Source organism: Phasianus colchicus, chromosome 3, assembly GCF_987193195.1.
Source record: "Phasianus colchicus chromosome 3, bPhaCol1.hap1.1, whole genome shotgun sequence".
NCBI classification, from domain to species: domain Eukaryota; kingdom Metazoa; phylum Chordata; class Aves; order Galliformes; family Phasianidae; genus Phasianus; species Phasianus colchicus.
The window spans coordinates 31,603,094-32,756,526 of NC_143438.1; the positions used below are offsets into that span (position 1 = coordinate 31,603,094).

The window sequence follows — 1,153,433 nt, forward strand, 5'->3', positions numbered from 1 at the left end:
AAGTTTGAAACCATTTCCCCTTGTCCTACCACCATAAACTCTGCAAAAGAATCTGTCCCCTTCTTTTCTATAGCAGCCTTTCAGATACTAAAAGGCCACTATCAGGTCTCCCTGGAATTATCTCCAGGCTGTAATATTCCAGCTTTTTCAGTGTATCATCATAGGAGAGGTGCTCTTTCCTCAACAGGAACAATAGAGTAACACAGGTGCCTCTAAGTGCTTTTAGAATAACCCAATAAAGGTATTTGTCACAAACCAACAATAGGAAAGATTATGCTTACCCCCATTCTAAAGATAAGGGCTTGCTAGAAAACTCCCAGAAGGAAGCAATTTCCAAGTAGAGATATTTCCTTCCTGGCTACCATCCCTTAAATGAAGTTAACACAGGTAAATTACTTGCACCTGTGCTCTCAGGACTGGCCACATCTTTTCACCAGGTGTGAATCACTGGTTCAGGTCCTGACCTAATGGTTATTATATACATCCCTATGATCAATTTTGTGCTCCTTCTCTGGAAGCACTCCAACAGGTCTTTGTCTCTTCTGTGCTGAGGACTTCACAGCTGGTTGCAGTACTCTAGGAGAGGCCTCAGCACAATGCAAAGGGGCAGGATCATTTCCTTCAACTTGCTGACCATGCTTCTTTTGATGCAGCCTAGAGTACAGTTGGTTTTCTGGGTTGTGAGGGCACACTGCTGGTTCATGTTCAGCTTCCCAGCCACCAATACCCTTAAGTCCTATTTGACAGGGCTGTGCTCAGTCCTTTTATCCTCCAGCTTGTATTGGTAGAGGGAGTTGCCCTGACCCAGGTACAAGACCGTGTACTTGTAGAACCTCATGAGGTTCTTCTGGGACCACTGCTCAAGCCTGTCTAGGTCCTTCTGGTTGGTATCCTGTCCCTTGAGTGTGCTGACTACACCTCACATGTGTGAACACATGGATGTTCAGGTTCCTCAGGTCATCACAAACCTGATATTTGCTCACTGTGAGATGGACGTTGCTTCCCCAATCCTCTCCTCCTGAAACAATTGTTTGAGGGCTGTGTGACAAGCAGTTATCAGAGAAGACTGAGGCAAAAAGGTTGTTGAGTACCTCAGCCTTCTCCTTGTCTGTTGTTACCACTTTGCCTATGTCACTCATTTGGAGGGTACACACTCTTGGACTTTCCTTTTCTGATCGAAGTACCTGTGGAAGCCTTTTTGTTCTTCTTGGCACCTCTTCCCAAAACCACTTCCACCTTGGCTTTCCTTACTCTATCCCTACATAGACTATCAGCTTCCTTATAGTCTTCTCCACAGTACCTGTCCCTGCTTCTACTGCCTTTGCATTTTCTTCTTGCTTTTCAATTTGACCAACAGGTTCGGTTCTGGTTCAGTCTTGCCAGTCTTTTGCCTTCCTTTCCTGACATGCTACACCTGGGGATGGAGAGCTCTTGTGCTCCAAGGAAAGCTCCCTTAACGATCTTCCAGCTCTGTTCCACATCCTTGGTCTTGAGAACAGTTTCCCAAGGTGTTTTGTTAACTAAATTCCTGAAGAGCTAGAAGTTAACTTTGCTAAAATGTAGCATCCTAATTTTACTCTTTGCCTGTCTCATATTCCCCAGGAATGTGAACTCCACTACAGCACAGGAAGACTCCAATCCTGATATCACCAATCAGTTCATTTGCACTCATGAGCAACAGGTGCTGTATTGCATCCCCCTGGTGGAGTCACCTATTACTTGACTCAGTAAGTTATTCTCACCGCATTCTAGGAGCCTCCTGATTGCTTATAGCTTGCCATGCAAAGTACATTGACTAAGCTGTAGAAAGCCATGAGCTTGGGCTTTGTTTCTGCTGTTGGTCTAGTGTATGAAGTGGAGAGATTTATGGACTTGATCGGTCATTATATTAAATGGGTAATTTAGAATATTTATATAAAGTGGAGATATAGAATATTAAGAACCAGTCTAATACATTATATATGAAAAGTACAAGAAAGGTCCTGGGATGGAGAGGTTTTGCTCTAGGGAAGAATTTTTGCCATCAGACAGCTAGATCCTGCTCTATTTCTCAGCTGATACCAGAAGCATTGGTGGAAATGAAGGTTTCAGCCATTAAATGTTGCCACAGAGTATAGCACAGGCACAGCCTTTTTAAAGAAAAGCATTGTAAGCTTTGTACAACCCAAATCATACCTGCTGCAAATACCCTTTCTTATTTGCTCATTATCCACAAAATGAATTTTCACCTTGCTATATTCCCTTTTGTATCTTGCCATAGAATAATGAAATAAGAATTGTTTTACTCATTATGGAGACATTCTGATGTCTGCATACAATTCTCAAAGTCTGTGAGTAGTTAACTGATTGATGTGAAAAACATGTACTGGAAACAGTGAAGTGTTACTTACTGCTATTAGGAAAACTTGAATATATCTAACCCATCACATTTACAATTAGTTACAAGAAACCTATTTTTTATATGGCTCTTTGAGACCATCAGATATAGAAAGCTGCTGAAGCATATATGGCAAATGTTAGGATTCCAACTTCTAGTTTATCCTGGTGCTGTAGCACATTTAAGCAAACAAACAAAAACAAACAAACAAAAAACCAGTCCCACAGTAATTAAAATTGCATGGAAGGAAAAAAAAAGTTATTTTTTCACTGACATCTGATATTCTGTTCCTTAAATGGATTGTTGTCATTAGTAATAAAAAAAGTCATATTTCCTTTCAGGATTAAGGCTGATTATTGTGAAATGTTTAGACTGTTTGTCAGCAGCAATCTTTCATTTAAAAAAAAAAAAAAAGTCTTTAAGATCCTTTATGTGGACAAACCCCCAGTGATCATACTCAAGTTGTAGCAGAAGCAAGCATGAAAATAAAGTTTTGGTGGAAGTGAACAAAGAGATCCTCTAATACCCCGGCAGGGTATAGAGGCAAAGACGTAACCCCAGCAGGATTGTAGCCCTATAAACCTCTGCACCCTCAAGCTGCTTGTGATTGATGACAAATAACAAATCACAGCTATAGTTGCACAGCTGTCATGTTGTACCCCATTTCTACACTCCTGTTCAGTAGGGTGCTTTACATTACAGCCCCTGGGACAGAAGCCCTCTTTTGCTACTCTTAGCAAATGTGTGTGTCCCTGCCCCAAGGCAAACCCTGGCCCCACTTTAACAGGTCAGCTAACAGGCAGTGAGCACCAAGTAAGCTTAGGCCATGAGTGCCCAACCTTTTGGCTTGCCTGGACTGCAATGAGTCAAGAGCAATTGCCTTAGGCCGCATCTATGTTGGCCTCCTGTTTATTTCCAAGCTATAACTGAGAAAATGAGCACAGTAACTGATAGAGCAAATTCTCAGCTACAAAATACTATTTTTCAACATAGGCACTACCATTAGCTCTGCATTTTCACCAGCGATGAACATGAGCCTGCATAATGTGCTTGTCAAAATCAGCACCAGTGGAAATGACCAACTGTTACTGTTGCCTTTGAAAGGCACCACCCACCACCTCACTGTGCTCACATCACTGTTTGGTTGCTATAAATGTTCAGCAAGTGTCAACAAATGCCAATGGGTACAATTGCTCAAATTTTTATTAAAAAAAAAAAAAAGAAAGCAACAAACCCATAAAACTAGTAGGATATGTGATCTTGCTTTTGTGAAACTCACACAGCAATCTGGTTCAATGGCAGTGGCTGCAATCCTTAGTGAGGTCTCAAGGTATTTGCCAGAGATTTTTGATGAAATTTTACTCTTCTTGTCTTGTTCAGAAATGTGCACACTGCCAAAAAACAATTACAGAAATAAGATGTGGCTGTGAAGCACATCATATTTTTCTCTGGTGAGATAGGGCTTATAAAAGTCTAGTGAAGACACATGATCAGATTTTTGAGTTGAATGTCTGATTGCAACTCAATATGTTGCATTTGAAAATTCAAAGGCAATTTATTTGTGTTAACTGAAAATAGAATTGCAAAGATACCAAGAAATTGATGATTTTTTCAGCAATCTTGAAACCTATTGTCAAATTCCTGTATCATTACAGAAAGCACAGCTGCATATTTTTCTCCGTTCACGGGCCAGTGTGTGAAAAGGCATACAATAATTTGCCATAACTTGAGCTGGCACTGCACTGCACCCTCCCTAGGTCCTGGTTTCAGCCCAGATAGGGTTACAAACTGGCTGTTTGGCTCAGCAGGGAGGAGCTGCTGCCTGCATAGCATGGGGCAGGGGCCAGGCCGCATTGCTGCTCTTGGGCTGCAGGTTGGACATGCCTGAGACTCATGGATGCATACACTTCCTGCAAGTGTTGCAATAAAATTTTACATTCAAAGGGTTTTTAGAATATGATTTACTGCAAAAATGTGACAAAACTTTCTGTTGCTAAGTAGAATCCAGAAGTTCAAAGGGAGATTTGATCACAAGAGCCTTTGCTTTCAAGAGGCTGGCTGTGCTGCAGAGGTGACGTGCACGAGTTTGACAAACAGGAGCAAGGCTGTCTGTCACTAAGTCACTGCAGGTTGACAGCCTCGTAGCCAAAGCAGATTTCAGGGAAAACATTTGTTGGCACCCATTGGCATCCCAACAGTCAGACAGATACTCTTGCTGGAGATGTAGAGGGACCAAACCCAACATATATGAAGAATGTCAAAGCCATAAGAAGACCAGAAATGAGTCTGGTTTGGGATTCAGGTTTTGTTGCTTGTCCTCACCCTCATCACCTATCCGGACAGGGCAGTTTTATCACGATACACCTGTTACCCACAGTACTGCACACAGAAATCCACGTGACTCATAATGCAAGGCTGGGTTTAAAATTACAGGTTTCAAATCAGAGCACATCCACCACGACTAGAATTTGTAAATGCTTGCAGCATACTAGTGCTTTTTACTTTTAATATAATATATCCAGAAAATATAAACATTTTCAATCTCTGACAGACACTCTACAAGTGTCATGAAGATATTTCACACTGAATTATTAATATGGATTGGAGAGCCATAATCTTGCTGGTTGGGGCTTAGTGATGCTGACTTTAAATGGCAAACAGCTTTCCACAGTTACGAAATCCAAAGCGTTTCATATATCCACATACAGAAATGTAGAGAAGATTTCTGTACTGCATAATAGATGCAACACATCCACGTATGTGCTATTTCTGACCACAGAGCTTACGATTTATACCTGTTATTACAAACTACTAAAACCCATTCCCAGCAGTTACATTTTAACACGCTGGCAGCTTTGTCAAAAATTAATACTCTCTTCCTTTGAAATGGCTTTGCAGATTTAAATGTGCACCAAAATATGTAGCAATATTTTTCATCCCACTTCCCATTCTTAAATTTTTTTCTATTATCACCTGATTGTTCAACTTGAAAAATTCAGAATCTTCTGTGCAGACCAAAAAACAATGTGAAACAATTATATGATTATCTAGTTACTAGTTGAGCTTCATTATTTTCAATATTTTGCTCTGAATTATTCTTTATTAGCTTTTCAGCTACTCACAGTGTCTGTTAAAAGATACACTTGACATCTCCCTTCCAACACAAAGTTAAAATATATTTGATGCCACTGAACAATTTTGGCACTTCTGTTAGCACAGTGAGGTATTGTGAATAGTGATTTTCATGAAATTTTTTTGTTATACAAGATCTTCCACAGAACTGCTCATTTCCAAACACAAGAGCTTTCACTTTGAAGATGCCTTTACCCTTAATGTCTGAAGTGCAAATGCATGGTGGGGAAAACCAAGTTCACTTTAGTTAATTTAAAATAATCCTGTTCTTACAGAGTTTTGACATTCCTTTCTGTTCTTGCAGATAGGTTCAAGGCTGTAGCAGACAGTTCACTGGAGTAAAAACACTTATTCTGTCTACACAGAGATTTTGACATAAAATCTACCCATGAATTCTGTAATTCTTGAAAATGTTGGAAATGCCTCGTGAGAAGATGTTACCTCCAGCTTGAGACTGGAAGCTTTGATGAAATAATAATTGCTGGCTTTTTAATATGGGCCTTTTCCAATATGCTTTCTACTTGGCTGCTGTGAAATTTTGAAAGTAAACATAAACTCTTCAGTGCAATCTCAAGTACCCAGAACTCCTCTACAGTAAATTCTGAATGGCATGGCAGCCATCATTTGCAGCTGTAGAAATTTTGTTCAGGAGTCTTACTTCACCATCAGGATCCATCAGTAAGATGATAATAAATGATATACTGACCAGTGGCCAGCATGACACACACCTAGAAACAGCCTGTTATGTAGAACTGAACTGGGGGAAAGAAAATACAGAATATTTAACCCTTAAGCACCTCTGAAAATACAGACTTCCATGACTCATGTTTTATAAATGCCTTTAGGAAAACATGCAGGAGTTTTGAGTCTCTAAATATTCTAAGTATTTGTAAGTCCTTCCACTTAGTCAGAGAATCCTCAGAAGTACCTTTGAGCAGGCTTTAATAGAAAACCTCTTGGCTAGCATGCTGTTTTATGCAGAGGAGGTGTTTGGAAGACAGTAAAGAGGGGCAGTTGTATTAATGCCAGTCTCCACTCAGATTTTCCATTGAGTGTGAGATTTAACCTCAACAGACTAGATCAGCACATCAGTTTATTAAATTGCTCAAGAAGAGCAATGGGCTGACTCACTGGCAGAGCATTGGCTGTTGGCACAGAGGCTCATCATTTCAGCATGAGGTAGTGCAGCACCTCATCTTCAGACATCCTCATGGGCTCTTTCCGGTAACCCTTAGGAACTATTATGGAAAAAGCCAGAGAACTCAGCTTGCTAGGAAGCAATTTGAGCTGACAGGAACAAATCACAGACAAAAGTTCGGGAGATTAATGCCATAGGCAACTAGATTCTGTTCAGATCATTAGCTTAACATCAAATCTGGTAGAAAGAAACCAGTTCCTCCAGCAGATGTTGTGAAAGTTAGTACTTATACTGTTACATCACAGTGCCCAAATCTCTGATTCTAAACAGGGACTTAAAGTCATATTGCACAAGCCTGCTATAAATGCGAAGTTCACTGGGTCATCTGCAGCAGAGGGTGCACGTAGTCTGGTGATCAGTTGCATGCTACAGAAAAATATTTATTATCAATGGACTAAATTAAACCTGGTGAATCTGACTCTAGAGCATTGTATGTCCAAAACCTTCTCCCCAAGCTAGTAGGGAGACATTTTCACCTTTGTACACTGTCTATTTTTTGGATAGAAAAAGACTAAGATTTACACCAAAAGCCAATTCCCAAAACAACTGACATCAGTGAGGGTCATCAGAAGCACTTTCTTGAACTCCATCTAAAGATGTCAGTTTGATTCAAGTCTGTGGTTTGTAATAGTCAAGAGCTACAGTGCTGAGCCAAATGGAGGAAAACATGCAGTAGAAATGAGATTAAATTACTGCACAACAAAACTTGAGCTGATTTATAGGATAGGCTTTGGAATCAGATGTGCTGCATCAACACTGCAAGCATTCTTACATTTCAAGCTATACCCTTTGAAAGTTTTCATTTAAATTTTTTATATTTCACTTTATAAAAAATTAAAAGAAAGAAGTTTTTGCAGCAATTAAGAAGTACTCTGTGTACTTCTAGAAGGGGCTGCCTTTTTAAGATGTTGGATGGCGGTGGCATTTCGGTAATTGGAGTTGACACTTGGCAAAGCGAACATGGACGGCCCTGCCAGGATGTCTCTCGCTTGTGTCCCTGCACAGGGACATGTCCTGCTCCTGTCCTGAGTGGCAGGCAGCCCTTGGTCAGCTCCTTGGTGTGCCGAAATACGCAAGCAAGGGACTGGAAACAGTCCACCCTTATTTATAGAACACAACAAAGGATGGGGGGATTTGCGGGAAGGATATGAAGGAGAAGCAATTTCAAAGTCAGAGCAATTGGTAATAGCAGGAGGAAATAAAAGAATTTCGCATGAAAGTGAAAGGCCAGGAAGAAGCAGAAGGAAAGCTCCTGTTTAAACAAGAAAGAGACATCTTCCTGCCAACTGTCACATAAGGGAAAGGCGTTAATGTCAGACCTTGACAGGCAAGTCTGAGAAATTTGTTACGCTGATACTGCTCAGATTTTATTATTTATTTATTTATTTATTTATTTATTTTACTTTACAAGGCCCTTCTAGACAGTAGCAAATGAAGAAATAGAGGGAAGAGGAAGCTTTGTAAGTACGGCAGTGGGGGGGAAATCAAGACAATCTCATCAAGGCTGTGACATGAATATAATGAATATAAATGAAAACCTATTACCCACAGCAACAAGAAGTTACTTGTGAGATTTCTCTCTGAATGACATACCTGAGACTAAGCTCAGCTATTCTGTAGCTAGCCAAAATTTTTGATAGATAATTCTTTATACGCAGGCAGTCTTAGCCTGCTTACTGCATGGCTCTGGCAGCAGTGTTCACAGCCTTGTGCTGACAGCAAGAAAAGCCCACTGCTTCCCAGGATCAGAGATACTTGAATTTGTAATGAAAAGTTGCTGTCACTTTGGAAAAATGTTGCAATGCAGCTTCACATCATTTTTTTTTCCAGAGCCGAGTCATCTGAAGTCACTCTATGTACATCACAGGAGTTTTTCAGTTAGCAGGCTACAGCCAGGTGCTGGCAGGAAAGATAATCTACCTCACCTGAGACAGAACCAAGGCTTTGTGTGTTCTTCTGTACCCTAAGAGTTTCTTGATAGCAGCAACTATGTGGCAGTCAATAAAAGCGCTGGTGCATCCCCCTGCACCTAATTACATCTAACACCATGAAAATGCTGTAGATTATGACAAGCTATGTTTTTGTTCATTAAAATTGTGTATAAATAAAGAAAATTGTCATTAGCCCATGTTCCAATTTTTTCATAGTTAATAAAGAAAGACATAAGCTTGAAGCAAGGAGACAGCACCATGCCAATGTTTGCAAAACCATATTGGCAAGGAAAATCATGTATTTATGATAATAGATTCTGTATATTTTTGACTTAGGATACATATCCAAAGTTGAAGAAAAGAATATATGAAGCCCTTTCATTTATTTATGAAATATGTATAATTAGAGGCTTGATTCTATTTAGGTCATGCAATTACAGTAAGTCTCTTTGAATTAAGACCTTGCCTTTGATAGCAATGAAAAAGATTCTAAGCCTGTAGCACAACAAAAAATTACAGAAACTACAGATTTTTTAACTATTTCTTACTGTGAAAGGCAGTTGCTTCCCAAATCCTGTGAGTTGCATTGGAATGTACCATTTATGTATATTTAGGTCATAAAAGACAACCTTAATAATCATTCTGTGCTACCCTACAGAGGGATCACTTGTACTGTATGCAGGGTCAGGAATAGCCTTATGGTAATAACAGATGAAGCCATCCTCTCTTTTCACATAATTTCTCTCTTTCTAATGGAGAGAAATAGATAACTGCACTTAGGGACACAGAAGGAGATCTGTTTCATGATGTAAGAACTTGAAAAGTGAAATTCCTGAAATGTGTATTTTTGCAAGCAACACGCAGAAAAAATAAAGTAAAATAAAATAAAAATAAATTTAAAAGCTCCAAACCTATCATTCCATGCTGTGCAAACCCTGCCAGTCCTCGAGCTGCCAAAATAAGCCCCAACCCTCCTTAGACATCTATGAATTCTGTATAATAAAGCAATTAATAATAATAATACTTTGGCTTATACAGCACTTCTCAGCTGAAGTTATCAAAATACTTCACAAAGCTTAACATTCAGAAAGGATTTAAAGCCTCAGTACTACACGACATAAGCCAGAAAGAACAGTAGGAGAAAATTCCAAATGATTATTTCAGAATTGCTTGGTTTCATATTCTCGCACCTTCTGCTGAAGCATGACCACTGATCTCTGCTGAGGATCAGAGACCATTCTGATCCAACTGGTTCATGATTTTTGTTCCTGCTCCTTCGTTTTAGACAGGAAAGCCAGGAAGAGTGGATGAGATATCATTGTACAGAACCAGGATGCCCTTGAGCTGATCAGATAGTATGATTTAAAAACTGTAAGCAGAGATGTACAGCACAGATCTCTCCTGACCAGTAGATCACATTCATGCTCCTTATAGCCTAATGCCATTCAGCAGTCTCACAGCTGTGGTCTGCAAGATTGTATCCAAAACTACTTTACCAGAGAAAGATGTGAAGCATTAGTACGTATATACCTCAAAGATCTATATTACTTACATAGTGGTAATCTTCCACAACATAACTAGTAATGCTTTACCATATATATGTGCACTAAGCCAGGTTCCATTCTCAAAAAAAGAAAAACAAAGTAAAGCAAAAAGGACTGGGTTTTATATTTCCTATGGTGCCATTTCTGATTCAGAAATATATTCCTTTTCTTTATTTCATTACCAGCATTCACTGCCACATTGCAAAAAAGGCAAAAGTTAGATTAAGGGGGCTTGTCACCTTCTACTAAGAATTAAATCCGTTCAAGTAACAAAAGAGACCAAGTTGTCACCGTATTTGTCATGTCTGTCATGCCGCATCCTTACAGGATAATAAAAAACAACAGTCCTTGGCTAGTACACATGCAGTAATAATCATGGGAAGCTTTCCAAATCCTCATGGTGAGATGTCAATAGAAAGGATCAGAAAGGGTCTGAGTGCTGAGGGGGTGAGGGGGGTGCAGAAGCAGTCAGAGGATGTTCTGAGCAGAAATATATCCCTAAAATGTGCAGCTCTGCTCTGTATTTCCCAGCTGTATATTGAAGCCAAGTTAAAACCACTGATTTGGAAAATGCTGCTGACAATTTAAATACTGAGACCAAACTCCTTTTTTAGATCCACTATGCAAGAAGACAAAGCCAGGAATCTCCAATAACATTAGTCCACTTCAGCTGTTACTTATAACTACTCTCATCAATACCATACTGTTAAACCATTAGTTTACCAGGATGAGGAACGGACCAGGACAAGAACACTGAAGTCACATTCAGTGAACTATCACACAAAGCAAAAGGCTTAACCCTCACTCAGCAAGGCCCTGTGGCCTAAAGCACAAAGCAAAAATCAAGTCTGGAACAGCATTTAAATTTGGAAAAGTTTCGATAACGTCTGTTTCACTATATGCTAAATATTTATAAGATTGACAAAATCAGTGTTCTACATCCAAGTGCCAAGTACTAGGAATAATAATCGATAACAATAGAGTACTGAGAAAATGAGGCAAGTGACAAAGTCTGTGTCTGCAGTACATTTCCTGCGTCATGCCACTAAGTGTCACGGCTGCCGCACTGGAGACCTTTGCCCAGAGCATTTTCTAAACCACTCCCACTTAAGAGGCTGGAAGGCAGAAGACACCAATTGTTCAGCTTCCGTAAGTAGTGCTATTAGCGAAAAGGCTGAGTGGTGTGTGTATGTAACCCAGAGGAGGGCTTTTGCCTTAAGGACAGCTGAGTTTCTCGTGCACAGTCTGAAGGTGTCATTGCCAGTTCCCTTGAACTCATCTGTACTGAATTGTAGAAAATGGTTTGACATTTCTGCATTTCTCTCTGACATTAATTGGGGTTAATCGATGATAATGGTAAGGGTAATTAGTTTTAACAGGCACTAAGTCCCATACCTGAAACCTCTTACAACTGAAATAGAACAGCAATTAAAATGCGTCATGAAAAATAATATGGCAATATCCTGATATCTGCAAATGTAGGGGGCTGGGGATTTACATATGCATGTGCATGTACTTGCATATGTCTGTATATGTGCATCAAACTGATTCAGAAACAGTGAAATTTTGCCCAATGCGCAATTTATTGGTTTCTTTTTGTTGTTGTTTGTTTGTTTGTTTGTTTTTGCTATTAATGTTGTTTGAAATGCAGTGAGCTGAGGTTTGCCAAGAGATGTTCTAGCATCAGGTGGGGAAGTTGCACTACTTTGTCCAGGAATTGTCCAGGAAACACTTCCTTAAACTTTTATTAAAAACACATGAAGCTGTGAATGCTGAGTTTGCAAAGCATAGCTACATTTTGCCAAGACCTAAGTTTCCACATATCATTAGAAAAAGTCACCAAAGATCAGTGTTAGCTCAGCTTTACTTGCAAGCACAGTAAAGCACAAAAGATGGGTGAAGCAATAGGTATTGTGAAAGTCAGCACAGTATGGAGAAAGTACATCTGCTGTTTGGTTGTTGGATCAAATCCAATTACCCGATCACGTCAGGGCTAACCAAAAGTTAAAGCATACAGCTGAAGGCATTGTCCAAATCCCTCCTGAACACTGACAGTCACAGGGCAACAGCATGACAAGGGAAGTTTAGAGGTGTATAGCATAAAAGCCTGATCCTAATTTTTCCTAAAGTCTTTAATATGGATATAAAAATAGTAATGCAGGCAGCAGACACTTGTAATCCCACTGAGTTCAATTACTTTTGAATATGCACAACACTTCTGAACACTAAGCTATTTATTTAGAAGCACATTTCAGTATCTTGTTTTTAGACAAGCAAACTTGGCAACACTGAGTTTAATCTTTCCACTGTCTCACCAAAAACACTATTATAACTTCTTTAAATTGAATGTCTTTCCTTCACTTCTCTTCTCATAGCAATACTGTTGGTTTCAGACACCAACAATAAGACAAGCCAGAGAAGGCATTTTGCAATTTCATTATCACCTACTTGGGGCTGGAGCAGGAAAGCTGGATGGCTGCTTCACTCATGATGGTGTACAAAGCCAACATGAGAGAAAGGTGATGATAATTACAGTTTAGGCTCAAGACTGAGAAATGAGGTGACTGTTAACCAGGACATGATTTCAGCATCCCATCCCTCACCAGCTTTCTGAGCACTTCCTCCAAACTGCTTTTATCCTGATAATTCCGCATAACCGATACCTCTCCTCTACTTACAGGATCACACAATCACTCAGTTTAAGGATTCTTAAGTGTTTTATGAATGCTGTTACTATAAACTTCACAACTATCCTGTGAGAAGAATGGGGCACGGCTACCGTACAACACATTCAAATTCACCAGGGAAACTTTTGGCAGGCCTGGGCATTCTGACAGTTGTATAGGTCCATCCAATACACTCTAAATTAATAGGTCATAAGACCAAAGGTTACTGATTACAATTCCATAGCCAGACTACAATCTAGGCCAGGCAGACTCCCTGAATTAATTCCTTTTCTAACTGGAGATTTATTTATTTTTTTATTTTTTAAAGGAGAAAATCATGCAATCTTAATATGGAAACTTCCAGCTATGGGTAGTCTACAGCAACCTTTGGGAAGTTGTTCCACTTCTCAGTAACCTCATGGTTCCAAACTAAAGAACAGCATAACAGAATATAATCAAGTATTATGGCCGTTTTCCAAGATACACACAGTTGTTAGATAATTTGATAGATGAAATTTCTATGTTTGAGTAAATCTGCTGATCTGCAAACATCATCTTGGTTTCATTTTATAATGGGAACAACCTAAACACAAAATTCTGTCAATTACTGATGACATTTCAAGCAAACTCTCTATAAGGCTTAGTGCCACTTAAATACTGTAGTCAAAATCATTAGTATTACTGACTTAAAAGTAGATGTGAACAATCAGAATCTTGGAAAACTTCATCTTTGATGCTGCCTCTGTCATCATCCCATCTAGTACAACATTCAGCTTTAGCTTTAGACACTGCTTCATAGCAAATATTTTCCAGAAGTTCTGTGGATATAAGCTAGTTTTTAAAACTCTCCTTGGTTAACATTTATGATGCCAAGAAAAGTGGGAGAGAAAAGATTTCCAAGTTAAGACCAATGTCTCCTTAAGCCAGACATCAGGAACGTTAGCATAGATGTTAATCTGAATGCTGTGATATGAACCCAGGTCAGTAAAAGACAGTCATGAACCTCCAAGACTTAGTTTGAAGGGAGCATTCCCTTAATGCATCTTTAGGCACATTAAAAAGTGTCACATTTAGAGCTTTGCCTATAAAACCTGTTCTTTCTCCTTACTACAGGAGTGAAGATTTTACTTTTGCTAATTGTTTCTGATCTTGAGTCTCAGGAAATGCATCCCTGCAGCCAACAGTCTCACTGTTTTTCTGAGCCTTCAGGAGCTGGAGTCCTCGATTTTAAGCTCCTAGAAGAGCCTGTAAGATTGAGACTACAGTGACGGGCTCTAGCAGAACACATCTACAGCAGCTGAGTTTTTCTTTGGACCTCCAATACTGTGCGCCAACTTCATGTTAAAACAAAGTAACTTACAAAAAACTAAGCTAAACAGACTCCTTTGAATCAGGGCTATGAGTGGAACCTTGTATATCTTCATTCTCTTTTGAATACTTTGTGGTAAATCAGGATACTAAGGATGCCTTTTGTGGTAAAGCAGGATACTAAGGACGCGTGGGGAGAGGCAAAGAGCTCTGATTTTGAAGAGACAAGCACTCAACAGAGATAGAAGGATGTAAAGAAACTGAAAACATTTATAGATCACTACTTCATCTGTGGGCTGACTGAATAATTTCCAGGGAAACAGCCTTCTACTAAAAGATGCCAAGTCAATGAAGTTGAGATGTTCCATGTAATAATATTATAAAATGCTGACAAAATGTTATCACAGCATCTTGATGCAGTTGGAATGGTTCGTTTTTACCATACACAAAAGTCTAGAGCACATTTACTCACAAGACATTTTTACCATGTACTGCATTGTTTTTATTTCTCATCTTGATACACAAAGAAATGAAATTTTGATAAATCCTGCCACTTCCAATGGAATGGGAATGCTGTCCTTTGACTTGCTGGATTTACTGTGTCTCTGTAAATGTATCACAGACTTGTTTGGCTCGCACATCATCTTCCCTTGCTCCTTTCAATTCTTCATAATTCTGCTGGGTTATTTTTCAAGACTACTCATTAGTCATAAATGTATTTTGCCAAATCAAATTCTCAGGTAGTTTTGCATAGCCTGAAGTTCTCCAATTGTGCTTTCCATGACAGTTATCCAATCTGTTGCCTTTGATATGTTCTCATGAATAGTTCTTAACAAACAATTCTGTTGATAAAGTACAAGGGAAAAAATCAAAGTGTCTTTCAGCACTGGTACCTCTTCAGGGCAAACAGGAATAAAGCAGAATAAAAGAGTATTTCTGTCACTCAAATTAGCAGATGGGAGCCTCAAAGTGCACTGCAAGAAGCACTGTGAGAAAAGCCACCACTTCAATGTAGGTGTATTTCAGAAGAGCACTATACTTAAGGAGAAACAAGTCTTTTCTACTAGAAATGTTTTTCAAAATCTATGTGACTATCCTTAGGCTCCTGAAAGTTACTCTTATATCAATCGACTGCATTTTTTAAGGACAGCTAGAAGTATAGAAAGAAAAACAACACCCAGAAACCTGCAGATACATGATTTCTCTGAAGAGTGTTTGTGTTAATAGTAAATACTGCAAAAACACAAGTGTTTCTGGAGTCAAGTTACCTTTTTTGAAAAACAGAATAAGATGAAACACTAGGGCCAATAGGGACTTGTGTGTGTTACTGGCAAAAAATGATGTTATATAGTAAATGTGGCATTGGCATCCTACTTGATATAAAAATTGGATCTCTGTCAAAACAACACAAGAGTGAATGAGAGAAATAGACCAGTTCAACATTTTGTCAGAGTGAAACAGAAGATAATCTGCGTTTCTTATCTATGAAACTTTAAAATTTCTCGTGCCTTTCCTTTCCATGTTGTTTAAAATCAGTAAGAAATGCTTCATTTAATTGTCAGCCTCATCCAGCAATCCTAGAAAAAATCTGGACAGGTGTCGAAAAACAAGCACACTAAAGAAGCATAACTAGAGTAATTTTCCTAATCAGTACTATTTCAGATGTATTAGCAAGAGTTTGTTGTTGGTTTGCTTGGTTTTTTGTGTGTGTGTGGTTTGTTTTTTATTTTAAGGAAAATAGTGGAGCTGAATGATAATCACTTGCACACAAAGCTACACAAGTTATTCTTCAAATCTGAATATCGTATGATTTAGATCTCATACCACTGGCATGTCACTATTGTGCTATAGATAAAGGCAGTACACAGACAGTATTTTGGTTGTCTCTGATATCAGACATAGATTGTAAATTGTCTAGACCACAACAAGCTTGAAGAAGAAAAATCAATTGATGCTCAGCTGATGGTTAAGAAGTGGGATATACCACATGTAAGTGGTAGGGCTCATCTTCAGCAGCAGATTTGATAGTGTCAGAATGTCTATAGGAAGGCTCAATCTAGAAAGACCTTGAGAAATTTGGGAAACTGAACCAACAAAATCCTCAGGAAGAAAAAGCACACGGTTCTGCAGTGGAGGGGGGAGGGTGCAATGATCCCATCTGTTGGCCCAGCTGGAAGACAGTTGTCTAAGGAATGGTTCTGCTAACAAGGACTTGGGCATTTGCTGAACACTAGGCTATGCATGAGCAAACTCTGGGCTATCACTGTCAATAGAGAAAACTGGTACTGGGCTACATTAGGTGGATCATTGCCAGGAGACTAAGGTTATTTTCATAGTTATTGAGACTTCAGTTTGGAATATCAAATCCTGCTTTGGGTCCTCCAGTTCAAGAAGAACTGAGATACTGGAGGGAGTCCAGCAGGTTGTTCTCAAGGCCAGGTCCCAGAGTGCATAGCTTGTGATGAGCAACTAAGGCAGTTGAACTGAGTTTGATAAAGAGAAGGCTAAGGGGGAAATCTGATAGCAGCCTGCAACTGCATGAAACAGAATTAAAGGAGAATGGAACAATCCCTCTCTTAGCAACAGCAGATGATATAAACCAAGAGGAAATAACCAAAACCTGAGATTCAGACTGGACAGCAGGAAAATTGCTTAACTAGCAGCACAGCATTGAAATAGGTTAGTTTTGAAGATGGTGGCAAATTAAGAGCGTTTTCTGACTTGGCTACATAAAACCATCACTAAAGCCTCCTTCAGTGTTGCTGAATAGAGCTTTGGTAGTGGTTGAGGTAGACAACCTCTAGATGTCCCTTACAATCAATGCCTCTACAACTGTGCTATCAGTTGCTGACAGTCTATCTGCAGCTCTTATCAAAAACACAGAAATGGTTTAAACCAGTTCTCATCTTTTCCAGTTGAAAAAAAAAATATAGAATCAGACCACTATTCTTTCATTTCTCAAGAAATTTTATTTTTCTAGCAGCAACCCCAGCCTACTTTGGAAACATGTAAGGCAGAGGGAAGGGAGCTGCAGAGCGCCTCAAAGCAATCCCTGCAAAGCTCTTGGTCAGCAAAACAACTGCTCATCTATTTCTATCACCTTCATTAATAAGCTCTAGATTTAATAAATTCTTGCTGATTTTAACAGGACTTTTTGTCATATATCTAGGATAGTAAGGAGGTCTTAATATAGCTGGCCTCTATTCCTCCTTTAAGCCAGAGCACATTATGTTTTCTTTACATATATAGCACTTAAATGTCATAATGAAGACTGCTACAGAAACTCTCTTGTTAGAATAGAATTTGCTAGTATCTTCAGATTTGTGCAGCTTTAATTTACACATCCCCCTGGGGGATTCTTATCAATCATTAAAATTATTCCGGAGAAAAACTTTGGTCTTTACAAGTTTCAGTCTTTTCAAGTGTGCTTTTAGGTGAGAAGTTTCCATACCAGGAAAGTAGAGGGGGATTAATGCATGCTAAAGAGACATTTTCACTTCAAAATATGTAATAATTTGTGAAGTTTTTCATTATTTCTGCTAGGACTGACATTAAAACAAAACTTCATTTACAAACATAGATGTTTCAAATGATCCATCCTGAAATATTCTTGATGGATAAAAATTTAAGGCACAGAATTGTGTTACCAGTATGAGACAAGAACATCTTTCCCTTTGAAAGTTTTCCACAATTGAGGCAATCATATTCTGCTTCATTCTAATTTATAATTTCAACCTAATGCTATGTATGCCATTATGAAGAAGGCAACTATAAATTTAAACACAGAAGTATAACTACTGATTATTAGGAAATTAATATAATGGCTTTACCATAACCATTTTCCTTTTTTATTCTCTCACCTTTTATAGGTTCTTTTCATGTATGTCTGATTAGGAGCTGGAATATACAGAATAAACAATGCCAATATTCTTTGTTCCTCTTTCGAGAGCTGATCTTACTCCTGAATGTTTAGAAATACTGACAACTTTGTGTTGGACCATCAAGGTGCATGCTGCAAAGTGGCCTGATCCCTGCCTTGTATAAGTTCTTACTATATCTTTTGGGAAGTCAGAAAGAAAAATCTAGTCAGCCACCGTGTTTAACTAAGAAATACTTCTTTCCAATTAGGTAACTTACATTCAAAATAAACAGCAGTGAACCTTCATTTTGTGAATAATTTAGGGGACTAATAAAGGTGATTTTCATTAACAAATTTCCAATGTGAAAAAAGACATCAGCACAGCCAGTACAGATCATCAATTATTATTTCAACCAATTAATGGAATTCAGATCACTTATTGCATTCTGTTGTTTCCTACAGATTTCCTACAAACCATTCCATTGGCAAAACGGTGATTAAGAAACCTATGTTTTGACAATAAGGGTGGCATGAAAAAAAGAGAACTAGGACATTCAACTCTGTTAATACAATTATTTGTCTTTTTTTTTTTTTTTTAAATTCCACTCATTCACATGAAAGTGGAATTAGATTTTCCCATTAAAATGTCTAAGCGACAGCCTGCTCTGTTTTCAGAGCATAAAATAAAGACAAGGGAACATCCACAGAGTGTTCCTTTGCCCTCCAGAACATCCCTCAGCTCGCTGCAGCATGTGTCAAGTGGAGCCACAGTGTCTGCTGGTGTGTGGTGTCTGCTCTGGGTGGGGGACTTCAGAGCCCGGTGGGAGCTCACGCTATTGCCATGCTGAAGCAGAGAGGAACATCTGATCTACTGTTATTTCAGTTCTGCAACTACCTTCTACTAAGCCTGGTATGTGTATGATAAAGTTATTTTAATCTGTTGTTTATCCCTTTGTTTCTTGTTTTATTTTTAGCTATAAAGAAAAATATTTGAAGTAATAAAGGCCAGCTGCTACGGTATTACTTACTTGTTAGTACAATATTTCAAATGCCTTTTGTATTCCTTTATCTACAATTACAATACCTTGTGCATCCTCAGTCACTGTAGCACCAGCCTATAATTATAACTAGCTCAATCAATATTATAGATTTGAAACATAAGTACCTTTTCTTCTGTTCCTCATCTTGTAATCAGAGTAATGTTCATTTTGTATATATGGACACGCTTTTGGTGCCTTTGAGGTTTTCTACTCTGCTTTCAATAATGCAGCAAATTCTGTCCCCAGCCTTGCCAGCTGTGCCAATTTATGAGTCACTGATTTAGGAATAAGGATGAAAATGAATGTTTGAAAAGGGAAAAATACAGACATATTCTAATAGGTAATGAAACACTTGACTTCACTGATACTTAATGCTACAAGCAGAGCATGGGTACAGTCCATTGTACATTGTAGCTTGTGTGCCATGCTCTTCATTCCTCCCCAGCTGAACAGCAGTTAAGGAATGTGGGAAAAAACACAACTCATAGATCTGCATTGAATTTGGCCTCATCCAAACCAAGATTTCTGTGGATTTCTACAGGATTTCTACATTTCTGTGTAATTCTTGATTTCTTATTCACCATTCCGAGATCTTTGTTTTCCTCTGCTGCTACTTTCTCTTTTCTCTAACAGCTGCCACAGCATGAGGATTTTCTCACTCTCCATGGCACAGAAGGGGACTGAATTGGTAGAAACTTACCTTTATTTGCTTAAGACAACAAGACAGATCTCCTAGAAACTATCATGAATCTGATCAACACAAATTTTTAAAAGAGAACCATTACAGAGAAGTCCAGGAGTCTTAGATTTGAAGGTGTTGAAGGATTTGAAGAAGTTAAAGCCTTATATAAAGGTTCTTAAGTATAGGCATTTTGCAGAGTGCTTGTCAGAGTTTTATTCCCATAGCATTCCTGCTGTGGTTCAGAATCCAGCAGAAAACAACTGTCAGTGGGGGGTGAAGATGAGAGTTGAATGCTACGCACGTCTGTCAGCAGCCCGGACCCTGCATTAGCAAAGAAGCACCCCACCTCATCACAGGACCATCCCAGTTTCATTCAAGGCAGAAGGATGCCTAACTCCTTAGAAAAATAACATTGAACTGAGTTGCTCAAAAAAATCAGTCTATTAAAAGGCATCTGGAAGCACTACAAGCAGCTTTCTTGAGACAGAAGGCTTTGCCCTTGATCCTGTGGGGACAAATGTCTCGAGCAATGCAAGCCTTATGCATGGAAGAGTAAAACATACAGCTTATTCATCCATCCCACTTCTATCAGAAAGTGCATCTTGCCCATAAGCATACTTGCAATTTCTCCGCATAGGTATAAGACAACCCCTTCACCTCATAACCAAACCCATGATCCTCCCTTTGCCAACCTACATCACTGTCACACCCCCAACTTCTCTGACTCATGTTGCATCACTTAGAAGAGCCTTAAACCAGTTAAAGTGTTGTCCAGTTCCTGAGACTGTTCCTCTCAGACTCTTTAATGAGACTGCATTTGCTACATCCAGTTGAGCATGAAAGTAGGCATTTGGTAATCACTAACTAGGAGGGGAAGATAAAAGCTTCCATATTCTTTCAAGCAGGCAAAGAAGTGATAGGAAGTGAGTAGGGAAGAAAGCAAATCACTGTGCAGTGAAGATGACAAGTCTCCTATATGTCCAGTGAGGATCTCAAGTGCCTAAAGACACAAAACATAGCACAAGTTTTTCATGTGACTAGTTCCACTCTTCTATCAAGCAGCATATACGTGGATACAGCTACAACTGAGAGAAGTTTATACCCCAGACTTTCCTTTTCTATAATCAACAGTAAAGCTGTCTGCCTGGCCAGGTCTTCAAACACTTATAGGAATCATAGAATCATAGAATGGCTTGAGTTGAAAAGGACCCAAAGGATCATCAAGCTCCAACCCCCTGCCGCAGGAAGGGTACATATTCAGTACATCATAGTTAGGAAAGGCAAGAAAGGAGGGAAAGTCAAGGAGCAAACAACACAGGACCAGGGGTGGAAACCATGCACCAAAGATCGGATTCTGCAAAGAGCTATTTAGTCCAGTCTGGCTGCAGAACAAGGCAAATCTGGCTTTTTTTGGAAAGCACTGAAGCAATTATTATTATTATTTTTTTTTTTAATAATATACATTTTCCAGTGGTCAGATCTATGCTTTCTGAGTATCGACATTTACTAGGATGGTACTTATTTCTTTATCGATGTTATTATCTGTGTGCTCATAAGCCCGGAATGGTACCACAAAAGAAGAATTTTAATGCTGATGGCAACACAGCTGGATGTCAACATTATATTGCCAAGTTTCTATATACATGGATTACCTTTTGTCATCTAACAGAAGAGAGCTACTTTTAAAACACTCAACTCAGGACATCCTACTGCAGCTTGAAAATCTGAGATACTGCTCCTAACTTATGCATGACTCAGGGTTCTTTGCAGAAATGGGAATTTTGCATGGGCAACGGAATGGGAATATAAAGAAACCTGAATAAAAGAGACAAATTTATTTTAGAAAGAGGGATAAATATGATAAAAATGGATATAGGCAGATGGAACAGACTGAAGCATCTTTTTAGGGAAAGGTTAATAATGTTAAGATGAACATCCTAAGCTACAGTCTATTTTCACATCCTTAGCAGTATACACAGCGTATGGTTTCCAGTAAGGTGGTGCTGTTGGTTTACTCTCAAAGTTAGGCTGCTTTGAAAGAGTTTACAAGATCTAGCATTATCAAGAGTGTGTTCCATTTTAGAAAATGAATAGGGCTTGCTTCATTTGTATCAAAATGATTCCTCACAATGTTTGCAATCCAGAGAGTATGCAATGCAAAAGAGTAAAAACTATCTGTGAAATAACCAGAAAACAAAGTAAAGGCAAAATAAGTGGATGCTTTTTTTCATTCTCTACACTGAGTGAAGCACCTAGCTATGAAAAATTCCAAACAAGCATAAAAGTTAATCAATAGCACTGAAGTAAGGCAGTATCAGAATTAATTGACTTTTCATTTGAGAAAAACATAGTAATTTCTCCATTTTATAAATAGCTACTCCAGGCATTGCCTATAACAGTGTAAAAACCTTTCAAAAAGATGGTGCAAGAGTCCTAACTGTTCGGGAGGTGTGAAGAAGGAAGTGTGGCTTCTGCCTGAAATCTTGGGGACAACAGCATGAGAACATGAGGAACAGGTTGACTCCTGACAACAGTCTTGTCTTGGTCATTCAAACACACCGGATTCTACCCCTAGTCTCATTCACTTCGTGAATCTCCACTGGGTCTTATTAAGTTCCCCAAACCCTGCATCTAGCAAGTATTAAGACATGCGTAAGGTAAATATAGTCTTAAATGTTTTCCTGGCTGGAGAAAGTTAATAGAAGAGAAAACATGGGAATACGGAGGCTTCTCCGAGGAGGTAGAAAAAAAATCTGATTTTGATCCGTAATTCCAGAATCTTTGGATTTTTACAGCTGTGGTGAGTTATTCTTGATTCACACCTGTGCACAATCTTAAAACAGACTTCAAATGAGGTAAAAACTGGTCCCTGTTCATCTCTCTGCTACCTTATTTTGACAGCTGTATCAACTTACTGACACCAAGAGAATAAGATGGCACAATTATCAAACACCTTAATTAAGCTCTCAGATGTTGACTTTGCAGTTCCTCATAATTTGTGGTTTTCTTAGAGATAAAAAAAATCTAACAGGGTTTGAGATTGTCTAGCTCTTCTGAATCTGAAGGGGTTCAAGTAAGGAGGTTGTGTTTGGGTCTGTCTCTATTTTAAAAGAAGACATCGCACTGAGGGACATGGTACACTGGGCATGGTGGTGATGCATTGATGGTTGGACTAGATGACCTTAGTGGTCTTTTGCAATCTTAACAATTCTATGATTCTATTTTGAGTCTTAGTTTTGCTATGCTCAGTATGTGAGAATAAGTTTTAAATGTGCAAATAAAGGTTTTTGCTCTATACTTGCAATGTCTCCCTGTCCTTCCTAACCTTCTGCATCAAAGAAATAGCAAGCTATCACTCATCTACTTGTATTTTAAGTCAGACTTATAGATTGCTGCTTTATACAATACTAGATTTTCCTTCTTCAGTGATGCAATATTTTTTCCTCTTCAGTAACTCCAGAGCTGAGTAAGCCAGACAGCAAATATCAGTGTGATCACCTGAATGTGTTGCTATCTCTCTGGAGAAACAGTTATCGTAAGCACCTATCAAAAGATCACACTTCATTAAGTATACATATAATGCACTGAACAGAATTACATATATAAACACACACAACAGAAAGGGACTTCTAAGTTCTCAAAAAGTGCACATGCTCACACTGACCACTGATAACATCTGCTTGCATTTAAACTCTGTGCCATACTGGCAGTAATATGTCAATAGAAACCTAAGCGAACTCACCATGTGCACAGAGTAAGAAGTGCATGAAATCTGTATTACTCAAATAAGGACACGATAAAATGGAGTTTACAGGGCTAGCCCACCCTTTACTGCAGGGTTAACCATCCTTCTCTCACCCTTCAGGGCAAAAGAACAGAAAATAAGCAGCAGCACTACGGACTCATGCCAGCTGTCTTGTCAGTCAGAGCTTTACGAGAGATAATCCTGGCGCCTGAGATTTCAGTGTGACGCTCAGAATGAATCTGCTGACCATGCATTTGCACCCAAATTAAAGAAAAGGCAGACCTCGTATTCACAAAGCCACTGCACAAAGGCATTCAGATCTTCCCAGTGCTCTTAATTTCCTGCTGAAGTAAAGCAGTAATTTCACCTGAAGGCTAAGGAAAACACAAGATGTGCCTTATCTCAGGTGTCACTGGGGTAAATGTGATAAAGTTAATTACTTGGCCACCTGAATGCACTATGTATATTGTACGATAGCTTGGCTGACTTGTGAATATACTTATTTATTCAAAGTTTTACCACTGAGAAGTGTGCATGCCTTTGGGAGAAAAAAATCATACTTGGGTTTAGATCCTCTTACTTATACTAATATATGCAGATTTAAACAGTTTATTTGTACTTTAGAGGAAAAACTGCATCAGCCTCTCCAGATGCTGGAAATAGCTTACTTTGCCTGTCCTGTAGCATTGCTGTTTGTTTATCATTTCAGAGTTCACAAGGTAATTGCCTCATTATCTGTTCATCTAATTTCACAGAGAAATGACAATCCCTAGCTGCTGAGGTCATGGCCCATCAAAAATTATACTGTCTCTAATTTTATATCTGATCTCTGGTAGATCTTAATTTGCTTATCTCAGTTCTCACATATCGACTAAATTGCTGAATTCTATTAAAATCTCCACCAGCTGCCCAAGATTTAAGGCTGAGGTACTGAATTGAGACATAGTGAATTATTAAGACATTATTGCCAATGTGAGCCAGTAAAATAATAATTAAAATATACAAGATTAATATACCTTTTAGTTTTCTGTCTGTCATTTGAATTCAATCCGAATGTGGCTTTGTCTACACAAACCATAAAATATCCTATCACCTCAGTTCGCCTGACAAAAGAATATCGTTGTAGACCATTTTTCTCTGCATATGGTTACATTGACCTTAAATGCCAGAACTTTGAGAAATAGAGATAATATGGAAACGGCTATGCAAATTTTATTTGGTGGATAGTGTAATATTTTTGAAGTTGTGATTTCCTATGCAATGCTTGAAATTTAACCCTGTGAAATGTTATTCTGCTGTATTTACTGAAAATCATTTTCCCTAAAGAGAGACACTTACCACTGCATTTAATTTCCTACTGTAATCTCCGAGTCCTTCAGTCATGTTCCCTATTCAAAGTAAATGGCACATACTTTGGTGATGGCTGCTTTTAGTTTAAAGGCTTCTATATTTTGGTAGTGCTGCCATGTGGTTCTGCTGCTGAACAAGGGAAGAAGTTTGTACAAGCAAACAATGGTATTCAGTAAATCCACTGAGTGAACATTGCTTGCTCTTGCATGTCATTGGGAAATTTAGGCTCTTAACAACCTTTTTCATTCTCCTTCACTGTTCCCTTCACTGTTGCAGGAGGAAAAAATTAAGTATAGCACAAGTGAGAGACAGTTGTGGTTCCGGCATCTTCTTTGCTACACACAAGTTTCTAAATTTGGAGACAAACACCTTGCAACTAGATCTGTAGCCCCAGTGCCCACTGATCAGAGTTTCTGCTTCAGTGCTGTCATAACAAAACTAATCTAAAGCATATATCTGTAAAAGATCATTTCATTTCTGAAGAACAGGTTCACAGGGTGATATGTAACCTTATCATTGTTTACTAGAACACAAAGATACTTTCTAAATGAAAGGTGTAATAATAAAGGGAACAGATCTTCTAGATGTACCAAGAAAGGCTGATTCATCACTGCAAGGAAACTCTAACTTCTCATACTTATTTCTCTTACAAGGCAGAAATATATTTAATGTCAAATAATTTCATAGCATTCATCAACAAAGACTAAACATAAAAGACAGAAGATGCTTACCAGCATCTCCCACTAACTAGTTCTGCATGAAAGTGTAGAGTTGCTAGGCTGAAAGACAGGGTTGTCATTAGTTGTTTTAGACATCCTTCTAGATATTCTATATCCTTTAGATGCACATCAAAAGGGTACATCATAAAATCATAGTCAGCGTACTTGAGGTCCTTTTCCTCTTGTGCATTGCTGGAGCCAGAATTTTGATCACTTTCTTATAAGTTTTTGGCAATTTGTTCAAAATCTGCTTCTGCATCACTTTATGACTTCATTTGTGAATCTCAAGTGACAGTCTTAGAAGAATACTGCAATGCAGCTTCACATTCAGAGTTCTCTGAAGCTTGGACTGTTTCAGCAGATCTTGGGGAGATCTTGCTACATGCTGATTTGGGAGGCCAGAAAAGGGAAAGTTTATTGCTGAGCCAAAGCATTAGTCACATTGCATGCCAGCAATCTGGGTAAGGAAACAAAGTCCTGTAACTATGACTCTGGAGCAGGAAGGTATGCAAAGGGAACAACAGTCCATCTGCAAAGAGCAGAAACTAATACAGAACAGCACGTGGCAAGTTACTGAGATAGCATGCTGTATGATCACATCAAAGTGCTGGAGAGGCTGTGCTGTGAACTTGCTGTTGTTTAAGATAGTACAGGCCATATGCCAGATTTTGTAGTGTTCTGCACATGAAAGCCTAAAGCATGGATCTAAGTAAGTGCTGTACAATGCAGAACAAGTCTATTTCCCCCTCCCATGTACCAACAGTTTGGACCATACCTAGCATGAAAGTAAACCAAGCCTGTAATGGAGTCATGAGGGAAGTCTCAGATAAAATTTGCATCCACATAGCAGAATACCTGTAGAGAACATATCTATAAATCATTTTAAGCTTCAAGTTTCTCCTCTTGCTCTCATTCCTCAGCTACGCAAAACAGAATTCCACCTGGCATTCGTGCTTCACCTTTATAACAAGAAAAAGAGATTCTCAGCAAAATGTAAGCATCATTTGTTTGTGCTGAAAGGTACACTGTGTGGGGTACTGTGTTGAACTATTAAACTGTTTTTGTTTTAAACATACCCTTTATGAACACTTGTTCCCAGGACTTCTAACAAAAGACTCGTTCCTTAGCAGCATCTAATTAAACTCTGCACTCAGAATTCAATTCTTTTTTGCTTCAATCTGATTATGATCAAGTACTCATTTATATTAACATATTAATGGAAGGTATTTATCACCTAGTTTGGACAGAGTATATTCAATATCAAATTGCTCCATTTTGAGTGTTAGGTCTTCATGGTTCACAATTAGTCCTGAGTTACATGACAGTATTTTTCCTTCCTGATTAGATATATAAAAAGCATTTTAAAAGGAGGACCACAAAACAATAAACAGAAAATACTGAATTAATGAACAGCAAACATCACACTTCTGGTACAAACTATCTGATGAATAATCATCTGTACTAAGGAATCATGAATCATCCAGAACACATGAGTGTTCTCAAGAGTATCTGGCAGTTGTTACAAACAAAAAATAATACTGCTGAAAAATAGCAGCAGAATGAAGCACAGCTATTTATTCAGAACTGTATTGATGAATTGATGTTTCCTTCATCCACTATGTTGTCCCATAAGGATCTTCCTCACCACTACAAAGTCTTTGAAATACCTTCTTTCCTCTCTTTCTGGCCTCAGACAACTACAAAAACAGCATTAAGCCCAGCACAACACAATTATTCAGAAGCTGCTTGTATCATACATGAATAATGTGGTACAGGTCTTCCTAGCAATGTGAACTTCCCGTACCGAGGTAACCAGTCTGCCTGGCTGCTGCCTCAGCAACCTACTGTTAGCAATCAGAACGATCTGCTATTTACTTTCAGGGTGAATGAAAACACATTTGGTTCTACTGCGAAAATTTGAAGAAACACACATGCAGCCCCAATGTCTGTTGCCTCCTCTTCATTTCACCATCTTCCATTCCATAACATTTGGTTATCCTTTTATTTCCACAGTTTAACAGGTTGTGAGAAGAAACCAAGATTGCATATTCTTACAGTGATTTTTGTTTGCACATTCATGAAATGCTTAATTTCTATGACAAAACAGACCTTTCTGTGCTGAAATTTTGCTTTGGAAATCAGTGATTGTATGAATACATAAAAACATAAGAAAACCCCTACTGAGGTTAATAAAAATTGTGTGTAACTCCAGCCATATGCTAACACATCGTGCCCAAAGCAGAACTACAGGGAGGCACGTAGTGACATTGACCCCACATACTCTCCTGGCCTATGGTGCCACCTCCTTCAACGATGTCCTGAAGCAAAGATGGAGCCACTCATATTTAACCTCAGCATATTTAACAACCTCAGCAAATGTTTCTTCCAGTAATGCGTCTAATTCATTTTTTAGTTCTGAAAACCTTAAGGGTGCATAACATCCTTTGGCAAAGCATTGCACAGCTTGACCATGTGTTATTCCAATAGGTAATTCTTCGCTTGGTTTGAACCTGTCCATTCTGGCTTAGTTGGAACCCTGTAGTGCCCGTCTAAGCAAATCTTCTATTCTTGTAAAAATAAATGTTAGCCGACCTATCACAGAATCATCCTGAGCAGGAAGGGACCTGTGAAGATTATTGAGTCCAACTTCCGGCTCCATAAAGGACCACCCAGAAATCAGATCCTATGACTGCGAGCGCTCTCCAAATGCTCTTTGAACCCCGACAGCTTGGGGCCATGACCTGGGAGGCTAATACCAGGGCCTGACCACACTCTCAGCAAAGCTATTCAACCTGAACAGGGGCCCATTTGTATGGGAAGGGGTGCATCAGTCAAAACTTCTGGGCAGCAAAGCTGACAAATGCCAGAGCTTGCACTGCCACTGTGGGTTAAAGCATCATCTATGAGATAGTCCAGATCCTGGAAAGGCCTTGCTAGGACTGTTCAATTGAATAAGCTATTTTGTGCATAAGGCTGTCATCCATCAGAACCTGCAGTCATGTGAGATGTGCAGGGCTGGGTCAGCATGTTCCACTGTCTGGAGACTACCAGACACATTCCCTGACAGTGTGAATGGGAACTGAGGTTATTCAGCCTCAGAGCTGAATGGAAAATTCCCAAGGGTAAGTATTTCAAAATCCACCAAGTGCCGTGATTTAAAATGAAATGTCTCACTAAAACACAGAACTGTCTCAGGATGCCATCAATGGCCGGAGCAATAGGATGTGAGCAAATAAATCCTGCCCCAAAAGAACTGGTAACCTTATGAATAGGATGCACAAAGGAGCCTGGTATTTGTCTCAGTGCTGAATGAGGGATCAGATTTGAATCAGCATTTCCTTAATAACCACCACATTGTTCACTCTATGAAAAGAAGTTCAGCTGCTGTCCATTGATTTTCAGGAGATGCTGAGATTTGACACACAGGACAGCAAACATAGGCCAAGTCTAAGAAAATCAAGAAAATGTTGGAACATGCATGAAGCTCAGAGTGGCTGTGGAGCCTCAACTCTGGAAATACTCAAGACGTGCCCTGATGCTCTTCTGCTTGACCTACTGTAGGGAATCTCCTTTAGCAGGGTTGGACTAGGTGATTTCCAGAGGTCCCTTCAAACCACTACAATTCTGTAATTCTGTGAAGTCACTCAAGTTTAAATACTTTCATCATTCTTGAAATGACACTCTTTCATGCAGTTTTTAACCAGTTAATTGTAAGCCATTAAAAGAAAATATTTCTAAGCAAACATGAGTCATGCTAGTCAGTGCTGTATATTAAATAAAACCGTCTCCAGTATTTGCACATTGTATAATTTGGCTGAAAAAGCATCAAGGGGCAGAGATCCTACTGAGCATCATTATATCCTCTTGATGATGCATCTCCTATTTAATTTTTCTATGATCCCAATGCTGGAAATGTTATTGCTCTGATTAGGCCTGTTTACATGTTAGTCTTTTTCTACAGATCCTGAAAGAAACAAGTTTGGAAATCTATGATTAAAGCTATTTGCTTTAACTTAGATGTTGATATTACTTCTGATATAGTGCCTGCCATAATTCTAAGGTATTCCCTGCAGAGATAAATCTGGAGGAAATGAGTATTTTATCCAGAGACTGCCATGGAAAATTACAAATGCATAAAAATCAATCTTTGAAGCTTAAGCTGTACGAACAGTGGTGGCATCCTAATTCTATACAGTCACGTGGAACTTCTTTTTATGTAGATTGCATTTCATCTCATTAACTGTCATCACATAAACAACATCATTAGTTTTCTGCAAGATTGTTTTAATAAAACAAGTATATAATATTGTGTTGCTTTATCTGTGCTCAGAAACCACTATCATTTCAATTTCACGTAGGAGTGCAAATATTACTGCTATATTACTACACAAGAACCTGATTCTGCTGTTATCTTGCCTTTGAAAGCAGTCCTACCAGCCTTGCTGCAGATCTCAGAGAAAGGGTTTTGCACTTTGACAACTACTGCTTTGGTCTGAAAGAATAGTAAACTTTTCTACTATTGTTTCTGAAGTTAAAAGGCCCTTCAGTGCCCAGGCAGGTACTCCTGCTCTTTGGGGCAGGTGGACCCATAAGGCGAGCATCTCCTCCAAGCCAGTTTACACAAGCACCATTCAGCCCAATAAATGGAAGATGATGGAAAATCCCAATCTATGTCTGCACAGGACTAATAGATTTCCACCGAGTTTCATACATCTTTCATTTAAAATATACCTCTGAACTCTCATAAATCTAGCTTTATCATATTTTTAAAGCTACAGACCCCCCAATTTGTACTCTAATTATGTTTTGTTATTGTTATTATCAGCTTATTCTTGCTATGAATGTTTTTGTATCATTTGAAATTGATGCTAATACTCCCTGACATACAGTCTGACATATATTAAGAATGCAGAAAATGAAATGACAGAACTAATTAAAAATCCATCTGTTCAGTTAATTTAGAGGTGTGCCAAACAGTTCAAATGAGACTTGGTCAGCAGCGAATCACATCTACCTGTACTATTTGCTTTGCAGTGACTGACTGTCCTGGGTAATGTTATTTCCCTAGAAACACTGCTGCTATTCAATTCAGAGACTGCATGCTGAGTGGTGAGGGCATGAATAACACCGCTATTACAGCTGAACAGAAATACTACATGTGAAAATGTAGTATGAACCCACCAAATGAAAAAAAAGACATATGACAAAATGCTGTATATCATGTAGACTCACTCCATTAATTGTAATGGCTGTGCCTCTGAGACACAGAACAATCACATCAGTATTACCTATAGAGAAATTGCAGCTCTCTCTCCAGGAAAAATTTCCACCGTAATGTGAATGGTCTGTACTTTTCTCTCCTGTAAGCCCATCAAAGTTAATAGAGTTGTACCAAGAACACATTTGGTCCCATCTGATTATGGCACACTGAACATGTTATCTTATAGCCTGGCTGCTGTGTTACTGCTTTACATGCAGAAAAACATAATAAGTCAAAAAAGCATTGAAGTGGCAAGCCAGATCTTTCTTTTTTTCCCCCTCTTTTTGAAAGAATGGAAAATAAGTGTGTTTCAGTCTGGTGAGCAGCAGCCTTCATGCAAAAGCACTATGTTATCACGGATCAGGTATATTTCTTCTGTACTAAAAAAAATCTTACTAGAAAAATAAAAGCATCCATACGTAAAACAAAATACTCAGCATTTTCTTCTTGTTAGCTCTTTATAGTCAACCTGCCTCCAGCATGTCCCACTTGGATCTGTGCTTCAGATTCCAGAGACGTCAATGAATGCCTTCTCCCATGCAGAGGCTCCTTTGGCCTCCCACAGTGACTTCTGAAATCTGAAACCAGTGGACAGCTTTGAAGAGTTTAAAGAGAACCAGCTTCAATAAGAGGCAAAGCAGGTTATGGCCACCTGCTTTAGCATGAAGCAAAACAGTCCTTAAAGAACAACAAAGCAGCAATTTCGTTGACGCGAACCAAATATTTCTTACCAGCAAAAACTTATGCCATTTCCTGTACTCAGCATGGGTTTGGGTAAGAAGTTTTATTACTGCTTCCCCGACTTCTTTTTTTTTTTTCTTTTAAAACTCAGTGCCCTTCTAGTTTGCCTGGGATCTAACAAGTGAATGAGCAAGTGCAAAGGCATCAGTAGCTGCAATAGAACCAAACTGAGGCATCCCACCAGAACCAAGACCTCAGCATGCCAGCTTCCATGAGCCAGTGGGTGTATTGCCTCCCAACATGGGAGGCCTCACCTGGAGTACTGCATCCAAATGTGGAGACCTCAGGACAGGAGAGATACAGACCTGCTGGAGTGCATCCAGAGGAGGGCAACAAAAATGATCCAAGGGATGGAACACCTCCTCTATGAGGACAGGCTGAGAGCTGGGGCTGTTCAGCCTGGAGAAGAGAAGGCTTTGGGGAGACCTGAGAGCAGCCTTTCAGTATCTGAAGGGGGGCTATAAGGAAAAAAGGGGGCAGATTCTTCAGCACAGTCTATTGTGATAGGACAAGGGGAAACGGTTTGAAACAAAAGGAGGGGAGCTTTAGACTGGACATAAGGTAGAAGGTTTTTTTACAATCAGGGTGGCGAGGCACTGGCATAGGTTGCCCAGAGGGGTGATGGATGCCCACCCCTGGGGACACTCAGGGCTGCAGGGGGCTCTGAGCACTCTAATCTACCAGAGGTAGAGTAGTGAGGAAGGGGACAGGCTGAGAGGAGAGCTGGCTGAGGCTCTCTCAATGTCTGTGCGGGCAGACAACACAGATGGCATGAAGAGATGACCACAAAACCCTTTGACTGACAAAAAGATCTGGGGACTTTAAAATCTGCAATTTAGCAATAGCAGTGAATGCACTTACAGATAAGTAAGCAAGAGAGATTTGCATAACACATTGGGAAAGCTAAAGTAGATGGAGAGAGATGGGAGAAAGGAACCTAGCAAGGTCTCAGCCAAGGAATGGGAGTAAGCACGAACATACTGGCTGGCAGTCCTTCAGCTTCAGTGAGAGTACTTCTGTTTATTCCAAGATCACTACATGAAATATATGTCCCTAGCTATATTAAATCTGTAGAAGAGCAATGTCTTATTCTTTAAAGGTTCATATTAGGAGAGTTTTCATTTCAGAAGTGTTCTCTGAGCAATGAAGCAATATGCCAGAAACCCTATTTCATTAATTCACTGGGATACTGAATACTGTATGTCTGAGATAGCAGGAAGCTGGCTATGCATAGAGGTGTAAAAGATAACTTACTGAAAAATGATGTATTGATCCCAGCATGTGGAATCTGATCAGAACTTCAGTTATCTTTTATGGTCAACTGAAATAATAATTTATCATTCTCTTCAGTGACAGCAACTCACTGAGAAACAAAACCTGCATAACTGATTTATATCAGCCCTGGGCAGCCTGGTCTAGTATTAAACGGGGAGGTTGGTGGCCCTGCATGTGGCAGGAGGGTTGGAGATTCATGATCCTTGAGGTCCCTTCCAACCCTGGCCATTCTGCAATTCTCTGATTCTGTGATATCTCACTGTAGAAAATTTAAATTCCAGCAATAATCTTGGGGAGGCATCACTATTTTTGACTAATGAAAGGATTGACTGCTAAAACTCCAAGTTCCAAAAAATGCAATGACTAATCAGTCATCTGAAAAAAATCATTTCACTTTGCCCTCTTTGTGTAATGTAGGGGTTTGTTTTTTTTTATTAAAAGAGATCTATAAGATGTTTCTGTGTTTTGGAGCATTTTCTTAGACAGTCCTATGGGAATAACATTCAGAGTTACAGCTTGGTTCAGCTTTGTGTTTCTGAACCCGTAATTCCTAGTAGGGAGTCAAGAATCTGTAAGATTTCCATGGTATGGGTTTTATGCAAGGCTCAGTCCATCAGTCGTGTAACTTGCTCAGACCCTGCAGGTGACATGAGCATAGCACTGCCAGGCTTGAGATCTTGGTATGAATTGGACTGCAGAGCCATTTGTAGCAGGACTGATTGATTATGCTCAGCAGCAGATACACAGAAGTTAGGCACATGAGGTTTTAGGTTGGCTCCGGGTTCAAGGCTGAAGGATAAAGAAAAATAATTTTATGTTTTAGGCATTAAAGTGACTGGTAGAAATGGAAGAGTAAGGCTAAAACTCCACTTGTAGGAGAGAGGATGATATAGCTCGGTCAAGATTTAGGTAACGATTACTAAGCTTTATTGAAAAATAAAGTTATGTTTCTATGGGATCACACTCCAAAAAAATCTCTTATCTGCAAAAAACTATGATCAATAAGCAATGTCTACTCTACTTTCCAACAACAACAGCACTTTTGTCATTTCTCATCCATGTAGGAAAATACTTGCAAAATGATAAAGTTGTCTGTACAGGTTACCTGGTGGAAATCAGTGCACCCTTATGATTTGTGCTCATATTTGCTTTATTTCCCATTCAAACAGACATTTTTTGAAAATGTGGTGTAAATCGACTCAAATCAACAGTGTACTTGATGAGTTCTTTTGTTAATTTCAGATAAGTCTCTTGATAACTTCTGTAATCTGTAAATCCCATATTTGAAATACCTGTTTTAAAGCTGTTGATGGGTTGTACTCATCACAGTTTGCTTCCAGACTCTTTGACCTCACACTGTTGTGAAGGGAGTTAATGCTTGGTGGAACCTAAACTGAGAAAAGATTTCGTACATTTAGCCAGTACTCCGGGCAAAATTCAGAGATTTAAGTCATTCTTTGAGAATGACTTGAGAATTCTTTGAGAATTTAAGCATTCTTTGAGAATATTTCCTGCAATCTCAGGTCAAATCTATCCATATCCACTCCCTTTTGATCTCAAATGCCACTTGCAAGCTTTTCCAGGTTTACGTGCCAAGACTACTGAATTCTGACATCCTCTGAATCCCACTTAGAGAAGCCCCGGGACTAAAGAACCTGCAACCACAATTATTTTAGTCCACACAATCATGGTAGATTTATAAAATGGTTGTAAAACTATGAAACATTCTGAAAAAGACATAGTCACACTACTTCATAGAGCTGAGCGTAAGCAGGGAGTAGTTCTGCTAGGTGAGTAAACAACAGAGCTTAGTGTTTATTTAGCATATTATTTCATGGAAATTGCTTCAATAACTTTGAAAAATAAAGGAAAAGTTATTTCTCCTAAATTGCCAGAAAGTTTCTCATGTATGGGCACACAGTATGCATTGACATTGCTTCACATTTCTACAATCCACAGTGGAATAAAATTTAAGATATTCATTTTGTCTCTTGATACACTTCTACCACACAATGTTAAAAAAAACCTTGAAGTTACTGTTATTAAACGTTAGATCCAATTTAACATTTACTCTGAAACATTTATAGCAGCAAAGAGTTTTTTCTCTTCATTTATGCAACATTTTGCCTAATGAGCTAAAACTTACTCATTCATTTTATTCTACTGAATGAAGATATTCATATGCAAGATTCATTTTGTTAAAAGGGTAAGCCTGGTAACCAAGACTCACTGAGCCAGAAACTAAAGGCTTTGTGCGTAGCAGTATAAAATTTAGCATTCATTAAATGGATATATGGCCAAAGCAGGTTACCTGTCTCAAAGATGGCAAAGTGATGAGATGGGATAAATGGAGGCAGAGTGCTGGATATTTTACATCTTTTTATATTTTCTTTTCTAGTATCTAAATTCCTGACCATAGCACAGGGTGTGTGAGAGAGGGCCTCCACCCCCAACCCCCCCCCTCCCTCCCCCCCCCCCGGCTGCCCGGCCCCCTCACGGCTTCCCTTTATCCAACCTTCCCTTTATCCAACTCTCCTTTACGGAGAGAGTGGTGAGGTACTGGAACAGGCTGCCCAGGGAGGTTGTGGATGCCCCGTCCCTGGAGGTGTTCAAAGCCAGATTGGATGGGGCCCTGGGCAGTCTGGTCTAGCATTAGGTGGAATGGTGGTGGCCCTGCATGTGGCAGGGGGGTTGGAGATTCATGATCCTTGAGGTCCCTTCCAACCCTGGCAATTCTGTGATTCTGTGATTCTGTGTGGTGTAACAGTGGTTACCACAAAAGCTGTCATTTTCTGTTTTAAAATTCTCTCCAGCACTTGCTAACATCATGAAAAGGAGGCACATAGACCAAAAAAAAGTGAAGGCCCAGAGCAAATGGCTTTAGTAGAAAACTCCATCAATTTATGCTACTAGAATAGAAACAGAAGAGTTGACTTCACAACATAAAATTACCATCTTTGAAGGATGAGGATGAAGAGCAGATAAGAAAGGGTCAGTATCTGGAATCTGAGTCAAGAAATACATATTAGAAATAAATAAAGTGCATCTTGAAAGTTGATGAACTGTTGAAACAAATGTCAAGGAGAGTTGGCTTCCTCCTTGCTTGTTACCACGATCCTTCAGAAGGGGTGCTGCTCAGAGGGGTGCTGAGAGGCAACCTGATGCACCCACACTACTGGGAGTGCACAGGCCATCTCTGTGAGCACATTTCAGCACCCTGATACTGTGGGGTAGACTCAAAACACAGACAGAGCACGTACAAGCCTGCTGGTCAATAAAGCAGCGTATCCTTCATGAAACACAAGCTATTCATCTCAGTACAGCCAATGTAAATAAAATAATCTGATATTCAGAGGTCAGTCAGCAGAGCCTCCTGAAAGACCCAGCGCACAGTCAAGATCTGGCATATGTGAGCTCCTTCAGAGAAGTGTACCCTGAAGCACAGTTAAGTATTTCCATGATCCAACACTTTTTTAATGGAGTATTTGTGATGCTCCATAAGCTACAGCTAAGCAGCAGAAGTGTATACAGATTTCACAGACTGCAGAACAGTTGAGTAGCTTGCCCAAAGTCACAGATGTCAAAACAAAGAATTTACAAGAAAACATCCTAACCCAGTCTGGAAAAGTCAAGCCTAAAAAACCACAATGTCCTGATTATAATATAGAATCACTAAATATGCAGAAGGAATGAACAAGTCTGTTCCTTGGGACTCATCTACTAAGGCTTTCCTTCTGGATGAATTTCTCCCAATTCATTCTACTCCATAGTCTAGTTAAGTGGGAGCCAGCACATTGTCAGGGAAAGCCTGACTATGAAGAGATTTTATCATTATTATTTTTATAAGATGATGGAAAATTAAGAGCTTGAGGATGCTGTGCCAGATACATAAGGAGTAGAAGTCTGCTATAGTTGCTGACTTGGGGAGGTAAGATTTAGATAAATAGAAGTCTAAAGTGAGGACTTATATAATTAAGGAGTGTGAAAAATGCAAAGGAGACTGATATTCAACTTTGTCTTTGCTGCTGTTTGCTTCTTTGCAAAGACAAAAGACCCAAAACAAAAATCTTGGTCCTAACCTAATAGGACCTTGTACTTGTTTTAGGTATTTTCCTGTGGTTTCAAGGAAAGACCTAAATCCAAACAAATGCTATTGATTTTTCTAAGAAACGTATTATAAATGTCAAACAGTTTTGGGTTGGATCCTTATGCAGTGTTTGCTTAAACTAGGATCCTCAGGAAACAAACAGCAGGGAAGCATACCATATTACTCTTCACTCTCATTTCAGCAATATTCAATCTTGAATTCATTTTACAGTATTTAAAATATATATCCCCCGATGCTCTATTGTTAAATATTCATCTCAATTGAATATTTCTTCCTTACATAAGTAATTGATCATTTTTAACAGTACCGTATTTAGTTCAGAGAAATTAAAAATATCAAATTAAAAATATCAAAGTGATTTATGTGATTGAATTCTTCACCATATTCAAGCCCTAATAGAGGGGCAAATTTGATTGTCTTTCTTTTTCTCTTTCATTACTGTGAAAGTATGTGTTTCATCTCATTTTACTGGAAGTTTTTACTAAGTAGTAACACTTCATCTAGAGCTTACCAAACTTTGAACTGAAGTATTCCAACCTACACTCAGAACATCACATGGACCACAATGCTGTGTAATCACCTACATTTTAATTCAGGAAAATTCATTTTTGTATTCCTCATAGTTCCATAGGCCATATTACTCTGGCCCAGGTTCCCCTGTTAGGGAACCAGCACTACAAATAAGATCAGTGGTGCCAGCATTTTGTTAGCCTTCTGGTACCTAGAAGAGGTAAAGAGCAGATTTTTCCATATAGCATGGTTTTCCATTTAGATAGTGCATCCTCATGCTGGTCATTTGCTTTCCTTTCCTTGTTCTTTTCAATGTATATTTTCCTTATATTTTTTTCCCAACAAATACTAATACAGCAAAGACCTAGACAGCAGTGTCTGCATGTTGGCCAAATAAAATTCCTGAGGTGCTCTTCAAATACCTCCCCCACTCTTTTTTCCCTATTGCTGAATATGATGTACTTAAGATTAAAGTGTGATTTTTTTTTTCTTTGAAGAGGAGATGAATGTGTTTTCCTACTTTACTAATTACAACATGATATATGAGGCAGAAAGCCTTGCAAGCAGTAGCACAGCATGCAAGTGCAGATGAATAATAATTAGGCTTACATGTTTTAGAAATTAGAATTTTTATTAGAAGGCTGTTATTTCAAAGTTTTAGTGCTGTGTGTAAGTGCAGTTGATGTAAGTGGGCTTTTTTTAATCCAATCAACCCAGTCCTGCCTATGATGTAGAGGCCTCAACTAACTCTCAGTAAATTCAAAGACTTCCACTGACTTCAAAGGGACTTGACTCAAGCCCTAGAAAAAGGATTTGTAAAAGTGATTAGTGTCAGGGCTTTGTTTTAGAAGTAAATTGTAACTAACCACAAAAAATGGTCTTATTATGAAGATTTAATATGCATCTGGGAATAAGAATTTCTCCTTCAGTTATTGTAAGACACCCATGACTAAGGGAGAAAGTTGTATTGCTTCTTCCTACCAGAACTTTTCTTCAACTTTGATAAATCTGTACCATCTTTTGGAGATACAACAGCACGATAGATCTGTACGTCTGATACCAAAAATGTGTATCTCCACAGCCATACCGGGAGTGAAGCCCTAGAAGGATGATGAACCATGTATCTCTTCCCTTGCTCACCCACCCTTAAAAAATACACTGAGTGTTGCTGTCCCCAGTTGAAAGCCCTATAACAAATTCCCTCTTTTTCCACAGCCCAGTATTTCCATGAACTATGACATTTCACAGCGTGGCAAAAGGTTGATCGAAGTAACCAGGAGGACTGGATACTCCTGGTCTAACTGCGTCAATCCAAGTCACCCTCCTGGCTTAGCACTGCTAATTTTCTGAATGAGTTACTTCCTTTAATTAGAGTTGCCCTCTCCTTACTTCAGAATACCCTCACCACATCTGCTACAGTCGTTGCTTCACTTACCTCCCCACTCTGCATCTCAGGCCTCATTTTTTATTTAATCCTCATATACCCCACCCAGATCTGTACCCACAGGGAAAAATAAAGGTCTCAATAAAGATTGCAAGGTCCACCAACACTGAACTAATTGCAGGACTGGGCATTCCAATATTCCTTGCTCTAAAGCCCATCAGTATGGGTATATACACTTTTTAGCTGAAAGAGGGAACTCCCTCAAGTCTTCTATACCAGCAAAAACCAAGCTTAAACTGACCTAAGGAGGTCAGGCACTGGGAACCGTGTGATGGGCACAACACAGGGCTCACCCAGAGCTCTGCAGACTGCACTGAATTCTGGACTGTGGCACAGCGTTACCAGTATCCACTCTAGATGAAAACTGGTGGTACAGGTAGAGCAATGTATGAAAAAGCATCATTTTAACAGTGCTTTATTTATCATGTGAGCATTTCTGAGTATTTGGCACTAGCATTAGTCTTCATGCAGTTTATGTGTTTAAAAAAAATATAGAGAGAAGAAAGAAAAGAAATTGCATAAATGATAAAGATATGCTTAAACTACTATGCTCAAGTTCCAGTTCAAGCCTCCTCAAACTCCTGTAGTGTGTCAGCCTGGAATTTTGGCTAAGCTTGCAAGGGTCCAGAAACGACAGCGTGGGGAGCCAACCAGAGGCCTGCAAGTGAACTCACAACACTGAATATGCTTTTGCTGTAAAATCAGATTAGTGTAACAGCTCTCAAATGCATTTCTTTCAAACGTCTCCAGAAACAGCGTGACACTGACAAGTATGCTGACATGCAAGAGCTTTCTACCCAGCACTCTCTCAAAAGAGATGTTTAACTCTGTTGGGAATCAAGCGCTTCTCCGTATCTGTTTGCAGTAGGTTAACTATTGATTTTAACTGCTTAAAGTTTAACAGAGCTTTTAGTGAATTTCATATCGATCTATTAAATTTAATCGTTATTGATTTTATGGGTTCTGTTAAACCAATTCTACGTTGACCAGGTGTTTCAGTCAATACCTGTACACTACTTTCAATTGACCCACTTCATGGAAAAATATCATGGAACATCTGGCAGGATATTAATTTTGCTAGTCCTTGTCTTGACTGTTTATGCAACTGACCAAATCAATTTTTAAAACAATGTAACACAGATGCAAACATATCATTGAAATTCAGAAAGAGTCTCCTCCTAAGTATTAACTGCTTCAGGTTGCTCTAAACATAAGGAGCAATGCAAACATCAATAATCTATTACTTCATTCCTGGTTTCATTTTCTCAAAAGATTATGGTGTACACATTCATTTGTGCTGCATTGTGAATTCTTCATAAAAACAGTTCTGAGCTAACCAAAAGGTATTAAAAAGATGTTGCTACACATTGCAGCAGCTCTTCCAATAAGAGGAAAGGGAAGATTTGCTCACTGCATAAAATATCTGCATGGCATGAGGGAAGGGAATCTTAAATCTTAATTTAAAAAACAAAATTGGTTGTTTATTTATTTATTTCAGAATACCACAATGCTCTGCTGTTTTTCCTACAAATTATTCTCCTTTATTACAAAGACGGGAAAAAAAATACCCTTTTCTGTCATTCAGGACCACACTAGTACTGTCAAAGATATTTCTTACAGTTCACTTCAGCCAATGGAAGTGTGGCCTGCCAGATCCACATCAAGCTTATCACAGCTGGTACAAATCATTCCTGTCCATCACTGTTGTAATAAACCTCAGTCATCCCCTGAAATCAAGGGAGGATGCTTTAATCATTTTACTGACTTTTGCTGGTGTTCTGGCACTGCAGAAATATTAAGAAAAGGAAAAGTTCCACAACTAGGTCAACTGCATTGTTGGCATAATAAATCAGTTTATTTAAAGCCTTGTATTACTCTGCTTTGCAGTTTTTAAAAGCGATAATGGTACATACTTCAAACTTCAGCATTTAAAAGCAATTCCTTCCTATTTTTCTCAGTTTCTTCTGCCAGATCATACACGTTTTGAGTACCATAATGCAAACCCCATAGTCTGCTTCTTAATTGGATAATATTATGTATTCAGAAAAGTTACTTGGACAATTGTATGGACAAAATCTAACGTAGGTTTTAGCAGCCAACTTCCAAGAGGTTATTGTAGTCACAGGTACAGTGGGTGATGCATTTAATTTAGTTTGTACACTCTGGGTTGGCCAACAGAATTTATCTATTCAAGTTCTGGGAATGACGGTTTCTCCACATGAGCAAAACAAATCCAATTTTGTACCTATAGCACATTCTGCAAGTGAAAGAGGTGCGCATTTTGATTACAAATCTAGAGGCAACCATTACCCTACTTAAAAGACTGTTAGAAAACATATTTGCGTAAGTTACATGGAAAAGTCCATACTACCCATCAACAATAAATCTACCATGGAATACCCATTTCTTCAGTGACTCAAGGACATGCAGGACAGCAGGAAATGTGGAAGCAAAGATTCACAGAGTAGACAGTAAATCCCATAAAGCACTGATTTAGCAAAGGGAAAAAATTCTCCCCTCTCCTGTTTCTTTTAAAATATATTTTACTAGGGTTTTTTATGACAAATACATTCCAGTAAATCAATTTTGCCTCATTTTCATACTAAGAAAACAAGCACTAGTGGAGAAAACTTCACTAGTTAAAGGCCTGCTTTAATCTTCTAAAAGTGTGATTAGGCATAAATTTTCTCTTGTTACTCATCTATGGTTTATGTACATTTTATGATACTTGTTCTGCAGCTGCCTTTTACACCTATTGTGTTGCATTTTTTACGTTCATTTAATCAAGAGCAGAAGTGAACTAAACGAAAAAACTGAATGTTCCCTCCCGTTCCCCCGCCCTCCCTAACTTCTTTTTGCAGAGGGATGTTGCCTGTACTGCGCAGACTAGAAAGCCTAGACTTAAAAAAAAAAAAAAAAAAGAAAAAAAAAGGCATAAATACAGATCATCCAAAGCTCAGTCTTTTTTTTTTTTTTTTTAATGACTTTCATCTTGAACTACAACATCAGAAGTATTTCTTCACTTCCTGTATTTCTCCTCAAAGAACGAGTGCAGATTTGTCCACAGCTCAGAAACTACCCCCCTCCATGTACCCCAGACCACAGCAACTGTCTATCTAAAAAGGATTACTGCATTCCATGGCAGTTCCAGTGTGCAGCAAAGTATCATGACATTCACTGCTGCTGATGTAGGCCATCTGTTATCACTGCAGCACAACCTACTGGTTTTATGATGTTTCTTCCAGTTTGGTTTTCACAATTTTGCAATTAAAACATTCATTTTGCTAAGCTTATGGAGATGAATTTTAAATATTTTTAACTAAATGATCAAGTTAGAAGTAAAAGGCCCAAATACGTTCTTCTGAATATCAGGGGAAAACAAAGCACAAAAGAGTTGACCAAAATGGAAAAAAGAAACAGCCAATTTCCTTTCTTGGTAGGGCTCTGCTATGAAAGAAGCTGATTATATGTGAATTAGAAGATCTCTGATTGGAACTAAATGTGAAGTATTTGAACTAGTTGTTCAGAGTATTACAAACATGGCAGTCTACTTACGCTTTTCTCAAAGACAAAGCTACAAAAGCTCATGATGCTTGTGTTTTATTTTATTTTATTTTATTTTAATTTGTTTAACAAAAGATTCCTCATGCTTTGCTGCATATCAAGAAGCTACTGGAAGATATGAGGCCACAGAAGTTTGGAGAAAGGCTCCAGAGAACTTTCTATGATAAATTTCCAGTTCCACCTTCAAACCTTCTTAGGCAACAACCACAAGGCCACAATAAATGCATGAGATAGATAAAGGATGTGCAGTTGATGTATGAATAAGGCACAGGAAAATTTTAAACCAGGCTAACTCCCCTTTCAAGAACAAAAAAGAGCACTGGATTAACAAGCTTTTGCAAATGAATTATTCAGACTCTCTTATCACCTTATTCTATAGTTGGATGAAATACTTGAATACATGTTGACAGATGAGTATTCCTTGATTATTTTTTATTTTTATACAAATGTGACAATAAGCTCATGCCCCCCTTTCTACCCTCTTACAACACCCCACCTATTCTATCATAAAAATAATCACATACTGCTTGATTTAATGATATGACTGATTCCAGGAATCAAAGCTGTTTGTTCAGAACTGAGACAAGATCAGGAGTATTTTCACTTGCTGTCCAAGTTGTAAAGGATTTTGAAGAAAACCAGATGGAAGATCAGGCATACAAATCAGATGATCTTTGGCCTATTTCAGAAAACAGTGACTCAATCTATCATACAGAACTCTCCAGATTATTTATTGGGATGCTTGTAAGCTAGCAAAAACATCAGTGTGCTTCTAACTGCATTAGGCTCAATTAAAAGGAAGTCCCAGGTTGCTCAAGTTAAAGGAAGTTGTAGTCTGCTCTGCAGTTAGCTGCCATGAACAGTAAAATAAAAATATATGCTTACATTTATCTCTCAAGAGAAGAGAGAAAATGCTGTAATCACTATTAAAGCTAATAATCTTCCTCTTTAAGGAGACACTGCTCAGCAAATGCAGCTGATATGCTCATTACTTGATGCGACTTCCCTCCCTGTCATAGCTGCATCACCTACCAGGAGAAGCTGAACTCAAGAAAGCCTTGCTAAAAGGTACAGCCTGCTCCTGCAGCCTGACACCACACCTGATATCCGCCCATGATTCCCCACGGCTCTATCACACTCTCTCTTTCTGGCTAACAGAAAAGGACCTAGAGGTGCTGGTTGACAGCTGACTCAATATGACCCAGCAGTGTGTCCAGGTAGCCAAGGAGGCCAATGGCATCCTGGTCTGCAGCAGAAATAGTGTTGGCAGCAGGACTAGGGAAGTGATCATCCCCTTATCCACTGTCAGACTGTATTCAGTCTGGGGCCCCACACTGTAAGAAGGATATTAAACGGCTCAAGTATTTGCAGACAAGAGTGACAGAGCTGGTAGAAGGACTAGAAAATGAGTTATGGGAAGCAGATGAAGGAAGTGGGGTTGTTTAATCTGGAGAAAAGGCATCTGAGAAGAAACGCTATTGCTCTCTACAGCTGCCTGAAAGGAGGCTGCAGCGAGGTGGGTGTTTGTCTCTTTTCTCAGATGACAAGCGACAGACATGAGACAACAGCCTCAAGTTGCACCAGGAGATGTTTAGATTGGGCATCAGGAAGAATCCCCTCACAGACAGAGCAATCAGGCATTGGATCAGGCTGCCCAGGGAAGTAGTGGAGTCCCCATCCTTGGAAGTATTCAAGAGATGTGTGGACTTTGCACTAAGGGACATGGTTTAGTGAATGGACCTGGTAGATCAGTTTGACAGCTGGACTTGGTGATCTTGAAGGTCTTTTCCAATCTAAATGATTCTTTAGTTATATGCAAAAGACAGATACCACAGAACCACGAGACCATGGTCGTGAGACCATGAGTTAGACTTCAAGTAGCCAGTAATAAGCAAAAGAAATACTTCATCTTCCAGAAAAGAGAAAAAATTCTCAGACCTTATGGACAACTGTTTAAATCCTACTCCCCTCTCCTCAAAGAAGCCAGAGGAAGATTTAATTTTTTTTCAGTAAGAAAATCCACAGAGGGGGAAAGACAAGCGTAAATATTGCCTGCAAATCCCCAGCATGCTGGGAGTTGCTGCTGGGATTGTGAGCAGCTCATCAAATAAACTGAGTCATCCTCTCTAGACACTGTTACCTAATTCAGCTGCATGATTTGACCTTGGAGTTCAGAAAAATACACTGGAAAATGGAAGATCTCAGAGAACCCATAAACCTAAGAGAAAACTTCTGAGACATCTGAAGAGAAATTGGAGAAGAAAGATCAACTTGTGGGTCTCCTGTATTTGCAAGCTGTTGCCATTAGAAACTTTTCGCTTTACTTATGATTGTGCATTTTCTGATATGCAACATATGCTTTGATGGTGAAAAGCACTATATCCTAAATGCACTCCCATTGCCTGCAAGCAGCAAAATCTGACTCAGCAATAGGAGGTATATATATAAAAGGAGGTATAAGAAAGGAGGGCAGAGTGTGGGAGGGTTGAAAGGGCTGAGCACATGATGTGCAATAACAGAGGAGAGATTCAAACCATTTATCTGCCATCTGAAAATGCTCCCCTCAGCATGAAAGATTTATCCCTTAATTCGATTTACAAAACTGTTAATTCTCCACATAACGTAAACCGGAGGTTTGCTTTTTTAACATCTCTATTTAAAGCTGAAATACACAAACACCCAGTTTGGCAAATCCACATTCATTCCTACTCACCACAAAACCTCAATATCACTTATCTTATTCTCTACTCTTTATTCTACTTCTCCTCTTTCCTTCAGTCAAAAATCAATAGGGTTCAGTTGAAAGGGAGTCTGTTACGTCTCCTGTGCATTAGCATTTTGTGGGGTAGAACTTAAGAATTTATATTCTGTCCTGCTGTAGACAGTTGTGATTACACAGACCTAAAATGCCATGTTATCTAACAAGAAGTTTCAAACCTAAGTAAAACAAAAAGCCAGACAGAGAGTTAGTTTTCCACAGTGGGATGAAAAGATGGCTGAACAATGTTATATATCGTCCAGTATGCATACTGACTTTTTCTTTAAAGCTACACAGGCCAGACTCATGTGTTTTCAGAAGAGCATTCATAGAGTTATACCTCAAGTCTAGGAGAATTTTGCACCAACCAGCCAAGAGTTCATCATTTATATGAGAGCACATCCCAACTGGTTTGGACTGACTTTTTGTTAAACAAACCTTCCAAGCACAGAAGTAACATTGGAAGGAGTGTCCAGAATTCTAGGCAGCTCATCTGTTTGTGTGCTTCATAAATGGTTCCTAACTTTAAGGCTGTTACATACATTTAAATGCCAGTATTCAGTTTCACATTTGTACCTCTACATTTTTCTTCTGTAACAGCTTATTTCTATCTATTACTCCTTCAGAAGTTGTATATCTACCTCAAAATATTATTAAAATGTACAGCATGCACCACTTAAGCAGAAACAGAAGATGTGAAGTTATGTTTACATCGTTATCCTTTTCCTCAAATCTAAAAAAGTCAGATCATAATGAACAACAGACAAAAATAATTGTGAGGAGAATTATTACCTCGTGAAGGATTGAATACCAGCAGTAAGCTGAATCCTATCCTGACGGGTAGTTGGCGTGCTGAGGAAAGCCATAGTAGCACTATCATCCAAGTAATGCAACCATCAACACCTACCACCAAACCTGCAGAGCTAAGAAGGTACAGAGAACAGTATCAGCATTTATAATACTCCCCCAGGCATGTGCATTTTATTAGAGCTCAGAGGATGGTCAAATGTGATCTATTAAGTAGACTGTGTACAGTAAAACCCCATTAAACTACTTCAGGAGTTGCTATGGGGCATGTCCATCACTTGATGGACCCTTTTTACAAGTGTTTCCAGAGTTCCCCATTGATCTGACTTTTATTAGTCTCTGCATACTCATAGAGAGAATATTTTAATTTCTTAAAGTGTTACGAATTCAAACACTTAATTCAGTGCTCAACAGAGCTTGGGGCTTAAAGAAAGACAAAAACCCAAGACAGGTTTCCTGTGAGTATTATTCAATAAAACCTTCTGGAGGAAGATTGGGTTTTTGGTTGTCCTCTTAAAGGGCAGGTATGACTTAGTCCTCTTTAAATGACTTTAAATAGATGGGGGTCTCGAGTTTGACCTTGAGCTTCTGCAATAACAGCAATTATGCAGTCTCTCCTGATGGCTTGTTCATTGTCAATTTTGCTTTGTAATGGAAAGTTTTCCCTCATATCAAAGTTACATTTGCCCTCTCTGCTTGACGCCTTTGGCCTCTTATCTTCCTCTGTAGATTAATCATCCATGACTGTGACATACTTAATGTAGAAATTATATCTCCCCTTGATCATCTTTTTTTCTTGACTGGACATGCCCAGCTCTGATTTTCCCTTGTACATTCTTATTTTCCAGATCATTTACCAATGCTTTACTATCTCTAAATTTTCTTCAATTTGTCTGTCCTTTGAAAAATGTGGCACCCATAATCAAGTGAGGAACTCTGTGAGGGCAATTGGTTCTTATTTGTAATAGTGACAATGGCCTAACAACTCCTGCTCTTCATATAATGCTAATGTACTATTCACATGTTGCTTTTGATCCATCATTTCTCAAACATCTTTTACTGTACACCTAATGCCCAATCAAAACTCAAATCAAATGTACCCTGCAGGTAGAAGGTGTCAGTGCAACTGGTTGTCAGGGTTGTATTCTAAAGAAAGCACAGTTTCCCTATCTTACAGGTTAACTGAAAGGTGATGGAAAACAAGATAATTCAAAAAGAACTAGGGAAGTGTGAGATATCTGCCAGCTATAGCATGTAGGAAGGTAGTAGGAAAGAAAACTTAAGAATAAAGGGAAAAGTCAAATGAACAGGCAAAATTTAAATAAATCTAAACCATAAGTCAAATTTTGTTTGAATTTGATATGGGAAAAATTGTACAGGCTTATTAGGTTGAATTAGTCAATTACCTCTTCACCAGAACTTCCAGCAAAATGATCACATCACTGTTCGCTGATGTTACATTTATATATATTGAAATATGTACAATAGTTCCTCTGGAGTTCACAGCACAGGTGCTTGTAAAATAAACCTCAAACATGGCATGGCAGATATTCATGTTTATTTTTGCTCAATTTCTGTATTATGTGCCTTCATACAATTGATATTAAATCGCTGTCTTGTAAGTGCACCTAGGTTCTGAGAGCTGTAACCAAGAAAATTAAGGTTGTAAAGAACAAATAGAGATGCCTTTCATATTCACAGATCCTCCATGGTCTTCAAATTATGTTCTCAATGGCACTGAGCAAAATTTACAGCTGCAACTAAGTAAATAAATCTTGATAATGCACAGTGGAGCACAATCCAGCCTCACCTGTATTAGGAGAATAAAGCAATATTTTCCTCGTTAGTGAAGTGAGCAAATAGAAGTTTTAATGCTAAGCTCAGCACTGAGATCAAGGAAAAAAAGAGGGACCATACTAACATCCCATTTTTTAAAGTAAAAAAAACAGTTAAACATTTTTTACTTAATCTTACAATTTTAGCCCATATCTCAAACCACTTAACAAATTAACTGTGTTCAAATAATTTTCCCAAAACACGTTAAACTCAATGTTGATTTGCACTCTTTCTGAATTCAGTCCTCATCCTTGTCTCCATCTTTGTACTTCAGCAGGCTTCTGCTGAAATTGAGACATTGGGAGCTTTTTTCTATTTTTTTTTCTTCCACTTTAATATAGTTTAGAAAGGCAACCATGCATTTTTACTGCTATTTCAAGACATTTTTTATCTCATTTTTCATCAGGTCCTAGAATAGTTCAAAATCTTTTGCATAAATATCAACTTCAAAATATTTTGCTGCAAGAGTTCTATCAAAAGTTATACTGACATGCTTAAGCAAATACAGTCACATTTTGCTCTAATGCAGGATCAAATATGACAGATTTGCAGTCAAGGTATACTGCTTTTCTGCAGTCCTCAAAGTCCTCCATGTAAGGAAGGAAGTACTCTCTTCTGACAAGAGGCAAAAGCGTTGAGCTCCCAGGTCCCACTGTGTTCCCAAGTGTAGGCTCCTTCAGAGCCCTAACACCAGCAATCTGGGGACTCCCAGATTTATCTAAGAGACAGACAATCTGTGTAGTGTTTTTATTCCTCAGATGATGCTCTCTACAATGACTTGAAAGGAGGTTGCGAGGAGCTGAGGTCTTCTCTCAGGTAACAGTGATAAGATGAGAGGGAACAGCCTCAAGTTGTGCCAGGGGAGGTTCATGTTGAATATTAAGAAAAACTTCTCCGAAAGAGTGGTCAGGCACTTGAACAGACTGACCAGGGAGGTGGTGGAGACACTGTTCCTGAAGGTGTTCAAGAAATGTGTGAATGTGGCACTGAGGGACAAGGCTTAGTGGTCAACATTGTTGGTAGGTGGATGGTTGGATGAGATGATCTGAGAGGTCTTTTCCAACCTTAATGATTCCATGATTCTAAGGAAGAGAGATCTTTATTGCCTTTTCACCCTCTGGGATGCATAATGTATGTATGAGCATCTGGGTGCTTTGCATGCTGCTCAGGTGTGAGGATGTGGAGAATTGCACCTCACACCTTTCAGTTGCTCACAAACAAATTTAGGTGCTATGAGAAAAACTCACAGGAACAGAGAGCAGGTGTGATCAGCCCCACTGCCTTGCAGTGTGGAGATACCCAGGTCAGCAAGAAGAAAACTAGTAAAAGGAGCTCCTATATGCATTAAAGTTTATTGAAAATATTCTCTCCGTAGCATTCATGACAGTTTGCAACAAGCAAGGGATAGATTTAGACCTATGTTTTTATTTCAGTTTGTTGTTGTGAATTATTTGTCATGACCAGCTAATGTGCTGAAGGGAACTATTGTCTCATATAGTACTTTACTGTCAGGCTAAAGGCTTCAGTCTAACTGTCTGTCATATCCCCTCTGAGCTCCTCTGCTAGCTTTTGGACATAACGTCAATGTTTTACTGATACTTATTTAGACTTGACTAGAGACTAGACAGATTTTAAGAGACCATGCTCAGCATCCCATTTCATCTTATCAGTGATCATTCAAACATCACAGCTTGTGTAACTGTAATTAAGACAACTGCTTTTGTGTGCCTTTGTTTTCCTTTAGGGACTGTCTTTCTTCCCCCAGGTACCTCTGCCCGTGCTGCCTTTCACCAACGCATTAAAGCCCAGTTTGGGCAACTTTGCCTCTCCATAGCCAGTGCCAGGGAGAGCTGTTAAAAGCAGTCTTCAGCTATGACCAAGACCACAGAAAAGCTGGAAGAAATGGAGTTGGAATATCTGGGTGAAGCAACTCAGCCAAATTCGGAAGGTTAGGAGTTGATTGCTCCTCTCAGAGCAGGTATTGTCACTGCCTCCAGTGGGCTGAGAATTGGGCCATAAATCAATGCGATGCTGAAACATGGAAGAGTAAACGATGTGGACACTATTGATAAACTGGCCAATGGGGCTTTGATGAAGACTTATTACAGATCCTTATAACAGCCCTTTGAATCTTCCTGTTTCAGTTACATCATCATGCATAAAGGACATACTCTTTATAGAGTACTGGAACTGTCATAGTAATTTAGATGAAAATATGGTGTGAGGTCTGTTAAGCAGTTGGTAGTGAGTGTGAGTCATTTACTACGCATTCCTCTCCCTACAAGGGTACAATAATAAATGTTGTGCATTGGAGTATTTGGCATGTACAGTTATGCTGTTTACTCAGGTTTGCTCCGTCTTTCAGTTGCAACTGTTAGTCAATGTTTTTCTGATGGCTTCTGCAGTACATTTGGCTTTCTCTTTCTTAAAACTGCTGTTTGCAGGCTTCCTTCAGATATTCTGCTATGGATTTTTAAGAGATGTGTAGGGATCCAGCCCCCAGCATAGTCAGTGAGGAGAACTGCATGCCTCACTTTCTTAAGCACCCTTGAAAAATCTCACTCATCTTTCAAGTAAGGTCAGGAGGAAAAGGTGAAAACAGATGCACCTTCAGGCCATAATCTTGCCAGTATTTATGTAAACAATTTGAATCAGGCATGTGCAGAAGCATTTGCACTATGTGGATTTAAATGGAGATTTTATTTATTAAAAAAAAAAACAACATTGAAAACCAGAGATGTTTATATATGCAATGAAATGCCATTTTGAAGGAACATTTTAATACACTAGTGTGTCTGGGTTTCCTAGATATTTAGCAATTGAAAAAGCCAAACTTTTTAGCTTCGGTACAGCTTTAGATTAGCAAGCAGGTCCTGCACACACAATGTGTTTTATATACCATGAACGCTTTCCTCTTTATTAATCCAGCATGCAAGGCTTTCATTTCTTACTGAGGCCCATCTTTTTATTTCTTGCAGATTTTAAAATCTGTTGTGTTGGCACTTTACTTCTTGGAGACCACTGGTGTCATTTTCTCCAAATTGTTAGCGTAAACAGTCTGTAACTCGAGTAAGCCAAATGTGGGTGTATTAATCTTCCTAGTGCCAGCTAAGCAAGCCTGGCAAGGCACAGTTTAATTCTGTTATCAGAAAAGTAGTAAATAATCTTTTTTTCATTCCTTTTTTTCTTTCTTTCTTTTTTTATGTTTTTAGTGCAGCAATACCCGGATCCGTGTAAGTATATTTGGTTCTTGTAAGTTAAAAGATGAATGGAAGATTAAGGAAATTATTTTTTATAAAAATCACATACAGGAGCAAGGATCAATAAATAAAAGAGGAAAAGAACAGCATGGTCTATTTTACATAGTGGTCAAAAAAAGAAGGCTGTCATATTCAGGCATATGGTATCATTAGCTTGAATTAAAGGCTGGCTCCATTACATCACTGAAAATTACACGTGACTTACTGAATGCTTTACAAGATTAACAAGCTAAAACTGTTAGACGTCATTAGAGGTATCTGCCACCCTCCTTAAGGAGAATTCTGCCTTGCAGCCACTGTGTGAGTATCAGCATGCCGTCGTGCTGCGAGGTGTCCTCCTGCACTGCAACCACGGAGAAGCCCAGGTCAGACTTCCATGGGTGCTTAAGCCTGACTCTCAGGACTCAGTACATAACTCAAGTCTCAAGGCTTGGTTTGTGTTAGCAGAAAGTGTGGTGGCAGATTTCCCACTCCTTGCACTGATTGTCAGGAGCTGTTATTTCCGCAGCAAAGTTCCCCCTTTCCCTGCAGGCCACAGATAGAGCTTGCTGAGTTTCTGGATCTGAATAGATGGCATGAAGATGCAGGAGGGCAGGAGGCAGGGTGATGCCAAAGGAAGAATCCAAAGTCTCTTGGCAGTCTCATGCTTCAAGCAAAAACAAGAAGTCCCTTGAACAGCTAGCAACGTCACATTTGCAAGGACATAGCTGGGGTCTCAGGAAAATGCACGGACAGCTCAGTACCTTCAAAGCATTCAAAACATCCCAGGAGAATTTCAGACCCCTGGATCTGATTTCATGGTTTCTCCTAGAAGTGTAGACACCTCTCCTTGTGTTTATAACTGAGCTGCAGGGAGAAGATCCCATCATGGGCCTGTTTCTACACAGCTCATAGGCAATCTAAATCTTGGTGCAATTACTAAGGAAAGCCTTGTAATTATGAACTTTACGATCATACTTCATGGTAGATGTGCCTTCTGATCATATTCCATTCTTCAATGCTTTGCTGAGAAGTGCAAGCTCCCCACCATCTGAGCATGGGTTACTAGAGAAAGGGCAGCCTAACATAGCACCAATTCAACCTAATTAAAATGCCATGGATCAATTCACCTGCAGGTTTCAGTATGATCCCAGATAAATCACTTAGATCCCAAGCTCTTGAAAGCCAAGCACTCCTCATTCTCTTGATGTGAACAGAGAGAAACAGTACCTTGCTATCCCCAAAGTTTTAGCTTTCACAGCTATCAAAGGGATTTGGAGACAGACAGCGCCCTGAATTTTTGTAATACGTTCTCCTTGACAGGAGATGATAAAATTCCTCAGGAAGATAGGTTGAGTAATACATCCCAGAAGCTTTTCACACAAAAATAATTTACCACTACTCAAACACACACAGTCTTCTATTCAAGAAAGACTGAAATATTTTTTCTCTCTCTTTTTTTTTTTTTCCCTCAAATCTGTATGAGAAGACCTTCCCTGATCTACAGCAGCAATTCTCAGTCTAATGGAACCAAATCCAGCTTCTTCCTTCTAGATCTGGACAGCCAGCTTAAACATAAGGCTCTCTCCTTCACACAAGCAGCAGACGATGCCATAGCTGCAGCTTTTCTCTGGGCAATGAAGCAGCAAGGGGGAGACTGGGAGGGACACAGCTGAATCATTTTTGGCTTCGTGCAGATACATAAACATGCTTTCAAATCTTTACAGTAAAATTTACTGTTGCTGCAAAGATGTTTGCTGGTAAAAGAAAGCATTGCCTTCTCCTGCTTGAAATCAATAATTAACACTAGGTTTTCTCTGGCATTCTTAAAATGAACGAAAATAATCCTACATACACAAACAACTATGAGCTGTCAATCACAGTCCATCTCTACTTGTTCTAGAAGTGGACAAGGCCAAAATATGGGACAAGAGCCAGGAAAAAAAATAATACTGGAAGAAGCTTTAATGCTTACTGTAACCACAGCCTGAAGCATCAGCATTTCAGATATCAATAATTTACAGGAATAGATAACAACAGGAGCTTGGTTCAACTTCTCATATGCCCCACACAAGAAATAAATTGACTTAGGTAACTGGAGATGCATTGAGTCCTGAAATACCAAATTCTGACTATTTCTGATGCTGCTAACAGATGTGAAGTTTGGACCCTGGTTTGTTGATGGAAGGGAGAATCTTGCCATTTCAAGAGGCTCTTTGATGAGGCTCTTTATGTTATCTCTCAATAGGCTTAAAGTACTATACCAAATCATCAGCTTAGTCTTCACAGAGGAAAAAATTCACGTTGCCCATTCACAAAAATTCAGACAACTCTGAGATGTCAGGCAGCAAATGTTAAGCAGGCAAAACATTATTGTCTCACTGAAATAAAAGGCATTTCATCATCGGATCTGGTGAGACTAAATTCCTATGACAGCAAGACAAAAAGGCCCTGGAACATATCACCTAGTTTTGTGGCTTCTGCCCTGTTCCTGGAGACTTTTAAGGCAAAAATGGGTAAGGCCCTGGGCACCCTGATCTAGCTGTGGCATCCCTGTTCATGGCAGCGGAGTTGGACTAGATGACCTTTAAAGGTGCCTTCCAACTCTAAGGATTCTATGATTCTCTTAAACAAAAGGAGGGCGGTCTGTAAGTGATTTAAGGAAATCTACACCATTCTTCTTAAGTGAAGAAGTAAAACCTTTTTTAAAACTGAGAAATTTTAACATTGAGACAGAAGTACAGTAGCAGAAAGCTAATGTAATTGCCTTTTCCCACAATGGCAATGTATTTTTAAATATCTCCAATTCTTTTCCTTTTAAATAAAATACAATGAAATAATAGAACAAGAGCAGAATGCTATCAAATTCTAACAAAACCAGCTACTTTAATCCACAGGTGACAGAACCAATACCACCTTCATGCTTTATTAAAATATGTTATAGATGGACTCATTTTCTTTATTCCCTCTGCTTCAGGACACTAGTTAAGACTGAGTAGGAACAGCACACTACAGAGCACACTGGTACTGGGCAAAGGAGAGTAATTAGAACATGTGAGAAGGTGAATGATCAGTAATCACAGAAAGGCTTGGGTTGGAAGGGATTAAAGATCAGCTAGTTATATAATGCCTTTCTTATCCACATCTGACATAAGCAGCACTTTTTACTAATCTGCCAATTTGTATGGTTCTGTTACTTTGAATCAAACTTGTATTTAACTCCCAGCTCTCTTTTCTATTGACTTTCATGCCATTTTGTTCAGGCTCCAAGTATTGCCATTACCTTTGGTTTTCATGACTTCTGAACGCTAGCTGTCAAAATCCGTCTGCAATTGTGACAGCCAGAAGATCTTTTGGAACTGAAGCAGACATTTGCATGCACTCATACGAGTACTGGTGATTTATGAAACACAAACAACATTATGAGGCATAATACACTCTAAGTTATTAACACAATGCCTTCTGTGAAAGAAATCCTGTCTAAATTGATCTCTTATGTCCATGAGATGTTGTAGATCTAAGCTGGGGTGCACAAGGAAGCAGGAACTGTGGGCTCAGACACACACATTCCTTAGGAGCTGACTTCTATGCGCATCAGCCTTCTGAAGGTGGCTGTAACCTGACCAGGTTTCTGACCCATAAAGATCTCACTGGTAGGGACTGTGTCTCCCAAACTCCCCCTGAGCTTTTTTGCTTCCACTTTGTCTACTGCATGGCTAAAGTGCAGATAGCCAGAGGTATCCAGGTACCAATCTTCCTCAAGTCTGACTGTAGCTCAAGAATAGCCCCACAGACCAGCAACACACTTGACTCATTTGCTTAGCTTAAATCATGGGCTTCAGATGTCCTTGGTACACACAGGGGGCACACACCCCACAGACAATGTCATATGCATTGTCAGCACTGTGCTCCAGACCGCTTTGGAGACCATTCCTTTTGAGTCATTTGTTTGGCTCCACTAGGGATTGGGTGGCAAATGCATTTGAAAATATGGAAAAATTTGGAAAACAGGTTGACAGAGCCAAGAAGTGCATCCTCAAGGCTGGTCAACATCTTCCTAAATCCCTGCTTGCTCCCATCTTGCAGTCTGCCACCACAGTTGAAAACATCTGAGAATGAACAACTCTTTCTTAAGTGTTTGGATAAGCTCTGAATTACTTTAAAAATCAGCCTTCAAAGAAGAGTACAAGTCCTTTGAAAATATAATGTAAAAGAAATAGAGAACACTGTCTCCCAGCCTCTACATGGAAGAAGTCAAGAAAAAAAAGAGTGGGAAATGGAGGTTGCAGCCAGCCATTTGTTATCAGTCACAAAGGCATCCTCTAATAAATCATCAAATTAATTCAAACATGCTGAAATAATATTTCACTTCATTTCCTTTCAATGTTGTTACAGGTAATAAAACAATAAAGACTTTGTTTTAATTCCACAGGGATACTGTCATGGCAGTACATATAAAGTTAAAAGAGCCGTGTTTCCAAATTTATATTATTATGTAATTTAGTTCCCAGTGCCATAAATTTCTGGTAGCAAATTTAGCATTTTGAGCAATTCGTCTGGAAATGTGACAGTATATTTATTTCTACCTTATTTCTCCTTTGAGCTCACATAATAGAAGTAACTGAAAAGCTACTGAGAACCGTAATGAAATAAATACAGCGCTGCATAAGATATTTGGAAGCCTGTGACAAGGCAAAACAGTAAATGTAGACTTCAATAAATCTCAGGTTTGGTATAGTACCTGTTGATCGATGTCATTTCCATTGCTTGAATATTGTGCAAATGAGTTCTGGGGCAGATTTACCGAGGAAGGGAGAGAAGTGAGAAAGGATTTTTAGTCTCAACCATTAATCTTCATGGTGCAATGCCCTTTCTCTTTTTCAGTTGATTTCAGCTAAGCCCAAAGCTTCTCTACCAGTTCCACTGGGGCTCTATGTGCCTCTGGCATGCACTGTGCAACACAGATGTATATTTTACAGGCACATTATTCAGCAGCAGCTCTTGCTTGTGATAAATGCAGGTGGCATATATCTATGCATTCAGTACTTTTTGCTGATTGACAGAAATTGACCCTCAGTAATTTGTTATAAGGAAGCTCCAGCTTCACAGAGTCAACATTATGGCACCCATAATATTTTCATAATTTGTGAAGGCTAATAAGTGTTATTATGGAGTAAGCACTTATGCCTTTTCATGAAGTGCTTGATAGAATTGGACCTTCTCTAGAGGTAGGATATGATTAATATAACCTCACCCCCAGACCTAAGAATACTTTGATTATCTGCCCAGATAATTAAAGCTGTTTACTTGCGCCATGAAAGGCCAATTTAAACAGATTGTGAACCTTAGCCTAGGGAGCATTCAAGATTTCTGCAGCTTGTTACTAGCAAAGGATGAATTTTAATACTACCATAATTATTTCATCATTATGAACATAGCGAACTAAGTATAGATGCCTCCTGAAAACAGGATTATGATCTAACTATGCTGCAGATATACAGAAAGCTGTCAGCTATTTCATGAGCTTGCCTCAAGGCTAGAAGTAATTTATTCTTTAAGGAAAGATGCAACACTAACTATAATCTAAGAGAATTGTGTTGACAAAAATAAATATGCAAATGTACACAACTTAGATGAGTGACCAAATTACTGTCGTTAGGGGCATCCAAACATATTTTAAGCCATACAATTTATTTCCCTGCAGGTTCTGATATCACAGTTTTGGTTTCTAATACTATGTGCATCAGTATTCTCCTAGGCCTCATGGGGTGTAGAATTTTGCACAGCACTGGAAGGAAGAGAAGAGGATGTGTGTTAGCAACACATCTATTTGAAAAGGTTACACCTTCATCAGGTATGATGGAAATTTAGCTTGCATTATTTCTACCTCTTCAACTCTCTTTATGGGTACTCATACTCTGGAATAAGTGAGGATTTTTGGTTATGGGATTAAATGAATGGCTGCTGGGGACTTGGATAGAGTGATATCAGCAGCTGTTGTTATGCGGATGTTAATGAGCTGCACGGATGATTTGTGCTTACTGATAAATGGGTGCTCTTAATTCTCCAGTGTAATCATCAAGGTTAGGCGAAGTGGCTGGTAAGAAACCTCTCATGTCTTCTTTTGGGTTGCAGGTTGAAGGCTCTCTGCTTATGGGCAGAACTAACAATTGTCTTAAAATAAGGAAATAAACAGCAAGGGATTTCAGACTGCGGAGAGGTTTGAAATGTCTCTCTGCACACTCAAACATCAACAAGCTTCTTGTGCTCTTTCAGGAGATTTCATTAGTAGTGAGGGTGAACAGATTTTCCTTCTAGTTTACATTTTGTTATAAAACTAGCTGAAAAAAAGCAAATATTAAGCTGCTTTTGTTTTAACCGCAAGAAGAGGAGTGGAGGGAATCCACTTCAGGACTCTATTTGCAGTTCCAGTAGGTCATCTCCTTTTTTCCCTCTAATTTTTGGCATTTAAAATAAGCTGTCTGTGCTTTCCAGTTGCAGAGAAAGGTCTTCTCTGAAATAATATACTCCCATAGATGGTAATTACACAGATAAAGAAAAAAGAAGGAAACAGTGCTTGATTAATGAGATATAAAATAGCGGAAAGGTAGCAAAAATCCACTTCAAGGAGAATGTGTGAATTCAAGTCAAGCCTAACCTGGCTTACACTTCCACTGATATTTTAACAGGTTTTATTACTGGCCCACTATTATAATATAAAATTCCACTAAAGTATCACACAGATCTATAATTTTTTCACATTAAAAAAAAAAATAACAAAAAACTTTGTAGGAGATAATTTTAAAATGTTCTGTAATTCAGGACATTGGTCTTTGAAAGTGCTCTGAATGGACTTGCTGAGGTAGTACTCTACCCCTCTTACTGTGCCTGCTTCTATTTTGTTCAGATGGCTACAGGTTTGATGGAGCATAGTGGGCCACGTTTTCTGTATTTAGCAGAAAATGAAACAGCGGGGAAGGAAACAAAACAAAAACCATAGCTTTAAAGAAAATCAAGAAATCTCTGCTAAATGAGTCAGCAAGGTCTAGATCCTTGCTCTTCACGCAGTTATGTGCAGAAGTGATTCTGTCACAAGAAATCCTTTTAAAGAATCACATTTTTAGGTAGAAGCATGAAAATTAAAAACAGGTTTTTAACACCATTTGATCTTTTCTTCAACATACTCTAATGCTTTTCTAGGAAGTGCTGACATGCCAGGATGATAGTCTCTTTGATTTTGAAGTAAATAGGAAATGAGAACAACAACAAAAATCATCCCTAACCTCTAATTGCAAAATTGACTTTTCCTTTTGTTCAGTTTAGTTAACATAAAATTAAAAATCAGAGTGAACTTCTGATACACGAAATGTATTAATTAGAGCAAGCTAAGGAGGTATCTGTCCTCAGAAGACCATATGGCTTAGAAGTAAGTAATTCCACATCGCTGGTTTGCTGGCAATAATGGAGTGAGGCGGAAGAATGAATTAATTTTAAATCACATCCATAAGGGAATGGATTGTTCTGAATGTTCTTTGTGTCACACAATGACTGTAATTTTAAACTGCTAATACCTTACAATGAGACCCATAAATGGGTTATTTCTTGGCTTTTATGGGGCCAAATTCTGCTCTTTTGATGTTTCCTTGTAGCTTTTATAAAGATCAGTGGAAGTTGAGCCAACTTGTACTAGTGAGGATTTGCTGGAAGTCTATTTGCATATCATCAGATGAAGACAGGCTGCACAGCTCAGCTGTCCCTCCCTGTGTGCCACAAGGTGCATGCAGCACTGGGCACTGCAGACAGGGAATTCTCACCTAATTACTGCATCTTCCCATTATAAAGCAGGGTCAGGGTAACCCTGATTAGCTTGGTGTAGCTCTCCTTGTCAATCATAACTTTTCTGTGCTGGGGTAACATACCTGATGAACAATTTCCCTGTAAAAGTGAAATGGTGGCATGTGTCCTTGGAGAACATAATGAATCTGACAAGGCTGAAAATACAGTTATTAATTTCAATAGTTTAAAATATCAAGCATCACTACCAGTAGAGGACAGTCATTATTGTTGATATTCTATGCTATGAGTTGAGCAGCCAGCCTGAAGGCCTTAATCTACTGAATCAATAGGAGACCAAAATCCCCATTTCATCAGGAGTCACCAGCCACATTTACCACACTTGCTATTATTGACTGGTTTATAGATAGGTGCAAGGATACTGGCAGTTAATTAAAAACAACTAAGCTAAAATGACTAATTTTGAAAGACTGAAATATAACTGATGGTCCTGCACGACTTCCTAGTTTCAAGTCTCCATGAATATAAAAGCACTGTAGCACTCAACCAAGAGCAGCTGGACAGAGGGTGTAAATGATTATGCACATAGAGTGAACCTGCCCAGACACAGGGACTTGCATAACCCAAGTCGCCTGGCCAAGCGTAGACCATCCTTGGGGTTACTGTCCCAGTGTGCACTCCTCATTGGTTCAGTCTACAAAAGGGTCTTCTAAACCACATAAAGAGCAACTATAGCTGCAAATGAAATTCTGAAGATCCTGCCAGCTCACCCAGAGGACACCAGAAGCCCAAAGACACTCAGGTTCTTATTGGTAAATGTTCCACAAACCAGGTGCTGCCTTGCTGATCCTTCCTGGTCAGCCGGACAACATGCAAAATGACAGGGGAAGTGAGACAGATCTCTCCTTTTAGAAAACAACTCTACAGTTAGAAAATTCAGATACAGGAGACTTGAGTTAAACACAATCATCTTTCTACTGGGATTTGAGTCCATTTCCAGGTAACTGCTAGCTACTGTACTGCATGGTAACCATGCAAGAAATGTTCATCCTTCCTAGTGGGACTGATCTTTTTCGTGTGACATATTTATAACACCTACATCACAACAAATGGTATTGTTTTTTGTTGGTTTTTTTTTTTAAAGTTATTCTCAAAGTTACACTGGTTAGTATTAAACTAAACAAAGCACTTCCAGGTGCAAGGTGGCACTCAAGTAACTCTGGTCTATGCCACTAAATGACAAAACCAGGCCTGAGCCCCTTAGTAGGATGAATTTTTAATATTTCCATGCCAAGTAGAGGAGCTCCAAAGAACAGAAATGAGAGGAAATCATCTGCTGTCAGAGGACAGAGTAATTCCCTTTGTGCTGCTGCGGGAAAAGCTTTCAGAGGGAGGTACTTTGGCTAAATCTTGTTAATGAATCAGTTGTGCTTCCATGCAGGTGTGGCCTTGAGATCTGTACTCTGTTTTATCAAAGATAAATGTAAGATCAGGATTATTAACTGTATTAATGTACAGAAACAGACAAATAGAAGTTACTATGATCTAGAAGGGGTCCACAGGAAACTGAAAGGAATTTTACTGACACTTTTCCACGTCATTAATTTTTGTGTTCAGGTGTATTCTCCTCTGAAGGTATTCATCAGCACTCATATACCAAGCAAATGTTCTTCATTTTTCTCATATAGAATCAGAAAACATGCATCTGCTCATTTCCTTTTCCTGTATTGTTCTCCCTTGTTTACATTTGTAAAGGAGTAGAACTGACTAGAAGAGCTGTATGATGTTGTTAGTTCAGATAAGCATCCTACTCAATTCTTTTCAGTAGCTAGTAGTACCAAAACGATGAAAAGAGGCAGAAAAACATAGTGGTAGAAACAGAAGATTGATGGGGGTGGGAAAAGAAGAGAAAAAATAGGAAGAAAAAGGCTGAAACACATTTAATTGATCTTTGCATGTGTATAGGCAGTTTAGAAAACATTGCCCTAATTGGAATATAACCATTGCAGACTAATCAGCCCTGAAATTCTCTTAAAAACAGCTGAAAACAAGAGCTAGGTCATAACAAAAGAGATCAGTTGAGTGTCTTGGGGTCGTCACTGAGACTGAAAAACCAGCTCACATCCCACAGGCTGGAGAATTTAATCTGTGCTGCAGAGTTACTAAAAATGATCAATACTTGCCTGCTTGCAAATAGTAAGCTTCACTGAGGCTTTTAAACAAGCAGCTCTTCAGAAAAGGGATCATCATCACACCTAAGGCACAGTATAGTAGCAGGGAGAAAGGTGTTGGGATGGACAAATGAGAGCCTGGTAGCTGGGAGCACTTGCATGAGCCCAGATCAAGTTCACAGACAGCACTTGCCTCCTGCATGGAATCAACTTATTTACCTCCAGCTGCTGCAGCAGGGTACCATCCCTTCTCCATTTTCTGCCTTTAGAGTTCCTTTCCATGGAAAGCCAAAGAGAGACAGTACAGTGAGGTCTGAAGCAGCTACTCATGTTAGTCGGTGCAATTTGCCAGAAGAGGCTCAATGGTCCTCTGCTTCTCACTCACATCTCTTTGCTTCACGAATGTAATAAAGATTCACCCTTGTTAGTGATCACCTCTAGTCCAGTTCCACCAAGAACCTTTTAGTGGCCAATTTTCTTATTAAAGAAATCACCAAAATTATGCGAAATTTGTGTAAGCAAAACAAGAACAACATGGTCTCAGCCAGTTCTCTTTGCTCAATGGGATGACTGCACAGCCCTCTTTTTCTTCCAGAGTCCCTCTCCTTCTTTTCCAAAACCATTTAGGCACAGGATGACACTCTGCAAAGAAGTGAGAGGAGAAAAATGAGTCACAAAGGGACCGGTGTGACCAGAGGTAATCGCCTTAATTCTCATTTGGCATGAGGTTGCTTTATGTTCTGCTGCATGTGTCAATGGACCTCAGAGTGTACCTGACAAAAATAAATCTGCCCATACCTCCCTAGGATACCACTGGTGGGCCACAGAGTGAATTGAAATAGACAGTCTGCCTCCCAGCTGGGACACACAATGTGCTTTGCTTTTGCTGGGTACAGCTAGAGTCCTAATGGAAGGAAAATGTAACAGGACCAAACTACACACAGAATCACAGAATGGCTGAGGTTGGCAGGGACTTCTGGAAGTCATCTGGTCCAGCTCCCTGCTCAAGTAGGGTCACTGGGAGCAGATGGCCAAGGGCTATGTCCAAGAGGCTTTTATTTTTAATCCAGGTGGCTTTTTTATCTCATGTACTGTAAAAATAATTATTCATCACATCCACAAAGAGTAACTTCAAAGCATTTACATTTGCTCCAGCTTAAACTCCTGCTGCAGAAAAAGGAAAGAAGTCTAAAGGATTCTGATGAAAAAGAGCACTGAACAGTTTCAACTAAAATGTAGTCCAAATAAGACTAAAAAAAAAAAAAAAGGGGAAATTGAAGAAAATGCAGGGGCCGTGCAGTTCATTGAGTAACACAGAAATCCTCAGAAAGGGGAACAAAATGTCCAGCCCTTAGAGAAGCATCTAAAATTCTCTACCAGCTCTTATTTAACAGAAAAACATCCAGCCATAGTAGTAAAAAAAATGGAGCACTTCATCTTGTTGGGCTCTGCTAATGCACTCTCCCCAGGCAGCAGTAGCAGTAGATATCGTATCAATGTAGCAGCCAGCATTACCAACATTTTGCTCCCAGGTACAAATATTCAACTGTCTTTGTTTTGCCTTGCTCTAGTTTTATGTAAAAAAGCACAGAGAAGTCCAAATTTGTGGAAATCATGGAATGATTTAGGCTGCAAAATACCTTCAGGAACACCAAGTCCAAATTAGCTAGTGATAGAGCAGTGTGATGGTAAACCAAGGCGTTGGCAACTTTCATTCTGTTCCAGACCCAGGCTCTAGCTTACTGGGGGCCTTTACACAAGTTGTATTTACCACTTAACACATTTTCTATGTACACACTCCACTTTTGTTTTGTCTGATGAGACAATCCTCAACCTAAATCAGTCGACATCCCTAGAATTTCCCCTTTACTCTGCCCTTGTAAAGCTTCATATGAAATACTGCATCCAGGTCTGGGCCCTTGGCACAAGAAAGATGCAGAGCTGTTGGAGTGGGTCCAGAGGAGGCCACAAGGATGTTCAGAGGGCTGGAGCATCTCTCCTATGAAGAAAGCTTGAGGGAGTTGGGCTTGTTCAGCCTGGAGAAGAGAAGACTCTGGGGAGACCTCATTGTAACCTTCCAATAATTGAAGGGAGCTTCCAGTCAGTAGGGGGATCGACTTTTTATATGGTGCAGTAGTGACAGGAGAAAGGAGAACAGCTTTAAACTACAAAGGGAGATTTAGGTTAGATTTTAGGAAAAAATTTTACTGAGAGATGGTGAGGCTGTGAATGCACCGTCCCTAGAGGTGCTCAAGGCCAGGTTGGATGAGCGCTGGGCAGCTGAGCTGGTGGGGGGCAGCCATGCCCACAGCAGAGGGCTGGGACTGGGTGGGCTTTAAGGTCCCTTCCAACCCAACCATTCTGTGATTGTATGATTGTATGATTTTTGTTAAAGTAAGACCATAAATAACAAACAATAGCAGTAAGCGGCAATTTTTGGAAAGTGGCTTAACAACACAGGACCAGATCAGCTAAAGCAAGGGTGTTCAGTGTGCTTTTGCTAGGAGTATGCACGTTTCAAGATACGTGCTGTCCCCTCACTTGGCTGCCCCATGTGAGAAAGGTCAAGCAGCCTATGTGGCTAGTTATCTGCTCTGAAGTGCTCATCGGCCCTGGAGATGATAGGGAGACCATTCAACAGCACTATGTTTTATACTCTAAGAGAGGTAAACACTTTTAAGGTGAAATGCTGCTGTCATGTATCTTCCTTCCAGCAGCTGAATGTTAAAGAATTGGCCATTGCTGCTCCCGCAGGTAACGCGGCTGCTCCACGGTACTGTTAATCTTTACATGGTACCAGGACTGCTGACACAAATCCAAAAGAAATGTTTAAATGGCAGCCACAAAAGTGCAGGAGAGGAAAAGATAAGGGCTGGGAGCTAAGTCTGAAGCAATCAGGCCTCCAACCTCATTGCTTACTGTAGAAAATATGGCCTGTAATTGGAAAAGTTTTACGCTGCATCTCACAGCAATTTTTGCAACTGAGAAGCCTGATAAACAAAAATTAGCCTTGCTTCTTACAATTTCAGAGTCATTATTGATAGTTTTAATGCATTACACAGATAGAAGAAATGTGATAGCAACAGCTTTTGGCATTTTTTTTTTTTATCAACCCACAGAACCTTTTACTTGGGGTGAAACATAATGCTGAAATGTTTTCTCACATTTCAGGTTTACATTTTTTCAGAGAGTGAATTCTATTTTCCCATTGTCAGGCATGTTTTAGGTTCTCATTTATTTTTAAGTTAAATATTTTATTCACATAACTAATTATGTAGTTATGCATGCATGCATCTAATTTGAGAATAGAGGTCAGTCCGTCATTCATGAAGACAGTCATAGAATTGTGTCACAGAATCATAGAATGGCCTGGGTTGAAGAGGACCACAATGATCACTCAGTTCCAACCCCCCTGCTATGTGCAGTGTCGTCAACCACCAGACCAGACTGCCCAGAGCCACATCCAGCCTGGCCTTGAATGCCTCCAGGGATGGGGCATCCACAGCCTCCTTGGGCAACCTGTTCCAGTGCGTCACCACCCTCTGTGTAAAAAACTTCCTCCTAATATCTAACCTAAACCTCCCCTGCCTCAGTTTAAAACCATTCCCCCTTGTCCTATCACTATCCACCCTCGTAAACAGCTGTTCCCCCTCCTGTTTATACACTCCTTTCAAGTACTGGAAGGCCACAGTGAGGTCTCCCCAGAGCCTTCTCTTCTCTAAGCTAAACAAATCCAATTCCCTGTCATGATTAGTTATTGTGTATTAAGTCCACATACCTGTTCCTGATATTCCTGAATACTTATTTATTTTTATGGTAAATATAAGAAGAGTCTATGCTGAATAAAGAGTTCCTTTTTTTTGTGGTGGTGTTGTTATTTTTGTTATTGTTTCTTTGTTTTCAAATCCTCTATTAACAACCAAGACTATAGCGCTGGCTAAAGCTACATCAGGTTGGTCTCAAAAATCCAATACATTGCAGTGAGCAGGAAAGATTAAGTACTTGGGTTCAGTAGTTTAAAAATATTTTCCTTTCCGCAAGAGGCTTGATATTGTTCACATGACTTTCTCCCACAGAATTATGATTATAGAAAGAAAGCAATTACTCTTTCACGCTCAGTGCAGAAACGAAAACTTGTATTGAAAGAAAACCGCTGAATTGGTACAGTTCAGCTCTCTGGCAGTAAGAGATGCCACATTTGCCGCCCATTAGCATTAGCTTATCAGCATTACCGTTTTATAGATGAGAAATTCTAACACAGAGAGATAAAGGTGAAAAATAGGTGCTAATTCTGGATGCTCTGTTTGAAATACCTTGGACCTGCTTTTTTAAAAGGATTTACCACATATAGCAGCTAGCATAGCAGAGGACAGTTTCCATGGATTTCAACAACTTTCAAAACTTATCACTACTTCTGCAAATGAGACCCTGAGGTATCAAATCAGATACCCAGAAAATTAAGAAAGGACAGTAAAAAGACCTCCTGTGAAATAGCTGTGTTATATGATTTTCTTTTTGCAGTGCCTTTTTCTGCATTTTCTTTCTGCAGTGAATATTTTCTTTAACTGCACCTCTTTCAAATCCGGCATGTCTCCCACATTCTGTAGCTATCATCCCACAGAAAAGGAAACCTTGCTCATAAGCAGCTGCATATGAAAAAATATATATTATTTAGTCTCAAAAAATGCTTGACTCCTCCCCCCCCCCCCAGTTCTTTGCTTTCCATCGCCTTTTCAGAACATTTCCTCCACACCCAGTAATGGAATTCCAGAATTTTGTACCAACTGGAAAACCTATGTCTTGCAAATGTCTCAAGGCACTTAAATGAACACATACATGGTTTGTTTTTAATATATGGACAACACTCTCAGACATAGGGCTTGATTTTGAGTGATGCTGTGTGGAAAAAGGAGCTGGACTCAAAGATCCTTGAAGGTCCCTTCCAGCTCAAGATATTTTATTATTCTATAGGGACCTTCTTCATCCAACTCTGCTGGTCCTTATTCCCATTCTTTTCTCCCATTTCACTCATGACATATGGTTTTCTACTCCTCTCCAGCTTCCTCTTCATCTTCCCAAAGAATCTCCCTGACAAACTCTTTCTCCCTTGCTTTCAGATGAAGCAGCTTTTCCTAATGAGGTCCAGCACAGTGGCATGGAGTACTCTGGAAAAATGTCATTACTATTAATCCAGTAGTCTGGATAAAACTAAATATAAAATACTAACACTAAATAATAAACAAACAAACAAACCTAAATAAATAATAAATAATATACAAACTAAATAAAAAATATGCCACTGCTTACAACAGCTCTTGCCAGCAAATGTGGTACGGCACCACTCTGAATTGTACTTGCCATAGACATTTGCTGAGATTTATCTGTTTAAAATGACCATGTTTAAATATCTTTCTTAAACAGCTTATTCCTTGTTCAAACACAGCAGGACCTCCCTGTCATAACAATCTCTTCCTATGAAACTTCTTGACCTTACATCAGGTAATGAGGAAAAGAAAATAGGAACTACTGATGCTTAAAGAAAAAGACTGTTAAGTGCTGTTTTGTTCTACAACGTATGTGAAACAACCTACATTTCTCAGGCATTATTTTTCAAAACCCCTGAAATATATGTTAAATAAATTTTAAAAACCTACAGAACCAGCCACAGGCAGGTACTTCATCAGCACAATAATTTTAAACATGAGTAGTTAAAAGCTTGACAAAGTTACAAGCAGCTGTGGGGATTTTCAAGGGCAACATTCACCAATTTTAATAATAGGCAGTGCTATCTGCTTCACTGATAATAAAGTGAAATAACCCATGAATCAGGCAATATGCTAGCAACAATGTTAGCAGATATTAGTCTCCCTCTGATCAAATCCTTCCTGCCCAAAATTAACCCTAAGGCTACAAAAAACAAACAAATAAAAAAACCCAACCTACTAACAACATGCTTTAGGATTGAATTAGAGGCTTCTAGCTTCTAAAGTTACCTTACCCTTATTTGTTCAAATCACGTAAGTGTGCGCTCAAATTTCCACTGGTAATAAAAACCCTCTTTGAACCTGGGTTGACCTGTACAGAGCCAGGCAGTTATGTCATAATTCATGAAGCAAATCTAGATAAACCACCCATGAAGATGAAGGAATTGACTTTATCAACACTGGCAGTGAGCAGTACATACCACTAAATAACTTGTGATATGCGACAGTCTGGAGAGTTCCTAAGGGATGCCTTAGAAAGTGCCAACATTGTATCTCTCCTTGCCAAATATTAAAGAAAAAAAAAAGAAAAGAAAAAAAAAGGTAAAATTGTGGCTTAGGTATATTTTGCAGGAGGTTTGCTGAGAATATTGCTTTTCAGCGGAATGACTGTGACTGATAATGACTGAAATCTTACTTCTTTTGTAGCAGCGTTTGGCTTTATTTGCATCAATCATGAGAGTTCATTCAGTCTTTTTTATTAGATCGGGATGTAATGAATACGGAATGCCTGGCAGAAAACTTGGTCTGTTCTGGAGGAACAAGCTGTGTGGGCTGAGTCTCATCAAAGCCATTGTGCTGATCATGGTTATGCAGATAATGGTTAATACTTGTTCAGGAAAGAAAGCTTTCTCTTGATTCCTTTTTGTATTTTTACTTTTAAGGAGGAATGAGTGTCTCCCGACTCTGCCTTATTCTCTATTCACTAGCTGAAAAAAAAGCCCTCTTTTAAAATACGGCTGAAAATGAGATATAATGAAGTTCACAGGCCAGGACGAGGCTCTAGGTCTCCACTCCTCACACTGAACTCCTTACAGATCTTGGACAGCTCTTAATGCAGTGCTTGGCTCAAGTCCATTGAGGTGCAAGGAGTGTGGTTTGGGATGTCAGTGAGTTTTGACAACATGGCCCACCTTCTCTAAAGCCAATCTGTGGGTTGTACATGAATCAACAAAAGAAGTAGATGCAGCCCCAACTGTAGCCTCAGGTAATATTAGTTGCATGATCTGACATTGACCGTTCATGAACTGCCACCAACAATTACTAGCTAGCATTCTCAATGAAGTGGGAAAAGCATCATGAAGCAAGACAAAAGGTACCAAATGACAAAGTGCAATAGCACATAAACGCACTAATGTATCTAGAAGTTGTTACCAGTATAGCAGACTGCCAGAAGATGTTCAGGCAAGAATGTTTTATTCACCAAGGAGGTGAAGCAATGGAAAGACATAGTGATATAAAGCTCTCTTTCCATCTTAACTATCCATCTTTGTCACCATCCCTGGAGGTTTTCAAGAAAAGGATGGATGTCATACTGAGTGACATGGTTTAGAGTAGTCACAGGCACAGCTGATGGCTGGATCAGATGATCTCAGGTGATCTTTCCAACCTTAATGATTCTGTGATTCTATACTGGGGCCAGACAAATCACTCTTGCAGGATCTAGGTCCCACATTTCACTCACTAACCTATAGCTTAGTGAAAGAGAACAAGCCATGATATAGTTGTAGACTCTCTACTTCTCGAAAGAATGAGTTGTTTGCAAGATAATTGGCTTCACGTGTGAAATCAAAAAGGGAGACAATTTTTGAAGCATTTACAGCAGACTTCAGTCCAGCAAGTATTACATGCTGTTTGGAGGGAATGAAGACTCTCTAATGTAAAATCAGATTGTAATAGGCCTCAGAGACATGGAACTGAGATAAAAAACAGTTTTGAAAAACAGCCTTTAAGATAACAGAATAAGCAAGTGAAATCTGTCAGACCACAGAATGTACTCAGATTAGACTACAAGTTTCGATTTATCTTTTCTTTCTTTCATCAGTGCCACGGTGGACTATGTTTTAAAACAAAATAAAAACAGAATGCAGAAACGTGCAGAAGAAGAATAGAATAAAAGTAATCATATAGGAGGCAACAGAACCTTCCAGATAGGAACAAAGAATGTGAACAGACAAGAGAGAAGCACAGAACTGAGCAGTAACCTACATAACTGCATGCTGAAAAAAAAAAAAGCACAGCCTCATTGACAGTACTTAAGGAGAAAAGAAGTATACATATGCAAGGAAATAGATCTGTTATTTGTAGGAATTTCTCAAAATACAGCCACGTCCACGTCCCAGGGTGCTACCTGTTTGACTCGACACTCGTAAGAGCTCACAATGGAGTGTGACATCTGAGTTTAGAGTGAAAGGTTTGAAGAGAAATGATAAGTATAAAGAAAGATACAATGATGATGCAATCTAGAAATTATTCTGAGAGTGGGTGGATGTGAATGGGGAGTAAAGGTAAGACACTACCTTGAAAAACATAACGGTTGGAACTGTCTCAAAAATTCTAGGGATGAATATATATGATATGATACTGAATAACAAAGTTTATTGAAAAAAATAAAAAATAAAAAATAAAACCCATGGGCCAAACAAGGAAAGAAAGTTTTCTCAGCTTCCAGAAAGCTTGGTAACAAAGAAAAATGCACAAATTTATGAGAAAGAAAAGAGATAAAAAAGTATCCTTTTGATGCATCTCATCTAAATAAGTTCAAAAAACCAATTGGTATTGGACTGATTTAGATATTTTAGTGCTGCGTACAACTCAGTTCTTATACTAAGTACACAGAACTGAGCAAGGATCATATCAGTTCATTTTTGGGTTTTTTTGGGGGGGGGAGATGGGGGATTGCTTTTTGAGTTTTCTCAGGCACATTTTAATGAATACTCTGACCACTGCATCTCCAGCAAAGTTTCAGATCTTTTGGATGGCCTTTCACCTTCCTCAGATTACATATGAGGACTACATTTGTCTGCTGGAGGCAAGCTGGCCATAATGTGCTTAATGTGAACCAATTTTTACAGAGATGGCATAAGAAAAGGCAGTAAGCCCGGACATAAGGACCTCCTTGTGGGGAACACTGAGTAACCTTTGGTAAAGCAGAATACAACACAACAGCTAAGCATAATCAAGGAAGTAGATGTTGACCACAGATATGAGGTGGACCTGACCAGGTCGCTGTCTCCATTGAATAGTCCCTTTCTCCAAGACAAACGGCTTTAAAGACAGAGAAGTCAGGTTTTTCTGCAGTATGAACTTAGATCCTGAATTCTTCTGAAAAGAGAAAACTCAAAACAGCTACGCCATATGGAATGCAAACATCAACAACTAAATGAAAAGGTTCATATATAACTCCTCCTTCCCACTGTGTCCTTGCAGGTGAGTCATTTCTCCCAGACATCCTGTCAGTATGTGCAGGGACTTTCCGAATTGCAGCAAATTCTACTTAGCAACTTCTGTACCCTAGGAGGCTTTTCTGAAGGACTTGTCTGTCTGCTGTCTGAAGAACCCTGAGGCTCCCAGCTCCAGGCTTGGATTATGCTTTTTGCCATACATAGCAGAACAAAGCATTTTGGCTCCAGAAACAGTCTGAGTTCCCCACCAGGCAAGTGCGATCACCCATCCGATTCATATATTTTAAGGAAACACAACATTATTGTAACTAAATATAAATATATACATACATCAAAGTATAAAAACATAATAGTTTTGTGCATTAGTGTTGTGACTGGGGTTGTGAAACAAAACTGGTAGGAGCCTGATGCAAACAAGAGGAAGTAGCTCTTAATGAAGAATGCATCAGGGTCCTCAGGCTCCTTCCCAGAAGACGTTTTGGATCCCTAAACTTTTACATGCATACAAGAAGAAAGAAGTACGTTGTAAAAAAAAAAAAAAAACACCCAAAACCTCCAATGAAGGCCACCAAGCAGAGAGATCACATTAGGCTCAGCAAATTTTCAGAGATGCAATAGTTGGATGCTGAGAAAGTACTGTTTGCCCTGTTCTTTTCCTTAGAATTCTTCTTTCAGCCACTGCTAAGACAGAATACTGGCCTAATACTTCTGGTCTGAACCAGCACAACTTTTCTTAGGTTTCTGCATAACTAAATAAAATAAAAGTATTTGCATTCCAAACTTCAAAGCTCCATGCATTGCGCTTTCACATATGTCTCAGTAGAACTTCATTGACACAGTACAGATCACTAACATACCACTAGTGCTGCTTATCAGGAAGATAGATACTCACATACATCCATGCCTACATGTATATATCAATCTATACTTTTTTTTTTGCTAGTCCCTTTGGATTCTGAGCATCTTTCAGCCATAAACCTACTCCTATTTATCACCTGCATCATGATCAGAGTAAAGGATGCATTAAATACCAATTACAGATTTTTATTCTGCAGGTGAGCTAAACTCATTTAGTATTGTTTTGTTTCCAGTCACGGCATATTTGTTGCTTTTATTCCTCAGAATCCCTAGCTTGGATTATTTTTCCTCCAATTAAAGAATGCTTCACATAAAAGCAGACTGCAAACATATCATTTTTAGATGAGCCACCTGTACATTATCATTGCTGTTATCATTTCCCACTTTTGTGTCATTGCATTTCTATCTCTACCAGATGTTTACAAATTCTCTGTGGATCACTTTTCTTATGGTTTGAGCACAAATTCCAGTTTAATTATTCCAAAGCTGGTCACTTCTTTTTTTCATTAGCATATTAGTAGACACTTAACTCATATTGAGAAGCTGATCTCACTCTCAGTGAATCAACAAATACACATTAGGGTTGAGCCCCGAAGAGGGAGGAAATCCTAATGCCTGATGAAATGTCTGTTGTTTTGAAAATATTTGTATATGTTTCATAAAATCCTAATGATGGACCAGATGGTTTCCTTGTAACATACAACAAAAGAGAAAGAATTCTACATGCACTATTATTATTAATAATTTGTAAGTATTTTTGTCAGGCTATCATCCACTAGCCTGTGAGAGTCATATGCAAGATCCCCATACCCCTGAGGAAACACCAATCTGCATGACAAGAAGCGGTGTCAGAATCTGCAAGGATCCAGACAGCCAGTCAAATAAATGATCAGTGGTCCAATACTAGGAGATCCACTGCAGGACCTAGGACAAAGAGCCCCCAACAAATCAGGGGCCAAATTGGTGCCGGAAGGCAAAATGAGCAAAAACCCTGTAATGCCTTGGCTGGATCAGGTTAACTTGTATTTAGTTATTAGAGAGGAAGCAGGTGAAGGCTTGCTACTGTCAACCTCAAAGAAATAATGATAAGAACATAAACTATTGATCTAGGGCTCCTCCTGAGATACCAGCTGCAAAAACTTCCGAATTCCAAACAGCCCAGATAGTGAGAAAGCAACGCTGTTTTAATTACTGCTTGTTGCAAATTTTTGAATAGAGCTGAGTCCACGTACATTACTACTTGTAATGTAGTATAATAAAATTTTGCAAATGTTTCAGATACTAAATTTCTCCAAACTGTGTATTTTGTTGTACTGAAGCAACTCATTATGAAGGATATAAATGAGGGAGATGCTTAGCTTCTCCTACCTCCTAACTGTGACAGAAGCCCCAATCAGCCAAAGTTTTGCAGTGGAACTGCCTAGACCTTTTCTTTATAATGAGATCCCCAAAGAAGAACAAAAGACTTTGAAACTTAGAAAGCAATATTTTATTAGAACTTGAATCAGGAAAAAAAAAATTGAATAGAAGAAGCTCAATATGACGAACTCAAGCAGAATACAAACAAAAATGGTTCCTAAGCATTTCTGCCTCAGTCACAGGCTTGCTGCAAGTCGATTCAGTCACTTTCATAATTTGTCACCAACTAGCCTGATCACCACAGGTACCTGGGAAGCCCTTTGCACCAGCCCCCAAGTCTTCCTGCTGCTCCTGAGCTGCAGGCTCTAAGATCTATGCCATAGCTCTTCCACGTGCCACATTCAGCTGCCTTGCAAAATTTTTCCACCCACGTACACCCAGCTGCTGGATAGACAGGAACCATCTGCTTTACCCTCCAAAGGGCTGCACCTGACCTAGCATTCATAAGAGGACATCCTACATTGGTGAGCAAAGGATTATAAAAACAAACCCATAAAACAAAGCCAAAAAGAATTCCTCACCACTGTGAAAATCTTCAACAATTTAGTAACAACCTGTTTATGGATTTTAGTATGAAAGAAAAAAACTAACACATGCAGCACTGCCCTAAAATGTGTTCTTTTGCAATATAACACTTAGACAAAAACACACAGTTACTTTCCATATATATTTGACAGTAAGGAAGAATATGTTAGCCAATAGCCTTGTAAGAACCAGTAAGGGAGAGGGGGTGGAGAACAGCAGCGATTAGATTTTACAGCTCCCTGTGAAGTTGATGTAACACAAAGCAAGAAATGTCCTTTAAATGCTAGAACATGGTAAACACAAATGTCTTAACTGCCACCATTGCATGACTGGAACAGAAAGGGATACCTGAATGAAATGTCTTGAAACAGCACAAGACAATGATACACTGGGAGAGGAAACAGTGCAAAGGTTTGAGTATAGGTATCGGGATACGAAAAGGCCAGAAAAATGAGGGTGATGGCTGAACACATGGCATTCAGCAGCAGGGATAATGAGAGCTATAGAGAAGAAAAAAGCATAGAAAAGCGTGAGCATGGGGATAAAGAAGAAGGGGAAAAGGGCCTGTGTTAAGTATGGAAAAAGACTTAAGCAGTTTGCACAAGTATTATGCAAAGGAGCTGGGGGCTTCAGTTGAAGGCCAGAGCTGACAGAACCAATCTGTTAGAACCCTGACGCTACCAGGAAGCCTGAGAGTCTTCTCATTCTATGATGGCTCCAGCGTTTTTGTAACCTGAAGAAAACAGGGAGATGGTCTGCAACCCAGCATGATTATCCCTCTTGCATGCCCTTTAGCTTCTATACAGCTTGGGGGAAGCTAAAGGGCAAATGCAACATTATGCAACAGCAAGCATTATATGAGCTACCAGCACAACAGTCAGGAGTGGGAAAACTAGTGGGCTCAGATGGCTGGGATCCAATGGAACAGTTAAATGCCATTTATTTGACTGCCTTATATTAATTATATCACAAAAACAATGTCCTGACCACAACAGTATCAAACTAATTTATTCCAATTTCACTAAATAAAGTTATAAAATGTTTTAAATCATAACTCAATATAAAATAAATTATTATATCCAGGGGCTCAAATTTAAAATCACTGAATCCATACCACATGTATTCAGATTGATGGCAGCTGTTTTATTTTTGCAAAAGAAAACTCTAACCTGACACAGACAGCATGCCCCCAAAATAGGTACTTTTGATATATAATCTAAAAGACAGTATGCCTACATGGTTGGAGGAGGCTATTAAGATGCCAGCAAAAGTTTGGCAATAATACTGAATTAAACATCCCTAGCACTTGTCGCAGTGAGAATATTTTATTTCAGCAGAATAGCAGTGCTCACTAATGACTGAAATACTATTATTCTTGTTAAAATTGTCTAGTGTTTGGCTTTGTTTCATTCAGTAGTGGGAGTTCATTCAGTCTTCCTTTTTATTAGTTATGGATATAAGGGCTAGCAAAAGCTCTGTCAGCTCTGGAGGAACAAACTGTGTGGGCTGAATCTCATCAAATTCACCGATGTTATGCTGATCATGTTTAATATCTGTTCAGAGATGTAAAAACTTTTTAGCAGGAGTGAAATTGTACTGACTCTGCCCACTATCCATGAAAGGAAGCTAATCTAAGGGCAACACAGGGAATACTATTCACTAGTTAAAAATTCCTATTTTAAACAGATTCTATGGTTGGCTCTGAGCAAAGACACTTTTTCCAGATTAATAACCATCTCCTTTCTCAGAATACTGAGCAGATTTACATAGAGCCCTAAAGTCAGCTCATAAAGTGCATTTAAACTGATGGAAAAGTATTTCATGATAGAAAACAAAGTTCACACTTTGGACCTATACAAAACTGTTCTCTTATCCACAACCTATGGATGTATTTATTATTTACTACCTCCCCTTCCTTAACATTGAATGAACTAAGAATAAGCAATGACTGCATTAAAAATACAGCTTAGTCTCAGTTTATTCAATTTCACACAAAAATGGTGAAAGAGATGCCTCTTTTCAAACGCCTCCTTTTAAGAAAATAAATCAAGAGGACAGAGGACCACCATCTGCCAATTTATTTGCAGCTCTGACTTTTCAAAAGATATAAAATCCAAATGAGTTTGAGACTTCTACATGCAGGTCCCTGAGGAAGTGAGACACTTAAAACCTGATTTCTCATTTTCAGGTGCTTGAGGAGCTCCTCTGCCAATTCTCTGCCTGATCTTCCCCCTCTGGGATCTCAAGCTGCCAGTGTTCCTCCTTGCCTGTCTTTGCATCTCTCTCTGGCACAGACATGAGTTTCCCCCCTGCCACCACACTTTTCTGACATCCGCCAAGGACCATTTAGGTATCCAGGCAGCCATCCAGCTGCAGCATGGCCTTCCCTTTTACATCTGCAATAGCCCAGCTGCTCTAGCAAGTGCCTGGGAGTGGGGGACTAGGGGCTGCTGATGGGCAGTTAGCCCCTCTGTGATAGGGGGTGCCATGGGGCCCCTCTGTGATGGGCAGCCATGATGCTTCCCACAGCCTGCTCAGCCTTGGGCACCCTGAGTGTCAGCCACAAAATACCTCTCAGCTGCTGCAGGAGGAAGGCTGCATAGTTGGCAAGGGTCTAAGCAACCAAAGATCTGATTTCCAAGATTGCACGGGTCCGTGTTGAATGCTGTCTTCTGTGGGATGTCGACTATGTTCCATATATATATATATATATATATATATTTTTTTTTTTTTTGAGTCAGACAGATTTTGCAGCTGAAAGTTCTGGGTCTGTGCAGATAACTCATTTAACAGAACTAGAATCCCAAGTGATTAGTTTTCTGAGGAAAATCTACTGAAATATTCTGTGTCACATTCCTCTATCCTTTAATCTATAGGAAGTGTCTTGAAAACTTATTTTGAGGTAATTTAAATTTGAAAGAGGAAATAAATCCATCCAAATCATCCCAACAGCAACTGACTTCTAATCAAGAAAGATTTTTACATAGCCAGGGATCTTTCATCAAAGACACCATGAAACTATCAGTGGAGTCACTCAGGACTTTGCAGGATATTATAAAGCATCTTTCATTCCGGTCCTGTCCAAAATTCACCATTCAACTAAGTAAGACTATCAGAAAACGCCGGTCAGTTTGGCCCAAGGCTGGTGTGAACATAAGGGACTGTGGTCTGACACAGGGCCTCAAACAACCCCAGCTCCCATATTCCATTGATGCCTCTCATGGGCATCCCTGGTGGAACTGCTGTCCTCAGCCACGTTCAGCTTTGCTTACACACTGCATGGCACACATGCTTTTGTGAGTACTGTGAGACAGCATGTTTGTTCTCATCATCTGATTTTCATTCCCATAGCATTCAGTTTATGAAAGAAGGGGCTGCATTTTGGCCTCAGCTGACATTTGCCATTTGTTTCTGGTTTCTGAATGTTTCTCTATTGGCCTTCTCATTGCTGCATTTCCTAGAGCGAAGTCTCAGAGACATCTCCCTGAGCAGGAAGATTTTAGCTTCATCCCCCCCTGAAATGAGCCTTGTTTAATCACCTATTCTGGATGCGTGTGCAATCCACTGCTGAATTTCAGATTGGAAAAGGATTCTGTGAGCTTCATGAAAACAGGCAGCATGTTAGCAAGCTGTTAATTCCTCACTGAGACAAAAACTAACAAGATCACCAATTTTTTGGCAATAGGAGACTCATACAGTTGAGAGAAAAACAGCAAGAGAGAGATGGTGGGAACCAGGCTTTTTGCTTCATCTTCCAAAGGACTACTTGTTTTCCCATTCTGTTCCTCAAACCAAGACTCATAGTGCAACCTGTTTTCTGAAACATTGATTTTTTAAAAAAATGATTACTTTTTTGAATAGTTAGAGAAAAACCTGCGGAGGAAACAAGAAGTCAGCAGAGAAGGAGGTCCTGTTTGTTCTCCTGAACTGAAATGATGGGATTTTGTTGAAGCTGTCCCGGTGATACATAAGTCAGTGGTCCCTACTGGACAAATTATTTCTGAGTAGTGCTGTGCACTGTTCTGTTCCCACCTGCTGGCTTAGTAAACAGCATGACAGGTGATGAACTTCCTTGTTTGATGCTCCATTCATACTGACCAAGGGCCTCCCAGGAAACAGTGACATGCTCAGAGACCTTCCTGTGAGGCAAATACCAACTGTGTCTGACAAAAAAACAACCTTGATTAACAGAACAAACGTGGATACTTTCCACATATAGTTTAGGGTAATCCTTTGTGTTCCTGAATGAGGAAGGCCAAGGTCATGCCAGCTGTACTGGCATGCTTGAAAATTCAGCTTTTAGCATTTAGAATAATGGTGAAATTTGGCTCTATAGGAGAAAATCTGATTGAATTCCGAAGATGAAAATATAGCCCCCCAAAATAGAAATAATGTTAGTAATTAGCCAAAAAAGACTGAATGGTACTATTAAATCATTGAATATCAAAGTGTTTTAAGCTGTTTATAATTAAGAAAAAGTTTAGAAGAACAGAATATGAACTCTCCTTTTATGAATGGAGGTAGTTTGCTAGGGGTGTTTTGGCAGCAAATTCCCAAAATAGAATTCTGGATTCACTCCCAGCTAAAAGAAGAAAAACTTGCAGATGTTGCCAATGCAGACAAAAAAAAAAATACAACATATATATGTGACCAGATGCAGCAATTCTAAGAACTGCATCTGGCACAGAACTTGTGGCTCTTTTAATATCACACCAAGAAATGATACTAAGTGCTCATATACCATACCTTTCAGAAGCCACTGATTCAACAATCTAAATACATGCTTAACTTAAATATGTAAGTAGACCTAGTGGGATTACTCATTTGCAGAGGCATACGTTTAAACAACTTGCTGAATCCAATCATAAAACCCCTACCAAACTGACCTGACTACAAGTCAATCAGCTAAGATCCCCCATTTATTTCCTGAAGACACAAGCTCCTCTTTTATCTTTCTGTATTCTATTTGCTGCACTCCATATGCTTCAGATCTACTTCTTCTCACGGGTTTTGGTTTGCCTACTATTGTTAGTTTTCATCAAATATTTCACATACAACTGCTTTCCAAAACAAGGCAATCAATCCCAAGCAACATATCTGCAGTAGTTCACAATTAACAGAGTATTTTTCTATCATACAATGGCAGTGGGATTTGCAAAATTATTTTCTGCTCAGAAGCCAAGAAAGTAAATGAAATTTCAAGCAAAAATCTAAAGTAAAAAATAGATAATCATTATTTGGCCTCATAATGTGCAGAACTTCATTCTTAATTTTCAGTTTTATTTATAACATAAGGAGTCATTAGAAATTATCCACTTCATTTCAATACTTTCATATTTCTTCAGTTCTAGATTTGCGTTGATCAATTTCATGTTGGATATAAGGAAAAATTTCATCTCTTAGGGAGAGGTAATGCATTGGAACAGGCTGTCTGGAGGGGTGATGGAGTCACTGTCCCTGGAGGAGGTGATAGGGTGGATGTGGCACTGAGGGACATGGTTAGTGGGTATGGCAGTTATGGGTTGACAGTTGGGAGATGATGATCTCTGGGGTCTTTTCTAACCTTAATGACTCTATGATTTTCCATCTGAGGACTATCAGCAGTGTTGCATCAAAGGCTAGAGGTCATGTTTGATCATCTGTTGACTTCTCCATGATTCTCTTCAACACTAAGACTGCTCTATCCCATGTGTATAAAGGAACTAAGACAAAAACATTGCTTGTTCTCACTGCCATCGCCTTCCTGCCCCACTGCAGATCCTGCTTCCTCACTCCTCCAGCCTCTCTCCCTACTACTCAAGTCTCCCCTTCCCCCTTGTGACAGCTCTGACAGTCTCACTCTTTTCCCTGAGCCAAGTGAATGCGCTAACACAACAGAGAGAAGGTCCACAGACAGGTCTGGAGCCAGCCCAAGACAACTGGTGGAAGTAAATGGCCAGAAGTGGGCTGGGTGGCTGATGGGGTGGAAGGGAGGGGGGGAGGAGGAATTGGGAAATCCCTGAGTGGACAGTACACTCCAACCAATCCACAAAACTGCACACTTAGGATGTTGCAAAAGGTTTGTCAATGAATTGGAATAAGAGACATGGGCAGTATTCCCTTTTGCTGGAGAAAATTTCCAAATATTGTCTGCATTGTTCTGCAAACAATAGAGCAGGCAGCAGAACTGGAGGGAGAAGCACCACAGTCAGCTGGCAACAGTTCACATGCAAAAAAGGGCTTAATTCTTGAAACTGTTGGGAGTGAGTTATTTACCTAGATCTATCTAATGCTTTACCTACAGGACTTTATAAGAACATTACAAGGATTAGCTAATGTTTGTGAAGTGCTTTATGGATGAAAGTACTAAGTGTCCAGGACAGAGGCTACTGACACCAATTGCTTTCTGGCATTCTGCATTAAATATGCAGGGAAAGCAATGAATTTAAACAGGCTACTAAAACCCATTTGATTAAAAAAGAAGCATCTCATGGAAATGCTCGAAGGCATAGCTCTTCACTGGGAAAGAGGACAGTCCATTCCCTTCCTCTGGTGCAGAAGGAAATGGTAGCCCCTGCCACCTAAATAATACTGCTTTAAATCTGCTAGTCATATGAGAAAACTCATTCACCAGACACAGCAGTGCTGTGAAATCCTTCTTCCCCCGAGAACTAACAAGCAGCAGATTGCAGTTAAGAATTTCATGATGTATCCTGAAAGACAGCTCTTCCAAAGCATAGCAAAGGGGCCATTAGGCCATATGCCCTGGGAGCGGGTCACCCAATTAATCTCCATTTAGGAAAGCACAATAATTGGCCTCTGAAGTAAAAGATGCTCATTCAGATAAAACCTAGGTGTTGTAAACTTTGAGATTTACCTATGCCTAGTTATTAACCTTCATCAGATTTAATTAAGCCCTGTGGGTAAAACACAAGCACTGAGAGATTTTATAACCATGTCATATTTTCTAAAGGGAGACTAACTACAATTTCCTCTACCCTTTTTGCTGGGTATTCTTCAACCAGTTTTCTCATACACAGTAACTGGAGTAACCTATGTTTCTGCGATTCACATGGTACATTAAGAATCAACAGTTACTTCAGCAACCATAGTTACTGCTGCCATGTAAACTTATCTACGTTATTTTTGTAATTCCTCTATCAGAACTAAATATATGACCAAGAATGAGAAGCTCCTTACTGCAGAGAGAAGATGCAGAGCACTGAGTTCATTGTCTTAGTGAGCAGGGCACATCCACATATTGAAAGTTTATCTGGATCATCAAAGCACTGACAAATACTGAATTTCCTGGTATATCAGATCTCAGTCAGCATTTTTTTAATACTCAGTTTGACAATTTCATTGGAAAAAAATGTCTAAAACACTACCTAACTGTTTAAGATTCACATTTAAGTGAGACTTAGATGAGGTGAAGCTAAAGCTGATGTGCAAATATCATCTTACCAAATTCTTATTGGAAAGATGCATTCCAAGGAAGAGCTATAAGGTCTGTAGATTGTTTGCATAGATTGGAAAGGAGGAAGGAAAAGAAAAAAAAAAATCAAGAAAAAAGGTTTTGTTTTGTTTTTTTAAATAAGATGACTGATTTGAGGAGCAGCATACCATACAACTGTTGAGTCTGTAAAATGACATGGTATGATTTTTTTTATTGCTGAAGTTCCTGCCCAGATCCCTCCACTCCCTGGAGGTTTTGTTGTGCTTCAGTGATTCATTTGCAAGTCCCATGTTTGCAAATAGCATGCATGCAGTATTAAAGCTTACAATGGTAATTTGCAAACTGTAGCCTTCTTTGTCCATAGGGATCTGAACAGCTTCATGATACTGCTGGCATGAATGCCTTAAATCATGAAACTGGAACTACTGCTGCTGACAGTGCAGTGTGAAAAAGAGCCATCTTCAAACACAGCACTCAGAAGAATCACCAGAAATACAAAAAAGAAGAAAGGGAGATACCACTGCTACAGAAATAGCCACTACGTAGAACTTGCTACCATTGCTAAGAGAGTGGAAAAATATCACCTACTGCCATGGCCCAAAGTGACATGGGGTGAAATCTGCTACCTGTTTCTTGTGACTCCTTGTGGGTCTGGGAGGGATGATTTTGAAAGGACTATGGATCTTTCCCCACAGGTCGTCTCATCCCTTCCCATGATGTCTATGTGCCTCATCACAAACAGATATCCTGCCCTCACCTCCTGTGAGGTGCCACATTTCTCTTTGAGCAGCTACTGCATACCACACTGTGGCCCCAAGCATTGTGATGGGTTAGTGTAAGCCAAGGGAAGAAAGGGTTGTCAAGCTTTTCACCTGATGAAGCTCCTTCACAAATCCCAATAGGAGTGGAGATGAGTACAATCCCCAACAGGAGCAATAACCACTTATTGCATAAACAAGAGCCACTTTGTCACTTAAGGCCAGCAATCTGAGCCATACACAGGATGAATGCGTGAAAGATTCGAAATTTCTCATTGAGATTGGAAGAAAACCACATATTTTTGCTGAAGTTGTCATTCTTCAGCAGTCTCCTTCCCATGAGGTTCAGTGTACTCATGAGGTTAACGCATGCCAAGAAAAAGCAAGGAGCTTTGTTCACTGAATGGGACGTAACAAGTTTATCCAGGGGCACAGTCCTCATACCATCCTCACCCATGGGTTCAGAGACAATGGTGCATCTGAGGATGCCACATTTGGAAACCAAGCTGAGTATGCTGCTTGTGCCAGAGACGGGGCTAAAGTTAACTTGCTAAACTGGCATTGCCACAGCCTCATCAGTAACACGCTAGTTCTAGGTGTTGAGGTTATTTGACTCTTTTATGTGGAGAGAAATGGAGGTCTGTACACGCATTACAGTTCAGCTGATAAAATTGTTCACATCTACTGAATCAATCCTAAGAAACTGTCTCATACATCATTCATGTTACATGAATGCATTTTGGCTCTGTATTTGAACATTCTTGTACCTTCTTCTCACAGACCAAAATGTAGAATACCTGCAACAGTTTCAGACCTCACTCAGTAATGAACATAAAAATGCCTACATCTTTTTCTTTGAAAGCATTGCTGTTTCCATTGCCAAGCTAGTACATAAGTTCTTAGAGAAGAGAAAATTACTCTCCATTAAGTGTACTTGACCTTGGTCCTGTTGTATACTGGGAAAGATATATTTTCTTTCTAATCATTGTTAATGACTGTACTTAAAAATATCTATGCTCAAGTCTGTTTTTAAGTAAGAACATTTTTTGGCCTGATTATATCTCAAATGGTAGTGCTGTGATAAAGGCAGGAAAAAGCAGCATGAACTGCTGCACCAGAGCAACGAAAGAAAAGAAATAATGCCTAGCTAAGGTTTGCTAATAGCAGATTGGGTGGCATGGTGCGTTCCAAGTGTTTAAAAATAACAGTATGACATTAGTATATCAATGGTGTAAAATCAAAGGACTGCTGTCCTGCTTGGTAGGTCAGGAGTCTGGCATATGCTACTATTTTAAGTGCCAGTAAAACCTGTATAGTGACAGTATAATCAAGCAAATGCTATTAGCAAAATTGTTGCTCTGCTACAGCAGTGACTGAAGGAAAAATGTAGATGCAAGGCTGGCTCTTCATTGCAGGTTGAATCTGTCATACTTGTCAAATGTTTATTCTGGCAAAAAAAACTGCATGTAAATAATGTTCACAGATGATGTGGACATGACTAAGAGTGTACAAATACTTGAGAAAAATCCATTAATCTGAGCCAGGATGCATGCTTGTGTCTAACTCTTAGCACTTCTTTGCTCTGGGGGCAAAGTGAGGTGACTGTAGAGTTTAGCTGTCATATTAATTATTCTATGTTTGTCACTTCATTTATGACTTCCATGTTAATGCTAGTGAAATTAAAAAGCTTGCAACAGGAGGATCTTTATCTGTCCAGCACAGGGACATCCAGATAGATGTCCATGCAGTGTTATACTGTGTTTGTTTTTTGTTTGTTTGTTTTATCTATCTACTCAATCACTTCAGATTTTTTCAAAGCAAGGTAAAGAAACCCATCACAAATTTTCCAAAGTTTTAACCTAAGCATCAAGCACCTTCTATCCTCAGTGCCCAGGAAAAATGGACACATTTATCTCACTAAGAGACTACAGGATCTGAATTTTGTAACACTGCAAATTTCCCGTTGAAGTTTTGCCATTAGTTAAATATAGAAATAACAGAGTAATTCTCAAAGTAGATCACTTTAAGTCTTCTAAGAGGATTAAAATCTCTGATTCGGAGACAAAGCCATTAGATGGATGACTCTTCAGAGCAAAGCAATGCTCTGATGCTTATCCTGAAACTTCTATTCTTATTAGAGTTTCTTCAAGGTGTGCTACCAGTGTGTTAACTCTATTTCAGGAATACTGAATGTGGTTGTTCATGTTTAAAGTGACGTTTACTCTATTCATTTATATGAAGCTATAAATAAGGAATAGGAATTTTAAGCTATACTTCTGATTGGCTTAAGTTTACTTTTGAAAGCCTTGCTGATGCTCTATTTCAAGATTAGGCTGGGAAAATGACTGAACTTTTTCCACTTCCTAGACCTAAAATCCTAATACTGAAGAGAAGATTTTATTTCTGCTGCTTTCACACTGCACTCCTATCTAGTACTCAGACCTGCTTCTTGTGCCCAGCACACTGCAAAACCTCATTTCACTTAGCTGCTTGTCTTGTCTAGACAAGAGTTTGTTGCACCTAAGTAAACTGTTGTTTACATATTTTCCTCAGTGAGAATGGCTATCATTTTGTCCAAACGCTTTGTTGATGATATGTTGCTTAATAAAGCCAAGAACCTTGAATTACTCCAGATTGGTAACAAGCTAGATGTTGAACACTCACTACTATTTCCACTTCAGCAACAAACTGCAGCAAGGCGGCCTCCTAATCTGCACCATACATCCTTTTGTAGAAAGAAAAATAGCCATAGAAAAATAGGTTCGTGTGGTTAGAAGTGTTGTTCCACAATTTGTGACAAGACACAGCCTAGAAATGTCAGCAAGCTTATGCTAAGTCTGTCACTTTATTCAATTTTTGCATAAATTAAACAAGAGAGTGAAACCTAAATACACGAGATAAGAATTGGACATCCTTAGTAACATGTGAGTCAGCATTAAACTAGACTTATCCAAAATGCAGAACAGCTTCAACATTCTCAACAAGCCCTTTCCAGACACCTACTGAACTAAAACAGAAGTTTTTAGGTTCGAACCTGGAGCATAATGTAAATTGAAATCATGGAAAAATTCATGATTACAAGAAACGAGGGGTCACTCTTCCTGGGAAAGTGTTATTATTACTTTGGAAGAGAGAGCTGGAAGGAAGCCCTGAAGCTTTGCTGAAACCATAACATATGGATTCCCATGGAGATCTGACAACATGGTTTAGCAGAGATGGTTTAGCAGAGATGAACTGTACTGTGTCAATACGGGACTACTATTTATAGCAGGCAGGTGGAACTGGAAAGAACTTGATGGTGCCACCTGCCTCAGTGCTTTCTTGTGCAATGTAATCTATGGAATCTGCTTTAGCAGAGGAGCTGGACTTGATGATCCATTCCGATATCTGCAATTCTGTGATTCTGTGTCTGGCTCATTCTGGATCTGTATTTCTTATTTGTTATTGCCAACCCTTTCATCTTGGAGAAAGATAGCCTTATGAAGAGTGCAGGGGTCTTCAGCCTGCACTCTGATCCAACCTGGATCCCTAATCCAACATTGGCTCATTTCATAATTTTCTCAAAAGCACTCAGTCTAACTATAAATAGAGCTATACTGTTAAGGTGAATTCACCAAGCTACGCTACAACTGCTTGTCTATTTATTTTTTCATTAATTATATTATTTCCACCACCCTCAGTAATTTCCAAGCACAGAAGCAGGCAAAACTTGCTAGCTACACAGAAGAAAGGGTGTGTTCTCTTAAAATGCCTCGTATTTTAAAATCTCTGGGGGCTGTTTTGTGTTTACAACTGAAAAGCTATTTTCAAGCCCCAGACACCAGAAATTACCTCTTTGCATTCCTTTCTTCAGAGGGCATACATAGAAATAAAATAACTTCTTTTTTAGCTTGTGTGTGGTTGTGGGTTTTTTTTTTTGTTATTTTTTGTTTTGTTTTTCTTTTTTTTATGGGCAAAGTACAAGCTGCATGTTATAAAGGCTTTCATACCCTGGAGCCATATCTTGTGGAAAATGCTTAGGACCCAATCCTGGAAGACAATTTTGGGTTCTGTAAGATGTGCACATCTGTGAACCTGCCTGCCTCTCCTTGCTGTATATCTTTCCAGAGCACTTCAATAGGAGATACACTGAACATGAAAGTGACAGAGATTGAGGGACTCTCTCCTAACTTCCTGAATTACCACTGCTTCTTCCACTCAAACCTGCCAGCACTGTTGGAGGGACATCAACTGGTTGTCAATTGCTAAAAAATAGTCACTTTACTGATAGCAATACTAAGCATCTATCCCAGCATGTCTGGTAGTGCATTTTGTAGAGTGACCGTATGTGAAGATCTCTACAATCTGTGTATGGAAACATGTTGCTAAAGCTTAGTTTCTATGAATATATTAATCTTGTGGTTTTCAGCTTTTTAAGGTTTATGACATGCATTAACCAGTCTGTACATGAGTATCAAGGGCAACTGTTACTGAAAGCTCAGTACAGTTTTGTCTGAATAATACCACTGTACCTAACAGCCAGATGTACTCTGTTTAACACATCCATATTTATTCCCATAGACGATTATAGCTGTCTCTTCTAAATCTGCAATCTATCTCCATTATAACACAGGTCCCAAAGTCCCCAGGTAATTAAGGTTACCACATTTGCCTCATATAATATTAAGAAGCTAGGTTTAAACTAGTTAACAAACAAGCATAGATAAATACTGAACACAAGAAAAGGACAGCATTAAAAAGACACTGAACTAAAAATATACATTCATATCATCCCTCTCAAATCCCCTCTTTTGCATCAATGTTTATATTTTGATCCAAGTCTGGGGTTCAAATTTACTGTTTTCTTGGAGAAATATTTGAGAAAAATAAACAGAACTTCACAATGCTTAATCACATTATCATACTACACAAGATTATTAAGAGAGTAGTAACGATGTAGGCATCCTCATGAAACAAGTTCCTACTCCATTCCATACTCTTCAACAGCCATTCCTTCAATAGTGGGAAACTCACAGGGCTTAATTTTCCCAAACCCATCTGGTCTATGCACAGAGAAAGAGTAATGATTAATTTTTCAGAAAGGCTTTGCTAAAGCTCTCACTGTTAAAAAATTATGCAGTAGAAATAACGCAAAACAGTTGTGATTGTCTTTATAATTCTCTCCTGAAGTACTGGAATTCAACAATGAATGTGTCTAAATACTGAGTAGAAATTGGTACCTGTTCAGCTTAGTATCAGATTTTTTGTGAAACAAGAAATAAATATTGCCAGAATTGAAGATTTTGCCAATAATGACCTTGTGAGAATATAAATCTTTATGTCCACACGCTGGCACTTGCACAGGGTATTTTAATAACTTTTGTTACTGCCTTCACAATACTGGATAACTAGAACTTTGTGCAAAGAAACAACAAGTTGTACCAAAGAGGACACACCACCCCTTCCAGAGGGTCGCACCTGGGGTCTCTCCTGTTGTGATGCAATTTCACCCTGAATATTAAAATACAATATAAAACAGGGAAAACAGCAATCACCGTTGTACCAAAGCACTGAGCACCAGAGCTACAGACAAAGAGCAGAAGACTATTCCCCAGATGCCCTTTCCATCTGATTTTCTGTGTCTTTGGCACTGTCAGCAGCTACTTACACTGAACCTCATGACCTAAATGCACATGGGTAACATTTTTTTTTTACTTGTCTACCTATAGAAGGACAGCATGATTTATAACAGCAGAACCCAGTGCCAGGATTAAGAAATCTTAGGGACAGCTACTGCCTCCTGATTATGTCAATGACTCCACTTTTATGTTCTTACTTTTAACCACTGAATATTATAAAGTTACAAAAATAAGGAGAGGGAAGAACCCAATACATTCTGTATTATAAAACACTGCCAGGCAATATGAACTTGCAAAAATCTTAGTCAAGTTTGCATTTGGTTTTTTGCCTGTTTACCTTCCACATGAAAGCAGTTTATCCAGCCCTAGCTGATTAGCACTGGTAATAGTGATGGTGATATGGACTAGGAAGCTAAGTGTTAAGTCCAGGTTATCCAGGGGATTACATTTAACTTGCCAAACCACAGAGCAACTTTTTGCCCCACTGTTCCTGCCATTACCTGCATCACTGGGACCAGTGTCCATGTCTGCATGTCTATTTGCCATACAATATCAATCTTACTTCCCTGCACTTAGTCTTGTGATGAAGTAAGAACGATAAATCACAAAGGAAAAGAGACAGGTATCTGTGAGCTTCCTAATCCCCTCTCCTTCCCTGTATTTATGGCCTTATTTGAAAATTGAAATATTTGCTCATGCACCTGTAGGAGTGTGCCTGAAGTTATGTTTGTGACAACACTTGTACTCACAGATATCCCATCTTCAGTAATGATCCCCAATAATAAACATAATATATAAAGATTAAAAATAATAAAAGTATTCTGGGCACCCAACTGTATTCAGCTTTAGAAGCACACACACAACCACACTTCACTTCTGTCTATTGTACATCTCCCTTTAGTGTGCATAAAGGCAGCAGCGCTTTTGGTTTCCCTATGGATACTATGAGTTTTACTTTGCTTTAATCAAAGACACTGTGAGGCAGCACTGTGGCTGGACTGCATGAGAGTGGGTGTCCAGGAGAAAACACAAATGGATAGTGTGCCCTCTGGATTAAGTAGAATCCAAACAGTGTCCCTCTCCAAAATGATGCTTTTATGAAAAGGTATGAAGGATACAGCTTTTTTTTTTCTCCATGTAAAATAGAACACCTGAAAGTTTTCTCCAAGTACAGAAAGGCAATATGGATACCTGCAGCAACTAAGTATTTCCATTCTGCTCCTAGTAACTATTTTGAAAGAGTAAAACTGTCTTAACATTGCACTGTTGCCTACTGTTTCAGTAATCTACCCAAAGACAGGAGAAGAATTAAAATAAAATTATTTTAAAATATACCTTCTATGCGAGGGGTCAAGTCCCAGTCAGATTATAAAAGGGATTAAATAACTTCAAAGGAAAATTAATGCAGAAAGCCAATTCTTAGTATCAAAACCTGGTCTGCCTGAGTACAAACGTTACAGTTTTCTTCAGATCTCAAAAAAGTTAAATTTCTTTTCACCTTCCACTGGTACATATTTGTGCTAGATGAGGAACACATGGCTGTCAAGTAGTGGATCAGTTTTTGTCCAGATAAACACCTCCACGTTTGTTTGCAAGACAGAAACTACAAGGAAGGTAGATGCTGATAATGATAAACTGTCATCATTTTACTGAAGATATTCAGTAATTCTCTTGTGGCTATTTATAGTCATGCTAGAATTTAGCAAGATTCACCAACCTGGTGATATTGTCTGCCCTGTGGAAAAAAAAAAATAAACTCCTTACATGTCTCAAGTGCTTTAAAGCAGTGAATATAAATGCAGCAAGAACTGAATGTTCCGATTTTTTTTAGCATCTTTTTAAACCTCTGATTATCTATTCTTTGTATTTTAATCTGTCATATTATGTTGCAGGTTTGTGTTTTCTGAACACAATCCCAAGCTTAATTGCAGGTAGCCTTATTCTTTCCCAGACTTCATCCATTTTGGATCATTCACGGAACTTTACTGCCTCATTGAAACTGAGCATTTTAAATTAAGTTTATTTTAGGAGCCCCAAATGAAGGATACAGTGCATTGCTAAGGAAATCTAAACAATAAATTGAACAAATAAAAGTTAAAATTTATTAGTGGTCATGTTCCTGAAAATAAACTAGGACCAGAATGCCATCTTTTTTTTTTTTAGGTTTGAAGGAAAGATCTTGTCCTGAACCAATAAAGTAACAACTGAATTAAAAACAAACTGATTTTTTTTTTTTTTTTACTGTTCTTTAATTAGAACATAGAGTTATTTTTGTCATACCAGATTGTCTCAGCCTCTAGAACTTTTTCAGAGCATCCTGACATCAGAGTGATTGAAATAACTGTTAAGTATCCCACTACAGGATTTCTAGTATCACTTCCTAGTGTGAGCTTTCTGTCAGCTTTCTTTTAGAAAGAACCAGAAGTTCCTGCTTCATAGCCCTCTTCTTCGTGCAGATCACTTTCCCACATCCTCACTGCATTCAACCAATCTCCTGAACCACACTTCAGTTCTTCTCCAGTCTGCCAGGCACTGAAAAATCCACCTTAGCCACTTCCTCACTCCTTATCCAAGCCTTTTCTCTCACTGCATTTGCTCCTATGCCCCTTCTTTATTAACCCCAACTGAACCTCACTGCAATGTCCATTCTGGGCCCAGAACCAGTCCTAGCCTCCTCAGACACTAACTTAATGCCCAATTCCAAACAAATTGTCCCACAGGATTTTATGCCTGATTTATTTCCATAGGAACAAGCAGATGTGATCATCTTAGTCAGATGCCTTTCCATTTTTCTATTAGAAACCAGTTCCTAAAATAAATCAAAATCCAGACAAAAATTAAATAGCATTGCTTTTCCTGTTGGAAAACTGATCCACACCTTCTTTAACTTCAAGACAAATTTCTAGATTCAGTTTGAACTCTTTTACTTTGTGCCAATATTGTCCACACTGTGTTAACTGATTTACTTATAAACACCAAACGTCATCTCTCTGTTTTTTACTAAACCAAATGTACTGTGCTCTTTTAATCTCCCTCCTCAAAGTTTTCCATTGTCCCACTCATTTTAATCCTCCTCCTCTACATCTGTTCAAGTCTGGATTCATCTCCATTAAACATAACCATCCAGAATTGAATGAAATATTGCAGACAAGTTTTTACACATTAGCACTAATACTTTCTATCTGTATTCAAAATGCTTCATCTCAAGCTTCCACATATTTTTGAAGCTGTGTCAGACTGATGCCTCATATATTTACAGAGCAGTATAACTCCCTATTTCTTTATCCCCATCCATTGTTAGGAGTTGATAAATTCCAAATTTATTGATGAAATCTGCGCTACTCATCCTTACCTCCACTTCCAGCTACTGTACTGAATCCTCTCTGCTATTCTAGATGCCAGTGACATTCTGAAATGTACCCTGAATGATATTCTCACTCTTCCTGAATATTTTCAGTACTTCACAACTGCTTGTTATCAGCACATTTAGCATACTGCCATTCTTGGTGTCAAGGTCATTAATAAAAATATTTAATGAGTTCTTTCTCAAGAAAGATCTTTGAGGAGTAGTCAGTCAGACAGATGTGCTTTCAGCACAATCTGGAGCTCCCTTCTCCAACATCTTCCCTACTCATCTTTTAATTCTTCCATAAAAACTGCAAAGCTTGACCAGTACTTTCCTATATGACATCAGGCTGAAAACAAGACAGAAAAAGAAAATGTAGTATCTCTAATCTGTAAAATCAATTTCCTAACAAAGAAAGATGGAAAACCAGTATGTTGCGAGTTATCTGTGGCAGACTACGGTTGTACTTCAGTGAATCCAAACAGATGAATGTCATTACAGCACTCACCCATGAACCACACACTGGTCCAGTCACATAAAACTTCTGGTGTTTTTTTGTCATATGGTCAGCATCTTGCACTCGTTATAGGTTTATAGCTACCAGCTAGCTCTGCAGATGTTTAAAATCAAGAAGCACTGATTGGGCTGCAGTGAGAAGTATTTGACACATTTGAAAACCAGATCCCAAAATATGAAGAAGGATCTGAAAAAGAGTGTGCCAGGCAATCTGTAATATGTGAGGAGAGAGAATCCCACTCCTGAGGCTAGAGAATTATTCAATTATTTATCTTTTATACATGATTTTCTCCAGGTCACTCTTGACAGAAACCAAATGAAACTGAGGACCAGATCATTGTTCTGAAAAAATGAGTTTGAAGAATCTTCATGTAAAGCTGAAACTGGGATTTCAAGGACACATCATTTTCACGTGGCACCAGACCTTGAACTGGAGCCCAACCTGCCTGTCTGTAGTCCAGCATGCACCAGCTAGCTCTCCAAGAAGAGGAGCTCACATGCAGGTCTGGGGTATGCCTCAAGTCTGAAAGTTGCACAGACGAGCACACAGCACCAGCCAAGCCCAACTGACGCATCAACCAGCCTTCAAAAGGGCATCCCAACAGGCTTGGCCCCAGCCTCCATACCATTACACTTCACACCACTCTGCCTTTAGCATCTTACCACAAAAGCAAGATCAATGTTGTGCAATAAACAGAGCTGAATGCTGAGGGTCTCTGTCAAGGGTGAACAGTTAAGGAAAGTACGGATTGGACACGACTGGACAAGTCCCCAGGTAGACTAGAACAGCTTGCATACCAGTAGCCCAAGCAACTGAAGAAACTAAAGCCCTCCTTTATGCAGAGCTAGAAAAAGGACATCACTCACACTTGATCTTGCAGTCTTTAAAAAAAAAATACTCTGACAAGTATTGTCAACAGAACGAAGGAATCTTGGCCGCTGTGAACAAGTAGAACAGACTGATTTTAAGTGGTCTGCCCAAAGCCAAGCAGGAAACCTGCTGGCAGGATTTCTTCCCCAAATTTGAGAGAATTTCACATTTTGTTCATACTTTAAAAGAAAAATTAAAGCTTTAAAGATGGATGAACTATTCACAGTAAATAACGTAGTCATCAGACAAAGACTTTTAGTCACTAGATGTATTATCAATGAATAGCCTGATTTTTATGAGTATGCTCATTAGTCATAATTGTTTAACAAATGATTTATCTGGAAAAGTTTCATCCCGAGTTGTCTCTTATCTACTTGCTGTCTTTGATTATTCACGAGATGTGGTACATGATTACTTTGCTCACTCATAGAAAAAGTGAAATACTATCAGTAGCTGTAGACACTTTCAGCATGAATATTCATTTGTGCTTGTGTATGTTATATGATTTGTCATTAAAAGCATCCATCATCCCACTATGAACAGTATCTTGACTCTTTAAAATTAAATATAATTGATTGTGGCATCTCTTAATTAAAAAGGTTATTTTAAAAAAGACAATTAAGAAACTACCTGTAAATGTTAATTCATTCCTTGTTGCACATATTTTTCCTTTTAAAGACACATTTTAAATACTGCTATAAACATAACAATGGGCTTTTTAAGTCTTGAACAGCCAAACATATGTTGTGGCATGGGTTATCTTCAGACAATCAGCATGCCTATGCTGAAACCCAGACGTCTGACATATGTTCATGTATGCTCTGTCTCCTCAGAACAACTTACATTGTAGGAGACTGTTAAAAAGTGCACAAAAGATAGCAGAAAAAAACATACATGAAAAAATCAAACATCCACAGAAGAAACTGAAAGTCCCAGGAAATAGAAAAAAATGACAAAGAAAACAAAATGAATTGCTGCAGAACAGTTAGAAATTGCTACAACAAAGAAGAGCTTGTGACAATTAATGACCAAAGAGAGAACGATAGAAGATGGAAATTCTACTTGTGACTCAGACAAACTAAAGAAAAGCTCAGATCCATGTAGAGGGCTGGCATCAATTTGTTTGTTTATGCTGGAAAATATTTCATATTTCTTTACTTATTACTCACATTATCTAGAAATAGCACTCTGAAAGCTATTTCACTGCTACTTTAACTTCTTTCTCACGTGAAGTAAATATCTGCTAAATGTGGCTTACCAAGTCACACAGTGACAAGAACAGGCCAGAACGTGATTTCTTAAGAGTTTATATTATTTTGGTACAAGAAATGTTTTTGAATGCTTTGGTGTCTGTGCTATCCATGGTGAGTAGCCCTTCTAAAATGCGTACTAACATTTTTAAAAGAAAACTTAAAAAGCCATAAAAAAATTTGTATCTCTGTTTGGTGCCTCTGAGTTTCAGGGAATATTTATAATAATTGCATAAAATAGTTCCATAGAGTTCAGTAGGGGGTTGAGAGTCTCTTATGTAGTCACTAATTCTAGTAAAAGTATTTTTTTTTTATTAAGCAGGAGAAAATGAAAAAATATTGTGATAAAAGCTTTTTCATCCTTAAAATAGCAAATACAAGAAATAATAGCAAAGCATGGGTACAAAATACAAGTGTATCTTGGGAACATGTTATCTGCTCATTTACTAAGTGGAGATGTTACCAGCAGCAATTACTACGTAGAAAGTAACAGGAAAAAGTAGGAGCCCTTCTCAGATTCCTCATCAACAGAAGAAAAAATTAAGTTTCACTTCAAGTCTGCTTGGAGTAAAATGGAATAAGTCAAAAAGGACCTAACAGATCTTCAGGGAAAACTGCTTACAACTTCTCAGAAAATAAAAGATGGGGCTTATTATGAAGGAATACAAGACAGAAGTTTGCAAGTCAGACTACTGTATTGTGCGTAGATGAAGGTACTCGATGAGCAGGCATTTAGAGCCTCATCTTAGTATCCATTAAGAATCCTATCAGAAGTTGTCTCTGCTTCAGGAGGGAAGTTGGACCTATTGACCTCCAAAGGTCCCTTCCAAATTAAAACATTCATTGATTCCACAAAGACTTGCTTTTTCCTTTTCAGCTTTAGTGTTCAGATTATGAAGATATCTATGGACTTCAAGAGAAAATGTTCATAATATAAAGTGGAAAACCTCCCCTGATATCTGAAAACAGAAAATAGAAAAAAATATATAAAAAAGAAAAGGTGATTGAAAAAGCTGTGGGGAGCAACTAAGAGATCCAGTATATGTACACTGCCTAGAAGTAAACTGGGAAAGGTTCAACTAAGAATTTAATATTCATGAAGTTAGTAGAGACACAACAAAGAATGATAGCATTTTAATGCTTAACCAGAGTCAGTGAAAAACAGAACATACACATTACGTGTAAGAAAACACCAAGAACAACAACAAAAACCAGTAAACCACTTTCAGATGGACTTGGAGTATTTGTGAAAATGCAATCATTTTCCAAATAACTAACTAAGAATAGAATGGATTCAGAAAAACAGAAGCATATGTATTCTTCAAAAAAGAAAATGATACAGCAACAATCAAGGCCAATATAATAGCCTCAATAAGGATTTTCCAGTAAAACATTAGGTCCAAAACTTGGAATACAACCTTGAATGCAAATGGAGTATGTTAATTTTATATATGACAGTAGGCATCAGGCCAAGTTGCACATCAAAGCCACAAACAAAAGCCAAAAAGAAAACAAACAGGTGGTAAATCTAACTCTTTCCACTGGACAGCCTACCTCTAGTATGTAGATTTGTGAGCTAGTTTTTAAAGACAAAAAATCTTGAAACATCATGGAAGTTGTCTCCAGTCATCCTTCTCAAGATTCATGCCCATCTTTTTTATCTATATATTATTCATACAACAGATTGAAGACAAATTGCCTGAATAAATTTTGTTATTTCATGCAACAGTGGATTTAACATTGTTGTTCTCACTGTATTGGCATCATTGGAAAAATATTTGATTGTTGTAATGTTACAGAGGAGAAATTTTTTTCAGTTGAGCACCATGTATTTTACTGCTTTTAGCTGATGCTTCCCCCAGCCACCAGATATCCCATTTAAAAAAATCATAATCATTAATTATAAAGGAGTTCATGAGTACTACTTCGTAGAACTCCTTAACAGAATCTAATTGACTTCATCAGAATTTTCAGCAGTTCTTTCTGTCCTGGAATAGAAATAGATACAATTTTATCCCTCTCTAGATTAGCAATGAAATATGAGACTTCCGAAGAGAAGATTTTCATGAATTCTCACTTTAAATACTTTATCATCAATTGCTGGAAACTTATTGGCTTAAAAAAAATTTGAAGGCATGACATTGTTGCTGATGGTACAGGACTCTGCAGTAAAATCCAGACGTACTGCTGATTTTGTCCAAATCAGCAGTACTGTAGAATAATTCAATGGGAAAAAAATGAGTTTTCTGTATTTTTGTTAATATAATGCCATGTGGATAGATGTGAATGAACTGGTTTAAAATGGAATAAGATTTCAAGACCTGAAAATACTGAATTAACTTGTATTACTTTATTCAGCTGTCAGGATACAACCCTAAATGGATGGTGACACCCTTGTCTAAAATAATTTCTTGTCTTTCTTTTGAGTTTCAAAATATACAACAAAAGGGATGGAGGAAAAAAAAGAAATATAGATGCTGATAATTTTAGGAAATGCCTTCTGGCACATCCAAAAATAGAATGCGAACTTCTGACTCTCAGGTCTGCATCCTGGCCTCATTCAGTTGGATATTAGGAACGATTTCTTCTGAAAGAGTGGTCTGGTTGGAATGCACTGTCCAGGGAGGCAGTTGAACCATCATCATCCCTGGCAGTGCTTAAGAAACATTTAGATGTTGTGCTAAGGGACATGGTTTAGTGGAGAAATATTGGTAGGCAGACAGATGATCCTGGAGGCCTTCTCCGACCTTGGTGATTCTATGAACTACACATTATATCCCTAAGAGTATTTTTTCAAGTTGAATAAATGCATATTTCTTAAGTATTAATCTTGCAATATATTGTGAAATTGTCAAACTTACCTTAAGCACTACTAATAAGATAATAATACTAAGGGTACTAATAATACTAATAATAATACTAAAAATGTTTTTATACATTTTAAAACAATTACCTATACAATAGAGCCCCGGATGTTACATCATTTCATTGCTAATACTTAGCGTTTTATAAATCAGTGATAATCTGAGCAAGGCTATGAAAAACGTACAAGCATAAGCTACTCATGTTCTGCTAGGATCTTTATTTTGTGTACTAGAAAACACAAATGTGGAATGATACAGGTTGCTTTCATGAATGGAGACTATTAATGAAATAATGTTATTATGAATAAATTAGTCCTAGCTTAATATTTTGTTAACAGAGGAGAAGTATGCGTCTTCCATTGTCCATCTCTCAAATATTATTGCATTTAAGATGACTACAGAGATTTTATTATGATTTATGTTATGTTTATTATGTATATATGGCTTGGCATCTTAAATGCATATTCCGTGTTGTGATTTAACTAGGCAGACAAGTTAAGCACCACAGAGTTGTTCCCTCAGACCCTACTCTCAGCGGAATACAGGAGAGAACTGGGGAAAAAATAAAGGCAATGTGTACTCTCAGATGATCATCCCAATGGGAATAAACCAATCTTTTAAAGAGTGTCCTAACTACACTTAGAAACGTTAAACGGGGAACAAAAAGAAAATACTGCATTTAGTTCAAAATTAATTATTGAGAACAAAATTAATCACAGCACGAGGAAAAAAAATGAAGACTCTCTAAATATCAGTGCATTAGGACAGCACTCTGGTAGTCACCTAAACCATGCTGGCTACTATGACTTTGTTCTCCTTCACGAGCCTAGAATGAATTCCACAATTAGATGCTTTATCACCGTCCCTGAGACAGAAGCGAGGTTGGACAGACTACGGTTCCCCAAGTTGTCCTATTTGCCTTTCCTGAAGAAAATAATGACATTCATTTTCCTCCAGTCTTCGTGTTCTTGTCCCACTTGCCACAATTAAAGTTATTATACAGTGGCTTTACAATGACATCTTGTGAGAATCCTTCTTTGTTTTTTGACTCAAAGCTTGCTTCCTGAGGAATTTCTTGTGATAAGACTCTGATTGATTTGTTGAGGAGGCAAGTGATGGGTGCTACCGTGTGACAATTGACATCCCTCTGGGAACATTTGAAAGCCCCTTCCTCCAGAGCTGCATACCTCCAGAAGAGAGTGCTCAGGAGCGTTTACTGGCAGAAGATCTGGCCTGTGACTAAATAGCTCCAGCCTGGTATGGGAAAATTGGGGAATGGTACCATCGTGTCTTGTGAAAAACAGGATGCAGATGGGCATCCCTGCTCCCTCTTATCTGCTGGCACAGCCCGGAAGGTGGGAACAATGGAGTTTCTGCTGAGATCCCAGAGCCAGAAGCTGCCACTCCAAGGAGAGCTGACACAACCACTTTGGATTTGAGCTGTCACTCCAAAGACAGCTGACTCGACCACTTTGAAAGTATTGAAAAGGAGCCATCATCACCATGGTTGTCGTCGTCACGGTTATCGTTGTCAACAGAACAACAACACCCAATGACCCACCACTATTGAAGATCAATGACTGAACTACGAACCTCGCTGGATCCATGGTGGTGACTATGTCCCTCTTGCTTCCTATAAAGACTCCTTGCTTCTTCTTTCTTACCTCTTCTATCGCCCTCCTTCCCTTCCCCATTACCCTAATTCATAATAGCGTCCGTCCTCCCCTTCACCATCTCCCTAATTAACACCTTTAATAAACTGGTCAGACCAACATTTGAACCACTGTTTCTTAATCTCACACCGGGGATATAGATATTAAAAGAACCTCCTCTCCCTCCTATAAATTTGAGCGAGACACATCTGCCACTCCCTTCAGCACTCATGGATGCAACCCATCAGAGCCCATCAACATTCAACTTGTGTTCAGTTAGCTTAAGCACCCCCTGCCCTTCCACAAAAGGTACACCTTTCTTGCCCCAGCCTTTTAGTGTGTCTTTCAGGACCTAGAAGTCCCAAAGGACAGTCTTGCTGTAAAGAGTGAGGGAAGGAAGGCATTCAGTGCCTTGACCTCTTTGCCGTCAATAATAAGCAAAGAGATACTCAGACTGCTTGCCTATGAGAACACATTTATTTGATGAAAACTCATAGAAGGAAGCATGCAAATCAAATGTTAACAGCAGATATATTAGAAAGAATGAAACTACAAGAACAGTGGAGGATGTTGTTGCTTTCACCACTCCCAAGCCATCATTAGCCTGGTAACAAAGTTTTTAAAATATCAAGCACTATCCCTCCAAAAAAATCACAATAGGGATATAGTGGACATGTTTTTCCTTCCATCAAAGCACAGCATAGAGTAAGCTCAAAAAGTGTTTTTTTTAAATAATGTACAGGGGAAAAAAAGAATTATCATGGGGGCTTTTCACTCTGACTGACAAACATTTCAGCAAAAGCTACACTTCTACCCTCAGAACCTGTAAAACTACAGGTAAATATTTCCTGACCTGTAAGAGTATTTGACCTAGAGGCAGTGTATACCACAGAAAGTGCTTGAATATCAGCCTACGAGTGCATAATTCATTGGCAGAGATGGAGATGATTTACATTTCTTATGTGGAAACAGAAAGAAATACAAAACTTCATATCCAGTATGTTCTAGACTTTATGCTTTAATAGGGCTAATTTAGAAGTGCTGTAAATAATTTTCAATCAAATCAGAGAAAAACAAACAGAAGCATCTGAGAGATGATTGGAACTAATTCACATTGTACTCAGAATACACAATCCAAAAAAGTGGAAAAAGTACCCACACCACTTACAAAGCAACCTACTAAGGGAAAAAAGCAGGCACAAAATTATATTTGCTATATATAAGTATGCGTATGTATTTTTAAAAATGGAACAGGGGGAATATATCCATAACCACTCAAAGTGTTCTGACTGTCATTCATTATTTTAAAATCTGTATAAGCATATGGTAAATTCTCAACATAGTACTCATAATAAGATTTTGATGAGAATACTCTTCAGCCCTCTGTTTAATATTTATGAAATAAGCATTTACTTAATCAAAGTAAGCCTTTAACTGAAGCAGCGTGGTTCTATGACCAGAATGAAACGAATATAAATAATGCAAGTTTGAAGCTAAGCATTCTAGAAAATGTATAAAAGAAACATGATAAAAAACATCTAGCCAGCACAGTTAGAAGCAAATGACATTTAACTAGACTAGAAACAAAAGGAATCCTGAAAACAGTGCAAGTCCATTGCTTTTTTTTTTTAAATAGTATTTCTGCTCTATCCAGGCTCAGCTCAAAGTAAAACTGTGACAATGATGCTGACTCTGTACAGAGGCAGGTGGTAGAAATCTGCTTAATGCAGAAGAGGCCTAAGCATGTGTCAGAAATGTGCTTCTCCAGTGGTGGGAAGATGCAGTCAAGACCTGATGATGAACATTACACTGATGTGCAAACATTAGCAACACTTTGGTCACTGCTGCTGCTTAACGGCTTCCTTATTAGGTGTAATGTTTTTTTTTTTTAAGTAAGCTCATCCAGCCATCTGTATTTTACATAAAAGAGTTGACTTATGTTGTCTTGAGCTCCCTACTGGCAACTGGATCTTAACCTTCTATTTCCTCTTCATGCTTCTCATACAGAGGACTCGTAAGATCTTGCATTCCCATCTCACCTATAGCATGTCAGCCAAACTGCTGGATAAGAGCTGCCTTGTTAGCCTTCCAACAAAATGGTGGACAGACAAACCTAGAAGTTCAAAGAATAGGCCTGCAGAATGCTGAATGCCTGGCTCCTTGGCAACCCAAACTCTCATGTAAATCTGGAAAAGCAAACCAGAAAGGGTACTGTGACACAAGGAACACAAGAGCCATGTGGTCCTCAGCTATTCAAAGAGACATTAATTGCCCCCTGAGCCACAGATTCTTGGCCTTTCCATTTCCAAGAGGCTTTCTTGGCCTATAATGGCTTGGTTCCAGAGTTAAAAATGAACAAACTGTAAATCCTATGTAAAAAAAGTCACCTGTCAGAGGGGCCTGACATCATCTAGAGGAAGAGGTAGGCTGCAAAAGTGTTATTCTAATGAGATAATTTAACCTCTAGATTCTGTAATGAGAAAAACAAAACAAAAACCAACACAGGACACGCAGGAGTTTTAGGTAGTATAAGGTAAAAGGAAGCAGCATCATCAGGAGTGTTATTACAGACAGACAAATACAATGGGAATGTTATAATTAACCTTTTCACTTGTTTTGGGAACACTGAGGGTCCAGTTCTTCCTTTTTTCAGAACTTCTGATTACATAGAGTTGATCATCACACTGCTGTTAATCCCATGCCAGTGTTAAGTTTTCAGCTCCGTGCCTCACAACATGCCTGAACCAAAACCTGCATCAGAGTCTTCCAAAAATGGTACCATTCCAACTTCACTTTGTGGCATACTTAATTCTCTTAAAGCCCAGGGCATTTCAGCAATGTGGAATTGGAAAATCAGTGCAGTTTTACACTGCATCAAAGGTCATATCTGAAGGTCTTTTATTTTAAGTAGTCATAGGCCCATGTTTTCAAAAAGCATTGAGCGATTTTAAATGTTTCATTTTTTAACAGGTGCTTAATCAAAAAAGCTGGGAAGAGTTTGTTTTCTCCAGAACTACTGACAATCTGCCTTCAGACATCAACTCAAGAAAAAAATAAAAGGTTTAGAGAAGGCAAATGAAAAGGAAGGGGCACCAAAAGCTTTGCAGCACTGCCTCATTACTCCCACTGCACTAAAATTTTCTTCCTTTTTTTTTTTAAATATACTTTTGCTGAATGCATGAAATCTATTCGCTTTTGTGTCACTTAGAATATGCTGTCTGAACAGTTATTTCAGATGCATGTATTTTAAACAATTTACTTTAAATTATGAACTCCACGCTGCCAAGTATTCACATGTACTTGTAATTACAGTGGTTGGGAGTGACAAACACCAGGAGACCACCTATCAAGCCAATTTCTCTCTATGTCTGTAACAGTATCAATCTACTTATGGTATTTTACACTACTGGAGAGTATATGGTGTTTACAGTGTTATATGTTTGCCAGATGCATGTTAATTAAAATAGTGGAAATTTAAATGTGTCTTTGCCTGGTTTCTTCATTCAAGTGGCTTAAGAAATACTCAAAAGTAATTTTCATTAAGTGCTGTGCTATTTACTGGTGAGGACAGAAATGGTCATTAGTGACTCCCTGCTGCTGAATGCAGCTCTCCAATTGTTCATAATTCTTGGGGAAGGTTTGCTTTAAAATATGAAAAGAATGCTAAAAGGAACTGTATGGATTACTATTCCAAACCTGCTGTCTTGTCACAAATGCAAATATAGACTGACATTTAGTTTTAAGCTCCGGATGTGAGTTTTAACAGTTGAAGCAAAATCCATAAATGAGCAACAAGAACATACTTTCTAAAATAAACATCAGGGAAAAACAGTCAAGAGCCCAATTAATGTGGTGGGTTTTCCTCTCAAGAACCTACGTCTAGATTTTCAACATCTTAAACAGGGAAAAGCTTTTGGAAGATTTCTTCTACACCTTTCTCTGTTTCCTTGTTTGTACCAGGATAGAATACAGAACTGTTTGTAATAGGATAGGTGTGGTGTACCCCCCAGATTAAACACAGAAGGACTTGCTGCTTACTTGAGTCTTGGGCCTCTCTACACTGGTTCAAAAAATGCTGGGGCAAAGTGAACTGATGCACTCACTAAAGAACCTTACCCTTCCTAATTTACATGGCAAATCATTTTAAGATGTGCTGACTTTGACTAGTAGGACTTCCTGAGTTGTACTTTCACAAGGATAAAATATTCTTGAAAAGTTTCTCCATTCCATAGGACAAAGTGTTCTCTTTAAGAGCAGATGAGTGCTGTATGTGTTCTTGCCCCACCTAGCAATCCTAAGACCAGTATATTTACTGCAGAAGTTGGGAGAAAAATGCTACTTCCTATTATTTTTACAGTTACCATATTTCTCTCTCAGTATCTCAAGGCTATAGTGAACAGAGTCTTGTTCACCATCATGATAAAAAAAGCAGTAAGGTGCTTTTATTCCTTTATGGTTTTTTTCCTTTCTTTTTCCACTGTATTTTGTGACAAACCCTGTCATGCTGGGAGATAACTAGAGGATGTCTTCCTGGTGGAGCTCAGCCCTATTTAAAACATATGATGTTACACACAAGCAGCAGTTTTCGAATTCAGTTATTAAACGGCACAGAACCACCAATAAATTAATCCATGAAAACAAGTGCTATGGTAAAAATGCAATACAAGCCATCTCCACGAATCACCACACTTTTGGCAAATTCATCTTCATACTTGCTAGTGAGAGTTGTCTCTTTTAGAGAAACTATCTTGCAAAGTCACCAAATGATCTTTCTTTCCATGCAAAATACCCTGCTTGTCTTTTAAATAGACTCCCCCCTCCAAAAGAGTATATGAAATATTCCTTTAAAAGTAAATCTAAAACCTATTCATAAATTGGCACTAACATGCATATCAAAGATGTTCTACAGAACTGCATAATGCCAGAAGCACTTAGCTTTTCCATAAAAATCTTAACGAAGCTTAAAACAGCAACTTCTAGCATCATTACTAAGATATAGCACATTATGTGCGCATCCTTTCTTCTTATACAAATGGTCAATTATTGCTTTAATCACATGCAAAAGAGCATACAGGTATACATACATATCAAGTGAATAAAGCAACGTTAACTAAGCAAACAAAGTTTTAGCACACGAGGATGTTATATTAAAATAGGAATGAATGAGGCCCTGTACTAAGTCTGCGAATTCAGACTGCACTGAGATCACGAGGAGCACAGAGGTTTGTGACCCACCCAAAGCTGTCCTCTCCATAAAGAGCTTTCCTTGTGTTCCAAAAGCAGCTGCTTTCTTCAGAAATTTCTGTTGTCTTTCCAACTTGGGGACATTCCTACAGTTTCTCATAATTTCAGTTTTGGAAGTTCTGGTCACATATGAGTTACATCCTAGCAAGAAAACTGAGCAAAGTTCCATTTTACACTCAGGATACTGCACCCAGTGGGGAGACGCACTATTTAAGGAAATGCATAGTCTTTGCAAATACAAAGTCTCAGTTACTTCCCTTCTTCAAGGAACGATAAAGTAGTAAATCATACCTATGAAGTTTTACGAAATATTTATTATAGAGATTTACCAGCTTTATTAGTTTCACCTCCATCAGCAGCAGGCCTTTCACAAAATGTAATGATTTTTATTTTCCACTTCTCAGCCTTTGACTATAAGGCATTAAGACAATACAATGATTTATTTTTCCAGATGTGTTTTTCTTTCTCTGAGCGTTATTTTCTTCCTGGTTTGGTTTAATTTTACACTTGACTGAGGTGTATAAACTGAAGGAACTGAGGTAATTTTGGGAAAATACTTATGTGGGTTACAAAAAGAATCGTTTTGTAAAACGGTTACAGAAATAAGATAATCTGAATACAACTTACTTTAAAAACCCAGTTAATAGCAGTGGCATGACAGTGGTATAAGAAGCACTTATACAGCTTAGGAGTGATGGAATCTGGATACATATACTCCATTTCTAACTTGACTTCAGGCTTTCTCACTCCTGTAATCCAGAGGTGACCAGACAGGAGCAGAGGGAGGAAATCTGGAGTGCAAATGTTTTAGTTAAAGCTGACTATTGGGATGTACATTCATCAGTTTCCTAAGTGTTGTCACTTCATGCAATCACACTCTGTTGTGGTCACCTCTTCCACAGGAATCTCCTCTAACTAACTTTTGAATGCACTGATGAGTAGCAATCAAATCTGACAGAAATGTAGGTGAGTTGGAAACAACATCTGAACAAGCTCCATGTAACACGCCACAGTGGAACATCCCTACCACAAATTCATTATCCAGCAACTCCCAAGTCTATGCCAACAAACACTGGCACATATCAAAACAATTCAGTTAAAAAAAAGGCAAAATTGAGAAAAAATAAAGAAAAAAAAGGAGTTTGCTTCTGTATGAAGACATTACAGGGCATCCAGGATATCTTGCTCAAAACTAGCTCAGGTATTGCTCGAGGGCATCAGCACTTTTTCATACAAGGAAGACATTAAGTTTCCTTTGTACTATTAAAAGCTGTATCTTCAACAGTTCCTTTACCCACACTATCAGAAAACAAATTCACTCAGTGGGGTAATTATCCTTCCCTAAGCCTTGAATTTCATTTCTTATCTTCTACCTATGACTTTTCTTTTAGTTGGGAAGTAACCATTTCTGATAGCTCATTAAATCGACCTTCTATATCAGATCTAAGAATGTCCCATTTGCTTTCAGCTTGTGTGGCTCTCATGGTGTTTATTTGTGAACTCTCCCTTTGAGCTTTTGATGCCTTTCTGGCTAAACCCTTCATTCCTTTAATGTTTTGAATTTTCTGTCATGTCCAGACTGCAGACCATCCATAAAATAAAGGTTTGTATTACATTAATTCTTCTCCTTACTAAATTCTATTTTCTTTAAACAGAGCTTAATTCTGTATCTCCTCTCTTCAAGAGCCGTTCTCTTATCCAAAGATGCAGGTACTAAAAATTGCAAGTCTGGCTCTTCAGTCTTACATCAGTCAAAACATTCATCCTCTTTTTTTTCCCCCTGGTTTCTGTAATCTCTCCAAGAATGCAAACTCTATACAAATGTTCATCATCAGACTGAATACAATACTCAGATTTCCACAACAGTTTCATAGTCAGTTTCCCCTTCTGGGATACCTGAAAAGCTATGAAAAACACTTGTTGCTTCTGAATGTACTGTTGTAAGAAACAGAGCTACCTTTAAACTCCTTACAGCCCCTGCTCTCCGGCAAGAAATGAGGTGCCACTCTCTAATTACACTACTTTGGAGGTTAAGTCCTTTTATTTTTGGCATTCTGCACTGTCCGTCAGTCACCCTGAGCCAAGTTTTTTAGCAAAAAAGAAATGTTACTCTGAGCATCCGAGTTCAAACAGATCAGCACATCGTATTACAGGTTTCTGCATAAAACCATAACCAGTTCTCTCATTCGTAACAAAAACTTCTCAGGCTCACTAAAATCTCTGTAATAGCACAACTTCTGTATTTTTATTATGAAGCTGTCCTGAATTTCTGTCTGCTGCTTGGCAGTAGTTGTAGGTTGCTTTGTTCTTCTGAAGTGGTAAAAGCATCTCACCTCAAATATTACTCTATTCATTGGTGCTATTACAAAATTCCTACAGGAAACAGAATAGAAGTTTCCTCAGAAAAGCTTGACTCAAAAAGCTTTCTAATCAATTTTTCACTACTGCACTTTTTTCCTCCCTGTAATAGTTTTTAATGTAAATACTCAAAACCCTACAAAGGACTCTTCCAGAGAAGAAACTGTCAATCTGTGACAGATCCAAATCTGAAATGCCCTATGTTCAGGGGAGTTTCTGATTGTACCCCACCACAGGAAAGAGACAGCTAAGAACTCTTGTTTATTACCTCATGCAGAGCAATAGCAAATACATCCCTCCCATCTACTAAGCAGCAACCAAGCAAAATCTAAACTTTTAAATTTCAATCAAGTCATAGAGATTAAGCATTCACTATGACTTATTGTTCCCTATGATCATTTTGAAGTTGCATTGGGCTTTCTACTGTTTATGTATAAGTGCTAAAATCTCACAAGGCAATACAAAGTTAGAGAGAAATATCCCTCACTGACCAACACAACAGGGACAGCAACACCTCCCTAGCAGAGATACCTGCAGTCAGTAATCAGCAAGTACAAGAAATTGAAAGAAAATACTCAGACCACATATTCTGCTCACAAAAAAGGTGAAAGTGCTTTTGACAGGTTCATAGCTACATGAGACAAAGTGCTTACAGGTAGGCCACCAAGAGTCTAAGCAAAAAGAAAAACTAAACTCACCCAAGTAGTGACAGGGCTGTCCAGCCATACAGCAACTCTCACTCACACAGCAGCTTAGGTCCAAGAGAAGATTTCCCTTCACTGGTCAGCCCTTATATGAGCCCAGGAAGTTCCACTCCTTCTGCTCACACAGAGAACACAGGTGCAAACAATTTGGCTGTGCTCCCTGGGCCAGCCACACCCTTTCACCAGGTGCTCAAGTCACCAGTTCAAGGCATGACCTACCAGTTCCCCTACACCATGCATTTAAATGCAGCTGAACTTGCTTGAAGCAAATTAGGGAATGCTTAGTGCTGCTAGGGTCTGCCTCTCAGGCCTCAGGCAGTTCAGGACTGGGAGAGGCCACTAGCTTAGAGCCACAGAGGATCAAGCCTTGAGGCACGGTTTGATGTCTGTACACCTCTGAATAAGACTTTTGGACAAGCTCGTTAAGGATCCAGGACAGTTCCTGTCTCAAATGGCACTCTGGCCTTTGAGTCATGTACCCACACACACGTTTGTTCTGACAAGTCACAGGTGAAAGTAATTTGTATTGAGTGGCAGCAAAACCTTCCAAAGGTCAAATCAGTTGATAAAGACAGTTGTAGAATAGGGCTCAGGATAGAAAGAGTCTTGAAATATTGATAGAGTGTAATATGCTGAGTGGAAGATGATTTTTGTTTTTGATTGAAGCAAAAATGTGAGAGGAAGATTCAAGCTATTTGCAAAAAGAATTTGTTCCTTCCTTGATAATGCAATAAAATAAGGTAAATGTGTGCACTAATTCAATCCATTTAGTAAATTCTTAATGTACTTAATATTAAACAATTTCATATAATAAATACATGTTACTATTAAAATCAAAATAATTTCTATATATGCCTCCTATTTCCATACTATATTCTGCAATTGTATGGTCTCTTCTACTAAAGGATTGTGTCCTGTCAGTTCTTGTTATCACACACCAGAAATAGTAATGCACCTTTCCTGGTGTTGGTTTATAAATAAAAATGCATGTTTTTCTAACAACCTTTAAATGAGACACGGTTTAAACTTTTTAGGTCAATTCCAGAAATCTAGTGCTTGATGCATCCTTCTCCTGAAAGCAGAAATTAAGTAGGGTAACTTAACTACATAACGTGTCAGATTGTGAATGAATTTGAATATAGAAGGAAGGGTAAAATAAATTATGGTTATGTTTGTGAGCACAAGGGTAAATTAGACTAAATTAGGCTTAATACAGCAGTTTAACCCTGATTAATTCTGATAAGCTCTCTCTTTTCAAATATAGTCAGTAAGAATTGCCCATGAAGTAGACATAAAGCAAGTGTAGCCATTAAGTAAAATATATGCATGTATTTTGCTTTGTATTTTCATTTTTCTTGTCCCACTAAGTAAATTTTGGTTGATGATGTAGTTAAGTTATTTTGAAAGCAGGATGTGAAATCCAGTGCGAAATGAATTGGCAGGAAGAGCTAGCAGTTACAAGAATTATTTGTTCTGTATAAAGGTCCTAATAACTTTTCTATTTTTTCTAATATCCTGTTTTTTAATTGAATTTAGATCCTGAAATACTAAAAAGATGAATGGTTTATTAAGATGCTGTCATATTTTTAACACAGAGCAATGAGAATTTACATTTGTCTTAAAGCACACTTCTGAATGTGGAAGCACAAATGATATTGCATTTTATTCTTGTCTTCTGAAATTGCTCATTGGTCCAAGGTTGTCAAGGTCAATGAGAACTGTGCCCAAGTCTGTGATTAGGAAGCAGGAGGAAAATGATAGAGAGAAAAATCTGAGTTGACAGAAAAACATGAGAAGATCTAATGACAGAAGGGCTAAAGTGTGCATGAAACAGGAACTGACATCATTATGCAGAAAGCAGCTCTTTAAGCAGCTTTTTATATGGGTTGAAAAATTATTAGAGTTAATTAGTAAAAATCTGATCTAAGTTTTCTTGGTCTAAAATCATATTCACGTTCCTGTAGCAAGTTCAATCAGCTTTCAGCCAGCAGTCCCTGTCTAATAAACAGTGAGCAAAACCCATATCTAAGCAAAAAGTCAATGGCTCCTACTATGCACCTGATCCTAGTTTGGCTGAACAAAGTTCTTGGCACCTTTCAGGGCATAGAAACTGAAAAACAGAAGGTAGAATAGCATGCAAAATACGATTTTTTTTTTTTTTTCATGACAGTTCTACAGACAGTAGGCCATTGCAACAAAAGGAGAACGAGAAATAACAACAAAACGAAGGAAAAGGCAAAGTACATCTTACAAAAACATATTTTCTTTTTTTATCATAATTATGATGGCAGCTCAAGCTGCCCCAGAAGTAGGTGAAATAAACATACATACTCCAGCTTTATCCCTTATTTCCATTAAAAATATTACTGCTGATAACTACATTGCACTTAGAAGAAGGAAAAAAAGCAGGCCTTTAATGTTTATATTCTGCTCTGTTCATTCTTTTCTCTTTCCATTTCTCTCATCTCCTAGGTTATTTATTGATTCATTTTTCTCTAGTTTGCACCATTTTTTTTTTCTTTATACGTTCCAGATTGGTTTCTTGCGGCACTCCTGGTTTATGTTTTCTCTATTGCTTGTTTCTAGAAATGCACAATTCAGCAGAGACTAATGGCTTTTTTTTTTCCCCAATTCTTCCACTATTGCATAAGTGTTCCCTTCTCTTGTCTCTGACTACATTTTACTGGCCCAATGAGCCTCACCTGGAGTCTCCACCCACCCCTCACTCGTGGGCACAGAGGCTTTCTAAAACTCAGCCTAACACCCTCAATTTATTTTCTAGCTATGCTGTAGGAATGCTGATCTTTAGCTCAGCCCTGGGTACACCCAATCATAGATGATCCTGATCTACAGGCTGGCTCTCCAGCTTGATCTCAGACCTGCCCTTTGATGATAGATCTGCTCAGCAGTCATTAGAATGGATTCTGTCCCTGTCTTGCTGTTTGGCTTCAGCTTGATCTCAGACCTCCCTCATGCTCAGGACTCATAATTCCAGGACCATGGTCAAGACTATGATTTCTGGGCCTGTTGTATTCCTCTCTGGGATGAGTACTACAAGGTCAAGAGGGCTTTTCCCCAATGGGTCCTCCTTCTCTGGCTTTGAGGGGACAAATGGTCCTTGCTGCTCTGTGACACCTGATGTGGGAATTCTAGGATATTTCTTACTCTTTCCAAATCCAGCTTTATCCTAGAAATTATGGAAACTCTTAAGTGTACGTGTATACATATGTGTATACACTTAATATATATTTATGTATATTGTTTTCTGAATAATAACTATCTTGGGATGCAAGGAATTGAAAAAATAAGCAGATGTGAAGCAAACTTGCTCTGCTAACTAAAGGAAATCCTGCTTTATATACTTAAGAGTGTCAGAACATGTGAAACCATACCTTTCTGTCACAAGCATCTGAGACAAAGAAAGCAAGACTGAAAAGAGAAAGTCTGTGTACCTGAGTGAACCAGGAACCTGCTATATTCTGCTTACATTTTATTGGCTTGACCCTGAAAGTGGTGTCCTGTAGCACATGCTATGAGCTACTGTATGTGTCTTTCACATTTTATTCTTACTGTCCACAATGTATTTGCTATAAGTAGTTGAGATGACTTGTGATCTCTAACCCAATGTATATGATGGCAAAGACAGACTTGACAAATGAAGACTGAGGTTAGCCTTTTTTTTGACAAATGAAGAACATGGACTGACAGCTGAATGAGAAAACCATTCTGGTGTCCTTTTAAAATTGATGAACCTGTCAGTAATCTTCTTGGTCAAATAAGAATTACCAATGAGTCTGAACAGATAGCCTACTGAAGTTTAATAAATAAACTAATAGCAAGGAGGAAGAGCTAGTGTCATTCTGATGCATGAGAAAGAGCTTGTAGAGGTCAGCATTTTGTATAGTACCAACTACCAAAATAAGAAGCATGCTCAATTTTTAAAATCCAGCTGTAACTTCAGAAGCTACTGAACCCATTTTGAGAATTTGCTGATTGTTTTCTAAAGGAGGTACGTTCAGTGGTGGGAGGCAAATAGCTTGGCATAACTTCCAGCAAGTTTGTGACAGAAAGCAGACAAAACTGAAGTTACACAGCTTTGACAAAAGTCCGTTGGTCCTGGCCTGCATGATGTCCTTGGAAGGGTGCAAAGAATAGTCTGATGGGGTTATTCAAAGTTATACAAAGTAATTAATTGGAAAGAAAAAAAAGTGCTCATTGCTGTCGTGTAGAGATGCATATTTACCAGTTTATCCCAGAAAAGACAGATTACTTAAATGGCCTCAACAGAATTGAATGTTGATAACGTTCGGTATGATGTCCCCAATAAAACCCCTTTCAAGCCAAGATATCACAAGTAATCCTTAATACTCTGAGCAGTATTTGTTAACAGCTGTGACTCTGAACTAATGAACACAGTAGGCATTTCCTCTGACGGAGGGTGCAAACTCTCATATTAATAGGGAACTTAGTATAATGGCTACTTTTCAGCTGAAGGAAAAGGGATTTCCCTCCATAACTCCATCAGTTGTCTGCCTGGTTTCCAGCTCAGCTGCTCTGCTTCAGGCTGGAACAAAAGATTTGCTCACAAGTGAGCAAATTATTAGCCTGATTTATGTTAATTCAGATTGCTATGTATAACTGTTTCCAGATCTACCATAATGCCGATAATTTTAGAGGAAAAAAATCATGATGCACGTCATATTTTTTATTAATATTTAGATATTTAAAATTCCTGTCAATTGCATCAAATTGCAATCAACTAGCAAACACAATTCATTCAATGTCATACAGTATCAAGATGTATAACAAGTTAAAGATACGATGGCTACTATAATAAAATATATTAAAATAAGCCCTTGATAATAACTGGCAAAAAATACAAAAATAATAGCATGTATATATATATATATATAGGACCATAACAGTTCATGTTGGTCAACTAGTCCAAAATATTTCGTTTTAGAGTTGACATTTCTTCAATCCAAAAGGCAGTTCTATTTTTTTTTGTTGTTGTTCAGTCACAGCTTTGGAATTGTAACATTATTTATTTGTGAAAAATCTCCTTTCACAAATGCAGTAAATTGTATTATTAAAACCCTCAGAACCTATGTTTGCATCACATTTGTATAATAAAAAATATAGCAATATGGCTGCACTTCTTACCCAGCAATAAATAACCAGGAGATCATTTCTTAAAAGGCACAGCGTAAAGCAGTAAGCATGTCTGTCATCTTTGAAGATTTCCCAGACACCTCAAAGTGCTACTTATTGCTCAGACTTCATACTAAATTTCAGAGTCAATATAAAATGGACGTATATGATATATATTATCAATGGATAAAATGGTCAGGTTCTGTGAAAACTCTCCAAAATGTCCACAATCTGTGAAGTTGTCAGTGGACTCCCAACAGCTTGGGCATGACTTATGGACTTAACAATTTCCAGCTGAAACAGAAAAAAAAAGTCTTATTAAATGTCAGAGCATCTCATAAATATTGAAACAATAAATACATTTATATCTCAATTCGTATAGGATTATACTATTATAAACATCTCCTATTGGCCCAAAATCAATTTTCTAGCTTTTATTACTAAAAACAGCATCTGCATGCTTTGCTAGTGAGACAGAAAGACAAGTAATGCCTCCTTTGTAGAGGCCAGTAACACACCATTCAATCAACACTCAGTGATATGAAGAGAATTTCTTCATTGCACCCTTACCCAGGGGTGCATGTCCTGCTGGTTCCAGCATGCTCTGGGGAATGTACCAAGCACGGGTGGAGATCTGCAGCCACCCTCAGCAGCTGGGAGGGAAGCAGATCATTCTTTGGCTGGGTTTGCCCTATGTCCGTAGCAGCACTGTTAGACACAGTACTGGCAAGCTTCACGTGACTCCAGGTGACCTGGTTCATACCTCAGCAGTCTGAGGACATTGAATAGTTTACCCAAACCGAAGTTTTCATGTCTGCCTCCAAGCTTACGCTGCTGCACTGCCAGCATATTTGATCTTGTAATGAACCAAACACAAAGTTTGTCTTCCTCTGGATGGCTTGAGTGAAAGATGGAGAAAAGCTTCCCAGCGTTAGCTGCCTGCAGCAGCAGAAGCAAGCTGAAGTGATACAACAGTGTGTAAGGATGATTTTATTTCTGTCAGTTTAGATGCTGTGTCTGGTTCTCTCAATAACCTTTCTGACTTCGGTTTTTGAGCAAGTTAGTTAATTATTGATAACGTATGTACATTAGCTTCTGGAAAAAGGATTTATACAAATGTTTTTTATATAATAAAAAACTACTGTTTTAAGCCTTGTCGTGATTTCCACCCATCTAAATGTTATGTTCAGACTGCAAAACTGACTGCTCCTCAGCATTCAGATGACTTGAGTGCCAAGTTATGCTTGTAAATCAGATGTCAAATATGAATATCCTATGACATGGCAACTGAAATGTATGTTTAAAATAGATATGCTCACATAAAAGTGTTTTGTGTTCAGGTGTTTCTGAATACCACCGGTGACAGTGCTTTTCAGAATCCAAGCCATTCATCAAAACCATTCATCAAAGGTGTTGTTTTGTTTTTTTGTCCCAGAGAAGTGAAACTGAAAATCATCGTCTGTACAACTTTGGCAAAGTCAAAGGGGCCTCACCATAATTATAGAATCACAGAAGGGACCCATAAGGATCACAGAATCACAGAACTGCAGGGGTTGGAAGAGATCTCAAGAGATCATTGATTCCAACCTCCCCTGCTAAAGCAATAGGTCGCATACGTAGGTGTTCAGACAGGTCTTGAATATCTCCATAGAAGGAAACTTCACAACCTCTCTGGGAGCCTGTTACAGTGCTCCATAAAGAAGTTCTTCCACATGTGTATGGAACCTCCTATATTCAAGTTTTAGGTTATTTCTGCTTGTCCTATCACTATGCACCACCAAGAAGAGCTTGACCTCATCCATTTTCTTCCAACTGCTCTTTAGATATTTATAAACTTTTATCAGACACTGCCCCTCAGTATTCTTTTCCCCAGGCTGAACAGACCCAGGTTACTCAGCCTTTCCTCATATGGAGAGATGCTCCAGGCTCTTTATAATGCTTATGGCCCTCCACTGGACTCCTTCTAAGAAGATCTCTGTCTTTTTTGAAGTGGGGAGCCCAGAACTGGACACAGTAGTCTAAATGTGGCCTCACCAGGGCAGAGCGGAGCGGGAGGATCACTGTATGCTGAAGATATTTTTTTTGTACAGTAAATTAGTGTTCCTGCAACAGTGCAAAATGATCAAGGAAGCTTTCATGAATATTGGAAGCCAGTGAGAGCTCATGTAAATACATGTAAAGTGAGATGCAGTTTTTTGAAATTGAACTGAAATTAAAGAAAATATTTAATAACATAATGTATAAAACATTACCCCCACTTTAATGTATAAAACATCTCCTCGACTTATTTATTGCAGAAATCAAGGTTCCCAGCAGCACAGAGTTTATTTCCAATCTTTGCTCCCCTTTGTGTGGCCATGCATCATTTTGTACACATTTGATTTAAATAAAGAGACAAGATCCTAATCTGTGAACTCCTGGGTTTAGTCACAAGACTGCTGAACAATTTGGTTCAGAAGGAAGGGGAGAAAGAACTGGAGAAGGAAGCGGCTGGCCGAGCCCACACTGAAACAGAAGGGCTCTTCCTCTGAGTTCTGCGAGAACAGAGAGACACGCGGGGAGCTCCTTCCTCTTGTTTTATTTCTTCTTCACATGAGCGATTCAGAAAGCTCATTATTCCTTCAGATCCTCTGCTGTAGCTGTGTGGGAAGCAATTCTTTCTTCGGAGGAGGAAAAAGGGTTGAAATACAGAATAATGAAGTTGTTGTTTGGTCCTCAGTATGCCTTTTTCTGCCTAATGAATGATTCATTTAACGAGGAGGCTCCAGCCCCAGCCAGCCGTTGGGTTCCAGCCGCTCGCCCTGTTCCTGCACCTCAGCCAGCACTGTGCTCCTGGCCCTGCTAAGCAGCAGGCAGCATAGGGCCATCAGGGCATGCTCAGGTGGGCCGCCTGCAGCCTGCCTGTGAGGCTCCCACACTCCAGCATTCCTCCCTGCTGGTGCCAGGGATTTCAGTGGTACTTATGTCCAGCCATTAGGTACCCCTGCTCTTACCCAGGAAGGCTTTGTTGGCTGCCAGGTGCCACCAAACACTGCTCATTTTGGTGATTCCCTTCCTCTGCATCCTGGAGAAGATCCTTCTTCTATTTACTACACATGCTCCTGCTTATCTCAATGTAACAGTGCTGTCGAAGCACAGCTTGTGTACCAGTTGCACGTTGTGGATCCAACAGCTTGGCCTGCGTTTGCTCTCACCGCTTATGGGACAGCGCCAATTCAAAACCGCAAGTCACAAACAGACGTGTTTGCACACCATTGTTAATAGCTCTATGGATAGAAATAAAATACTTTTTTAAAGCCTGTTTGTTTCCCTGCCTTTAGATTCTCCGTGTGCTTTTCCCATCACTCTCAATTTAGACAAAAAGAAAAACGTAAGAAAACCGTAGAAAGGTTTCTAAAGGTGTTGTAGTTACATGTTCAAAAGCAACTTTTGCTGGATGCCTTTTTTGTTACAGATGTATTTCTGGAGATGATAAGATTGGTAAAAGCTTGCTTCTGTAGCATCTCAATGTTGGCTGGATTTGGCTAGCTGTTTCAGGCAGATGTGACCCTCCGAGACAACAGAACCATAGAATGGTTTGGATTGGAAGGAATCTCTAAGATCATACAGCTCCAACTCCTTGCCATGGGCAGGGCTGCCACTCAGCAGTTCAGGCGCCTCAGGGTCCCATCCAACCCGGCCAAAATGTTGCCAGGGATGGGGCATCCACAGCTCCTCTGGGCAGGCTGTGTAAGTGCCTCACCTCCCTCTGAGTAAAGAACAGCAAGCAGCTTCCATTTGGATCACACACCAACGCCGTTCCGCTGCTGCTCCCGAGTACCACGCTGCTTTATTAATGGAAGGCCGTGCACAGTTTCGCTACTTTTAATTAAAGTCCGGTTCTCAGTCCCCCGGTTCGCTGCTGCTGCTGCTGCTTTCCTCAACGATGTCGAGCGAAGCCTACGCCTCCTCAGCCCGTATAACGCCCACTGCCCACGCCCTGCTGCCACCCCGAGCTCCCGTGCCCCAAGTCCGGGGGGCTCCGCAACCCGCCGAGAAATCCCGGCTTCCGCCGCCGGCCCCGCTCTGTCCCCGCGGAGCCCCCGCCCGCGGGCGCGGCTCCGGCCGCTCCGCTCCGCCCCCGCCCGCGCCCCGTCCCCGGCCCCGGCCCGCAGCGGCGGGCGGCGGGGGGCGCCCGCGGGCGGCGGCGGGAGCGCGGGCGCGGGGGTGGCCGAGGAGCGACGGCGTCGGCGTGAACGCGGCTGCAGAGCCCCAGCCGGCAGCGGGAGCGGCAGCGGGAGCGCCGCGCCCGCCGCAGCCGCCGGAGCAGGGCGAGGAGCGAGCCCCGCGCCCCGAGCCCCGGCAGCTCGCAGCCCCGCGGGGAGGCAGCCAGGGGCCCCCCGCAGACAGCGTGACCCCCGCCCCGCCGCCGCCTCCGCCCGCCCCCAGGAAGAGAAACAAAACAAAACCCCGGCACCGCCACGCTCTCCCTCCTGCTCCTCCTGGCATTCGGTGGCGGCTACCTTTTCGTGGTTTTTCTTTTTTTTCTTTTTTCTTTTTCTTCTTCTTCTTTTTTTTTTTTCCTTGGGGATTCTCCTTTCTCCTGCCAGACTGACTTGCACCTTCTCGATAATTTCTCTTCCCCTCGTTTTTTATACTCTTCTCCCTGCTTCCAAACCCTGTGTCTGTGTGTTTCAGTACTATCACAACCTCTGCTAAAAATAGATCTTTTTATATACCCTTCCTCCTCTCTGACCCCATCCAACACCCCTTGTTAAGGTGAGTTGTGTCTTTTCATCACTTTTTCCTTGTGTGTTGTTTTTTTGATTTTTGTTTTTGGTTTTCGCTTTGTTTTGTTTTGTTTTTCTTTCTTTCTTTTCTCCCTTCAAGGCAGGTTTTAGGGAGGAGGGGATGAGGAGGAGAGGGTTTCACGGGGAGCCAGGCGTGTTGGCAGAGCCTTATTTCCCTTCTGCAGCCTCAGCATCCTCCCGGACTGCTCCCTTTATCCCGAGGATGTAGCTAGCTGATGGAAGTGGGGAACCACTCTTCTTTAGCACTGCATGCTTGGAAGCTACAGCAACACCCGGGAAGGAAAAAAAAAAAAAAGAAAAAAAAAACAAAACCCAAACCAGGAAAACTGCTCGTTTTCTCCTTTGCCCCCTCCTGCCCTCCCCACACTCCCTCCTCCTTTCTGCGTTTGGTTTTCTTTCGTTCTTTCTTTTTTATTTGGTGTGTGTGTGTGAGCTTGATTTCCGTCTTTAAGCAATTTGCAGGGGACTTGGAAAGAATTGCATGTGATGTCGGGGGGAGAGTGTGAGCGTGCACGTGTGTCTGAGTGCGCGCCTGTGTGTGAAGTGCCTCTGTTATTTTGTGTTTCTGGGATGGTGAGGGATGAAGCTTCCCCAGTGCACACAGAGCAGGCAGCACGGCAGGAGCTGTGTAGAGGAATTGGTCAGGAATGCAGAAAGCACAGAGCTCCCGGCAGAGTTCAGTGCCTCGTGCTCCAGGATATCTCCCTGTGGATCCTTAAAGCACCCGCGAAGTGCTGGCTCCCCAGTGCTTCCTCCTCAGCAGGGCAGTGCCTGGAGAAGCAACTCCGGGGCTGAGGGGGCTGGGAGTGTTCTCGGTCCTCAGTGCTATTCCAGAAGAAGAGAGTGTTGTGATCAGAGCAAAGAGATCTCTTGCCGTCACTTGCTAGTACTGTTAAAGGAGAGGTGAAGCGTTGTGGCTATGGCCAGCCAGCAGCATCTCTGCAGCCAGGTTTACTTTCCAATCCCAAAGTTGTTTCAGTCTGTTTTCCCTCTTTCGGCTGCTCAGCTTACTTCCCATTGACAACAGAAATGTGTTCCTGCAGTAAACCCGTCTGTTTGGAGTCTGCTGGGGAGCAATCTATTATTCAGAGGCAATCAAATAACTTATTTGTTTCATGGATTTTTTCCCCAGACTTTTAGTGTGCTTTCAACTCTATGTTTTACCTATGTGCATGAAGTGGGATGATACAGATTTTAGTTGCATTTTAACGATGAGTTTGAGGCATAACTTGCAGGGTGCCATTTGCAAAGTGTCACTTGATATAAAGCAAAATAACAGCCCCCTAGCTCTTTTTCAGGGATTTTTCCTATCTCTGTTGCTTGTTTCACAACAAGCAAGTGATGAACTTAGAAGGCAGACAGGCTGCACAGTGGTGCGCAGTTCCAAACACTCAGAGCTCAAAAAGATGACACATCTGACTGTGAAACTTGGGTGTGTTAGGAGATCTACTGGATCCAAACTGCATGAAAGAGCACTTTGTATATCTAGTTTTCTAACAGGTTGGATCATTTTTGCATCTGAAGGTTGACAAATGAAATAAAAAGGTTGTTGTTACCTGCCTGGATACAGGAGCAGCTCTGTTCTCTGTCTAGTTAATGCAATTCCAGTACCATCACTTTCCACACACTGCATGGATGATGTTCAACAAAAACGAGCAGTCATAGGATAGGTCTTACGCTCTCAAGACTCACCATTTCTCCTTCTTGTTAGATGACATTAAAATAATTTACACTGATGTGCCTTGGGGTTTTCATTCTGCTGGGACTGGCTGGTGTTGCAAAAGCAGGAAACGTGCTCCAAGTGAGTTGTGCCATTCTGAGTCCTGGGTAGCAGTGAGGGAAGGAACACCTGATGCCCTTTGCATAGGGAAAGAGAAGAAAACAGCCCGGTGCAGTGGCTCCTTATATACATAAATAAGGGTGATGCACATTGGCTTGTCAGCCGCTGGTCTGCTGAATCCCAGCTACTGGCTAAAGCTGAATCCCAGCTATTGTGTTGGTAAGCACTGTGATTTTTACTATTTGATAGAGTTTGCTGGTAATATCACATGTGGCAGAGGAGATCTCGTGTTCTGCTGATGAGAGTCATGCCTGTTTGTTTAATCCAGAGGAGGGTGAAATACTCACAACTCCTGCTGAAGTTACCAGCAGTTACGTGAAAACAGCAGTTGTCAGGATTTTTTTACCTCAGTACAGCAGGATTTAGGATATTTCTAAAGGATACAGTTGCCAACAGATCTGTAATGTGTCATTTTATTTAGATTTTATACTGGGTGCAATTCGTACGTGTTTAGGAAGATGCATTATTTTTGACACTAAAATGTGTCGGTAGATGGAAAACTTTTGCATTGTTTTTATCTTGGGATTTTTAGGAGAGTTCCCTTAGTTCCCTTGGTACTAGTTAGCTGTTGGTAACAAATCAGCATTGGCTTCACACTCAGTTCTTTATGTAGTGTTAGTTGATTTTTGATGTTGAAAAAGGAAAAAAAAAAGAGCATGGAATATTTCTTGAAAAAAAGAAAGAAAAAGACTGGTTAATGTGTTCCTTTATCATAACAACTGAAATACAGAAGGGCTTTCAGCTGGATACAAAAAACTAAAGCAAGGTTAACATGGAGTTTGATCTGGTGGCCATTCCCATTGACGTGAATGGCAGCACACCAACACTTGGATCGTTGTATCGTCTGTGACCTATGATGAAACTTGTCTTTAATTTATGTTTTGAGCCTTGGATAAAGCCTGCAGTTATTCACCTCTGAAGCTTTTCTTGCTCTTGAAACATGCCTTATAAAGTGTGAACTGCCATAAACAAAGTAATGGGAAGAGAGTTCAGAAGTCTCTCTGACTTTGTGTAGTTTATTGTTATAAAAGTAACGTGGTGCTTGTCTCTACTGATGTGTTAGCCAACTATTTCCTTCTATTATCACACTTTATTATTCTGCAGTGTCATCCTGAAATGCTTGGTCAAGGAGTTTCCATCACATGGATGTGGGGCTTCCACAACTGAAGAATGTGTTTGGTCTTGTCCTAACTCACAACTACCCCTTCATTTCAGTAGCAATTCATTGCAGGACAAAATTGCCATTACCATTACAGTCAGACATATTTACTGAGGAAGTTATTACTACGTTGGATTTTCTTAATTTTTTATCAAACCACCATTGTATTGTTTAGGACTTTGAGGGGTGGGATGCTGTAGACTTATCTATGACCATGGGGACTGCAATCACAGTATAAGTTCAAAAGCAGTAGCATTATTCATCTGAAAGCAAATTATTCTGTTTTTCTCTGTAAATCCCCTCATCTTTACTAGATTTAAGTGGTACTATGTATGTGTTTCAAACTGAGTATTTGTAATTTTAAGACGTTTAAACAACTGAGGTTACTTTGTGCAAACCTGATTTTTTATTTGCATTTTGTCTGCTGGAAATACAGTTTTCATAATAAACTAATGCATATGTATATATATTTTTGTGCTGCACTTGCTTGCACATGGAAGAAAATTAGTATTGTACTTCTGGGAGCTGTGCGTAACTGAAGCATCAAGTGCAGATCAGCGCTACCTTCAGCTTCGTTCCCAGCCTTGGTGGATGTGGATGAGTGTCAGTGATGATGAGTGCTGGTGCATGAAAAAAGAGAAAAAGAGGCTGGCTCTTAGGGAAACCAGGGAGTTTAACCCTGGCGCTGGAGTAGCTGTATCCTCCAGGGCTAAGTAGCAAGTGGCTTCTTCACCCTTAGCAGCAGTGAAACTCCTATCTCAGTTTGCATTCTGTGATCTGCTTGTTTTTTCCTCTATTACAGTAGATATGGAAGGTTTAATTACAGTGTAGTAGAGCTAGTGCAGTTCTCTGGCTCTCTGATGACAACTGTTTGTAGGAGGTCAGTGGAAAGTAATTGTGGAGATGAGGCTCCAGAGACATTTCATCTTTGTAGTTCTATTTACACCAGTTTTCTATGTATTTATGTATTGCTGTTGTACCCTACTTGCCTTCTGTGGAGAAAGTGTTTTCAGGAGGGCAGAAAATAATATTGTTCCCCTTCTGGAATAACAGAATGTAACAGCTTCTCCCATTTGTTCAGCCCCCACCAGATGAAGGACAGCAAACAATTTGACATGACTATGAAATTTCATTCTTTATGGCAGGAACAACATTTTAAAGCGTAATCCAAAGGGAATTATCTTTTTGAAATGACACTGTGTTAGCGTACCCATGACCGGTGTTGACCTCTTTGTGGAAGACCAATGAATTCCTGGCTGAGGTGGTATGTGATCAGTTTCTCCAATAGGGACCACTGTCATGGCTCCACTTTGGCAACTGGAGTGGCTATCCCAGCACTGCAGTGGGACCAGTAACAAAATGTAAACTTTGTTTATAGGAAAAAATACATAACGCAGTCTTAATTTCTGTTGATGAACAGTGCCTCTAATAGGATTCATGAATCCAAGTGTTTAATCTGTTTACCTTGCAACATTTGTAACTTTCTCATCTGTGTGGCAAATATACTTAAATACTGTGGGCAGTTTATAAACTATAAGGTAGAAAAAAGCTTATCTTCTGTAAATGAAAGATAGAATTCATACTTTTTTCTTGTTTGGGGGGAGGGTGTTTGGCTCTTGACTACACCTTACTTGATTAACATCTGTCTCTTAGTCTGCGTAAAAATAGTTGCAAGAAAGGTTTGCTATTATTAATTTTAAACAGTCTTTTCTGTGTGCTTTTAAAAAAGAAGTTCCGTTTCATAATGAAGTTTTAGAGTAGGCTGCTGAGGTATGATGAGAACTCAATCCCCTTAATGACTGGTTGTTAGCATGCTTTGATTAATATAAATGACATATATAGTGACAAGGTCTTTTTAAAACTTACTAGCTCTTTGCATACAACAGTGTCTTTTATAATGACTCATCTGGAGCTGCCATAGAGAAAGTACAAAAACTTTGAGCAAATTAAAGGAGTTGGATTGAGCTCTAGTAGAATAAAATAGACATTACAGTTCAGTTGCCTTATCTGTCTTATAACTGCCATCTTTTCATCTGGGTGAGTTCAGCGTAGATCGTGTCTACATACAAGTTTGGGGCAGCACCTTTACATTGTGATGTCTGCTTCAGTAATTTAGGTTGAGTTACATCAATATTTCATGGCAATATGTTGAATGGCAAGGAGCATCAGCTGGGAAATAAATAGGACCCTGAGGTGGGCTCAGAAAACCTCTGAAGAAAAGAAACAACAACAAAAAATCTGTCTTTCTTCAAAAGAAGTCAACATATGGCCATAGAGTATTTCTAAACTTCCTTGACTTTAAGGGGCTGTTCTTATATACGACGGGATCTCAACTGCATGGTGGCAATGAAGAATCCTAATGAAATGCATCTAGCCCAGTAGAGACTGACTTCACAAGAGCAGTAAGGGAGAACTTTATAACTGTAATACTTGTATTTAGACAGGAAAGTTTATGGTCCCTGCTCTTGTTAAAGTATCAGTAGACAGATGTGTCCTGTTTTATCTGTGTAACTTTTGAAAAGATTTATAAATCCTAGATTAAATAATGAATGGAGGAGTAGATTTATTCTAGAAAAATGTGGAAATTCAAAATTAGAGCTCATCTTCAGCTTAACCATTACCGAAGTATGGTCTGTGGCTTGGGAGCTCTTGTAGCCCCAACAAACCTCTTATTAAGTGCCGATCTGCATAGATTTAAGATGGATTAGTATAGTTAAGGCTGTATGCAGCAGTTCCTGGTTATGTTCCTCAGTTTCAGTGCTTCCCTAAGTGAGAAACTCTGGAAACAGGCTCACAGAACAGTGACAACATGGAAAGTGTGTGAAGTATCGCCATTATTATTATCTCGGAGAAGCTTATCTTGTATGAGATGCATCTGTTCCAAGCACCCTGCATAGGCTAAGATTCCTTGGCAATATTACCGGATTTCAGCAGTGTCTCACTGCTCAATTAATGTGGCAGCATAAAATAAATTGAACATACTGTCTAAAATCCACAGTCTAAATAAAGAACATGATAGTTATAAGAACATTCTAAAAGTATTAACTATACATGATTGTGCAAATTTAAGGCTTTACTGTAAGCTTCCCAATGTTCAATGTATGCAAGATTTTTTTTTTTTCTTTATTTGTACTTTTACCAGGTAAAAAATACTTTGTGACATCTAGAAGCAGATGAATACTTCATAGGTAATACTTCCATATGTCAGATGTTACAGACATCAACTAATTAGTCATCACAGCAAACCCGTTTGGGTTTTGTACTACCTATGTAAAATTTTAAGCATCAATAAAAGCAAAATGTGAGGAAACAGGAAAATTTATCATAGAAGCATAGAATATCCTGAGTTGGAAGGGACCTATAATTCCTGTGCTCCACGCAGGACCACTCAAAAATCAGACCATATGTCTGAGAGCACTGTCCAATGCTTCTTGAATTCTAGCAGGCTCGGTCCCATTACCTTTTATAGTTAGCTTTCAGGAGTAGTTGTGGTGTGTAGACTAGGGAAGAAGCATGGATTTGAGTGTTGTTAGCCATCAGGTTAGTTTTAAGGCTTTTCACCCTTTTTTTTTTTTTTTTAGTGGGGATCAGCTCCTTCATGAGCGTTCTGGGGATAAGGATTGGCAGAGACTTCCTGTCTGGAAATGGAGAAGAACCTGGGAAGGGGCGGATTTTGCAATTTCTTCTTTCTGGAAGTAAAATTTGCAATGCCATATGGATAATATGGGGTCATCCACTCCTCTAAGATCTTTCCTGTGCATATTGCAAAGGCAAGTTCAGGCTAGATCTTCAAGGCCAAAATCTAAACACCAACTTCTGATTTGCAAGCACACACAGATTTTGCTTGTGCCTAGTGAGAAGGGGCTGTACACTTCACTTGAAGTATAATATCATGATCAGCTTGAGTTCATAGAATCATAGAATGGCTTGGGTTGGAAGAGACCTCAAGGATCATCAAGCTCCAGCACCCCTGCTGCAGGCAGAGCCACCAACCTCCATATCTAATACTAGACCAGGCTGCCCAGGGCCTCATCCAACCTGGCCTTGAAGACCTGATCTGAATTCTTGCTACTGCTGGAAAGGGAGTCTTCTTGCACACTCTGCATTCCCACCCCTCTGCAACTGATGATAAGCAAAAAGAAAAATTAATCCAGATCAGCACTTCAGTCCAGCTGACTAACTGCTCGTCTCAACATGTGGCTCTCTCAAGACAAAAAATTGGGGGACAAGGGGATGGGCAGCATAATATTGATTGAGGATGGTCACGAAACTGTGTTCTTGATCTAAAAGTCCTGATGAGATTCAGAGTTGGAAATGATTTAGAAGGGAGTCTGGTTAGGGTAGCAGTGGTAAAATGCTTCACATTTCTCTTGGGAAAAAAAAATGTGGAAAAATAAAAAGGAAATCAGAATAAAGTTCCATCACAGAAAAACAGCGAGAAATTAGAATATTTTTTTATAATAAATGAAATAAAAAAGCACTTAGATCTTATTGGCCATCATTTTTATGACTTTTTAAATATTAAATGGGACAATTAGATTATGCACAAATACACACGCAATCACACTATGGATTCCACTCTTTGAAAAAGAGAGTTGAAAAAGAACAGCACCCAGAGCTATAAGAAATAAGATACTGACAGATGATCCCATACTGTCTAGACTAGAATAAAAGATGCATAGTAAAAACTTAGCTACGTTGTTTAAATAAAATATTTTAAAATTCCAAGAAATCACAAGTGCTAGTTGCTGATCCTAGATCTTACTTTGATCATCTTCTGTGAGTTCTGGTGTTTTTTCATAACATTTTTAAAATGCTACTTTATCTTCCTTTAAGTATACCTATGGAGAATTGCATACTCATAAGAAGATATGACTGATTCTTCTGGGTTATCCAGTTCAGTCTCTTGCTCTTACAGCCAAGATATCATATAATTCCTTTCATGTACTGATCAGACTCTTCCTTACAACTACTTAGGGATTATTTAGTTCCTGTACTACAATTTGGAGGCTTTTTCAGACCTCTGGTTTCATTTCTCCTTAAATATGTTCATGGCCTGCTTATATTACTTTGTTCTCAATGTAATCTTATACTTTAGCTTCAGTGGTGTTTTCTGCACTGTGCTTAATACCTCAAAGAATAGAGCAGTCCTGCTCCTGAAAAAACAAAATTCTTGTGTGACAGAGTTCAGTTCTGGTTAGGAGTCCTAAGCTATTGTGGAAGATAGATAATAGTGTGAAGGTGGACACAAGACGGTTTTCATTGTGCTCCTAGTTCACACCATGACTTCATTCCTAGCAGTCTTTGGTATTGACCTTCAGAGTGTGATGTGTCAGGTGTTAACTCACATTTTTCCTTCGGGGTAGGTTTTGTCTTTAGGTGCATCGTGCTCTACAGGGTTTTTTGCAGACTCATTTCCATTTGGCTTGCTTCTGTTTTCTTACTATAAATAGTTTTTGTAAGGCAGAAGCAACCTTTGTTTATAGTTTGAAAAAACCTTGTTTCTCTGTTGGATTAAATTTCAACTGCTGAAAGTGGATGCTTTGACACAAATAGATCCAATATTCTAAACATTAATCTTATACATAGGAGGTAGCCATTATCAGACTGCCCAATAGTCTTAATCAAGAATGCCTTGGGTTTCATGTGGATTTACTACTTGTGTTTTGTTAGGGAAATTAGTGTACTAAGTTTTGATTCTGGACTCATTTCCTAATTTTAAAGTTACGTAGAAAAGGAATACGTAAATTTTGTTTCTATTCCCTGAAGTATAATGTAAACAGAAGATGGCAAGTGCAAGTGGATGACCTTTTTAGATCTCAGGAATTTAATTGAAATGGTTTTATTTTGAAAAGTGAGGGGCATTAGTTCTTAATATTTTCAATTTGCTCTTTATTTACTTAAAAACAAAGAAGTCGTGATACTGAAGCTTTTAAATCATTTGCAACTTTAAAGTCATTTCCCTAATGCATAAAGTATTTTAACTAACGTTTCACAGATGAGGGTGAATACTCTCTAAGTAGATTTATACGACTGTGCCTGTTTTTATCAAGTTCAAGTATGCAAACCATTTTATACAATACTATGCTATATAAGTAGATTGGTATTCTGTATGTCATTAAAATAAAATAAAAACAACAACAAAAAACCTACCAGCAACAGAAAACCAACATCTTACTACAAGGGCTGCTCCAGAAGTAATGCCTTCCATTTTTTTATGTTGGCCCACGACATCACAGGAAGATGTTGGCAGTACTGCAGTAGAGGTTGAACCTTCCTGCCCATAATGGGTTATATTTTGTTGCAGTGGGACAGGTGTCAGCAGAGGGGCAGTTTGACAAAATGGCATCTGACATGGAAACACACATTCCGTGCATAAAAAATTACACTTGCTGAAATTCACCAACACATGCTGATCACTGATGGAGACCAAAAGTGGGTGTGAGCACAGTGAGGAGGTGGGTGGTGCATGTCAGCAGTGACAACAGTGACAGTGGGTCACCTCTTCTGGTGCAGATTTTTACGAGCTCTCATTCATTGCTGGCAAGAAAAGCATACGTAATGGTGGTGACTGTTGAAAAAAGAGTGTTTTGTAGCTGAGAATTTGCTCTGTTGAATAGTATCATTGTGTTCTTCATGTCGGTTGTAGTTTCCAGAGAAATAAACAGGAGGCATTACTTTTGGAGCAACCTATTTCTATTCTTTGTTATTAGCGTTGATTGGTAAAAGACATAGTTATTTACTAAATATGGAAAACTATTTACTGTAATATTTATAAATGCTGCAGCAATACTAGAATAAGCAAAGTGAAGTCCTGCAGCAGCTGGAACTGTAACTCATATGAGCTGCCCAACACCAGATGCTCCCTTCTTTCTGCTTTCCTCTGTGCCCGTTCATGTTTGCCTTGCTGGCAGAATGACTTTAGGCATCTTATCTGCAAGGTCTTAGTCAATTAGTAATGAGCTACCTTTCTTCCTGGTGTAGATGTCCTCTTCATCAAAAAGGATCTTATCACAGCAGTAAGATTTATGTATACGTAGACAGATAAATAACTTCACTCACTGGATTTGTCCCATTTAACCTAATGGGGCTGCAGTTTCTCATTTGAGTAGGAGTATGCTCTGAGTCATACCGGTCCTGCAGACCTGGGCATGGAAGGGATTCAAGATCGGTGTTGGGGAATAAATTGTCAGCATGTGCCTGCAGAACAGCTGGGCTCAGAAGGATGTAGCCTGGTGTCCTTTGCAGTGCCTCTGTTCAGAAAAGAGGAATATTTTTGCTGGTTGAAAAGAATGCAGCAGTTTTCAGAATTGTTGTTTCTGTGGTGGTTATTTAAAAAAAAAAAGAAAAAAATTTGGATTAGAAAATGAACTGTTAATCTGGCTGATATTTCACAACGCTGTGTGACCTGTTTTCCTAGGATGCTTTGGATAGTTTTTGAATTTTATTTTATTTTATTTTTCCCACATGCTGTTACTATGGTAAGAATCAGCGCATAGGAACAGCAACAGAAAAAAACCAACCACAACAACAGCACGAGGAAAGGAAAACAACACTTGGGAAATATGACAAAAACACTGTAAGATCTTGGTGTTTTCTAGGACAGCATAGAGCCTGTCTGGAGTCTTCAGTGAGGTCCTGTCAGAAGAATTTGAAAACTGCGGTCAGCATCTCTCTGGTTGTTCATGCATTACTTTTTCAAGACTTGCAAAATAACTCTAGGAAGTCAATTTGTTTATTAATAAGTTTATAATGACTACAGAGGAATTCTCAACTCCTTTAGAAAGTTTTAGGTGTGCCATAAATCAGGATGGAACATATGAAGGAATAAAAGTCAGAGCAAAATGTGCTGGGTTAATGGAGCTAAGAAAATAAAATTAGAGATTTCCAGCTTTTGGGGAATGTACTGACCTGATGTAGCCCAAGATTTACTCAGTTTGAATATCAGGTTTCAGTTGACAGGCTGACCAGGGAGGTGGTGATCACTGACCCTGGAGGTGTTCCAGAAACATGTGAAAGTGGCATTGAGGGACGTGTTTTAGTGGGCATGGTGAAGATGGTTCGCCGGTTGGACTAGATCAGGCACATCCAACCCATGGCTTGCAGGCTGTATGTAGTCCAAGACAGCTCTCATTGCAGCATGCCACCTCTGTGTGCTATTCAGCAGTTCTTCCCTGCTGACCCACCTGGCCTGGCCCAGATGCACAGTCATCACTCAGCACAACTAAACATTGTTGAGCTACTAACCCTGTCTGGGATGAAACCAGGGCGTGGGGAGGACATGTTGCAGTGCTGTTATGTTATACTATGGTAAATAAGTTCATGGATTTTGATAAATTGCCTAAACACAGTCCTGTGAATAGCGAAAATTATGCAGTCCTGCTATTCATTTTGATAAAGGAATTTAGACTAGGTTTCAAGATTGCAAAAAAAAAATCATAAATTTTTTGTTTTATTTGCAACTCCATTTTCAATCAACATAAATACATTACATGACAGTTTTAAAAAAAACATATAGGGCTGCAATCCAAAATTTGATATTTCTTTACCATTATAAGCCCTATCTTAACAGAGAGAAATATCCCTCACTTCACAGTCATGCCTTATTTATGTCACCACTTTTTGGTCATATGTGCATTTCTGAACAATTATTTTCAAGGATGAAGCACAGGAAGAGTAAAATTTCATCAAAAATCTCTGATGAATTTGGGAATGTGTCATGCAGGCTCTTGTTCATTGCTTGTGAAAATGCATAGCTAATAGTGGTGACTGTATTGAAGAGTATTGTTTTGTAGCTGAGAATGCGCTCACTTCAGTAATGTCATTATGTTCTTTGTAGCAGTGGTAGTTTCCATGGAAATAAATAGGAGGCATTACTTTTGGATCAGCCTTTGTAGATTCCTCCCTAGACAATTCCTCTTCAGTCAGTGTGGCCCATGCAAGCCAAAAGGTCAGACACCCCCAAACTAGATGATCTCAGTGGTCTTTCCCAACCTTAATGATTCTATAATTCTAAATAATGATAAAATTGGATGACTGCAAGAATTGGGAAATACCAGCTGTGGCCTGTGATGGTGTGTCAAACTCCTATGTAGTAAAGGTTGTTTATTCAGAAGCTTCCAGACTTAATTGCTCCAACTCTGTTACCAACTGTACTTGTATACCAGAACCTGCTAAACAGAAATCCTGTTGGAGATGGAATTTACTGAGCAGTTTAAAATAGTAGCAGCAGTTACAGGCAACTGATGTGCACAGTGAATACGGACGACTTCAGTCTGACCTCTGTCCATTACAGAAGCAGAGCTAGGAGAACTGACCAAGAGTTTATTCCAAATTTAGTGTTTGTCATCATGAATGAGAGGACGTTTTAATAGTCTCACCAATCCAAACTACCTAAACTATCACATCAGTGCTATGTGCAGAAGAGTAGATGGAAACTAAAAAAATGTTTATTCAGAGGTTTATTTCATTCATCAGGTTACAGTAACTTCAGTTATTTTTAAAACAGATATCTCCATTGCAAAGTTAGTGACCTCATGCTGAAACCAACATCCTTTCCAAACCGTACAGAGTTTGCATTGTGATTGCGTTTATAACAAGTGTTTTAGGAAGCAGGGTGACAGGCTGACCTTCAGATGTCCTGGCCTCAGCTTTCTCTCAGTAACCTTGTTTAGGCCAACGTGAGTGCTTTTGGGGCTAGCTTTCTATTCTTGGGCCTGCTTATTATTTTGAACCACTGTGTGAAATCTCACTTACATGCTAGTTTGTGTGCTTCCAGAGCAGCAGAGCAATGGTGGAGGTGCTTCCTTAGTAGCAGAGGGATTTCTCCTGACGTTTTTCTCCTGAGGGATGCTGCCAAAGGCCGCCTTGGCAATCCTGAGCTTGGATGATCCTCCTGCCTGCTAGCATAAGTGCTTTCACATTGTGTGAAGACAGTGGAGATCAATAATAACGAGAGTGAGGAAGCAATGGGATCATCTGGCTGAAAATGCAGGCCTCTTGGAAAATCTCTTTCTAATACCCTTCTGTCCCTAACTTCTGTTGATACTAACAATGATTTTATTCTCAGGACTTCTCTGAAAGTCCTGCATGCCTTCTGTCTTTGTGAGTATTAGATGTGGATATTTTACATCAGTACACAGAATAACTTATTTTCAGACTTTTGCTAGAAGGCATATGACAGCCTGTTTTGTGCTTCCTTCTTCTTGTCTAGATTAACTTTTGTATCCATATACACCAGTATGAACCAAAATTTGCAATAGAGCTGAAGAGTTCAAAACACAATCTGCGTAGTTGCTCCAAAAGTAGTGTCTTCTATTTATTTCCACATAAACTACAACAGATACAAAGAACACAATAACACTATTTGATTGAGCAAATTCTTAGTTACAAAACACTCTTTTTCAACGTAGTCACTATGTAGCAGAAGTGTAAGTCACAGCTTGAAACAGTGACGAGCACCTGGTAGGAAGGTGTGGCCAACCTAGGGGAGCTCAGGTGTATGCAATGTACCTGAGTGACTGCAAGGGGTGGAGCCAGGATCCACCCCTTCACAGACCTCATTTAAGGGTTGGCAGTGGATGCAAAGGTTGTTTTTGTTTTGTTTTGCTTTTTTGTTGTTGAGGGTCCATGCATACCTGAGGCCTTCCAAAGGTAAGCAGATTCTTTATTTCTGTGCTTATGGGTGTTGCGTTTGAGGAAATTCTAACTTGCTGCAGCCTGGGATCTTGCTGTTCTGCTGTCGTTGCTTCACTTTCCATCACATTGCACACCATTTTAGCTATGCTTTTTTTGCCAGTAATGAACAAGAACCTGCATGTTGCACTTTTAAACAGTTTACATAGCTGTCAAGAATGTGACTTGGCTTCCACATCACTGTTGCCATTGCTGAAATGCACTACCCACTGCCTCACTATGCTCTCATCCACAGTTTGTTCTGTCTAAGTGTTCACAAGTGCCAATGAATGCCAATGGGTGTCGCTTTTTCCTCTACTGCTGTACCACCAACATCTATGCCTAATGTCATCAGCTAACATGACAAAATAGGAGGAGCTGCTTTTGGAGCAGCCCTTGTAGCTTCTAAAAGTTTTTTTTGCATGTGTGCCTGGATGGATGCGGAAGATGTTGACACCAAAGGAGAGTCTGTAGATTTGCCCATGATGTGCACCAGGCAAAACCTTTGACGTGTAGCATTCATATGAGTCAATGGGTGGATGTCTTAGAGAATTAAGGCTCTTGAAATCCACGCAAATTTGTAGAGAAGTAGCCTTCTTTAATGCTCTCTCACTACCACTTTTTGCATGCAATCTTTCTGTGTGGTAGCAATCCATATCTTTCATGGCTATTCCTGGCATTTAAGGATTCTTGGCAGTGTGCAGACCTCTGGAGCTGGAGTTTCTGTCAGAATGGTGTTAATTTTCTCTGTTGTTATGGTTTCTGGTGTGTTTTGAATTGCCATATATTTCATTAGTTTATTTAAAATGCTTCTTAAAGGAGGATGTTATTGTTAGTTTTAAAATGTGGAAAGTCTGAATGAAAAACTACTTTCTTCTCTGTAGCCCTTTTTTGAGGATGTCTTCTGACACATTAAACTTTCATCATACTTTAATTATTGATAGGAAGCATTTTCTTACCAGCATAGCACTTACACACAGTGAAATCACTTTTCAGGAGAAATTACTACAAGCATTTTTTGGATGAGTTTCAGTCTTGCAAATTGCTTTGTTTTTTCTTAGTGCTCCATAAATTAAAGCACAAATGATAAGCAAGATAGTTATGCTGTCGTGAATCACTCAAATTCTAATGGCCTAATGCACTAAGCCTTAATTAGTAATATTGTATTTTTTAAAAGATGATATTGTGGATGAAATTTGAGCATACACTGTTTTATAACTGTGCTTCCCAGAAGATATCAAATGGATTCCTCTTCTTGGTATGTTTCTAAATAATTGATATGGCCACTTCAAGCCCTTAGTAGACAAATGAATTATTGGCTGCTAGTGACAAAATTTGGTTTGGGTATAATAACTTCACAGAGACATGGCACTGCATACATCTGCTGCTCTAATTAGAAAGTTTGCCTAGGGTGCTGGTATCAGAAAGAATGGGGAAAAATAGTGCTGCACAATCTGTTGTAACAGAGCAATTCCTGCAAAATGTGATTTATACAAATTTCTGATTAACCCTTCTACTTCTGCTGGAATACTCAGCTGCCATTTCAGTAAGTTCTGTACAGGCAGTACTGTGTCAGCCTTATCTGGCTGGGTTGCTACGTTTAAATGCTGTCTTTATATACTAAATCTAGTGTTCTTAAGTGCTTTGCTCTGTGGTGCAAAGACTATTGCTGCTTTGTACAACAGAAAAGACTGGGCCTTGCACCTCTCCAGCAACTGAGAATACACTAGCAATTGTGGTTCTCTGTGCTGATCCCTTTACTGATTTCTGCTAAGTCTTCAGTTTATGTTCTTTTGCAGAGGCAGTATGCGTCAGGAGTAATAGCATAAAAATTGTTTTGGTAGTCCAAGGATAGTCGCTCATTTTTGGGGGAAACCTGTGGAGTTGGGGCCAAAATCAGTTGCAGTGCAATGATGATCAAGAGCAGGCCTTTTTACTAGTTGGGCTGTATTGTATCTCATCCACTTTAACAGCATGCAGGCTGCAGTCAAAATAAATAGCTCTGGTTATGAGAAGAATTAATCAGAATTGTACAGTAAGATTGGCTTTCACTTGCTTGCTGACTTTAAATTGGCAATTCACTGAATATTTCCTGGAAAAGGACCAGTTTCAACAAATACTTGCTTTTATATGCACAGCAAGAGTTTGTTATAGAACTCAAATTCATTATAGATTTCTGAAGAAACCTGGTGGGCTTGGTGGTAAGAATAGAGGGCTAGGCCTGTTTCTCCATAAACCTCATTTGTGTTAATAAGTAATTTCAATACAGAGCAATTTTAAGACCCTGAAAAGAAAGCAAAGTAAAGTTTTATTTAAAGCAAAGGAATTATTTCCCAAGATGTTTGTGCTTCAGAAAAAGTGAAATATAATCAATCACTTGAAATTTTCTTTTATCAACCATTCCAAATATTTGAGTAGTTAAATGTCCTAAAGGCAAGTACAGATGTTAGAGGAGATGCAACTCTATTTTGCATGTCAAATTATCTGTTCATACTATGGTACTGCAGAACAGTGAAGAGGTACAGCAACTTTTCACATACAGTAATTGTTTATAAAAGCAAAATCTGATGTAGAAATTGGAGAAATGCAGCACCTTAATGTGGATAACTTCCTAATGTATGTTGTATTTGAATTTTTTGTACTGATATCTTTACAGTCAGAAAAAATGAAGCACTATGATGCAAAGGGATATCATCTCTTTCAGAGCATCCTGCCTGATGTACATTTGGACTTGAACTTCTTACTTTCACAGTTTCAGGTCTTAGCTGTTCCAAGTACTTAAGTATGTCATTAACTCCATGGTCAGTCTGGCTATTAAAGTAGGCTGTTTTCAAGTGTGGATACTGAAGTAGTCTTCTTGAAGGCCACAAGTGAGAATGCAAGAATGGTGTCTAGAATGTGCATACATTAATAGATCTGTGGATAAATAGCATAGTCTTATGCATAAGTCATATACTCTTTATTTTAATGAAAGGTCAGAAATGTTCTAAATAATGAACAGGCTGTGTTTTAGTGCCAGGATGTTGAGGGGATTGAGAAAGGAGTGGAAAAGAGGAATCATTCCTTTGTCACTCATTTGTTCCCTCAGCAACAAACAGAAAATCAAAGAAATCTGATTAAAATGATGAGAGACTTTAGGTGACCTGGTGTTGTAGTTAAGTTTATTTTCCTTGTAGGGCATGCTTGAAGTGTTCTAATTATGGGTATTACAGGTTGGTTTTTTTTTTTTTTTTTGGAGTATAATTTCCACTAAACTGGAATTTATGATTCTAGGGAGGATCTCACAAGGGAGTACTTTATAAAATTTCATTCCTATCGTTCTAAATGATTCTGCTTTTCAGGAATTTCTGTGGGTCATTAGCTTTTATGCAGTATGCTATGTTCATTTTTGTGCTTTTGACAGGGATATTATTCACGCTGTAACTGGTGTTCAAGTTTCTTCAATGATTTCACTGTCCATAAAAACCTTAGGAAGAGTTAATAATATTCCTTTGAATGTACTGGTACTCTACATGCTTATTCACATTGGACATACACCAAGATCTCTTGCATGTCCTTTCTAAATCCCTCTTGGTACATAAGCAAAATTGAATTAATTACAGAATGATATTCCATCTTCAGCAAATATGTACTCATTATAATCTGCAATTCTGATTATTTTTTTTTTTCCCTGCCTGCCTCATCAGCAGAAAAGACCATATATATATAGGCAAATTCTTTTCTGCAGTTCTCAATTCCTCAGCCAATGGTACAAGACCAAAAGGATGTCAGGAGCTGGTTCTTACACTCACAGGGAGTGTGTCAGCAGAGCTGTTTGTTTCTTTCACCCATCTCAGAAATGATTGCTCTTAAAAAAACCAAACAAACAAACAAACAAAAACCTGCAAATCAGAAGCAACTGTCAAAAAGTGCAAATGTGTCTAAAGCCAGAAATGTGGCAGCCTGGAGATGTTCCAGTGGTACCTGAAATTTTGGTGGCATATTTTCTATGAACTTGACTTTTTAACCAGTCTCATCCCTTTGTTAGTGCATCATGGGGATCTGATAGTCAACACTGTTGTGAAGATGTAGTCAAGCCAGTCCTTCATGGCTGTGTTTAGGCATGCCATGCTTCCCACTTGCAGCAATGGACACTGCCATGGGTGTTGGCACAGGTACAGCTGCATGCCCATGGACAGGCATACCCAGCCTCATCCTTCAATCTCACAGGTACAGCTGTGCTCTCAGACACAGGACGCAGCCTTGCACAGGCACAGCTATGAGAGGAGGCCAGTCTGGGCCTGGCATCAGGAAAGCCACAGGACTTCTGCTTAACCCTCACTGCTGATTCCAACCACCTCCTGACCTTGCTGTTGGCTGAAAGGGCTTGTTGCCCTCACTTTCCTCTCCTGAGCTCTGTAACTTCCTCATCTGCTTTTCCTGCCCAGGGAGCAGCCCTCTTTGTTCTCTCCAGGGTGATTGTGTCACAATGACGTCACTGTGGCACAGCCTCCAGTGCCCACTGTGACATACCACGGCTCAGCTTGCATCAGCATCAGGAGGAGGTGGGCAGGCTGATGGGTATTAGGGAGCTGGAGAAGGAAATGTGTGGACTGGAGAGTTGAGTGGGGAGGAGCCTGATGAAATTCAGCAAGGGTAAGTGTAATGTCCTACATCTGGGGATGCACCTGTACAGACCTGGGGTTGAGCTGCCGGAGTGAAGCTGTGTGGAGAAGGGTGTCCTGGTGGGCAGCAGGTTGGCTTTGAGCTAGCAGTGTGCCCTCGTGGCCAAGAGGGCCAGTGGTATCCTGGGGTGTATTAAAAAGAGCATGGCCAGCAGGTTGAAAGAGGTGATCCTTCCCCTCTACTCTGCCCTGGTGAGGCCACATCTGGAACACTGTGCAGTTCTGGGCTCCCTAATTCAAGGCAGACAGGGAACTCCTGGAGAGAGTCAGTGGAGGCCTGCAAGGATGACTGGGGGCCTGGGGCATCTTTCCTGTATGAAAAAAGGTTGAGGGACCTGAGACTGCTCAGCCTAGAGGAAAGAAATAGGTGACAGTTAGAGAAATAGAGAGATTCAACATGAACACTTATCTAAAGGACAGAAAAGTGTCAGGAGCATGGGGCCAAGGTCTCTTTGGTGGTGTCCAATGACAGGATGGGGGGCTACATGTACAAACTGGCACACAGAAGTTCCATATAAGCATGGGAAGATATTATGTACGTGGAGGATGATAGATCCCTGAAACAGGCTGCCCAGAGAGGTGGTAGGTTTTCTCTCTTAGGAGATAATCTAAACCTCTCTGGATGCTTTCCTGTGCAACCTACTATAGGTAATCAGCTGTAGCAGAGGGCTTGGATTAGATGTTCTCTGTAGGCCCTTCCAGCCCCTGTGATTCTGGGAATGGGAATACATACATTTCAAACTACATCCAAGAGACACTGTTACTTCCAAGTGTGAACGTTTGATCTCTGATTGATGTTTAAAAGGCTTTTATGGCAAACTTTTTTGGGGGAGAGAATGTTCTGAGGGAATGAAGTAATAATGCAAGTGGAGATGGGCAGAGAGAATTGTCACCAAATTATTTTTCTATCAAAATGAATTTCTGATATGAAACTTTAAATTTAGCCCTTGTGTTGTAGCATTGCAATGCAGAAAAATTAGGAGCCAAAACCCCACCTGTATGTCCTTTTGGCCACTTAGAGATTGGAGATTACTTTTTTTTTCTCTGTAGTTTCAACAAAGGGCTAAATGAAGTACCATACTTCGGGACAATAAGGAAAAAACAACAATAAATGTTCTGAGTGTAGTAGAACCACGTGTCCACACGTAGCAGTAGTTCTTAGGATGCATATTCTTCATTAAGCTATTATAGATGGTATTTGTAAAGATGGATATAGAAAAACTAGGATACAGGAGGTTGGAATTGATGTGGTGTTCTTACAGGGAAAGAACACACTGCTTGTTAAACCAGTTAATTTTTTTTTTTATGCCATATACAGTAAAGGTTGGCTGAAGGAAAATGAAGTGTTGGCTGGCAGGTGACTCTAGATCGATCCTGCAGCCACTAGTTTGTAAACACCCTTTCTCATCCAGTACCAGTTTTGAAGGTTCTGATTTTTGATAGGAGTCGGAAGGTTTGAGATATATAGTCCCCTATTAAAACTCCCTCATTTAGTTGCAGAGCAATTCATTGCAGGGTAAAGAGCTGGGCTACTAACTGCAGTGAGCACTAAGAAAATAGTAAAGATCTCATTTTTAATAGATTAGTGGCTGCACAGAAATAGAAAGAAATGCAGGAAACAAAGGATCACTCAAAAATCTATTGCCTGTGATGTTTTATACCTGCGGATGCAAACTGCAACTGTGCTGCAGAGCAGTGCATCCTGATTTCAAGTACTTGTTCTGTAATAAGCAGTGTTATCTATAGTGTCTTTCCTTTCTTGAGTTTAGGAATTGCCTTAATATAATTTCATTGGGATTTCTCTCAAGGAGGGCCTACCTGGGCATACCTGAAGAATATCTTCTGCTGGTCAGGGGTAGTCTGAGTTTTCAACTTGGTACATGAATTGGGGACTAAGAGCACCTCATACAGATGCTTTAAGAAAGTTCCTTCTTCTAAGCTCTTTTTTTTTAAAATTTATTATGACAAAGAATAATCCAGGCCAGTATTTGGTAACAGCTCAGCTGCCACTGAAATTTATTCAATCTGCTATCTGCCTAGATATTCACAGTTTTCACAAAATTCAAGCTTGAGAAATGCACATATGCGTATAGGCAGTGTGTTTTATTTATTTCTCTGATGTGATATGACATGGAAATAGTGTATTTTATGTAGGGATTGAGGTTTCAGTTTCCTTGTTCAAACCCCGTTGTTTTTAAAGTCTTTTGTGGCTTTGATTTTCAATGCAGTACTTTTCACAGCTTTATTGGAGTTTGATTATGATTTGTGATATTCTGCCTTGTCAATTTCTGCCTAGTCTCATCTGTGAACTTGTAATACTGGTTTTTGTTTTTACTGAAATGTCCACCAGTGGGGCAAGGCATGTAATATTACTAAGATACCATCATTCACCATAATTTGGCTTAGCTGATATACGTACTTCAGAGTCTATCCTACTAGCTAACATGCATAAGCACTGAGATTTCTGACTGTGTAGGTAAGTTCAGTGTTGAAATTCTTATTTGTTTCACCATTGTGAGGGCTATAATGTGTCACCACAGGACTCTTGGTGAATGGATATATTTTAAATGGCTCAAAGCGAGTTCAAAAGATGCTGTCTCTGACATGCACTCTTCAAAGCAGGAGTACAATTCTCTGCTGAAAAAGAAAATATCACAAAAAACAACCATGTCTTACCTTTCCCCCTTACTACTCTGAGTTGTGCCAGAGCCATCATTTTTTTTTTAAATATGGACTTATGTTCTGCTGCAGATCTTTAACTTCCTGGACAGTGTGTAAATATTGATTTTGTATCTTGCTGCTTTACTCATTAACTCAGAGGTGATAACAGTTTTGTTAAATAAATGTTTTTAAGGAAATGAAATACTGTACCTTGCTAAATGCTATATGCTTTTTTTCATAAGGTGACCATTTCATGCCAGCTGCTAACTGCAGTCTGTTTGGGGTATTCTGGCATTAGATGTGACATGCTTTGTTTCTTGAGAATGCCAGCCTTAAAAATGACCACAGATGGCTGTTTATGACTAAGCAAAATGTAAACACAGATTTAATCTAGAGTCATCAAAACTTGATGCTGTTCTTAGATACATATATCTACTCTTGATGTGTCTCCAGCAGCAGTTTACTCTTCTGATATCACTGTAGATTAAATGTAAGTATTACTGTTCATGAGAAAGCATGAGTTTTGCAGGAGCCTCTCAGGTTCAAATTTCTATCTTCAGCAGATAAAGAAATTAGGAACAGAGAATGAATTAAAAGCGGTAGAAGGCCCACGCTTTGATCCACTGAAGTGTTTTTTTCAGAACAAGGCCTCAAAGCTGAAATTCATGGAAAATCTGTACTTTGAACCTTAGTCTTCAAGTGTGGGATTTGATTCCCAGAATCCACATTTGTGGCTCAGTGACCAACCGTTATTCCTGTTCTTGTGAACCTGACTTCAGCACTTAAGCCAGTTGGAAAACACTTCTGTAACCAGAATAAGAACAGCCTGAGGCTTGAAAAGATTACAGATGAGGATATTTAGCTGTGTGAAAAATCAGCTGTACTGGTATATATTTCAGCACTTCTCCAAAAGCTCAGTTTTGCAGGTTGCTGAGCACTGCTCTGCTGTCATCAATTCCACCTGAAACCAGTGAACCAAACCTTCAGCTCCATGAATCAGGGAAACTGTACTGCCATGAATACATGCTTGATTACTACTGGAAAAAAAAATCCAATCTGGAAATGGCCCGAATTCACAGGTCTGTGTGTTCTAAGTACACAGTTCTACCCAGTGTTGTTGGTACCAGGGAAAGTTTCTGATCAGATGGGATTTTTTTGGCTAGTAATAAGGAAAAGTAAGTTTGGTTTGGTTTTTTTTTTTTTTTTGAAAAGAAAAAGAAACTTGAAAAAAAAACTTACTTTTCCTTATTTTTCCTATACTTTTTCTCTTTTAAGCATTGTATCTTAATCCTTAGCCCAACAGTTGTTGGGAAGATGTTGAAAACCTTCTCTGACACAGCAGTTCTTCTTTCGCATATGACAGTTGACTGCAGGTCCTGCAGTGTAGCCGGGTAGCAATGCTTCAGTGCCTGAGTAGGTATTCTTTATGTCAGGAATTGCAGTCTTGGAAATGTTCCATAGCAAATCCAGAAACAGATGGTCTTCATTACATTGAGTTTTCCTAAGAAACTGTGGAAAGAAAGTGAGGGACAGTGACGACAGAAATTTACATAACTCGATAGTATTTTCTTTTTCACAAACATGACAATTTGGACCAAAACAGAGAAGAGAGAAAGAAAGGGGAAATGGAAGGACAAACAAATATTCTTGTGTCTGCACTAGTCTTCCTCTTACAGCCTTTAAGAGTTTTGCAAAAGGCTCCAGGCCAAGTAATTTTTTCGCCCTGTGAATCCTAGAAGCTCATCCTAAGGGAACTCCATTAACTACCACTACCTTGCCTGTATGTAGAATGAAGGCTCAAATCTTAATGTGAGAAAGTTTTTCATGCATTAATGAATTTCAGATTTGGAAGACTTAGAGACAACTCTGAGTCACTGCTTTCTTTAATTTGTTCCTTTCATGCTTCTGTTTGAAGCTATGCATCAGAGCATCCACTGCTTCTCTTTCTTTCCTTCCTCTACCAGGCTTTCATGCCTTATGCCTTCCTGTTTCATCCTTGTTGTGAAGAAGGTATTTCATGATCACCTGCAGTGCCTGCATGGCTGATCTACAGGCTTAATTTGGGGCAGCAATTTGACACTGTTTGTCCAGGTGTGTTTTCACACATACAGTGGCGGTAGTTTTTTAGTTTAGGAGTAAATGTCCTATTAGTCAGAATTTCAGTCTTACATCTTCCTCTTGGATTGTGTTTGGACATAAATAGCATTGGATTTTCACAGCTCTTTTATGACCTAATGTACTGCGGTTTCTTTGGTCACTGAAAGTGTCAACTTTACTGTGGGGAACAATGCTTTTCTAGCCATCTCAATGAAGACAAAGATATTGTCTCTCCATAACCAGCTTAGTAATCCTTTAAACATTTCCCAGCCCAGATTCCTACCAAATTTGTAGGAATACAAGACATCTAGTAATCAGAAGTTGCACTAATTGTCATTCCAATCTCTTTTTGAATAATATTACAGTAGTATAAATACTGAAGTTAGGAGTCTACGTTTGTTTGCATTATTTCTGGCAATTAATCTTCCAAGAAGCCAAGAGATTCATATGTGAGAAGTGCTGATGGCTTACATGACTTCATTGTAATGCTTTCTTTTTAATTGCACAACTTGTGTAGATATAAACAGAAATAATTGCAGCTGGAGATTCTAGCCACTATTTATTCATTTTTCAGCTTTTCAGTTGTCTTTTATGGCAAAAACAGTTAGGGAGAAAATAGCCTCTGCATGTATCATTTGAGCTAACTTTTTATTCTTGAAAGTAGGAGCTGTATAAAAATGTTTTGAATAATGACCTTTGGGGCATAGCAGTACTACACAAATCTTACTGTCAATAGAGCTAGTGGCAAGAAAAACAATTGAGGGAACACATTAGCACTCCAAAGCTCTGTTTCACAACAGAATAGTTACTGAGCTGACAAACACCAGACAAGGTTTGCCTTGCTGCAGTAGAAATGACTGCAGCTTCTTGTTCTCATTTTAAAAACAATATTTACAATTAAATGTCTAACCCAAATCCATATAATAAAGTAGACTTAGTGGTAGATGTTGGTTCAAGCATTCTCAGCATGTGTGCACCCCTGCTGTCTTTCCAGTCTTTGTACTAGTCAGCATCCATTTCCTATAATGTATCGGTACTCAGCATCTGAGGGAATTAGTAGAGATAAAATGTAAAATGGTGCTTTACTCCCTTTTTAGATAGTTTAGGACATGGGGCTATAGCCTTTCCTACCCTAACTTTTTTGCTTCTGACAGGTAAAAACAGAGTTCCTAGAGCTATTTACACAAAACATGTGCCATGACCTGTCAAGCAGGCAGTTCTGTAAGATTGTTAATATTGTTTAATTTTGAATCTTGAAACACAGAGTAAGTTGTTTACATTCATTGAGATGATTCTGCAGAAATACTTGTAGGAATCTGTGCTGAATGTCACCCAAGTGAGAAATATAGATCTTTGAATGCTTGCTGAAAGCGACCAAAAGAGATGCATAAAAGACGTGGGCTTTTAAAGGCACTAAATTACTACAAACTGAGCCTTCACATAAATACATTTGAGATTTTCAGTCTTGCCATATTGATAAACCTACCCGAACTGATGCACCTAAGCTCTGAAGTAACCACTGCATTGAAATATTCTGTTGTGACCCAATATATATTACAGTAAGGCTTGTTCTAGCATCAGTGAGATACCCAACTTAGGATGGGAAACATCTTCAGCCAAACATTATATATTATATATTATATATTATATTCACTGTTCGTTTCCCTTACGCCTGTCTTGAACAGCTTAAGAACATCTGTTAGTCAGTTTAGAGAGATAGGAGATTCCAGGGGGCCCCTCATTTATTAAATGGATTGAGTTTCCCTGTTTTAAGAGGACAGTAGCCTCCAGGTAAATAAACCATTTTACATTGTACTGTAAAGACTCAAGTAACATTTCTGTGGGAACATAAATAATAATTGCTATGTGTTTAGCAATGGTTTTCATCTGTGATCTTACAGACCTCCGGGCATCTGTAGACTACTCCTAAGGGATCAGTGAAAGATAATTAATTATAGCAAACCACTGGTAGAAGTTTGTTATCTAGGGATCCATGCATTCAGCAGAAAATTATTGGGCAATATATATGGAAAAGCACTGAAAAATGCAGGGAGCTGCTGCATCTGGGACAAATTATGTTAGCAGTTGAAGAAACATGCTAAATTGTGATGCACACAAAGGTATTCCTTAAATATCTCAAAATGGGAAGGTATTCAGCTGACACATCTAATGATTTTACCCATTTTGTCCTGGGAGCTCCATTTCCTTTTTGATTACACTTTCACAGGACTGTGTTTCTCTTAAAATCATTTGTCCTAAAATAGGTCTATTTCTGAATCAATTTTTCCAGTCTCATATTTCTGAGAGAGAAATGGGATATTTTTTAAGTGAGATGTCACTATATGACTGTCTTTAGCATCTGATCATCCCTCAGGTAGAGTGAAATCTTTGAAGTAGTTCATTCTTCGGGTTCTTTCTGTTCATACTGGTGGCAATGAATACATTGTCATGGATTAATACAGACTTAGCAGCAAGCCACGTAAAGAGATAGAAACAGAAGACTGTAGCTTGTAAAAGCAACGGGCACATTCAAACAGATGTTGCAAGAGGATTTGTTCTGAGGGCATACTGTCAGAGAGGGGATCATTGATTTACTTAGATTTACTGCCCAGCAGCAGCCTGAAAGTTTTTCCCTTTTTCCTACTTGGATAATTACTCTGCCTGAGGTTCTTATAACTAGAGGGAGAGCTGAGAAGGGCAATTTACAGTAGAAACTTTTATATATAAAAAACTGTGTAGCAATGCAAGCAGTGTTTTTGATGCAAGAGTGATGCAATTAATTTTTTTTTTTGGTTGGCTGTGTGAATCAGAAGAGAAGTTTTCAGTTTCACACAAAAGGGGTTTGTTCAGAAATTGGAAACATACTCAGAAAATAAAACGCTGACCCCCAACGTTTAGTTTAACCTGAAGTGAAAATTGTGCTTATGCAGCATTTTGGTTTTTAAGCTTTGTGGTAGAAGTACAGATAGATCTACAAATAAAACACAACAGAAATACAGCTGATTTTACTCAAAAATGAGTGTTAGAACAATCAATTTTCAGCTGCTTAGCTTTCACGCACACACAAATGAACAAGGCCTAATGGTCTGTGTGGTAAGTTCAGGCTGTATATTGTTTTAATAGGCCCATGTGCCCAGCCCCTGCATGCCTGGAGTTTGTGGACAGCAAGCGGTAGATGTGAAAATCTTTTTTTTCAATCAGGAACATGAGATGAACAGCTTTCTTAAGAGGTCAGTTGGATCATAACTGGGAAATGGGAAAAGTTGAATATTTTGGACTGAATGATACTTAGAGTACATTTTGTTAGGAACTGTTTAGCCGCACAGAAATAAATGGAGGCCTTCAAATTGATACCTTGATTACTAGCATGTGGATATGCTGTTTGAGTTATGGAAAAAGACCAGATAGTCTTGGCTATGGAATATTCTGGGGGGTATGGTAATGTGATAATAACCAGATACCAAGGAGTAGTGGTCCTTTTTTTTCCTAAAACCTTATTCATTGTGTGAGCAAAAGCATCCAGAGGAAGATCAGACTCATTGTTTGGAATGGCTCCTCCTCAAGTTGTTCATCTCTTCCTTTAAATGTTGATCAGCTACTCTGACTGCCTCAATGAAATCACTTCTGGATGTAAAACTGCAGTATGTGTGAGCAACGTGACTAAATGTAGGTGAGGAGGATGATGCGAAAGCATGGAATTTTCTTAAAATAGGCAGTGCTAGAGTCATCTGTCATTCCAGCAGTGACTTTTTCTCCTCCTTTCCTTTTGCCACACAAGTAGTTAGTAGGCTTGAATTTTGAGCAGGCTGTTAACAGATGACTTGTACTTGTGTTCAAGTTGCGGAGTTTCGATATGTATGATTGCTTATTCAAAGGAGCTCAAGAGTTAAAATATACCCTCATGCATCATGGGCTAAGATAAGGATCATTGGTGAGTTTTTATGTAAAGCCGGGCACAAAAGCATGGGGCAGGACTGGAGTCTCACCTGTTCTGAAGATGTACTCTATAGATCAGTTTTGCAAAAACAGATGTAGGAAAACCACTGGGAGATGATCCTTCCCACAAGAGTAGAGTGTTAGCAACCCATTGGATTTTTGTGGAAAATATTTCTGTAAGCTATTAAATCAAAGGGCTGTTCTTGGCCACTTTCCCTTAGTTCTTAGAGACCTCTTGTCAAATATCAGTATGTAATGATGGACCAAAAAGAGAAATAAAGCCTAACTTCAGGTGGCTCATACGTTCTCCATCCTTATATATACAGATTGCAAGATGTGATCTCTTTGCAGTCGTCATCTCTGGTTCCCCTAGAAAGTTTCTGAAATCTTTCTACTTGTGAGATGGTGCTTTAGTTCTCTGTAAACGTACAAAATATTTGGATATCTGTGTTGTTACAGTTCAGAGCTGACAGGAAAAAAAAAGAATACAATCTGTCTTTGCTGTGTGATCATTATATAGGCAAAGACTTCCTCATTCATGTTCAAGATTAAATCAGAGCTGTTGGGCTGCAGTAATCACAAGCTTTCAGGTGGCATCAGGAGCACATTAACATTTTGAATGATGAAGACTGCCTCAAACTACCTGTTCTTGCGCAGATCCAGCTCTTCTTCACTAAGTCCTGTTTATGGATTTAACCATATACAATATAAGCTAATTTGGGATCTTATGAAGTAACATTTCTGTTCTTAGTTCTGCGTTTACATTGTAGTATTTTCTCTCCAAGGAAGAACAAGCACAATCTTTTAAAACTGTCTTCAGAAAATTATTACTCAGTTGTCAATAATCAGTCAAATTCATGTGTCTTGTTTGATGCTTTCACTCTAGGTTTTATGTTAGTGTATTGGAACCCTGAAAAATTCTACCTGGTAACAAAAAAAAAAAGCATATAAGAATAAAAATCGCATCTAGGCTTGTATACTTTCTAAATACTTTCAATTATTCTTTCATGGTATTTTGAGAAAAGTTATTCAGTAATAGTAAGTGCTTTTGCACCATGAGATAACGAGGTCATGCAACTTTAAAGATTTGAAAATTATTTGGAAGGGATAAGGACTAAAACTTTCAAATTCTTCCAAAGCTAGTTTAGGTCCTAAAGCTGAGAATGGCTGAGCATACATCTAGTTAATTGTCTGGAATTGGAAGTGACTTGCAGAAGATGTAGATGGTTATTCACACTTATCTTTTGTTTAAATCAGAGCATTAATCTTTCACAAATTCAATCTTGTGTAATCAAAAAGCTCATGTTTATGATACAGTAGTGTGTCCAGTCCTGAACTCTGATCTGAGTAGGATCAATAACCACGTATCCTGTTGATTGTTTCTACTAGAACAAAGGTGATTATGGGAATAATATTTTTTTGCTGAAAACATTTTGGAATGATTCATTGACTTGAATTTTTTTTATCGTAGTCTCTTTTTTGACATCTTGGGAAGAATCTAAGTTGAATGTATGCGAATTTACGTTGTTACTTTCCTACCCAAACTAAGCCTTCTGCAACTTTGCATCATAGACATTCTCTTCCATTCCCTGCACTAGTTACTGCTTTTAATTTTTTTTTTTTTGCAATAACGTCTTTCTCTTTAATACCTGATTAGGTGGTATTTTGTTCTGAACTGAATCTACCTTCTGTTCACAGGAGAAACGTTTGTTCTTTGTGTTCTTACATTATGTCAATTTTTTAGGAAGTATAACAGTTGTAGTCTCTATTAGGACATCAGACTATGAATAATTCATGCTGGCATGCTTTATTTCGGTGTGCATTTGGCTCAGTAGCACATTTTAGTGATAGTGATGCTGAGGCTGTAAATTTCACTAGTAGTTCAAGAAAAGCTGTTAGATATGGCTTTTAGAATTCTTACTCATTCAGTGTTATTCAACTTCTGGTCAAGTACCTCATCTGAGATTTCACAACCTGTTTCCTTGCAGCATTAGTCTTGTTCTATCAGGTACCATTTCAATGACTCCCAAGAAGTTTTGCAGTGTATGTCAGATTACCATAGCAAGAAATCAGGTTTAATTAAGTATGGTATTTGAAATTAAGTGCAAAGATCTAGAGTGTCTTTATTGTAAAAGATTTTTGGACTTACGTATGCTATAAGGCTTTTATTGTGTTCCTGGGTGTGGACCCATTTACTTAAAGTAGACTCTTGGTTAAGAATTTGCTTTTGCAGCAGTGCAAAGTTACAATTTATTTGAGTACTGTGAAGTGATATTTTAGGCTGAGTGATTTATCCCAGAAAACAATATTTTAGGTGAACCAGAGGCTGGTACAGTGTAATGATAAATGAGCTGATTCACTAACGTCATTCATGTGGCTAACTATTAATACTTCTATGTTGGTCTACATTGACTCCATTGGCAGCCAGAGAGAGTTGCACTTGTGTGGATTTTTGGTTTCACTTTCTCTTTTTGTCTGGTGAGAAAGACTGAATACTGTGTGTAAGAGCTAAGAGTTATACCAGGAGGTTGATGTCCTCTTTGTCAGAAATATGAAGTTTAACTGTTAAGTAGCTGTTTGAATGTCTGACCCAAGTTTTGTCATACTCAATTTTTCCTGCCTACTGTGCTCAAGTTGTTCATAATACTCTGTGTTTCAAACAAAACAGAAAGCTTGTCCTTTTTTACAGGAAAGAACATCTCTCAGAATCTGTTAGGTAGAGTTGTTGGATATAGGAATTTCAATTCTATGCTTTTTCTGAAACCTTAGAAATTCAGTGAAATTAATGATTGAATTTTAGTCTTTTTAATTTTTCATTGTTTGACTCTTGCTGGCCATTTCTTCTTACATGTGGGGAATTTCATCTGCCATCTTAGGGAGATCTTAATTCATCAGTGATGCTTTTGAAACTCAGGAGCATTACAGTGTACTGTAGTTAATAATGACACCTTTCAATTTTGTGGATTTAATACCTTTATTGTAACCACTAGTAACTTAATTTGTCAGGTGTGTAGCAAGACATGAAATCCATCTGCCTTTTCATTTGTCCAGAAATTAATATTGCCAGCTGGGTGGATTAGGGGGATGCTGCAGTTCTTGATGTCATGTGTAAGATCCATGCATGAATCTGTCTTGAAGATTGGAATGGTGTCTTGGAAGTCAGAGGGAGACAACCTTGACTTTGTTTGCTCTTTCTCTAAATAACTAGTATATTTAACTAACGCATATTTTTATTTTCTTTGTATTTCCAATTGCTAGTATGTGGAATTACAGGTTGGGTACAGAACATTAACCTGACCTTGAATTATTACATTTGGATAATTAAGGCAATAAGTAGTTTTGTGGCATTCACCATCTTACAAGGTGTAGGGAGAAAGCACTGCATCTACAGCAGAGCCCTTAGATTTTCCTAGTGAAGGCAATATGTACGTCACAGATCACTCTGTATTCCTGCTATCTCTCTGTGAGCAGAGGCTGTGCTGCTGGCTCCTCTCCCCTTGCCACGTTTCCTTTGCCCCTCCAGCTGCCCACCTGTGGCTCCTGCTCCCATACTCAAAGCAGGTGATTTACTACTCTTCTTCAGGGTCCTGTGCCAGCTTGGCTGCCTGGAGACCCATGTCTAATATGTCATTTCTGTTCCTGTAATGGCTCTTTTTTGTGCAATATTTTTTCCTCCTCCAGCAATCAAATCCCAAATGATGATCTATATGAACCTGATATTGACTAACCAGTGTGGAATAAGAAATAAATTCTGTAGAACCGATGTAACAGTTAGCAGGTAATGATTTAGTTGTTGATTGAATGCTTCAGAAAGTAACTTTGTATTGGCAGTAAAGTGCCATGAAGTGGGTAAATATTTTCAATATATAACGTGTTATGTTTGAAGTCAGCCAAATTGGCAAAAAGTGGGACATCTTCATGGCACCACAATGATTATTTCACTTCTTACTGTGACAGATAGGAAAGAAAAATTTTGAGGAGGTAAGATTAACCAGGAATCTCACTGCAGCATTGCACTGAAGTACAGCTGTGAAGAAAAATGTTGCAAATGCTGTGTTAATTGGCATTATCTTTGAGGTAGCATTCATGAAGTTTATAATTAATTTGGATGAGTTTTTACTGTTGCAGTTGAATTTTAACTTTACATCATTTTAGCATGCTCTTTTTTCTTTGACCTAAATCAGTCTAATTTTTTGTCTTCATTAAAATCACAGAACAAAACCGCTGTTGTATTCTAGGCTTTGCTCAAGCAGATCAAGGAGCTTTGCATTGCTAAACAAGCTGTGTACTTAGTCATAAACAGAAATGTTAGAACTCTGCTCAATTAAGTGAGGTAAGTGTCCACATGAGGGAAGTGTGAACTGTTTTGCTTAAACCTGCTTGTAAAATAGTCCAGTGGAGGAACAAAAGAGTAAAAAACAAAAAACAAAAAACAAACAAACAAACCCAAAACAACAACAACAAAACTCAACATGTAATCGGGCATAATAACACTTAAGCTTGAAGAAAAGCATTTCGTTTGTAGTTGTAAATGAAATGTCAATACAATTCAATGTCTTCAGGACAGTTCTTTATGTTGGTTAGCATTTACATTTGCATTTCGAAGGATGATTTAGTATATATGAAAGCTATTTTTTTTAGACTGGGAGATTATTCAAGAGCATGGCTGTAGTTTTGCAGATAACATACAATCAGCACATCCTAGTCTTGTGATTGTTTTCTATTCTAAACAGAAGGATGCATTTTAAAATGCTCTGAGAAATAACAAAACACCCTTTGTGATACTGTAACACATTCAAGGCAATTGCTCATGATGTTATTAGATTCCGTTCTGTCATTTCAATGCATTCTTATCTATTTACACTCTTCTAAAGACGTGCTTTTGATTAAAAACAGAGTGGAACTTTTTCCCACTGAAAGCAGAGGTCCTTGATCTATCAGCAGGACAGCTCTGGGGGCACTGCCAGTCTTACAAGCTTTCACCCAAGCAGTCCTTGCAGATGCCCCATAACCCTCACTGAAAGAAGCTAACCTTTCAGTCCCACAGGCATGTCACTCTTTGCCCATGAGGCTTCTTCTCTGAGTTAACTGTGATCCTAAAGGCCTTATAATACCAAACCAGGAGGAAATGCCTGCCTGCTAAGAGAAGTTGTCACTAATTCTTTTTGTGTGTTAATGAGCCAGTATTCTAGGAGAAAGACTAATATCAAACTTTGAGTGGTTTTTGTCAGCAGTGTGAAACAAATGGGAGGAACAGTATGAAATAGTTTTGAAGGCTTCAGAATAGAGCAGATCCTGCAAACTATGGTGCCATTGCAGTGTTTTATTAGATGCTGAATGCTTGAAGATCCTCCAGCCTCCTAAGACATGCCTGGAATTTTGGCTCATGCCTTTTTTCTGCAAGATGCAACACTTAGATCTTTCTGTATATGGGAGTTATCAGTGATGTGTTTCAAATGTCTGTAATAATAAACTTGGCGGTTGTTTTTCTGTCTTCAAGACTCAATTTTGCACCTTTTTGTGAAGTTAGGATCTTAATACTCTGAAACTACAATCCACTATCAGATGTCTATCTATCAGCTACATATGGAGTGTTTTGGAAGTATCTCTAGCCACAAAACAGCTTCTGGTTTTTGTTTGTTTGCTACTCTCTAGAAATACAGCTATGGACAAAAAGTATCTCAAACTTTCCATTCAATGAAAATCTGAATGGAAAATGATCAATTGTGCATGCAGGATCTTGCTGCAAAGGATCTTGCTGCAAAGAGAAGACATATTGATAAACTAGAAGTCCTGCTGTGGGTGCCTTTTCTTCTCCTGTCTGGATTGACTTTTGTGGTTTGAGATGCGGAGGTAGAGGGTTCTTTCTGTCTCCAGAAGTATTTTCCAGGCACACTTAGGGAAGATCTTACTCCAGACTGAACTTTCTGGTACGATGGGTGCATGCACAAGACCAAAGAATTCCTTGAGGTGAATTTTTTTCTGAAGTTAGGTGAAAAGAAGAGAAGGTCTGCTCATCCTATTTTGGGATTGTTTTATCACATCCTTTTTCCACAGTGAGGAATGTGTTTGTGCTATACAGTTTTAAACTGGTGACCCAAATAAGAAGAGGCACATATCTTCTTGTGATACCTAAGTCACCTGATCTCCTTCTCATTGCTTTTACTATTTTCTTGGATGTTTTCCTCCTCCCTTCCTGATGCCTCCTGGCTTTAGCCCTTTTGGGGGCATGTTGTTTTTCAGTATGGCTGGGTTTCAAGTGTGCTAATGATCATGTCACCTGATTTTAAATTTGGCAGTACTATTTCAAAAATGAGTGTGATGTGTTTAGTATGTGTGCTATTATGCTTTCTATATTTTTAAAATTCTGAATTGTCTGATGGCTTTGTCATTTGCCAGATATTAATTTTTTCTATGCACAGAAATGGGTATTTTAATATCAGTTCTGAGGACCCTGGAGGTTATCTAGAGTTATCTAAGTAAAGTCACAGCTGACATTATCTCTTGTTTGCAGTTGCCCTTACAGGCTAGTCTGGATGACCCCCAGAGCTTTCTCTCAACCATCATTTCTATGATTCATTACGTATTAGTCATGCATTTTCTGTGTATCAAAGAGGTCTTTATCTTTGGATGCTTTCTATGACTTCTTAACAAGCTTGTGATGGTGGGGGAAAGTCACTTTCTACTGCTCATCAGCAGGCTGAGACACACAAGAGATGCATACTCCTGTTTGTGGCAGGGAATACCTTGTTGATGTGTCATGTACTGTTAGTAAAAGTCTGAGTCCTTGTGTAGCCTGTGCATCTTTCCCTCTGGGAAGAAACCTTCCATCTCACAGTGATGGGGGAGACCTGAGCAATTGTGCCTTCTGATTAATTTTAGTGGTTGTCTGAAAATCATCACATATGGCACACAGGTCTGTGAAGGCAGACTTTGATCAGGTAAATAGCAGAGAGGAAGAAGTTATGTTGCTGGAAAGCAGTTGGAATCATTGGACAGTACGTGAAGCACTTAATTCACTGAGGTTTCTTTTTCTTCTATTTTATGCTGGTTGCAATATTGTCAGAGCAGTGGAGTTATTTGAGACTGGTGGATGTGACCTGGACTCTTGCTGTTTGGTTATGAAGTCAGTAGAACTGCTGGTGTGCTATTTGTAGTGCTTTATTTGTTGGGCAGAGTGTGCTGTGACATTGGAGCTGCCTTTGGCAGACCCTGTACCCACACACTTTCATAGGATGAGAGTTAAATAGATTAGCAGTGGATAATGGAAAAATGGGCATCAGCTGGGGAATTGCAAAGGCTGTTTTATGAGCTGAGGATAAAAAATGAGTAAAATTTGAAACATGTATTTTGGCTAAGTGAGAGACAGATGGAAGAAATCTACAAATTTTGGGAGTGTGAAGGCTCTCCTGGAAAATGCAATTCTGTTGAAATCAAAATACTTCATAAAAGTAAGTCAACTGCAGTGAATTTCTGCTTCAAAAAAAAAAAAAGAAAGAAAGAAAAAAGAAAAAAGGCTGTCAGACAGAGCACATTTTAATGCTGTGGAATGTATTTTTTTAAAAAAAATTCTTAGCTTTGAAATGATTCTTTCAATTCATGTTTATCTATTCTGATCTCTCTAGAAGTAAATGTAAACAAAAATAAAAGTCGTGGAATTTCCAAGATTATCTGAAATGTTTCAGGTTCTGCTCTAATTTGGAGCAAAGCCAGAGTATAAAATCCTTGGAAACTGGTATCATCAATTCAGCTCCCAGGGGGCCCTAGTAGGATGCATGTTCAGAATCGGACTTCAGCTACTATCTCTAGAGATGCAGAAGCACCGATTGCCAGTAGCCTACTGCAGCTCATTTGCTTTGCTCTCCAGATTGCAAGGGACTGAATGTGCAAGTGGTTTTGACATCCTGCTGTGCCTGATGTCCAGCCTTGGTGATACTGCTTTTCCTGTCACATTGCACTGAGAAGTAGCAGCCTTACTGTTTCTATGTGTGTGTATGTGTGCTGCACCTAATGTCTTTCAGGATCAAAATAATTGCAGGGGGAAATCTTGAACTGACACATTCTGGAGACGGTGTAAGAAACTTAGTGGAGCTGATCTTTGTCTTCCTTTTTCTGTAAGATCTTTTACCAGGTGGGACAAGTGATGCCTGTTACATCTTACAAGGAACAGCTCAGTTCTTCTGCTGGCAACTCACTAATTGTTTTATGCCATTCAGAGATTTCTGGTGTTTCTACATAAAGGCTTCTGTGATACTGCTTGATGTTTGAGTGCATAAGGTGTCCTTTGGTGCTGAAGAAGTTACTACTCTTGTAAGAATTAATGCAAAATGTTTCTTGGAAATATGGTTGCTGTCACTATGTCCCAGACACTGTCCTTTTGGTAGATCTTTTGCATTATAATAGGTTTGTTTTTTAAGAGGCAGATCATCCTTCACTATATTGTCTAGATAGGATATTTAAAGAAATATGTAGATAGAACCTCATCTGGAAGTGAAATAATTGAACAATCTTTTGAAATGGGCATCAAAACTGGGGAGTAAAAGCTTGTAGCTTTCATTGTTTCTTTCAAAATGATCTTTGCATCCACCATGTATGAGAAACTTCGAGTTTTGTGGATTTTCCGTACACTTTGCTGCAGTCTCTATTGTGAAATCTGTGTTCAGACCTTTTTCTTTCAGGCATGCATGTCAGTTCCACAGTGAATAATTGGCTGTGTGTGGTAGCATGGGAAGAAGACATGTCTTTAGTATTTGCAAGGAACATTCTGGTTTGCAGAACTTCATCAATCAGCTACTTCATATGTGTTTTTTCAAACCAGTCTGAGTTCGTAGTTTTCAGATATTTAGTAACATTTAAATGAGTAAATACAAATTACTGGATTGTGTGAAGAAATCATATGGTATTTTCAAGTGCAATTCAAAAGTATTGTATGCATTCAAGAGTAATGGACAATTTGTCCTCATAATTAGAGGAGCTGGCTGCTCCAGTTACCTATCTTTTCAGTACATTTCTCACTAGCAACGGAGACTCAATTTCTCTCTTCCAAACTTTGTTTCATTCACTGAGAAACTAATGTAGTTGTGCACTAGAGGTAACCCTGATCCGCATGACAGTTGACAGTAGCAGACTATCAGTAGCAGAGAGGCTGCCCAGAAGATTTTTGAGTTTCTTCTGCTGTGTGAAATGGAGATAAATGAGTTCCATCTTTTTAAGGTATTATCCAGCAAAAACTTGTACAGTTGTTTTGTACCACTTGTACAAGGGTTCACCATCTACAGCTGTGTACTATACCACTTCTGCTGGGATTCACTGTTTCAAATGTCATTTTTATCACAAAACATAACAGGGGATCTTGCATTATTTGGCTTAAATGTTTTGAAAAGTGCTTTTAAAATTCAATAAATTACTTGGAGATGGGGAAGCAAAATGAAGACTTAACATTTTTATACCTAGGAAGGGAGTCTACTTAAGGGCTATTGCATCTTTAACAGCTAATGAGCATACTTAACTTGACAATGTGCAAAAGTTACAAAGGCATTACACTCAAAGTCACAATTAGAACTAAAACTGTAAATACCACAAAAACTGGAGCTATATTCAAAATGAGACATAACTCCAAGGAAAAATATGTCTATTTTAAATATGACCAAGGTTCAGCTGAATATGAAAGAAAAAGCATTATGTACAGAAAGTGACTAATTTAGGCAATATCTTTTGAGTGGGTTGCCTGGATGCATCATACAAGCTAAATTTTGTCAAACTTTGTCTTTTGGTTCATGACAAAGATTTTCTAATAGTAGATGAGAAGGAGGAGCCAGAAACCTATATCAGTCTGAGGAGAAAACAGGCTATGAAGCTATGAACTCAGCTTCACTTATGACAGAGACTGGTATAATACCAAGATGGAGGTCATTAAAGTTTATTAGATTTGTCTAATAATATCAGCCAGAAACAGCTCAAAAATATACATGGATTATTTATGACGTATCTAGAATCTGTAGTTAGTTTGCTTTCAAATCCCCTTAGTGAGAAGTAGTCCTTTATGATGATTTCATCAAGTTTGCCATTAAATGGCTAGACTGACTGTATTTCAAAGCACTTAAGGAGATATTTATTTTATACAGCAGCAGGAAGCAGAGTGTGTTCCAGTGATACTTTTGCACTCATGAAAAAAATTGTTTTTCAATATGTAAATTTTGAATTTCCAAAATATGAGCTCTAATAAGATCCTAGAACCTTCAGTTCAATGCTTAGTTCATAGAAATGAAGGCTAGCCTCTCTAAAGCAGATTGGCATGGATGTTTTTCTGGGCTGACCACAGACCCAGTGCTCATCTCTCTTGGGAACAAGGCCTAGAGCTGTTGGGAGCTATGCAGAAATAGTCTCTGGTCCTGATATTAAAATCCTTTGCAGAACAAGCCCAAGTTACTCAAGGTAACTTGCTTCCTGAATAGTTATAGCCTTTTCTCAAGATGTATTTTGTAAATCCATCATACGAGTAGGCCAAGGCTGCATTTTCTTTTCTGCATGTAGGTTTCAGATACTGTTCGCAATTGTGCAGGATGCCTGGCCTTCAGGCAGATGCTTACTCTGGTGTAATCTTGCCTTATATGACCACAGGCACACAAATATCACTGGAAGATGGAGCGTGAGGGCGGAGATAAATATTTGATTTAGATGTGTTCTAATGTTCCAGAAAGCAATTAGTTCACGGCATTTTGACCAGGTAGGGGCACAGATAAAGACATTTTATCTCGGTAATTGAAGAATTTCATTTTTGCACCTATGTCTTCTGTATCTTTTGCTGATATTTTCCATGAGTCACTTAATTGCTGCCTCACACAAGTCTTTGTGAGGCAAGCTGGAGCTGTACAGCGATCCTGAAGTCCATGATAAGCAAAGAGAGTGCTGAGAGGTAATAGTAGAGATACTGGCTGGTCTTCTAAAACCCTTGGCTTACCCCTGAATCTGTCAAGGATTCGTTCAGCATTTTGCTTCTCTTTAGCACCCTTAGACAAATCAGCCATTGTACTCAGTAAGAAGTATTCATCCTTCAGGCCTTTCTGAAGACTAAGCAGTCTTTCACTGCTGTTTTTGCGCTACATAAGTCCTAAAAGAAATGTTCAAAATGTGTTGATTCACTCTTTTCTTTTTCCCCTTGAAAACATCCAGAGTTTTTATTTGTGTTTCAGTGTTTATTTAAATAATCATGGGCAGAAACCCAACTGTCAGGGACATTTGCAGTTCAGTGGCCCATCTATGAAGAAGGTAGGAGAGCATGAGGACAGTTTTACTGGAATGCATGCTTTCAAAATGCAAGTGACACAAGTATTCACATGGTGCACCCAGCGAATCCTGTAGTACGATATTTTTTGGTGCATGTAACCTAAGCTACAGAGATACTACTTTCCTTTTGTGTGGCAAGGACAGTGACTATAATGAGGTGTTTAGATACCTCGTGCTGCTTTAAACATTTAAGTATCGCAGTAAAAGTAATAGATCTTGCTATTTTTTTTGCATAAGTTTGAATGTACTATTTTATTTACATTCAATGGTGCCCAGAAATCAATGCTAATCATTTGATGGGTTGACAGGGCTGATTCTCTGAATTAAGATGATTCATTATTGTGAGAGAGAGTCAGCAGTCTTTATGGAAAGAGTAATTTTTTATTCCTCAAATTCAATTAATAAAGACAATATTGAATTAATTGAAGGGCAGACATGCTATTCCTTGAATAGGATGGGATTTGGTTCTTATTTCACTTCTTTTTTTGTATTTACAAAGCAAAGAATTTGCCAGAATATCAAGTTGAAGTTTTACCTGATGTGCGTAAGGCAGTAGTAGGTTGGTTCGTTTGTTTTTAGTTAACAGTTGGATGAGATTTGTTTGTGTTCTGAGATAGCAAATTCTTTAGCTTTTGAGCTACTGGTTTGAAATTTTTTAAAGATTCTTTTGTAAATGAGAGCATTACAGGTACACCTTTCAATTATAAAACAACTAGACGCACACACAAAAAAATACAAGTAGGGAGTTCAAACAGTTCCTTTAGCAATAAACTCTTCCAAAACAATAATGCATAGATGAGTTGTAATTGTATTTTAAAAAACCAAACAAACATGAAATTTAAATGAAATGCCTCTGACATCTGGAAGGGAAAAACACTGCCTTATGTAACAAAAACACTCATAAATAACAAATATTTGAAATCCTTGAACTTACTTTTGCTTTACAGAGAGAGGTTTATTCTTCACAGGATAACAGGAGTTCTTGTATTTCTGTATATGGGAGTCTCAACTTTGGAAATTATACATAATTGGAAGCTTGTGCCACCAAGTAGGGATGTGATGTGCACATATTCTATTAAAACACAGTGGTTTATTCACGTCCTGTTTTATTATTTGTTTGCTTATTTCAGCTTTTATCATTTATGCAGTCTACACAATAGTTGTTTGTAAGGAGCATTGTTGAGTACTAATGACTTTATACATATTCTAGATGAAGAGGTGTACGAAATGATGAGATGAGAGTGAGATAACATAGTAATCCTGACCTACTGTTTATCGTCAGTGTGGTGGGGAGTTGTTTTCTTTCAACTATGGTCAGCTACGTTTGTTGTCTTTGAACTTAGCAGTTCAAAAAATGAAGGATATGACTTTTTTGTACAAACCACAGGGCTGAATCAGTCCTGCCTTAATTTTTATCACTTTCTGCACATGTTTCTGTTGCTGTTGCAGTAAATCTCTGCCCTTGTGATCTGTCATGCTAGAGGTTATCTTTTCTAGCTTCTGGGATTTCAAAGCTGCTTGTTGTCTTCATTCATGATTCAGAGGATGGTGGAGCTTGAGGCAGTGAACAGAGCTCTTTCATAACCGGCCATCTGTGATGAATTGCTGGAAAGGGAGATGCACACAATCTACTGCCATCATGGGTGGATAAATACGAGTGATGGTGAATAGGGATTACGCAATCAATTTTTTTTTTTTCAGCCTGTCCTGTGTGGTAGGCCTGCTTTTGTTGTTACTGAAGAATCCTCAGAGAAAGATGTTTCTCTGGCTGACATACCCTGTTCTTCATTTTCCAAGCTGCTGAGTCCCCATGGAGTGTAGTCCATTTGCTCTCCTGTTCCTTTGAAAATAGGGATCCTAGGTCTGTATTGCCTGAACAAATACACCTGTTTGTAAGAAGCATTTCTAAATGCAATCATTCCCCCATTCTGTAGCTACAGTAGCAATGAGGTTTAATTGCCCATCTTATTTTAAGGGCCTTTTGGAAATTGAGTTCTTCCTTTTTAAGGCTCTTCCTTTTTTTTTTTTAAAAAAAAAAAGATGCAGTTCACATTGAATTAATTTTTGAGAGGAAAAAAAAAACCCAACAAAAACCCAACACTTTAAAGACCTCTCGGTACATCCTTTTGTGAAGGATTTTTTTTTCCTGTTATCTTACTCTCAGGTACTTGTGGATCAGTTGCACTTATGCTTTGTGTATTCTGATAGCAAAAAAATAATAATTAAAAAAAGGCATATTTTAAAAACTTTTTCTTTCTTCTTGGCTGTATATTTGAGTACTTATCAATATTTTCTAATCAGTGTACTATTTTCTAATTAGTTGATGCGCACCAGTTTTAGAACTGGAAAGGGTGGACTCTTACAGTATCCATCTGAGTTAGCCAGTAGCTTTGTCGTTAGGTTTAGAACAGTCTTCCTGGAATTGCTTTGAATTTTCAACAGCCATTTCCTTTGTATTCCAAACATAGTTGTGGTGCTCACTCACATGAAAAAGATGTTTTGATCAATCTGTAACCTGTAACTCACAGCTAGCTCTAGAAGCAGATCAGGGGTTCTTTCAGGACAGTCTCCTCAGGTTGGATCATTATAGTAGTTCTCTCCTACAGTGAAAATCTTGATCCTGTCTAAAAATGTTGTTCCTTCTAATCATACTGGATGATGCAGTAAGAACTGCTCTGGCTTGCCACTGAGGCATATAATAAACATTTTTCTCCCCAGGTCTGTAGGCTTTTGTAGCAAACTACAAAGTGGTCTGAACTTCCTCTCAGTGAATGCCCACCAGTATCTTTTCAGAGATGTACTTTAGCAGAAAGCAATACAACACAGCTCGTAAGATCATGTGATGCTATGTTGCCCACTGAGAACAGCTGCTTGATGCCATCAAGTCACAGCTTTCCTTTAACTGCAAGCTTTGAATATTAGAGATAGTAAGCATAAGGATATTAGAGCCTTTTTTGTACCTGTGAGATCTTGTGTATACACTACTGAATACTGAAGTAGATGTCTGCAGTTGTCGTGCTGTTTTATGTAAATTTTAAAACTACATATGATGCTAAGTATAAACTATTTGGAGGTTCATAAATGTAGCCCTGTAAGAATATGACAATACCTCTCATGTCTGTGAAGGCTGGATTATTTGTATGACATTTCTTTTCAGTTGACAGATACAGACATTTCCCAGCTGAATTTGAGAGGGCTGATGCACATCATAGTCTAAATGTGTAATATAAGTTACTGTAATGCTATTTGCTCTGAAGGCTTCAGACTTCACAGGATATATACATAAATAACTGTACAGAACCTGAATCCACTTTCCAAGTAAGCTGTATGCTTCTATACAGCTGGCTATATATGTAGTGCAAAAGTTCTACACATATGGACCATTCCCTAATATTCCTGTGGTGCACATTTGGTACAAGACTACTGCTCATGCCTTGATAGGCATAAGAGACTTCTGTTCATTTCTACAGACTTTTGCTCAGGCAGCACCTGTCTGGACTGTTCCTCATATTGATGGTAGACATCTGATAATTTGAGAACAAGATCAGGTCTTAGAGAATGTTATACAGTACCTAAGGGACTGTAAAAATATGCAGAGTAGAACTGATTGGATGTTATCCTGAATATAGCAAAGAAAAAAATGTTGCATTGAATTCACAGTAAAAAAAGAGATGTTATGTTAGTAGGCCGATAACTTGGAGAAAAGGATTTCATAAACAGGTAAATCCTCCAGAGAAACTGTTTCATGAGGAAAAAAACAATGCTGGAAAACTTAAAGAATCTTAAGAAGGGTGATGACAGAAAGGAAAACCTTTTTTCCTTCCTTTCCCCATTTATTTTTACTAGAGAGAGACACTGAATCATGGGCCTCTTGACACTTTCAGGAATTGTCTTACTGTCCAAATGGCCTACAGAGAGCTTTACTTGTAAAAGAAACTGATCAATAGGATATTAAAAAGGGGAAATATCCCCTGCTTACTCTGGGCAGCACTGTCAACCATCTATTGAATTTATGATCTAGAGGAAATTAAATACTGACAGCATCACCAGTAAAGATAAGTGTATATTGTATAGGGTTAATGATTTGCTAGAGTTTCTAAATCAAGCTATGTTTACATTAATATCTCATATCTTTATCAAGTGACTGTTGATAAGTAACTATAGATAATGATGGCAAAGTTGCTTTTATAAATTACAGTTGTGATGTTACATTAAGCTCTGGATTTGCAAACATTTTGCCTGCTGGCAGAGCTCATTATGCTTGTGTGGTGTTTTGTGTGGATAACGTAATTGTATCACCCATTTATGCACATGCTTACAGAGTTCTAGAAAGGAAATTAGAAATGCTGGAGCAGTTTTCTGTCCAGCAGACTTGGAACTAGGTGCCTGTGGTAGATTCTACATTTGTAATTAAGCATATAAATTCATGGAATTATTTACAAAGATGATAGATTCCCAAGAGTTCTTTTACTTCCAGTAGGTATACTGATCTTAAAATGAGGCACCAAACTTAGGTCTCTGCAGCTCAAATAGGTCATTTTTCTCAACTTTCCAGCTTCCTTAGAGTTGGAGACTCTTACGAGCTTGAGGCATAACTGCATTGATTGAGACTTTTTGGTTTGCTTCTGTTTTAAATCATGTAGTAGGAAAAGGCTGGTGGCAGGTCAGTATCCTTTCAGTGATATCAAAGACCATTTGCCTTTTGGGAGTTATTTTGCTGACATGTTGGAGGGAGGCTCAAAAATCACCAGGGCTAGAAGTCCTTTACAGAAGCTGTCTCACAGGACTGGTGGTGATCAGCAGGAATTGTGTTGCAAGGAAAGTGATGTTGTAACATACATACAGGAAGAAGAGCATTACTGCTGTCTACATCCAGGTTATCTCTGCAATAGCTGGAAAAAAAGAGGAAGAAGCTCCACACAAAATGTTATGAATCTTCTGGAGGAGTCTGTAGAGGAATCTTATTTATCAATCTAAACTAAAGTTAATATAGAAATTCTCCAGCATGGCTGTCACATTTACTGTAGATATTGTTAACATACTGCTGTCTATATGCTATTTATATGAAAATGGAGGAGGGAAACGTCAGGTTTTCTGATTTTTTTGCTTTTTTTTTTTAATGAGGAACCAGGCAAAGCACAAGTCATTTTCCCAAAACTGCAAGAAGAATTTGCAGAGTAAAGAGCATCTCCTTTGAGATGCAGACTAATGACAAACATCTCTTTTCCTTTCCTTTGTTTCAAGTCCTCTATTGAGGTCCTGGTCAGACTTTCCCTTTTGTGAGAGGAAAAGATTAGAGTCTGTATCAGGTTAGTATGTTTCCTTGGTGCTGGCTTATTTTATTTTTATTTTTATCTGTATTGCTTGAAGCATCTTCAGCTGACACAACAGAAGGAAGAAGAAAATCCAGGTCAAATATATAGTATTACAGAGCTTCTCAAGAGGGGAAAAAAAAAACCAAAACCAACAAAAACATAGACACAGTGTATGAATACATTTTTCTTAGAAACTATAACAAAATAAGAATTTTTTAAGAATCTTTTTTTCCTTTTACTTCTTTGTATCAGAGGCATTTGCTGGCTTTGTCAGTATTTTACAAACAAAATTACAAGCATCCAAATAGGAATACTGACCAAATGTAGTCAGTATAGAGTGGAAAATGAGAGTAAGTAGACCCTCCCTTTGTCTGCTTCTCCCCCTCCCACCACTGCCATGCTTTCAAATACCTATCTGTTCAAGTTTTGTCTAACAAAATAACTCAGAGATAAGATTAAATAGAAAAAAAGCATTCTTCATTCCTGCCTTGAAGGATGCTGAAGGCCTGTTATGAAAGATGAATGCCATTACTGTAATGCAAGCACAAGCATCTTTGTAGCTCTTCTCTGCTAATAGGTCATAGTTATGGTAGCCCTGCCAACTCTCTGTTTGCATGCTGCAGTCTTCAAGGAAAGGCTTTCTGTTTGGAAAATGTAGGTTGTTGAAGAGAAGTCTAATTTTCATGTTTCTCGTGGCTGCTTGCTATAGTAGTGCTTAATCATTTGAAAGCTAAGTCTTGGATGACCAAGTTATGAAACGTACTAGTGATGGGGAAAATTGATATCCTACACATGAATGCTTCACAAAAGGGATTTCAGAAAATATTCAGACAAAGAAGGTTTTCTAAAAATCAGAGTAAGATATTCCAATTGGTGATCCTCTAAAAATGTATTGGTTTGAAAACAGTTGCAAACAGTCACATTGTAAGAGCTTTTAAGTACATAAAGAAGCTGGTAGGATCATAGTGGGAATTCAAAAAGCCTTTACATGTATCGCAGTCCCAGAATTTAGTCTAAGTTAGGGATCAAAGTACTGCTGAAAGTTCTAACAATAACTTCTCCCCTGCTCCCACAGAAATAAATACATCTTAAAACCATGCTAAGAACCACTAAAAGTTCTCATACTATGTTATATTTGCAGAAATATAAATTCAAAAAAGAGAGGAAGAGAGTGAAAATGGCCTGTTACTCTAAATTTGAAAAGATTAACAAACAGACCACGATACAGGAGAAAAATGGGATCACTTTAAGGGGAGAAGTAATGTCAGTGGAATGAAATTTAACAGTGAAAATTGCAGGGTTATGCATTTAGAGACTCGTAAAAAAAAAAAAAAAAAAAAACACCTGAATTTATCTGGGAGAGATATTAGGCTGAGTTGCAAGGAGAAAAAAAAAAAAAAAAAGGCTATTTTCTATGGAGAGACTTAAGAAGCTTAGCTTCTTAGTCCAGAAAAACAAAGGCTGAGAGCAGATATTATTCTGTATTATAACATCAAGAAGGTAAACATCTGAGAGGAAGGAACTAAGGGTCTGTATGGAACAAATGAAAAGTGGATATGATCAGGAAACACGTATAAAAATTCCTAGCTGTCAGAGGAATGGGTTTCTGAAAAAGCCTTCGAAAATGAGCAGAGAAAAACAGCTAGTTTTAAGATGTTTGTGAAAGGCTTTATCTTCTGTTAGTAGATGGAACTGATATCCCAGGTTGTCTCTAGTTTTAAATTCTTGTCTTTTTATTTTTTGTGTTCCATATCATAGCATATGAAGTTGATTTAAAGCTTTTAGCATAATTCTCCCAAAACATTAGCCCATCTTAATTAAAAAAAAAAAAAAAAAAAAGTATAGGCTTATTGTTTGTTTTGGTTTGTTTTGTTTTTATCTTGAAGATAGCATATGGATAATCATAGTTTCAGCATGTTAGTTTACTCTTTAGTTGGGAATTGTTAGAATCTGTCTATAGAATTGATTCAGGACTACCAACTTCAGGATTTATGCTTTCCTGTGTCATGATTGTGATCTATCAATAAAAAAATAGGAACATAATTCAGGTTCTTTTTAGTGTATTCTACTGACATGTGCTGTCCCTGGTCCTGAAGTATTTTACTCACTGATTAATCCAATTAGTGCTCAGTTGTTTTTACTGAATAAACAATTTGGTGTTGAGCATGGTGAAGTATCAGTAGTAGGAGACCATATGTGTTACGTGCCATACAAAAAAAGTTGGTTTGTTCAACAGCCAGAAGGCATTAGAAGATTCAGCAGACCATTTTATCTGGTTATTGCTTGATCTTTTGCCTTGCACTTTGTCATTGATCAAATGATAATTTACTGTTGATTTTTGTTGCTTTTAAACTAAATATAATCTTCTATTTTTACTATTTTTCCCCTTTTTAATTCTATTTTTTAATTTTTATTTTGGAAGTAAGCAAGCATTTGTTCAGGAACTATATTAACCTAATAGCAATGCTGTATACTCCACTTTTTGACTACATTCTGACACACAGAAAGACCTCTGTTAGTTTGAACCAGTTATCAAATAATGTTAGTAGATCAAAAAGACATCATTTAGTCTAAGATAATTGCAATTGCAACCTCAGAAAAGGAAAGCAATTTGTTGCTGTTGTTGTCTTTCAGATAATGTGATCCCCACTTTAACAACATTTCAGACGGGACTCAATTTATGAAACTTTTCTCTTAAAATGTTTAATAATTAGAAAAATGATACTCATTCCCTTGGGAGGTCAGTAACATCTGATTTAGTATCTATTAAGACAATTTAGAGCATTCAGATTTCAAAGCAGTTGTTCCAAGATTTCTTCAAATTCAGTCATTACTATTCTGGCAAAGGGGGGTATGATTTCAAATGTATTTAATGTTTTCTGCATACTGTGCAGCAAGAAGGCCTAACTATGCTCCAGCTAGTCTTTCACCTACTTGCCTTCATAACGGTCTGGAGTGTTTTTTCTTCCTGGAACAAGCTGAACAAGGTCTTGTCATAAATTGTATTTCAATATGAGGTTAAGAAAGTAATTTAATACTCCTAAGAAAAGTTGTAAGATGGGTAGATAAAATGAAAAGCCAGTAAAAAAAAAATTACAGAGAGAGCCTGAGCCTCAGATGCATATTCTACTAGATTGATGCTGATTTAGGAGGCATTCCTACTTTTTCTTACTATGTTTAGAAGAGATTCACAAAATTCCCAAGGGACAGCAATCTGATTCTGAATTAGACACGTCCAGTAAGATAACACCCAAATGTATCACAAGCAAGAATAGCTAACACTACTGTTTGTGACATGCAGTGGAACAGATTCTCTGACTCAATGCGTTATCTTGTAAAAGAAACATTGAGAATAACGACAAATAATATTCTCTATCCTGAAATTCAAAAGCTTGTTTTCTAACAGTGTAAAGGCTGAATATTGAATACTCTTTGTTGTATGCATTGAAGAGCAGAAGTTAAGGGAGGTGAGGAAATAAAAGAGTCAAAAAAAAGCTACCTTCAGAGGTTTCCTTCATGGCCACTGACTGAAAAGCTGTGATAAAAGATCCTCTTTTGAGTTCAGTATCCAACCAGAAAATTTCAAAGAAAAAAACACAACAACTCAGAAATACTTTGTCTCTGTTCTTTTTACAACCCAACATTGACATAATGGGAAGAAGAAAATAACATTGTAATTAAAACATTTCTTTAAATTTAACTGAATCGAACTAGATTTTTAAACACATTCAGTTCATGCCAAACAGCTTATTGTGTTTGTTATTTTTCCTCATTATTTCTGTATTACCATTTCCCTGTTGTGTAGCTTCTGTAAAGGTTCTGCATCCTGTTTGTTCTCTACCTTACTGTTGAAAACACTGGTGTTTAAGTCCTGTAAGTCAATATGGTATCACTATGCTTCACCATTTTTTCTTTGATGCCCATTGCAACTTCAGCTTCCTTTAGATATTTACCCAGCTCTATTACAAAAAAAGGCTTGGAAAACTGATTCCACGTGTGTTATAAAAATGACCACAAAAGTATCTATTCAATATTTTTAATGCTATTTGAAGTTTAGAATTTCTTTTGCAGTTTGAGAAATCGTGTTCTCTTTCTGTTTACTACTTTGGAAGTGTTACGTTATGTCAAAGTCAATGTATGTGAATGGTTGTGGTGTAGCCTCTGTACCTAGAAACTCCAAGGTTCGTGACATTCTTATTTTGTGGCTTGTGCTGTGTAGTTCTAGGAGTAGTTTGGTGAGGCGTATAGTCTAGGAAAACAGCCAGAAGTCTTTTCAGAAACTGGAGTCATAGGAATACTTTCTTTTTCTTTCTAATCACTATTTTCCATAGCAACTCTTCCAAGAGAGCAGAGCTTCTCTCTCTCTTCTCTCTCTCTTCCTCTCACTTCTGAAGAAAAAGAATTAGGATAGGGTGTTTCATGCTGCTTCAGTTACGCTGCCCTGTGTTTCTGGGTCATCTGAAGAGTGGAACCTTAGGCGGGTGCCTTATGCAGTGCTTTGAAGAAGTGTCAGTATCTTCAGTAGCTATGGGAGAGAGCAGTTGTCTTAAGCCTGAGTGTGTTGATAGCATTCTTTTCCTCTCCACCTTTGTTCTTCTCTCCTATTCCTTGTGTGGTGCCTTGGATGTGTGTGGTGATCCAGGTGATGGATCATAGACCTATGTAATAGACTTTTACTGTAGCCACCTCACCTGTACAGGTATTAGCAGTTCATCTTCATCAGTACTAATTTGTGCATTCAAGACTACAGAGTTGCTCAGAATCCACAGTTTTATTGTCAGAATAGCAAGCAATCCAGTGATGTCGTGCTCCTTTTCATTTACACAACTGCTGCATTCATGTTCAGCACCTTCCCCAGCACACCTATTGAAGGTGACCTCCTGTCTCAAGGCAAGGAGGGTTACGTTGGCAGCACACATGCACAGCATTAGAACTGCTGCACAATTGCTTGGAAACGCTGTGCTTCCTGAGCCAGTTTGCACCTTTCTGTTCTGCTCCTGAAATCCACCTCATTTGTTTTTGAATACCAGTACCTTTCCAGAAACTCCCCATTAGGGGATTTGCTGTTTAGATGGGAAACTCTTTGCATTAAATATCTTTGCCATGTTGTATCATTGGCTTTTAAGCAGAACTCTCCATTGGTCTCACTAAGGAGTCTGTTTTCAAATGAATGGTATAATTTGGCTCTTTAGCAGTAAGGTTTGTTCAAACAAGAGCAATCTCAGTTATAGACACAGGAATGCTTCCAAGCTGAAGGAATCAATGTGCCTTCTATTTTAAACCTGACTTTGAATTGCCTTCCTGCCCATCTCGAATTAAAAGTTTCAGCTCTGTATTTTTGATTGCATGCCTAACACTTTTGAGTATATGTGGGACAAGATAACACTAAAATGCAGAAGCATGGAAAAAGGAGACTGTTTTCTTTCTCAGAGCAACTGCAGCGTTCATTCTGAGAAAACAGCAGGATCAGGGAGGTGGTGGTCTCTTGGTACACAGCACTAGTGGGACTGCACCTTGAGTGCTATGTTCAGTTTTGGACCCCTCACTACAAGAAAGGCTTGTATCATTATCTGGCTGGTAGATAGAGCAGACACTCAGGAAGCACAGAAAGCAAAAGCTTTGCTATATGTGTTGGTTCTCAGGCCAAACAGTTAAGTGCTTGAATAGACATACATACTTGCAAAGGAACTAAACCTAAAGAGATCACTTTGTGCACTAAACTGTGTAAAACTAAGGACTCCCAAGGGAACATGTGTGATCCAGTGCAGCTCCTGAGAGAATGGTACGACATACGGGAATGTACAGCTGAAGCGGGAAACAATCTGTTTGCAGTGTTATGTCAGTCCCAACTCTTTATCTTTCATAGATGCGCAGATCCAGTAGAGAAAGACATCATTAGTGGCTGTAATTGCTTTCTGTGCTCGAGGAAAGCATTTGAAGAAATAGTACACAGAAAATATAAACATCAGAGTTGCAAACTGATAGAGAATGAGGGCAACTAGTGTAATCTTTTTCTAAGGCCAAACTGTGATTTTATGTTTATGTTATGGAAAGAGCACTAATGTCTTATAACACGTCTCTTAATACATTAAGTTTAGCATATTAAAGTCATTACTAGACAAGGCTAATGTTCAACACTGACTGCTCATGCTTTTAATCTGTAATTTTTCTGGGAAGTCATGCTCTGCTCAAACGTTTGTTGTTGTTTTCCTATTGCGGTAGACTTGAAGATCTGTTTAAGATGCTCCTTATTAAAATGAATGGGTATTGAAATGTTCTGTTCAACAAACTACCATCATTTTTGATATTTTTAAAACAAATTTATAAGTTTCTGTGCTAGTTTAGCAAGCACTCTTTAAAATAGAATCAATTTGCTCAGTTGAGAGCACTAACCTGGTGAAGTATTTGTGGCATACTGATGTAACAAGGTTTTGTAAATTAGTTTAGTTTTGAATATAAGAATAAGTACATTCTCTTATTTTAAATAGAGAGCAGGTGGGTGAATAAGTATCGAACGCCTTTCCAGGTGAAAACAATTTGATTCCTTTCTGTTTCTCTAAGAGATACCATAAAAAAAAAAAACAAAAAAAACAAAAAAACAAAAACAAAAAAAAAAAAACATATCCTTAATACTGATTGTAGCCAGAATTTTGTGAGCTTGCTCCTGAATGGAAGTGGTTAGTTCAGCCATGTTTGGTACAGCAGCAGTTAAAGGTCCTGTGTTTGCATTTAAATTCTGAAAATCAACTGCAAGCCTCCAGTTGTCATTCAGTTTCTGAACCAGCCACACAGGAGAATTATGTGGTGAGTGGGTGGGGACTAAATTGCCTCATTTTTAAGATTAGTAATGACTGTTGAAATGCCCTCCTTTGAACCCAAAGATAGGGGGTAATATTTATATTTACAGTTTTTGAGGGAAAGTAGTACTGGGGTTAATTGTAACAGCTGCAGTGCTGTAGAGAGGGATCCAGATTTCTGTTCTTTTCACCCAATTAGATCCAAGATCGTCCTTTCAGCAAATCTAATCCTGCAATATTAGTAGGCAAAGAGCCCACTACCATTGTGATTTCTGTTGGCTTTGAGTTCTCAGGTATCCAACGTTTTACTGTCATTCTGTGCAGAGGGTAGGAGTTCCAAACACATCTATAACCTCTGTTTTTTTGTCATAACATACCTGGCAGTTCACAGCCATGTCTTCCCTAAGAGCAGATATTTGGGTCCCATTATCTACAAAGAATGTTGCTGGGACTTCATTAGGACCTAATGGGAAGGTGATCATCAAGTCCCCTTGAGAATTTTCAGCAAGCTTTCCTTAAAAACATCCACTGCCCATTCCTCAGCTCGCCTAACAGGGATCAGCACAAGCCATTTCCCAGCTCCATGCTGGGATCTTGCACAGAAGTGAGCAAAGGGGCAGCTGGATTGCCTGGAGGGGGATGCACACTTGGGCTGGCTCCCTGCAGGTGAGAGGTGTTCCACCCATAGCATACATTAATTGCAAACAAGCAGCATTTGGTATGCTTTATGTAAGCTGATCTAACCTAGGAGTAGCTATATCTACTGGATCTCCTTTGGGGGGGGGGGGGGCGGGAATGACAGCTGACAGCCACCCAAGGAGCGTCTCCAAATACAGTAACTGGGAGTGAGTCTTCTTTCCTGCAATTGGATTTTCCTATAGAGTAGCTGAGTAGGCTACTCATAAACCTAGTCCAAGTGGTGATGATTTGGCTTAATGGATCAAGCTTTTACTACTTCAGCAGGCTATGGAACAGTGTAAGGACAAAAAAGAAAGCACTTTAAAATGTGCCATTAAAATTAACTGAAATATTTATGTTCTGGTCTTGTCAGTTGCATTTTGAGAAGAGAATACGATGAGGACAATGGCAGTGTACAGTAAATGTGATTTTCAGTGAGGAAAGTTTAACACTGTGGGTGAGAATCAGATGGAAGGGTGTGTTTTCACTCACCTTTGATCTCAAAAGCAAAACAAGGATTTGTTTCTCAGAGGGTGCCAAACTGAGTGCTTGTTAGAAGCAAAAAGAGAGATTCAGCAGTAAAATACACTGGGCAGGACAGGAAGACACAGTGGTAAGCATATTTTTAGAAGTCATAGACTATCATCCTTTGTACATCTCAATATCCAGCCACATCAGTGAAGGTAGCCATGCACTTCTTCCAGGCTGATGTACAGCTTCACATCAGGAAAACAGTGGAAAATTCCTTAAAATCCATGGGCAACCTTCTGTTCTTTCTGTGGAAATCTTTCCCAAAGAAGACCTTTCCCATATCTCCAAAGTACATGAAGATAACAGCTTTGTATTTGTAAGTCATCAGTTGATACTAATAGTGGATGGTGTGATAAATCCCTGATACTTTTGACATTTTGGTGTCCCGTTATACTTGTTCTGTGATCTCTTCTAGTCATTGCTAGAAATTTTGGATTCTCTGTCCTCACTTTATAAATAGTGTTTACACTTCAGTTGTTGCAAGCTTCTAAGCCAAGGGTGCATTTCAGTCCAGCAGATTTGCCTTCCTGTTGATATGAGAAATTTCAAGTTGCCTTCTTCATTAGGGGCTGTATGGGCAGGCATGAATTAAAATCCCAGCTCCAAAGATTTTAAAAGTTCTGTAATAATTCAGATGGAGTTTTCTCTTTTGTTCTTGTTTTCTTTCTTTGATTTTTTTTTGTTGTTGTTGTTGTTGTTGTTGTTCTTTTATGTGAGCAACAGTGAGTTTTCCAGCCATTTGTGGAGATTAGCATGATAGGCAAGCTCCTAGTCTTTGTGGGACAGGAACCATGGGGCTGAATGCTGCCATTTGTATTTCATATGGCACTGTGACTGCAGAGAATTGAAAACCCCCTTTTCTGTTCCCGTCTCAAGCCTCTAAGGGAAATTTCCCTTCAGCTCTTTGACAGTTGCAAGAAAAAAGGAAAACTCTGCTGTCTATCTGTCAAGAGAAGAAATTATTTAAGGAGAAGAATCAGAGCACTCAGCAGAACTGCTTGGCCAAAGGGAGAGTTCTTCATGGCCTGAAGTAGTAGTGCTCCTCTTCGTACCGGTGGAATGGTGTGACCTCCTTTTCCTGTCCCTTCTGTTTCAAAATTACTTTTAATGCAGCATTACAAGAAAAGGCATGTTCTTGTTCCTGTTAACGCCATCAAGCTGCCACCTTTAGAAATAATGCAAGATTAGTGGTATTTCAGAGTGATATTATGAAACCACAGAGTCAGAAATGCTACGCCTCCAAATTTTCTTAAGGTAGAATACTAGGATTTCAGTTAATTAATGAGCCTAAGTGCTTGTGGGTAACACTCAGAATTTTACTGGGCCGTGGAGGTTAGATATAAGGCCTTTCCATTTTTGAGTGTTGTCGTAAACCATAGCTCTTGTGCTTCTTGGGACCATGCTGAAAATTCACTTATCTGTTTTGAAATCTCTTTTCTTTAGAATAGTCGTGTGAATTCCATGCACCATAACTCTATTCTGACAGATGACAATTTGTGAGAAAGTGAGAAAATTGTTTTGATAAAGGAGGAGCGGAGGAAGATCCTGGACTCAGTCCTGCCACTAATTCCACACTTAGTAAACTTCTAAGCTTAGGAGTAGTTGTTCATCCAGATACGGAAACTTTCTTGATTAATGAGGTGTATTGCTGAGTATTGGAGTATTGGGTCTGAATGAGCAAAGTATCACTTAAGTGATTAAAAAAAAAAAAAAAACACTATAGGAAGAGGCTCTTTTACAATGTCTTTTCACATGGCAGCAGCGTCCCTAGATATGAGAATAATCCCAGCATTTGTAGTTAAACGAAGGAATGGAGAGATCAGCTGTTGGACTGAGAACCCTGACAACTGCCTTCTTGACAACATAAGAACTGGATTGTATTTTGTATGCTAGGCACTAACAGAAGCCTTTCCTTGAGTACTTGTTTCTCTTTTTGGGTAGGCACTTCTTCTGGGACTGCATTATGAAGGGTTATGTTATATATTTTAAATATTGTAAATATGCCAGATGCCAATGATGAGGTTTGTGCTACTCCCATCAAAACCAATGGAAAGTCAGTCTACTTCAGTAGAAGATTGAGGTTTAAAATTGTTTGAGAGGAGATGATTGTTCTTTTTTATGATTTTTATTTTTCTTATTACTCCTTCCATTCCCTTTTCAGTGCCATTACCATATGGATTTAATCTTGTTCCGTGTCCATTAGCCACTAATGCTACATTAATGTGAGCTAGCTATATAAGATCCTCCCTGGTGTATGGTCCTGAATCCCATGGCATGTATAACAAAAGCAGCTTGGTTCCCCATGGCTTCTCTCATTCATTCCTAATGTATTTACCCACCCTGCCTACTTTTTCCAATCTGTTTTATCACTGGCTATATTAATGCTGCTCCTGAATAATGACTGGAGTTGGAGATACGAGATATTGAAAAATTGATTCTGAAAAGACCAGAAGCTGGAAACAGATGAAAAAGCATTACTGAGGGTGGTGTGTTCTTCACAACAGAAATCTAGCACTATTCATGGTTTTAAATGTCCAATTACCGAAAGGAAGAAATGGTACTAATAACTATATGTTTAAATAGCCTTAAGAATCCTTTTTTTTATTCTCTTCCAAGTACTGTAATTTATTTGTTATATCATTTGTTCATGATTATCATTTGTTATGATTCTTTTTGCCACCTTTTTCATTGGGCAGTTTTGCTATACTTTGTAAATACAATAGTAATACTTCAGTTCAAATTTTCAGCTCAAACTTTCTTTAATTTGATGAAAATGAAGTATTTGTTTTCATTTTACATTGGTCTTTGAAATGCAATATAACGTTTCCTTGGTATTCATATTGAAATTGTCAGATGTGTATGTGCACTGAAATCATTGTAGAATGTTAAATTGTTTTTTGACATCTTAGAGCAGCCTAGAATGACAAAGGAAGATGACTATAGGTCTGTGGAGAGTAAATGCAGTGACATGAGGAATAGCCAAGGAAACTCTGAAATCATTTTCAAACAAGGTGATTTTTGTCCCCATTTCATGCTGTATGTTCTTACCCTTAGAAATGAGATTGCACATTTCAACTAGCTGTGTGTATGTGCATTTGTAAAATACAGAGTTGGTAGCTTTTGCTTAGGGGAAATCCTTGCTATTTACACAGAAAGGACAAAAATTAAGAATACTTCATTTTTGTTAATGCACCCACTTCTCTGTGGAACGCTGTAGCCCAAGGTGTGGGTGTGTGTCCAGTTTTGCTCATTCATTTCAGAGGAGACTGTACCAGTTCACTGCCAAAGAGCAGAAGATCAGGTCATAAAGATGGGTATGTAGTGAGGAGATATTACTCATCTTCCCCCTCTACTCTGTCCTGATGAGGCCCCATCTAGAGTACTGTGTCCAGTTATGGGCTCCTCAGTTTAAGCAGGCCAAGGAACTTCTAGAGAGGGTACAGCAGAGGGCTGCAATGATGGTCATGGGCCTAGAGCATCTCCTTTGTGAGGAAAGGCTGTGAGAGATCTGGGACTGCTCACTGTGGAAAAAAGAAAACTGAGAGCGGAACTTGTCAATGGTTAGAAATATCTGAAGTGTAGGTATTAAGTGGGTGGGGCTGGGCTCTTTTCAGTAGTGCCCAGCAACAGGACAAGGAACAAAGGGGAAAAACTGAAACACGGGAAGTTCCATCTGAGAATGCAAGAGCTACATTACTTTGAGGTGACAGAGCCCTGGAACAGGCTATCCAGAGAGACTGTGGAATGTCTTTCTGGAGATATTGAAAACTTGACTGGATGCTTTTCTGAGTAACCTACTATAAGGAACCTGCTATGGCAGTGGGTCAAACTTGATTTCCAGAGGTCCCTTCCAATCCCTGCGATAGTGAGCAAATCTGGTCCAGTGTCCTGCTGGTCTTGGGCTTTCAGCCACCCATCTCTTTGGTGGGTTAGCATTGCTGCTGGATGCTGACTGCTCCAACATGAGTTCCCTAGAGAGTAGTGCAAACAAAAGAGCAGCAGGTCCCATCCTCCAGCAGTTCTCTAATTGTGGAGCTTGCTGTCACACCTTAATGAGGGTTAATGCGAATGGAATGCAACTCGCGCCTTATCTGCATACATAAGGGTATGTGTCTGTCAAGAAAAACAAGGAATTCAACATAAAGCTTTAATGTGGAATGCTTGTACTTTCTGCAGTCCAAATTTGATGAGGAAAATGTTTTTTACAGCTTTGATTTATCCTTTTGGTAATGTTAACCTTCTAGGGGATACCAAGGGAAAACTAAACTGAAAGCAATTCTAGTAGATATTTTGTATAAAGATCTGTTTACTACTGAGCTAATGTGACGTATAATACAGAATTGCTATATCAAAGTTGCTCAATCTATGAACCACATTCTGTTTTATCACTTGACAGAATCCTTTTTTTATATAAATGTTTAGTGAAATTGTTAACCCATTCCTTTTCAATATTATAAAGTTTACCATGTTGCTGTAGTGAGAGATAATATCAATTATTCACTTGTGTTTATCTTCTTTGTATGGAGTCTACCTGTTCATGCATCAGGGAGATAGGTCTTTGTTAATTTTCCTAAAATAAATGTTGAAATACTGTAACAAGGACTGATCTGGAAAAATTCCATTTGTGCATAAGTGTGCACTGATCGCTGCACCTGGGAAAGTTGCTAACTCATATTCTTTCTTGGAAACTAAATTTTAACGAGGGATAGTGAATTTTGCAAGACAGTCTAATACCAAAGAACTTGTACAAAGTCAAATAAAACTTTTTGACATTGAAAAGATAAAAATCCAAACAAATTACATTAAGTCTGAAACCATAATTTTATTCACAAAGATAGAAACTTTTTTTTCAATGTTAAGAGTGACTGACTGAAGTCTAATAATACAGTAATAATAATCATTGTAGTAATTAAAGTTAAATCAGATTCCATTGAATTCTATCAGTTGCAATCATTTCACTCTTACAGGTGAAAACTTGATCACTGAAATCAGGGGCAATGAAAACAAACCGGAATGCCTTGAATGGGGCAAAATTATTCCCTGGGAGTATTTTGATCTCTAACACTATTCTGTTCTCTGATACAAGATCTAGATCAAGTTATCTCCTGTAATGTGAAAGCCTGAAGATCTCAAACAGAACTAGGTTGTCTTAATAATTTAGCTTTGAGCCTTTTGTGTGAATGGTTGAAAGGTGATATTTTCAGACAGGCATTAATCAAACAGCATAAGGGTTTTTCTTCTAGGATGCTGTGGAGGAAGAGTAGCTACTTTAAGTTTCACACAGCAGCCTGTTTCTTAAGGTTCCATTAGGTTTATTTTTTATTCTATTTTATCAAAAAGAACTGCTGTCACAAGGTCAGGTTCTTTGCAGAACTATCTGCCATATATTCCTTCATAGACAGCTCATGTTTTGTCTTTTGTCTCTAAGAATTTTCATCTATGTAACAGACCTCCAAAATTGTGGTCATGAAAGTGAAGATAAATAATGTAGGGGGGGAGGGGGAAATATGCTTTTATATATGCCAGAAGGCAATAGATGATTTGACTTGCAGATGTTTTCAATCAGATATGAAGACCAAAGTGAATGTGGAGGATCAGCAGCAGAGAGAAGTAATAAATAGAAGAAATTACACATGTCGTAAAGGAAAATTTAAGTTCTGCTGCTGGCTGAATTACAATCATGTAGTTTAGTAAATGAAAATGAAGAATAATATCATTACTTAGTCATTTTTCAAATTCTTGACACATTCATTACTTTACATGTCTTGGTCCATGCTTACAAATTAGCTCAAATTCAACCTCCTTGCAGATGGGCAGTAGGTTACACTTTTGTGGCAGATTGCAAAACAGTGGAAAGGGGTAGGAATTTTGCCAAAGATGTTAATGTAAATCTCAAAAGAAAAATACTGCAGAGCAATCAAAAATGCAGTTTCAAATACATACGGATACATTCACACATGGGCAGGCTATGTGCTATCTATTTCATCTGTAGTAAGTTGATAGTATGAGAAACTATGATTTTACTGATTGTAGACATCTCAGACCTGATGCATATCACATTTTCTTTTTTGGTGAAGCAGAGACTTCAGAGAAAACTAATTTTAGGGCAGAGAGATTTTTAAAGGTTATGAATGCATATCTTAAATCTTAAGTTTTTATAGATGAAACTATTATAGTTTGGAATGGACAACAGTTGTGCTCTCAGCTTAGCATTTCAAACATCAGATCACATTGCTAGTCTTTTTTTTATATGTGGGACTGTAGTCAAGTTTAATTGCAATCCCTGTATATAATTATTCTCTGACTGGATGATAAATTTTTTACTCCTGTTTAAGAGCAATTAATAAACTGGTAAGCTGAATTTGTATTGTATTCTCGTGTACTTGTTTTAAAGCTGCAGCTCCTTAAAATTCCTCTTTTCTTTCTTACAGTTAGAAATAACAGCAGTGGATTTCTGTTCTCATTTCTTCTCTTTCCCTTTAATGTTTCTCATCCTCTTTTTTTTTTTTTCCAGAGTAGAACAAGATGGTAAGAGAAAGCAAATATGAAGCAACATCTACTGACTTGTCATATTTTCAATCATTTTGCTGAAATATAGTCTCACATAAATATTTGTCAAGCTTTTTTTAAAGTCTTTTTTATTGAAAAAGGAATTCTGATTATTTCTTTTTCCTGGCTCTGGCTATTGGATAACTCACTGTGAAGCCAGAGTCAATGCCACAGTGGCTTCAGAAATGCCTATAACTCCTTCCTGTAATAGATGCGCAAAGGCTTGAAATATGGATAAGAATTGGTACTTGTTATCTTTTTCCATCTGATTTGGGTGGGATAATAGTAAATGTATTACAGAATTCAGAGGATGTCATAATACATACGTTGGCATTTTGTCACAGAAATGATCGTATACCAAATCTGCTGAGTATTTGTGCTGGCTTATGGTGATAGTAGTGAGTGCTGGTATCATCTTGAGTAAGCAAAGGCTGAATATCTATTTTTTTTTTGCCTGATTGGCTTGATTCTCATTTGAAATTAACAATGACTTGGTGGCCTCAGTATTGGGGTTTATTTCAATGTGCAAACAAATCTGTATTCAGAGTTAAATCATCAAGATTTATATGGATGCTCTATGAAACAGAAGACATTTTGAAGATTGATAAGTCCTTTAAATTATGGCATAGACACTTAAAAGACTTCATTAGAAATCCTCCCAACCATTTGTGGAAAAATTAGCACACTTCTCTAACAAGGGAACAAATAAAGCTGTAGTTGCATTTCTTTTCCTTGACATAACATAGGAAATACACTTGTCTTTTTGTCATCGCAGGCGTCTGGACTTTCTGGAGGTGACTGAGGAGTACTGTGTCTTGCATAGGGATAATCTGAGAACACCTCTTAGGGCAAAGGAGATATTTACTGTTATGATACATAATCATCTGATGTGATCACTTGTATGTGCCAACGTGTTTGCAGATAGTACATTCTGGGATAAGCAGTGAAAGAAAGGCTTTCGATGCTTCTAATAGATTAATGGACATCTTAGTCCATTTAATGTCAGACAGTAAATTCGTCTGTTTCTGAGTCCATGTGACATTAGAAATGAGCTACAAAAGAAAGAAATGGGTCATATATGCTCTTCTTTGTTTTTGTGCTTAAGATATTGCCCTTACAGAAGATTTTGCTATATTTGTCTCACAGAGTATCCAGATATTGACAGTTACAACCTAAAGGATAATTCTGCGATAGCTATGTTACTGTAAGAACTAGAGGTCAGATGAAATACCAGGTCTTCTTTCTGTACATACTGTTGGAAATCCATTTCCAGGGTACCAGAGAAAAACATTTACTATATCTGTAGATATTCACACAATACAAGGTGACCACCAGGTGATTTTTGAAATTTGATTTTTTCATCTCCTTTTCTCTTGCAATGAATAAGAAAGATTATAAAGATGCTTAGAGATGTTGATTTTTTTTCCTTGCTATTTAAAAATAAGAAATTTCAGACATTTGCTCTGATTCTTATTTTGGGAATAGTTACTGAAAGTCTTGAAGATTTATATTGCAAGTTCTCATGCTTTAAGCTGTGAGACAAAAGTGTTACCAAAAAATCTTTTCTCCAGAAAGATCAATCATTATATTGCAGATTTTTTAAAGATAAAAAAATTGCAATGTCTATCAAAAGAGTAAAAGATTTTTATTTGCTCAACTTTTATTTCCTGGTTTTCCTACTATTCCTTTTCCATGAGTTGGCCTATTATTATAGATTACTAATAGAAACAAACTTTGAATTTTAAGTGGAGAAAAGCAGAAAAGTAGAGGTCCTTCTTCCTCAAAAAAAAATTTTTTTTCCTTCCTAGTTGTTTTCATTTATTTGTTTATTTTATGCAAGGCAGAGAACCAGGAGAAGATGTTAGCTCAGTTCTGCATTCTTTGTTGGTCCACTTTAAAGGCAATTCCTTATATGAGGTCATCCAGAATGATTTTTAATCCAGCTGAAAATATTTTGCAGAAAAATTCCCTGCCTCATATATGTATACATCTGGTCTTGATCATAGTGAGGTTCCCTAAAATGTCATGGATTTCTCATTTGTTTTTCACTTCCTTGATAATGGTCAGTAATTACTGATAACTTACTGTGATGGTGCCAGATAGAGAAAGTCATGATTTGATGATCAGCTTGTTCAAAAGGACTTAGCTATGCTAATGTGGGATGAAATCTACACTTTCCAGTGCATCTTTCTGCTGATTAAGTGAACAAACCACAGCTTAGAGTTGAATATTTGCTTCACTGATCCCTTTCTGGTGGCTATTCATGTTCTCCCAGATACTGCGCTTCAGAGTAAATCTATGTAACTTTGCGATTTAATAGATAAATGGGTTGATGTTAATGCAATAAAAGTTAGATATTTCCTATTTTCTGTTAAAAGCAAACCAAAGCATTTCTGGAAATGGTAATCCATGGTGATAATTCATGGATAGTAATTCAGATCCTTTCTGTGCATATATGAGGTTTAAAGTGGATAGTCTATTTGACCTGGTTTTGATAAAATGGGGATTTGATAAAGTTGGAAAGAATAGTTGCATAGTATATATTGCCTCAAAATTGATTTAGATTTGTGCAGAATGGTATGTATTCTGTAAGATTCACTTGTTTTTCTTAGTGTGAGAATTGGTTTTGTACCTAGTCACAACTGCATTTTTATCTCTATAAATAAAACCAGGTATAACAATGCTTTCTTCTGACCTTTTCCTGATTATCTACAATCCTGGTTGTACTGGATATAAACAAGTTTTGCCCACTTACTCCAATCTTGCAGTGATTTGTTCTGATTGTATGTGTCATGCTTATGGAAAAGACTTTCTCCTGTATTGTTCATATTTCTACAGCTTATTCCTTGTGTTTTGCTGCTTCAATAGTGTGATTCATCTGCAGCTGTCACACTAGTTTACTGAGAACGTTGCTAAGAATGTCATTTTAGCTCTAGAGAAAATAAGGCTTGAAAAACTTATGTGATTTGTAGGTCAAAGGAGGCAAAAAAATGCAAGGTCTGTTAATTTACATGTACTTGGTGCCCTTACAATAGGAATAAAAGCCTAAGAAAGAGAAGAAAATTGAGGAAAGAAAAACATCTAACCCAAAACCACGTGCGTGTGCGCACATGTGAGCGTGTGGAGGTCATGTACTGCCCAACTCTGGAATTAGGAAAAGAGATGCACTCTCCATTAACCTTTAATAGTTGGCAAATTATTTGACAAAAGCACCACCAGGGTGTTGATGATTGCCTTTTTAGAGGCAGAGGGATCAGGTGAGTTTAGTTTGGGATGAATGTGGTGGTGAATGATTAAAACATCCATGTTTTATTGCAGTTGTGGACTGATTACACTATTTGTGACTACTTGTACTACAGCCAGGCTCTCACTAGAGTCCTTTTTTTTTTTTTTTAAATTACTGGTTGTGTCTGATACTCTTAATTATTTAGGTTTGTGTTATGTTGAAAATACTATTCAAGTTTTTGTCTCTTAAAAGAAGAGGTAATCTGCTCTTCCTTAAACCATCTACATCTTGTTCTTATGCTCAGCATCTACCAGCATTTCCAAAATAAATCCTTGAAAAAGCTCAAGTAATCTATAGCTCTTCAGTGCAAAATAACTTTGAAACTTTGAGTTTTATGTTTTCATGCTTACAATACTGGAATGCCTATTGTTTGCTAAATTTATTTATACCTTCTGTCTAAAGTACTGTTTTGTCCTTTTGGGTCTTTTGAGAGTACCACCCACTAAAAATTATGAGTGAGATTTATACTTCACATTTACTCTATTGGCTGCTACATTTTTTTTTTTTTTGACCTATTCAGCTTGCGCTGGTTCTGTGTAATGTTCTGTTTTATTTTCTGTCACACAGACATAGAGCAATAGTATAAATTTAGGATACCGTTCGAGATATCTTATGTTTTATTGGAAGCTTTTGTTTGCTTAGATGACTTATGAAATTAACAATATTCACTACTACACTACTTCTACGCCACTAAACTGAATATGGTCTTAAGTATGCTTGCTTTACTCAGTCATAATTTCACATGGAAAACATTTTTGACTGATCAAGACTTACAGGTGTGGGTCTCATGGACCATAACAGACAACAATGTACCTCCCTTTAGAGCATCTAGAACTTCACAAAATTAGATGAGACTGTTCAGAATGCGGAAAAATGTCTCTTCTCCTCTCAAGGCCTAATTATTGTGCTTTAAAATTTTGAGGAACTAATAAGGAAGTATTGAGCTTTTGGCAATCCTGTTGCTGTTAGGCATTTTAGTATTCAGTCTTCCACCCATCATCAATAGTTAATGGAAAGTGCTCTAGTCTTGAAGTAGCAGTGTGCTCTTTCTCTATTATCACACTGTTTATGTTAAAAATATCAATTGATATATCTATTAGCCCACTACCAACAGAAGAATATTCTGATTTACTCTACATCATTGAAAAATTATACATTTTAAGTCAGGCTTCAAAATAGTCCACAACCCTTAGGCCATGGGGTGGTTTTCTTCCTTTTCAGTCCAAGAATTTATTAATTTTTTTCAACTATTATTAGTGTACATTGAAATTCCTACTCAACAATCAGAAATTTGTAGTCCATGAATTGCTTCTAGATATTCACTGTATTGCACAATGTCTGTATGGGTTCTCTGAACTTCTTTTATTCCAGTTAGCTGTATGGAACACTGTCACATGGCATTCCAACAAGCATATTGCCAAGATAGAGCTGGAGTCTGGGTCTGCTCTACAGATTGAAATCAGTGCACTCTACCCTGGGGAAGTAACAGCCCATTTCTATAGAATTGTGGGCAGGTAGAAAGATCACTTATTTTTGCTAACCTCAAACACACTATTTGATTAACAGAAGTACAGCACAGTTCTGATTAATTAAATATTAGTCCTCACTATTGGCAATCTTTGTCCACGTAAATTTGAGAGCATGAATAAAAATAACTATTTGTTGTTCAGTTCTTTGGTTAGATGTGGTTACTTATTCCATGAATCTACATACTGAATTGTGTCACATTGCAGTGGGTATCCCAGACAAGCAAACCAAAGTCTAAAATTATATTCAACTGTTAATAGATGTTCTATATGTGTCTTTTAGCCTAAAGCTATGATTGTTTCTGTGTAAGAAGCATTTGAATGCTTAATTACTGTGGATATTCTTCAGGGCTTGTAAAGAACGATGTGTACTCCTATGCTGCCTTTTGAAATTTGCTCTCAGATAGCACACAATATTGCCAAGTTTGTTTTTGATCCAGATGGATGGCGACTTTATTCTCTGAAGAATATTCTCTCCAAACCATGCAGGACCCAGAATATGGTAAAGCTTGGGCAGTACAATGTCAACAGCATTTCTGCAGACAGCATTTCTGCAGTCTGTCTGTGGCTGGATTTTGAAGAACAGCTAACCTCCATGCTGCTTCTGAGATTCTGACTGTAGACTGGTATTATAATTCTACTTCTATGGAAATGTGGTGACAAGGAGAAACTACTGGCAAAGAGGTTCTCTCTTACCGGTATATGAAACTTCCTCAGATGCAAAAGAGAAGAACTCCTAGTTACCAACAGAAAGCAATGCATGTTATTTATTTACCCACTATTGATGATTTCAGATGCTGAATGATATTTTCTACAATTTTGAGCTCTCTCCTATTTTTAAACGTTTGTGTTTAGGAGACCTTTTCATTCCAAATTAATTTTAAGGAATGCGACCAGAAATTTTAAGGAATATGAAAAGAAATGCAATACTGGCAGTTAGGTCTACAGCTTCATTGTGCATGAACAACAGCAACAAACAAGTCTTTTAAATGCTTGAGATCTGTTGTGCTGTCAGATCTATCAGAAGCATGGGAGCTGATTTTATAAGGCTTCTCAAGACACCTTAGCACACATCATCCTTTAAGTTTAGAGTATGAATCAACCTTGCAGGATATATCTTGATTTCCACAGATCGCACCAGGCACAATCTTTTAGGATGCCATGTATTTGTTAGACAGCATTGGGGAATGTGAGGGTTTGAGCATACCTTGGAAAGAAGAATTATTCATGTATGCATAATAACAGTCTCCTATTTCATTAGTGTGCACCAAGTATCCCCCTGTCTATCATTTCATTTGCCAGCTTTCAACGTGACTTTCATATCAGTGCTGGTAACTATGCACCCAGATTACCTTGGAGATAGGGATAAGTTCAAAAACAAAACAAAGTAAAAAGCCCACGAAGATGAAAGTGTGCTGGAGGAAGTAAATCTTCATTCTCATTTTATTGCAGCTCACTGAGTCATCAGGCTTGAAATGAGATCCCTGGATTTGCAGTTCTCTCTCATGTCTTGCTCATCTGAGATGTGAAAGCTTCCCCATCTTGAGTTAATTAAAGAGCTTCCATTAATGCAGATTTGTTTGAAATTAAGCTTCCATGCTGCATGCAAATGGAAGGAAGCACTGGCTGATTTCAGTGGCATAGAGCTGTACGTGCATCCGTGTGTGTCTTTAGGGTCCTAATCCCCTTCCAGAGTTCAGGCCTTGTGCAGAAGTGAAAGCTGCAGCCACTGTGGCACAATTCTGTCACGGTGCATTCACTGCAGAGAACTCCCTGTCTGCACATTGGCACAAGCTGCTTCTCTAGGACTGTGGCAATTAATAGCAACTGCAGGAGATGTAATGATTTGCATTAGTTTGCTACTAGTTTTATTTGTCCCTTGTGCAAGAACTTCCCAAACCACCTTGGTACTCATGAAAACTGTATGGGTAGTTTTCCTGCCAGCTGTTTCTCTCTCTTAAATTAACCCTTTGATACTCTGTGTTAGACCACCAGAACAGAGTTTTCATAATGCCCCACAGTGTGTATTCCAGTGCAGATCCAGATTCATTCCAACCCTGTGAGTAAGTGCTGTGAGCTTGCCAGATATCTAGTGTCTTCTGTCAGTCAAGGATGACTTTTACTGGATTTGTAAAGCCATCTACCAAGATGAAGTTACCTCCAATGTTATCAGAGGATACAGTGAGGACCTTGCAACGGTAAGAGGATCCTCACGTCTCTGCTTGGGAGCTACGTGGTTTTTGATTCTCGAACTTAAATGGAGGGAAAGAGAATAAGTGGGGTCTGGTGTTACCCAGATGTGGATGCAACTTTCATGCATCTTTTATGATTACGATGTTTTTTCTTCTACCCTTTAGTATGTTGCTTTCCAGGGTACCTCTCTTGAATACATTGTAAGGATTATTTATGTTCACTTGGGGATATAAATTGCAAGTAAACAGCTAACTGTGATGACCCAGTTTGTTTTCCTGTGCAAGCAAGCGTCCTATTCAGGATTATTTGAATGTAAATACGATGCTTTCTCTGATCAGAATAATGAAGACTTTGAAACTTCATTTATGTGTCAAATTATAACGGAGACACTACCTCAGTTGGGCATCATGGGCCTCTAGTACTTAGAAATGAATAGTGATTTCTCATCTTTTCATTTTGAAATACTCTCTCAGAGATTACGCTGCATCAAAATATGCATTTTATACATAATTTGAATAAGACACTGCTACTACACAAATCTTAATTTTAAATCAAATTAGAAAAGGAAATTGTATTTTTTCTAAGCATAATTGAAAGGTAGCAACTTATAGATAACCATCTGAATTTCAAACTGCTGGTCGTATTGGTAAAATGCTGAGCATGGCATGCATTTCTAGTTGTGGTGCAGATATGACATCTGAAAATGTTGTCCTTTCTGCTGCTATTTCTGGGCTGGACATACATTGTCCATGCTCCATATTAAGATTGCTTACTGTGGCATACACATTCTCATCACTAGATAAGGATGGGATTTTGATTTCTTCAGTATAGCTGCTGATCAATGTCACAACTGCCTTCAGCTCTTGAAAATGTATTACATACACAAAAAAAGGTAATAGAGTTTTGACCTAAAATGTGAAGGGTTGACTTGTAGTCTCTCCACAAACCAAATCCATGCTGGGTCAGTCAATAGGCTTCGGTGAGTGTACAGTGGCTATAGTGAAAACAGAATGAGGCCCTTTATTTGACTTCTTAAATGGAAGTGTCTTTCACGTAGTCCCATGCTCAGAAGTGTCAACTTGCTTTGAATTCCAGAAGCACGAAAGACAAGTTGCTGAGCTCTTCTGAAAAGTGATTCCGGGTTCTGACACAGTTCTTCCAGTCCCAGGCCATAGGAAGGGGAATACACCTAGCACTAATTAGTACCCTTTTTAGCCTTCTTGCTATGAATGCTGAGAATCTTGTGTTTTGGGGCCCAAACTATCTTGTGTTCAGAGATGGGAAGCCTGTTTACACTTTGGTATTAATAGGCTGTGTGATATTTAGCCCTAATGTTGTAAAAAAAAAAAAAAAAAAAAAAAAAAAAAAAGCCTTGATGCTGTAAAAAAAATATGGGAAGAATTTATTATTTTTGCATACATAAATGGTACATTATTTGGTAGAAGAAACTAAAAGGCAAGAAGCATAGTTGAAACAGGGGCAGTTCTTGTTAGATTTGGATTGGTCGCAGTGGTAGAGCAATCTGTTGCTGTCATTGCCCTTGATATGTTTAGCATGGATAAGAAGGATGTTGTGCTGAACGCTGGTGCAAAACCTGAACAATGAGTTTCATTCGTTGTGGCTGTCATACTGGCTTAGTTCACGATCATTACATTCATAAGCAATAAAAATAAGGAAAGTAAATAAATAGCTTAGAGCAAGCAAGTGAAATGTAGACTTTAAAAGACTGAATTATTTAAAAGAAAATAGAAAATGAGCTTTGAAGGTATTGCTTTCTTTTTGGAAAAGGCTTCAATATATTCTCTGAACTGCTAAATCTGTTTTGTGACTCCAGTTCTTGTGAGTGGCACAGCTACCTGGGCACTGAACCTTTTTGGAAAGAAACATTAAAAAAAAAAAACAAAAACAAACAAAAAAAAACCCACACCACTTAGTGACAAATTTCTTCATTCTCACATATCTGCAGAAAAGTGAGACAAAAAGAAAACATTTCTTAGGAGGAAATGGAAAAAAAAAAAGTTGCAGTGTTATTTATCCAACAGGACAATGTCATCCCAAAGAGAGTAAACATTAAAAAAACAAACAAACAAACAAAAAGAACTTACAAGCTTTTCTTTATCACCATTTGACTCATTTTTTCTCTTTTCAACATGCTCAATTGTTCCATGATTCTCTGTAGAGTGGTACCCCACAGTACCTTTCAGTTAAAACAGATGGCTGTATTACTGTAGGTTTCTCTGCAGCATAGCTTAAAAATGCTGCCTATTTTTTGCAACATAGCATTTGTTTCATGTCACAAAAAAAGCAAATGTCTTTCTAATGTGATGTCCTCACGTGGGCCATTGAGACTAATTAAATCATATTAAAGAAACAAATTTCATTTTTTTTTCCCTTTGCCTTTCCCTGTACAGCAGTTAGCCATCATACGATGCTCATAAATTGCATGGAAATTTTTATCTTGGAGAAATAACTGTGATGTTTTGAGCACTATCTTTATTTCCCTCGCTGGGCTGTTCTTTCATTCTGTCTGACAATAAAATAGCACATTTATATGCACACAGTCTGCATTGTGTTTACAGTATTTTTTTCCACTGAATGTGAATAGTTTGTATTGTCACATAGAAAAGAAATAAATTGGGTCCAAATACACCTTTAAAAATAAAAGAAAACGGGGAAAAAAAAAAGAGGTTGCTAAGAGTTTTGTTGCTGTCACTGGGACAGTGTGTTTGAGAGGCTTAGAGAAGCTTCTTCAGTCAGAGATAAATTGATGTAGCTTGTCAACTCAGTTCATCTTGTACTTCTTTATGCTTTCTGAGAGGTGGTTATTCAATGCTGATCAGTGCCAGTAGGAAACCATGACCCGTTCAGGAAAACACTGCTCCTCAAGAAGGTGGTAGAGAGCAAAGTGCCCCCCAACTGTTAGTGCTTGCTCCAGTCTTTTCCAGCAGACTTCATTAAGTTTGGGGGCTTTTCCTGTTTTGGGGGAGTTACCATTACATACTCTGTTAGATGTGATTGCCCAGATGTAGGTTCTAATGCTAAAAATGACAGATCTATGAAAGTCACAAATGGGCCAACCCCTACTGAATCCTGTTCCAACAGGAACTCCACTGCAAGAAGTTGCAGTGCCCCATAGTCTGTCTCATCCATCCTCCAGAGGACAAAATTTTGGTAGATGAAATAACAGAAGGGAGCATATATCTACTCCTCAGCACTGTAAATCACAGTCCAGTGTATCTGCTCCAACTGCTGTTACGTTGTTATATTAAGCTTTCAGCTGGAGCCTCTGAAGAACAGGTAGCTGTATTGCATGGAGATTAACATCCAGGAAAAGAGGTAAAAGAGAGGGTATAGCCAACTGACAGTTGTACCTTAAATCTGGTCGCTTCTTCCTGAGAAGCTCAAGATGAGAGTAAGAATGGTGCTAAAATTTAATTGCATACATAATGTCCTGTTGGGTTTTTTGTTTGTTTTTTTAATTTGTAAGTTTTTTTTTTCATTTCTGTACATAAAAGGCTAATACAGTTGGGCTATCACGACTTCTGCTTGTTTTGCAAGCAAATTTAACCACACATGAATTTTCCATGTATCCTGCATAACTAGCTAGAGGAAGGCTATCTTCTTGAAAGCTGTGGAGTACACTGTCCAGGAATAATTGAAAAGGCTGTAAAATCTATCTAGAGTAATAATTCCTGGAAGTTAAAAAATTGTTTAATAAAGTACTTTAAACAGACCTCTTATAAAAAGAAAATATATGTCCATTTTTGTGCTTTGATCCAGAACAATTTAAAGGATAAAGCTGAATGAGGTAACAATTGACATTTCTTTTCTTACAAAATCTGACAGTTAAGATATTATTCCTAACATATACATATTACTGAGAAGCTTACATTGGAAAAAAAAGAAAAAAAGTCAGATATGATACAATAGAACTTTACTTAAGTATTTCTTTCAATTTCCATCTTACCTTCGTGGTATTACTTAAAAAAAAGTATGGAGCTTTGAAAATCAGCTCTTCAAGTCTTATATTAGCATTTACGTTCACCAAATTGCAACTTGCTTAAGAAAACTTCTAGTACAGTGACGTTTTCACTGACAGTCTCAACGAGGAATTTTTTTTTTTAATTTTGCATGTATCGTCATGCTGGTTTTTGTTCATGGATATTGACATCATGAAAAAGTTTGTGGAAAATGGTATTTCTAAAACTCTGCCAAGCTTTGTGACTGAAAAACCTCAGGGATGTATTTTCTGCTATAGGTGAGCTCAGAAGCATCAGTGGAAAAATCAGTGGATCTCTCACGTAATTGTGGAAAGATTCTTACATGGGAAAATGTTCTGATGGGGTTTTTCAAGGAGCCTGAAGGAACTAAAGGACCTGTTTATATATATGTGCAAAACTGCATTGTCAATCAGTACTTTCATCCCAGAGCTGTTAGAAAAGATAGTAAAGCACCCCTTTGATGCATAGCTGCCCTGTAACTTAAATCACAGTTTGGGAGAGCAGATAGGCTTGGCTGATCTATTTAATGACTACTCTGGCTCTGTATGCACATTGCCTTTTTTAAAGTTGTTGTTAGGCGAACAAAATAGGCCATAGGCGAACCTATGGCTTCTCTCATCTTATCTCACTTTGCAGAGTGAGAATGAAAGGTGAGGGCTGTAAGAGAGAAGTTCATTTGGAGCTCAGCGGCTCTTGTGTCCAGTTGGCACAGGACGCTTTTTCACTCTGCTAATGTTTTTTAATAGAATACAAGTCAGTAATACCTTGTGTGTGCTGGATTAGTACAGCAGCACTGCAAAGCGCTGCCAGAACAATCTCTTCTATGTGAGTCTCTTGTTTCAGTCACTCCCCTGTTTGCTCTGATATTGCCAAGGCTGGAATGCTGACAATGCTGGGGAGGTAGAAAAGGAGATAGGAGAGTACAAAAAAAAAAAGAGGAAAAAAAAAAAAGCTATCCTGAAAAGCTGATAGAGAACAGATAGATCTGTAGTCCTGAAATGAATTAAGTCACATTGTAAAGATCCATTTAGAATGTGCTAATCCCATTTATGTGAATGGAGAATGATGTCTTGCAGGTGTTCTATGTCTTTTCTGTCCTTTTCCTGTGTTCTTCTCCTCCCTCTACTCATTTCATTAGTGTCTGATTGTCGGAAGGACTTGCATGCTAATAGGTGTGCATGAGACCAGCACTGACAAGTGCATGTGACTGGCCTTTTCATTTTTTCTTCTGAGTGCATGTGGATTAGCTGTCACTCTTTCTGGTATTTATACCACTAGCACTGATGGTGATGTTAAGCTTACTGCTTGAGAGCCTTTCCATTTATGGAAGATGGCTTTTTGTTGTTGTTGTTTTTTTTTACACCGTAACAAAAAACCTGGTTTCTTCTAATAAAATGAGAAGCAAACAAGAGCCTCAGTAATTACTGTGTAAACAAAAATCCAAAGATAATTTATATTACTGTGTTCTCCTACTATTATACTGCTGGATAGGCAAATTATTGGACTCTAACAGTAATCCATACTAACCAGGAAGTGTTTTCTGTGACGCCGTACAAAAAGTAGTTTTTTGTGTTTGGACAGCTCTGGAAATAGTCAGGATGATGGGGCTCCACAAACTGGTCAAAATAGGTGTATTTGCACAGGGGTCCTCTTGAAAGAAAGAGGTCTTGTTGTGCAGCTCAGTATGTTTCACAGAATCTAGTCCATTCTGTAAATACTTAGGACTACCTGACTGCAGTATTTGGGGTTTAAGCTGTGCAAGTTCTCTCCGAATAGTTTCTGGTTTCAGATGATGGCAACTACACTGTGCAATATGTGTATGTTTACAAGAAGGTGATTATCTCAGTGTATATATATATATATATATATAACAGCATTCATAGATCTTTGATAAATGTAAAAATAAAATTTTCCGTATCTGAGTATTCATCATTTAATGTGCTGCTAGCTTGATTTATTCTCAAAGGGTCCATCGTAATTTGGGATTTCTCATACATCAGCAAAGTAGAGCAGGCTGACTCTCTGTCCTGAAATGAGATATGATGATGCATCAAATTGTTAAATCACGTACCTAATTTTAAGTGCAAAAGAAGTTTTGTCTCTTATGCCATGAAAAGAAAAGAGTACTGAAGAACTTATCTGGTTTACATTGGTCAACATACATAGTTTTTTTTCCCCACAGAATCACAGATTCATTGAGGTTAGAAAGGAGCTCTTGAGACCATCTAGTCCAACTCCTCCACCCAAGCAGGTTCAGTTGGAACAGACTGCCAAGGACTGTACCCAGTTAGGTTCTGAATATCTCCACAGGTGGAGACTCCACAGGCTCTCTAGGCAATCTGTTCCAATCTTTGTAGAAATTCCCGTCGCTATCAGTTGTTAAATAATGTAGTACAACATATGGTAAGAGCGAAGCTAGGAAATAAGTTATTGTTTTTGGTTTTTTTTTCAAACTTAAGAAACAATGTCTTTGAATTTATGCAAGATTACTTGATGGAAATGAGACCTAAAAATCCTGCATATCTGAACCTTGCCTTGCTCTCAAAAAAGATATGATAAAGTACAATTAAAGCACAAATCATTGTTTTCTTTTGTGTTGTTTATATTTCCTTTGTTTTTGGAGCTGAAGTCTTGCTCCTGATTGGTAGACATAGTAACTCTAGATAAACATTTCAAAATAAAATGTGCACTTTACAGTGGGAGAGAATTTTTACCTGTGTGATTCCCCCCTCTGGTTTGTACACCAATTCCTTAACATATCATATTTCTGTCACTTGTGGGAATAAACAAAACACCTGAACTTCCTTACTGGAGTGTGCAAGGAGTTCTTTGATGACAGGCAGCTTTTCTTATCCTTCAATTCCTGTAGATATTTAGGAGCGTTATATGGATTTCTAACTGTTCCCAGAGTTTGCAGGCCTGTGAAATGCATCCACAAACATTTTTATGCAATAGATATATTGTAATTTATTCTTGTAATAAATAATATTATTGTAATAAATAATAAAATAGAATTTAATTGGAAATAATTTAACTGATGACAATTTTAGGTTATACTTTGTGTGAATATGAATATGGAAAAGTAAAGCTCATGACAAAAATATACATTGAATTTTGAGGATAGAAGTCTTTTTTTGAGAAATGAAAACAAAACATCTGTGTTGTAAAGAGAAATATGCTAAAACTGAGGAATGGATTGTTCACTTGAGCTGTTTTTTGCTAAGGATTTTGCTGAAATATCCATTGACAGCACTATAGCTATAGAACTGACTTTGTAACAGCCAACTGGACTATTCAACAATAAGAAAGAACCGAAAGAAAAAGTGACGAGCTGCTAAGGTACACAAAACCAGAAGTATATTATAAACTAGGAAGTGTTCTTTCTCTCTAAAAGAAACAAAAGTAAACAAGCAAATAATTCAAAAGCAGAAATTTTATTTTGTTCATACCAGTTTTTTCAGCATTGTGCAAGTGGTCCAGATCATATGAAGAGTGAGAGCATAACCTTGGAGGGAGTTCATGGCATATGAGGCAGGCAACCTCAAATCCAAAGGTACTAGCATGCCAGTGAGGGTCTGTGGATGTACAAACCATTTCTTTACAGTAGATAGAAGGAGTACCTCTTCTAACTGCTCCTGCATGCAGTTAAATAGTACTAGTTGAAGGCTTGACTTAAGGCATTAGGCATGTTAAGAGAAATTAGCCAGACTGTGGATTGGGCTTGGAGCAGAAATGCCATCTGCAAGGCTTTAGAAGTCAGTGTATGAATCTGAATGTGATCCTGAAAAGAAGGAAGAGGGGGAGAATTTCTTGGTAAAGATGATTGGTTTGGGAAGTGGGGAACTTGCCATTTTTCCTTCTTTTCATTTTGTTCTATTCAGGGAAAGAGAACTTGTTGCCCCTTCCTCTTCTTTGTGTGTAAGCAGCATTACCCTTAACCAAAATGCTTATAATCTGTTTATTTCTTACTATAGTAAAAACAACATTTTATATTATAAAGGCTACAATTTTATGTAATGTTCAAACCAGGAAAACAATAATGGCAATGACAGTAATTTTGTTGCTACAACGCATCTATGAAAATCTCTTCTATGATCAGATCTGAATAGCCTACACTGAATGACATTAGAGTCTTATTGAAGAAAATGAAACTAGTCCATTCCAGTGAGGAATGGAAAGGACGATACAAAAGCTAAACTCCAGCTTTCAAAAGTTTCTGACTAGAAGATGTTATCTTCTAAACGATTTCACTGAACTCAGATGAGAAATATGTTGCTCAGTGGTTGTAAATAAGCCATCCTCTGGTCCAAAGCAGAAATTTTTGAGGAGCTGATATTTATTTGTTTGTAAGTCTCAGTAAGTGCTTTAAAGATATTCTTTAATCTTTCTTAGTAATCAGAGTATAGATCTGTGCTGTGCATTGTGTTACACTTTGAAAGAAATATACAGAGAGCATCAGAGAAAAATATCCAGTGCTCTGTGGTTGTTAAGTAGCAGCTCATGGCTCTTCAAACCAGAAATGCTGCTCAAGAAGGCGCACGTTTTCTACTCTGTGGACCCTAACATGAGGCAGCGTGATAAAGGGAGATGACAAGAGAGCACTCTTAAATGCTGCCAGAGTTACTGCTGGTAGCAGTTACCTATTCAGGCACTGTGGCAGCCTGGGAAAGTACAGGTGGCTTTTTTTTGTTCAGGAACAGAGCCAAACTAGAGAAATGTCCACCAGTAGATCTGGCAATCCAATGAGGTTTCGCTGAAGACAGGTGCACACTAAATCTGTGCATTTAGGAGACTGCTCCAAAAGTAATACCTCCTATTTTATTATATTGGCACACAACACCAGAGGCAGATTTTGGTGGTATTGCAATACAGGATGAACCTTCCCGCCAATGTTCCATTACATTTTGTTGCTGTGTGACAGATGGCAGCAGAGGGGCAGTCTGATAGATTGCATCTGGCAGGGAAGTGCGTATGAAGCAAAGGTGTGAACATTTATAGAGAACAAACTGCAGATGCGAGAACAGTGAGATGGTGGGTGCTGTGTTTCAGCAGTGGTGACAGTGGCAGTCACTTCCACTCGTGCAGATTTTTATGAGAACAGCATGCAGGCTCTTGTTCAGCTCTGGTGAAAATGTTGGTGACAATCGAATAAGAGTGTTTTGCTATTGAGAATTTGCTCTGTCAAATAGTCTTACTGTGTTCTTTGTATCTGCTGTGGTAATGTAAGTAAATAGGCATTACTTTCAGAGCAGCTTACATATATAGAGTAGAACTGGTGCTTCCTTGAAAGACCTGTGCAGAAAATAAATAGTGCAAGGGCAGTATTTGTCAGATAGAGGTTTTTGCTGCACTCCTCTGGGGCTGCTGAGGGCTAGTTCCACACAAGTTCAGTAGTTTCATTCCTATCAGTTCATCATAACAAGGGGCCAAATCAATTGCTCTTTCTTCAATTCTGGGAATACTTGATCAATATTCACTTCCCCTTTTACCTCTTTACATGGTATGTCAAACTAAGTGATTTGTGCCCCCATTGTGGTATATAACATTTGTTATTCACAGACCTCATTTTGAAGTGTTTATCACCAGAAAAGCCCAGGATTTAGATGAACAATTTATTTGATCTACCTGCGACTGCCAATGAAAGAATATATTTTTATTTTGAGCAAGATCTAAAATAATATTTTATAAATCATGCTGAAATACAGAGAAGAGTCAGCAAATGTATGTTTAACAAATTAATTACAATTGAAATAGCTTTTATTTCCTGGAATGCAAAATAAATTGAAAGGACCATTTTCTCTCTCATGGATGACAGTAAATCAACCGTCACCTGTATTCTTGTCCTTTCTTAGATTTTAAGTGGCTTTCAGCCCCCAACAATGAAATGTTACGGTCTGTGTAAGCACTTTGGGTTGAAAGAAATAAGAACATCAGAATAATTGTTCAAAATCATGGGTAGTCATGAAAGCCTAGCTACCCAAGTGCTGTGTGGTACAGGACAAAGAGGATTCACCGTAGCTTTCTCCATTTAAAAACATGGAGCCCTCAGCATTTTGTGAATAAATGTTCTTGCTAGAAAAGTGTGTGTCAGCTAATGAATACCTACTTAATCAAAGCAGAGCCACCAAGTTCTTCCATTGTTATACTTTTGATGCTTTGTGTGCTATAATAACACCTCTCCCCTTTTCTCCAAAATGCATTTCTGTGTTATATGAGGCTTCAGCCTGGTAAAGGGATAATAATACCCTTGAGGTGACTACCAGTATTGCAAACCTGTCTTGGGGCTACATTTATTGCTTGAATATGCCTGCCTTGCCTCACATGTTTAGTGAAAGGGCTTTTCTCTCTGTAGGATTTCTTGGTTAGGTAACAGCCAGTAATTCAGTGTTTTCATTCAGTGTGTGAATTCAGTGAAAATATTCAGTTCTTTTTAGTGATGGACATTACTGTTTCCACCATATGTTAAAGAGTTATGTTGAGTTCCTGCACTTTATCAGACATCTCTGAAAAGAAATTCTTTAAAAGGTGAAAGACTTCTCACTATATATTTTCATCTAGAAATATTATTAAAGATATTGCTTATGGTTTTTTTAATATTTGTTTTATTTATACTCGACTGAATGATTACTGGATATATATGTCTACAACATTTCTTCTGCTTATTCATTCTTGTAGAACATAAAGCACAGTTTTCATTTTAAGATTGACTCTGGAGAGAAGGGAAGTGCCTTCTAGTCATCCTTTCCCATCCTTCCCATTTCAGCTTTTTTGAATTTCGCTTTAGCTTATTTACAGTTTATCATACGCTTCAGGAGCTATTTCCTCAGAATAGCTGCTCATAATAGGCACTTCTGCTAGCCATTCCAAACAAGGTGAACCTAAGCAGAAGTCAGTCCAGCTTATCTCATTTCAAAGTAAATTTTGCTGCAGTGGATTCAGTAAATCTGATTTTCAAGCCACCAATACTTCTCCGATAATTGACTGTCTTTTGGGACAGTCATACAGTGAAAGCTGCCTTTGAAATTTCATGATTTCCAAGATATTGAAGAGTAGAGTTACTCACACAGAACAGTCATTCCACCTAGGTAGTAATTTAGGGATATTAAATGATCTCTGTCTGAAATTCTGTGTTAGAATCCTTCCTAGAAGATTTTTTTTTCTTTGTGACTTGCCTATTGATGATCTCAACGAGTTAGCTTCATATATGGTATTTCTTATAAACCATTATTTTCTCAGATTGTATTCCTGTATAAAGATAGTATCACCTCTTCATGAGGGGACAAGTTTAGTTATCCATCAGAAAATGAACACAAAACATCTTTCAAAAGCAAACTCTTTGCTATACCAGATTAATGCATTGCTTTCTCATGACACCACACATGCCATTCAAAACCTTCCTTTTAAAGTACCCAGCTGCAGCCTGTCTTCTAGCTAGTGTGACTACAGGCATTTACACTTACAATTTTCAGAAGGTGTTGTTATATACAATTTTATTTTTCTCAAGATTATAAGACCAGTCTCAATAATGAGAATCTAAAATATTTTCTACAGAAAATTATTTCTTGCAAAATCTGGAGAATGATTTTCTTTCTTGCAAGTGTTTTTTTTGGGTCATTGTTCAAGAAAGTAGCGATTCTCTAGGATTTTCACTAATGTTTTTGCATTATCATGTGAGATTTTCAAAGACAGAAGGGTGAATTAAGCCCCTGGCTCTTACTGATTTTTACTGAGTGTTGATGTTTCCTATGAATAAGCTCCTGAGTCTCTTCCAAGTCTTTGAAAATCTTCCATATGATTTATTCTTAGTGCCTTTGTTTCCTTGGTACTGCTGCTTTTCAAATCTTTATAGAAACACTCATTTGAACCTGGGTGAAAAATGTGCTCTGTAGTCAACTCCTAATTGTCCTACTGGGCCATCTCATAAAATCTAATGTCTTATTGTCCACCTATATCTTAGTCTTCAAACATATAACACGACCTTGGGCTGTGAACCTGCTACTAACTGTGCAAGATCAGATTGCACTATAGCTTTCACAAGAGACCTTCAGGGGAAATCCAAGTCATCTAAAAGAAGATTATTAATGACTGAGTAGGTGATCGTGTCTCAGAGAGCCACAGATTCAAAACACCTGACCTATACTATCTCACTATTTTTGAAACAAATAGTTGGAGTTTACACCAGTTGTGATCATTAATGTCATTTCCTCCAAAATTGGTGACCAAAGAACCTGAGTTTTCTCTTTGGACACTGGAGCCCTTGAACACACATGCAGTCAACCCAGTTGTCATTCTACCCTTCCAGTGGTAGTATAAACCAGTGTCTGCGTCCCATATTTGCCATGGTCTTGGCAATCAAGAAATAGTGAGAATTATGAAGAATTTGCTAGTGGAAGAGATTTTCTTCCACAGGATAAATTGTGATCTGAAAAATCTTTGCGGACAGCAAAAATTTCCTCCTGGGCTTGGCTATATCAATTCTACATGTAGTTGTACAAATGCTGTATTTTCATTAAATGATATTGTAGTGACTCTGTGTATGCCTTCTGGAAATATCGAATATGTAAAATCAGAATTTAGGAAAAAGTATGACTGTTTTTATCAAATGCCTACTAATACATAGCAAATTACTCCTCCAAGTGGGATATCAAAGATGATATCCCTTTACACAAATGACAGGATAACAGAGCTGGAAAAATGCCATCATTGTGGCTAAGAATTCTGTTCCAGAACATTATTTTAAACACCTGAAATACCATATTATTTTTAAAAATCTTATGTCAATAATACGGCAACATAGACTAACAACAAAAGTATTTCAAAACAGGTTTTATTACTTTCTATATATACATGCATACAGAGACACTTATATAAACACAACTGTCAAAATGAAAACAAAATGAAGCAGACATATAAAATTGATGAGTACAGACAAAGAATAAGGGGGGAAAAACCCAACACAAACCTGACTCATTATGGTTGAAGAATAATAATTTAGGATGTGACATTAAAACTGAAATATTTTCTTATCCTCTTGAATCAGTTAGCCAAAACATACTGTTAAATCACAAACACACTATTCATTAAAAATAATGCACCAGGAAGGAAATATTTCCCTTGCCTCTCAATATAGATTGTAATACTGTCAGAGGGTGAAAGGATGGCTGATGAAGCCTTGTAATAGATGGTTCATTAATTACTCCTGTGGTGCTTGCAAAGCCAGAGATTCATAGTTGTACAGAAGAGAATTGTGTGAAGGTGGACTAGATTTAACTGGATTTGGCTATGCGTTTCCCATGGACTACTTCTTCCTCTATAGTGATAGGTCAGACACTTGCAGATACCCTCAATCTTTCATTTATACAGATATCTTCAGGGTTGACGTAGTATTCTATTATTATTATTACTGTTTTGTCACTTAGTTACATGTAAGGTAAGAACTGTCAGTGACAAAACTCATATATTACAGAGAGAACCACAAAAAGTTTGTGAATGGGTAGGGGGAATAGTCTGCTTGAAAGATGAACAAAGCTTTGTCCATTGTGGATACATTACAGCAGGCTTCTTGATCACAGCAAAGCAGGGAATGTTCCCAAAACTGCATATGAAGCTTAAGAGATGCAATTGGTCCATTTCAGATGTGACATAAATGGGAGCAGACAGAGGGAGTAAGCAACACTCTCTTGTGATTGCGTTAGAGAATCTAAGATGGTAACACTTCTGTAGAAAAGTGTTTGGAGAACAGAGCTGAAACTGAAAAATTGACTTGTGAGAAGAGAGAAACAGAGCAGAGCATAATGCATGACTCTTACTGTTTTTGGAAGACAGACAGATGGGAAAGAAAATAAGCACTATGTAGGCCAAAGGCAGAGCCTTGAAGTGTTTGACTTTATGTTGAGTAACCCCATGAGTTGAGTAGCTCCATGAGTTCTATCAATTTTGGCTTTACACACAGTTGAATTCAATGGCACGGTCTTATGGACCAAGTTTGGCTCAAGGACTACAAAATGAAGAGCCCTGGGACAAAGGCATGAAGAAGTGCCTGTGTACTGCCTACATGAAGATGCCTGTGTCAGTCAGAGCTGCAGATAGGTGCAATCTACTTACTGAAATCATCTTCTACTTTGGCTGGAAGAAACACAGCTTTACTGTTCTCTGTAGCTGAGATGTACAACTGCTTACACTGCTTCCAAAATTCTTATATACAACATCAGTCACTAGTCTTACCATTTCTAAGTTGTGAAGTAAGAAATATAGGAGCTAAAATAGAAATACATTCTGAATGTATCTTCTACGATAAGGAAAATGTTTGTTCAAGTTATTCAATATAACATTATATTAATGTTATGCAAGTAATTCTGTTTGGAAGAGTGAAACAGAACAGTAGGAATGAAAAAAAATGATACAAGTAAGCATGACATCTTAGAAAAGAGTGTCCTTCATAAATGTGAGACTTATCAAAGGGAAATAGATAGATTGTGGGTTTATCAGAAGTTCTGTAATTTTTATTCTTTAATGTAATGTTTACTTTTCCAAGAAATCTTATGTATGTCAATGCAATCATTCCTATTAGTTAACATAAAACAAATTATTTATATTGTAAGTTAGTTCTTAAAACTGAAAGTATTCCTTGCAAAATTAAAAGATCTGATTGAAGAAGTATTACACAGACAGCTTGTTCTTAATCTTAGCTACATGGCTTTCATTATCATGCTTCAGCAGTACATGGGTAGAGCTTTCATTTGGAACAGTATTGCCTCTGACAGTGTGAATTAAATCTACCTATAGTGGATATTCCCTTACTGGATGGAAACATTTATTAGGTATAGTTTGTACTATTCCAACAGACAATGAAAACGATAAACAATTGATTGCAATCAGAAGACAAAACAAAAACATTGCACAGTGCTACTTATTTGCATAGTTATCAGTAATCCATGGAGGATATAAAAATTCACTTTCAATGCATGTGCAGCTGTACAAGTGTCTATGCATTTTGAAATTAAAATTACTATAAGTGCCTGTTTATGCCAGTAGCACATCTCTCATTGAAACTGTCCAACTAAGTTTCTCCCAACGTGTTTGTAGCATCAGAAGTCACATTCCTAAATAGTATGTATTCATTTCTATACAATGTTTCTCGAGTACTTTATGAGAAGTGTTTACTTACAAATCATTTCTGGCATTTTCTCTAAAGGAACACTGCAGGATGTTCTTCATTTTCTTTGTCTTGAGTATCTGAGAGATGGGATGGGATGAACCATGTGTTTTGTAGAATTCCAAGCAATCTGATACTATGAGGCAGAACACAGGTCTTTCACCTGTATCCACCAGGGGCCTCAGAGAAGCAGTTGCCAGTGGCTCTTGTCTTCTTCCTATTGTAGTTCAGAAATGTTAGCAGTGCAGTTGATGAGCCCTCCTGGAGCTATTCAGCAAGCATATGCTTGCACCAAAATATGAGGCAGAGAGTTTTATTACCCTTTACATATGAGAAGTTAAGGACAATACATGAAGTAATGAGTCTCAAATGGTAAAATGGTAGCAGTAGAGCTTGAAGAGATGGATTCCCAGGCCATGCTTTTTAAACTGAGCTTGATACAGAGAATGAATTTAAGGAGAGCAATACCAAGCACTGTTAGACTGCACAGTGACAATTGGTCTCTATTGTACTGCTTATGAAATTCTTCCAGACCTTTTAAGTTTGATGTTGAATGAGCAATTAGACTGCCTGCCCGTGGATAAAAATGACAGTGTGTTCTCAGATGAAGGTTTTGTTTATATTTCTCTGTCACATTCTGCCTCTGTAAGAATGAAGCTTTTCTTCCCCCAGTACAAGTAATGGCTTGACACTAACAATCCAAGACAAAGCCTTCATGGCAGTTATTCTTCTCTCATCAGAAATCATGATTGAGTTATATTTGTGAAATTTTAATTGTGATTCCAATATTTTCCTTTCCAGAACAGATTAAACAACAACCATAGAGTCATAGAATCATGGAAAAGAACACAGAGATCATTTAGTCTACCCTTCAGCCGATCTCCATCATGCCCACTGACCACATCCCTCAGTGCCACATGCACACATTTCTTGAACACCTCCAGGGATGGTGACTTCTCCACCTCCCTGGGCAGTCTGTGCCACTGCCTCACTGCTCTTTCTGAGAAGTTTTTCCAAATATCCAACCTGAACCTTCCCTGGTGCAACTTGAGGCCATTACCTCTCACCCTTTCAAGTAACAATTCTTTTTCTGGAATTTATCCAATGGGAAATGGAATGTAAGTTTTCAAGGGGTATTTGGATAATGTCCTTGCTTTAACTTTTGTTAAACTTTTGTTTAGTCCTGAAGTGGTCAAGCAGTTGGATGCAGTGATCTTTGTAGTCCCTTCCAGATTAAGCATTCTATTCTATTCTATTCTATTCTATTCTATTCTATTCTATTCTATTCTATTCTATTCTATTCTATTCTATTCTATTCTATTCTATTCTATTCTATTCTACTCTACTCTACTCTACTCTGCTCTAATCTACTCTACTCCATTTCATCCTATTTTGTTCTAAAATAGTTTATAGAAATATCAATATAAATAAATATTTAATCTTTTCCTGTTCATGACCAACTCTGGTTTTAATATGTTTGTGTCACTGTTTCTTTTTCCACATACCCTGAAGAATTGAACTCTCTACACATACTAATTTGGAGGAAAGAATCTGAACGTGGAAATCAGAACCTATCCCATTCAACCAAGTATAACTCAGTTTTCCTTCTCCAGTCTTTACTGGTACTCCCAGTGACTTCAGTGGAAGCAGCACTAAGACTTGAATTCCTTAAACTGTCAGAATTAAATGACTAATACTCCTTCTCCTCCTGTTCCTTAAATGGACTAATATGCTGATTTGGAATCCATGATTTGGAAAAGGAGTCACAGATTAAATGTGTTATGATGTGTTTGTTTGGAACTTTCTTTTTTTTTTCTTTTTTTTTTTTAATTTATATTTTTTTATTTTTGTAGGCAAGAATTTGAAGTATAGCCGTGGAAGAATGCTCCAAATGAGTTGTTTATATTGTCTACCAACAGTTACTTGTTTTTGTAATTCACCATTACTGATGTTGATAAATTATAATAATATATTGTGAAATGGCATGACATCTGTTCTGTGGGGCAGCAGAATGCTGATATGAAAGCCCTTCCTAACCAAAAGCAATTGATATATATGTGCAAGCAATTTTATAGTTTTGTCAAACAACATAAAAGTGTTATTCTGGATTTACTAGCAGGAAATAAAATCCAAATTGAAGTAAGGTTTTAATAATGGCAAAAAAAAAAACAAAACCTCTCAATGCTTGTCATGTCACCAATAAAAAAAAAAAATGCACATTGCACTAAACATGAAGCCTTAGAGTACTTTCTTGTATACAGAATTAAGAATTTTATTTACTCTAGCAAACTCATTTCTGTGTTACTGCCACTAGAAAATGAATAAGAACTACTGTTCCCTGCATTGTCTTTGCTATATTTTAATTGCAGTTATTGATAGAATCACTGACTTCACAGCAGCTTTTTATATGTGCCTATAGGGGCTCAGTCCTGAAATTTTCATGTTGCCATCTTGCCATCTTGAAACTTCAGAGAGGTTTTAGCTTAGTAAAAATTCAGTTTGCCAGTTTCAGGACATGGAGATTTTATAGTGTTCAGGCGTTAGGCGAATAATACTGAATGCTCAGATGAGTAAAATTATGCTAAGTGAATCCTGAAATACAGAAATACAGATGATGAATGCTATTCTTTTTTTTTTTTTTTTTTTTTTTTTTTTTTTTTTCATTTTAAAATGATATGTCTTTGGCCAAGTCCTACTTCTCCAGCTAATATGTTTTATCTCATCAACTTTTATGACAAACAACAAAACAGATTTAGGCAGTGGACGTATAATGTTAAAAAACAGGCAATTCCAACTTTATCATATTTCACATTTTTTGCATGAATGTAGTAGGTTTTTTCCAGCCATTTTTTGTCATCCACCATTGGTATTAAATCTGTCCAGTCAACTTTTATTTCTCTTAAAGCCTCATTCCTCTCTCTCAGTGCTGATACTGACTCTTGCTTTAGCTAGTTTTAGGACAGAGGAGAGAGATGCAGACAGCACCTTTTTCAGCAGCAAGTCTTTTTGTTTAGTATGATTCTTGTTTCTCTCTCTGTAGAAAACAAAATTTACTTCCAACTGTCTTCAAAGGAAAACAAAGTCCTGTCCTCTTTCTTCTCATTATTACTATAAAAGAGAACTTCTCATTGGAGTGAGAGGTGCTTGGGAAAGGATAAAGGATGATTTTATTAAAAATATTTAACCAATTTTTTTTTTTTTAACAGTTGCATTAAGATATATTTCTCCTTCTAAAAAGCCTAACCTAGAATTTAAAAAAAATCTAAGTATTTTAAACAAATTGTGGATGAAGAAGAGAGCATATTGTGAACTGAATCTGCAGCTGAGAAGGTGGAATCTGATGCTCTCGCCAAAGTTAGTATGCAAATAATCATAACTTAGTTATTAACACTGATGATGATCACCCCTTGTAAACATTGCTTGGAAGTATTGGAAAATGGGGTTAAAACGGTATTTAACATCACCACTGAAAGTAGCATTGATAGCTATTCTTCTATCCTGGAAACTGCAAAATATTTTTAGAGGCAAGGAATGGAAAGGGGAAGGTTGTCTTTAGCCTAATGCCTCTCTGCTGAATGTTCCCTCATCCTGGGCAGCCTATATCCTGCTCTTCCCTCGTCTCTTAATGCAGAAAAGGAAAAAGGAACCTTTCTCTGGTGTTTCTTTTCTTGAGTTCTAGGAGGAGGGAGTAACATCAGCCCGTGGAAGAAAGGTGGAATTGGATTTGAGGTAGAAGTCAAATATTGGTGTAGAGAGCATGAAATGAAGTGATTTATGATGAGGAAATGCAGGGGTTTGTGCTCCAGGGCACTGTGTCATCTGATATAAGGACTAATATTTGTAACAGCAATATAGCAATACTGTATGGCTTGAAAACCCAATAGGTGCTGGCAGGCAGGAAAATCAGCCCAGAAGAAATGTATTAATATCCTAGCCTCGAGATTTCTGGACTCAGACTCATAATTTTTAATAACTATGACCAGGTTAAGCTGTTGTCTTATCTAAACCTCAGATTGCCAGAGAAGGAAAGTGCTGAAGAAAAAGCATAGTCAGGTAGCTAATGGTTTTTCTCCTGGGAGATGTGGGGAGCTGAGATAGTTTCTCTTACACATCTGGAGAAATTGTTGACTCCCAGCCAGCTTTCTTATTTCATATGGTAATATTTGCTGTGCCACAAGTTTGGGTTAAATTGTGCTAGAAACTGTGAAGAACCCAGTCAGGAATCGGGGAAGCTAAGGGAGTTCTTACTCAGGCCATTTACATCATCTATTGCACTGCTAAATGGGAGTAATGGAGGACTGACTATCATGTTGGAAAACCTGGAAAGTAACTGAAATCCCATGTGAAATGGAAGGATATTGAGTTACAAACAGGACAATTTGATGTCAAGTTTTAGATACTGTAGATTTTTGTGCAAGTGCAAGTGGGACCTGTCCCAAAAAGACATTAGCTCCCCCAGTTACATTGGAAAAAGGAGCAGATCTTGGATATGTTTTATTGCTTTTAGTTTATACCAGTCAGAATTGGATCAAGTTGATATTGTAGTTGTGAATATTTCAAAATTCATAGTATGTTATCCTGTGTGATTTGTGGAAGTAAAATACCTAGAAATTTTGCATATTAACTGTTCATATGTTTTTATGTGCTTTAATTTCAGTTCTGATTTACTGATTTGTGTATGATCTGAACGTTCCTGCTGTTTTACAGTAATCAACCCTGATTATCATTTTGCCTTTTTAGGCTCTTTAAAAACAACCCTATTCCCAAACAAAAATAACAATTTTCTCATCTTCTGGGGTAACATGCAAATTAACTGCAGAATCTGTGCTTGCATTTTGCACAGATAGCTAAAAAAGAGGAGAGGCTGCAACATTCTGTAGCTTTTGAATTTTGTGGATGCCACTTGCTAATACTTCTCAGAGCTTATGTCAGTGACAGTCAGTATCAATTGCTGCATGCCTCCATTACTGAAACATAGATGGCTTCTAAAAGCCTTTTGACAAAAAGGATACTCCTTGTGGTATTTTAAATACACTTGCTGTGAAACACTTTACATTTTTGTTTTATATTTTTTGGTATGATGATTGAAAATTCAACTTCGGTAAGGCTCGCAGGATAATAGCATCAGTTCTATTCTTCCCTAATTTTTGATTTTCTATTTGTGTTTAAGAAGCTGAAAAGCATATCTGAAACTCATTGATTATCTGCTTATAATAGCTCATCATCTTGACTGAAAAAATCAACAAGCCTTTTTCACTTTGTTGGATGTATTCCAAATAGCAACAAAATGGGGACTGTCGTATTTAAAATTTAATCAGAATGATGATAATCTGGTTAATTTAATCAGAAAAAAAAAAAAATTATTTAAACAGCAACATGTGATCCATGGATTCTGATTTTAGAGTGGATGAATTGTTCTCTTCACTGCTAAAAAATATATATTTATCTGTGGATTGTGGCGTTTTCTCGTAATTTGATTTGCTTTATCTCATGAATGAGAGCAACATCTTTAGAAAATGAAAGCATTCAATTAAGTTGATTTAATCTACTGAGTGCAAGATTTTCTCTCCTTGATTTTTTTTTATTTTTTAGAATCTTATAAAATCCTCTGCCCCACATCAACCTTTCATCCACGTGACTTTGAATTTGCTGTTTCCTCATTAAACATCTCCATATTAATACTGTTATCCAAGTGCATGAGTTTGGCTCACTTTCTTTTATCTAAGTATTTAAAAAGCAAATAATCTGCTGGGTGTTCTTGTTCCTTGGCCTTCTGAACAGTCAAAACTTAACAGAGAACTGAAATGCATCTTTTCTGTGGTGCATCCAAGGCAACGCAGAAAAAAGTGTCTGCTGAAGAACGCAAATCGATGTCATAAATCAGAACAAATTGATAAATTGCAATTTGCAGATGATTGCAATAGGAAATTAACACAAAAGCTTTGAATAGAGCAGATTTCACCAAGAGTTGTTTTTTATTTTTCATTGAGTATCCAGAGATTTTTATGTGAACAGCATTGAATCCTTTCAAGAGTCTGCATTTGATCACAAAAGAGTGATAATACTTCAAAATGAATCTGACAAATGAGATATTTGTATATGAACAGTCTCTCTGAGTTACCTCTGATTTTTGAAGGACTTTCAGAAAGGAAAGGAGAAAGGAATTTAATACTTTGCCATTTATTTTGGGAAGTGAGTGTTTGAGCCATGTGCTGTGAATGACTCAAAGCTGGATGTTTGAATTTCTTATCAATATTTTGACAGAAAGGATGTAACATGCAGTCTAAAAATCAGTTAAAATGGTGGGCAAGGATACCTGTGAATATGGCTCAGAGATGTGTTTCATTATACTGTCACTTGGTCGTGGTACTTGATCACAGTAAAAAGCAGCAATGAAATTCAGATGTAGCAGAAAAAAGATTCTGTCTGAGGAAGTAGCAATTTCAGTGGTCAGTCCTCTAATGTTAGTAATGTATCACTATTGTGTAAAAACCTAGAGAAATTTTGATGCCACTATATCTACCCCATATCAACTCATAAATACTTGGAAGAGGAAATTACAGATGAAACAAAACCAGTAGGCATTCTGACTGATCCTATCAGAGATGGAGTTTTGTTCTAGATATTATGGTTATTAATGTCCTGTAACCTTCCTGTTATCATCAGACTACTTAGTTACTTTTCAACACAAGTCCATGTGACAGTGAAAATGAACTAACTAGAGCTTTGCTGTGTTGGAGCACCATTGCAGTATCACACTCCATGGATGCTACCAAGAAAATGCATGTGAACTCATCTTTCAGTTTTTAATTAAGTTCCTGTTAGAGGCTTTCAGTTGAAAGATAGAAAGAAATATTTACCAAAGGCTACTGATAAAATCTACACTTTGTTTCGTCTTTCTAAATAGCAAAAGGTGCAACCTCCCTTCTGGCAAAAAGATGTAAATTGTGAATTTTAAGAAAAAAATCCTGCTGCACAGCAGGTTCAGACAGGCTGCTACAGTTGGGGCCTTAAGGCATTCTGTGGCTTCCCTGTGGTAAGCCATGGTTCTCATTTATAAAGCCAGGAGAATTCCCACTGTTGCTATAGTCATATGCATGATCCTTCTTCCATCTGAGTGCTCTCAGCATCAGTTAAAATTGAAAAACAGGCCAAATGTTGGTTGCTGTTATCAGCTATTCAAAAGAATATGTTTTATTTTTTTTCCAAAGGAAGAGAATTAACATTTATAAAAAGAAAACAATAACAACAACAAAATGGTAAAAAACAGCCAAACAAAAAACAAGAAGGAAAGAAAGACAGAATGATTCGGTAAGATGGTGAATGTCTTCCCGAGTCAGACATGGCAGCAAAGAAACTAGAATTTATTTCTGGAGGAATTTCTCAGGTAAAATATTCTCTACTTGTCTAAATACAAGAAATCCTTTTAAAAAAGGCCCAAGTACATACCATGATCGTTGCAGTGGTATACTCTCCCATCTCCGGTCAGCTTGGAGTCTTCGTCTCTTCTATTAACAGACATTGCTGGACTCATTTTAACATGTCCTTTTGATTTGTTGTATTCTTTTGATACATAGAAAATGTATGTCATTTTCACGGGTCAGTTAAAATTTTGTTGGTAAAAATACTCTGGCCTTTTACAAGCCTTCCCTTTGAAAATTTGATATAATATCCTCTTCTTTCCTGCATTGTGGAAAAAAAAAGAATGTCTTCTCCATACTTATCTTCTCTAAGTCTTTTATGAAGCACCAAGAAATCTCTATCTTCTCCCTTTCAATCTCCTATCATATGTTTTTCGTTGCTAGAAGTGCTGCTCTGCTGCTTCTTGCCCTCTGTGGGTGCTATTTCAGAAATTTCATAGTGCCTGCTGCCCTCCTGTGTAGAAACAGGGAAAAGTCTTGCATGGAAGCACCTGTGGAGAACACCTGAGCCCATCTGCAGTTGAAAGCAGGGTTTTGAACTGTGTTAATCATTGTCCCGGCAAGACGAGTCCTGAATACTTCCAGCAAGGGAGGTTCCACCGCTTCTAAAGACAACCTATTCCAATGTTTTGTTGTTCCCACAGTGAAGAACATTTTCTTCTATCTAGATGCAATTTCTTTTGAAGCACTTCATGCACATTCTCTCTTGTCCTGTCACTGTATCCTTTTAAAAAGAATATCTCCATCTTTTCTATATCTACTTTTTAGGTACTGGGAAAACATTATTAGAGTCTGTCCTGCCCTTTCACTTCTTTAGGCTGAGCAAGACAAATTCCTTCAACCTTTTACCACGCATCAAGTTCTCCAACTCTGTGATTATCCTGGTGGCCCTCCACTGCACCATATCCAAAATTTCAGTGTGTCTTTTGTATTGAGCGCTGAAAACTGGACTTATTATTCCAGTTATGACTTAACAAATGCTGATTAGAATGAAATAGTGACATTTTTTATCTTTTATTTTACTTGTTCTGATGTGTTCCAGGCTCCATGTTGGTTTCTTGCTACAAAGATGCACTGTCAGCTCATGAGCACTTTGCTCTCCACTGAGAATCCAAGTCCTTTCTAGCTGTGCTATATCCAAGCCAGAAATTCTGCCTGAGGTAATTCTTTTCCAGATGTAGGACATAGTAATCATCTTCATTAAACCTCATTCAATTTGTGTTGGGCCAGTCTTCCAGTCCATTGAGATCTCTGTGTGGTACAGTGTGTGTAACACACCTTGTTATGTATCTATTCTTTCTCACAGAGTGAGGAGCAGAACTGTGTGCATCAGTGAAAGCCTGGATTCGTGCCATTTTGCAAAACAACATAATAAAAACAAATAAGAGTAATAACAATAATTTCTAATATATAGACAAGGATACTACTTGTATTTTAGTAAATTCTTACGAGTGCATTAAAATAATAATAATAATAATCTAAAATTATGTTTTCTTCTTCTAAAATTATGTTTTTATTATGTTTTCTTCTCTGTTCTTCTTTTATCAATAGTATCATGTGTGCATTTTTGACCACTAGCGCAGCTGCCTGGTTTTTTCACAGAGCTGTCCATGGTGGTTCTGAAGTTTGTTTCCTCAACAGAGGAAGACCCAGAGCGAGACCCAGTAGTGTGTTTGAATAGTTAGTGGGTATTTTATATATATATATATATATATATATTCCTTCGAATTTTTCAACACTAAATATAATCAATTTTATTGTTTAGTTTTTCAACTTAAAAAAAAGATAATTGAGATGGGTATGGTGAAATACAAAACGGTAGTGTTAAGGAATAAACAAGTATTCAGTCCTTCTTGCAATGCAAGGAGCAGAAGATATATTAAAAAAAAAAAAAAAAAAAAAAAAAAGCAGGAGTTTTAAAACATAAGGAATTACCTTTCTTTCTAAAATATTTTAGACGATGAAAGTATATATGCTTTCAATATAAATTTGAAAATTTTATTTAAAAGTGATCTCTCAAGACTGATTAAGGGCAAAACAGTAAAACAGTTTAGGTTTAGGAAGTCCCAGAGCCTCTGATTACTAAAATTTCTTTTCTTCATGGATTCTTACTTTTGTTTTGTTTTCCCACAAACATGTGTTATTAACTATCATCAGAAACAGAATATCGCACTATATGTTGTGACCCAGTACGGCCATTTGTAGGGAACTTAAGTTATATATGAAGAAATCATTCATCAGCTAAGGTGATCTTAGATTGAGATATTGTGAAGAATTATTTAGCATCTACTTTTTTTTTTTTTTTCCCCCCCTTAAGGCCAAATATTGTTCTTACCTGGAAAACACAACACAGGTAAACTGATGATAGCACTTAATCTATTTTCAAGCAAATTGTGGTAAGAACATTCATTGCAAATAGAGCTGTGTGAATGTGCAGAGAACATCCTTTTTAAAAGATTTGGAAGCAGCTGCTTCTATACTTCATGAGGAGCCTTGTCGTGCTTGTAGACATAGTACTGACCATGATATGGAGCAAAATTTTCCAAGCTCATTGAAGTTTGAGATAAATATTAATATAATTTATTAAATAGATGCCAGGAATGAAACACAGACTGTATTTCTGAGCATTATCTGTCAGAATTCAGAAATAACTTGTGATGAGTACACAACTATTTTTGGGATATTACACATAGCAAATTTATGTTCCCATCTCTCTTTTCTGTTTACAAAGACTACTGCTCCATTTTTTAAACTGCCTTATTTTTTCCCAGGCTTCATTCTTTTTTGTTTGTAAGATATTTGTTTCTCATACTTCGGGATGCTTTCCAATTAGAGGGGTTTGATTCTCGAATTTTTGATGATAGAATTTCTAGCAAGTTATTATATTCTCGTATCTCATTGACAAATCATGGAAGTACGCCTTTGGTTGAAGTATGTTGCAACTAGTTTTGGAATGCAGACTGAAGTGTTTCTGGTTTGGGGCTGAGAAATTGTCTCCCATTTACTTTCTTTTCTGCTTTGCTATCAAAAAGGGTGGAGATGAAATTAAATACTTTTAGCTTGTACCGCCACTGAACGGAAGTAATTCTGCCCTCCTTCCATCCCACTCCTTTATTTCCTTCCCTTTGTATACTCTGTCAGAGGTGGTTCTTGAATGATCTGGCCTAGGTTAAAATCACAAAGGCAGCCAGAAAATGAAAATCCAGGACTGCATTTGTATCAGTATCTTTACCGTCTTAAAGAATTAAAACTATAGTTTAAACAAGCCTTATTTTCTAATGCTTGCAAATTCAAAAAACATCTTTTACAAAGGGCTGTTTAACAGAGTAATAATCACAAATATCTATGTCAAAAACTTGTCCCTTGAATTGGTACTGAACATCAACATCTGTTAATTTTTCATTTTCTTTTCTGACCTTTGATAGAGGAATAAATAAAATCAGTCTTTCACGGTAAGGCCTGTAAGATCTCAAAAAGTAGAGGATAAAAGATTAATTTCTAAGTTGTTTCCCCACGAAGCTGCTTGAATGTTCCCCATTGAGCTACTTGTTAGTCTAGAAGTCAGCTTCTTACTAAATAAAATGGTATCAGTAAGTGCTTGTTAGCAGAAGAGATGGCCTGTAACTGCATATTTAAGTTAATTTTAGCAACTATTCAGACAAATTCTCACCTCCTCCCCGTCAGAGATATCTTCTAATTCCCTAGGAAAAAAGGCTGAAAAAAACCCTGAAAGGGATGTTTCCAATTAGTGTGGCTTTCGCATATTTAAATTCTGTCTATCTCTGCCAGATAATTGAATAAAATGTGATACATTCTTTTGATCTTTGTAGAGATGATGTAGGCTGTAGATATTGTTTCATTATGCAGTTCATGTTGACATAGATAGCATTATGCCACTTACAGCTTCTTTGGCACAGCTCTGGAATCGAGTGTTCAGCAGTGATTAATGACCGAGAATACATGGACCTATTGTTGAACCAAGGATCTCTCTAATCTCTGCTCATGTTCTTTCTTTCATTTCCAGCATTGTTAATATGACTTCTATGAACGGTTTTCCTGGTTTCTTGTCCTACGGTTTGTACTGCTAGCAGTTAGCATAGTGGCACCACAGAACTAATGATTATTAAATATAATTTGTCTTAGTTCTTGCTTACTATCTTGTCTGTGATGCTCTGTATCTGCCCTGCAATTTTTAATTTAGTACTTAATACCAAAAAGACTTAAACCTGTGCTAGGCTTTTTTTCTAGTCCTTCCACACCGTACAATCAATTAATACCTTTTGATATGTTAAGCCAATTAAGTGATGAGTGTGTTAACATAAATATTTAATTGTTAAAGGGGAGTTCACTTTGTCCTAAAGCCTTAATTACATTAGAAGCTGTTCAGATGATTGCCAAGATGAAACAGTCCATTATGAACATTTGCCACTGAAGGAGATTTCTGCTTATTGAAAGACAAAAGGGTAATTTCATCTAGGATTGTTGCAAACTGTACGAGTCCTTCATACTGATAAGGGAATTCTCCCACTTTTAACCTTGATATGTACTGTAGTAATGAATTTATGAATCTTTAAAGTCGGTCACATCATTAAAGGAGGGATATAGTGTTAACACTGTCAAGTAAATGATAAGGATGAAAATATATCTACAGAACAGTTAAAGAGATCAGAGTCAATACTAATTTGTCAATAATTGCTGTCACTTTAAAAAGCAAAAATAACATGATAAATGTAGGTCATTATTATATTCCAACTGGAGTTTGAATATTTCCAATGACATAGTCTTCAGACAGTAAACTCGGGTTTTAGAAGATCTACACATCCTTGACACTGGGCTGCTGAGGCACCTATACCGTAACTCCTGTGAGATACCTCCATATTAACACAAAATCCATGTTTCCTTCAATCCAGAATGTTTCTGGTTTAGGAGAAAGTATTCCTTTCTTGCAGTTCTGCCTAATTATCTGAATATCTTTCACAGATCAGAATCTGTTTTCTGATCTTCTGTAGACTCTGTAGTCATGTGTATATCTCCCACTGAAAACACGTCACAGCGGTTCCCTTCAAAATATAGTACAACTATGCATAATGTATGGTAAGTGTTAGAGAAATGTGCTATGTGAATCAAAGTTTTAATGTCCTAGTTTTCTCGATATTATTATCTATTCACTGAGTTTTTAAAGGAGCCTGATTAAGAATTATGTCAGCTCTGACAAGCCATAAAACCAAGCAAGACGTTCAGAGAGAACCCAGAAAGACTCTCTCTGAACATGTTTTAATATTAAAATCAGGCTTAGGGAACCTGGTTCTTATTTTGCTAGAAGGATAAGAGGTGTATCGATAGAATTCTACCTGCTGTCAGTATGCTGCCACTATAGATCTTAGGATAAGGAAATTCAAAGAATAAGTTTCTTTTTGTCCCTGACATGGCAGTTCTTATTTAAATAGTTGGTATGTATTTGCTTCTTTATACTTGTTGTCTAGGTCTCCTAAAGAGAAGATATAAAATCTCAGCCCTCCTTGCCGTCTTATCTGATTAATATTTATAAATATCTAAAATGAGGTGGGAGACATGTGGATGAAGCCAGGCTCTTCTTGGTGGTGCGTACTGATAGAAGAAGGATTAATGTCCTATAACTTGAATGTAGGAAGTTCCATACAAACATGCGGAAGAACTTCCTTATGGTAATGGTGACAGAGCACTGGAACAGGTTGCCCAGAGAGGTTTGTAGAGTCTCCTTCCATGGTGATATTTCCTGGACACCTACCTGTGTGATCTATTGTAGGGAACTTGCTTTAGCAGAGGAGATCAATTCAGTGATCTTGAGGTCCCTTACAACCCCTGCAATTCTGGGAGTCTGTGAACATAATGCTTGGTAGTTAAATACCTGGCTTGACTTGAAGTCTTATCTGCTTCCTTATCTGCAAAACTATTTAAACAACAAATAGAAAACTCAGTTTCACACCTGAGTGCAATCTTGTTGTGGAAGAAGTGGAACTGGACCCTCTCACTTTAGCTGGAATATTTCCTTTCCCCAGTATCAGATTTTGTTACGATTAGTCTAAATTTTATGCTAAATGTAGTTCGTATATAGACTATGGCCTTGCTGACATTTCAGCTTTAGATGCTTAATGCTGGAAGTAAACACCTTGACATTGTCAGGACTGTTTGATGTTAAGATTTTGTCTATGCAATAAGGGAAGTTGCTTCTCAGTTTAAAATAGAAGGAACAGTCAAGAAACTTGAGGTATCTGGAGGAATGTTCAAAAGGATTCTCCGTGGAGAGAGGCTGAGGTCGCTCAGGCTGCCCAGTCTGGAGAGAAGGCTGATAGACGACCTCAATACTCTCTGCAGCTCCCTGATGGGAAGCAGGATGAGGTGCCAGGCTGTGACCTGGTCACTGATGTCACAAAGCTGCCAGGGCAGGGTCAGGCTGGGCATCAGGAAAAGTTTACCATGAGAGTGGTCAAACACTGCAGCAGGCTTCCTGGAATGCTGGCTGGTGTCCCATGCCTATCAGTGTTCAGGAGGCATTTGGTCAGTGTCCTCAGTAATGTGACTTAACTTTTGGTTAACCCTGAAGTAGTCAGTCATTTGCATTCAATGATCTTTATGAGTCCCTTTCAACTGAACTATTCCATTGTAATAATGTGAGATGCTCTTCTGTTTTGCTGAAGGGCAAGATGAGACTGCTTAAACAGCAGTGAGGGATTTCTGTTGTTCCTGGGGTCTTCTTCAAGGAGGTGAGGAAGGAATGGATTTGTAGAAGTGCTTTTAGAAACCCAGGCATGGAACAAGTCTGAAATGAATTTTCGTAGATTCTAAGATAATTGTGCTATCATGTTGTTGAAAACTGTATTTATTGAACATTATATTATTAACTATTTCTTGGCAATAAACACAATTTGATGATTTCTATATTTTAATAGCATATAGTAAGTGCTAAATAAAAGCTATGCAAAACAGTTTTACGTAATTTGAATGAGTGAGAATTTATTCTACTTTGTTTAAGAATTTTTAGTATAATTAAAAGTAGTAAAATAGAGGGGGTGCTATTTGGCTGAGTGCTTTATCATCCAGTAGGAAGGCAGCTGCTAAATCTCTATTGAAAAATCACTTTAAAACCTAATACATAGGATGAGTGCTTGCTGTGTTATGAATGTTCGTTGTTCAATTTTTTAGCCATATTTTATTGCTCTACTGAGGATAGTAAAATGAGAAAAGGACTGGTGGGAGTGCAGGAACATGAGGGTCAGCATGGAGGTCAGGTTGAGAAAATGGGAGGAAATGAAACCAGTAAGGAGACATGCATAGGGGATCTTAAAGATGTGAGCAGAGTCAGTGTGGTCTCTGGGTAAGCAAGGGGGAGATGTGTACTTTGCATACATTCAAGGCTGATTTTTTAGACTGAAATTATTGCAGTTTTGCATTCATTGGCTGAAGAGAGGGAAGTTAACAAGTTACAACACAGATTACTGTAACAATACTGATGCTTTTTTTTCTGGAAAACCATCCTAATATTTAGTAAGGTCAACATTATGCTTTTGGATCTACTGAAGCTAAGAGCATTGGGTATCTAAATCCTTTTCCCAGCTCAGCAAGGATGATTGGACAATTCAGTTTCTCTTCCAATTGCACTGAATCTCAGTGGCTGCCCTGACCAGGCCTGCAGCCTGGACAGATGGGACTGGCAATCAGAGTGATGGGAGCTGCTCAGGGGACACTCCTAATCAGCAAGGGGATAGAGAGGGGAGCCCCCAGGAGACAAAAGAGACAGAGTGCTGGAGAACACTGCAGTGAAAGGTGCCTATAAAAACACTGCGTAGAGGAGCAGAGTCATGCAGTGGTGAGAAATCAGAAAAAGCAGGCACTGCTTAATGCCCAGTTTCTCATTGGAAATTATGGGCACTGTTACCCTCTTCCCTACCTTTGCTACGTGACAGTGGCAGAGCTCTTTGTCTCCTGCCTGCTTTCCTTCCACCCATGCCCATGCATGCTGCCACTACAGGGAGCATGGCTGGAAGATGAGGGTTGTTCACTCCATCAAGGGGGTGAACCTCACACACCAACAGCAACTGTGTGGCTGTTTTTGTCAGGGGAACTGGGAGCAATGGGACCAGAGCTGGCCAAAGGTGACCCAGAGTAGTCTCTGGATGTATGTTGAGACAGAACGAAGTATGACACTATGGAGAAGATTGTCCACAGCCACTAAAGATTCAATTAGCTTGAACATCTGCCTGACAGCTGATTTTGACTGTTGACTGAGACATCCACCTTTAGTGAGATTCCCTGTCTACAGCACGTGAAAGGCTGCATGGGATCTGCTGTGGGATTGCTTTTGATGCCTTCTGCCAGTAGAAAGGGAAGCAGAATGCACTCTTTCTTATGCCACTTTGCCTTCCATCTTCCCATTTCTTCATTCTTTGCTGCTGATGCTCTCATTCCTTAGCTGAGGAAAGGGTAAGACAAAGTGAATGTCAGGGTTCATTCAGATTCAGCAAACTGTCCTTAATGGCTTCAGACTGAGTGAAAATGCTGCTACTCAGGGGAAATTCTGGACAGGAATGGCTCATGGCCTTCTTCCTCGTGACTCAGTCTCCTGGGGCTGCAAAAAACTGTGTAAGAAAGCATACAGTGGCTGGCTGCAGAATCTAATGGTAACCATCCTGCAGCGTGTAATTGTGCAATGTGAGGAAAGCATAATGTTTGTCATATTTTAAGAAAAACGCACTCTAAATTAGAACTTGAGCATGCTGAAACAAATGTCTTCTATGAAAATGGACTTCAGATCCTGAAGCAGTCATGCCACATAGTGAGTTAGAGAAACCTGAATACAATCAAGAGTATGATTCCAAGTAAAAGTTCAGTTTGTATAAATACTACTCTCATACATGAAGATTGATACCAGCTTTTCACATTGATAGGATTTGGTGCATACAGTCTGCAAATAACTGCATATTCTTTGCAAATTTGGAAATAAGCTGCAAATTGAGACTTTAGCAAATTCTTCATACCTATGTACTAAAAAATCTCTGGTGCCCGATATAATGCAGTGAAGAAACTCAGACAGAACACTGATCTTTACTGACAGCATTTGTATTTTTTTCATAGTTGTATTTATGTTGACCCTGTGATTCCACATGATGTGGGGAGATGTTTCTACTAGTACACAGGAAACCCTTGAATATGGAAAATAATTCTTACTAAAATGGATTATGTTCCCAAGGGGGAAACAGCAAAATTACTTGAGATTCATAGAATAAGGAATATCTAAAATTGCCCAATTATTTAAAGTGAGGTATTTTTCTATCAATATAAGATCTTGCTGAGCTTCTGGAGCATGACTCAGAATAGGCATTTTGCCTGCAGTTGACAATATAAATATTTTATATGATCTCACAAACTATTAGAATAATAAAAGCAGTGTTATTTAATCCACTTCTAGCAAAGCAGATGCTTACCAGAATGCATAAAGCGCTCAGGGAACTGTTTTTGTTGTAGTGGAAATGCATTGGTAGAATGATTTATCTGAAGTTAGATTCCTCGTTGTGGAAGTGGATTTGATGATGAGACACAGCTCAAGGTTGTACTGAAAACTCGTGGGAAAAAAAATAATGTAGTTGATGGAAATGTTGTTCATGAAAGAGCAAAAAAAAGCCTACCTAAAAGGCAAGCAGGTAAAGCAAGAATCTTGTCTGGGTACAGGATCTGGGTGGAGGCTGTAAGTGATTCATGTGGTGAATTCTTCCAATTGGATACATTTGGACTGGCTGCAGTCCTTGGGTCTGTGGTGCGGATTTGAGTGTCGCGGGAGCAAAGGGTGGATGGCCTAAAGGCTGCTTCCTTAGCATCCATCTCTGCAGTGTTGGGGGAGATGAGTACTCATTGCCAAGCACTACAATTTTGCACACTTGATCCAGGGTTAGTAATCAGAATGGAACTCTTGCTAAAATCCTATAGAAGACATTTGATGTGATGTCCTTTTCCTCTGAGGTGACTGTGCCTAAATGTGTTAAGCAAAGTGAATGGTAAAAAAAAAAAAATTACTAAACCTGCTTTTGCTATGTGATATACAATCTCAGTTTGCACCGTTCTATTTAGTTACATTTTGTTTTTCATGCTTATTGTATCTTTTATTAATGTGTTTGATAACATGGCTTCAGCTGCAAGGCAGATCTTTTAAGTCTATTGAGGTTTTGTTAATTTAATACAGATTAAAAAATGTGAACAGCCCCTGTATTAATAGGCTTGAGCTGGAAATTTATGTGTCAATAACAAATATTATAATACCAATGAGCCAAGCAGAAGAAAGGGAAATTTATGACAGGGGACTTCTGTGGCAGTATGAATCTGACTCATGGGCTATGGGATGAATCATCCCATGTTGCCACAAGGACTGCTGCTACTACTGAGCAGTCAGCAAGCAGGATAGACAAGCGTGCATGGCAGGGTTGAAGAGGAAGGCACGTGCAAGAGATTAGGAAAGGGACAAAGAAAGATCAGCTATTTAAAACTGGACATCACAAGCCTGGCTGGTAGTTCATGTTGTATATAATTCAGCCAATTCATTGGCTAAATCATCTCATATGCTTCATGAAATGCAATTTGCTTCCATGGCCAAGCATGACAAAGGTTTCACAGAATCGCAGTTGGCAAAGAGCTCTTCTAAGGTCGTTAATTCAGGGCCTGTGAGTTTGCTGAGGCATTTTGTCAGAACATTAAATAATCACACTATGTCATGAGGGAATATCTAATTAAGAGTCCAATTTCTCAAGTATCCAAGTACCTGTTACAGTGTTCTGAGAACCCTTAATTCCCACCAACAAAAGCAGCAGCTCAGGGTATTCCCAGCAGGCATTTAATAGGATTGTGCCCTTACTTCATTTGGATGGGGTAAGTCCAGGCCAGTCAGGTGAAGCGACAGTAATCAGACAAGACAAGATAATGACAAATAGGGATACATCCCAGCAGGAATGTTATTACTTGAAAATGATGGAACATCATTTTCTATGTGAAACCCCTCTAAAGAACAGGGCTGGATTTAAGGATGTACTCTTAGGGATTAAATTCGTGGCTTTGAGAAGGTCTGTCTGTACTCACACATGCAAAAGGTGACACATACCCTTTATCAGCCCCAGCTGACACCCTGTAGGAATAAGCTACCGAGTTCCCACCCACTATCTGAACCCAAGATCTTCAAGGATTTAGACTACTTTGCAAGGGTTGTCTGCATTATAAAGGCAGATCACACTGCATCCAGTGCTTCAGAACATAAAGCTTAAGAAGAATCTATTCAGGAAAATCTGAGAACCAAAGTTTCCTGAATAGTGCTCTTGGTTTGATTCAAGTAATGGACATTAATTTGAGGTGGGTAGATGGAGACCTTTCAGCAAGATTTTTTCTGTTGTTATACACCTGTAGCTCTATAAGAAGAAGAATGCTGGATGTGATCAGAAAAGAATAGATACTGTATTTTGATATATGATATGTCTTCTGATGAAGGTAGATGAAAATAGAAGTGTTCTTTTCTGAGTATGAAGTGGCATTACAAAAGAAGTAAATGAGAAAAGATCATACTATTATGCTAAGCTCTTTTGGGAGAGTGGAAGGTTAAAATGAATCTCTGCGTTATCAGGCTCTTAAGTGAGGGATGATGCATTAGACTACCTGATTTTATTTGATTTGTTGGGAAACCAGAGCTTCTGTGCTATTTCTTGAACAGAATTACAGGCTTCGTTTAAAGAGAGAAGCAAAGCATACTCATCATTCTAGAAGAGATCAACGTAAGCATTTTCTATATCATGAGTAATGTTTACTGGAAGAAATCAAATTACTGTAACACAGACCATCTGTTTTCTTTGCATGCAATCATGTAAGTGTTTTAGGACAAGCCATCGTATTTAATCAATTGTAAATCTCTTATGGGAAGGCACTGCTTTCTGTAATAAAATCTGTTTTTGTGAAAAATGTAAGAGTTTTAAATACTGGCTTCCTCTGCATAAATATAATTTACATACTGTTCATAACATAAAGGGTAGGGGTGTACAGCAGTAGCTATTATCTGTTAAGAACTTAATATTATGTCTCTTTCAGTAGCCATTTTTGGATATTTGTTGTATGCACAATTCACTGGCGTTCAACACTGCTGGGAGAACAGCAAAATGAGTAGTAACATTTACTTATAGCCTGGGAAGTTGCTTTCTGCATATAACAAATATAGAATATACTGTTTCTATTTTGTTGTGTGTCTACCATGACTTAATTGATCACGGGAGAATTTATTTGTCCATTCTCTTAATATGTAAACTTGGAAGGACAGAAGGAAAAAAAAAAAAGGTCAATTTTCTTGAAAATGACTGTAGAGTGATATTGGAAACACTTAAAAGTTGTGGTGTAAAAAGAAGACAACAAAGGAGTCTGTTTACCTTGCTTTTAATCCCTGTTAGCAGATGCATAATTGGGCACACCATCTTATTTTTGTAACTTTTATATCATTTTCCTTGATTCAAATACTGTCCTCAGGTGCACATAAGTTGTTTTTAAAATCAGAGGAAGCTGAAGGTCTGCATCTTAAGCAAAGTTCTCTGATTTCAAAAGAAGCTGTGTGTGTCCAATGCCAGAAGTTGTGCCGAATTGTATCAAATGGCCCTGAAATAAAAGAAGGGAACAAACAGTGTTAGTAACACAGCTGGAAATTCCTTAGGAAGGAATTGACTGTCCTTCTCAGTGAGGTCAGCAAGCCAGAAATTCATTTGTTCAGACATTTCCAAATCAATGGTATTTTGACTGAATAATGAGGCTGCTTTCTCAGGCTTGAAGAGTGCATGGTGCAAAATTCTTGCGTTTTCTTGGGTAAATGCTAAGAAGCAAAGAGGGAGAGACAGGTGAAGCACGCACTTGAAAATACAATAGTGCCTATACTCCTGTGCCATCCCATGGTACAGAGGAATCTCTCCACCCAAGGGAACATCGAGAGAAATGAAAGGCCCCTGTAAGGCCTCCCCAGCTCGTTCCCTTCAAGTACATTTGTGAAGGCTGGATTCAACAGCAAGTGCACTAAACATTTCACAGAATCACAGAATCCTGTTGGGTACACTGGATCTCTGGCAGCCATCAATAACATCCTAGTCTAAGAAAGGCAAAGTTAGATCAGGTTGGTCAGGACCTTGTTCAGTTGAATTTGAAATATCTCCAAGGATGGAAATTCATCAGCTTCTCCCAGAAACCGGTTTGTCAGTCTTCCTTTTGCTGCCATTGTTCCCCTAGAAGCTTATCTTGTTGCTCCTTGTCTCTCTCACCTGTTTCAAGTCTGGCTGATGCCTGACTTCCCTAGTTTCACCCCAAATGGCCAGAAAGTTACCTGCTCCCAGGTAACCCTCCCTGCCTCTTTGTAATCTGTTTGTCTATGCTGTACCTCTGCTTTGATTTGTTTGGTGGCTCATGTATGATAGGGAGGCAGTCTTCTGCAAGCAACGCGCTCATCTGGGCCTTTTTGCTCTCTTGGTTTTTTGGAGACACGTTTCAGGTGGAGCTGTTAAAAATAATCAAGACAAATGATGTTTGATTTTTCAGATCATCTTCTTATCATATCCATCGTTACTTTCCAAATCTTTTAAGCAAGACATAATAATGTATTCTGAAATATACATAAATATTTTACTTCCGCATTTTTTTTGCATTTGCATATGAGTAAATTTACTATTTTTTTTTTTTTTTTATATTTATTTGGAATATGTCAAGAATTTTTCTTTCTTTTGCAAATTTTTCTTCTGAACCAAAACTTTTGAACAATAACCATGAGTTCTCTAATAGCTTCAGTAGATCAGGTACTATATTCTCCAGTTGCACAGTCTGTTTTACCCAAGAAGGTTGTATTGATATATTTAAAAGTGTCATAGAAAGTATTGGACAAGCTCTAAGAGCAATTACTGATTGGAAATTTTCATATTTTTAATATTAAGAAATAATTCAGCAAAATGACTTTATTCTATTTGTGGTAAACTGAGGGGTAAATGTGAATTAGAGCTGTCATAATTACACTACATTTTGATATAATAGTAGTGTTCATCTGAACAGTAATAAAATAATTTGCTCAATGAGTAACTACGATAAGTATCTTAAAAATACAGAAGTCCTGACTCCTTTTTAAGAACAATGAGTAGAGAATACTGCTGTTTATTTTAAGAATTTCCTGTGTCTGCAGTGCTGAGTACACTGAAATAGGAATCAGTGACAAGGTGCCGTATTGGAGACTTTATTTATAGTAGCTTTATAATGGTTCTAAAGTGAGACAATGGATTTTGATACTCATGACCTTTAATAGAAAAATCCCTGAAGAGAATTTTGCTATTTTACCTCTAAAGTTGCCCCTATTACAAGTTCTTTGCATTTTAGGCTTTTTGAGGCAATGAAAAATGGTTGGTTTCCTTTCTTTTAAACTATTCTGCTCTCTTGGCTGTTTGATTTATGGTTTGGAAAATTATTGAGGGGAGCTCTAAAATTGATAAAGCTGGATGTTTGCATATTTCTACTTTTAATAGTGCTCTTAACTGCAGTATATTTGGGGTGATTACATGTTTGCGTTTCTCCACTTGACTCAGCCATGGCAGTCAAGTGGTTGTAGAGGATGTGATTTATCTGTATGATTCAACAGCTCTTCTTCAGGTTCTCCACCAGATTCACCAATTTTCTGAAGAAAAAGGAGAAGTGTCAAAGAAGATTATCATGATCTCTCATAGAGCAATTAGTGCTATGTGGCAGAACAGAAGGAAACAGAAGTGTTTGGTCACCATTCTGAAATATACTGAGGTCTGACCAGCTCATCCCAAAAGTGGAAGAGTTTGCAGTTAAACAAACAAACAAACAAACAAACAAAATCTTTAAGAAATACCTTGTCAAGTGAAAAACAAGTAGAAAGTATAGTTTAAAGAAGATACGGGAAAGAGAATATTCTGAGAATGGTGGTATTGAATGGATATTTCAGACAGGAGCATGGCCATTGCCACACACAGCTGGATAGAAACTAAAGAATAGATAGATTTAACATAGATGAAAGAAAAACATATTTGGAATGTGCACAATTACCTAGTGGAACTGATTGCTATCAGATAGAAAAAGATTTTGGAAACTCTCCTCACATTTTTTATCTTTCCAAAATTGCATAGGGCAGCTTAAACGATTCTGGCACTTTCGTAGCAAAGATTCCTGCAGACAGCTTTTTCAGAAACTCTCCTAGTCATTTTATTCCTCTATATTAGCTACTATTGAAGGCAGGAGGTAGAAATAACTTGAATTATGATATGACTGGAAATGATTGTTCGAACCTCTTCATACACCTTATTTAGTCTCTTTATCCTCTCTGTCACAGGGAACCATCTTAAACCCAGGGCAAGAAACATAAAGTCACTTGGCTGTCCCTTATTTCTAAGGGCACCTGATGCATAAGTGGACTAGAGAAAGGAAAGAAAGAAAACCTCCAAAGACCTACAGATCATCTTGCTGGCAGGGTGAGTAAATGTCCCTGTGTCTCATTCTTGGATTAGATACACAGCAAGAGATCCTGTTTGAAGAGCTGCCTCAAAAATTCTCTCTCCATTACTTTTTGAGAAAAAGGTTGTAAAAATTTCCCACTGGAGACTCACATATGTTCAGAAATACGAAGACAGACACCCCCTATATTTTCAGTTTAGGCCTAGAGCATGGATTTCATAGAATAGACAGTTCTGTGCCATGTTTCTTTTAATGTATGTGTGCTGTGAGGGCCCTTTTCAAATTGAGTGGGTGATACAGGAATATATAACTGTTACTGAAACTGTCCAAACTCCTTGTGATTCAAAAACAGATCCAAAAGAAAAAAAGAAGGTAGGAAAAATCTTTTTTTTTTTTTTAATTCTTGGCATGGTTAGACTCTTATAGATCTAGATATGTGTTCCACGCCTTGCTTAGGCAATTTTTTCTTGCTGAAATGGAAAAATTACCTAATTGAGAAGTCTATTTATGTGATAGCCAAAACCTAATTTTATGATCTCCTTTTCTTTCCATGTTTACCTATTCCAAAATATTGTGGAGGTACATACCTCAGCAGAGTTTGGAGCATTTCCTCCAGCTTATAGCAAACCAATCCATTGGATTCAAGTGTTCTGTCTACATATAATTTACTTTTCAACAAGATGATGAAAATCCAAACATATGACTAAAATGGAAGAAAATCCAACCCAAACCTGAAGATTACCTCAGAGAAATCCAAATAGTGGCTTGTGTCTCTGCAAAAGACAATAATAAAAATGTTGCATTCCTCCATTAGGATAGCCAAAAGTCACTCTGAGCATGTATTTCCACTGTGTTCAATATTTCTAATCTTTGCACCCTACACAGTGGCAAGGTTCTTGTCTGCTTGTGTTCTGTGCCTAAACTGAATGAAACTGAATGAGTATAATGAACTCATTTTCCCCTTAACACAAACCCACTGAACCCTTTTTTTTTCTTTCTTTTTTATTTTTTATTTATTTATTTTTTTTAAGAAAAGGTAGTGCTGCTGAATTATGAATTCAGCTGTGTGTCAGCCCACCCTATTTAAGAATCTTAAAGCAATTTGCCAGAACCTGCAACACGATAAAACAAAATGAAGGGTGCTTCAGAGGACAAATATTTTCCTGCCAGCAGCTCCCTGATACGCAGTACAATATCCAGCAGTATAATAGTGCCTTTACAATTGCTACTTGATGATGTGTTTAGTATAATACTAGACTGTTTCTCTTAGCATACAAGCAATGTTTTGACTTTGAAAAAAGTCAGCTTTTTCATACTTAGTGTTCTTTGAGGGGGTCTGTGTAAACATAAAAGCTATCTGGACTTTGACGTAGTCCCCAGTTAGAAGAGTAATTTTCTTTTTTTCTTTCCTTTTTAAAATTTTTTTATTTGTTTTGTTTTGTTTTCAATAAATACTGCTCTGAGAGTGCTGAAAGATTACACTGCTGTACATAATTTTTGCAGAAATCAAGTTATTCCCTTGCCAATTCTGAACCCAATGGCAACAGAAAAACCAGTCCTGCTTTCTGCTGTTGGACAATGGAATCCATAGGAAAAACTGTTCAGGGACTAGGGAGTCATTTTTCTCATCTAGCAGCAGTTTCTTGCCTCCTTGTGGAAAAAGCAGTAGAGCAGAAACAGCCTGTGGGCACTGGTTCGTCAGTACTTCATAAATAACACAGTGTCTTCTTCAGCAATGCAATTACAGTCTGTGATTTTAATACTGCAGTGTACTTTCTGAATCACCACTTATTTCCCTATTTCTATTTCATTTTATATAATATCTGTATAGTGGAGATGGGCTTGACATGCATTGACACAGTCATGTCATTAAATGAGGGGTGCTGTGAGAACAGCAAGGATGTTCAGTAAAAGTGTCAACATAACTGAAGATTAAAGTTAGTATAAATTTTATTCTTAAAGCCATCTCTGTGTGCATTGCTTTTAAAATCAATGTGTAAAATACAGTCGTCCTCATGCTGAAAGCTTATTGAAGCTTCATGAACATTACTGCAGGGAAAATAGCAAGTTGGTAAATGATTAAATGTATAATTAAAGGTTTCACATTTAATCCTGTCACTGCAGTGATTTATGGTTTCTATTATTTTGTCTAAGTAATGCACTCCTTTTTTTCTAGTGTTTGTTCTTTTCTTCATTGTTGTTACTGCCTGTAATCTAACGGTAAGGAAATTTATCACAAGAACATTTCTGTCCTCAGCTGTAAGGTACAGAGAGTTAAATCACAATATAGCAAATGCAATTCACTTCCCATTGCAGTTGGTGGGAGAATTGTGAAATATTTACAGTGTTGGGCCAGAAATGCTTTACGTGTAAGATCAAAGGGAAGGATGTAGTCTCTGTGCTTCTCTGCTGTCATATTTAGGACTGAAACAGGTGTCTTCAGCAGTTAGTCCCAGGAAGGCTCAATAAAGACATGGGGCTGGGACATACAATCTGCCTCTGTAGTGCATGCCAGGATTGGGTGGAAACGTGCAAACGCAGCAGAACCTGCCTTGAAATAGCCCCTAACAAAGGCTGAACACAGCCCAGTGTCTACAAGCTACAGAGTCTGGACCCTTCTCCAGAGGTAGGTCACCACAGCAGGGTCTTTGAAAATGTCTCATCGGGCTTGGCTGTTGTCATTGCTACCAGTTGGTTACCTGGGAGCTCATTGCTCGTGCCCTTACTCAGGAAGGGGAACACAAATCCAGGGAGTCTGTGCTGGCCCTAGCCTGAGGAGGGTCAAAGGCAGACCCCTGAGAAGGATGCTATGGACCCTTCTTTGGGCTATGGACGCTTCTGTTGAAGGTCAGCTGATGAGGATGCAGGGTTCAGGGGGGCAGGGTGAGACTTCACAGAATGGAGCTTGCTGCCAATGATCAGTTCTGAAGTGGGGAACGTGCCCTGTAGCCTCACAGCTGTTGCAAGTCCTGTTTGACATAGTGCTGGCCCAGAAACCCAGGGCTCGTTCCTCACTTCATCAAGCTGCCCAGACACTGGCTGTGCTCTCCTCTCATTAAGCTTTCAGTCAGCTGTGCGCTATTTACAGCTTTTAAACTCTGGAACTGCTGCAGTGAGACTGATGGGCCATTCTCTGCTCCCATGTTCCAGTCTAGCCTGTAGTTCTTCTGGGAAGTGGGCATCCATGCCAACTCAGGATGAGGAGAGTCTGGGAGTGAGATCCCTCACACACCTAACCCTTGTTAGGTGCATGTGGAGCAGATCTGAGTCTTTGGGGCTCAGATGTGTCAGGATTGCAGTGATGTTTGTGGGACTTCACAGACAAAGAATTAGTAAGAGAAAAGCTTCAGCATCCATTGAATGTAAGTTTCTTGCTAATAGTTTTCATATTCAGACAAGTAATTTTTTATCTGGTTGAGATTTCTTCTATTAATGAAGAACCCACTTAAAGAAATAAGATTTCTTATCCTACCAACCCTACTAAGATTCTCCCCTTAGAGTCTTTTCACAAAAGAATTGCTGTTCTTTTCTGGAATACTGCAGGTGAAATAGTTTGGGTTTTATTTCTGGTTGGCAGTTTGAATTCACTCATATGTTGACTTTATCAATTACTGTTACCTTGATTGGAAAAAAAAAAAAAAAGTTATCTGGCTTTAACCTGCACGTGGCTTATAGATGTACTGAATGACAGTTATTAGTACAATTTGATTATGCTCTGTTGAAGGCGTGATTTACATTCTCCATGCCACTGGACAATATTATTGTGTTCCTTCCTATTCACTGTCCCATTGAAAATATTTTTATGCGCTGTAACTATTACAGTAGAAACTTTTGAGAAGAGATCTTTACAGATTGTAACAGAGAAGAAACGAGAGTAAAAGAGTATTCTTGAGAAACGCTCATCAAGAAAAGGACATCTATTTTGTCTTTTTGCAGTCAAGTTTTTTGTTTCTAGTATTTTTCATGTTTTGGGTTGTTTTTTTAATTTTCATTATGGTTGGTTGTTTTTTCCTGCCACATTATTTTAAGATAGGTAATCAGCAAGAACATGGAAAGTTCTGGAAAGTTTTTAAAAAAAAAAAAAAAAAAAAAGTGCTAACTCCACTATTGATTGTCTTAATATTATTTTTGGGGGGATGAGGCTGCTGCATTTTGAGAAATGCATGCTTGTTTTAGTGAAGGAGCTTATTCACAATGAAGCTTTGTGTTTTTCTTCCTTATGTGATAATAGCTAGTTAAAAATCTAGCAGTCCAGATAAGAAGTTCCTCTTTCTCTATGCAATCACCAGAACTCTAATTGGCAGCCTGGCCTTTTCCCTGTCATTGCAGTCCCCATTTGGATCAGAGGTCCCTCAACACTTCCTAACACTTTCTTCAGATCTGGCTAATTTAAGTAATGGTTGCTCAACCACTCCTTCAGAAAAATAATTAAACATGCAAAACTAATCCAGGCCTGCAGCAATATTGTGTTCTACCTTTTTATGCACTTCTTGTATGTTAAAGTTCTCTTTGTCTAATTCATTTTACTCTGCTGGGAGTACAAAAAGTAAGTATAGTATCAGCTGCTCTTTAAGGCTGTATTTACTAGTCTTGCATTGAGAACTGCAGGTGTAGGTAACATCACAGTGTGGTAGTGGCCCCAGTAATTTCAGTGGGCTCCCTTCTGTGAGTCAGAGTTTGAAGAGTGCAGCATTTATCTTCCGCATGAGAAGCTTCAAAAAGAATATTGCTGTGTACTGCCATAGTATTTAGCCTCGTATGTGCTTAGGAGTGAATAATTTGTATTTTGGAACTGTCATCTATGTGCTTGTTTTGACAACATTGCTATTTTATTTTATTTTTTGCTTTTTCTGAGCCATAGAAACTGAGCATGTTAATTCCTTTAAGCTTGAAAATTACTGCCTTTTGGTGTTTATGATCAAAAGCATTAGGAAGATACTTGGGCCAAACTCCTTGTTGGAATGAAATGGCACAGGTTACTTGAAGTCAGTTTGTTGAACTAATCCAATAAACACCAGAGAGGAACTTGGCCCCTTGTTCAATGGACCATAGTGGCATATTTAAATTTATGAAGTAGAATAGGCATTTTCACAGACTAGGAAACCACATAAAAAGTTTGAGACCTGTATCATAGGATACAAGAGTTAGATCTGAGATCCCTGGGAATGCAAATTCAAAACAAAAACTTTGCTGCCCAGAACAGAGTCCTGTTGAGTTAGTCTTCATATATCTTATAGTACATCTTGTTGCATACGAACTGTGTAAGACAAAATTATGGCTATTTTTTCAGAAAGCAAGGGCTAGAAATGTCTTCTGTAGATCACAAGCAAGAGTAGCCCCAAAGGAAATGGCTCTTGCTTTCTAAAATACATATATACTGCTTAACACTTCTGAATAACAGTGGCAAGCGTCTAAGAAAGAGGAATTGGTTTGAAGAGGTTATGCAGAGAATATTTAGTGCTATGATGGGAATATATATATATGTGCATTTTTATTGCTTACTGGCTTTGAGGCTTAACTTTTTCATCACAAGCCGTGAGAGACCGTAAGATCTGAATGAGGATAGTTTTTCTGAGAAAGGATTATCACTTTTTAGATCACTGACTTATTTAGGAAGTTTGATAGGTGTTGTATAAAGCTTCCGGCTGAAGCAGTGAATCTTCAGTTTGACTTGGTAAGAAAAGCCACCCATAGAGCTGCTGGATTCACCGTCCTGGAATTTGTTGTAGGCTCCTCACTTTCTAGTAGCATTGTAATTCACTGGAATGAAAATTTTTAACAGGATGCACTCAGAACAAGAAATAAATGGTGTTAAATTCAATGATTGCCTGAATGATTCTGAATTTTCAACAAAAACCCTATGCAGACTATTAAAACTGGTAGAAAACAGAAAATGTGAAGACTTTGTAAATATTAGGGGGATTACCAGGACTTTTAGTATTCAGAAAAGCAGCACAAGAGGTTTGGAACTTCATAGCGAGACCTTTTGATGTAACAGAAAGGCAACATTTCCCTTTCTAACCACATAATCCATACACAAAGAAATGACTGAGAGACTCAATTTCTTATTTCCCACAAGAAACAACTACCTCTTTGCTTACCTCCCACTGCATCTGCTTTCATACATTCAGTTTTGCTAAAATATTAGAAAGAAATAGTTAATGTTTGTACTCAAAGCAATCATGATCAATACTGAGTTAAGGTGGAAATGTTATTTTATTCACTATTTGTGGCAGCCCAAGGTTGTACATAGAGCTGAAATTTATTATGTTCCTTTTTTATTTTCCTTGTAAGCAATAAAAATGCTTACAAATAAAAATGTTTTGCAAGGCAAATGTGAACTTGGGGAACTATTATTTAGCAGCTTTTAAAGATTGGCAGCAAGGTAAAAATGTCACTGTGGTATAAAAGAGTTTTAAAGGCTAGCCTATACGTAATCATGTTAGTTGACTGATATGAAATAAGATTAAAATGTATGGCAGCTGTTTCAGTGAGCTTGTTCTGTTTTTTTCCTAGATACAGAGTTTGGGATGGAGAGTAGTGGTGGTGGGTGGTGGATTGAATGGAAATCCCTGGGGAACATTTGAGTATAAGCAGAAAGAGAACATTTCTGATGGTCTGGGCAGGGGAAGGACTGACTCCCTCACTTTGGTGATTGCCTCTCTTTCGTGTTTAAGAGGCAGTAAAACTTCATTGTGGGCAAGAAAGAGGCTTTGCAATGACATTGACTGAAGATTAATGAAAAGGAGAAGTATCTTTAGTAAATGGTGAAGCCCTGGAAAAGGCCAGAGTGGCTGGAGTGATATTCAAATGAATAAAATAAACTGGGGAGAAAGTAGAGTGATGTGATTGAGAATATTTTTGTCCCCCTAATCATTTGGATTTATTCCCTCCTTTGTCCTAATGCATATAAACATACCTCCAGCAAACCAGAGCCTGAGCGTTATGACTCCACTCAATTCTTTCATTTTTCCTCCATTTTCATAAAAACACTATGAGAAAACAAACAAAAAATCCCACTCTTCTCTGAATTTCAACCCAGTGTATCTTAAGTGGGTTTCTGTTAAAACCAAGATATTCTGTTAAATCCAAGATATCAGCAAACTGAATATCTAATCCATATCCACACACAGCTCTCTAGTATTTTGGCTTTCTTTTTCCTCAGGCAACCTTGGACTAGCCGGGGAGATTTTACTGACTTCAAATGCATTAAATATATTGATTTGCAGAGAGCTTTGGCGTCAGGCTGTCTGTAGCCTGTCATGCTGTTGGAAAGGAAATGCTTTTGCCTCTGTCTACAGAAGAAACAAAATGAAAAACATTATCATAGTTTCGAATCTCTGTGGGAGCTGGAGAGGCTGGGGGAATTGGCTAATAGCAGCTGTGTTGCAATTAGTGGGGAAGAACTTGGTTAAGAGCAGAAATGATTCTTTTTAGCATCTGAGAAGACTTGAAATAGCATATATTTTGGAAAAATTATTTGTCCAGAAAAAAATACATAGTCAAAATATACCTTCTTACAATGACCAGCACTGTTTTGGAGAAGATGCTTCACTTGTCCTTTCCCTTTTAAAACACCATGTTCATTTACCATAATGGGATAGTGTTGTTGTTAATGCTGTCTTCACTGAGTTCTGGACTAGTTCCAAGCTGTGAGAAGATCATATAAAATCACTAAATGTTTTTCCTCCTCCTTTTTTAAAAAAATTATTTTATTTTTTACTTTTCCAGTAAATTTCTTGTTCAATTATTTGCCTCATGAGTCTTTTTTAGGGCTCTATCAGGGGAAAGGTTATGCAAATATCGTTCCCCTTGCCCTACCAACTCTGTCTCCACCATCATCAGCAACTCGCTCCTTCATCACTTTCTCACAAGAGCACTGAGTTCAAGCTCCATGTGCAACAAGGATTGAATGGCTGCATATTTTCCATCCAAGATTTTAACTGGAAAAATAGAATGCCTCTTCAGTGATTGAAAGCAATCACTTTTTCACTAAAAAACAGTAAAATGCTGAAAGTGAGTGGATATGACTCAATCACTTCCTACTTCATTAAATAAGAACCTTTCCCCCCCCTCAAAATTGTATTAATAAACTTTCCCTTTAATCAAGTCTTTCAAGGACCATTTACTATACCACATAATTATCACATCCCCTTACAGTATCCTTCACTGCAACATCACACTCTACTCTCCCCTGCCCCTACCAGTTCTAGCCCATATTACCACACTACCAGACAGGACATCTTCCACCTGTTCTTACTAGCAGCCCTTGCACGTATATTTCTGCAAAATGTGGGTTTCCTCCAGCCCTAGCTGTTGCATGTCTCTGCCCTCCTTAGAGCTAGCCCCATTGTGTTTGAGAATTAGTATGTCTGAAAGTTCTGTCCAGTACTCAAAGGGATTATGTCTGAACTTTTTGTGGTTGTCATTACTGTTTGTTTTTTTTTCTAATGTTGTCATGTGAATGTTCCTCCATCTACTTTTCTTAACAAAACTTTTTTGTAAGTATTTCTACTCTTATGGAAGCTCACGGACATTACAGCTGTTTCACGTGCTTTTTATTCTGTTTAGGCAACATATACTCTCAGCAAATTCTTACAGGCCTCCTTAAAAAATTTCTTTAGCAGTCCATTTTTCTGACTATCACTGCCACCTCCACAGGTGCTGCTCATTTTTGTGTGCCTCCTCCACATGTGCTGCTTATTTGCTTTCTTAATGCTCACGCTTGCTTGTCTGCCTAAAGGGGAGCAGAGCTTTCTTTCGATACTCAGGTAGGAGTTGTCTTTTTGTGATCGTCAGTTCCTTACTGACTTATTGTGTCTTATAAATAGAGAGAGAATGGGTTGCTAGCTTTGTAGCTTGTTGTTGTGTTGATGTAAAACAAAATATTATTTTTTATTTTGATTTCTAAAGGAAAATTTTACCAGGATTATTTGTGTTATTCTTTAGTTTTGAAGCGCAGTGTCATGTAGTGCATAAATAAGAATGTACCTGGAGCGAAGGGAACTTATTTTCAACTGCGTAATTGTTTTGGCACAAAATTTTTCTCTGACAAAGAAAGAAGAGGGATTGGATGCTCTTTCTTTCTTCAGTATCACACTGGTGTTGACTTACTAAAAGAAAACAAGAGTTGCATTGTCTATCTATTAGTAACAGCATAGCGCCAGATGAAGGTAGAAGAGTTTGAAATGGGGAAAGAGATACTTGAAGTTGAATCCTGAATTATATGAATATAATAGCTGCTGCTATTTGCTCTCAGATCAATGTGGCCTCTGCTATACTTAAATTAGGAGTAGTGGAATGTAAGGGACCTCCTGAGTCACTCTGCCTTTCTTCTTGCCATCACAGCTGCTGTTTTGTACAAATCCCTTCCATAAGGCTGTCATAGTCCATCTTCAATTTAGCAGGGCTCTTTGCCCTTTTATAGGCTGGTTGTTCCCTAGCTGAACTCATGTGCTAATGAGAAGCCTTCTAGTTTCTGACTAAGGTAAATTCAAAGCCGGTTTATTCTTATTTGATCTGCTGCTAATATGGTCCTCTAGCTTAAATGGTTTTGCCTCTCTGATGACTGTGAAACTTTCTCAGGTTTTATTTTGTGATGTTTAATAAACCGTGTTCTTTGAAATGTGTCTCTAGGCAAGTTTCTTCTTTAGTTTTCTGTTTTGATAGATGTTCTGTTTACCTTCTCTTTTATTTCTTTTTTAATTATTCTTGCTTTAGGGTGCGTAGAACTCTGATAATACAGTATTTCAAATGATTTTTTCACCAGTTCTGGTGCTTCCCAATGTAAACAAGTTGCCTGATGTGTCTTGAGCTTTCCTACAGAGCGAGTTTGTAGGATTCTTGAAGATTAATCTCTCATAGTTCTTTACACCTGTGTCTGAGCTAGTCTCTTGGGCTGTCTGTATAACATGTTGAAAGAAGCAGACCTAGATCAAGATGTATCTGGGCTACTTTAGGCACTTAATCTAAGATGAAAGGAATCTCACCCTAAATGTATTAGAATTATGGAAGCCCAAGGTGGCTTACACTGATGTGAACTGCAGCATCTAATCGGAATAATACTCTGGCTTCTGACCAGCAGGTTAGCCCCTAATTTATTGTAGTAATTTGCGTAACTCCCTATGAGGGCCTGGCCTATTGCATAAATAATGAGAACAGACTAGAATATAATGATACTATTTCTTAGATATTCATATATGTTAGCAAATGATGACGGCAAAAGCTAAGTAGAGTGTTTGTGTAGATGTAATTGTACAAAGTGCATTCTGAAAGTATATACTGAGAACCAGTTCTCTGTTTAATTTTGTGAAGCTCACGGATTCTTCAAGTTGTTCCAAGACTTTAAGGCAGAACTTTATTCTTGGCAAAGCAGTAGTTTCTCAGACAAGGTGCTCTTTTCAGCTTCTTAAAGCTGTTACATGTCAGACAGGGTACTGGGGCTTTTTAGCTTCTGCTGAGGAACAGGAAGATAGGTAGTGTAATACTTTTTTTGTTAATGTCTTCAGAAGAATACTATCTCCTGCTATTTGACTAACTAGTTAATATTCAGATAATATTGTTGAACTACAGCAGGTAAAGAATTTTCAAGGATGATCAGTGCTACGCAGACCTTGAAAAGAAGTGTAAAGATGTTCAGAACACTAATAGAACAACTTGAAAGTCAAGGTTCAACTTGGAGTTTTAGCGATTTAATGTTCTCAGTCTATCTCTGTCTGAGGAGGCTAACAATGCCTATAAAGTCTTTCTGAATGACAGTGTTATTTGTACATACTGCTTGGAAGTGCTTCATAGTTCTCTACAAGCCTTGTAATCAGTATTTCAGGAGAAATACTCAGAGCTGTTTTTTTTTTTAAAAAAAAAAAAGAAAAAAGAAAGTCAATAAGTAGATCCTCCAGAAAATATGCAGGAGTTCAGTGTCAGTGACAACTGTGAGAGTTGATGAGTCTATGCATACTAAAAACATCTATTCCAGCACACACCTCAAACTGAATTCTTCCCCCAGAATGACTGGCCCTTAACCCAAGGAATATTAGCTGTGCTGGGACAGGGGGCGGTGGAGGCTGAAGAAATGCTTCCTGCTTTATTGAGGAAAGAGGAAGCACAGTGATTTGCCAGCAGACAGCATCTGTTCAGAGCTGCTCAGATGCAAAAATTGTTGGGGGATCTGAGATAGATCAGCTGAGGTAGTACAGATGGGAGTCTGAAGTCTTCATGTGAACTGGTGCACTATGTGGTTCAGGGTGGGGTGGACAGTTGCTTTCTGTGGTACGTGCATCCAAAATGAATGAAGATGCTGTTATTGTTGTGAAATATAAAATGAACAAAGCTTCGTGGAGGGTTTTTAAAGAGGTTTGTATTATGTTTTGTAAGAAGAAGTCCTGCTTATGGGCTTTTCTGCCAAGGCAGAAAATGAAATGTGTAGCTTTAGTGTGTTAAGAGTTTTGTATATAATGATTTGTTTACTCTCATGGCAGAATAGCATTTGCTGAAATAATCATAATATTCATCTGGTTTGTATCTGCTGATACAATGGCTGTGTTGGAATACAGTTTATGATTGGACAAAACCAATTTTATTACCAAGTCGCACTCTGCTGTTTGACTTGGCATGCATGGATCTCACAGGGCTATTGTGCTTTTGCGGGGCAGAGCTAATGGATGCTGTCCAGGCTTCACGTTCCCATTGAGAAACAGCTTCCAGTGCCTTTTGATACAGAATTTCTGTTCTTTATCCTTGCAGTTGCCACTTTGATTATAGAACTGAAGAATTATTTTAGGGCATTGTGACCTGTGTAGTATTATGTTTCTGCTCAATTTGTAGAACTTCTGTAGGATCTACTTATAAATCAACAACACTTTGTTGTCTGATACTCCCATTCCCGATTCATATCATTCAATTTTCTTTTTACTATTATTTCTTTAGAAGTTTACCTGATGTCTTTCATAAGCAAGTCATGAATTATGAGACCTTATTTTGTCTCATTTGGCTGTATCTTCTGTCATAGCATGAAAGCTTTATGTGTTGCTGGAGAGTGATTATCCTGTTTCATTTCAGCTTTTCATGTTCTTGGCTTATGGAGTTCTGCATTGCTATCATTTTCTTTTACCATGGGAGTAGTATCTGTTGTAATTATAAGTACTGAAGTTCTTGGAATTTCTCTGGGTAATAACGTTGATGCTATCCATCTTTTCTCTAATGTCACCCACTGTTGCAGTGTAAGAATAATTATTATTTGCCTATAGAAAACTTCCTTTGGGGTTTGTCTCAATTCCTTTTCTAGATCTAGAATACTGTATTTGGAACGTGCTGGCTTTTAAAGAACCTAATCTTTGGAAGAAAGAAGCACTTGGTAGTCCAGCTTGTGGGTTGGGTTCTAAAACTGGGTCTAGAAGATATCCTACTTATCTTAAATCTAACTTATGATTAATGGCTTGTGAAGTGCTGAAAAGTTTCACTGCAAATGTGAAATATTTTCCTTGTTTTCTGTAGTTCAAGCCTTATTAGTAACACCTTTTCTTGCAGTGAGCTATAAGGGGCTTCCCTCCCACCTAATAACAATTTCAGCTTCTTCCCATATTGAAATTAGATTAAATTCTTCTAATTAATGTGAAATGAATTAACAGGAAATTGAAAAAGGGAATAGAATACTCTCAAATCTGAACAAGTACTTCTGGATGCATTCATCTAGGTACTACAGCATTTCTTCATTTCCAACTTGTAGCAGTTTTCAAATTTAAAACCTTTTCCCACGTTGTGTGGAAGTTCGTGTGTAGTAAGCATTAGTTCAGAATCATGTGTATACATATGCAGAAATACAAGCTGTCTATTCAGACTGATTAAAGCTATAGTTGCCTAGAGCTTTTTTTAAAGACATCCTGATTCTGACCCTGTCAGCTGTTTTCTTTGATTCTCTAACAGTTTTCCCCAAATTATGGGTTCAGTTTCTCTAGTGAACTGATTTTTCTCAATTCTTGGATTTCTGGAGAGATACTGATCCTTGCCTGGCAATATTTGGGTCAATAGAAAGAGCAAGGTGAAAACTAATGCAGCTGGAGAAGAGAAAGGAGGGCAATTCACTCAAGCAGTTTTCCTTTTGCAGGAAAAAAAAAAAAAAAAGGTAATAAAGGTATTAATTTCTTACTGGAAGAGATGAGGAGAAGGAGCAGTGATTAAGTGTAAGATGTTTTGACTCACAGTGTGTAAATTATGAGTTTAAGGAGAAAATAGTTAGAAAACCTGTTTATGGTGAACTCTTAGATACTTTACAGGAGAGCAACAGGGATGATTCTAGTTCACCTTGATGATATCTTTCTAAACCTTTAAAGTTTTCATTTTGTGCTTGAACAAAAACCCCTATAGAGCACAGTCAGTTAATGTTGAAAAGATGTTTTAGTCTTCATGGAATTAGAAGTAGTAATGCATATCAGCTGAGCACAGTATGAGTGCTGTTTATAAAGCTTATTTAGATAATCAGTAGTAAGAAAAAAAATCAATAAAAAAAATTGGTTACATAATAGGACGAAACTACTAGATGTTCCACTTTATGTTGATGGATCAAAACATGAAAGAGTATTTAATAACTTAAGAAATGATTGGATGTACTTGAATGGATTAAATAAAACTTGACAATTCGTAGGAATAATTATTTCCTTGAAATGGATCTCAAGTTTGATATTGAAGAACCCATTTATGAAAACTTCCTAGCAATGTTTCTTCCACATGAAAATATACATTGCTCATTGTAGTCTAGATAACCTTAAGCTTGGAAATATGAAACTGAGGTTTACTAGAATAAAAATGGAGTGGTTTGGGGTTTGTTTGTTTTCTTTTTTTTTTTGCTGCAATGTGTGTACTTGTAGTGATGAAAGACTTAACTGCAATTTATCAGGTGCTTCAGTTGTGAAGGATCACATTAATCTTGCAAGTATGTGAATCACCCATGTGATTCGCTCAACTCCAGTCTTTGTTCTGTGCCCCAAGCAACATTTTGCTGTGAGATTCCCAACAAGTTTGATATCAGAAGGCCACTGACCTAGGATAGCCATAAATGGGTTGCACTGGGACGGGGAAGAGTGAAGAGGAGTTATATACTTCTGTATTCTTCTCCTTCATGAGTCTCCCTGTTACTACCACCACCTCCTTGTATCTTCTGCGTAGCCTTGCTCTGCTTTTTCTTGGTGGCTGATATGGGAAGAGCCTGGATGTAAGATTCCAGTAGAGCAGACTTTGGAGGATCTGTGTTTTTCTTAACTTTCATACAGTTCTATGCAGAGTCTTGTGTCTTACTAGATTTCATATGCTATTGTACTGTCTGAGAACAGCAATTATTTGCATTCTTCATTTAGAACCAAGTGTTTTTAGTATTACAGAACCTTAGTCTTTAGTATTATTAGAATCTTAAAATATATATTTGGATAGAAATGGGAAATCAGTTGACAGTTGACCTTACTCTTTTAAACAGCAAAATTTTATTCTGTCTGCAGCAGAAAAGCTAATCACTTAAGAATTTCATAGAATACCTTAGGTTGGAAGGGACCTTAAAGACAGTCAAGCTTCAACCCACTGCTTTGAGCAGAGATGTCACCCCCAGCTCAGGCTGACCAGGACCCGTCCAACTTGGCTTTGAACGCCTGCAGGGATGGGGCACCCACAGTTTCTCTGGACAGTCTGTGCCAGGGCCTCACCACCCTCAGAGTAAAAGATTTCTGTCTAACATTTAACTTAAATTTCCCTCTTTTAGTTTAAAGTTGTTCTCTTTTGTATTATCTCTATCGGACAATATAAAAAGTCTCTCTTGCATTAAAACACTGAAAAAAATCTATTATGTTAGGTCATTGAACAAAAAATTTTCCAGTGTTCTCCTTCAGTTTCCCATTACCATTGCTGTTCTGTATCTTTCTGTGTAGAATTTGTCCAATCCTGTGTGAAACAGGATATAGTTGCCTGCCCAATGCTGCCATGCACATAAACACACAAAATATCGTTCAACCTCTAAGATAATTAATCACTTCAAAATTCTGAAGGTCTAAGCAGCATAACATGTAATATAGACTTCTGAGCTATGTGAACCTCAGGTTTTGCTTGTGCTGTTCTTACACAGCTCCAGTCTGCTTCCTAGAGGTTTGCAACCTACATGTGTCCTTGCTTGCATCAGCCAAATCCATAAATATCTGCATAAACAAAAATTGTACTGCTCTTCCTTTCTTATGAAAGCTCTATGAATGATACAGCAGAAGCCAGTTAGCTATTTTTGTTAGGGCACAGGAGTATGGATCTGAGAAAAGTATGCATACCAAGTGAGAGAACTGTATCAGGCTTCCATTCTGGTAAAGACAATATGTTATTCTTCATCTTGAAGAGATCTTTTCTGTCTGATATCAGGTCTTGGTGATCGTGGATGTTTTAGTTTACAACTGTGGTTATACGAAAAGGCCCTCTAAGTTGCATGGTCTGGTGCACACCAGTTTTTAATTTCTAACATTAATTCTTAGTAATACTTAACTGACAGTCTATGCTGAACAAAAACAGATCACTTAGCTAGGAGGAAGGAAATAGCTGTTGATACCTGTTCCTGTGATGTAGCACCAAGAGCCGCCTTTTGCTGTTAAAGAACTGGGAGGGTAATACTATTCTTGCTGTAAGGAGTGGCTGAAATTTTGATGGTGGTGATGTCTTTTTAGTTTCATCTTTTTACAGCATCTATACAATGAGATCCTGGCTTCCTAAATGCTATGGTGTGTCAACAAGTGGTTGCAAGGGGAAATTTTCAGATCTCATTGCAAGCTGTTTTTTTTTTTTTTTTTCTAATGACATGGCTTATTAAAAGTATTTATCCTGTGGCTTTGATGGCTATCTGGGTTATTCTAATCTAGCTGAAATCATAACTAATAATGGCTGAGTTGGTGCCAGTCAGCAGACCTAATGCAAGGGAAACCTTGTGTAAAATGAGGTCTTCTGCTTATTTAGTCTAAAGAGTTGAAAAATCTAAGGTCTATTCTCAAGCTACCCATTCTGTCACTTTTCCTCAACTGATTAGCTGCCACCGGTTTCCATTTGTGCTGCTGATAAGGCAATTTCAGTTTTATTAAAGTTCTCATCTGGGTTACAGTGAAGAACTGATAATGTTTTATTTTGAAAAAAAAAATCAGGAGTTAATAGGAAATCTGCCAGAAGGGGAAATTAATGAAAGAATAAATAGGCATGAAACATTTTATTTTATTTTTTTTCTGAAGATATAAGCTGTGTTTACACTGCCTTTCAATGAGTAGTTTGGGAACTAAGGGAAAAATCTTTTAAAGTTGACTACAGATTTTCTAAAAGACACAAGGAAAAGAAGAAATAGTTCAAGTACACAGATGTAACAGGGCAAGAATGAGGATGGGTTCTATTGAGTAGCTGGGTATTTTGGGGTGCCTGGTTTTATTTGTTTTTGTTTGCTTTTGTAACAGAAGCTATATACTATTCCTCGGGCTCTGATAAACTGTTTACATTTTTCTCTTTGTTCCCATCCTGAAGTACCAAGAAAACAATTGCTGCTTTTCTCACTTCCCTTCTGATGTGATCATAATGTATTTCCTGGGCATATTTTGAGATAAATGTAACGTGTTAGCATACAGCTATTCAGTCTTCTAAGACTACAGAATAGCTCTTCGTGTCTGTTCATTTACACTTATCTTGTAATAAAGCCCCTTTTAACTATAATGTCTGTCAAAGATGAATGAAAGCCATCCCATTCTGTGTTTTCACCATTCTACTCCTTGTTAAGCCCTGAATGTATGAAATAACACCAGTATCAACTATTACTCTAGATCCATACACATGCAACTCAGAATGTAACAGGATTCTCTTTGTCTCCCATGATTTCCTCGTGGAATTCAGCTGATATTGTTGATTACTTTTTTTTTTTGACTAATTCCACATGAGATCTAGAATCCAAATGCTGTCTCAATCATGTTTTTATCTTGGTAGCTTAAGTTGCTATTGACTTTGGTCTTGGCTTAGAGTTTGTTTCTCTGCATCATTGCAGTCTCACCTCCCCTCAAGATCTGTTCTGCACTTTCTCATTCTGAATCTTTTCCTTATCACATGCGCACAGTAATTTATGATTTCTAGCCCATTAGTATGAATAATGCCTATGACACTTTTTTGAGTGAAGTCCAAATTTCTTGTAAGTCTGTTGTTTTGAGGTTAGAAAGCATTTTATTGTTGATTTTAGCTGTTTTTTGTTTTTTTTTTAAATTTTATTTTTACTCCCCTCCACAAAGAATGAGGAACTCAGTTCGGCCATGTCTTTAAACACCTGCCTGTCCTTCTTTGACTTAATTTAAACATCACCCTAAAAAAAGTGGTTCACAAAAAAATAAATCTGTAATAGGTGTGAAAATATCTGCTGGCTTGTTTAAACTGAGGATCAGAAGACTTCTTTCATCCTGCATCTTCAGATCCACAGACGATGTTTAATTGCAGTGCTTGTTTCCTAGAGGTAAGCTTAACAGTTGTCTTCGAAGATATTTCAAATATTCTTGCTCTCCTGCTCTCTTCAGTCTTTATAATCAAGATAATTACTGAAATTCTCTATGGAAGATATATATTTTAGTAGTAATTCCCATTCCAGAAGGCATTAAACTATGTTCCCTTACCGTTTTATTGTTTGAATACTGTCAATATTGCTGAAACTAAACACCTCTATTAATACAAGGTGAAACTGAATTTAACTTTTCAACTCAGTGTTCCTGTAGTAATTGAATAATTCCATGATGCGTCTTTGCCTCTTCCTGATGCTTTGCTTAAGACCAGATGTTGCAAGGAGTGAGTGCCATTGTTCATAAATCACTTGATTTCATTCATAGCTTGCTTTATTTGGGAAATTTGCTGCACTGTATCAGCACACTGACTCCCCACTCCTCTCCCTGGCAGTAGCTGTATCAGCTCTAGACAAATGCAGGAGGTACTTGCAGAGATCAAAGTCATCTGATCTACGGCATTTGGGCATATATCATCTTCTAAAAATCAGGGCTTAACAGCATTTTTAAGATACGTTATTTAACATGAACTACAGAGAAAATGATTTTGTACTGTGATTTCTGCACTGTTTTTGACTTCTGTATGATTGTATCCATCAGTTACTTCTAGACAAAGCTTGATATAAATTGTTCAATGAAAGAACGAGTCTGTGCTCCTCACACAAATTGAAAAGAAGCAGCTTGGCTTTTATCCCTCTCTTTTTCTTTCCTCATTCTTCTTGAAGAGCTAAGGCTTAGGGTGGCAGCCTGATATCTGCTCTCAACTCTTAGCACAAGGCTTGAGTTGTGATACAGTGAGATTCTGAGTAACGATAGGGGTTATCCTTCTGTGCTTTCTTCCCTTCTAACAGGTAAGTGGTATTGTGTTTCTCATATGCCATGTTTTCACAATACTAGTCTCACTGGTGAACGCAGCATTTGTTTCTATCTCAGAGAGGGTAAAATATCAGTTTCTTAATACTTACATTCTTGTATTTTCCAGAAAAACAATTTCAGATAATTTTAGGGAATATAAAAATGTGTCATTATGAAGTGTTTGACAAATTGTGACTTGGCATTCTTAAAATATACGACAAGCCAGCATTATCTTATGATGAAGAAGGTTAACAATGCTGAAGCTGCAGTACTTTACAGTTATTAGAAGTAAAATATTTAGAAATATTTCTAGAGAGGAATATATGACAGTCTTTATTCTTTTCCTGTAGTAGTGTGAGTTAAAGATTGTATGGTGGTTGAAGATTGAATGTCCCTTCTTGCTTATTCTGGAACTAATCTTCAATGTGATCTGAGATGTTGCATTTACTTGAGGTAACTTGCTTCTAATTTCAGTGCATTCCGTGTGATCAATGGTGTATCTACTGAACCATCTGGCCCCAATCTCCAAATGAAACCTCTTAAGTCTGTTTTATAATATTGTTTAAAGCAATGTAGTAAACTTATGGTAATACTAGTGGGTGAGGTTGAAATGGACCTATGGAGCTCATCTGGGCCACCCTAGCTGCTCAAGCAGGGTCAGCTAACATAGATTGCACAGCACCTCCTGGCAGTGCAATCCGGTATGGCGTTGGTCATCTTTGGTGTAAGTGCACGTTACTGGCTTAAGTTCAACTTTTGCTTCATTAAGACTTCAAGTTCTTTCTCTTTGCAACTACTTTTTAGTTTCTTGGTCCCCTCCATGTACTGATGTGTGAAGTTATTCTTCCCTGGATATAGGATTTTGCATCTCTGCTTGTTGAATTTGACGACATTCCTCTCTGCTCATTCCTCAGGCCTGTCCAGGTCCCACTGAATGGCAGCAAAGCCACATCATTTATCTGCCACTCTTTCCAATTTCATATCTTCTGAAAACTTGCTGAGTGCACTCAGTCTCATAATCCAGGTTATAAGTAAGTGTTAAACTGTATTTGCTCCAGGATGATGCCCTAGGGTGTGCCGCTAGTGTTTTTTTTTCCAGCTGGACTTTGTGCAGCGTCTGTGCCCTCTCTGTTCTTGTGCGGTGGATTTTCTTTGTTCATTTTTGTAGCAGAAGCTAAATAATATTCCTCAGGGCCCTAGTAGATGGTTCACATTTCTTTTTGTTCCCATTCTGAACTGCCAAGAAAACAATTTCCATTATTTCTCACTTTCCTTCTGGCTTGATTATAATATATTTCCTGCACGTTTTTTTTTGAGATAAATGTTACAAGTGTTAGCACGTATCTATTCAATCTTCTCTGACTGCAAAATAGTTCTTCATGTCTGTCCATTCACATGTGATCTTATAGTTAAAAGGTACTTTATTACAAAGTCTATCAAAGGTGTATGAAAGTCCTCCCATTTTGTGTTTTTCCCCATTCTGCTCCTTGTTACGCCCTCTGGCCATAACAGCTGAGCCAGTTTTAAATCTTCCTTAGTGTCTGCTTATCTAATCCATGCTATGTCTGCTGATCTGTGAGGATATTATGAGAAGACAGCATCAAAAGCCTTACTAAAGTCTAGATAAACAGTATCTACTGCTTGAACTTCAACCACCAATCTGATCACCTCATTGCAGAAGGCAGTGAGGTTGTTCACGCACAATTTCCCCTTGGTAAATCCATGCTGACCACTCCATTTTCTTGTAAAACACTTCCAAACTCACGAAAGGCAAGAATGGTTGCTCCATCACCTTCCTACGGGCAGGGGTATAATTGACCAACATCAGTCCAAGTCTACTCCGAAATGTGCTAAATGATTCCTCTTGTATACAGAGCACATACCACATTGTCCTTTGATGTATATGAAAAATAATTGTAACAGTTATAACTGTTAAGACTTCAAGTGTAGTGACTTGTGTCTTTCAGGTAGAATCACTCTGGCGTGCAGCACAGTGCATTGATCTAGTTGGGCAGGCACTTGACCAAGAAGAGTTTTCATGATATTTAGAGGCACTTATGAGAAAGAGACAGGCTTTGTACACTGTAAATGGCAAATCCTTAATATTCCTCCAAGAGTGAAAAATGGCAACAAGTTTTTCTGACCATTGTGCCCTATCTGTTGTTACTGTACATATGTGACACCTCTGTTGCAGATGGGGTAGTGTGGGGCTCCTAACCTGTTCTGCATTTCTGGCTCTTGCAAGTATCAATCTCATGTTTTCTGCAGTTGCAATGGACTCACTGATCTACTTGAGGGTAGCTACCCTCTGGGACCACTGTGCCTCGTTAAAATTTATTTTGAGCTCTTTGTAGCTATTTGTCATCTTGAGAGAAAAGCATGGAATTGCAGTCATTGCCTGCTGAATTGTTCTTATGCAGTGAGGATGACGGGAGAAGCGTTTTAAGGTGGCTATTTTGTCTGTGCAGTCTCACAGCTTTAATGCAGCAGTACATTGTATTATAAAATTTAAGAGGTCAGTAAACAACTCAGCAGTAATTGAGCAATTTAAACAAAAGCTTCTCAATATTTGATGCTTGGGGGGGGGGGGGAGAGAAGAGCCAAGAAGGGAGTCATTGTTATATGTGTTACCAAAACCATCCCATTTTTTAATGCTCCTATTTAATAACAATAGTAACTATTGAGTGACAACGAAAGGATTTTTCTTCTCAAGGTTGTCTTTGAATTTGTTTTTCAAAATTGATTGTTGAAACATTACCACAGATGAGCCCCACGTCCTCCAGTGATTACAAAAATCTGTTATCTCCTGGGGAATTTACAAGTCTGAGTTGGTTATATATCACAGTATGAAGTGGCTTGTTTCCTTTTTCACAGTTTGCATCAGAAAGGTATATTGCGTGCAGCTAACAAAGGGTACCAATTTTGGTTGAATTTTTAATTTTTTTACTTAAACCCTTTCATGACCTAAAATTTTTAAAAAATATTCAGTCTACAATAAAACTTTGATTCACAAACCGCACTAATCTTACAATGCATCTTACATTATTCAAAACCCCACAGGTCAATAGTTAGAAATCTGGTAGTTGTTTGGGGTTGGTTTTTTTGTGTGTGTGTTTTCTGATCAAGGTTTGTTTTTATAGGTTATTGGTTCATATTATTATTGTATAACGGATGGAAGATTAAAGACATGGAATTGAATTCTTCTAGCTGTTCATATATTGTGAACATATTTCTTGAATAAGTCTGACTGTTTTCAAGGGAAATTTAAATGTCACTTCCAAATTATCAAATTAGCAGAACTATAACACTTCTAGTATGGGTATACATCACTGACAGACATAAATTTTGGCAGAGTTTTCATATTTGTTTATTTACATTGAAAATCTTGAAAGCATATATTGTAAACAGTTGAACTGTTCTTCGTAAAGTTAGAAATTCAATAGTATTTGGTTCTGAGAATTGGGGTCAGACTTTTACTTGCTGTTTTGACCCCAAACTTGTGTTGCAAGTTTGTACTCATGCTTGTGTTCAGATGTATGTGTGCACACCTGAGGAAGCAGTCCAGCATCAGCTGGAGTAAGGCTGAACACAGAGACAGTCAGGATAGAAGAGAAGGTGGCTGCCAGTCAGGGCAGGCATTCCAGTGGCACCAAACCAAGATAAAGGACAATGCAAAGCCTTCCTTATATCCTACAAGTACAGCAGGCCTTCCTCTTCCCAGGCCTGGGGACTCCATGGGGAATTGTGCAGAAGCACCAGTCAGTGACATGGGAAAAGTCCTGAGACATTGCTTTTAAATTGCTTTTTCAGCTCTAGATTTTGAGGCAGCTGCCTGAGTTGTTTATCACCTCCAGTAGCCTGTGATTTTACACCTGAGCAGCACTTAAACCTATGATTTGTTGAGATGAGCTGAAGAGAGAAGGTGTGGTGATTACCTTCTTTCATTTGTCTCTAATGGATAGGTAGCAGTGGTCCAGAAGGGCAGCATCCAGTAGCAGTGTCTCTTAGCTGATATCTGGCAAAGCTTGCAGTTTCCCAATCCAGGCTGTTAGAACTTGAGCTTTCCCTCAAAGATGCTTCAATATGGTTGCAGTGATTGAGACTTTTTTGAGACTTTGTTTGGAGCTGCAGAGCAATTTTGAACTGGTTGTCCTCACTTACATGACTTATCGGTTTGATTCACTATGTGATTTTAGTGCACACAAACTACATCATTTGAAGAGAACTGTATTATAAACTTCCTTTCAAGTGTGGTTTGACCTCTCATAGGGACAGAATGGACCCTTTGAGCAGCTCAGTACCACTTGTGCACTAGGAACATCCCATTCAGGTGATCAGGTGGAGTGTAGTTTCAAACAAAATGCCCAGCTGCATCTAGTGTAGATGGCTCTAATACTTTCATTACTAACAGTGCTATGCTGTTCCTATTGCACTGCTTTCCTTACTACTGTCAGCAGAGCTAATGGGAACAGCATAGAGGGCTGGGAGGCTTTGTTGGGTTGATTTACTGATTTTTTGGGGGGGTTTTTGCCGGGGCTTCTGTGGAAGAGCTTGTAAAGAAATGTAAGCTTACTTTATGTAGGTAAGCCTTGCAATTGCCTTCAGCTTTTTCCTATGTAACACTCCAACTTGAGACCTGCAGAGAAGCAAAGGGGTGCCGCATTGACAATTTCTATCTGTTAATTTGTGAGTAAATAATGTATTCACTGCTGTGTGCCTTGGATGATAATTGCATGAATGTTGGATCCACTTGAAGTAGCACATTAAAGCCAGGAGGAATGATGGGAGTGATACCATGGTTTGGTCTTATACCTATCTGTAGACTGTATTTTCATATAGAGAATGTAAGTAGTGTTGAAATAGACTTATGTATCAGTTCTACTCAGTTTGTGAAGTTGGGAAACTGAAGAGTAAATGGCACAGGAAGGTTTTTGCTTGGAATCAGACAAAGAAGGAGTTACAATGCTGATTGTCTCCTGGCATGAAGCACTGGTTAAGCTAACATTTATAGAGCAGAGGGCTGGCTGAACATACAGGAGTTGTGTGTGGTGCAGCTGTGACCTGGTAAGACACATAAGGATTCTTACAGGGAAAGTTTTAGCCAGGAGAAAAACCTCTTTAATAATCCTTAACCTTACCTCAAAAGCAAGGAAGGGGACAGCTTTAAGAAATGTAACTCAGCAACCAGTAGTGGACAAATCCATGCAGTGCCTTTATTCTGAAGGTACCTTTTACTGAGCACAGTGCTTGTGTAACTGCAGCTCTGCACTGGTGGCCACCATACTGCTCTAACCAAGAGAGGCAGGGAAAGCCAATTAGGAAACTCAATATGGGAAGAATGACAACAGTTGCTCTTTGTGGCCACAAAGGGCCTGTGTCTTGCTGTTGTGAGGCTGTACAGGGATAAGGAGACAGTGTTTAATCTACACAGCTGTAAAAGCTCTTTTCATGCTGAGTTTGATTCAGTACTTTTCAGTGGAACAGCCAAGGTCAGAAACATCGCATGTTCTCCTGAAGCGTCATGTTGCTTTCATACACCTGGTGCATAAGGCAGACTCGAACATTATAACAAACTCTCTTCTGTATCTTTGCAGAATGTCACTTTTCCTTGTATTCCACTTTGGTTAGGAGGACGTGAGACCCATAGCCTTTCCCAAAACACATGAAACTCTATTTACTGTTCAATCAGTTAACTATTGGACCATGGACCTGTCGTTTCCATGAGGACTAGAGTTCAAAGAGGAAGGACTTATTGTTACCATGCCCTGGAAAACAAATGTAGTAGATGAAGTAAAATACAAGTGTCTGAAGTGGAGGTCAGTCATCCGGTCCAGGTGTGACTTCTTCTCCCCCCTTCCCCCTGTATACAGAATGGCTTACTGGGCAACCCACAACCCTCACAGTGTAGAATTTCTTTTTAATGTCTAGTCTAAATCTACCCTCTTCCAGTTTAAAACCATTTCCCCTTGTCCTGTCGCTACCTGCCCTTATAAGAAGTCCCTCCCCAGCTTTCCTGTAGGCCCCTTTCAGGTACTGGAAGGCCACTTTGTCTTCTCAAAGCCTCTTCTCTAGGCTGAAGAACCCCAGCTCTCTCAGCCTGTTCTTATTGGTGAGGTGCTTTGTTGGATTGCAAGTGTAATCTCTGGGCCTGAGATTTTTTCCAGTTGTGGAATGTAAGAGGTTGATCAGAAGTGCAGAAGTTTTAGAACCAAAATTGTAATTTGCTGAGGATAGGATAATAAGTATGTATCTGTAAAGCTGTTAAAGGCTAACCCTTACTCTCTTCCGTGCCCTATCCCTTGGTCTAGCCACTAATGTATGTAAACTGCTCAGCTTTTCTTATAAGTTGTTTCTTTAGTCGCTCTGTGGAACGTATGGTATCAAAGGTAATTGGTATCTCAATGTAAAATCCATTTTCATAGCTACTTACTAGTGCCTGTACTCTTGCAAGTCTCTGCCCAGCATCTCTTACTTTCTGTAAATGAACGTTGAAAAAGATAATGTTGGTGTTCTGGAATATGTAGATCTGTAATTTCCTATCTTCACTTTTGAACACAAATCTTTATTTTGAAATAAAATCATGGTAAGCCAAAGTGCAACACCCTGCTATCTGTTCATTTTTCCATCTCTCAAAGCAGCTAGACGAGATATTTCTTCATTTGACTAGGTAGATGCAAAATAAATTCAGAAAGTTTCATTTGCCATATATTCTGTGTTTACAGAAGTTGTAAACTTGGGCAGAATTAACTAATTAACTAAGAACTAATAGTTCTTGCTCCAAATAATGTTAAGGATAACCCTGCAAATGGAATTGTTCTTTCTTCACAATCTGTATCTGGGGAACATGAACACTTTCTTCTCCTGAGGTATAGAAGATGTTAGTTTAGATTTCTCTTTTGCCTGAAAGGCCTGAATCCATGTCTGCTTTACTTTCACATTCTTTGCAGGGCAGCAGTGGAGTATAATGTGGGAAGTATGAGAGCTCTTGCTAGTTTTGACACCAGCCAGTATCATAAATCTTAAGCTGCTGTAATACACCTGTTGTTTGTTTGTCAGGGTGGATCTACTTGAAAGTGTGGGACGTCTTCTGGGGAAAAATATGTTTTAGATCTGTGTTAAATACAAGGGCATGAACTTTAGGCTAATGATGATTTTGTTACATCCTAAAAAGGACTTCATTTGGACAGCATATTTAAGACCTACCTAACCTACAAATACATAAAATTTTTTGCACAACAGATGTCTAATCTTAATCTTCTATTCTCTTACAGTCAGAGACACCCAGATGAAAAAGAGCTTTCTTGCTTTATTTTTCCAACAAGATATTGAATGTCAAATCAGAAGCAGCTTGGTCTACACTCTGGAAACCTGAAATATGTTCTAACTGGTTTCCATGCATGAGGAATATGAGGATTGACATAGAAAAAACAGTGCACAATAAAGCTGGTGTGATTACTGGAGCAAAGCGCTGCTTGAAGTTCATATTATACTCTCTGAACACTTCTGTAAATTTTAGTGAAGAGTTTTTGTTTCATGGAGAGATGAAAAACAGATCTTCACTCTCTGTTTTTCCTGTGACATTCTGCAAATGCCACTTCATTTATGCAAAGGGTGCTTGGTTATCAGCATGGCTGGAAAGGGAGCAGGGAAGAACAATGGCACTGTGTGAAACACAAACACAGATAAATAAGACAAGTACAAAACATATGCAAATCATATTATGAAGATGCACAGTAAAAGTAAAGTGGAGCTGGGAGATGACAGTGGACTAATACCTACCTGAGCTGGTTAGATGTTGCCACGTGAGCCTGGTTATTCAGACAGTGAAGACACAGGCCAAGAGCCTGTGTAGTCTGGCACCTGCATGCCCTGCCCTGAATGGTGGTAAACTGGCTGTGTTTGAGGTCGTCGTTTTTTTCCAAGTTGCTCCTGAGTCCTTTGATGCTGCTCTTTTTGTTTCCGCTGAGTGTTTTTAACCCACTCTTTGGGCTACAAAGCTGTAAATTTCCTAACTTCAAGATCAAATCCATAGAGTTCCTAGAAATGCCATTGCTTCTGGCAGAATAGGTGACATCTGAAGATTTCTACTTTGGACTGACATGATTGTATAAAAGTAGCATTTGGAGGATGTGGAGAAAACAAATCCATGAACGTTTTTGGGAGTGTATGAGAAAACTATAAAGATAGAATAAATTGGAGAGGTGCCAGAGATTAAATGAGAGCAGTATGAAGTGGTTGCTTTCTTTTTTTTTTCCTTCTGAATTTCCCATTTTAGTTGATGTGCACCTTCTTGCTCATCAAAATTGTATTAGTATGTAGAGCCTCAAAGTTTTTTTTTGTATAATGGAATACGAGCTCACAAAACAAAAGCAAATTTTTCACCAATAACCAAGGACAAGCAAGAACTTGATGCAAGCATGTGCTTATCTCTGTAGCGTGGGTGAAATGCTGAGCATAAGTTCATGACTTCAATGAACCAAAACATTTGCTTAACTGTGTGTAACCTTGGAAAGGAGGGATAGTTCCCTGTTGCATCTGCCCACATACAACCAGTCTCTTACCTATTTCCTTCATCTTAGTTAGCTGACTTTTACCGTAGTTACAGAGTGAACGTATGGTGGCTTGCACCAGGTGCTCTTAGTGGTCTGTCCTCCCACTTTATGTAGTGATCTTTTCACACTGGATATGCTGGAGTAAGATTTTAATTTAAGTAAGGCACAAGCTATGTCTTATGCCTTTGAACTACAGTGAGTGTCCATCTGTTGTTTGAATGCCATTTGGGATGCTTATTGCCTGCCAAATCCCTGTTGCCTTTGAAGTCCATGGGAGTCTTGCCACTGATTCCAGTTGGGATAGGATTAAGCTGACACAATTTTTGCTTGCCTCTATTTCATATGGTTTGTACTTGAGCTCCAACAGGAAAATAACTTACGTTTGTTATCAGAGCTAATTATGATTAGTAAGCATTACAGGTAGGACAATATTAGGCAATGGCTATTACAAAGAGTAAAAGAATAAAAGACGACAAAGAGAAAAGGTAGAAAATGGGGAAAGAGAGACAGACCCAGATATATAAACCCAGCAAAACAGTTCACCACTTCTCAATCCAGTGGTGTCTTGGTGGCAGATGCTGATCTCCAGTAATGATGGGTCATCCAAGGTTATGGTGGTTGACAGTACAAACTCTTACTTGGAATCCAAAGTGGTCAAGCCAGCTCTTTTGCAGTGACAGCTTCTGGCTTGGGGATCTCAGCAGGAACTCCTCTGTTCCCCTCTTCAGGCTTTGCAAACTTAAGTCAGCAGATAAGAGGGAGCAGGGAGGTGCCAGCTTGTATCTTGCCTTCACAGGATACAATGGTACCATCTCCCAGTTTCCTTTATCCAGCTGGTTTCATTTGCTTCCAGGCCAAGTCTTCAGCCAATAAATACTTTTGGGCCCTCCCTTTTGAAGGGAAACAACTCCAAAGAGATGCTTTCAAGTGTAAAACTGTTTACAAAGTGATGTTGATTGCCACATGTTGATTTGAGACATCGCTTGGACGGAGGGTCTACAAACAGTATGTGTATCTTACCTAGCGATGGAGAATATTACAGTTCACTGTGTTCTTTGAAGTAATAATTCCAGTTAAATTTTGATGTTGAAGTCTACCTTTTCTCACTCCTTTCTAGAAGTCAGAATATTTTTCATTTACTGTTGGCATGTTTATGCTATTTCTTGACAAAGGGAAATTTAATTATGTGAAATTGGGCACTGTACCATTTGTTTAACAAATCAATTATTTATACAGTACTGCTTTTCCTGAACAGTAAAAATAAATAAATAAATGTTTATTTTTGTTAGAAAAGACGGATGAATGGCTCCAAACATTCCTCGTAGTAAGAGATTGTATGAAATATTTAATCAATCCTTCAGAAGTGTACATTTCTAGACTTATAGAAAGTGCAGTCTTTTATTTTTGGACCACTTGCACGCTTGTTATGCGAAGTACGCTTTTAAGCATCTGGTTAGGTATTGCCTGTACTTCGTATTTTCAGGATCTGTGATTACGCCATATGCTGCTGTGGAGAGAATTGTGCTGTCGGGGTTGTGTCAGAATAGCACAGAATTACAGTCTGGTGCATAATTAGAAGGATATATTCAGGAAGGCTGCTTAGGTGACTGAATTCACATTGATTATTCAGTCTAAGTGCCCTGTTGGATAACAGACTTTGTGTGTGTATGCAGTGTACACTTAAGATGTTATGGGCTGCTAGGACACTGAAAAAATAAAGAAGGATGAGCAGAAATAGTCTGTGGACCTGACCAAGAGCTCAGAAGAGCTTAGGGAGAGGTGTTTTGTATGAAGTGATTTTGTGCTTAGTGGCTTCTCATCTTTCTTAGTGCCAGATTGTTCCTGTCATAGAGATTAGAGGTAGTTGGAGAGTGGGTTTGGAGAGCTCTAGAGGGCCACAGCCATGTGCCTCTTCAGTTCTGGGTTAGCAAGAAAAGGCTGAATTTGCATGAAATCTCTTGTAGATTGGAAGAGACTTACGCTTTTCTAGTGTACTCTAGATTTAATCATGGTGGGATAAATCAAAGCTGCTCTAGAGTTACCAGGAAGCTGACCTTGCCAGCTACTGAAGCTCTGGCATTGGGCAAAGAAGGATATAAATCACCCAAAATAAAGCTACTCTCCTTTCTCCTGGCAGAAGAAAATAATGGTTGAAGGAAGTCTCCTTTTAGCTTCTGCTTGTTTTCACAATCCAGAAATCCAAATGATAATAAATGACATGGTTTTGCTTCAAAATCTCCAGCTGTCATTTTTAAGGATATCTCGTGAAATGGGCTCAGACTGAAAGCTTAGTAGATAATATGTAATAGTTACTCTCAGACTGTATGAAATTGTTGCTTGTGATTTGGGATGCTGCAGAATTCAACACAAGGTGCGTTTCCAGATGCTTAACTTCAGTGCTTTGGTGGCTCTTCCCTCACTCAAGTAAACCATACATGAAGAGCTTGTTCTTGTACTACTTCTCCCAAGAGATGGTAAATGGGAGTTTCAGGCTCTTACTAATCTACAGTTTGACCAAATAGGAAATGTGGTATGTTTTGAGAAGAAAATTGTTAATGTTGAAATCACTGTAAGCATAGGTAGAATAATTATTCTTAATTGAAATAGGATTACTAGATATGTTGTTTGATTCTCATGTGAATTTTGTATCTTTGTAAAACTGCTGAACTCACTGGAGTTTCTGATTTACAAACCTGAAGAGGAAAAGAGAACTATGGCTTCTCTTTGTAAACTTGTATGTAAGACTGAACACACAGCACAAATCATAGTGTCTCTGTGGCAGCTATTAAATATTTCATATGAAGTGCTGATTTCAGAATCCAGTTAATTATTTAAAACTAAACATGGCTTTACTTTATGTGATGTAAGAGAGGTTTATTGGTGGCAAAGGCTAAATTGTGTAGAATATTGTTGCCAAAACCACTTTTTCTTTGCAGTAATCTGCTAAAGCCAGATGTTTGAGTGGGAATGAAGATAAGACTGATCTCTTAAATAAAATTAGTCACTGGAGATTATGAATGACCTAGACTAGTTTTGTGGACTGCTTGGTTCAGTGTCCCATCATTGGTTCTGGCCACCTGACGTGTTTTTGAGAAAAGTAGTCTAGAGAAAATTCTAGAGAATTGGTGAGGGATTTTGTTTGTTTTTTTTTAGATTGTAGCTATTAAAATGTATCCCATTGGTGCTTCTTTATTTCCAAATGTAACTTGCAGAATTATTTTCAGCTGTTATACAGTGCTGAAGTCATAAATAAATAAATATGTTTCCACTTATTGGAAAAGAACTCTTGATAATGTAGGACACAAACTTCTGTACAATCTATAAACTACTGAAGCATCAATTACAAGATACCTACATGGAAAAAAACAATTGAAATATTATGTATCTCTCCTTGTTGCCTGGTCCCACCGATTTTTTTTTTTTTAATTTGTTTCACTGACAGCACCATTTATCGCAAAATCAGATCTCAGTATTACATTAAATTGCTACACTTGTGTTTCTACTAAGAACTCTTTCAGTAGTTGGGGTATTCCATCTAGTTTCTAACTGGTATACTGACATCGCTTTGTAAGTATCTTACAGGAAAATATGCTTTTATTCAGTTTATCTTTATGCTTTGTATTATTTACTTTTCCTATTCTACAAGACGTATGGGGATTTCTTTGACCAAAAAAAAGGCAATAGAGTAAAGGTGCGATTTTGTAAGGGACTGAAGACATTTGTGATAGGATCTAGATTTTATGTGAACAGATTTGGGATGTTCAGTTTGAGTATTAAGAAAAATGTATTCTCAGAGTGGTAAGGCATTGGAAGGCTGCGTGGGGACGTGATGCCATGTGGGCCACTCGCCTTTCCCTGCCTGCCTTGGTGTCTAGCGCTTTCCATCCTTCAGCTCTGGAAGGCAGATCAGCATGTGGGCAATGAGCAGCACAAATATCTTTTTGTTTATTTGGTTTAATTCACTTTGTCTTCAATTACTTTTCCAAGTAATTGTATCTATGGGTTTTAGTATTTTTAAATTTTACGAGTTTTAGTATTCTTAAATTTAACCTTACACCCTTTATAACTTCTAAGTTGAAATGCATTTTGAAGTTCAGCAATAGATGGGAGATCTAACTGAAACCTGAGATATTTTTTACCACCTTCTCATGGCTGTTTTCCAAGCTTGAACGGTCTCCACCAATATTCCATAATCTCTAACGTGTGCCATTACAGAAACACAACCACAGTGATAATAATCTTGCCCTCACTGAAAAATTCACATTGCTAGTTATCTGTGGATCTTTTTTTTCTCTGTAAGTGCTTGGAGACAGTTGAGATTTAAAGGTTAAATTCAATATAATATGTCTAAGAGTGGCTTAGGAGAGGATTGAATTGTATTATACAGCATTTGGTCTTTCCTTATGGTAACAGAAGCATGTGTTTGAGAGTATTGGTGATGCATGCAGCTGCTTAGACTGGCTGCAGCTGGGTGATGGGGAGTTTCCTCTCTAAGAGTCAAAGAAGAATTAGTAATTATATTTTGTTAGGGAGTTGTTGACAGCTGTGAATAAGCACTACTTTAAAGTCTCAGTAGCCTTTTTCCAGTGCATGACAAAGCACTCATGCAAGTGGTGCTTGCCTACTATTCTAGGTGTTGCATTGTGTGCTACCTTTCACTTGGCCTGCTTCTGTGGGCTGGAATTCCTGAGAGCAAGGAATTCTTCAGTGAGCTTTTCTTCACCTGAATGCATTCACTAAAGTAGTTGCCACTGTAGGCTGCAGGGTTTTTTGCTTGTTTTTTTTTTCTCTCTGTAATACCTTTTGAGAACGCAGGTTGTTGCTTGATCTGCAGATCTGTCAGTGCTTTCATCTAAAGGTTTTCTGTGAAGGGAGGATGCAAGTCTTCTGAAACTTTCATGCACTGTAGTAACAGTCATTGCTTGATAGTATGAAAGGAAAGTAAGCTTTCTGCAAAAAAGTTTAGTTTCATATATCTAACTGAACATATCTGAGGGTTGTACTACTTAACCCACTTTTCATATAGCAATTATCCATGTGGTGCTTGCAACACCTGCACTGATTAAGAAAATGGAAGATTTTTGTCTTCATGCACTCTGCCTTTGCAACTTTTTTTCTTTCTATTTTGCTTTTCTTCCCAGTCTTTCTTTTTTCCCTTCCTTTAAGCTATAGCACTTCTCCCAGCAGCTGCTTGCCAGCTGGCAGACTGCTTTTGAGGATGGGGCATCTGTAGGTGGCACGGGTCAAGCTGGCAGGTGTTCCCACTCTAAATTGAATGTCAGGGGAGTAAAGAAGAAAAGCTTCTCTTTTTCATCTTGGCCTCACAAGTGGTCCCTTCAAGAGCTGGGGAATGAAAGGTTTTGGCTCTTTCTATTTTACACTGCAGAAGAGGGCACACTGTACATCCAGGCTCATATTTGAGATAAGTGTGATTTCTTACCTGTGCAACTCTTTTCGGCAATCCCCTTCTCTCCCAGAGAGGACATGGGTTTGGCAACAGCTTCCCATGTGGGAAGTGGCGCTGGCAGAAACCCAACTCGTGGCTCTCAAGGAAAGCAGGCAGCTTGTGAAATGAGAGATGCTGTACAATGGGCATGGGGCCTACAGAACCAGCCAACTTTGTTATCTCTAAGGTTGTGAATTAATTAAGCCTTTCCCATGAGTGCCAGCCGGGGTGCGGTGTAGCTAGCTGTGTGCCTTCCTGTACCTGAGGCTTCATCTGCTGTTATCACCGTTTTGTACTGTCAGTGTTTTTTGTCTTTATTATTATTATTTAATAGTTATCCTGTTCCGTTACCCTGGAGAATTGAGTTGACTAAGTGCTGCTTTATGTGGAGATTTGTGCCAGCATTTATCCTTAGCAGTAGAGAATTCCCTGTTGGGCACTCTGGAAACATCAGCTTAGGTGGTGCACAAACATCTAAAGTGTTGGCTGGTGCTAACAGGAGTTTTATCATTGTCTTCTGCTGAGTTTGATATTTACTACAGAGGAATGTGGCTTTGCATTTGTTCTTTTGTCTTTGTACTTAGCTTTATCTGTGACCTATGTTTAATCTAGGATTTCTCTATATAAAATGTTATGTATAAGCTCTCTTGTTTCCTGTGTGTGTCAATTCAGCTACCTAATCAGAGGATTTTTAAACAATTCTTTACTAGGCACAGGAAACAAGTGTGCTTAACATAACTGCAAGTGTGAAATAAGCAACCCTCTGCTGAAAGTTCACATGCCAAACACAGCTAATCCACCATATGTGTGACCTAAAAAATAGAGACATATGGATCTTTTTCCCCTCTGTTGGCTTCTTAGCCTTTTCATGACTGCTGCAATTGTAAGTAGCCCGGTAATACGATATGCTTGATCAGTGTATGGGATCTGTGATGGTATTTTGCAGTTAGGATTGCTGCAATCCATAGCATGCCTCTAAGAGAAATGAAAGGAAACCATAAGCTTTTCAGCTGTGACATGTGACCTCAGCAATGGAATACTTTCAGGGCAAACAGAGGAGTGTGGCAGTGTTTCTATAGCCCAGAATGTATGTTGCATACCACCAAGTATTATCATGTGCTCTCAGATTTAGGGTTTGAATGTTGAATGGTTATGTGTGAAGTCAGGAGTCAGACTCAATGATCCTTGTGGGTCCCTTCCAACTCAGGATATTATATGATTGATCTCATTTCTTACTTAAGCAGTTTATACATTTCTGATGAGTTTTCCGTGTGAGGGACATGAGACTATACTTTCCTTCCTTGCATCTGCTGCAGCCATGGAGTTACCCTGATTCCAGCATAAGGGAGAGAATAAGACACATGGTATCCTGAACTATAGGGAAAATAGTAAAGAATACACCTTTACCAAAAAGGATACATTTCTTGGGAAATACTTGAGGGATACATGGATGTCACATTCTCGGGATTTGTTTCCTTGCCTACAAACAGTTTAAAAAGATGAAGTGATGCCATCTCTGCACCACTGAAATAATTTCAGTTCTGAACCTGCACAGAAAATGGCATGTAAGTGGTAGAATTTTTACTCACTTGCAAGTAGATTGATGCCTATCATGGATCCAGTTTTGTGACATGTAATTTGTCACTTCCTACACTGCTGTAGGATGTAATGTGTTACCCATTTACATCATGACTGGGAAAACAAGCACAGTACATGCAGTGTCATAGGCAAAGGGTAAGCATGTACTGTGCAACTTTTTTGTGGAGAGAATACAACGTGGCCAAAGTGAGTATAATCAGCTCATTTGTATGCACATCTAAAATCACTGAAGAGTAGTTTAAAGAGAAGGATTCATATAGAGAACTGTGGCAACTGCCTAATTACATATAGCTATGGTTTTAATTGCATGCTATAGCCAATAAAGAATGTTTCCTCCATAGGAAGAGACAAAGGAGTAGAATATGTACATGAGGTAGTTTAAAGATCCGTTTGCAAATACAAGCTACTAAAAAGCAAATCATGCTGGAAAATGGTCTCAAGTCATGAAATATTAATAGATCATTAAGCGTTTGTAAGAGGGACAGATATATAGTGTTTATCCAAATGTGTGCCCTTTAACTTTCATCTGCTGTTTGTGTTCATCAGTGACAAAAATCTAATCTTTTAAGAGCATTTTTCTAGATTTTTTAGGAAGGATCAGAACATAACAATATTTGCATTTTACTGAGGGTGAGCACAAGAAGACCAACCAATATTTCAACACTGAGGAAGTTTGTGTTAATGCAATGGTAGCTCTGGTGTTCAAGGTTTTTTAGAGCTACTATAAAGTGGCCATTTTCTGTAAGAGTAGATAGGCAGCCATGTTTCTTAAGGTGCTGTGGCAATCTCAGACCAAATTTTTAAAAGCTGTTATGTTTGTTGGGGACATGGCTGGTGCCATTTATAGTATTGTTAACTTTCTGTTGAAGGGTTTATTGCACTGGTAATATAAAAGAATGCAGTATATATATGGAGATCAGAGAATGGCTTGAATTTGAAGGAAAATACAGCTTCATCTCAGGAATTTCAACTGTATCCTATTGTATAAGAGATGCTTGGAGGACTGCTTATAACAACTTGGTATTCTTTCATACATGCAGGATTTAAGTAAATAGGATCCTTTTTTAACTGAATGGAAAAGACCAATTTTATTTCTTCAACTAGTTGATAAATTCTTTTTCCTAAATTTTTAGGAAGTTCATATGGTCTTGTGCAAGCAAATACTACTCTACTTGAGAAATTGTATGGTAGTTTAAAAAAAAAAAAAAATAAAATTAAAGAATCCTGACTTCTCATCTAATCTGCAAATCTCAACCTGTCCCATGCACAGAATCAACTGAGTGATTCTTAGCTTCTGATCAATCCATCTTTGTTGTTTTTTTAAATTTCCAACTTCTAATTCTACATTAATGTGGCTGTTGCCTTTAGCTTCATTTGGTTTATGGAAAAGAATTTATTTGGTAGCTTTGAAGAGACTTCCATATCAAGTTATAGGTTTTGTTGCAATATAGTTTCTGCGTCCTTTCCTACATCACACACCCTAATGAGTCTCATATGGAATGTGAGATTTGTAGGAAAACTGAAAAATGGGAGCTTTGACACAACTAGCCTTGTTTTGAACAAAGAAGCAAATGGCCGTATGCACCATGACATTTCATTTTTTCATGGGAGATCATTTTGCACGTATTCTGATATGTTGTTGTTAAAGACAAAGCCTCTTTATGTAATCCAATTAATGGAGTAGGGATGACTGCTGCTTCTGAGGTATTTGGGCTTTGGATGTTTTGAGGACCAAAGTTTTCAAGACACAAGATTTGCGTAGAAGAGAAGGGAATCACTAGCTTGTCATTGAGAAAGCTTTTGAAGAACTGAGGTCTAACTTTTGAATCTGGGTTGTTTTTTGCAGCCAAGAAGGAAATAACACACTCATAGGTTGAATTTCAGAGCTTCCAGGCAGTTTTGCTCCTATGAAAATCTGGTGGACCTTTCTAGCTTGCAGGCAGAGTGAGCTAAAGTGACCATCCTTACAAGGTGTGGGAAGGAAGGTATGGAGAGCTCTTCATGAGACAGCAGAGTCCAAGAAGTTTTATGTGCTCATACAGGGGAAGAGCCTCAGATACCAAAGTATAATTGCAGGACTTGGCCTGGGGGAAGGCCTGGGAATTATTTAGAAACACAGTGATGATTTTGTTGCATGAAAATCAGATCTTCCAACTGCCAAAGGTAATACTGTGCAAGCCCCTCAAGGGAGCAAGGAGAAAAGGTCTTAGCTGATGCACTGTGGGACAGTGACTTTTAATGTTCAATACTTGATTGCAGTTAAGTGGTTGTTACAGATCTGCAATCTGTAGAAGTCAAGCAAAACAGCAGAGCATGTGCTAAGTTCTTTTGGTCTTTTTCTGCTGCTTGTTGTTATTTCCTGTGTGTTTAGTTGACAACCATCTCTGTAAAACTTCAAGTTGGGTGACAATCTGCTGTAAAAACATACACAAAATAGTATGAAACTTACATTGCTTAAATACTTAATGTGTTAGATCTGTACTAAAATACTAACCACCAGGGAGAAGTATATAGGCTGTACTGCTGTATGCTTTCCAAGGCTGACGCCTGATAGTCATATGTTAAAATAAAGGAAAACTTTTCCCAAGGAAGTAACTAATTTTCTCCTCTTACCATAAATGCACTCAATGTTTCTCTGCCAATGAGAAAGAAATGTCACAGCTGGGAAGGGGTCACAAACCAGGGTGTATTTGCATTTTCAGAGTACTGGATTTCTCTCTGCATTTCTTCATCTGCATTTTCTCTCCGTAATGAATATAGGTTAATTATTTCTGATACGCTCTGGGTCTGCTGGGTCTGTTGGGTAGTGTTGATTATTCAGTTAAAAAGATCAGACCTTGACAAACAACTCTAGTATGAGTGTCTGACCCAGGAATCATGAAAGTATGAATTCCAAAATTGTTGTCTTTCGAGCTGCAGGAATATGCACATGTTAAAAATATTCTGTCAAGAGTGGGGGGGAGGATCTCTTTATTTTCTTTGCTCAGTTTTTCCTCACTTTCCATTCCTTTTTGTTTTTAAATAGTTAAAGGATGTTTGAAAATTTAGGAGGAAATGTCTGCGTGACCTACAGGTGTTAGATGTTCCTTCTGTGCTTCCAAATTTTCTGTGCTCTGACCTGGTGACAGTCATCTAACGTGTTTATATTCTTTCAATAGGTTCTTTAAAATTAATTCCCTGTAGAAGGTGAAGTATGTAAAAACCATGGTCCAATTGTGGTATTATAGATGATGTCTGCTACAAGTACCAGCTTCATTGCATGTTTTGAATTTCTGTGTGTTGCAGAACTACTAACAGAATTTTCGTACTTACCAATGCAATTCTTTTGTTCACCCTGGATTATTAACAGGTAGTAGTAATGGAAGCATACTCCTCAGTTTCCAGTGTTTTAAATGTTTGACAACTTCCTGTTAGTGTTTAGTATCCTATATTGGAAGAAAGGTGTCGTGTTCTTCCCTTACAGTTGAAAGTAAGCTGCAGCTCTCTTCCAAGCTCTAAGCTTAAGTAGGGACAGTTGCTAAATGTCACAGATGCCCCAATAAATGGAAGAATGAATGGATGGTAAAATGTGGGCTGAAAGTTGGTGAAATTTGTCAGGATGGCTGTAAAGAACGAGCTCCTCTCTCCATTGAAGCTACAAAAAGTGGGGAATGAATATTTAGCATATCTGAAAGACAGGAGCTTAACTTAATGTCTGAAGTAGCAGCTTTAGATGCCTACGTGAGAGTCCCTAACGTTCTGGTATTCTTACTGAGAGAAGAATTTTAATCATTATTATGCATTCTGCAGTTCTGAAATTGTCAACATTTCAAGGCGAAAATCATCTTTCTCTGTATGTCACTAAACTGATGATGATTACTGGCAGAAAAGATTGACACGTAAGCTTTGAAGTTTTTTATATGTATTATCCAGTCACCTAAATAAATTCCTCATTTGCAACAGATTAAAAACCTGAAATAAAATTCTAAAATGAAGTTTTCCTCACAAATCTATTCTAGTTAATTAAAACATTTTTGCTTGATTTCTAATTATTTTTTAAAATGCTTTTTATCAGACGTTGTAGGTTCTTTAAAATAATCACTTTGTTGTTATTGTTTGGAAAATAAGCCTTAGAAGAAATAAATTCTAAGAAATAAAAAGATAGTGATATTTTCCAAGCTGACCAATACTTTCTCCAAGTGCTTTCTCCAATACTTGCTTAAGTATTTCAGCTTTGCACGGAATTCTATTTCTGAGAATCCAGAAGGACACGTCACATTTCTTGTAAATTAGGCAATTATAGAAGTCAAAGTGAAGGACTACAGTAATTGTCAAGGTAGTTTGAGTACTGGCATCACTGTTTCCATATTATTATTGTGCTGCAACAATTTAAACATCTCTTAGCTCTCAGCCAGTTACCATTAGCTGTAGGTCAGATATGAAATTCCTTACCTGACAAAATTCGTAATCTTTTTTGAAAGAGAGTGCATTTCTACTACTTATTCTATCTTCAGGCTTCTGTTCTGAAACCTGAAAGTGCACTAGTTCCTAGGGCAAATTAATCTTCTGTCGTCTTCCTTCAAGTTAAACTAACTTCCACGCTAATCTGTTCTGTGTGGCTGTCAAGTGGTTTGGGTCACTTATTGATCCTTGCTGCCATAGAAAAGTGACACTTCAGCAACAACAAACTGCATTTGAATGTTTTGTTAGTGTCACTAACATTAATACTATTCAAACTAGCACTCTGGCAGCTTGTTGTTTTGCAACATCCATTGTTATTCTACTCTACATATACTTTCTTCACATATGGAGATGCATACAATCCCATTTATGTAGCACCTAAGAAATAGACCTTTGGTGTTTGTTTTTTTTTCCAGTAGATTTCTATATTTCACTGTGGTGTCTAAGAACAGAAACACTAGCATTTCAGTTTGTTTCAGTGCTGGAAAATGAATGGAAGTGTTGCTGGAATCTTTTATATGTGAAGCCACAACTGGGGAAGTTTATGGATCATGGACGGGTTCCATCGTGAATGGGTATATGAGGGTGAGAGGGCAAGTATATATGTGTATACCTCTATTTAAGAGTATTGGTGAAAGCCTGCAGGCTACGCTGATTTGTGACCATTGATGAGTTGAAGATACGTAATGGCTGAGACCTGGGAGTGTATTTTGATACTTGTGAGAAGCAGAACTTGCAAGAGCTTTGCACTGGCTGGTCAGAGATGCTTTTACTGAATTGCACTGAAATATGCAGGAAAGATTTAGGGTGGCCTGATGATGAAGGTGGGAGTACACACAATGACAGTGAGAATGCGTGTGACAGAGGGAACAGTGGGATGATTGTCATACTGATTTGTTGGTGTCAGTCCTTTTCAGAGAAACATGTCAAATATTTTATTTAAAAAAATTTTTTTGGAAGCTCAATTATGATTTAGTTGTCAAACTGTGGAAAGAAATGAATAAAAATACAATGTGTAAGTATGCATTCTGAAAATACTTCAGTTGGAGATGGTCAAACTTTGTTCTAGTATATCCAATGAAGAACCTTGCAAGTCCTCTGGTATTTGAGGCCGGGAAGTCATGCTTTTGAGTGGAATTGTTTGCTTAAGGGCATTCAAGAGGAACTTGAAGTCACAGACCAATAGCTAGGTATAGATATTGCCTATTCTCGGGAGCTTGGTATTTAAGAGACCTATGCCTGCTATTTTAAGAATAAAGTATGCATATAACACTTTTTGAAAAGTTGTTTGCAAGCAAAAGATCTCAGGAAGGCATTCACACAAATCAGGTGTTTGATGCAGCTATTTTTACAAGACTTGTGGCAAATGCATTGAGTTACTCTCATTACCCAGTCTGTTGTCTCTCCAGGATGTACAAGAAATATGTCTTTCGTTTTATGCCTGCAGCTGGGAGCAGTCTCACAGATGCAGTTTTGCAGACAGGAGAGACTTTTGGCATCTTCTGCAATGACCATTCTGGCTGCTGTCTACTTCTAGCTGCAAAATAAAGAGGCAGCTCCAATACCCATAATAAATAGCAGCAATTTGAATACTGCATTTTTTTTCCCCTGAGGAAATTGCTGTGGGGGCAAGAGGTAAGGGAGAAAAAGAGTAAGCTCTGCTGTCATGTAGATGTAGACTGTAAGTTGTTTTCTTGAAGCCAAGGTGAAGAATATGCAAAGTGAAGAGGGAAGAGGATCAGACATTGCCAACAGGAGCAAAAGCAAATGGAGACAAAGAAACAAAGAGCCTTTTGAGTCTTAGGATGGGTTTTCTGGGAGAATATGGTATGGTAGGAGGAAGACATGGCTTATCCCTTCTGTGTTTATTTGTTTACTGCCATTCTTAATCAATATCAGATGAAAAAGAAGCACATCAGATATAGTCAGGATTAAGCAGATAGCTTAATATTCTGATGAAGATGTAGTATAGGATTGTTATTTCTATTTCTGTTGTGCTGAGAAACTGAAGAAAAAAAAGAGTTGCTTGTCAAAGTAAAACTTCAGTTTTGTATTTTTCAGTCTATTACGATCAGGTGTGCATCCTCTACTGATGGACATTTAAGTACTACCTAATTTATTGTGACATCTGTGTGTTTGGACTGATTAGTTTTTGACAGCTTTTTCCCTTCTTCAATTAGTGCCTCAAGAATTTAGGGTTTTGCATGAATCAATGGGCAAAAATAGCAGCTGCAGGGTTACAGGGGGGAATCCTGATCTCATTGGGTTATTTGAACTATCTTAGTTCAAGTTTATGTCTGCATGTACAGTACCTATGGTAAGCTGTACGTAAGCTCTGCCCCTGTGTTGAGGAAGCAAATACCTTTCTCTGCAGCAAACCTCTGCTGCTGCCTGCCTGCCTGCATTTTCAGTGCCAGCTCCTTTACCAAGGGCTGTGCACTGTCACTGACCCTGCTCTCCTGAGCATTACTGCCCGTACTGGAGCACAGTGCTCTGTGTTCCCACAACTAACTTGCTAATTGGCTAACGCCTTCTCCTGCTGAAAGATGCTGGTAATGCCCAAGGTAGTTTTAATAAAAGGTTATCAATGCTTAAAATGTGTTTTCTTCAAATATATTTAAGAGTAAAATCAAACATTTTTGAAGGTTCTAATAGCTGTGCTTGTCTCAAATCTAATGGCTCTATAAATCTAAAGGCTGTGACTGTTTTTGAACATCTGCCAAGCTTGCACCTACTAGGACATGCTAGAAGAGCGCAGCAGGACTCTTCCCCGCCAAGATCTCTGCCCTGTTTGCAGCGAGGAGCACACACAGTGTGGAACCCATCCCTCCTAGGACCTTGGGCCTGGACCAGGGTTTGGAGAGGTCCAGCCTTCTGTTATCATAGAATCAGTAAGAATGGAAAGACCACTGCGATCATTTAGTCCAACCATCAGCCCATCACCACCATACCACTAAACAACCTAGCAGCAAGAGCTATGCTGAAGGGGTGCAGAGGTGAGAGGCTCTGTTCCGTAGCCTGAATAAAGATTTCCCCTTATTGCACATAAATTCTGCTTTCACTCTGCTAGGAAGAATCCTTCAGGCACCAAGCACAGAGAAGATGCTTAACAAGTAATAAAGAGTAGCAGCAATAACTGATGAGGTCTGGGCACGTAAGTAAAAGGGGAATACTTTGTAAATATTTAAAATCTTAAATATATTGCAAGTAAGTCCCTGTATGCAATATTGTTAATTACCTAGACAATGCAGCCTGTGCAATCATCTTCAATCACAGGCTTAGATTTAATAACCTTACTGTAATTTATTGCTATTAAACATTTTTCTAGCAGTTAGCGCAAACTTCCAGCTTTTTCTTCCATGGGAAGCATTGCAAATCAGGCTATAAAATTCATAGGTAAAGCTACTTAGGGCTATTAGAGTGAGAAGATGGAAATAACTAGTGGCAGTGCTGGGAATGAATCCTCTTGGCGGAGCACGGGGATTGCTGGGCAGCACAGGGTAACTGCAGCCACACAGCACAGTTTGGTGAGCTAATTGCCAAATCTCTTGGGGAGATGTCTGAAATCCAGCAGAAATATTTGTACAGTCACACTGCTGAAAACAATTTCAGTGGCAGAAACTAAATCTTATTCATTGTTCATCCATAGTTAAGTCCACCCTGTTTCTGCTTTGCTGCACCAGCCCTGGGCAGAGAAACCTCCTCATGGGAATAAAAGTACTCCAATGAGGATCAAAAAGCAAAGAATAAAATTCATCTTAATTAAGTTACTTCTGAGATTAATTTTCTTGTTACCTTCAAGTTTTTACTGATTTGATTAAACATGTTTCTTAGAAGTATCTGCAATTCAACATCTACTTGTGAGATTCTGAACAGACAGCTCTTGCATGGTAGCTGTTAATAGTCACAAAAAGTGAGGTAAGGAGAGGGAACAGGGGAGCTGCAAGGATGCTATTGCCCAGGAAGCAATTGGGGATTCTTCATTATTTGATTCTTTGTCATTTCCTTCTGCACTTGTACAGTGGTGTGAAACAGGTAGAAAACAGCATCTGTTCTCTAGGGAAGACTTGCATCTACAGCCTGAATGTGGAATACTCAGTGGGAGATGTCTCTGAGCAAGTCCTGGTTCCTGATTTTTAAAGACAGAAAATGAGAAAACTGAGATAAATACCCTAATTATCCATTAAATATAGGCATGAATAAACCCCTTGTATTAAACTTTCCTTGAGGTGATGGAAAATGTCTTGAATGGGTTTCTTTGTTTCTAGTTAAACTTCTAGATGATAATAAAAACATAAAGAGAAATAAGATGCAAGAGGAGTAAAACAGGAAAAGATTGTTAGGAATAGCAGCAATTAAAGAATCTCCAACCTGAGAAATGTTTTCTGCAAGACCCAATTGTATGCCTCTTTGGTTTTGGTTGCTTTTTTTTTTGTGATCACATCTCATGTTGTTTAATGACTGAACTTTTTAACACACCCTTAATCATGCACATATTTTAAGGGTAAATTGATTCATCTTCCTGTTTTGCTTTTTAAATAAGTAAAATCCTCTAAAAAAAATACAAGCAGCAACTGACTTGGAAGCTAAAAAAATTTCATCATCATAAAGACGAAGAATAGTATGTATGTAAATTCAGAAGGTTATTTCTATTTTATGCCAAGATTTGTTTAGTGTTTTGATTGCAGTGTGTCTGTTCCCTAATGCTACCCTTGAGGAAACTTCATACCACTTTATTCAGTTATGTTTGTTTAAAGACTTGAAGGGAAGCTTTAATTGAAGGAGATCATCAATAAAGTAACACTTTAAAGATATCTTTTTTTTTTTATCCGCTAATACTTATTGTTGACAACCTCTGCACTGAGTTTCATCTGGAGATGTCAGCACTCCTTAATCATAACCTTTTCTATATTATAATAATTCCAATATCTGTGCTTTCAGATGAGTTTTTTTCTGCTTCATTCAGAAAGGAAGCTAAGAAGCTTCAGGGTGGCTGTAGGTTCCTACCAGACCCACGACTGTGTCAGCCACCCAGTTTCGACCAAGCTGCAGAGCAGTGCTCTGAGCGTGGAAGGGGCAAAGGTTCTCAGTGCAGCATGATATCCACGCATAACACCAGATGTTCTGCCTATAGGTAAATACTCACACGAGGCTCTAGGCTGCAGCGTCTGTTCAGAGGGTGTACACATCTGTGCTCATGTGAAGACTATAGTCAGCCTACACACCTGTGTGATAAAACTGCTTTTTTTCCTCAGCCCCTTTTACAGAGAGTGGGAAATCTTTCATTTGCCTTTTATGAAACCAGATGTGATTAAAACACCCAGTAGATTTGGGAGGGGGAAGAATGTCTAGAACCTGTTACAGCTTCAACCTTGTCCATTGATCAAAGTTTACACAGTTGAAAGCTTTTTATTATTATTATTTTTTGAGGTAGAGCTATGATAAGTTTGTTTTTCCTCTTATGCATTTTTCTCTAAATACCTATACTGAAGGGTCATGCATAACGTGGGATGGCATATAAGAGATGAGCAGATTTGAAAGAAAGAACATCTATAGGGGAGTCCAGAGAATCGTGAGATTTGAACAATTTTTTCATGATCTTTCATCTTTGAGCTTCTGCTTTTTGTGAGTGGTCTTGAAGTACAGATTGTCTGTAACCAAGAATGGTGGCAACTCAATTGTGCTAATGTTAGTGCATTAAATGTTATAAAAATTCATAAATCTTTTATGCTAGCATTGGAAGTATAGGATTTGATTACTGCGGTGTTTAATGGATGAACATTCAGCTTCTGTATATATATAAGTCCCTGGCATGCTGATGCACATAAATATAGAATGCCTTGCTGCTTAATATAAAAACAAAATCTAGCATTATGTAGGTTTTTAGGACATCTCTCTTGGTACATAACAGATGTTCTGATTTCAGAGAAATACTGAAGTAGGTTTGATTGCGCATCCTTGCTAAAACATAAATAAATACACTAATATATTCAGCAAGTTCCTGGTGCGAGGAAATGTGTGTAGTATTACTGTTTCTTTTTAATAGTGCAGAATTGTCCTTGAAGTTAAACCACCCAGTGAAGATACCTTGCCCACCATGACTTTGTGGATCTTATTCTTCTCAAGCCTATTTGCAGCTAGAAAGAGAGTGATGTTGAGATATGCATGGAAAAGTGAAGCCTGCATAGTCTGTGGGATGTTATAGTGCTTTATAAATAATTTAATACCGATTAAAGGATCTTGGATAAGGATCTGTATACGAAAGCAATTTAGTATCAGAATCGTTTTGTAGGGAGTCTTTTATCTTATGCCTCTGAATAACTACACAGAGAGGTTATATTTGGGAGTAAGCTTTGTATAGCCGAGGAAAGATCCAGTGTCTGGAAGCTGAAGAAAACTTAGACAGGAAAGGAGGCACAGATCAACAACAGGATTCTTACTGCAACTAGAATACTGAAATATGAGGATTTTAGCCAATATTTGATGTTTGGGGGAAATACAGTTTTTGTTCAAGTATATATTTTCCTGACAGTGATATTCTGGTGAGCATGTTAAGATCAAACATAAAATTTAGGAAGTGAAATCTGTAACTTGATAGAAAGTCAGAGTAGAGAGGTATTGGTCAGGTTTTTTTATTGTTTTACAGTTTTATGGCATTTTTCCATAGTATTTGATTGTGCTTGCATTAAATTTCTTACTTGCTTATACACATGAATTGCATGCATGTATTTTTCACACAGTGTCCTGATAAAATCTTCCCCTTTTGGAGGTTTTTATGAAGGCTGTGACAGATTCTAGGCTTTCCTTCAGCCCTAAAGATACCTGTTTCCTGTAAAGGCTGACATAGAAAAATCCAAATCTTTGTGTTGGCAGTACATAAGGTGAGTATCAACAACTTTCTGCTATTACTTACTACTTCTGCTCACATTAGAACACCATTCATGAGCAAAAATTCTCTGTACCATTCTTTCTGAGGAAAACAAATTCTTCTAAAGCCTTATATGCGCTCCTCAAGTGTGTTTGTCAGCGGAACTCTGTGAGGGTTGAAAATAATAGCGATGCTCTGTGTGTGTGCGATGCTCTTATGCTGCTATTTCATTGTATTTATTGGAGTATATTTAAAATAGGAAAAAACGCAAGCTTTTCTATGCATAAAACCATGCAATAAATTGTCAACTTTTCTAGCATAATGCATAGTTTCAGTATAAACTCAACTTCATTTTAGACTTACTAATACCTGAAATTTGGTCTAGAATCTGTTTTCAGCAGAAGTGACTAGGCGGAGTTAAAAATATAGGAGCAAAGCTTAATTTATATTACTAAAAACAAGCTGAATATGCTGGGGCACTTTGGACAAAATAAGCAGAAGAAAAATATATATACATACATATATTTTTTAATGGGAACCAAGCATTAAGTCCATATTTCCCTAAGGTGTATATCTTGAATCCTATTGAAAATGCTTACTATCATGTATGTAATGAACTTTGTACAGATTTGGGGGATTTACTGGTGTTGAGAAAATATGCTGTGTGGCATTGTTTGTAACATTAAGGCTTCCTGAGAAGATAGACTTATGTCTGGATTTGCTATAATCTTTAATTTCGGCTTAAATTTTGTGGAGAGAGAAAAGCAGATACTTGTAGGGAAGCTGGAACAGGCAGTTACAGATCAACAAAAAGCAATTTTTCACAATATCACAGAGAATGCAATGTCTGAAGACTCCTGAATGTGGGGACAAGGGTATGAATGTTCATTTGTAGCGTGTGCATTTAACAGTCATGGAGACTTGATTGCCTGTGTATGTACGCATGAGTTCCATTACCTGAGAATTTTTTCCTGACTCTAAATTGAGAGGAGAAAGTTGAGATGCTGAAGCAGAAAAGAGAGAAGGAACTGTGAAATGGATGGGTGTCTTGTTATCAATCTTCAATATTTCAATTCACCCAGAATAACCTGTGCCTTTCTTTTAATATGTATATATTAAAATGTTTTTCTTGTAGACTAAGAATTGAGTCACATCTTATGAAATGCTGAAAAACTGCTTAAAACTGCATTTTCATTTAAGCTAGCTGAATTTGAGTAAGGAAAAGTTAAGAAGGTCGGTGGACTGAACAACTTAGAGACCTATCCATCTTCATGCTTTTTTTGTTTTGCTTTTAGCATTTCAAAATAAATTGCATCAGATATTGCCAAACATTACGCCTTAGGGCCGTTTTCAGAATCTTGTTTTGTTTTGCATCTAGCAGACTGCAGATAGACATCAAGAAGGCAAGTTCTAGTGAAAACTGTCAATGAAGATATTTATTTTCATCTGTTAAGTCTGTGGGTTTTTTTCTTGTTTTATTCCAATGTGAATCAGCCTTTAAAAAGTGCATATGTGTCTAGAGAACACCTTAAAGCTCACTTAATAGCATGGAATTAGTCTAGATAGCTTTTTTTTTTTTTTCATAAAGGTATTTATTGCCACATGCTGAACACAGCTATAAATATCGTACAACGTGAATAAAATATGATTGCAGTGGAAAACACACTTACATCTTTTTTGTAATGATTTATTTCAGATATTAGCTAATCCACTTTAAGTGCAAGGAAGCATTTATACCATCCATATAGAAATGAATTATTCATTAATCCCTTTGTTTTAAAGATATCATTAAAATTTTATTTTTAAACATACCGCATTAAAAAGAAGATCTCCGCTAATTAAAAATGGGAACATTATCTGGTATCTCACATTCCTTCTCCAGTCCCAAAGCAGCCTTCACCTTGGACTGCAAAATATCTTTCTGGAGGATGGACTGGTGCAACCAAAGCATGGTCAATAGCAGTTCAATTCAGGAAATGTTTGCTGCCTCCTGATGGTCAGGGCATCCTGAGGTGGTGTCTCTTTGCATGAGGCTAGAGCCAGAAGAGATCCCAGAGTGCAACTGGAATAATCTGAATACAAGGGTTGTTCTGAAAGTCATGCCTCCTGTTTTATTATGTTGGCTCCCGACATCATAGACCAGTGTTGGTGGTATAGCAGTAAGGGTTGAGTCTTACTACCAGTACTCCATTATGTTTTGTTGTGGTGTGACAAACAACAGCAGAGGATAATATAACGACTGATATGGAAGTGTGGATTGAAGCAAAGGTGTGTCACTGAATTCCTCCACGTAGGAAAAAATGGGACCTGTTTACATTTGACATTTGCTGAACATTGATGGAGACCAAACAGTGGATCTAAGCACTGTGAGGTGGTGGGTGGTGTGTTTCAGCAGTGGTGACAGTGATGTGCAAGATGAGCTGTGTTCTGGATAGCCATGCACAAGTGTCACATCACAAAAGAATTTCTCCATCAGCTCATCTGTGTGAATATGCTAATGGACATGATCATGTTGAAAAATACTGTTTCATAGCTGAGAATTTGCTCTATCAAATAGTGTTATTGTGCTCTTTCTAGCAGTTCTTGTTTCCATGGAAATAAATAGGTTGTTCTGAAAGTAATGCCTTCCATGTAATACTCTCTCCTGTGGTTTGATGTGATACTCTGAAGTATTTTGGAGTCCTGAGCTCCCATGAAATTTAGGTAAGCACTGGCTTACAGTAGTGAAAGGAACAGAATTAGCCCCTTTGGAGAGTACTACAAGATATTTGCATAATGAAGTTCTGTCAAGCCAGCAAGATTGCAAGCTTGCCCTTCCCAGACAGCGAGCTCTGAACTTCTTCCTGGTTTTGGATATCACAGACATATGGCAGGGTTTTGTAGTGCTTGGTCTCTTATTTTAAGTAAGGATGGATATGACTGAAAAACAGGACAACGGTCTTAAAAACACCAACAGACTGTGATGGCCTCAATTTCAGTGGGAAGCTTACAGAAGAATCTTACCTCAGCTTGTTTATTCATCAAATCTATTCAAATTTTAATTGTTGGCTTTTAGGGCATTTGTTTTGTCATTTTTCGTCATGTAATTGCTGTGGGAGCATAACTGGGCAGGGAAGGAAATACCACTGTTCTGACTTTATTATGAGTGATTGTTGTTTTGTTGCTTATTTTTTATTTAAGGTCAATGAGAAAACAGAAGGCTTGAGATGCTTGTCTTCTAAAAGCAGCAGTTGCCAATGCTTCTGACAGGGTCAATTGGAAATATGTAAATAGGATGAGGCAGCTCTACTGAAATTAATGGACAACTTGTTCCAGCTGAGGATTTGCCCTAATGTTTTGTTTATAAAATTCTGTGAGAATGCGTGAAAACATTCATATTTTTATACCCAAGGATAAACCTTTTTGTAAAAGCCCTGAAAGCTCATAAACAATTTAAAATCAATTCTGAGAGCTGATATTATTAGCAGCTGAAACTCTGTTTTGATTGACTGGTGGCATGAAATCAAGAGCCTTCCACTAAACCTGGTAGAGTTGCATCAGTAGCTCCATGCCATCATCCTTCTGCAGTCACAGCTTTGCATGTACCCACTGCACATGCATATTCTGGGTTATTTAGTACTGTCATTCCTTTGCTTTTAAAGGAGCTGATTTCATTATTGAGTCTAAATTACAGTGCAGGCCTTCTTTTCCATTGCTTTGTGCCACATACTTTGTGCAACGTGGAAGTAAGACTTCACTACATGAAAGTAATGCTTTCATGTAGTGAAGTCTTACTTCCACGTTGCACAAATGAACTTTTTTACAACGTAAAAAGACCAACATTCTTATAATCCTCTCATAGTGCTGAGAGAAGAAGTGAGAGGACGTGGTAATTGTGACACACTGCCCTGACTTGAAACATCACCGTTCATTTCCTACCTCTGCCATCAGCGTTATTTTGAGATGCTTAATCCTTATGCTCTCAGTTCCCCTATGGTTAAAATGTGGTTAATAAGACTTTGGGAAGATTTTTGATTAAGTGGATTTGTTTCTCTTATGTTTTGTTTGCCTTATTGAGGTTTAAAGTAAAAACTGTGACTTTAAGGAGAAAAGTAACAGGCTATGAATGGTAAAGGTGACAGTCATGAAGTTGGCACCTGTAAAAATAATACCCTTTAAATCTATCTTTTTCTTTTACACATTCTCAACATCACTCTCTCTCTGGCACAGTTATACCTTTTCAATGTTATAATAATTTGCCTATTTACTTTTTTTTTTTTTCCTATATAAGAAAGGATCAGGGAAATTAAGCTTGCAATTTTTACGAAGCTTGACAAACATAACTCCTGCCCTAAGAAATATTTGTAGCGTTTGGTACATTTTTCTGTGGTTTTCAAAGAGCTTTCTGTCTTGAGGCTTTTTACACTGTGATCTTAGGGTAGTTTTAAGGAAGTGAAAATTCTTTGTTTTGTGAAAGTAAGCATTGTTTTCTAAATCCTTGCAGTTTTGAAACTGGGGTGTTTCAGTGTGAGAAATGTGTTTGTCAATGAAACACTGGGGAGATTTACATGGGAAATCAAAGGCTCTGTGAACCACAGGGTGTGATGACTTTTGGATGTGCTTAGAAAAAGCCTCCTCTAGAAATTCAGGCACTTCTTCTTATCCCACCCCTGAAATGGTTTCTTGTCTGTAGCTGATTTTCGCAACGCAGATAAGAGCAGCCCAAAGGCTGCTTTAATTTTTGTTCACTGGGTATGGTGGCTAAGGCACCGTACATAGTAGGAAAGACAGCAAGAAAACTCGTTTGAGTCATTGTCTATTTTTACTTACAATGGGACATCAGAGGGAACAGCTGAGAGACCTATGTGAATATGTGTGTTTGTTGCATGACCTCAATTTCTGCTCTTGTTGTAAGTCGCAAGGCAGTATTACAAGATCTTACCCCAAAGTATCTGGGGTTTTATTGGTTTTCAGTATGTTCAGCCCTCAAGTAAATACATATAAGACCACAATTTCAGCTTAGATTTTTAAGAAATAATAATTATATTTGTTTAAATAATACCTGAGACTTTCAAGTATCCTACTAGCTCTATCTCCTTCCAAGCATATACTTTGGAATGACAGTTAACATGAGTTTGTTATAGCAGAATGATACGACCATTTCAAAGTTATACTACTTCATTTTATTTTTTTTACCTGTTTCCTAATTGATTTTTTTTTTTTCTAAATTCACAATAGTGGAAAATATCAAAAATATTGCAGTTTATAATTTTCTCCTGTGGAAGTTCAGCACTTTCCTGAGTGTCTTAACTTTCTTCCCTGTTTTGAAATCTTACTTTTTTTTTCTTATTATTTTAATTGTCATATATCCATATCTTGCTGCCTTTGTGTTAGTCCTCAAGGTGTCTAGTGAGTGCTTTCTTTCTATGCCAAAAGACGCACCAAATATGTTTTCCTATCTGTATTAGCAGTGATGAATCACTGTCCTAAATACTGGATTTAATGTGAAAGTTGATGTGGAATGAAATCAGCTAAGGTGCCATACTTTCTGAAGTTTGCCACCCAGCATCAAGAAGGTTTTTCCACCACTGAGCCCTAGAGTTCTGCTTTTACTGTGTTTCTCTTCCCTCAACAATTCCAGTACATTGGATTGCATCTACTGTACAAAAGTGAACCAGTGTACAAATGGATTTCCCCCCCTGCAAAGAGCTGTAGGTTTCTCAAGCATGGTTTTGATTTGTGATTTAGGCTGCGCATTTTGTGACTGGATAAGAGCTCAAAGTAAACTTCAGGAAAACTGGAGGGGTGTCCTAATACAATGAGTCTCTAATTAATGGTCAGTGAGATACTAATTCTCTTTAGCACACTGCATCCCTCCATCTGGACAAGTTGAATGCGTGGCTTGAATGTATGTTAAAGAATCTTGTATTTTTAGAAATGTTTATTAATAAATGTTATACTCTAGCAACATAGCTAGTCACAGATACTTGTATTCTTCAGTGTATGATGCCAGCCATTTGTCAAGTTGATCCCTTTGTCATCAACTGGTACAGGAATTCTGGATGTGGAATTGACCTGTGTATACTCTGTTACCCAAATATAAGTAACAGAGGCATTTGTTTATGCAGGGATTTTGGAAAATGCTCATTTTCTTCCCCTACTAAACAAACATATCCTTTCCATAAGCACTCTAGGTATGCAGCTTCTATCCTGCTTGAAATGCATGGTATTTTTATGTGAAGAGAAGCAAGTTACTGAAGGCATAAATCAATCTTCACTTTTAGGAGCATGGCTGTCTTCCAAGTAGATACTCTTTGGATGTGTTTGGGATGACATCAAAAGGATTATATTCCACACTCCAAATCTGTCACGTTTCTCACCAGAATTTGGCATTAGACCCAATCTGATATTCTGCCTTCTGAACGCAAGCGATTCCATTCAATCTACAATCTGCTTGAACAGAAAAGGAACGAGAATGCCTGGATTGCATTTATGAACAAAAGGGATAAACCATTTGTGTTAAAGCTTCAATTCTTTTTCTTTTTTTTTTTTTTTTTTAGCCTGACCCTATTTTATCAGAGCAAACTGAAGAACAATGGCTCTAGAAATAGATATAAGAATCAGCAGCAGAACAGAGGCTGTTGTAATGTGCACAACTATAATTAACTTCAAAGGGAATAAGGCCTATGCATCAGTTGGCAGCAAGACAGGGACTTCACCTTTTAGAATAAAATAACACCAAATATGGCCTATCTAATCACATTTCCAATGTGCTTAGAGCTCTTTCCATTCCTCTGTGAACCATAATCCTTGTTCATCTCATATTATGCTTTCTTTCTAGTGTCACTGAGAACTTCCTAGGAGGCTTTGATTTTTACTTTTTTCATTAGTCTATCAGATACACTTTCCTTTTATTTTGTGCTCTTTATTTTTATTCCTAGCCTCAGAATTAGACATTTTTGCCTGTCACTCTTGCCAATTGATTCCTTATCTGTAATGTAACTATAGTCAGGCACAATAAAAAACTGATAATTGCAGTACTGTAACTCTTTTCTTTCATTCTAATAAACTTTCATCATAAGTATTCAGAGCTGTTTATGCCAGTTCTTCACACAGTGCTGTAATTACTGTTTTATAGATTTTCTAGAAGTGTGTGTGTATACATGTTGCATTTCATTACTGTATTAAAAATGTTGATATTGTACTTGTAAAGACTCCTTGAAAAAAAAACTATGAAGATAAGATTTTTTAGCTTTTACTTCAGTTAGCTTGGATATTATTTTTTTTTTTGTCTGTAAGTATTCTTCTTTTTTGATTTCTATTTCATTTTTTTTCCAAATTTATTTGCTTTTTTATACTCTGATTTATTCTCTGAAAGATGACATTTCCAAGTAATTTCTTAAAAGGGACTGATATGAATCCATGTTTGTACATCCATATAGACACATAGCTATATACTTTTCTCATTACACAATTCACAACTTGGGGTTAGTTGAAGATTGCAGTCAAAACTTCTGAATTCTGAAATTAGCATTTCATGCTAATTTCTTCTGGAATGTTTCTTTTACTTCAGAAGTGCATGTTTCCTCTTTGTGCAGAGCTAAATTCCTTTGGTAAATCTAGAGACAATTTTTTGAGTGTTAACTTATGCCACTATTCAGCTCTCTGTGTATCAGAAAGAATTGTTTGTTGAAGAAGTGTTTCCAACATGTCTACATTGGAATTTCTTACACACATCTTTCAATTTTGCTTCTAATGAATTCCGCAGGTAGAATATATGTAGACAACTTGAACGACTGTGCAGTCGTCTCTAAACTTTCTCTCATTTTTGACTTCTCCCATTTTTGTTTTGCATGGACAAAATTTGCAGGTCTTTTTCCTATAAATAAAAATGTACAGCGTAGAATCATAGAATAGTTTGGGTTGCAAGGGACTTTAGAGATCATCTGGTTCCAACGCCCATCCACTACACCAGGTTGCTCATCCAGATGTCTGTTTAAATGTCGTGCTTGATCTGTTTCAATGAGTCCAGCTCTTTAAGATCTGAAATTACTCCCGTACCTTATGCCTTTGAATATAAGCTGTATAGAAAGGCTCGTAGCTTGAAGAACGTGTTCTTTGATATATTCAGGTGTCTTGTAAGACTGTATGATCAGTCTTGCTATCTCTCATCCCTTTATGTAGAGGTGAACTCATAGATATAAGAATAAGCCTGGCTTTTACAGAGTAAAAATGTGTTCTGTATTATTTTTCCCATATGGGCCTGAGCGGTACTGAAGTGTGCTTACTCTGAAATTAATGTTTTATCTCTCTGACTTATTCTATGTCCAGCTTTAAAGAGAAGGAAATTGGTCAGAGTTTTACTTCTAATAAGTATTTTTCTTCTGTGTATTTACTGAGGGAAAGACAAACTGGCAGAAGGCATGCTCTCTAAAAATACAGTGAAATGGTGAGAGTTCTTTGTCTTTGCTTGGTCTGTAGAGGACAAATCCATGTCCTAACCCCTTTTGGGGTGATGTTTCAGCTGTGAGAGGCAGACTCCAATGCTTGGGATAGCCTTAAATGCCACTGATCTAACTCAAGGGCTGGTTGTCTCCTAAACAGGTAACTCTGTTCCTTTCTTTGGACTTGTCGTCTTCTCAGCTTGATCTACACAACCCTATGCTTTGATTTGGAGGATGTTCTTCGGACTGGTGAAACAGCTGAACCAGCAAACCAACATCCAAAAGAACATGTCTCTAGCCAGACTTCAGATGAATATCCAGAGCTGCTTTCTTTCTGCCTTAATTATGCAGAATTCCCTGGGGCTTCAGAAGGTGTTTTGACTGTGCAAGTGATGCTGAATAAGGCCTCTAGTTTACAGGACTAATTACCCTGTACTTTAGTTTGGCTTAAGTATTCTGGCAAAATCTTGCTGCTGGATACATTTGTGTAATTACTTCTGGAGGTAGTAGTTCTGGAAGAGGCCATCTCAAGGCAAAATTGGTTTTATTAATACCATTAAATTAAATCTAATGTTTCTTTATTCTCACAATTTGTACCCGAATGCTGTGAAAAAGATAAAGAGTCAAGGACAAATCTCTACAGTATACTACAGTATTTTCCTGTCCACGTTTTTTATTCCCAACTGTTATCTGTAGCTGCAAACGGGTGCTGTTATGAGACATTCTTTTTCCTTTTAAATGCTGGCTTTCCCACTACACTTTCAGTTTTCCCCAAAGGTTTCAGTGTCTTTCTCAGCATCAGTAGCAATTAAAATATCTCCCAGAAGGATGGATTTTACTTCCAGCTGTGTTCTACAAGTGACTTGAAAAGACTTAATAACTCATGCAGAAAGTGGCTTATATTCCAGGGGAATTACTTAAATGACTTTATTTCTTACTCCAGCTCTCAGTTCAAAGGGGATTCATATGGCACCCATACCACAAACTCTCTCTTTAATTCAGAGGTTAAATGACATCAAACGGGAATGAAAAGCTCCTCCACTGTCTTCACCAGCAGCACTGGGAGCTTTCAGCGCAGTGGAGCGGTGATGCCCAACAAACTTCTTAGAAACCTCTTGTTCAGCAGCTCTTCCAACCACCTGCAAGAGCAGCCCACAGAGCAGTACTGCTGGTGGCTGGAGAAGTCCCATCGTGATAAATTATACATGAGAGGTGTACTTGCTGCTACTGCGTCTGATGCTCTTTGAATCAGTCAGTTTGAGGGATTTAGTGTTCTACCTCTTGGAAAATCACTCTTCATAAGTTTTTACTAATTAGAAATAGCTTAATATTCCATAGTGCTTAGAAACACAATTCCCATTGAAGTCTGAGCTTACAGCACTAAGCTCTTCTAGCAATGCTCTGTGGATCAGATACTGAATTCTTATTTCCTTCCTTTGCTTTTTGCCTCTGTGAATAGGCACGTTACTATAAGTAAATCCTTCTCTTTTCAAATCTTTTGCAACTTTATTTTTAAAAAATATTGCTATGTTACTTATTTACGTATAAATGAACATTCTTTTTGTCTCCATTTCCAGTGAAAATGAAAGATCACCCAAGAAAATGCCTTAAAATGCTTTCATTGGAGCAGCTGTTGAAAAAATATCTCTGCAGCACTCCTCCATCAGAGAAGTGTTTTAAACTGAAGAAGCCAATGAAGCTAGTGACCTTTGTGTTTAATTTTTTCAAGAATTGGGTTTTTTCTCTTTGCTATTTACTGTTTTGTTCTTATTATTATAAAATAAGGTTTGCAATTCCAATCAGTTTCCTTTCCCTTGTGTATTGTCAGTCAGTCTTCTCTTCAGATGTCGATGACAGATCTTAGTAGCTTAAAAATGCCAGACTGATTTCTTCCCACCTCCCACCCCCTCAGAGAAGAGCTCAGAGGAGAGAAGACTGTTTACCGGTCATTATTTCCTCTTATTTTTGTAGCACTTCTTACTGTGTTTGGTGCAGATCTCTAGCAGCAAAAAATAAATAAATATTTGATGACATGGAGTAGTTGGATACTGAGTCAGTCATAACAATATTGCAGTTTTGAATTAGTTTAGATAAAAATTCTTGATGAGGAAAACAAAATGTGACATGCTGCCTTGTGCAACTGCCAGCTGCAGAATGAGAAGGGGGAAAAAAAATGTAATTTGGATTTTCCTTTGTTTATTTTTCCCCTGTCTCTGTCTGTCAAACCTGTTGCTGTTGGACAATGGATGAAATATTAGTGATGGCTGTGATGTGTCAGTAGTTGATGAAGTGAAGTGCTATTTTGCTGTTCAAGGGCCATTCAACTCCACATTGTTTCTCTGGTCTGTTGCTTCTGTCATTCAAACTATTATTACAGTAAATGTTAAAACAATGCCACCTGATACTGCAGCTCTCCTGGTATATTTAACTAGATTTATAGTGCCTCATTGTCAGAATGCTTTGGGGGACAATTACAGTTACTTTCAACAATTTAAGCAATGTAAGATTTACTAATTATCAGTGAATTTCTCCCCATCTCGTTTCCAAGCTACTCAGATATTTGTTGAGGAATGCTCTGGCAGTTCATTTTGAATGCTCTGTCCTCAAGTCTGATGAGCAGGTAGTGAAGCTGCATAGACAAGACCAAAACGAAGGCTTTGGCAATGTTTTTTTCATGTATGTTTTGGCACAACATGAGACAAGAAAAGCAGCAGGACAACAGAGTCAGTCTTTGAGCATCTGCTGTTGCCTACAGTGCTGTGGCAGGCTCCGGTCAGCTGGGAGGTGTTGCTGCCGTTTTCCTCAAGCTTTCCAGATTTTGATTTTCGTAAGTGTCTTAAGAAAAATGAAACTTCTTTAAGATTCCTGCATTGTTCTGATGTCTGAATGTTTCACTTTTCAAATATAAAGCATAAGTGTCTTGGTTCAGGAAGAAATAACGTGGTTGTGCATGCGGCTGTTAGCGCAGAAAGTTATCACGGGGGAGTAATTGCATAAACAAAGTGTCAAATGGGCAACAATTGAGTTAATATTGAGTAGGGGTTTTTGTAGCCAGGGAGGGCATGCTGCTCATTTTGAGCTAACCCATACTTAGCTATGATAACAGATCTGGGATTGTTGTCTCCATTTTTGACTCATGAAATCTTACTTTTGCATAACACAAACGCAGAGTGATGAGTGCATGTGCTTAAAATCTTGAGAAAACCACTAAGGAGGCCCCATCCTATGCTAATGGAAGTCCTGCTGCTATTCTTACTCGGCTAGGCTTGACGGAGAGCTGCACTGTAAGTGCTCCCATTAGCATCATGTAGGGGAAAGCATTTCAGCTAATGTGCTGTGCTTATTTCCTCCCAGTGCCCTCTTCTCTTCTTGGCTTGCTCTCCCCCTTCCCCTCCTGGTACAAGAGGGGAGGCTGTGGAGATTATATTGCCCATTGCTAAGCGCTCTGCGCAGTCCTTGGTCTCTGTAGCATGCTGGTTATTTTGTACTGGTGCTGGCATGAACAGAATACAAAATAGGCTTATTCTATTAGTTCATTAAGTTTATCAGATTCTCTGAGGCTCCTTAAGTGACAGGGAGCAGCAACAGAAATACCACATTTCGCATGTTTTTAAATTTTAGGCACAAGGCTCTTTTTTTCTTTTTTTTTTTTTCTATGTTTTATCGTCAACTCTGTGTTTCAGAAGAACTTCTATAATTAGTACTGAATTTTTGGTTCTGTATTTTCAGTCCTTGGGCCAAATTAAAAAACAAAAAAAAGTCAAAATAATATGCATATTGATGAGCTCTGTAATGACACATCCCTATTATAAAGTATGTAGATGTAGAAAGAAGCAATATTTTTGCTGTCTGGCTCTAAAATATTTTAGAGAGGCACTGCATGTGCTTATTTGAACTCTCAATTTTAAATGAACTAGAGCTGCATGCAGCAGAATCTCATAAAAATCCCAGTAATAGCACAGCTGGATGATAAATTATGGGAGGGCAGCTCGAGAGATGTCATCCAAGGGTTGTTTTGCAATTTCAGCCTTTGAATGTCACCTTTTTTACTTCAGATGTTGGATCTCTCTGTGGAATGTCCAAGAAGTTTGTCTCCAGCTGCCTTCATTGTTTTTCTGTGTTTGTTTACCTTTTTGGTAGCACTGGGCAGCCTGCTTGCAGCTGGCAAACCAAACCAGGGAAGTACTCTGCCCAAGGCACTCTCTGCCATGTTTGTTCCTCCCGCGTGGATTTGCTCCTTTGTACTTGCCAGTGTACTGTGGATTGCTGTCAATGCATTCCCCTCTGCACTTGGCTCTTTGCTTATACCTTCCCTCATCTTCTTGTTACAAGTGCTTCTTCCACTTCTGTGTAATGGTTAGAAACTTGCCATCAGATTGTAAGCAAATCACGAATCTTGATGCTGCTCTATGCTGGTTTCTGTTGCATTTGCTATTCTGATTTTCCTAGCCAGCATGGCCATTTATTTACTTGCATAATTTTCAAGGTTTCTTTCTTTCTTCTTCTTTTTTTTTTTTTTTTGGTCTAATTCTTACTTTCTCAATTACTTCTTAAAATTACACCCCCAAATTTACGCACCATCCCAACATGAGCGTGTATATGAATGCTAATTGTGTGATTATGCCTTTGGAAATTTGATCCTTTGCAAGTTGCATTCTTAGCATGTTATTAAAGTTTTTTTTTTTCCTAGTTATGTTCAGATAGAATTGCAAAGGAGTAAATTCCTGTAGTGTTTGGCTCAGTTTTAGAGAGGTGATGGTGTGTGTGTAGCTCCAAACAGAAATTGAGATTCATTGTCCTATTACTAAGACATAGCAATTTAATAATTATCGTTTAAAATATTAGACTATCTGTGACCTCCTACAGGATGTCTCCTAACATCTTAATCCTGTATGTGTAAACAATAAAATAATAACTGGAAGACCTGTTCAGAACTGAAAGCTATTGGCAATTAACAGAATAGCTTATTAAAAATAAATTTTTCAGTGAAAGAAGAGTCTACAAAAAAAGTAGCTTATGTTTCCAGTGAATCTCCTCCTGTCTGGCATCAGGGAATGAGTCAAGAAGTTATGTTTCTGCCTGTGGTATAAGGCCCTCTGAAGAACATGATTTTTTTTTACTGTAAAATCAGAATAAAGGAAAATTGAGATTTGGTAATGCTTGAGGCATCCTTGTGCTGTTTTCTTTTCCCTTATTGGAAAAGAACTAGGCTTAGATGGGGACATGGGCCGAAAGGATTTCCTAGGAATCAGGATTCCTCGTGTGACTAGATAAACAGGATAGGTGATTAAAATGACTGGATGTTACATAACTTAGAAGGACAATCTACCTTTTCAGTCAGGTAAATATTTAATATTCTGAATATATACTTACCTTACTTTGATGCTGTATACTGTCATTTCTGTTTGAAACTTCTGTGCTAGCTTTCAATACAAGGATTGCAAAGCCTCTACAGAGGGTGCTAGGAGAAAGCAAAGTTGGGATTCGTTCCACAAAATGCAGGAACCATATACACAATCTTGAGCTCCACCTACCGGGAATGTAATGCTGTGTCTCAGAACGGGCCAGCTTGCATCAGCACCATGATCGCAGCTAACATTGCTTGCAGATTTTTTCAACATGGTAATGTTAGATTGGTGCTCTGATGGCTGCCGTTCCCTGTTTTTCAGCAGAGCTATTGCCTTGAGCATTGTGCTGATAGCTTTATGTTTCTGACCACGATACTACTGGCATGTTCAAGGCTAGCTTGGATATCTGTGTTGAACTTACTCTTGGTCATAGATTTGTCCACACTTGACTGGCTTGTACTGAGAGATGGTGCAGGATGAGAAACTGCCTTATACAGATGACTTGTTGTGCCTCACTTTGCTTGTTCTCAAGTTGAAAATACTACTTTTCTAAATGCTTTAAAAATTCAAGCACGAAGGGTGCTATGTAAAATCCTCAGCATGTCTAAAGAAAATACCTATATGGTGATGGAGGTGAAGAAGGGAGACTAATATCCAGATGGACTGCATCCAGCTTGGATGATCAGTCTCTAAACCTAGAGGAATTGCCTTCTGGGAGGTGTACTGGTTTCTAGGAGTAGTCTTAAAGAGTCACAATTAGATCAGACTATAACTCTCCAATTTTCTGTAAATTGTCTCCTCTCTCATCTTTTCAAACAAGTTTTTCTTCCTCTTCTCCATTTCCAGCATCTACAGATACACCTAGCAGTAGGCAGACAAGAAAGGAATGAAGCTTTTTCCACTGCCATCTTAGGCTGGAATAAGAAGCCCCCAGGATATATTTTATGCCTTTTGCTACTGAGGAGGCTAGCAGGAGTGATCTCCTGTTAGTAGCTCACCCAGCCCACTGGAGAGGGAATGGATTAGTGGCTTGGGCTTCTCAAGGTCACTAGAAGGTCTTGACCCCAAGGTGCTAGAGAAGGAGAAAAGAGGGGTAATCCCTGGGGTTATGTGCTCACTAGCTGTATCAGCCGCTGCCCTGTCATCTGCTCCATCTGAGCAGATGCTGTATCATGGTTCTGGGATTTCTGAGAATTGTCATCTTTCTTTCTCCTTCTGCCTCCACTCCCTTCCCCCAGTACTTTAAACCATCCTCTTGTCATTTGCCCTAGTGTCTTAGGGATACAGCTGAGTGATGTGACTGCAGATCAGAGCATTTTCAGATAGATTCAACTTCTGTTGCTGCTACTGGTGATGGGAATACCATCATTTTGTCTTTTTTTTTAATTCACTCAAAGTTGTTTAGTTGCTATAAAACATATGCTTGATATAGACTGCTATACTCATTCTCTATTAATCATCAGCAAGCACAGTAAGTCAATGTGGGCTGCGTGTGTGGAGAAGAAATGAATGTAGATATAATCAGAGCTATTCTTCTGCTTGGAGTGAATATTAACAGCAGTGTTTTATGATAAACTATAATTGAGGACATTAATTTACAGGACAAAATCATCTTCCTTGACAAATGTGTTGCTGTTGCATCAGGTGCTGACAAGCAATATTACCTATCTTTCAGTAAGTCTTTCTGTATGAATGTGCATGTATAAAAGAGTATTTTAGGATCCGACAGAATATTCTTTTGAAAGTGTTTCAGTTTTCAATTTGATTTCTCCACTTGCTTTCTTTTCTTAGGGAGTTAAACAGATTTCATCTTCATCTCTTCATATTTTTTTGCAGCTACAAGTATAGCCTGTATACATATTTATCAGTACCTATGCATATTTATCTAAATTTGCTTTCTCAATTGCAACATTATCAGAAGCTTTTATGTGAAGGTAAGCCTGTTTTTTGGTCTAGATATATGCTTAGATTATTGCCTTTTATTCTTGTGTGTCTGATCCTAAGTAATTCTGCTGGCAGCAGTGACAGCACCTCTCAATTGCACAGTTGAAACAGAGGAACAGAGTATGACTCTGTTTTATTGTTCTGTTATTTTTGCAACAGAGCAAAAATTTCAGGCTGTGGCAACAAAATGAGAAGAGTTATGTTCAAACAAAACCAAACCAAGTCAATCTACACCTTTCATTATCATGAATAGAAGTAAGGCAGCATAATAAAGCATTAGGATTTCATTTAGGATTATATGGGAAAAACTGTGACTTGGCAGGGGGGGATTTCTCCAGTGGAATGTATTCCATATATGGAAGTGAAACAGCTCGGTGTATCAGCAAGAAAAGCAGAAACTGACCACTGTGAGCTCATGCTGTATCAGAAAGAACACAAAAAAACCACCACATACAGTAGATCAGTGCAAAGATGAAAATGGCTGAGAACCTTGTTCCACAGAAGAAATTCCAGTAATCTGCAATTTTATTTTGGTTACGGTGATTCATCTCTCTTTAGAAGTTTCTCAACAACGACAACTGTTGTTTGCTGTCTTTGAAACCCACATGCTCCTGCTGAAGCAGGGATTGAACCAGCACGGAATTTGGCTTATCAGACTGTGTCTGTGAAGCCAGCAGACTTTGTCATGCCAGATTGCATCTGGATTAGAAACTGAGGGAAAATGTACTGACAAATTCTGAGAAGAAAAAGACAAGCTTTATTGGCTTCAGTGAAATCTCATAATCAGATAAATGTTTCATACTTTAGTTATTATCATTATTTAAGGCATAATAATATTCATTAAATATATGCCTTAAAGTTAATGTTGTCAGAGATGTTTCACATATTACAAAAGTGCACGTAAGTCAGTTTTCATTTTGAGGCATCTTCTGATCCTCATAAGAATTCATCATGCTTTTTGATGTGTCTTTATGAAAATCAGGATGGAAGAACAGTTCACTTTTTTTTCTGTAAGCAGTAAGGAGAGAACAATGTTATTTATGATCATGTCTTGGGAGGACATTGGTGCAGACCTGAAAGATTGTGGTTTAAAGGGATCAGTGGCTTATGCATCTCACTCCAAAGAAAAGCTGAATGTTACTTAAGTACACATTAGTAATCTGAACAGAAGACGAATAAGTAAAAGTTCATATTGCTATTTACAGGAGATTAAGTAGATTGACAATTGTTCCCTTTCCTGGAAGGAGTCTGACCAGCAGTTTTGTATGTCGTTCTCAGAGAACACCAGTGGTTGCAAACTGAATACAAATCTAGGAGAAACTGGATGATTGCGAACAGACACTCCCAAACATTTGTCAAAAGTATAGCTGTGGAAATTCACTATTTCTAGCTAACCATATTTAGATTATATAGAATGTCAGTTTGATGTGGATAAGGGAAAAAAGGGGCAGGAATGGGATCATCATGTTTTCTACTGAGATTGATAACTGGCAAAAAAAAAAAAATCATCTTGGGTTATTTGGACAGATTATCTGAAACAGCATATTTCTAGCATTTATCATTAATGGAAGGTGTAGCTGTCTTCACTAGATGAGGCTTTGTGTAAGGCTATGGGGATCGTGCTACCAAAAATATAGGCCGCATTTAAGCAGACTGTAGTAAAGCCTAACAAGTAGGTGAGTTATTCATTACAATACTGAAATATTCATTTGAAAATAAAAACATCAATCTACGTTTTGTGTTAAATCACAGCACAAAACCAAAGAAACTTGGTGTTATTGCTGCCAGCACAATGCTAACTGGAGGGATGAAGATGTTTCAACAGTAAGAAAGATGTCTTCCAAACAGGAGAACAGGAATGATAAAAGGAGAAAGAAAAATAAAATCTGAGTGTTCTAAAGCCTTGGAGGTTTGGCACAGTTCTATGAAAAAGTGATTTTCTGTATTTTGAATGGATAAGGATGGCTGGAAACACTAATGTAAGATGTTTGGTCACTGAAAAGGAGTAATCTATTTTATTTGCATCTAGTGGAGAAAGTAGTGACAGCATTTCCAACCCTGAAAAAGGAGATCAACAGCCACAAAGCTAGCTGGTTTGGGTTTTTTTGTTTCTTTGTTTTTTGTTTTTAAGAAAAACTTGAGAAGGTGGTAAACAAAACAGAGTGAGATGTCTACGTCCCAGGGCATCTTAACACAGAAGTTAATTTGTCACTGTCTTGTGGTTGCATTGCTGATGTTACAGAATACCCATGCAGAGTGCTTGCTTTATTTTGCAGACAAAATCATGCAGATTCAGTTTTGTGCATATTGGTATGAACAAATTAGATAACTGGTTTATGCAAAGCCTTTTAAAAAAGACTACTCGTGGAGGTAGGACAATAGCTTATACAACATAGAATGATCTGGAATGCCAAAGGAGGCAGGTCTCCATCAGACTCTTTGGCATCAACTGATTCCCAAACATGGTATGCCTATTCCTGTGCATACAGATGTCTTCCCAGGCTAAAGGATTTATTGTGCTACTTCCCTGTAGTTCTGAAACTCTTCTGAGGCTTGACAAGCATAATTTATTCAAGTCTTTATGGATTTAGCAAAATGGTGACGATTGTGTCCCATGAGCATCTGAGCTAGTTTCCCACTAGCACAGCTTCTTATTGTGCTGAGAGACAATGTAAATACGGGTCATAGTGTAACACTAGTGCACTTGCAGGCTTTGGGATTTTTGTTGTTCTTGGTTTGTTTACTTTTAGATGAGTTAAATATTCCCTATATCTTCTTTTGCTCTCAGGGTAACTCTTGTACTAGCAACTAGATTGTACTGCAGTCGTGGAGTGTGCAGGCTTACCTTGGGTTAAATGGTTTCCTCCATTTCAGATATTCTGCAGGCCAGATTTAAATTCTACAGTGTTTGTTTAGGATTCTGTGCTCAGCACTTTGCATTAGTTGAGAAGAACCTCTGCATTTAAATTATTCAGTCTTTAAGACTGATGAAAATTGTCAATCACCTTCTAGCATATTTAACTTACCCTGAAGGATGCTTACAGGTGCAAAAATTCACAGCCAGTAACATTTATAGATTGTTGAGTTTATTTTTTTTGTCGTACAACTCTGTCATTCTCTTTGTGTTGTCTTTGTTTTTCATGTTGCTCTGCAGAGTACTTGTAGAGCAGCAACTGATTTTTGGATATTAAAAAACAAATTTCATTTACTTTAAATTGACCAGACTGACAAATATTATTAAAGCACGCAATTCTTATTTTCTGACATTAAAAAGGAATAGCTAGAATGTCCTATGCAAAGGAAGAAAAATGCCTCCTTAGCATGTTATTCAGATGGTGTTAGCTGTGAAACCACTAACTATTGTTACTTCAGATACTTACTTTCTGTCAGTGCATACAGAGAAGAGATTATATTAATTATGAATTGACTGTAAAAATGTCTTCCTGCACACTGGAAGTGATACTGACCCTGAAAGAGTGGTGATCTATGTTGAAGGAACTCATCTAAGCTGGTGTTTTGCTGGCTCGGGGCTCCCCAGAGTAGGAAGGGACAACTGATCAACAGAGCCCATTCTAGCACTTAAGGGTAGAAAGAATGAGCCAGGGAACCTACTGACCTGTTAGCCCTCACTTCTGTGCCAGGGAAGGTCACAGAACAGATCCTACTGGAAGTTATGCTAAACTACAGGGTGGTGATACAAGATAACCAACATGGCTTCACCAAGGACAGGTCACTATTTTTATCAACTTCATCACTACCAGGTATAAACCAGCCTTCTAAATTTTCTAAAGACAGTCCAAATATCTCCAGGTTCACATATGCCCAAATGACAGACCTGGATCAGAGCACACAACCAGCTTTTGTATGTGCCTGCTTGTCTTGCAGTTGGCTTTGTTTGGCAACAGTAGTGGGGTGCTTGGTCTGCCTGAGGACTGAGGAACTATTTATACTACCTACTGGCATTTGCCTGCTCAGCACATATTATCATCAAGTAGGAAAGTGTATACCTCCTGTTTCCTTTTTTCACACATGATAGAGTGATATTTTCAGAGTCAAAGCACTAAGTTGGATTGAATAATGCTGTTTATAAGAATGAACTGCAACTCAGATGATTCATACTTCATAATCCACTTGTTCCTGCTTAGCTGACTGCAAAATGATACAGTAATATCATTGCATCAATTGATAGTTTGATAATTGAGGAATTGGTGGCTAAGAACTAATTCTTAGTTTCCTGTTTTCATACTTCAGAAAAATTATTTTTCAGTATATAGTGAGAAACATTTTAGTCCCAACGGTTTTACTGGGAATATTGTTGCCCTATTATCCTCAAACACCCCAGGTTTTTTTTTTCCTTTTAGATGAATATTTCTGAATGAGGGCAAATTTATGCCATACCCTCCTTTAATTTCCTTTTGTTAAAACAATAGAAAATCTGTGACAAAAGATACAGCTTTTGTGGGAAGTGTGCTAAGTGCCATGTACGCATTCAAAGAGACTTGAAATATTTTGACTTCTACTAAGAGATGCAGTAGTGAAAATTGAAATAACAATATAATTATTTTCCTATTTTGTCTGCTTGGAGTATTTCTATTTCCAAACCAAGAACAAGAATAGTATCTGTAATTGAATAGCAACATAATATCAAATTATGTAAAAAATTCTTTATCTTTCAGAAAAATTAGTCTGTTTACAATTTTGCATGTTGTCAGATATTTTGGAAATCTATCTAAGAATTTGTTATCTTTCCTGCAGGATTAACTACGGATAGTCTAGTAGCTAAGACTGCATTTTATTGTTTCTTTTTCTCATACAGTTGTGTTTTCAGTGAATTTCCCCTGCTCTTCTGCTCCACAAAAAGCGTACTGCTTTAGGGTATTTTTAGGGGGGAGGAAATAATAAAATGGACAAATGTAGAATCCCTCACAAACACACTTTTTTTTTTTTTTTTCTTCCCCAACCAAGGTACAAATTGAAATGCTTGCTTCACAGTGTTTCTGACGGATCCCCTGTGAACTGCAGCTTGGGACATTGAGTTGTTGACTTCTCTAATATGCTGTAATATGATCTAAAATTCCCAAAACTATCCCGTGGCAAGATACCCCTATATCTACGTAGTTAGGGCTCCAGTGAATGAGTGATGAAAAGACAAGCCCAAGTGTAGAACAGTTGAACTGCTCTGCATGAAAGGCCACTCCTCTGGAAATGTTTGACTTCCCTTGGAAAAAAAGTACTTCTCACTCAAATAGTGACTATAGGGCAGTGAGTTCTTCCAGAAGGACACATTATTTTTCACTCTGTTGCTGTATTTAATTTTAGTCTGCAGTTCTATCACATGGGATAATCAATGGAATAACATGACTGACTATTGAAGTGTGTGACTGGTTTGGGGCTGAAGTCATTCTGAACAGTATTCTATATGCTTCTTGCTATATTTTGAAGAACTTTTTAAGAAAGTATTATTGATTTTTTCTTTGATTTTATAGGAATAGCTAGTTCTGACACTAGTCAGAACATTAGCTTTTCAAAACAATGATTTGAAGTCACATGAGATCAATCACATATTTGTATGTTTTCATTTCTCGGAATGAAAACAAAAAAACGGAGCAGATTTCAGATGATCTGGAAAACATGGGGTTTTTACTTTCAGCTATGTCTTTGAGGTTTTCATGGAAACCTGCCAGGAATGACTGCTTTTCTTCAACATCTTCCCTCTCCATGATTTATTTATATTTATATCTCGGTGTTCGGGCTGAAAAGCTGTTTTGAAGTTTATGGAATGTGATTTGATAACAAAAATCGCAACTCTGTAACCCCGTGTGCTATTTGAGCTTAAATAAAATCTTTATATCTCCCAGGCACCGCAAGGAGGCAGTTAAATGGCTTCATGTTCCAGCCTCAGGATGACAATTGTAGTGCCCTCATTGCTCTGCAGTTGTGGTGGTGGACTTTGACTTTAACAGTAACTAATGTGGGAGTTACTCATGGCAAAAATGTCCACCCAGAGTGAAGTTCACTGTTCTTAGAAACCATTAATTCTAATCAAACTCTCTTAAATTTGTGAAATCTTTCTATTCCCTATCTTGTAGCTGTAAAACATTGCATCAAAAATACTACTATTTTTTGTCTGTAAGATTGTTTTAGCTGGGATTTTGTCCTACACTTTTCACAGGAATTCACCTTTCAGAAATGTCTGTGATGCTGAAAATTCTCTGTGAAACTTTGTTCTAGGAGATGTTTTACTGGCCGTATAACTGACTAATGCAACTGTGTGGTTCTTTTGAGAGAATTTATATATTGTTGTAGACTTCAGTTTGAAAAGCTTCCAAATTTTCATTTATGATACTAACCTTGCAAATGGAAGCTAGAGGATAGAACAGAGAAGGTATGGAAGTCAGTTTAAATGAAGATAACATTTTTATGGCACCGGAAGGACTAACAATAATCATTATTACTAATGAGCTCGTAAATCAGGTTAAGAAAAAATGAGTAAGAGCTCTGTGGATATGAAGAATGTGGCTTTATAATCTGGGCTGAAACACCCTTGCATTTTATCTAAATTCCATTTTCACTTAAGGAAAGATGATGCCAATGCCAAATCCATGATACGTAAGAGAATCTTTTAAAATCTTTGCATTGGTTTTGCCACTGAAGTGCAAGGTTGAAAGATCTTTATTATATATTATTAACATTTTACAGAGAACTGATCTTCCCCATCTGATACTGCAGATTTTTCTTCCAGGAAAATCTGTACTGAAGTATTCTGGTAAATACTGGGCTTTTGTTTTGTTTTTGTTTTGTCTTCCATCCTGGTTGCAGTAAAAAAAAAAAAAAAAAAAAAGTAGGAATGTTTCAAGCTTTCATTGGAGATAGAAGAGTATTAGTCCCCTAGTGTTAACGTAAGGCCTTGAGACTTCCTTTATAGCATGTGGACTTCTGCAGTTATTGTCTAGTGTTTTTGGTTTTACCTGATAAAGAAAACATGGAAAACACATTCATCAGCAGAACTTATTTTCAGATGTCCACAGCTCCTTATTGGAAACACAAAATGCCTTTACTTACAGCAGAATTTGCTGCCCTTGGTATCTCAGCTTCGTTCTCCTTTTGGCCAGACTCGTGTTAAAAAAAGATCAAAACCATAATGTTTGGTGGTGGACTGTTAGTTGGATTTGTAGATAGGGATAGGAGACAGACCTTATTAACAGTCTCAATATTGATCCAATACATTCATTTAGACTACATAGCCACCTCTGTTTAAAAAAAAAAAAAAAATCTGCCTTCTCTTTAATAATTAAACCCTTGCTCTTATTTCCTGAATAACACTCTCGTGACTGTTAGATCAGTATATAGGTTACAGCAACTTCATTTTCAGATAAAGATGCAAGATTTCAGATTAACAGTAACAGATTTTTTTCTTCTTCTTTTTTTTTTTTTTAAATCCCTCAAAGACATTATTTTTGGAAATGGCAGGAAAAAAAAATTTTATTACGTATGTGTTTTTTTTCCAACTTTACATATTGTTGAAGGTTCTTAGTAACTATTTTCTTTAGATGGAGGGTGTAGGAGAGAGAGAAAAATTCCATCAGGAAATGCATTAAAAACTTGTTTGTTCCAGTGCTCTGTTATCTTCACTGTAAAGAAGTTCTGCATTTTTGTATGGAACTTCCTATATTCAAGTTTTAGGCCATTACTTCTTGTCCTATCACTCTGCATCACTGAGAAGAGCCTGGCCTCATCCATTTGCCTCTCATCTCCCTTTAGATATTTATAAACGTTTATCAGATTCTCCCTTAGTCTTCTTTTTCACAGGCTGAACAGATCCAGGTTACTCAGCTTTTCCTCATATGGGAGATGCTCGAGGCCCTTAACCATCTTTGTGGCCCTGTGCTTGACTCCTAGGAGATCCCTGACTTTTTAGAACTGGGAAGTCTAGAACTGGACACAGTAGTCTAAATGTGGCCTTATCAAGGCAGAGTAGACAGGGGAGGATCACCTCCCTCAACCTGCTGGCCATGTTTTTTTAATACACCCCAGGATACCATTGGCATCTTGGCAACAAGGACACATTGCTGGCTCATGGCCAACTCATTGTCTACCAGGACTCCCAAGACCTCCTCTGCAGAGCTCCTTTCTGGCAGGTCATCCCATAACCTACACTGATGCATGTTTTTCCACCATTATGGCTGAGAATCAGTGCACATCCCTGTTCTTGCTAATCTGTCAACAGTAGGGAACTGAGCTCCACACAAGTTGATGATGTTTTGGTGCAGGGCAGATGGCAAGTACTGTCCGCCACATTTATTATTCACAGTGGATGATAGGATACATGTCAGTTCGGCTCTCATCTGACAGATTTAAATGTATGTGGATATTGACAGATTGCTTCCTCACCCAGCTCTGAGGAGGAAGTAGTAGCGTTCCGTTCTTGTTATGTGAAGCCAGAGGAAATAAATCCTCTTGGGAGCCAACCTGGCTCTCTGCAGTCACAGCAGGTGTGTCTATGCTATGCATGATTTCAGAAGATGGCATAGGAATACTGAGATGGCTTCATGTGGAAAAGCCATTTGGGAAGCCTAACTGGACCCAGCCTGGTCCTTGATACTTGCCTTAGTACTTGGGCACTGTGCTTCCTTACTGTACTGTTTAAAAAAAAAAAAAAAAAAAATCAACCATAACCCTTAAGGTTTTGGGCTGGGAAACACTGCCAGATGGATGATGGAACAGAGCTGAAAATGAATCAATGCTATTAACGTAATTAAAAAAAAAAAGAAAAAAAAAACAAAACAAAAAGGATGAATGGTTTTCTCAAGCTATTGAAATATGAGAGTTTAAGAACTTCTGGAAAGTAACAGATAGGTAAGACAAATGCCTTTTTTTTTTTTTCTTTTTTTTTTAAATTAATTTGTACTTTCAGAACTGGAAACTTCCCTGTTTGACAACCCAGAGGAATATTGATATACCCAGAGGGGAAACTCTGCCTGTCTTCACTGTGACAAAATCTTTGAAAGGAGGCACAGGAATAACATCAGCATTTTCAAAAAGGAGAACAACACTCCAGAGTCTTGAGAATGTTTCACAGAGGCTTTTCAGTGGGGAATTTATGCAGAATTTAAAGAGGTCATGTGAACTCACAGGAGATAACTTTCTCCTTTCTATGAGGTGGGGAGGTACCTATGGGAACCATTTTTCCAGGAGGCTAACAAATTGCTTTAGGAGGTGAGTAATTAACGTGAGGGGGAGAAAACAGCAAGTAGTGCTGAGACTCAGTTCCCGGATTAAGGTAGCACTTGCTCTGAAGAGCTGAAGAACCTTTTATGTGTGGCATTCAGATATGTGACTGTTGGCTCTGTAGACTCTTGTACAGCTGCCACATAATCCAAGATGTGATTGATGTGACTGCAAAAGTGAAGCTTGAAATTGGTCTTAAATTGTCCTAAGAGCAGCCATTGTGTTATGAAGTAGATCTCCTTGCTCAGGACATGAGCAGACTGCTCAGAAAGCATGGCCAAAAATTGCACTTACTGCTACTTCAGAGGCAGAAAAAAGATTTTTGTTTGCTTGTTTGTTTACTTATTTATTATTTATTTATGGGATGGCTAATGGAAGGAAATTGAATCAGCATGGAAAATGGAGATCCTGGAATGCTAACATTGATTAGCTTGGAGACTTCTTGCAGATGAATTCCATCTGGACAGCTAATAGGGTCTGATGTGGCAAAAACAATCAGTAATACAATGAGGAGGATTTCAGGCTTTGAAATTGGTCATTTATTTCCCAAATGAAATTTAAAAAAAAGCCATTATTCTGTCCACTTTCATGCTGTACAATGTTTAATTACATTTATGGATGAAATACACAGTCAAAGTGTCTGTGACCAATAGCTGCAATGTGAATTTGTGTGTCTTATGATACCTATGATATCATAGATGACTGCCTATAATATCCTACAGCCTTAAAAATTCTGCTTTTTTCTTTTCATTGGGTAATTAAACCTTTTTCTTCTTTTCCTCTTCAAAGAAAGGGAAGATCATGGGGAGAAGTCAGGGAGGGAAAGGCACTGCAGCAGGTGCATTCATGGTTTTTACAGATATGTATGCTCTAAAACAATGACTTGAACACCTGAATTTTTAAGTTGTAATCAAGAGATGTATCTTGTTGCCTGCTTGCAGTAATGTATTATCTACCAGCTGGCAGCAAGGACATGAACCTCAGTACAGAACAAAATCTAATACTGGGGGAGTAACTCCTTTAGTCTGCCTTTGCTTGCTGCTTATTCATTTCCATTTCTTTTGAGAAATGCTTTAGTGTGTTCTGTTAGAATGGATCTCATTGATTTAAAAAAAAAAAAAATTATAATATATTCTATTATGAATTCAAATACGCAGTAGTATCTATGGGATTTTGGCAGAATCAAATTAGGGCATACCATGCTTGATGGACCTGTAAATAAAGAGTCCTACTTTCACCGCAGTTTCAATCAATGAACATCCATTAAATAACAGAAGGGAAAAAAAAGAACACAGTTTTTCTTTATTTGTAGGCTGCTGGGTTGTCAGAAAAAAAATAGGGATATTTGAAGCGTGCTTAAAATCCTTCTGTGTAAAAATAAATAAAAACAACCTCTTGTGGAAATTTCTGGGGTAAGATTGTTTGAAAAGAAGTGAAAATTGGATTTTCACGTGCAGATACATGTTTTTTCCATAGGTAGAGGCAGACTGCAATTAAAGCTGTTGAAATATGAATATTTTACCCTATTATAATGCTTCAATATTGAGAAAGAAGCTAATCTAATGTATTTAAAATTCAGTAAAATGTTGACTACATTTTCAAGGATTGTTTGAGCTGGAAGTTGAAGTAACCAGCAGCTGTTTCCCAGCAGTACCATTGCTGGATGTGCAATGACACATAAATGTGTGAAGTCTTTCAGTTGTGTGGTTTTCTCAATATTTTACAAGTACATATATATATGTGTGTATATATATAGTAGATTTTACAGGGCTTTTATAGTTCAGACTTGAAATAAGACTTTACTAGTTCGAGAATTAAACCACATGTAATGAGGCATATTGAGGGTGTGTGTTTCTGTGATTGTTTCCAAATGGGTAACAAAGAGTTTTGCAGGATAACTGGAAGAGACAAGCAGAAAAAAATGCTATACATAGTAGCATTGCCCATTAACAATTAATCCATGCTAATGTAGTAAGCTAAGATCTGTTTGACCTATTTAGTATGTCCAGCATCTAAACAGTAGCAAGACTTCTGTTCTCAGCAAATTTGTAGTGTTTAATATATATGCTTCCTCTACTCCCTTCTTAGCTACTGCCCCTTAATACCTTTTAGTTGTGGAAAGTGGTCTTTACCAATGACTATGGAAAGAATGCTCATTCTTCCCTTTTAAATTTATCTATTTTTTTGGTTTCTCCTGCTGTCTTCTTCCATTTGCATAGAAACAGATGTGCTACTGTTTAATCATTCATGCATACAAACACTTTTTATTTTTAGTGCTGCAACTACTGTTAATGATACCACTTCTACAGATAGGGAGGAAAAAAATTATCAAGCAGTGTGTCTATTGCAGAGGTTTTGCTATTCAATAGATATTCTTCAGGTGAAAAGCAATGCAACCCCAGTTATTCTTCCTGAAGTGGAGAAAGTTTAACGCTCAGGAAAAACAATTACTAAAAACATCAAGTATAAGCGGATCTACTGAAAAGGCTTTCAAAGATAATATATGTAGGTTGCTCCAAAAGTAATGCCTTTATTTATTTCCATGAAAACTACAACAGCTACAAAGAACACAATTACACTGTTTGATAGATCAAATTCTGAGCTATGAAGACTGTTTTTCCACATAATAATCACCTATGCATTTTCAACAGCAATGAACAAGAGTCTGCATGCTGCACTCATAAAGATCTGCAGCAGGGGAAGTGACCCTCTGTCACCACTGCTGAAACCACCACCCACTGCCTCACTATGCTCACATCCACTCTTCGGTCTCTATCCATGTTCAGCAAATGTTGAAAGTCAGTGGGTGCCTTTTTTTCCACACAGAGGAATTCAGAGGCACACCATTGCAGATCTACATTTCCTTGTCAGATGCTGTTCTATCAGACTGCCCCACTGCTGCCATCTGTCACACGGTAACGAAATATAACAGAATATTGGTGGGAAGGTTCGAACTCTACTGCCATACCACCAACATTCACTTCTGACATCGTGGGCCAACATCATAAAATAGGAGGCATTACCTTCAAAGCAGCCCTTTTAGTATATATGTAAAAGAAAATTGATGTAAAATTTAAGATATGAGATTCTTTGATACCAATGATTTTTTGTTTTCTTTCTGAACAGCAAGCAACAGATTTTTGCCTGGCATGTTCTGCCTCCTTTATCAGTTCTAAATTTGTGCCTTATACTGGCAGTAAGTGGTTCCTCTCTGCATTGCTGGCACTTAATTTACTGCTTTAAATCAAGCCAGGTGAGAACTCTTCAAGTGCCCACTCATTTAAAAGGCAAAAAAGCACTGGACATCATCATCAGGCATCTGTGGAGTTGCTCCCTGGTGATGTATCCAAGGAACCTGAGCTTGATGTGTCATTTCTTTCTACTGTGGATCTTGCAGTACTCTCCCTGCCCTTTCCATGGTAACATAAAAAAAGGATGAGGAGAATACATGAGATGTGGTTTGAAAAACTGTTAACATCCTTCCTTTTTATTTGCAAAAAAAGCTTATAAGCATGATGGAACTAATCACAGAGATCTGGAAACAAGAAGGCAAATGCAAGGACTCTGAATCTGAGAATTCTCTGATTTGACAACTTCAACAATTTGATGCCTGTAGATGAGACCAGGTGCACAGAGGCTCCCTTTGGAAGAGGAAGAGCACCTCGGGAGGACTCTGAGAAAACCTGCAAGCTATCTTAGCTAGGAAAGTGCAGGAGCTAGAAACTGGGTCAGTGCCTCTGAATAGGTTTGGGGATGCAGGTTTCTGTGCTGGGAATATAAATAGGGCTGTGGCCTGTACTGACAGCATGATGTTTTCCTTGTGGCTCCACAGCCACTCTCAGGCTTCTTGGAAGTGCTCAGTTGGAGCTGTAGTTGCACAGCAATCCACGGGCTGGTTCTTTCCTGCACCTTTCACCCCCTGCCCTTGAGCGTTGCTTGGTTTCATTTAATTGATTTTCATTTCGTTTAACAGCCTTTTCTAGATGTAGGAAATGATTTGCTAAATCTAAATGCAGATTTATATAGGTATAAGTATCATTTCTGTGATGGGATCTCCTTGGCGTGGTATTTCTTGCTGTGATAATCTGTTTTTCAAAACTGAGAGAGGCGGTGATCACATATCAACTATCTGAGTTCTATTATGAGATGTAATCTGTATATTGATTTTTTAAAAACGGATTAGTATCACTTTGAGAATGTAATTTATTAGTAGGATTTATTTTGCTCACTTCTATTCAACGCCCTATAGAGATTTGTATTAAGGCAATACATTGAAGAACTTTTTTGAGATGTGGCATATAAAAGTGGATTTGATAAACAATGGTGAAACATTTCCTCAAGATCGAAGGAAATGATGTGCCTATTGTTTTAAAATAACATCATAATTGTAGTAATTAGATTTTAATTTAGTCTTCATTTACGAAACAGCATCTAAAATTAAGAGAAGTTCAGGTGTGTTGTTTTTCTGCAGTTACTGGTTCTAGTTAAAGGACTGCTTAGAAACTGATGTGCAACAGTGAAGTTAATTGGCTTGGAAAAGTGTTTGCTTTGGTTTTATTAGAAACAGTGAAAAGAATAATCATAGCTGTAAACCAACATATTCCAATTTGGGAAATTGTCCAAGCTGTTAAAATAATAATAGTAGTAGATTTCAGATGGTGATTTCAGTCATAAAGTGCAACGAGAGGCACAACAAACAGGAGTCTCAGAGGTGCATAAATGTTGATGAGGCAGAAGGAGAGACTGAGGCGACTCAGAGGATGTGCAGCCCTATGCGCAAAGCCTCATATGGGCTCAACATCTGGCAATCTAAGGAGACTGGAAACCTTCAAACTTCCTTGTTTCGAATAATAGAGACAAAATTCAGCATGTGAAAGTGGTGGGCTTGGAACAACTCTAAGCAGAGGCTTTAGAGCATGGGAAACAGTATGGTGCAAGGTGGAGTGCTTGAAGAGAATGAAGGGAAGTGGCAGAGGGCTTTATGGCTTTATGTTACATTTAGAAACAGAGGCTTGCATAGAATCATTAACATTGGAAAAGGCCACTAAGTTCATCTGGATCATTGCTGTTAGAAGGTGTGCCCAGCAAGCAGTGTAAAGCAAAGGAACGCCATCCCTGCAAAGTTGAAAGAGTTTTCTGTATGACTTTAGGACTAGAATTTCTCCAGCAGGAAATATTTTAACTGCCATTATGGCAAATGCTTCCTACATAGCAGTATCAGAAAGAACAATGCAACAAATATTACATGCCAATGCCTTGCACACGTTCTTGTGGAATTTTTGGATGGGCAGTGTATTCAGAAGCATCTGCTGACAAGAAACACCCTAAGAAAGGGGATTTTAAAACATCAGGTATGATTTGGAACTAATTCTTTTTTTTTTTCCTTTATTTTTATCTATACTATGTTTCTTTCCCCTTTCTGCTTTGTGGGTTGACCAATTCCATTATTTTCATATTTATGCTGATGCTGGTAAGTTGGTTTGATAAATTCAACAGTCTGAAGTGCAGTTCTGTGTGCATTTGCGTTGGCTGAGTAAGCAAAATGAAAGGGGCTGGCTGTGAAAGTAGCAAGGTGATTTACATCAGTGTCATAGTGCTGTGCAGTAATAAAACACAGGGATTGTTGGACACACATTATATTGTACAATTATATAATTATAAACAATATAATTGGAGTCAGTTGAGCTTGAATGCAGCAGGCTGTTATTTAGCAATCATCTCTTTCAAGGCTCATTAAACGCAGATTTATACACAAAATAAAAGCTTTGCTCTGTAAAGGATAAATATGTAATGGCATTTATTCACCAAAACATAATACATAGATCAAAAGCTGCCAGCATCTATAATGGATTTAGCCAATGGTTTTAAGTGAAATTGTTCAGTGGATCTCACAATATCAGCCCCTTTGCCTTTATTTAAATTATTATTCCTACCATTTCTTTGCATGTCTGTTTTGAAACACTGAAGAGGCAGTATGCACATCTGTGACTGGATTTTGAAATCTGATAGTAAGGGACACTACAAATGATCTTCTTTATCTTGAAAGAAGGTGTCTTAAAAATCAGCATTGCTGAGAGTGCATGTTAAGCTTTTAAAATGTTACATTTCTGAAACGATATATAAATCTTATATGGAGAAAAAAAAGGCAGAAACTGAAATTCTCTGTTACTGCTTCCTTAAATCATCTAGGTTTTTTGAGTTTTTTTAACATTGTTAATTATCTTACCTAAAGAAAGTACTTAGCAGTTCATGGCTGCTGGCCTTTGAAGAACCTTTTGCATTTCAAATTGCTAGTTCTCACTTTGCAACATCAGCAACAGTGTGCATAACCACTGCAACTTACTTGAGTTTACCTACGATACTGTAAAATCATTATTAATATGGTAGTAAAAAGTTTTGAACATATGTGGCTTTGGTACCTTGAGCAATTGTATCTTCGCTCTAGTCTTTGGTGATTGAAATGCAGAGCTGATTTTCTCTGCCTACTTCTGTTCTGTTTGCTTATTTATTCAAATGTGTTAACTTGTAATGTTTCTCAGAGTCTGATAGTGAATTAACAAGGTCTGTCTTCTTATAACATCATTCCAAAACACTGCAATCACTTCGGAGCTTAGAGATGATGAAGCATTTCCAATTACACACTATGAAATCCAAATGTTGCTTAGTAAGATTACTTCCTGTTTTATTGTATTTAAAAAATAATATAAAATAAAATTTACTCTCAGTAACTTCAGGGACAGATGCTCTTGCATTCTTCATTGGATCTATTGCAAAATGCTTTTAAATTGTTAGCACAAGGGTTTAATTGAAGGTTTCTTATACTTTCTGTCTTTTGTACAAATTAAATTCCTACACACTATACAAGAAATGTTGTTTCTTTAACAGTGGCTTATTGTGTTAAAGAATTTCAGGTTTAAATCTACTGTAATCTGATATGAGGATTTTTTTGTTTGCTGGGTTTTTTGTTTGTTTGTTTGTTTTTGAGGGGTAGGGGGTTTGGGGAAACATAGGAAAGGAATTTGGTTGTGTAATTTCATTTCCTTGGGGATATGCGTTGAAACGGAGCTCATTGGTGAGCATAAACTAGTTAAATCATCCCATTAGCTAATCTCTTGGGTTTGAGTAGTTGGTTTAATGGATTTTTTATTGTTGTTTTGTTTTTCAAAAGACCGCAGATGATGATCCCTGGATTGTTATCCCAGGAAACAGCCTTTGAAACTCGTATTACTCATGCCATTCTGTATCTTCTAAGTAGAACTTGAATCCTCAGTCTTTCAACTTTTTATTTATATTAATGAATAAAAATTCCATTTTAAAAGAATATATTGTGATTAGTTCATAGAATCACAGAATTGTAGGGGCTGGAAGGGACCTCCAGAGATCATTGAATTCAACCTCGTTGCAAAGCAGGCTCTTTAAAGCAGGCTGGTAGGCATCCAGACGGGTCTTGAATAGCTCCAGATAAGGAGACTCCACAAGCTCCCTGGGCAGCCTGTGCTGCTGTTCCAGTGCTCTGTCACTCTCACTGTAAAGAAGTTCTTACACACGTTTGTGTGGAAATTCCTACACTTCAATTTGTGGCCATTTCCCTTTGTCCTATCCCTGCACACTGCTGAAAAGAGTTTGGCCTCGTCCTTTTGCCTCCCACATCTTAGATATCTTTACCCATTTATCAGATCCCCTCTCAAAGTTTATTAATGTTGCATTTATTAATATTATTTCTGATTTCTTTGCAAATGAATTACCAACAGACTCCTAGTGTGCTGGATAAAAGAAATCATCCGTATCTAGCGCTTCACAGTATTTCATGGCTGGGAAAGAGAGCAAAGTGGAAACTTACCTTGCAGGTGATCACTACAGCAGGGTGTGCTGGCTTGTATAACATGGAAAAATTAAAGCTAGACCCAAATCAAGAACTCACCTTTCCACATGTTTTAGCTTTAGCCTTGTTTTTTATTAGCTGTCTTATGATGCACTGCTGTTATGAAGCAACAATCCCTCTGTCATAGGGTTTGATCACCCTATGGGCTGGATTAAAAGAGAGGCAGCCTCATGGGATGTCTCTTGAAAGCTGTGCTAGTAGGAATTCCCTGAGGAGCCCAGTCCCTTGGAATCCACTGGGAGGGGGGTCTCACACAGTTGTTGGTTCTGCCTGGCGTCTGTCTATTCCCTGAGATAGAGCAGGTTGTCTGCTGGGATATCCAGGTTTGCCCTGTGTAGCTCATCATGAGTGGCTCATCAGGACACTGCACCGGGGTTGAGTGCCGCCTTAATCAGTCAGTGTCCTCAGAGGCAGCGTAATATCTGAGCTGCATCTGTTTCCCGTACTTGAATCAGGAAATTAATATCTTGTTTTGGACATCCTGCAGTAATAACCTGAAGCTGAGTATATTTAGTTTGTGGGAGAATAGAATTATAGATGTATCATAAGCACAGAACAACTTTAAGAGGAAAATGGAATACCACTGCATGCTGAATAGCTCGTATTACTAATCAAGCTACTTTTTTTGAAGTTTTAATTCTTGAACAAAAAATTGAATGCTGGTTTGTGTAATTTGCGCATTATATTGCAGACAAGCAGAGCACCAAGCACATCTGATAGAATTCACTATGAGGAGAACTTTCACTTCATTAGTATGGGATAGCTGTGTGCTGTGCACCGAAAGGTGATGGTCTTCTGAAAGGAAAAGGCAAAGAGATGATTGAGTCATGAACTCCATGTTGATCTAAAAAGGAAATGATGTTTTGGCTCTGTGTATGAGGAAAGCACAAATTTTGAAATTAAAAGAAACACACTGTGCACTAAATTTAGTGTGCAAATTTTCAAGATAAATTTTTACTTAAATGGTCATATGTATCAATGATTGAATGGTATATATCTTTGTTACAGTGAGATTGATTCATAAACGTTCCTTTAATCAAAAATGCAGATATGTATGTATATCCAGAAAGAAATTATATATGAAAAAAGCATTTTGAAAAATTTTCCTTAAAGATATTACGGATCTTAACACATTAAAAAAGAGATTTTTATTTCTGTCTCTAGCAAATACTTGTTAAAAGTGGAGAAAACATGCAAACATGCTACCGTTGTGCTCATACTCTCATCTTTTAAAATTTTTTGAAATCCTCATAGGAAGAGGCTGTGAAGACCATCTGAGATAAAGCTGATACTAGAGCAGAGCCTGCTCAGACCTCTTTGCTCCTGGGAGTAGCCTGATGCCCACAGAACTTGTACACCTCCAGGGGAAAGCAAGTAGAGACCCTCCTGTGTAGGTCCAGGAAGCAAAGGAGCTGATTTTATTTTCTCCTCCTCTTAATTAAAAAGACAGTTTGACTCCTTCCAAGGACCTAATGTAAATTTTACTTCGAAGTTATTCAAGATGCAGAACTAAGTTAATGGCAAAGAAAGAGATGTGTAGCTCATAAACAGGGGGAAAAAAGCAGCTTTTTATTGTTTGTTTAAAAGCAGTGAATGCATTTAAGCTGAGCTGCAGAGCATTGTCCAGATGTTTTCGAGCTCATCTGTTTTAATGATTGAAATGTTCCCTAGGAAAACTGTTATAATAGCAAGGAACTATGCAAATCAGTTGAAGGTACTAACATTTCTCTCATATAAAGGTGCAAGTGTGTAGCAAGGCAATTTGCTTGCAGACATTATCAGAAACTTGATGATCTTTAATTGGCCCATTAGAATTTTCTTCTTCCCCAATAGTTTATTCTGTTTTGCATCTCTTTCTTCTTTCTACCATGCAAGCGTGCTGTGACAGCATTATTCCTGTGAAAATTTCTTGATGCATTTTAAAACCAAATGTTGTCAGTTATTTTTTCCCTTGTGGCATACAATGCAATGTTAGTTTATATTTTCTTGTTTCCACTTGGCTATGTGTCAACCCTGCTTCTCTCAAAACAAGCAAACAAAACCACAGAAATAATCCCCTCCCTCAATTCTTCCAATTGCCTGCTTTTTTCCTCTCTTTTTTTTATTTTAAAATATTGATGCTCCTAATCCTCACTCAGGGCCATTCAGGCATCGCTATAACTTCCTATGATATTAATGGTAGTTAATAGAAGCTTTGTCACTCACTCGAGTGGAAATGGGATTAAGCTTTTTCTTATTGACCTTATTCTGATATAGTGGACTTCCCTACACCCCTATGACCAAGGCAAAAATAGGAAGGCCAGTGTTAATACAGATTGAGTGAAAAATCAATGGTTGGTGTCATAGGTTAAACTTCCTTGACTTGTGTTTCTTTTCTCAGCTTACCATGAAGACAGATTTTTTGTGCTACCTAAGTGGAGCCTGTGAAACAATTTAAGCCAGTAAAGATGGATTCATGTTTTGTGCTTCACTTCAGAGATAATTAATACAGAGCATTACAACTCTGTGTACCTAAAGATGTAGACTGTGTGTATTGTGTCATCTTACAGAAAAGAAAATTTCATGTTACATAATTTTCAACTAGCATGAAAGCAAGTGTGAGTCAAAACTTGACCTATTTTCTTTTAAAGTACAATACTAACATTGAAAATAGGTTTACATGTATTAATGAATCTCTAATATTTGCTTACTTTCGAGCGAATGCATGCAGTTAGAGAATTTCATTTATCTTGTTGTAAAGTTCAAGATGTTTCAGTAAAACTGTGCCAAATCTCAGTTAGGATGTATGAATACAAGAAGATTAAGTATATGACTGCTCTGATATTCAGAGGGCTGATTTTGCTTTAAAAAAAAAAATGCAATTAATGCACTACTGGCAGAATATAGCCCTCTTATCTCCCTTATAGTCTTCACTACTTCCTTCTGTGACCCCTCCTTTCCTTTTCCTTCTTTTGAATGTACTCTGAGAAAAGCTCTTAGAAAAGAGCAAAGAAAAACACTGGAAGTAAAGAAAAAAGGAAGAAATGTTGTGTTTTCTAGTCTTAGCAGGTTTGTTCAGAGAGAACTGTCTGAAATTGTGTGTGCAATTTTTAAAAAATCATTAATCCTTAGGGTTTTTGTAATTTTTAGTGAGATCCTTCCTAGAACCAAATGTTAACACCGTAACTATATGAATCTCAATGAACGCTTTGTGAAATTAAAACAAGATAGGCAGCTGATTGGAAAATCTAAGCTATCAGAAAGTATTTGAATTATAATGAAAAGCTAAAAGAAAGTTTGGGGATGCTCCTCCACAAAAAAATCTTTGGCTTGCTAGCCTGTTGTAAAGGAGGAAAGGTTTTTATCATAGGTGAAAATATATTGCTTCATATCCAGCAAGTCAAGCTTTCTGTGGATTGAGGTAGAATTGTGGCTCACAGAGATGTAATGTGATTCGTAAGTTGATTTTAACGTGTCCTTTGCTACTGCCACCTAAACAAATCCTGCTCTTGATTATTTTTGTAAAAGTGCAAATTAGATTTATCATCCTACTTATTTTGCATCTGCGCTGGTGGAAGAGGAAAGAAATTTTGCCTCCTTTCACTCTCCCTCAAATGACACTTCAAGAACAGGGTTGATATTGACATTAGTGAACTGCCTTTTCTGATGTAGTATGTGTCAGGAGATAAGTGAACACAAAAAGTAGTTTCAATATACTTTATTGCTGAAATAAGTTGGTAAGATATTTTAACGTAAAAATGATTTTTGGGTTTATCATGTCAAAAAATCCATAATAATTTATAGATATCCCACACGCTCGTAGAGAAATAACGATTTGGATGTCATAAATTAGTGGAGTTTAATTACTTAGTGGCACTATTTCTCTTCTCTGTTGTCTTCAGCTATTTAATCAGATGAGCAGTTTTGGAAGGAAGGTTTCCAAGCGTAGCTACCTCATAAATGAGAGGCTAAAGTAAAGGTAGAGTTTTATATTGTGCCATTCATTGGATTTTATTGTGTGTAGCAGTTGTTTATTATTTAGGGCATAGAGCTATAAGCCCACTTGGTCTTATAGTCATGAATCAGTGCCACGACCAAGCAGGAGTCTGATTTAGGTTGGAGTAAATAAGGCTCCTCCAGCTCCAGAGAAGGAGCAGAGGAAAATTTGAGAGGACTTGATCAGAGATTGCATGAGGCTTTATAAACCCTTTGTTGCAGGAACAGCCACTCCAGAAATGATTAGTGGTTGGGTTGTGGCAGTCAGATGCAGTCAGGCAATTGGGTGTCCTGCATTTCTTGGGCCGGTCAGGCAGATGCATTGTGGAGAACTATATTGAGCTGGATAAAGTTGATCTGACAGAGTTGAACTAAAGCTTGTAGTAGTAGAAATTTCTGAATGAAACAACAGATAGCTGCTAGTTCGTCATGTCTGTTATCCATTGTAAGGTACTACTTAATAATATCGTCTATCAAGTTGCTGAGTAACTTTTTCTGAAGTAATCTAGAAAAAATATATATATTCTTGGTAGGAATTTTTTTTAAATTTCTATTTACAAGTTGTTTGCATTCAGCTTTTTAATGGGTATGATTTAAAAACAAAAGTAGGGAAAAATGTCAGTGCTTTGCCGACTAGTATGAGCAGAATAAATTTCTAGACTTTGTTGAAACTTCAGAATGCTCATTTTATGATGCCATGTAGGCGTTAGCTCAATTCAGACTATTTTACTTCAATTGCTTCTTTGTAAGATACCAAATATGTTGCAGTTCTGTTTTGTTTTTCTTTTCTAACTTGCATCTTTCATTCAATTTGGTGCAGACCATCAAAAGCAAACTGTTAGCATCAGTCCTACACTGATATGATAAATATGTGACAGTAAATTTAACAAGAGGGAACATAAAACATAATAATATTTTTAGTACCAGAAAAGCTTACCAGCCAGATCTATGTACAACACATGGTTTGAGTAGTTTCTAGGTGTCACTGTGGTGTTTTATAGTTCAGAAGCTCACTGCTTCTTAGCCAAAATACTATAAATTTGTGTGTGTATATTACACCTTGCAGTAAATTATACAGCCATGCATTTAATATAGCCTGACCCTGAAGATGTGTGCTCATATTCCAGGAGTGGTGAGAGAAACTTGTGCTCTGTGTTTTGTGGGTTTTTGGTTTTTTTTTTTGTGAGAATGATGGGTAATTCTGCGTCAAATGGATATATTTTTTCATTGCTGTATTGTTTTTTATTATGGATTGCATACATCAATTCTTGCTTTCTTATGGGAAGTGGTGAAAAAAAAAATGGTGCTACAGAAATATGGATCTTTCCTTCCTTGAATAAATGGGAGGATTCTTCTCAAGAGAGGACAATCATGAGCGTATTTTTTTCAGAAGAGCTTTTCCTCTTCATGTGTGCATAGATATCTCCTCTGTATCATAAAAGATGTAGGCATTTTGTACATAGGTGGTTCCATAATGGAGGCTACATTTATGTGGTCAATTTTTCCCTAAATGTGTAAGTAGCAAGTGTCCAGTATTTCAGAAAGTCTGATCCTGAGGAAATGGCATACAAACTGTGCAACAGGCTGAAAACAGAAACAATGTATAGAATAGCTGTGCTTGGCCATGTATTGGCCATGGAACACACAATTTTTTTGAAGTAACATTCTAAAAAAGTCAGAAAAAAAAAAGATGTCAGCCAGTGGATATTATATGTATATATATTATATATATATGTATAGAGCTTGATATGTGGGGAAAGGGATGAAGAGACTTGCATTCTTGGAAGAACACTGTTGAAGACAGGCATGAACACCTGGTTTGAGGAAGGCTATTCCTGGAAGTAGGATAAATCCTCAAATGAGATTCTAGTGTCAGAGTTCACAGATGTACAATGAGAAGTTGGTGAGCATGAGAAAGGGAAAAAATACAATTTTAAATGTATCCTTATTATTTCTGGCTTCCCTGCATTGGTTCCTCTTGTTCCTACTCCTTCACCACCTATCGTGACGGTTGCTCCTGTAATGGATTATCCTGTTTTAACTACTGGTCCTGTGGCTTGAATAGAGCAGAAGAATGAAGGAGATGAAATGGGAAAGGTAGAGTCTGGGTTCAGACAGATCCTCCAAGGACAGCAGAAGAGAACCTAATCTGTCAGAATCAAAAAGCTGTTTATCTGTTAAAGAGTAATGCCAATAGGTGATGTTTTTAAAAAATGAAGTTTTAAACAATTGGCATGTCATTCAAAAGCACAGGAGAGGTGCTGAATTAGAGATGGTTCAACTTGAATAATGAGTCATCACAAGATGATCATCATCTACTTTACACATTCTCATTAAAAAAGATATTTCCATAAAGCATATCCTGATAAACCTTGATTTTTTTCTTCTTGGTTATTTTTTTAAATGCAATGTATTTAAAATGCTTAGCATGAGCTAACCAGAATGACTGACCATGTGAGGGATTTAGAAACAGCCAGGTTTTATTCTTAATGATGCTGTTTTAGTTACTTTTTTTCCCCACATTGCTTTGCTTTTAAATTATTAGAATGATTTATTATAGTAAGGACACTATTTACAGTTCAGCACACTGAGTGCTATTCCTCAGAGAGCTGAACTGGGAATTGAGGAAAACTTGAATATAATTTTAGTAGAGACAAAGTTCTCTAAAATAAGACTATTTTAGTTCTGCCACTGTTGTTTCTGCTAGGCACAGTAACGTGCATAGGCTCAGAACAATGTCAGTAAAAATAACAACCTGTCATTATGTGTGCAGTAAATACTGAAGACTAGAGGCTGTTTTATTAATTTATTTTTAGTTAACACTCTTCTGCCCAATAACTCATTTTTTTCTTTGTTTTCATGGCTGCCTAGCAGTTTAATGTTAATGGCTCTCTATCCAGTCTGATAAGTTCATCACTTGCTAACTTAGTTAAGAGAAATCTTTCCATAACTTGATCTCTCTTTTCCTTTAATACGGGCACACTAAAAGACTGAAATGCACTTTCATCGAATAGTACTGGTAATTCAATGTCTCCTCTGAGACTTCTGTGCAAAATTTTCAGTCTATTAGATTGGATATCTAATCAGAGTTCATGAAAACAATAAAGCTAGTTATGACTTAAAAAACAAAAACAACTACAGCCACCACTACCACCGGTGAAGATTTGGCCTGTTTAAGAGAAGAAAATACCCTTCTTCTCCAACTCAAAAACCCTCCAAAGATAATATTTGCTAATATGCTCACTCCTGCAAATATCAAGGTGTACAGGTGATAAAAGTCTGCACTGTATTAACGATGGATCACATACTTTAAAAATTGTAGGGATGGATTGGGAGGGAGGGGAGCAAAATAGAGATGGTTACTGGATTACCCAGGTGGCTAGAATCCTTTGGGCAAGTATGTGAGAAAATGTTTGGGTTATATGACAAATGTTGGCCAATTCCTGGATGTGATTGAGAAGTCCTCTTTCTGTGACCAAGCCATGCAGTGCTGGCTGGGCTGAAGTGAGGTGAAACTCACTGTTGAAATTTGACCAGGATTAGGAGCTGTACTATGGACTGTTTATTGAGACTTAAAAACAGAGTTTCATCAGTAAGACTTCACTCGTAGATGGATCACTGGTGATCTAGCACTGGAAAAGAGAGAGACTGGAAAACAGGAAGTGAGAGGAAGGAGGTAGAAGTGATTCTTGCATAACTCGATTAATGCATGGAACTTCTCCTTTGCCTGCTTTTTCAGCAGTACGTGATCCTGTGAAGTGTGTGTGGGGCTAGCTGGTCATCACCAAGGAGAATCCTTGTAATTTGTCCTATTTTGTGGAATCAAACCTGCAATTTGGAACAAAGCCAGGTTTTAATTTTAACAAAAAAATACGGTAGTCTGTAGTTCTACAATGAGTGCACCTACTGAACTTCAGTGTCTCATATTGGCTAATAGGGCATATTTGGTTGAGTTTTCATTTTGATACACTTTTTCCCATGTCCCTGCACTTGAATCTACACGTACCGCAATGCTTGACTCAATTAGCAAGACATATTCTCTGAAAATCTGATGCCTGTTGTAACGGCTTTTTGCTGTGAGAGGATGAAGCTTTTTATTTTAAAGGAAATTAATAATAGGAAATCTTATAAATGACTATTTTCTAATTATTTCAGCATAATGAGAGAAAAGCCCTTCTGGAGAGCTAAAGTAACATAGTTCACCTTTTCTCAGTCCCCATCCTACTACCTCTGGTTATTTTGAAGATATTTTGATTTTGCTGATGAGTTACTCAATGCCATGGATACACAGATCACCAAGTCACATTCATGAGACCTCAATGGGACTTAAGCACATGCTTCAGGAAGTATATACATTTTCCTGAACAATCTCGTAATTGCGAGTAAAAGCTGCCTGAATTGCTATTGTAAAACTTTTTTGTGTGTGTGTTACATTTTGTATGACAACTAAAAACACACTCGAGGCTCTAGCCTTCACCTAGCTATACATGTCCCATGTATACATCAAAGTATGAATTTGACAAGTGTTAGAGCTAACATCTTGATGGAGTAACTGCATCAGTAGACAAGGGAAGAGCCACGGATGTCACTCATCTGAACTTCAGTAAGGCCCTTGACACAATACTCAATAACATCCTTCTCTCCAAATTGGAAATATATGGATCTAATGGCTGGATGGTTTGATGGTTGAGGAAGTAGTTGTGAGGCCATACCCAGTGACTAGTGGTGTCCCTCAGAGGTTAGTACTGGGACTGGTGCTCTTTAATGTCTTCATCAGTGACAATGACTGTGTGACTGAGTGAACCCTCAGCAAGTTTGCAGTTGAGACCAAGTTGAGTGGTGCAGCTGACATGCCTAAGATAGGCTTGAGTAGTGGGCTTGGGTGAACTGTATGATGTTCAACAATGCCAAGTGCAAGGTCTTGCACTTGGGTTGTGGCAACCCCCACTATCACTGCAAGCTGGGGACATGAAAGGATTGAGCACAGCCCTATTGGAAGGGACTTGAGAGTAAGTGGTGGGTGGAAAGCTGGACATGAGCCAAGAGTGCCCTCACAGCCCAAAAAGCCAACAGTATCCTGGGCTGTGTCAAGGGAAGCAAATGCATTGAAGCATGGTCAGTAAGTCAAGGGAGGTGATCCTGCCCCTCTGCTCTGTGCTGGTGAGTCCACACTTGGAAAACTGTGTCCAGGTGTAGAGTCCTCAATACAGGAGAGACATGGACCTGCTGGAGAACACCCAGAGGAGAGCCACAGAAAGGATCCAAGGGACGGAATGCCTCCCCTACAAATACAGGCTGGGAGAGCTGAGGCTATTCAGCCTGGAGAAGAGAAGGCTCTGGGGAGACCTGAGAGTGGCCTTTCAGTATCTAAACAATCTCTAAGTAAGGAGGGGACAGATGCTTTAGCGGGGTCAGTTGTGATAGGACAAGGGGATATGGTTCCAAACTGAAAGAGTGGAGATTTAGATTGGACATAAGGAAGAAGCTTTTTACAATAAGAGTGATGAGGTACTGGCACAGGTTGCCCAGAAAAGTGGTGGATGCCCCATCCCTGGAGACATTCAAGGTCAGGCTATACGGGGCTCTGAGCAACTTGATCTAGCTGTACGTGTTTCTGTCCATTGCAGGGGAGTTGAATTAGATGACCTATAAAGGTCCCTTCCGATTCAAATGGTTTTATGATTCTGTGGAAATGTAACTTCTCACGTTTCAAGTCACTACCAGTACTGAGTCATTATCCTTTCCACACTCATTCATTAGTTCATGATAAGAAAACGTGTCGTGTGCTATGGGGTTTTATTGTAAAATGGAATTCTTCATGTGTAAACAGATGTATTGCTTGTTTTCTGCAAATGCATTGAAATTTCCTTTCTGCAGCTGGACAAGGAGAGGGCATAGGTGAGAGCATGCGTGTTTGACAAAATACAGTCTTGCAGCTTGGCAGCACTGGTATGTGACAGAAGAGTCTTTCCAGGGGTGGTGGCCCTGTGGTCAAGGCTTTCCTTGACCTGCTGCTTTTCTTTGCTGACAGCTCTCTCATGCTAACCTCATAGGAAGGACTGGGACAGTTGGATGCTCAGGGTCCTTCTGAGCATTTGGCATTTATATTGTGAGACAGTTCAGATTGAGTTCATTTTGCTAAGCTGCTCACCCATAATGGGTCTGTCACAGAAGCTTGACAATGTATTTATAACCATTTTAGACAGCCTTTGCTTCTCAGTGCTCTTGCAGGTTCCCTGCAGACCATTCAAATTTAGTGTTGTCAAGTAGTACCCCTCCCCTTTCCATCAGAATACATCTATCCTTTTCATGGACCTAATAGGCGGCTGTCTCTTGCAGCTGTATTTTGCCTTTGAATTGGTATCAAGTAGCTGAGAGCATCTCTTAATTTGACACCAATTTTCTCCTGTTCAGCTGGCATAGCCAAATAACGGAGTGCATTTTGTGTCAAAAACACCTTTCTGGTTTTATTTTGTTTGTTGTTATTTTTTTTTCTTTTTGTTTGGTTGTTTTTGGATGGATCATGGGGTTTTCCCTTTTTTCCCTTTTTTCCCTTTTTTCCCTTTTTTCCCTTTTTTCCCTTTTTTCCCTTTTTTCCCTTTTTTCCCTTTTTTCCCTTTTTTGTTTTTAACAAAAATGTGTTGAGGTTTCTATTTTACTGGTAATTTGCAAATAGTTGTTGGTTTGTTTCTGATGTAAAGATGCAGTGTAGGATGGAGAGAAGGAGAATAATTGTATCTCACAAACTGAAAATCCAGTCTTCCTGACAACTTTGTCTAGGAAACCTTATCAGCTTTCAGATACTGGATTTGCTAATAAAACAGGAAATAAATGTCTGATTTTTAATGTTCAACTAATGCTGAAATTGTGTAGGTGTATTTAATTCCACGTCTGGATACAAAACTGGAAAAGTCTTTTATTTTGGCACAGACTTAGATGAATCTGAAATATAATTTCAGTGCTGGCAGAGCAAGAATGTTCTGTCCTCTCCTTTTTCTCTAAACAAGATCAAATCACCAACTAAACCTGCAAGGAGACATCCATTTCTAAATATAGTTAGCCAAACTGCAAGCTTTACCAAGGTCTGGGGAGCCAAGCAAAAATGAATCCACTGGCTCTCCCCTCTACTAATTCATCTCCTGGTTCTCTCCTTTTGGGATTCATTCTCTTTGCTTCCTTCTCCTTCCTTATCCTTCATTCCTCCCTTCAGTGCTGATCTTCCTTTAATAATGGTTACCTTCACTGGCCCTCCACTGGGACACATCCTGTATCTCACAGCTTATGTGTGAGCTGTCCAAACCCTTGGGCATTCAAATCACTTTTTTTTTTTTTTATTTCAAAGCTGGGGTTCGAAAGACAAGCAGCTTCTGTGGGTAGTGCTGGCACCCATATAATTCGTGGAAGTCAGGGCTAATGGGTGTTCACATGTTTTCTTCACTCACCCATCTCTCATAAAACACAGCATCTGAACAGCTCCTTTTGTTTGCCGAGACAAATAGAAATAATAGTACTGGGCAAAGGATAAAACCCTGAAGGATGCTTCTTTTAAAAACAGACTAAAGTTAATGAAGTCTGCCATCAAGGTTTGGCAGCTATGAAGAAAGAGTGAAGCTGGCTTCATTCTGTGCAAGGTGTGTTTAACAAAGATGTACTTTGGAGACATCCTCTCATTGATGAAACTTTCTGCAAGAAAAAAAAGAGTGGTTGTGACTGTACCTCATGCTTCTGTGTGGCATCTTTATATCATTTTCTTATTGAGCTTTCCACCTGTGGCTTCCTAATTTGCACAGTATTGGCATCCTTACTGTTGGTCTTTCATCACCTCCTCTTGCAAACATATTTGTGAGTAAGAATCTTACAAACCTTCTGCTCTTCTGAGACTTTCCCAGTGTTTCCAGTGCACTTTTTAATTATAAAAGCTGAAATGAAATATCATGGACAGACATTGCCATTTGGTTTCATACAGTGCATCTATCACAGAAATACTCTTGTAGATAAATTAAAAATGCCTTTGGAAAAGGCATAATCTGCATTCAGTAGTAAAGCATGTGTTAAGTAGTAGCCACTATTCATTTGTCAAGTTTTTGTAAGTCAACTTTTTAAAATCCTTTTCCAAAAGGCATTTTCAAACACCATCTCCAGCTGCTCATGGTCAAGACTGAGTGATGGGAGACAAACCTTCTGAAAGGGATGCACTGTCAGCAGAAAAGAATTTTCCTCTAAAGTAGAGCAGCTTTAGGCTCTGATTCCTTCTTGCTCAGCAGTTCCGTTTACATATTTTGGGTGAATGCTAAATTAGCTTTGAAGGGGCAAAAGTCTGTATGTACATAGCGTGGATGGAAGCAGCAGTGCTTCTGTATCAGCTTAATTTAAAATCATTACAAGTTATGTCTAGCAGACAAAATTAGCATCCCTGTGGTTATGCTACAGTATGTCAGAGACTGCAGTTCTCATCTCACTCAGACGGGAGATTACTAGGAGATCCTAGCCTTGTGTAGATGGGTGTTTTTGTAAAGTTTCTGGTTCTGATTTTAAAACACAGGGTGGAAACAAGAACAGGGCATTTATTTACTTTTGCACTAGTTCCTGGTATTTGGCAAGCAACTTCAGTCTGGGATTTTCTGCATACAGGGAGAGCCAACCTGATTTGCTTTTTCCTCTTTCTACACTTCTGCTTATGAAATTGCAGTTGTTTGCAGTCTGGGAACAGAAACACTGCATGAGGTGGGAAAAGCCTCTGCTTTTGCCAAATGAAATAACCTTACCTAAAAAAGGTCTTACTGCAGCTATACCAGAGGGCTGTGAAGCAGACTACTTCTGTGTACACTACGCTGGGAAAAGTAGAACCTACATCCTAGATAACATTTTGGGTTCCCATCTAGCCAGTGGCTAGAGAGATTTCAAATCCTGGATTGCCTTCAAAAGGAAACCCATCTGTTCAGGATTGACAAAAGCACCTTTAAACCTTTGTGTAAGATGGCAGCATTGTTATGAAATAACATCTTTTTTTCTCAGCTGTGACTGTGCTGCTAACAGCGAGCTGTGCATCATGGCCACTGGATTATAAGCAGTCTGGGGCAGATAAACGCCTGCCATCGTGCTTTGTATTGTGGCTGCTACAAGGAGGCCCTGCTGCTACCCAGCGCTGCTGGTGGCTATCAGGCTGAAAGAATTAGAGCAGCTAGGAAATCTGTAAAATGTGTAGACAAGATGTTCAGATAAAGAGGAGACTAGATCAGTGAGAAACTTGAAAAGCTTTGGTGAGACTCTCTGCTTAAACATTTATTGCTGTTCTGTGGGGTTTCATCCCCAACAAAAGTTGACTTTCCCATATTAAAATATATATATAAATGTTTCTTTAGAGAGCACAGGACTTCCAACATCACAATAAATCTTCAAGAGAGATCTTTTCCCTTTCACTTTTTACATTGTTGAAAATATTGTTTTAGTTCATTATGAAACACTGAAAAATCAGCAAAACATTTGCAAGTATTCTGGGATGTACAAACCATACTCCTTTAGATTCTTTTTCTTTTTTTCTGTAGTGATGTGTTATTCACAGTTTTATGGGTGAAGAGTTGAACTCTCTAGGAGTCTTTGTTCTTGAATGAAAAAGGAGTTCCCAAGATGGGAAAATGGGATTATCCTTTCCAAATAAAGCACAAAGACAATGTGGCTATTTCTTTGTTATCAGGAGTTTACAGTTCTCCACTCTTGTCAACTTTTGATGTCATAGGTTTCTTCTCTGACATCATCCTGGAAGGACAGGATATTTTCTAAAATATCCAGCCTCTGACATTTTGAACCACCTTTCTCTTTTTGAATATTATCAATGGCATTCAACTTATTTAAGGTGTTTCACAAGTGCTCACCTGAAAACATATGCAAGATTGGGAAAGAGTGGTTGCACTGTAGATTACCTGACGTAGTTGGCAGAAAAAAACAAAACCAAACAAAGCAAGCTTTCAAAGATGTAAGCTCCTCTCCAGATGACTGGACATTTGAGTACAAGCTAGGTCCTTCCATTCCATATAGTACTGCCTGTGAACAGCCCCAGATGTACCACCATAGCAGCAGTTCTGAAGAATCTTTACAGTGATGGGCAGTACTGCAGTGTGTGTGTTTGGAGGAAGATGAATATACACTGGTAAGTTTATTTCCCAAGAGAAGAAAAGATAGAAGGAAAGCTTAATAAAGTGATGCCATTGAAAACTGTTATGTGATATCCTTAATAAAGTCTCTGACTTCTGGGTAATGACAGTGCTAGAAGCACAATTGTGGGCTAATTACTTGCAACATTCACCTAAGCTTATCCATGATTTCAATATATTTCAAGCATTTGAGGCATTGCAGTTTTGCAGTCAGAGTGGCTTTGTTTACTTCAAAATTGCTAGTTGAGATTGAATCTGAGCATCTTGGTTTTTAGAGATGGATAGGTTTAATACCACCTTTCTTTGCCTTCCCAAAGATTACATTGCTTTTAATTAGCTCTAGTGTCTTTGCTAAGTAGAATGAGGATGCCCAGCTGTGCAGGAGTTGTGGGCCAGCACTAGGCATTGGAAGCTGGAAGCTCTCACTGTTCAACAAACTGTTCATAAGCCAATCTCATGTTGAGAATGTTAAATAACAGTGAAGAGCTTAGATATGCTTGCAGATTTGGATTGTAAGCCCAAGTCTTTATCTGGCCAAAATGTACTGGGTTGTGGGTTTCAGTTTTAATTGCAGTAAGACGTTACTGAGAGTTTTCACATTTCCCAGTGTAATTGCATAGTGTGATCTGAGCAGCTGTGCCATTCGTCTATTTACCGAGAATACTGGGCAGTGTTTTAGCTTGATTCTTCCCTGCCATTTGCTTGGTGGATTAATTTTGGGCTTTTTCTAGAACTGTTCATAGAAGATCAAATGGAAAAATCGGTGGGGACCCTTCTGTAAGCTGATGATCATGCACTGGATGCATAAATTATTTTTTCAGCTTTGTTACATGGTGCTCATAGAGCTACATTCAGAGTGAGACCTCGTGCTTAAGGGTGATTTTACTCTGTGTTGTAGCTTATGTGAAAGTGTATGGAGTGCTTAAGGGTTTTGTTTTCTTTATGCTATCTAGGACTTTGTTTGGAAATGTGAGCTGAAAAAAAAAAAAGGGTGAAGAGTGATATAACTTTTAAATTAAAGTCTTAAGTATTACATTTTGTTTACTTCTTTTTTGCACTGTTGGTTCACCCTTTTAAATGTGTGTTGGTTCAAACATGAAGTTATGTAGTACTTGTGCACAGAAAGAGATCTATCTTTAGTACTAAAATAAAGTTGCTTCTAACCATGTTCTGCCATATGTTCAACAATGTCATGACAGAGAAAGGATAAATGCTAGATTAAAGAATATTTTGGAGAAGAGCATCCAAGGGCTAGTTCTTAAATAACCTTTATAATCCATCAAACACATAACACTATATTCATTTTTAAAAACGTGTAAGATTCTGTAGTAAAATAGAGGTAAAATGTTATGCTAAGACAATATAAAATCATGAACGTTACAAGTTATAACGTTATTTTTACTTCTGTGTATTTTCTGTTTAGAAGTAAACAATTATTTACTTTAATAAAATATTTGAAAATATCTTATCAATTTTTCCCTGATTTATTCTGTTACAAAACTGCTCTAGTCCTGTCTACTTTACAGCCTGATCAGCAGAAATCAGATAATCAACATGTCAAAGACAAATGATTCTTTCATAAACTTACTATGAGAATCTTTACTTTTATAGTCCCTTATTGTCTTTAAACGTCAATTCTTTTCTTATTAGCTTCAACAAATAATTAAAATGCATATTTTAAAATATAGGTAACATAGAACTGGTCAACCTGGTAAAAGAAATAAAATGAGTAAGGGCAATGAGAACTAACACTTATTGTACAAAGTTATCTGAAAGTTTTGTTATAGAATGATTATTTTTCAGTAAAATAGCAGATGAAATTCCATTTTAAAATAATGTAAGTAATTCATATTTGGAAACAACTTATATATTGCATTGATTATCCGTAAATTAAATATTAGCATTTAGTCAATAAGTCTTGGAGCAATGCTATATTTAACTCCTTGAAAAAAAATTCTTCAGTAGCAGTTAAAATTGAGCACTAATAAGCAAGATATGGAGAACAAGCTAGAAAATATAATCATGATGTTGCATATATACTTGCACATGCTGTGTACGTATGTCTTAAAAATAATTTATTTGAAGTGTTGTTTACAGTGCTTAAATATTTTATGTAGAAGGTAAAAACAACCATCTTTTTTAAAGTATAACATCAGTGTATGTTCCATAAAAATTACTTAAAATCAGAAATGCATGAAAAATGTATGTCAAGATATCTGTTTTTGGCTAAGCAGTGCTTGTTATTGACCAGTCAGATTTTCTTCATCAACACCTTTATTATATCTGTTTTTAACTGCAAAAGGACCAGCAGTTTTGATGAACACGGCTAGATTGTATGGGATACAGTAGGAAATGATTCCCATGGAGGTTGCACAAAACTGCAAGTGCTATTCTACCTGTTGGCAAGAAGCAAGAGCTTTTAAGATAGTTTTATAATTGCATCTTTTATTTGGGTACACAGCAATCCTTAGAAGATACCTTTTCACTTCTTAAAATGGAAAAATGGCACTAAAAAAAATAATTGCATCCAAGGTAAAAGCAGCAGCTGCTTGAAACTTGTTCACTGGCTCATGTTCCTTGTTTAAGTTGAACTGAAGGAATCCCCTGTCCGTGAAAAAAAGTTTTTCTGAAGGTAGTTTTCAGTTTTAGAGAGGAGGATTTTTAAATTGTAATTCTATAAAGCAACATAGCATCATGATGATTTCCTAGTTACAGAATGAAATTAGTGAAATTGTATTCTATTTATCATATCTTGGATAAAGAATTAGTATGTATAATATCTTCATTATATTTGATTTAATCAGTTGTATGACTATAGTAAGCTTAGGATTAGTTAAAACTAAAATGCACATGACAGAGCTTTAAAGAAAAGAGCTTCCTAATTCACCAGGACTCTCTTTCAGCATGTGTTTTGCACAGCCACTACTAAAGCCTCTCGTAATTGTGAAAAGTACCCTATTACTCATAAGAATGAATTTATGATGCTTCCAGCAAGAAAATATTAAGGGTCTGTAAGTCTCAAAATAATTGGGGAAAAAAAAAAATAATTGAATATGCCTGTCTTTTATCTTTAGTCATTCTTTTCTACTGTATGATGAAGTATATTAGTAGACAAGATGTTGTGAAGTTGCTTTTTATTTTCGAGTGCATTCATCCAAATTCAGACTTGGCAGGGTAAAATGCCAGTATCGCTTATTCTTTGCTGCCCTGCTTTGATATTGATTGTTCCCAATGTTTGGCATTCCCAGTGCATAGAATATCTGGAAATAGGAGCAGAAAATACATGAAACTTTAATGTGGTGCGGGTCAGCATTACAATACGTCTGGATTGTAGTGGGTCTGGATTGATGGCTCTTACAGAAGGATGGTGCTGCAGTTTAGAGGCAGCAGACCATGAAGCTCTGTTATGGTTGTGGAGATTTGGTGAATTTTGTGGTGAGCTATGCAAAGTACACCATGGGTAGCTGGCATCTGCTTGCTTGCTCTGCTGTCTGGTATGTATGCTATTCTGTACTTTCTTCCTTTTACTGTCTATTTTCAGGGTAGAGGATGTTGGTTTGTTTTACCCTTGGTTTCATCTGATCGTATTTGGTCTATTCGGTGCTATGTTCTTCTGCATGATGCATCACAAGTCAGAATGTTTCCCAAGGTTCCTGTGTACGGACTGCTAGTGATTCCTCACTTAAGAAGTTGCTGCGTAGTTCTGTAGTTGAAAGTGGGAAGTAGCCCCAGCATTTTTTTTTTTTTTTTTTTTTGGCTGATTTATTTTGCACAGAAGTCCTAAAATAGTTTTTGTTTTTGAAAAAGAAAAGGAATAAAGCACTGAATTTATGGTGGTGGTGATTTTACTATGAAATACCAGTACTGGCCTGTTATAATTTGGTTTCCTTCTGATTGCTCTTATTGGAATATCAGTACATTTACAGGAAGAATTTAGTATGATGGAAACCACCCTTCCCTCCCCCAAACCTAATTAATCAGTCCTTTAGGTGACTAATTAGACATGCTGAATTTCAGTGAAGTATAATGTTTCATCCTAGCTCTTCACGCCTATGTTACCCAGCTGATTTCTGTAAACTGAAAGAGGATGCTGCTACAGTGTTTGGTTCCTAATAAAATGTAAATTAAATAATCACCTCAATTATAGATTAAAAACTCAAGTTCAACAATTTTACAAAGCTTTACTTCACTGAAAGCCTGCAGTCATTTACCAACTGCTTTCCTTTTCTGCTTGAATTTACAGCTCCCTCAAACAGACATAATTTAGATTTAACTTAAATTGTGCCCTAAATTGTTTCCATTATCTCAACCTGAGTCTATTCCTGGAATATGATATCATTATTCTTGAATTGCATTACCTACAGTGAATGCTATCTTTTCTGCATTCAAAATACTCATGGAAAACCTTTTTCCAGTTTCTGTTAGTGCTTAGATATTAGAGTCGGTTATTGTGGAAGGAAGAGCACATTTGATATATTCATTCCAGCTATCTGTTCTAGTTATGGTAATGGCCTTTGAATAACATTTATTCATATGTTATAAAAAGCTTATTGAAGTGCAATCCAATGTTTATAACGCAGAGCTATACCGTATAATGGAGGTTAGAGTAGTGATGTTAGGTGGAAGAAGTACCAGTCATGTAATATTAATCAAGCTTTTGGCCTTAAGCTGGATGCTTTTGATAGGGAGGATTGAAAACTTTTCTTATTCCTGACTCACCATCTCCACAAGAATCCCATTTTACTGGGTTGACAATCTGGTGAACAGGTGCAGGTTTTCAGAGTCTTGGTTAAAAGCTCATGAAAATTTCTTTATTGCAAAGACATTGAATTTTTTCTTTCACTTACCCATATGCTTTTTATTATCTTCCCTCTTATGATCAAAGCTATTCTTTAGGAATGTAGATTTCCACAAAATAATGGAAATGCTTTTTCCAGGCTTATTCAAAAACATACCTTTCTAAAGGCTACAGTCCTGCAGAGACACTGGGCAAAAGTCTTAAGAATTGATGGCTAATCTGTGTACCAGAGTAAGTAGTGAAGTGGGATCACAGATTATTTATGTAACAGAATCATAGAATCATTAAGGTTGGAAAGGCCTCTAAGGTCCAACCATCCACCTATCACCAATATTGCCCACTAAACCTTGTCACTAACTACTATGTTTACCATTATTTATACACCTCCAGGAATGGTGACTCAGCCACCTCCCTGGGCAGCCTGTTCCAGTGCCTCACCACTCTTTCAGAGAAGAAATTATTTCTAATATCCAACCTGAATCTCCTCTGGCACAATCTGAGGCCATTACCTTTTGTCTTATCACTGTTTCTTGGGAGAAGATGTCATCTCTCACCTCACCATAACTTCCTTTCAGATGATTGTAGAGACCAATAACGTCTTCCCTGAGCCTTCTCTTCTCCAGACTAAACATCCCCAATTCTCTCAGGCACTCTTTATAAGACATGTGCTCCAGAACCCTCATCAGCTTTGTTACCCTGCTTTGGACATGCTCCAGGGTCTTGCTGTCTTGTAGTGAGGAGCCCAAAACTGAACACAGCGCTCAAGGTGAGGCCTCACCAGTGCTGAGTATAGGAGAATGATCACCTCCCTGCTTCTGCTGACTGTACTATTTCTGATGCAAGCCAAGAAACTATTGGCCTTCTTGGCCATCTGTGCACATGAATATGTGCTGGCAGGACTTGATCCCCTTGTTGTCTTGTACATACCCCATGATTGTACTCAATAACCATCATAAACTAGAGCATTGTTCAATCTTACTAAAACTTCTGAAATGTGGGTTTAGTTTGTATTCTTCATATGATAGTTTTTTAGAAAGGTTGTTGGCACTAAATTTGTAGATACTGCTTAGGTGATAGACAAGTGCTACTGACAAGATGCCTAACTCGCAGGGTGTGCTATGACTTTTAGACCCATTCAGAAGAAAATCTTTCTTTTGACTTCTAGGAAAATACAATACTAGTAGAGCCATTAGACTGAAAAGTCAGTTTATTGATCCACAATGCAAAACCTCAGCCTTGAAGGTACTGCTGGAGCTCTGGCCTTTCTGGTCAAAACTGAAATCCTGAGTTTGCAGTGGATACAAGGGTTGAACCAAGCACAAGGGATAGCAAATGAAAAAGAATCTGAAGATCTACCTAGACTGAAAGTATCGGAAGCTTGCATAGTGAGTTTCTGAGGCATAAGCACTAGGAGTAAGGAAGAGGTGGGATAGACTAGTACTAAATATCAAGGAAATAGTACCATTGATTGGAATTTAATTTATGGGTGGTGCTAGCAGTCCGTCAGTGCTGCCATCTGCATTAGTGACAGGCCAGATCATTTAATGCACTGGGAATCACTTGGCCTGGGACCAGGAGGAGGAAAGCAAAAGTGCCATAGTCCTGAAGTAGTGATGCCATTTAACACAGCAGGCAACTAAATACCACACCGCCTTTTGCTCACTCCTCTCCCTCCCAGTGGGATGGGGGAGTTGGGAAAAAAACAGGTAGAACTTATAGACTGAAATTAAAAAGAAAAACTATGTACTAAGACAGAAAAGGGAAGGGGAAAGAACAGGAATAATAATTATATATGTATAATGTTTATATAGACATAAAGCAAGTGACGCACAATGCAGTTGCTCACCACCTGCCAGTCCCTAAGCAGTAGCTGCCACCCCTGCCAACTCCCCTCAGTGTTATAGTTTTTTTTTCACATGACATCATATTGTATGGAATATTCCTTTGGCAAGTATAGGTCATCTCCTGATTCTGTCCCCTCTCAGCTTGTTGTGCCCCCCCCTTGCTTGCTGGAAAGTAGAAGCTGAAAAACTGAAACATTCTTGGCTCCGTGCAGCACAACTCAGCAGCAACTGAAACACTGGTGTTTTATCAACATTTTTTTTCTCCTAAATTCAAAACAGCATCATACCAGACAGTATGAAGAAAATAATCTCTGTTACAGTTGAAACCAGGACTAAGCATCTATATAATTTTTCCAGATTGCCCTCAAATTTTACATCTGACTACATCCATACACATTTGCTTCCATTTTCTGTTTCATTTCAGAAAAAGGTGGAGGAGCATCAGGAGATATAAAGAGGTGAGGACAAGGCCTCACACTGTCAAGTTACTGCTGCAGAGCTATTCCATCCACAGATTGCCCAAGGCAAGGGGACTGTGGCCATGGAGCCAATCAGGAAGATGTAAGAGCTGGTAGAGTTGTCTGTGTTTACAAAGAACCTGATATCTCATTATACGATTTTCAAAACCCCAAAGGATGTGAAACCTCATGAGTTACAAAGCATAATGTGTTTGTAAAGTTTTGGGGTTTTTTGGTGTTTTTTTTTTGTTTTTTTTTTTTGTTTTTTTTTTGTTTGTTTTTTTACCTTTTTGAAAGTTTCTAAGCTTTTCCCTTGCTTCTCTTGCTTCCTTAAGAATTTTTGAGAAAGTGGACAGGAAAAAGCTTTTTTTTTTTTTTCTAACAGCAAAAACTAGAAGTGATGACTGCCCCAGATAATTTTATTTGGTATTCTTTCCTCTTCAAAATAGATGTTTACAGCTGCCTTTCATGTTGTTCACATTATCTTTGATGAGTACATGAGTACACTCACATTTACCAGTTTTTCTCGAGCTGTTCACCATACATACTGCTCTGTCAGTCTAACCAGAAAGAAAAATGTCTATTTACAGGATGGCAGACAGAGACCACGTACCTCATCACATATCTCATTTACTCCAAGTGTAATAGCAGAGATCCAGTCTCAGAGCTCTGCTTGGTTTTGTCCCTATAACCTATTGGGCATGAAGGTGATGCTAAACTAAATATGCACTTACATTACTGTGCTAAATGAGTCTAATTGATCAAATGCTGTCCTGAGTGAGCAGGTCAGATCTCTTGAAGTTTAATAATTTCTGCCTCACTGTGAAGTGGAAGGCTCTTTTGCTGTTCATTGAAAATAATTACCTTGCTTTGCTAATGCTTGTCTTCATTGCACAGATACAAATATTTTTTGCTTCATCATCTACTTGCTTAATCAAGGAATAGAAAAGGTTGTTTTACAAAGGTTGCTTCAAAAATAATGCCTGCTATTCTATTATGTTGGCCCACAACATCATTATGGTGGTATGGCAGTAGAAGTTGAACCTTCCTGCCACTATTCCATTACATTTAATACTGTGTGACAGTTGACAGAAGAGGAGCAGTCTTGACAACATGGCATCTGACATGGAAGTGTGTATGAAGCAAAGACATAGAATTTAATTCCTCCATGCAGATAAGATGGCACCCATTGACATTTGTCAGTGCTTGCTGAACATAGGTGGAGACCAAACAGTGAATGTGAGCACAGTGAGGTGGTGCGTGGTACATTTCAGCAGTGGCAACAGTGATGTGAAAGACAAGCCATTTTCTGGATGGCCATGTACAGCTGTCACATTACAAAATGAAAAGTGTCTCAATCAGTTCATCCATGTAAATCAGCAGATTACAACCAGGGAACTACATATGGAGCTGAACATTGTCTTCAGTGCACTGGAGATTACGATGGCAGTACTGGAATATCGCTAAGATTGTGCCAGGTGAGTCCCATGAGTGCTCACACAGGAACAGAAAGAACGCGAGAGGAGAGTTTTTCAGGACTTATTGAACCAATATGAGGCTGAAGGTGATAGTTTCCTCAGTTGCGTCATTTCTGGTAATGACATGTAGTGTCACCACTGTGAGCCGAAGTCAAAATGGCAGTGCATTTAGTGGTGACATATGAATTCCCCATCAAATAAAAAGTTTATTACTTTTTCAAATAAAGTAGGTAAAAGTGACGTGTACTATCTTTTGTGATAGGAAAGGGATGATCCTTCTGGGTTTTCTAGAATCTGGACAAACCAACAACTTTGACCACTACGTTGTGGTTTACTAAGCTGAAGGCTTGAACTTCCAGAGTCCAGGGAAGAAGACAACCTTCCTCTTCTAACATAGTAACACCAGGCCCCATACAAGTCTGAGGACTGTGGAGCACATTGCCAGTCTTAGCTGAACTGTCATACCACACCCACTCATAGACTGGATTTAGCACCTTCTGATTTCCATCTGTTTGGGCCAAAGATGGACTGCATGGGCACATTTTCCTAGCAACAGTGCCACCATGTCAGCTGTGAAACAGTGGCTCACCTACGCTTGTGCAGATTTTTATGAGCATGGCATGCAAGCACTTGTTTATCACTGGTGAAAATGCATATCTAATAGTGATGGCTATGCTGAAAAACAGCCTTTTTAGCCAAGAATTTGCTCTATCAAATAGTGCTATTGTGCTTTTTTTAATCTGTTGCAATTTCCATGCAAACAGATAGGAAGCATTACTTTTGGAGCTAACTATGTATATGCTTTTCAGAGAGGAAAAATAATAACTTCACTCTAAAGATTCTCTTGTTCTGATACATTTGAAATGTAATTTTGTCTGGCAATTAGAGCCTATGAGAAACTGACTGGCTTGGTATATCAGGTTATGGCCATAATCAGACAGAGTCCACTTTAATTAATCTGATTATTATACATTTTGTGGTACTCTGAAATTGTTTAGCTTCACTGTCATTTATTAAGAATAAACTTCTCTTTTACCTAGGGATGATTGCATAATGCAGAATTATTAATGGTTAGTCATAAGAAACTAATCAAGTTAGAGGCAACATGGAGTGAGGGAATGATCATAGAACAGGAGCTAAATTCATCCATTAATTTGATACATGGTCTTGGAAAAAATCATGTTCTGCTCACATCAGTCTCTTAATTTTCCTTCAGCTAAAAAAAGGAATATTAATACTTATTTTCCTACTTTGCTGGAGTATTGGGAGAATTAGCTAATACACATGTTTAATTTGGTTGTTGTTTTTAAATAATCTAGAATCTATGTACAGCGCTGTGTGTTTGCTTATGTGTGCAGATAATTAATAATGAAACTGGAGAACTGACTATGCTATTCATAGCTTTAATTGGTAATTTATTCATTTGGAAGGAACATTCTATATCTATTATCTACTTAAATTATTCCGATCACCAATAATACCCAAGTGAATTTATCCTCACAAAACCTGTGTGAAGAAATGAAGTATTGATTAAAGCCAAAACAGACTATCAGGATAATTTAATTTGATTCGTGTGAAACAGAATCCAAAGAATTTTCTCCCAGTAGTTTCTGTACCAAGTCCCTATGGCATTTCCTGTTTTATAATAGAAGAACTAAAGCTTACAGAGCATTGCACTGATTTTTCAGAATTTTAGATATATATGCAATTCAAATTAGAATAAGTAAATATTGACTTCTTCTTAATTGCTTAGTGACTTATTTGTGGTGAATAACATTTTGTGTGTGTTGAGGTATCACTGCTTTTTTAATAGGTTGCATAGGGTGGTACATCATAAAAGGATAGCAACAGAACTTGCTTTTTTGAGTCATAAGAAACATAAGAAATAAGAAATCCATTTGACTGTAAGTCCCTATTGGTAATAAATAACTTGAGTTCACCAGTAATGCAAGCTTTTATAAATTAAAGACTTAAGCTCTGAGACTGATCTGTACATATTCATGATCCTTTGCTTTCATTGTAGTGAAACGCCATAAATTATTGACCACCAGAATTCTTCCCTCAATCACATGAAATAGTGTTTGAAGAACACTGTGCCCTGAAACAAGAGGGTCTCACTGGCATTGCATGCTGCTTGTTGAGGCATTTTACATGTCTAGTTATAAACATTAAGCATTGGAATTGTAACTTAAGGTGAAAGGGACCTCTGGAGGTCATCTGTCCAAATGATTCTTCCCCTTCAGTGCTTAAGCAAAACAGAGCAGACGTCTAAACTGGAGCAGATTTCAGAGTTAGATCAGGTTACTGTCTTGGTGGCATCTGTGAAATGACCATTTCCTTCTTCCTAACAGTTCACTGTGATGACCTGATGTCATCTGGGGATTCTTAGGATTTAGTCCTCTCCTGCTAAACTGCTAATGGTGTGACACAACTGTGTTAACAATTGATCATATTTTACTAGGTGCTGAGCTTCGCTTTTCTTTCTCGTGTTTTGGGTAGGTGACAAAACACCAAGGAAATACTTGCATACACCATGCCTTTGCCTATGTGACTGAGTTATAAATGGTAACCTGCAACATTGTTTATCCCGGTGTAATCAAAAGTAGAATTGAGCACGCTGTGTTCAAATAATGTTCAATTTCTAATGTTCTGTTTCCTAGGAAAAAAAAAAAAGGCAAACTAAAAAAGTAAAAAGATCCAAGAATTTTTCAGACCCTTTTTCTTATGGTTTTTGACTTGCAGAGCTCTGCTACTGTGCTTGTGTGGGAAGTACAGTCTATCACTTATGTAGGAACCCTAGAGATTATACACATTATCTTACCAGGTTAACCTTTCCTTTCTGCATAATATATTTTACACTTCTTTTGCATGCACTCAAAATACAAATTTGGTGAAAATTACCACTTACATCCATTTCTTACAACTCAGTTTACTATTCTGCCAAATTTGAGCTTGAAGCTTCTTTCACGGTCTCTTTAATGCACTGTAGATTTATTTAGACATGGTTCAATTATTAAGTATAGAAATGGCATGCGACTATCTCCTTCAGCAGACTTATGCCAACAGAAAGATGAAGAATCAGGAGAAACAGAGGAACAGACTGAAAATAGATCAGACATAGCAGCTGCCTGTAGATTTTCACTGATCTTATTCTGGTGTCATTTCTTGGACTGAACCCTTGTGTTCAGTGTTGGAGTGTGTCCTGTCATTTAGCATCACCTGAAGGAATCCACTTCATTAAGCCCTGAGATACCTCTGTGATGTGAACCAAAGTAGGAACATCTGAGGTCCACTTCAGATATGTACTCCTAATGCAGACTAAAGTGCTGCTGTAGATGCCCTCATAACTGTTTAAAAGATATATGTAAAAGATCCTGAATGCCTGAATGCTTGCCTGTGGGATTGCTTTAGGATCAGTTACGAGGTAAATAATATACGGTGACGCACCAAGAAGGCATTCCCAAGTGTTGCATTAGCCTAACTTGCATCAGAACTAGGCTGTTTGGGCTTAATATCGTAACAAGTCAGAATTACTGTGAGCTCTAATGCTAAGTAGGCATGTGAAGCAAATAATTCTTCACAGTATTTGTGTCAACATTTTATCTAGAATTAAGATTAAGAGAAGTAAGCTAAATGTGCAGTAGTAGAAATGCTCAATGAAATTGTGGTATAGAAAATCTGGCTTTCAGGCTCCTGCCAGATCAAGCCCACTGCAACACATGACATATTTTCTAAACTCTCTTAGACGGGCTCACAAAACATTGACAGGAGCTTTGTTCCAGCAGGCTTCATGCCTCATTGGGTATCATCTGTTCTTCTGCAGCCAGCATAAACACATCCACATAGTACAGTGTGCCTTGGTGAATTTGGGAGCAGCGCTGTGGTGTGACTGTGCCTGGCTTGGAACATGCTCACACTGCTGAGTAAGCCAAGAGTGCACAGATCCAGCCCTTATGATCATGGCACCATGACTGGAGGACGCTCACGTAAACCTGCTTCAGTCCTTTGGTAATGCTGTTTATTAAACGTACAGCTCTAATTTCTCATACTAATGTTTGTTACAGTAATTCAATTTTTAATGATGTGAGGGTGGAGTTTTGGTCTTTTCCTTTCTTTTTTTCATTTTTTTTTTTCTTAAAAATGACTTTTTAATGACTCTTTAAACGTGCAGCTGCAATTAGTGATAGTAGTTCACATACTCAGAAAACTCATTCTTTGCTTGAACAGGAAATGCTGTACTTCCAGAGAACGTGCTTCTTTCCTTAGATGTAAAAATACAGGTAAATACCTGATTTTTGAAGCATAAAATTGTCTTCATTCTGAAACTGAAAGAAAATAGGCGTAATAAGAACTGTACATTAAATAGCTTATAAAGTAAATGCTATTTTAAATCCATACAGTTTTTCTAGGCCGAGTTGTTTCTGAGAATGCAGTTTTTGTCTGAATTGGTAGTATTGAGATGTTCAGTGCATGTATTAATCAGTGTGGTTGGATATATTTTCTCTTTTTTCAAGTGCCTACACTAGCTGGCTTTACCTAGTCACACAGTTATATAAAGAGATCTTTTAGAATCAACTTTTACTTATGTTGGAAATGAAAGGCTTAATATTTTCCGTGAGCGTCTATGATGAGGTAATTCTGTACCAGCTTGTGCAAAGCCATCTTTCAGTGCTAATGTTCTGACAAGTATTCTCTCTAAAATCAATGTAATATGATACTTGTTAAAAAATATTATTATATCTGTTGAATCTTTGGGGATTGGCTTGTGAGCCCTTACAATAAACCTCTGCAATGCTATTAGGTTTCAGGGTCTTTTCAAAGATTACCAGGAGTTATGCCATCCTTATTTACTCTTGCATTGAATTTGGCATTCCAGTTGCATATGGGATAAAGAAAGATGATGCCTCATTTATTAATAATGAAATCATTTTATGAGTATTCAAAAAAAAAAAAACAAAAAAAAACAAAAACAACCCCTGAAACTATAATCTTTTCTTACCAATGAAAAAGCAATTTTACTTTATTTTTTTCCATTCTTGAACAGCAAATAAAAAAAATTCTGTGGTTAAAGGATGTATCAGCAATGATACACATTGAAAGGAATCGAAAATTATAGCAAAAAAAAAAAAAAAAGGATACTTTTTTCCCGTTTGTTATTTAAGTTTTACCTAAAATAATATTCTCTGAGGTATTTGGGGAGGGAGTGTGGAGGTACAGAGAGTGAAGAAATTTCAGTGCTGCCAATTTAGATGGTGAAAGTACAACTGAAAATGGAGGCAGTGAGCAGTGCTGTACAGAATTAGTAAGTTGGAGGGATAGAGGATTCTTACACTTTGGGTGAATTTGTGTCCCTGCAGAAATGAAAGACTTACAGCTTCTGAAAAACTATTAGTGTGGATATGTATTTCACTTGCTTCTGATTTACAGCAATGTAACCAATTTCGGTCTGTGTAGGCATTGTGTACAGTTTTATACCTGTAGCATCTGAACAGTTTACAATCCTTAATGGGAGGTTACCATCCTAGTATGCCTCTGAGGGAGGAACTGTAATTTTTACATTAAGGGAAAGCCAAGGCACACATAAAGTGAGGTAATTCTCTGTGAATATAGAATATATACAGTCAAGATTCAGAGAGAAAGAAATCCTTCGTAGTGCTTCATTCTAGCTATTCTGTCCCTTTATCTCTTGTCCTTTCTATTATTTTTAGCTCAATTTACTAATAAAATATGGCTCTCGTTTTCAGTATCTGAATGTACACAAAAGTCCTCTTCTTACCAACTTTTAATCTACTTTCATCCAAACTTGTCTGGAGTTGGTGCTCTAAAGTTATTATGTCAGTGATTTTCCTAAGAGCAGGTGAGTAGGCTATGTCTGTGCCCTTATTGAGTGAAAAACAAATAAAAAGCCAGCAGTCCATATCAGATATTAGGCAATGCATACAAAGCCCACCCTTGAGAAGTCATTTTTCTTTGGCTTTGATGCCTGTGATATTATTTGGGTATTTCCTTGTTACAAAGAAGCTATCAGTTCTGCATCAGTGTCCTGTGTATGATTTATATGTATATGAATTTATATATACACCTAAATATTCATGTATATATAGCACTCTGTAAGACTTGCAGCATTTTTCGTTGTTGTTGTTGGTTTGGTTTTTTTTGCCTGGATAACCATAAAGTATCTCTTCTTTTTGTGTAGATCTCAACACTGTTGTTCTGTTTCCATACTGTGGGGATGCTTGAGGATGAAAGGCAGTTAATAACCTCTAAGAATATGTCTTAGCTTTCTTTAAGCAGTCAGATGAGAACTCTTCTGTTGCAGTCCACCAGTAATAGTGCATGTTTTGGGGCAGACTGTTCTTACATATTACTTTTAATAATGTATTGGGCTCACCATTTTGGGTGAAAAACTTGTAGAACTGAAAAAATGTCTCTGAGACGTTTGACACTGGTGTTACTTTTGATGTCAAAGGGAGGTTCACACATGACAGCACACAGGGCTCACTTCATGCCTGCTCAGTTTCCAGCTCTAGATTGAATCCCACCCTCTGAGGTTGTGAGCATATGAATTCTGCCATATGCTGAACGTGATTCATCCTCCCACTGTCAGGTACATATTCAAACAGTATATATTCATACTAATCATGGTGCTCATGTGTGGTGTGGATAAGCTGTGAGGCTGGCATGCTAACGGCACTTTTGACAAGCTGTGGCTGCTTGTCCAGCCACTGACTGAACCGAGTGAGAACTGTGCAAGTGATTCAATAGTTGGGTATCTATTAACTGGCAAAATTCAGGATGAAGAAAATTAGACATGGTTGGGTTCTGCTCTTAGCATTCCTGGCTAGTGGAAGGGAATGGGTGCCAGGATGCATTTGCAGTATAAATGAGAGGCACTTGAAATGGGATAGAGGCTGGCAGCTAGGCCAAGTGGAAGACAAAGTGCAAGACACACAAATATATCACGCACTGTCTAGTAAAAATGAAGAGAAGAATGACTTGCATATCCTCTGAATTTAAGAGACCCTACATTAGATTAAGGCTGGATGCATCACAGGTGTGGTACATTCGCACTATAAGGTCTACTCAGCTTAGGGCACAGAGCGAAGACAGATCTGAGTGCCTTATTTTTTGGCAGCAGTTCTGTGGCAGCAGTATTATAATGAATAATGATTGTTCCAATGATTGTTCTAAAAGAACAGCTATGGTTTTCATTTAACTGTTTATAAACTATGATCGTAATTTCTTTTCTCTCAATAATAGTTTATTTAAAACTGTGCAGTTGCCAAGAGGTAATATTCTCAGTTCAGAAACTTCTGAAAACAGTAGGAACTTGTTTGTGTAAACTGTTCAGACTAATGCCAAGTGTGGGAAGAAAGGAGTTCTGGGAGGTGCGGAGTTAAAATTTACTTTTGTGTGTACTTGTTAATCAGTGACGTGTATATAAGCCAGGAAGTGGTGTTTCTGTGAGAAAAAAAAAATAAATTGGACAGACCTTCAAAATGTTTGGGTGCCTGGTGAGTAAAACATTTAAGACTTTTTTTTTACTGTATGTTTAACAAAACTTTTTGTGTGTGCATGCATGCACACTATATTTTCTTTTCATGGGAGAGTAAGAAAAATAATTATTGCTCTGGCTGGCAGAAAAATTTGAAGGTTGCAACACTGCAAATTACTTTGAAACCCTTTCTTTTGCCAGCAGTGTTACAACCAGGGCTATAGCTGATTTAAAGTTGAAGCTTTTCAAGAAAGAAAAGCAAGGATGTGATCACATACGTAGGAGATGCTTTAGATTTTGGCTAGGTTTTGCTAACAAATACAAAACTGTAGTGATTTATATACTGCCAAAATAGGTTTCATGACTTCAGCAACTTTAAGCAGCTTGAATTAATTAAATAAATAAATAAACAAAATTAGTTCATATAATACATAAGAGAGATGAAGATGAGTAGAATTTGGTCTGTTTTGGCCAAATGAAATTTAATTCTTCTGGTTTGCCTGATAGTTGTCCTATCTAAGTAATCACTGCAATTGGACAGTTGCCTTATACAGGACTTAAACTACCACCTGAAAATATCCAAGTAAAAAGCAAACATAAATAAAGAAAAATCTACAAGAGAGAAAAAAAACAACACACTAGGTTTACTGGGGCAGGATCAATTTCTGTCAAAATTTGGAGTGGTTGGGATTATATTAAATGGTTTTTTTCATTTAAAGGCATATGTAAAAGGCATCAAAGAGCATGGCTACCTTTGTTGCAGTAAATGAAGTAGTTCTTGCATGTAACCTCCCAATTAGTAATTAATTAACAATGGAAAATTAGGTTGAGGGTGGTTGTTTTTTTTTCAGGTTTCAGGCTAAATAAGAAGATGACATTTATAATTAAGCCAGTGCTCTTGCATTAATGAGCGTGGATTTGCTTTATAAGAGATATGTCTCCCAGCTCTCAAGTAGAAACTGAAGTGTTTAGCATGTACATACTGTATCTGTATTGCTTCTCTATTGTTGTATCCTTGCTGGAGCTGAATTTCTGTTGCAGAAATTCAAGACCTTAAAAAAAAACTGGCTTTAAATAAATTTGCATCGCATTCTTGTGAAGCAAACTGCACATCACAGAACACAATACCGATTCATAGCCTGCAGCATGATCTCAGTTCAAACTCATAGTTCAGTTTAAAACTAGCCAATTGCTAGCTCTCTGAAAGCACTTTCATGGCAGGAATGAATCTCAGTTTATCTACAGAACAAATTCCCTGATTCGTTGCATCTGAAACAAGCTTATCCTTTTCCTTCCTCTCTGCACCATTTCCTCCTTTTCTACTCACAAGAAGCAAGCGCCATTAGACTTAACACACTGACAACTGGAAGAGCAGATCAGCAGAGCACTGCAAAGCTGACTTAAGTTCCAGCAGAAAAATCAATTGCCAAGGGGAGCACTGACCAACACACACTATAGCTTCATCCTCTCAATGGGTCTGACACCTTGGTTACACAAGACCAAGGTCTGATGTCTGCTCTCCAATTAGAATTTCCTGCTTGTCAGGTACTGTGCTGTCTCTGTGCCTTTGGCCTAGCTTTCTACGAGGTTGTATGCATGGGTCCTATGCAGTCCTGATGGGAGAACAAGCACATCACTTCCTAAATGTCCCACATCATAGGTTCTGTAATTGTGGCATTCTCATTAACTCTGCCTTAAATAATTTGTCAGCACAGAAGATCAAAAGATAGTAGCATTTTAAACTACTGTTGGAAGCATTCCTTTTTTACATGGGAATGGCTAGTAGCTCCAACATATGTTTCAATAATTTGAAACTTAATTGTCTTAGTTAAAAACTTCATTTTAATGTCTTCCTTCTTCAAATACCAAATTATATTATAATGATCTGAACATTGCCATTCATTTCAAGATTCAAATTAGAAAGTACCAAGAAGCTTTACTAATTGTAAAATAATTTAGTATATTTCTCTCCTGTTTCTTGATCCTGTTGTCCCTTTCTCTCCTTTCTAAATTCTTCCTATTTGGAGTGCAGTTTGAGTGTTACGCTTCAGATTAGTCCAGAAACTGCCCTTTTAGGTGGAGATCTGGTGAAATATCTTTCCCCTACGAGATGCTGATGGTAGGTGATGTTTACCTAGTTGAGCTGACTACACTGAGAGATCTGTGCGGAATAGGAGTTCCTCAGAATCTGAAGAGCACATCTGGAGAAGAGCACAGGCCTGGTTTCCCCAGCAGTGACAGGGATGTAGAGTGGAAGGGATGATGAGACAGGACTGCAAGCAGTGTATCCCATTCTCTCAAGTTATGGATCAATGACTAGGGTCCAATGACACTGCTCTGCATGTTTTGATATTGACCTTGCCAATAAGCTTCCTTAGAATGATGTGATTTCCAAGATTATTTCAAAGTATAAGTTTCTGGACATACAATGTCTCATCGTTAAATACAGTCTCCCTTCTAACTGGCTTACTTTTGTTAGTCATAATTCTGAAATATTCTTAGCAAACCATAGCAAAATTCTTAGTTTTGTGGGTTAGCTAGCTATTACTTCTATTACTTGTAGTGAAGTTTCTTATAGTGAATCTCTCCTTGTAGAGACACATTTGTTCAGATTTTTATTCCTTTCAGAACGCCCTCTTTTTCTCTTAGCTCTTCACTACATTTTCCACTCCTGCTGAAGTATCTAGTACTGACCAGAAATATGCATATGAGCTGGGTGTGTTGCTCTGTCTGCTAACTCAGTATACCATTTCATAGGACTGAGTATTCAGAATTGTGCTATAAGAACAGCAGATGAAGAATTCCTCCTGCAGCCACTGGCTATAGAATGAGTCACAGCCCCTTGCCCAAGCTTCAGGCTGTTATATACAGAATAACCTGCAGGCAGATAGCCTTCTTTTCAACAGTAGTTAGATGGGTAATTATTACATCTATTTCAGAGATTTCCCACCAAACTTGAAACATCTACTGTGGGTTCTTTCCCAAGTCACAGTACTTTTTTTTTAGTGTATACTGTTTTGAGGCATTTGAAGCCAATGAGTTTGCGGAGGTGAAGGGTAAAGTTTTGTGCCTTTGAGTATGGTATTGTATCTGTCTCTGGGCTACTTCCAGGTTGGACAGCAAAAACAAGGACACTTTCCTGAGCAGCATGAAATGAAATCCATCTTTGCTTTTCGTAATAGCATGTTGGCCTCACTTGGCAGTAGCACTACTTAATAAAGCCTCTACTGAAGTGGGAAACGAGTTACTGCTGGGTTCCTAATTTTAGTGAATCAGGCTTCACTAAGACAGTGAGCTCAGTCTGCAACTGTCTCTTTCTGAAAAATAACATGAGCAAATGCTGTAGAGAATTTGTGCGTTTTTTTGTTTTGTTTTGGAAATCAGTGGCACCGTTTGGATAGATTATTTTTTTCTTGACTATCTCCTTCGCTTCCTCTCCTGATATGAATTCCTTTGAAAAGCAGTATTATGTTTACTGAGTGACAGTGAAGTGTAAGTTGTTCTCACTTGTGAAATAGGAAACTTCAATCTGAAACACTTAATGGCAGTGTCTTTCTCAGTGGAAGATAGGAAGGTTGAGAAACCAACCCATCAGATTAAAAAAGTCTGTTTTAGAATGGATGAAAAACTAAAATCATAAAAAGGTCAGGTATGTCTTCCGTTACATGTTACTAATAATGTGAGGAAAAAAATGAAATACCCTTCCCTGCAAGTGGTGAAAGAGATTTTGTGTTATGAGCAAAGCAACACAAAATAGGTTTTTATCATAAGTAACAGATGTTACTTTTTCTGCCAACTATGTACAGAAGCTACTAGACAGAAAGCTTATGCCCAGAAACTGCTGGACAGAAAGCAAAAAGTATTTGCTTTTTGTAGTGCAAGTTACTGAGGATGGCAAATTCTTTGCTAATGTTTCCAGCTAGATATCTGAGGTTACTCCCTCTGTGGGTTCAGAGATGCCAAAGTCTATTGGGAAGCTCCCTGCCATATTGAACAAGTCCATCAGGTCTTTGGATGAACAGTCATTGCTGGACATTAACACCAGAGACAATTCTTACTGTCAAGTTCTTGTCTTTGAGTGAATATAGGGGGAAATTTACACAATGTGTGAGACACATTGTGCTGTGTTACCATGCTTCAGATAGCATGGTGATGACTTGATTTTGGCATGATAACACTTTTTGAAAATTTTGTTAGTTTTTCCCTTGCCACTATGAAGTGTCATGGCAAATATTTATTAAAGCTGTGCCTGAGCATGGAGAGGCATAAGTAGTCTGCTTTTCTTAGAATGATGGAGACCTCTTACCCCACCAACCTTTTTCATGTTCCAGGTGGACATTTGCCATAAGGAAGGAACAGACTTTCCTGAAAAAGTCTTAAGTGTGGTAACAACACAGAGTGCAATTTTGTCTCCCCTCCTTCTGTATGCTTCTGGGCCAATCTGAGGAGCTAATGAAAATGTTTATTATTATAATAATAATGATGATGTTTGTTATATTTAAAGGATAAAAATGATATGATACATGATGAATCCAGGTTTATGGCTTTTAGTCATCAGACCAGTATGACATATTTGGGATTTCCAACTTGTAAAGCAACTGATACATTTAGAAGTGCCAAATAGCAGAAAATCAGTCCTGATGGGGCAGATGAACCAGAAGATGATGAAGGGAATATCACTTCATTTGTTTGAGATGGTTCACCTAGCACTGGTTTCGTTTTAGTTGAAAGCGTCCAAACAGTTGTTCCATTATCTTGTACACAGGCCATTTTTTTGCCTCCAGTTATAAGGTGATGTGAGTACTGTTGTGGCAAATCTTCTGGACGTGATGTTGCCTAGATATACTAGTTGACTGCACTAGCTTTTGTGGATAAGCTTTTACAGTCTATCTCTTTAAACGATAACCCTAAGTACTCATTAGGTTCACACTGTTGTAGTTAATAACTTACTTTTTATAAAGAGATCTAATTACATAGCATACTTTTAAAAAAATCTTTTTTAATATCCTGGTCATCAATGTCTAAGGTAGTGTGAGTGCTGTGTGGGATTAGGAGAGTTCTAGAACTCATTACACTCTGATACCTTAAGGCATCCATATATCACCCTTCTTTCTCAAGGGTAGGCACTTTATACCATCTTCATTATACACAACTGATGGCTTGTGCCTATAGACGTGGGCTTATGATATATATATATATGTCATTATGATTTTTATATTTTATATTCACTTCAGGACTTTTGTGTTAAAGTACAATAGCGTTTCAACTGATACTCTCAAGAGAATAGTCAGGGACTCTCAAAAGGGCAATCTGCCTTTTAACAGTGCTGTTGACATACAATGAATAATTCATGATTATATTGGTCCACTTCTAGTATTACATTCAGGCTCCTATACTTCTGAAATGTATTTAATGGCATTTTCAACTAAGCAGCATTGAATGTCATTGTGGATAAGTAGTGGCTCTTGTTAGTATTTGGCAAGTTACTGTTTTTAACTTATGTTTGTGAAATTTCCAGCCTGTTTATTCTGAATCGGTATTGTTTAACTCAGCTTGATTATCTTAAAGTCAGGACTTTTGACTAACCACAACAATAACCTGGTCTAGCATAACTGCTATTTCCAGCACAGTATGTTCTGATCTCACTGACATGTAGAAGTGGAAGTACTCTAGTTTTAGGGTTGCTCTGCACTTATGTCACATGACTGAGATCTGACTCCACTTTCCACTGTCACTTTTGTCAAGTAAACGGTGATAATTGCAATGCAATTCAAGTGAGAAGTCTCGCCTCTGAATGGCACAAAACCTGAAGAGAGGTACTGACTAGAGATAGTGCATCCTTTTTGGATTATTTATAGTTGTTGCTTGAATTTACCCAACAGTAAGTTTTCTGTCTATACCTCCAAAGCTTAGATTTTGAAGGCAAAATAAATATTTTTCATATTATATCTGTATATCACATCATATTCTAGTTTTGAATTAGGCATCTATAAATAGAACAGCTTTAAAATGCATTAGAACATTAGAAAGGAATAGTGGCATTCAAAATGGTAGTTGCTGACAGAGCTTGTACTGATGGTGAAATTAATGCCAGAAGAATAGCTTTGCTGTTTTCTTCAGTAGTGATAGGTGCTAGTATGTGAGCTCTTGAAGATAATTGAGAAATAAATAATTTTTAATGAAATTATACTTAATTTTTACTGATGTTGAGGATTCAGGAGTATTTATGAAGAATAGGATAAGTCATCATGTAAGATTGGGTTTTGTTTTCGACTAAGATCAGGTTATGGAACATGTGTGGGCATATAAGAGTTCCTAGGCAGGCAACAACGAAGAGGACTGTTTATTTAATAAGATTGAGGAAGAAATAGAGGATTTGATAGTCTCCAATGTCTTGAATAAAGAATCGTTGTTATGTTAAATGATGAGTCATCCCACATGATTGGACGTCATAACTGAGTCCAATTCCTTCATTCTAAACAGCACTGCAGCCTGCATGCATCTAATCACAGGAGACAGGAGGTTTCATCCTGCTCATTTCCTTCCTCACTCAAGTATGTTTTGGCCTGAGATTATAAAAATTCAGAATGCACTTTATTAGAAGTATACAAAAGCTGTTAGCAGCAGATTGCCTAGAAATCTATTTAGAAAAATAATAATAAAAAATTAAAAAATAGAAATTTCAGGAAAAGTCTCTGAAATGGGAGAACTCTGACACCCAGAACAATGAAGTGCAACTTAATGTATGCCACATGCAGTGAAGGTGAAAGTATTTGGAATTCATTTGCCTCTAGTTAAAGAATGAGATCTGAATACTGGTGGCCTTGTTCTTGCAGAAGTTAATCTAAAACTGAGACTGGAGGTAACCTATGAATGGGCATTGTTTCAAGTGCATGGAGGCCTGGGGAGAATGTGGAAGTCCCTGAAGACATGTATGTGATCAAGTACATATTTTGAGTTCAGTATGAGTCAGGAGGAACAAAGGAGAAATTGCTTTGTTGTTATGACCTTAAACAAAGACCTTTCAGATGAAAGCCTATTTGATACCATGAGCACACTTTGGGTTCAGCTTAACTTTAACCTAACAGGAATGGAATATGCAGCACTGGCTTTATAAAAATCACTCAGTTTTTAGAAGTCTTGAAGGATCTAAGAGTGCTTTACAATGTGATAAAATCAATATAAAAGCCTCACAACCTCAGCCTCTCTGAAGTATTCTTTACTACTAGCAGTCCAGTATTGATGGTGATGGTCCAAGTGTGAAATCCTAAGACAAAAATAAATTATCTAATCTTATGTGGGGCTGCTTTTGACCAGCCTAGAGCTGCTGATAGTCAGAATTACATTCCTATTAAAATTAAGCAGTTTCAAACACACTTCCTCTCACAATGCCCCATCACTCACAGTTTAGCACTCAAAAAAAAAAAAAAAAAAAAAAAAAAAAAAAAAAAAATCTATTAGATCCTAATTTGAGCAGAAGAATAAGCTTTCTTAGCTGTGGCCTGTTAGAAGAGTTGATATTTTCAACAATTTTTTTCTTGTAAAGTCTTAGGTGTAACTGTCAGTGGAAACAAAACATCAATACTTCAGTACTAATGATTAGAAATTGCTGGAGGTATAAATAATGGATTCATACAATAGTTTACACTGGGAGGGACCTTAAAGACCTTCTAGTCCCAACCCCTACCTTGGCAGGGTTGCCACCTACCAGATCAGGCTATCCAGGACCTGTCCCATCCAATCTAGCTTTGAATACCTGTGAGTAATTAATGATCTTGTTTTCCTCTTTAGTAGTTAGTGTAATTAATTTTTCTTACAATTGGATGTAGACTTTATTTTACTTCTATTACACTACATTTTTTTTCATCACAAATATGAATTAGGTGAATCTTTTGAGTTGATACAAAATCTATTTATGTGGATTTTTATTTTTTTTTTCTTTTTGACCTGACTGGATCTGAGTATGCTTTCAGTGTATAAGTAAAAGATTTGAATAGCTGCAGTAAAGATACATGAGTTACTGTCATTGAACTATTTCTGGTCCTCTGTAAGAAATTGCTTGTTCTGCTACAGTGATGCTATTCTTGACACAATTGGGAGCACCAAATTCTTAAACTGTAGGAAGAAGTTGACTGGAGAACTTTTGGTGAAGAATAAGCTGCTTGTGAGTCAGCAGTGTGTCTTGGCAGCCAGGAAGACTGATAACATACTGGGATGTGATCAAAGAAATTGATTATTTCTCTTTGGCATTTGTTTGACCTCTTCTATGGAAAGCTAATGGAGGTAAATAGGAAACAGAAGGGGAGAAAAAATTTCAACATAAGAACAGCTGAGCATGGGAACAGAAAGGCCATTGAGTCTCCATTGTTGGAGGATTTCAGGCCCAATGGGGTAAAGCCCTGAGCAACTTGGTCTGACCTCATGACTAACCCTGCTTGGAGCAGAAGGCTGGATCCAGAGATTTCTTGAAGTCCCTTCCAACCTTGGTGGTTCTATGATGCTGAAAAACAAATCTACCTGCAGAACTTACCTAAATTCTCATGTGAGCCTTGGCAATCCTAGGTCACCTGTTAGTATTCTATTCTTGCTATGTTTTAGACTAAAAATGTGGAAGTTAAACTATTCTTTAAAATGTATACCTGAAGAAAAACTATCTCCAAGACATCGCATCTGTCTTTGGAATTGGGCATGCTGGAGGAATCAGCCCCTGTATTTTCTGGATCCTTCCTAAAGGCAATTTAGGTAGATACAGACAAAGCTTGGGGCTGATTCGTCTTTCCTTGCTGTCCTGCCCTTTACAGCTAGAAGGGGACTAGACAACATAAAGTATTTCAGGGATATGTCAGGATAACAAACTAATGTGCCAGTCCTCACAGTGATCTGTCTGCTTAGCCATGAGACTGAGGACTTTTTGAATGTGGCCAATTTTGAAATATGAAGAATGTGATTAAACAAGGCAGGTGTGAATTTTGGAGCCAGAGTTCTCCAGCTGACTAGTGATAGAGAAAGGCACTGTAAGAGAAAATGTGAAACTTTGAGTTACACAATGAAGTTAAAACAAGGATCATTTAACTACCTCCATCTTACCTTGATAGCGCAATGGTGCTGTGTTTCAGACAAGCTTGCTGTTAATTAAAGACTCACTCCAAGCATTCCTTTTTGGAAGCTCTCTGTAGTCTAGATATCCTCCTGTGCCCATGCTTACAGCTCTGTCCTTTAACATTTGCTGTCTTGCTGACTGCATCTTCATGTTCACCTTTTTACGCTTTTTATTTTCAGGGATTGAAGGAATTTATCAGAAACAACTCACAGCATTTACATACTATTAAGAAACACTCTGAATTCAGTCTTTATGACCATTAACAATGGTGATAATAATTTTCTTTGCACAGAAATTCACTCCAAAGCTTCTAACAAATTTGTATGCAGTGACAGATGAAGAACTGTAATTCCATTACTAAATTGCGGTCATTTCAAAGGGTCAAAATAAGCAGCTGTTTAATAACCTTGCTTTTGCAGAAAGTAATGTGAAAAGTTTGAACGTGAGAGAGTGGAAGTGTTTCCCTTTTAATGCATCTTAACAGAGAAAAATAATCTCCAACTGAATAATAGTCTTCAGCATCCTTAGGCAGTCATAATTCAGTCTTAGCAGGATATAAAAATGCAAGTGATGGGGAATTTTTCCACTGCATACATATTTGCTGGAGGTATTAACGTTTGTGTCTTGCAGTACGCTTGCAAAATAAACCACTCACCAATCACAGATGGCATGGCTTTTGTGTGTTGTGTGGATTCATGGGTGGAATCAAAGGAACTAAGTAAACTAGCTGAGGAGGTATGGTGATGACCTATTTACTCGTAATCTTCACTCAGAAAAGAATTACAAGCAGCTGTTAAATCAGAAGTTTTCTTTGTCTAGTCACTGGGAAATTACACTCAGGAATGATATTTATAGATATACTTGGAATCCGTGATGAGTGATGTTTCATTTCATCTGCTGAAAAGTTGATAACAAAATGAGTACGGGGATGGAAAGAAGAGATGATCATCTTAAAAAAGTGAGGAACACAGCAGCTCTTCTCCAAGTCAGCTTAAGTCTTTGTGACAGTGTATATCAGGTGAATCCAACCCACAGGCTGTATGTAGCCTGGGACAGCTAGTAATGTGGACCTCCAAGATCATAAACTTTTAACATTATCATGTGATTGTGTGTAGCTCAGGCAGATCGAGTAAGGTGGAAGGTAAGATGCAGTGCAGAGCGAACTCTACCTCTCATACCTGTCACACACGTTGAGTTCACTGTAAACCTGCATGTATGACACCTCACGTGTGCATGTGCCATTTGGTGAATAAAAGGCAGCAAATACCAATAATACTTCAAACTATCTAATGTCGTCTCAAAAGAGAACAGAGCCTAAATGAAGGGAAATTGTGGATAATGGAATACTGTTCAGTGAAAATCGGACAAATGAGTAATTTTTTTGTCGAGGCAAATAATATGGTACTCTGCTTAATTTGTAAGGAAATTGTGTCAGTTTTCAAATATTACATTTTGAAGATGTATATCAAGGAATGTTTTGTAAAGACAAAATAACAGAACTGAAAAAAAGTCTGTCATCACAACAATTAAAAAGAAATACAGCTCAAGCAGGTTTTATTATAAAATCTAGTTATTGCAAATCTAGTAACAAATCTGATTGCAAAAAAGATCAAAAACCACTTGCCAGTGGTGAGTTTATTAAGCAGTACACACTGGAAAGTGTAGCTAAGGTGGCTAAGTTGGGGTATAATGTTAAAAAGTTCTGATGATTTTCAAAATGAAATCAGGTCATTTATGAAATCAAAAGGAAAACTTGTGCCAGATCTTGAAGGTTAAAAATGACTCACAGACTGAGCATTTTGGGTGGATTTGACTACAAACATTTTAAAAAGTTAAACATGAGTCTTCAAGGTGAAAATCAACCTGTCTGTGCTATGTTTCAAACTGTAACATTGTTCAAAATGAAACTTAAATTATGGCAAGCTCAAGTTATGGCAAATAGCTTTATGTATTTTGATGTATTGGCTACACAGAGCTCTGTGAACAGAAAAAAAGTAAGCAGCCATACTTTCTGTTTTGATAAAGGATTTTGAGGATAGGTTTCAAGATTTTTTAAAAAATCATCAAAATTTTGTATATTTGTGACTCCATTTTCTGTTGACACGAATACATACCTATGATTTTTAAGAGGAATATGAAGAGTTGCAATCAGACACTCCTCTGAAAGAAAATTCTGATCATGTCTCTTTAATTTTGTAAGACCTCTCTCACCAGAGAAAAATAATCACTTCATAATTATGCCTTATTCATGTTATTGCTTTTTGGCAGTATGCACATTTGGGAACAACTGTTTCCAAAGAAGAAGTACAGAAAGAGTAGAATTTCATCAAAGGTCTCTACGTGGCCCAAGACAATTTGTCTTCACTTGGTACGGCCAAAAGTTTTTACACCCATGCTGTAGACAAACCTTGTTGCTCCTGATGCTTTCAGGGAACAGGGTGTCAGATGCAGGGACCATTTCTTCCCCATGATAGCTGCTGTGTCCTTCCTCTCATCTTCATCCTCTTTAATAGCAACAGGAATAAAAGGCAGTTCCAGAGGGAGAAGCTACATGTACTGCTGACATTGCTGGTTCACTTCTCTAGCCACTGCGACTTTAGAAGTCTACTGTCTCAGGCATCCTTTATTTATGCCTTATACAGTAAGATCTTTGTTTCTTAACTTGATGTTTTCAATTGTGTTTAATTATTTATTTGTTTTTGTCATTAAGGGTTCCAAGTGATGAAAGGATGGTTTAGAAAGAAAATTGTGTTGGGGTCAGTGCAGTGTCCACAAAGATGCAGAGATGTTTAGTGATGTGGGTGCTAAAGGAATGTAAATATTTCAGTCAGGAGGATGGCTTTCTTTATAAGTCCTGTTTGTGAAAGCTTCAGAAACCTAGATATGGTGCACAAAGTCTAAGAAAGAACCGTGCCAAACAGGAAGATGATCTGACTCCACATGAATGTCATTTCTCAAAGATTAATTACTGCAGCTTGTACATTTTAAATAATAGATAAACAAGCCATTTCCCTTCCCTCCTTTACTACTCTGGATAGTTTATTGCTTCTCACATCATCAGACAGTTTCAATCAGAGGCAAGGATAGATTAGTTTGATATGGTTTTAATTTCCTTCAGAACTAGAGAAGTCTCTAATTCTGGAGATTAACTGTCTCTCGTTAGTTGAGGTTAGATCCATTTAGACATGATGTTGCTAATCATCATGTACACTAGCTGATTTTCCAAGCATTCTTTGTCTCTGACAACAAAAGAAGCCACTGCATTGATACAATTGCAGGATAAATAACAGTTTCTGTACATGGATGTCTGTATGTGTATTAAAATATCCATCCACACTTCTGCTTTATATAGTTGAACTAAGAAATCCTCAGGGCGTTGCAGCTACTTGTTGTTCTTTCTCTTACTGCCTTTGTTTCCTCCAAGGAGAGACTGCTCCTTTCATTCTTTCTCCCAGCTGAACTTGAATAAGGAGCTAGATTTTAGATTCTCATGGGGCTTTTAAAAGTTTGGCTTTAACTTATGTTTGGCTTCAACTGCTTTTAACATCTAGATTTTTAGATGCAATATCTTGGAACAACATAGTTATAAACTAGAGCAAAAGATAAGAAGTTGTACATTAGGAGGAAGCAGTTGGGCAAATTAATCTGGTGCTTCTTGCACTTTTTGAAAGCAGAACCTTTCTGCTTTCAGCTGCTCATGAATGCATCATGTTTCTATTTCAGGGTACACCTCCTGGCTAGTAAAAGAGCTGCAGAACATGCCTGGCACACAGCGTTGAAGTGCTTTGAACTTTGCCACGTCAGAACTACTTCAAAGGATGAGGAGAGCTAGGGAATGGCCACATACATGGACAAAGTGCATCTCTCCCATCCTATCTAGTTTTGAAGTAGTTTTGTTGAAAAAGTAAAATGTGCGATTTGGTCCTTTTTCAAATAAAAACAGATGGTAGAAGATTTTTTTCAGTGTTCCCTCGAGGTGTGTTTTTTATAGCTTAAGCTGCGTTAGACAGTCTCTAAGCTTAACAGAACAGTTTTGTGTCTGATGTGTTCTTTTCAGGTGCATGCTGTATGTGATTGTACACTGAGACTGGATACAGAGACAAGGGAGAGACCAAAGGCCCAATGATCCAATCTCATTAATTGTGTCATCCCATAGAACTTCTGTTGATTTCTTCTTCCTGTAGGAGAGGATGTGGTATGGCACTTTAAAAAGCATTTTACTTATTTTTTCCCAAGTTTTCTCTGGATAGAGCAGCTCTAGGTTTCGGAGACACATTACACTTCAGAAGGAATGCAGCTTGATCTAATTCTATATTTATTCACCTTGGAAGGAAGAAACACAACCTTCCTTGTCTTTAGTATATATGGCTGATATCCACAGATGCTCCAGCACCAGGTACAGTTACTGTTCCTGATAAGAGCAGAATATGTCTAACATTATTTATATGCTTCCTCACAAGTTTGATAACTCCACTTAAAGAAAATTGGAAGAGTAACTTCAACTAACATGATAATTCATCTATTGATAGGCAGAATGATGACTGATGTAAATGAAGACTGCTGGTAATGAAACCCTTTTCTTTTACCTGTACAAAATGAAACCTACAGGATTTATAACTAGTTATGCATTTTTTGTAATTGAGAAACAGTATTTCATACACTATACTGCAGATCTGGATCTGATTCTTGGTGCTGTTTCAAAAGATTGTATCTTAATTTCATGGTAGTGAAAACTAGATCAAAATCTAATTCCCAATTTTTTTACATTTTCAAGCAGAAAAAAATTGTACACAGTGCAGCTTTGAGAAGAGCATAATTCATTTTCAGAGTGGTTTTAAGTATTATTACAATTCAGGATAGTGCACACTTGCTAAGAAAGAAGAACCAAATGGACTAGTTTAAAATTAGGTAAAATGAAGAAAAGCAGTAACAGCTGCTGGAAGAGGGGGGAAAAAGTGTGGAAACAAAAATCAAATATAAAATACCTCCATTTGAATCTGAGAATGGAGGAGTTGTCAAGTATCTTAAAAAAAAAAAAAAAGAAAAGAAAAGAAAAAAAGCACAAATGATACTTCACAGAAATCACATCTACAGCACAGCTTTTTTTGTTGTAGTTTCATCTTCATTCTCCTCAGCTATTAATGTGGTTTTTTTTACAGAGTCCCTTTCTTTTTCAAGGATACAAATTTCCATTTACTTATCTCCATATCTTAGGAGATCTGTACTTCCCAGAAGGATCTTTTCTTAAAATGTTTATCTCTGTGCTGTTTTATTGACTTTTTTTTTTTTTTTTTTTTTTTTGTCTAAGCAGAGTTTAATAATGGAAGTTAGTGGAACACAGCAATCTGTATGGGAGGATGAGAGAGGAAGGTAGTGTACCACTCTGAAAGGGAAAAATGACTTCAGTGCTCTCAAAAGGGAATGGGAGAATGATGGTAACCAATTTTTAGTTGGTTTCTACTCATGTGCATCCTACTTTTGCTGGTATCCTGACATGAAGGTTCCTGTCTGCAGCACTGTAGTGTCATGTGCCATTCTCAGTTGCTTCTTAACAGTCAGTTTTAGAAACTCGGGACAGATGCAGCTACAAATATATATATGTATATAAATGCATTATTTAAAATAGAGGTGAAGCTTATTAGCTAGTTATTAGAAATTAAAATACAGACTTAGAGTAAGAATCAGATGTGGCCTTCTCAACATAGTAAAGACTGGAAAACTAATGAAACTAGGATTCTTCCCTCCCCTAAAAATAAGAAACCAACGAAACAATCTTCCATGTAAAAAATTACTGTTAAGTCTTTGTATAAGTAAATACTGAAGTTAAAAAAGGAGTTTGAATAATTGATTTGAAATCCAGTCTCTGCAAGATTGCTCACAAAGATTTAGTTATATTCTTGATCTTACACTGATAAAATTAAAGTTTGTTTTAAATGTTATGTGAATAGCTAAGGCCACCAAGAAACAAGTGAATAGACTCTGTAGCGATTACTCATCCACTTTACATTTGAACAAGCAGGACTAGTGATACTTTCTACTTGTCAGCAGTTGCACAAAGCCCCTTTTTCATGCTGAATACTGATTTCAAAATTCAGGCTGATCCTCTTCTGCAAACTGATGGCAAAAATGCTCATTACCTGTAGGGGAAAGATTAGGATTCATAACCCAGTTCTCCTATACTGTAATAATACAGGTGTTAGGATTAAAACTTTCATAACAGTAAATGTGGGAAGGATTTTTTTCTGAGATACTGAAGCAACAAATATTCCACTTATTTCAAAAAACATAATGTCATCTTCTTTAAAATTCTCAGCATCTCTTTCTTTCAGAGAACTATCAATACTTCTTTTCTTGCAACACTGCATGTTATGGTGAACATATTCTAGTTCATTTTCTTTTTTTAATAACAGGTAAACTGTGGGCATTTGTGATTCTAAGCATACATTTGTCAGATACAAGTATTGTCTTCCAGTCCTTTCAGACCTCTAATTGCTGCACATTGCTCTGCTTCTGTAGCACTGCAAAAGTAAATCAGAAATCAGATACTCTAATACTGTAATATGATGCATAATCACCTTGTCGATTTTCAGTTCTGTTACTTACTGTAGTCCAAATTAAATTTCTTAGAACGAAATGGATGATCTCAAAAATGGTCCTGGCGCTCCAAATCTGAAAGTATTGTATTAGCAGATTGAGGTCAAGGATTAGTGGCACGAAGTGCATTAGCAGAATGCTAATCAAAGCAAACATTTCCTCCCTTACTATGACTTCAGTATCTTGGTCACTGCAGTCAGTTAGCAGGCCTGGATCATCACTGTTACACAGCAGAAACCCAAGAAGCACAGCTTTATAAGCAGTATTGGACTTAAAATCTTGCAGGAGGCAAGTGGCAGTGATGGTTCACTTAGTCCAGAAAATCTTGTTAGTAAGAAATGATAGCTGGAACACTAACCAGAGGACCCTGCCATGCTAGGAATCATGCACAGTAAATACAAAGGACCCTGCCTGTTCCTAGGATTCCTAGAGCCTGCTGCTGGACCTGCCTGCTGAAGTGGCTGCTGCATAGGCTGGGCTTTTGAATATGTGTCCTATTGACGTGGGTGCAGAAGTAGTGCGATTTCAGTTCTCAGGGGTGCATGGAAATGTGTTGGAACTTGAGCTCATGAAATGCAACTGTGATCATAGAGAGCCACGCTGGTAAGCCTTAGGGTATTCAGCATTTCCAGCTGCCAGTGCTGTTGGACTGGATGAAGCAACAAAGTGATTGGATTACTTTCCCAACCTCGGCCCAGTATACTTCTAGGTATGTAGATCAGCAAATGGAGGGGCAAGGATGGAGCACAGGATCGAATGCATAAATCATAAACCACTAATATATGGTTTCAAATCATAATAGAAAGCCAACAGTATAAATTGTTACACAGGCTATTCTCAGATAACAGCAGAAGGAAAACATAAACAGCTGTTAGAAGACTACTATAGTTTACATTTTAAAATAAGGTCACATTCCTATTATCTGTTTTCCAGAAGAGATTAATGTCACTAGTGTTTCCATCATCATCTCCCAGAAACATCTCCTTTTGTTTACTGTTACCTTGTGTTCTTAGAACAACCTTAAAGTTCTGTTCAGCACATCTCTGCTTTCACTTTGCTTTCCAAACACTGTCTGTTACATGAGCTACAAATATAAAAGGAACCTTAATGCTATACTATTTCATTTGAAAAAAAAAAATACATTTGTAACATCAAGATAGATGTGAGCATAGCTGAATATTTATATAATTATGTTTCTGGAATGCCTTGCTCCACATTCTCAACACATGAAAAAGATTGCTGTTTTAGGATCTGGCATTAAGATGGTTTCAGCAGTGAGACTGAATGAAATGAGTTTGTTTCTGACAAGCAGGCTTGCCTTGCTGATTCTAATGTTGAGAGACACCCCAAAGAACGTGGGTAGGAAATGGCCCCTAAGACCCTTTTCCAAAATATCTGCTAACCAGCTTACAGACACAATGCATTAGCTGCAGCAATGTAACAGGTGTCATGATCTACTTGTATCTTGGAGAGTCATTGTGGACATTTGTTCATCCATTTCTTCCTGTGACAGCTCTCGCATGATACAATTGAAAATGATCTCCCTTGTAATCCTGTCCCAAAGTTTTATGAAAGAAATCTTCGCTAGGCTACTTCTGCAAGCAGTTTTGATTTTGTCATTGTCGTCAGGTAGCCTGCAGTACATATGGAGGCTTTCAGAAAGAATAATAAAGAATAAAAACTAAGCACACAAGAGTTGCAAATGAATAAGATTTCATCATCCCTTTTGGAGAGTTCAGATACTTGCTTGCAAATTATGGCCCATATATCAACCTAGAGGCTGGTGTCCTTCTTCCTTGAGAAGGTATACCAAAGGAAGTTCCCCAGCCTGTGTATGGAAAATTAAGTCAACAGATTGAGCTAATCTGTAACTGACTTGTAGGATGAGGAAGCTGTGAGCACTGTTTTACTTGGAAAGGAAGGATTATTAGTACACACCTGTGGACAGAGCAGGTCAGAAACTGTATCTTTAGCTCTCACATAAGGTGGTGGGTCATCAGGTGGAAATATGGTGGCTAATAATTGTGAATAATCATGGGAAAGACAAGCAGAATAGGAAACGTCTTGCATTTCAGATGTTGACTTGTTCTTACAACTTTTGCTGCTCTATTTATGAATGACATCTCCGTCCATGGTCTCAAACAGCACATTTTTTTCTCAGGGTTTTGCTACAATACTGTGAGTTGTAGTAGATTTGTATGTAACTACTTAGCATTATCCATCCATTAAAAAGGCTTCTTTTTGCCCTTTTTCAGAAGATGAAACATTTTTATAGGAGGCTTTCAGCCCCATTTCTAGATCAAGCCAATTAATAAACAAAGATTGAGCAAAGCATCTAAATTTTTTTTTGTGTTCTCTTACTGCTACTGTAATACATTCTTTTAAATCTTTCTGTGACTTGGAGTTAATGAGTAAATGTGATGGGTTCATTGGCATATGTTCACCAGCAAACATCATCAGCCTTAAAGGCTGGCCATTGTGCTTGCCAAGTATTTCATTAAATATGTTGCAGGACAAAAGGCTTTCCTTTTCAGGACTGTTAAGGAAGCAAAAATGTTTCTCTCTCCATCTTTGTTTAATTTTTCATGCAGCTAATGAAATAATTGATAATCAGGCCTTAAAAGTATGATTATTTTATTAATAATGGATAGGCACCATTAGAAAGATCTAATCCAACCTGTTAGGCTATTTTTTAATAACGTGTGCAACGTAACATTAGCATTGTAAAGACCTTGTTTGAAGGGCTTTCTTTTCCTGGTGGTTGCATTTTTGTTATTACTGATACACCTTAATGCAATTAGTAATGTAAGTCCATTTATCGTCACTAACAGTGAAATATATTGCACCGGATTTTCAGCAGGCGTTAGATGGTGCAGTTTTATTTATGTGCTTGCACTTGATGATCTTTAAGGTCTTTTCCAACCTGAGCAGTTCCATGATTCAGTACTGATGTATATTATGCAGAGTCTTAAACTGCAGTTTGGGCCAGCTCTCAGCTGGACTTGGAATCACTGGCCCACCTCTGGCCACTTTCAGGGCATTCCTCATGTCCATCTCCTTTACTCAACTGTGCAGGAGCACTGCCTCTGTGTTGCAGAGCCCACTGGTATTACTTTTCTGTTTTGTTTCTATCCTTTGTCTCAATTTGTGTAATTAAGCTAAGCATGGCACCAGATGAAAAATAGATACATTAGTAGCCTAAGACTCAGTTTTAAAAATAATCTTTCCTGTCTGTTCTTGCATTTCTGTCTCAGGCAGACAGTAGTAGTTTCAAAACGCTGTATACAGTCAACACTTTGGAGATATAGCATCAGTAGAATCGAATGGAGATATAAAGTGGGGGCCTGGATGGTATTCGTGAGGTCTCCGCATCTTTCCTTTAATGCACTTCCTCATGATAAGTACACATGTTAGTTCCACCCAGTGTAGCAATAGTATAAGCTTGGCCATGTGTTTAGTGGAAATACGTGAAATGGACAGACAAGATGAAAAGCAGCATGGGGCTGAAAGGTGCTTTGATAATGGATGAGTGTTTTGTCTGTATTGTTTTGTATTTGCAGTAGTTCAGATAGACCTTGTCAAGCTATATGCTGCAAATGTGCTGGTGTAATGTGGTGATTTCCTGTAATTTGTGCTCAAAAATGCACCCTGTGGCTCTGACAATATATCAAAAGAATAGTGAAATCTCATGTTATTTTGTATAAATATGTATAGGACAAATGTGTAGTTGCATATACACATGTAGTAGTATGTGTAGTGCTATTCAATGTGTATATATGTATGCTTATGTAGTTGAAGTAAATACAGTAATTACAACACTGCAAATCTAATATGTTGAATTTGATATTTGTACATTCATCTGTGGTAGGCTTTAGCCACTTGGATGAAGCTGCTCCCCAAAGGCATCTTTGCCAGTAGATGGGTCAGGAAAAGGAAGGAAGGACAGTAAGACAGTGTCTGGTGCGTGTTTTTGTGCTTGGAGCTAGGTCAGCAGGGGCCCCTGCAGAGCCTGGGAGAATCTGAGACATTGGACTTTGTGTGCAGAGTGAATGGCAAAGTACAAATGCCAAGTGCCTCCTGTCAGGGCATCTTTTGTGTTGACATCTGCAAGAAGGGATTCTTTGAGAGCAATTCAGATTACACATTGAAACCTTTCTTCCTTTAATCTCAGCCACATCACTTCTCTGTACTGTCCTCAGTGTCATCTTAAAGGCTTCCTTCCTCTTCAGATCAGAGCTGAAGCTGAATACTGAAAGCTTCAACTTTTTGATACAAGGGGTATTACACAAAAATATTATTTAGCTTGAGACAGTCATTAATCCTGTGGAATAATAAGATGGGTGAGGATGTAATCTGTGTACCCGCTCTGATGTTAAATGCTGTGGGAAACACTTGACAGGCTGCGGAGGAAATTATGAATTTGTATCAAAATGTGCTTTTTAAAAAGCTAAAAATAAAACAATGAAGGAAAGCTTTTTGCTTCTTTCACAAAAGAATATGTTTCTGCCTGCATTAATGCTCCCCCTTTGCCCCTGTCTTGTGGCTTAACCTTTTCTTAGGCTGTATAAGACAGTCTTTTGTTGAAGCAGATAGTGGAAACCTTTACATCAAAAGGTAGCGCCATAATAAGATATGGTGCGATATCTAGCCCTAATTTCTATCTACTCGCCCTTTCAATCCCTCTTGCATTTTCAGTTCTTTTTTTTTTTTTTCTTTTTAAGCTCTATTGCTACTTTGTCTCCCTTTTTCTTTTTTTTTTTTTTACCTTGATGATGTCTGAATGTTTCAATTGTACAGAGTAAAAAATAAGCTTTTTCACATTTTCACATCTCACCTTTATTCTTTACCACTGGGGAGGAAAAAAAAAAAAAAGTGAGAAAAAATACAAACAAAAGGATTTATTGGCTACATGCATACTATCACAAGATCAATACAGTTATGAGTGCTTTACTGTGGCTGCTCCCCCCATCCCTCCCTCCCTTTGTCTCTGTAGAACGTCTGCAGTAGCACCAGAAAATGTTTGTTTCTCCCATTAATTATTTTTAAGATATTCCTTAATCAGATCTTCATTGTAATGCGTTATGGTCAGCTTCAATCCTCCATTTGTTCCTGCATTATCTGAGCAGAACATATATCTCAGGGTTCAGCATGAAACAGGGAGATAAGGATGGATGGTGCAAGGGTGAGTCCCCAAGTCCTAGAGGAATGTACATATCTGGGGTTGGATTAAAAACACCAGGCAGTCAAGGTGGCCTGGTCCCCCTCGACTGCTTGATTAGACCCCCTTAAACGCAATGCATGTTGAAGAACTCTTGCATTACTCTAGAAAAACTGAAATATTGGCCATAATGTTAGTGAAAATTAATGGGTATAACTCGCATAAATATATAGTTGAGTACTTTTCTGATATTCTGTCTGTATGGGAACTGCTGAGTCATGGCCTGAACCACTGATTGAGCACATGGTGAAGAGTCACAGCCAGCCCTGGGAGCACAGGTGAAAGCAATTTACCTGTGCCACTGGAAGGGGTAGAACCAGGTTCCTCCCCTCCTTAAGACCTCATTTAAGGGCTGGCTGCCACAAGGGAAGGATCTGTTGTAGGAAATTCCTTCCTTGGGGAGTCTTTCTGTGAGCCTAGATTTTTGGATACAGGTAAGCATCCTTTTTTTATTTAATACCTTCTCATTGCACGTATCCAAGACTGGTCTAGCTGCCTTTACGCTCTCTTTGTGCAGTTTGAAAAGCAGTCTTAGAACCTATGCTGCTTGGGTGCACTTGATTGCCTACTTAAGTAGACACATATAAAACTTGTAAAATCAGTGTATAGCTGTGTGCCCATCCATTCAGGCTCATGCAGCTCACTGTCCAGAAGAAAGCCTCTGATCGTACTTGCATTCTTTCCTACTCTTTTCAAGAGCATGGTCTCCAGTTCAGAGGAAGAAACTTCTTTTAACAGGATAGGATTTGGAGTTGTTCCTGCCTTTCTGTTAGGGGGGTGAGCCAGGAAGACTTCCTGCTAATAGGAATCATAGCCAAGTCAGAGGAAGAAAAACAGGCCTATAATTACTAGTCTGAGTGCCAGGACAGGTGCAGTGAAAGCAGGTTTCTGCTGTCTGGGGTTCTTCCAATTAAGGTTCCTTTCTTTCACTGGGATGGACAAACGTGTCACGTACTTTTCTTTCATAAAATAGGGGTTAGTTGTGCCTGTAGAAAGTGGGTTTTTCTGCTCATGAAGATGCAAAATTGCTTCTGACAGTTTTTCTGGCAATTCCAGGCAAAGTATTTGCACGTAGGCCAACAGTCAGATACAGAAAGAAGAGGTGATCTCGCTCCAGTGGTGAAGGAGCTCTCTGGCCATGCAGTTCTCTGGCTCAGGAAGCAGCCTAGGTCCAAGAGAAGCTCTCCCTTCTATGGCTGCTTCTCATACATGGCTCCAGCCCTTCTGGTCGCATGGGGTACACAGGTGCTCCCTGGGCCAGTTATAATTCTTCACCAGGTGCTCAATCACCAATTCAAGCCATAACCTAACAGTTCCCCTAGAGTGGGTACTGGAGAGAGACTGTCCTCAAAGATGCAAAATACTATGGGTTAATTTTTTCCTTCAGATAGTGAAAGATCCACAGAATCCCAGGTACTCTAGCCCCAGGATCTTCTTGAGAACAGTTTTGCTCCCAGGGTCTGCACATCCTGGTTTCTGTCAGATGAAAGCATGGCACAAGGTACCTTGCTGCATGTGTAAGTCCCCTTCCAGCACCCAGTTAAAACATGAAAGTACTGACAGGAACTTATCTGGAGACTGGAAGTGTACTGTGCATCATAAAGAACGCGTGCTAGTCATAAGCATCAGTGCTTCTGCATAGAGTATTGAAGTGTGGTTCTGCACTGACTTGCATCTACAACTTTTCTTACATCCTGATGCACGTGTGCTTGAAGAATATGGCCACCAGATCTGTCATTCTACTTTTCTCTGCAATGTTTTTCTCTTAATTGAAGCAAGAGTTGTTCTCTCTTATCTGACTCGTACTTGGTTTTGATAGCTTAATGCTCTCTCAACTGACTCGGCTGTCTCATGCTTATATTGCAAGCAAATTTTCTCTCTACTTGCACAGAAATATGTTACATGTAATTCGAATATTGAACCTTTTCCAACTGTGGATAGCCAAGATATGTTTTGCTTGTAGATGGAACACACTGTGTGTCAGCTGAATTAAAAAGTGACCCTTAAAACTCTGGTTAACTTTTATTAAGTTTCATCATGATTATGCCCTATGCATGGATTAAGTTTGGGACCACTTCATTTTTGTATTTGTTTGTCTTATTAATTAGCCAAACAAGACTATATAACAAGTTTTTGGGAGCTTATTTGGCATTTCTAATAATGCTTTCTCATGCAGAATGTAATTAAAAAATGAATAAAAGAAAGTTTAAATTACAGACCATTAACCTTCTTTATGTATTACTTAGTAGATTGAGCTAAATTTAAATATTTTTTGTTCTTTCACATTTAAGTAAAAAGACAACTGTGACTATTACATACATGAACTTCTGATTTTTGATTAAATATCAATTTAAACCAAGAATAAAGATATGTATGTTATTTAGCTGATCTTTCTAGCTTTTATGATGCAATTGCCATCTACAAACTTAATGAAGCTGTGCAGGTTTTCACTTACAGGTGGAGGGATCTGTGATGGTTAGTGCTTCATCGCGGCCTCCATGGACTTAAAGCACTACCAGTACATTGTAGTCAGCAATGACAGTAGTTGATTACAATAATAACATACTCTAAAGGAGACTTGAGTTAAGCTCAGTTATGGTTGCAATACTGAGATAAATGTGAGACTGAGTTGTAACTATTTCCTGAGGTGGCTCTGGATTTAGATTATGAAAGGAAAAGAACCCCCCAATAAACTGTAATTCATTTTGTATCTGAGCATTTCTCTCGTAGTTTGAGCTTAAACTAACACTAGTTACAGTTATGGCTTTCAAATTCTGACCTGTCTCTCATCATGCAGCATGTAGACACACCTTTGAGAATGATAGGGAAACTAAGGGCTCAGAGAGGAATGACTTTTTGCTGTTGTCATGAAAATTGCTTCCTGCAGCTGAAGTTTGTAATTGTTTTTATACACAGACTTCATTTTAATTAGGCTCCTTTATTTCCTCTGTCTTAGTCTACTTAGTCTTCTCTCTTTATCCGTAACATTGTTTGTTTTAGAAATTTTTATGTTGCTTTATTATTTGCATTCTTCCCTATAAATTTAAGTTCACTGGATGTGAAGTTTACTTACTCATCCAGTCAAAATGAGAAAGACAGAAAATACATTGATGGAAGGAGCCTCAGTGATTCTGGATCTAATATTTTTAAGAGATGTATTCTTCTGTCTGAGTATGTATTTCAAAAAAAATGGAACTATAGTCTCACTTTATGGTAGAACTTGTTTCTTTTTTTGAAAATTTCAATATGCCTATCTGATTTAACAACAAAAGGGTTGGTTCCATTTAGACATCACGCAACTGGGTTTAGCTTTTTAGATGAAGTGATGAGCAGAATCGCTGGTGGTAAGATCTCACGTGGGACATTCTTTGGAGATGTATTGATTGAAACATTTAAATCAAGACTGAACACAATTGTGGTAAATACCCAAATGTGGGAAATTTCTAAATTAGTTTCTTCTTCAGAGAAAGCTGTCAGTTTTCAAGTAGTTAAGTTTATAATTTTTATGTCTTTATCTTCTAAATTAAATCTGAATAATTCAGAAGAATTGATGTTATTCTCTTGAAAACAGGAATACATTTACTAAAGTGTAAAGCAGAGGGAAACATGCTTTTGGAATATGCAAGACAGTCAGTACACTGGCATTTTTTATATATAGCAGGGCTGCTCCAAACGTAACACCTCCTATTTTATTGTTAGCTCACAATGTGAGAGGCGATGATGGTGGTGGGGCAGTAGAGGTTGAAACTTACCACATTCCTTTTCATTTTTTTGCTGTGCAACAGATGACAGCAGAAGGACAGTCTGATAAAATGGCATCTGAAAATGCATAGCTAATAGTAGCGACTATGTTATAAAATACCATTTTGTAGTTGAGAATTTGCTTTGTGTATCCGTTGTAGTTTCCATGGAAATAAATAGGAGGTGTTACTTTTGGAGAGACCTGCCATATTTCGCAGGAGCCACAGCTGTTAACATATGGCATGTCAAAGACATCATCCAACAACATAGACTCCAAAAAGACAGCTCTCTGCCACATCTGTGAATGAAACTACAGTGGTTATTCATGGGGTATTGATTTTATAAACATTATTATAACTCCTCCTTGTTGTGAGAGACTTTAACTGCAAATATTTCTGTAAGTCTTCCTTAGAGGTAATGACAGTAGCATATACATGCCCCAGTGAGAATGCTGTACAGTCACTTTGACTTTGTTTCAGTGGGAGTAACATCTGACTACTAAAAATGGTTAATCTGGAAATGGTGAAGATGATGCAGGCAGTATACTAGACCCTAAGCTTCTATATACTTATTATGATACAGTAGCATAGCAGTATTTTCTCACATCTTCAAGGAAGTCTTACTTTTCTCTTCCCAAAGACTTTTAAGATTCTCCATATTCTTCTGGGGTCATTTTTTCTAGCCTTCGCCATCTCGTTAAATGTTAATATTTTCATTTTTTTCCCTTAGTAGCTGATCTTCATATCTAGTAAAAGTTCACTTTATGTATTTCCTTCTCTTGCTTCCAAAACTATTTTTAAGTTGTGCTTTTACATCATCATTTATTTCTTATTTCTACTTCTAGCTTGTTTAATTCCCTAAAATGTCAGCTCAGTTCACATGCCTCCTGCAATACCTTTTGTTTTAATTTAAGTTTTAAGTTAAATTAAGTGATGCTGAATTGAATTGAATCCAGCTGGCAATCAGTTATGAATGGTGTTCCACAGGAGTCAGTACTGAGGCACATTCTTTGTAATATCTTTATTGATTATTTGGATGAGTGGATAGAGTGCACCCTTGGTAAGTTTGCAGATGATACCAAGTTGGGAAGAAGTATTAATTTGCCTGAGGGCAGGAAGGCCTAACAGAGGGATCCAGATAGGCTGAATTGATGGGCTGAAGCCAATTGTATGAGGTTGAAGAAGACCAAATGCTGGGTCTTGCACTTTGGTCCCAGCAGCCCTGCTCTATGCTACACATTTGGGGCAGAGTATCTGCTAAGCTGCATGGTGGAAAATGATCTGGGGGTATTAGCTGACAGCTGGTTGAACGTGAGTCAGCAGTGTGCCTAGGTGGCCAGGAAGGCCAGTGGCATCCTAGCTTGTGCAGTCAGCAGGAGCAGGGAGGTGTTCATCCCGCTGTACTGGTTTCTGGTGAGGCTGCACCTCGAGTACTGTATTGGGTTTTGGGCCCCTCACTACAAGACAGACATCAAGGCTTTGGAACGGGTCCAGAAAAGGCTGTCAAAGCTGTTAGGGGTCTGGAGCACAAGTCTTTTGGGAAGCAGCTGAGGGAACTGGGATTGTTGACTTTGGAGGAGAGAAGGCTCAGAGGAGGCCTTTATAGATCTCTATGACTACCTGAAGGGAGGTTGTGCATCTTCTCTCAGATAATAGCAATAGGTTGAGAAGTAATTACTTCATGTTGCACCGGGGCGATTCAGGTTGAATATTAGGAACAATTTCTTCTCTGAAAGAGTGGTGAGGCAGTGGCACAGGCTGCCCAGGGAGGTTGCTGAGTCACCATCCCTGGAGGAGTTCAAGAAATGTGTGGATGTGGCACTGAGTGATATGAATAGTGGGCGTGGTGGAAAAGGGTTGATGGTTGAATTTAGTCTTAGAGGACTTTTCCAACCTTAATGATTCTATGATTTTATTACTCTAAATCTTAATTCCACATAGGTCTACTATTTCTCTAGCTTCTTTTGTTGTGGTGGTGGTGTTTTTTCCTTTTTTTCCTGGGTTCCTTCTCTCTTGGAACTTGTCTTTCTCAGCTTTTATATCAGCTGAAGTCTCTGTTACTGTAACTTTCATTGAGTTCTCTATGCATTTTTCAGATTTGTAATGTTTATGCTTATAAAATTGAGATTACTTCAAGAGGAGCTGCTTTAGTCCTGCAATATGTACTGAGGCTAAAATTTCTGTTACTGTACTATGTTATTTATTAGACTTCGCCTCAACATATGTAGACAGTAACATACACACATAAGAGCTAGGAAGCTGGAATTTTTTCCTCTGCATAAGTAGAAGTGACGATCAGAAGAGAGGCATATATATCTATACTATGTCTTGCATCTGGGAAGTTTATTATCTCTGTCAATCTTTTATTTTGAGTATATTTCGAGTGTTTCTCATCATGGGATCATGCTGAAACTACATGATCAGCATGCACTCAAACACAGTCAGCTGTAGAAACTGAGCCTGAGGAAGGAAGAAAAGGCTGTGGCCACAGGCATGTTTTTGCTTTCAATACAATTGAGAAGTTCCTCCCTGAATTCTTCCTGACAGGTTTCAGCTTCAGCTATTACTTCTAAAATGATGTAAGAGTTGTGTTCAAACCCACATGCAAGTTTTTATTCATTCCCGGGGTTTTGGTGCCTTGAAGTCACCTTTCAAGTCATCTTGAAAGAGGTGTTTTATTTTCCTGCTTGATAATCTTGTAATCTCTTGCTTCACTTAAAATAAAAAACAAAACAAGAACAAGGCCACTAATGCATTACAAATAGTACAGCCACTTGTACAGTCCTAGTCCAGTAGATCTGTATAGCTCTTCTACACGGGCCAGTTATTCTCCCCCACTGAAGTTTCCTCCCTTGGGTCCAGATGGGCTCAAAAGCAAGTAGCTTATTCCTTCATCTCTGAACACCTGCTCCAGATAAACAGTGGTCATTCAGCATACAACCTGTGTACAACCACCTGCTTTGGTTTTAAAAGATGTGTTTATTAGAGAAACTAATGCCTTGTGGGTTACTCAACCTGTTGCTCCACTGCTGATAGCCCTTGAAAGGATTAGTCTTCCCAAGAAATCAGTCACAATTGCTTAGTAAATTTCTGCATTTTCTGGGAGAATCCACGGGCTTTGCCCTGCCCAATGTAGTTGACTGCCTTGTTATCAGATGTTCGTTGCAAATTTTTAATATTATTATCACTAATAGAGCCATATGAAGAAATATCTGTTCATGGAAATATAGCATATTCTCCAAATAATGCATGACAGTACATACTTCAGATTATGCAAAAATCATAATTAATGTAAATTAGTCCTGTCTAGAGAAGAACTTTTTCTTTGTTGCGTGGAGAGAAGCAGAAAGTCTGCCCTTCTGAGTCTCCTGTTCTGGGGCTTATGTTTCTTGTCTTGTATTCACAGAGGAAATCTGTTTGTATTTACTGCATCCTCTTGCTGTATATCCCTTAGGAAACATTCTTTCAAAGAGTAGGAAAAAATAAAACCAAATCTGGCATAATGATATTCCTTTTAAGCTCAACACAGAAATTTTATCCATTATCTAACATATATTATTTTAAAAATCAGAAAAATTATACCCTGGGATGAGCTGTGCTGCATACTGAGTTTTAATCTCTTTCTCCTTAGCAACCATCAAAAAGAACAATAAGAACAATAAATAGCCAAAAAGGGCATCAAAACTGAATAAAAATAGTGACTCTGCTGGGGAAAATGAGTCTTTAATCACTTTTCCTCTGATGTTCCTAGAACTGAAGGTTAGAACAACGAACAGTTTGAAAGAGCAGTTTCAAAATAGCCTCGGAAATGGTCTTAGTCTTCAGAACAATACATCTTTTCTAAATAAACATGATAATACTCAGGGGATACTGCTGACTTCAGGAAGTTCGAAACACATCCATGCTCCAACACAGTGAGGGAGCAGCAGCAGCTGCCGTAGGCTGTCTCTTTGCTGTGAAAAAGGGATGCTTTTGCACTGCATTAAATAGGTTGAGGTGATAGCAGTGCTGTTTAACCGTAACAGTGGCGACAAGAGTAAGGTAATCTTAACTTTTTTCATAGCTCCTTTGAGGTCAATCTTAAGCTGAGTTTTGAACCTGTCTTTGAAGCTCAGTCATTTTATTTAATACTTAAAATGGGGGTTTTAAAGAGACTTCACAGCCATCTTGTTATTTTTTTGTTGTTTCAATGTAAAATGGTAATTATTTCCCCTCATATCCACTGGAAGCCTGAATATCCTGTATATGGGAAAGTTGACTGCAACCCTATAGCCTGAGCTTAAAACTGCAGCTTTTCTGACTCAGTGCTTAACACAAGTTAGGTAGAATAACTCAAGAAAAGTAATTGGCCAACACCACACAGCACAAACATCTGTTACTTCTCCAAATGAGCTGCGAATATACTATTGCCAGTTTGCTACTCTGAGTGACTGACTGTGGTGTTGTGCCTCACAACTGTGTAACTGTTTGGTCTGTCAGACTGCTGACTTTTTTTTTTTTTTTTTACAATGGCACATCTGGTATTTCACAGAAATCAGTGGAGTTTTGCTGTAGACTTGCAACAGTGCCGTTTTGAAGTCCTGCTACTAATAGTTCTGATTAATACCTGAAAGTGATGCTGTCAGAGATTTGAAATTCAAAGATAGGATGGCACATAGAAACTTTAATTGTTTAGTATGGAGAATAGGAGGCTCAAAAGAGACCTTATCGCTCTCTAGAACAACCTGAAGGGAGGTTGTGGTGAGGTGGGGGTCAGCCTCTTCTCCCACAGCACTGGTTGCATTGGGGAGATGCAGGTTAGACGTTAGGAAAAATTTCTTTTCTGAAAGAGTGGTAAGGCTTTGGAATAGGATGCCCAGGGAGGAGGTGGTACCAGCATGCCTGGAGGAATTCATGAAACATTCAGATGTTGTACTATGTGGTCTATTAGAGAAATATTGGTGATAGGTGGACAGTTGGACTGGATGATCTTGGTCTTTTCCAATCTTGGTATTCTATGATTCTATGACTTTATTCTTTGCTAAAGGTTAAAGGCTATTGTTTGGCTAAACAACTCTATCCGATGTGTAGATTTTGTCCTAGCCTACATGCAGCAATTACATTTAACTGTGCAGGTTACCTGGTCCATCAGTACAGTCTGAGTCCACTGTATCATTGTGCTTCCACTCACACCAGCGAGGATGAAGCTTCAAAAGCACTAGTCACAGCTTGAATATTTTCTTTGTTTCAGTATTTTTTATCTGCTGTTTCGCTGCACTTTCTAAATTGAAAATTAAATATAAAAATGAATGAGTCATTTAATTTGTGATAGGATAGTCATAATGATTGAGGTTTTCATGTTCATTATGAAAGTTAGTGGATAGAAAATCACTGTGGTTTCTTTCAAAACAATCATCAATAATCTGATTTGAAAGTTTAACAGATTTCTTGCCCTTAAAACACAACTAACTAAAAATATCCTTTGAGGAGAAATATTTCAACAGGGGCAATTTTGTATTACTGTTTTATTCTTTGTTATTTTTTTTAAGGGATTCAACACATTCAATTTTGAGGATAAGTATAAATTACATAAATCTTGAACCGTAACTTTTAGTTCATATTTCTTATAGAATCTGCTCTCATTTGTTTTCTCCTGAACTCAATACAGTTTTTGGTTTCGTTCATTTAATCTGTGCTAGAAAGCTGGCACTAAGAGCTCTCATGAACTTTATTGGCTCAGTTGGGTAATGTGATGAATTAGAGTGTGTGTGTGTGTGTGTGTGTGTGTGTTTACATTAAGAGATGTGACAACTTTTTATTGGGAAAACTGATGCAGTGTAGTAAAATGCACTGCTGTCAGGTGTTTCCTTATCAGATATTACCCCATTTTTTTTAATTACTCAATTATTGTTAATCTTTGTCTGTTAAACAAAAGTAATTTCCCTCTCACTTCATTGCTTACGACACTGTAATACTTCAGTTTGATTATCATATTCCATTGTGCCGTGTCTTCATTTAAGCAGGCATTAATCTTTTGATCCGTACTCGAAATGCCCTATTCCTTAGCAATTTGTTCTTCTCTTCTCTGTAAATTCCATGTATTTTTCATCAGAAACATGGTATTTTAGATGTCATCCTGTTGGTGTATTTATATGAGATCTTTCTTATATCTCATGTTGGATATAATAGCATGTTCCTAGTTTCTACCATAAAAACGTTATCTGTCGTGTACTAGTTAGAATATGTGTCGGACATCTTTTCTTTTTGGCTCTGGATGTTCGTAATACAGAGTAGGTTCTTCTGACAGACTCCAGCATGGTGTTCAGCTGGAAACCATTTTGGTAAGGGAGTTTCTTTCACCTTTACCAATCACTGGCTGGTGAAGCAAACATGCTGCAATTGCTCTCAGAGGAAGGGCTCTCCTGTCTTGTTCTCGCTTCTCTATGCAGAAACGACTGAAAAAGAGGAATATCAAAGACTGTTTGTTATCTGTATATTTAGATAGCCATAGATACATGTGTTTCGGTAGCTATGTATGAAAATGATCAACAAAAAGTATATAAGACATGCATAATGGTAAATGCATAATTGGTTTTACGATTTGAAGACTGTGTTCTGAGATAGCTTTTAGGAATAATTAAAGTACTGTGCATGATGTCTGTAATCAAATCCTTAAAGCTGCCCTTAAAAAGACTCAATTTGCTATAAGAAATGTAGGGGGAGAAAAGTGATTTATTACTTAAATTCAGCTTTTCCCCCCTTTTGTAAATCACTTGCAGGCAGTATTGAATTGCTATGAATGTGTCAATTGCCAAAAAGTGTGTTGGAGCCAGTTCTATGAATGTACCGTAGGTCTGTGGCAGCAATTTGCGTTCAAAGAAAAGTGAAATTTTAAAGGTTTTAGTTGTGACTACTTTGAATTTATGTATTCCCACAGTGAAGCACGTTGGTGACCGAGCTCTTTGATACGCACAGGGAACTTGTCACAAATGCCTTTTCTCTTGGTAGTTCTTCATGCAGTTCAGACTTCTATTTTTTTCACCCAATATATGCTTCTGACAGAAGCTACTCTCTCTTGGAAATTGTCCTTTGGCAGTCACATCTTCTAGTCACTACCTTTTCCTCTCATGTTTTTCAAGAGTCAACTTTACCTCTAGGGAAATGATGTCCATCTGGCTAGCTAACTCCACCTAGAGCATATGTCTGTTCTCCTTTCTTCCCTCATAAGCGTCAGTAATCTGCACATGACCTCATTGCAAATGTTTGAAAAGCTAGGGTGGATGGGGATGATTTCAGATAAGGTACAACTGAAAAAATGATCTGTCTACATATGTGGCTGCCGTGATACCAGGCAACAAAGTCAGAGCTTTTGTGAAACCGGAGCAGTTTCCTTTCCACTAATGGATTCCTATAGTCATGTTGAAATGGTCAGTATGATGGAGCAATCAGAGCTGACAGATGCCCAGTGACTCCCAGAGCAGTGATTTTTGTTTCATCTTAAAGAGATAAAAAGCAATGCTGGCTGACACAGCAAGGTCTTTGGAGCTTTTCTTAGCAGGATACATCTTTCAACACTTTGCTTCGAAGCGCTCAGTATCCCATGGCAACCTCTTTTCTTCAGGGAGTTTTAGATTTTGACATACCATTAATACATCAGTTCAGGAAGAAAAGCCGCAAAGCTGCAGATTGGCTCATGGATTTACCTGAGGTAAATAGCAAGGAAATTTAAAGGCAGACTGAAACCAATTTTATGGTCTTTCCCTTGGGATTAATGCCTAAATTTGTTTGTGCGGTAATGAAGAAAAGTTATCACTCACAGGAGGCAGCAAGTACAGGTAGAGGAGAGGTGTTTTTAAAGGAAGAAGCTGCAAGATAACAAGGCCAAAGTAGTGCAGTTTATGGTAACAGATGCTCATCGAAAAAGAAGGCAAATTCATTCTGTACAGAAGTATTGCACTATGTCTGGTTTACAGAATAGATGTTAATGAGAAAGCTGCAAATGCATGGGGGGGAAAAACTGACTGATGTGTTAACTTCATACCAGACTGAAGCATTGTGTGGAAATTATAAACTGCTTTGGTTCATCTCTTCGGAGTGTTAAATCTTCAGCCACTGGAGGATAGTTGGTCACTCTTCTGTCCCCTTGTCATTCTAGCAGAGACATCTGAAAGGTCTGTGAATCACATCTGCAAGCAACCTTTGTGAAAGATGCTATGGAAGGAATTAGAAGCAAACATCGAGTATGCTGACTGTACTGTTTGGGATTACGTTATATCACTTGTTGACTAACCTCTAGGTTTGATTTCTTTTGAGCTCATAATGTGATGATTATGCAATAAGATCTAAGTTCCCCTTGCTCTGTACTGTGCATGCCCTTGTTTAAAAAGAAAGATAGAAGGATTTTAGCATGGCCAAGTGCTTATTGCCTGCTCATGATGTATTTGTATCAATATTTTGATTGTATGGCCAAGAAGGACTCAAGGATGCAGGTATGGAACCAAATTCTTCCCGTTTTATTTATGTCATGTGGGATCTTATTTTCTCAGATCTTATTTCCTCCAAGATGCTTGCTGGTTTAGCTGAAGGCCCTTTCTGGAGTAAGGGCCCGATCTAGGAATGCTTGCAGGAAAGGAAAATACACTTATGAATCTTGTCTAAAGATGACTCTTTGCATGCAGCTGGAAGAATATGGCTTCCAAATTTATAGTACATGTATTTATAGCTGTGGGAGGAAGAAGTTGTTATGGGAAGGAATTCAGGAACTTTTAAAATTGATGCCTTGTTGAATAATTTCTTATGGAATTGATGAAATCTCATTTATTGTGGAGTAAACATGAAAAGCAACATGTGTACTATATCTGGAGGAAAAAAAAGGTAGGTTGTGTAAATCCTCTCATTTCTTATTTTACTTTGACATTTTACTTTTTTTACTTTTACTTTACATTGACACAAAGCAAGGTGTCTGAATTTTAGAAAGGGGAACTCCTGGTGATATATTATTCATTGCAAATTGTTGTCTGAGGTTTCTCATCTAGTAATTCATGCAGAATTTTCTGCTTCCCTGTTTATGATTAATTGCTGACGTGTAAAAACGATGACCACTTATATTGATATTGAAACTTCAGTACTGATATTGAAACTGTACTACAGTTAGGAAGTACAATTCTGTCTGAATGCATTTTAGCTAAATAACATGAAAAACAGTAAAACATTTTAGATACTGAATTTTCTAAATTAGATTTGGCATTTTGTATTAGTTCTTCAGCCTTCAATTTTGTTAATGCAAATGGAAGACTTCAGAAGAGTGTGTTTCATCGTGTGTTCTGATCAATTCTCCAGTGAAATTTTCCTTAGGACAAAATGGTGTTTGAGACAGTAGTGCAGTTAATCTATCACATCCAGCCTGAAATTTCAACTTTAGCATACTAAGGAGAGATAACAGATACTACTTACCAGAGCATTTAAGAAGCCTGAAAGCAAATAATAGTGATAGTAATTATAACAATAATAACAGCAACAATAGCAACAGCAACAAACATAGTTCTATTTTTTTAACTAATAAGAAATTCTGAATGAAAAGCCTTCCCTAAGATGATATGTTTTTATTAAGCATGAATATTCCATGTTCAATGTTAGAGAAATTAAATTCCCTCGAGAGACTGTGGAAATGCAATAGTTCTAGAGAAAATGGCCATAATAGTTATAATACTGGGAAAATGCTGGGCACTAATGTGGATGAAGTATTACTATTATTTTTAATTTAGTTAAGCAGATAAGGCAAATTAAAACTCTGAGACAGTCCTGGGAACATTGGGCGTATTTTCTGCACAATGTCATCTGTCTGGCCACAGAAACACACAAGGTATGCCTTTTATAGGCATACATATAGTGATTAAATGACATTACATTGCTACATTTTACTACTGCAATACACATACTTCAAATCTATACTTCTTGAGTGCAGACATTAGAGAGAAAAAAAAAAAAGGGTAGTCCTTGTCACTGTAGAACCATATACTTTGTAGATTCAAAATCATGTTTAAAATTTCCCATTTCATCATTAGCTATCTTGCATTTGGCTAATATTTTTCTGTTTAGAGTTGATGACAGAAATGAAATTCTTAGTTGGAGGCAAGTGTTCATAAATGCAACTTTGAGATAAACAATAGTAGTTGCAGTAGTTGGGATGTGGTGTCCTCAGAACATTAGAAGTGAATTTTTACTATGATGTTCTGTCACAGTTCAACACTTATGCCTGGTCCCATGTTTTTCAAGGGGCTACTTCTCTCAAAGGGAACGGAACAGAAATAGATCCTTCTGTTATTTGGGGAAGGGTGGCTTTTCTGTACCCAAACCACATATGAGTGTGACATAGTGAGGTATGAAGCATTTCTGGGCATATACAGAGGATGTGAGACTAAACGCAAGAAGATTAATTTAGATCTTGACTTGCAAAAATATATTCTGGTTATATTTCAATATGCCTCTAATATGTGCTTCTAAGTATTTTCAGCAGCATTCTCACGTCCTGGAAAAATTGCAGCAACTAAACAAAGCAAACGTGTATGCTAGTTTTGGTTGTCAGCTCATCAATTGGAACTGCCTGTACATGTGATATTTTTTTTTTAGGGTGGTAACAAGCAACATCATACTGCCCTTAATCACATTTAAATCAAACATCATCTAGCTTCTGGGGGTAAGGAGGTCAGCTATCGCTGAGTAATGCACTTTGATTACCTTTTTTTGAGAGGCAGCTTCCATGTCAGAAACAACAGAATGAGCAACAACAGAAAAGGCTTTAAGCTGTGACCAGACTTATACGACCAGCTGCGGATGATGTCATAAATAATAGAACAAATAAGTGATAAAAGCAGCTTCAAATTTATCTTCAGTATTAAGAGACATGCTTGAGTGGACCTTATTGTCCACTTTATGCATTTTATTTTTCCAGACACAATACACTGTAGAAAGTCATTTGAAGTGTGAGTGGGAACTTTAAACTTTAAATTAATTTTAAGGCACTGAAGTACAAATGCTTAAGTAGGATATGAATAATATGTAGCACATCCTTTTCCTTATTCCTCACCACTCTAGCCACTGGAGATTTTAACATAATTTTTGTTGCATGTAAACTTATAGATATACTAGATCAAAATACTGTTAATTGATGCAATGTTTCCATTTGGATGAAAAATTCTTATTGTTTCTACAAGCAGAATAACTGAACTGAAATTTGTCACTCACTGAGGTGTTGCAACTGGAAGATGCTATCTGTCTCTGTATGTATATAGAAAGAGGCAGAGGCTGTTGATCTTGGTACTGCGTTGCTTTGGTCTTACTTCACCACCAGGACCCTGGGACTCAAAAGCAGTTCCGTTTCTAGCAGTAACCGAATTTAAGACTTTCCATATTCTTTCTGATACCCCTGTGAGACAAACAAGAGCTGTGTGTGGCGTAGAGGCTCGTGAGCTTGGACTGAACCTCCAGCCTAAGGATTCCCATTTTGGTAGCAACTTGAGACTTACTGTCGGTGTTCTGCTGCAGAAAACAACTAGATTAACGCACAATAGCAGAACAGAGCACTAGGTGTAAAATTTATCAGCTTTGTTTCTACAGGTCCTTCTGAGTTGTCCTTTGAGCTGCTCAGTGAGTACAGAACTTCACAATACTCATTGTCATCTGGAGCTCCTCTCCACACACTGGCTGGGCAGTACCACAGACTTGGAGATGTTTTCTGTCTCTGAGAACAGGATGTAGGGATATTCTCCATGAGTGAATATATTATTTTTTTTTTAACTCTCAAATTTCAAAGAAACTGGTCAACAAAATATTGAAAGCCATTCAACATAGTTAAATGTGGCTCCTGCCTTGGGCATTTCACTTGTTTTGGGTTCTGTTCAAACGAATATGGAACGTACTCTCAGTGTGGCACTAATGAGTGATGCAAGGTGTTCAAGCAGGCTTTGTACCCTTTATTGGATCACTTATATCTTGTTGATGAAATAGGAAGGTACAATTTTTATGTCATTCTAGATACACAACAGAAAGATTTTTGAATCGTTCTCAATCCAATCCTGCATCTTTTTTTGGTTAGATGATGTTCACTGTCTCGCACTGTCTGCTAGTTTTGCTGCAAATATTTTTATGCCATCTTTTCATCTCCTTTTTCATTTACCTTCAGCTTCTCACAGGTCTTTGGAGTGGTTGCAGTTAAACATGCTTATGACTTTACAGAGTTCAAAAGAAAAAAGGCAAGTAGCAGTTCAGAATTAAAACAGTGATGGGAAAGCAATATTACTATGCTGAACTCCCGGAGATTAATGAATGAGGGAGTCAGGAATTCTCTGACGTGCTGTGTAGGCACTGTACTCATGACGGACATCATCTGCTCTGTAGCTTCCTCAGAGCACTGAACTTGAAGTAAAGTCTGAAGGTTGTGAAGCACATGCTGCTGTGTTGCAGGTGGTTTTGTCTTCATTATTGTGTTGGGTGTTTGGCTGTGTCATATCAGTACTTCATCTTGTTTCCACTACTTTCCCTGTCTCTCTTAAATGGTGAAATTTTTAAAAAATGTCTTCTGCTTTCTTAATCCTGCTCTTAAGTATGGCAGATGGCAGCTCCCTTTCATAGCATGCTAGAAAGGTATTAACATTTAGCACAGGCTTTGCTTCCAGTCATATGGCAGCTCCCCATCATTAATTGTTACTATTTTCACTAAAGTTCTTTTGCTGAACTGGTCAAAGTAAATCCTGTTTTTATAGAATTAAAAGTGAAATGTGCAGCTTTTACTTTTTAAATAAAAAAAAAAAAAGCAATAAAAACAATAGGATCTTTGTATATTTCACAGATCATTTAACATCTGTTCCTGTGTTTTATCTATGATAATTAAAATTTTTGAGTAAAACATCTTCACGATTCTTAACCAAACGTCTTTCTTTTTGAGATGGATACATCGTTACTGGAAAATAATATCTTTAGTATCTATTGCATTTCTTTATTTTCATGATACTTTGTAGGTTTTTGGCTAATGTTCTGCATTTATTAAAAAAAAAAAAAAAAGCAAGCTAGACTTCTGATATAAAGAGAACCATCTCCAGTCCTGCTACATTAACATCCATTTCACCTTTCACTCAGTGAGGCCAGGTCTGGAGTTCTTCTCTAGTAATTGTCTGTACAAGTGGATCTGAAGTAAATGCTGCATAAATGATTACTTGACTCAGTAAATTACTGAGTACCTTAATTCTCCTTCAACATCCTTTTCTAACCCTGTCTTTCAGCACTGTGGAGTACTTGGAGTTGCAAAGCACTTGCTCAAACATGCCCCAGCATTTAGTTTTCAACATACTTTACTCTTAGCCTCATTAGATGTGTCTAAGTGTTTTCTGTCATCTCACTTCATTTATTTTCTGGATGGTTAGTAGACTGTGCTGTTAGCTCTATCAGATTTGTTTATTAATTCTTTTAATTATGAAAATAAAAGGGCTAGTCTAAGGCTGGAAAAAAAAAAGGAGATTCTAGCGGTTTCCCTAAAATTCACTGAACATTTAGAATGAACAAATGTAATGCCAGGAATGTTACCCAAGAGGTCAGTTCACTTATTGTTATTGATATTTCATAAAGCTGTGTATCTCTCTGTGGACGTTTAATAGCTTTATGGAGTTTCTTATGGATGGTTTTTAGAGAAAACATAAAGTAAATGCCACCTGTTTCCTTCCCCAACAGTTGCTGTGATGCTCTCCAGTGCTCTGTGGTACTTAATGTTGATAGGCGCATCTACAGTTCAAGACATGGTTCCCCACATATTTTTACCAAAGCTATTCCCTTTCATAGCAACAGAAGGACAATAGTGTCTTTCTAGAGTTCCTTTGAATGATCAATATTTGTAGACTCTTGTAGATCTGGCTGGAGGATCAGGACTGAACACTGCACACGAGTTCCCTCATGCCAGGAGGGTGATGATGAATTCCAGCTTCAGTGCTGAGGAAGCTGGTTCAAGTTTTCTCCCTGGGATTCATTGCAAAAGGGGTGTGAGGTACAATGGAAATATCCAAAGTCTGTTTTTCCTACATGCAGGAACAGATGTTTCCTTTTTCCTAGATGAGTGGGAAGATATGAATAATGATGTTATGGACTGGTGTAATTTAACATCTTTGTAGGTGACATGGACAGAGGGACTGAGTGCACCCTCAGTAAGTTTACAGACAGCACCAAGCTGAGTGATGCAGTTGACAAATACTGGAGGGAAAGGGTACCACCCAGAGGGACTTGGACAGGCTTGAGAGGTGGGCCCATGCCAACCTCATGAAGTTTAACAAGGCCGAGTGCAAGGTCCTGCACTTGGGTTGGGGCAGAGAATGGCTTGAGAGCAGCCCTGAGGAAAAGGATTTGGGACATGGCTGATGAAAGATTCAACATGAGCTGGCAAGTGCACTTGCAGCCCAGAAGCCCAACCATATTCTGGGTTGTATTAAGAGAAGCTTGACCAGCAGATCGAGGCAAATGATTCTGCCACTCTACTCTGCTCTTGTGAGGCTCCACCTGGAGCATTTATGTAGTTCTGAGGCTTCCAACAAGAATAATATCAAGCCATTGGAGCAGATCCAGAGGAGGGCCAAGAAGATGATCAGATGGGTGGAGAACCTCCCCTACAAGGACAGACAGAGCTGTGGCTCTTCAGCCATGGGAAGAGAAGGCTCTGAGGGGACCCTATAGTAGTCTTCCAGTACCTGAAGTGGCCTACAGGAAAGCTGGGGAAGGACTTCTTATAAGGGCTGGTAGCAACAAGACAAGGAGAAATGGTTTTAAACTGGAAGAGAGTAGATTTAGACTATGTCAGATAGTAAAGAATTTCCTCCTGATATCTAATATCTGTGAGGGTGGTGAGTTTGTGAATGCCCCCTCCCTGGAGGCATTGAAGGTCAGGCTGGATGGGGCTTTGAGCAAGCTGGTCTAGAGGGAGGTGTCCCTGCCTATAGCAGGGGGTTTGAACTGAATGTTCTTAAAGGTCCCTTCCAACCCAAAACATGCTGTGATTCTATGGAACTGATGTGACAGTCCCCTCTCCTGATAGAGATGTGGGAGAGTCTTCAGGACTAAAAACCCAGCCTCATGGAGAGCAATCAAAATGGAAGAAAAAAATAGGAGATATTATGAATGATGTTGATGAGAAAATCACACCATTCGCCTTACCCAAATGGCTTGATTTAAATCAGTACAGCACTTTATAAATATTATGCAATGTTTACATTAATTATTTGGATAATTTTTAATGTGCCTAATTAAATGAGTTTAGTGCTTGAAATGTCACTGTTCTCCTCTATTCTTAGATAAACAATTTATATATCACAATCACTGATAATGGGTAGCATCTTAATAAACACATACATCCACATCCACATCCTTTTGGAAATAGTCTTAAAAGCAACGGAGGATCAAATTCTGCTTTAAGAGGAATTTGTATAAATACTTCCGCTGAAATCCAGGACTTAAGTCTCATTTAGAGTCATGTAAAATTTAAGCCAGAACAACTTGCCTTTTTTCTAAAACCATTTTTTTCCTACTCAAAAGCAATATGCTCTTGTATGCAATGTAAAGTATTTGTAAATTTATTGTTGGGGAAAGTCACGATGTCACATGCATGATGGAATAAAAAGCCCTGAAAAGAAATTCTTCTTCCTGGTCAGTTCAAATTAAAAAAAAAAAAAAAAAAAGCTATTTGGGTAGCATCACAGTATGCTTCTTCTTGTTCCAGACTTAAATATCTTAAGATGGTTAGATCAAAATACCAGACACTTGAATTAATATAGATTGTCAGATGTAATGAAGCTATGCTATGAGTAATTTTGTATATGAAGCAATCCTTCTAATGCTGTCCTTTAATTATATTTCTTTCATAGTAATTACCTAGACTCATTCTGAGGAAATACCATGTTTCTGAACTTACCATGAAGATATTATACCAGTCATTAAGAAAAGCTTAATTAATGACAGATACATTCACAATGTAATCACTGTTGCCTTCCTGCTGAGAGCGTTGTCACTGCTCTCTAGAGTTTATTGCTTCCATGCTGAATGTATGCATTCAGAATGCAATATTATCTCATGTTCAAGTCCTCTGTAACATATGTAGATGTTTAAAAAAAAAAAAAAAAGTTCCATTGAGAGGTGTTTAGGATGAAAACTGATTAAAGATTACAGAGGAGGGCTTTTGTAGTTTCTCTGCATGTGTGTATTTCAAAGACATAGAAGTCATGAATGAGTGTTCAGCTGGCTACTTGTTAATAATTCCTGTGGTGGACAGAATCTTCATGTCACTTTATCTTACTAGATTTTTCACCTTTCATCTCAACTAATTCCATACTGTTTTTTTCACTTCTTGTGTACCACACAGGAGTCAAAGTATGAATGCTGTAATGGGGTCAGTGAGAGTACTTCAAAGGAGAAGAACTGTGGAAGTAGGTCAGTTTTGTAAAGAGCTTGGGATAGCAATTAGTGGGCCTGACTGACCTGGTGTTCATGGACCTAGTAGAGATCTGGGCTTGGAAAGGACAATAAAAGCTCTTGCATAATCCAGCACCTGCAGTGTGAATAGCTGAATGAATAATGTGTTTTGTCAGGTGATTTACTCCTGACTTCCACCACCAGATGAACCTAGAGAGGACTTCAGAACCCTCTGCTGTACTCTGATCAAATCCAGCTGTCCATTTCTTCCCTTCCAGTTCAATCCTTGAAAATAACCTCTCAATTCTTAATTAATCCTACTATTACACCATTGATGGGAGGAAGTAAGTTCCTTAAAATTAACTTTTTTTCTATCTGAGTTTGTTCTTGACATCAGTGGGAACTATTGTGAACATGGAGAAAGGAGAGAGGCAGATCCTTTGCCTAAAATTTAGTCCAATAACTGACTGTTTTATGATTCCTTATTTGTAAATCAGGAAAACTGAATCAACTGTTCTGATCTTTTTTCTAGTTGTTACGCTATGAATGGACGTTAAAATTTTATTTGAAATAGGTTGGATTTAGTTTGCATTCTGCACTGTGATAAACATCAGGAGGCTGCCCTGTATTAGCTTGCAATCATTTAGAGCATGTTGTCAGTAGTCTTTAAGATATCACAGACCATCAACTACAAGGAACTTAAGAGTGTTTTTGAAAGACTTTTGAGGTGTTTTTGGTATCATGTCCAAGGATGCAGGATGTACATCTGGGAAAGATGGAGATGAATGAATGTAGGAGTAAATGTTTTGACAGCAAACATCAAAATGCTGAGGAGATGAGTAGAGAGTGTAAGTGAAGCATCCAAGAGTAGTAAAATACCTGCAAAAAGAAATGTCTTTAAGCCACAGTGTCAGCTCATTCCAGTGTTTGCAGGAATGCACAGCTACCCCTGAAGTAAAACAGTGTTGATGAATATGTAAAATATGGATAGAGATAGCAAATGAAAAATGACACAGTGTAAATTATTAATGCCCTCAAGGTCTCTTGATTTCAGAGTTTAAGTCCTGCTGTGAATTGTTTTGTGATGGTAAACTGTTGAAATGGTTCAAGTCCATAGGTTTTTCTTGTTTTCTTTACACTGGGTAACAGTGAAGAGATAAATAAATATAGTTAGTGAATTGTTAGTGAATTGTCTGTTTAAGGAGGTACTGAAAACCCAGTGTGCTTTTGGTTTCTCAGGAGGCTTTGAAGTTCTGCTCGTGTAAATAGTACATGATTCTAGGAAGCAGTAGACTGGTAGGTCAAAAAAGATTATTTTTATATCCTTGGAAACGTGAGACTGTTTTTACAAGAAATTTTGTGCCTCAAAAGGACCACTGGTACGTATAATGGAATTAACATGTGTTGGCTTGGCTCCTGATGCTCTGCTTTGGTGTTATGCTTTGGTGTTATTGATAGTGATGTCATGCGCTTGTTTGAGGAATGAATAACTGCCTATTCATAACTGGAACAAGATCAAGAACTTTAGACGTTCTGAAGAGGTGAATGGCTGCTAGCTATGAACACTTGGCAAAGACCAATATAAAAACCATCCATACTATATATAAGCTCTGCCATTAGCAATGGGACCAACGTGTTTGAACCGTGCAGAGCAAATAAATATGAAATCCTACTGAGAAAGGGTATAACAGTGTATTTTACAGTTAGCCATTATCTATTGGAAAAATCATACTTATGTTATAACCTCGGCTTGTTCCAGAACAGTACAGGAACACCCAAGAAACAAATGGCTGTAGTGTTATGGCTGTGATAATACAACTGAGTTTTACTCTTTTACACAAGCAGCAGAGGGAAAAAACTTGACCTGTTCTGCTATTGTCTTTCAAACAGACAAGGCTACATCTGTGGCGAGTGCAGGGAGTTATTTATTGAGACGCTGATGCAAACTACCAGGCTGACATCAAAGTTTTTATTACAGACAGATGATTTATATAGGCTATCCCCATTTTACTCTCTTTTGGGATGCATATGCACATACACTCACTCTTAGATAATTAAAGCAAAATAAAAAGAAATAGTTACTTTTATTATATAAATAAACCTTGCTGCACTGAATTCATGTTCACACTAGAGCTAACATGCCTATTAAAAGTTACTGGTTTACTTAGTTTCCATCTGATCACTTCAGAGTCTGTCATGGATTTATCCTCTCAGTAATCACTAAAGATAATGACAAACTCTAATTTCCACTTTTGCAGGTAGGAATTAATAAGATAAAGATTTTTGAAGGTATTAGTTCTGGTTTATCTCCAAGCCTTGGTCACTGTTGTTCTCTTTCTACCTCAATCTCTCACCAAGCTAGCAGAAAAGGGGGGAAATCAGCAACTTGAATTCAGTTTCTGCTCTAGGACACAACAGTGCAATATGAGGGTACAGCTTTGAATCTCTAATATTCAGTGTTGGTTTGTTTTCGGTTGGTTTTTTTTTTTTTTTTTTTGGAGTATAAGAGCAGTAACACCTCTAAGTGAAGCACTCAGAAGAACGTAAAAATTTTGAAAAGTTGTTATAAATAACACAAGTAATTTGTATTATAAGACTCAAACTATAATGTGTAAAGTTTGACTCTTTTCTAAGTTCAGCAGCTTCCTCTTCTCTTCTAAGTGGTGGTGTAGGAAAGGTTCAGTGACCTTCTTTACACAGTCCTGTGCTGCTCCACCTCAAAGGGATGAACGTGGTTTATGCTCCTCACTTTCTATTGGAGCAAGCTGAGTCCTGCAGGCAGGTAATACAGAAACAGTCCAGTTGCAGAGTAGACAGTTCCCAGGAAGAAAAGGTTGGAGCTTCTCTAGCAAGAGTAAGACATCTAGGCATTTTAGCCAGCTCTGAGAAATCTCTCGTAAGTGTTTCTCATAGCAGTAGTTTGGGTTTTCATAGGTTGGTCAAGCTTGAGAGGACCTATGTAGGAGTAAGGTGCATATCTCTGACACAAACCTACCCACCAATGTGCCAAATTTGACGTTATTCTTCCGATACATGAGATGCTACAGTTTCTTACAGAATGATCATCTGAATTGTCTGAGGTTAGAAAAAAGTAAACAACAACAACAAAAAAAGTAACTGTCTGCAATCTCGTTCATAAGCAACTGGGTTTACACTTTCTGATAGTCTGCACCTAGACTTCCTGTATGCAGACCCATTACCCAATTTCAGATACAACCATCTAGGCCTACGTGGTTTTTTATTTTCCCTTGCTTTCAGATCATTGCAAGAAGAAATGACAGGTAGCCCAAGTAACTGGCAAAGTTCTGCCGATGGCAATGTATGTTGGGTAAAAATGATTAGTGCTTTTCTTTCCTTATTATTTTATCTACTAACCAGAGATCAGTTGTAAGGATGTCAAAGATAAATTATCAGACGCACAAATGTTTTGTTTATATGAATAGCAGTGCTGGAGAAGTTGAAGGTTTTAAATGAGTTTAATATGGCACACTGTCATGATATACTTTACTCCCTTAGGCAGAGATATACATGGGAGTTGCTCTAGAAAAATACAGGAATATAGTGTTTGGCAACTACTGGAAGTGGAAAATTTAAACATGATTCAGCTTTTAATTGAGAGATTTATTCTCTTTCATCTCTCTGCTAGACATGTAATTCTAGCTGGTCCTTCATTAGTAGAGCTTTCATCAGTTTGAAGATAAAGCTGTGTTTAAAAAATTACTCAGGATTCAATATAGTATATTTTTTGTTTGCTATCTAGAATGTGTTGTGTTTTTAAAAATGCAGAGTTTGGTTGAACATGCCACCAAAAAAAAGTGTTTCTTCTGTTGTTTTTTTTTTTTATTTATTGTGGGGGTGTTGAATATGGTTGGGTTCTGGATGCCAGAGCCACTCTGAAACCCTCTGAATAGACATAATGTCTGCCACACATAGTTATGAATTAGTAAAGGAAATGTTGAGAGTAAATTGTGTTAGCAGAGGTGGATGTACTATTACATAATTTATTGGCAAGCAGTGTTTTGCAAAATTAATATAAAATCTAATGTAGTCTTTAAAGGTTTAGTGGGAAAAGATGGATGGCGTCAAATCCATTTTGTTTTGTTTCCTAGGTAGTGAATTTCAACTGACAGCCTAGGAAACCCACACCTCATTATCATATTTTGAAACAGCTGTTAAGGAAAATAGATCTGATTGCCAGAATTCATCTTCCTTTCAGAAATGCCAGCTCTGAACAGAACCATTATTGCTTGTGCAAAGAATACTGTGTTCGACTTCGCTGTCATCAGGCACACTGAGGCTTTAGTTGGCTCAGAATGTAATTAATTAGGGAAGCTGTTCACACAGTGTTACTGTAATTACTGAACCATGAATTTTTCTCTCTTGTATTTGATCTGAGAAATAAACCTTGTGTATCAGCCATATTCATCTTAATTCCACATTTTAATGGCCTGGTACCTGTTAATGTTATAATTAAAACATCAGAGCTGCCACTCTGTGAATGAGCTTTCATCAGAAACCAGCTGCTGAAGTTGTGTATCACAGCTCCTGAGTTACATGAAGGGAGAAGGTGTCCTTTGGTCTACAGTTCTGCACCAGTGGTTCACAAGTGCTTGTTACACCATGCAGTGTTGCTGCCTGTTTCCCAGAACACCTCCTGCAGGAGCAATACCTCCCTTGATTCTCCTCGCTCAAGATTCCTGTAACTCTTTTAACAGGTTCTTATTTAAAACTGTTTTGAGAAAACAGGTGAATTGTTACCCTTTACATTTGCATGTTGTTTTTTTTTTTTCACAGTCCCTGTAGCCTTAACAGAGATTAAGTTATTGACGTGCAAATAAGTAGAAGACAAAGAGGCTCTAGAGGATGTGAGTTTCTTATTTTCCTAGGGTAGTTAAATGTGTAAGTAGACTGTGCTTGTGTACCACTTTACCTTACACTGGCTTAAGTTTCCTAATAACGAGAGTGTGCTTACAAAGAAAAGAAAAAGCAAAGCATTAAACACAACTTTCTCTTATCTGTTAATGAGACAACAGCAAGCGGGAGCAAGGCAGAGAGCCACTGCTGGATAACACAGCTTTCCCAGATTTGCATGTCTCTCTTAGAATTCCAGGATGGATGGCACAGATTTCTCCTAGGAAAGTGTGGCTGGGTCTCAGCCACCAAAATAGGAAGCTGTTTCTTTCCATCATCTTCCTTAGTTCACCTGGTTGTGCATTTCTGCTTCATACTTTGAGACAGCTTTGATGTTTGCTTGAAATGCTTAATTCTCATAACCTGTTAGGAAACTCACACAGTAAAAAGGGAAACAGATAGACCTGCTACAAGGAAAGGAGAAGGATCTTAGGGCTGAGTGTGAGATAATGAATTGGAGGAACAGAAAGAGGTAAAGTGAGCCCTATGCTTTTGGCAGCCATTTGGCTTGAATTTTCTTATTGGCAGGCTGACCTTACTGCTGGGGTATCATTTGCCAGATTATCAGCTGATGCTGAAGTAATAAAGTGTGAGATGTCTGTATAGGTTTGTACTGCTTGTTAGCCAAGAGAAAAGCCTAGCCTCCTCCGTAACAGAAAATAATTGTGAGATGCTGTCCTCCTACTAATAGGAAAGCTGATGATACAAGAAATTGTTAGCAGTCCTTGAAAATAGTCCAGTATAATACACTGCTCAACCTCTTTGTATTTTCAGTGAAGATGCTGCTTTGCTCTTTCCACTTTTTCTTGCTGCTGGCTGAATAATTGCAGCTCTTCTTAATTCAGACAGTGTTCTGTCAAAGTGAAGCTCTTAAGAAGCAAGTGTGGCTTTCTAACAACGTGAATGGCACGCATTGATTGCTTGCAAACTGCTGTCCAAACATCTACGGGTGTTTGTCCTCCATTTCGATGCCTACGACCTGATACCGCCTATGCTTACAGATCAGATGGGCAAAAGTGTAGGGCTCTGGCCTGAACTGGGTGTACCACATCATCTTTTTCACCTTTAAACTCTGCAATTAGTCAATAAACACAGGAGAAGGCATCCAGTACATTGTCGTAACTGCTGGATTGCTTTCTTTTCTGGGTTTGAGGCTTTTCTGAAATGTTCTTAGCCTTTCTCTTTCACTATTTTGTGAGTTGGATCAACTTGGGAAGTATGTTCAGCATTCAGATATTAAAAGTAGCTGAGATAGCATTCATATGTTTTTCTTTCTGCATGTAACTCTACGAGTACTATAATTAAAAATATTTACTATTTTGTTCAGGGGACAAAAGAGAGGGAAGAGAGGGAACATACTGTTAGAAGTGCCTTAGAGAAATGTATGATGATGGCATTACAAAAGAAATGAAAGAGGTGAGGAGAAAATGCATCTGTGGCTACCACAATTTTTATGGTGTTTGTTTTTTGTTTTTTTTTTTCATGCCTCTCACTGTTCAAATGTGGGAGCTGGCTTTTGGGGACTGAAGTAATGTGTTGACACTCCCTAGAGGGGAGTGTGGTTAAAATGGGCTTCCTTGCTTGCTTAAAAGTAAAATAATGCATGCTTTATTGGCTGAAACTGGAAAATCGTGACTAAGGCCTAAGTATTCCTACCATTATTTTTTTTCCTAGTGGCAGTCAAGCCTTCATCCTTGTGTGCCTCTGGAAGCAGTTATGCTTCATTTGTCTGCCTGTTTGATTTGAAAATTATTCTTTTAGTGAGAGCTATCTGTTACTTAACATTTGTGCAGTTTTCCTTAAAATGAAACTTCTAATGCAAGAGGGGCCTTCTAGCAAGACTTATTTTTAAATAATAAGTGGGGCTAATAAAAATCAGTTTTATGGAGGATGAATGTGAAGGCTGATAGAATTTCAATAGCCTTATCTCAGCAGTATCAAGAACAGAGGGAATCTGAATGCTCACACACACATCTGAAAAATGAAAAAATCACTTCCTCACCTCAATACAGCCTTTGGAACTAGTGGTAAATGTTGTTTTTCTCTGATGGAGGGTTTTGTTTTTCTTGAAAGAAAATGCTGGTTTTCATTATCTGTTCTTCTGTGATCCAGCCTTGCCATCAAGAATGTTTTCTCCCTTCACCTTTGGCATTCTCAACCATGGACACGGTACATGGAGAGCACACCTAGCTGGCATGCGTAGTATGCTCCCATTCAGAAGAAGTCAGGGCAAAATAGGCTTGTACACAGCATTCCAGCCTATTCTGAACATGTTGGATACTGAACAGGTTGGATATTAGGAAAAAATTCTTCTTAAAAAGAGTGGTGAGGCACTGGTATGGGCTGCCCAAGGTAGTCGTGGAGTCACCATCCTTGAGGCAGTCAAGAAAATGGTAGATGTGGAGCTGAGGAATATGATCTAGAGTAGTCAGGGGGATGGGATGATGGTTGGACTAGACAATCTTAGTGGTCTTTCCAACCTTAATTGATTCTATGTGCTTTGCATGTATATGTGAGGTAGCAACTGTTACCTAGAATGATGCTCTTTCACCCTGTCAAAACTACCAGTTTATTTCTTGGATGGTGAGCTACCTGGGAAATTCCTGCTTTTGCTTCTTGGATGACACACAAAAGTTTGGAGGTGAAATGCTGTGACTACTTTTTGTCCCCCATTTCACATTCACATTACCTTTCTCTCCCTTCTTTTTGCTTCTCTCTCTAAAGGTTGAGAGTGTCTCAAGTAATTTATGCTTCCATATTCTGAATTTTTGTGAACTGTTTATAATGTGACTGCCAAATGCTTTTGTGACTGGGAGAAACTACAGAGAACCCAAGAGTGTAATAAAAAACACTCTGAGTGACTTGAAACCAGAAAAGAGTTGGACTGAACAAGATTTGGCCTTTCTGTAATTTTATGGGACTGTGAAGGTCTACTGGGACTGAAACATTTTTTTAAAATCTGTTCATAATACAGTCAGCACACTAGGGTGCAAGGCCATTCCTGAGTATACTGCAGCTCAAACAATAATAAGCTGGATTTCTGTGTGTCTAACCTGCAGGTTACCTGTTTGAAAAATAGAGTGTCATTCAGTAGCAGAGCGGGTTGTGTGTATGACTGAGTAATAAAAAGAGAAAATTTCCTGGGAACCCTGCTGTTGTCTGTTCCCTCTCCTTCAGTAACCCCTCCTTCACCTTCTTTGCCTCTTACATTGTTTGAGCTACCTGAGAGTGCAATACGTATTTTTAGGGAGTAGTGCTTTTAGAGAATGTGAGGTTATCTGAGGTAGGTCTTTACTTATGAAAATATAGTGTTGCTAATAAAATTGTCTGAGTTCATGTAAATCAATATCAGTAAGTTATTAAATTAAATTTAAAGCATCCTGTTCACCTCTCCTTCCTTTCCTCACTCTCCCAGATTAAAAGGAAGAGGAGGCTGAACTCTTAGCAGTAACAGATGAGAATTTTCTATGAGTCAATTTTCATTACCTGTTTAATTGCTAATACTTCATGAAATAATATTTTAATAACTAGTATTTGTCCTGTGCAATAAAAGCCAGATTTACAAGCAGGAGGGGGACTGATTTTTTTTTTTTTTTTTTTTTTTTTTTACATGGTCTGACAGTGATAGGACCAGGGGAGTGGCTTTAAACTAAAAGAAGGGAGATTCAATCTAGATGTTAGGAAGGAATTTTTTACTTGGGGGGCGGTGAGGCACTGGCACAGTTGCCCAGAGAAGCTGTGATGCCCCATCCCTGGAGGCGCTCAAGGCCAGGTTGGATGGGGCCCTGGGTTGCTCAGCTGGTAGGGGGCAGCCCTGCCCAGAGCAAAGGTTTGGGGATGGATGGGTTATAATGTCCCTTCCAATCTAGAATCCTTTCTATGACTTCACAGTGCTGTGGGGGTACTCTGTGGTACCGTCACAGAGCATCAACAAGCATACTATAACTATGTCTATAAGCTTCCTGCTGTGCAAATGAAAGAAAGAATTTTATTGTCACTCCCTACTGCCCGTGCAGCAAAAGGAGTGGGCTTCTGTACCACAGAACAAAGGCATGGACTAACCTAATTTCTTTGGGTATGTGATTTTGGCTTTAAATCCAAGTATATATATTTTCTGTTAACATATTGAGAGTTGGAAGGAGATCCCAGTGACCTATGATAAAAGATTTTGCCTCTGGTTTCCTGTGGGCGAGATTTATTCCTTGGAAAATAAACTAGAGCTATTCTGGTATTGCTTATCTAATCTCTGCAGATTTCTTCTGTCCAAGGGACACTTCAGGATGCCTCACACCTTGTCTAACCTCCTTGGACCCTGTAAATTTAAATGCTCATAGTTTTATTACGTCTGAAAATATTAAAATTCAGCAGTACACAGTGAGTAAGAAAGCAATATAAAAGTGCCGTTAAGTAGTCTTTATTCTTTCTCTGGGACAGCTTTCAGACAGCTTAGGGTTTGGAGGGATAGGCTGTGATGGGTTAAGCTGAAGCAATAAAGACATTACTGCTTCCAGGTGTCCATATACTGAGCTGTGAGAGACGAGCAGATACATGGTAAAGAGGCAAGAAGAGAGAATGCTGCTCTCCTCAGCATCCCACTGAGGACTGGTTAAACCCTGCAGCTAAATCTAGCAGACTGAGGTAGTTTAAACAAATGCACTGAACTTGTGAACCTTCAGTGTTCAGAGAGTCACTGCTTTTTTGTCTGTCCTTGCTGTAGAGGCAGGAACGGCTAAAAAGGTGGATGTCCAAAGATTCAATATTAAGCTTCAGCATCTTAATCCCACAGAATAAGCCTGTTGGAACACTGTAGAAGATCAGGCCTTCAGTCTGGAAACACCAGTAGACTTGTTTCATCTGCTCGTAAGATGATGACTAAGCATTTATGTTCCTTCTGGCTATGTTTGCTGTTGTTTTAATTTTCACATTGGTTGTATAACTTAGTGCACAACTTTTTATGATTGCTTTCTCTTAAAACACATTCAGTGTATTTGGTATGAGTACAAATGCAGAAAATAAGTGCCATAGTAGACAATGAAACCTATCTATTGTTATTTACTCAACAAAGCTATAAAAACAGTTTACTGTGTAATAGACCAAAGTTATTCCTTTTGTTCCACCATTTATTTTAACTGAGTTACACCAGCAGTAGATGTGAACCAATAGATCTGTATCATAGCTGTGCACCTGCTAAGACGAATACAATTCTGAAATTATTCAGATGATTTTCAATTGATGATACAGGACTTTGCTATCCTTTGCTGTGGTTCTTTCATAACTATCAGATCATTCTTTGTTTAGTTTCATGGAGACAACAAATTCTTAGTTTTATTTTACTGGTTCCATTGTTGTTATATAGCTTTTTATGTTTACTGCCTTGCTCATTAATACAAGATAAAACAAACCGTGAAAATACAGGGATAGTTATACCAAAGATTAAATCAGAAATGGAGAAAAGCCAAATCTTGAAGTGAGACATTCTTCTTTACTAAAAGGCATTTACTGCTGTGATCAGATTTGGAAAGGGAGCTATGTATTACAGCTGTTACCAAAAAAGGCTTTATTTCCGTGCTGCGTGTACTCCAGATATCTGTCACTGGGCTGGTGTCAGTGTATGATGACGAGCTCAGAGAGAAGCACGGAGGAGAGTGCAAGTATTAACATAGACTGCAGAAGAGCTTGAGTGCCACTTTAACTTTTGTCTGCTTAGTGGAAAAATCAGGAAGGGGATCAATGCCAATGTACCTGCTGTTAAAATCCTGGCTACAGTACATCCTATTCTTTGGAATGAGATAAATACCAGCCATGTGCATGCAAGATCTGTTCTCCTGATGCTATTTGCTGGGAATATCCTGTTTTTATCCTGACCGCATGTGGGTAATCATGATTATCCTCCCTTTTCCCCATTAGCAAATTCTGCCAATGTTCCTGATCCTTGAGGATACCATCTCTACCATACTATTTTTGCCTGAATTCTTGCTATTCACTAATAACCAGTCAATGAAGCTGGAGTGTCATGTAGCAGTTAAAAAAAAAAAAAAAAAAAAAAAAAAATTGATATGGAGAGTCCTCCTTTCCAAAGGTTTTTCAGGATCTCTTTTGGAAGCTAGTTTAGTTCACTGAGGGTTCAAAGCCCAGGTTGTCCGAAAAGCAGAAGTCAGCAAAAATCTGACATGCCCAAGATGTCAGATATAACTTCAAGATATAACCTCACTGTAGATAATAAAATTTTAATGGGAATAAATATGGGCTATTACTTCTTTTTTTCTTTCCCCATTGTCAATATGAAATTCTGATGATAGTCACTTTATTGCTCTGCATGAAACTGCATATATTATTTAACTAGTATGAAACATTTCCAATTATTCAGCTACGTGGGCAGTTTTCATATGATAAAGTTTTATTCTGGCAGGGGAGTACTGTTAAGCTCTACTTTGGTTAAGTACATTAAAAGAAATTCTATAATCTATGTAAGTCTTGCATTGTAAAATTTTGGTTTGCTGCCTGGATAGTTATTTCTGCTAAGGCTATCAGCGCAAGAAACTTTTTCAATAATCTTTAGCACACAGTTGCTATGTAAATCTAATTACAAGCAGACAATAAACTCTTGCTAGGGCTTCTGAAAATTAGGTGTGTAATGAAATAGAAATCAATGTTAAGAGTCTAACCTACAGAATGAGGAACTTTACTGTCTTATGAAATCCTGTACATAGAGCTATAGATCTCTAGTTCATTGCATTTTCTATTATGGTGCCTTTGTCTCTAAAATCATTTCATCATCGATGGGCTTTGGTTTACTAGAATACATTTTATGTTGTCGGAATGTAACATCAAGTATTAATAAAAAAATAGAACTGAGATCAGTTTTCTTGTAGGAAGATACTGGAGAGAAAAGTCTTGTTAGTTGTTGTCCTGCCATTGATAGTTCTCGTGGTACTTATTATTTTGGGGGGTTGTAGTGTGGAAGTGAGTGTCAACAAATTTTGTCCTTGACACTTCAGGTATGATTTTGTCTCTTCAGAAAATCAGTAGCATGTAATTTCCCAGTCTATATTTCATTATGGTCCATGCCTAACACATTAAGGCACAATCACAGGAGAAATGACGAGCAGGAAACACAATTTCAGGAAACAAATTCCTATCAAGCTTTACAGTTGTTTCTACTCTGTATTATCTACTCTGTATTATTTTCAGCCCTTGACCACCTTATGTCTCGATTTTCCTTCCCATGACTGGCTGCTTCTTTTGCCTAAAACTGTCTTATTTTCCTGCAGTTGCCTATCAGCACTTGATTGTGACTTTGACCTTCTGTTTGTAGGCAGTTCTTATAGCTCCTCCTGCTTTTGAGAAGAATGCTGAGCTTTCTCTGAGAGCACCTCTAAATTTCTGGTAATGTAATATTCTCAGCCACACATATTCTAGTGCTCATGTTTGTTTTCCCATGTGTGATGAAGAGTCAAGCTGTATTCTTTAAATGATTGCAAAAGGTGAAGAAGATCAATGATGAGTCAGAGGGCCTGTAAAAATAGGAACATAATAAAGTTAACTGTTCACTAAATTAGAAGAATGGAACAATCATAGACCTTTAGTTCAAGAACAGTCTTTGTTTCAAAGCACCTGTCGTGGTAGGAAGTCCCATTTCATGAATGTAGTGCTTTGACTCTTCATTAAAAATAGCAATTTGTGGAAATACATCAACGGCTGAAAGTACATAGAGGAGTTGCAGTCAGAGAATCTTAGCTAGGTAACGCTCTGATCTATTTCTTCTTCTCATTTGATCTTCTCTTCTGCATTTTATGGAGTTTAAATAAGAGAAGACAAAGTTCAGAAAGTTATTGTTTCTGAAGGTGATGCTTATCTGTTGCTTTAAAATCTGTTTAGAGACCTGTGTTGCAGATCTCTAAAATCATTTCATCATCGACAGCCTTTGGTTTACTAGCATACATTTTATGTTGCCAGAACGTAACATCAAGTATTAATAAAAAATAGAACTGAGATCGGTTTTCTTGTGGGAAGATACTGGAGAGAAAAGTCTCCAGTCTTCAATGAATGAAAAAGTCCTCAATGAATGAAGGCTTGGCAAAGTCACTGATGTTTTTTTAAATGTTGCTCACATAGTTTAAAGTTTTCTTCCATACATATCGCTCTATTTTATTAAACAGAATGACCAATGGCAAAAGCACTTCAAAAGTGAACAACACTACAGATCATACTGATGGCTGATCACACTTCGAACTGTGGCGCTATGCTGCCTGCACGCCATTTTCATTTTTTGCCTTGTGCTTCTCTAGGATGGGAAATAAAATTGTTTTAAAACAACATAGAACACATGTATCTAAAGGACAGTTTAGCATTTCCCAAGATCTCACGATTTTACTAGGAAAGTGAAAGAAAAAATGAAGAAAATACTTTAAAATTAAAAAAGCACTTTTTAAAAGTTTAATTCCCATCTCTTTTGGAAAAAATATCACAGCGGTAATCAAAAGAGTTTGACTAACACAGCATTAATCTCTGTGAAAGGAGACGGAAAGAAAACATCTAAAGAGAGAAGTGAACTTAAGATCAAATGTGTCATTAGCCTTGTCAGTTCTTGAAGAATCTCAGAGGCAGTATTTTCTACAAGAGCTGCTGGAAAAGTATAACGGAAAATGTAGTCTTATAATGTCACTTCAGGCTTTTTGTTTTTTATGTCAAGGGCTGATAGCACTATTGAAAAGCTTGTCTCCTTCCATTCATTACTCCTGGGTGTCTAATTTTATGTCATTCTATTTATTACTGGTATCAACAGCAGAGACAGAATTCAAAGGCATACTGTTATAACTGTGCCTCCAGGCACACACTTAATAAATCTTAAGAGCTACACATGTAGTAAGAAAGAAGCAGATATGTATGTTTGTGTTAAAGTTCCTTAGATCTCTCTCTAAATTGGTGTTTTGCCCATTTTACTTCAGCTCTAAGTTTCTGTTCAACATCTTATATTTGCATGTGCAGTACTGATGAGCAGCTGTAGAGGGAAAATAATTGGAAGAACAAGGAGGGAAGCAGTTGACTCTCATATGACCAACCGACAAAATTAAAGAACTCTTCATCATAGGCTTGAAACAGATAAAAATAACATCTAAAGCAAACTGGGAGCAATGGCTGGCGTTACTGTCTTTTATTGATTTGCCTTCAGTCTGATATTGTAAAGATAGTTTATCTTTGCATTGACATTTTCCTTGAAGGAAACTTAGTGAATAATAAGTATGTTGTATTTGAGAATACTCACATAAGGTCACTAAGAACACAGAGTCCATTCCGTCCCCATATTTTATGAAATACTTGCAATTGTGAGTTTCCATAATATTTTGCATTTCAAATTCATATATAATATTATTTAGGAGCTTTAGTTTGTACAGCACTGTGAACATAAAAGCAGTGAAAAAAATCTTAGCCTGTTGCAGGAAAGTGTCCTTATGCCTCTTATGCAATGAGACTTTCTGTCACTGTTTTTTTTCTTAGTTTTCTTTGTTCTTATGTAGAGACTAAATTTTGTAGCTGGGGACAATTATATGAATCTTAAAATTAAAGAATAACTCCTAGTTTTAAAAGACTACTGAATCAAATGAAAACACAGACAAAAGCACAAGAATTGAAGAGCATTAGATATTTTTCATGCTTACTATAAGCAAACTGCATCTATAAAGCATGTCTACTAGCCAGGCCCACCTGGTGTGATCTGCGGATGCTTCTACTTCCCCTCCCAGGTTTCATTCTGGTGTAAAATGGATTGCAATTAGTGTAAGGAGGCAAAAGCCTAGGGCACAAACAGTTCTAAATTTATTTGCCCTTGACCTGCCAACAAGTAATGGTGAATATGCAAAATCCCATTTACCATTGATGGTATATTGCAAGTGAGAACAAATAAGCAGAACATTTTTAGAAATGTTGTCTTCTGTCATCTTGGATTAGTCTAAGTTTTTATGTCTGTTTGGTTAGATAATGGAGAAGGCCTTGCAGCAAAATGTGACTTTTTGCACAGGGTTTTGTGGGAGAAGCAGCTACACATAATGTGGTTTATTTTCATTTTGTAGGAGAAAACTTGTGATTACAGTTGAATTTACAAGCCACTGTTACTTCTCAGCTTTTGTGAAAGGTGAGGTGGAGAAAAGAGAACTTCCTTTTTTAGAATAAGCATAATTGGGTCAGATGGGGTGTGTCTCCGTTAACTTTTTAGTTGAGATTGGGAGGATGTGTTTGATGCAAATGTACCAACTGTCTCTTCAGACTGTGCTTTGGTTTGCATTGTGGAGCCATTTCTGAATACGAGCTGCTTTCCTTTGGAAAGAAACTAAGCTGAAAAATATGTTCCAGGGGTATGCATAGTTTGTTCTTGTTTTAAATGATCATTTGTTCCACAAAGTCAGTCTAGGGCTAATCTGAAGGGAAAAATGGTTCAATGGGCATAGGGCATATGAAGTCTCCAGCTATGCGTGTTTTGTTCTGTGTATACTCTTTCCAGTGTTTACAGTACAATAATATACGGATAGCCTTTACAGTCTGTCTTGTGCAATACATTCATATTGGTAGACATCCCCCTGAATTTTGATCAAGAAATAGAAAAGCATGTGTTGGAATAAAGGATACAGCATTAAAAGACATGTATGACCTAAGGGGGAGCAAGAAAAATGTACAGTATGGATAGCCTGAGGTATGTTTTTAAAACCCAGATACGTGATATAGAGAGTGGCCTGTCCTGCTTTTGCATAGATGAAACCTTCCAGGCACAAGGAGACATTAACAAACATCTGTAAATGGCCATTTACAGCATTTCAGGTCCTGTACACTAGCTAGTCAATTCAGCAGAATTAAGAGCTAGTTATTAAGTTTAATCACCAATGTTTGTAGAGTGGATTAGTGCTGTTGGGTACCACTGATGTAGATATTAGATATACCACCAGTGACGTACCTTGATTTCTCAAGGCTCATTATGTAATTAGTTCATATTTTTTACAGGGTGTGTTTTACTGTAATGTCTTCATATCAGCTGCAAAATCTGTACATAATTTTCACAGATAATTTATCAGGAAGTGCAGAAATCCTGCAGTGCTAATTAAGTGTAAGAAATGTACTTGTTGCATTTGCAAATATACATATCATTTGATATGAGGTTACTTGAAAATATACTAAAGGAGTTTATATCAGTAAATATGTAATTATATTTTGGAAAACTTCTGGTTGTTTTTGCTACATTTTTGCATTTCTTTTCTCTTAAACACTAGAGCATCTTCTCTGCCCTTGTGCTTTGAGCATCTCCACTACTCATGTGTTTTTGGCATGGATCAGATATGAATAGAAAAGAAGTTTCTTCCTACAGCTTGCTGATAAAGAAGCATTACTCATCTTCACATGCAAATCTATTGTTGATGAACAATCTCCAGCAACCTGCACGTTTCCAGAATTAACTGTTCTTATTTTTGTGCTCTGGTGCAGATGTACAGTAAGGATGTCACATAGCCTGTGTCCATCTCTTTCTACACTTCATTTGAAGAGTTTTAAAGTTGTGTCAGAGCAGAAGGGTGACTGTTGTGAAGTGGTCCCTGTCAAAGCCCCTTGGACTTGACCCTCAAGATGAATTTAATCCTGTGTTTTATTTACTGTGAGTTAATAGAGTCAGTGTTTAACATTCATTGTTTTTGATAAATGAAGGGTTTGCTGTTCCTTTGCTGTAGGAAAGGACAGCTGTGTTTATGGTCTTCTGGTTCCACTTAAAAGGAAGTGGAGTTTCAAATCTCACACAAGGACATTTTGCATCAGTGAGACAAGACATATAGCCTTCAATCTGAAATCAGTTGTTAGAAGCAGAAAGAACTCTGTTTTTTAATCATAGGTGAGAGAGCAGCTATCCTCGAGTGCCTCACTTTTGATAAAATTCAACGCTGCCCAGTGGTAAGAAGCAAAACTGTGAATCTGTTCACTTGTCTTAAACATAGAACTAGTTCTGTCATACTGAGGTTCATTTGCCCTTTCGGGGTAAAATCAGTGCAGGAAAAATGCAGTTGCTTACCAGCAGACTGACTTAAAAGAAAATTAATTTGAAAAAGTAGCAGTGGTTTTGTTTGTGAAAGAATGACAAGATGCTGAAGAAATACTTTAATAAACATGAAGTGTATCAAAAAATTATAATCTTTTAATGAGATGTCCCATGTGTAGAAGCTTAGAATTGCAATAAAAGAAGAAATATGTAATGATTCAAGTTGCTCAACAGGTAAATGCAGAGATTGTAAAGTAGCAGCTTGAAAACTTTTTTTTTTAATTTTTTTTTTTTTTTTTTTTTAAATTGCTAGCTCAGATGCAAGCTCCCTGGACTGTAGAAGTTATGGCTATATCTGGAGTAAGAAAGTAGGAGTTATCCACAGTAGTGCCACCACTGCTGGCTCTTCAGCTAATGGTGCATTTGGAAAGTATTTTTACATAAATGTATTCTAGGGCAGAGACTCTAAGGCCAGTTGTGCTGCACTGGGAAATGTGTGCATTACTGCTGTTAAGAGCATTTAAGTAGAAGAGTAATTGTTTGGCATTTTTTAGCTGTTGCTACCACTGGAAAATAGCCAAAGGATCATTTTGTGCTGGGTGGAGCAGCTTCCTTTCTCTGCAATCTGCTCATTTGTCTGCACAGCCAAGGCCAAAGGTGTCTGTTTTTCATGAGCCTCTCAAGACACAGCAAATTATCCATGCCTAGTATTTCCAGGTTGAAAGATTGGACTGCACAGTTCCTGTGCATAACAGTTTTTGTCACAGATTTTGGCTGGTATGGCTCCTTGTACTATTTGGTCTTATCTCAGCAAAATATCGTGCATGCTATCATGTAAGACTTGTGTGGCATACAGCTTCCTTCACAGAGACAAAGCCATTACTAAGTATCCCATTGTCACATTTAGCTATTGGAAAGTACATGCTCCAAAATTTTGTCCTGTAATTAAAAGTCTCTTTCTACCATGCCAATGACATGGGGGTGGAACTGGGTGATCTTTAGGATCCCTTCCAACCCAAGCCATTCTGTGTGCTCAGAGGTTTTCATATCACAAGCACAAATGTGTTAAACCATCTCAAATTTATTTCAGTTCAACTGGGAATGTGTGATAGACACACTTGCTGTTCTCTACAAACGATTCTGCTTATAACTTCCAGTTCAGGTTTATATTAATCTTCAAAGAATTTCAACAATTGTTGAAGCATAATAATGAATTCATTTAGGAGAAGTGTTATATTTCTCTTTCTTTATACATATACACTTATAATTATTCTTATCCTAGAGGAACTGTGTAAAGGACCTTCTGATTCCATTTTTACTTTTTAAAATATCTCTGTAACTACACTTGGTGCATTACTGCCATACATGTAACTCACCAGCAAAAGTAACAGCAAAGAAAACAAACAAAAACAAAAAGAAACAAACAAAAGGACCCCAAAGCATTATGTACATATTTATTTAGAATTTTAATGTATCAAACATATTCACTGTTGGCCCTTCACGTGCACCATCTGAACAGTTCTTAAGAAGGCCAGATTTTGCCAACAAATTCAAAGTACAAAATTACTAGAGGCAGTAATGCTGAAATTACTTTTTCTGGTGTTAATTATAATAAATGGAATAAGCATATCATTGAAATTATCGGCAGGGGAAGTGGACATACAGATACGCAAATACTTTGGAATCTTCTAGTGATCAGGATCTGAATGAAATTGAAGAAGGTATCTGAAAGAATGGTGAAAAGTAAAGAACTGATGGAAATATTCATGTCAAGGTGGGGGAAAAACGTGTTTGCCTGGGATCTGAATACTGACATTGTTCGTGTTAATTCTCTGTGTTTAGTGCATTTATTTTCCATCCTAATTGTTCAAGACATGCAGCTGTGACTCTATCTGATGCATGACAGTGTGAAAGTATACAGTGTATTTGGAAATGCTTTTTAGACTTTATTGTGTGATACGTTTAAATGCATCCATTTTCTTCCCCATAAGAATAGTGAGAGGAAATCACATCCTGTTAAGGTCCAGAAACAATAATAGAGCTTTGAACAAATTAGTGAGAATCATTTGCTATTTATAGTTTATTCAGAATAAAATATGCTAAGTACATTTTTTGTAAGGCAATAATAGGAGAATTTTTTTCAGTAAAAAAACAAATATAAAAAATAGTTACTACTCTTTGTATGAATTTGTGTGTATACTTTTCTAAAAGGCAGTTTGAGCTGAGTGTTGGATTGCTGAGGAACAGCCAGATCTGTAATTTCTATACATTGCCAAAGCAAGATCTTTGCTGGAAATTCAAGATGAGTAAAACACTGCTCTCTCTGAGACCATTTTCTGAAATGTGTACTGGACAAATCTGCTACATGGAGTTCCTGCTTTGGGCAACTCACCTTTTGACCACTGCAGGACCTTCACTCTACTCCATTTATTCTGTCCTTCTGTTCTACTTTTTCTAATTTTCAACAGTTTTTCCTCACAGAAAGCAAGTTATGGATATGTGAGACAGATAGCATAAAAGTAATATGTTATCAAATATGGTAAACCACTTTCTGTGCTATTAGGCCTGATCATAGTATAGCATTTTTTTTTACTTTCATTACACAGTAGTATTGGAAGTTATCAGTTTCCTCAGGTTGTTGAAATTATCTTTGTACCTTAAAGCAGTGTGAGAATTGTTTTCAAATGTTTGGTTTTAGGGAGTCCTGAGGAATGAAAATCCTGCCTGAGGTGGAGGCGTTGGAACTTGATGATCCTTGAGGTCTCTTCCAACCCAAGCCATTCTATGATTAATTCTGTCATTCTAATGTCATCATGAGGGATGGCTGAGAACAGTCTGTTGTTGAACATGAACTGCTGTTTTCTGGTTTTGGCAGAAGCATTTTCTGAATCTGATGGCAATAATCTTACTTTTCCTGAACTCTACAATCCAGAAATTCATACTAGGATTGCTAGCTTTTTTTTTTTAGAGATTACCATGCATCCAAACCTAGACCTTTAAAGGTCCCTTCCAACTCAGATGATTTTGTGTTTCTTTGCCCAGCTCTTAGCCTTCTCCCTGTGAAATACTAGAGTGACCTGCATCAAAAATATGGATTTATCTGAATCTCTGTTCACCTGCTGCATTACCACAGCAGTACTTGTTGCAGACATTGTGTACTTTTTTGTGGAACTGTGGAATAACGCAAGTGTACTTGTGTAGGTATGCTCACGCTTCAGCAGTAAAATCCAGAAGCAGTGCTGAGTCAAAGCTACTTAACATTATTCTGGTCCATTTTGTCTCAGGGCAAGAGGATTAGAATACCACACAGACACAAACCCACTGAATTAAATTTTTGTGGTGCTTAGTGTTTCTTTTGACAAAAAAGTCACTGCACAAACTGATCGTGATGGGCACTGCAGAGCCCTGGAGGCTTATCCTAAGACATGAAGTTCTTGACAGATAGGCATGCAGGGTCAAAAGAGGACAGGTGACTTGAAAGTGTTCTGATAGCTCTGTGATCAGGAGAAGCTTGTCAATTCATCTGTTTCTTAGTCTCAGTTTATCTTTCCTTAGCTGAATTATGAGGTATGACAGTATTCTGATGTGTGATCTGCTCTTCCATCTCGTGGAGGATGAAAGAACAGGTGTGACCAGCGTGACCTTAGTGCTTGGGTATGAAATGAGCAATTAGAGTGAGTAAACTATAAAATATTCATAGCACATGATACTGTCATGATTTTCTGGCAGATTGATTGCTTTACTCAGGCAGAAGGGGACTGGCTGCCAAGGATTTATATTGGCTAGCAAAAGCACTCACAGTAATAGCTCCTTCTGGTAAAAATGACAGAATGCTGGAGGTCGAAGCTTATGAAACACCAAGTGAAATAAAAATGACTCTGTTGTGACTCTATTCTATCCCATGTGAAGAGCTGCTAGTCCTGCTTGCTAAACTATCGGGCAGATGGTTGATTGCTTCACTCTGTGTAACACTACATTAAGAGTGTCAAAAAAGCTCTTATCAAATGAATCTCTGATAGGGAAATACTGGCAGAAATGTTGTAAGGTTATGGTAAAAGGTACTTCTCTGAACTTGTCCTTTCTAAAGAGTTAATCCAAATTGCATACTCAAGCTAATGCCCCTCAAGTTAATGTTGCTTGAATGAGAAAAGCCATCCTGTGAATTAACAGCGTGGCAATACAAAATAGCTAATAGCTAACTAAGTTGACACTAAATTTAGGTTATTTCCACCAAGAGCCAGCCAACTCCATTCAAAAGTGTAAGTACTCTTGAAATAAGATGGCTGGATTAGTTTGATTTTGTGTTTTTTTTGTTTTTTTTCATCATGAAAGGGACCCGAGTTATAAACAATACATGTTAGCTGAAGCTAACTGTGACCAAAAAAAAAAATGCCCTGCACATCATAGTCGTGTGATGCTTTCAGGTAAGTCGGTGACCAATAGGACAGAGCTGCTGGTGTATAGACTGGGGAATCTGAGAGGAAAGGCAAGGAGTTAAAACAGTTGATGAAGTGCCCTGATTTTGAAAAGTGTTTAATATCCTACTGCTCTGGAAGATCCTGGCTCTTGACTTTGCTGGAGATCAAATCACTGATTCTGTTGCCTAGAGTGAAGCTCTTGGGAAGATTTTGCGTTGAAGGTCTGATGATGTTGGTTGTCTGACTGAGAAGTTTGAAGAGTTCTGAAGAGGTCTTGGGCCACCTATACAGCTCTCCTCAAGGATCCCAGTCGGTCTCTATGCAGTACTCAGCACTCTTCCAATGCCTGGAGAAGCATTGTTCTGCCTGTGGCAGGACATAGATCTTGGGTAGGATGCTCCCACTGAAATTTGCATATTTCTTCCTTTTGCTGAGAACTTTTACACTGGGAAAGTTTGTGAACAGGATTTAATTCTCTTGCTGCAGTTCACAGGAATTCTGCTTGCAAGAAGGTACAGCCTCAGGTTTGCAAACAGGCTTGTGCTTATATCAGATACAAGGGAAAGATATGCTTAAATAACAGAATGGCTGTCACCAAAGTGACAAAAAACAGTCAGGTGTATGACATAAAGGAGGAACATGCAAGTAAGCTATTAGCAACTGCTATAAAAATAAAAAACAAGGGCATTGCTGAAGCTTTGAAGGACAGAATGTTACTTTTTCTGACAGTATTTGTTACCATTTTGGTGGATACTGAGGATAAGTAGCTGAGGAATATTTAAATTTTCTTTAAAAGTCATTTCTGAAATGATATAAATTGAAAAATATTTTTCTGTGAAGATGGAATACCTTATCTGGATGGGTTTGTGTCTCTAAAGTGCATAACCATTTTGACAGTTCTTTGAAATGTTTGTCATTTTCCTTGATAGATACTTATGTGCAGATTAAGGGCAATGCTTTATAAGTTAGATTTAAAATAGATACAAGGACAGAAGGGAACCTCCCTCATTGAATTTCCCTGTTCAGCTTAATCCAAGAATTTCCACATCAATTCAGTTCAAAGGCAAGATTATAAGTTTCATTCTGTAATGATTATATACCCAGGTTATTTCGTCTGCCAAGGTCAGAAGCTATTTTCCTTCTTCCTGAAATACTAAGGAGCCATGTCTGTGCTCAGGACAACATGGGGATTGCAGCTTGCTTAAATCCATCTGGTTTATGAATATTCTAGACATTCATTTCTTTTTCTCTCTTTTCTTTGGTATACTTTCAAAAATTAAGTAACTACAATTGTATTTTAAATCCTTTAAACAAAACTGACACAGTTTCATTTTCATGTGAGGGCAAAAATATATGAGGAAGAGAAATATAGCCAAAGCCCAAAGTTCTGGCAGTTTTTCCTATTGTCGTATTTTCAGTTGAGCATGCGTATGTTTGTTTTTTTCTCTTTTGGGGAGTCTTATTTTTTTTTTGGATAGAAATATTTTTTTTTAATGGAAAAGCTGTATCATTATAACGATGTAAAATGTCCTTACACCAGCACAGTGTGCTCACCATTCCATTCAGGAACAATTCTGTTATTATAGGTAGTTTCATATTGGTATTCTTTAGCCTACTGACCAAGGTACTTTAACAGATGTAGCCTGTTCAGTTCTGTGCATAAAAACCTTACGTGCTGATCTTACATATTCAGACCTGAACTTTGGTCAGCAATGCATGTTCAGATTTGATGTAGCTGAAGCAAAACCTAGCGAAATGTTTCCACTTTCATCTTTCTCTGCTGGGAGTAGAAGCGCAGCGATGATGCTTGGTGTTTGGGTGATGATCCACGGATACCTCTCTTCCAGTGTGTGACATTATCTTCCTATTCTGCATTAACTATGATGTCCTTACTCGCAGGAATACAACCTGGAAAAATTAGAGTTGTTTTTGGTAACATCATGTGATTTTTAGCTATGGAATTCGCACACTGGCAGTGTCCTTATGATGGGTCACTTTGTGATTTAACTATTTTAGTGTTTATTTAGGCAATGAAATGGTTTTGACAGTGTTAGAACCTTATTTTAGAAGGCAAAAAAAAAAAAAAAAAGAAGGTATTTTGGTCCAGAAACATCTGCTACATTTTGGCAATTAACTGCCTCTCATCGGGGAAGGGAAGAGGAGGGTCATACTCTATAGAAATGAAGACTTGCGCCTCTTGTGAGAGTGCTTCTATGAATGAGTGCCATGAGGGTACCTCCAGCCCCGTGTTCCTTCTTGGTACTGCAGTTAATTAAAGATCTGGTCAAAAGCCTGTTAGGGATTGAAATGCCTGATTTTGTTACTGAATGGATAGCCAAAGCCAGACTGACATCCTCAGACCATTCTTCAGTGTATGAAAGAATACTGACATAACTTGTTTCACAGATTTCTACTTCCAGAGTTGGACAAATGTGGTGCACATACATACAGAGTTAATGACTGTGCATCTGAAACACCCAGATGTGATATGCTGTATTGCAAGAAACAGATATTACACCAATTGCATGCACATGCAGTTCTTACATCTTTCAGCTTGAATACCCTGATGTTGAGGGACTGAAATCATAGGAGGAACTGTCTGGGGATCTCAGATATCATCTCATTTGTACTCAGTATCCTTTGATACTGGTTACTGCCTCTCTGGAAAGCTCAATTGTCTCCCCATTTTTAAGGAATCTAGGTATCTGCTTTTGTCCTTCTTCAGGTGATTATGAAAGTCACAGCTGTAATTTGGAAGTAGGGCAAAGTGACAAAATGTTCAATTCCATTTTCTCTGTTCTTGCAGGGCAACAGCTTGTCTTTCATTTGGGGGCAGGAGTATTAAGTATTCTTTTTAGGGTTGTATGGAAATTAAGCAAGCCAATAAAATAAAAATCAATTAATGTGTAAACTTTTCTTGTTTTACAAAACTGATTAAAACAGACTAGTACAATCAACAAATCAAATTTGCACTTGGAGTCACATTGATTTTGTTTAGTTGATTAAATTGATCTTCTAATGAATTAGTATCTGTGTGGAATTAAATCAACAGCATCAAGTTGTAAGTGGAAGGAAGATTCAAATTACAAAGTTGTACACTGCAACCACAGAATTGTAAGTGATTATACCAACTCTCCAGTCCTTAAAGAAACAGTCATGCCAGTCAGATTTGCTTCATAACTGGCTTATTTCTTTTTTTTTTCCTGTTTCCTAGTTGTTCCTTTGCTCTACAGAAGAGGGGATTCACACTGCCAAAATCATAGAATCACTCAAGTTGGAAAAGATCTTCAAGATCATCGAGTCTGACACAACCTAACTATACTACCCTAATCCTAACAACCCTCCACTAAATCACGTCCCTGAGCACCACATCCAAACAGTTTTTAAACACATCCAGAGATGGTGACTCAACCACCTCCCTGGGAGCCTATTCCAGTACTTAACAACCCTTTCTGTAAAGAAGTTTTTCCTAACATCCAACCTAAACCTCCTCCGGCACAACTTGAGGCCATTTCTCCTCATCCTGTCACCAGTGAGACGAGACCAACCACACTCGCTGTAAGCTCTTTTCAGGTACTGGAAGAGAGCAATAGAGTCTCTCCTCAGCCTCCTTTTCCTCAAACTAAACAGCCCCAGTTCCTTCAGCTGCTTGCAAAAATGTTGTGAGGAGTACAAATGCTATGAGGAATGACTGAGGGAACTGGGATTGTTCATTCTAGAAAAGAGGAGGGTCAGGGGTGACCTTATCACTCTCTACAGTACTTGAAGGGAGGTTAGAGTGAGGTGGCAGTTGGCCTGTTCTCCCATGTAACTAGCCATAGGACTAGGGGGAATGGCCTCAAGTTGTGCCAGGGAAGAGTCACGTTGGATGTTAGAAAGTACTTCCCCAAGAGATCGGTCAGGGGCTGGAATGGGCTATGTGGGGAGGTGGTGCGGCCACCAACCCTGGAGGTGTTGAAGAAATATTTAGATGTTGTACTGAGGGACGTGGTTTAATGAGAAGTATTGGTGACAGGTAGACAGTTGGACTGGATGATCTTAGAGGTCTTTTCCAACCTTGGTGATTCTATGATTCTAAAATGAGAATATTTAGTATAAACATTGATGTCAGAAGTGGATGTGTTTCTCAGGTAGCACCTTTTTAGTTAATAAAGTGCAGCAAGAATTTGAAACATGCTAATTATTTCATAATTATAACACCTGTACATTCATTGATTGTACAATTAGATAAGAATTACCTTATTAAAGTTGATATTTTTTCTAAAATATTAGTTTCATGCAAGTATACTGTTGCTATATGCAGTGAAGCATGTTTATTGAAGGTAATGTTTGCAAAATGTAGCTACTGAAGTGTTTGCACTTCTTACACCCACGGATGTACATTCACACCTTGCAAATGGGAAATAGTACTTAAAAAGAAAAGAGGAAAAAAAAAAACAACACTCATTTGCTTGTGTAGAATTTAGATTTTCAGAAGTAATAGGGGGACTCCAAGTGTATCTCTTGTTTGCTTTTCAGGCTGACAAGTTTTTTTTACAGAGATCATAAAATAAGCAAGTTATTGTCCATTTTTGGTCATGGAGGTATAAGAGAAATGCTCCATTTCTGGTGCATAGTTGGACATGTATGGTTGCAATTTCATGCTTCTTCCTCAAAGGAGACGTAAGTGAATCTGAGTATAGAATGCATGATCTGGTGAAGTGGCCTAATTTGGAATCAGAACTACAAATGTAACTCTTACTTAGCTCAGGGAATTTTTTTTGCTCTCCTTTTACTGTAAATTAGGTATTATATGCTGTTTTCAAAAGTGATATAAATGAATCCCAACAACTATAAAAATCAAAGAAGTAGGAAATGATAGTTTTATCAGTAGGAATTTAAAAGTATCGCTACTTTTAGTTCCTGAGTTTCACTGATTTCCATTTCTCTGTTTTTCTGTTTTCTTGGTGTAGTCATTCACCTTTCTACCTTTCTGGTCATTTATACAGCTACTCTTTTGATTTATCCATATCTTATAAATTCTGATGGCAGGAAAGCATAAGCACGGGTTCACACATTACTGAACATCAGAGACCCCATCCAAGAGGGCAGCCTTGTCAATGCCATCCTTGTGGGAAACATTTCTATAGAAATTTGCTCCTCTTTATGAGGGTCAGTCCAGTGCCTCAGGTTCTAAAGAAACAGAGTTGTCTTCAGGTCTTTGTTCATGAAGATATATATTTTCTCTCTGCTCCAACAATCAATACTTCACCTTGTTTTGCTCGTGTCAGCCTTCTGGAACAATATTTTGCATTTCCTGTACCTTTTAAAGACATTTCTCCTCATGGTAAGGCCTGATCTATGTGTCATGGTCTTGCTAGGGCCACACAGCAGGAGCACAGGATGAGGAAGGAGAAATCTTCTAGTTGATACATTGCAGTAGGTGCTCTGGTATAGACATTCTTGCAGAAAAATAAATGTTTTGTTGATTTCTTTTGTGTAACGTGATGTATTGACCGTCAGCTGTATTGGCAGAAGCTTTGCCAGTGCATCCACAAGGGACAGAACACAAGCTGTATCAGTACTGTGTCGAATCTTGAATTGGTTGAAATAAATGTGTTTAAGTCTTCAGATACGTTTGAAACCTCAAGAGTAAATATTCATCACTCTTAAGATTAAGGAATCTAATCATGTTTTATAAGAGATATCCTTCTGAACTCCAGCTCTTTCTTATCTGCTACAATAACTTTGTAAATGATTCTGAATAGGAGACTCTTATTCATTTTGTTAGTGCACTCTCTCTGATACCACCAGTCTTTGTGGAGGATACTTACATTTCCTTGACTGTCATTCAGCTGGTCAGCAGATAACCTTCTTATCCTAGTATTCTCCAAAGTTTTCCAAATAGAACTTATCCTTATCTAAATTGGATGCTCCAAGTGCTATTCTGAAAGCTTTTCTTTGTGCAGCTGAGAGCCAGTGGCAACATCTTCTTGCTGAAGCATTTTTTTCTTAGCAAAAGTAAGTAATTTGGGGGGAAAAATATATATGAAAAAATAATGCAGCATCTAAATCCTTCAGAAACCAAGTATAATTTAATTCCCACAGACAGGCTTCATTAAAAGAATATTAATATTGTAACCCAAGGCAGTGAAAGCAGGGAAGCATAGAAAAGGATTAAAAGCTGAATGAATACACAAAACAGGTAATGCTAAGCAGGTTTTCCATCACTCTTGGCCATCGGATATTTATCCATTATTGTTGATTTATCCATTATTGTTGACTTAGCCTTAATGCTAAGTCGTGTGATGTATACATCGCTTCAGCTTTAATTTTTGCTTTACAAGTTTCACCTCAAACATGAGATAATGGGGACCAAAACTGACTTCCAACAAAGAAACTTGATCTATCTGCTCCACTGGTGCTGCGATGTTGCTTAAAGCTTAGAGAGCATTCCTGTCGTGTCGTGTTTCCTCTCCTCTTGCAAAGCAGACATTCCATTATATCTTTGTTGAATTATATCAGGAGGAACTGTAGCAGCTTCTGCTGTGAATTAAAAATGTGCATTCAGTGGGATTTCTGAAAATGACAGAAAAATTCCTTCTGAATTAAAGGAGAACATCCTGTCACGTTGCTATTTTGAAAATGAACTTTTTATGCCCAAAACAGGGCAAGCAATCATTACTTTATTGAAAGCTAATATACATGTATACTCATACTGCACACTATTTATTTATTTATTTAGAAGCAAACCATAAAAACAAAGTACCAAAAAGCAACATATGATTGACACCTGGAAGAGAAAGTATATTTTCTGAAGGAATATTCCCATGTCCTCCGTAAGGCAGGACTTTTGTTACTTTTATTTTTGAATCAGTTGTGCAGTCATACCGTGGTACTTTCGATATTCACAAGTACAGCATTGCTGGTGCAAACTTGCCATTCACAGCAAGAATATTTGTGAGGAAGAGAGCACTTTTGTGGTGATGCTTTCTGAGATCCTTTACAAGGGCCTTTAGTCTTCAACAAGTTTGTTTCATGATATGCTTACACTCACACTTGAAAGAAACTCTATGCTCCTGTTGGGGCCCTTGCTCTGTTGCCTCCCACCAACACCAACATCTCTCATGCTTATCTCCCACACATGCCCATGCTCAGACTGAGCTCTGTGTAGCACCTGGATTAGGATACGTACGCAGCTGCACCTTTCATTGTAGCAGTACAGAGCTGGAGTGTTCCATTTTTATTTTATGATTTTTTTTTTTTAACTTTCACATTTTGATTTTAAAGTTATGTACTGGAAGTTTTTTTTTTCTGGCTAAAAACTATTAGATTAATTTTTCTATTGATAACTTTCAAATACTATTACATTATAAGACTGAGTCCTATGGTTATTGTTAAATGTACAGTTCTGGGACAACCATTAGCATTGTATTGAATATAAGAGTTTTCACCTTGAAAGCGATTATGGAGAATTCAGGGCTGAACATATGTCAGACTGAAGATATCCAGCCTCTGTATGCATTACTGTATGCTTTCCTTTTACAAGCTTTTCTACTTAAATTCCTGGTAGGGCTGGTGGAAAGTTATCTCCTGATGAAATGTTTGTTTCTCTCTATGCTTTATCTGTCCATTACCTTATGTTAAAGCTCTGCAACACAGTATCTCCAAGTGTTTGTTTTCCAGATTATTAAAATTTTAGAACAAATTGGAAGAATCCTTTGCAGAATTCAAGGATTTCTTCCAAGAAAAAATGAAAAAATAAGTTCTCTTTTTGTATGTTTCTGATAATAAACAAAAGTGTACTTGAAGTTATTTTCAGTTGATCAGGAAGCTTGCAAATAGTATTCACAGAACAAATAGCTTTAATTGAGCGTGGCTGTAATGTTCTGTTCTTTGTTTATAAGGCAGCCTGCAGAGCAGGCTGTCACTGGGGAAATTTCTACCTGTTGTTCCATTAACAAGCAAGGAAGTAGCAGATCATTGCAAGAAGAGGAAATGTTCAGAAAAGATTATTGGAAAGACTTCCAATTAACTTAGCTTGCAAAGGTGTTATTGAAATTTGGAATGTTTTGATAGTCTCCCTGTTATTAGATTCATACATAGTGTATTGTTACTCAGGATTTTTCGCAGGCTATTATCAGATACAATTTTTGCTACGTAGTAGCTACTTTGCTGTCTATAATGAGATTTTTGATAGCATACTCAAGACCTTAACTTTAATAAGTTTGTATTACAGTATGCTTGCATACATACGTGAAGCTTTCCCCTCTTATAAATAATTGTATATGGGCTTTTTATTATCTAAGAATTGTAGTTCACAGAACAGTAGTTTGAATATACTAATTTTGCTATCTCCACTACAAATAATTAATAATCAACATCTCGCTTGCTGTTAATTTGCATATTTGTGTAATTTGGTGGGCATAGAATATGACAAATGTCCTTTCTGCTTCTGAAGCAACTAGAATGTATATATTTGTTTTCTGTGTAGCTTAGCCAATGCATGCAATGTCACCCATTCACCTAATATTCATTACTACACCTACATTCATACCTCACATTTTTTGTTCTGAAGACAGATGTCTAGTATCTGCTTAAATTACTTATTCTCTTCCTTAACAAGCTTTTTCAGTATATATTCCTGGGTATGGCTAAACAGAAACATCTAAAAAAAAAATCTCTAATTTAAAAGTTTCTTTCTCCTTACGTGTCTATCTATCTATTCTCTTATGTCTCTACCACATAGTATTTTAGAGCTAAATCTATTCCTATGCTTTGACTCTAGTGTTCACTGGAGTTTCCAGGAGGATTCTGCCATGATTCAGTTAACTCAAACAGCAGGAAAAAAGCTCTTCTGGATTCTGGGTATCATTTCAAGATATGGCTTGAGCCCAACTAATCAGTTTTTCAATATTCCAGTGCTGAGTTTGCCCCCTGTAGCCTGTCTCTAGTGTCTTGCTCATGCCATACACTTCGTGCCAATCTGGGGACCATCCATAGCAATACACTGAAGGTTAGTGAAATGACACAGTGCTAACCTAGTAAATTTACTCAGACAGACCTTACACGCTGTGTACAATTCCATGCATGCATCTTTGTGAATAATGTCAGAAATAACATCAGCAAAGGGCATCCAACTTTTGGTGAGCTGCCTTTTCTAATCCTGTCATGATTCAGTAAGGCTAAATTACGCACATTGCAATTGATGAAAGAAAAAAAAAAAGGAAAAGGATATGGCAGAACAGGAAGAAAGAAGTATTTGTCCCAAGCCATCTGGAAGAAAATATCAGACAGTCCAAACATCTAAGGTATAAATATTCTGACTTCGCTGATAATTTCATAAAAGTAGCTCTGTGATATGGAAAAACTGCCTCAGCATTTATTATTATTCACCTGAATTTTTAAAAGCAAGTTTGATCCTCAAGGCTTAGAATACTGCATCCTACTGATTTAAGCAGTTTAGAAATATACCAACATGCACCTTCGCAACTATAAAGCATTAAACCTCCTAAACTCTTAGAGCTACTGCCCAGAATCAGTGTTTCCTTTTCTAAGCTCTGTAGTAGCTGGTATACTTCTTGACTAACTTGGAGCGATGCAGCTTGCTCATAAAATATCAGTTTAACACATCTCTTGATAAGACTTTCATATTAACATGGGAAATTGCTGTGACTTATTAGTATTTAAAATAAAAAAGTCAAATTATTAAACATTAAAAACCAAAAACATAGAGTGTATTGAAAAAAAAAAAAAAGGTTTGTTCTTCAAAAGATGGACTTGTTGCAGTGCTGCAGCTGCTTAAATGCTTTGCACAACATGCATTACATGGGCCAGTGCTGTGCTTCTTAATGCTGCTCTATGTTTCCCCGGGATGTAGATCCATAGCATGAGCAATGCTCTGTGTCCTATAAGAGCATGTGATTCCCTTTCTTTTCAGAGAGTCTCCAGGCTCAGATGAGACATCAGCAGTGCTGGGCAGTGCTACTGCCCTCCTGCTCATGGCACCCTTCTGCTGCTTAAGTGCAACCAGCAGAGGAGATATGGGAGAAAAATCTTACTCTTGCATTTAACTTTAAGGTGATACTGAAAGATGCTGCAAGCACTCAAGGGCATGTGTATGATTTAATGAGAAATAATGTCTTTCTAGCATACTTCTAGATTCTTCTCCCAGGGCAACAAATTGTGAAAATTAATCAAAAAGTGATGTAAGAAAGTGCTAGGCTGTCTTTAATAAAATCCACTTTTTGTGTATAAAGGCAGTAGCATCAATCTGACACTTGGCTGTCGATGATTTTCCATGGGGATTTCTGTGTGCACCTGAACGGCAGTACTTTCAGGATTTGATAAGCAGATAATAAGCTTTCACCTGAATAACATATATGCAGTTTTTGGTATACAACTTGCTCAATGCAAGGGATATTATGTTGCTTAAATACTCTCCTTGCTGTGTCAAACCATTGGCTACCTGATGCTGACTAGTGTGATTCAAAGAATACACTTTTTTTCTAAATTGTGAAATTTGGGTCTGTGTGCTGTTGGTGAAGATGAAGGCCCAACAGAGCAGTTTTAGTGCAAGATTTGAGACATTTATCCATGTATTTTGTTCTGTTTTTCTCTTTTGCAATTGTAATTGCAAATTTCTAGTTAGGATCACCAGCTAAACTAAACTTTATATATCCTAATGTTCTTGAAGCAGAGGGTGAACATCCTTCAAAATTCATGCTAAATTTGCTACTACTGTAGACTATTTGCACAAGCAAATGGAAGAGGCCTTTCAGCAATAGGCCTCTTACCAGAATGAAAAGAAAATGTAAAGGTAATTTGTGTTACGGCTAGATTGATTTGAGACACAGTCCATTCATTTGTGCTTAGGAAAAAAGCCCTGACATTGCAAGTTTCTTTTAAACACGATCAAAAATTGGGGGGGGGAAAAGCAATGCTACTTCAATTATTGTATTGTATTTTGCCTGTAAAGCCAGATGTGTTCAGGAGCTTATCTGTGAGACAGCTATGGAGAATCATTTAACTTTGAAGTGTTCATGCTTATCAGAGTCACATTCGTCTGCTTAGATATTGGAGATCAATAACTGGAAGTGATTTGGGGAGCATAGTGGCAAAAAAGTGTTTCAGAACATAGCCCTTAACAAAGTGGACATTGTATACATTTTTTTAAGTTGGCTAAGTTCACGTTTAATTCAAGATCCATTTTTCTACTAGTTTATGCCCTTTTTGATTCAGATTTCTGTGGGCATTCTTCTAAAGTCAGGTTGAGGCAAACATATATATGCATAGTTTTGAACTAAAAGACTTGCTGTATTTAGAAATTAGGGCATTTCTTCTCATTACAATCTAACATACTGACTTTGTTTCTGTAAGCTCACTCTCTCATATTTTCTAGTGAAGAGCACAGGCTGTATTCAATAGTTTGGCTTGAACTGCACCAGAATTTTTTAGAAAAGCATCAATCTTGACTTGCTATTGCTGGCAACACATAATACACTTCTTCAGTGGTTAATTGCTCTCCTTGATTAAGATTAAGCACATAAGTAAATAAATGCGTCTTCTGCTTCTGTCCTTTCTGAATGTATTTATATTCAGCATTAAACACCGGACTTCTGGTAAATAGTCAAGAGATAAACCCTTCTACTGTCAAATTTCCATTTCTCATATTAGATATGAGACTATGATTACATTCTAACCCCTTAACCTTCCACTTGATGAGATAAGTAGATTAACCTTCTGGAGTCTTTCACTAGAAGCACGGCTTCTAATTCTTTAATCATTCCCTCGGCTCTGTTACGAACCCTGTCCAACTTCTCAGCATCCTTCTTGAAATCTGGATGCTTGAAATAGGCACAGTGTTACAGCCACGCTTGTACTGTGCCAAACAGAGAAGTAAAATATTGTACTTCTGTCCCCTTCAATCAAATCTTATGAGTGAATTGGAAGCTGGCCTGCCTCATTTTATACAGATGAAACACAGGGACACTGTCTTACCCCTGAGACTTACTGTCATCTCTTGCCATGTGTCTATGATAGCATCCCACTTCTTATTCACAGCGCTGTTCCCCCACGGACTTGCTGGAAAGGCGCTTGTTGGGTTTGGCAGGCTTCAATCCAGCTTTCACGTAAAGCTCTCCACACAGTGCAATAGATAAGACTTTTTCTTTGATGACGCTCCATTCTTGAGCAGATATGTAATCAGCTGAGGCAGTGATTAGACATTTCAGCATGTCTTTCTCCAATGTCACCAAATATTTTTAACTCTTTTCTGTTCCCACACTGTTCTTACCACCCATAGATCTGCTAGCATGCAGGATTATTTAATAATAATGTGTTCAATTCTTGGTTTTGCCTCTTGACCCTGTTATGTTTTGGGCCAAATTCTCCAGTCAATCTGGGGGTTAAATGAAAACTTTGACAAAGTTAGGTGGTGTTTGACTGTTTACTGGCCTGCTAGGGCCAGGCTTCTGCATCAGGCTTGTCCTGCAGCTTTCCAAAAGAAACCATTTTAGCAACTACCTTATAGTCTTCTAATTTTTTTCTGCTATGCATTTTTTAAACTGAAGGTGATATTTCAAGAACAAATGTGTTATTGTGACCCATACTCTGCCCTCAACTTTTAGGAGAGTAATGTCACTCTTATTTTAGTCCATTGACTGAGAGCATCAAGCTGTGGTTTAGTATTGGTAAACTAAAAGTGTGTGGTTCCATGCAGAGAACTTGAAGAAGTTCAGTCCTTGGCTTCCTTAATCAGCAAAGGTCTGGAAGGGAAGGAGAGCCACATAAATCTGATCTGTAGTACAATGTGTACATGTAGGATGCAATTAAAAATACCAGCATAAATTGAGTGAATTATGACTGGGTGAGATTACTGTAGCTGAGATGTGTTGTGATAGGATTTACTTATTGTGGGGAAGCGTTAATGGCGTTCTTTAACAGTTTTTCTACGTTCAGATTTGTACAGGCCACCTTTCACAGCTTTGTGAAAATGCGTTAAGAACATATTTTAAGATCAAATATTATCCTTGAAAACTTAGAGAAAAACAAACAAAACTAGAGCCATAAAGCTGACAAACACAGAGTTACAGGCACATGTACTCATGTTTATTCATTTTGCCAAACTTGCAATAGATTTGAGAATGAATGAATCCATGACCAGTGATGCCAACAGAAGGGATAATGATTCTTCAGTTGTATAACTGGAAATTCTGTGGAAGTTTCAGAAGAACAGATTTTTATGAGTGCTTTTTACTATTATTATTAATTATAAGTTATAAATACACGTCATATCCAGCTTTGCTACATATCTTAGTCACGTTATGTATTCTAGGAAAGGATCTGTTTGCTTTGCTAACTTTTCATTAGCAGTAGTATGGTAATATTGTATGTATTTAGCAGTAGTATGGTAAAATTTCATGGGCATCTGATATTATTGTTTTGTTCTCTTATGAGGAAACAATCATGGAAAATGCTAACGGTGTTCTTCAACTCTGTAAAGATTAAAATTAATCTTTGCAAATGGCAGTGGTCAATAGTTCTATAGCAAAGAAATCCAGGTATGGAATAACAAATTATTGATTAAGTGACTGATTATAAAATCACAGAATTCTTTTATTTTAAGATTGCTTTATGGATCAGAAACAGACACACATTTTTAATTAGCACTGGTATTTGAATTTACACTGTCACATTTATGAGATACTCCAGCAAGGGGCAGTGCAGGATATAGAAAGTGATCCTCTCAGTAAAGCAAGTGATCCTTGGAGAGGTTGAATATTGTTTTTTTCAGTTATATTTTGCGTTGCTTTATCATGGAAGGTTAAAAACATCGAATGATTTTTAAGTTGATTAAACTTTTGTTTTTGTTCTGCAAAGTATTTCCAAGAGAGTGTTAAAAAGGCAAAAACTTATCTTAAAGGCAGTTAATGATTATGTGTCATCCCACAGCATTCTTAATATGCTGTCTAGGCCAAGAAAATGTGGCGTGAGATCAGGGCTGCCAACAGACGTTTAGTTTATTTCTTACACTTTAAGAAGCAATGATACAAAATGTTTTAACTGTTCATGCAGAGAGAGAAAATGAATAACACATCCTGTGTACTCATTTTCAGCTTAATGCAAGTCAATGGAAAACATCAGTCACAATTTCATTCAGAAACATTTACAGACCTAAACAAGAGCTGCAAAGAAATTTTCATTGTACAAAGCTATTTTCTGTAATAGAAATAATTCTTATCTCCTGCAGCCCAATTATGTCAGTGTGAGAACTAGAGCATAAGGCAATGCAAAAGTTCTTCCAGGGTGTTTTGCATCTTTGCTTACATTTACCTCCTGACTTTGATTGATAAATAATGATGATTGATAATGAATTGTGACATGTAGGTGTCACAGAATCCAAACTGTGTTTCTTTGTTAAGTTTTCAGATAGGCAAATACATAAAAAAAAGAAAGAAAGAAAGAAAGAAAGAAAGAAAGAAAGAAAGAAAGAAAGAAAGAAAGAAAGAAAAAGAAAACCTATTTGCTAATGGTACTGCACTCTATGAAATGTCATCTGGTTGAAAAGATGGAATATAAGCTTGTTCTGGGATAAATTGGAGATCTTGTTTGTAATAGCTTGGATAAATTCATCTTGTCAGGACCAGTAATGTCACTGACCTGGGAATCTAATTCAAGTTTTCTTTCATACATTTAGTTATACTTGTTTTACTTTGTTTCACTGTAAGAAGAAGATTTTGCAGTGGTTCTGCATTCCTTGAGTTTAAGCAAGCCTTGCTTTTTAACCCAGGAGCTTGCATTTTCCATTTAAGAAATGCAAGGGAATGGGCTGATATGAGTCCAGCTTAGTTCTAAGTGTAACAAACACAACTCAGGTGCCTTGTTTTTTGAGGATGCGCGTGTGATTTTAACATGTTCAGGTTTGCAGATCATTTGGAATTTTGAAATAGAAATAATTGTTCCATCATGATTAGCTGCGTAGTAAGCATTCCCAACCTCCTGTTCCTCATTTTCCTTCACCAGCTTGAATTACATGCTCAACAACTTTTAGGTTTTAATAAGCGTCAGTGTCCTCTGTGAGCTGGGGTTTAATCATGAGTGTTCATGGTACAGGTTTGTACCCTCTTCTGCAGTCAGTAATGGATAGAGGGCCTTCTCTTGTAGCAGAGCATTAGCACCATTTGCTGCTTTTGACCCTGAAAATAAAAAAATAAGTTAATTAAAATTATTCTCAGCATTTTGTCACATTACTAACACTTCATATTTAAATAGCTCTTAAAGATTGGTTAATAACAAAGCCTTAATGGATTCAGTTGGTGAGCTGAGGGCATTGGCAGTACCTTTACAAAGAAGCTGTCTCATTCCCACAGTTTTTATTAAAATAAAATGTGGCCTGCAGTGAAGCTGACAGCTGAGCAGTTAGGTTACAAATTTGATTGTGATGGTAGGGCAGGCAGAATGAATATTACCATTGTAGCTTGTCAGAGACAGGGTGAAAAACAAGGCCTGATGAATAGCAGAGTGTGGCCTATATGCTGCATGGATGTGAGCAGCATGAGGGGCCCTGGACTAGCAGTGTCTCCAAGAGACATGTCGTGGTACTTGCAGGTACTTGCATGGTCATGCAGGTGTGAGGATTTCATTCAGAAAAACATTCTGCAATTTGAATTACAGATATTCAAAATGAGAGATGTTTAAGTAGTAACAGTAACAGTAATGTAGTACAGTACAGTAGTACCTGTAACAGTGATGAACAGGCACTGGAAATAGAGCAGAAACAAGATAGGGAGCCTTTTTTGTCCTGCCAGCAACAGGTTAGGGAGCCCAGGGAGCTGGGAGAAAACAGAACTAGGACAACTGACCTAAACTGGCCAAAGAGATATTCCATTCTGTATGATATCCATTCTATATGATATCATGTGTGAAGAAACCAAAAAAACCTATAAAACTGAGGGGAATTGGCAGAAGGATGCAGCCACTGCTTGGGGACTGGCATTGATTGGTGGGTTGTAAGCAGTTGTTTTGTGCATCACTTGGTTTGCATATATATATATGTATGCAATATATATATATATACATATATATATATATGCAATATATATATATACATATACATATGTATAAAATTGTCATTACTATTATTTCTCTTTTTCTTTACTGTCTTAGTAAATAGTTTTATTCTAACCCGTAAGTTATTTTTTTTTTCCAGTTCTCTCCCCCATCCCACTGGGAAGGAGGGGAATGAGTGAAAGGTTGTGTGGTGCTGATCTGCTGCTGGGTTAATCCACAACAAGTAGGAATGTTGTCAGTGAACTGTTTGAAAATAAGAGCTGATATAGGATAAAGTAAAGATATTGACATTATTTAACATCATTTGGTATTTTTATGGAATTAAGGTTATAGTAAAGCTATAAAATTATTAATTGTACATAGTAAAAAGAGGGTTAATGGGTATTCAATACAATGATTTGTTTTAAGAAGATACGAAATTACACTAAATTTTTAGAAAACAGTAGTGATAGTAAGCAGTAAACAGTATTGTAATTAAAAAGAGAAGCAATGATGAGAGCCACTACAGAAGATCTCAGGAGGTGCATATTAGTGGCCTAAATTTCTTTAAGTTTTAAAATTGCCAGTGACTGTGAGCAAATTAAGGTACAAAAGAACAATTCTGCCTCTTAAGGAATGGAGAGCAACAGTCCAAGGCTGTGGGTTAGCTCACCAGCCTGTAATCTGGGACTTACACTATTTCTGACTATTTCTGAGCAGAGCACTATCTCTGAAAGAGCACTTTGGTTACCATGTTCACCACAGTCCCATGCAGAAGATGCTGTCAAATCTCTTAGGCTTCAAATCAAATCAGCTAGCTCTGCCTTAATTTACAGCCAAGTCATGTACCTTCTGTCATTTCTGTTTTCATGATTTCCAATGTCCTTTTGAAGTGGCAAACATACTGAAAACAGCTGAAATCCTCTGCCCCTCAGAAGAATTCTTTTTGTCTCCCTTGTCCTATTAGTTGAGAAAAGAGTTTTCCAATATATAAATTGTGGGAGTGCTGTTAGAGTATTTTAAAGATAGTTCAATACAGAGAAATATGGACTAAGTGGTGTCCAGTTAGCTACAACACCTGCAACCTTGCTGGTACATTCATATAAAATATATTTGTATTAAGAAGAATTTAGCTGAACAGGTTTGATTTATTATTAATGTTGGCTTCATTTACCTTATATATATGAGTGTGTGTGTATATATATATATATGTGTAAATCATGTAAACAAAGGAACTGTTGTATAATAATATATTAGTGCCTCAGATAATATAATGTGAGACCAAATTTCATTACTCCAGATGGATGATATTTCACTGAATGTTTTCAAATGCATTCCAACAATAAAGCTGCAGTACAAAAAAATTTTGTTATAATACTGATTAGAAATTATGTATTTCTTTTCTATCTTGTTTGATCTACCTTTTTTTCCCTCAGGTGGTAAGATACTAAATACAACTAACTTCACCTCCTTCTACAGTTTCTAGTCATAGAAAGCAAGCTGCACGCGTGCAATGGTCTTTTTAGGATTAGGTAAAGAAGGGACATGTGTTGCAGTTGCTAGGCAACATTCAACTCAAACACACTGTAAGGAAATACAGAAAGCCACAGGTCTGTCCAACTGCAGAGATTCTTAAAAGTTTGAAAGCTGAAATTAGTTGAAACAAGGAAGCATATGCAATTTAAAGCATATTGACATTGATACTTCATGAATCTAGGTCAGTCAGATTACACTGCGCAATCTCAGCTGCTGTGTTTTGTCATTTACATGTAGTGGTGTATAACAATAACTGATATAGGCAGGAGTAATACTAGAGAGAAATGTATTTTTTTCTAAGGAGAAAGAAGTGTTTGACTAGAATATTACTGTGTTGAATTGGAGTAAGGTGTCAAGGCTGAGAGAGGGGCACTGGTCAGTGAGGGGACAGAGAGCACAGCGCAGGTTCTCTCTGAAAAGTGCTGCATTCAGGAAATTGATTTCCTTTGACTTTCAATTACAAAAATGAGTAACCAACCAGTCTTTCCTCTCCCAACATGATCTCTGCCTCTACATTTCCACATAGAATTCATAGAGTCATTAATGTTGGAAAAGACCACCAAGATCACCTAGTCCAACTATGAACCCATCCCCACCATGCGCACCAACCACATCCCTCAGTGCCACATAGAATCATAGAATTACCAAGGTTGGAAAAGACCCATAGGATCACTCAGTTCAACCATCCACTGACCACCAATTGTTCTCACTAAACCATGTCCCTCAACACAATGTCCAAACGTTCCTTGAACACCTCCAGAGGTGGTGACTCCACCACCTCCCTGGGCAGCCTTTGCCAGTGTCTCACCACTCTTTCAGAGAAGACATTTTTCCTAATATCCAAACTGAACTTCCCATGATGCAGCTTGAGGCCATTATCTCTCATTCTATCACTGTTAACTGGGAGAAGAGGCTGACCTCCATCTCACCACAACCTCCTTTCAGGTCACTGTAGAGAGCTATAATATTTCCTCTGAGCCTCCTCTTTTCCAGACTAAGCAATCCCAGTTCCCTCAGCTGCTCCCCATAAGACCTGTGCTTCAGACCCCTCACAGTTATGTTGCCCTTCTCTGGATTCACTCCAGGGTCTCAATGTCTTGTAGTGAGGGGCCCAAAACTGAACACAGTACTCAAGATGTGGCCTCACAAGTGCTGGATACAGAGGGAGAAAGACATGCTGTTACGGACCTCCTGGTCCTCTCACTCCATCAGACTCTGTGTCAGTATCCAGACGAAGGAGCTTCCTTCTCTCAGTAGTTCATTTATGATTCTGTAATTTATAATTCTCCTCAATGAAGTGGGCAGACACCACCATAGGTAACTCAGCAACTGGTGAGTGCTATCTTAAGTGCAGTGTTCCTTATCAGCAAAAAACATTTAAGTCATAGATGAACTAGAATAGCTGTTATTAAAATGTTTCTGAACCTATATCAGAACTAATTAATTGCAGTGATTATGGTAGGTGTAGTTTTCTTTCTCTTTATTGAATTTTGTAATTTTTCCTCAAGTCTGAGAGTTATATATCTAATACATATTTTATTTATCACACTGGATTTTAAGCTCTCTGTTTAAAAATGTTTGTTTGTTTGTTTGTTTTTTCCCTGATGTAAATAAGACTCTAGTAAAACAAAGCCTGTGTTGAGTATATTGATCTACACCACAGGATTTCCTTGGATTTTCCATGAAATGGGGGCCTAGTCAGTAGAAAACTGTGGTCCGTAGTCTGTGTATTACCTCCAGGGACTTAAACAGGTTCATTCACTGCTCCTTCATGAGCTCTGTTACTCATTTGCTAATCTGTCTCAGAGTAAAAAATGCTTATTTACTTAGTTGATGACATATCAAAGCTAACACTGCATTCTTCAGCCATACTTATCTTATGGTCTTATAGGATCTTCTGGTAATATTGAAAAATCTGGTTTAATTCCTTTCATTTCACATATCATGGGATTCATTGAAAATAAAATTGCACAGAGGTTTTTTTACTGGATATAAGGTAAAGGTACCCAGGTGTTCCGAAAGCATGTGGTTGCACCCTACTTGGTGACATTTCCAACAGACTATCCCACCGTTGGGTATTTATTCACTTTAGGACTGAATGTATCAAACAAACATACTCAAAATTCTTGCTACACTCTGTACTTCTGTAGTTGATTTTTCCTTCCTAAGAACTGTAACTCTAACTTTGCTAGTATTTATAGAGATACTTTTAAGTTGTCATCTTGGTTTTCAATATTCTTGCAGTCCTTCATAGCGTGCTGTGATCTGTAAACTTGGCAAGCACACTTCTACCATCCACTTCAGTAATGAAAATGTTGAGCAATACTGGAGGCAGGACAAAACCCAGGTAAACCTGCTTGTTCCATCTTTAGATTGTGCAGTAAATCTGGTGCTTCATTAATTAATCTGATACACTCAGTCATGGTTGTATCTGTTGTGTGAACATTTCATTGAGACCTGTTCTTTCATGTTACTTGTAAGGATGCTATATGAGACAGTGTCAAAGCCCCTATTAAAGCAGACAACACTTCTATAAGAACCTATTATCACTGTGTGGAAGAGATCTACACTGCTTTGACATGTTCTTGGCAAATCCAAGGCTGCTAATCATCTCCTAACTCGCAACTATTATTATAATAATTAAAGTTTCCAGTATTCTTTTAACAGCTACAGTCTTTCAGGTTTTTCCTCAATTTATTACTGTTAATATGAGTGAAGATATTCCCAAATGATTTAGGCACACAGAGCAGAAAGCTTATCCATAGCATTAGGTATTTATTACTTATGTAAAAGATAGGGAAACATGCATACAAGGGACATGAAGGTAACAGTGAAGCTTATATGAGGTAAATGGTAAACAGCGCTAATGGTCTAGTACTACAGTGACTTCATCCACAGAGGAAGGAAATCATGTTCTTCATTTCCATAGTAATGGAGTAAAAAGCATCATCCTTGGATTCCTCCTTAAAGGAAAGGTTTGAAAGATGAGTAGGATCCAGGCAGACTTTCTGTCACCGAGGAGACTACATCAGTCTAAAGGAATAATTTTATCCTTGCTTGGTCAGATGGATAAATGATTTCCTGTGGTCTCTCCCATCTCCTTTACTGCAGTTTCAGTATTTGTAGGCATTGTGAAAAATAAGAATATTGAAGAGAATAACTGAGTAACTTTGAAGTTCTTATGTGATGTTCATGAAGCACAGGGCTGCAGAAAGCATTTAAGTGTGTGGCTGAACATTCAGTAAGTGGATATGTAAAAGGGTTTCCATTCGTTTGTGTGTTCTGTTGTCTATTCTTCTCCAACTGCAGATGAATGCAGGTGCTTCTTCCCTAAATAATTGTTTTAAAATATAGTTGTGACTAATAGAATGTGCAGTCATTAAAATATTTTTCCATGAAGAAATAGGATTAAGTAGTTTGTGGTTGAGATGATGCCATAAAAAAAAAAGTGTGTTGGTTTTTTTTTTTTATTTTTCTAAGCTGGTACACTCTACTTAACGTTTTCTACATTTGTAGATGTATTACTTAGATTTCTTTCTTTCTGAACAGAGATACTTTACAACTTAACCTCAGTTAATGATTCAAACAGTGTTCGTGTAAGAACTTCAGAAAATACAGTTGACTGAGTCTCTTATTAGCCATGGTAGGGCAACTCTTTCTCACTGATGTGGTAGAACACTGTTTCGAGTTCAATTTATTCTGTTCCTTCTCTTAGTAGCATCCATTCCTTTAACTTTACATGTGCTGTTTGCAAAGGTCATCCTGTCCTCCAAAGACAGTTTTCCCTTGTCAGAGTTTCAAAGTTCTCCTCTACAGAAGCCATCATTCCCTCTCTTGAACCCCAGTCAAATCCTTTGCCAGGCGGAAGAGGCAGGAAATAGGATTCTGCAATGGCGTCTTCACTTATCCTTTAAACCTATAAGTGTTTTCTAGTTGCAAGCATTGGTGCTCCTACATTTGAAACATTGCAGCTAGAGTGAGAGTACTGTATCCAGAAGAGCTTCCAGTTAAAAAACAGCTTTCCTTTTTGATTCATATTAGAGTCCTGACACTATAGGCACTGAGATAAATTTAAAAATATCTTTAAGAGGTAAATAAATGTAGGTAAATTAAAATTGTAAATGTCTGCTTTAAGATTGCCTTCCTTATCTGTCCTGATTAGTTTGCCTAGTGCACGTTACACCTTATTTGTAGCTGCATTCCTTTTATTGTATTACTGGTAATAATGTAATGTTGTAGATAATGAATCTTGGTTTAGGTGCAATTATCCTTTATTTGTAAATATTTACATTACTAGAATCACATTTTCTCCTGCAAAGTGTTGTGTCTTCCTTCCACTCTGCAGTGCTCTTAGGCAAATATGCTTGCTTTTTTAGCCCTGATTGAGCCTTGCTCCTGAAGCCACTTGTTACCCTTGACTCCTTCATTAAAAAATACTTCCCCCCGTGCTTTCTTTTTCTTCCTGCTCTTTTCTTTATAAAGTTCTTACAAACCTCTCAAGTAGAACATACAGAACACTCAAATACTCATCTTCTTTTCTTTTTGTTATTACCCACATAAGGACTCACAAGGGACAAAATTTCTCATTTAGTCCAAAATTTCAGTCAGCCTAGCATCTTTCCATCAAGAAAGAAAATCATAAAACAGAGCTGGCATGAGCCCTTCAAGAAACAATGTGGATCTTTCTACTTCACCCTATTTCCCTCACGTGCCAAGTCTCATAAATACTAGCCAGCTCTTTCCAGGTTCTTACTCTGGTCTGGCCATGCACACAAAGAGTATGCAAGGCCATGGATGTGGAATGTAGGATTTAATTCTTGATTTGGCATATATATTAACATACATATCCAGTTTTGACTCAATCTTAGGGATTGAGGCACTAAATCTGCATTCATATATAATTGCTGGACTTTCCTCTCATGTTTGAGTGTCACTTCTCAAGTGCTTATATATCTGCATCCTGAGAATTGTTTATAATCTTTTTAATTCATTCAAGTGTTAGTGAAACATGGGTAGGTTGATGTGTTTGTATGATGAGGTTAAAAATTGGCTTTGGTATAAACACGGTACCTTAGGAACAAGATACAAGATACAGTAGAAAAAAGTGTTTCAAAACATTTTGTGGTTTTGGTTTATCTCTCCAAAGGTTTTATTCTGATAGCTGGACTTTTATTGATTGAATCTGCATCATTCAAAGAAGCAAATTAGTGCTCAGCTGTCAGATTCTGTAATAATATTCCATGCTGTGATTTGGTCTGTTTCAGCAAGAAAGCATCTTTTCTTACTGTGTTATCTTATTTGTTTTACTCCTGATGCACAGCAGTACTATTCCCACCCTGTTTACAGCAGCACTTCAACACATTCATTGCTCAAACGATAGAAAAAGATCAATGATAAGGGACATGCTTGTTTTATTTGTGCTGTAGTCAAACAACAAATAGATAGAAAAGAACTTCTGTATCTTGACTTCACTCACCCAGATTTGATCATTAGTCAAAATTCCCGGAAATGTCAATAAGTGACTAAGTGTTGCGTGGGTAAGTGGAGCACCATGGCTCTGCTGGACAAAACTTATGTGGGTCCTGATTCTATGCTCAGCTACACTGGAAAGGCACCACATAATTATGAGCTCCAGTGGAGAATCCTCAGTTGAAAACACTCATTCCTTAGCGGAAAAGTAAGCCCAGCATTTATAACTCTTTTGAAACAAACAGATCAGCATGAAATTCCAATATTAGGCAACCAAATCAAAATTTGTAAATAATATTTAATGTCACTGTGTTTTACTTTTCCAGCGGTAGTACTTCCTTCTGAATTTAGCCTGATATAGATGCATTTCTGATTGTTGTTTTTAATCTTGCAAATGTGGCAAAACTACACAGACTGAGCTCTTACTAGAACCAATAAATATATTAATCCAATCATCAGTGCCATTAATATTTTCTTTGTATATTAAGCAGCCCCAAAATGAAATCTCTAACAAAAACTTCTACAAAATATTGAGGGAAGCAAGAGGCATCCTAATTCTGTCTACTTCAATTGTTCATTATGAGATAAAAACATATCAGAATCAATAAAATAAATTTATTACAGTAGAATAGAACCCTGTCTTACAAATAATGTCAGAATCACTTGGATTTGTTTTTCTTTGATGCATCAAAAATCATGGCCTATGCTGTAAATAGGAAATACATAGACAGTGACAGATAGTTGTTACAGTGAGAATGAACATTTGAAACTGATGACTTGTAAAGGAAACATCATTACAGCTGAAGAAGCATTAGAGGATGTATTGTGTACAAGACTATCTGCTAAATACACTTACTAGGAAAATCAGTGCTCAAAATTGTTGGAACAGAAAACATTATTATTTTTCCTCACAATTCCTTTTAATGCTTAGAAAACTTTAGAAGATTTTACACTTTTCTCAGGGAAGACCATCTATTTCTGTTCAGGAAAGCTACATGGGGAGGCTGAAAGCATTGTTTTATCCATAGCACATGTACAAGAAAGAGATGCTTCACAGACTATCCTAAGTTGTCTGGCCACTGTGCACAGGCTTCCACCCCTCTTGAAAGGCAGAACAGCTCCTAGGCTATGTGCCTACTGAGTTGCTCAGGTTCTCTCAGCTAATATAATGCTGTAAATTACTCATGATTGTTTTCTCAACTTGTCTTAAGAAATATGCAAACCACCAAAGCTTAGTGAGGTGGGAGCTGAATACTGGGCTCTTCCTGGCTCGTGGTGTGTCATTAGCAAGGGCAGAACCAATGTCGGTCTGAGATTAATGTGCTTCAGATTATTTATACCAATTAGGGATGTGACCCATTGTACCCCTTGTCAGTTAAAAATCTGTCCATTTTTTACCCTCTCACTTTAGTGCATCACCTCAATATTCACTACTTTGGGACTTAGTAGGAAATTTAGTATTTACAGAGAAAAAGTTTGGTTCCTAGCTCTGCCATGGCTCAGTAGGACACAGGATATTCCTAAAGCTCTGCTGTTAGCATAAGAAGAAGTACCAGTGTTTTAAAACCAGAAGAAGAGAAGCTGCTAGAATTACAGAGTGTGAGGCTAACAGTTTATATTAATTACGTTGGTGTTTGTTATTATAATACCAAAGGAAGAAGATATGCTCCCCGCTGTTGCTGTGTTTCTGCTTAGGAACTTCATTCCTGAGACAAAATAATAAAACATTTCCATTTTGAGTGAGACTCTGCAAAGTTGCCAAAAGCAAAACTACTCACCCTTCCTTGTGTTCATTTCTCAGTTTCAGCTTGCCAGCAAGTGGTTTGAAGAAAAGCATATAAAGTTCTACTGTAATCAGAGAACAAAATTCTATGGGGGCTGATCACAAATCTCCTGCCGCAGGTGGCCTGAAATGAATTTGGAAGGCTGCATCCAGAAAATTCACACAGTGGAAAAAAAAAAAAAAAAAAAAAAAAAAAAAAAAAGGTGTGTGCCAAATGTCTCATCAAAAAAATAACAAGGAAGCTCCATGATGTTTTGTTTGGCCCTTTACTTTTAATGTTCTTATGTTCTTAGCAGTGAATATGCAAAAGACGTTCTTGTGTAAGAAAGCTAGGTAGGAAAGAGGTTTCCTCTAAGCGTGTTAGGAAGCCACACTCATGTATGGGAAGCTGCATGATTCAGCCTGAACTATGATTTTCGTATCAAGAGGTATCAGTTCTTCAATCTTTCATGAAGTTGGATTATTTTCTTTCAATTCTGTTCATCCAATTATGTAACTGTTTTTCAGAATTTCCTTTATGCAATATTGCGGGATTAACTTTTGTTTGATGCTACTTCTTCAGGTTAGTATACAACACTTGAAACTGTGAAATTGAGCATTGTGATAAGAATGAGATGGATCTTCAGTCTTCACTGCTGTGTAAAATTCTATGAGTTCTCTCAAAAGAGGAAGCGTGAGTCAACGAAATAAACCAAGGCACAATGTTTAAATAAAACAAAGCTATGCCCTGCCCATCCCAAAGCCACCTTTTTTTTGCATCTCTGAATATTTGAGAGTAATTGGACTTACAGTACCTTTCTGATTTCTTCTTATCTTAGAAGATCAGAGAAGAATTGCCTTTCTTCTCAAACTGGCAGAGAACCCCTTAAAATAGGCTATGTCACGGTACATGGAATGTCCAGGTCTATCTACAGATAGCTAACAGTGTTATTAATTACCTCAGTACTGGAAATCTGAAGCTCTTTGCTTATGTTCTTCTTCCATATATGTATCTTCTTCAGTGTGTTTAAAATCAGGTGATTTTGACTCTTCCAAGTGGCATCTGTTTGTTCCCTACTGTCCTGATCAATGGCCTGTTGGACACAATAACTTTTAGCTGATATTTGCAATTTGTTATTTTTAAGAAATATTCTCATGTTTGAGAACATGTGCATATTGTGCTTAAAGGTAAATTAAAAGGACAGTAAATGCCCTACCAGAACTTAATATTTTATTTAATAAATATCTCTTAATTGTTTTTTTCAGTATTTACTCAAGCATACTGCATTATTCTATGTGCAGGCCTAAATACTGGTACATGAGCACTATCCCTGACCTTCAAATGTCCCCCTTTTGTATCTCTATCAGACACTATATTGTTACTAAAATATACTTTGCAATTAAAAATTTATTGCTTAAAAAGAAAAGGCAGCTTCCTGCCTCTTAATTATTCTTTATTTAAGACACATAAATATTCATAGTGACTTACTTTTCTTTATATCATAAATATTGTAGTGATTCAGAGAATTTTTTTTTTCTGAAGACTTTTCATTTCTTCTGCAATGTGTACTCTTAAAAAAAAAAAATCAGAATCTATCTTAATCCATAGACTGTGATGCTGCTACAGCAAGTATAATTTCTAGTAGGAATCCTATTTTCATATGCTAACACCAAACAGCTTTGTTGTTGAATCTTGCGATGCAAATGGGAATGGAGTAGTCCAGGCTGAGAGCCAGGGATTAAACAAACAAGTGGAATTCTGCTCCTGTATGCTGTGGGAGGTCACACATAATGATCAAAGAGGTCCCACAGATCTTCACAGAAGAAGGTCATGATCTGTAAGCAATGGTAACAACTGTGGCTTTCCTTTTGCCATAAGGAATTGTAACATAAACTTCTGCATCACGAGTTAAGGTTTGTGCTTCTACATAGCCAAATTGCCTATGCCAATAGGATAGACTACAGTGTTCTGGGAAACATAACAGGTAAAATTGCTGAGCCAATAAGAGAAAACTGAAATCTGAATTGCAGTACAAGCAAATGACCTGCTGCTATAAACTGTATCCCTACAGATTTGCTTACTGATTGCCATATGTTATTTGTTGTTTGTATAAACTGTAGATTGATCAAAATTATTTCTTTCCATTTGTATCTTGTTGAAGGACTACAGGAGATCACTGTTTGAAATAGATTACTGCCAATCATACACATAAACAAGAAAATGGAATATGAATTATTCTTATAGCTTTCAGATGAGTTATTTAACTAAAACCATGGCTGAAAAGGTGGGATTTTTCACACTGTTTGACTGGAAATACTGTAGCCAGTCATCAATACTGATGCTTGGATGGATTAAATTACATTTTAAGTGTTGCAGCACTGAGTAAGGATAAAATAACACTATAACTGGTAACGTGTGATATGCATAATGGGTGCCAGCTGCCCACATTAAGTGAAATCTTGGTCATCCTAATCACGTGAATGGCTTCATGGGCGTCCCTGAAGAGATTCTTTTCTAATGCAAGGCCATTGACTTCATGTATAAGTGAAGTGGGATTGTGCTCACAGATCTGATAGTATGATATGTATCCAGTCATTATGGCTCTGGAATAAAAATCATTAGTTATGTTGATACTATGTTAACGATTTTTATTTCCAGTAAACATGTATGTGCTGTGTGGTTACTGCTCTGTGCAAACTGTTCCTGTTTGCTGTAAGGTTGTACATTCATGGGGATCATTTTTGTGATGTAAGCAATAACTTTCAGCAATTCACAGTGAGACTTTTCTTCTCAGTTCTCTCTTTGCAACATCACCATTTTATTAACCTTAACTAATACTAGGGGTAATTTAGCAGGTAATATAATGCTCTGAAGTTTAAGCGAACCTCACCTATGTGACATTGTACAAGTTTCATCATTTCTCTGCCCATACCTGGTAGGGATGTATCATCTGTGCACATCTGCAGTGATGGTACTTGTACAGCATCTTGGATAGCTGAAATTTTATTTCTATTTCTACCACCTTCACTGCAAAGGCTTGAGGAGAGGGCTCAACCTGTTTACCTAGTGTATGGGAACTGCTGAATCACGGCCTGAACCTCTGATTGACCACCTGAGGCAAGCAAGGAGTCAGCCACGGGAGCACAAGTGAATGCAATTCACCTGTGCTGCCAGAAGGGGTGGAGACCCATTTAAGTGCTGACTACCAGTAGGGAAGGATCTCTTTTTGGAGATCCACGCTGCTGGAGTTTCCTAACTGAGCCTAGGATACAGGTAAGCATCCTATCTTCTTTGCTTTGGTGTAGTAACTGCGTGGCCAAGCTCTCTGGTACATCTCATAACTATAACATCTGTACATTCATTGATTGTACACCTAGGAAAGGATTTTCATACCTGCTGTTGTGGAGAATGATAGCTCTGGAAGTGTTCAGTATGTCTCCTGAATGGTACACCACAATAAAAATGCCAGAGTTTTCTCAGCTGAGGTTGCATATTAGCTTGACGTGGTCTCCCAGAGCTTCTCTGTTGCCAGCTTTTACTGATCAGTGTCTACTGCATAGCAAAGTTATCTATCTGATACAGTGTTGGTGAGGTAATCCTTGCTCTTTGTTATCTGAATAGTTCTCCCTAGCTGTCAGACCAAACTTGAAAGACAAGGACTTCGTGCTGACCACCACGCTCTTCTTTGTTCGTCCACCAAAAAGCAACACTTACTGAACCACGTAATATTTACATCAATCTGTATTGCACATATCCTTGTGAAATTAAAGTGAGGCAATTACAAAAGTTGAATAGTTAACCATCCTTCCTGACCCAACAGAACAATCTTCAATTAAAAAATCAGCTTGCTTTTAGATGAGATAGCACAGTGTCTGCTGACCAGGATTGCTCATGTGCTTACTGATTCTGAAATATTGCTCAAAGTGAAAGAACAGCACGTAAGAGTTGTACAGAACATTTCTCTAGCACAGCCATGAAAAATCTCAGTTTTATGGACAGTTGGGACCAACTGAACAATCGGTATTGAATTAAGCAGGTGACAGCTGGGGCAACTTGAATTTTTTTCCTGTCTTGTCATAGATACTGTGGTATTGCCTGTCTCTAAATGAAACAAACAATAGGGAGGCCTCAGGGCAGACTGTCTGCTTCCCCTCTCTTGGGCAGTCTGCTTTTCTTCCTTCCCAGTGTATTAGAGGTGGCTGATCCATTGTAATGCAATGCCAGAAGCCTTTGGGACTTTAAAAATGCTGTGTGTGTGTGGTACTGGGGAGGCAAAGAAAAAACATTGACTCTACCAGAGGTGATCATTTCAGGTGACACAGAGGTTTTAAGGAAAATCAGAAAAAAAAAAGAATGCACTTAGATTGCTTAAAGCAAATGAAAAAATCCCATGTGTTTGTCTGAGAGAGCAAATACAATAAATGTAATTGGTTGTCCCCAAAGCTCTTTCACTCAAACATCCTGCAGTAACGTGGCATCCTTTGCATTAAAGATTACATGCTGGTCACAACAAACTTGTTTCCTTATAGATTAAACTGATTCGCTAATGGAGTAACATTTGTCTTAAATGCCTGTTAGAGCCAAACAGCTATTTGGTTTGATGGCTTTTCAATTTCTTTTACCAACTATTGGGAAATATTTACTTACAAGTGGGAGGAAGTGTTTTGGTGTGTGGAATACTTTGTACTGGCATGTCAACAGCAATATCCAGGTGCAAACATGCACCACAGCAAGTCACTGTTTGATATTCAGTTGTTGTCTATTCTCCTGACTCTTTTGAAAGGTGTTGTCATCTGTTCTGTAAGCAAAAACAATATTACTGTGAGGTGACCATTCATGGACAATATTATTCTTCCTGCACCATAAGGCATAAGTCAAAACAGTTATTAACAAGGCACAGTCAAAAGCAAATAGCTCATGAACAACACACAGGCTAACAATGCTTTGTCCAAATAATTCAGTGCATAATTAACGAATGCATTGGCAGAAATCTGCTCATTAACAATTTGCAAGCTTGAAATAGGGTTGGATAATGTTTTCACAAACAGGCTGCAGTAGATGTAGTAGGAAAGTAGGGTTGTATCCTCGTGCTCTCCGAGAACAATGTTGTTCCTTGTCTGTATAGGGACTGTTTAAGGCAGTTCAGGTTAAGTTCACTGAAGGTGTGACATTCATTGTACATAATTGAGGTTCACCAACCCCAGCATGAATGTTTTCACTGAAAGCAAAGCAGCATAAACATACTGCCTGCCTGAAGGACATGGTGGAATGGCTGTCACCTGCTTCTCACTCTCCTCCTTGGCGAGACAGGGCAAAAATAGCATAAAAAAGCTTGTGGGTTGAGATAAAGACTGGAGAATCGCTTAAAAATTACCATCACTAGTAAAAGACTCAACTAGGGGAAAATTAATTTAATTAAATAAATAAGTTCAGGTAGCAAGAAACAAGAATACAAACATTAAAATGAGATCTGTCTTCTTGCCCAGGCTCAGCTCCACTCCTTCATTCCCAGCACCTTTCCTCCTATCCCAGCAACACAACTCGGTGGTTTCTCTCTGCTACTCCTTCCCTCTTGACACATTTCCTCTGTTCCAGTATGGACTTCATAGAAGATCTCTGCCTTCTTCCTCTGACCTCAGCTGTTACTTTTGCCTTTATTCACCTGCTCCAGCTCCCCTAGCTGGTGTGGCATTTTGCCCCTCCTTAAATACACTTTCCCAAGGTGCCATCACCTTGGCAGCTGGTGACAAAGCAAAAAGTTCATGTCGCTTGTAGACCACATAAAAACTGTACCAAAAAGCTGTTTTGTTTTTTTTTTTTTTTTTTGCCAAGTTTGAATGTAGGTCAGTGGGTCAGACTAACATGGGCGGAACTAGTGTGCCCCGTAGACATAGCTGTAGTTTGCAGGAGCCTGTATGCTGCCTCATTTCCCCTGCAAGGTTCCATCTGGTTTGGGATATGCTCTACATGGTGAGTTTTAATTCTGATGTGCTCTGGAAGTGGTAACAGCTGTTTAAGACACTGTGCCAGTGTGGTCTGTTGTGGTCATACCCACAGCAGGAGTGCTTTCTTATGGACCAAGAAATACAGCTATCCTTGCACCTTGAGAACACCATTCTTCAGGCTGGGCTTCAGCAACCCAGCAGTTCCCAGCCTGTGCCAGGGTAGTAAAACCAGCCTGGGAAGGTCTTTGTGGTTCTCTGTCTCCCCAATAAAAGCTGACTTTTATGAGGCCATTTGTTAGCCAGACAGGGACTTAGATAACTTGCTGTCGACCAACAGAACAGCTCTGTTAGCTGAAATGCCAATACAAACACAGTAGCATCCTTGGGTATGTGGCAGTTTGATTCTATGCCTCTAAAAAGTGCTCTTCTGGCTTATGTGGTTACCATGAATGGACTCCCTGTGCAGACAGACATGGGAGTGAGTGAATGCCTGTGTAGGGAAGAGTTTTGTCTTGACCAAAATAATGATTTCATGTTAGTTTATGTAAAATGCTGAAGAAGGTTGCACAGACACTTATTTGGATGTAGACCTCATTTGTTTCCCATCAGTTTTGAATGGCTGCCATTTCTCTATATAGACTATGAATTTCAAAAGTATGAAGTTTTCCAGTGTGAATATTTAGAAATAACATTGTTGCAATACCTCTTCTGCTTAGTTTCTTTTTTCCTCTGAAGAAAAAAAGAAAAGCAGCCTGTCTTGTGTGGTTGCTGATCTTCATTTTAGCAGTTTAAGCTACCTCAGGAGAGAGGAATATAGCAATTTTCCAGTGAAATACATAGACATAGATTATGGAGAATTGTCACTTTCAATTTATTGTGGTGATAAAACTAGATCAAAATTACTTCTGGTGAATAACAGAGGTTGCTTGAGCTCTGCATCCTCCATCTGATGCTATTTTCTAAAGACTTTACCTTGCTTGCTGACATGCTACAAGTGCAGGGTTTGCCAGTTGCACCATTCATCAGCTTGTACAGGGTAGCTGATGCTTAGAGACTTAAGGCTCCTTAAGGCTTCCTATATTCAGGAAATGATTTTATAACAGTGCAGTTAAACTGCTCTGACTGGCTTTGACTGTCTAGATCTCTCTGATCATTCAGACTGTACCTAAACTTTGGGTAAGTGTGCCTAGAGTCTTGGTGGCCCAGATCACTGAACTTCGGTTGCTATTGCTGCCCCCTCCTGCTATCTGCCCATGTTATTTTTCAATGAAAACCAGCACGTGAGAGAAAGGATGGGGCTTAGCTTGGTGTGATTTCCATAGCTGGAATGTGAACCTGGACTTGAGCCTCAGGATTATTTTTCTCCAGAACATTTTCTTTTGTAATATTTATTCAGTGCCTGTTCGGGATTAAAAGGGTCAGTGTGGCTTTCTAAAGTTTACAATATCCTGAGAGCTGAATATGTCATGCCAGCCAAAGCTTACTTTTTATTTTGGCAGTTGTAGATGGAATGCTGGCTTAGATAGAAGGATCTTCTGTTTGATCTAGTGGAGCCATTTTTATGAACTCATTTATGCAAGGTGGCAAAACACTAAAAGTTCGTTACAGATCTGGATGTAATCATTGTATTCAATGTTTTGTCACCAAAATGATGGACGGACTTATAAGATCCCCTGAAACAAACAGTGACCCTTCACTAACTCTAATTACTCTTGAGTGTGAAGTTGCACAGGGAAACCAGAGAAGCTAGGAATTTTCTGCATGCAAACATTTCCCTGTGTATTTGCTAAAGGCATACAATGCTCTCTAGCCTCTGCAAGAGGTCACCATGAGCTGTATTTGAATGGGAACAATGGGTAACTTCCCTTGGTGCCATCCCGCAGTACTGTGTAGCGCTTCTTAAACTGAAGGCTTACGGTTCTGCATCTTTGTGTAAAATACAGACTGGTGATGTTCATTTTACTGCCTCAGTGAATTGCTTTTTGGGCTCCATGCACATATGTGGCATCCACCGTATCCTGTGGCAATAAGTTCTGATGTTTAATTATGATCTTTGTGGAAAATATCCTGTCTTGTTTTTATTTGTTTGTTTTTAAACTTGCTAACCTCTCACATTGTTGGGATCACCATGCTTCCTCTGTTAAGAGAGACAGTGAAAAAGTGTTTCTTATTTTCATATTCTCAGTACTGTTCTTGGTTTTATGAGGCTCTTTCACAACACTTTCCCTCAGTTGTTCCTCTTCCAACATAAAAATCCTGAAGTTATTTTTTTCTTTCTGAGTGCAGAAGTCATTACATACCTTTGATCATCCCGTCACCCTTTTCTTTATCCTCTTTTCCTACTGTCCTCTTTGAGATGAGATGACTGGAGCCATATTCAATATTCAAAGTTACGTGGGCAAAGGATTTATATGACAGCATTATCATGTTTTCTTCTGCTCTGTTCTCTGTCCTTTTCCTAATATTTCCTAATATACCATTTCCTCTTTTGACAGCTGCTGAGAAACTAGGTGACATTTTCAGAAAGCTATTTCCAAACTCTCTTAGCAAAAGCTGATTTTGCTGTGTTTATAAGTTTCCCATGGTACAGGTATGAGACCTTAGTTATTTAGCTGTGAAAGCAAGGCTAAATTACAAGACAGTTTTTTGCTATAAACATGATAATTGTTAGTAGAATTTAATATTCTCTCAGTTCCACTGGCAATGTTGCAGTGTTCTGGGTTTCATTATTCTAGAGATTTCTCACAATAAGTATGTGAAGCAGTGTGAATGATTCCCACGAATCCTATTTGTTTAGCAGGTTGGTGATAATTCTAACAGACCATTAATTCTGACAAGAAACTCTTTCAGGAAATAGTTCATTCAGTAAGTTTTATCTAAGAGGATTTTGCTAATTTTTCCACTGTAAAGGTTTATCCTTACTAAATCCAGAAGAATCCAAACAAAGCCAGAGTCCTTTGCTGTAATAACTTGACAGAGATTTCGTCTCACAGTCTTAAGTATCAGGCAGAGAAGTATAGCTCTTAAATTTTTTTCATAACTGGAGTGTACTATTACTATCATAATGGCTAGGATGGAGTTCTGGGGCTTGAATTAAATAAATCTCTTCAAGATTGTTAAAACCTAACACAATATATAAAGTAGTTGTTTCTAAAGGAAATGCTAACTGAATACATACAGTACTGCAACTCAGTAAGTTCATCTGACTTCAAAACACTTGCTATATTATATTTCAGTGATTATTGTTGAAAATTCCTTTATGGACCAAAGAGAATTCAGTGTCATGTCACGAGGAAGGACTTTTTTTTTTTTAATGATGTTTTCAGCACTCTCATAGAACATGAATCTCTTTGTGAATCTCTTTGCTTGTTAATATAAGACCTTGTTTTCAAATGTGTGGCTGCACAACAGTGGAGATCTGAAGGTCTTGAAGCTTTCCTGTTAACATAACTTTCTCAGAGTTCTATACCTTATTTGTTCTGTTTGTTCCTATTCATTCTAGGCAGTTTTCTTCAATGTTTTGTTTGTTTGTTTTGCATTCCAGTCTCAGTTTGGCCTAGTCTGTTACAGATCTGAGATGGAATGTTATTTTATTTTACAGCTGTGGTGGGTTGACCCAGGCCATCAGCCAGGCACACGCTCAGCCACAATCTCATTCCTCATCCTTAACAGGACAGAGGAAGAAAATAAGGTGGGAAAGCTCATTGTTCTAAATAAAAACAGGAAGGTCACTTAGCAGTTACCTGTTAAAAGAGACTCAACTTGGGAAAACTAACATAATATATTACCAATTTAAAATACAGTAGGATAGCAAGAAACAGAAACAAAATTAAACTGCCTTCCTCCTACCACCCTTCCTTCCAGACTCAACTATACTTCATTCTATCATTCCATACTCCAGCATAGGGTCTTCCACAGGCTGCAGTATGGATATCTGGTCCTTTGTGATACGCTCCATGGGCTTCAGGAGGACATAGGTTTTACCATAGTCTCCAGGGGCTGCAAGGAATCTCTGCTCTGGTACCTTCAGCACCTCCTCCCCATAATTCTTTAATCTCAGTGTTTGCAGAGTAGTTATGCTTACAATTTTTCTCAGACCTCTCTTATAGTTACCAGAGTTTTTTGCACTTTCTTTAAATATGTTTTTACAGAAGCTGATGGGCTCAGGTTGGCCAGTCGCAGCTCCAGTAGTCCAGCTGGTCTGGTGGCCAGACTAAATGAAATCAATTTTGTCTGGCACAGAATTATCTGATCTGTGACTGATCTCTCGTCACAGTGGTCACTGACTTGTTACATAAACCCAATGCAATAGCAAAGAGTAGTGACTTCAGTGAAAGACGTGTATCAAGTTTCCAGATCTTCTCTGTGCTGAGCTTCATTTCTCTTTGACTATTGTCAGAGTGGATCCAGCATAGTGACCAGAGCCTTCCCGATGTTTTCTGCTGGATTTAATCACTGTTATTCTTTAAAAGCTGAGTAGCTGCCATCCTGCACTACAGTAATGTGTCCCTCTCTTGCAAAGACTGAATCAATGGAAGGGTTGATCATCTCCCAGTTTGTCAATTTCACTCAGATTTGTAGAGGTGAGGCAGCTCCTCAAACCAGGCAACTGTCCTGTCTGGTAGGGATGTCTGGAAATTAGGAAACTAGACTTGAAATGTGGGATAACATTCTGAGTGCAGCTATCTTCTGCTATTAGAAGACAAATAAGGAGGCTGAGTGCATGAATTAGTCCAAAAGATAGCTAAAGAACTCTAAACAATGGTTTGAAAGACATTTAGGACATGATTTTATGGGCCTGTTTAAGAAAGTCATTACTTCAGCATATTGGTTTATTAAACCAGAAAGGAGACTGATCTCTTTAATTTTTGCTGTTTCCTTACACTTCAAACAGTTTAGAAATGGAGATATGCCAGAAAAGAAATTAAGTAATTACTCTTATCACTGTTCTGATTTCTTGTGCACTGTTCATTCTATGTACCTCAGGAAGTCTGATCTGAGCAGTTTGTCTTGTAGAAGTCCATATACTCTGTAGATTCAATGATAGGATCAAAGACTATTTTTTGGGTGAAGAACCCCATTTAAAAAAAAAAAAAGTACATTATTTTAGAGAAATTTTGTTATAATATTTGGACAGCTGAAATGATTACTAAGTCCTTGATTATTATTCTTTTCAGAACGTACTCAACATCTTTAGATTTCTTCCTTGAGACCACAGAGTGACTGCAAAAACTCACCAACCACAAGTTTTTTAAAATATCACTGGTCTTCTGACAAGTAAGTTTTTCACTTCAAGTTTTCTTTTCTCCCTGACTTGTATTTCATCTCTGTGTTTATTATATGAATGACCATGCTCATTTTCTGTGCAAAGTGAATGAGTGTGAATTGTATAGTGTGAAAGTTTGAATGAAATCTATCAGCATAAATAAACAGATATAGCTGAGATGAAATTCTGAATCACCTCATTCCAACTCCTGCCAGCAGTACTGTACTCATATCTCTGGGTGTTTTAGGATTTTCTCCTCACAGTAGGATGTGGTTGAATCCTCATTTCTGGGAACAGAATTGTGACATCAGTGTCAGGAAATGCTTATCCTTTTGCAATTGTGTTCTTCACCTAGGGAGTCTATATAAATGTTATTCATTTTGGCAAATGAGACCCTAAAGTTTGCTGCAGTCTGCATGGATACCTAAGAGAGTTCCTGCATAAAACTTTCCTTTGCCCCAAATTATACTGCTAAAGATCATAAATTGGGCAAACTCAATACGTTTTAAGAGCAGAAATGTACTATGTATGAAGAACATAGCAACTATAACTTCTTCTAAACCTTACAATACAAGTTGGCACTTGAGCTTCTTCACCTGAAGTTCTAGTAGTGGTTTCTTCTCTGACTCTTCTGATGTGCAAGACACTGAGATCTTTGGTACTGAACATTAAAATTCCAGTGGATCGTTCTCAGACCCAACCAACTGGGCTCATTTCTGACAATAACAGTGGCTGTAAGCTTTCTTTGACCATTTAATCTCCTGTAGTCTCTCTGCATGTCTTGGTCTTCTGAAAAGTTAAACATCTTAGTCTCAGACTTGTACTACATCTGATAGGATTAAAGGTAATGTCCTCAAAGTATACCAAAGGAAATTTGTGTTGGATATTAGGAAAAAATTCTTTTCAGAAAAAGTGGTAATGCTTTTGAACAGGGAGGTGATGGAATCGCTATCTTAGGAGGTGTTCAGGAACCATTTGAGTGTGGCACTGAGAGATGTGGTTAGTGGGCATGGTGAAGGTGGGTTGGTGGTTGTACTTGATGATCTTAATGATCTTTTCCTAGCTTTATGATTCTGTATGCCATAAACTTGCTAACATCTGACTAAAATCAATACCTTACACAATGCAGTCTACCTAGGTTATACCAGGAAAAAAAATCTTGTTTACGTAGTATTGCATAATATTATTACATAATATCTATATTAGTTACAGCAATACCAGACTTGCTTTCTTCTTCCTGCTCCACATTGTCTTTCTCATATTCCCTTGCATTCTACAAAATTTATATCTTCTCATGCCCGTGCAGCCTTGATACATCATACTGTTGCTATTCTATGTAAAGTGAGAAGCTCAAACCTTGAAAAAGGTCTTTGAAATTAGTTCGCCCATTATTGTTACTTTCTGGACTGTCTTGCGATTACAGAAGGAAATAGGAAGAAGAGCTGCTCTGATCCCTGACTTCTATCATCATGGAACAATAGGAAATCCTACTTTCAAAACCATTGAAGCCTTTCAAAGTAACCAACAAGTTGCTCAATCTGAGCAAAGTCCAAGATGAAAACTCTGAGACAAATATCATGATGGTGTCTTTCAAAAATTGTGGAGCTTCTACAGAAGTTCAGAAATCTGAGTAAGCTTAGGGAAAGGGAACTGGAAACATCTGGAAAGTGCTGGGAACAATAACATCTGAGGATAGCCTCTGTGATAAGAGGAGAGGTCTAATCAGATTGGAAAAATGAGAAGAAAAAGAATAACTTACTCTTCCTCCCTCCTCTACAGTATCCTTACTGTTTGTTAAGTGGAACAGTAGGCAAAACTGCTTTCTGTTCAGGACATGCTGAAGGAAAACCTCAGAACTTCTTAAAGTTTTGTTGCTCATAAAGAATAAGATGTCTAAGAAATTATTCTTAAAACACAAAAGTATTTCTAAGTAATGTAGTCCAATCATCCTAGTTTTTTAAGTGGGGGACTTTATGTGTAGATATTTATATATTAAATAGATATGTGAATTTATATAAATCCGTTCCCAGAGACTGCTTCACCAAAATAGCAACAAAAGTCTCATATCACTATGACATTCCTCCATCTTTCTTTGTGGTTTCATATAGCTACTGTAAATATTATGTTATTTACTTCTTGTTGGAATATATTGCTCCTCAGTGTACCCAATGGATTTTATGAAACTGAATGCCTGCTTACATTCTGCCTCAGCCCTGACAATCATATTTGATCACCCCATGCATGATAGGTAATGAAACTTTAGTACATTATCACTTCTTGCCTCTGCATATTTCTGAAATAACGATGAAGAGAATACATTCATTACCTCATGTATCATAATTAAGCAAATTTTGCTGCCTACAGTCTCCAGAATAAAAGATATTTAGTGCATTATTTAATATAAAAGAGGAAAAAAGCGATGTAAAAAATATGTGCTATTTACATAAAGTAGTGAAAATACAGGAATAAAAAACTTTGAGTTCATATTACTTTTAACAAAATTACATTTAAGGCATATAAGCTGTAGACTGCAAACCTGAAATTTCAGATTTTATACAAGCAGATGACATGGTAGTATTTTTTTTTCAGTTTCCAATGGCTTTACAATTGCAAAATCAGTTTCTGTCTTTCTACTGGCTTGCTTGCTTTTCAGCCATTTTGACTATAAGTGTGAAGCAAAACTTTTGTGTCTTTAAGGTCTGAAACAGAGTGTCATAATTTACATATACATTTCTCTCTTTCCATGAAGCAGAAGTGCTGAATACCTCATTTATTACTGAGTAATCTCTCTTCTGATTTTCTGTACTTTTGTGTGGTTTGGTTTTCTATCTGTGTATAGCTGTGTGAGTCTCCCTGTTTACTTGATTGAATGTGCACTTGTCTTTCCTGTTAGTAAAATCCAGGCTAGAGACCACTGCTTTAATTTCTTCTTCCATATTTGTCTCTAAGATGCAATTTTGGAGCTCTGTCTTGTTTACCACAAAAAGCATATCATAAGAAAGCTGAGAGCATTTGCCACATTGTGAATCCAATTCTAATATCTGAATTACCAAATCTGTATGTGGCACCATGCATATCAGCACTGTGGAAAAAAACCTGAGTTATCATCTCAACAAGATAAGAAATAAATAGAGTCAATCTGGGAGGAGAAAAAGGAAGTTTTCATTTTGAAATGAGAAGGCAAGGGGAAAAGGCTCTATTTGGGTTTACATAAGCTGATCTATGTTAACCAAGAAAGAACCCTGTGTTTTGAGTCAGATGCTACAAAATCAGTGGAGGAAGACAGGCTGGTTCAGAGCATAGGTAGCAATAGTGATAGTCAGATTTTGTAGAACAGAACTGTAGTAGTGACTTGTTTGGTCCAGGGTTAATTCCCTCTACTAAGAAATAATTTCTAATTTCCTCTACTGAGGAGTGTTTTACCTCAAGTCCCTCACCTCTGATTACAACACCTTTCAACTGCCTTGACCCTGCAATATTCCCAGGCAAAGTATGCATTAGAGTATACTTTGATCTGATATTAAAAAAAAATACCCTACACAATGTTATCCTACTCATCTAGTTTACCACAGAAAATAATTGGCATCAGGGGTCCTAAGTGAGGGAGGGCACTTGCAGTGGGTTTCAACAATGTTCACAGACGCATTTTCAGCATTTTTCAGACAACCTGGAAGCTGACAGAATATCCCTGTCCATGAAATTTGCAGATGATACAGAGTCCAGGCACCTTACTGTAGCGAGCAACCTGGGTTGCTTGGTAACCTCAGGCCAGCTATACAAAGTAAAATACTGAATTTAAGGCTAAAGAATACAAATTTCACTGGGGGAAAGGGAAGGTGTGTTCTAAAGAGTTCATAGCCTTTGAGTGGGGAAAAAAAAAAATCATGAATTGTAGCAAATAAGTGATCTGAGTGAGAAAACGGATTGCATAGAAGGGAGGTTGTTTTGTTTGGGAGGTTGGCTTCAGAGTGATACTAGAATACTGTGTTCTGATGTCCTTGCTTTAAGAAAGGATGTTGGGAATCAGAGAGGGTCAGAAGAGGGCCACAGAAATTGTTAGTATGCTGATGGCTGCAACAGATTTGAAGAGCTGTGTCTGCTTTGGCTATTTAAAAAGCCTCTGAGATACAATTTGATGGCCCTGCCATGGGAAAAAAACAAGAAAAGAAAGTAATTGAAATCATCACCTGGTCTTTCTTTTGCATGTTTACTTTGTAATTAGTTTCCTGGAAAAGTGCTGGTTCCTCTCAGCTGGTACCATTAAAGTGGTTTGATTTTCTGCCACAGTGCAGCAGTAGATAATACAGTGAGTGACCTCACTTATTTGATAATCTAGACTGGGAAGTACATTATGACCCCAGTGAGAGTGGTTAATTTTCTTTAACTTTGTATTCCCCTTGCTTACAGTGTTGTTGATAGGCAACATACTTCCCACAGTAAAAACAGCAATGGGGGATAAAGTCCTTGATCACTGCATCACTGTTGTGAGACTATCATATATGGGATTATATTGACTATTACTTTGAATTTGCTACTCTGTTTGGAAAGGTGGAGCTAGACTATGTGATCTTTAGGCAATTATATAAAAGCTCCTGCTTTTATTGTGTTAGAAACCAATTACTGACATTTCACATTTACTACATGTGTATTTGTTTTATTTAATTAAGCCAATATGTTGTCAAAATAGCCATTCTTTGTACTGAGTAAAGAGAATATATGAGTTTCTTTGTTTACTCTGTCATGCAAGGTTTTAAAGTGAGTAGATTTCAGCCTCTGCTATGAAGTTTTAACTACACTGGAAAACAAGCTTTTTTGCTTTTGTCATCTTTCAAGAGCTAGCTTTGCATAGACAAGCGATTGAGCAGAACTAGCCTGAATGAAGAAAATATCTTCTCTGTAACTGCAGGGGAAACTACAGCTATCAAACTTGGGCTTGACACTTAGTTGGAGGCTGTTTCCTCAATCACTCAAACTCTCCCAGCTTAGTGATGTGACTGTAAACCATTCTGTAAATCACTGCCAACAGATACGTAATACCAGAATTATTTAATGTAAATCAATTCATGGAAGTTTGACTGTATATTATTTAAAAATTATACTTAATTTTTAATAGTCCTATTTTAAAATATATATTTAATCTGAAAAAAAAGTTTCTAGTTTAAAATAAATGACAAAAAATAGGGGGAAAAAACAGTTTAAAATAAATCTATTCTTGCATTTAAAAGCAATAAATCAGTATTTACCTAGGCTGTCTATAAGACAACAGAAATTTAAGCAAACAGCTCTACTTTACTATTTGCAAACACTTGAGGCAATAAATAATTGAAATAGTATTCTGCCTAAGAAAACAAGTCTGTTACACATCGATGTTGATCTGTTTATTTTAACAGGCATAAAAAAGGCAAAATGTTGTGTAATATCTTTGTGAAAATAACCAGGATTATTATCATAAATAAGATTATTCTTTTCTTTAATGAATTTCAGGACAAGACCATAGGAATGTAAATATTTTTGTCTCAGCTTTTAAATTCAAGGTGGCATCCAAGCAACAGCATTGGAACCCTTTTTGGTAGTGCTGTTAATAAAGAGCTAATTAAAAGCTAACTTTCATCTTTCATATATGTAATTCCATGCATGCCATTGACAGAATTCAGTGTATTTTCTTACAAATATAATTTATATGATATGAAGAAAAAGGAAGCTAATTATGTATGTGGCCTTTGTTTCACTTCCTAGAAGTGAATTTTGAATGTCAGGTGCCTCTCCAGTTCCTTAATGTTAAATTATGTTCAATCAAGTGTAATGGATTTACTTTCAGCTATCTTTCTCAACTTTCTAGCAGACTTTCTGCAGGATGAAGCAAAATGGCATTATAACCTCTGTTATGGGAAAAGGCCCAGGGAAATTCAGATGAATGTAGATAGACTCTAAATAAAAAACATTTGTCTCTAACCCAATAGTTGTTTGGTAACAAATGCAGTTATGTATACAAATGGCAATGATCACAATTCTTTCTCTACAGCGTAGCAGTTAACTCAATGTGTAATATTGCTGAACAGAGAGATGCTATTTTGATATTGGCTGAAGTATACTTGCACAATCTGACAGAATGCTAGTTGACTGAGCTGACAGGTATAGCAAATAAAGACCTTGGCCATGAGAGATGCTGAGCACCTGTGACACATGTCTTTGCCAATTTGGAGTTTTGCGGATGCATGCATGAACAGAAATGAAGGGTCACTGTAGCCTGGCTTTGGGAACAGCAGAGGGGACAGCTGAATGAGAGATTCAGTCGTAGGGGGGCCTCTGAGCAGATGAGAAATATGAGTTGCCCGTGACATAAAAAGGCAGAAATTCTGCCCAGCTCAAATGTACTAACACCGCATTTGAAGGGTTTCTTTTCTCTTAGACTTGGTGCCGGCATGGATATTGCCCAGCTGTGCTGCTGGCACTCAGTGGTTAACCCATGGGTGTCACCATCCTCCCTGCAGCCAGGTGTAGGCCACACCACAGCCCTGCCATTCTCCACAGAAAGGTGACCGTGGCCTGGCTGGGGGCTCTGCTGTAACCACATAGCATCTGGGCACTGGCAGTTGAGCAGTCCTTATCAAGCAAGTGTAACTGTGTGAGTCACAGCACTATACTGGGACCACTTGCAGAGAGTGTGTGCAGCAATACAAAGGAGATGGGAGGGCAGGGTGTTGTAGTCACTGCCCTCATCCTCACAGTCTCTGCTCCAATGCTCAAAGATTGCATAGATCTATATCTTTCTAACTTCTGAAATATATCTGAAGCATCTAAGCTAAGAGGGAGCAACATCTTGGGCTCCTCTTCCAGTTAATATAGAGTAATGGGTGGGCAAGACTGGTCACTCTGGTCCACTCAAGGTCTGAGTGGGCCTTCAGAGGTGTCTGTTTCTCTCCAGTATCAGTGGAAGGCAACTGTTTTCCTGATTAAGGTTAAGTTTGCAAAGGTAGGAAGGATCATTGTGAATGTCCATTTCTGTTTCTGTAGGTGAAGGGAGTGAGCTCTGCTCCTTACAGCATCCAGGCTGTTGCCTCAGCATCTCCTTTCCTCCCCTGTAGGGTCACTGCACGTCTCTTGCAGGGTAGTTAACGTAGCATCACCTACAAAATAAAAATAGAAGAAACCCATGTTGCTGCCGCTGGGATCCCTGGGGTTGTGGTGTACATCTGTGACACCCTGCCTCCAGCAGCGAGCTCCCTGGGACCCTGCCCTTGGTGTAGGGCTGCACATTTCCACAGCCCAAGGAATGTGGGGTAGAGTGAATGAGTTTGGCAACTTTTTAAGGAGGAGTGCCAGTCTATAACTTCCACATTCTGTTATGGCATGGCAAATATTGTCAGGCTGAAGAACAGATTTGGCTAAACAGAGTTTTAATTAACTCTACATAAATATTATTTTTGTATTGTAATACTAATAAGCAGTTAAAAGTTAACAACATTTATTAGGCACGCTCTTTGCCTGTCTTGTCAGGGTTCAAATGGGCAAAGTACAAGACGTATGGTTCATTAGAAAGAAACAAAGCCATTTAATTATCATAAGTAAAGTGTTCCTGGTGACTTCTTTATTTTGCTAGTGGTTGAAGTTCTCCTACTATTTCCTGAGTTTATATATTGCAGTAAAAGTGTGGACCATCTCTCTCTTGACTTATCAACTTCATCAGGCTTAGGGAGCTGAGTTGGAAAAAAAAGCAGTAAATATAATAATATGAATTATTTTACACTGCTATAGGGTGTTAAAGAAGAAAAGAAAAAAGAGAAAAGTGTCAATTTTAGTGCTATTTGTTTTATAATAGAATCTTCCCTTTTCTTCTCCATTTTACTCCCATAAAAGTCTCAAACAATGTGTTCAGTCCTAGCCAAAAGGTCACTGTTGTCCTACAACAGAGTCCTCCCTCCCCTTCCTGGCACTTCTGCATGCTGTGAGTAGAGCTCTCTTTCAGAGGCTGAGCTCCATCAGCAAGAAGGTGCACAGGGAGCAGCAAAGCGTCACCCTCCACCCCCGCCATACACGCTCTTGGAGGTCAAGTACATCACCCCTGGGATCTGCATAAATTCTGCAGGGAAAGGGAAGATCAGTCACGCCAGACCTGCTGGTGTGCCAGGCCTCCTCATCAAACATTCCATTGCATTGTGTTGTTAATTTAAACAAATACGGTCTCCTTGACAGATAACTCCTCCAGACAGGTGGAGTTTTATATTGGATTTCTTGGTGTAGTTTTTAATTTTTATGTTTATGTATGCATTTTTTGCTTTCTGGACTCTCGATTTGACAAGGAGTTGGTGAAATAACACATCCTGGAATATCCAGTAGTCAAAGGGCTGCTCTTACCAACTGGAGCCTGACACTCATCATCACAGTAAATATGTTTAATCTTAGTTTTGTCTTATAGTATTCTATTCAGTGGGAGCTCTTACGGAGTGATGTTTGACTCTGTATGACTAGTGCTGTTCTATCTGTAAGGATGTGCAGGAAAGCTGCTGCCATTCTAGCCTGTGTTGTGAAAAAGTAGGAGGTAAAATAACTCTTGTGAAAATCAGAGAAAGGACCCTACTGTAAGGCTGCTGAGCCCGGTGATTTCACTGCTTGAGATCAAACCTTCCACTGTAACTGGATGGATGGGGTCTGAGCAGAACAAAGAACAGTGAACTGAAAACTAGAGGATTTGAGCTGGAGGAGGAAATGACAGCCTCAGACCCTATGACAGACCAAGACGTTGAGACTGCCTATAGTGTCAAAATTGGCTGTGAGAGCATAAGGGGATGTTTTTCTGCCTCGTGTATTTTCATACTTCCTAAGTTAAACTGTGCCTTTGTGCCTTTACAAGTGTCACTTTCTCTTTGCTTGCTTGTAGGAGCTCTGACCAGCTCCAAGACCTCCATAGGAAACTGTAAAGATTGTAGAGGCAAAGATACACAAAATTCCCCATCTTCTTGCAGACAAAAACTCAATGGGGATAGACTACAAACAGTGCAAAAGAAATATTTAAAGGATCTAGCTGCCAATGCTTAGCATGCCTTTGCTCAGCATGTGCAAAGGAAAATCTGGGGCAAAGCTAGGGATGCTTATGGGACAGAGCACAGGGTACACACACAGTATCAGCACAATCCCTGCCAAAACTCATGTCTATATTCTCCATGACTAAGCAGTGGGGTTCCTGAGGTAAAATGAGCAAGAACACCTAAATATCAATTTTGAGAAACAGCTACCCCAGTTTTAACTGTAGTTTTCAAAACATCCAGCATCAAGTAGACAAGTGATCCTCAGAATGTGTATTTGAACGTGTGATGAGGTTTCAGATTATCTGTAAACATTGCCTCAACTTTCATGTTTCTTAGCCTTAGTTATTGGTGGTATTTTTTGTGTACTGGCATAGAAAAAACAGACTAGAGAGACCCAGAAGATGACTGTCGAGAGCGAGAGAGTACGTAGCAAAATGACCAGAAAGAGACTGGATCAGCTCCTAGCAAACTAAGAATGTATATTCATTATGCTTGTAATGATGATGCTATGTTTCATAATGTTACTCTTAAGCAAATGTAGTTTCAGTTTCATGGAGCAAAGCATGCAGTTGCTAAGTTTTAACTTTTAAGTAGTGGATTTATTTGACGTGTCTTAAAAAATATATTAATGGGTATTCATTAGTAGGTATTGTCTCTTCCCTTATCCTGCATGATTATTTTTAATTTCAAGTAGTTTCCTGCTTTGTGCATAGAATTATTGACAAAAATATGTCTTTCTTCATCAAATGATTAACTAAATCATCCTTTTATTTATAAGCAGTGCTGTGTCCCTGTGCCCTAAATCTTGCTAGTTGGAGAAGTGGGAGGGAAAGCAATTTAATTAAGTTAACTTTATTGACCCGCTGGAGCTGTTGTTTAATAGCATGGCTCCCTGGAGTGCAGTGCAGGTAAATTGAATGAATGCCACAGAATATCACTTCCCTGCATTGCATATTTCAAACCTTTGCCAGGCAGTTTGGGATGAGCAGCCAATCAGGAAAAAGAGTTTTACACCCTTGCCGGCTTGGATGGCATTTCCCATTATGCTCAGAACAATATGCAGAGCGTTACCAATTCATTCCTGTGAGTGTATCGAGAGGAATAATTCCACGACTGTGTGTTGCGTTCAGCTGCTGTGTTCAGAAGACAACTTCGTGGATTGGCTCTTCAGCCATGTATCAAAAAATACCTTTTTGCAAAGGAGGAAAAATAGCACGAGAGCGCTGTGAGTAAATTATTTCATATTAAAACCTGAATATCCTCAGTCTGCATGAGAAATTGGAGTTGAGAAGGATGATGAGAGAGATCTTCTAGAGCTTTGCTTGTCATTAAATACTTGGAACAAAACGATCAGGCGTGAAACTTCTTTGTTAAACTATTGTTTAATAAAATAATAGCCAGAAAGGCTTCCACAATGTTTTCTCATAGATGATAATGCTTGCTAAGATCAGGGTTACCGTTTCTGTTGTTTAAATCTTTGTCCCAATGTCATATCAATCTCTAAAATCAATACAGCAGCTCTTCTGCCGTTGGCTGGAACACATCCTTTTTTTCCACTGTTCTTTAATACTGCCTGCCGAGTGATGAAAAACAGCATTTCAGTCTGTTGCACCGGGGCTCTCCATCACTTACTTGTAAAGCTAAATCAGTACTGTGCCATGTAACAGCAACTTTCTGTAGCTTTAATCCCTCCAGAATTTAATGCTTTTCTGTTTAAAAGTGAGACCCAGAGATCACACCCTCGGCTTTGCTTAAAGAATTAATTGCAGCCACTCAGCCAATTTGTATTTTGCTCTGGAAAATAATAAAAGGTACAACTTAAATTACAATTCTTAGCTTTCTCATATTCATATCTGCTGGAAGAGGCATACAATTCCTTGTTTTGATTCAGTTTGCGTGTGATTTTTTCTTTTTGGATGTGAAAAGATTTTTTCTTTGCTTCAAACTGATGTTTTTAATTATAAACAAATGGAAAATAAGAGAAGTGAGTTTGCAGGCAAGAGGCATCATCTTTTGTCGTGCTGACCAATGTATCTGGAAGAAGCTGGCAATTTTTAAGTGTGCAGAACCTTGTTTATGTCTGACATGGGCGTCTTTAAATGATCGCAGTTAAAACTTTACAGCCACAATCACTGCCCCTACAGCACAGGTTATGCTGATGGGATGACTGAACCTCTTCCAGAGCCTCATTTCTGACGACACAGCTTCTCCTTTGTAGGGGCTGGCATTGGCAGCAATCTCTCTTAGTTCTTCTCCAGTCCCCTACGTCCTAATATGCCACACACGACTTCAGAAGTGGTGCCATATACTTTTAACATATAAATCCATACTGTGGTGCAATCTAGAAGAATCTAGGAGCACCTTGACTGACCTTCTGCTCCAAGCTCTGGTGTAGCACTGAGAAGGAGGAGTAATACCTGCAGCTCTCAATGTGAAGTCCAGAAAATAAAACAGCTTTAAGTCAATGTTATGTTAATATGTCTTATGTCTGACACTGTGTGTTTGTGTGTTTGCACAACAAGTTGATGTCTTGCATGAGTAATTCTGAAAAGTCTTCTGGGTGATATTCTGGTATACTTCAACAATTCAACAGGCAAACTGCACTGAATCATACAGGTCTGTTTCTTTGCATAAGAATTCCTGTTGTATTTCTAGATGAGGTTCTTTAAAGGTGTTAAAATACATTATATATACATTGAGTATTCCTTTTACTTGATAAAAGTTTTAAATGGCTATTAAATTAAGGATCATATTATTAGTATTTAATTATTATGTTTACTATTTAACTTTTTACTATATATATTTTAGTATTAATGCAAAGTAATCAATTCTAGTTGATAGTTGGCACTGAGGGACAGTTAATGGGCACATTGGTGATAGGTTGACGATTGTACTAGATGATCTTAGAGGTCTTTTTCAGCTTTAGTGATTCTATGATAGTTCTGACTGGGCTGCAGGACTTGTGCCTGACACCAATTTAGGCTTCCATGGCTATTGTTCTTGGTGGCACAAGTTGACCATAGGTAGCTGCTCACAACCTTTCACCTGTCTCTGCCCCTTTTCATCACATTGTCCTTGTACAGTTGTTTCTTTTTTAATGAACACTGAACTGGTTCGGTTACCTAGGAAAGTTACCCATCCCCTTTTTTCTCTCAAGGTCCTTTATAAAGCAGGTAGATATGCTCATCTGCTTTGTGGAGTAGCCCCTTGAGTAGTACAACTGAGCATGTGTTGGAGGGAAGGGAACCACTTCAGTTTGCTTGGAAACTGGCAAAAAAATGTCCATCACATGAGCATTGGATTTTAAGACATGCTAATGACTTAATGTTTTTAATTATAAATTGCACATAGAGGTACTTATGGTTAAGTACTAATAATATTGTTTTCTCTGTTCTAAATCTTTGCTGAAAACTTATGTCAGTACAGGAACGGCATATAGGGATAGATTTAGTTACTGATGTTAGAAGAGTTTTTAATGCCAAAAGCTAAGAAAAAGTGTAAGAGAAGTAGTTTATTTATTCGAGGATTGTGTAGGTAAAAGAAATTTTTGCTTTTATTCTTACAAGAGTTAGGCTGTTTATGAGCTGTCAATTTTTTTAATCAACTGACAGCATGTAACAAATTGATAGAAGTAATATATTTTATTTGAAGACATTTACAGAAATTTTCACTGTCATATCTCTGCTTTGTGATTAGCTTTTCCCACACCTAATGATCATTGAGGCATAAGTTTTACAGCTGGAGCAGGATGACACCTTCTAGGATCCAGCTGTTCTGGTTAGTGTCATTTCTGCTTTCTAATGCCATTACTACAATACACCTCAGCTGCAAGTACTGCCCTTGAGGGTTTGCTCACAGAGTGCCTTGTGTGATTGCTTCTTGGCCTGAAACTTGCAATCTTAGCCAGCCCAGCTCAGACCCACAATTCAAACCACTTAAAATAAACAGATTTTGCCTCGTGCATTTTAGTGTGTCCACAGGCACACCTACAGGCAGAGAAAGGAAAACAGGGAGGAGTAATGTTATCAAACCAGTGTGCAAAACCAGCTGTTGCATATAAAGGGAATGCTGGCTATTCCCTGAGTCTTAGATACTTTGCACACTAGAAAATGCAGTAGTGGTGGCTAGGATGTTGAGGTGTTGTTTTTCTTCACGTTAATTGATTGTTACTTTATTTAAGTAAATAGAAATCAGTGAGGATTTGTCCAACATTTGCTACATGGCAGACAGAAGTTTGCTTTGGAGTGCAGCGTAGTCTCTAAGTCAACCAGGAAGATAAGAGTTTATTAGGAGATGCCCTCACAGCTCACAGAGCTTAACCTGGCAGTAGATAACTAATGCTGCAAAATCCCAGCTATGGAAAGGCCCAAGGAATTTAGTTTGGTAATTTACTAGAGAATCCATGATGATTCCTTCAGAAGAGAAATTATGTACATGGAGGAGATAACACAGCCTGCACACCTGAGGAGAAACCTAAATGTTGCATGGGATTAATTCATCTCCTTCTATCCTTCAGAATCAAAAATCTGTTGTTGCAATATCAAAGTTGATTGTCTGCCTTTTAATATCCTTAGCATAAAAGGACTGCAGCAGCATTGCCACAGAAAAAATAAAATACTTTCTCTTCTGCAAATCATCATCATCAAAATATGACTGTTTAAATTCCCTACCAGTAAATGACACTAGCCTTTATCAGTAGGATTAACAAAAGAAGTAGAGACAGAAATGTACTTTTTCAGAATGGAAGTCCATTATAAGAATTAATCTTACTGAAGTTTTAAATAAAATACTATCAGTGAGTATCTCAATGAATAAAATCACTGAGAGAAAATATATATGGAGCCTTGTGCTCTTCTACAGATACACTAAGAAGCATTTCTAAACCTTAACCACGGGAGAGACAGCATTGAGAAAGAAAACACTGAGAAATAAAACTGGTTAATATAAAAACCAGAAACTCTGAAGGGATCTCCACTGTACATTGGTAACAGAGGCATTCGGATTTAAGAAACTATTTCAGAGGCACATCAGTCAAGTTAGAAGTGGTATTTCAAAGACATTTGCTGAAGGATGAAAGGCCAGTAAGAACCAACATCACAATTTCTGCCACAGAATGGAATTGAATAGTCATTTCAGTACTTTATTTTATGACCATCGTTTTTGTCCTTTAACTGCCTTCTGCATCCAGGATATTAGATGTGATACTGCAATTTAGGCCAGGAAGCACCCCAAGCACTTAGTCTATATCTGGATGTTTCTATCCTGCATGATCACTATAACTTTAGGAAAATTACTTCTTTCTGTGTGCTACCGTTATTCTTCTTCTGGGAAAGTGGGCAATTAGCATTATAAAATGCTAATGAAAAACCCAGCCTACATTAATGTCATAAAGGTGCATCTCTGTGTTTGCTTAAATATCTTTTGAAATGGGACATCTAACGAGCATTTCTGGAGAAAAGAATTCCATCTCAGTTGCTAATACAGCCCCTGGCAGGAGATGATGCTGCCTTTGCTCTGCTGTACCCACATATAACTCAGTGTAGATACACTGGTTATCCCATGGGGTGCTTCCATTCAGCTCTTTGTCAGCCACTTAGTTCCCTGCTGAGCATATCATCTGTGCAGAGATTTATGGACTTGTGCTCTACGTAGAGAAACCTGATTAGCTAAGCTGGTGGATGTGTGTCTGTTCCACTCAGCCCTGCTTGTGTTCAGGTCAGCATTGCTTGGTTTAGGGCTTGTAGTGCTCATGGCTGTGCTCTATAAATTGTAAACCTTGAATCTACAAGAAGCTGTGTTATCCCATGAGGTTCTTCACCTGCTTTTTCTAGGATAATGTGAATACCTGGCCCAAACTTCTTGTTTTGTGAATTCATGACCACAGCAAAATAAATCACCTATGTTTTTGCATGCTTGTTACATGCTCACAACATTTGCATGGACATAAAGTAGGAAAGTTCCTTCTGAAACACCCATGGAATTTGGTCAATCACTAAAATACTGAAAATGAGACACCCAAACACATGTCAGTGTAACCTATCCAATTGCTTGGCCTCAAGGAGAGGGTCATATACAGATGGCCTGATTTCCATTGAGTTTCTGTGTCAGATGTTGCCTACAGTTTTATAGCCAACTATGTCTGGGTCTGGGGTCTCCAAGAAAGATGTGGAGCTGTTGGAGTGGGTCCAGAAGGGGCCACAGAGTCAATCAGAGATCTGGAGCACCTCTCTTATGAAGAAAGGTTCAAGAGTTGGGCTTGTTCAGCCTGGAAGAGAAGGCTGCAGGGAGACCTCATTATGGCCTTCCAGTGCTTGTAGGGAGCTTAGAAACAGGAGACAAACTGACTGACAGTGATACAACAGGGGGGAATGGTTTAAAACTAAAAGAGGGATGATTTATATTAGGTATTAGGAGGAAATTTTTTTACTCAGAGCATGGTGAGGCAACTGGAACGGGTTGCCCAGAGAAATTGTGGATGTTCCACCCCTGAAAGTGCTCAAAGCCAGGTTGGATGGGGCCCCAGGCAGCCTGATCTAGTGGCTGCCAACCAGAACTGGGTGATCTTTGCGGTTCCTTCCAACCTAAGTCATTCTACGAACTAAGTAATAGTAAGCACTAGGCACAGAGAGTACTGTCCTTGTACAGGCCCTGTGGTAAGGGCTAATATTTCATAAATTATGTCTAAGTGTAAGTAAACATCCAACCACCTTCCTTTTTGGACTAATTCTTTTAAGCAAAACACAGGAAATGTAGAAATAACAGTGGTGGCACTTTGGTACATCACAATCATAATTTTACTTGTCCTGTACTTAATCAATCACAGGCTATCCTGGTGCTCTGACTAGAAACATGAAGTAGCTTGTTATTTTGTGTGTAGTAATAGATTTTCTGTACTGCAGAATGCATATACTCTGAATAACTCCTCTCTCATAATGTGTATATCTTCCATTATAAGCATCTATTCAATCTTTTAGCAGTAATTGCTGTTATTTTTAAATATATAGATTATAGTCAATACCTGGGAGTTATACCTATTGATCGGAAGAAAAAGTCAGTTGAAATAAATAGCTGTTACTATTCAATATGTTTCCATGCTGAGTGGATACAATTTCCACAATTCTAGTTAAATAAGAGGTTGCCTACATACTGGCCTATTTAAAGAATTTTACATCTAAGGAAGAAAAATCAAAGAGTAATATGTAATGTCCCGTCGCTAGATTTTCTACTTGTTATTTTAGGTTCTTTTCTATTGCTCTATTGTAGCAGAAAAGAAATGCTTTCATGCCTGTGATATCATTGTATTATGAAGCCCCAGGCCTTACCCAGTGGTACTACCTCTGATCAATAGCTTTAATAATTTAAAAGTCAAACCTAACACTGAGAGAGGAGGGGGAAAACACTTTTTGTGAAGTTTGACCCACCGTAACTTGTTTTACACATCCAGCTGTCTCAAAGAGTTTCAGGGAAGAGCAAGACTGACTGTTTACCGTGGAGGCACCACTGTGCATACCTCTCACAGAGTTAGTTCTTGTCTAGAATAGCTGTGTAGCTTGGGGGCATTCAAAATAACTGATGTTCCCTTGCTTCCAAAGGCACATTATGAATGGGACATTGATGTGGACTGGATTTGGAAAACTATGTAGTGGCCCAGTTTCCTTACATGAAGAACTGAAGAATGAGGAAGCTGTTAGTTTTCTCTCATGCATATATGCTTCTAGAAGAGGAATAACATAAATAGAGAGAGGCTGGCTGGGCATAAAACGAGAAACTGGCAGTGAATGGCAATGTTAAATAGAAGTAAGATAGGAGACAGTACAGGAAGACCGAAGAGGAATAGGAGAAAGAGCAATTATTAGGGTAGCAAAGAGGAGAAAAGAGATCAACGTATGGGTAGAATGAAAATATGAAATGATAGAAGGATCAGGAAGCTGGGAACAGGAGAAAAAAGAGCACAGAGGAGAGAGCACAGTGAGAGGAGAGACATGACAGATTTTGTTTTTAATGAATAGCTTAATGTACTAGAAACTCAGAATTTTTCTTCTAAATAAGGCAGCCAGGCCATCATTTTAACCGGCCTTCCTTAGAGCCAAACAAATGTGTGTGTCATCTCATAATGTGATTATGCCTATTGATGCAAGCAAAGCAAGTTTGAACCCCATACCTGTTGTGTGCTGGGATAGCTCTTAAGGAAGCTGTGAATAAATGGAAAAACAGTGAACCAACACAGCTTTCACATATGTTGCATTGAAATCTTGCGCTGCTTTGGCCAAAAATGCCCAAAGTAATTACTATAATGCTATAATAATCCTACAACGACACACTTAAGCTTAAGGTAAAATTGTTTATAAAAATACAGTTAGATAACTTGAAGGAAAAATGTTACAAGAACTGAAGTTCACATCATGCCTTGCATTTTATGTTTCCCTTCTCTAATCCATTTGCTCATCATGCAAGAAGTACTATCTGAAATAAAGGACAGCACAGATTTGCTCAAATAATTCTATTCATCAACTGTGTGTGGAAACACAGGATATTGAGAGAGGCATCGGTAGGCTAAGAGGTTATTTAAAGTGATTAAAACTGCCAAATTTTGAAGTGCCACTCTAGTATGTTAGTGGATTAGTGTTTAGACATTACATTAAAATGTGTTGCAGACTCCAAAGGAGTCTGCTTGACAGGACAAACCTTTTGAAAATATAAAAATGTGAAGGCTAGATAAGAATGTGACCTAAGTGCTATATCGATGGTTGGAAAATTCAGAATCTGAAGTCAGACTTGGTTTTCTCTTTCCATGGCCACTAAGGTTTGTGTGCATATGTGATGTAATGCCATTTAGCAAACATCTACGAGGGCTGGAAAACAAAAATAACAAAATAATGACAATTGTGATTTTTAAGTCCATTGATGTTTCTCCCTGTCCAAGAGAAAGACTACAACATGGTCCGGAAAAGCTATTATCAGTGTAACACTTATTAGAAAATAGTGGTGTTAGGAGAAGTTAAAATCAGAGCAAAGTCTTCAGTTTTTGCAATATTAAAATATAGATGATAAATTACAGTCAATGTAGATAAACTACTTACTTTCCTACTGCAGATGCTGGATGAGATTCTGCAAACATTCTCCATTCAAATATCCTGTTGGATTCCCATATACTATCTGACAGGCAGTAATCAGGGCAAAGTACTGCTGAAATTAATTCCTGTAATACTGTAGGTTTTTTAATGAAAATCATGATGACAAATTATCTTTGTTGTTCTCTTCTCCGTTTTGTCCCTTTTATACTAAGTTAATTACATGGCATTTTCATGAGCCTACTATGCATGTCAAAGAAAAAGCGAAATGCTGTTGGCTTCTGGAATTTGTCCAGATGCTCACAAACAGATGTGAATTTAATTCTGATAGGTTTTTACTTTGGGAGTTCTTCATTTATATTTTTACCTGTCAAACTAATTCAACTTCTCTTAGCATAACAAGTGAGAGCAAAAAACCTATATTCTCCTTCTTAGTTGTCTTCTATGAACAAAGTGAAAGAAATAGTGATTGGACATCTCACAAATTCATGATTTGGGGCTTAGAAACTAGAATGTTTAAATTTGTCAGTACTGTGAGTTGCAGAGGAGGTGCGTGAAATGTGAAACATTGATAGGTAACAAAATTTGTGAGATGCTGAGTTGGGATGGTTGTGGGGGGTGGTTTGTTGGGTTTGTTTGTTTGTTTGTTTTGCTTTTTTTGTTTGTTTTGTTTTGTAATTTCAACTTATTTTCCATCTGTGTTTTCAGACGTAGACATAGCCTTTAAAGAAAGGTTTTGGCATAGGAACCTCCAAAAGTTCTTCTGAACACCTACATATAGAATTCTTCTCACTTTGCTGGTGTACAGTCCTATTTCAGCTCTCCTTTCGTACCCCAATTACTTATCAACCCTACAGACTTTCTGGCCGACTTCCTGTTTCTGATGTGCTTAAAAAACATTTTATTATTAGTTTTATGCCGTTAGCAAATTGCTCTTCAAAATCTTCTTTGGCTGGGCTTATTAAATTTAACTTGCCAGAATTGATATTCTTTTCTATTTTTCTGCTTGGGAATTGACTTCCACTTTCAGAAGAACTTCTAGTAATCTCCTTTACTGTGCTGTATATTGAAATGGTCTAGAAAAAGCAGAGAACTTTGAGAACTTTGAGGAGTTTTTCTTTTCATGTTTGCTGCCATCCTCCAAGGAATAATCTGACATTTGGTATGTAGTTAAAGATATAAACTAATTATTGCTCTTTTTCTGAATTGCTTTCCTGTGTCATCTCAGAAAGGGCACTGAAACATGAAGGACTAATTATAAAATTCAAACCATGGTGGGAAATAAAAAGGAAACAGTGTAGAAAACAGTGATCAGAGAAAGGAAAGATTGGTGCAAACATGCATCAATAAGGGAAAAAGAGTACAGCGAGAAAGGAACAGACTTTGGGAGAACTTATACAGACAACAGAAATAGTGATCATACCAAAATAATCACTTTTGGAACATTAAAGGTTTCAATGCAGCTTGCACTGAAGAGAAGAGGGATGAGTCTTCAGCACCTGAACTTTGACCAGCCCTTAAACCAACTGTTCTGTGGCTTTGCAGGAGCTTTGACTTTGTCCTTTTTACTCAACACTAGCGAGGCTGCACCTCGAGTGCTATTTTCAGTTTGGGGCCCCTCACTACAACAAAAACACTGAGGCCCTGGAGCATGACCAGAGAAGGGCAGCAAAGCTGTGAGGGGTCTGGAGCACAGAAGAAGAGAAGAAGCAGTTGAGGGAACTGGGATTATCTAATCTGGAGGAGGCTCTACAAACTACCTAAAGGGAGGTTACAGTGAAGTAGTTGTTGACCTCTTTCCCTCTCTAACAGTGATAGGATGAGAGGGAACAGCCTCAAGCTGTGCCAGGAGAGATTCAGGTTGAATATTAGGAGAAATTTCTCCTCCGAAAGAGTGGTGAGGCATTGGAACAGGCTGCACAGGGAGTTGGTAGAATCACAATCCTTGGAAATGTTAAAAAAATATGGAGATGTGGCACTTACGGACATGGTTCAGGGGGCATGGTCGTAATGAGTTGATGGTTGAATTTGGAGATCTTAGAGGTTTTTTTCCAACCTATGGAAAATATGATTTTATCCTATGAATTAATGTGTATTTAGGCAAAACTACACTCAGATATAGTTAGAGGTGTAGATATGGATACAACAGAACTGGTCATCTCTGACCTAGCACTCTTTCAAGGCCCACTGCACAAGTTAAAAAACAACTGGGAGCCATCGGCACATGGACCCTCAGCCCTCCAACCAGGTGTGGCTTTGAGTTTGTTTCTTAGTTGGACCCAAGATATACAATTTAACCTGTGAAGCTTCCTGTTGTTTAACCTGTTGCAACTTTAAGGCCTCTGCAAGGATAGCAGCTTTTTTGCACTGATCACTGGTGAACTGCATACTGCAGGTGCATACCATCCCTACCATGAAGTGCTCATTGTATCGTTTGAGTCATAAAGGCAAGGAAAAAAAAAGTATAACAGAGACGTGAAAGCACAGAGTAGACCTCCAGTTGGTCCATCAGATCATGTAAAAGGTTTGTCTTACTGTTCTTCATAATAATGTCAATACCCCCTGCTTTTTCACCAAAAGCAAATGAGTGAAATTCTATGAAACAGAAGATTCTGAATTTATCAGGAAATGTCCCTTTGTTGATGTCTACATATTTGGAATTTGTCTCTTCAGTTCTGTCAGAATTGTTCTTTCACTGTGATGTTTTACACGCAGCTAAAGGCGAGCATGTATCCTGAGTAGAAGTTGTCTGTCAGCTTGTACTTCAAATTTCCCTACCTCCTCATCAGTGAATATGTAATGGTGCAGGGCTCTGTAGGGGGAGCAAATTCTCTTACAAGGGGAAGAGGTACACAGACAGGAAAGGAAAGAATAATAGGAAAGGAGATGCAGAGATATGGGGAAGTTTGGGAATAGCTACCCTCAATCTTAGAGAACCTGGTAGTAGTGTAGGCAAAGTAAGAATGGCAGAGAAAACAAATACAGAGAGAGACCTCCTCAGAGCTGCATGATATAGGAAAGTGTCTGAAGGTGAAGAAGACTGTACTGGAAGGCGCAGCATAACATGAAGCAAAACTAAATGCAGGAAGTTAGAACTGGAAAAGAAAGGACAAAAGTTCAAGAGACAAATTTGAAAGAGAAAATGTAAATGCAAAATTGTACATAGATAAACCATCTTTCTCCTGAAATACTGCAGTACACCAGAATCTAGAGTGAGCTGTGCTAAGATAGTAGGTCTGTTGGGTATCACAAGGTTATTATTTTATATCCTGGGAGCCAAAGCACTGAAATACAATGTGACTCTCATGAGGGTGCAGTGAAACTCTGCAAGTGGAAAATGGGGCTGAACTTAGAAAACATTGCTAAACATCTTTCCTCTTAGCAAAGTTTCAGGCATTTGTAATAAAAATAATGGAATGAAGTAGGCTCTGATGTTGGACATAAAGTGCCATTATAATCAAGGTATGATTTTATGTTGAACAAAGTTATTGAACTGCTTTTTTTTTTTTCCTTTTTTTTTTTTTTTTTTTTCTGCCACACATGAATTAGCCAACCCTGGTATAATCTGTCAGAAAAGCTGTAACAAAAATACCTGCATATGATTTTAATAACTCTAGCCTCAAACACAAATATTTACTGAAATTTTAGTATTATCTGCCAATATTGATGCAATGCATGTTCTGATGTTACTGTACAATGAGTGACTGCCAATACAGACTTCAAAGCTGTTCCTGTTTTTAAATCTATTATTTACTCTACAGCTCTTCCTGATCAAACATTATTCAGACTCAACCCTGGCACACTGATAACTCATATGTTGCACCAGCGTATAGAAAAATCTCACAGTAGCCATTTACATCAAGAATTTGATATAAAAACACAAAAGCTTTTTCATAAGGAATTTGAATAGCACAATATGGAGAGCGTGTTATAAAAATTATTGGTCATTATAGGAAAACAGTTTGGTTTTGAGGGAGAATTATATTATATTGATGTCTCTGGAGATAGAATTAAAACTGACACAAGGTGAATTTTCTGCATATAGAGTAAAGACTGCAGGCTCTCAGAAGATAGACACTGGTAGACACTGCGGAATCTTCCAAGAATGCAGAAGAAGCAATGTTAAACTGAGTCCTCAGCTTTCAGCAGCAAACTGGACTTGCTGTAAGCATAGCCAAAGAAGAAATTGCCCAAGGTAGCAGACTACTGGGAAGACAAAGTGCATTAACTCCCCACTCCCTCCCACCATTTTTTTCCATATTAGGACTGGGAAAGACAGGTTGACTGAAGCTGCTGCTGCCCCTAAAGTAGGAGTGGAAACTATTGGTAGAATGCCCAGTCCCAGCAGCTGTGATAGTTGACTAGAAACAGTCCCTAGAGGCAGCAAGATTAGCAGCATGGATCCTCTACATCTCTCTACTGCAATTCCCCACTTTTCTGTGGCAGGCAGAAGTAGCCCTATCCCATCTGTTGTTTTAGGAGAATTGACTGCCAACTTTGCCTGAGCCATTGAAAAGCCTGTCACTTGCTTTAGAATAAAAGACATGCAAAATGTTGATAGTTGTAAAGGAAGAATAATCATGGCATTACTTACATGTAGAAATTCAGGGTGTGTCCTTGGTTGAAGTGCAGTATGCACTACTACTTGTTCCAAAATGCCAACGGCAATCACCATTTCATTCTCCACTAATGCGTATCTCAGGTTCTCCTTTTTCTATCCCAAGTTCTTTGAGGTGAATTTAACAGGTTAGTGTTAAAACTTATTTTCTTCATTCAGGAAGGATGTCATCACTATTTCACTATTTGCATTTGAGATGTGAACCACAAAGGTAACCACCTTTTGTTTTGACTTTCCAGCTTCCCAGGGCAATTTGTATCTTGGCAATTTCTATTCCTTCTGCCAAGAGTCTGTGATCCTGGGAATTTCTGTAGAGGATATATTCAGTAACCAAATTCAGAGTCTTGAAAAAGAACTCTTCAAGTCTATTCCATAGCTGTCTGGCTGATTTTTGTGCTCTAGAGCTTTGTTCCTGCAAGCTAACAGGCCTCAGATCTTCAGTGATGGAACTGAAGTATTTCTGTAGACCTGTGAGTTGTTCTCTCAGTCCATCTTTTGCCTGTGATATTCCTTCATGTCACAGCCAGTACTTTTCACTGTGGCAGAATTTTACATTGTAACCGCTTTTCTGGTTTTACAATTCCAGACAGTTATTCTAACTGTTCAAAAGTGTCACAGTGAGCCATATTGTAATGCCTCTCTTCATCATCTGTAGTGAGTCAAGAGTTCTATTTGTGATGTTCCCAAGAATCAGGATTTCATGCTCTTTATTTCATGCTCCTCGTGCCTGCTTCCTCATTGGAGGAACATATGCACTAGGAGGAAGAACTTTCAGGTTTTGCTTGGACTCAGTCTTGAAGGACTGCTGTTTGGCTTGTTCAGCTGATTCCTTGGTCTCCCTATTTCTGGCATGTTTCAGCTTTTTCTTAAATAGAGCTGCTTCCAACAGTAAGCAAGATCTGACTTTTCTGTGCAGATATCCTTACCCTTCTCAGTGAAAACCCAAAGGTTATCATGGCTTCAGCTTTTGTCTTGGACAGTGGCTCCCATTATTTCAGTTGTGTTACTGCAAAGGAGCTTGATTGGTTTTATATTAGCCCTTACTGAAGACTGGATATTTGCTTACCAGCTTTGATGAACTATTGGGGAAATGCAATAGGACACTCTAAATAAATAAAGAAATAATCACTTTGAGTTTTAAAAGAAGGAAGTTGTGGGTGACTTAGACCTTTGCAATCAAACTTACCTGGTACCCCAAGGTAGCTTTGATAAAACTGGCATGCTCCCAATGGCAGTGAAAAATGATCTTCCACCTTCTCATAACAACCAAACACAGCATCAGAACTTGCTTGAAAATCCAGAGGACACCCAGAATTGTGCAGTATTTCTCTGCCATCTGTTTCTTACAAGAGAATACCCCTATTCTTACAAGGAATAACTCTAGTGGGTTATTCCTTGCCTCCTAGTAAAGTCTCCTCTTCCTGTCCATCCCCCAGCAACTCTTTGAACGTAGTAGGAAAATATTTGCAAGCTCTGATCTTCTCTGACCCTGTCACAGGAGACACTCATGTCTTAAGACACTCTGTGTATCCTTCTTTGCCTTCATTTTCCACCAAAAGCATATTGCTTTCAATCTGTTTCATCTTGCCTCTCCATAGCGCCAGACTAGCTGAGGGGTGAAACTGCCAAATTACGTTAAGCAAGACTTAAGGGCAAACATCCAAGTGCAAGATTAAGAGCAAAAGGTTATTAATAAAACCATGATGAATACAGTTCTGGTCTATACTTAACAACATGACTCCTGCTCTTTCAAGTATCCCTTGAGGGATTTCTTTTGTGCTGTCCTGCTCTGAGTGCAGAAGATGTAGATCCATAAAGTCTGCCTCCCAGGTGGCTAGCTCAGCTCTGAGAGATTTCCAGTTCCACGTGCTCAGTATTACTTCAAGGCTCTGTTTCTGAATGCAAATGAAAATGTTGATCATGTTTCTTGAGAGAAGCACCTCAGATGCATAAATTGATGTTTCCATATCAGCCTGGCTGGGACTGTCAAATGGATAAATACAGCTGATTTTGCCTGCTGAGATCAGACGTGTTGTGCACCAGCAGTATATTCTCCCTTTGTCCTTCAGCAGCCAGCTGACTAGCTGCCCATGCCATTGGGATTCTTTTGAACCCCTCAGTAACGTTATTTATTCAATTATAATACATCTATTATGAGTTATCATAATGGCACGTGTTCTGTAAGATTCACGATCACTGGTAGGCTAGTGGCTATCCACATACATCACAATTTATCAGTATGGATGGCAGATGCTGTAAAATCCATGTGGTATGAATATATACATAACATTCATTGTACATAATGTTTCAGGTATACTGTCTTTTTTTTTTTTTTTTATATTAGCCTTTCTCTGCTTTGCTGGATGCCTACATACAAAGTGTGCTTTCTTCTGACCTAACCACACTGGAATTCCAGACAGAAAGTCTCTTTTATAGTTAAACTGTAATTCTACTAAAAAGGAATATATTTTTTTAATCCTGTTTTTACCTTATCTTTTATACTTCCTGTTCCCTGCAGATATGGTCTGCCTTGGCACAGAAAACAGATAGAAAGCCTAGTTACTGATTTTCAAGATAGACTTCATTGTGGACTTTATAGATGCAATAGACCTTAGTTTTGGCTGCCTTCAGAGAATAGTTTTAACCAGGCAGAGCTGATGTGGTAACTCTGCGTGATGATTACATTTGTGATTGTTCAGTGAACCTGCTCAGCCTACACCCCTGAGTTTGGACACAATTATTTTCATTTTGACAAAATGATATGGTAGGAGAACACAGCTGTGTGTCCATCTTTAAAAAATTTTCAAAATCAGTGGAAGAAGTTCCAGTTGTTTTACAAAACAGTGTATGAAATCAGCTGTACAGTTATTTTTCTCTTCTGCAGTATTTCTAGGAAAAGAAGTATGTTGATTTTTAAAAGGATGCTAAAAAAGACATTACAACACAAGATTTTCATTTTAGAAAACCATTGACTAAGCATGAAAGGCTTTCCATGTTTTACCTCCACTAATACGTTTTATATATATGTATATATTGGCTTTTGGCAGGAATTGAGAGTGGCTAAATGATATCTGCCTCTATAAGCCAGCCCATCTTAGTTAATTCATTAAATGATGACTCAGATGTGAAACATGCCTAGGGTTTTTCTTCTCTCTCCCTCCCAATACTCACTTGAAGACCTCTGTATTTGTGGGGTTGTACTGTAAGACTCATTTGCTTTGACTTAAGTTAAGTTAATGGATGACAACTTGTTGGCTTGGGAACACATGGCTGAAAAGCCATCCTTGGCATTGGAGAACCAGTAGCTGGTGGGCTTCAGACAACAGAGGCGATTCTTTCTCTATCATTGGAATTTCCACTGACTCAAGGAGTGGAGGTGCTTGGCTCAGTCTTCCCAGGATTTTAGGCCATTACAGTTTTTCAGGTAACGGGAGCCTAAACTGATGTCTAGAGAACAGCACATCTACGCAGCTCACTCCGTGTTCAGATTGTCCTGCATGGCAGGGATTTTACTGTGAAGGTCAAATTATTCACAGCGATGATCTTAAAAAAAAGAAAAAAAAAAAAATTCAGATGGTACAGTAAATGCAATGCAAAGAAATGGAAGAGAAACTGAGGAATGGGTTTTTCCACTGGTAGTGGCTTCACATTTGGTAGTACAAAAGCATTTTTTTAAACTCTATTGCTTATTGTGGTGGATGAATCAAAAGGGTAGAGAGCTACTCAGCTTTCTCCATCTTCTCAGCTCCAGCTACTGTCTGATGAATAGGGCTCCTAATCACTTGATATTGAGATATGTTTTATGGCTCACTTGACAGCTCTCTCTTGCAATCTTTGGTTTATTCACATCCAGTGAACTTCATTGTGCCTTGATTTTTTGGAGGACTACATTTTTAGTGCCTATCTGTTTAACTGAAGGTTCCTCTAACTCACAGTATGTAGTCAATTGAACATGAGCTTTTATAATGGCGTATTGACTATTCTTTGTTCAAACAAATATTAAAGTTTATTTCCAAATTTTGAATAGCTCTTTTTTTTTTTTTTTTCTTCTTCTTCCTTTCTTTCCTCCTTTTTGAAATCTAGTGCATGATGTTGCTGCATTTGCAGAGCTTGATCCAGAAGAATCGAAGAACATGCTTAAGGAAAAGAATGGCATGTGGTTCATGAACCTCATAATTAGTTCCCCTTCCTCGCTCTAAGCAGTAATTAAATCTGTCACTTCTGCTCTGCTGATTCATTTATTTAGCTATTTAATTGCTCAGCTGAATACATCTTTATCTCCGGAACTGCAATATTTTATTCAGACAAAGAAATAGCATAATCCATTATTTTTTTTCCAAGAGCAGGGACATGTAAAAGAAAAGAACACTAATACTAGATGATTTGGTGTGTTGTCAGTTTTCACTTATCAAACAAAACAGTGTTTAAGGGAAAACTTCAACTACTGCTTGAGGATAGCTTCCCAAATATAGGTTTGTTTCCCTGGGAAATTATGTCAAATGCTGGGAACCAGTCTATTTGATCTATATTTCCATTTCTGTGAGTTAACTTAAAGCACTTCGGGGAAAGTGGTCACAATCTTCTATAAAACCAGCATCCTCATCTTGACCTAACGGCAGAATATTTTATAAACATTTTAAATTTGTAAATATCTACTAAATTATGTGCAAACTAAATGTCATCTTCAAATACAGCATTTTGATTTACAAAGAAACAGCTTTTTTAATACATATAAGCTTAACAAGCAGTGAATACATCTCTGTAAGGCATGTTTCCATAACATGCAGTTTTCTCTTGTTTTCTTCATCCTAAAGGGTGAGGTTACAGAATTCCCTTGCTGATTTTTACCAATAGGTTGGAAGAACTGATATGGGAAAGCAGCTACCTCTGGAAAAAACAATGAGGACAATGTGAATACAGATCAAACAGGGCTTTTTGCCAAGATAAGGAAATATTGTGAGTTTTGTAAACTTTGGTGTCCTCTTGTCTCTGAATTTTGTAATGATAGCTGTTCCAAGAAGCAGAAGACACAAAAACCACCAAAGATTCAGAGAAGAATATTTTTATTTCACTTCTGGCATCAGCAGCTCAGTTTTGCCAGTTTATTCACCTGCCTAGCTGGCTAGAACTTTGTAGGATGTACACAGTTTTACATTTCACTCCACTAATGACTTATTTTTGCTGTCTTTTCCCTCAGTTTCAGCTATACCTCTGTTTAAGTCATAAGTCATCTTTTTCCCAAGTATGTTTGTTATTCTAAAAATGATTTTTTGCTTTCCTGGAAGGGGTTTTGTTGTGGTTCATAAGGATATTTTTCCTTTGGTGAAGATCCAGTTCATGTATTTGCAACACGAAGCATGTCCATACTGTCACAGCAGAGACCCCCACCTTGGCTCCACTGGAAGTGCACGCAGGCCCTTACACGAAGATCAGCCAGCAGAATGGGGAATGGGCAGGATTTATTAGTGATATTGCGATGTCTCACAAATACAGCTGCCCATCTCACGATACCTCTGTCTGCTGAGCTATGCAGGCTTCCCCCTGCCTGCACCACATCAGGGGTCTCTGCCTCACTCACCCCACGCACGGCCCTGTTCTCAGCAAGAGCTTTGTCAGCCTGTGGGCTGGTGGCCACGGCCCGACAATGCTCGGTCAGTATTGTCTGTGTAGTGTTATTGTTCTGCATCTGTGCACTCTGGCTGACTGAAAGCTCTTTGTTAAAAGAAAGAATATTTCTCTCCCTGCTAAAACTAGGAAGTCTGGAAATCTTGTGGGCAGTTTTGTTCATACTGTGCCTATGTCTGTGATTCTCAGGCAGGCGTTTTGCATGAGCTTCACTTAAATATCATGTCTTTTAAATGCATTTCATCCACTGATGTCTGCTAAGCGTGCGTTCTTTGTTATGTAGGACATATACTTAAATTCAGGGAGTTAGTAAAGCAGCAAAAACTATCTCTGGACATCCTTTGAAGATAAGGGTGCTTTGAGGATAAGCCTGTATGTGAATGGGTTTAGTGTGAGAAAGCAGCGCTCAGTGTGGCAGGACAAACAAGTTTAGATCAGAGGAGGGCACGGGAATGGAACAGAGAAAATAACGTTTATTTGCAGTGAAAGAGAAATTTATTACTGAGTTGGTGTAAAGTGAACACAGGAAACGGGGATAATTTCAGATGGCTTTCATCTCACTTATAAGAGAACATGAGGTTAGCCATATTAGCAACAGAATTAACTACTTTTACATAGATGTGTATGTGTCTTGAGACACAAGATATAGAGGGACATCTGGGAATGTCTGTGAGGGGGAAAAGGGGACAGTGATAGTCAGCTTCCACTGCGATGAACTTAGATGTTCTCATCCTGCCACCAGCAGGCTAGTAATTACTATCTCAAAGGCATTGTTGAGTTTACAGGCAAACAGGATGAAAACAATGCACTGTTGCTGCTCTGCCCTCCCTGTGCAGGAGCAGGCAGCGCCCAGCTGCTCACACAGCACAAACAAGGACACTGCAAAGTGTTGCACAAGCTCTAGGTCCCGGATCTGCTTAGGGAGACATTCTACTAAATCGAAGATAGACAAGAACACACAGTTTTCGTGTGTGTTCTTAAATGTGGTTCCTGATTAGTTTTCAGTTCTAACTCACTGCATAGTTGGAAAGTTCAGGCTGGATTTTATCATCACTTGCAGTGCTGGAATATGCTGGTGTAAAACACATCTAAATCAAATCAGATGCAAGCCCCCACTTTTGATACAAATCATAGAACGGCTTGGACTGGAAGGGACCGTAAAGATCAAATGCACCCAAGGCTGTACTTCATCAATGTAGTGATACATTTATTGACATATTGAAAACTTATTGCTAATGCTTTAATTAGGAGTAGCTGTTGCTTATGCTATTTATCTGATGTAATGTATCTGTGGGGCTGAAAGCTACCCCTGGGCAGCTCTGGTCACTTCATTGGGTTATATAAGATGCACAGAGCTTGGTACCTATAAATATTAGCATGCAGCTGTCACAAAAGGATCGTGAGCAGGCTGCTCGGGACCTGGAAAACATAATAACTTGGCACCCGGGAACATACAACTCTGATAACATATTGCAAGGTTATGTGTTGGGGGAGAGGGTAGGAAGATGGTGGTCGCTTTTTATCTTCGTCTCTTTTTAATTTTAATTTTTCCTTCTGGTACAGGTTGAATCTTTACAATTTTTATCACATTAGGATGTGACATTCCTGGCCTTGACAGTGCTTTTGTTTGGATATTTATAGCAGCTTCTGGTCATTGTCGAGCAAAGGAGATTGCCCTGCCCTCTGGCCCTTTCTTAAGCAGATTTTGGGCAGAAGCTCCTCTCATGTGGCACTAATTGAAATGATTGGTGGAGGGGGTGTTGTGAGCGCACTATGCCTGACTCGGGCTTATCTGCCAGGGGCTAAGCCAGGGGAGGCAGGGAGGGGAAAAAAAGAAAAAGAAAAAAAAAAAAAAAAAAGGAGAAAAGAGAGAGAGGAAGAAGAAAAAAAAATACAGGCTTTGCTTCGCTCTGGTCGCGCTGCCGGCCATCTGTCCAAGCTCGGGCTCGGAGACGGGCGGAGGGACGCGGTCGCTGGCGCTCCGCAGGTCGGTACCGCCGCGGGCGCTGGGCTCCTGCCGGAGCCGCACTGGGCTGTTGCGTGCTGCTGCGTCTAGGCGCGGGTCTGTGCGGTGCTCTCGGCAGTTGGGCACGCTGCTCGCAGAGCGCTGGCTGCCCAGGGCGGGCCGGCAGCGGGCGAAAGATTTCGAGTGGCAAGTGGGAAGTGATTTCGGGTGGAGATGGGGTTCGTGCGGGCGGCACGTCGTCCGGGCAAGTGAGCTGCGCTGAAATATGTTTTAGGGATTGTCAGCTGGAAAGCGTGCGCTTCCCTTGGGTGAGTAACTCCGCCTGAGCCGGCAGCTTGCGGGTCTAAAGGAGACGGTATCTTTCGGAGGTTTGTCCCCCTCCCTTTACCACAGCCCCTACCCCCAGATAACGGTTCTCTGTAAGTTTAGGGAGAAATCGGGAGGGGCGCGAATTGGCCCTCGCCCGTGCGCTCCGCAGGGGTTGTGAAGGATTAGCAAGGCAGGGGCTGCGAAGTTTCTGACGTCCTATAAGCCAGCAATACTGTCAGAAATAACTGAGCTGCATTATTTTCACACGTTTTCGAGGTGTTAGCCGGGGAGTTTGCATCTTTCTCTTTAGCTGCTAATGTTTCTGGAGGCTATTTGGAGTTGGTGGTTTTAACAGCCTGAGCAAACAGCTGTATGGTTGTTCTGTGTGCTGTGCAACAGGGAGAGAAAAAGTGAAACTTCAGTGCGTGTTGCTTGAAGAAAACTTTATGCTAGCTTTATGGTAACAGCAATGAGAGGACTCTAGACTTCATGCCTCTTATTGTTAGTAATATTAAAGCACGCAAGGAGTCTTGTTAGTCTGCGCCAAAAACTATATTTCAATTTCTTCAACACGTCTGCTAGGAAGTCATATTAACCAGAAAGCGGTTACGTGCAAATCCTATTATTTGTGTTTGTGATAACCCTACTAGGCCTACTTGAAAAATAAAATAAGGTTCAGATAGTGTGTTAACAGGACGCTTAGCAGGTCTTAATTAAACACAGCAAAATCCAGCCATCGCTGGAAATGGTCGTGCATGTGGACTTTCAAATGTTAGAAGAGAATTTTGATGTGAGAAGTACGCATACCATCCCATCTAACTGTAGGTCTTGGGTTTCTTTTTTCTTTTGTACGATGTTTTGGAAATGGAAAAATAGTAACAAGTGGAGCTGACGAGCTGGTAATCCACTTGTCCACTGCTTATCCCTAATGAGGTTCCTAGTACACAACTCATGACCTATCGCTGAGGAACACTGACAATGGAATCCAGGAATTGGCCATACTGAAGAGCTCAAGAAATATATAAATAAAATAAACTGAAAAGATGAGGCTTAGCCATTCATAAAGCCTTTAATAAACACATCGTGTCTACTATTCTACTTGCTTTATTCAAAGAGAAACAAAAAAATTTGACTGACACATGGTTATTATTCCATACCTTCTTAATATATACTTGGGTGAAGAAAAATGTTTATTTTCTTCACAATCTGAATTAGTTGTGGTTTTTTTTTTTGTTGCAGGTATTTTTTTCCTTTACAAAATAACTTGTTTTTTCTATGTCTCTCATGTCTATCCGTGCTGCAAAAATAAGTCTTGAAGCATGTAACATTTGTTTTACTGTTTGTTTTCCACTCCTTATCGCTCTTGGTCTCCATTTGGTGCTGTTTTGAACATTTTTGTAATTTAAACACATCTGTATTTAAACACATCTGTAGAGTGTGAGGCGTGATAATGCATGGCAATATGAATGTATTTTTGTTCTTACATGGCACAAAGTATTTTTATTGTTACTTCAGAGAAGCTACAAGCATGATAAATACTTCATTAGCTGTATCAGTAAGAAATCTGTTAATGTGAGTGCATGATCAGTTAAAAAACGCGTTTTTATTTGAAAGCCTTCTCATGGCAGACATGGTACCAATAATCTTAATGTGTAACCTGTGGTGCATATCTTCCATGATGGATCTGATTTTCTCATAGGTCTTTTGTAAATACTGTTTTTTATTCAGGGTAACAGAATTTTCGGGGAAAGTCCAGGCTCCTTGTTTCTCTTCAGCCTCTGAGTTTGGCAGGAATTTGCCAGGAGGGCTGGGGGTGTACGGAACGGGCAGTTTAGGATGCAGCCCTTCTTGTCAGAAATTGCTTTTGGTATTGTAGGGCACTGAGGTGAACTGTATGTCAACCCCAAAGACTGCTGTGTGTGTAGGATACCAAGAAGGAAATCAGAGTAGCCACCTCTGATTTCCAAAAGCTAGTGGGCAACTTTGGAAAGCACTTAGGGGAGTATCAGGCTAATTGCATCTGAAGCAGCATGCCACAGAGCAATCAGAGAGTAAAAGATTGTTCTAGGCAAAGTGCGGAGGTTTGCAACCCTTCACGGGTTCTCCGTGCTAGGGGAAATGAAAGGAGATCATAGAATCATGGAATGGCTGGAGTTGAAAAGGACCACAATGGTCATCTAGTTTCAACCCCCCTGCTATGTGCAGGGTCACCAACCACCAGACCAGGCTGCCCAGAGCCACATCCAGCCCTGGCCTCCAGGGATGGGGCATCCACAACCTCCTTGGGCAGCCTGTTCCAGTGCTTCACCACCTTCTGAGTGTCAATGGAAGGCTGATGAAATCATAACAAACCCCAAATGCTAAACAAAAAGCTGCACACTCTGGTAGCACACAGCCACCTGGGCTGCTGTCAAAGAAACCCTCACAGTGTCTTCCCCAAACCTTGGGCAGTGCTATTAAGGCAATCCCTGTGGCTGCTGCCCTGTGGCAGTGCTATTAATGGAGCTTGGGGTGCAGGAGGATGCAGAGGAATGGAGCAGATCTTGCCATTCCGCTGGGCTGGGCAGGGTGAGCTGCCATGGCACCCTGCTGTGGGGCTGTGCCTATGGGGAAGAAGCGTGAAGGAGGAATCTGATAGTGGGAAAGTGCTGGGAGGGCAGGTGCTGAGAAAAGTGCACGGTGATGAGGCCTTGAGGGGGTGGGAGGCATTGGCAGAGGTTGAGTTTTGGTGGAGCAAGGATTGAGGGCAGTTGTGTGGACCCAGAAGCCAGAGCTCCTGAGTTTTGCTACAGGGAGCTTTTGTAACTGGATGGGTAGGATGAATTGGGTATATGAAAGACATCTAGCTTTAGGTGTCCCTCTTCATTTCAGGGGAATCAGACTGCAGGACCTTTAAAATTCCCTTTCAACTCAATTCTATGATAAAAGTCAAGATGGGAAGTGAGCTTGGGGGTTCTCAAGGGCTGAGGAAAGGTTTGGCAGTGGAGCAGGAGCAAAATTCAGGGTAGGGGAAGGCTGACAGCAAGGAGGTAAGGGGATTCAGAATAAGCTTCAGCCAGTTCTGTTGTGTATACGGTATCAGTGAGGTAAATTAGTACAATTTACAGCAAAACTGTAAGGGATGGGAACTCTAAATGAATCTACTGCACTAAGACTGATTACTCTTGCTGTTAATGCTTCACAAAGACTTTCATTTAATGGGGTGTCTGTCTTCTGACGTCTGTAATAACGTCATGAGTGCAGATTGTGGAATGGGAAGAAATTTATTTTCATAGAAATTTGGAGATTGTTTCTCTTTAAAAGAGACCTTCTCACACATTCTGTTAACAAATGTAATTCATTGCATTCATTTGCTAAGCAACAGACTCACTTTGTTGCCTGTGAAGCACAAAAGCAAGGGAGGTTTTGACACAAGAAGCAGGGCTTATGTAAAGTTCATGAACAGCAGCAGAAAGAGTGAATGATGATTTTTCTCTGTTTTGTGCCTTACATTAAAATATTTTCAGGTTGGATACTTTTCTCTGCTGGCTGCCATCAGTGATAGAAGTATCAACAGGAGAAAAATGGGTCGCTTGGGTTTTAGCATTAAGTAGCAAATCCAAGGCCAATAGGATTTAGCTGAGATGTTAAGGTTTATTCAGTGCATTTAGTTAATGAAGTTGAGAGGAAAAAAATGTCTGTCTGAGGGATGGAGAAGGGGACAGCTTTGCCTCCTGCCACCAGGTGCATCCTGCAGTGACTCTTCTTGATTGATAGGCACTCCAAGAGACAAGAAAGAGCTGAGTGAAAGGAGGTTTTAATTAAAGAACACCTGCTCGATGCCAGCTCTTTTGGATTAAAACTGAGCAGGAAATCTTTGGAATAGACATCCATCTAGTCTTAAGGGTGTACGTTTGTTATTATGAAGCTTAGGAGAAGGAAAGATGACAGTATGTCCAAGTGCCTACACAGCACTTACAAAGCAGTGACAATGTTCAGTACATTCAGTCACATGTGAAACCTTGTCAGTAGCTAACATCAATCAGACACACAAACCAAGTTCAGGTCAACTAATTCCCATCTGAACAGTATGCCAGGATTTCTTGCAGGCAGTCCCCCAGTCTCAGCAGCACAGGGGGCCTCTTGCTGCACTAACCTGTGATTTGAAGCTTTTGTATGCTCTGCCAGGGGCTGGCATCTTGGCTACACACAAGCAGTTTAGCATCCATAGTTGCTTTTAGAGCCTCACAGACCTTCAGCAGAGAGACCAATTTAAAAAAGATTGATAACATAGAAAGTTGCCTTTATTTTAAAAATGAAATAATATCTACGCAAAACTCAAGACAACATGGAATGATCCTTTTTCCAGGAGGCTTAATCTAGGCTTTCTTTTTTTCGGTTGCATTCCTCTATAGGCCAGACTCCTACTCAGATCAGACCTCATTGTTCCTGAATCTGTAGTGGTCAGTTAGAGTCTGATGAACTTTCTTATTCCACCCACCCCCTCAAACATCTGTGCTTGCTGTCATAGCTGGGAGCTCTTGAACAGCAGTTAAGACCATCGAGATTCAGTCCAGTGACCTCAACAGCCTCTTTTCTGAGCGGGATGTGGGCAGTGATGGCAGGATTTGATTGTAATGGTCTTGAATACATAAGCAGAAGGCTTACAAAATGAGTAAAAAGATTCCATGTAGCAGTTGTACCAGCCTAACCAGTAGCTTGGATAGCCTATGGCTTAGCACAAGTGTGTGAGAAGGGCAGTGAAGCAGTTCTTGGAAGGATTTAGCTCAGTGACACCTGAAAACTCACACAAAATGGATGGTTTAGAGAAAAAGAGTGCGTATGGGGGGGTTGCTTTTTTTATTGATTTGGGGAGGAGTTTATTATTTAGGATTCTTGTTTTTGGAGGGGAAGGGGGATTATTCTGCAAGTAATAAAAATATTGATAAAGCAGCATTTGTATTTTTCTGCGTCATTATGAATTGCTCTATTCCTGTTAGTTTCACAGGACCTTTACTGAATAAAAAAAATAGGCTGTATTTATAGACTAGACCAGGGACATCTCTGTAAAAAGAAATAAAAAGCAGGTTTTTTTCTTTTATTTTTTTTTTTAACAAACAAACAAACAAAAACCCTCCCTCTGCTGTCCAGGAAAGAAAGAATGCATATGGATATAAAGAGCTTAGAGCAGTGTCCATTATTTTTTTTCAGTGGTTCATTACCTTAAACTTGTTTTCTGGTGTTTTTCTCATTAGTGGGCAGTAAAGCACCTGTTCAGCATTTGAGCCTGATATAAACTAATAAAAAGATAGAATGTGAACTTTGAACACCAGAAGTTGACTTTTCTGTGATTTCATTCAATTAAGAGAACTGTGCACATACCTTTAAGATCTCTTTAGCATGGCATGGCTGCATGCCAAAATCTAGCCTGAAGTGCTTACAGAGATTTTTAGCATCTGCTTTGTAACATTAAACACCTTTTAGAAACAGCAGCAGCTATTTCAAGTGGAAAAGCTGTAAAAATGTTGGGAGCAGAAGCAACCTTTTACATGGTCAATAATTACTCCATAGCACAGGATTAAATGCTGGAAATCCCTGAGCTGTCTGGTAGAGTTTTGTTTGCGTATGATCAAAGATATAGAAGATTGTCTGCCTTTTTTTGTTGTTGTTAAAGCATGTTATAAATATGAGAGCAAATGAAAATGAAGTAAACCTTACTCTTGCCAATGCAGGAAACTGTTCTGACGTGCAAGTTAAAAGTATCCATTCAGAGTACTAAGAATCAGGTTTGGCGTCTCAGCTCCTTTTGGATTGGAGATATTTGAGTATCTGGGTTTCCATCTGATAGCAGGAGACATTAAAAGTTCCACCACTGGGCTTCTCTGGGAAGAACAAGAGCCTCAGGCAGGCACCAAGAGACAGATATTTAATTTCCCCCTCCCTCCTTTCCCCATCAGCGTTCGTACTGTACAAACAGATCCCTGGTAGGTAATGGAAAGACTGTCACTGTTAATTAAGTATTGTGAGCATCCTATGATGTTTACCATGGGCTGGGTAGAAGAAGCAGCATAAAAATTAGAAGAGCTCTCAAATCTTGCTTGTAATGAAGTTTAATGTTACTTCAGTGTAAGTCACGTCAGATACGTCTGAAGCTGACCCTGTGTTTTAGAATACTTCTGAAATACTTGAATTTTTTGTTTGCACATGAATGATAAATCTCTAATGAAATAAAGCCTCCAGCATAAGCCATGCTGGTGGAGCATCCTGAAGCTCTGCTTCCTGTGACCAGTGAGAGCACCTCTCCGAGCAGCCTCCCCTACTGACAGAATTGTATTTGCATTTGGGGGCTTCTCTTGTGATTGTCATGCTGGGGGTGAACTTTCTCCCACGCTTTTGGTGTTACCTTCTGTAATGAGGGATGTGAGACTTGTCTGTGTTCTTCACCTAATATCTGGTTATGTGTGGCTTTCTTCTTCTATTTTTTTTTTTATCAGATATCATTGAAGTGACCTGTTGAAAGATGCTCATTGCTTCCATGACGTGTTAGCCATGCTCACAATATTTTCCTATTGCTCTCTGTGAAATGTGTTGGCTGAATGAACCATTTGCTCTTTAAAGGAAAAAAAAAAAATAATCAGGAAAAATGTCTCTAAAGTTTTCGCTTTAATTCTGATTTACCTCTATTATTCATATTGAGCCAAATCCTGAGGGTGTCATTCAGCTGAACACTGAGGGTAGGCTGAAATACATGAGTCCTGCAGGAATCGTTCTGTGTGGAAGGTAAAATGAAGACCAGTATCTCTCATGTGCACTGTGAATACTTGTCTAAAGATAATGAGCATGCTTTGACTATACCCTTACAACGTGCAATGGCAAGTTTTTGCAATAGGTTGCATCTGCCAGTGATCAGTTATGTTTTAAGGCATAGTCACTGAATGCTTTAATCAGTGTTAGAAGTCCTACTGTTTTGATGGATGACTTATTTTGCATGTTAGCCTCCTGGTTAGCCACAGATCTGTAGTTAACCTGTATGTCGGTGAGAGCCTGAGTGCAAATTAAGCTGTTGTCATATGCTCTGTCATCACATAACATCTGATATCAGAGTATCCAACCTCTCACGATAGCTAGTTAGTGTTTGTGAGACACTTCACTGATCTCTCAAAAAACTTGCTTTAAGAAGCTGCTGATCTTCAGCTGTGGTATGGTCATTCCAGCAATACCAATTCCTCTACTGGCTGTTGTGCTATGGGGTACAACGCATTAGCTTAAACACTAAAAACATAAATACTTACATTCAATGACTATAAATACTGTTGTGGCTGAATGTAAAGACAGCTCACCTGTTTTCATTCCTGTTTCCCCAGATTAGGATCACACCCATGGCCTGTTACTGAGTGTCAGCTGGCAAATGGTAGTTTATAGTCGATGAGTGAAGCTCTCACCTTGCAACTGTGAACTGTGTGAATGCACTATAATGTAGTTGGATAGCTCTTTTTCATTTTTTCTTCCTGGTCTTTTGGTCTTTGGTTTCAATGAAATGATAATAACATGCAGAGTTAAGGCCATTTAGACAATCTTTATAGTAATTTTCTAATAGCAATTTTCTTGTGAAGAAGATAGCCCTAACTTAATTGTTTAATAAACTTTGGAAGGGGTTTATTTGGTTGCCTTGCTGGGCAAACAGACAAACATCACTTGTGATGGATTGTTTTATCAGTGCAGAGTTTGTTGCTAGCTGTTTCCTTAACCCCAGACCTGCTGGCACGTGATCACTGCTACAGGATTTGGAGCCTGGGCTTTGCGTTGTCATCCCTGGATATCATTTTAGGGCTCTCTGTTTGCTGGGGCCTGCTTACATCTGATCCTTCTCATTATCTAAAAGGAAATCTTACAGCTCTGTGACCTTTTCTTGCCGGTTTTACCTCCCATTAAGAATCAACTCTTATTTTACTTTGAGTAGGTGTGTGGAAGTAACGTGGAGTTGAAAATAAAGCACAAGCATAGTTTTACAAAGAAACTATCAAAGACAACCTTTCTACCATGCTTTTATTACATTGGATCATTCACAGATGGATGGGCTTTTAGTTGGCTCCAGAAGTAAAGGGCCCGCCCCGCATATATGTAAACCTTTCTAAAGTGACTTGAATTCCCTTAGGAGCAATGCATTAAAGTGCCATGAAAATGGAGTTCTCTTTTACTTGTGACCTTTCTGCTTTCCCATCAGTAGATAGGAAAGATCCAAACTCTAGTGAATATTATTAGCAGTTAATAAAGTCAAAAGCAGCAGATATATATACACACACGCACTGGGAGATAAACGATAAAGGAGGTAGAATTGGCATTGCCCGTAGTTGGTAATGATATGTCACCTTCATTTTCTCTCTGTATGCCTCAGATTTTACTTAAAAATTCATATTAAAAAAAAAAAATGATGCTCTCAATGAGAATAAGGCTGAGTTGTAAGAGAAAGGAATGTATTTCTAAATAGTATCTTCAGAGTATACCAGACAGACATAAAAGATTCACATATGCACTTAAAATGTGTTTTAATTTTAGTTCCTATGTATTAATGCATTTTTAAGTATTTCATATATATGCATTTTTATTGTGAGATTGTGAGGAATTATCTTATGTGGAGATTAATAGATTTTACAAAATGCTTATTTTGACCACTTTGATTTCAAACACATGAATTTTTACTCATTTGAAACTCTCAGCTGGAAACTTAGCTGCTACTTTGAACCATGGCTGTCATCTTTCTAAAGAAAATTGTTTTAGCTGTGTTATACTCATTTCCTGCTTTTGCTTATGAAATATGGGAAAATTGAATAAAACTTGTTCACATGTACTCAGATTTAAAAGAAAATGAATTTGTGCTTTCATCTTTGTTTTCTGAGAAAATTCTGGCAAACAGAATGTCGATGTCCCATTCCTGGAGGCCATTCTATGATTCTATGAACAAGCCTACTTTGGAGAATAGTGACCCAAACAGTTTCATTGCTGTGGATAGAAGTAGTTCTGTATTGGTATGTCCATTTTCTTGAGAGTTGAAAGTGTGTGGGGCTTGACAGAATGGAGAGAAAATCCACAGAATAAAAGTAATGTTAATCTGCAAATATGTCTAAAGCTGAAGGCAAATTTTTTCCACGTCTTCACAGATTCAGACTAGTGATTACTTTAAGCATCTTTTCTGTTGCAGACTGTATTTCGAGAGATTATTAGTCAAAATTTGAAAACTATGCAGATGTCTCTTGCAGAAAGCTGATGATCTGTCTAATGATCCTCAATACTCTGAGGGAGAGCCATGGAAAATGATGCGCACTTGCGTACATCTCACTGAGAACATTTATTAGTGTAGCTGTCAGATGAGCAGGCTGTAGTAATAAACAAATGGTTTTATAGCTCATGTTGTGAGACTGGCTTTTGTTTCTGCAGTGTTGAATAGTTGCTGTATGTAACGGTCTCTTCTGCCTTCACCGTCAGTAGTTTTGTGTAAGCACTGAGCACCTAATTTACGTGCTTATCTGTAGATTGTACACGCACACACACACACACACACACACAGTGATTTGACAAAGGTTGTCCTATTGTAAACTTGCAAGTTGATTTAATTGAGAGTTAGTCTTCTCTTCCAGTCTGAGGCACATCCCAGGCACTCACTGCACATCCATCTTTAACTGTTGCAATGGGGTAGCTGCCAAGATAATAATTGTTTCATGTCTGTGATTAATATTAACAAGTCTCCCATAAAATGAGGGGAAGATAGAAATGTTTCTTTTGATCAGTTTATCTACTAACATTAAGACCATCCTGAAGTTTAATATTTCTTTGAATTCATCTCTGCTATTGAGTGCCCATGCAGCAAAATAAACCCAGTCCATTCTGTTGGCTGCTGACTGTGAGGCAAGACTGCTGCTAAGCAAAAGGCTTATCTGGTCTGCTTGGAACTACCACATGCATGGAATAGCTCCACCTTGATGAAAATGTCATCCTATGCATATAGCTATGTGATGTTAGATTTTGCAGTTGTTTGGTTTACAAAATTCTGTTGAGTTTTTCCTTCTTTAGCAAAAGGAAATTGCTTCTCATCTTATCCTCTACTAGGATTCTAAATTAAACTCTTGTCTTTCATCTGTATTGCTACCTGTAAGGTATTTGTAGACTATGATAGTATTTTGTTCAAAGTTCTTTTCTAGATTTTATGAAGTTATCTTCCTTAGTCTGTCTTCATATTTATAATCTTATTCTCCATTTCTATTATCACATTAGCTTTCTTTATATATACTTAGCCATCGCAAGAAAGATGAGGAGCTATTGGAGCAGGTCCAGAGGAGGGCTGCAAAGATGATCAAAGGGCTGAAGAGCCTCTCTTATGAAGAAAAGTTGGAGGGAGCGGAGCATGTTCAGCCTGGGGAAGAAAAGGCTCTGGAGGGGCCTCATTGAGATCTTTCAGTTTTTGAAGGGAGCTTATAAGCAAGAGGAAGGCTGACTTTTTACACAGGCAGATAGTGATAGGTTAAGGAGGAAAGTGCTTTAAAATAAAAGAGGGAATATTTAGGTTAGACATTGGGAGTAAATTCTTTACATGGACGGCAGTGAGGCACTGGCACAGGCTGCCCAGAGAAAAGTGTGGATGCACCATCTCTGGAAGAGTTCGAGGCTAGGCTGGATGTTGCTCTAGGCAGCCTTGTCCTCTGCTGGATACAGTGAGTAGCAACCCTGCTGACAGCAGGGAGATTGGAACTCAATGATATTTAAGGACTCCTCTGTTCTAAGCCATTTTATATCATGATGGGGACTTTTTCCCCAGTATATTGATACAAGAGCTACATGTCATATGACATTTGTAGACATATTATTGATTTGTTCTGTGGAATTATTACCTCCTGGGATTTATAGAGATATGTGCACATTCAAACCCAGCAGTTATTTCTACAAAATAAATCAAACTTGCAAAATAATCTTCAATCTCTAATCAGTGATTGGCTCTACTTTCAGATGGCATCACACTTGATGCTTTTAGGCAACTACTTTTTTTGTAGTAGTAAGAATAGCTTTATCACCAATAAATACCAACTTCTTTTCTCCAGCACCACGCTTCAGATGTTTGTGGATTGCTATCCCTTTTGTTGTTTTTTAAGACAAAAGCAAATCAAATAGGAAGATATAGGATATTTTCTCCATGAAACTAATACATACAGAGCTTTTAAAAACATTTAAAATAAATCGTTCATCCTTCCTTTATATGTATTTGGATTTGAGTTCATTTTTATACATATTTATGAGCTTTATTTTCAAGAAAGTGACAAAGTAATCAGTCTAAAACAGAAAGAAGCCAATTGCATAGAATGCCAGCTGCTGAATGTACTATAAATCTCACAAAAACAACATCAGTTTCTGTTTTTAGGAGTCATATATGTTTTTATAGGCTTGACTGATTTTGTCCCCCTGTCTTGTCAGCTATCCTTCCCACCTTCATCAAACCTCTGAACTGTGTCTAACTTATTTTGAATTCTAGAGTTCTTCTGTTTCAGTGTGATCCAACAATGAATTGCACTTAAAACAAGATATGTAGAAATATTATGGGGTTTTATTACTGATATCTGTAGTAACTTCTATAATCAGAAGTGTTTAGCTCTCTTAATTTGCCTCATAATGTGCATTTCCCCAGTCCTTTCTGCCAAATTTATTCTGCATGTCTCACTCTTTTTCTGCGGCTGTTGCTTCTCCCTTGGGTAACATTAGCACCTTTTACTTCTTTTCAGAGTTGCTTATCTGTGTGAAATAGCTCACACTACTGACATCTTTTATTGTTCTTGCCTGAATGGACGTTAGAGTTTCAGAAATAGAAAGAAAGCTATTTGTTCCTCGACTTTCAAGCCCTCCTACCCATCCAGATGTAAATGCTCTGTTATAGACTTAGTACTAACTGTATAACCAACCATTGGTTGTTTCATACTCTTCCCATTCAGATCTACCCTTGGTATCTGCAACCACGTTTCTTCTTTGCTTCCATACAATTCTCTTTCAGGGATTAATTAGCTTATGTTCAGATGAAAAAAATAATAGTGTAGTATTTCGATGTATGGTCATGGGTGATGCTTTGTGACAGTTTAGGTTAGAGGTAAATAAGGAGAGCTGTCTTTAAAAGATGCCTGCTTCCTCCTGTGATGGAGGTCTTTGCCAATTACTAGCAGATCCATTCTGACTGCTTTGTTTTGCTGGTTGTAAAATTGAAACAAAAAAGTTTAAGATGGTACCAAAAGCAATGTCATTAAGTAGTCTAATGAACCGAGTGCATTCTCTTTTGAAGCTTAGGAGTCGCTGAGATTTGGGAGAGCAGTTACTCCTGAAAAGTGGAATGTAGTCCTGTTGTCCCTAGGGAAGCCCAAGGAAAGGGCTCACTGCAGAAATTGAACTGGAATTAGAAAATAACAGGATTTGGAATGAGAACTGAAGGCATCTTTCTAGCCTTGGATCTGGAATCTTGACTCATACCTCATTGCCACCAAGCCCACAGAGATGTGGCTTTGATTACCGTCTCTTCAGTAAATGACTAGTTCCTTCGTAATGTCTGTCTTGGGCAATTAGACATGGACTTCATCTTGCCTTACTGTGCTTGGAGCTGAGGAGTTTGGGATGGTTGTTCCTGTTCTGCCTTTCCCATACTCAGAGCAGGTTTCTTCAATTCCCTTGACATCCCTGTTAATTGAAGGGTGGCTTTGGGCTGTGTGGGATATTCTGTGAGTCACTGAGTTTAGGTTATTGGGTTTTTCAAATTTTTTTTTTAGCGTAACTCAGGATAAGTGGCTTGTTCTGGGAGTTTGCTGTAGTACATAAACAGCAGAAGAAAAATGTGCCTTGGAAGACTGATACGTATGGATAGCAGCTTCTTGAAAAGAAAAGACACCATTTCATTCCTGCTTATACAGCTGAAGCTTTCAGCATTGTTTTGTTTCCGAAACAAATGATGCTGCCATGTTACGCTGGTCCACTACAAAAGCCCAGGAGTGCCCTTGCAATCCTGTAGAGCTGTCTGGCATCTGGTGATGAGGCCAGAGAATGGGATGAGAGCCTGAGTGGGCTCCTCACCACAAGTATGCAGCTCTGCTATATTTATAGGCTCTTACAACACTGTTGATAGGCAAGGCAAAGGCAGGCAGCATGCTGCTTTTGGTCATGTTATCAGTAAGAAAGAATAATGCTGGGTTTGGGTTTGCTTTGTTGTTAGTTATTTTTATTTTTTTCTTTCTAAATCTGAGCTGCCCACAGTGATGTCTGTCAAGTGCAGGCAGTTGCTCTATGCAGAGTAGCTGCTTTCTGAGATGAGCAGAAATGACAATTCATCCCACGAGTGCTGGAAATGCAACTACAGCTACTCCTGACCAGCAGTTGTCTGTGTGTTTGCAAACAAACCAGGTTTTCTTTGCAAGATCTGAGCAGTAACGTGCACTGGGTTTGCTTACGTTGTAATGAATTAACCTTGTTAGATTAACTAGGAAAACTGACTCCTATTCATATATTTCCCTGGTGTCTGGGAGGCAGTGCTGTCTGTAAAGCAGATTCATTACCTGGTGTGCCCAGTTCCCACGCACTCCAGAGATGGTGCTTTTTATTCAGGTCCAAATGCTGGTAGGAGTTTCCACAAATCAAGGTGAAGAAACTTGCACTGTTGTGCTTATTTATACATTAAGTTCCTATGTAATCCACCTATCTAATACAGAAGAAGAAACACCTACTACCTATGCATTCATATGGTTAAGAACTTCATTTCCTTTTGGCTACTTTCCTGGCTGTGCCTGCGCAGGATTGGGGTCTTACACATCCCTTGGTGGTCCTTTGGGGGCTGCTTTCCTTACTCTTTTTATTCAGACATGGTCACCTAAGAGCAAGCTGGGCAGTTTTCCTCCTGACAGTTTTCCAGTAGAGCAATTGTCCTTGGTTAACCAGATAGCACCAATGGCCAAGACATTGTACTTTTCTACTAGATTGTGGTCTTCACTGAACATGTAAATCCCATTTTATTTGCAAAAATCCCATACTGATGATAATCCTTCAAGAACTTCCAACCTGGGTATTACTTCTTTTAAAAGCAATTTAACTATTTCTCTAGCTGTGCTGGTACAACATGCGAAAGCTCCTGGCCAATCTGAAAAGGTATCAACAATCACCAGTAATTATTTATGACCTTTACATTTTAATAGTTCTGAAAAATCAGTCTACCAGTGACTCTTGGATATGAGGCTTCTTTTCACATCTCCTGGTAAGGACCTCTTTTGGTCTGTTTCTCGAACAAGTTTCACATCCTTGTGCAATACCTTTGGTGATTTTTAGCATATCGATGCCTGTTGCATACATTTTTACATTTTTGCAATTTCTGCCAGGACTTCAGCTCCCACATGTGTGGTACTATGTGTTCTTTTCATAATTTTCCTTATTAATTAAGAAGTAACTATGCATTGTCCATTGGGAGTTTTTCACCATTCTTTGGGAATCTTAAAACAATTCAAATACTCTGTTTTTCTTCTCTGTATATTTGGGAATGTTTATGTTAGAAGTTCTTTCAGGGACTAAGGCTGCTGTTCTTACAAATAAAGCTGTTCTTTTTTGAAGTTTCATCAACCTGTTGATTTCCTTTGACTATATTGGTCTGTCCAGATTGGTGTTCTCTGTAGTGTAGCATTGCCACTTCCTTTGGCTTATTCATTGCTTCGAGCAATCTTAAAATTTCTTCGTTGTATTTTATAGGATTTTCTTGCAATGTTAATAATGCCCTCTCCTTCAAATTGTACTATGTGCACGTATCACACCAAAGGTATATTTTGAGTTGGTATCTCAAAGTCTGTGCAAGTATTCCTGAAGCCTGATGTTCTCTTTCATGCACATAAAGTTCAAAAGGCTTTGTCAGCTTTGGAAGGCCTAAAGCCAAGGCACTCAGAGCAGTTTTTATTGTGTCAAATCCTTTAGGCAGTCTGGAGTCCATTCTAGCAACTCCTGGTCCCTTAACAGCTTCCTACTGGGATTTGTCCATTAATCCAAGCTCAGGTATCCACAGGCGACACCATCTGGCCATTCCTGGAAATGCTCTAAGCTCTTTTCTACGTCAAGGAGGTGCTATTTGGCATATTGCTTCTATTCTGTCTATCCCGGCCTTTCTTTGTGGGCTATCTTAAGCCCTAAATAAGTCAGTCTTCTGAATGACTTCACTTTTTTTTCTGTGACACTCTGTATCCTGCTAGTCCCCAAAAAGTTCTGTAAACTTGTAGTTGCTTCTTTGCATTTTTCAGCCTCTCCCAGCAGTATATCCAAGTATATCCCCCAAGTATCTCCCAAGCAGTATATCCAAGTACTGCAACAAGGTACTATTGCTTTCTTTAAATCTTTAGGAAGCGCTATCCACTATGACTGTATATCTGACTAAAGGCGTACTGCACTCATGGCCTTTGGTGCCAGTTTTGGATGCTCACATGCTGGGCCCACACGCCCTGATCTAGTTGGGCCTCAGATATCTTTGGCACATGCAGTCACGATCTGCTGGTCCTGGTTTGGGTGTTGGATGGCCACTACCCACAGGAAGAAGACCTATAAAAAGGTACATCCAGGCATTACTCACTAGCTGCCCTATGCAGTGGCTGAGCATGAAGTCTCTTGGTCCTGGGAAAGGAAAAGGCACGTGAGTCTGCAGAGCTTCAGCAGAGAGCTGTGGATGACACTCTGAAAGCCCAGCTTTGCAAAGTGCGTGCTATTTGCAGCTTATTACTAGGACTTTGTAGTTGCTTGCATGATATATATGAATATTTATTCAAATTCAGACTACACTGGAGATTTGTGCAGGATTGACACAGAATTAAATGTCCACAGGTAAAGCTGCGTTTATCGCAAAGGTTTGATGCAGGGCTCAGTGAAAGATACTTAGTTAAATGGATAAACGTAGTGTTATTACCTGACACTGTGTTAATCATCTTGACAGATAATCAAAAAAGCCCGGGAAGGATGATTCTGTAGAAAATTAGGACATGGTAAGCTGATGTCACAACACTGCTTACAGCTCTTACCTCCTACGTGCCTTTTTTTGCCTTCATCATCTATGCACCTTAATTACTCTGTTCTTCAATTTGCAATCAATATGAGTGCCGCAATATTCATCTTCTTCTGCTCTTTGTCTGCCTTTAAACTTGAGTGACACAGAGAGCACTTACGGAGTGTTATGCTATTTTTATTTGTTTTTTAATCTGCCAACAAAAACGCCTCACACAAATCAGAGTAATGGTCACTGTATCTGCTCTTGACATGCATTCACGTTTAGGGATCAGCTCAGGAGAATGAAGTTGCAAAGTGCTGTTAAGCAATCGTGGGTATTGAGACTAATAAGAAGTGTATTAGTTGATAATGCGTGGAGGGCTTAGACAAAATACGATGGCACAAATTAGGTTAGAATTAGATCACTTAGGTTACCTCTCGGTTTCTGTTCTCATGCCCACTGATCGGGCAGTTATCAAAGGCAAGGAAACCATTTCTAGCATGACCTGAGTTACGTGCTCAGCAATACTGCCTTGCAAAGTCAAGCTTGTATACTTGAAATTCGCATTCATTTTTTCATATCTTAAAAACCAAGGCTAATAATTTTCAGTTCAACTGTCAACACTGTTCTTTCATTTAGTTTTTATAATTATTAGTTGGGTATGTTTTTTTGCAGTTTTCTTATCACTTTCAATTTTCTCTAAATAAGCAACCTAATTGCCATCATGTCAAATAGCAAAGCTTGTGAGTAAGCTTTAATGACCACATAAAAGGAAATCTAACATTTTTATCTCATCAGAAAGATCTGAAAGATTTTTCTCAAGTAGTCTGCTATCACTTGAAGCCAGCCACTTTGTACCACTGTTTCCCAGCTTTTTGGAATCAAGTTTTAATTGGTGTTTTTTGGCAGATTTTTATTAAAGCAGATCTGAGCATATTTGGAAAAAAATAATGTGTAAGTCCCTACTCTCCATCTTTTGTTCCACAAATAATCCTTATATTTAAAGGAGAAGGTTTCTGATGATACCTCATGTTTGGTTATTTTTCGTGTATTTGATTTAGATCTCTCTGAATGAAAACACATTTCTCATAACTGCAAGTTAGAGGTGTTGCATCCGCCTCAGCATTAATCGGTTGTGCGGAGATAAGAAGACAAACTGTTGTTGATCAAGTGCAGAAGTAGATACATGCAGATTTTCAGGCTGATATTTTTGTGACTTCCCCTGTTTTTATCCATCATTGATCCCGCTGATGAATCTCAAAGTAGAGAAATTGTTCCCTTGGTGGTAATGTTTGCCAAGAAAGGGATTTCTCCGGCATGCTCACAGGAAAAAAGGAATCGGTGGTAGAGATTCAAAACCATTGAAAATGAAACTTAGGTTAATTTCTGGCTGCACCATATATACACGTTACGTTTTTCTACTGGTGATTCTATCAAGGTTTTGTCATGCTTTCTATCAGACTGTATAATCCCTACATACAAACTAGTCTGAGAATTTTTTAATCGCTATCTCTTGCATAAATTATGGAGAGGATAAGATAATGTTAATGTCTGTGTAATCATCTAGATTAGGCCTCAACCCAGTGGTGGTTGTACTCTCTTTGATACTGTATATCACCAGAAGGAGTGATGTGGCAATGCCAAACATCAGGGTTACAGTTGAGGCTTAGTGATCAACTTTCTTGGTAAAACTTAGAAAGAAATTGAAGAACAGAAGAGCCCTGTTCAAATCAACATTTTCTAAAGGCCTATATTTAGAGCTCTTTATAAAAAGCAAAAGGGTTGTATGTCTTCAAAACCATCATATGTACAAAATGTAGGTTGGAAGTAGAGCTTCAGGGGATTCAGTGATCAGTAGGCAGAAATATGTTTTGTTTCCAAATCTGTGCTTGAGGAGATATTTGTGCTTCTGTCACATGAAGGACTCTTCATTTAGGTCACATAATGCTGGGCTGGGCCCTCTGGGTGAATCATATCTGTTGCTAAATGGATGCATGAGATACTTCCAACGATAAAATGAGATGGCTGTACGTAATGTACATTTATGGGAGTAAAGGATTCTTCCCTTCTTTCAGAGGAGCTCAGGAAGAAGAGTATTCTTCAGTAACAGAGAACAAAAAAATGAAAGGACAAACCTATTATAAGCTTTTTATTTTTCCCTGTAACTAGTGATTCTTGGGCAAATGGACAGGATATTTCTAGGAGAGGAACTGTGCATCTGCCTAAGCTCCAAAAAGTGTGATGGCATTTGTCTTACTCTGTAATTTGAGGCAGCAGTTCTGGCCAAAGATGTTTTGGCTCTAACTGTGGATCAAATACAGCTTTTATGTGCCGAAGACCTGTTCCACATAGAAATGGCTGCTCTCAATCCTCTACTGTGTGTTATAGAGAGCCAACTGGTGGTTTTAAAATGTAACTGAGATACCTGAAAGCCTAAGTCTAACTGAACAAAGTAATGTCTAAGTAGCTCTAGAACTATGGCCTAAAGACTATCAGGTTAACGCTGATCTCAGACACTCTGTATAACTGAAGACTGATGAACTATGGAAAGAGATTACTATGTAATTTTAACCTAAGCATGTCTAGAAAGACGGGACCAGAAAACGTAAGTGTCTGTAATTTCAGTTCAAGAAATGCTTGTCCCCAGAGCGTATCTGTTTTGCTCCTCCTTCATTCTGGGTGGAGCTGGGCTGGCAGTATTCCACGAAAACATCTAAATTGTAATAAAGGGAAATATTTAAAAAATGGGCTTCAGCTTATGGTCTGTGAACTGCATCTCAGAAATTGCTGGCAGATAAAGACAAAAAGCCAGCACTTTGCCTCAGGCTTAATTTTGCTGTTCAGAAGTCTCCATCTCCACTGGAAAATATTTAGGGATCTTTGAATTAAAATAAGTTGAAAAATCACTGACCTAAAAATATATTCTCTTGTTTTCCAAAAACCAGCAAATCTGAGCTAGCAGCAGATCTCTCTATGGTGGTGGTGATGCTTTTTTTTTTCTTTTTTTCTCCTCTACACCCACCTCCCATCCTACTAATGGATCACATGGTTTGTAGCTGGAATATAGCCTCTCATTTGTTGTGGTCAAAACCTCTTCTAATTAGAGCTTTTATCTTGGAACATCAGTGTGGAGCCTTCCTAGACCACTTGTACAATTATCTGTTATACTGCAGATTTAAATGCAAATGACAAATTAGATTAATTTGAAAAAAAAGTTTTCACTTAATTAATTTCAAATGGTTGTTCTTGCAAGGAAGATCTTCCATTATAATGAAGATGTCTTTCAACTCTGGGTGAAGGCTTATTTGCATTTACTCTTTCTCTCTCTCAAAAACAAAACAAAACAAAAAATACTGTAGATGAAACTGATACATATCTCCATTAGATATCATAATTATCCATGGCAGTGCAGCCTGCCTTTGAAAGCATATACCACAGGCACAGAATTCATGTATCCCAGGCCTCTGACCTTCAGCAGATGTCATTATCTTTGTTGTATGGGCAAGCCAGAAGGAAAGGTCAGAGCTCATTCATATATACTTACATTTGAGTTTTTTATTTTATGTACATAAGTGGTATGTTTGTTTTCAGATTCATGGGAATAGATCATCCCCAAAGGAGTCTAAGTCGGAACTGGGCTTCAGTTTGACAGAAAATGAGAGTGTCTTAAGGGATTTAGCGCTGGGTGTTTTTTTGTTGTTGTTTTGGTGATTTGTTGTTGTTGTTGTTTGTTTTTGTTTTTTACCTTTTTAGCATGGATTGCAGAATAGAAGGCTATAGTTACGTAAATTATGCACGGAAATCAGTAGGGTTGCCTGGAGTGGGAGTCAGCACAGACTTTGTTTCCCTCAAAGTAACTGTCATTTTCATGAAATACGCTCATGTCTGATTGTAGCCTTTGGCAGCAGTCTTGAGCAAAAATGACATTCCTCCATTTCAGGCTATTGAGTCTTATATTTCTTGCAGACCATTCTTTATGCAGGTAGGGAAACTGCAACTCACAGAGTTAATTGTGCTGCATTTTACTGGAGCACCGTTGTGATATTTATGACCTTCCTTTTTCTTTTATCAAAGGCCATACAGTTTTATTTTGTGATGTTGCCTGAAGCCACCAGGTTATCCAAATAACTTGCCAGCCTCAAAGCAAGACATCAAAATATTCCCCTATATGAAAGATCCTTTCACCCTCTGCCACTACCAGGGGGGAATAATAAAACTGCAACCTCAAGACATCTTGCAATTGCTAGCACAGCAAACGGATCTAATTAAAAGGACAACCAAATAACAAACTGAACTCCATCTTGAAATAAAGTCGATAAATAGGTTGCTTTGTGAAAATGTACCTTTTTCTTACATTATGGTGTGTAACTGTTGCATTTTAGGCTAGCGATTGAACTTTTGAGTAGTGTGCATTTGAAGCAGTGCAGTAAACTATGCTGAGAACTTCTGCAGTTAAGTCACAGGTCTGTTAAAGCTCAAGCAGCAGCTCTGTAACATTGCAGTGCCATCTTACAGGTAGGAATAGCTGCAGGGATGCCTGGAAATTGACGCTATGGAGTTTACTGAAAGAAATGCTGCTCTCAGCTTCTTAATGAAAGCACTTGCCTTAAGCAAAAGCCAAAAGATTCTTGTAGGTTGTGAGAAGCAACTTCAACTGTGTATTTTTCTGTCTGCTATGAAAACACATACAGGGTGTCATTATGACCCAGGAATACACACACAAACAAGCTACAGAACTTTTGTATATGTACAGCATCAGAGTTGGATAGCATTCTTAGAAGAGCCTAATTGCGGCCAATTCCCTCCATCACTCTATGTAAGATCTGCTTGACCCCATGCACCTCTGTGGTGTGGCCCCACTGGACTCAGTGTTTGGGCTGAGCTGCCCAGAGCAGCAACTGCTCCTTGTCTTTTCTCCTTCTCTGTGCCTTTTATTCTCATCCTGAAATCATGGAAGAAAAACCTCTTCCATTTATACACATTTACTTGCTTTGTTATATGTATTTTCAGGTAGGAAAAAGCCCTCAAAACTCTGAAGGTGGTAGGACTCAGCAGCTCAATTTTTCATCTGTCCAAGGGAAACTTTATCTGTGCTCTCCTTATACAATGGGCTGCAGCAAGTTACTAGATCAAGTTGAGGGCAAATCTTGCACTGTGTGGATCTGCCTCCTTAGAGGGACTGATCAAGCTGTGTTGGTTTAAGATTTTTAAATTGTACTTCTTTGCCCAGTCCTGTAGGAATCACTTCTCTAAGATGCAAAACTGAGTATTTAGGTTATAATTTTCATTCTGTCTAAAATGACAGAGTAGGGGGTAAGGCAAGCGTGTAAAGCATAACATTAAGTTGACAGATGTTGTAAGAAAATTGTCTAGGCTGAACAAACTTCATGGCAGGCACAGGAACAACACTGAGATGATACAGAACTGTCTGAAGGTAACATTTAAAAAAGAATTATAAAAAATTATATTTAAAAAGATGAAGAGACAGGAAATGCAACTTGCAGTTGATAATATCTGGTGTCTGTGGCCATCCACAAGTGGAAGGTTGCATGGTTTAGCAAAAAGACACAGAGATAACCCCAGGTATTGTTTCTGCATTGTGCTGTAGCATGTCAAAATGGAACATAACGATATTCAGAGCAAAGCTTTAAAGCTGAAGGAACCTCCAAACGTTGTTATACCTAAAAAATAAGTAAATAAGTAAATGAGGGAAAAAACCTTCCAAAAGCTTTGGCGCAGTAGCCTTTTTTTTCGGGGGGAGGGGCAGAGACGGGGGGAGTAGTAAAAAGGTTAGCATTAAAAAAAGCTGAGGTTTGCACAGATTGAAAGTGAAAATTTAGACTTACAAGTTGCCAAAGGCAACCTTGAAAGGATGAAATCTCATTGTCCCCTATCATCAAGTGATTATTCGTAACCAGATATGAGAGTCTTTTAGCTTCTTTCTGTGTTATGTGAGCAAACAACTGTGCACTATGTGTTAGCCATACAGCATTCTGCATTTCTAGTAGTGCCGGATGGATGTAAATCATTTACGTTTCAGAATATCTTAAAGTCAAAGTAAAATGTGTTTGGAAATCATTAATGTTTTTTTCTAATTTCCCATTTGCTTCCCAGCTTATGTCTAAGGTCCTTATTAAGGATAAGAAACTCACAACTTAAGCTTTTCTTAGGCATAAATATTTAGGAACTCTGTTAGGCTTTTCTTAAATCCCAACCTTCTCTCTATTGCTTAGATTTTCATGAGGATGTAAATACCTTACTATTAGATCTAGTAGAGTAGGAAATGATTTCTGATGTAGAAAAAAAAAGGATGAGAATGAGAAAAATGATAGGGAGAAGACAGTAAGCTTGAACTTGATACATTCTTTTTAATAGTTTGCAACTCATATTTTTTGTGCTAGCATTTACAAAGATCTATCTCCATATCTTTACTGTAAACTTAATGTTATCTTGAAGAAAAACAATCTGTTTTCTAGGTCAAATTATAAGGGTCTAAAATTTTTCTTTACAATGAAAGCAAGTTACTATCGTCAGAAAGAGAAACTGTCTCCCATAAATATATATGTTGAAGTTGGGAGGATCAAAAAAGCGTAAGCACCAACTACTTCTTCATCAATTATCTGGTTTCCAAACCATAACTGTCTTTGCACTTAATCTATAAGATGGATATAAAATGTTGCAGCCCTAAAGTGGTGATGCTATGCTCTCTTTTTGCAAATTACAGTGCAATAGAGGAGAAAGCTGACCAAGTTCTGTTATCTGTACTTCAACTAAGGGAGATTTGCATTGACTGAACAGAAATTCTGTAAAAACATTTCTGGATAGCATCACTGGACTAGTGATAAATGGGATGGGGGGAAAACAACTTTCATCCAGACCTTGGCGCACATGCCATTCTTTTTGTGGAGAAGAGCATTGTTGGGGGGATGTCTTGGCATGCAAATGTTGTGGATGCTGCACCTGTTAAGACCTCCCTCGTTTCTGTAATGTTCACAAGACAAGATTCTTCTGAAGGAGATTTATCACTACTATTAACTGCCTGTAAGCACTGTGTACTCTAAATATTTTACAGTTGCATGAAAGGATGGATGCTCTGGGCATCATGGTTTTATGCAGTGTATCTGTCAAGTGGCTATTATACTTTTAGTTTCAGAATATATTTTACGTAGAAATGTGATTATGGGGACATGCTTTTTAAATGTATCTCCTTTAAGCCAGGAGATAAAAGTCAACGTGTATATTTGTTCCTATTGTGTCTTTACACATTGGTCTCTCTTGTTTGGGTTATCAAAAGCTTTAGCACTGTATGAGTGTGATCTGGTTTAAGGACAAGAACAAAGAAACAGCTCACTGTTTGTCAAAGTTGCAGCAGATGTAGAGAATAAATTATAAACAATTTTTCCAAACATAATGTCAAAATTTATGGCAGTGACATCTTGACCTTGCATGAGAAATACAGCATACACATACTAAGCATAACAGTTCATCCTAACCAGATGCAGGGTCATCCATTAGCAATACGTTATCTGATTAGTATTGTTAATGGAAGGGCTTATCCATCCATTCCATAAAAGCAGATATGCTGTAAATCATGCAAGTCCTGTCAATGCAGTCATCAAGGCTATTGTGGGTAAGTCAGCCCAGCTATTAGCCTGCTGGTGAGAACTGGTCAGAAAAAAATACTGAGCAGTCAGTGAAACTGAGACCTTTCCATTTGTCTGTCTTCTGTGCATTGAAGTCTTTACTCCAGTTTTCTTTGATTTGTTCCATAATTAGCATTTCTTTTTCATTTGTCCCTTTACTGAGCACGCTTTGTTTCATTTGTTTTTGTCCTTCTAAATTAAACTTTTTTCTTCTTTTTCTTTTTCCCTTCCACATTTCAATTCCCTGGATTGGATAAAAGGACTTAATGTCCCAAGCTTTAGCTATAGAATCATAGAATTGGTTGGGAAAGACCTTTAAGATCATCAAGTCCTATGGCAAAATGTATGAATCTGTCCCTTATTCACTTGCCTGCCTCTTTCACCCCTTAGGTAGATACAGTGAACAAAACTCAAAAGGTCTGCAGTGAGAATTTTCTGACAGTACATGCATCTAGTATTGTTCAGTATGACTGTAGGATCACAGTGAATTCCTGTATGATCTGAAGAGCACAAAGAGCTGTAAGAACTGGCAAAAAGACCAAAAAAGACCATGTAAAAATGAGGATAAAATTTTAAAAAGTAATTTCTCAGGCCCGTTTGTGAAATTAGCAGTTAACTAGAGAATAGTCACACTAGGGGTCCACTTGACGGTAATGTTTCATTCAATGATGTGTAATTCACAGGATGGTGGAGTCCATCTTGAAGTGTTCAAGGAAGAATAGCAAATAGGTTTAATGCACTTCATCTCTGTTCTTCCCGAACTTGCCAATCAATACAGGATATGTCAGATTGAAATATCAAAATACAGACCAAAGAAAAGGAGATGGCTCTGTGTGACAGAGATAAATCAATAATGTCAGCATAGTAGACCAATTTCTGGATGATGGGAAAACGAGATGCAGAAAGTAAACAAATACAAGACTCACATCTTCTGAAAAGCATGGACAAAAGTGAGGATTGTCCTCTTGAGTAAGAAATGAAGGGGTAGGGGAAAAAAAAAGCAGGTGACTTCTTGGAGGAAAGCTTCTGTCTGACATTTCAGAGGGTAGCTGGATGTCCAGGGTGTGAGTTAAAAGACCTGATCTAAAAGAAGATTTCATCGAGGGCAGGAATTTATAAAAATAAAAGCCAGGCTTCAGTAGGTCAAAAATGGAACATTTCAAACTGTGTTTTTAAAAACACAGAAGGGGGATGTACAAATTGTTGCTATGGTTTTTGTTGAGGCAGTAGAACAAGAGTTGAGGATGAAGTAATTGAAACAGGAAGACACAGATATGTGCACAGAGGCAAAGAAAGCAGAAGAATGCAAGAGTAAGTTGAGAACAAGCAAAGTCATCAACGTCGGTTATAAGGAAGCTGTTGCTGGCTATGGTCAGTTGAATAAAGCATTCAGGAGAAAATAAAAGTGGAGACAGAGGAAAAGAAGGAGGTTGATAGATGAGATTTGAAGGTAGGAGCGGTGTCACTCAAGGCCTTGATGTAGTGCTGAACTGAGGTGTGATGTAGAAAGTGGGCGTGGAAGGAAAGCTACTGCAGAATGCTATCAGAGACAGGATGTTGGGGGTGTGAAGTTCTGGTGTTGCTGTGAGGGTGAAAAAGAGAGAGAATAAGGAAACAAAGATGGTCAGATACAGCAGATGGGAACCAAAAAATAAATAAAAATAACAGAAGAAAACAAGGGGAAAAGAGCAAATGGGACTAGCATAAGGAAAGGAGAAAGGAGACAGATGCTATGAGGAAGTAAGAGATGTGATGAGAGCCCTAGGAGAGTAGCAGATGGACAGGGTTTAAAAAAAAAAAACTCAAAAATGTGAATGGTATTATCCAAGGCACTCATGGACTTAATCCACAATCAAGAGAAATCTCATAAACTGCTAGGGATAGTCAAATGTTGCAAATAGATGTAAACTTCATATCTGGGTCCTCAGATGCTGTAAGCTAAAATGCAGCTTTCCATTACATATTTATTCCTCACATCTCTTCTTGAGTTAGCAGAGTGTGAGGACTTCACTAAAGCCTTAAAGCCATCAACTGGAGAGCAGCAAATCCAAGTTTATGTGTTGCTGAAGCTGTCTGTGGTAGACAACTTAAACTCACATATAACTGCCTTTCTCATCTAGTGCATCTCATGTCTAGTATCTTTCATATCTTTTCTGCATTTAGTATCATTTTTGAACACTTGACAAATGGTTTATAAGTGATTCTTTGGAAACAATCCATGTAGTGAAAATGTTGCACATATGCACAGAGTCTCCTTGCGTTTGGGGTTACCTGAGATCTAATCAATGGGATGCGGTGCACCTTCAAGGCATTTAGTTACTATCAAATCAGCAGACACAAGCTCAGTCAGAACAGTGGAAAATTCCAGCAGCTGGTGTGCTTTCAATGATAATGCTCTGAGTTTGCATCAGTGTCCTGCAGAACAAAACCCAGCTATTTGGGCGTCATGAGTACATGCAAAAAAGGGATTTTCTTACCAAGTAAATTACTTATTCCTTGCTAAAAGTACTCACATACTGAGTTTTCCATGACTTTGAATTTTAAGCATAAGAGACTGAAAGTGCCCATGCAGTTCTACTTGCAAAATTGTTTACAGAGTACAACAAAAAGCAGTGGCATCAATACATCATTTAGTGTCTGTTTAAGCACCCTGTTGCCATATTCGACTCAAAAGATACCACTGTTTTGTTACTAGGCATGACATCTGTGCTCTTCCTCCCCCTGAACAGCATCTTGACTGAACAAGCTATTGAATGGAAAATGCTTTAAGTGACTATATTTTATATTAAAATTTGATTAAATTCATTTTGTAGGCCACTTCAATGTGAATCATAATTATACTGTTCTGCCAGTAACTGAGGTAATATGATAAGAAGAATGTGACTTTCTCTGGACTGCTTCTAATGGAATATATATTAGAGCTTGGTTCTTGCTGTATTCAGCAGTCCTCACTTAAGAAAAAATTCAAAACTAAATGGCAGCTTAGAGCTGTAAAACTTGATGGGTCATATGCTTCCTTCTCGTGCACTCACTGCATTGGGTGTAATGCATCAGATCAGCGTTAGATGTAAGTCCAGTGCAGGATTTGGAAAGAAAAAAGGATGGTGATAAAACTTTTTCTGTGTATTAAATATTTTTCCTACACGCTATTCATTATCTCAAAGTAAATGTAGGGGGATTGTGCTCTCGATTGACCTCCTGCATGACTTACTTTCAGCTCATCTCCTTCAGTAGATGAGAATGGACTTGGTTCTCTATGGATGTTTGTTTAACTGCGGCAGAACTAGCAATAACTTTTCACTGCCTTCCCATAGAGAATTCAGTTCCTCCTGTGTGGTCGTTGCTGTATGTTTTCAGCTATCTAATGCAATTTTGGTTTTAATGACTGTCGCTGAAAGAAAAAAAGAGAGGAAAAATTCATGGTGAGGCAACAAACAAAGAAGAAGGTAAACAGTCAACTCCATGTTAACAAACCTAGTTTCCAACAAATAAGTATTGTATGTGTTTTGTGGCTTTTCCATGCTGTAGGCTAATACAGTGTATTTAAAAAATGGTTCATGGTTGGTTACTTGATGCCAAATGTCCTAATATTCACATCTACTTACAGTTGCAAGAAAATGAAGTGTTAAAAAGTAAACACCTTGGGAAAATTGATTGATTTACAGTGAATGAGCTGCTTCAAATAAGCAGTAGGCTAAATTGCTCATGCTAGTTTTATAGCTTCCCTTCCTATGCTTCTATTTCTGGGAGGTCATTTTGTCTTGGTCCTCTGCACACCAATGTTTTCATTCCTTAATCATTCCTGACAACATAACCATCCTCAGAGCTCTTTCAGACAAACTTCCAGGAACAAAGAGTTTGTGCTCACTGGCCTGAGAAGAGCTGTTCGAGTCCGTTGCATCTCAGCTGTGGTGGCTGAGCTAGGTGTGAGCTGGGAGGCGGCTGGTGCACTTCCCAAATACAAAAATTGATTCTCTGTGTCTGCTAATAATCAGTGTACATGGTGTCTCTTTGGGTTGAAAACTACATGTGCAAGAAATAAGAACTACACTCTAAGCTTAGATGCAGAGAGTAGTCATGTATTTATTTATTTGTTTCTGCTAAGCACACTGAAACTGTCAGGAAAAAAAATGGTGACCTTGTCCCAATAAGCCTTGAAATGCTGTTGGAGCAGCAGCTGACTTTGGCCAAGTTGTGTTGTAAGAACACCCCTTGGCGACATTGCAACATGTGAATAAACAATAAGCATCATTCTAGCAGCAACGCTAAGGTCAAACATAAAAATAAGGAAAAGCGAGGATAAAAATTGCTGACCTGAGGCCCATTCCTCTATCGCAGAAGTCAGGGGACTTCTCAGTGTGTTAGAATGCAAGCAGTATGTCAGGCTTGCTGTGATTTCCTGGTCCCACTCCTATCAGCTCACAATCATAGAATCATAGAATCATAGAATGGCTTGGGTTGGAAGGGACCACAAGGATCATCAAGTTCCAACCCCCCTGCCACAGACCATTTCCACATCTGGTGCTAGACCAAACTGCCCAGGGCTCCATGCAACCTGGTCTTGAATACCTCCAGTGATGGAGCATCCACAGCCTCTCTGGACAGCCTGTTCCATCCCCTTCTCTTCCAGCAATATGAAAATATGTTTCAGCTAAGTAGAGCTGTTTACACTGTGATCAGATACTGATAGCTGTGATGCGAGTCTTCCTTCACTGATAATAACAGTGCAAAGTCTTACTGTTAGTGAGTTTTATTTTACCTTTTGGTAGCAAATTCACCTTTTGTGGCGTTAGAATTATCTCTTCTTGTTCACCAGCGACACACACGGCCGTACATCTTGTTGGATTGGGCTCTAAATTTGGGATGTCACCGAATTCATTAATACATGGAAATGATTCATTTCAGGGCAGTTTCTTTCCTCTCCGTACATGCTTGCTAATTAGCAGATGAATTTTGATGTTCTAATTGATCTGCTGCAGCGAGACAGCTGTGCACCCCAGCTGTCCCCCGCTCCGGTTGGCCTCCACAGAAGGGAGGAGGCAGCGCTGCTCCTGACAAATTGATTTCACCGGAGCGCACTGCCCCGGGGGGCTCACGCACTGTGCTGTCACTGCAGATGATTGCAGCCTCTGTGGGCCGCAAACGCTGTACTGCTGTAATTGCCCAACTCTGTCCTTTCCGTTCCATTTTTTCATGCCTCGCCAAGCTTGCTAGTCCCTCTCCCACCCCCCCAGTGGAAATCCTGCTTTCTGCCCCACTTCCGTTTCAGGAAAAAAATCAGGCTTTCTATGGTAATGAGTATGCTAATAGTAACTAAATGTGCTCGCACAGTCACGTATCGAAGTATTTGCATTTAATTCGTAGGGAAGTATTCTCTGATTATACTGTATTTAGCAGGTAGTCATTACTCTGAACCTTTTAACAGTCAGTATATCGCCAGTCTTGCATGCGTGGAATGATGGCTGTAGAGTCTTTTAAACGTTTACTTTGTAAATAGCAAATACGAAGTTGTGAAGTCAAGTTATAGCCCCCTTTCTCCAGCCTGGTAAATACACACACATAACAGGTGCCTCTTCACAAAAATGTCAACTGTGACTCCAGAAAGTACAGATACTCAATTAATCTTTTGTGTCACTCTGTCTCAGGAATGGATTTCCAAGCTGTGCACTGCATCATCACTGCTTTCTGGAGGCCATTGATTTGGCCTGAGTATACCTCTGAGGGAAAAAAAAGCACTACAATAAGTGCATTCATGAATCCTAATGTGTGCCACACCATTACGTTTCTGCATATCTGACAGATAACCAAGCACATCCAACACATTTATGGGTGTGCAGATTTATGGACTACCAATCAGTAGCAGCTGTTCTGGAGTTCTGCAAGTTGTGCATGCAGAGGACAGGCAGGATGTCTGAGAAATTGATTGAGCCATCGTGCTCACAGAAACATAATGCCATCCTTCTTTTATTTTTGTTAATATTATTATTTGCAAGATAATAATATTGTATGCTCTCTGTGTAAATGTATGTGAGTGTGGGGCAGTCATCAGAAAGGAAACAGACACAGTTTTGTACCACTGGCTATTGAAATGAAAACAAGCTATATATTTATGCAGGTACTTAGCCATGCTAGAGATTCTGTCTAATCATATGATCAAAGGTAAGCGATGGCCGCTGTCATTCTTCAGAAAACTATCTTTCTATGTTACACTGAATTATAGTCCCAAAGAGCAGCATAACGAGAATATTATAGAAGGAGAAAAAAGAAAAGAAATAAGGATTCTATCCGTCTTACATGGCACTGTTTTCCACCCCTGCGTACTGGAGCAGAACAATACTGAGCAAATAGGATTTAGGAAAAGTGACTTTCTTGATGCAAATCAGAAAATTTAATTAATTGCCAGCGCTTTTCTCAAAACTCCTGTTACAATTTACATTTCTTTAGAATAAATACTACTCTTTTTAAGGTCAGTCCTTTTAGCACGTGTTGCTAGGATGTTCATCCTTCAATAGTCTGGCTTGTTGTCTTTGTTATTTATCTAGTGAGATTTAATGTAAGCAATTAGGCATTTTTCCCTCAGAGAATGACAGAAGCATGTTCTGCATAATGAGTAACATGTTTTGTGGTTAAAAATAGTGCTTATTGGCCATTTTATTTCATTTTATAGCAGCAGCTGAGGCTTTACTGAGTACTACCTAGTGATACTGCATGGGAGTCATGGATTGGGAAGAAACCTGAACTCTTAATCTTTGGCAGATTGCAACAAAGTCATGCTAAGTGGATCTCTATCATTAAGTAAGACCAGATTATGATGAATAGATAAGCCTGTAATGGTCAGAAGGGTACTTAAGTGCTACAGCCTGCCTTAGCAGTGAGATTGGAATTGGGGATCAACAGAGGTCCCTTCCAACCCCTATCATTCTGTTATTCTGTACGTCTCATCTCTCTGTGTCACAGCCCTGAGTGGTGTAGATCAAAGTATGCTCTCCTGACATGCCTGGGGTCTCTAAAAGGAGATTCTCCAGGGACTTCGGAGCTGGAGGTGATTCCAAGTCAGTTCCTGCTTCCTTGGAATGGGGGCAGGATAGGCATGGTATTTGCGTGCGTTTGGCCAGCTGCCTTCTGCTGGGGGTAATGTGCCTGGAGCTTCCTACCAGCGGTGTGGTTATGGCTGGTGATGGAAAACAACGGGTACATGAAGAAGGAAGCAAAGGGCCACAGTGGAAGGAGAAATTAAAAAAAAAAAAAAAAAAATCTCTCCTCCAAATAAAAAGCTGCAACGTCAGGGAAATCATTTTTATCCAAACGGGGCATGAATGCATAGGGCAGAGTAGCCTTTTGGCACATTGCTCATGTTGAAAGATCTCATGCTCTGATAACGTGTAGCTCTATGGGTACTGTGCCCTAGATGTGCTTATTGTTCCTTTTCACTCACTTGAAATCTTTGCACTGAAAAGATGCTATTTGTTGCAGAACCTACTGCAGGTCTTGAAGCCTCTACTGAGGGTCAGATGTTGATCTTCCTTAATGGGCAGCTCTTTTCTCTTTTTCATTGTGTTATCTAAGAGGGGAAAACTTCCCGGCAATTCCTTTTTTGTCATTAATGCGTCTGTAGCAGTTGATTGTGAGCAGATGCCCTCTAGACCTTTCAGCTCATCTTCTAGATTCTGTGATGGGGAAAAGCCAGTTCTTCCTACCCGCCTTCCTCCTTTCAGACTGTGAAGGTAAAAAACCAGCTACCTCTGGCTGCTACCAAACCTTTGCTGGAAAGCATCAGTGCTAACTAGGCTATGCTCTTACAGAGGAACATTTTTTGGAATGATGATTGGTGGCTTTTTCTTTTTTTCTTTTTTTTTTTTTTTAACCTTCAGAAGGATTAACTCACTAGGCTGGGATTTTTCCCCTCCATCAAGGTTGTTTAAATTAAATATTTTAAGCTGTCACCCCACCTGTGGCAGAACTCACAGCTTCTGCTGCAGAGTACCAGATGCTGCCCACCTTCACATACATCTACACTGTAACATTTAGCAGTTGTGCACCAGATAAGAGTATTACAACATATATTGCTTAGTACTCTTTTGTGCTGCCTTTAGTTTTCTTTTTTTAATAAATAGAATGCTGAAGTTGTATCTGCAATACAGCTTCTGTGATGTATTCTCATGAGTAAGAGTTTATGGAACTGCTACTTCAGACTCGTAAACAAGTAAGCAGACACCAAAAAGAATGCAGTGCTTAGCTTTTATTTTGACCACAGTAATGTAATTACTTACTCAAGTCTTTCCCAGTATTTCAAAGACGAGTAAGAACAAAGACCTAATTGTAGCTCCAGCTGCAAAGAACCCTTAAAATCACATTAACGTCCATATGTGATCTTCCTCCTGTTTTTGCTATGTAGACTACAAGATGCTGTTAAATTACTCAGCAAGAGAGACTGGGCTCAGGATGTATCCAAGCCATAGCGTAGAAATATATCTACTGTGAGCGATTTGAAGGAGCTGGAAGAGTGAGCCCTTGTATTTGTGAGGCACTTAACCTTAATTTTTCAAAGCAATAAAAGTTCCATGCATCACTCTATTCTAGCTAGTACTTCAATACCAAGATGCTAGAAATAGTCAGAAATTAATTATTCTGCCTGTGGCTGTCCAAGAATCTACACTTTCTTTTATTTGGTATCTATCAGTAGTGATGAACATATTCTGCACAACCAGGTTGAATTATTGTAACTCACTGAAGCTGAAGATAAAAGCTCCATAGAAACTTCAGCTATTGCACAGCACAGCAGCCTACCTCATTAGCAGGGACAGCACTGCAAACACACAGCAGTTATGCTGTGCATCATCTGCTGGCATCCCATTTGCTTCAGCAGCCAGCTGAGGGCTCACTCAATGTATAAGGTCATCAAAGGACTGGTATAGAAGCTGTTCTGTCTACAGCTTGCCAGGCTAGCTTCATATCTCTGGTACGTGTGCTGATCATGTGCTGATCATGTGCAGAATGAAGCTCCCTGGGGCTGGATAGGGAGAAGATCTCTCCCTGAATCTGAGAAGGAGTTTAAAAAAAAAAAAAAAAAAGAAAGGTCTTGGCTCAGACAGTTTACTGGGTTCATCTTGTGGATGGATCATTCTACAGTCGCAGAAGAGACATCTGAAGGTATGGATGTCAGAAAGGAAGGATACTGCAAATTGGCAACAGAGAAGAGTCTGCTCTGGAGGAATGTGTGAACTTTCAAAACTTCCAGTACTGAAATTGCCATACTAATAATATAGCAAGAGATGTCATAGAAATGTCTTAGTGTCCTACTGATAAAATATATCATAGCAGACTGTGGATAGAAGCAAATTCTTACGGACAGGTTAAATGTCAAGATGCCACTTAGCCAGGTTCCTTTAAGAGCAGCAAACTTCTCCCCACAGTTCACCTGGAGATTTTTTTTTTTGGCTGAAAAGGTTCTCCAAGGCTTGGTAGTCCAGGGCAGACAGGGTGTGGAAATGGTAGCAGAGAGGAACAGCTCCAGAAGCAGCAGCAAGATGGCCCTGAAAGAAATAAGAAGGGACTTCTGGACTGTGTGCTGTTAAAGGGACAGAAGAAAATGTATTGTTTGGCTTTGTCTGCATGCAGAAAGATGGAGATGTTGCCATTCAGCTCTGCTATGTGGCCCTGTTTTCCTAGTTTGAATTACAAGGTTGTAAGACAGTGATGTTCTAAGGATGCTTCTTCTAGGCAGTTGGGTGGGAGTGCCAGGCTCTGCAGCCCTTCTTGTTTGGCTGAGGCAGCAAGATGTGCTAAAGAGGAAAGGGGCCAAACACTTGACCACAGTTCTTACACTGCTCCTGCTGGAAGGGCTCTCTAAAGATCACCCACTTCAGCTCAGATGGAGAATTATTTATAGTTAAATTGTCTCTTAAGGGATGCTTCCGTAAAAATCTGCACTGAAGTGGACTGCATGCAGTAATTCACTTCCATCCTTAGTGGGGTTATTAGTCAGAAGATCTTTCTTATTAGAATGATTCTATGACTCTAGTTACTTTGTTGCAATTTAAGCCAGCAATTTTTAATCTGGACACAGAGAACAGCAGCACTGTCCTCATTTACAAGAACGTTTTCCCAGCATCTTTTCACTAAGAATATGAAATCCTGACTTTCAGGCTCTCCTTCCTGGTCAAAGCTATGAGAACTCCTTGCTTTCTTCCAGATTCTCTCCAATTTCTCCACTATTCCCTCAAGTGCCCTACAAACCAGCTGGAGCTTCCTCAGTGCTGAGGAGAGGATGATAATTGCCTCCTCTGTTTTGTATATAAGATTTCTGTTGTCAAATCACAGATTTGGAGGTTTTGTTTGTTTTAGTTGGTTTTGTTGGTTGCTTTTTTTTTTTTTTTTCTGAATAGCTTTACAGTACTGGTACTTGAGTAAGTCACAGTTCATGGTGGGTCACAAATCCCAGAGTATTTTGTTTTTCATTGTATTTTTGCCTGAGTAGTTATATCGCAGTATGTACCTCTCATATGCTTTACCAAAACAAAGGCATCTTTATTTGAGAACGATGGATTTCATCATGAACTTTCCATCCTAATGGAAGTAGTCCTCTGTATTTTATTCTCAAGGTCAGAAAGGGCTATCAGTAATTCTTCATAAGTTATAGGCATCTTGATTTTGTGAATAACCTTATCATTACAGCACCTGGCTTAAAAATTGCTGAGAGAAAGGGTTGATTCTCCTATTTTTGTACACATGTCCATGGCATATATTAGTAGTGCAGAAATAAATGAGGGTCAGCTGTTGTTTTCCATACGAAGCCAACTGTGGCAATGAGTCAGGAAGCATCACAGAGACCAAAGCAAAATCTGTGGATTTCCTGCTGAAATAAGTGGCATGCCCTACAATACATGACACTGCTTCCTCTGACCTAGGACACCTTGCTTTTTACAGCAGTCAGCTCTGCAATTTATACAGGCACTCATATTTCACTTTCTCTAGTTAATCCTAATAACTAGCTTTAGGAGGAGCATGACAGCATAACATATGGGTGGTAAAACTGCTCATAAACCGTAATAACATGGCCAAAAAGGATTAGATAGATAGATGTACTGTGGTTATTGTGACATCCTCTGATTAGGAGGTATAGCTACTTATTATAGCCATTACCTTAGTGACTTGGAAGCAGACTGAAGCTGTTATTTGAAAAACAGGTTATAAGTCCAAATTTAAAACAACTGTGTACTTACAACATGTAAAAGATATAATTATGTTTGCAATTCTGTTCTTCAGAGTGCAGATGGTAATTTTGTTCATTTATGGTTGCAAACTGATCATGTTTTCTGTAGAACCAGCGTTGGCAGGATTAAGTGTACGTTAACAGTAAGTAGGCAGTCTGTAATACATGGTTATCATTTTGTTGATTAGGGTTCTGGTGGGATGAAAATCAAGCAGAAATATGAGTTCAGATGCCGCCTTACTATAGCAGAAAGGCACATTGTTTTTTTGTGTGTGTGTTGTGTGTATGTTTGTGTTTGGTTTTGCATATTTGTTCTTGCATTTTTTGTCTTCTTTGTTTTGCTTTTCCAGTATATTTGGAGTCTTTTACATTAGTTACACTTTTAGCACGGGCAGCAGAATAGGGCATCTGCAAGGTTGTATCTTTAGGAATAAAATTCAGCTTCCACTCAAAGTAATTTGAGTGTTTCTATTGATTTTTTAGGGAGTGATAAATTAGTGTCTATCTATGAATGCATATATGAAAGAGACACAAAAAAAACCCCACCTATTAAATATACTGTTTTGGTTTCATTTTTCTCAAAGAATCATTCAACAGATGTTAGAGGGCAATTAACAGAAAATTTTCAACAGCTACTTCATGTGTCAGATTGAAAGGCAAATATACCCATGGGGATCAAGTCTGTATACTGCTTTTGAATATAGATACCTATAAATATATTTTGTTTATAAATATGTAAAGGGAAGTGGGAGGCAAATGAATGAGGCCAGGCTCTCCTTGGTGGTGTGTAGCAATAGAACAAGGAGTAATGGCCTAAGACTTGAACATAGGAAGTTCCATAATAACATGCAGAAGAACTTCTTTACTGTAAGGGTGACAGAGCACTGGAACAGGTTGCCCAGAGTGGTTGTAGATTCTCTTTTTATGGAGATATTCAAGACCCATCTGGAGGCCTACCTGTGTGACCTATTGTAGGGCACCTGCTTTAGCAGGGGGGTTGGACTCAATGATCCCTGAAGGTTCCTTCCAACCCCTGCAATTTTGTGATTCTATGAAATACTGGATTTAGGTGTTAGGGACTCATGGTGCAGTACAACAGGTTCATTATTCAGATATTCCTGTTTTCGGATGGTGTGCCACACAAAAAAAAACATACTCTATTATGTAGACATTACAGTGAATTTTGAAGCATACTGTTGGAAAGGGGCTTATAATTGTATATTTACATTCAAATACATACATAAAATTTATTATATATGATATAATTCATATGCAATTATATATGTGAAGATGTGGAGTACGTATTACATGTATTTACATAGGATTATGTGTAATAATACGTACCGTTATATGTATTACATATGTAATAATATGTGTAGAATTTATAAGAGAAAATGCAGATGCTGTAAAATGTATAGTCTTAGAATGGCCAAAATGGCCTCAAATTTTAGAATAAATGTAAAAGCTTAATATGGACTGTGAGATTCATAGAATCATAGATTATGCTTTAGCAACTCAATTTTTTTTTACCAAAAGCATCATAGCCCCCAGAGCCATATAAAGAAATGAAATTAAAAGGAGGCCTCGTTTAGCACCAAGCAAAACCCTTGGCTGGATACTATTATTTTCCTTTTTTCCCCTCTACAGCAGTCGGTTTAGGAAAGCAGCATTATGGCAGAATGAATGTGCTTTATGTCTGTTTTCCATGGCTGTGTGAGGAGACAGTTACTCACAGAACCCTTTGTATTCTGTTAGAAGCATCCCTAATGGATCTTCCCTTTTTGCTGTAGCTGGTAGGGTGTGGCACTGATGTGAACAAACCTTCCTGTGTGTGAGGCTGTGCGTGCAGAGAACATATGCTGTAGCGATTTCCTTGAACATAGATATATTTAATAATATATGCACGTGCTTAGTAATTTGTCATCCACTTGTGTATGAGACTGTAATGGTTACTGTGATTACAAAATATGTGGTTATTTATGAGACATAAGGTCCTTTCACTACTCTCTTCCAGATGCATTAGTTAAAAGTTAATACCTTTACTAGGTATTATTAGCAGCAGCTTACTACATTCTTCACAGATGTTTCCCATTCTACTGCTAATACGTTAGGGTACTTTACAGACAGATTTAAGTAATTTAGAGCCTGGAGATGAGAATGGAGATTGCTGGTGCAAATTCTCTTGCAACGCAGTGTCATTTTAACCTATAGAAGATAATCTGAGCTCTGATTGAATGCCTCACTGATTTATAAGCTATCATAAAGTAACCTATCTGCGAGTCAAGAAATAACCTGACGTATATTTGTTTCCTCTTTCTTTGTAGGAAAACAAATGGTTGTTAATGTTGTAACTGAGTGAAAATCACTGTTAAAATCCATGGTTAAACATTCAAATATGCTTAGGAGTCCACAAACAAATATATTTTTCTGGCCTGTAAATAAACTCACCTTTCCCTCTCCCTTGGTGATGTCATTATTGACAAAAGGCTGTTGGTACTTCCTTAACTCATTCTCACTTTAGGCAAGCACTGTAATACAATTCTGAGGCCTTTAGCTAGTGGTGATCTCCAGCGGTCACTGCTGGGTCTTGTTCAACATCTTCATCAATTACTTGGATGAAGGGATTGAACCCAGCCTCAGCAATTTTGCTGATGATGCAAAAGCTGGGAGGAGTGGCTGACACACCAGAAAGCTGTGTTGTTATTCAGTGTAACCTGTAGGGAGACTGGAGAGTTGGGCAGAAAGGATCCTGATGAGATTCACCAAAAGCAAGTGTAGAGTCCTGTACCTGGAGAGGAGTAACCATATGCATCATGTCGTGGTACAGTTTAGGGGCTGACCTGTTGAAGAGGACCTCTGCAGAGAAGGACCTGGGTGTCCTGGTTGACAGCAGGTTGGCCATGAGCCAGCAGTACGCCCCTCTGGCCAAGAAGGCTGATGGTATCCTGGGGTACATTAAAAAGACTGTGGTCAGCCGGTCGAGGGAGGTGATCTTCCCCCTCTATTTTGCCCTGGTGAGGCCACATCTAGAGTATTCTGTCTAGTTCTGGGCTCCCCAGTACAAGAAGATAGGGATCTTCTATAGAGTCTGGCAGAGGGCTGCAAAGGTGGTTACAGGCCTGGAACATCTCCCTTATGAGGAAAGGCTGAGAAATCTGGCATTGTTTGGCCTGAAGAAAAGTCTGAGGGGGGATCTTATCGAGCTGATAAATATCGAATAGGTGGGAGTCAAGTAAACGAAGCCAGGCTCTTATAGCAGTGCCCATTGACAGAACAAGAGGCAATAGGCACAAATTGGAACACAGGAAGTTCCATACAAACATGAAGAAAAACAATGTACTTCAAAGGTGATGCAGCACAGGAACAGGATGCCCAGAGAGGTTGTGGAGTCTCCTTTTCTGGAGATATTCAAGACCCACCTGGATACTTTCCTTTGTAATCTACTGCAGGAAACCAGCTTTAGCAAGGAGTTTGGACTAAGTGATCTCCAGAGGTCTCTTCCAACCTTACAATTCTGTAAATCCCTCCACTTCCACCGTGCACTGAGGTGTCTGCCCAGTAGAGCTACAGCTTCATATATCCCTCAAACATGGTGGCTGTTTGCAAGTGTCCCACATGATCATGAAAAAAAACATCCTTCCTGGCTTGCAGGTCCCCAGGTTTTGCAAATTTCCATCTTTGGAAGACATGAGCCATAATGATCCCAGGTGATTCTTGTTTTTTTTTTTTTCTGTTGGTCTCTGTTGCTCATCTTCCCAAGTTAGAGCCATAAATAATGCTTGCTTCCTGCCCTTCTTTTTCTCCCTTGTTGTAGATTCTTTCTGCATGAGCAAAATCTTTTTCTGAAGCTAGGTGTTCAAACAACTGGCTGGCTGGGAAGAAGTATGTGGCCTGAAAAGAAATACGGGATGTGATAATCTGTTTTGAGAATGTCAAAAGAGATATGGCTGACTTTGAAACATGGCTTCAACGATCTGAGGCCTGAAAATGTTTTTTCAAGAATACTGATGGCTGGTTATTAAAAGAAAACATGAATAGCATGAGATAGCTTCCCCCATCCTGTGCAATATAAAGGAGAAGATGTATTGTGAACACATTTTTATCTGGATTTTTCTGGAGGAAAAAAAAAGTTCATGTAAACCTGGAGGTTTTCATAGTGTGTTTATTTTGCCTATTATCCTTAGCAAGAATCTCTTGTACATTATATTGTTTCATACAGCAGTAGAAGGAAAATGTTGGAAAGCAGTTTCTTAGCCACTGACTAAAAATAGTGAGGATTTTTTTGTTATTTATCAATGCTAATACTGTGACTAAAATTTTAAATACTGTTACCAAGTAATCTGAATAATGTATTAGTAACCAGATAACACAGATAACCTTGTGTAAGTAATAAATCAATTTAGCAAGCCAATATATTGCATGCACCATCTAGCAACACAAGCTCTACCTTTATTACTACAAATAATGTCTAATAAATGTTGAGTTTTTTTGCAAGCAGTCATAGAAAATAGTGCTAGAAGGTACCTCTAAAGGTTACCTAGCGCAAACCTCCCGTCATAAAGATCAGCTTTTCCATAATCATGCCCTGAAGGTCATTGTGTTCCAGTTTGTTTGGAGAACTTGTTCCTTGCTGTGATCTATAGCTTGCTGGCCTTATGAGGAGCACTGGAGTTGCAATCCTATTTTTCATAGAACAGTGAGAATATATTCTGCTGCTGTGGCAAGAAGGAACAGGGACAGTTGCTTGGATTCATCAGACAAAACTTAGATTTACTGGGGAAGGGAGGGGAACCATGCTCTGGGGATGAACAGGTTTGGATTTATTGGATCCTGTGAGAGGGAAATGCTAACAGCACCTTTCACTCCATTTCCTATAGTTGGTCTCGGCTGTTGTCTGATGCCTTCACATGATAGCCACATGTGAAACTTCACTTGATAGCCAATATGTCAGACAACACACTGAGCATTAGACATCCCAGTGTAGACTGCAGAACACCAGGTGAGCTCAATTAGCACATTTCCCTGCTCCTCATCAACTGAAAAGTGCAGGCTTACTGCTAGGGCCCCACTGTCACAGGATGTGGTTAAACAATACAAGGTGAGTTCCAAGGCTGATCTTTGAATTGAAAAGGTTCATCTCCTGCTTAGATGAATATCATGTGAAATAATCTGGACTCATGGTTAAATATGATCATCTAACAGTGGGTGGGTGGGAAGAAGGATGAAAAAATTGATCCAGCACACAGCGATGGGTGGGACATAACCAAAGGCTAATAGGGGTCCCTCCAACAGGCAGCTGCTGTAGGGCCTGGAGGAGGGCAGAGCACTGGCTGCTGCATTATATGTGTGCAGTCTTCAGGCTCTGTGGCTGTGTCTTAGAGCAGAGCAACTCTACTCCCTCCTCATGCACTTTAGCCATGGGTGAACCTGAGGAGCAGTGCTCTCTGCATTGTGGTAGTGCCAGGAGGTGCTCCATGGATTAAAACTGCATGGTACTTAGACACAAAGGCTTCTCAGAGTCTGTGGCCACATAGAGATGGTAGGATAGACCGTGCTGCCTTTAAGGAGTGCTGCTATGCAGCCTGCAGTACTGCCTACACTACAGCCACCTTCTTCCTGGTTCTTCCTCAGCACAGGAGGCAGCTGGGTTTCTGTCACATGAAAAGGCAGAAAGTTCATTGGCGATATCTGCAAATACATTACATGGCATGGTAACAACAGACAGCGCACATGACCTATGGTGCCTATGTGACCCTGACAAAGACTGTGATTCAGACTGTTCAGACTGTTCCTCTTTGAGTCAGACTCCTCAAGGCAAATGCAGAGAATCTCTTCATTCAGCTGCACGCTGTACCACTGGCTAAATTTTGTTTGAATGCATGATGTATGTAGCTAAGTACTGTCTTTCATGAAGAATTTGCGCATTCTCATGGAAAAGGAAGAAATCTGGAGCATCCAGCTGAAGGAACAGTGACTGTCTTTCCCACTGGTAAAGACTAACTGATTCTCAGCCATAAGAGAGGATGTTCTCATCTATGGTCTCTTAGACTTCCTGCATTACCAGTAAGATGCGCTCAGCTGGACTCCTTTGTTTCTGGCCTCTATCTCACAGGTGGGCGATGCCTGCCTAATTGAAAATAAACAGAATAATCTCATCAGAGTGCAGCTGTTTAGTTATGTCCCCATTGTGCTGGGTTTTTAAACTGTTTCTTTTCCCTGGAAATAAGTTTTTGCAGATGTATATTACAGCTCTTCCTTTTCTACAAATCTCTTTGGCTCCTAATTCCACAAACTCAGGTGATTCGATTCCTGCTGACCTTTCAGCCTTGTTGGTTGCTATGCAATTGGTTATGAATATGTTTTAAAAAAATAATACAGACAAGTTTTGCAGTTCTTTAGAGGTCTTTATTCCCTGCAGAATCTGCTGCAGAGAGATATTTAACTTCGGCAACTGCAAAGGTCACTTCTTGGAAGTTAGTGTTGTCTGTGTGGATTATTTCTTTGTATTTTTATCCACCATTTGCTTTCAGTGGCAAGTCATTTTTTTTCATTAGTCTACAATGAAATGTCAGCACTTTATCCAGAGAAGGACTAAATCCTGGGAGAAAAGTCCATAGTAGCTTTCCTGACTATAGCAAAAGTAGCATTAGATCCCCAGTTAATGTAAATCACAGGGGAGTTTAAAACTGCATTTGAATTAGGTTACATCTTCATCTCAAAACTTTGTTGCATTTTCACTTTGTCACAAGAGCTAGCTTTGCAAAATCTCGTGAGGTTTTTTTTTGTTGCTGTTTTGGTTTGGGATTTGTTTGTTTGATGTTCTATTTCACTTTGTATTTATTCTTCAGTACAACTGTGATAGGCTTGTAGATATCCAGGCCTGTTAAATACTGATGATCCCAAAGGCATCTCTCAAGGACCTGTGAACCCAGCAAGCACACGTTTTTGGTGGGTTTTGCAGGTTTCTGTGAACAATCCTGAGGTTTCAACGTGGTGGTGGACAGCATGGTGGAGGAGTGATAAGGAGAACACACACACCCCAGCAAGAGTTAAAACATGTTCTAATGACTGATTGAAACCAGTGCTGTTCAGTAAATACGTAATTTGTGTAATACCTTCTGCTGTTAATGAGCTGAGGCTGGGAGTGTGCAGCTGCTTGGGGGCAGAGGACGCTTGAGGGGTTTCTGAACCTGTTTGACGTTACTCAGCCTCCAGAAATCCGTTAGGCAATTTTTTATCATGGTCTTCCAGAATATTTTCTCTTGTTCTTTTTCTGTGCTTATGCAAGGTGTTATTAATGTTTTAATTCCCACTGCAGCAGAACATTAAGTGAGTAAACAAGGAAATGAGTGGAGATGTGTAAAATGATGATCTTAAACTTAATAAGCCTGTTTTTTGCTTTTGTGTTTTGTGGTGGGTTTTTTTTGTTGTTGTTGTTGTTTTGTTTTTGTTTTTTTTTTCAAGCTGCTGAATAAATCCTCTGTGGTTTCTGCTGCAGAGGTCAACAGTCTACAGTAGGAAATGACTGGTTACATGTCAGTATTCTCCAAGAGTTCATCTCAATTACTGGATTTGTCAAACATGACAAGGCTGAATGACTGTGTGGTGAAAATAGCACACAGTTTGACTATTAAAGTAATTGGAGCATTGACATTTAACTGAACTGCAAGAGAATCACAATAATAAGTCTGAGAAGCACAAACACAAGCAAAGCAGAGAATAATATTTTTATAAAATCTCCAGTGAAGCACACTCTTTCTTGTGTTTTGATTAATGTAAATTTCAGTATATTCTTTATTTAAATTTTAAGTTTAAAAGGAGGAGATGGTTCTTCACTATTTTTCAGGAAGAAGTAGAAATACTTATAATTGGAAATTGCAATAACTTAACATACACATTGGTATAATTTTATATTGTTGCCTACATTTGCTTTATACATGCTTAAATTAGTATACAAATATGTGAAGATCATCATGTGATGACAGTCTCAGAACTATGTGATAAATGTCAATCAGTGGCTCTCCACTTGCTACTTTGCCTTGCTTAACATCTACTGCTGGTCTTTCAAACATGAGATGTGGGACTTTGCATTTCCCAAAGCCATCAATGTTAGACAGCTTTTTAAAAATCATTTGAAAGCCTTTTTCTTCTACCTGTCTGCTATTAGATTATTTTTTTTCTAGTGAGCTATTTTTGATTGCAGACTCTACGGGCATCAACTTTTTTAGATACGTTAAGACTTTGGAGAACAGTACAATTGGCAGTCACTTCAGATACTTTAGATTTATACTTGTGGATCTGACTGGACTATGCAGTCACCAAACTTGTATTTCTGACAGTGACTTGAGCAACAGTCTCTTCCAACATCTCCAGAGCAGAAACTGAAATAATGATTTATGACATTAGTCTGAGGGAACATATCTTCAGTTGAGTTACCTGCATTTTGACACATAAACTACTAATTTTATAAATCAGTATTACCTTATCTGAGCTTTAATATATGTTATATCACAACTGTGAGAGTAATTTTTCACGTGGAAATTGGGAATCTCTTCTCACAGAACTGTAGGATGGTTGGAAGATCTAGTTCTAACTTGCCTGAGATGGGCAGGCCAACTCCCCAGATCAAGTTGCACAAAGCCTTATCCAGCCTGGTCTTGAGCAATTCCAAGGACAGTGTATTTACAGCTTCTCTGGTGTTCAAGGTATGGTTGATGTCATCCACAAACTTGCTAATGTGCACTCAGTCCCACTGTCCATGTCACCAAAAAGTTGTTAAGCAGCACCGGTCCCAGTACAGACCCCTGAAGAATAGTGTCTGTCACAAGTTTTCCTTTGAAGTTGTTGTTGTACTCTTTGACTACAGTCATCCAGGCAGTGGTGAAATAAACCAGACAATAAAATAATCCCAAAAGAGAGGTGCAAGAACATGATATAGCCAGTGATATGTCAAAATACTTTAATTACATAAATTTAGAGGTACATCTTTGCAAAGTACATTGAGGGTATAGAGTGTAATTTTCCACTTCCATAGTTGCATCTAAATTGTGGTGGTATTACAGGAGTACAGAGCAGTACTTTTAAATTTAGTTGTTATTTGACTTGCTTAAGTCCCATCACTGTAGAACACTCAAACACTATGCTTAAATGCGTCTCCCTTATGTAAATGTAATTACATGTTTTAAGTCCTTTTGATTTCAGTGAGACTTATGCAGATAGGTAAAGGTTTTTTTACACAGTAGAAACCTAGGCATAATTTTTACTGTTTTAACAAATTTGGTACTTGTTTGATTCAAAGCATTGATTAGTCACGTTGTAAGTACACATCTTAGGCAGCCTTTCCAGTTGTTCCCCTGTGAAGTGTATAAAGGAGAATTCAAGGAAATATAGCAGATGCTTGGTTAAGTGCTTGCCGATCTTATTCTGAAAAAGGAATACTTATTTTAGGATCAGAACAGTATCAAGGGGGGAAAAAAAAAAGGTACAGGTGAGGTTTAGTATCTTTCATAATTTCATTCTGTAAGTCAGCATAAAATCATGGAGAGGAGGGAGCAAACAAACAAAATCCTTACAAGCTGAGTTCACATTTTTAAAATGTATTCTGTTATCCAGTTATTTTACTGCTGATGCAAATCCATGTTCTGGATGTTCTGAAGTTGATCCTGATTTGCCTTTACTGTAATAGAGATCAGACACGTGGTGACACAGAATGAGCTCCTCTTCCAGCAGAGCTATCCTTAACCTAAAGTAAGTTCATTTATTCTGAGTATTGTGGCACATTTGGGTTGTCTGTCTCTTATGTTCTCACTGACTTCCTCATGACTTCAATTCTTAAGATCCAAAATTGTACTGAATTATTTCTCAACAGAAGGAGCTCAAGTAAAATGAAATTTTAAAAAAGGAACAGCAAGCCATTCTGTCATCAGAAATTTAAGGTACCAAAAGTGGGAGCCTCGTATTTGTTAATGAAAGAAGAAATTCCCTTATTAAGAATTAAACAGTTTTAATGTATGAAATCCAAAATGAGACAATTTAATTTGTCAGGGTTAATTTACAGTCCCAGATCATTGATTGGAACAATAGACAGGCAAAATGGAATATTTGACAGTGTGCTATTCAATGTAAATGGTGTCCTCCAAAGGAGAAACATCTATCCAGCTATAGGGAAGAAGAACTGCAATTCTGATTGAACAGTAAAATGGCAAAATGGAGTAGAACATTCCTCAAGTAGGAAGGGATCGGTTAACAAATGAGAACAACCTTTCCTTTCAGCTCTGGGACATGGGGATGGAGGCAGGATGCACTTTGACATTAGGAGAGCCGCACAGCCCATGTTAGTCATTCTGTCTGTAACGGTGTTTCATACTTTGAGATAATGGGAACTGATTCAGAAACACTAGACGCCAAACAGAGCAAATCAGTATCCAGCAAAAGCCTGCCACCAGAGGTCTTTGAAGTACCAGTAGGACCTTGTCACATTTCTATGTTATACATAGGCCTGAAGTCTGAATACAGGGAAATAATTCCTCTCAAGAGCAAGAAGTAAACTGCTAGGGAGTTTTATTTGTTGTTAAGGTAAAGTGTGAAGAGAAGCAGCTGGGAAGTGAGTCAGCGACTCACCAGGCTTAATGGTGGCAGTGGGGTGCTGTGGAAAGAGGATGAGAGGACCAGCAAACTGCTGTGCCACCAGCATTAAAGGCAGTAGGGATTGTGCAGCGATGCATACTGTCCAGGCTGCAGAAGGTGCAGTGAAGTTTTTATTTCCTGCAATGGGACTGCCCAGCACTTTGTTATCTTCAAGGGATGAATGAGCACTGCACTAGCTAGTAACTGTAGTCATCTTGGAAATAAACTTATTTAATGGCTTAATTTGGAAAAGACTTGTTGAGTAGGAAGTGAATATCAAATACAAGTAGTAAGTAATGACTAGAACAAAATGCTCACATCCACACATCCACCTGCACCTTTTTAGTGTTTTATAAGAGATCTTAGTTTGGCTCCAGTACCTGTTTCAAAGTAAAAATAAGTACTGTTGTGTGACAAATGACAAACCATGCAGTCAGTAGGTATAAAGCAATTGTACAATTCAAAGCTGATTTTTTGAAGTCGTTTGAAAGAAGCTGCCAAACTCAGTCGAATATGATAAGCATAAATGTGTATTCATGTGTGTTGCAGTTCTGTGATTCTATTCTCTTAGGGAATTCTAAACCAGAGGTTGAATGTTCTTTTCTGTTTGTTGAGGTTAGGGGGAAAAAGCATCTTCTGGGTATGGAGATGACCAGAGGACTTTTTGAAGGCTTGTAAAGATTTGAATTTACACTGGATAGTATTTTGTAATCCGTCATATGTTACTATTATGGGAAAAGATGGACGAGTCTATGAATCTCATCCCTTTATTCTTTTTTCTATGATGATAAAGCTTTTTAAAGTAAACAATACCTGCTCAGAAGGTGAAAGTAAGTTTGATTTACAGAGGTACTTTGGCATTAGTATAGTTCCTAAGTACGTGCTTAACCGTAAGTATAAAAATCTGTGAGTTGCTTCTTGAAATCAAGAGGTCATTTGGGGTCAAAAGCTTGCTCAAGGAGGGCAAAGCTTGATTTTCCCTTCTTCCCCTCTGTAAAGGACACAACTTAGCCTTCCTACTATGAAAAGAATTTTCATTCTTTGTAGCATTCAGTGAAGAGTGGGTGAATGGGAAAAGCTAGAAGGAGATTTCATCACTTGTGAAAATACACTGCTGCCATGACATGGCATAATTTAATGATCCTCATTTTCCACCAATATTATGTGAAAATGCTTTAGCTGTAATGAAAACATTGAGACTTTCTGCTGAGTTTTGCATTTGGAATCTCTTTGAACCCAACACTTTGGTGTGTGAGCTGATTTGCTTCTCTCATGGCCAAAGAATGCATTCACTCATGTAAAACCAGAGCTCTGTCTCATACTGACTTATGCTATTAAGAAAAGGCTAATAATACCTCTCGGCTTTCTTTGGGGTTTTGGGCTGGATTTGTTGGGTTGTTTTTCTTTGTTTGACTGGTTGTTCTATTTTTTTTGTGTGTTGGTTATTTTATTTTATTTTATTTTATTTTTTGTAAGAAAAAATGTTGCTTTTATTTTTAGCTAGGTTGGGTGGTTTTTTTAAACTGAATCTGATGCTCAGGCTTCAAAGAGTCCTGTGTGGTACATTTATAATCTGCTGTTTTTAATGAATTCTTGTCACTAGGAAACACTGCTATCTAGGTCAGATTTTTGAATATTGTTTTTCTGTGGCTATACATACTGCTGTGCATTCTTTAAAATGAACTCTCCAGTGTTGTCTTTTTGTTTTACTTTGTCACAGCTTCCTGGAATTATTTTCTTAACTGTAAATGTAGGCTTGGTTTGTTTTTTCAGTACAGATTTGCCAATAGATTAACCAATGTCCACCCATCTAAAACAGCTTTGACCTTTTATGGGGGAGCAGGGGGAAAGGTGGGTAAGGTACCTCAGAGTTTTATTGTTGGATATCCTTAAAATTCTTTAATAGTTTGAAGAGAATAGCTTCAGAAAACAAGCTGGGTACAGCTGTTTGACCTTTTACACTCCAAGGACAAACTTCCTTTCCACATGCCACACATACCACACTATGAATTTTGTTTGTATAAAATGTCAGTGGGTCCAACTGCCTTAAAGAAACCCTGAGAAGATACCACCTTGGACTCTCTCTGTGCCTCCCCAAGAGGTTTCTCAGCCTCTGGAAAAGGAAAGTGTCAAGACTGCTAGCTTGCAGGAGTGGTGGTCTGAGTGGTGGTCACCCAAGATCACTTAGCAGGTCAGTGGCAATGTAGGTATTTGCACCAGTTTCTCTTACTCAGCTAACCATCCTATCCTACATTCTGTCTAATATGTTACATGAATCGAGTGCATACCTCTGTATTTATTCATACAATGTCATTATTTAGCTACATAGTCTTTATTTGATGAATATCACAGTTCTCTCCTGATGGAAAGATTACTTGCATGAAGATGCATTTGCAGTAGTGTCAACAGGTGCCTACAACAAGTAAATGTTTTTAATCTCTGTGCTAACTGATAATTTTAGTTTGTCAGTATTATAAACAGAACTGACACAACCTCATTTAGTAACAGACACTATGTGTAAGCTAGTATGAACTTGGTGTGAGATACAGGTGTCCAACCTTTTGGTTTACCTGGGCCACACTGAGTGAAGAGAAGCTCAGGCCACGTAGAAAATGCATAGTTAATGTATGTAAGTAATGAAACTTTTAAAATATATTTTTTATTAAAACATAAAAAAAAAAGGCACCAAAAAGAATAAACTCATGGATATTTTGTGAAACTAGAGAACATGTTAACTTCTTAAATTATTTTACGAAATAACGCAAGTCCACATTTAATAATTAACTAAGAAAACTTACATGTCTGCTTAATAACAAATACTGTGTGTCTTCAGCAGCACACATACATGCAGGCAGGTTGAAATATTAATACCAGCAGCCACTGTGTTTTACCACCAAACAGCACAAGTGCAATACACATGGGTTTTGATTCCAACTGAGTGTGTATGGGAGGTGTGAGAAAGGGGGTTAGTGCAGCACTGCTCCCTCTCCTCCACAGTGTTCCATTGTGGCCTACAGAGTCTGTGCTCAAGCTACATGCAATTCACTTGTGGAAAATATCACTAAAAACCACATAATAATGTTAAAAATTTACAGTCTTGGGGGCTGCATTATTTGCTATCTGGGCCTTACGTCAGCCACGTATGGTGTAAGTCGTTCTGGTTTAGTGGTAATTGGTCAGAATCCAGTCTGGTGTATTTACTCCATGCCATTGCCTCCACATCCAGTTATTTACAACAAATATTTGTGCCTCCCACACAAAGTACAAATAGAACTGCAACAGTATATTGTCAGGAAGGGACACTTTTTCTCCTATTAATGTGGGATGGAAATAATGTTCCTTTGTAACGTGAAAAGAACTCATCTAATTCTTCCAGTGAAATGCATTGCATGTTTCTACAGAAAATGTTGCATGTGTTACACAAAATTGCATTAAAAATTATAATAGTTAATGAAAATATTTCATTTTGTGTGCATTTTCTTGAGCACGTCTTGAGTAGGAGGAGCTCAATAATAAAATACGAGCTCACAGAATAAAATACGTGATCAGAAAATTATCCTTTGGATGAAGATGTTAGTGTTGTCTTTATAAAGCGTTTCTCTCAAGTTTTGTTTGTCTATACAGAAATATCAAAACTTTTTAGTACTATAATTATGGTAATTTGCTGTGTAGAGTATTAATTTCTGGCAGTGATATAGATAAGCTGTAAGGAGATGAAAATAAAGGCCAGTTTTGTGATTAAAATGGATAAGAAGAGAAAAGCAGAGAAATCATGTGGCATTTATATCAGATTTGTATTCTAAGTTGAAAGATATATGGGAAAAAAGCAGGATGACAGCTTGCTGAAAGCACTTCTAGGTAGCTCCTATAGAGCTTTCTGTTCTGGAGCTCACATGTTTGGTGTCCTGAACTTTCCAACTCAATGAGGTTGGTGTCAAACATCAACAGTCTGAGAACAGGTGCTGCAGCAGAGTGCTTGAGGAGCTGCTGCTCTTGGAAGGCTTCAGTTTGGATTGATGTGGTGACGTTGTGGCTAGAGACTTCCTTTTTTTTTGCTGAAGAAAATGGATAGAATCACTAGTACCAAACCTTAATAAAACAAACTTGTCGCAAGCATTCTTTCAGTGCTCTTCAGATTATTTGTCAGTGTTAATATGAGGCTTGATTTTCAAATTAATTAACTGACTGCTGCAGCTTTACTGTTGCAGCACAGCAAGAAAAGAGATGTGGACTTCAGCCATCAAGAAATCTAGACATGTAACCTGACCTGATACAATTTTATGTTCAATAACAGAAGAAGGTCTTGTGCATGCATGGGTGATAGGTGATCGATTCCTAGCTATGGATGCTGAATATGAAAGTGCCTAGGGTGTTTTTCAGTAGATGTATTGTCAGCCTTTGACACCATTAATCACAAGACTTGTTGACTTGCATGCTCTGCTGTGTGATCTGTTCACAGCTTAAGTTAAGCATTTAGGCAGGTAGTCAACACAATAACTATATCTCTTTTAAACCCTATTTAAACACTAGTATGAAAGTTCAAGGGGTTCTTAAAGCTTGCTGGTCCTCTACTAAAAGGGTAATTACTTTGAGATTAATTTTCCTATAAGAAGAAGTGGGTGGAAGTGGATTTGTATTTCATTAAGCACCCATCTCTGATTATATCTCTTAGAGCTCCTTACTGAAAAGGTAATACATATCAGGAAGCATCTGTGAAATCAGAGGTTTTTGCAGTTTCAGAAGCTGAAGGTAAAACCATCTTCTTGGTACTTTGTGAGTTCCATAAATGCTTAATTGTATTTTTGTTATGTAAATTGAATGCTATTGAATACAAATTGTAGCGTTGGATTTGAATTTTATTTGAATACTTTTCATTTGTGCTGAAGACAAATATATATCCTTAGTACTTTTTATTATGATTATTACTAAAGGTTACAATTCTTGCTGAAGCATATTTGTTTGGACATCTCTGACCAGTGACATTTCAGCATCAAGACCTTTGAGGTTCAGTGTATAGAACAAAATGTTACACTTCTTTTGTTTTTACCTGGAGAGTCACTCATTGAGATGGCTGAAACCATACCCACTGACTGAGTCAGTAGAGAGCTGTGTGTTGTCCTCTGCAAAATTGGTGCACAGGGACGGGAGAGGACAGCTGGGTGGCATTTAAAAAAAAATCTGTTCCTCCATAGCATCAGTTATCTTCTCCCATACAAGCTAAGTGATGCCTGTAAGGGGAGTGGGAGTGTCTTGCATTGTTCTCTTGACAAAGAGTTGAATGATCTTATGTTTTAACTGTGGACAGTGTTTAAAAAGCAAGTAATTAATTTTAATTAGTGCTTGTCCATGTTAAATGCCTGTTTAATAATGCAATTCTATTAACAGTATATTTTATACAACAGATAGGGTATGGCAGATTGATGACTGTCTTTTTCACCTGTTTCCTGAAATGCTAATGCCTGGGGTAGCCTTTTTACCCTGTCTGTGAAAGGCAGATGTTGACAGAGTGAGTACAGATCCTCATCTCACTACAGTCATAAATGACTCCTTTACTCTTATTTTCTCCAGGTAGGGCTGTTGGTTTATGTAAATGTAGCACAATATAAAGACTTCTTGTAGAGTACGGGGGCATGAGCTTAGAGATTTTTTTGTATCTGAGCAAAGATGTACCTGCTCAAGAAGCTGACAAATTTTGTGAGGTGTCTTCTAAACCCTGTACCCTGGGATTTATCTGAAGCATTTGTAACCACTCAATAAAGCGTTAATTTTCATCACTGCTAGTACTGCTAAAGGTTCTGGTTTCCTAAGGAAAAACAAGGGTTCTTATTCTTTACTTTGTGCTCACATATATATTTAGATATACATCAAATATAGTCTGCTTATAGGTTAAGCAGTCACTGTGGTATTCTTGAGGAGAGTGAAGAACCAAATCATCCAAAGTTTTTTCTGGGACTTCTAGGAGCGTATCAAATCCAGCAGTAGGTTGGGGTACCAATTTACACTGGGCTGCCAGCATTCCCCACTGGAGCTGACTCCCATTGGTTCAGCACCTTTTTGGAAATGAGGCGAGACATGCCTTGGGTTTGCAGGGTGGTTGCTGGCCTTCCCTTCCCAATTTTGTGGAACACATGCCTTTGTGTGGAAGAGCAGTTGCTGTCTGAGCAACCTGGACTTACCATTCCCCTCTTCTGGAGAGTGTGAGAGTGGAAGCCAAAAGGCAATCAGGCTTTGTACAGTTCCCAAAACCAACTGTGATTATTTTGGAGATGGAGAAACATTGTCAATCAAAGGAAATCAACAAGATTCTGCACTGCTCAGAGTGCCATGAAGAAGGAAGTGAAAAAGATAAAATATCCTAGCTGACAATGTTTAAGCTGTTTCAGTTCTTTACTACATCCTAAAGCAACAGCAGAGACATGGTTTTTTTGCTTGACAGTTCACCTTTAAACGAAGAAAACAGGCCATTAAAGCGTATGTGTTAGCAAACATCATTAAGACACAGGCTAGTGTTTGCATACAAGAGCTGAATAGTGATAGCCTCAGGGTAAATGCCTTTAAATTAGCAAGAACACCAGAGAGATAATATTATCTTTAATACATCTTAACTGACAGTGATGGATTTGCCCTAACTTTTCATTTCACTAATTGACTTTGTAACACCTAACATCTATATTGTAAAAAATTAATCTTATGGTTTTGTTTTTTCAATAAGGATGTAATCATAGACAATTAATTTATCTTCCATTTCCGCTGCCATTGATGTGGCTGCCATTGATTTTAATGGCAGAGTTCTTGGTGGTTTCCACAAGAGGAGTGCTGGGCTTTTAATTTTTGTTTTCATGAACTTGACTTTTGGAAGAAAGTATGAATTTGGAGGAACCCTTTTTTAATTATTACTTTTCTTTTAAAATAGGCGCCTATTTTAAAACACGTAGAGCAATTTTGTCTAACCCTTCTTAGCACTTGAGTTTGGAGGCTATCTGCCTTACCCTTCCCTATGCAGTAATGCAAATAACTAAATAAACTGACTCTAGACTTTTAGTAGTCTCATTGAAAAAAGCTTTTAATGAGATTGAGGGATTAAAGACTTTGTATATGTGATTATAGTTGCATACCTATTTTCAGATCGGCTTTCATACTTTTTCCTGCTAGCTTGAAAAAAAGAAGTGTGCAAATACAACCTGAAGACTAATGATGCATAATGTGCTGGGCATGTTTGAGCTTTTAAGAAGCAGTCAACTGCATATTTTTAAGTTAGGCTACACCTTTGCAACAAGTAACAACATATAATCAAGTGTATTTGACTATTGAAATATATACTTTTGAAAAAATGAAGATATTAGGTGCACTTATTTCACTGAAGAAAAAACTCGTCGTGATGCTTAGTTTTATTGCTTTCAAGATGTGGTTCAGAGCCTGCCACATTGCTTGGATGTTGATTAGATATGTTGTCTATATTGGTTCGTTATTTTGGAGAGTGGTGACTCATTGTAAAATGGTCTGGATCCCTCTGGCTTTTATTCCATTCTCTGAGTCCTATTAACTCACTCCTGATGCACTCCAGACATTATCTTCATGCAGTGGCCTGTTTTTTGTCTTTTCTTTTTCATTATACAATATCTCATCACTTATATCACTTATGGTCAAAAATTGCGTCATCAATTTTATGATGTTACCCTACAATCTTACAGGCAGATTATTGTAAGTTATCTATATAGCAGCTGTTTTCAAAATAGAGCAGGATCCTCAAGGCTTCTCTTCCCAGGCGGTTTCTTAATTATATGTTCTCTGAGACATCTCTTCATTCTCTTTCCCTATCTAGCAGTAGACAACTATTCTGAATAGCAGTTCCTCCCCTCGCTTTTGCTGATATATTCCTCAATGCAGTCAGTGCTGCCATGGTTAGGATTCAAAGAAGTGAAGCAAGACAAGCCTTACTGCTGCATGGACGCACAAATAGGAGCCACAGATTCCTAGAACTATTGGAAATCGAAGTTTGCCAGACAGTGAAGCATTAATTCAGCTGGAAATACCAACTTTTCTCACTTTGGCTAAAAATCTAGAATGCGTTTATAAGGATATGAATCATCTTATTGAAGGAGATTCCTACTGTTTTTGCATTTGAACTTGCCGATTTCCCAGCTGCCTTCTATTCAGTAAAAGTACTGGTAGCATCCTCTGTTGTGCTTTTTTGACCCAGATTCTTCATCCACATCCATCAGTGTTTGCAGTAAACAAGAATTTGCATTAACAAAGCCTTGGTTCCTGCTGTCTTGTGACTAAACTTTTCAGTCTTCTTTATTACTACCCAGCAACCAGATAAAAATAAAGCAGAGCAATAAAGCCTAAAATACTCAATACAAGTGAAGTTCATTAAAAAAAAAAAAAAAAAAAAAAAAGAATATGCAATGTTTGTAGGAAGCTACACTGAAGGATTTGCATATGCTGCAGTTTACAATTGCATCTGCTTTGCACAATTTATAATTCTTTCTCTGTCTCATCACAACCGATGCAGAGTATTCCCATCTTCCATTTCTGTGGAAGCCAGCCAGAAATGTCTGATGGGTTTCTCTTCCTGTTTTGCCTCTATTTACCCTTCTGTAAGGCAGGTGTAAAACTAGTTGGGTTGTATCTATCTTTGTAATGCGTATCTTTTTATCTGCTCTTGAGCTGAATTTGTGCAAGCTTACAAAAGTAAAATAAATTGTAACTTTTTCAAATGTTTTTAATAACAATAATAAGATGAAATCAACTCAAAAGTCTTTAACTAATGCCGAGTAAGCCCATACATCTCCCCCCTGGGAGACAGAGCCGCAATTAGCATGTTTGAATGCCTCACTACAAGTGATACTTTGTGAAAATGCAGCACTTTTTGTGGGAATGAAAAGTGCAATTGGGAAGCATGATGTTAATTAACAGAAGCTTTAGTGTAGTGTTTGGTGTGATTTCATCCTAACTCAACAGAGCAGAACCTAACTGAAGAGCCAAAAACAAGAGCAGGCAAGCCAGAGCTCTGTTGTTGGTAGTTTTTTGCATCCTGAGAATTTGACGTTATACATTTGTCTAGTCTCCATACATTTTGTGGTAGGGGACAGAAAATAGGGAAGTGTTGATTTTTGCTCAAGCTTTCCCGTCTCATAAGTAAGCACTTCTTAATTATTACTTTGACAGTTTTATTGTTGAAATCTCCTCAATGTTTTAATCTGAGCTCAGACTAGCACTTGACAGCTAGAGTTTTTTTGTGGATTAAAAAAAGAGAAAGGAGAGCCTCCCAGGTAATGGCATCATTTTAAGGCAGCAGTGTTCTCTCCTGCTTTGTGCTAATCCTACTGCCTTAACAAGTCTGTGTGAGAGTACTCACCCAACAGTATGTCAAGGACACATTTCAAAGTGTACTTCAGGTTCAAGTGCATGGATGCTGTTTTGTCAGCAAAATCAGTGAAGGGCACTGTGGTCTGCCTATTATAATGGTTTTGCAGGATTTTGGGGACAAATTAGGTGTGCTCCAGATGTCGTCCGATATGCAACATCACTAAATACAAAAATTAGTATTGGAGAAGGCAGAAAAGCTCATCCAACTCATTAGAAAAGTCCTTAAGATATGCAGTCATCCATTTCAATTTTTAACTGTTGCTTATTTTTTTTCATGTAAAAGGCAGTAATACTGTTGTTTCCCCTTGCCAGATGAGGGTAACTGATGAATGAAGTTACTTTTCAGAGTAAGAGTGTGTGATAACTTCTATTGAAAACCCCCAAGATGTTCAAGAACTATGTGGATTTGGCACTGAGAAAACTAGTTAGTGGGCATGGTAAGGATGGGTTGGTGGTTGGGCTAGACGATCTTTGTGGTCTATTCCAACCTTAATGATTCTATAAATCAGAATGACAAAATGAAGCAGAATTGTAGCTGTCATATGTGCTGTCCAAATTGCTGCTGATAGTCCTTTGGCCACTACATGCTGCTTGTTGAAATTATTGGTGTTGCTTTCTACTCCTCAGTTGCTGAGCTACTTGGTGCCTCAGACCTTATATGTTTATGCTCCAGAAGAGAATGCCCCTACGTCCTGGGCAGTCTTAAAGCAGTTGCTTAGCACAGCTTTCTTTGGTAAGGGGATTGAGGATGTTTTCATGTCCAGCCCCAAGTTCCCATCCCTGTTCTGCCTGCAGATCTAGGAGTAATTCAGCTGTATCTGAGAAGGACAGCAACAGCTGATTTTCTCCAGTACTCAGATTAATGATGGTGCAGTTTGTTGGAGTCAAAGAAGATAGAATACTGTTCTCAGGCTTTGAGTTTCTCACAGAAGACTCACTCAGACACAAGAATCATAGAATGGTTTGAGTTGGAATGGACCTTAAAGATTGTCTAGTTACTAGACCCTGCCATGGGCTGGGTTGCCATCCACTAAATAAGGCAGTAGATGTTTTTCTTTGCTCCAAAAGTCATTTCAAATATCTGTGACTGCTTCATTTATTTTTTAAAATAGAATATGTTTTGTGAGCTAATTTTCCTTAAGTAATGGTCCATGCGCAAGTGAGTACTTAAATCTGTGTGGCCATAAATGAAATTCTACTCATGCCCATGTCTGATGTCCTAGTGTCCCAGATCTGGTCTGAGTCCTCCACAGATTGCCTTCTTGTGTGGTGCAAAGGTTGCAGACAGCGATGACTTACTTCCAGGGCCCTCTGTTTTCTGCTTTATCACTCATGGCACAAATGCACGCTGAGAGGTGTGGTTTTCTGAGGCTGCCTTGCTCTGAGTGATGGAGAACCTTGTAGCGAATCCAGAACAGAAAGGAAAAGGCCATGGGGAGCAGCGTGAGCAGATCTGGGATGTGACTGTGCAAACCAAATAAGAGGAGATATGGCTGGACAGAACACTGTCAGTCATCAGCCACTGCCTATCACTGGTACCATTCAGTGCCTTGGAACACTAAAAATCTCTGTGCGAAAAACAGGCTTTCCAGCCCTGAGACCCATAAAGACAAGTCTGTTGAATCCCAGTTGTGTGTTAATGGTGTTGCACTAACCATTAGCAAGAAAAGATTGTTTCATTACTAATACTGTAAAAAATCAAGCGATGTCTTTGTGGCCACAATGAACAGGACTGTGTTTGTTAGCCAAAAAAAATGCAAGCTACAAAGCCTTCTTGTTTGCTGCAATCAAGTTATATTCCTGCATCAACGTGCATAGCAACAACTTTGGGGAACAAAGGAATCTTTGTCTGAAATAAATGATTATTCAGTTCTTTTTAATTTAGCATAAGTGAGATCCTTTATATTCAGAAGCTCAAATGTGTTTGCAAATTGGAGTGCATAAAATTCACAGAATATTAAAAATATACTTCTTAGAAATGGAAATGTGCTGAGAAGGGAGAAGACTTGAAGGAGTCAAATCTTGGAGGAGAGAGGGTAGAACTAAAAGTAGTGTTGCTTTTTTTTAGTGCTGTGAGCTTGCAAGCGGTACAGCCACAATTCTCATTAACAAAAAAAAAATACCTCATGGTATGTGATGACTTGTGCATTATGTGACACTAATTGTAAAGCAGAACAAAAGTGGAAGTGATATTGATTAGACTGATGAAGCTTAATGAAGTAATTGTTAAGGCATAGCCTCCATTCTGAGACCTTGTACAAGTTGTTTGCTCAAGAAATAAGAAAATAAGTAAGTAAAGGGACTGTTTTAATGAATGAAGGCTTGCAGGGCACTGGTGATTTTATACCTGTGCTATAAATGCTGCTACACCAAAGAATGGTAACTACATAGATTTAGGTGACATTTAGCTTTCTTCTCACCAAAGAAATTGCTGTGTATTCCTTAGTAGCAGTTCATGGCTGAGATGTCAGTAGGTTTAAATGTTGCTGGCAGTGACAGGTGAAGATCATGATGTTCTGTTGGGCCAAAAGGGTTCAGTCATTTTCTTTACGCTTCCCTTTTTGTTTGGAAAGAGATTCCTCAAGACAGAGACTCTCTTCATATCTGTTTCCATTACAACTCAAACCCCACTGTCAGTGCTTAACAAAAAGTATGTAGCGTTGCACTGAAAAACAACCTGAAAAGAACATTAAAGTAGCAGAAACATGCTCTCAGAAGCTAGTGAAAGGCAGATGTGTGTTTTCTTATGTGCCTTCTACTTGGACTGTTTATATATACGTATTGTGCTACAGTCATGAATTACATCATTGCAGCAGTTTTTTTCCAGAGAAGCAGAATTCCTTTTGGGCTTGAGATGAGTAGTGTTCAGAGCATTAATCAGTTTGGTGTAATGAATGAGGATGTTGTCGAAGAAGTTAATCTAGGAATTGACAATTGTGTAATGAAGAGGGAGAATGACTTCAGGGAAGGAAATGATGGTCTTGTGTTTAAATCAGATGAGCTTGAGACAGGAGTCTTCATTGCTGGCACTGCCCCAGGGCTGTGGGGAGAGGAAAGGCACTGGGGCGAGGAACTGGCTCCAAGCAGTGTGGGAATGGAGAAGTCCAGCCTGGCATATCCTTTCTCCTTGGCTGCCAGCCATGAGCTAGCCAGGCTGATCTTGCTCCCTGGGGTTCCCAGCAAAGTGTGTGCTGCTGCAGTGGCAGCAGGGGAGCTCAGCAGTGGATCTGCCTGAGCTCTACACATACTGCCATCCCAAGTCTGAAGGGTGTATGCTGATGCTGAGAAATGATCATTTTGGAGTAGTCTGTCCAGGCTTGAAGGCTTAGAACAGTTCTTACTAAAATATAATAAAAAGGATTATATTTTGTATGGTGGGAGTGAGGGAAAGATAAGGGCTTGTTTTAAAGCTTAGGTCTGCCTATGGGTGCAAATACTTCTTGGGGGTTGGGATAAAAGAAGCTCTGCCTCAGAGCTCTGAGCTCAGGCTTTGGCTTCAGCCCATCTCCAAAAGAATGCATTAACAAAATTGTCAGAAAGAGATTGCTATATAAAGGCTTGCCAGGACACCGCCGCAGAAATGGAACAATAAAGTTTGCTTCTGGGCTTTTGGTGGGAAGATCACAAAACTTGCTGGTACTAGCTGTTGTTCCTCACCACACACTTCAGTCTATACATCCTCCTTTAATCATTCTAGCAGCTTCTGAACTAATCATATTACTCTTCTGTAGTTCTTCCTGCAAGACAAAAATGAGTTTAAATACACTTCAGGTGAACAGGGAGAATTCAGTTAATAACACTGAGCCATTTATGCTGGAGTGCCAGCAGATCACTAAAATAAATTCATCTTGCTTGGCATGCCTTTGACGGGACATCTGCTGTTGAATTTCACCTGGTGGTATCTGGACCCAAGTACTTTTCTAAAAGAGGGAGGGGGGGAAAGATATTTTTTCCGTGGAGAAATATTGACTATATTTCTGCAACATTCAATTTCTCTACACAAATTTTGTGTACTGTTTCTCTGAGGACGAGGAGGTGGGAAGTTTAGAAGTAAAGCTTACGCATCATCTTCTGTCTAGGGATTTCAAAACATTTCAGAAACATGAAAGAACATTTTCATTCATTGAACAAAATGTTTGCAAGAGAACTTTCATTTTCTTAAAAAGTCATAATTAATATAAGAGGATTCAAAATCAATACTTTTTATGTCTGTGTGATTTTTGGCTTTTAGTTGTCATAGCTAACTGGGAAATACTGTATGCTGTTCTCTTAAAAAGAAAAAAGAAATCACACCTGTGACTTGATGCAGACTACTTTAGCCTCCAGATTTGATACCTCTTTCCATCTTGGCATTGCAGGTTTAAGACAAAGATAGTTATAGTTCACCCTGCCAAGAAAATCAGTTTCACAAAATTGTTCCTTTCTGGAACTGAGGCTGCATGATTAAGAAACAGCAAGGAATTACAGAAAGATACCAAGTTGTCCAGGGGGGTCCCTAAGAAACAGCAGAAAACTTCAACCCTAGTCAAATAAAAATGGGCAAAATTGACAGGGGAAAAAAAAAAAAAAAAGAAAAAGTAACATCTGACTCTTCAGTGCTATCTATTTTGTATAACCAGTTATTGTGACACAAATGTGTTCTTTGTACTCAGGAAAGCCAATTTAATAAGTTACCATTCCTTCCCTGTTGTTCACTCATTTCCATGTTGTGCCAGTTTACTGTTTGTGAGGCTGTGCTATAAGCCAGATCTAAATCTGATGTGTTTTTCTGTTTGGTTGGTTGGTTTGACTTGCTTTTCAAGTAAATCATGATTTTGTTCCATTTAAGGTTGCATCAGCATGACTTAGGGGGATAGAGGACTGCAGAAAAGAAGCACAAATAAAGAAAAAAAAGGATGGGGACCTTTTAAAACTGCATTTGTCATCACATAAAATGTCTCTGTAGCTCTGCTTTCATTTTTGCAGCGTGAGCAGGTGCACTGCTACTGTCTTGTTGTTGTGGTATTTTACGTGGCACCTTCCTGGGAATTTTGTAATGACACAAAGAAAAGGAAGAATGATCAGAAAGAGCATTATCTATCACTGGCTAAATATAGTATGAAATCAAAGGCACTTTCAATATCTTCTAATAAAACACCCCTCTTTGTCTGCCAGTTCACCTGTTGGCCAGCTAAGAGTGTTAATGTACAGGCATGTATGCTCACAACAAGGACACGCAGCAGGCATGCAGCCTTGCCTGCCCTGTTAACAGGAGGCTGAGAGTTAGAGCTGAGCTGGCTTACAGTCATATACAGGTTTTAAATTAGAGAGAGAATGTTTGATTTGATTTTTTTTTTTTCATTTAATGAGCATGAAAATATTAATTTAGCTTCATGCACATTTTAAGGTCAGAAGTGTTTATTTTGTGATCATGTGATCAGAACCACAGAATAGTTTAGGCTGGAGGGGACCTTAAAGTCCACCCAGCCCCAACCCCTCGCTTTGGCAGGGCTGTCCCCCACTGGATCAGGCTGCCCAGGGTCTTGAGCCAGATGTCCTATGATGAGAGAAGCCAGGTCTGTTACACTCTTGACTGTTCTTGAATATAGACTGCAGTACGTTGTCCACTACGTTTGTTATTCACTGTGAACAGTTCAGGATAAACCTATAGCCAGAGAAATCAATCTGGCTACACCTGAGAATGGCAAATGTATGTATAAAAACTTTATTTTCTTTACAGACAATTTACCATCAGGATAAAAACACTGTGTTTATCAAACTGTTGACAAGCACTGGTTGAACTAGTGCAGAGCTCATAATGATCAATTAGCTGCCACAGTATAGCAGGATTTCAGATTTAAATCTCTTTCAGTGCATGTCTATGACAGATTTTAAATGAATTGCAAAAAGTGTGCAGTCATAAACCATCTTAAAGCAGGATACGTGCACCAAATAAGTGGATTAGCTTTTTGTGTACCAGGAATAAAAGGGACACAAAAATCTCCAAATTAGATTTGTTTGGTGTACAAACTCTAATTTACTAAAGATGTAAATGTCTGTTTGCCTTAAAGAGTTCAAGGTAATGTTACAGTAAAGCCCAATCCTGGGTAATTTTAATAAATCAAGCAGTCTCACTGAAATTAAGAGTGCATGCTCAGGTAATGTAAAAACCAGGATGACTTTGTAAATCCACAACCATACCATCAGTGCACCTCTTGTGTGGTTACAGCTTGGACTGTTCCTGGTAAGGATATGGTTTTGACCACACGTTGGCTTGAAAGACCGTACTGGTAGAGCTGTAGGAATGAAAAATTACATCTTGCCCGCTGGTAACCAATGTCATCAGAAACTGGTAGTAAAAATCTTGTTAGTGCTTTCTGCAAGACGTGTTGTGCAGGCTACTGCTTTCACAGTTGAGCCTACAGGTAGAGCTAGCTGTTGTTTCAATTTACCTTGGTTCTGCCTAGCTGTGTTGCTTATGACTTACCCGCAAAGAGCGGAAAGGGCTTTTGCCTCCTTGCTTTGAGCTAGTTAAGTCCACAGGTAGTATGTGGGAGGTTATTGTCTTAAATGTCTGAAGAATTTGCAGCAACATTCTTGACCCTGAAAACAGGGATGTGAATTTGTGAGCCTTGATGTTGAACTCATAGGATGCATAGGTCTAAATAGTGAGGCTCTGCTTATCAAAATTCCTGCAGGGCTTGGAGGCCACTGCAGGAGTAGTGTAGAGTAGGGCATAGGTGATTGGATTCACATACCATCAGTTGCACCTGAATGCTTGCATCAAGTTGCTGTGTATTCTGACATCTCCTACCCAGTAAGAAATACCAGGCTCGGGGATTTGCAAGAAATTTCACCCATGTGAACCTGTAGATAAATGTAACTCTACCGTTTAGTGCAGCACAGGTGCTGTTAGTATAAGGCTTTCCTGCCTATCCTTTGGCAATTCCTTTGTTGTTTCTAGCATTTTTACATTAGTTACTCCTCAGTAATTGAGCTCACTGATTGTGTTGAGCTGTGTTCACTTCAGAGCATGAGAGAATGGGGTGAGGAAAGGAAAAAGTTTTCTCCCAGAGTTCATACTGCAGTTGCTTGGTCAGATCTGAAAATGAGAAAGGGAAGAGAGGCTGGACAGTGAATTCTAGAAGCTTTGTGGCACCCATACATGTTAGCAAAGTCTTCTCCTTATGAAGAGCCATTGTTGTTGTAATATGCACTGCAAATTTATTTTGTGATTAGAGTTGGAAAGTGGAATATCAAGTGTCCTTCATGTGACAAACAAGACTCTTTGTTGAAGTAATACCAATGGCAGAAAAACTCAGTTTTCCATGAAAAAGCTGTTTTCATGAAAGTTTTCCGAGTAGCTCCTCAGTGGCTTAGCCATTCATGGGAGAGACCAACAACATGTCTTTTGTAATAGGCTGTGTACAAACTTTCTGCCAAACCTACATGACACAAGTTATAAGTCTATGTTTTAATAAGATACGTGAGTTATCTCACCCTCCTCTCCATAGATTTTTGTGTGTGTGTATCATCTATAAGGAATTTCATGGCCATTTCATGTAAGGAACTCGGATGACTTTGGTGGCAAAATTAGTAATTCTGTATCTCATTATTTTGAAAGAGCTGTTGGTATACTCAGGCTGTATGTAAAGTCAAGCTGGGTGTTAATAGTCTATCAGTGAAGAGGAGGTAAGAGTTTTGCCTTATGTATTTTCAAAATCTTCATAGCAAATCAGTCTTTTTTTAGAACTGCTTGAATGTCAGCAACTGCACTGTGTGTGTGTGTGTGTGTGTGTATGGGGTGGGGGAAGCAGGCAGGCTACGGTCCCTCTAATCAGCTTCAGTGATTCAGGGAACAGAAAGAGAACGACTTGCATTATGTATTTGCATGAGCTGAGAGGTGCTGCTCAAGTACTCAGTCATCTTTGCCTTTCATACCTGCAACTCTTGTTTTGCAGTCGTTTCTGCTAGTTTTTTTGCAGCATTTTGGAGTATAGTAACATTCAGGACTGTGATTATCTCATTTATCTGTATTCCCTGGAGATCTGGATTCCACTGTTGTTTTTTTCATAGCAAAAACTGTTTGGGAATAGAGAATGCTTGACAAATATTTAGGTAATAGAAATAGGAGTTATAGTTCAGTTTCTCATTTATGAATTGCTAACAAAATAGCTTGCAGAAATTCAGAACATTTGGGTTTGAGTCTCTTGAATTGTGTGGCAGAGGCCTTCCCTACCGGCTGAGAGTGCTGAGAAGGAAGAAAGCAGTGCAGCCGGGAAGGAGAACACTGTTAGCTTGCATAAGGCCTGAGGATATCACTGCAGATATCCCTCCATTAACACATACATATCTCACATAAAACATGCTGCTTTAGGCTTTATACAGCATTTGAAATTTTAGTTTGAAAGATATGCTCTAGGAGGCAATGACATGTTTTAGGGATTGTTTTGTTTGTTGTTGTTGTTTTAATACAGCTAGCCATAATAACAAATTACGCAAGTAATTCTTCTCCAAGGTCCTAATACTTCACTTGAATTTATGTTTCTCTGACTTAGGGAAAAAAAAATTAGGTTCAGCATTTTCAGCCTACCTAAATTTTTTTTCCTCCATTTTGCCATTAATCAAATCTGTCACAGGAAATCCTTGAGATTGGTTCACCACCTTTCCTATTTAGAGTACAAGGAAGTCAAGGGAAACAGAGGGGAATGCTTAACGTGCCATGTACAATATGTAACATGCCATGCATGTCTAATATATCCTTTCCCTAAAACGCCTTCTCTTTCACCCTCTTATCTTACAGACTTTCACCAGCAGCCTTTTACAATCAACAGGTCACTGCAGGACGAGTAAAGGGATGGTAGAAGTCAGCCAGCAAATACGCTGTTTTCCTTACCATCGTTTTTAGCTGCCTGGCATCCTTCCATAAAGGTTCAGTTTGCTCTCAGAAGAGCCCCATCTGTGGCCTTCCACTGCCCATTAACCTATGCTCACAGAATTGAGGAGCTGGATTATGAATTTTACACACCCACAGAAGTTGTCCTGCCCTCCTTTGTACTTTAGAGTAGGGGTCAGAAGCATACAGATTAGCATTTTACTTTGACCTGCTTCATGCCAGAAGGGCAGTATCAGTGTATCCTTGCCAATCACTGTAGGAAAGGCTTTTCACCCTATGTAGTGCTGAGATTTCATGCCACAGCTCCATAGAGGTCTCAGGGTGACCTGGGGCTCATCTGTAGCCCATGAATGATCCAAACTGGTATTTGCATTAACAAGAACAATGCATAATCTGACATTTGTGTATGAAAGGGCTATGTGATAAAACTGTAGTTGCTGCTGCGTTTTATGTGGTCAGAATATTACCTCTGAGCTTTGAGGGAGTGTTGTGGCTAACACTGGCAGTTTTATGTATGTAGCATGCCATAAGGATGAACATATGTATGTGTGTATATGTGTATTACATGGCTGATCTCTCCGTGGTCTTGATTTTATATTACACTACAGGACAGGAAGGCACTAGATAGCTTAACTGAGTGCTGCTGCTGATGCTGCCCAAAGATAGTGCTTCACCTTTATGATAGCGGTTGAAGGTTTTGATCCTTAAAAAAAAGATCTGTGCATGAACTCAGCATTAACCATTCTGAGAGCTATTGCAGTCTGGGAAAATATTGATTTACCTTATAAATGAATGCAGATTAGATCCTCGTGGCAGTGCTCTGTTGCCGTATTCCAGTTAACAGAAAATATACCAACTCTGTTACCAGTGCAGTAGGTTTTATGTGTAAGTGTGCAGACACAAAGGTGCCCACTGCTGTGTGTGCCATATCTTGAACAGAGGGTAACTGAGCAGAGCACAGTGAAGTCTCCCACACTGATTATTTTCTTTATGTTATCGCTTCCCCTTTTGAGTTGGAAAACAGATATAGATGATACCTAGATCTGCCCATTACAAACAAAGTTTGTTTTAATTTTAGCAGCCCTTACTTGTTTTCAATTCAAGGATTTGAATTTAAGCTATAGGTGAAAATCAAGTATATAGTTGAGAAGCGTAGAGTAAGAAAGCAATTTATAAGGAACTTACCTTACATGCTGCAACAAAATAAATGGTTTATTTGTATGAAGTGTACTGGGGAGAAAGGGAAGAGGAATAGCTAATATTCTGCAGTGTGATCCTCCTGCTGTCCTAAAGCAGTTTTGTTGAGCAGTTTTGCTGCACCCTGAGCAGGTTCCAGGATCTTCTATGTGCTTGAATGCAGCAGCTTGAATCACCAGTTGCATAGTTTATATAGATAGTCACCTGCACTTAAATACTAAAGGACATGCCATTGCCTCAACACTTAGCAGGCATCTCTGCTATTTCTATTGTTCTACGTTGAATTTGCTTTTGGAAGAGCTAGTTCCTGCTGCCAGTGTAACCTCTCAGGTGTCCTCAGGATGGGTTCCTATGCTCTGCCTAAGACAAGAGTGGTCAAAAAGCACATTACACTTTTAGATGCCCCGCCTTTCTCTTCCTGCTGGAGTTCAGTGGAACTGTCTCAGGCAGATACAAATGGTTCTTAAGGTCACTTCCTGAGATGGATCTCATCTGAAGGGCATTAGCATGATTAGCAACCCTTGCTGGGGAGGGAGGAAGTTTTTGGCTGCTTTTGGAGGAAAGTCCAAACTGGAGGTGGTACAGCTAGAGTTGGTACCTCTTCTTGCACTGCATTGTTGGCTTTTCTTGAATGGAGGCAAAAAATTGAGATGCAAACACTCTTTTTAACACTTCGATAAACACAGTCCAGTAATTCTGCTGGAAAGATTTTCTGTGGAGCAGCTTAATTTACCAAGAGCTCAGAAAAACAGTTAATACCATTTTCATACAACTGAAGTCATAAAAGTGAATTTACCTTTGTAATAGGCAGCTGAAAATACACAAGATAGCTCTGTTACCACCATGGGGGAGCTTTGTTTTAAATGCAGTCCTGTGCAAAGTAGTGAGCTTGTGGTGGCAGGAGGCCTATTTTGCAGCTGTGAATGAGTGCTGGAATTCCATCTCTTAACCTTAAATAGATAAATACAAAGCTGGTTACTTGAATTTACCCAAAGCACAGGTTTTATGTCTGAAAACAATTGCTTTTAAGAGGACAGAGGCACCTTCTCTTGAGATTTGGTGGATCAAGCATGACTGTACCTACAGTATTTCCCCAAAGTTCTGAACACTTTCTCTGATTTCTATATTTTTTTTCAGTTTTTCCATCTACTTTGTTGTTAATATTGATTGTAGTTGCTGCAATCCCCAATTAGTACCCGATTTGTTCATCTGTTGCCTCCTGTCAGTGATTCAGTTGCCAGTAACTCTTCCCTGTCTTACTCTGTTACAACTTCATCATCCTGTTGGGAAAAAAAAAAATAGCATTGTGACAGTTTGTTAGCTTGCTGCTTTCTCCTCTGCTACTTGCAGCATTTTCTTTCTCTCCTCAGATGATGGAAGAATCATAGAATCATAGAAAGGCCTGAGTTGAAAAGGACCACAGTGATCATCTAGTTTCAACCCCCCTGCTATGTGCAGGGTCGCCAACCACCAGACCAGGCTGCCCAGAGCCACATCCAGCCTGGCCTTGAATGCCTCCAGGGATGGGGCATCCACAACCTCCTTGGGCAACCTGTTCTAGTGTGTTGCCACCCTCTGAGTGAAAAACTTCCTCCTAATATCTAACCTAAACCTCTCCTGTCTTAATTTAAAACCATTCCCCCTTGTCCTATCACTATCAGCCCACGTGAATGGTTGTTTCCACTCCTGTTTATACGCTCCCTTCAAGTATTGAAAGAATGCCCTTCTCTGATTCAGTGCCACAGTTTTGCCCTTGCTACTCTGGTTTCTCATTTGACCAGAGCGTATACCCAACTTCCAGACTGGCTTACAAGCAGTATAGAACTTACAACCATGTTGTTCTCTTAAGTGATTTGAGTGAAGAGCAGCCTTGGCCTGGCTTGACCCAGACTTTGCTTTATTACAAGTGCTTAAAGGCTTACATTGTCTTCAGCGCTACAAACAGTCTGAGAGCTTCATCCCTAGGTCATGTGACTATGCTGAGGTAAACATCCATATGTTTTAACACTTATCCTGAGTGTCTTTAAGGATACTTCTTATAAAAATATCTGCTGGCACCACTTCTGATAGGCAGAGCAGCAGGGGTAGGCATTATGCAGGGGTGGCCACCAACTGGTACTTCAGAGGCAAACCTATTTTTACCTTGCCTGTAAAATACTATATTCTTATGAGTTCTTTGGGGAGAATTTCCAATTAAGTATGACTGCTTCTTGCTCCTAGGTAATATTGGCAAGATGACAAAAAAGCCTTATCAAATTATAATAACCGTCTGCGTGTCTTAAGATAGATATAGTTTACTTTGAAGCTCTAGAAAAGCAATGAGTAGCATATTTACACATCATTAGCCCAATGTAACTACTGTGTTACAGCCCAAGTTTTGTCCTAAACTAATAATAATAATTGTTAATAACTTCTGTTAATGAAATTTTCACATTCACTCACTTATATTGGAATATATCTCTCTTTCTGGGAGCTTCCCAAATAGCAATCTTCTGTGAATAGATGATGTCTTCTGTCAGATCTTCACCTCTTTCTCAGACAATTTCTGTTTGGGAGGTTCATTGTGAAGGAAGGAGCAAGGATTTTGTTCTCCTGGTGTTCAGATAGCTCCTCAGCAAAACAATCTTGTGCTCCTCAGCCTTGAGGACTCTTTTCATGATCTGTATATTTTTGTTTTGCTGTGCTTTTTGAACAAAGTATGTGGTCACTTTCCAAAAGTATTAGGGGTTTGCATTTGGGATTGCATCTTTCATGAAGAAACAACCAGGCTCCCAAACACAGTCTCTCAAGGTTGCCAAGCTGCTAGACATGCAGGTTGCCAGAGGAGTTTTGCTCTTGTATAAGTAGATGAGTATAGAAGCTTTGAGCTTCTCAAGATCCTTGGTTCACCTGCAGTATTCTGTTAAGGAAAGCTGAGCAGTGAAATACACAAGTGAAGGAATTTTTTGTTTTTCCTTTCTGTGGCCTTCCCACAGGGACAGCAGCATAGTGGACAGAATATTTGGGCTTTCCTTTTTCTGTGGCAATTGTGACATTAAGGCTACATAATTAAGGAAATCAGACTATTACTAAGTTTTTTAGACCCAGCTATTGTGTATTTGCATAATACTGACTACTTCCAAGGACAAGGATTTTTTTTTTTTATTACTGGAAGAACTGAATGGCCTGCTTTAGGATTGCCCTAAAAGTGATTCCTGCCAAAATACATGTGTCCAAACTGATTGGATAATCTGTTTGGTGTGGCTGTTTCTGGCATGCTCACTACAGCAGTAGACCAGCAAGTAACACAGAAGGAAAACCCCAGAAGGAAAGGAGAAATAAGACAGGCAGGATTTTAAGCTTTGAAAACTGAGCGTGTTATCTTAATGGACAGCCAACCCTAGCACTATGAATGTAAATGACCTTGGTCCTTAAAGCCAGGTTCTATGGCTTGTTCAGTAGTTCCTCTTCTCCTATTGGGGTGTGTTCCCACAGCACATCCTTATTTAGGCAGTGTATGCTTCTTGACTACGTTATGTTACCTTAGCAAAAGGTAAAAATACTAAAGAACAAAACAAAACCTGGCCAATACTTGTGGTCTGTTAGAGAGTACTTCTTTAAATGCTTGACATGGTTTTCCAGAAACCTTAGGAAACCCACCTATATCACAAAAATAAACTGCAGTTGCCAATAGTGATTTCCACTGTATTGAATACAAGCTGATACAAACTCAGGCCTATTATAGATGCCTTGCACTTGCTCTTCTGAAATGCAGGTGACCCAGTTCACGTCTGCTGGTATGTGGATGTTATCCATCACAGTCACTGCTAAGCTGTGTGCTCAGCAGCCCGTGCTGTGTCACTCTGCAACAGGTGTCCACTGCAGCCGTGTTTGGAAGGATGTCAGGTCACGCTGGAGCCTGGCTTTAGCTCGTTTAGTGTAGGCACTTTTGTCAACTGCTACAGATCATTTCAGACTGCGTTACAGTCTCAGAGAATGAGCAAACGTAGTTCATGAAAATTACATTAAACTGATTGAGCACAAAGAGAAGCTTTAGCTGGAAAGTCTTTATGTATTACATCTATGAATTCCATCTGAACATAAGAAAGAACTGACGTAGTGACTCATCTTTTCATGTATCATAATCCATTAGATGACAGCGCTTTCAGAAGTATGGGAACAACTAGGATTATTTTGATGTCTTCTGCAGCATGCAGCATAAATTTGCTTTCTTTTTTTTTCCCCTGTCTCTTCCCTCCCTCCGACTGACTGCGTCTCTCTCTTTTCCAATTTATCTGGATTAAACAAGTCTCTGATTATTCTTTATGCCACTGCAAATAAAGTCATTTTCAGAAACAGATGTCGAAAGAGCCCAGTGAAATAATCCTGGAGGCAGATGCAGTCTTCCATAAGCTGCCAAGCTCATGGTGCAATCAAAGTGATGAAACAAAATGGAACAGGCTGCAGAAAAAGTAATTAAATTATAGTTCCATTGTAGAAGCACATTTTAAAATTACTGAGATTCAGAGCCCATAATGCTAGTATTATAGTTGAAAGAATACTTGCCATGGGTCATGAGCATTTTTTTTAACAGTTATTAATCATGCTTGACTGGAAAGACATGTGTAACCTACAACAAGCTTTGGCTGTAGTTGTGCCAAAGGAAGCTTTTGTTCCCTGAAGAGAATTGTATCAAAGGGCCAGAGTGTCCTATTATTACATGTGCAATAGCATGGTGCAGAATCTGAGAAAGTGCTTTTCAAATTTCAATACAGAGTACTGGAGGGAAAAAAAAAATAAGCATTGTATCTTAGTGAATACTAGATGACATCCTTTTTTTTATTACCAACTTAACTTACTCATTATCTAAATAATGTTTAAAAAAGTCTGTAAAACACCGCTCTTCTCCCTAACTTAGATAATGTCAAGATTCCTGTGAAAATGGAAGAGACATGAAATGTACAAAGTTCTAGAAATTAGAGATTTAAAAGACCTCATTAGCTCTTTCAACTCAGTTCCCTTTCCATTATAATCAGTAGAACAGCTGATATAATTTTTTCTAATGATTTTTTTCAATAGCCGGTATCTAAACATTCCTTGTGAATGTGTTGACTTCCATATTAAAAAATTGAATGAAAGAGTTTCATGAGGTCTGTCCATACTGCCTTTGCAACATTGTAAAATTGTACTATTTTGATTTTCAATTTCAAATAGATGTTTTGTATTTCAAAATGTAGATAATGGAATACAAAACCATCAAATTAAGTCTTTACTAAAAATCAGAAAAATAACTTCTTTGGATTGAAAAAACATATTACGCCACACAGACACTTGCACACTAATAGCTTCAAAATTTGACATATTGGTTCATTTTGAATTGAAAGTGAATTTTGCAAGCTAGAACTTCCTGTAAAATATATGCTATATGTCTAAATTCTTCTTAAGACTTGATCCAGCATTCCCAACATTAAGTGTCTTGGCTGACTTCAGTGTATCTCTTCTAAAGCTTCAAGGAAGCTTTCTGTACCCATTCTTAATGGAAATGCCAGATGCAGTGCCGCTTCTGGAGAATATTATTCAGCTTGAGAGATATCCCTAAGAGGTTTTGAAGGCAGAAATTTAGCTTTAATTACTTCCTTTCTGATAGTTATGTCATCCTTACATCAGCCAACCACACTTGCAGCATACTAGCTTCTCTTCTTATCTTCAGTTCCCCTAAATGTCACTAGCCTTTCTGGAATACTGATGTAGGTATTACCCAGACTTCAGCAATGTTTTTTGCTTGGGTTTTTTTCTTTCCTTCCTTCCTTCCTTCCTTCCGTCCGTCCGTCCGTCCGTCACTGCAGTTAGTCACCAATTACTTTCTCTTGATCTTTACTTTTTTCCTTCAAATGAGCAAATGAACCACTCCATGGTCTCAAAGGTAGGAAAGGCAGCACCAAACCCTTCACATAAACATGGATCCTGTCTTCTTTTTATAAGGAATATAGGACCAAATTTTGCATTCACTTATATGCAGTAAACTCTGTTAAACAGATGCAACAAAACTAGTAAAGTGGATGTAAAAAATATCAAATGTGTACCCTGTGTCTGTTCAAACCACTTTTGTAGGGAGTTCTCAGGAACATGAGAGCTTTTTTAACAATTATATTATTTCATTTCCACAGTCTGTTCCTCTCACTTTTCTCTCATGATTGGTTGGAGTTGTTCAGACTGGAGAAGGCTCTGGGGAGACCTTACTGCAGCCTTTCAATATAAAAAAGTAGGCTTACAGGAAAGATGATGCAATACTTTCTACCAGGACAAGGGGTAACCATTTTAAACTGAAAGAGGGTAGATTTATACTGAATATAAGGAGGAAGTTTTTCACGATTTATGGTGGTGACTTAACTCCTGAAGGATGTCCCTGCCTGTGGTGGGGAGGTTGGAAGTAGATAATCTTTAAGGTCCTTTCTAACCCAAACCTTTCTGTAATTTTGTGTGGCTGGCTTTGAGTTGCTGAGCAACCAGTGTACATCTGCTGACGCACCTGCTGGAAGCTCTGCTGGAAGTTCACTGCTAGGTCTGTACCATGGATTTTCCCTTGCTGGAAACATGACCTCTCTCCTCTAGTTTTACTGTGGCTCCATGAAATTTGTGTGAATTTAAAAGATAGGACATCACTGTATCTCTTCAAAATGTTTTTTAGACCAGTCAGGGAGTTTGTATCTACATGTATATAAATATATCTGAATGTATCTGTGAGAAAGGAGATTGAAGAATAAATAAAAGGACAGATGCTTTATGAAGTGTTTCAGTTCAGTGGCATTGTGAAGCAAACTAGCACTTTATGCAAAAATACTTTCTTTTCAGTGGTTGCACGGCAGTAGCAAATGGATAGCCATAGCACTGATTCCTGCCAGTGCTAAAACAAGACAAAGTGATTCATTTTACAGCTGTCACTTTTAAGTCATTAATAAATAAACTATTTGATTTTTCTTGGTTTTTGAATACTTCATCAATTAGATTTGCTTTTTGAGTTTTCAAGATTCTCCTTGTTTATATCAGTGACAAACATATTGATTTGGGTTGCTGAAATCTTGACATGTGCTTGGCTCTTTACTCTGAGTATTGACTGTCCATGAAGAAGCCATTTATTGTGGGCTGATTGTTTTTTATCTTTTTTTTTTTTTTTTCACTCTTCTTAAACATATTTTCAATTAACACACTGGGAATTTCCTGATTTTCGTTCCCACTGCACAGTCTTGGGCTTCGCAGTGTAATTCTTGTCATGATATAGTTTTTGACTAATCATCTGTGATAGGCAACCAAAATATTCATTTTGTGAGCATGACTTCTGATGACAACAATCCCAACAAACTGACAGGGCATTGCAACCTTGGTTTTCATTTTTCTTTTTATCCCTGTGAATGACAAAGTCTTCAACAGCACTCAGCCATTATTTGCATCTGTTAGGATTGTGTTCCTGTTGGACCAATTTCTCTTTTCAAGAATTCCCACACTGCAGAAAGTGATACCAATTCCCTTGTGACTGAGCAATGGGAGCTCATCTTCTTCCCTCCTTAAGATGCTTTTTTTTTTTTTCCTGTTAACGAGTATTTATTTATTCATCCAGAGAGCTTGAATGGATTTTCAAATCACAACCTTGTAAATAACATAATTAAGGTGATTACAGAAGTGACTTTTTGTTTGTTTGTGTTAGAGATTCAATTATATCAATATATAACATTTTTCTATTTAACAAGGTGAAATGCATTATTACTATTAGCTTATTTTCCCTAGCCAACAAACATGTTTTGTATTTGATTGAGTGAAACAACTGACTCATTCATCAAGCTAGAAAAGTCTACAAAACTTTTAATTTACAAATAGGTTTGACAAATACATACTTCTAAGGCAGATATCATTTGAACATTGACACAATTATAGGAATACAAATAAATTTAAATATCTGTTTATTCCGTGCATAGTAGAAACATACCTAATGGGTCAGTGTTTCCCATTAAAGAAGCTCCCATATTTCTTGAAATGTTTTACTGGTTAGAGACTTTTCTTTTCTCTTGATCAATGAGGACTTATCAGAATTCTTCTTTCAAAGAAAGTTATAATTCTTCATTATTTTTGCTAAAGGTAAAGCTGTCTTTTAAAAAATCATGCTTTTCTTAATACGTGCTTATTAGATCATGGCCCATCAATCCTTAATGAATGTCCACATCTATTATATAAAAGGTACCCAAATGAGTTTCCAGCATGTAACCGTATGCTGTATATATATACACACACAATATAAAAGTATAAAATAGAATAGGATCATATCATCTTTTTATATGTGTATTTATAAACCTTACTCGCTCAAAGTATCTTGGAAATAGAGCACGTGAACAATTTCTCTATTCTATGAGAATGAATACAGTTATTTTTAAATCCACAAACAGAAAGCGTTTGCTCCAAAACATTATGAGTTGTCTTATTTGCTCTGAATTAAATTGAGGTAAATTTACAACTGAAATGTTATTTCAGAAAGCTAAAGATTGCGTCTATAATATGTCAAAGTTGTGTATTTGACTTTAGGGAACAGAGATAATTTAGCAAATGTAACATACATTCACAATGTTTTGATCATCCAACATGGTGATGGTTTGGTTTTTTTATTTTTTTTCAAGAATAATGTGGACTGAAAATCTTTTTTTATATGATGGGATGTAAGCATTATTTCCTGGGCTGTTTTCCTTAGCTTCACTGTGACAGACATATTTCTTTATTGGTTTTATTATCTCAGGCTACATAAAAAGATTTATGCAACTAAGTTGGAGTATTTACATATAAGCAAGTAAAGCAAAATTTCTATTTAAAACGTGAAAAAAAAAAAAAACAACATAAGAAAGAGAAAAAAAAACAAAACCAGTGCTGAACTTGAGGATTTTGGAGCCAGAGGATAAAGTGGCACGTAAAGCTGATTTTGTTCTCAAAGCTATGATTAGAAAATAATCTCTAGCGGATAGCTGGTCCACCATATGTGTATATTGTCTTCCCTGATCTTGCAAACTGCCAAGTCCATGATAAAGCTCACAGTTAATTGCATTCAGCACCATTAGGAAAGATAAAAAAGCACTTTCTGGTCAGTCCTGAACTCACATATGAATCCTCCTAGAGAATATTTGTACAGAATAATTTATGGGGGGCTGCTGGTATTAACATGGCTACAACCTTCCTATTTGTGGAGGAGTTTATGTTTCATTAGGCTAAGGTGACAGCTTCCATCTATGAGAGCTGTTAGCCGGATGACCTCTTCATATATACAGAAGAGTTAGTTGCCAAAAGGATCTGTACCAAGTATTGCCATGCGCATTGTTGTGTTGCTGGTTGTTTTTTTTTTTTTTTTTTTTTGTTATTTCACAGCCAACTGTAAAGATACTCTGTATTCTTGTCAAGGTAATTCTTTCTGGAATAATTACAGGGGGAGAAAAAAAGAGTTAGAAAGAATGGAAGATATCAATGGGAAAAGAACCACAGTGTTTTCCATAACTTGGAAATCACTCAGGAAGTTTCCCTTGGGATCCCAGATCTGTTTTGTTTGCCAAAGGTCATTGTGCAGTGTCTCTGGATTTTCTGATACTTTAATTTCCATGCACTTGGTAGCATTTATTGCCTGATGGACATATGATGTTTTCTGAAGGGATAATTTTCTATATTTTGGCAGTATGTAGCTGTCTATTCTGATACAGCATCATAGCTTGGTATTAGTTGACTTAATCTAGATATTTCATCATAATTGAATCATAATAATCTAATAATTCATTATGATACAATAGTCTACATGGTGTTTCTGTGAGCTTTCTTCCAATAATAAATTCTTTATGCTCTCTATTTACTTGAAAGGCTTTACAGAAAATCTTATAAATGAAAGAGTAAATAAACATATTGCTGTTCATTTCTTTTAAAAAAGTCAATAAGCAAACATGCAGAGTCATTGGCTGAAGTATATGCTTTTTGACCAGCATGAGCAAAAGTAGTCAATTTAAAGAAGGGGGCTCTTATATGTCAAGTTCAGCAACTGAGCATACATCAGTTGAGAATAGAAATCTATCTGTCTCTAATCTTTTACTGTTTTCTTCAGAGATTATTTGATATCTGGTGATGATCTTCAGAAAATGAGCAATGTATTAGTCCTACAGGGTAAGAGCAGGGAGAACACAAAGACAGTGTCTTATATAGGTAGTATAATTTATTCCTCTGACTAAATGTGTTAACCATATTCTTCAAGAAAAATAAAAAGGGTACCTCTTTAAATACCTCATAAAATTACACTGGAAAGGCAACAACTCTGGTGTTTTGTCAGTTTTTATATTTGATGTATAAAAGTTCTTATGCTATTTTTCTCAATCTATTATTTCCTTATAAATTTCACATATCTTTGGTGACCCGACTACTTCCAGATATCTGTAATAACTACAGAGCTTAACAGATCAGAAGTACAAAGATTTTTACAATAATCAACAATATCAACTTACTTAATTGGGCCATGATATGATGATTTAATGGAGCCAAGTTCTGTAGATCTTGTTCACCTCATTAAAGAGTTAGAGATTAATATTAAATCTATTTGGGGATATAAATGATAAGGAAGTGAATAAAATATACAATCTCATTCCTTTGCATACAATCCTATTCAGTAATTTGGGAGATGGAACTGGCAAGGTAGAAAGGTTGATGCTGCACCTGCTTCCTTAGTTATTGTTTCTTAATCAGATTCTCTAGAAAGGTTTCTGTATAAAGCTGAAGTGCTTTAAGGCATATTTTCTCCTTTTACAAGTTGCTATTGAGAAATCATTTGAAGAGTTGTTGTTATGACTGTTACGTTATTGTAGGCATCCTGTGAGCTTTTTGTTCTTAGTAACCTCATAGCAGTATGGTTTAGTAACACCAGATGTCTTTATTCTTCGACTGACATATAAACTGAAAAAGTGTACACTTAGCAAACATCCAGTCTTCCTTTTTTTACTTTAATTGAGGCCATAAACAGAGGTGATAATTACTACTTATCAACATTTCTGAAAAGAATATCCTCAAAATAAAACAGTATGATTGGAGTTGGCTTTGCTTCTGATTTTGCTTTGGGTTTGGTTTTTGTGTTGATGTTGTTTAAAGTTCTGCCAATGATTTTTGGTCTAATTATACTGTTTAGTCCTTCAGCATCCAGAGATGTTACTTCCAAGTGACTAGCCAGAGATAGTAACTGCTTAGCTTATTTTAAAAAGTCAGCTTATTTTTAGGTTAAAACCTTAAATATATGGGTGAATGAGTAAATTTTTATTGATCACGCCATCAGTTCTTGCCTTATATTAATTTTCTTCCATTTCCTTCAGTCACCTTCTCCTTTCCTATATTCCCTTCAGATTAAATGAAAAGATAAAATCATGTAAGTAGCATAAAAAGTGTCCCCAAAGAGCACTGCTGAAAGTGCAGGTCCATGCTTCTCATCATACTCCCTGACAGTGGTTCTTTCAATTCCTGAGAGGTTTCCCTCCACAAGGGAGGCTTCTGATCAAGAAAACTTAGGTACAGCCTTTCATGGCTTCACATGGTTTGATTTTCTCTGCTCGTCTTTATTCACTCTTACTATATTTTCTTGATAATGACACTTTATTTTTCCTCTTTTTTAAAAAAAAGAGTTCTTGCTAAATGAACCAAACTTTTAACTATTGTCTTCATAGCATCAGTGTATTACTTGCTCATGATAATTCTTTTTGTTCGTCTTCAGATTATTTAGTCTTCTTGTTCAGCTGCTGCCTGTTCCTGCTTCCCATCCCTAAGGCTTGGTCGTCTGATTAGCTACCCCTCCTTTGGGATGGTTCCATATATTGCTGAAGTGACAGATGTGCTGTGAGTGAGGGGATGTTCTTATGATTTCCTTTATTTAGGTTTTCTTCTTCTGAATCAGTTGAAGCATGGGAACTAGATGAAAAAAATTTAAGTTTCCTCATTTAAAATAGATATAGTTTCTGCAGAATGTCACTGTAATTTCCCCCATTCTATTCTCTGTTTAAATATCTTCCAGTGAAACAACTGGAATTGGTACTTTTGAATTATATCCTTAGATTCCTTCATGCTTTCTTCACATTTACATCTTTCTACTGATGATTATGAAACACTACAATTAAGTTCAAGAATCCCTTCTAAGGCTCAAACACAGTGAATGCTGTGGTGGATGCTTTTACCAGTTTTGTCTTTTGACAAGATCAGCTTAACAACTACATGATCCACATTTCATTTACCAAAGCAGGTAAATGAATCCTCCTTGGATGCTTTCAGGTGATACTTTCACATTGATTCCTCTTACAGTGTTATCTGCATCAGCCAACTGAAGCTTCATCTCTTTCTCCTGGACTTTCTCCTTCTTTCCTCTCTGTGCCTCCTCCTGTGTTTCTTTGACTGTCCCAATTCACTCCATGCACTGCTTTGTTTTTCTGGATCTTTCAGATGAGTTTTTTTGCTTGGCAGATTCACGAATGCCGATTTATTTTAGCTTTAAACTCAGAGATCCATTACCTGACATCTGCCTTGGTGTACCATGTTGATTTTCTTCATCTCTGGCATCTTTGACGTGCTGGGGTCAAAGACCCTCCTATCCTGCACACCTTAAGTGCCCACCTGGGAGTTTTAAAGGAAGTATTTTTCAGCACTGTGCAGCCATTGTCACTACAGTCATCTGTTTATTTTCTTGGACGGGGATTAGCTTGTTTTAGTGTTAGGAGGAAAGCGGATCATGACATTGACTTTTCCATTCACTTTTTATGTCTTAGGCCTGTGACAGACATCTCACACTTCTTCCTCTGCTGCATGGACTCATAACCTGTGTGTGTGTGCTGTCACTGCCCTTTTGCCCTAGAGGTCATCTTGGAGCTTATATTAATTCAGTGAGGTCACTGAGAAACTACGCTAGTCTTTGGAGTAGTCTTTGGAGGAAAACATGGCTTAACTGCTTGCTTTTTTAATCTTGTAATCTACCAAAAATTCTTGAAAAGCCATGTGAGAAAATTAATGGCTCTTATGTAGTGAACTATGAGCATACATGCCAGTTTGGGATAACAGATGTTGAAAATGTATAGAAACACACACAGATTAAAGACATTTGCATTAAACAAGTGTTTGTTTTATCGGAATCTTTAAAAAGTATTTGAATGCATTTCTCTACCTACAGAGAATTTTTCACTTTTTACGTAATAAACCACAGCAGAAATGTCTTCAGATGTTCATGGTTAGCCTTGTAGGATGCAAAGATCTGCTGTTTGCTAGGACCCATGCAGTGCAATTTACTTTCCTTCAGTTTCTGGACTGTTATTACTTGTTATCTGGTGATGCAAAGCACTGGATTTTGGATTTTATGAATCCTGGTCCTGCATACTGAGATCAGAGGGACCACATTGTCTGCTTTTTCTGTCACTGCTGTCTGTCTGTTGGAGGCTGGGTAAAGTGCTATAACCTTACTCTTAACATTTAGCCGTGCAATTGACCGCAACAGCCTGTGCAATATTCTCTGATTACCTGTGGAGTCTCTCTGTCTTTCCTCTGGAGTCAGAAAAATTGTAACACTTTGACATTCTCAAGATCCAGGAGTAGCCATGGAACCTTGTCACTCAGAGCTTCAGAAAGGAAAGCTCACACACAGAGGCACACATAAACCAGAAACATAGTAAATTGTTCAAAATGCTGATCTTGCAAAGGAAAGAGAAATGATTTTACTGATTTTCATCATGTAATCATCATGTTATCATCATCACATGATATTCATCATGTGCTTACATACGTCAGCAGTAGGTTTGGATGTATTGCTAGGCTTTGTAAAGGGAACCACTCTCTTCCTTGTGATGTGGTTGGTCACCTCCCTGCACCCAGAGATCTGGACTGGTACATGTCTGTGATGATGCCTGCAGAAAAGAAGTGCTTTAACTAGTTAGACAAATAATAATGCATTTTATTTCAATCTGGGGATGTCTAGGGCAGCTGTAAATGACCTGACAAAGGAAGCACCCTTCTCTCTTCATGATGTATGTACGGATACTATGTATTTCTTCCTTGTTCCCTGAGATTGCCCTCTTGAATTCATTCCCTTTGTATCTCACACAGCTGCGTGACTCCTTGCATGCACATGCACTCCCAGCCCTCCCCCAGACATCTGTTCTGCTTCTCAGCACCAGGTGCCAGAGTCTGAATGAGTTGGGAGGAGGGGCAAAGGCAAAATTCTACCAAAAAAAAAAAAAAAAAAGTGAAATGGCAATGATATTTTTGACAATATTTGTAATAATATTTTTTTTTTTTACTTCTTTTTTTAAAAGGAACCCAAAAGTTGTTAGCTAAAAATGCAAGTTTTATAGTTCTAATCTGGAAAAGTAGTATTACTTAATCTGGAAAATCTAGTATTAGATGTGGAGGTTGGTGGCCCTGCATGTGGCAGGGGGTTTGGAGCTTGATGATCCTTGAGGTCCCTTCCAACCCAAGACATTCTATGATTCAATAAAAAGGTCAGGACTGGGGAGGGAATGTTACTTTCTGGGAAAAGTATTTTCTGGAAAAAAAAATCCCACTGTGATCATACTAATGTAGCATCACAGAACATAGCAAAAGGTCATTCCAATTGTAAACTTGTATCTAATCTAGTATTATTTTCCCACATGGGAATACACTTAGACACAACCATAGAGACACACCATTAGAGACACAACCATCCATTCATCACAAAATTTTGGTTGGCAGAACTTCAGTGGTATACTTCTACTTGAAGAATGTCCACCAAGTGAAACATTCCTGGCATGCCCTGGGGTACCTCAGGTTTCCAGAGATCTCAGATGGTCAATTTTGCTTCAGTACAGTCCAGGGTAAATTCCAAAATGTATGCTACTGTAGAAATGCAGAAATGCTCCTGTGTTTTGCATGGGCAGAAGCAGAAAGTGTTTGGACATGGTGCATGAGAAGTACAGTCAGGCTGTACTTCCACCCAGGCATTTTGCTTCTCTTCCACTTTTCTCTGTGCAGATAGATAATGTATAATGTAAGTGGTAGGTATAAAATTATGGAATAAGTGAGATTTATTTCAGTGGCTTTGGTCCAGTTTGGAGAGTGAACAATAAGAAATGCAGTGATTCCATGCTGAGTTAAGGAAAATCAGATAAAATTAATCTATGAGAACAGAACTTTTTAGGAATGAGTATGGATTCAGACCAACTCCTTAAGAATTGGTCCAGAAGTGGCTATTCATTATACCTGTACTCAGGAAGACCTACTGATGTCTCAAGTCTATCATGGTGACTCCATACATAGAGTCAAAGAATCGATAAGGTTGGAGACGATCACTAAAATATCTATTCCAATTGCCAACCCATCCCCATTGTGCCCACTAATTACATCCCTCTAACTACATCCCTCAGTGACACATTCACATGTTTCTTGAACATCTCCAGGGATGGTGACTCCAGCACCTCCCTGGGCAACCTGTGCCACTGCCTCTCCACTTTTCTTGAGGAATTATTTTTTTTCTAATATTCAACCTGAACCTCTCCTGGCATAACTTGAGGCCATAAGAACACATGTTTCTTATGCTGTTTCTTCACACATCTGCTATTCACTTCTCAGTTCTGAGTTAACATGCTCAGCTAGACAGACTTTGCTTTTGTCAGTGCTTAGTGGCTGTAAAGATGTAGCTTAATTACTTGATGAAACTGTGAGACTTTCCCCAACATTTTCAAGGGAATTCCCAGACTAGCCAAACTTTCTCGGATTTCTCAAATCCAAAGCTAATAGACAGGATTGCTGTTAATAAGAAACAGTTAGTGAAATGAGTGGCCTGTGTATGAATTGTATGCTCTGTAATACAGGCCTGAAAAGGACAGAATTAAATGGAGAACCTCTAAACCTCTTTTACTGTGGAATTTGTCTGCCCTTGGTAATGTTGCTTCCTGCCCTTGTTGTTTGTACTCATAAATGTCCTTGCACGAATAAACTTGTAATGCATCTTGTTTATCTCTCCAAGGCCAACCCTTACAGCTTTCATTAGTATTTTAGGATATTTATTACTTTGTAAATGACTGAAAATCTGCAATTTGTCATTAGGAATTAAGAAACATCTTCCTTCTACGTAGAGCTGAAACTTGAACTGTGGCTGAGGAGGCACTGAGCCACCCCTGGGTCTGGCAGACAAAAACAAAGTGAGACAGTGCCCAGATTTACAGCAGCAAGTGGCTCTTAGTTACTCAGATGTCTTTGATAACGTGTCATCTGCTGTTGCTGGTAGGGATCAGTGTTTAGGATCAGAATTAATTTCTAGCTGGAGAGAAAATAAAAATCTCTCTCCTGCAAGAGCAAATAGAATTTTAACAGAGACAGAAAGGGAGAGAAATGGATGTAGTGCCAGGCAGATGCAAAAATGCTTTTATATACTGCATGTACACACCACAGAGGATAACAGGGGGAAAAGTGCTGTTAAGAAGACACTGTATTTCCCTTTGTTGTACTCTGTACTTTCAGCCTTGGAACAATGGAAGTTAAGAGAATTTTTAATGTTTCTGAAGGGAATTTATCATGTAATTGGTGAATGGCTGGAGGGAGTTGGTAGGGGAAGGATAATAATCAAAAGAGCCTTTTCAGCAGTCCAGCAAATCAAAGATAGGAATGTTAATTGGTTTGTATAACATATTATTGGTTCAGAGTAGCTTTGGACACTCAATTGTGCTTTTTTTTCCTTCTCTGCAGGTTGATTAAGTGAAGAGAAAAAAAAGAAAAAAAAAAACACAACGAAGCTGCTTCCAAGTTTTGAAGATACAAGGCCAGGATGAACCCGAAGGACTCGAAAGTGTCTGAAGGAGGTCTCAATGTCACACTTACCATACGCCTTCTCATGCACGGCAAGGTGAAGCATTTCCTGTGGCCGCAGCATTTGCCTGTTTGTTGAACGTGTGTGTGCCATCAGAAGCTGGCAGTGATACTAGCAGAGCTCTGCCTCGCCTCTTCTAGCTAGAGTCAAAAGTGCCATTACTGTGCCTCAAAAATCAGCCCCTTTACTTCAAGTTGTTATATGTAAGAATGCCCTGCAGCCCCATTTTGAGGACAGAACAGGTCAGGGTTCAAGATCAAGCTGGATGGGGCTCTGAGTACCCTGATCTAGCTCTGGATATCCCTGTTCACTGCAGAGCAGTTGGACCAGATGATCTTTAAAGATCCCTTCCAACTCAAAAGATTCTATGATTTTAAGTTCATTGGAAAAAGCCTTGCTTATAACAAGCCTGTTTTGAGCAGTTCTGGTGGCAAAGATGAGTTCTTCTATGGATGATTAGCCAAACTAGACAAATCTTTGCATGAGAGTGACCTGCATACAGCTCTTTGTCTTCATTTGCTGGACTTCACAGGGTTTTTTTTTTTTAAGGTATCACAACATTGATTTGAGTGAAGTAATTGTCATAGAATTACTGAATATTCCTGTTGAATTCAAATGGAATAGCTCTTTGCTATTCTCATGTAGCATCTTACTAGAGTGAACCCTCAGTATAAAAGCATTTGTCCAGATCCCCTGAGGGTTTGTTTTGGAAGGTTGACTGTAATTTCATTTCTGTCCAGCACAGCACTTAAACTCACAGATAAGTGTGAAATCTGTGCCATAGACAAAGTGCCAATTCAGTATTGTCAGACTTAACAGTCTGATAGCTGTTTATTGCACATTATCAGATCACAAAATGAGCTTTTAATTAAAAAACACATTTCACTGGTTTGTTTGTATCATTTGCATCAGCCACACCAAGCATTTTTGGTTTAAGGAATGGATGCTATATAAATCAGATGGTTTCGGCTCTTTCTTAACAAGGGATAGTGAATATATGTATATACTATTCTGCATTTCAAATTTCTATGTGTAATTCTAAAATCTAGTTTTACTCCGGGAATTTAATTTAAAAGCTAAAAATATATTTACATTTTGAAAGCATGTTTCCAACCTATTCCATGAACCCACATAAATAGGAGATTAAGGCTCCTTAAGTATTTTACTTATGGAAATGATAGGAAATATGAGTGGGGACAGTTTAAGTTTTCAAATTAAAAGCAAACAAAAAAAATAGAATTATAGTATTACAGATCAACTTACGTATTTTCTCTGAAATGGGCCAACCACTTTGGTTGATATTTTTCCCCAGAAATACTCAGCTCCAGGCAGGCATCTGATGTGTAAAATCTGCATCTTAAACAGGGATCTGTCAAACAAATTTAATAGCATTCTTTTACTGAGCCCACTGAAAACCTGTCTATGTCTGCACTCAAAATTAGTTCCTGGGGGTCAGTTGCACTGGGTTCTGGTCCCCAGGCTAGAAAGGCTTGGGAACACATCCATATTCTGGTTGGCATAACCTATTGGCTTCAGTCATACTCCTATATGCTTAAAAGTTCTTTTTATTCATCACTGCCAAACTGTTCTGCTTCTTTCAGAGTCATGCCATTAAAGCAAAAATCGAGTATCTGTCATTTTTCAGAACAATTTAGTTAAGATGTGGGCTGGAGTTTTGTTATTTTGTGGTTTGGTGGTATTGTTTTCTTTTCATAAAACAATGGATACATTAATGAAAAAGAAATTAGAGCTAATTTTCTGTGTTAAATATAGTTGATTGTGTATGCAGTCACTTTTAACAGCATTGGATGTTGTGTGTCCAATCTTCAGTGCATGTTTAGCCCCAGGGGTTTAAATTAAGCCCATAAAAGCTCTGAAATTCAAAGCCTAAGTGGGAGTATACCATGCATCCTCAGCTAACAAGGCACAATGGGTATACCATTAACTCCAGTATGCTCTAATCATGTGTCCAATTGTACCTAAAAATTGCAAAGAGCACATTAAATTAGGATTTATTTTGGTGATAAAAGACAAAACCTTATGGTTTCTGTGATATCATTTCTGTGATTTAAAAATGCTGATATTGAGGAATGAAAGATGTTTGAGTCAATCTGAATTCAATATGAGAAGGTTGCTCTGAAAGCTGTATTTGCTTCTGAAAAACAAGAAGAAACATGCTGCTTTGCTCTTCCTTAAGATTTTCTGTGGTAATGACGCTGTTGGAAATCACTGATCTCTAATTAGTATTTCTAGACAAAATAATTAACTGAGACTGAGCTTGAGCTGTAAATAACTGGTCATAACTTAAAAGAGGAGAGGGGAATTAAATGGGTGATTTTAAAAATAACAGTGGCAAACTGAATTCAAGGAAATATAATTCTAAAACCAGTGATTTTTGTATGCATTTCGTGGAAATACTCTCTCCCCACTAACTTTGATTCTGTCTCTAAATCTCTGGTACTAGTGAACTTTCACATGGTGTAAGGTCTGCATGCTTTATAACACCTGCCTTCCTTATCATGGAAAGTTCATGACTTGCACTCCAATGCTCAGTTATCTCAACTATAAACCCTGCAGAATTAGGAAATTTTCTGGTGTACTTTCCAGGTGATTTGTACGTGAGCATTATAGTCAAGTATGGACATCTTAATTATGTAGTTAAGGGAAGTTCTCTCAGGGTAGCATACCTACAGACAGAAAAATCAGAATTTGTATGAATGGACAGACCTCTATAAGGAGGTACTGAGTGAAAGAGCGTATTTAGAAACAAACAATGAAGCAGGAAAAATCAAAGAGGACTTAGATATCTAACGAAAGGAAAGCAGACAGGAGCCATCTTGACCCTGGAATAAATGTTTCTAGGGCCTAATATGAGCGGTGTCCATCTCAGCCAGAACTACAGGGAGTGTGTGCTGGTGTAAGGTGAAAGGTGTGATTTCCATCTTGTGCTGTGTTATTTCAGGAACAAAGACTGAGTGGGACAGCCTTGGAGAGAAACCAGAAGCAACAAAACATTTCTCAGGCTTTCTCACAATGTAGTAGAGGAGAGGTTTTTAAGGAATATGATACAAGAGAAGTTGCTCTTCACATCTGCGGAGAAGCAGTTGTCTTTGTTTGAAGGGAGTTGATAGAGTGAGGTTAGGAAGAACTCATTTGAATGTGTGAAGAGGAGAGCAGGCTGCCTGGACCTGCTGCAGTAGCCTTCAATAGAGATTTTTAAGGACAGTATAGACAAAAATGAATAAAGCTGCAATGGCACTGCATCCTCTGCTGCTCAAGACATTGTTGACTGAGGTACCTGAATGCAGGAACTGTGGAGACTTTTGAAGTATGTGCAGGAGCTACACGTGTAGAGTATGTTAAATAATGCAGAGACGCGTTTTCATCTCTTATTAATGAGAAAGATGTACCACATTAAGGGCTAAAAATGTTTCATATATTTCAGTAGAGAAGAATGGTGGATATGGGCTGGGGCTGTTTACATTGTGCTACTTCTGCATTTTCCATCTAATTCCTACTCTTTCTTGAAGTTAAACAAGTAATGTCAATCTATAGGGCAGAAACTTGAGTGGGTATGAATATTTTATCACCTCTGTTGGCTTTAGAAGTAGAATTTCCAGAGAGGGTTAAAATACTGGAGTGACTGTTAGACTTCTGATTCCAGCAAAAGCAAAAATGGCACCATTTACCAGGATCAGGTCAACGTTTTTGAAGGGTTTTCTGGATCACAGATTGTGAGCATGTGCATTCATGTGCAAACAGTCCCCAGCTATCAGTACCCTCTGTAAGGAAAAGCAGAGCTCAGACTCCAAAAGAAAAGCTTCACTTTTTCTTTCTTTATTATTTTTGTCAAAATTAAACTTCTTTTAACTGTCTGCATGCTATTGGTTCTTTGAGGGAACTCTCTTTCTCCCTTATCATTCCTTGCTCACCTTTTGCATATATTTTTTCTCCATTCTGTGACTTGCAAGTGCTTGATTTTCTTTCTTACCAGTAGTAATGAGACCAGAAGATTATTGAATATTGTTGCTTGCCCACAGATCTCTACTTTCTTACCTGATCTCTGCAGCACTCTTGTTCTAGTTTTGGTCAGTTCATGCCCAGAATGAAATAACCCAGAAGTAGCACTTACTTTGATAGTATTGGATAATAATTACATTATTTAGGTGGGTTTTTTTTATTATTTTTTTCTGGTTTACATTTGTACACAACCAATATTGACCAGCTGATTATGACCCTGATTCATCATTAGAACTTAATTTTAGATATAGATTGTAAAGAGGCTGTGCTGGTAAAGAAGTGTTAAATTTCAGGAAAGAATCTTCATGGAGATTTAAATGTTGGATGCATGAGCTGGAATGTAAGAATATACTCAAATGTGCCAGCATGAAAAAGGCAGCAAGATCATGAACTGACTTCGATTTCAATATCATAGTGGTGGCACAGGAGTCTCTGTTACCTCCTTTGAATACAAACCTGCAGAAAAAAAAAAGTACATAATTTCCAATGGCATTGTGCAAAGATATGTGGCTACAAAACTATAGTGGGAGCTGTGAAGCCTGCAAGAAAGAAAATTAGAAAATGTTGAGTTTGGGAAAGGTTTTAGAGAAAAGAGAAAGCTCAGAAATAAAAAAAAAAACAGACTGTATTAATGAAGTCAGATGGGTTATGAAGAATAAGGAAATAATTTATAGACAGGATAAAGAAGGAAAGATAGAACTGGGAGGAAAGTACGACTCTTGCCAGATATGAGAGGTGTAAATGGAAGAAATGAGGCAATTAAGGGGAGAAGATAATTTAGAAGATGCGTGTTCAATGAGAGGGGGAAATCTGGAAAGCATAAGCTTTGTTCAGACATTTTCAAAAATACTTGGAGAGAATAAATACATGTAATGGAGTGCCAGTATTTTGAATGATACAAGTGCATTTGGCTGGAAATAATGAGATAAAATATATTTTTGAAAACAAATCACAATAAGGGAATTAAAACAGAAATTTGTGTTATTGAGGTTTTTTTATGAGGAAGCCTCCTAAGTGGACTTCAAACATTTCTGGGGATGAGCAACACATATACTATGTAACATGTGTAACTTGATTTGATGGAAAAAAGATATGATGACTATGCAAAGCTTTTCTTTCCCTTGTAGCATTTACTTATTGATAGGTTTCTCACAGTTTCAACAGTCATGAGTTAGAAGGACATACCTGCATTCAATTATTCAGGGATGGACAAAAGCCTATGACTGCCTTGATTTTTAAATTTTTAAACTAAACTTTCAATACTTGTAGCTGTATTTTGGATTCACTGAGGAACTCTGTTTCCCAATGGTTTCAACAGGATCGCTGGGTGCTTAGTGGGACTGAAAGCACTTGCTGCAGCAGACTTGCATCTAACTTGATGTGCTAACTTTTAGACAAATTGCTAATTACTTTATGATGCTGTATGTAGGTTTTTTTGTTTTTTTTTTGTTTTTTTTTACAAGAAAAAGAAAAAAATATCTATTCACTAATGTGCTTGCTCACATTTAACAGCTGAGATACAGACAGTCATGGAGAACATTTTCACTTTTGTCTGTGTAGACAATACAGTTGTATCATCAGGGATTTATTTTAGGAGCCACTTTTGCATACCTGCTTAATTGACCTCTTAAAGACTAGTAAAGCAAGCGCAGGAATTATTGTTTTCCCCTTTTTTTTTTCTTCTGTTTTTTATTATTAAAATGCAGCATAAAACAAAGCATCCTTAAGAATCATTTTTCCAGTAATTTAATCCAGGCTATGAAATGCCAACCAAGCCAGTGTTTGTTCTGTTTCCAGTTTCCACAATCACTGTCAGGGGTATTATGAGGATTGACTGTCCCACTTAACTGCTGTTATAGTTCCTGCTTTGTTCATTGCCATTACTGCAGTACCTAGGAGCTCCAGTCATGCAACAAAACTCCATGTGAACACAGCAGAAGGTGGATCTCTTCTTAGTGTGGCTGTAGGAAAAGGTGAAGTTTTTTTTTTTTTGTTTTCACTAGACTAAAAAAAAAAAATCAACAGAAAGGACGTTGGTATTTTCCCAGAGCCCCTGGTCACAGTATGTTCCCCCAAACCATCTCCATAGTTGAATTTTCCTACTTCTGTCAAACAATCAGTCCACAGCCTTAACAGGATGAGATTGCAAAATTCATCCACACTGTTCACTGCTGGTGTTTCAGCATGGCCAGTGGAGGGACAAAGTGAAGGGACAGAACTGAGCTTTGATTTGGGGGTGTTTTGGGTAGGTAAGTTGTGAAGCTGAATGCAAACTGATTATCTGCTATGAAAAAGTAAGTGAGAGATGTTGGTTGTCACAGCTGGAAAAAAAAAAAAAAAGATGGACATATAGGAGGATCATAATACCAGCATTTCCATCAGAAACACCATTATTCAAAGCTTTCTCTCAAGCATGAGATCTGTCTCCACAAGGGCTTTGCCCGTGGTGTCTTACTAAATTAGGGCAGTTAGACAGTGACTGCTACAGCATCACCTAGGAACATGACATCTCCTGTTTCAGTGAGGTTAATCCCACATAATCTCAAAACACAAGGAAAGCTCTCAGTTTATTTGAGGCAGCCATTTGTTCCCTGAGGTAGACATGTTACATCATGTTTTCCAAAACTGACCGAGGCTTTTTTTTTTTTTTCAGTCTATAAAAAATTGTATGAACCTAATGGAACACATTCTTGGGGTCTTCCAACATAGAATCTAGAATCATCAAGGTTGGAAAACACCTCCAAGTCCAACTGTTCACCTAGCACTGATATTTCCCCTCAAAACTATGTCCCTTAGTAAAACATCCAAACATTCCATGCTGTATCTTCATGTGCTATGTAAGTTTTTACAACTGTGTTCTCAAAACAATGCAGGGAGGAAGATTGAGGTTGTTATGTCATGCCTCCTTATGGGTGATAGAAAGGCAGTTGGTGCTGGTCTACAATCTTTTTTCTGTGCAGATGTTGTTTGCTATTGACAGGATCCCTCTTTGTGTTGTGACAGATGTGTGTCCCTTCAGTGGAAGGCTGTATTTCTTCAATGCTTTCCTAACAGGCTTTTCTGTTTATAGAGACCAAGCCCATTGATTCTACCTTATCTTTGCTTGTAGAAAGCAGATAGGCATACCATTGAAGTAATGCCTGCATGAATTACAGGATTAGAATGTGGTCTGTGATTTTTATTACTTCATAAACATATTTCTTTTAAGATGCGCCGCATCTCAGGGCTCCTCTGAGGTTAGTGTTCCATTCACCCCACAACACTGATAGCAGAAGCTGCTTCAATTGAGATCTGTGTTTTTATATGGCCATGGAATACATAGCCATTTTATTTTTATTTCCTAGGCCACAGTAATTATTAGTCTAGCCTCACACTTAGAAAAATGATGGAATTTCACACATTGCGTTTCCAAACAAGAGGTTTATGTTTACACCAAATTTTGTCAGCATTTGTTAAGCCTCCTGTTTTCTTACCATGACTAATTTGTTTCCCTTGCTATTCGAAAAGCACTCAAGGTAATTGATTTGAAGATAACTTTCTCCTACAGCATGTTTTAAATCTTTCTTTAGCCATTTGTATCACCAAGAGTCCTGTGAAAGCTGTGGCTCACAGAGACTCTCTGCTGCCACCTTTTGTTTTGCCGGGGCTGCCCAGTACTCAGAAGACTATGGATGGTGCACAAATGGCAGGAATAGCTTTCTGCTCTGTTGTGGGCCCACTTCTCCCCCAGGCACCTATTAGGAGTAAAAGTCACCCCATACATGTGAATTAGATACAAGGATAATACTGTATGTTACATGTCCTGTCTATTTATTTGGTTTCTATATGCATATATTGACTACACATACATACATACATATAAATGTATGCATGTGTCTTCGTTTGTATCATCACACATATAGCTGTAGCTTTTCATAGGTATTCTGTTCATCCAGCACAGTTGCTATGGCATCTGACAGACAAGTGTTTGTGTGATGAGACCAGGGACAGGGCAGCTGGGCATTGTTGGGCAGTTCTTTCAGCTTTGGCAGTCCACCAGATTACTTCAGATCTTTTTTTCTCCCTCTGAGCTTCAGTTCCCCCAGTGACAACATTTCTATTTGTGCACTGATTTTATATGTCATTAAAATGTGGCTGTATAATAACTAGTAATTGTTATTATATAGCTTATTTTCCCACTGTGTGTGTGGATGATTATTCCATAAATCAATTTGAAATTGATCATAAATACTTAACTTTAGCTTGTATCTCTGAGCACTAGAAAATAACAAATGATGCAAGAGTGATTAATATATTCTAGTAAGCTAGCATATCCATGGTAACTCAAACACACTGTCTGATCTGCACCGAGACTGAATTTGACATCAGATGTGGGATTCCTCTTACGAAACTTTGGGTATGTTCTTCTAAGTCTAGGCTTCCTCCACTGCGAGTGGAGAAAGACAAAACCCTTGAAAGAATACTTCTTCCCTCTTGTTTGGAAATGAAATTTCCTCCATTATCTCTCACTGCTGACTGCAGAGGAACTTGTGTTCTGACACTAGAACTTTTAATGAACTAACGTAGGTGACAGGCATCTTATCTCTTATGTCTAAGCAGTCAACTTGATCATCTGGCAGATTTTAGAAACATTTTCTGGATTAAATGAGGTCTTAAAAATAACTTTGGCTAGAAATATTGACAAAGCTTGAATGTCATAAAAATGGTGTTAGATATTTTACGAAGCACTAAATATAATTTAGGGTGGCAGAAGAATCTGTATGAATCAAATACTGAGCTGTACAAAGAGTCATTAAAAGTTTGATGAAGTAGCATAAATAATGTGAAGAATGAGGCATAAAGAATTTTCTGATTTTATCTGTGACAGAATGAGTTTTCTCATCATAATTAAAAACACGATCCATCATCTTCAGTATTTATGGGAGTTTTTCTAGAAAGAGCAAAAGCTCAAAAAAGACAAAAGTAACCAGTTTAGAATAGCTTTAGAATTTATCTTCTTTGGAGTAATTTCTACAAATTCAACATTTTGGAGAGTTTAAGAATATCCATGTGAGGTTACTGTTTCCCTCTTCCCTCTTCTCTTCCTAAAATTTTCCAGCAGTCCCAACTCAAAGGGAGCTGCAGAGCAGGAAAAGGACAATGCTTGCCACAGTACTGGGGAGCTGCCGCCTTCAAAATCAACTTGAAATTCTCACTTTGATGAGGCAAAGGTTTGAAGTAATCCATAGATTTACAGTGACATTTTTGAGCATGATACGAGGAACTGGTCAGAAGTCTCATTGAAATATTTTTTCAGTGGGATTCACACCATGCATTCATTCAGATATTTGATAGCTTGTACTCTTTAGCAGTAAACAAGGGGATATTTGCTCAGATCGAGTTCCTGCCCCTACTGAAATCAACAGCAAAACACACATAGACCTCAGTGAAGTAAGTAACTTGAGAATCCTGATTTGTTGTGCTTACTTCCAATTTCTTTGTTTGAAATGCCCTTTTTTTTTTTTTTTTTTTTTTTTTTAAACTGCGGTTATAAGCACTGTATTGTTTTTCTGTTTCCAAAGCTAAAATATCTTTTCCTGTTTCCAAGGAAGATATGACTTATTTGCCATGTCACATTCATACATTTCTGAAATAACTGCATCTGTCAGTAAAACCCAAAGTGTTCGGGCAGACTGGGCCAGATTTTATAACAAGTGTATACCAGCAAGCTTTGCAGATTCAAGATAAGACCTGTAACTTCTAATGAAAATTTAGATGTAAAAAATATGAAGCACACTGAAATACCATTGCTCACCCATAGTAATCAAAGTATAATATGCTCACTCACAGCAAAAAGTCCTTCTGCTTCTTGGGAATCTGAATTACACAATAAATTATTTCTGAAGCCTGTGATTGAGAAGAATGGATAGATCTGCTGATTGCAGGAGCTGGAACTGCTAGACATGACAGGTTCCCATCAGTGAGGGTTATATGTGTCTATCTGACCCCTCTTACCCAGATATCTTTTAATCCCATTTTATAGTTAGACGGTTTGGCAGTGTTACAGTGATCGTCTGAAAAAATAGTACAGTCTTAAATATCTTGTGAAATGGGCATCCCAGATTTGACACTGCTAACAAAAACATTGCACCTCACTAGAGAGCCTACCTGGAATGCTGACATGGTGGTCTGACCCAACCCTGCACAGTCTGAAATGCAGGAAAATTCGGTCACACTCCTGCAGAGTTACATTTCTTTGCATGAAATGCTCAGATACACAGACACCTTGCTCCCAAGTCAGGGCATAGGAAGCTTTAGCAAGCATAATCTCTGAAGTGTGGAGGACTGTCTAGATCAAACCAGCAAAACTGCATGTTTGCATAGCAGATAACTCTGTAAAATTTGCAGTGGCTGCCTGGACAATTTCTGCTCTCTGGCCAGCATGTACCAGAGAGCAGAATCTCATCCTGGAAGTGAAGTAGGAAGGGAAATAAAAAAGGGAAACAGGAAATAGAAAAAGTAAAGTTTGAAAATAAGCATATAAAGTCAGACTGGGCTGAGAAACTTCAAGGCTATAGTTAGGCATTGGATATAAGTAGACAGTACTTATGTACTGGCAGGTGGACATTGGAGACCTAGAGGTGTCCAGTCTGACCTTCTGAATCAAGCAGAGCCTACTGGAACAGGTTGCTGAGGCCCTTGCCCAGGGTGGGTTTGGACACTTCTGAGCAACCAATCCAATGTCCAGATACCCTCATGGTTTAAAAATAAAATAAAATAAAATAAAATAAATTCCTTAAGTAGGAATTTAATGTTGCAGCTGGTTTGTTTCATCTTACACTTGCTGAAGTTTGACTCTAGTTTTCACACACTTTCCCTTGTTGTATACAGTAGCAAGATGACCCCAAGTCATTTGTTCCTAAGGGTGAACAAATGCACTTCTGATGTGTCCTGTGCTAGAGTGGCCTGGCACTGGGTTTGCTTCAGTATGTCCTTGTCTGTTGTGCACTTGGAGCCGTAAACAGGATGCAGTCCTCTAGGCATTGTCTCACAAGCCCAAGGAGAAGGCTAGAGAAACTTACTGTGGCCTGCTGGCTACACTGCTACTAGTACAGCCCAGAATTTGGTTGACCTTTGCTGCAGGGGCACACTGCTGATTCACATTTAGGTTGTGCATCTGGAGCATTAAGCCTTTTACTATGAAACCACTGTGTAGCAAGCTGCTGCCCGGCCTGTCCTGCTGCATGGGCTTGTTCCTTCCCAGATGTGGGACTTCACATTGACTTTGTCATACCCCTGGAAATTTCTCATTTTTTCAGCCTGCCTAGGTGACTTCAAGTAGTCTTGTCCATCAGTGCACTGATGGCTAGCCCCGGTTTGGTTTTACCTGTAGACTTGCTGAGAATACAGAGAAACCATGTGTCAAAGTTCTTCATTGAAAAAGGTCTTCTCATTGGAAAGTCTTTATGTTGTGTGAATCAGAAACACAAACAGCTTCATATTATAAGCTTATAAATAACCTAGCGGTGAGGAATAGCTCTCTCTGAAGGGCAGTGCAGTACTGCAGGGTGAAGTTAGTACCACTTCATCAAGTGTCCATCATTGGGTAGAGCAGCGGAGGACAGTTTCCTAAATCTTATTCTTGTGACTGTGTTTCAGGGTGAGTCAGACTTAAGTATATAGATGGTGAGGAGTGGGAGTATGACTGATTGACTGTGAATCACAGCATCATAGAATCATTTGAGTTGGAAGGCACCATTAAAGGTCATCTAGTCCAACTCCCCTGTAATAAACAGGGACACCTGCAGCTCCAACAAGGTGCTCTGAGCCCCATCCAACCTGACTTGTCTCCAAGGACAGGGCATCTACTACATCTCAGGGCAAACTCTGCCAGTACTTCTCTATCCTTATTGTAAAAGAACTTCTTTATATCCACTGTAAATCTCCCCTTCTTCTGTTTGAAAGCATTTCCCCTTCTATCACAACAGACTGTGCTAAAGAGTCGGTTCCCTTCCTTCTTACAACTCCGTTTAGATACGGAAAGGCCACTTTCAGGTCTCCTCAGAGCCTTCTCTTCTCCAGGCTGAAGCTTATGTTAGCACAAATTGACTATGTGAGACAGTCTTTAACTGTGGAAGTATATTCCTCAGTCTGAGTGTAGGAAAGGAGTTTGTTTTTTTTTAACTGCTCTCCCCTCCATCAGATGATTCCCAATTTGATGTCATGGCTGTGTGGCTGCTCCCAATAGTCCAAACTATTCATTTTAGAGTATTAGCTTTATTTTTGCTACCTGTTGCTTTTATGCACCAAATTTTTAACCCCTGGGATATTGCCAGAACTGCCAAATCATTCTCCTATTTTGTGTTCATGGTGACATTTCTCAGTATTTTCTGTCCCTTCATGGAAGACTGTGGGAGTCCAGCAGCAATTCCCAAAACCCTGAAAAGTGATTAGCAATTACTGTTCTCTAAGTGTCTAATGGGGAGATAAAGACAGGCCACCAGGTGTTCTAGCAATAGCACTTGGTGACATGGAAATTCAACACTATCTATTAAGTGGTGAGAAGAAGGTAAGTGCCTGCCCCTGGAGATATCAGCAATTATTTTGATGCATGCATTATATCCCATTTTCTCTGGTAATTTTTATAAATTCTACTATTGTTTTTTAACATAACACCCCCTGATATAGGCACTTAGCCACATTTTTAGTAGCAGAATTGATATGTAACCACAAGATGAGTTTCTGTTAAAGGTGTTTTTCTTGCACAATCTGTGAAGTCGCATTTTTAGCCCATCCCTTTGTACCTAACACGGCATATTTGTGCAAGCAGCAAAGAAACGGGGCTACGCTTCACATTCCAGGTTTAAAATAAATAATAGCAAAATAGCTTAGGAGCTTAGCAAATGTTCTTCTGTAGCAAATCATATCGTTCACTTACACTGTCTTCTTTTCTATTTCAGGAGGTTGGAAGCATTATTGGAAAGGTCAGGAAATTACTTTTTCTCTTTATTGCCATGTCAAAATATTGCATATCTGTACCCTTCATCAGCCCAGGCTAACTTTTTTCTCTTTCTTCAACAGAAAGGTGAGACAGTTAAGAAGATGCGGGAGGAGGTAAGATGAGCCTTGATGTCTTCACTTGCCTTCCTTGCCAGGGAAATCAGGGTATGGAACGGCACTGCCATCAAGTGGACAGCTCTCTGAGCATCACCTCCCTGTTACACGCGGCGCTGTGCAAATGTGCTGGCCTAAATTAAGCACTGTTGTTAATGTCACTTCCTTATCACTGCAGCAGTCTGGAGCCCTTCATTCCCATAGCAATGTGCCTGCTGCTGTCTTATCTCGAACAGATTAGCCAGCATGATTGTGCGCGTCCAAACCTCTGTGTCTTTCCCCAGCCTGCCAGCATTGCTCCTGTGTGCATCATGGTTGCCCAGCAGGGAGCTCTGACACCAAGCTTTAGAGTGATGCTATATAAAGTGTGAGGTAAACTCACCCTTCAGCAGAGCTGGAGCTGAATGTCACAAGCCAAAGCATTCCTCTGCTATGTCTGGGCACAGACTTGACTTTTCCTCATTTTGCAGCAGTCAGTAGTGTTTGGACGGAGTAGACCTGCACACTAGCCATTCACATCCTTTGAAAAGGTTGTAAGCACAAAGAAACTAATGGAGGCATGGCTCTGCGTAAACTTTTATCTCGCCAGTTGTTGTAGGCCTCTTTCTCTACCCCAATGCAAGCTGCAGAGAATTATACCTTGTGTCCTGCACATCAACACATTTAACCTGCACACATCCTTGAAAGTTTCCTTCTTTGAAACATTGGCTAAAAGCAGGATTCAAAAGAAGAATCCTACTGCTTGAAACTTTAGGACACAAAGTGTACAGAGGATGCTTCAAGAAAAGTTAGTTTGGTTCTGGTATCTCCACTGCACTTTGCTCTGTCACTTGAGTTGTTATTTTGTACAGTGATAGGTAGTCTCTGGCAGAAAAATCTCAGCATTCTTGAAGTGAAGAAAATTATGAGATACCTCTTTAAACATACACTACAGGGAGTTCATTTTCAGGCTGTATGAATTCAGAGCTCTTCTGTTGATGTTGAGAGATTTCAGCCACATTTTTATAAATAAGTATAATTGTTAAAATTTAAAAAGAAAAAAAAGAGGGAAAAAAAATAAGAACATTTTTGAATATACTAGGTAACCCTTAGAGTCAATTAAACACATTGTAGTCTAATTTTTAATTATGATCACAGGTAGATGTCTTTGGGTTTAAGTTGGCTGCACGCAGGGGAAACTGTCATTAGAAAGTGTTCCTGATTTCTGAGTCAAATGTCTTTTAGAGATGTGTTATAGTTCCTGATCAGTTTTTCAAGGTAAATATATTTTCCTTGAAAAGCTACTGTCACTTATAGATAATTGCAAGCAGTTTGGTTTTTCATTTTATAAAAAGGAATTGTATGCCTCTTTACTACTAACAAGGACTAAGCAGATGTGTTTCCAAGTGATGATAACTCAGTCCTTCTTTTAAATCACCAACTCCTCCAATCCTCCTTTAAAAACAAACCAGTTTTATTTTGACTTCCCTGGTAGATGTGGTAATTTGCAAGCCAGTAACAAAATACGTTGACTTGCTCTGTCATCAGAGAAATGTCATAGAAATGTGAGTCTGAAGTACGAACCCCACCAATCTGTGCCCTGCAATCATTAACTTTCTGCACAAATATTGGAGATTCCCACATAATCTATGGTTGTTCTGACCAGAAATGTACTAGAGGGCCGTGCGATGGTTGAGGCCATATCCCCGGCAGCTCTTCCCAGCTGTGCTCCTGCCTGGCTCACTGCAGAACAGTACCCCAAGGACAGACTGTAATCCCTGCAACCAAATGCTGCAGCCAGCTGAACTCACCCCAGGCTTGATCTCCTTCCTGATAGAACTGTGGTGTTTGACTGAGACAATCCCCACTTGGATTCACCTGTAAGAAGAAGTGTCTGCCACCCTTTCTTTTCTATGAATACCAAGTGGATCTATCAGCAAACACCATGACAGCTAGATTTTTCTATTAGTTAGTGGTGTGGGTATTTTGTTGCTGTGATTGGTTGTTGTCACTTGGGGAAATAAGCTATCTTACTGTTCAGCAGCAGTACACACATGAATAAAGGCTCAGGCACACAGCACATAGCTGGTTTGTGGTAACTTTGGAAGCAAAGGGTTTCAAGCTAGGACAGGGGAGATTTAGGTTGGATATAAGGAGAAAGTTTTTTACAGTCTGAGTGTTGAGGCATTGGCACAGGTTGACCAGAGAGGTGGTGGATGCCTTGTCCCTGCAGGCACTCAAGGTCAGGTTGCAGGGGACTCTGAGCACCCTGATCTGCTGGAGGCATCCCTCTTCATTGCAAGGGAGTCAGACTTGATGGCTTAAGGCTCCCTCCAGCTCAAATGGTTTTATGATTCTACAAACTCACAGTATCTCACATTTGCTGGAGGCCTGCATCCTCATGGAGGTCAGCATCTCTGCATCAGTTGATGCTCTGGTGACTTGTTAGGCTGCATTAACTCATTTCCGTGGCTGAAACCTCAGAGGAGGCACAGGGTTTATCTTACCCAAACTGGATTTGATTATTACATCCACTGATAATCCTATTAAGCATATTTACATCTGATTTAGGGGTTTTCTCTGCAGTGCTACAGTAACATATAAGGGAATAAGTATACCTGAGAGCCATGCTCCTTAGTCTCTAAGAAGCAGTTTTCCAATTCCTTCCTGCAGGCTCCTTGCTTTAAAGGAGATAACACCATCCCCATTGCGTGTCCTACCAATAGTTCTTTAAAGGATTATTTTGTGCATATTGAGTAAATTTCCATGACACACAGCTAAAAGGAACCATCCCATATTCCGAAGCAATGCCCCAACTAGACACATCAAGCACTGTATTTGAGTCCAGGCTTCAAAGTATTGATGCTCCCTGAAGAAAAGAAGCTTGTCTGAAATTCTGCAGTTCCAGTCCTCTATAAGGTTAGCTTTTCAAAAGCAAAATCTTCATAATGTAATTATTTGTACCTTTGAGTTATAGAGGTGCTATTTGCATACTGTGATGAAAGCTGGTTAAGTGTTTACTGAGACAGAACCTGGCTTCCCACAGTTAGATGAATCTTTGGAGTGTGATCAGTTTATGCTGAAATTATATATGTTGAGGCTACAATTGTAGGCGAGCAAATTAGATGCCTGAAGATATTCCTTCCCAAACTATATCCCTGTTCCTGCTTACTTTTCTCCCCAGGAAGTATAAAATTGAAAAGTATTTGTTCTTTTTGACAGAGTGGGGCTCGAATCAATATTTCTGAAGGCTCCTGTCCAGAAAGAATTGTGACCATAACAGGCCCAACAGATGCAATTTTTAAAGCTTTTTCTATGATTGCACTAAAATTTGAAGAGGTAAGCAAATAAATAAATAAATAAAAATTCTCTCTTGAAGTTGAAATACAGATACAAATGTTTGAATTTTCTCATGTTTGCTTTAAAGTTAAATATGATTTGTTTAATGTTCTATTTAATAGCAATGAAAGTGGTTGTATTTTTATAAAGGCTTTTGGCGGTAACACCGAAGAAAAATAATGGGTCAATTTACAAGCTGTTTGATCATTTCTTTCGCTTTTTGGAGGCTTCAGGGAAAAGCAATTGCTTCTAGTAATGTGCACTAATGATAAGAAAAATGTCTTAGAAAATGTCTGGTCCCATCGTGAGTATGATTTGCAAAAAATAATTGCCGAACTTTTAGCTCTGTTTTTATATGATTCCATTTGGTATTGATGTAAATTTTACATACATCAAAATGAGTATATAATTCATTCAACTAGAAAATTTTTATTTTAAAGACCTACGTAATTACTAATTACCATATTTAAGGATTGGCTTTTAAAATTAATTATAATGAAGGCAGTAATAGTAAGTGAGGCAAGGGAGTGCTCAATTTACCGTAGAATTACCATTCCATGCAGATATGTACCTAAAGTGCTCGGAATCTCCTCAAGTTTCATGGACCAGCTGCAGTTAGATTTGGTCACTGCCTTAATGGAAAACTTAAAAAAAAAAAAAAAAAGGGAAAAAAAAAAGGCAGCAGGCTGCCAAACATGAACCCTGTTCACACAGGAGAGGACTTGACTCCCTCTGCTTTTGAAAATCACTCATCCAGCTGTCTCTCCTGTACTCTGTGGGAAGCAGAAGCTCCTGCAGAAGGCAGTTCACCTTCTCCTGAAGGAACTGCCTGCAGAGAGGTGATGATGGGGAATGCCAGTGTGTAGCTTTGTTTACCTTTGGTGATTATTCAAATTTAGAGCAACAGGATCAGAAGAGAGTTTGTGGGTCATTAGGTGCAACTGTCTGCTAGCATAAGAAGTATGTCTTGCAATCTCCTTCATGGCATGATCAAAAACTACTGTATATTTTTCTAGTTCCTGATATTGGATTCTCAACCTCAGTTCTGATACCTGGACACCTTCTCTCTCCCCGTGGAAATTTATTCACAAGTTGTTTTTATGGCTTTGTTCATGCACCAGCAGTGGCTGTTAATTCTTGCCTTTCCAGGCCTGAGGTTTCCTCTCAGACATATTTTTATGAAACAACTTTATCCCCACACACTTTTGCTTTTTCCAGAATAGATGAGCCAAGCTCAGTCTTTCATTAAGTGCACTCTCCAAACCCTCAATACTCCCTTTGTACCTTTGCAGTCTATGCTAAATGCCTGTTAATTGTGGACAGGTTGCAAATGAAGTTCTGCAGGGGTTTAATTAATGGTATTAAATGTCCCCTGGGCTGGCCACCATGCTAACACAATCCCATCCCTCCTGGCAATGCCTCACCCCCACCTAGGGTAACATTTTGTTATATAACTGCACTGGGGCTGTGACATACCCAGCTCATCCTCAGGTATGTTCATTGGGAACTTCCTAAATCTCAGCAGACAATCTTGTTAGTCCCCAGGCAAATGACTCTTCTCTTTAATACTGGAAATGTTAATCCCGTTCATCCTCTTCCACTCTTTCATGATCTTTCAGATCTTCCTATGTAATTTTACAGTTGTTCAGTGTGCTAATAAGGTACCTTGGATTTATGGCACAGCACATTTTTTTGTTTATTTTCTTTACCAGTTTTTAATGAGATATTGCTGATTTTGAGGTTGAATCTTGCAGAACTGCACAAGCAATTCTCTGTAGTCCCATTGTAAAGCCATCTGTTGTCATCTTTTGTGTTTGCCCGGGTGTGGTCCTCAGATAGTAGCTGTGGCTCAGTTGTGTGAGATGTGGTCCAGACACAAAGTCAGGGTTGGAACTAGATGACCTATAAGGTCCCTTCCAACCTAAACTGTTTCAGTGATGAACTGCTGCTGTCAGAGTTTCTTTCAAGCAGTTGTGTTAAAATACAGCTAGGCCTGCCTACATTGAAAATATAAACTCTGCAAGTTAAAATATGTGTATTTAAGTGGCATTTTATGCAACAACTAAAAGGGAGAATGAACTTTTTATTTTTGTATTCATTGTGTATGTTCACACATTGTGCCCCCAGAGTTTGTGCTCTGTGCAGCCCACTAAGCAGCAGGTGTCAAGAGCTCTTACGATGATGTTGGTCCCAAGTCTCAATGTAGGCTATGTTTAAACAATCACATGACAAATTGACTATTTCCATCCCTGCCTGTGGACGAATAATGTACAATACTCCGTTTTACACATAAATATTTGTTCAGCCCTTTTATGGTTGGAGAAAGCTCTTGTAACAGCTCTGAACATGAATCACTTCCTTATCAATGTGACTGATACCCATCAGGGATTCTAGATGAGGAAGACAGGCAAAAAACCATGCAAGGTCCAACTCTTATATCTTTCAAAGGCCTGAGGAGATGGATGCAGTGCACAGAAAGAGGCTAAAGAAACAAATATTCCAGTTCAAAATAAAACTGTCCTGCAGGAATTTTTCCAGCCAGCACTACTTTCGGACATGCAGTTCTGGAGGGGATCTTTTTGCTCACTCATCTTTTCTGTGTTTTTAAGCTGATCTGATGCCTCTATAAGTATGTCACTGAAATTCCATGTTTAGGTTTGACTACTTCTGAACAGTGAGGAGAAAATAGAGTAGAGCAGTCTTAAATGAACAACTGTTTTGATGTGCTTTTAAGTGCACTGAGTGCAGTGAATGCTTCGAGGCCAGTTCAGTTATGATGTAGAAGTGGGAGACATTATCAGATCATGTTGGGTGGCTTTGAAGTGAGTTATTTACCTGCGTCTGGATGATTATGTGCCACTACCTGACACTAACATGATCTAGTGAAGTGATATCTTCCAGCTGAAAAATCGGTATGACTTGCACTTTATTTCAGATACATGTGTGTTGCAGAGCTCTGCTATCCTTCTCGCTTTATTTTGGATTGCAGTCTCTCACTGACACTGGTACTAAACAAAATGTGAGTTAAGGGCAGAGGACTGACTTGATCGCTGTCTTATGGTGTGCAGCCATGCCTCATTGTGCTCAGGATTTTTTCATCTCTTTGAAGCTTAGCAAGGTCATACTGAGCCATTTCTTAGACAGCAGAACGTTACCATCTCAAATGCAGAAGTACTGCAGCGAACAGTGCTGGTGTTCCCATAGGTTGTTTGGATAGCTTGTGAATTGCTTGCTTGCTTGCTTGATTTTGGTCCCTTCATTCAGTGGGAAGGTCAGCTTTATCTTTTCCTTTGTGATTTATTTATTTTTTTTTTTAATCTGATGATTTTATGAGTATGTCATTGAGACTCCTTGTTTGGATTTGACTCCTTGTAGACGATGAGAATAAAGAAATTAGAGGGATAGTTTTGACGTGGCTGGAAGACTTTGAAGAAACAAAAATATATTTAAAACAGTGTAAACCTTGTGACAAGTAGTGTATTAAAAAGCCCTTGAAAATAGGCAGTGTAGTTTGACTAGATAACAAAATACGTGAATACATGTTAAAATACCTAGGTACAGATAACTGCTATTGTTTATACTCTGGTTACATAGCTGTGATGGAAAATATTTTAGAAAGTGTACAGTGCTATAAATATACAGATCTGCTACAAAAGAGAAATTAAGCGTGGGTGCAGCAAAGTATTTATCAATATTATCTGCTTTTATTTGCTTCAGATTGGTCACAGATCATTTTTGTCATTCCCTCTTAAAACCTTTTTTCTTTGTGACAATGAAGAAAAGCTACGTGAAAAGATGTAATATATAGTAGAAATGTTCAACTCAAGATAGTGGAAAAGAAACAAAGTCAGGATTTGGGGGCCTGTGAACTCAAAAACCTGCTTATCTTTTCCATCTGCTTCAGCTGGTCTAAAGGCAGGTGCCACAGTCACCTCCCAGTCTTGTCACAGAGGCTGTCCCCTGGTTTCACTGCTGTGACAGCAGGGAGCACAAGCCTTCCTCCTCTGCTTCTTGTGCAGCCATGCTTACAGTGTATCATCTACATTGCTGGTGGCTTTACCTGCAGCAGAGATGAGACGCAATTAGTTACAAACTGCCCGAGTCCTCAAGAACTGCTCAGGCATTTGCTCTGAGCCCTTTAGTACCCAAAAGGAATGACAAATCCTCAGCTAATTCTGATTGATGTTGCTATTACAGGACATAAATGCTTCAATGACAAACAGCTCAGTGACAAGCAAGCCACCTGTAACACTGCGACTTGTCGTGCCAGCAAGTCAGTGCGGATCCCTTATAGGAAAAGGAGGCTCCAAAATCAAAGAAATCAGGGAGGTAAGTCTCGAGGTGTCTGCCAGGATTTCTGACTAGCTCAGTGTCATTCCATTGCACTTTGCCAATGGAGATTTTTTACTCAGAGGGCAGTGAGGCACTGGCACAGCTGCCCAGAGGGGCTGTGATGCCCCATCCCTGGAGGCACTCGAGGCCAGGTTGGATGGAGCCCTGGGCAGCCTGAGCTGGTGGGGGCAGCCCTGCCTGTGGCACAGGGTTGGGGCTGGGTGGGCTTTTAGGGCCCTTTCAACCCAAACTATTCAGTGATTCTGTGAAGATTATTTTATGGAAATTATGTGTCCAGCATTTTCTATGAATCATTGGTTCATGTCAGCTGTGAAAGGAGGAGGTGGTCATAAATTGGTGTTATCCTGTTGACTGTCAAACGTGCTGAGTGAAAAGCCTCAGAAAGCCTTACTCTGCAGCTCGCCGATGACCAACACCACGGCGCCCTTGTACCTTCCTAGACACAGAGACAGCATATGAAATAAACAAGCAGCTTTACAAACACTACTAGAGCAGCTCAAACACAGCTTGGATGAGGAAAATAAACAATTGAGAAAACAGTCAAGCACATTTCAGCAAATCAACACCCTAGCAAATAAAAATGTCCTTTCAGATTTCTTTTTCGGCATCGTCCTCCAGCCAGCAACACTGAGGAGGCCAACCCAGAGTGTTGTGGACATTTCCAGGCCAGTTCCAACCTTTGCAGTCAGGGAAAGGCCCAGGTTGTGATGGGGAGGCCAGGTCATGAGATCAAACTCTTGAGCTATCTTTTTTTTTTAATTGATTTGTTTTTCTGCTTCTCCCTAATCTCACTGTTCCATGAGTGACCTGACCTCATCTATTCTCATCTCATATTGATTTATTTTTAATTCAGACTTTATCTAAAGGCATTCATTCAATTCACTGTGCTAGCAGCCACATTTTTCTCTAATCAGAAAATGCAAAAATGATCACACAGTGTCAGCTTGAATTGTTCCTACTGTGACTACAGCAACTTAGCACATGTCAAGCTGAGGATCTGATGTTTTTAATCAGTAAAACAATAAAAGTAGGTACATGCTAAATTTATATAAAGGGAATCTGAATAAACATTTCTGAAAATGGCTTTTTACTCTGGAGAAAATGATGGTGCTCCTTCTACGTTTGTATTCTTTCTAACACAGAACAAAGCGTTGAATAGCAAGATGAAGTTCATTTTTATTTGACTTTATCAAAACAAAAGCTTTTCACCAAGTTTTACCAGGGAAACTTTCCTTTTTATCTAAAAACGTATCTTCAAGACAGTATGTTTCATTGAACTTCCAAGTTTCGTTTTCAAACATGGAAAAAAAAGTGGACATTTTGGTAAGAGAAGATTTGATCAGATGTTGTAGAGGACTGGAAAATGTTCTGATCAAAATTAAATGTCTAAAATTTGCTCTGAAATGTTGCATTACGGTAACCGTAGAAGAATAAGTGACCATAGAGGACAGTCCAAGGTCTTGTCCTCTTGACTTTCAGATACTTCCAGATTCTTTCATTTGGATTCAAATTTTATTGTTCTGGGAGTTTTTCAGTGAAGTTCTTTATGCGAGCACATCTTCACCAGTCAAGATTAGACCTCTGCTGGAAGGTTTTTTCCTCTCCTCACATGTATTGAAGTGCAGACAGTACACACTGCTTCCATCAGCTGGCAGAGCAGCCAAAGGCTGTTGCAGTTTTTGCAGCCACACAAACAGCATGTTGTTTCTCCGTGTGCCTTTTGCTTTATAATGGAAGCACATGAAAATGTGCATATATTGTCTGCTGTAAACTCATGGAGGAATAATTCAGAGCTCTACCCTTTGAAGTGGTCTTTTTATTTACCAAGACCTGCAAATAATTTTATTTTTTTTTCTTGTTTTTTTTTTTTTTACCCTTTTTTCATTAAAAAGTCAGGGAGCTGTGCCTCTCATTGGTACTTACTTTCAAGCATGCTTTTGGGCTGTGGGACACAGTGTCACTTGATGTGCACTTAATCTTCTATGCAAATATTAGACATGCAGGAAACTGGTCTCTTTATTCAGAACTGTCTGGCAGTAGGGCTCTGGCTAGTTTCTCATTTGTGTTAAAGTAGTACTGGGCAGAAGCACAAAGTGTGGTCTGTTAAGCACTTAGCAGCTGGTTTTATAGCTGTCACCCTTTTGTCTTTTGTTTCAAGTTCTGGAAATCTAATCTGTAACGCTGTAACGCTGAGTGCCTGTAGGACACAGGTTCTTATAGGTGAAATTGGTCTGTGTATTACTACAATGATTGTCCTGGTGGGAACAGTTTTAGAAGCAGTTAGCTACTTCTCTAGTGCAAGGAAGTAAAAGGATATTGTGTAGTCAAAGGGGTCTTTGGGTAAGGCTAATGTAGCGTGGATGCACACTTCACATTTGCATAGTCAGAAGGGTATTGGGAAGATCTTACTTATTTTTTCATTGCTGATGTGTGATCAAAGTAAAAGAATAAACAAAACTAGCATTGGAAGCAAATACATAAATGACTGCAGAATTTTGCAGAGTATTTTATGCTAGTCATACAGATACCCAGAACTGCATGTTAAAAAATAACCACTATCAAACAGCAACAACAAAAAAAGTGCATCTACCTTAAGATATGATCTAATTTCATTGTCACACAACACACTGAGTAACAATTCCATGAGGGTTGGATGCTTTTTTGTGTTCAGCCAGTTAGGGTTGCTGTCCAAGAACAGCAACGAATGCATTTGCAAGAGAAGGCTGTAAGAAAAAGATGGGAAGGGAAGGGAAGGGAAGGGAAGGGAAGGGAAGGGAAGGGAAGGGAAGGGAAGGGAAGGGAAGGGAAGGGAAGGGAAGGGAAGGGAAGGGAAGGGAAGGGAAGGGAAGGGAAGGGAAGGGAAGGGAAGGGAAGGGAAGGGAAGGGAAGGGAAGGGAAGGGAAGGGAAGAAGATTGGTGAAATTATGGTGAAATTTCAAAGTCTGTTATGGAAAAAGGAATTGATATCTGTCTTTATATAGCAGTAGTGAACAGAAGATGCAATCAGTAATTTAATCAGTCTCTGGAAAAAAGAATAGTATGTGTTGTGTGTGACCACCAGGAAAATAAAATAACTCTTTGCTGGCTGACACAAACTCAGTTATAATTAAAAACTAACTAAATATATGTACATAGCATTTCAATAACAACCAGGAAAATATTTTGTTTGTAATATGTGGAAGTGCAAATTCAATATGAAATGCTATTGGCCTTTTTTCTGTTGATTGAAAGTCTTTCATGATTTTTATGAAATAATGCCAAGGATTATTTTGGCCTCCTCTCCTCTCCTACTTTCTTCTCTTTTAGTCAGCACTGTAATTATCTGTTTTTGAGGTGGTTAAAAGATTTGTCCTGAAATGCAGGTGACGGTTTACATTTTTATCAGCTACTGAGCACTAGTCTTTCTATTGGAATTTTTGCAAATTGGCTTGAACAGGCAAATCCAAGCTCTTCCAGACCCCAACTGCTGTGTTGGTGTGTGTGTATATCCATGCTCTCCCATGTATTTAGCAAGAAGAGGTGCATGCCCTCCACCATACCCATCCCCAGCCATGAGAGTTGGCATTGCCTCCCTGATAGTGATACTCTGTTTGGTTTGCTTCTGCTCAAGTCCACAGGAGCCCAGGTGCAAGTAGCAGGGGATATGCTGCCAAACTCGACGGAGCGTGCAGTCACTATATCAGGCACTCCCGATGCCATCATCCAGTGTGTGAAACAGATATGCGTGGTCATGCTGGAGGTAAGTGATCATTTGGGTTCTTGCCTCTCACATGGGAGATATTCAAACATATTGCTGATTTTCAACTGCCCAGGGGTTCTCTGAGGTGCTGTCCATCTGTCCCAGGTCAGGGATTTCAGGGGGACCCTGACAGAGCCTCAAATACTTGACTGGTGTCTGGGAACCTCTCGGAGCAGGCCTAGCAACCCAGGGCCAGGGCTATCATGATCATCATATCACTGTCAAGCAGCAAAGCATGGTCCTGCACAGAGCTGCAGCCCATCTTTTGAGAAAAGCGTTTTATTCTGATGCAGAACAGGACAAAAACACGTAGGTCTTGTTTAAAGTAGAAGCAATTCTGGCTCATGTGATTTAAACATACCAGGACTCTTTCCTTCCTTGGGGTCAGATCACTGCATAAGGCTATTAAGTTTCTTTGCAATGGCATTTTTTTAGCTCTGAAGTTAAACGATACAAAATTAATTTCTACACAGATTCGAGCTGTTTAATCCTGTGTTGAACATGTCTTTCATGCAAATACACATCTCAACTGATTAAGTTGAAGTTTGAAAAAAGCATCAGCATATCAAAATGAAAAAACTTGACATGGCAACCACAGCTTTTGACGTGGAATGTACAACTTCTCCATTTTTATCATTTTTTTTGCTGGAATATTTTCTCTGAGGTTTGGGGTTTTATAGGCTTTTTTATCTTATGTGTAGCCAGGAGCTGTCTCATGATCTCTGATGTCCTACTTATTTTATATATAGATAGGAGAAGCAGTGAGACAGCACTGGGGCTACAAGCTGTTCATAAGAATGCACTGTATCTAAATAACACCCAGCCTTATGCAAAAAGAAAAGGCATAAAACTGAAGAAATGCCCAATATTTTACTTGGAAAAAAAGTGACTCTTGTATAAAAATAATATAGAAGATAATATTCAAAAACTAATGCTAGTTCCTTAGACGTGGAGTACATGATAGTAATTATTATCAGCTTTGAGCATGTTGTGTAGTTGTGTATGCAAGTGGCATTCACTGAATAAATAGATATATTTAATTTAGGAAATAAACCACTCTCATTGAAGTGAAATAGTGAAGTACTTGGTATAAAGTGATGGAAGTGTTTTGGTTGTTACCTTTCTTATTTGTAGTTACAGCATTGAAACCAGGGCACAATTCTGCTGGGTAGATGGAAGCCTGTTTTACAGGCAAACGCTCCCACTTTGTGTATGGGGAGAATGTTAACCTGGGTCAGGTATTTCCCTTCATATACTTGCCTTGGGCTGCAGGAAAATATGTTCCCTTTCTGTACATGATGAAGGCTGTAGTTGGGAGGGATTTTCTCTGCCCTTCCTGCTCAGCTGAACAAGAGGAAGGATCAAGGCAGCAGCCGACTTAACTGTGTCAGTAAAACAAGAAATCTTGATGTGCAGCAGCATAGGGAAGATCAATGAGCAGGGTGTGCTCAGACTGGCCTCTTCCAAAACATTGACACAGTTTGATATTGTTTCCTGAAATGCCTTAAAGTGCTTAATGAAGCTTTATAGCTTTACCAGCTAAGAGGGGTAGTGAAGCCACGAGTGCCAGCTGTCAGTTGGACAACTGAGGCCTCAGCTTTCCTACCTAGGGCTCAGACACCAGACTTCTGATTCTAGGGCTCTTGGTAAGGAGGGCAGGGCGGGCTGGGGCTGGGTCAGTGCACCCCTAGTGCCTAGGGTGGCCAAGGTAAAGAGTGGTGTTATGCGCGTTCTGCTTCATTCTGCATTTTGATCGCTTTGTGTTTTTGTCTGCAGTCCCCACCCAAAGGTGCCACCATCCCCTACCGTCCCAAACCTGCCTCTGCACCTATCATTTTTGCAGGAGGCCAGGTAAGAGCAGACACCATTTTGGCTTCAGCTGGAAACCACACCGTCTTGGCCCAACCTCAGCCGGCGCCTGTTAGTTTTCAACTTTTACTCGTTTTTTTGCCTGGTATAGTATTGGTGTGCTCTGTCTACTCTGTGTGCTTGCAGCTTGCAAGGAAGGAGAACACTGCATTGCAAACTTAAGGGGGAAACAATGAGAAGACATTAAGTGGGGAGCATTTGATATACAGTGTGTTTCCTGCTGCTGTATAAGCCTGGGAAGTGGGTATTCTGCAGATGACTTCAGTAACACCTATAACTTCCTTTGCCCTATAGTTCCTTAGCAATTGGGTTTTGAGGCTAAACAAACTATATAAATGTAGGTGCAGACCTTCCCAGCCATTAAGTCTCATTTGTAATGGAATCAGAGCTTTCCTGTATCTTTTTAATATGGTGAAATTTTGCCTATTTCCCCTTCATCTTATGCTATATCAATCAGAGTTCTTATCTGCTTTTAAAAACCCATGTGCAGTGTAACCCTTCCTTGTTCTGTGATAATGTCCTGAAGTAAGTTTGCAACAAGCAGCTGAGATGTGACAGGAATTTGCTCTACCACCATGAACTTCAAGGGGAATGCACTTTTAGTAAATTAACCAACAACAAGTGCAGCTGATACCAAGCCTAAAAATACCACAGGAGTCTCACAAGGGGATCTATAACCAGCAAGCTATGAACTGTGGAAAGGTGGTCCGGGATGCTGCAAGCCCTGCTCAAATCCTGGTCTCCTAAATCTAGGCTAGAGGAAGGCCACGTTTCCCTTCTTAGGATTCATGTGTCTGAAGCCTCTGTGGCAGAAGGCATCCCATCCTAGTCTATTCTTTCACCCAAGATGAGAGCAAAGCCCCTTTCTAGTGTTTATCCAGTGGGAAGAGTCACTCACATGCATGATGGGACATCTGCAGGCCCAGAGACCATGTCTTATGCAGGGAATACAACAGGGAATCTCAACAGGCAATACAGGAATCGTTTGAGGAGCCAGGCATGAAGTTCTTGGTAAGGCAGGTGGCATGAGGTGCTACTGCCACAGAATCCTGTCTCTCCCTAATCTGCCAGTGTTCCAGCAGGCTCCTAAACATACCAAGCATATAGCAACAAGCCATTTCCTCCTAAAGGCCTTTGCAATAAACTGTCTCTGGTTTTTATTTCAGAGTTTTACTTTCTAGCCTATAATGAGATATTGTGGCATATACCCAGATTTTTATAATCTGGATATAGTGGCTTTAAATTCCTGGGTGTCCAAGTTTACTCCTCTAGGTTTTCTTCAAAATAAGAAATCAGCTCCCGTAGTGACCAACGTTGAGTTGGAATTAAAAATAAATTGCCAAAAGTTGGTCTGAGAGTTCAGAATAATTTATTCCAGAAGTATATTAAGTTTTTACTGCAGTGCTTTCCATTAAGAAATGCATATGTACATAATACAGCAGCCCTTGTTACCAGTGCTGTAATTGCCAATTGTAATTGCTTTGAAGATTGTATGTGATTACCAAAAACATTGAAACTGTTTTCTGGGTGCCCAAAACAGTTCGTATAAATAACTCAAAGTGTTCTATTTGAAGGCCTGGTAGTTCTTGCCATCTTCAGTTTTACCAGTTAAAAAGGTGTTGTCACTTTTTTGATGCAACCTTATTGATGTGAGAAAGAGTGTCTGAGACAGATGCGTTGTGTGTGCTTTGAATGTGGTCTTTGACTAACTAAACTTCTATAGAAAATGCTTGAGGTGTGTTTGAGAGTCACTGTGGAAGGATGCTTTAAGGGGTTTCCTGAGTGGAAATTAACATTGAAAATAAAATTTCATTTAGAGTATTAAGTCCACCCAGCCCTTTGACTACAATATCAAAAGTTATTTTTCCATTCTAAGTAACATCATGGCTATCTTTAAAGGTTTCAGGTTCTTTAATGCTTGCTTATCAAACAGCACTAGAAAAATTTAATTTCTGTTCTTACTTAACAAATTGGGGTTTTATTCTTGTAAGTATGGCTTTAATTTTCTTGTGCTTCTTCGATATCGCACTGCCTGACAGAAAGGAAGCTGAACTGTACTATTCTGCTCTGTCATTTACCAACATCCAGCCTAAGCAATGGCTTAAAAAAAAATTTGCACTTTTGCCTGAAGGAAACAAATAGAAGATTTCTGCCCCTTGTGCTACATTGCTGTTTAGACTGGTAGTCAACAGTGACAGCTTTGCTTTATGCCTCTTAAAATGAGGAAGATATGCAGGCCAGGTAATTCTTGATCTTACCATAGTCAGTACATCAGTTGGAAAGTTGTCTAAGCTTTGATGGAAGCAGACCTGTAGCTCCTGCCCTTGCTAAGCATTACCAGACAGATGCCTCAATAGCCACTACTGGGCTTGTACTTCTCATGCGTCTGCTGTGGAAAGGGCAGAGTTAATAAACAGAGCTTTGAGTGTTACCTACTCCTGTTATTTCCATAGTTTTGTTTGTGTCTTCATGTGTGTATGTGGAAATATGCGCAAGAAGAGCAATGAGGAAGAGGGTGCTTTTAGGTTTGTTGGCAAGTTCACTGCTGGCTTGGAGACCACGTCTTGGGAAGCACCCTTGTGAAAAGATGATGTCCTCTTATCTGGATTTGAAGGAAACCCAAGATCAAATTGGATACTTCTGGTCCAGAAGTATACCCGAGAGTGCAAGAAACCAAAGTGTGTTTTTCAAACCCGCTGTTTGCTCATAGGCCTGGGTTCCTGCCCAGTGCCATATCCATTGAATATCTGAAAGGCCGCTCATGTGCTTGGCTACACTCAAAGCCTTCCACTCAGCAGAGCAGACTTAACATTTCCTTAAGGTTGTCCTCATTTGATAAAACACTTAAACACACACTTTGCTTGCATAAGATCCACTGATGACAGTTAGAGTCTATTTCCGTAGATGGGGACCTTTTCATTTATAAACCATTTCTAATGGCCATCCCCATAGATGCATGCGAGTATGTATGCAAGTGAACATGCCGTTGAGCCCAGTAGTTCAATTCTGGCTGAAAACTGCTCATGTGAATAATATTTGCCAGATTTCAGCCTTGTTTTATAACTAATTTCAAAATTAAATGAAATGTTTATTCTCCAGAAGGGAAATTTTGCTGCAGAAATGTGCATTAAGCTGTTGGAGCATAAAGGGTTTTAATATCTGAACATCATTAAATGAATTGTTTTATCATTTGCAGAGGATTCATTGCTTTCTAAGAGGCCTTTTGTCAAATTAGCATTTTGCAAACTAAGCTAATCAGCTCTGTTCCTGTTTATAATTCTCCCACTACAAATATTTATACATTATAATTTGTCCTTTTGCCTCCCTGCCCGTCTAAGCATAAGCACATTAAAATTTTTCTGACATGCCTTTCCTTTCAGAAAAGCTCTACAGAATAAAGTAGAAAATTATAATCTCTTCATGGCTGTTTCTGTGTAGGCCATTGCACAGGGCTGAGCAGAGCCAGCAGGGGAGATGAGGGGCTGTGTCGTGTGCCATGCAGGATCGCATCTGCTGGCACTGTGTTGGTGGGCCAAGCAAGCCACCTCCTGCATCAGGGTGGCCAGTGAGTAGGCTGTAGCTCTTGGCATCACCCCATACATCCTGTGAACAACATTTTGCACCATGCCAGGCGTTATCAAGCAGCACAAGAAAATTAAGCTTTACTCAGTGTAGAGGGTGATGTGGGCGGCATTCACGTGGGGGCCAGCTGGAGGCTGCCCTGTGCTTGTCCCACCCAGCTGACCTGTGTCTTCCCTGTGCTTCTCGTTTCCAGGCGTTTACAATTCAGGGGCAGTATGCCATCCCTCATCCAGACGTGAGTCCAGCACATGTAAATTACTCCCTTTTTCTTCCTCACCTTTTTGTTTGTTCCGGGCAATATTTACTTTCTACTGCTAGCAATGGAGTTAACATGGACTAAGGACACATGTCCCTAATGACATACGTTATAGGCGTACATTATAGTTCAGTTGCATCTCTTATCTTGTGTAATAATTACTAGAAAGTACAATGGCCCAGGAACAAATTACAGTTATCTCAGTCTTCTTTGCATGTGTTAAATCTGAACACTTTTAATATGTAATTCTACAGTAATTAGTTAGTATTAACAATAGCTGCTACATGTAATAACAGTAGAGATGTCATTTATAACCAATTTGGGGTTTTTGTTTTTTTGTTTTGTTTTATTTTTTCTCTACAGTAGATCAGAATGAATGATTAAACTTCTTTTTTTTTTTTTTTAATATAATTTTAATTAATCCAATTTTAGAACATGTAAGATGGTTTCTCTGCTCTGAAATAATTCCATTTGATTGGTTAGTTCTAATTTCCCATCCTGCCCTGCAGTTGACCAAGCTTCACCAGTTGGCTATGCAGCATCCCCCCTTTACTCCCCTTGGGCAGACCACCCCTGGTTTCCCTGGTACGTACCCATGACCTCCTGGGGATGTCCTTCTTCTTAACAGCTTTGTTTCCCGTGGTCATTACATCATTTTAATAATAAATGTGGTCAATGACCAATGATCCTTCTGTTTTGACACATTAATCTTTGTTCTTCCCTCCCTTTCCTCTATTACAGTTCCTTTCATCACTACTAAGATATGCTTTGTTTGTTATGTTTATTTAATCGAACCCACTCCGTTTGTGCCATTGGCTAAAAATCCTGAGTTATTTCAGTCCTTATAAAGTTATTGTGGACCGTACAGTATCTACCAGTTGACACTGAGTGAAGCACTTGGACATCTGTCCTGCCAAATATCCAGTTTGTTAGCATCTTTTGTAAACCAAAAAATACAAGAAAACAGTATGTAATGGCAGTATAGAAATTTAGATTAAAGAAATTAATGCATGCTAAAACTGGAGCTCCTCATAGAGCCAGATGTCTTAAGACCATCACTTATCATCACTGCTGGGACAAGTGCCTCATGTCCTACTGGAGCAAATGACTGCTTACAAACTGCAGTGAAAATTCAATTCACTTAAGAAATGTGAAATTCAGCCTGATTGAATTAAAGTACATGAGCTGATAACAAATTATTTACTCAAGAGAAAGAACTCATGTCAAGAGAGAAGTTGAGTCAATTAACCATACAATAAATTATTTTTACTATACTTCACTAGATTGGAGCTTGGCATCAAAAATTCCACCGAATAAACTGGTAAATGCTTGGTATGGCAAATAACATTTTATCACATACATCAAATTTTGTGAGCAACTTGACTGTGTTATAGTCAACATCAAATAAGTATATACAATTCTTAGTAGAATGTAAACTTAAGTAACTGTAGATGAGTTGCTGTTTTGTAAATAGCTCCTTTTCCACAATTTCTAGTTGGAAATGAGTATTTTGGCATGTCTTCACAGATGATAATGAACAAATCAAGACAACCCCCAAGTAAATAAATAAAAAAAAAATAAAAGAGAAGGGAAGAGAAATGACATCCAGAATACATTTTTGTTTTTTCATGGTGTATCTGATAAAATATCTGCAAGTAACATTGAATGGCCTTTCCCAGCTTTCTGTGTTCCTCATTCTTGTCATTAACATGCTGCTCCTTAATCTTTTCCTGGTTGTATTCATGGTTGTATTCATATATGTTCCTCTAATGTTACTGTGTGTTAGAGCAGTAATTCCATTTCTCCTCAGTATTTTCCTTTTGTCCACCCAATTTAAAAACAAATGTATGCAACTTACATTATTTAGTACTTTTCCCTTCAAAAATGACCCTTCCCAACATTCTTCAGCAACTAATCCCACATTAATTTCCAAATTCTTCTAGGTTAATTTCCTCATCATTATTTTATTATTATTATTTTTAATTTTCATGACTATGTATTTGGTTCAACTACTTTTTCTGTTTGAGTTCCACCCTAATTTTCTGTATTCTACAACACTGGGTAGAGAGGTCAAATTTCAGTCATCTGTTAATTTCTGAATCAATGTATTTATGATGAGCTTCAGAAATGACTTGTAGGTGAAACCCTCCATTTTCTAAAGGATTTGTGTGACTCTGTGGAATCATGTGACATTTGTTGTTTTGGTGGGTTAAAGGTTAATTAAAATAAGACTGTTTTAAAGTGAGTCCAACCCTCTTGAGTTTTGCATCTTCTTTCATTTCTGTTTCGCTAGCACTTCTCTACTTTTCTTTGCTCTTCTGGTTCTTTTTGTTGGTATGTTTCCTCCTCTATAATATCGCTTGTTGGCTTGTTGTGTCTTACCCTTTTAGCAAACAACCAGCATAACATTTTCTGTCTGTTCCCCACATAGGACTGGATGCCACTTCTCCAACCAGTTCCCATGAACTTACTATTCCCAATGATGTAAGTGGACCCATAGTCAGTACCGCTTTCTCTTCTTGCTCTCCTCTGCCACCGGGGGGAATTCTGTCGTCTTGGGTGATTTGCAAACACTAGTCCTCAGAAGCAACCTGGGGTTTGGTTTTGAAGGGAGGAGGGTGCTATGGATTACCGACATGCTGACAGCAGTAGTGAAGGTGGCCCTCCCATCTCATGTCACACCTCCAGTGCTGCTGGCTTAGTTGCGCAGTGGTGTCCACGCCATGGTGTTTCACCCATTTCCTCAAAGCCTGGTTGTCTGGTGCTTTTAGTGAAAAGCAGACATGGTCTGAGACACATACCATGTCATGCATGACCCTAGCAGGGGGGCTGGAGGGTGTCAGAAATTGCTCAGTCCCCATCTGCTGTGGGTTGGCTGGAGACCAACCATACCACAATGGTGGAATGGAGCTGGTCTGCACCAGAGACTGTGCTTACCCCAGGTGGAGTATTTCCCCTGCAAAAAGTTAGTAAAGGTGCAAGCCAGATGTGGGTTATATAGAGGTACAGTACAAGCATTTAGCTGAGAACAGGGGCTCCAGCAGCTCTGCACTGGCTGTGACAGACAGATCCAGTCTCCTGGGCAGTACAGAGCTAATCCTCAAGCAGCTGCTCTAACTGCTCAGCTGATGCTCTGTGCATCATGCTAATATGCCTTCGAGTTTTATTCTCTTTCATCAGCAAAGGGATTTTTTTTTGAGTTTGCATTACAAATGAGTCACCTGAAAAATAGACAGTTTCCCCTCCACTGAAAAAAGCTTTCAAGTATGAGTGGGAACACAAATAGCAATTATATTACTCAAGAGAGACTTACAATATTGTATAAGCCCTATTAAACTCAGTGGCAATGATTTACAGTAAGAAAAAAAAGATACAGAACAACAAAGAAGAAGCAAAGGTAAATCTTTATTTTATGAGCACATTGATTTTGTAAGCTTTATGTGACTTAAAGGCTGTCCTGCTGATCTGTCAGTATTTTATATCCCAATTTACTGTACGTTGAGGATTTTATGAGAGCATGGTACTTATCCTTACAAAGCAAGTTTTTGTAATCTGACTTTCAGGCAATTTTTGTTCTTGCCCCTGTGATGTAAAGCCGAGGTTACTCTTCTGACTTCACTTCTTCAGTGTTCCTGTCAGACAGAGAGGGAGACAGCTGGCCTAATGTGCTGTGGTGCTCTAGAAAAGGAAAAAAAATGATCTGTTTCAGATGAGGAGCTATGAAATGCTCTGGGTCAGCACTGTCCTCTCAGAAGCAAATACACATCCATGTGTTGTTTCTAATAGAAAATTTGTTGAGCTTCACAGCATGTGCCTTGTTGTTGCTAAAGGAGAAAAACCAGTGCCAAGGTGGGGTTGTGCTTATAAACAGCCTGCAGACAGTGAAAGGAAGTTATTGCATTGGTTCAGATGGGAGAGGCAGCAGCAGTTGTGCAGGAAACCATGCACTAGTAATTCAACTTCACTTTCCCAGCCAACATCTCCTAGTCCTGTTTTGGTCAGAAACCTCCCTCATTATATGCATGCAGGCCTGCAGAAGTCCAGCACAGGTGAGAACAACATGTGGCTTGCAAATACCCACTTGTTCTATAGTTGCCACTGCACCTACACATGTATTACACCTATTTTTTAAAAACAAGATAATGATAAATACAAAAAGCCAAAATCCCAGTATGAATCTGGTGGAAGAAAATCAAGTGTGAAGAGAATGAGGAGCTCAGACATGGGGTGTGTTCTGCACAAGCCTCTGTGTGAGGTAGTAAAATAGTGGTTGTCCTTTAGGGAACAGGAGGGATGGCATCACTGCTGGGCACAGTTATCAGATTTCACAACACTGTGTAATCCAATCCCCAAAATGGCCATTGGAAGTAAATGAATAAACCAATAATAATAATATAAAATCCACCTCATTAAAAATTATGCGTAATTCCCATATATTTATGTGGGAGACAGGCAGAAGCAAGTAGCAGGAAAGCTTCACCCTTGGAAAACACAAACATTTTAAAAAAACAGTAAATCTGGTCAATACTCCATATAAACAGACATGCAAATCCATCCAAGCTGGATAATGCATCCTGAAGAACTGTTTCTATCACCAGTTGTGTCAGAAGTCCTTCCCTGCAGGAGTCTGAGAAGGACCAAGCATGCAAAGTGCTCTTGGAGAAGTCCCCAGGGAAACCTAGCCTTCAGAGAGGCCCCATGGTGCTTCCTCTTCCTCCTCCTTCTCTTCTGATAGTCTCTGGGACACCGAGTTCTCATCTCCACAGATCACAATTCACCTCTTGCAGTAGGATTGGTGCCAGCTGTAAAGAGGACACAAGGGCAGCATCTGACCCTGCTGTGACATGCAGCCCCAAATCGGGTAATGCCTCTTCCAGAAAAGCCCTGAGGACTTTGGATATTCACTTAAATCCATCCCCGATTCAGAAGTTTTCAGAAGGATTTGAAAGCAACAGTTGGGGGAAGACTTAATAGTCTGCAGAAGATACTCTGAAGAAGATGCAGTGGTACTATGAGTAAAAGCTGAGGGACCTGGCAGATGCCAAGCAGTAGAAGCTGCTTCCTTGACCGTTTTAACCAGTGCTACACTCACAATAAGAAAGAAAAGATACCAAAATTAAACAAATATGTGGAAGCTCAACACTTCTTCTGTGACAGACCTACAATATTGGGCTTTGATTAAAAAAAGAAAAAAAAACAAAAAAAACCCAAGAACTTGAAGTCTGAGTTCTCCTCCCTGTGCAGTGTGGCAGCATGATGAATATGGAGGAGCAAACAGTAGGAAAAACCCAGCAGCGAGCTGTGTTGTTCGGCCGCATCAGTGAGCTTAGCATTTTGGCAAGGGGAGGACATATGCTTAACGTATTTGCTTAGCATCATGGGAAAATAATACGGAAGAGAGAGGCCTACATCTCTGACATGGCAAGTCGGGGGAAGCTCCACCAGCACCAAGAGGTTGGGGAGGGGGAACTGGAGTAGACCTTCCTCCAGTCCCTTCTATCAAGTCCAGACTCTGGGTTTGATCCTGTTGCTATCAGTACCAGCAGAATTTTACTGAAAAACACAATAAAACCAAAAAAAAAGGCAAATAGCAGCATCTATGTTTTAGGATTTGGTTTTTTTGTTTGTTTGCTTTTTTTGGTGGGTATGAGAAGAAATGAGGTAAGCTGAGGTAGGAGAAGGTGGATGAGATGTGGTGGAGCAGTAGGAAAGGGAACCATCCTTCTCTGATGTTTACAGTACAAGAAGGAGAGAACTTCAACTGATATTTTGATTTTTAAAGGCAAACAATGATACTGAGAGATAACAAATGCACAAATGCTGCAGAGCAGAAACAGATTCAGTGGGAATTTGTCAGGCACATGGACTATTGAGCATGAAGTCAGAGATGCCATCTTCTGTTCAGGTGATGCATAAGCCATATGCAGAATGAGAATTTAGGATACTGATGAAAGCTTTACTTTATTCCTCAAGCTGGTTTTAGGCTTCTTCTGCAAACATGTGCAGGCTGCTGGGCTGGGTGCCTTTCTGACCTTAGCCATTCTGCTTCGTCCTTGAGGGAGTTAAAATCTGCACACCTAAACACATATGCATCCATGTTCTCCAAGCACCCTGACCTGCTGTAGGTGTTCCTGTTCAATGCAGGGAAGTTGGACTAAGTGGCCTTTAAAGGTCCCTTCCAACTCTTAACAGTTCTGTGATCTGATGGTTGTACGTACATAAAAGTTTTGCGTATATATATGCTTGTGTATGTTTCTTAGTGTACATATTATGTACCTTAAGCATTGTATGGGAGCTGCTGAATCATGGCCTGAATCTCTGATTGATCACCTGAGGCAAGCAATGAGTCAGCCCTGGGAGCACAGCTGAAGGCAATTCACCTGTGCTGCTGGAAGGGGTGGAGCCTGGCTGCACCTCTCCTAGACCCCATTTAAGAGCTGACTACCAGTGGAGAAGGATCTCTTCTAGAGATTCCTCCTTTGGAATTTTACAGCAAGCCCAGGACACAGGTAAGCACTCTATTTATTCTCTTTTGGTATAATAACCTGCTTAGCCAAACTCTCTGGTACATTTCATAATTATAATGTCTATATGTTCATTGATTATACAACCATATATAAAAATTTATAATATAGTACACAGTAAGCTTTGTATAGCCCATAGGAAGCTCAGCTGCTCTCTCAAATGGTCCAGCTTTATCACTGTCACTTGCTATGTTGAACAAGCAGGTAAGCATAAAAAATAATGTAGTGCTGAAAGTTCTGAAGGACTTAACATGTTTACCAACTTTCATGTTCTTCAACTCTTGTCTGCTAAGCTTGAAGGAGTAGTGAATCCACATCTGTGAAACTCAACATTACATGTGAGGTGGAGGACAGGCAACTTTTGTGGTGAAGGACACTTTAGGGACCGACTAACACAGAACCTGCTGTAGTGCAATAAATGAGCAGCTATGGAATGGGTTGGGCAGCTGAAGGAAGGAGAAAGGTCAGTCTTGAAATAAACATTTGGATGTGGCTTGTCCTCCAAACAGGACAGTGTACGTGCTACTATGTAGAATGGAATCAAAGAATCACAGCGTCATTTGAGGCAGAAGGGACCTTTAAAAGTCATCTAGTCCAACTCCCCTGCAATGAACAGGGACATCTACAGGAAATCAGGGTGAAATGTCCACTGTCTGGTAGGTCAGAGCTTCTTCCAGAAGCCATCAGCTCTTGAATATTTCAGATGCTGCACAAACGTGAGCAAGTAAAAGAAGGATGCCAGAAGCATTAGTGTGACAAGGGAAGAAGTGTATTCTGTGTACTACCTGCAGTGAGGTGGCCACTGACTTGTAGAGCATGTTCAAGTAGCTCATTACCACAGAATCAAAGGATGATTTGGCGGAGCTTCAGACTGGACCTACAATGACACAGTCTTCTTCTCAAGTATAGTTTTAAAGCAGTCTTTAGCAAAGCCTTTAGCGGGTTTCCAGAATCGACTCAGCACAACACACACAGACTTGTTGGTGTCTGCATTGCAGACAGTTGCCATAATCAGTATATGAATTAACAGTGCTCCTCCAGACAACTGCATCATTGTTATCTGGGACCTGCCTAGACTGAACCCTCTATATCTAACCTGAAGTCATCTACAAGCGTACAGATTCTTTCTCCTGACACAACTGTGTTACAAGTGCTGCCCAAGGACCTGTTGCACACGCAGGTGACAGCCCCTGTGTGACCCAGAGGTGCCTTCCCAGAGCTGGTGACTGCAGTGTGTTCACCACATACCTGAAGAGCCAGCAGTTCTACGTGTTCCTCTGCCCTGAACACTACAGTTAATGACAACACCACATGACAACTGGACTTCTTGAAATCCTTCTAAATACATTTTTTTTTTAATATCTTTACATATTTTTAGCAAGTTCTTCATAGTAAGTAACTTCATCATATTTTACCCTTCCTCTTCATATGTGCAGTCTACTTCTTTTCTTCACAGTTAAGACATCATTATTACAGGGACGAGAAGCATACTGTGCCCTGCATGTCATTTGACAAGCGTCAGAGGAATCTGAAGATGTCACTGGTGCTTAACAGAACCTAAATGCTGATAGGAAGAGCGTTGGATGCAGCAGACAGGTTCTTGACCAGGCACTTCAGGCTCATCATCTCAAAGCCAAGTAAAGATAACCCAAATCTTGTCTCCATGCTCCATTCTGCTCCCATAACAGCAAGCACTTCTAACCAAATTTGAGTAAATAATAGCTGGGATATGACATGCAAATGATTCACAGGAATAAAATTACAGAAATCTGTCACCAGGTTTTAACAGATAAGAGTGGATCAGGTGCTGTAAGTGTTCCTGTCCAATGGTGCCCTGGCAAAACTTTCTCATGCTGATCGTACTGATGGCCTACAGTGATAACTGAAAGCCCCACCAGGTGGTGTTTGCACTGCTACCTGCTCTTTGGGTGCTCATCTCTCCTGCTTCACTTTAACTATCCGTGGACTGGGGAGACCCGTGAGAGGAAAGCATAGAAAACAGAGAGGTCTTCAGTAGAGGGATGTGTTCGTAAGCAATGTTTTCCTTCAAAATGACTTGGCTGTTGTCTGGTTATGTTAATGGTGGAGCGCACACACTGCTCTGCATGGGCACCTGGCAGTAACATGCTAACGCAGGTCCTTGGGATGAGGACAAAGAGTTAAATGAGGCCCTCCAGCTTCAACAGGATGGGAAATCCTCTGTGTGTGCTCCTAAAGCCCATTTTTCCCCCTCGCATATGCTCTTGTGCTCTGTGTCTGTTTTTGCTGCCTTGCTAGCTACTTTGTCATTCTGTTGTGAAACAAAGATTAAGGGTGGTGGTGGTGTTCTTTTGCTGAAGTGTGTGGACAACATGAATCTGCTTCTGTCAAGGTACTGCAGCAGCAGAAAGGGTAACCCATCAGAAAGAGTGGGAAGGAAAGGCAATCATAGCTGCTGCATCATGGCACTTACTTCTTCCTGCCAATGGGCAGCACCAATGTCAGCAGTCCCACAGAGCCAAGTTTGCATTTTTTGCAGGTTCTGGGCATTGCAGTGTTGTTAGTCTCTATGCTGCTTTAGCAGAAAGGCCTCCTCCTGGTCTCTAAGGAAGCCAAAGTATCTCAGCTTCAGTGGCTGGCTTGGTGCCTGCATACTCTTTAGGGCTCCCTATGCTCAGTCTCACATATCACATCCCCTTTCCCTCACTGCACTGCTCATTTGTAGCATTCAATACTTCTGCAAATTGCATCTCAAGTCCAAAGGCTTGTGACTCCACCAACCTTTTAAAAAAGCTATCAGTTGAAGATAACACTGATGTAATTTTATCCTCTTCCAAAAAAAAAAAAAAAAAAAAGGATCTGAAGAAGCACAGGCTCAGTTTTATTTATGGAATATGAGTTCTATTAAGGTTCTGTGAAGAAATACAGCAAAAAATTACATACATACACACACACACACACACACACCCGTATCAGTCTCTTTCTATACTTGCTTCTACCTGCAGGTGCTCAGCTGTAAATCCCACTGACTTTAATAGTGCAGGATGGGCCCATGCGTCTCCATGACCTTTAGGACTGGACGCATGACTGGAGTTGTGCAGGGCTGGGTGGGAGCACAGCAAGGTCTGTTGGCCCACAGCTGTGCTGGGCTGGCTGCTCTTGGTGGGGGCTCAGGCTGGGCTGTGCCTTGTATTCATCAGCACTGCAACACGCTGTCATTTTATGCTGCAGAAGACAGCTAAACGGTCTGATGCTGTCTTGATAGCTACCCATGTAGCAGCAAAAACTTGATTTAGAGACATGAGAACATTGGACCAGTAGACCATGCTGGTGACTTTCCAAACAGCATAGTGGAAGTCTTTTTGTTTGATACTGAGGAGTCTTTCATAAACTCTGTTTTTATCAATACTACAAATTGCAGTGAAGTAGTTTTTGCCTCTGTCCGTGGCTCTAATCTCAGTCTTTGTCCCACTCCAGCTAATAGGCTGCATTATTGGCAGACAAGGCAGTAAGATAAATGAAATCAGGCAGATGTCAGGAGCGCAGATCAAGATTGCTAATGCCACAGAAGGCTCTGCAGAACGACAAGTTACAATCACAGGATCCCCCGCAAACATCAGCTTAGCACAGTACCTCATAAATGCAAGGTAAGTTGACTTTGTAAGTGATAATGCTTCCTCAGGATTGCTCTGACTGCTCTCCTGCAAATCTCTGTCCTGGGTAAATCCAGAAAGTTGCTTTGTATTGTCCATTCTGAATAGTACTATTTGATTCCCAAAGAATTGTGACGCCTGTATTATTAGAAGTTGTGTTTACTGTTGGTTTATGTGGAAAACAGCTTAATATGGTGCAAGTCCAGGTACATTTTTAACGACAAAAGATCAAAAAAAAATTTTTGAACATTCACAATTGCATCCACCTTCAAATATAGGTGGATTGAAAATGGCAATTGTAACTTCTTCAGAAGGAAATACTTTTCACAGACGTTTTACTGTCCTAAATGGCAAATTCAATGAAACAGATTGCAAACCAGATTTAATTTACTAGCTGGAAATTGCCACTCGGACTTGATATTAAACTGACATGTGGTTGCTAAAAAGGGACAGGATTTATTTTTTTTCAGAGACAGCACCACAAATTTGTAGAAAGCTTTCCCTAATGAGACAGAATGAGACTATCTGCTTTGCCACTTCTCAGCACCAGGATTAATGACAACACTGCTGTTTAGCTAAGCCACTGAGACAGCTTAAGTCTCTGTCAAGTTTGATATGATTATTTAGAAATATATTAACATTGATACCGCTTTTATTTGCTATTACGCTGAGAAGAAAGTGAAGTGTATATGGTGCTGTCTCACAGAGCTAATTGTAAATTGTGGTTCAAGGCAACGAATGTAAGGAGTAGCTATATGTATTTTATTGCTTTGGGGTTTGATTTTGTGGTGTTTATCTTACTTTCTAAAAATACTGCAATACAAATTGAGTGATGTGTTTAATTATGTTTGCTGTTAAGGTAGTAGAAATTATGTCATTTATATACAGAGCTGTGGTTATAGTAGGTCTCTGGTTTCCTCTATGGTCCAACCTCCTCTACACCTGAGTTCTGCACTGCAACAACTGCAGACGTTGTAATGAAGGAACAGAATGTTTGTGCAGCTCTGTATTACAGCAAACAAAACTATTACTTTTTGTAGTTCAATTTGGAAAGTTTTCTAGAGAAAGACGTGTTTAGGAGTGGCATCATGAAGCCTAAGATAAGGTGTTTCCAAACGCCTAAATCAACCTACAGTTCTTTTGATTTATATTCTTTATAGCAAATATAAGTCACTTCCGTAAGCCCTGTAATCAAATAAAAATGTGTTCCCTCCTTTAACCCTTAAGGATATGTTCTTCTCTTGGTGTTCAGGGATTCCCCACACATCGAGACGAGAATAGACCCCTTCATTTTTAGTTGCACAAACACCATATGGCATGCACCTGGATCTCAGAAGATAACAATTTAAGATCTTCAAGACAGCTAAAGCATGCAAATAAAATAATGCACTTATTTATGGAGTTGCAGTGAGCTGCTCACCAGAGACAGAAACTCTAGTGAACAAACCTCTCTTTGACTCACTTTAGAAAAGCCTGTGAACTCTCACAATTCTGTTTAATTACTGCTTAACAAATCTTTTGATGGAATGAGATATATATGGGGTCTTTTAAGACACTTTTGCAAAGAAGAAAACTTCTCAGCAGTCATATACATGGATGCTCTATCTATACCCTGTGAAACCAGAAAGTATTTTCTTCCTGTTGGCTTTCTAGAAAGTCATTTGTTACCATCATCTACAATAAACCATCATATATTATTATGTACCATATGTTGAAACTGTATTTAGATGAAGCGACTTCATTTGTAAATGAAGACTCTTAAAGTAATGTATAATAAATTAAGTTCTAAGGTGACATAGGACATTAAGGTGGCTTTTTCATTTAACAAGTTACATTGCTCCAGATTTCTCTTCTCCCAAGAGAAATGTCTGCCCAGTGAGGTGCCACCGCAGCCACAGCACTGGCCAGCAGTACAGTTACCAAGATATAGTTTGAGATGTCAAAAAAAAATATATATATTATAGAAAATAATAAATAAAAGCCATATAAGCATTCAGGGTAAGATGGACTTATCTTTTTACTCTTCCCCCCCAAGATCTGACATTCTCATAGATTTGGTTTCCAGGGACAGTATTTCTGCATAGATAATGTCTCACAGCAGCATGGGATGTGAAAAACCTATCCAATGTATTCCTCTAACTATGTGTATCCTTAAGCTACTCTCCAGCCAAAGTTGCCATCTATATAGCAATTTATCAGGTTGTTTTAGGAATATTATTGCAATCTGGTGTTGAATGTGTACATAAGAGTAAGTACTCTAAATTGCAGATATATAAGTACATTGATAAAATATCAAGACAGAGATTTAAATCTTTCTGAAATATTGTTTTTATTCTTTGTTGACTATCCAAGGGTTGAACTCTGTATTAGCAGAATTTGTCCCAGCTTGTTTGCAGTAGAAATGTCTTTTTTTCTTGTAAAATCTTCTGTCTCTTAACTGGTAACCGTTGTAGTAACTGGATTTTCATTATCCAATTACATCTTCTAGCTTTTATTAAGAATGAACCACAGCTTAGGTTTCCTATGTAATATTTGACTTTGGGGTGTAAGTGACCTGTAGCCAGCAGCACTTTCTTCTTGTTGAAGAGCAGTTTCCTGAAGATGTTTTTCACTTCCGTTTTGATGAAAGAGTCATTCACAGAACAGAACCAACAAAGGCAATCTCGAGCTTTATTCCTTCTGTACGCTAGTCGGGCAATGCAAGACGTGGCCTTCAATGTATGTATTTGTAAGTGTAGCTCTTCAAAGTGGAAAATTGGCATAATGAAATTCTGTATTGAGTCTGCTCATCAGCTTCCTTATTCAATTCTGTTGTATGTATAACCAATTTGGGAAACTTCAGCTGTCGCAAGACAGCTGAGAGCCAACCTGATGTACTTTCACCTCACTCGTTACCACCAGAAATAAAGGTGAAGTAATGCCAATTAGTGCTTCTGTTGTACCTGTGCAAGTACACCAGGCAGGGAGTCTGGGTGGCTCAAGGCCAGTGCTAAGCCTGGGAGATCTGTTCTTTGTGTTGGTGCAGGACAGTGTGCTCAGCCTCAAATTCTATCAGTAGAAATTGTTTATTTATAAATACAAGGCAGGCAAATCCAGAAACACTGAGTTATCCAGAAACAGTGAGTACAGCATTTTCTTTGTGCGCCTCCCTCCCAAAATCACACTAATTCAGAAATGTAAAAAAAAACAACAAATAGCATAAACAACTAAGGCATTGCCATGTAACTCCTACATGGAGTTGGATTCACTGTTTCAGTGCTAAAAATAATCATTCTTGATATAAATCCCACTGTGCAAGTAGATTGCAAGCAGCACTTCTGCCAGGGTGAGGATGCTGTTCCCCCTGCAAAGCATGATTCTGTTGTTAAGGATAGGACAAAAGGTGCTCATCCATGGGGCAGATAAACATCACAGAACAGAGTGCAAGAAAACCAAAGTTTTACATTCCACAAGCAGGTCTACATTTCATGCATTGCCTTCCTCCATCCCAACCCATCAAATAAGATATGTTTTCCAGCTTCCCAGCACAAGTACCTGATGAACTAGTATCACAAGAGCCCTTTTCTTTTGAGGGGAGCAGTGTAGTACTCAAACATTTTCCTCTCCTCCACTCTCCTTTCTCCAGCACAGATCAGAATTAGGTATCCTTTAAACTCACCTTTAGCAGCAGTGCTTTGGGAAGCTATAGTCGGACATCACTGGCCATTTAGTGATTGTTTATTGCTTTTGTGCTTACCATCACCCTACAAGGGGTCGTGCCTTCTGGTTGTTACTTTCTCTGGCCATGAGCAGACCAGGGGCTATTCCTCACAGCTGCACATAAATCTCAAATGAGAAAATGCAAGATTATCCCATGCCTTGCATAAGGTAACCATTCCTCTCTGCAACTTGGGTGAGGAGCTGGGCTACTGCTGCTGACTGACCCCCTTGGCTGGGAAGTTTACCCTAGACTCGTGAGACTTGACTTGATAATAGGTGGCAGGTACCCTGCAAGGCCGCCCTCTGTGGTGGCTCACTCTGCAGCCACATGTATAATGGGAGCCTGTAATGATTTGCTTGCTAACCCGTAGTCCCATGTGGCTACATACAAAATGCATACCGAAATTAGCATTTCCAGATTGTCTGCTGACCCTGAAGCACAGTGCACAAGCTGTTAACAGACACATATCAAAGTAAGGATTTAACTAGGTAAACATTTTGTCATGCAAAAGAAACAAACGAGAAAAAAAAAACTACGTGCCCTTGGAATTACTATATTTCAATGTGTAAAAAAAAGCAGAGAAAAGCCTAAGCACGCAGGCCTTCTGGCCTTCCAGTGAGTAGACTGACTTAATTATGGTGAAATGAATGTTGTTTAATACCTACATGCTCCAAAGAGCCGTTCGCTTCCTTGGAGTAAAATGTTGGGTCCCTCTGAATTGCCTTGTGCTCTCTGGGTCTGTGTGATAATGTTTATGTTATGTTGTATCAATGTAGTACTTTGTCTGTCAGCCGTTGGGTGATGTTAACTGTAATCGTTGTGATGAGTTCAGAATGGATACCACTGCTGTGGAAGCCGGGGTGTTGTTCTAGTCTTCCTTTTTTTTCTGATTTCTAATTTCCTTATAATTATAATTGCATAAATATTTTGTTGTGATTTGAAAAAAAAAGTCCAGGGGAAGTACAATCCTAAGTAAGTGAATATGTTGTCTGATCAGGTTTGTTTTATATGAAAAATGCACACTGACCTCACAGGAAACTAAATGAGACTAACTCTGTGAAACAAGAACTTGACACCTTACACGGGAAGAGCAAACCATTGCTTAACAGCCTCTCATCCTAGCAAAATGACCAAGGGTACTATTTCTGTCACAAAATTGACCAATTGAAAAAATTACCAAAACCCCCCGTGTCCCATTTTCAAAAATACTGTAAGATTTTGGAAAGCGAAATTCACTACATCAGTGCTGGGGAGTAAACTTCATAGTTCTTTTAAGTTTACTTTTAAGTTCTGTTTTTTCCATCTTTTTGCCATTACCCGCATTCCTTAGATTTCTTTTCTCATGTGTAAAATAAACTAGCCAAACCCTCAACCCTTTTTTTCTTTCTGAAAGAACTTACTTTAGAGTCTCAGTAACGTTTTCACCATCGAGTCATGAAAAACCCTTTTGTTATTTCTCTTCTTTAACACATAACATGTTCCTCCTTTGACCCTCATTTTCCCTTTTTTCTCTCTCTTCCCCTCTCCCTCCCACTCCTCCGACCCCTCGCCCACCGATCTAACCCCCGCCCGTTCGTGGTTGCTCTCCCCCGTCCGTCCATCTGTCCATCCCTCCCTCCCCACCCCACCGCCCTGGCTGGACCCTCCCAACCTGTTTGTTCCTCTTCCTCTCTTCGTTTGCAGCTTAGAGATGGCTAAAGTCAGCACCCAGACCGCTTCCGTCACGACCCCTGTTGACCTCAACATGAACCTCTCTCAGTCTGCCACCCCTACCTCCACCCCCACCTCCATGGCCGTGCTGGCGGCCGCCTCCGCCGTTACCGTCAGTACCCCCCCTCCCCTACCAACTCTGCCAACCACCCACTATGCCGTTCCTGTCTCCAGTCTGCTTGGCATGAAAACTGTCCCACTCCTGGCACTAAATGCCGCGGCTGCCGCGGGGGCCACGGGGAATTTGTCCGCTTACACTGCCAAAATTCCTTCGACGAGCGGGGTTAAGAAATCTGACCGCCAGAAGTTTGCTCCATATTGAAGGGATGAGACACAATGCAAGCTCTGCCAGCTCTACCAAGAGTCTGTGGTAGATCCTAGTAATCAAGGAAACAATATGGCATCTTTTTCTTTTCTGTTCAGTTGCTAGTGTTAATGTTGCCACCTCCAACCGTCTTCCACTTGCCATAACGACTAACACCCAGGCGCCCGGCAGCAACTAGTTCCAACAGCTGCGCGGGGCCCTGCAGGCCCCATCATCCCCCCTGCCCACAGGGGCAGCAAGCCACGCTTCTGGGGCTGAGAGAAACTCGTGAACGATTGGAAGACAATAAGGAAAAAAATACAGTAGGGCCCTATGCTTTTCTTAGAAATTTTCTCTGGTTCAGAAAACCGTAATTTGGAGAAATTAATTCAGGAAGAAACCCTAACCCTAACCCTCATTTTTATTATTATTATTATTTTTTATCTTTGACTCTTCCAAATTACCAGTAATTGCTCCTGTAGCTGCTTGAGAGCAGGTACACACCAACCCTCTGCCACCTCCCTTCCTCCAAAGCGCAGTCCCATGCCACACACCATCCAGCCCCAGCATACCTGCTGCAGAACTTGCTGAAATCAGCAGAATAAATCCCATGACCTTAAGGGGCGCGTACACTTCGTTCAACCAAAGTTTTGTTCAATTTTTCTGTAGGTTTCTGTAAAACATGAATTCCTACTTAACTCACTGCTAATAATGTCTTCAAATTGCATTGTAGTTATCATAGAAAGGTTTGAGTTGGAAGGGACCTGTAAGCTCATCCAGTTCCAACCCCCTGCTATAGGCAAGAACACCTCCCTCTAGACCAGATTGCTCAAAGCCCCATCCAGCCTGGCCCTGAATGCTTCCAGGGAGGAGGCATCCACAACCTCACTGGGCAATCTGTTACAGTGTCTCACCACACTCAAAGTAAAGAATTTCTCTCTAATATCTAATTTAAATCTACCCTCTGTCAGTTTAAAGCCATTTCCCCTCATCCTGTATCCATGCACCTAGTGCACATCAAATGACATTCAAAGGTTGCTGCCTAGATAGATAGCATCCCTTCCCAAGAATTACATCCAGATTATTTAAGTCAGAAGCCCAATTGCAGCCAAGCTGAAGAGAGCTGGGTGATGTAATGGCTGGTTGCTAGCTGTTGGAACTAGTTTTTAACTGCATTTTCTGTTTGTCCATCCACCTTCTTTTTAATTTCTGCTGCATAACTCAGTAATGCAATATTGTTTTCCTCACCACTTCCGAATTCAGAATCCCATTAGCCTGCCACGTTCATCCACTTTGCACTCCTTGGACACAAAGCTTTAACAATTGAACTGTATACAGTGCATTTTAATATAAACTAAAAACACAGTGCAAATGCAATACTTTTTAAAACATGGTATTTCAAAGTGTGTTATTATTATTGTATAGGGCTAAGTACTATTTCAGCATTTTGTGTCATTTCTGTATTTTGTGGGCTTTTCTTCACCTTTAGTACCTTTGCACTAAGTTGTGTCACTGTAACCATTTGTAGAATTGCCACTGTTACAGGTTGCACTTATCCAGATGGGGTTTTTGGTTGTTTGAGTTGTGTTGGGTTTTTAGTGGGTTTTTTTTTTTGTTCGATTTTTTTTTTTCTTTTTTCTTTTTTTTGTTTGTATGTAATTGAAAATAATGTCAAGGTACCTCAGCTACTTCACAGCTCTAGAAAAACGCTGTAAAATTGGTCTGGACTATTGTAACTGTTCCAATAACTGGCATTTGAAAAAAAAACAAAAACAAAACCAACACAACCTGTGTGAGAAAACTTGCCTGCATTGAAATGCTGTTCTATGCTGGTTGTACTCAAGTGTTATTTTTTTAATAGTGAGAAGATTTTTTTTTCTTTTTTTTTTTTCTCTCTTTTTTTGCATTTTTTTTTTTTCTTTTCCTCATTTTTGTTCCTACATTTTAGGCTGTCTTCAGAAGTTACTGGCCTGGGGGCTCTGTAATGTATCTCATCCTGCCCTAGTGCATTAGCCACCAGACAGGACTTTTCCAAAGCCCCATGAGACAATGCTTTTATGGACTAATCTACAGAGGAGTTTCTGCCATTTCTAACTTTCTTATTATTCTGAGACATCAAAAGAAAATACTTCTTTTACTCTTTAAGCAACTGTGCTTCCTAACTCTTGTGTTGCTCCAGTTTTAACACTGTTGTGGGTCATAACATAAAGCAAAGCAAAGCAATTTTCGAGGATTAATTTCCATCGATGTTCATGCTTTGGCTAATCTGTATAAAAGCATGGGCTGTTAGTGTTCTAAAAATCACTGTATTCAGCTAGAGACTTGACAGTAAATTAAATGAGACGTTTTTATAAATAAATTTTTTTCCTGATTTAAAAAAGACGTGGTAGCTTTGTGCATACAACTGTTGTGTTGTTTAAACTTTGTTCTTTGTAACCAAGTTGCTAATTTGTCATTTGAGAAACACTATTTTATGGATTGTCAAACTAAAATCATAGACAAATTGCTTGTTTTCATTAATGATTAAAGGTTTCATATCATCACGCTTCAGGTCCCAGTGCTCATTGGGAAAGTGTAACAACTGTCAATACTAGAGAGTGCACTAGCACTTTTTTCCTCAGGAATGACAATTCTGCACATGATTAGATGGATCCAGACTGTCATTAGCATGGCAAACAGGATTTTCTGCTTTTTGTTTTTTAACAAAGCTGCTCCTGAAGTACTTTTCACACAGCACAGAAGAGACAGAATTTGGCTTCTTGCTACAAGAAGCCACTGTTTTGTATATCTTTTGTGTTTTCCTATGCTTATTTTAAGCTCAGATATTTGGGAAAAGAACATTAGAAAGGAGGAATGGAGTCCTGTCCACAGCCTTTCCCATCCTGCCCTGAAATACCTCATGCACCACCTCCTTCTTTGGATCTGCTGAAGCACTGTAGAAACAGCCTCAAGTTTTCTGTTCACACAGAAAGATGGGCTGACTCCAAGTTGCTGCTGCATGCAGCACTTTTGCTGCATTCTTGCCACCTCTCCTTTTTAGGGCCTTGGTTGTCCTTTCAAATTTACCACTTTATGCTGTGCAACCAAAGTTTTTGGCAGTGTGAGTAGCATCCTTAGTGATATGAGCCTAATTCTACAACCAGCATCGTCACTCTAAAATGTACACTTACGTCTTTGTACTTACCTTGGGGTTCCCTTCATGACCCTCGCTGGGTACCTGTGCAGTATAATGCTCTTGTTTGCATTGAAAAATAGGGTGCAAAGAGCTGCAATGAATCTGGGTCTTGATTGTGAGCCAGGAACTATGATATATCCAAGATGTGCATATAGACCTGGAAACCACAGAAGTTAACAGCTTTTTTAGTAAGATGCAGAAAAAGGGCAGTCTACAGAGGAAGATCATAGAATGCTTCATTGCATCCCAGCAAGCAGGAAGCATGACTCAGTGTTCAATTAGCTATTCCAAATCCTAGGCTGCTTTCAACCCAGTGAAATTCTATGCATGTTATTACTTCTCAAAATTTAAGTTCTTACTCTTCAAGAGGGTGCTGAAGCTGCTTTTGCAGTGAGGAAATCCGTATCTTTCATTTCCTAAACAGCAAGCGCTGGCTTGCATAAATGGAGAAGGGAAAAAAGGGGAAAAACAAAACAAAACAAAACATTCTTGCAGCTCAGTAGAAACTATGTCAGGACTTTGGTGTCCCAGTGAAGCTGCTAGGCAAAGGGCAGCAGCAGCTCTGAATCGGCTAGGACAGAACTGAGATTTAAACTACTTCAGAGGCACGTGTGTGTGTGCTGGGGGGGATAAGCAGGAGTAAGATGAAGATGTAGATATAGCAAGAAAAAAGGAAATATTTTGAGAGCGTTTTGCCAAAAATAACACAGGCAAAAATGTGCTAAGATCTAGGCTGAGTATTGATTTTAATTTAATGATTTTAGCTAGAAAAGATTTCAGAATGGCAAAAAAATGTTCCTGAATAGCTTTGATGTACAGAACAGGAAAACAAAACACAAGAAGGTACATCCGGAGGGGAAAAAAAAAATTAGAAATACTATCCTAGACAGAAAACTAAACCATTCATGCCCAAAGGCAGATTAAAAAACCACATGCACCTGACACAAAAAGGTCACTCCCACACAACTGTGAGCTACCAACAGAAAAATAATACAATTTCCGCAGCTTTCATATCATCATCCATTTGTTATCAGAGTTCTGGCTAACACCTCAAATAAAGTCAAGTCTTGTTCCTCTCTAGAAAAAAAAAAAAATAGAAATGTTGCCCGGAATAGTCAACAAAAGAAAATAAAGACAGGCACATTCAGCCTGTCCCACTGCAGACAGGCAGAGCACTTTCTATTGTCAGATAAAGCTGTGGGCCCCAAGGTGTGTATTTGTAGCAGTTGGGGCTCCTGGGAAGCTAGAAGCACAGCCAGCAAGGCTGCCACAAATGTAGGTACCTGCTAAGTGCTAAAGCCTCACTGGGCTGCATGAGTTGGGTGTTTCTGTGGAGGCACAGGATACAGCCACAGAACAGGCACTGGAACTCCCACCTGAGCCAGGAAGCAACAGAAGTTGCCCTATTGGGTGGTTGGGGTTTTTTTTTTTTGGTTTGGTTTTTGTTGTTTTTTTTTTAGTTTTTGCCAAAGCCTCAATCTCTGATGAACATGTTTCAGCATTAGCAACATACTTGGAACAGTTGTTGTCTTTTCTCAGCTGAACGTTGTGTTTATCAGACAAGAAAGTTACATACTCGGAAATTGAATCATTTTATAATGGCAGAACCTTTACAAAGACTACCACAGTTAGACTAAACAAAATCAGAGGAATTGTTAAGATCAAAGGACAAGAGAGGAGAGGGATTTGAACACAGGTCTCTTATAACCACCATAAGAACTGTAAACACCAAGTAATTATCCAGGACAGTAGTGCCTCAGTATATTTTTGGGAGGAAAGACCTGGTCTAAATGTCTACGCAAGGGAATAACTTGCATTTCTTTTCCCAGAAAAAAATAAAAAATAAAAAAAAATCAAGGTAGTTCTAGGCAAAGTGATGAAGAGAAGATTAAATGAAGACAAACTGCTTCACAGCAGGAAATTCGGCTCAAAGACACTTCTTAGGGATAGAAGAAGATATTGCTTTTCTCGTCATTGGTTCCAGGAAATAACACAATATTGATTGAACTGCAAAGTTTCTGCATCAGTGCAGTATGCTGTCACCCTGCAGACAAGCATATGTCTCAAGGCAGTAACTGAAATGAAAGAGAACTGTCATATTCATCTGATGTTATCTTATGAAAGGGAATTTCTGAATCATTATATACTCACACTATTGTTTTTTGAGACAGCTACAGTGAGATATCTACTGGCTGAATGTCTGATTTCTTACTTTAGAAGTTCCTTATTATAAGATAAAAAAAGTACGTGTAGGGTTTGAAAATATCTGAGTAATCTAAATTTTCCTAAGAGTTGTTTTTAGCTCAGTGCTTCTAAGATGACAGAATGTGGGGAATTTTAATTACAGTGGCTTGTAATAAGCAAAATTTGACTCTGCTCAAACTGAGTTTATTGACAGGAGGACTGACCAAATTAACACTGATGCTTTTTTATACAGTACTTCTGTTTCTGAAGCAAATTTTAAAATTAGATGCTTCCAAGGAAGAATTACAGTCATGTTAACAAATGACAACATTGTTTTCATTAGGTCTGTTGTTTTATGTTGTTTTATGATCACCTCTGTGCTCTACTGTATCAAATACAGAAGTGGTTGTGGGAAAAGGGTTAAGCCACGATAGCAATTTATCTCCTGTGTGGTGGGAGACAAGTTAGCATGCAGGTTACCACCACCTGTGATTGTGTGCACTTGGCAGAGAACATTTAACTACCAATAAGTACTTATAACTACCACAGGCTGAGCCTATGAGTCCTAACAGCTCCTGCAGAAAGTGGTATTGGAAACTGCATTACAAACATGCACATTCATTTTGCCCCATGAAGTCATTTATCTGTTTCAAAGCCACAGAGCTGGGGAACAGCTCTTAAATTTAAGCTACGCCTTTCACTACTGGACAACTAAGCAAATAACAAATTACTGGTTAATAAACATCTCTGATGTTTGTTTCCTTTATTTAAAACCTCACCAGCTTGTTTTAAGATGATTGTACTTGGGGAAAAAAAAAAAAGGACAAATTAAGCTGTTCCTTCACAACCTTACTTTTTGATAGAAATCACGGGCTCACAGCATGGCTGAGGTTGTCAGGACCCTCCAGATCCATCTAGCCCAATTCCTGTCTCAGCAGGGCCACCCAGAGCAGCTGTTGAAGATCTCCAAAGGGACTCCAAAGCCTCTGGGCAGCCAGTGTTTCACCCCCTAATTAAACCCTAAATTATTCATTTTTCCTATTTTTTCCAGATGCCCTCAGCAAATTTGACATACTTCAGTATTTTCAAATCAAAAATATGCTTAATTTAAAAGGTAAAAGGAGAAAAAAAAAAAACAAAAACCAACCAAATGCAAGAGACACTCACCAAAGTTCAAGGTAGCTGTTTCTCCTCCATGTCACAGCTTTGTCGCATCTTTTGCTTCTCAGCTTTCACTTCATCTGTGTTTATCAGAACATAAATCAATTTTAGATGCTCTCCTTTATTATCTTAGTAAAACTTCCAGTATGTACAGCTAAACAAGTGATCTTACCTTAGCAGTTTTCAGTGCAGTTATCTTCCTCTCTGGTATTTTCTTACACTTTCAATATTTGGTTATGCAAGAAGTTGCATTGTGTTCCCATCCCTCTGGTTCAAAGTACGTGAAGTATGCCATATTATGGCCTTGTTAAGCAAAAGATACTATAAAGAAAAGTCTTCAGTACTAACCACCACAGTGGAAAAGCTGTAGTTCAACATTTCTGAGTTTGGCACTTCCATATACAGAAAAAATTGTAAAAGATCCTGAAAAAAACAAACATTTTATTGAAGGGGGTGGGGCCATGGAGAGAAGAGAGCTTATGAACTTTTCAGATGACAGATGCCTAAGATTTTTTCCCTACCTACTCCACATGGGAAATCTCTGTAAACTGTCACTTCTGCTAGTCCAGTACTTCTATACACAATAGCCCAAGTCTCCACATATCTAATGTTAGCAAAAGCTAGATTCTTCGCTTACTTACTAATCCCATTAAAATAGCTCTGGTCGGAAATCAGTTTTATTAATAAGAAAAGTACATTGAATATCATAAAACATTTGCATTATACAATTTTTACATTAATACACCATTGTGGATCTACAAAGGTTGGAGCTTCTTTCTTTGTTTCTTTTGTATTACACAGTTGGCTCTTTACCATCTCTCAAACTTCTTTAAATAAATATTTAACAAAGACGTCTCACTTCTAATAATGGAAATAACAGTGATGATCAGCCATGCTGCAAAAATGCTACAACAAAGCCCCTTTCACCCGCCAGTCTTGAGACAGCAAATCCTGCAGTTCTTCTTCATCTTCGCTACCAATAGCCTCATCCTCTTTCTCCTGTGTTGCTCTTAATCTCATGGCTTCCTTACATTTCTCCTTCATCAAATCCTGGCGGTTGCGCAGAAGCTCAACACGACGGTAACATTCACTGTTGATAAGTAAATCATTTATTAATATCTGTAGTCTTTTTGCATTGTTGTTTTTTTAAACTCTGATGGATCTGCTTCTCCAACTCTGAATATAGAAAAGCTTAGCAGCTTCCCACCAACTCTTCACTGGAGACATTCAGACCCCAGCTGGACGAGCCCATGTGCAACACGTTGTAAGGAACCTGCTTTAACCAGGGGTTGGTCTAGATGATCTCTAGGGGTTCCTTCTAACCTCAACCATTCTGTGTGTGTGTGGCAACTAAAAATGATAGTGCATCTTCTGTGTATTAATCAAATAGAAACAGACCAAAGGAGGGGAGAGGTGTGGTAAATTCTCTAGCAAAGAGAGGTAATCAAATTGCAACATAACCACAAATTGGTTTAAGAATAACAAAGAACCTCAGTCTTCTTCCACACATCACACAGTCATTCATTTTGGTATTTTAGAGGTCTCTGAACTAAAGACAAAAAGGCATCGCAAGCATTCAGATGCTTTATCTGCTTACTGAGGACTATACTAGAAATTCATTAAGTAAACGAAGTTACTGAGTTTCAGTTTTCTATTTACCTAGAAGTTCTCATCCTCAAAAGACATTTTTATATCAATAATTCTGGCCATTTTAATAAGATACTTTGTTGAAAATTGAAGTATCAGCCTGATTTAAATCAATCTTTGTTTTTTTCCATTTTTGTTTGCTTGGAACAGTAAACAAGGAGAGATTATTGTCTGAATCCTTCTTCCCTTGTATATCCACAAAATGGTAACTTACAGGCAGCCAGAGCTGAATATTTCCTTCAGCCTTCAGATACGAGTGTTATATCGATTTGATTTTGAATTCAAATTCAACTTGAAACAGTCTGCAGTTAAAGGTAGTAAGAACACAAGCAGCCTTGAAGAATTTCAGCACCAAAAATCATATTTTTATCAGGTATTCTGAGACTAGAGGGAGTCTTTCTTTCTCCTTCAAATATGTAGGCAATTAACAAAAGATTAAAAGTTAAAAAAGGCTTATAACTGTAGTCAAATTGTGATCCATTACTGCTGAAGAACAGTCTGATAGAAAAATTGATTTACTTACATCTGCTCATCAATTTCACCAATCTGACGATCCAGTCGTCCCTCTTCATCATCTTCTGCCACTATTGCTTCTGAAATCTAAACAAGTAAAGCTCTAAGAAAATTCATCCTGAACTCCACTGCTGTTCCTTTTTGGCATCTGTGTCTTCCCTTCCCTCTACCCAAATCAAGTGCCTCATAACTGTCAACCCGCTGTACATATACACCTTCACAAAAGACTCAAGGCATATACAGGAGGAGACTGATATGGTTTCATTACAAATTGAAATGTTTATTCTTAAAACTAAAATTCAAAAGTAGTTTGGTTGCTTTGGGGTTAAGTTTTTGAATTTCTCCATACTCCGCTATTTGAAACAGCAACAACAAACCACAAGTCTGAAGCTGGAATTGGAGCTATATCCCAGTACTTGAGTCTTAGTTACACAAGCTTATTAAAAGTATTGGTTAAGTTTTTCCTCTGGATCCCAAAGTATTTCTAATGTGTTATTTTTTTCAGCATTTACTTTCTCAAATCTGAATGTCTGGGAGATGCTATGCAGTCAATGGTCCACGCATAACTGAGAAGATTCCTTCTAAGATGAAGAATCATGCGAATGGCTAATGCTAGTAAAATGTACCCACTACTGCTTCTGTATGAGTATTTCCTCTGTTTATAGTGCTGAGCGCTTTAAAATGAGCAATGAATTTTTTTGCACCACCTTCTTAGCACTTGACGTAGGAGTGATTATTTACAATAAAAATTTAAAAAATGGCAAATATTCAAGGGAAACAGCGAGAACATGATATATCCTTAACAACAGTTTTATATGGTGTAAAAGCAGAGAAAAACCTGTTCAGGAAGACTTACCATGCAATGCTATACAGTAAAAAATGGAAGTCAAGAAAAACTGCAATCAACTTCCATCTCACACACACAAACTTTTTTGTCCCCTTCCCAAGTTTTGTGATTCCTTTGCAGTACACTTAAGTTAACCATGACACCAAGGTTACATACACCTTGCAGATCCTTTTCCAAAAAGACAAATGAGTGGTGGCATTTTTTGTTTGTTTTTTTTTTTGCTTTTTTTTTCCTTCGAGGTTAAAATAACCATCTCATTTAAAGAAGAACCCATAATTATGTCTTGTTTGGATACAGAACATTGATCTGAGATATATTATATCCTATTTAAATGCAATTTAATATATGATTGACTGATTCATCATCAGAATTTTTTTCAACTTAATGTTCCTTGAGCGGAAGAACCGTTTGCTCATTTATAAAGTGCATTTAATCATACACTGCATTGCAGACAAACAGCTGACAAATGCATGTCAGTCACTTCACAGAGCTGCATGAAACTGTTTTTCTCCTTATTGTATATAGAATTTAGAATCAATAAAAATAGACTCCATTACTTACTGTGTTGACCTGTCGCATTGCCTTTTGAAATTCATCCCATTCCTTGTCCATCTGATCCTTTGGAGCATCAACTTTTCGCACCTAAAGGACGTGAGAACACAGGTTTAGTGATGATTACTGCCTAGGGAGCCACTGGAACACTCCAAAAAAGCTGGAAAACCAGCGCAGATTGGGCTGTGCTCTCAGACAAACAAGGTCAGAAAATATATGCATTAGTAAATGAAATAACTCTGATATTGCAGCACTACAGTTGTTTTGGAGGAAAAAACCTGACTTCTTGGATTTAAACAAGAAGCTTTGCTACAGTATTAAAGAATTACTGACTAAGAATGGATGGTGTGAGATATCTGGACTAACAAAAATGACTAATTCCATTGATTTAATGATCTGTAATTTTACTATGTCAGTTGATAAGGATGAATTCTTCTCCTGTTCAGTCATACATTGGAACTATCACACAACTCTAAAAGTAGTAAACTAATTGTTTTCAGCATAACACAAAATGTTAAGTCATTAGTGTTAGGATAGTCTGACCACATTGCAAATCTCACCTGAATTTACGGGCTAACAGAAGAAATAGATAGCCACATAGCACTTTTAAATAAAAGATTTTGTAAAGCTTTTTGTTCCATGGTAGACAGCATGGGACTGATAACGTAGGTACAGGAATTGCTTTAAGATTTACAAATAAGGTAATCAAAATCAGACTGTGCTTTTAAGTAAATTTGATAATCTACCTGCATAACCAGAACAGCTCAAGGTTAGAAGCTGTGGCATGCATTGTGTGTCAGAAGAGAGCTTATGCCTGGCTCTGGACAAGATGGAAATCATATAGCTAGGAGAACTAAGCAGTTTGTACAGAAACACTCACGACATTTTTTTACATTAGCTTTTCTTGTCTTCATTCCTCTTTTTGGTAACACAACAATCATCATCTCAATAAAGAGGATGGTTTGCTATCTTTGGTTCTGAGTGCTTATACAAAATCCAGTAGCATGAATTAAGTTTATAGAATATATTAGAAGCTTCCAGGCAAACTACATATTGGGAAATCATCATTTCCTTTTTCTGTTTTGTGATTATTTTTATCATGTGTGTATGTACTGTGTTACTATGCATTGTGGTTGTCCTTTGTAATTCATAATTATTTGTATTTCTTAAAATAAATTGAAACGCTAAAGATATTACTTGTCAAACTCAGAATTTATATGCTTTCTAAGTTCCTGATGTAAAGAACCAACCATGTTCACAGTCCCCTCTCCAAAAAGCCTACCTTAATTCCAGAAATAATTATTTTGTAGATGTCTTCGACACACAATCACTGCAGTCACCCCCAATGTGATGTCACAAACATTTTCCTTCCCTTTCATGTTAGCTAAACTTAGAAAGGGCTGATTAAGAAGAACAGCTGTAAATCAATTTCAAGAAAGCCTAAAGGAACATGTATCCACTCATACATGTTATCAGTGAAGGAAATGACTAAAAAAAAGCTCATTAACAACTATCACTACATCTTCCCAGATATAAGCATACCCTCCTCTGCCTGATAGACATTCCCACTTCATACAAGCTTCCAACACCATGGTGCAACTTCCTATTTGAAAAAATATAACACACCAGTCGTGTGTTACACCACAAATCTTTTTTAGCTCTTTATCTCAATACTCAAAAAGTCATTATTCAAATGTATTTACTTCCACCACAGAGCTGTGTGCATGAGTGGTGCTAAAAGAAACCTGCCACAGTAAAGAGAAACTAAAGCTTGTGATTCTGACAGAGGGACTAAATGAACATAGAGAAACATTATTCACTGAATCATATTCCAGCTTAGATAAACCAACAGATAAACCACAGTGTGAACAAGAGAAATATGCTCAAGGGAAAATAAATGACATTTTGTGTCAAGAATGGTGTTGTTTTGATAGAAGGAACAAGAAAGCCAGGAAATCTGTGTCAAATGACACAAAACAACACCGCCACCAAAAAAAAAAAAAAAAAAAAAGCTTTATATTTCAAATAGCAGTGCATATTTCAGTTATTGTTCAAGCTGAAGGAAGCCTGAATGAATGTGATCAAATTCCAAGATTGTAAATGGTGACTTTTTGGAGAACAGCCAACGTTATGAAAAAAACCACAGCAATAAAAGATGACAGTTGAAAACCACATTCACTACTGCAGTCTGCCAGTACTAGAGATTATGCTGCTTGCCATAATCTAGCTGTTCCCATTCCAGGAGGCTGAATAATTTCACTGCATAGTAACTCCTATGCTTTTCCATAGGGTCTCTCAGAGGAGAAAATATAATATATATAATTGAAAATTCAATTGCAATTGAAAATACATTCTGAAAGATATTTTGAAACCCTTTATACACCTTTTCATGCCTTTTAATTAATACAGAATGAAACTGCTCAGTGATTTTCTTATATACTGCTAAAACTAATTACTGGCAAAGCATCCTCAGCATCCAGAAAATTACTACAACCCACAAAAATAAATCGAGTAGCAGAAAAAGATCTGCTTGCTTACCTTTGCATCCACTTCAGGATCATCAAAGAACCCTTCTGGCAAAGCCTCAGCAGTGTTCTCTTTCCTGAAATGTTTGATTATGATTATTCCGAGTTAGCTCTTTATAATAATCTCTTTTATTGTGGAGTTATAAAACAGTCAAGAACAAAATCCTTAATTCTTACAGAAGGACCTAGAAGTGAAGGAAGTCCTTTTTATGCCTAAGTTTTGCCTACAGGATTTGTTTCTTTGCTTTGGTCTTAATTAACTTGCAGGGGACTGCACAGACAGGTTTTAAACTCACTGCCAAAACAGGAGCAGTAGCTTAGGATTCCCAAATTATTTGTTGGGGGAGTGCATATCCAGACATTTTAATACAAGTCTCTACTTTTGAAAGGCCAAACCAACATCTGAGAAAGTGCAAAAGAGAGCTAAAGCACTGCCACAAAATCAGTCAACAGCTTTCTTTAAAAATTTAAAATCAGATACTAAGCTTCAAAAGCATCATCTATACAAACTTGCAAATAAAGATGTCTAACAGACACTGTATGACACTGCTCTTATCCCTAGTGTGCAACACACTTTCCTATGACATATATAGCATCTATTCCAAATACAATTTAACAATATGACAAATTATAAAATGATTGCAATCTGTATTTCCTGGAAAGGTAATGTTTATTAACAGCTGCCAAATTTTACAGTATTTCATTTGACTGCTTACCGTTCTACTACCTTCTCTTGTGTCTCTGGTTTCTGTATGGATCCTGAATGTGAAACTACAGGAGTTTTGCTGTCAAAGAAGTCTAAAAGAAAGGATAGAAGCCTATGAGCAGAAAGAACAACTGTTTAAACTTCTATACAAAACTCTGAGTAGACAGGAATTTAGATTAATACCTTACTGAATCAAGGGAAGAAAAGTTACACATTATTCTACTTGACAGCCTCAAGCAATTACAACAAGAAGCAATAAACGTGCTGAGAAAACACTACACAGTAACAAATGACCAAAAAAAAAATCTCTCTCCTTTCTCTCCCCCCAGTAGCATACACCAACCAGCTAACAGCAGTAATCAGAAAATTAAAGATCCTTCCCATCAATAGCAGTCATCATCAGGCAAACAGCAACACTGTGAAGTTCAACAAAGTAAAACTGGGTGCTGGACCTGGGATGCAGTAATGCCTGACACAGGCACAGACTAGGAACGAGTGGCTGCAGAGCAGCTCAGCAGGAGGGAACCTGTGGGTGCTGATGCCAGTAGGCTCGGCATGAGCCAGCAGTGTTCTGGCAGCCAAGGGGGCAAACCACATTATGAGGTGATGTGAAACGCAGCACAGTCAACCAAAGAGGTGATTCTCACACTGTATTTAGCATTGCTGCAGCTTCACCTTGAACACTGTGTGCAGGTTTCACAACATAAAAAGGATATTACAATCTGACAGCACCTGCAGGAGAACAACAAAGCTGCTAACAGGGCCGGAGGGCTTGTCCTGTGAAGAAAGACTGAGGAGATTGAGGTGTCCAGTCTGGAAAGGTGGCTGAGAACAACCTCATCACTCCCTGCAGCATCCTGATGGAAAGCAGTGGGAGGTGCCAGGCTGTGACCTGGTCACTGATGGCAGGACGGGAATGGCATAAAGCTGCCAGTCAGGGTCAGGCTGGGCATTAGGAAAAACATCTTTACCGTGAGAGTGGCCAAACACTGGAGCAGGCCTCCTAGAGCAGTGGCTGATGCCCCATGCCTGTCACCATTCAAGAGGCATTTAGCACATGCTTTAACTTTTGATTAGTCCTGAAATGGTCTGGTAATTAGATTCAATGATCTTTGCAGGTCTCTTCCAAATAAACTACTCTATTCTACTCTAATGACACAGCTTCTTCTTACTGCACCACTTCATTCATCATTACCTGCAGGCAGAGAATTAGGTATTACTTCTCGAGTTGGAGGTGGAATTTCAGTTTTATGCATAACAAAAGATTTGTTCGGTTGATCTTGTTCCTCTTCTTCATCATCATCATCATCATCATCATCATAATTTCCTGACAATAAACTGGGACCAGGACCTTTCAAAAACTGTTTGTTTGCATTGCTTTGCTCTGCTTCATCAAAAAAATCTGCTGGTAGCCTAGTAGAGAATACACAGTGCAACAAAAATCAGTTTGACTCTAACATCTGCAGTCTATTCAGTCTAAAAGACCAAGTTGTTCACACATCCTGTACAATATGCTAAACCATGCAGTTACAGATGTAACCACAGTCTGAAGGTAACAAAACTGTTGCTTTCTTCTGAAGTTCCCCAGGAATGCAAAGGTTAGTGCTGAAAGACATTTCCATTATGTTTTTGTATTAGAACACTCAATACAAGAAAAATTAAAAAAAAGTATCCTACAACAAAGTGAGCTTGGAGGAATGACAGCTTCCGTAATTCTACTTGTAGACTTAATCTTATCTGCATTTAAATACAAAATTTAAACATATCTGCTATTAAATACAAACTTCATAGCTCAGCAGTCATACAAATGTCACTTAAACCTTGATATCCTTCATGTCTAACACAGCTGCTCATTTTGGGTTCCTACTGAAGCTCAGAAGTGCAGTTTAGAAGATCTGTGCAGGCTCAGCAATGAGAAAAGTCAAGTTTGCTTAGGATAGCTGCAGGCCTCCAAGTCAAATATTTTCCTCGGTTGTATTCAAAAATAATCATACTGATCAATCACCAGTAATCAACAAACCACTCAAGTGCCAATTTTACACTCACACTCACACACAGAATTCCAACAAGGTAAGCATATTTTAGAGTCAAGATAACACCACCTAATATCTACACTAAATAACAGTTTACCCTGAGAAAATTTTACAGGAGATCTCATGTGGCATTTACCCATCTCATACTGATGTCCAAACACCACTAGAAATCTTACACAAAAGTAAAATGCATAAATCCAATCCTTTGAATACAAATACACCTGTTCCTTTGCAAGAGTTCAACTGCAAGATAAGTGCTTGCATGAATTTTAAGTAAAATTATGTCATCAACACATCTTCATTAAGACATTTGTTAATGGTTTTTGATACTAAAAATTACTTAAAGATATACTAAAAGATCTTCCTTCATTTCAATCATCTCTTCGGCAGCATCATTAAAGACTGGAGTGCATACTGCAGAATAATTACTTTCATTACAGTAGGCAGTTTAATGCTTACAAGTCTGATAGTGAGAGCAAAGAGATTTCTGTTTTGTCACAGACATTATAGTTAATACTATAGTTTTCTCATCTGCACAGAAGATGTTGCCTCATTCAGGAATATACACTTGCATTAGAAACTGAGCAGAAGCAGGAATTTGCTGATTGAATCATTATCCTTGGCCAGGAGAAATGGGGAAGAACAGGATGAGAAGGTTAAAAACCAAAACAGGCACAAACAGAACAATACGTCCTATAGTTACTTACCCAGATGTGGATGTATGTGGCTTGTCATCTGTACCTGTAGAACAGCCAAGAGCCATTTCTTAGAACCCATGCTTTTAAAACAAACCTACGTTGCTTACTACAACAGCAACTTCAGAAAGTTAGAGATTATCAACCTCATTTATTAAGACTTGTAAATTAAATGCCCTTTATCACAATCAAAAGGTACAACAAACACTATAGAGTTCTAAAGAATCATAGAATTGCTCAGGTTGGAAAAGACCTTAAAGGTCAAAGGTCACACTACCCTAACTCTAGCAAACCTCCACTAAATCATGTCCCTGAGCACCACATCCAGTTTTTAACACATCCATGGATGGTGACTCAACCACCTCCCTGGGGACCCTATTCCAGAGCTTAACGACCCTTTCTGTAAAGAAGTGTTTCCTGATATCCAACCTAAACCTCCCCTGGCCCAACTTGAGGCCATTTCTCCTTGTCCTGTCACCAGTGAGAAGAGACCAACCCCACTCTTGCTGTAAGCACCTTTCAGATATTGGCAGAGAGCAATAAGGTCTCCCCTCAGCCTCCTCTTCCCCAGACTAAACAGCCCCAGTTCCTTCAGCCATTCCTCATAGGGAATATTCTCCAAGCCATTCACAAGCCTTGTTGCCCTTCTCTGGACCTGCTCCAGCACCTCTCTGTACTGAGGTGCCCAAAACTGAAACACACATGAGGTTTTACCTTAAGTTTGTAGTGATTACTTAGGCTCTTGCACTTACTTAAGCACAGTGTAATAACTTGCCTTATGGTACTTAAAGTAACATAGAATAGTAAAAACACTCCATGAACATGAACCACAGTGAGTATTTTAACTCAGTGGTGCAGAGAAAAGGAGATAAACTACCAAGCAGATCAGACGATTCATAGTGTAAGACTTTTTCCCTGTCCAGCAGCAACAGGCTGACATTAACTTACCAGTCAGCTCACACGGCACAGCAAAATAAAACCTAGCACTGAACAAGTAAAACTGCCAGATTCTGGCATGTGCTTGAAAAGTATTTTCCCTCCTTACCTTTTGTTTTCTTTAACTGTGTGCTTTCTGCATCGGCAGTTTTTCTCTTGACAGGCTGCGATGACGCACCAGCAGCTGAACCACTCGCTGCCTGCTTTGCGCCCTTTAATTCTGCAACTCTCTGCAAAGAAACACGGTGTTTAAAAGGCTTTCCTACCAGGAGCGTCTAGCTATCAGCTTAAAACGCAATAATTTCAGGACACAACGCTTCTGGTGGCCTGTTACACGATGTGATGTGCGACCAGAGCAACGTGGAATCTCACAGCCCCCCCAGCCGCAACCCCTGCCGTGGGCAGGGCTGCCACCCAGCAGCTCCGGCAGCCCGGGGCCCGACCCAACGCTGCCTCCCAGCGCCTGCAGGGACGTGACGCCCGCACCACCCCGGGCAGCCCCTTCCCACCGCCTCGCCGCTCATCCCACAGGCGACCGGTGCGGCTGACGCCCGCTCACCTCGCGGTGCTGCTTTCCCAGGACGTGAGTCTGCCACAGCAGCTCGCTCTTCACGGGCGCGCTGCACAGCGTGCAGCTCAGGTGGCCCAGGCTGTTGTACGTGACGACGCCGTTGAGGAAAGATGCGGTGCTCTGCGCGAACCTCCCCCCGCCCTCAACGCTACCTCCCTTCCACCCCCCCAGCAAGAATCGGGGCCGAGGGCCCTCCCCGCCCGGCCTGCCGAGGATATTTGGCGAAAGGCGATTCGATCCGCTTCTTGTCCGCGTTCTGTCGCTTCTTCTCCCTCATGAGACGCCGCAGCTCCTCTTGCCGCACCTGCTTCCGCCCGGCGCCCACCCCGGCCGCCGCCATCTTGTCCCAGCGAGCAGAGCGAGGCTGCCGCTCCGCCCTTTGTGGGCGGGCGATGGCCGCCCCAGTCTGGGGCTCGGGGTAGCGACGGGGATGGACGCCGCGGCCCCGCCCCGAAAGGGAGGGTGGGGAAAGCATCACGTTGTGAGGCATAGCGCTCCCAAGCGCGAGTGGCCACCGAAGTCAAAGGAAAGCCCAAACCTAGCAGCAAGCACGACTCCAGGATCACAACAACAGTAGTCATGAGAACTTCTCAGAGAGAAGTTCACCAAAACCAGCGTATTTTCTGCTGTTCTGACAGAATAAAATACAGAATGGCTCAGGACCCTGCAAGGAGGGCTGTCCCGGTGCACCTGGTGCTGCAGTCTATATATAGGATATAGGGGGAAAGGGAGCAGCTCTGTGATTTAACTCCAAATTCCACAAACGTAAACTTTAGGGCAAGATATTCTGCCTGAGTGGCAGCAGGAGGAAGACAATAGGCAAAATGAAAGTGGTGCCAAGGTGAGTAGCTTGGCTGTCTTCTGACACGGTTACGACACTGGGGGCTGATTCAGCAGCAAAACAGGTATCACAGAGGTAACTTTAAATGCAACCATCACTTTCCATAAGAAATCAAGTAATTTTTTACACCTGGTAGTCCAAACAATTTTATACTGCAGGAGTTTGTCTTCAAACATGTAGACTTTTGTCCTAGAAAACAAACACTCTGATAGGAAGAGTTGCCTGAGGTCTTCAGCTCAGGACACACACTTTACTGAATCCAGAGGCACTGGTGGGAGAAGTTAATCTCTCTTTTTGCCTCCAAGTACCAGACAATCAAAAGAAGCACTATGTAAAATCTTTCAGTTAATCCACCTGGCTTAAGGACACCCTCATGCAAACATCTCCAGAAACAGCAACTTCTGGGTGGGAGAGATGGAAAATAGCTGAAGCCAGCAGCCTTTTCCATTGATGGAAAGATTGAAAAGGTGATGCTATGTTCCTACCTGAGAGAAAAATATTAAGCAGAAGACAGACTGCAGCTGCCCACAGCTCCCATTCCTCTTCATGGGCAGACAAGAATGCTTTTCTGTAAAAGTTCAATGCATTAGAGCATAGATATTTGAGACAGTAAGGATCCTTTCCATCACAACATAGTGGGTAAGTTTGTATCCTCTGATTTAAGCAACAATGATGCTGGTGGTTTAAGAGTCAGCTGAATCTGGCCCAGAAACACCAAGCTAGTGCTTCACAAAAATGGCTACAACTAACTGTTCCTCCCTGTAACCTTGAAGTGCTGGGAAAATACAGCATGAACAGAATAGCAGGCCTAGGAAAAAAATGCACACTCACCAAAGATATCATTCTCTAACTCGAGGTAGTAAAACTTACAAAGAATTTAGGCCTTAAAGAGTTCCACAAATGCTAAGGACAGAGTTTTAAATGCAAAAACTACAACCTTGAAGAAAGTGGTTAACAGCAAGAATGCAACAACTCCAACCTTAGTAAGGCCAAAAGACATTTTTAGAATACAAGTGAACCTTTTTAACATGTGGCCATCCCTTCATTTATTCAATGGCATTTTACACTAAAATGTTCCTCCAGTTACAAACACCAAAGAAACACTTCAACTTCTAATAAGTTATAAAGCTTAGTTTTTTGCTTATGAGCTCAAAGTTTGTTTGTGTATATGGTTTTTTTTGTTTTTGTGGGGGTGGTTTTTTTTGTTGTTGTTGTTGTTTTGTTTTTTGTTTTTAACAGAAACAGACTCTCTGCAGTCAATATTTCACCAGCCACTGCCATACCTATCAGAAGCATCAGTAAAAAAGCAACTCCCACTCTAGCTACATCAGCTGTGGGCTCTGACTGACAGCTGCAAGTGAAGTTGGCTGCCCCCCTGAAATCTGTTATCTCAAGCAAAAAACTTATGGTTTTTGTGGTTTTTTTTTAACCTCACAGAGTAGGCAAAGCATGTATCAGAATGTGACTAAGGTTAAGACTGATTCTCACACAGCATTGTTAAAATAAATTTGTGCCACTTTGTAACATTCTATAAAAATTTACTAATTACCATAGCAGAATAATCACTGCAATCTTTCCAATAAATACAGCACGATGAATTCAGTGAAACCAGAAAAAAATAAAGAACCTTTCAAAACAGCTCCTTAGTTATACCTTGTTTTAAGTGCCCCATTTGTGCATGAGCAGCATAAGTGATCTCATTTCAATCCCTATCATAACTCAAGAAAAAAACCAATCAAAATAAGCTATAAAAGACACAGTACATCAGAATTACATGTAAATAAACATGTACACTTGTATCAAGCTCATTAACAACTTAAAGCACCATTCAGAATTCAGTACCATATATGTTACAGTACATTCCATTTATTATGACAATTTAAGGCTAAAATAGGTACGACTCCCTTATAGTCAAGCTTCCTTATATTTATAAATGCATACAAACATTAAGTAATATAAATGTGTAGGGTTTTTCTTATTGCTCTGAACCATCTACTACAATGTTGAATTTTCCCAGATATTGTCTCAGTGTTTTTTCAATCAAGTTGAAGTCCTAAAATTGCAACATATGGCACTTGTATGGTTATAGACCTTCTTTCATTTAAGTTGTAAATAAATTCAAAAACATATCAGAAAATATTGCCCATCATTGCAAACTCTGTTACATAGTTAACTAAACAATTGTCCATAAGATACATAATTCACCACAAAGATTATTTCTGCAATTCTTCAGGAAGGATATTCTTTTCAAAACAGTAGGCCTAACCAAGTGGCAAACAAGACAACCAGCAAGAAATAATTGACTACTACCAGTCTAAAAGACTGGGCTTTAAAAAAACAAAAAAAGCTGAATATGTGCTCCAAAACAAAGAGCAAACTTTTTTCTTGCTCATAGAGCAATTATGTTTCCTAATTATGAAGGGTAATGCCTCATTCTACCAGTGCCAAATTCTTTGACTGTAGCTTGTCCATTTCTTGTCCAATATTTCCTTCAACAGTATCACACTGGGCAAGAAAAGCCTGAAAATAACAAAAAAACACAAGTGTTACAGGTGATGCAATTACAGCAATGATAGACTGCTGCTTAAGAACAGTAACTAAAGTTTGCATCATAAATAAAGATGCCAATTCAATGACTACCTTCTAGTTCAGTTTTCATTTTTTACTTTTCATAATTTTATTTGCTCAGAATCTAACACAGGACTTGATAAGGCAACCCCAGTGGTCCAACCACTGAACTATCTGAGTTAAATCAAAGTTCATAATCAAAGTAAGAATCACAAAGCTTTACACGGGTTTGCACTTTTAAAATCCTTCCTAAAACACATAGGTACAGTTGTGTAGCCACAGTTGGGAGGGACAGTCACACTCACTCAAAGCTAGAATAAGTTGTCATTAAATAAAGGATGAGTCTATTTCTCAAGACTACAAGTCAACGTGAACCCCCGTTTTCACTGAGTACACAAGTGTCCAGCAGTAATAAAGAAGAAGGAGGGGATAAAATAAAAAAAGAAAACTCACCTGGACCCTTTTCACCAATCCCTTCTTTTTCAGTCTGCAGTCATTGAAGTTCTCTGGCAGATTCTGCAATTAAATACACAAGCTGATGTAGCTTAATGTTGAAGTTAACATATTAGACATACAGCAAAAACTGGATGTGTTTAAAGATCTGAAGACTTTGCTCACTGCATCACATTAAATCTGTGCCTCCTCCCAATAAGCAGGACATTGTGAAAAGATTCTGTAACGTCCTTTCGTTCAGAAACTGAATGATCCAGAGACATTTCAAAACATTTGAAAAGTTAGTTTAATGCTATGTGTGACTACTCTTCAAACACTGGTTCTAATTCATAAACAATAATGAAGGCTTTTGGAGTATTTAGAGCTTTCACAGAGGAAAACAAAGTTTAAAAAATATTACAAGGTTATATGAGGTATCATAAGAGATCTTAGAAATGACAGCCTGTAACCACACAAAAAATCCTATTTTCTGTTTGTTTTCAACAACATAATTCACTTTTATGATGATAAAACAATCACAAGAAATATTTAGCAGAAAGAACATAGTTGATGCATACTACCTTGATCTTATCCCACAGGCTATTTTCAGGATATTACAATAGCTACCACACATCACCAATGCTGATCAGTTGTAAACAAGGACTTTTGCTGACACTCTATGCAACATCATTTTTGTTGTTGTTGTTTTTCTTAGTTTCTTTCAGAACTCCAAAACAATGTATTTCAGTATTTTAATGTACGGCTTGTTGGTTTGTTTGTTTAAATTGACTACCAGTCCTTCCACTTTTAAATTTAAGATTAAATAAATTGGTAAGCACATTACGTTAACTTCTCATGTTAGTAAATAGCAGCTTCTTTAAAACAAGCCATTCAATGGCAGCTTGTCTTATTTGTGAATGCACAAATGGTAACAACTAGGTAGCTCTGCTTTCACTGAAGAGATGACAGTATTTTTATGCTTCTTATGCTTTAGAAAAAATTTCCCCCAAAGCTTTGATTTCAGGCTTATGATTCATACTACAAGATTTAAGAATTACTATTATGAAAAGCTTATCCAATATTCATTTATCCAAATATATTCAAAGATTTAGTAATAAATTCTCATCACTCCAAGCGTAAGTGACAGAGCTTCACAGAAGCCAGCAGATTGCATGTTAACAGCAGAATTATATTAGTTTTGGAGTATTTTCTTCTTTCAATCCTTGAAATGTCAATTTAGTATTAGCAGGGACGAGAAGACTGCAAAAAGCTTCATCAGAACAGAACGGTAATTTAAGTAAGGCTTACAGAGGAACTATAACTCAAATAATCCTCAAGGAGCATGAGCCACCAGAACATAACTATGAGTGTCTTGCATTTCAGAATTGGCTTTTTTCACTTGTTTGAACACTGTTTCTCTACAGCGTTCTGGATTCCACGTCTGTCATTAATGAAAACAACATTGTGATAACAAAGTAATCTCTCAGACTGCAATACTGGTGTCAGACTTCATGTAAATTAGAGGATCATAAGAAGTACGTAGTGTCATGTCTCCCATTTCAAATTTTGCTACTGATCTCAGTAAAGCTTTTATTCACAAAGAAGCTTTTCAATTTTTTAAAAACTGTGATCAAGTCAAGCACTTTCTGTGTTCCCCTGAGATCTGTAATAAGCAGCGTGATTTGACTTTTACTCCTTGACCAGATGCTTCAGTTGCTAAAATGAATGCATTTCTGTTGATGCAAAAAGACAACCAAAGCTCTGAACAAGACCAAACCAGTGTTCCTCCTGAATAATAATAAAAACCTTCAAAGATCTGTGGCTTATGAAAAGGCCCAATCTGTTAGATGTTTACAGGATCCCTCCACCCCTCTTACTGTAAAAGCAGCAGTTATTTTAAAAAAATGTTAAAATGTGTAAGTTACACCTACTGGACCCAAAAGCTTCAAGACTGTTTTCACACTTTTGACAGTGACACCATATTTTAGTCCCACTCCAATATTGTACAACAGCCCAAATACTTCTGGCATTTCTTAGCTGAGCACGTCTTTTAAATTCATAATTTATACAGACATGGAGCTTAGTAAAAAGGTGCCAAACAGCTTCCCTAATTAATGAGTTTGCCTGCTGATAATAAGAAGATAACACTTCTATAATAGATAAAAATAAAATGCTTGCTTTCTCAACCTTGGCTCCCTGTAACCATGCAAACTTCATTTTGTATCAAGCTCCATGTTTCTAATCAATCCAAAGGATGTATGACAGACACTTTAACCAGCTTTCACAACAATTCTGCCAAATAAACAAGCCAAAACATTTACAGTGTGAGCTGCTGATTTGTTTCCTTTCCACAAAGCACTGATGATTTTGTGTCATTAGAAAATAGCTAAGTCTCTGCTAAAAAACCAACCACTGTTAACTGAATCACTAGCAAACCTATATCACAAATAATACTCAAGACATTTGCCAGGATTTGCTTTTTTCTTGACTAACAAAAGGAATACTAAGTACTGTATAAACCAATTATAAGATACAGACAAACTATTCCCAGAAGATTTACACTCTTCTGCTTTTTTTTTTTTAAACCTCAGTAGAGCCCAATTACTGTCATACATACCTCACTACCATTCCATGCTGCTACTTCTGTACCTCTATATGTTGCACAGCTACAGTAAATCTAAGAAATTTTCCATAAAGTTGGTGGTCTGTTCATCTGACCTGGTCTAGTATCAGTACACTGAATGGCTGCAAGATTCCATTCAACTACACATATCTACAAGATTCCACACAAATTCCTCAGAAGTTTCCATGATAAACAAACAAACAAAACCCCACAGCCTTCTTTGTATATTAAATAAGTATGGAGTTTGGTAAACATAACATTGCTTCATCCACTGGTGTGGAAACCTTCATTTCATTTCTTGCTTAAAAATGTGAGGCTTATCAATGTCATAGGCTCTTATTGATTCTTCACTAGAAATTAAAAATAGCTACATGAAAAGATAGCAGTCTTTAGTTTTATCTCTGGCTGTTCTGCTTCCACAAGAGAGAAAACTGAGGCACAGGGACTCCATTATTCCCTAAAGATGGTTCTAAGACTTTAAAAATCTTGTACTAAACCTGGAAGCCCCCTGTCCAGAACTACATAGAGTATAAGTAGATAGATAATCACTCTGTTATCATACAGTTTACTAGTAAAGTTTGCCAAGACAAGCTAAAAGAGTAGAACTTGAGTGAAAGATACCCATTTCATGTCATCTCAACAGGCTACTGCCTCAAATGAAGGTTTTCTGAAGAATGGGGATGTATACACAGGAATTAAGGCCACAATTTATAAATAGATGCTGCCAAGAAGTCTTACGGACACATACAGGAGCAAGAAGAGGTTATCAAAGAAAAGAATTTGCAAGCCAATTAACTATTTTTGACAGCCAAAATGAATTTGTTCATATTTTAAAATATCAAATAATTTACAAGAAAGATGCACTCTTAAAATTCTGTCTGGTTTTGATTCTTATCTGTGGTTATTTACTTACAATGGCATCAACCTGTTCCAGGATCTTCATGAACTGCTCTGCAGTTCCTTTTATCCTCTTGTCCAGCTGTTTTAGAGCTTCTGCTTGTAGATCCTTTGCTAAAAAACCCTGATAAAGAAAAAGGAAGAAGAAAATTGTTCCACACCTTACAGAACGCTCAGCTTGGAAAAATCTGTTGATATAACACAGCAAAAACCATATTTTATTGTAGTTTCAAGTACAAAAGGGATTCCCATCTCAATCTGTACTCTATCAACGTGTAAATTCAACCAGTAAAATCTGTAATATTTCCTTTTAGGTTAAACAAAATTCAAAGTAACAGGCATTTTCCTTTGAACTATAAAAAATCTTCCATTTTTCTAGACCTACAAATAACATGTATTCAACAATATACCATATTCACCTTTTTCCAAACACTGTTATATATTTCTCTATTTCATTCAGAAACTCAAAAATGGCATTTGAAATTCAGTAAAAAAAAAATTAATAATTATTTTCTCCAAGGACAGCTAAGTGGAGCAGCCTATTACTGACTACTCAAAAACTTAAGCAAACTTTATTTTATTGTTTCTTTTGTTGTTGTTATCATATTGTTGTTTTTTTGGGTTTTTTTTAAATATATACCTGTAAAACAATTTTGCAAAGACAGAAAAGGACACAAAGCTGGCATACCTTCTGGATACTTGTGAACTCTTTATTAATTTCCTCTAACTTATTAGCTATTTGCTCCACTGACTTCTCCAGATCTTTTAACTTCTTTAATTCAGCTTCTTCTTCTGGACTATTCTGTGTATTCAAAAGTATAATATTCACAACTATGGAACAAATAGAATCACTATGCAGCTAAAGAGCAGCAACAATGGTGATAAGAGACACAAAGGCTTTTGTTGACTCAAAATATACACTGCACTGTGGCTATCCTTTCCATAATTTAGCACCTATTATATAAGCTTCTCCCAAAACTTAACAACAAATACAGTAAATGTGGCAATGTATAGAAACACATTTAATGATACAAATTTGAAGGGAAGATGTAAAGCACAAGCAATTTTCCTGTTGTAGATTTTTGAGCATCTTGTAAATAGAAGTAACTTACAGATCAGGTGATATCACCTCATACTCTACTTGGCAAAGCCACTCACAGATCTTTATGCTGGAAACAATCCAGTAAATTCAGGACCAACGGTTGTTTTTTTTTTCCCCATTAGAAAAATGAAATGGGCAGAAAAGTTCATCAGTGCATGGGAGGTTCATGAGCAATGACAAGGATCAAATTCAGCAGAGGTCTGCCAATAGTGCAATTTCAGAAACATACAAGCTGCAGCATTATTTGCAGTACAATGCAAGACTGAACTCAGCTTTGTGAGTAGGTAAACAAGATTACTTTTATGCTGTAACCAGTATCTGTTCAGGAGCTGAACCATTAACAGAAATTAGGATAACGTATGGAAGAATAAAAAAAAAAAAAAAAAGCAATTCTGAAAGTAACACTAACCCTTTTCCCAATCAACATGACTTTGCAACCATTTTTAACACCAAGTGCTGACAATGGCTGTTCCAATTCTTTCAGAGATTTCCCTAAATGGAAAGGAAGGGAGGGGGAAAAAACAGTCAAAACATTACTAATTAAGTAGTTAGTGCCATACAAACATCTTTTTAAAGACATTCAAAACACGGACACCTGGAAGTGACTAAGATGAAACCTACTGTCTTATAAAAACCAACAGATTTATAAATTACCTTTGTATATAAGTTTCTGAAAAGAAACTGGAACACCAGTGACTTGTTCTATAAGCACAGCCATGTCTTGTAGCGTAGGCTCACCATCTTCCTGTTGAGAAGCAACCTGAATATTGTGTTTTTCATTACCTAATAAAATAAATAAATACAATAGGTAAAATAAGTGATACTTACTATCTAGAAAATATCACAGGAAAACAGTTTCTAATATTTATTTCCATTAATGTAGAAAGTTCTCAAATCAGTGGTTCCTACGCACAATCTTAATCTTAAATGAAAGAATTCTTAGAATCATAGAAATCACCTGGGTTGGAAAAGATCTTCGAGATCATAAAGTCCAACCATCAACCTGACCTACCAAGTCCCATCACTAAGCCATGTCTCTCAGTGCCATAACTACTGCTATTCTATTGCAACTCCTTCCTCTTAAAGTGACTTACCTCAGCTGAAAATTTTCTCATACTTTCTAATAACTTGAAGAATTGAATTGGAAGTATTCTACTGGCACAATGATCCTTCTCCATACCATTTCCCATCTAATTTTAAACAGTGCACATGGTCTAAAGTCCCACAAGTTAAAGCACGAAAGCCCACACCTTCTTGATCTCTCTAACGTCCTACTTCTAGGCAACTTCTGACGTTGGAAGTCTCAGGGAACCGGAGATGATTTATCACTTCCCTTGCTCCCTAGTCTTTACAAAAGGCAAGCAATGCCTACATTGTCTCCTCTCCATCTGAAAGAATTCTCACAGTCCAAAGATAATTTTTGCCTGTAATACCACTGCTATGCAGCCCTAGTCACCTTGCAAAATCTCATCCTATACGTCACCTCTCACTAACGACACATCCTAATCACACTCCCTAAATTACTTGCACACAAACAGCAGGAAGTTCTCAGAGAGAAAAAAAAAAAAGAAAAAAAAAAAAGGAAGATGTCTATTAATCTCTGTATCACAACAGAAACTTTCCACAACCCTCTGCTCCCACACATTCAAGGTTAGTCAATTTGAAGGTACCCACCATTGGCTGCCATGGAAATTAAGACGGAAATTAAGTTTACAGGAAAAGAAATCTCCTGAACAAACACTAGAAAGAAAACTATTCTTATGCCACTAACTTGAAGTGCATTAATCTTCTGCAAAGAAGAGCACTAAAAATACTAATTTTAAAATGCTTCAGCCTGCCAAGGGTCACATATAAAGCTAAATTGGGGCAATAAAAACTTGCAAATGCCTCTAATAGTATTTTTAAATTCCAAAGTGGTTTTAAGCTCAAAAATCAGAGTAGAGAAACTTTCTCTGAAATATTTTCCATAAACAGACTTTCTTCCCTGTTTGTTCGGAGGAAAAACAAGTGAATTAAAAAAGCCAACAACACATCAATAAACAGAACATTTCAGTCCTGATCTTGTTGCATTTCAGAAGATTGCTGTGAAACATACAGCTTCTTTGTGTAAAGGCTATGACTATCAGCATTTGAGGGAAAATAAAAAACAGAAAGGAGGAGGAGAACAGCTGAAGTTCACCTAGCAACGGAAACACTTCGAAAAGCAACTCATGAAAACCAGTTTGGGCAGACCACAACAAAAACTCTACCACTGATCCACAAAAGAATGAAATCAACATGGGTTAGAAATGGTTATCACAGCTTATCAGTAAATGATGATACCAATTTAAAAGAATTGAGGCACATTTCCAAAATCTTTACACATCAATTCAGTATCTTCTACTGGTAAAGCAAAACACAGGGTTGTGCTGCCGTTCTCTTTCCTACTCCTTATTTCTATCTCTCCCTATATTCACTCACAACTTTAATACAAAAACTGCCAGAAGCTAAAGTTGCAGATAAAGGGTGCCTTCTATTAGCTAGTATTAATAACTAAATCATTACCAGATAACAACTGGAAAGATAAAAGTATTCTCTCACCTTTTTCTTTGCAATATCATGTCTCCCTAACCCCAAATCCATACACTCATTCAGCAAACACGATGGGAAGGTTTATATTGGGTGTCAGGGGGAAGTTCTTTACAGAACGAGTGGTGAGATGCTGGAACAGGCTGCCCAGAGAGGCTGTGGATGCTCCATCCTGGAGGTATTGAAGACCAGGTTGGATGGAGCCCTGTGCAGCCTGGTCTAGTACCAGATCTGGAGGTTGGCAGCCCTGCCTGTGGCAGGCGGGTTGGAACTTGATGATTCTTGTGGTCCCTTCCAAGGCATTCTATGAGAGCCCATCAGGTAACACTGCTTTTACTATACAGCACCGACTTCAGCTCTGACAAATACCATTTAAAGGAAGCCTGCTACTAGAAGCGATCCTCGCTCCGCGCCCTCTGACAAGGGCAGCCGTGCCACCTGCAGCAAGCCGCAGTAGCATTCGGCCATGCCCTCCCTCCTGCAGGCCTCGGAGTCCCCCACCCCAGCCCGCAGCCCCTCAGGGCCGCCCCCATCCCGCCCCGCCGGGCGGCTGCTAACGTCAGAAGCACGACACACACACCCCACACCCACCAGCCCCGGGCGACTCTTACTGTACGTGACGGTGACAGTAACGGGGGCCCCGGGAACCGCCATCTCGCACCGCCACAGAGTAGCCGTCGGCGGGAACCGGCCCAGTCGCACCACTATCGCGTCACTTCCGCCCGAGGCCCCGCCCATCAGTACCGTCTAGCTGACGAGTGACGTCACTTCCGAGAGCACGCAGTGAGAGACCGGCCCTCACTCCGCCATGTTGCCTGGTGATACGGGACTGTGCGTCGTGGGAGAGCTGCGCTGCTGAGACCCGCAGGAGTGCGGCACTCTCGGCTTCTGACTGCAGCTCCACGCTGCTCTGTAAAAAGCACATGTTGCTGGCCAGAGCTCGCTTTGTACAGACGTTTGTGCGCCCAAGCGTGGCTTCACAAATTAGCTTTTCCATCAAATTAAGGTTTAGCTCATGGTGTGAGAACTCATCTTCAGCATTACAGTAGTCTCGTGCTTACAACTCGTGAGCTAATGGGAAAAAGAAGTTTTTATTTGATTATTTATTGCTAGGAGACTAATTCATAGAATGATAGAATATATCCTGAGTTGGAAGGGACCAATAAGGATTGTTGAGTCCAACTCCTCACAGGACCACCCAAAAATCTGACCATAATTAACTGCCAAGTAACTCCTGTCAGGAGGAGAACCACAGGAAAAGCAAGCCTGGTGTGAGTGCAGCCTTGCTAAAGCACTGGGTGCTTCCGGGGCTGGAGCCAGCCTCCAATGGCAGGGCTGAGCTGAAGCAGCATGCAGCAATGAGAACAGGACAGGCTAAGACCATTACCACAAATACCACACAATAGACTGAGCTAATCTAAGTGACTTTATGTCTATGTTCAGTACATAATGACAACCCTATCTGATACAGCTTTCAAGGTTACAAGTACAATAGCATAAAAGTCTCAAACTGAAGTAGTTTAAAAATGTTTTTGACTCTTTTTATCAAATAAGTATAGTAATAAGGAAGATATTTTACAGAGAAAAAGCAGCAACGTACAATCTTAGTTTCAAGAAAGAGAAACAATACAAAAATCAAAGCAAACCTCCACTATAAACAGCCACCACTATTCTTTACATATTATTTTGTCCATAAGACACAAGAAATCAAAAGCTTTTAGACTGACTGCTTCCACTGAAGGAAACTGTGCCACATTTTTCCATTAATAGAAAAGTCAGTAGTAGAACAACTTTCTTCAAAGAAAGACCATCACCAGCCATATTGCATTCTAGGATGTAGTGATATTAAGGTTGCACTGGAAGGACAAGTTCTCCAGGATTTACCAAAAAAAAAAAGTCTTGATTTCTAAAGTGGAGTTCATTATATACATTGTGCTCTTGAAGCATTTATGTTGCAGGAATCTTTGGCAATCCAAATTCATCCACCAATACACCATCCTATATGAAAGAAAGAAATCTTAATGAGATCTCCACCCATCATAATATATTGCATAAGTTTATATTTTTTATAAAGCAGTGTATCTCTAGTTGTCATGGTGACATCACCAGAATCAAAATAAAAGCATCCTCAATAGTTAGCTACAGTAAAGCCCAAAAAACAGAAGAAAACATTTTGTCTATTTATTTTTAAGAATAATTACACTAAGAGCTGTAGTGATACACTTAAGTTTTACCTGTGGTGTTATCAGATAGCACTTATGTTTTAGTTCCTTGAAGTATAAAAAAATATATGCAGCATCCAAAGCACACAAGACATTAAGTATCTTTTTTGTTCAAAATATTAGAGTCAAAATCAAGCAACCCACATAAATTCCATTAAGAACAACAACAAAAAAAAAGTAATTGGCTTCAAGAAAGAAAGGACTCACTTTGTTTTTTGTGTCAACAGGCGTGCCCTCTGGAATTGCTGGAGCAGAAGCAGCTTCATCTAAGTAGGAATTGTCTTCATCAGCTAAAAGCTCATCACCTAACGCATCCAGTTCTGAAATTTAATTGTTTTGGTTGAAAAATCAGGCAAGGAAATCCTTTTGCAAAAAGGAAGAATTGTTCTTGAAGAGAAAAACGATTCATACTGAATGCTTACACTCATCCTGATGTCCCTTATTTAGCTGCTAATCAGGAATACACAGACTTACTCAACATTCTGTTTTTCACCATAGCATCAGTACCCCTTTCAGGTCTCTCTATTTCACAGAATCACAGAATCGTAGGGGTTGGAAGGGACCTCCAGAGATCATCGAGTCCAACCCCCCTGCCAAAGCAGGATCCCTACACCAGGTCGCACAGGTAGGCGTCCAGGCGGGTCTTGAATATCTCCAGAGAAGGAGACTCCACAACAATTTATTATTACTTTTATTACTATTATTATTTATTACTGCACTTACAGGAAATGTAGCTTTTATGTTGGAGTGGAGTTTTTTGTGGTTCTATTTTCTAAAGATTTTTCAGTATTTGGCTAGTGAAATGAAAATGTCACTTCCCCCTCCACCTTCCTCACCTGCTTCCAAATCATCTTCATCAATCTCTGGTGTTCCATAGCTACGACTCAGTGCTTCCTGGACTTCATTGGCTTCTTCCATCATATCCTCCAACTGATCCTGTATGTCCTGGAGCAACAAATAATTTCAACAGTTCACATGCAATGGTGTTAACCATTTAATGGTTTTAGTTGGAGCTTAATCAATTGTTTAATAATTCTAGCATACAAAACAATTATTTTTACTGCTTAAGTCAGTTTTTGAAGCAGTGTTAATAAAAGTCAAGAGGCACACATTCAGTACTATTTGATTACTATTAAAATTATAGTAAATAATGTATCAGGCAGAAAGAGGAACTCTGTAACTATATCTCCGCAAAACCTTGTTTTTCTGTTTTAATGGGAAGTACAGGTGGCAATTCGTCCACACAGAGTATGACAATTAATATTCTTCAGGGTGAACTGAAAGCCTCTAATAAATTACCCAGAACCCAGAGTTATCTTGAAAACCAAGAAACAGTAGATCTAAGGACTGGCTTTAGCTGCGCCACAGCAAAATTGAGGAAATATATCAGCACACTTAAGGCATTGTACTCAGGTACAAGTAAGGAAGCAGTACTTGACTAAAGATTTATAATGTGGGCTATAAATAAAATCAGCATAGGAAAGGGAGTGTAGAGGAATTAAATACTGACATTTGATAAGAGTTTAAGTACAGCATATTTGAAATTATATTTGAAGTTGTTATCTTTTTAAGCTGCATTTTCTAAAGGCAGGGCTAGGTCACACAGATCATTTCAAAACGTTTATTTTTTAAGCCTGGCACTAGCATAAGGCAGGGGGAGCAAAGGACTAATCTGCACGTAAGAGCACCAACATAAGGAGAAATAAGGAGGCCAAAGAAGCTACAGCAGGAAGTATCACCAATATTTATGCTGAAGTGCAAAGGAAAGGAAAGGAGATTACAGGTGAACCCAGCATGGAAACAACAATCAGTAGAAGGACAACAACTGCAGTACCAGAGAATTAAGATGGTAGTCCAATGAAAAATAAATATTAAAAAAAAAAAAAAGGCAAAGTCATGTAAGCCAAAACAGTCAGCTTACCTTTTAGTTATATAATTCACTCATTATTTCAGTGCACCATTTCTATTCTTTAATAATTTAACTATAGTAAGCTTACCTCAATTTGATCAATTTTGACTTGCTTGTAAGCTTTCTTCATTTCTTTTACTCCCAGTTTCATTGCATCAACCTAGAATAGTCAAATAATATACTTGTATCCGATGTAGCAATACACAAAATTAAATAAATGTGAGTCTAAAATACTGGTACCGTTGTTTTTGTATCCTTCAGTGCCTGAATGGTGTAATTAGCTTGCTCCATATTAAAAGACTGCTGTGCTAGATTATCCCGTTGTTGTTCATACCTGTTAAAAATAATGCAAATAACAGTGCTGAAACACCACTATTTATTGCCACCAAAAAAAAAAAAAAAGAAAAACTGAAAAAGCTGATAAAGCTGCTTCTGAATTAAGCTTCTGTACTGATGTATACACCAATACTGATGGTATTGGTGAGGTCTGAATCACTGTAAGATGGACATGAACACCATGGCTTACTAATGGAAGACACGCAAGTCATCCAATCCACAAAGGCTCTGCACTGAAGTTTTGCTGGGACAGAGAGGAAACGTGGGAATAAGCTGGAAAAAGGAAACTTACATCTAAACCTCCAAAAAAGAAAAAAAAAAAAAAAAAAAAGGAAAAGAAAAGAAATTTTAAAGAAAGTAATAGTTCTTCTCAAAGCTGAAGTACTACCTAGTCAAGAATGTAAAGCGCACCAGGTTAAACATAAAGACTTGTTATTCAGGGCAATAACATATTCCAGTGAAGTACCCCTGAACACAGACGACGTTCCAACATTCTTTTCATTTTATTTGTTTCTGGACACTTTCCAAGACAATATACTAGTCGAGGCTGGACCATAGGATTGCCTAGTACACCCGTCCTTGCTTTTTTTGCATAGATACAATTACATGAGCTAAATTTGCTCAAATCCTAAAGGATATCCATATAGAACAGGTAAATTTTCAGTAAACCAAAGCAAGATCAGAAAGTACATGATTTACAGTAATCAGTGATATAAAAATAGGCTTTATCTCTTTTAGAAAGTTCACAAGCCAAGCACGTCTTTAGTGATTAGCAGATGTAGATCAGCTTATCCCAGTCCAAATTTATATATTAACATACAAATTAGGCACAACTATGCTGACAGAAAATCTGTAATATGGTTTTGAAGGGCTGACTAGCTTGCGCAGTATTTCTCTTTTGAGGATGCTCAGAAGCAAGAGTACTGAAAAGAAAAATGGAAGTATGCCACTCTCCTTCAACAAAACAGCCTTTAGTGATGCCAAATGAAAACTTACATTCGCTTCTGCTTTAACACTCTCAATGCTTTCTGTTTCACTGTATTCTGAAAGACACAATATCCATATATTAGGCAAAGCATTTTACTTTACATTATATTGTTTAAGCCTAATACATTCAATTTAAATTTTCTGAGAGTCCCCAATGACTAATGTCACTTTTAGAGCAAAACCCTGCAATAATGATCAACAGAACAGGCTTGTATGTGATGCTTCTAATATTTTTCCTACTTTCAGGCTTTCCTACTTTCCTAATGTCAGGCTTTTGATTTTTTTCCATAAGTAGAATATAAAGTCAGACTTAAATAACAGAAGCATCTTTATCAACATATCTTAACAGCTGGCATCAAATAATACTGCAAAATAGTACTTTATCAATACCTTTTATACTAGATATGCTTATTACTAAGTAAACATTTGATACGTTTATCATTAGATATTGTTTACCTGTTCATCTCTTTCAAAACCAGGCTTTCCTACACCCTTTCTGAATTGCACAGATCTTTTTTCTTTTGGCAGGTGAACAGAACAGCCTCTACCACATTTGATTCAGTTAACAAAAGGAAGAAGGGAGGCAAGGGAGTTACTTCTGATGGACGAATTACAATACACTTTGGAAAAGTTAAAAATCAATTAAAACACCATTCAAAGACATGTGCCCAAGAGATGATTCAGAATAAAGATAATCCTGGAAGTTCTTACATCCCATCCCAGTAAGACAAGATGCATTTCTAAAAACCTGAAGAACTGGATAAATCACTCCATTACATGACAAGCTGTGCGAGTCACATCCTCTGCTGCTTAAATCCCACAGAAACTTGTTACCTTTGCAGGCCCCTCTCTCATCTTCTTCATTTGATCCTTATATTTCACTAGTTCAGCATCAAGTCTGGCAATTTTCTTGTCAATTGACTCAGCTCTGCTATCCACCTTTAATACATGACACGAAAAACAAACACACAAAACACTCATTAGTATTTATTCAGGTACTGTACAGGAAAGAACAGCCTTAGTCTGAATATGTCACCAAAAAAAAATGTTTTTTCACTCAGGATTTTGTGAGCAATTTAAAGTTTGTAGAAAATGTGAAAGCGGAAACACCTTATACAAGGAAGGCCAGAAATACTCTAAGATTTCAGCAAGCTCTGCCCTTGTAACACATTCTCACCATTTGGAGATGCTCCCTTGCATACCCTATTAAGTCACAGTCTCTGTTCAGGCATTTGTGATAATGTGCAGTTCCAGGGACTAAACTGAAACAGAAAAACATAGGTGCACCATGCTGGTAGGTAAGAAGGGAACACAAAACAGACATGGACATGTTCAGCAAGGCTAGAAGTTTACCTTTGGTGAGCTGAAAACATTAACCCTTCAAAAGATAGCTCTTCTTTGATACTTGGATTACTGGCTACATTTAACAAGCTGAAACTTTTGCTGGTACTTGCTGAAACAGACTGCCTAGAGAGGTTGTGGATGCCCTGTCCCTGGAGGTGTTCAAGGCCAGATTGGATGGGGCCCTGGGCAGCTGGTCTAGTATTAAATGGGGAGGTTGGTAGCCCCGCATGTGGAAGGAGGGTTGGAGATTCATGGTCCTTGAGGTCCCTTCCAACCCTGGCCATTCTGTGATTCTGAAACTTTTGTGCCAGAGACACTTTCCTCATCACCCCCCACAAAGGAAGCCAGGGAGCAGCAAGTCCAAACTTGGGACTTTGGAGTCCAAGTACTCCAAACTCTTCCTGCACTTCACTCCAAATCCTGAGGGCAGCTGCATGACTCCATAAGAGACCTCCAGCCCTAGAAGTCCTGGTGCAATGCATGTGACGTATCTGTCCTTATGGAAATATTTTCAGCCTACTGCATAAGAGGATTAAACATGATTCTACACAACCGAGCATGGTTACAGATGCTATTAACAGCACTCACAGCATCACAAAAATGCTCGATGTGGACGATCACCCAAGAAGCCTCCTAAGAGGGTTGAATATAATCACATTCCAATCGTAAGCTGAGAGCAATCGATGAAAATTTACAATTCTGTCTTTCTGTCAGTATGGTTAAACATGCAATTATTCAGATATTCACTTCAGTGTCTCGATGATCCTTTTAAGCCTCTGTTCTATGGCAGCAGCATACATTTGCCAGAGGCATTCTGAGCAGGACATTTGATGGAATATTCCATACATGAGAGACTCAACTACCCAGGCACATCTGGCATGGAAAGATTTGCATTAAGATTCTTTTATACTATGCACTTCACTCATTAGCAAGAAAATAAGCCATCTGTGATTATTAAAATCTTGTAGATTGGAAGTCTAGCACCTCCTCAAGACCTTAATCAGTTAAGCACATGTTGGAGCACACCCAGCCTCCTGCACGGGGGCAAATCAGCTACATAGATAAGAGGCTATAGCAATTCTCAGAGTCAGTGCAAGCAGGAAATGGAGGCAGGCTCTCTGATCCATCACCTACATGAAAATTATACACTCTACATGGGAAGTAAGCTTCTAAAAATAAATTGAGTACCGTGCACACACAGTATTCCTGCTTGTGTAAAATTAGGTATGGCGTGCTGGTTCTTTGGCTTCAGTCCAGAAAAAGGGAAACAGAAGGGCATCCAATTTAAACAAAAAAGTGAATGTGGTATCTCAAATACCTATGGAGCAAAATGACAGCTTTTTTCTACAAAGAAATACATATATTACATACATGTCTGTATGTTAATATTGCTGCCGCAGCTATGAGCCATTTGGTTTAGGTCATGTTTCCTGCTTACTTCTTTAAAAAAAAAAATAATAATAATCTATTCTTTTTTCCAATGAAGTAAAAAGAACACCAGTGCCACAGTAGGAACTGTATCCCTCCTACCAGCCTCATGACAGCTTTGAGTCATCTGACTGCTAAGCCAGCATGGACAATAAAATCTGCCGCTGGGTGCAGTGATGAGGCAAGCACTAGAAGCACAGCAAGAGAGCAAGCAGAAATGGGGAAAGCAGAAAAGTACCCATGGAGAGCAAGAGGGGAGACAGGAGGGGACTGCACAGCCAGCTGAAAAATCAAGCAGTAGCCAAACAGCACAGAAAAGTAGGCAGAAGTGCTTCCTGAGTTTCAGTAAATTGCTTTCAGTCAGAGTAGCCACATAATCAGCTCCGTGAATTGAGAACCCTTCAACTGGTTATATGTCTGAATGTGATGTCTGTCCTAGCACTGGAGGAAAAAAAAAGATGTACTGAATGCTGTCTTTCTTGGGGTCAGTCATACTACTTTTGTATATAAAGGAAAGAACATTCCAGAGGTAGGCATAATCACTACTTAACAGTTGTCTATTTTCCTTTATTCTTTTTTTTTTTTTTTAAGGATACCATTAAGTGGTGGGATAAGAGATTTTACAAGGCAATCCCGCTCTTTCAAAAGATGCGGTGAAACATACCAAAGGTCAACAATAATACAGAAACAACACCAAATCTACAAACTGTTGAACTGACGCTAAAGAAAATGTTTGTTGTTTTTTTCCCCCAAATATCTCATACCATACTTTTCAATAGTAATTTTTTTCTTATTTTTTGCATTTGATCTCCCTAGTCCTTTAGTAGGAGCTGTGCTTAACTTCCTAGATTCTTAAATATTATGAAAAAATATTATGAAAACAGAGCGAGCATTTTACCAAATAGATGGTTCATTTCATATAAATGAAAAAGACAAGTTCATTCACAAACTTGAAACAGGAAGTACGTTTCTGCCCATGCTTACTAATACATGAAACAGCCAAACAACCACAGAACAGCTTGGGTTGGAAGGGACCATAAAGGTCATCTAGTTCCAACCCCCTGCTGTGGGCAAGGCCCACCCTCAGGCTGCCCAGAGCCCCATCCAACCTGGCCTTGAACACCTCCAGCCCTAAATTTTAGTTCCAACCACAGAAACTGACGTCGTCAAAACAGGTAAAAGCAAAGAAGGAGCTGAGGAATATCACTTTGGCTTGGCTTACAGACTTCCTCATACCAAACACCGTGCTTGGAGAAGGCACTAAGCAGCTGACCAACCCAGGCTCTTGATTTCACACCTTAAAAAACACTCTCCTCCAACTCAAACAATTTTACAATTCTGTGGTTGGCAGCCAAGTCACGACAGATGTACAATAAACCTGAAACTCTGCTCTTCAGTTAAGATGGTGTCTCGTACAACCACATTTACAGAAAATGTAATAAATACAGGCAACTAAAAAAAAAAGGTCATGACAGCTTGCAGCTCCTAGTGAGTTGTGGTGCCGACCATCATTCTGGGACAAAAATCCCGAATTCCTGCCGTTGTTTATCAAGGAAGCTGCTTCAATTATGACTGTATGCAATCTAAAAATCCACTTGGTCTGAACAAGCTCCGAGGGGAACACAGCCTGCTGGCATACCTAAAATCGGGCTGCTTTTGTTAGACGAGTTCTGTCTGCGTTACAAAACGTGCGTTAACTTGGAAGTGGCAAAATCAGCCCTGAAAAATCGCAGATCAATACAAAGTTGGCTGCTACGAGAGACAGACTTCCCACTCTTCTGCTTATATCGCCAACACGACAAACGCAGTCGTTAATGACAGTGCGTCAGGTGGGTTCTGGCGGCATTCCGGACACCCACCTCAGCACACTCTGCTAACAGTTGAAGCTGAGCGGGGTGCAGGGGCAGCTCCGGCTCGGCACATCCCAACTGACACCTCCAAGCGCCTGGCCGCGTTCCCCAGCGCTTCCCACCGATCTCAACCCGCGTGACCACTCCCCGCCCCGCAAACCGCCCCGCCCGGACCGCGGACCCACCGTCCCGATGCAGTCGGTGAGGCTGGGCGGGGGCGCCTTGGGCTTCGCCTTGCCGAAGAAGCGGTTCATGGCGGCGGTAGGCCTGCGGCTCGGCGACGGCGACAACAACGATCGCGCCGGCCCGGAAGCACAGCGCCCGCTTCGCGCCTGCGCGCTGCGAAAGGCGGAAGCTCTTGCACAGCGGAGCGCCACTACTTCCGGTCACGCGGGGAGGACGGTGAACCGCCATTGGCTGTGCGAAGGGCGGGCGGTGCTAAGCAGAGCCCATTTAAAGGGGCACGGCGCACCTTTAAATTTCGCTGTACTGAGGTCTCTTTGGCGGGGCTGGTGCTGTTGGCTGGATTGAAGCTGTAAGTGATGTCCCACCTGTACTTGTTCTGAATTCTTACTCAGGGCTTGGCATGAAGGACTGGATATTGTTTTTCAATACAAAACATCCAGAAGGATGCAAGATAAATTTAAGACTGTAATGAAAAATAAATGTTTTTTTTATAAGTGGATGCACATATAATTTACCATGTGCTGTATTAGTGGTTTCATCAAAATCAATTAATTATTTGGTCAATTAACCAAATAAAATATTTGGAAAGCAATTTTAAAAGATGTTTCTCTGAAGATGAAAAGGAAGGAATTGTGAGCTTCTTGGGAGAACTGGAATACTTACGAGATAATCTGTATGTTAGTTCTAAGGCTTACTTTTCAACACACCAGGATTCCAGTTAACAGCTGTACCCAGTACTAGGCAGTCTCCAATAGTTTTAAGTATTCAAATTCAAAGATACATCTACAGCCATCCATCTGTACAGTATACTAAGATGTTCCCTCCCTCACCACATACTGTGTAACTGTAAATATATCATGTTGGCCTTGCATCAGCTTTTCCCTTTTTTCTCCTCTCTGGAAGCATTGAAGGCCAGGCTGGATGGGGCTGTGAGCAACCTGGTCTAAGGGAGGTGTCCCTGACTATAGCAGGGAGGTTAGAACTAGGTGACCTTAAAGGTCCCTTCCAACCCAAACCATTCAGTGATTCTCATTTCTTCAAATTGCTGTGCCCTCCTAGAAAAACACCTTTTAAGTTACAACATTATTGAAATTTTAGTTATTTTCTAAATTAAAAAAAAAAAGCAGTAGAATCTTCCTCATAAGATCAGTTGATCTTAACACATCAGATGCCACTTACGCTAAAAAATAACACCATGAAAACACTACGAGTGAAACAAAAGTATATTATACTTGTTTTGTTTTATTCTATTTTAAATTAAGAACACTTTTTTGTGTGTGTGTGTTGTTTGTTTGTTTTGCAAGTATTTCGTTTTAAGACATTACTGAGGACCTAACATATCTTTAGGCTTCACCCACTGGTCAAACTGGTCTGATGTGAGGAATCCCAACTTTATAGCAGCTTCTTTTAACGTCGTCCCTTCTTTGTGTGCAGTCTTGGCAATCTTAGCTGCTTTATCATATCCTGTAGCAAACAAAAAGAAACCATTTAGCCATGCTCAGTTTCAGAAGATTTTTTTAGAGATGAGAAAAAAGTAAGACACTCAGTTTTCTGAGAATTAACTTGCTAGGTATTGCTATTAGTACTTAACTCAATTTGCAGTAACTATGCACTGAATGTATTATACAAACTTCTTACTTAAAGTAGTCTTGATGTATGTCTTAGACTACATAAAAGTTTTATGTAACTTTCTCCTATTTTCATGTTTCACTTTTTGTTACTATTAGAAGCCAAATCAGGACGACATGTACACAAATTCTCTCAATCTCTTCTCTGTTCTGAATTATTTCTTTAACACACTGTTATGGTACTGCAAAAGCAAGGTGTATCTTTATCACCACCACCAATTGGTGATGTTAAAGGAAACTAACTTTTGGCCTGGCCCAGAACTTGGTTTACTAATACTGTGACAATACAAATAATGTGTGCAAAATAATGTTTCTGAAAAGTATATAAGTGCAATGTTTTGAGAAGTTTCTGAGCTTTACACTTACCTATATGTGGATTAAGTGCTGTTACCAACATCAGGGATTCACTCATTAGTTTGTTGATCCTATCTGTATTGGCTTGGATTCCAACAACACAGTTGTCAGTGAAAGAAACACAAACATCTCCAAGAAGCCTTGCAGAGTTTAAAACATTCTTAATCTAAAAAACAAAACAAAAACAACAACAACAACAACAAAAATATTGTATTCATATATTAGTAGCTGCACAATCAGGCACAGCTGTTCCTAAGTGGCATCCCTCTATCCCCCAAAATGTACCTCTTTGATTTGCACTAAAGAGGTACATAAAATAATGCACCCTATTCCTGCTGCAGGCTATGCTCTGTTATTCCCACTTCAAATAATTTTCTGAGAATCATTTAAGAGATGAATTCTTGCCTAAAGACCACAGTATGTAAAGATGTCTTGATACAACAGTTCACAAATACTGAGTAAAAAATGAATGAAGGTATTTCATTCAAGGTCATTCCTCCACCACCAGGTACCAATACTAAAACAACATTTAACACTATAAAGTACAACGCTGTCTGGCAATAGCCCCCTGCTTTGACAATCCATAACATCCCACTTTTTTTTTTTCTCCTTCTCCTTTTTTTTTATTTGTCTATGAGAATTTATGTTCTGCTAGTTACATCTCTTAGCTGTTCAATATGATTTTTGGAGGGTGTGGGGTAGGGCGTAGTAGCTTCAAAACCAGGTGCTGTATGCTTAGAAATTTGTTCAGATGGGAGAAAAAATATTTTAATAATTTCTGACATAACTGAAAAAGCGACATCAGCAAGTGTATGCAGTGTAGAAAAATAACATGTGGCATCCTGCTTCCCTTGTGCCTCTTATCTCTAACAAAAAGACAGAAGCTCTACAGCTTCCCTTTTATTTCTATATAATATTAGTATCTTTTCCACAAGTCACCTTCATTGTTTTTAAAATTATCATCCCTACCCTAACCTCTGCAATATTACTTTATCTTACACACCGTTCTCCACAATCTTCTTTTTTTTTTTTTTTTTTTTTTGTTCTCTCAATTCTCCTGTTTGTTTGTTTGTTTCTTGGGTTTAATTGAAAAAAAAAAAAAGAAAAAAGAAAAGTAGATAACCCGAGAAAGAAAAGAAAAATGACTTCATTTGAAAACATCCAGATTTCAGTACCAGGTGATAGGCAACATTCATTTAATTTGATATTTTTTAATTAAATTCAATTCAGAGAAAAAGCATTATGTGCACACATCTTTAAGATAAAAGCTTATCAGCATAAGATATCCTCATGTAACAAGACTGCTACCATCCTGTCAGAATAACAATTACCATACAAAAGAATAACTTTTTTTCTCACATTTTATCAGATTTTCCAGTCCCTGTATTGAACAAATATTCACTGAGCTTTTCTCTATTTATCTGACTGTACAAATGACAACTTCAGAAGTCCTAAATATTGTACAACTTTTAGAACTTACCATCATGGGCTTAAAAACATTCAGCTCAAAGTGCCCATTGCTACCTCCTACAGTAACAGCAACGTGGTTTCCCATAACCTGGGCTGCCACCATGGTAACCGCTTCACACTGCGTAGGATTCACTTTTCCTGGTTATGAAAGGGAGAGAAAAACATTAATGAAGACTAAGGAAATCAATCAATCAATCATTTGTTCTCTTATTTACCAAATTGCATTCAAGAGAAGATACTTTGTAGGAGGTAACATTTTCCTCCTTTTTATCTGTTCACCACAAAAAAAAAATTATTTCCATAAATTATATTAACTGTACTACTCTAGTCTTATTTATTCCCCATTCTCTGCAAAATGTAAAAGCTTCAGTTATATTGTCTTCTCTTGAAAGAAAAATCTGCAGAATGCAAAGATTTAAAGAAGTCCACCCTCAGTTGGCTGCTTTAGCAATTTGCTGAGTTTTCGAGAGTAGGATCAAACAGGCATGAACTAAGCAGCTGTTAATTACTACAGTCCTTAATAATCAAGAGATTGTTATCTGTTTTTACTCGAGCAGATTGGTGTGTCTGGTAAATCATTGCCAAATCTCAGTTAACTTAGGAAAAGTATTACTAGGCTGTTAAAATTATTTTGTAACAAAATCAATACACTGCCTTTATTTGGCCAAGGAGAAGATAAGTATGTACAGGTATTACTCTCCTTCATGTGCCTGCACGTGAACACACAATTGTGCAAGCAAGTACTTTTATGAACACAAATTTTGGTAAAATAGAAAAAACTGACAGAAGTGTTCAACCACGGACTTACTGACATTAAAGTTAGTAGTCCAAAACAAAAGAAATAGGAATTTTTCCTCTGCAATGTTTTCTCCATACCTGGCATGATACTGCTTCCTGGTTCATTTTCAGGCAGGATGAGTTCTCCTAATCCAGAGCGTGGTCCAGACCCCAGGAAACGAATATCATTAGCTATTTTCATCAGACTACATGCCACTGTGTTCATAGCTCCACTGAGTTCAACTAGAGCATCGTGAGCTGCAAGAGCTTCAAATTTATTGGGAGCAGTGACAAAGGGCAAGCCTACAGGGACAGTGAGGAATATGAAACCTATTAGGCACTTACATGAAGACATAAACCAGATAACCAACCACACAGTTAGCTTAACATAAAATTATGTTAATAACACCAAGTTCACCTCTCTTTCTACCTTTCTTCAAAAATGTGTTTCTTAAACTCATTCATTCAATACAAGAGGCACAATAAAAGTCACTAAAATAGACAAGAATGTGAAATTTAAGCATCAACTCAAATTTGAGAAGCAAAGATACAGATTTCAAGTTTCCATGCTGTATTGCAACTAAGCAATGCAGCAATTTGCTTTGCACCTCAATACTTAAAACATTTCAGTAATCTCTTGCAAGTTAGCCCAAATGTATCCATCTTAATTCCATTTCAAGGATGCTTTCTCTCAGTTATAGAAATAGGTTTTTTTGCAGCACAGCCATTAGGGCAAATAAGAAGTAATCACAATTGAATAAGCTACTTAAAGAAAAAGGATGCATCAAGCATTAGCACCAGAAGGGAACAACAGCCAGGTGGAACGTGCAAAAGCTCATTAAGGCTTAGGATGCCTGAAACTTCTGGCAACAGCAAAAGCACAGGAGCAATGGAAGCACAGGAGCAGCTCTTCTTATGTTAATTTAATCTACAGTCTGAGTGTAGGTTCTGTAATTAAAAAAAATTCTTCAGGATCCTGCCCTGCAAGTAAATTCTCAGCAAAATTTTATTAGTGGTGGTGGACATCAAATATGGATGATGACTGTGAGCTGAATTTGTGCCCCACAAAATTACTGGTCTGAACTTATTTTACCAGTACAAACAATAAGAGTAGCAAAATCTCAGTTCCTAGAGGAAGTGCAAATTCCTACCATGTTTTGCAGACCCTGCCAGACACTGGCTCCCATTCTATTTGTAAGCACTTCTGCATTTCACAGATGCCAAGATCATTCCAAACTTTCCATTCTGTCTTTGCCAATAAATTTCCCACGAGAGAACATAAGTAGAGCAGGCTATTTAAATTCCTTGTTTTAAACTTGTACAACCCTCACATGTGGTAAACCTAACGAGCGTAAGAAGGACAACCTGCCCACAGCAGGGGGTTTGGAACTAGATGATCTTTGAGGTCATTTCCAACCCAAGCCATTCTGTGATTCTACATGATTCTATGGGACAGCTTCCTACAACACTGATGGCTTCTCCAAGCACCAAAACCAGCCCTTTACTGCTTCTCAGCAGCTGTTGTTTATATCACTTCTTCCCTGCCAAAGTACAAGAAAATCTCAAGTCTTTTACTAGATTGTGAATAATAGATCTGTTAATACAAAAATATTGCTGATAAGCAGTTACAGTATATTTAAGTGAAATACATATGCAGTCATTCTGGGGGCATTTTTAAAACTGGCACAGAAAAACTGGACTACAAATCAGAAAACTCAACGGCTTTCTAAGTTAAGTTTTAAGATCTATAAAGACAGGATCAGAAACCAGACAGCTAACCTCCACTCCTTCACATGAAATAAATTGGTGGTTCTGGGGAAGTTTGTTGTTTTTTGTTTCCCCCCCCCTTTTCTTTTGTGGCAAGTACGTGAAGATCAAGAGTCAGAGAAGCAGAGATCAAAACAGAAGTATGGCTGGGCTACTAATAGAAGTCTGAAACACTACATCTCCAGTAAGCCAAATTCATTGCAGCCACTCTCACTCCACTGAGTACCATTAGAAAAAATACTCTGCATAAAAAAATTTTAAGTATAAGGCTTACAAAATATATACTGCTTTATTGATAATTCTGAAATATCATTCCTCACCCGTCAGTTCAGCCACTTTTGCAGCAACTTTCTCAGCAAAGCCAATTCTTGTGTTTAATCCTGTACCAACTGCAGTCCCACCAGCTGCCAGCTGATACACTCTTGGCATAGTTGACTCAATCCTAGCCACGCCGTATTTAATCTGTTGCACATAGCCACTAAATTCCTTTGCAAGAATGAAGCACAGAAGAAAAACACAGCAATAAGAAAATAGTAGTATTTGGATTTTTAACAATACTCATTAACTGAAGGCACTGAACTTCACCAAGAAGTGTTTTCATTAAGAGGGAAAATTTACATATATTAGAAGACTGCTCACACAGCAGGGGCAACCTACACATAAAAGCAACCTACATATATAAAAATATATATTACAATACACTGTAAAATCTTTCTCTTGCCTTGTATCTCATTCATGTACTCTGTAAAATCTGAATCCAAGGTAGGTCAGACCTCAGACTGCACTAACAAAGACTCAAGGTGTAATTAGACAAACAGATCCTGGACTTCGTTCACTTGATTTTAGTTAATCAGAAGCCCACCTGTGCCAACTTTTACAGAGATTTTTTTATCAGTTCAGTTAAAATTAATACCTTACCAAGTAAGGTAACCTATGCCATTCATGACAATACAATAACAAGGATTTCTCATACACATATAATCATGAATTATTCAAAATACTTTGTAGCCCGGTGTGTTGTCTAAACCTCATTTATATAAACTTACAGATTACAGGCACAATTTACCATGTTCCTCCTCCTATCAGTGTAATAGAAATAAGTTTTGTTACTTGGCAATCAAACTCTGAAATAATTTATATCTTAGTATTATAAGCAACATATATGGAAAATTTTAAGAACACTTCCAATGCAGTTATTAGAGAACAGCATTCAGCAAAACTCCAAAAAAAGATGAAAATATTTGGAGATTCAGCCAGTTGCCTAATTTATCTTAAACTAATTTTAGTCTCCTCAAATTTGCCCCAGTTTCCTCCAATATATTTACAACTTTTCTTCAAACAAACATGCATTTTTACTGTTTACCTGTCCAAGCGTAAGTGGAACAGCATCTTGTGTGTGAGTGCGTCCTATTTTTATGATTTGGGAAAACTCTTTGGATTTTGCTTCGAGTGCATTCTGTAGCTTCTTCAGTCCAGGCAACAACACCTCATTAACTTCCTGGGCAGCAGCGATATGCATTGCTGTTGGGAAAGTGTCATTTGAACTCTGTGAAGGAAGTTTCAGAAACTTATTTACAGGGTTTTCTCACCATAATACCTTACAATATTAAAACTGACATGTATGGCTTTATTCTCTTTATTTTATGAAGAAGGAATTGAGAACACAGTAAGCAACCTAGCAGTGTTCCACAAGCCACTCTGAAGGAATCATCGAATCTTCTAAACTCCCATCAAGCATGTTATCAATAAAATCTATGCCTTATAACTATGCCCACAGAAACTAAATATACCAAAGGCCAAGAGAGCTGCTACAAAATACAAAATATAGATAACAAATAGATTTGGGGATTTAAAGAAATTATAGCTGACTTGAAAAGGCCAAAATATTGATTTTGCAATGGTAATTCCATAGTCCCCATAGGATTTTGAGCAAGCACAAAAGATCAGAGCTACAATCAACTTGGTGGCTCAAACTTCAGCTAATCTGAAGAAAATGTTAAGAGTGAAATATAATAAACATGTCTACTTAAGAGTGCGTAAACAAATACTAACTGGCTCTTTTGCTTCCCAATTACAGGACCTTAGCCACCTTATTATTCCTTCTACATGCTTGATGTAGTGTATTTGGGAGATAACAGCTACATGGATACAAACTCTATAAACTGGACTTAAATTTAACTTTTTTATGGCTGCCTGCAGTAGTGTTTGTCACCAGGCCACTTCTGCCCGATATATCACGTATGAATTCACCTGTCATAAATGAGCTGAGAGTTTTTAATCTAAAAAGCTCCTACCGACACTGACCAAATTTTCAAAGTTCCTTTAATCTGAAAAGCTTGGAACTTGGAAAATTGTTGCTAAAACCATAAATACAACTATTTTTGCTATATATATATTTTTTTTCTATTTTCCATGTTTTATTTAAATACATACAAAAATAATCTAAACAGTGGCTGTAAGACAATTCCGAATTAAAAAAAAATTAAAAGAAGTATAATACAAGTATAATGACCTGGCTTTTATTAACATGATCATTTGGATGTACTGGAATTTTGCTGCCCAGTTTGCCTCCCAGTATTTCAATAGCTCTATTGCTGATGACTTCATTGACATTCATATTGGTTTGAGTTCCAGACCCAGTCTGCCACACCACCAGTGGAAAGTGATCATTTAATTTTCCTGCAGCTACCTGTAATGGAAAAACAGAGAAGATCTGTTCTACCAGAAAGAAAAAGAATGAAGCAGCTATACTTGAATATATTGCAAGATTCATATGTATTGACTTCCAGATTACCCATGAAAAGAAGATCCTGATCAGCTATAGATGTCTGTACCAACTTATACCTTTTGTAGGTAGGTTGTGACACTTGCTATCTCAAGTCAAGACAAAGCAAAAAATATGAATATTCTCCTCTTCAATTTACATTTTTTGGACCCTGATGAACCTCGTCCACATATAGAGATTTTTCTGGAGATGTAATAATTTCAAAATCTGTGCTCACAAGTATCTCTCCCATGCATATCAACCTCAGAAAAGCATAGAATGCAAAACAAGAGATCTGTTGTCACAACACTGAGGTTAGATCTCCATCTCCAAATTTTCAACTTACTACACAGTCCTCCTGGAATCATGCTTTTCAAGAAAAGGCCTTATTAGATATTTCCTATTTTATATAGGGGCAGAGCTCCCACTTTGAAAAGCAACTCTGCTCTTTGTTGTCTCTCTCTTTTTTTTTTTCAGGTCACCGAGGAGGCATTTTTAAAAATGCAATAAAAAAGCCTCAAACAGCTTTCAGAACTCACGAATCTAAGCCAAGGAGCCTTTAGCCACCAAAACCTCTAATCCACCTTTAACTAGAAAAGACTGGCTACATTCTCAAGTTCTCCAAAGCTCTTGGGGCTTGAGACTCATGGTACTACAGATGGTAGAGAACAGACATGGCTTCTGCACATACGGGGATATTTCAAAGCTTTTGAGGAACAAAAAAGCTCTGTAAAACAATTATTCCAGCTAAATACCTTTTGGTTTATGCAAAGCAGTACAAATAGTATTACCATACCTTAGTTATAGCTCATTCACAACTGTGCATTGGGGTGGTATTTATCCTGAGAAAGTGAAGATATTTCTGTCTCACATCATCCTCTTTAGCTATAAAAGTGATACTTCAAAAGGACAGATTTACTAGCAATCCTAAGTCTGAAGAGGAAACAGATGAGTAAGAGAGAAACTATTCAGACTGCAGATAGTCTTTAAAATACAGGGATACAATTGCTTAAAAGACTGGAGACTTTCAAAAAGTGGAAGCTTTGTCTGAATGGCAGATTTGCTCTAACAATTCAAGAAAGAAATGCAAGACATCTTCACCAAAGCCTCAAACAGTGTTCCCAAGAGAAGCTAACCAAATATACAGTGTCAATTCTAGTACTTTAGGCAGTTCGTTCTTACCTCATCTGCTGCCTTTACAATAGCACTGGCAATCTTTGGGTCGAGACCATAATCTTGATTTACTTCAGCTGCTGCTCTCTTCAAGATGCCAAAGGCCCTTATAACTTGAACCTGAGACACAAGAGTAAATTTAAACACGTAATCTTTTTTCATGAAGAACACTTAGGAACCCACAGCACAGGTCTATTTCTAAATCAAACCCCTTCTGATCTTAAACACAGCAACAACCAACCAAGCAACCAGAGAGCAATTTAGGGCATGTGATGTGTCATCTCATTCTAGGTAACATTTATCCAAGCAGTACAGAAAGCAATTCATAACTCACCCTTTCTTTCTATGTGTATCAAAACCAACTACATGTATTAAAATGAACAGAAAAGAAGAACTGGATTTGTTTCTAAAATAGAATTTTGAAGGCAGATTGGCTTATGTTTCAGTACATTCAAAAACAGAGAATGATGATATCCACATACACTCATGCTTTAATCACATCTACAAGTGAAAAAGCAGTTTATTAACATACTACACTTAAACACCTTCAATACACTTAGATACTCCCTACTCTTAAGTATCTTCAACAACAAACTACATTACATTATAGTAAAAGTAATTGAAATGATTCCATCCATAGCCTTTGCTCTTCAATAAAATGAAAGATTTCTATTCATCCTGTTGTTTTGGGTTTTTTTTTGAAAAATAAAACAACACAATAAAAAGCAACACTTCACCACGAAAATTCTAACTTCAATGAAAATTCAAAGGTGATCATATTCCCAGAAAAAGATTAAGAAAAGGTATTCACTCATATCCGAAAACATACTGAAAGAGTATAAATGGACACAGGCTTGAATTACTTACTGGCATCCTTTCTGAAACACCTCCGATCTTGAAGTTCATTGTAGATCTTACAGTCTGAGCACCATAGTATTTGTCGCTTGGGACCTTCAGTTCACCAAAGGTATCATATTCTATCCTAAAAGACTCTTGAGTGGACTGTGGGAAAGAAAAATAAAAAGTATGTTTCAAACACTGGTAAACAGCATCTTTTTCTTGAGAGGACAAACAACTGAGAAAAAATGCAAGAAGGGGAAAAAAGGGTGAAAAAGACACACAACTAGTCATAAGTATTTTTCTAATTATATTTACAAAGTTTTGACATGTTTCTAGTCTGATTACCTGTCTTGCTACAAGAGTCACTACTACAAATATTACACAGCCTAGCAAACCCACTGGTGACAGGCAGCACTGAGAGACTTCAGACTTTGATTGCTCACTGCATAAAACACATCATCCTGGTGAAAGACTCACATTACTTTGAAGAATCAGAAACTCATTTTACAATTTACAGAATGGCTGCATTGTTAGAGCCAAACATAAGAACTAACATGGTTCACACAACATCCATCCAGGCAATATAACAGAAACCCTTTCAGAAATCCACACTGCACATGGCAATTAAAATACTCAAAAGGAGCAGCTGAGTAATTAATTGCTAAGCTGCTGATTGTGAATTCTCACCTTAAGCCCAAGAACATTATATACATCACTGTGTATGCACAGTTTTGGGTGTCACAGCACAAAAAGGACATAAAACTATTGGTAACCGTCCAAAGGAGGGCTTCAAAGATGGTGAAGGGTCTAGAAAGGAAGACATAGGAGATGCAGCTGAGGTCCCTAGCTCAGTGCAGAGCAGAGGAGCTGAAGGGAGGCCTGATGGTGGCTGCAGCTCCTCACAGGGAGCGGAGGGGCAGCGCTGAGCTCTGCTCTGTGTGACAGTGACAGGGCCCGAGGGAATGGCATGGAGCTGTGTCAGGGGAGGGCAGCTGGGGGTCAGGGAAAGGGTCTGCACCAGAGGGTGGTGGGCATGGAACGGGCTGCACAGGGCTGTGGTCATGGCCCCAGGCTGCTGGAGTTAAGGGAGCATCTGATCAATGCTCTCAGGCATAGGGTTTGAATTGTGGGTGGTCCTGTGTGATGCCAGGAGCTGGACTCAATGATCCTTACCTGTTCCTTCCAACTCAGGATATTCTGTGATTCTGTAACCAGCATAGCTGTGCCACACGAAGAAACTGTATCTAAGCATATTTTGTATGATATTTATATAAAACAATACTTATGTACCATATATACACACAGCATGTATTATTATCTAACACAGAAGTAAATTAAGTTTAGGTGATGTACACCAACTGAAAAGTAAAGCCTTTCTTCTTTAAAAACAAACAAACAAAAAAACCGCAGTAACAACAAAAAATCCAACATATTCATTTATGACAACATGATCACATTTGTATGTCACTTCACAGATTATGGGACTGGAGAGGAAGCATGTAAAAGCCGTTTAGTCTTTCTCTCCCCACACTTCTGTCAGCAAAGCCTCAATCTGCTATAAGAAAGATGCTTATCCTTCCCCACAGAAGGAGGTTACCTTCTTATAGAGTCCTCGAGGAGGGGAAAAAGATTATTTGAATTCTTAATCATCGATGGAATAAAACAATCCCAGCTTCATAGTAATACACACACAGTGATGGGCTCTGGCCTAACAACGACCATCAACTGTAAATCAAATGTTAGGATCTATTAGAAAAATGTTATTATGGTTCATGTACGTTTTGAATGCTAGTTGCAGATTGGGTTTTCTCATCTCAAAAAACATATTATTTGAAACAGTTCAAAGAAAGGCAGGAAGGCTGATCAAAGTGGGGGTACAGCTTTTATAAGCCTGATTGTGTAGTTCAGAAAGAGCCAAGCTGGGGACCTAAGTAAAAACGAGAGCAGTAAAATTGCTAGAATGGCAGCAAGTACTAGTTGCTCACTGTCTCTTCCAGTACAAGAAATATGAGCAACAATATTAGGGTAGCAGGAGGGAGGTTCTAGGTAAGCAGAAGGAAGCATTTCTTCACACACGGCGCAGACTGACAAAACTACTTGCCAACTGATGTTGTGGACGCAAGAAGCTTGCAAGAATTCAAGAAAGACAAGATAAGCATTCAGAAAAAAACATCTGTACTGGGTTATCACACAGAGAAACCACAGACTTGGCAGAAGTCCTTGATTTGAAAATGAGAAGTCTGTGTAAGTGAAAGAAGAAAGCATTGTATATGTTTGCACAGTTCTTACTCTTCCCTAGGTGTCCACTGCTGAAGCTATACTGTTTCTCTCCTTGGTCAGCTTTACTTTCTCCTTGCTGTGTGGGTCTTGGACTTTTTGGAGAGGAGTGCAGCTGAGTTTGTGCAGAAAATTTCCTCCAGCAGCAGCAACTCTCCAGCAGTCTGTCCATGTCTACATCATCACAGGTAGCAAGCTGTGGGTGGGAGTATTCCAGTATTTTACTGTCCTGGACAGTGTTTCCAGTCAGATGGAGAGGCCCTGCCATTAGGTACACCAGTAACCACGTAGCAGAGCCACCAGTCCCACTTGCTCAGGGCTCTCCTGCAGTGCAGATGTTGCATGTAACCCAGAAGAAACTGCAGCCCAGCTCACAAACAGCAAGGGTTAGCTCTTGTATTGCTGTCTTGCTCCCCACAACTTGCTTTTAATCTTCCCACAGACCCTGACCCCACAGAAAGACTACACAGAGCACATATCAATATGCCTTTTAGACAATTCTTAACCCTCTCTATTCTATTTTAATCACTTAATGTTCATATACATGCTAAAGAAAAACACATCACAGATATCTACTGGTCTACTGGTATCTAAAATCCCTGCTTTTGGTAACTGGACTCTTCAGATAAGCAGACAACATAAGGTTTTCTATAGAGATGGATAAGCAGAATCAGTTCAATTCCACGCCCAGCTCTCAATAGGGTCAGCAGTTCAATCACCGAGAATATCCATGCTTAAACACTGTGAAGAAGTTAAATAGCCTGCAACCTCACGCTTACATAATTACAGTGTCAACAATGGTGAAACAAAGACAAATAGGAGCCAGGAGAGATCAGTACCCCCCAGTACAAATATCTTTTCTGTTACTGAAAAAATTACTTCCCTGGCAAATTCCACACTATACACCTTTACAGTCTCCAGTGAAATTAAAAGGGCAGTGAGCTGCCTGGAGCTCAGTGTCATTTGCTGATTAATAATGAAAGGTAATCAAGAAGAAACATTTTTTTTTTTTTCATCCATACGAATTAAACTAATTTCTCAACCGTATTAACTAAACTAAATTCTATTAGCCATCTATATTGAGTACTCAACAACCAACAATGGTTAGCATTGTATTTCTGTGAAAAATATGCTTCCCCACTCCTTAGGTGGGCTTCACCTTCTTGACTGGCTTCATGAGCTGAGGGTCCCTGTTCCCTTACATCCAGAGTGATTCTTGAGAATGCATACTCTGTTTCTGCCAAATCCCAAGCACCCATAGTCCAAAGCTTACGGTTAGACAAACATAACTGTCCTTTTGCCTTGCTGCGGGGTACTGATCAGCTAGGATTGATTGCACCATCATGCACTGGAAGAATTCAAACAGAACTGCTGCTGCAATGCTTCCTGTGGAAAATTATATTCTCATTAGAGATGTAACAACTTTTGGATGTAAGTATTTTAGTTCAAAGAATAGTTTTTTTAGCATGTCAGAAACAGTCCTTAAAAACTGGCAGAAAATGGAATTTGTGCTTAACTACTCTCCTTTATATTATCAACTGAGTCCCAAATTCTGATATTTACTCTTTAGGAACAGCTTTAAGTTGAGACAGTGCAGTAGCCATACAATAGGGCCACAGGCACACTATGTTGTATGTAATGTAAATTCTTCCAAAATATAAATCTTGCTGCCAACAAAATCTCTGCAAACTTCAAAAACAAAAACCAACAAACTTGGTTTGTTATTTCCCTCCGCCCTCATTTAAATATTAGTTGGTACATTTTTGGTAGTGCTCTTGGAAATAAAAACATACAAAGTTTTCCCATAAAAATTCAAGGGCAGTTTGAACTCTGAATCCTCAGAGGAACATTTTGCTCTAATTTCTCCTGTTATCTAAACTCAAGCAATTAATAATGCCTACGTGCAGCACAGGGCATATTCCTGACCTGCAAAGATCACAATACTGCACTTCTTGTCAGACTGCTGCCTTGTGTAGGTACTGGGCCTTCAGCAAGTGCATGAGGGCCACTATCTATAATGTACATGTCACAGAATCACATAATGGTTTGGGCTGGAAGGGACCTTTAAGATCATCTAATTCCAATCCCCTGCTATAGACAGGGACACCCTCCCCTAGACCAGGCTGCTCAAAGTCCCATCCAGCCTGGCCTCCAATGCTTCCAGGGAGGGGGCAACCACAACCTCACTGGGCAACCTGTTCCAGTGCCTCACCACACTCACAGTAAAGAATTTCTTCCTAATATCTATTCTAAATCTACCCTCTGCCAATTTACAGCCATTTCCCCTCATCCAGTCATTACCTGCCTTTATCAAAAGTTCCTTCCCAACTAGTTTTCATGCTTTTGTTGCCCCCTTTTTATGTTGCAATTAAGAATATTAAAAAGTTTTGTTACTAATTATATCATACACCTTTTATGTAGCCCAATACAATTTCTCTTCACTCAGTGCAGCCCAGGCAAACAAAAAAGGTTGGACATCCGTAGTCCATAATGCTTTCCTTCAGCTTCAGAGACCGTTATGGAACAGCATTCCTGTTCCCACACTGAACCACGGGCAACAAACCTGCTCCCCTCGTATTTCAGCCCTACAGCCAACGGGCAAGTAATAAGTAATTTAGGAGGTCTGGCAGAGGTCACAGACCGGTCTCGGGTACAGCCGAAGCACCTCCCTACTTCTCGAGCAGCCCGCAAGACTCTACGGATTTTTCTAGAAGCAGCTCCGCACGCCAGAGCTCTGCCACAGCTCGGGCAGCTCCGGGCCGCGCTCACATCAAATCCCGTCCCTACGGGCGCTACAGATAACGGCCGGTCAGCGCGGCGCGGGCACTGGGCCTCAGCAGGCCGCGCGCTGCAGGCAGGGAGCAGCGAGCGGAGCCCAGTACCGCTCCCGGCGCCGCTCTCCCACCGCCGCGGGCCGGCGCTTCCAGGCAGCGCGGCTGGCGGAGGGTCGCGGGAGCCGAAGGGGCGGAGCCGCGGAAAGGACGGCTGCCCCGGTAGAGGTCACGGCGCGCCCGGCCCGGCCCGGTGCTCACCATGGCGGCGCGCAGCGGGGCCCAGCGGGCGGCGTTGGCGGCGGCTGTGCCGGGGGAGGGCGGCGACGCCAGGAGCCCCGCGGAGCGGCCCAGGCGGCGGAAGGCGCGGAGTGAGCGGTGCATGGTGACGGCGGAGGGAGAGACCGCCGGGGGCGGAGGAGCGAGCGGACCGCCCCGGATAGGCGTCAGGATGGAGGGCAGCCATCGGCACGCAGGCTGCCGCCGGCCAATCGGCTGTTGCGGGAGCCGACGGGCTCCGGCAGGAAAACGGTGCTTCCTGCAGTTTAAAGGCAGCACCGGGCGGCTAGCCGCCTGCTACACAGCGGCCAAGTCCGGATGTAATTCCTTTCTTCTTCCTGCTCAAGCAAGTGCAGCAGTGCTCCACGCTTTAGTGGGGCAGTGGTTCCTCTGAGATAAAAGACGACCAAGCCGCAAGCTTTAGAAGTTTCAGAGATCATAGAATCACAGACATTGAAAAAGACCTCCAAGATTATCTAGTTCAACAACCAACCCATGCCCTTCAACCATATCCCTCTCAGTTCCATCTCTGCCCATCCTTCCAGATGTTGAGACATCTGGACATCAGGGAGCTGGTCCAGTCTTTCTGAGAAAGCCAACTTAAAATAGTGAATACAACTATTAATTTCTACTTACCCAGCTGGAAGTGTATCTTGCTTCCTTCTGCAAAGCAGAAATATGACAATTTCTACAAGTTTATAACTTTTGGTTTATTTCTAGTGTTAATTACTTCAGTACCATATTATTTTCCCATTAGCTGAAGTCAGCAATTTTAGACAGTCTTGTCTAAAACTCAAGATACATTTCTTGTTTTTAAAATACACAAATAACTGTCTTTATTTTGCGTGTATAGTTACATACATACCAGCATATTCAAAATAAATACAAATACTGGGACACAACTTCTGATGACTTTATTTAGACACATTTTGTGTTTTCCCTTTGAGCTGTGGAAGATGAGTGAAACAACACAAGCATTCCACTTTCATAGTTACGAAGTAAGCCAAAGAACAGAACATAAGTTAGCAAAACCTTGAAGCAACATTTTTCCATTCACTGATAGATAAGAGCAGTATTTTGATTCGCTTCTGCTATGCATATGTACATCAACCCTCTCTGGGAGAGGACTGCAAGTTGAATCTAAGTTACTAGTATGAGCGAATAGCAGGCGGAACACTTGAACAATCTTCTTCGTTCAAAGTTCTGTCAATTACAGGTCTGTATTTCAAGGTAACCTAAAATAAAAAAAGAACGGAGGGAAAAAAAAAAAATCAAGGTAAAGGAATCTCATATCTAACAAAGACAGGCTAGTTAACAGGAGTGACCAAATAACATGGGCAACAATTACTTATGTTAAACCATTTCCCCATTATTCATTAATATGGAAAACAAACATATGGTAACCCTCAATAAACATTTAAGTTCTACCAATTTACCAACCAATTGAATCTATTAAAACCAAAAGCCTGATCAGAAATGGTATAGGAAGACTATATATTTAAAAAGAATGCTATCAACAGCTGACCAACAGGACTGCTTCCTGCTGACAGGGAAACTCTCAACCAGACAGCATACCTTCCCTGACTTGACATCCACATATGAAAGGGTGTGCTTCCTCCAATGCTCTTCAAATGGCCTCTTCTGTTGGCCCTGGAGTGGCTTAGAATAGTCAAACTCATCTACCCGTAGCTAAGGAGAAAATGTTAAAATAGACAAGAAATTGGCATCTGCAGATCACTTCAGAATCACATTATTGGCTGCAACTACAATGGATCTCCTAACAGCCAGCAAGCTTTATTTTAATACTGCCCGTGCCAAAATTCAAAGTCCTTGTTAAGCTTCAGTATTAAAATCATGTTCCTTACATAAAATTATTCTGCCTTCAACCCTGTTTGCACATTGACAACCTTATTATTACTGTAGTCCTGTTCCAGATTTCCCTAATCATTCCAATGCATGCACTGGAACATTAAGGACAGCAAATTCAATGCTACATCCAGGCCACATAAAATACATACCTTATAGTCCTCTCTGGCATGAGCACCTCGGGATTCTTTGCGAGCCTCAGCACCATAAATGGTCTGCAGGGCACAAAGCATCAGGTTTTGCAGTTCGAGGGTCTCCACCAAATCAGTGTTCCACACAATACCTAGTAAAATTTGAAACACTGTGGAAGGCGTTCTACAAAAAGTTTTTTCTTAATTTACTTCTAATCTAATGCTGATACACACAGTCAAACTAGTCCATGCTCTACAGAATGCAATCACAGTCTCCAATACTGAATTACTCAGTATTTCCAAGAAGGCTCTACACTGATGCCTGCAGCCTTAGAAAAAAATCTAGAACTATTACAAAAAAGTGTCCAGGTGCATTGCTGAATGCATGTGCACTTCTGAGACCAAGTTATAATAGCGATTCTCACCTGCTTTATGTACAACTTACAATTCAGTTCCTACACCTCATTTCAGCTGACAGGATGAGGCCAGATGGTTGTTTTTTTTTTTTTTTTAAGTGGTTGTCTAAAAGACCCAGACAACCCAGGGGTTTCCCCTCAGACTGAAAAAAGAAGCCAGCTTGCTAGATATTCAAGGTTCCCCTTAAGTATCTCCAATGCAGACCCCAAGTTCTTTACATGAACATACTTCATTTTATTTCCTATGTTATATCACAACACTTCTTTTCTTGATGCTTGGTGAGAGTTGTCCTGGAGAGACTGCTCTAATTTCAGTGTTTGAATACATGTCTAAAGAAGAACACAGTAGCTGGAAAGAAATACACAGCTTGAGCAGAGAAAACCTACACCACCAGTTGCACTTAATTAATCAAGTCTTAAGCTATACTAAAAGACATGACAGTATCTGTGTGAGAGCTATCTGCTCAGATGAAGAAATAAAATTGAGCATTCAATCTAAAAATAAAAGTGTCTTGCCATCTTTCTGCAACTCACTGGCCTTTTCAAAACATATTTCTGAAGTTCCCCTTAGCATGTGAACAAATTCACATCATGTTCTTTGAAGTAGTACACCACTAGAAAGTGCCTAATAAGATCAATTACTTTGCTGATTTCCATGCTTAGCAATTAGGGATCTAAAGATTCAAAATAGTCAAGTCGAGTCAATTTTAGACAAAAGAAAACAGAAGGTTTATGGAAGAAAAACAAACAGTCACCTCAGTAATTCTTTGCTATCAAATTACCTCTGTCAAATGTCTTCAGATGAGCTAGATCACGATAAATTTGGCTAAGTATTTCACAGCCTTCTTGTAGTATAGAGCCAGTACGAAATACAGCGGCATGGCTTTGCATTGTCTGCAAGACAGTAAAAAAAGATCAATTTCACATGCTGTACGTGCATAATATTCCACATAATTTAATTCTAGAAGAGCTTGATACAGAGCTTTTCTGACTTCAGGCACATTTGCAGCCAGAAGAAAACATTTTTCTGTTCACCTCAAACAGAGGAAAACCCTCTCTCTTATACAGTGGGATAACAGAATATTCACAAAGCAAAGAAACAGCAAAGGAAACAGAGATACAGCTTTATTGTACACATACATCTTCTCATACTCCTTTTTATTTCTGCAAGGCAAATAAAAAAAAGTGGTCACTTAGCAAAGTGACCACTCCATCTCTTCTGCTTGCAATTGTTTTCTGCCTTATTCTGCACCAAGCTTACCTTCTGCATGTTAAGTCGTACTTCTGAAGTTCTTATGGTTCCATCAGCAAATCTTAATTTGTCAAGATTAGCAACTGATTCTTCACCAGCATTTGGTTTAATGGAGGGGACTGGTTCTCCTATTAAGAAAATTTTAGTGAGTTTAGTAGGTGAATGTTTCTGGCAGATTCATAAAGTCGTAATGACTGTAACTCAGATCTGTTTTCTTTGTCTGAGACATAAGTTGACTCCAATTTTCCCAAACCTATAGTTTTCATAGCACTTTAAAGATAGAGTTCCTAGGGGAATATTTTATTTTTATTTTCCTGTGATAGTTGATATGGAAATTTCAGGTCAGGCTAAGTTCTGCTGCTAACTCCTTAAAAACTGCACTTGGTGCAAATTGTTCTGAATTGTGCGATAACTTTCACTGGATGTAGCTCATTATTTCCCTCCTATACTTGCCTCATCTCCTCATCCCCAGATCTCCCATCTTCTCTTGGTCCCTGTTTACAACCAGGATTCAGCCAATAAGCTTGGCAGCTACATGAGATTTCTGCATCTTCCCTCCAACACAGAAAACACCTGTTGCTGGTTGACAAACATCATTAAACTAAACAAGCAAGCAACATCTGACTAACACACTTCATCTGTGCAGTTCTGCATTCAGACTAGTAAGAAGTTTCCCACAACTTCAAACTCAGAGGAGCCACAGGACTAATCCAAATAAAACATTTATACAACCCAGAACCAAAAAGCACTGCTAGATCCAAGGGGATTATATCACAGACCACTCCATACATGCTGGGGCAAGGGGAGGAAGGTAGAAGTTTGCTGCCATTTATTTTTTATCAGTCTCACTCTGCATGGTCAAACTATGAGAAAACAGATAAAAACTACTGGAATTCAGCCACTCTTGCAAGGTAACTGCCTCTATCTGCCTCTTAGAATGTTTCATTGTTTTTTGGGTTTGCTTTGTTTTGTTTTTAACTTCAAGCTTAGTAGCTACTGCTGAACCAAATTATTTTAGTAGTAACATACAACAGTGATAACATATATAGAAGGAAGAGCATGTTACAATTTTTACTATTTTTTTCCTATCACTTGCATGTGTAGTCCACCTTGTATATCAACAAGGCAGCAGCAAATCCCACTAAATGAAAGAAGTGTAAAAGCAAAGGACACTTACACAGAATGTAGGGAAGTCTTCATGTTCAACATCATACTTTACTGAACTGTGCAAAATTTCAACTGTTTTTGCCAGTAGCACTGAGAGTACCAGTTTCAAGTGGATAAGCTCACAAAGCAAGCCTTAAGGACAAGTAGCACACTTAAGAATCTGCATATAAGTAGTATAAATATCAATTCTTCAATTTTCTAACAAATAATTGTCTAGGTCTTGCCTTCTGAATTTGAAGTAGGTAAACAACTCGTAAAGCAAGTAGCAAATCAAACGCCTCCATAATAGTAAGACTAACACTAATGCTTACCAGGCTTGCAGGTCTCTGCAATAGTAAGGGCACAAGCACGACCAAAGACCACCAGATCCAAAAGGGAGTTTGCTCCAAGTCGATTAGCACCGTGGACAGATGCAGACGCTGCTTCCCCACAAGCATATAAGCCAGGTACCACCTTATCCTCTCCATTCACATGAGTGATCACCTACCATTGCAGACAGCCAATTAATACTCATTTCTCAAACAGCTTAAGAATGCAAGCCTCCTCATTTTTCAAGTGCCATGTGCAAGTAAGGACAAAACACCATCTGAAGTTTTCCCCAAATCTAAATCTATTAAACAACTTAGTTTAATAACATTATGTAAATACAGATAGCACTAAAATCTACAGTTTATTCAACAGTACTTAACATAACCATATACTACTTCACAGTTTTGCAGAATGTTAGAAAAGCAGAGGATACCAATCTGACCTGTACACATTACCAAGGGAAAAATCTGTATTCAGAAAGTAGGATGCAATGTACTAGAAAAAAATAAGTGAATCAGCTGACACTATCAAGTTGATATCTAAATAGTTTAAGTTGAAGGAATCTGTGATTACAGGAGGTAAAGAGAATTAATATGTATTAACTTAATTGTAACAGAGTCCTAGTTTGATCCCTCAACTGTATCTTATCCTCAAGTTGATAGTTAGAATTCTTGACAGATACGACAGTAACTGTTAACTTCACTTTACAAGTTTTCCAGATTTCCATCTCCAGATGGACTGGAACATGATTTACAAAACCAAACTTCATTGTGTGTTTTAAACGCTCTAACGTTATTAAGTTAATGTTCTTCAGCACTCTTACATTTATATTTGGATAATCATTTCCTAAAACCAGATGAAAATTCAGCCACTAAAAATGATCTGTATTACTTACCTGTCCCTTGTAGTTAGTAGGAATACCTCCCATATTATAATGCACAGTAGGCAGAACGGGAATAGGCTCTTTAGTGACATCAACTCCTGCAAATATCATAGCTGTTTCTGAAATCCCTGGGAGACGAGTTGCCAGCTGCTGGGGTGGTAAATGGTGCAACTGCAAATACACATGATCTTTTTCAGGGCCACAACCCCTATAAAACAAGAATTTCAGCATTGGAACACAACAGAAATTCTGCAGAAGCTAGTAATTTTTTTAAGCTAACTTGTTTCACTTGTGATAGCCTTTGCAAAAAAAAAAAAAAAAAAGATTTTAAAATCCATCTTTGACAAAAAAAAGAATATCTAGCATTTTTTAAAGCCATTGACCTTGGCAAAAGTGTATTTTTCATCATCCAGCTTTTTTCTCACAACAATTCACAGTATTTAAGACTTTAAACAACTGCATCTCCATAGATAGATGTAAAAGTTTATGATAATTGAACAACTGTCCCTAGACACAAAGAATTAGATCACAAAATCCGTAACATCTTACGTTCCCCCTCCTAGGGCACATTAGTAAGGAATAAGTAAAATTTTTTGTGCCAAAAGCAGTATTCAGGTATTTAACAAATAAACTACCGCACTGCATATAACCTAGTATGATGAAGCATTCATTCTGAAGCTTTATTAGAATATTTAACTAACCTTCCTTCCCTTATCTCTATGGTCATAGAGCGAGACACAACATCCCTGGAAGCCAGATCTTTAGCAACAGGTGCATATCTCTCCATAAACCTTTCACCTTGACTGTTAATTAGAATACCTCCTTCTCCACGACATCCTTCTGTTATGAGGCAGCCAGCCCCATAGATACCTGCAAAGAAAATAGCCATCAAATAAAAGATTTGAGAATTTCCTAACCAAGACAAGCAAGGTTGCAGGAGCAAGGTAATGCAAACAAGTCACATGGCTAGACTTTTTTTCTACCTTAGTATTACCTGCCAATAAGTGTCACCTGTGGCCAATATGAAACAAGTAGAGTAATTCCTATCAAGTATTCTTACTGGACAGTGAGCAAGTTCATTTGGAAGACTTGTGGTATCTAAAGTATTACAACCAGAAGAGATCTGCACCTGTCAATATGTGAGGAGAATTTTCCAGAGATTTTGTAGACCTTCATCAATTACTTTGTTCAAGATTTCCAAAACTGATCATCTTAAGTTCTGCCTACTCATCTTTCTTGCCTCTTCTCCTGCGCTAAGACAGCACAAGAAGGCTTCAAACTGTGTTAAATGTAAAAGCTTACTCGGTAAGACCTTCCTTATCAGAAAGGAGAGTCTTCAGCACTGGTCATCATAGAAAAATAAAAATGCTGACATCCCATGTACCTGATAATTATATTAAAAGCTACGGAATTACAAATAATAAAGCTTCTCTGACTATAAAAGCCTCAGTTACATCAAATGAACACTGACATAACCCTTGACAGGATTAACTAATAACATTGTAGAAGTAAACAATACAAAAAAAACTCATCACTTGCCAAAAGTTAAAACTCAGCATTTATTTAGCAACAAGCAAAAAATAATAGATCTTTATTTCTTAGTCTGTGACCACTGCTGCCTCCAGTTTAGATACTGATACTGTGCAAAACCCCAGTCAGAAATATACATTTTTACTTCAACTACCCCATTTTCACAGCATATCCTTATGTGAAACTCCTTAGGCATATGAATCTATCCCACTGTTCCTTAATTTATTATTAAACATCTTATTTTGAGCACAAAAAGCAGCACACATTTCAGAGGAATAGGAGTTTCAACTTGAAAAAGCAGCACCCTTTATATTTAACACTGGTATTACATCAGCTCTGACCTCTCATAGGGGAATAGTTTTACTCTCAGATTTATATTCTACAACAGCTGCAGACAAGTCTGAACATTCCCCTACAAGCAATTAACAAAGTAATGAAGCGCAGCAGAAAAATGCAAACTGACTTAAGCACATTTTAAAACCACACAAAAAAATTTCATGATACTAAAAAGTTACCTATATTATTTTATAGTCTGTAATTATATTCCATACCTGTAGGGTGAAACTGTACAAACTCCAAGTCCTGGCAAGGAAGGCCAGCTCGTGTAACCATAGCAGTGCCATCACCTGTACTAGTGTGAGCAGATGTACAGCTGAAGTAAGTACGTCCATACCCCCTGCAGAACACAGTTAACAGAATTACCAAAAAATTATCTAATCACACTCTCAGCTATACTGTCTGCAAAGTGATAGAACTAGAAAAGAGCAATAAGCAAAATACCTAAGGGATAATTACCTAAGAGTAATATCAAAATACCTAGCTTTTCCTAAGTTCAACTAAAACAAAAGAAAACTGATGTAGTCCTGTTATAGTCAGCCTCACCTGAAAAATGGCTAATGACAAAATTACTTGAGAAAGATTAGTCTCCATTTAAACTATTACTAGCAGTTTTAGCAAAATGACTTACATATGTATACACATGGCCCCGATTTGACATGCTTAGATCTGAAAAGTTGCTTCTCTAAAATTCACTAACAGTAAATTCTCACGAATACAGCAAAGATATTAGCTTCCAATGTTTCTGAGCACTGCCAATACTCCCTTAGTTTCAGGATAAAATCTCACAAGAAATATTAAACTACTTATTGTAAGTAGCTCGAATTACTTCAGTATTAAAGCCACGGTTATTTTAATAAAGCCGGATTTCAACCAGCAAGCTCATTTTTCTATGCAAGATGTTTATAAACATATCTATCACACTGAAACAGATAAGAAACAATAAGCAGCAGAACTCTAATCCAAATAGTGCTCCAGTACACATACACAAATTTCTGCAACCAGCGATGTAAAGTTACACTTATCTTCTGACAGCTTCATCCCACAGTGATCAGACTAAGAATTTTGTTATCTTAATACAACAGATTCTCAAGAACCTTGAAAAAGCTGTTTACTACTGGAAATTCAGAATCTTAAGGAAATATACATACTTTGGTAACATCACAATGTCTGCTTTCTAAAGCACGTTTTTTAGCAACTTAAGATATTTGGACCATACATAATGCTCTTAAACATTTCAATTTTATGTCATTATTCTAGAATTTACAGTTAGACTTCTTATAAATTTATACCTTAGTAAAATGTAACAGATGCTTTCTTACCCTAGGAAATGATAGAGTTCACAGTAATGCTGCTTTTGATTGAAGGGGAAAAACATAACTGCTTTTTTCTTTTCCCCTCAAGTCAGTATGTCATCTCTATACTATGGAGTCAGACACACGTACAAGACAAGCAGCCCTCTAAATAGCAGCACTCTCAAGATTACCATAAATATTACATTACCCAGTGGCAATGACAGTGTTCTTTGCTCTAAAACGATGTATAGTGCCATCTTCTATGCAAAGAGCAATAACACCACGACATTCTCCATTTTCCATCAGCAAGTCCAAGGCAAAATATTCAACAAAGTAGCTGGTATCATATCTTAGAGACTGGAGAAAAATAAAAAAGAATTAAAAAAGGAATTTTAACAACAATACCCCACACACCTAAGTAGCCTCTTCTCAAAACTGTCAGACTGCAAGCAGACTGTATCACAATGGAAAAAACAGCCTTCCACCAACCATCAGAGAAGCCAGTTCCCTCTAGAAATCTCCATAAAAATCTACTAACAAGCCTGATCTAGCTCAAATGCATATAGTTACCAAACCACTCAATTCTGAGAATTCATAGCTAGTCAGCAGGATGAATTTTCACTGTGTTTGGCAGCACTTCAGTCAGCTGCAGTTCTTGTTGCTCATATAAGCACGTATTATGAGGTCTCTCAGAAAAGCAGAATACGCTTCTGGAAGCCATAAACAGCCAGCAGGCATCACCAAGCTAAAGACATTCTTTCATGCCCTCAAGGATCAGAACTGCTAAGCGTTTTTATTGCAGCAGTATGTGTAACCTGAAGGACAGAAATTAGCTAACCACTAAGTAAATAAATAATTACTAGGCATAAACTTCAGGTTTCAAGTACTTTAGTACCATTAAAAAGAATGAAGTTTTTTCCACAGTTACAGTTTGTAGAATCAACGGGATCAAATGCTACAAGTCTAGTAATTTATTTCCATAAAGAAAACACCAGGAGACCATGTTGCCCTTTATGCATTTATGCTTCATTTCTCCCTGCTCCCTGTTTTATAAGGGAAAAAAATGGTGCCTGGTATCCTTTATCAGAGTTCCCCAACACCACTTTTTTTTTTTTTGAGGAAAAAAAGAAGATTTTGAGGAAGGCTTAGATAAGTTCTGTCTGGATCTAGTGAACAGATACAGAAGCAGCAACAATGAAGAACTACTTCAGACCACAAAACTAACAGCTACTTAACATCCACTGTTTTCAAGACAGACATCCACTACAAATACAATCTTTCAATATATTCTAATTTCTGTGTACTCTTGACAAAGAAAAGCAAGCATCACGCAGCCTATACCCTTCCACGGTGCCTCGCAAAGAAAGGAAATTTTCCCAGATTCCTCATTGATAGGCATGCAAGTTTTTTTTGTGTACATCCAACACCAGAAAATACCATTCAAAAAAAGGAATTAAAATACCGCCAAAACTTACAAAAAACAAACAAATCAAGTTTTACTTCACAGCTCCTTACCCTGCCATACAGAGTATGCAAGAGCGAGTGTCCTGTCCTGTCTGCAACACAACAGCATCTGTGAGCCTGTCCTCCTTTTCCAAACTGAAGACTCTGTCCTCCAAATGCACGCTGGTAGATTTTTCCTTCCTCTGTTCTACTGAATGGCATCCCATAGTTTTCCAGCTGTTAAATCAAATAAAAGAATCAGTTGTGCATAATAAGCAGCAAGTTAGTTCACTGTGTTCCTAGTGAGAAACCACTCTGAGCGCTAGTCCATTGTAAATAGTTATCATCAATGTCACCAAAGCTCACCTCTATCACTGCAGCTGGGGCTTGCTCAGTCATGTAGTGTATGGCATCCTGGTCACCCAGCCAGTCAGACCCTTTCACTGTGTCATAGAAATGCCACCTCCAGTTATCATCTTCCATGTTCCCCAAAGCTGCGTTGATCCCTCCCTGAAAGTAAAAATACATTTTCCTGGAATTAAATCTGTGAAGTACAGCCTTATTAGAATTTCCCTGGTTCCCGTTAGAATTTCGTATAATTCATGCCTCAATATATAAGTAAATACAGATTTAAAGAGGCTGTGAAAAAAATGCATGCAATTTATCATTTTCGCAATGGCTCTTTATCATAGAATGGCCTGGGTTGAAAAGGACCTCAAAGATCATTCAGATTCAAACCCCCTGCCATGGGCAGGGTTGCCAACCTCTAGACCAGGCAGCCTGGAGCCACACCTATTTTGCTCTGTTTAGTGGAACAAAACAAACTGCAAAGCTACGCGGAATGCAACAAAAAAGAGAACTGAATAGAAGCTACATGTATAAATTTAGTTGAAATTATTTTGGAGAGATATATAATGTTCACAGAGGCCATACCGATACACCTGTGCATATCCATATCACCTTTCTTACAGTAGGTATCTCTAAGCATATGTTCCACCTCATTTCTCACCTGCGCAGCAACAGTGTGAGACCTGGTGGGAAACAGCTTTGTAACACACGCTGTATTAAACCCAGCCTCAGACAAACCAAATGCAGCCCGCAGGCCTGCTCCTCCTGCACCCACAACAACTGCATCAAACTCATGGTCCACAACTGGATATTGTGTAGAAATCTGGAAAAAAATAATAATGTGTTTGTTATCACAAGTATTTCAAGCTAACTTGAGGTTATTCATACATACGCAATATATTTCAGCAACTCAATCTCACCATGTACTTGAGCACAACACTCCACTAAAACAAGAACTAGACGCAACACAGCGAGCTGTATTCTTCTGTGTCTCTGATACATTAGGTGTTAACTGATCTGTTACTTGAGATAGAGAGAAGTATGAACGTACCGAATCAGAAACTTTGGCAGAAGCACTTTTCTTTCCATCGACTGTAAAGTGAAAGTTGCGTGCAAGAGTCTGGCATGCTGCTGGCCACTGTAGAAAGAAATCAAGACAACTATTATGAAACAAATCTTTTCATGAGGAAGAATTTCAGCATACTCAACTATTCTATGTTACAGTAACCATTTACTCATCACTGATTCAAGAATCATGAACCATAACTGACTAGTTTGGGTTGGAAGGAACCTTAAAGCCCACACAGGTCCAAGCCCATGGCCCTTGCCACCCACAAGATCAGGCTGTGCACTGCATCAATGTATTTCAGAAATAAATGCAGTGAAATTTGGGCTCTCTTACACTCAGTTGTGAAAGCATTCAAAGTTTTGACCGGATGAAAGATCAACCTGCAAGTAAAAGGATGTAACAGACCATCGGATCACTAACCAGTCTCTCAGACCTACCTGCGGCTGCAGTGATAAAAGTATGTTTGCAGTCAATATGGTACGTTATTCCAATTTTCTCTTACGTAAGCAAAGATGAAGACAGCTTTATGACAACCACAGGAATTACTGTAAAATACTTCTCTTAGGTCAAACAATGCTGAGAATTTGAATTATTTCAGGTGCTTAAAAGTAATGAATTAAAAAAAAAAAACCAGTGGTGGGGAAGGCTGTTCCTGATTATTGTTGCTTCAAAAGCCAAGTCTGTTCTTGTTGTTTTCATTCTCTGCGATCAGTGACTGATTTAGAACAATGTGTTCATATCTGAATGAAGCACAGGGCACTTACCCTTTCTGCAGTGTTAATCCGTCTTCCCTACCACATTCAAAACCAATAAAACAAAAACAACGACCAAACCTAATACCTCAATCCACCAGTATCCACCTTAAGTAATTTAAAGGAATCAGAGTTTTAATGCTCACAGTATATTTCATCAATTTATTGGCATCTACTATTCCTACTCTACATTGTTAAAAAACGTACCTAACTGAGCACGTATGTTTGATTAGAAGAGCAACACGGTCATAACAGCGATTGGTAATGCAATATCAGCACTTCTCTATTTGAGGTATCACCCTGGAGCATTTTTAGACTGAATTTGCTTTTCCCAGCAATTGTTGCAGCCATGGTCTCATCACCCAGCAGTTGCAAACACTAACAAGCAGGTCCTCCTTCTCTGTCACTTCCCAATGACCACTTTCTAATTGAAGTACATTACCCTTTAGTTGACCCAGCTTTATCATCTCTTTTACTGTTCCTTCATATGATCTTGCGTAACAGTGAATCTGATGTATCATCAAACTTGCTGACACACTTCTGTTTTGTTGGTTTGTTTTTTTTTTTTTTTTTTTTATAGCCAAGGGAATTAGGTTCTTACCTAATTAAACAAGATTAGTATGAACAGCTATAACTAATTAATTCCATTAGTACTTCTTAAAGAAATGACTCTTCCGCTTCCACCTTGCTCTCTTACTACACTCTGGGACAATTCTATATCCACCTTACTTTTCATATTAAGTCACCTTCATTAACCGTGGTTATGCCCTAAAGCATAAAGAGATATTGACCCATATTTTCTCCCTCAGAAATGACAGTCTCCAGTTATTTCTGGAGACTTTCAGCCATGCCTTAGAAATAATTTCGTTTTCAAAAAATCTGTAAGTGGCTATACCACACTTCCATAGTCCTAGGACTGTTAACTTTGGGAATATGTTTTTCCATCTGGAAACACATTAAAAAAAGCAAAAAGAAAAACCACACAACTCTAGCAGATTCCTTCTCACATCTTAGCTTCTGTTAAAACAGAAGCTTTCAGAACTGCTATTCCTATTCACACAAAAAGTACCATATTTAAAGAACATATTGATCATACTAACCCTGAGCTGTTTATGCTACCAGGTACACTGTGAGCCTTAAAAAAAATAAATAAATAAAAATCAAAGGTCCAATCAGAGCTATTTCACTAGCATTCAGAACATAAACACACTCTTTAAGCCTCTTTCTCCAATTAGGAGTCTCTCTCCTGCACATGTAGAGTCATTAAGGATAGAAAAGACCACTCAGCTCATCTAGTCTGGCTGTCAATCCATCCCCACCGTGCCCACTAACCGTGTCCTCAGTGCCACATCCACACGTTTCCTGAACATCTCCAAGGACAGTGACTCCACTGCCTCCCTGGGAAGCCTGTGACACTGCCTCACCACACTGAGAAGAAACTTCTAATATGCAACTTGAGCTTCTCCTGGTGCAGTTTGGGCCATCATCTCTCATCTAATTGTTGCTACCTGAGAGAAGAGGCCGACTGCCACCTTACGAGATGGGGTCAACTACAGGTGTGCTGTGAGCTTTCCTTCCCTGTGCCTCTTTCATCATCACAAGCTCCCCACAAACAAGAACAAACAGAAAGCTCCCACTTCTCAAGATAAAAAACAAGCTGTTGGACCGTGTGATCTTCACAGGTCCCTTCCAACCGTTCTATTCTCAGCCTTCACTGATGATCCTCTACAGATTCGCTGAAGTAAAGCTGCCAGATGTTTGAGACACACTCCCCGCACAGCCAAGCTCCAGTAACATGGACGCTGTCCAGCTTTCCACGAAGACCTCACAGGAGTGCGCAGCACGGTTTCTACCCAGAGGCCTGGGCAGAAGGCGCTTAGATCCGCCAGCTCGCTGCAGGGAACGGACCTTCGCAGCACGCCCTTCAACCGCAGCCGCGCCCGCAGGCTCCCAGCCAGGAGCAGAAATGGGGCCGCGCCGAGCAGCCCCCGAGCGCCCAGGGCCTCGCTCCAAAATAAAGAACTGCAGACAGAGCCCCCAGCCCGAGGAGAGCCCGCCGCGGAGCTCCGGCTCTCGGCCTCACCCCGCGCCCCGGGGCCGGTTCCCCCGCCAAGGTCACCGCGGAGACGCGGCACAGGGGATGCCCCGCGCGCGGCGGGACGGGGCCGGGCGCGCCGCTCCGGCGGCGGCAGCAGCACACGCGGAGCCCCGTGCCCGCGGCGCCCGGCCCCCGCCCGGGGGGATCTCGCGCCAGCCCCGAGGCCGGAGGCTTCCCGCTCAGCCGGGCCGCCTGCGGGAAGAAGGAAGGAGAGAGGGAGTCGGACTCAGACGAGCCCGGCAGGGTGAGAACGCCACTCACCGCCCGCGCTGCCGGCCGCAGCCAGCACTTAGCCAGGCTGCGCGACGCCGTCACCACCGCCGCCATTTCGCACAGCCCCGGAGGAGCCCGCGGCGCGCATGCGCAAGGCCGCCGCTACCGGCGCCGTTACTCGGGAGGCCCCGGCGGGACAGACCAACCGGCGGGCGGGGGTTTGCCTGAGCGGCCTTACCCTCGGACCTCCCCTCACGTCGACACCCCCCGCTTCTCTACGCTAATGGGCCGGCCCGGCAGGGGCGGGACGGGCAAGTAAGTGACAGCGGCGGCGGCCCCGGGCCGGTACGTGGTGACCCTGCGAGGCTCCGTGTTCGCGGCCGTCTGCCTGGTCGTGCCTGCCGGCGGCACGGAGGCCTCAGGGGTGCTGGCGGTATGCGCTGTTCCCGCAGCCGGCCGGGGCAGGGCCAGGCGGGGACAGAGGTGGCCGATGAGGCCTGAGGGGCCGGCAGCGCCGTTCCCCGTGTGTGGGACTCTGTGCGTGAGGGTTTCGTTCCTCTGGAAGCGGTCTGGTTTGACTCAGGGTGTGGGGCGGAATCACCGCTGGCGGCGGCTGTGGGAGCGGCCGGTGTCCCTGGGCACAGCGCTAACACGGTGTTTATCTCCTGTTCGTGCAGGGTGTCTTCATGAATAACTTAAATGATCCTCCCAACTGGAACATTCTGCCGCATCACAGAGAGCCCAGGGATGAAGGCAGCAGATGGAATTATGCCTTGCTGGTCCCCATGCTGGGCTTGGCTGCCTTCCGTAAGTAGCACAAATCCGCCCTGCTGGGGCGTTGCTGTGTTTGGGCGTCTGACCGCAGTGAAAGCTCTGAACAAGAGCAAATCTCAGCGACAAAGCAGTGCCCCAGCTGGGGACTTCTGCTCTGTTTGCTGTCCCCGGAACCTGCCTGTGTTTGGGAATGTCACTGTAACGCTGCTTATAACACTGGGGCAGTGGCCTTTTTTGACACATGGAGTTCAATCTCTTTTAATAAACTTCAGAAAGATCTCTCATAACAAGTATGTTAGAGAGCCCCAAGGAAACCCCCAGAGTGATCATGATGTATATCTGCTTACTGGACCTGAAAATTTCTCAGCGCAGTCTATGCATGAAAAACTTCCATCCTGTTTACCAATAATTCCTTTTTTCTTCTTAATAAGTGTACATACTTGCAAAAAAAAAAAAAAAAAAAAAGACTAATGGATACATTCAAACAAAACATGATCCTTGAAAGAGACCTCCTGTGAAACGTGGACCTGCAGAAATACATTTTGTGGGATGTGTGAACAGAAGTGAATATCATGGAACTGTATAATAAATAAATAAATAAATAATGAGGGATCTCAGAGATCAATTAGTTCTAACCCCCCTGATGCAGGCAGAGTTGACAACCACTGAATTGTGCACTAGATCAAGTTGCCCAGGGCCCCATCCAGCCCTGCAGGGATAGGACATCCACAGCTTCCTGGGGCAGCCTGTTCCTGTACTTCACCACCCTCTGTGTAAAAAATATCCCCCTGACATCTAATCTAAATCTCCTCTCTTTTAGTTTTAAACCCATTCCCTCCTGTCCTATCAATATCTACCCATGTAAAAACTTGACTGCCCTCATGCTTGTAAACTCCAGTTACATATTGGAAGGCTACTGTCACATTTCTCCTGAGCCTTCACCAAGCTGAACAAGCCTAGCTCCCTCAGCCTGTCTTCATAGTAGAGGTGCTCCAGCCCTCTGATCATCTATGTGGCCTCTGCTGGACCTGCTCCAATAGCTTCACATCTTTCCTGAGCTAGGAGCCCCAGATCTGGAAGCAGTATTCCAGGTGGGCCCTCAAAAGGGCAAAGCAGAGAGGAACAACCATTTCTGTCACCCTGCTGGCCACTTCTCAGTGTCACCAAGTGGGAGGGGGGAGGAAGGAACGTTTTCACCATTAAATAACCTCTTCAGGGGCAAAATTAATTGTCCATACCCATCAATGCTGATCACTGTAGTCTCGTTTATGTATTTTAGGCTGGATCTGGACCAGAGAATGTCAGAAAGAAATAGAAAGAGAAAAAAAAGAATATTATAAAAAGCAGTCATCTTTACAAAAAGACCTGGAAGCCAAGTACCGGGATATAATCACAGAAAATCGTCGTGCAGTTGCACACTTGGAGCTGGAGCTTGAAAAGGAACGCAACAGGACCCTGAGTTACCGTGAAGCCCTTGTGTCCCAGAGTCGCAAACTAGTGGAAGAGAGAAGGATCCTAGAACAGGAGCAAGAGAAGTTAGAGAGAGAAAAAGAAGTTCTTTTGCGCTCGGGAGCAGCAGGAACCTTGTACCAAAGCTGTCTTGCAAAGGAAGAGGAGTGGCAGAAGAGAGCCAACATTTTACTAAAAGAATTTGAAGATGGGCTTAAAGAAAGACAGGAAATCTACTGCAGTTTTGTAGTACCTAAAAGTCAGAGACTAGAAATAGAGAAAAATCTGCTAGTTAAAGCAGCGACTGATCCTGTTGCTATGGCTTTACATATGGAAAGTGGCTTAAAAGATATTTTCAAACATGATAACTATTGTGGCAATCTGATGAACAAAAACAGAAGTCAAAACGGAAGACTTATGTGGTTGTATTTGAGATACTGGGAACTAGCTGTTGAATTACAGAAGTTCAAGAGGGTAGAAAATGTCATGTTAGGAAAACGATAGAGGAAGGAATGGTGATTTATGCAGTCTACTATGAAGGATAGGGACAACCACAGCTGTAGCCTGAAGTGGGTAAATTCTGCATTTCAGTTTCTGCTCTTCGTTGTATTTGTATCTGCATGGGACGTGCAGTGTTGTTTAACAACAGATGCTGTAGTGAGCTGTGCATGCTCTAAAACTGTGTTTGTGTATCTCTGTATTACACTGCAGTCTGCAATACAAGCTTCAGTAGGTATCAGAAGCAGCAAAACAATTTGATTTAGAGTAATTTACCCAGTTGAAGGTCATAGTCCATCAACAGAGAAGTGGAATTTTTCTTCCTTAAGTGGATGATAATGTCATGCTCCTTATTCTTGATGTTCTGCACAGTGTCTCAACACTGTCTTCTTTTCAGCAGAATTTTGGAAGAAACCATGATTGAGTAAAGTGCCTGTCACGTAATGTGTGTGCATATATACATACATTTATAAAAAATTGTATGTATGTTTGTGTACATGTATATAAGAAAGGAATAGTATAATTATGTTTCATATTAACCAATCTTGCATTGTCTTCCAGACTTAAATCACAAACAGGACTTCATGAACATCCAAAAAATGGTAATTAAAATAACATGTAAAGAAACTGATTAAAGTCACATTGGAGTTGGGGAGACATGCTTGAATATTAAATAGTATGTAGACTTGCAGTTATATTCTCACAGTACGTTATTCACGCTAAGAATACTTATGTTTTTTCTTTTCCTCAAAGTTTTAGTTGTAACCCAATGTGTGTTGCCATTATAGACATTGCTCTGCTGCTGCCTCTGCATCCCAGTGCACTTGGTACATTTTTAGTTTTCAGGAACCATGATAGTCATTGCACCTGGCTGTACTGCTTGTACAGGTGTTCCCAGCTAGGAGCCTAAATGCAGCCTGGGAACTGGTAGCTACCCTCCCCCTTCCTGACTGTCTCTGTGTTCCCAGACCTGAAGTGCACAATTCCACAGCTCTTAAATTTTGAGCTTACAGGTCACCCCTTAGAGCCCAAAAAGGAAGTGTTTACCTTCTTGTTTATAATGCCGATCTTCTCTGTTACTTGCCTTCAATTAGTGTTGTTAAGTTTTTGGTTTCTTTCTTTATTAAGTGCCAAACATTTGCTCTAGGCAATTAGCTGTCACATAGCCCAAAAACAATCCAGCTCAGTGAATGCCCATCCAAGTTTAACAGAGACCTCCAGGAGATGCAGAGTTTTCTCTTACTACTGCCTGGTTTTCATTTTAGTCAGGAGCAAAAGACAGAAGATAAATCTTCTGAAGTAATGTATACAACCTAATTCAGTTTCTCAGCATAAATAACATGGAACAAAATTCTTAAACATGTTTGTTTCCCAAATACTCTATTTTCCGTCTGTCTTTTTGCTCACCTTTGTGGTGTTACTCATTTTGTTGTATTAATTTATTAGCTTCTCATGGGCTCTTCTTTTTTGTTTTATTTTTAAATAAAGTTAATCATGGGAAAAAAAGACATACGATCACAGTCACTAGAAAGGCCAGAGGTTATCTGGATGCCAAGCTTATGCAGGTTGCACCATGAAAATGTGAGTTAGTACTTTTGTGTAGCTGTTGTAGCTGACCACATGTACATGCCCTAAGTGCCCAGTAGAACAGATCTGATTAAATAACTTATCTTGTGTATAATTCCTTCAGGATGTGTAAGGTGTGACCACACAGCTGTCGTGTTTCATGTGTACATCCAAGCAGTTACAGCAACACAGCTAGCAAACATTAGACAGTGAATTGATGCCAATACATTCAAGCCTCATATCTTGACTTTGTACATCTTCACTAATTTTTAATATTAGAAGTTGAAATGCTATGCTTTTTCAGTTTTTTTCATAGTTCATGTCCTTGACATCAACTCAAATTTTTTTAAAAAATGAAATGAACAGGGTAAAATACTTTTTTTCAGTATAAATGAATGAGTTGAAACTTCATACATCTTCATGTAACATCTTCAAGTAACATCTTCATACATCTTACATGGTTGGATGCAGTCTGATGTTGGATATTCACTCTCACTTTATAAGTTATCAACTATTTCTACAACAAAGTGTGGAACTGTTGTTCGTGGACACTTTGCAGATCAGTGTATTAAGAGTGTATTAAGATCAAGGAGTTTATTTCAGGAAGATTTTTCCATGTGTGTAACTAGTTTAGAAGCATCAGTCCTGTTAATTTCTACCAGAACTCATGTTTCTTAGTTTGTTGTGTATTTTTGAAACATTCCCCTGTTGTAAACTGTTATTTTGAGAGTTCTATTGTGAACTATTGCCCAGCAACTATTGTTCTGGATTAGCTATTTGTTTGAAAATGCCCACATATATATATGAAGAATGAAAGAACAATTTGTTTTCAAATATTTAATGAAGGGTGTTGTTTTTTATTTTTATTTTATGAAAATACCATTCGTGTTAAACAAGCAAACAAGAATAACAAATAAATCCTTAAACCTTTCTTCTCTGTTTTATTACTTGGGCGAGGTAGGCGGGAGGAGCGGAATTTGCTATTTTATGTCAACTTTCTAAGCACACTTCACAATCTTAAGGTTGTATAAGTTGTCTAGTTTTTAAACAGGGACTCAGAAAGTGTCAGTAAATACACAAGAGCACCAATATTAACTGAAGATAAGTGATTACAGATGACCACCACACTGTGTGAAAATGAACATATGCTGTCTAGATGTTTAGATACATTGTCTAACCACCTGGTGTGAAGGATCCAGTGCACTACTAGAGACTTCCTTGAGCAGTTCATGGGGAAAGATCAAGGAATTGAGCAAACCATGCATCATTCTAAATTGTCAATAGAAACTGTTCCAGCCTATGAAAGACATAGGACTGTCTTTTGTTCATAGTTGTGTTTAATATTTAAGATGTGATGCCTATGTAGGTTAAGATAAACAACATAACTGATGTGCAGACACTGTAGCATGACATAGGTCCACATGCCAATTGGATTGTAAGTATTCACCAGAACAAGTCTGGGGAGTCTTAGTCTATCTAGCTGAAGACACCATTGCAGGGATGTTTGCAACACCAGTATTCACACAGCAACCTTGGTCTAGAAATCCAATTTCCCCCATGAGCATTACTCTGCAAAAAAAAAAAAAAAAGCATTACTGATAAGTACCCCTGAAAGTGCTAGCTACTGTAATGGATACTAATGGAAGCAGTCAAGCACCTGAAAGTAAATGCTGCCTCTGGAAACTGAATCTGAGGAAGAGACTGAGGAGTGCAGAGAGACTGTGAGACGCATCATGGTTGCAACTCATTGTCACACACCCTGAACAGCTCTGTGCCCTGGGCTGATTCCACCCGAACTGGCCAATTGCTGCAAAACCTCTCCTTTGCCCTTCTTACAAGCACTCCTACAGGTTTGTCTTTCTTAGACACCTGACTTCTGAACAGGATTTACACAGGACAAACAAAATCCACAGCTAAAGCAGTTGGTGCTTCATGTTATTAAGTGCTGACCCCCTCCATGTGGTTAATCACGCTTCTTGTTAGCAGCCTGAGCTGCAACCCCCTGTTTTTATTAATTCTGACACTTTATGGGCAGATCTTTCTGCTCCAGGTGCACTTGAGCATGATAATGAGAAAGATGAGAAGAAATGTAGTTTTTGTTGACCAAGACAGAATGAATTTTTCTACACCAAACCAGGTTTTATGGTAGACCTTTATGTAAAGACGACATGCAGGGCTGTAGTTCAGCAGCATCCCAGTATCTCATTGCATACTACAGCACTGGCACCATTAAAGTTTCCTGAATGGGCTGCCTGTGGAAATCATTATTAACATAATTAACATAATTAACATAACACCCTACCTCTGTTATGTTCCCAAGAGCCTGAAAGGAGTTTCAGTAAGCTCTCTGTTGTTTCTCCTCTGTGGTTATACAAAATGACTTCTCTTCCATCCAGAAAAATTTACAAATGCATGAAAAGAGATTTAATCTCCAAAACATTGAATTTCTCCAAAACCTTCAAGGTATCCCTGTGTGAACTCCTGTGGTACTGATGATGGCAATGTGTGAGCACACACACAGGAATTCAGCCCTGCCAGCTGAGAAGCTGTGCCTTTTGTCTGCTTACCAGCTAAAGTTGGAGAACAACAGAGCATAAAACTTAGAACAAGTTAAAGATCTACAGAATATTTCTTGGTGTGGCAAACTCTATAACCACCTGCTGTTGAATATTACCCCTAACACTAAGCGACTGAAACATTTTGCCTGCGTATCTTGTGTTCTGATGGGATTGTTAGAGTCCCTTATGTTCAGGATATCCTGAACCTGGGGATCAGTGCTCCTTCTATGTACATCTTGTCAAGGATTTTGCCCACTGTTAGCTCACAAAAGTATTCCTTATTTTCTCTGAATATTTTTTACAGAAGGTCTGGACTTTGTCAGGGACACTGTCAGAGAGAGCATTTTGTTTAACTTCCAAATGTTCTTCATCACTTATATCTTCCCCATCTCACTCTTCCAAATAAGAATCCTATCTTCTAGGCATCCTGCAGTACAGTTACCTCTCTCTTTATATTTCTGTCTTTTCCGGTTTGAGGCTCACCACACAACCTCTGCTTTGCACAATCTTCCACTTCATTACCCTCAATATCTGAGTCAGATTTTATTTTTGCCCCGGGGTGATGGCAGTAGAAAGAGAAGGAGGAGCAGGTGCTAAGCCACCATGCTTTGGCTCTCATTTTGAATGCTTGCCACCACAGGAATATCTAGATGTGGAGAGAAGCACTTCATAGATGTGCTTAAAGGTTTCTCTGCAGGAGGAGCATCATGTTGCTCTGAAGGGAAGATGGTGAACATGCCACAAACATGTTCAAAGGAGGGAGACAGTATCAGTAGGATCTTGGGAGAAATTTTACCACTGGCAATCTCTTTCCTAAAACCTGCCAGGGACATCTTCTAGAGACTTCCCATCTGTTCATGAATTGGGGAATTTTGAAAGAGAGAAGGAAAACATATTGCTAACAGTGGATGCCTACAGGATAGCTCTGGAGCTCCAGTGCACCTTTGAAAATAACACCATGATTTACCACTAGAAGAATGGAAGGAAGTATTAAGTGAGGAATCTACCGTATTCTTGATTGTCTCTAAAATACAATCCTCACAGTAATGCAACTTGAATCAGTAACATGTAACTCATCAGCAGTCTGTGACTCTTCACCTCTTCATAGGCATGTGCAGATCTATATATTCTTTCCATGAGACATACAGATGCATGTGACCAACAGTTAAGTGACCAACATTTAAATGACCAAAACTACACAAAAAGTAATGTGTGTATGTATATGTTGCTTTGGGAAGAACAAGCTGACTGAAAAGAGTTTAATTAAGACTGGTGGATAATGCTATGGAATCATGAAGTGATTTCAGGCTGGAGATTAGGAAGAATTTCTTCTGAGGAAAAGTGGTCAGGTCCTGGAACGGGCTGCCCAGCAAGGTGGTGGAGTCACCTTCCTTGGAGGTGTTTAAGGAAACGATGGATGCAGCACTGATGGACATGGTTAATGGGTAACATTGCTGGTAGGTGGATGGTTGGGCAAGACTGTCTTAGAGGTCTTTTCCAACCTTAATGATTCCATGATTTTATGATTCGTAACAGTATTTGCTACGGTAATAAGAAAGGTCAGAAAATGAAATGCATTCTAATAGTATTGAATATTGTAAAGCAAAATTAGAGAGCAAACTTGGTGTTTATGATTGCCTTTAGCTGCAATGCTCTGTAATCATCACTCTCAAAATATTTGAAGAGTTACAGATTTATCCTATGTCATATCAAGGACAGTAGAATCACAAAGAAATGAACATTCTGTATTTCATTCCTGAAACTATGTCTGAATGGAAACCTCTTACATTGCCCTCTGTTTCTCTCAGTGGCTTTGAAGTAAAGGAATGTTTGATTTTTAAAGAGCACACTCGCTTTCTTTTCCTGGTTATCCTTGTCCTCCACTCACTGCACCAGAAGGTGCCCTGGCTGGCTCCAGCAGTTTCTTCAGTTGATGGATTCAATTCAATCACAGAAGTGATGAGTGTCCTCTCAGTGCAGATGGTTTTCTGCAGGGTTAGTGAGTTGCGCTGTCCCAGGAGCTCCAACACCAAATGAGACCTGAGCAAGGTCAGAACCAGGAGAAGCTGGCAGGTGGTCAACCTGGGAGGAGTATGAGGACGTATCTGCATCTCAGGAGGAAGGAGGCCAACCAAAACCATCTTGGGTTATGCTTACTGAACATAGCCCTATGCCTTCACCCGACACATCGACCCTTGCCAGGCTAACCAAAGGAGCTAAACATGTTGAGTGCTGCCAGGAGCCCTGTACATCATGCCTGGACCTGTCCCCACAGAAAGAAGCAGGCCACCCCTTCCTTACTCATCTGTACTTGTTTTGCTCATCTGTTTCCCTGGTATCATTCTTCAATTACTTTTCTCTCTTACGTTTTCCTGAGGTCTTCATTGTCCTGCAAAGTGAAAGACATAATCAAGCTGGATATCAGGAAGAGGTTCTTCACCAGGGGGTGGTGCCATGGCAAAGGCACCCCGGGGCATGTGGTCATGGCCACAAGCTGCTGGAGTTCAAGAAGTATATGGATAACACTCTCAGCTATATGGTCTCATTTTTGGGTAGTGCTGTGTGGAGCCAGGAGTTGGACTCAGTGATCCTTGTGGGTTCCTCTCAACCTCGGATATTCTGCAATTCTGTGATCTAAGAAAAGTCCTGCATTCTAAGGAGAAGTTAATTGCAGAGCAAAGGAAGAGGCCCTGTTGAATAAGCAAATAACTGTATGTCTCTGGCTCTGTGTGGCAGTGCACAGCCTTGAGCTGAAGTCAGTGTGAGTTGAGAAAAGCTTGTCCTACAACACACCAGGAAACAAGCCACTGCTGCATGAGCATTCGATGCACAGTACGTTGTTTGCTCCAATCCACAGGGTGGCAATGTAGACAGCCCCTTGGCCAGCCGCAGCTGGTGGCAGTGCTGCTGCAGGTCCTGCACGGAGGCACAGTGCTGCCGTGACCCACTGTTAGCTGTGCATCAATAAGAAAAGTCGAGCTAGGTGCTGTACCAGAGTATTTTTTTCTGCACATGTTTAACAACTTAAAAGACGCTGGAGCCTGGCATTACCAAAGTAAGAGAAACTCTGAAATGTATTCTTGGATCCTAATGCAAATTGAAACTTAGAGAGAAATTTTCATATCATCTGAACATTCCATGTCATTTATTTCACATCTTGTCAGTTAACCCTCCAGTAATTTGGTTCCCAATGGAAGATAAGATTATTCCTGCTATCATATATTCATAGAATCATAAAGTCACTCAGGTTGGAGAAGACCTTAAAGATCATCAAGTCCAACCACAACTTAACCGTACTACCCTAACTCCAACAACCCTCCACTAAATCATGTCTCTGAGCACCACATCCAAACAGTTTTTAGACACATCCAGGGATGGTGACTCAACCACCTTCCCGGGGAGCCCATTCCAGTGCTTAACAACCTATATCAGCTTGCATGGCACTGAAGGAGAACCATGGTATTTTAGGATTAATAAATTCCATACAGAATCTCGATTACCATGGATTTATGATTACATAGCATCATTAACATGTAGCTATAATAGAAATTGTTTGGACACTATATAATCATAACCAGATTCAGATATTGAAAAAGGGTCTGTGTTTGACTTCACAAATCTCTAGAACTAAACCCTACAAGCCAGAGAAAGTAGAAATATGAAATAAATCAGGAGAAGATGTTTGCTTTGCCTGACTGCCTTCTGTCCATTATTTATTACCATCTCATATTTCCTACAGTGTGAATGCTGAGATTGTCTCCTTCTGATTCGAGCAGAATAATAACCGAGAATGAGCCTGCAGCTCTTGGAGCATGCAGTTTCTTACTCCTTTTCCAAAAGGTCAGTGTTTTTCTCTGAGTCTGGAAATTGAAGTGCTGCAGTTTGGAAGTTTTCTATTGTCACTTTTAAGTGAAAATTGATTTTTCTGTACAAGGGAAGCACAGTAAAGATAGTCATTTTGGATATCTGTTCCCACTTCACCATGGCTGTGTATTAGCTGAACTAAATAGGAGATATAGAGTGAACAAAGAAAGAAGTAAACTGTGCTGAAAGCAGAAATGATGGTCTAGGGGAATGGTACTTGCATTTGCTCAAGCTGAGAAACAGACCTTTTGTCACTCTTCTACTAATGACCAAGGACAACAGTAGTAGCATGTTAGTGAAATGTTCATGACACAAGTTCAGAAGTATCAAAAATACTGGAAAAAGTAGAGTATCATTCAGGCAGAACTCAGTGTAGTGGAGTTGCGTGAACTGAGCTAAATTTAAAATATATTTGGGAAGCTTAGACAAAGGTATTCTGCTGCAGGTTAGGAACCACATAAGGAGAAAAAAAGCTTTGATCCAATGGCAATCAGGAGACAGATAATCTGCAAAACTGACGAGGTTATGAAAAAAGGCAAATGATATCACTAGGAAGATTAATAGAGATATTTCAAGTAAAGGTAAGTAAATACTTGTGTCTGATTACAAGGCACAGGAAAAATCCTGGACTGCTTTGTATAGTATTAGTTTTTCATGTCAAGGATGAAGATTTTTTTTTTTTTAATTTCTCTATTTGAGATATGATGGAGAACCTTTTTGCAGGGAAGAAACTAATCACCTTGCTATATCTCGCCTAGCAAATGTAAAGCTGAGGGTGTTCAAATGCAGCGAACAGCTGTGTGCTGACCTATGGCTGTCATAAGTACAATTGAAAAGGAGCTGGACTCATATGTAATACTACTTGAAATTTTTTATAAAAAAAGAAATAGAGACAAGTTCACTTCTTTAAAGCAGAAAGCAGGCATGAGAATGCTGAAATTCTAGATCAGAATTCTAGATCAGTCTTTAAGTAACAGATTAAAATCAATTTTAATCGGCATGTTGCAAGGGAGTGTATTTGTTTGCTTTGGAAGGGACTGGACATAGGCAATCCCTTCTAGTTCTTTATATTGATCACCTTGTAGGGCTTAGCTGACAAAATTCTCACGACATACTGTGTTAGATGTTGTATGTAGTTTTCTGCAGCAACTACTTACCTACTGATAATAGTGAAGAGCAGAGCTGTATTGCTATAATTGTACTGAGAGGATGAGGACCCAAGTGGTATCTGCAATATTCACTAGCCAGTGTTTCTCTTTTCCTTCTGACCATCATAGGGCCATTGAAAAGGTAAAGGGACTTTTGATTCCAGTCCATTTACAAGATGTTCTAAACTAGTTGTAAGGGTAAGTAGATAATGCTTCTAATTGTAAAGGTCAGAATTTATAATGCCTTTCGTCTTTCTGTCTGAGCATTTAACACAGTATCTCTTGCAGAGAAGGAAGAAGATGCTTCAGTAATTACCATTAGCATATTCTGTGGGAAACTGAATGTAGTGATGATTCACAAGTTTATATTCACAATAAAAAAAAAAAGAAGTATGAAGCCTCCACTGACTTGCAAGGCCAGTGGAATCACTTTACTTCATATTTGTTGGGGTTATATATGTATTTAAGTGAGTTTAAACAGGGGAGTGGCAATGACCTTATAGGTGATTACAGTTTATAGCCAAATTATCTCCTGAATTACATTAACTGAAATCAATGCCTTATACTAGATGAACAGACTGTTCCATAAAACCTTGGCAGATAAAGCATTAATAAGTGTTGGAGCTGACTTGGTCAATTGGATGATTTGCTGACGCTTCTTTTTACCACAGGTCTGCAGTTTCAAGTTTAGTGCCAAAGGTTCACTACATATAGCTGAAGACAGCAAATAGATGGTCTCTTTTTGTGCAGATTTCTAACTAGCTGCCTGTTTCACAAACTCCTTGCCGTGGGAGCTTTTTCAGGAAGGAAATTTAAAACATGGTGAAGTTACAGCTACCCAATCCTGGCCTGGAGGACAGGATACCTTCCCACACAGAACTTGAGGTCCTTGAGAAAGAAGAGGCAGACTCCAGACCTAAATGGGACAACAAGGCTCAGTACATGCTGACATGTGTAGGGTTTTGTGTTGGCTTAGGAAACGTGTGGCGGTTTCCATATCTCTGCCAGAGCCATGGAGGAGGTATGTCTTTAATCTATCTTAACTAATGCTGGGTATAAGCTAGGTTTAAATTCTGGGAAACAAATAGTGGAATACTTTGTTTAGAACAAGTCAGTTCCTACAGAGACAGTGATGGTCTTCTCTAGAAGACTGTCTGATGGAGAAGGTTGTTTCACAGGTTGTAAACTTCCAGTAAGTCACATTTGTGACAAGAGAAAAGGGACTGTTCTTATTTTGAGACATGATTGATGCAATCAGCCTTGTACTGTCATGTAAGCAGTATGTTTTCTCAGTTCAAAATTCTAATCATGATCCTAAATGATCTTTTCATAATAGGGTCTTCATTGGTTTTAGACCGATCTGTGAATTGGTTGTAGTGTCAGCGTGCAAATGATTTACGATATCAGCAGTAACAGCACAAAAGTAGTTGACTTTTTTTAAAAGTTTTTTTAAAGTTAGTGTTATTAAGTCATTCAAATTCTGAATATATATTGTTTACCATTTAATTTACTGTGACTTCTTAGGGTTCAAGTTAGGACTAAATGACCATATTGTAAAATGCCCTGATTTGCTGCTAGTTCTTAAAGATGACCTTAAGCTGGACCATTGCTTAAATATTATACGACAACATTCATATCACATTGTGTCTGCTTTCCCTCTCAAACAGTATTACGTGTGTAGATTTGTCTCAAACCTGATTTTTCTTTAGGGAAGCAATATGTAACTTATTTCAGATGAAAAGCTGAATACGGGCCAAATGTAGATATCTTGATCGAGAAACTCATGTTTGCATGTGTTCCCCATATCTACTGCTCTAGCAAATGATAGATTTTGGGCAACTCAACAGCAATTTGCATACTGAGTCAAGCTGTCAAGTTTGAAATGATGCATACAACTATACTTCAGCACCAGGAGCTTGCCATGCTCCAGACAGTTTTCTGAAAGTCTATTCTGCCTGCTATCAACTTGGCATCTGCATTGCACTCCGGGATATGAGTAAAGTGTTTGTTCTTTTGGAGTATTTAATCCTGAAGGAAAAAGGAGCAAGTGTGTTTTAAAGATCGTATTTTGAAGTAATTTTCATTAAGCATACATAGAGAGATGTTTAAGAATTGATCTTCCTAGGTGGAGTAGGGATCAAGGAGGGCTTTGTCAAGAGTTACTGATACAAACTCAGGGGCATCTGGCTACACATTATTCAGATGACTTGCTTGCAAGAATAAATGTTTTTATTACTAAGTTTTTTTTAAACATTGACTGGTGTTTAGGGCATACAGAGTAAGGTGAAGGTCATTTGCATCATTGCCAGCTCTTGTAACAAAAAGGTTACACGTTGGACAAGAAGAGTCATAGCCCTCATTCTGTGTGTGATAGAATTACTTATGCAGTTTTTTCCAAGTTAACCCAGACAAAACACAACGGTCCTTGCAGGTTGATTAGGAAGCAGGCTAATCCAGCACCTGAGATGGTTTTTACCATATTTCAGCACTTCATTGCTGAAATATGAGGAATATGAAAAATGAGGAGAAAGGAACACCTCAGCCTGTACCAAGATTTCTCCTTATGAGTTTAAATGTTTAAATAACAGTAGCACAGTCCCCTCAGGCACTCCCATTCCTGTTTCCCAGGGATAGCTCCCAAATGCAGTAAGAGCAGGACAAGAATCTGCTACCTGAAACAGAGACTGTTGGCTGTCACACATCGTGTTTGTTGGATTTTTTGTCAGAGGGTTGTGAAAAATTGCCTTTGTTGGAGGTACATAGGAAGACAATACTATATAGATAACTCTTATTTTCAAATGTTTGTGTTTAAATACAGAATTATTTGAGGGCTGCCTCTTCCTGCGCATAAAACTATGGTCACATTTTAACTACATCCAAACATAGAAAAAGAAACTGATGCTTACATAATTTGCTTTTGTTGCTGTAGATTATAAGTTTGTATTTATAAAAATGAAGTATTTACTACAGTAAAAAAAAAAAAAAAAAAAAAAAAAGTATAATAGAGCATATTCCATCTTTTTAAAAATAATTTGAGTCTTAAAATCTGTAAATACATCATTACCACCAGCAAACTAGACTTCAATACACACATGATGTAAAAGCTGCAATGTTTGCCCCAGTGCTTTCACTCGTGTAATGAGATCAAGACTTCCTCTCATTTGATTGCTATCTGACATTACACATAGCTTTTGTTTAATCGTTATTGAGCAACATGTCATTTAATCAACTGTTAAACATTTTTGTTTCATCCCTGATGAGTATTATAAAAAAGAGGATGTATATTTAATGTTTAATCCATCAATAAAAATAAGTCTCTAGATCTACAGCTTGCGTATGTCTCTAGTAAATGTTGCCACTTTTTTATCTCCATACACGACACACTGAATGAAGTGGTGACAATGACACCAGCAGTCAATACAGGGTAGCTTCCTCTCTGGGACCTGTATTCTAACTACTGCTGAGCATTCAGGATATGATAACATAAACATCTCAGTCTGAAATTTTATCTATATTCCCTTTTCTGTGAAGCCTTTTTTTTTTTTTTCAATTTTACATTAGAAAATCTTAGATTACACTTCTTATGAAAAAAATGCAATAGTTCTACAGATGCATAGATATGTGTTCTGTAATACAGTACTGAATCAGGATCAGAATGCAATATCTCAGCTGGAAAGTCTTCAGACTGGAAAGATTGCTCATTATTTATATACCTTTATAGTGTATTAATTACTATTATTGAGTAACTCTATGAAAGGTATACTTTTTCTTTCTGTGTATGCGCAAAGAAGGTCATGGAGTCCCTTTGCTCTCTCAAGAGCATGTCATGTTTAAAGACTTCTTTTACAACACATTAATAAAAGTACCTCTCCTATGTATCCTGAGGCCTCAGGAAATCCACTAGAAGTTGATGGAGCACTTGTGGCATGTCCTCTCACCGTAGAAGATGGCTAAATATTGAGAAACTTGGAGCAATACATCACACTGTCCACAGAGAGAGTTCTTTGTGTATGGATAGTGCTATTCCTGAATCTCATTACCTCGGAAAGTGAGGTTCAGTATCTATCCAGTCTACTAGAGCTGTGTGAGTGGAGGTACACTTTGCAGTTAAGATTTGCGAGAATGGCTCAGCCACGGAAAAAAATGGAGCCAAAGACAGAATATAAATCAGCCTGCTTCCTATTTGAAAGTGAAAAATTGTTTCATAAGGAAATGCTTCTAATTCTTTATAGAGGATGGCCTGATCTTCCCTCTTTTGCTAGCAGAGGTGATAATTACAAAAATATATACTGTTCTTCTTGATAAGTATGATAAGAAACAAGTGGCCATAGGTTAAAATGACTATAGAGGCTGTTTACTTCCTTATACAACAAGATCTTTGACCAGGGTGAGAATTTCTAAGTCCTTAAAAGATCTCACTGTTGCCTGATTAAGAACAAAGATGTGTCTCTCTTAGGAGTAAAGATTATTAGGAAGTTCATCTTAAGAGAACTATGTGATGGTCCATTCTTGCAAGTTGAGATTCAAAAGGTGAAAAGGAGTGCAAATGAGGAGTATTTGGATCAGGTAACTATATAGATACTCATGGTGGTCTACAGCCCCTCGCGAGGGGAATGGAGGAGCAGCACTGAGCTCTGCTCTCTGGCGACAGCAACAAGGCCCAAGGGAATGGGACAGAGATGTGTCAGGGGAGGGCCAGGGTGGGGATTAGGGAAAGGTTCTGCACCTGAGGGCAATGGGCATGGAATAGGCTGCCCAGGGTAGCTGGCACAGCCCCAAACTACAGGAACACAAGGAGTGCTTGGACAACACTTTCAGATTTGTGGATTAACTCCCGTTTTGTCCTGTGTGTAGCTAGGAGTTGATGATTGTCCTAGATGCCTTCCAGATCAGGGCATTCTGTGATTCTGTGATCCATTGCTGAGGAAGGTCGTCAGTAGAGAAAAATGAAACTGATGTATGGTAGAAGACTATCCAGCATCAAAAATGGAAACTAATAAGGCAAGATCAAGATGGAACAGGCATACAAACTCTTGGGATTTTGGTATAAAACTGAGAGAACACTCTGGAACTGAAATTGCTGGTATAAACACAGTCATCTTGTCCTTATCTTACCCTCAGAAGAGCTCTGGGACAGAGTGAGACATGAGGGCAAGTGAGAGCCAACCTGATGTGGGATAGGAGAATATGACATGACCAGCTTTTATCTCCATACATAGATAAATAACTTGATCTCCATGAAAGGGCAGAGGTTGTGTGTGGGGAGGTTGTCCCACTGACACTCCCATGCAGAGATGAAGTCAGCAGGGTGCATAAAGATGGATCACAATGCTGAGAGAACACTTACCACACACACTGCATAAGTCCTACTATCTGTGAAAGCAAGAATGAAACAGTTGGGAGAAGTTACTTACAGGAATAGGGTGGAGTATCAGTAGAGTACAAACTCTCCAGAGCCAAATCTGCAAGCACTGCATGCCTTATCAGATTAAGAGGGGCCCTTAAGTGCATATCAGATCACGTTCCAGCACAGCTAAGCAAGTCTATAAAGACAAAATGGGACAGCTAATTAACTCTTTTGCATTGTTAGCAGTGGTTCTGGGTAGCAGGAGTTCAGTTTCCCCAAGTCTAGGCTGGACCACCACCCTTCATTCCTTTCTGGTGTTAGAATTGTCCTGATCTTCCTCTAAAGTGAGAAAGTAACAGTCTGGGGCACCTCGATATAACTTGTAGCTGCAAGGCTCTTGATCTTGCAAGGACTACCTGGTCTCTGGAAAAGGGAAAAGAAGCTAAGACATGCAAAGTGCGGAAGAAAACAAATGGAATACTGTTCTCCTCATGATGATGCCTACATACTGCATCTACCAAATCAACAGTGACACAGAAGAAACTGAGAAAGAGTCAGTAGAGCTGGAAGTTTAGCAAACTTCATTACAAATATCAGTTCATTTTTTTCACTAACAAAAAACATGCCACAATTTAGTTACTCTCTTAGCTCTCTTTTGAGATCTTTTCAGTCTGTTAGTCTTGCTTTTACAGTGATGTCGAATGAGCTACAGTGATTTTGAATAGTTTTTAGGTTTTTTCAGTAAGAAGTTTTTGTGTTGCTAAATGAAATGCTCTAAAGAAGTCTGAGAAAATTGTGTCTGTGCAATTACTTTTTGAATCTAGATTCAACAAAAACATATTTTCTAATGCATCAGTGGTTAGTCATTCAACTTGAGGAGTGGCATGTACATTTTCGAAGTGCTCAGCATTCTGAATAGCATTTTATGCATTTAAATGTCAGTATCAACAGTGATTACCAAATCTTTAAAATGTAAATCAAAAATAGGTGAACAACTAGAATTGTTTGAATTCCATAAGAGTAGAAAGAAAAGGAGCATAGTTGGCTAATTTCACTGTAATAGTGACCACTTGAAACAGTAATGTTGATTTTAGCAGATTTCATTTAAGCCCATAGAAAATTTTAATACAGATTATTTCTAAAACTCTTGTGTGTATGCCATTATAAAGATATACAGTGAAGCAGTTGAACACATACTATACATCTTCCAAAAATATTCAATTGCCTTGGATTAAAAACTGTAGTTCCCATTCTTAAAATTTTCTCCATCACTTTCTATACATTTTTCATTGCATACATAAGGAAAAAGTCAAAAGGTACCCAAACATGAGCAGCTCATATGGCGTTCTGCATTTTTTTGTTCATGTTCTTGTATTATTTACCATCTGTGGTTAGGAAGCAGATGATAGTTTGTAATGACAATTAGCTATAACTCTACTAAGTCACAGTTTTCGAGCATTTGCCTCTGCACTTTGGTATCGTGTGGTGTTTTATGTTATCACCATATCTCTGGTGCACTTTATTAAGAAAAAAAATGAACAAGGATTAAACCCTGAGCTTCAGATCTCTCCTACTAAAACGTAACAGTTGTTTTACACAGTTTTCAGGAAGAGTTATTGGCCATTTTATGAAGACAATCTTACTGGGGCTGGCACCTTGCTCCATGCTCCTGCCTAATCATTCTTAGCTCATTCAACAACTACTTATAATTTGGATGATTCACAGTTATAAAACCATAACTTTTACAGAAAAAAAAAATGAAAGTCATTCCAGGAAAGTAATAGTCTTGCCTCCATTGCCAATCCAAAGGTGGCTCCTTCAGAGTTTAACCTCAGAAGTGAATAATTTAGGTGTATGTTTGCCACTTGGGAAGAATAGAATTCCTACCTAAAACCACACACATAATTAGGTTCCTGCTTGCACATTATTCAAAGGCACTGCAGATAAATCAGAGAAAGGTTTCCACAACTCACTGTGCTCGAAAACCCAGAAGAACTGAAGTTCATGCTTTATTGTTGCATGTCAGTGACAGGAAGCTTTTTTTCCCTTGTCCATTACAGGAGCCTTCATGATCCCTTTCCTGATTTTGTTGATTCTGGAGGGTATCCCCCTGCTTCATCTCGAGTTTGCCATTGGTCAAAGGCTCAGGAAAGGCAGTGTGGGAGTCTGGAGTTCCATTCACCCTACCCTGAAAGGTGTTGGTAAGTCTGATGAGGATAAAAAGCCACATAATAAAGCACTAGAACTAAGAACAAAGCTTCAGACTTTTCTTTTGGTGTGCCATATTCTGGTTGAACCAGATGGTCTCCAGAGGAACTTTCCAACCTGGGCCATGACACTCTGTGATTCTGTGATCACACACTTGAAAGGGATAGAGACAGTTAAGATCACTGATGCAACAACTGTGTCTGTTAATCAATTACAAAAAATATTGCATGTGGAATTTTTCAAAATTCTTCAGAACTTAATTGCTCTCAGGACCTAATCATTAGCATTTACTCTCTCACAGAGAAGTCACCACAGGTTACTTGGGAGCAAGTGGAGAAGGAGAGATACTAACTTGATTCCTACAGCTTTTCACAGACTGTGCCTCCTGGCAGCCAAACATCCCATAAAAATAAGATTAGTCACACACCTCTGCCTACCTCTGTGGTGAAATTCTGGAGGAAAAAGACAATCTGGGTCACATTTAGGAAAAATTCAGTTGATCTGTACATATACTTAGCTTCTCAGATTTCCTAGGTATCAGAAGGCAAAACTGTGAATAGGAACTGTCCTCACTGGTGGGAGTTAAGCTGCCCATAAACTTGGCTCCTAACTTCTGTTATTTTTCAGGCATAGCAGCAATGTGTGTATCTTTCCTGGTGAGTTTATATTACAATACTATCATTGCCTGGGTAATGTGGTATTTCTTCAACTCCTTCCAAGAGCCCCTGCCTTGGAGTACCTGTCCTCTCACTAACAACAGAACAGGTATGTTCTATGAAATGTTGCATTTTGTTTCATAGCATTTATTTGTTTGTAGCAACTAGAATAAATAGGGCTTTTTCTGTAAGACAACAGTAAGACAGGGCAATAATGTCAGGAATATTAGACTATTTTAATATTTGTGTTCTGTAAAAATGCACACTATTTAAAGATCAATACTTAATCTTTAAGGCCAGCATGGATGCTTTATATGAGACTTTGAAGCTGAAGTCACTGGAAAGATTTTGACAGACGTATTTACATTCAGAATATTTGCAAAGTGCAAGTTTAGCATAAGCATTAACATTTTTCAGATTTAAACATGGTCCTTCGTAACTAACATCTGCCAGCCTGATTGAAACTCTGCTGAATAGTATTTCCATGTTTCTTTCAGCAGTTATCAGTGCTAATATTAAGTCGCAGAAATACTGTGAAATGGCAAAGTAACTTCATTAATAATTTAGATTTACAAAAAAAAAAAAAAAAAAAAAGCTAATTATATTTTGAAACTTCAATCTGTAACCAGGAGTTAAATGGATAATTTGTTTTCCATACTGATTTAAAATGGTGCTAAGAGTTTCAAAGCAATCTGGAAGTTATGAGTCAGTGATACTATAGTCAGCTTTGAGCTTCTCACCTAAACAGAAATGTAAATCATTGATAAAAATGTGAGAGGAAATATAAAAGGTTTTGTCTATACCAGTGAGAGATGCCAGACAGCACCTTTCATGTACACAATGCAAAAATCAATATCAGTCCCTGTTTCTGCTCTTCCATTTCTTCACCAAAAACCCTTTGATAGCACACTGAAAAGAAAAAGAAATGAAGAAGAAAACATACGCACGATCTTCATTAAATATCATTATATCTTGGTATGAGAGCAACTTTGTTGTTCACAACCAGCCCTGCACAAGATTGCATGGAGCAATGGAGCAGGTTGTTGCCATGGATCAGCGAGCAGCTCTTTAGGGCTGCACTCCCCTCCTCCAGCATCATGCAAGGGCAGGGCAAGGCAGAGTATTGCACGGCTCAGCGTCTTGCAGGCAACTGGAAGTCCAGCTTAGAATCATAGGATCATAGAATATCCCAAGTTGAAAGGGATGCATAAGGATCATGGAATTCAACTCCTGGACTCCAACGAGCTGACAAGTCCTTAAATGATGCAGAAAGATGAAGTATTGCTGACTGGTGGGAGGGGAAGAGCCCTCAGGCTGCAGGAGGTTGTAGGCAGTAAAGCCCAGGCTTTACCAGGCAAGACACAGCAGGGTGTACATTGAAAGCTCAAAGCAGTTCTTTGGTTTGTTTTTTTCTGGTTGGTTTTGGTGTTCTTTTAGATGAAGTGTGAAAAGTGCACACACAATCATTATAAAGGCCCTCCTAGCTACTTTTCTTCTATATAAAAAAAATAATCCATTCAGTATAGATGCATGTATGCTCAGAAGTCCCCTACATATTTTCCTTGGCACAAGGGGATTCTAACTGTATTTGTAAGAAGAAAGAAAAAGCATATAGAAGGAAGAATCTTTGAAAGAGCTTCAAAGAATGGTTGAATTAGCCATGGATCAATCCTCTTACTTTAACTAACAGAAATAACAAGGACAACTGTATCCCTGGTAAATAATACTCTTTTTGAAAATGCTGTTCAGCAATGAAATCTTCCAACAACAAATTAGTTGACTTTACATAGTATAATTTTGAACACTGGTGTTTATTGTTTAACCTGCAGAATGACCGTAATGTTGTGGTTACAGATTACATAGAAGAATGTGCCAAGAGCAGTCCCGTGGATTATTTCTGGTACAGAGAAACATTAAACACCTCCACTTCTATTGAAGATTCAGGCACTATACAGTGGTGGCTTCTGTTATGCTTAACATGTGCATGGGGCATACTGTATGTGTGCACAATCAGAGGCATTGAAACAACAGGAAAGGTACTCCATTTTGTTTTATGTGAAACAGATGACTTTCATTATGCTGTCGTGAGACCTTATTCACACGGATCTAAACATAGTGTAGAAACTGCCTGTTTCTTGAATGAATGCATGTCTAAAACTTCAGGTGTCATCATAGGGTGTGTTTTTTGAAGGAGGAAACTGAATGAGATGGAAATTGATCTGATTTAACCTGATTTTATTGATGTGGACATCGGCTTGAGCAGTTCAGCTTTCTTGTCCGTAGAGACTCTAGAATAACAGTCTTTAGGTATCACCACCTTAATGTTAATGTTAGCAGGATTGAGGCACTTGCCTTTTGCTGACCGTTTTCTTCAGAACATATCTGTACAACTTTACTTGGGTGTGTGCCAGTCCTTGACATCATCTGTGCAAGTAAATATTATTCTGAGACGCCCTCAGATAAGTGTTTCATTCTATCTAAGTGTTTTATTTACATACTCCTTGTGCAGGCCGTGTATATAACATCGACTCTTCCATACCTTGTGCTTACCATTTTTCTAATCCGTGGCTTGACACTGAAAGGATCAGTCAATGGAATTGTGTTTCTCTTCACTCCAAACGTAAGTCACTGCTTAGTCCATGCCTTATCGAAACACGATGGAGTTCTCTCTGTAATTAATAACTGAGAGAAAATGAATCCCCTCTGGTCGTGCCTTTCTGGCTGACCCTCAGGCATCTTAAAAAGCTTTGATTCTGAGAGGTGAATCTTTCTTTGCATCAGATGTAAAACACACACAGACACATGTATATCTCTCCCTATCTCCTCCATCAAAACCTGTTACAAGAAATGGAAAGATCATTGCAGAGAGATGTAAGGGAGCTGTTTGAAGAGAGCTTGCTTTCTTTTCCAGGGATGCCTTGTATTCTAGCTAAGGGTGAGTCTAGACTGAAAGCACAAATCACATTGCTGGGAGGAAAACCATCTAATTGGATAGCTGTACAAAAGACCTACTAGGATGGTTTAACTGTGCAACAGATTTTAAACAAAATTTAAAAGGATTTTCATTTTCCGTGAGCAGACCTCTGAGTGGTCACTAATGACTTTTCTGGAAATGGGCATGGCAGCTGTCAGCTACTTACTAGAAAGTAAATTGTTTATCAGTTTTCAAAATACTTGTAGAAAGCCTGCAGATAGGCTTGCATTTGAGAAAACAAACAAACAAAAAAGTTTGACAAAAGAACAGACAATTTTTACACACTTCAAAAATTTAAGTACTGCATGTCTGACATTCTTGTTGTTTTAAATTCCTCATATTCAGCCTAACTAGAAATGTTACATAGACTGTATGTCTGATGCCCCAGGTTACTGAGCTGGCTAACCCAGTGACGTGGCTGGATGCGGGTGCGCAGGTGTTTTACTCTTTCTCCCTGGCCTTTGGAGGCCTCATTTCATTCTCCAGTTACAACCCTGTTCAGTAAGTATTCAGGCAAAAGCCATTTTTTACATGAATATTTAATTCTTTCAAAAGAAGCCTATCCATTTCTGCCCTCCTATTACACAGTAATTATGAGACTGGGACACCATCCTGTCTGCCAGGTAAGGCACAACTTGTCCTGCTGATCCTGCTCTCAGGAGCCAAAGATTCCAGGTCCAAGGGCTGCCTGACTTCCTACAGAACAACAGTGTGGATCATGCTAGAAAGCAGGGAGTGGCTACCTGCCACAAGCCGGGAGCATGGCTTTGCTATTCCTCTTCACACAGCTGGAGCCAGCTACTGTTACATGCATTTCAAAGCAGTTCACAGACCACAGCTGTAATCTTTTGTTTAGGGATTAGAAGATGTATTTAGGAATTTTAAAATTCAGATTCAGTTGCTTCCTTTACACATGAGATGGGGCCAAGAAAGAGATGGAGTACAAACACTCTTCACCCGGGGACTAACGCAACCAGCAAATTATGATGCAGTGCTTCATTCTGCCTCCTAAAATATTGGAGCAGCCATTAATGTTTCTTAGTGCCTGTCATCCCTCCATCATTGTCTTTCTGAAAGGCAAACTGTGTGGCATTCTCTGAGCCCAACATTAGTGACAAATACCTCCAAATTAAGTTTTAAATACTCACCATACCACAGTTTAGTGGAAGCTTTTGTTTGCTTTTTACTCTTGGCTGACCCAAATCTTTCACCTTGCAGCAGAATACTCTACCTGCTTCCTATAATAATGTGTGCATGCATACATGCATGTGAGGCACAAATGCAACTGGTTTGCTCGCATTTGTGTCGAGGAGGAGCCTGAACATCTCACCTCTGAAAGAAAGAAATATGTTATATAAGCCTGTCTCACAATACAGTGAAAAAAATGACGGCAGAAATGACAAAGAACTTCAATCCAATGCCCTCAACCCCTTACAGACCTTCTTGCATTGCTATGAATCAGGAAAGATCACAAGTCTTTGCTGGCTTTCCTCACCTCTCGAAGGTGATCATAAAATTAAATATGACAACATCAGATTAATCCCAATAGCCCTGCCTTGTCCAAGAGAAATACAATTACTAGAGTTTTACAGCCTTCTAATAAAACCATTAACTAATTTCATATTGATTCTTTACCTACCCTCTCAGATGAAAGTCTATTCCTAGCTATGCAGATTTTCCATCTCAGCACAGACAAGAGGAGAAATGTCTGTAGCAGAAAAGTCTCTACAAGGCAATTTAGCTTTCTCAGCAGAATAAATTACCTCTCCCACTTTCTCAGCCTACCATTCCCATAGTATTTCCAAAGTTTGGAGACATTTTGAGCCATCTTGCATCCAACAGTCAAACAAAGCTCTTCTGAAATACTGTTGGCTACTATATCTTCACCATACCACAGTTTAGTGGAAGCTTTTTCCTCTTGGCTGATTTCAAACCCAAATCTTTCACCTTGCAGCAGAATACTCTACCTGCATCCTACAATATGTGCATGTATACATGCAAGGCACAAAGATGAGAAGACATACATTTTTGCTACTCCTGTTCCACTTAGAAAAAAACAGAAGCAATTATTCCTTATGCATAGGGTTATTTGGGGGGGGGGGGGGGGGAGAAAAAAGAAAAGCAGAGCTATTAGTTTGCTTAAGGCACTGAGTTTGAATTCACTAAATCTATCTTTAGCAGCTGCACTAAAGTAACCTTAGAGCCCACACTGATGTACATAAGCATCTGTAAGCTACTTTTTTTGTTCGTCTTGGTAACCACTTTTGGTGATGTGTTTGAAATCCATTGTCTCTTCTCTCTGAATTGCAGCAATAACTGTGAGAAAGACGCTGTGATTATCTCCGTGATCAATGGTTTCACATCCATCTATGCAGCGACTGTCATATACTCCATCATTGGATTCAGAGCCACAGAAAGATACGATGACTGTTTCGACAAGTAAGTTATTGAAAAAGAGAATATCCAGATGTTTGTTCAGCTGAGGCACTTCTCTTAGCCTGACAATAACGCCTCCACCATTTCTGAATAATTACAGCTCACAAACACGTGCTTTTGGACCACCCACTACTCCAAAAAAAAAAAACACAAAAGAACTTCACAGGGAGTGATAATTGTATGAGCTACTTTATTTCCTACATAGATGTTGTATAAGCAACCACATTTTACATTATTCCTTGGTGTTTCCAAAAGTAACAGGGAGGGACATTCTGTATTTGAATGCTGGTGGCATTTTTCCCTGAAACACTTGAGATATAACTGCAGTTAATGTGAATATCTGCCAACATCAAGGCATATTCAGTTCATGACATATTTTTTTCATCAGAACATACTATAATACCTATACTTTTAGAGTGAAATGAAATAATGCTGAGAAATGGCCACATCTGGACTACAGTGTAGGCACTTAATTACTGCTAGTGACTCTGCATGCTACACAATTACCCAGAGCTAGAGTAACTAATCTTCCCATTTTACTTCATTTAATCTTTATCAAACACAGAAAAATAGTGTAGCAACTTTACTAAAAATTGCAGAATTCAGAATTATCACTGCCAGCTGAGCAAATGCATGGCATAGATGCAATATAACCTTAGTCAGCTCCACATTTACTCTGCTTGTTACAGAGGTACCTAATTTCAGTGGAGAAACTCAGACTCCTTTCTCACATGGGCTGCCAGGTCTCACAGGTTCCAGTTAGTTCCTCCATACCCAGCTGGGAAAGTTCATGATGTGCATCTGCAAGCACCCGACACAACCCCAATAGCCTCCTGGGCTAAACAGCTAAGCACGTCCATTTGCAGTGCAAAGAGGAATACCCAGCTATTGTAGGGTGCCTCAAAGTGTCTGATCCCTTCAGCTGTGATCTGGGTCCTGAAAGACATCACTGGGCTCACATGGGAAAAAGAAAGAATTTCACTTGTGTGAAACCATGGACTTCCCAATTTCCTAATCTGATCCTGAGCGGCAAAAGCTTGGATTCCTTGAACCGTCTTTATGAAAGACATTGTGCTATTAATAACTTAAGGATGAAAATGAATTCTGAGGGTGTTACAAATAAGCAATTTCAAAATACCTGTATCTCACTTTTACAGAAATATTCTTACCTTGATGAATGCATTTGATTTGCCAGAGGGCAATGTAACCCAAGATAACTTTGAGCAAATGCAGCAGCTGTGCAACATGACCGATCCTGTCACTTTTGCAAGCCTTAATTTTGAAACCTGTGATCTGAAAAGTTTATTAAGTGAGGTAAGTTTTACACCATATCTCATACCAATACCATTTGTATTGCAAAAACTGTAGCAACGTTTTTACTTTTAATCAATTAGCATTTTTCATTATGAGTGTGGGTGAGTTTTTTGGCATTGTTTTTTTTTTTCGTTAATTATATTTCTACTGACTGTGGTTTCCTTGGAATGCTCTTGGGCTAAAAGTTTACTTCAGTTTATTCCAAAGAATATTGTTTTGCTTTTAAAGAGAAAGGCATTTTAAAAGCAGTTCAAATCCTCTGAAAAGTCCTTTCAAATATGGCCTGGTGTAGCTGCCTGCTGCTGTTTTGACATTTGTATACAGCTACCTGGCTGCAGCCGTGGTGGCAGTTTCTGGCACATGTGATGTACAAACAGCTTTCCCACTGGTCATAAAAGCTTCTTTTGGCTTCTATCGTCCTTTGATGAACAGTTCATTATTGCTACCACTTTCCACCACAGTCTTACTTCGTGGTAGTGCTTTATGGATGGCAGAACTATGCTAGGATAAACAGGTAATCAAGGCTAAATTGGAATTATAGAATCATAGAATGGTTTGGGCTGAAAGAGACCTCAAAGCCCACCCAGTTCAACCCCTGCCATGGGCAGGGCTGCCCCCCGCCAGCTCAGCTGCCCAGGGCCCCATCCAACCTGGCTTTGAGTGCCTCCAGGGATGGGGCACCACAGCTTTTTTGCACTGGAAATGGAATCATACAGCTTTTTGTTTTCCAGTTCCATGAAATAGGATTTGTATTATAATTACAGTGAATACATTGCTGCACTTGGAGGTCTTTGTGAAAAAAAGAAAGTATAATTATTGTTGCATGCTGTAGCATAAACAAACTCCAGTGAATACAGATGTTAATTTAAAGGCTGTGTGATGTTAATGAAATTAATTTTTGGAGTTTCTGAAATCTTACACAGGGAGTTGAAGGAACCGGCTTAGCCTTTATTGTCTTCACTGAAGCTATCACCAAGATGCCTATCTCACCTCTGTGGTCCATTCTCTTCTTCATCATGCTCTTCTGCCTGGGCTTGTCATCTATGTTTGGAAATATAGAAGGTGTGCTTGTACCTTTACAAGATCTTAAAATTGTACCCCCTAAATGGCCTAAGGAACTCATTACAGGTAAGTGCTTTATCAGAGACAAGTGATCTCCACCCCCCTCAATTAACAACTGATATGCTAAAAAATGCAGTGTTACCCAAACAGAATTATGGGCAAGTTTCTCCTAAAATTGATAAACAATTTGTGGTGTATGTATATATATATATATATATATATATATATATATATAAAGATACACATATATATACACAGAAAAGTTTCAGTGAGGCTTTATTCAGGCTAGAATTGAGTACTAACCAAAAATGGAAACAAAGAGCCTTCCCTGTAGTCCTTGAATCATAAAGCCTATAGCAGTGCTATGTGAGGAATCTTCTGGAATGGAAGATATTATGAGCTTGTGCACTTTGTGTTGGATACCCAGAAAATGCCCTGCTTCTGCTCAAGGGGATGTGCCTCAATTCTCTACCAGACTTGTTCTCAGTTGCCTAGCAGGCACTTTTCCTCTGGAAGCCTTCCAGAAAGTGAAGCCTTCCACAGCAGCAGTGGCTGCCCTACTCACCTGGACATGGCCACAATGTTCTGATACAAGCAACTCCTCAGCATGCACAAGGAACCCAGAAGTCCACTCACTTTCACTAGTTTTTGGTTGATTCTTTGGTTACTTTTGGTTTTGTGTCTAAATGTACTGCTGTTTTGCATTCTGTTTTTCACAGGTATCATCTGCGCAGGGTCTTACTTGATAGCTTTCATTTTTGTCCTGAGGTCCGGCAATTACTGGCTTGCTCTGTTCGACAGTTTTGCTGGCTCCATTCCTTTGCTAATAATTGCCTTCTGTGAGATGTTTTCAGTTGTCTACATTTATGGAATAGACAGGTATGAAACACAAATTAAACATCACTAGACAGTAGTGTTTATATTGAGTAGTTGTATAACTGCAGTCCTGCTGTAACACAGTGCACATCATTTCTGTTATAGAAGACACTAGAATTATGCAACTGTAGTTTAGGGTGGCTTATATGATTTAGGTTTCTAAAAAAATTCTCAGCAAGAAGAAATGATGCTTTGTTAGGGATCTGGTGGGGATTTTTGTTTGTATATGAAAGATTTAAACTCTTTCCATTAATGCACTGTGACAGATAATCCTCTGTAACAACCAGCTAAAATAAATACATTCCTAAAATGCTAGAAGAGAATATCAAGCATTACCAAGTGCCCCAGAGTGCATAAATGCCACTGTAACTCATTAATGTTGTAAATATGGCAACACTTACAGCAAACCTTCATCAGAAGAACTGCATAAAATATTTCATTAGCAGAAGCAAAGCACAAGCACACTGGCACTGAGCTTAAAGCTTAAAACACAGGTATATTCTAGGATTGTTTAAAGCAAATGCCAGATGTTACTGCCCAAAGCAGGCATCCCCATGCAGATCATAGATACTGCTTTACAACAGGATTCAAATCCAAGGCTACCGGGATATGTTCCTGTTAGACTCAAGACCTTATCAATTCCAGCAGCAAGTAATTATCCTAGCAACTTTTTAGAGACTTAGAAAGTTCAATTGCTCCATCTGCCCATTCATAATTAATACATAAGAAATAAATACATAAAAAAAGTGTGAGGCCTTCAATTACTCATAGGTTTTGCTCAAATCTGTATCAGCCCAAGCTGTGCTGCTCCTAGTGATGGGCAAAGGACCTCTGGCCCCTGTTCCCACACTGAGACTTTAATGCTGCATGAGGAGGTGAGAGTCTGCTTAGATAAATTAGCTCCCTGTCTCAGCTCCTCATCATCATGTCCCACACACACTGGTGGGCTTTCTGGCCTCCAAAGCCCTGGGTCTCCCACAAGTTGTGGTCGTGCCTTGGCATCAGCTGTGCAGAATGCTCCATCTGCATCCCTCAGAGCTGGCAGGCAAGACAGAGCGCTCTTCACAGGGGGACAGAGGGCATTCATTCAGGGAAAGGAAGAAAGTGAATCCAAATCTGGATCTGAAAATTCTGTTCAGGAATGCTGGTTAGATCCAAACAAAAACGCAAGCTTCTTTAGCTTTGTTGGCTAATTTGGCTTTCTTGTGTGGCTGCAGGGGACCATGTGTGCCTAGCTAGGGAAGGTAAAGGAATAATAGAGGCCTCAAACTGCCAAACTAGTTTTTATTTAATAGTGTGTGCACATAGCACTGCCTTACATGTGGGGGTCATAAACAGGGTTCAGGATTGTGCTGACAACATCACCTGCAATACAGGGATGGACTCTTCTTCTAAGGACATATTTGCTCCATTTTCTACTGTATGCTCTATGCTTAACCTGACTGACATATTTCTAGGTGCCCTTAATGAGCAAGTATAAAGTTAAATACCACTAAAACCAGGAAAACCGATACAAATCCAAATTAAGCAAGCATTATCCATAGAATGTAATTTTAAAAATTATTCCAACTTGCTTCTTTGGTGTACTGTGTCTTTCCTTTTAATCAGTGCAGCTCTGAGATGCTTAGTAAAAAAAAAAAAAACAACCCTGAAACAACTACCTGAAACTCCACCTACACTAACTCTCTTGTTCTGAAACTATTTCATATATGCTTCACAGAACTCTTGAAGAAAGTACCTTTCCGAAAATAATTTTCCTACCTTACTTTCGGGAAGTATGAATTAGAAACGTATAATTACAGTAATCTTTGCCTAAATTCAGACTGTGTGGGTCTATCTTCAGGTGTCAGTGTGTCAGTCCTCCACTCACATGGACATCAGCAAAGTATGGGGAAGCATGGTTGAGTGTCACTTGAACTCTCCTGCTTCTGGGCCTGCTTTTGATCCTTTCCCATTTTATTGTCCTGAAGTTCCTGTTTTTGCTCCTAGGTTTAACAAGGATATTGAGTTCATGATTGGACACAAGCCCAATATATTCTGGCAGGTAACCTGGAGAGTTATCAGTCCTCTCATTATGTTAGTTATCTTCTTATTTTATTTCGTGGTGAAAGTCAATGAAGAACTGCTCTACAGTGTTTGGAACCCTAAATATGTAAGTATAAAAAACCAAAATATTTATTTAGAATTACTTGACATCTCTTTCTTCAATGTAAGAGTCATAGTCAGATATATTCATCCTCCATCTCAAATAAGTTTCAGATTAGAAAAAAAAAAAAAAAAGTTAAAAATACAAAAAGTGATAATAAAAGAGTAGCACTTCAAAAAATGGGCCCTAAATTCAGCTTTAATGAAGTGGACAAAACCCTCAACCATTAATCCAATTTTGAGTGGGGCCTCAAAAGGACCACTTCAACAGATGTCTGTTTCATGGTAGGGAGTATAAAGGAGCTGAAAACATCATGAATTTTCTATGTTGGCAAAAGACCATGTCTGTGAAAGCATTTTGGTATTGCTTACTTTGTGCATGTAGAAGCACAGAACGGCAACGGTGCTGGTTACTCATCACTGACAGAAGAAATTAATATTCTCCTAACCACATTTCTTCTTTCCTCTTCTAAATATACTTGCATCATTTAAATTATAGCACTAAATCACCTACTCTTCCTTTCTTCCTCTTGAAGAACAATAAGCTGTATGTGGTACCAGGACAACAGAATAAAAACAAAGATGAGGGGTCCATCATTTTCCACAGGACTTCATCTCTTCTCCAGCTTTATGAAATTGGAAACTGCTCTTTAATCAGCATATCCTGTGCCCTTTTGGCTAACTGCTGCTGCAGTTCTGTTTCTCTTTGTTAAAAAACTGAATGCATACATTTTCATGTATTTGCTCCTCTCACTTCGTATAACTTATTTCATTCTTTCAGGAAGAATTCCCAAAACCACAGAAGATTGGATATCCTGGCTGGGTCTATGCTATTATTGTAATCATCGCTGGTGTGCCTAGTTTGATCATCCCTGCCTTTGCCATCTACAAAGCCATCAGAAATTGCTGTCAGAAGAGAAGTGATCATACAGGCCTTATAAGCTCAATATCTGAGACGTCTGTTAATGGCAACTTAAAGAATTCAGCATAAAAGCATGTAAAAATGTGGAAGAATGCCTTGCTAAGAAAGCCAAAAGATTTTCTTCAAAGAATTCAGAATCAAATTTATTGCCATAAAAGGATAACCATGTGTTGTTTCTAAGTAAGCATTTGCTTACTTAGGAATGCAGTGTACAGTGAAGAAGTAATAGCTTGGATCCTGGGAGCCACATTTGCAAAACAGGCCAAATAATTTCTCCTGCTTCTGGTTTTGAAGCCAGTTTGTTTGAAACTGGCTTGGAGGACTCTGTCTGGGGATGCACTGTGCTTGGCAAGCCTTAAGTGACTCTTCCCTATCCAAACATTCTGGTTGGGTGATCAATCTGGAGGGTAATTTATACTGACTTCTATTGCACGTTAAATTGTTTTTACTTTACATGCCACTGTGTTGCACAAAGCCACCAATATTATATCTCATTCAGAAGTTAAAAATATTTAATAAAAATGTTTCTAAGAACTAGACAGATTGATTCATGTATAATTCTGGATATTTTATTATTCTCCTGTCCAAGTTCCTAGCAGCCTCAAGTAGCACCACAGGAGGTTTATATTGGACATTAGGAAGAATCTCTTCCCAGAGAGAGAGAGAGATCAGTCATTGGACAGGGCTGCCCAGGGAGGTGATGAAGTCCCTGCCCCTGAAGGTATTTAAAAGACATGTGGACATGACACTAAGGGACGAGGTTTAGTGATGGGACTCAGTAGGTCAGGCTTTTGGTTGTACTTGGTTATCTTGAAGGTCTCTTCCAAACTAGATGACTGTATGATTCTCTGGTTCTATGATATCTACTCTGGAGGTTATTTTTAGACTATATCTACACCAAATAAGACAGTGAAGTACCAGGCAATATATTTATTTGCATTTCAACTTTAAAAAAAATATTCTTTGAATATTAAAAAATATGAATATTTCTGAACAATAATAATCTGAATAATAATAACTGAAAGATAACTACAGCAAGAGCGGGGTTGGTCCCTTCTCACTGGTGACAGGATGAGGAATGGCCTCAAGTTGTGCCAGGGTAAGTTTAGGTTGGATATCGGGAAAAACTTCTTTACAGAAAGGGTTGTTAAGTACTGGAAGGGGCTCCCCGGGGAGGTGGTTGAGTCACCATCCCTGGAGTGCCTAAAAACTGTTTGGATGTGGTGCTCAGGGACATGGTTTAGTGGAGGGTTGTTAGAGTTAGGGTAGTACGGTTAGGTTGTGGTTGGACTTGATGATCTTTAAGGTCTTTTCCAACCTGAACAATTCTATGATTCTGTGAATATATTTAAAATCTTTCAAGTTGCTATTCTGTAATAGGAAAGGCAATCTTTGTCAGATTTTCCTACTGAGAATGGACAAAGCTGAGTCTGAAGCAGCTGCAGGGGGTAGGGATGGAGGTGCTGCCAGACTCTCTGGTTTGGAGCACAGCAGCAGTGGGGGGGGAGGGTGGTGGGTGCTGTGGCTAATTTCTGTGATGTGGATTGTAAAGGTGTGAAGTGTGAAACAGCAAAACCTTGGTATTTTGGAAAGAGAACATTAAAGTTTTTCTCACAGGCTTTCAATTGAAGGCACGCGCTCAGCTGTTACATTCCTCAGTAACTATTTAATGAAAAATAAAAATAGTCACTTGGGATTCATTGACAGGTGGGAAGTGATTAACCTCAGGCAGTTATGGTGAGAACAGACAGGATTTTGATGTCTGAACATATGTGGTCTTGTCTAGAGAACAGTCCCATCCTGGGTTTGCTTAGGAACAAATGTTGGAGGGATCCTCAAAGAGTCCCAGCCATAGTGTGTTGTACCTTTCAAATAATTTATGTCAGTCACAGGTACATGTGTGGATGTTCAGAGGGAAAAGCAATATGGAGGACAGCAGTCTGTGCAGCAGAAGCTGTGTGGCTGCAGCTGGTCCGTGTGTCCCAATGGAAGATCTTGGAATGGGCAAAAAGCTACTGCAAGTACAGCTATGAAAACACACCTTTATCAGGTTCTATTTGAGGTCTCAGTATAACAACAACAGGTAAATCCAATTAATACTTAGTAAAAAAAAAAAAAATCACTTTTTGTACTTACCAAAGATGTCTTCAGTCACTCAGCTAACAAAGAAAGAAAAAGTCAATGCTTCCTTAATTCACAGATCTACACATCTTATAATGTTAATGTCTTATTGCTGTAAAAGTTTCTTTTTAATTATATTCAGCGTCACACTTCTTTGATGGTATCTGAGAACAGAAGGAGAACAGAAAATAAAAATCTGTTTGATCCCAAGTTACCCATTAACAACATATTCCTAAGTTCCCTAACTATAGAAGGAACTGCAAAACATCAAGAGTGGTCATTCTGTCTATATAATAATAATTCCTGGTTTGGTATTTAAACTGTGGCACTTCCAATGACACATTCCTTTGCATTACATAAAAACAAAGCGCCGCCTCTTTTTGGAGAAACCCTTCTGTCATCCCCCATAAAACCTGCAGCAGAGACACATTTTGAAGAATCTTCCCATTTATAGGGATAGGGACTAGAAAGACAAGGCTACTTCATACTAGAAGATTTACCAATGGACATGCCACCTGAAGTCCCTAAAGAAGATGGCAGACCAAAGTGGGATAACAAGTTCCAGTATATCTTAAGTTGTATTGGATTTGCTGTCGGCTTGGGGAACGTGTGGCGGTTTCCATACTTGTGCCAGATACACGGAGGCGGTAAGATTGAAATGGGACTGTGCCAAAATATTAAGCCACGATTCCAATATAATTGTGCTAACTTATGATGGGCATGGAACTTATATATTTGCATCACCTTCTTTTTAGCTATTGAGTTCTCAAATTCTCATAAATGTTTGGCTTTCTCTTTAGATTGGCTGTCTCTGTAGAAATACATTTCATTTTTAAAGGATCTGTTTGTTTAGGAAGTAAGACCAACTTGTTGCTCAGCTCTGACACTGCTGCTACAGTCCTGATGGGAGGAGGAAGCTCACTTGCAGCTTGCTACCTTTAGGAGAAGCCAGAAGTCCTGATAAGGCTTTAGTGAGGCAGTTCTCCAAACAGTTGGCTGTGGTGCTTCGCCAGGAAAACAAGTCACTCCTCTCCCTTCTCTGCCACCTTCAGGAGGTAACCCACAAGCCATGGCTGAGTGAAGCTAAATGGCACTTTTTGATGGTGTGAAGCTGCCTGAAATGCTTGGCTGATTTAACACAAGCAAGCTGATGCTGACACCTGCCCAAGCTTTTCTGTGGGCACCATTCCCATGAAGAATTGCTTTAGAAGCAGCCAATTTAGTAAATACAAACGGATCAGAAATAGTAACCAATTGCTCGCTCCTTACAGCAGCTTTTGAGAGGTACCATGGTAACTTGTCTCAAGCAGAGTGATGTAGCAAATTCTTCAAGCCCAGTTTTATTTGTTATCTTTCAATTTACGGGATAAGTACAAAATTCAAACTGGGAGAAACAGGCAAATGGCAGGAAAAAAATGATTCAATCTAATTCTATCAAAGTATCTGCATTGCTTCATGAACTATATATATTTGAATAAGCCAAGGAACCACAAACAGATGCTGCCATTAATAGCAGGAGGTATTTTAGAAAGAAGCAGCCACATAAGGACTCTGTGAGCATCTGAATGAGTGAAATTAAGCAGGCTTTCTCAGCATAAAGCATCCTGCCATGCACAAACAATGCACTGGGAAACAGAAAAAGATATTGCTACTGATGCTGACACGACCTTTGTGCCCGCTTTTCAAAATCAAGATGAAAAAAAAATGCAGAAGATCCTCAAGACTTATTTGAGATCTGGAAAATGCATGGTATGTGGAGTGAGTTAAGTATCCAGCCCATTTAACTCACTAAGTTGAAAATGAATGAATCTATTTGCCATAGTCTATAGATGAGGACATGGAAATTATTTTGACAGCAAGGAGCACTTTAGCAGTCAAGATGTAACAGCTGGAAGCCACTGTTGCACTAATTCAAGTAAGAAAAAAGCAGCAGCAGTAGGTAGGTGTTTCTCAGGAGACTTTATATTATTTAAATTCAAGATGTGAAACCCAGTGAAGCACTCTCAGCTGCTTACCACAACCAGGTGGCTAGAAAGCCATAGCTGTTAGCATGCCGTTTCTCTGTCAACTGCAACGGCTGGAAAAAGCCTGTCACTGCAGCTAATGACACACGCATAGTGAGGCAGGATACATGCCTTTAGTGGAACATCTACAATGCAAAACAGTATGTGGCTGAAAGGAGGGTGTTCTGGAGTTGGACAAACACCCTGCAGCATCTCAGGTGGCCTTGGATGCCTGAGAGCAGGCAACTAAGCAGCACCCAGCATGTCCAGAGCAGCATTTTTGAGTTCTGGGACAGCCTGAACAGGAAAGACAAAGCAATACACATCTCTTGCAAACAGCCAGCACTTACACAGATTCTTCAGGATTTCATTTTTCCAGAACTGAATTTCTCCTGTAGGTGACTCGGTATTTTTTGATCCCACTCTAAACTACTACTGTGAGTGAAAAAAGGTACAGTCCTACAGCTCACTAAGCTCTAGGAAATGTGAACCAATGACCTGTGCTAGTGACAAGTGAAAGGAAAGTTGCTTGGTGCCATGCTATATCCTATGCTAGCATATTTTCAAATGACTCATAAAGTTCATCTTTAATTAAGCATCTTAACCACAGGAAGCCAGGAAATAAGTCTGGGCCCCTCAATGGAAAGTTAAAAACTTAAGAGAATGTGTAGGATGGAGAGGGCTAAGAAGAACACTGATGACACCTGGTAAGCCAGTGGCATGTCATACCACTGCCAAGCACAAGTAGCTAACAACAGCCTGAACAGGAAGGCAGTCACAGGTTTCTGTCTGCCTTTGATTTCAGATGCTCAGCTCAGCAGGGATTGTGCTGGGCATGGCTCTTCTTCTCCACCTGTTTCTGTGGTTCAATGCTTTCCATGTATTTAGACTCAGGCAAACGCAGTATGACACTCTCATGTGCTCATGCCCAACACTTAAGGCAACCATTTCACAATGAAAGAGACTGAAATGAATGAGGAAGACATAAAAGGGCACAAAAGTTATGTACACCACCCAACAGTCTCCTCCTGCATCCTTGCCCTACACATTGCTCCCATACCAGGTAGGCCACAAGGCTGAGGGCAAGGAGACCTTTCTTAGAAATCACACTGTGACCAGAAAGTCTGTTTGCTTCTGTGGGCGCTGATATATCTCACAGGCACTGGTAGGACAAAAAAGGCAGGTCCTAGAACAGTTTTAAAGATAATAAAAATGGGGAAAAGCTACAGGGACAAAGGCTGAATATTCTTTTTCACTTTAAGAAGTCATCTTAGTGGAAAAAAAAAAAAAGATAAAAAAGAGCAAGCAAGCAGAGTCTGTGACACCATCCAGAGTATTTAAGGGTGGTGAGGCACTGGAACAGAGAGGTGGTGGATGCCCCATCCCTGGAGGCATTCAAGGTCAGGCTGGAGGGGGCTCTGAGCACCCTGACCTGCTATAGGTGTCCCTATCTGCTGCAGGGGAATTCATAGGAATGGTCTTTAAGGATCCCTTCCAACTCAAATTGTTCTATGATACAGATACTCTACATTGCTACAAGCAGTGGCACAAAGACAATGGTGAATAAAGCTCAAAGTATGGTCACACAGCCAGTACTTGGTCATTGGATTTTTAACAAAGGGTTCAGAGAGCTCAGCTGATGACTATAACAATTCGCTGACAAAATTCTGTGGGATTGATAAATAATTCATCCTGGATAGCAGGTGTTGGGAGAACGTAAGTGATTGATGAAGACCACCAAAAAGACAGAGCTGTTAGATTTACACACGTGCCTAATGTGGTTGCATTTTCATTCAGCCAATTTTAGACAGAGATGCAATTTGAGTTTGCACATTTGAAAGCAAACAACTCAGATGCAAAAGCCCAGTAGATTTTCAGGTGTACTGGAGTGTATCTGAAGATGTGAACAGCAGCATAATGGTTAATTATGAGACCCAAGAGGTGGTGGCTCAGCACCTCAGCCCCAGCCACGAGCACAGCAAAACCTGGTATGGAAACATCATAGAAGACCCAGTCTATGGCTGAATGCCTTCTGGGGTGTAGATCACATTTTCACTAATGATCCAGGTGTTTAAGAGTTAGGCAATGCACTTTTCCTCATTTCTAGATCTTTTAAAAAACAAGAGATAAAAATAAGTGCTTGTATATTTGTCCCATGTCAGCTGTTCTCCTCAGACCTCTGAACCTTATTCATCGCACATTAGTGTTACTCAGTAACTTGGATCTAATATAATATCAGTTTTGCTGACATTTATCACCTGCTTTCGTTTACTGATTATTTGGATTTATTGCCTGAGTTAAGTTAGCTATTTACTTTTCATGACTAATGGCTATGAAGGCTGTTTGCCACAGTAAGCGGAGACAAATACAAAGGTTCCCAGGCAACTGGGATTGAAAAGATATTTCTAAATGATCTGGTATATATTTTGTCACCTAGAACTGAGACTCAAACAGGTCATATAGGCATATCTACATACATAGGTACATGTATAGTCATCTGAAAATACTTCAAAAAAAACAAACCTCCAACTAACATACTGCAAAGTTGTACCTGATTACAGCTGGTATGCATTAGTCTAACCAATGGGTAATAAAAATTACGTGCATAGTGCCTCAGCCTTCAGAATAACTGGAAAATGCCTTTAATATAAATTGCAGTTCTTCTTCGGAAAATAAATACACCCTAAACTCCTGCTAAAAGGGCAGAATGTCCATGTGCTTTTGAGGGAATGCTTTCCAGATATTCATAACCCATGGCCTGTCTGACCTTTTGCTAAAATTTGAATGACAACTTGCTATGAAATGCAGTTGCTTGGCTCACTGCATTCAGAAGGAATAAAATCTGAAACAACACATAAGCCTAAAAGATATTGTATAAAAATAAACAGATAAAAAGAAAAAAGAAGTATGTTACAAGGAGCAGAACTTTTCATTATTTGACAGAACAATTAATTCAATTATCATCTGCCCCAGCTTTTCACTGAGGAGTTGAGCAAGAACAGTAACAGTTCAGGAAATTAGGTTTGCTTCTGGGCTCAATAAATGGAAAGAATCATCACTGTGAGGAATCACAAAATTCCGAGAAACTCAGGAGTTTCTTGGGCTGTGTCCTCATGAAGAAGCAGTATGGGCCTGGAAGAACAGGTGGAGCAAAAGCAGCTGTCCTTGGGACCCAGCATCCATGCCATACACATCTGAGGGTACTATCTTTTAATTTCAGGCTTGCTTCAGCCTGAACTTGGTCCAACCAAAAGTTCATTTGTGGATGGAGTGCTTTACACACTTCCAGTATCAGGGCAGCTACTACGACTGTAGAGCTCTCCCCATTCTGAAGGCTCTTTGCAGTTAACAGCAACATGAAGCATCACACGCTAGCACTCCTCATTGCTTGGGGCTTTACCATAAACAGAACCAACTTACCAATAAGCCAACTCTACTGCATTTCTGTTGTGCCTGTGCTGCACATCATGTACACACTGACACGTTAACTGTGTTTGAATGATGAGTTCTGTTTTATGATACACACACTGTGGTAGGTACCAATGTGAAACTTCATTCTACTTCTTGAATTTTCCTCTTTCTAGATCTCTGATAACCATGTTCAAAAGACATACAAGTTCTGCCTTTTGGCATACCCTCCTCAAAGGATTAAACAGACCCTCGATCGTACAGTTCCAGTGGGTTCTTATTCACCATTAGTATTTGCTATTTTCATTCTATGTGTAGGAGATTTTATTGAGAAGGAGTGCAAGCTTTAAATGCTTGAGCAGACTGTGCTTGCTTTTCCTATTTTCTTTTCGCCTAAAAAGAAAAACAAATAAATAACTAAGCCTGTGAGCTGAACCTCTACACTCTGAGCCACTTATTTGAATTTGGTTTGAGAAAGATTAGTTCCATGAACTGCTTTTAACCCTATCTTTTGCCATCTTTTCACAATTGCAGGTATCACACTTTTTACACTGTTCAAATCTCTTGTTTTGTACCTGGGTACTTAAGAACCTCCTCTGAGTAGAGGGGACTGCCGAGCAGGGCTCTTAAGCATCTCAAATGGGGACCTCATAACCTGGAAGTCAACAGTGAGACTCCTCCAAATCTGCTTCTTAGTGTTAAAACATCTTAGGAAACCAGGTCCCAGAGATGTTTGTTTCTACCTTTGGCAAATTAAGAGCAGTCCCTCATTGAAAGGGGGCATCATGTATGTTTTTTTCTCTCATTTATTTCTTTGTAGAAAACTATTAAATAAACAATGCACCTTGTCTGGGTGTTGCATATAGTTATTGTAATTATCTAGCAATAGGTAGCAAAGTTATTGCAATTTCTAGCTCGAAGTGATTTGATTTATGTGCCCCACCTTTCTAAACAGTCAGTGATTACAAAACAGAGGCAGCTCTGGGAAGAGCTCAAATCCATGGTATCTCCCCACTGCCTTTTCCTTGCCAAGGACTGCTGAGCTCCCTCAGCACGAGGACTGCAGTTGTGGCATAATCAGGTGTAGAATTGCCATCAGAGTGATGAAAGGGCACAGAGGTGGCATGAGCTGGTAGGAGGATAGGAAGGTGTGGACATAGCATTTCTATTTTTGTTTCCCCAAAGAAAAACTATTTTGTGGGCACAGTGACTGATGGCCATGACATGGAAGTTCAGTAGTATGATTTAGGCCATTCTGACTCAAGTGGACAGGTGGGCAGAAGGGATGAGCGTGCCAGTGAGATGTCACTTGGTCTCATAAAGATCAGTGTCTGTGTAAAGAATGGAGATTCAAGGCAGTGCACACCATCATCCTGCAACAGCCAGAAGCACATGCTGTCTCCTGCTCAACAGAGAGAAAGATGAAAGATATAAATGACAAAGAATACAAACCTGGATGAAACAGGTGTCATTGCTCCCACAGCTTACAGAACGGTTTTCAGCTTGTTTCCAGTTATGCAGCACCTACAGGTTCTTGGAGAACGTCATGCAGAAATGTAGTCTCCTAGGGGCTTCCAGTGCAAAGTCTTGCTTCTGCCAGTGGGAAAGGGCAACCTCTCAGCTTTGGTCTGACCATTCTGCAGAAAAGAGATCACATAGAAACCTGCATTTTAATAACTGTGCTAATTGTTAATGCTTTATAAAGGCTAGCTATTAAAACCTTTTCAGTGTTTAGTGCTTACAGCAGTATACTTCCTGGCTTGTGTATCTGCTACTATTCCCCTAACAAAAGAAAGGGAAATGGTGGAACACGTGTGGATCCTTAGAGCTTCTGTGTTCATGAGTGTCAGTGCTGAGGGGATGTGTCCTGCAGCATTAATGGTCCTGGCATTTCCTCCTTCATTACCACCACCAAAACCACTCACAATCAGCAGCTGTTCCTGGGAAAGCATCCACATCAGCATTGCCTTTCTCAACACTTCCTACAAGGACTTTGTTACAGCCATGAAGTAGAGGAGATAACAGCAATTTGAACGAGGTGCAGATAACCATGTGGCTTAATTGCACTTAATTATACTTTCAGGAGCATTCCTGATTCCATACTTCATCGCTCTTATCTTTGAAGGAATCCCACTGCTGCATCTTGAACTTGCCCTAGGACAGTGCCTGAGGAAAGGCAGCATCAATGCCTGGCACACCATCTCACCTTACCTGGGAGGAGTCGGTAGGTATCTGGGCTGAAGGAACCACAGCTGGGCTCCCACTCAGCACTTATTTCCTACAGGGCTGCACCTGATGCTCATCAGGATATCATTCCCATCAGGTGTCACTCCAGACACATGGGAGCCTAAAATATGAACCTTTTAGCCTTTGATGTGGGTGCATGAGATAGGAAAGCTAGAGTGTGTCTTGCTGTATGCAGGAAAATGGGATTGGTGCTGACAACTATGCCTGTGGAAGGAAAAGAGTGGGTAAGAAGGGCAACTGGAAAGAACAGAGCAGCAGGATGGGACCTCCAGCAAGATTCCTCTCCTACTACTAAGCAGGTCCCTCTGCAAAAAAACAGCAAGCAGAATTTGTAGTGTTGATACACTTTCTTACTTATTGTAGGAACAGAAGATAGTAGTTTAGTGTGTTTGTGCACAGTATGAGACAAAATAGTGCCCTCGTGCAGCTATGTTGTGCTGTGAAACTTCAGTCTCTTTTGGTCTGCTGTTAAAGTTCTGTTATGTTGTAAAATAAATAAATAAATACTGAATTATGTACTATGTCAAATAACTCAATCTTCATTTTCTAAATAAGTAGTTTAAATCTCAGACTTTTCCTGGACCAGGTAACATCCCAAGTGTTTTGTAGGAACTGGGACAACTCAAAACCCAGTGCTTTAGAGAGACTACCTCAGGAAGATCTAACGTCTGTCTCAATTTTACTTTTGTTTTTATGAAATGAGCAGCATTCTGTACTTAAGCTTGTCCTATGTGCCCTATTCCTATGCTGGCTGTTCAGATTCCTGGTAACCAGGAGCCAGTGGCTCAGTCTTCACCTACTCTGAGCAAAGTGTCATCTCCATCTGGAAGCCACACTGGATAAAAACTCTGCCTAACTTTGACCTCAAAGCAAGAAATCAAACTACAGATTTAGTGGGATCCCTTCCAGTATGAATTTTCTTAGGCTCTATCCAAATGTGAAGCCACTTTCAGAAGTGAGCTGGCTAATAAGTCAGGAGTTGGGTATGCTCCCAGCTCTCTATCTGAAGAAGACTCTATGGCTCAGGCATCCTGAATGTCTGAGCCCAGCAAGCCAGAACTCTTAAAGGCAGCTGTTTCTCATGTTTTTCATATTAGACAACCTCAGTGAAGTCATAGAAAACTTGTTTCCTTCCCTACAGCTGAAAGTGACTCTGGTGCAACCTCAGATGTTGCCCCTGAAGTGCTTATGAAGCTGAGTGTTAAAGGCCCAAAGTTGTGGGCCCTATGTCTCCTGCTTTCGGTGTCCCAGAACCCTACTCTTTGCATTTGTCACCTACTTGCTCAGGTGGCTGCCTGCTGGCACAGAGTCTCCCAGTAGGGTAAAAGGCTGAGCCCAGGGCACGAAGCAGAGGAGCACCAGCCTTCTTACAGGAGGGCTGGTGGAGCCAGGGACTGTGCATCAGAGCTGAGGACACAAATGCACATCGTCCCTGTGAAGATCTCTGGGAAAAAAAAAAGAAGGAATTAGGAGATGTGAGATTCTAAGAGCAAGTGCTATGACTGGTAACTTTTCCCAGGTTTTCTAAGCTGAAATCTGTCGTCTGCAGGGGTTGCTTCATTGATGGTGTCGGTTCTGGTGAGCTTATACTACAACACCATTCTAACCTGGGTGATGTGGTACTTCATCAACTCTTTCCAGGAACCCCTTCCATGGAGCGTCTGCCCTCTAAATGAAAACAGAACAGGTAACTGCTGCTTCAGTGTCACTGCAATTGGAGCATCACAGACATTAGAGTCTGGGGACTAGAGGGAAAAGGGAAGTTTGGTTTACTTGTTTTGCTGACATAATGGTACAGGGACCACTTGAAAGAACATCCTGTGCTTTCTGACTATGGAGAAACAGTCTTTTATCAAGACACTCATAACTGTGACCATAAACTACGTATCAAGACACGTAAAATTGCTGACAACTGCAAAGCAAATTTAAGACATCTTTCCGTAACTGGTTTAAAGGAGACTTGTGTTTTCATCGGGTAGGGATACCTTGGTTATTACAAGCCAGAAAGTCCACTGCTCCTTGGATTTCAGAATAAAAAACGAGGTGTTTAAAAATAAATAAAATAAATAATTTTTCAAATGGCAAAGAAAGTATTTGAAGACAATTAGTTACACATTACCCATTACAAAAACACTAGTAAGACCTAAAAAAGCATATCTAAACAGGATAAATACTGTTCTCTGTTCTTTAAAATGACTTTTTGGCTTTTTTGAGTGACATTTCTTTACTAGAATTGTCTTTTTTTTTTCATGATAAAAAAATGTACTGCAAGACTTGAATGAGATTGCACATAAAAACAGCAACCCTGCTGCTCTCCACTCCTGCAGAGCATTGTTTCCTTGTGATACAGTGAGTGGCAAAATATTACCACATTTCAACATTTATTCTTATGCATGCCATCCTTTTCCAGGGCTCAACGAAGAATGTTATGAAAGTACTGCAGTCAATTATTTTTGGTACAGGAAAACTTTGAACATAACACCTGATGTCACCGACAGCGGCACGTTACAGTGGTGGCTTGTTTTGTGCTTAGCAGCTTGCTGGGCAATTGTGTATCTCTGCACCATTCGAGGGATTGAAACCACAGGAAAGGTAGGAGAAGGACACAAAAGTAAAGAGCTCAGGGTCTTATCCTGTGCTTTGGATGTCATTTTCCAGAGTTCATCAGTTTCATTGCCAGGTATCACTTCAATCCCATTTCACTGTGCTCCTTGTCCAACTAAGTGGTAACAGCAGCACAGATAGCTCAGAAACATGCTTCTCTCCTTTTCCTTTGCAAATGCTTCTTGCCCTAGTAGTTCCCTCTCACTGTTCTAAAAGTATTTTTTATTTTTAATAAATTATTACTAAATATTACTGAAGTAATTTATAATTTTTAATCATGCTCACTTGTAACTGTTTTATCTAAAAATATTAGGATAGCACATGGCAAAAACTTAAAAAAAGATCCATTAATGTTACTGTCAATAACTTTGTCTTAATTGTCACTTTCTGACTAGGCAATTTATGTAACAGCAATATTTCCATACCTGGTCCTAACTATATTCCTTATTCATGGACTCAGCCTACCAGGAGCCACCGAAGGTCTAGTGTACCTTTTCACCCCTAATGTAAGTATTACCGCTATCGTCAGAAACACTACTTTTCCTTTCTTACCCCTCAGATCTCATGCTATACAATCATTTTGAGGTTCTCATTTTTTTTCTCATCTTCTCAAAGGGATAGGAGTCTTAGATCCCTCTATATGCTGGTCTTTTGAGATGGACCTCTTTACACTGCGCAAACTCAAAGTTAAATTGGACTGCTAAGTGCTTGCTGTGAGCTGTGGGCATCCTCATAGCTCTGCCTCAGTGCTAAAAATCACTGTAAAGTGGAGAGCTGAAAAGAAGAAAGACAGCACCCACTGGTACAGCAACCTCTGAGCTTGGGACAACCAGTGGGCACACAATTGCAGAGCTGTCCTTCAAGGCCCCAGCACCTGCCCTGTGAACACCATACCCCTCCTCTGTGGTCTTAGTGCCCACAGGCAGCCTTTGCCTTATTGAACATGTCCATCCTCTGCTTTTCTGGGGAAAAAACTGACAATACTAGTGTGGAAAAATTCAGATGAATTACCTGCAATGGAGAGGTGTAAGGCCATCAGTGTTGCTTGACTACACAGCCCTGACTGACTGACACTGAAGATGTTCTTAGACCTCCTAGGTGTCTGGTGTCACCTCGCTTTCCCATCGGTTAAGGTCTAAAGGGAATACTGATTTCACTGAAAGGAGCACCACTCTCCTGTTCTGAAGGCATTTGTTGGCTGTCAAGGTTAGATGTGGATAAACCACGTGTTCTGTAGGTAAGCTGACACATTACATTATACAATTACATACTGCTTGAGAGGGGCAAGTCCAGGACCTTTTTCCCTCCCAGCAGGGATACGTAGTGGTGTGAGAGGAATGGGCTTGTACTGCTGCCAGTACTCCATGTGCCCAAATGGCTTTGGTCATGGGTTTGAACCTGAAAAATAGAAAACCACGCAACTAACTGCCCAACTCCTATGATACAGAGTGGAGAATGGGTATTTGGCCAATTCAGCTGTAAGAATAAATCAACACCAGCATCCTGAATGCCATGCAGGTGATCACAGGTCTGAACTGTAGCAAGGAGCTGTTGGGCTCTCTCCCATGGCAAAGTAGTAATCAAGGTGGCAAATCGTGCTGAAAGAGCATGAGGCCAAGGTATGTCTGTCTCATCTGTAACTCAGCCCATCAAGCCACAGTGCAGAAACACTGGATATTTTCCTTTCCTAACCCTCAGGTTATCAATGCCCTATTCATCCTCAAATGTGGGAATTTTAATCTCCCTTCCTCACTCTCTCCTGTCCCTGCCCTCCAGCCTATGAAAGTAAATAAGCTGTTGGATATGTTCATACAGGTTCCTCAGAGTATCTAACCAAAAACCTCTTTAGATTTCTCTACAAAGCCTCTTTTCCTCTGCTCTCTCTCTTGTTAACAATTCTTTACTCCCCCTCTTTTTGGGATTCACATTATGTTGGCTGTTTGATCTGAATAACTTTGTTTTATTAAAAAATATTTACCAGAAGTGTTGAGGGGCCTGCTCTCACAGGCAGCTAAAAAAGGGGGTCAGCTTCCATGTTTTTCTGCATCTGCTCAGGAGCACAAATGGCTCTTTCTCCAGCCTCTTTCACATCTGAAAAAGTTTCAAGGATTATATATATCTGGGGGGGGGGGGGGGTTCTACAACAGCGAATGCTTACTTTCCACATTACTTCAGTTTTCACTTGTTCACATTCTGATTTGCTATCTTCATCTACCTGTTTCTAGCTACAGCACATTTAGTCTTTTAAAAACAAATTACTGAAAATGCAAAATAACTTTTAGGCTCACAATTATTGGCTTATGATCAGATAACAACCTTGTCATAATGTTCTAAAGTTGAACAGTATTGCTCAACTTACTACACATGCTGGATTCAGAAGGGTCTTCTCTAGGAGGTCTCAGTACAGTCCCCCAAAACAAAGGTGGGCTCAACAAAATCCAGTGATGTTTGGACACGTATATGTCAGTACAGTGAGTTGGTCACGTCACTCTTCACTTGCCTGTCTATTGACTGTTTTTTCAAACTTTGAGGTTGATTAGCATGTTCCAGAGTTAGTAAGTGCATTGCATCTACCACCAAGCTACACTAACTCCAACCTCATATGCTGGAAGACCCCAGTCAGGAAAGACAGATTTGTAGCAAGTGGATCTGTCAGCACCGACCATTGGCTTGGCAGCACATAGACCAGGCAACAATGTGAATACTTCATTTCTGCATAGCACTCTGTTCCTGGATGTGCACAAGCTCGTATCAGTAAGCACTCCAGCACTGAAGGGTTTGGTTAAAATCTTCCAAAGTAAATGTCCTAACAGGTCTGTTAGCCTAAGCTGAAGCATTTCAGCCAGCAATGGTTCCATGTATCTGCTCATTAAACTGCTGTATGAAACGTAACACCAGTTCTCCTGTGGTCAAAGCACTGTCACACACACTGCCAGAGCATATGTGGTTTATCCAAACTGAGGTGAATGCATTACTCTAATCCTTCAGGCTCAGACCAGCTTTAGAGAAACCCAAAATACTATAACCTTTCTTTGGCACACTCTTAGTCCACAGGGTCAACAGCCTAGAGATGTAGACACGACATAGTTCTTTGCTTGTGAAGCCTGAATGACTGAGATGCCACATTTTTCTGTGCTCAGACTGATGTAAAACAAAGTGATGCACTCAACTGCCCAGGTATTACTTGCGGGGCAAATGATATTTAAAACACCAGTTCTGTGCTTTCTGGTCCCACAAGTTGTTACTGGAGTGGAAAGTAGTTGACGTTGCAGAGTATGAAAATAACATATTTCTTTGCCAAACGCAGGAAATATATATTCAACACATCTGTATTGTGCATGTACTAACATTTTTGCATTACTTTTAAACTAATTTTAATGGTAAACCTTAGTCCAGTTATTTTCTTAAAATTGCATACTGTTCTTCATAACAACGACAAAAAAAAAAAAGATTATTTTTTTCAGTTAATTTCCTCTACGAAATCTTCCCTTCTTAAATCAAATTCCAAATTTCACTCTATTCATTTTTCCTTCTTCCTTCTTTTTCCTATGCTACTTTGCATTTTTGTTTACACAGTAGTTTGAATTTAAGATACACATTCTATTTTTTTAATGAATATTCTATTCTTGGACTTTTAGGTTTTTTGTTGTAATTTCGTTTTTTAAAATGTGACGAAGGTTAAATATTTGTACAGTTTTAAGAAGATAATAACCTCAGACTGTAAGTTACTCACTATGTATAATAACAAGAAGAAACGCATTGAAGAAAAATGTGATGTACCGTCTCCACTGTGTGCCTATCACTTGATTAGAAATGCTCCTATTATCAGACAGAAGAGCTGCATAACTGCATTAATGAGAGTTTTAAAAGAGATTTTATACATATTTTTTAATGTGCCTTCAGAAACATCTGCTCTAATGACATATTTTAAACTAATTTCCATTTTCAGTGTACAGAGATGGCATCACAACTCACAATTTCACACACGTGAAATAGAGCAGCCAAGAGAACAGAAAGTTTAATTCCTAAATAATGCATTCATTCCAATTATTTCAGCTGAACATCCTGAAAAATCCCCGTGTGTGGCTTGATGCAGCCACCCAGATTTTCTTCTCTCTTTCTTTGGCTTTTGGAGGGCTTATTGCGTTCTCAAGCTACAATCCATCAAAGTAAGTGGAACTGTGACCTTTACAACTTGGATAAATTCTTGCGGCACTTCATGCAATTTTCTAAAATTTTCAAAATGTGGCATACTTCTAGGGGATCTCAGCATCTGCTGTCCTTCCAGGTTTCAGTGATCTATTTTAGCATTTTAACAAATTTTTTTCCTTATGCTCAGCAAATAAATTTTGTATATTTTTTGTCTACAGTACTAATCGTCAATGTGGAAGTCTCTTCTATATCATGGAGGGGGTGCAGATAGATAATACTTATTTAGCCAATTTGCTTATTTGAATTCTACTTCTAGAAATGACTGCGAAAAGGATGCTGTGACAGTAGCAATTGTGAACAGCATAACATCCCTCTATGCTTCCATCCCAGTCTTTTCTGTTTTGGGATTTAAAGCAATCACAGGCTATTGGGACTGCTTGGACAGGTGAGAAACTTCCATTCCAGTGCTATACTGTAGTTTCTACACCTAAACAGATAAAGCATTACTTGAAAACAAGCATTTCATTGAAAAGCAATAGTACCTGTATGGAGAAATCTAATAGAGAAATATAGATCACTATGGTACTGAGGAAAGAGTGATCACAATAGCATTTGTATGGAACAAAACATTATAGAATAATGTATTGGAATTAGAGTACATAAAGACCCACAAATTAAGGGTCACATATTAAGCTAGCATTAGAAATAGTAAAAATAAAACATTTTTCTATTCCACAGGATTTGTTATTAAACACAAGTGGTGGAAATGATATGGAGGTATCAAATAAGAATTGAAATATACTTTAGAGATCTGTGTAATGTACTCTGAATTCGTATCTCAAATAAGTATTAATGAATATTTTCTCTTAAACATTTACAAATGATATATATTATGTTTCTTATATATATATATATAAAAATACATTAAAAATCTGTATATAGGAGGAAATATATATCCCTCATATATATATTTTATAGATAGATGAATATATATGTTATTTATAAACATATGTAAAAATATAGGATATACATATCCTCATATAATTATTTATATATATATATATATACCTATATATATAAATATTTAGGAAAAAATTACATACATGTATATCCTTGTGTAATATTTTCTTTTATGCTATAAATAACAACAGTGGAAGTAAACAATTTTCTATTAATGTTCAAATGCATAACATTTCCACATGTTGGCTCCTCTGCCAGGAATATTATCAGTGTCATCAATGAATATGATCTTTCGGAACAAAGCATTACACGACAGAACTATACAGACTGGATCACGTTCCTGAATTCATCAAATCCAGAAAAACTCACTGGTCTTAAACTGAAAAGCTGTGACCTTCAAGAATTTCTTGATCAGGTACCATAATTGCTTCTAACAAAACAACCGTTAAATAAATATTCATATATGTAGATAAAAGGACCACCCACTTTGTTTAACTCACTTGTAATTTAGTTGTAATTAATATTTTTTTATGAAATCACAAAACATTTCTTCACAATTTCAAATATCAGCACTACTGTAGGGCAGTGTGAACTCAAAGCTACCTCATATGGTATGCAAAATAGTACATAATAATCACAGAATTAGTGTTCAAAGGGGCTCCTACACAGAGCATACACGATGGACACTGGCTTTAGTTCTACTCCAGTTTAGAAGAATAAGCCTAAGAGAGAAAACACAACTAGCTGAAAGATTATAGAGAAAAGATGCTGAATGGGAGTTTCCTAAATCCCTATTTGGCAACTGAAGTATCAGAACTATACTAAAACATACACTGTTTGCCTCTGATCCCATATATGTGCAAATACAAATTCTGATCTGTGACTGTCAATTCATACCTAATAGACCATTTAAAATTAAAATGGAGCTCTTCATTTCTACTCCCACAAACACTTCCCACTACTCATTTCCTCCAGTGCTGACTGCTGCATAGCCTGCTAGGCTAGCCAGCAGAGAAGGACACAACATAAGAGGTGACAAAGTTAAAGCTTCACTATTTCCACTGGTTTTACACAACTCTTTGATTGTCAGATGCCATGTTTTCATATACACTGGTATAAGTATTTGTATCCCTTTTTGACCTTAGGAGGCCAGCTTCAGAAACACATTTACAAACTGTACAGCTTATTTAGGTGCAATGACCGGAAACAATCACTGTGATTATCTTGCCTAGTGCAGACCCTAAAAACAATAGCATTCTCAATTATTCTTAGTTTAAGTCAAACTTGAACTAGACTGTATCTCAGAAAATAATAGAAGTTGAAATTCTGATATTGAGGTTCAGACTGTGAAGATACGTGCATGTTACAGAATCAGAGAATCATAGAATAGTTTAGGTTGGAAGGGACCTTAAGTACCACTCAGCTCCAAGCTCCTGCAATGGGCAGGGTTGCCACCCACTCAGATCAGACTGCCCAGGGCTTCATCTGATTCTGAACACATTCAAAGATGGGGCACCCACAGCTTCTCTGGTCCTGGGAAAGTACATTTAGCCCCTTATAACATTTATTTTAATTTGTTTGTGAATTCTGCAGAGCGTATCAGGATCTGGCCTGGCTTTCATCGTGTTCACTCAAGCCATTATCCTAATGCCAGGCTCACAGGCCTGGGCCATCCTGTTTTTTGTAATGTTGTTCAGCTTGGGCCTCTCTTCCATGTTTGGAAACATCGAAGGAGTCTTCACTCCTCTTCTAGAACTTCAAGTTATATCTAAATCAATACCTAAAGAGCTTCTGTCTGGTAAGGTATTTGGTTTGCTTTGTTCAAAGAGGGTGACTTCTGTATAGATGCATAATGATCAACTGCTTAGTAAATATTGTAAAGGGATTAAGAATTTGTAATATTAACTTAGCTATTGTGTAGTGCTAGTCAAGGTAGTGGATTGTATTTGCAGAAGATAAGGACATAGATGAGGTAGCACTTTGGCATATGGTATCACATTGCCCTTGCCATTGTCCTTAGCTTGCAAGAGCTGTTCCAGTCCGTGAGCGCTCATTTAATTACCGGGATGGGAGCCAAGCTTGTTTTAAGCTGTTGCAAACATCAGGAAGAGCCTCATCTCCACTGAGGCCTTCTGACAATAAGACAATATTAAGGTAACAAGTGACATCAGCCAGTCTGCCCTGTCTATGCAAGAAGTTACTAATGTATCACAGCATTAGCATGACTGTAAGACAGATCACTCACCTCTATTTCATTCAGAACTACAGTACTACCAATTATTTCACATTTACTGAGCAGATAATGAGGAATGACTGCTTACTGTTTAAAGCTAGAATCTCTTCCAACTGAGACAAATCCAAATCCAGCCTTCTCTTCAGGAATTGGGATCTGAGTTGAATTTGTTCATTTTGGCTTTCTTTGCTGAAACATAAAAGCCTGCATTAGCAAAAAGAAACAGAAGAGAATAATAGGAGAGATCCTACTGGATTGGTCTAGAAAAAATTTGGTAGTTTCAAGTAATGGATTAATACCTATCTAATGTATCATTTTAAATTAATACGTGGAATATTACTACCATGCTTTTTCTTGTTGTGGCACCTAAATTAGATTCTTCTCATCCCACAACTTTTTATGTAAAAACAAATCTATTCGCAACTTGATGAGATAACCATCCATATGTATGTACCTACATCTTGGGACATAAGGAGGTATCCTTCTCAGCTCTGGGTCTTTACCCACCACAGGTCCCAGCTGTTCATGTAGACAAATGTGCGCATGAACATGAGAACAGCTAAAGCTCTCTGCATCAGTCAATAGACAACATCCAAAAACTACCACAAGGCAAGGCACAGTGCAGAGTACTTGCTTGGAACTCTAGTAACTGAAGGATACTTGTCACAGGAATGCTTTCCTCATGCAAAAGAATGGTGTCTTTGGTCATCACAGAGGAGAAAACTAAGTTTGGAAAATGCTATCAACTAGGTCCATACAGGGAGAGAGAACAAAAGTCACTCAAACACAAGTAAAAACAATTTAGAACAAAAATGATCTCAAATTCTGTCCTCCAGTAACAAAGGTATCTTTTTTTCTTCAGGTATAATATGTCTAGCTTCCTTCCTTTTTGCTCTGTGTTTTACACTGGGTTCAGGGAGTTACTGGATTGACATTTTTGACAGCTACGCAGGCTCACTGCCTCTTCTAGTTATCGCTTTCTTTGAGGTGATTGGGGTTGTGTACGTCTATAAAATTAAAAGGTAAGCTGGAAACTTTTTTCTCTTAAGAAATAAATGCATCTTCCTCTCAATCCATGTGTGTTGCATACAGATACAAAACACTAACATTTCAGTAATGCTTTCCAGTTCTGTGAATGCTGTTATCATTTTTTGCTTCAAGTCTCCTATATTTGTAAACCAAGAGGGATGCCCCCTGCTTAGCACTTACAGAAGGGGAAATTCTAGCCTTGGAGCTGAAAAATCAACACCTATTGTAGTTCCTTGGCCAAGCAAAGTTGCACTGTCTTTGAAATATCCTTCTGCTATTGCCATTTTGTTCCCTCTATTATTGCATTTTTTGTTTAGCTTTTATTTGTTTAGCATCAAAATTTATGATAAGCAGCATGCAGTAGCTTTCCCTCATTAAAAGGCTCAGACAACATGTTAAGAATCTCCACGGTCATCGACAGATTAAAAATCGTGCTTTGCTATAAAAGCTTTCCTACATTCATTTAATTGTAAATACATGTCCTTTTGATTGAGATTAAGCTTTTCTTCCCTAATTGGGATCCTTCCAGTCCAGAAGTTGTCCCAGTCCTCAACAAATGTTAGTTTTCATCATTTTGTTTTCTCTGGTGCTTGTTGTGACTTAAACTTTGCCTAATTTTCACTCTGGTACTCTAGTTCTGATATCATGTGGATTAGATGCTACAGAATTGCTGTAACATGTTCATTACTCACCTGTAGTTAGAAAACTTACACTAGCATAACATGCTCAGGTCACGTAAACTGACATAGCCACATTCATCTTTGGGGGAAAAAAAGCTCTACTTTCTTAAATTTTATGAACACCTACAGCAAGTTATTAAGGAAAGATATGGAGTAGAAAAGATTCAAGGAGCTGTATCACATTTAAAACTTACAGAAAGACTACAGAAAGAGAGAAAACAAAATTTGTTACCACCAAGCTCTGACATCCTTATATATATGCCTTCTCTTACAAGGTTCAGTAAAGATGTGAAATGGATGACTGGACGAAAACTAAATCTCTACTGGCAAATCACATGGAGGTTTATAAGCCCTCTGCTCCTGCTAATTGTCTTTGTGGCCTTTGTTACTCTTCAGATACAGAAGACGCCAACCTATGCAGCCTGGAATCCCAAATATGTATGTTTCTTAATATTTGCAATACTTAACAGAAGTGAGGGTTGTATGTTTTTCTCTCCCACCAGATCCTTTAAAATCACTGCTGTTCACACAGTGTAGTCTTAGGAGATAAAATGCACAGATCAAGAAGGCTTCAGTATGCACAGACATTACAAGGTTACAAATACTTAAATGGCTTTCCTGTTATTAAGGGCTTCTTTCTGAGAAATCTTGTGTCACCACACTCCATATTTCTTAGAGATGCATGTAATGCAGACAACTGCTTAAGTGAAATGTTTCACAGAGACATAGTTTCATAAGTGGTGCATATGTATAGTAGAGCTTCAGAGCTGCATAACAAATACCAGGGATGGAAACATTTTCAAAGGCTCAAGGGAGACCTTATTGCTCTCGACAATGACCGGGAAGGAGGCTGTAGCAAGGTAGGTGTTAGTCTCTTCTCCCTCATAACAGCAGTAGGACAGTAGGACAAAAGCTTTACACTGTGCCAAGGGAGGTGCAGGTAACGTATCAGCAACAATTTCTCCTCACAAAGAGGGGTGAGGCACTGGAACAGGCTGCATAGAGGGGTGGCGGAATCACCATCCCTGGAGGTGTTCAAGAAACACGTAGATGTGGTATTTTATGACATTGTTAGTGGGCTTGGTGGAGAATGGGTTGATAGTTGGACTAGATGATCTTACCAATCTCTTCTAACTTAAATTATTCTATGATTTCCCTTGAGAACTACTGATACCACTGGGACACTGATGAATGTATGACTGTGCAACTTGGACAGACAGGGAGGCAAGGAGGCAGTGGTCCAAGAACAGTGCTGGTTAATTCTGTGCCAAAGTCTTGTTGAATGTTGAAAACACTCAATCTGAATGGGGCTGGCTCATGTCAGTTGCAGCTTCTTGTGTCTCTCTCAAATAAAGCCTGTGGAGGGGGTCAGAAGATCGATTCCAGCCTTAAACTGCACACAGATTGCAGTAATCCTCAAAGATTGATGAGCCTCTGTAGTGTGAATATAGGCAGAGACTATCACAGAGATCTACAAAAGAAAAACTATTAAAAAAATTTACAGTTATATATAGACTCACAAGAAGGGTATCCAGAGGATATGGCCACTGAATGCTATCACAGAGGAAAAATAAAACTTCTGCTATCTTTAAATATAGATGGAAATCATAGAAATGTAAGTGCCCTAACCACTTTATTTATTTTCACTTCTGTATTTTATTGTTGTTTGTTTTTGTTTTGTTTGTTGATGGTTTCTTTCTTTTTTTTTTTTTTTAAATCTCCATAGGAACACTTCCCTGTGAAGGAACAGAAAGTCTATCCACCTTGGGTACAGGCCATCTGTGTGCTTTTGGCTGCTCTTCCTTGTATATTTGTACCTCTGGTAGCACTCATCCATTTGATCAAACGAACGTGCAGAAGGAAGGACCCAAGCCTTGTACCACCAGAAATGTTTTCATGTCAAGAGGTTAACAGCAACTTTCCTCATCCCCCCCCAGAAATAAATATTCTATCTGTCTGTAAGTAAAGACGACAGCTTTTGTTAGACATGATGTGTTACTCAGCTAATATGGTTAATGCAGTTAGCACTGCATCATTAGCACTCTGTAACAGTGCTGCTATGTTCCCTTTATTTTCAACCAATTTCACAACACTTGTTGCACCTGCATCCTGTCCTGAATCCTATCTACCAACAAGCACCAGCTCCACTGCCTTAGTTCTATTCATACATTACCAATTTCATATCTCCCTGAAAACAGATTTTACAAACCTTGAAAGCCCACCAGTTATTTCAAGTGTCCTCTGTCTTCCTTCACTTATTCCAAATAAATGCGGTTCTTAAGGATAAGCAACATAAAAATTAAAACCCAAGGAGCAATATTTTCTTTCACCAATCCCCCCACTTAGAGAGGTGGAATGAAAGCTTATGAAGGGGAGTCCTTGCTTAGTCTACTTTTTGTAAATTCCTTTATGCATTTAAATAGTAGTTATTTTATGATTATTCTACAATCTCAAGCATTACAAATAAAGCATCAGCAGTTAAAAGAACATGCACTAAGCAAAGCTGAGTAATTAATTTTGCACAAACATCTTAACCAGCACATTCCAGGGTTTACTGTAGTGGAAAATACTGTTAGAACAAACATTCCCAAATATTAATCCTTACTTTCTTATATTAAACATGATAAATGACTACTGTGACAGAAATGTCTGGAAGCATCCTAGTGTGCTGCAACATTACATGACCATGAAATACATCTTTACTTAAAAAGAAGTCACCTTCTTCTTGCCTGCAGATCCTGGCTATTCTCATGGGAGATAAAGGTTCCCTTTGCAGACATATTTTTGAGCAACCAGTAGCCTCTGAAAAAAAGACTGGGAAAGCATGGGAGGATTAGGCATGACAAAGCCTTAGGTGGAATAATTAATAGAGCCAAAAAAGATTACAGGAAGTTTAAGAATAACGGACACAGTTTTAGTATTTAGCCTTGTGATAGGCTATGTATTAGCAGAACTTTATAAGGGATAAAAGGAATTTGAACAGAAGCTGAAAAAGAACAAAACCAACTCAAACCGCTCACTGACATGTTGCTTCTCTCCATAAAAACACACCAATTTGCAGCTGATTTTCTAGCAGTGTAGAAACAGAGTTATCTCTGATTCCTTTGCAACAGCCTGAAGGGTCACACCAATGGAGGCTTCAAGGAGGCATGACCTTGACAAGATGATAACTAAGAGACACAAAGGAAGGCCCACTTGACAGATGAAAACAATGGTGAGGGAGAACTGCAAATGCCCTTTCACAGCACTTGCTGCATGGGTACTGACTGCCAATGCTATTTCTGTTAGAAAGTCAACAGCAAACCACAAAGCCTAATGAAGAGAGCCATGCTGAGAGAATCCAGAAGCTCGTGGGACAGCTTTTGCTCAGATATTAATATTAATCCACTGTCAGTGGAACTAGACTCTCCAGGCAAGCCATTTCAAATCCAAATGCCTTTCCCAACCACACCAACTCTCACTAGATTTGTCAGAAGCTTGATAACAGCTAGTTCAACCTACTCACTCCCTAAGGTTACTACTAAAAGTTCAAAGCAATACTACAAGGGCTATCTCCCTGTTAATGAGACACAGTGTGCAGAAACAGGACATAATGACTTGCTCTAACAGAAGAGTTGGAGAGATCTGACAACCCTCATGTGCATGGCACTGACTCCTTCCTGCTCCTGGGCTCTATAACTTACCCCTGGATTTGCCCCTCTTGTAATCCTAATTACATCATTACAGCCTTTGGCTGCTCAAGACATTCCTCCTGCCATAATACTAAAATAGAAACAGAAATGCCAGAACATCTATTTTTTATAATACTTCTGCAAACTGCTGACTGCTTTTAGAAGGGTTAATTGCTAAAAGTGAGCTTAGGGGCATCAGATAATAAAATAATAGAAAAAATAGGGGAAATTAGACACATAACAGATAACTAATTACACATCACAAATTAAATTTGAAAGGTTATGAGCTAACTGAGATTTCCATAAAGAATAGTTTCAATAAAATCTGTTTCAATTTTGAGCATACATTCATATAAAAATTAACTACGTAAATAGAAATTTTAATTAAAGTGTACACTATACATTCACATGTTTGATTACAGATAGATGTTCATTAAAATCAAATACGCAGGGGTATGTCATCAGGCTTAAGATTTTGGTCAGAGCTATGCCCATAACTAAAACTGCAGCTAAATAATATAGACATATGCTGAGAAAATAATGAAGCTACGTATAGATTTATAGACTTGAATCTTGGGGATGTATCTCGAGTCACTGTCATGACACAGACAGTGGAAATTTTGAACTCCTTGACTTCTGAGCTCCTCATTATTGTTCCCCTGATGACAGACTGCATGGATCACTGGACATATGCTTCAGTCTGCAAAAGGAGGCAAAGGAGAGAGACTTAACTAAAGTTCACAACAGGGAAATGCACAAGGTTAAGTTACTGTTTAGCTGAAGTAGGCATGTAGAAAATCTGCTAAACAGCTCCTTCAGGAACACTGCCTTTCTGTTCTTGGTGCATTTTGGATGTGATCTATACTGGAATTTCTGTGCTAGAACTGTAGCCTCATTTCAGTAAATTTTAGTGCTCCAATCCCCCCTTTCCTATTCACAGAAAGCATGGTATCTTATGAGGACTTGTTCCCTTAGATAGCATGACTGACTTTCTTTTGAGTAGCATAACTGAAGAAGTCTTTTCCTAGGACAGAATAGAAGAGGATAGAATTCTTTGGGCTGGACTGGGCTGCAACTAGAGCTGGAGAGTAAATCAGTATGAGACAGAGCTACAGGCATTGTGATTTTCAGCCATAACAGAATTTCTAGCCCAAAGATACAAATTTGTATAACAAACTCAAGTACCTATTAATACAAAACAAACAAAAACCCAAAACAAAAACATAGCAAAAGCATTGCAACAGCATCAGAAATGAAGAATCTTCGAAATTATCCTAAAACAGACATAGAAAACCTGTAGAGAGAGGACCATACTCCTTCTGGAGCACAAGCATTTCCCTACAATGCAAAATTTCATACCTACCTCAAACTGAAATTCACAGTCTGAAATCCCTTTCCAACAGGAAGCAGTGAGGATATCTTTGAAGCATGTTGATGCTTCTACTTCCTCTAGAAGAGTTTGTGTCAAGTTTCTCCCTTCCTGCTCTGCATAGAGATAGTAATAAACAACCTTCATCCCAACCACACTTCCTCCCCAAAGTGGCCCAAATAAAGTTTCTGACAAGTTGACTGAGATCATAGGTTGCACAATACAGTTACAGTGGCTGGCCACGCTCTTGATCTTTCTACTTACTTTCTCCTAAACACTGAAATAATTTTAACATTTCCCCTCATGCAGTCTCCTGAATTTTTCCCAGCTTTCCAGTGATTGTTGAAAACTCACAGCACAGGTTCTTAAGCAAATTATTTTAGTATTTCCAGCCCAAAGTTACTCAATCCACCACGATGTTTCCTGTCACCAGCTGCTGTTTAACATACTTTCTACCAGTTAAGTAGAAAATATTTTACCACTATGATATATTGCACTACTTATTTTAAAACAGTTCATTACAGAAGTAGCTTTAAGGAATGTTTCTACCGTCTCTTCAATGGTTTGGACCAATCATTTTAGTGCAGTAAACCTATGCTACTGTTAAATTTATTCCTTAAACATGTGTTCCCAGCATTTTCTCCATCAGTCCTGAATTGTAGCAGCAAGTTTCCAGTACAGTACAGAGTGCCATATTTTCTACAATTTTCCAATTTTCCATTTGCAAAACATGTACTAGTTTCAGCACTGCTTTCAATGGCCTTCTTAACTAGGCTATTTTAAAAAGAAAGTGAATTCTGAGAAATATTTGAATTTGTTTACAAATAGCCTTCAGAAACAGCAACTGCTGCTTTAAACTGATGACTTAGCAAGTAGTTACACTAAAGGCAAACATCAGTTCAGAAAATTGCATCACACTTCACATGTTTTTTCCAAAAATACACCTTTAACTGAGATACTTCCTTGCTAGTTTATATGCCGCTTAGTCTGCTGTGTACAGAGTAAAAATGATCTAGTTCTGGCAATATATCTGCAAGTCAAAGCATCCTGTGGAAGCAGAATAAAGAAGCAATGAAGTTAGAGATGGGACCCCAGTTGTTCTGAGCTTTAAGGGGGGAAAAATACCTCATCCTATTCTAGAAGGGAGCATGCTGAAAGACATTACAAACCTTCAGTCTATTAAACAGTAAAAAAAAAATTAAAACAAAATGTGTTTCTTTCTTAGCACGCAGGAAAAGTCTGCATTTAAAGGCTTTAGAAGCAAACCTATCCATAACCACCACGCTCTTAAATGAAAGCAGAGAGGTTTTCTTCTAGTCCTCACTAACCCACCTCTTTCCAATGCTTTTTAGAAAGAGTATAATTCAGCACAGTTGCTACTCCAGTTTTCTACCACAGTTTTCCAGGACACTCTTTTGATCACCCCAAAAGTTTGCCTTGAGATGGCTGTTAAGCACAGAACAGAACCCATTCTCTCAGCATGAATTCACATCATAGGATCCTGGCTTCTGAGGTATTTTCAGACTTCCCCAGCCCCTATCCTGCACAGTTCTTTCATAGCAGGTGTGCTTATCCATTCTCAGGAATGGATTAGGCTCATCCTTCTCAGGAGGTCTATCCAAAATACAGCGATCAGGACAAAATAAACATGCATTCATTATTACTGCTGCCCACCAGCAAGGCCTTCTTCAACATAACGCACAGAATGCATTGAGCCAGTGCAGTAAGTAGCAAAGAACCAAAATTTATACCACCTGCAATTACACAAAAACTTATTAGTATAGCAGAAGATGAAAAGAGCAGCAGACAGGAAGGAATGCATAGATGAAGAAAGACTGAGTGAGGAGTAAATAGCCACAGGAAGTAGCAACTCTCTCAGAAGTACAGGAAGTTCTTGAAGTGCTTAAGTTTCATCCCTGCCAAGAGATTTTATTTATTCTAATGAAATAGCTCTACATTATAGCATTGCAAATTCAACATGTGAGCCTAGGGAAAAAAAGACACGTGGGCAGGCTTACCAGGGCAGTCATAGAGCAAAATTCAGTCCTGTACAACAAGCCAACAAAAGGGCTAGATAGTAGTTCAGTACTACTAAGGAGCAAAAGATAAGCTTAAATAAAGAACAGGAAATGCAAATATACCAAGCAGATTACTTTTCTATTGTTTAATCAATAATTCTGGTTCCCCTTGTTTTTGTAGTTATAAGTACATCACCATTGTTCTGTACATTTCTACAAACTCTCAGAATATATTAAACATGTTGAACATATCCAGATTTAGCATACAAATTTTGACTGTGTTCTCCAGAGCAAAAAAATCTTTATCCCATATATCTTGCCAGGCGCAGCCATGAAATGCACTTTCCCTGTACCAATAAGTGCCTTTCAAGACACTTCCAAGTTGAGAGGGATTGGGTTGAAGTTTACTATAAAATAAAGGTATTGGAGACAAGTATGCATTATTGCAACTATGTAGACAATTTATTATAAAATTGTCTGCAATAGAAAAATCAAAGAACAGTTCTTCAGAAACAATACATGGCAAAAATGTTGATCTGTTTATACAGATAACTTGAATATGTCTTCATCAAGAAGAAAGGAATTACTGAAGGAAATCAAGCCAAGTTCACAGGCTGTACTTCAAACAGCCTTCAAACTTACAGAAAAACACAAACATGAAGATGTTAACAAAATAGCCTGCTCTTTTAAAGCCATTGTGTGGTACCTAACAAAAAAAAAAACAAAGAAAACTTTCAAGTAAAGATGCTTTCAGTTCACTCTACCAAAATTAACTACAGAGAAAATTAATCTAAAAACTTAACATTTATTTCTAAGCCTGGAAGGATTATGAAATAAACCTTCATCACTTAGTCCAGTATAGTTTTGAAATCTTGACAAAGAGATGGTTCCGTCACTGTCTTCAGCAGTTCCATAGTATCCCTTGGTATCTTCCCAAACAGATGCATCTTATCTACAAAAAGCATCAAAAACAATGTATTACTACTGCAGGTAACTAACAATTTGTTCTTAGGCAAAATGCTAGTAAGTCATGAAATCAACAGTAACTTAATCCAATAAAAAAGCTAGAACACCTGGAATACAAGGGTAAAAAGGCTATAAGAAAACATGCTGCTCTTCTCCTGCCCTTAAACACAGCAGACAATTGCCAGTTAAAAAATCATATGTTAAAACATTAACAAGCTATGGAAAACCAAGGAGTACATTCCTCCCAGTATGTCCTTGCAATACTGCTTGTATCTAAGACTTCTAAAAGTTTTTAGAAAACTACAAGACCAATTACTCAGTAACTATATCCACCTAAAAAGTTCTGTCAAAGCAGCATCACTCTGAAAGACCCTAATTTAAACAGCTCCCAGGACATGGGACACATCCTCATCTAGCTGGTGATATTCATCTATAGGAGGATGGTATTCCCAAACTGATTTTTTCCTCCTCTACTTTAAGATTTGGCATTAAAGAAGTCTATAATTGGAACTGACATCAGCAAAAAGAGGAAAAAGTATTTCATGGAGAAGACACCTTTCTCTCTAACTGTGGCTACAGCAGTCCTCCCCACTGTGCCCCCTTGTAAGGCTACCTGGAAAGATATCCTTAAGGAGAAAAATTCTGAAGACTTAAGATTTAAGAGCCTCGTTTAATTATCTCTTTTATTTTTAACGTGACAATCAGTTTTGAAACACAGAACGTCACTGAAGTCTATGGCCAACAGAATTAAAGACAATAAAAAGGACTTTTCAAAGATTAGAAAGAACATGTAAAATCCTAGCAACAGTTTAAGTCTGTTACCTAAACAGGGTTGGTAAAATTGTCAATGGTGCAGAAAGGCAGAAGTGCTCAATAAACATTTGTTCTGTATTTGGAAAGGAGATAGATGGTGTATTTATATCTTATCACGATACGGAAAGACTCTTGCTCCCTTCCCAACTGGTAATAATAGGAGGGATGTTAAACAGTAACTATGCTTTAAATACTTAACTCTGAAGAATGATTTTAACTTGTACTGATGTTGATATTTAACAGGTTTTGGAACACTGGGGAAGACCTTCTCCCCAAAGCCCATGAGCTCAATATTGATTTTGAAGGAGAGTAATGGAAAGGCATGCATAGGGACACAAGTGAAAAATGAAGTTTATATCAATTTCTGTCAAACACCACGATCTCACAGGGGAACAGTTTTTATATAGCTGATACAAGCTCCAAAATTACAACAAAAAATATAGTTGTTAAGTCAACACAGGTGCTATTACTAGTCTTAGTTATCTTTATGCTACAGATTGCTGTGCCGTACAGATATACAAAGCTAGCTTTGCTTTAGAGGAACACACCTGAGTAGCAACAGCTGTGATGTCACAGCTTCTCTGACATCCACATATGCTATCTGATTTCCAGAAACATGACAGAACTTAAAATACAGCGTTCAAAATTAGCTCCAGTATTTTAACACTGTGCTTGGATTGTCTCTACAACGTGATGTACTGATTACAATAACAACATTACTCTGGAATACATCTGATGCAGGTGAAACAAAAATAGAAGTGACTAAAAAACTGTGTACCAATGTCTCTTCAAATGGATTTTTATTTAGGGAATTCCTGCAGAAACTTCAATTCTGCTCCCAACAGAAAGTGCAGAGGACATGTTTCTAAGGGCTGTGGACATGCCTACTCACCCCTCCATTTGTTTCCTATAAATGTTTAAGTGTCTTTTTTGTCACATTGAACTGACAAAAATAAGACTCTGTGCATTCAGGCTTTGCCACTGGCCTTTGATACAGGAAGGAAATGCCTACTTTCAAAAACGGAACTGCTCCTTTTCCAGGGCACTATGCCTCAGCACAGGTACCAGAGGAAGCCTGTGCTACATCTACAGATGAAGTATTGGTTATTCTCGAACTAGAATAAAAGAACCCAAGTAACATCTCATTCAGAGTGCAATTACACGGTCAGTGCTGGGAGACTGTGAAGCAGTGGCTACACCTAGCCTCCACTAAGGCTTAATTCAGCAGCTCTACTAAGTGCTTCAGGAAAAGCTACTTGTGTTTTTAATAACTTACAATTGAAAGCTCTGTTATTTCTGTGGCTGTTCCAGCTACAGAATACACAACTGGTCAAGAAGAGGGAGCTGCTCAGTGCCAACAGACATCATCTTTAATAGAGTGGAAGAGTCACAGAGATTTGCCAGCACCACTCTATAACAATGAGACACACAGCACAGCAAGAGCTTCTATTTCAAAATGTTCCCAGTGACTCCTTTGGGGGTCAGAGTTTACACTGTGGGAGGAAATTATTTTGTTGGAGTTTATCTATGTTGTTTAAAAGTAGAAACCTGAGCCTTTGTATTTTATTTGATCAATATGAACAACACAATCAGTTTTTGAACTGTACAAGCATGATGAGTGTCAAATAACAACAGATGTGCCTTAAGAACAAGGTTCTAGAAAATGAAATGCTGAAAAACATACCATTTTAATTTGCCTACTTAAAGTTAATTGATTTCATTAAGAACAGAAAGCTTGTTACTGTACATTTTAGAACAACACTGTATGATAAAAAAAACTTAAAAAAAACATTAGATTGGAAGATTTTATGAAAACCATATTTAAACTGTAGAAGTAATTGAATACTTACAGACTTTAAGGGGCTTAAGTAAGCATTTGTAAATAACTTTGTGGTTGGACAGTTTGACAGTGAAGGCATGATAGCAGAGCCATTCTGCTGCCTCAAAAGGGAACATGCCAGATGCATCTTTGCTACCTAAAGAAATCCCTAGAGACAGAACAAAACGACACTGAAAATTACATATATTCAGAAGTACAACTGACCCTTCCCACTACTTTCTATAAAACCAGAAGGGGTACACATTCAAGACTATTTATTTATCTTAAAAAGTAAATTAAAAAAACACTACTTCACTGCTACTAACACACTATACCTGGATTTTTAGCTTTCAGGATAAAATAGCAGCATGAAGCAGTATCAGAGATGATCCTTAGGAAGAAATAAGGATTATTCCTAACTTTCTGGTTGAATGGAAGCTGAAGAACACAGGCATGGAACCTGTTAGTAAAAAACAAACAACAGCCTTTTTAATCACAAGTCATTTGCTATTTCAAGTAAAATTATGATTATGTACCTTAGGCACTGCACCACACTTAAAAGCACCTTTAGCCAAATAAACACTGTTAGCATGAGAAACCTCTCCTATATACAAATTCCTGCAGTGTCAGGCTTAAGATAACTTCTATAACTTCTGTGGTGGAATAAGACGTAGAAGTCATCTCCCTCAGTAATGGAACTCTCTTCTGAGCACAGTGAATATCTTGTGATGAGGGAAAATTAAACTCACATCCTCATCAGTCTCACTCACAAACCACTGGGATAGAGAACACACGCAAGAGGGAGAGAGGAAGGTGAGGGAAAAAGAAACAAAAACAAAATCAACAACAACAAATCTTGTTCTTCAGGAAAACAGATCTCCAAATGATGAATTTAAGAAAAAAGCTCGTGTCACATCCTAAGCAGAACTCTAGCAAAATAGTAACACATGATGTTTCCCTATTTACTAACAACTCTTATGCTCTTTCTGTGCTAAAACAATAAACAACAAAAACTCTTAATGGATTATCTCTTTATTCACAATCAGAACAAATAAGAAACCAACCTTTTCCTTGTTTGTCATTCAGAAGCTGATAAACAGGCTTAATAAACTCAACCAGAAAACAATATCAACACAAGTATATTCTTCTTTTGTCATTGCTAGGGTTGTGTTGAACAGAAGAATACTTTCAGTGCATGACAATCCTATGGTATTAACATAAGCAACCACCAGAAATTATTAATAAAAAGGATTTTAGAGCTCTGCAGCAGAGCACCACTCAATCTTTATGCTATTCTTTAGACCCAGGATCTTCCTGTTTTATTCAGTGCATTCAATCATGCAAAGTTTTTGGTGCAGTTTACTTTTTTCTCAGAACCTCCTTGTCAACTTCATCCTTGCTTAAAGTGCTTACTTTCTCTGCTGGTCAAGAAAAGCTCACAAGTCAATAACATTTTTACCAGTTAAGAAGCAATTAAGACATTATCAGCAGCTAAGAAGTCAGAGTTAACTTGGAAGAATGAAACCCCACTTGATGCAAAGCTATACAGGTCAAAGTTCCACATGATTTTAATGGATACAAAGTTCTAAATATAATCTCAATGTAATCTGCTTCTCACTGCTCCTAGAACAAAAGAAACCGTTCTTCTTGAAGTCAGCTGTAAACACTATATTGAAAATTAATTTGTCAAAGTGTCATTTAAACACACATACTAACATCATCTCTACCCTAAATCTATTATTATGCAAGAACAGTCTTAAGACACAATTATGTGACTTTCTGCTGACATTTAACAGTGTACATGTTTATGGTATGCATTTTGCTAAGCAATAGCTGCTGTGTGTCAAGACAGTGGCACGGAACATTCAGAATTACTGCAAGAAGCAGTGACCTACCTGTAAGCCTGAAGTAAAAATATCTTGTAGATGTTAATTAAAACTGTTTTAAGGCTGTTGATCTGGAACAAAATAGAAACAAAACCACAAGAATATTTTTGTCTTACCATATCATTTGTATGAGTTCAACAGAAAAGATGATTTAGAGATGTAGAGAAAAAAACAACTTATGCTATACTTTCCATTATTTTCTATTACGTACCCAAGCAACAATGGGCTCAGAACAGAAGGCTCAGCTCCAGAAGCTGCTGTGACCCCACCCACATTTAGTCGATGCCAAGATTTCAAAGTTAAGTGCATAACCTTTCCAAATCATCTCTTTTGTTAGTCCTCAATGCTGTTTAATGCTGTTCTCACTAATGAAAATTTTTTACAAATATCCGTTTCCATAATCTCACCTTTAAGTCAAGAAGTAAAGGATGGCATTTCAGTTTGAGGACTGCAGTCAATTTGCATTTCATGTTTTTCCCAGCTATTCTACTCGAATTGAAGGAAAGACTTGATCTGATAGAAGTAAAGGCATAACTAGAATGAAAATAATAATAATAATAATCAGATTCCATGGGCTAACAGACCAAATTAAATTCTGTGAAATAAAGTTCATTTAATTTCTCATCTTAGAGAAACTGCCTCCAAATCAATAAGCCGAGACAAAAAGATGACAATAACAAAATCAGAACTAGAAACCAACAGAACATAGTGGTATTAAGGCTATCACCTAGGGAATTACTTCAGAACCTTAGAACAGAATCATTTCCAGTTATTTAAAACACCACCATCACTGTCAAGTTATATTCTGTGATCCAAGCAAGCAGGAGCTAAGTTTACCTTGGCCCAACAACCTTAGCATTGGAATTACTGGAGTCAATCTTATCTAAAGCAAGGAGATCACCCCATAACAGCTTCTCTGTTTAGTGCCTCCCAAACCGTGAGCTCCAATGTCATCAACAACATAAACTGTTTCTTCTGTTGTTAAACAAACAAACAAAACAAACCAGAAGTCATACATTCCTTCTCTCATATTAACTGACCAAACTTTTCTCTTTTGGAAGACAGTTGAAGAACCATTCTGGCAGTGCAAGACCTCCTTCTGATTTCTCACTTGAACATATTCATGGGCTGTTTATAGACAAAACTACAATATTATCCTTCAGCTTAAAGTTATTTTCTGTTAATCTTTGAGAAATGTCTAATGTAATCTCTAGGAGTCCTTTCAAAGTGCCTATAAAGCTTTTCAGCAGGATACATTCTGAGTTTTATGCCGCTTTAGTCAGACTGCTCCATTAGTACACCCATGTTGCTGGTTTAAAGGCAGGTTACTTCTACCCGATGCTAACACCTGGAGTACATCTGGAACCTCTGGAACTTAAAGAACTACTAGTCCCTCTAGCGTACAGAAAGTGAATTCCAACCTGTATTCTTGCAATACTATTTGCTGAAAGCTGCATCCCACATGAATCCAGAATAATAAACGTATTTATACTAACTGTGAAAGAAGTTAAACCGAGGTGATCAAATAGTTTCTGAAAAAGCATGTAGTCACCATGTGGCACGTGGGATAAAATGTATGTGCATTCCACCAGGATGTAATGAAGAAAGCATCAGAAAAAAAAGTATAAATAGCTGTATAAGAAACAGAACAGTAAAGTGTATTTTGCAGTTAATTCAACTATACTATTTACAAGATACTCTCTTGTTTTTCACACTGTGTATAGCATACTGTAAAGCTGATGCTGGAATATACAACCATTTACCTGGAGTAATCACAATAAACCTCAAGTGTCTGCATATCCAGTAATAAACCACACCATGAGATCAAACGACAATCTGGCAGCTGTTTGAACTTAGAACATCCCGGGATATCATCAACAGGAAAATTCACCACTGTCTTCTTGGCATTTATTAAAAAGCCATACTCAGGAATACCTGCTGCTATAGTCCTAAAACAGATAAAAACAGTTACCCTAAGCATCCACAAAAAAAGTAGAAAAATATACCCACAAAAAACAACATGATGCATACAGGTTTGCATAAAAAAGCAAACCCAATAATGAAGGGAAACAGCTCTTAAGGTTAATGAACACAACTAGAAATACACAACACTGAAGTCAATGCAGGTAAATAAATAAAAAGCTTAGTGGAGAAGAAAAGCTTTTACAGGTCAGTGCCAAAACAGGTATTAGTATTTTAAATATTTGAGATCAGCTGCACAAACCAAACTCACAGAAATCACTAGAAAAAGATGGATGAAGAATTATTGTTTCTGAAAGTTCATGAAAAAAGGATAATCTAGATAACAGGAAATTCATTTATCTGATGAAAAAATCTTGAACTTTCTTCAACAAGGTTTTCCCCAAGTATCTCTTTATTGCATTAGGCCTGCTGATTACCTACCACAGAATTACTACACACTGGGTCAGCAGTTTCATCTCATGGACAAGCAGCAGTTTGTCTTATTTGGGTGATTAATTCAAGTGCAGCCTTCATGCTTTTAAAAGGGGAGAGGAAGAGGTAGACTCTTATTTTTGGGAAGTAATAGTCAAAACATTGTCTCCTGAGAACGAATTTCTTGAGTCCCTCACTTCTAACACTACATTAGGAAAACTGCCACTGCTTCCTTTGTTGCAGAGAGCTCACAGGACTTGTGAGCAGATGCAGAAAGAGGATCTTCTACAGAAGAGGCTACCTGTGTTCAGAAAACCAAGAAGCTAATGCATAACATGCAAGTAGAAGAATATCTGCAATACTAATGTGAGTGATACTATATTGGAAAGCTATTACAGGGATTAATGGCTTGGAGGCATCCCCAGCCTACGGGTTCGACTTAATTCCAGAAACATAGATTCACACGTACCCAGAAGTTTCCTTTTGTTCTGAAACAGAACTGAGGACTAATGAAATCTTTGAAGTACACCATTTCACTACTTAGGACAACTAGTGCTTCAAATTGTACGTAACTGACTTCCCCATAACCTTGTAGGGTCACAACAGAGCTGTACCTTTCTGGCTACGAAAACCTTGATGTAACTGACTGCACTGCAGATGTTAAGATTTCCTTCAAGACCTCTCCAAGGGATCCTTTAACAGAAGAGCTCTGACATCAGAACAGGTCTTCTTGGATACCGACTGTGTGTTGAGATCCACAGTAATCAATAAACCCTAACAGGGCCTAATTTTTTTTTCTTTTCTTTTTTTTAAGGAATTTTTTTCTTTTTCTTTTTTTTTTTTTTTTTTTAAGGATTTGCAGCATTCTATAGAATTTGTTTGAAAACTTGATTACAAGTTGCATGCTGCCATGATATCAGCATCTTCAAATACTCACCCCAGAATATTAATGATTAGAAGATTCTTAGCAATATAGCAATACAGTTGCATTCTTTCCCCAGGGATAGAAAGTAGCAGCATGTCTGCTCAATAAAAACCATTTCAAGGATGTAACTAGAACACCTTTTGAAAATTTGAGGGAAAACAGTCATAAAAGAAAACTGTTAGTTTCTTTGGCTTGGTCTACATTACTCGTTCCTGCCAGAACAATCAAGTTCAGGAGGTAGGTCCAGAATTTAAACAGAAGAAGGAATCTCTGATCATTTGAGCTTTTTAGTTTACAGTCAAGAACGTAGCTGTTAAGAACTTCCTAGGCACAGGCTACCAGCAAGGCCTCCAAAATATGCCTTGATTATTAATCCATAAAAATCAAATGCATCTATGTGTACACAGAAGTATAAAGGAGATCAAAGTAAATGACCTAAAAGGTGCTAATGCTTATTACTATAAAGAATATTTTTAATATCATACCTTAGAAAAGTTTTTGCCTGCATTAAGTGTGGTGTAACCAGCAAAAAATCATCAATAAGACGTATTAGGACTCTGTAATCAAGAATAAAAAGATGAGATGCTTTATGTTCTATAGCTCTGTCTTCATTTAACACGTAGTAATTTGTGAAGCTGCAACTTGGATACAAAACAGTCAGACACCGTGTTCAGTTTTGGGCACCTCAATACAGAAAGGACACTGAGATGCTGGAGCAGGTCCAAAGAAGAGCAACAAGGCTTGTGAAGGGCTTGGAGAATACACCCTATGAGGAGTGAGTGAAGGAACTAGGGCAGTTTATATTGGGGAAGGGGAGGCTGAGGGGAGACCTTATTGCTTTCTTCCAGTATCTGAAAAGTGCTTACAGCAAGAGCGGGGTTGGTCTCTTCTCACTGGTGACAGGACAAGGGGAAGTAGCCTCAAGTTGTGCCATGGGAGGTTTAGGTTGGATATCAGGAAAACCTCCTTTACAGAAAGGGTTGTTAAGCACTGGAATAGGCTCTGCAGGGAGGTGGTTGAGTCACCATCACTGGATGTGTTTAAAAACTGTTTGGACGTGGTATTCAGGGACATGATTTAGTGGAAGGTTGCTAGAGTTAGGGCAGTATGTTAGGTTGTGGTTGGACTCGATGATCTTTAAGGTCTTTTCCAACCTGAGCAATTCTATGATTCTATGAGAAGTCTACCATTATAAAGGCTGAAATTTTCTTTTAAATAGAATACATGTCCCAAACTTGCTCATATTTTTCCAATAAATCCTGTTAAGAGACAGATCATAGAAAGGAAGCTCTGGAGATGATCTTTTCCAGTCTCCTTTTTAAAGTGGGACTATGCCATCACAATGATCAGAACAGATATACCTTCATCTATCCAATAGCCAATTGGTTGTGTGTTTTTGCAGTTTTTTTTCACTTTTGCTGTTCGTTTGTTGGGAGAGGGAAATGTTATGTTTAAAGGCCAAATGAAACTATCAAAATCATTCGATGGACACCTATGTAATATTCTAAAAACTGTAACATATACAGCTGCTACACAGCATTCTTTATGTGCACTCTTCGGAATCTTGGTTTCTTAAGTTCAGCATGTATAAACAGAGGCCTTTAGAAGCAAAAAAGTAACTTTTCAGAATCCCACCATCACAGCACACTAACGCTTATCAAAAAGACCTATTACCTGCGTAGGAAGACATTTAATATTCTGAGGCTTTCCATTATCTGGTGAGCCTCCCAAGAAGAGGTACCAGACTGGTGCACTTACCCAGAGTATTTTTACACACTTCCTTTATCTTATTTTGTACAGAATTCACAAGAACGGAGAGAGATGTGAACAGGAACAAGCTTCAGGGGGCTCACCAATACCTAGCTCATGCCTACAGATCTGAGATTCACCTTGCTATCAATTCACAGGGATGTAAAAAGGATGATGTATTTCTTACTGTTAATGAAAAAGCAGAGTTTTCACCATACAAACTTTCAGCAAAGCTCCTAAGAGCCAAGCACATGAACGGCATGGAAGATGTTAGAAGACCGATGTGGACCAACATGCTTTTAAAGCATCCCTTAATACTGTGCTCTTTGTAAGTCATCCACACTCACATCTAGGACAACTCTTCATCTCTTTTCTTCCCAATTATATGAAAAATAAGGCAATTCCCTCTAAAACAGTTACAGTGACACTAAATCTGAGTTTACCATGCTTCTGCTGGAGAGCTGAAAATTCTTGAAATTCAAAATTAAAAGAAAACATATACACACTATACAATACCATAACAGAGTACACAACAAAAAGCACCCAAATCTTCCTACCCATCCTTCTGGATTCCACAAAGTAATTTGTTTTCCATGTCTCCATAGCATAAGCTGCAAAGTAAGGTTGACAAAATGGAGCCCTGTGGGATTCCAGAGCACTGTATATAGTACCTAGAAAAGAATAAAAGAAAAGAAACATCAAAACATGCAACAAGACTCCAATAGTCATTAAACGTATACTTAAGATCATGAAGTATAACATACAAGTTTCAGTAATGAACAGCTGAAAGCCTTCTACTTAGCCTTACCTCTGTTTTTCTTTCCTCTAAGAGTCTAGACACGAGTCCAAAAGAAAACTTTTCCCCCCACTACTGAATTTAAAACAGAATGCACAAAAACACATCCTCCTTTCTTATTAAGAAACTCTAGTTGACAACTGCCAGTAAATGAAAGGAATTTATAATTGAAATCAATCCACAATGCTTTTTTCCTTTACAAAAGAACCTTCAGAGTCACATTTCATCTAAGTGTTGTAATCGTTAGTCTTGCGTTACTTTACAAGTGCTCTTCTACAAGAAATGTAAAGTTCACAATTCATCTTTCAAACTATATTTATTTTTTAATTATCATCCAAACAATTTCCTGCAAATACTAAAAATTCATACACTGAAGCTCATACTGTTCATCTGCAACAGGAATTGAATTCAGGCAGATTCTGAAATTGAGAATTTCTAACTTTTCCCATAAGCAGCAAACATTCACATTAAATCCAAATACAAAATTCACCACTAACAAATCCTGTTTTCTTAAAGCATTTGTTTCAGACAAGCTAGAGTAAAAGTATTTAACTATGTGAAGTAATTTAAATCAGACCATTTGATGTGCTTATTACAGAATCATAGAATGGCTACGATATTCTTCATTTATGATGTCACAGCACGATATGGTCAAGCCATATATTTCCTTGTTTGTTTTGTTGTTGCTGTTGTTTGTTTTTTAAACAAATAAATACTACTCTTTACTTTTAGGGAAATTCTTGATGAATGCCTGTTAAGGAATACAATATTGTTTTCTACAGTCCAGCTTTTTTTTTTTTTTTTTAATATGATCTCTATGATAAACTGCAGTTTTATCACTTAACTGTTCTAATGCTAGAAAACCCTGCAAACACTCTTCCATTTGCCTCCTTGAAGCCTGTTTTCCCCTCACTCTGTACAATGAGTTCAACTACCGTAAAATAAAGTTAGCCTCTCAACAGCAAGAACCTAGCCATCCTAACAGACCTCACTCTGAATTCAGAAGATCCTATTTGTAAGAGGTTTCTACACTTGGTACACATGTGCCACCTAGAGGCAGAAGTTAAATAGCAGATCAGCATTTCTAGCAATGAAGAAATTTTCATTTCGTCCTTCTCTGTAACAGCAGATTCCTAATTTTGGGGTTCCCAGTCATTTTAATTCTTAATGTTAGTATTTTATATTTTTATTGCAACTTGCCAAAGAGCAAGGCCATGCACAAAAAGTTTTATTTTGTACTACAGACTAACAAGGCTTTAGCACTATTGCTTGGACATCTCCTTGCTTCTGTGGTCATCTCCAAGGATTTCAACATTGTTTTGAACAACATCTGAAGCTTTAAATGAAGGTTATGTACCTACAGAATGATGCAGTCTGTGCATAATTAGCATCATCTGCATGGGAAAGAAACTTTTAAAACTCAATTGTTCAAATGCAAATGGATCCAAACAGTTCAGCTTTTTTATAAGGCATAAATTAAATTTCAAAACAGATTTCAAATTAACATGAAATAAAATTCTTTAAAAGATATCTAACAGAAATTCTCTGAGCCAATAAAGGCAGAGAAAAGCAAGCATAAACCAACAAAATAAACAACAAAAAAATCCACACTTCACAAATCTATTTGATTTTACCTGTGCCCAATGTCCAGGATGTTATTATGTAACATTTGAAGAAAGAAAGTAAACAGGGTTGAACTGTTCTCATTAAAAGTTAAGCACTAGAAATGGGACAAAACAAAACCAAAATTGTACTTTAGAAATGTGCTGAAATTAAAAGATAAAATGTAAGTTGAAAATATACGTATTAGCTTACCTGAAGAATTAGACTGTAACAGTTTAGTAAAAATCTCTAAGGTAAGAAACAAAGCAAACATCTAAAATTAAAATCTGAATATACACTCTAATAAGCAACTGTCAGCCAACAAATGAGCAACAGAGTTGGTTTTTGTTTTTGTGGTTTTTTAATTAAGTCTTACTTCAGGAGAAAGAGTTGTTTTGATTAGTGTTACGTTTAAAAAATTGTACATTATATTAACAAATATAAAAAGCTTTTAAAAGTGCTTAAATATTATATTGGCTTACCACATTTATGATATCTCCCCTCTTTTGGTCATGTTCTACCCTTTTCAACTCTTATGTTCTTTACTATTCCACAAGTACAGATAACAGTCTCTTACCAGTTCTGCTACAAATTACATCTCCCTCCCCATGTTACCAATGACTCCGTGCACAAGAACCCATGCAATTATATTGAGTCTTTCATGTTAAAAACGTGTAATAGAAGTTTCATTTAGAGCAGAGGAAGATACCTGTCAGGTCACCTGTGGCTCATGATTTTGTATGTTGTTATCATGGAACACCGTGTCGCCAAGCCATAGAATGTATTTGGAAACTGGCTGGGTGCATCACCTACCTCTACACTTTGTCATGCTCCTTTTACTGAGATAAGTCTTAAGAACAAACATTATTTAGAATTAATACTGTTCTCTAAGGCACATGAGTTAAGCAACTGAAAGGAGCCTGCTTCTAGTAATAGCACTAGCTGGAGCAAATACAAAATTCATGTAATTTTCATTCATTCTCTAACTTCGAAAGGGAGGTATCTCTTCAAACAAACAACAATGTAGTTGATCCTGTTTTGTAATGCACTAACTCCTGCAAAGAAAAGTTTATTCTTAGCAACTTTGGCAGGAGATCATTAAAATAAGCTGATTTTTTTCACGTCATTTCACTATGAAGTGAAGTTTGCTATTCAAAATGCTGTATCTATTTCCCAAGCTACTCAGCTTAGAACACACTTTTCACATTCTTAGTTGTGTGCATTTTGGACGTAGAGCACATCAAAATACTTATTTACTTCACTGGAAAGCTTTTACAATACATAATGGAATTCATTAAGAAAGAAAAAAAAAAAGAACATGGTGGTTCAAATGAACGTTTAAGACACCTGGGAGAAGTCTAGAATTACGTATCACCAGAGTTCCTGCCTGAGGCACTAAATCCCCTGAAAGCCTGCTAGAAACACCAAGTAAGAGATGTCAAAAATCTATCTAAAGAAGGTGCTGAGTAACTAGAACGCAAGTGGTGTCACCACATAATACATACATTCATCTAAAAATAAACAAAAAAACCACATAAAACCCAGGAATCTTCATCTACTTAATGTAGCTTTCTCTTTCAGTTGAGGAGAACCCTCCTAACTTGGGGAGGAATGACTCAAACTCAAAAAAAGGAGAGATTTAGACTCCCTTACATTAGATTATAACAAAGAATTTTTTTTTTTTTTCTATAAGTGCAGTGAGGCACAGGAACAGGTTGCCCAAAGACATGGTGGATGCCCCATCCCTGGAGACACTCAAGGTCAGGCTGAACAGAGCTCTAAGCACCCTGATCTGTTGCAGGTGTTCCTTTCCTTGTAGGGAATTTGGACTACACGACCCTTAAGTGTCTCTTCCAACTCAAATGATTCTAAGATAATATTTACCTGTTCAACTACTATTGCATTTCGTAATGAAGTTCTCTCTTGAAGCTTGGACACAAACTGCTTCATGTCTGGAATAAAATCCTCGAAAGTAGAAACCTGCATATTTAATATATATTTAAAAAAAAGACAACAGCAATAGAATACTCAGTAGCAGATGAAATTAATTCAGTGAAGGGGCCTGTTTTACTGCATTATTTTAAACCAGGTAAGTCTGGTACTGTTAAAATGAAATTTCACCCTCACCTATCTCCATTTACCTTTACCCTTACCAACACCGAAGAGTAAGAAACAACTTTGTTCCCTCCAGGATATTTCCAACACTATCAAAATAAAGGTTTTCTGAAGTAATTTATCTAATTCACATTCAGACAAAAAAAAAAAAAGCTACAAATATACTCCTTGGACAGAAATGAGCAAGTAGTCATACGTGTCTCTTATAGAGCTTCCTGGCTTTTCCAGTCGGGGTGATCATAATCACAGCATACCATCTTATTCCATATACAGTTTGGCTCTCAGGTTTCAAGACCTGTGAGATCACTTCCACAAGTTTCTTGTGAGGAATAGTATCAAAAGCTCTGGACACATCACCCTGAAACAGAAAAAAATATCTTCTATTATGTTCTATATGTTATGTTTAAATATCTTACATATTCATCAATATCACCATAAATACTGTGACAGTATGGAGAAAAAAATAACCATTGTAGTATATAACCACAATTGAAGCATCACACAGGAATGAAATTACAATTTTATTCTAAATTGTCACAAGCAAACTCATTTCTCATCTGAAGACTCTTTCCTCAGTCATCAATGAGTTTTCCTTTGCAGCGGACAACCAAACTCAGTATCTGTTACTAGCAGAAAATGGTACAGGAGTCCCTACATTCATCTGTACTGTGTAGCACTTATTTTCATGATCAGATACCAATGGACACAAAAGGTAGCATGCTGAAGTTGCATACACAGCCTTAAGTATTACATTGCACTGAAGTTTACTGCTAAAATTTTTATATGATTATTATTTTAAGAAATTTTCTCTTCTATATATAATTATGATCATGACATCTTAGACTTTGGAAAAATGTAAAACCTAGATGTTTTGCTTTTTCTAAACCTTATTCTATGATCTTAACTTTGCTTTTATTTGTCATAGTCACAATTCAAGGCCTACTGAAGAAGCAAAAGCTTGTAAACAACTGTGTCAACTACGTGATCCTTTATCTTTAAATATAAGATAATAATAATTGAAAATAATTTTGGGACATGACAACTGATGCACAAGAGCATGAGGTAGGAGCCCCGCTATATTATATATAAGCTGTATAATTTCATATGAATCACTTCAACTCAACAGCAACAGCCTGCTAGCTATTACTTAACACAAGAGTTAAGAAAATGCTCCTTCAAAAAAAATCAGATTTTACAATAACTCAATTATTTGAAGTGGTAGAATAGATTTGTTGGACACGCTTTATACTTCATTATTTATTCTCAAGAGATATCTACGTTATGGACATAGAAGAGACCTATTTACTGAAAGGACACTGAATTTATCTTGATGCACATAGGATTTTTTTTCCTGTTTTTAATTTAGGAAAATGACCCTAAAAGCCTATTCAAGTTTATATGTTTGTCCCATCGTTATACCCAAGTAAATGTAACTGCAGAAGCATAGCACATGTCTAGAAGCAAGAGCAGCTGCATGACAGAGAAATTAATAAAAATATCAAAGTAAAGGAAGCAATAGTTCAGGAAAAGCAAACAAACAAACCAGTGTATATTAGGTATGCACAAAAACCAACTATGACAAAGAAGCAGTTATGCACAGAGATCACAGCTATAAAAAAAAGTCTGCAGTAACCATCTTTGAAAAGTTAGTCTGAATGCAGGATTAGAATAGGCATACCTTTACAAAGTAGAAATGAGGCATTTCACCACCTGATTCAAAAACCTTTGTAACAAACTCCTTCCATTTCCTGTAGATATCATCTCTTCCGAATACTGAAGAGCCAATGATACTGGTGTTTACAGTTCGTTCATAATTTAACACACTAAATAGATTTTTTAGCTGAGTGTTATAGCGCTGTATCTACAGAGACCAAAGAGAAACATCCTAAGGTGTTGAAACATACTAAATGCAACGCATCTAAATTTCTCATTTAGATGAGCTATGAGAGGAAATCTGTGTATTTGCTGTACTACTTTGATGAAATACAGTTTTCAGGAAGAACGAACATAGCTGCAGTGACTTCCTGGAAGTCAAACAGTCAGACAAAACAGTCTCAAAGACACCAATATGGTGTCACAGTCATGGACATAAATAAATAGACTTGGATAAATAAAATCACCTCCAGCTATAAGGTAAGAAGAAATAACAACATGTGCTTGAGACTTTAAGCTAAATCCAGCTGCATCACCACATGAGCTATCTACAAATAATTTATGCAAAGATTTACTCTACTTCAGCAAAGATTTAACTCTCTTAGTTACGGGAATAGTGGAGTACAGCAGTGTGGGAGTGAAGTCCTGCAGGTCAATCAGCTCTGTCAACATAGATCTCGCTACAAGAGTTTGGAAAAGGCAAGCTGTGGTATTAAAGGAAGTAAACAACTGCACCAGTGGCACACTAATGAATCAGTTTAGAACTCTGGAGAATTCCTCCAAAAATGCATACATAAATTCTAAAAGGTTTCTTACTCTAAATGGTAGCATTGTGATCAAGTCATGCATGCAGTAAAATTACCAAATATGAAGCATATCAAATTCATCTGAGGACATCATTTTTGCACTGAAAAAAATCAATTCCAGGTTTCAGTGAAAAAACTGACAAAACTAAAGCACACCAAAATCACTTGTACTGCTGTCACCAACTGCAAACAACACGATCCAACTTTACTGTTTTTCATTAAGTAAATAGTTTGTTAATTCACTGGCTGATCCTGCAAAATACTTTTGACTACAAAAAATTAACTGCTGAATTGACTGCTGAAAATTAAGACACTTTCCTGAATTAGTGCAGTGGTTTCTTTTCTGGTATACGCCAAGTTCCTATGAAAAGCAGTCAAAAGGGTAGAGATGTAGCTCAAAGATAAATAGAAGCAGCAGATCAAAGTAGTTATCGGTAGAGAAGTTCCTCCTTTCCTTCTTAATGACTGTGTCCCCGGATGGCTGCCTTAATACCTTCTCACAAAGCTGATGGCCATCTGGGTGTTAGCACACGGATCAATAAAGGACAGTTGAAGCTTTTACATTCAAAAATCAGTTTGAACTAGGCCTGTGAGACCTCCAGCAGCAATATTCACAGCAGTAACTTCTTGTAATGCTGGCAGGAATTCTTTCCAGTCCCTCAGTTTTCCAGAACAAGTTTAATTCATAGTGCTATCAATATTTTCACAAAACCTAAGGGTTTGCTGCAGAATGCAAAAAAAGATTATACGCTCTCAAACAAATCAGTTAATTAAGAAATCCTCTTTGGGCTTCTCATTATGTTTGTGTATCTGTGTATGTATCTGTATTTACACACAGATATGTTTAAGTTCAAACACAAAGAAGGTTGAAAAGCAAATACATAAAACCTCTATTAAAAAAAAGCATAATCTACACTGTTTGAGGATAAACTCACAGAACTGGACTAATTTCACGACAGTTTTGGCAGCAAAGGTTAAGAGCTGCCCAAGAGCCGGAAGTTAATTTGCTGGGTACTTGAGAGATTTTTTCTGGCAATTCATCTGGATGCATTCCTCTGCTGAGCTGCAAGAACTGACAAAGTCTACCACTGCAGTTTCAGACTAGCTTTAAAATTCCAAACCCTGGAACACTGTCAGACACAGAAAGAATGTGAAGATGGTCTTCTTCCTACAATTTATATGCCTGGAGGAAACTGCAGAGCAGAGACATGCTGGAATATGAGACAGGTTGAAAAACTGGATCAGACCACAGGGTAGCAGGCAATGGAAGAAATAAACTGAGCAGCCACGCAAGCTGGGGAAGGAAAGAAGGGAGGGAAAAGAAAAAAAACCACAAACATTACTTCCATTAGATTGTAAGCCCCAAATTCTTGAACAAGATAATTGTTTTGGATGACGTTTTCTGTGTCTGTCCACTATCACAGAAGTTAGGTAACACTATCATTACCTTTCACGGATTTATAAAATCATTAGCATTGCTTTATGATGCTCTCCCATTTTTTGACAGATGAAGTCTTTTCATAAACAGCTGCTGCTCTTGGCTGCTTGTCAGCACTCATGAACAGGAGTCTACAGCTCCCACTTTCTAGCAAGCATATATCTTCCCTCTAAGGGCTGCACAGTGAGCTGAAGCCACTCAGCCAGCAACCATAGTTGACTTTTAATCTTCATCTTCTGGGCATTCAGGTCTGGGGTCATCCTTTATCCCAATTTGTTACAGGAGCAACAGAACCTTTTAAAGCACTGCAGCTATTCTTGGATTAACTGTGGGCATACTCTGACAGTATGACACAAAGACTAGATGAAAGTAACACTTCAGAACAGCTTTTCCTTCGTGTCTTTAAATACAGAATGGGATTACACACTGAACCATCAGCATTCAGAAACTGTTGAACTCTCACCCATATGGAGAGCGTTTCATCTTGTGCTCTAAATGGGACTCAGCCTTAAGGAAAAAGAATCAATTTAGTCATGGGAGATGCGAAACTGTGCTTCCACTAAATTTTGCAGTTAACTCTGGCTTGTTAAATGGATTATTGTATACACTCTTGTGTTAAACCTTTGTTCCCACACAGTAGTCATTCCCATTTTACTTCCTATTTCCTTACTATGCTTGATCCAGCTTCCTCATCCTTTTTAGGCCTTCCACTGCAACATATATGGCTCACCATGGTTTGGCCTGCTAACTTGTCAAGATCCCCTGGGCTGACCTGGCACAACAGCCAACTAGTCCAACAATGCACTCAATCAGTATTCAGGTAAATCCCAGCAGGAGAGACTCATCTGTCCCTAACCCTCTGGTGTGCCAAACAAATACAACATTAGTTCTGAACACTGAGTACTTAGTGTCTTTGACTCTTCTGTTCCTACCCCTATGGGTGGCTGTGTCCACCACAGTCAGACTCAATAAGCAAGCCTGAGGGAAACAGACGGAAAGAGGAGAGAAAGCAAACATGCTTACCCAACAGCCTGTGCTATTTTGTTAGACTAATATCACTAAGACAGGCTTACAAGCAGAAGTATGTAGTTCTGGAACTACAGGCTAATGATGAGCACTGGGAAGGGAGAAGTTAAGCTAAGTTGCAAAGAGTACATGCATTCAGTCCTTTTGATTTTAATGTTTCAGTTCACCACTTTAAAACTAGTTAAGTGAGTGAGGTTTTTTAGTTAACGTAAAACAGCTGCCTCCATCAGACTGACATAAAACAAAAAGGAAAATAAAAACCTTCTTTTCTCTGCTTTCCTTGCTGAGTTTCTGTCCTTCAACAACACGGCTTAGTCTTACTACGGGTCTTAAACCATTGATTTTAGGAATGAACCGAAGCCTTGATGCAATAGGAAAATACTTTTTCTGACGGATCACTTCCACCTCCTCTGAAGATAAAGCACGTAGATGTACCTTGGCAAAATGGTTTCTAAAATACAAATACATATTGAACGTAAGCAACAGGAAATGCAATAAATTAAAGTATTTCACTCTTAATGTAACTGAACCCAGATAATACACTAAAGAGATAACTACAAATACTAATCTCTACAGAACCTGGTATGAAATGGGAATTTCAGAATAATTCCATATATCAATGTATACCAATAACAACATAATACATTAATAAAAGAGCATATATGACGTAAACTAATGTAATGAAAAAGATCTAAATTAACACAAAAATTTAATCGCAGAGCAGCTAAGTATATTTGAACATTATGTTGTTTTTTGTTTTTTTTTAAATTCAACATTTTTCATGGTTTCAGAAACTTGAAAGATATAAAGAAAGAACAGGATTTTCTGAAAACTGTATGAAGACAGGCCCAGGGAAGGACATACACAGTGTAACGGGCTGTTGTACTTTCAACATTTAGGGCAGAATCACAAAGAATCACAGAATGGCCCGGGTTGGAAGGGACCTTAAGGATCATAAACCTTAATAGGTGGCAGCTACCACATATTAAAAGTTACAACACAGAAAACAAAAGGACAATTAAGCATCCAGTAGCATAATTCAAAATAATCAGGCTGATAAGCAGTAGTCAGTGAAAGTAAATAGCAGAAAATAATAAAGAATGGAAGACTCTTAAATGACAGTCTGGGAAACATGCTTCCCCCACACAAACACCTTTCCAGATTTACAATTCAGTGCAGCTCTGCCCAAATTAATACTAGCCCATGCAATGAGGTAGGAAAAGACCTCGCTTTTACTTAAGATGGTGAAGGTGCACTAGCTGCAACATAAAGGAGCTGGGTCACTGTCCTACACTGCTTATATTGTTCAGAAGGAAAAAAAAAAAAAAAAAAAAAAGACTGTTGTTCATTCTTCCCTGGGAAGTAAAATGAGAGAGTTCAAACCCCTGAAGAACAAAGGCTGCAAATCTACATTTGCATTCAGATTTTGATGTCCCAAACAAGCCATCAAGCTGGTTTAGCAAAAGGAAACCATGGTATAACATAAGGCAGGTGGATGGATGAAAGACAAGGTCAGCATGCTCTACAAGATCTCTGAAAAGTCAAGCAAGCAGACAAGACTCAAAAATATTTCTCTTGTGTATACCAGCACAATTCAATAAGCCAGTGATCCAGCTGTACCAAATCTGAGGGCGCAGGTGATACAATGCATGCCTGGGCCAGCAAGTCTGGCGTTTTGAAGATTTATATTCAAGATTGGAATTAAATTTCCACAGTTCAGCTGATGGGGCAGATCATGTTTTCATAGCTAGAGATCACTGCTATTTACTACGACTTAACTTCTTTCCTACACCTACAGAACATCACATAGGTACTGTATGCATTAGCTGAATACCAAGATAAAATGAAGAACTCCAGTTCATCAGAAACAACCAAATAATCAAATCTCCATTGCTCTGAAGTTCACATTTCTGGCACTGGATGGAAGAAAAAAACCAACAACAAAAACTACCAACATACCAATTTTAAAACATGACTTCTTCTAAAAGCGGAGATAAAGGCACCTTGTCAGCATATCTTCATCATTACTCCCTGCCCAGTTGTGGAATTTGATGTCATTTTGCCTGAAGCAACACTCCCTGATTATTTCATGGTATTTGTAGCAGTGCTGCTGATTTTGAACATGCACTAATCTAGTGGCCTTCGAACCATCCTACCTTCATTCATACTCACAGTGCTGTGACACAGTGGACCTGGTAGGAATCTGAGTACAAGGTCCGCCAATCAGTCCCCATGAAAACAGATGCTGTCACTGTGATAAGGTATACATCATTAAAAAAAAAAAAAAGACCCTGCACTATATGGGCCAGGTAACTTGAAGCAACAGTATCATGAAATACTGCTTTCTTTCCTTCAAAAAGAAAAAAAAAATTAATAAATATTGTTTTTCAGTTGGGGGTATGAAGTTTGGTTTAACTTCAAAAATCTACAGAAAGTTGCTTACATGCAAAATGTCTACCAAACTTGATCAAGAATTTGTTTTCTCAGCATTCAAGTCCCCTGTCAGGTCTGGTGCCTGTATCCTTGAGTTGGATTCTGCACAGGAAGATTTACTCACATGTACAGTAGTACAAGATAGGGATTTTCTCCCTAAGGACAATTCATGGCAAACTAATGAATAAAGCCCTGCTCTGCTCTGCTCAGACAGTTTCATCCATCTTCTCTTCCCCAAAGTCCACATCAGGGACTATGCTGGCTGTAAACACTTTCTTGAGAGCCAGCTCACAGCAATCAACAAGAGCAGCTTCATCTGGAGAGGAGGAAGAACCAGGGCAGCCACAAAATAACCATCAGGGCAGCAATAGAGGCCATCTGATACTGTTCACCCAGGGAAGGAATAGGCAGCTCAATATACTGAATATGTTGCCTGAGAAAGAGGGGATGGTGCCCTGAGAGCCTAGAAATGCCAACCCCAAACAGCTGTTTCTCAGCATCTCTAATTCCCTGTTTCTCTCTTTCCACATGAAATGGGCATCTTGCCACCTGCATGAATGCAGTAAATTGGATTAGGAAGAGACCTCACGTTACACAGCACATTCCAGAAAGCAGTGCTGAATGCTGTCTGCAGTATATTGAAGGTTCATATAGCCCCATACATGCCCCTGTCCTTACAGCACACAGTTGGCTGTGAAGTACACAACAGTACTTTCCTGAGGTGCTGCTCCAGCTGACAGCAATCTGCATTTCAGGGCCATCCTGAAGCCAAAGTTGGAAACACTTGGAGAAGAGATAGGAAGAAACAGGATCAGCACAGATTAGGGTCCTTTGTGCTCAGAGCTTTATGAGAGAAATTGGTGACAGGGAAGAAATGGCTAAAACCAAAGCCACTTGGCTTCTTTTAATCATACACCCCATTAAAAAGAGCTTTGTATCTATTATGTAAAATTCAGACTTGATGATACTTTATGCATACACTCTAAAAATAAGTTAGCCTTTGGAGTACATTAAAACTACAGAAAATACTCAAACACTGACACAGCTTGAAGACAAGAAAGTATACCATGCTGAAAACTATTCTGCTACTACTGTTTAAAATGCTTATTCTGGGCTGCAGTTGCAAACAGGACCAGGGCCCCGTTAAGTGCTAACACACATGGAAGAGAGCTGCACAGGAGAAATGCCAGTGGTACCATCAGAGAGCACGGAGGGCATAAAAGAATAAAAAACAAACAAACAAACAAACAAAAACAAAGAAGAAGAAATCACATAGAAAATTGGAGATCAACAGACATCCAGAAATTCAAAAAGATGTTTTTGACTTGAAGCAGTTAAAGAAAATTCTGCCACTGTGAATCACTAATCATTAAAAGGTTTAAAAATGTGACCGATCAAACCAAAATCCTCCTCACAATGGATATTATTGCAAAGGTTTCTGTTCTCCTATCAAAGAAATAAAAATTTGAATAGGCTCTCCCACATCAAATACATATGAACTTAGAAGCCATACGCACCACTACCACAGGTTGACTTCCTCTTGGAAAATTAAGCACACAAAAGGAAGATAAAGGGGCAATAGATGAAAGCAGAATTATAACTTCACATTAGAAAACGTGAGATTTCCACATATTTTAGTCATGTTTGATTAGTTATGTTACCTAATTCCAATGTTCTGTAACTTGCCCCAGATAAACTTTCGGTAGTAGAAAAGCATGTTTTTCTGGAACATGGTCTCGGTGATATAGAAAAATGATTTGAGCAACTCGATAACATAGGAATCCATCAGCCAGTACAGGAATTTTGCCAAAATTTCTTCACGGTAACAATGTTCATAGGCAGGAACAGAATGATTACCTTCAATAAATAATTCAAATGTAGTTAATGTAGTCATAGTAAAGATCAACTTTCCGTATGAGTAAAAAACAGAAACAAACTAACTAAACAGAGCAACCCATACATACAATCTCTTCTTAGCATGAGGTCAAAGAAAAGGGAAAAAAAAACCCAAACAAATAATTCCACAGATGCAGCTCAAAATTTTCATTATTACTAGGCAATTATAAATCGTTGCAACTTTCCAATAACATGTTTCTAATTAAAGTAGAATTTAGCAAAATACAGCTGGATTATTTAAAGAGTCTACAAAAACGTTTGTTAGATTAGCTGCTCAACACAAATCACAGTTGTTGCACAAACTCTGACACAAGAGATGAAGTTTTAAACTGAAACTTATAAAATGGAAATCAGTTGCTAGTTCTCTACCCTGCCTGCGTTGTGTGCTCTTTGGGGCAGAGACACTTTCATGTCTAAAAAAAATACTGCCATAAAGAGATAAAAGGATTCACTTCAATAAAAGCTAGAGAACATCACTGAGCTGTGAGACGATTCTTTAAGTGAAGAATTGTAATATGCAGGCCACCAGATACACTGATTAAATCAGCACATTAAGTAGCTGTCCTGGAACAAGATGATTAGTTTTTGACATTTTGACATCATATGTCAATTTCCAGAATTGTAGTCATGATTTACAAGAAACCACTGCTACTTCTTTTGGGGAGAAAAACACCTACAGTGCAGCAAAGCGATTAAATGCAAGTTTAAACTTCAGGCACAAGGGATTAGTTTTAGAGAAAATGAAATTAAGTTGACGTGTTGCTTTTCCTGGATTCAGGCTATTATTCTTTTCAGAAGTAAGACATAACAAGATACACACCAAATGTGTTTTTACAGTAAAAACCCTTTGAAATATTTAATTCTTCAATATTTTTAAAACTATGGCTTTGAGCCAAAGCTTTTAAATGATTAATCAGTATATTTGCTAGAATTAACAGTTCTTATGGAAGTGTACCTCCCCTATTTTTGACATCAGATCTCAATTATCAGACCACCTACTTTCCTCCTACGCTGCAGGGAACCTGTAGTAATTTCAGAACCCTACTGCCCCTTTTAAAAAGGAATGCCATTTTCAACTCACATTACTGTAGGATCCAAGTATATTACTCGGTAAGAATGCTGCAAGCATATTGGTTATAGTATATTCCATATTCTGTAGGTGGAGAATGGAATCACAGAACAATTACAACATGTGAGATTCTACGGCAGTTAACCACAGAACCACAGGTTCAGCTTAGAATGCTGCCCAATGGCAATGCCTTTAGAGAGGCTACTTCAGAGAAGTAAGATTTGCCTCTCTTCACCTGAGAAGAACACTGACAAGAGGGATTCCCACAGAATTCAGAGCTATTAGCTGGCTGTCCTGCCAGCTGGGATGACCTCTGCACCACCACTCACCCAGCCCCAAATCCTGCTCAGTAAGGATCTCACATTCCCAAAGAAGAGCTCTAGAAAGGTAATGGATGGAGGGCAGCCCTTGTATTGCACAGATCTCTTACTCATGTCTTTTTCACAGGGTAGATGTGAGGGGGGAAAAATCCCATGGAATGACTGCATACACATGTCCTGATTTGGCTTTAGTTCCTTCTGATGGTTTATGGCAACCCAAAAGACTACACTTATTCCTTATGTGCTTTGGTCAAAGATATTAGCAATATGAGGAACAAGAGCAGAAGGGAACGTGTTTTGTTGGCCTGGGTCCTGAGTTCAAGTTTCTGCATAAAACCTTAATCCCATTAAACAAAAAAGGTGTCAATAAAGATGCACAGAGGAAGAGAGATCTAAGAACTCTCCCCAACATTGATTACAACCACTACCATGTTTCCTCTCTCAACTCCTGTTACCAATAAACCACCAACTCCAAACCCATATTGAATGCCCTTCTCTCCCCTCCTTAAGCCTGACCACCACCCATCTTGACCCCCTTGGTTTTGCAATACAAGTACCTTTGGCCAGACGAAGCCATACACAGTCATTCACTCTCATCTTCCACATCAGCTGCTGCAATGAAAGCTTAGCATACTTCCCCATGGAAATGAATGCTTTCACGTTTTTAAAGAACCGGCATTTGTTATGGCTTGAACCCCACAGCTCAGCAGGAATCACCCGCTCCAGGCACTCTCTCACAAAGCCATACACCTGCCAGTGGCTGCTGTGCTGCCTGAGCAGCTCCCTGAGGAGCGGATCACTCCCCTCTGCAGGGTGCTGCTCCTCTCTCTCTGTCTGCCCACACACCGGCACTGAGGGAGGAGTGTGGAAGCTGTACGGTGCAGTACCCTTAGTGGACTCTTCCCCATGTTCTGTGTGCTTGTGAACCTTTGCTTCCCCAGGCAGAACTGCCTGCAAGGTCAGCTCCGTTTTTTTCAAACATGCTTCAGAAAGCAAAACAGGGCAATTTTTTCTCAAGAAAACTAAATAAGGGCACTTCTCGTGGTTTTTTAACAGCTTCTGAAATATCTCTCTCATTTGCCAGTAGCGTTTGGGCAACCTCTTCTTTCTCCACTTTTGCTGTGTTAGGCTTTGGTTCTGCTTTTCCTTTAACGGGTTTTGGCTTAAGAATATAGTTTCTATAAGCTGCCTTCCACCTGCCTGACAACCCTGCAGGCGGCTCAGTATGAATGATTTAGGAAAATATTCTTGGTAACTACGGGAATACAGAAGAAATTTCTTCTCAAAGTACACTGCAGAGCGCAAGAATGTATTTGGTAACTGCTTTGCCAAATGAGTTGGGGGATTTTCCTGTTTTCTGTCCCCCGAAGAAGCACCTTCCATTGGTTCAGTTTGTACAGAATTCAACCCATGTTTATGGGTTGGATTTATATGCCTCTCTATACCCCTTCTATTGGGTTTACGGATTGGGTTTATATACATCTCTATGCTCCTTCTATTGGATTCTGCTCGTTTTTCTGCATGGGTCTTTATATGTTTGTTACCCTGAACTCCTCTTGGAAAAGAGCTTTTGTCTGCCACAGGCCTCTTCCTAGGGTGAGATCTGTGAACTACAGAAGGACCAGACATCTCACTGTTACTTCTTTCAGAAACGTAACGTTCTTTAATAAGACCTACAGCACGTGGTGCTACATGCCAAACTCCATGCCTCTGGGAGCTACTTTGATTTACATCAGGAACGATTCTACAAGCCTGTTCCTCTATCTCTTTCTCCATTACTTTCACTCTCTTAGCTGCGATTTCAACCTGTTCTCCATCACGCTTCCTTTTTAAAGACGGTGCTCTCATTGGCAAACATAAACTGGAGCGGCTCTGTTTTTCCAGATGTGCAGTAACTGTGCTGATCCACCTGCCTGCTTGAAAGTTCACTTTTGCAGAAGACTGGTAACCAGACTTTGGGCTTTGTATCCTACGGGTCCTTCTTTTTCTCCTGCTGGAGACACGACCTTGATGTCTTGGCCTGCATTTCCACCACTGTGACTTGGAAAGATAGTGCCTGTGAAACACAAGCCTTTTTCGCACATAGTCAAGCAAGCTATTATGTTTAAACCTTGAGTACCGTTGTCTAACAAACCCTGGGGATGGCCCTATGTTACGCGAAATAAGTTCATAAATTGGTTGCCCGCAGACCTGGTAACAGTTACTTGGGGGAACCAGCATGAAGAGCGCACAGTGCTCCAGCAGGTACATCATCACGTCGTCCCCTATTCTGCTCAGCAGTATCTCCCAGAGGCCACTGATGCGAATCGTTTCTGTTACAGTATTGGGCAGATAGCTGTATATGCACGAAGACGGCAAAATCCTGAAGTGACAACTGTTTTCATCCACCAAGGAGTATCCATACGCAAGGATGTTCTTCTTTTTCTTTTCACACAGTCTCTGAACGATTCTTGTAATGACTTCGCTCTGACTGGATAACTGAACAAAGACAGAAAGAAGGAAAATTGGTTTTTTTAATCAACAGCTCTTCCACAAATAACACGAGGCCTAAAGAAGCAGACACGCCAGCTACACCCAGACCTAGACTTCAGCCTTACGTTACGCCTTTACGAAGCAGTATAACCATTCACAAGTGCTACGCCAGACTTGCGTGCGCACTGCAAGATGTTTACATTCAGCAACCTGAGCCGCCTGCCTTACGGAAGCCTGTTCGGTGCTGCCCTTTTGATCCCGCTCCTTGTGCCCAGGAAGCGCTCCATGCCTCTCCTCCCCACCCCGACTCCCAGCTCAGGGCCTCCAGGTCACCGTGCCCCAGAAGGCGCTGGCGCAGGCTGCGCCACAGGAGAACTCAACGTTTCTCGAGGCCTCCATTTCCTTTTGCGTAAAATCAAGGAGTTTTAACAAACTTTAAAGCCGCTCAGTAAGCTCGCACTGCTCGTTTCGCGCGGCAGCTCCGCTTTCCCCCACCCCTCTCACAGGGAAGGTGGTACTTCCCTCCCAGTCGCTCTAACCAGCGACGCTCGCTCGTCGCACCAGACGAGCCCCCGAGCCCCAGACATGCAAATCTTCGACCCCACCGCCGCCCGCCCGCCCGCCTTCAGCGCTCCGCCGGCCCCCTCTAGGGACGCGACCGGGGTGGTCCGGACGGGGCAGCGGGCGGAGGGGCGGCCACGAGGGGAGCGGCGCGCGCAAGCACGCAGGGCAGGAAGAGCCCCGCAGCCCCGGCGCTGCCCCCGGGGCCGACCCCGCGCGCGGGGCACCGCCCGGGCGCTCTCCCCCCTGCCTACCTGCTGGAAGCAGATGGGCCGGGGGATGGCGCGAGCCCCGCGGGGGACGCACACCACGCACTGCGACACGAAGGTCCGGTAGCACTGCGCGTCGTCGCCCCGCAGCACCTCGACCTCCCCGGTGCCAGCCTCCTGCAGCCGCCGGACGAAGGCCTCCAGCGGCGTGGCCTCGGCGTAGCAGCCCCGCAGCGCGCCCAGCACGGCGGCGAAGGGCTCCGGCCGCGCCACGTTGCGGAGCCGCCGCACGCCGACCGCGGCATCGGCCCCGCGCTCCATCCCCGCACGCAGCACCGCCGTGCAGTGGGGCTCCACGCGGCGGAGGTGAGGCTGGGCGGGGCGGGGCGGGGCGGGGCGGGCAGCCCGCTGTCCAGCTGCGCTGAGACCGGCGTGCCACGGGCTGCTGCCGCCTCACGTTGCGCCAGGGGAGGCTCAGGTTGGATTTAGGAACAATTTCTTCTCGGTGAGGCACTGGCACAGGGGAGCCACCATCACGGGGCGTGTTCAAGAAACGCGTGGATGTGGCAGTGAGGTTAGCGGGCATGGTGGGGAACGGAATGGCAGCTGGAGTGGGTGATCTTAGGGGGCTTTTCCAAGTGTAATGATTCCGTGATTCTGTGGTAAGTTTGCGTTACCGCTCTTGCTTTGTCCCTGTGGAGACCTCAAGACTCCACACTGATGCGTGCAGCTGACCGAGCGTCAGAGATGGGCGCGGGAATGTGAGAGCTGTGTGGTGCCGGTGGGGGGCAGCGGGCTGTGGTTAAACATGTGTGTGCACCCCTTACGGCTTGCCTGGGCCACGCCGACTGAAGAGGATTTGTCCTGGGCTGCGTGTAAAATACATAGACGTCGCTCCAAAAGTAATGCCTCCCAATTCATTCCTGTGAAAACTACAGCCTGCATGCTGCGCTCGTAAAAACTTGCACCGACGGAGGTGACCCACTGTCACCACAGCTGAAATGCAGCACCCACTGCCTCACTGTGTTCACGTCCACCGTGTGATCTCCATAAACCATGGATGTCAGTGGGCGCCATTTTTTCCACCTAGAGGAATTCAGTTCCATACCTTTGCTTCGTGTGCATTTCCATCCCAGACAGCATTGTGTCAGGCTGCCTCTCAGCTGCCATCTGTCACATGGCAACAAAATGTAACAATATTGGCAGTAAGGTTCAACCTTTACTGCCATACCACCATCATCCACCTCTAATGTTGTGCGGTTGCAATTCATAGTTAGCTTTCAAGGAGTTCATCCGAGGTTTTTATGACATTTTACTCTTCCTGTGCTTCATCATTAAAAATAGTTGTTCACAAATGTATGTACTGCCAAAAAGCAATGACATGAATAAGGTGTGATTGTGAACCTTTTCCTAACCCTCACACTGACCTGACCCTCCTTTGACAGAGCTCCATGCTGTTCCTTTCTTTGGTCCCATCACTGTCACCAGAGGGAAGAGCTCAGCACGGCCCTTCTGCTTCCCTCATGAGGAAGCTGTAGGCCCACCACTAGGTCTCCTCTCAGTATTCTCTTCTCTTTGACTGAACAAACCAAGCAACCTCAGCAGCTCTTCATACCACTTGACCTCCAGACCCTTCATCACTGAATATTGCTGCTTTTTACTAATGTAGATTTCTAATGGAAGAAATCCGGAAGAATCCCATCTGAAGAATCCCTTTTTGGATGAGGACTTGATATAAGGTCAGTATTAAAGAAGAGTACTTGTAGAAAAGGTTATGATGGAGATGAGCTGAATAAACCTTGAAGGTAAATGATTGGCCCTGTGGCTTTCATTAACCTCAAAAATTAAGGAGCTTAATTGCATAAGGTAGTGTGTAATGTCCTACTCAAATCTTTCCTTAGTATCTGAAGGCTTTATGGTAACAACATTGACACCAGACTTTAAAAGAGATTGCAGCGGAGTTTTGGGAAATTGCAGGTCTCTAAGCCTGGTGTTTGTTCCAGGAAACTTGTTAGAAATAACAGAATTTAAGATTCGTACATACTGGAACAAAGGTCAGTTGCAATAGTCAATATTGCTACTGCAAGAGGAAATCCTGTTTTGCAAAACTCCTGGAGTTCTGTGAAAGGTTGAGAAGACATGAAAATTACAGTAATCTGATTGATTGTTGTGTTCTGTTTGAAATTCCTAAAACCCTTGTAAGTAAATGTTATAAACAGGGAAAAAAAAAACCAACAACATTAAAAAGGAGAGAGGTGTTACGGATATATTATTGGTTAGAACATAAGGCATAGGTAGGGATAAATGGTCAGTTCTTTCAGTTGAGGAAAATTACCACTAAGGTTCTATGATAGTCAGCAGTGTAACTTTGATAAGAGATCCAGAAGTATTGTATAAAAGCAGTTAGTGGCAAGATTTGTCAATGGGATGAAATTATTCAAAGTATCAAGAACTTAAGCAGACTAGAAAATTGTATTAGAAACTACAAGACTGAGTGACTGAACAGTTACATGACAGATGAAAATAAATGCTGGTAAATCAAGTATGGCATAGAGATTAAACACATTTCCAAGTGAGATCCTGTGGTTACATGAAGCAGGTCAGCCCTACATTCAGTGGCAGTCAGGAAAGGAAATCAAATGTTGGGAATGATGACATCATTATGCCATTGTGTAAATTCTTGGCTTGCCTACATCTTGAGTGCAGTTGTGTTGTTCTGGCCTCCGTGTCTCAAAAACAATCTACTAGAATTAGAAGGAGAAGGACAATCCTATGTGGGACAGTCCTATATGAGATAACATGGTAAGTTAGAACTGGAAATGGAGATATTGCTGGGGAAGGGCAAATGTTGCATGCTTTTCCTTCAAAAACAATCTCTTCTAGGATGGAAAACAGCTCATCTCTTGACATGAGTGCAACAGAGGATTCCAGTTCTTGGTACCTCCATGGCCTTCAAGTTGCTTCATTCCTGCTTAACTACAAGTTCAACTCTGCCTGTTTCTGGAAGACTACTTTACCCCTTGACACAGGTATGTACTAGATGGGCATCCACAAAGAACAGAGAGTGATAACACTTTAAGGCTTCAGGAAGACTCAGCAGTGCTGTACCTGAGATATTGCACTGCTGCTACATACAGAAGGACAAGGGTATAGATCAGTGACTCCATTCAGAGGAGGCTAAGGTTGATGCCATTTATCTGACCTCTGGTGAGTCTGTTTCACATATATTTCTCCCTTCACCTGTAGGTTTGAAGGTGATGGCATCTTCAAGGTGTAACCCAGTGTTGTCTAACACAGCTAGATATATGGCCAACGCAAGGTTCACTTGAGAAACATTCAGGAAAAGAGGAAGAGGAGGAAGTGGTGTTGAGCCTGTCTTAACTTTGGATCAAGCTCTGATGGCAAGGGTTTAACTGAGCTTGAAAATGGCAACTTGACCCCTGGAATCCTCTTCAGCAGGCAGTGAGTTGACATAGGAGGAAGCAAGGACACGAAGGTGAGAAGGACCATCTATGAGGTCTTTGTAGTTAGAATCCTTGAAGAAGTGAATATTGATCTGTGCCTTTCAGCAGGTCTTTCTTAGTTGTAGCCCCAGTAGCAGTGCACAAGGAAGCAATGGGACTGTGGTGGTAGTGGAAGATACTCCCACAGTTGAGAATATGCTGCTTTCAGATGAATTTACAACTGCTTGTCTATAAACTCTGGCAGCAGTGAATCCATGCTGTCAAAGCTGATTGACTTGCTCATGGCAGATGATTGTAGATGTTTCTGTAGACTGAATTTTTGAGAAGACCTTTTAACTTACCTTGACTCCTTCTGTCAGTTGTTGGTGAGTCCCTGAATAGGTGATGCCTCTTGCTGATACATTCTTGGTGACAATGATTACAGCAGTGATTGCATGGGTGTAGGATAACTGCTGTGGCCAGGCTAGCAAGATGTCTTTCCTCCTTTTTCTTTTCATAGATACCACCCTGCTTTTCTGTGTTTCTACCATTGGGCTGGGGAAAGAACTCAGCAAGGAGAGGGGGAATGAAGTGTTATGGGAAAAAAGTTATTTTTTAGGAAGACAAATAAGGAAAATAATGGGAATGTAGAGTCATAGAACAGCCAAGGTTGTAAGAGAAGTATGATGTCTTTTGCACCTCTGCTGCCTAAAGCAGGGCCACCTAGAGCAGGTTGCTCAGTCGTGTGTAACAAGATTTTAAGTATCTTCAAGGATGAAGACACCACAACCTTTTGTTGGTGTTTTATCACCCTAAGAGTAAAAAGATGTTTAATTTGTGTTAACCACATCTTGTTCTGTCCCTGGCTACCACTGAGAAGAGTTTGTGTCTATCTCATTAACATTAGCTACTTGTGTACTTTAATAAGATCCCCACTGAGCCTTTCCATCTTGAGGCTACCCAGTTACCTCAACACCTCCTTATATGTCAGATGCTCCACTTCCGTAATCTTCTTAGGGCCCTTAGTGTCAGGTTCACTAGGCTCACTTCTGTATATCCATCAACTTTCCTCTGGAGAACCCACATCTGAATGAATAATGAAGTCAGGTTTTCCTCAGCAACATTTATCCTTCAAGGCACTATGCAAATATTGACTGAATTCTATTACAGATAACACGTCCATAGCCAGTTTTATCTTCCTATTTTGGTTGTTCCCTTTTACATCTGTTATGCTTGCCTTAAAAGTAATTACTATGTAGGCCAGCAGTAATTAAAACAGTACTTTAAAGAACCCATTCAGAGCTGTAATTTCTGAAAATGCTCCTATGTAAGTGTCTTGCACTCCAGTTGTGCTTTTGCTAGCAGCATTTACAGCAGCATCACCTCGAGTTATTTGGAATTACTCTTTAATTTCACACTAAAAACATGACGAGAGTCAGATATTCTGAACCAGGCTATAGCACACTCAGAGGGAGAAAAATGCTCATAGGCAAAACTTGATTTTTCCTTTGTTAATGTGAACATTCAAATGTCACACCCTCATCCCAGCATAATCTCTGTGAAGCTGAGATGTGCAGCAGAACGGGGTACAGAGATTTATAAGGTTTTATGAGACTAAGAAGAAAGGTCAACCTTGCAGCTGGGTATGAGGGAGGTTATCACAGTGCTAGAGCTTGGTTTATGCATTTCTACAGCACTGAAGGTTGGGGAAAAGCCATGAGAACATCTATTAGGACTTAAGTGTGCTTTCTGAAGTGCAGCTACGAGCAGAAGATTTCATTTCCTTTCATACAGGAGGAAGACAAACTTTACCTCTGATTATCATTGCTTTCATAATTAAGAAACTAAAAGCACAGCTGTAGTATCCCACATACAAATGAAAGAAAAAGTGATGAAAAAAATGAGAAGAAAGAGAGAGGAGTAATGTTGGCAGAGCAGTTGAATAGGCGTTTGTGCAGATTACATTCTGGTACATTTAACACATTTAACACATCATTATTAATGTGGTATCTTGCTCTGACATCCAGCAGGGTCTCTACCAGTTCTTGGGAAGAAGAGAAAAGGCAACACAATTAAAATCATTTCCTATCCAAGCTGTTACTAATCCCCACCAAAGACAAACCAAATCAAAACAATACCTTAAGGCAAACTTCATCACTTTTTCTTGAAGATTTTATGTTGTGTTGACAAAATAATATTTCTCAAGCATTAGATGAAGCACAGAAGTTCAGTGAAGAGCATTTAATTTATTCTTAATAGGGTTTTAGCCATACTATCACTCAACCACACAGGCTAAGCCATCCTGTACATATGCATGCTAGTGCTGCATCTCTCCCTAGCAACTCTTAAAAGGACACAAATTATTCTTTCTGCTGTTCCTCTGCATCCTGTAGACACTGAAAAATTTTGACATTTTCCCTTTCTTTTCCCTCCATCTCCTTTGGTTCCTACTGCAACAGTCTCTTCTTTAACATGAATGCCTTGAACTCACCACCTTTATCTCATAGGCCTTTTCATCTAAGAACTTTCCTTCCTCTCCAACAATACACAAAAACCCTATCCAAAAGTAGTTTTGATCCCTCGTGAAAATAGAAGCACTTTGTTGTGATGTAAGTCTGGTGGGCAATTAAGAACCAGAGAGCTGCTTACTCACTCCCCCTTCTGTGTTATGGGAAAGAGAATGAAGGAGCAAAAGTCAGAAAATTCAGGGATGTGATAAAGGCAGTTTAAAAATGGAAACAACAACAAAACCTAGAAAACCAAGTTATGTGAAAGGCAGTTCTCACCACTCACTGATGCCAAATCAATCCTGGCAAAGTCCCCTACAGCTTTAGCAGTGAGCATGACATCATATGGGATATCCCTTTGGTCAGCTGAGGTCAGCTGTCCTGATTCCATCCCTTCCCAAATTCTTGTGCATACCCAGCCTTCCTCTGTCTGGGCAGTGTAAGGAGCAGAAAAGGCCTTGCTTTTTTGTAAGCACTGTTCAGCATCAACTGAAATGTTCGTTACCAACTCTGTTTCCATCACAAATTTATAACATAGCATCATACAAGCTAATTATGAAGAAAATCAATTCTACCCCAGCCAAAAAATAATGCAGCTGTATTCTTCCCATTGCAGCCATCAGGATCACCACTACCACCACAGAAAGTTCCAAGAAAATGCAGACAAGCCATTTGCTACTGACTCCACCAATCTTCTCATTCAGCAGAATGATTTTATGAGAAAGGAAGTGCACAAGCTCCACCTAAAAGACCCAGCTGTATGGCTGCAGCCTCAGGCAGCTGTATTGTTGACCACAGACATTTTCTTCTTGGACCCCCTTTGAAGACAGTGGCATCAGCCCTTAGAGTGTGTCATGGTGCTACTTGGCAGAGCCCATATCTGCAGCCACATCTCATGCCATTCTATTTAGAAATGCCAGGATCTATCCCCATCCTGCATCTGTGGCCTCCAGATTGTCAGTTCACCCCATCAAAAATATACATGTGGAAATCAGAGACCTTTAGGCATAGCCAAAGGTTCTAACCTTGTCTCTTGAAGAGGCAAAGAAATACACTTTTCTCAGTGGTGTTGAAGAAATGTTACCAGACCTGGGAAAGAAATGGAATTTGGTTGCTAGAACATCTTTGTCACTTTCAGTATATGGGGAATTTTTAAATCTTACTCCCCACCCTGTATTATTATGTCTTATTCTCCACCTTATCTATTTAACAAAATATATATTCAACAGTTAACTGGAAAGAAACACACACACACACACAAAACAAACCAAAACCTAACACAGAAGAGGAGACACTAGATACTAACATGGAAGCCATGGCTTTGGTCTGCCTATTAGCTCTACTCTTGAGCTGCTTTCTGCTGGCAAAAGGAGTTCTCTGAGCCTGCCATTATATGCCGTGTGTCCCATCCTTGAATGATTCCCTTGTGGATGAAGGAAGAGGGTCAAGGAGGCAGAGGACCCTTTTCCTGTAAATGGCTCCTCCATGCCTTTTTGCTTGCCGGAGAGAAAGGCTGCCCATTGGGCACAGGGGCTGCCTTCTAGCTCCCATCCTGTGCCCTGTCCTCCAGCCCCCTTTTTACGCCATGCTGAACACCACTCCCACCATCATGGTGGCCATCACAGAATCTTACTGGTGTCACAGTAGTCACTGCTGCCCCGTACCATGTACTCGGCTCCAAGACCTCTGGTGATAAACAATTGTGGCTGATACCAAGAGAACCAGGAGCACTGATTGCCCAGTTTTACATGGGAAGAAAGAGTTTGGGTTCCCAGAACCGAAGAGGTGGTGGAGACTTGTGAAGCAGAACAAATGCAGGAGGAAAAGTACCTGTGCCCATAGAGCAATGGCCTGGCCTGGGACTACTGTTCTGCAGCCCATGAAGATGGATGCACTCCAGATGAAGAACCAATGGAAGTGGATTGACCTCCACTATAGCTGTCTTGGCATATTATTATGCCAGAGTGAGGTTACAGCAGCGGCATTGAAGGTCCAGGTGCCCAGCCCCCTATCTGCTCTGCACCCAGAATTAACTGGGAGGCCATTCATTAACATCCTGTGGGCTTGCATGCAGGATAGCCTCCTTTCCTATCCCCTGTCCTTGCCCCTTGTAAAGAGACAGCATCTCTTCTGCATGGATTCCCAAGGAAGCAGGCAAACGTGGACTCGGCTTGTTTTTTGCTGCTTCATTGTGTCTACAAGAGGTGCCCCTCAGAGAGCTGCTGTAGACCTTGAGCCCTAGAGGTGGGGTGTCTCAGCCTGAAGATGTGAATGCTACCCAACAAGTGCTGAAAGGTGAAGCCAGACCTTCCGTGGTGGTGCACAAAGAACAGCAGCAGATCAATGAAAAAAGAGAGAGCTGTTCCTTCGAAGCTAATGAAAACACTGTCCCCACAAGGGTGCCCAAACAGAAAAGGTGTCCAAATGGGTTTCACATTCTGTCCTTGGAGGCATCTGAACCTAAAAGAACAAAACTGGATGTTCACAGACATCACTGTCTCTTTTGTGTCCCTCAGGGCCATCTTCTGGCAGATGTCTTAAGACCAAGAGCTGCTCCTTGGAAATCCACCTACAGGCTCCCATTCTGGTGCTACTAATGATTCTTACAACCAGACTAGAGACTCTTCCTTAAAATGAGGGAACAAGAAGCCACAAATATGGTGGCTGCTGTTCATGTGACCAGTGGTGTGCGGATCATGAATGTGGATCCGACAGAGAACAGCGTTAGGCTCAGGCATATCAGTTGCCTGGAGAAGGATGCATGGCTAAGGCACACCAATCATCCAGTGAGTTGCAAGGGGCCCGGGTAAGTCCGTCCACCAAAGGATGAGGAATCTATGGAGGTAGATCCACCACAAGATGGAGAACTGATGGAAGTGGACCCACCTGTGAGACACATGACCATCCTCAGAGTGCCTCGGCTCTCTGCTACAAAATCAGGGCAATACAGCTGCAGGAGTAGCAGGTCAGCTTGCTGTCTGCATCAGTCTCTGCTCCCCCTATTAAATTGGACATGACAAACAATATGGACATCTTGAAGGCTTATGTTTCAGATCATCCAGCAATAAACCATTCTTTTGGTGATTGTTGATGGTTGTGTAAGCCTTTCTTTCCCATCCTCCAGCCCTCATGATGAAGTGGCATCTCTTCTTCATGGAGCCCCAAGGAGGGGAGAGGTTGGGTACTGGGAAGAGATTCTTCCCTGAGGAGGTGGTTGGGCAATGGAACAAGCGTTCCAAGGAAATGATCATGGCACTAAGCCTGCCAGAGTTCGAGAATGCTCTCAGATTTGGACAGTGGTTTCAGACATAGGGTGTAACTATTGGGTGATCCTGTGTGGGGCCAGGAGTTGGATTCGGTAATCATTGTGGATTCTTTCCAACTCTGGCTGTTCTGTGAGTCTTTGAACCTGGAGATTTCCTGTCATCCAGTATTCAGTGAAGAAGGCTGGGAAAGGAACACTTCTCTCAGTAGAAAGATACATTTGCAAACATAAGCATCTGTGGGACAGACACTACGCTGGAGCAGGGGCAGAGCAGCCATGAAGGAGTGGCAGAGATGAAGTGTTATGGACTGACTGCAGCCCCCATTCCTCATTCCCCTGCACAGCTGAGGGGGAGGAGGTAGGAGAAGGAGTATGTGTAGAAGGCATTTTTAGTTTACTTTTAGTTCTCACTGCTCCAGTTAGCAATAAGTAATAAATGACATACATCTCCTTTATGTTGTCTGTTTTGCTCATGACAGTAATTTGTGCATGATCTCCCTGTCCTTAACGAAGGAGCCTTTTTTCATTGTATTTTCTTTCTCCGTTCTTTTGAGGAGGGGGAGTGAGAGAGTAGCACGACGGAGCTTAGCTAACCATCACTGAGAAACTACCTCAGAGTTTCAGGGGGAAATTCACTTTCCATGGGTTCACTTCCTACTCATTTACTGCCTTCTGAAAGCTCACGCTGTGTTGACATGCTTCTGCTCATGCAGATGAGATTCCTAACTGCTGAAACCTTCACACAAACTCATCCCCTCTGGCAAAGATCTCTGCAGCCCTGCTGTTTGCTAATATTTAAGACATGAGCTTGATCACAGTGTCCTTACCCAGAGTTAATGTTGGAACATTCTCTCCCTTTTATAACTTTTTTTTTTTTTCTGTTCTTGTAGGGGACTTTTTGTGCACCTTTTTTTCCTTGCAACAACCCATATATGGGATGTTTTTCAAATGCTGTGTGTCATTTTAGTATCATAGAATCTGACTGAAATTTTCAATTTGACTCTAAAAAAGAGTTGGTAGTTGGCAGCTTCAGTAGAGAAAGCAGTATCCTTTCACTTCTGTGCTGAGCCTTTCACAGCTCAGCCCCACTACTGTGATGCCAGGACACAGTCTCAAGAAAGAATACCGAGCTATCTTTCACTTAGGAAAAAATCTGAACGAGACAAAAGATTCTGCTGGTAGCTGAGAGTAAGAACATGAAAGTTGGTGAAATTTTCAGCAGAATGAAGTACCTGTCTTGTCTATCAGCTAAATTAGCCTTCCGCACTCAGATACTTTTAACCAAAGGCTGTGCTCTTTTTAGAAATGCAGAGGTCAGCAAAAAAGAGCAGCTTTTCAAATATGTTGTTGCAAACTGAGAGTAGCTGTAGATGATTAACAGAAGACCCCAATCAGAATTCCTGAGATAGAAGACCAGAAAGTCTGAGAGAGAGATTTGCCTGGCACTCTCACTAGAGATACTTAGAATCAGCCATTTAAATATACAGGGTAACCAAAGAACACTTTCTTCTTTTCCCCTCTTCCATCCCTCAGAGGGATGAATGTGCTTCTATTCCCTTGTTGCAAATGACAGATGCTTCTTGAAATTTGAAACCTGCAAAACTAGAAATTGAAGAGAATAGCAGTGAAAAATACGGATACTTGCAGAGTCTTGTATCTTCAAGTTACTTTTCAAGGTGCTGTTCAGTGAAGGAGCTTGGTAGTAAGCAAAGACATCCATAATGGGTTGCTGACGCTTGCACATTCGGGTAGCTTAAGAGGATTATATGTAGCTTATATGAGGCTGCAGTGCAGTGTTTCTGCATTCCAAGGGTAATGGAGTCAAGTTCAGTGAACAGGATTGTTATTTAGATCACATGCTTCTCCAGCACTACTGTTCTGAGATCCATAAATTTAAGTCAGAGAAGGCTTCAAACAACACCAATTCCTGATTCGAGTTTTTTCTTCTACATATGATTGTGACAACTTCTAGGATGGCAGAGCTGGTGAGGATATCCAGTTCTTAAGCAATTTGTTGATGAGTTTGCTGACTTTACGACATGGAAACACTCTTTATTCCTTTCTGTTCCTACAGTCAGCACTACTCAATAGAAACACTTGTACATGATGGAGACTAAATAGCATATATAGCAAAAGATCCTATGGAGGTCAGCCCAAGCTAGGTATGTACATCTTTAAGCTTTCAGGCAATGCAGATGGGGAGTTGCAGAGCAGCAAGGAGGCAATGCTTTCTGTATAAGCTGTTGATTGGCCATTATCCCAGCTTTTAGTGTAACTCAGCACTGAGCTGGAGCTGTATCAGGCCCAGTGTTCTGAACAGACAAAAAAGCATAGCTTTGATTCTAAAGAATGTACTCAAGCCTGTCCCTACAAGGGTCTAGAGAGCCCCTACAGGCTGAGAGAGCTGGGGCTGTTCAGCCTGGAGAAGAGAAAGCACTGGGAAGATCTGAGAACAGCCTTTCAGTATCTGAAGTAGTCAGTAAGGAAGGACAGAATCTTTAGTAAGGTCTGCTGTGAAAGGATAAGGGAAATTGTATTCAAACTAAAGCAGGGAAGATTTAGACTGGATATAAGGAAGAAGTTTTTTTCTGATATGGGTAGTAAAGCACTGAAACGTTGCCCAAAGAGGTGGGGGATGCCCCATCCCTGGAGACCTTCAAGATCAGGCTGGATGGGGATCCGAGCACTCTGATCTGCTGTAGGAGCCCCTGTTCATTGCAGAGGAGATGGACTAGATGACCTTTTAAAGGTCCCTTCCAACTCAGAAGATTCTATGGCAATGGAGTATCAGGTCAGCTTTACGCTGCTCAGCACAGACTAACCTGAGATTGCTAGAGGCAATTGGTGTCTAATAAAAACATCAGAGGCCAGAAACTGAGAAGCTGGCACACACAACACCCAAAGGACCTTGCAAGAAGTTTTATGGGTACCCTATGGCAAGGCCTAAAAGGGCAGGATTCTACCAAAGAAAAGCTGCAGAGTGGAGAAGCAATCCTATTTAAAAGGTTTTCCTAATTGAGCTTTGGCAGACAATGTAAGCCAGAATTCCCATGTCAGAATATTTGTCTTTTTAACCTAAAGAATTTAGTACCCTTTGATGATAAAGGAATATTTATCAGGATGAAGAATTAGGATTAAAAAAAAAAAGACAATACAGGTTACTGCTGGACCCAGTATTAAAAAGAGCAGTAAGAAATATGGAAGTTAGATCAAGAAAAACTGGAGCAATGTGATTAGCTCTAGGACATCTTCCAGAAGTATCAGTGGTCTGTAACACAAGTGAATGAAAAATGGGAGTGATCACAGCTCCCCCTCTTAAATAGGTCCGTAACCTCTGGAAACTGGCCTTGATCCTCACAGACACAGGACCAAAATTCTCCCTGGTGTAACCCAGTAAGTAGTCAGAAACTCACTGTGCATCTGGGAAAGTTGGGCTCTTTCCGGTTTTATTTTTTACCTCCTAGGTCTGTTCACTCAGATGATCTTATGCAGGACCATCAGGGAAGGCTGATGATTCTGAGGGGGGAAGATGCTATACTATACAGTATCCTCCCAGGGCCCCTTCCTGTCTGGATTATTCGAGGTCTTCTGAGACTGAGAAGCTGTCATTTAAATGGTCAATGTTATGTTTCACTTACTCAACATAATGAGATCTATCATCTGATGGAAGAACTGGAAGATACGATATCTAAAATCCAACAAATCACAGAATTATGTCTTAATATTTTTGGCACTGATGATAGATGCTAGAACTGACAGTGCCTTAGAGAACCATTACATCATTGCATTATTTTGCACTAAGTACTACTGTGCAAGAGCATCTCCAGAAGCACGACTTTCCCAATTAACTCCTAATCAAAAACATAAAACTAAACCGCTAATCTTTCAATTTCCAAACCTACTGCTAACTTAAGATTGTGAGATGGTGAGCTAATTGCTTACCACAGTGAATCCTCTAAGTGAGGAAGTTATTCAGTTACACTCCAACTCTTCAATAGGCAACACACTGATAATTCAGCATGAGCTGCCATACATTTAATGACAGTTTATGTAAGTAGTTTTTCTTCTGCCTTAACAACATAAGGAAATCCATTTTTGTTTTAAGCCAACAACATTAAAATCTCCAAAGTTACACCACTGAAAGTTTTCACTGATGTTCCAGCAACAAAAGAAAACTCTGTATTCCGTATGGCGAGGCTTTTTTATTTGGAAATGGAATGCATAAAACAATGACTTGAACAGGAAAGTCTCAATCATTTTAAAATTAAAATGTTCTAATTTTATATTCTTTATGACTACTGTGTGGAATATTATGAGGTTATTGTCACCAGAAATGCAAGACAAAAGACCTATGAACTCACAGTATGTAAAGGTGCAAGAGTGGCTTTTCAACAGCTGCATGCAAAAAATAAATGCTGAAACATGAGAAATACCCAAATATCATATTCTGGACTTTCAGAAGCCACTTTAGAAGAATCAGTTATTGACTGTTCTGAAATGGCACCAAAAAGGCAACGTATCGTTTGCATTATTTATATCAGGAAAAGTATTCACGCCCCTGCATTTTTTACTACTGTTATGAAATAAGAGTCCCCAATGAATTTGCTTAACAAAGAGCAAACAAATCCAAACAAATCCAAAAAATTCGAGACAGAACAACCACAACCTCAGATTTGCATAGACTTATGGATATTTAATGCCAACATCAACAGGTCTACTGTCCTCCTCATTTACAATTAACAATGTAAAGAGGTCTTAACATAAACACGAGGTAAATATTCACTCTTCAAGACTCCTTTGCATTGCCAGTAGTGCATAAGGATTTCAGGATAAGAAAGACTGTAGTTTGTGACAGAAGAATTCACGTGCATATCCATATTTTTCTGGGACTCAAGTATGTGTAACACTTCTGCAGTATCAGAACTGAATAAAATCTACTTCATAAAGTAGTTAAAGGCTACTGCAATCTATCTGTGTTCTTTGAAGTTACTCAATTAATATTTTCAATCAGTGGCAAACAGCAGTTAAATAGCCTTGTACAAACAGGGTACTATTTAACACAGCAGCTGAAGGGTTACTCTGTAGTTAATGGCCAAAGGAAAAGCAGAACTACAAACTAGAATTCTGCCTTCTGGATATTTCTGTTTAAATTATTTCCAAGTAAGATGCTTATTCTTCACCAGGCTGTTTTTTTTCCCTTTTTCCAGGAAGTGTGTGGTATAGTTAGTGAGCAAAGCCATTCCACCTGAATGATGTGTTTAATCACATAAATACAATGGGGGTAGGAGAAAGAGGGGAAGGACCAAGGAATCATTAAATTTGAAACATCAGGGAATTGGCCCTTTATGTCACTCAGATACCATATTATGAAGAATTAAGATGTTTTAAGAGACCTTCCTAGCACATAACAGTGATTTGCATTACATGAATACCTACTATGGCAAGAAAAAAGGTTTGTCAGCAATGTAGAAGGATTTATATGAACTTGGATACACATTAAAAGAAATCATGTTACAGCTGTTTCACATCTTCATTCCATTTAAGACAACTGATACCCTCTGTCATATTCTGGCTAAGAAAATGGCTAGAATTTGAATTTTAACACCACCATCTGTCTCATTTATTTCCAACAGATTTGAAGCTCTGAACTTTCTATGTCCACATATTACTTTAATAATAACTTCTAAAATTTCCATTATTTCTGTTATCAGACTAGGACAATTTGTAATTAGCATACAGTTCAATAATTACACATTTTCTTTTTGACAGCCTCCAGTTTGGCAGTAATGCTTGACTCTGCTGTAACACACTGGTTTGTTTTTTCACTTTTCACAGTGGCATGGCACCACACTTCCACTTACTGAGTTGCCTTAAAAACACAGATTTGGATATTAATTACAATGCTCTGGACACTTAAGGTTTTCACTGAAGAGGAGCTTAAATGCAGGAAGATTATTTAATGACATCTGTCAGACTGTGGACCTTGTGAGGACACAGGAGGATCTTGAAATAGAAGGATATCAAAACTAGATTTTTGGCAATATAGAAGATGTATAGTTCATGTAGTTCTGTCATAAGCTCTAAAAATACTCTTATTAAATAAGTTTTTCTTCCTTAAGACCAGATAATACACGTAATCAGTAGAAGTCCAGGGTCAGAATCTTTAATTATTAATTATTCCCTATGAGCTTTTTTTTTTGGCTTTTCTTCATAGGATTCTCCATATTCATTCACTCTGCTCTTATCCACAGGATAAAGCCTGGCAGGGAAAAAATAAAATAAAACTTGTTACCCACAAGGTACCAGTCTGCTGCCTGAAGGACATTTAATCAGTTCTCTACTATTCAATTCTATTCAATTTTAAAACAGAATTCCTTTGTCATCATATTTTCAGTTTCAGTCTGTGGCCTAAAAATATGACAGACTTAAAAATTAGCTACAGAAACACCAGATACTAAGATTTAACAAATTGTTTTGTAATAGGGCCTCTTAAGAGACATGACAGTTTCCCTAAAGCTTGGCTGGAGTATTTCTTAAGCAATCCAAGACACTTCTCCAATTCAAAAACAGGACACAGCCTCTCTCAGAAGCTGCTGAGTTTTTAATTTCTAGAAAAAAAAACTCACCTTGCAAGGAGACCTACTTTACTACTCTTATGTGTAAACATATAAACTTAAAACTGAAATCTGCATTTACCATTCTGGTATAACATAAACTTGGCTTAAAATTATTGTTTCTTTAGAGAAATATTTGTACTTGGGAACTTTATCTTAGACTAGATAGTTGGAAAAAAATCTTTACTGTGATGGAAAACGTTGCCCAGTGAGACTGTGGATGCCCCCTCCTTGGGATCAATGAGGGCCAGGCTGGATGGGGCTTTGAGCAACCTGGTCTAGAGGGAGGTGTCCCTGCCTATAGCAGCAGGGTTGGAACTGCATGATCTTAAATGTCCCTTCCAACCCAAACCATTCTGTGATCCTATGAACTTAATAATATTTTAATGACTACTGCATATAACCTTTCCAGATTACTTTGTAGTTCTTATACCAATCTGAAGTGTTGTAAAAACTCTTAGGAATATTGAAGAAAGGCATACCATCTTTGGTAGAGATAGACCAGGAACACAACATCATCTCGAAAGCATGCCAGCCTATGAGATGTTGGCATAGTGATAATAAAAGCAAATATATCATCAATAAAGGTGTTGAATGCCTACAAATAAAAGAACAGAACACTTCAGTTAGCTGTCAAGAAACAAAATCATACAAAATGAAGCAAGGAGTTAATACAAAGCTATAGGAAACAGGCTTACTAGTGTTGTTCAGCAGATACACAGACTATTTCTTATTTATAACAACATTTAATGCTGAAAAACTACTGCAAATTTTGAAGTGCTTTTTTTAAATGAAGATCATACTGTTTACTGAACTACAGTTCAATTAAAAAGGATATAGGTCTCAATACGAGCTGGCAATGTGCTCTTGCAGCTCAGAAGGCTAACTGTATCCTGGGATGCATTAAGAGAAGCGTGACCAGCAGGTCAAAGGAAGTGATTCTGCCCCTCGGCTCTGCTCCCATGAGACCCCACCTGGAGTACTGTGTCCAGTTCTGGGGCCCCCAACACAAGAAGGACATGGAGCTATTAGAGTGGGTCCAGAGGAGGGCCATGAAGATGATCAGGGCATCTGGAGCACCTTCCCTACGATTAAAGGCTGAAAGAATTGGAGCTGTTCAGCCTGGAGAAGGCTCCATGAGGACCTCACAGTGACATTCTAGTACCTGAACAGCACCTAAAGGAAAGCTGGGGAGGGACCTTTTATGAAAGCATGTAGTAACAGGACAAGGGACGTGGCTTTAAACTGGCAGACTAGGTATTAGGAAGAAATTCTTTACTGTGAGATTGGTGAGACACTGGAACAGGTTGCCCAGTGAGGTTGTGGATGCCCCCTCCCTGGAAGCATTGAAGGCCAGGCTGGATGAGGCTTTGAGCAACCTGATCTAGAGAGGGGTGTCCCTGTCTGTAGCAGCAGGATTGGAACTATATATGATATTAAAGGTCCCTTCCAATCCAAACCATGCTATGATACTGTTTGAGGTGAGAGTATTATTGTATGAGAGGAAAAACACATATTCAACTTCAGCAAACTTTTAAAAGAAACTGACAAAAAAAATGTATTCAAACTCTTTACTCAAATGATTTAAGATTTACAAAATGTCATAGTTCACTTTCATTTTCTGTGGGTAAATTGAAACTTTTGTAAGAACTTACTCATTTATTGCTCTTAAGAACATTAACTTGGCAGCCCTGGGGAGATTTTAAAACATTTTCAGTGCTTTCCTGGAAGCAAACATCCATCCCTTATCCGAGATGTAATTTTCTACACCATTTCTGCTCAGCTAGACATACTCTAGGCTCAGTTTCTGAAGCAATTATGAAATATTTATCACTTTCATCAGTGACAAAATTTAAATTCACAGACATTTGCTGGGAAAGCAACGCAGAGAGGCTCTGAACATGCAAAGATGACATTATTTCAACAGAGAAGATAAAGGAAGTGAAGAGCAGGGCAACTCCTCCGAATCTGTTTCTGGTCTATAGAGAAGACTAGTCAATTCTTCACAGTATATCAACTTTAGTACTCATCAGATGGTGCAATAAGCTCACTAAAAATATCTGGAAAACCAATTCAGCAAGGAATATTCACTACTGGTTTAGCAAACAATTTCTTTACAATGGCTTCCCTTTCATTATCAGAAAGCCATTATTCTGGCTTCACAGTGCATGAATCTATGTCATAAGAAGGGAAAAAAAAAGACTTGCTGTTGAAAATTAAACTACTGTTTGTATTATGAAACGAAGCACAAGAAGAACACTGGGGTGTTGAACAGGAAGAAGTTCTTATTAGTTCCAACAGGAAAGCTCCTTCTGGCAAGTCAAAACTAATCCATCAATCCAAAGCGTTCAAAGAATATGTATGGCACTTCTCAAGCCTGTGCAAAGATCAGTCATGGAAAAAAAAAACTTGGCTAGTTAGAAAATGAGGCCTTCCCAAGTTAACTCCCAAGTGAGTGATCCTGTGATAATGAAAGGAAGAAAAAGCTAAAAGTTTCATCCTCCTTGGGCATTTAGGCAGTCCTCAAAAATAATGGAAATTGAATACATCAAGGCAACTCATATAATAGTATTTAGTGTGGCTAGTTTTCTTTTGAGATTACTTCATTTGAAGGTAAGCCTCATTAAAGTACAAAGGGTATAAATGTAGAACTACAGAAAACAAAAACTTAGGAAGGTTTTCATTTTTGCCAAAGTCATCCTTAGCAAAAAAAAAAAAAAAAAAAAAAAGTTTACATTTTAAAGTAAAAAAAAGCTCTCTTATTTCCAAAAAAACAAATCAAAACAATAACAGAAGAGACCTCAGACTATTCTTTTTGCAGGAGCACAGAAGAGAGCAAGCAACTTTAAATACCCACTAGGAAATAGCCCAAGAAGTTGAACATAGCTGAAAACACTCTTTTCTACATATACCCAAGCTTCACTGTGGTAGTTTCTGGCAGCTCTTAACAGCAGCCATATAAATGCTCTTTAAGAAAAGGCATTTCAGCAGCAAAATTCTGCTATGAAGGTTAGCCACTGCTTCAATACTGCCCTTGCATCCTATTGTCCTTTAACTGCTGATACGTCTTTGCAGTTACGAATTTTGCCAAAATTGTGAAATTCCTTCCCCGTGCCTTTTATTCCTCTCTACTAAAAACATTCTAATTTATCTACTATGGGTTTGAAAAATTAGGACTTTATTTTTATTTTTGGACTGATTACTGTATTGAAAACTATTTAGTTACTATGCTGTTATTATCTATACTGCGATCTGTTTCTCCCAGATGGCTCAATACTCCTTCAAAATATAAAATATCAGAAATCTGGGCTGTTGCTGTAGACTCGCAGAAATGGAAAATTTATAACAGGCACTCTGTTTTAAGACTTCTTTTCTTTTATCACACAATATCTTTTCAGAACTGAACAGAGTATCTCGAGCAGCTTTTAATACCTCCTTTTGAAGCACTTTAGTTCAGGAGAATTGAAATACATTGGCCCAAAGGGCAAATAAAGGAAGAAGATAGGAGACTTGGAAACTCAATAGAGGGTGTTGCTTGTCCTCCCTATCAATGCAATGAATATACCTGGGCATAGACATCTGGATGGATGAATACAATATAAACCACTCAGACACACATGGAGGTGCTTATGGGTATGTAGGTATCAAAGTGTCAGTAAGCTGACTTATTTATTTATTTTTAATAAACTCACTTCCCCTGCCCCAAGGCCTCATGTTAAGCCTTGCTACAGCGCTGCATCATTTCCTACAGACTGGGTAGTGGGGACACCACATGACAGCCTACCACATATTTGTCACTACACTTCCCAGAAGCTGGGAATTACCACACAGCAGAAAACAATCTGTACTTTACTTCTGTCTCTGGTATCTCCCACAGCTTGCTAATATGTGGCCTCTCAGTGCTCTTATATGTTGAGAATTATACTTCGTTAACGTAATCTCTTTTTTGCTTTATTCAAGTATTAAGTTGACCATTAAATCATTTGCAAGGCCAACATTTGTACACATCTAAGACAGGTGACAGTAGAAAGAGTGACATTATCCATGTCCTAATTTGGATGAGATTCTCTTTATAGGAGAGTCATTATGAGAAATGGATTTACTTTTCCTTAAAGAACAGTTGCAAACAAATTTGTTTTTAAACGCAGTTTAGTTCTTGAAACAAGAAGAAAAGCACTCAGAGCCTTAAGCTACATAATACTTAGTTGTTTTTCTCAGAAAATTGTTTTCAAAATGACAGAACCAGTCTTTAAATTAGAGCTTTACTTACTTTATATGTGAAAGCCTTCCAGGGTAAGTGTGCAACAGATTTCATCTAGGATGAAAAGAATGCATCATTTGTATTAAAGCCTGGAAGAAGACACTACAGCAGTTGCCTTTTATTGCTTTTCAGTCTCACCTTGTAATTTACAAACAGCTGGGGCAGCATAAACAGGAAACCAAAAGCATACACTCCTGAAGATAAAATACAGAAAACTTAACAGACAAAGGCAGAATAGAAGTATCCTTTCACAATTAGAGAATTACAGATTTTCCTAATGAGAAAATACATTTAATCCTTCTGTTTCAATTTTAGTTGATTCTTCTCCCTTTCTTACTGCAATAATTCTGGAACCTATGTTCAAGTTATTGCTCCAAGCTGATGCGGGTGATATCAGTGATTTTTTATTTTTGAGTCTTTGTCTCCAATGGAAGAAGCATGAATAATAAAAAAATAAGAAGGGACTCACCATTGACAAAGCTGTTAATCAGCCAGGAGTACCAGCTACAAACAAACAAGACAATCCAGTTACTTTCTCACCTCAACCAAAAACATGTACCTGCAATACATCATCTACACAGCAGTCATCTGACAGCTCTGAGAAGTGGATCTGTTGAGAACTGCTTTATACACAAACTGAACACCTTACACCTCCCTTTGAGTAGAAGGGCTCCAGAGATGCTGCTGACCATTACGCAGCTGATGCTTCACATCCAACAATTCTGAGAGCTTTATTAAGTACTTGTATACCTTTGGAGAATGCTCTAAGATTTCTGCACCCCACCTGGCAATACTGCACACTGAGCCCTGTCAGTATTTGTAACACTGTATTCTCAACATAAGGAGGCACTTGACAAGGCACTGTAAGAACTTCACAGATTACAGACCACAAATACTGTTGGATGCAAACCCTACAAGTAAGCGCTTATAAAAGATAATGAGAAAACACAAGAAATCTACATTTTTCTAACAATCCCTCCCTACAGATGTTCAATGGAGCAAACCCCTAGCTCCAGCATTAGTAACGTTACAGATGGGTTAGATGGTACAAATTCCACACTTCTGCTTGTAATAGTAGATAGCAGAGAGCTGTTCTATCTGTGCAGGTAGAGAATGCCAGAATTTTTAGATGCCATATGTTTGTTAACTCATAAGACAAGAACCTTCTGAAGAAGCTATTTTTCTAATAGCAGAGAAATGGCCCCAAGTTTTGGTACAAGAGTTACAGAACACGTAGACAGCAACAGAAGATTTTTCTCATGTTATTTTAAGACTATGCTTGCTCTCCTCCACATCCCTTCTGGGCCTACAATCTATGAAAACAGCCTACACAGCCATCACCAAGCATGTGTTTGCAAATTTTTTTCCTAGAGCAGAGTCTCACAGCTATCTACTTGTCTGCTTTTCTCCAGTCAAAAATTAACTAACTGTATTGATTTCAGGGAAAGCAGACTGGAGTTTCACCTCCTCCTGAAATACAGACCCTTCAGCTCTTGCTGAAGTCTCACAGTAAGTCTGTGGTTTGAGGGAGTACAGGCTCCTTTCTTAAAGGAGCTTGTTTGTCATCCTACCTGCCATACTTCTCAAGGGAGAAATCCCTCGGTCAAAGCCAATAATCTGAGGACAGTTTTTGCTTCTCTCGATTACTGAACTCAACCACAGTAACCTCTTATCTCTCCCTGTCATCTTATCTGCTCTCTGAACATCAAAGAGAAGCTTTCTTCCTTCTCTTGTGATTGACAGCTTAATCTTGTATGCAAGTTATTGAATACTAAAGTAATATCAGATTATTTGTGAAAAAACACAGCTTGAAATAAGCTGGAGCTTACAGAGTATTCAAAAATGGCTACACTTTCCAGCCTCCATACAAGTCTCTTACAATCATACACTTCCTATCTTGTAAGTCACACAAACAGAACTGATTTCTATATCCCATCATCTCCAATTAATTAATACAGAAAAAATGGGGGATGTTTCAACCTTTTATAAGATCCCTTATAGGTTTACAGTACCTTTTGTATTTGACATTCAGCAAGGAGTAAGCCGCACCTCCAATACACAGTGGATAGAGTAAATATGACAAGTATTTCATAGCCTAAAGGACAAGGAAAATAGTTTATTAGTTCACATTTTATATACAGCAGACTTTTCACGGCATCATCTCAAAGACAGCCACATCGTTTTTTTTTTTCCTGAACATCTTTTCCTATTTCTAAATGTCTACTATTATTTCCAGAATGCTTCAGTTCAAGAGATCCTGAAAATTCCAGTGCTCAGTTGAGACCACCAAAAACCTCAGTTTTTATCACACAGATAAGCAGTGTGGTCCAGTTTGAAAGCAGCTCTCCACTTAACACCACTGTTGCTCTACCTATGATCAATCATTCCACTGGCATAAGTAACAAGTACAAATACTGATTTTCAAATCTGTAAGGAATACACACGAAGAGTAACTTTTCTTCAGATATGTCGCTTGCCATTCTGCTTCTCAGAAAAATGTTTCAACCAGATTCCAGCTTCAAACACAGAAGTAATTCAAGATTTCTGGCCTGTTACAGATGTATTGATATCTGAATGTGACCCATGGACTAACATCATAAATCTTTCCAGTAAAGAAAGCAGATGGTGTTCCTTAAATCTGATGAGATTTATCTGAGACCTGATGAGCTTTACAGTCACAACAGGACAAGTTTCTGGAAAGGTGCTTTCAATCACTTGTGACTTATTGGTGCAGACATATTAATTGCTAGACAAAATTTCGTAACTTGTTTCATCTAGTTTGACATCCTTAGTACAGATGACATTTTCTTCAAACACTTCAAAAAATTCAGCTAACAAAGAACTCTTCTGCTATTTCTTTTCATAAATCATTAGAATGAATCTTCACTATCTGATCATTTGCATGATGATGATGATCCCCTTAACAAGTATGAGAAGATGAAAAGTACACTTGTAGGAATAAAACAAACAAAAGAGCAGACACATATATAGACTTCATAGATCAGAAGTCAAGGATTCCCTCTTACCTGGGTATCATATTCCTCAGTTTTCTTTTCAGAATCATTGGATGCACCAAACTGCAATACATATAAAATACATCATCAAGACAGAACTGGAAGAAAAGGGCTGACTCCCTAAATAGAGACTGAAACTGCAAACTAACTTGCTTATACAGTCAGCAAGGTAACAGTTCAAAGACCTTATCAGTTCTTCTGTACAACAGCCATACAGATGTCCTGCACAGTCTGCTGCATAGCAGCAGGGTAACCAAAAGATTTAATGTTTTCCTTCATATTTTACATTGAACATCCAGGACTTTTTTGTTTAGGAAATACAGCTGAAACAGTTCACAAAGCAAAAGCAGAGTCATATGACAAAGCACCTGGCAGTTAGAGGAAGCAATTATTAAAAACAATGACCATTCCATGTATGAAGACATCATTTATGGATCACCCTCAATTCCATGTTCATCAATTGGTTCACTAAAAATTTTCTCAAGATTAAAGGCTAAATTCTTCTATAATTAGTGGTAGTATTATTTTAAAGCAGCATTTTCCTAAGAATTACAAATGGTCCCACAATACCACTATTGAAAATACTGTTCAGCAGCCTCTAGGCAAAAGATCAACTTTCAACAAGTGACAACACAACCTGAAAAGTACAACTACTTTGCAAATACTGCCATTTTAAAAGAAAAATATATGATGAACTGGATTTTCTTTTCCACAAGTTGTTGTTTTGAGCATGTGGATGCTTTTAAATGCCAGTATGAGTACTGATCAATTTCTGCTTCCAGACCAAAATAATATTACTCTTAACAAGACAGCTAGGCAATTCAACCAGCTGTGTTCCTGTAGTCTTACAAAAATGTCAAGTCTCATTAATAGAAACACATTTCTTCAAATGTTGTTAAAGGAGCAATACTATGATCTTCTTAAGTAAAGACTTCCAACAGAACAAAAGCCCATCCAGTTCTTATGAAGTAAACACGTAAGATTAGATAACTGTTTCTCACCACCAAAAGGAACTATTTAAATGTAGGCTATCCTTTAATCAAAGGTGTCTTTTCCCCAAATTTCACCAGACAATGAAAGATTTGAAAGAAACTACATTCATGTCAAAAAAATGGAAATATTAGCTGCATTTATTTTGACCCCTGCTTACACTGCAAGTCCTGCAAACAGTTTTTGGACTTACAGTTCTTACCCAGAGGGCCTGTAAAATACTTGTCTTGTTCCCAGAGCATAACACAACTTCCATTAGTTCTACAATTGAGAAGTTATACCTACAGCTTCATGAAAAATTCAGTTCCTTAGTTTAAATCAAAATGCCAGTTAAGTGGCTTTCCAACAGAGTAGGCAAGAGCACAGTCCACCTGCTAAGATTCAGCATATATGCGGAATTCTGAGGCTTCTCACATCATAAATACATACAAATTGCTGCTGCTTCTACAGAATTGATCAAAGAAATTCTTACATTTGAACTTATTTATTCTGCTATTTCATTTTATTTATCCATAAGAGAAGATCTTCACATCACAGAAAACCACAAGTCACAGTCTCCTGCAGTTACTGTTAAGAAGGTAAAAAGCTCAAGAGTGCAAACCACTGAAGTGTTGATGTCTACTGTACCTGAATTTTGGGTCGTATGCCTTGCCACTTGATTGTCATTTTCAAAGCCTTCTTCACTTTCCAGAGCTGTTATTAATGAAAACAAAATTTGTACATAAAGAATTACCCACAGGAATTTTTTTATGCAAGGTTCAGACAATCAGAATCAAGATCCTAGAATATCTATTTTAAGCACTCACTGCATAAAGCTGTAATAGTTTGATTTCAACACACTGTCTGAATGTTGATACAAACTAAATGGTGTGTTCCTTGACAAGTACAACACTGAGAAACTACTACTAAGTCCCCATATCAGCTGAGATACTGTAAGTGACGTAACAGAGTCCTTTCAGGACATATGGACTGCAGTGCCTCTATGCAGTCAACTGCTCAGAACCAGTGTGAACCTCAGGGCTCCAGCAGCCACCTGTTAAGCAAGTTTTTACATAGTACCACTGTTCAAAGTTTTCACAAAAGCTTAATTAGTTTTACGTATGAAGGTAAAGTCTTAAGGATCACCTTGTGACTTTGCATTCATATCTGCAACTACAACAGACGTGTAGTCAAAAATTCTACATGGGAATCCCAAATTTATTTTAATATACTGAGAAATCATTAGATCTGCAAACAACACTAGGTGGAGAGATTCTTCCTTCCTATTAGGGCTGATTTTGTGCTTCACTGCGGGCTCCTAATGAGTACCTGCAGCCCACTGGCCTGGAGGGCAGCCATCAGTCCCTCCTTCCTTTCCCAAGCACCTCAGTCACAGCCAGAGAGAAAACTGCAGACCTGAGGGTAGAGTCTGATGGCCCACAGCCAGCTCTTTGCCAAATGTGTCTGTGAAAGCTTGCTGACATGGTCATACATGCCTGCTCACTAGTGATGCATATCAATGATGTGACAGGAAGAAGCCTCAGCACAGCTCTATGCTTGGCTTCCACAATATCAGCTGACACATCCCAAAAAACACCTATACTCCCAGTTTAGTTATTTGATAAAGGGACACAGCAGTGTTTTTCCAGTAATGACTTTAGCAACCCTCTTCTACAATAAGCTACAAAATACTCTGCTAAGCAATACTGGAAAACTCCAAACATAGGATGTTGCTGAGAATACTGCTACTTGGTTCTAGAGCTTTACCAACTCACCTCAATCACAGCACCAATGCCCGCTGGGATCAGTACCAGTAAACTCGTTTGTTCATCCAAAAGGAAAAGAAATATTACTACAGTACTAAAGCACCGCCAAAGCACTAGATGGAAAATAAAAACAGAAGGCTTATTAATATTTACATAAACAGTTGAGATGAAGGAAAACTGTTGGCCCATTTACTTTGATTCTGTCCTAAGCTGTTTAAGCATGAACTATATACATCTTAATAGATCAAACAGTCCTAGAAACAGCCAGTGATCTATAGACCCCACAACAATCTCATGGAGAAGCTGGCTGCCCACGATTTGGATGGGTGTATGCTCTGCTGGGTGAAACACTGGCTGGATGGCTGGGCCCAAAGAGTTGTGGTCAATGGAGTTAAATCCAGTTGGCAGCCAGTCACAAGCGGTGTCCCCCAGGGCTCAGTACTGGAGCTGCTTCTATCTAACATCTTTCTTAACGATCTTGATGAGGGGATTGAGTGCACCCTCAGTAAGTCTGCAGACGACACCAAGCTGGGAGGGAATATTGATCTGACAGAGGGGAGAAAGACACTACAGAGGGATCTGGATAGACTGGATTGATGGGCCAAGATAAACTGTATGAGTTTCAACAGGGCCAAGTATCGGGTTCTGCATTTTGGTCACAAGAATCGCAGGCAACGTTACAGCCTTGGGGAGGAGTGGCTGGAAAGCTGCCTGATGGAAAGAGACCTTGGTGTACTGATGGACAGTCAGCTGAATATGAGCCAGCAGTGTTCAACACTATATTAGTACTATTATGAACTAAGTTCCTGAAATCTGAAAGGCTGTGAGGTAATGACAGTTCTTGAACCTCATACAACTGATTTCATGCTTGCAAATCGTAAGAACTACATTTTAGGTTTATTCCTCAGGTTTTGCAAAACCCTGAAGGCATCTAAACATCTATCAAGCAAGTCTCTGATTAGACTAAGCAGGGACAGAAAAGGGGAAGAGTTACAACACACTCAGACACCAACAATCACGCTATGCCTTTTCAGAGTAATTGCCTGTCACACTTTTCCCTTAGAAAAAGAAAGAGATACAAACAGAAAGGTAACTAAGGTTTAACAAAGGGACAGTAGAAACATGAGTTAGTTACTGGAGAATGAAAATTGGTATTTTGATAGTAAGATTAGAAAATCCCTTGTAACTCAGTCTTTCCAGTTTGACTTAACTATTTAACTGGCAATTAAAACTTAAATCAAAAATTCTCTGTGTCACTTTTGATTTTTATTGACATTTTTGTCTGCAAATACCAAATGTAGTATAAGTTTCGCCTTATAAAAAGTACTCTAGAAGACAATAAGCAGATTCTCCACATAAAAACCACGCTGCTGTTCATCCTGATTTTGAATGCCTAATTTTTTCTTTGTATTGATACTGCTCACATGTTTACATCAGTCTGCAAATATGACACCATTAGGGATAATCTCAGAGGCCAGGTAGCTTCAGGTTTTCCATTTCTGTTTATAATCACAATGGATAATCTATTAGAAAAGCAGTCAGTAAGTATTAATGCCATAAGCAAGGCTGAGGAGTGTTAAATCTCAAGTGTCTGTGGTTACTTCATCTGCCTCTGGGAAGGCTTTATGTGATGCCAGACCACTGTTTCTCTCATCCTTGCTACATCCTACTCAGTTCAACCCTCATCATACTAACAGAGTTAGAACCAGCCTGCTAGCTATTTTTTTATGCAAAAAAAGCAACTAGTTTTGCCATCTTGGATAAAACTACAAAGTTTAAATTGAGAGTAAGAATAAAAGCACACAGTATATATTATACGGTACACACATCACTTTGCATGCTGGGCCATACCTGCTTTTGTAGACATTCCAATCATGCTTCTCTTTTTCTTCCAAAAACTGATGTCATTTTTAAATGCAAGGAAATCAAAGAGAAGCTGCAAATAGCAAGAAGAACACTCATTTTCTTAACACAGGCACTAATTAAAGACTGCCAGCAGTTAAAAATGCATTAAGATAGTCTGTGAACTAAAAATTAGAACAAATAAAAGCTAAAGAGAAAAAAAACTGTTTTAAAAGCCTGGGCTCCAAATGCAGTGTGAAATGACAGGAGGAACAGTAGGTAGTGTTTCTACTCTAACACTGCACAATGCTGCATCCCATGAAGAAAGTTAGTGACTCAGTACAGGATAAGGCATGGCAGAGGACAGAGAGCTGAATAACTGCAGGAATTGCTCAGCCATTCTATGATGACTCTATGATTTGGCCTAAACTTTAGGAACTTTTTAGCATTAAATTTTTGAATAACAAATATTTTCTTCAGTGTTTTTAGTAATTTTACTCAGTATATTTTTCAGTCTTTATACATTCACCGTCTTAAAAAATAAGAAGCAATTAAAGAAATTCTTATAGTACACAAAAGAAAAAATATCAGAAAATCTAACCCCAGCCTATTGACATCTTACTGTCTGATAAGCAGAATGAAAAATTAAAGAGTAATATGGTTGGGAAGTCTATGACTTTCAAACCCAATTAATTTTATGTAATGCAAGTATAAAAGAAACATAACACGCTCAACAAGTTCTCTCTCCCAGAAGACAGGAATTGTATTGCACGTAACTGTAGACATCAAAGATGTTCAAAGTAGAACAATGAGACCTAAAAACACCGTCCACCAAAACAAAGATTTATATTTATACCATGTCACACCCAGTACTGATGGAGAGAAACAGAACAATAACTATTGCTAGAACTACAAGCTCTGCAATTTACAGTAACATATCTTTCAAGGCTGATCTAGATTTCTGCAAGGGCTAGTAGTCAGAGACTCAAACTCTATCAGTTTGAGTCTACATAATACCCTATTGGTTCTACTATTGCTGTAGCTATGCCACTGCATAGCCTTGCGATAACTCAACTTAGCAGAAAGCTTGAGCCACTGTTGACAGGTAATTAATTCTTGGATCTCTACTTGAACTCCAACATAAAAGAAGTGATAATGAATTTAAAGGTTTTATATTTCAGTAAAGATTATTACTTAAGATCTAGTTATTGTTTTCCAGAACAGTTCTCCATAAATGAAAGAGCTGAAGTGCAAACACCTCCCCCCCCTTTTTTCATTATATTCTATAATACCTGAAATCCAAAGTTATTCCACTTACATGGAATGCTGCTACAAAGAAGGTCAAAGCCAGAAAGTACAGGTTAGTGTCGACAAAAATTCCTTTCACTTCATCTGCATCCTTTTCTGAAAATCCTAAGAGAAAGAAATAGTAGACAGTTAACTGCTGTTATGCTAGAGATTCCTTCTCTGAAAGGAATCCTTTTATTTCACCATCATATACTTAGGTAAAGAAATATAAACCCAAAACAAGACGGTAGCTTCATTGGTAAAACCTAAATCTACACATTTTTTGGCTAGTTATTAGGCTAGCCTTAAACAGAGCCCATCAGTTAGAAGCAGACAGATGTGCCTTTAACATATTGCACAACCACAGAGCCTAAGCTGAACAACTGAGACATGAATGGCAAGACGTAGGAGGTAATTCCAGCGCAAGTAGAAAGAATAAGGATTATTCAACTCTGCCTCTGATCTCTAATATTCTAAACAAGAAAAGCGAGCTTCACAGTAAAAACAAAAACCAAAAAATGAGAAAAGGAGTACACTGTGGAAGACAACAAAGGTCAGTAAAACACTTAATATGTGTAGCATCGAATCTTTTGACGGCCCTCATAGTTTCTCCTTGATAAAGGAGAAAGCATCCTCCAAAGATCACAAGCTGTAAGCAAAGAACGTATTCTTCACTGACTTTTGAAATCAAAAAAGGAGGAATGCTTTCTACTTTTTTTTATATACTGGACAACTATTATTACAAAGAGAGCTGTCTGTGATAAATATGGTTGCCAGAATGAAGGACTGCATTTGGCAAATGACAGCTACAGCAACCCTTTGAACTTCTTCAGTCAGCGTAAAGATACTTTGTTGATGAAGCAATCTCAGGCTCCATGATTAAAGTCTAAACTTCTCAGAAAAACTGAGCACTGTCGGCAGTTCTCATAATATGGATCATCAAATTCTGTGGCAAATAAGTGCCATTCTGCCTCATTTCACAAAGTCTGATGGCTAATGTGATCTGGAAACTGGCTAATCAAAGTTGTAACAAACTTAGATCCTCACAAGCTACAGAGCTTGTCTATAAATTTAGACTTTCATACAGTCCAGAAAAAGCAGGAATTAGACACACAGAGAATGCTAATTTTCAAGCTTCTAAATCATATTTGGCTTTCACTTCTCAATTTCTCTGTATTACCTTATAAACTCATAACTGAAGTACTTGACCTGAGTCAAAGTGAGAGGCAAGTCAGTTCTGAAGTAGCAGTAGTAGTTTAATTAGAACCACAATTATTTCCTGATTCTCAGCTCAAACCCAATGTCTTTTTTCTATGCTTGCCTGTGTTTTGCCATGGGTATATGGTTAGAGTGACCAGCTACATATAGCTTATATAAGAACTGACTTACCTTTTCCATTCCATGGATGACAGAGGAAAACTGTGATCAAAATGCTCTCAATTGTGGCCACTTACACTTTCGCAATAGGACAATCCAAACAAAATTGAAAGTTATTTTACTTCTGTCCTCCATACCTATCACGTGTCAACGTTTTGTTTCCACCTGGCCTTATTAAAGTAAAGCAACATTAAGATTTATAGCTATCCAGAAAACAGTGCCTTCTTTGTACTTGAAGGAAAGAAGACTGTTGTTTTTTTCTTGTTTGTTTATTTAGTTTTCACCTAGAGTCGTTAAAAATAAAAACATACCAAACTGCTGGAGGGAGTACACAGCATCCTGCATGTGGATCCAAAATCGAAGTTTTCCAAGAGATATTTTGTCATATGACACTGTAAGAGGTAGCTCTGTCGTTGAACGATTTATGACCTGTATTTCAAAACACAAACAGCTTCTTTTTTTAACAGAAGGAGAATTGCAACAATCACATTCACTCACTCTTTTGAAACTAAAGAAACATTATTATATCACATTATCATTTAATCACATAATTTTAAGTCTGATGTCTTAAAGGCTTGACATCTTTGTGAGTGGCTTTTTCGTTTTGTTTTTTTTTTTCTTGGTGTTTTTTTTTTCCCAAGAAATGCTAAATGATCTGTTTGTTTTGTTCAAGTTCTTACAGAAACATCATTGTTACTGTATACAAAAGCCTTTGAGAAGTTTACATGAAGTTCCCTCTGCTGGTCTCAGTTGAAATGAAAACAGTATGTTTAAAGAAATTTTCCATTCTGACACTTCTTCTATGAAAGTACATGAGAAGGTTATGCTAAGCTACAAGACACACACACAAAAAAACCATATTCTGAAGGACAAAGCCAGACCTTTACTAAATTGAGGATTTTTTGAGATAAATGAAGGCAATGGTGGCAAAGCAAGGTGCTGCTGCCTCTTCAGAAAGGTGAAAACAACACAGCTAAAGTTAAGTAAGATACTCTGCCTATAAAGCATAGCATATGAGGTGCTGCAAATAAGTTCAGTTTAATTCTCCGGTCTCATCTACATTTCAGTTATGAGAGATATCTAGGGCCTCCTTAAGTTGAGAAAAGTCTTAAATTGACATAGCTCTTTCCTCCATGACAACAGACTGTCTCTCAAATAGGTTTAAAACAAAATAAAATTGTCCTTAGAAATGCTAGAATTCTCCACACCTATTTAGGCACAAGTTCAGGCAACATGTTTTAAATTTTCAAGGAGAGCTTAAGGCTACAGCCAGGCAGGCCCTCTGAATGCCAAAGGTTTAAGACCTATTGATCTCAGTTTCTTCTTACTCCTCAGTCATAATCCCCATGCCCATAACATGAGCAAGCACCACCTGGAGTAACAGACAAAACACTACTAAAGAGTAAGGAATGATGCAGAAAGAAAATCAGACTGCCATACAAGGTAGAGACCGAATTTTCTGAACACCAAAATTAAATTAAACTAGAAGTCTACAAGTACTAGCTCAGTTTAGTGATCTCAATCACTTTAAGGCAGCGCATTACAATTGCACTTACTGTGATTTATGTGACAACTGTGAGAATGCTATTAACACGAGAATGCTGAGGTTATTTGTAAACAGGGTACATGACCAGTTAGAAGCTCATATGAACATCTCAAACTTAACAATGAGCTGTGTTAAGAAACTCAAAACAAAGGACAGTGACTGCTGATAAAGACATTACAAGTGCACCTAAAGAAATACTGGACAGAACTACCTGCTACCAAGATTTGTAACTGAAATGCTCAGGGATTTATTTTCTCAAATAAGCTTGCAACAGGCATCCTTAAATAATAATCTCCCAACATTCAGCAGAAAAATTCTTTGTCTAAGCTAAACTTTATGATTTGGAATGACAACCTAGAAGGCCTATGGAAAGCTTTCATCTACCAAGACTCCTACCTAGAAGATGCTGAATATTACATTATCATTTAACAAGCAGTAGCTGGTCTCTTATCTCCACGTTATTCTAGTACCATCAACATTCAATATGCTCATTTTCCTAGAAGAAAAATAGAAGCAGCTCTGAGACACTAACACAACTTCATCAACCAGCATAGGGAGTCATGTGATTGCTCTCACCACAGCTGATGCTGCAGTTTTCTCCTCATCCATCCAAAAGACAGGAACAATGGAACCCAACCATCTTTTGGCAGAATGGAAGAAAGTGTTAGGCAAATATTTCTGCAAGGATGGGGAGTTTCAAAACCCAAATTCAGACTCTGCAGCTGACCATTAAGTCGAACAACATTCACTGGTAGAATCCTTTAGTCACTTTGTAATAGATTTTCATTACAGTAAACAACTTATGAAGAAAATTTTAATTACAACAATATTTAAGATTACTATTAATGTAATTAAAGGCATTCTATTACTCACCATCAAATCTTTCACTCTGTTGCTTAGCTGATCAATAAATAATATTGGAAGGTAGTGCACTGTCTTCCCCAACTGAACCCTAGGATGTTTAAACATGGATTTTATGACTGTGGTGACCTAAAAAAAACTCTTCTATTCAAGTTAGCACTCAATCAGCACTTTCAGATCTACCCATACAGGTATTTCCCACCTGTCTTTCCAAGCACATTACTCTCTAGCATACACCAAGAAGCAACTGCTAGCCTGGTCTTCCACTGAGAGATGTCTGTAAAAGTAGTATGCATTCCATATTATTCTTTTCAGTTTATTTTTACTTTTTCATAGAAAGAACAAGCAAAGAAGAATGAAGGAGAAATTAAATCAGCTGTGATGATGCTGAAGCTGTTGCATGAACAAGGATAAAAGAACTTTAAAAGTCTGTCAAAAGAGAAACATGCTGACCGTATATTTGCATCCTTTGTCTCAAGTATTCCTCTCCTACTGCAACAACTCTCCACCACCTCCCAAACTCCTCTACACCCTTGGTGACATCTACCAGATCAGTAACAGCAGATGCTCTACTCAGCATGGGACTAAGTAGAGTAATGGCTGGCTGGTATGCACCTTAAAAGGCTAGATACTATCAGCAGGATTGCACAAGGAGCATAAATCTCTCTCTTCCTGAACAGAAGCACTTGCTGGGGTTGCTCTATCATCTCTCAAATCTGCACAAAGCCAGTAGTAGTTTAACATCCTTTGAAGCCTCTATAAAATAAATCACTAGAAAATTGCTTTGTCAGTAACTTAGAGAACTGTTTGGCCTAGTGCTCCAAATGGGACAAATTCCTAAAGTCCTTCATTAGACAGGCAGTTATATACACTATGATGTACTCAGAGTGGAAGTCACATAACTGAGTTTTTTGAAGTCTGAAAATAGAATTTTAGTAGTTCACAAAGAAGTCTCTATCCATGTTGATAAAGACTGCATTCTAAATACAATAATACAAAGTATTAACTTCAGCATCAGAAACAGTTTGATTCTTTAAATGAAGAGTCCAATTTCTACAAAATAACTACAATTAAAGCTACTGCTAGTAGAATTGAAACGGGCTATTTCATTTCCAAACTATTTCCTGTATAATACAACAATTAATCAACACTGACTTATATCTAGACATGACTAGAAAAAAATCATCAACTTCTTCCTGTTTTGGGTCTATCTTATGACTTGCTTGGTTGGGAAGCTATTTCAGAATCCCAGTGTCTGCTGACTAAGCAACTCCTTCTGGATTTAAGAGGATACTTGTGGAGAAAGGCATCAACATATGGCAGCACCAGCCAACACAGCACTATTATATGGTTAACACTGGAAGCAATTTAAGCGAGCTGTGAACAGAAGCTACTGCCCATCTAAAAGCTCACTTTTTAGTATTTTCTTGAAAAAAGTGACATAATGTATGAAAAAACATTGACAAAACAGAATAAAGTAAGAGAGGGAAAAAAGATGGGATATAGGAGATCAGCTGTGCTAGTTAAGCACTTACTGTTTACACAGCTAATCTGCATGTGAAGGATAACTGTAAAGGTCAAGAGACAAATGCTTTAATGACCAGAAGTATGATTTGAGAACAAGAGGGTATGAAGCCTGCTATAGCATTGTACTTGAATCTCTGTAGTTCTGTTTTGTATTACCATGGTAACTCCCATACAAAAAGATATTTTAAACTCATAACTGCCTAGGATCAAGATATTACCAATAAGGTTTTCAAGTACATAGTATCTCACTATTGTCACTACAGAAATACTGAAATGCAGGCATTAAAGAATGCCTATTCTTGTCTCTTAAGCTCAAATTTAAGCAAAAAATACTAGAAGATAATTTTCACAGAAATGTGAATTAAATTTATATTAACAATCCTAGCAAAATTAGGTCATTAACTTACATTTTCATGTAACGGTGAACGTCAGCAGGGAGGGATGATCCATCAAACACAAAATCGTCCACCATGACATTCAAGGTTAACCTTGATCTCCAGTGAGAGACAGGCTCATCTAGAGCACTGGTCTGTCTTTCTGCTTCAATTTGCTTTAAAAATACAATAAACATACATACATACTGCTTAACCATGCAGAATTCTGAACAGGATAATACTCTAAATCACAGACAACTATGGAGTTGTAAGCTGTATCACAAAATAGATGTTAAGAAACTTCATTTTAACCACATCATGTATTTTGCTCAACTATGACAGAATGATTGTAAAGACCCACCATAATTTGACATTGAAAAACTTCAGTGCTTATCCTCAGCCCAGTTCACTGAGAGTGAATATCCCCGCAATTTATTTTAATGCCTTAGGCATCTGCATGTATTGAAAACAGTCTCTCAAATGTGAAGATACTGCAGTATTCAGATGTTACTTCCAAACAGACAAAAGAATGATCAACTATACTCATCTTGGGGAGTAAAGAGATCAGATCACTTGGTTTGAACTTCTGAGCCTCCAAATACTGTATAAAGCTGTGCTGAAGCAGACTAAGACTTGAGCTTTCAGATCTCCAGGGCATTCTACTTGCTTTTCCTGGGATGACCACCACCTACTGTGACTTTTTAATGCTGGACTCTACCTTTAATTTCTTTTCAATTTTATTCTAATAGGGTTTAGGAATAGGACTAATAGCTACATCTGTATTTCAGATTCCAAAGGATTCTCTAACTTCCCTTGAAAACGAAGTACAACACTGCATTTAAGTATTTCATAACATAACACCATTTTTTTCCTTCTGATGAGTAATTATAGTAGTACCCCTTAGCAAATACTATCTTATTTTCTTGAAATGAAAGAACATCCTATAAGAACATCCTATAGGAAAAGAAGCAGTACATTTTAGTCACTCAGCAATGTCAAAGTTAAGTATGTATCACTATTTTGTAAAAACAAATTACTTCACAGGAATCTGATTCGCTATCCATAGCAGCAGAATTTTGTTACAGAAGAATACACTATTTCTACCAAAAGCAATGAACCCTTACAAAATTAATACTAACTAGGGAAATATTTTAATAGCAGCCAGTGTAACAGTGGGCTCTGTATTTGCTGGGCTAAATGGCCTACTTTTAGTGTATGAGAGGACAATTGAGAAGAATGGGGGGAGGTTGTTTGCCCCTGTTTTTTTTTTTAAACATCCCCACCACTCTATAGATGCAAGCATAGCAGAAGCTAACACTACAAGTGTCTACAAAAGAAATGCATTTTCTTTCCCCACTTGTCCTCCTACAGGTAGAAAATCCACCTACCTGTGTGGTTGACTCTCCAGTGAGCAAATTAATCTCTTCTGGTTTAGGGACCATGTACGTGGTCAGAGGGCTCACTATATGCACCTGCTTACCATCATGCCAAGGCAAAACGCCCGCATGATGAAGAAAGATATATGCATATAATGTGCCATTATTTCGAGTTTTCTTTGGTACAGAGACATTCACTGTCCTAAAATACAAAATAAGGACATTATGAGATGAGACGTTGAAATATTAAGTTGTTACAGATAGGGATCACTGAAAATGTTACGATGTTCCGAAAGCAAGCAAGAAAACACACACCTCATTAACATGGCCTAAAGAGCCATAGCTGAATAGGATCAACTAATATACTTCAGTATGTTACCACAGTGTCTGCTTTACTGTGTTGTACTATTATCTCAAGATACATTAATCTTTGCCCAGCATACCTTCCTTACCCTAGACATCAGGACCACATTATCAGTATCGATGTTTTCTCCTGCCACTATGTTGTATTGTCAAAATTATGCTAGGATTTGTAGAGAACAACCTTCCAGGTGCTGAGTGTGTTCAGAGATTGTATGCATGATTTAAAAAAAAAATCAGGAAAAAAACAAAGCCAAGCACTTTATCTTCTCAGCTATAGTGTGTTGAACACAGAACTATGTAGAACCTCAAGCACCATGAGTTCACTCTCCTCGCGTTTGCCAAAAAAGCATCCATACCCACTTTGCTTTTTTTTCCCCTTGGGATACTTTCACTGGTATAGCAAGACTGCGTTAGTAAAACAGTTCTATTTTAAAATCTGCCACAGATTAACATGACCTAAATCACAGTTGTTCACATTTTTTTATTATAAAAAGGCAGAATGAGAAAGAGCTGAAACAAATCTTTGTCAAGAGAGTGAAAAACAAGACAACTGCTTTAAATAACAAAATTGAGGCAGCAAACATAAAGCACAAAAGCAGTTCTAATCATTATATCTGCCTCTTTACAATTCAAGAGCGCACTCAGAAATTTATCTAAGGACAAGATCTTAGTGCTAATATCCCTTCAGAAGATCTTGAAACCCTAAAGCACCAGAGAAGTTGTACTTCTATGATTACTAGCACTGAAACAGTTATACACAAGCTTGTTTATATAGCACAAGTAAGGATAACACTGTATGATTTCCAGGTTCCATTCAGAGTCTGAACTCACAACTGTTAAGAAAAAAAATCATGTAGCTGATAAACTACGTATATGTTATTAGAGAAAAGTCTCAAGCATTTCCAGGCACACTGACATAGGATTTTTACAATGAAAAGCCATTTTTACTATCAGTACTATCAGTTTTCTACTGCAAAACATTTGTTTACGTAGCTAAAAACAGTACATTGATGTAAATTAACCAATGTTGAAATGATACAGCACAATTAGTAAGGTATTTAGAGTGGGATCTAAAAATTACTGCAGACTATTCAGTACAGTATCCAAGGTCTGTAAAATCTACATCAGAAAAACAAGCACTTCTGTATTTGCTAGCAAAGCTTTATTTAGAGAGGATTTCTTTTTGCAACTGTGAGATGTTCACTGTGGAGATTCTGGTGTGGATCCAGAGGAGGGCCACTAAAATGATCAAAGGGCAGGAGCACCTCTTCTATGAAGACAGACCGAGAGAGCTGAGGCTGTTTAGCCTGGAGAAGGCAGACCTGCTACTGACCTTCCAATATTTAAAGGATGCTTATATATAGGAAGAATTGGATGATCTTTGAGGTCTCTTTCAACCCAAGCCATAGTATGATGAATGTAATAAGCCTAACAGCCCTCTTATTGGCACTACATGAACTCAGTGTACCAAGTCCTGCGAGGCAGGACTGTGCTGTCATTCACGAAACACTTTAGGAACTTCTAATTAAGGAAAAAAACATACTTTTAAACACCTTCTTTTTTTTAACCTACAGCAGCACCTTGTCCTCAGCTCCAAAGCTGATGTCCAATTCACATCTTCCCTGCCTCAGCACTGCCTCTATAGTTAGCACTTTATGAATACATGTGCAGACCAAACAGACCAAAAAGTATGCAAGAATAGCTTCAATCCAAAACCAAAGAATACAAGAACAACTCTATTCTTCCAAGATTACCGTCACAAACAGTCAACCCACTTATCTCATACGCATTCCCACACACGTTATTCAGGCTACAAACTGCAAAAAACAGGTCATGCTTCCAAGACTTACCTTTCAAATTTTGACTCAATATCAAAATCCTCCACGTTCAAAACCAGATCTATATTACTCTCAGCACCGATGTTTGACCGCGTGGTAGTATAAACACTCAGCTGAAACGGAAAAGACAGCAGAGGGGAATCACGGCACAGAAGCATCAGCTGACCCATCGGTACTCTCAGAGCGGGTATCCGTAGTAACGCAACCCTACTACTTCTCCGAGCGTCCGAGCACGGCCGGAGCGCTCCACACCTCCCGCTCGCCCCTGACACCGCATCGCTCGGGTTGGGGCCCGGCCCCGCCGCTCACCTGCAGCTTGGGCCGCCGCGCCAGGTAGGGCCAGACGCAGGCGGCCGCGCCGCCCGCCGGGCAAGGCCGCGTGTAGACGATGCCGTACATGACCCAGCACGTGTGCGCCACGTACACGGCGAACACCCCCACCGCCAGACTGGTGAACGAGCTGCGGCTCAGCATGACGGCCACCCCCACGGCCGCCGCCGCCGCCGCCCGCGCATCCCCCGCTCCCCGCTCAGAGCCTCCCCGCCCGGCTCGCCGTCACTTCCGGTGGAAGCGGCCGCCGCGCTTCCGGTCGCGCCCCGTCGCCTAGCAACTGAATTGGGGTGGGGCTGGAAGCATTGTGATTATAGGGGCCGTGAGGGGCGGTCTCAAGCAGGGTGCAAGGGGTGGGGGAAGAGGCCGCCGTGGAACTGTGCGCTCACCTGGGGAGATGTGGGGTGACCGCAGGGCACGTTGGGAGTTAACAACACAAAATAACACAAAAGAACCCTGGCACAACTTGAGGCCATTCCGTCTAGGCCTATCGCTGGTTACATGGGAGAGAGTAACAGTAGGTGGGAAAGAAGAGAGCTCACAGCTCATGTTCCTGCAACAGCACTTTGCAGTGCCTGAAAAACAGCTGGAAGGGCTAGCTGCAGCCACCAGGCCCAGGCAGCTCATCCCTGAACCAAGAGGTCGAGCAGCAGGACAGCCTCTTCTCCCAGGCAACAAACAGGACCCGGGGAAATGGCCGCAAGTTGTACCTGAGGAGGTTTAGGTTAGACATAAGGAAGAACTTTTTCTCTCAGAGAGTGGTCAGGCACTGGAATGGCTGCCCAGGGAGGTGATGGAGTCGCCATCCCTGGCAGTGCTCTAGAGTCGTCTGGATGAGGAGCTGCGAGACATGGCTTAGTAGCTTGTGGTAGCAGTGATAATGGAAGGACAGTTGGGCTAGATGATATTTTAAGAAGAATGACAATCCCTTCCATTCTGTAATTAATATTTCCCATTCCTGTAGCATGCTCTGGAACTAATTTTAAAAATTATTATATAATCTACTTACAGATGATTAGAATCAATACATCATTTGCATTTTAGAGCAGAAGATAAAGGAAAATATACTAAGTTTAGGAATGGCTCAGGTGATGAAGATTCTCTTTAAGTACACGTGCACCATTGCTGCATGACTGGCAGGACTTCACTGGAAGAAAAAAAATAAATTAGATTTTCCATACAAAGTTAAAATATTTGATCCTTTTTCTTAGCTAGGCATTGGCTGTCATCCACAGACGTTCACTCTTTCACACAAACCACTGCATTACTAAGCTGACTCAAAACAGTCATCACTCAAAACCTACATACACACCATAAATTTAAATTAGTGACTAATTTTCAGAAGAACTATCAACAAGTCTCCACCTGAAATCTTCACCTTGTGAAGAATGTGTCATTACCGTTAAACTTCACCACTGTTTCACTCATTCTTAAAAGTGTTCATATTAATTTGCCTTCTATCTGCTGGACCTCTCTGTAACTTTTTCCTTCTGCTAGGCATTTCTCACGTAATAAATGAAGTGTCACATCACGTCTTGACTGTTTCCTGGGTAATTCAAATTAACTACTTCTAACTAAGATACACTTGTTCTCCAGGCCTACAGAGCCCCTTTTTTTCATCTTTCTTATTTAAGGACATATGATAGAATTGGATTCAATGTACCTGTCATCCATGGGGTGGGGTTAAAGGGGAAAACAACCAACCAAAGACACACACAAAAAAACCCACCAGTGAAACCAAGTAACACACATCCAAATCTACAGAATGACCAACCAATCCACCCACCACACCAAAAAAAACCTTAAGCCCCTGTATTTCGAACTCCCAGGTGTCAGTTAAACACCAGTCTCCTGCACACACGCACATCCACATCAATCATTGCATACATCAATAATATGCATCTGAACATGTATGAACTTGGTTTTATTCACACTCATGACTGTGTCCTTTATTATAAACCTCGCTGGATATCACAAACATGCATAAGAAAAATAACACAAAGAAAACAGAACATTTTCTCCTTCATTTTTAATTTGGCTTCATGATGAAAATTCCATTTACAAGCCAGTAATAAGGAAAAGGTCCAGTCGGGGCAGAACGAGCCATGATTGTACACTGCACATCAACACTTGGAGTGTATCATTTGGTTCCCTTCCAGTAAATCACGACTTACAGCATAGGTGAAGCTTCTACGTCATTGCTGTTTCGCTCAGTTAGTTCATCACACACCATAGTCCGTTTCAACCTACCAGACAACTAGCAAGAAAAAAAGAACGCTCAAGTTGAGGTATTTCCTTTAAGAATTTACTGATAGCGGTATTTCAGAGGTAATGTTAAACCATATAGTTTTAAACATTGAAAAATGTACAAAACCAAGTTCATTTTTAGAAAATATCATCCCTAATCTTCCATGCATATTAATAAAAAATATAAAAATCAAATTTGTTGCACTGAAGCTATACTTCACATCCTGCAAAAAGTATCTGCATTTCTGAACTCACAAACCATGGTCGTGTTTAGTACACTACTTGCTTTTGCTTCTCAGCTACAAAGTATAGTCAGTTCAGTGCAAAGACAGTCTATATACACAAACCTTCAGAGCCATAGGAGGGAAATATACAGCACAAAAATGCAATCAGGTTATTATTGTTATTGAGTAGCACTTTATATCATTACAGATTTACACTGCATATCCAAGGCCTATAAGAAAAAGCTTGCAGCCAATATGCACATTGAAACAGAGCAAGTCTGCCTGAGCAGCCTTGAAGTCAGCAGAAGTTGTACCACTGATGGAACAAGCACCTTCTACCTTGCAAGCAAGTTCCTACAAAACAAGACTTCCAGTTCTATCAGCACAGGTTTTCAACTAAAGGCGGTTTTCAACTAAAGGCATCTTCTTCATGGCAGTGTCTAACTTGAATTCAGTAACAGTAAAAGAAAATGGGATCATTTAAAAACTTTTTTTTTTTTTTTTTACTTTTGCATTTAAATCCTCACATGTGTTCAGAAACATAGCAATACTTTAAAAATGTCCTCAATGCAAGTCTAACAAGAATTCAAGAGATGAAGAACTTTATTTTCTCAGCTTGTTGCTACTGAATTTTATTCTTCCAAACAACGACAAAAAAAAAAGATGAACTTGTACCTACAATCAAATTAGAAACCTGCGTTGGGATAGATGTTGGGAATTACAAAAGGGCTTAGAAAGTGGTCCCACTGAACAGATGCCAAATATTTTCAATATAATGCCGGGACATTGAAGTTATATAGCACAGAATGAAAGTTAGCAGATGTTTAGTCTTGGTCCTCCTCCAGGATACAAAAATCTATCACTTCTACAGAGATTTACTTCAGACCTCTATTTCTAACATTAGTGGTTTACGCAGAGCTCTTAATACCCGTAGAGCAATTACAGAAAACAATATAAACAAATCACTAACACAAACTATATAGACAAGTAGCTGCAATTGATTTGCTTTTTGTCTAAGTATATACAACTGCTAAGGAGAGATGTTTATTTTAAGGGATCATAATCCACCTTCTTAAAAACACAATTTCACTTTTAGATGTTTGCTTAAAAAACTGGTTTTGTTGTCTGGGAAGTACAATAGTGGTTAAACTAAATTTTCTTTCAGAAATATAAGAAATATTTAGCTTAAACTTTACTATAAAAAAAATAGGACAAAAATATATATTTAGGGCATACGAGAATTTACAAGTTTATTTATTTAGCATTTCAACTACAAAATTGTCTTCATGCTGGGTAGCAAATAAAAGACATAAATAAAAGACATGTATTTGGATTTTCCCCATATGCATTCATAGAAAAAAACTATTTCATTTTCAGTACCATGGTAGGATGAAAAGTGTCTGAGTTTCAGTTTTCTTCAGTATCCATGAGGAGAACTGGTTTACTGATGTATCAATACATACTGCATTCTGAACTTGGAATTAAACAGGCACACACTAAGAACGACAATGTCAGAAGTCAATCCAGATGAAGATGTCACCGTATTTTATTTCTGAATCTAATTTCTTAATGTTCATAGAAACACTTAAGCATCTCAAACACAAACTTGCTTTCACCTGGACACACCTGCAGTGGTTTAAGTGTGAGAAAAGAAAAGGCAGACACAAGCTAAAGCAGTATAAGGGGCCTTGGCCTTAGTTTTGGGTAGTGTTACAAGAATACATCTTCAGTGTTCACCTGCACCTTACTGGCCAGTAAAAGCAGTTTGTGAATGTCTTTTAAGATTAAGAGCAGTGAGGTCTCCCTCAGACTGCAGCCAACCTACAAAGAACGAGACAGCACAATTGACAGCTAGAGATACAGAGACATAAATTCACCAGTCCAAGAGATAGAAAATATCCTTCTTTACCGTGGGAAAGGCCAACTGTACAGTGAGAGCTTTCCTGCTATGCCAGACTTAATGACTTTACTACTTTCTGCTTCAGGAGCAGAAATTCAGCCTGATTTTCCTAGAATGTATTGTTTGGCTCTGGAATGGCTCTCTCAAGTAACACCTACTTATAATATCAAAACAGAATATTACAGAAGTCATTATGACTTCTCCTGCTTCTTTTTTAGTTGAAATGAAAAAACTGGAGCTTAACGCTACATCCACAGAATACTGTACAACACCCTTCTCAAGATCTCCAAGCTAACCTCAAGTGAGCCAGGCTGTTCATACAGCCTCATGCAAACATCTGCTCAGAATCAAGAAGCATAACAAATATATTGTTTAAAAAGACCTAAAGAAGCACTTACCCTCTCCGAATTAATAGAACCACCACCCTCCCTACCCCCAAATTAATTGAAAGGAATAACTTTCATGCAACCTGTCCTGAAGTGATTCTGCTGTTGTATCTCCACTGTTAGAGACCTCTTCACCAGTTACAGCAGTTAGCTTGCACAGGAAAACTATACTATACCACTTTGCAAAAGAACACAGAATGAGCAGCCTTGTCATTATGTAAATAGCAAAATTATTTTGCCTAAAGAGCCTGCAAAGTAATCTAGACAGTCAGTTGTTGCAAAAGGTCTCACTGTTTTTCACATGAATGGTGAACCCTCCATTGAAAAAAGTCTTTTAAGCCTGCTTTCTCAATATCACTTTTATTTAGTCCCATTGCACGTAATGAAAGACATCATAACATCTGAGGGAAAAATAAGTGATTTTCTACAAAACAACACACTCCTCCACTTATAAAACATAATAATATCTTGAAACAAACCTGAGCGGTTTCCTAGAGAAAGGAGCTGTCTTAACTTGACCAATATGAGACGAAATACTTACAGATGCAAATCCAGGCATGCTCTCTTTGCTGCTGTATTCTCTGCAGTTATACCTCAGCATTAAATCATTTATGCCCATTTGGATCAGAGTGTTAGTGACTAACTTGTATACCCAGTTCACTGCCTTAGATATAGCACAGAATGACTGATCTTGTTCCTTTGAGGAAGTGCTGAGGATTTTACCTCTAAAGATGTCTTTTGAGGTTCCCATCACAGAATACTGTTTTCTGGTCTTCATAAAAAAAAAAAAAAAAAAGAGGGAGAACCGCTTAAACATTGCTGGCTCTGCTGCTAGTGACTCGGACATTACTTAGAAGAGGCTGCAGTACCTTCAGGATATCATGCTTTGACTGAAGAATGGCTGATTTAATTGCCAGCTGTATGAACATGTCCTGAAAAGCAAAATTACCCAAATGCCTATTTCAGTCTTCTGCTCATCTATGAGCCAGATCTTGAGGCTTCACTTGACTGCCTGAACAAAGGCACAGATTATTAATTCTTATGTTCGTTTTCAAACCATTGGACCTACTCTTCCTATTTTTATTTTATGAAAGAGAACTAGCAATATTACCTGAAGTTCAGATACCTGGAAATTAAAAAGTTATCTGCAGGGCTTTGGTCACAGAGAACTTCTGTGTTCCACTGAGTCTAGGAGCCAAAGTTAAATTTTACTAACGTGAACATAGCCAACATATTTATAACATCTGGCCTTAATTACAGAAAACTCCTGAAAGTGCTGCTAGAAAAAAGACATTTCAGATCAAGCAGAATGCAGTAGTTAAATGTAAAGGAAAATTAATCTGACTTGATCGGGTTTTTGTTTGTTTGTTTTTAAATTCAAAATACATTTCCTTCCTAGTTCAGGAGCCAAATCATGCAAAGCTGTGCTTGCATAGTCTCTGACATCCTAAGATGTATAGCAGATGCTACTCAGGTAGGTCTCCAGCTTTTATCCTTTAAGTCCTTTCTCTATTTTTATTTTTCAATCAAAATACTGGTTTTGGAGGATCAGTGAGCAGAATTATTAACATGAAAAGCCATACTTACCACATGATAAAATAATATAGGAAATTTTGTTTAGTGACAAAACACAGCCTGATAGAGGAATGCAGAAATTAAGTAAAAATACCTTCAGAAAATTTATCAAATTATGTAAGTGTTAAAGTGCAATAATCCCCTTTCCAGAAAAAAAAAAAAGAATAAAAACATTTTCCAAGCATCCCAACATCTTAACTAGCTAACAGCTATGCAGTTTGCTTGAAAATATTAATAAACAGCTATGTACAAAACAACTATTTACTTCCTGTGGCTTTCTCTCTAAAGAGATTGCATCACTTCCTTAATGCACACATCTCCTTTTCAAGTAAGCTTCATGACCTTCAAATCAGGATTAGCAAACACACAGAGGTCTGGTTACTTTTTTATCATAGTAAGAGGATTCTGGCTACATTGAAACATACATTGAAATACATAGTGTAAAACAATGGATGCAAAATTAGGTCTACAACTAATTTCTCCTTTAGGATCATGATTTGCCTATAAAGCCTTTTAACTGTATCTACTTACTGCACCGCACTCATGAAAAATCTGTAATAGAACTCTACATTTCTGTGGTAAGAGACAGGGGCTTTGTACCTCCTAAACTTTTGTTTCTATTTATAATTGTGTTTTTTTTCTTTTTAAATTATAATTGAAACAACAAATGAAGCAACAAAAAGACACCACACTTCTTAGATATCTTGGATTGCATTTTTTTCTGCGCTAAATACATCGAAAGCACATAGTATATTTGCTCAACCATATCAGAATAACAAAGCCTTGACTGAGCATCTCTCATACCATGCACAGAAATTTAGTCTGATGCAAGAGCTCTGCTGGCAAGGGATGGCAGTGTTTCACAAAAGCAGCAAAATGCACATCAGACAAGTGCCATGTCTTCACACCTCTGCTTTTTTTTTGTGAAGGATCACTTATCAAATTGTTGTAAAATACACTGATGTATGTTTCCCTGAAAATTTAAGGTTTGTAAAATCTTTACACTTTAGAAAGCACTTACATGTTATTGTATGGTGAATGGGAAAGGAAGCTTTCACTTCTACCCTTGCAGTTCAGCAAGCTACTGAGTGTCATGACCCAGCTGGCTCCACAGTTGGGCACCTTTTCTGTAGAACTACTGAAGTTTAATTGGTGAATTTGATGGACAAATTGTAGTGAACAGTATTGCAGTAATGCACTGCAGGTCTCAACCCACAAAGTCTGAGTTTATCCTCTACACTAATGTGGATTTTCTGTCACTACAAGGCAGTCCATTATTATACCTTGAATACTCTAGACACTGAAATTCCCTGGATACTCATTTTTTTATTGACACTATCTGAAGTCTAAAGAAGTTTTCATGCAGACTGATCAGGACTTCATGTCTTATCTTATTTCTCTACCTAGATGAATCTCACAAAAGCAGTAACAAATGCAAGTCATTATAGAAGCTGGTTGCTTGCTCACCAAGATGCTGCTCACCAGGTTTTTTCAATAGAGCTCATTGAGGCATGCAGTTCCCAGCACATCTTCACCATCCAGTGCTGTATTTGTTGAAGGGCCATCTACCACAAGCTGCAGCACCCTTTAAACCTAAACGCTCTGCAACAGCTTAACTGCACTCATGCTGTTATTACATTCACCACAACTAGTAAATATCTCTCTCACCAGAGAGGAGAGACAAAATTAACTCTTTGCCTTTTTAGAACCCCAAGCACCATATATAGAAAGCAAACATGCTCATATTTACACAGCTTCAGTCAACTTGCTTTTTTTTTTCCCCACAGATGTAGAACAATTTTTTTTTTCCCCCCCTGGGGCTTTTCTCACTAAAGTTGTCCATGGGATGCTAAGCTTTTCTTCTTTTCAGAGAAGTGCATCACAGAACCGTCTCATCCCCTGCAGTTTGAAATCCTCCAGTTCCCAAGCTTACATAACAACGCAGAAGATAACTGTCTTAGAGACAGCCAGTTTGAGCCAAGCACTGTTTGCTTGTAGTCTTACAGAGGGGATGTGATATGCTCAGACTCTCCAGCTCATCTACCTTGCCTTAAATACTGACTAAAATACGCAACATATAATCACAGAAAATAGATCTCAGGAGATCTATCCCTACAACCTTGGGGTTATAATCAATAAAATCAACAGTGTCTTTGCTTTCTGTCCTGTTTTCAAAGCTTTAGTGAAGGAAGGCTCCTCATCCCACCTAGAATACCCACTCCACATCTTAACTAGAAGTGCTGTAAGACAGTTTTTCTAATGTTTATCCTGTCTTTTACATGAATACCTCCCATTTCTACCATGAACGTGGAATAAAGATTCTTATCTTCCTTTTTGCAGCTTTTTCCATATTTGAAGACTGGTTTCATATCTTCCTCCAGTCTCCCTCCCTGCATTAAATAAAGATGTTGAAAGAATCATTGAAAATTTTCTTTCCTTCAGTCTCCATCCAGCCACTCATCATTTTTCTCAAGTGCCCCAAAACAGACAGATGCTTTATGTAAGGCCTTACCAATTCTTGGTAACACAAATACCACCACCCTTCTTACACGCTTCAAGTCTTTATGCATCTCACTATGATGAACATCTTTTCTGCAACAACTGGTTAACTGTATTCAGTTAGCAATGCTCAATACCATCTCTGTCTCCAGGTCTTTTACACAGTTATCCACAACTCCCTCTGTGTACCTGACAACTCCCATTTAAGTGTAGTCTCTCATGTCTTAATTTCAAGTTGTGCCTACGACTTCCTACTACTGGTTTCAGTTTAATTCTTGCCTGCCAACCAGTGGCACCCCTGCCAGCCTGGCATGCATTATCTAGATAAATAAAAAAATTTAATTACTATCTTGAAATGAAAATGTACCTCTGCATACCCCCCCAAAAAGCATTATCTCTTACATCATGTTTTCCTATATGTATTCTATTAAAACCAGTTTCAGTTTGGAGACTTCTCACAGACAATTAAGGATTTCTAAGGACGCATTCCAATACACTAAAATGCACTTTAAAAAACAACAAAAACTCCTATTAAAAAAAAAAGAATAAGCATTAGTTATAAACAGAGTTCCTTCTGCTGAAATTCCACCCTTCAAATCTAGTTTTGCATTAACATGTGGAAGTCAACTCTCAGTGACAGTTTTCAAGTTATGAAATCCTCATATTCTAGTGCAGCCTGCAGAATTAGTCACATAAATGATTTGAAAATAGACAGTTTTTATCTGGAAGGAGAGCTGCCACCACAGTTCTTTTGTGACATAGTTCTCCTTCCTAGTCCTTGAGGCCTTTTTCTCATTTCCTCAGTAGAGCTACATGGTTTTACACTAATTTTAATTTCTGAGACCTTCACTGATAATTAAGGCATCTGGCTTTACAAAAGGAAATATAAGAAATGTTAGTACTAAATGTTTTTTTTTTCTTCCACCAATTCTAAACTTCTAATTCTAAATTTTAGACTTCATGTATATTATACACAGTATATCTAACGTTGCTGTAGATATTTAACTGGCATTCCTTGTTCCGTGCCTTGTTGCTAGCTTCTGGAGTAACTGCAACCTTTTCAAATTTGTGTTCATACAATTAAGTTTTTATAGTATGTTCCATGATAAGTCATCTTTACGAAAGATGTAGTATCTATGTATACAAGTATCTGTATGTATATAAGAAAAGAGACTTGCCACAAAAGAAATCCTGATTCCTGATAAATATGATTGTATAAACATCTGCCATGTAAATATTGGGTGGATATGAGTTGATTGTAAGAGAAAAGCACAGTTTTGTCATCTGTTTGCAAACAGCATGTGGCATGTCAGTTTGGGAAAAAAAAATCATGTTTAATTGCATCTGGAAGGAATCTTTCCTTTTCATTCTACCATGGAATAGACTGAAAGAAAAGAAATTTTGTCATTCAACGATAAAAAAACAGAAGTAATCCTCATCAAGTTTTTGCATGACTGTTTCTGAACTGTTCACTGGAACTAAAATAAAAGGGGCCAAAATGTGCTTGCCTTGCTCAATGGCATAATCCCACTGAAAACTAAACTGACTATGCAAATATGAAGAGCAAAATTTGGCCCCAAATAAACATCCCCATAACTAGGGAAAACACTAATCACCAAAGTGCACTTAACACCATAGTAACTACAGTTTCTTTATACATGCACAATTTGTGCAACACTTTGTACATGAAACTAGCCAGTGGAATATAAATAAGAGTGCTGCTTCCTTTTAAATATGAACATTAATAATGAAGCACATTCACATTTTTGCCTTTCAAAGTCCTTTTGGAAGAAAAAATAAAAATACCTTCCCCAAGTAACCTGAAACATATTGTTAAATATAGCACACATGAATCAAAGAACAGTATTAAGGTAGAAGAACTTCCACACACAAAATTGGTATTTGCTATATAATTGGAGTGACTTATGAAAATCCCAAGAAAAGATAATCCTCTCACCAGGAGAGGAAGATAACAGTTGTAGTGTTAGTTCCATTTCTTCTGCAGGGGCTTGTTTTTATCTTCAGCATTTTCAGGGCTGAAGTCAGTACAGATACCATTTGGAGCAGAAAGACATGAGGTCTCCAATCCACTCTCAGCTACCATCTGATCAGGATAGAGATAGTCTTCTGCAAAGTGTGGCTGCAATTCAGCAAATCTGTAGAAGTCATCTAAAAAAAAATGTTACACAGAATCAGTTTTCTGAAATAGAAGGACACTAAGTTTGAGTATGTACAGGGCAAAATCACATGATGACTTTGGAGAAAATAGCAGCAGTTAACATAACACTATTTCCATGGCTTGTTTGAGGTTCTCAGCAGTTTACCACATCCCCAGAACTAAGATGCCACAAAGGGTTATCTTAAAACATTTCAAAGCTGAACTTAGCTTGCATGGTGAAGGGAAAAAACAGGCTCAGATTTGCATTAGAATGTATGAGGACATGCCCTGACATAGCATCTCACTGTTCACTGGGGGAAGGGAGGAAGCCCTCCAGCTGAGGAACAAAGAACAGCATGCGCAGTCACTTCTTCAAATCTGGAAAGTCTCTTGCAAACATGCCCTTTAAAATGCTTTTCCTTGTTAATTCTCCTCAACCTAAATGCAGCTATAATTGCTGCCTCCCACTTCCAAGATCTTAGCATTCCAAAGCTCTTAATATTTTAGAGAATGATATCATGAGATGATGATTTATTTAGTTCTCAATTAAAATATCTATAATTCCATAATTTCAGTTCTCAATTAAAATATCTATAATTCCATAATTTCGGATTTTGTATATTTATAAAACAGTGAAAGAGCAAGACTCATTCCCTCTGGAAGTAGAGGTGACTCCTTACTGCCAAGAATTTTTGTATTAAAAATCCAGCATTGAAGCCTTGTCAGTGTGCCTTCATGACCGTTTGTTCAGACATCATTTAAACAAAAGATACCGTAGAGGAGCCAAGTCACAAGAAGCTATTTTATAATGTAAACTGACACTAGAGGAAGCCGGATATGAACACTGTCACTAAGTCACCCTGTCACCTACAGCATGTGGCAGACAGCCCACTCCAATTCACTGTTATTACTGGAAGAGCTCGTGACCATACAACACTGTGAGCTGCTTCCAGTGCAGTGCAGATGGCAACTGAAGTCACCGTTAGGAGGAGCAAAGCCCAGTTTCTCCTAGTGCTACAGGGCTGCTGTGGAAGAAAGAATCTGTCATAGCTTTCCCTCTCCACCATCCTTCTGAGTGGAGTAAACTATCTATACTTCCACATTAAGTTCACACTGCATGAACTTCAAATCAAAAGGTTTTTCTCCTGCCTTTACAATACAACCCCACTACTTAACATTCCTGATGCAAGCTGCATGTTCATAGAATTCCTTTAGTTCCACTCCCTTCACCAACTCCTCACACTCTTGCAGAGAATACAAACATTTTCTTTCTCATAAATTGCCTGGACAGTGCCTTCAGAAGGAGTATAACTTCCAAGTTTTCTCCCTCTTCTTTGCTTTTCATGTGCAACAGATCACATGTAAAGATGAGCATTCTCAGGCAAGGCAAGATATCAAATATTTATAGAAAAGAACTTTCAAGACAGAAATACAATACCAGAAGTTTACCTTCATCTTTCAATTCTTTGTCACAATAGGATGTTTATTCTTACTAATAAGCTTTTGGATAAATTAGAAACTCTGCGCAACGTTTCCCAGCATTTTTCTCAGAAAAAGACCCAAGCAAAATTTTGAATGATATACACACCATCCTACTCTGTGTAGCCTCACAGTTGCATTCAAGAGTAGTCCACTATGAGGCTACACAGAGTAGGATGGTGTGTATATCACTTGATATCTTGAATGCAAGAAAAAAAAAAAGCACCAACTCTCACTAAATGCTCCAGTGGTCACTGTTGTGGCTCAGTTGTCTAGATTTTCTTGTGATAAACATACTGTGATCTCTTAGGGGCACTGCAGATTTAAGAGCAACTGGGTACTGTCAAAGAATGACATTAAATATGAATTCCTTGATAACTCACACAGACTGGTTTAAGTATACTTGTTTCAAAGTTATCTTTTCCTCAGATAATTAGACGTGACAAAATTAGAGTTCTGCTGAGATAAGATGCTTAGATTCTCTGCTGTTATTTTTGGTGATAGTGGGGGGGAAAAAGTTGAGTCACCATTTCAGTCAGCTGGGAGACAACAATGAGCAACAGGCAGCAAAAGGGCAACAGAATAGGATATATGTGGAAATGCTGGGGAGATGACAGATGAGAAGTACAGAGAGAAAAGGGGTAGTACAGTGGGAATCAAGGAGGCAAGAGAAGACAAAAAAGGGGAGATAAAGCAATGATAGTCATTTCAGTGAGTCTAAATAGTGCTGTAGTTGAAGTACTGCATACATCTCATATATCAAACATAGGAAATACTAATGTAGAAACTGATTTACTAATATTGATGTTTTAATTAACATTTTTACAAAACAAATCCACATGAATCATCTTGATGGAAAACCATTAGAACAGGGCCATATCATAAGCACTTCTATTTGAGATATGTACTACACCTGCTATCAACAACTTATACTTGAATGATGCAACTAAATTTAGAACTTTACTGTGTAAGAGATGAAGAATCTGAAGTAATATACAAGTACTTTGAGACTCTCAGCATAATCTGTTCACCTAGATCTCTCAATTTGGAGAAAAAAAGCAACTTTTTTGCCTCCATATCACCTGCATTACAGATTATATATTCAGCAGCCTGGTCAATATTTCCTCACTTCCTCTGCATGCATGACTGATTTTAAACAGGCTGAAAAATGACTGAAGAAGAAAATCTTATGTTTTCCTATACTGGGAGGACAGAAATAATGAGGAACATTTAAAAGACAACACAACAGGAAAGAGCTAAGATTATTTTCTTAAACCTTCATATTCACATGCATTGAAGTCACAGAAGATGATAAAAGAGCTAATATAGGCATTACCTGACAATGTAGAACAAAAATAAACTCTGAAAAAGTAAACATAACACTTGATAAAAAGGTGAAACTCAAATTTCTTTATTTTATTTTTTTTAAATCTAAGTTTACTTTGTCTGGAATGCTTTTAGGATTATAAAACCGAGTCCACTAAAAAGACAAAGTCAAATTAAAATGTAACTGGTTTGTATATCAACACAAATTCAGGCAACTTTAATATTGTTGCAGTTCAGATCCACTTTACATACTTACCATATGTAATCTTTCCTTTTTCTTCTTCATCTACAGCCCTAAAAAGATGTGTAACATTAATCTGTGAGACACCCATTGCAGTCTTCAGAATATGAGCTAAATCATCTTCTGTTATAGTACAATTTTCTGACTGGTATAGCTGTAAAACAAAACAGCAAGTTAAGTCATTCCAAAGCTGAATACAGCCTCCTATGAACACTGTAGTTCACCCATGTACATTTTCAAAGTACAGTTTATTATGTCCAGGAAAATAATATGTTTACATGACTGAACAATGGAATTTCAGTGATATTTTAGAGATAAGACAGTTAAACACTAAAATGTTTTGCAGATACACAACTATGATAAGGATCAGTTAATTGAGTTGGAATTCCAGACTCCAAGCCAGTCTGCGGAAGTAGAAGATACACTTAGCTGGCCTAAGAATCAATTATTTCCCACTTGCTCAAATATAAAACTAAAGAATCCCTTTATTAATGTTCAAATAATTAGATATTCACCTTTGCTACAGATTGCTACATCTAAATGGAGCTGTATTAATCAGAACAATGCCATTCCAGTGATGAACCTATACTTTTTTGAAAATACTTCCCAATTATTTAGAGAAGAATAATGTTTCTTTTCAAGTCCTGAAGCAGTTTGCTCACAGATAAAAACTTTACTACAGACAAACGGTAATTAAAAATTAACATTCCTATCCTCATTCTATCTTTTACATGTACAGTGCTCTACCCAGAAAAAAAATAACCTGAGTATTTCATAGCATCTGGACCAAACTTCATTACATTTTTAGAAATATCTCATTTTGCTTGTTCAGTACAAACAAAAGCTTAAGACATCGTCTAATTTTGAAGCATGACATGGCTGCAAATACTGAGCTGTGTTTAAAAAAAAGAATGCTTTAGAAACTTTTAGTTTCTTTACAGCCATTAGGAACGTGGAATCTTCATCAAGACAGCACACCACAATGAATAAAAAACATTGAAGTTATGTGGAAAACAACATCCATACTCAAGTCAAGACTCTTGCCTTTTCCTCCCTACCATCCGATTTGCATGCTGTTTCACAAGTAGTAAGGACAAGACAAAAGTTGTTTAATTGCTGTATTTTCCTAGATCAATTAATCAGAAGGTAATATTTGATAAAGCCCATAAGTGCCACGTTGGCAAGATTTACACCACTCTTTCACTTTCTTAACAATCAGAAACGGAGGATGCCCAGCATTTACAGTGGATCGATGCTCTTGGAATTGGCTGCTATAATCCCTAATTCTGCTTTTAATGGTCTTCCACTTTAGATCTCTGGTGACTCAGTAACCCCTATTTTTCAGCTTCTTCCGTCATACACTAAACAGTCCCACTCTGAATATTTGCTCAGCTACGTAAAATGCTTCACTTTATTCCTAGAAATAAATGACAACCAATCATGACTGAAATAATGCCCAAATGCCACATTCAAGTTTACACAAGTAAACACAGAGTATTCAAGCTTGTTCATTTTAGTAAGAGGACACAGATCACCAAACATCAAGTGATGTCGCTACATAAATAAAATACAATAAGCAAAGGCAGAGATCTCCTTTTGCCTCACAAGCATTAAGTTAGCCCCTCTGACAGCTGTTTTGTAGGAAATAAATATTGTTGCAACTTCATCCTTTGTCGTATTTGTTCAACACTGGCAAAAGGGTGATAGACAGACACTAAGCATTCATAGGAGCCTCTCATTTCTTTAGCAAAACACAGTTAAGTATAGAAAAAAATTGCTGAAGAACCTGAGAATAGTTACACTCAGAAAATAAGACTCCTGTGTAATACTGATACAATTTTAAGCTCTGAAGTCCAAGCATTCACCAGTGATCAAGAGTTAACTTTTTTCTTGTTTTGGTAGCACTGAAGACACAAGTCCCCATAAGTGCAAGGCGCTCAGAAAAGGTAACCTAAATGCAGCAAAGCTTGAAATAGCAATATTAAAGAAATCAGTTAAAAAGATTTCAGTTAAGAAATTTCAGTGTCAGACAAACCCACTGGGATGGCAAACATTAAGCACTGCTTCTGTTAGTTTCCCTAAAAGCTTGCATTAACCATCACAGCTGATGCTAAAACAAACCACTGAGGCTAGAACAAGATCAGGAAGACTTCTGGGAAGTCTAAAAGATAGGCAAATAATTCAGGACATGAAGAACTGAAGGATTGAAAAAGAAACATTGCAAAGATTAAGAGGAAAAAATGAATGTTACAATAAGCTAAAGAGGGGGGGAGCTCTCTGTATTAACACATAGAACTGCAAGTTTTGATTTTTTTTCTTAATTTGACAAAAAAGATTTGATTGAAAGATTTTACAAACAGTAAGCATACCTCATTAACCATCAGTTTAGAGTAGTCAATACAAAAGACTTTGGCCCTAGACTCAGTGTATTGAAAGACTTTACGAGCTCCACGTTACAACGCCACTCTACAAACTCCCATCATTTAACTAACAAAATTGCAGTTAACTCCCTCTGAATATATTCTCCTTATCTTCCTTTCTGTTAATGCTAATTACATTTTAAATCAAGTATTTAAAAGGCATTTGGAAAAAAGTTTCTGTTAAAAATTTAATGGAAGTAATAATCATTTCTAAAAATAAATTTTAAGTAAACTATATATAGGAAGAAAATACCACTTACCTGAAATGCCAGTTGGATTGTTTCCAGAGTTTTGGATGGCTTACAGACAACTGACAGAGCAATGACAAATTCTCGAACGTCAATTATGCCATCTTCATTCTGTGAAAGAAATCCTCTAGATATGACAACTTGTCTCAGAACTTCCAAAAATATCAGCTAACAACAAGTAATATGCAGAATATTCAGCAAGATACAGTGTTATATGTAATTCATTGCAAAAACTGGGGTTGTATGAGCTTCAAAGGTGCTTTTCAAAGTTCCACTTGGAAGTTCTATTCAAATATTCATGAAAGACAGGGCCACTATTGTTAGGCTTTACTTGCATATCTAACATTTTTACATTTACTTATTTGGGTTAAAACTAAAATTAGAGAACCAAAGGTCAAACTAGTCTGATTTAAGTCCTGAATACATTATATCTGCTCTTTGGTCTAGAATACCACTGTAGACACATCCATCTATCTCCTGGTGCAAACAGCATCTCATGATTTAATAGATAACGATCACTTTTCTCAATCCCAACTAATTGCCAGAGGAAAAAAAAAAACTGGCTCATTCATCTGTTTCTCAGTCCTTCAGGCTTTCAGGAATCTTGGGAAAAAAGTGTGATTTTTTTTTTTTTAATACAACCAATATCCATCGCATACAGTTGCAACAAGTAGTAGTAATGGTTTGGCATGAACCTTTTTTTTTTTTTTTTTTTTAAGATCTAGAAACAAAATCAGTTTTGTCCAACTGATACTCTTTTTACTTTCTACTTGAATGACAACTTCGTTTATTTGATGATGGATGTTACTATCTTGCTGAAAGGGAAATGCAGTAGGCAAATACTGCAGTGAAATGTCTATAGCTTATAGCTCTCTACAGCTATCTGAAAGGAGACTGTGGTGAGGTGAGGGTCAGCTTCTCATCCCATATCTCTAGCGATAGGACTAGAGGGAATGGCTTCAAGTTGCACCAGGAAAGGTTCAGGTTGGATATTAGGAAAATTTTCTTCTCTGAAAGAGTAGTCAGATGCTGGAATGGGCTACCCATGGAGGTGGTTGACTCATCATGCCTGGAGATGTTCAAGAAACATTTAGATGTTGTATTAAGGGATGTGGTTTAGTGGGGAAATATTGGCAGTAAATGTACAGCTGGACTAGATTATCCTAAACGTCTTTTCCAACTTTGGTGATGCTATGACTGTAAAGTGCTTAGCACTGCCCTGAATTAGACTTCAGTGAATTCAACAAGAAAATCATGCTAGAACAGAGTTTATCATAAGTAACACAATTTTAAAATATTGTTTCTTACCTCATCAAAAAGGGCAAACATACTTTCTAATGTGTGCGAAACTGGAAATTCCAAATACTCTGAAAATTCTTTAAGATCAGCCTTCTCTTTTTTCATTTTCATAGCACGCGTAGCATATTTATCAAGATCATCCTCAAGTGTTTCTGGTTTCAGCCTAGAAAGCACATTATTTTTGTACATTTTAAAAGTAAACCTAACTTCAGAATACAGATATCAATATACTGAATGAAGCAATGATAATGGTATAAAGCACTACAAAATCCTGAAGCAGGATTCCAAGCAGCTTTATTCTGTAATAATGGATTCCTAATGTCTTGAAGCTGCCATTAGTTCTTGAACTATGTTAGAAATTACTGGAACATTTTAGGAATTCTGATTATAAACTTGTGTCCTCTTCCTTGATTATAAGCCGTATGTCCAAGCAGCCCAACGTGTGCAAGCAAAATAAAAGTCTAGAACTAGCTAGTATCAAATACTAAGCATGGAGAAGTAGGTAGGATTTAGGTCACCTGAGCATGGCCGCATTGACAGTAACATAAACCAATTACGATTCCAAATTTACTAATGTCACTGAACAGGAAAGACTTGGTGCATCTTGTCTAAAAGGAATCTGGGATTACATAATAGTGATTATACCGTTAATCCTGTTTGTCAGTCCTCATTCAGTCTGCAGTTCAACACCATTATGAGGCTACCCAACAAACAAGGCTATAGTAGTTAGTACTGCTACAGAAGTTACCTCATTCCTTCCGATTTCAAAACCAGATTTTGACCAATGACAGAACATGTTTCTACTAAGGCAGATACCTACTGCATGGATTTGTTGGCTTGTTTTCTGATTTAGCAAAACAAACAAACAACAACAAACTTCTTGGTTTTGCTTTGTTAAAAATAAATTTTACTATGAATATAATAAATATTAGAGGTGCTGCATATATGTGGAGAAAATAAATTCCCTGCCTAATAAAACATCAACCAAATTGTTACCAGTGAGTGTACTTGAACTGTTTTAGGGTAACACAGGCACTCAAAGTTCTCAATCTGAAGACAAAAAAGCCAGTAATAATACTTTTCTGCAGTGCACTGTTCTGCTGCTTGCTCCTGCAGACATATGGAGACAATTATTTATGCAAGATCATGGTTGTCTCCATACTGCAGCTGGACCTTCTCAGCAGCCTCCTCTCAGTGATGAGACTTGGATCAAATATTTAACCAGTACCAAAATACCTAAGCTTTGAAAAATAGCTAATGGCACTCTGAGTAGGAAGAATCTGATATACGAGCTCCACACCTTGAAGGCTTACTGAAATGACTGAACAACTCTTCCCAAAGCCTATACTTTTAACTAAAACCAAAACTACTGTACTGTGTTATCTGCCATTACCTAGCCTAACTTGCAAAAACTGTAGTAACAACTCCAAGCACTGTATTTCTGAATTATAAGACTTAGCTATGTATCAATTCTTTCAAAGCCTGTAGCCCCTACAAAACATTCACATGCTCCCTCCACACTTGAAGGAAAGCACCTCTCATAAGTTTTGCTCCTAGGCATTATAAAAAAGCAAACATTCGTTTTCCATTATCTAAAAAAGGAGCAGGTACAAATATCAAAGGAATCCACGAAGGGCTAGAGATACATACGGGTCTCAGCTTCTAACATGCAGCATTACATGTAAAACTAGTCCATAGATAATACATCCTCACTGTAGTAGCCAAAATGGATTTTAACTGCAGAACAAGGCCAGCTGGCATCTGAATACTCCCTTGAGATAATCCATCTCTGACACAGAATATGCAATCTAACATCTGTCTCTAAACCAGAGAGATTTGATTTGGAATAAAGTCACACAAAATTCACCTTCTGGAAATGAAAAAACACTTGTTTGGTGACTAGTGTTAGAGACTCCTTGGGATCTCCTGTTCACCAGTCAACCTTTCAGTGGCCTGAAAAGCTAAAGTTAGAAAATTAAAATCTTATACCGAAAATAGTTGTGATTTGCTACTAATCTATTAGATGTTTTCTGGTTTGAGATTATAAATACAAAAAGCTTGTGAGCCAATCTCAAAAACAGTATGTGGATCAGAGAGGCAAAACTTTTGCTTCAGCTTGAGTATGAATACATTGTATTTTCTGGAATCCAAGATAGGTCCCTCTATCCCTTTCATAATCAGAAGGTAACTGGCGTATTGGACATCCATGACAAATAATGCTGAATTCTTTGATAGCCAAGTGTTCCAAATCCAACAACAGACTGTAGTTTCAAACTGAAATTGTTTTGGATGTCTAAATTCCTTTAAAATTTTTACTTTTTATAGAAACATAGAATATCTTGAGTTAGAAGGAACCCCATACAGATCACTGAGTCAAACTCCTGGCCCTACACTGGACCACCCAAATATGAAACCATACTTCTCATACTTCTGAGCCCATTGTCTAGATGTCTCTTGAACTCCAGCACCTTGGGGTTGTGACCACTGCCTGGAGAGCCTGTTCCAGTGCCCAACCACCCTCTCAGTAAAGAGCCTTTTACCCTAGTGGAAGCTATAAAACCTAGAATGTCAACAGTGAATGTCTCTGCTCATGAAACCATGTATTTGCAGGACCTAGGCTTTATGGGACATAACATTATTTGCTAGTGTGGTATTTTGCTTCACCAACCTCTAAAGATGGAAAGAACTGCTTCAGGATGAACAGCTCTGAAAATTTAATTCTCCACAGTAGAGCTGACAGGGAAAACCAGATCCCTGAAGGTAGGATACTTTCAGCACAATTACCACTGTTCTTACTGAGTGAAATGTCTCATCTCTTTAAAGTCAGTTTTAGTTGCATTTGATCATCTGAAAACAGACTCTTTCCTCACATGCTGGAAACCTGCCAAAAAGCTTCTAAGTGTCTCATAGAGCTGGAAGCCTCATAAGAACAGCTGGATATTGTAGCTAACTACTGTAAACTGCAAGTTCAGAGAAATATGCCCTAAGCGAAATAAGCAGCACATTCAGTTTTCTGTCTGCTGATGAACTTCCAGGCAATGTCTTCTTGTTATAAGTGAAAGAATACTCAACAGCTGCAAAACTGACCTGAATTGATCTCATGAGGCAGGGTGTACTGTAGTTGGTATTCACTACATTAAGCCTAATCTCTGATCACCTCCTGTAACGGACAGCTCTGTTTTTACCATGAATACAGATGAAGAACATCCTTCAGAGATTTTTTCTTACTAAATATGACCACTGTAGCAACCCTGTGGCATGACAGTGTTAGCTGTAAGGTGTTACTACTTCTTGAATTACAAAGCACTACCTACAGTCTGGACCACAGTTTCACGTACACATGGACCAGCAGAAGTTTGCATCATCAGACTGTTGAATGAGAGTAGATGGGTACCATATCTAACAGATAATTATAATCTCTCATTGCAGCTCTTACAAGGCTACATGAGCACTGTCTATTTAGGATCCTTGTGACTGACTGGACAGTATAATATTGAGGTTCAAAATGGAACTACTGTTTAATTCATTTCGTTCTTACTGAAATACTGTGGCTTTGAAGACACAGCAGAACTGATTCAGGTTCTAAAATAAGGTTAACTATCACAAAACTTACTTGGGCCTAGGAGTATGTAAGGAGGTAAACTTCAGACTTGCTAATGTTGTAGAACATTCTTCTGGGGTAGGCAATTGTTAGATGCAACAGGCATGTCTAGTGCTTATTACAAGGATCTAAGACAGCAACAATGATCAGCCCCAGAAAAGCAGAGCAGACTGTTAAGGAACCAAAAAAATATTAAGAAAATAAATAAATTACTATCCATTGTTAAAGGTAAAACTTCCTAGACTACAATAGAATAATCCCACCAAGAAAGCTCAGAAATCGGAAGGGAATTTTTTGCAATCTGACATGAAAAAGAAGATCTGGTGCAAACTATACCTTTTAAAATAAATGTCAATCAGCCATTCTGTCTTCAGTGAAAACCACCAAGAACCTCTGTGTCTGTATACTAAATATATACACCAAGTCAACAATCTGCCCAAAGGGCCTTGTGCTATACATATACCAGCAACATAAGATACACATTCACCATATTTTGATACCATATTTTGTTTTTGTTTGATATACTTATTTCTTTTTGATGTATGAAGTACAAGTCAACTGTCAACTGGAAAGAAAATGTGTTGAGATGTACAAGTATTAGAGCTGCTTAGTATGCAAAAAAAAAGTAGATGAAAATCTTTGTTTCTAAAGAATCTTTGCCAAAATGCAGCAAGTGGATAAGAAAAATCAGGGAGTAGAAAACATGGACTAAACCAGAAAGATGCAAGACACCTCCAACCTTGCAACACATTCTAATTCACAGCTGGGATTGTAAGTGAAAGATTGGTGAAAACAAAACCCAACAACCAAAAAGCAATTATGAATAATGTAATAGAGTAACAAATTTTAAAAATTGAAGAGCAGCTGAGATAAAAGAGAGAAGAGGTATTAGAAGAAATCAGTGCAAAAAAATTGTTACTCGACAGATAGTGTCATAAAACACATACCCAGATTAAGGATAATTTATCTCTGTATAGTTTTTTGAAGATGCAAACAGCCTGAACCACTAGAATCAGTTGAACAAAGCGTCAGATTACATCAAGACCTGACTTCGTAAGCTTAACAACAAACAGAACAGTGATAACAAGAAATTTCTACTTTGTATTGCAATGTGTACTACATCCGACTGCTTTGAAGATAGGATAAATCTTTCTGATATTTTAAGAAAATAAGATAATTACAGCAGAAAAAATTAGAAACTTATCTGACCCAAAATGGAAAATTCACTAAGGAGCTACTGATGGCCAACAAATCAAGGTTCTATTCGAAATCAGAACAACTAAAGCTAGAATGTCCTTCTAGTTCATGGGCAAAGTGAACGTAGAAATTAGAATAAGCAGAAATTTGAGACATTATGAAGAACTTAAGGATCTCCTTGCTGGCGACTGCATTAAAACAGCTCAAAACAAATTATCTTGTTAAAAAAATGGATATAAGAATTATAATTAATACACTAGCATCTTTTGCAGAAGAAAATGTACAAAGAGGTCTGCAAGGCACAGAAGTCAAACAAACTTCCATGTCTAGAACACGTTAACAGATCCAGTCAAAATATAAGCAGGAAATCATTGTTAAAAATAGGGCAATTAATTATGAATCATCAAATGAAATTAAATGAAATCATCAAATGATGTTGAGCATTTACAAGGTCTGAAACCTACAGTAAAAAAATCTTAGGAATCTGTTCACTGGTCAAACATCAGTCAGTCATCAGGCTCAACAGAAGCATAATTGAAGAGAACTGAGCCTAGAACTTGAGAAGACAACACTGATTAATTGATCTCCTCGATAAAACAGTCATTTTAGCACAGAGTTCAAAATGAAGCTGCTGAGTTTCAGCCAGCTGTGACTTGGCAACTGTACAGCTGTGTTAAAATTGCTCAAGCTCTTCATTAAATGAAGCATCGGGCTTCATTGCTCTGGCTACATGTCTTCTGGACTGCAATTGGATCCCTACCTAGAGCACAGGCTGAGCAAATCTTACCAAACATGTAAATGATAATGAATCCTATAGGTATATCATATGAACAAACAGTTCTCCAGTGCAGCAAACTCAGATGTAACATGATTTCAAAGTAATAAAAACAAAAGTCTGAGTTCACCTTTAAAGTCTTCCATTTAAAACTAAGTGTTACCTAGATGTTCTTGTTCAAAAGAAAGTAATGAGACTGGATGCAAAATCCATTCGATAAAATTTACAGTTGGAGTTATTAAGGGATGTGACTAGATGATCTTAATGCCTTGCTGGCTTCAAAGCCTTTGAATAAGCAGCAAATGAGTGCATTTTCATCAATCATGCATTAGAATTGAAATCATATTACAAGCTTCATCCAGCTTCATCCATGGTAATAGCTTTATTTACTGGCACACACCCAAATCAAGACAGAATAATAGCTCACCAATGCATAATTCATAATTGCTCAAGTCTGTCAGAGAACTTTTAGATTGTGAGGAACTTCTCTCTCAAATGTACATAATCATTTTAGAGGCCAAATAAATACTCTAAAAAGTTTAATTTGAGGAAACTGTTTTAAACTGAGCAGACAGAAGTTGGACAATGTTACAAGAAGATTAAAGTGAATCCTGGGATTATCAACTGCATCATAAGTGAGGAGATTTGTTTCTTTTTTTTTTTTTTTAACTGAAAATTCAAAGTTTTTGGACTGAAGCAAGAATCTTTCTGGTTCTATTTAGAAATATCTACTGTCCTACTGGAATTCTTTTCAGATGGAGGTCCCCTAAAATGAAGAAATGTGTCTGTAATCTGTATGCATAATGTATGTTGTCCTGCATTCCTTTGTCTACAATAGATCTTTGCCTCTTTTTTTTTTTTTAATCCTGTTTATGAACAAGCTAGAAGATGAAGGAAAAACAGTGAAATGAAATAAAATATGAAATGGAAACATAACTATGCTCTGTATTTTAACTTACAGAGACAAAAAAGGAAAAAGATGTTCACATGTTACAATTGTTAATAGGCTGAAAATGCAAATTTGGATTCTGGGTGCTTAATAGGAGGAGAGGGGAAACAAAGGAGAAAAACTGGAAAAACAGCAGCAAGTTCTAATATTTGGTTTATGTGATTTTTCTTTTCCCCACTGTTTGCTGAAGCTCTTCAGAAAGGTAAAGAGAGAACTGATGTCATAAGAGAAGAGATGAGCCAAACTGCTTAAAATAAGGTATTTCATTGTAAAGTACATTTAGCGGTCACCCACTCAATAGACCAATGCTTTCTTGTGCTTCTTGGGAAAGAGTAAGAGTAAATCTTCTGCCCTCTCTATTACAACATTAACCCCAGTCACAAGATTGTATTATGGCAGCACCATTCTTGTTTATAGATGTCATGGGAAAGGGCAATTGACTCTTAGTTGTATCAGATATTACATGCCCCACAGTATTTCTGATCCTCTCTGGGATGTCTTGAGACATTTACTTCTAATACAGTATTGGTTTAATCTTTACATTAGTTTCCCTGACTGTAATATGACAGCATTCCATATGTCGCCATAAATGCAGTGTACTAGAAGAGAACATACTGTTATATGAGGAAAATCATAAAAAAACATGTAACAAAAATGCATCTTATATACAAATATTGTATATGCTCACCCAAGGCTTCTCACAAGCTTTGCAAATTCTAGAAGACACGTGTCTGAAGGCAGACGAAGTTGTCCTTCAGCCAAAGCTAGCTGACAGTCTTCAAATGTATAGTCTGTCACTGGAACTCCCAAAGCTCTTAAATTAAACCAAAGAAACACAGTAAGCAAGTTAGCCTGTGAAAACTGAGCAGAATATTATTTTGTTTTGTATGGCAAGAAGTTCTGCAACAATTCTCCTCTTTATTCTGAAGAAATAAGGGAAATACCACACGAGAAAAGCTTCTATACAAAGAATGAAATATTGTACTCTACACATTTCTTGACTATTTTCATCCTTTTCAACTTCAGTTTTTTTCTACTTCATTACTAACCACTTATTCATTTGTGAAGTTAATATACATTAATGGCAAGACTGTTACAAAAGTCCCAACCATGCCACAGTCATTTTGTCTGTCATGAAAATCCTGCGTTTCATTCTGCACTTTATTATAGCAATTTGATCTGTAGTAGTAGTTGCTTCTTATGCAACAGCCAATTACTTTCTGTTAAACAGACACTTCTTCAAAATCTCATACAAGCTCTTTGAATGCCAATGTAATTATTATACAAGGTAGATCTTTTATCCACTGATTAACTCTCAAAATTTGGGCATTCTAATACAGTAGCAAGACATACACTTAATGTGTCTGATAATTGTTACTGATAATATGTTACTGATAATTGTTTCTCTTTTTACTGAAAGAAAAAATCAAATATTCAGCAAGAGAACCTCACTGATATTCAAACTCAGAAGTAGTATGTTAAAAAATAGGTTTTTTTAATCAGTAACTTATGAATAAACTGAAGATATACACTGTAGTGATTTTGGAACAGACATTCCCTTGCAAGAAAAATCAGTAGGAAGGGAACAAAAGGAAAAAGCCAACTAAACTGAGGAGACAGAGGTATATGGGAAAGGCACGTTAACAAATACTGCAGACTGTTAAAAGCTAGAATGCTTCAAGTGGATGATCCTAAATAATTAAATTTTGTTCATTCACATTTTTCATTTATTTGTTCTTGTTTCATCATTCTATTGCTTCTTTGATCAGTGTGCTAGTGATATGTGCAAACTGGTCATTCCGCTACGGCAATTTACTAAGAGATTTTTATGATACTGTATTTCATGCCATGCATAACGCTATAGTCAGCATACAAATGAATGTTATGTAAAATCCAGAATAACTCCCTCATACTGTGGGAGTCAATTTCCAAATTGAATTAGAGATCAAATACTGCAGGTCTTGTCAATAGCTACTATTATACAGTATTCAATATAGCATGGTATTAGACAACATGAAGTCACTGATATTATCCAACATGAAAAAGTTTATATGGAAAAAAAACTGGAATAATGAAAGAAGGAGAACTTATTTTGCTGGCTTAGATCACTTGCTATTCCCTTAGATAATGCCGTATGTGTACTAGGACACCTTTTTTCAAAGACTCCTCTGTCAACTGTCAGGTAGAAAGCTGAACTCCTTGGGTGAAAAGGATAAAGTAAAACCCACAAGCAGTAATGCCCATAGATGCTTACAGAAAGGTAACAATAAAGTCTTGTCCAGCTAGGCACGTTATACCAAATTTCATCAAATCTTAAGGCATCAATGGGTACAGCATGCTGCAGGGATATAGGAACTTACAGGCAATCAGTAAAATTATAGGGCAAATGCACAGAAAAGGGGAAGCTAATTAGAAATAAGAAAAGATGTGCTTGTAAGATACCACATTAGGAACCAGCAAAGACAACTATAAAAAAAAATTCTGTTTGGACAAAAAAAAGCAGTGCAACTCAGATGAAAGGTAGCAATTAGAAGAAACTTTACTTTTGCTTAAAAAAAAAAAAAGAATTTACGAAAAAACAGAAGATGATAGACAAGTTAAAACATAGCTGTACGCTGCAACCAAAGCAAGAAGCCGTTACTTTTTAAATATAAGTGCTGGGAATTTTTCAAATATGAGGACTGCTCTGAAAGTAATGCCTCCAATTTTATTTTGTTGACTCATGATGTCAGAGGCAAATGTTGGTGGTATGGCAGTAGAAATTAATCTTCCTACTAATATCCCATTACATTTTGTTGCTGTCTGAGAGATGGCAGCAGAGGGGCAGTCTGACCAAATGGCATCTGACATGGAAGTGTGGATGAAGCAAAAGTGCATCAATGAATTCCACTGTGCAGAAAAAACCAGCACCCACTGACATTCAATGCTTGCAGAATGCTTATGAATGTGAGCACAGTGAGTGGTACATCCTCACCTCTCTCTACTCTGTCCTGGACAGGCCTCATCTGAAGTACTGCACCCAGTTCAGGCTCCCCAGAACAAAAAAAATGAAGATCTCCTGGAGACAGTTCAGCAGAGGGCCACAAAGATGATAGAGGGATTGAAGCATTCCCCCAACGAGGAAAGGCTGTTTAGCCTTGAGAAAAGACAACTCAGAGGGGATCTTATTAATGTTTATAAATAAGTGTGGGAGACAAAGAGACATGGCCAGTCTCTTTTCAATGGTCTGTGAGGACAAGATAAGGGGAAACAGCCATAGACTGCAGCATAGGAAGTTCCACACGAATATGTGAAGAAACTCTTAACAGTAAGCTTGATGGAGCACTGGAACAGGCTGCCCAGGGAAGCTGTGAAGTCTCCTTCTCTGGAGATATTCAAGATCCATCTGGACACCTACCTGTGCAACCTGCTGTAGGGAGCCTGCTTTGGTAGGGAGATTGGACTCTATCTCTAGAGGTCTCTTCCAACCCCCACAGTTCCGTGATTCTGTGATTTCTGCTGTGGTGATGGCAGGTCATTTCCACTGGCAGGCTCTTGTTCATTGCTGGTGAAAATGCACAGCAAACTATGGTGACTACGTTGAAGAAACTGAGAATTCGCTCTACCAAATAGTGTCACTGTGCTCTGTGAATCTGTTTTAGTTTCCATAGAAACAAATAGGAAGCAACATTTCAGAGCAACCTCAAAAGGAAGAAGATTAAGAAAGATCAGGCTACTCGAACTCCATGGTAGGTAAAGAAAGGCCTGACTGACTGGCATCCCAGAACCAACACAAGATTTAAATACCATCCCCTAAATAATGGTCCCCAAAAATATTGAAGGAGCCTTTCCAAAGAGGAAGAACAAGCTTGTGACAGAACAAATCCCAAACTGGAAGGAAGAAGAATAAGTTATAGCCCAGTGCACCTTCTTACAGGAGGGGCAGTATTTTGACCAGACTCAATGCTATTAGTACAAAAAATTGCTACTACAGTTAATGCCTGCATGGGTTCCCACTATCGAACATGCTTCGTCCTTCTCAAGTGTGATTGCATCTTCTCTTGGTCATCTGTTGGCACTGTAGAAAAGCCTTTGGACTTCCAGAAAATGCAAAACGAACTGTGTACATTCAAACTTTCAGCATTACAAATATCAAAAACAAAGTAGAGAAAGAAACAACTTTTGTTCACAGTAAATTCTGTTGTAGGATCAACCAAGACCAGATAAACTGGAGCTCAAGGAGCTCGAGTTCAGAAGCTAAATCACCAGCTGTGTAGGGCTAAGAGTTTAAGACAAAAGGATTTTGATTTCAACTCAGTATTGAAGAAGCTAAAGCTGCTTTTGAAACCAAAGAAAAATACAGTCAGAGATGTTACCTGTACAAGCTGAGGCCTAGAAGACAGAAAATGCCGACATATGCATTCATATTTATATTCAATTAAAAAGTTTGTGAAATTAGTTCCTGAAAAATAGCAGGAAAAAGTACTTTCAGAATAACAACCTAGACTGGTTAACTTCTGGTCATAACATGCACATCAATGAGATGATCATGGTCCATGAAAAAGAAACCCATGAGATCATACTCAAATAGGTGGTGGTATATGGCAGCAGCAAAGATGAACAAGATAGATTGGGTGGGGGTACATGTGTGTCTTTTGAATGCTTCTTCAAAAGGACAATTCTTGTTGTTCTGGTTGAGAAAGAATACAATGAAGACGTGTACCTGCTCAGGCTCCACAGCAATTAAAAAATGGCATTTCCCTTTGTTATTAGTAGGCTGTCTAAGGGCCATACAAATGGCACTGCCCTTGAATCTGAAGCACGAGAGGACAGTTAAACTATTTTTAACAGGTCTACAATAATCCACAGCATCCAAGAATCAGCATCTTGGTTTACTCCCATCTGCGTTGTAAATACAGAACTTGGATATCCAAACATGCATTTTCCTTCCATATCAAAGAATGCACAGCTCTTTCTTCACCTCAAAACAAGCCATACTCACTATCTTCTGTTCTAACAGTGTTCCCTTTAGACGCCACTTTTCACTGTTACCCCAAATGCCTACTCTTCAGAAGTGAGAGGGAAAAACAAAAGGAGGAGGAAAATAACCTCTGTATAATCATAGAAGGGAAGGCTTTCCATATGCAGGTTGTTGTAAATTTCCACAGCCTTTCAAAATTTCTCCTTATACCACACAATTTTTATCTTCTTCTGATTGAAATAGAGTTCATAATGAAAGCTTTATAACTATGTTTTTCACCCAAAGCCTGAAGACAACACTTCATGTTGTGCCAGCTGATCTTAATATAAACTACAGTAGTCTCTGAGGCCACTGCAACTCAAAGATAGCTTGATTCATGCCAATCCTTTTATTTTTCTTTTATGAGAAAGTTTCTTTTTATACAACAGATAGGGAATTGTTCTGTTATAGTATAGGCTCAGCATCCTTAAAGAAACTCATGAAGTTGTGTTCTGCTTATAAACCATTTACTGTCTACAAATTGGTTTTCGATTGATAACTGGAACTTCTCTTCTGAGTTCCAACAAAAGAGATTAAGATTTTACAAGTTCTTTCAAAAGTAGTACAAAACTTCTTAAATCCTTCAAGAGTTATTAATAACCATAAGGGTTCTCTGCAAATACTAAAGAGAACATCTACTGACTAGTGGAAGATTTACTGCAAGGACACAAAAAGAATGAAACATTTTTTGAACTGTTAAATGTGAGGGTAATGAAAAACAGCAGAACTAAGGTCAGCACGTTCAATGTTAGTTTTATCCTACACTGTAGTTAAGTGTTCTCAATGTCCTCACATCAATACAATGCAAGCAACACTAATGGAACTTGAATGCTAGTGTTCTACTTCTAAAATAGGAGCAGTTTTCCTATGTGTTACTATTTTAAATAACCCCCAGGCTAACAATGAGTACATCGAACTATTCTTAACTTCAATAAAAAAAGCCAGAGCTGAAAACGGAACCTCAATAGTGAAGATTCAGCTACATTAACTTTCATACAATTCAACAGTACCTTCCACCAAAAAGGACTTAAATACCCACAGCAGCAAAATAATAGGCTTGTTATATGAAAGCATGTTAAAAAATAAAACAATTACTATAGTTCCTGCTGTATTTGTGACTCCCTGCCTCCCCAATACAGGAAAATTAAATAATTACTACATAGTTTGTATACACTACTGCAGAATACAAGCTGCTTTGCAAGCAGACAAATACACTAACATGATTTAATTTATTACATACTAAAAGATACTTACTCCGCCATTACACGTCTGACGTTATTGGCATATAACACTGGATTTTTTCTTTCTTCTTCTGAAGGAATATACACAGGAAGAAACTGCATACAGAAAACTGAATTATACCAAGAATGCTTAACATTTTAAATAATCTGTATTACAGCACTGTGGTGAGAAACGTATACAGTCTGTTTCTATTTACACAATCATATTAGTAAAATAACTATAAAAAAGTAAAAAAAGGAACATTTAAATGCTTAGAGATGCATCATACTTCCAGAGATTCATTTCTTTCTTACTTCATGGAATCCAAATAGAGTTTTATCTTTCTTTCATTAAGTGGGAACAGGAAGTTTTAAATCATTAGAAAGTATTTGCATTTTCTCACGTTAGCCTCTTACATTCAAATTAATATTCCTTTTCTGTTCAGCTCTTAGCAGACAACCAAGAAATGCACCTGCTATGTGAACTTCATTCTATACCTTAAATGTTAAGAACTCAAATTCTCAGGACATCAGCTACTTACTGTTCCCACTGCATATTTTGTAATCATATATGACTGTTCAAGGTACAACTCAAACGTTTTCATCTTCTGTTGTCAGAGGTTTTGAGAGTTTCTCCTGCAAACTGAACACTGGGTATATTAGTACTCAACTAATAGAAAAACTATAAGTAAATGAAGATGGCCATAGAAAATCAGAGTGAAGCTGCCAGACACCAGTGATGTAAGAGGAAGTTTTCAGAATGGGATGATCTGTGTTAAAGTAGATTCATACACACATGCTGGAGCTAAGTGTTTATTAATTGTGACATAAACCCCAATATCACTGCCTATCTCACCTATAAAAAACCCTCAGAATATTCCAGTTCCATGGAGCAATTAGTTTCTCAAGATATGAGGAACAAGAAAGGATCACTCCAATTCCTCCATACCCCGCATCAGCACAATTTCTTTGGTAGCACAGTCCTATGAGAGAATTTATACTATGAACAAAATGTTCATAGTTATGTGGAAAGCTTCTGAAATTAAAAACAACTGCAATAAGCGTAGCTATATTTGATATACTAATCTATGAGTAGTACACAACTGGAGTTATGATCCAGGAATTGCATATCGGTCTTTAAAAAAAATAAAAGTATTGGAATAAATATGAATTTTTTCATTTAAGTAAATCACTCTCAATAACTGAAGTTAGTTATGGTCAGCAGTACCCAAAATGCTGCCTTTAGATGCTTATCTGTTTCTTAAACATGTTCAAACATGAACAAATCCTGAATTTATTTGGGATTTTCCTACAGTTTTCTCTCTATGAACCACTGCAAATGAAAACATACTACTTCTATCCTCTAGATTTATAGATACATGTATGAGTCCGATGCAATATGATATACAGAAAGACAAAGCATGTGAAGCTAACAGACAGAAAGACTGTTGCTTTAAATTCTAAGTCCAACTCTATTCATTTTACTTGGCGTTGCAAATTGCTATCGACTAATTCATCCAAACACAGAACAAGTTTGAATATGAAGCAATGTCAGAGATGTTCTACATGCCTGTGCCTAGACAGAAACAGCATAAACATTTTGGCATCAATAACAAAATTAGCAGAAGAATTCTCAGCTGCTGCAGATTGGGATGGATATGCAAATAGCCAAGAGGCCAGGAAAACAAACTAACACAAGCCAAAGTAAACTACATGTGCTGATGATCACATAAAAGTATGTGATTGTTCTGGAATGCAAAATATGCCTAGCTTCTTATAAAATCTACATAGATGTTTGCTTCCAAATAAACATGCTGGATGCATTTTGACATTTAACCTGACATACCACAACATCCATTTTATACAGAGAAGTGCAGACCAGGAAACCTCAGTACTTGGTTGCTTGGCAGCAAGGCCTTACTAGCTATTACTTAATAATAAATGCACTAAAATTGTATTGTCTTGGTGTACACTTCCCTGAATTACTGGAGATTCAGCAGTAATTCTGGTGTCAAGGTTGGCTTGTATTTGCCTGTGTTGATGGAACAAAGCAGGAACAAAAGCCAAATAACTTTGTAGACAAGGAAAAACCATGACTGTGGTCACAGAACAATCCATTGTTCCACTACATTCCTCAATCTGCAGCACTTCCTTTACAAAACCAGATTCAACATGTAGCTCATGAAGTACTCTGCCTCACACTTGCAAGCAGCCTTCCAAAAATATCTGTTCCTCCACCTTTGCCAGTTCCTACTCTAGTACAGTATATTTTGCTACTAAAGACCAGAACCTGTCCTTGTGCAAGTTCTGTAAGTTACAGAACTCAGGGACTGCTGGCACCTGCTGTCTCAAATAAATCAAGAAAACTCTGAAGTGTTCACTTGTATGAAAGGACTCAATTTTCTTGCCTAGGGCAGAAAATCATGTTCCTGAGATAAAGTAAAAGCCTGCTGATCAGCTGGCTTGTCGCATTAAGGCAGTAGCTCCCTAGCCTTTCTACCTCATATATATTATAACTTACCAAAAGGCAAAATATTATTTTTAAGCTACACATCTGAAAGTAGTATAAGTAATATAATTTTTTACACAGGCTATGTGATCTTAGCAATGGAATTTCTCAAATACTAAGATTACTTGAAAAATATGATATAAGTCAAACAGGGTAAAAAGTGTTGTGATCTATCATAATGGGAAAGAGAATCCAGTTGCCACATTGTTAAAGGGAGGCAGTAGGACCCTGGCACAGTAACTTAAAAACAAAAATATCTCCCCTATGAATATGATCTTTTCTGCTATGGATTATCAAAATACAATACAGAAGGCCGAGTAGTTCTGCTGTTAAAACAGTTTCAGGTGACTATTAACCATTTTGTATGTCAGCAGTTCCTATTATCTTAAATAGAATTTGAAACTTTTTTTTTAAATCAAAACAAACCAAAACAAACCACTTTCTTCTTTTTGACATGACAGGCCAATATTTTGTAAGATTTTTTAAGCTGTTAACAGCTAAAAAATTCAATTAAAATGATAATGCAAATCACAAGTCTCTCTAACAGATATAGTGATTCAGTGGCTATTATTGTTTGATCATTGTTTAAAAAAAAAAAAACACAAGCAAACACAGAAAATATCAATGATTAAATACAATTAGTAGGATACGTTGCATATTACCACCGCAATTATTGTTCTTACTTATTTACCCTGCCATAACATCTATCAAAGATGAATACCTTTTAATGGTTTTCACATTTCCACTAATAGTCTTCACCCTTGGGATTAGTGTTTTCCTCAAAACAACATTACAAATATACATAAACTTAAGTGTTGTATTCCTTGATTTCACATTTGGAACAGTGTAAGAAACAGCTTAAGGAAAAAAGCTATTAGCCAGATATTAAAATAACTTATCTGGCCTATAAGAAACCACTTACAATGATTTTCTTTTCTCTAAAAGATAGTCCTTAATTTGTATCCCAGTGTACACATATTTAGGTATCTAACATGCACAGCTGATTCCATTGGCTGGAACAGCAATCAGGCCATTACAAGAGAAAAAATGTTATTCACAGAAGATTCTCTAAGCATAATCAGAAACATATCCACTCAATTTAAATGAAAGGAAGAAATAATGGCCTAAGCTAAAGGGAAAACTATATTGCATTATTCAATTTTATGTTACATTTTCAGACACAGATACCATTATAAAAGTGGCATTTTAATTTTTTATTTATTTATTTTTACTGTAAATCAACTATGTTAGCAAAGTTTGAATGCAAACTTTTACTGCAGATTGAAGTACAATATGATGCTGAGTAACAAGTCGATGTTTTTTTGTTTTGTTTTTTATACTGACCTCAATTTCCACAGAATTGTGAAACTGACACAAAGTAAGCCATAGAATTTCTAACCTAAAAGGGAAAAAAAGGAAAAGGACAGAGAAAAAGTTTAAACAGTGAAAGTGTAGTACGCTACGCACCAGAGCCTTCATTTAACATTCTTGCTTCTTTATGTTCAGATATAAAATTAACAGATAAATTCTTAGAGTATTTCAAGACATTACATTCTGTAAGGTGGAATAAAAACATTTTATATTGCAATTACATCTTATAAAACACTTAAAAGCACAGAAACAATGTATTAAGTACCAATCTATACAATAATATAAATTATGTATGCATAGTAAATAAAGAAGGAGCTAGGCTTTTTCAGAAAGATCTTGCATTCAGCACTGAGTCAGCAGGATTTATTTCGATCACTATATTTTTATCTTCATCTTTGTCTATAATCAAATTATGCCTCAGAAATTTGTTAATGAAATGCAGTAGATGTGTTTCAATAGCCTAAGACACAAGACATCACTCTCTAAGGCTGAACTCATTCCAGTAGGATTCAAATACAGGAAAGGATTTAGTGAACCTAAGTTAAGGAGCAGCATCACCTGGCACATTTTATACAGTATCTGGGTAGCTGACAGCAGTCAATCATTAAGCTGGGAGGACTGATCAAAATCCTCTTTGGCAGACAAAGTGCACTTTATATATTACTAAGAGCAGTACTACTCATTTTGCTATACACTCATTCAAGATAATAACATTTTTTGCCTTAATGTTAGAGTTGTTTAGCCTGGACAAGAAAAGGCTCTGGAAGACCTCCACTTGTGGCCATTCAATATGCAGGGCAGGTTGTCAAGGCTTTCAGCATCCTGATCTAGCGAAAGGTGCCCATGGCAGGGGATTTGGACTAGATGATTTCTAAGGTCCCTTACAACCTACTTTATCATTCTGTGATTCTAATCTTAAATTATAAACATGAATTTAGAAGTTGATATAAGCCATATCTAACTCAAGACTGAGAGAAAATTTAAGTTGCGTGTCACTGTCAAACTGCCTTTGTCTTCATGGAGAAGTCAAGTTAATCTGCTTTGAATAATATCACACTACTGAAAACATGACTTTCCAGAAAGTACAATTTCCAGGAAACATTTTCAATCTCATTTATGGACTACATCAACTTTGAATATCCTGCCAATCTTTTGTAAACTGAGCACTCCTGAATAAAGCAACATTTCCAGATTAAGTTTTGGCTAACACTACAACATAGGACAGCAGACATTTGCTTGAGAAAGTGAAGAACATAGCAGCCTTCACAGTATTTTTTGCTACGACATCAGAGATACAGTTTAAATCACTCAAGAGAATTAATCCTAATTAAGTAAAGCTGTAGTTTGAAATTGACTGAATGAACTTGCATAACTTTACAAGCTGCTTTAAAATTTTATTTAAGATTCATTTAATTCAACTTTGTTAGCAGAGTTCAACATTTTAGAATGAAGATACTGTACATGCTACAGTGATTTGAGGCAACACATTTACAAGTTCCTTCCTTCTCTTCTTCCTCCTCTTCCTACACGTTCCCGACTCCTCAGATAAGACACTAAGCTGGAAGGTTATTTATGTTTCTCCGCTCTGACAGAGCTAATTTGCTAAATGGCCTACACTGCAAATGTGAGGGAAGAGGCAGAAATTCACGAGCAAAGACTAGAAATGTCTGCATGCAGTAAATGTTGCCATACTTGCCTATTTTAGACACTACAGTGGATTCATTTACTTTCAATGTAAAGATTCAATTGAATGTTAAACTTTTGAAGTGATAGATAATTTCCTCAGGGTCTCCAAATCTGTGTGTTTTTAATTAGACTTGGTTCCTAACCCATTTAAAGGTGCAAAATTTATATATTTTTTTTCAAAAGACAAACTCCTCCTTTTTATATCTTACATTACATTAATTTGCTAAGGAACTTCTAGAATAACATTTTGTTTTAAATAAGTCAAAGTTACAATCAGTCAAGACAACAGAAACGGTATTTCCAAATTCTGTAAATGGGATGACTGCCTTCACAGGACTAGGCCAATTTCAAACAAAAGCCGTACAGACAATTCAAACTAATTTGCAGACAATAAAATATGTGAAGCAGAATAAAAAAATAAAATAAACCCCCTAAAAATCTATTCTGCAAACTATCAGAAACTTAGCATCAGAAGTACATCATTTATAACTGGATTCTTCTAACTGAATATTACCATACTTATAGAATAATATATAAAAGAAAATCCCACACCACAATGCAGCATCCAGCAATTACTTGACTATATATTCCTACAAATCATGTCAATAAAAACTAATAAAGGAAAGCAATAATGATTCAAGGAATAAAATATAACCACTTACGCTCCTGGACCTTGCCACGTCCATGTGATCGTGTCCTAAGAAAAGGAAGCATAACAGTTAATTATTGCACTTTAAACTTGTTACATTATGGATAGTATAACTGATGACATATGACTAAGATTTTCATGGAAAATTCAATACACTCTTTCTAATACTACTTAGTCCCAGTAAGAGTAAGCCAGCTATACCAAGAATCAACTGCTCTTATGAAGCTAGGAAATACTCAGTAACTCAAGTCTTAAACACATAAAAATCTGTATTTATAAAACATCTGAAGATCCAGTGATTCATCAAAAGCTGCTAATATTGGAAAATAAAGTTATGATAGCATAATCTGATTTTACTTGAGATACTCCACGTGTTTTTTCCTGACCAATCTAGCTGGCCAGTGTGTTCCTCAAGTGTCCCAACATAGTAGCTGCATCTCCCAGCAACAGGTATGAACTCTATGATACTTCCAAAGTGTTTGGGACCTGTAGAGATGACTGAAGAAAAATCTTCTCAACTAAGAAGAATTACTAGGACAAGTAAGACCTTATGTCTTACCTCAAAAGAGCATTTTTCCTACTTTTCTCAGTAAGGGCATGCATCACAGAGTCACAGAATGTCAGAGATTGGAAGGGACCTCAAAAGATCATTTAATCTAATTTCCCTGCCAGAGCAGGAACACCTAGATTTGGTTACACATTAGGGAACACATCCAAGCAGGTTTTGAATGTCTCCAGTGAAAGAGATCCCACAACCTCCCTGGGCAGCCTGTTCCAGTTTGTTACCCTCACCACAAAGAAGTTTTTCCTAGTATTTATGTAGAACCTCCTATGTTCCAACTTGAAGCACCCATTGCCCTTTGTCCTATCATTGAATGTCACTGAAAAGAGCCTGGCTCCATCCTCTTCACGCTCACCCTTTACATATTTATAAACATTAATGAGTTTACCCCTCAGCCTCCTCCAAGCTAAAGAGACCCAGCTCCCTCAGTCTTTCCTCTTAAAGGAGATGCTCCGCTCCCTTAATTGTCTTTGTGGCTCCGCGCTGGACTCTCTCAAGCAGTTCTCTGTCCTTCTTGAACTGAGGGGCCCAGAACTGGACACATTATTCCTGATGTGGACTCACCAGGGCAGAACAGAGGAGGAGGAGAACCTCTCTTAACCTACTAACCACACCCCTTCTAATATAACCCAGGATGCCATCAGCTTTCTTGGCCACAAGGGCACAGTGCTGGCTCACAGTCATCCTGCTGTCCACTGTGAATATATCTGTCTGTCTGATCCAGGAACCAAAAGCTACAAGTCATCTAAACTCGTCAATCAGCTGTCAAGCAAGACCAGAAGCATTTTTAGATGGCTGAGACAAACAAGTTCACAAGTTCCAAATCCCAAAGCCCTGTAGGAATGTTTTTTGGAATGCAGAATTATAACCATGCTCAGAAAAGAAGTGAACAAGTACAGGGTGATATCTAACATGAGTTTCAACCTTTCTGCCACTCAGAAATTACTGTCAACTGCCACTGACATCTAGCTAAGGAGGTCTTGAAAGTAATAAAGATTATACTTTCATGAACCATCAAAACAAAACATGGGTGTAAAACCCTAACAGGGCAAAGAGCAGTGAAAGAAATTAACAAGATGCAAGTAACAAAAAGAAAACAGTTGGAAAAGAGTATATTACAAGTGACAAGTAAATAGATTACGGTAAAGATCACAGTAACATTAACTAAGATTAAGAAGTATCATATGAAAAAAACTGCAATGCCTGGTGACATGATTTTCAGGCAAAAGCCTGAAAATGAATTTCAAGTTATTGTTCTGGTTAATTGGAGGAAAGAAAGTACAAGTCACTAATAGAAAGTTAAGAGGACTCAGGAAAATCAATTTTACAGAACAGAAGGAAAAAAGTATTTTTTAATCAACCTAAGAAAAAAGTTCTAGTTTAGTTCTGTACAACCACACAAACATATTTTAAAGACTTTAGGTGATCGTATGTGCCATGATTTTGAAAAAGAAAGTTAAACCCTTTTTAATCACAATTTTAAGCAAAAAAATTCATCTCAAGTGAAAGCAGCACTGAGAAATAACCAAAGTGAAAACAGCCTGGAATAACCAAATAATCAAATAATATTTCATGAAAGAAGAGACAAATTCTTGGTAGTCCTTCAATAATTATAAAAATCAAAGAAGATATGATAAAGTATTCCATCACCAGCAATCAGCAGAGGTGTACGAAAGCAGACTTTTCCATGCAGTGATCTTGTTTAACAGCAAAACTATAGACATAAAAACTCCACAAAATCCTTCTGGCATTTTTGATATTTCTGATATTACTGCAAGTAAGCACATTAGGGACTTATTTTTTTCCCCCCACAAAGTTTCCATTTGTAAACTCACACCATTGGAGTGTAGATGGTTGATATTCCCTCTCATCAGATACTAGATCTGCCATATAGAATACCATACTACTACACATGTTTAAGAAATCCTTTACTGTGAGTGATGAGACACTGGAACAGGTTACCCAGAGATGCCCCCTCCCTGGAAGCAATCAAAGCCAGGCTGCATGGGACTTCGAGCAACCTAGTCTAGAGGGAGGTGTCCCTGCATATAGGCGGGCTGGAACTACATGATCTTAAAGATCCCTTCCAACCCAAACCATTCTATGATTTTCTGATGATTTTAAGTCAGCTCCCTAAACTACAACAATGCAGAGGAATATAGAAGAAGATAAAAACACAAGCCTCTATGAGTTTGTTCAGGCAAAAGATCACTAGAATTTTCCAGCCACTGACAAATTCCAAGTTCCATATTTAGTCAGAAATGTTGTGAGATATTACCAATGTGAATGCCACAGTAGACATGCATGCATTTTCTCACTGACAATATTAAAGTGAAGCAGGAATAAGTAGTAAATGCTCAGTACTGGAAAAGTGAATCACGTGCTTCAGGAAAGAGAACTGTTTTACAGTAGGCTCCTGCTAGCGATTACAGTATTTTTATGATAAAAAGAGCAAGTCAAAGACTGGAAGTGGTATTTTCCATACCTGGCTTACATCCCTTTTATATTTATGACAGCTACCAGTTGATTTTGGTACTCACTCATGCACTGCACTGGCACAGTACACACCTCAATAACATCGGAAGTACATTTTGAAACTTTTCTGTCTATATCATTAATCCTTTGAATTAAGTGAAAAAATATCCTTCACATTATTAATATTGGGTATAAGAAAATACTGAGAATTATATCAGGCAGCAACCATAAAATTCAGCATTGTACAGAATGAGCATGTTAAAATACACCCACACAGCCCTGGTACAGTGATGCTGCAGAGATGATGTCAAACCTCACATCAAATAGCACAGTTAACTTAGAAGAAGCTTAGACATCAAAATATATTTAAAATGGCTCTGATATTTAGAAAAGCAGATATCCCTCCATAATTACCAGCACACTGACAGAAAATTCAAAAAAAAGGAAGAGCTACATTCACAATGAAGGGAATTAGTGTAAAAATGAATTGCAAAAGGACTGCATTGATGAGGCTGAGAATATCACAATATTAACTATATTTTATGTAAAGGAAATAGTGTACATGAACTATTAACTATGGACTAGGAAAACAGAAGTTTCAAGCCTTAAGTTTAAGCCTTAATTTCTTTCTGATCTTGCACTAAGAGGAGCAACAGACTAACATACTATTCCTACATAAACAACGGCAAAGAACCAGAGGCATCATCTGCTGCAAACAGTCACAAGGCCTTACAAAGATATTGAAGGGCAACCTTGACGGAAAATAAATAATTTATTTCTAGTTGGCATGAATTCATAATTCTTTTGCTATAAGAGAACTGATATTTTTTTCCCCCCCACATTTCAGTCCCTTCCAGTACTTTACCTAGTTCTTGAATGCACAGAGTACAAGGAAATAAGCAAGAAAGAGTACACAAACCTGCTACATTCACCCACAGCTCTGATCTACAAAAGCCTCCCCAGTCTGTCAGGTGCACTCAATTCCAAGACTGTTCTCATCCCTATTTTGAGAAGTCTCAGCTCTGAAGGCAGAACAGAACAGCTAGTTCAAGCTAAAAGCAGCAGAGAAACTGCATGCAATGCCTAACTAAGTTCACTGTCTAAGGAAAGATTTTAACGATAAATTCCTTTGTAAACATATGTTATAATATGCAGTTGTCAAACAAGATGACAGAAGATGCCAGAGACAATTAAAATTTGCTAGAAATGCAGCGCTAGCCCACAAAACAAAGCATTTTCTCCCTATTCCATTCTTCTTTCTTGCTACTCAACTCTTAACTGCATCGTAGTCAGAAATCTAACCTTCATATACAATGAAATCATCCTCTTCCTTTCCCTCCTCATTCAAACTTTGTTACAACTCTTCTGCAGATCCCAAGCAAATCTGAATTTAAATAGTGACAGTAATTATCCTATTCTCTCAATTGAAGAGATCTTAGGAGGTTAAATTACTCAGCAATGCAAAAAAAACATAGCAATGCTTTACAGTAATTAAAAGTAGTAGGAACAAGTAAAGCTGCATGCACATACAGGCCACCTCTGTTGGCTATCTATATGAATATTTATAGGTTTAGGACATTTTGCAACAACATTAAAAATTAGGAAGGAGCTCAGAACATTTACACTGATATACTTTATTATATGAAGTTAACAGTTACAGTTAATAGAGCATTAGGAACATTAATATTCATTACTGCATATTATGTACTACAGACAATAAGGGTATTTTAGTGCAATAATATATTTTTGAAGATACTTGCTAATTAATGTCCGATAGCCTTGTGTGGTTTGATATTTTTTATAACCAACATAAAATAAGAGTAAAACGTATATTAAGTATGATGTAAGACATATACCTTGCATTTGAAACTGATCGAAAATTTTAAAACTACTGAGAAAATCCTTTTCCTGGAAATAATTATGTAATGAAATGTCATGGACAACCTGCTATAATGCACTTTACCCTACCTGAGTATTACAGGCTACTGTATTTGTCACAGCACCCTAACAAAGTTCACTTGAAAGCATCACCTAATTAACTGAGGTATGCAGAACAATGGCATTCTTGCATTAGGACAAGAAAGTATCTACAAGAATGCTGAACTGAAAAAAAAAGAATCCTCCTTGATTTTAAGGTAGATCAGAAGAGCTTTATCTCTGTTTGTCTTTATCTTCACAAACATTTATAACAACTGTTAAATTTAGATATTGTAATTAACACTTCACATTTTACCTTAACCTGATTTTGTACTGAAAAACTATTTCAAACACTCTAGCATCTAGCATTCTTCAACCAAATGCGAATTCAACCAAATGTGAAGCATAGACAAAGAGACACCTTATAAAAATGCCAAGATCCCCAACTTATTTTTTCTATTATCATTTAGCTAGTTGTGTTAATTTGTATTTAACATCTCTACAGGCAGAAGGTGCAGAAACATCTTCCAGCAATCAATGAAGAAAACTCTCTAGCATACAGAGCAATAACAAAACACAACAAAGATCCTAGACAAAAAATGATTTACGTCTTGTCAAACTTACAATACTTTTTGCAACATCCTGAATAACATTTAAAGTACTACTTTAATGGAGCAACCTAATTAAAGCAAAAGCATGTAAATTTTCAGTTATTTACACTGCTAGAGGCTTACAGAATGTATACTTTGCAAATAAGCATCTACAAATATTTTCCAAATTTATCAACCTAATTATCTGACCTAAAAAGTTACAAAAGTATCAGTGAATTTAGAAGAAAAAGCACTAGATTTCCAATTACATTGTAAGCTGAACTTACCAGTTTGTTTGGGTAACGTAAAACCACTGGCTGTACAGGAACTCCAGGAATAAATGCTCCTAAAAGGTACATATGACACACAATTAATTTATAGCAGATCTTTGTATAGTTTTTGCAGTAAAGAAAGGATTACATGATTAATGGTCAGATAGATATGCACAAGAATTAGCTGATAGAGAAAAAATAAGATTTAAAATAGGCTCAAAGTAATTTCTAAAAAGCACTGCAGTGATATCCATGTTTTCAAAAGATAATAGCTAAAATGTTTGCTTGTATTTCCTATGTTATCTTCCATTTACATAAATTGTCACGTACACAATTCAAAGCCTAGTACCAAACTTGATAAATGAAATAAATATGGGTACAGAAGAAACAGTTAAATCAGAACTATTCCCACAGTCAAAAGCATCTTCTGGTGAAGAATTGGAGCTTTCTAATGTAAAAAGCTATCTACACTTAGCTGAACAATACACATTTATAGGAAGTGCATCATTAATGAAATAACAGGATAAGTTTTTTTCCCCCCACCTTAGTTCACCTCAGAGAGGCCTGTTTATTGTACAATGTAATAGAATATACTGAATTAGAGCTACTGTACAGAAGTGTCGCTTCATATTAACAATGTGGTTATTTTTTCTTGTGAAAACAGTTTGATTTTAAGAGATATCTCTAGTCCTGGTCTAGTATTACATGTGGAGGTTGGTAGCCCTGCCTGTGACGGGGGAGTGGAGATTCATGATCCTTGAGGTCCCTTCCAACTCAGGCCACTCCGTGATTCAAATAATGTTTTGCATGCAATTTACTAAACGTTGTTTAGTATTCCAATTAAAATTGAGAACAGAATGATGGTTGCATACTGTATGCTTCACATTTCATTTATTTCACAAAATGGGTAATTACATAGGTGTAAAAAAAAAAAATTGTTAATGGAATATAAACATCTTCAACAAAGGCTACTTGAATGGTATCCTGCAGAGATACAGAATTTGGCCCACTTATTCTTTCTATTCTCTCTGTCTCCAAGAACAACAGCTTAAGCAACTTTAGAAAGAACCAGAAGATGACAAAATCTAAGGGGTATATGACAACACTACCGTTTATACAAATTTAGACAGCTTTCCCTCTAAAACCAGCTTGTATAAACACAAACAGAAAACTGTATAACAAGTATAATGAATGTAGGGCATGAGAGCAGAACAAGTAAAGGCATCCTCAAAGCAGTTATTCAAATGGAGACCTGAAGTTACTTGATATAACTGAGATGTCTTGAGAAAAGATTTGGTGGAGGATGGAACTTGCAGCAGGAAGTGAAACAGTCAAGAGGCAGACAGAGCAGCATGTACTAGACCAGAGAAGAAGAAGTGGATTTGAGGCAAAAAGTATATGGTACCTGGTGGCTGGAATGTCTATGGAACAGAAGGGAATCAAGGCTTTAATGAAGAATTTAGATAGACTTTCAAAGCATGGTTGGGATTTAGGAAAGAGGAAAAGTTTGAGAGGAGTGGAAGAAAGAGCAAAAGAAGTAGATGTTCTTCTAACCATCACTCATTCATCTAAAAGGTAAGAGTTAAGAGGGGAGAAGGAAAAGCTTTGTAAAAGTTTCCTTAGGATATAATAGCGAGTTTCCTTCAGCCAAATTAATCAGAGCACAGAATCACAATGCTGACTCATTATATTCCAGTACAGATATTCAAGTTGCAAACAACATAAAATAAGACACAATAAGAACGGAATGCAATGAATTAGGCAGAAAACTAGAAAGAGGCAAACATTCACAGCTGATTTGTTCATTTTTATCTTCCTACCTTCACCACCAAAGCAAGTTTCTAACAAACACTGGTAGTTCACTGCAAAATTAATAATTCTATTATAACTGCAGTTTACACTGTGCTAGTGGTCAGTGTTACGTATTTGGTAAGATAACAGGGTTCTACTAATTATAAACTGCCTAGAATGCACATATTTAATACAAAACCTTGCATTAAAAAGGCAGTCTCTGCAACAGTGCTATACTGGTAAGATTGTGCTGTCTTCACCAGAATGCAACTCAACAACAAAGTGCAAGAAGACAGGAAAAAAACAAACACTGCACAGCAGCAAGTGCCACAGCAGCCTGAAATGGATACCAGCTGATACCATTATATTGTATCTAAATGCAGCAAGACTCAAGGGGCATAAATTCAAGCACAAACACTAAATAAGAAACCTCCAGCTCTCAGGAATCTCAGAAGGCAAGAAAAAAATCTGAATTATCCAAATAAACGTTTTCATAACAGCAGAAGCATAATTCTTCCACAGTATCTGGAAATTTCTGCTCCAAGCCCACCCTACTACAAGATTTATAACTCAATTTCTGCAACAGCAAACAAATTACAATGCAAGTGGCATTTCAGAAACTGAAGATACAAGAACATTCTGTAGAGAACAGAGAAATGAGCATCATACCTACCAGGCTTGAATGTAATTAGACAGGATCGGTTTGTGCATGTGCCCTCTGGGAATATCATTATCTTGAAGTAAAAGAAAAAAGTTGACTTAAGAAATATTTGAATGTGGATTCATTTATAAACACATCTTTTTGAAAGACATGTTAACTGATTACAATAGAAAAGTTTGCCTTCAAATTTTTGCCTTTGATTCTATCAGAACATTAACAGGGACTAGGAAAACTTGTGGATTTGACAGAATTTTCATAAACATTTTTTGTGTTTGTAAAGTATACTCTGTCCTACAACAAAACAAAATTCCTGCACCCAGTCTTCTTACAGGCTAGGAAAAGGAAGATTGGTGTCTATTTAATACATTTATTATTTGGCTTGCATACAGATATTAGAATGATAGAGGCTTAAAATATCTGAACAGAATTCTAACAAGAAGAAAAATGTTCAAGTTGAAACAAATTTAGAAGAAGATATTAAATTGTAAAAAAACACGAAACTTGTTAAAAAAAATACCTTGGCAAAAAGCCATGAACTGCTGAAACTTTGCTGAGACACTTAAATGAAATAAATACACATTATAAGGGGACAAACCAATGGACGGGAACTATCATTACTGGTTTTACTGCCTATACTTGTACTAGTTTTCTATGTAGTCCAGAAATCACTTCAGCTCTGCAGTTCAGTTTCTTCATATTTTAAATATACTGGTGAAAGTCATGCAGTAAAAACTATGCATCACCTTTCTGTGATTGTTTATGTTTTTATAGTCCAATATGTGTACCTAACCATTGTGGAAGTAACCATGCCATTAAAGAAAGCACTTTTTGATATCTTAATCTAAAAAATTCACAAGAAGAATGCTTCACATTTTCAAAGTAATCACATGCTTCTATAAAATGTAGACTTTAGGTAGCTATACCTTCTTTCTTATTACTGTCTTCCAAAGCACATTATAAGCAGTCACATTCATGACGAATAAAAAAAACCAGACAATTTTAGAAGCATTCTCATGATGTGGCCCAACAGAGGCATATTTTAGCTACCGGAACATTTGAAATCCTGGACTATCTTGGCCAATATTCCATCTCCAATAATGACAATATGCCATGACACAATATGAAAAGCAAGAACACATGATACTCCCCAGGTATTTTACCAAGCATCTGATTATTTTTCTTTAGAGGACTTCCAAAACCTGACATGGTCTGTCCACTTGGCAGCACTTGATAAAACTCTCTTCCCAGGAACTTACCCAGACTCCCTTTGAAACATACTACAATGTACAATGAAAAGTTACTGTAACAGTTGTTTTGTATAGATTAGAAAGTTATCTTTGATATTCCACAGAAGAGGGAAGTCCACCCCCAACAAAACAACTAAAGCATCCTAAAAGGAAACAAAAGTGAACTGCATATCCAAAACATGACAATGCCAAATGTCACCTGACACCCAGTAATATTGTACAGTACCTGAGGCCATTTTCCAGACTGAGCACGTCTCTTTATCTCCTCAACAGTTTTCCTGCGAGAATCCTGGTCTGACCGAGATACAAATACTGGTCGGATATATTTGATAAGAGCTAAAAATAAAAACAAAAACAAGTGAAACAGCTTTTTTTTCCCCCCAACTTCCTTCGAAAAAGATTCACACATACACCAAAAGTCCTCTAGACAATTTCTGATACAAGAACATAACTACTTTATTATATATACTACAAACTTCAATTCTCAGCTGAAATAGTAGCATTATATTGAATTATTTTCACAAATTCCTATGAAGAAAACCTTTCACAATTTTGGCACTTTACTTGTTTAATCTTCAATAGATGGACACACATATCACAATTTAAGAGGTTTGTACGTATCACAGCTTTCTGTAGCAAAGCAAGTGTGGTTGACTTTAGCTAGTTTGTTTCTCCTGCAAAACCTATCCCTCCCCTCTCCCAGCAAAGCAGCAGGAGCCTGCCTGTGCAAGTGTTACGAGAAACAAATCCTGTGGCCTGAAATGCTACTTCAGAGTTTTCTTTTCCTATGACAGCTCAGCTTCAACTGAAGGTACTCTATCAAATACACTGCATACATGGTTTATGTGATCTTTTCTGGAGGAATCAGTGCAATCAAAAGAAAAAAAAAATGTGCTTATATTCTGAGCTGTCACCTGTTTGCCTGTTCCTTAGATTAATCAGATCTCAGGCATTTCTTTTGTGGCTCACTTGTTATATACAGGAAAATTTTTATACACAGGAACTGAGAGTGAACAAGAGTCAGAAATCAATCCATGCATGTTTATCATTAGGATACTGAAACCTCCTAAAAGAAAAAGAAGAAAAACCCAGTATTTATAACTTCCGCAATATTAAAGAGTGCTACTGGTAAAACATCTGCAAGTATACTCTACTATTTCATGCTTTAAGTTCAGCAGACTGTATTTAAATGCATTTTTTTATCATTTTCATATCTTGTAGCCTTACTCAAAGGTTTAAGTTACTATATCATTAGCTAATCTATTTGCCTAAAACAGAAGTATAAAAGACAGTTTGCATATTTACAACTGCTCTGAGATGAATTCACTGACACTAGCTGTATAATCTTCTTTTGCCAAGGATAAACTTGCTGCATTAATGGATCAGCCAGTGCTTAATGTGTGAGGAAAAAAAAACAAGTGTGAAGAATGACACTCATGTACTCAGCAGAAGCTTCTAGTTCTGTTGGCACCTCGCTGGCAGTTGCACCAGCACTCACTAAAATTGTTCTATGGTTCTGTGAAACTAATCCATCACACCTTAAAGGAAAATGCCAGACATCTGACCACCTGCTGGAATAATTACCTTTATCCCATAAGTTGCTGAAGCCTAGAAGACAGCTAATCAGAGAGAAGTTACCATACAACACTCTTGCACTTTTTTCTACGTTTGTTCTTGGCCAGTATCCACAGAACAGTGGAACAGCTAGGGGAGCATCAAAGGTCACCATGTGCCAGCTGGGGCTACTGATCTGAGAAGGTTAAAAAAAACACAAACCCCAGCACACACACACACACACACACACACACACACACAAAAACCCACAAAGGAAAAAAAAAGGAACAAACAAAAAAATGGAAGTAAAACCACACTTAAATAGTTTCACAACTCTGCTTTGTTTCTAATTGATGCTAGTCCTGAGTTTCCCTTATTATTGCAATATAAAACAAAGCTACAGAACTAAAACAAATAAACCCTCACCATCCTCAGCCTTCCCCTAGGATTTCTTTTGCATGAGGCCCAAATAATGGAATTCAGACTATGGAATGAACAAGAAACTTCAGAGCTCTATGGCCCTTTTAAAAGACAACTTGTCATAACAGGACTTTTTTTTTTTTTGTAATAATAGAAGAAATTAAGTAAGCAGATTTTACTTAGGGAACCATTATAAAGATAATCAGAAGACAGATTGGCCTTTATGAAATGAATAAGCTTAGCAATACATACAAAATACTCTTTAGAGCTCATTTGTGTCCTCCAGGCAGGCTACAATGGCAACACAGGATGCTGGCATTCAAGCTGATGACCTTAACAGTGTTATAAGTTGCAGATAAAAGGACTGTTTTGATGAATCTCTGCAATATTTAAGTGTGAGATTCTCACTGAAGAGCTACAGCTGTACCATGGTGCTCTTAAAAGTGTTGTGGATGAGGAAAAAGAACTGGAGTGGGGAACTCAAACACTGGGTTGCAGAATTTTTCACAGAAATAATGGGGAAGTAATTTGGTATCTTTTAAGTTCAAAGATGAAAACGTGTAAATACTTCCCATGGAATTACTTATCCCTTAGACATGATGCTCAATAAAGGACTATAAAGTACCATCAAAAGGTGAACTTAAACCAAAATTCTTAAGTCTACAAGATGAGGAAAAAAAAACAATAGATAGTTATTATAGCATTGTATGATTTTCCCTTCCTCTACAGCTCTTCTGTATTCTGCTAAGTATACATTACCTCCTTTTCCTTTACTAATTTCTATGTTGACTAATATATTCTTCTATTCATTTCACAGGTACCAAATTCCTGTATTCAAGGATGAAGTTACAGATGTGAAGCAGCTGTTTAAAGCTTATATTAGCTTAACAATTTAGTTTAGTTTTTACAAGTTGAGATCACTGAAGATTACTGAATTACAAAAGTTGTCCAACAAGCAAACACTGTCAAACTGTGTTTGCTGATAAATCCCCTTCACTTCCCTTTGAAGTATTTTCCACACTATCAATGAACACTTCAAGATATGAAAAATAATTTTTGTCCTGGCTGCTTTATCAGTCAAAAATAAGGCAGCTAAGTGTAATCATCCAAAATTCACAGAAAGATCTTGTTCTGACTTGAAGTGAGGTCCAGTATATCGAACAGTAAAATATAAGGACCTGTGCTGATGAATGAATGGATCCAACTTCCTCAGCCAACATCAGATGCCACAGATTCACAGATGTTTTCTTCCTTGGGCTACACAACTTACACAGTACTGGTGTACTGAACTTCCCATTCCAATCTATCAAAACTCTAAAAAGCTATACTTCAGTATGACAGTGATGAGCACAGACTATTTGAGCATTTTCAACTTACAACATGCTGATTTCCCTCCTTTTTTCTTTTAATTGAAAATTAAAATCACTGAAATCTAAAGTTTGTTTCATAGAATGGCTTGGAAGGAAACTTTCAAAACCATCCTGTCCAATCCTTTGCCATGGGCAGGAACATTTTTCCACTGCATGGAGTCACCCAAAGCCCCATCCAATCTGACTGGGAACACTTCCAATGATGGGGACCAAACTTCTCTAAGCAACTGGTTCCAGTGCTTCACCACCATCATGAAAATATTCTTCCCTACATCCAATCCAAATCTACCCTCTTCAATTTGAAATAATTACTCCCCATCCTGCCACTACAGGTCATGGTAAATAGCCTTTCTCCATCTTTCTTATAAGCCTCCTTAAAGTACTGAAAGGCCACAATGAGGTCTCCTCAGAGCCTTTTCTTCTCCAGGCTGAATAACCCCAGATCTCTCTGCCTTTTTTCAAAGGATTGCTTTCCCAGGCCTCTGATAATTTTCATGGCCTTTCTCTGGACCTGCTGTAACAGGTCAATATCTTTCTTGTACTGTGGATGCCAGAGCTGAATACAAGACTTCAGGTGGGGACTCCAGACAAGCAGATCCTCTCCAGAGAGCTTAACTCACTCCATGCATATCAAGTGGGTGAGTTTCTTCACTTGTACTAATCGCTAACTGAAGAGTTCTTCATAACTCTGTTAGAGCAAGAAAAGACTTTGTTTCCTTTTCCTAAAAGGAAGAAAGTTGTCTGAAGAAGTCATGAGTTAAGTCTGATTGTTAAGCTGCATTACATGGCTCAGGAGAATTGCTTTCAAGTTAGAAAGCAGTAAAACAGTCATACACAAACACTTGTTGAATACGTTCAATCCCATTTAAAAAAAAAAACTTTTAATCATCTGGACTAAAATTGTCAGTGAATCAAAAGATTAATATTCTATGACTGGCAAAGAAAGGGTAGAATATAGGCAGCTTGCCCATTCAAGTACTTCTGGAAACAATCCTAGTAACCTATTAGCATTCCAATCTTTCCTTGCCTGCTACACCACCTGATCCTTCTAGTAAACAACGTATAATGTCCTGATAACAGTGTCATTACACTACCTACTACATATATTCAGCAGACATCCATACATGTTTCAATACAGATCATCTCCTCACCCAAAGTCCTTGAGATTACCTTAAGTTTCCTCTGTTGCTTCATTTGTCATGTTCTGAGAAGTCAGCTCATAATTAAATGGATGAACTTTATTCAAAACTTCCCAGAAAATTCCAATTAACTGTTAACAATTCTCAATTAAGAGACAGCAAGATTAGCATTATCAATGGCTGACTCCAAAACTCTGCTAAAGCCAATATGAATTTTGTGGCTTCACAATGTAAAATAAATGCAGGAAAAAAATACTAATTTATTTAATAGTGCTATATATTCCAGTAATATTCCATCAACTCTCTATATCAAGTTCTCTTTTTTTTCTTTTTTCTTTTGCAACTTTTTTTTGCTCACACATGAGAAAAAAATCAAGTGAATAGTTTTTAAAATTGATTTCAGTAAGTCTTATACTTTTAACTGAAGCTTTACCTTAAAATTAGATATATAAGCAGCAGTTGAAACTTCTCATTATTTGTGCATTATTTGTGGTACATCCAAAGCTACTGCAATCTCTGTATCCCTCTATCTGTTCCTCAGACTTTTTCACTAGTCTTCTCTGAATCTGATGTCAAGCAGCAATTATGACATTCTGCTGAGTATCGTTCTTCCACTTCACTGTATGTCAATATGAGAACATGACCTGCAGTTATGTCATGTTTAAGTTCTCCAAAGAGTCCAGTTAAAAGCAAAGAAGAACTCCATATGGACCAATTTATTTTGCTGAGCAGACAATTATTAAACAGTCAACTGAAGCAGCTGAGAAAAAAGATAAATCTATCCTTGCTCCTAAAGCGCAGTTCACCCTCGATACCTGTATACTGTACAGCAGTGTCAACATACTTTCTCACAAACAAGATCTTCTTTCAATACTGGACATTAGAGTTATTTTTTTTTATTTCACAGTACACTTGTTTGTATATATTTACTTTCAAAAACACATGCCTACATTTGTTCAAAGCTTCTTTTAACTTTTACACAGATCTTTCACTACCCTCTTGTTAGTAGGATACTCCAGGACATTGAGGTACAGCTACAATTCTGGCCTGAGTTTTACTTGACACAGAGGCAGATTACCAAGAAGCTCTCTATATGAAACTTCCAGATGTAACCACTCAGAAACATGACTGATAGACGCTGATTTAAAACACATTCTTAAAACCACATTGTCCAATCACATTTGAGGATGTCAACATAAACAGCCCAATTCCATTTAGTTGCAACAGAATGCAAAACTTTTGTTTAGGCATTTGTGTTTACACATCTCTAGTCAAAGTAAAGTTTTCTCTCCCTTTTAGATTATCCTTAAAATCTACATAGTGAGACATAGCAACATTTTCTAAACTTTGCTGGTCCCTAGACATACTAGGATGAATTTCTTAAAGATGTTTCCACACAGTTCAGTCAGAAGCATGTAACTCCTAAGAGCTCTCAAATATCCTTGGTACAATTGCACCAATAAATAAAAATCACAAATCTATCTCAAAGTACCATGAAAATCTACACTGATAGTTTAAACACTACTGACTTGGTTATCTGCAACAATCTGCTTTACTGCTCTTTTACAGACTGCCTGAACCAAGCTCACTGACCATGAGAGATTAGCAGCGCACCTTCCAGGCAGACACTGCTCCTGAAACATTTCTGGGATTGCCCTCCAAACTAAAAAAAAAAAAAAGAAGCTTTGGCAGACTTCTTTATGGGCCCTCTGCCACATCTTACTTTGCTTTACGATTAGCTGTGCCTAAAAAATATTGCAGGTTTTTTCTTTGTGTTTCAAGCCTTCTCATCCCAAACTAGTCAAGTTACTAAATAATTATTTTTTCTTTAAAAATTAAAAATGATTGTCTACCAACTTACTTCCCCAAACAGGAATATCTTTGCTTTCTGCTTTCATCACAATGGAGGCGAAGGTCATAGTTACTGGAATGGCATCAAAGTAAGAAGAATGGGGAGCCACAGTTAATATTGCTGCTTCTGCTGGCAACGCCCGTCTGCCTTTCACATTTATCCAGTGGAATCCACCAGCAAGCCACATCATTCTCATGATAGCTTTCAGCAAGATGTCCACTATCCTGAAAAGAGTTAAAATAACAATTACACTTCTACAGGGATACTCTAAAATAATGAAAAAACATTATATAAGAACTATTAGCATGACAAAATACAAACAGGATATACAGTGCTTACATATGAACACTGATTTTTTCTTTGTGTAAGCTTAATAGCACTTCCAAGGTAAGCTACCGTTCAATTTCATTTCATTCCTGAATATTAATACTTTCAAATCATAACAACATTTATTTTATCACTAAAATAATTTTTATTTGGACTGAGCTTGTTGAATTGTTTATATACAATATCTAATAATGCTGTCTAGTAATACCAAAAAGTACCAGTGAACTGATTCCCCCCCAAAAATACTATTAAAACACTGCTAGAATGCATCAACCTTGATTCCTGGGTTCAGGTTTACCTAAAAGCCACTGCAGCAGCAACGGGCAGATATTCTCAAAGAGGGGGATGCACAAAGAACATACCTGGGAGCTCTGAAAATATTTCACTTTCTTCCCTCTTTCTCCATTATCTCTTAAAATGTATTCTTTGCTGCTAGACAGTCATGAAAAGAGAAACATTCACTTTGAAGCAACAGGGTGCAAAGCCTAACCTCCACAGATTATTATCCTCACGTGGATAAAGGTTGAAAATAACTGTATGCAAGACTGAAGGCAGTCCATTATTCCTTCAGTCATTATGCCAAATTCATTCCAAATTAAATGTAAAGTGACAATCCTCTGCATTTCTCAGCTTCCTTACTTCCTGTGATACAAAATGCAATCAACTTTCCTCAGTCTAGTACCAACTCATACATTTAATGTTCTTTACAGAAGAAGTGGTACACCACTCCTCCCTTGCTTCTTAAGCTGCAGTTTTCATGGATGGGTGAACACCACCTTACATTGTACCTTAATTAGCATTCCAATACCAACACAAGCACAGCCTTCTTAAGGAGCACCAAAGCATGGGGTAAGCCCTCAGAGAATCAACAGAAGTTCTGTCAATTCTTTACAGAGAAGGAAACAATGGAGTGAAACAGTTTAAAATAACAGAATATGAGATCTGGACACATTTCATAGTGCAGTCTTCTTAACACTATGGAAGTAATTGAAACTGAAGGATACCACAATGAAGCTTCATTCTACATCCTCTGTAACGCTAAGAGGCTAGCAATTAGCTATTTTCCTCCTGTAATTCTTGAGCCATTTGGTAAATTAAGCATTTTTGGGGTGTTCTGTTGGGTATTATTTGTCTCTTAAGAAAATATGTAAATACTGTTTATATTTTTATTTTGAAAAGGAAAGCAGGTCTGTGAGACCTGCACTACATCAGCATTGTGCTACACCAGTTACTCACTTTCGCCACCAGGAGAGGGGCTTTTCAAACTCTTGCTCATCACATCCCATTGAAGCAATGAATGCAAAAGGCCAGGCCAGCAACATCATAAAAGCAGCAAAGAAGAGTCGGATAGGAAATAGAGTCAAGGTCATGAAGGCAATCTGGAAAAATCAGAACAAATGAGTTAATCTAACACAATTTTAGACTGCAAGAAACAGTAATTCCTATAAACTGCATTTTTAAATAACAAATACCTAACATTAAAAAACAGCAGAATGTGCTTCAAACCCAGTCAAACAATTGTAATGTATGCCTGCAAAGATTTTGTATTCACAGATCTGTATTAGTAGAAATACACTCACTCTCTTAAAAACTACCAGTCAGCTTTCTGCACTTCTTCAGAGCCAATGTTTGTTAGCTACTATATCCGCATCCTTTTTCTTCTCTGCAGCATCATATTAAGTAAATATTTAGCATGGGTGTATTGTAAATCTTAGTGAATTGTTGTGCAGTCAGCCTATCACAGCAGTGATGTGCGCTTCTTTAGCAAGGTGCATTCACATGGCAATACAGTCCAACCTGGAAAGCTTTTCCAGGATGGGGCAGATACCAGCTCCTCTGTAGGATATTCTTGTAACCAGAAACTGTGGGGAATGCTGTACAGAAATGCCCCTAAATAAGCATCCAAATACACATACAAATGTCTGCTCCAGATCAGTGTTAATAGCCATAACCCCCCCTGGAAAAGCAGAGATTTCGAACAAGTTGTCTTCTTCCAGAAGCCACAATGAACCTAGTTGCTTCTACACCTCCTCCCACCACTCTAGTTATCAGAGAATCCAATCCCAACCAGCTAGTCCTCTGCCTTCAACTTCAGTGCAAAACATACTGTGTTGGAACTTCTCCCATATTCTTTTGTAGAATTCTCCCAAATGTAGGGCCTGGCCTTTCCTAAGCTGTCTGGAACCACCTTACAGAAAACACAGCTCAGCAACCATTTGCATAATGATCGACCTGTTAGAAGAAACAGTTGCAGGTGCCAAAAATCCCACCCTTCTCAAAGGACAGAATAAAAGCAAGTGGAGGTTATGGCTTCAAATGACTGGCTAGGGGAAAGAGTGGAAATCATGAACTGTTTGATGACTGACTGGGGTAGCACCAATGCTCCTTTAGCTATACAGAGGAAGCTAGCAAAAGATGGACAAGATGCTATGAAATGATAGAGGCAACACGCGAACAAAGAATTCTAAAGGAAATATGCTATACATTCACGGATGACTTGGATGTCATTGAAAACTACTTCTCAATATCATAATAGCTCAGCAAGGATGAGAAATGAAGCATAAGGTACTGTCTCATATCATGTTTAATCTGATGCATGCCCAGGATGTCGTGGAAAGCATCATTCATATTCTCCTCCACTTCCATGATGCAGATCCAGTCACCATGAAGCTCAGTTTTCCATTGACCATTTCACACTTCCTCTCACTACCCAAAACAGCTCACTGAACTCTGTAGCTACACAAAACTTTAGATCTAGAGTAGATGTAGGGAACACACAGCATAAAAAAACAACCGTAAGCTCCCAGTTTCCTAGGTAGCCCATTCATTTTAGCTAGATTTTACAATAATGGTTCAGACTGGCACCACCATCTCATAACTCAAAACAAGATTCCAGTTTCAAGGTGGACGACTTTAGCTTGCCACATGAGAAGAACATTTTTTTTTTCCCTTGGATACCATATTTTCCCCAAATAAAACAGTTCAACTTCCTTAAGTAGCAGTAGTCAGAACAGCCCACAGACAAGACCACCGCTTCTGGTAGCAGTGAGCAATTAAGTCACCTCAGCTGTTTAATAAAGCTTCACTCAGATCGTGGAAAAAGAGGGTAGAAATAGATGAGCACAAAGAAACATAAGAGTTCTAGCAGCTGCATGAGAAGAAAAAATGACAAGCAAGATCTGAATTTGCAAATGAGGTTGGATGAGCAGAATGAGAAACACAGACACAAGTATCGATTTGAAGCAATAGTAAGAAAAAAAAAAACTGGAGACAACCAAGGGGTTCAAACACTTTGGGAGACTTAAGAAAACTCAGAAAATAGGGGTGTATTTATCTGCAAGCTGAAGAAAAGAGAGCAGCTGCCTCCCAGGTTCCTCAGAAGAGAGGGACCAGCTGTGGAGAGAAAAAAAAGAGGAAAAAGCAGGTGAGGATACGGTTCCCTGAGATTCATACCCTCTCCCTCCCACTCCTCCAAGTCTCCTTCTCTAGTTAGTTACATCAGGGCAGTTGACTGACTTGGAGTGACCTATACAGTCATTTGTATCTGTGAGGCATCTTTTGTATCATGATCACTTCAGAGCCACGCAGCAGAAAAGAAGCAGCTGCTGCATCCACAAGATCTTGAACGATGTCATAAACGTGCAGAAAAGGTCTCGTGGTCTTCTGTGTTTGGAGAGAGCAGTGATGGAAAGAGCAAGCAAACAAGCAGCAGTTCCACATATCCACTGTGACCCCCGCTCTTTTCTTTTCTTAAGCAGGTGGCAGTGAAATACCTGTCAGCATAAGAAGTTTGCTAGGAGAGAGGACTACATTCAGCCCCTGAAGAAGGTTTGGAATCAGGAAGGACACAAGCATTTGCAAAATAGTTCAGCGTGCATTCAGACATCCTCCTGGGTAAGAAAGCTTCAGTCCCCTAAAACCTGGGAAGATCCCATCCCTGCTGGTTGTTATCAGAGGTCAGAATGAAGGCATGCTGCACTCCTGGTCTGGCCTTGTATAGGTGTCTTAGTTTCAGAGTGTCTGGTCTTACACAGCTATCATTACTTCTACATATTCAGTACACTCATCCACACAGACATATTTGTTATTAATATTATGAATTCTTGTAAATATCATTCATATGTATCTAAAAAACACAGATATTTACATTTTAAAGAAAACTCAAGATCCATCTGGATCTTTACATTAGGAGGTGCAGCTCATGACCAATTTTCTTTTTTGAATACAGCTCAATTAATGTATTTTATTCTGAAGGATTCTAGTTAGTTTTTAACAAGTTGAGAAGTACACTGTGGGAGTCCCATGGCAGCAGAAAGGAAGAGGATGGCCTTAAAGCTGGTAGAAGAAGGCTGCCTGAGAAAGTGGATTCTGCCCTTCAGTCACAAAGCTCCAGTTTGATGCAAGGTAAGTCTCTTAAACTGTGAAAAGTTATCATTTGGGTTCCTTGTTCAGAAGCCCCACATTCTGATTTGTGTATGAACTTGAAATGAAGGTATCAAATACAAACTTAGATCCTTTGTAAGCTCTCTAAACCTTCAGGTCCTGTGTATCTAAGCACCGAGCCTGAGAATCAGAGTAAACTTCCTTTTTATGATTGTCTCAGTTTCCCGTCTCCTGAATGTCAACATCATACCTCTCATTAAAAAGTTGAAAGAGGTGCATCTTTGGAATTAACAATACAGTGAGAATCATTAAGTAGCTTATTCACAAAAAAATTTCCACGACTTACTACAAAGTAACAGCCAAAGGAAAACAGACCAGTGAACTGCACGTTTTACATGAAGAGGCTCTGATTTTTTTTTCTTTTTAAACGTTAGAGAATACACCTTGCCCCACACTTCCACTTTTTCACTAAATTTCTAAAATTCATCTCCACAAGGATGTCACTGAAAGAGTGAGAAATTTATCCTTCAACAGTTCTCTTACCACCTGCTTTCCCACTTTGCAAGTTCCCTGATTGACATATTTATGGAGATAATAACAGGAGTAGATATTTTCATGTGTGACTAAGCCAACCTAACTGATCATCACTGCTAAAGAGGGTGGTCTTGTTCACATTCCCTTTGGGTCAGTTCTAGCACTTATCTGAGCTTGCAGTGAGCCAATGCAGCTCATTAAACTGAAGAAAAGCAATCCCAGCAAAAGAAAAGAGAAACAATCAGACCACAGAAAAACACAACAGTCTGCTGTTTTAATGAGCCAAATCGGCTCACCAAGACACCAGAGGAACACCAGTACTGGTGCAATAAAGGCCAGAAATACTGGAAGCAAGAAAGATGGCACCATATTGAGTTTTAAAGCAGCAGGAAAATAAAGCTACAAATGCTCTGTGAGAGCTTCACTATGCTTCTGCCTGTTCTGTACAGCTAACTAGGAACAGAAGTTCTGACTTACAAGATACCTGTCCAGAGCATGTTCGGATAAATGAAACTTGCGGTTAATGAGGCCATGTCTGTCTACCTTTCTTCCAGAAAGAATCTTTTCCTTATAGTATTGAAAATAAAACACGTAGCTTCAGAAATTATTCCACTGTTATCCTCAGATTAGGCCCAAATAACCATAATTCTTACAGGAAGCATGACATGCAATGTTTTTACATTGTTACCTCCCAGTTTTTATGAAACCAGTGAAGAGATCTGAACAATTTCTTAGTTCTCAAATGGATTATTTTTGCAGTTGTTTTCCCTCTTTGTGGTTGTTTGGTCCATTTATTTTCCATTTCTTCACGCCCAGTCTCAGCCTGAAATGTTTTAAGATGCATTTACTTTGATTTGCATTAAAAAGCAAAAAAGTCAATCCAACGTCTTGCAGAGCACAGGATGAGGTGGCAGTGAAGATAATGGAGCTATCGGATAGACCATCAGGCAACAGTCCTTCAGACAAAGCAGTCTTGTCTCCCAGTCCTCTTTCCCCACCACCTCCATGAAACCTCCAGTCCCCACACATTCCTGGCCTTCCCCGATTAGGCTGTGCAGACCCAGAACTGAGTCCTGTTAAATTCACAGAGCTGACAGAGAAACCTGTGGCACAGTCTGCGCCTCCAGCTGAACAGGAAGTGAGTTCAGCTGTAATACTTCATGCTGAACTCTTAGTGACAGGCCAGGACTGCGTGAAGGAGAATGCACACTGCTGTAATTGACTGTGAAGGAGCCTCCCTGTTCAAGAAGCCTCTTTTTCTGGGAGAGCAGCATTTCACGCAAGTGGAATAGTTTCACAGCTTTCCTTCAGCAGCTTCTAACTCAAGCATAACCATTTTCTTAATTAAGAAAAAGAGGTTAGGAGAGAATCATTACAGCAAATAAGAAACTCCGTCATGGCTCTGTATGTCAGCTTGCATGTTTCTTCCTCATAGAAATGCAGAAATAAGATTACGAGAAAGTCCAGGTTAAACAACTTTGTACCACTGTGCATCCATAACGTTCACTTTAAAAGCGAAACTGAGCCATGCTTTGATAAGGCTGTTCCTTTGGTCTGCACACTGCAAAAGACTACAGAGCTTTAAACACAGATTACAGCTTTCATTGAAAATAAATCTTTGAAACCCAGTGGCAAAGCTCACATATGATACAGATGTCCAGAGCAGTCTACATAAGGAGGGAAGTATGCTCTACAAGCGGTTACTGAGTTGAAGTGGCTGAAAATCTGTTATGACAAACAGATCAACAGCGCCAGTAGCTCAGAGGAGACTGGAAATACTATGAAACTGCTGCTCTGCCCTCCTGATTGTCCATCTAAATTCCTTTTAAGTAAACAAGCAGACAGTAGCATTAGAAAGATACATTGACAACGCAAAGTAAAACATTGTTTTTGTTATAATGAGATACAATCAGAACGCGCAGGACCACATGCTACCTTTGCTTCCCTCTGCTCCCTTAAAGACTTCTAACTCATTAATTACACAGAAACCATGGCATAAAGGATGAGACAGGGTTATGCTGAAATCATTACAACCTTGTGATTTATTGAAGAAGCTCTGGGTATAAATTGAATGCGACAAATGACATAAACCTCTTCTCCCTGTTCCTGTTGAAACAATTTATCAGTAACCACTAAATTCAGCCTTGGTCCATCTCACACTGGGAAACTGGATTAAAAAACAAGTAAGAATCCTTCCCACTGGAGTCTGCTACGAATTCCTCGGCTGTCAGGTACTTAACGCGGGGCACATTCCAACGTTTTGTAAATCAGGCCATATGTGTCTTGTCTTCAGAGCCCAGACAACGATCGGGCAAAGCAACAATGAACTCCAATCCAAAGAGAAATTAAATTAAGGTTGGCTCCAAAGAGCCTTGACGTGACAGGTTCAATAGCAGCAGATCTTAATTTCCGCGTTGATGGGCACCGGAGGCTTCAGGCTCCCAAAACAACAGCTTTAAACGAACGTTCCTCAAGTATTACCGCGATGGAAGTAATACAGACGGCCGGTCCCTACCCGAGGAGCCTTTCGTGGCGTTCCTCCACCCAGGCAGTGACCCAGATCCTCCCAAAAGCCCCCCGCCAGGGCCACCCACCCCCCCGCTCACCCTGCGGGGCGGCGGCAAAGGCGGCTGTGGGTTCCCACCCGCGCCGCCACTTGCACACCGCTTCCCGCCGCCTCCCGCACAGCGCGCAAACCGCGCCGCCGGCGTTATTTACGCGGGGCCAAACTTCAGAGCGGCGGGATCCTTCGGTGCGCATCCCTCGCCTCGACAATGGAAGAGAGAGCGCCCACAGGAGCGCACCCCCACACCCCCCGCCTGATAACGATAGGAAAAAAAGAAAATAACCGAGGAGCGGAGAGGAGAAGCGGCAGCGAAGCGAAGGAAGGCGCACCCCGCGCCCTCTCCTCACGGCCTCGCCCCCGCCCGGCTCCGCGCACCCCGCCGCCCCCTCGCAGAGCCGCCCCCGCCCGCCGCCCGGCTCACGCCGCTGCGGGGCCGAGCCCGCGCGCCCCCACCTTGGTTTTCTCCAGGGGGCTGAAGCGCAGCTGGTGCACGAAGGGGCTCCGCGGCGGCGGCCCGCGCTCCCGGCTGCCGGCCACGCAGCATCCCCGGCCGCGGCTGCTCAGCTTCATGGCGGGGAAGGGCCGCGAGGAGAGAGGGAAGGGAGAGAGCGAGGGCGCTGCGCGGAGACCGCTGCTCCGCAGGCGGCGGCGGCGGCGGCTCGCTCCCCGCTAGGCGCCGGACCCCGCCCTCCTGGGGGCCGCGCATGCGCCCTGCGCGCCGGTTACAGCTGCTCGGCCGGCGCCGGTTTCCGCGTCGGTTGGGAGGATGCGGGGGGGTGGGGGTGTGAGGCGGGGGCGCGCGGGCCTGCTCCTCGCCTCGTGCCGACGCCCTCAGCGACGGTTACGCTCCTCACAGGGCCCTCCCGCCCCCGGGAGCGGAGCTAAGGCCGCCCCGCCCCCTCGGCGGCATCGGGGGGCGACGGCGGGGTCCTCGCGTGGGGCCCAGGCCGAGGGGCTGCACCTCGGGCGGACGCGCTGCCCTCCCGCCCCGCGTGTGTGGTGCTGCGGGCTGTAGGAAAGCTCTCTGCCGGGCACGGCGAGACGGAGTGTCGGAAAACGGGAGAAAAGCGATCAGGGTAATCCCTCTGATTTGAAGACGGGTCTTTCACGCCGGCAGTAACGGAATGGGAGAGAGGTAGCGTGGGACCGGCGTCTCCCTGCCGACAGGCAGCACAAGGCATCAGGAGGTGCTTCCAGATCTGCTGTGCACCTTTTGCTCCAAGCAAGCCTAGGCTGTTTTTTTTTTTTTTCTTTACCCCTCTCTCATTTGCACCCTCGGATCTTGGAAGAGTCAGATAAGGAAGTAGCTAAGGTTGGATCTTAATAAATCTTTAGTTCTCAAGAACTTCCTTTGTATTTCATAAAGCGCCGGTGTTGTGCCAGATTTCAAGAAATCCAGCTGGGTGTCTGACACAGCCCTTCGCTGTTGGCTCCAACCACAAATCAAACAGTACCAAAGATATGTAAGATATCTGATAAATATTTATCAATGCTGTTGGTGTTGACCATCTCACAGGTGTTACAGAACAATGATGGCCTTACACATAAAACATTTACACATAACATAAAAGTAACTACAAATCTGTTTGCTGTTCATAATCATTAGTCTTAGAAGTGCAGAACGGTCTCTTAAGTCCTATGATCAATGTCTTGTAAACTCCAGAAGCCTAACTTGGTGATCCTTACGGGCCACTTCCAACTGGGGATATTCTATGTGCATTTCTGATGGTTAATGCTGTATCTGCAGTATCATTTAAACGTGTTACACAGACAGTTATTTACTTCTGAAAGACCAGGAAAGTTGAAAGTCTATCCATCGTGATTTGGGAGTTTCCTGGTGCCTTTCAAAGATTTGTACCAAAGATCAAAAAAACCCTTGCTGTTAATGAGATCTGTGGAGGTGCTAAACTGTTACCTGGTAAACTGCTGTGAGAGCAACTGCAGCATCATCTGGACTGCCTAGTAAAATTAACACTTTCAAGCAGATCATACAGTCAAATACATGTGTATTTTCAAGCAGTACAAGCCATGCTTCTGGAATGGGAGCCTCGGTCTTGGAGAAGATTGTCTAAAAGCTTCAAACAAACTTACTGATAAGGTCCCAGTGCAGGATGTCTGATACGATTGTTGGATGTACTAATGGGATTTGTGTACAGTAAATCAATTTACATGTGTATGAATGAGTAATACTAGAGGAACATGTGTAGCTTTGACATTAAAGGTCTTGTGTAAAAAAATTCCCCCAGGAATGGAAGGAGCTGAGCATGAACCTTAGCACAGGGGCAATCTCATGGTAGGGTTGAACAGAGAAGGCAGGCTTGGGGTATGCAAGCACACCAATTTGGCATATAGTAAACAGGAGGGTGGGGGATGGACTGGCAGGACAGAATAAAGCATGCTTATCTGACAATACTCCTTTCTGTGCAGTGAACTGGAAAGCTTGCCTGGATCCTTTCAGAGATGCATGATGAAACTTGCTCCTGGATGGTTATTATATGACCCTGAGAATATAGGGCTAAGACCGTGCAAGTGTGCATAAAAATGAGCAGTATTTTATTAGTGAATATATTGGTTTGCTGAAGTTGGATTTAAGCGGATAATTGTTCCACAGCCCAAATACTTAGTCAATAAGAAATATCTTTTTTTCTTGTGAATTAATTAGGTGATTGATTGAAGTATGGCTATAACATCGAGGTCTGACTGCTACTTTTTGTGCAAATCACAAAGGAACCCTAGCCATGATGTTGCTGTCAAGGCACTCACGTGTTATATAGCTCATCTAATAAGGACATACAAGGACATAGGAAGAGGTGACCAATTTATTGCAGGATTTATGGAACCTACCTTGCTTCACAGGAGGAGAAAATGCGTAATACATTATGTTGGATGTAAGTGTATTATGATACAATTGGAAAAGGAAATGTTGAAGCTGACTATCATGAGAATAAATTGCAGTAAGCTCTCAAATAATCTCCTCAGGGAAACTGTGGAACCTGAAACTACTGAAATGAGATTGCACAAACATCTAAGTGCCATTCTACCACAGTGCACAAAAGCTCTAATTGGTCCTTTCTGTCACTCATTCAGATGATTTATAGGGAGCTGTACAAATAAGATGACTCACGTATAAAAAGCACACAAATATTCATTATGAAATATGCCGCTGTGAACCCTGAAGTTGGTAAAGGAATATTCAATATTTAACCGCTGAACTGAAGTGGCTTTCTCTAAAATATATCAAATAAATGTCCATAAAAGAGCAAATATGTTGACCACAGCACTAAACTTTATTTTAAAATAATAATATAATTTCACTCCTAGAAAAAGTTCTTGCTTTGATTTTTAAGATGGTCCTTGACCTTGATGGCCGCTTGATAAAATCAGCTGATAAATATTCAAGCTCACTTCTATCACACCTCTGCCCTAGAAACAACATTTTTACAGTTGATTTCACATATTCTATTTGTTTTTCTTTACAGTATTTTTTCTTATTTTTACCTCATGATTCCTGATGCAAATATATTCAATGTTTAAATCTAAAGACAGATTCAAAATATATTTGAAAACCGATGTATTCCATGAAAATAAAAATCAAATATATTTATGTTTAATTACTGGCAGTAATACAGATTTTGTAATAATAATATGCTTATGTTTTTCTTCTGATCTGTGAGGCAGAGTAGAATCCACCTGACTTTCTTGAATCAATAAAGAATGCAGGACCTAGTGGCAGATCTGTGGGAAGAACAGTGATTTCTTGTTTTGATAGTGCTGTATAGTCTTAGATTTGTCAGCCTGAAGAAATTAGAAGAATTTGTGAACCCCAACCCCTTCCCTACTCCACCTTTCCCCCCAAAAAACAAAAAAAAAAAACTATCCCAAAAAATTAGATCTAAATCTAGAATTATTAGGAAATGTAATTTAAGAAATAATTGTTCACTTACTTTGACATGTGTTTTCCAGTGTTGGTTTCAGAGATTGAGAACAAACTCATTGGCTCCCATGAGATGATGTCTCCTTAGAGCTGAAGCAGAGGCAGAGATACTAGGTGCCATAGAGCCTTTTCACTAAGCTGTACACACTCAGTGCATACATCTTGAAAAATTAGAGGGCTGGACAACTACCAACCATATGAAGTTTAACAAGAATAAGTGCCAGATTCTGCACCTAGAATGGGGCAGCCCTGGGTGTATGTACAGACTGGTGAATGAGAGGCTGGAGAGCAGTCCTGCAGGAAGGGATCTGGGGGCTGAAGGAAGTTGAATCTGAATCAGAAGTGTGCCTTGGCAGCCAAAAAGACCAATGGTACCCTGGGGTGCATCAGGCCTGGCACTGCCAGCAGGGTGACAGAAGGGATTGTCCCACTCTGCTTTCCTGGTGTAACCTCAACTTTGAGCACTGTGTACAGTTTTGGGCACTACGATATAACAAGGATTTAAAACTATTAGAGAGTCTTCAAAGAAGGGCTACAAAGATGGTGACAGGTCCAGAGGGCAAGAGGTATTAGGAGTGGTTGAGGTCACTTGGTTGGTTGAGCCCAGAGAGTAGGAGACAGAGGCAGAGAGGCAGGTGCTGATCTCTTTGGTGACAGCAACAGAATCAAGGGAATGTCATGGGTCTGTGTCAGGGGACAGTCAGATTGCATGTTAGGAAAAGTTCTTCACTGAGAAAGTTGTCAGGCACTGGAATAGACTCCCCAGGGCACCAAGCCTACCAGAACTCAAGAGATGTTTGAAGAACACTCTCAGACATAGGATTTGAATTTTGGCAAGTCCTATATGGAGACCAGAGCTGGACTCAGTGATCCTTGTGTGTCTCTTCCAACTCAAGATATTCTGTGGTTCCATAATACTATGATAAATCCTGCTCCTGTATGCCACAGGGGACAGTATTAAGAAGGTGACTGAGCCCAAGGAACACTTTCTGCTGATTCCATCCTTCACCAGTTAATGGAAAGAAAGGTGAGGCAACTGAAACCTTGTTCAACATTTTCAAAAGTCCAAGACTGTAATGCAGATTGCTCTGGGGTCTGAGATCTGCATCTCACTTGATTACTTTCCATTGTGTGTTCACAGCATGTTTTAAGCCTGGTCTTCGATATCCTGTTCGTACAGAGGAAGAAACATTGGTGTTCAATAAATGGTTCGATCAATAAAACTTCATGAGTTTCATTTAGGAATGAAAAGCAAACTGAAAGAACAGCGTGTGACAAATGCAACTGGATGGTGATCAGGCCATCCAGGGATGAAATCTGCGAGAGATGATGCCGTAATTACACAAGAGCATCCACATCTTATTTTATTCCTCCCTGTTGCTCGTAGACTAAAACTGAGAAAGAAGAAGCCATAGAGGCTCTCATAGTAGTACTTATAGATATATTGTTTTTTAGATGTGGTTCGGATGCAGGTAAGATTCTCAGTTCTTACTTGAAAAAATCATCCTTATTTGAAGACTGCTCCAAAAGTAATGCCTTCTATTTTTATTATCGTGGCCCACAAAGTTACAAGCAGATGGTGGCATGGCAGTAGAGGTTGAACCTTCTCACCAATATTCAACAAAATTTTGTTGCTATGTGACAGGTGGCAGCAAAGGGGCAATCTGACCAAATGATGTCTGACATGGAAGTGTGTATGAAGCAAAGGTGCATAACTGAACTCCTCCATGTGGAAAAAATGGCACCCATTGGCATTCATTAATGCTTGTTGAACGTCGATGGAGATCAAACAGTGGATGTGAACACAGTGAGGTGGTGAGTGCTATGTTTCAGTAGTGGCAGCAGTGATGTGAAAGTCAACGATGTTCTGGACAGCCATGCACAGCTGTCACACTGTGAAATGAGGAGTGTCTCAATCAGCTCATCTGTGAGAATCAGTGGATTGTGACCAGGGAATAATGGCTTCAATGCATTGGAAACGATGGTGGCAAGGTGGAATATCACAGAGTTTGTGCCAGGTGGGTTCCACGAATGCTCACAGAGAAAAAGAAGGAACACAGTATGCAAGTTCCTCAGGACCTATTGAATTGATATGAGGCTGAAGACGACAGTTTCCTGGATTGCATCATTACCAGTGATGAGATGTGGTGTCTCATCTCAAAACAGCAGTCCATGAAGTGACATTTGAATTCCCCATTGCAGAAGAAGTTCAAGATGCAGCCCTCTGTGGATAAAATGATGTGCACTGTCTGTCGGGATAAAAAAACTAGTGATCCTTCTGTATTTTCTGGAACCCAGACAAACCATCAACTCTGATCACTACATTGCAACACTGATTAAGCTGAAGGCTTAAACTTCCAGTCAGTTCGAAGAATACAGCCTTTCTCTTGCAACACAATTAGCTCAGGCCCCGTACCAGCTAGAAGATCATGTAGTACGTTGTCAGTCTTGGCTGGTCTCTTCTTCCACACCCTTTGTATAGACCGGATTTGGCACCTTCTGATTTCCATCTGTTTGAGCTGATGAAAAATGAACTTTGAGGGCAACATTTTCCTAACAATAATGCCATTACAGTAGCTGTGAAGCAGTGGGTCACCTCTACTAGTGCAGATTTTTTTGAGTGCAGCGTGGATGCTCTTGTGCATCACTGGTGAAAGCACATATTTAATGGTGTTGGCTATGTTGAAAAATCATGTTTTGTAGCTGAAAATTTGCTTTATCATATAATAGTGTTATTGTGCTCTTTGTATCAGTTGTAGAGTCCATAGAAATATATAGGAAGCATTACTTTTGGAGCAATGTAGATGGCCACACACACGGTATATGAAGATGAAAACATAGTGCAAATAATGTGTACTGGGTACAAATTAAAGCAGCAAATATTTTCAGTGCTGAACTGCGCTTGTAGACTTCTACATCTATGTTAATTACTTTTTCACCTTCATACTTCTCCCTCTTCTTTCTCTGAATATCAAACAGTCTCTGTCAGTAACAGAAGATAATTTTGCAAGGTAGGGTATGAAATCCTGAAATTATTTTCTGTATCTTTTCTGGTATGTGTGTTGTTAGCAAGTAGAATATGCGTGCTCATCAAATTCTATTCTTGAAAGAAGCAATTTTCCTCAGTTTGTACTAAAAACCTATGCCCAACTATACAGCAGCAAAACCTCCGTAATATTATTATGGTAATTTCTGCAAGTCCAAATACTAAATACCAAGTCAACATTTTCCATATTCCAGATCTACATAAGAACATCTTAAGCTTTCTGCAGACTTTACACTTATGCCATTGTGCAAATATAAAAATATCTTATGAAAATATGTTTTGAATTCCAGCACGTTTGAACTTTTAGTTTACACTTTTTTTTTTTCCACATACTTCCTCTGATTTCTCATTTCTAAGTTAGAGTATGTATCTACAGAGGCTTTATATTAGGCAACCTTTATTTAGAAAGCACTAGGTAAGCATTATTGAGGAGATAAGTGAAGCGGTATAGAAAAGATGTATTTTATGAAGCTCTGTGCATTATTTGTATAATAAAATAGTGGGAAAAATAATTTTGGATGTTTCTAGTAAAGTGCATCAAATTCATATAAATGAATTCACTCAAAGCAGCCTTTGTAAAATTATTACCATGTTCCAATCACATCAAATACCATTTACAATCACATGAAATGCTTCATTTAATTTTTCTGAGGTATTTATATTATTTAATATGTTTTAAATATTTATTTACTGCACTGCATTAGCAGTGGTTAAATACGCAAATCTTGGCATACAAACATTTTATGATTTTGGAAATGCAAACAGGATGAACTGCCAAGAGATTCCTGGGTAAGAACGTTCCGACCCAATCAGAAGCAGACTATCAGGGGAGGCAAAAGCACAGCCTGTAGTGAAAATGAGACCATATGGGACTCATAGTAGTGCCAGTGGCTTTATGCCCAGTTCATGCCCCTGCCGGGCAGCTGCAGCCCTTAAATGAAGCAGGGCAAGGCAGAATCAGGCAGCCACATCTTTCCCACTTGTGTACCTATCCCCACTCTGCTGGGAGAGAGGGAGGCAAAGCAAGTATATGTGTTGGAGTGAGCGAAAAAGAAGAATATGTGGTATGTGTATATATATAAAGAGAATGGGGAGGTATATATGTATACAGAACGGGGATACACTGACTTCTCTCCAAACACAGATGAATGCACAGCTCTTCCCTGGGGTCAGTGAAATCCAGGGATCGTGCAAGTAAAAATATTACATATGGCTGTGCAACAATTTGGCTTCCACAAATAAGACCAACAAAGGGCTGCACATGTTGTGTGCCCGTCAGGATAACCCAGAGGCTGGGCAGGGTGCAGGGAGAGCAGACGGCATAGTCAGAAGCACAGAGATAAAGAACTGCCAAATACAGATATGTTGCTTCAGGATGCGTCATCAGCTATGTCATCATGTGGAATAACCCATCTAAATCTAAGCATATTAAGTTCTCCACTGAGTTTATTAATGTGGGCTAACACCATCTGTTTGTGGACACGGGGCATTATATCTCTCATTAACATGATACAGTAGTTAAATTTAGATAGGCTCTTGGATGAGCTGAGTATGATTTAACTGTTCTTACTCATGCTCTGGATGATTCCTAGACATTGGAAAATTTTGTGGTTAATTAGTATGATTGATTGTACTTAACTTTAACTACAGCTTTTCTTAAATTCACCAATAAAAAGACAATTCTTTGAACAGAACATTTTTTGCTAGGGTAACATTTAAATGCAAATGTTTTGCACCAGTAAGCCATGATGGAAAACAATTAAGAATGGCAAAACAGAATGTATTAATTTAATGTGAAAATTAAAAATCTAGTAATTAATTTGAATGCCTTTTTCTATACTATTCTTGTAATCAGATTTTAACACATTCTTATTGGCTTTTGCCAGAAGGTAACTGATTTTTTATGTCAGTAAGGTATAAAAAGCTGGCACCAGGTACCCACTTACCTGCTAGCAGGAGCTCTCTATTATCAGCTCCTACCTTGTAGTGTGCTGATAGTGGCTTGCTCAGGCTGTTTTCCCAGAGTTTTGGAGATTTGGGAATGAGTAGAGAAAAAGAATTAATTAAATGTTCAAAGGCTTCCTTTCAGGTGATCATATGTCTCTCACTAGAAGTTTTTAGCAAAAATAGGCATCTTTCTAGACAGAAATTAAAATTAATGCCAAAGTCACTGTCTGAGATTTGGGGCATAAGCTGTAGAAATCAGCCTAGACAGTCATGTAGTATTTTGCTTGAATGGCCAATGCTCCAGAAGTGGTGGACTTCATCTCTCTGGCTAAGAAGTTAAAATAATGAACTGCAGAGGAGGCATGCCAGTGTCTGGACATTGCGGAAATGGTCACAGTCAGCATCAGAAAGAAGAAACAAAACATGACAGGAGCTGGGCAGAGATGTAATTCAGGGCTCAACTGCCCTAAAAGTAGTATGTGAGCCTAGTAGTAGGTGCCCAGTAGTACCAGTGAGCCTGTTTCAACATGAAGCATTTGTTAAGTCAGCAAATTACAATAACTTAGACAGAGATTTCTCAGAAGACAGCTATTTGTTTGGATAAACTCCACCTTCACTGTAAATAATTTCCCCCTTATTTTTAACTGCTTGTCAGGATTCTTCAGAAAATGGGAGAAAATTTTGTTTCTGTAACTTTTCCTCTTTTTTGCCATCAGTTTTCTGTCTTCTGCCATCTGATATAATGAAGAGGATCTTCCATACTGCTATTATCAAAGCAAGACATGACAGAAGCCACAGAATGCACTGGGGGAACAGCGCTGGCTTAACACTTTCCTTAGAGATGAATGCTAAATTCCTAGCCATTGGTTTGTTTTTCAGGATGCAAAAAATATGACTTAATAGCATCCCACTTAAGCAGAAGGTTTCATCATATATATAAAAGTATAATATATAGTTATAATTCACAGAATCATAGAATCGCAGAACATCCTGAGTTGGAAGAGACCCATGAGGATTATTGAGTCCAACTGGCTCCACACAGGACAACTCAAAAATCAGACCATATGGTTGAGAGCTTTGTCCAAACGCTTCTTCAGCTCCAGCAAGCTTGGGGCTGTAACCACTGCTCTGGAGAGCTTGTTACTGTGCCCCAACACTTTCTGGCGAAGAAACCTTTCCTGATATCCAACCTGATCCTCCTCTGGGTATCAGGAAAAGGTATTTCAAATACATTCATGCACGCAATGCATACACTGTATTTTCAGTTCTTGGTCTTACATCAATTACTGTACAGGAAATAGCTAAATATACTAGAGACCACAGACAAAACCTGCAGTTTTATTTTCCCTTGTGAAAACTTCAGGCCAAGTGACCTGTGGTATCTTATGTTCTTCCATGCACACCCAAATATATCTTACACAGACAAGGTGCTCTTCACTCAGTACTGCTGTAAGTATTATTTCCTGATAGAAGAGCATCAACTGCATGGTATTTTGCAATAAAAACACAATGAAAGATTTTACACAGGCATTTGTTGTTTTTTGTTTTTTTTTTTTTCCCAGTATATTTTGTTAGCCAGTCTTTATATACGGCAACTTTTAATTGTAAGCCACAGAATGAACAACTTTTGGTTTCAAACTTTTTTCTTCAGAGGCTGATTTATTATTTTTTTTACACACAAAAATCCAATGATTGGATGGGCAGAATTTGTTGGTTTTTTTTTTGTTGCACCAAATTCAATGAGTTTCATAATTCTTGATATTTCTTACTATCTCCTTGCTTCCATGTGATTTCCAGGCAGAGTGCTTACAGATAGGGAGGAGATGTAGGAAGCAGAGAATAAAATGGAAAAAATTCTTAGGAGACATGAGGAAAGAGAAAGTTTAGGGCTGTGGGAGGTGGGTTGTGATCTGCGAGAAGCCACTTCGCATATTGGGGTTCTCATGGCCGTGAGACAATTCGATCCTCCCCTTGCATTACATACATTCATCCATTCATGTCTTTTTTAAGTCTAACACACCATCTAGTGGCAACCTGTGCTGGCCCAGAAAAGAATTCAAACCCTGCTTCCAAAGGAAGGAAGATTTTCACGGAAGTATAAATGTAGACTTGTCTCTTTTTACAAACACAAGAGAATAGTTTCAGTATGAGCCTGTAAATAAAATGAAATTTTAAAAGTGTTTTTAGTCCATCCCCATTCTTATCTAGCCACAATTGCTATCTTCCTTTTTTTTTTCTTTTTTTTTTCTGACCAACAAAAAGTACAGTATATCCTTCTTTATAGTCCTTTCTTTTTAAGTGCTGTGGATTTCTCCACTGCTATACCTAAGGTATAGCATCACAGTACTTGGTGCCCTAAACTACTCCTTTACATTCAATTTCTGTGCCTGAGAATGTCTGAACTAGGACAGAAGGGTGCAGAACAGTGTAGTATAAATGTAAAGAATCTATATTTGGTGAAAACTCAGCACAAGAGAAGACCATAATAGGAAATGCAAATCATCTATAGAGATAAATGTTTATCCTTTAAATTCCTATGCTTACATGCTAGCTGTAGAAGAATTCCATACTAAACTGTCAGATACTTCATAAGATACGTATTTTTTAACACTTCATGAGTAAAATTTTGCACTGAGTTGTAGATAAATATAAGCAAATGAACTGCTCCAAGCTGAAAAAGAGTTGTATGGATGTATGAGAGAGAATATAGTATCTCCTCCATGTTTATACTGTCTCCCTATAATGTGCCAAGTAGACAGCTTTCAATGAGGGCACCAAGTGGCAAGTCTAAAGTAAGAAACACAAAGTGCTTCTATACACAGCTTATACACTAATTTTAGAATTCACTGCTCTACTGTTGCAAAATGTCACAAAGACCAGGAACGCATTAAAAAATGAATTAGGCCGATTTTTGGAGGGTAGGTCTAGCAATGGTTGTTGTAGACAGCAATTCAGCTGTAGTCTTGGGCTTGGAAGCATCCCATCTGCCAGAGACTGGAGGCTAGTGGGACTGATGAAGGTTAAGATTGGTGGAGTGGCTGGGCTGGCACAGATCATGCCCATCAAACTCACTAAGCCATCTTCAACAGTGTCCAAAAGCAGGTAGCTTTGGAGCAACAAAAACAAATATATAAAATAGTCCTCTTTTGGAACCTCCCCAGTCAAGAATACTTCTTAGGACTGCTGTAGTCTCTTTTATAACATCTAGGGGAAGTTTTAAGTATTTCTGCAGCTTACTCTTGAGTCTCAATGGACTTGCAGTACTTGCATCTGCAGACTCTTGGGTGAGGAGTTTCCTGGCTCTACTATGAACTGTGTGAGGAGCCACTCCCTTCTGTTTGTTTTGAACTTGGCTCCTACTAAATGTATTTGATGGCTTTTGCTTCATATGCTGAAAGAGACAGAGAACAGACTGTCCTTTCTCCATCCAGGATGTTGCATAATTGCTCACGGTCAGCCCTTGCTGCCTTTGCATGTTATCAGAACGCTGCTCTCCAGTTCTAAACTTCCCTGGGGCATAAGACTGCGGTGAAATTTTGGCTGATTTGGGGCTATTTGCACCGCAATGCAAGGCAGACCCATCAGGGCTGTCATGGTTCTCTCTTTCCTCTTCCTCTTCCCTGATCTTGCTTCTGGCCGCAGGTTCCTGCTCCCTGTGTCCTTGCACCAACAATGACACATCTGAGAGCAGCTCCTGTAATAGCAAACACTACAGTGCTTTGTGCTACAGTTCCAGTCCTGGAGATGTGGTGTGGGGATCCTAGGCTGAATCTTCCCAGAACAGCTGAGATGAAACATAAAAGGCTTGAGAGGAAAAAGCAGAGGAGCACTCACCAAGGCTCCAATCATTCCTGGGGCCAAATAAAAGAAATGCCTTGGAGATGGACTCAGCCATCACTGACTTATACAAATGTGATGGTACCAAATTGTTAGCCTATACTTTGCCATCTTTTTATACATTTGGTAACTGCAACTGTTGCCTAAGTTACATTTTTAATAACACACTTCTTGGTTGAGCAGTTTGCTGAAGGTGTGCAACCTCAGCAACAATATTTGTATAATCCATTTTCCCTTTTTTTTCCTTCTCTTTGTTGCTCTTCCAGTTGCTTTTCTTTCTTTCAATAACTGTCTTGCAATTCACTTCCATCTTTATCATTCTGCAGCACTGTTATCTATACAGCGAAAGTGTGTCAGGAACAGCAAAGTATATCTTTTGGTGAATTTGGTATATCCTCGTCACATATGTTGTCACATCTAGCTGACTGCCTTGGGAAAAAAGGAGAGCCATTTGAAACACCAGCTGCTGCTGTATGAGCCCTGACCTTGAAAGTCTGAATTGTGCCCGTGGCAGAAAAGTTAATGGCTAACACAACAGGAGGAATAGAAAACAGGTGGCATCTTTTAAAGGAAGCCAGATCTCCTGGACTGTGTCTATACTGCAGAACACGTTGTAAGCCATACATTTTCTTCACTGTATTTTCTGTACCCTCATTCCTTACTTGACCCATAGACCTCTCAGAGGTCTGTTCATAACCCAGGAAAACTTGACATTAAAATATAATTTAAAAAAATGCATTCAGACCACAATAAACAGATTACAAAATCCTGAAATGTTGCACCCGTCTATTAATTTATGTTTTATGGTTTATACGTGTAACAGAAATCAAGTCATAAGCAGTCAGAGATGTCTGGAGATGTGGTGAATGCCCCATCCCTGGAGACAATCACAATAAGGCTAGATAGGGCTCTGAGCACCCCGATCTGCTGCAGGTGTCCCTGTTCATTGCAGGAGAGTTACACTAGAACATCTTTAAGGGTCCCTTCCATCTCAAACCATTCTGTGATTCTATGATTCTACGCTATCCTCAGCAGAATACAATGCCATCACTCAGGACATCCCTTGACCGAAGTCTGCATCTTTTTTTCCAAATTACAGCGAGAAGTGTCTCTGTACAGCTCTACATTTCACTGAACTTGACCAAATAAATGTAAAGTCCTTTTTAAAGCGAATCTTTGAGATTATGCTTCGTATAAGAAGCAGAACTGGATCTGCCTCCTTAACATCTCAATTTTTTTCTAGACCTGCAATCTGATCCCCTCTGCTGAACAAGCATTTCTCAATAGCACAAGAAGTGAACCTCGCATTTTTAAAGACCTATCTTAAAACTTGCCTTTTCAGGCAGGCTACAGGACTAAGAGCTGGCAGACCGAGCTGTCCGTCTGACGGGTAATTAATTCACATAAGTCTATGTTGTGAGATACATACAAATATTACAGACCAAATTATTTGCAACATTCTGAAAGTACTAAAATTAATGTTTTATGTATTTGTCATTTCAACAACAAAGTTATGGATTGTTTGTATTATAATTTTATCTTGTTAATGTAAAAGAAGGAATTTTGCTTTTCTTGGCCTCTCGGGAAGCAAAAAAACCAGTGTTTCTAATTATCTGAACACCCAGGAACATAAAAGAATAGCAAGTGGCGAAATTATAAATTTGTTGGAACAAGTCCATGTTTTCTGATTAAACTCTATTTCTGGTGGCTCTCAGCAATCATGTTCCTCTTATGTTCATAGTAATTGCATGTGTCAAAGCTGAGGCCTTGTGTAAACTGTACCAAATGAGTTACAATTTTAATTTAGAAGGAGATAACTGTATTTGCCCCTGCAGGCAGATTGCATCAGGTTAGAAGTATAAAAACGAATAAGAAAGGGAGCAGGGAGGAGGCTGGAGGACCTCCAGGTTAATAATAAGGAGAAAATCTAATAAGGTTTACATTATAACAGTTGAATTTTAGGGGAACAAAAAAAGAAAAAAATGCAATTTGCAAACATGAAGCCAAACTCTGCTACTTGCATCTGACCCATGTGTACAAGTGCACATTACTATCTGTAAGTGCCTGTGTCTGACTCTGATTTTTGTATTTTAAGGCTATGTGAAAAAAAAAAAAACAGGAAAAAAAAAGTTTTCAAAAATTTACAAGCTTTCAAAATCTGATGTATTTCCACTATTTAAAAATATCTTCTCAATCCCTATAATTGCTTTCTATTTCAGATTGTTTCAGATTGTTTCTATTTTAATCAATATACTAGGTAATTGTCTTAATGTTCAAAAAAAGATTAATGTCTCCATAAAGTTTAACATTTCTTTTTTGAATTTAAAATCTTATTTTCTTTTGAAATTTTGATCAAGACCGTTCACTAATGTAGGAATATGGATATGAAGCTGCACTCATTTTGTACATATTTGAAAACCTCAGCAATGACCAGATGCTATCAGTAGTTCTTACTGAATACTCTGGGCTGTAGAAATCCTTTTTGCCTGACCTTCTGTGCAGAAGAACGGTAAAACCTGAAGGTTATTTGTAAAAAGTGAACTTGTACTACTGCTTATATTTAAGGTGTGATTTGATTTGTCCACAGCCTTGCGAAATCTCTCCTTTAAGAAGCCTCTTCCAAGCTGGTTTTGTGTTTGTGTATGTTTGACTTTCCCCTGAAGTAGTCTGGTCATTTCACAGAGAGAGATTACAAGAAGCTTGTTTTGTACCTGCTAACATTTCCTTTATAATTGCTTCATTAAGAAACCATAGTTCCTTCATGTTTTAGTGCAGGATAGCTAATTTGAAGACCAGGAGAGATGGATAACCTGCTACTTCCTCTATTACTGTGTTTCAGAGGTAAACTACTATACCCATTAAAATATTCTGCCTATTTAGTAACACAGATTTGTCAGGGTTTCGATTTCAGCCTTTAGTTCTCATTTCACTTTTCACTGCCAGTTTAAAAGCTGCTTAATCCCTGTGTTAGTGGTTTTCCCTCATGGAGATAATTGCACTCTGTAATTATTTCTCCCCAGTCTTCTTAGATAGGCTAAAGAGACTGAGAGTCTCACTCTTTCTCTCTCAGAGGCATTTTCTGGAGCTTATAAATAAGTTTTTGAAGCTTTGAGCCGTCTCCAAATTATGCACTGCAAATGACAGCACAGTGTCATTGTGTTTCTTTCTTGAAAAGGAAATGTGGTCTGTGATTTTTTTACTCTTCATCTCATAGACTTATTCATTCATAGACTTATTACTGAAGTGCATTCTGCTCTCACTGCAATTTGAAATCTACTCCTCCAGGTTATGGAGGAGCTCTGGAACTTAAAAACTTCAGGAGAGAGTCAATTTTTTTATTACATTAATTTTTCATTCTTTTGAAAGTGTAACCCAAAACACAGTAACGTTGTTCTTCTTCCCACAGATAACCTTCATATATCTTCATTTTTGGATCTGGTGCAGGCAGGGGATTCAAGGGGAGAACTCAAAATAGCAAGATTTCCTACTGTAAAATATTTGTTCTGCATTAGAGTGAATTTGAGACTTACAAGTACTGATTGGGCAGCTTTAAAAATCTGTTAGATCAGTAGTTATTGTTACATTACAACAATTTCAGAAAACTAGTATATTTAAAATAAATTACAGTCTTCTATACAGCCTCCTTTGACTTTGTCAGCCATTATTACAGACTTCAAAAGGCCTCATGGCTGTGGATAACAACACATTTTCTACCAGCATATATATACAGAGTAACGTTTGCTCATAATGTGTATTTTTTATTTCTGTGTGGCACTTTTAAACGGGACAACATAATAATCCACTAAGAATACCAACATTAGTAAGTTAATGGTTGGCAATTGAATGTGGTACTGAGTAAATCTTTTAAGAAGGATGGGAAGACAGTAAGTAATGTGGGCAGAAAGCAGCTCCGTTTTGGTGAGAAACCTCAGTGTAGTTTTGTGACTAAGTCAACTGTAGATATAAATGTGTTCGTGCATTTTAGATAAAGGAAAGAACTATTCAAACTAAGAGTAGTAAAATCAATTATAGGCTATGTATTCTCTGGGAAAAAATATATATATATGAATATATATATATAATAATATATAATTGATTTTAGAGAGAAAATCCTTTCTTGTCCTTGATTGCTCCAAAGTAAAAATGCCATTACTGTGAGAGCCGACATCAATTTCTGTAATCAGAGACATTACCATGAACTATTCAAAACCAGAATAATATGACAAATTGCAGCTTAGCTGATCCTCGTGGAGTTTAACAATGACATAATGAATGTTTATCCTGTTCCATCTGGTCTGTTAGCAAACATATTTCCACTGGATATGGACCTTGTATTTTCTCAGAAATAAATGGTTGTCTAACACTGGAGGAAGTTTAATAACAAATGTGAATAGATACCTAAAAGAAGTCTTCTTTCTGTGGTTTGTAGCTTTCATTTATACATTACAAAGACTGATACTGCATAATCACATACACACAAAAAAAAAGTTGGTTTAGCAATATTATATATGGGCAATGATCACTTCTTTTGATGTTATTAGTTTTGAAAAAAAGCACTAGGATTAATGGCCAGGAGATGTGAATAATGATAAAAGACAATGGCCTAAAGTTTATTCTCTACTATCATCCAACTTGAACTGCTATATTCAAGCAATCAGAATTACTGCAGATTTATATCAGCATTGAAAGAAAGTGGAATCTTTCTGAAAGTAACATGACATCCTTCATTCTGCTTAATCCTGCAGCAGTGTATTACAACTTGCATGCTTTTAATTACTGCTTCCTAAACTCTACTATTGAAGCATACTAGACTTTGACTGATCTTTAGAATCCTGTCTGATTCCAAATGACTCTGCGTGAACCGGAGATCTTTTCTGATGAGCACCAAGTGAAAAATGATGCAGTATGTGCTTTTATTACTGCTCTAGACTATAGTTGGTCCTTTTAAATAAGAACAGCTATTCATTTCACAGGTTTATTTTGTCTGGTGAGTTGTTGTAGGATACCATTGTTTTTATGAGTGAAAGCCAACTCTTTTTTCCAAAACCGCATGAAATTTGTATTAGAAATGCCTATTAATCAACCCTAAAAGAATTGTAAGTTATACATATCTGTATTTTATTAACGTTTGAAAGAATATGTATTAATACAACTTTGAATAGTATAATTACCTAAATATATATATTTACATTTTTAGTCTTTGTGATAGAACCACAATGTGCTATAATATTACAAGCTAAGGATTGAAAAGGCTTATTATTCTTCTGAAAAGTAGATCTCTGTGTATGTGAGTTTTTCTGTTTCCCCACTCTATTAATGCTGATAGCTCTCCTCTGTTTATCACACTTCCTGATTCCCTACTATAAGCCTGAAACAATTTCCATCTTCTTCATCCAAACATCTGTCTTTGAGATCTGAGTCTAGATAGGGGATGACAAGAATATCAATGAGAGTTCATCCAGAGAGGGAGTTATCTCAATATTCTTATAAAGCCTACACTCCTTTTCTGGTGTAAGCATTGCTCTCTTAGTAGTGTCAGTGTGGAAAGGACTTGTCCATACATCTTTGACGCTTGAAAGTACTGATGTTATTTGAAAATTAGGCTTAGGGAAGTATAGTCCCATACACTATCCAGTTACAAATGTAATTTTCTGATAGTTTTTATATACTTCATTATCACTGGGAAGGTCTTGGTATATTTTTGGCCTTCTAGAATGCATTTGGGCTTGTTTTTTTCAATTTACGGTTCCTTAGAATGCTGGAGAAGGTGGCAGGTATTTATTTTGCTCACATATCAGTCAGCCAGACTTGAGACTTCCTTCACTAAGGTAGGTTAGCCAATCAGTTTGCAAGTTGATATAAATGGGAGTATTTCTGAACCTTTCTATATACTAGCATTAGAAAGGACTGAGACAAATACATTTGTTCTAGTCTCTAGCTAGCTCAGTTTCAATAATATTTTGTTCTTATCTTAGACAAAATGTTGAATAAGCAAAAACATCCAGAGAAACTGATAGTAACAGAAATAGCAAGGAAACTCTTGATCCAGATAGCTGACTGTAATAACACCACTCAGTTGAAGTAAAAAAAGGTAAAGCTTTCTTACAAAAAGGATAAGAAAAGACAAAAAATAGTCTGCTGTCAAAAAGATCTAAGCTCTTAGTTTGGGAGCAAACACATCATTTCTAACTCCTGGGTAGGTGCAGACTGCTTGATATAAGTACTTTATACAGTAGAACTATACGTGGAATGTCTTTTTAAATAAGGTTTGATATTTCTGAATATACCTTGTTAATTTGAATGCTTGAGTCCAACATGATAATTAAGATGTATGGCACAGACATTTCAATATAAGATCACCAAGGATTACATTTAGATACGTATATTTGCTTTCTCTCACCCTTGGTTTGCCTCAGGAAATGGAACCTTATGAACAATTTTAATGAACAAACAAACAAAAAATCCAATCTAGGTCAAATGACATTTGTTTCAGGTTCAGTATTTCTCAGGTTAAATTCTTTAGTCAGGCAGTGGTGTTTATTACAACAGAGAATTGATTGGGTCATGTAGGGCACAGAATACAAATAGCAGTGTCATTCACCAATAGGTACCACAATTTCCTCCAACATGTACTGAACTCCTACCAGTCCTTCCAGCACCAGGGGAAGAGAAACATGAAAGAGTATCACTAAAATACACTTCGTTTCCATTTCTATATCTTAAATAAGCCTTGAGGCTAAGGCTCAAATGAGTGACAGCCTGGCTTACGTTGTTTTAGTCTACAAAAGTGTTTTATCAAATCGGTAGTACTGTGTGTCAGTCATATGTGACCTCTGTATGGAAAATGTTTACATGATATTATTAACTGTTTTGCTCCAGGGTTTCCTCATGAATCTGTGATATTCTTTGCATTAACAACACGAATAGCTGTTGTGTGTCTGCAACCAAGCCTCCCAGATCTCCTCTTTCTGGGAACAATGTTTGAAAATGCATTCTTACACATACCCAGAGCCTTACCAAGCACATTTATTTAGAAATTTTTGGAAAAAGTTATTACAAAATTTCAGCCTGGGTTTTCTATACTGTTTGATGGATTTTCAGCCACTGACTAAGTCACCTGTTCCCAGTTCAGTCTCTCCCATCGAACAGTAGATACAAAAAAAAAAAAAAAAAAAAAAAAAAAAAAAAAAAGCAGAAAACCAAAAGTATGATTAGCCAATTCAGTGATATAAACATGATTTGCTCTCAACTGTATTATTGTTACAAATATTGACATTTCACAAAAGAAACATCATTTACCCAAACAAATTTTGCATCATGTTGACTTTTCTAGGAAAATGACAGCTTTATCAAGTCCCTTTCCAAGTCTTTTTCAGACACACATCCCTTGTCTCCTTTTAGAGCACTGCATACACCATCTCTTTGCTCTGCGTTATGTTTCTCTTTCCTTTTTTCCTTTCTGTCTTATGAAACTTGTTTTACTTTGACAAGGTTATTTCTTCAGACCACAAAATAACAGCATTGTGAGTAATCTGTGAACCACTTTTCCACACTCCAGGAAGGACCTGTATTTGAAAGCTACACATGATCCTTCATACCCTTAAAGAGAAGACAAGGTGTTGCAGGTAGAACCTTACTCTTAAGCTGCCTTGTGTTTTCAAATAATAGAGATTCTGCAGCCTTATGGGTGAGTAATGGAACCAAAATCTATTCATGAAGGCAGAGTTGGTTTTTACATCTGTTTTACTCATTAGGGCTTCTTTATGATCCTGATCCACAAAATAGTCTCATCAGTGAAACTGTGATCATACTAACCATGCTTTGTGTAAGAATAGGTCACTGAATGCATTGAACCTCACAGAAAGCATAGGCACAGCTGTAGGAAATTTTTAGGAATGGTCTTCCAGCACACTACCTCACTTTAACCACTTGCTTCTCACTTTGACAGACTCCATATATCCTCATAAATATGCCCAACATTTCAGACATACTTGGTGCCACTTGCTACAAGAATTCTACCAAGATAGCATGTCAGCATCTTCTCATGATTTCAGGTACCTGGCTCAAATTCAGTTTCTGCCTTTGTGTTAAATTCACAAAAAAACTATGTGGAGTCATAGAGTTATCTAAAGAAATCAGAACTATCACTGTCATCTGCTTAAGTGACTGGGTCAAGTACAGGAAGGAGTATTTCATGACCCATGATCACACAGGCTTGGGGCCATTGTTATTTTAATTAAGCCTTGGAGGAGAATGATGTATATTTCGAGCTCCTGAAGGAAAAGACAAGAATGGAAAGGAGGAGCTGCCTTCTGGGTTGCCTTACAGACTTCCCTTTCTCAGTGTCATTTCTGGAGGGACTGGGGGACACTTGGAATGAGTAGTGCCTCTTGCACAAGACTGGGATCTAGTGCTGATGCACGTTCTCCTCTGTCCATACTTAATTCATGTTTACATGAGAGGAACTTTTTTCTTTCCATTCATCCAGGCTACCCATATCAGAGAGTGAAGAAATCTTTGATGCTCTTTCCTGTATTCTGACAACACTGAACTATTGGAAGGACATCTCCATGTAGCAGCTAGCTACATCATCACTGGGGTTTTTACTTGCCAAGACCAGGAAGTGTGAGCTATTCCCTTCCTAGACAGCCATAGCTGGGCAGACAAATGCCGCTGCACATAAGCACACCTCAGTCTGCCAGCATACACCAAATGACAGAGTGCTACATTCATTTCAATAGCTGTAAGGCTACAAACTCACACAGACAGAGTATAGATATATACTGAGCAATTTTGCATTGTTCGCCTCATGAAATTTGGCAGCTTCTTTTTGTCACACCAAATTCTGCTCAGAATTAGCAGAGATGTGTGAAACTTGGCTGAGTGCAAAAAGAAGTTTTACCAGCTGATTTTTTCCCCAGGAAATGCATAGAACCATAGAATGGCTTAGGTTGGACGGAACCTTAAAGCCCATCCAGTTCCAATCCCCCTGCCATGGGGTTGGACCACTAAATCAGGCTTTAGATCAGGCTGCCCAGGGCCCTATCCAATCTGGACTTGAATGCCTCCAGGGATGGGACATCCACAAGTTCTCTGGGCAACCTGTTCCAGTGCCCAGTCTTCTGAGAGAAGAATTTCTTTCCTAACATCTAATATGAATTTCCCTTCTTTTAATTTAAAGCCATTCCCCCTTATCCTATCACTAATAGACCACTTAAAATTTTGTACCCCTTCCACTTGAATTTCTCTTCAAGTACTGAAAGGATGCAGTGATGTCTCCCCAGAGCCTTTTCTTCTCCAAGCTGAACAAACACAAAACTCTCGACCTTTCTCATAAGAGAGATGCTCCAGCCCTGTGATTACCTTTGTGGCCCTTCTCTGCACCCACTCCAACAGCTCCACATCTTTCTTGTGCTGGAGGCAGAATGTCGAGCTAACTCAATACATTTGCATACCAATGTGGTAAAAAGAATAGTTTCAGCTCTGCAAGCACAAGTCTGGAAATGCCCCATTTACAGTTGCTGTTTATCTTTTGTTTCAGCTCTCCTGCCCTTCTGACCTGTACAATACATGACCCTGAAGTCATCCAGGAGAAGTTGCACATACTTACATACAGTAAATCCAGTTTGTTATTATTATTTAGTCTTCGGGATAATTCACCAATATTTCTTTATTCTGGGTACAGGAGTCTGTCATGACCATTATCATTTGTATATAAGAGACTTCTGATTATTTGTTAATGGCTAACGTAAAAATTTGTCATTACCAACTGTGGACACATACTGGGATTTCCTCCCAGTGAATTCTTGGCTGTTAAAAGACGATTGTGTCAGCTTAAACACAGTGTTATAGGCTGAAGACACAACGAGGATTTAAATCCCCCATGTCAGTAGGCTTGTTAAATCAGATGGCAAGCAGTCAGAGGGGCTGATAGGAGCTAAAGACTCAACCTTTTAACAGCAATAATGATGAGTGGAACAGCTTATCTAAGTATTACACTGAGCAAGAAATGGGAAGCTGAGCAGGAGATACCTACAGATAAGTGATCTGATATATGAAAGAATCCAGCATGCTGGGCATGGCTTTGAGTAGCCAGAGAGCATTGTGATACAGTAGTTTTTGCGAAACCAAGAGATGTTTGGGGCTGGTTGGAGAAAAAATGCAGGCTGTACGTGGTCTGCAGGTGCTGTTGGACAGGCATCCTGTGCAGGGAGGGGTGGCTGCTGCTGCCTAAGGGCTGTGAGCCTGGTCAGGGGGAGAGAGGGGCAGGGTGCGGCTGCCTGAGGGGGGGACCTGCCCCACAGAGGACTGTTTAAATATTTGTATTGACAATTTGCGTCATTCACTTAATAAGACTTCCATACTTGACAAGTTATCCTTGCACTGACATTTTGTGCCAAATCCCAATAAATCCTGCTTTAAAAGCTGAAGTGAGATGGTATCTTTTGGCTGGCTGGTCTCACTGAAATGTGGAGTGGATCCTCCTCAGGTCTGGCTCAGTGCCACCTGAGCACCCCCTGGTGCAGACCCTCTCCCTCACCCCCAGCTGCCCTCCCCTGGCACAGCTCCATGCCGTTCCCTCGGGTCCTGTCGCTGTCACACAGAGCAGAGCTCAGCGCTGCCCCTCCGCTCCCTGTGAGGAGCTGCAGCCCCCACGAGGCCTTCCCTCAGCTCCTCCGCTCTGTGCTGAGCAAAGCAGGGGACCTCAGGTAATCATCATTCATCTTCCCTGCTAGGCCTTTCACCATCATTGTAGCCTTAAAAAAGACCTAGGCTGGCAGTGCTGTCTTCAGGGTGTTTTAGGTTTCGATGCTCAAGTGCCCGCTCAGGGAATAATGGTGTCATTGAGATCAATGATATAACCATAGTGGCAAATATTAATGGCTGAACTTGTTTTCTCATCACCTTGTACCACAGCCAGCAGGAAAAGATGACTGTTTCTAGGTGGGAAGGAACATCTTGTCAGCCACTGGTGACATGGCATGTTTTGAGCGAGATGTTCCAGCTCTGGCAGGCAACGAGCTCAAAAATGAGCTTGGAGCCTGGCTGAAGCATAGCTGCCAACTGTTGGCATCCTGCTGGATCCAGCCGGGAGGGTAAAGTATCACCACGAACCTATTGCACGCAGATTTTACAGATAGCTTTGAGAACTCATTATCAATTCTTCAATCAGGTTTTTATGTCAATAAGCGCTTTTTTTGTTTGTTTATTGAAGTAGCACTACTGATAGGAATATGTTTGCTGCAGTCCTATAAAACACAATGACGGCGGCTGTGACAGCTGAGCAAACTGATGCTTGCAAGCATTGGATACATTTCAGTTTTTCTTGGCCTGGCAAGGCACAGCTTGTAAAATATTTCATTTTACTCTATTGTCTTGTATTTTGGTGATGGACTTGTGCAAGAATGCAGATTATGGTAATATATTGTGCATTAAGTGTTTACTCTGTAAAATTTGCTCCTGGAATTTTGTTAATGGTATTTTTGGACTCTGAATTTCAAAAAGTATCCCCTACAGAATGATGAAAATTGATAACATCTGAAAACTAGTCACTCACAGAGAGATAGCCAAATTTCCCAGTCCATTTGGAGTGGTGCATCTGTAACTGTAATTAAAGATTGCTCCATGATGCACATACTGACACAGATCCTCCCTTGGAAATGCATGGTGTTCAGTCACCATTGCCTGATAATGCCAAAACTATCAGAGCAACAAAAATATGACTGGAAAGTACAGTGGTTTTTAACACTGCATTTCATTAAAGGTAAAGGAAATGTTACGAGGCAATGTAAAGGCACTCCTGCCTAATAGCTCTCACATGAACATAAACTCTGCTGCAGATGCTGCAAAATGTTCATAATGGAAAAACAGAAAAAGATTCCTCTTACATATGTTAATAAATGCTGTACCTAAGGCTGGCAGATCTATTTATTTGGATTTAAAAACAAGCTGAATTTGAGAACCGAAAGCAATGATTTATGACACAGTTTATGATTACATTTTGTTTTTTTCCCCAAGAGTCAGTGGATGGGTTCTGGTTTTACTTGTTGAATGCTGCTCAATGCTTGCACCAAACGAGGATGCTAAGATGTCTTACCAAGGAAATGAGCTGTAAGTGCTATCAGCATATGTGTATATCTGTTTATCTGTTCTAGTGACTGACTTTTTCTCCATGCAGTGATGTTCAGTGATGTAAGTGGTCATCATTCTTGGATACTGAGAGTCAAACATCTTCAGCAGAATACCTCCAGCAATTTTATTTTAGGGATGTGGGTATACTTCAGAAAAAAAAAAATGTGTCAAAACATGGGAATGACCCAATTCTCTTGTGCTCATTGTCATGGGCACAGATATGAGAAAGCTGAACAACAAGGACACCTGCAGGCAGCTGCCCAAGGTAGAGAAAAGAGTGTGCAGAGCTGCTGCCAATTGATTTATTTAACCATAAACACCAGCTCAGCATTGGTGGTGGTGAAATAGTGTGTTGGATAATGCATTCTTTTGGAAATCTTAAGTCTATGTCAATATATGGCTTCCAGGGAATGACTCCACCTCAAGAGATGAGATATATATGCAGAGGTCAAAGTAAGGAAATAATCATGTTTCTAGCTCCTTAAGGACTTTGTGCTTTCAAAGCTGGCCATTATACCAAGACTGAACTAGTTACTGGTTTTTAAAAAATTAGAAGACTGTGTAAAACACCATCTAGTCATATTCTCTTGATCTCAGCAAAGTCCAAGTCAAATTCACTACTATGCATGGGAAGAGCAAGATACCTGTATAGAAGAGAAACACTGACAACTGTGAGTATGTAACAATTTGCAATTCTACTCAGAGCTTCTCAAGCTGTGATTTCTAGACCAGTGCTTCAACAAAGAGGGGAGAATGAAAATTATCAGTGTAGTCACTGATGGATATGTTTCTTCTGGCTGAATAATTTATCTTGAAAGTGTTCGGACATCTCCTCCAGCAGGTCGCTTGCCTTTCAGAGCAGTTAGTCTTATGTCATTACTGTTCCTACAAACGCTGATGCTGGCAGCTAACCAAAAGGAGCCCAAAACACCAGCTGACGGAGACAAAGATGGGAAGAGATTTTCTTCTTATATCCTAAAGTAATAAATGGTGACTCGGTGTTTTCCTCTTCTCATCGAAACCTTTAGGCAATACCAACCAGAAAACTCCTGGAACCAACAGCCACCCCAAAACACTTCTGCAGAAAAAGGAAGAGTAAAATATCGTGTCTGGGGAACCACCCAGTCAGTGCTGATTCTGTTTTATCTATTTTTTCTGTTCTGGAAATCCCCTCCTTGGTAATTGCCTGATGTATGGCTTCTCTTTGGAAACCTTTTTTTTTTTTTTTTTCCAGTGCATATTGAAGTTCCTGGAATCCTCAGTCAAGTTCTGAATTCATCAGTTGGTTCCCACTCAAAAGCTTCAGCATGGCCCTGCGTTGGCAGATGGACTAAGAGACACAGGACAAAGGGGAATGGCCTTAAACTAAAAGAGGAGAGATTTAGGTTAGATGTTAGGAAGAAATTCTTTCTTCAAAGGGTGGTGAGACGCTGGCACATGTGCCCAGAGAAGCTGTGGTGCCCCGTACTTGGAGGAACTCAAAGCCAGGTTGGTTGGGGACTTGGGCAGCCTGAGTTGGTGGGGGGCAGCCCTGCCCACGGCACGGGGTGGGGCTGTGTGAGCTTTATGATCCCCTTCAACCTAAGCCATTCTGTTATTCTATGATTCTATGATTATGATCAGGAGTTGGACTCAATGATCGTTATGGGTCCCTTCCAATTCAGGATATTCTGTGATTCTATCTATCATACCATAATATCAGCAAACAGTTGGAGGTCATTGTGCAGATGTGGTGTGTGTCTCTCTCCCATGGAAAGCATCACAGGATGCTCAGCACCAACAGGAATGATATGTACACCAAGGCCATTACTGCTGTGTATTTTTCTTTTTCTCTTTCACAGGAATATGTAGAGGGCTGGTGTGTGTCACTCACAGTCTCTCTACTTCTAAATTCCTGATGCATTTGCAGAAACAGACTGTAGGAGTGAAAATGGTAGTAGCAATGATACCTCAACAGCAGTTTCGTTCTTTGGAAGAGAAATTTTGGCACTTATTTTTTGGTCAGTGCTCCCATGCATGGTTAATCACATGATTCAAATACAGAACTAAACATGTGTTCCTCTGTAAAGATATTTCTGTAGCTTTGCCAACAGTGCTTACCCTCACGCCTGGTCAAAAAAACGTGGCTGCTTTAGGAGGTCTGAGAGCCACATCCCAAACTGTGAACAGTGGGACAAGGGCAGTGGGCACTTGCCTCAGGGTTTTGGCATTTCTTACTCATATGAACGATTTTGTTATTTTGTATAAAGAAATACCCAGCTGTTATTGATGAGAGAGGTTTCCTTTTCATTGCTTTGAACATGAATTGTTATAGCTGAGCATGCTTTTATAACCTGTTGGCATTAAAATATCCCAACTCATTCTAAAATATAATGGATAAAGGTAAAAATGAGTGACACAACCCATTTCCCTGCAAGTAGATACCTGACCAATACAGAGACTCAGGGTACAACAGCAGAAGAGCTCTCAGGTAATATATAGATTAATATATGTTATACAAACGTATGCCTGTTTCACATCCTAGCTCCCAAGAAGTATTACGAGGAAAAGAGATCTTCACCTCCAGCAACTGCTGGAGTTCTATGTTAAATCTATGTTAAATAGAAAACTCAGGAAAGACAATTGTACCTGAACTTGATGCAAGCATTCCTTTTATTTTGTCTTTCAGACCATTGCATATTACCTCTTTTAAATGCATGGAGTCTTCACAAGCAGAAGTCACAACCAAAATACTCAGACAGTAACTCACACAAATAACATCTGAAATGCAATTCTAGTTGACCACTGTCCCCAGTAAAAACCTCTGGTTTTCATGGCTTGCCATTTTTCTGGGCTTCAAGCATTGTGTTAGCACTCTTTCTCTGTGCCCGGTTGGGCTTGATAGCCCTTTCCCTGTGAGACCTGTTAGCCTTTGCTCCTCTAGTTTTATACATTCATACAGAGCTGTATAACCATGGAGCTGTGAGTGGCCTCAGCTCCCATGATAAGCTGAAATTCTGCAGTAAGAAGCATGTGGAAACAGAGGAACAGAGCAGAAGTCCAAGAAAATGATGCTGAGCTGCCTTTCTCCTACAAGAGGGGTTAATCCCTTGTGAGGGCATTCTTTGTGTGTTTAACTGCCTCTACGTAAGGTTGTAGGGCAGCACAATAATCCCAGTGGCCACAGCACATGGTTCTGTGAGATAAAAACTGATGGCCACATCATGCTTGGGAGATGAGCAAATTCAGATTTTATATGTGGATACTCAAGACATTGATTTTCCCAGCATAGCAAAGCTACGCTCTTGATATGGTGGAAGAACCCCTGCGCCTAAAGTAAGAAGTATCAGATTAAAAATAAGCTTGAGAAGTAGTCACTGAAAACTAATCAACAGTGTCTGGGTTTCCGAAGGACATATAGCTCATCCCAGAAGAAGACACCTTGGGCTCAGCTCGTGCATCCTGAGCCTGTGTGAATGGCTGCTGGCTGTTTGTCCTCAGGGGCTATCAGGTTCAATCAGACAGTAGGGGAGCAGTGGGCCACACAAGTCCAGACTCAGAAGTACTGCCTTAAATCAGGCAATGACCTTAGCAGGACTGCAGAAGGGCTTGTGGGATTGTGTGTGATGTAGATATGCAAAAGACAGGACTAAAGTAGTTTTGCCTCGGCCAGTAAGACAGGCTGGTTCTGAAGGTGCAATGTGCATTGCAAGCATAGACTAGGGCATGGGCTCATCATGCATGTCATCGTTTTTTTTCCCCCATTTTCATAGACAAGTTAGTAAATCAAAGATTACAACCAATGTAAAAAGTGCTGGATTACAAGTAAGTTACAGGAAATGCAGAATACCAGTGTGATTTATAATTCAAAAGCTCAAGGCATAAATCAGTTTGATGACTCTTAAATGAATGCAATAGCATACAAAGTGGCATGACTTATAAATCAGGTTGACTTCATACATCAAATCAGTGGGATATAAATCCATTATTTGACATGGTATGTCAACAATCTGAGGCATAAATTGTATCCTAAGTACATTTTGACAGGGGTCGCCTTGGTTATAACTGGTGCTCAGTAACAATGGTAAAAAGCAGATGCTACTCCTGCATTTGCTACATAGAAGAGCTGAAAGAAGAGGTCATTTTGCCACAGTGAGAAGGCAGCAGACCCAGCTCTGTGGGGAGCTGCCTTACACAGCACTGTGAAGATCTTTGTGACTCTTGCACTCCAAGGGAAAGAAACTATACATACAAACTATACATACTATACGTACAATGCTGAGCTGAACTAATCCTCATACATGCTCAACTGTGGCTGTACCGTGAAAGGGACTTTGGGTCTGTATGGTGGTGGTGTACTTCCCTGTTTCATGTAAGTGTGCTGGCTCCGTGTGGGCGAGACTAGAGTCTGGAGCTGCACTGTATTACACTGGCTACACACGCCCTCTACCAGCTACATACCCACGACAAGCTCTTTTGAAAACACTGGGCCAATTTAACATCCTGGGTAAATTAATCATGGCTGAACAACAGAGCACTTCACAGCTGCCAGATGTGGAGCTGGGCTTGACCGTGTGTGGTGTAGCAGTATGTGGTGCCTCTGGAAGGTGGGGTTAGTCCCGTGCTGCAGCAGAGCACCAAGAGTTTTATTTAACCTCAGATTTATGAGGCATATGGCTGTTGGCTGCAGTCACCCGACAAACAATTTTTCACCACCACGCTTACCTGCTCTGGAGTGACTTGCTGCGTTACAAAAGGACCTGAAATATAAGTCCTGTCAAAAAACAGCAACTGTTCAATATATTTATATTGTATTCAGCAGCATACATAAAAATGCAAAAATGAAAATCCAAAAGTTATTGTTACCTCTTTTTATTTTCCATATTTTATTTTTTTTATTTGTTTCATTGACTTTTATACTTCCTTTTTAGAAAGATAAATGAGATTTATCTGAGCCTCTGTATCTCTTCTGCTTCTTGCAGATATTTTACTTTTGAAATCTGAATGAGATAAATTTTACTACATTTACGATTCTATTTTGGAGTGGATGAAGCTGACAAATCATATGGAGCCATGTGAAATTTGTCCAGGAAAAAAAAACAAACAGAGCTTCTTTAGAAAAGCAGAAGTTTTTTAGGAAGTGGTGGCTATTTGTCATTCACCATTTCAGTAGAGGAGGTCAAGTGACGGCCACATTTGCCTACAAAGAAGGGCAAAAAAACTGAAGGGTCTGGAACACAAGTGTTATGGGGAGCAGCTGAGAGAACTGGGGTTATTGAGTCTGGAGAGGAGGAGGCTCAGGGGAGACTGCTCTCTGTAACTCCCTGAAAGGAACTTGTAGTGAGGTGGTGGTTGGCCTCTTCTGCCAGGTAAAAGCTATAGGATGAGATGTAATGGCCTTAAGTTGCATCAGGCTCAGATTGGATATTGTCAAAACTGTATTCTCTGAAAGAGTGGTCAAGTATTGGAATAGGCTGTCCAGGGTGGTGGTCGAGTCACTGTCCCTAGAGGTGTTCAAGAAACGTGTGGATGTGGCAGTGTGGGGTGTGGGTTAGTGGGCAAGGTTGAGGGATGGGTTGAAGGTTGGACTAGATGTGGTCTTTTCCAACCTTAATGACTCTATGATTCTATGACAATTACATCCAGCTGAAACCAAGCACACCCATGCAATACTGTGAGTGAGGCAGTGAGCATCCATACCCAAATATAAAGTGAGAAAACACATGCACTGGGGGCCATATGATTATTAGCGTTTCCAGGAGATACATAAAGGCAATGGTGGTTGATGGGGTCTACCACTATCTAGTGGTAGATGGGTTCCCAAAGGAATGGGTATAAAGATCAACAGCTGTAGGCTACTGAGGAGTGCAAAGAGAAGATAAGGGGAGATGATGCTGAGCATTTATCAAAGCTCAGCTGTCTACCCCATCAGTACTTCATGTTGCATGCCCTTGTGAACACTCATGGTTGTGTTGGTTGGGAAAGGCCAAAAGCTGATTCTGATGATCTAGCAGGGCACAGATGTGGGAACAAAATGTTGTTCTCACCGTTCTCTGAAGTCAAGGCACTGGCAGAGTTGGAGGCACCATGTAGACAATTCTAGTTTTAATTCTAGTGTTGGCAACAGGCTTTTGTTTTTTCTGGAGACGAGTTGTTGTTCCAAAAGCCAAGGAGCGAAGTTTACTTAACAAATAAAAGAAGTGGGCAATTTTATACATCAGCTTGCTAATCTAGGGAGAAAAGCATTTTATAAGATACAGAATAGGTGCATTAAGCTTACTAGTATGATTCAGAGCAAACCAGGTAAGTCCATACAAATGCTAAGGTGTACATTTACTTCATTACTACACTGGAAACATAAGGAAGAGGACAGCACGTCAACTTAAGATGCTTGTTAACTAATGCAAGACATCAGACAAATAAACAAAAATAGTGCAATTTTAATAAAAGTCCAAAATGATGATTTACTTAATGTGACAGAGTTGTGGAATAATTCACACAATCAGAACTTGATCCCTCTGTATCCTCAGTAGCACAGGCCAAGCCTTATTTTGCTGTTTGCAAAATCAGAACAAGGCAATTTCTTTTCTAGTGTTGACAAGCAGAGAGCTCTGTGCTGGTGGAAGCAGAACTCAGAGCAGCTGCTGGAAGAGGAGTGCAAGGGGGAATTAGGAAATGGGAACGGCTGAGGGGGACATGCTGTGGCTGTGGGGAGAAAGGTGGGGAAGGCCCCTGGCTCAGTATGATAGCACTGCCAGGCATGAGACAGGAGTTGGTCCAAATGACATCCTGAGTCCTGAAACAGCTGCTTTGAGAGAAAAGGGTGGTGAATGTATTAGATCACCTCACATTGTTGTCTCTGTCTTACAGTGGCATCAATTAGCCTACTAATACAAAAGGCTTGTCCTGTAAGAACAGATAAGAGAGAGACTTCAGCAAAACATGCTGAAGCCCTTGCCCTAGGAGCCTGGCTGACCTGCTGTAAGCAATCTTCGTGTGGTGGCAGAAGGGACAAGCACACATGTACTTTCATAGGGGAAATCTGCTACAAGCTTCAAAGCCAGGTATAGCAAGACCTGGATGAGCAATGGGCAAAATCATTCAAAGCAGCAATCTGAAGATAACCAGGTTTTTCAACAAGTGAGACAGCTACAAGAGGGCTAGAAGAGAACGTCGACTGCCTAGCTCTCCCTAGGAGAGAGAACATGAGCCAGATATCTTATTTTGGATGACAGAAAAGACAAGTAGCAGAGGGGTCTCCAAGGGATGATCCTCACAAGCAGGGAGGAGCTAGCTGCAGAGCTGATGGTGAAAGATGACTCAGTGAAAAGAGTCCATAATCCCTTCAAAAGGATGGAGGAAGAACCACAACATACAGGCAGTGGGTTTCAGGAAGGCTAGTGACAGTGGCAGAGACAGCAGCTGCTCTGTGAGGACCAATATTAACAGCATCAAACAGAAACAGCCCTGTATAGGGAAAAAGTACAGCAAAGTGAGAACAATTTCACTAAGTCATGATGTGATGAAGAAGAACAGGTGTGAGGAAAAAAAGAGAAGTGGGGCTATGTCAGAAAAGTCAGCTTAAATTGAATTACTGAAAAAAAAATGTTGCAACCAATACATGTAAGCATCTCTATAAAAACAATAAAATTACAAACAGTGCAGATTTGTCAGAAAATTGTGTCAATTTGTTAAACTTCTCCAGGAAGATGACAGATCTCCAAGTTGGATGAGAGGTAGTCGATGTCTTCTGTCACTGTTTCCCATTACACTCTGGACAAACTACAATAAAAGAGTAGAAAATGTTTGCAGAACTATGCTCAAATATTGTTTACCACCAATTTAACTGCTGAAGGAACAAGACCCACTTTGCATCCATTGTTGCTTGATATTTTCACAGAGGATGACCTAGAAAATGGGATAAAGAACATGGCTATGAAGCTTGTTGTGGGTACAAAGAGCAGAGACATAATCTGGAATGATGCGTGTCCTGTCAAACTGGAGAAAGAAACAGGAAAATCAGAGGTCTGTAAAATATAACCTATGAAGGAAGTCTGAAGAAACAAAGGCAGCCTAAATACGAGAAGGCAGCACTAAACTTTGCTGACATCCTTTAAATGAGCAGAAGGTGACTACAGGGAAAACAGGAGAAACTGCATGAGAATAAGCAGTTCAAATTGCGCGTCAGCAGCCACAACTAAGAACAGGAAAAACTTTTGCCCACTAACAGTACTGAAACTCTGGAAGAAAATTCTGCCTGGACACCAGAAAACCTCCCTTTTTGGGGTATTTAAATTCAGATCATGCAAACTTCTGTGAGGATGGTGCAGGCATCCTTAATCTTAGCGCGAGAGCAGGGAGGAGACCCTGATCCTTCTTTTACAGCACTGAGAAAATAGTGTATGTTATAATACTTTCCCACTAATGACTACTGCAGTCTAATGATAATTAGTCATCATTCAAACAGAGCTCTGCTGAGCATTTTGTCTCTGTGAGAAAAACATGTGAGTAGGTGCAAATTACTGAAGTCTGGATTCATGTAAGCGTGTAAAGCACAAAGGAGGGTGTGTTCCCTGTTGAACTACAAGCTTTTATTGTAGAACAACATAAAAACCTGCACTGCTGTCTCAGGAAAAAGGAACTATTGTATCTGTATTATACATATGAAGAACATTAGTTTAGAGCAATAGTAAAGACTGTACGTATATTTTTAGCTTTCACAAAACTTTAAGTGATGCAATGCAATGAGAATCTCACCATTTTGTCTGCTTTATGGACCTGTGTCTCTTATTTTCTGTTCCCTGAGAGGATGGTATTTGCAAAGATATCAATACGAAAGTAGATGGACTGAACATTGCAGTTGTAACTGTAGAGATAAGATGCATCTACTGTTTTGTTATTCCACATTTATAATACCTACACTGAATCTTGTCGTTCAGGAGGCTTTCTTTTTGTATTCAGGACATTTCTTTCTGAACTTAATCCACTTTCTCTGCATGACATATCTTAGTTACACTTCAGGGCTTGGCTTTTCCAATGCTATCGTGCTAGTCAAGTAGGTATTGTTGTTTAGTATCACACAACACTTTGAGTTGTCAGTGCTGTGAATATGATAACCTGCTTTCTCTTCCATGCAACATGTCATCCATTAGCATTCCAGCTGCATTACATACTCCCTTTAGTGAAACAAAGTTAGGGCAGCAATATCTTCTAATATTCAACAAGGCAAGAGACCTGTGTTTAACGCTCCAAGTTCAGCAATAGCAGCTAATTGTGATGAGCACTCATTTAACTAAATTTAGAAAGCATACAGTCCCTTTAATTATGTTGCTGGCCATTTAATTAATTTGCAGGTACTTTTGTTTACATATCTAACTCTTGTAATCTTTGAAAAATTGTTTACTTGCTGCTTATATCTTCCCTCTGCATTCTTTGCAAATCTGCAACCAGCTCCTGCTTATTTAATACACTGAAAAAATATCCTTGATTTTACATCCGACCTATAATTACAAATGCAGTGAGGATTTGGATCATATGAAGTAATCAACTGGAAATAAAATAAATGGCATTCAATATATTTTGATTGTCTTGAAACAGCAATAAAAGATAACAACAATACTCAGGATGGAAAGGATCCTTTAAAATCAAAATCCCATCCATTTGCTGGTGAGATTCATTGCAGTAGTTTTTCTTGTAATTTTTCCAGTCCAATTTTTAAAAATCCCAAGGGATATTAAGTAACAAATGAGACATGAGCTTCCAATATGTTGTGCGTGTGAAAAAAGGTCAATGTGATTTTGGGTTGCATTCACCAGACACCCTATCATCATATATTGGAGCAAGAAGCTAATAATCTTCCTTTATATGGTTTTAGGATGCACAACATGCTCTTGCAATGCTGTGTTCAGTTATAGGCATATTATTACCAGAAAGATATTGACAGATCATAAAAGCACAAGGGCTCAGGTCATCTTCATTTGTCACAACAGTGTGACATTCCACCCTTCTTCTTCTCCCCAGAGTGAAAAAAAATCACAATGGAATATGACTCTCGAAATATTCTGATTTATTTGTTAGCAAGTTATGGTAACAAACGCATTATTCTGATATTATGCTCTGAAAGTTGAACTGACATCCAGTCTTGTGAGAAAAACTCTAAATCCATGCTGTATATATAAAAAACTATCAGCATGTTCTGGCATGAAGGTGCAAATAAAAAGTATGAGATGCTGTTGCTGTCTGTTTCCTGCACTAGAATGACAAAGCAATTGAGGTGTCCTCACATAGATTCAACATTCTCTAGAAATCACTGGAAACTTTCTTTCCAGGATACCAGAAGTTCACAGATTGTCTATAAAAAGGCATTCTTTTTTTTTTTTTTTTTTTTTTAATTCCTATTACAGCCATCGCTATTATTTTAAGCAATTCAAGACCTGTGACTATTCTCAAACTGATCACATTTGTTTCCTTACCAGAGTATTAAGGTTTCTTAATTATTAATATGTTTGTATTACAATTCTTTTGTGATTTTACAGATTTTTAAATGTGTTTCATTAGTCAGTGCCCAAAGAAAACATTTATCATGTCTTTAATTATGCAGCAGATAATTCAGTATCAGGAATATTCTCATTTTCCTTGTAAAAGCTTTTGCAATTCTTCAGAATTTCTTCAGCTCCTTACTGTAGCAGACGGTTTCCAAATGCATGGCAACTTTTTGAATCTATTCCAAATCACAGTTTTGTGATTCATTCTTATCACAAAAGTACCCTTTTGGAACCATGGATGTGTATTTCAGGAATACTTTCAGTTGTGCCCTAAAAAGAATGAGTGCATTATATGCTTGCATGCCATGAGATGCCATCATCTGGAAGAGGGCCATGGCCATGGCAGGGAGTCCTTTGGCAGCATGGCATCAGCTGCAACAGCATCTAAGTATTTAAGAATGAGCACTGCTCAAAGCAGCTGTAGGCTTTGAATGGAAACTGGCTCATATAACATGCCCTCTTGTATGTAATACGTGATAGATAATATAGGGCATGCTCTGTAGGAAGATGATAATATCCATACTTACTTAATGATATACACAGAGCTCTAAGCACACACACGGCTCTGTTGCACACGTGCATGTCCACACATACACATGAATACACAAACATACAATATTAATGCTTCAGGAACTAAAAGAGGGTCCTTTCTGACTCAATCGATTCTATGATGCAGCATTAATCAGAATACCATGTAGAAAGTCCAGAAGGCTGTATGGGTCCCTCCTGCAGAGGCAGGGACGTCCGTCCCTTCCTTTGCTCCTTACTCTCCCTGTTCCCTCACCCCACAGCCTGGAGAAGTTCACACTTGAGGTCAGTCTTGACCTCCTCACAAGCAGTTACCCGCATAGGCACATGCTCTATAGGAAACAGAAGGAAAGCCTCAATCCCTTCAGTGCGTACCTGGTTGAAATCCCAACCGGGATTTCTGGACCGAGCCCAGAAGTCCCCGCCGTCCTTCCGCCGCTCTCCCCGCCTCCATTCCTCTCCGACCCGCCGCAGCCTCAGGAGCTCAGGCCCGCAGTGTCTCCGGCCGCCAAATGGTGGAGCTCTTGGGCCGGGGAATGGCGTCTGCAGAGCCCTGCAGCCAGCGAGATTCGCTTCTTTTTTATTTCCCTATATGGAAAAGGGTGCTACTGTAGCCAAAGCACGCTCCTGGGGTATGTTCCCACAACCCTCGTTTTCCGAAACTGGTATAAACTAGCGTTAAAACAGATTTTTTAAAGAAAGACTATTCCAGCATTCAAGACAGAATTTTAGTGTTGGATTACCTATAATTGCTTTTGTGCAAACTTTTATCTGAACACATTTCAGAAATATTTTCCTCCATTTTAAATGTCTACATAATTTTAATTTCAATTAAGACAAAAATGTCAGGGTTAAAAGAGTGAAAGTAATCTATCTCATGTGAAATAAAACTCTATGTGACTGGTAAATTTATGTTTTTTAGATCCTTAAACTTAATGATGCTATATATTCACATGTGTACAGGAAATACATATTTTTGTTTATGCTTACATATTTACCCAGCTATGTCTGCCTACATGAGGGAGCAACACAGGCCAGCCATTCTCCCCATACACATACATACCCCTGTGCCTTAACATAAGTGGCACAGCCAAAGTGCCAACTAGTTTCACTCCAGCTCCTGAAAGCCATACACATTTGGGATCAAACCATCTGTGTTATCCTTCACACACCTCCAAGTTGCACTTGGAATATACAACTATTTAATAGTAAGACACTGATGGTGTGGCAGATTCGTTAATATGCCCTGGACTTTCCATTGAGCACTGTGCTCAGTAACTTGTAAGTTGCTTGCTCCACATAGAAGAAAAACACAATAGAAACCTTAGTTTTCCATCTTGTAAGAAGACTTGCATCTATATTCAAGCAACATGAAATATTTCAGAGCAATGTGTTTTTGTATGGCCATGTAGAAGGTGCCTGCCAGCAAAGCCTTCCCCTTCTGCTTCCCCCTCAGTCATCCTTTTTTCTTTAGAGGGCAGTCACTGCTTGTTGTCAAATAACAGCTGCCTCCAATGGTCTTCATCGAGTGAAGGGATGGCTTTTAGCACTGAGCCCTGCTGAGGTTTTCTCAGGCCCTGAAGGATCTACCTCTGTATGCTGATAGAAACCATTATATTTAAAACGTTCTACATTCATAATGTACTGCTTTCAGTAGTATCTCATAAAGGAAACAGTTCTGAAAGCATTTATCATTTTGTTTGTTTATCAAAGAAACCCATGCTGCAATCCTAATGCTACAGTAGAGTTCTCAGGTAGCTCTTACAGCCTGGTGTGACAAATGTTGAATTCAGGGCTTGCTCACCAGGAGCCACAGTGTTTCAGATGCTCAGAAATTTCTAATTTCTCAAAATCTTCTTCTGGAGCAGATTATGCTATGGTTTTAATAGCTCTTTTTGATATGTTACTGTAGTCTAGTGATGAAATGCCTCAATTAAATTTCTCATATTTTATAAAAAATGACTGAAACGCAATTCGACATTATAACTGGAAGGTGCTTAGTTGGAAGTGGATTTGGGATCTTCATTAGAGTCAGTGGCTTGGAAGGAGGCATTTAGATCCATTCCATCAGTTTCCATCTCTGCTAATGTCAGAGAAAACTACTCTAAATAGCTGTCTGGAAAGATTTTTCCCCTGTGGTGCTATGCTTTAAATTAGATGATTATGAAGTTTTCAATGCAGCTAAGTGTAATTTATATTAAACTGAAGAATATCTTATTATTTCTGAGGCTATGCTTGAGTCATGGGTTTCAGGTTGATGAATTATTCTAATAGTATTCTGTATATTAACTCTTCTTACAGCAGATGTAAATGATTGAGAAATGGGCAGTGCTGGTTAACTTCTGGTGCTGCAGTTCTACAAAACTGAGCAGGTATATGTGAAAACTTTTCATTTCTTGCCAAATCAGCATCTCTGCAACTATCTTCACGTATTTCTCATGCAAGAATTCTCAGCAAGATGGATCTGCTGGTGGCTGATGGCCAGGACTGAACCATTTATCAGTTATCAGGGTCTGTAGAAGCTTGAGACCAGTGGCCAACCGGAATTGTTCAGTTTTCCTGCACAGCACAGCATACTTCCTTTTAATTTTCTATTATACTTCATTTTGGATGGTTATTTCTGATTTCAGGCTGATTTTCTCTTTCTACTACACTGTTTCTGCAGCCCCATGGCTGTTTGTTCTGCCACAAAAGGTACCAGACCGAAGCTAGCTAACATTTTTTTTCTACTACAGAGCACTCTTTGCCTGTCACATCCACACTAACTGCAGTGTATAAGTACTGATAGCTATAGACAAGCTGGCACCAGGCTATTCTTATGAGTACCAGCTATACCCAGTGCTAGTTAAACCAGACAAAATTTCATTTCCATTTGCCTACAGAAAGATTCATTTGTGCTCTCCTTTCACATTTCCTCTGGGAACACACTGTTGGATCTCTTCATCTGCCCTTAAAATTTCTCTTTATTTGCTTTTACAGACACTTAACTTTTTCCCCCTGTAACACTTAGGAGGAGAAAGGTAAAGCTTATGCAAAAGCTCACTCAAGGATGTTGATTCTGAAATCATCTACTTCTTGAGGGGATACCCTAGGCATATTCCGGGAAAGTTGAGCTGTCAACCCTCATTAGCTACGCCTCTTCAACCCGTGATACATCTTTCTCTAGACTCTTCAGCATTTATTAAGATAATTCACTTCATAATTTTTTTTCCTAAATAAAATATATAGGCCCTGATCTTACACCGATGCAAAGTGGCTTGCATGCTCCAGCAAAAGATGTAGCCCCATAACTGCTGAAGTTAAGGTTAGTCTGCAAAGGGATCTATGCACAATACAAATACTGAAGAGATGTTAGACAAATCTGCACCTATATTTACTCTTCTGGTTCTTTTTTAATATTCTGAAAGAGAATTATCCAAATGAAGACCTTCAAGTTTATAAAATATAAAATATTTATAAAATATAAAAATGTGTGTCTGGGACTGGATGAACATTGACACAACACTGTTGCATGCATCTATTATTGGATGGACTATACTGGAGAAACAGCCTGATTGCGTAAATAATACTTGCTATTTTCACACTCTCAGGTACTCAGTATCAACAACCCAGAACAGTTTATTTTTTTTCATTATAGTTTTCAGAAGGTTTCTTGGAAACAATTCATAGATAAGAAGAGTATAAGGCAAAGATTTTGTTATTGCAAACAAAGAATGTTCCAAAGCTGCATGAATGTTGCCATTCCAGTGGTGAACAAAAGATGCTGACTGATGCTAAAGTTGTCCTTGAGTAACGATCCTCAGAAATCTTTTACTTTTTACTAAGGTCTACTGAACAGTGAGTGAACTTTACAGGATTTATTTTTATTAGCTACTTCTGCTCTAAAGGCTAAAGCATACGGTTTATACATATTGAACCTCTGGTTAATTATTTTTTACATGCATTAGCACTAGTTAAATTAATCTACATTAAGTGACTATTATGTTAGCTCTGTCCTGATGTAGGAGCAGTTATTATCATTCAGTATGTTTGACTAAGTACCTTTCCTAGGAGAAATCCTAAAACAACATATGCTCGCAATAGCAGTGGGCAGTTAAATACATTGTACTGCAATTATATTTTACTGTATGGAGAACTTTTCATCAAAACATTGCATTACAATTGAATACTGAATCATGTTCCTGCCAAGAAGTGATGCATCAAATCACTGTGATTACAGTCAGGATTGAATCAGGAAATTAACTGTCAGAATCAATCGACGGTTACCCTGCTTTTGGAAATTAGTAGCTGTATCACTCAGAAATGTACTTGAGAGAGTGGACCAATAAATGCATATGAGGTCCTAAAGATAAAAAATCACAGACCTGAAAACAAACACAATCTCAGAAATAGTGTATTCTTTATTTTAATATAAGCTGTTTTTTAACCTGTTCTTAAGATTTCTACGTCAATCATATACATCGCAGGCATAGAAATGGGAAAAAGACTACAGCAGAAAATTATAGATTATGATTCTGACATCAGCAAAAATGGAGATGAATTTTATGCTTCTTCCCAATGCTATGTCTAATCATTGCAAATACTATTGCTGTTACAGCCTAAGAATTCTCGTTTAGAGACAAGATGAAAAGTCAAGATTTCTCAAGAAACTCAGAGTGGAAATTTCATTTCAGAGGTATAATGAGATAGAAAATCTTATCACGATATCCTCAAAATCTTATGAAGACCCGAGTTCAATCATATACTTCACCCTCGTTACAAATTAAGTTGAAACAAAATCTCTGCTGTGGATCCACTACTCTGTTCATTACACCTCTCAGATTTTATGGTTTTAGTTCAAACTGTTTCAAGTCGTGCTCAATAGCATATTTACAAGCATTATGATGTTTAAAACTGAAAATGTGATTTTAGAAAGAATGTGGCGGTTGGAGCAGTAGAGGGATGCAGGCAATGCAGCATCTGATCATTAACATTTCCAACTTTTAGAGATTTAATCAGTTTTTTTTTCTCTTTTATATGTAATAAGCATACATGCTAGCTTTAGTTTAAGCTTATCAGGAGAGGTTAATGTATTAATATCCCAGTGAGGTTATGTATTGCTTTGCTGTGATGCACCTACATACATCTGCAGACACTCATCAAAGGTCTGTACAACAGTCAAAGAATTGGAAACTTTCCAGCAAATGTTAAAAAGCTAGAAAAGAAAGAAAATTAAATTTGGATACCAGCAGTCTGGGAACCTTTTCTCCTCCCCTACAACACCAGAGCAGAAATACTAGGATAAGAAAGCCATTCCACAGTTTCTGTGCAGTAGAAGTGTATAATTCCAGCTTATTTTCAGTCAGGCTGATGGCTTTCTGAACTGTAAGAAACCTGAAGCAAGTGAGATACTGCTGCCTCCTTTCCATCCAGAAGCTCAAGGGACACCTCACTCTCTCTCTCTCTCTTTTGCCCATGTATTTCACTCTTGCTGTCCTCCCATCAGCTTTGTATTGTTAACTGTTCCTGTTGAAGTGACTTGACTATTTAGGATTTAACTGGGCCAGAAGGAAAGACACGGCTCTGTGGATGAATGATTATAGTATTCATGTAGAAAGGAAGAGTCAATTTCTGCCACAATGACTAAATTCATTTTCTAACTTGCATGTGCAATGAATAAATGACACGAATAATGTCTGCAGCAGGTCCTGGAGTCTCTCCTTCCTCAAATGTGACTACACAACCCATGAGCAACAAATCACAGTAGAATCCCCCCCTATCTATCTGAACTCAAAACAGGAGCACTCCTCCTGTTGCATAGTGAAGAGCTGTGTGGGTGCAGCGTTCATCTCAGAGGCAGATGTGAAGCTGGAATGTCTCGAGCAGGAAAGAACTTATTTCTTCACTCATCATTGAGCACTTCAGCACAAGAAGAGTACTACCTCTACCATTGATTGCAGAACTAGGTTACTTACAAAAGATGTGGAAAAAAAAAAAAAAAAAGAATGTTTTAAAAAAAACAACAAAAATCAGTTGGTGAAAATATTTATTATCAGAGAGTTTCCCAGGTTTGAATCATGATTTGTATGTTTAGGTGGGGAAAAAAGCAAAAATGGGCATTTCAAAAGACAGAATGAGCTAACATTGCAGTAGGATTCATGGATCCTCCTTACAACAGAACTTTGTCCTAATTTTATTAGAACGTATAAAGCCCTCCCTCTAAGTTTTCATGTATTCTACCAATTTATTTTACATGAGACTGGAGGACTTTTAGTTAGGCTAAGTTTTCCAAAGGGAGCAGGCTCTTGCTGGGTTCCCAAATCTTCATTCACACTTCTTGCCACACAGTCTGATACTCAGACTTACTCATTCTTAAGAAGCTTGGTTGCTGTTACTGTAAAAATCCTGTGAGCTGTGTCAAATTCTTCAAACTTTATTTATAAATACTCGTAGCTATTCTGAATGCAACTCATAGCAGTCTGCAATGACTGGTTGGAAGTAACTCCTGAAATTGGATTGTTATGTGATGTTATTGGATAAATGGTAGTAGGAAAAAATTAAGATCAAACTAAAAGGAAGGCATGGGATTGCAAACCACACAGAGGGCACCAATTTGCGAAAAGCTATACTCACTGCAAGCAGTCTTACTGCCTTCAGTTAAATTCCTAACAGGGTCTCAAGGACACTGTGTGCCCAAGACTTTGCTCTATGAATTGTCATTAAAAGCAACTAGCATTATATGACAAACCTGTAGGAAAACTGCAGTCTAAAATGGAGTATATTTACAAGAGAAATGCTTATTTATTTCTGCCCAAAATTGTTCAGAAACAACTGAAAGATACAGGTATTCTCTTTCTATTGAGTACTAAAAGGAAAAGTATCTGTTATCTTTGCAACACAGAGGATACAAAACCATCGCTTTGGTAGTATCAGTGATATTCCTTCTATAGAAGTTCCTTAAGTATATGAATGTATTACTTGGTGTTGTACAAGACACATACAAGAATGAGTTAAGATGATATAGATATGATATTTGACCAATAAATATCAGAATCTAACCACGTCCCAATCTACAATATGAAAACAAGAAAAAACACTGCTTTCCCTACCAAGTGACTTGAGACTTCCTGCTTTAGAACGTGATCACATTATCACATTATCCAAATATATGTAATTGTTCATGTCTAATTTCAGCTTTATGAAGAGCTAATGGGAATTAACCAAGCTCACAGCCAAAAACAGGTGAGTTAAATCACATCATTTGCTCAGGTTGGATGTGCACATATCAGTCACCATAGCTCATCTGGCATATGGAAATTTGCCAAGCACTTTGTAATTTGGTGGTCTTTCCAAGCTTTGACATGCCCAAGAGTTTCTCAAAGTACCTCAAACAAATGTACCGATATTCACTTACCAGAAGCTGGGATTTGCCAACCCAGTCTCTTCTGGAATAGCAGACTCTGATAGTTACAGAATTTTCACAAATGATTTAGCAAAGCCCTGAGACTGCCAAATTTCTTAGCGGGTAGGTCAGGGTCCTGTCAAGATTTACAAGCAAAACATCACCTGCTATACTGTGTGCTAACCTGACCCATATAAGGCAAGAAATCTGAGCCCAAGTGTATATCTGTGCAGGGAGGCTTGAATCTGGATCATTCTGATCATAGGAGATGATCTGACCGTAGGATGGACCAACAGGTCCACATCTCTCCTATACTGAGAACTCCACATCTGGACACAGTACTTCAGGTGAAATCTCATCAGCACAGAGTAGAGAAGCAAGATCACCTCCCTTACCTTACTGGCCATGCTTCAAGCAACCCAGGATACAGTTGGCTTTCTGAGCTGTAAGGGCACATTGCTTGTTCACATTCAGCTTGCCACATCAGTATCCCCAAACTGCTTTTTGGTGGAGCTGTGCTCTATCCTTTCAATTCCCAGCTTGTATTGTGCAATATGACCCAGGTGCAAAGCCTTGCTCTTAGAACCTCATGAGATCCACCTGGGCCCACTGCTCAAGTCTGCCTATGTCTATTCAGTCAACATTCCATCCTCAGGTGTGTTGACTGCACCACACAGCTTGGCGCAGTCTCCAAACTTGATGAGGATGCACCCAATCCCACTGTCAGTGTCATTGATGAAGATATAAAGAACATTAATCCCAGTCTATTTCAAATGAGAAGAACTCAACAACAACAACAACAAAAAGTAACAACTCTAAGTAGTGTTCTGTGGGAAAGTTAGGCAAGGAAAAAATGCTCTTTTTTTCCTCTTCTTTTTCTTTCCTCTCTTTTTTTTTTTTTAAATCCTTTTCTCTCTTATATGTCCCTTCTCCCTTCTTTTTTTTCTTACGACTGCAGCTCTGAAAAATTCCATAAAAATTTACTTTTTGTGGGCATTACACATGGAGTATTTCTTGCCTTTCTAAGTCCTTCGTAGATTGGTATCTCATGGACAGTGGTTTCCGTTTATTGTGGGAGAAAAAGGGAGCAGGCAACTGTGTGTCTGATATGGGGCATAAATGGGAGATGATATATGCAGAAGAGGAAAAGAGGAGCATCATATAAAATTGCTAGTCCTTTGAAGTGTAGCAGTAAGATTTCAGAGCAGAAGATTTTTGGAGGGGTGAGTGGGGTGAGGGAGGAGTCAAAAAACAGCCCTCAACTCATTCTTTCTCCTGTCACCAGGTGCTGAAATTGGTTATTCAACTCCAATGGTTTTAATAGCAGCTGTTTAACCAGGACAATGCCAAGTGATTAGCAGCCCTCACAATCTAGCAACAAAGACTGTATGTTTAGAAAAAGATTGTATTTACTCACTTAAAAGAAACACTGAAATATTAATGACAAGACATAAGATTATGAGTAGATATCTTTTGTAAATGGAAATTTAATTCTCTTGCAAAAACACTTACTTTTCCTGTACAATGCAAGTGTTACAAATCAATAGGTATATTGTGGTGACACGGTGAGCATTATTCATGGGTTAGTTTTGGCAAATCTCAAAATGAAAAATAGAAAAGTACAAAATGTGCTTTTATCATTGGAAAATAAAAGTTTTCCTCAATTAAAAACAACAAAAGTAATAATAAATCAGAATTTCCATTTAGTAATATAAAAGATGCCATGAAATCCCATGGTCTTGGATTAAGTATGGAACAAAGTATTCTCACCTTATTTATAAATATTATTTTGAACTGGAATTTCAGGGGCATATTTATTGTAAGGCAGAAGTTCACTTATTTCTTGCACTAAGGTCAAACGTAGAAACTTCCATCCTATCTCAGACAAATAATATTTAAGCCAAATGTACAGTAGAGATCTTTGTTCCCTAATACTGTTCTTTATATATATATATATATATATATATATATATATATATTTTTTTTTTTTTTTTTTCCCAGTATCTGAAGGTAAACATATTAAATTCAAGTTGCCTGTAGTTCTGGTCATATAGGTAAATGAACACTATTAGCCCAAATTTATGGATTCAAAATATAAGACTGACAAAATAAAGACCACATCCTATTTTACACTGAGTAAGCCTTGTTACATGGACAGATACATTCTTTTTAGTGTGATTTAATGGTAAATCATTACTCACTGTGAATAAAGGAGTAATGAGTTCAGCAACCATCTGTCACAATTTCACTTCCTACAGCAGGGATTACAGAGAAAACTGGGTTGAGACTTTTGATATTTCATCTCACATACTGCCCAACAGTGGACACACAACGCAGTTTTCTAAAAGTGTCCACTTAATCACAAAAAGTTGTTTTGCCTTTCCTTCCCAAAATTTAAGTTCTCATATATTGAAGTAAGTAAGACCTTTATAACCACTCTGATTTGTTCTAAGGCATGCAAAATCTCTTTTCATTTCCTATCAAGTCTATCTTCATGCAGAATGACCTGTGTGACTGATCACTATCAATTTCTTGACAGGTAAAATGAGATCAGGTCCATTGAATTTACTCATATTCTGAAAAAAAAAAAAAAAAAAGTTTTCATCATTTGGTTATGCTAACTTGCACAAAGTTGCAAACTTCTTTCTTCCCCTTTATGCTAAAAACCATTGCAGTTTAGATTTAAAAAATAAACATGAATAGGAAAAGCACAATAAATTTTAATAATGATCCACAACCTTTTATAGTAGAGAGGCTGCGGGGACTAAAATAATAAGACAGGATAGAGGTAAAGTACTACTGTTTTGTGAAATCAAATGTTGTGAATCTGTGCTTAAAACAAAAGAGGTTAAACCACTCCCTAGAGCTCAAACCAAGGCAGGGCAGTCTGTGGGGTCTAGGTCTGGAAAATGCATGACTCAGAGCGCTCTGTTTCCCCTCTTTCTTTCATTGAGTATTTGAGAATACTTCTAGTTGCCAAGCAGAAGAAAGGTTGGGTTGTCCTGCCTACTTGAAGGTTTACTTCAAATGAAGCAGTTTTCATCAAGAATGTATAATGTTCATTGAAGGTATGGTATTTCTTTCCTGGCAGTCATTGATAGCAGAATAAGCCAAAATCTTAAAAAAACAGAACAAAACAACATCTCATACTTTGTAAAACTGAAGTAGGTAACTAATCTTACATGCAAATGTGTGCATGTTTCTGAAATTCTCACATGCAGAAAATTCAGTTTTAGGGACAGGAGCTATCTATAAAATCTGGGCTCAGATTCAAAGTTGTGTGTTGGAATACCAACAGCACAAGAGGCGTGTGTGATTTGGCCTTGGCTTTCTGGAGACTGAAAAGGTTCTCCTGGCCAGCAACTATGGCCTGTCCCATGCTACCAAATGGAAGACCTGCCATGGTAGTGAGTGACGCAATGATCTTAGAACAGGGAGGGCCTACAGAAGTGCAATGATCAGTACAGGAAAAAGAGGTAAAATCGCCGCCTGATACTTCCGGAGATGAAAGAATTCCAGCAAATATTGGAAAGAGTTGTGCTTTTGCACTTGTTAACTGATTGCACGAGGAAAGACAAAGGAGGGAAGCTTAGTCTAGGCATCTGCTTCTCTGTGAACTGTGACAAAGACATGAAGAGGCATTTACTTGTTATCATCAGCCCAGGGAGAGCCGTTCTGAGAATGGAAATGCTAATCATCAATCTCCCCGTGCATGCGATGTCTCTGTTTAATAGCTGATAGAGCGTCTCCAAAGGGGCTTTTTTTTGCTCTTTGTTTAAAATGACATATAATGGACCTGGACTTATCAGTGTCTCTAAATGCATTTTCTGTGCTTTATCCTTACTAAGGGATTTAGTTCGTTCTAATGAATATGTGCAGAATTGATTTTGAGCTTGGTATAATTTAATCCATCAATTTAACATTAAATTAATATGCGAAGGGGGTCTCTTTGTGGATGAAAAACAGAAGGAGAACATTCTTATTAATTTAAAATGGACTTGAGAAATGGAAAGAGGCTGCTGCTATTAGTATCTGCCACTGGGCTTTACCACTGGCTTGTGAGTGGCCTCATGTGAATACTGCAGCTGCTAAAGCTCACAGGTGGGGAGATGCCTTGTGCACACTCAGCTGGAGATCCATAGGTCTCAAACTGTGGGGTGAGGTCTTTGCAGGGGCTCTGAGGGCTGGCAGCTCCTCACATCCATCTAGTGAACATAGTTTTACATGGACCAGGATCCCCTCGCAATTTTTCATATTAGAGAGGAGTTCAAACCAAGGCTGTGTCCCAGGCAGGGTTGAATATGTGGGTATGCCATCAGATCTTACTTCTGACTCCTCATTCTTGAACTATCTGAGCTCTGAACCAGAAACATACGTAGAATGGGACACGGCATAACTTCATCAAGCAGTACTGTTTGAAATGATGCTTGTAGTTGTGTGATAATCTAATTTGGTGGGGAAGACAGCACAAAGCAACAACTAAGGTTTAAAAAGTATAGATACCATCTAACCAGAAGATACAAGAAAGACACCAGTAGCTGAAGCAAATTTAACAAGGGCAACATGCTTATAAAAATCTTTATTAAAGGCCCTTAACCATCACTCCTTTATTTTCTGACTAACAGGTCCATTACCTGAGCTATCTCATTTCCTGTCTGGAACCAGTTGTTCAGATTTTGGGATTCTGGAAGGCTGGGGAGCTGCCTTCTTGCCCCTTCTGGAATTGACCTTGGAATTTCCTTAGCTTTGCAGTGCCAAACTCTTGGAAGTCACATTCTCCAGACTTGCTGAATCTTTATGTATTTTTAAAGGTTGCCATTAAAATTCCCTAGTATTATGGATAAAGAAAAATTTTCATCATCATTATGTGAGATGATTATATCATCTGCCTTTTCCACCAAGGGGAGCTGGGTTCCAGAGCACAGGAAAGTGGCAGCAGACATGCTCTGAGGCTGATCCAGGAGACCCAGAAATACTTTAGAGAAAAATGACAAGGGGAATCAGTGTGTTGGATTGTCTTTCAGGTGAGGGGAGACAAAAAATAAAAAGGGAATACTCAACTTGGGTAGCAGAAGATTTAATGCAGTGTAGCAGGGAAAAGTTAGGGGCTTATGCCCCTCTACTTTGCTCTTGTGAGAGCCCACCTGGAGTACTGTGTCCACTTCTGGGGGCTACAACACAAGAACAACATGGAGCTGTTGGAGAGGGTCCAGAGGAGGACCATGAAGAAGATCGGAGGGCTGGAGCACCTCTCCTACAAGGACAGGCTGAGAGCTGGGGCTCTCTGGAGAAGAGAAGGCTTCGAGGGGACCTTATAACAGCCTTCCAATACCTGAAGGAGGCCTACAGGAAAGCTGGGGAGGGACTTTTTATAAGAGAATATAGTGACAGGATGAAGGGAAATGGCTTTAAACTGGCAGAAAGTAGATTTAGACAAGTTATGAGGAAGAAATTCTCTACTGTGAGGGTGGTGAGGCACTGGAACAGGTTGCCCAGTGAGGTTGTGGATGCCCCCTCCCTGGAAGCATTGGAGGCCAGGCTGGATGGGACTTTGAGCAACCTGGTCTAGAGGGAGGTGTCCCTGCCTATAGCAGGGGGTTAGAACTAGGTGATCTTAAAGGGCCCTTCCAACCCAAACCATTATGTAATTCTATGATTATCACGTCCAGAGAACACAGTGACAACCTAGGGAAGTTATCAGGAATAGTTTTAAGCAAAGTGTTTAAATTTTAGAATGCACTGTCATAGGAAATTATAGAAGTGAAAACTTGAATTCAGAAACACACTAGAGAGGTTTGTGGACTGATTTGTGAATAATAATTTAATCAGTGAGTTGGGTCAATTAGAAATGATACGGCAGAAGTATTTAAGTTACACAATGTGCAAGAAAGACATATTTTCCTCCATCAAATCATCAGGTTTTTTTATTTCTTTTCCCTGTATGTGGCTTTTGCTGATTTACAAGAGAAATATGAAAGCTTGATGAAGAAGGAATACAGAGCTGAGGGTGGGCATGCATTGATAAATAATGTGTCACTTAGATTAGAAAGATCTTTATAATAAAGACCTAAGAGTCTTTATTTCTTACCTAATATTACATAATTTCTCATGCAGAATTATAATGCTAACACATTAAGCTGTAAAAACACTGATCTGCATCATGTGAAAGTCAAGAAGATGCCTTCTCTTGAAATGAATTGATGTCATTTAATGTTTTTATCTGTTCAGATACACGTCAATTCAGAAAACTGAGTGTTGTTGAAAGTAAATTGGGGAGTACTCTCTACACTGAAATAGAAATCACTTCACCAGCTAGAAAGTACCCTCACGAAAACATAAACAGAAAAACAAAGGTAACAGCAGCCTGGTTCTTCATCACAGCTTCAATGTGAAGCTCATCAGCTTAAACACCATCTGTCTAGAGAAAACTGTGAGTGACATGCAAAAAAAGGACAAGAAAAGGAAGAGGGATGAGGAAGAAAGACATCTCCCTGTCCATAGCTTCCTTCTACAACCCCTGATGCTTTGGTGAAATACTTGTCACCAGGGTAGTCTCTGAGGAGGAGAGCAAAGCCTCTAGAGTCAACATCGAGTCTCCCCTGGCCTTTCTGCTAGCAGCCCCAAGTGGGGGCCATTCTCCCCTGCTGCAGTGTAGAGCAAGACTTTACATCTTGTCTGGTCTGGACAGGCCCAAATTCTACTGCATGAACTATTACCTGTTAACAGTTATTTTATTGATCACATCCATGGGGATCTGATGACACCCATCATGCCATTTTATTCTTTAGAACTGGATCTCCTGTGCAGGTCCCTTGACCTTTGCTTCATGGCAAAACTGGATTACAGGAAAATTTAAATTGTTTTCTTCCCTTTCTCAAAAACTTCTGCTGTGTTTCCCCACATAATAATGTTGTCAATGTATTGCAGATGTTCAGAAGCTTCCCTCTGTACCAGTGCAGTCTGGATCAGACCATGACAAATGGTAGATCTGTGTTTCTACCCTTGGGGCAGTTGATTCCAGGTGTACTGGATGGCTCTCCAAGTAAAAGCAAACTCACCTGCACTCTGCTGCCAAAGGGACAGAGAAAATCACACCGGCAATGTCAATTGTGGCATATCATATGGCCTTTGACTCCAGTTAACACTGGAGTTCTAGCATGTCTAGCACAGGAGCACTTAGCAGTGGTGTGACTTCATTCAGACCACGGTAGTCACTGTTAGTCTCCACTTTCCACTGGACTTTTGCAGTGGCCATATGGGACTATTGAAGGGTGAGTGAGCATTGCTGATTACTCCTTAGCTCTCCAGTTGGTGAATCAGATGATAAATGGGCCTGATTGGTGCAATTGGTTATGCTTGAATGTCATGCAGATACTCGGAATTCTCAAGATCTATTGTAACTAATGCTTGAGCTATAAGTAAAGAAGGAAAAATGAAAAGGAGGCTAAGGAACTGCTAGAACACGTTTTGATCTATCTCCTCCATAGCTGGAATCCCCAGAAAGACAAAGCAAAGAGTGTAGTTGCTAATAGTATCAACAATATTTTTTTCATAGCCCAAAGATGACTGCTCTGCCGAATACACACAGAACAGCAGTTTCTTGGCTGCCAATTTTATGGTAATATAAGCCAACGCCACACAACGTAGCAAAATAAAAGCCCCAGAGAGGACAAACAATGCAGCAGGGAAAATAAACAGCAAGCAAGGTGCTACACAAAATAATACTAGTTCCATGAGAACTTTGTCTATCTCCTAGAACCAAAATATAGCATCATACCAGCAAATCTGAGGTAAATAATTCCATCCCAGCTGAAAGTAAGAGAAATGACTTAACTGCACACAGTATGGCCCATGACTTGCCATCATTAGATAGTTGTAACTATGCACTGAGTTTCTAAAATAGCCCCTATAATATAATATATATATTAAAAAGGTAAATATTTATGATTTTACCTTGTTCTTGTTTTTAATTTATTTTTCATTTCCCATTTTTATACAATTCTCCACTCAAATTTAAAACATAATCTAGCAGATATTTTGGGTTTTATGCTCTGTGAGGAAAGCTGAATTTGAAATATGTTGTCACACCATTGCAGTGTGGTTCTTCAGTAGTAAAGGTTTAGGTCCAGAGCTTCTTTTTCTGTGTGCGTATTAGAGGTCTCCCCCTGATTCCAGTGAATCTTATAAATAGTGCAATTCTTGAGAATGGAAGCTGGAGGAGCAGAGAATAGGTGCAATGCTTTGAGGCACACTCCATATTGGCTGCCCTCTCAAGAGTCAGTTTTGGATCTAATGGGCTGAAAGAATGTAAGCTATCAGGGAGTGCTGTGCTCTGTGGTGTGAGGGACAGCCTGATGGATGGGCAGATCACAAAAGCTTGATTTTCATGAGAAACTTAGCTAAAATCCACAGGGGCTGTCTTGGATCACTGGAGGTACTGCTAAACTTGCAATGGGTACTTGAGTTTTAATGGTAAAAATAGGATGCCTCAGGCTTTTCCACATTCTAGAGTGAGAAAAACCTTTCCTGTGTAAATCTCAACAATATATAGTTAACAATGTTGTATTTTCTATTTTTACCTATTCCTTTTCCATTAAAGTAATTTTTTTTTTTAATCTTTTTCTCCCTGTGGCTTAGAGGTGAACGAGTGCTACCATCACAGATACAGCTGTGCAGATAAATTCATTTAAGTGTTTTTAAAAGGATAATGGCATGGCATGGGGATCACAGAAAATAGTTGGAAAGATTTCTGACTGAACTGTAAAGCTATCCAAGAGTATCCAAGACTTAATTTTTCAGTTTGATGTCTAAGCACAGTGTCAGAGGAACATTTTGACACTTTTCCTGTACTTCAGAGAGTGGATCACACTTCAAACCAAGGGGCTAAAGAAACAAAACCACAAAATGATATTGCTAAAAATATCTTTAATGTTTGATCTCCTGAAAAAATATGTCTGTAAAATACAGATTTTCTCAGAGTGCCAAGAGTGACTCTGTTGAAGACGTTACCATGGAACTTTAAGTCATTTATAATGTACAGTCATAACTCATTTCAAAGTTACTGTAAGACAATGTAGCTTCACTATTGGCTAGCATATGTAAACAGCTGAGGATTGTATCAACTGTGGTGTAAAATAATATAGTTGAGAGTTGTCATGGTTTTGTGATTTTTGGTTATCGGTATTCCACATCATAACATCATGTAGTGCACTGGGAGTTTAACAACATGATCAGATGAGCATTCAAAAAATGCATACAGGATTCAAAGGAGAGACTGGGAGCCTGCTTAAAAATCACAAGTTCTGTAGAATTAGCAGAATTAGACCACCGTGTCCAGACAAACAAGACACATGGCTGGATTCTGCTATTGATGAAGGCAATACCTGACTTATACTGTCACATACAGTGACAATTATAGTGAACAGGGACATCCAGAAGAGACTGCTTGCATTATTAGGCACAGAGATAAGAGATAGTGAGGACAGATAGGTGGTAATAAAGTAGTCTCATATCCTTCCCTATTAAGAGACAGGAAACAGAGAATTAATAAAAAATTAACAAAATTTCCTCCCAACCAGCTAAAAAGTCATAAAGTTCCTTCATTTTAAACTGCAAAAGAACCAAGAGGGTGTATGTAATGATAGAAAGACTTTTGCATTTTCAGCCTCCATAAGATGAATCTTTCAAATTAAAACCATAAAGGAATAGAAAGGAAAATCCCACTTAATGTTGACTTTTGATCTAGGAGAACCGAGAGCTACTTTCTCTTTGATCCTTCAGCAAATATTTTAACCACATAGAATGAGAGACTGGTAGCAAACTGAAAGGACATTGAGAGATTCCTTCATGCTATATGCAACCACACCAGAAATCCTTATTAGCACATATCTGAGACTGTTTTAAAACTATATAGGTGTTTTTCCTCCCACAACACCTATTAGAAGGCTGTTCCAGAATTTTTCTTCTCTGATACTTAGAAAACCTTTTCTAGTTTCTGGTCGAATTTTATTCATGACTGGTTTATTTGTTTAATTTGTTCTTACACTAGTATTGTCTTCTGCTTTAGTAACTCATTTCCTTCCGAGGCCTATAGCCGTCTGCTCAGTTTATGCAGTCTTAACTCCTCTTGCTTTTCATTTTTCTAGGCTAAAAAAGGCGACCCTTTTATATTTATTCTTGTACTCTCAACTGCCTTTTCACTCAACCAACGTTTTTGACCATTTTTGTACCTACTCCTATTGAAATAATTTTATTTGTTATTTTAGTGAGTGGCTGGAAATGTACGTAATAATTTCTACAGGAGCCTTTCACCTGGGTCTTACATAAAGCATTCTTATTTCTGTCTGTACTGAAAATATTTTGTTAGACTAACTTCACTTTTTTTCTTCTACCAATACCAACGTAATGCTGTGACACTCTGGTTTTGAGTAAATAGAGCCAGATTTAATTTCTCTAAGATTATGAAAGTGTGTTCTGACAGTACAACTACTATCCTTAAATTTAACTCTGTTCTAAAAATCTCCTACACGGCCATCATTTTGTACTTTCCTGTGGTTACAGGGCTAGATATATATCCTGACAAAAAAAACATTAACCACTTTGTGTTAGGAGGCCTGGCTTGCAGTTCTGGGTAGTGATTCCCGCTGCCACACTGCAGAAAGTTTCCGCTCTTCATCATGCTCAGCTCCTAACAGGAATACTGCAGCACTGAATATCTACATTCAGATCTTGTTAAAGTAGAAAAATCACCTTCCCTGGAGTAACCAATTCTTCTTCTGTGTAGGAGTTCTGCATCCTGGGGGTGAAGCCTTGCATGAAGTTAGAGTGATTGCTCATCAAGGGCAAGTCCAAGTATTGTTTTATTGCCTGTGCTTCTCACACATTACTGCCATTACCATAATTTTCTCAACTTTATGAAATATATCAATGCAAGTGGATAACCCCCTTCAAATATAGCAGAAAGCTATAAAGCAATTGAAAATAAATGTGCACTTTTGCCCCTTCCATTTGTCTACCTTCTGTCATAGTAGGTGCCAACCAACTCGTTATCTGTGCTTCCATCTGCCTTGTGCTGTAAGGAGGGAGCTTCTCTCCTTTAGTTTTAGATTTTAAATATCTTTATGCACCTGAAATGTAAGGGGCCAAGCTTCAAATTCTGCCTGACATCTGGTCTGATTTTTGGGAGCCAGGAGTTAGACTCAGTGATCCTTATGGGTGTCTTCCAACTTGGGATATTCTATTATATGCTATAAAAATACTGTGAAAAAGAGGGGAGAAGTTGATGAATATACATTAGGACAATCACATATCAAATGACACAATGTTCTTTTCAAAAGTATATACATTTTTAATTTTGATATATATATTTTTTTCCACACTATAGAGAAACCAAGTAGCACTTCCTTTACCTGCAACTGGATTTTAAAGGCTTCAGGTGAACCAAAGCCTGATCAATCAAAGGTGACATCAAACCTAGGCAGTCTTGTGAAAGTTTAATGCTTGCAACATGTATGAATGACCAGTTTTGCAAATACCTACTGAGAGCTATCTGGTGAGGAGATTTCATAGTAATCACTCTGAGGAAGGCTGAGCTCTGAGTGAACCTTCTAGAACCCTTAAAGCAGGTTGAGGGAAGTGATGCTTCCCTTCTATTCTGCCTGATCTGCCACATCTGGAGTCCAGTTCTGGGCTCCTCAATTAAAGAAAGACAGGGATCTCCTAGAGAGAGTCGAGAAGAGGGCCGCAAAGACGCTAAGGGGCCTGGAGCATTTCTCATATGAGGAAAGGCTGGGAGACCTGTGACTGCTCAGTCTGGAGAAAAGAAGGCTGAGAGGGGTTTACAGTTTATCACTGTTTATAAATATCTAAAAAGGGGTGTCAAGTGGATGGGGTTATAATCTTTCAGCAGTGCCAAGCAACAGTAAAAGCGACATGGATACAAACTGGAACACGGGAAATTCCATAGACAAAAAACTTCTTTACTATGAGGGTGACAGCACAGGAAGCTGGCTGCCCAGAGTCCTTGTGGAGTCTCCTCTGGAGATATTCAAGACTCATCTGGATGTTTTCCTGTGTAATCTACTGTAGAGAACCTGCTTTAGCAGGGGTTTGGACCAGATGATCTCCTGAGATCTCTTCCAATCCTTCATTTCTGTGATTCTCCCCATTTTCCTATAATCATCATAACTTCCTTCATAAATGTAACAGGCAGTGGTTCTGTTCTCCTGTAATAGTGGAACCCTCATGGAAAAATACATATTAGTAAAAATACTGTGTTTTTGGTTTTTTTTTTCCTGCAGATAGTTCATCTCCAGAATAAGTATTTTTTAAATTATTATTGTTATTATTGTTATTATTATCATGATTATCATTATTATTATTACTCTATTGTTATTTTGCTACAGAAATTCCATTGAGTTTTGAGACTAAAGATTGTTATTCACAGAAGAAGCTAAAACATATAGTCCATCAACATCTCCAGGGCAATTTTTCATTAGAGGTAGTTGTCTGGAATCTCACTCTTCAGATTTTTTATTTCATTTTGGCAATTATGTAAAACATTACTTCATCCCTTATTATTCTCTTGCCATTCCTAATAAGCTGTGTTTTAATTTAAAACAGCAATTTACAATTCAATTAATATATAACAACACAATCCATTGTAATCACAATGCGATAAATTTTTGTTTTAAGTAATTTTTAATGCTCATAGCAGCCGGATCTGTGAAGTGTGGAAATAGCTACCATTTTTCACTATGTGCAATACTGTCTGTGCAAAGCACCACTTTTTAATTATGTCACCACCAAAGCCCAATGTATGGAAAACAGAGCAACTTTAATTACAAAGGAAGGAAATCTTTGCTTAAAACACACAGTTAATACAGAAAATATAAAAATAATACCGAAATATAATAGTGAAAAAGATATGAGGATGGATCGCATAATATATTCATCATTTAAAAATGTGTTTCAGATTGATATATTTCTAGAAATAAAGGGATATGAATACGAATTACACAGAATTATTACCAGAAACATAGGATTTTATTATTACATCCCTTATGGATATTTTTTCCTTTTCTTTCATGACTGTCATGCACTTTTACAAATTTCTGTGTTTCTATGCTGTAGATGTAAGAAAACCCTCCCAGAGGGCTGTCTTCAACAAGTTGACAGTTCATTTGAGTTCAGTGTAATTAAGTGAGTTCTAGTTTATTTACTACTTTCGTTTATCTGAACTTCATATTTTAAATATGAAGCACCATTTGCAATCTGGAAAAAGAATATAAATGCTTCAAAAAGAAGTGTAACATTCCAAAGTCCACTCCCTCTTTTACTCTCCCCTATGTTCCTCTGGACTCTGCAAACACAATCTCTCACTTCTACTGACTTTTAACAAGACGGCAGAGTCTTTACTGTTTCATCCATGCCTTTTCTCTTCAAATCATGAGTAATTGTATTGCTTTAAAAGGAATTGTAGTGCTGCAAGTGTAAGTAAGAACATAAAGAGGTATCACTAGATTTTTCTTCTTCTGTCTAACAGTGGGCAAATGCAATGGGTTCTTTGTAATCCCAATTTACTTCTAAAGGCATTTCTCTGTTTCATCTTTCATTTCCCATCTAACAGCAGGTCCTCTATCAGTGTGCTCGTAGTCACGTCCATCAGAATTGGTAATTCTACCAATGAAACATCAAATATAACTGCTTGAGGCTTGAGGAATAAAGCTGCTTTCACAAACCTTTTTTCACCCCCTTTTTTTTTTTTAACCTAGAAACTGTAGAAAAGTATTCACAGACTTATGGAATATTGTATATCACAAAATATTATACTACAATATAAAGCTCTCTCAAATTATTGGAGGTTTTTTTTAATTAATAGAATGCCACGATATTGACATTTCTGGAGATCTATAATAAGAAGAAAAAGGGTAATATTAAAAGTCATAAAGTGTAAGTTATGTACTGTAGACACAAAATACTGAAAATTGTCAGATGGTAAGATGCGTCTATAAACTGGTTATCCTCCAAAGAAATATTTTTACATTGCCAATTACATAATGAGCTTGTATAAATAGATAGACAATAAGCATTTATGTACTTTTATAAGCAGCATCATTATTGAGAAATATATTATAAATGATATGTAAGAATTTTATTATTGGAAACCAATTGTATCATAGAAGTCATTCTTTGATTTAGAAATTGGATTTACTTGGAGCAGAATCAGGACCAGGGACCCCAAAATATTAATTTCCTACTATTCTTTATTCAAATGAAAAGATACTGTCTCTGGCAATTGCACCATAGAGGAAAAAATAACAGTTCTTTTATATTATTACTGGCTTTTCAATTCTTACGTTTGTCATTGATATATGTGGCATGAAAGTAAAAAATGCATACATAACATAAAGGCTGAGTAAATATACATTAAGGAGAACTAACCCATCAAGTGATTTTACCCTTATCTGCATTTGCAGGTTGGTTAGATCCATCAATGTATGTACCGCCAAACTCTGTAATTCCATTATAGTGGTAGGAGGAAAAAGGTGGGAGTCTTTGAGGTGATGCTATGTATTGTATAGTAAAATCCAGTAAAGTTTCATTTTCAAATATCTAAGGGACAAAGTATCTCCAGTAATTTTAAGGACATTTTCCAAATGTTTATTTAGATAAAAGATAGATAACAGTAAAACTATAAAACCTGCAGCTAGATAACTAGGTTTTATTAATGACCTGCCATATACCGTGGCCGGATAATTAAAGTTCTCCCTCCCTTCTAACCCACTCCTCCCAGAAAGAGAGAGAGTGGACAAATTTATTTGATAGTTTGATAACCAGGGGACACTGGTTGAAAACTATTGATATAATCATGGTCTATTCAATTTGCTCACGACAGACACTCCTATCTGCTAATTTCACCTGTGAATAGTTAATTATGCCCTGAACGCATATGGTTGAGCCATTAATAAAATTTGTCTGTCATAGGTTTTTGTATTTTCCTTTTTCTGTCATCCTTATGTGCATTTTATCTAAGGAATCTTTCCCTCTCTCTCTTTTTTTTTTGCTTTTAGCATTGCACAAGACAGATGTTAGTGGTATGAGTATTTCAGCAAGGCTACGTTATAGATGGCATGCAGCATGGATCAGGATTGCTCTTTTAGCCTGTAAAAGACTGGGCCTGTGTACATAATGAAGTTGTTGAAGCATGAATGATAATGGAGTTCTTAACCATTTCACATTTTCAAGCTACGCTTAGGGAATTTGCTTTCAACTAAACAAATGCAAGGAAAAATGCATCTTTTTTTTTTTCTTTTGGCAGGCTCATGAGATTTTACATATATAGGATGGCTGTTTTTACTCTGCTTCCTTTAAATCTTTCTATAATCCCTTTTTGAAGGCATTTCTTAGGACAAATGCAGGTATCAAAAAGCAGATTTTCTCCCTCTAGTGATGTGAATTTAATAAAGTGTGTATTGTATGCCAACACAATTTGTTTTAACCTCTGAAAGGCCTCTCAGAATTCTGAAAGCTCCTAAAATTCAGATCAAATTTCCCTAATTCTAGCATTTCCTGCAGATGGGATGATTTTCCTTCAGTCTTTTCTATCTTATAAAGACATTGCTCAATTCTTCAAAAATCATCTTTTTATTCATAACACTGCAGGCTAGAACATGCTGCTTGGTTTAATGTCCCAGAATGAAAGTATACGAAGATTGTCAATGGAACTATTATGTAATTTTTCCCTCACTTCTGCTTCCTCATTTTTTCTACAAATGCAGATTGTTTCATTGAGAATCCAAATGCAGTCTTTAGAGTAGCTGACAGTTGCTTTTCTTTGAGATAACACCCCTCCTTCTATGATGGAAACCTCCAGGTTTCTTTGTTCACAAATTTTGTTTGTTTCCCTGACCTAGGCACTGCCAGTGTAACCACGTTCTCTTCTGATTTGCAGAGGTCAAGATGGAGAAAACCATCAATAAAGGACAAAGGTTCTGGGCCTTGTTGTCATGTTCAGCAGCAGTCATTCCAACATTGTCATTAAGCCTGGATGTGCCTTCACCAGTTTAACAGAGGGCCACTGGTTTTGATATGGATTAATGTCTGGCATCCGCAAGGTCTAGTGTGTCTTCAAACCTTAATTTCAACTTGATCTTATGTTCTGTGTCCAGTCCTCTGTAAAATGACTGTGATTATCATGGCATGGTTTTCTTATCAATTCTTTCTGATAGTCTAGTTTAAGTCTGCGTGAGTTTTAACCTCTTCCAAAGAGCCAAGTTGGCCACGCACATTGTATGTTTTATGAACACATTCTTTATTTCAGAAAAATCCTTAGAGATTCTTGTGACCAGTTTTCCCCTAGGTATGTTTTTCTTCCCTTCTTTTGAGGTTTCTAAGATCTCTTTGTTTGGTGGAAGCTTAATGGTACGGATTAGCTTGGATATTTCTTTCATCATCCAGTCTCACTGGCTGGCGGTGCCAGATGGCCTTGGTAGGTTGTCTTGCTGTATTCTTCACAGGGATGATCATCAGTGGGGTGGGCACCAAAGGTTCTTGTGAGCAGACACGAGGAAAGGACTGTTATTTATTATGAATGTGTACAAAGCTTAGCATAATGTAATTAGAACCAATAAGCGCCATCACATACATAAAAACAAATAATTAGAGATAGTTGAAAACTTGCAACAATGTGGGTCCTTATACATATCTAGTTTACAGAGTTGAGCAGTTACTTCTCCTTCTCCTCACTTGCCAGAAAAGCATATGATAAGGCATATGATAAGCTGTTTTCTGCAGCTATTTTGGGGTATTTCTCTGCTGACTGAGAATGCTGCAGATGCTACATGATTTTGCATAGCATTTTGTCAGACTAACTCTGGGAACCTTGATGAAAGCTATTGTCTTCATTTGAAGTTCAAGACCGCTCTTCAACCCACACCCCATAGTATCAAGAAAATGCAGGTGTGGGGACAAGGAATACTCTGAAGTCACACAGATTTACAAGGTTGAGCCTCTGCTATCTGTTCTCCTAGTGCAGTAATGAGATTATATATATATAATATTTTATAATGGTATCTACCTTACTGACATTATCAAGCTGTGCAAAGCCAGATACTGGTAATAATATTTCATGACAAGTCTAATCTGAGTTTAATTATATTAAATTATTTCAGAAGCATCTGCCTACCCTCAATGACTCAATTGCAAAGAAAGTCTTCTGCAAACATTGGAAATGTTGGAATCCTCAAGAAAAGCTTGTGAGTATTTCTTTAATGGAAATTCATAAGTATGAAGTTAAAATCAACATCCATAAGGAAACCTAAGAGATTTTCTTGATTAATTGGATGGTTTTACTTTGGTAAGTTCATAGTGTGAGCAGAAAGAACAGAGGACTGTACATACAAAACATCTAGAACGACAGCTGTGATACTGAAGACCTAGAGGTTGATAGATGGGTATAATGAATTTATTCAGTATTAGTGAACGGCCAGAAAAGCTATTATAGAAGTAATACTAAGTCATTCATAGTTTAAGGACTGCACTGTACAAGATCTCCTTTTCTTTTTTGGACAAAGAGAAATTTTACACATGTATATGTAGATATTCAGATTTGATTAGTTCTTCTGGTTTTTTTTTGTTTTTTTTTTTTTTTTTTTGTTCCATTTTCTGGGCTTGTTGTTTATTTATTTATTTATTTTAAATATATATTAGTCCGAAATGAATTTTGTGGACAGAGTTCTGGAAACATTTGCTCAGTACTTAGTTATTGTCAAAATAGTAAGTAGAACAGTGGAAACTATTGGGACAGAAACAGAAAACAAAATAGAAAGCATTATCATGTCATAATATAAAACACCAGTGTGTCCTGGGATGCTGTCAGCAGTTCTGGCTCTCTACCACAAAAAAAGGATATAATAAAACTAGAAGTTGTGGAGAGAAGAGTGACGCAACTGAGATCTGAAGTAAGGAGGCACCAGGGCTTGCAGGAGTATTTAAATTATTGTCTGATTACCAACCTAACATGACACTGTTCCCATGTTATGGAGACCAAACAGTGGATGTTAACACAGTGAAAGTTGGACCGTGTGGACAACATTATCCTAGCAGTGACTCTGTCGCTGATGCTGTGAAACACGGGGTCACCTCTGCTGGGGCAAGTTTTTATAAGCGCAGCACGTAGACTCCTATTCATCACTGGCAAAATGCATAAGTAAGTGGTGGTAATTATATTATAAAATTTTGTTTTGTAGCTAAGAGTTTGCTTCATCAGATAGTGTTATTGTGCTCTTTGTATCTCCTGTAGTTTCCTTCATAATAAATAGTAAGCATTACTTTTGGAACAAGCTATGTATAAGCCTACCTCTTTTGCACAAAGCATTTTAAGGCTGCTTATAAATAGGCAATTTGTAAATGAGGCTTTGTGGTATCTTTACATACGTATGTATATTTTATCAATTTTTATGAGATACCATTAATAAAACAAATGATATTTCTGTGGAACAGTGAACTGCTTGCACACATTGTAGACAGTCATGTTAGATTTTGAACTAAAGCAAAACCCAACAATTAGATTTTAGATGTAATTGTCCTAGGAAGAGTCAAAGAGGGAGATTTTCCTATGAGCTGTTGTTAGGAGATTGGGATCTTCACTTTCTCTACAAGATGCATTAACCTCTGCTACAACTCGTTGTGCAAGTACAATTCCTCTTTTGATCCATTAGCAGAATATGCAGCAAGTAGGTCTATCTCACTGCAAAGCTTAGTAACATTAATCCTGGCACTTGTCATTAGGCATTTACATGCAATGTTATCCATCCTCTATGTGTTTTACTAGACAGCAGAGGGTCAGAATACATATTTATCACTCGGGATAAGCAAATTCTTACTCTGTCGAGCACTTCTGTAGCTGAACTGAACCCCGTGAGCCATATGCCTAATTTAATTGCAGCACAGGTAGACACTGAGAATATCCTACTGGACAGATCAGACTGTTTTCTTGAAGCAAATTCTATTTCTGAAATGTTTGTAATATTGTTTTAAAGTTTCTGTTAGTACTAAGAAAGAATGATGACTGAAATTTTTGGATTCAAAATCATGATTTATTAGGCAGAGTACACAAAAAACTCCTGCCTTGTACCAGTTGGCAGCACTGAGGTGAAATTCTTATAGCTGTTGTCCTTCTTTCTGCTATTTCTCTAATCCAAACATTCTGTAAAATATTCAGTTTTCCATCACTAAGTAAAGCAATTTCCTGTAACTTGATTATATTTTTAAGCCAGCCTAACATTTCTGTTAGCTAAAATAATAATAATAATAATAATAATAATAATAATAAAAACAAACAAAACACAAAGTAAAACAACTACATAGGGAAGTGTTCCAACAGAACACCACTCAGCTTGTTATTTTTGAAAACATATTTTATGCTTAAGCATCAGAGCAGCAGAAACAGCTAACATTTAGATATGGCACCACAGTGCATCCCTTTGGTCTATTTGATGATGAGCATCTTTGGAAGTGTTTATGGCTCAGATCCTTCCATTTGGGGCTGTTTAGTCTGAGGACAAGGAGGCTGAGGGGACACCTTATTGCTCTCTTCCAGCATCTAAAAGGTGATTACAGTGAGAGCAGGACTGGTCTCTTCTACTGGTGGCAGGTGACAGGATGAGGAGAAATGGCCTCAAGTTATGCCAGGGTAAGTTTAGGTTGGATATCAGGAAAAACTTCTTTACAGAAAAAGTGGTTAAGCACTGGAATAGACTCATAAGGGAGGTGGTTGAGTCACCATCCCTGGATGTATTTAAAAACCGTTTGGATGTGGTGCTCAGGGACATGATTTAGTGCAGGGTTGTTAGAGTTAGGGTAGTATGGTTAGGTTGTGGCTGGACTCGATGATTTTTAAGGTCTTTTCCAACCTGAGCAATTCTATGATTCGATGATTTGTAGGAACAGGCACTGTAAGACCAGTTATAAGCATTCAGAGGGGAAAAATGTACAATCTTGTTAAAAGTATTAGATATTATCAAATAGCAAAGGACCAAACTATGGTTGGTACCAAAGTTCACTGCACATATTTTAGATCAGAGGTATTTATTCCTAGTACTTTGTTTTATGTTAAGAAGAATGATTTAATTAACCTCATGTAAAAACTTTCTCAGTTTGCTGCTTGATTTTTTTTTATATCATCACAACTCTTCAGTAGACCAACCACCAGCAATTGTTATGCAGTGTCAGGTCAGATTAATTTTCCAAAACCATGGTGGAACTAGCTCTTTCTATGACACTTTATTTCAAGATTAGTTTTTGGTCACTGTTGGTCTTCTATAATGGAAAACCTTTCCAAAGTCAAGTAAGCTGAGCTTATTTTGACAGCAAGTAAGTACTGCTGACTAAAGTTACGTAGACTGGTCCTACATCAGAGAACCATTTCTTTATAATATTTTCATATCAATGGCTATATTATTGTGCTTAGTATCAACATCAGACTCAACAGGCTGTAATTATTCAGATCAATCCACTTTCCCTTTGAAAATATCCATACATCAGTGATTTTCTTCCTAACCCCAGGATTTTCATTCCAATTCTAGTAGTTACTGAAAGTTGTGTCAGCTATTGCTTTCCATGCAGCGCCTTGAAAATCTAGATACTCTTAAAAGCAAGGATATAAACTGAAAATTTCAGTAAATATTACTCTTCTGTCATTCAACCAAAGCCCCCAGATGTTACACTTCTGGCTATTTGTCAACATTTACAAATTCTGTTAACTGGAAGAAATGGATTTGTAATAGCCATGGGGATATCTTTTGCTGCTGTTGGATAGTTAAAATTATATGTCTTTATCCTGAAATAAGATTATGATAAAAAACGCATTGATACCTTTCTGTTACATCTGTGTTTCTTAGTAGATAATGTTATTAATATAGAATCTACATTATTAATTAAATAGCTCTTTAGTATTAATTTTTTATTACTTCTAATGGCATAGCTGATTTTGTCATCATTTTATATAGAAGAACTGCTTTACTACTGCTAAATTTTGGCTTTTTGATGGCAGCTTGAGTCTAACTGTAAGAAAACTGATAAATTTCATTAATATTTTCTTGCTGGAATATGAACTTCCAATAAAATATCCCAACATTAGGATGCTAATTGTTTGCTCTAGTTGTCTACTTACAGCTCCAAATGTCTTAGACAGCTACTTAATTTGAGTTACACAATATGACGTGCAAGTGAATCTGTGTGTAGATGTGCTATGTAGACAAGAAGGGGGAATTCTGAACAAGCTGGGAAATGTGAGTTAGGCTGGTGAATGCTTTACTGGATAATTAGAATCTGGTGGCAAGATGGTGCTTCAAGATCCATGATTTTTTGCTGCATGGTATGTGACGAATCACAAGCTTTCTGTTCCTTATTTCCATCTCAGGAAGGCATATAGAAAGAGATAGGAAATCTTCTGGATTCTCTTTTGCATTGTTGGAAAGTTAAGCTTAGTTTTACTCCCGTTAAAAGGGATTTTTGTAGATATTACCCTCTGCTACACTTTATTGACAGAAAATTCTGTCTCATTTTAAAATAAAAACTCAATGCTACAAATGCATTCCTAAAAGTGACCTTGGTTTAAGTTATACTCAGTTCCGTTGGAGCAAGAAGATTTGTAAGTATTATCATTTGTAATACCTTTTATTAGAACAGTATGTGTGCACTATCTGTTCTGTTAAAAAATATTAATTCCTAAAAGCCTTGTCCTGCTTGTGTTGTTCAACTGCTACTGTTGCAGAAAAATACCACGTGACTTTAAATACTATTCCTGGATGTTAAATAACATAAAATAGCTATTAAGTTCTCACTGTATTAAATCTTTTATTTCAGTAAATTCAAAAAAGAATAACTTTTTTTTTTTGATTGTTGTGGAATTAAATGGGTCATTGTCACAAGACAGGAAGATAAAGTGTTTGGTTTCTAAGCTAATACTACAACCAAGTGCTGGGCATGTGCTGAGGTTCATTAAAACTTTGGAACTTGCCTCAGGATGGTGTAAATGACGAAAGTTTTTAAGACGAAGCCGTGAAATAATAATTCCTCAGGGGATGTAAGGTAAAAAATTACTATCTTCTGTAGCCTGTGATGTTTCTGTACTACAGGTTTTAAGAAGCCAAGGAAATATTCAGGGGAAGCATCACTAGATGGCCAGTCACCAGTCACATGCTATGGTAATGTAACCTCAAAGTTCCAGGGCTCAGCTTAAGAACTACCTGCATCCATTGACATTGACTACATGGATCCATTGACAAGAAAAACAAAAGCAGAAACAGCCTCTATTGGGAAGCTCCAGGATTTAGAGTGGGAGGTGGGTAGGGATGAAGAAAAAAAAACAGATATTGACTGCTGGAAATTCACGGTCAGTGCTGTCAAGCCTGCTCTGGGAATGGGATCAACCTCCTGATTAAGAGCAGCTTGCATGTAGCTTTTTTTTTTTCCCATGGAGAGGAACTGTGTGTCTGGATAATGTGCAAGGGAAGGAAAAGGAACTGACATTATCTGTGTGAGGTAGTACAGACAGAAAGAAAGAGGAGAAGACCAGATGTAAGTTAGATGTTCTTTGACTTATGTAAGTTTCAGCATAAGTTTGCTGAAATTCCTCTCTGACGCTCTTTCAGTGCTAACTGGCCTCACATGTAAGCTGGACATCTTCTATTTCTGATTTGCCCCTGATGACAGTGCTGGTGGGCATGCAGAAATCAGAGGCCTGCAGCACCTCCAAGTCTCTGATAGGAGTATTCTGTGTCCCACATGTCTTGGCCAATGGCTCTACCCCATAGACACATGCTTTCATTGAGCTATACTCTGTTCTGGGGAAGAAAGATGGCCGCTGATGGGATGGAGACAGTGTAAGATGTCAGGCTTGACCACAAGCAGCAAATGCAGGCGCAGCAGTTGTGGGCAGTGTATGGACAAGAGCGTTAAGGAGAGAGAACCGTGTGTCACCTTCCAGAGTTTGGTGCAACAGCCTTGTGCAAAGCACAGAGCATGTGAGCCTTGGCAATGATATGTTCGAGTGTGCTGGTGAGCAAGCAAAAAGGACCATGGGCATGTACCAAGGCAGATATTACTTCCTCAGCACATGGAGAGGAACGGTCTGCAGGTAGACACAGGTTATACCATGTTCTCTGGCGTATGAGGCAGGGATCACTTGATTTGCTTACTTGATTGCAAGTAAAGTTTGAACAGAAAGTGGGGCTTGGCATTATCTATAACTAATGTTAAGTGCTTTAACTAGAACCCCTTCTGCATGCCATTGGTGAGTGAAATTTGGAGGAAATAAAAAATATAGTTGTTACTGTAATTTATATTCAAAGTTCAGAAAAATATTAATGAGTAGATTTATGATTAAAACTCCTCCAAGATGGGTCTAGCTTAAAAATGAGGTTGTTTTAGAATGACTGGTACAGCATGTTTTATGTTCTTTTTAAAATATGCAAAACGCCTCATTTTTGCCTTCAGATTAAGATGTAGCAACACTGAATTAAAATCTGTAGTCAGGAAGAATATTACAGTATAGAAAATATACAACTTTGTAATGGAAACAGACTGCAATGTAAATAGAGAGGTTTCAGTTTTTCCTTAATCTCCTCAATGACGTATTATATTTATTAAAACACAGCAAAGAGAATTAAGTAGAAGCTGTGCTTCTTTAACCAATACACCTGCTTCCTGCCCCTCTCCAGTTCCCTTCAGTGTTCATCCTGGCCCTGGACATTCCTTAACATCTTGAAAAGTAACTAATGAACACCAGCTACTACAAAAAGCTGTGTCAAGATACCACGGACAAAGTGTTCACTATTCCTAACATCTCAGAGGGTCTGGGCTGCGTAAGATGAAGCCCTGCAGGAGTAACAGGCTTACTTTTCTTGAAAACTTTTTTATACTTTATTGATTTCTTTATCCGCTATAATGAAATAGAAAAGACCTCAAACCATTTCCACCTCAGAACTACATTCACAAAAATTAAAGCTGAAAGTATTGTTGCTTAAAGGATATAATGATGAAAACCAGCCTTATAAACTTAAAATTATTCATTACCACTGTCATACATGAAATAAAGTCAGATATGTGAAGGCATGGTAATGTACTCCAAAGCCACAAGCCTTTGCCAGGCTCTGTATTATGGTATCATCATTGAGCTGAGATTAATCTTTAATGTTATTGCAAACATCACTACAGGCTATATAGTTTCACAAATTATTTTTCAAAGCATCGAAAATCTGGAAAGAAGTTGTACACTGTCAAAGACGATGTTAGGTTTTGCAAAGGGCCTTTGCAAGTATCAGGAACAGTTTTTCTCTGTGCTAATTTAACTAAAATCAATGTACAGTGCATAGCTGATTCCTCTGAGCTTGCTTTGATGTCGAAGCTGATATTTCTGGGTTAAAAAAAAAAAAAAAGCTGTTTGTAAAAGCTTTGCAAATGAGAATATTAAAAGAGGAAGAATATCTGATCACTCTTTAAGGAGAAAGATAAACCAAACCAAACTAAGCAAAATAAACAAAAGACTCTAAAGTGTAGCTTCAGCAGGCTTCATTTACATACATTACAATTCTCCTCTCCGCCCTCCACCCCCTTCATTTCTCCAGAGTGCTTTCTCATCCTCTGCTGAGATAAGCAACAGTAATCAGATAAGAAAGAGATATCATGGACATAGCAAAACAGTTATGATGTTCATGTAGAACAATCATTTGTATATTAAGAATATCAGAATAATAAAAAGTCTGATTATGCTGTCAGTTATTCTCTTAAAAGCTAATAAGACCCTCCACTGAAGCAGATTCATTATGACAGAACTAACTGGAAGCATATTTTAGCCATAAAGAATTGTTATGAGTAATATTTATAATAAAAGACAATAGCTATTTTGTATTCTTCATTTGGAATTGTACTGCATTTGTATTCTTCAGGATGTCTGCCACAGATAAACATGCTCAATTTTACAGAGGAAATAAGAGATACACTATAATTACGATAAAACCTAAAATAAGAGCATGGAATCACATGGAATCACATAACAACAGACATCTTGGGTGTTATCTGGTCCAGAACCCTGTTCAGAGTAAGGCTGACTTTGAAACAAGATCTAGATCTGAAGTTTCATTGAGTTGGGTTTGGCCCTTCCTTATTGTTTTGAATCTCCCCAGAGAAATTCCACAGCCTCCCTGGGCAGCTCTGATGTTGAATCACTTCACTGTGAAATTGTTTTCTAATATTAAATTAGAATTTTTCTTCTTCGAACTTAAGCCTGTTGCCCCTTGTCCTTTTGCTATCCACCCCTGAGAAGAGTCTGGCTTGGCCTCCTCCATACCATCCCAGTAGGCTGTTGAAGGCAATGGCAAGATCCCCACTTAGCCCTCTCTTCTGATGAGAGCCTTTAATTCCTCACACTTGTAAAGAAAGAATACTGTTCCTAACTTCTTTTGGAGTAAACATCTCTAAAACAGCATTTTTAAAGCCTTCTTCCCTTAAATATCAGGTGGTACAGACCATTCTCCTAACCTTGTGAGTCCCTAAAAGTATGCAGAGCTAAGTCAATTCCCTTCAACTCCATATTGGTAATCTAATGATAGTGCACTCAGTAGCATGCTAAACTTTGATGGCTGTACCTCATTTTGTGTTCAATAAAAGATAACATGAGAGATCATTAGAGTAACTATGTCAGATTAAATGTATTTTCTTGTACAAAAGTCAAGTCCCTTCAGGAATCATTGCAATTTACTTTGTCTCATGGAGAACAATATTTTCCCGCTAGACCGCAACACAAAGGGCCATTACAAAATGTAATTCATATTTCATATGTTCAGAAACGTTCAGCACAAATTACAAATGGAGACTTTAGTGAAGTATTTATGTTCTGTTACCAACAAGATATGTATAAGTAATATGTGTCCCAGCGCTCCAGCCTACACCGCTTACATTTATTTGTTACAGAGCGCACTTATACTTTGCAGTTAAACATAAAGTAAGTCATGTTGCTTCTTTGAAAACATAGAAAAGTGCAGCAGACAAAAACATTATTGTTCCTGAGATTTTTCAACAGCTGCAGAATGAAGAATGTATTGTATATAACCACTAAAGCAATGACATTCTCCTCAAATGTCAACAGACTCTTCATAGACCTTCCCTTCTTTCACCCTGATACACTTGAGGTTGCACAGGTGCCTTTAGAGACTCAAACAAAACTCTTAGAGGGGGCTGGTAAAAATCACAAAGCTGGTTGCCCTTGTGCTCTGCATTGAATCCCTGCCTTGGTACTTGTATGGGAGAAGAAGCTCTTGGCTTTGTTGGAGACCTCTACTACCAGCCCACATTTCCACTAGAAGTGGTTGGGCATCTTTAAGATTTTGTTTGCAACGAAGCGTTTTCAGTGTGGGAGAAGGTTTCTGAAGCACCTGAACATGGAAACACAATGTTCTAAGTACTAAAAAGAGTATCATTTTTCTTTTTAAGATAAAAACACAGTCAAGAGTAATAAAATATTCATGTGTCCAACTTTTCTTGCTGAAGGGTTTAAATGTTATTGCTTATATCAATTTCTTTATCCTATTCAATCTAAGAGAGATGCCCAGAGTGCTATCTTCTTGTAAAACTGTAGTTTTGGTAGAAATTGGTGGATCCAAACACAGTATTCAATTAGACAGATTCATCAGACAAATGGTTTTCTGTTTCAGGATTATTCTGACGTTCTCTTTACTTGTATTTTGCATGTTTTTTCCTTAGTTTATACTAATTTTAGAAATATTATAGTTTAAAACTCTATTGAACTTTGCAATTCTTGAATTTCAATTTCAAACAAAATCTGGGTACCAAAAGTGATAGCAAGACTAAGTCAGGAAAAGCAGACTATCTATCTGACAACTATAATCTCATATTTTCCTTGCTGAGCAATTATAAATTCAAGAAAGTAGACATCTCATCCTGCAATATTAATTTTGACTCACGCTCGCTAGCTGTTACTGTCATAGTATTTTTCCTTCATTCAGGTGAGTCACCTATCAGGGACCACACTAATGTTTCTCTTCCAGGAGTGGGATAGTCAACAGTGCAGCCAAGAAGACATCATCTAGTTCCTAAATCTAGTTGCTAACTTTCCTCTCAGATTATACAACAGAGAGAGAGAAAAAAAAAGTTAAGTTTTACTCTCTATTTCCACCAGGCTCCTTCATCCCCTGAGGCAATAGCAGTACTTCTGCATGTGCATGTGTGTGAAACTCTATGTGTTTACACAACTGTGAAAATAAATCTCAGGGAGACTGCATCAGCATGGCAACACAGACAATCAACACAATTTGTGATACAAGTTTTGCTTTTTTTGAGTGGGGAGAAGGGCCCGAGTTCCTGTGGTGCTGGCCAGAATGTATGATTTTTAACTTTTTTTATTTTTTAGTTTGTTTTTATTTTACCTAGGCGTGCTCCCTTTGCATTCACAAGCTGATGATAGTAACAATTTGCTGATTTCCTATGTGTTTCCCAAGAGAAATATCCAATAAGGCTGTTTTCTGTATAAATGAATGGGAGAAGAGCAAGTTACAGTAAAAGCAAGCCAGACTCATGCTGTTCCTAGTTTTGTGAGGAAGTCCAAAAAATGGAGGAAAGAGTCACAAACTTAAGAGATGGAAGAAATACTGTAAAATAAGAAACTTAAGCAATTCAGTTAGTCTGTTGAAAAGAAGGCTGAGGAGGGATGTGAATGGAGTGTTATTAAAGTGAGAAAATATCAGGTAAAAAACAACTTTTAAAAATCCATTGAAGAATGATAGAATCAAACACTGAAGTTAAAAATAAGGAGATTCAAATTACCACTGGAAGAAATATTCTCCAGCTTCACATCCAAAATTTATGGATTCCTGAAAAATATTCTTCTGTCATACAGGAACTGTCTTGGGAGAGAGTTAAGTGGATCAAATTGCAGCACCTTATGTTGCAGGTGAAAGATGAACATCGGTATCATCACATTGTTCCCTGTAGTCTTAACATTTCTGAGACTGATAGAGTTGAGAAAGTTGAAAAAATGGTGCTTACATTTTAAGATTGTCTTACTGAATGGCAATATTCACATGCATGGAGCTGTGACATGAGTGGGTCAGGTTGGTTGTTAGAAAAATATTCTTCATCAGAAGGTGGTTGGTCACTGGAACAGTCTGCCCAGTGCTGTGGTCATGGCAGTGAGTTGGTCAGAGTTCAATACGTGTTTGGACAGTGCTCTCAGACACACTGTCTAATTGTTGGGTGATCCTGTGTAGGGCCAAGATTTGGGCTTGATGACCTTTGAGGGTCCCTTTCAACTAGGGATACTTTATGATTCTATGACTCTATGATCTGTTACAATGCAAATCCTTCTGCAGCATAACAATGGTGATGTCTGTCAGGAACAGAAATGTGATGTAGACTTTAGAAGAAACAGAGGTTTGGACAGCTTTTACAAAAATATAGAAATAGCTAAATGAACAATAAAAACTATAGTATGATACAGATATTTCATGTTAGTATGGAAGCAAACGATCTCTCCTACCAAAGTTTCACTGCTAAAATGGATGATATCACTTTTGTCTTTCTTTTGATTAGTGTTAAGGACAGTTAGGCAAAACAGGCAACAGAACAAAAATGCAGTTTAGTGATCACGAATCAACACACTTATAGCTAGTTATGATCTGAATTTGTGTCAAAAAAAAAAAAAAAAAGGACAATAAACAAGTGAAAGGACTCCCAAATTAACACGATCAGGTGCAAAGAGAGGCTAAGAGAACAGAAATACAGAGAACCCATCCTTATGGAAAAGACGTTGCAGAAGGCTGACTTGTTTATCTAAGTAGATTGCAGTGCAGAGGAGGTTGTGATTGCAATCTATAAATATATTAAGGGTGTAAATATAGTGAAGGGAAATATCTATTTAAATTAAAAGGCAACGTTAGCATAAAAAGAAATAAGCATAAAAAGACTGTAAGGGCATTCAGACCTGAAATTAGAAAAAGGTTCTTCCAGAGAAGTCTGTCACTGAAAGGGCTGCAGTTAAAAAGATCTAACTTTTAAAATGAAACCCCATGCATTTATTAAATTGGGTTTAAGGTGTGATTGTTTTATTGAGGGCAAAGAGTCAAGGTCCTATGCCTCAGAGAATCATACCTAAGAACATTTCTATTTTTGGGAATAGAATTATGACTACAGAATGCACCTTCCTCTGTGTTTCTAGGAATAAATGCACTGCACATTTTTGAGGGAAAAAAAATAGGTTTTTTCATAGGGTTGGAGTAAGGCTGAAAAGGGCATTTATTACCAAAGGCACAACATTCCTGCATGGAATTATTTGTAGTGGAGAAATTTGCTCTGCGCTAGTTAAAAATTGGCTACAAAACTGGAATGAGAAACATAGGAGTGATATCAGGAGAAGATGTACATTTGGTAGAAGGCAGTAACTTTGAGACCAGTTTTTGCTGATATTTCTGTTCCTGTATTTTTTTTAATAGCTAGACCCTTGGCAGTCTGTGGGAAAGCACCAGAAGGAACTGCAAACTCAGAATTGTTTGTAGGACTCAGTGTGATGACCTTTCATGCAGTGAAGGTATTGTGAGAACCTGTGGGGATTCTATAATGACATTAGCAGCTGCAAAGAATAGTCTAGGAGGGTAAGCAGAGCATCCCCTGGAACATGAAGAACAGTAGAACAAGTAACACAAGGTGTACATTGCATTTGTTATCTGGATGACACTGTGTACAGGGAATTATTCAGAAAAATCTTGAAGGAAAACTTGAAGGAAATTCTGAAGAGATTTCAAAATTTACTGAGGAGATTGTATGAATTCAGAAAGAGCTTCTTTACTGCAAGTGGAGTCAAAGCCAGTGAGATCACGCATTGTAACAGAATATCTCAGAACTCAGAGAGTATAAGTGGTCACTTTGAGCTGTCTTTACAAGATGAATTTCAGATATATACATTTTAATCATTCCAAGACCTGGTTTAATTCCTGTTCCACTGGCGCAGACTTATGAGGAGGTCAGAGCAATGCAGTACACATCATTGCCTACAGTGAATGCCTTCTACGTAACTACATACATACAACATCTTGTGTGTTGTGGGAACGAACAAGACTCATTGACAGTGCTGGGAAAAATTTCACTTTGTATTTTCATTTTCAATTTGGAACAGCATTGAAGATGGTGTTATGCCTTTAGGGCCCTGTGTGTGAAGAATTCATCCCAAATTCAGTTTTTATTTTAGACTCACTGTATCGTTGTTTTGCTATGTAGAAGGAATTTTATATGTATTACTCCTCCTGTGACATCAACATTTTGTAGCAAGAGCAAGAAATTAAGAGTCTAGGAAAAAATATATGTATATATGCATTCCCTTTTCTTACTTAATTAACATACATGAATGTCTGCCAGTATGAATACACCCAGGCATGGACACACAGACACACACAGTTCTAGTGCTCTCATCTGCTTGCTTAAAGATTATGATAGTTGTATGTGTAGACATCTCATACTGGGAAAGGATACTTCCTCTCTTACACTGTGGGAACCTAGGACTGGCAATAAGATTTTTAAAAAGTTAAAACAGTAATCAGAGATGGGTAGTATTTGACAGTCAATTACACAACACTGAGTGGAATATTTTTTTTTTCTAGAAGAGATAGTATAATTCTTGTACATGTAATGGATGTTAGAGTATGAATTTGGTAATATTAAGATGTAAAAAGAAAAATGCTTGCTTAAAAACAAAGTACTCTGGAAGGAAAAAATAAATAGAAGAATGAAAAAGGTCTTACTTCATATATTCAAGCTATTTTCCTCCCCTTCTTGAAGCAACCATGGTTAATCTAAAAATGTTAGTATTGGAAAGAATATGGGAAAGCAGTTGCAATCTGGGAGAATGTGTGATTTTCCCATTTGAAAACTCTTCTGGTGATGTTTCTTCACAGATGTCATGTGCATAGTTTAACTTCTAGCTAAAGTTTCTGGTTAAAATGTACCTTTTCTGCAAGCTGATCTTCCCAAAGTTTCATCACTCTTTTTATAAGATTTCAACTGGACCAGGTCCCTGACCTGGCTGTTCACCTGCTTGCACTAAACTCATAGAATCCTAAAATCATCTAGGTTGGAAAAGACCTTCAGGACCATCAAGTCCAACCAGTAACCTGGCTAACTGAGTCCTATCACTAAGCCATCTCACTTTCTGCCATATTCATGCCTCTTAAATGCCTCTAAGGATGGGAACTCATTAGTTCCAACACAAAGCATGGAACAGAAACTTGTTCTGAGTTCTGCATCTCCAGATCAGAGGAGCTGAAATGCCTAGGGGCCCTCATCTGCAATATTTCATCCATTTATTTTGGCAAGTGGTCATGATCATACAATTCCTTTTTCTGACCATGGGGACAAATGATAAATCTCACACTTGAATACTGTCTTATTCACTAAGAACTTTTGTGTAAAGGAGAAAGGACAAATTCTTAGCTATTTTCCTCCTTACAGCACCTCTATAATAATCAAACATTTTCAAAATCAGGTAACAACACCATCACCACTATGACCACAGCACAGCCCAACTAAGCTGCCTTGATATCAAGCAGTGGAGACTCTGTCATAATCTGTTATCACACTGTTTTCCAACCAAGTGAGGCTGCTTTGACTGGAGAAATAGGAAAGTTGTTCTTCACATAATACAGGCTAATGGTTCGGAAGTTCTCCAATGAAACACAGAACTAGCTCAAATCTTTCATGCGGGTGATTGCATAAAATGTTTCCTATCTTCCTGAACATTCCAAATTTAGCAGCCATTTTGTTTAGCACCCAAAGCCAGTGAACTACCACTTATTTGTGAAACTATGGTTTTTATGGGGTGAGGAGGGGAAAGAATATTTGAAGTGACTTTCAACAAAATCAGTGGTGAGATTTTTGCTTAAAATGTCTCATTGAGAAGCCTCAAAGAATGATCAGCTTGAAGGCAACAAAATGAGAAGATTAAAAAAGCAATACTCTCTAAAAGATGAAAGTACATCTTTATTTTGGCAGTGATTGCAGGTATTTCCAAGGCATAGCCAGAGAATGAAGGTCCAAACTATCAAGTGTAATAGGAGGCTTATTCTAATTTAAAAGAGACAATGAGAAATTTGGAGTATTTTCCTGTTACTGTAATGGGAAGTACAGAAGGAAGTGATATGAAAACTGATTTCCTGGAATAACAGGAAGATGTATTATGCTTTCAGATCTTTCATTCTGTGTTCTGTGATGATCAGATGGTGGAGATGTGGAATAAGGAGAAATTATTAACAGAATAAGGAGGAAACAGGTAAGATGTCAACTCACATCAATTGAGAGACTTCCACTGACTGCAGTGGCCTTCAAATTGAGCTTCAAACATTTCCTGTAGGTGAAAAAGTAGTTTATTTGGTGGCAGCTTTTGCAGTTTTAGTTCTACTATGTATCTCAACAGGTTTATAATTTGTCAGTTTTTGCTATACAAATGAAATATTGCCCATGTTGTGTGCAACCTACCAAAACAAAATAAAGACCTTTGCATATTGTGTGCATATTTTATTCCCTTTGTGCCCTGCCTCAGTGCATGAAATCAGCTCTAATTGACCCAAGTGACTGCCTGTAGCTTTGCAGGTGGCAGTCATGGTGACCAAGAATAACTGCCAGCTTCGCTTCACAAGGGGATGGTCTCAGAACTCCCTGGTATGAGAGGTGATGGTGCACTTCCATTACTAGGACTTGAGACTATGTAAAACAGAACATGAATTAAGGGTGGGGGTTATTCTCAACAATATTATAGTGGAAAAAGAATCAGTTATAATTTCTGTGCCATCGTTCAAATTGATTATTTTCTTCTTCCTTTAGAAAGATCAGAATAAAAGAACATTTTGTTGAACATGCGTATATTCTAGTTTCAACAAACCATGTCTCAGCCTCATGTGCATCTGCTGTAAACATCAATATAGGGCCAAATCCTCCTGACTTCATCTAGTGAAGACTATTTCAGTTGGCTTGTTGGGGCTATTTATCCTCAGTTTGCCTCAGAATGTTTTATAAAGGCAAAGTGTAACCTGGTTTGAATCAGTCATTCCAACTGGGAGCCCAGGCAAAAAGGGAAGATTCAGTTCTTCAAAGGAAGAAAAGGAATACTTTATATTTCTATTATATGCTTTGAGTTAAAGAATTGTAGTTAAGAATTACATTCTTCTGATCTGAAAACAAGTCTCTCTTTTTGAACAACATAAATGGTACACAGTTTAAAGTGTGTGCTGAGTTTGTTTCCTTGTATCATAGATTTTAAAACCATTTTGTTTTAGCCTGTTTACTTCACAGTTGTCCTTTTCCCCCTGCCTTTTTTGCATAATATATTGGTAAGTAATAAGAAGCAGCACTGCAGCTACAAGTTAATGGGAAACACAACTGCTTATTGAACCAGATCCCCATTATTAATTTAACAACTGAATACAAACCCTTCTGGCAATCAGTGCAATAATTCTGTTTCCTTGATTACTTAAGGTTTGCCATTGGCTTCAGTGAAAGCTTAATCCAACCCTCAGAGGGGAGAAGTGCTGCTTTTTAACACTTGTAAAGATAGAACAAGCACAAGCCTAGTTCATTTATCCTGCGTGCGTTCCCTCTGTCATCTTTCATAGACATATACATTTCTCACATGGTTTTAGGAAGAGATTAAAACTGTTCTCTTTTTCATCATTTTCCTAATATTTTATGACTTGACTGGAATGCTAAATATCTGAAGTAAAGAGGCTACAAGCAATTTTTTGTAATGAGTTATCAGAGCTCATAGTAAGTGAAAAAAATCCATCTTTGTCTTGGAACTGTATTATTCACTTCTTCAAGCAAGCACTGTAGCGTTCAGATTGGGTCGCTGCATAATGTGACCCATAGAGACGTGCACATTTCGGAGCTGATATGAAGAGAGGAGTTGCACCAGAGACTAATTTGGCCCAATAAGACTCTAGAGGGCACTCTTGGTATAGTAAAAGAGATGTATATTTTTCTGACTTACACATCTCAACCATGTATAATCAGTATGAAATGTTAGAACAGTTGCTTAAATGTATATGAAATATGAATACGTTTTTCCTGTAAGATAACAACTCCCAATAACATAAGCAAACTCAAAATTTGGTGTATCTTCCCACATTGTTGAGTAAGATATCCATGAGTACAACACAAAGATCAAAAAGCACAAAATATTTTGTTTCTCAGTTCTACCTGTTCCAAGCAACAATCATGCTTTTGCCAGAGCAGTTTAAAACTCCACCCAAAGTCCGCCAGAAGTCCTTTGCAAAGAACGTCAACTAAAATCCAATATACAGTGCAGATGCAAATTTAATGTCACTTTTTAAAAGATGTGTTTTACTTTATAAGTAATTAATCTTTATACACAAGTTTTGACTATTGTCGGCAGAAATCAAAATTGCGTGCCTTCTAAATTTTTAATTGAGCAATTCTTAGATTAAAAAAATGCATTAGTCACTTTGACTATGTTTAATATTTTAGAAGAAGTTGTTCTGCAAGAAAACAAATCATTGGTAATGAAAAACAATGCGCAGCTTGTAAGTACTTACTGTGCAAACTTTTGGAACATGTAACCTTTGTTTCTTTGAAGGCAAACAATATTGCAGGCTTGTTTCAAAATGGGAGCTTAGTTCATGTTTAAGACTTTCATCCATATGTTTCAAAACATTTTGAAGGGAAAGACCATCATCATTCCCATTTTATGGAGGGGTGTTGCTTTCTCTGTTGCTGACAGCCGATGTTACAAACTGATCTGTGCAACTGACAGCAAGTCTCACAATCTGACCTTGGCCATTTTGGGCCCCCAGTAAAGAGGACAGAAGGTTTGAAGCAGAGTTGTGCAGAATGCAAGTTAGCTGCCATCCCCTACACTTGGCCTTCTTCATTCTTGACATAATTAAACTTCTTAGACATCTCTGCCTTTGCCCTTGTATATTTTGAGAGGTGAAGATCTTTCCTCCTGTGGCTTTTGATCCAGCCATAGAGTACTTCCCTGTGTCAGTTCTGCTTGTTTTTTCCCTTGCTTGGGCAGAATGCTGAAACTAGTTGCCTGCCTGCCCTTGGGAAGTGAACCAGGTGTGGGCTCAGAGCCTCCCTGCAGTCTAGGCTTGGTAGCCAAAAATATAGCTACATTCACCTAAAACACGTTCTGTCAAAAGGAGGTCACATTTAAGAAAAAAATCCAGACCTCTTTTTATCTGAGAAGAAAAGCATTCACCCACAGCATGAGAGTTGGGATCTACTCCTTCCTTGGCCCAGAAGGTTTTAAACCAACATCTTGCACAAGTTTGCTCTTCCTATTTAAGTGAGATGGCAAACTACTTGAAGAGGAAAGGAGAATGAAAACAGATTTGTAGGGCTAGAGAGAGCAATGACAAGGAAAACAGGACATGTAAGGATTCCTGTGCTAACCTTAAGCTGGCTGCAGCTCTCTACCTATTAGACTAGACAAAAAGTATTTGCTGAATAATTTTGCCTTTACTGTGGCATTATTACTATTTTTAACACTGTAAATCTATTCCTAGCCTGTGCTGGTACAATGCATTAAATAAGCAATAACGATGCAGCATATTGGAAATCTTATTTTATTTTCTGCTACTGGATGTGTCTTCTATGACTTTCACTGCTCACTGAAAGTACACAGAGAAGCTTTATCAAGTTTGGGGTATTTTTGGTTTGGATCCAGATTTCAAAATTGGATCCAGATTTCCTCATGATCTGTGCTTATACTGTTACACAGTCCCTCTGAATCTATGATCTGTAATCTCATAAATTAAAATCAAACAAACAAACAAACAAACAAACAAACCAGCCCCTGCCTCCCATGCCATTGTTTGCCTACTGGGATGTACCTTCAGAATCCCCCTGATGCAGAGGGCTCTTCCAGAGATCTTTTTCTGACATCCTATTGCTTAATTCAAGTTGCCATTGAGTCTGTGTAATGCCTAATTAAGATTAATAAAAAAGAGCACAATGTTTAAAAGAAAATCACACTTTCAGATTTTCTGTTCTCAATTTCTTGCCAAGTTTACTAAAGCATCAAGCATAAATGCTAAGCTTATATTTTTGAAAGGCATATATCATGTGAAGCAGCTAACTAATGTTTCCATTTCGGTTGATTTTGTTATTTTAAAGGGAGCAGTGTTTACTAAAGACATAGTGCTTTTAAAATATAATCACTTAAAAATAATGTAAGTAAGCTTCTTATGTGCAAGATTCCTCAGTTTTCCCCAAGAAGGGGAGTTCCAGGAGCCAGTACTGCCCCTGGACATTTGCTTTGGTTGCACCACCAGTAGAAGAGCAATTGTGCCTGGCCTGGAGTTTGTTGGAACTTTGGTTCTTCTTCACTGGGTTTGCAGTAGATGTCAGTTGCCTTCAGCTGTTTCTGCTGCTCTGTTGAGACACGTTGCCTTTCCTTTCCAGTCTTGCTGAAAGAATTAATCACGGTATACTGATCTCAAGTGGTGATTGTAAATGACAATGTGTAATCAAATTGATCTATTTTCCAACATGCATTGTTACTGTTACTGGCACTGAGACCATCCTCCAGCTGACAGCTGCATTTTGGTGTTTCATGATCTCAAAAAGTGTATCAAGAAGCCTAACAGTAGAAATTTCCTCAAACACCCCTTCTGTAAAGTTGGTAACACCCAATGAGGAGTCAGACCCCACTTTAACTTGTTCTCCAATATGAAATGCCATCCTGCAAAGTTCACTGCTTGCTGTAGTTGCAGATGTTACTGCAGCTTGTTGGTTTGGAAACCAATGTTTCCAGGAGCACTGTCAGTATCTTCAGGCAAGGATGAGTACAACTTGGCAGAAATGAGGTATGATGTCTATATACACTCTTGAAGTACACCAAAAATTCTTAGCTACAGGTGTAATTGCATGGCCTTTACAAGGTTTTCATTGGGCATAACTCTGAACTCCATCTTTTCTACTATTCAAAACTCACGTGAGTATAAATATACACACTGATGACAGCTTCATCTCTTGAACATAGTTTCTTCTCCAGGAAATGGAATTCTTCCAGGGAGAAAGAGAAAGAATTTAGAGACCTAGGTCCTCAATGAGAAATGGAAACAGAATACATGTAGCACCTGACATCTATTATAGGCATACTCAGGTATTAACATGAACTCAAAAAATTTGCCAATTTCACAGTCAAAGTCATTCACACATTTGGGGTGTGCTGAGACCTTGTGCTGTGGCAACGAACCAAGGATTTCCCCTTCTAAGCAGAGTAACGAACAAATAGCCACAGCTGATAATATTCCAGCGTGAATTAAGAGAGAGGTAAATCACTGTCAAATTAACAAGGTTGAAGGAGTGGTTCAGAAGTTCAGCTTCGCTCTCTGAAAGTGTGAAAACACAGCATCGAGAATACAAATGAAATCCACAGGACTCCTCTTCAGGGTCATTAATCTTCATACCATAGTAAAACGGCAAGCTCTCCCCAGTGCACACCGAGAAAAACTACAAAGAGACGTTAGTTTTGAACAGTGTAAAACCTCACAAAGATTTAGATATGCTTTCTTTTTAGATATGCTGCGGCGAGCCATTTAAGGGGGCTTTTGGGTCTGGGCAAATACAACATGCTAGACTGAAACACAAGGGTTATCACTGGAACAAATTCAGGAGACCTCTAGCTGGCTCTTCTCTGTACAAGGGCAACACTGGCTGGCAAAAGGCTAAGGAGTACTCTTTTCAAGTGTAAGAAAACTGTCTCAGAGAATGATTAATTGGGAAGGAGTGGTAATTCTTCTATCATGAACATGCTAGAGGATTAGGTGACTTGCTCCTCCTTGTCAGGGTGGAAGATTATTCGCGGTTGAAAAGACTTGAGTGCTAGCAAGGTCAGCATTATTACTTTTGTTAATCTCGATGTAGTGCAATGTTTCTTATTTAATGCTTGTTATTTGTATAACTTTATGCTGTGTAAAAAATAAAAGAGCTACTGCCTAAACTTCCAATTATGGTGTGACTGAGATAATGTGAATGGGATATGGCAGTGGGAGGCTGCCAGCCCTGATGAATTCCTTCTTTATACCTTCTGATGCTAAGCACTTGTCATCTTGTTTATTCTCTGAAATTACTAATTACCAAAATGCAGTCACATAAAAGCAAAATGGAAAGACCACCCAAGCACTTCTACAATTTTCTTTTCTGGTGTATTTGACAGATACATGAGTTCAAGATAAAGTAGAGTTGCAAACTCTGCTCCCTACAAATTCTATGATTCATCAATGGAGAGTGTTGAGTCTCCAAAGGAAGAGGCATTTCTACAGCAACAAACAGACAACACTTATCTTTGACATTGCTTCAAACTCTATGCCAAACTTAAGCGTGATGGCCTGAGCACAGTCAAGCACACCATTTAATCCATTTTACAGTCTTTTTGTTTGTGGGAAGTAATTCTTATTTCAACATCAAAGTGGATCAAATATTCCCTGTAAAAGTGAACCAATAGTTGTATATTCTAGTCTTGCAAGAGATGCCATAATTATATATAACCATTTATTTCAATTCCTTACTTGCTGGCTCAAAGTATTGGAAAACCATTAGTATGTCGCATGGAGGAGATCTGATCTAGGAATTTTTAACAGTATTAATACCCATAGAAATTTATTTTGAACCTGCCCAAAAATCAGCTTTGTCCACTGACAAATCTGATTTTTATGTGCATTCAAAAGGGATGGTTGAACAATAAACAAGGCACCTATGCCTACTCTGTGTGACAGCGCAGCAGAGAAGCTGGAGGCCTGGGATGCAGAGCAAGCAGCACTCCAAGCCTAATGACTGTAAGAGAGAGTACAACCTGTTTGATATTCCATTAAATCAAAGCAGAAGTAGCTGATACATTAATGAGGCAAACTATTATAGACAGAAAAATCTTTCCGTTCCTCTTGGTTTCTAATTACTGCCCTGGGACAGTGACCAGGGAGAACACACATACATCCTTCTTCTCTATCCCAATACCACCAGTGAGATAACATCTTCTAATTCTGAAGGAATCACAATAAGGCACAATAAAGATAACATCTACATTTTCCACATTCTAGCTTAAAGCATATCTACTGATTACTAAGATCTATGCAATTGATTATTTTGTATTTTTATTCCAGTATATTAAAATTATTTTAAGTCTGCTGCTATTTTTGGATTCACTTTTGTTATTCATCATTTACTTATTGTCAACTTTTCCACATTTCTAAGCTGTTGCATGATGGGATTCTTGGTGTTTCTTTCCTTGTTTAACAGCTTTTTTTCATGTTTTTCCCTGTAAAACTTCAGTGAACCCAAGACTTGGTATTTCAATAGTTACGTAAAATAGGGAGAAAAGATACAAGGGCTGCTCTGAAAGCAGTGGCTCCTGTTTTAATTTGTTGGTCTACAACTTCAGAGGCAGATGTTGGTGGTATGGTAGTAGAGGTTGAACCTTCCTGACAATAATCCACTACATGTTGCCACGTGACAGACGGCAGCAGAGAAGCAGTCTGACGCAAGGGTGTCTGACATGGAAGTATGGATGAAGTAAAGGTGTGTCACTGAATTCCACTACGTGGAAAAAATGGCACCCACTGACATTTATAAATGTTTGCTGAACGTTGATGGAGACCAAGTAGTGGATGTGAGCATAGTGAAGTGATGGGTACTGTGTTTCAGCAGTGATGACTGTGACAGCGGTTCACCTCTGCTGGTGCAGATTCTTAGAAGCGTGGCATACAGGCTCTTGTTCATCAAAGGCAAAAATGCATAGATGTTGGTGGTGGCTATGTTGAAAAGCATTGTTTTGTAGCTGAGATTTGCTCTCTTATACAGCGTTATTGTACTCTTTCTATCTGCAGTAGTTCCCATGAATAGGAGGCATTACTTTTGAAGTGACCTACATAGCTTATAATGTCTTCACTTCAGAGAAGTATTGCTCAGATGCTTTTTGCCTTGAATGAGTTTTATTTTCTTTGACTATGGCATAAAATTTGGGGTCAACCAAGTTTCCAAAGTAAGAGAATTCTGCATTAAGAACATTAATTTTTCTTTTTGCCTGAGAAAGGCTTTTAACGCTTCTGTACTGTCGACAATAAAATATGGAGCAAAAGGGTGGAAACATTTAATATACTGGAGCTGAAACTAAAACTTGGACAATGAAGCATGAAATGAAGTATGCCTGATATCACAGGGAAACAGAATTAACAAATAGGTAAGACAGAGGAAGAACAATATTTATGAATAAAAGCATGCCATGATGATTGTATCTTGAGGAGGACAAAATTAAAGGTGGAATGCATTTATGAAGAAATCGGTTACATCCTGTATGATGATCAGAGCACCGAGGGATATATCACAAAAATCTCTTTCCTCCTCTGAAATATTTCAAAAGTGATACATAACTGGATTGCATGTAGAATATTGAGAGCTTTTGAGATGTGGGAATTGAAAGTATTATAAATCAATTAAAAATTACATCCATTATACTGTACTACTTGATAGTGATATACCTGCATCTTTTAAAAGAAGAATTCATTTCTGTTTTCAGTGACAAGCTTTTCTTAAGGAGAAACCATAACAGCAAGAGAAACATAAGGAGGTTCTATAACCTTGTAATCACACTTGTCATACACAATGTACTATTTTCCCTCTTTATAGCAGAAATGCTCAGAAGTAATATATAGTAGATGCTTCAAATTATGTTTTCTGTGACAGAAGTTAATTCTAAAGTAAGTATTCCCTGAAAGAGAAACAGAGAAAACATTTTTACATGTCTGTCATTTGTCCTTAGAGGACACAAAACAAATATGTTTTTTAAAGCTTGACACTGGTATTATTCTGTGTGGCCTCCGGCTATATGCTTTTTCCAGTTTGTAGAATTGAAGAGCTAAGAAAACAGCTTTGCATTAAGAGGAACACATTGTACAGGTTAATCATAACCATGCAGAAATCAAAATGCTGCCAACAAAATAATGGCGTACCAGCGCCAAGGGAGTCACTGAGGTGGCTGTGAGGGAAGCAGTGGGATAACAGCAACTCCTTTGCATTGTGCAGAAGTATTTCAGGCATGTGCTCCTGAATTTATTATTGATGTGGCTGGAACAGAAGTTTTTACTACTGTCGACAATAGCAAATACTCGTAAAAATTTAATTGGATAAAAGTTAATTTCAGTGTTCCTCAATGATGAAATGCATTAATTGCAAGGAGATTTTTCTTTTTATGTGTTTAAATTTTAAAAGGAAATAAAGTAGAAAAGCAGAATCAGGCAGGGGAATTTAACAAATGTAAAGATGTTGACAGGAGTGAGAGTCATTACTTAGTCAATATTGTATCAATTAACCAAATTAACCATAGTCCCTGGTGAGAACTATGTAGAATGGCACAGTTTTCTAGTTTGTCTGAGTCATTCACATCGTATATAGTGTATATCTACATTACAAACTAAGAAGCAGTGCCACATAAAATCATAGAATCATAGAATTGCTCAGGTTGGAAAAGATCTTAAAGATCATTGTGTCCAACCACAACCCAACCATACTACCCTAACTCCAACAACCCTGCACTAAATCATGTCTCTGAGCACCACATCCAAACAGTTTTTAAACACATCCAGGGATGGTGACTCAACCACCTCCCTTTGGACCCTATTCCAGTGCTTAACCACCTTTTCTGTAAAGAAGTTCTTTCTGATATCCAACCCGAACGTTCCCTGGCACAACTTGAGGCCATTTCTCCTCGTCCTGTCACCTGTCACCAGTGAGAAGAGACCAACCCCGCTCTCGCTGTAAGCACCTTTCAAGCACTTGAAGAGAGCAATAAGGTCTCCCCTCAGCCTCCTCTTCCCCAGATGAAACAGCCCCAGTTCCTTCAGTCTCTTCTCATAGGGCATATTCTCCAAGCCCTTCACAAGCCTTGCTGCTCTTCTTTGGACCTGCTTCAGCACCTCACTGTCCTTTCTGTACTGAGGTGCCCAAAACTGAACACAGTGCTCGAGGTGAGGCCTCACCAGTGCCGAGTACAGGGGCAGAATTACTTCCCTAGTCCTGCTCACCACACCATTCCCAATACAAGCCAGGATGCCATTGGCCTTCTTGGCCACCTGGGCACACAGCTGGCTCATATTCAGCCAACTGTCCATTAGTACACCAAGGTCCCTTTCCATCAGGCAGCTTTCCAGCCACTCCTCCCCAAGCCTATAGAGTTGCCTGGGGTTGTTATGATCAAATAGCAGGACACAACACTTGGCACTGTTGAAACTCATACAGTTTACCTTGGCCCATCGATCCAGTCTACCCAGGTCCCTCTGTAGCGCCTTTCTACCCTCTATCAGATCAACATTCCCTCCCAACTTGGTGTCATCTGCATCTTAATGAGGGTGCACTCAATCCCCTCATCAAGATCATTAATAAAGATGTTGAATAGAAATCGCCCCAGTACCAAACCCTGGTACCTGGGGGACACTACTCATGACTGGCTGCCATGACTGGCTGAATTTAACTCCACTGACCACAACTCTTTGGGCCTGGCCATCAAATCAGTGTTTCACCGAGCGGTGCGTATGTCCCTCCAAAAACCACGGCAGCCAGCATCTCCATGAGGATGCTGTGAGGGACGGTGTCAAAGGCTTTACTGAAGTCCAGGCAGACTACATCGACAGCCTTACCTTCATCCAGTAAGTGGGTCACCTTGTCATAGAATGAAATCAGGTTTATCAGACAGGATCTACCATTCGTAAACCCATGCTGACTGGGCCTGATCCCCTGGTTGACCTTTAATTGGTCCATGATGGCTCCAAGATTATCCATTCCATAACCTACCTGGGCACCGAGGTCAGACTGATAGGTCTGTAGCTACCAGGATCATCTTTCCAGCCCTTTTTGAAGATGACCCTCACATTTGCCAGTCTCCAGTCCACCGGGACATTCCTGGTTAGCCAGGACTGTCGAAGAATGATGGAGAGTGGCTTGGCAACCACATCTGCCAACTCCCTCAGCACTCTAGGGTGCAATCCATCTGGCCTCATGGACTTGTAAGTGTCCAGCTTTCAGAGCAGATCCAAAATCATCTCATCATGGATTAGGCAGGGCCTAATACATTCTAGATGTAGAAGATGTAGAAAATGTAGAACTAGAAAAATATTGATTGCAAAAATTTTAAATGTAATAAATCCATTAAATATTCACATAATCAGAGGTTGTACTGGTGACAATTACTACTTTGGAAGGAAAGGGGTTAGCCTGCTCCCAGCTCTAAGCATTCCAGAGGCTGCCAGAAGAATATGAGAGATTCATGTGCAGTTTGTAAACCAACAGCATTCCAAACCGTTGGTAGAAGTACTTACAAATGTTTGATTTAACTGATCAGGGTATAACTATACACAAATAAGGAAAATGAACGTGAAAAAGGCTTTGTGGAGTCAGGTTGAGACATAGCTGCAAAAATAATAATTTTAGGCAATATTGGCACAGAGATTTGAAATCAGTGTAATTTGACAGCATAGTATAGCAATACTTAAATAAATGAAATGGAAAACAACACATATATACTGTGGGACAAAGTCTATAAAAGATCTTCTCTTCATTTACTGAGCTTATATTTTTAGCCCTGAGCATGTAACATCTCTGTACCTCTGAAAAGCTGTTAAAAAGAATATGTTGAAAGGGGACAACATAAAAGATAACAACATGCAATTTTATCGCTGGAGTAACAGGACAGCCTTTAGTTCCTTGGAATATAGGGACTTGTCAGTAACCCAGAAAAAGCTCATATATATTTCTTATGCTTTCCAAGTGTCTGAGTACAGCAATAAAATCACAGAAAAGCCAGCAGTAACCTGAAAAAACCCTCCAAAGTCCTCATACAAGATACGGGGTTGGGAAAGCTTCCTTCACACTGGTATGGAAACTGTGGAGGAGAATTGAAAGAAAGTGCTCACAATACCATTTGATTCTCTGTAACTTTCATATTTTCTCTTTCGTGACAGCAGCAAGAGTGAAACACTTCAGTGAGCAATATTGCTAGCATACAGGCACATCTGTGACACGCCACCACTGTTGTATGATACGAGAGCATCTAATTAAAAAGCTCGTAAAATTGACCTTCAGTTATTTTAATATTAAAAGATAAAGACAGAGGATGTTTCTTAAAAACTGACAGTCCTATCATTTCCTTACTGAGGTTCCACTGCTTAAAAATATATATATATATATATATATATATATATATATATATATATATATATACACATAATAGAATTGCACATGAAAAAGCTGTTCAGGAAACTAAAAGCACATTTCAGGAACGAGCTTTATGTATTGGTAATGACACCACCCCCTAATGCCATATTCTTTTGTAGTGACTATGGTCACCTAGCAGGTGCCACAAAGTTCCTTCTTATTGTAGCTTAGACTCAGATCAATTACAGCAATGTACTGCAGTAAATTTGTTCATAGTACTTGGTCAGACTATGGTGCAGTTTCATTAACTTTCATCCCATCATATGGACACTTTCACACATGTAAGAGCTAAAAAATTTAGAGGACTATAATCTTTTGTTCATATGGTTTCCCTAACACTAATAACACAAGATAACTGCAATCTCATTAAAAAATATGAACTCTTGAAAATAAACCAGTGTGAGGTTTGGGCATTTTGGGAGCAGATTTTTCTACTGTTCTTATGAAAAGGCTACAATACATAGCCAGCAGCAAAAGCACTAGGCGGAATGTGTTCCTGTTAAACTGATGCTGGATTTCTTATTAAAAGAAGTCTTCTGAAGGAGCTCAAGATTTGGTCTAGAAAGGCTGCTTCATGGGTTAATGTATTCACCTATAAATAAAAGCAGTGACAGCTCTCCTGTCAGTACATGCTGATGGACGGTTCCTTTTTCTACCATTACAGCCTTGTGAATGTGGGAAAATTAATTTAAGTGGTAGTTAATTTCTAATGAATTCCATTCAAGCGGTTAATATGGTCCCTTGATGTTATGGTAACCTTCATGGATCATTGCATTATGTAAATAAATTCTACTTTATGCTGTTTTTTTTTAAAAAAAAAAAAAGAAAAAAAAAAAGATTGGTGAGTCCAGCCAAATCTTTGCATATACAAACATGCATAAAATTTCCTAAAAAAAAATCACTTACAATAGACTGTTTAAGAGGAGCATGCACAGTACTTACATAGTATATCATTCCTACATATGGGACACCTATTCATTATATAATGTTGTTCAGATTGTCTATTATTTGGAGCAGGGAATAGGAAGACTTTTGGAAAGAAAAGCAACGCCCCTCAAAATTGTAGCAGAAATGCACCTTTTGTGTCAGTGAGGGACCCTCCACCCCCTTAAATGAGCTGTCCTGCATGGCACGAACCACTGGATGAGCTTCATGCACCCCAGCTCTCACCATGTCCACTCCTCTGAGGAAAGCCTTCAGGCAGGGTGTGTTCTCTGGGAACACACGCATAACATCTCACTCTTGCTGTTCAAGTTGCTCAGCTTCTTCTCACTTACTTCAATAGGGTTTAGACTAGGCCTTTATTACTGAGATTTAAGAGTATTTTTTAACATAACAAATAGTGTGCAATATTTATTTTCAAATGGATTTCAGTATTCAAATTCACATACATTTTTGAAAGGTAATGAAGGGTTCCTTTCACTGTCTCATACATACTACTTAGAGAATATCAAAGTTCTTGTGTGAGCACACAGATTTCTATGGTTTTATACTTTGGGAAGCTAAGAAAAGCCTAGGTGTGCCAGAAAAGCAAACTTTTGTTGAAAAGAGAAGCTAGTGGCATCTCTTATGACCTAGCACAAAAAGCAGGATGCTTGCATAGGTGAGGTAGCAATAGGAAACCAAAGTGAAGGAAAATGGGAATATGGTATAGGAAGAAAAACATCACTCACAAACTGAGGAAAGTGGGCTGCTGGCTACTTGTAGGACAAAACCTGTGCATAATAATGTCTCAGGTACAGATGCTGAGGTGCCAGGTAAGCTGGCCTATAAGTTCAAAGGTAGCCCTAAAATGTACCGGGTGTTTCCAAGAAACACAGAGGCAGCTATTCATCTGTCACAGTGGCAAAACTTGAAATATTTGGGAGGATGGAATTCTATAAAATATTTCAGAAAAGATTAACTCAAAAGATGTATGGTGTAGTCAATAATGTCTAAGAACATATGAGAGGAAATGCTTGTAGGCAGAGACAATATCTTTTATTAGACAATTGAAACAGTTGGAAAAAAAATCTGGTAAGCTTTGGGCATATGTGAGAATAACTTGTATACCCAAAAGCTTTTCTATTTTTTCTAACTATATCAGTGATCTAATAAAATATATTACTTCTCCTTACAAACCTTATCTCACAAATTCAGAAGTTACACAAAAGGTCTATCAAGGTGAAGAGAGGAGCTAAAACTCTGTTTCATGAGAAAAGACTAAAATAACTTGTTTAGCTAAGGGAAACAAGTATTGAGAAAGGACACGGTTGCTACCTAGAAATAAATACCAAGAGGGTAAAATCCACAGGAACAGCAGTATTAAACGTGAAAGATAATGCTGGCATAAGTATAAACAAGTTCTGAAAAAATTTAGAGGTGGAGTTAAGAAGATTGAGGAGGACAGCTCTACAATATCTTTCAAGGAATGGTGCTGGCAGAAGACACACAGTTTTCAAGGATTTTCTTAAATAATTATTTAAGTGGCTGGCAGGATAGCAGGGTGGTGGAATTGCCTTTACGACTTTTTTCAGGGATCCGCATTCTCTCACTTAGTTGGCCTAGAGCTGCTTGTTACCACGCTACTCACAGGCAGCATCTCTTGGAGGAACTGGAGACAGTACAAACACATACTGCTTATAGAGACTCCAAATGTTGAACTTGACAGCCCTTAATACCAATGATTCCCATTTTGGCCCCTGCCACTACAGTTCTCAGACCTACCCCTCTTTAACAGACATTAAACACCAACTATGCCATCACTAGAAGCCTTAACGTGGGCTGCTTTTAGTTCTGCTCTTTAATTTTTCAAGCAATATCAAGGGATGCAGCCAGAACTCAGAGGGGCTCTACCACATACCCAGAGGCCAGAAGTGTTCCTCCATTACAATCAGCTTGTCTTTCTGGGCTGGTCATAGCTGACTGCGCTGCCAACTGGGCTTGTTTTCCCTCCTGACCCATTTGAACATCATGCACACCACAGATTTCAAGTTCCTTAAAAAATAAAACATCTTTACTGCGTGATCAAGACAATGAGATGGGTGATGAGACAGTCCTCCACGTCTGTGTTTTGACCAGATGACACTGAGTGTAAAGACATGGTATGAAGTCCTGGGAGACACGAAGGCAGACTGGAATAGTACAGGATGGGCTGTAAGAACCAGGCTGCATGTTTAAGTTAGACCAGTTTAGACACTGAACTGTTTCTGAGTGTCATCTAAGCTATGAAAGCATCCTGGCAGCTGTCCATTATGTACACAGTGCAGATGTTCAAGCAAACAAATCACAGGAGCAAAACAGAATGTTTCAAACTGACTCAGGAACTGTGTCCTCTGTTTCAAAAATCCAAAGAAAACCTAACATGTGTATGAATTAACTACTGCTCCAGGAACAGATGTCAAAAAGTGCAAACAGGGAACCATTGTGACATCTGAATTTGCTTTCAGAAGTATAAGGACAAGTGATATACTACATCAGCGATCTAGGAGTAATAGAGATCAAGGACAGATAAATGCAGGGTAATAAAATCAGCAAAAAGTAACAATTACAGGGAAGTCACAGGGAAGATTTTATGCTGCTCAATACACAATGTAATCAAAATTTTATTTAGTTACATTCTAATGTGCAGTGGCAAGTGGGCATTACAGCTGTATGTGCAGAACAGAGAGTTGCTTGAGAAGCAGTGTAAAATCTCAACTGGTCATAGAAAAGAGTTCAGGTTTGTCGTCACTTAACAGAAAGTTGTAGTGTTAATTTGATCTTGACAGAAGACTGGCAAGCACAAAATTGAGGAGCATTTTAACCTCAGTGATATTAAGGCTGATTCTGCATACAGGTCTCATATCTGTATATTTAAAAAAGGAAAAAATGAGAAGAAATGGGGAACGGTGAGGGGGAAGATATAGGAAATGTAACTATTCAGAGGCTAGAAAAAATATTTTACACTGAAGAATTTAAGATGATCAATCTAAATACCTTATCAAAAGACAAGGGTGACTTGAATTTAGTCTCTGTATCTTGTGAAGAAAAAATAAATGACTAACAGTGGAAGACAGAAAATTCAGTAACTGTATATCAAAGCAAAGCCATTACATTTTTAACAGGGAAGCGATAGCGTTTCAGAGCAGGCTCACATTTGCACAACCAGCTGCCTGGTCTACCCACTCTGTATTCGTTGGCTGTCTTTTTTGACTCATAAAATTCTTCAGCCTTCAGACTAAGCCTTGGATTACTGTTTTGTATTTACTGTGGTTGCAGTTCACTTAAACACATCATATAAGTTTCTCTTTGTGACAGTGCAATTGGAGATTGGGATGAATGACCAGACAACTCTCCTGAAACCAACATGTCGTTTAATAGAAGGATGAGCATTCAAAGCAAAAGTAAAATACTTGACACACAATCTAACTACAATGGTTGTTATCTAAAGCCTGAATTTCGTAGAAAAGTGACCCATTTTAGACACTGCAGACATGGCTTTTATAAAGAAAAAGTCTCCCAAGTTATTTTCCTCATGATAAACCCCCTTTTAAAACTTGAGACTACTTGTTCCTAGCCTTTTCCTCATTTGGACATTGTCCATTACCAATCTTTAATCTCAGAGAGAGGCTTATATTATTTCTTGCCTGCTTCTTTGCTCACTTTCAACCATCAAATGGAACTTGTGCATTTTTACATCAAACAGCTCCACCAAGTACACAGTTCATCTTCTTCCCCTTGCCTTCCTGCACAATGCAGCACATAAAAACAGATGCTTTCTTGAAAAATAGTGCTCTATTTCAATACTGTATTCACATTTACAGGCAACAGAGCTCAAAGTTTGACACCCAAGCTTTTCAGTGAAATGTGAGTTTTCCATTTCTGGAGGCTGGTGGATAACTCCAGTAAGTGACAGCTTAATCTAGGGTACCAATATTCTCTCTATACCCATTTTCATCATTTTTAGATCAGGTTCAATGTCTTCACTGTGATGAATCTCTTATAAAGATTGCTGCCTCCACTATGAGTGGGATATGGAGCAATAACTAAACTGCTGCAGTTTATCTCCCAGAGGTATAAAAGTAAAAGAGTACCACATACCTAAACAAACTGGGCAGAAACTGTGACAGTTCAATAGCAGCTTCTTGTGCAGTTCAGCTATTCCTGAAGGAAGAAAAATCCTGTCCTGGATAGCAGGAGAAATCAGACAGACGAGGACAATCTCTCATGGGTAGTGACATAAATCATTCTCTCAAGCCAGAAGGAAGCCAGCCCATTTTCACTCTCTAGGACTATCACATTCAACTACATTTAAGCTACTAGTACAGATTCTAAGGTCTAAAATTAATAATCTGATAGGCTGTGATGGAATGAATATCAATATCTGAATGGATGAACAGCCTTATTAAACTGAATGGGACAAATGCATTCTTATTTTGTACCTTAAAAGTAATCTGATAGTTTCCATCACAGTGCATACAAAGCATGTCCAGCCTTGCTGATTCAGTTTTAGAATATGCATATGCTGCAGATAGACTTCATTACCAAAAGCTTGGTGACATATATCTCATATCAGATGCATAGAGCTCACTGAAACTTCAGGAAGACTTTGGCATTACTCTGAACACATTCTGAACAGTGCCTCCCATGGCACTGTTGCATCCATCTGCATTGCTTCCTACTAGAAAGCAACCTTCTACTCACCTTCTTATGCCTTATGTAAGAGCACTTGTTTTTTTGTATTTCTTACTGTAAAGCTGCAATTCCAATTTTTCCTTTTCTTTGCACAGTTAGATTCGCAGATATTACAGACTGTTCAATCACACATTTCATTTCCCTACAAATGAAAGCTTCCAAACGCTAATACTTCATAAAAGCACTAGCAACTACCTTTAAAGTTAGCCCTTCATTTTTACGCTTATTTTTATTTTTCCAATCTATATAATATTTGGAATAGCTACAAAGTGCACACTGAACCAAAAAACAGCTACTATTTTAACTGAGTCTGAGAAATAGACTTCGGAGGTGTCAGAATCTCAAGAAGTCACCTGTCAATCAGCTCACCTCTGTGTGTATCTCCTTGATCCAAGCAGATACAGCTCCCCCAGTACTACACTTCCCAAAGATTTCTCCCCCACCTGTCATTACTGACAAGCCATTGTTCTGAATTCAGCAACCAATGCAGCAATTCCCATACACATAAAGTCTGACAGTCATTAATATACATGAGTTCTACAATTTATCCTCCAGTTGACCTAAATACATATCCACCTGTTACGTATCGAGAATGTGACAGTCTCATTCCCTAGGACAGTTTTGAGGAATTAAGCAAGTTCAGTCACTCACAACTGCAAATTATTTTCATAACTGTACAATGGAGACAGTCACAGGAGACATCAGTTGTCACACTCCTACTCTACTGTGGGGATTTAAAGAATGAGGAATTACTGGAAGGGGTATCGTAACACAATATCAGCAAGAAACTAGAGGCTGAAACTGTAATTGGAGCCTAAGTCTTATTCGTTTTCTAGTGTAAGGATTCATCTTCCTATGGTATTGGGTCCTATTTTCCCCCCAAACCACCTTACAGTCTAACTGCACTCTCATCACTGCCTACCTTTCAACTTCTACCCTTACAACACTGTGCAAAAAACCAATGAAATAAAAAAGCAAAATCATACAACTATGGAACTAATATCAACGGGTATTTTTAGTATTCCAGGACTAAATTTTTAGCCTGGGTAGCTTAAGTAGCAGCTGAATGTCCTAATCTTTGTAAAAAGCTATTAAGTAACATGGCACCTGGAAAATCTGCAATGCAAGATGTAAACCCTTACCTACCAACAATGGGGCTAACATAATTGGCATCTGACTTTATAGTAGCAAAAACGTACATGCAGCTCCTCCAACTCTAGTCACCTTCACAACATCACCCAGATTACAAGAAGATATGAAGTCTTTTTTTCTTCTACCTCTGTAACAATTTGTGGACATCTTCAACAAAAAGCCTTACTCAGAAGCATGAAATTCAGTATTCTCGCTTAACAGATAGAAAAACAGAGACAAAGGCAAAGTCACTTTTTCAAGATTATCCAGCAAGTAAACAGCAGAATATAATCACAATTCCAAGCCTTCTGGTTTATAATCCCATAACCCTCTTTCCAAAAGTCTGTATGTGGTACCAACTAAGCTGTATAAATGATGGCCATAAACATTGCATTCTTTTGAACCCCCCACCCCAGGTATCACAAACTGACCATTCAGATGATGACACATGAATAATCTGTAGCGCTATCAAACAATTGATATTACTTCAAATTTTAAGTTTCTGACTAGCAGTAAATTCAATGACTTTAATTGAAAAAATATTTTCTTCTAATTATGAATTGTTGGGCTGAGTCTGTATTCTATAATAACCTGAGCTAAAGTTCTGGGCTAAAAGAGAAAACATAAGCATAGTGTTTTGCGCACCTCTCTCCAGTACAGTAACTGTATCTGTAAATTTCATTCCCTGTTGCAAAGAGGAATTACAATTGGATTTAACAGTTACCAAGCTGATATGAGTAAATCCACCCTTGAATTCCACATACAACTACAGTGTGATTCAAACTCATGATCAATTGCTGTTCCTAGCCCTGATGATTCAAACTTGCAGATCTCCCTCTTCAACATTTGATGCTGCTCAGTCTGAAACCCAGCACAATTCGTTGTATAATAAATAAACAGATGTTATAATTAAGAAACATACAAGAAAATCAGGCTAAACAGATCATCACACTAAAGAACAACAGGTGGAAAGCTTACCCTTATCCTAGGCTCACCAAGAAGACTCCAAGAGGAGCAATCTCCAAAAGAGATTCTTCCCTACTGGTAGTCAGCTCTCAAGTGGGGTCTAAGTGAGGTGGAGCCAGGCTCCACCCTTCTGGTAGCACTGGTGAATTGTCTTCACCTGTGCTCCCAGGGCTGACTCATTGCTCGCCTCAGGTGGTCAATCAGAGGTTCAGGCTGTGATTCAGCAGTTCCTATACATTTGTCTGGCCTTTTCTGACAGAATCATGGAGCTGGATGAACTGTTTGGGAGGTGATTCCTTCCCTAAAAAATCCCCCAGACTCTCACTTTATCAGATGGGCAACTCATTTAACCTATGGCTCAGTCCCTGCATATTCCTCATGATCATCCAGAAAAAGGGTTGAGAAAATCACTGGGTTTTCTAAACTTATTTGCACTGTTTACCTTAAAGAGGTCTTAATAGCTACACTCATCAGCTGTGTGTTTACAACACACAGGACTTTTCTGCCAAAGGAAAATATAAAACAGACACCTAAAATAAAAAGGTATTGTTAACTTGAATTGGAAAATTAGAGCTTTTAAAGACTCCAGTTAGATTGCTTAATTGGTAATGTGCATTAAAGCAGGAGTAAAATTTTCCAGGAAACTCTTCTGCTTACATTTAAATGCACAAGCATTTAGAAAGTAGGAGTATCTACAAAAGTAATGCTTCCTATTTTACTACGCTGGACCACAATGATGGAGGTAGATGTTGGCATGGTATGGCAGTAGAAGCTGAACCCTCCCAAAAATATTCCGTTACATTTTGATGCTGTGAGACAGACAGACAAGGGACAATATGACAAAATGGTGTAGGATGTAGAAATATGCATGAAGTAAAGGTTACAGCAGTGGCAACAGTGAAGTGAAAGACATGAAAATACTTTTTCAATGTAGTGGAATACTGGTGGGAAGGTTCTATCTCTACTACCATACCACCAAAATACACCTCTGACACTGTGGGCCAACATAACAAATCAGGAGGAGCAGCCCCCATATGAATCAAAAGTTGGAACATCATCTTTCAGTGTAACAATTTTTTTCTACTATAGAGCCCAACTACATTTTATACCGTTGGTTCTGTAACCAGTTTTCAACATCAAGGTTTTCTTAATGGAAGAATTATAGTATGTTGTAATAAGGCACTATCAACCATATTTATTTTTGTTTTGCTTAGTACGAAGCACAAATATCTCTCTGAGTCAGAGGATTTCACTTCGCTCTTACTAACTTAAAAGTAAGCTGATAGTAAGAGAGACTTTGAGGCTAAGAGAGTAAGAAGTCCGGAGATGTGTCTTTCCATGTTATTTCTCAGCATCCGTGGTTTGAAGCAGGGTGAATGCAGTGACTGCTACGCTACAAACTTCGGTTACTTCACTTTTAGAGCCAAGATCCAACACTGTCACTTTCTGATTTGGGTCCCCAGCAGCCAGCCAGGACAACCAGGGAAAAGGGAGCGATCCTGCTGACATGGATATACATACAATTCAAGGCCTTGCACACAAGCACCACGTTTATTGCTTTCCTCTCTTTTGGGACACGCTCCCAGCCACTCACGAGCGCCGCAAACACGGGGCTACAGCTTCCGTTGCTTGTGCCGGGGGTTGGTCTTGCAGCACACGTACAGCCGGCCCCGGCGGCGAACGATGTAGCAGTCCTTGCAGCGCCTTTTTATCGACGTTTTAGTCTTCAGCCCCGCACAGAGCCGCAGCAGCCCGGGCAGCGGCGGGCCAGCCAGCAGCACCCGGCTGCGGGCGGCCTCCACACCGCACAGCGGCACAGGGACGGCCGCCATCCGCCACCGCGGCGCCAGCGAGCACAAGGGCGAGCGGCCCAGCGAACGGAGCGGCCCGGCGGCGACCCTGGCCAGGAAGGACAGCATGATCCGCGCCCTGCGGGGACAGCGAGCTGTGAGCGAGCTGTGAGCGCACCGACCGCCACTGGCTCCCCACCCCGCCCCTCCTCCCCCTCCCTCCAGAGGGGCGCAGGGCGCGCGGCACGACCGTTACCGACCCCGCCGCCCCGACGGACGCCGACCGCTCCTCTCCCAGTCGGGCCGAGGGCGCCCTCCCGCGTGAGCCGCGCGCATGCGCAGTGCCGAGACCAGGCGGAGGAAGGGGCGGAGGGCGCGCATGCGCAGGCCCGCTGAAGCGGGCTCAAGATGGCGGCGCCCGGCGCGACCTTCTGTTGCTTGCTGCGCCCCTGGGGACGTTTGGTGCTGCTCCGTCAGGCTGCTGCTGTCTCCCTTCGGTTCTATGGTGTGCGGGCTGCCGCCACGGGCGAGCTGGTGACGCACACGGGGCAGGTGAGGGGGGCTGTGACGGACGGTCTGGTGGCTGTAGGCTGCGAGGTCCGGGAGCTGCCCGCTGGGGAGCTGGCTAGGCGCGGGGAGCGCTGAGCTTTCTTAGGGGTGAAGCCGGGCAGGTAGTAGCTGAAGGAACGTTTTTATCTTAATGCCATTGTGAAGCTACAGTGTTTGCATTTTATGCCCTAATTCATCAGGAGCCTTGGGTAGGCTGAAGCCATCCGTGATCCTGTGTTGTTGTTTTTTATTCCCCTCTATGTTAACGTACCCATCTTCCAAATCCCCTTCTTTGCGGCATGAACAAAGTACACGCACCGTAGACAAGCATTTTCCACTTCTTTCCCTTCATTTTGAGTATTTCTATGTTGCTCTATAATGAGTGTCTTCTATTTATCTCTATAGAACCCACAGCAGATATGATGAGTGTGGTAATACTATTTGGCAGAGCAAATTCTCAGCTACGCAGAGTTACTTAGCAATATAGTCACCACCACTAGCTGTGCGTTTTGGCCAGCGATGAACAAAAGTTTGCATGCTGCACTCATAAAAACTCTTCACCACCTGGGTTGATTTGCTGTTGCCAGTGGTGAAACACAGCACTCACTGCCTCACTGTGCTCTTATGCACTGTTTGATCTCCATCAACAGTGAGCATGCCTCCATGAGTGCCAGTGGGTGCTAATTTTTCCTCATAGAGGAATTTGGTGGCATATCCTTGCTTCATCTGCATTTCCTTGTCAAATGCCACGTTGTCAGACTGCCCCACTGCTGTTATCAGTCATGTGGTGACAAAATGTAATGGACTATTGTCAGGAAGGTTCAGCTCAGGGGGGAAGTCAACTCTTTGAAAGGGCATATAACAGCAGGACAAGGGGAAATGGTTTTAAGTTGAGGGAGAGAAGATTTAGGTTGGATGTCAGGGGGAAGTCTTTACTATGAGAGTGATTCTGTGAACTTCTACTGCCATACCACCAACATCTGCCTCAGGTGTTGTGAGCCAGTGTAATTAAACAGGAGGCATTACTTTTAGAAAAACTCTGGTTACTAATTCTGAGTTATTGCAACTCTGTAGTCCATTAGTTTTGATTAGAACGTTCTTATCACACGTTTAGTTCTTGACAACCTATTAGTGTTAGGTGATGGTTGAATCTTTAAGTTGATCTGCGAAAAATGCAGAGAAAGTTCTTTGGAAATGTTTGCAATTTTCTGAACCAGAATGTCTAGACAGCATACAATTTCTGTCAGATAACTGGTTTACAGTAGAATTGAGCACTTCCTTATTTAATGCATGCTACAGAATTCATTGTTTTTGGATGCTACATAGTCAAAACTTATGTGTGCGTATTTTTTTAGTCCTAAGTATTGTAGTTAACAAACACTGTGATCTGAATGCAACAATTGATGTAGTTGAGATGTTGGCAGATACAAGGTACTTACACAAGATTACCTCCTAAGTTCATTTCTTCTATTCTTCAATATATACAAACTGAGTATGGCAACTAAAGAGAGCCATGTAATGTTTTGTGGAGTTCTGAAAGAGGTGTGGCTGGTGCAGTTGATGTTGGAAGGCCGTATATATGGATACTGGACTGTTTTTCATATATATTAGAAAGTTTTATTTTATTCATATATATATATATATATGTATATACAAAAAAAAAACAAAACAATTTATGTTTCATAGTTCAGTTTACCTTCAAGATGACAGTGTGGGATCAAGGAACAAGTAATAAATCTGTTGGTGTTTCTGGTCATTGCTTCTATTTACCGGCTTTAACAACCTCCACCTTGCTGCTTCCTGCCCCTTCTCTTCTATTTTCCACCCTATGCTTTCTTGGAAAGAAAGGGGAATTGTTTTTTTTCCTGTGCAATGCATGCTGGCAGGATGGTGACAATTGAAATTTGTGAAGTGCTTTAAATAATTTAGTCTTGATAATGTTCTTAGCTTTTGTAATCTTTGTTTATGGTCAAGGTTTTTTAAATAACATGAAGTTTGTTATGTATTTCAGGTATATGATGAAAAGGATTACAGGAGAGTTAGATTTGTTGGACGGCAAAAGGAGGTAACCTATACTACTTTCTCTCTGGGGAGTGGGAGTAATTTTATTTATGAATGGGAACTACCTGTCAGTTACTTGGATTTGTAGCATGTTTTAGTTTTAGACAATCTTTTATGTGCTTACAATGTCTTTAGGCAGGAAAACATTACATATTATAAATGATAATCAATAATAGCTACCCAGAAAACACGTACCAGACTTATATTTTTGAATACTCAAATTATCTTATTGGTAAGTAATACAGTGAGGATACCAGTAATTTTTTTTATGTGTATTTTGATACTTCAGGTTATATGTTACCTGTGGCTTGTCCTAGAAACTCAGGTTCTAGTTAAATCACAATGCTAGTATGGTTATGTTTCTGTGCATAATTATGGTAACACAGATTCTGTGACATAATACATTTAAGAAGAGGAAAGAAATCCAAAACTCTTAATTATTCTCTCTGTTTAAGAAAGATGTCCTTTAAGAGTAACTAAATTCAGAAAGTTCTCAACACGTAGTAGTGCTGTATTATTCGTAAGAAATATCTGGCCCTGTTTTTCTGTAGGGTTTGTGTTACATGACGTGATGTTGCTTGCTTATTGACTGAAGTTAGGCCCTTCAAACATGTTTTTAATATTTTTTCCTTTCCAAACGATCAGTTAAGTTTCAAAACTGGAATAAGCTGAACAGAGACTTCCTCAGATGTTTTATCTGGTCTTGTTGACATGCTGGCCTTTAGGAGAGAATCAAATATTGTTTTAACTGGTCTGTGTTCACCAGTGCGTGAGTATCTCATTAATGTCTTGGTGTTAATGCTGTAAATATGTATGCATACAAAAGACGTTAAGATGTGGTAGATTTTTAAAATGTTCACGTGTGAATATTACCTTTCTAATTAACTTAATTATTTTAACTATATTTTTGAGTTTTTATGTTGAGTTTTCCTCCATTGTATCAGCAGTTTCATAAGATATGAGCTATTATAACTCATACTATGTAGCAAAAGGAGGAATTTTACATGGGGAGATAATGAAATGAGAATGTCACTGAACACGTATTAAGCAGTTTACTCCGGAGGGGATCCTGATCAAGATTTTCCCAAATGCAATGCTTTTTTCTTTGTTACTGGGAGCTGCACTTTGGCTTTAATTCTCTAGAGATTGTGGGTCCCATAATGTGCTTTTGTGAACAATTTATTTCTGGTTCACTTTTTGTATGAAGGAATTCTGTAGTTCATCACTTGCTCCACTTTTTCCAGCAAATGGCAAACTGCAAGTCTGTTAAGCACCATCAAATGCTGGGTTTTAATTGTGATGTCTCAAACAAATTTGCATGGCTTTACTGTTATCATAGGAGTTTCCCAAATGCATTTTGACTGCTGGTGTTGCAACTTTCTAGAAGTGTCTACAGTCTTAATGCTTTCTTGTTTCTGAAACTAGCCTGCTGAGTTGATGACTGTGCTTTCTCAGTTTTCTTTTCCTTAATGTGCTCTCCTTAATCAAACTGGAGTATTTACCAGACAAATGGTCTCAATGGCCACACAATTGGGTCTGCAGTCTTTAGCTGCACATGTCCTCAGTAAAGTCTGACCACATGCCTTGGTTCTGCACATGGTTTCTCTTAGCTCATGCCAGGCTCTGGGAGACAAGGTCCAGGTTATTTGTATATTGTCCCTTCAGTTCCGCCAGTCTAATTGTTTGGCTAATGGAATCCATGTGTTTTAGTTGAAATCATTGTCCTCTATGCTGGGTCTTGAATGTTTAACTGTAGGGAACTAGGGGATTAATGATCTCTGGTAAGGATCTGAAACAGTCAGCTGTGAGAAGACTGAGAACGGCATCTATTAAACTGCATCTGCTGCAGCCAGAACAGTGCAATCTTGTTCTTCTGTAATCCCAAAGATACCAGAGAATCTAATACCACACCACACCTTCCACTTCAGCTCTACCTTTCCTGTTGTGCCAGTGCAGCAGCTGAAGCTGTGAGATTACCTAACAAAAACAATTTCCTAAAACTCAGATTCCTGCATGTTACTGAATTTTATATGCAGCATAATAGATAATGCCTTATTTGGGTTTTCATATATTTTTAATAACCTTGTATGTGCAACGTTATCTTTGATAGAAATAGTTTTGTGACCTAGTTAGATAAAGATAACTTAGATGGGTAAAAAAAAAAAAATGCTATAGATTCTACCTAGGTGCAAGTCACTCAGTCACATGCCTCTGACACAGTCAGGGAATGGTTATGTTTGTCAAGTTGTGCAGACATGCTCTAGTAGAAGTCCTACAGCCAATTCAGGAATTGTGTATAAGGTGAATTTGCAGAGTAGCATAATATTCAGATGTTTTTTTGTTTCTGATTTGGAACAATTTGCTTTTCTAATTGTTAGGCACCATGGTAATGTTTTCTTCAGCTTCATGTGCAGTGGTAGAATAACTTGTATGGTGGGAGGCTCTAAGCTATTGGCAGTTGTTACTCTCCTGACCTTACTTGTCCCACTGTTATTTTTGAGTTTATTAGCACAGAGTCTTTTTGCAGTTTTATCATCTAGTGGCTAAAGTACAGTATAGAGGCAGTGTCAGTTAAATATTTTCTATTTTCAGCTGCTTGCTTGTTCCTGCTCATCTCTTTGCTGAATCTGGTTAAGTCACATTGTAAGCCTAAGCACTGTGTCAGGGAAAGGGGATGATTTTTGCTGAATTTAACATCTTCAATTTGCTGATCTATTTTACAGCACAACCTAAGTTGCTGCAGCTGTGGGCAAGGTGGAAGGAAGCATCTTTAGAGGGCTGCAGTGGAACTACTTGGGGAAACAGTAAACAGCACTTGTTTTCTGTTTGGTTACCTTTACCACTCAACAGCTTTTTTTTTTTTTCCTCTTGCAGGTAAACAAGAATTTTGCAATTGATTTAATAGCAGAGCAGCCTGTGAGTGAGGTTGAAAGCAGAATTATATCGTGCGATGGTGGTGGTGGAGCTTTGGGACATCCTAAAGTGTACATAAACTTGGTAATATTGCTATTCTTTATATAGCCTGTTTTACTTGTTAATTCTTATCTGTAAGATGATCTTTTAGCATGTTAATTGAACAAAGTAAAAGAATAACTACTGAGCAGCTCATTTTATTTAGTGCCTGATGTAAAATTAAGATTTCTACCCAGAAAAGTTAGAGAGTTTCCACTTGAAGTTACTAGAAATTTTTCTTGTGATGTTGATTTGTTAGAAATGGTGTTTTTTTCTTTTCTGAAAAAAGAAGTTAACTACAAAGTACAGTGAAACAAGCAGTGCCTTGTAAGCAGAAACACTTGCTCTGTTTTGAGGCGCTTAGTCTAGGTGTTTAAATGCTGTATATTTTGGATCATGCAGTTTATATTGAATCTTGCAAGTTCAGGGACTAAATGAAATGTGTTTTCAGTTCATGGGAATCCTGGTAGTTCTGAAGATTGAAAGATTCCATCGTAGAGAATCAATGAAGAAATAAGACCTATATCTTTCTATTTTCTTTGACAGTAGTGATACAGTGTCATTCTGGAGAGTAATAACACTGAGATGACTGATAAACTCGGTAGAGTTCTAGCTGATTAGGTTTTGTTCTCAGGCAAACTCTTGCAGTGGATGACTTTCTTTGCTTGCTCATCTAAACTTTGGTATTTACTTTAATACTCAAGAGGATAGTGGGAGACGCTACTGTCCTTTAACAGCAGTGTTGTTGCAACTCTGAACTACAAACACAGACATTTATATTTTGAACAAACTAAGCATTTTATAATGAACCATTTTACATTCTTCAAAGCAGATGTTCTGATATCCCAATTCAAACTTGGAAGCTTGTTTTTATTAGTCTTAGGAAGTTAATGTCTGTAGCACACTGCTGATCTGTTGACTTACTCCTTTTGACCTGCATTATGCTCTTCGAGAGGAATTCTTTAGCTTTTTTAACTCTTGAGATCTTTGTGTTAACAGACAAATTCTGCAACATCTTTAGTTTAAAATTTGAATGCTAATACCTGCAGAAAGTTCTGTAAAGTGAAACTAGCAGCTTCTGTGTCTTTATATTTTTGCAGGACAAAGACACAAAGACTGGAACATGTGGCTACTGTGGACTTCAGTTTAAACAGAAACATCACTGAATGATTACCTGCATGCTTACACATCTGTTAAGATGTTAATGCTCAACTCTAAATAAACAGTATATTTAAAAGCCCAAGACAAGCATTTGTGTTTATCTTAACTATGGAAAGTCCAGTCTGTATATCTCCAAAATCTATCTTTACAAGTATTGATGACCTGAAAGGTATATTATCTATATAGCACTTATTTTTGTTTTTATGGCACAAGTGTCTTGTTTGGCAGACTTCTTGTGGATTGAAGGTGGTATTAGACTACAGCAAAGATGGTTTGTGACAAGTGGACTTGTATTCATTTGAACACTGAATTGGATTTAAATGACTGGGCAGTAGATTATTCTGGAATATTGTTTTTTGGTGTTGTTTGACACTGTTAATTTGCTCATGGCTTTGAATGTAGCTAGGTTCAAAAATAAAAGCAGTAGAAAAATAGAATATTCAGCACTGTAACATTTACAGATGTGTATCTCAGAAGCAAGACTGTGGTCTTTGAATTAAGCAGCTGTTCTTCCTTTATTGTATAAAATGGTAATTAGCATGAGCTGAAGAGTGAGGACATAAGCACTTCTCTTCCATATGAGAAGATTAGAATATAAATAACTGATTTTGCTTGGATTTCACACGTTTGAAGCCACTTTAGGAATTGGTCTCGTCAGGTTCAAAAAAGTAGAGTTATTGCTCCATTTCAGATAGCATCTTTTGCTCCATTATTTTGTTAGGTGGGGACTCTTACTTGTCAGGGTGTGTAATGCCACTGAAGCTGTGTTAGGCTGATTGAAGGACATCATCTTAGAACCATGGAATAGAATCCACTAAACCATGTCACTCAGTACAACATCTAAACATTTCTTGAACACTTCCAGGACGGTGACTTCACCACCTTCCTGGGGAGCCCGTTCCAGCACCTGACTGCTCAAAGAATAACTTCCTAACATCCAACCTGAATCTCTCATGGTGCAACTTGAGGCCATTCCATCTAGTATTATCTCCAGTTGTGCAGGAGAAGAGGCTGACTCCTACCTCACCACAACCTCCCTTCAGGTAGTTGTACAAAACAATAAGGTTAACATTGAGCCTCCTCCAGACTAAACAATCCCAGTTCCCTCAGCCACTCCTCACAAGCCTTGTGCTCCAGATCCCTCACTAATTTCATTGCTCTGCACTGCTGCCTTCTTGCTTGATTTCATTTCTGTAGCATTCCAGACAAGATACATGCCCAGAGAAGGATGGGAGCTTTGGCCTCTGCTGCAGAGAGAGCTAACCCTAACCCTAATCTCTTGCTGTTAGGTGACTGACTTTTTTTTTTTTTTAACTCTAGTAATGAGAAGTGGTCCCAGGCAGTTGTTGCTGCTTGGTTGAAGTTCAGTGGGACAGATTCTACTAAAGCTGCTCCTTATATTACTTTAATTAAATTGAAGTAATGGTGTCAAATTGAATCAAATCATATGCATCTGTTGCTACTAAACTCACTTGTATCAATTTGTAGATGAAGTTGAACTACTGCAATCAGTCTTAAGGGAAGATGGAAACTATTCTGTCTGCAGAAGTTATATTTAGAGGCTATCCCTGCAGTTGCTTATATGCATATGCACCTCTTTTTTTTTTTTTTTAAATACATATTCCACCTGACAGAGCTTAATCTTCCTGTCTATTTCTTTCCACTTCTTCTTTGTCACTTCCATTGCTGCTCATTTCAGTGATCACCAGACTGGCCTTCATTCTTTGTAGTGATGTAGGCTAAAGAGGTAATGATTTATAAGTATATTGCTGTACATGACTGATGAAATTCACTTATGTGCTATCATCTCTGCGAAAAGATATGTTGTTGTATGTGGTCATCTTCTTTGCACCTTTGATTTTTCTTATGAATAATATATCTACTTGGGTCACTGTTGTTCATAATAAATTAATGATGTTTAAGTTGGCACAGCATCTGCTGAGGACTATGACAAATCCCTTCCCACTGGTCTCAGCTATGAAATTCTGTTCTTGTTCTCCCTAAAGTAATTGTTTCAGGTAGAGCTATTGATTTCCACTGGTGAAGCAGAGAAGGTCTGCTTTGCACTGACAATCATCATAGGAAAACTCCAGACTTCACTACGTATTTCCTGGCAGCTAGGTTTACATACCTACTTGTGCATGGCTGTTTGCATGAAGTCTCTTGCACTTCAGGTTCTACCATCCACGTATCTGTGAAAAGACCAACTTTAATCAGCATGAAAAAAAGTGAGGAAAAACAGAAATTATTGTTGCCGTAAATGGATGTGTGTGGAAATGGATTTATGACTGTAGACTAAAACACTGAAGTATTAAAGCAGCATTATGTTTCTTAGACAAAAATTCTGATTAGGAAGCAATATGGAGTAAAACATACAGACCTGAATTCTGTCAGTCACTGTTCTGTTTTTCACAGATAACTTCTTCCAAGGTTGGAAGTATAGACTCTTGTTCCAGTTACCATAGTACAAACCATAACATATGCTCAGATACTATGAAAATAGGGAGTATTCTCCATCCTCTAATTAAAAAAGCAATTAAAAATTGGTTTATAGACTGAGTCTAGTTAGTTTGTAAAAAGCAGAAAGCCTATTTTATCTGACTGACTTTAATCTGCAAGTGCATCTTTTTAAAGTTTCTTTGAATCATAGAGCATCTGACTGTACTCTGGAGTTTGCTCTTGTAACATGCTTCTCAAAATTAGCAGACAGCATCCCTATACCTCCTGTGCAAATATTAAATAAAATACAGCATAAAGTAATAGCAGTAGAAATGTTTAGTTCTCTAATAGCTGCATTGTTGGCATTCTTTGGTGTGTTCTCTGCTATTGATCTGCAAAGGCTTTAAGAGTAATTAAATTTTTGGTGGCCTCCGAGTATGTTGTCTAAACCTGAAGCCAAAGATTGTTGAAAATTGCATCTGTCAATTCAGTCTTGCTAGTGGAATGGATTGATTGGGGTAGAAATGACCTCGTATTCAACTTGTCATGAATATTATGGTGTAAATTATCATGCCTCGTCAGACACTCATCAGGACTTGTGTAATTAGGGAAGAATAGCAGTTTCATCAGAAGCAATATATCACAAGAAAAGTATAATCAAGAACATAATATGTATCCTTGCTGTAAATGTCATTGATTTGGATGATGATACTTTCACATACTTTTCTTTTTGTCAAGTGTTGTTCAGCATTTAGCAGCTGGTGCAACAAGATGCATGGAAGAACATGCACATCCAGGTAGTGACAACTTTTGTTCCAGGCTTTCTAGATCACAAATCTCCAAATTTTCTATTGAGTGATTGCAGTGTGAAGTTGCAAGTTGAACATGCTGACTGACTGTTTTTGCCATGCTGAGGACAGCTCATGGAGCTCAGACATGGTGCACTTAACAGAGAGTAACAGGAACTTTATTTTTCAGCACCTAAAAGTTCTGCAGTCATTCTTGATTACTCCAGGTCTGCATTGCCATCCAATGACTTGATACTCATTTTGCCATCTGAAATATGGCAAAAATTGAGATGACAAACCAAACACTGCTATGTGGAAGAATGTTATGTAGGAGAAACCAAAAATGCAATTTCTGCAGAATGGAAACTGTGATGGAACGCTGGGAACATTACTTATAAAGTTTCCCCAATGCCTTAGCATTGTGTAAATGCTTTGAGAACATGTAGAACTGCACTTACCCTGCTACACGCCTTGCTTTAGGAAGTCCCCCCGTCATCTTGCTGTGCCTACGTTTTTATTGCCACAGGCAATTGCATACTAGTATAAATGCCTGTTCTTTTTGAAACTATCAGTAGGTCTAAAGCATACATTGAAATGATCTAAGAAAGCAGTTGTTTGTCTAGATTTTCTTTTAAGCTTGTCTGGATCAAGAAATCTAAAACTGTGTTTATTACAGTGGTTAATGATCAGAATGAAATCTCTGTATTCTTGTAATAATTACAGATTTAGATGAAAAATATAATAGGAAATTTGAGACCTCATGGCATAGCAACTTGGCAAAATATTGCATAATCTTTATTAACCTTCACATACTGTTTTTATCTTAACACTAAGTAATTTCTATTTGTGCTAACTTTAAGCGTTAGTCACGGTCTTTTGAAATTTATTTTCTCTATTGGAGAAGAGGGAGAAAATAACTTAGAGGCCTGTGTAAGTATGTTTGCTTGGGACATCTTTCAGAAGATGTGGCTAAGAACATAAGAATAAAATTTACATAATTTTAATGACCATACATATTCTTCTAAACTTTGATTTGTAGAAAAGAGTCTCTTTCAAAGAAAACTTGGAAGTAAAGCATTTTTTTCCTTCCGGGAAGGACTTGTAATCTTTTTTTCTTCCCTTCAGCAAGATGCATCTTCTCCTGCTGCTCTAGGTGAAACTGTGATTTGGTACCTAATTAGACTTTGGGAAGTACCTCAGTCTTTGCACTGTGCAGCCCTCTTTGAAGTTTTTCAGCTTTAGACATTATGAAACCTGGTTCTCATGCATCAGCTGCTGAAAAGAAATCTGAAATGTTTTGGATGCTAAAAATGCATTTGTAAACAAGCAGGAGTATCAAAGATTAGCAGAACCTCAAATAAGGGAGTTGCTTTGAATTTTAATTTTCAAGATAATTGTATGCCATTCTCTCTGTAATAAAGGCAAGCTGGAAGCACTAGCTTGAGGATCAGGAAAGATGCTATTGCCTGTCTACGCTTAGAATATTCTTGCCTATAATATTATTGATATATTGATTTTTATAAACTTCCTTGAGCTTATTAGGATTCTTGTTTCTTCTACACAGAGACACAGGTGTGTCTCTGAAGGTACAGAATACTTCAGATTCTGTACCTTCAAGTCAAACCTATGACTTGAACGTAGTAAAATCTGGTATTTTCAGATTCAGTAACAGATTCTGAGACTCGAGGCTGGGAGTTCAAGTTGGTTCTAAACTAAAATTTTACCTATGCTTTGTATTTTTCTATATAGTTGTGATTCTCCTATTAAAAAATATATATATTTTTTTAAAGTATTATAATAGGAGAAATTTTAGGGAAGGGCAAATGAGACAAAGACACGAAAGGTTTGCGTAGGAGGAAGGATGGATTAAGTAGCCTTGAACACTTTTTAGCATGTTTAGGGTTATGATAGAGGTCTATAAAATCCTGAATGGTTGGCAAAAGTAGACCATTTTAAAAGTAGATATTTTAAAAGTTATACCACAGATGTTTGTACAAATGATGAGCTGATTCTGAGAGTTCTTAGATTTAAAAGAGAAAAAAAAAGTTGATTTAAAAAAATATATATTGGGAGTTCTCTAAGGAAACTTGTTGGCCTAGAGTCATGCTGAGGGAGTCCTACTGTCAGAAACGAATCCCCGTATTCAAAGGATAGCTAGAAGGGCTATAAATCTAAGCATGTGTATTGTGAAAAGCTGAAAGAAAATGAAGAAAACGAAGATGAAACAAAACCAATAGTGAGCGTAATCAAAGCTAATAAGAAGCACATAAATATTTTAGAAAAGGAGTCCTAACAGATGTGTTGATCTAACGTGAGAAAGTTATGATAAAATTGATAAAATAGGATGTTAAAAGATACGAAAATTAAAAGATGTATCTGTTTATTATGTAACTATGTAACAGGAAGTCAACAAAATGATTACATCACAATAGGTAATTAAGAGCTGCTGAATTTAGATGTTTTTAAATTGGTGTGCCCAGATAGTTGGTTTTCATGGAGCTGTCCAATGAGCTTCTTAGATCATTAAAATTGTATTTTGATAAGCTTTGTAACACTGGAGGAAGAGAATGAAAAATGGCTGATGTGCCAGCATTCAAAGAGGGTAAAAGGCATGACCTGGATAATTACATGTCTGTCAGTTTGACATCACTTCTGGGCAAAATAATAAGGGACCTAATTAATAATGAATTAAAGAAATGTTATGTAATTAGTGCCAATCAACACAGGTTACAGAAAAACCAGGCCACTTCAAACTAGCTTGATGTATTTTTGATGAAATTAGTAATAGAGGTTGATAAAGCTGAAAATGTTAATGAAATACTCTCTGATTCCTGTAAAGATTATACTTGGTAGTGCTCCATGGTATTTTGGCTTAGAAGTGGAAATCTTGTGTGACTGACCAACTGTATTCTTATTAAAGAGTGCAGACTTCTAGGTGGGAGGGAAAGGAAGGCATATTTCTTGGACTCTTGATGGCATCCTTTCTCAGCCCTTTGACACTATGCATGTAATAGCTACTGATGACTTGAGAATTGAATGATTGAAGGATTGTTAAGCAAGGCAGAGGCTGGAGCAAAGCTGTGTGTTTCAGTGGGATGAAATGTAAAGGAAAAAATAAATAGTGGTACGTATTTGTGGAAAAAGTTGCATTTCTGTGAAGGGATCCTTGTAACAATCTGGGTTATATTTTTATTCTAGATAAATATCAGCCTTAATATGACCTCAGGTAATATGAAACATTGACTACTGTATTTCTCTGGGGGATGTGGTGATCATCAGATATGATTTCACAGGTGAGTTCTGTCTCAGCTTCTGTGAAGTTTAGTGGAATAAACAGAACTTTTTTGAGTAGGCATATCTTTCTTAATTTAGCATGCATTTATCTGTACTTGAATACTGTGTCCATTCTGAGGTCTGTAGTTCATTAATTAATGTGGGTAAATTAGGAGAAGTTCAGAGAAAGCAATGGCACTAATTACAAGAGTAGAAAATGTGTTGTATATTGAAAGATTTAACAAGCTTCATCTTTGCACTTCCTCATAAATGAGGTTAAGGGCTGATCAGGGTCTACCAGTACATGTGTAGAGAACAAAGCTTTGATAATGGGCTCTTTAGTCTGGCTGAAAAAAAAGGTAAGATGTAGTAGCTGGAAGATGAAGACAGACAGATTCAGTCATGAGCATCATTTACTAAGGACTGCAATAGATTGTACAGCATTGTTGATTCTATTTTTAGAGTTGGTATTTTCTAAAATGTGTATTAATTGAAACCATGACGGTGCCTATAAACCACTATGAACTTTTATAAAAGTGATTGGATGATTGCAGTAGTCCATGCTCAATCTGTAGTAACGTATATTACACCAAAGAAGTGCTGGTTCTTTTGAACATAATGAAATGCATTCCAGACCTTGTGAATAAGGTACAGGAAGGACTTCAACTTTTTTTCTCACAAAAAAAATACTCTAGTTGTCTGACTGACGGTGACTTGAACACTACTTTTGCTAAAGAAAGGCAAATATCTAATCCTGATGTATCTAATCCTGATGCAAATATCTAATCCAGGAGTTGTCATTGTCTGGTCAGTGCTTAATAAAAAGCTGGACAAATTGAAATTCAAAAAAATAGAGCATGAAGAGGTAGGCAGTTAAAGGATTTCCTCCTACGTGTTCTTACCTTCCCAGTTAAAACAACATAGTGAAACCTGCTTACAGTTTTGGGTGGAAATCAAAAAGGATTTCTTCAGTTTAAAATTAAGTCCCCATTCACTCTAATTTTGTTTTTGGCAATATTTCTTCTGTGGTGTTCTTGACATTATACTAGATTTTAGAATAAATGGACTTGTACTTTTTCTAAGCTTTGCTTACCATCTTAAGTGGCTCTCTGGATTACAGTGTTTTCTCAGATATTCTATGGTTTTGATGAAGTAGCTAGTATTCAGCATCTCCTTATGTGTTGGCTAGTAGCATTTTCAAGGAAAGTCATGGAATGATTGATATATATTCCAATTAGTATAGGTTAGAAGTCATTAGATTAGGACACTGTCATGGAGTTAACTAGATCGATCTATGTCTGTGACAGTTTTTGGTGGAGAATGCGAGCAAATGCTACTTTTTAGCTTTTAGAACGAACCCCTCTCTCTCTCTGCTCTCAGAGAGCTTCGTTAGGGAGCATTATCAGTAGTTCAGGTTTCTGTGCTGGAAAACTTGACCTTAAAAGGCCAGATGTATTGCCAGTATTCTGGGATATTTGTAAACTTTGAGCACTGCTTAGTCTGGACAGTGCCTTTTTCCTTTTTTTTCTTTTTTTTTTTTTCTTCCTCTTGTTAGCTTCAATTCATTAACCCCTTTTTAGCAGATACCAATGATGAACCCACTCTTTATCATGGGGGTACTGTGTAAGGGATTAAAAGCTATGTTGTTACTCACGACTTACTGGCCAATCATCAATGTCATAATTACTTTTGTGGAATTGTGTTCATATATAATTATTTCCAAATAAGGGCACTGATGGAAACACCTGTATGGTACCTATATGCAACGTGGTATGTATGATTTGAATTTTGACATTTACATCCCAGATGGAATGGCTAATTTTACAAACAACTACATTCCAAATGGAATATCTAATTTTACAAACAACACAATGTTCAGACCAGTTTCCAGGCTTTCTTCTCAGTTTGTCACACGTTTCTCGAATCTTGAATTAATAATTAATGTTCATTTTGGTGTGCGTGTTATCAGTCTCCCTGAATGTATTCCAAGGCATCTGTGATAAGGGGAAGGAGTCTCCTCCAAAACCTCTGTCCGTCCCCCCCCCCCCCCCAGCCCCACAAAATGGGAAGGAAGGGGGGAAAAAACAAAACAAAACAACCCAGTGGCAACAATCTATGGAGGAAAACTTATTTTACTAACTATGATATCGGAATGCAAGATAACACAATATAATACAATCTAATTGAAATTGAGACTAATAAATCAAATAAGATAGGACGGAGAGAATTCCTGAGACTGAGTCAAACCTGAGAAGCTTGGAATGGCTAGGAAAGCACCCTCCAGCACCCACTGCCAGGCAGTAAGAGAGCGTCCCACCCGGGAGGGTCAGATCCCATGACTTCCATAATGTATGGGGATAGGTGCCTAGAATTGGAGCATTAACACTTTAACTCCCAGTGCACTACATGATGTTATGATGCAGAATACTGAAAACCAAAAAACGCAGAACCATGACATGACAGGGAAAAATGCTGATGAAACATCTGTCCTTATTAATGTTAAGAGTAATTGGAAAGGTTTCTTTAAGTATATAGGTCACTCTGAAAATAATGTCTCCTACTTTTTGCCATGGCAACTACAACAAGTACAAAGAGCAAAACAGCAGTAATTCTCAGCTACAAAACACTCTTTTTCAACACAGCCACCACAATTAGCGATGCATTTTTGCCAGCAATGAACAAGAGCCTTCATGCCACTCTAATGAAGATCTGCACCAATGGAGGTGACCCACTGTTTCACAGCTGCTGTGACAGCATCGTTGCTAGGAAAATGTTGCCCATGTGGTCCGTCTTTCATCAGCCCGAACAGATGGAAGTTGGAAGGAGACAAATCTAGACTATCCGGTGGGTGTGGTAGGACAGTCCATCCAAGATTGGCAGTGTGCTTCATGGTCCTCAAACTAGACCAGTTCTGAACTAGAACAGTTCTATCTCTGTCATTTTTACTCCTGTAAAAATATTTGCATAAGACTTGTTTTTTTTTATTTGCTTCCAATTCTGGATAATAATTTTCTTTGGTATTAGGTCTCACCTGATGAGAAACATCCTTGTTTGGCAGAGATTTTCTCATTTGTGATAACTTTACTGAAATATGGTTAGCTTTTTCTAATTTTGTCTAATGACTGAATTATAACTTCAGTGTAGAACTTTGGTACTGATACATCCAAAACATTTAATGGCCTTACATCTCTTAAGGTATGAATTTTTCCTTTTGTCCTTTATTCTTTAAGGTGTGACTAACTTATGCAGAACATCTTCTGCGTTCTGTTTTTTACTGTTTAATTTCAGTTATTATCAGATAGAACAACAGTTTGTGTAGTTATGTGTCTGTGATCTGTTACTCCTTTTTAAAGCAAGATCTTACCCAGAGTTCTTGGTTGACTGAAAAGTGTTGAAAACTTTAGATGAAAAATAGTTTTTTTTCCCCTCCTTTGATTGTTTTCTTTTAAAATATTGGGAGCTAGAATTTCATTAAATTTCTGACAAGTGAAGCTCTCCCTAACAATTTACAAAGGCTTTTTTAGCACTTCTGGTAGCATTTCTTTATTATCTATCAAATTTTAAAAAGTTCATTTCTCAAATTCACCACAGTTGTTTGCTTCATTGGTTAATCAGTTACACATTTGCAGTTGTTCATATGAACTCTAACTTACTATATCATTATTGGAACAAAAATGATGGGGGGGAAAAGGAAATAAAATGTGTGAATCAGGGCATCTGGTCTGCTGTGCTGTACCCATTCAAGTCAAAGAGGAAGAACAAGTCAAACATTCTGTCCTGAATTACTTGTGCTTCATCCAAGGTCAATGTTATGAATTACCATATGGCTTGTGGTCATGGGGTGTGGAGATATGAATGTTAGCACTAGTACTGACTTCTGATCTTGGAGCACGTGGTCTTTGTGTTGTAATTTTGTAACTGCTCTACTCCTTTGGATCCTGGCTTAATTTTCCAAATAAGGTTTTATTACTCCAATACCTTTTTCTTTCCTTTTTGAGAAATTATCAGTGATGAGTTGGATCTAGAGTGCGTGCAACAAAACTATTAGGAGTTTATTTATCTCAAATTATTTCCTAAAAATTCCTCTCTACTTTTATATGCAGTAGTCTCCATTAGTAATATTCACAAAATGGGGATTTTGTTATATGGAGATCTGTAAAATATTCTCAGAAATAGATCAGTTTAATTTCATGTTTGTAAGCCTCAAGTTACAAAAGTTACTCAGGTTACAAAGTGAACAAGATACAGTACTTCCTTCCATATTAAGAAATGGGGAAAGAACCTTGATTCATTCAAGTAAAAGTATGTATGTGATTATTAGCAATTATGGTGAAGTCTGGGGAAACAAAACTCCTATTTTTTTTTTCCTTTGGTCATTTGCCAGGGAAGCCAAGGAAAGTCCCATTGTCAGCTCATCATTGTGGTGCTATCTAAAGTGTTTCATGTATCATTGATTATAGCAGATAGAGAAATGCTGAAATGCAGTTCACTTTAGCAGTAAGCTCCTTTAGGACTGTTTGGATAAGTGACTTAATGGCTTATTCTTAATGTTCTTTTATCTTGAGACCTAGTAAAATCAAAATGACAAAAAAAATTCAAATTCTTCTTGGCAGTAGGTCACCTGTGAAATATTTTCTGTCCAACTTCATTACTTTTGAATACAAAATGCCAAGAAAAATGTGTGTTTGCGTCTTTGATCCTAAAAGATGCATATATCTGTAAGCCTTTCATATAACCAGTCTAGCTTTTTGCAATGGCAACAAAGACAAAAGTATTTTAAATCATAAAATCTGTACCTCATCTGCTCCATCTTAACAGCACTTTAAATCCTGACATAAGCCACTGATAAGTGACATAAAAGCAGAAGCAAAGGAGAATTAGAGACGGTGGCACTCACTGGGTTAGGGAAAGCAGCAGTGAATGAAAGAAAGTGATAGCTAGTGAGTACTTAAGGTAAAGAGGAGGATTTAGAAGGTAGCAAGCTTTTAGTAAAAGTTTTTGTTTGTTTGAATTTGTTCATCATACAGGAAATATTTGTAGAAGTTCCATGAAGGAATTTTTGGAAATCATTCAGTACCAGGTACAAATAGAGGAACTTGCAAATTCCATTTAAAAATAAACTGTCTCAGCTACCTCAGAAAGAAAATTGTATTCATTTTTTATATGTCTTTTAAATTACGTTACCAGGAAATATAAATATAACAGTCAAAATGTGCATTTTACATAAATAACAGTTACCTGGAAAAAATATCCTTTCTTAAGTAAATTGTGGTTATATGCAAATATAGAGAATGTTGCAAGTTCAAGGGTAGTGGTGTCTTGGATTCTGATCAAGGCAATCAGATTTAGTAGTCTCCCTCTGTAAGTCTTTGGCATGACTATATGCACACAAAAACACCCTAAATAAAGTTTGACAGGAAGAAGTGAAAGCAGGCAAAACAAGCATAAGATGAAAACAGCAAATGTATTAAGTTGCTATATTCTACCATATGGGTTTTTTTATTATCTAAATAAAACAGAATTTATAGCATTTTGTGGTCTTCCTGTTGAGAGTAGTAAATGGGAGAGGCAACAGCTGCTAGCAGAACAGGAGATTATAGGATGCTTCTCAAATCTGATCCAGAGCCTGTCAGACTGTTGTTTCCCTCTTGTAACTCTCCTAAAAACACAAAACATCTTCACATGGTAACCAAAGGCATCATCTTAGACTAAAAATAAAAAATATATCCACAGTTTTTGAAGTGGGAGCTTTTGGAGCCCACACATTGTAGCTTTCAGTGAAAGCTGGAAAATGGTCCTGTAGGACCTTCCCTGTCCCTTGAGTTCCTTGGGTAATTGCTAATGCTTAGGAGATTGTATTGGTGGGTTCCTAGAGTCAAGTGAGCATCGCCCTATCTATTTTCTTTACAAAGAATTTACAATCTGATCTTTTGATATTCTGGCTTGCTTCTGTGTCCTTAAGGCCAGTCTTGTTGAATGTGGTCACCATTTCTTTGCTTGAATCTTCACAAAAAAGAAAATGAGTAGTTTCTTCAGACTTGTGATGTTACTTCTCCTACTAGTTAATGAGTCTACATATTCATTTCTTTCAGTATAGCTATAAACTAATTGTTGCTGTTAACGTTCACTGTTAACAAAATCTTTCTTTGTACCTTATTTTCTGATATGCTTATGCTTTTGTTTTATATTCATTTTTCATTGTGTGCCTCTAGTAACATGTCCTGCAAAAAAACCTTTAACAGGTCTGACTTATTTCTCTAATTGCTGTATCTGTACCAAAAGGTCTTACTGAGATCTTCATGCAAAGTAGCCATGTTTGCTCAGGCATAAAATGTCTGAATTCTTCAAACACTTTGATTCTTAAAGCATTTTGAGACGTGGATTTGTTCCAACCTTGTATTCTAACCTGCCTACGTGTAAATTTACCTGATTTAGGTGAAATAAAACAATGTATATTAGCATGGCCTCTTACAGATGTGCTCTTGGGGGGGTATCTATGGGCTGCAGATCCTTCAGGCCTTGTCCACTGCTGCCCACAGGGCTCCTCCATGGCTGCAGGGGGAGATCTGCTCCATGTGGTGTCAGTGGGCTGCATGAGGGTGGCCTGCTCCTCCATGGGCTTCTCCTGGGCTGCAGGGAGATGCTGCTGTATGCCTGGAGCATTTCCTGTCCTTGTGCACTCATCTTGGTGCCTGCAGGGCTGCTGCGCTCATTTTTCGCACTCCACTCCCCAAGCTGCTGTTGTGAGCAGTTTTCCCTTTCTTAAATCTGCTTTCACAGAGGTGCAGCCAGTATTGTTCACTTTCTTGGCTTTTGCAGTGGTGGGTCCCTTTAAAGCCTTCTGGAACAACTGCCCTCATCCAACATGAGATAGCTCTGTTCAGAGGACCCCCTTGCTCCTACAAACAAGACAGGATCCCTCTGGTCATTCTGGGTCATCTGCTTGGTTGTATCCACTTCCAACCTCTTGTGTGCTCCCAGACTATTCACCTGGAGAACAGTTCAAGAAGCAGAAGACCTTCACGCTGTGCAAACTCCGTGCAGCAACAACTAAAAAATTACTGTGCATCAGCATTATTGTGTTTGTTGTTGTTGTTGTTTTTGCACTACCTAGTGCAAAGCAGTTCACAAAGCAGCCTAGTTGGAGTAGGAAGCCTTGGCTGTCTAACAGCAGGTAAGTAGTACTGAAGCACTTGCATGCTACTACCTGGTCTATGTGGGCTACTTGTGCGTGCATTCTTTATCAAGAAACTATGTTTCATACCTGCTGACTGCTTCATTTCTTTTTATTTCATTCTACCAACACCACTTCCCATCAACTTTAGAAACATTCTACCCTCTTTAACTGCATTCTTTGTTCTAATCCCCTGTATTTTAAGATATTATTTCTTGATCTCTTGGAGGATGCTTTTAAGTATTTATCTGAGAGAAAAAAAAGTCATGCTGCTATTGTATGCATTGACTGTATTTTTTCTTTTCAAGCGGAAGTGCCTTTAGGTTCTAGAAGTGCCTTTCAAATTTCCCTGGAAAACTTAATTCCTTTATAGTGGTAAAATTGCTACTCTCCTTTCTTTTCCTCTTAGGGACATCAGGTCTGTCAAAAAGAGATGACCAAGTGAAGACTCTAGGTTGTGCTAATGTCAAGGCAGTAACAAATGCTGTTGCAGAAGCCAGAACTGCTACTTCTGGGCTGAAAATGCTGAAATGTCACTACTATATTTACATGTAGTACTGTTGGGTTTTGGTGCTTTCGTAAAGCTTCAAGCAAAAAAAAAAAATATATATATATATATATATAAATCTAAATATTTTAGAGACATGCTGCTAATTGTGTGTGTGTGTGTTTGTTTGTTTTTTTAACTTATCATGGCTTATGACACTTAGGACTTAGGACAGAGCTTACAATTATATTTGTGTTTCCTTTGGCTCATTTCTGCATCTGAATTCTGATTTTGATTTTCACAGTCATGTGATGTTTTGCTTCCACATAAATCTTGCTTCATTTACAGGCCAGGGTGGCAATACAAAGGAGTTGAAAAGCTGGTTGTGGGAGCAACAGTGAAATTGCTTTTGAAATACTTCACATTTCAGTATCAATCTCCTGATGTAGTTTGTTGCAGTGAACTTGGTGTAGTTTGTCATGTGTCTGTTCTTCTTCCTCTCTTTGCTGGGCTTAGTGATTCCAGTCATTTCAGCCACTTTTCTTTGAAGAACTTTCTTGCACTAATCATTCTCATTGCCTTTCATTGTTACCCTTCATCCTGCAATACTACCAGAAATGTTTAATGAGTTAAATTGTGCTTTACATAAATTTTCAGATGAGAGCATACCACTGATTTACAAAATGTTCCCTGTCTTAGTCTCCACTCTGCTCCTGTACATCTGAACATAAGCAGCAAGGCTAATTAGCAGGTGAAGTGCCACACTGATGATGCCAGTCTGCCTTTTGCCTTGGAGTTAGCTGCTTTGCAGCTAAGTTGGCAGTCTCAGCACAGTTCTCCCACTAAAACCAGCAGAGATATATCTCATAAACTCTTATGACCTTGAAAAAAGGATCTTTACTGTCTTTATGTTTCATTCCCTTCTTCGCACTCCAGAAGTCACAGATAAAACAATCTCTAGTTAATAGAATCATAGAACCATTAAGATGGGAAGAGATGTCTAGTATCATCTGGTACAACCACCATTCTACCCCCACCACGCCCCCTAACAATGTCCCTCAGTGCTACATCTACATGTTTCTTGAACACCTCAGGGGGTAGTGATTCCACCACTTTCCTGGGCAGTCTGTTCCAATACTTCACCACTCTCAAAGAAATTTTTTTCTTCCTAATATTCAGTCTGAATCTCCTGGGGTGTAAATTAAGGCCATTACCTCTTGTTGCATTGCTGATTGCGGGGGGGAAGAGGCTGATTCCCATCTCTTTGCAACCTCCTTTCAGACAGTTGTAGAGAGATATAAGGTCTCCCCTAAGTCTCCTTCAAACTAAACAATCTCAAGTCATAAGACTTGTGTTCCAGACCTCTCACAGCTTCGTTGCCCTCCTTCAGACATGCTTCAGGGCCTCAATGTCTTTCTTCTAGAGTGACGCCCAGAAGTGAACGTAGTAGTTGAGATGTGGTCTCACCAGTGACAAGTACAGAGGGAATGATGCCAGGATGCTTTTGGCCTTCTTGTTTACCTGGCATATTGCTGGCTCACTTTCAGCTGCCTGTCAGCTAACATTCCCATATCCTTTCTCTCCACATAGGCTTCCAAACACTCTGCCCCAAGCCTGCAATATCAACCTGGGTGTCACATCTTTGAAGTAATAAAGTGAATCTCCTTCATAGACTCCTACTATTAGTCACTTATAGTTTCAACAAATTATAATAACTTGAGGTGAAATTCTTCCCAGGAAACAGGAATGCCATATTTCTTGTCAACTGACCAGGAATAAATTGTTTGATTGAAGTATTATACAGTGTTTCTGGTAAGTTTCTATGAGCACATTAAGTGTGGGGTTTTTTGTAATTTATTTTTGGTTTTCTTCATGTGTGGGATCAGATCAGATGCACAAGCACTGCAGCATCTTGGAGATTGTTTTAATTTGCTGCTGTCAGTTCTAAGTGGATCTAGAAGGAAAACTGAAAACAACAGCCAGAGTTCCAGCAGAAGACACTAGCACAGGGAGCCCCGAAAGTGGAACTTCGTTGATCTTGCGAAGCTTTGTTGAAACTAGAATGTCTCAGGCTTGACTGAATCAGTGGCAGTTTGCAAGGGACCAAGAGCAGCACTGTGGAGAAGGACTTGGGAATCCTGGTGAACGAAAAACGGTGTGAGCCAGCAGTATCTCTTGCAGCTGAGAAGGCTGACAGTATCCTGAGCTGTAGCAGAAGAGAGGTGGCCAGCAGGGACAGGGAGGTGATTGCCCCTCTCTGCTCTGCCCTCTTGAGATCCCATCAGGAGTACTGTGTCCAGGTCTGGGGCCCCCAGCACAGGGAGGATGTGGATCTGTTGGATTGGGCTTGTTCAGCCTGAGAAAATAAGGCTCTAGAGGGTGTGGAGTGTGAAAACTGGTGAGGCTTTGGCACATATTGCCTAGAGAAGCTGTGGCTACCCCATCCCTGGAAGCGCTCAAGGCCAGGTTGGATGGGGCACTGGGCAACATGAGCTTTTGGGGAGCAGCCGTGCCCATGGCATCAGAAATGGACGGAGCTTTAAGGTCCCTTTCAACCCAAGCCAATCTGTGATATATTTTCTGTGTCACAGGAATGTGGAAGGCCCTCAAAGTGTGGCAGAAGAAAAGCAGCCTATACAACAATATTTTTGTGTGGATCCTGATCTTTTGTTAAGTATTTCTTGTATGTATAAACCTGTTCATAATGATCTCTCTGGGGAGGAAATAGTGTTTGCTCATTCCAGACAGGTGGGCTTAGGCTACTACAGAGACATAGTTTCAGGTGCCTAGGGACTGTTAAAGTAAGACAAGTTTTCTGCAAAATATATACAATTCCAGAGCTAGGTAATGGATGAGCAAGTTATTTTGGGATTATATTTTTAAATTTAAGCATATTACAATTCTGCAGCTCACCTAGGACATTTACATACCATTTGGGTCCTGACTCTTTAGCTTTAAATGGCATAGAGAAAAAAATATCCTTAACCTTATGAAAAAAAAGCTACATTATGCGAGTCCTCCAGTAGTGGAGAAAAAAACAAAACCAGCAGCTTCAGGGGCTATAAGATGGGTGTTTCAGAAGCAGTTTGACTCTGCAGAGGAAAGTACGAAGTGCTGCAGTGAGATCTAGACCATTGAAATACAGACCATACTTCACAAAGGACTTGTTATCCATTTTTCACTGAATTCATCTGATTACCTAGGCACTTATAAATATTTTAATTCATAAGTAGGAAAGCTTGAGAAGACTCAAAAGTGCCAAGGACATCAGCTTTCACCACCACTCATGTATCAACTTTTTAAGGTGATTACTCATGTAAGTTCTATTGACTGCAATTGCTTTTAGATACCCAAAGAACCTCTCTGCTTTATTTACACGCAGTTTGTTAAAAGAAGGTAAGATAAGGTTTTTAAAGTGAAGTTCTTTGATGCTTTCGTTATGCAGTCCTTCCTTGAAAGTTGAGTTCCTACCCAGAGACACAAAAGCTATGACAGTGTTGAGTGTTCAGCACTGAATTCGTATAAATATCACTCTACATCTTAGTTGCATCCAATGAGTAAATTTAAAGTCTCTGCATAGCTCTACTACAATTAAAGTAAAAGCTTTTATATCATGTGTGCTTAAAATCTGATAAACCTGTCTGAAACAGAAAATGCAACTTAAATTACAATGTGAAAACTATGCACAGAACTTTAATTCAGCCATGTCAAGCATGTTATGGTCTCTAGCAACGACAGATGGCCAGACCATTCGTATTTGACAAGACCTCTTTAGTCACGCTAAACTGAATTTTGAATCCTGAGAGGTAGTATCAGTATTACTGTACTAATTTATTAGACAAGGATAAATTTAAATTTTTATTTTTGTGCAGTTATTTAAAATTTAAAATGATAAAGTCCAAACAAATTAAATTTTAGCAATCACTCTGCAAATGCATAAAAATCTCATAAAGTATTTAGGAAGAGTCTTTGGATCTGTTATAACAACTTAATCTCTATATAAATGATCAGTTTTTCATGTCAGTTTTTTATATCATCTTGTCCCCCAGCATGCATGAGAATATCAAAACTTCAGTTGTGCACAAAGCGAATACTATCAGGAAAAGTGATTTAACTTAAAACAGTACCACAGACACTAGACTTTTCTTTCCATACTATGCTCATATTAAAGCATAATAAGGTTATATCAGAGCACATACCTTCTTCCTTTGGGAACTGTAGTAAATGTTGAAAATCAGAGATGAAGGACAATAGAATAGTGTCAGCTATATGCTGAAAGCAGAAAATGAACATAAGAAGTAACAGTAATTTAAAGAATGGAATTAGTCTAAAACTGTATATGTTAAATTTTGGGCAGGCAAATACTTTTTTACCTAACATTTCTATGGACATGACCTTGTTTTTAAAAAAAAAAAAAAAAAATCAGATCTTAAATCTACAGTATCTTTGGCCAGAAGAAAGTTTTGTAGTACCATGGCTTTCATTGTGATGATTTTACTCCAGTTAAAAAAAAAAAAAAGGAAAATCCAATTATTCTTATTACTGTCTGAAAAACTGGATCTAAGGCAATGGGGGGTGGGGGGGGGGCGGGGGAAAGACAGGTGAGGGGAGGGACAGATGAAGTTTTCCAGTAAATCTCAGCTCAGATCGGTCTCCTTCAGAGTCATCCTTAATTATTCATGGAGCCTCTTTGTCTGGACTCCATAGCATCCTAAAAATTCAGGGCTGAGGCCACACCACACACATCAGTATCTTTCCTGTACTGGGGTGACCAGAGGGGATCAAAGAAGCCAGCATGCTGTTCCCAAAGTGCCAAACAGGAGAGGAGAGCATTTTTACCCATTCATTGTTGTTGTACTATTGTTGCCCACTCTTGGGAAAAACTCAAAGGGACCTTAATGCTGAACTCCAGTACTTCTTTCTGACAGAACTGAAGCCTTACTTCTTCAGAGGAACAGCTGTTCCTCTTGCTTCTTTGGCTGACCTCCTGTTATGCTTTGTGCACCTCTACAGCGGGTCTGGTTCATCTTTAAGCACCCATTTGGTTGCCTTCTTATCCTTGGGCTGAGACACACTCCATCTCAGGCCTGTGATGGCCCGCTGGAGCATTCCTCCTGAGCCCTGTAGAGCAGCAGTCCTAAAGAAGGGTCTTGTTCTTCCCTCTTCCAGAATGTTGCTGGGAGCCTGCGGGATATCAATAGTGTTTGTTATGCCTGAGTTAATAGTGGGTGTAGGTTCTGTGGTTTAGGTAGGGAAATTGCCTGGCTCTCTGCAGCTCCACTGCTGTGATTTCATTGCAGAGAGTGCAGAGATGCTGAAGTAGTGCCAGGTCATCTCTGTGGAAGGTGTTTGTTGCCCATCTTGCTCATAAACAACTCACGTGAAAAAAAAAATCTGAAATAATGAATCTACTTTCTGTGTCATCTTATCCAGTCTTAGTGGCTAAGACATGGAAGGTAAGTATTTCACCACACATCTTTCATAGGACCTGCAGTACTTTGAATTATGTCAATCACCGCAAGGTCACAGAACAATGCATTTATTGTGTGATGCTCTTGTATATTGAAAGCATCCAGGAAAAAAAGGGAAACTACTTTCCTAGAAGATCAAATTTTTCAGTTGGTCCAGCATAAAACTGGGGTAGCATTCAGCGTATACATGCATTATCTGGCAAAGAGGATGAAAAGTAGTTTATAAATACTCCCTGATGGTACAAAATTATCAAGGGCTGTAAAAGTTAAGAGTTGTAAAAATATGTCAAGATGCAGAGTCTAGGCCAGGTTTAGCAATGGGTCACTGTTATTTGTAGCTCAGGGACTTCCTGGTATCATATATTTGTAACTAGTAGCACTGGAGATATTTTTTCTCATTTTGCTCAATCTTTTTTTTTGAACCTATGTCAATTTACAGCATCTGCGTAATCCTATAGCAAGGTGTCTCACAGTAGCATTGGATAGAAATAAAGAAGTTCTGCACAAAGCAAAATTAAACTAGATTGTGCTTATTCAGGTTGGAAGAAATATGAATGACTATGTGATAGAGAGATCCAGAACAGGGTAACAAACTCGTGTGGCCAGTCAACTGAAAATGAAGGGATAGGAATGAGGCTAAAACGTTCAAAGCAAATAAAAGCTGGATATCAGTGAAGTCTTCCAGGAAGTGCCTGGCAATCTTCAATCATCCAAGGTGGCAACAGATGTTTTTCCATGGTGGTTTGCAAGGAAATATGAGCCAGTACCTACCCAGATTCATCAGATGACAGCATGATGACAGGGTGGGTGATGCAGTCCTTTGTGATTCTGACCTCTTCCTTAGGCTACAAGCCAGTTTCTCCCACTTGGCCTTGGAATTTCAAAGAAAGTCACAGCATTTTCTCAGTGGAATAATGCATCTGGAAGAGTCCTGGTATAGTCAGTGAAGACTCTTTAAGATTCTCCTTTTAACAACCAGTATATTGTTTGTAACTTGTAAAGGCAAGAGAGAAAATAGCAGGTAGTGAGTTTGGTCTAGCCCAGAGAGAGGGATGGACTGGGAAACGAGCAGCTCAGGACAGACATACAGTAGGATTTAAAGATTCCCCATATGCTGAAAGGGACAAAGATATTCCAGCAACTGGATTCCCCTTCTTCCCCAGGTCTTGTGGGATATTTCTTCAAAATCAGTGAGAAAACTCTACTTCTTTGTCTCTTGGAAAGTGTTGCTGTGGCCAAGAAGTCTACATTTAATTCCCATGCATGTATTTTTGATGGATGAGTTGACAACCCAGAGATCATAGATGGAGGGTGGGGATAGATCCTGGCATTTCTAGATAGTATGGCATGAGATGTGGCTGCAAATATGGGCTCTGCCCTGCCAAGTAGCACCATGACACAGCTGATACACACCCTAGGGTTTAATGTTGTCTTCATAGGGGGACCAAGGAGAAAATGTCTGTGGTCAGCAGCAGGGCTGAGTGAGGCTGCAGCCACATGGGTCTTTTAGATGGAGCTTGTGCCCTTTCTTTCTCATCAGACCATTCTGCTAAACAAGAAGAATGGGGGAAACAGTGGTGGAATCAGTAACAGATGGCTTGTCTGCATTTTCTTCTCTGAAATTTCTGTGGTGGTAGTGGTGATCCTGATGGCTGCAATGGGAAGAATGCAGCTTCATTATTTTTTGGCTGGGATAGAATTGATTTTCTTCATAATTAGCTTGTATGATGCTATGTTATAAATTTGTGATGGAAACAGAGTTGGTTTAGTTGATGCTGAACAGTGCTTACAAAAAAGCAAGGCATTTTCTGCTCCTTATGCTGTCCAGACATTGGGAGGCTGGGAGTACACAAGAAGTTGAAAGGGGATAGAATCAGGACAGCTGACCTCAACTGACCAGAGGGACATCCCATATCATACGTTGTCATGCTCACTGCTCGGATAGGAAATAACTTCAATTTCAAAAACACAAAGGAAAAAAGGGAATGGGATGAGAGTTCGAAAGAAAAGAGCAGAAGGGCACAAAGGATTCAACTCAAAGAAGCATCAGAAAAAATGTTCAGAGAAGGGATTAACAAGATAAACATAGTAAAGGTGTAGGTACAGTAATGTTAGTACATGATACATGCAAACCTAGCTGTAGATTCTCTTATACTATGAAAATGATCAATCTTGAGACTACTAGAAGAAAAATATTTTCATGCTCAATGCATGGTTAACTTGTGAAAGTGCTCCACAATATAACGCAGTCTGTATTACAGAATTAAAGGTAGATGATCGTTTTCTTAGAAGCTACTCTTCATTCAAAAATTGTTATATTATGGAAAGAAAAAAAAAAAAAGCTTGTATTTGCTTTTTATGAAGTCCAGAACTTCTTGTCCTGACGTGTTGTCTTTTCAATTCTTCCCAAGAGCTGGTAGTTCCTAAAATCCCTGCTAGATGGCAGAGCAAGCCACCACAATAATAATGATGTGTTAAAGCAGATGTACCAGAATTGTACCAGAATGTAATCTGAACAAATGCCTAGTCAGCTGCTCAGCCAGCATTACTCCTTCCCTTTTTTAAATTCATTTTTTTTTCAACATATTTTCTTATTTGTGTGGGATATCATAGCTGTGCTTTTAGTTTCTTAATTACAAAACAGTGATAATCAGAGGTAGTTTGTCTTCCTCCTATGCAAATGGAGACGAAATCTGCTTGTAGCTGTACTTCAGAAAGCACACTTAAGCCCTAATAGATGTTCCCATGGCTTTTCCCCAACCTTCAATGCTGTAGAAATGCATGAACCAAGCTCTAGCACTGTGATAACCTCCCTCATACCCAGCTGCAGGTGGAACTTACTCCTAAGTATCATAAAACCTTATAAATCTCTATACCCTGTTCTACTGCACATCTCAGCTTCATGAAGATTACGCTGGGATGATGGTGTGATATTTGTATGCTGACATTAACAAAAAAAATATTTAGTTTTGACTTCAGTGTTTTTCTTCCTCTGAGTGTGCTATAGCCTGGCTCAGAAAGCCTGACTCTCCCGTCATGTTTTTAGTGTGAAATTAAGAGTAATTCCAAATAACTCACTGGGGTGACGCTGTTGTAAATGCTGTTAGCAAGAGCACAACTGGAGTGTAAAAGATTTACATGGAAGCATTTTCAGAAATTACAGCTCTGAATGGGTTCTTTAAAGTACTGTTTTAATTACTGCTGGCCTACATAGTAATTACTCTTAAGGCAAACATAATAGATGCAATGGGGAAGGACCAAAGTGTGAAGATAAAACTAGCCATGGACATGTTATCTGTAATAGAATTCAGTCATTATTTGCAGGTGCAGATTTACAGGCAGGGATAAGGGAGCAGTAGTCCCCATCTCTAGCTCCTTGCTGCAGTAGGAGGTAAGTGTTCACAGCACAGCACTGCATTTTGTCATTGGTATCTTGGTCGCAGGGTGCAGAAACAGATTGCTAAAGGGAATCCCTAGGACTGTGTAGCAGATGGCAATTGAAAACCTTATCCTGGCTAGTACATGGTGGTGCAAGAAGGATCAGGCTCCAGCACATGATCAGGTGTGCAAGGCGTAAAGCTCATCATCTGTCCCTTGCCTCCCCTATCCACATGGGGACTGCACTGGCCCCTGCCACAGCTTGAATTGCCAAAGCACTCAGGCATTAAAGGGAGAGGCTGCAGTATTGAATAGGCTAATGCGTGAAGAGCTCATGTTAAAATATCTGTGTTCTCCTTTGACTGCAGTTTAATAGAAAATGCTTTTTTACACTGTAGAGTTGGTAATTCTGCATGTACAGAGGATGTACAGAACTAGTGTGTCTATTATAAGTAGTGCAAGTGTATCCATTCTAATCTCATCTGTTTTCTTGAAGAAAAAGTAAGCACTAATAGACTCTTAACTTGTGATGGATTAATTCTCTTGCACAGCATTTCAAGAGGCATCTAGCTATGGAAAACTCTTGGGAAACACCTACTGAGCATGGTAAAAACAGACTATTTAGAGCCTGTGCAAGCAATTTCAGTACTGCTAGTGCTCCTCAGCCTTCCCTTGGAGAAGGGAAGGCTCTAGGGGGACCTTATAGCAGTCCTTCAGTACCTGAAGGGGTTCAATCAATGTATAAACAATGAAAATTATATAAAGGAATATTATATAATTTAATAATATTAAGATGTTATAATAATGAAATAAGTAAGAGAGTTAGGCACAGTGAGACAAAGAGAATAAATAGGAGGCTTACCCATGTTGTGGGCTCACTCACAAAACTCCAGTAGAGTGGATCTTCCAAAGAGAGAGATCCTTCCCTACTGGTAGTCAGCTCTTAAATGGGTCTAGGAGAGGTGGAGCCAGGCTCCACCCCTTCCTGCAGCACAGGTGAATTGCTTTCACCTGTGCTCCCAGGGCTGACTCATTGCTCGCCTCAGGTGACTAATCAGAGGTTCAGGCCGTGACTCAGCAGTTCCCATACATGGGTCTATGGGAAAGCTGGGAAGGGACCTTTTATAATGGTATGTAGGATGAAGGGAAATGGCTTTAAACTGGAAGAGGGAAGATTTAGACCAGATATTAGGAAAAAAATTCTTTACTGTGAAAGTGGTGAGACACTGAGAGGCTGTGGATGTCCCCCCTCTATTTCCCCTTGGAGGCATTCAGAGAAAGGCTGGATGGGGCTTTGAGCAATCTGGTCTACTGGGAGGTGTCCCTGCCTATAGCAGGGGGATTGGAACTAGATGATCTTAAAGACTCCTTCCAACCCAAAGCATTCTATGACTCATTCTATGACTCTATGAAAATACAACAGAGAATGTGAGCAATGGATATGAAAATGTGGTATTCCATTGTAGAAAATGTTCTGGGGAGGCAGTATGTGATTGCAGAATCTGAAGGGTCTTTTGTGTGAGTCTTAATGTGAAATCTTTCTGCTGTTCAAGTCAGTGTCAAGGGCTATCTAATGGCACCTGGGTAGTGAAGAGCAGAGAGGAGCAATATCAATTATTGATATTGCTTTCCACTAGCAAATTATTAGAAATTATACATACCTCTGTGGATAGTCCTGTAGATAACAGGCTAGATGTGCAAAGAGACTTAGGCATCCATGGGTGCCTTTTAGTGCATAATTCTATTTATAAGGAACTAACAAATGTTAAGCCCAATTTCAGTGGCCAGTGGGAATGCACAGAAGCTCAACCACAGCTAACCTGGTTGGGAACCTTCTTCATAACGACCTGAATTATACTATTACCAGATTCAGTCTCCCTCTGCTTAATGAAAGGAAGAGTGTTCAAGGGCTCTCTTGCAGCGACTAGTACTATTCTCCTTGCATCTCTCAGATTCTTTACTCTGTGTAATTCAGAGGAAAGACTTAAACCTAGCTTCTCATCTATGCCAGGAGTGCTGTAATCTCTTGACTGCTGGATATTCAGAGGACAGGGGAGAAGTAAGGAGAGCTATACTCCATTTCCCCTGTTAAAACTCTTTCAGTATACACAAATAATGACAATTCATTACAGCGGAGACAGAGATTGATGACACAGGCATGTAATTAGGGCTATCACCTGGGAAGTGGGAGAGTCAGGTTCTGGTCCATGCTCCAATGAATATTTAATTATTAACATGAGATGGAACAGCTCTGTCAAGCCTGGGAAGGCTGCACCTGCAGTTCTGCAATGGTTTTCTGCTGCGGGTGGTCTTCTGGACAGTAGGAGAACTGAGCTGAAGTCCTTGCTTCAAAATTAATAGGTATTTCAGAACAAGCCTTTCACCTCTCAAATGAGAACACTCACAACTGAACAAATATTATAAGATGGCAAAGATTTCCGTAGCTTTTATATCTTCTGTGAAAAGTTACATGTCTTAAGCATTTCATTTCTAAAGAGATTCAAAACTATTAGCACACCCTAAAAGCTGCAGGAGGGATTCCACTGCACTCTGCCAATGTGACCAGTGAGGTGTGAGAAGCCAGCTAGCGCATCCCATCATTTCTGTGAAACATGGAAAGAATTAAAGAAAGAAAGAATCAAAAAGTCTTTTTAATCCTTTCCCAGCTGTGTAACTGGGGAAACAAATTCTCTCAGTGCTTGAGCTTGATTTGTTTTCACTGAAATCTCTGGAAAAAAAAGTCAATTTTCAGGTATGAACGGAGTGAAAGGTGAGCTGCAGCCCCCAGGCACTCCAAGCAGTTCAAAATAATGAATACTCAAGGAGGAGGGGAAGATTCAGTTGCCTAAACACAAGTGTCAGGTATCACTTTTGGTACTGGCCCTGACATTTTAAGCCTGCCTGAACCCCATCTGCAATTTTGTAGGGGAGCAGCTCTAGCTCTCCTTGAAGTCCTGCCGCAGAGCTGCCAGCCCAGTGGAGTTTATTGCGACCGCCCCAGGGCAACTCAGGTAGCACGAGGTGACTGTGTTTAGGCAACTGAATCCCACCCATCCTGTCTGTCTTCAGAGATACCTCTGGCTTCTGGAAGCAGTGTGATCCCTCTTGTCTTTCTGCTTAAGCAGCAGGACCAGTGGCTACTCATGTGATGAGGTCTCTCAGTTTTTAGGATGGTTAAAACTGTTTCTTGTTGCAGAGAAATGAGTAAAAAGTAAATTAATTTGAAAACACTTGTCATCTAGTAACTAGTCCAGTGACATTTTTCTACTGATACAAAAAAAATCAGGCTTTCTGTTATTGTGCATTAAGAAACCTCACAGTCTGCAATAAAGCTTTGGAGATTCAGTATAGAAAGACTGCATTTTGATAGGTGTGTGTTGGAAATACATCTTTTCCTTCGTTCTTAATGCTTTCCTTACTGGATGTATTGACATTTTTGTAATTAATTTTAGAAGGTTATGATGTAGCAAAACTAAAACAAAACAAAATGATGATAAATTCATTTTTAAGATGTCAGGGTGAAATGTATAAGAAACTTCCTTTTGAAAAGTAGTAAGACTGGAACAGAAAGAAACAGGTGGGCAGGATTTAATAGTGAAAGACACAGACTGGAACTACCAGTTACCAGTCATTCTTCTTGGAAACATTGCCCAGGCCTTTGGGTCTGTCTGCCGGATCTCTTCTGCCTGTGTTTGTTGTCTGATGAGATAGCTGCAGTCAGAGTTAGTCGCTGAGCACAAACCTTGCTCTTCCTCCTCTCTTGGATCAATTACAATTGTGTCAATTTATATTCCAAAATGCTATGTGTGTACTGTGTCAGCTGACTGCGCTGCAGAGGAAAGCTTAGTCTGCATACAAGCTGGCAGTGAGCTTGCACCCAAGTGCCATCCTACCATCAGGTTATCCCTACCATTGCAGTACTGCTTTGGAACATGGCTTTCTGTTCCCAAAACCTCTGAGTGCTCGGCTGCACTGAGTATCTAGAGGGCTCTGGTCCTGTGCATTAAGGGGAAGGGAGAATATTTATGCCTAGAAAAAACCTAGGGTTTTTTCCTGAGATAGAGTTTCATTGCACAAGGCAGGGGGCTTAGAAAGCTGGTAGGATGGCAAATGTGACGATTTGTCAAAGCAATAGCACTCCTATGGTCAGTTGAATGGAAGAGCTACATGGGAGCTGTTATCATGGCAGGTTTTTAACAGCAGAAGAGCAGAAATGCAATTTTGGTGGATGCCAACTCCTACCAGCTTGGGAGTTACTCAGGTAATGAGCCAAGGCAGCCTTCTTCCAGGGACCAGGACTGAAGCTAAACAGCATCATTCAGTTTTGGATGGCTCTGCAAATATGTGCCAACAGTGCAAGTCTGAGACCTTTTTCCTGTCTTCAGAGAAGAACGTCAGCTACTACAGGGCATCCCCTGGCACTGTCACTGGATGGAAGAGCTGGGATCAGCATCATGGTAGTTTTGTTCTTTTGGCTCTTTGATTCAGCTGTGTTAATCTTTGTTGAAATTCTCTCTTTCAGCAAAGAGGATAAAATTACCTGACCAGGCATGGACAATTTCTAACTGAATTGTCAAGAGCTTAGCTAAAATTATTGTTACAGAAAGAAACCCTTATAATGGGAAGCACTTTGAATTTTAAACAGAGGCAATGCCTGTGCTCTCCTTATTTAGCTACTGATGGCAGCAGAAAAAATCAGTTACAAGAGAAAGAGTGATGGTCAATGCAAGTGGTAGATTCTGGAGCCAGAATAAAGATGGGGTTTCTTTTGGGGAGCAACATGATGAAGACTAGTTTAGTTTCTTTTTTCCTGCAGATATACAAAACTCTCTAATCAGTGATTGAGAACATAGGGAGAGGTGATTTTATAGGCTAATAATTGATTGTTTCATCATTTTGGGAAACCATTCAATAGTGGCTGAGTAGGAAAGGATAAATTCAGAGAATGTTTTTCTTTGCTCCTCCTTTTTTTTATTTTTATTTTTATTTTTATTTTTATTTTTATTTTTATTTTTATTTTTATTTTTATTTTTATTTTTATTTTTATTTTTATTTTTATTTTTTAAACATATATTTAGAGGAGCTGTTTCTATGATCTGCAAACTGTTACAATGATGGTAAAAGCCTGTATTGAGGGATTGAGGGTTCAGCATATTCCCACAATCTGTGGAGGAAATGTAGAAAATGAAGAGTAAAAAAGCATTGCTGTCAGCTTTTTTCATCTATCTCCTGGTGTTGCACAATAGAGCACACAGTCCCTGTGTGCAATTATGCATTTTCAGAGGGAATAATGGTTAAAAAAAAGAATATAGGTTCTAAAGCCGGAGTTTAATTTAATGTCATTCTACATAAGCAGGTAGTGTTTCTTCTTCATTTTCTTTGGAAAATGTTTAAAATTTTCCATATAATAAATAACCCTCTCTACTTGTTTTTAGAGAATTTACAACTTTCCAATATCCCATTTCTCCCTCAAATATTGATTATTAATTCCTCTCACTCTGAAGAATTCATACTAGTTAAATATTTATAAAGAATTAATGTGTGCCACCTTGATCATTACTTAATCGGGTTATGTAACGTTTTTTTAATCTTGTCTTGCAAGCAAATCCTTTCAGCTTCTTCATTTTCATTTTTGCTCTCTTCCGGGCTCCAGCAAATCTGAGAGTATATTTTTCTTCCAAGGTGGGAGTCTAGCCCGAGGATCACTTTTGGAGTTATGGAAAAAAAACCTACACACACAAAAAGGCAACAATAATGCAGTAGCAGTATGGGGGAAAAACAACACCCACAGCTCTACAACCCAATTTTGTTTGTATCTCAGAGAATTACTGTCAACAGGTAATACAAAGATATAGCTGCAATAGTTTCTCTGAAATATTTCTCCTGTATGGTTTAATTTATAAGAGAAATAGGTTATCTCTTGAGTGTATTTATTTATGTACTCCTCTCTAATTTGTGTCATTTTTATGAACCATCCTGTTATTCTACCACTACATAGAAAGTAGGATTATTTTTTAATCTTTCCAGACTGAAAAATACTTTTTTCTGCTTAGGTTGAAGGTCTTCTGGTTTGTCACTGGAAGGCCCCTTTACTTGCTGATTTCTACTCATTAGAGTGGTAGTTTATCCACCTTCAAATGTCTCTGCTCTGTGTCACAGACACTTATTTGTTCTCCAGCCATCAAAGTGTATTAAAATTAACAGCAGTCATCACATGAGTGGAGGATAGCCGTTTTCAGACACACAGATAGTTATATACTCACAGCAGGAAACTTGCAATCAAATTCTAACAAAAGGTCACATTTGCAATAAGTAAAGGAAAATGTAGGTAATTGGTTATGGAATCAGTTAATATCTTTGCGGGCCTTGAAAGGTACTCTGATGGACTTGAAACCCTTTTGTTCAAGTAATTAAAACTGAGGTATTGTTATAGTATTAAAAGCCAAGGAAATTCTTGGTGCTCTGTGAAATAGTGTCGCTACAATGGCAAACAGAGGGAAAATGTTTTGTAATTTGTTTGAAAAGACCTACAAACCTGGCTGAAATGCAAAAATGAAATAAGGAACAACACGAAGATTAGCCCTTACAAAAGCATATATTTACATCCAGTATTAAATACACACCTACAGTATTCCTTGTCTGGCTTAGCTCTGTGGCCCCTTCATTAACATCAGACTGCAGTGTTTGAGGGGCCTTCCAGGGATGTAAGGACACCTGTCTGCCTCAGTAGCAATGAGTGCCTTTTTGAGGATTGAGCAATTTGGTTGCAATTCTGATTCTTTGTGTAGTATCTACATAACCAAGGGGAAAGGTACATGCTGCAAATAGCAGTCCAAGCAGCCAAAGCATGGAGCTGAGATCTGACAAGAGCATTCATAGGAAAAAGCCATGGAAATGTGCTGAGGTTTTCTTTGACTGTCAGATACTCTTTTTTTTCTCTAGTCCTATCTAGGAGTTTCTCATGGTTTCTACTATGACTGGGGACCAGTTTTTGGAGTGTCTAGTGTGTAGCCCTTCTTTTTTGATTTGAAAATCAAAGTTGGCACCCAATAGCCCTCAGCAAATTGCTGTGAGATCCCGTGAGCAGAAGGTGACGTAGCACACACCTTCCTGTTTGTGCTTTGAATTGTACAAACAAGGAGTCTTCTGGCTTATACAGAAAAGGTATGTGAAAGCATACCTGAGTCTGTGAGCTTAGGCATTTAGCATGGAGGGGGAAGGCATCGATAAAACTTCTGCTTGAATAAACATTTTAAGTAATCAAACAGCCATTAAATGTATTCCAGGGCTTCCTTTCTGTCCACCAAGTGCTCTATCTACTAGTCTAGGCAGTCAAACGTCATACTGATTTCTCTGTGACAATTCATTTCTCATGCTACCATTAAAATTTTGACCCTTTCTACTCACCCGTTTTGCTCCAGAATAGAATCATAGAATCACCAAGATTGGAAAAGACCACCAAGATCATCAAGTTCAACCATTCACCTACCACCAATATTTCCCCACTAAACCATGTCCCTTAGTACAACATCTAAATATTTCTTGAACACCTCCAGGGATGATGACTGCACCACCTCCCTGGGCAGCCCAATCCAGCACCTCACCACTCTTTTGGAGAAGAATTTTTTCCTAATATGCAACATGAGCCTCCCCCAGCGCAACTTGGGGCCATTCCCTCTAGTCCTATTTCTAGTCAGAATGGGAAAAGAGGCTGATCCCCACCTTGCCACAACCTCCTTTTAAGTTGTTGTAGTGAGTGGTAAGGTCTTCCCCAGGCCTCCTATTCTCTAGACTGAACAATACCAGAAATAGCCTGGCATTTATGGAACTTCCTGATAGCCTAGGGAATGTCGTTGCTGAGCTCTTGCTGCTCCCATCACCACTGAGTGCCCTTCCTGCTGCACAAACAGAAGGTGGGCCTAGCCCTTCACAAATTAGGTAGAAGAACTTCTCCATATACCTTGAAGGAGCTTTATGTCTCTTAAAGATACTCAAAGCAACCCTGGGAGCTTTCTTAGGTATGACTGATATTTGATGTAGAGTCATAGAAGAAGCTAGTGGGCTTCTAGATGTCCTGAAGCTGAGGCAGATGGGCCTGTGCTGTTTCTGATGAATAAGGGGATTGTAATTTTAACTCCCTTAATTGAAGATAAAAGCTCATGGAGATCTTCTTCTTATGTCTGGAAGTACTCTCTGAAAATGGTTTGGGAAATTCATTACTAATTTACAACAGGAAAACTTAAACACTTATTCCTTCCAATAAATATTCTACAGGCAAAATTATTCTTTAAAAAAATGTCCCAGACTTTATCTTAGGATGGCACTGATATTCTCTAGGAAAAAGATTGGGAAATGGAAGAGAGCTTCCAAGGCAAATTCAAAATCTCCTTAAAAGGAATGATGCGTTTCACAGCTCTCAGAGAAATCCTTTCAAGACTCCACAACATTAGGTGGAAGAACAGGATCAATTTCAAACTTTTCTGTTTTTTCTCTTATGCTAAGAATTAAAACCTCATTTCTAGTAAATGAAAATCCATAGGAAGGCCACATCCAATGCTTCTTGCAGGAAAAGATTCTGTTCTTTGAACTGTTTCAGGGACAGCCTCCAGGCTCAATGCTTGCCTTCCCATGTGTCTGTTGTTCATGTCATCTTTACCTCTGTATTGTAGTTAGAGTTTCTCCCCAGAGGTGTTCCTGTCCAGCCCAGGTGAGAAAAATTTGTGAAAACATTCAAAAACTTTGAATTTTTAATATCAAATATTTCAGATAACTGTATATTTTCTGTGAACTGTATGTGGGAAGAAAGGGAAGAACACCTCTGTCTAGCAATACACCAGCTCTATTTGAAGATCTTTCCCCAGAGTCAGCAAGAAGGACGATAGAAATGCATTTCCTGAATTGTTATATGAAGAATATTTGTTCAGTTCTAATTGAAACTATTGCAGGAAGCTCTTTGTAAATTTGACAGTCTTTCAACTAATAGGAAGGGAAAATGTACCCAAACATCTTCTGATACTTAAGTAATCAATCACAGATGGAAATTAGAAGTTTGAGTGAGAAAATATTTGGATTACTGATTGCAATAGGTAAGAGTTACTTCATAGGTTCAAATAACTTTGCCTAAACAATCTGCTATACAATTTCAAATGACAAACATACAAAAAGAAATGATGGCAGAGTTTTTGAGTATGAGATAGATTGAGTTGTTGCAATTAACTTACCCATCTAGAAGGCGAGAGAATGGAAGTGCTGAATAAAATAAGTAAGACTATTTCAACGTCTTAATTCTTTCTAATCTAAACTGTGGTTAACATTATATCTCTAAAATTTTCATGGAGGCTGACGATTTTTATACTTAGATATTTTGGGAGGAAAGCATGAAACTTTTTCAGGATATTGTCTGTCAAAATAGTTGGCCATGTGAGTAAAAAAAAATTCAAGTCCTGTAATCTGAAGCTTTCAGAGCTCACCTTGCTCAGGTTGTTTGAAGAAAAGCTTGAGATGTGACCTTATCACTGGCAACAGGAATTTCATTGTGAAAAAGAGCTCTGACAGTAGGGGCTCATAGTCTTGTTGACAAAACTATCCCGAGAGCCTACTGAAGCAGACATCATTTCTTGAAATAGAGTACTGTTTATGAGGGCTGCTCTGAAAGTAATGCCTCCTATTTTATTACATTGGCCCATGACCTCAGAGGCAGATGTTGGTGGTATGGCAGTAAAGGATGAATCTTCCCACCAAGATTCCAGTACATTTTGCCACCATGTGACAGATGGCAGCAGAGGGGCTTCTGACATGGGATTAGGCATCAAGCAAAGATGTGTCATTGAATTCCTCCATGTGGGGAAAAAATGGCACCCACTGACATTAATTGATGCTTTCTGAACATTGATGGAGACCAAACAGTGGGTGTGAGCAAAGTGAGACTGTGGGTGGTTTCAGCACTGGTGGCTGCCACAGTGGGTTACTTCCACTGGTGAAGAACACAGCATGCAGGATTTTGTTCAATTCTGGCAAAAAATACATAGCTAATGGTGGTGGCTATATTGAAAAATAGTTCTTTGTAGATCACAATTTTCCTTATCAAAAGTGTTATTGTGCTCATCGTTTCCACAGTCATTTCCAAGGAAATAAATAGGAGGCATTCCTTTTGGAGCAATCTGTGTATTTACTGTGAGTGTAACTGAGCATTTGTTGGGTGTATAACTAATCAGTTTCCTATCCTGGTAGTGTCTTGGTTTCTGCTGTTCTCAGACTTCTGCTGACTGAAACACACAACTCTGGTGCTTGAAGGAAGGTGTTTGATTAATTAAAGTTGGGTGATATTTAATTTCTCCAAGATGATGATTTAATCATTCCTTCTGTGCTCATCAAATATATCAAAATATCCTGATGAATGGGCTTGAGCTTACTTTTGTTTTTTTTTTTCCGTTTGTTTTTTTTCCCCCTCCCAGAAAATTTTGAAGAAAACATTTAAATTAATAGTAAATTAATCAGAGACTTGATTTAAATATTTTTCTATTGTTAATTTCTCTATGTCTCTCTTATCAAAATCCCACTGGAGCATTCACAACACATTTCAGAAGTGACCTCTCTCCTATAAACTTTCTGCTGCACATTTCCAGTGTTGATCTTCCCTATTTAGATGGAACAAAGCCTTCTGTTCCAGTAACCGCAGAATGAGTCAGATACAGATTAAATATACATGTTAAATTTGAGTTATTTCTGTAGAATTTGTAATTGATTCTGCTCATGCAAAGTCCCCATCCATCTTTTAAAACCCCAAACACCATTGCTGGCATCCTAATAACTTCTTTATCTATCTATCTATCCATCTGTCTACCCATCTAACTATCCATCTAACTATCTATTTATCTATATTTATTTTAAATTATGTTATAAACTTGAAGTCTCAGACTAACAATAACGTTGATCTGACTGATGGTATATTTATCAATTTTTGCTCTCTCTTATCTAAGTCACAACTTCAACTACTCATTCCGACCTTATCTGCTCAATCTATGCTTACAGCAATAGCACCCAATCTGTTCTCCTATTGAAGACAGGAATGTTTAAGTAATAAGTGTTTTTTTTTCTGAGCTGAGGAAGCTGTTGTTTTGCAGGACCAACCTTTGCTAATAGGGTACTTGATGACAGGTGTACCTCGTTGGAAAGCCCCAATAGAGCCAAAAATCTTCACAGGATAAGATCAGTTCTATCAACACCTTTGACAGACGTTAGGGAGAAAAATCAGTTTAAACAGTAAGCAAATCTGACTTCCTGCCTCTCTGCCTGGTTTTCTGGGTAGAGAGGACAGAGGTTTATTTGGTCCTCTTATTTCACCTTACAAGGCTGTGAGGGGCAGTGTTCACTGCTAGTCAAATAGCAAAGGCTCTCTTTCCTTTATGCATTCCCAAAAAGAGAGGTATTGAAGACATCAAAGGTTTGGTTCATTGTAGATAGATTAGCTTATCATATGTGTTTTGTAAATATTAGAAGGTCTGGAGAGTGGAATAATAATCCTTGTTTATAAAATATTTAGAATATATCTGTTCATAAAGCTGATAAACAAGTAATTTCACAAAACCAATTTAAAATGTCCTTTTATTTTATAAAATCTCAAATTGGTTCTGCTCTCAGGATAATTCTCACTGTAAATTTTATGTTGCATATTTAATACTATTTGGTTTCAAGTAATTATCTGTTTTAAATCTTGCAGTTTTCGTGTATGCCTGAAGGCAACTGTGTATAAAGCTATCAAAAAGAGAAAAAGAAAGAAAGAGATAGTATATTCAAAAAGAAGAACAAAATATGTAAACTTTTGTCATAATTTTACAAACCCATGTATATTTATCATAATTTCTAATTATTCTTTTTGCTTTAGTGCATATTATTAGCTTAATTGAACCATAAAGTTTAGACTAATGACACCAATTTGTCTTTCATTATACTTTGCTCTATTAACTTTTACAAATGGATTAATCTCAGCCACTGATTGATGGGCACACAGCAACTGTACTAGATTTCTCACTTGCAAACAGCTGCATTGCATTTTCTGTTTTTGGAAAATGTTTTTTTTTGTTGTTTTTTTTTTTTTTTTGCTGTTTTTTAGGGGAGAAGGGGAGAGGAAGGCAGGATTTGAGGTTTTATCCTTTATTCTTTGTTAAATGTACAAAATATACTTTCCTCTTCCACTCATTACCCCTTCCACTCATTAACCCTGTTACCACCAACAGTAATAAGAGTTAAAGTTGTCAATTATTTCAAGAGATCATTTTCAGAATGAAATGCTTTGTTTGGTTTCCCAGGAAAACCCTATCCACTTCAGGATTTTGGGAATTTGCATCTCAGTGATCTTCACTATTAGGAATTTCTCTGACATGTGATGGGAATTCTGTGAGAAAGTAAATGCACATATATATCTTCTCTTGGGAAAGCAAACGAAAACAAAATAAAAAAAAACATATAACTATCAAATTGCACAAAAAATAACAAAGAAAATTGCAAAAAATAATTGCGGGAAGCTATTGCAGGGCCACTTATCTATTTCGTAGTTTGAATAAGTGCTGAACAACACAGTCCTCATATCCTTTTCTAGTCTCTTTGCAAATCCAATTAAACTCCAGGGAGAACAATGAATATTGGAATTTAGCTGGTCTTCCAGATGAGTCCAGTCTGATCAGTGGACACCTGAGCCAGCTTCACAAGCTCAAGTGATGCTCTGCCTTGCCCCAGCCTATCACCAACAATCAATTCCATGTTTATTGTGAGTGCCCTGTGAGGGCTTCTGAATATCCAACCAACCTGATAGCTTTGAAAAATACATATTTTTCCTAATTTTGCCATTCTTACTGAGGACAGATGAAAAAAATGACAAGTTGAAAGGTAGTCAAGCAGAAAGAGTGTAGGAATAGAGAAGGGGACCCTCATGAGGAAGGAAGAGGAAAGGGAGTGACATTAAAATATCCAAAATAGATGAGAAAATGAAGGGGAAAGAAGCAGTACAGAGAGAGTTGTAACTCTGGCAGCGTTATGGCAACCAGAAGTCCCTCACTGCAGTAAAAATGTTGCTCTTCCTGTCTGTGGAAATGGCTTTTTGTGCACCTTGTTCAGTAGAAAGAGTAGTGTGCTTCTTCCTAAACTATAGCATCCCAGGAGATGTGTCCCTGCACAGTAACTTTGTGAAGGAAAGAAAACACTTTGAAACCAGTATGAAGCCTACTGTCCAGAAAAATTTACCTTTAGAATTTGATACTCTAAATAATATCTTCCACAAAGCCACTGTCTCACCAGATAAAGGAGTTGTGACTTGCTTTCATTTCACCTTGCGATTATAGTGGAATTCTAGAGATTGCTAAAAATATGGGGAAAAAATGGGGTTTAAACAGTGACTCAATGGCAAGAAATAGCATGGAAGGAGTACAAAAAATTCTGTATTTTCCCATTTCTCCATCGCAATGTTTTATATATTTGGATGTTTTCTTGTTTGTACAGATCGTAATGTAAGTGGTCTCAAGTTTCCGAGTCTCAGTGAGTTTCCAGCGTTTCAAGTGAATGTTAAACTGCTGGGCTAACAGAAAAGAAAACATCTCCTTGGGTGTGGTTTTCTGTAAGCTAAAGTGGCTTTGGTTTCAGCTTGGTGCAGAGGGGAAGATAGCAAACAGCAGGAGGGCAAGTGAGAGCTGCAGACTGCCTACAGTAATTGGTCTTGCCCAGTAAGGTGTGCTGGGGGCATTTTATCATTTTATTAGGTTAGTTTTTATATATCTGCAACCAGGTATTTAAAAATAACAATTCCGACCTGTAAAAAAATTAAATTATTGCAAAGCAAATGAGATTTAATAATAAACAATACATCTAAGGACCCTGCATTTGTCATCTGCACTTTGAGCTCCTTGAATACAATGAATTCACATTTTCAAGCTTTTTCACGCAACCAGGTTGGCTGCACCCTGCATTTCTAAACAAGTTTCCCCTGCAATCACATATCTTTTTAAGTCATGGCTTAAGAACTGATTTCACATGTATCAGTGCTTCAAAGAAAGCTGTGAGAGCTGATGATGTTTCTAAACTCCTGCAAAGCATTTGTCATCTGTACACATCTAAAATTTACTAGCCAATGACCAGGTTTTGAAAACTAAGATATATTACTGAGATTTTCATGGATGCTTAAGCTACCTTATGTGTTTCCTTTCTTTGGAGGTTTTTAATAAGGGAAATAGCTTTATTTTTTAAGCAGACATAGAGGCTTCCTTCGTCTACAAGTCACCACATCCCATATGTCACATAAAGGGGCGTCTAGTGAGCATATCACATTCTGCAACAAAACATATTCCTACTGCATTATTGAGCACCAGACCATACAGTTCATCAAGTTAAACTTCATTGCAGGTAGTCCTGCGATTATCTAATTTGTATGTGAAGCAGTTATATCTTCACTCCATGCACATTTGAAATGGAAATAATATGTTACTAGACAGCTATTAAGTTTGGATCGTATTTTTGGTATATATGTTTGAAAGGACAACTGTGAGTGTTATTCAACAAGTTAGCTAGTTTTTTTAATTGTTATTTCTACTATTTCTACTATATGGATCTGGAAATAGTTTACAGTAGATGATTTGAAGACCTCTTTCTTCACTTGAAAGTAGTGTTTCTTTAAGAGTTTCTTTATAGTGTCTCAGTGTTTTATGCTGACACGTAGAATGATAAATCAATTGGGCTTTCCATGTTTAAACTTTCATTCTTTTCCTAATCTTATTTTAACTAGAACAAAAGAATATAAAATGAGAAAAAAATCCCCCCTTTGTTCTGGAGTAAATGAAATCACTGTAAATAAATTGCTTCCTAATTTTAATTTTCTGTTATTCTTTGCCTCACTTTCTATGTCATTCTTCCTGATGGCAGGGACAAGGAATAGAAAGCAAGTGTCATTTCATCGGAACGCAAAACACAATTTTCTTATTGATTTGTTCACTGTGGCCATCCGTGTCCCTTTTACTACATAATTTCATGAAGTTCTACAGAAAGATTTTTCCTAGATTTTTTAAAGGCAATATAGGTAATAATTATTATGTTCAAAATGAGGAAAAAAAACATAATAACAGCAATGCCAATGTCCAGTTTTCTTCCTAATTGAGGTATGTGTTCCATGTGTTTCTCTTCTTGTTAGTGAGAGGCCATTTCGCCCCCCTTGCTTAAAATATTATCAAACTTTGTTCCTGAATTTTCCAAGGAAGATGTGTTAGCTGGCACAAAGTTTTTCACACACAATTAGAGGAGAAGTGGATTGTTTTTTACCATAAGAACATTTTTCTCTGCATGTTTTAAACAATGATTTTCTGGACACACATTTTTTGTCTCAAAAAACTCTGCAGCTTATGAAGTTGTTTGTTATTTTGCTGTGATTTTGTATGGAATGGAAGGGTGAGGAAAAGGTCAGCAATAACTCTGCTGTTGCATTTTCACTGGGAAAAACATAATATTGATCGATAAGAAAATGGAAAAAGCACAACTATTAGCGTCTTACTTGATCTTCTCCGACCTTTACCCTGCCATGTTGATTTTATTCTTAAATGTTATGTCTGTTGTTCCAAAGGTTTGTCCTGTTTAGTCTTTTATTTAATTAATACATGATCTTCTTTACTCTCTCTAATGTTAAAACATGAAATTCAGTTTCATTCCTTGTTGAACCATTGTCCTCTTTACACTCAGAAATGCACACTGGGTAATGACTCTGTGTAGGAATTGGCCTGCTTAGAACTCCTCCAGAACCGAAATCAATGAGTACTTAACTTCACCAAATTGTTTTACAGGTCCCCTAGGAAAATTAGCTTTAAGTATGTGGAAGCTCTTTAAAATCCAAACTTTAATTTTGATGTAAACCCACAGGCTTTTAGCCTTTCTGTGTATCGACTATAGAGAAGAAAATGTGGCACTGCAAGTTAGTACGTCACTAAATACATATATACCTGCTAAGTTAGTGGCTACAAAATGTAGTTAGCAGAGGAGCCCTGTGTGCCCCAAGGGCCATCTGCCTATGATATTTGGTGCGTAAAGTACTTAATGTGTATGCTCACAGGACAGGGATATACCTGTCAAGGCTGAAACAGGGCTGGGAGTCCTGGTAAAACCACTGGTGCGACTTAGTTTACCTTCTGGCCCCAAATCTTCTCCAGCACTGACAAAGAAAGTAAAACACATGTTTTGGCAATATGAGGCATATATATATGCATATATATAAAAAATGTTTTATATTATATATGTACAGGTAGCTAGGGTAATGGGAGGATGGTTGGACTAGATGATCTTGTAGGTCCTTTCCAACCTTGTGATTCTATGATTCTATAATTCTATATATTATTCTTTAAGGTAGAAGAAAGTATTTCAATATAATACACAAAGATAAATACATATAGAGAAGGCAAGAAGTAGAATTTGTGGCTGTTGGACATTTGGCTGAATCCCACTTCTGCTTGCATTTCTTCTTCTACAAAAGGGTAGAAAACCCAAACCTGCTGGAGACTCATGTCACTCATTTGTGGCTTCAGAGAAGTTATTACTGAATTCACTGCGTCAATAATGTAACTCATAGCTACATTCTGAGTTGGTAACTGGTTTTGCAACTTATTATGTCAATTTGGTTTAAATGGAAAAGGCTCTGGTATGTTCACATCAGATGCAGTTCTGTTTAACAAAAGGAAAGAAACAATGTCATTTGCAGTCTTAGAATAAAATAGGATTCAGAATCAAGTCAGACAATGTAATAGGGGTTTTTTTTTTCTTTTTTTCTTGTAAACAAAATAGTAGAGTCCTGATCACTTGAATCCAAGATTTATAACATAATTGTGAGGGCCATTCCTGGTAACATTTTAAAATTTCAGAACAGCAGGGCTGTTCTAAAGGATAGCAAGTAAATTTTTAGTTAACAGCAATGATGAGAATAGACCTGTAAAGATGACACTGTGTCTGCCAAAATAATGGAATAACTGATATGAAAAATAAAAGATGAGGATATAATTAATTTCAGTTGACATTTTTTTATATATTTTATTCACATTAAATAGTTTTTGCTGGCCTCATTTCCTTTCTTAAGAGATGACGGGCTGATTAAAGGTACCTTTATTAGCTTGATCAGACTGAATGTCTGTACAATTTTCCATGTATTACCATGCAAATTTCTCAATATCATAAGATGATATGATATGTGATATACTAATGATAAATATCCAACAAAGTAATTACTACAGAGTCAAAATCCATATGTTTCCACTGAGGTCTCATACAGACCAGTTCTTGCTCCAGTGCGGCCATAAATCATTGACAAAAGCACGTAAGAAAATATAAAATAATTGTTGATAAGGTTTGCAGGTGCCATAAAAACAGATGGAATGGTAAAAACATCCTGACAACGAGTCATTTGTATGGGATTCTCTGTAGCATTTAGTTAACTGGGAAGAAAAAACATGCATTTTAATATAACTAAGCGCAAGCCCAAGCACCTAGAGGTAGAAAGGACTTAACATTAGGGAGACAATAATTTAAGAAGCACTCAGCTTGAAAAGGTGATAATACTTTTTTAATGGAAATATTTTCTCATCTGATGGTCCAGGCAAAAGAATTAGTGTGAGTCCCTGGATTTATAAACAAGAAATCATCAAATAGAGGAAGAGAGCTGCATTATCTCTGCCCACAGAGTTACTGACACCACCAACAAAATGCCGTCTGATATCTATTCCTCAGAACACACGGTAAAAGATTGGAGAGTGTTCAGAGAAGAGCTACAGGAATGATTTTACAGACAGGAAATTCCACCTTACAAAGAAGCCTACAGGAAGCTTCAGGTTTTCAATGTATCTTAGATAATCATAGCCCAAGGGGTGTATGAGCCCTGCATATAGCTCTCTAACTACAGGATATGTTTCTTTTTAATATGACACTTGACTGCCAAGACACAAGACTGACCAAGTCACCAGCTCCAGCAGTCAGAATACAAAATTTTAATGCTGTGTGTAGAAAGATGTGAGAATTTTTTTTTTTATATTTGAACTTTTACATCAAAATTGTGGGGTTTTTTGTTTTTCTTTCTTTCTTTCTTTCTTTCTTTTTTTCCAAAACAGATTTTCTTCTTTCTTTCCCAAAGGATAATTTGCAGTCAGTCACACATTCTTAAGCACAATCACAGATGAAGTTAAACAGCTAAAACGTACATAAAACCAGATGATATTCTCGTCTTAAAAATCTATTAACCTCTGTGAATCTTGCATATATCAACATTTCTTCATAAAAATCTTTGGCCTAATACCAGGATAAAAGACTGTGCCTATCATTATTATTTTTTTTTTCACATTTTTTTCTCAAAGGTGAACAGTTGTTAAACAAATATTACAGGTCTTTTTATAACACTGAACTCCTTTATCACCATATCATGAATTCCCCAGCTCTCTCATTTTAAGTGCTTGAAAGTTGCTTTCAATTGCAAATTAACCAGGGCAAGATGAAGAGGGGCCATGAAATCTTCTTGTATACAACACGTATCTGATTTTTGTGACCTGTGGTCTTGGATGTATGTTGTAAGTATCATATAGGAAAGAAAAACTTGATAGATACAATAGATCTAATACAAGTTATTCCTTATAAAGCCTGAATTATTCTCCTTCACGGTTTTGCATATTTCTTCCACTGTGTGAGGTTAGGAGGAAGAGCCGCAGATAAGAAAGTATCTGGAAGACTCAACAAGTTATCTGCCTTGACCTTTGGAGAGCCTTAAAGGGAAGTGTTGTCACTCGGAGGAGATGTGGAGGTCATACTAGGCACAGAGCCAGCCTACAACTTTTTTTAGAGTGTGTCAGAGCCAGGGCAAAGTGAAGACAGACTAGACTTAATCCTTTAACCTAACCTGTCAAAACCGCATCAAGTCAGCACTGCCAAATCTGCAGCCACCTCATAACTCAAAAAGGTATGCATGAGTGCATTTATGAATTTGCTTTTGAGAAGCGGTTTTATGCTTTGGTATTCACAGCATTATGAAACCTGGCCACATCACTGGGTATGCAAACATAAAGCTAAGTGCTGCCTACTGCATGAGTGATTCATCTCACTGAGTAGTAAGAAGATCTGAAATGTGATTATTGCAAGAGGTGATTGTTTTTAATAGATACTCACTTCTAACCATGAAAAATACAGACTTTGAAGAAATTAGGTTTGTATTGTTATAACAAAAGCAGGAAGCAATAAGCTATTTGTCAAATCCACAGTAATGGATAAAGCACACATCACATTAAACTGATATTTTATTTTCACTGACTGTGAAGAAAACACTGTTCCTGCATAGTGATAATAGTTTGTTTACAATAAACATATTTTCAGGTTTTACATACGTGCATGTGTGCATATTGATTTGCGTGTATGTAGGTATGTGTATGTGCATTTTGCTGATAGTATAAAAGGAAGCATTCATGTGAAAAAATAACATAAATGCATGCAAAATACGGGGCCATCTCCTAACTGCTGCAAACTAGCTTGGCTGACGATGGCATCCAGCCATATTCAGACATGACAGTTGTCACCGTTCCTTATAGGGCTGTGAACTTTAAAGAGTGAATATGCAGCAATGCAAATGGAAAATGCTGGAAAGCTCATTTTGTGCTGTTGATCACTGAGCTCTTCTTTGAAATGGGCAAAGACACAGTAATGGTTTTGTCTGTCCTCAAGAAGGATTTACAAAAAGCTATAGCCAAATACACAAAGGGATGTGCTCTGTAACAAGCTGGGACTTGAGCTCTTCCTCCAGTACTTATTTAGGATCTTTTTCTGTTGATGCCATGGAATGTAGCATCCAGCTCACATTGCACACAGCTGGAGCACCCAAGTGGACCTTGCTGGGGCTGGGCCTCCCCTTGGAGTGCAACAGCTTCCGGCTGGGAAGTGGCAACTCCTCTGCCCCAGGGCTGGTGGGGGGCTGGTGCCAGAGGGAGATCTGCTTCTGTGAGGGACAGGGACAGAGCACAAGTGTGATCTCTGCCTTAATGATCAATTAACCGGGAAATTGTCAGAAGAAAATGCAAAAATGTCAAGATTTTATTAACGGTTCTTGCTCATGAGCTTGGAAGAACCATTAATGACACAGATTTTTTACACTGGAAACATCAAAACTAAAATGCAGTCTTCTCTGCTCTAGGAAAATGAGAGTTCTCTCATCTTAATGAGTGATTTGAGCAAACCCAAGGCAGGGTAAAGATGTCCTTATATCTGCTTTACACTTAGAATATGATAAAATTGGAAATCTGTGAAAAGCAGGCCAAAGCAAGAAAAGGAAAGGAAAAGGAAATGGAATGAACTATGGAAAAGAATATGGGAGTCTGAATTGTGAGTGAAGTCAAGTAAAAATGACATTAAACGCATGTGCCAGGAATTTTAATGCATATGTATTGGTGATCTCTTGTGAAAACTCCACCAGATAATCAAGAATTTCACTTTCAGGAGGAGCAGTAGGTTGACAGATGCTCCCCACAGTCTTTGTGCTTTTCTGGGGAGTGAATGTGACAGTCCATGCCTATGACAGTCCAATGATCATGTAGGGCACAGATATTAACTTTCATAAATGGATACAAACAAAGTAGTCTATCATCTGATTTCTAAAACAAGGAAAACAAGGCTCTTTTCCTTTCAAATCAGAACAGAATTGGATAAAAACTCAGAATCTGCTCTTCCAAAGGAACAGAATATATGGTATTTCATGCCTAAATTTCTGAAGATACTTAAGATCGCATACGTATAGCATACATTTACAAAGTAATAAATCACACTGGCATGAAGTTGAAACCTGGATTATCTACTACTACCGCTTTTGGATATAAATCAGTCACTTCAGGATATATGAAGAAAAACAGATATACAGTGATACGTTTTGACTTCAATTTTTAAGGCTTTAACACCAGAAGATACTTCCAGCTTTCTGGTCTGACTGGCTTCATAAACCAGCCATAATTTCTATCTCAAATCTGGCAATGGCTTACAAATGACCAGAGGCTTGAATCCACACTTGAAACGAAAGGTTTCTGTCTTTCAGAGATCACACCTGTTTTTCTCATTCACCACATTTTCCTCATTCACCTTGTTTAAGCTTTTATTTAAGATTATTTAAGCTTTTCTCTTGTGCATTTGTATATCTCTACACTGAGAAACTGTGTTATGAAATCCTTATTTTGTTCCCAAAGATTACCCTACCCCACAAGTAATTCTGTAAGAATATACTATACAAAAGCATAAATTCTTTCAGAACACCCACTATATCTTTGGACAGCATAGAATATGTGGAGTTGTATGTGAAATTAATCTATAACTAAATAATACTGGTTTAAATTAAAAAAAAAAAAGTTAAAAAGTCAATGCAGATTAGAAATTCTGTCATAGTTGAAAAAAAGAAGAGCAGAAGAGATGTTCTTGCCATTTGTGAAGTATTTGTATGTCATCCAATAACTTGGGAACGGTAAAGAAAATTAGAAGTTATTAAATGTCACACAGCAATTGCATATCAAAATTAGAATTCAAGAGTAGATGGTGTCTGTACAAACCTGTGTTAGTGACTGCAAAATTAGAAGGTGCAAATGTGCCATTTCTAACTAGCAGTGGCCTTACAGCAGTTTGGTTGCTTTTCCTTGCTTAGAATCCCAAATGGCAATTTGCTGCTGGAGATGAAGCAACACCATGTATATTATCAAAAGTGTAGAGGGTATAGATGTATTTACTTGTATGACTCAAAGATTTGATTACGGTGTATGTTGTTCTAATGAGCTGAATTACACAGGAAAAGAGATAAAGAAGAAATATAAGATCCTTATCAAAAAGCTTCTTGAATGTAAATGTTCACTGGCTTCAGGTGTCTTAGTGTAGCAGTGTTCAAAATTTTAACAGCTACTCCTTACAGAGAAGCAGAAAAAAAACAAAGGAGGTCAATTGAGTGGTAGCAGGGGTAGTCAACTTCAAGCACCATGGGCTGTTGAGGGCTGGCTGAGCCCTTGGCTGGGAAGGGAGAAGGCATTGCAAATGCTGATAGAGCTGAGAACAACAAATCTGTCTGTAAGGGCTGAAGTCCCTAAACTCTGTCCTCTGTGTCTCAGGAAAGGGATGTTTCTTCCTACGGTCTTGACAGTACAGTCTGAGCCTGTTTTGAGTGTGTGGTGAGCTTGTCCTACTGGAAAGTTGGTGGTCATACTGACATTACTCCAGGCAGCCAGGATTTTTAATCTGATCAGGCTCAAAAACACCCTCTTTTACCTCTGACAGGAGCCTGATTGTTCTAGTGCCTTAGATCTGAGTTACTTAAAGATACCGAATGGGGCTGATCAGATGCTGAAGGGCTGCCAAGATTACAGGCCTGTCGGCCCTATCACTTTTCTTATTAATTATGATAAAGCTGTACAAGCTGCAACCTGGCCCATTCAGCACAGACTCTGGGACAGATTTCATCCCTTATAGTCCCCTCTTTTCACTGCTCTGGCTATTCTTAGCTGGAAGATCAGTCCCTGTGGGATGATTGTCATCTGGTATATATACATTGCAGCAGCTGACTGAGATAACCAGGAAAGTATAACCAACTCCCTGACTGCCCTGGGAACTTGACAGCATCAGGGAGTCTGGCCCAGTACCAGAAACAAGCACGCAGCCATGAACTGCATCTTGCAAGAGCAGGACACGTGTTTTTGATGCTTCTCTGCTTTTCAGGCTTATACCATGGAGACCTTCACAAAGCAGTGAAACATGGGCAGATAGTCAAACTGAAAAAACTAGACCCAGACTGAATGACAATGGAAAAGATATCCTAAGGATCTTGATGATGTCTGATGAAGTCTGACGGCACTGCTGGAACTGCTAAGGAGAAATTCCAGCCAGGCTGAGTTACACATGAATGCTGCATCCCAGCCCACAAGCTAGGGTACCATATCAGCCACTCTTCACTCTCTCTTCTGTGCACCTTATTCTACACTTGAAGGAAACCTGAACAAGCAAAGGAGGGAGGCGTGACCTGTTGCAGCAACTCTCTGCTGTAGGTAGTCAAGGGACTTGGTATGTGAGAGTAATGGTATAAACCTGTTCTTCAGTTCTGAGAAAGCTTCAGTGCCAAAAGTCCTGTGGGGGTCCCATGCTTCTGTGCAGATGAGCACCTGTAGTTTCCCTCAGAACATTATTAAAAAGAGCCAAAATATAAGACCTGCCTTCTGTTGTGTCTGAAACCATGATGAGTATGAACCAAAAGCCAACAGCCAGCAAATAGCTGGTGAAGAGAAAAGCCCCCAGAATTACTTGTCTAAATTCATAGCAAGATCCTGATTAGGATCCATCTAACCTGTAATGAATACTAGAGGCCAGAGGAACTGCCAGAGAAAGGATACATTTCCACTGGTTACAGAGGGATTACAGTATGTGATACACTTTGTTTTTTTATTAATGGACAGGTGGGTTTCCCACTCTTCTTCTCACTGTGTAGGGAAAAATTATTTGTGCTGCACAATGAAAAAGCTGAAGTTTTAAACATAAGAGTATAAATTCAGTCAATAAGCCACTTTGGACTAGGATGAGATACATCATCATTTCAGTAACTGCAAAGCAGCCTGAGTTTTTCAAAATGTTTAAACTCAGATCCTACCATTGACTTCAATGGGTCACGAAGAAATTATAATATTTGTTAATCTGTTGCCTATGACTATAATCAAACAATCCCTTTCATTTTGCAAATAATGACAGGAAAATATGAGCTGTACTAAATTTCCTATGCCTGCTACCTTTTTCTGATTAAAGTGCTCTCTATTTTCTCTTAAAATTCCAAAGCTTTAGAAACATTCTTTGACTTTGCTCATGTTGACAAAGGTAAGGGCACCCTGACAAAGGGGTGGGGTGAAGCTGATTTATGTGGTCAGCCATACATAACAGAAGATGCAGCTCTGCATTCAGGGACAAACCATAGTCTGACATTTGTTCACATAAATGATATGATGAGTAATTATGAAAAATGATCTAATTTGAGAGAATTACAATCAGGTCATGTACATTACGGAGGAAAGAACTAAATTAATTATGTACAGTGTGTAACTGTCAAATACCAACAACATATGTAATGGAAAGTCAACAATATGTAAGTATCTCACTAATCTCTGCGAAGTCTTTGGATTTCTTTGGATACCCATCTTCCTTGGTTCACAAGCTGCTATACTCCAGCTTATCAAGCTGTACTTATGAAGTTATGGGCTTGGATTCAAAGAAAATTTGTTGATGAGGATTACTGTTCTCTAGAATTGAAAAAATAGACCCATGACGGCACCACTGTGGGGGTTTGGTCTTTTTGGGCTCAGCAAAACTATGAGGAAACCCATGGGCAATTCCTGAGTGCACAGTTTTGAAAATCAGACCACTGACAAATAGAGTAACTGTGAATCACTTGCATGAAAATGCCTAAAGAGTAAATCATCTTTAAGAATTTTGGTCGCAGCTTTGCATTACCAATCCCATAAGTACTACTAGTATTATGGAAAACCCACTGTAAAAATCTAATTATTGCTTTTCTGTGAAAATGATATGAGTTTTAATAGTTTCTTAATTACATTATAATTAAAATATCTGAAACTTCTTTAGTGTAAATACACTCTGTCCTAGAGGCATTAAAAACATCTGAATCATGCTAATTATAAGAATATGAGCAGTAAAGAATGAAAAATTACCAGAAATGGCAGCATAAAAGCCCATTTGCTCTTTTACTGTTTTGTATCCTGAGTGAAAACAGAAAAAGGAAAAAAGCCACCAGCTTTAAATTATAGCTCCAACTTTCAGCCAAAGGACCCAGTGTATTTGCCTTAGGTAGCAAATTGGCTATTGATGACTGAATTAAATTTCTATCCCAGCTGCATTTTTGGGAGCTGCTGATTGAAAAGTAATTATTATTTTTTTTTTAATACCCAATGCTAAGTGTGGAAGTAGGAATTTTCACTCTAATTCTGTTTTCAAAACCAGTATGCAAAAACTCAATGTGCACATACTTCATATTTGTTTTAATATAAAAAGCACACAACCTGTGCAAAATGGGGAAAAAGGATTAGAAAGAATAAAACCCCATTTCAGCATGAACTGAGTATTCACAACAGACTCACTGGGGACCTTTGTTCCTACAGTCAATAACCGTGTATTTCCTTCTGCTGAGTTTTCCTTATACGACTACCTTAAGAGAATTCTTGCCATATGTCATTTGAATCCTTTCGGGACTTCGAAAGAAGATGAGAAGACTACTTAAGCAAGTTTTGTAAATGTATGTGTCTGTCCATATGTATTAAAGTATACAGATAGTTTTTATCCTATGTCACGCTTAGATTTATTAAAAATAAATGAAAGGCACTGAATTTATCACAGCTGAAATCTGCAGCTTAACTAGTTATTCGCTTAGTTTTTGATGATGTGCATCTGTGAGGGCACAAGCTCATACATTTGTATTAAAAGAATGAGAAAAGAAATTCTGACACTTTAGTACATCCAACAGATACACTTTTACTTCTATTTACAGAGATAAGTACATATATATAGCAGAGATGATGCTAGTGTTTTGTTTTTGTTTTTGTTTTATTTTGTTTTATTTTGATATGATTTCTCTCATTTAATCAATATAAATAACTGTGGTAACGAAGAAATTGGCATTACTAATACTAGATCAGATTCTAGAAAGTACTGTGAGTAATTAATCATGCAGCTTTCCCAGTGTGCTTACTCTGCCTCTCACTCCTGCCACATGCTTGGTCAAGTTTTGTGGTATATATTTGATCAGTGCTTCTGTCAGTTCCAGGAATTCCTTAAAAGCATGGGTGCTGATTATGGGGACATCGTTTACTTTCCTAAAGTAAGGAGTCTGTGGCAGGATAAAATGCAAAAGAGATTTGATGTTTTGTGAAATGAAATGAAACCATTTATGGAATCAAAAGGAAAATTTGTGCCAGAACTTGAAGATGAAAATTGGCTTGCAGATTTAGCATTTTTGGTGGATTTGACTGCTCATTTAGATGAGTTAGACACACATCTTCAAAGTGAAAGTCAACTAATTTTTGCTATGTTTTCACTTATCTGTGTATTAGTTTCACAAAACTAGGGCCAAATATCCCACTAGATTGATCTTTTTAGTTGCTCGATTTTGTTTATGTTTTAATAAGAAAATATTAATAACAAAAAGTTTTTGTTACTTATACAGTTTAACTACATTATACATTTTGGAATTTGGACAATTCCTCTTCACTCAATGCACATCAGGCAAGCCAAAAGGTCCATGGTTTAAGAGAAGGGAGCTTCTGTGATCTTCACTTCTTCCTCTGCAAAAGAACAGGACCAAAGTCTAATGGCCAGGAGCATCCTTCCGTGGAAGGAAAATCAGCATTTAAAAGAAACAAAATTTTTAAGCAAATTTCACAGAGAGGCAGTTTGCATAATTGCCAATTGTTTAATCAGAAACTTCAGGTTTTTAATTAAAAACAAAACAAAACAACAACAAAGAAAAACCCAAATCTGAGTTTGAATTTAGTGTTGTGTCCAAACTGGGTTTATTATTTTTTAATATGACCGATGACATATCCTTGAAAGGACATCACAGAGGAATAAAGAAGGAAAGGGAAGCCCTACTCCAATCTGAATAAAGGTTTTCCACAATGCTATATATTTAAGTGCTAAGAACTGTATCTAGAGGTGTGAAAATCCTACTTTATCACGTAAAAATGTAGCAGTAGCAGATAGTAAAATGTGCAGCAGGTATAGCTTTAAAGTGATGGCAGCAAAATGGGCCAATTCTCAGAGAACTGCCTAGCCTTTAATTCAAACCCCCAAAACATATGGAAGTTTGTCATTTCTGAAGCTGTTAGAAAATGTGTTACTGATTAAGAGTATATATTGTCTCTGGCAGAGTTCAGTCACTAAACAATTCTGTTTCTTAAATTATTGCTGTAATAATGTATTGTTTCCAAAGAAAGATTTGGTGATGCTAGACTTAAGAATATTCCATTTTTATCCCACTCCTGAAAGTGGATTCACTCTGCTCCAGCTTTGAAGGAGGAGATATCCTTCCTCTGTTTGAAGCTGAATGCAGTAATCATGGCCTCACATCTTTTTGGTTCAGGAAATCGCACTGGTGAGAGCCGTGCCAAAGCCTGCCTTTGACACAACATAAACCAACTGAGTTTGGTAACATATGCAAAGTCAGGGACTTATCCTTTTCCAGATCACAAATAATTAATATATGACTTCCTTCTGGCAATGCATTAATCAGGATAAGTCACAACGAAGGCTGAGAACCCTGTCTCCTTACATCTTGGTGCCTGAAGAATTTATAGTAGTTAAAAGCAACAAAATGAAAATGAAAATGAAATGCTTTATTACATCCTCTTCTTAACGTTTTCCTGTTATTTTTCTACCAGTCAGCTATGTCTGTGACAGTAGTCATCAGGGTCTTGCAACAATACTTCCCAACACATTCTCCGGGCCATATAAAGTCCCAGCTGCTTAAAAGTAGCAGCCCATGGGCCATACTGAAATGAGGTGTGCCCAAAAGAGGCATCTCTGCAGCTATCTTTGTAGCAGTCCTTCATTTTATTTGAATGACTTATGGCAATACTTTATATTGTGAAATGAGTAGAACGGAGGTGTTGTGGCTATTTCCAGGCCACCTTTCTATTACACAGTTGCTACAATTGCCAATTTTAGTCCACTAATGACAATGCCTCCAGTCTGCAGCAATAGGTGTGAGCTTGTGTTTGTGGCTCTTGGTTTTAGTGAAGGATTTTTCTTCTTATATGACTTTTCTTTCTCTTTCATTATTTTCTTTGGAAAATAAAGAATTCAGACCAAGGAAGAGCAAAGATTCATGCATAGCAAGGGAGCAGCTGTATCTGGAGGCTTTCTACTGACTAGGCTGTATGGCAGGAGACAGGAAAATAGCAAATGTCCTTTCCTCCACAGATCTCCCAACCAACAGATGTCTTGCATTCCTCCACATGAAAAAAAAAAAAATGAAAGCAAAACTGCTCTTGATGTTTATTTTTCCTGTGCTAGTATGAGAGAAGAGAGACTTAGTGGAAATGTGTGAAAGTAAACCCAGCAGTAAGTCTGGGAATCCAACTTCTGATCTCTACATTAGTTGATTCCACTTACTTCAATTTAATACAGAAGTAACATAACTTGAACCGGCCTACGTCAGTGAGGCTCTCCATTTGTGGGCCTAAAATCCTTAACTGAAAACAGTTACACAGCATGAGATTCCTTCAAGTGCTTTGTGATTGCTGCAAAGCCCCAGGTTTACATGCAAGAAATGTGTCAACAGGGGTTTTACTCCAGTCAGCTTGATGCACAGGCATCTTTCCTGCTGTCTGATAAGGTCACACAAGGTCAGTAAGAAGAAGATGGTATGTTCAGAATGAGGGCAACCAAAAGCAAGAAACCTCAGAATTAAAATGTTGCGTTCACATTGCTGCCAACAACTAATGTCATCAGGGCTGGCTTAAATTACATCACTGTCACATACAGTATTCTTGTTTGTGTGCTGTGACCAAACCAATACAGAAGGAAAAAACATTACACCATGGCTTGTATATCCTATGCAAGGGCCTGCTTGGTCATCTGTCCCATTTCCAGGAAAGAAAAAGAATCCTAGTAACAAAGGATTCCCCCAAACCCCTCTTTTTTTTCACTTTTCATATATTTTTCCCTAGCGGAAGCAGTAATGTGATCAACTTTGTTGATTAGTTGAGCACCTTCCGACTGAGGGCAATGGAACTTACTCTGAATAACTTGGCAGAATATGACAAGTCTCTGAATTTCAGTGTCAGGACATACCACGACACAGGACAACGCTTGAAAAGACCCACCTGCTTTTGACACAGCAGATCTGAAGCCAGACAGAGCTTGAGCACTGATTTGATTATTCAGCTTTATTTTCCAGCAAGTGTTTTGTGTTCACATGTATTAATGCTGTTTCATAATAGAATACATATTGGAAATTGTTTTAAATTATTTTTTGGCTTTTAACATTTCATAGACATCATATGAATGAAAGAAACAATGTTGTAGATAGGTATTTTCTCAGTTCCATTTGATCACCCTTGTCTTCCTTGGCAGTATTTCAGAAAGGAATTCTGAGGTGTTCTTTGAGAAAAGACCTGATTATGATCCCATGGAAACAAGTGACAAAATGCCAACTGCAACTAAAATACCTCCAATTCAAAATGTAAACAATCACATGCTTATATGGAGAAAGAAAATAAAGATAAGACTGAGAAGAGAAAGGGTTTTTACACTCTCATTTATGTCCAGACAAATCAATAAGAAAAAATATTTTTCACATATTTATGTTAGGGGAAAAAGGGAAAACATTAAGAGAATGATTTCCTTCGAGATATTGTTTCTTTTTCATGCTCTCCTTAAACTAGAATAGACAGAAAATAGCTCTTGAGCCTTTTAAGTAGGCCAGGTGCAGTACTTATGCCCAGACTCTGTTTCACGCTGTGGAAAGAGTACCAGTGGGACTTGCTATCATACGTACACTCTCTCCAGGCTGCATGGAGGCTTTTTCCTTTCCTCCATGTCCATTTCTCAATATGATGGGGGGACACGGGGAACCGATTTTCATCTTTTGCTTTTGAAATGCTCCCACGTGTTTCCTCTTCTCTCACTTTTTCAGGGTATGTTGAATATATCTTCAGGTTCTCGACCAAGTGAAGACTTGGCTGAATAGTTACATAGTATGGCAGACTGACTTCCTGAGTATTAAAACACTTTCTGACCTATGTAGTTTGTGTGTGTGTATATTAAAACTGCTTCTTAGAGGACCACAAGCCTGGAATAATCTTCTGCAGTGATGCAACTTGACAAGGAGTATGACTGGAACTCTTTTCACAAGTCCTAAGCACTTCACAGCCTTTTTGACATTAAATATGAGTTGAAACATCCTCACACTTAGAATGAATTGATACTATATGTCACACTTCTAGGATCTGTGTTCTTGCCATTATCTTGTCCATGAAAAACAGCTCCATCCTGAAGATGAAGCACAAGTATTACACTTCTTATCAAGCAAATTAAAACATGTAATTTTGCCATTAACATTCCTTCATCCTTCACTTTTTCATATGCAAAGGTACACGCAGAGTACCTCCAGAGACGGAGGACCCAGATTCAAGCTCACTAGAGCCAATTTAAACTCCATCTAAGGGAGGGCCTAAACACGCTGGTCCAAACTGAGTGGTATTTGATCCTTTTTCTCCCCATTCAGCTACAAATCAAACTCAAGGAAACAGTTTCTGATCCTTTACAAAATCTATGGCTCATAGTACTTTCTTGCATTTTCCAGTTTTTCTGCATGAGATGCTACAGAGTGAGCATTACCTCTTCACTTGGCATTTAACTGGATACACTTTCTCACACATATTATTTGAAGGTCAGATTTAAATGGAAAAGGTAAATGTATATCAAAAAGACTGTAGTAAGTCAGAGTTTCCTTCCGACCCATTATATCATTAAAATACATAATGTACGAGCTCTTACCAAGGCAAAGTCTTCTTGGAGGCTTCTCTTTGTGTGGCTGATGGGAAGGATCTGTTACACTGGGTTCTGTGAGGATGACCTGATCACACTGTTTTAATAGTGCAAAATGAAGGATGTATCACTTTAGTTGTCTTTTAATTAGGCATCTATAAAACAAGCTGGCCATTGCAAGGTGATCTATAATCAGATTAACTAAGCACCAACCTTTCCCTAAATTAATACTTACAATTATGTGACTTAGTTTCAGATTGTTAATTGCTACTCCTTTGTTGTTGTTGTTGTTATTATTATTTAAGGAAAGGGCAGCATGCCCCATTGCAATTTTGCATGCACGCCTGGGGAAAAAAAAAAAAAAAAGTAGATGACATAAATCGCATGCATAATCTCAGGAGACAATCATTTTAAATCTTAATTGGCTGCCTTTTAAATATCATTTAAGGTCTCGTTTTTCCTGCCTCTCTCACTCTAGTTAAGAAGGTGTTGTGTCAAAGTCTATTACCTTGCTGGACGTCTCGCCTCTAAGTTTTTTTTTTTTAAAAAAAAAAATAGAACCATCAGCAGAGGTTTGAGAGGTCGATAAAGCTTTTAGATTTGGAGATGTTTTCAGGGAGCCCATTTCCTGCGGCTAAGAGTTGTTAATGGAGCTTAAGGAATTATCTTATGACTCGGGCTGGGAGAGCCGTATATTTCTTCGCTCCTGTTCCCTTGTCGAGGCTGAATATGCTGCTGTCAAACTCGCTTAATGAAAAGTAACGCGTCGCTGATTACAGTTTTATTTGGGCTCTATGTAAAAAGCACTGTTAATTTAGCATCCCCTCCTTTGTGTGTTTGAATTTGCCATGGCTGAATGATTTAGAGTCTCTCGGTTTCAAGCCGTTTCTCTATGATTTTTTTTTTCTCTTCTCTCTCTCGCTCAGCCTGCCTTTTTATTCCTGCTTTGTACAACTGCATGAGCTGCGTGTATTTCCCTTTCAGCCCCGCAGCCTCGTCTAAAGCCCTGATCTTTGACTCGTGCTATTGAGTCAAAGGGCAAAATTAATTTCTCACACTCTTTTGTTGAGACTTTTAAAAGCCTTTTTGAAAGATCATTGCATTTGACGGTTGATCTATAGATAAGCTTCGTGTGCCGAAGTGAGAGACTGCGTTCCCTCCCCTATCATTCCCGCGGTCTCCTCTCACACAGGTAACGTTGTGGTGCGGGTGAGTGCACGCACCCACGCACACCCCCGCCTACAGGATTCAATGGGCGGCGGGTCCCGTTGGTCAGAGGGATCCGGACGTGTTATGTAACAAGCGGAAACTTACTCAAACTTGCTCTATAACGACAAAGATAAGGAAATGAAGAGAGAAAGGTCTGGTCCGACTCTCTCACTCTGCTTCAGATATTTCCGCGTGCCTGTGCGTTGCCTACGGTTTCGTCACCTTCATTTTAAGGGATGGCTACCCCTCAGACCACGACCTGACCAAACCGCTCCGCTGTCCACGCCGACGCCGCTCCGCAGCGATTTACAACGGCGGACGACCCGCCCGCCAGCGGTCCGGCGCGCAGCCCGGCAGCTCTTCGGGTCTTGCTGAAACCCACTGGGAAAGCTATTGCCACCCTGGTTCGGCGTTTGCACGCACGCAAACCTCCCTGCTTTTCACCGCTGTAACATCCCACCCTCCCGCTCCCCTCCACCCTCGCGGCACACAGCCTTTCCCCCCCCGTCCCGCCGGCCGCCACCAATGGCTCGAGGGCAGCCTGACCGCTCGCCTTTCCTCCCTTCCCTCCTTCATCCCCACCTCTTTAGTTGGGCTGAAAATAATTTGCTTTGTCTAAAGGGTTTCAGAGGCAAAGCTCGCCGGCCGCCCCGGCTGCATTAAAATTCCTGCCGGCCCAGCCTTGAGCTGAGATCGCGGCTCCCCGGAGACTCCACTTTCGCTATTACTGTCAAGTACCCTTGACTCTTTATTTTTGCCCTTTTATCTATTACAACTAATTCGAGTTCTTTTGCCCTTTTCAGTTTAAGACGTGGCTTTCTGTAAAGCCTCCCCCTGCCACCGAGCTCTCCGGGTGCAGAGCCTTTAGAAATTGAGGGGTTTACTGTCAAAATGAAAATTTCACTTCAAATTATCTTGGCTGATGCACGTTTTCCAGGCCGGGGGCTCCTGTCTGAGCCTTTTGACAGCCAGATCAGCAGAGGGGTTCAGTGATCTCGATAATATCATCCAAGAGAGCGAAAGTCAATACAATGACAGGGAATATGACTGGATACAATCCAATTACGGCTGCTCGCAGAGAGGGGAAGGGCTTGATCTGATCTCCGCACCCGGATTCCTTTATTCAGTCCTTGCACTAACAGGTCTCGCTAGAAACTTTGCGGGCTAAGAGGATGTTCTATTTCGGCTGGGTGCCGCCTCGGCCGCATTTATCGTCGCCTTTAATATATACGTGTATATCCCCCGGGCTGCATTCTCATTTAGCTATTTATTTCGGGCGGGAGGGGGTGGGCGAGGACAGACGGGCTCTTCAGCTTGTTCGGCGTCACCTCGGTCCTTCGGGCTCTTTCACTTTCCCCCCATAGAGCCGAGCGCGGCAGCTCGGGGGTCTGGGCCCCTGTGTGGGAAATTCGGGGTCTGTGACCGGCTGGTAGCTTCTTTTCCGGCATTTCTCCCTCTCTCCCGGCACGAGGATCGGGAAAAGTTTGCTCCAAATTCGGGGAAGAGTAAGGGAAATCTTTTAAACGGCTGTTATCTAAATGGTAAATTGGCTGCGAGTGCTCCTGAATCACACGTCGAGAGCGCTCTCTCTCTCTCTCTCTCTCTCTCTCTCTCTCTTTTTGTTGGCTGCACTCTATTTAATGTCAAAACGGTAAAGCATCTGTCCTGAAGTGCTGAAATATTCATGGAGGATCAGCGATTCTCCATACTGGCAGAAGAGCTGGAAAGCTAAAACGGTTGTTTAAAAGATCAAATTTTCCACGTGAATCAATCGCTCCGTGCACGGTGGAGAAGGAGGAGACGCCGCGGCAGAGCCGGGCCGTTTCGGGGGAACCCCTCCCCGCAGCTGGAGCGGCCGATGGGCTCGGGCTGAGGCGCCCCGGCCGGCAGCCCCGCGACACCGGCGGCCCAGGCGGCTCCTCTCGACCCTTCGGCGGCGCGGGCGACGTTTTCCCGCTACTGAACCCGGGTGACCAACCCGGCCCGAGCATCCTCGGCAGCGGGGAAGGGGCTCCGTCGTCTGGCACCGAGGGCAGCGTCCTGCCAGTCCTCTGAGCGAGCGGGGAGTTTGGAAACCTGAAACGCGTTTACACGATGCAAAACGCCACCACGCGTGGTACCTCTGAAACAGACAATTTATTGGAGTGAACATACCCTTTAACATTTTTTTTTTTTTTTTTTGTCAAGATAGATTTGTGCAGTAGGTGTAAACTTAGTGGAAGTGCTGTTCGTGAATTATATGCTAACAAGGAAATCAGGAGGAAAAACTCTCGAAAAGTCTTTATAACTAATGTCGGCATGCCTTAAATTAAATCTGAATTAAAATTTCTCGTCTGTAAACTTTCGGATGTAAACTTTGTTAAATAGGTCTACGCTATAATACGTGCTTTGGGACATGGAATTAAATAACTCTCACGACACTGATCCCTTTAAAGTCGCAGCCAGGAGAAATTAATTCTTCAGAACAGCAGTGTCTGTCTGTTGAGCTGAGAGAACTGAACGTTAAATCCTCGTTTTGGTTGTTAAAAAAAAAAAATAATGATAAAGGAAAAAGTTTTATATTTCAACTCTCGCGAGTTTCTTTTCAGTATACAGCACTCTTCCAGCGCGGGGAAGTTCTTTGCCCCTCGGGGGGCCGTTAGGAGCAAAACATTTTGCTCCCTGCTTTGGGAAAGGCGAGAAATTCCTTGCTCGAGTCCTGGTGGGCCAGGTTGGCCAGCTGCCCCTTGAGCACGTTGGCACCATTGCCCACCGAGCGTCCCAAGGCGCCCGTTTCCAGAATGGCTCCTTTGGTGGTGGCCCAGGACACCGTGGTGTTGCTCAAGGCTTGGTTCAAAGTACTGTGCCTGAACAGCGGGTCGTGAAACACCCCGTCCACCCAGTTCCTGAGGTTGGTGACCGGCGAATCCTGGTGCCGGTCCATGACGTTGACCGGGGCGGAGACGGCGGCGGCGGCGGCCGATCCCCCCGACCGCTTCAGCATGCAGGAGGGGTATTCGGCCTGGTTGAGGGAGGTGGCGGTGTGAGCCAAGGACCAGATGCGGGGCTTGGCCTCCAGCAGCGGCTGGCCCTGCGGGAAGCACAGCTTGGCCTCGCAGCCGCGCGGCCGAGCTCCGAGCAGGGTCGCCTCGCACTCCTCCGCCGCCGGCTTCAGGCAGCCGCGGGCCCGCTCCGCCGCTTCCTCCTCCTCCTCCTCGGCGGCGACGGCGGGGGGCTCGACGGCGCGGGGCGGGGGGCCGCCGCCCGGAAGCGGCTGCGGGTGAGGATGCGGGTGCGGGAAGGGCCGCCTCATCTCGCACTCGGAGCTCTCCGACTCGGCGGCGTCCAAATCCTCCAGGTCGCTGAGCTCTAGCTCCTTCTCCTCCTTGCCCGTGGGCTCTGCGGGTGGGGGCGGGGGAGGGGACGGCAAAAACAAGACACGCGGTCACGGGCGGCCCCGCTGCCCCCGGGAGCCCCGACAGCGAGGCCCGAGGCCGCGGGGGCGCGGCCCCCCAGGGGAAAGCCGGCGGCCGAGCCCCCGCGGCCGAGCCGCTAAGTGCCCGCTCCTAGCAGGGTACCCTCGGCCTTCTCGCTTTTCATGGCGTCTTCCTGCGAGCATTCTTCCTCCTCCTCCTCCTCTTCTTCGTAGGGCCGCTTCTCGTCCGAGCACTTGTTCCGAGGCGGCCACGTCATCTTGTTCTCTTTCTTGAGGCGGCGACGGGCGTTGGCGAACCAGGTGGAGACCTGGGTGAGGGTCATCTTGGTGATGATGGCCAGCATGATCTTCTCGCCCTTGGTGGGGTAAGGGTTCTTGCGGTGCTCCTGCAGCCAGGCCTTCAGCGTGCTGGTGGTCTCCCTGGTGGCGTTCTTCCTCCTCGTGCCGCCGTCCATCGCCCCGTACCTGCGAGCACAGCATCACGTTGAATCCCCGGGCCCGGCCCGATGGGGCGGGCGATGAGCGGGCACCCAGAGTGCTCGGCTCCGTCCCAGCGGCCGAGGAAAGGCGAGGATGGAGCCGGCTCAGTGCCTGAAGAGCTTATGGGGGAGGTGGGGGCAACGCCCGCCTTTAATGGCCGTGAAGTCAGCACACGTCTGGGTGACCCCAGGGTGTAACTGTGTAACTGGGAACAGAAATCTATTTATTTCCCTTTACCCCTTTTATTAACACCACCCCCTCCACCACCACCTTTTTGTTCCTGACACCGTAAAAACCCTGACGCGGGCGACATCACAGCTCAATATTTAACGCACACCCTCCAGGAAAGGTCACCGTCGCCCGATGGGCCCCGAGGGCCGCGGCGGTGGAAGCGCTGGGACGGACAGACGGCCGCCGACGCTCGGCAAAGAGGTCACCGAGGGCCCGCGGCGGAGGGGGGCCGCTTACCTGTCGTACTGGTACTGGCTGAGGCTGTGCTCGTAGGGGTAGTAAGCAGCCGCCGGGGAGATGCCCGCATGCGCAGAGCTGCCGCCGTCCTTCGCCTCCAAAGTGTTCTGCAAGAGACACCCCGCCGCTCTCAGCCCCCCGCTCTCGGGCAGGGCCGAGGAGGGAGCGGCGGCCGTGCGCTGCCTGCCCCCCGCCCCGCTTACCAGCGAGTAGAAGGCGGGCGCCTCGGTGCCGTAGGTCACGTAATTCCCGTAGCCCTGGGGGCCGCCGTAGGGGCTGCCGTAGACCCCCAGAGCAGCGGCGGAGTTGAGCTCGTGGCGGGCGGTGGCGAGCAGGCGGCTCTCGTAGACGGGACAATAGACCGGCGTCTGTGCTGGGGCGGCCGGGCCCGACTCGGGCAGCGTGCGGCCGCCGGACTCGCAGCAAGGCGTCAGGGAGTTGGTGCTCATCAGGAACTGCGGGGACAGCGGGCCGGGGGGTGTCAGCGCCCGGTGTTTGGCTTTAGGGTATAAGGTATAAGCTTTGGGGTGTAAGCTTTGGGGTTTCGAGGTTTCAGAGTTGGGGCGTTCCCCCCACATCCCAACCCTATTCCCCACCGTTTTATTTGAGAATGTTCTGCGAGCGTAAGTTTAACACGTCTATATAGAGTGACACATCATCCACAAAACGTAAACAAACGCCCCGTGACTGTGTGCATGGAACCTCCGTAACGCACCGCTCCTTCAACCCAACTTTGTGGTGCCGGCTTTACATCGCCTTCTCCTCCTGCAGCACGATGCTGCCCATCTGCGTTACTCCAGCTCCCTCCCCCCCCCCCCAACAGATTACTCATGCATATTTATTTAGACTGCAGATTTGCAGCGGCCACGCACACATCTGTCATTAACCTGCTGGGTTCGGGTATCCCATTATGTTCCCGCACCTCGGCCCTTGCTGCGTTCGCGTTTAATTGGTAAACTCCCTCGGGAATGGAAAAAGCGCTCCGGTGGGAGAGCGCGTGGGGCTCTCTCCTGCTCCCTTCTCCCCGCCCTCTGCTCTGTATTTCTGCCCCTCGCATCGCCATCACCCTAAAGCACCCAAACCCCGTTTTAACGCCAGATGTAAGTTGAGGGGTCTGGCAGGCGCTGGGAGCAAACCTCTCCTAGTGAAACCGAGAGTTTCACGCTTCCCCCGTGTTAGGGAGGAATCCCTGCAGCTCCTGGCCCCGAGCGGAAGCGATCGATAATGAGCGGGGCTCAATGGAGCGCTGGGAGGCAGCAGCCTTACCTGGGGCGCGGAGGAGTAGGGGTAGCCGAACTGCGGGTAGGACATGGTCCAGAGGCTCCCGGTGATCTAGAAACAAGGCGAGACGTCTGATCTGCACGCTAGGGCAGCCGTGCTCTGCTCTATTGTACCGATTGATTGGGAACCGCAGCTCCCTAGATGCTTAGAGGACGAAGCAGAAAACCACAGTTTATTTATTTACATGAAAATGTAAACTTTTTCTTTTCTTTTTACTGAAGTGAGGGGAAAAAAGAAAGAAAGAAAGAAAATAGGATGTGTCAAAACTGTAGTATGTTCCCCTCCGCATCTACAGCACGAAGATCTGTTACATGGGGGCTCTGGGGCTGGCAAACGGCAGGGATACACATTTTGTACCCAGGGGAAAAGAAAGGGGGGCAATGGGGGGAAAGCAGAGCAAACACACTGCGTCAGCAGCGCGCTGCTAGGAAGGAGCCGAGCCTCTGACGTCACGTAAACCCCATTCACATCAACCGGCCCCGAAATCTTCGGACCGAACCACCCGCACCTCTCAACCCACAGGGGGCCGAAGTTGGGGCGGACTGTTGTCGGTGGAGGGGGGTGGGGGAAATGGGTTTAATCGGAAGGATAAATGTTGTATCAGCTAAGGTTGGCCCCCGCCCTCCTTCGTCACCGAAGGGCTGGGATGCACTTTTAATTAGAAATTAATTAATGAGCAGCTGCTTCTTCCCACCCCACAGTAATAATTAGTCTCAATTACAAACAAGACATATGAAGGGACACACGACTGAGTCTTCATTTAAGATTTAATCAACAGTTAAAATTAACGCTAACGCTGCCAATAAAGCCCGTGACATACGGCTCTGCTTTCTTTTTCCAGCCCCTCTTCCCGACGTGTGATTACAGGTAGAAAACCCCGCCAGCGCGTTCCGGGCAGCGACTGAAGGGAAGGAATTCTTGCCTTAAAACCCCTCGGAAGCCGTCGGGAAAGCATTCGGAGAAGGGGAGGGAGGGTGCAGAGCAGGGGTGCAGGGAGTGGGGTGCAGCCCCGTGGGCCAAGCGCCGTTCCCCACGGCAGAGCAAACACCTCTCTCCCGAGCGATGGGAACAGCCGAGGCCCGGAGCCCCCCGCTCCGCCCGCCGTGCCCCGCAGCCCCCTGGGCCGGCTCCGTGCTGCCGCCCCGCGGAGCGGCCCAGACGGCGGCTTCCAGCTGTGGCTGTTGGGCCGGACCGGGGCGGGCCGGGCCGGGCCGAGCGGCGGCTGCTGGAGCGCTGAGCGCTGCAGCGCGGTGTGCAGACTTGCTCAGAGAGATTCCCGGGTTCAGACATGTGAATAGCCCCAGGGTCACACTCTAATTAATGATGATGTTCTCTTCTTCTCCCCAGCTGGAAGACTGCCTCCCAGAAACGAATCTGCCCACACTGACAGCTCGATTGAGGGTGATTGATGACTATCTGGAGACCACAGTACACATAATATAATATCTGCTGCGTAATTGCTTTAATTTACAGATGAAAATAGTACTTCTCGCACGGAGTTAGACTACAGCGCGAGGCTCTTTATGGCGCTTTGGAGTGTTTGCAAATAAAGGCTATCAGATGCAGCACATGCAAATTGCGCTGACAGCTCGGGAGAGACGAGTGGAGAGCGGCAACCAAACGGCATTCATAACCGGGTCTGAATTCCGTATTGATTTTGGGGAGCGGGGAGAAAACGCCAATGCTTTCCTCACCTGAGCTGCCAATTTCTCTTTCTCCCTGGGAACAGCAATAACTTAGCCATTGGGGTTCTGTGACAGAATCGCTCCTTTATTCCTCCCTCGGCCCCAGGACCTAATGGCCCTTGCAGTTACTATTTACAAGCAGCCCCCCATCCACGCGGCGCGCATCGCTCTGGCCGAACTCAGCGCTCTGCCCTCAGCGCTCAGCACCGCTCGGTGCCCCCCGGGCGGATGGCGCCGGGGCTCTTCGCTACAACCCCTCAGTCGGACCCCGCGGTGCTGGGGACGAGAACAGTTGCACTTATCTCAAGAGTGGCTCAGGGTGAAGCACTATAATTAGCCGAGAGCCGGGGAACCGCCTGCAGGAGTGCTCGCAGTCCTCCAGGCTGGAAGTTTGGGAGACGTCCTGTTGTTGGTTGCTTTATGTTCTTTTTTCCTCCCCTTTTTTGATACTACCGCAGATGTTAACTGCGCAGCGGCCCGCACGGCACTACAGGTTTGATATGTAGATGAGTCTATTAAACTTTAAAACGCGAGGTGAAATTCAATATTTATAGCTCTCGTCTATTTATATATCGCGATTGTCTCTCAATGCCCCGCGCCACGCGAACCACTCAGCGCCCATTTTGCACCCAAATTTCCCGTATTAATCACCGTGATTATTTGTCATTTGTCACCGCAGCCGGGCTGCAGGGCCACTTCCAGGCTGTATTCCCTAGAAAGAACTCATTAAAAAGCAAAACCCCAAACCAGAGCTTCACCGACAAAACCCCTTCGTATTTAAACACTGAAAGCGGACATTACACCTTCCTACGGCTCACCTCTTGCTTCACTCTCAGCCTACAAATAATGGCCTTTTGTTGACGGGAAAAGCAGTTATGTTTCATCCGGAATTTTTGGTGCCAGAGTCCCGCAATGATTTAAAATAACCCCTGTGGTCGGCGCGCATAAACAACGCAACGCTGTTCCGCCCCAAGGAAAGGCACCGAGTGCGGTGGGCTCTCTCCGTAAGCATCTGGGAAACGCACGTCTGTGCCGTGCAATGCAAACTGTTCCCTGTCAGAGCTCCTTTTCCGTGCACGAGAGTTCAGGGCACAGAGCAAAGTTTGGGAGAGCGAACCCATCGCAATCAGCGCTCAGGCTGGAGGTTTTCCCTCCTGAAAGAAGCAGAACGGGGATTTGCGAAACAGAACCGAACTGAACGCGTCTTCCGGGCTCTGTGCTTCCTCCCCGGGAACCCGGAGCCAGCGCTCATGTTAGTTGCATCGTACAAACACGGAACGAGGTGGAAGCGCTGCGGCAGTAGAGCAGGCCGGGGCAGCGCGATGATGGACGTCCGCAGGGACGCGCGCTGAGGCAGCTCTGCGGCCACCGCTCTGCTATCTGCGCTCCCATCGCCTCCCCGTTCCGACGGCTTCTGCCGCTCCCGCAAAGATCTCCCCGACGGAATTTGCTTATGGGCTAAAGAAAGAGACTTCGGCAAAGCTCTTTCAGCCGACTTTGCTTTGTTTTCCCGTTCGGGATTTCACGCAGCTCCGACACCAGCTGCCAAACTCCGCGGAGCTCCACACATCGCTGACTCGGAGCCCCCGTCAAGACGGCACCGCGGGGAGCGCGGGGTGCGCGCAGAGCCCCCCGGGGCGGAATGACCCCGGCGCTGCGGGCCGGAATCGGGGCTGCCGGTGCCCACCTGCACGGCCCCGTGCGAGGGGTCGGGAGCCGCGGTGATAAACGGCAGTTGCCTAAGCGTGTGCCGCTAATTCATTTACGCAATAATATCTACGCGTAAAATAGCGCTCGGAGTGCTCTCATTCGGTAGCTTCAATCTCTTGGCGAACCGTCTCGATTAAGGCCTCATGGGCTCACACTGCTCTTCGCACCCAGCAACTTTCTGCTCGGAAGGGCTGCGGCCAGCCCGCACCCACGGCTCACCCCAAACTTTTCGGGAAGAAAAGCAAAAGCCGCGCCCCGGACGCTGCTGTCTTCCTCCGCACAGAGCTCCGCGGGCCGGGCAGAGGCTGTCCGAGGAGGATCCGCTCGGACCCCGCTCACAGCCACTCTGTGCTGCATGGCAGCGAGCAGCCCCGCGCACTCCTGTGCGGAGGGAAAACTTTCCTGCTCACATAGATCACATTCTATTCCTTTTAAAGTTTGTCTTAAAAGCCGGAAAGTTTGACTCGGTGCCTTACCTTAGCGCTCGCGGAGTGTCATATGCGCACCCACTTTCCAAGAAATAACATATGCTATATTACATTTGCCCCTTTTCCCAGGCGAAGATCGCAAGGAGCAAAGTGATCCATCACACGGAGTTCCCCTTCCCTCCAGCAGTTCGTTCCCAGTCTCCTCGCTGCTGCCGCAGCTCCGAAGGGGGAAAATAACCCCGCCGCCCCCTCCTCCCTGCCGCCGTACACACACGTACACATAACACACGCACGGCAGCATCACCACCAAAACAAGGAGAGAACGTTTTTACCTGCGATCACGCCCGGCTCCGGCTAGCACCTCGCAGTGCCATGGCAGCGCTCCTCTCCTCCCGCTCTCTGCGCGGATCGCTGCGCGGAGCCGCCGCGAGCATTTCTCAGCGTGCGGCACCTGACGGCAGCGCGCAGTGCCTCCGCTCCCCCGGCGCCACCGCCACGTCCCTCACCCCTTTCCTAGTGACGTCCCAGCGCGGCTCCGCTGCTCCGCTGCCGATTAACACTTTCCAGGCGCTCGGCTCCCAACTTTTCCTTTTAAAACAGCGGCAGCCGGAGCCTCTCGCCTCCTCGCGTTATAAACGCCGGTTGGGGCGTGGGGGACACCATAATTAATAGCGGGTTGGTAAAATTAGCGCTGCCACTCCAATCGTTGTCCTCGTCGCCGACAATAATTGCATTGATTCGGGAAGGACACGAATGTCCTCCATTTAACCTAATGATCCGCGGGGTGTACCCGCCGGAAGGCAGCAGGAGCTCTGATTAAGTGCGCGCCCCCCGCGCTGCCATTTATCTCCGCGAGTCAGGGCTGCGAGGCGCGCAACTTACGGGCAACTCTGCCTCGCCCGCCGCCTTTGTTTCCCTCCCGTCGGCGGAGGTGGGCTCGGACGCAGGCGCCAGCCGGGCTGTGCCCGCACCTGCCCACCCCCTTACCCGCACTTCCACTCGGAGCACTCGCGCCGGGCTCCGCCGGGGCTGCGCTCCCCCCTCCCGCAGCGCCCCGCAGCGCCCCGCAGCCCCGGGGCCGTCCCCTCCCGCCCCGGGGCTGCCTCCGGGGAGGGGGCGATAGCTCCAGCTCCGGAGCGCTCTCTCCCGCTCAGCCCCCCCGCCCAACCCCCGGTCCTTGCTTCCGACCCGCAGAAGTTCTGCGTGCCCCGTGGCTCCTGTCCCGGCTGCAGGAAGTTTGGCGGAGCGGCCGCTACTTTCTCTCCTTAATTGTTTGTGCCGAGCGAAAAGAATCGTACAGAATCGTAGGGATCATAGGGACAAACCGGGATTGGCAGAAGGGGGAGGAGGGATCGATATCATTTGTGTTTAAAGGCATAAGGCTGGTGGACGTCTCAAAAAAGACAGAGGAGGAGAGAAGAATATTCCATCGCACCCAATTAAGCGAAGACAAAGAGGTGCAGGGAGAAAAGCTGCGAGAGGTGGGGTGGCGGTGGGGAGTTCTAGCCGCTGTCTTCTCACCGTAACCACCAAAGCTGAACAATAACATTAATGGGGAACATCTGTACATCGACAGATTTATTCTTGCCGGGGCTCTTTCATGCCCGTGTCATTTGCATGGGCCCGTGCTCATAATGTTCGACACACGTTGCACCTTGTAGTGCGATGACAGGGTACATCTGATGAACTCTCAGAGTGGGAAGTCCACTTTTCTTTCTCCTTTCTCCCTCCTCGGGTTGCGTTTGCAACTTCCAAGACAGGGAAACCACACAAAAAGGGAGAACGTGCTCCTTCTCCCCATCTGCAGACGCAAACAGAAAGCCAGTCACACTGCAAGCCTTCGTGTGACCATTCTGGTGGTTCCTGGCCTTGTGCGGGTCTGGGAGATGCCATGGGGCTGGGGCTGCTCTCTGGGCACTGCCTTTGCTGGGACATCCCTTCTGTGTTCAAGGGCAGAAGGCATCGTTCAAAAAAAATATTTTCTCCTATTAACACCTACCAGCTGTAACAGTGAATAGACATATCATACACAACACAACAACCTCAGTTGCATGAGATCGACTTTACGGCAGCATTGGTTGGAAGAAGAAACGAGCAGACACAGTCTTCTTCAATTTGCTCATGCTGACCTGCACACCTCGGAGTTGCCACTCATTGACCCACACAGCAGAAGGCAGGGTGGCTTTCTGCCTGTCAGAGCAGGAGGATGGCCGAGCGGAGCGGAGAACAGCTCCCAGTGGATGACTATGCAACTCACCAGTGGCATCCTGAAGGACACATCTGCTGAGAGAGCACAGGCCACCAGGAAATCCCAGCAGGTGCCTGCAACCTGAGCAAAACCTTTTGGGGAGCACTCAGAAATTCCAAGTCCAGTGTTCATGACTTGAGGGCCATTTGTAGGTTTTGCCTGATGTTGCTTGTGGTGTTGTTACAGATTCTTCTTCTCCTTTCCTTCTTTAATGACCCACAATGCAAAGGTTTCAACCATTTGTAATGTGTAAACTATTAAAAAGTGGGTTTTTTTTTTTCCTCCGCAGTAGAAATAGTGTTGATCTTGTCTACCCTGACATTCTTTGGCATTCTTTCCCATTTCTGTAGCTAGATCCGTGCCACCTCGATTCTGAAAGGGCCTTCACTAAATGACAGCACGTGGTTAAAAACTTTAATTTTCCATGTCATTAGACAAACAGCACTGATGATAGCACCATGTACTTCCATTCAGAAAGGGAATATCATTTAATTGCCAGTGTCGATTTCTGCAGCACAGTGGCTGTTCTTTGAAGACCTACTTTCTAAGAGATCAGATAGGAAAGAACACCAGCTTGATCTCTTTCTTTTTTTCTTTTTCTTTTTTTTTTCCTTTATTTTACTGTTGAGATTATTAAATCACAGCCAGTGAAGGGATGTTATACTATTTCTTGTCTTACAGCTCATGCATGCTGTGAAAGTCTTAGAAACCCATTAGCTTCATCGTGAAAACTCCAAGATAATCTGTATAACTGAAATAATTTCACACATGCATACCAAAAAAAAAAAAAAAAAGAAGGTGAATAGAATTCAGAATGCAATAAATACATGAACAGAAATCAGATTTTCACTGAAACCGTGTTTGTCCTCCTCTGGTTTTGGTACAGTCTTATGCTAACCTCATAGCAGCAAGGTTTATCTGAATATGCAGGGATCCGTGCAGGTACATTTCTTTTCCCTTTCTTGTGTTAAATTGATTATGTGATGTTCAAAAGACTGATATACATTAGAAAACCTTTAGGCATTTCAGCGTAAAGGAGATGGTTTATTAAAAGGAGAGGTTATTACTGTGAACAATGACTTCAGTGTGGATGTTGGCATGTGAAATGTTTACCTGCATTGGACAGAACTACACTTTTATACATAAATATATGGTCAAGACAATAAAAGGCATCTTTTATTGGATTCTATCTGGTCATCTGTGGATCTTTTGAATGTATATGCTTATAATTACGTTTCCAACCATTTTCTAAGCAAGTGTTGCCATAGTTCTCCTGGCAAACCCGTGGTTTTGAGAAGGCATTTATTCTGTGCCATGAAAGAAATGTTGGCGTGGTTAGGGAGCACCAAAGCTGCCTCAGCGTACTCTAATATAAACGTGGAGGGGATTATCTTTTGGCAGGAGAGGAGCATCAGCATCATTTCCATTGCTGAATATCTTAGCAGACACTAAAGACCTTAAGAAGGCAGAAGGCGGCGAGGGAGTTCCGAATGACCAAATTCTCCTTCCAACCTTGGGTGGGCAGTGCTGAGCACTGGGGGAAGTAGGGCAGGAGTGGGCTCCTTCCTCTGTGCTAAAGAGAACCAAAGAGAAGTGGGCTTTGGGTCTGGTCCCAGAGAGCTCCCTGTGCATGGGAAGCACCTTACGACATTACTCGTGGGCGATCGCTCTGTGCACAGAAGGGATTGCAGACAAGAAAACAATGATGCAATTAAAGCGGCGTTTGTAGCGTGCACTTAGGGTTATCTTTCCATGTGGGATGAGCCATCGTTTTTTTTCCCCGCTAATTATTTTCATTAGCTGTTTTAACTCTTCCTGAGAGCTCTTAATAACTGCTTCAGAGCAGAATGTGTAAAACTGAAAATTATTTATGGCACCGATTAGAACTACAGAATACTAATATGGGCACTCAGGAATAATTTACCATAACGGGAAAAGCATTATTTAATTGTTTAATATAGAGGTTTAATTGTGCTTGCATATAATTATCATGTAAATATCACTGTGATCACTTTAAGAGGTTATTTCTAAGTGTGCCAAAATTCTGAAGCAATCTGAAAAGAATTAATTTTTCTTTTGCCTTCCTTCACAAGTCTCTCAAGTGCGTTATATATTTTAACTTAAACCAAAATATAGCCAAAGGCAGACAGGAGTTCCAACAGTGACCAGTGTAATACTCACTGCTTTTAATTACTGTAACAATAAATCACACAGGAATGTCCTCCAGGAACTAAATGATTTTCTAAAAACATTTGAGAATATTTTTGAAATTCAATTAATTGAAGGCACCAGATAAAAGGTACACATTCTTAATGGCTATAAAATAACCCTAAGGGATGTAACTCAGCTCCAAGCTTAACTTCAAAGTGTGACAGAAATACTTACTGTATTACTTTAAAAGTATTCAGATCAATGAATCAGTTAAAATTACTTATACGTTTACCAACCTTTTCATTTTCTTTCTGAATATGATAGAAAGAATTGCTCTCATTTCCCAGGATACAAAAAGCAGTTGAGACCTGTAAAAGAAATTGTAATTAAAGCCAGCCTTCAGTCAAAATCAGTATTATGAATTTTTGCTTGACAAGAGATAAAGGGGCCAGCAAAACATAAAAGTGGCTTGATAAAACATACGCTTAGACATTTTATACTGAAATTTAACTGAGTTGCGCAAGCATTTCGGGTTCTGGGATTAAATCTGTCCTTGTGAAATCCAGTAAGCATTTTTTATTGAATTTAATGGAACTGGCATTTCACCCTGGGATGTGTACCAGACCAACTGTCAGATTCTCAACCAAATCTGTTGTTGCTGCTGTTTTTTTCTCCTATCTTTGGACTAACCACGCTAACTTTAACGTGTGTCTTTGCAAGGTTCTGAGCAGCTCAGACACCCACACCATGCCTTCAGCATTTTTGGACAGTGCTCTGAGGTAGTACTCAAGAAAATGCTTAGTGAGATCCCATGCTGTCTTGGCATTTGACCTGCAGCTTATGAGAAGCAAAGGTTGCTTTAAAAGAAGTGCTTAAATCATCACAGTTTTCTGTTTTGCTAGGTGATTTTATAAAACAGCATGATTCAACAACAGGAACATGTGAAGAAATATGGAAAGGCTGAAATGTCACTAACAGCCAAGTTTTTCTAGCACAGCTGCACTGTTCTGAGAAGCTCTTCTCTCTTTAGTCTCAGCCTACAGCCATGCTCCTCGTTGCACCTGGCCTTGAAAGCAGACCATAGGACATAGTCATCACACCATGGAGATAAGGGTTAATTTCTAAACTTTGCATAAAGGCTGGCTATCATAAACATTCAGTGATGGGAAACAGTTAAACTGTGTATATACTATTCTTCAGTGCAGGAAGCTTAGAAACAGTTGAAATGGAATTATGCACACATATGCATTTGTGCACGTCCCTATCTGTGCACACTCATATGCAGGGAAAGGATGCAGAGAAGTGTCTGTTCTGTATGAAGAGGTTGTACCCCAAGAGAAAACTAAGAATTCTTTATCGAAAACTAATTTCTCTATTTTCCAACAGCTACCTCATTTCAGTACTCACTGATAATTTTCTCAATTTAATCAGTAGCAAATTTTTCTCTGTTTAAAACGTGTTAAGCTGAGAGGCTAAGAAATGACAATAATACTACATAGACGAATGCAATTTTATCCTTTCTTTTCCTCAATCTTTCAAAATCATAAACATCATAAGAAACTTTGAGCATATAATATTGAAAGGTGACATTTTTTTTGCCCCATGCAATAATTCTGCACCCTGAAGGTGAGAGCTGAGAGGGTCACTGGGCAGTGGAAGAACCACAGTAGGCTACAGATGTAAAAATGCACTCACAGAGAATATGTGTATTATATGATAGCTATTTAGAAAATGAATAGAATAAAATCTATTGCAAGGCTAAAGACTCAGGATATGTCAAAGAACTGTGTCAGAGAAAGTCAACAATCTAAAGATGACACTTTTAAACCGACACTGTGGACTGTAGAAGACAGTTTGATGGGTTGATTTCGGTGGGGAAATGCCCATAGTGTTCAGAGAAGACTCACATCTACCAAATCATCACCTGTGACCTGCAGCCAGATTCAAATCAATTTAGTATAATAACACCAGAACTTTCTATAAAATATTTGTTCCACCAATTACTCCAAGCTACTGTTCACAAACCTTTAAAATCTCTTCTCTTCCCAGAATTTTGCAGTCAAAAGGCCTTCATTTTTATTATTATTATTATTTTTTTTCCAGAGCAGTTAGATTGTTTATCTCAGGACTGTTTGTGTAATAAAGGAACACATAGATTTATGATTACACTGTATATCCATAAATTCTGAGAAACTGTAGGACATTCCTGTACTTCTCCCTTTTTTTTTTTTTTTTTAGAAAATCAACAAACCTTTGAATCTCTCTCTATTTTGTAAAAATTTATTTCTCTCTCTCTTTTTTTTTTTTTTTAAAGTATCTTTCCCTGTGGTGGAATGGTTGAACTGCAGTAATATAGAAGAACAGAAGTTAAAAAACACAACTCAGAATATTGGCTTCAGATTAAAGCTGCATAGACCTGGGATAACTTGTCTGGAAAGTTAAATCATTTCATTGAAAATACATGTCAGGCAAAGCTAAATATCATTAACAAAGGAAAAAGTAAGCCCTTATGTGTAATTCTTACGTTTGCAAAAAATCAGTGCAGCCAAGATATGAAATGTAGCTGTTTGTCATCAGGTGCTGTGCTTCATCTGCACTGTATTTTCCAGTTAACGCTTCTTCTCTCTCTAGCATCTGATTTCATAGCAAGGAGAGCTACCAGTCCTAAGGACACAGGCGGTGGGAGCCGAGGGATTTCTGCAAAATCCTCATTAACGTTGAAGGAAGAGACTTGCTTGGGAAGACAGCCCCATTTCTTGTCTTCGCTCATATCCAGAGACAACTGTGCTAAAACCTGCAGCCACACGTGCCCACACAGAGCACGTCTTGTCTAACATTTCAAGCCTTGCGTGAGGATCCCAGACCAGCCTGTGTTTCAGCTGGGAGTGGAGCAGAACAGAGCCAGGAACCAGGGAAACGTCAGTGCTAAACTCTACTCCAGAGGGTCCGGGATTCAGCAGAGCCAGCAGTGACACTGATGAAGGTGATGGCTGAGGCCAGCTGTGCACATCTTAGAGGAAATTTCAGCAGAAATGGCGTGATTGTGGTTAATGGTTAATGGCAAGCGTTGGCACCACAGCCATTTCTAGAATACTCCGTCTCTCTCTTGAGCTGCAGAAGTATGCCTGTTGCAAATTTGGCCAGGTGATCATGGTCACACGGTAAGCAAAATGAAGAAGTCTGAGTGGGATGATTGTGAGAAAATATTTTCCTTTCTAGCATGAATAAAATACAAGCTGTCTGGATGCTATCGCAGGAGCTCAGCTGGAGGCCTGCTTTCTTTGTCCACTCTCTAGCTTTAATCAGTAATTAAAACCTTGAGCTGTCGAATTTGTTTTGTGACACTGTGGCTTGCTGTTTTGCATCAAGTTTCAATATGAAAAGTCTCCTTGCTCTCTCTGCTCCTGGGCAACAGGCAGCACTTTCTCATCCCTCTGATGATTTGGGAGGAGGACTTGTTGGAGGCAACGATGCCATCTTGCCACTTCTTCATGACATTTAAAGACTTGAAGCAGAAAACCTGAGATGATATGACAAAAGCAAAAGAAACAGGCATCTGTGAAAGACTCCATAAGCGTAAGTAAGACTTATAAATCTGGTATTTTTCTAATTAAAATACTTTGTATGAGAAAAAGCCAGATGTGGGTACCATAATCCCTCTTGAAGGCAGAGGGGGGCATGGCAAGACTGGGAGGGCAGCTTGCTCTCCTGCTCTATGATATACGAGTCTTCTTTGTGATACATGATCTTAAATATTTCTTTTTTGGGGCAAATTGTGAGTCATGTGACTCTAATGGTTGACCTTTGTGGAAGAGAAAAACAAAAGTTTTTTTTTTCCTGTTTAATGCAACATATTTACTTTCAAGAATTCTAGCTTAATTTGTGCTTCAGTAATCACAGATAATTTTCTAAGGTTTTCTAACCTGTCTTTTCTTTCCTGGAATTACAAAATGCTGTGGATTGGTTGATAAACAACACCCAGCATTGCTCTCTTGCAGTTAGAGTACCTAAAATCATTGAAACCAGCTTTGTGAAGGCACTTTGGAATCACCAAAAGTGACAGGCAGGAGATGCCTTCATAAATTTGTAGAAGTGCAGTAAATAAAACCACAGATTGCGAGTCCAGTCTCTTTTCACTTTATTTCTCTTCTTCCCTGAATCATATGAGTTTGCCCGTGTCTTGCCTCAGTTACATAGAAAAAAAACACATGAAGTTCCAGCTGAGAAATGAGATACCAAGAAAGAGATTTTTCACTATTTCTAATGCTATCTTTACTTTTTAAGTTTTCTCATTCCCTTGGAAGCGTACATACAAAGGTAAATTTTTTCAACAGTGCAATATACAATGGAAAAAGATTATAAGTAGAACTAGGAAAAATAGTTGTAACAAGACAAATGAGGAATGAGTTGTCGTGTTACAAATGAATCATGCAATTAGTGAATTTCACTAGAGATAGTCATTGCTCATTACTTCAAGTCTGCAAGGTAATTTGAAATGCCCTGGAAAGCTGAATGAGAAGAATATTGTTTGTCTTCAAAACCAAATTTAAAGAACCTACCTTCAAGCAACATACAACATTCCCAAGTAGCTATTACACTGCAGGATAAGTACTAAGGGGAACAGATCCTAAAACATCCTACAAAGTAGCTTGGTTGAAATAAAAGTTGGATGGAGTTTCCCAAGAGATGGTTGGTAAAAAAAAAAAAAAAAGTTATGGTGAAAAACAGCAGAAGTGATGAAGGCCTAGGACTATCACAACAAACACTTTCTTCTTCCAGTTCAACATGTGCATTACAGAAGCATGTGCACTGCAGGAGCATGCCCTAGTGCAGCTGAATTCCATCAGTAGCCCTATGTAAGCCTGGTATTTTTCTTTCCTTTGGGACAAAATGTTTGTGCTAGTACTATGTAGACCTGTGGAAATCGTACAAGTGCTATATATATAACCTATTTGATTTTGTTTCCTCTACCAGGCTCTAACTTCATAAACAGTGTTTACTACAGCCCAAATGATGTGGTAGAGCTGCCTGTACCATATCACTTTTAAACAGGGAAATAACAGTGTAGTTTTGATGCCTAGAGTACTTAAGAACTTAATTTAGTGAGATTTCAGAGTAAGGTAGGGTTTTTATTGGTAAAATGCTCAGAATCTTTCCTCTCACTTTATCCACCCCTCAGCTTGGTAAAGCTCTAAACCATCATGTTTTAGAGCATGAACAAACTGCTGATAATTGAGCTGCTTTAGACAGGGTTTTTTTAGTCTTTCTCCACAGCAGATGGTACTGGTCAACCTTGGAAATGGGATGCTTGATAGATAGGCTGTAGTTCTCTTTCAGAATAGCCACCCCAGATTTCTTCCAGATTTGACTTTTCTTTCTCCTTTTTTGATTGCCAAGATTATCAAGGCTATTTACCCCAGTGCACTGCTCGTGGTCTTGTTTTTAAAACTTTCATTGAAGACAGATTTATCTGGACTAATGTTAGCCAGTTTAGAGGAAATTGTCCTTCTGGCAGCAATATCTCCTTGGGAACCTGTCAATGTTAATTCTTTCTTCAGCTATTGAGACAAACCAGGAGTCAAAATACATTTTTAGGAACCTAAATAAGTTTGCCAGTTTCTGAGCATCACCAGTTTCTGCCCTGGTAGCAGCTGATGCTCAGCATCTCTTTGATTCAGTCACTTTCTGGTGAAAGCTCTTAACTCTTTGATATGTCAAGGAATGGAACTCATTTACTCACGCCAGCATTTGCAGAAAGGGATGCATAAAGTCATGTTTAGGAAGAAAATTTCATTTAGGGATTAAGCAATTGTTACAAAAAATAAAGGAGGGGCTGTTCCTACCTTGTGACTAAGACAATAGATTTAGAAATAAAAGGCTCCTGTAGCATGTTCCCAGATGCACTTAAGTTAAAGCAATTTGTGATCAAAAATTATCTTCTAAAGGAGCAACATATGAATTTAAATCTTCTGTGAGTCAGCTTGAACATGTGTTAATGTTCCTCAGTCAAGACATTCAGATTTCAATTTCAAACTGGAAATTCTGTCAGTATTTCATCTCTCTGAATGCATCAGAAACAGAGAGAGTAGAGGTAAAACAGAACTGGTCCCTTGAAGGAATTTTTCACTCATATCCACATATGCACATCCTGAGTTTTAACAGTTACACTGAGCACACAAGCACCCTGTAGTCATTTATAGGGCCTGGTCAAGGACGAAAGAAAAGCAGAGTGGAGAAGCATGTGGCAGAAAGGTTCTTTTTTTTTTTTTCTTTCCTGAAATATGGATATAATTGAGAGATTTCATGTAAATATTGGTGTATATGCATGCTTATGTGTAGGTTGCTCTGAAAGTAAAACCTCCTATTTATTTCCATATAAACTACAACAGACCCAAAGAGCACAATAACACTCTTTGATAGAATTCTCAGCTACAAAATGCTGGTTTTCAGCATAGACACCGCTATTAGCTATGCAGTTTCACTAGCAATGAACAAGAGCCTGCATGCTGCTCCTGTAAAAATCTGCACCGGTGGAGATGACACACTGTTGCCGCTGCTGAAATGCACCATCCACTGCCTTACTGTGTTCACATGTACCCAGTGTCAACTGGTGCCATTTTTTTCTGTATGGAGGAATTCAGTGACATTCCTTTTCTTCATAAGCACTTCCATGTCAGACTGCCCCTCTGCTGCCATTTGTCACACAGCAACAAAATATAACAGACTACTTGTGGGAAGGTTCCACATCTACTGCCGCCAACATCCGCCTCTGACGTTGTGGGTCAACACAGGCGGCATTACTTTTGGAAAAACCTTTGTATGTAAAAAATAAAGATTATTTATGCTCCCTCTCTTAAAAAGAACTAAAAGTTTTTGAATATAACAGATTCAAAACCAGTCTAAATGGATCAGCACTCTATTGACATTCTCAAAACATTTTAATCTATACTTGAAAAAATAATCTGCTTGAGAATGGGAAAAGCAAAAGAAAAGAAAACAAAGCAAAATAGAACAAAGCAATAAAACAAAACAGAACAGAACAAATAAGCCTGATTTTCGCTCACCAAACCTGATGTTCTGCTGAAAATGCTTCAGATCTTAGGAATACCTAGTAAGTAGCCAGAAGAAAAAAAATAAAATCAAAGCCCCTTTTAATCCTTTAAGTGCCTAGTGTATGGTACTGGTACTGGTACTAGTACTGGTAACTACTGGCACTTTTAAGCTAGTAGCTACTGGGCGTAAAGGAGATGAGTTTTGTGATATGCACTTTACTAGAAGATCAAAAAGCAGAAGTTGCATTCTTGTCTTTTTTAACACTTGATGTTTTTACACTTAAATCCTCTAAATCTTTCTGTTAACCTGAATCCAATACTTTAGAGGGAGATCTATTTGTCCACGTTACAGATAATGGAGAACTCCTAGAAGGGACGTTAAGTAAATCACTTGAATGCTTACTGCAATTTAGTTTGCTTTTATAAGCCACAGCAGCATAGCATATAATGATACCACCCAAGCAAAGAGATCAGGTAATAGAGATTTCTGACTACTTTCACTTCCAATAGTATTGTTTAAACAGGGATTTAGATAAAGAGGGTGGACAGCGGCTAGCATTCACAAGATGACTCAAACATTGATATGAGTCAGTTGATTATGTAGTGTATAGACTATTAGATCTTATTTCTCTGAAAACATCAATACTATTCTCCAAATTTTAGTTTCTCTAGATTCAGAAATTTTGACTTCTAGGGCTATCTGTCATCTCTAGGTTGGATTCAGAGCACACCATTCTCCTTTTCAGTGAATGATTCTTCCTTTAAGGAAGTAAGGGAAGAGCTGGGAGAAATATACATAGAAATTGCCCTTAATACACTTTCCCAAGGAACAGTTCTAGAATATTTTTAGGGAATTTCTTCTCTCTCCCAAGGACAACTTTTCTGAACTGAAGCCTTTTAAGAAGTGGCTACTATAAATATACGCATTCTATTTGAGGATTTATACTCAAGAAAATATTCAGATAGTACAGATAATTCATTTTCTATTTACATAATGAAAACAGTGGCTTTAGATATGCCTGCCTTGCTACTTACAGCTATATTAGCTCAATGTGAATGAATATTTATTTATTTTAATACTATGGACTGGGAGAGAGACAATTTTTTTTTTTTTTTTTTTAAATCTGAGATAAAAAAGCTAGAGAAATTTGTGAAAATGAAACATCTTGTTAATCATCATCTCGCTGTAGTTACTTGTTGTTTTCTACCCTACATCCTTGCCTGCCTCCTTTTGAGTTTGGACATTCTTGTCTGAAGAAGGTTATTGTAGACTTGTTCTGCATAGACCTGTGTACCCGAAAGTCATTTGTACTCCTTGCCTACAGACCATGGCCACGGCACTGTTATTTAGTTGATGTGAGGAGTAAGCAGTGGCTTTTTACAGGTGGACTTTGGAAAGGAGGAGGAGGAGGAGATCATGACAGACTGAATTAGCAGTAAGTAATTCCTTCCACAAAAGGGGACTTACAGTCATCTCAGTGAGTTACTAATTTGTTTACCTTCAGGTAAAATCATATCTCTACAGCCAGCCAATTTTTATACTGAAGTGTAAAAGAACTGTCCTATGTGGCAATGTGATGGATAACTTCATTACACAACTTAAGAAGCTCTTCTTCCCTTTCTTGTACCTTTTCACACTCTAGTTAATCACCTCACCCTGGTTAAGCCAACTGAACTACTTCAGCATTAAAAGTATGCAAAATTAACATTTCACTGCACCAGTGCCAGATAAGGAGTCTTTTCCATCTGGAGAACAGATAGTCTTGTTTAAACAATTCTGTCTGCTCCCTCAGATATGTGGTCCTGTTGATTCCATTCTGAATGAAAGGACTCATGCTCTCAACTTCTGTCCCATCTCCAACTTTTTTCATGATAAGAATACAATGCAGAGATTGCTGTCCTGGGATGTCCTTGCCTATGACAGTGACAAATATTGGCTGCTGAAAGTATATGAACCAGATGAGAATGCAGAGACTTTTCACCAGAATAATCTTTCAGCCTCCCACAATGTGTGGTTCAAGGACTTTTGGAGTCCTTTTTTTTTTTTTTTTTTTTTTTTCTGGGACTGGTCCTGAGCCTCACCCATGAGCTGATGTCCTGCCTAGCCTGTCTTTAGGGTGGTGATGGATGTCTGCAGCTGTGACTGTCCACTGCTGCACTGCTCCTGGCTCATTGGACAGGGTTCCCCAGCCCTCCTTAACATCTGTTGTTGGTTGGGATTAATTTTATCTGTGGAAAGTTGTTCTTTTCCTGGAGTAGTCCTTTAGCTTTCAAAGCAGCCATGGCAGGGAGCTCCAAAGATCAGCTGTGAGCTGTGATTCATCATTTATTTTAGAGAATTTCAAATCTAAGAACTTCCCACTTCATCTAGCATCTCCCAGCTTTTCTACAGAGAGACAATGAAAAGTTTCCCCATTTACTTTCTTTGTGCCATTCAGTCATTTCGTGTATACTCATCAAACTCTCTTTCAATTCTTCCTTCTACATTGTATCTAATGTGAAATTATGTCAATGATTCTTTCACCTCTCTAAATACATTTTCTATCTTTGTGACATGGAGTGCAGAATCAGACGTACCCAGTATTGAGCATATTGGTTCACTTGAGATTTATACAGTGACACAACAATATTTCTGTTCAGTTTTTATTTCTTAAAACCATTTCATAATCATGATTTGTCAAAATAATAGTTTCAAAAAACTGAGTGAGTACTGTTTTCAATTGTTTTCACCCTCGGGCCTAAGTCATAGGGATTGGAGGGATCATGCAGGGATAAAGTCATGAAAGCCAAGGTGCAGATGGAATTGAAATTCATGAGGGATATATAAAACAACAAAAAGGGGTTCTTTAGAAACATTGGGTAGAAAAAACATGCAAAAGAGCGTGCACCCTCTCTGATAAATAAAAAGGGAGGGCTAGCCTCCTCGGACATGGAGAAGGCTGAAGAACGTCATGAGTTCTTTGCCTTGGTCTTCAGGGCTGGTCAGGCTTCCCATGCCTCTCGAGTCCTTGAACTTCTAAGTGGGGATTTGGAGGAGCAAAATCCCTCCCAGTCTAAGAGCAGATCAAGTCTGAGACCACATCATGAGGCTGAATGTGTACACATCTATGGAGCCAGACGACATGCATCCCAGGGTTCTGAAGGAACTGGCTGATGTGGTTGCCAAGACGCTCTTCATCATATTTGAAAAACTGTGGCTGTCATGCAAGGTCCACAGTGGCTGAAAAAAGGGAAACATCTCACACATATTTAAAGAAAATGAGAAAGGAAGAACAGGGGAACCACAGGTTGGTGAGATTCATGTCTTGGAAGAAATGTGAAGGCACATGTGAGATGTAGAGGTGATCCAAGAAAACTAGCACAACTTCAGCAGGGGCATGTCATGTCTGACAAAATTGGTGGACTTCTATGATGGAGTGATGGCGTCAGTGCACAAAGGAAGGGCAACTTATGTTGTCTACCTGGGTTTGCGCAAGGCCTTTGACCTGGTTCTGCGCCACATCCTTATCTGTAAGTTGAAGAGAGATAAATTTGAAGTCTGGACTATTAGGTTGATAAAGAATTGGTCAATTAGTCATAGCCAGAGGTGGTTGTCAATGGCTCTATGTTTAAATAGAGGCCAGTTACAAGTGGTGTCCTCCAGGGGTCCAACTTGGGATTGGTGCTCTTCAACGTCTTTATCAATAACATAGACAGCAGCTTTGAGTGTACCCTCAGCAAGTTTGCTGATGATGCCAAGCTGAACGGTACAGTTGACACAATAGAAGGGAGGGATGCCATCAAGGGATCTGGACATTCTTGAAAAATGGGCATATGCGAATATAATGAGGTTTAACAAGGCCAAGGTGCTGCACTTGGGTCAAAGCAATCTCAGATGTGAGTACAAACTGGGAGAAGAACTTGCTGAGAGCAGCTCTGTGGAGAAGTACTTGGGAGTCTTTATGCATGAAAAACTGGACATGAGCCAGCAATGTGCTTTTGCAGCCCAGAAAGGCAACTATATCCTGGGCTGCATCAAAAGAGGGGTGGCCACAGGGAAGGGAGGTGATCATCCCCCTCTACTCTGCCCTTGTGAGGCCCCAACTGGGGTACAGTGTTCTAGCCTGGTAAATGGAGACCCTGCCCATGGCAAGGGGTTGGAACTGAATGGGCTTTAAGGTCCCCTCCAACCTAAACCATTCTATGATTCCATGATCATCTACAGGTCACTGAAAGAAATTGCTGCAATATATAATGAAAATGTGAGAGATTGTTTCCAGTTTTTGAAGTCTTCACAGAGTAAGTATTGGTATCTCTAAAACCTTAACTGCCCTTCCTATAAATATATCAAGATGAATTCTCCTGTCACAAGACCTTGTGAGGTAAAATTCACGGTGCTTTCTTTTTGTAAGCAAAGCTTGTCACTTCTCCCTAAATTCCAGGATCCTGTTACCAAACAGCAAGAGCAGCGCTGAAGCACTTTTTCTTTGAGATAGTTATTAAAAAACTATTTTTCTTCTTTCTTTTCAACTGAAACATTTTTCCTCAAAGCTCTTGCATGACCACTTCACAGTTTGAAAAAGAAAGCCAATATGATATCACATTTTGCCACCATTAATCATTTGCTATGCAAATTGAAATACCTACAGGACTTCAGAGAGTTCAAGGCCTGCTAGCACACGTGGCTTGTACACACAATTAAAGATTTGCAAGGTGAGTAATAAACACTTTCAGGAAGAGACAATTACAAATCAAAAAGTATAAAAACATACAGGTAGAAATAGAAAAAAAAGGCAAATGTTGATCACAAAAGGGAAACAAAAGGTATAGCAAACACATCTGGTAAAGTGATATTAAGAAACACTTAAATTTGAAACAATATACATTAAGCTCTTTTGCCTGAAACTTGTGTTTATTTTCTAAATTCTAAACAGCTTTGAAAATTATTATTTTTTTAAATAAATATAAAATCTTAAACAAGTCTTCAAAGGTCCATCAACAGATTGTTTCTGAGAGGCTCATGGAGTATTGGAGCACATCTAGAGATGGGCCACAAAAACGATCCATGAAATGGAGAATCTCTCCTGTGAGGACAGACTGAGAGAGCTGGAGCTGAGAAGAGAAGGCTATAAGGTGATCTGAGAGTGGCCTTTCAGTATCTGAAGGGGAGCTGCAGGAAAGGAGACAGACACTTTAGTGGGATCTGTGGTGATAGAACAAGGGGAAATGGTTTCAAGCTCAAAGAGGGTAGGTTTAGGTGAGATATAGGAAGAAATCTTTTACAGTGAGGATGGTGAGGCACTGGATACTCCATCCCTAGAGATTTTCAAGGTGAGGCTGGATCAGGCCCTGGGCAACCTGATCCACCTGTGGTGTCCCTGTTCATTGTAGGGGAGTTAGACTAGATGGCCTTCAGAGGTCCCTTCCAGCTCTAAGGATTCCGTACTTATGCTAAAATATTGTGCTAAGGCAAGAATATAGTGATGTTCTCCCTGACTCCAGCCAATCTCAGGTCAGGACTTGTGATAAAGGTAAAATCTTTGAGTTTAGTGAACCACTGATTTTTTTCTTTCCTGCATAGTTTTTTTTCTGATTTCTTTTTTAATTGCTTTGCATTTTAGCATTTGCAGCATCTTGTGAGAAGTTCCAACTCTTTAGCTTTCACTGTATGAAGTATTATCTTTTGTTTGTTCCGAGCTTGCCACATGCTATTTTCATGCTATGATTCTTGCCTGCTGGCATTCATCAGAAAAGTACACTCGATGTCTAATAACATAAGAATTGAGGCTACTGTAACAGGACAAATCAGGATGGTAATATATTTTCCATCAATATAAGATAGGCCAGATTGAGGTCATGTTAAAAGAAAGGCCTGAAGCTGCCACACTACCCAAAAGACAGAAAATGTAATTCCTCTTTCTGTCAGAGTACTCCCCAGTGACCTCCCCTAGATCTGTTTCTGAAAGGATTTTCCAGCTCCTTTGAAGCCAGTGTCAAATTTGGGTTAAAGATAAACCTAGGGTATAAAAGGAGAAGAGGCTTTAAGTTCACAGGCATAGGTTGGTTGAAAATAAAATTTCCTTCTATCTTCTTGCCACTTGGAATGGATAGTTGAGGGGAAGAATCCTCAGGGATAAAATTACCTACTATTTTCCTGGCTGATAAAGCAACTAGAGAAGAAGGTATATTTACTCTCACCTCGCTATTATGGGTACACTGATAGTCATGATAAAATCTGATTAGGATTCTGGTTTAGTAAAGTCTACAGGGAAACATATGTACTTCTGATATTCAACCTACCAGAGGGCTGTGGACTAACAACTGGAGATACCATCCTCCAAGAAACAGAAGTCTAAGTGTACTATCTATGACATTAAATATATCCATAATTTTATATAAAAAATAACAACAGCAGCAAAAAAGACCGTGTGAGTTACTTTTCTATCCTGAACTTAGCTATTTTCCTGATAGTGATGTAGAATAATCAGTTTCATTCTACTCTTGTCACTGAAAAGAACTCAAATCCTTGATGTCAACATTAACTTGCTTTTTTAATAACTGAAAAATAGTTGGCAGATTTTCAGACAAAAAAATAGAGCATAGTCAAACCATGCAGTATGTAAGTGATAAAAGTCAGTTTAGTTTAGAGCAGTCCACACAGGATTCTAGGGATAAACCCAAGAAATCATATGCAAGATTACTGTGCGATTATGAAAGCAACGTCTTTATGGCACTCGCCATTTCCTATTAATCACTTGCATATCTCTAAAAATATTATTTGAAGGTAATTTTCTATCTTAAGATTTGTCAGACACTTCTTGATTTGTACACTAAAGAATAAAGGTTTCTATCCTTAAGGATTTTTATTCAATGGAGATGTCCTAAGCTTCCCAACTGGTCTCCATCAGCTTTCAGAACACTGCAAATCTCCTGTAGGTTTTGCATCATATATGCCACACAGATCTCTTAGGATACTTTAGAACATGTTAAATGTCTCCATGTGCCATGTTCAGGCAACTGAATGCCACCCTTCCATCTTGTTAGTTTTTGAGCTGTTGAGCTCAATTGCATACAATCACAGTGAGTTCTTCTGCTTCCCTTCACACAGGGAAAGGATAAAATTCCTTTTCTAGGTCATTAGTTCTCTTTTAATTCTATTGTTTATTTCTTTTTCTTTTTTTCCTTCAATTAGGAAATGGAGTTCACTATTTGTTCTCACTTAGCATGCATTATTTTATTTATTGCTTATATATTTCCTTTTCAGAGGAAATAATATTTATCCTTAAGGGCTTTTCATAAAAGTTTGTTGCTATTATATTTGCATTTATGCTCTGTGAACACCTTCCATTTGCACTCTATTATTTATTTTAAATGAAGTGACTAGAAGTAAGCACAACTTTCAAAATAAAAGTGTACAACTTGTCTACAGTAGCATGTGTTAATTTGTAGTGTTTTGATGTCCACAAGCCTCCAGGCTGCATAAAGTTCCTTTGGGCTCATGCTGCACAAACACAGAGCTTTTGCCTGAAACATTTTCCAAACGGATTTGAAAACAGACATTAAAAAGATGTATAAATTACAGAATTGAAAAAGTGTGCCAGGAAACAAAAAGGTTCATGAGCGGTTAGCAAAAACCCAACTGATCTGATTGATTATCTCACTGTATCATTTTTGAGGTATTATTTTAGTCCATTTAAAGATATACTTTAAAATCTAGTTTCCTGGATCCACTAATAATTAATAAATATGTTAATGGAGCGGCTGACAAAAACTCATTGTCTCTTCTGCCTGACTCCCAAATGATTACAGTTCACTTAGAGCTTGTGAAGGTCTACCAGCAGCCTAGATCATGCTGAATGTTTTACCTTCTGCTGTACATTAGCATGCCTTTATTAACACAGAGTTTTAACTGCAGCCAGGCTGCACAGTTGTCTATCTTTTTAAGTGCCCCTGGAATTCCATGCAATTCCACCTGGTTTTCAGTAACCTAAATTATTTTGACATCTATGAATATTGGTGTTTACCTTTTTTCCCAAATAATTAATAGATACATTAATTCATCATTTTCCTGCATTTTTAAAAAGAGTTCCAATATTAACTCTGTTGTTTACATGAGGACAGTCAAAGGTCCCTTCCAACTCAAATGATTCTATGATTCTATGAAATAGCAGAGAATCTCTGCTTTGGAAGTAGCAATATTTTGATTCAGAAGGTGGTGCAGTGCATTACCTCATGGAGCTGTTCGTGGCTGCTGGGATTTTCAGAAGCTTGAGGCTTTTGGGTTCCCAAGAAGACTGGGCATTATAAAAACTTACTAAGCGTGTTTGCTTGTTTCTGTGTCTACATACTGGTCGTGTCATATTCATTTTTGAACAAGAGGCCTTGATTTCTAAATTATTTACAAGCTTTAAAAATTTTACCTTTGATGTTGTGGTAGATCACTGGGCAGTGTTTGAGTATAGTCCTTTAGTCAGACCAGATAATTTTGGTTTATGAGAGTAAATGAAACTGAGGGAAACTGGGAACATTCTCACTCAGTAGTGGATTTTCAACAGCCAGTATATATGAGTTACGTTTATGACAATATAGTTTCTCAGGAATTAAAATCACTTTCTTATAGATCCTAGCAGTTTGGAAAGGCAATGATTCAGAGCATAGATGGTTGTTATACAGTTGGCATATCGGTTACTACCAGCTTTTTGTCACTTCTAATTCCTGAATTTTGTTTTCTGAGCTGGAAGAGTTCCCAGGAAGAAACAACACTTTATGCAGCTTTGTTGGTGGCAGCTGATATTGTTTCAGTTCTGAATTTCACATCACTAAAATACCCTGAGAGAAATTTAGAGAACAGCAAAAATAATCTGGGTGGAAACAATGGGAGACAAAACAAGTTGATGGCAAAGAAGCACAAAAGCAAGGCATGCGTAGCTTTGTCAAGAAGTGACTGCAGAGGAAAGCTGGTAAGAAAGAAAAAAAACATGCTAGCCATATGCAATGACCGAAGATTTTTTAATTTCAGGAAATTCACATTGGTTTACAAATGTACAGTTTTGATTAATAGAAAGAAAGTGAAAAGAAAATTTGGGTGTAAAAAATATTGCAGTGTCAATACTTTTGGTTGTGAGGCAGTTTAGTAAATAGTTTGTGCTGGACCAGTTGCAATTAAACATTTGAGTTCGGAGAGTCCTTGAGAATTAGTTTAAGAGGTGCTCACATGAACTATATCTAAATTTGCATCAAAGTCAACATGGTTCTGGGGCTAGGATTAGTTGCTCAGATGTGGACATATGGCATCATCTGAGCTGCTGTGGGCACTGACTTTATCCAAGAGATCTGGCAGGTCTAGCAAAGGTTCTAGGGAAGACCTACGCTCCTCAGGAGCAGCAGCTGGAGGCTGGGCAGGATGCTGTAGTAGGAAACTGCCTTTGGGCTGCAGATGTGTTTGTCTGTGTAGATTGAATCTCTAGTGACTCCAGAGGGATCTGAGCATCCTCCAGACCCCTGTAGACACCTACTGTAAATGCCTGAGGTGATGGTGCTACAGGATCCAGAGTTGAACCCTGCCCTCACTGTTTTTTTTTTTTTTTTTTTTTTCACTTTTAGTATTTCTACGACAAGGTAATGTCTGTAGTTAAATGTTAAAGTTATCTACAGATTACAAATAACGAAATGAAATAGCCTCAGCAATAAAGGATATGGAAAGGAATTATGATCTGTAATTAAATAATTGGCTGCCTTTTCTTTTATAATGGTCTTAGAATAACATGGTTAAATATGTTAAAATTCTAGTGTTCAGTTAAATGAAGTCTTCACAGTTTTGAAAATTACTTGTTTCTTTATAACTTCTTTTCTGAAATCTTCAGTGACAGTAAAAATCTAAGCAAAAATATTCCAAATCCTTTCCTATTACTCTCTCTGTTTACTTTGATAATGTCACAAGTTCCTAGATTCTAAATAACTCAATTATTTAGCATTATCTGAATAATGTGTAATAAAAAGAGACAAATCATCATGTTTTTTTCAGTAGCGAGTGCATCATACCTGAGTAAATGACCTGACTTTTCCATTAGAGATGACACGGTATGCTCAGAGTACTCACACTCAAAAGAAATGAAGATTTATTTTTAACAGTTTGATGAACATTTAAATACAGAAATGGTTCAGCAAATCTTTCCAATACATTTTTTCCTTTTCTATCTAGAATCTAGATCACATTATAAATGGATAGAACACATTTTTGACTTTAAAAATAGTGTGATATTTTAAGAATCAAAATGTGTAGGTCTCAGAATTCATTAGATGCTATGCTTATGTCAAATGATCTTTAACCATTAGAAGTTTTCATGAAAAAAGTGAAATTTTGCTAAGAATTTGGGGTGTGCTGGGGAAAAAAAGCCATGCAGCTAAACCACACTTTGTTTTCTTTTTGTTTTGAATGTCCAAATAAATAAAAAACTGAAATAAGATTTGATTTATTTTACAATCTACCTGACACACAATGAAATCAATTAACTAGAAATTATTATTAACAATTGCCCAGAGAGGCTGAGAATGCCCCATCCCTGGAGGCATGCAAGGCCAGGCTGGATGTGATTCTGGGCAGCCTGGTCTGGTGGTTGGCAACCCTGCACATAGCAGGGGGGTTGAAACTGGATGACCATTGTCATCCTTTTCAACCCAGGCCATTCTGTGATTCTGTGATTCTGTGATTCTATGATTCTATGATTCTACAATTCTATGAAGTATTTTCTGTTTGGGCTAAGTCCTTTTCTCTAACTCACAAACAGCTGCTATAAAAGAGCATGTTTTCAGAAAAAAAGCCTGGCTTGCTTCTCAGCCTTATCAGCTCTTCATAAAACCACAGTTTAAAAAGATGACAAAACCAAGAAAAGCTATAATTCACAATGTAAAAACAAAACAAAAAGCTCAAGCATGAAAACAATGTATTATTGTCTGAAACAGAGAGAATTGACGTATTGTTAATATTCTGTATTGTGCCTTGCTCCTGCCTTTATCTTCAATAAAGGATGACAGTGTTACAAACTTCTAGAAGAGGTCGAGCACTGTCACTTTTATCAAGTATGGTATCAGCATTCTTCTTTAATGGTTTTAAAAGAACAGTCGCTTTGAAAGAGTTGACTGCTTGCTCTGTACCAGCATTTTGATTCTTGTGGTGAATTTTGAGGGAACACAGAGGAAACTAGTTAACACACACAAGATAAGGATTTTGGTCTGAATAAAATAAAGCCTTTGAGTGTGTTTTGTTCATGGGTTGCTTTCTTTGTCAGTATATCTCATTATAAAACACTGAATCACTGCACAGGTTGAAATCCTTTAACCCTACAGTCACTTAAAGCAATTTCTTAGGACTGGAAAATGAAGGATGAATAATAAACCTATACTTCACACATTTGGCTCTTGTGGATAATCCTCTGTCTGAAGCTCTCCTTAGGTTATATTTGATAGTACTTAATGTAGTTTGCTTAGTACGTAAAGATATTAAGGTGAAAAAGTCCTATATTACATAACGAAGTCGCAAATTTCATCTACATAGCAACCATCAACAAAGAAAACCTGAGAAGGAAGAATTTTCCATACATCTTAGCTATGTATAGCAGTCAGGGATATATGATCTGGTTTTCTGTGATTAGGTAGCTTTCTTAATGTAATTCACGTACAGTATGTGTGAGGGTGTGTTTTGCACAGGGTTCTTTGCTGCTAGTTTCGCGTAACAACAGAGTTATACAGTTTAGTTCACAGTGGAAACAGAGAGAACTATGGATTTTCTTTTCTCATCTGTAGATTAGAACTCATCAGAATAACAGATGTGTAAATGAAAGACCCTATAACATATATTTCAGGAATATAAATACATGTTGAATCTCAGCAGATACTTCAGGAAAAGTATTTACAAAGCAAACTAAAATGTGACTGATGAATTATTGAATAATTTGATGTATGTAATTGACTGTTGTATTCTTTTACGTTCATATGCCAGGGAGAATGCTATGATTTTGTGTATGAGATTGTAAAAACTAAAACGGAAGGTACTGGACTGGTATATGTGATTCAGGTTGCTAATGTTTCTTAAAAGAGGAAACATGAACAGATGCAATCAGCCAAATAAATTTGTATTTTGTGCCAATGTACTAAAGAAATCTCTAATGACTCAGTTAAAAAAAAAAAAAGTAACAGAGCTTGTTTTACAGTGATTGTACCTATTAGGGGAACATAGTAGATTCGATTGGAAATAAGATACCCAAAGCACTTGTGAATTTAAGTTTGAACAGGTTTGTGATATGATGACTCCCTAAAGTCTTCATTTAGGTGAGCAGGAGCTGAACAGATAACAGGTTGAGCAGGATGCGATGGGTTAAGCTGCCTTTTAACTCAAAGATATTCAGCAAGGAAGAGCAAGGGAAGCAATGATGAAGGCAGCGGAGAGGGGGGAATAAAGTACACTGGAAATTTAACGCTTCTTTTAATAGAACACTGCTCTTTTATTGATCACAAAGTTACAGATTTATTGGAGACACTCAGATGGAATTTTGATGTACATTATAGCAAGAAGGCATACAAATTTTTTCATTTTTAGACCATGTGTTTTCAGTCTTTGATCTTAGATCTGGTACTCTATCAAAGTATTTCTGAACTCAAGATCATTCAGGTAAGTAAGAATATGGTTAATTTCTTCTTCCCAAAATGTCCATAAAAATAACAAAACCAATCTTCACATTTTAAACAAAGAAACTGAAATTAGAATGCATAAAGCCAGGTGTAGCAACTGTAGTGGGAAACAGTAGAAAAATAATCTTAGTTCATTCAATCAATAGTCCTCCCTGTACCTTTTGTGCATGCTTCAGTTGTTCTTCCATTCTCCTTTTTTTAATCCACTTTGTAGGATTAGGACAGATGAATGATTAGAGCTAAAATCTAAACTCCACTAGGATTAGGTAAAAATTTTCCTAATCCATTCCTTGTTTAATTGCTTATTCTCACTGGAATTACAGTAGAATTACAGTCACTATAACAATTTTGAAATAGCTGAATTTATGCTGAGCGCTGGCCCTTGAGTCTAGAAAGCTGCAAATGTTCATTAGTAGGACGTAATGTAATTTCAGGCTGCAGTCTGTAGTTTTAATGTTTTTTTTTTTTTTCCTACAGCCAGAGTGATTTGAAAATATCTTCATTCAAACAGAAAACATTCTATCTAAACGCTTTCCAAAGGTGAGCACGAAGGTACATCTTGTAACATGCATTTGTTAAAATGTTAAATCATAGAAACACAGGTCATTCAACTCCAGATTCTGCTAACACTTCTTGTTTGCGTGTAGTACATCTTCCTCCATAGACAATTCCACTGATTTCAAATAAGTAATTATGTTTATTAATATAATTATTTTAGCACAAGAGCTCTCTCTAGTGGAGTCAATGATGCTTTACTGTTTGTGTTGCTTGGATACTGAAAAATAGTAGAAATACTTAATCCTTTTGTCTGCCAACTACAGCTAAGATCAGAATGGCATTACAATCAAAGAGCACATGAGGAACATTTCCTTTTTTCAATGTGTGTGTGTGCAGTATTTAAAAAAAATTACAAAGGGTGCTGTAGTGAAATCTTCGTAACTCACTCATTTCAGTAACCTCAGCAGAGCTTGGATTTTTTGGAAGGTCCTCATGGATTGTTCAAGAAGAATATAAGATTGTTTCTGAGCATCCAGTTATATTTGTCAAGTCTTTTCTTTGACATGTCTTTTCTTTTCTGAGATGTGGTGGCTAGAACTGGACGAAATGCAGGCTGTGTCTGGTCCAATGGAGAACCTTGATACTGTGTTATGTACGTGTCTTTCAACCCAATCCTTACTGAACAGCCCAAGCCCCACAGTTGTGCCACATGCAAGAGTTTTTAAGAAAACATTTAAGTAGAGAAGCTCAGAATACAAGTGATTGAACCAAACATCCTTTTCCTTTGAGCACGTAGCTGGCTTTTGTATCTGGAAGAAAACACTGCGAAAACTCTCAGTGACATGTGCAACATAACAGGTCTTTTCACAACAAACATAAATTATGTTGATTTCCTGGTTACTTTGCACCTATTAAGAGTGCTAAGAGTGAATAAGGAGGAGCAAAGATTCAAGATAGTATCCTTGGAGACAGCAAACATTAATTTACACTCTTTTTTTTTTAAAATTCAGATCCTTATGTGTTTGTCTTTCACAGCTGCAGCTATTTTTACCTTAAAAATTTGAGAGGCCCTTTACATGTTGCTAAAGAAACAAATTAGTTCTACTATACAAACTATATTGCTCGGGTTTGAGATCTGTTAAACTGTCTAGTAAAAATAGCACATTTCCATGAAGGGAAGTGCTCAGGGTTGAATGCAATGGTCAGTGTTTAAACAAATTTGTTAGTATGCTGGAGAAGCTGGTGTGCAGTGAGCTGAAAAAAAAAAAATTATAGTAGATAGTTATTTGGATTAGTTACCAAGAATGATTATCAAAAACCATTCAAGCAATGAAGTGTAGAGCAGATCAGGAAATTGAGTTAACCACATTGGATGGAATCAAAGCACTCTTAGATACAGGCTAATCCATTAGTTTCCTCTCAGATTAGGCAAAGAAATGTAGATCTGGATCCTAAAAGAGGAGTAAATCAAAGTGGGAACAATTAAAAACAAGTCCTCTGAAGTGAAAAGGAAATGTCTAAGGTGGCTGATGTTGAAAGCAGAAAATGCAGAGGACTGAGGGCTTCTGGTGGCCTCGTGGTTTACTTAAGTTGCACTCAGACAATTTTGAGGACCAAGGCAAAAGTTCTGTTTCTTGTTGTAGGTGACAGGACAATCTATTCTGGGTAGCAACTGACTCAAAGTTGTTACCAGGAATCTAAATAAAGAACAGTGTGGAGAGATGAAGAAATGTAAATTGGGGCTAAACTTGCTTCCAGGAACATTATTACCAGTGAAAAAGGAAAAGTGGCCTGTCCATCCACCGAGTTTGAGTTTGGCAGGACTGGCAGGTAAAAGGCCATAGTTTTTCTCTAAGACTGAATATGTTGACACGGCAGTCACTTGAAGTGAAACTTCAAATGTTCAAATTTTATTTTTACATATGTGATTCTTAAAATTGTTGTTCTTTTCAGTTTTAATTTTGTATGTTGACATTTGAAGAAAAACAAGCTTCCTTCATTCCTTCCTTCCTTCCTTCCTTCCTTTTCTCCTTTTCTCCTTTGATTTGTGCAGTGCAGAATCACCATTCCTGACAACGACAGATAAATTTCAAATTCTGGGTTGAACAGTTACTGTCTCAAGTGTTTTATTCATGTGCACGATATGCAAAATGTGAGTAGTTTTTCCTATTGTGGGAAAGTAATGTTATGTTCAGAACTGCCAAAGTTACTTGAATTTGATTTAGCTGTTTTTTTTTAAGGTGAGCCTAGAAATGGAAAACCGAAAAAAGCTGCTACATGTTAAATACACAGCATACCTGTAGTTTTAATTCTTTTAGGTCAAAAAATATTCAAATGCATTCACAGTATTTTTGATTGAAAGAATTTGTAATTGGATTTCCAAACATGCTGCTTTCATCTTGGGCAGTACAATATGCATTTTGATAATAACATGGCTATGTCATTAGAAAGAAGTCCATTTACTAGTTTAGGCATAAAATGAGATGCAGAAGAAGACAATAAAACGCTTTCTAACATAATGTACCTTATTTTTTATTGTATTCAATAGAGGAATGATGAATAAGTAATCTCATAAGTGCATTGGAAATACACCTTGGTTGATCTCTTACAGGTGTTGAGAATTCACTGCTATTGAGATTATTCATATTCTCATTTTAATTTCTAATAAAGTGCATAGAACTTCCTAATATATCAAAATATGTATCCACAAGCTGCTTAGATCATCTGCTGGAAGAGGCAAACTTCCACACTACAAAAGACAGGAGGAAAGGAAATTAAGTGAAGATGAAAAGTAACATATTCAAAATGACTTTTTTTTATTATTATTATAAAGCCCTTACATAATAATTTCATTATTTTCACTTATTCACACTCTTTTACTGGTAGTTGAGCAATATATCTATAAGCTGTTCTGGGCATTAGTTACATTTTCCCTTATGTTTAATGTTATCTAATGCAAATTAGATTTGCAGCATGCTAATCTGGCCCAGGTAGTAAACGTCACTGTTTGAATTATTTTATCCATCCATTACTTTTTTTTTTTTCTTTTTTTTCTTTTTTTTCTTTTTTTTCTTTTCTGTAGCATTTATGCAATTACCAGTGCTAGTGGGATTCTCCCCTCCCTCCCTCCATGAAATCAGAAAAAATTAAATCTCAGGAAACGAAATAAGGTTTACAGTTTTTCTAGCTTTTTTCCTTAGGAGAAATAGAAAGGAGCATTATTTGCTTTTAAGACATCCACATTTTAAAATGTAATATCAGAACATAAGTAATTTTCATGATAATAACACTTATTATATTTATAGGAAATTCTCAAAAGTAAGTGATTTTGCAACCTCAAAGGTAATAACAAAAGGAGTGGAGCAGTTCTCTGTCAAAAGGTTCTTTCTCTGGACTCTCAGCATTTCATACAAGCAGCTCTAGAAACTCAATAATAAAGACACTCTTATGATTAAAAGAGTATCTAGACAGATTTATTATGAGTTTTTTTATTCACATGTCTCTTCAGAAGAATATGTCTTTGTAGAAGTACATTTGAATGATGTACTTTATTGGAAAAAGTATCACAAAATAAAAATTGTTCTATTTCCTGAAAATGTGCATTGGTATTCATCTTTCTTTTTATGTTAATAATATCCTTTCCCTACAAATAATGAAACACTGAAAACAATTGGCAATTCATTTTGTATATTGAACTTTTCTTTGTTTGATGCTCACTTGATGTTCAAAATTGCACTGACTGAAACACAAACCTTTCTGAAAGCAGTATTTTCTCCTGAAAAGATTTATTTTGAAGCTTTAACAAATCAGGCAGGGATTTAGTACGCAGTTGATTGCCAAATATAACCTTTGAGAGCTCTTCTTTTTTTAGTAACTATGAATTTGGTTTTAGAATATGAAAAAACACAAATGCATCATGTATTGTAAGAATTTTAAGTGGAAAGTATCTGCTACTAAAATGGCTCATTAATAATAATTTATTAATCATACACCAAATATATCATTGTTGGATTTCAATGCCGTCATCCTAGCTGTTGCTATAAAGAGTTGAGTACTGTAAAAACAGATAGGCAATGATTTCCTAACTATAGCCCTTCTGAAGAAATCAAAGATACTATAAGTTTCAAGTCTAGTGCAAATAATATTTTTATTCACAAAAATTATTTATTTTAAATCAAAGTGATTTTAGATAATCTTTGTTGAAGTTGTTTTAATTTTGAAAATATTCAAAAGTAAATAAAAGAGAGATAAGAGAGATGCAGGTCAATAAAAGTGGAACAACAGCAGAAACTTATTAATTTAGAGTCTAAACACTCTTCAATAATTAATTAGTGCTATAAAATAAATATATACTTTTCTTTTTTTTTTTTCCTGAATGAAGATGAAGACAGTAACTTCTCCAGGAGACCTCACTGTGGCCTTCCAGTACTTGTAAGGAGCTTACAAGCAGGAGAGGGACCGACTTTTTACATGGTTTGACAGTGAAATGACAAAGGGGAATGGCTTTAAACAAAAAAAGAGTATATTTAGGTTTGATGTTAGGAAGAAATTTTTTGCTCAGAGAGCAGTGAGACCCTTGCACAGGCTGCCCAGAGAAGTTGTGGTACCCCATCCCTGGAGGCGCTCAAGGCCAGGTTGGACGGGGCCCTGGGCAGCTGAGCAGGTGGGGGGCAGCCACGCCCATGGCCAGGTTGTTGGAACTAGACGGTCTTTAAGGTCCCCTCCAATCCAAACCATTCTATGCTTCTATGATTCTATGACTTCCAACACACATGCTGATTCTGCAAACATTTAACTCTCATCATTCTAAAAATTCTTCTGTTTCAGTTGGTCTAATCTTGATGTTAAATTTGAACTTATGTGACTAGAGACATTTTCAGGTCTGGAACTATATAAAACTGATGTAGAATACAGGATAGAGAAACAATCTGTAATTAGATCAGTATTTTTTATTCCGTTTTATTTTTTTCCTATATGTTTAAAAAAACTTAGTTTGTCATAAGAACAGAATGATTGATGTTCCACTGCTCCCTTTTCCCAGAGTGAGAGAGAAGCCATCATCTGTTTGGCTTTGTTCCTTTGTTTATTAAACCTATGGAGCATGTACTGAGAGGGCTGGATTTTTTTTTTTCCCTCACCAGATTCCATGGGAGATGATCTTAAATACAGAAATACTTCAGGCATTTATTTTCCTTCTTTTTTTTAAATTATCATTCATATTTTGCTAGAAGAAAACAATCTCTCTAAGAGAACTGGCTTACTTGCTTAAATAGGCCAGAGCAAAAAAGATGTGCTGTGGTGCATGCTACAATCTGCAAACAAGAAGGTTAAAATTTCTGTGCCTGGTACAAAAATTCAAAAAATAAAATAAAACCCCACAGCAACAGATTCTCCAAATCTGCACGCAAGAAGAATGAACAAAGGAATCCTATGTCCTCAGTCTTTTTGGCTTTCAATAAATTTTAGATAACTAAGGGAAAATCCAAGACAAAGTTGTGCTGCCAGTGTTATACTGAATCTCTAAGAGAGCTTGTGATGAGGACTGAGAAACAGTAGACTCTGTTTCATGCCATGGTACATTAAAAGAACATCAGTTGGAAGGTCCAGTTCATAGAGAATCAAAAAGATTAGGCCAAAATTGATCCTAACCAGCATAGCTTCATGGAAAATAGATCCCAGTTAAACAAACTTGCTTTTACTTTTGGCGATGATAAATTTGGTTGATATGGTAAATTAATAGATGCACTTAGGCATTTAAAAGTTATTTGACATTATACAACATGCTGTTTTGATTTAAAAAAACACAAACAAACCTATTGCTATACCATGTCAATAAAACACATGTTAAATAGATTAAAATCTGGCTAGGTGACAGGTAACACAGGTAGTTGTCAATGGAGAGACATCAGTGAGCATAGATGTTTCTCATGAGGTTCTGCAGGGACACATATCATGCTCAGCACAGTACAAACACTTTCCTTTGTGTTTACAAAGTTAAAACAAGGTTGCTTCTGATCAGTTAACAGGATGGTAAATAATTATGAGGACACTGTAGTTTTGTTTACAGACTTTGCCGCTTGCCAACTAGTTTATCTTGATTTCTTTTTTTCTCTATGGGGAGCTACCTACTGGAACTGCAGTGCTTTGTGATAGACATCCATAGTCACAGGAGATCAAAGTAGTTCATTGAAGAGCTCTGGCTTTAAACTCTATGACTACATGAAGTGGTGGTGCCTCTATGTTAGGGAGGATTTATGGAAGAACATGAAGTGTGGGAATCTGTTTGTGTTCAGCATGGATATGAGCAGTTGGCGGGTTTTATATTTGATGGAGTCAGTATTTGTCAAGAGGAAGGTAAACAATGGAAGAACGATATCCTGTCTGTATAATCAAGGAAATGTGATGTAGAGATGACTATACCAATGGCCTCAGAATTTATGATGATTATGATACATAGGCAACAACACTTTTTGGAGACCCTTGGTGTGGAGTAGGTGCACCTTAGCCGTATTCATCCAGTATATCACCTTCACCAATAAGCCTGCCTCAAAGTAGTCAGTCTCGATTTTGGGAGGATATATTGTTGTATAATGCTGGAAATGGAGGTGACTTTTATTCAGCTAGTGTAGTGAGCTCTGCGCTCCTGGTCTTGGCGTTAAGACAGGCAGGTCACATGTGAACATACCCATAACAGACTTTTGTGTTCATCAGCCAGTTTACCTCCGAGATGAGAGAGCCAGATCTGTAGCCCTTGCTGGGACACTGCAGTATTGCATAATGCAGTGACAAGAAATACATTTGGAGACAAATCAACTGCCATTTATAGTTCTTTGTGATAGTGGTTTTACCTTTTCAGTGTTTGATGACACTCTTGAGTAAACAGCATTTTAAAGAATAATATCAGATGTTACTCGTTTTGCTGAGGTTCCTTTCAACTATTTATTTCTTGGGACTGTGTGGGGCCAAGATTAGGGCATGTCATGGTAGAGAGATGTGTTGATGGTAATTTTCTTATATTGGCGATATCAAATAGAAGACCCTTTTGCAGTAAGGCTTCTAGTTTTCTGCGGTAGTATAAGTCATGAGTCATATTAATTTACAAAGAAATAGATTAAGACAGGTATTTTAAATGGAGGTTTTCATGAATTAAAAGCACAAAAACATCATAAGCATGAATTCCCAGAAGGAGGAAACATGCCCATTAGAGATTTGGGAGAGCCAAAATTGACCTTGCATGAGGTGTCAAGAGAAATTTAACCTTGAGTTATTTTCAGAACTTAATAGCAGTTTTAGAATCACTTTTGGAAAAACCAAACCAAATCGATTTCTGAGCAGATACTGAGAAACCTGTTTGAGAGAATTTTTCTTCGATAATTTGAGAGCTTTGAAGATTTTTTTTTTATTATTTATTTTTTCTGAAACCATTCCCATAGCTGGAAGGGAGGACAGTATTTTGTCTTGTCTCTGGCAGGGTTTCCTATTGTGTTTTAAATAATGGCAAAGATCTTAGAAGTTTAAGAAAGATATTCTTTTCCTCCAGTATATTAACCTACATCAATATTTCAGATTTATGTTTATTTCCTTACTCTATTTCTCCCATCTATTGATAGAAACCATCCTTTATCACATTCTTTTCTTGAAACAAAACTAATAAAATCCATGAAGAAGTTCAGCAAATAAAACAGATGTGTCTTACCATGTTAGTTTATTAGAAACTTAAAAAATCTAAGTCTAAAAGAGAGTCTGTTAAGTATGTCGCTCAAGAGCAAAAATTTCCACTGATTCTCTGTACTAAGCATTATGTCCTTCACCTTCTAATACATATGAACAAGCTAAAGGCAATATACTTTCAGAAAGCTTATGTGTCAAACTAGACTCTGCAAATATTTTGGAATTTTCTTTACACTGGGCATGACTGCTTGTTGTAGAAATGCTATGTGTATATACGCAGGCAATATTAAAGGATTCTCAGCCTTTTTTTGGATGCATGTTTTCTCATGCCTATTAATGCCTAGTGTTCAGTGATTTTTTTCTTGACTTATATTTTTGCTGATTCTTACCTTGTATTATAACAACATCATGCATTTAATTAATGACTGGTGTGTGTATTTGAATGCACCCAGAGACTTGTTCCATGTATGAACTCTGTGGTTTCTCAAAAATCCCAGGCATATAAAAAAAGTAGCTGTGTAAAAATATTTTGTTTTATTTTACATTTCATTTTACTTCTTTTTTTAGCTGGAGTATGGAATTTATTAAAGAAACTAATTTCTACACACATTTGGACATTCATAAAATGAAAAAAGCTAAATAAACCACAGAAACAGAAATGGAATCACATCTAATTTCTATCAGTTGCACATGTTTGCTTTGAAAAAAACCCTGTGTTATAATAACAACATTTGCAATAAATGCTGACAAAAATCTGTCCTTTGCATCCTGTTGCAGCTTTCAAATCTATATACTTCTATTTATATTTTTGATTCAGAATCAAAAGCACCCTGGAAAAGATGTCAGAACTCTGATTTCCTGTCATTTCATTCATTTTTCCATCATGCTCATCCTCCTGGGAAATATATTCATGTGTTCCTCTCAAAACATTAAAAGATGGCTGCAACTATCTTGAGTGATCTCAACAATGATTTGTTACTCAGGTATTGTTTTAATTTGTTACTATGGATTTGGTCTTAGTTTCACCAGATAATCAGCAAAAATATTTTAAAAATGTATTTCAAATCTGAATTTCCTCTTTACTTATTAGTGGAATGTTACTGTCCAAATAGGTGGCACACATGAAACATACCAAAAAGCTCCCAGTGCTTAATGAACAGGAGATTAAATGGATAGAGAGAATAGGAGTTTGAAAGCTAACTGGGAGGGAGTGCAGTTACATTGACTTGAGGCCAGTTGTGCTCAAAATCAAATGCTTTTGTGACTCCAAGTTCAGTTTAACAACAAGACTCCTGTGCACAGAGGATTTTGACTGAGAGCAACCAGCAAGAAGCTCCTGGTTTGAAAAGGAGCATTTAATAGGCAGAATTGTGTGTTAGGAGATGCTGGAGTCTGTGATGTTTCATCCAGTTCTACAATATGGATAGGTAGGGTTAAAGACCAAAACCACTGTTTATAGCATGTACCATCCTAGGAGTTTGGAATGACAGTCTCTCATGAGAAAACTAGGGGTGGATTCTAGATAACAGGCTTTAAATATATGAAAGGCTTCTGTACAGATGAAGGAAGCATTATTTTTATTGTTTCAAAATTTATTATTATTTGTAGTGGGTGGTTCAGGAAGTAACAGGTTTAAAATTCATAAAGGAATATGCAGGGCAGATGTTAAGACAACCTTCCTTATGGTAAAGGCAGATGAGTAATTGGTTAATGATGTAGTATTTAAAGATCTCCAATGATGAAAATACCAAAGCTTAGGCAACATCTATGACATATGACATAAATTTAGTTGATTTTGCTTTTGGGAAATGCTTTGGGATTTTGCTTCTGGACAAGATTATCTCTTGAGGTACCTTCCAGACCTTTGCCTCTATAAACTGCATTTGAACTGACATGGAAAGTACTGGCTGAATGTTTTAAAATAAACCCATCATCCAGTTTATCTAGGGATCACACGTCCCGTTGTTCATTTCCTATACCAATTGTGGTCTCATCTGTATAAGATTCAATTTTATCTGGACACTGATGGCCTGAGGTCAACCCATTTTTGTGCAGGTACACTTGGCATCAGCTGTAGTGTGGCTGAGTGAAGAGGGCTTTGATTTTAACCATGAGAGCTAAAAGCTCTTACCTGAAAGTTTTAGTGTTACAACCTAATAGAGAAGATTTAGATTTACAGAATGTTCATAAATGATTTTATTATCTTCTAGTTAAGGTACTTCAGAAGCTCCATTAGTGAGCTTGGGGTGGGTGGTTCAGCAGAGATATGAATTTAAAATGTTAATTTTTGTAGATACGCCGCAGGATGGGATAAAGCATATGTTTATAACTTGGGAAATAAAATGTGAAAGAAAATAAAGATTACAACAAGCCTGTAAGAAACACAGAAAATTTGTAGCCACAATATTGTTTGTCATGTGAAGAAAACCATAGCATGTATTTCTTAGTAATGTCAGCTGATGGAGCTGAGACCATATAATGTTCCTTGCCACAAGCAGAACATTTCTAGTGCTAGTTATTGATCGTATTGCTAGTTATTGTGAAAAACATATATTATAAATTGCATTCCTTTTATTTTTTTCCCCCTGATGTGAAAAACCTGCTGCACAGGAAGCTACTGCCACAGAAATTCTCAGGAGAAACAGGAGGACACACTTCCCTCCACAGCCTATGTTTAATCTGCCAAATGATGGGCAGGAAGGCAAACTGGCTTGTCAGACGTCTGCTTTTTCAATAATTCCTGTTTGCATATGAAGGCCTGCTTCCTATACATAGTTGGCAAGTCTTAGACCAGCTGAGAGAGTGTGATATTCAATAGAACTATCTTAGTAAATAGATGATATATAGGAGGAAAGGAGGTAAATAGAACTGCAGAAGTTTCAGAATAGTGTTCAGAATCACTAGCTGTGCTTAGCTGAGAGCATGGCAAGGAATAGAGCTGGGCTTTTAAACTAAAAGTGAACACTACAGAAAATTAAATTCATAATTGGTAAGTGTCAGAAGGTTGGCCAGACTAGTTCTTTTCTGACAGAAGTTATCACAGATCAAAATGTTAGAAACACAAGAAATCTATGTCTTGTTTCTGATGCAATCTTAATTTAATTAGTAGCCTTCAGTTCTGTAATGCTTTATTTTTACATTTACACTGTTTGTTTGTTTTTAATTTCACATTGAGTGGTTATTGTTTTTTTTTTAAGAGGTGTAAGATTAATAACCAAATGCCACCTGCACAGACCACCCCTCTGAAGGTTGCAGAAGCCCCTCAGTTTACCCATAGTAAGGCCTTTCTCTTTCTTTCATCTCCCCGGCTCCTGCCTTCCAAGTACAGTAATTTAGAAATATTAATAATTCATTATCTTGCTGTGCTTTCATTTTCCTCTTCCCAGGATCAGCCAAAGCTGAGGTTTAAGCCCTAAGAGAAATGCCAGGCACTGTTGCTCTGAGATCCTCAGTGTCCTCCTTGGTTTCTTTTCAGGAAGAAATCCCCCTGGAAGGGATGAGCTAGCATATCTTATGTGACAGCTGGGTGAAGTGTGGAGTCACTTCCCGCTGCTCCCTCTCCTTCCCACTCTTGTTGGCTCACACACCCCTGGGTAACACAAGGTCCCCTCCTGGCACAGGGGATGGCAGGTGGCCAGTGGCAGGCAGGGGCACGAAAGGCTCCATACAACATTCCTCCTTTCCCAGCTGCTCAGCGCACAAGTGATTGCTCCTCTCCTTGTTCAGACACCTCCTGTAACTACATGTTTGGTTTCCATTCTTCTGGACTATCATTTTAGACTTTTTCAATGCAGTTTATTAATTTTCTTGTGTCCATCTATCCCATGCACTTGATTTTTTTTGTTTCATTTCTCCCCACGCATACACCTTGTTGAACAGTCTCTGCTCACTGTCATCTCCTCGGCTCTCCCATAGCCACCACTTTCTTTTTTGTCCCACCATTACTACATTAATACTTCTCACCTCTGCTCCTACCTGGATTTTGCTTCCTTTTAGACCCCTCTCTCAATCATCCTGACCATAATGGAGCAATTCTGCTGAAGGCTACTCACTATAACCCCACTTGTTAGCGGTCAATTCATACTACTCCTTCTTTTCCTCTGACTTTTCTTATAGAGACTCATTGCTGTAGTCTGTGTGCTTCTTCTACCCTGTAAAGTAAAATACGACATTAATACTTGCACTATTCACAGCATTTCAAACACTGATTTACACTACACATACTACCAAAATACACTCAGTCTGAACGGCTTTTATTTAAAATTGCAAATAAAAGCGTGTTTTCCCTCCAAAAGTAGCAAAAGCTCATAGGCAGATATTGCTGTTTATCATATGGCAATTTAAAAAAATGCTTTCAGTACAGGGCAGTAAGCAGTTAATATTATGCCCCACAGCAGATTAGATATTGGAGTTCTTTCAGCTTGCTTTCTTCTGAGTTTTGTGTTTTGCTACTGCAAAATAGATAGTGCTAAAAAGGAATTTTCCCCCTTTCTGCTTTTCTGGCAGAAAGCAAATAGCCTATACTGAAACTTTGAATTCTGTAATGAAATAAACAAATAAGAATAATAATAAATGGAGTATCTGTGGAAGTAAAATAAAATTATAAAATAAAAAATAATAAAAAAACCCAGCAAACTGTTAATTTGGAGAATTTTTCAATATTAATGGACTGATCTACAATAATTCATTTCAGCTCATTCCATATTAAGTTGCACTTCTCGGCTCTCATTTCCTGTTCCTGGTTCAAGTTTTCTAAAAGAACCAGAGAAGAATCTCTGGGAAAATGTAACATTCATCTTTTCAGCCCTATCTTGCAGAATGTTTCTGTCCTGTTAGCATGCTGAATCTGAGAATGTTCAAATGTTGAATAGAAATGTCATTGTCCTTAATACTGTGGAAAACAAAAACATTGTGAATCTTTTCAGAATGCTTCATATAGGAACTGCAGTGTTCCAGAAGGAACTTATATTTTTGCATACGTAATTCATCATGAAATGTTTTTTAGGAAATATTCCAAAAGCTTTTGCCAAACTTCTACTTCTGTGCAATGAGCTCCCTCAGAAAGGAAATTATTTCCATTTACATTCAAATCACTAAAATCTTAGTACAAAGGACAGGTCTTATCAGTTATAGTCATTCCACAGTTCTTAAACAGAGATAAAAATATTTTAAAAGAAAATTCTTCTGAACAAGTAATTTTAAAGGCTGATTGCTGCTACTGGTTCTTATTACACAAACCTGAATATGCTACATTAACGAGCAATACCTCATAAGTTTAAAATTAGCTTTCACTGGTTTTGTAACTGAGCACTAAAAATGTTTTTTATAATGATTCGATTTTGTCTTAGTAGCCAGAGGATATAATTTCTGTTGTTCTTTTTTAATTTTTTTTTTAATTCTTTCAAGTTGCTTTCATGGTTCACATTCCTTTGAATAATAAAAAGGTGTAGATATATAAATACAAATTTATTTAAGTGCAGAGGATTCAGATCAATGAAAGGTTAGGGTGATGAAGTAAAGTAAAAATCAATTATGCTTAAAATAATTATACTTTACAGATTTTTCTCTCTTCTAGTATTGTATTTCATATGCAGTATTTTAAGTGACTTTGAGAAGAGAATGCTAAAAGACACTGGAGAACTGTGACAGTAATTAACGATCTTGAATCCTGGAGGCCTTATATGAAATGACTTTCCTTGTGCCAGGAACATTATTCCAAAAATATATGATTAGGCAAAACCTTTTTTTAGCTGGATTTTTTTTAGCATCTCTAATTTCTTCCAAGTAGCTTGCAGACAGAAAAGGCATTAGAAAATTGTTTTCCCTTGTTTTTAAATTGACCATTCCCTCCAAGATGTCTACTCGATTCAAAGTAAACATCTCTATTCAAGTAGATAAGAGAGGTCAAAATAAGTTGTTTCACGTTTGGAGAGCAACTACAGCTCGATAAAGTTTGGGTGTCACATTTGTTCTTTGCATAGCTAACAAGATGTTATATTCCTGGGCTCTATCAGCCTGCTGGCCTTCCCCTTCAACCACTCACTTACCAACACCACTTTATTCCTCTTGACCTGGTGCTTTTCAGGGATGAAACAGCAGCTTGCTCTCAGCCAAGATTGCTGATAATCTCTTCCAGTCACTCATCTAACTCTGATAATACCTCAGATTTTCAATTTATATATTACTCTGAAGATATGTGCTCCCCTCAACAGGTTTACAATCTCAGAGGGATTGTCTTGTTACACTTATGCTTACCCCCATGGTGTGACCACTGCTCTACTCTGGTCACGCTATGATCCAGCTGTGCTTCATGGCACCTTTCTTTCCAGCTGTGAGTAATGTGTGTCTACTCCCAGCTATGCAAAATTGCAGGGCCTTCCCATGTCTGAGGGAAGGCAAAACTGCACGATTTACTTTAAGTTTCACTTTTCATTTTGCTGACCCTCTTTCAAAATGAGAAGCAATTTGTTATGGAACGCTAATGTATTTTAGGACAACAATTTGTATCTCTGTAGAGAGAAGAGCAAATTAGTGCCTGTGGAGTAGCCTTTTTGCAGCAGTCAGCAAAAAAAAAAAATAAAAAAAAAAATTGCAGAAGATAAGCCATTGAAAAATGCAGATCAAAAATGCTGTCTTAAAAAAATTCAAAGAAGCTGGGACGTTCTAGAAGAAGAAAGGATCATTTCAGATGGGCTCAAAAAATATTAAGAGCAATCAAAACCCAACCATGCTGACATCTGTGGAATAAGATGATGCTTTTGGTAGTAGCAGAATGACCAATATTTAAAAGGTGTCCAGGGGAATTCTCACTGCATGCCTGAGAGCAAATGACCACTGCTGGAGGCCAGGTGCTGGTGGGACCTGCAGTCTGGCTTCAGATGGCCGCTCTTTATGTTCCTGCTTTGTACCCTGTGCACATGGCCTTTCACAGGCAGCTGTTGTTGGAAATGAGATACTGGAGAAAATGATTCTTCATTCTGATCCAGGTGCAGATTTCTTGTCTCAGAAACTATGTCACCACTGTTTTTGTTTTATTCCAATGGCACAGGAATGCTTGAACTATTGTCACAATGCCAAAAGGTACATTTTCTGTCTTCTCCACTTTTTTTTCCCACTGCATGTGTAAAATGTCTGAGAACTCACAAGGCATTTTGAAGATACTTTTTTAAGCCTTTATCTTAGAGTGATGCTGTAAATAATTGAGGCTAGCTTGGTAGCTGCAGCTCTGCTTTGTCTAACATTCAGAGGTCTCAAAATCTGGCATTTTGCAAACATTGAGATGATTTGTGCTTGTGGCACTTCCTGGTTAACCAGTGCTGTACTGAGTCCCCACAGTGATGTTTCTGAGTGTTTCTCTTCCCTTCAAGTTGCACTTTATCTTTGTGCTCCTGGGCTTTCAGATTATTCCCCTCTGCAGTAGAAATGTGTATGAAATCAGGTACTACTTTATAAGATTTCATTTTATTTCATAGTAGTATAATATTCCATAGCCTTTAAAATAAAAGCTGTAAAAAAGATCACAAAGCTTAAACCTCCTTATAATTGGCAGGATTAACCACCTTATATTTAGCATTATGACTGAGCGTGGGATAATTAAACAAGCATAGAAAGGCATAAGGAAGGTCAGGATCAGGTTTTCCTCTCACAACATTCTGTCAATGCAATATAATCTCCTACCTTTACCAATCAATCACACTTCTCTTTAAGCTGATTTCCTTTTTCCCCACGTGATGTAAACAAAAAGGATGGAATTCACAGAATCTGCTTTACATATGTCACAACATCAAATCAAAAATAAACTTCCCGTTACTAATCATTTGCAAAACTTGTCTGCTGTTAGAAACATGAGAGTACTGCAATTTAAATCATATCTGAGAAAAAAATGACTGTTTTTTTTTAACCTAGTGATGTATTTGTTGAATCCCTCTTTCCATTAGGGCACCTGGATCTATAACTTCATGTGATAAAATAAGTGTTATTCATATATGAGTGAACATAGTGTACTGTTCCTTCTTGTGGGACTTACCACTGTTACTAGGGGACTCTTTTATTTTACTGGAAGCAGTTAGGAAAATCTCAGCAGGCCTTGGTACAATTATCATGGCCCCTAGTTTCCATCTAGTGCACTTCCAGCTTTGCTGTTCCTAGCCAGTGGGAATTTAGCAAACTACTTGGAAGGGGATCTGGTCACTGAGGCATCAAAATGTACCTTCTTCTCACACACCAGAAGGTAGAGATGCGGCCTGAAAGCTGTGCTGCGCCTTTTCACACAGTGATTTCATCAGGGGAAGATTCCCAGGGTTGAAACACAATATCCAAAAATAAACACCTTTCAGTGCTTTCATAGTGGGGGCTCGTTGTCTTTTCTCCTTTTGTCTTGACTCTGGAAATTGGGCAAAGTATCTCGCAGTGTTCAGGAGAAAGTGATAATTTTAACTTAGGCCCTATCTTTATTAACTTTCCCTGGCTTCCACGAGCAAAAGCAGGGAGTGAGCTCTCAAAACATCTCTCTTACTAGCAGATCTAACCTATAGGTGCCTGTGACAGAAATATTTGAAAACATGATTAAATGAAACCACCCAAGCCAGGCACATTTTGAAAAATAAGCACTGTATTACTTCAATTTGCTGTAAATAGTAATTTACTTGCGTTATTTCCTTTAATTATAGTGTTCCATCTTTACAAGAGGCTGTATTTAGGAACAAAGGGACTAGTGTCACTGTAAGGTGTATGTTATAATAGACACATTTGTATTAGGCTTCAATGGAAACCTGCAGTGTATTCAGCAATTCTGTGGCTCTTGTGACCACCAACCCTTCCCCTTCTCTTTTACTTTTGTCAATGTGGTGTCTTTTTTTTTTTTTTTTTTTAATGTACTCATTTAGGCTCTTTCTGGTTATGGGTTTGTTAATATGTGTGGGTTGTTTGTTTGTTTGTTTTCCAATCTAACAAGTGTTATGTATAATCCAATTGTTCCTTTTTTTTTTTTTTTTTTTTTTTTTTTTAATAAACAGGAAATCAAGATATCTAGCAAAGCTATTTATACGCAGTAGGAAACCCTGGGTTGCAGGGAGGGCTAATATACAAAGACTGACAACCTATTTCTTTAAATGACAAGCTGACATATTTATTTTTATTATTTCACAAAAGTATTCTCCAGACTCATTAGTCACACTAAAACCTCTTTCTCCCTTCCTGCAGACTGAGTGTGGAGCCTTACTGCGAGTCAGATTGAGAGAAATATAAAAACTAAAAACTACCTTTGTGGACTCAAAAAGGGTACTTGAAGACCTGCAAAATAATGCACTGGAACATAAAATATAAGATTTTTCCTGTTTGAATATATTTTTATATTGTTGATTTTTTTGCAAAGTTAAATTATAGCTACATAAAGGGATTTTTATACTGAAAATTGACTTTATGTTATGCACAAGTTGCATTTCCACTTCATATCTACTCCTACTGGAATTTCAGTTCCTATAAGATCTATCTGATCTTTCTACCCGAATCAGACACTTCATAGCTTTTAGGGTATGAAATGAAACGGTCCTTTGTAAATGGTAGAGCATGTTACAGTATTTAAAAAGTACAATAATGAGCCTCAGACGCAAACTAAGTTGCCATAAAACAGGCTTATTTTTCTGCACTTAGTGTGACATTTTCCAGTAATAGCGTTTTCTACAACAAAAGTGAGAATTCAGTTTTGCTCAAAGAAATAATCACCTTAGCTTTTCAGTGTGCACATTTTTATCTGTCATTTATGTAACACCAACATGGATATATAACATAATTTAGAGTGTCTTGAGCTGGAATTTAAAATAGCTACAGACCAAGATTTGATATTGGAAATACAAACAATGTGTATGCAAACATCACACCAGAAAAACATGTGTATCTGTTTTGCATGTCATTTAATGGAAAGCCTATTCATTAAGGCTTTCAAATAAAATTGAGTTAAACCCACAGAAGTGCTTAAGGCACAAAGGTTTTTCTTTTCACTGTCCATCTTATTTGTATTTTAAACCGATGCTGAATACACTTCTAAATCCCTGGAAGTGTAACGGTATTTTGGAATATCTGCCAAATGCAGGGCTAGGATCTAAAAAATAAATGATTGCATAGTATGTTCTGTATGTTCATGTGCATGCACGAGCTCTCTGCCATTCATAGCAGCTGTTTGATGATGAATATCTTACTAAGAAGGGAAGTTTTACTCTTATTCAAATCATTATTTTGAAATAAGTAAAGGATAAAAATAAGGACTCCTAACCTCAGAGGTTTGCCATTAATTTAATTAAAAAATGACATGCTATAAAAAAAAAATCGGTTGTAAAGGAGAGAAACAGGAAAAATATTTTTAAATGCCCCAGATCCAATGCATTATTTGCATTGCACAGCATCACTCACGAACCACTCAGTAAAATGTGACTTTGGAGAAGGAGTCAACTGACGAAGCATTTTAGAGTCCTGGGGATTTATAATGTCAGCGTTATAAGCCCTTCTGAGAATGGATAGCAATTCTGTTGACACAAAAGCAAAGGCTACTTTTCTGCTTAAAAATTATGATACCAGCATCCACTTCATTAAATGCTTGAATGTGTCTTATGCTACATCTATATTACTTGCTTGTAAATCGACTGTTTCTTAATATGAGATGATATAAAAATACTGTCACAATCTCTTGTGTGAATTCAAACTTTATGGAAAATACTTTTGTTTACCTCATTGCTGTCACTTAAAAGAAAAAGCATCATGCTACTTTAGGTATCCAGAATCCTGGTGTGTCCATGCACAGTGTTTTATGACATCTGCATTTTACAGGAAGAGGGGGAGGAACAACACAGTTTTTACATTAACATAGATATACTAGAGAAGTGCCATTATTGAGTTAGCTACCTATTCCTGTCCATTCATGAATGAATAATGTTAGAATTAACATGAGCTATAGTGCATTATTTATTATTTCTCTGAGTTTGATGCTTAGCAGAGGTGCTAAAGGTCTAATGCCTTTTAAATGTAATTCATTTTCCTTTTTAATATGTTTTGCTTGCTAAAAGAGACACTTCAATTTTCCTTTGCTATTGGTATTTTGGGAAAATCTTTCTTAAATTAGAGTAATCTTGAAATTATTTCAAGTTAATAGTTAAATAAATAGAACAGTTAATTTAAAGCATGCAATTATTTAGTTTTCAGGAATAGACCCCGAAGTAACATCAAATGTATGTATTTGGTTATTACCTGTACCTGTACCATGAAAGCAAAAACAAAATTATGCTCTTGTGCTCATTTTCTGTAGTATTTATTTCTGAAGGTTCAAGAAATGCTAGCAAGAAAGCATCCAGACTGAAAGCTTGGCACTATTGAAGTAATGGGAGTTTCACTCACAGTAGCACAACCTCTTCAGTGATTGTTTGTTCTTGTTTAAACAAGATTCTTATTTATGCTGTTAAAGACTGAAGATTAATATTTTATGATTCATAATACACGTTGTTGAAGCTTGGTGAAGCAGGCAGTAAAACAGACACTTCCTAAGAAGCATTTTCAGCACAAGCAAAATTGCCCAGACATTGCTCAAAAGAGGCTGTTCAAATGGGCCCGAACAGTTGAGTGATCTGTATAGAAATTAAGAGTATTAGTTACAAGCTGGGAAAACACCCTTTCTAATTGTAAAAATATAGCTGTTGTGTGTCAAGGGCAAATTAAACAGAGAAAGCCTCCAGAACCTTACAAACCGCTGTGAGAATGCTTTCTCACCTGTGGGTATATCTGATTATCAGTCTTAAGTTATGAGGCTTTTGGCAAGGCGTGCAAATTCCTGCAATGACTTCAGTCTACTAAAAACAAGCTGTTGGCTAGTGTTCTTGGCAAGCTTAGGGTTTGCAGTGAGCCTTCTACAAAAAAATGTTTTGGTCCTTAATCATTTTGGAGAACAATTGCTTCCTCAGGGCTTCTGTCTGCAGTGTGAGTTGACGTGTCTCCTCTGTTGAGATGCTATGTGATGTGTCCCAGTTAAACACTTTATTTTGGAATGGAGTATTAATTTAATCTTTGAATTTGCTAACTACTTTTTCAAGGGTTTTCACAATTCCTCAGAAGTTCCCTATGCATCTCCATGTAACTTCACAAATTGCAACTTTCCAAAGTCCAAAGAATAACCTAATCAGGATCACGGAATCATAGAGGACGTTTAATGACATAAACTGAACAAGATGAAGAGTCATCATACGCTCAAGTTTTCTTCAGATAATGAATTAACAGGTACTGTGGTGCACATTAAAGTAATTATTAACAAGCATTCCAGGCATCAGTAGAAATTGTGAAATTCAACCTTTGCAATTGTGTATGCTGCCATGCAAAAGCATCTGGCTGGTTATGTGGGCTAAGCAGTGAGACTGACTGGGATTGGTGGGCTGCTCCTTCTGTGTGCAAGCATCACAAGTTCCTCCTGCACTGCCTTCAGTCTTTGCTGGTGAATAGAACACAGGCATTTTTCAGCTTGAAATCTCTTTTAGGATCTCAATATCCTTTTTCTTTTTTTGCATGTCAATATTAGAAGATGGTACATACATTATCAGTAATGAAATGCAATGAAAAATCCATAGCAACAATAATCTGAAACTTTCTTCTTTAGAATGGGGTACAAGAATAGCACATTTTCTATCCATTAAATGCCTGCTAACTTTGGGAATTTCAGCAGATCCCAAAGGATGGTGAAGGAAAAGAACAGCAATAGTTGCAGCTTGGTTATGGGAAGCTTCTTCTTCCATTTTATAATGAACAAAGCTTAGACTCACAGTAACTTTGTTTAACTCCTGTTTATTCTAGTAGTAATTACAAATTTAAGTAAGGGCTAGACAATCAATGTGTGTTAGGAAACTTGGTCTATGTGGTTTGAATAGGATTGTGTTGAAACTTGTTCCCTAAGCCTTTTAAATGTCTCTCACCTAAAACCTTAAGGTAAAGTATGAAACTGTAATGAACAAATAAAGAAATTTAAACTATCTAATTAATTAAACTCATAGAAAACTAGTATTAAAATTGCATTCCTTGCAGTACTATTATTTACAGCTAATTTTTTTAATTTCACATTGAAACTATAAATGGCTTTAATAGCAAGGACACTTCAGAAAATGCACTTTCCTAAGCAATTTTAATTTTGGTATTGCACTGAAGTGAAGGCAAACAATTAGATTATTATTATCATTATTTTGTGTGAAAATCCATGTGACTATTTTTGTGTGTGCATGATTTTTTTTCCCCTGAAATTTTGGAAGTGCAGAATGCTTAGAGATTTCCAGTTGCCCCAACACAAAGCAGGTGAACAACCACACTCTGAATTAAAAAAAAAAGACCTTGTAGTCAAAACTCATTAACCAACCAACCAAACAAAGCAGGGACAAAACAGCAGAAGGCTGCAGTCGGCATCCTAAAGCATATTTGTGTCCTGCATCTTGTCATGATTGATGCATTGTACTCGTGGCATTTGACAAACATTGTTTTGCAAGTAGTTAGCATGATGACAAATTAACAAATGAAATAAATGGATTACAAAGCATTTACACAGTCATTTATGCCTTTTTCACATCCAGTCTGGATTACTACAAAGTGATCAGAGGCCAGTTAAGAGGAGATATATAAGCTTTACATGGTGCAACATGCAGCAGGGTGATTAATGCAGAAGGATTAATGAACATAATTTTGAATCAGTAGCTTTTGTCTTATGCCATTTTGCTCATTTTGTTATTAATAGGCACTGAAATAATGACCCTTGTTTCATAAATTGTCAAAAGACTGGCAATGGACTGATAGCATTCTTGAAACATCTTTGAAACAGCCTCTGATAAACAGGGACAAAAGAGATGATCATCCAGGAGCAAACATCTGAGAAGCAGGGTAAATTACCTTGGGTGATGGTCCACTCTATCATGGCAGCAGTGCTTCTGGCTCCTCCATGCTTTACTAATTTGGTACTAAAAGTTTCAGTGGACTATTGCTGGAGGGTTCTCAGGTGTGGAATGACTTAGTGGAGAGTCTCAAAATCAAAATCTAAAAATCTGTGGTGGAGAATGACACATTTTCACACGTGTCATCCCTTGGTACGTGGTAGTGTGCTGCATTTGTAGACAGTGACTAAAAGTGCTCCTTTCTGGGACAGACCTCACAAGATCTAGGTGTTTTTGCTGAGCTGCAGAGGATTTGCCAGGGTTCTCTGGAGCAAACCACAGCACAAAGATGCCCATCACTTTGCATCAGTGTGTGGTGCTGGCCTGCTACAACTGTCAAGATGCGGTTCTTCTGAGGTCTCTTTCTTGTTATATGATAAACTTCTTAAAATTTGGTTTGTCCACACCACACCACAGGCAGCAGAGATCATGATCCTAAGCATATTCCATGGATGCTTACCATTGTCTTGTTTTGGACAAATAATCAGAAAGGTAATTTGTACCGAAAGTATTTTGGGTTCATTCTTTTTTTGATTTTAAGTTTGATTATTTAAAGGATGCATGGTAATTTTTTATGTGTTGTTAATCTGATGTGTACCATAAGATAAAGGAAACTTCTGATCTGACACAGTTTAGCAAGTTAACACGTGTCGTCTGAGCTGTGGTAACTGCCCAATTTTCTGTTCTTTGCCTGTGGCAGCTGCTTAATAGTTCTATTTAACTGGCCCCCAGAGAAAGCACCTGCAGAGATTTGGTGTACTTCTGTCTCACCCCTTACAAGCATGCAAAGCTGTGAGTTTCTCAATTTGACCACCACAGTTGACCACATACTTGTGGTATCTTGAATTACAGTGCATATATTTCTACAGAAAATACTGAAAGCCAGCTGGGAAGCTCTCTCCAGTTATAACACTGAACATCTGCAGGATGAGCAACTCACACTCTGGAAGAAAATAACTGCCTTTCCATGCCTATATGACTGCTAGAGGACACGTTTTCAGTGGTAGCTTTATACATTTGTGGTCCCTGAGCTGATGAGGTAGAGAGCCAAAAGTCTGGGGTATGGTAGGGGAGTTGGTATGGGCTCTAGGGGAATGAAGTCTGACACTGCAGATTTGTAACTCGTTTTAGAAATTAGGATGCACTATTTTTTGGAGATGTTTGCTACGGAACACCACACCTTGTCTGAAATGCAAAGGTGGAAAAGAGAATGAGGTAATAGGCAAGGGAGTGATGGCAATTGAAATGCCACTTGTGCCTTAAGGTGGCATGACCAGATCTAAGAAAGGGAAGGAAGGGGAACAAAAGGAGGTGAATTAAGCTTTATGCAAGAGCTGTGACTTCAGGCTTAAACCAGTAGCTAAAGAATTAATTTTTAGAACAAAACTTGATGACCAACCTATTCCAAGGCTATTTTGTGCTTTAAAATTTAGAAAAAAAATCAGGTTCATGAAAGGCAGGTCCTGTTCAACCAGCCTCATCTTCTTCTGTGATCAAATGACCTGCCTCGTGGATGAAGGAAAGGCTGTCAACATAGGCTACTGAGAATTCAGCAAAGCCTTGACACTGTCTTCCACAGTATTCTCCTGGAGAAGCTGGCAGCCCATGGTTTGGACAGGTACACACTTTGCTGGGTAAATAAGTGGTTGGAGGGCCAGGCCCAGAGAGTGGTGTTGAATGCAGTTAAATCCAGCTGGCAGCTGGCCATGAGTGGTGTTTCCCAGGGGCCAGTATTGGAGTCCTGTGCTTCTCAGTATCTTTACTGATGACCTGGATAAGAAGATTGAGTGCACCCTCCATAAGTTAGCAGATGACACCAAGGTAGGAGTAAGTGGCCATTTACCTGAGCGTAGGAAGGCTCTATGGAGAGGCCTGGGTAGGATGGACAAGGATGAGGCCACTGGGATAGAATTCAACAAGATCAAGTATCAGGTCCTGCACTTTGGCCACAACAGCCCCAAGCAACACTACAGGCTTGGGGCAGACTGTCGGGAAGACTGTGAGGAAGAAATGAACCTGGGGACTTTGGTCAACGCTTGGCTGAACATAAACAAGCAGTATGTCCAGATAGCCAAGAAAACCAATGGCATCTTGTCTTGTATCAGAAATAGTGCAGCCAGCAGAAGCAGGGAGAAGATAGTCCCCTTTTACTTATTACTGATAAGATTGCACCTTGAGTACTGTGTTCAGTTTTGGGCCCCTCACTACAAGAAAGACATTTCTCTGCATCCAGAGAAAGAGAACGAAGCTGTGAGGAGACTGGAGCACAAGTCTTATGGGGAGTTACTGAGGGAACTGGGATTATTTACTCTGGAAAAGAGGAGGCTCAGGGGAGACCTTATTATCTCTACAATGACCTGAGAGGAGGCAGCGGTGAGCTGGGGGTCAGCCTCTTCTCTCAGATAACAGGGATAAGATGAGAGGGAATGCCCTCAAGTTGTGCCATGGGAGGTTCAGGTTGGATATTTGGAAAAATTTTGTCTCCATAAGAGTAGTTAGGTGCTGGAACGGACTGCCCAGGGAGTTGGTTGAGTCCTTGTCCCTGGAGGTGTTCAAGAAATGTTTAGATGTACTGAGGGATATGATTTAGTGGAGAAATAATGGTGGTAGATGTGTGATTGGATTATATGATCTTGGAGGTCTTTTACAACCTTGGTGATTCTGTGATCTTATGATTCTATGGTGTTTAGCTACATCCTCAATCACACTTTTGGTTCAGCATAGCCACTTCCACTTAAGAATGTGTGGAGAAAGCAAAGAAACATTGCATTCAGTCAGCACTATAGGAAAAGGAAAAATAAAGAATGTGTGGCTTTCAAAAGCTAAGCTCTGTAGCCCGCAGGACAATCCTATGTGTAGAAGGCAGTGGTCCTGGGGCAGGAGGAGGCCCTGGATGTGTTCTGAATTTCATGATGCATTTGAACAGTTGCCTTGACCATACTGGAATAATTAATGGGACTTGATATTTCTGAGTGTACTTAACTACTGATTTATGTATTACCATAAGCTCACCACTGTCCAAATGTACCTGTAGGGCCTCAGCTAAAGGCTTTGAAGTCAGTATCAGTCTGAAGAGAATGTGAGGTGGATCATGCCCTTGAACAAATACTTCCGGAAGGCCCACTGTGCATATAGAGAAGTATTTTCTTGCTAAGCTGACATCTTAAAATTAAACATCTTTTTGACTCCAGGCCTTAAAGGAAATGGGACAAGTTTTCTTCACTTATTTTTTAATGATGCAAAAAATAAGTTTAAGCTTCTTTTTATTTTAAAGTGACTATGTATCTTTTTTCAGACTCTTCTAACTAACTCACCCCAACAACAAAAAAATACCCTAAACTCACAGACGGAAGAGAAAGCATCAGAAAGTATTGAGTTAAAATGTCTTCAAGTTTTAAGTTTGGAAAAGCAGGGGATGAATGGAAACACTTTTGCAACCATAAGAACTCTTTTTGCAGTGGATGCCAGTTTGTGGGTGTTTGTGTGTCAGAGCTTGTCACATAGTTATTGGGATTATATTTTCCGTGCATGCTTATGAATCACTCATAAATAGATCCCAGTTTCTGCTATTGCTTTGCTATTTGTAAGCGTAAACTCAGTAATTTGGAGGATTAAATTTCAGAATGTCCATAAACCAATTGCTGTAGTGTGTCACTTCTGACTGTTCACTTGAGGTGACTGATTAACTACATTACAGTGTAAGCTTTCAGCTTCCCTTTTGGAGAATTAAAACTTGTAAAAAGTCTGAACAATGAATATAAAATTAAATCATTCAGAACGTAACAGCTAAAGGATCTGACAATTCCTTTTTTTCAGTCTTCACCAATGGGGAGTGAGTGCTGCATGTCTTCTGTGAATTTGAGTAAACTTCTGCTCATTTCAGTTATGCTGCTGAATCAAAAGACTGACTCCTAGGAACTGCTCACCATCAGTTTAGCACAGTGTTAGTTTTTTTTTCTAAATTTTTTTTAACCACTTTTTGTATTTAATAACTTGATATTACTATTTATACTTATGTTTAATAACTCTATGACAATTTATTTAATAACTTATCTTACATAGGATTCAGAATCTGAGAAAAAAAATAAAAAAGAACTGCATATGTGTGCACTTTCTGTTACTATTCTGTTACAACCAATTATTTCTAGTCCAACAGTTCTGTAAAACAAATGTACTATTAAAACTTTTGGAGGATGGATACCAAAGGACCTTTTGAGGTGGTACGTCTTTGCATGCCCAGCCTTTATGTATTGTTAACACCTGGGTGATGCCTGAGGCATGCCAACCAATAATTATATACCTTCATTTTTCTTTCCTGACAGTCTGTCATCATTCATTTTAAATATGAGTTAAAGAGATTCTTCATGTCTACCCCTTCACCCTGTCCCAAATTCTACAGTATCTTCTCCAAAATCATATTTGTTTCACCAGCAGGTTATATAATGGTGTTCACTACAACTGTTTTGCATACAAAAGAAAAAAATAATACAGTTCTGGATCTTCTGAACTACAGATGTGACAGCTGCAAAACAGATTATTTAAGCAACTCTAATGCAGAAAGTTACTTGCAATTAATTTTTTTAACATTAAATTCCTAACGATCATCAAGATAGTTATTTTGACGTTACTTTACATAAGGTCTATCATGGTTTTCACCTTAGAGGAAGTCAATCTTGAAACAGAATTTGTATGTAAGTCATGCAGGGTCTCATCAGCAGTGGGTTTCTTTGAGAAACAAGGAGGCATAAAACACTTGTGTCTTCAGTGAATGAAAGTTGGGTTGGAAATAGGGAGTTCACCTCTTCATATGAAAGTGGAGTTGAAAGATGAAAGCCGTCAGTAGGTAATCTAGTCCGATCTCTTGTATAATATGAGCAGCAATTTCTGTAATGAGCTTAATCATTTGCTTGTAATTAATACATATGTTGCATTTCACTTAGGTAGCTCTTACAGAAAAGTTTCCAATCTTTGTGTGAAGGCATTAAGATGTGAGGAAACCACATGTGCATTGGTCATTGCTCCAGAAAGTAATCATTCTTGTAGTCAATAAATAGATAATTTCTCCATCTTAACTAACTTGTGCTTAGCCTTACCTGGTGACTTGCTTTGCTTTTCATGATTTATTAAAATTCCTTTTATGGCCACTATTATTTTATCATGTAGATATTTTGTACATTGTAAGCAAACCATCTCTCACTATTGTTTTTGAAAAGTTGGAAAGATTCCTTATAATCATAGAATCACCAAGGTTGGAAAAGACCTCTAAGATCATCCAGTCCAACTGTCCACCCATCACCAGTATTTCCCACTAAATCACATCCCTCAGTACAACATCTAAACATTTCTTGAACACCTATTGGGATGGTGACTCCATCACCTTCCTGGGTTGCCCGTTCCAGCGCCTGATCACTCTCTTGGAGAAGTATTTCCTAACACTGTATCCAAATCCCCCTGGCCCAACTTGAGGCCATTCCAAGAGAGAAAAGGCTGACTCCCTTCTCACCACTCACCACAACCTCCCTTCAGGAAGTTGTAGAGTGCAATGAGGTCTCCTCTGAGCCTCCTCTTCTCCAGACTGAACAATCCCAGCTCCCTCAGCCACTTCTCATAAGGCTTGTGCTCCAGACACCTCACCAGCTTCACTGCCCTTCTCTGAACGTGCTTCAGGGCCTCAATGTAGTGAAGGGCCCTTGTAGTGAAGGGCCCAAAATTGCGCACAGTACTCAAGGTGCAACCTTATCAGTAATAAGTAAAAGGGGACTATCTTCTCCCTGCTCCTGCTGGCTCACTATTTCTGATACAAAGCAGGATGCCATTGGATTTCTTGGTCACCTGGGCTCACTGTTAGCTCATGTTCAGCTGATTGTTGACCAAAGTCCCCAGATCCGTTTCTTCCACATAGTCTTCCCAACAGTCTGTAACACTCTCTGAGGTTTCTGTAACCAAAGTGCAGGACCCGACACTTGATCTTGTTGAACTTCATCCCACTGGCCTCAGCCCAGCTATCCAGATATTCAGATCCCTCTGTAGGGCCTTCCCACCTCCTGGCAGGCCTTATTCCATCCACATAGGGATTGATTTGTTCTCAAGTGATTGATGCCACTTTCCATGCATATTCAATGTCTTTTTCAAAAAAGTATGCTGAAGCTGAAGGACACATTCCAGTATTAGTCTCACTAGTGCTATAAGTGGTGTCTAAAATCATCTTGTCTTCTTCCCATTTATTGCTTTGTGTATTTCTGAGGATGACAGAATTTGCTAAATCTGTAATGGAAGCTTACCTTCACACATCTGTGTATACAGATGACCTTCAGGTTTTCCCCCAACCTTCCCATTGGCTTAGACTGTGGCTATGGTCAACATTTTTTTTTCTGTATATGTATAATTTTGCAGATGATTGCATTATTGATTGCAGTTTGATAGCATATCTGTGCCTCCCTCTTCTCAACTTCATTTGTCATTCTGCCAGGACACATGACGTCTGTAAGTTTGATTAAATCTTTGACTAATAAAGCCAAATATGTATCACAGCAAACCATCTGCAGAAGGTGATTCACAGCTTTTTGAGACTCATCTATGATCCATTCTCCTCAAAGAATCAAAATTGTTGGTTTTTTTTGTTTGTTTGTTTTTGTTTTTGTTTTTTGTCAGGATATACTTTTAAATACACCCTGATGTCTAGTGGTAGTGTGCATATTCTTCATAGAATCATAGAATCATAGCATGGCTTAGGTTGGAGGGGGACCTTAAAGATCATCTAGTTCCAACAGCCTGGCCATGGTCAGGGTTGCCACCCACCAGATCAGGTTGCCCAAAACCTCATCTAACTTGGTCTTGAACACCTCTAGGGATGGGGCACCTACAGCTTCTCTAGGCATCATGTGCCATTGCCTCACCACCTTCTGGGTGAAAAATTTCTTCCTAACATCTAAACTAAATCTACCCATTTTTAGCTTAATGCCATTCCCCCTTGTCCTATCACTATCAGACCATGAAAAAAATCAGTCCCTCTCCTGCTTGTAAGCTCCCTTCAAACGCTGGAAGACCACAATGAGGTATCCCCAAAGCCTTCTCTACTCCAAGCTAAACAAGTCCAACTCCCTCAGCCTTTCTTCATGGGAGAGATGCTCAGCCCTTTGGTCACATTCATGGCCCTCTGCTGCTCCAACAGCACCTGCCCAGGTCAGGACACAGTACCCCAGCTGGGTACTTTGTGAAGTACAGCCTCACGATGGCAGAGTCGAAGGGGACAATCACCTCCCTCTCCCTACTGGCCACCTCTCTTTCAGTGCAACCCAGGATACAGTTGGCCTTCTTGACTGCAAGCGCAAATTGCTGGCTCATGTCCAGCTCTTTTTCCCCCAGTCCTTCTTTTCAGGGCTGCTCTCAATGAGTTCTCCCAGCCTGTACTCATATCTGGGATTGTCTCGATCCAAGCTAAACACCTTGCACTTGGCTTTGTTAAACCTCTTTAGATTCTCATATGCCCACTTTTCAAGCATGTCCAGATCCCTCTGGATGGCGTCCCTTCCTTTTGTTGTGTCAACTGCATCACTCAGCTTGGAGTCATCCTCAAACTTGCTGAAGGTATACTCAATCCTACTGTCTATGTCATTGATAAAGATATTGGAGAGCACTGGTCCCAAGACAGATCCCCAGAGGATATAACTTGTGACCGGCCTCCACCTGGACATAGAGCCATTGATTAGAACTCTCCAGCTATAACTAGGCAACCAATTCTTTGTCTGTCAGATGGTCTAGTCTTCCACTTCCAGTCCTTCCATTAAAGGATTCTTATCCTTTAATTCTTTGTGATGTAAATTCTACATGAATTTTTCATTAATCTCCCCTGGATTAATACCAGGATTCATGACCCCTAGTTACAGAGGTCATCTACTTGCACTTCTAGTGAGAGCTTTAACAAGATTAATGCTTTCTAGGCATCTGAGTCTTTCTGCTATTGCGTGATGTATGGCAGATGAGTATCAGCAAGCAAGGCTTTCCATCTAATTCTAAAGGAATTCTTGGTGAAGAATTTTCCGAATCTTCTGTTTTTTAGATATCTATCTCTTGTGGATGGTGTTCAAGATTCTGTTTAATTACTTACAGACTGTAAAATACTGCATTGCCCTGTAGTTTCATGCATCATCCATTTTATTGCCACAGCAGCTGCTCTTCTCAGTGACCAGGCCTTAGATCTTGTCTAGGTACAATTGCAGTGAACACTGCTCATTTGCTTCCATCATAATTTATAAATACTATGGGAATGGTCTGTCCACTGACTTAGAGGTGTGATTTTCACTGACTTCAGAAGTACTTGAAGCAAATACAGTAAATGCAGGGTAGAATGAGATAATGTCCTCTAGCTGATAAGTTGGTTAAATGAAAGAGATTTCTCTCTACAGTGAGATTTCTCTGATGGGACTTGCAGATATAGTCTAAACACAATAGTTAAATCACGAACCTGTAGGTTGTGAATAAATATATGTATGTCTGGATATCACTTGATATGTGTACTATGTTAAAGAGATGATTATCAGTGCTTTTAAGAAAGCTAGTCATATATGTAGATAAAAATGATTTCAGTGGAAACCAACAATTTAGTAATTATTACTGAAAAGAGTCCTCAGCATGTTCAGGAGTGAACAAAGTCATACATACATCTACAGAAAAGTATTTTAGTTGAGTTTGTAATGTTCCTATGATTTCTTTGAAAGACCAGAAGCATGCATGTATTAGAGTGTCATATAAGCAATTATGCTTGACTATTATAAACATATTTTCTTGAAGTATACTGATAACAGTTAAACTGGTGTTTGCTGAAGAAATGACTCAATGAAAATGATAAGAATTGACATTATTTTTGCTACTGCTTCTAATGCATCATCAACTACAGGCACAAGAAATATATATTTGGTGGAAAGACAGTTCTGAAGAACAGAAAAAGATCTGAGGAAATCTCATTCAATTAACTGAAAACAACAAAAATAATGATCCAGACAGGCATGTTTCAGAAAAGAATATGCTTTTTGGCTTTGATTTGCCCTGCATTGACTCATACAGTTTACAGGAAATATTATGTCAAAGCATCTTGTAATAGCAGAGGAACAAATAACTACTGGTAACCATAAATGTTCACGAAAACAAACAAATAAACTCGTGTACACCCACATGTACATAATGGCAAACAATAGCAGCTCTAAACATCGCTTAATTTAGTGTGGAACCTGAAAAAACTTTTTCCCAAGATGTGCTGAAATTTTCTGGGCAACTTTTCTGATTATCCCCTGTTCTGACATGTTTTATGAAAAAAATACAGGAAATTGTACATATCTTCTTTATGCCAGCAGTCAGAAAGGACAAAAGACTCAACTCACAGTTGAAAAACCTCAGAAATGCAGAAACAAATGACGTTCCATCACCCATTATATACAGTCTCTGTGCTGAGCAGCCTATATTAGAAATAGCATGCACTAGCAAATAGTGGCATGTTCTTTCTTTCTTGACAGACTTGAGAAAAGTTTTCTGAAATTGTCTTATATACAAAGATGTTGAATAAAACTAAAGTAGATGTTGATGACTAGTCCTGTATTAAAAGTGATTTAGATATGATTTAGTTTGATCCAAAACCAAAATTGTCCAGTAACAGTAGCAATAAATAATGTCCAGATCTTTTAATAAGTGGTATTTAGAAACTGTTAAATAGAAAATAAAGCTTATTTAATAACAGTGTGCTTTGTGGGCAAAAAATAACTCTGTAAGTTATAAAACAGCATAGCCTGAAGCAAGTAACTCTGTAATCTGGATTCAGGTACAAATAACTAATAAAGGTTTTATGCAGATGGATAAACTAAAAAATGTAAGTGCTATGAGAATGTAAATGATACCTAGCAACAGCTGTCTTTTCTATTCTAACATGCATCAAAGTTTCAAAGTACCTTGTGATAAAGAACGTAATATATCAGCATTAATTACGTCATTCACCTCAGCTTCTTCCACCGGAAAGTGTGATAAGGCTGAGACCATACAATAGTTCAGTATGTTCAAATGTCTGGGATTCCTGAGAAGTATGTAAGGTGCAAAATAATGTCAATTTTTAATTGCAGGAAGAACATTAGATGAGAATAAACACTGAGTTACAGGAGCTCAGTCACTGTCCAGAGTTTGGGAAAGCTCTTCCTTCTCTGAAAGACTCTATACAGGGCAATGGAAGTCTTCCTGACATTAAAGACTGGTTTTATAGGCGATCAAAACTGATTAACCAGACTAGATAATTCTTTTTACAGAGAGATTACTACTCTGTCAGATATCTCATATTAAGAAAGAAGTTTTGAGAACAAATTTCCATGCTCCCCACTTCTTTTATAAAATGTTTCTTATAGAAGTCGAACATTTAGAGTTAGATATTGCAACAATAAAGAGACCATATTTCTCTGTTACATCTGTAACATATTTCATAAAATTTAGTTTCAGTTGGCTGGACATGCCGCATCATGTCTCAGAAGAGAAGGTGTCCCAAAGAGACTGCGGCTACAAATATTTCGGATGTTAAAGCAAAAAGGAAGCAAGATGAAAAGTGAAAGTGCTGAACACAACTGACCAAATTAGAAAATAAGAAAAAAAATGTGGGAAGTAAACATGAAAGCAAGGAAATAAAAGACACTGCAGATCCAGGAAAATATTGCAGGCAGTGTTTTAGAAGCAGCTGCATTTCTTGATGTGAAATATTTCCGGCTTTAATACAACCAGTCTCTATGCATTTGTACTTTATTAATATTATAACACTTATGTTGAGTAGGAGAAACACGAAGTATAGAGGAATTACAGAAAATACAACTCGGATTCATAAATTCCATTTTTGTCTGTAGAAAACATACAGATAAATTTACCTGGGAAAGGTAAACAGGGACTCTTTAGAGTGTTTAGAAGAACAGATTCCAAATAGGGTACCTCTCTGATGCTGTGCGTGAGTCCTAGAGATACTCTCTACTCTTACTTGCAGGAATTACTGCTCTGCGCTTTGCAGATGCTGGTGTTCTGCAAACTATGGGTGAAGATGGAGGACTTCATCCTTCTGCCAATCATGGCACTGGTTGTCAGAGGCTCATTATTGTTGTCTTCTGCACAGAGGCTTTAAGGGAAGAGGACACCTGTATCTTCACTTTTCTTCCTTTGCACCATTTGTAAGTTATAGAATTTCCCTTCTGCACTTCTGTGATTTATAATCTCCTACGTATTTCTGCTGATACATGGAGTTGTTGCTACTTTATTATTAGTAGTAGTATTTTGTGTTGAGAGAGATTTGTTCATTCAGCTATCTATTAAAATGTCTCTGAAATTCACAACATTGGTAATTCTTCTTCTTGGATTTAGAGCTGGTAAAAGTGATACAGATTTTACATTCTCAATGCCCATATGTAAACTTTGGATGTAATGAACAAATCTTAAATGTAAATTTACATGTAATTTGTATAGACACACTTGAGTTTTAAGAATATAGTGTCGAGAGATGGAAAAAAAATATGTATATATTTTTATTTTGGCATGTTTCTGAGATGTAAACAAAACAAAACAAAACAAAACACAACAAAAAAAACCCAAACCAACCAGAAAACTCATTTGGACATGAACTTAATAAAATATTTTTCATCGATCTCATTAAACAAGCAAAAAAAATAATATAGAAATCAAAATCATTTGATTATCCACTCATAGAACATGAGTTAAATAAATTTGCCACTAAATATTTTTAACATCCCTTGAATAAAAATACTTTTAGTTGTAAATAATGCATTTTATTTTTAAAATTGCTGAACCCATTATACTTCCAAAGATAATTTGACAAGGTCTAAGAAGGATCAGCTGGGAAATCTCCAAATATTGGAAAGATGGATGATACCTTTGTTAGGATAACTGGGAGCCTATCTGAATACACAAAGATACCTCTGCTCCAGCTTCCCCAAGTTCATTATTGCTTTCTTTGTATTCTCATGCTATCTAGCCTTCCTAGAAACAGAGGCCCCGTGAACCTCCCCACAAATCCTGCTTGCATCAGGAGGGTATCACAGATCCCTGAGAGCTGAACCTCTCCTGGATGTCAGCCGATGCTGCTAAGAAGTAAATAGGGATGGGACCACATCCTTGCCCCCCAGCAATGGTCAGTTACAGAGGTGTCCCTATTCACTTCACTGCATCAAGTCAGTAGGAAATCCAATCACTCCCAGCAGTAGCATATTTCTCCTTTTAGATGGTGTTTTATTTTTGCCTAACAGCTGGCCTGGTGGACTCTCATCCTACAGAGGGGCAACACACTACCTAAGTGGCAGTGGATATTACTGCATGATGTGACAATGCTGACATCCTCCCCAAGAAAAGGAAAACCTCAGTCGTGTGGATTCCAGACCCTGACAGGAGGTAAGTTTGTGACATGCTGACATGAGTGGACACTATACTGTAGGTAAGGGATAGACAACCTGGGCAGCTGCTGCCTACACGCTGCCAGTCCGAATCTAGATGCTCCTTCCTCACCACTGCTGCCTACTTGCAATCTGAAAAGTTAAAAAAAAAAAAAAACACACAAAAAAACTGTTTTAGGTTTTCTAAATACTCTCAGGGATAAATCATAAATCATAAATCATACATCATTTACTAGTAATAAAGACTAGTTATGACAAAGGAGTGTAGTCCAGAAGAAGGAAAATGAACAGGTAAGGATATTATTAGTTTTTACTGTGTAGTACAAAAAGAAGCCATTGAAACATTAATGCCAAGTGAATCCTCTAAAACTTTCAGCTATTTTCATGATGCTAACATTGCTCAGAACCTGCACATTAAGAAGAAAGGCTAAATAATGTCTATATTCTGACCATTGCAGTGTTTTTCATGAGTTTTGGTGATGTTCCAAGGCATCCATAATGGCAGACACTTAACAAGTCCATTTGACATTTTCAGTTTTAAAGTACGGAAGCCATTAATCACCATTTAGAATCATAGAATCATAGACTCACGTTGGAAGGGACTGCAAAGATCACTGAGTTCCAATTCCCTGCCATAGGCAGGGCCATCAATCTCCAGATCTGGTACTAGACCAGGCTGCCCAGGGCCCCATCCAAGTGTTTACTTACCTTTTTCATTTTTTCAAGATATTAATTGTTCAAATAACTGTTGGAAATCATTTTATTTCCAGAGATATTATGCCACCCTGGAAGCATATTTTGCAACTATCACTCACTTTTAATTGTCCGTTACTCTTTCAGAAATCAAAGTCTCTCAGGAATAGCAAATAGGCTCCATTACTCTACAGAAACAGAAAATATGAAAAATACACTGAAATATCCTGATACAAACTCAGAATCCAATAAAAGGTTCTTATCATTTTAAAACATTTTGAATGCTGTTGTTGTTTTTTTTTAATACATCATATTGGTTAGCAAAATGTTTAACTGGCATAATTCTATGGCATCTTGTCAACTGACGTTCTTATTGCTAATACAAAATGGCAGACATACAGTATCTGTAAATATCGATGAAAATCATGTAGAAAGAAATTATCAAAGCACTAGTTAACCTTTCAGTACTTTTTCTGGATTATGATCAAGTTTGAAGGGCAAGAAATAGTAAAAGGCCTGTCCTTCTATCTTATCAATAGAATAATAATAATAATATTGTACTGTCAGATTTAACTGGAAAAACTTGAGATTATGTCATGTATAGAGTTTTTTTTTTTAATGTGGGAAAAAGACATAACAATGATAAGATCAATTAAGCAATCTTGAGATTAGGAAAATAATATGCTTCAAGGAACATTAAAATATGTTTAAATTAATCATGGATTAATACTGTAAAAATGGAATACCTGTTCTTGCTAATCTCTTAGAAGTAAACTGAGCTATTGAAGATAACACTGTACAACATTGTCATGTGTGAAATGAGGCAGCTGTTTTCAACTTTTCTTTTGGTAAAATACAAATAATAGTAATAAAGAATACTGGTGAAATGTTTGTTTCAGTAAAGCTTTCCTCAGGGCTTTGGTAGAGTTTCTTGTCTAGTAAAGGAGGCAAATAAAGTCAAATCCTACAATACTTCAGGTACGGAACTGCATCTGGAAAGCAGTCAAGAAGAATAAAATTCTATGATTATATTCTGGGATAAAATTTAAGATATGATGTAATTCCATTTGCTTAGACTTAAACTGTGTCTTCTCCTGCATATTCTAGGGAAGGAAATCTATATTTTGTGATTAATAGATAAATTGCTTTACTTTCTCTTTTTTTTTCCCCTGAATAATTAGGCAAGAACTTAAATAAATATCTCTCAACATGTCTACACTTTTACAGCATGAAGCACTACTACTCAAATTACCAAATAACATTTAAAAAGGAGCAATACTTAGGCAAAAATAGTCTAATTGTGAGGAATCACAACACATCAGCCTTACCAACAGCCTTGGGTAACGTGTTCAATACAATTGCTGCATGAAGCAGAAATATATATACATAATGAATTGATGTAAACTTTTCTGAAATTTAAAGATCAAACATTCCAATTTGATAATAGCACACCTGAGTTACAGACTATTTTTTGAATGAGGTCTATTTTTAAGTCACTTAATAATTATAAATTTCATATTTTGAAGAGTCCATTTTATTTCATTGTTAAATTTGTCAAAGATAAGACCAAACTGATCTAATTATTCAAGGCCTCAATTTTCAAGTCTGATTTATTTATGTAGCAATTCCACCAAACTGACAAAGAGAAATATATGAATTTAATGTTTCCATCTTCTACCCTTTTGTTAGAGACTCTGGCAACTAACCAGCAGGGATCCTTAGTGCTCCTAAAACCACTGTGTTTGTAATTGATTAAAAGTGGGTGAGCAGACTAGAGACTTTCTTCTAACTCTCCAACCAGTTGCTGGCTGTGAGATTCCTCTGTGTAGCCAGGAGGGTTTGGAGTTGTCTGAAGCAGGGGAAAGCTATACAGGTTCCTACTCTATTAGAAGGACTTCTTCAAAAATCTAGAGTTGGAAGTGTGGAAATAGAAGAAAAATGTGAAAAATAATACAATAATAATGAGTTTTTTTTTTTTTTTTTTTTTTTAAGAGATAGAGTGTTTTGATATCTTCCTTACCTTTCTTTGTCATTTTAGAAATATTTTTTTTGTATGTCCTGCATTGTCCAAAGTGCACACACACACACATATATCTTGAAAAAGTTTTGTGCTTAAAAGTAAATTACAGAAACATACCTTAGTAGCAATTGCATTTCTTGACATGCTGTGCAATGGTCAACTAATTATTGGCTATTGAAGTCACACAGCCACAAACCTTGTGAGAGGAGTATCCCTGGGCTGCACTACAGCAGTTCACTCCATTGCCACTTATTTCTTTGCCTGGAAGCACGGGAGATAAAAGACTAACCTTAAGACTGTAGTGCAAGTCAATAGTAAGGTCCTGAATGAAGTGGGAGACACAGAGCTTAGAGTCCCTGCTGGACAGCAGTCAATATCAGACATCACACTTAAACTGTCACAATTTGACCTGACAATCCTTTTTCAGAAGGACCAGAAATAGAGCTAGCCAAGTTACCTTGCATTTCTGAAGAAGGTCAGATGCAGGTCACTGGCAGATGGAAGTGTGGATTAAAGATGTCTGGCATGAGTATAAGCACGAACATTTCTAGCCTGCATAAACATAAATGTTAAGATGCATGAGGGATTGCTACTGCCTAGTCGAAACAGGAGCACGGTTAAAAGATCTTTATAAAGAACAAAGAGAGATGTTTGCTGTGTTCGTGTGGAAAAAAAAAATGCTGGAAGAAGAAAAAAAAGGAGACTTATATAGTCAGCAATATATGTTCTAAAAATGCAATTTCCGGATTAATAACAAAGACGCTGTTCTAGTTCACTAGTTCCTTTAGGACGTGCGCTTTTGACCCATGCAACATATTGTGCCCCATGGCTCTTAGCTGAACTGTGACTTAACTGTGCCTATTTTTTTTTAAATGTGTGATGTCTATTAAAACTAGCTGGTGCTTGTACCAGCACCCCAGTGGAAATGAAAGAGATGTCTCGGTGGACTGTCCATTGGTTAAATATTAAAGGATCAAACTTTAATATTTAAGTGTGTATGTAGTATATTATATAAAACAAATTCCCATCTGAATATTTTAAGTTTTCCCTTTAATCTTGGGAAAGCCAGCATTTCCACCCCTTAACTTTAATTAACCAGATAAAACAGTATTTCAAGGATATATCTCCTATGAAAAGAGTAAGGCTTTTCTGTGATTATATATATCTTTGCTCCAAGGCACTTATTAATTTGCTTAAAAGTCCATGCATCATTTCAGAGATTGTTTTAGCACTTGTCATCTTATCAGTCCACGTCTGAGGAAGGCACGCTTGAAAAAAATAGAATGAAAGATTAAGTATTCCAGCATGCTCTACATTATAAATATAACTGTCTTCATTTTATAAATGAGTTACCATAAAAACAGAGCAGCAGAGAAGGGTGAGAAGTGATGGAGCACAGTGAAAGACAGTGGGCCTGACAAATACAGCTGGGGAGGGAGTCAAAGGCAGCAGCAGGATAGACAGAGCAGGAAATCTCTTATCCTCCTGCAGCTGCAGTACTTTTTGGCTCAGCTATTTTGTCCTCATGTGCCAGGAAATGGGAGGAACGGGTGCTCTGCAAGGGCAGAGTGTGGTGGTGGGATGGAAGAGGCTGTGCCCCAACACTGAGAGCTGCCCTGCCCCAGATCAAGGCAAATGTCCTCTCCTTGAAGTATCACAGTACACTAAAAATGGAAAATACTGGTTAGCAAAACCAAGGCCCACAGCTCCAAAGATATTTCTTCACCATCCCAATACACAGCACTGAAGTACTCAAAATCTCTGCCAAACTACTCTTTGACTGGATGGGTGCACAAATCCTGTTGTTAGCCCAGTGACAACACACAGCCTGACTGCTGAAGTCATTCAAGTTAGCTTATTACTTCCAGAAATTAATTTAACTAAATTAGTATTAGGGCCTGTGTTGAGAAGCCGTACCTTTCTGAAATATGAGGAGGATTATTCCTAGAGCTGAGAGTGCTCAGGATACAACATGCAGCATTATCAATATGCATGGCATATATATGCTTGCTTCCTACTTGCGAGAAGTTGTCTGGAGAAGGAGGATCAGGGAAGACCTTATAGCTCTCTACAATTACCTGAAAGGAGGATGTGGTGAAGTGAGGATCTGCCTTTTCTTCCACGTAACTAGTGATAGGACAATAGGACCTCAAATTGCGCCAGGGTAGGTTCAGGTCGGATATTAGGAAAAATTTTGTCTCCAAGAGAGTGGTCAGGTGCTGGAACAGGCTGCACAGGGAGGTGGTGGAGTCACAGTCCCTGGAGGTGTTCTATGAATGCTTAGATGTTGCATAAAGGGACATGATTTAGTGGAGAAGTATTGGTGGTAGGTGGACAATTGGACTAGATAATCTTGGAGGTCTTTTCCAACCTTGCTGATTCTATGAATTATCCCTGTTTACTGAGATGGCTGCCTAGGGTTCGGGACCCATCTACTCTTTAAATTATCAGTTTATCTGGAGCAGGGTTGGGCACTGTTTAAGCCACTGTCACTCGGATACAGCTATCAATCAATTCCTGCACAGCAAAATAACCAAAATGTAGGCGGGGAGAAATGGCGTTTAGGACCCTTGGAGCCTATGCAGAACAGATGACTATGCCTAGTCTCGCTTCTCTGCTCTTTCAGCTCAATTAGGCAGATACATGCTCAGTTGATTTGTACTTTTTTTTTTTTTTTTAATTTTTGTCAGCCCTTCACTGTCACTATTTTTTGTCTGGGAAGTTGTCTTTGGGCTGAGAAATCCATGAAAATATAGGCAGAAAAAAAGTTGCTTTGCAACATTTAAGTACCTTTGAGGATCTGGGCCCAAAGGCTTAATCTTATACCATCAAAGTCAGTTGAAGCTTCCTGAAGTTAGAATGGGAAATTGAGGTAAGAATGTGCATATGCTCTTTTATCCTTTCTTTTTTATAGTTTCTGTTGATAAAAAGCCTCGGAGTGGCAATTCTTTGATGCTTCTGCTGTAAAATCAGAGTTCAAAGGGGTTAGTTTGGATCTCTACAATACTCTGACTTTTTATCCTTTTTCTTCAGCAGCACAATCATAGGAGCAAATTGAGCAATAGAGTGAATTAAAAATAAATGTAATGAAAATCTTATTAATTTCTCTGTCTGCTTGGCTCACCATAGAAACTTAGCTAGCTGAGGAGTCAAAATCTGTCAGTTTGAGTGAAGGAAGGAAGGAAGGAATTGTCCTGTGAAGGTAGAGGTATGGAGAGGAGAAAAGGACAAATTGGAAAAAGAGAGAAGCAGAGAGGAAGAATGCAACATAATAGCAACTTTTTTTTTAATTAGAAAGAAGAATTCTGATCTGAAAAATTAAAGATGGGTGATCAAATATGATGCTACTTTTTCTGTTTACAATTTGATGAGACTCAAGCTATTAATTTGGTACATTACCTTTTCTCTGCCCCTGTCAGAATTGCCAAATGATTCAGAAGAAGGTTCAGAAACTTTTATTACAGATAATTATGAAGTAATCTCTTGCTAAGAAAGTTTCATCCTGGTCTGACACTAGTAGATTAGATAACAGGCGTTTAAGCCTTGAACTGAAATCTGTCTAATGTAATTGGATATCCACAGTCTCTGAAGAAATTTCTCTGTATAGCTCTAAGCCCTTGGTGTCAATGCTATCCTGTTCCAAGGAGAACTGTGCATGAAATATTTTCTGCATAGGAAAATATTTCCTTTTATCAAGTTTAAAATTGTTACCTTCCAGTTTTACGGCAGTTCCATTTACTCTTATAACATGTTAATAGTAAATTTGCCCATGTAACTACAGCTGAATTACACTACTGAGGATTCAGAAAACGGTGATAACAAAGCTCATTATTCACTGAGAAAGACTAGTGAAATGGTGTTTCTGCAGGTGGAGAGGTTGTACCCCAAAGACACTTTGAGCTATTTCTGTAGATTTTTCTGCTTGATTATTTGCTTTGCTTTGTTAAGAGAGGCTTTGAGAGAGCTCAGTGGCAGCTCTCTGTTAGCTTTCAAGAAGATCAGGAAATTCAAAATGTGGAATTCCTGTTCTGATACACAGAATAAATATTTAAAAAGATATAAGGAATCTGTCAAAGGTATAAATTAATTTATTCTAAAGAAGAAACATTTTAAAAATGAGTTATCTCAAATATCCCCAAATTCTGTAACTGCACAAGGTCAGTCATTCGAAGTTTTGGGGGCATGTTACTTTTAGAAAGACAATGAGCAATCAAAGTCGTGTATAAATCATACTTCTTATTTTAACTGTGAGCTGAAAAGCTCCATCCCTTAATTGAATAATATATTGACAATGTATTATGAATATTCAACTTAGACATTACCTTCCTGGCTTTGTATTAAGTTTTCTCTGGAAAAAAACTAGGCAGTATTATGAGGTTTCCTAATCTTTCAACAATGGGAGAAGTATCACTATGAGATTAATAGCTGGAATGCGGCTGGAAGTTCTCTCTGTCCATTAGTAATTTAACTGGAATCTTTACTAATCTTTTGTAGTTACAAACTACCAAGCAGCCAATAGTATACAGCTAGAATTAGTAAGACCTATGAAGAAATTCTGTACTGTGTAATACACATAATAGGCTTAAACAGATTTGGCTTAGTATACGTCGTTAATTGACAGCATATGACTGCCTAGAATCACACAGCTGCTTTGCAAACCATTCAGACAAGCAGTTCTAAATTAATACATATCTAATTCAATATTTATGTAACAAATTCTCTTCTTTTACAGTTAACAATAAAGAAAAGCATTTCCAAATGGCTCATCACCGTTGCTGTCCTTACACTTATGTGGGACACTGTTTTGAAGCAACTACTTAGGAAAAAAAAAATGAGTTCAGATTGGAGCCGGCCCTGATCTCTCATCTCAAAAGGAAAGGAACATAAATAAATAAATATTTCTCCAACTGCTTAGCTATATTTATTTTCCACTGCCTCCCTGCCTACAGCAACACGGATGTCCCCTGAGCTCTTGAGCCTGTTTATTTCCCATCCGCTACCTGTCCAATTGAAGCAGCACTAATTATCCCAGAAGGCTTTGCTCCTGTCAGTTAAGGCAGAAAAAGCACTCAAAGCCTTCTGGAGATGCACTGGGGCCATTGCTGGCAACAGGTTGTGGAACTCTTGGTGAAACACATCAAAAACCTGGAGTCACAGCTTGTAGCTGGGCAGGAGGATTGAAATGGAGAAGCAGGAATGGTACTTGGTACTTAATAGGCTTAATATACAACAGCATCTAAGAAACTCATTATTACAGACACATGCACTCCTGACCTAATTACAGTTAGATTTATTTCTCTTCTACTTGTAATTTATATTGCTGTGTTCTGTTGTTGCTGAAAGTTACCCTCCATAATTTGAACCCAGCCCTTAAGATCATTCTCTGTAGGTCTGCTTCATAGGCCTTTTCTTTATAGCTCATACATTTTCCTGATTCCAGACTCTCCCAGGCTTATGGTTTTGGAGGAGAATCCTGCAGTTCATAAGAGAGCAGTTCAGATAAATGGTCACAACACGACAGAAAGAACCAACACCTCCGGTGTTGCTGGTGATCATTCATCCCACTAGTACTCTGAGCACAAGATCAGATAATTCAATCAGCATAGAAAAAAAAGAACCACAACTTTTTAACACATAATAAATTGATAACAAGATTTAAAAAACCTCCTTTCCAGTTAATTATTCTTGGAAATATAAAAACAACTTCATTTACTTCCTCTGTACATAGAACTTGTACAAACCATAGCATGGAATTCAGGTGGATGGTGTGTGTCAGAAATCAGAGCAAAGCCATGAAGAATGAAGGAACCTTTCCATCTTCCTACTTGACTGCAAACTGAGGGACAGAGCAGATAAAAAGAGGGTAATAAAAAATTCGCAGCATAGCAGTGCTGTATTTTTATCTCCTGTAGGTTCTGTGGAAAAAAAAAAAAAAAAGAGGAAGAGCTCCTACTGGGGTAGATGCTCCGGGCCTTAGTTCTTAATCTGACAAGAACCAAATAAGGAGTGAAGTGTGTGACAAACGAGAGGCACAAAAGTATTCATGCAGGAAACTTGCGACGTTCTGGGATTCACTCCCTTCATATAAATTATTCATTTTGTAGCTGGAGACTCTGCTTGTGACATGTGTAAGATTGGCACTAAAATATCAGATGGACCATGTGATCATTTAGCTAGCTGGAGAATGAGAATTCAAGTTCAGGAGAAAAAAAAATTTGAAAATTTGTTCCATTCTGTATTGGAAAAAACAATCAAAATGCTGCATAATATTTTTCCTTGTTATAAAAGCTAAAACAAGAGCTGTCCTCGGAATAGCAATACTGGAGGCATTCATGTGAAATTAAATCCTTGCTCTGCAGTGAAATTCCTACTGTCTGATATAGACAAGAACTTACACCTGTGGCTTCCAGTCTCAGTTCAGCAGTCACTTGGAGACTTGGTTCTGCTTTTCTCTCTCATTTATATCAGAAATTTAATCCTAAATCCTAGGGAAAATGTTGAAATGAAAGCATTTGGTTTTGAAGAACTTTGTACTGCTGAATGAAAAAAGTAGAAATGAAATGAAAAAGTAGAAATATTTGCTGATATTGCTTGTGCAGATAAACTTGCAGAATCTTTGCTCAGCACTCAATTTATGAAAATTGAAAAAATTAACATTAAAAATTAATTTTAAATTAAGAAATAAACTAAAAATTCTTTGTTAGCTACTGTAATTGTTGGCTTTTTAAAGTACCATGTTTTTTTTCCTTCTTCACCTGCGCATTTTTTAACATGTTCCCTAAAATAAAAGTCTGTGTTAAAAGTGGACTATTGGTTAACACTGAGAACAAACCTTGTTTTAAACTGAAGGTAACTTGATGTTGGAAGCATATGTAGTCTCTTCAAAGGAATATTATGAATTTCTTTACCTACGTGTTTCTCTCCTCTAATATCAATAGTTATTTTAATTGTTGCCTCCTGTATGATGCTGTGGCTCAGTTTTAATTTTCCAAACCATAAAAAGCTATGCTATAGACTTTCACCTCACTAAGAATTTTGGGTACTAATGATGTATAGAAAGAAATATTAAATGTGTGGCATTTAAGTTGCTGATTACAGCTGTCCATTCTGCCCAATGTCTTTGTTATTTCAGAGGTACAAAAGGATGGAAAATATGTCCATAGTTCAGTGACACCCATTTCTATGCTTAACCTTAATCAGAGAGGTAAACAGATGCCCTGGGAAGGGTCCAAAAGGCATCTGTGGTAAAAGATGATCTTTGATCTTTCTCTGAATACATTACATCAGCAATGGGATAGACAGAAAAGAAGGAAGGCGCTATCTGAAGTTGCAGCCAAAGGGGCACTAAAAAAGAAGTGAATCAAGAAGATCAGTAGCTCAAGGAACCAGTGAGGATTTCTAAATGAAGGAAAAGGATAGATTCACACATTCTGAGTGATGCCACTTCTTCCATATTAAAACAATGGGAAAATATATCTCACTGCTGACTGGTAGCATTCACCTGACTGGTACAAGAGTCCATCCTCTATGATTGTCTTGACACACTTGTCCATCACTTTATGATGCATGAACGTGCTTAGCTAGAGCCTTTTGTTGCAAATTACATGATGATCTGCACAGAAACCTGTAAAGTTACATTCTCTCCTCATTTGAACAGTTCCACAGATTGTTTCAGTTCACTATAACATGAAGTTCGCTGTCATACAAAGTAAGGTATAAATGGTTGGTCTATCAGAACTTAAGACAGAAAGAAAAAAAAAATTGAGTATTTAATAGAAAATAACCCTTACAAATTGAATAAATAGATAGTACTAATATGCAGGGAATCCGATCACAAAATGTACTTGATTTCCAGGTAAAATTATGAGGAAAAAAAAGAACATTTTTGTATTTTGTATGTACAATAATCTTTATATTGGGGAATACAGATGTGATCAGAAACGTAAAGCTTTTTCTTCTCTCACTAAGAAGGGAGTGAGATTTTTTTTTTGTTTGAAACACTAGGACAGCTGATTAAAACAAAAAACCCTCCTCTTGTTTGACAAGCATTGAAACTCCACTGAGAAAAACAATTTCCTTAATCCCAGAATCAAAATGCTGAAGATGGCACATAAAGTAACATCACAGAGGTGAGATTCTCAGCACCCACATTTAGCTTTGGAACTATGGACGTTTGGTTAATAAAAGATATTATTACCATATGTGAAACACACAATATCATCTCCCACTCCAAGGTGGTGTGCAATGCCAGCCAACAGATTTGGTTGTGGTATGCTGCCAGATCCTCTTCAGTGTGAGAGAATATCAGATCTGTTGTCTAGCAATCTGAAAGAAATGTCTTTTAGGGAGATGAACTGTGAGGGAGATTAAGGTGGGAAAAGTCCAAGGAAATTTCTAAAATTCTGCCCTGCTGAAGTAAGGAATTGGTGACAAGAACCTATCAGTCTGCAGACATGATGCATCTCAGTGTTCATAGAAACTTAACTTCAAGTTAGTAGATGAGAGATAAATAGAGGTTAGAGATAAGCTCAGGGATCTGCACTGAACCCAAACCACAAAGCATTGTATTGACAATAAGTTATAAAACATTAAAAATGACTGCAGGCTGCCCACCTGAGTTATTCAGTGCTAAAAAAATGTTTACTGCTTTTGTTAAAAGGAGTTTTTTTGCATGTAAGCTATACAGACCAACTCTCACAACTTCAGCAGCTTCTGTTATGGAGTCATTCCTGTGAGTAGTAGTTCATCTGAATAGCTATTACCATATTATCTAACCTTTGGGGAAGAACTACTGGCTACAGCAGCCTGGACATTTTTGGATAAAGTATATTCATAGCCAATTCAGCTAAATCAAACCAGACTTCGGAAAAACATCATTTGGGAAAAATATCCGTGAGAATAAAAGTAGACTTCCATTGAACTACTGTCTGGCTTCTCAATTGCAGATCTAGCAAACAGCATGCGTGCCCAAGGCACAACTCCCCCGAGACCAGATTACCCACTGCTTTTGGACAATGCATCAGAGGGAAGACAGAGAGCTTCACAGTCTGATGTGACCAAGAGATGCCTGCCCTGGCAGTACAGATGCTGCTGCATCTCTTGGGAACTCAGCCAAGAGATTTAGATCAGCTGTGTGGTCCCTCTGCTCCCAGGGAACTTCTCAGGCTCTGCAGTCTTGGGAATTGCTTGGGGACCTGCCCTCAGGACCTAGGTAAGCAGAAAGACTTTCCAGGACTTGTGGCAACTGAGTGCTACACAACATTTAGAAAAAATGAGAGAGAAATACTTTAGTATTCCCTTAAAAGATAAACCTCTTCACATCCTCCTGTGATGTATTTTGCCTTTGAGTCCTGAACTGGAACATATTTTTATTTTGGTAGAAAGCATTTTGGTGGGGGAACTTTTTTTTGTGTAAGTGAAGTCCTGAGTTTTGATTGGTTCTACTATAAGGCAGTATTCAAAGACAATATTCTGCTTATCTTTGAGCATATAATAGCAAGAAACGAATGTTATGCTAAATGCAAGAAAAATTTAGCATGAACTGCTACTGCCTCCATCAAGCACCTGTTCTCACTGAGAGACTGGTGCAGACAAAATCTAAGAGCCATTAGTGAGGTGTCCACATTAGAAAGCGCAAAGGAAGCTCATGGATTTATTAAGCTGAGTTACAATTTTGAGATTTTATGCCGGAATTCCTGTTAACCCACAATGATATTAAATTACAGACTTGTCGTAAAGCAAAGGAATACTTAGATTCTGTTCTTCTTGCAAATGTCCCCAACTCTACAAAACAGTGGCAAAAGGTCTGCAAAAGAATGATATGAAGGAAATGTAGGAATAGCCTTGACGTGGAGCTTGCAGCCTGTGCTTGCAAAAATGACCCTCAACAAGTACGGGACCAAACACAAACAAAATTGAGCTACTTTGCTCTGCAAAGTGGAACAATGCCATCAGCTCACCATTGGGTTCAGCTTGGATGTGCTATCTGTCTCAAACTGTTGAAAAGTATCAATAAGAGGTTAAGAGATTATCCAAGAGATAATGCTGTTGACACCCCAGGACTATGGCACTGCTGAACAGAGGTGGAAATTCACTCGCGAGACCTCATTTCATTGAAAAATGACAGTAGCTTCTGCTTGAAACATCTCTGCTTTGACAAAGATTTCCTTACCATTGTCTTTAGAAATAGCAGTGGAACCTCAACATCCTATGCTTGCATTTCTCTTTTATATTGCCAACACATATTCCTATCATAGGTACTGGGTGGGATTGCATCATGTACCCAGGCATTCCTCCTCATTCCTTTCTGGATTATAAGGTCCTACCAGAAATTATTTTCCTTAGTTATCAAGTGACTCCATTATTGAATTTCATCTGGTTTTATTAAAGTGATATTTCCTGCAGAGTCCTGATTCTCCTTCTATTGACAGTTCTTCCCTGCATTCTGTCATCAGTACATCTAATTACTCAATTCTACTTCTCGTGCCAAGACAATTAATGAAAATGATGAACTGATAGAAAAGCATATCCTAGAACCAGACCATAAAAAAACATCTATACTAATTTTCACTCTTCCCAGATGCACCCTCTTTCAGTTGTTCTCTTTGCTCTCTTCCTTTCATCTATTACTTTAATCAGTTTGTAGTATTTCTACTCATTGGTATCTCTTCCTGTTTAGTTAATAATGTCCCATACTGAGTTGTTCCAAACACTTTCTAGCAATCACTGTGCTGTATTTCATTGCCATTTTCTTTTTTTAAAGGATGATTTCTCTGATTAAAGAGGACTGTGCAGTTTATGTTTCTAATATTCTTTGCAAAATTTAACAAAGAATTTTTGTTAGTGGTCATTTTACCTTTATTTTTCTGAACAATTATATATGTATATGTATATATATATCTTTTTTTCTTAATTGATTTTTTTTTCAGTTCTTAAGATTTATTTTTGGGAGAGTCATTATTTACCAGTTAGACATGGATGACTTCTGTAGGTATCAGATTTCACCACTTCTGTAGAGTTCAAATTCCAGGTGATTTTGTCAAGCTTATTTTTCATTTCTTGCCACCAGGAAACAAGCCAAATGCTTCCCAAAGCATCACAATTTTAAACACCACAATTGGCATTTATTGACAGTCTCAGAGGAGAGGACAATGACTAGATTGGCAAGAAAGATGAATTAATTTGTCATTCTGAGTGGATCTTCTGTAACAAGGCTAAAGGAGTTTGGCAGTTCATAATTGGAAATCTTGTTTTTTGCTGGCAATATCTATACAGCGAACGATGCAAAGGCTTCAGAGTTATCACTCTAGTACTCCTTAAAAATTACACAGATGAAAATACTAGCCAAGAAACATCAGTGCAGCAAGCGAGAAAGAAAATATCACACCAAAAGAAATATAAAGCACATACTGACTTGGAGTTTACTATTTCCTGAGTAACTTTCACATCCCTGGTTTGGTGAGAGCCCGCAGCTGATTCTCACCAGCTCAATGTTTGAACTGGCAATTTTACGGGTCAGGGGAGGTTTTGCCAGATGCACAGATTTCAGTGCTTTGTGAACAGCCAGAAATGTGGCAACAGATTTTTTTGACAGTATCAATTAGATCTTCTATCCATTGGGTCTTGCTGAGAAAGTCCTTGTCTAACAAGCACCGCATGTACAGCTTGCAACACGGGCAATTCCCTTTGGAGGCCATTTAGGAAAGATTGTAACCATTTTCTTTCACAGCCTGTTTACTTGCAGATTATTTTCTCAACTCTTAAAGCATTGCTAAACTACATATACATTTGTTCTGTAATTTCTACTGAAGCCAGTGTCAGCAGATGTGACATTTCTGTCTCAATTTGTAACAGCAAATGGAAGAACTGATGATACTATTCCCTGTATGACTTTACTTCCTCTCAAGTTATCTTATGACATTCTTTACAGTTTTATTTTTTTCTCTTTACAGTTTTAAATGCAAAGTTTGGAGGAAACTGTCCTTTAAATGAATTCCTTTCCAACTCTGTGTTTTCTTCATTGTCTAGAGGGCCATTTTCCTTTCTGTCCTTTGGTACCCAGTATCTTTCTGAAGAATGACTCTGCCTTTTTATTTCAAGTTCTGTTTAGTTACCTGCCTACCCTGTACCATTTTCTAGTATTGAAACTCCTTCTCTCTGTCCAACTCCACAGTTCCAGGTTCTATGTTACTCTTCCAGTCCATCCAGTCATTGTCCCATTCTCTCTCCCTGCCACGCTGGTTTCTGCAGTTTTTTCCTTGCTTCCCTGCATAAATTTTCTCTCTTTTGTTGTTGTTTTTATTTGATCTCACAGACCTGAAGAAGAAGTTATAGTAGAATGAAGACAGGGCTTCTTGATGTTTGCTTTCACACCAACTGACCACCTGTCTCCTTGAAGATGGAATCAATGCATACACACCAAGCATAAGAATAAACAACCAAAGATTTTACACAATTTTGTGCTTTCTGTGAACTGTTTGATGATTTAGGAATGACCATTGTTGCAAGTAATGGTTGCTTGTGCTATTCAATTTATTTATAAATGATCTAAAATAAAGTTCTTACAGTGACAGTTTGCTGATGATATATTTATGTTAATGAAACCAAAAGTCAGCTGTAAAGAGATGCAGAAGTATCTCATAGTACTGAAATACTGCACAAACTAACAGGTGTATGTAAAATAATATTCATGGGACAAAAATCCTAACTTAGCTTGTATCATGAATTGATGGTTTTGGGGTCTTGGGATTTGGGATTTTGATGAATGGTTCTGTGAAAATGTGGACTTAACATATGAATTCTGTAGAAGAAAGGAAAAAAAAAAAGGAATATTAGGGAATCTGAAGAAAGCAGTAGAAAACAAGGAGACAACTAACAAACTAACATCATTTTGTCACCACTTGATGGTGATGAATCCCTGAGGCATGTATGCCTTGACCATCCAGTGCACTTATGGTCACTTCACCTAAAAAACATAACAGAGCTGCAAAAGTCTCAGACAAGGGCAACAAAGGACAAGTGAACTTCTTGAATGGCTTCTGAGCCATGCAGGAACACTGAGCAGATTACAGAGACAGCTTAGAGGGTATACAACGGAAGTCTATTAAATCATGAGTGCCATTAAAGAGGATAGGAGAAAAAATGTTTGTTCTCTGTTTTTCCACTCAACAAGACCTAGGAGTAAAAACTACAAAACAGTAAGTGCAAAACAGATGACAAGTGGTTGTTATCCTTGTAACAGAGAGCTAAAGTGAGGAATTCCCTGATACAGTACATTATGGGTGCTAAAAGTTCACATGGATTGAGTGGTGTTTGGACAATTTTATGGAGGAGGCTGTAATTTCCCAGTTTGCTTGTCCTGTCCTTGCACTGTTACTATGAATACTGAACTGAAAATTGGTCTGACTTGACAGATCTGTTATTTACATGACAAATATCATCTTAGTATAGAAATTAGTCCCATTCCAAGGGAGCAAGGAGTGTGAATTTTGTTTTTAGCTGCAAAACACTAATGTTTAGAGAATGTTATTTAAGTAACCAGTGAACAGCAGAAAGCAGAAAATTTTTCAAAGCTGGAATTCAGCTTGTAAGTGTCTGTTCGCTAGTCTAGACTGCTAGACTATTTCTGGAATGGTACCTTCTGCACTTCAAACTAGGCAACTTGATAGCAGGGTATAAAGACTTTGTATCTCACGCTCCTATTCAGAATTATTTTCCTATACCAGCTATCCTGGTACTGAGGAAAGTCTATGAAAGATCTGCTGCTAGCTTGCCACAATGGTGGGCAGGGGGAAATGAGAATCAAGAAAATATGGCCTTGTGCTCTTCCAAGATAAGCACTGCTCCCAGTTAGAGGCAACACTCCCTGTTATAGATTGGCCTTAAACAAATCATATTACTGGGGCTATATAGCATGTTTGACCAAATGGTAGAAGTAGTTGAGTAGAGATTTAATGGGCAGAAATGACAAGCTCATGCCTTCACTTTACTGCATGATTGGAATCTATTAAAGAGCCTCGTGAAAGGTGAAATGCAGCAGAAACAAGGGCCAATACTCAGGTGCTGTTACATAGTACTTGCAATTAAAAAATAAAGTGAAACCAGAAAAAGTTAATAAAGAAGAATATTAAGACCTAACCCAGAGAATAATCACTTCTGAAACTGTAACTATCTACTAGCAAGAAAAATCTGTTATTATACAAGTATATAAGAACGATGGGGAAATCAGTGAGCAGGTGTTTAATGCTTTGGTTTGGGTCAAAAACATGGATACCATGATATATAATTGCATAATTGCAGTATGAAATGCTTGCCTTCTCATACATCCCTACTGTATTTGTTGTGATAAGATGAAAAGGACAATACTGGCCTGGAGCACCTGCTGTATGAGGAAAGGCTGAGACTCATCAGCCTGGAGAAGAGAAGACTGACAGGGAATCTGATCACTGATAAATATCTGAAGTGCAGGAGTCAAGTTGATGGGGGTGGACTCTTTTTGAGAGTGTGCATCAACAGAACAAGGGGCAATGACCAGAAAATGAAACACAGGAAGTTCCATACTAACACAAGGAAGAACTTCACTGTGAGAGTGATGGAACACTGGAAGAGGCTTCCCAGAGAGGTTGTGGAGTCTCCTTATCTGAAGATATTCAAGACCTGCCTGGGTGCTTTCCTGTGCAACCTGCTGCAGGGTATTTGCTTTAGCAGTGTGGTTGGACTTGATCTCTAGAGGTGTCTTCCAGCCCCTTCTGTTCTTTGATTCTGTGATTCTATGACTGTGTGTGATTCTGTCTTGTGAAAGTTAAAAAATCTAGTTGTTAGTTTGTTGCTTCTCCAAAGACTAACAAATTCACCTTATTCAGCTACCCTGTCAGAACCATAAAGAAACAATAAGCCAAATCCACAAATCAACCAAAACACAAGGTTTTGGTCTTTATTCACAATGTATGTCTGTTACGTGCAAACCAATGAAACTTCATTTAACTGGACTATCTTGAGCTCAGCTCTCCCATAAACCACAGGAGTGAACTGAACTACTTTTTAGTTCTTATAGTTAAAGCTGTGTAAAACCTGCTTCTGTAACCATTTAAAACTTAGTTCTGAAGACAGTTTAAAGTGACTGTTATGACTATGCATGAAAGCCAAAGGGAGCATATAGAAGTGTGCCTTTTGTATTGTTCTCTCCAGTATACCAGATTGCTTTTTCTCCTCCTCAGGTTTAGCAACTCCACCTGTTAGTCAATTCACTTACTGACATTAGTGATAGATATTTGTATTCTAGGCTATGACTGAAACTCTAGGAACTGTGTATGTAGTCTACTGGTGTTAGGAAAATAGGCTTCTAAAGGGTCTATCTCCTGAACAAAATTTATACATAAATTATGTGATCATTCATACAGACTTTTATATAGGATTATTTTTTTTAATTAATACATTGGATGTCATTCACACTCAGAGAAAATATCAAAAATCAAATCATATTGTCTTGAACTAAATTACAGAGTTTGTCTCAGTAAATTAAAGTTAAATAGCACAAAAATTTGTAATGAGCAAACAAAATAGTAAATTAGGTTGTGACTGAAGCTATCAGAAAGCCTACTCTATCTGTCAGTCTTTCTTTTAATCAGGAAAGTGGGAGGCAAAAAGATCTCTGTGAGAGTCATAGCTTTACAATGTGATTTATTTCAGGGCTTGAGAACACAATTATGTTAACCCCTCCAGTGAGTCATGACCCATGTGCTCTTCCACCCATTATTTAGAGGAGAAATGGGTATGTGGGCATTCCTGAAAATCAAAATGCAGAGCAACTTGCCAGGCAGTACTCAGTTAGGAAGACAGATGCCTTCGTAAGCTCAGGTCTGTTTCTGCACACAAGGTTATGTTCCAGTTGAGCCTGCTGTGGAAGAAAAAAATAATTTAAAAAACCCATTATTCTATACACCTTGAGAATGTATTGCAGTTTCCATTTAAAGAATGGTTTTACATATGGTACCTGATACTATATCTTCACTCTGGCATTTTCTGTACCTGTGTTTTTTAAACAAAGATTTAAGATTGCTGTGTTACAATCTACAAAAACACAAAAGACTGACCTCTTTGACATTACTGACTTCATTTGCCTGTGAAATGCTTCTTATTCACACTTCAAACTCCATCTCACCTTTCCTCAGTACCCCTCCAATTTCCAACTGTGATTGCCAATATACTTGATACCTCCCTTGTTCCTTTCTATTAGCATCACTTTTGCTGCATTGCCAGTTCTCGAAGTTATAAGAAAGTGAGCAAAATGAGGAAGTAGAAGTGAGATAATCCAGTGCCTTTGCCTTTGGTTGCCCTTTTCATTTGTGAAAATTCTCTGGCTGAAATAGTAAATAACATGGAAAGTAGATTCTGTAAGAGTTTCTAAAGCTCTCTTTCCCATGACTTTTTTTTTAAATTCTTTTTTCCTTCATAATAGTATTTTACCCACTGTTTTGGATTATAATCCTTGGTGGGAAACAACCATGGCCATGAAATTATACAGTCATGTGAGTACATATGCTAACCTCTGGTCCCTTACTGTGCATTCGTAGCAGAACTGCTGAATTTGCCTTCTGTGGAAGACAAACACATTACTTAGCTTGAGGGTGCTTCCTTTGGACATTTCTAAGAAACTAGTACTTCAGATGTCACAAAAGTTCTTTTATTAAAATGTGGCCCTGTGTTATACTTCACTGGTAAATATAACAATAAGTTTAATCATTAAATATCATTCAATACGGGAAAGGACTTAAAACATAATGTCTCAAGGTAACACCTAGCATTAATTCTGTTTCTAAGAGTCATTCATTTCCACTGGCTGTGGCACTGGGAAATGGTTACAGGAGCAAAGAAGAAAGTATTCACATTCTCAGTCTTTTTTTATGACTGCAGTTTCCTCAATCTTTAATTGACTCCTTATGACTTCTTGAAATATGACAAAGACCAAGAAGAGAGGGAGCAGGGCAGAAAGTACTGGTGTCATCATTGTTCCTTTCTACTTTTATGAGCTGAATCACAGGATGGGGGGGGAGGGGTTGGGATAGGATTAAGATAACTCATAAGGAGGGGTGTCCATTTCCCACCTCACATGACTTCCTGAAAAAAATTCTGCCCTAATCCTTAAAGCATAATTCCTCCCTGAGGTCTACCAAGGATGAGGGCAGGGAGGAAGAGTGTTGAAAGAAAACTGTGCTTCACAGATCAGCTCAGCACACACAAAGCTGGAGTTACACAAATAAATGCAACAGCTGCTCCAAAAGTAATGCCTCTGATTTTATTCTGTTAACTTCTGACATCAGAGGCGCATGGCAGTGGTGAATCTTACTGCCTATATTCCATTCAATTTTGTTGCAGTAGAGGGGCAGTCTGACAAAATGGTGCCTGACATGAAGCAAAGGTGTGTAACTGAATTCTTCTATATGGAATAAAATGGAAGTTCTCTGATGCTTATTCAAAATATATGGAGACCAGACAGTGGATGTGAGCACAGTGAGCTGGTTGGTGGTGTGTTTTAGCAGTGGTGACAGCAATGTTAAAGAAAAGCCACATTCCAGAAAGCCATGCACAGCTTTCACACCATGAAATGAAGAGTGTCTCTAGTAGCTCCTCCACACAAATTGGCTACTGGTGGAGACTATGTTGAAAAGTACTGTTTTGTAGCTGAGAGTTTGCTCTACCAAATAATGTTGTTGTGCTCATTGTATCTGTTGTAGTTTCCGTGGAAATAAATAGGAGAAATACTTTCAGAGTGGCCTACATAAATAAATAATATAAAGCAATATATAGCTCTCCTCCTAGGTGGAGGAATATGTGCATATACTTGGATTTTTTGGAAGATGTTCAAAGAACTTCGTTTTCAGAAATACACACATTGCTTCCCATTATTCAGGAATGTTTCTTTTCTTGAGCCAATTTCTCTCTGCATGAGAGGAATACAGAAAAACCTCCAGGTAAGGTGCTTAAAGCAATGAAACCGTAGAACTCAAAACAATTTTTTAACAATTGCTGCACATGTTTTTCTGCAGTTTTAACCTACTTAAGCACTAGTTTGGGTAATGAATTCTTAAAACTTGCTTTACATATCTTGCATAAGGTACATCACAATGCAAATGTTATTCAGCGATATTTTATGATGAACATGTATAAATGTGTTCCTGCAATACAATTGGTTTTTCCACATAAAGAATAAAAGTGGTAAATGCATATTTTCAGTTTAATTACAAGTAATAATTCTCAAGGATGTACATAAAACAAATTCAACTGGCTTTTGTTTGAAGTACAGTTCAGTCCATGGCTTTGTTTCCTCTTCCCCTTCCCCTTCCCCTTCCCCTTCCCCTTCCCCTTCCCCTTCCCCTTCCCCTTCCCCTTCCCCTTCCCTTTCCCCTTCCTCTTCCTCTTCCGTGTTCTTTTCCCTTTAATTCTTTCATAGCCTTTTCATTTGAATTATTCCACATTGTACTCCATTCTCTCTTTTTGTCTCTTCTTAAGCTTCAACACCTAGCCCACAATCGCTTCAATTTTTCTTATCACATGCATCCACTTCTCATTTTTTCTCTTGTGTCTTCTAAGACAAAATAATTTCCTTCTCCAGCAGAAATGCTGTATTCCTTAATGAAAGGTACTACTCAGCAGAAACAGTTGGGAAGTTCTCCACATGAGTAGTTCAGTTCCTTAGTTGATATCTTCTCAATACTTACAGAATGTACTAGTACATTTTTTTTGCTTATTTTCTTTCAACAGATTTTCTCCATTCAGTATACACCTTTTGTTTGCTAGATCGTAGCAACAATTTCTAGAAGATCAATTAAGTCTTTGTAATTTGTATCCACATTCTTGCCTCTCATATTTTGCCTAAAATCTCATTCTCAATATTCTCTGCATCTGCCCTGATAAACCTGTTTTCCTCTGTTTACCAGTATTCCTTGTTCATATTTCTGATTTGGAATCAGATAGCGGGGTGATTCATCTGCCCTACTTGAGATGTGTATATCAGTTAGATGAATTATACCACAGAATTGCCTCTTTCTTTTTGTTGCCATTAACTACAAAGACATACTGGATGACTTGTATAGATACAAATATCTCCAAAGTTTTGATGAACTATATTGCATTCTTTTGCCCAAATAAATCAAGTAAGTGGAGAAAACTCTATATATCAGGCTGTTCTGTTTCACACTGGGCTGAAAGTGGAAATACCTAAAGAGTTCATCCACTTGACCAAGTGCTGGACTGGTTGAAGGCAGCAAATTGGATGACCTGCTCAGATAGTGATGGCTGGCTGTTGCAAAGAAAGGAAAATTTCTCACTAGGATGATAAAACATGTAAATATAACGCCAAAATACGTAAGCATTTCTTCTGTTATATTGACACACACAAAGTATCAGTAACAACAAACTACCCAGTCAGGGCTACTTGGAAACATCAGCGATAAAGAGAAGTTGAACATCCAGGGGTCATTTATCCTAAAGAAGAAACGTCTGGAGGAGGATATGACATTAGCCTTCAAATGCATAAAAGATTGATGAAAACAAGAGAGGCACAATCTGTTCTCCCATCCAAGGTGCACAGGAGAAAATAAAAAGAGCTTCAGTTGTAACAAGGAGCTCTCTTTTTAGAGCTCTTTTTTCTTCCCCTGTATTTCTGTAACTGTCATTGGAATAAAAAATGTCTTACACTGTATGTGTATGTGTGTGTGAATGAGAGCTTTTGCAGATGTATCTATTTTAAAAAGCCTTTCACGTGGAAGCCAGCTGGTAGGTGCTAAACTGTAAAACCGAGGCTCAGATTTCAACTGACTTGTGCCTAGGGAACAAGAAGAGTACTGTTCCTCTGATTCATGAAAGGGGTGTGTGTTTGTCACCATCTCTCTTATCCTTTTGTCTGCAGAGAAACTGGGTACAGCTTGGGGCTATCAGCTGAGAAAACAAGCCTTTAAATCACAAGCTTCAGGCAGTTAAGTGAAAAGTATGTGCTAAGTTTTTTTTTAGAGGAGGCAGTGGCATCTCCACATTATTATTGTAGGATTTTACTTATTCTCATTGGGAGCTCAGATAGAAGCTTTTGTATCTGATTGGTGTTCGAACGCCTTCCTCTTTTGCATGGCTTCCACATCACAGAGATATAAAAGTCCAGAAGCATGAGGTGGAGAGAATGGAAAGTTTCAAAATGAAAAATGAACTTTTTCCCTTCTGACGCAAAACACAGATACAACGAGCAAAGAAGACAAACTGGGATGGATCAGAAATGACGGAAAGACAGCTGTGCATACCTGGCATACATTTGCTGGAATAAAGCAGCATCTGTATACAATAAGCCTTGCTTATTTCTTTCTTTCTTTATTTTTCTGTTGCCATCATGAATTACTGTTTCTGCATAATGGTAAGGATACTAATAACAATCAGAAAAAGATAGGGAGTTATTAATGGGTACAAGGAGTTATAAAAGATATTGAAAACATCAAGAAATCAGGTGTTTTTTTTTTGTTGTTTTTTTTTTCATTCCTGACTAGCCATTGCTCTTTTTCTTTCTTTCCCCCAAAGAACTTTTTGCTTTACATACTCCTATGAAATTGAAAATAGATTTCCTGACCTATGGCATAAGGCACCAAATTTCCTTCTATCAAATTAATTATCATGTTAAATATAGCCAAACAACATGATTTAGTTAAATTTCCCACAGCTTATGATATTTCTGAACTCCGTATTAAGAAATTTGTACAAAATTATTCTTTCTATCATGCTGCATGAATGTTGAAATCTGAGAAATCTGTTTAATGAAATGATGACTAAGTTAAAGAATCCACAACAACAGGACAGCATAATTCCATGAAGCCAAGACCCAGATTCCTCTTCCAGTAAACTATTTCATGTGAATTGGAATAACTACTACAGAAGTAGCTGCAAGACTACCAGTTCATTAGTTCATCATTTGGCCCCTAACTATAGCATCTTCTGAGGTAGTGGAAAAGTGCAGCATGAGGACAGGCTCATATATATTTTTTTAACTGACTGCCACTGCCATCTAGATTAGATGGCAGTGGCAAACATCTTTCCTGTTGGTATGTTAAGTTCTGCCTTGGCTAGCAAAATTCACCCTAGAATAATACTAGGTAAAAGGACATGATGAATATTCAAACTTTGTAAGAGTTATGATATGGTAAAAAGTTGCTTTTTCAGGCACACATTTTTAAACTAAAAATTCTTCATTTGAATAGAAAATACCATACAAGATGAGTACCTCCTAGTCAGAGAAAATGCTTTGCAGGGTAATTTCAAAAAGTTTTCTTTGAGTATTTGTAGTGGCAACTGATCAGAAAACTAAGAAAAGTAGACTTGCAGACAATGTTTTAATTTTATTTTGGTGATTTTGGTATAAATTGTAAAAAGTAGAATTGCTTCAGAAGAGAAATATTTTGTTTTGAATTATTTTGTTTGAGATAGGAGAATAAAAATAATAATAGTGCCGTGGTGCCTCCACACCTTGCCTCAATATAAAGAATCACAATGCAGCCAGGAACTGCTGCAGTTGAAAAAACACTGCCTGGACAGTGGCCTAAATTCAGTATTCACTTTTTCTCCTAAACAGCATTGTAAATAATGTGGAAAACTTTGAAGAGAACAGTACTACTGTAGGGGTCTGTCCTGTTGTCAAAATCTGTGTTCAACAGCTTTCAGCGACATGTTATTGACACCAAAACCTTGTTTGCTCTCATGTTGAACTCGTCTGCTAGAACTCCACTTTGAACAAAGGGCAGGGAGAGAGGATGTAAGAGTGGCTAGTCATGGAGGTCAGTAGATGGGAGAAACAACAGTCCTACGGCTTACCTTCAGTCAATTTAACTGCAAGACAAACTCAGGGTGATGAGAACAGTGCCAACTGCGAATGTGTGCTGACATGCTGCAGAATGCGTTTCGTGATTCATCAGCCACACTGTGATTTATTGGCCAGCATCCTGGCAGAGCCCAGAAATTTTTTATTTGTCTTTGAATGTGTTTTGTGATTCTTCAGGCAATCTCTGATAGATTGGCATGTGAATCGGTTCTAGATTTTTTTTTTTCCCATGCCTTCAAATTTTTGTTTGCACTTACAAATAGACAGGCACACTGGCAGAGTCCAAAGTTTCTTTCCATCACAAAAAAACTGTTTTATGATTTGTCAGGCAAATTGACTGCTTCATGCTGATACATATGGCTAAATTCTGCTAGTATGAAGGGTAGGGAAGAATATGACCTTCTGCTTACAGCTAGCAAGGCCAGTGCTGGAGGACAGGGTCATGTTGTTCAGTCAAAGTGAGCAGTTCCTTTTTGCTTGAATGTACAGTTGGTCTCTGCACTTTCTAAATGGATGAAAAAAATACTTACCTTGAAGAGACTGTGCTAGAAAATGCAAAGTGAAGGCATTAGTTTTACACATTAATTCTTGTTAACACCAGTCTGGTAACTACACTGAATAGAACATCCAAGCATGACTAAAGGAAAGACAGACCTTATCTAAAGCTGTAAAGAGAGCAGATTTTTAATGACACTTTAAACTGCGCCACTAGCTTTGCATTACCAAATCACACTACTGTTCCCTAATTGGCTTTTAACCACAGACACATTACTTGAAACTAAAAGGGGAGATTTTAAAAGCTGGCAACAACTTTAGCACGATCCACTGGCACTGAAAAATGGGAGTGACAAATCAGATTCTCTTCTGAATACTTGTAAAACAATTTTCCTAGGTCACCCCTCCCCCCACTCTCAAATGAATAACATTTGTCCAGGATGATGGATTCTCAATTTGTAATTCAAAAAAAAATGATTTATTTAGCACTACATGTCATTGTGCAAGAATTGAATCCATGACAAAAGTTTCTGTGAAGTCGATCTTTTCTTTGTCTAGGAAGATGAATGCACTTTGTAAAGTCAGGTTTCCTCCCACAGTTACTGAAACACAGAGATCATCAACTAAAATGTATATGTTATGGACTAGGAAAACTATATCCCACATATTTCTACATGATCACACCTATGAAACATATTTATAGCTTGTTTGGAGTTCATGCAGTATCTCTATCAGGAAAGCAAAAAAATAAGAAGTGGAACCTGGATTGTAGATGAATTTCTTTTTATTTCAAGAGAGAAATGTTCTACAGGTTTTCAACACCTCTATCACCATAATTAACTTATGTATATCTACAAGTATGTCTGCTTTAGAACTGAGGAAGAGCACAGATTAAGCAACCTGCTATATATATCAGTTAAAAATGCTGCTCCATGAGTAAAGTGAAGGAAGGTATGGAACATGACAGCAGAAAGACACACGGCTTTGCAATACAAAGCAATAGAAAAATTTGACTCCTTCCTGAGAGGCAGGTAAAATAAAGGCATCAAGACTAGAATTATTTTATGAGATGAGGGATCATAGTAGAGCAAGAATTGAAAAAGGTGCCAATTGATGAAAGTTACAAATTAGGTATCATTAAGCAAAGGGTTAAGGGCATTGTTTTCTAACTTGAGAGAGGCTAAAATGCTTTTCTAGATTAAGATAGATGATTATACCAGCTGAAAGAGAAGGGGTTCATCTTTTCTCTGTTCTTCCTCTTTCTCTGCAATGTTTCCTTCTCTGGGCTTGCCTCCAGGGCACATCTGTCATTGGAAAGGGCTACCTCATTCTGGAGTTCAAATTGCAAAGAACTCAGCCAACAAGTTAAGGTCTTGCTTCCCTCCCAGACAGGGATCCTCTACAGCAAATCTCTGTATTTGTGCTTCTCGTGACCTCATGCACATATCCTTGTGACTTCTGCAGGTCTCTGAATTTATTGTGGGGCATCTCTTTTAGACCTTTCACAATTACTCTTTTTCAAGAAAGCATTAGCTCTGATACTTTCTCAGTCCCCCTAGCCTTGTCTACAGCAAAGAAGACTATCCAGATTTGCTAAGAAGGAGAATTAGAAAAATCAGTTTTTTCCTTAATTGAGGTTCTCTAGTTCTCTTTGGATTTTGGCTTACACTGACTAAACTTATACTGACTCCTCTCCTCTAAGAAAGGCTCCTTAAATTTTAAATTCCACTGTATAAGAGATTTCATCAGTTTAGTTACAATTATTTTTAAAAGATCTAATCAATGGGAATTCTCCCTTCCCTACCTCCTTCCCTCCCTCCTTCCCTCCTTTCTTTCTTTCTTTCCCCCTCTTTCCCCCTCTTTCCTTCCTTCCTTCCTTCCTTCCTTCCTTCCTTCCTTCCTTCCTTCCTTCCTTCCTTCCTTCCTTCCTTCCTTCCTTCCTTCCTTCCTTCCTTCCTTCCTTCCTTCCTTCCTTCCTTCCTTCCTTCCTTCCTCCCTCCCTCCCTCCCTCCCTCCCTCCCTCCCTCCCTCCCTCCCTCCCTCCCTCCCTCCCTCCCTCCCTCCCTCCCTTCCTTCCTTCCTTCCTTCCTTCCTTCCTTCCTTCCTTCCTTCCTTCCTTCCTTCCTTCCTTCCTTCCTTCCTTCTTCCCTCCCTCCCTCCCTTTCTCCCTTCCTCCCTTCCTTCCTTCCTCTCTCTCTTTCCTTCTCTCTTTCTCTCTTTCTTTCTCTTTCTCTCTTTCTCTCGCCAACAAGAAAGATCTCACTTTTTAAAAGACTGTTTTCCCTACTTCTTGGCTGATTTTAATATGTAGCAATAAATTTACAACAAATAATTAATGTAACCCACATGAGAGAGAGGTTGATGGGAATGAAAGCAGAGAAGTCAGTTGTGCATTTTTTAAATAATTGAGTTTCACTTAGTCCAAGCCATCATATTTCTTTACCACATTAGGAACTAAACCCTGAGATGCTATTTATGAGTCTTTATAAACTGAGCAAAAACACAGCCATTGTGCTGGGGCCCCAGGACGTGCTCATATTGCCTACAGACTGGTTTAAAAAGACAATGTGTAATATGTAATGTGCACTGACTTGCATCTTATGAAGTCACTTATGCACTTGCCAAGAGCAAAATACTGGTGTGTAAACATTTTATTTTTACTTGGTGTATTTTTCTGTCACCCTGTACATTTTGTGGCAATTTATGACTGCTCAAATACTGGAAAATTTTCCTCATAAAATCAAGGAAGATTTTGAGTCTGAGTTATCATAAAATCCAACATAAATAAAATAGGGGGCGAAAGAGCTTAACGATACTGTTTGTGAAGAGAAGACTCAAATTTATCAGTAGAATCTTCTGAGATTTGGAGAGAGAGATGTGAGGACTGAAATACTGCATTATACATATCATTTGCCTACATATACAGTTTATTAATTTTGTAGTTTAATTTTGTATTTCATCCTTTTGCCAGTTTTGGGTCAATAAGCTTGAATTGTTCAGAAATCAACCTGAATATTTTTATTAAAAGTACTTTTTTCTTTTTTTTTAAAATATAGTTTGCACTGAAACAGAAAAGTAGAATACACTGTGGAAATGCACCACAAAGATGGTTGTAAGAAAAACAAAAAAGAACTAAACCCCCCAAATTTATAAATTAACAGTTCTGTGTACTTCCTCTTTAAAAATGGGAAAATAATGAAAAAAGATGTAAATGGAGGAAAATTAAATCAGTTTTGGAGCTTTAGGTATTCATGGTGTCCCCATAGAATAATTCTGGGATCCAGTATTCTTTTCCATCCTCTGGAGTGCTGGCAGTCACCATTTATTGCAGGAAAAGCCTTTCATTCTTCTCTGTACCCAAGTAGAATCATGGGGATCTCCTGCGTTTAGTTCAGCAGTCACTGGGATGGAGAAAGAGCATGTCGATCTTTCCCCATACAAATGCACTCCTATACATACTTCAAAACCTTCTGAGGGAGTTGGGATTGTTCAGTCTGGAGAAGGCTCAGGGGAGATCTTATTGCTCTCTACAATGACCTGAAGGAAGGTTGTGATGAGGTGAGGGTAGGCTTCCTCTCCCAGGCAACAGTGATAGGACGAGAGGGAATGGCCTCAAGTTGTGGCAGGGGAAGTTCAGGTTGGACATTAGGGAAAAGTTCTTCTCAGAAATTGTGATGAGGCAATGGCACAGGCTGCCCAGGGAGGTGGTGGACTCACCATCCCTGGAAGTGTTCAGGAACTGCGTGGTACTGAGGGAAATGGTTAGTGGGCATGGTAGGGATAGGTTGACTGTTAGATGAGATTAGTGGTCTTTTCCAACCCTAATGATTCTATGATTCTGTGATCTCAAAGAACAGCAATGTATCTGAAGCGTGATCATAAACTGAGAAGGAATAACAAATAGGACTCCTGGTAACTCATAGCTCATTATCTATTCCAGTGAAATCCAGATAAAAATCATGGTTAATTTTCAGATTCTTATAGGAATATTTTTTATTTGCAGTTCCTTTATATATGGGCATCCTGAAATAATATAAAAATAAATAAGTCTGACCATTGTAATGTGGAAGAAAATCAAAGCATTCATAAAGACTAAGATATATCCTGACACTATGGCTTGACAGCAACTGAAGGAAGGTCAAACAAAATTATATTTTGATAGAGCGACTGCATTTGTCATACTCTGTATTGCACAATCACCCATGACTGATAGTTTGAACTTAGCCCATGGATGCCTGTATGGCTTAGTGTCCTGAGAACCACTTACTTCTACAGAGTGGAGCTTCTCCTTTAATAACGTGCCCAAATAATTCGGCATTACCTCCAGACTCCAGCCTCATACATACTGCACCTTCATTGAAGGCAGGTTATAATTTATGGATTTGACTTCTATGAGGAAAAACAGATCTATCTGTCTGCCCAGAGAGAAAATATATCTAAGGAGCAAATAAAGTAGCATTCCTGTAAGGGAACCTGCAAGCATTTGTGAGAAGTTGTTCCCACAATGCATACAGAAGCTACTTCCAGTTACATGTAATTAGTAGCAAAATCCAACAGGTGGCACAAAAGTATTTGAATTTTATATTGATTTAAATCATGCGTCGTTAAATTACCAAATGAAATGCAGGGCTATTTTTTGTTTTAAAAGAGAAAAAAATAAAGAAAAGAAAAACGCGCTGTCCCGTCGCTGTGAACGTCACTCTGCCCCCGCTCACTGCCGAGCGGAGTCCATCGGCTCCCTGCCCGTCGCAAAGCCCCGCTTTCCACGGGGAGCCCGAACCGAACACTCTCCAGTCCATCTCCCCGTGCACCGGGACGCCCAGAACGCGCCCACCCTCTCCTCCTTCTCCCGCCGCGGCATCGCGAAGCTGCGCAGCGCTTCGCCGGGCCGGGCGGAGACGCGGAGAAGCGGGGCGGGGAAGCGGAGCCGGCGCCCTCGGCTGGCGGCCGCGGGGACTTTCGGCAGAGAGAGGAGCGGCTCCTAGCGGGGCCGGGGCCGGGCCGTGGCGCCGCCTGGCGGCAGCTGTGCACGGGGTAAGCGGCGCCTGGCTGCCGGGCAGCGGGCCGGCGGGATAGACGCGTGGGCGGGCCGTGCCGTGCCGCGCTGTGCTGCGGTGCTACTGCTGCCCAGGCTGCGGTTGTGCAGGTGGGGGAAAGAGAGGTTAAGGTCCCACGCTATCCCCCGGCCCCACGGTTGTAGTGCCGGCTCCAGCCTTGTATGGATCTGAAGCTGCATTGTTGACCGCTTATTTTCCATGTGCTCCTGGGGGCTGTCCCCCTGGATAGAGATCTCCTGGTTTTGCTGACATAAGAGGTTGTTACCATCTTTGTAAGAGAGAACTAAGCAAATCATAGAATCATAGAATATCCGGAGTTGGAAGAGACCCATAAGGATATTAGATTCCAGCTCCTGGATCCACATGGCACCACCCAAAATCCAAAACACGTAACTGAGAGTGTTGTCCAAATGCTCCTTGAGCTCCAGCAACTTGGGGCCGTGCCCACAGCCCTGTGCAGCCCGTTCCATGCCCACCACCCTCTGGTGCAGACCCTTTCCCTGACCCCCAGCTGCCCCTCCCCTGACACAGCTGCATGCCGTTCCCTCGGTCCCTGTCGCTGTCACACAGAGCAGAGCTCAGCGCTGTAGGGTGCCATGAGTCCTCTCTTCAGCCTCCTCTGCTCTGTGCTGTCACATGTCTTCCACATCCACAACTAGAGTAAGGTCTTGAGTCTTAAATTCTGATAGGCAGCAATGAAGGTGGTTTTATGGCAACCAGAAGGTAACTGAGATTTCATTTTTTAATGAACTTAATGTACTGGAGTTTTGTGTGGGAGGAAAGAGGCATGGAGACTCCCAGACACCTGTGGAAAATAGACGTATAAAAGAGGAATTGCCTGTGAGAGTGACATGCAAGAGATGCAAGCATGACTCTGCTTCTCACTGTCAAGTGAAGCATGAGCATCAGCCATCAAAATGATATTAAAATGTTAGTCTAGGCCTTATGAACAGATTCATGGTGAGTACATAATGTGAATTAAGTAATTACTGTCTTATTTATTATTGAATTATTTCAGTGAGCTGAGTGAAACTTTGCTGAGGCTTTTATTTGCAAACACAAATGATGGAGATATGAGGAGTGGCTGAAGACCTTATGTGACACCCAAAACTGTGATATTAGTCAAAGGTATATCCATGAAGGTGATCAAGATAAATAATGTTCTGAATACTATGTCTGGGGCAGACAAAGAGAAGTTGAAGAGTTGTAGATTAAAAATGGAGTTTGGCACAAGCAAGCATGGACTAACACATAAATGTTAATAGGTAATGTTTGTATGGGACTTGGGCATATGAAAAGAGAAACTAATTTATGCCGTTTTACTTTATGCATTTTTTAATTAAACAGAGGTATGTGAGTCCATCACATGTGACTTGTAATAGAGCCAACTTAAAGACGTATATATTTCAACAAACCTCTTAGTGAAAAGAGCCTGCATGCCTGGACAGGGTTCAGTTTCCATGGAGCAAACTGGTGTTCTCTGTTCTTCTGGGACAAAGCTGGAGAAAATCATGGCAGTAAATCATAGAATCATATAATCCTTTGAATTAGAAGAGATCTTTAAAGGCCGTCTAACCCAATTCCCCTGCAATGAACAGAGACACCTACAGCAAATCAGGGTGCATAGAGTCCCTTCTAGACTGACCTTGAATGTATCTAAGGGTGAGACCTCCACCACCTGCAGATACTAGCACCACTTGTAAGTGTTTTAGTGCGTTTGCAGACCATGGAAAGTTCAGAAGAAGGTAAGACTGTTAACAGGTTGAAAAAAAACACCATAGTTCATTTGTCTCAATTCAGTATCTTTTTTTAAATAATAGAATAAGTGAGCTGGAGGAACGGAGTGTTTTTCTGGCAGTCAGTTTGCCTGGCCAAGCTCTCCATTTCAGAATTCTTGAAAGACACTGTGCTACCCAGATCTAGTAGAAGTCAGTGAGATGTTCTTCTGAAACAGGCCCAAGAAAAACAGGCCAATAAAGTATTTCCAGTGTTTTATCAGTAATGAAAAATTAAGGAAAAAAAAAAAAAAAAAGCTCAGATATTTGATAGTCCTATGGAAAACAGACAAGACAAAACAACAAAAAAATGACCTGGACACAAATAGCACACATATAACTTTGAGTAAAACTGGTAGTCACAGCTGGGCAATATGAAAGTCACTCATCTGCTGGAGGAATGGAATGGTATAAAATTGAAGCAGCAAATAAAACTATAAAGGTTCCCCTAAAACTTTAGTTCTGGTTTAGGCATCTGAAGGGCAATAACACAGGTTTGGCTGTAAATCCTAAAACTCTATGTGAAACGCACCAGAATGGTGGCTATTTGGGCAAAATGTTTGGACTACTGTAGGTAGATCTGATACAAATTAAATGCAGATAGTAAATATGCAAATAAAGACTACAACATGTCAGGACCCTGACAGCATCAACAGGACTCGTGGCCCTAACCAGCCTCAGTAAGACCTCCACGCACATCCCTGTTATGGGCCCCAAAGCTCCATTCCTCTTAGGCTCAGGACTTCAGATCTGGCTAGAGTTATACTGTAGATGTACCTTTGATTCCTGGATGGACTTCTGATGTGTTCTGGGGAGCTTATTTCTTAGATAGATGCCCTTGAATGTACTTTACTGCTTGTCTTCAGTCTTGTCTTTGTCTTCTGGATAGCCTTTGGACCACTGTTGTAACATCTGGTTCCGTCTTTTGCTTCTTACTGGACTCCCAGGATGGACTATGTCCATAGTTCATCACTTTTCTGAGTCTGAAACTGTCCAGGCCCTATTGCCAGTAAGCACTCTGCTCTGTGTTTCTCTTCAAATGCTGTGGGACTGTGCCCCGGCCAGTGAAAGCACTGCCTGGAGTAGGTTTGAGTCTTGTATTGCTTTAAGAAAAAATTGTCCCTTGCTGCTCCCTTCTGTCAGGTTGAAATTAGGTTATGATTGATAAAGAAGTGTTTATCCAAAACTGAGAGAACTGAGTCTTCAGCTTTGACTTCTGAAATTTGAGGAAGAAACAAAAGTTTTGAAGAAAACAAAAATATTGGATTAGGGAATAATGAACTTGAACTAAAAATTACAAATAACTGCTTGGATATTAGTTACTGTATAGATAAATAACTGACAGGAATAACATCCTAAAACTTCATCTATGGAAGTTCCTCATACAGATATGGGTTAGATGAGAGAAATTGCATGAAAAAAAGCATGTTTTCACAGTTGTTTTTTCATTGAAGAAAGTTTCCCGGCTCTAGGGATAGAAACTGTAATGACAGCAAGATGTAATGAATGGGAGCTCAGTGAAGAGAAGGGAGTTGTTGATTCTTGTCTTAAAACTTTCCTAATGGAATTAAATTAGCAGAATTCCTTGAAATAGAAACGGCTCCCTAATAGTTTTGCCAAATAACATAAACAGCAAATACTCAAAAAATGGAAGGGCTGTTGAATAGAATGAAGTTGTTGATCTGATAAAAGTGGGACTAGGAAAAAGAAAGCATAAAAAGAAAGGAGAATCACTTCCTCCAGGACATCATTAGTATTTCCTTAAAACAAGAAAGAAAATAAGATTTATCTGGTGGATGGAGATGTCAGAAGGTGCTTTCTGAAGAATTTTTTAACCATTCAGTAGCCTTCTGACCAAGAACCACTATCACAAAAAAAATATTGGAAATTATTGGAGATTATTTTAAAGAATCTATCAAGAAGAATGGCTGTTCACTATTCCTTCTTCCTACTTGTAATTTGTTTCTTCAGGATGTTGAATTGCAAACTGCATGAGCTAAGAGGGGCAGCATAATAAGGAAGACAATATGGCATACATAACTAACGACTTACAGCGTTCTGTGATTTACTTCATGGCATTTGGTAGAAAATTCTGGAAATGAAATATCACTAGTAATTTTTGATAAGAGTATCACTAACAATCTGAAGTGAAACCCAGATAAATCAGAGGTGCTTCAAAAAGTTGGGTTCTTTGGGGCTATGATCAAGGAGGGGCAATTTCTAACAGTGATGACAACATATACTATACAGAGATTACTAGTATGGTAAGCACTCCCAGATGTGTGCAGTATTACAGAATTTAAAAATAGCTAACTTCTGTACATGAAGAAAGAAATCCATTTGAGTGTGACTTGGCACTGATATGGTTAAAAACAGCTGTGCTGGTTTCCTTGGATTTCAAAACAGATCCTTGTATGCATTTGTTTGGATGATCTTGAAACAAACAAAAAGGCTAAGAAAACCAATGGCTTGTAGCATTACTGAGCTTTATAAAGATAGGAGTAAATGCCTCATTATGCGTTGGGTAAGTTTAGGGGGTATTTTTTACTTTTTACGAACATGGGAAGTTTCTGTGAGTAGATTGCTGCCTGTGTTTGTCTCTTCAGAGTCAAGAAGCATGGTAACTGGAGTCCTGTCTGTCTGGAAAAGTTGCTAACATTGTGATCAGTCAGAGACATGGAACTGCTTGAAGTCTGAGCTGCGATAGACTGTACGGAAAAGCTGATAGCATTGGAGGGAGATAAATTTGCTTTTCATGGTTTGCAGCAAGTGTACATAGTCCCTGGAAGGCTATATGATTGCAGGTTAAGTACATATAAATGCAATCCCTTTACATTAAATAACTGATGAGTGTGGCTGTGACAGCATGGAATTCAATTCAATTTATAAAAGTCAGATGAAAGTATCCATGAATCTACTGCCCAAGCTGATCTAAGATATGTATGCTAGGATTCCTGAGACGGCTGTTTGAAATCTTCAGTGATGAAAATATATTCAAAACCATGCTAAATGGAGAAGCTGAGATCAGAAACAAGTACAGAAATGTGGAGTCTTAATAGTAAGAAAGTTACAATTTGGTTGGAATAGAAGAGAGATGATGTGACATGACAGAGTTTTGTTCAAGGAAGAAGGAGTGCAAATATCAAAAAGATGCGTTCTCATTGTCTGAGATTCAAAATGCAGAGCTGAGTTAGTGGCGAGCGGAAAAACAAAAAATGCCTTGAACACTATGATCATGGGAGTTCATTACAAGCCAAGATGAACAGCTGGTTGGAGGTTTTTTAGAATTATCCAGAGTGCAGAATTTTAGTGGTAAATCCTGAGAGCAAGAAAAAAAATCCTGTAAAAAAGAAGAAAAAAGAATGACTCTCTACAGCTTCCTGAGGAAGAGAAGTGGAAAGGAAGGTGCTGATCTCTTCTCATTGGTGGATGACATATGAGAATGGCACAAAACTATGTCAGAAGAATTTCAGATTGGACATTAGCAAGACATTCTTTACTGTTGAGGGTGGTCAAACCCTAGAACAGACTTCCTAGCAAGGTGGCTGATGCCCCATGTCTGTCAGTGTTCAAGAGTTTTGACTAGCCCAGAAGCAGTCAAGGGACTAGATGACCTCTGAGGGTTCCTTGCAACTAAACTAAATCATTGATTCAACTCCTATTCTATTCTATTCTATTCTATTCTATTCTATTCTATTCTATTCTATTCTATTCTATTCTATTCTATTCTATTCTGTTTTCAGATAATTTTAACTGTCTGGATTTCTGTTGAGAAAAGAGTATAGTAAGACAGATTATTTAACAGCTCCTTGGAAGGCACTGGTCATGTTTTTTTAGGCAAGTTGTGGAAAAAGAAATACAAGTAGAGGTGAAAGAGTTCTAGATGTTGTTTTTTTTTAAATTTTTTTTTGTTTGTTTGTTTTATTTTTTGGGGGGGTAGTACACTGAGAATGTTCAGGCAGAAAGTAACTTAGCTAACATTGTCCAAGAAATGATAGCCTAGGATGACTACTAGAATAAAAGATATTATGGAAATATACTTCAGTAAACTCAAACACCTGGGAGATATAGTATTCCAAGAAACTCATCAGAGAGATAAGGGAGCTAAGGGGCAGTGGTAGAGATTCCTTAAATATGTGAGTATTACAGGCACAAATAATTTTCCTTTTTGGATAAATGTTAAGAAATATAGTAAAATAGCAGCTTTTAAAAATTATGAGTTCTTCTTTTATCTCAGGTGAAAGAAGGACACAGAGAGGAAGATAAAAGATTGGGTTGCACTCTGAGAAGCACAGCAAAACCAGGAATATATTGGCACAAAAGTAGAAACAACTTTCAGGAGGAACAAGATATAATTGGCTACATGCTCTAACATTAATGGGAAACTCAAGAAAATTGGCATTTGGGGGGGGGGGGAGGCATTGCACAAATAACACCTAGGAGGCAGATGTCATTAATGTATTTTTTGTTATCAGTCTTGACTAAAATTATCAGCTGCAAGAGGTAGCTAATTCAGTGCATTCCAGTGAGAAAGAGATAAGGTCTCAGCCTTGAATGACAAACGTGTAGTTTAGAGACTGTTAAGATAAGTCAGATATTGCCAAATTGGCTGAGCCTGAGGTGTTTCCTCCCAGAGTAACTGCAGAATTACCTGCCGTAATCAACAGACTCCAAAACCAAGACGAGCAAGGGGTGGTTTCTTGTGGTTTGGTAGTGCGTGAACTCTCTGATGACAACTGAAATGAAATTCGTGTTGATATTTGAAGTCATTTTCTTTTCTACTGTTCTGCCAGTGGGGAGTGACATAGTTTCCTGCCCTGCAAATTTCTTTCAGTTTCCCACCTGTAATTAAATTCTGTGCCATCTGCTCTGCTGGATCTTAAGACATACAGCTGCCACACCAAGAGGTTTTAGACTGGTGTGTGTGTGTATGTGTGTCATGGGGAAGCGGCAGGGACAGCAAGTTTTTACGTTGGGTTTAGTTGTTTCCACCTAAGGAAGCTCAATAAAATGGTTTTCTCAGCGAGTGAAAGAGGATGAGGGTGTTCAAGTATTCATTTGAACTGTGCGAGAGAAGCAGAGTTAATAAATTCTCAGGTGATTTTATGCAGACCGTTTCCACCTGTAGCAAGTTGTTTTTCTGAGCTTACATGTGCGTGGATTTAAATCGTGTGTCTCTTGGCAGGATTTGCTCGTGTTAGTTGCTTGTCTAAAGACAGCTAATGGATTTCAGGACTTACTTTGGTTATTGGTTTATCTTGTTCTTGAAAGCTGGGCAAAATATTAGCATCTGTGTGAAGTTCCTCTTGTGCTAATTAGACTTCAGGCAAATAATAGGGTAATCTTAATTCTAGTCTGAAAGCAGTGATCTGTTTAGTTAAAAAAAACATGAAATATTGAAGTTATGTTCTGTAGAAAGTAAAATAAAATTCTTATTTTGATAATACTACAAATCTACACTGCAGAGCTATTTCAACACCCACCTGCCCCCCAAAGTACTGCACTGGAAGTCTTAAAACTTTGGGTAAGACTTTTCTTCTGTGCTAGATTATGGGATATTTGCATAACATTTTGGAGAAAAATACTGGAAAAACCTCCTTAATGTCTCAGCCCTAATGCTGGTGTGCAGTAGATTTAGCATCTGGAATGAGTTAGCAGGCTGTAATTATATTGAAAATTTGGAAAAATCTCTGAGATATGATTCTGTCTCTTGTGGAACTGTGAAGAAATACACTGTGTGTGACTTCATACATCCTACGATAGTCTGCAGTCACTGAGCATCTTCCTGTGCCTTGAGAGAAGTGCTGAAATTGCTTTTTTGTCTTTTGTAGTACAAAACTACTTTGTAAGTGAATCTTGTCACTTGTTTCATCATGTGAACTAAAGACTAAATAACTGTTAATACAGTAATTACTGAGGTGGAAATATGATGATGTGTTTGTGAAAAGTGTTATGGAATATTTTAGAGTGAGAATTCTCTATAATCTCTCTTAGCTGACTGAGGTACATGTTGGCTAATGACAAGACAGGTATGCAGGGCTTTCCACTTAACAGCTAGTCACCTTATTTTCTGGATCCAGGGCTGGAGTGATCTCTCTTGAAGTGAAATCAGCAAGTATACTCTTGGTGTTGTTCTAACTGACGACACAGATCTAAAAGTCACTATGAAAGAGGACTACAAAATGGACATTCTGCCTTGCAGCTAAAATATAGCTTGAATAAATATTTATTACCTGGGTGCCTGTTTTGCTTAGTTGTGTCTTCTTGGCAGTTTCAAGATTTAAAAGCAAAATTTATTCTAAGTCAGTTGTAACATCTCTTGTTTAAAAAAAATCAGTGTGATATTCTTTCCTTGCTATGGATTCCGTATGTTGAAATTTAAAGACTCCAGTGGATTACTTTGTAGAATAAATATTAGTTAATGAAACATTTCATAAGTATTAGCAGTACTTACTGAGCAGATTTTGTAATAATTCAAACTCTAGTATAGAATTATTATAGGACAAAAATGAGGAGTGCTGGGATACCAGGAATGGTTTAGCAAAAATCATATTGCAAAATGAAATTTAAAAACTCAGTTCCAGAGAATGAAGATGCAAGTACATTTTAGCTTTAGTGACGTTTCTTGCTATGTTTTTATAACCAGTATCTTACTTCATCTAAAATCCCTGTTGATTACACTGGGTATGTAGTCAAGAGAAACAGTGCAATACCAAGTTCTTAGGGACTGCTTCTCCATTGTAAAACTCATTAAAACATGTTAAGAAAATGAGGCTGAAACAGAATTATATAACCTGTATACAACATCAGATAAATAGATTTATATTTTTTACATTGTTTACTTGAAAAAAATTTACAAGTAATTTGAATATCAGCAACTTCTGCTCATAGAACTTGGAACATGTGATTAAAATGGAAAGAGCCGCTGCATGAGTTTGATGGGAATCATTTTCTAAACAAGGAAAAGTGATGACATTTGGAACATACTATTGGTGATATTTGCAAAACATTAATTCCCATGTTTGTTACCCTGTAACTTCAGTTGCTTTGCTGTCTTCCATGATGCAAAAAATGAAATCCTTATCATAATAGGATTATTTTAAAAATATACTATTATTATACTGCTGTACTGCAGTATTGAATAAAAGCATTCTTTTTGCAATAGTGTGTTAAATCTGGGCTCAGTACATTGTCTGTATACACAAGCAGTTGAAATTTTATTTACTAGGCTAGTTTATGTCACTGACTAATATCTCTTTTATGAACCAGAATCCTTCATCAAGATAGCCACTTCATCAGTCCTTTAAAGATTCCCAGGCTTGCAAAGGAGTGACAGTTCTGATCAGAGTTCTTCAGCAAAAGAGAAAGATCTTACTTTTGTCTTAGAAATACTCAAAATTGCATAAATTTTACAATCTATGTATGCAGAAAGTACTTAGAAGTACACTCTGTGTATCTTGTTGTATATTCCCCATCTCTTATCTTTGTTATCTTTCTTGAATGGTATCTGTCTTCCTGTATCTGTAGTTCAGCTCTCACTTCTGTGTTATCAAGATTCAGTTTTCTCCTTGACTTTAAATTTCACATACTATAAAAGTATTTCAGGATCTTCCACTGTGTTGAGAAAGCTCCTGAGAATAGTTTACAGATCAGAGTTTTTTCTAATCCATTGCCTGTACGGAGTAGACTCTGTCCTGTTGTCTGATTGCTATCCATAGTCTTAATTCTTTTTATTTTATTTACATTTTCTTGTTACCACAGTTTTTAATTCATTTCTGAATTCTCATTTACCCTATATTTTGATTTTCAACTAGTGTTTGGAGATCTATCATTTCTCCGTTTGAAGCTGTTCTTATCAGTTGTGCCAGCTGTGATTGCAGTTAGATATTCCCTTGGGCATTCAAGTCAAATTTAGCTTTTGAAAATTGACTTTCTTCAGTAAGTGCATCCCAACAGTCAAACATTATGGAGGTTTCCTTATACTTCTCATCCGTTAGTTGTTGGTCAGTTTATTCTCTTATTAGGCATTTAATTCCTTCTCTAGAGACTTGGTATTCCTGAAGTTCATACTAATATCTACTTGTTTGCAAGTCTTCCCTGAAGCAGTTAATCCTTAATTCGATTGTTTTTATTTTTCCTAGTGGGAATTAGGCAGTATTGTTTTGGGGGATCTGAAGGAAGATTTCTTACAATGCTTTTCAGTTGCACGTGCATCTGACAGACATTATACTATTCTGGATTTCTGATTCCCTTTGGTGACCAGCCTGAGAGTCAATAGCAAGGAGGCAACAGGTGCATAGGCTTGCCTTTCCATGTATTGTGGGAAATCTACATCCCTCTGTGTGCCATTTTTAATACTGTTTGAGTCTTTGAATGTCCCTTCTGGTTTCTTTCAGTGTTTCTCTGCACTGACTTGGTTCTCCTTCAGTTTCCTGTAACTGGTATTCTCAGTGTCACACTTCAGAGCTGGCATCCAATTTCTTCATTCCCATTGTCCTTATTTTATTTTATTTTTTTCCAGGGCATCAAGCCTCCGTTTCAGTTCTGTTTCATTTTCACACATCTGTCTGGAGAGAGTGTACATAATGGAGGCTCTCAGCATGATTATTTCACAATCAGATCCACTTGTACTTTTTCATCCTTTTTTTTTTTTTTTTACATCTTCTGATCTTTGTTGTCAAGAACATCACAAAATACTTTAGAATAATAATTATTAATGGGTTGCTAGATGTGAAGAGTTGCAGAGGCTGCAGCTAAGTAAGTACAAGAGGTAAGTACAACTGACAGAGATAACAGTAGTTCAGGAGTTGAACAAGGAAGAATAAATATAAGACTGGAAAAAAACTTTTGATGTTAAAAAAAAGTAAGTTGTAGTTCTCTTACTTAATAACCTTTGGTAGATGCTCTCTGAACATCTATGTGGCTCAAGTGCCATTGCAGAGAACTGGAACACTGGAGGAAACTCTCACAAGAGCCAGCTGTAACATGTACTAATACAGGATACATGATGCTAAACAGAGACTGAAATAAGAAAATCTCTTTTGCAATTCTTTACCCTAATTTCTAAATAGGACCTGATACTAAAAGTAAAATGTACAAAGAATGCACTTCTTCATGGGAAGACTGGAGTAACAGTCTCGTTAGGACTAAAATAAGTGCAATACAGGACAGAAAGCATAAACAGTGGTTCAATTTGTAACTGCTAGTACAGAAAAATATGAAGAGTACAACAGGAAAACAGAAAAAATAACTAGCTCATGGTGCTAAATATTGTTATTTTGGAATAAGACTCAAGCTGATAAACAAAGCTTAGATTTAAGGCAAATTAACATGCTAAATGTGTCCAGAAGTGGGAAAGAATCCAGATAGATTGGAATTTTAGGTCCAACAGAACAAGCGTAACATTAGATATATTGTTGAGTATCTAATTATGGTAAAGGAAATCCAAGTGATTGCAGTGGTAGGAAATATACCAGCAACAGATAATGCCAACTTCAAGTAAACCGAGTGAATGTTAGGCTTGTTAGGCTTGAGTGTGAAGAAACCATTAGTGAATATTTCATAGGGAATTTATACAAGAAGGAGGAACTTGTGACCTGCACTGAGCTGTGTGCCTAACAGAACCTTAGTATTAGTAAAGAAGTGCCAGTGTATAAGCGTAATAGCAGTATGCATAGATTCAATATGTGTAGGAAAATTTTGTATATTAAGTTAAAATAACAAACTCTATGAATGCGAGGCATTTTATTAAAAAGATGCTTATCATGGAGGTAGAAGTAAAACTTCTGCTGTTGGAATAATTACACTTAAAAAAAAGCAAATGACAAAATTTACTCACAACTCGGAGGAAATTGGCATATTGCCTGTGGTATACAAAAGTCTTCAAATACCAAAAGAACATGAATAAACATGCCATTAGTAAAGGTTTCTGAAGAATCGAAGAGTACCTTAAAAGTATTGAGATTATAGCTAAATGAGAACAGACAGGATCATCAGCGCCGGCTGTAAAAACGCTGGGGAAAAAAAAAAAAAAAGATCATTTGATAAAGGTGTTCAGAAAAGGATTGAGATAATAATTTGCAAGTGACCTAGAAATGAATAATAAATTACTTTTCCTGATATGCTCAAAAAATAAGTCTGCTACAGATCTGTGAACCCACTAAGACTTATAGATGAGATATTATATCTTAAAAGCTAAATTCTTTATTTACATCTGAGTACACTCAAGAAGAACACAGTGAGGCTTTCCACATGATAATCCTTTTTGATAGATGCCTTTGTTTAAGCTGGAATGGAATTTTTTTCTTCACAGTGTCTAGCATGATGCTATTCCTTTGGTTCTAGGAGAAAAACAATGCTGATAATGCACTGATGTTTACAGTTGCTGCTAAGCAGTGTTGTACAGAGCTAAGGCCATTCTTAGAAAAGGGCCCAAGGATCTGGGAGGGAACAGAATTAGGACAGCTGCTTTAAAGTGGCCAAAGGGGTGTTCCATACCCCTTATGACATCATTCAGAAGAAGTTTTGAAGAGAATGGAATTTCATCTTTCTCTCTGCCGCTGGTTCATCTTTCTCTCTGCCACTGCTTGGAGGGCTAGCTGAGCATTGATTGGGTGGGTGGTGAGCAATTGTTTGTACTTCACTTGTTATATACATTCATATATGTATATATATGTGCATAGTCTTAACTATTATCCTTTTCCTTTTCTCTCTTAGTAGTTTTATCTTCACCCACAAATTTTACTTTCTTTTTTTTTTTTTTTCTGATTCTTTCCCCTATCCCTCTGGGAAAGGGAGGGAGGGAGGGAGCAAATGACTGTGTGGTGCTTATCCACCTGCTGGGTTAAACCACAACAGTAGAGTAAACATTGGAGGATCAGTATGAAATCGAATCGTTGATGGATGAGGTTTTTGAGCAAACGGACAAAAAGGACAAGAAATCCACACACAGATGACTTATACTCAAGAGAGCTAAAGAAATTCAGAGATGAAACATCTGAGTTACTGACATATATGACCAGTCATTTAAATGTCTTGCTAATATACTTGTCTAATGCAATGCCGTTTTTTTAAACAGTATCTCAAAGGAACATCCAGTGAACTACAATTACAAGTTTATATCTGACATTTACTGATGAACTATTCTGAAAAATATTGTTAGGTAGATGGATGGAAAAGGTGTTCTTGGGATTAACCTCTGTATTTTGTGAAAAGAAAAAAAAGGTTTCAAGTGTATTAGTATTCTCTGATTTCAGTAAACATATGGGCAAGAGTGATTTCGCTAGTAGTCATTTTAGACTTCCAGTTTTCTCACCAAAATCTTCTAAGAACTAAGGAACCTGGAAAGTTCTCATATAACTAAATAGTCAGTTGTAAACTAGGTAAATGGAGGGCATGGATAAAATGTAGTTTGCCTGCTGGAAAGAATTTTCTGATGGAGTTTATCAGTCTGTGCTGTAATGGGCTTTTTAGCATATTCACAAATGAACTGAGAAAGAATGCATACTAATGATGAAGAGCTGCAGAGCAATTTCAGAATGCTCTGATAAAACAGCTGATTAACTTCAACGTAGATCAATAGATAATGATACCTTTAAGGGGAGAGTGGGGAGGAGAAAAAAGAATGGTTCTAATTTTACATTTTTACATATTCTTTGACTAGTTGTGAGTTGACTATTACAACTCTAAATCTCATTCTGAGTGGTAATAGATAGCCTTATGAAAAAAGGAGTGCAGTGCTCAGTATGGAATATTATGAACTATTGTGAAAGAAACGGAGAACAAATCAGAAGCTCATTATTTCACTTTGCAAATCCATCATGTACATTCATTGTGAATAGAGTGTGGAATGCCAGTTCCCCAAATTAAAAAGAATATTAACAAATGAGAAAAAGCATTTGGAAAAAAAAAAAGAAAAAAGAAAATGAGAATGTTGTAAAAATGAAGTGTCTGACTTTTTCTTTTAAACAGAAAATACAAGAAAATAACAACAACAACAATAACCACAATAATAATAATAATAATAATAATAATAAACAGAATCACTTTCATGCATAGTCATAGAGTCATAGAACCACCAAGGTTGGAAAAAACCTCCAAAATCATCTAGCCCAACCAACTGAAGAGACCTTCTCCCTCTCTCTCAATTCATCATGTGGAATGAAGTATCAAAAAATAGGATAATTATGTAAACCAGATTAATTCTTCAGAAAAGTGACTTTTTATTATGAAGGCAGAAAGTTTAGATGTATATACACAGAATGCAGGTGATGCTTGTTACTGAGGTGGTGGCTAGGGCAAGTAATCCATGGAGCTGATATAACTGCTGTTCTCTGTAAGGTGTGGATAGGGGATGGAGGACAAACATAATAAAATGTTTTTCAAATTCATGCATTCTAAATAAGAAAGGGAATATTTTCAGTACTTCATTTGCAGATATCCATTAAGAAGTGCTTTATGACTTGAATCAATGACTTGATTCAGTGATAGAGTTCTGGCAAGTGTCCTGGGAAAAGAGAATGTGTACAAACATCTGTACGTTTACAGTAATTCATCTGGGAAACATGGTTTTCTCAGACTGGTGCATGAATTATTATTGGCACTCAAGTTATTTCATTAATAAAAATGACAGAAAGTTGATCTTGAAGTAAGCACTAAGATCTGTATACATAACCTCTTGTTTTAAGGCAACAAGACTTTAACTCTTGAAATCCACTACTACAAATTACAAAGCAGTCTTTGAAAAGAGCCTGAGCTCTAAAATGAAGTGAACCATCAAAAAGTGTAAGCTGTCTCATGTAAAACATCATTCCTTGGAAGAGCCAAATATGGTTTAAATGGACCTCAGATGAATAGTGATGCTGATGCTATTAGGGCTTATGTCATAAGAATACATAACTAAAGCCTTAGAAATGCACTAAAATACAGGCAAAAATAAAGTGGGAAAGTCTATGTGGGGAGCAAAGGAGAAGAAAGACCCTATACAGTAAAAAGAACAGAGTTGCTAGTCCTGGCTGTCCATCTGTTATTCAGTCCTCTGAATAACTAAAAACGTCACTGTAAAATCAAATCCATATGGCCTAAGCATCGTCTGCTTTAATAATAACTCCTGCTGGGAAATTAGCCTGTTTGTAGAGACATGAGAGCTCAGATATATATATAGGAGTGTGAAGAGAATAAAGATCCTCCTGGAGAGGAACACAGAGTCCAACTAAGGGTACTTGAGCTACAGATGGACAAAGCAAATCTTGGAACTTGATTTACTTCCTGCTCCCACTTATTTATATATGTATTATTATTATTATTGCATGTTTTCATAGTCAGAATGCCAAGCAGGTGTGTAGAAACAGAGAAAAATGAAAATCTCAGCATTTTGGTGTTCAGGAGAGACATATAATTCATAAAAATCAATGCTGTGTTATGATGTTATGGTGTTGAATGATTCTTTTCTGAGGAAACAGAAGTATGTTGAAAAAGATAGCCTTCCTGATATATCGAAGTGTACTGAAGAGAAGTAGACATTTTCTTCCCTGTATTAAATAACCAGCCTTTTGCTAAGGATAGAAAATGACTTGAGTCTCTTGGGGAACCTACTGATTAGAGACAAATCCCATGGCCTCTACAACTATTTTGTAGTGTATGTGTACACACATTTTGTGTAGTGATGACTTATCCCTGCATGATTGTATCAAAGGAAACCTCCAAACATTTTGTGGATATATATATATTTTTTTTCCTCAAGAAAGGAAGATATAAGCAACAATAGCCTCAACTGACTTTCTCAAGCTTCTCCAAGTCCCTCTGAATGGCAGAACATCCATCTGGTTTATGAATCACACCTCCCAGATTTTATCATCAGCAACTATGCTAAGGTTACACTCTGTCCTATCATCTAGATCATCGATGAAGATGTGAGATAATACAGAGCTCAGTACTGACCCCTGACATACACCCATTACCACTAGTGACTCATCTGTAGCTGACTTTATGTACCTGATCACCACTATTTGAGCCCAGCTTGTCAGTTTTTAATTCAGTATCAACTGCTTGCCCCTTCATGCAGTGAGATGGCAATTTCATTTTGGAAGGCTATCAGGTTGATCAGGCATAATTTTTTCTTCATAAATCCAGGCTTTTTTCTTTCTGGTCGTTTATACTCTGGGAAATGTCTTCCAGAATTTGTTTTTCTATCACCTTTCCAGAGACTGGAGTGAAACTAACTAATCTGTACTTAGGAGTGACATTTGCTTTCTTCTGAATTTCACTGATCTCTCCTTTGAGAGTTCACAGTAGCATCAGCCAACTCCCTCAGCACTCATGGGTGCATCCCATCAGAAGCCATGGACCTCTGTATGTCTGATTTCACTATCTTGATCCTCTCCCACCAAGGATAGGTCTTTTTTAATCCATATTTTCCAATGGTTATTTTCAGGAATAACCTGAGGGTTATTCCTGCCTCTGGGCAGGAACTTCATGATATTCTTCTCTGCCCATATGTCTAGTCTGTTGAGATCTCTCTGAACAGTGGTGCATTCAATCACTCAACTCAATTTGGTATCATCAGGAAAATCAATGAGGGTGCACTCTATCCCTTCATCCATATAATTGATTAATAATCTGAACATGACTGGATCCAGTACAGATCCCTGGGTAGCACTGCAAGCTACAGTACTCCAACCAGACTCAGTGCCACTTATCACAACATTCAGAGCTCTTCCAGTCAGCCAGTTCTCAATCCACCTTGCTGTCCACTCATCTAATCCATATTTTCTGAGTTTACCTATGAGGATGTTATGGGAGACAATGTCAAAATTGCTGAAGTCCATGGTAATGACATCCACTGCTTTCCTCTCATCTACTTGACCAGCCATTCTGTCATAGAAGACTACTACATTGGTTAAGCATTATTTCTGTTTGGGTTTAGTCAGGAGCTCCTTGTTTATTCATGCAAGCCTACCATCATTATCTGACTTTCTGCATGTGGGAATGCACCACTGTTGAGCTTGGAGGATAGGATTATTGAAGAAGAATCATTCTGAAAGCATTTGTAAGTTTGATCGGAAGGAGCAAGGGAGAGTCTTAGAACAGTAAATAGTGCAGGAATAGAACTGTTTTAAAGTTAGACATAAATGCCTGGCTTGAATGGAAATAATACAGGATTAATTTTTTTGCTTTCATTTCTGTCTGCACACAGAAATATATTGGTCTGTGGAAAAACGTTAACTGAAATGATCTGCAAAAACAGATCCAAACTTATCTGTGATGCCTTGGCTCTGGACAAAAAGCATGCAAGTGTAGGGTTGTTGGAAATTTAAATGCACTCTAGAAAATCATCTTGATCCTACTGCATTTTTCTAGGTATGGTGTACTTACAGAATGGTCTCCAGGTAAATGCCTGTGCCTTCAATCTAAACAAGTGCAGCTTTCTAAGATGCAAGATAACCTCAGTGTTATATAACAATATAATTAAAACTTCTGATTGCCATTTTCTCGTAGAGAACAATCATTGCCTCTTTTGCAGATGTATGTAAGACAGCATGCAAAACTGTATTTCACTTTGCATTAATAGGGAAGATAAAATATTTTACATGTGTTGTGGCATTTTAAGAGATAGCAAGGAAAGAATAACCTCTAACATTTTGTCTTATGCTGATCTTTGGTGTTCAGCTGCTGAAGTTTGGGAAGGAAGGCTTTTTTCTTTCTTTTTTTTTAAAAAAAATTTGACTGCACTGTGCTTTGACATCACTTCAAGATGAGAGAGATAAGAGGTATCAAATATGGCAAGGAAAACACAAGAGGTCTTTCTGAATAAAAAATATTTGCCTTTTATGTTATGATTGCGATTTTAATAGATAAATGAATTCAGAAAAGAAAGTTGAAAATAGATATAATATTCTTCATAATATGCTTCAGTGAAAGTGTTAGGAGTTTAGGGAACTGAATACAGGAGTAAGTTCATTTTGGGTATGCTGTTTCAGTTCAAACTCATTCTTTGGTTGAAGCCTTATGATCGTTAAAGATTTTTCATACTTATATTTTCCATTAAATTCCATTCTTGTAAGCTTGATATTAATGGTGGCTATGAGGCAGCCATTTCTATCATTATTCAAAATGAAAGTTGCATAAAGGAGTACAGGATATGCCAGTAAGAGGAGGTAATGGTCTGTTTTGTTTTATCTTATTGTTTTTGCACCTTGCAATTTCCTCAGCCATCAGACTAGCCAAAAAAAAGTGTGAGTCCAAAAATCAGGAAGAGATGGAGAAGTAATTTGATGCTGTTGGGCTTATATATTTTGGCAACAGACTGTGAAAATGTGCAAGAATGTTTGCAAGTGGTTTGAATGAGTATGTGGAAAGATGTGGATCTAAGGTACCTTTTAAAAAATAAAATAAAACACTTTTAACACAGAAGAGCTTTTTATGTTTCCCTGATGTGAAAATTATTAGCAGCTACAGGCAGTCCGCATCTGGGAATTTGGAGCCTACTGTCTGGTCTTTCAATCAGATTATTTGGTGATACTAGAGGGAACTAATGTTACTTTGAGGAATTGTGCTTAGCTTATGACAACAAAAGACTGAATCAGCAGCATGTGGCTAACAGCTCACAGACATCTGTTGTAAGCCATTTTCCGGAGGAATTAATTTTTTTTTTGTTGAATATATGTTCCAAATCTTTCTCTCTCTAATGCAGGCACTTGCAGGAAATTAGATAAGGAAAAAATAAATACTGTATCAAAATTTCAACATTAAGTTGACAGAAAAGGAAAAACCTTAGTCTTGGCCTTTTACATTGCTTTCATAATTCTTAAGAAGGACTGATGATCTATCGGTTCTGAACTTTTTGAGGAGAAGCTAGAGATGAGAGGGATTAGGTCTTGCCTGCTCTATTTTTATCCCTAAAAGTAAGTGTGGATGTGACATAATTAACTGATGTGATCTAGCAGCTTTAGGTTGCTCCTGGGAATGAAGCAGCTGTGTATTTGGTAACAAGGCCTGGTGGCCAGGTGTACAATCTTCCCTTGGTGGTGGATTTCTCCAGTGTTTTGGAATTGTCAAAGCATTTCCAATTCTGTTTCTTTTCTAGTTCGAGTTTGAAATAGACAAAGGACAGAAGAAAAAGTATAAACAGAATTTTGAAAGAGCCTGGATAACATATTAGGGCTTATTCACTGGTCCCTTTTTGACTGTGGTTGTGCTGGCCTGAGAAATTACCCCAGTGCTCTGTCACTGCCTTCTGCTGGGATTCACCATCTGCTGTGATTCTCTGGATGAACCGTGTGTGCTTACTCACTAACTTGTTCTTTAATTAAAATTATATGGGCTGAGCTAAATTGTAGCCTCGAGACTATAGGTTTTCACTACTGAGTGACTTTGATTCTTGCAGTAGCTCACACAAATATTTTGCATGGCAGATCAGAGAACGCAGTGATTTCTGAGCATGACTGCATAGTAAGATGTCATCCGTGTCTATGCTTGTGTTTCTAGTAGGCAACTTGCATCTCAACTCTTGTAGACATGACAATGTGTTTATGTCCAGGTGTATTTATCTTCTGTCCAGCTCAGAGACAACATGTATTAGTAAGTGTATACAGCTACAGTCATCCAGTTTACATGGATCTGTCTTTTAAGTGTTCTTTTAGCAGCTGACTACCTAGCAGAGGAGGAGCTATGGAACTGCACAGACAACTTTGAAGTTATACAATTAATTCCTATTTGGGATGAGACTGGTGTGGTCATTTTTGTCCATATTATGATTTAGTCATTCTGTTCTTGCATTAGTGAGTATTCAGAATTACAAAGTTCCCATTGGAAGATACAGTATCACAGCTTTTTAAAATCCTTCAGGGTGTTTCATACCATCTTCCCTTAGACACTTAAAGTATGCATTTGAAAATCCAGAGTATCACTGTGTATTCCATTGTTCCACGCAAAATAAGAATTTCAGGCTCCTAACAAGTAATATTTAATTAGAAGAACCATAGAGTATAGGATAGTTGCCCAAACATGAGGTTTAAGTACTACTTCTGATATCTTGGGCAGCTTGTCTTCAGAGAGATGCAAAGCTTCTCCAGTCTCTGGTCTGTATCTGCCATGCTGGTATCGTGGATACCTAAAATGTTTAAAACAGCACTTGTTGCCTCTGTTTAGATCTCCACCCATAATGTCACTGATTTTGGTGGAAATCTTCAAAGGAAAAAGATCCTGCAGAAAAATAGGCTACTAGTGATCAGTGATGAAGGCATATAAATGACTTAAAATCTGAAACATAAAAAAAAATATCTTTAATAAGAATAAAAAAATGCATCTTCAGAAATTTGAGGTTTGTATGTTTGTGGGAATAACACAATTTAAATGACCCAAATGTTTATAAGATAGACTGGATGATTGTAATTGATATTTTTCATGTACAAGAAGATCTCCAAATAGCTCTGCTTTCCATCAGAGAGAATGTAACTGGCTTGAAATTTCTGTGCTGCTAAAGAGAGCCGTCTCCATTCATGGCTTCTGTGACTCTTGTCTTCTGCTTTATTTAGAAAAGCAGTTACACAAGTGTGGAACACTCACAGAAATAAGAATGATATTCAGTAGAAGCAGGAACTCACTATAGCTGAAAATGACCAGAGCATGGATACAAAGTACTAGTTGTCTTTCATAAGTTTAAAAACCTGCACTGGCAAAGAGATAGTCTGGAGAAATAGAAAGTGTCTTCTGTCTTGGACTTCAAGAATTCTGGGAACCATGAAGTAGCATTTACAGTGGGAAATGTATCTGCACAGTGAAACACCAAAAGTGTATTTGCTGGGGTTGGGGCACAGAAAGGTCTCTTTTTCTGCTTCTTGGCTAGTGATAGTGTGCAGCTCGAGATATTGCAGGCATATGTTTTTAGGTACTTCAGAATGCTCAATGGCATCTTATGACCTCTTTTGCAGAGTTTTCATATTTTTCACTTTGAAGTTACATTTCTTGATGCTTCTTTAATAGCTGGCAGCTGCGAGTTCCCAGATCATTCCCCTGTATTGCTACCATCGTTATCTTCTGGGTAGCAAAACTTCAGCTTATGTCCCTGCAGATGTTTAGCAGGTCTGCAGTCTCTGAGTCTACAGGCTACTCTGGTTTACCGTTTGACATTGTTATTATTTTCTTTTTTCATAGTAAACTACATAGTCAACTCATGAGAGGGCTGCTTTGTAGCTGAACAGATTGGGATTTTACTGTATACCATCAAAAGAGCATTCTGATTTTACAAGGCATTTTTGAGTTCAGGAAGGTGCAAGAACAGTGCTAGAACACTGCATTGGGTAGAAGATTAGATCATGGCATGGCTCATGATCATGTCTGCATCTCTCATCTGCTGGTTCAAGGTGATTGTTTTATTATTCACTGGAGCTTCAGCATATTTATGTGTTTAAGTTAACTATTGGGATATGCTGCTCCCACAAAACAGAGAGAGAAAATCAAACTGACACGCTTTCTGAAGTGTACCTGTGAACTTTGGTCCATTGCTGAATAAAAAACAATGGCAGCAATTAAGCTGCTGTCAACTCTGTTCCAACTTGCATTGAAAGAGGATTAGAGTGAAGAAAAGAAATACTGTCCTTGGGAAATTGATTAAGGATGCTGATTATCCCAATTTTTTTATGAAAATTGAGCACAACAAAACAGTGATATGATGATGAATTAAGAAAGTGATAAATTCTCCTCTGTTTATATAAAAAAATGTTTCTCAAACAATATAAAGTATGCTCCATCACAAGTCCACATTGTGAGGCATGTTTCTTAATGTTTCTAGTACGTTTTTAGTTTCATGGAGATGATCTTAAATTACTTTTTTTTTTTTTTTTTTTTTTTTTTAGAAAACAACTGCATGGGAAATGACAAGCAACATGTCTAAATGTTGTAATTCTATTTAAGTCTTATAAATATTTTTGAGAAAATATTTGACTTAATAAGTTAACGGGAAAGGTGAATAGCAAATGTAAATAACTAAATAACTAAATAACTTCAGCAATGATGTGTGAATATGCACTTGAAATTAGTCTGATCAGTGTCTGCTGTTTTGTAAACTACTTAGTTTGCAACTATTTATGTGGCCTTGTTTAATATAGTTATAGTGAGCAAAAGTAGCTAAACTTAATTTTCTATGGAAAATATGGAAAGTGAAGGGCACGTGGATTACAGTGATCACTGTGATGATTCTTGTGCTTTTATCCACATGAATATTTCTGTTTTTTTCACTTGAATAAGCAAATGTAATGGGATGAAAAGCATTCTCCCTATTCTCTTCAGTTTGTTTGTCTACTAATAAATGCTTTCTATCTTCCTATAAGACCTCTGTTTGAAAATAACACTGAGTAGTTACACTTTCTTTCCATCTTCTCTTTGCCCATTTTTTTTTTTTTTCTTTAGCACACCATTGCATATGCTTATATCCTATGAGCTTTTGTGTTTGCCAAGGATATATGCAAGTGTGTGAACAGTGCCTGATAGAGGGAGTTGAGAGTTTTTGGCTTCGTGGTCGAGTGACAGGAGAAACAAGTAAATGTTTTTTTCCTAAAGAAAAAAAATTGTCTGTCCCAGAGCCTGAAATATTTCTTACTGTCTTTTGTATAGATATTCAGGACTTCATTTTCTGATTTCACAAGATGTCTTAAAAATCCCTGAATGGCATTTGTTTCCACTAAGCAAGACAAATAAGTCATCATGTTCTTTGCAAAAGCTACTGGTCACCAGAGGTATAACAGTTAAGATGTGAACTGAACATCCCTTGTGTCCAGGGATGATAAACATATCGTCACTAATCTCGTTCTTGTCTGCACTGTGTCTATATGACAGTACCTGTCTTGCTGATTCTTTTCTGTGTGTGTATGTGTGTGTGCATGAGTGAATGAGCGATTTCTCTTTCACTGTGTGCAGATAGCTCAGCAAAATACTACAGACTCCAGAGGTCAGTTGTTTTTGCTATACCATACAGTAAAAGTAATGCAAGCGATTGCTGCATTATTAGCTGTCAAGCTTAAGTAATTAAGAAAAAGCTTTAGGATGAAGAAAGCACATAAAAACTATAAAGTACTTCAAATAAAAGAAATTTCAGATACAACTTAATACAATTCTAATGTTTGGAATAGTCCCTGATTTTAGAACATAACACAACAATTAAGTGCTGGAATCATGATGGCTGTAACATATGCAACTCACTAGACAAAGAGCATTTCAACAGAACATTAATACAAACCTTAAACTAGAAAGCTCTGCCTTTGAAATGCTGAGCCATCAGTACAGATGCTGCTCACACTCCTGAAAAGCCTGTGGAAAACACAGTTGCAATGTCTTTAACTATGGGAGGCAAATTGTTCAGCAATCCAGAGAGAAATAAAGGCATGATAGATGATTTTCTTTTAAATTTTTATGTATTTGAAAAAAAAACCAGACCCAAACAGTTAAATGAATGATTGACTTCCTGTGTTTTTCTCATTCAGTAAGTAAATAAATAATAGAGTGGAGAGGGGGGGAGAGGAGGGAAGGAAGAGAATAATTCATTTGGAAGGGACTTTCAGAGGTCATCTAGTCCAACAGCCTGACACTGCAGGGCTAACCAAAACTTAAAATATATTATTAAGAGTATTGTCCAAATGCCTCTTGAATACTGATGAAAATGAGGAATCAACCACCTCAGTAGGTAGCTTGTTCCTGTGTTTGATCACTCTGAATTTCTCCTGGCACAGCTTTGGGCCATTCTTAGGCATTCTGACATCAGAGGCCAGGGAGAAGAATAAGGCAACTCCCTCTGCACTTTCCCACCTCAAGGAGTTGCAGAGAGCGATGAGGCTGACTCTCAGCATCCTCCAAACTGTAAAACCGAAGTGGCCTTATCCTCTCCTCATAGGACATGCCTTACAGCCCTTTTACAAGCTTTGTTGCTCTCCTCTGGACAATTTCAGGCATCTTAGCATCCTTCTTATGCAGTGGAGCCCAGAACTGCACATAATACTCAAGGTGAGGCTGAATCAAAACTAAATATAGTGGGAGAATTGCCTTTTGATCCCCCACTTATTCTGTTTGATGCACCCTAAAAATAGTTTTTCCTCTTGCCAGCCAGGACACACTGCTAGCTCATGCTGAGATTACTGGCGACAGCAATCCCAGCTCCCTCTCTGCTGAGCTGCTCTCCAGCCACTCATTTTCTAGTCCATGTCTGTGTCCAGCATTACTCTGTCCCAGTTGCAGCACACAGAATTTATCTTTGTTGAATTTCATGCTGTTGCTGATGGCAAAATGCTCCAGTTTATCCAGACCTATCTTCAAGGCTGACCAGTTCATTGTCTTAAAAAAAAGCTTGAGGATGCATTCCAGTCCTGCATCCAGATCTTTCATAAAAATGTGGAGCATAACTAACTCTAGAAGCTAGCCCTGGGGAACACCACTAGGGACCAGTCACCAGGCAGATGTAGAAAATGTCAAAGGTTTATGGGCTGGTTTGGCCTGATTCCATGACTAATGGGGCAGGAGGATTCACGTATCTCAGCTGGGAGAGGAGAAGGTAAAAGGCAGGGAGATGGGCATAAAACAAAACAGCAGCAATGAACTAAGGGAGAAAACTAATTTACAAAATATGATAGCAGAATGCGAGATAACACAATACAATACAATAAAATTGGAATTGAAGCTAATAAATAAAATGCCAAAACTAAAAGCTTTACTATAATGATGAAGGTGAGACATGTAGGGAGCACACACTGCAGTGACAAGCATGTACTACAGCCCTTTGAACTCTATCTTTGAGCCAGTTTATCACCCACCATAGTATGAACCTGTTAATCTCAAAATTGGACAATTTTTCCAGAAGGATATTATGTGGGTCAGTATCAAAGGCCTTGCTAATATCCAGAAAGATTATGTCCACTGCCTTCCCTCTATCCATCTTGTCAAAGAAGAAGATCAAATTACTAAAGCAGTCTTTTATTTATTTATTTTTTTAATGAATTGATGTTGACAATGCCTGATAGGAGCCTGATAATAGCTAAAGAGTTTGGAAACTGTGAATAATCCAGAAATGTCAACAATATGATTTGACCATGATTTAGTTTTATACAGCTTATAAAAAGCCCTGGAAATAGAGAATCCTTTGATTTTTCTTTTATTTTTTTTTTTGTTGTCTCTAAACATACCTTTTCCATGCAAAAAAAAAAAAAAAGAATATTTTTAGTTTTGCTATTTGAAAATGAAGTGATATGAAGTAATGCTCCTGAAAAAAATGTCACTATTTAATAATATGTCACATCTGGACTTTAATGAAATATTAATGTTAAATTATGATAAGAAGAATACTTCTTTCTCATCTTTCTTTTATTTAAAATGTTCAATATTTAATCCTCTATAATAAAGAGATACAGAGTAGACCAAAGTAGAGTTTGATACTGTTTTATTATGTATGATTTTATTATCAGATAAGAGTATTTAAAAATGTTTGGGGTTCTATAGGATCAGATACAGAGTACTTAAAATTACTTAACGCATTCTGTGATAGATCCAGAAATTCAAGAACTTCCTTGGCAAAAAATAATGTGTAAATAAAACCAAAATTTTTAACAGAACCATCATTAACAGAAATGTCTCCATCTCTCTCTCTCTCTCTCTCTCTCTCTCTCTCTTTTTTTTTTTGTTAAAAAGGTGATGCATTGGGTTACATGTAATAAATGGAATGTAGCATGAAAAAATCTAGGCTAAGCTTTATCAAAAAGTTAAGAGAACAGTCTCTGAAACCTGATGAAGTGTATGATTGACAGCTGTATAGAGACAGCTTCACATATGAAGTGATTGCACTAACTGTATCTGTCAGCTGAAGAGGGTGTTCAAATGCTGAGATAAAAAGTGTATTTAGTTGTTATATAATTTCATTTAACTGATATATCCAGTTGGACATTGCTGACTTTACTTGTCACTGCAAAACATAACTGCTAACTACCAACTAAAAGCAGTAATGAAATGTCACAGAATACACAGGAGTGGTACATAGACATTATTTGCCAAATCAAAAAGGATATTTAGTGGTACTGAAAACTATTAAGAGAGAATGCATCTTGGAAAAAGGACTTGGACATATGTGAAGTAGCCACAGGAGCACTTCACAGGAACAGAAAGTTTTTTCAGCATTGGATTGCTAAATAGAATTTAGCCATGAAATGCTATTTCAGTGCATTTTAAGAACTTTGACACAATGTCATGTAATACTCATTTGACACTGGATCTTTGCCCCTAAAAATCTGTGAACTTTTAAGTTCTTGGAGAAGGAATCAGAAGCAAAAACAAATTGTAACCATACAAAAGTAAATTTGTGACAAACCAGGAACCTCACTGTCTCCTCTGAAATGGAGGAGATTATGTCATTTGTATGCAGATTTGACAATGAAGATCTTTCACAGAAGTATGTGCTTTTTTTACTTGAATCCCATATACCTTATCAGAAAGAATGGTTAAGCTCTACAGTCCACCAGAAACTGGTTTAACTTTGATATATCTGAGTGTGATATAGATTCTGCCTCCTCTGTGTATCTGATCTTTCTGCTTTCTAATGCTGAGTCTTAGCCCATAGCCTCTGGGAGTGAAGGGCCAACTTCTTTAGGCTCTGCTTGAGGCAAGTTAACAGAACCCAGCATAACACAAGACTAGTCAGTGATCTGGGCTTAGAAGAACAATAATTCCTTCTTTAAGCAAATCTATGGAGCTGAAAAATATGTTCTGTGTTTGCTGGGAAATGAACACTCTGACTAGAGTCATTGTGGTATCTAGTAAGAGAAACAGAAGTACAGCTGAGATAGTACCTTAAGTGGAAAATATGATATCTCAGTTACCCAAACAAGATGTTTTAAATCTAAAACTGAGTTGAAGAGAGCATCTTTATATTATTTATGTGAAAAAATTACATCATAAACCCACTTTTATATATGGATTTTATTAACTCAAATGCCAAACAGATTTTTTCAAATTATTCTTTCCTCAAAAGTACTTGTATTCACTACGCACATAATTAACCTGCTACCTGCACTCTTCATTAAAGAACATACCAATGAAAATGTTAGATAGATAAGTACCTGGTAACTTTTTCAAAAGCGCTAAAATAGAGTGCACTAGAAGCATCTTGAGTCATCTGAACAGCTTTATATTATAAACAGAGATGAGTAAGTAATTGAGAGTAGGGAGAAACTGAAGACTCTAAGCATATTTCAACAGAATACTGTACTTACGTAATGCAAAAGCTGAAAAAAATCCATTCATTTGCAGGGATTAGCATTAAATGATATGGATGAACATAGGATTTCTGTTTGATGATCAAAAGAAAATGGCAACTTTTTCAGATAAAAGAAGGAAGAAGCTTTGAACTATTTCCTATGTTAATATTTTTGCTTTTATTTTAAACATTTTGTCTCATCAGTGCAGGGTTTTACTCTCTGGGCAGCTTTAAGCTCCCTGAAGAGTCAGAAATGACCAGATGTCCCCTGAGCATGCCTCATCAGCTTCTGTAACTAAAATGACTTTAACAAGGGGAAAAAATAAACCAACACTCCTTTGACTAACACTAGAAAAACAGGCATTAACTTTGCTATGCCTGCCTAATAAATAGCCTTTCTCAGCAGAAGAAAGTCTGTATTCTCAGTAATTCTCAGTCTGGGAGAGTTTGAATTGACAGAAGAGACTGATATTGATGGTACAAAATATTCGTATGTATTATAAAATTGCAAATAAAAAAATTCTAAATAGAAGATGAGTATTTTTATTTTTTAACTCCAGTTCCCTGTTCTCAAAATAAATAGTCTAAAATAGCCTTGACCTAACTTGTGTTCCAAAACAAGAAGTGGAAACTCTTATAAAAGGGCAGTCTGGCTATGGTGCTAACATCAAAGACCCAGAGTATCGATGTAAAGAAACAGGCAAAGGAGAAAAAAAGAATCATTGCTTCCTTGCAGCAGGTTGCAGTGTTGGGTCATTCAGCAGTCAATAATGAAATGGGTAGTGCTCTCAATTGCACATATTTCACTCTTAGTGTAAGCTCTGCCATCCTTCTTGGGGATTAATAGTTATACGAAGTGGCTCCTTCAGCAGTCAAGTACTTTTTCATATGGGCCTTTCTTTTGGTGCCTTCTGGGAGTTAAATGTGTTGGTTGATTAGTTTAAGTCTTCTGGAATTGGGCACAGAAGAAGAATGTCCCATTAAAGGCTAAAATCCTTAAGTTGCTCTTTGTTTTTTGTATGCTCTTTTCCCAGTGTGTGTATCTAAGATGAATCACTTGCTGGTGCTACAATAATAAATCCCACTTGAAACAATAATAGAATAAAATAATAAAGGATGTAACTTTATGAAAGATTAGATACTTATCTTCTCATGGAAATAAAGGCAAGTATGTAAAACGCTGAGTGAAACACTCAGAGAAATACTGGCACTTTTTGCTCTAAACATTTATACTTCCTGGGCTCTGTAACTCCAATTAATTTTGGACGAGGATAATAACAAAGGGAGTGTAAAATTTTTGATGTTCACAGTGTAAGTGACAATTTTTAGCTGTATGCTGGGGCCCAGCAGAATAAAAACAGCTATTTTTTCATTCATAAATACTGATTCACTGTCAAAATGTTATTCTTAGGCATGAACACAGAATCAATGAGTAGGAGAAGAAGGGTGATTTCTACTTCTTTAAACCAAGTCAGTGAGACAGATGTTGAAAAGCCGAATGGAGTTCTGTCCTCACAGTTTAGTTATGGTCATACTTTAAAGGCAGGGTCATGGTGTAAATCAGTTGGTGTAAATGAGCTGCAAAAATGATGTAAAGTCTTTCCAAGGGCAGGCTTAGAAAACTCCAGCTGATGATATGAAAGAAAGGAAAACAAAAGGTGATGGCAACTTGATTGCTACATGTAAGCATTTTTAAGGTGAAAAAACACTGGCTCTTGGAGAGATCTGGGTAGGCATAAAGAGTGACATCTTTAGGAGATGATGCCACACAAGGAGAGTGGTCAAGCACTGAAATATACTTCAACTGCACCCCGACGGATCTTATGATCTAGGGCAAATGTTTCTAAGATTGTTGGGCCAAGTGGAAGATTTGCAGTGCAGCATAGGATAGTTGAAAAATCCATAGTACTTGTTATGTTAAGTCAGAATGAATGATTGAAAGATCCCTTCAGACATTAAACTCCCTGGCTACTTTCCTGTAAGGAGTGCTTTCTCTCTCCATTTTAAATTTTAGACTTCATCTTTGCATCCCCAAAAGACAGCCACAGACCGTATTTCTGCCCTTACTTTAGGTCACAGATTTAAGAATTGGAGACTGCTGTCTTTGAATCCAGGCTATGCTATGTGTATTTTATTGGGTAGGTTTGCCTTAAAAATACCATCTGAGACTAGTGTCCCTTTAACTTCCACTTTGCATTGAGGGAGAAATATGATCTCACTTCAGAGATTGTTTTCATATTACTGTGTTGTGCTTTCAAAACACTGCATTTCAGGTAAAAGGACCTGCTTTTGTTTAGCAGCCCTACTGAGACATCTTCTGCTTTCTATAGTAATCCTATACAAACAGCTTTTTTTTTTTTTTTTTTTTTTTTTAAATCTGAAGCTCAACTTGAAAAACTGGAATGTATTGTCTAGGGAGCCATACCTTAAGGTAAGAGATTTAGAATAACATCATGGAAATTGGAAATACTGTGGCCAATATTTTTTGCTTGGATAGGTGGGAATGAAAGAGAAACTCTGATTAGGGAGACTTACTGTTTAAAGCTTTCTCTAATGTGGTGATGGTTTTTGTTATAAGTTCTCTACAGGATGGTGTTGTAAGGAACATCTAACAGTGTCAAGTCCATCTGCCTTTCTTTCACCCATATTCTGAATTCTCTAGAGGAGAAAGACATCTCAGTAGTGCAAAATGACTGAACCTGGAATTTAAAATTGTGAGCCTCCCTCACTACAGGATCCAAAGAAAAAGCAGATGCTACACACTGTACACATGGCAGAAGTCCTAAAAGTCTTTCAGAGACTTTCAGTAGTTACTATTTTATCATACAACTGTGGAGAACAAAAGGAAAATATTAAATATGTGGATAATTGTCATATATTATCAAAAAACAGTCAGTCAGTGTTACCATTAGTTGACAGATACAGTCTTTCCCCTCTCAGTATGCCTTCTGTCCCCTTACAGTTGGCTTTCTCCAAACCCTGACTCCTGACTTTTCACCTCAGTCTGTGGTTAGTGAGAATGATGGATGAGCCTTGTTAGGCTTGTAAGATGTGCTGATGTGAAAAAAAAATGCCAACAGGCATGCTGTATTTGAATCACATTTTCATAAGAATAATTTAGCTTTAAACAAACAAATAGCTGCATGGACTGAGCAAAAGAAATTTGTGATATATATTTTGGTCCTCTGCCATGCAGTGTTGAATATTGATGTCATATCAGCCAATGGGGAAAAGTGGGCAAGGTCAGAGACTCAAAAGGAAGGAGTGGGATGTAAAGGAAGAAGCATTCAGTATTCCTGTCTGAATCTGAGTTCAGGGAATACAGAGTAGCCTGGTTCAGGAGAAAAATAAAAATTCAGTCCCTAGCAAGGTATTCTGTATGGCCACTCATGTTGTTAATCACATATTTAATATGGAAAATAAAGCATTGAAATAATTAAGTATACTGTGATTTTTTTTTCAAGCAGTTTGAATATGTATTTAATTTGAACTTGTTTCTAACAACACAAGCGTTATGAACTTGTCAGATAAAAGACTTGCAGCTGGCCTACCCAGTTGAGGCTTTTCTTTTTCTTAAATAACCATCAGGGATTTGTTTTGTTGTTGTTAAAGAAAAAATTCTACTAATGTTTTATGGGAAAGTAGAAGAAAGAACTCACTTTCATCATCCGATGGCAGGGTGGAAAAGAGATTTCTAAGGAAAGAGTAATAGGGAAGACAATCTCTTGCTAACATAGTAAGTAGGACTTTTATTTGGGTCTAAGGGGTATAGTTCCAAGGGAATGTCTTTAAACCTGGTTGTTTTCATAAAAGCAGATAGATAAGTAAAATTAATACAATGTTAGAGCTCTTGGTGATATTTGTCCAAGACTCCCTAGGCTTGCACTGATGGGTTTAAATTCAAAATTCCGTGTATTGTACAGCTCATACATACACAGAAACATTTTATTTTGTATTTGTCAGGTCTCATGAGCAAAACAAACCAGTGCACACATGAGTTTGCAGACAATACTAAGAGAGAAGATGACACCTCTACCTTGAGAGCAGAAAGGCTTTACAGAGAGATTTCTATAGGTTAGGCTGTTGGGCAACTACCAACTCTATGAAATTTAACAAGAACTGCTGCTGGATTCTGCACCTGGAACTGTGTAGTGCTAGGATGGGGGACAAGTGACTTGTGCGCAGCCCTGCAGAGGGGGATCTGGGGATTTTGGCTGATGATAAGCTCAGTGTGAGCAGTCAGTGTGAACTAGTGGCTGGAAGGGTCAGTCATATCCTGGAGTACACTAAGCAGAGAATAGCTAACTAGTTGAAAGTAGCGATTGTCCTGCTATACTCAGCACTACCACTCTAGTGCACTGTGCAGTTTTAGACCCCGTGGTATAAGAATATAATAAATATTAGTATGCCCAAAGGATGGCAAAAAAAAAAAAAAAAAAAAAGAAAGCAGGGAAAGGACTGGTGAGCATGAGGAGCAGCTGAGGTCCCTTCGTTTGTTCAGTGCAGAGCAGAGGAGCTGAGGGGTGGCCTCATAGTGGCTGCAGCTCCTCACAGGGAGTGGAAAGGCAGCGCTGAGCTCTGCTCTGTAGGGACAGCACAAAAAAGTTCTGATTCAGTGTTAGGACCAACAATTCACCACCCTATGAAAAAAAAAGCAAAACTCTACAGGGAGTTGCTTCACTTCACTCAAAGCTTGTAGGAGAACTGTTAGGTAACAGAAAGAAAATGAAAATTGCATATCGAAGTATGACAGCAGTTGAAGGATAATATTTTTCAAGTGTCTTGATTTGGCACATGTACTGCGACTTCTAACAATTGGTATATCTTGTGCCATACTGGCTGTAAGACAAAATGAGTTAAGTCTCATGAACTGGAGAGGTGACATCATCCTATCTCCAGACAGTCTCAGGCGCACCTTAGGTCACATAAGAAACAATACCAGCAGTTGTGAAGTTAGAAAGAATTGGAAGCGTTGAAGTAAGAAGCCACAAAAATAGCTTGTGTGCTGAGGAAAGTGAGTTATGATGGGAGTTCTAAGGAACTCAATCTACTAATTTTTCTAAAAAGACTCAAATGTGACACAATTATAATGCCAAAATACCTTCAAGATGAAAAAATTATGTGCTCTGTAATTTAAGAGAGAAAAGATTAATGACAGAAAGTTAAAGGCATATGAATTTGAATAAGAAATTAAGCCTAATTTTTAACAGTGAGGGTACAGAAAGATTTACATAGATTAGCAGTGGAATAGATGATTTCTACACCTTATGAGGTCTTCAAATCAATACTGATGTCTTTCCAAAATGATTGATTTAGCAAACAGGTTTTGGAACTACAAGTAAAGGGAACTGAATGAAATCTAAAGGTTTCTGTTACATAGAACACAATAAATGAAGTAATGTTCTTCCTGACCTTAGTTTATCTTAATTTATTAAAGGTAAGTGCTAGAGAGCAGACAAAGCATTTTTCTGAACTACTGGATATTTCTATTCTTATATCTGACATTTTGTACAACTATTGTTTTCTTATGATCCTCAGTGAGCATATTAAACTTTATGATGTCATCTAGCATTTTTAAAATAATTGGCTATATGATTTTAACACTTCATTTCCTTAGTTTAATAGAATTTAAATGTCTTTTCTCTTTAGTGTGGTCTTGTCTGCTTGACTTTTGCTGACCAATCCCTGAACTGGAGCATAGCATGGCCATTTTGGAAAGAAAGCTCTAAGCTGCTAAAGAGAAACAAGATACTTTGCTACCACCTGGGGAGGTAACTACATGGTCACTGATGATGACCATTGAGTCACCTCCCTTAGGTGAGGAGTGAAGCATCTTTTGTTCACTGGGCTAGAGTGTGCAGTGGACTTTTGCAGTGGACTCTGACTGTGCTTCTGTCTGACCCTACTAAGAGGTTTTACTGTAAAAACAGAGTGAGGGGCAAACAGTGGCTGTTAAATATAGAGTGTATATTCCTTTTAAATATTCTGAGTATGATAAAATACCATTCCTCTTTCTGATAAACATCACTATGTACACATTCCAGCATTTTGTAGGTAGTAAAGTTGTTTTTCTCTTAATATTAGTGTTGTTTGATTCTGTGGGTTTTGACATCTCTATTCTTTTGTCTGACATATCTGTCCACTGACTTGTAAAAAAAAAAAAAAATCAATATTGTTTTCCCTGGCACTTTCTCTGCAGTTGAGTTGATTTATTATCACAGTTCCCTTTCTCCTATTTTTATCAGTGTGTTTCTCTTGCTTTAGGGTTGAGTACCTGATAACATCAGAGGGTAGAAGACACACAGAGAGTTTCTGTGACCTTATCCCCTACGTGATCTTGTCCAGTGTGACGGTGAGCCATGGCTATAAAGTGAACAATGATATTATCTGAGTTGTATGATCAGATTTATGCTCTATTATGTTTGAAATAAAAACAAACTAGAACCAATGAACCAAATTTAGATTTACATTTAAACTGTACTTGTAGGGTATCTCAGTGACAGAGAGTAAATCTCCATGGACTTAATTCATCTGCAATGTAGTGTATACTGGAAGAATCACACGGTCAATAATCATCATAGGATTTAAACCGAGCATAAATGTGAGCTTGTTGCAGCTTCATTACTACTGTTTCTCTTAACCAATTATATCAAGATTGTATTTAAGAATCGCAGTAGAAGATCAGCTTGATATTGTCCTAAACACTGTGAACATGTAAGAAAAGTAAAGTTCAGAGACAGTATTTCAGAATAGATGCAACTAAAGGTTGCAGTAAGTGTGCTGAGTCTGTTGACAAGTTTCAACTCAGTAATGCAAACAGAAGCCAATTTTACACAGGGGCACTAAAGGAAAATAAGTTGACTAAGTTTATTAAACCTGTGTCTTATGTGGCTACAGTGTATTTGAACCGCGTTATTCTTGGAGAAGAACATTCTCATGTTATGACTTCTGCTTGTTGACTTTCTTTCCCTGCAAACCACCTCAGCAATTTCAGATTACTCCTCCTTTTGCCACTGGGAACTGCCATTATCTGTAGACATCACGAGAGAAATATATTTGAAGGAAAACTGCAAAGGAGGATTTTGTGAAGGTTTTATTACTGGTGAGAAGCAGCAATGAGGAAATGACAAGTGCTTGATAGAGAAATGTGCATGTGTATGCGTGTGGCTGCAGGGTTTGAAAGACCAAAGATGGAATTTGACAGTGAAGTGAAATCTACTATCTAATAGCTAGAGCAGGATAGTAGAATGAAATCTAATGAGAAAGACAAAATAATTTGTTAACTCAAATAGCGGAAAATATGAATAAATGTGATGGTATAGTTAGAGAAATGAAGGAGGAGGCTGTTTCAGCAGTTAGTAGACAGTGTGGTTTGGAGGCCTGCCTCTGGCTAGACTAATCAAAGGAAAGGATTCAAGTTAAAAATGTGAGAAATATTGTGTTGGAAACCATGCCCTGACCTTGCACTACTCTTGTCTTTCCTGCAGGGACTCAGAAAGGTTTGGCAGTGGGACAATAAAAGTTGCAATAGAGGGAGAAAGTAGAGATGGAGGAGCAGTGTTATTCCCTGATGCTGCTGCTCTAATTCAGTTTTTCTTAAGAACGTCAGAAGACTCAAGCTTCCTTCAGCTCTGGATGGAAAAAGTCCTGTAGTCATGTTTTGCTTTGTTTTTTTTCCCCTCACTTGGAGCAGTGATGGGACAAGAGAAAGAAAGGAGAACTTCATGGCTTTATCTTTTTTTCCTGTTTTCTTCCATTCGACACAGAGAAAAACCAACTCCCTCATCTTCTGCTGTTTTTAGAAGGCAGTAGGTTTGCAGACAGTTTGAAGTTGGAATAGGATTAGATCTTGAGGTGAAAGAACAAGCCCCTCTGGAGCTTAGGGTTTCATACATAACTTCAAAGCAAAACTAAACATTGCTGTGGAACTACAGTGAGGCTGGATTTATTTATTCACCAGATGTGTGTTTCTGGAATTCCTATATTTTGGTGGTACTTCTCAGAACAACCAGTTTATTCAATTGGACATACAGCTAGTTCCTAGCAATCCAGAAATAATCACATTAGTGTCAAAGTACATTCTCTTGCATATGTATATTTCCTTGACCTTATTACCTTTATTAATTGATGCATTTTTGTAAAGAGAGATGTTAAATCATTAACATATTTTACTTTCAAAAGATTTATACTCATCAACATAAATTTTATTATCACAAAAAAACTCTTTTCTTAAGAATCCAGCCATGGGTAGATTTACTTTTTCTACTCTCTGTGAACTCTGTTAAGATACCATCAGAACTTAGTATTTGATTTTCCTCTATTCTTTGGAACATGAATGCAACTCAATGCACACAATGATCTAGATAGATCCTTAATCAGCTCTTTTACACATCTGAAATCAATTATTTACAGACTTGTTGAAATGAGATGTGTAGTTTTAGCAGCTCTTTTTTAACATATTGCTCATGTATGCTGGTGTGCAGAGTATTTATTCACCATCATACAGTGTTTTCATCCATCCTTTCTCCAGATACTGAGCTATAATTTTCTAGAGGCTTGCAATATTGTGAGAGTCTTAGTTTTGGAAAAATATCCATTTAATAGGTCCACTGCTCTGGCACAGTGATAGAGCTGTTTTGCTTCCCTTCTCTTATCAGTTTTCAACAGTTCCTACACTCTGATTTGTATTTACTGACAGCTTTTTATTTCTTTAATTGTCAGCAGTGCTTTCATAGGTACTATGCTGCTATATTTTTATCCAGTAAATGCATCTTTTGGTTACTTCAGGTAACGTTTTTCACAGAATCAAACAATACTTGAGTTTGGAAGAGACATCTGGAGGTCATCTGGTCCGGTCCCATGAGATACTTAGATCCGGGTTACCAAGGACCAGGTCCAGAATGGTAGTAAAATGTTTTCTCACAGTTTCTAGTTGTCATTTGATATTTCTGTTTAAAAGATTTTCCCATTGGATTTGGTCACATGTTAGTGCAGTAGCTGAACTGTTTAGGTCACAATAATATTAGGAGAGTTTAAAACACAGTAATATTGAGCAAGGGTCTGATGTCTGCAACTGAGCGAGTTTATTAAGGGAAAATTGCAGTTCCCTTGCCTTAGTGAGAGGCTAAGAAACTAATCTGCCTTACAAAAAGGGAGGAGAGCAAGTCAGGCTAATAGGTCAAGGTGTGCTGTCTGGACTGGGTTTTGTGAACTAACAGCAAACCAAACCACAGGTCGCTTCTGAGCAAAGGGATGTGTGGCTGGAATGAACTGTATCACTATGAGTCCCAAAGCAATGGCTACTAGTTGTAGTAGGTAATGTGTGGCAGTCTTATCACATGCTATGCTGTATTATTCAAAGTCGTTATTTATCTTAAACTGTAGACTGACTTTGGCGTAGTTGTGCTTCCAGCTACACATTATTCTCTGTATCACAGAGTCAAAACACTGAAAAGCCTTGACAAGTTTGAAACTGGAATGCAAGAAGAAAATAATCTGAGAAAATAAAAACAGTCAAACTTTGAGAGGAAAAATATCTGAACACTTCTTGAAATGAAAAAAAACTTGAAAATATTAACTTGATTTATCATTTATAATCTTTGAGTAGGAACGTAAAGTCTTCATAATTAGGATTTACTGTTATTGTTGTTCAAAAGAAGGTAGTGTTTTCAGTTAGCTAATAAATTATTTTGATAAACTGAAAACATTCAGAATAGACTTAGAATAAAGTTGTTGAAAGTGCAGGGTTTTTTTTTTTTCTTTTTTTTTTTTTTTCCATTCTTTCATTTGTAAATTTGATCACTGGTACCAGTTTAATTATTTAGAAAGATTCTCCTCAACCTTATACTTCCTGTCCTGTCTTTGTGTAGGATTCAAATTGTTATTAAGATCATGTGAGCACTCAATCTTTGAAGTTTTAAATGCTCATGCTTTATTTTGTTCACGAGTAAATAACAGTATTTCTAATTTGATTTGGGACCAAATAAAAAATGTCCAAATCAGACTGAATCTGTAAATGTGTAAATGTAAGTGACAACTGCAAAGCAGTAAAAATTTGTGGATGTCAATTTTCACATTTTTATGAAAAAAAACCCAACCATCCTACCCCAGGTTTTGACAGCATAATTGATATCGGTGGGTATTATTTGCCTTTTATTATCACAAACTCCCTCTCCTACAAGAATGACAATAAGTGTCTGACTCTTTCATAACCTACAAAATAATGAATTCTTGTCTGTTCTTGCCTGTAATATAATTTTTCAAATAGCTCTGGTGATTGTGGTCTTGAGTGTATAGAGATTTTGAACAGTTTAGTTGAAGGACAGTCCTGTGAAATTTGAAAGTACATAGCAAAAACAAAGTATCTAGGTAAAAATAAGATCGCTTTCGATTATAATAAATACAAAAGCTAATAATGGGGAAAAAACCCTGCAAGATTTCCATAAGTCAGCTGTTCTGATTTTTGAGAATATCCTAGATGAAATAGCTTTGTAACCATTCTAATGCTTTATGTAATCTTTGAATACTGACCCATAATAAATTTGCAAGATGTTTTGAAATGTAAACCACAGTTCATTTTACAAGAAAAACAAGAATGCTTTTCCATACACACAAACATAATATATTCAAACAGGAGGAGAAGATGCCATTTTTGGGGATGAAAAATTCTTATTTTTCTTATTCGTGAAAACAAAATCATGATAGTGGCTTCAGTTCATGTGTTTTTTTGTTTGTTTGTTTGTTTGTTTGTTTTCTCCTGCATTTAGTGGGACTGGATCTTTTTTTGGTATATGTATCAGCTGAATTTCCTTCTTTCCTTTTTCTTTTGTGAATACCAAATAGAAAGCTTATACTTTAAAACAGGTTTACGTGAGTAGCCAAAATTAAAGAAGTAGTCATTCTATTTATATACTTATCAGGAATGTGCTTTTAATATTTAAGTAAATGCTGGTGTTATGGATAGCTCTCCAAGACCACACCTTTCTGGTGCTTTGGTAGGGAATCTGTACAACAAAAAATAGTGTCATATTGGTATTTATGGGTGCATGAAAGTGGAATGTGAGACTGAAATACGGCTTGGCAATATGTTAACTGAAGTCAGAAATGATATTCACAGAAATTCACATCTCATAACTTTTAAAACATGAGCAGTTTGTGTCCTGTTTCAGCCTTTGGATGAAGCTGAACCCTTAGTCCCTTAACATTGTGGTGAATCTTTCCTTTGGCTCATTATGAATGACTAATGCACCAGATCATATCTTTTCTGGGTCCTCTGCCTGGAACTTGTGTGCTGTAGGCTACAAGCAAAAGTACTTGTAAAAGGTTTTTAAAAGGTATCAAATGTCATTATCACAGAAAAAAATTTAAAAGTGCTGAGGATTGCAAATAATGTTTTTTTGCTTTGAGATATTTCTCATAGTCTCATGCTTTGTGGCTCTAGAACTTTTTTTTATGAAAGTACTAAGAAATTTTCTTTCCCTTTTTTGGGCTGTCTTCCTTTCTTTTCCAGAAGTGGTGGTGAGGAAAGCTGAAAAAAAATTACTTATGCCATATATCATCATATACATTTAATGATAGTTCATAGCATGCCAAAATTTTGTGGCCAAACTATTTGGAAGTGCAACATGAGGTGGCTGTGACAGTAAATAGGACCTCTGTTCTCTTAATTACATTTGTCTGAGTAAATGTGCTGGCATGGGATTATATTTTTATTTTTAAATAAAAGATCTCAAAGGCTATGTAGTTCATTTTCCAATTCTTCTCTTGTGAGTTAGAGATCTTAAGGGGAATTCTTGAGAATATCTTTGCTATCCTCTGGAGTAAAGAAGATAAAATTGTGTTTTTCTATACTTAATTAAATTTAGAAACAATACTGCATTTTATATCTGACAAATAAAAGTTTTTGAGTGGGGACAAGAAGCTAGAGATGCAGTCAGCTGTACTCTGGACTCATAAGAAAATGAAGAAGTCCCACAGTTCATAAAAGAGGTATAGATATTTCTGGATGATTTAAGGCCAGATTAACAAACCACTACAATGCAATTTATAGCTTTAGATAATGGGAGGTCAAACATGTATTACCAGCTGACTTAAATTTGATTTGACTGAAAGATAAAACTCCACTACATGAACCACATTAACTGAAAGCCTCTGCTTTACATTTCTCACTGATGGCACCCTGGGGAGGGAACTTTCTTGGCATTTCACATCCAATTTAAGCACATCATTGATGAAAAGATGACTAAGTTGGTGCATCAATTTGTAATAAAATATCTCACAAATTGTTTATCTGATCAGTGGAGAATGCAGTCTCAAGCTGTTCAGGGCTAATGTGCTCATTGCACTAAAATAGCAAGTTATTGACTGTCAAAGGGACCTGGGAGTTTGTATACTCAGTTCAGATTTCCTGAATGAGAGCAACATATTGCATCAGAATCATAGGTTGTAAGCGATTAACTCTGCTAGCTGAATTTTCACTGAAATTGAATAGATGTGAGGAGAGGGCAGTAAGCATTTAGTGGGAAATGCTCAGATGCTCATATGATCAGTCTGTAGAGGAGAGAAAAGGGTCTTATTCTTACTTTACTTCTGCAGGCTTTACACCATTGTAATTCCACTAACAATTTGATTGAATTGTTGCAGCGCAAGTAGGACAGTCGTACCATATCTGTGTTATTTGTCTAGTGTTATTTTCTCAGCTGTAGTGAAGCATTTTGATGCCTGGGGTAGGGTAGGACTGCTCCCTCCTAGCTAGGCAGCATCTGGGGCCTCATCGGGAGCAGTGCCATGTGGAACCTCTCTGGGGAGATGCTTTCTCTTCAGGCATTGGTTGACCCCAAGGGAAGCTGAGTGTATGCAGTGTAGTGAAAACAGGGACCCTGCTTCTGAAGGAAAAAGGGTGGTAGAACAGATGAGCATTTCTTCCTTCCCCCACCCAACTGCCCCCCACCCCCCAGACCTGTCAGCTGATTTTTGCTGGAGCTGATGCTCACTTTACATACCAAGGATTGGGAAAAAGCATCATGAAATTCCTCAAATTCAGCTGGCCTCTGTCTTGGCCTCACAGAAATGCAGAGTTATAAGCCCCCTTCTTCCAAGCCATCCACTTGGCATGCTGTGTTACTTCCCTTTTCAGTATAAGTTTCCCACAAAATGAAGCAGATTAGCATGATACAGAATTATTTTCTCAAGAAGCAAAACCTTAGCATAAGAATGAGAAGATTGCCCTTAGCAAGGGATTGGTAGAGGACTACTCAGTCTTTAACAAGCAAAGCTACTGTCACTAGACGACTGGCTCATTCAGTGTAGCTGTGGGAGTGAGTACATTGTGTTAGGTTTATTATTTTATTGTTCTTTATTAATTTTTGCACCACAAATATTTGATTCCCCACAGAAATACCTTTAACAGACAGAAACAATTGTGAAGTAAAATGGTTGGTGAATATTTTTAGTGAGAGTTCTTTTTCCAAGACAGAGGCAGCAAAAAACTTCTTTCTTTGCAAACTGTGTGTTCAGGATACTTCAAAGTTGGATTCATATACCATTTCTACACAGAAATTTGGACAAAAAAAGGAAAACAGGTGTGAAGTACATGTATTAGGAAAGCACTTTCACAGGTGAGGTGTAGGATATTTCAACATCAGTGCTCCCTGGTCTCTTGTTGAAGCTGCTCTGCACAATAGATTTCAGCACTGTTATGCCTACAGGGGGACCACAGCATTGTAGGCTGCTGAATTAAGTGTTTATCTGAGAACTAGAAGCAGTAAGTTTTCATGTCCTTTCCATCTAGGTAACTACTATAATAAAATAATAAAATCATTACTGAGTATTATTCATCCAAAAATACTAGATTTTATCCAACACTGTAATTTTGTTCTGTTTAGTTGAAATTGGTGATTTTGTAAATGGGGTAAAAATATTAGGGCTGCTCCAAAAGCGGTGCTTTCTTTTTTTACTGTGTTGCCCCATTATGTCAGAGGCAGATGTTGGTGGTATGGCAGTAGACATAGCACCTTCCCACGAGTATTCTGCTATATTTTGTTGCTGTGCAACAGATGGCAACAGAGGGGCAGTCTGACAAAATGATGGACATGGAAGTGCATATGAAATAAAGGTGTGCCATTGAATTCCTCCTTGCAGAAAAAATGGCTTCATTGGCATTCACTGATGTTTGCTGAACATTTATGGAAATCAAACTGTGGATGTGAGCACAGTGGCTGCTGTGTTTCAGCAGTGGCAACAGTGACGTGGAATACAAGGCATGTTCTGGATACCTGTGCAACTGTCACACCACGAGATGATGTGTCTTGATCAGTTCATCTGTGCAAATTGTCAGATTGTGACCAGGGGAATGCGTACAGAACTGAATATCAGCTTTGATGCATTGGAAAAATTGATGGCAATGTTGGAATATCACAGTAGATCCCATGAATGATCACACAGAAAGAACACAGTTTGCAAGTTTGTCAGGACCTAAAAAAAAAAAGCAATACAAGGCTGAAGATGACAGTTTCCTGGAATGCATCATTACTGGTGATGAGATCTGGAGTCACCACTATGAGCTGGAGTAAAATGTTAGTTCATGGAGTGGTGACGTGAGTTCCCCATGAAAGAAAAAGTTCAAGATGAAGCCTTCAGCAGGCAAGGTGATGTGTACTGTCTTTTGAGATAGGAAAAGGGTGATCCTTCCGGATTTCCTGGAACCCAGACAAACAGACTCTGACTTCTACAGTGCAATGACGACTAAGCTGAAGGCTCAAACTACCAGATTCAGGCCAGAAAGGAAGACAACCTTTCTCTTGCAACATGATAACTCTAGGCCCCATACTAGTTTGAAGAACATGGAGCACATTGCCAATCTTGGCTTAACTGTCCTACCAAATCCACCACATAGTCTGGATTTGAAATCTTCTCACTTCCATTGGTTCAGAAATTAATGTTGGATTGTTTGGGCAATGTTTTCTTAGCACTGACATGGTCCTAGCAGCTGAGAAATTGTAAATCACCTCTGCTGATGCAGATTTTTGCAAGCACAATGTGAAGGCTCTTGTTCATCGCTGGTGAAAATGCAAAGCTAACCATGGTGACTGTGTTGAAAAATAGTGTTTTTTAGCTGAGAGTCTGCTCTATCAAATAATGTTATTGTGCTCTTTGTATCTGTTGTATTTTCCATGGAAATAAATAGGAGGCATTATTTTCAGTGTGATCTACTTAATACTTGGATATTTTGGCTTTCTTATGCCTTAGTATTAGTGTGATGGAAAACTCAACTTGATATTCATCTGTGATCTGGGGTACCACACTGTTCAGATGATCAGAGTGCACTTGTTTTGTCTGACTTTTGGATGATAAGCTCCATTCATGCCCAGTACTTGAATGAGAGACCTGAGAAATCCCATGTAGCAGAAGAACGAACTACTGAAAATTACTCTGTCATTTGGTGAATGCTAGATCAAAGAACGTGAACAGGTAGATACATTGAATTTTGACACCTCATTATGACTTCCAAAATGGGAGGAGAAAGGTGCTGCCCAAACACCGATTCTGATGCAAGTCTTCCAAATTATATTTTTGGCACTCAGTCTCTAATTTGATCTTTTTACTGTTATTATTATTAGTCCAAAATATTCTTGACTAGTCATGAAGACCAGTGGTTTCCTTATGGCCACAGTTGTCAGGGGCAGTAAACAAAAAATAAATGGAGAAATAATAGGAAATGTCATTAAGGAACTTACTCTTCAGAATATAATCATCCCTGTTGTTTTGGAGAAAAATTTATATTTATATATATATATATATATACATATGTATATACAAAAGTGTAGATGGCAAAAGCAGAAGATTCCTGAATTATGGGTTAATTTTAATTACTATTATTTTTCTTCTGACAAATTTCTGAGTTGTGGACATATTTAATTTGTAAAATATTGCAGTTCTTAATACATGTAGATTAGACAGGATTTAAGGTCTTGAAAGACAAAAATAATGCTTACAAATATATTGGCATATATTCTATTCCCATGAAAAATGGTGGAAAGGTTGACACTAGCATTGAAATTTATAGTCAGCCTTTTGACACCAACCCACTGGCACTGAATATCTCTTCTGTGTTTTTTTTTTCTTCTATGGGCAGTTGAGTCATACTGAAAATTTGTAAATAAAAAAATAACTGAATTAGTCAATAAGACATGACTGAACTTTGTAATGAGATAACTGTAGACCTTCAGGATATGGTAAACTACTAGAGGCACAGTGTTATCTCATTACAACACACATTTTACTGAAGAATAGCATACTCTAAGGCATGTACTTATACTGCAATATATTCTTGCCTCAGGCATATTATGGGGTATAAGGCCAAAGGACAAGTAGCTGTAAAATTTTGAAAGTAGATACTATTTACTCTAACTGTGTATATAACATTCAGCTATATATAATGGCTTATTGAATGTGCTAATTGTAAACAACAGGGTTGAAAAAAAGTTATCCTTATGAATAGCTTTTTTTTTTCTTCACTGTCAGATAGAACTGCCCAATTTATTTTATCTCCATTACAGATAAATCTATAACAAAGGATGCTCCTCATCTAGGAGTGGACAGTTTAACACAGTGTTCTGTTTTTCTTTTTTCTATTACAAGTGGGCCCATGTAAACCTAATGAGGTTCAACAAGACCAAGTGCAAGGTGTTGCACTTGGGCTGGGGTAATCCCTGGTATGTATACAGACTGGGCAAAGAATGCCTTGAGAGCAGCCCTGTACAGAAAGACTTGAGGGTCCTGGTAGACGAGAAGCTGGACATGAGCCAGCAGTGCGCACTTGAGACCCAGAAGGTCAGCTATACCCTGGGCTGAATTAAAAGAGGACTGGCCAGCAGGGAGAAAGAGGTGATTGACCCTCTCTCCTTGTCTCTTGTGAGGCACTATCTGAAGTACTGCGTCCAGGCCTGGAGCCCAAAGTACAAAAAAGATACAGAGCTCTTGGAATGAGTCCAGAGGAGGACCACTAAGATGATCAGAGGGCTGGAGCACCTCTCCTATGAAGAAAGGCTGAGGGAACTGGGCTTCCTTAGCTTAGAGACAAGAAGACTCTGGGGAGACCTCATTGCAGCCTTCCAATACTTGAAGGGAGCATATAAATAGGAGGGACAACAGCTGTTTATGAGGGTGGACAGTGATAGGACAAGGGGGAATGGTTTTAAAATGAGACAGGGGAGGTTTAGGTCAGATATTAGGAGGAAGTTTTTCACTCAGGGTGGTGACACACTGGAACAGGTTGCCCAAAGAGGTGGTGGATGCCCCATTGCTGGAGGCATTCAAGGCCAGGCTGTATGTGGCTCTGTGTAGCCTGGTCTAGTGGTTGGTGACCCTGCACGTAGCAGGGGGTTTGAAACTAGATGATCACTGTGGTCCTTTTCAACTCAGACCATTTTATGATTCCATGATACTGTAGATCTGCAATGGCTCAATGAAATTCTTGGAGTAATGTCAGTGAGATGAAGTACTATGACAGAGAATCACATCTGCAACATGTCACTATGTTTTCCTTAAAATCAATGGAAATTTGAAACCAATCTTAGTGCTGATGGTATTGGAATTGATAATGGATTGTGATGAGTTACAGAAACAACTTTTTAAAAGTCATTGATCAAAGTTCACCTTGCCTGCTTTCAATACTTACAAATAAACAATAATTTCAAAACTTTTAAACTGAAAAGTAGAAGTAAAAAAAGTGACTAATAGCAGTTCAAAGAAGTGAAATCTGGTACTAGGGAATGTAAAACTGAAGATCTGTTATTATTTCAGTGTTTGTATTGCACTGGCATGGAATAGCCCAAAACATGTTGCAAGAAGGAATTTAGTGTCTTGAAGAACTCCAAACAAACAGTGAGAAAAAGTCTGGCTAGGAGCCCAATAGATGAATTGATGAGGGCAGAAACATGGAAGAAAACATAAAGTTAAATTTGTAATTGCCCTTTTGGTCTTCCTATATTTCAAATCTGATGCTCGTGGTAGAATCCTGAAAAAAAACTGCAGGGTGGTCTGCTAGAAATGATATATATTGAATAAGAAATAATTTGGTGAGATATTCCTCACTGTTGCTGCTGATGAGAAAAGTTAACATTTCTTAAGAGAATTCAGACATCTGAGACTAGAGAATCCTTCCTATGTTACCAAGTCCAAGTGCTTACCTAAAGCCTCTAGGTTGTATAGTTATTTAAACATCTGCTTAAATTGCTAATTCCCAAAGTCCATATTGTGATCTTCATTATCTGATTCAGATCAGATTGTCTGGCCAAATCTGATTCAGAAAAGCACTGATTCTGATGCGCATTGCTGGAGCTGCTCAGTTATGTTTCCACTGAGCTGTGCCAATTCCCAGTAGCTATCTTGTTCTAGCATTTTGGGTGAGTATTTAATCTCCATTTTCAGCAAGGATGGTAGTATTCATTTAATTTTAGAGATATATTTAGGTTGCACTTAATCTATGTATCATCAACTCTATCGTGATCTTATTTTACTTTTCCTTTAAATGGCCAAAGAAATAAGTATTTTTCTATTTGCTTTCATCAATTTTGCAGGATCTTGCTCATTTTGATGGTAAATTTCATTGTAGGGAAAACCCTTTTGACCTCATTTTGACAGCATTTTTCACTGACCAGTCCATTTTTTCCCTGTTCATTACAGGTTTTCCCTAATGGACAAATAATAAATCCCTAAGAATAATGACATCATCATAGCTGAAGCTCATACCTGAATATATCCTGGAAGATACTGGGAGGAACATGAATGTCAGAGAACAGCATGAGGAGACATAAAAAACCTAATTTTCTGTTGAAATTCTTTCAATATTAGTAATAAATCATAATGAAAGGAAATGAGGAAGAGGTGTCTGGAAAAAAAAATATTTATTTGAATATTCCACACTTCTCCTTTCAGTCTTTTATATATATATTAAAAAACAAACAAACAAAAAACAACTGAGATATTTAATCAAAATTCTGAAATTCAAGCTTATTATGTCAAAGAAATAAATTGTTGAATTCATAACTTCCTGATACAAAATTATTCTAAGTTTTTGGGTTCCTACATTTTCTGCATTTATACCTTTTTCCTCACTTTCAACTCCTTTTGTCACTGGCTTCAGGTATTATACAGCTACTTTCTTTCATCTGAAGGGGAACAATGGAAGAAAAAGTATATGAAAAAGCGATGGCAATTTTTTTATTTTTATTTCCAGCTTTTCTACACCAGAATAATTCTTGTTACGGTATTAAATAGAAAGAATCTAAGTATTATGATAGATATCTGGAGGAAAAAAAAAATGAGAAAACAGAAACAATTATTTTACCTAATCTTTGGAAAAATGTGATAATTGAAAAAAAACTAGAGCAGTGCTCATTTTTGATGGTTTTATTTTTTCAGAACAGTCTCTTATATTGACTTAATGATGTCCACTGAAATTGAAACAACAGTGCCTACACAAGGGACTTACCTTCTTTAATTGCATCAATTGAAAGTGATTCAATTTTTTGGGCAGAGATGAACAAGGGAAGATGGAAAAATAAATTATTATCATTTTTTAAAATAGTAAAATAAAGGGGAGGAAGCAAGGCAAACAACTTATGGCCCTGAAATACCATATTATTATATCTAGGAAACCATGACCAAAAGATGCTAATTTGTCTTAACTCACTCACTGTGAGGGTTCCCTTTGATCCTCCTGCCTTTCTTAGAGTGTGATGTTCTCACATTTTAATGCAGTATCATTTGACATTGAGATGCAGGGAAAATTGTCCAGTAAACAGCTTTCTTGTACTGATTCGGAGCTTGTGGGAAAGATTATAGCGTGAGCTGGAGCCTGCCACAAGAGAAATGGATTATTACTCTGGGAACACTTACATCAAGGAGGGCCCTTTTACAGCTGAAAGAGGCAACCTTTTACAAAGAGCTGTGTTCTGTGAACTCCTTGTCAGCTTGCTGAAAGTGCTAACTCACTTACAGCATACAGGTCATTCCTCCCTAGAAACAGGAGAAAATCTTTAGCATGCTATTTGTGACTTCTTCTCCTTGAATGTAAAGATGTTTTCTACAAAATGACACCCTGTCAAAGAAAAACTAAAAATCAGATTTAATGAGACAGACAGTTTAGGGAGGCAAGAGGAAAGGGGTGGCTTAAAAGACATCAACGCTACATTCACCGTAGCTTAAGCTCTCAGCAAACCAGCCCCTATGGCTTGGAAAGGATGGGAGTTGTGGCATTTTCCAATTGAAATCCAGTTGTGATAAAACTCAGAGCTGGGTAACGAGGTCTCCCTGAGTTTCCCCACCCCTGAAATTCTGCTTTTCTTGCTACTGGTTTCAGTGTTGTGATAAAATTAAAAGCCTCACAAGGGAATGCTTTTAATTTAGTTTTCGAAAGATTTTTTTCTTCAAGTCAAAGAGAACTATAGAATAAATTATTACAAGGACATTAAAAGGATTTCATTTCCTTGAGCATACATATGCATTCTACTGCAGCATGTCCTCTCCCTCCCAGTGTAGCCATTGATCCACAGCTTTTATAATGAACTCTAATAACAACTCTATTACTGCAAGGCTTCTGATTGGCTCAGGCACCCACAAAATTAGCTACAAAGAAGCCAGCTTGTCAATATTAATTCCGCCACAGAGATTACTTGTTATGGTAGAACAAAGGTGTTTTGGCTCGGGCTGAACAACTTAACTCCTTGTCTCATAAAATTTAAGCTGCTATTGATCGCCTTCTTCTATTGTGCTCAAGGATTAAAAAAAACACGAGCGCTCGCGCACGCATGCAGACAGACACCAGTGTGCTGAATCACTCTGATGCATTCTCCTAAACCAGCAGCCCCCCCTTCCCTTCCCTCCCTGGATAGGAAGAATCATTCAGTAACATGAAGCAAATTAAATCAATGAATTCATCCTAGCAGATGGGTGCTTTAACAGTCAGTTAGCCTTTAGATAATTGAGGCGTTGACTCCGGAATCATAAAATGGATGGCTCGTTTGTACATTTTACTGAAATAGATCACCGAGGTTAAATAAATGAAATCCCATTTGTCAGCCGGTAATAAATGGCCTCCCCTTCTGCAAACAGCTCTGTTTGGCCTAATAAATACAGGGATGTTACAGTGCTCCTCCCTTGATAGGGTTATGGCTTAATGAAATGGTCTTTCCTCTGCTTGTTTTTGCCTCCTCCTGCACCGTGTGATAAGTAGCGAACCAACGAAGCTTGTAATTACAATCTTACAGAGAACCCAGCCAATCTGTATATAAATCTCACCATCCAATTACAAGATGTAATAATTTTGCAGTCAAGCTGGTAATGAGGTCTAATACTCATGCATGTGATAATCCCCCCTGGATGCTGACTCTATCAGATGTTAGCTTTGTAATTATACTGGCAGAAAATCATTATTTCATGTTCAGCAGAAAAATGAGGTTGGTGGGAAGTTAATTTTCTCTATGCTCTGTGAAGCATAGACAAAATTTTAATGATTTAATCATTATGGTTATCCCTTTTGCAATTGACCTGCGCTACTTCTGTAGAAACATTGGCACATTTAAAAGTCCCTGTTACCCGATAAAGCTTGCCAGGTATGCAGCTTTTAATGTAAGAATAACCGTATACAATTAAACTATTAACCTGCTTGATAGGGGAAAAATCAATAGTTTTTATGTTTTCATTATTTACACATAGGATCCAAGGAAATGTTTATGTCCAGGCTGTACTGTGATAAAAAAAGACTCTTAAAGAAAGAAAAAAGAAAAATGCTATAATTAGGATGTAAGCCCTCAGAACAAAACAGCAGGTTCACAATGTTCACAATAGTATTTTAGCAGCTCAGTAGTCTTTTGTTCCTTTCCAGTGTAAAAGACATTTATAAGATGTTACACCTCTGCACAAAGAGCTGATCACAGCATTTTTCTCAAGAAATAGTTTAGAGGAATCACTTCCATACATATATATTTTAATTGTTCTTTCTGTTCCCAAGTTTTTCTTGTTATTTCTGTTTGTCTAGCTTGCCAAAGGGAATAATGCAGAGTAGGGGAGAAGTCACAACACTGAGATGGGAGAATAGAAAATTGTTATGATTTGGCCCCAGAAGTAGTTCAGCACCACACAGCCACTTGCTTACGCTCCCCAGGTGGGATAAGGGCGAGAATCAGGAAGGTAAAAGTGTGAAACTCGTGAGTTGAGATAAAACCATTTCACTAGATAAAGCAAAGGCTGTGTGCACAAGCAAAGCAAAACAATGAATTCATTCAGTGCTTCCCATCAGCAGGCAGATTTTCCAAGAACAGGGCTCATCACACATAATGCTTCCTTAAGCTGACAAACATCATCACTTTGAACATTTCCCCCTTCCTCCTTTTTTCTCCCAGATTTTATTGTTCAGCATGACTTTGTACAGTATGATATGTTTCTTTTGTCAGTCTTAGTCAGGTGTTCTGTCTGTGCTCCCTCGCAACTTCTTGAGCACCTTCCGTTCCTTGCTGGCAGAGCAGCATGAGAATTTGAGAATTAGAAAAGTCCTTGGCTCTGTGTAAACACTGCTCTGTACAAACTAAAAATGTTGTGTTACTACTGTTATTTTAATCAAAAATAGAAAACACAGCATCATACTAGCCTTTATGAAGATCATATTGCATCCAAAACTGTGAAAAAATAAACAGTAGCACAACCCAACAGAGAAGTGCAGAGAAGTGAGTGGATGGGGCAAAAGGCATCACATATTGCAAGTTGGTAGCAAATACGATATATAAAAATGAATTGCCTCTGAGATTCCAGGTAGGGCCAAGACAAAAACTGATCAGTCTTTCTCTTTGCTCCTGTTCCTCTATTTTAGGAGAGAAGTCAAGGACCTGTTAAAGTTAGTGAAATTATCATCAAATATATCATGGAGAGATTTCAACTGAAGATCAGAGGATATTTTTCCAAATCAAACATTTTCAAAGTTACTAAGATTTGTTAACTTCATTCTTAGAGTATACACATGTGTGTACACGTCAGTATATGTACAGGTATGTGTATATGTAGTAAAATACATGTCTGTATACATGTACTCTTTATCTAAGATGAACATTTTCAAAATGATAACTGAATGTTATCTGCTGGAAATACTTTCACTATTCCTTCTGAAAAAACAGCAGGATTAGGACTTGCACTGTGCTTCAGCTGATAAGTTTCACTTGCTCTTGACCTGGTATGTCTGGAGACTGATCAAACCTGAACCTGACTAATATGCGATGTGTAGAAATGCTTACCTCATATTTGATTCCTGCTAGGTTTAAATATAATATAGAATTGAACTTTTGTCTCAAGATAAAAGCAGTTATGGATAATATCAAGGGAGTGAACATGTAGGTACAACTTCTGAGACTTTGGGATGTGATTTGTTCAACTAATCTCAGATTTGTCTGTCCTTACCTAGATGGGTCATCTAGTGCCAGTGAGCTCACCTGGACTGCCATCCAGTTACCCTTCCTGAGACACTTACCTTTGGATAAGGTGAGTTGTATCTCAGAAGTATATTTTTGTCCACTGCCAACAGAAATAACATTCCAGAAGCAGCATTTCAGGTATCGATGACTACCCTGTAAGCCTAAAACATTGGTTGAAATAAATTCTACCCTTACCTCCTTCAAAAATCCAACCCAAAGTGTCTCTGGAGAAGGTTTGGAGTCCATCATGTATAATGTATTAAATTCCTAATCTTGTGATTTAAAAAAAGTTGACTTGACAGACATGAATCCTGATCTAACTATGGTTTTCAGCCTTAAAAAAGGATTATTTTTTTAATGAACCCTGTAAATCAAAGCACATATATATTTAGACAATTTATCAAACCTCTTAAGAAGAAAATCCTGACATTAGTTATGGTGGTTCCTCTGGTACTCAATACATTTTCTATCTGAAAAAGAAGGAGGATGATGATGAGGAATGCAGATGACCTAAAATTAATTAGTTATTAAGAAATAGCAGTGACTAAGGGACTTGAAGAGGAATGTAATGCAGTGGTCAAATGGACAATCATTTGCTGACCGAACTATTGTTTGTAATCTATGCTGGATGAAGTAGTTTGAAATTCTTAATGTTTTATTGAATGCAAAACAATTAATTGGTGGAAAGATTCACAGAATCGCAGAATTGCCAGGGTTGGAAGGGACCTCAAGGATCATGAATCTCTAACCCCCCTGCCACATGCAGGGCCACCAATCATCCCACCTAATGCTAGACCAGGCTGCCCAGGGCCCCATCCAATCTGGCCTTGAACACCTCCAGGGATGGGGCATCCACAACCTCTCTGGGCAGCCTGTTCCAGTACTTCACCACTCTCTCTGTAAAGAATTTCCCCCCGACGTCCAACCTAAATCTCCCTTCCCTCAGCTTAAAACCATTTCCCCTTGTCCTGCTGTCACTCACCCTTTCAAAGAATTGATTCCCCTCCTGTTTGTAGGCTCCCTTTAGGTACTGAAAGGCTGCAATGAGGTCACCCCGCAGCCTTCTTTTCTCCAGGCTGAACAAGCCCAGCTCCTTCAGCCTGTCCTCATAGGGGAGGTGCTCCAGTCCCCTGATCATCTTTGTGGCCCTCCTCTGGACCCTTTCCAACAGCTGTCTTTTTTGTACTGGGGGCTCCAGACTTGGACGCAGCAGATTAGCATGTTATAGACAGCTAGATACAAAGTAAGTAAAAATACAAGTAAAAGATTAGTCTAGGAATGATATGGACAATAAAATATGAAATCTCATTCAAATCAAAGGCATTTCTTCTCCTGGAGTATTGTGTTCCTCTCATGCCATGTAAATCAGGATTGACATCTTTTACAAAATTCATCAAGTTTGCCATACTCTATTTTGTTTGATTGGTTGGTTTTGGGGTTTTTTGTTGTTTTTATATATACTCTTAAAGTTATGCTTTTTAGTAATGTTTCTAGATTTCATTAAAAAAAAAATACAACAGATATAATACTATCAGTGTTTTCAATGAACATAACTCTGGTAGAATATGGCTTCCTAAAGATTAGTTCTGTGCTTTTATTTCTTTCCAATTTTAACCTTCCTTGTCTGCGTATGCCCTCATCTGCTTGACACACCAGTTTGGGGGGGCAAGTAACAGAATGCTTAATGACTAGTCTGTAGTAAAGCATTTGCTGACTGGATGGCAAGCATGCATCAAATCAGCTATTTGCAGTTTTGCACAATAGATACGGACTGTGCTGTTTACCTGATTTTTCCTGGGAAAAGGCATTGAGTACAAAATGGCTGTATAAAATTGATGTAACTGGCTTTTCTTTGGAGATGTTCTTTTACTTATATACTTGTGCAAAACACTGTGAGATGTAGAGCTAAATCTGTAGTCCTGATCTCTTGTCACATAAAAATCTTAACTCTATTTAATCAGCTAGGCCACATTTTTCTCAATTAGATAGAATTAGGATTAAAAGTCAAGTGAATTTTACTGCTGTCTAGGGAACAATTGTACAAGACTGTATTTATGCACCATAAATTAAGTTATAGGCTGCAGGCAGAGACCTGGGAGGGTCTGGGTTAAAACATCAGATTTGAATTCAAGAAAATATTTTAGATGTTGCATACGCATTGTCATTTTTTACACGGTTGTCGATAATTGTCGTTCATTTTCAACACGAAGTATTTAAGACTTAAACTTGTCTTACAGAGCTATGACTAAATAGCACTTTGCTATTCAGTGAGTTGTGAGAAGCAAAAATAGTAACTCAACTTCACACTCAACTTCAGCAAACTATTTTTATCTCATCTTAATCTCCTTGAAAATAGCAGAGGACTCATGCAAATATTGGCTATGTCTAAAAATCATCACATCTATGCTTTTTTATGCCTTGGTCCAAATATTAGATCTCCTGGAGCTTTGTGATGTTCCTTCTAGTGTATCATGGCATAGACAGACATGTCTGGAAGACTTCAAACTGGCAACTGAATTGTCTATATTTAAGGCTGCTGGTTTGTTAACAGAGAGATTGTTTGTTGAGCCAAAGCAAACTTAGATCAAAAAATAGGCCACGACCGAGTCCTTGCACGTGATAAAAGATAAGATAGAGAGGTTGTCCCCTTCTTAGTTGCTCTGAGCACAGTACTTGCTTGCATTCTCCAACATGGACAGACTTTTCACTTACTTGATGGCTATGCTCTTTCCCCTGAGCACTGTTATTTTCTGAACATTGACTGTTTGGGATCCTTGTGTCAAAAAAATACCTTTCTTCACATCCAGCCATGTTGACATCCTCAATATAAGCTTTACCTTCAGAGTAGCAAAGAGAAGCTGATAGACTGATTCCTCTGCCTTGATGAGCGGTTAGTGTTTGTTTGTGGCTTCCCTGTGACAAGATTTTGCTTTGCACACCCACCTTGTCTCTGTTGTATGCCTTGGGCCTAACTACAGCCAAGTGACAGAGATGCAAATTTAGCATACAAATTCTGAAAACTCTCTGTGAAACAGCCTTTGTTTTTTGCATGACTTTACAAGAGATCAGCATAATTCTGCTTGAGCATAGTTAGAATTATATGTTCCAGTGAACAAACTAAATCATTGCAAGGATTCTCAGGCTCATCCTTGATTTCATTAAGCAACTTTTCACAGATGAACCCGTTGATTCCTAGTATGCTTCACACCAAACAGAAAAAAGAATTTTGGTATGCAAGATGCCATTGAAACCTCATAGTAAGGGGTTAATTTATAAAAAAGGCACAAGCTCTTAGTAGTTGCTAGGTAACATTGACCTTTTCCCAAAGGCTATGTTCAGCCAATGAGGATGTTTCAGCAGAGGTAATGTTTCTGTCTGTGATTTACTCTATGAGTTTGTGGTAACCTATCCTGCTGGTAAGTTGAGAGCACATAGTTTTGGAACAAACTGTTATCTTCCACCTGTCCTACTCTTTCACCCTTATTTCTCTTTTTTCTTCTAAAAAGAAAAAAAAGGGAGGGAGGAAAGCCACAGTTTCTCTTAATTTGCCTGTGAAACCATATTACTATAGTTGCAAGA

The 1,153,433-nt window shown here is 38.6% G+C and overlaps 15 protein-coding genes and 3 long non-coding RNA genes across 53 annotated transcripts; 7 read left to right on the plus strand and 11 right to left on the minus strand.

The window, feature by feature from the left end:
* Positions 1-115,098: 115,098 nt before the first annotated feature.
* Positions 115,099-594,146, plus strand: LOC116226304 (poly(rC)-binding protein 3-like). Of its 19 annotated transcripts, none has more exons than XM_090137226.1 (16): positions 131,836-133,891; positions 141,802-141,908; positions 218,720-218,858; positions 425,480-425,579; positions 537,834-537,990; positions 550,914-550,937; positions 551,035-551,067; positions 554,269-554,385; positions 558,583-558,714; positions 562,349-562,477; positions 564,254-564,397; positions 568,122-568,178; positions 568,694-568,769; positions 570,616-570,668; positions 578,165-578,334; positions 579,593-580,243. In XM_090137226.1, the coding sequence occupies exons 5-16, from the start codon at positions 537,913-537,915 to the stop codon at positions 579,687-579,689; spliced, it is 1,110 nt and encodes a 369-aa protein (XP_089993352.1). In that variant the 5' UTR covers positions 131,836-133,891; positions 141,802-141,908; positions 218,720-218,858; positions 425,480-425,579; positions 537,834-537,912; the 3' UTR covers positions 579,690-580,243. The 19 variants fall into 19 exon arrangements, with proteins under 19 accessions (XP_089993354.1, XP_089993358.1, XP_089993366.1 ...); XM_090137227.1 differs by lacking the exon at positions 141,802-141,908 and adding an exon at positions 204,395-204,512; XM_090137229.1 differs by lacking the exons at positions 131,836-133,891; positions 141,802-141,908 and adding exons at positions 209,759-209,889; positions 210,030-210,095.
* ZNF830 (zinc finger protein 830) lies at positions 580,376-602,004 on the minus strand. Of its 3 annotated transcripts, XM_090137221.1 has the most exons (14): positions 601,818-602,004; positions 601,588-601,687; positions 601,138-601,258; positions 600,105-600,138; positions 598,560-598,777; positions 597,375-597,456; positions 596,672-596,735; positions 594,143-594,223; positions 592,745-592,821; positions 590,747-591,664; positions 590,581-590,654; positions 587,239-587,386; positions 584,627-584,727; positions 584,014-584,127 (listed from the first exon to the last, which is right to left on the minus strand). In XM_090137221.1, the coding sequence occupies exons 1-10, from the start codon at positions 601,937-601,939 to the stop codon at positions 591,481-591,483; spliced, it is 1,083 nt and encodes a 360-aa protein (XP_089993347.1). In that variant the 5' UTR covers positions 601,940-602,004; the 3' UTR covers positions 584,014-584,127; positions 584,627-584,727; positions 587,239-587,386; positions 590,581-590,654; positions 590,747-591,480. The 3 variants fall into 3 exon arrangements, with proteins under 3 accessions (XP_089993348.1, XP_089993347.1, XP_031444999.1); XM_090137222.1 differs by lacking the exons at positions 584,014-584,127; positions 584,627-584,727 and adding an exon at positions 580,376-581,683; XM_031589139.2 differs by lacking the exon at positions 584,014-584,127 and having other exon boundaries at positions 584,442-584,727.
* Positions 602,005-604,290: 2,286 nt separating this feature from the next.
* BAG1 (BAG cochaperone 1) lies at positions 604,291-613,887 on the minus strand. Its single transcript, XM_031589140.2, has 7 exons — positions 613,242-613,887; positions 610,717-610,845; positions 610,472-610,554; positions 609,649-609,762; positions 608,977-609,084; positions 605,462-605,524; positions 604,291-604,960 (listed from the first exon to the last, which is right to left on the minus strand). Exons 1-7 carry the CDS (start codon positions 613,366-613,368, stop codon positions 604,871-604,873), a joined length of 714 nt encoding a protein of 237 aa, XP_031445000.1. The 5' UTR covers positions 613,369-613,887; the 3' UTR covers positions 604,291-604,870.
* A 150-nt stretch (positions 613,888-614,037) lies between these two features.
* On the minus strand, positions 614,038-623,063 carry CHMP5 (charged multivesicular body protein 5). The gene is made up of 8 exons (XM_031589141.2): positions 622,892-623,063; positions 618,919-619,023; positions 618,094-618,140; positions 617,002-617,095; positions 616,850-616,921; positions 615,689-615,797; positions 615,060-615,172; positions 614,038-614,628 (listed from the first exon to the last, which is right to left on the minus strand). The coding sequence occupies exons 1-8, from the start codon at positions 622,958-622,960 to the stop codon at positions 614,578-614,580; spliced, it is 660 nt and encodes a 219-aa protein (XP_031445001.1). The 5' UTR covers positions 622,961-623,063; the 3' UTR covers positions 614,038-614,577.
* Positions 623,064-624,116: 1,053 nt separating this feature from the next.
* On the minus strand, positions 624,117-639,197 carry FH (fumarate hydratase). Of its 4 annotated transcripts, none has more exons than XM_031589126.2 (10): positions 638,975-639,197; positions 633,693-633,827; positions 632,835-632,945; positions 631,401-631,577; positions 630,252-630,434; positions 629,209-629,374; positions 627,221-627,424; positions 626,355-626,482; positions 624,887-625,040; positions 624,117-624,356 (listed from the first exon to the last, which is right to left on the minus strand). In XM_031589126.2, the coding sequence occupies exons 1-10, from the start codon at positions 639,095-639,097 to the stop codon at positions 624,214-624,216; spliced, it is 1,524 nt and encodes a 507-aa protein (XP_031444986.1). In that variant the 5' UTR covers positions 639,098-639,197; the 3' UTR covers positions 624,117-624,213. The 4 variants fall into 4 exon arrangements, with proteins under 4 accessions (XP_031444986.1, XP_031444991.1, XP_031444988.1 ...); XM_031589131.2 differs by lacking the exon at positions 638,975-639,197 and adding an exon at positions 638,584-638,895; XM_031589128.2 differs by lacking the exon at positions 638,975-639,197 and adding an exon at positions 638,506-638,895.
* Positions 639,198-639,837: 640 nt separating this feature from the next.
* On the minus strand, positions 639,838-654,284 carry SDHA (succinate dehydrogenase complex flavoprotein subunit A). The gene is made up of 15 exons (XM_031589125.2): positions 654,149-654,284; positions 651,020-651,106; positions 650,630-650,791; positions 649,987-650,130; positions 649,693-649,857; positions 648,386-648,534; positions 647,098-647,222; positions 645,718-645,886; positions 645,029-645,224; positions 644,136-644,307; positions 642,667-642,785; positions 642,188-642,299; positions 641,011-641,141; positions 640,568-640,681; positions 639,838-640,227 (listed from the first exon to the last, which is right to left on the minus strand). The coding sequence occupies exons 1-15, from the start codon at positions 654,212-654,214 to the stop codon at positions 640,141-640,143; spliced, it is 1,998 nt and encodes a 665-aa protein (XP_031444985.1). The 5' UTR covers positions 654,215-654,284; the 3' UTR covers positions 639,838-640,140.
* On the plus strand, positions 654,278-659,299 carry CCDC127 (coiled-coil domain containing 127). Of its 4 annotated transcripts, none has more exons than XM_031589132.2 (3): positions 654,278-654,415; positions 654,778-654,907; positions 656,154-659,299. In XM_031589132.2, exons 2-3 carry the CDS (start codon positions 654,787-654,789, stop codon positions 656,825-656,827), a joined length of 795 nt encoding a protein of 264 aa, XP_031444992.1. In that variant the 5' UTR covers positions 654,278-654,415; positions 654,778-654,786; the 3' UTR covers positions 656,828-659,299. The 4 variants fall into 4 exon arrangements, with proteins under 4 accessions (XP_031444992.1, XP_031444994.1, XP_089993368.1 ...); XM_031589134.2 differs by having other exon boundaries at positions 654,319-654,445; XM_090137242.1 differs by lacking the exon at positions 654,278-654,415 and adding an exon at positions 654,442-654,533.
* A 7,477-nt stretch (positions 659,300-666,776) lies between these two features.
* SLC6A19 (solute carrier family 6 member 19) lies at positions 666,777-685,966 on the plus strand. The gene is made up of 12 exons (XM_031589448.2): positions 666,777-666,978; positions 673,365-673,505; positions 674,140-674,277; positions 676,023-676,204; positions 676,678-676,788; positions 677,531-677,643; positions 679,453-679,581; positions 680,736-680,892; positions 681,816-682,020; positions 682,674-682,833; positions 684,820-684,982; positions 685,757-685,966. Exons 1-12 carry the CDS (start codon positions 666,777-666,779, stop codon positions 685,964-685,966), a joined length of 1,911 nt encoding a protein of 636 aa, XP_031445308.2.
* Positions 685,967-688,508: 2,542 nt separating this feature from the next.
* LOC116226539 (sodium-dependent neutral amino acid transporter B(0)AT3-like) lies at positions 688,509-709,430 on the plus strand. Its single transcript, XM_031589447.2, has 12 exons — positions 688,509-688,665; positions 695,513-695,653; positions 697,226-697,363; positions 698,087-698,268; positions 698,676-698,786; positions 702,337-702,449; positions 702,749-702,877; positions 703,651-703,807; positions 704,986-705,190; positions 706,488-706,647; positions 707,610-707,772; positions 709,061-709,430. Exons 1-12 carry the CDS (start codon positions 688,521-688,523, stop codon positions 709,298-709,300), a joined length of 1,884 nt encoding a protein of 627 aa, XP_031445307.2. The 5' UTR covers positions 688,509-688,520; the 3' UTR covers positions 709,301-709,430.
* Positions 694,266-708,944, minus strand: LOC149918496 (uncharacterized). The gene is made up of 5 exons (XR_016465064.1): positions 708,153-708,944; positions 705,714-705,814; positions 696,956-697,120; positions 694,918-695,066; positions 694,266-694,831 (listed from the first exon to the last, which is right to left on the minus strand). It is a non-coding gene; the product is annotated as an uncharacterized LOC149918496 (long non-coding RNA).
* Positions 709,431-714,353: 4,923 nt separating the features above from the next.
* On the minus strand, positions 714,354-743,700 carry TERT (telomerase reverse transcriptase). 7 transcript variants are annotated; one of them, XM_090137243.1, is made up of 17 exons: positions 743,386-743,700; positions 740,656-742,576; positions 738,475-738,670; positions 734,642-734,831; positions 731,136-731,318; positions 729,654-729,815; positions 729,227-729,322; positions 727,556-727,591; positions 727,375-727,460; positions 725,502-725,615; positions 723,681-723,752; positions 721,640-721,825; positions 720,284-720,410; positions 719,886-719,947; positions 718,326-718,450; positions 718,022-718,159; positions 714,354-715,344 (listed from the first exon to the last, which is right to left on the minus strand). In XM_090137243.1, the coding sequence occupies exons 1-17, from the start codon at positions 743,659-743,661 to the stop codon at positions 715,241-715,243; spliced, it is 4,074 nt and encodes a 1,357-aa protein (XP_089993369.1). In that variant the 5' UTR covers positions 743,662-743,700; the 3' UTR covers positions 714,354-715,240. The 7 variants fall into 7 exon arrangements, with proteins under 7 accessions (XP_089993369.1, XP_089993373.1, XP_031444983.2 ...); XM_090137247.1 differs by lacking the exon at positions 731,136-731,318; XM_031589123.2 differs by lacking the exon at positions 727,556-727,591.
* A 40-nt stretch (positions 743,701-743,740) lies between these two features.
* Positions 743,741-755,635, plus strand: LOC116226298 (uncharacterized). The gene is made up of 4 exons (XR_016465065.1): positions 743,741-745,079; positions 746,224-746,369; positions 746,587-746,836; positions 749,907-755,635. It is a non-coding gene; the product is annotated as an uncharacterized LOC116226298 (long non-coding RNA).
* Positions 755,636-756,713: 1,078 nt separating this feature from the next.
* CLPTM1L (CLPTM1 like) lies at positions 756,714-782,153 on the minus strand. Its single transcript, XM_031589122.2, has 17 exons — positions 781,880-782,153; positions 781,583-781,683; positions 779,382-779,571; positions 778,027-778,169; positions 776,105-776,183; positions 773,997-774,114; positions 772,340-772,434; positions 771,031-771,115; positions 769,189-769,292; positions 768,062-768,127; positions 766,457-766,507; positions 765,443-765,525; positions 763,900-763,934; positions 763,569-763,624; positions 763,440-763,484; positions 759,652-759,767; positions 756,714-758,814 (listed from the first exon to the last, which is right to left on the minus strand). The coding sequence occupies exons 1-17, from the start codon at positions 782,042-782,044 to the stop codon at positions 758,730-758,732; spliced, it is 1,617 nt and encodes a 538-aa protein (XP_031444982.1). The 5' UTR covers positions 782,045-782,153; the 3' UTR covers positions 756,714-758,729.
* Positions 782,154-783,914: 1,761 nt separating this feature from the next.
* On the minus strand, positions 783,915-843,243 carry LPCAT1 (lysophosphatidylcholine acyltransferase 1). Its single transcript, XM_031589121.2, has 15 exons — positions 842,972-843,243; positions 836,272-836,414; positions 834,718-834,932; positions 828,600-828,709; positions 827,139-827,199; positions 824,690-824,748; positions 818,872-818,906; positions 816,497-816,551; positions 812,678-812,760; positions 807,113-807,238; positions 799,912-800,065; positions 798,616-798,714; positions 795,951-796,089; positions 792,689-792,900; positions 783,915-784,157 (listed from the first exon to the last, which is right to left on the minus strand). Exons 1-14 carry the CDS (start codon positions 843,086-843,088, stop codon positions 792,716-792,718), a joined length of 1,581 nt encoding a protein of 526 aa, XP_031444981.2. The 5' UTR covers positions 843,089-843,243; the 3' UTR covers positions 783,915-784,157; positions 792,689-792,715.
* Positions 843,244-934,446: 91,203 nt separating this feature from the next.
* MRPL36 (mitochondrial ribosomal protein L36) lies at positions 934,447-940,033 on the minus strand. The gene is made up of 2 exons (XM_031589119.2): positions 939,935-940,033; positions 934,447-939,813 (listed from the first exon to the last, which is right to left on the minus strand). Exon 2 carries the CDS (start codon positions 939,801-939,803, stop codon positions 939,498-939,500), a length of 306 nt encoding a protein of 101 aa, XP_031444979.2. The 5' UTR covers positions 939,804-939,813; positions 939,935-940,033; the 3' UTR covers positions 934,447-939,497.
* A 7-nt stretch (positions 940,034-940,040) lies between these two features.
* Positions 940,041-946,496, plus strand: NDUFS6 (NADH:ubiquinone oxidoreductase subunit S6). Its single transcript, XM_031589118.2, has 4 exons — positions 940,041-940,226; positions 942,235-942,288; positions 945,159-945,281; positions 946,337-946,496. Exons 1-4 carry the CDS (start codon positions 940,083-940,085, stop codon positions 946,400-946,402), a joined length of 387 nt encoding a protein of 128 aa, XP_031444978.1. The 5' UTR covers positions 940,041-940,082; the 3' UTR covers positions 946,403-946,496.
* Positions 946,497-1,003,680: 57,184 nt separating this feature from the next.
* Positions 1,003,681-1,011,654, minus strand: IRX4 (iroquois homeobox 4). Of its 3 annotated transcripts, none has more exons than XM_090137251.1 (6): positions 1,010,965-1,011,654; positions 1,006,795-1,006,860; positions 1,005,732-1,005,983; positions 1,005,529-1,005,635; positions 1,004,723-1,005,045; positions 1,003,681-1,004,543 (listed from the first exon to the last, which is right to left on the minus strand). In XM_090137251.1, exons 2-6 carry the CDS (start codon positions 1,006,837-1,006,839, stop codon positions 1,003,804-1,003,806), a joined length of 1,467 nt encoding a protein of 488 aa, XP_089993377.1. In that variant the 5' UTR covers positions 1,006,840-1,006,860; positions 1,010,965-1,011,654; the 3' UTR covers positions 1,003,681-1,003,803. The 3 variants fall into 3 exon arrangements, with proteins under 3 accessions (XP_089993377.1, XP_031445306.1, XP_089993378.1); XM_031589446.2 differs by having other exon boundaries at positions 1,006,795-1,006,953; XM_090137252.1 differs by lacking the exon at positions 1,010,965-1,011,654 and adding an exon at positions 1,010,681-1,010,918.
* A 100,039-nt stretch (positions 1,011,655-1,111,693) lies between these two features.
* Positions 1,111,694-1,145,206, plus strand: LOC116226537 (uncharacterized). 2 transcript variants are annotated; one of them, XR_004166347.2, is made up of 3 exons: positions 1,111,694-1,111,780; positions 1,132,657-1,132,744; positions 1,145,077-1,145,206. It is a non-coding gene; the product is annotated as an uncharacterized LOC116226537 (long non-coding RNA). The 2 variants fall into 2 exon arrangements; XR_004166348.2 differs by lacking the exon at positions 1,145,077-1,145,206 and adding an exon at positions 1,133,880-1,134,302.
* Positions 1,145,207-1,153,433: the final 8,227 nt, after the last annotated feature.

Excerpts from the sequence above, each read along its gene's own strand:
- LOC116226304 (XM_090137240.1), top strand. The coding sequence starts at position 537,913 with ATGAACCCGAAGGACTCGAAAGTGTCTGAAGGAGGTCTCAATGTCACA. Across the intron at positions 554,386-558,582 it reads TTGCACTAAAATTTGAAGAG|GACATAAATGCTTCAATGAC; the intron begins GTAAGCAAATAA and ends TTGCTATTACAG. Across the intron at positions 570,669-578,164 it reads AACTTACTATTCCCAATGAT|CTAATAGGCTGCATTATTGG; the intron begins GTAAGTGGACCC and ends GTCCCACTCCAG.
- ZNF830 (XM_090137222.1), bottom strand. The coding sequence starts at position 601,939 with ATGGCGGCGGCCGGGGTGGGCGCCGGGCGGAAGCAGGTGCGGCAAGAG. Across the intron at positions 601,688-601,817 it reads ATCGAATCGCCTTTCGCCAA|GTACAACAGCCTGGGCCACC; the intron begins ATATCCTCGGCA and ends CGGCGTCGTCAC. Across the intron at positions 598,778-600,104 it reads CCACATACATCCACATCTGG|GCTACCAGCAGATTTTTTTG; the intron begins GTAAGTAACTAT and ends ATTCTCTACTAG.
- BAG1 (XM_031589140.2), bottom strand. The coding sequence starts at position 613,368 with ATGGGCGGGGCCTCGGGCGGAAGTGACGCGATAGTGGTGCGACTGGGC. Across the intron at positions 610,846-613,241 it reads TACTGTCACCGTCACGTACA|GTAATGAAAAACACAATATT; the intron begins GTAAGAGTCGCC and ends TTATTTTATTAG. Across the intron at positions 604,961-605,461 it reads GATTGGTGAAAAGGGTCCAG|GCTTTTCTTGCCCAGTGTGA; the intron begins GTGAGTTTTCTT and ends TGTTATTTTCAG.
- CHMP5 (XM_031589141.2), bottom strand. The coding sequence starts at position 622,960 with ATGAACCGCTTCTTCGGCAAGGCGAAGCCCAAGGCGCCCCCGCCCAGC. Across the intron at positions 619,024-622,891 it reads TCACCGACTGCATCGGGACG|GTGGATAGCAGAGCTGAGTC; the intron begins GTGGGTCCGCGG and ends CATGTATTAAAG. Across the intron at positions 614,629-615,059 it reads CTGTTGACACAAAAAACAAA|GATGGTGTATTGGTGGATGA; the intron begins GTGAGTCCTTTC and ends TCTTTCATATAG.
- FH (XM_031589126.2), bottom strand. The coding sequence starts at position 639,097 with ATGCACCGCTCACTCCGCGCCTTCCGCCGCCTGGGCCGCTCCGCGGGG. Across the intron at positions 629,375-630,251 it reads TTCCACTTACGCTTGGACAG|GAATTTAGTGGCTATGTGCA; the intron begins GTAAACAGTAAA and ends ATTCTTGCAAAG. Across the intron at positions 625,041-626,354 it reads ATGTTTTTAAGCCCATGATG|ATTAAGAATGTTTTAAACTC; the intron begins GTAAGTTCTAAA and ends TTTGTTTTTTAG.
- SDHA (XM_031589125.2), bottom strand. The coding sequence starts at position 654,214 with ATGGCGGCGGTGGTGACGGCGTCGCGCAGCCTGGCTAAGTGCTGGCTG. Across the intron at positions 647,223-648,385 it reads AACACTGTCATTGCCACTGG|GGGGTATGGACGTACTTACT; the intron begins GTAATGTAATAT and ends TGTGTTCTGCAG. Across the intron at positions 641,142-642,187 it reads TCTGAAGACATTTGACAGAG|GTATTGTGTGGAACACTGAT; the intron begins GTAATTTGATAG and ends AAATTTTACTAG.
- CCDC127 (XM_031589132.2), top strand. The coding sequence starts at position 654,787 with ATGAATAACTTAAATGATCCTCCCAACTGGAACATTCTGCCGCATCAC. Across the intron at positions 654,908-656,153 it reads GCTGGGCTTGGCTGCCTTCC|GCTGGATCTGGACCAGAGAA; the intron begins GTAAGTAGCACA and ends TATGTATTTTAG.
- SLC6A19 (XM_031589448.2), top strand. The coding sequence starts at position 666,777 with ATGGTGAAGTTACAGCTACCCAATCCTGGCCTGGAGGACAGGATACCT. Across the intron at positions 677,644-679,452 it reads TCCAGTTACAACCCTGTTCA|CAATAACTGTGAGAAAGACG; the intron begins GTAAGTATTCAG and ends TCTGAATTGCAG. Across the intron at positions 682,021-682,673 it reads GCCTAAGGAACTCATTACAG|GTATCATCTGCGCAGGGTCT; the intron begins GTAAGTGCTTTA and ends TGTTTTTCACAG.
- LOC116226539 (XM_031589447.2), top strand. The coding sequence starts at position 688,521 with ATGGACATGCCACCTGAAGTCCCTAAAGAAGATGGCAGACCAAAGTGG. Across the intron at positions 698,269-698,675 it reads GGATTGAAACCACAGGAAAG|GCAATTTATGTAACAGCAAT; the intron begins GTAGGAGAAGGA and ends CTTTCTGACTAG. Across the intron at positions 703,808-704,985 it reads TTCAAGAATTTCTTGATCAG|AGCGTATCAGGATCTGGCCT; the intron begins GTACCATAATTG and ends TGAATTCTGCAG.
- TERT (XM_090137243.1), bottom strand. The coding sequence starts at position 743,661 with ATGGAGCGCGGGGCCGATGCCGCGGTCGGCGTGCGGCGGCTCCGCAAC. Across the intron at positions 727,592-729,226 it reads ATGCAATAGTAGTTGAACAG|AGATTTTTACTAAACTGTTA; the intron begins GTAAATATTATC and ends TTCTTACCTTAG. Across the intron at positions 715,345-718,021 it reads ACTTAAGCCCCTTAAAGTCT|ATAAGATGCATCTGTTTGGG; the intron begins GTAAGTATTCAA and ends TGCTTTTTGTAG.
- CLPTM1L (XM_031589122.2), bottom strand. The coding sequence starts at position 782,044 with ATGCTGAGCCGCAGCTCGTTCACCAGTCTGGCGGTGGGGGTGTTCGCC. Across the intron at positions 774,115-776,104 it reads ACAGAGTGAAAGATTTGATG|GTCATAAATCGTTCAACGAC; the intron begins GTGAGTAATAGA and ends TTTGAAATACAG. Across the intron at positions 763,485-763,568 it reads AGCTGTTTGTAAATTACAAG|ATGAAATCTGTTGCACACTT; the intron begins GTGAGACTGAAA and ends TTTTCATCCTAG.
- LPCAT1 (XM_031589121.2), bottom strand. The coding sequence starts at position 843,088 with ATGAAGCTGAGCAGCCGCGGCCGGGGATGCTGCGTGGCCGGCAGCCGG. Across the intron at positions 836,415-842,971 it reads GCCCCCTGGAGAAAACCAAG|ATTGCCTTCATGACCTTGAC; the intron begins GTGGGGGCGCGC and ends TGATTTTTCCAG. Across the intron at positions 798,715-799,911 it reads TGTTTGCCCTTTTTGATGAG|AATGAAGATGGCATAATTGA; the intron begins GTAAGAAACAAT and ends TTTCTTTCACAG.
- MRPL36 (XM_031589119.2), bottom strand. The coding sequence starts at position 939,803 with ATGCTGTCCTTCCTGGCCAGGGTCGCCGCCGGGCCGCTCCGTTCGCTG.
- NDUFS6 (XM_031589118.2), top strand. The coding sequence starts at position 940,083 with ATGGCGGCGCCCGGCGCGACCTTCTGTTGCTTGCTGCGCCCCTGGGGA. Across the intron at positions 940,227-942,234 it reads TGGTGACGCACACGGGGCAG|GTATATGATGAAAAGGATTA; the intron begins GTGAGGGGGGCT and ends TATGTATTTCAG. Across the intron at positions 945,282-946,336 it reads CTAAAGTGTACATAAACTTG|GACAAAGACACAAAGACTGG; the intron begins GTAATATTGCTA and ends ATATTTTTGCAG.
- IRX4 (XM_090137251.1), bottom strand. The coding sequence starts at position 1,006,839 with ATGTCCTACCCGCAGTTCGGCTACCCCTACTCCTCCGCGCCCCAG. Across the intron at positions 1,005,636-1,005,731 it reads CGCCCGCCTTCTACTCGCTG|AACACTTTGGAGGCGAAGGA; the intron begins GTAAGCGGGGCG and ends TGTCTCTTGCAG. Across the intron at positions 1,004,544-1,004,722 it reads GAAAAGCGAGAAGGCCGAGG|AGCCCACGGGCAAGGAGGAG; the intron begins GTACCCTGCTAG and ends CCCCACCCGCAG.